The sequence below is a fragment of the Hemitrygon akajei genome, chromosome 9, assembly GCF_048418815.1.
Source record: "Hemitrygon akajei chromosome 9, sHemAka1.3, whole genome shotgun sequence".
NCBI lineage: Eukaryota > Metazoa > Chordata > Chondrichthyes > Myliobatiformes > Dasyatidae > Hemitrygon > Hemitrygon akajei.
The window spans coordinates 66,440,640-67,532,099 of NC_133132.1; the positions used below are offsets into that span (position 1 = coordinate 66,440,640).

Consider the following 1,091,460-nt stretch of genomic DNA (forward strand, 5'->3'; position numbering starts at 1 on the left):
TGAAAGGACTGGTTAGGACTGCATGGTGGTGAGGCTGGAGGTGTAGGAGCAGGTGTAGTTACAGGCGCAGGTGCCAAGAGGAAGGAACAAGCGGATAAGGAAGTCACATAGAGAGTTCGGGGTGTGAAGATATCCCTGCTGGTAGGATCCCATTGGAGATAGCAATAGTTGCAGAGAATGATATGCAGGATACAGAAGCTCATGAAGTGACAGGTATGGACAAGGAGAACTCTATCCCTGTTACTACAGCTTGGATATAGGAGAGGGCAGATGTATGGGAAATGGAGGAGCATCAGGTGAGGAAATCATCAATAGTTTCCCTACCACCGCTATCAATGATGCCCTCACCCGCATCTCCTTCATTTCCTGTACAGCTCCTCTACTGTCATGATGAGGCCAACTGGTTGGAGGAGTAACTGATGAGGCCAACTGGTTTGAGGAGTAACTGATGGGGCTAACTGGTTGGAGGAGTAACATCTCATATCCTGTCTGGATAGACTCTAACCTGATAGCACAAACATCAATTTCTCTAACTTCCAATCATCACTCCCCTTTGTTTCTACCCTCTACCCCCCTCTTTTGTCTCTCTTTTACCATTCCCCGTTCTGGATACCCTCTCATCCTCATGACCTGCACATCGCTCCCTCTAGTTCCACACCACCTTTCTTTTAGTTGATGGTCCATGACAGTGAGGGAATGAGGTAAAGGCAGACATGTGGGAAATGGAGGAGATGCAAGAGAGGGCAGCATTAAGGGTATCCCTTCCACCACTATCAATGCTGCCTTCATCTATCTCCTCCATTTACTGCACATCCACCCTTACCCCTTCCTGACTTCATCATAACAAAGAAGGGGTTCTCCTTGTCCTTACCTATCACCCGCAGACCTCCATATCCAGAACATCATTCTCTGTAACTTCTACTGTCTCCAATTGGATCTTACCACTAAGTGCATCTTTCCCTCCTACCAATCCCCCTCTCTGCTTTCTGTAGAATCCACTCTGTTATCCACTCATCCCTCACCATTGAGCTATCTTTTCAATATTTTTTATTAAATTTCATATAGACAAATACAGAATTCATAAGGATACTTATTATAAATCAAAATAAGATAGCACAAAATGCACTATATATATCGCACTGATACAATCACGGTATCCCATATTCATGATCAAATAAAATAAATTGAATTATGAAATACAATAATAGTTAATTATACTATTAAAAAAATCTACACCCACTACCAAGACAAAACTGGTTTGTAAAAAACAAGAGAAAAAAAGAGTACTTTACCATATAGAGTTTTATAATAATAGCCCAGATCTATATTTTAATAATAATAACAATTCAAAGATTTTTAAAATAGTTCAGAAAGGGTCCCCATAGCATTTGAAAATCTTGGTTAGAATCAGAAAATGAACAACAAATCCTCTCTAAATTTAAACATGACATAACATCGCATAACCATTGAGCATGTGTGTGGGGGGGGCAACCTCCTTCCAGTTAAGCAAGATTTCCCTCTTAGCCATAAGAGAAATAAAAGCCAGTACAGTACCTGCAAATGAGAAGGCTCCAAAATTATAGCTCTTTCCTCAACAATACCAAATAAGGCAGTCAAAGGATTGGGCTTAAAATTAACTTTAAAAAGTACAGAAAAAGTTTGGAATACATTTTTCCAATATTTTTCAAGGATCAAACTTGACCAAAACATATGAATTAATGAAGCCTCTCCATTATTACATCCGTCACAATAAGGAGATATATCTGCAAAAAAAAAAAAACGAGAGAGCTTGCCTTTAGACATATGAGCCCTATGTACCACTTTAAATTGTAGGAGGGAATGATGAGCACATAATGATGAAGAAAGAACCATTTTGAAAATAGCCCTCCAGGTCTCATCAGATAATGAAATCTGTAAATCCTTTTCCCAATCTTTTTTAATTTTGTCTAAAGGAGCCATTCTCAATCCCAACAACAGACCATAAAAATAAGATATTGAGCCATTATCAAAAGGTTTAAGATTAAAAATTACATCTATTGTGTTCTTTTCCAGGCTGGTAGGAAATATATGTAGTTTATTTAGATCTTAAGAAATCTCTAATCTGTAGATATCGAAAAAAGTGGGTATTTGATAGGTTATATTTCACTGAGAGCTGCTCAAAAGAAGAAAGATACCCTCCAACAAACAGATACTGAAATCGTTTAATGCCTAATCTATCCCATTCTCTGAAAAAACAGATCGGTTGTAGATGGTTTTAAAAAATTTAGAAAAAATAGAAAGGGAAAATCTCAATAAACCGAAATGTTTTCTAAACTAGCCAGATCCACAAAGTGTGTTTAACCACCAAACTGTCAGTTAATTTATTTAATAAAGATAAAGGAAGAGAGGATCCAAGAAGAGAAGTACAGGTAATAGAAAATTTCGTAACAGAGTTGGCTTCCAAAAAGACCCATATTGGACAATCCTCACAATTAATATAATATAACCAGAACATACGATTTCATATGTTAATTTCCCAAAAATATAATCTAAAATTGGGTAGAGCAAGGCTTCCATTCTTTTTAATTTTTTGAAGGTGGGCTTTATTTAATCGGGGTTTTCTGGTCTTCCATATATAGGAAGAAAGAATCGAATCTAAAGAATCAAAAGACTTAGGTATAAAAACAGGTATGGTTTGAAAAAGGTATATAAATTTAAGTAAAATATTCACTTTAATAGAATTGATTCGAGCAATCAATGATAAAGAGAGAAGTGACCAATTAGAAGGTGACTTTTTCATATAATTCATTAAGGTTAGAAAATCTTCTTTGAATATATCTTTATAATTCTTAAAGATTGTTACACCCAAATATGTAAATTGTTTTCTTACAATTTTAATAGGAAGGTTAATATCGGTTGGTATCAAATTATTTAAAGGAAACAATTCACTCTTATGTAAATTCAATTTATATCCTAAAAACTGACTAAAATTAGTCAGTAAAAGAAACATAGAGGATAAAGAAGTTGTAACATTAGATATAAAAAGCAATAGGTCATCAGCATAAAGCGAGACTTTATGAATAGTACCTTTCCTTAAGATACCGGTGATCTCTTTAGACTCTTGAAGGCAATTGCTAAAGGTTCTAATACCAAATCAAAAAACAAAGGGCTCAATGGACGTCCTTGTCTGGTTTCACATTGGAGTTTAATTGGTTTAGAAATCTGAAAATTAGTAAGGACCCGAGCAGAGGGAGATAAGTAATTTAATCCAATGAATAAAATTGGGCCCAAAACTAAATTTTTCTCAGGTTTTAAATAGGTAATTCCATTCAACTCAATCAAAAGCCTTTTCCTCATCCAGAGAAATCACACATTCCGATATTTCCTTGGATAGAGAATGCATAACATTTAATGGGGAAGGGCAAATTATGAGGTTATAAGGCTAGAACTTGCAGGTGTGAATTGGGATGATGTTTTTGCAGGGAAATGTACTATGGACATGTGGTCGATGTTTAGGGATCTCTTGCAGGATGTTAGAGATAAATTTGGCCTGGTGAGGAAGATAAAGAATGGTAGGGTGAAGGAACCATGGGTGACAAGTGAGGTGGAGAATCTAGTCAAATGGAAGAAGGCAACATACGTAAGGTTTAGGAAGCAAGGATCAGATAAGTCTATTGAGGAATATAGGGTCGCAAGAAAGGAGCTTAAGAAGGGGCTGAGGAGAGCAAGAAGGGGGCATGAGAAGGCCTTGGCGAGTAGGGTAAAGGAAAACCCAAAGGCATTCTTCAATTATGTGAGGAACAAAAGGTTGACAGCAGTGAAGATAGGACCAATTAGAGATAAGGGTGGGAAGACGTGCCTGGAGGCTGTGGAAGTGAGGGAGGTCCTCAATGAATACTTCTCTTTGGTATTCACCACTGAGAGGGAACTTGATGACGGTGAGGACAACATGAGTGAGGTTGATGTTCTGGAGCATAAGGGAGAAGAGGTGTTGGAGTTGTTAAAATACATTAGGACGGATAAGTCCCCGGGGCATGACGGAATATTCCCCAGGCTGCTCCACGAGGCAAGGGAAGAGATTGTTGAGCCTCTGGCTAGGATCTTTATGTCCTCGCTGTCCACGGGAATGGTACCGGAGGATAGGAGAGAGGTGAATGTTGTCCCCTTGTTCAAAAAAGGTAGTAGGGATAGTCCAGATAATTATAGACCAGTGAGCCTTACGTCTGTGGTGGGAAAGCTGTTGGAAAAGATTCTTAGAGATAGAATGTGTGGGCATTTAGAGAATCATGGTCTGATCAGGGACAGTCAGCATGGCTTTGTGAAGGGCAGAAAGTGTCTAACAAGCCTGATAGAGTTCTTTGAGGAGGTGACCAGGCATATAGATGAAGGTAGTGCAGTGGATGTGATCTACATGGATTTTAGTAAGGCATTTGACAAGGTACCACATGGTAGGCTTACTCAGGAAGTCAGAAGGCATGGGATCCAGGGAAGTTTGGCCAGGTGGATTCAGTATTGACTTGCCTGCAGAAAGCAGAGGGTTATGGTGGTGGGAGTACATTTGGATTGCAGGGTTGTGACTAATGGCGTCCCACAAGGATCAGTTCTGGGACCTCTACTTTTCGTGACTTTTATTAATTACCTGCATGTGGGGATAGAAGGGTGGGTTGGCAAGTTTGCAGACGACACAAAGGTTAGTGGTGTTGTTGATAGTGTTGAGGATTGTCAAAGATTGTAGGGAGACATTGACAGGACGCTTAAGTGGGCTGAGAAGTGGCAGATGGAGTTCAACCCAGAGAAGTGTGAGGTGGTACACTTTGGAAGGACAAACTCCAAGGCAGGATACAAAGTAAATGGCAGGATAGTTGGGAGTGTGGAGGAGCAGAGGGATCTGGGGGTACATGTCCACAGATCCCTGAAAGTTGCTTCACAGGTAGATAGGGTAGTTAAGAAAGCTTATGGAGTGTTAGCTTTCATAGGTCAAGGGACAGAATTTAAGAGTCACGGGGTAATGATGCAGCTCTATAAAACTCTGGTTAGGCCACATTTGGAGTACTGTGTCCAGTTCTGGTTGCCTCACTATAGAAAGGATGTGGAAGCATTGGAAAGGGTACAGAGAAGATTTACCAGGATGCTGCCTGGTTTTGAGAGTATGCATTATGATCAGAGATTAAGGGAGCTAGGGCTTTACTCTCTGGAGAGAAGGAGGATGAGAGGTGACATGATAGAGGTATACAAGATATTAAGAGGAATAGATAGAGTGGACAGACAGCACCTCTTCCCCAGGGCACCACTGCTCAGTACAAGAGGTCGTGGCTTTAAGGTAAGGGGAGGAAAGTTTAAGGGGGATATTAGAGGAAGGTTTTTTATTCAGAGTGTGGTTGGTGCGTGGAATGCACTGCCTGAGTCAGTGGTGGAGGCAGATACACTAGTGAAATTTAAGAGATTACTAGACAGGTATATGGAGGAAATTAGGGTGGAGGGTTATATGCGGGCAGGGTTTAAGGGTCGGCACAACGTTGTGGGCCAAATGGCCTGTACTGTGCTGTATTGTTCTTTGTTCTTTGAAGAGCATTCAGTGGGATTTTTATTCTTTTTAAGAATAAGCACAACGGAAGTTTTGTAAAAAGACTGTGGCAACTTCCCCACCTTGAAGGAATCAGTAAGGGTAGAACATAAATAAGGTATAAGCAGTGAAGAAAAAGCTTTATAAAATTCTCCTGGAGATTTCCCAGAATGCAATGAACATATAACCTCAGTGATTTCCTTCTGAGAAATAGGTTGATCCAACTGCTTTCGATTATCAACCAAAAGTCCAGGAATATTTAATTGGTCTAAAAAAAATCATTCATTGCAGTATTATCTTTAACAGAATCAGAACTATACAATTTAGAATAAAATTCTCTAAATGTGTCATTTATTTCAAAATGGTCAGTTGTCATATCACCATCGGTTTTGCAAATTTCTTTGATTTGCCATTTAGCTATAGAGGTCTTCAATTGATTAGCCAATAGTCTACCAGTTTTTTCTCCACGTATATAGTATTGGCTTCTATCTTTTAAAAGTTGGCTTTCAATTGGATACATTATAAGAAGATCATATTTAGTTTTAATTTCAATACGTCTTTTGTATAGTTCAGGATCTGGTGCCAAAGCACATTTCTGGTCTAATTGAAAACTCCTGGGTCACCCACATTGCACATTAGCAAATACAATTAATTTATTATCTAGTTTTCCTAACACTATAACAAATTGCCCATTAGGGTCAGAGACAACTTTATGTTGAAAAAAAAATTGTGTTATCTATAAAAATCAAGACTCCTCGAGATTGTGCTCTAAATGAAGAATGAAATTGTAGGTCCCTCCACTGATTAAAAAGGCATGCGTTGTCACAACTACGTACATGCGTTTCTTGTAGAAAAATAATGGGGGCCCTTAACTTCTTAATATAAGCAAAAATCTTATTCCATTTCACAGGATGATTTAACCCTTTCACATTAAAACTAAGTAAATTAATATTTTGATCCATTATAAATTCTAATTAACAGAAGAATTAAAAGATCTGACCATAAATTATTAGAACCAGAGAACAAACCATAAAATAAGATACTCAAACATAAAATTTGGATGGTAGCCCAACCCAGCTTCCAGAGAAAAAAGAAAAGAGACCCCACCCCCTCCCCCTTCCAAAGCCAAAAAGCCGGCCAAAGAACAGTCAGCATGCTGAAACCTAAAGACAACCCTCCCAAAGAAATCCTGCTGACAAAACTCCAATCATTCAAGGTTATTATGTTCCTACCAAGACAAAACAGAGAAAAAAAAACTTAGATCAAAAATCCAAAACATAAGAGGATTCATTTTAACAAATTCAAAAAAAATACATACAGAAAAACCTCAAAAATAGGAATAAAGTAGTAAAAAAATCAAATTATCAAAAAACAAGATATACAGTCAAAACATAAGTTTATTAAAACCTTATTCTATCCAACATTAAAAAGATATTTGCTCTTGTAAGAGATATAACACAATTAATCTTCTGCTTTCAAAAACTTCTGTGCGAGTTCAACCAATCCCAGCCATTTCAGCAAACCATTTTTCAGAATGATTCTAAGACATGTGGGGAAGTAAAGGGAGGGTTTAAACCCTTTATTATAAAGCAGCGACATGACCTCTTTGTACTTAGCATGTTCAGCCATAACCTGCAGTGTATAATCTTCCACGAATCTGATCATCTTCCCATTGTAATCGATCATTCCAACTCGACGGGTATGACAGATTAAAAGCTCCTTAGTATGAAATTCATGAAAACATAAAATAACAGACCTAGGTCGCTCTCCCGACTTTGGTTTGGGGGTCAGTGACCGGTGAGCGTGGTCCAACTTGGGCACAGACGACAATAAATCAGGGAATAGCTGCTTCAGAAAACTTGCAAAGAACTCCATGGGGTGGGCATCGTTAACTGATTCTTCAAAACCCAAAGTATGTAGATTGTTCCTTCTGCTTCTGCTTTCCAGGTTGTTAATCTTCTTTGTTAATTTTTCATTAGATAATGATAACTTTTTGCAGAGCTTACTCATGTCTTCTCAGTCCACTTCCAGTATCGACAAAGTTTATTTATTCTCCTTAATTCTTTCATGTTCGATTAGAGTTTGTTGAATAGTGTCCAGCTTAACATTAAGATGTTGAAATTCCTCAGAGAGTTCTGTTCTTTGCTTTTTAAGGAAATCTCCAATTGATTTCAAAGTGGTTGGAGAATCATCTTCTTCTTCTTTTGCCGAGGCTTTAGTCTTTTTCAAAGACATAATAGAGCGATATTAAGATTTATAATAAGGTTTCAAAAAACTGCTAGGAAACAAGATAGATAAAACTGGTAGATAAGGTAAGGAGCAAGTTCAAAAAGATGTTACCCCATCGGCTACTAGCAGGGCTCTCCACCATTGATCTTCTATCTGCACCCTATTCCTGTGACCATGCCAAGTCCTACACCTACCCCAACACATCCTCCATCACTGACATTTAGGGCCTTAAATAGTCCTTCTAGGTAAGGTCACCTACAAGTCTGACAGGTTCATCTATTATATCTAGTACTTCCATTGTAGTCTCCTCTATATCGATGAGAATCAACACAGACTGAGGGACCACTTCATGGAACACCTTTGCTCCGTCTGCCACAACAGGCAACACCTCTCAGTAGGCACCTATTTCAATTTGATTTCCTATTCCGTATCGACATTTCTGTCCACGGCCTCCTGTACTGACATGAGGCCCAACTCAGGTTGGAGGAGCAACACTTCATATACTGTCTGTGTAGTCTCCAACCTGATGTCATGAACATCATTTTCTTAAACTTCTGGTAATCACTCCCTTCTATTTTAACCCCCACCTCACTGCTTTCTTTCTGTTTCCCATGCTGATTACCCTCTCACACCTCTTTTGCTCCTCTGCCCTAATGACCTTCCTCCAGTTTTTCTCACTCTTTCCCATTATTCCACAGTCCACTGTCCTCTCCTATTAGATTTCATCTTCAACCCTGTAACTCCTTCCACCCATCACTTCCCAGAGTCTTAAATTATCATCCTTTCTCCTCACCCGGTCTCACTTATCACTTGCCAGCTTGTACTATACCCCCTCTCCCCATCTTCTTACTCCGGCTTCTGCTCCCTTTATTTTCAGTCCTGATGAAGGGTCTCAGCTCAAAACATCGACTGTTTATTTCTCTTCAAAGATGCTGCCTGCCACGCTGAGTTCCTGCAGCATTTTGTGTGTATTATAGAGGAGTTATTCAGCTAACTCTTTAGAAATACAATTAATTTCTCTCCACTGTTGTTTCATTATAATTCTGCGAGCCACTCCTTTTAATTTATCCAAATTCTGGTTCAAAGCCACAAGGGTTTTGTTTTATTTCATTACCATTTTCCACGGCTAAGACTCATTCATTATCGCTGTGAAATGTGTTGGCACCCTACCTTTCAGAGCTGCTGAAATCTGCATTGCTAAGGAATCCCCAGGCAATGCATTCAGACTTTTGACCATTGTTGAAGGAAAATAATAGCAATATATACTCAGTGCCTACTTTAATAGGGACACCAGTACACTGTACAATGCAAATATCTAATCAACTAATTACATGACAGCAGCTCAATGCATAAAAGTATGCAACATGGTCAAGAGCTTTAGTGGTTCAGATCAGACACCAGAACAGGGAAGAAATACAATGTAAGTGACTTTGACTGTGGAATGATTATTGGTGCCTGATGGGGTAACTTGAGTATCTCAAAAACCGCTGATCTCCTGGAATTTTCACGAACAAACTGCGAAAATCCCTTGAGCTGCATTTTTGTGGGCAGAAACCCTTTGTTAATGTGAGGGGTCAGAGGACAATGGCCAGACTGGTTCAAGTTCACAGGAAAGTGCAATTAGCTCAAACATGTTACAACAGTGAGCATCTCTGAATGCACAAAAACCTTGACATGGATGGATTTTGGCAACAGAAGACACGAACAAACACTTAGTGGCCACTTCATTAGATACCACCTCCCTTATTAGGTAGAATTAATCTTTTGTGTTTCTTCCCCTGAATCTATGTGCGCACAATGCTGCTGCAAAATTTCCATTGTACCTTTACCTCCCCATACTTGTGTACATGACAATAAACTTGATTTGACCTGGCTCATCCTGCCTGGGGGAATTCCAGCAAATCCCAGATTACAGTATAGTCCAGAAGCAAAACCCAGTCATGGATCCTGTTCAGAGTCCATCAGTGCCAACCCTACTGACAGACACAGGAGGCGACTATATGAAAAATGCAGCCAGATCTGCCAGGTAAAATGTTTGGGCCAAAGTTAACTATTCCTTAATGCCACAGGGAAAGAAGTATAAAGAAAGACTTCCTGAACTCAAACACCTGAATGTTTGCGTTAAAACAATGGGAAGACTATTTTAAGATGAACGCTGCTTTTTTTGGAGGGAGAGATCTTTAGGGAAAACCTTAAAACTAATTCCTAAAGTTATTGTGCAATGCTCCTACCGCCAATTCCCCTCTCTCACCTTTTATCCCTTCCTCCAGGACTAACATAATACTCACTTCAAATAGTTCCTCAAGTAACAAATGAAAGTTTGTCTCTAAACAAGAACGTCCAAGAGGGAATACGAATACCAACGAGCTCGGCCACCGTGAGTGGAAAAGTTTTCATAAACCCTAGCACTCCAAAGTGAAGGAAAACATGGTTGAAGAGTTTTATTGTACTTTTCTGCAAGTGCGACTGCAGCCGAACGCCGCTCCCGCCTTTTCCAACTGTCAACCGCAGCAACGACCTCTGGCGCGCGGAGCCGCCGGAACATTCTGGAAGCGCGCGGGACGAGGGCGAGACTCTTCATCAAATGGGAGAATTACAGTAACAGGTTCTAAAAACTGCGGATTTACAAAATCAAAGCCAGTGTAATGCGTTCATTTGAGGAAGAGAATTGAACGTGGAGAGACAGAGCAAGCCGGCGCCGGCCAGGAAAATACTAAAGCCAGAAAAGCGAAGGAATAGACTTGAGCCAGCAATTACTGACAAGAAAATGAAAAAATTGCAGGATACTTAAAAGTAGAAAAACAAAAATCTTTCCATCTATTTTAAAGATGACTGAATAGAGTTAGGTTTGTATAAAATCTCTATAAATTAGATCATACAGCACAGGAGCAAACCCTTCAGCCCATGGTGTGTGCGCATGATCATGATGCTAATCTAAACAAATTCCTTCTGCCTGCATGTGGTCTCTATCCAATCCCTGCATATAAACTTCATTATAAGACATAAGACAGGAAAGGGTTGATAACATCATAGGACCTTTTGGATTAGGGGAGAAAAATGAAAATGGAGAAAGGTTTACTGATTGGTGTGTCAGAAGCAACCAAGTGATCACCAATACTTGGTATAAAAACCATCCTTTTAGACTGTGTACTTGGGTTAGCCCTGGAGATAGAACAAGGAATCAAATAGATTCCATTACCACCAATGAATGCTTTAGAAATAATATCACAAATTCTAAAGCCTACCCAGGAGCAGACTGTGGTTCAGATCACCGTCCAGTAATAGCTACCATCAAAGCAAAATTAAAGAAACAAACGTGGAAAAAAGAGAAAGAAGTATATGTTGGGGGAACTTAAAAATGATAACATACTTAAGCAACAATTCAAAACACCTCAACAAAAATGAAACAACACCTATTTGGGACAGATTTAAATATGCTATACAGCAATCAGCAGAGGAGATAATCCCAATACACGCCAACAAGGGATGTATAACCCAAGAAATTCTAGATCTGATGGAACAAAGAAGGTTAGTGAAGAATAATGAAGTGCAATACAGAGAGCCAGACAGACAGATCAGACAATTGTGCAAATTCCTGGAACTATTGACTGCGAAAATTATAGAACAATCAGTCTTATGAGTTACATAATAAAGATTTTATTGAGAATTGTTCTGAGTCGAATTAAAACCAAGGCCAGAAACTTCTAAACTGCAATGTGGGTTTATTGAGGATAGAGGAAGTAGGAACACAATTTTCATACTACAGATGCTTTCAGAAAGGGCAATTGAATATCAAAATGGTATCTTTTTATGTTTTATTGATTTCACTAAAGCATTTGATAAAGTGCAACATGAAAAACTATTTCAAATTCTCGCTAAACTAAACATTGAATGAAGGGACCAACAATTGCTTCAAAATTTATATTGGAATCAAACAGCGGCGGTAAAAATTGATGATAATATAAGGAGTTGGACTAAAATTCAAAGAGGAGTTAGACAAGGATGCATTGCCTCACCAGAATTATTTAATATCTATAGTGAAGTGATTCTCAAAGAAATAGAAGACCTAGATGGAATAAAAATTGGAGGTGTTAACATCAACAATATAAGATATGCAGACGATGCTACACTAATAGCAAGTGCTGCAGAAGACCAACAAATCCTCCTAGACAAAGTAGTACAAACAAGTGCAGATTTTGGTCTAACCATCAACTGTAAAACACCAAATGTAATGTAATATCAAAGCAGCAGGATAATCCCAACTTCCAATTGTACATCGGTAACCAAGAGATTGAACAAAGGACCAGCTTTAATTACCTTGGTAGCTTTATATCACAAGATGCTAGAAGTAGAAATAAAAAGAATTGCCACTGCCAAAACCAACTTCCAAAAAATGAAATCCATTTTTACCAACAGACACATTTCTATGACAACAAGGCTTACTAAAATGTAACATCTGGTCAATCTTTCAGTATGCTTCTGAAACATGGACTATAACACCAGAACTCCAAAGAAACTTAGAAGCAACAGAAATGTGGTTTCTTAGAAGAATGCTGAAAATATCATATAGAGATAGGGTAACTAATGAGACAGTACTCCAACGTGACCATACAAAAAGATCTTTAATGAGAACATTAAATGAGAGGAAACTTAATTTCCTGTGCCATGTCATCAGAAAGGGAGAAATAGAATGCCTTACATTACAAGGCCTTATGCCTGGAAACAGAAGAGGAAGGCAAAGAAGAAAATATATGGACACTGTGAAAGAACTAACAAATCTAAATGTGTGAGATATCATTTTTTTATATATAAATTTTTTTATTGAATTTTCAAATGGTTACAGAACATGATTTGAGAGTTAGGGGGCAAAAGTTTAAGGGAAACACGAGGGGGTATTTCTTTACTCAGAGAGTGATAGCTGTGTGGAATGAGCTTCCTGGAAAAGTAGTAGAGGCCAGTTCAGTTGTGTCATTTAAGGTAAAATTGGATAGGTGTATGGACAGGAAAGGAGTGGAGGGTTATGGGCTGAGTGCGGGTAGGTGGGACTAGGTGAGATTAAGAGTTTGGCACGGACTAGGAGGGCCGAGATGGCCTGTTTCCGTGCTGTGATTGTTATATGATTATATATATGATCAGAGGATCCCCACATGCTCCATGGAGTTCATAATAGCTTTAGTATATATATTTATTTCTTTCCCCAAATAACCAATAATTTTATCTTCGAAGCATCTATATATTTAATCCTAATTTTTGTAAATAAGGGCGCCAAATTTTCAGAAATATTTCGTATTTATCTCTTAAATTATAAGTAATTTTTTCAAATGGAATGCAGCTAAAAGCTGTATATATTTTCATTTTCTTAATGTATGTTAAAATTCTTTTTCTTTTCACCGGTCCATTAAGCCCGTTAACATAAAAACTTTAAAAATTCAGTAAATTAGTCATTATTTTTAACAGGGTTACTCCAGTCTATAGTAATACCTAACTTTTCAACTTTCGTAGTACCTTGGGGAATCTTTTTAAAATTCTCCGTGTTGCTATGTGTCCTCCCCCACCCCACCGATTGTCCAGGCAAAGAAAGAAAGATTAAAGAAAAATAGATTATAAAGAAAAAAAATAACAAATTACCCCCCTATTAATGTTGTGAATAAAGAAAAAACACAACATTACCCCCCTCCGTTGTGCGGGTCATGGCAATCGCCATGATTACACACGTGAATCCCGTAGCAATCAATCTGAAGTTCCCCCAGCTCCCCCGTAACATAAAAAAGTATATATAAGAGAAGAAAAAATAATATCACTACTCTCGATTAATATTTCTCAAATCTTTACCTTTCTCTCCCTGTATCATATAATTAAGAATATATTTAAATGTTCTTCTGTCCTTAAACATCCATCAACTCCATTCACTGTCCCTGTCTTCATCTTTAATCCATTTCACTTTTAAATCTTTGGCTGTGGTTAGCGAATATTTGGGAGTTCTTGTGCAAATTCTTCCGCATCCCGATAATCAGTAAAAGATCTTCTCTTTCTGTCATCCAAAAAAATTATCAGGGTTGCCAGGTGGCGCAATATAAATTTATAACCCTTTTCCCATAAAACTTTTTTCGCTGGGTTAAATTCCTTCTTTCTCTTCAAAAACTCAACTCAAACTCAAACTCAAACTACCAAGGAGATGGTGGTGGACTTTAGGAGATCTAGGCCTCATAAGGAGCCAGTGATCATTAATGGAGAATGTGTGGAGCAGGTTAAGACCTACAAGTATCTGGGAGTACAGTTAGACGAGAAGCTAGACTGGACTGCCAACACAGATGCCTTGTGCAGGAAGGCACAGAGTCGACTGTACTTCCTTAGAAGGTTGGCGTCATTCAATGTCTGTAGTGAGATGCTGAAGATGTTCTATAGGTCAGTTGTGGAGAGCGCCCTCTTCTTTGTGGTGGCGTGTTGGGGAGGAAGCATTAAGAAGAGGGACGCCTCACGTCTTAATAAGCTGGTAAGGAAGGCGGGCTCTGTCGTGGGCAAAGTACTGGAGAGTTTAACATCGGTAGCTGAGCGAAGGGCGCTGAGTAGGCTACGGTCAATTATGGAAAACTCTGAACATCCTCTACATAGCACCATCCAGAGACAGAGAAGCAGTTTCAGCGACAGGTTACTATCGATGCAATGATGCAATGCTCCTCAGACAGGATGAAGAGGTCAATACTCCACAATGCCATTAGGCTTTACAATTCAACCGCCAGGACTTAAGAACTTTTTAAAAGCTATAGTTAATACTTTTTGAGATAGTGATTTAGATGCATATCATATTTTTTACTGAGTTAAGTATTGTATGTAATTAGTTTTGCTACAACAAGTGTATGGGACATTGGAAAAAAAGTTGAATTTCCCCATGGGGATGAATAAAGTATCTATCTATCTATCTATCTATCTAAAAGGTCATAACTTATATCAGGATAGAAAAAAACTGTTTTCCCTTCTATCATCAATGGCCTGTTTCTCTTTCTGGCATGTTGGGCAGCCGCCTTCAGAATCTTTGCTTTATCTTGATATCTTAAGCATTTTATCCAGATTGATCGTGGGTTTTGATCAACTTGAGGTCTTGATCTTAAGGCTCGGTGAGCCCTCTCTATTTCAATTAACTGGGTTCCTTCTTCCATTTCCAAAATTTCCGGAATCCATTTTTGAAAAAAAATTATTGGATCCTCTCCCTCTATACCTTCTTTAAGTCCAACAATCTTAATATTATTTCGTCTGTTAAAATTTTCAAGTACTTCCACTTTTTCCAATAACTGTTTTCTTTCTGATGTCCAGGCAGAAATATTATCTTCCATTTTATTTACTCTATCAATGGTGTCTCCTGTTATTTCTTCCAAGTTTTTAATTTTCTTGTCCATTTTGTCCTGTCTTTTCATCATTTTATCAAACATAATCTTCATATTTTAATATCTTTTTTACTTTTAATGCTTTTAATTCATGCATTATTTGCACCAAAGATTTTTTTATGTCTCCAATATCACCTCCAACCTCTTCCTGTTGCTCTTCTTTGTTTGTCTCTTCATCTTCGTCTGATTTATCCAGAGAATCTGATTCCACCTCATATTCACTTTCAGTTCCGATCATAGCTGGGATTTGTAGTTTGGGTTGCTCGTGTTTGCACATGCCCTTTCCTTCACGCATGCGCAATTCCTGTTGCTCTTTTTTTTTGGAAACGGTTGATGTTGCCGCAGTTTCCTGTTCTGTATCACCGGAGGTAAAATGCACTTGAGCCCGAGGCTCTTTCATGGCTGCCGGCCTTGATTCTTTTCCAACTTGTGTTGTCTTCAAAGTAGTAGTTTTCTTCTGCTTCTGTTTAGGAGACATATCTTAACGACAATCCTGAGTAGTTTATAAGTAATTTTTAAAAAGTATTTACTAACTTTTCTTCACTTAAACATTATTTTACTGGTTTTTTACGGGAGAGCTGGATTTCCACGTCTCGATCCTATGTCATCACGTGACGTCCCCCATGTGCGAGATATCATTGACGCTGTGAGGGATCATTCGATAAGAAGACCCATGATCGCCCAAGCATGTAACACGCAAGCCACATTAAGAAGAAGAAAATAAGACATAGGGGCAGAATTAGGCCATTCAGCCCATTGAGTCTGTTCCCCATTCCAACATGGCTGATCCCAGATCCCACTCAACCCCATACACCTACCTTCTTGCCATATCCTTTGATGCCCTGACCAATCAGGAAATGATCTACTTCCACCTTAAATATACCCACGGACTTGGCCTCCACCACAATCTGTGGCAGAGCATTCCACAGATTTACTCTTCTTTGGCTAAAGGATCACCCCTCAATTTTGAGGCTGTGCCCTCTAGTTCCAGATGCCTTCACCAGCGTCAATATTCTTTCCACATCCACCCTATCTAGTTCTTTCAATATTCAGTAGGTGTCAATGCGATATCTCTTCCCCCACTGCATTCTTCTAAATTCCAGTAAGTACAGGCCCAAAGCTGTGAAATGCTCCTCATATGTTAACCACTTAATTCCTGGAATCATCTGCATGAACCTCCTCTGGACTCTCTCCAATGATACCACATCCTTTCTGAGATATTGGGTCCAAAACCATTGACAGTACTCCAAGTGCGGCCTGACTAGTGTCTTATAAAAGCTCAGCATTATCTCCTTACTTTTATATTCTCATCCCCTTGAAATAAATGCCAACATTGCATTTCTTTACCACAGACTCAACCTGTAAATTAACCTTCTGGGAGTCTTGCACGAGGACTCCTAAGTCCCTCTGCACCTCTGATGTCTGAACCTTCACCCCATTTAGATAATAGTCCGCACTATTGCTCCTTTTACCAAAATGCATTATCATACATTTCCCAACACTGTATTCCATCTGCCACATTTTTGCCCATTATTCTGATTTGTCCAAGTCCTGCTGCAATCGCATTGCTTCCTCCGCACCACCTACCCCTCCTCCTAGCTTCGCATCATTTGCAAACTTTGTCACGAAGCCATCAATTCCAATATCTAATTCATTAACCCCTGAGGAACACCACTAGTCACAGAAGAGCCAACCAGAAAAGGCCCCTTTTATTCCCACTCGTTGCCTCCTGCCTGTCAGCCATTCCATTATCCACACCAGTATCTTTCCTGTAACGCCATAGGATTTTATCTTATGTGTGGCACCTTATCAAATGCCTTCTGAAAATCCAAGTACAGTAAATGACATCCACTGTCTCTCCTTTGTCCACCCTTGTTACTTCCTCGAAGAACTCTAATGGATTTCTCAGGCAAGATTTCCCTTTACAGAAACCATGCTGACTTTGACTCATTTTATCTTTAGTCTCCAACTACCTGGGAACCACATCCTTAATACTAGACTCCCAACACTTTCCCAATCACTGAGGTTAGGCTAACTGGCCTATAATTTATTTTCTTTTGCCTTCATCTCTTCTTAAAGAGTGGAGTGACATTTGCAGTCTTCCAGTCCTCTGGGACCATGCCAAAATCAAGTGATTCTTGAAAGATCATGACCAATGCACCTGTCGTCTCTTTAGTATCTCTGTGGGACATGTCTATCCTGCGCCTTGTGAACTATTCCCAGAAACTTCAGACATTTCTGTTCTGCCATCAGCCCCACTAGCTTATTGTTTATGCTTTCCACCACCACCCTTATTCCAGTGTGTATTCCAGGCATTTACCACATTCTGTGTAAAACTGAAAGTTGCCCAGTAAATATCATTTAAACTTTACCCCTCTCACCTTAAAGCTATGCTTTCTAGTAATTGTCATTTCTACCCTGTGGAAAATGACAGGGTAGGCCAAACTCAGCTTTTTAATACAGCAGCTGACACTTCTAAAGATCAAAGAGTTGTTTCTGAGTGGGTGAAACTTCCAACCAATATTATTTGACCATAAGACATAGGATCAGAATTAGACCTTTTGGCCCATCAAGTCTGCTCCACCATTCCATCATTGCTGATTTATTATCTCTCTTAACCCATTTTTCCGCTTTCTGTCTGAAACCTTCGATGCACTGGTCAATCAAGAACGTATCAATCACTGCTTTAATATACTCAGTGACTTGGCTTCCACAGTCATCCAGGGTAATGAATTCCACAGATTCATTCATCATCCTCTGGATAAAGAAATTCCTCCTTATCTCTGTCCTAACTGGAAGTTCCTTTATTCTGAGGCTGTGCCCTCTGGTCCTAGTCTCCCCCACTATAGGAAACAACCTCACTACATGCACGCCATCTGGAGCAAAACACACAAAATGCTGGAGGAATTTAGCAGGTCAGGCAGCATCTATGAAAATGAATAAACAGTTTATGTTTCAGGCCAGAAAACATCAGGACTGGGAAGGAAGGGGGAAAATGCCAAAATAAAAAAGTGGTGGGAGTGGAAGGTAAACAAGCTAGAAGGTGATGGATGAAGCCAGTTGGGTGGGAAAGGTAAATGGCTGGAGAAGAATGAATCTGATAGGAGAGGAGCGTGGACTATGGGAGAAAAGGAAGAAGGAGGGGCACCGGGGGAGGTAATAGAGAGGTGAGGAGAAGAGGTAAGAAGCCTGGAATGGAAGAAGAGGAAAGAACAGGGGAAAATAATCACTGGAAGGAACAATCAATGTTCATGCCATCAGGTTGGAGGCTACCTAATACTACTCCTTCATCCTGACAGGAGCAAAACCTCATGTATTCTGTCAAGGAATATGAGTGAGGAGTTGCTCCTCCAGTTTATCTAGGTTTCTCAATATTCAATAGGTTTCAATGAGAACCCCCTCATTCTTATAAACTCCAGCAAGTACAGACCCAGAGCCATCAAATGGTCCTCATTATTTAACTTTTTCATTCCCAGAAACCTGCTCCTTAACTTCCTCTAGACCTTCTCCAATATCAGCACATATTTTTTGTAAACTAAGGTCCCTAAACTGTTTACAATACTCCAAGTGAATTCTGACCTTATAAAGCTTCAGTATTACACCTGTGCTCTTATATTCTAGTCCTTTCAAAATGAATGCTAACATTGCATTTGCTTTCCTTTCCATTGACTCAATCCATTAGTTAGCCTTCAGGGAATCTTATTGTAGGACTCCCAAGACCCTTTGCCCCTATGAGTTTTGAAATTTCTCCCAATTTAGAAAATAGTCTATACCTTTATTCCTCCTACCAAAGTGTAAGACCATACATTTCCTTACACTATATTCCAGCCGCCCACTTCTTTGCCCATTCTCCCAATCTGTCCAAGTCCTACTGCAGACTCCCTGTTTCCTCAGCATGATGTACCTTTCCACCTACCTTTGTATCATCTGCACACTTGGTCAAAAAGCGATCAATTCAATCATCCAAATCAATGACATATAATGTGAAAAGAAGCAATCCCAACTCTGACCCCAATAGAAAACAACTAGTCCAACAGTGAACCAGAATAGACCCCTTTTATTCCCACTCCTTGCCTCTTGCCAATTAGCCAGTCTTCTATCCATACTAGTATCTTTCTTGTAATACCAAGAAACCCTAACCCCAATGTGCAGCACCTTGTTAAATGCCTTCTGAAAATCCAAGAAAACACTGTCCACTGATGCTCCTTTGTCTATCCTGTCTGTTATTTTGTCAAAAATTTTCAAAAGATTTGTCAGGCAAGTTGTAAGGAAACCATGTTGACTTTGGACAATTTTATCATGTGCCTCCAAGTACCCCAAACCCTCATTCTTAAGAATGGAGTCCAGCATCTTCTCAATTACTGAAGTCAGGCTAGCTGGTCTATAATTTCCTTTCTTCTGCCTCCTTCCCTTCTTAAAGAGTGTAGTGACATTTGCAATTTTCATTCTTCTGGAATCATGCCAGAATCTAGAGATTCTTGAAAGATACCTCCACAATCTCTTCAGCTACCTCTTTCAGAATCCTATGGAGTTGTCCATCTGATCCATGAGACGTATCTGCCTTCATACCTATCAGCTTCCCAAGCACCTTCTGCTTAATAATAGCAATTACATTCACTTCTGCCCCCTGTCAATCTCGAATTTCTAGCATACTGCTCATGTCTTCCACAGTGCAGGCTGACACAAACTACTTATTAAATTTGCCTGCCATTTCTTTGTGCCCTTTTACTAACTCTCGGTATAATTTTCTAGTGGTCTGATATCCACTGTCACCTCTCTTTTACTCTATATTATCTGAAAAACCTTTGGTATCCTCTTTTATATTATTGACTTAATTACCCTCACATTTCACCTTTTCTCTCCTTATCACTGTTGTCATCTGTTGTTTCTAAAAGCTTTCCAATCCTCTAACTTCCCACTATATTTTGCTATATTATCTGTCTTCTCTTCTTGCTTTTATACTGTCTTTGATTTCCCTTGTCAGCCACGGTTGCCTCATCCTCCCTTTAAAGTACTATTTCTTGCTTGGGATGAATCTATCCTGCTCCTTTTGTATTGCTCCCAGAAACACCAGTGTGGCTGTCCTGCTATCAACCCTGATAGTGTACCCTTCCAATCAACTTTGGCCAGTTCCTCTCTCACGCCTCTGTAATTTCCTCTACTCCATTGTAATTCTGATACTATGATCTCCCTCTCAAACTGCAGGGTGAATTCTATAATATTATAATTACAGTATTGTCTGCTAAGGATTCCTTTACATTAAGCTCCCTAATCAAATCTAGTTTATTACACAACACCCAATCCACAGTTGTCTTTCCCCTAGTGAGCTCAACCACAAGCTGCTCTAAAAAGCCATTGCATAGGCATTCAGCACCAAACCTTCAGCCTTTTTTCTAACTCCCTGCACAGAATCTCTTTCCCGTTTCTACCTATGACATCGACACAAATGTGCACCACAACCTCTGGCTGCTCACCCTCCCTCTTGAGAATCTGCTGTAGCTGCTCTGAGACATCCTGGATCCTAACACCTGGGAGGCAACACTCCATGCTGGTATCTCTTTCATGGCCACAGAATATCCTGTCCATTCCCCTAACTGTTGCATCTCCTAACTCTATCACTCTGCCTGACTTTACCCTTCCCTCCTGAGCCTCAGAGCTGGCCACCGTGCCACTGGCTTTGCAGCTGCTGATGTACCCAAATAGGTCATCCACAAAACACAGTCCAAAGGGATATACTTGTTGCTTAGGGGAATGGCCACAAGGGAACCCTGCACTGACTGCTTTCTTCTTTTAGTGGTCACCCTTCCACTATTTGAAGCCTGCACTCTGGGCGTGACCACCTCAATAAAAGTCTCAAGCCTCCCTGATGGTCCTGAGTGCATCCAGCTCCAGCTCTTTGACATTGTTAGTCAAGAACTGAAGTTGGGTGCACTTCCAGCAGATGTAGTCATTTGGAAGACTGTTAGGTACCCTGAAGTCCTACATCTCACAGAAGGAGCATTCTGCTGCTTTAACTGGCACCCTGCCTTCACTTGTTATACCTTTAATTCACAAGCTTAAGTTCTAGGCTGCACCTGTTCTCACCTAAGGATGTTGAGCCAAAGCCTAACCACTCTAACACTGGCTGCTTTGTACAGCTTCTTGTCATCTTCAGGTCTAATGAATTGAATTGAATTGACTTTATTTCTTACATCCTTCACATATATGAGGAGTAAAAATCTTTACATTAAGTCTCGGTCTAAATGTACAATGTGCCATCATAGTAATTTATAATAATTTATTATAAATAGAACAGTCAATGTAACATAGAAATGCACTCAGATCAGCGTGAGTTAATCAGTCTGATGGCCCGGTGAAAGAAATTGTCCTGGAGCCTGTTGGTCCTGGCTTTTATGCTGTGGTACCATTTCCTGGATGGTACTAGCTAGAATAGATTGTGGCAGCGGTGACTCGGGTCCCCAATGATCCTTTGGGCCTTTTTCTCACATATGTCTTTGGATGTCCTGAATCCTGGGAAATTCATAACTACAGATGCGCTGGGCTGTCCACTCCACTCTCTGCAAAATCCTATTAAGGGAGATACAGTTCCAATATCAGGGATGCAGCCAGACAGGAAGCTCTCAATTGTGCCCCTGTAGAAAGTTCTTAGGATTTGGGGGACCATACCAAACTTCCACAACTATCTGAGATGAAAGCGGCATTGTTGTGCCTTTTTCACCTCACAGCTGGTGCGTACAGACCACGTGAGGTCCTTGGCGATGTGCATGCCAAGGAACTTAAAGCTGTTCACCCTCTCAACCCCAGCTCCATTGATGTCAACAGAGGTTAGCCTGTCTCCATTCCTCCTGTAATCCACAACCAGCTCTTTTGCTTTTGTGACATTGAGGGAAAGGTTGTTTTCTTGACACCACTGTGTCAGAGAGATGAATTCTTCCCTTTTGGTCACCTCATTATTGCTATTTGCGAGGTCTGTTCCAAATTCAAAGCAATAATTAGTCTTAAGTTCAAAGGACAGCTTTGTAAATACCACTGTCTATAGAGCATAGACTGATGGCCCATAGCATGGGGCTGACTGCTCAAGAGATGCTGTGAAAAATAATGGGGTTATGTTAATTGATCCTGTATCAAACCATACACCACTAGCTAAATTACTTAGTTCAAGGAAGTTTGCAGACAAGATTGATACTATCACTTAGCACATCAAATACCTGATCTATCAATAGTTGGATGATTTGTGTACTAGGAAAGTCAGCTTGCACAGCATTAATTTTGGGTGCCTGGAATATCTGTCCCCAGAAGCTTTTTGACCATTTGTGTTGAAAAAGGTATCTACAAAAAATCACGTGTGTGTGAAGTCATCAAGCGGCAAAAAACAGTATACATTTAAGAGAGCAACTAGGCTTTTTCAGAATGGTCCAGGAATAACAAGAAGAATGACAGACAGATGGGGTGAATTAGAATCCATTCCTCTGCCTTTTATTTCTGCGATAGACAACTTATTAGTCTGCAACACTTTGGTATGTCTTTTTAGCTCATAGGAATTGTATCTGTGTTTTGGAAATCCTTTGTTTTAGAAATTGCTTGTAATTTGGAAATCTTTTATAAGATAGAAATCCTCTGAGTTCTAAATTTGTTCTAATAATTTAATTTAAATTTCAATGTATATCACTGAAAATAAATGAACTGTGTTTATATTACTTTGTTAGCTGGAAGTATCTCTTCCTTGGTAGGGAGAGGAGAAGTCACCGCTCAAATGGTGGGTAACTTGCTATGGAGATTGAATAGGGAAGTGATCTAGCTTTTGAAAAGTGGGCAGCGACAGTGTAACCTCCCTTTGGTAAGGGTACCCATAGCTATCTATAGCAAATAGGGCTTAAAATCTGTTTGAGTTTAAAAAAATCATGGTCAGCAAACCTAATACCATCGCAGTTAATGCCAAAAGTAGTCATGTTATACCAAATTATTATTTTAGAAAGAATTATTATTTAGCAGTAGTCCAACTCAACATGTGCTATGGCACTCCACCATAGAATGGCTGACAACCGGAGTCTTGTAGCTGTGCAGGTAAATATTATGAATGTGTTAATAGTATCAGAATCAGATTTAACATTACTGGCATATGTCATGAAATTTGTTAACTTTATGGCAGCAGTACAATGAAATACATAATAAATAAATATAAAGAAAAAGACTGAGTTTCATTAAATATATGTACACACACACACACACACACACACACACACACACACACACACACACACACACACACACACACACACACACACACACACACACACACACACACACACACACACACACACACACACACACACACACACACACGAACAGTGTGAAGACAGCATGACCTGGGTGGTGGGGATCCTTAATCTTCCTTCCTGAGGTACCAATCCTTGAAGATGTCTTGGGTACTGTGGAGGCTGGTACTCGTGATAGAGCTAACTAGTATAGCAGAAACATGGGTAATATCCCAACTGCTTTTCAAATTGAATATGTTTAATATTTTATTCTTCAAGTCAGAGACTGGAATGATGAAGAGAGAGAAAATAGAGTAGGATGCAGATTAGACATACAACCAACCCCTCCCTCGTATGAACCTGCCTTTTTAATACAGGTGCAGACATTTAATTGTTCAAGGTGATAAGCTAGGGAAGTCAACAGGGAATATTAAACATAGGCATAAACCATAGAAGAACTGTAGACTCTATAAACAAGGTTTTTTGATAAACAAACCTTCTCAATTTAATACAACCATGTTTGGCATAGCAAAGCCTGACAGACAATGGCTGCATCATCCTGAACAAACACACAGAGCCTAATTTGGCCCAGCAACGGTCATTGCAACAAACGCTGCAAAGACTGACTCATAAAAAGTATAAATCTTTCATTGATCTGACACACCCAACTCTTGAAAGCAATCGGCATTACACAGCCTTTGCAGCACCTGATGGCTCACAATATCAGTGGACCAGTCTCCCACAAGGTTTTTGGAATAGACTACAGAATTTTTTTTGCAGGAGTTATTCAGACTGTATAGGGAATACCAGATATTTGTGTGTATGTCGATGACATATACTGCACACCCAAAACACTGGTCGAGCATTTAACACAGATTGAGACTGTCATTAAAAGGTTGACAAATAGAGGCTGTTTGACAAACATTTAAAGAATCTCAACTCTGTCATATAGAAGTAAATTTCCTAGGCATTGCAATTACCAATCAGGAATGTATTTTAATCTGTGAATTTAGACAAATAGTCAATTGAGTAGGATATCCAATGACCATAAAAGCCTTACAATCAACCCAGATCTATTGAATTATGCTAGAGCTTTCATACTTGACTTTGCTTAATTGTCACAACCATTATACTACAGATATACACTGAGAAATGAAAAACCTTTCATTTTTACCCCAGATTATGAAGCACAAGAGAAATCGATGAATGCAGTTCAGCAAGCTATAGACCTAACAAAATCTCTTGTTCTGCGAATTCATGTTTCTCCAAACACTGCTGTAGCCATCTGCAATGAGGGAGAAGAAATATAATCCCCCAAACACTGTACCTAATATAATCTCACCCCAACAGAACAGAAATTTACTTTCTTACTATGGCAGTCCATACATTTATTGCAGTAAGATCACTCCAAGGGGACAAACCAATTATACAAACAGAGATTGCTGCCTTGATAAATAACAGCAACTTAGCAACAAATGAACAGACAGCTATCATACTAGATATAGGAAATGGCAACCACTTTTACAAGAAATCACCTTTAAGTATGAATATGTTCCTGAGAGCTAAGACTTACAATCCCTACCTGTCATGGAAGATGCAGAAACATTTTCTCCACAACCCAACGTAGCACAATATCCTTTAGAGCACTATTCTCAAAATGGTACTGCAATGAATCAGCAATGAAAATTCAGAAAGATGGATAAACTTAATTTCAGGCAGGAACAGGGATTATAAAAGGATTTTTTAAATCAGAAACTGAATTTGAACAACTTGAGTTGCAAATGCATCCTTTAGGGAATTGTACAGTTCAATTTGCAGAGGCAAAAGTCCTAGAACTATGTCTAAAACAAGTAAATACAACAGAACCTGTCTTGATATGTACTCTAAATATGCTAGGAATGCAGTAGAAAGAGATTCTCCCATCTAGTCTACTACCAGATGGAGAATACATACAGGTAAACTACTTCCATATTTGGCCCCATGCATGACAATTTATCAATTATGAATTATTATTGACTTGACTATTATGACAGTTGTAACACATTCTGGTACGTGCTGTAGGGCACTTACTGTGGTAAGTGCTGTGGTATATTACCATGGTAATATACTAACTGATGAACAAGCAACACAAGCTTTTGGGATGAACCTTTTGGGATGGTAAAAGAGGCCAGGGATCTGGTAGTAACTAAACAACTAATAATATATAACCTGGATGATGTTTTAAGAATTCTCTTAGATACTATTAAGGATTTCCAACACTGTATAACTACGAAGGTGATGGTGAAGATAAGGTATGCTACCCTAAAAGAGATAAGAAGCAAATATCTCCTATGTCCCCGTCCTGAGAGATGGAAATGGGTAAGGCTGGCTAACAGGACACTGGTGAAGCTACATAGGCCAATCCCCTATACAGTAGATACATTGGATGACAGAAACATTGATGAACTCCAATTTTATCAAAGACTTAAGAGTACCATGTAGATAGGAGGTCATCGATGGCTTATGCTCCACTTGAGAGCTAAGGGCTCAGACTAAATCAACCTCCTTCCCACAAGGGGGAAGCACTATTTCAAGGAGCCCACCAAGGATTTGGACAGAATCACTGGTAATTGCAAGAACTGTTTGTGAGGAAGAAAATCTTAAAGATGGACTACAGTAATATGTACTTATAATACTGTATGCACATTGATGCATCATTGTCGTGCATTTATGGAAAAACTATAGGTAACCATTTTTTGAGGTTCAGAAATTAGTGCAACTGAATTTAAGGAAGTGAATACTCTAAAGAGAAAACCACACAGAAACCTATACATTTGGGAAGTACTCAATGAGTTCTTTGAGCATCTGATCAAGGAGAGCTCCTCTAGCACTGGTACTGAAATAGTTGGTGGAGTGATAGTCTGTTCCTGAGAGGGTTCTTGACAGGAGTCTGATCTCAAAACTTATCTCTGTAAGGAGAAGCTGGGCTTGAAATTTTCACTTAGTAAGAGGGGGACATGATGGATATTCACTGTCCATGGCCAAGCTCAACTTTTTAATATAGCAGCTGACACTTCTAGAGATCAAAGAGTTGTTTTTGAGGAAGTTAAACTTCCAACCAATATTTCTTTGTTCAGCTTCTTATTGTAAATAGCAGCCAGTCTTCAGTTCTTCATGTAATGGTAAGTAATAATCAGTCTGAAGTTAAAAGGACAACTTTGCATGTAAATTGCACTCTCTATAGAGGACAGACTGGTCATTGCTCAAGAGATACAGTATAAGACAAAGGGGTTATTCTAATTGGGCTAATTTCAAACAGACAACACAGACTAAGTTGTTTAGTTCAAAGGAGCTTACAGACCAGATTGTTACATCCATTTAGCACATCAAATAACAGATCTATCAATAACTGGAAACTTTGTGTACTCTGAGTCAAACCACACAGCATTAATTTTGGTTGTTTGGGATATCTGTTCCCTGAAGCTTTAAGACTATGTGCGTGAAAAGTTATCTGAAAAAAACCAAATGTGTGTGAAGTCATCAAGTGGCACAAAAACAGTATAAATGTAAAAGAGCAGTAAGGCATTTTAGCCATAGTCCAGGAACAACAAGAAGAATGACAGAAAGACAGGTTGAACTTGAAACCATTTCTCTGCCTTTGATTTCTGTGATGAATGGCTCATTCGTTTACAACTCATTAGACTGCCTTTTTAGTTAATATAAATTGTTCCTGTGTTTAGGAAATCCTTTGCTTTAGAAAAGTTTGTAATTTGAAAAGCTTTTATAAGATAGAAATCCTCTGTGAGCTCTAAATTTAAGATTTTTATCTAAAAATGTATCACTAAAAATAAACTAATCATTAACTGGAAACATCTCCTCCTTGGTAGAGAGGGGTTATTTCCCATTCAAACAGTGGGTATTAATAGCTAAATTTCACTCTGGAGGATAAATAGGGAGGCGATCTATCCTTTGGAGAGTAGGTGGCTGTAGTAAAACTTCCCTTCAGTAACAGTACCCATAGCTAGCTATATTGGATAAGGCTTCATCTGAGTTTAGAATTTTGCAGTTAGTGAATCCAGTACCATCAGACAACATATGTTGCACCTGCATGTTGGTATGAAGTGACTTGTGTCCAAGGTCAACTATTGTACTTTTCACCTATATAACTAAATTGGTAAATCTAGCACAGTGTGTAATCTTTGGAATTCTCTATCCAAGAGAGATCTGAAGGCTCAGTTTTTGAATGTAGTAAAACTCTGGAGCTTTGGTGCCAGACGAGCATATTTTGATGCCACCCCTATCATTGCCAAACATACTTTTACACTCCTTTAATATTAGATTTCTTCTTCTCCAGCCCTTTACATTTCTCACTCATATGGCTTCACCTTTCATCTTCCAGCTAGTCCAACCTCCCACCTTTTTATTCTGGTGTCTTCCCCCTTCCCATACAGTACCAAAGAAGTGTCTCAGCCCAAAACGTCAACTGTTTATTCATTTCCATAGATGCTGACTGACCTGAAGAGTTCTTCCAGCAATTTGTGTGTGTTGCTCTGGATTTACCACATCTCCAGAATCTCTCATGTTTATACTTCTACTTTTTTATGTTCCGTGGTACCATCATAAATTTTCCAGTGAACTTGGTGAGTTTAAAGAGTGCAAGAAGAATACAAGAACTACCTACCTTTGTTCCTGCTGCAAACTTATCCATCCCATCCACCTCCTTATTCTAGACATTAACACTGGTTCCAGACATCCCACTGGCTCTAGCCATACACTCCAGTCTCCTGCATCTAGCCACACATCCCACTTGCAGCTTATTTCCAAGTCACAGCTCGTACTAATGATTGAGAGAGATCTGTGACCAATTGGATTTCTGGACATGTGTGCTGATTATCAGTTTCACTGTACATTCAGGGCAGAGCTTGTAGATTCTTGGATAAGAACATAAGAAATGGGAGCAAGAGTAGGCCATTAAGGATATTAAGGAAATTGACAGATATGGGGTTGGTGCAGGAAAGTGACTCCAAGGTTAACAGTCAGCATTGATCTTATTGAATGGTGGAGCAGACAAGAGAGGGCAACAGCCTACTTTTACTACTTTCTTATGTTCTTATTGGTCTACAATGAGCCTATATATACAGCTAATCAGCATCTACAAAACCACAGTGATTTTATGATGCTTCCCTACTGGTATAGTTATTTGCTATTATAGAATTGCAGAACTGTCACCTTGCATTTTTAGGTACATCCAAGTCTCATTCCAGAGAAGTGACACTTCAGTAAAGTATAACATAGTCAAAGGTACTGTCTTGGGATATCATCTGCTTCTCCCATCTGACCTTTTAGATGTCACTATTTTGTAAAGCGCGCATGTTTCCCTGTCTCCTGGCCAGTACTTGTTCAGTTGAATTAAATGAGTTGTACAATAATTAAGAATAAGCAATTACAGAACCCAAAGACTTTCAATGAATTTATTGAATGAAAAAATAGGCAGTAATTGTTTTTTTCTTATTCTGACTGGTAGATATAGAGATGTACATGAAAGTAATACCTAAATTCAGATAGTGTTAAATTATCTTGGGATCTAAAAACTTTCCTTCATGAGTTAAATAACTTGTGTTTTACTTAATATCACAGAGCAAGGCTGCCCCTCTTAGGACCCAGTGGTCAGGTGGCTGGATAGTTTTCAGGCAAAGAGTAGTGATGAATGTCAGGTCTGTGCGTTGGGGTTTTTTATAGACTGGACAGATGTACAGTTTGGGGTCTTTCGTTGTTGTGGAATTGATAGCAAATATATAGATGACGGGTAGCATTGTAACAAGAACCTTGGCAACAGATTCAGTCAGTTTGATGTTTCTCCTGTCCCAGCCTGCTCCATCCAAGTAAAGGCCATAGATGTAGACACCTTCCTGCCAATCAAATATGCAAAAGATGAAGGTTATAAAACATTCAAGGAAAAAATAGATCCATTGCAAAACAGAAGGTGAACATTTATCCCAATAAGCCTGAATTAACTGCTTGCTGAAGCCCCCATCATCCCCACCTTCAAGAGTCATAATTTTTCGTTTTATAAAATATTTCTCCAGCTATATCTTAATTTGAATTCTCTCTCAAATATTTTATACGGTAATATTCTCACTGTCCCAACAACTTAACAGCAGACACATCTCTCAGATACTCATCATTAATCTCCAATGAGAGAAGAGTCTTTTATCATTCACTCTTTTACATTCATGATTTTTTTAATTTTAGAGATGGTAATGGGCCCTATGAGCCTGTGCTGCCCAATTACACCCATGTGACCAATTATCCGACTAGCCAGTACATCTTTGGAATGTGGGAGGACACCAGGGCACCTGGAGGATACCCATGCGGTCCTGGGGAGAACATACAAACTCCTTATAGACAGTTGAGGAAGTGAAATGAGGTCACTGACGCTGTTAAGCTATGCTACCATGCCATCCTATTTGAAGAAATCCTCACCACAATATTTAGTTGCCTCTGCTATTGTAAGAATAGTAGCATTTTAAAGTCTATTACATTTAATTCCCATTCTTTCTTTTATTTTCCAATGTTTATGATTATTTTAATATTCTTCCTATAATTAGGAATTACTACTGAGCCTAGAAAATGCTTTGTAAAAATTTATCACTAATCTGATCGCCAAGCACTTATCTATATCTCACAACTTTAAACTTCAGGATCTCTGTTGTCGCCCTTTATCTTCACCCTCTGCTGCCCAACATTGAACAGAATTGTATTTCTTCCCAAATTGTAATATTGGAGTCACTTCTATGTATAATGAATTCTGCTACACATCTCCCCACATTGTTAAACTCTTTAATTTCTTGAAGTCTTTCGTAATCTTCTTTGCTATTTGTATTTTTTTCTGCAACAAGAAATTTATAGATAATGGGTTTGGATTTTTTCTTTCTCTGATCTATTTGATAATACCCCAGATTCCATCTTCACTTCTTTACTAAAAAATATCTGAACATGGTCTGTCATGACTCTTTAGTTTACTGTGCAAAAAGATAGTCCGTGCTCAATGCATATTCTGAGGATTTACTGTGGTATGATCCCAATCTCTGGTTTGTGCTCATTCACTGATTATTAATTGTGTAAAATGTCCACACTGGAATTTGTTGCTTATATGGTTCCTTCAATTTTTGAGATTGTGAACTTATATTTAAGAACTTCCATACATTCACAGGAATATTAGCAAACAAATACTTAAGATCCTGTATCAAATAAGGAGATCCATGAAAAAAAGCTTTAGATAAATTGATTTTGGGAACATCTTAAATAAGGAAAGAAGTAGTACTGAGGCTGATGGAGAGTTGAACAGCTGCTGGATAATTTCAGGATGTTAATTAGGAGCTAAATAAGACAAGAATAAGTCTTATGCGAACAGATAATCTGCAACAGAGGTGGAAACAAGTGAAGTTATGGAGATGGAAATACTTTGTCACTGAGATGATACAGATCTAAAGCTCAAAACTAAACAGAAACAAATTTGAAAATTACAGAATATTTATAGCATGGAAGGGTTATTCAGCTCATTGAGTCCATGCTGGCTCTTCTTGGACCAATTCTGTTGGTTTCATTATCCAATCCTTTCTCACTGACATACAAATTATTCTCTCCCTCACGGCTGTCCCTCTTTTGTTTATTCAATTAAATTTCTAAAACTCAGATTCATTCTCTTTCCACAATCCTGTAGGCAGCAGATTTCAGATTGCAACCACCTTCATATTTGGACTGTTTTCCTTCAGATTTCCCCAGCACCTATTGCTCAAAATTTTAAACCCATGTCCTTAAACTTTCTACAAATAGAACCAGCTTTCCTCTATTTATCTAAAGCCCATCAGCATTTTATATATCTCAATTAAATGTCCTCTCAGGTTTCTTATTCAAAGCAGAACAGTCCCAGTTTAACTAATCTAATCTTCTGAGTTTACGAGGGGTGATTGATAAGTTTGTGGCCTAAGGTAGAAGGCATCAATTTTAGAAAACCTTGCACATTTATTTTTCAACGTAGTCCCCTCCTACATGTGCACACTTAGTCCAGCAGTTGTGGAGCATACGGATCCCTTCTTTGTAGAAGTGGTCCACAGCAGGGGTGATTGATAAGTTTGTGGCCTAAGGTAGAAGGAGATGAGTTATACAGCTCTCGTTACATGCATGTGTAGTTCAACTCTTTGAGTGAACGTGCAGAAAGTTTGAAGTTAATAACTCATCTCTTTCTACCTTAGGCCACGAACTTATCAATGACCCCATGCTGTGGACCATTTCTGGAGGTCCAAGACGCTGACTTCTACAAAGAAGGGATCCATGTGCTCCACAAGTGCTGGACTAAGTGTGTAAATGTAGAAAAAAAAATAAATGTGTTAGGTTTTCTAAAATTGACTCCTTTTACTTTAGGCCACAAACTTATCAATCACCCCTCGTAAATTGAACATCCCCGGAACAAGTCTAGTAAATCTTCATGACTTTCATATCCTTACTAAAGAACGGCGAGTACAATTGGATGCATTTCCTCAACTGAGACACAGGAGACTGCAGCTTCTAGAATCTGGAGCAACAAACATGTCCGTTGAAAGAATCAGTGGATCAAGCTACATTAAGACTTGTGATGTAGGATTTTGACTTGAAATGTTGACAATTCCTTTGCATGTGCTTTGCGAAACATACTCTCAACCTGTAATTTCACTTTAAGTGAATTATCCACATGTTTACCCACCTTCCTGCACTCTAAAGAGCTGTGGCGTACAGTCTGTATTTTCTCTATTTTTTTCTGCATTCACACATCTGAATTAAATTTCTTCTGCTACTGCATGTTCATTATCACATTTTACCTATGACTCACTTGCAAAGACATCTGCAAAGCTTTAAATTTTCCCTGCACACCTGTGCCTGAGTCATTCAATAGCACCGGCACAGAGTCATACCGCAGAGAAACAGGCCTATTGTCCCTCCGGTCTCCAGTGACCATCAAGAATGCATTTATACTAATCCAGGAGTGTATACTAAGTACTGAGATAGAGGAATGGAGCAAATGGATGTGTGGTTAGAAAGAAAGTACAGGAGGACAGGCTTTAGACTTCTGTGACTTTGGGACCCTTTCTGTAGTAGGTGGGGCCTGCACAAGTCAGAGAGGTTACTTCAAATTAGCATCAGACTGATATTCTTGCTGAGGTCATGCTCAAGCTTTTGGGAAGAATTTAATGTTGAATTCACAGTGGGATGGAAACTGCGAGTAAAGTCAAAGTTGGAAATGAAATTTAGAAATGTATTTAGCAAATGACATACCTAGAAAATCAAAAGGATGCAACTGAGTATCAAAATGAGGGTCAGAGTATCTAACAATGTTAAAATGCCAAATTTCAAAGTATTTTATCAAAGTGCACACCAGCTGCAGAAAGTTGGATGAATTAACAGTACCAATAGTCATCAAGACCCATGATGTAATTGCTATTATAGACACCATGGTGATCATAGCTGAGCAATAAAAAAAAGAACCTTGAGGTAGCTCTTAATAAATTACATCATTATGCAAGGAATTAATAGAGAAAGGGATAGTAGAATATGTGAATAAATTAGGGATAGCTTCAATAAATATATAAAAACAAAAAAGACTAGTGAAGGCAAATATGGGTCCCTCACAGAGATGGGAGAGTTTATAATGAAAAAGAAAGAAATGTCTGAAAAATTAAACATGAACTTTGCCTCTTTTATTGACAAAGACAAACAATATCTCCCAGAAATAGGGTCCAGTGCAACTGACAGAGTAAAGGAAATTAGTAATAAAAAAGAAATGTGACTTCAGAATATGAAGAGCCTGAAAACTGATAAATCCCAGGAACCTGATCTACATTACAGAATCTTTAAAAGGATGGTCTTGCAAAGCTATAATCTTGCAAAACTCATCATAAAACTGCATGTGTCAGGAAATATGAGTTGAGAAAAATGTAATTTTATGTTTAATCATTTCATTTCTTTCACATACAGTGCTAATAAAAAGTATTCACTCCCTTGCAAGTTTTCATGTTTTATAACATTAAGTCACAGTGGATTTAATTTGGCTTTTTTGACACTGATCAAGAGAAAAAGACTCTTTTGTATCAAAGTGAAAACAAATCCCTACAAAGTGATCCAAATTAATTACAAATATAAAACATAAAATAATTGATTACACAAGTATTCATCCCTCTTTAATATGATAGACCAAATCATCACTGGTGCATCCAATTGGTTTTAGAAATCACATCATCAGTTAAATGGAGATCTGTTTTTGGACACCTGTGTGTAGTCAAGGTGTTTCAATTGATTGTAGTAAAATACACCTGTATCTGGAAGGTCCATCTACTGGTGAATCAGTATCCTGGCAAAAACTACACCATGAAGACAAAAGAACACTTCAAGCAACTCCATGAAAAGATTATTGAAAAGCACAAATCAGGAGATGGATACAAGAAAATTTCCTAGTTACTGGATATCCCTTGGAGTACAATTAAGTCAATCATCAAAAAATGGGAAGAATATGGCACGGTTGTAAATCTGCCTAGAGCAGCCCATCCTCAAATACTGAGTGACCGTGCAAGAAAGGTGCTAGTAAGGGAGGCCACCAAGAGACCTATGACAACTCTGGAGGAGTTACAAGCTTTAGTGGCTGAGAAGGGAGAGACTGCGCATACAACAACAGTTGCCCGGGTGCTTCACCAATCGCAGCTTTATGGGAGAGTGGCAAAGGGAAAGCCACTATTGAAAACTACTCATCTGAAATCTCAGCTAGTCAGCTGGAAGAAGGCTCTCCGGTGTGATGAAACCAAAATTGAGCTATTTGGCCATCAGACTAAATGCTATGTTTGACATATGCCAAACAACGCACAACATCAAAAACATGCCATCCCTATCGTGAAGGATGGTGGTGGATGCATCGTGGTCTGGGGACGCTTCACTGCAGCAAGCCCTGGAAGGCTTGTGAAGGTACAGGGTAAAATGAATGCAGCAAATATAAGGAAATCCTGGAGGAAAATCTGGTGCAGTCTGCAAGAGAACTGTAACTTGGGAGAAGATTTGCCAGCAAGATAATGACCCCAAGCATAAAGCTAAAGCTACACAAGAATGGCTTAAAAACAACAAGGTTTATGTCCTGGAGTGGCCAAGTCAGAGTCCAGACCTCAATCCAATTGAGAACTTGTGGCTTGACTTGAAATATCCCCAAGCAATCTGACGGAACTTGAGCAGTTTTGTAAAGGAGAGAAAAATTGCAGTGTACAGATGTGCAAAACTGATAGAGACCTATCCACACAGACTCAGGGCTGTAATTGCTGCCAAAGGTTCATCTACTAAATACTGACTTGAAGGGGGTGAATACTTATATAATCAATTATTTTGTGTTTTATATTTGTAATTTAAATCACTTTGTTATGTAAGAGTCTTTTTCTGTTGATCAGTATCAAAAAGAGAAATAAATTAAATCCACTGTAATTCAATGTTGTAAAACAATAAAACATGAAAACTTCCAAGGGAGGTGAATACTTTTTATACCCACTGTAAATTCCATGAGAGTGGGTTTTATTCCATATTTCAATTTTTTGTCTAGTGATTTGAGAATTCTGTAATGGCAAGTTTTCCGTTATCCAAACAGTCATAATTTGGGAGTTTGTAGATTCTACAATGGTTCCTGCAAATTTCAGGTCAGCAAATGACCTAATAATTTCCTGCTATTTAAGAGAGAGAGAAAAAGCAAGAAGGCCTAGATCTGTGAGTTTGACATCAATTGGTGGAAAATTGTTGGAATTTATTACAAATGATGTGATATAAAGAAACTTTGAAAGTAGTTATATTATTAAGAAAAATATCACAGAGTAATATCAGCTTGGATTTGTCTGACAACACGAGTGAATCTGCAGATGCTGGAAATAAATAAAAACACAAAATGCTGGCAGAACTCAGCAGGCCAGACAGCATCTATGGGAGGAGGTAGTGACAATGTTTCGGGCTGAGGGTTTCCCCTCAATAATAAGCATACTGCTTTGGATACTGGTTGGGCTGGGGGTGGGGGTGAGAAATGACCTACCAGGGAAAGCTGCAGCAATTCCTGCACTGACTCTGGTGCTGTGACTGAGAAGGGAAGGGGTCTGTAGTAGTGATAGTTAGAGAAGCAGACATGAGATTCTGTGGATACAGATGGTATGTTGCCTCCTCGGTGCGAGGGTCAGGGACATCTTGGATTGGGTCTACACCATCCTAAATGGGATGGGTGAGCAGCCAGAAGTCTTGGTACATATTGGCACCAATGACATAAGTAGGAAAAGGGAGAAGGTCCTGAAGTAAGAATTTAGGGAGCTAGTTAGAAAGCTGAAATGCAGGACATCCAGGGTAGTAACCTCTGGCAAGAATCAGATGATTAGGCAAATGAACGCATGGCCGAAGAATGGGTGCAGGGAGCAGGGTTTCAGATTTCTGGATCAGTGTGATGTCTTTTGGGGAAGGAATGACTTGTATAAAAGGGACAGGTTGCACCTGAACCAGAGGGGCACTTAATATCCTTGTGGGCAGGTTTGCTAGAACTGTTGGGGAGGGGTCTAAATTTGGCATGATGATAGGAAACTGAGTGACAGGGCAGAGGATGGGGCAGTTGCTATACAAGGAGAGGCAGTGTGTAGTGAGGCTGTGAGGAAGTTTAGACAGATGATAGGACAAAACTGCAGTCAGAGGGATGAATTGCAGTATAAAAGAGGGACAAAAATCAAAGGGTAATGGGTACAGGACTAAAGGTTTTATATTTGAATGCACACAGCATATGGAATGAACTTCGACCTCAGTTAGATTGACAGGTATGACGTTGTGGGCATCACTGAGTTGTGGCTGAAGTCAAGTCACTTTTATTGTCATTTCGACCATAACTGCTGGTACAGTACATAGTAAAAATGAGACAATGTTTTTCAGGACCATGGTGTTACATGACACAGTACAAAAACTAGACTGAACTATGTAAAAAAAACAACACAGAGAAAGCTACACTAGACTACAGACCTAACACAGGATGGCATAAAGTGCACAAAAACAAAAACAGAAAGATTATAATTGGGAGTTTAACATCCAGGGATACAAGTGTATTGAAAAGACAGGAAGGTCGGCCATGGGATAGCGTGGCTCTGTTAGGAAAAAATGAAATCAAATCCCTAAAAAGAGTTGACATAGGATTGGAAAATGTAGAATCACTGTGAATTAAGGAACTGCAAGGGTAAAAAACACTGATGGGAGTTACATACAGGAGTTCGAACAATAGCTGGGATGTGGGCTACAGTTTATAATAGGAGATAGAAAATACATGTTCAAAAAGCAATATTACGATAGTCATGGGGTTTTCAATATGCAGGTAGATTGGGAAAATCAGGTTGGTGCTGATTTTGGATCCTGAGAGAGAGAATTTATGGAATGCCTACGAGATGGCTTTTTAGAGCAGCTTGTGGTTGAGCCTTCTAGGAGATCAGCAATTTTGGGTGTTGTATAATGAACTGGATTTGATTAGGGAGCTGAAGGTAAAGGAATCCTTAGGAGGCAGTGATCATAGTATGACAGAATTTATCTTGTAATTTAAGTGGTTTCCTTTGTTGAAATATCTAGGACCAAAGGGCATACCCTCAGAATAGAGGGATGAACTTTTAGAATGGAGATAAGGAGGAATTTCTTTAGCCAGAGGGTGATGAGTCTATGGAGGCTAAACCATTGAGTGTTTTTAAGGCAGAGGTTGATAGATTCTTGAGAAGTCAGGGTGTGAAAAGTTGCAGGGAGAGGGCAGGAGAATGGGATTGAGAGGGAATTGGATCAGTTAGTCATAATCGATTGGTGGAGCGGACTTGACAGGCCGAATTGCCTTATTCTGTTCCTATGTCTCATGGTCTTATCTTTGAAGGAATACAGCAAAAGTTCACTAGACTGTTGCTATGAATGGTGGAGGAAAGTGGAATGACTGAGTATGTTAGACCAGTATTCTCTATAAATTTTAAGAATGAGATACAACTTCATTATAAGTTTAAAAATTCTTATAGGCAAGATGTTAGAGGATGTCTCCCTGGCTAAGGAATCTAGAACTAGGAGTCATGGACTCAAAATAAAGCACAGGTCTTTTGGGACTGAGAAGAAAACTTTTTTCAGTAAAAGTGTGAATTGAATCGAATTGACTTTATTACTTATATCCTTCATATACTTGAGTAAAACCTTTACATTAAGTCTCCATCTAAATGTGTACTATGCACTTTATAGTAATTTATAAAAGATATTATCTAAAACAGGATAGTTAATATAACATGGAAATACAGTTATGTCAGCATGAATTAATCAGTCTGATGGCCTGGTGGAAGAAGTTGTCCTGGAGCCTATTGATCCTCACTCTTATGCTGCAGTACTGTTTTCCAGATGGTCGTGGCTGGAACAGTTTGTGGTTGAGGTGACTTGGGTCCCCAGTGATCCTTCAGGCCCTTTTTACACACTTGTCTTTGTAAATTTCCTGAGTAGTGGGAAGTTCACCTCTACAGATGTGCAAGGCTATCCACACCTCTCTGCAGAGTCCTACGATTGAGGGAAGTACAGTTCCTGTACCAGGCAGTGATGCAGCCAGTCAGGATGCTCTCAATTGTGCCGCTGTAGGAAGTTCTTAGAACTTGGAGGCCCATACCGAACTACTTCAACCATCTGAGGTGAAAGAGGCACTGCTGTGCCTTTTTCACCACACAGCTGATATGTACAGATCAAGTGAGATTCTCGGTGATGTTTATGCCAAGGAACTTAAAGCTGTTCACACTCTCCATCCCAGATGCCAATAGGGGTTAGCCTGTCTCCATTCCTTCTGTAGCCCACAACCAGCTCCTTCGTTTTTGCAACATTGAGGGAGAGGTTGTTTTCTTGACACCACTGTGTCAGGGTGAGGACTTCTTCTCTGTAGGTTCTAAACCTAGACTCTAAACCTAGAATGTTGTAAATAGTTTTTGCAAATAGATATTCAGTTTTATCATCAGCAAAGTGGTAGGAAGATGAAAAAGTTTTCATGGTATTTCTTGCAAATAGGACTGGCAACATTACACTCCATACAGTCTGAATGTAAGTACTTCACTGTGGAGGCTACCTTCAAGACATAAATTAATGTATACATACCATAGGTGCCACCTTGATCTCTTCTTTCATCAGTTTTGTTACTTCATTGTGGAGAGTAACACTATCCAGTGCCCAACCTTTATGTGCTCGTGTTACTTCTTGTCTCATTGCGGTTAAGAATCCTATGTAAAAAATATTGCAATTTCATTCTTTTCCATGTAATTACAATAAATTCTGCTTTGCTCCAGAACACCCGTCACTGTCTGTAAGGGGCTTGTATGTTCTTCCTGTGACCGCGTGGGTTTCCTCCCACAGTCCAAAGATGTACTAGTTGATAAGTTAATTGGTCATTGTAAATTATCTTATGATTAACTTAAGCTTAAATCAGGGATTGCTGGCTGGCCCAGCTTGAAGGGACTATTCTGCACTGTATCTCAATAAATAAATAAAAGAAAAGCCAAGCACTTACAAAACAGTACCAGTCTATTTGGTTCAAGTTGTCATGCATGCCTGTATCCAAAGTTCAAAGTAAATTTATTATCAAAGTACATTTAAGTCACCAACATATACAGTCCTGATATTAATTTTTTGCTGGCATTCACAATAAATACAAGAAACACAATAGAATCAATGAAAAATCAGATGAAAAGTCCTTGAAAGTGAGCCCATAGGTTGTGGGAACAGTTCAATGATGGAGTAAGTGAAGCTGAATGAAGTTATCCTCTCTGGTTCAAGAGCCTGATGGTTGAGGGGTAATAACTGTTCCTGAATTTGATGGTATGGGTCTTGAGACTCCTGTACCTCATTCCTGATGGCAGCAGTGAGAAGACAGCATGGCTTGAACAGTGGGAATCCATGATGATGAATGCTGCTTTTCTGTGACAGTGCTCCATGTAGTTGTGCTCAATGTTGGGGATGGACTGGGCTGAATCCACTAGTTTTTGTAGGCTTTTTCATTGAAGGGCATTGGTGTTTCCACACTTGGCCATGATGCAACCAGTCAATATACTTTCTAATGCATATCTATAAAAGTATGTCAATGTTTCAGATGACATATCAAATCTTTGCAAACCTCGAAGAAAGTAGAGGCGCAGCCACTTTCTTTGCAATCGCACTGATATGCTGTATTCAGGACAGATCCTCTGAAATGATAACACTGAGGAATGGCCTAAGGGAATCTATCCCAGAATACCAGTGAAAGTGAGGGAGAAAATTATTGGGGAACACAGAGATTTTTGCATCTTCATTAGCCACAGCTAAGATAAAGAAGACTGGAAGATAGGTAACATTGCCCCTTATTCAAAAATGTGAGTTGTGTTAAGTCTGGAAACTACATATAAGGGAACATAAAACAGCAGGGAACATAAAAACTGACTGTAAAAGCTTTTATAGATACGTGAAAAGAAAAAGATTGATCAAGACAAATGTAGGTCCTTTACAGCCAGAAACAGGTGAATTGATCATAGGGAACAAAGACATGGCAGACCAATTGAATAACTACTTTGGTTCTGTCTTCACTAAGGAGGACATAAATAATCTTCCGGAAATAGTAAGGGACCGAGGGTCTAGTGAGATGGAGGAACTGAGGGAAATACATGTTAGTAGGGAAGTGGTGTTAGGTAAATTGAAGGGATTAAAGGCAGATAAATCCCCAGGGCCAGATGGTCTGCATCCCAGAGTGCTTAAGGAAGTAGCCCAGGAAATAGTGGATGCATTAGTGATAATTTTTCAAAACTCCTTAGATTCTGGACTAGTTCCTGAGGATTGGAGGGTGGCTAATGTAACCCCACTTTTTAAAAAAGGAGGGAGAGAGAAACCTGGGAATTATAGACCGGTTAGTCTGACATCGGTAGTGGGGAAAATGCTAGAGTCGGTTATCAAAGATGTGATAACAGCACATTTGGAAAGAGGTGAAATCATCGGACAAAGTCAGCATGGATTTGTGAAAGGAAAATCATGTCTGACGAATCTTATAAAATTTTTTGAAGATGTAACTAGTAGAGTGGATAGGGGAGAGCCAGTGGATGTGGTATATTTAGATTTTCTAAAGGCTTTTGACAAGGTCCCACACAGGAGATTAGTGTGCAAACTTAAAGCACATGGTATTGGGGGTATGGTATTGATATGGATAGAGAATTGGTTGGCAGGCAGGAAGCAAAGAGTGGGAGTAAACAGGACCTTTTCAGAATGGCAGGCAGTGACTAGTGGGGTACTGCAAGGCTCAGTGCTGGGACCCCAGTTGTTTACAATATATATTAATGATTTAGACGAGGGAATTAAATGCAGCATCTCCAAGTTTGCGGATGACACTAAGCTGGGCGGCGGTGTTAGCTGTGAGGAGGATGCTAAGAGGATGCAGGGTGACTTAGATAGGTTAGGTGAGTAGGCAAATTCATGGCAGATGCAATTTAATGTGGATAAATGTGAGGTTATCCACTTTGGTTGCAAGAACAGGGAAACAGATTATTATCTGAACGGTGGATGATTAGGAAAAGGGGAGATGCAACAAGACCTGGGTGTCATTGTACACCAGTCATTGAAGGTGGGCATGCAGGTACAGCAGGCGGTGAAAAAGGCAAATGGTATGTTGGCATTCATAGCAAAAGGATTTGAGTACAGGAGCAGGGAGGTTCTACTGCAGTTGTATAAGGCCTTGGTGAGACTGCACCTAGAATATTGTGTGCAGTTTTGGTCCCCTAATCTGAGGAAAGACATTCTTGCCATAGAGGGAGTACAGAGAAGGTTCACCAGATTGATTCCTGGGATGGCAGGACTTTCATATGAAGAAAGACTGGATCGACTAGGCTTATACTCACCGGAATTTAGAAGATTGAGGAGGGGGATCTTATTGAAACGTATAAAATTCTAAAGGGATTGGACAGGCTAGATGCAGGAAGATTGTTTCCGATGTTGGAGAAGTCCAGAACGAGGGGTCACAGTTTAAGGATAAAGGGGAAGCCTTTTAGGACCGAGATGAGGAAAAACTTCTTCACACAGAGAGTGGTGAATCTGTGGAATTCTCTGCCACAGGAAACAGTTGAGGCCGGTTCATTGGCTATATTTAAGAGGAAGTTAGATGTGGCCCTTGTGGCTAAAGGGATCAGAGGGTATGGAAAGAAAGCAGGTACAGGGCTCTGAGTTGGATGATCAGCCATGATCATACTGAATGGCGGTGCAGGCTCGAAGGGCCGAATGGCCTACTCCTGCACCTATTTTCTATGTTTCTATATAAGCGATCCCTACATCATTGGTAGGGACATAGTTGGAGAAGGTACTGAGGGACAGGATTTATGATAACTTGGAAAGGCAGGGACTGATTAAGAGGAGACACCACAGTTTTATGTAGGAAAGATGGTGTTTCACAAATCTGAATAAGTTACATTGAGGAGGTAACTCAGCAAATTGTTGACCTTGTTTATGTGGATGTTTAACAAGGTTCGGTATGATAAATTGGTCCAGAAAGTAAAGCACAAGATTCCAAGACAAGTTGGTGACATGGTTCCAAAATAAGCTTTTTTAAAGTAACGGTGAAGGTAATCGAAGGTGAGGGTTGCTTCTGAATGGTAGTCTGTAACAATTGGTCATTGCTGGGATTGGTACTAGAAACTTTGTTCTTTGTAATAGGATGCAGCAAGATCTAGATCAGTTAGAAAGCTGGGCAAACTAAGTGGCAGACAGAATTTATTCCTGACAAGTGTGAGATAATGCATTTTGATAAGTCAAATTATCAAAAAAGTATAAAATAAAGACTAAATGGCAGGGACGTAGGAGCATTTAGATAGAACATAGAATATTTATATAGGACAAGCACAGGACAGGTTCTTCGGCCCACAATATTGTGCCAAACCAATTAAATTAGTAATCAAATGGCTAACTAAACCATTCTCTTCTGCCTACATAACGTCCATACCCTTCCATCTTCCTCACATTCATATGCATATCTAAATGTCTTTTATAAGTCTCTAATGTTTCTGCCTTCACCACTGTCCCAGCCAGCACAATCCAGGCACCCACCACTCTCTCTGTACCTCACATCTCCTTTGAAATTACCCCCTCTCATTTTACTGCATGCCCTTTGGTATTAGACTTTTCAACCCTCAGAAAGAGATATTATCTGTCTACTCATCTGTGAATCTCATAATCTTACAAACCTCTATTAAATCTCCCTTCAGCATCCACTGTTCCAGAGAAATCAACCCAATGTTGTCCAACCTCTCACTTTTGCATATGCCCTGTAATACAGGCAACATCCTGGTAAAGCTTTTCTGCAGCCTCTCCAAAGCCTCAACATCCTTCCTATAGTGGGGTGACCAGAAACATATGCAATACTCCAGGAGCGGCCTAACTAGTTTTATGAAGTTGCAACGCAACTTCTTAACTTTTGAACTCAGTGCCTCAAATAATAAAGGCAAGCTTGCCATTTGCCTTTTCAACCACCCTATCAAACTGTAACTACTTTCAGGGAGCTATGAGCTTGGACCCCAATATCCCTCTGCTCATCAACACTGTTAAGAATCTTACCCTTAACAGTGTACTGTCTCTTTACATTTGACCTACCAAGGTGCAACACTTCGCATTTGGGCATATTAAACTCCATCTGTCATTTCTCCACCCATAACTGCAACGGATCGAGATGCCGTTGTATTTTTTGCCTATCTTCAATCCTACCCACACCACCACCAACCTTCATATCATCTGCAAATTTACTAACCCACACATCTACATTTACATCCAGATCATTTACGTACATCACAAACAGCAGAGGTCCCAGGAGAAATCCCTATAGAACAACACTAGTGACAGACCTCCAGATAAAATAAGTCCCTTCGACCACTACCTTGTCTTCAATGGGCAAACCAGTTCTGAATCCAAACAGCCTATTCACTATGGATCCCATACATCTTAATATTCTGGATGAGCTCCCATGAAGGAACTTGTCAAACTCAGTACCAAAATCCAATTAAACAACATCCACAGCTCTGCCTTCATCAATCATGCTTGTCACCTGGTCAAAAATCCAAGCAAGTTAGTAAAACATGAAGTGCCTCCGCACAAACCCATGCTGGCTCTTCCTACTTGGGCCATGATTTTCCAAATGTTCATGAATCTTATTCCTAAGAATTCTCTCCAGTAACTTCCCTACCACTGACTACCAGGGATAATCCTGGAAACTATAGACTGGTGAATTAATGGTAGAGAAGTTACTGGAGAGAATTCTTAGGATTAGGATTTGTTGGCTGTTTAGATTCAGACTCTTGATGTATGTAAAGAATGCCTTGGGATTCTCTTTAATCTTACTTGCCAAGGACTTTTCATGACCCCTCCCCCATGCAGAGGGACCTTGGGATGCAAGTCTCTATCTCACTGAAAATGCAACGTACTGTAGGTGGAGGGGTAGTGAAGGTGGAATTTGGCGTGATTGCCTTCATGAGCCAATGCATTGAGTACAAGCATTGGAATGTCATATTGCAATTGTGCAAAATAATATTTAGACTGATTTGGAGTAGTGTATGCAGTTATGCTTGCCACAGTGCATGAAAGATGCAGCTGAAATTGAGAATGCAAAAGAGATTCATCAGGATATTGCCTGGAACGGAGGGCTATGTTACAAGAGATTAGATTGGCTGAGTTTATTCACACTGAGTGGTAACTATATAGAGGTTTAGAAACTTTATGAGGGGTAGTGTCCTTTTCCCAGGGCTCAGAGGTCCAGAACTAAAACTGGAAGGCAGAAGTTTAAGGTGAGATGAGAGAAATGTGTAAGTGTTTCACACAGAGGGTGGGGGTTATCTGGAATGGGCAATTAGAAATGTGGTAGAAGGCAGAATCAATTACAACATTTAAAATACATTTGAACAGTTAGTTGAATAGGAGAACTGTAGAGAGACATGGCCTAATGCATGGGATTAGCTTAGACATGCATTGCATTCAGTGTGAATATGATGGACAAAAAGAGCCTATTTCTGCATTGTACAATTCTATCTTATCTTAGAGTCCTTATTTTACATTCATAATGAATTATAAGAGTGAAGCATCAAGGAAACTGGCCCTTCAGCTCAACTTGTTCATGCTGAGCAGGATGCCTACCCAAGCTAGCCCCATTTTTCTGCATTTATTCCATATCTCTCTGATCTAAACCTTTTTCTAACCATGCATCTATCTAAATATCTTATAAACATTGTCATTGTGCTTGCCTCTCCAGCTTTCTCTGTAGCTCATTCCATATACCCACCACCCTCTATGTGAAAAAACTCCACTCAGCACTCTTTTAAAGCTTTCCTCTCCCTCCTAAAAGCAATATCCTCAGGTTTTAGACTATTCTGTCCTAGGAAGAAGATTATGACTATTCACTTTATTTATGCTTCTTATGATTTTATATACCTCTATAAATTTACCCTTGTCCAAGTCAAATTCCATCTGCAATTTCTTGGCCCACTTCTCCCATTCATCTAGATCCTGTTGAAATCTTAGATAACCCTTCTTTACTTTAGTGTAATCTGCAAATTTACTAACCATATTAACAAAATTGTCATCCAAATTGTTAATATAGATAACAAAAGAGTGGACCCAGCACCTATCCCTGTGGCACACCACTAGTCAGAGGCCTCCAATCTACTTAACAACCCTCTACTATCATCTGTCTTCTACGATTAATATAATTGTCTATCCAAATGGTTAGTTCACCTTATATACCATGTAATCAAACCTTCCACACTAACCTACGAGACTAGTAAACATAGATGTTGTTGTATTTCTACACGTAGTGCTAAACCAATTGGTATAAATAATTATGCAAAAATCCCTTAGCAGCACCTTTTCATATTTTAAATCATAATGTACTATTCATTGAATTATTAGCACCTACCCTGGGGATTGAAGAAACCTGTCATCCAAAAGACATTAGGTCTGCCCTCAAAGATCCAGGTAGAAAATTGTGCATTTCTCTCGAGGAGCTCTGTGAACCAAAATCCCAGTGTAGAGGAAGCCCAGGAAATCCTCTTCCACCCCTGAGGGACACGGGCATCATACATGTTGTCCAAAGCATCAATTAAATCCTGCAATAATGAAAGCACTGCATTTACAGACAATCCAGGACTCTCCAAGATGCAAAATTGTACAACAGTCAATTTCTAAGAACTTCTTCACAAGCATTAAAAAAGAGAAATGCAAGTATTGGGATTTTGAAATTGTTCTGTGAAGCAGATAAATCAGTAATCAGGCAAGAAAAAAGGTGTTTCAGGGATGAGATGGCATTCATTTTCAGCTGCTATGAACTGTATATTTTGAGAAGACCCAATTTCCAGAATTTCCTCTTAATGCAAGGACCTTGGTGCATCCCTAGAGGAAAATAATTGAGGTAACTACAGAGAGAGATCTTCTCTTCAGATTATGCCTGTTCTGACACAAACTGAAATTGTTTTTTATCTGAAATTGTGGATTTATTGTCAGTCTGTAAGGCTGGTCTTCCTCCTGCAGATAGGGTACATTTTTCCTTCTCTCCAACTCTCCAGCCAATTCCACTTGCCTCTCGTGCTTGGAAAATACTGCAGCCCATGATGAGGACTACTGAATAAGCACAAGTTCTTTTTGGAATGATTATATATACCAGATGTATAGGATAGCAACAAATACCTGGGGATCCTACAGGCGCATGGAAGCCATAATGAGCGTACAAGGAAGGCGTAGCACCCAAGTACCTCCAAAGAGTGAGGCAGGGCTTAAAAAGCCAGCTGAATGGGAAGAACAAGTTCAGACCCATCAACACATTTGCTTTACCAGTCATCAGATTCCCAACCGCAATAATGAACAAACTAGAAGCCACTGACATCAAGATCCAGAAACTACTAACGATACATGGAGGATTCCACCCAAAGTCCAACATCGAGTGACTATACACCTGCCAGAATAAGAGAGGATGGGGACTTGGAAATGTCAAAGCCAGAGTTCTGGAAGAAATGCGAAACACCATGAGTATGCCAGGAAGATGGTCCCTAAGGATGACCTGCTAGGAGAACACCTCAGACAGCAGGCAGGGGATATGGAAATGGAAGTGAGTGAAGCAGAGCCAGAGGACCAGAGGCAATGGCAGGACAAGCCACTGCACGGGATGTACCATCGCCAGATATCAGAGGTGGCTGACATAAGAAATGGCTGGAAATGGCAGGGCTGAGGTGCAGCACAGAGGCACTGCTCATGGCTGCACAAAAACAGGCGCTGAATACAAGAACAATAGAAGCAGGGGACTATCACACCATACAAGAACCAAGAACTCTCTGTGTGAGGAATCCACTGAAACCATCCAGCACATGGTTACAGGTTGCAAGATACAGGCAGGGACAGCATACACTGAACAGCAAATCAAATTGCAGTAACTGTGTACAGGAACATCTGCACTGAGTATGGATTGGACACTCCCAAATCCAACAAGGAAACACCCGAGAAGATAGTGGAGAATGCCAGAGTTAAGATCTTGTGGGACTTCCAAATACAGACTGATATGCAGGTACTGGCCAACCAACCAGACAGTAATACTAGACAAGGAACAAAAGAAAGCAATAGTAATAGATATGGCAATACCGAATGACAGTAACATCAGGAAGGAAGAATGAGAAGCTGGAGAAATACCAGGGCTTGAAAGAGTAGGTAGAAAGGATATGGAAGGATAAAGCCAGAGTAATCCCAGTGGTGATAGGAGCACTTGGGGCTGTGACACCTGGACTGAGAGAGTGGCTCCAACAAACCTGAGAATGACATCTGAGATCTCAGTCCAGAGAGCGCACTACTAGGAATAGGAAGGATACTGCGCTAAACCCTCAAGCTCCAACGCCTCTGGTAGAGGACCCAAGATTGAGGGAAAAATACACATACACACTACCCAAAAGGGGTGAGAAAAAATTATATATATTTCTTATTGTAATTGATAGCTTTTTATGATATATTGCTCCATACTACTGCTGCAAAACAATAAATTTCATGACCTATCTCAGTGATATTAAACCTGATTCTATCTCCATGAGGAAATAACTCTAATGCCGAACATTCTCAACAATTCAAAACCAGTATCAGCAATTACAACACTTCTCAACCGTTAAGGTCAAGAACACCCAAGCCACCCAAAAATTGTCTCTCTGTACCTCTATGCAGCTTAAAACAAATACAAATGTTCAGTAATTAAGTAATTCAACTTCAGAATAGAATTCCATTCCTATCCATCAGAAAGAGCAGGAAGTGGTGGTCAAGCAGTTTTATCAGAAAGCCACATTGCTTTGAAGTGAAATCACTTGAATAAAATTAAAATTGTCAGACTTTACACCAATTGGTAAATCTGACCATAAATATTAAAATAATATGAATGATTTTCAAATGATTTTCCTTCTGCAATTTTACTTTGATTTATTCATTGAACAGATCTGAGTCACTTTTCAACTTAAAGATAAACTATTCCATAATAGTTTGATGGCTTAAATTGATCTTCTATTCCTAACTCAGAACATACAGCTGCAAATATATTTAATTATTTTTCTTATTATCCTTTTTTCTATATGACTTAATAATAAAGGAATTTGTGATGTAAAGCTTAACCAAAATGACACTGACCTCACTCATGATAATAGTTCCCTCTATAGCCAGTTTTAAATCACTCAAGCAATTGCGAAGCATTGTAATAACCTTCTGCATTCGGTCAATTTCTTGACGCAAGAAAATATTCATAGAATTCAATATCCCCATTTTTATGAGGCGAGCTTTCACCTGTAAAACAGAATTTTCTCTCATGATAATAAACAAACTTGCAGTTATTATTCCCTTCTAAATAGTACCTCCCCCCAACAACCCCCCCCCCCCCCAGTGTTCGCTCTGCAGAAGACAAGCTGTATTGTGTTCTACTGCAGACTGCTGCAACTTAATGACCTCAGGGAGTTGTACTACATTTTTTTTGTATGACTGTATTTTACTGCTATCTTATAAGTACTTGCTACCTTATATGTGCTATATGTACCTTGTGTATGACTGTTGGTACTGTGCTTTGAACCTTGGCCCTGGAGTAACATTGCTTCTTTTGGCTATATTCATGGGTATTCATATATGGTTGAATAACAATTAAACCTGAACAAGACTTTCGAGAATCAGAGCAACTGTACACAGCTATGGTGAAAAATGTATATATTTTTGACCTCTTTATTTAATCTTGGTCTTAATGGCAGGGCCACATGGTCTACTCCAGCTCATATTTATTGTGTCTAACTAATATTTAATTCTAGGACCATATGTAGTATCCTTAGAAAATTGGATTAGTTGATGGCCATGAGACATAATTGGTTACAGGATGGGGAAATGTGATTGATGGAATAGCTCTGAGAGCAGACATATATTAAATGGGACTCCTACATTATAAGGAAGAATGAAAATAAGAAGTTAATAAAGTATAACATTTGTTTTAGTCTAATGCAGTGAACCTAAAACCAGTGGCTCATTTTCTAGTATTCCAAGGGGGTGTACTCACATCATCAACATCCCTAAAACTAGTTACAGCCATGATACCCTTTCAACCAGTAGCAGTGAAAGTACCTCATGTGCCACATAATCTGGAGGCAACTTCTTCAGCATACTCTCAGCGAGTTTGTAGACAGTGGCTTCTCTCGTCTCACCCCCTCCTCCACCACTTTCTTTTGGCTGGATATTGGTGATAGTGTTGAGAATTTCAGCTGCAGTGTTACTCTGGTACCTGAAGGAAAAGACAGTGAGTGGAAAGAATAGTTTAAGACATAGTGTTCACCTTTGCAGATCAATAGTTATTGACCCTCTTGACCCCAGGATTCCACCAGCAGGCCTGGCCTTAACTCTGAATTAGCTCATTTTCCCTTCACTGATGCATCATGCAGCTGAAAGAGGAGCACCCAACTCCTTTCAGTGACCCCATAGCCCAAACAATCACTGGACCTGGTGCTGCAGTTGATTAACAACCTTAGTGGGCACTGATAAGTTTCAAGGTTGTTGTGTATAAAGGATGCTCAATAATGTCATGCACTTCAACCTGTCTCCTTAGCCACAAATGAAGTCTCAGAGTACTGAAGCATAGCCAGTGTTGTCCCTCTGTTTAAGAATGGCAATAGGGATAAATCACAAAGTGATAATCCAGTGAGTCTTACATCAGCGCCTGAGAAGATTCTTAGGAATAGGATTTACACATATCTGGAAAAATCATAGATACATTAAGGATAGTAAGCATGATTGTGTTTAACAGACGTCAGGTTGACAAACTAGATTGAGTTTTTGGAACTGCTGAAGATGAGGGTAGGACTGTGGAAGCTCTATACATGGACTTCAGTAAAGGTTTTGACAAGATCCTTTATGGTAGACTGATCCAAAAGACTAAGGTTCATTGGATCTATGGAAACTTGGTAGACTGGATTTAAAATTAGCTAGGCCTTAGAAAACAGAGGGGAGCGATGTTCTGAATGGAGAACTGTTAACAGTAATGTCTCCTTGAATCTGTGTTGGAACCTCTGTTGTGATTTGAGCAAAAATGTAGGTGGGCAGATTATAAAGTTTGCAGATGATGCAAAAATTGTTGGAATAGTGGATAGTGGGCATGGTTGTCAAAATATTCATCAAGAGATAATCTATTAGGGCAGAAAAATGGAAAATCCAGAAAAGTGTGAGGAACTACACTGTAAGAGGCCAAATGTAAGAAGAAAGTGAACAGTAAATAGCAGGACACTTGGGAGTAAAGAAGGATCTTAGGGTGCAAGTCCATAGCTCCTTGAAGTGGCAATACATATAGATAAGGTGATTAAACAAAGGCATATGGCATACTTGCCTTTGGTGGTCAGGGGTTGAGTACAGAATTTGGGATGTCAAGCTGCAGCTGTAACATTTTGGGATAGGCATATATAACTTTTTAATTCTCTCACTGAATGTAGATGTTCCATCAATGACTTTATTTAGTGAGAGAATAAGAAAGAAACTGCTATGGATGCACCTCAACTCTGATTGATAAAGAATTCCTGTTGGAAGGGCAAAATAAGGGACAGCATGGTGTGTAGGAGTTAGCTTAACTCTTATTACGGTGCCAGTGATCTGGGTTCAATTCTGCTGCTGTCTGTATGACGTTTTACATTCTGTCCTGGATCATATGGGTTTTCTCCCACATTTCAAAGACATATGAGTGTAATTAGTGGTGCGGGCCCATTGGCCCAGAAGGGCACGTTATCATGCTACATATCTAAATAAAAATTTTTAAAGTAAAATTGGATTTGGCTGTTACATTCCTGTAATCAAATAGCTGCTTAGTGATCATCATCTCAATTGAATATTCAGAATATCAAAGCCCAGAGAAGAGTGGAAAGAGATGGAAGAATAGTTTTTATTTTCTGAATCTTCTTCCTCCTCCCTGAAATTATTTTTATAATAAGGTATCATTCTTGTTACAATGGTTTATTACAATTTTATGCCCATTAGCTAATCATTCAAGAGGTGTACTCATCAACAACTAGGATGCTAGTTGAGGGGATGATTTAGTTTATGACTTTGCAACTTTCTAGATCAAATGAGATGTCAGCAGGCATCAGTGCTGTGGAAATCACATGGTGGCACAGTACCACCAATGCATTTCTTCAGATCCAGCTCCAACATTCGAGGTGGAACCTTGACCTTTGGTGCTGCATCATCTTTCTGTGATCATGTGGGTTTCCTCCAGGTCTCCACTTTCCCAAAGCCATTGATAGGTTACTAACCACAATGGTATTGAATTAGGATTAGTCAAACAATGCTTGATATTCAATGTGTACTTGATGAGTCAAAAGGCATCTTTCCATACTGTATGACAAAGGAACATTCATCTCCAGTAAATAAAGACTGGTTGAAACATATGGGAACTAGCATGGGAACTAATATTTTGACTTACAGCCAGAAATTTGAATGATATGATTAGTAAAACATTATCCTCAGATTAAAGCACCTGCATAATTAATTTCCATTGCTGTGTCTTCCTTGCAGCCATTTCACCAGTCTCTTCTGAATTAATGTAAAGTGACATCTAACAATTTCCATTTGGGCTCAAGCAATTGGTCTCTTAAGTTCAATGGAAAGCTGTCAAAGTTGAGTTTATCGTCAAGTGCACAAGTGCATGTAAGCACCATTGCATTGAAAAGCTTATTGCAGCGGATCACAGGCACCAAATCATTATACTGTATAAGCAACATTCAAAAGATAAACATAAATTAAATACAATTTTACAAGAAAGAATATGATTGGAACAAAAAAATGTTCATTTTAGTGCAAAGTGATCAAAAACTGTAGTGACAAAACTCAACACGAATGTAATTACTTCTAATGGACTTTTATTGAAACCCAATAAATGACAACATCATGTATATACATGGAGAACTTAACCCTTAACAGTCTGGGTGAATTCTGCCTAATGAAATCAAGGAGTACACACACACACACACACACACAAACACACACACACACACACACACACACCACCACCACCACCCCCCCCCCCCCACCCAGAATTCACCCTAGCAGACAAAGTTAAACGAGCAGGGGCCTGCAAAACTCAGCTGAACCCACTGCTGCTTTCATGGCCACGTGCTGGGGAGGAAGAACAGTCAACGTCAGAAGGTCTGGAGGTGGGAGGCCAGCTCCTCCATGGGAGCTGTGCCACTTCCACTGGAGAGTCCAGGTCCAAATAGGCAGGCTTGAGACGATCCACAGAAACACTGTCTGGAATACCTCCAAAGTCCAGCATAAAAACTTATCCCCCACTTTCAACATGCGGAATGGACAGTCATACGCAGCCACAGGGGACTCTGATGTCCATCATGATGCACAAACACCAAAGCTCAGACATAAACTGCATCCCTCCGTCTGAAGAGATATCCAACAGAATGCCAAACCAAGAGATCCACGAGCCAATGAATGCTCGCGCCACCTCCGCAGATGAAATGGATGACAGCGGCACTACCTCCGGCTAACGTGTGGTCCTATCAATGATGGTGAGGAGTTGAGTAAACCCATGGGACAGGGGTAACAGGCCAACCAAATCCACCTTCACGTGGTCGAAACGCCGCTCAGGGCCCTTTGCACGCTGACATGCCAAACAAGGAGAAGCACAGTTCCTAATATCTTTCTTAAGCCCATGCCACACAAAATTTTCTGTCACCAGTTTCTGCAATGCCCTTCGGCCTGGGTGAGAATGCACCGCCGTCAGCTCACTGGCACAGCCAGCCTGGGTCACCCTGCTGACGCATCACACAGTAGTGAAACACTGCTGTCACTGAAAGCACATCACCAATTTCAACCCTGTGTCTGCTGAACACAGCGCTTGCATGCTCAGGTCCAAAACCTGGTCTGCCATCATCTGAGCATAGTCCATGTCAAATGAACAGCACCAGTGAAGGACCAGAAGGGTAGTCGGCCACAAGGTTACGCTTCCTCGCAATATGCAGGATGTCTGTGGTGAACTCTGAAATAAAAGAAAGATGGTGCAGCTGTCGAGCAGACCAAGGTTCAGAGACCTTAGCCCTGGCGAATGTTAGGGGCTCAATGGATAGCCCTCTTGGAGAAAATGAAACTATCACACTGCCAAGTACAGGCCAAGAAGCTCATGGTCGAACGTGCTGTACTTGTGCTCGCAGGGGCAAAGCTGACGGCTGAAAAAGGCGAGAGGCTGCCAAGCACCGTTGACCAGCTGCTCATGCACCGTGCCGACCGTGTAATCCAACACGTCCACGTTGAGATGCTCAGTGCCTCTGGGAGGGGGTGCGTCTGGGAGGGGGTGCGCCTGCAGCACTGCATTAGACAATGTCTGCTTAGTGTCTGAGAATGCCTTGGATTTTTTTTTCCTCCGTCCAGTTCATGATGTGCTTGGCCAGTTTGACCTTAATGGCCTTGTAGAGAGGGCACATGAGCTGAACAGTGGTAAAAGTTCACCATGCTCAAAAGCTCCTGCAGGGCCTTAATGGTGACTGGCTGAGGGAAGCACTTAACAACCTCAACTTTAGCTTGCAGGGGAACAGCACAATACAGGCCCTTCGGCCCACAAAGCTGTGCCAAGCATGTCCCTACCTTAGAACTACCTAGGCTTTGCCCATAGTCCTCTTTTTATCTAAGTTCCATGTAGCCATCCAGGAATCTCTTAAAAGACCCCATCGTTTCTGCCTCCAGCAGTCCATTCCACGCACTCACCACTCTGCATAAAAAAACTTACCCCTGACATCTCCTCTGTACCTACTTCCAAGCACCTTAAAACTGTGTCCTCTTGTGCTAGCCATTTCAGCCCTGGGGAAAAACCTCTGAGCCTCTATCCACACAATTAATACCTCTCATTACCTTGTACACCTCTATCAGGTCACCTCTCATCCTCCGTTGCTCCAAGGAGAAAAGGCCAAGTTCACTCAACCTATTCTCATAAGGCATGCTCCCCAATCCAGGCAACATCCTTGTAAATCTCCTTTGCACCCTTTCTATGTTTTCCACGTCCTTCCTGGAGTGAGGTGACCAGAACTGAGCACAGTACTCCAAGTGGGGTCTGACCAGGGTCCTATATAGCTGCAACATTACCTCTCGGCTCTTAAACTCAATCCCATGATTGATGAAGGCCAATGTACCATATGCCTTCTTAACCACAGAGTCAACCTGCGCAGCAGATTTGAGTGCCCTATGGACTCAGACCCCAAGATCCCTCTGATCCTCCACACTGCCAAGAGTCTTACCATTAATACTATATTCTGCCATCATATTTGACCTACCAAAATGAACCACCTCACACTTATCTGGGTTGAACTCCATCTGCTACTTCTCAGCCCAGTTTTGCATCCTATCAATGTCCCATTGTAACCTCTGACAGCCCTCCACACTATCCACAACACCCCCAACCTTTGTGTTGTCAGCAAATTTACTAACCCATCCCTCCACTTCCCCATCCAGGTCATTTATAAAAGTCATAAAAAGTAGGGGTCGTCCCAGAACAGATCCCTAAGGCACACCACTGGTCACTGGCCTCCATGCAGAATATGACCCATCTACAACCACTCTTTGCCTTCTGTGGGCAAGCCAGTTCATCTGTAAATACTAAGCCCCTGGATAGTGTGATGGAAAGAGGTGAAGGGAGAGGACAAAACTTACATCTTCTGTGATTGCAAGGGGAAGGGTCGTAAGAAAAAGTGTCATTGGTGGGAACAGATGAGTGGGAGAGGGAATTAGAATTAATGTCTCTCTTGTCAGTACTTGATAAGAATTAACAAGTAATTTACTCACGTGATGTCAGCATTTGGATGAAGGCCAAACACCTGAGGAGTATCAGTGATGGGTAGAGTTTGGATATATTCCAGATAGCTCTCAATATTTGGACATATTGGAATAATATAATCGGTATAGAAACTGAATTTGGGATCAAACATTTTCTCGCTGAACCACACCTATATGTGAAGTAAATTAAGCTGTTACCTTAGCAAAGCAGATTAATTCGACTCTCTAATGAAAGGATAAAGTAGGGCATCAGTTTCCTACAAACATACTGTTATGGATTATAGAAAGAGACTAGCTTCAAGCAAAAACACTTGGTTCATTGTTTTGAGCTTTATTCCCCTTCCTCTTTATTTTCTCTTATTCATTTTTTTTCTACAATACCTTCTAAGATGACAGTACTTGCAAAAATATTATTATAGAAACATTCTTGTTTGTCAAATGGGTCACCCTTAAATAATAGCTAGTAGAATGAAATTTATAATCCAGTCTATTTAAGGAATTGATGGTGGTCCAGAGCTGAGTGCTTGCTGTTTTGTTGTCCAGTCAGATGTGAAGATGAAATCATGAATAAACCTCAGGTTTCCTGATTTGAACAAATACTTGAAAAGTAAACATCAATCTGCACAAATACTAAGTGCAAAATTCTTTTAAAATTATTGCAAAAGTAAACTGGATGCCCAGTAACTTGTGCAATAATTTAAAAAGAATTACACTAGAAGTCGTCTCTTTCATGAAACAAACCATAACTCTGAAATGAATTAATTACCATTGCATGTTTCTGCTAATTACATTCATTTTGGGTTTTCCTGAGCACTCTAAAAATTCTAAAAATTGGACTTTATGGACCCAAGGACAGCACAATAGTGCTGATCAATAAAGTTTTAAATTTTTTTTAAGAGTCATAGAGTCATACAGCACATATATAATACAGCCCTTCAGCCCAATTAGTCTACACCAACTATGTTTTCACCCACAATATTCTGTGTTCAGTCCCTACATGCCATTTGTTTTATTTCCCTTCAAATAGGCTTATCCAATCAATCTCTGCTAGATCAAGTCCAATTCCCCTAAAATTAATCCTGTTCCGTTTTAGGACCCTATCCTTGTGGACCTGTCCAAGCTTTTTCCATTTGTCTTAAAACTTATACAATTATGGTCATTAGAATTATGCTTTACTCAGAAATAGGTGACGGCATCTCAATCTAATTAGATAATTAATCTCATTTCCCCAACCCGGTTCTCAGTTTGTAGTTTTGCTAAAGCTAAAGAAGTGCTATATGTAATGAAGAATTTTACCTCTGTCACCCTTTCAGCTAATACATTCCAGGGCAAAATTGCCCTTCATTTTTAAAAAGTTCCTGTTCCCACCCCCCCCCCCCCACTGATTCGCAAATTCTAATAAACACCTTAAATCTACATTCTCTCAAAAGGGGAAGGTGAAGCAACAAGCAGAATGCTGGAAAAGCTCAGCAGGTCAGGCAGCATCTATGGAAAGTAGATATAGAAATGTGAGTTTATAAGACAAAATGGTGTTAGTCTGGGGGGAGAGAGGGGAAGAGGAGGGGAGGAATGGTTAACTCGCCCCACTGAATGGTTAACTTGATTGAGGGATACGTGTGGTGGCACAGTGCATCTAACGATGGGCGAGTAATGATTTGCTTCCTCTTTCTATACGAGGTATGATTAATAATCAGATGCAGAATGAGAATGGGAAGCCTGCAGATGAGTTTGTGTGAATCCAATGCACAGTATCGAGGCTTCATCCCTCTGTAGTTAAGTGAGAATAATAGGGTGAAACATGATACCCCATAGATGGGGTAATTATAACAGTTCCACAAACAGCTATGTTGTTATTGGCTACACTAACGCCAGAAATAGGAAAGTAAAGGTCAGGGCCGTACAGTCTAAAGAAAGCATCGGGGTGGGAAGGCCGATGCAAGTATTAACCCATGACTGATCCGCAGGGAAGTGTTTCTGACCAGGTTTAAAGCAGGTGGAAAAGGCAAACTGGTGATATCCCCACACAAACCATGTTTGCCTTCTGGAAACATCAGTGACAAAAAGGAAGCCTGTGATAATAACAAAGTTTAGTTTAATGCCCCTCCCATGACTCAGACTGAGGTAGAAAGAATTATTGACAGCATGGAGACAGGAATCGCAGAAAGTTGCACAGTGCTCCCTGGCCTGTTGTCTAGGGGTTCAGTCAGGGTCCATAGGCAGGCAGAACTACGAAGCCTTGTGCAGTTAATGGTGGTAGGATGGGAACAATCAAAGGGTTATTGCACTGTTAGATCAATTGGTTGTTGGGGGGGAACCATCGATAGAAGCCTGAATACTGACAGCTTTATTACTTGAAAACATAATTGGAATTAATGTGCAACACGGACAGACAGTAGAGACTGAACTGGGAAAATACACAACTGGCATCCTTAAGGCAGCTGTTTTAGTGGGATCAGTGAAGTGAGAGCCTCTTATGATATCGCCATCTAGTGAATGAAACTGTACACCTCTCAACATCTTTTATTCCCCAGGATAGGCTTCTAAAACCCAGATTTAATATGAGAGGGGAAAGGTTTAAGAAGGACCAGAGAGGAAACTTTTTCCATAAAGAGTGTGGTACATATTTGAATGAGGGGCCTGAGAAAGTGGTAGAAGCAGATATTATTACAACATTTAAAAGACATTTGTAAGGGTACATGGTTAGGCAAGTTTTAAAGGGATATGAATCCTACACAAGTAAATGGGACAGGTACAGTTAGGCAACTTGGTCGAAATGGATGAGTTGAGCCAAACTGCTCGTTTCCATACTGACTCTAACTAGGTATGAAACAGAATAGGAAAGGTGGACCAAGTGGGACCAAGCATGTGGGTGATGGGCAGATAGAACCAAGTGGGAAAGGATAATGGGTCTTGGTAATGAAAAGAAATAATGAAAGAAACAAAGGAAGAGAGAACCTAGGTGGACTAGAAGGAGTAAAAGCAGTCACTTGCCTTGGTTACCCTGACATCACATACAAAACACATGACCTCTACAGCAAGGGCAGCAGAGTCATGTGAACATCACTGGCTCCCTTCCAAGTTGTATAACATAGTGACTTTGAAATATATTGTTAATTATTCATCATTGTTAGGTCGAAATCTTGGACCTAGGATTTACTGCAAGAGGACAAGGGGAATACATTCACAAGGAGGATTGCAGAAGTACAAGATGGTCTTGCTTATGATTCTCAGATACTGAAAAATTTTAAAAATATCTTCTTTGCTTCTAAGGAAACAACTTCACCTTAGTCATTCTCTTCTCAGAACGAATGCTCTGACAAGTGCTTTAAAAATCTCTTCTACACTCTCTGTAGTGCCATCATGTTTTTGTTGCAATGGGATGTGATTACCTTGGTAAAGCAGTTAAGTAGTCGCTTGTCAAAGTCATCTGTAACACGTCCTCCATACTGAACTTCTCCAAGCATGTACCGTACAGTATTCCATGACACACCCTGCACAAAATTAAATGCAAGAAAAACTCTCTCATTCAAGTGTACACTGACTCGCTGAAGCCAGAAATTTGATTTGGATAGGAAAATAAATTTATAGATACAAGTTAAATGCAAAAGAGCTTATATAGAAAAATATTATGCAATAAACTCTATGATGAGCAGAATTTTCAAACCTTTAACAAAGCTTGTGTCAAAAAACATGTAAACAAGATGATGTGGGAAGAACTTCCACAGAAGTACCAGACAATATTAAGGAACTGAATACTGTTCAATAAAATACTTTGTGACAAATCAACATGCTGGGAATATTCAATGAATCAGGCACTGTCTATGGAGAGAGAACTAGAACTCTGATGAAAAGTAATAGACTCACAAAAGACCGCGAATTCATAAACTTGAAACAGAAGCAGTCTCATGAAGGACTGTTACTCCGAAGTTCAACTCTATAGATGCGACCAGGCCTGATGGGTTTTCTAGTACTTTTGTGCTAATTGTTAATTACTTCCAATGAAACTCACTAGCACAAAAAACTTGATCATTGCAACTGCGGGGTTCATTTCTCCCATCTTTAGGAACATTTAAGATGTGTTATATTTTAAATTATCTATTTTTTCTTTCTTTACAGTTTTAATTCATCTTTTTCTCTCTGTCTTTTAAGCATACTTGTGATTTCAGTTTATTACTTCAGTATTTGTGTTATTTATTGTGTAGTCAGGGATACATAGCAGATTTCCATACTCACTCACACTGAGATCCCTCATTGCCCAGTGAGTAGACCATATTTTCAGCAGTCCCAACAGCAATCGATTTTCATTTAAAGGATTCATGGAAAATCTTAGATGTCCTTTCTTAGAAAATCTGGCCCAATATTTTAATATTGGTGACACACACAAAATGCTGGTGGAACACAGCAGGCCAGGCAGCATCTATAAGGAGAAGCAACGCTGCCTGGCCTGCTGTGTTCCACCAGTATTTTGTGTGTGTTGCTTGAATTTCCAGCATCTACAGATTTCCTCATGTTTGATTTTAATATTGGTGTTAATTTCCAAAAAGTTGTTTTTTCCCTAAATTCATTATCAACATTTTTATGCAAAGTTTGAAACTCACCTTCTTTTTATCACAGTCATCCAGGTGATTCTGTATGAACTGGATACTGGCTGTGAAATCTGAGGAATTAAATTCATATGGAATACACCAACCCAGTGGACCAAACTTTCGCCGCTCCTGACAATTGATAAAAAGAAATTATTAGTTTATCAATTTAGTTATTATTGTAAGATCCAAAAGCAATCAGATTGAACATGTATTTTTGAAGGTCTAGAGGTGATGTAAGAATATTTATTTCAGTAATGATTAGAGCTGCTGATTCACAGCACCAGATTCCTGGGTTCAAACCTCACCACAGAAGCTATTTTTATGAAGTTTGCACATTCTTCCTGTAAACAGATTATTTCCTTTAGGTACTGCAGTTTCCACACAAAGATGTGTGGACTGGTGGATTAACTGGTCACTGTAAATTGCCCCTAGTGTGTAGGTATGTGGTAAAATAAGGAGTTTCTTGATGAGAATGTGAGGTGAATAAAATTGGGACTACTGTAAGGTTAGCATAAATGGGTTGATAGTCAACATGGATTTGGTGGGACAAAAGGCCTCATTCTGTGCTGTGTGAACCTACAATTCTATAATGGAGATAGACGTCAGGTTTTCCTGAAACTGATGGTTCGGCACCTCTTCAGATGAAATCACGAGATGTAGTTTACTGGGTGGCCAACGGATGGCACTGTATGCAGTGCATGCATCATCTGTGGAGAGACTCATTTTGACAAAAGCATGCTATTTTTATAATTTACGTTGCTCTTGTTGGTGGTCGCCAAATATTTTGTGCTTATCTTTGCTTATTTTACATAAATATAACCCTAGCTATGGCTTCTAAGATAAATACAAGTGCCAGTGGTGGTGACAAACATGTACAAGGCCTTGGTGAGACCGCACCTAGGATATTGTGTGCAGTTTTGGTCCCCTAATCTGAGGAAAGACATTCTTGCCATAGAGGGAGTACACAGAAGGTTCACCAGATTGATTGCTGGGATGGCAGGACTTTCATATGAAGAAAGACTGGATTGACTAGGCTTATACTCACTGGAATTTAGAAGAGTGAGGGGGGATCTTATTGAAACGTATAAAATTCTAAAGGGATTGGACAGGCTAGATGCAGGAAGATTGTTTCCGATGTTGGGGAAGTCCAAAACTAGGGGTCACAGTTTAAGGATAAAGGGGAAGCCTTTTAGGACCGAGATGAGGAAAAACTTCTTCACACAGAGAGTGGTGAATCTGTGGAATTCTCTGCCACAGGAAACAGTTGAGGCCGGTTCATTGGCTATATTTAAGAGGAAGTTAGATATGGCCCTTGTGGCTAAAGGGATTGGGGGTATGGAGAGAAAGCAGGTACAGGGTTCTGAGTTGGATGATCAGCCATGATCATACTGAATGGTGGTGCAGGCTCGAAGGGCCGAATGGCCTACTCTTGCACCTATTTTCTATGTTTCTATGTAAACATCAGCCCATATCGATTCAAGAGCAGGTTGAAATGTTGAAAAAACTGGACCAAGGTGTTTCTGTGCGTAAGCTGTGCAATTTATAAGCCACTGGTTCATCAACTGTGTACGATATAATGCACCAAAAAGAAAAAAAATACAATTCTGTGCAAACAGTGATTTGCTAAAGCAAATAGCACTAGAAAAACTATGAAAGTTGGTAAGAACACTGAGCATAATCGAGTGATAATTGAATGGTTTCGTCAATGTCAGAGTGATAGAGTTGTCTTGTTGGGCAGTATAATAATGAACCAAGCTAAGTAGTTCCACAAAGCACTTAAATTACAACATGCGTGCGACTATAGTAAAGGACGGCTTCAAAGGTTTAAGAAGTACCATGGAATTTCCATGTATAAAGAGTGTGGAGAAAAATTGTCTGCAAACCATGAAGGCGCTACCGAGTACATGGACGAATTTGTGAAGCTTGAAGACCTCATTTCTGAGCAGGAATATAATGCAGATGAAATGGCATTACACTGGCAATGCACACCTAGGAAAACATTAGCAACAGAAGACAAAGAAAATCCAAGTAGTCTTAATGAATAAAATCTACATGAGTGGATGATTGTTGATGACGAAACACCTGTTGTTCATCACTTTATGGACTCGGAAATTTGCACATTCTGAATGCCAATAAAAACACTGCAGGAGATGGCAGTGATGATGACAAAATGAATGAAACTAAAAGATTTACTATTGACAAGTTAATTGAGTTGCTGGGTGATTTATACAATGGGTTAAAGAAATGTACCTTCGTGATGGAACAAGAGCTAATTAATTTTTATTTGATGCAAGAAAAATTACAGAGGGAGAGATCAAAACACATGAAACAACTTCGCCTGGATGAAATGTTTAAAAAGATAATCAAGAAGCAACATTCTTTGTAAGCACTGTAATTAATAAATTTACATTTAATTTTGTATAATTAATAACCATTTTAAGCTTCTACAGTCCATTGTTGCCATTATTATTGTGTGATTTTTAATCTGGCAAAAACATTAATCCAGCAAGGCTCAGGAATCGAGAGAGCCGGAAGATCGGTTGTCAACCTACAAGGAATTTTTCCTTCCAGCAGGATACCACAACAACTTAGTTATGCAGCACTTTAAATATCAACAAATGTCTCAAGCAATTCACCAGAATCCAATCGGGCAAAAATAACCTGTTTCTAATGGTTAGGACAGGAGATTCATTCTTTCTGAAATAAGAATTGGATAAAGAGTTGTTGTTGCAGAAATTCAGTCCCCACAAAATCAATGACATGTTTCCCAGATTTTAATTTCTTTTGAGTGACTTGGTAGTACATTAGTTTGGAAGTTGAGCAATTTGAATTGCTTCTTCACTGGGGAAAACGGTTTGCACCCCTGGATGCTGGGAAGCAATAAGAAACAATAGACAGATGTGGCATTGCCTGAAATTTCAAGGGAAAGCATATGAATGGGGGTAGTTGGTGGGAGCAGAAGAGTGGACCTGAGATTCATAAAGGCAATGGTCTTTGTAAAATGCTGCAAGTAGAGGATAGGATAACAGGTATCTGATAATCAAGGTTACTTTATTAAACTGTGCAAAAGTCTTAGGCATGTGTAAAAATTCTGTAAAGTGAAGAAGCTTTCAAATATATTGAAATGAAAAGTTTCAATATATCAAAAAAGTTACTATAAAGAGCAGTATGCTATAAAAAACTACATCAAATAAATATTTGGTGTGCCCCCCCCCCCCACATTTAAAACTGAATTAATTCTCTGACGTACACCGTTGTGCAGTTTTATAAGAAAATCAGCTGGTAGGTTGCTCCAAGCATGTTGGAGAACTTGCCACAGTTATTCTGCAGACTTTGCCTGTCTTGCTTGCTTCTGCCTCTCCAGGTAATCCCACAGAGCTCAAATATATTGAGATCAGGGCTCTGTGAAGGCCATACTATCTGAAACCATATAAAAAATCTAGGGCACCTAAGATTTTTGCATAGTACTGTATGTACTGTATATGTTACTGAAACTGACTTGAGATTCATTTTCCAGCAAGCACTTACAGGAAAATAAAGAAACAATAAAATTTATGAAAACTAAACATAAACAAATACTGAAACAACCAATGTGCAAAAGATGACAAATTGTGTAATTGAGAAAATAATACTAAGAACACGAGTTGTAGAGTCCTTGAAAGTGCATCTGTAGGGTGTGGAATCAGTTCAGAGTCGAAGTGAGTGAAGTTTTCCATGTTGGTTCAGGAGCCTGATGGTTAATGGTAATAAATGTTCCTGAACCTGGTGGTGGAGGACCCAAGGCTTCTGTACCTCCTGCCTGGTGGTAGTAGCAAGAGGAATGCATAGCCTGGATAGTGGGGTGGGGGGGTCATTGATGACATATGCAGTGTTTTTATGGTGGCACTCCTTGTAAATGTGTTCAATGGTGGAGAAGGCTTTGCCTGTGATGGACTGGGCGGTATCCACCACTTTCTACAGACTTTACTATTCTTTGGCATTGGATGCAACCAGTCAGGACATTATCCTCTGTAGATCTATAGAAGTTTGTCAACGTTTTAGATGACATGCTGAATCTATGCAAACTTCTAAGGAAGTAGAGGTGCTGTCATGTTTTCTTTGTGATGCACTTACATACTAGCCCCAGAACAGATCTTCTGATAGGATAGTGCCATGGAATTTAAAGTTACTGTTCCTCTCCACCTCCAATCCTCAAATGAGGACTGGCTGATCTGCTTCCAGCTTCTTCCTCCTGTTTTCGATAATCAGCTTTGGTTTTGCTGACGTTTGGTTGTTGTGGCACCATTCAACCAGATTTTCAATCTCCTTCTATATTCCAATTCATCACCACCTTTGATTCGGCCAACAACAGATAAGTCATCAGCAAACTTAAATATAATATTAGAACTGTATTTAGTCACACAGTTATGTAGACTGGGGCTTAGAACACAGCTTTGTGGCACACCTGATTGTGGAGATATTGTTGCCAATCTGTACTGACTGGGATCTGCAAGCAGGGAAATTGAGGATCAAGTTGCACAGGGAGGTATAGAGACCTACAGTAGATCTTGGAGCTTAGTGATTAGTTTTGAGGGGATGATAGCATTGAATGCTGAGATATAGTCAATGAAGAACATCCTGATGTATGCATCTTTATGGTCCAGATCCAGGGTCTAGTGAAGAGCCAGTGAAATTGCATCTGATCTTAATCTGTTGTGATGGTTGTGGAATCTCTTTGAAGTTGCAGAGAATCTGATCAATAGTTGAGAGGAGACCATGATTAAGAAAGAAGGAAAATGAGTATTTCTAGCATTTTCTGTGCTTTTTAAGTTTTTCTATAATGCTTGAATAATGTTTCCTTCAGGGCCAATGACCTGAGACACTAGCAACCTCTTTCTTGTGTCTCCCATCAGTCTAGGTAAATTCCAAATTTATGAATTGCACCCCCACCTCAATCTCTGAAATCTGAATTACATTTACAAGTGGGTATAATACACTTTGAAAGATCTTGAACAACACAATAGAGCATGTGAAGTCAGTAGCTTCAGAATGTATTAGTGGCTGCCCTCGGCAGCAAGATGTCTGTTTAGTCTGACATGAATGGGGTCAATTTGAGGGAATGCAGTTAAATTTATGAGTCAGAAGGGGCCAACACAATTGGCATTTCAAACACTTTCTTCTAACGTGATTCCAGGAAGATCAAATTTTATGGACAAAAATTGCGTCTACCCTATCTACCCAGCCCTAGGCTTAATCATCTCACATGAAACTCTTTGTCATGTGCACATAGTTAATAACACGTGCTAAGTTCCACAGTATGAAATCTCATGCCTCAGTGATAGGACAAATCACACCCAATAAGTGTAGTTCAGGAATACATGGTTACAGTTGATTGTGGCCTCAATTACCTGGACAGTGGTATGCAGGAAGGCAACTGCATATAGTAGTGGTTTCCACATGGGCAGGTTGGAATATTCTATTTGGTCTTGTGTGATCCCAGTAAATGTTCGTTTGAGTCCTGCACGCACTCCCTGAGGTGGTTCGTTGGTGAACTTGATGGATGTCTGTAAAATAGGTCATGGAGATCAGTGGCAATCCATTGGCTTATTTAGTAAACAATTAGATTTCATTAATGAGTGTAAAGGAAATGATCAGCAGGTTAGACAGCAACTGTGGAGAGAGAAACAAATTTAATGTTTCAGGTTGATGACCTTTCATCTGAACTAGGAAAGGCTAGAGATCAAAGATACTTTAGCTGCAAAAAGGAGGAGATATGAAGAGAGCCAAGGCAAAGTCTGTGGTGAGATGAAGACTTATTCATACATTTTGTAATGGGAGTTGAGAGTCAGAGGAATACAGCCTGGAAGCAGGCTATTCAGCCCCACTTGTCTGTGCTGACCAAGGTACCCATTTGAGCTGGTCCACTTGCATGCATTTGGTCCACATCCCTCTGAATCTTACCCATTCATGTGCCTGTACAAGTGTCTTTTTAAATGCTGTTATTGTACTTGTCTCAAACATTTTCTTTGGCAGTTCATTTCACTTACACTACCTTCTGTGTGAGGAAATTATCCCTTTCACCTTAAACCTATGCCCTCTAGTTTTTGATTCACTTTCCTTGGTATAAAGACCGGGTACAAGTTTCCTTGGGATTCTCCTTAATCCTACTTGTCAAGGCCTCTTTTTGTTCTTCCAATTCCCAGTTTGTTTGTTCCTATCTCTCTGACACCCTGACATTCTTCAGGGTGAGTATAATTGAATATGATTGAATTTCCTCACACACTCCAAATATATTCCTGTAGGCTGAAGGACCTCTGTAAACTGCCCCTGGTATGGTTGGGTGGCAAATGACAGGCATGTGACAGAGAAGAGATTGTAGTACACAGAAAAATAAAGATAGGTAAAATGGGACAGAGAGGACTGCACCTTTGAAAGCCAGTATAAACGCAATGGGATAATGAGGCTGATGCAAGAAAATGACAATGTGATTAAAAATATTACATGGCCTTTCTTAACGGCAGAGCAGGGACATGGAGCTAAATGACATGAGTTGTTTCATATGCTCTTAAATAGTAAACAGACAGAGCCCAATAAAAGATCAAAAATACTTGAAAGTACACCTGAGGCTTCTCACATGCACATTCTCACATTCCCTCCAGATCATATAGAATCGTGACATCGTCATTCCAAATTTTTAGTGTGCATGCCGATCATAAAACACCTATTTATAATGTAATTTTATTCTCCCCACATTTTCATCAACTACTACTATTTTCTAGCACTCATGTACAAACCAGTAGCAATTAACAGTGGTACAGTAGTACTCACCACTAGAAACTATCACATTCTCTGATGACTCAGCAATAGTTGGGTGTATAAAGGAACGGGAGGATGGATACAGGGCCTGGTGGAGGATTTTGTCAAATGGTGCAAGCTGAATCATCTGCAGCTCAACATCAGTAAGACAAAGGAAATGATGATGGACTTTAGGAAGACTAAGCCTGCACTGCTCCCAATTACTATTGATGGTGAGGACATGGATGTGGTGAGGACCTACAAGTACCTGGAAGTGTACCTGGATGACAGACTTGAGTGTAACACCAACACAGATGTTGTGCACAAGAAGGGCCAGAGTTGCCTCTTCTTCCTGATGAGACCGAGGTCCTTTTGAGTATGCAGGTCTCTCCTTCACATGTTCTGCCAGTCTGTTGTCGCCAGTACAATCTTCTATGCAATGGTGCGCTGGGGCAATGGCATTAACATGGGTGATGCCAACAGGCTCAATAAACTGATTAGAAAGGCTGGCTCTGTTATTGGAATCAAACTGGACACATTGGAGGCCATGATAGGACAAAGGACCCTGTGGAAAATCCTGGCAGTTCTGGACAATGTTTCTCACCCTCCGCATGCCAGCTTGGCTGAACAGAGAAGCACTTTTAGTAATAGACTAAGACAACTGCAGTGCTTCAAAGAGTGCTATATGAGGTCATTCTTACCCTCGGCCATTAGGCTCTATAATGAGTCAAACTATAGCCAGGGAAGTGATGAGCCCCTCCTGTTAGACTGTTTGTGGTAACTTATTTTTTATTCTTTCTTACTTCTTTTCTATATTTGTATATCTGTGCACTTGTAATGCTATAGTGACTCTGCAATTTCCTTTGGGATCAAAAAGTACCTATCTATCCATCTATCTATATAACAACATGCAAACTCCAATCAAATATCACTGAAGGTCAGGGTTGAACTCAAGTCAGTAGAGCTGTTAGTCCACTGCTCTACTAGCTGCACCAGGAGCACAGCTATTACCCTGAAACTTTACACCCAACAACATGGGTTGGAGGACACCCAACAAACCTAAGTGGAATGGGATGAATCTTGTGGAGGACAGAAGGACCCTTATTTGGGGATGGCTTAGACAGTGACCCTTCACCCTTAATGCCCTACTTGGCTCTCTTTCTCTGGCAGTGCTCCCTCCACATGGCATAGAGGATGGGAGAAGGAACCCTATCTACCTACTCCCTCACAACCCTGGCCAGAAAAAGATAAAAAGTTGCAGTTTCAAAAAGGTCACTCTATTTTTCTAAGTTCCAGGTACCTATCCAGGAACCTCTCAAAAGACCCTATTGTATCCGCCTCCAGCACTGTTGCCAGCAGTCCATTCCATGCACTCACCACCCTCTGCGTAAAAAACTTACCCCTGACATCTCCTCTGTACCTGCTTCCAAGGACCTTAAAACTGTGCCCTCGCATGTTAGCCATTTCAGCCCTGGGAAAAAGCCTCCAACTATCCACATGATCAATGCCTCTCATCATCTTATACACAAGTGAGATGATGAAGAATTTCTTCAGCCAGACAGTTATAGATCTGTGGAATTCATTGCCACAGAGGATCATGGAGACCAAGTCATTGGGTGTACTTAAAGCAGAGATTGACAGACTCTTGATTGGAGGCTGTCTCAGCAATCCCTGATTCAACCCTAGCCTAATCACGGGACAATTTACAATGACCATCTAACCTATGAATCAGTAGGTCTTTGGACTGTGGGAAGAAACCAGAATACCCAGAGAAAACCCACACATTCCATGGGGAGGACATGCAGACTCCTTGCAGATGCTATCGGAATTGAACTTCAAACTCCAATGCCCTGAGTTGTAACAACGTTGTACTAACTACTACACTGTAGGGGAATTATGAGTTATGGAGAGAAGGTGGCAGAATAAGGTTGAGAAAAAGAAATCAGCCATGATTAAATGGCAGATCAAACTCAATGGGCCAAATGGTCTAATTTTACTCCTTTATAATCTGTCTTATTTAGGATCTTACCTTCTGGCACCATGTAGATTGCCCCTGTTGCACCTAATAGGCCTCTTTTCCTTAGTTATTCTTTTGCTTTTAATGTACTTAAAGAACATCTTTAGATTTACCTTAATCACGTCTGTCGGTGATTTCTCATGATTACTCCTAATTTCCCCAGCCTTTTCATATTTACGCCCATCAATAGTTCCCTATATTTATTAGTTACTTATTTTTCCCTCTTTATTCAACTTTAATATTCCTACACATACAGGGATTCCTATAGTTGTCAACTCCAGGTTCAAAGGTTCATTTATTATCAAAGTATATAACCCTGAAATTCTTCTCCTCTGGGTAGCCATGAAACCAAGAAGCCAAAGAAAGGCAGCGTGATCATCAACCCCCAAATCTCCCCTTTCTGCACAAGAAGAATGACCAGAAATGGAGCAGGCATATCAACCCCAAACCCCTCCCCCTGCGCAAAAGAACGAGAAAGATCGGGTGAGAAACACAGAGTATAAAAACATAAGACTGAAAAAAAGTCCATAGTCCAAGTCCATATTCAAAATGCAAAAGCCCTGCATAATATTCTCCAGGCACAGTGGCAGGCTCTCCCCTCTATGGTAGCAGATCCATCAAAAGTCAGGCAGCTGGTGCTCACCCTCTGCATTTGCCTCCCTTGCCACTTTAATCAGCACACAGCAGAGGCTTTAATCGGTGAAATGGACTCAAACATTGGCTTGCGCCCCATCCCGCAGCCTGCCCGTCGTGAGGTTTGCGCACACTGCCTCTGTCTCCCGGAATCCTCTCGGAGACTGCAGAGCAATGGAACACCCCAACAATCCCCAAACTTCTGCATTCGCCTCGATGTTTCAATCTCCCTCGTTGCTTTAATTGGTGTATAGTGGAAGCTTTAATTGGAGAAATGGAGTCAAACATCACTTGCACCCCGTTCCGCAGCCTGCCCACCATGAGGTTCGCACATGCTGCCTGTCTCCCGGAATCCTCTGAGAGACTGCAAAGCAATAGAACACCTAAACGATTTTCAAACAGCAAATCAGAGGCTTCAACAGTTCCACAATCACACCCAAGATGGAAAAACAAATTTAAGAGACATAAAAGAAGTGAAATATATGGTTTCATGATCTAACCAGAAGACGTTGACTGAAGGAGCAATGTACGCAGATGCCATCTTGACCGGAAGGGAATTCCTGGCAGGATCAAGTTGGCCTTGAACTCTCTTTATTTTTCCTCTGATGCTTCTGACAGTGCAGATGTGGGCTTGCTTGCAAGCAGATTCTCCCAATCTGCCTTTGCCAAGTCTTCCTTAGAAAATGAACTAATCACTTCAAGTTCAATGGATGAAGGAGACAGGTCACTGTCGGCTTTTTAAGTATAACCATGTGAGCGCAATAACTAACTGCAAAACATTCGATAACAGAAGTTAAAAATGGAGGACTTTGCCTCAATCTCCTCAATCCAGGAAAAGATATGATTGGAGTTCTAGGTAACAAGTTTCACAAAGATTTTGAAGATTTCTGTCAAGAAATCCAGCCCAAAGAGAAGCAAAAATTTAGAAGACAAATTCCTGCAACACTTCTAACCTAAAGGCCCATAAGGAAAGCATGGTTGCAAATCACTCATTTTCCAATGTGCAGCACAAACACTGACCTGTAGCAGTGTGATGGGAAACTTCGGATGTGGCTCAGTGGTGATCCACACTCGGAAAGATTCATTGACATTCTCGCTTGTTGTGAGGGTCTCCAACAGCTCATCCATAAACTCCAGACCTAAGTGGCAGTTTTGCAGTAAGACCCATCCACCCTGAAATGTGAAAAACAAGAGTTAGTTTATCCAGGCTCACAAAGTTCCTACAGTTTTCAAATTCCCCAAGCAGAAGCCATAATATCACCTATGATTGTTAATAAACACTATTTTCATTTTGGTAAGAATAAACATATACATACATTGTAATATGTAGGACTGGAAAACTGTTGTGGTGTTCTTGTTATATTCATTTTGTAAGTAAATGGTTGCTTTATGGTCAGCGTTATAGCACAGACAGACATACTTTATTGATCCCGAGGGAAACTGGGTTTCGTTACAGCCGCACCACCAAGAATAGTGAAGAAATATAGCAATATAAAACCATAGATAATTAAATAATAATAAGTTAATCATGCCAAGTGGAAAAAATAAGTCCAGGACCCGTCTATTGGCTCAGGGTGTCTGACACTCCGAGGAGAAGTTGTAAAGTTTGATGGCCACAGGCAGGAATGACTTCCTATGCCACTCAGTGTTACATCTCGGTGGAATGAGTCTCTGGCTGAATGTACTCCTGTGCCCAACCAGTAAGTTATGGAGTGGATGGGAGTCATTGTCCAAGATGGCATGCAACTTGGACAGCATTTTCCTTTCAGACACCACCGTCAGAGAGTCCAGTAACCAGAAAGACATGCAATTCCTGAAAGTCCGAAGCATAAGAAGAAAATAGAACATAGATTAGCACAGCACATGAAATGGCCCTTTGGCCCGTGATGTCTGTACCAACTATGATTTTAACTTGAACTAATACCATCTGCCTGCACATGCTCGATATCCCTCCATTCCCTGCTTATTCATGTTCCAATCTAAGTGCCTCTTAAATGTCGCAGTTGTACTTTCTTCTGTAATCTCCCCTGTCAGCATATTCCAGGCGCCTATCACTCTCTGTGTAAAAAAAATACACCTTGTAAATCACCTTTAAACTTTCCCACTCTCACCATAAAGCTATGCCCACTATTATTCGACCATTCCACTCTAGGGAAAAGACTCTAGCTACCTTCTCTGTGTAATCCTTTGATAATTTTATAAATATCTATCAGTCTTCCCTCAGTCTCTGAAGTTCATGAGAAAACAATCCAAATTTGTGCAACTTCTCGTTAAACCTAACACTTTGATTCAGGGAATATCCTGGTGAACCTCTTTTGTACCCTCTGCAAAGCAAACACATCCTTCTTTTGTTGCATGAACAGAATGACAAGCAATATTCCTAACCATCAAACTATACAGCTGCAATGTGACTTGCCAATTTTTGTACACACTCCCGATTGATGAAGGCAAATAAGATTCAGAGATTCAAAGTACATTTATTATCAAAGTACATATGCAGTATACAACCCTGAGATTTGTCTTCCCACAGACAGCCACGAAACAAAGAAAACCCTAGAACCTGTTCAAAGAAAAACATCAAACATGCCATGTTCTAAAGAAAATTGCACAAATAGTAAAAATGTAAAGAGCAAAAAACGGAGATTATAAAACACAAATTCGAAAGAGTCCGGGCATATTCAGTTCTGCTCAGTTTATTTTGATCTAGCTCTGTGTTGTTTGTTATCTGCAGGCCGCCCCGATCAAAATCACCCGGAGTAGTATTGGAGTATAAAAGTATAAATTTACCAAAACTATGAAGTCAGTTCTGAGCTTGCTATTTGTAGTTCTGAGCTTCTTATTTGCTATGCATGTACTCAATTTAGTAGAATGAAATCTTAGGAATGTAGAAGACAATGGTGTGTTAATGAGAGGTAGCTAAAGAACTAAAGAAATGTAGATTAGAACATTGCTCGGTTCTGAGTTTATTATTTGCTATGAACAATGTACGTGCAGCATGTGTAAAATGCAACTAGAGATTGCTATAAAAGCTGCTGTGTCCGAGGATTGGTGGGCAATCAGCGACTAGCTCAATGACTGTCTCAGCTTTGATTTGCAAATTAAAGTTTAACCCTTCTTGAAGAATCTTCTGCGTCTCTTGGTCATTTGTAAGGCACGAAAAATCACGACAGTAGCAACAGAAACAGGAGTGACCAGAAACTTGAAGCACATCATAACGTGAACTACAGAGTCCAATCTACAAACCACGTCGATTAAGCCTTGCCCAAGACCCAGGACTCCAACCCAACCTTCCGGCAGCCTTGAGCGAGAGGAACAGAGACACCGTTTGAATGCAGGGACCTTCCTATGGGCGCTGTGAGTGAGAAGGAGAGTGAGACTGTCACATGCAGATACCATCCTCCAGCAGCAGCAAGCCAGAGGCTCACAGATGGCAAAGTAACCCATTCATCTTCTGCTCACGCCTCGATGATTTTAATATTCCTCTATACTTTAATCGGCGAGAAACGGAGCTGATCGTGGGTTCTTGGTTTTGGGGCCGCCTCCTGCTTTGCCAGAAATCTCAACAAACATCCTCAGAGATACCAAAGCGTCAGATCACTCAATCAGCCCAAAAACACGTCACCACAGGCTCCAACAGTAGCAGAACACAATATGAAGGAGAAAGAAGACGGAAAAGAAGTGAAAGTAGTTTCAGGAACTGTAGGATGTTGCCCTTTGCCACATTGTTCATTGGCGCTAACTTCTTACTGTCGTACACTTTCTTTACCATACTAACTAAATATTGCTACTTTCAGGGAAGTTACACCTGAAGATCCCTCTGTACATCAGTACACGAGACAGCCTTGCCATTTATTATATACTTACCTTTTACATTCCATCTCCCAAATTGCAACACCTCACACTTGTCTGGTTTAAATTCCATCTCTCATTTCTTTGCCCACATTTCCAAACAGACTATATCCTACTGAATTATTTGCAGACTTCCTCACTAATCCTAACTAGATGGGTTTGTATTATGGCTAGGTTAGAGTTGTAAGCTTCCTGGACAGTATCTGTGGGTGTCTTTTAAGCTCCTATGTCAAATATACAGTGCCTATAAAATGTATTCACCCCCTTGACGTTTTCATGTTTTATGGTTTTACAACATTGGGTTTATTTGGGGTTTTTTTATACTGATCAACAAAAAAGACTCTTTTGTGTCAAAGTGAAAACAAATCTCTACAAAATGATCAAGATTAATAACAAATATAAAACACAAAATAGTTGTTTGATTAAGCATTCACCCCCTTCAAGTCAGTATTTAGTCGATGCACCTTTGGCAGAAATTACAGCCTTGAGTCTGTGTGAATAGGTCTCTATCAGCTTTGCACATCTGGACACTGTAGTTTTTCCCCATTCTTCTTTACAAAACTGCCGAAGCTCTGTCAGATTGCATGGGGATCATGAGTGAACAGCTTTTTCAAGTCCAACCACAAATTCTCAATTGGATTGAGGTCTGGACTCTGACTTGGCCACTCCAGGGCATTAACTTTGTTGTTTTTAAGCCATTCCTGTGCAGCTTTGGCTTTATGCTTGGAGTGATTGTCTTCTCCCGTCGCAGACTGCTTCAGGGTTTCCTCCAGGATTTCCCTGTACTTGGCTGCATCTATTTTACCCTCTTCCTTCACAAGTCTTCCAATGAAGCATCCCCACAGCATGATGCAGCCACCTCTGCGTTTCACAGAATGGTGTGCTTTTTTTATTTTATTTTTGTTTTAGGAATGTGTGTTTTTGATGATGCGCCGTGTTTGGCTTATGCCAAACATAGCATTTTGATGGGTAAAAAGCACAATTTTGGTTTCATCAGACCATAGAACCTTCTTCCAGCTGACTTCAGAGTCTGCTACATGCCTTATGGCAAACACTAGTCGAGATTTTATGTGAGTTTTTTTTTCCAACAGTAGCTTTCTCATTGCCACTCTCCCATAAAGCTGTGACTGGTGAAGTACCCAGACAACAGTTATTGTATGCGCAGTCTCTTCCATCTCAGCCACTGAAGCTCGTAACTCCTCCAGAGCTGTAATAGGGCTTTTGGTGGCCTCCCTCACTAGTCTCCTTCTTCCACAGTCACTCAGTTTTTGAGGACAGCCTGCTCTAGGCTGATTTACAGCTGTGCCATATTCTTTCCATTCCTTGATGATTGACTTAACTGTATTCCAAGGGATATTCAGTGACTTGAAAAATTTCTTGTATCCATCTCCTGACTTGTGCTTTTTAATAATCTTTTCATGGAGTTGCTTGGAGTGTTCTTTTGTCTTCAAGGTGTAGTTTTGCCAAGATACTGACTCACCAGCAATAGACTTCCCAGATACAGGTGTATTTTACTCCAGTCAATTAGAGCACCTTGACTGCACACAGGTCTGCAAAAACAGATTGCTATTTAACTAATTATGTGACTTCTAAAACCAATTGGCTGCATTAGTGATGATTTGGTGAGTCATTTTAAAGGGGGATGAATATTTATACAATAATTTTTTTGTGTTTCATGTTTGTAATTAATTTAGATCACTTTGTAGAGATCTGTTTTCATTTTGACACAAAGGAGTCTTTCTCCGTTGATCAGTGTCAAAACAGTCAAATTAAAACTACTTCGATTCAATGTTGTAAAACAATAAAGCATGAAAACTTCCTTGGGGGAGTGAATACTTTTTATAGGCACTGTATATTCAAGCTGAAATCAATCTTAACTAAGACATCCTTTAAGGCTTTAACTAACACAGACTAGCAATAGCTGTTCATAATGCTATTAAAATATGTTCTCTTGTCAGTTAAGTGAATTGTGTAGGTGCATTTAACTTAAAGCTACTGTAACAACTATATGGTACATCTAATATATAGCAGACATTAACACAAACATGCAATTAATATTTATATATTAATTCAGCACATTAATCTTGAAAACTGTTGCAAGAAAAGGAGATGTAGATAGGGAAATGCTACATTATATTTAATGTTACTATAGCATTAAGGAGCCTCCAGGATCTTGTGATCACTACTACTAGGTAGAGGGTGAACAACTCAGTTTTCTGTCTTCAGCTTAAGTAGGAGCAATTAAAAAAGTATTAAGGAAGAGTTTCTAAAGTAAACTGGGAAAAACAGGCTAAAGAAAAAGTCTCTTGTAAATCAGTGGCAAATATTTGTTCAGCACATCCCAAAAACTGGCCCCTTCATGGACTACATTTCTTGCTGTCTCAGTAAAGCAGCTAGCATCATCAAAAATCCTACACACTCCAGACATTTTCTCTTCTTACCCCTCCCACTGGACAGAAGAATCAAAAGCTTGAAAACATATACCACCAGGCTCAAGGACAGCTTCCATCCAAACGAATGGTTCTGCAGTCTAAGATGGACAGCTCACAATCTATCTTGTTGTGATTATGCAAACCCAGTTCTCTGTACTATAAGACAGCCACATGATCAGATTTCTTGAAATGCAGTCTAGATATGGAATGGTAGGCTTTCCTAATCATAGTATTGCAGTGGTTGAGTGTGTTGGGACCCCTGGTGCTGCAGGTTATATGCTGAAGATAACTGGGTACAGATTTTTCAAACAAGCCTGATTGAAATGCCAACGATGATTTGAAAGATTCAGTGCAGCTGTTTCTTCTTTGCTGATGACAGCATTCAGTACCTTGAGTTCCTGCTTAACATCAGCTGTTAAACTAGAGAAAATCTGCAGGTGCTGGAAATCCAAACAACACACACAAAATGCTGGAGGAACCCAGCAGGCCAGGCAGCATCTATGGAAAAAAGTTCAGTTGGCATTTTGGGCCGAAACCCTTTGACATTCCCTGCCAAAAGGTTTCGGCCCGAAGCATTGACTGTACTTTTTTCCATAGGTGCTACCTGGCTTGCTGAGTTCCTCCAGCATTTTGTGTGTGTTACTAACATCAGCTGTTGGTGATATGTAAACATTTTAACATTTAAGAAAAATTTAAATAAGTACATGGATGGGAGGGTTATGGAGGGCTATGCTGCAGATGCAGGTCAATGGGACTAGGCAGATAAATAGTTTGGAATGGACTAGATAGGCCGAAGTGACTGTTTATATGCTGTAGTATTCTATGACTCTTTGACTGTAAAACCAAAATGTTCAGAATTGCAAAAGCTAAAAATAGATTAAGGACATGGGTTTTTTTTTCCTATAACGAGCAATGGAAGGCTAAAAAGATAATAGAATAGAGAAAATTAATTATGGCAGTAATATGGTAAATAACATCAAACAAAACTAAAGATGTTATTGGATATAAACACAGGAAGAAAGTACCCTGGGAGAATGAGACCAGGAAACAATGATTTAAACAAAATATATAATTTAAACAGCAAACACGAGGAAATCTGCAGATGCTGGAAATTCAAACAACAACATACACAAAATGCTGGTGGAACACAGCAGGCCAGGCAGCATCTATAGGGAGAAACGCTGTCGACGTTTCGGGGCGAGACCCTTCGTCAGGACTAACTGAAAGGAAAGATAGTAAGAGATTTGAAAGTAGTGGGGGGAGGGGGAAATGCGAAATGATAGGAGAAGACCGGAGGGGGTGGGATGAAGCTATGAGCTGGAAAGGTGATTGGTGAAAGTGATACAGAGCTGGAGAAGGGAAAGGATCATGGAATGGGAGGCCTCAGGAGAAAGAAAGGAGGGGGGAGCATCAGAGGGAGATGGAGAACAGGCAAACAACTAAATATGTCAGGGATGGGGTAAGAAGGGGAGGAGGGGCATTAACGGAAGTTAGAGAAGTCAATATCGCTCCCTACGTGACTCCCTTGTCCACTCGTCCCCCCCATCCCTTCCCACCAATCTCCCTCCTGGCACTTATCCTTGTAAGCGGAACAAGTGCTACACCTGCCCTTACACTTCCTCCCTCACCACCATTCAGGGCCCCAGACAGTCCTTCCAGGTGAGGCGACACTTCACCTGTGAGTCGGCTGGTGTGGTATACTGCGTCTGGTGCTCCCGGTGTGGCCTTTTATATATTGGTGAGACCCGACGCAGACTGGGAAACCGTTTCGCTGAACACCTACGCTCAGTCCGCCAGAAAAAGCAGGATCTCCCAGTGGCCACACATTTTAATTCCACGTCCCATTCCCATTCTGATATGTCTATCCATGGCCTCCTCTATTGTCAAAATGAATCCAAACTCAGGTTGGAAGAACAACACCTTATATACTGGCTGGGTAGCCTCCAACCTGATGGCATGAACATTGACTTCTCTAACTTCTGTTAATGCCCCTCCTCCCCTTCTTACCCCATCCCTGACATATTTAGTTGTTTGCCTGTTCTCCATCTCCCTCTGGTGTTCCCCCCCTTTCTTTCTCCTGAGGCCTCCCGTCCCATGATCCTTTCCATTCTCCAGTTCTGTATCACTTTTGCCAATCACCTTTCCAGCTCTTAGCTTCATCCCACCCCCTCTGATCTTCTCTATCATTTTGCATTTCCCCCTCCCCCCACTACTTTCAAATCTCTTACTATCTTTCCTTTTGGTTAGTCCTGACGAAGGGTCTCAGCCCAAAACGTCGACAGCGTTTCTCCCTATAGATGCTGCCTGGCCTGCTGTGTTCCACCAGCATTTTGTGTGTGTTGTTATATAATTTAAACAAATACTTTGCAAATATCCCAAGGATAACAGATAAACAAATTTCAATTAGGAGTTGACAGCCATACTACAAGATTTAAAGTTTTGGTAAAAACTAATGGGGCTAAAGGCAGCCACATTGTCAGGACCTGTAAGCCTGCATCCAAGCTTTTTAAAGGAAGTTGTTTTTATGGACGGACTGTTTAAATTTTGCAAACTCTGAATTCCAAAAGGGTACCAGCAGAATGGAAAAGTATGAATGCGATGCCCTATTCAAGAAAGGAGGAAGATAAAAATGGAAACTTTAAGCCAATTAGCTTAACATTCGTTGTTGAGAAAATGCTGGAGTCAAACAAGGAAAAAAAATAGCCAATCGTTAAGAAAAGTTTCATGCAATCAAACCAAGTTAACATGTATTATGGAAGGAAATCATGCTAACCAAATTTGTTGGAATTCTTTATGGGTAAAGTTAGTGAAGTTAATAGAGGGAAATCTGCAGATGCAAAGCTTTGAATTTCTGGAAGGCTTTTCGAAAAGCCAGTGCATAAGAAAAGAGCTCGTGATTTATGTTAACATGGTTTGAAGACTGCCTATCACAAAAAAGACAAAGTTTGAATAAATGGATCTTTTTCAGACTGAAATGACATAACTCGCAAGGCACCCTGAGAATCAGTTCTTGGCCTTCAATTATTTACTGTAAATATTAATATCTTGAAGGAAGAGCAGAGCATTAAGTTTCCAACTTTGCAGATAACATGAAAATAAATAGGAGGGCATGCTGATGATTTATGGACTCCATAACAGGACGTGAAGAAATTAAGTGACTGGACAAAAACTTGGCAGATAGATTTTATTGCAAGAAAGTTCTGAGGTAGTGAGCTTTTGCAAGTAGACTATTACCTGAATGGAGAAAAAGTGTAGTGTTGTGCAGAAGAACCTTGGCAACCTTGTACACAAAACACAAGCAGCATACAATTGAGCAAGTTATGAAGGCAAAGATCATAAATCAGTCAAGATCAGATTGAACTGTGGTGTCCCTTTAGCCTATGCACTGGCTGAGGTATTAGAAGATTGTTTGCATCTATAGACTACATATTCAAATAAACATGAGATTTGGAAGAAGAACCATCGATTTTATGATGAAATATATTTAGATATTATTCTGTAATATCTCAAATATCTCAGCCATGATGAAATGGCGGAGCAGACTTGATGAGCTGAATAGCCTAATTATGCTGTCTTAAATATATATCTGTAATATATTCCGTATACCCACTTTTACAGAATTCTGGCTGTTTGATGTCAATGGCAATGGCTTTCAGTAATTGATAGCACTATAATTTTTGTCTGCTGACTACAAAATATACAAAGGTTTATAGAAAATTATCACGACAAAAATCGCTGGCATGTGGATCTGTCTTTGGGTGGGTTTAAGGACAGTATCAGAAACAGAGTTTGAGTTGTTTAAGGCAAAACTTCAGTAGGTTGCTAATCTGAGCATCTGGAGACCAAACCACACCAGGTGGAGGGATCCCCAAGGTTTCTCTTCGAGATCTGCCTGTCCATAGCTATTTCATTGTTTCAGAAAGAACTCAAGTGGGTTAAGCAGCATCGGAGGGCAGTTTCCTCCCACCAATGCTGCTTGACCTGCTGATTTCTTCCAGCATATTGTGTTGTCCCAGCTTCCAGTATCAGCAGCCTCTTTTGTGTCTTCAATGTTTCTTACCTTTCTTGTACAATTTTTAAAATATTATTTTTGGCTGAAAACCTACAAGCAGCATTGGAGTTAAAACAGACTTGTTGGCTTTAAAAACAAGCTGCAAACAAATATAGTCAAGGAATTCAGTGGCAAAGGACAGAGAGACAGGAAGCAATTAGACTTTTAGAGGCTGAAAGATAAACAAGTATTCCAAGTGATGCTGCGGCACAGTAATAACCTCTTCAACTGGACGCCCATGTAATGAGTTGAAAGATCTTTGGTCCTTAACCCGAGGATAGATTTTGAGAGTCTAAATTCAGAATAATGCACCTTTAGAATGCAAATTGCACAGTCATACACCTCCTTCCTCACCTCTATTCAAGGCCCTAAACAGTCCTTCCAGGTGAGGCAACATTTTACCTATGAATCTGCTGGGGTCATCTATTGTGTACGGTGCTCCCGATGCGGCCTCCTTTACATTGGTGAAACCCGTTGTAAATTAGGAGATTGCTTCATTGAGCACCTCCGCTCCATCCACCAAAAGCGGAAATTTCCAGTGGCCAAACATTTCAATTCCCATTCCCATTCCAACCTGTCAGTCCAGGGCCTCCTCTTGTGAGAGGATGAGGCCACCCTCAGGGTGGAGGAGCAACAACTTATATTCTGTATGGGTAGACTCCAACGTGATGGCATGAATATCGATTTCTCCTTCTGGTAAAGACAATTCCCCTCCCCTTCTTCTATTCCCCACTCCAGTCTTTTACTTCTTCTCACCTGTCGATCACCTCCCCCGGTCTCCTCCTCCTTCCCTTTCTCCTACAGTCCACTTTCCTTTCCTAGCAGATTCCTTCCTCTCCAGCCCCTTATCTTTCCTACCCACCTAGCTTCATGTATCACTTTCTAGATACCCTCCCCCCAACCTTTTTATTCTGCCAACTTCCCCTTCCTTTTCCAGTCCTGAAGAAGGGTCTCAGCCTGAAACGTCAACTGTTCATTCATTTCCATGGGTGCTGCCTGACCTGCTGAGTTCCTCCAGCAGTTTGTGTGTAATGCACCTACTGTTTTCTGAATCCTACCCCTGTAAGGCACAAAAGCAATCTTCCCTTTCCACTCAAATCTGATAATGAAGCCAAGCCACAAGAATGAATATTTCATTGGAGGGATGCCCATTACTTTAACATAAGGGTTTAAGAAACAGGAGTAGGAGTAGACTGATTAGCCCCTCATGCTTCCACCACATACTTTATAACTTGTGGTTTAAATGTCTCAGTATAGAATATATTCAATGCCTCCATAGCTCTCTGGGCAAGAGAACTCCTAAGCTTGAGAGAAGCATTTTCACTTCACCTCCATCTTAAATGGGCAACAGCTTGTTCTGAAACTATGCTCTCCAGTTTAAGATACTCTGATCAGGGAAACATCATCTAAGCAGCCACCAGTCAACCCCTCAGAATCTTATAGGATTCAATAAGATCATTTGCATTTTCTTAAGCTCCAGTGTATAAAGGCCTAACTTGTTCAATGAATGAGAACCATTTTATCCCACAAGTCAACAGTGAAACTACTCTGCATTGCCTCCAATGAAAACCTCTTCTTCCTTAGAGAGATAAATTCTGTTTGTAGGTCTTATCATTGCCCTGTAAAGTTGCATCAAAACCTCACTACTGTTATATCCCACAACACTTGCAATAAAGGCCAGCACTCCATTGGCCATCCTAATTAACTGAAATACCTGCATACTAACTTGCTATACTGCAACATTTTGAGTTCATTGTAATTGTTAGAATACTGGAAATGGAAAAAAATGCTAAGATAAAATTAAATTTATCTTTTATGAAACAATTTTCAAATATTTTTACTGACCTGTTGCATGGACATTGCCACCAGCTTTCTGGCATGAACTTCTTGTCCCTGACCCATGGATATTGCCCGACAATCTGAAACAAAAGCCATCAGTTATCCTCTACGAAGATATCTAAATAATTCTGGATTAACTGTAGCTTTTTAAAAGTATATTTACTTATATATTTATGTTTTGGATGTCATGTTCCTTAAGTTACCATGTCCAGAACATGAATCCTAGCAGAGAAAATAACACTAGGAAATAGGTTTGGCCGATTGTAACGGGTGATTAACGCATGCTGATTTAATTATCTACTCCTTGTATACAATATTTATGCTTTCACTTCATTGAAAATAATTTCACAATCCAGTAAGATTATGGTATATTGTTTTTTTAAAAAATACGAGTAATAGATGCTCAAAATCTGAAATAAAAACAATGACTGTTGGGAATAATCAGTACCCCATCTTCTGTTTGGATGTGTTCCAACCTTCCAAACACTTTCTGAAGTTCTCCAACTTTAAGTAACTTGCTCCTTCTGTCTGTGTTAGTACTGGCCACTTCTGTGCGTCAACCAGCAGTGACTTTACTGTCCCTATTGAACCTGCTTGGTGTGCTGCATAGCTCTCCTATTAGCAACACATTACAACACAAAGAAGCATAACCACCCTCTAACTCCCCAGTTAGCTCCCTGACCTATCTCATGTGTTCCATCTATCCTAAACATCCCTCCCACTAATTTCTCTGCAAATTAACTTTACATTATTTTCATTTATTTGTCAATTATGACAGACCTTTTGATTTAAAAAATAACTCTGTCTCACTTCCCATAGGTGCTGCCTGACTTGTTCGATGGTTCCATCCTAGTACTGTTTTTATTTCAGGGATGTAACTTATTGATTGTGCAGCATCTTGAAGGGGGAAGCTGAAGAATTACAAGTTGTGATCTACTCTGGTATCAGTGGCAGAGGTAGAGTGAAAGATGTGGTTGTACAAGTACATTTTAAGGAGCCAGGAATGTGTGTAAAATCATGGAGTCATACAGCATAAAAACAGGCCATCTGGCCCACCACGAATATGTCACCCATTGCATCTAACTAACTAAGTACTTGCATTAGGTCCAAAGCCTTCTACGCCTTGGCAATTCAAACGTTTGTCCAAATGCTTTTAAAATATTATGAGAGTCTCTGCCTCAGCCATTTGTTTGGACACAAATCTTACTGTGCATTTATAAAGAACTCCTCTCAGATCACCAAGGATAGAGAAGCAGGTTTTCGAAGTATAAATCTTTGGTTGCTCCCAGTGCCACAAACAACAGGAAAATGCTGCAAGGCTCAGGATTGGAAATGTTTTATTTTTCAATGAAGTAGGATCAATAGAGAGAGAAAATATAGAGTATCAGAGTAAATTAGCCAGAAATATTAAAGCAGACTGTCAGAGATATGTAAAACAGAAAAGATTAGCAAGAGTAAATCAAATACAGGCAATGATGAGAGAACTTATAATGGAGAGGAATTAATCAAAAAATGTGTTTGTCTTCACAGTAGGAGACAAAAAGCCTTCCAGAAATACTGGAGAACCAAGGATCCAGAGCAGATGAGGAAATTAAAAAAGTTAATACTGGTAAAGAAATACTACTGAAGACGTTACTGAGCCTGGAAACTGAAAAAAATCGCAAGGATCCAATGATCTACATATCAGAACATTGAAACAGATGGTAATGGAAATAACAGAGGAGAAATTTCTTCATCCAAAGAGTAGAAAATCTTTGGAATTCTCTACCCCAGAAGACATTGAAACTTCATTAATGGTTTCATTTACAACAAGTTTCTAGATGTTAGAGGAATCAGGCAATATGGGAATAGCGTGCAAATGTAGTGTAATCAGCAGCTATAACCTCGCAGTATGATGGAGTAACTAGAGGGTCAGAATGGCCTGTTGCTCCTGTTTATTGTGTTATTTTGCATTCACTATTAATAAAGCCATTTCTTTTCGGATGCTTAAAATGCAGATCACTGAGTCCAGGAAACTTGTCTGCTTTGTCTGTCCTTAGTTCCATTAGCTCACTATCTAATTGTTTCTTGTAATATTGAAGTGGATCTTACTGCCCAATAACATTATGTAGGAACCTTCAAGAGCTAGGCTGTAATGGTTTCGAAAGATTGTTGTTTTTAATATCCTAATCTACAACACTTTGAATACAGAAATTATTATATAGAAATAGAGGGCTCCATTCTGTGGCAACATTATTAATGATCAAAACCAACTTTATAAGCATGTGGTGAGTTGGTGCAACATCCCATCGCAAATTCCCAATACATATAAATGTATAAAAATTATTTTTACTTTGTCGCAGTGGTGTAGTAACACAATCATGGATGTTAGTGTTGCTCTCAATGTTTCATGGATAATGGTGTGATTCTGCACAGCTTGGTCATATCCAGAAGCTGAAAGCATAAATTGCCTCTTCACATTGCAGGGTGTTGCAGTTATTACTTAGACAACATCCTTACCAATTTCAAGCCTCTTCGCCAGTCCTTCAATCTGATTGCTAGGATCTGATCCCATGGACAGGAAGCAGATCAGAGGAGTTCGCACATCACTTTCTTCCCAGGTTGTCTCCAAGTTTAAAATCACTGGCTCGGCATATTTTTCTCCCATTGAGTCAGAAATAAACTTTCGAGCTTGTGAAAGTGTTCGATCAGGACACCATGATCTGAAAAATAAAAATCATTCAGTCTATTTTGGTTCTTTGTAGATTAATCCAATTAATTTATATCCTTCTCACGTCCTTGCAATATTGTTACCTTCAAATATTTATCCATTTCCCTTTTGAAAATGACAAATCTTTATCATTTGACCTCCATCAGGGAGTGCATTCTAGATCATAATTACTTGTTGACTAAAAAAGTTTTGCTCACTGATCCTGAAGATTTATCTAATTACTTTTTGTCTCCAGTACATGGCACATTAATAATAGAAACATTTACCCTAAACAAAACAGTTATAATTTTATACACATCCATAAAAATCTTCTTTCAAGCTTCTCTACTCAAAAATGACAACTTCTCCAGAATTCTCCACTGGGTTCTTACAAATTATCAGTTGTCACTGGAACCCATCTAGTAAACTTTATCCACACCTTCTCAGATTGTTTATATTTTTTATATAGTGAAACTACAAGAAATGGATGAGTACTGATCTCTAATAAGTTTTATAAAGATTCAACAAAATCTCCTTGCTTTCATATGATTTACTTTTACATATAAGCCCAGGATCTCATATGCTTTATTGCCCAATTCTGCAGACTGCATTGGTAGCTTCACAAATGTTTACACATATACTCGTAAGTAACGCTGTTCATGCACCCATTTAGAACTATATTATTTATTTGTCTCTCCTTGTTATTCCCACACTTCTTTGCACTAAGTCCCATTCCACCACGGTATCCATGTGCCCTTGAATTTCAAAACTGCTGGAGCTTTTTGTAAATCAAGATTGAAAATTGATTTAATATATAACACCTCCTTGTCTCTACAATGAATGACCTGTTGGTTGTTATGCGTTTTAGAGCAGCAACCACTAACCAATCATACTTGAGGTGTATTTTTCTGGAGCATCAGAGTCTGAGGGGAGATCTGATTGAAGTTTACAAGAATATGAGGGGCATAGATAAAGTAGACAGCCATTATCTTTTCCCAAGGGTCAAAATGTCTAATACTAGAAAGCATGAACTTAAAGGTGAGAAGGGCCAACTTCAAAGGCAACATGCGGGACAAGTTCTTTTTTCACACAATGATTGCTGGGTGCCTAGAATGTGCTGCTTGGGTGATGGTGGAGGAGGCAAATATGATTGAGACATTCAAGAGGCTCCTAGGTAGGCACATGAATATTCAGAGAATGAAAGGATATGGACATTGTGTTGGCAGAAGCAATTAGTTAGCTAAGGATTAAATTACTACTTTAATTAGTTCAGCATAACATTGTGAGCCAAAGGGCCTGTTTATTGTTTTATTTCTTTTGTCTTTACCTTTTCAGAGACATGGATGATTATAGCTTGTTCTATGCAAAGCATCATTTCACAGAAAATTATATCAAAGACCTACAGCTATGGAAAACTGAAATAAAATACAAGGACATACTCAAAGCACTGAACTGGAGAGATAGCACCTGCGGAAAGAGATCCAAAGAAAGAATTTTAAAGCTGGAACATTAACTTTGTTACTCTTTCCATTGATGCTGCCTAACCTGGTAAGTGCTTTCAACAAATAAAACAACAAAATGCTGGCAGAGCTCAGCAGGCTGGACAGCATCTATGCGAGGAGGTAGTGACGACGTTTCGGGCCGAAACTCTTCATCAGGAGTGAAGTAACATGGGATGGTCAAGGGGGGATAAGAAGTGGGGGGAAGGATGAAGTAGACAGCTAGGAAGTGATAGGCTGAAGGGAAATGGGCTAGGGGGAAGGTGGAGAATTATAGGAAATAAAAAAGAAAGAAAGGTAGGGCTTGGGGGAGATTATAGTGAGAGGGGAAAAAGAGAGAGAAAGAGAACCAGACTAAAATTATAGATAGGGATGGGGTAAGGGGGGCAGGGGTATCAACGGAGGTCTGTGAGTTGAATGTTCATGCCGGCAAGTAGGAGGCTACCTAGGCGGGAGATAAGGTATTGCTCCATCAACCTGTGTGTGGCCTCATCTTGACGGTGCTTTCAACAGTTTTGTTTTTAATCCACATATATGGCATTATCATCATCATTAAGCACCAATTCAGATATTGACATTGAAAAGGTTAATTAGCCTAGAAAGGATTCAAGTGTCTCATATGGAGAATCACCTGATACAAGAAAGTTGCAGGATGACCTGGGGGATAGGAAAAGTATAGTGATGCTCCCTAGGGGGAGAGGTGGCATATCAGTTCTTCCCCAGAGCTCTCAGATGAAGACTAAAATAATGGAGCATATATGGAAAAGTCTCTGGGATACACTGATTGACTTGGTTAACAGCATTCTAGAAATGTAAAGGAGTACATACTTAACCTCTTACAGGGCTTCTTATGGAACCAATACATTGGAGAAGTGGTGTGAATCCAGTGCAACTCAAAATTGACACTACTCCCGGGCTTATGTTTCCAGTCAGATGACTACAGATGCACAGCACAGGACATAGAACAGTCCAGGCCCTTCAGTCCACAATATCAGTGCTGAACAAGATGCCATTGTAAATTTACAAGTTGCCTCCATATTTTATATATATGTATATCCTTCCATTCCCTGTCTAAGAAAGGAGGGAGGCAGCAGAAAGGAAACCATAGACCAGTTAGGCTGGTTTCAGTGGTTGGAAAGGCTTTGGAGTCAATTGTTAAGGATGAGGTTATTAAACACTTGGTTGCACAGGACAAGATAGGACCAAGTCAGCATGGTTTCCTTAAGGGAAAATCCTGCCTGACGAACCTGTTGGAATTCTTTGAGGAGATTAAAAGTAGGATAGATAAAGGGGAAGTAGTGGATGTTGTATATTTGGAATTTCAAAAGGCCTTTGACAAGGTACCACACATGAGGCTGCTTACCAAGTTAAGAGCCCATGGTATTATAGGAAAGTTACTGGCATGGTTAGAGCATTGGCTGATTGGTAGGAGGCAGCAAGTGGGAATAAAAGGATCCTTTTCTGGTTGGCTGCCAGTGACTAGTGGTGTTCCACAGGGGTCGGTGTTCTGACCGCTTCTTTTTATGCTGTATATTGTTACGCCTGCGCCCCAACTCTGAGGGGCCGAAGGGAAGGGTAGAAAGTAGCCCCCTCCTTTTTGAGAATCGCAAGATCACTATTAATTCAGGTCAGGAGACCCAGGAAATGAGAGAGAGACGCAGAATCCACAGGGTGTTTGGAATATCCTGGCCCTCAGCGATTTCAAAGCCACGGGAACCGGCCATTGTCTCTTGGAGACAGAATTGTGTATTGAACGCTGTGCTATTCATCGATGCCCTCAAGGAATGAGCAACGTGGGCTGGTTGGTGGGGGATGGCATCCTCCCCAACCTGATTGACATCTGAGACCCCGTGAGTCAGGATAAAAGAGGGTCTGGGGAACAGCCCCTTTAGACGCACCAGAAGAAATGCTAGAAATCCTGTAACAGCGTAATAGCGAAAGCCGGTGGAAAGCCCACGTGCATCCTTTTCCATTTGCCTCGGAATTGGTGGGCCTTTACCACGGAAGAACGGCTTTAGCTAAAACAAAGGAGAAATCAGCCCCAACGACTCTCGAAGGATTGACATCATAAAAGGAATGGGCAAGTTTTAAACTCTCTCTCTTGACTCCAACCAAAGGCTGCAGCCTGCAGCTTGAATGAACTTGAGTGACTTTTATATTTCCATCGGACAATACATTATCCCCTAGACAACGATAGAGTTATTTCTTATTGATTATTATTATACCCGCGCTTTTAGATTTAGTATTGACGACATATATTATCTGTATGGTTGCATTGATATTATTTTTGTGTATTTTTATCAATAAATACTGTTAAAAATAGTACCATCAGACTTCAACGGACCTCTCTATCTTTGCTGGTAAGTGACCCAGTTACAGGGTACGTAACAATTGGGGTTCTCGTCTCGGGATTTGACACCAAATTGGGAGGCCAGTGAATCGGGCTTGTAAGTCCAAACTTGGATCTGGTTACGCGGGTAGCCAGACAGGAAACCAGCAAAGATGGACGTGGGTGAATTTATAGAAAACCCGACTCTGGAGGCGCTAGAGGCGGCCACCAAATCAGACTTGATAAATATGGCGAAGGGGCTAAACCCCGCAGAGGTGAGGTTGTCAATGAAAAAGCGAGAGGTGCGAAGGGCCATAACTCAGTATTACATTGAGAAGAATGTGTTTGCAGCTGAGGTATTGGAAAATATCCCTGAAAAGGTACCAGCTAGTGGGACGGCTCAGTTAGAGTTGGAGAAATTAAGGTTGGAACATGAAATTAAGTTAAAGCAGCTGGAAGCAGCTGAGAAAGAAAGGGAGCATGTGCTCCAGCTAAAGGAGTTAGAGGTGAAACGGGAGCAGGACGGAGCTGAGAAGCAAAGAGAGCATGAAATTCAGGTAAAACAGCTGGAAGCAGCTGAGAAAGAGAAACAGAGGCAACATGACTTGGATATGGAGAAGTTAAGGCAAGAGCAAAGAGTTCAAGGGTCAGACCGAGAGGAGCGGTTTAATGTTAATCGGGAGTTGAGGTTAGTACCTCCGTTCGAGGAGACGGATGTTTTTTAGTTATTTCTTGCTTTTTGAGAAGGTGGCAGTGAATCAGAAGTGGCCCAAAGAGCAGTGGGTGGCGTTGTTACAAAGTGTGTTAAAAGGGAAGGCACAACGAGCATATGCGGCGTTGTCCATGGAGGAGGGAGAAGCAGAGAATTATGCCGAAGTAAAGGAGGCCATTCTCCGGACTTACGAATTGGTACCTGAAGCGTATAGACAAAAGTTCAGAAATTTAAAGAAAGGGTGGAATCAGACATATACCGAGTTTGCCTATGAGAAGGGTGTGCTCTTGGATCGTTGGTGTACAGCAGAAATAGTGGAAGAGGATTTTGGGCATCTCAGGGAGTTAATTCTGATTGAGGAATTTAAAAATGGTGTTTCAGAGGATATCCGGATGTATTTGAATGAGAAGCCGAATAAGTCCATCTCCGAATTTGCTAGGTTCGCAGATGAATATGCCCTAACCTACAAGACAAAGTTTTCCTCGAATAAAAGTTACCAGAGAGACCGTGGAAACGATAGAGAAAGCCCGCCGGCTGAGGCAGAGGTCCCGCCGGGAGCTAGTGGTAAGATTGGGGAGGAGAGGCAAGACGGCCAGAGATTTCCGGGCTTGACCGGTTTTAATTGTGGAAAGGGGGGACATATTGCATCTAGGTGCTTTGCTCCGAGGAAGGAGACAGGAAAAGGGAAAGCAGCAGTCCCTATAGGATGTGCCGTGGTAATCAGTAAATCGACAAGAGAGCCCCGGGTAGACAGGGTACGAGAAGGGTCTGAGACTTGTATGTCAAACAGAACCATGTCTGTGAGAGAGGGAGACCCACCAGTTCCCGTGCGAATCTGGAGAGACGCGGGGGCTGAACTGTCATTGATTAGCAGTAAGGTACTGGATTTTGGTCGCAAGACGGGAATGGTAGCTGTGAAAGGAATAGGAAAAGAGACGGAAACGGTGCCCTTGCATAGGATCATTATGAATTGTGAGCTAGTCTCTGGACCAGTTGAAATGGGGGTGCGATCAGAATTCCCGAGAACTGACGCGGACATCCTTCTGGGTAATGATTTAGCCGGTGGTAAGGTTTGGTCAGCAATGAAGCTGACGAGACAGCCGGTGGAGGCCCCGCCCCTAGATTCCAAGATCTATCCCACATGCGTGATCACTCGCAGCATGTCGAGAAAGGCAGCTGAGAACGAGAGCAGTTTAAATCCGGCCAGTATCGATTTGGCCGAGACGTTTTTACCGACCCTGTACCACGAGGGTTTAGAGGATGGTAAAACTAAGAGTAGTAAAGTGAAAGAGAATAAGGGAGAGGAGGTAGACCTGCCCTTAGCGAGGAGAAAAGTTCTAGAGGCACGAAATAAAGATGAGAAACAGATAAAGCTGTTAAAAGGTCCAGGGTTGGACATGGATGATCTGTCTGGTTTGGCAGAACTGTTTGAAGAAGTGGAAAATTCTAAAGGTGTTCCCGATAATGAAATGAGGGCAGTCCTAGATGAAAAGGGTGCCCTTACCTTGAAGAAGTCTGCTGGGTTGGCAGATGAGGTTGCTTCAGCCCGCGGGGTTGAGTTTACTCCGGAAGGGAGTTGCCCAGAGAGTAGCCGGGAGAATCAGGGGAATTTAGAATTTGGACCGGGTACAGGTATTGAAAGCCTGGAAGAGGTAAATGTCCCGTTTGAGTGTGTCCAAGATGTGGATGCACATGGTACTGAACCTAGTAATGGAGCTGAGAAAAAGTCTGAGGTATTTGATTCAGTTGAAAAGGAATGCAGTCCTTGTGGGTCAGATGGACTTGGTTCAGTGAAGAAAGGGTTAACCTTGGTAATAGTGGGAAGTGAGAGTTCCCAGGTGTTTGTGCTCGAAGGTGTGTTAAAAGTTAGTGAGGAGATCAAAGGTGGTGGGGTGAATATTATTATTGAAGGAAAAGGGGACTGTGTAGTTCCCAAATTGAATGAAGAAAATTTAAAGGCTGGACTGATATCAGAAGCAGCAACCAGGCTACAGAGACAATGGCTCGGTACCACAAAGCCTGTGAATCAATTACAGGTTGACTTGGACGGTAAAGGGGCCCCACACGCTATTGTTATTCCAGAGTGTGGTGTAAAAAGGCAGAATTTGAAATGTTGTTTGAACAAAGAGTTTAAACTGAAAGCTAATAGCCTCAAGGGTCCTGAAGAGAAAACTAGCAACTTGCGTAAAATTAAAGAATTGGGTGGAAATTCGGGAAATGGTCTAAGTCTGGAACACATTGTTGATAAAATAACTCCTATGAAAGGAGCGGACGAAAGCCTATTTCGCCAGGGTGCACAAGCTCCCCACGTGGGAATTAACTGGAAAAGAGGCGAGGGTTAATGGGGACGCCATTTTTAAATAGCAGAAGCCGGTTTTAAGGGATTTCGACAAAGCATGTGAATAATAAAGACAATCCCCATGGAAGCCTGACTGTTAAGTTTGAAAGTAACATAAAGATTAGTATTTGCATGAACTTTTGTAGTATACACATAAGCTAAGATCACAACTCTTTAGTTTTTGTTTGCTGAAGGAAATAAGAAATAAAAATAGGTGGTTATAAAATTGAAGTCTGATGCTACAAGACTTTAGTAAGATACAACATATTAAAGGAAGTGATAATGTGCTTGCGGACTGTTTATCTAGATGCTGAATTGAATGTATAACGGTATTACTCTGTAGTGGAAAAAAAAACTTTTGTATTGTGTTAGATTCTAAAATCCTGTAAGACTCTGTATTACTTCGTTTTTTTCCGATGGCAAAAAATGCGTTGAAGAAAGGGGGTGTTACGCCTGCGCCCCAACTCTGAGGGGCCGAAGGGTAGAAAGTAGCCCCTCCTTTTTGAGAATCGCAAGATCGCTATTAATTCAGGTCAGGAGAGCCAGGAAATGAGAGAGAGACACAGAATCCACAGGGGGTTTGGAATATCCTGGCCCTCAGCGATTTCAAAGCCACAGGAACCGGCCATTGTCTCTTGGAGACGGAATTGTGTATTGAGCGCTGTGCTATTCATCGATGCCCTCAAGGAATGAGCAACATGGGCTTGTTGGGGGGATGGCATCCTCCCCAACCTGATTGACATCTGAGACCCCGTGAGTCAGGATAAAAGAGGGTCTGGGGAACAGCCCCTTTAGACGCACCAGAAGAAACGCTAGAAATCCTGTAACAGCGTAATAGCGAAAGCCGGTGGAAAGCCCACATGCGTCCTTTTCCATTTGCCTCGGAATTGGTGGGCCTTACCACGGAAGAACGGCTTTAGCTAAAACAAAGGAGAAATCAGCCCCAACGACTCTCGAAGGATTGACATCATAAAAGGAATGGGCAAGTTTTAAACTCTCTCTCTTGACTCCAACCAAAGGCTGCAGCCTGCAGCTTGAATGAACTTGAGTGACTTTTATATTTCCATCGGACAATACATTATCCCCTAGACAACGATAGAGTTATTTCTTATTGATTATTATTATACCCACGCTTTTAGATTTAGTATTGATGATGTATATTATCTGTATGGTTGCATTGATATTATTTTTGTGTATTTTTATCAATAAATACTGTTAAAAATAGTACCATCAGACTTCAACGGACCTCTCTATCTTTGCTGGTAAGTGACCCAGTTACGGGGTACGTAACAATATCAAATGATTTAGATATAAATGATGGAATAGTTGCCAAGTTTGCAGATGATATGAAGATTGTTGGAGGGGCAGGTAGTGTTGAGGAAACAGGAAGGCTGCAGAAGGATTTAGACAGATTAAGAGAATAAGCAAGAAAGTAGCAAATGAAATACAATGTCGGAAAATGCATCATCATGCACTTTGGTAGTAGAATTAAATGTGCAGAGTTTTCTAAATGTGGAGAAAATCCAAAAATTTGAGCTGCAAAGGGACTTGGGAGTCCTCGTGCAGAACAATCTAAAGGTTAACTTGCCGGTAAAGTCAGTGGTGAGGAAGGCAAATGCAATGTTAGCATTCATTTCAAGAGGCATTGGAATACAAGAGCAGGGATATAATGCTGAGGCTTTATAAGGTACTGGTGAGGCCTCATCTTGAGCTCTGTGAATAGTTTTGGGCTCCTCATCTAAGAAAAGATATGCTGGAATTGGAGAGGGTTCAGTGGAGGTTCACAAGGATCATTCCAGGAATGAAAGGGTTATCATATGAGGAACGTTTGATAACTCTGGGCTGTATTTGCTGTAGCTTAGAAGGACAAGGGGGAATCTCATTGAAACCTTCTGAATGTTGAAAGGCCTAGACATGGTAGATGTGGAAAAGATATTTCCCATTGTGGGGGAGTCTAGGACAACAGGGCACAGCCTCAGGGTAGAGGGACATCCATTTAAAACAGATGTGGAGAAATTCTTTAGCCGGAGGGTGGGGAATTTGTGGAATTTATTACCATAGGCAGCTGTGGAGACCAGGTCATTGGGTGTATTTAAGGCAGAGCTTGATAGGTTCTTGATTGGACTGGCATCAATGGTTATGGGGAGACTGCTGGGGAGTGGGGCTGAGGAGGGTAAAAGAAAGGATCAGCCATGATTGAATGGCAGAGCAGACTCGATGGGCCAAATGGCCTAATTCTGCTCCAATGTCTTATTGTCTTGATGTGTCTACCTAAGTGCCTCTTAAACATTGCTATCATACCTCCTCCCACCACCACCCCTGAAATCCTACTACTCTGTGTGTAAAATATTTGCAACATCAATTTATTTTAAACTCTCTCCCTCTCACAATGTAACTACACCTTCCAGGATTTGACATTTCTATTGCAGGAAAAAGACTTGGTCTACATTCCTCATTAATTCCTTCAATTTTACATAGAACAGGATAACACTGGATAAGACCCATCAGTCCAGAATATTGGTGCCAACCATGCTAATCTAAATGATCCCATCTACGTACACAAGGTCCATATCACTTTATTCCTTGCTTGTTCATGTGACTGAGCAAATGCTCTTAAATGTTACTGTTGTATCTGCTTCCACCATCTCCTCTGGCAATGCTTTCCAGGAAATCTCTGTGTAAAATAACTTGCCTTTCAATCTCCTTTAAACTTCCCCCCTCTCACATTAAAGTTACATTCTCTGGTATCTGTTATTTCCACCCTGGGAAAAAGACCATCCTCTCCAATTCACACCTCTCAGAGTTGTACATACCCCTCAGCTTCCAATATACCAGAAAAGACAATTAAAATTTGTCCACCCTCTCCTTATAGCTAATACTTTGTTTTCTGGGCAACATCCTAGTCAACTTGTTCTGCATGCTCTCCAAAGCCGTTACATCCTTCCTGTAATGTGGCAAACAGAACTGCACACAATACTCTAAATGTGGCCAAGCCAACATTTATAGAACTGCAATATGACTTTTGACTTTAACACTTAACAGCCTAACTGGTGGAGGCAAGTCGCCATACACCTTATTCACCATCGTATTTACTCATGTTGCCACTTTCTGGGAGCAATGCACTTATGCCCCAAGATTCTTCTGTACATCAATGCTCATAAGAATCCTGCCATTTTCTGTACACTTTCCTCTTATATCTGATCTCACAAGTGCAAAACCTCACACTTATCCAGATTAAACTCCATTTGCCATTTCTTTGTCCACATTTTCAAATGGTTTATTTCATGCGGCATCCTTTAACAATCTTCTTCATTATTCATGAATTTCCATGCAGTCTGCAAACTTACTAATTAGCCCAGCTATATTTTCATCCAAATTATTTGTATATTTCATAAACAACAGAATGTCCAACACGGATTCTTGCAGAACACCGATAATCACAGAGTTGTAGTTGCAATAACACTTCTGAACTACTACCCTGTCTTCAAAGGCCAAGCTGATTTTGAATCCATTCATACATACGCAGGATATGAATGCCTCAATCTGCAATACCGCAGTGGCAGCGCAATACATTACAAGAGGAAGACAAGCATAAGTTGGCATAAACAAATTTAAAATAAATTATCCGTAACTCACACATGCACACAATAAACAACAAAATATAATATCATAGAAAGATAAGCAAAGGGGAAAATAGTCCAATGTTGTGTTATGGTTTTCAGGTCATTTCAAGACCTGTTGGCAGTAGGGAAAAGGCTGTTGTTGAACCTTGAGCATGGACCTTCAGTCTCCTGATGGCAGCAACAAAAAGAGGGCATGGCCCGGATGGAGGTTATCTATGATGATAGATGCTGCTTTCTTGAGACATTACCCCTTGTAGATGTCCTCAATGTTAGGGACAGCTGTACTCCTGATGAAACTGGCTAAATCCATCACTCTTGTTAGACGCTTCATTTCTCTTCATTGGAGTTTTCATATTAGGCCAAGATACAACCAATCAAAAATGCCTTCCACAGTACATCAGTGGAAGTTTGTCAGATTCTTTGATGATATGCCAAAACCTCTCAAACTACTAAGAAAGTGGAGCTGCTAGCTTGCCTTCTTCATGTTTGTATTTATGTACTGAACCCAGGATAAATCTGAGATACTGACAGCCAGGAACTAAAAGCTGCTCACTTTTTCCACCACAGACGCAATAAGGACTATTGTCCTGACTTGCCCTTCATAAAGTCTATGATCAGTTACTTGATCTTGCTGATGTTGAGTACAAGATTGTTATAACACCACACAAACAACTCCTGTCTGTTTATCCAAATCTAGAGATAACTCCATGTGCCTTAACTTTATGGATCAGCCTTCAAGAAAACTAGCATCATTTTAAAAAGCAAAATGACTTTTTCAATGTACCTTAGTACATGTGCAATAATAAACTAATTTAAACAGCATGGTAGAGTAGTGGTTAGCACAACACTTTACAGTACCAGCTGCCCGGGTTTAATTCCTGCCACCATCTGTAAGGAGTTTGTACATTCTCCCCAGGACCACTTGGGGCTCCTTCTGGTGCTCTGGTTTCCTCTCACAATCTAAAGATGTACTGGTTGGTAGGTTAATTGATCATTGTAAATTGTCCCGTGATTGCTGAGCAGCCAAAAGGTCTGTTCCACACTGTATCTCAATAAATATATACCAGGGAAATTTAAAGTGGCCAAATATTGAGATGTGATGGAAACTGGAACAGCCAATGTGGACATGGGAAGGATGTGCAAACTTAACACAGATTGTGTCTGAGGTCAGGATGGAACCTGGGTCTCCAGATTCAAAATATCTTAAATCACCCTGACTCTCATGGGTTCATGAATTTAGTTTTGGCCTGATTCCTAACTTGGCCAAATAAGTACCATTACAAAAGACATTATTCCAGTTAAGTTGCATATGCAACTTTCTGGACATCAGCTAGCATAATTAATTCTAAATTGTTTCAGATCATTTGTTTTTGTTTTGTCTTGTTGAATTGCATATGAGCAATGAACCTACAGAAGGAATACATATTATGTGGAGATCTGAAGCTAATATGATGTCCTGAGTGTATCTCACCTGATAAGCAACAGCCTGCCAAAAGAATCCAATGAGTCGCCGTATCCATTTGGAATTATTGTATCTTCTGGTGCTTCTGCATCAAACCAGACTTTCCATAGCTTCTCATTTTTACTTATCTGCAGCCATATTTATAAACAACCAAGTGCAAAAAAAAATCAGTGTCATTATTTGCATAATTTTAAATACTAGAGTGCCAAGCCACCTGATGGTTTTAAACAATCATATCCATTTTAGAATGGATGTTAATCTACCCTGTCTCTTCAGTGATTCCCAGAGACTTTTGTGGAGCCCAATATCAGTATGATCAATATGAGTTCATAGCACGAAGAGGATCTAGAGGAAACTATCCTCTTATGGTAGGATCGTAAGTATTCCTAGCAACTCCACTAGAGCAGCCTGAGACACCAACACTCCAGTTCTACAAACATCCAGGACTCAATCCTGATAATTAGCCTGAACAGCTCAGCCCATTCCCATCCCATGTCTGGCCTTGGCAATCTGTAAGAATCCTTATAGCCATGAATCTCACCAGAATGTGTGATGTAGTATTGCCCCAAGATCTGGCAAGCTGCTCAATTTGTGATGCAAATGAGGCCTCATTCACAAAGTACCATATATTCCCATGAACAAGTAGATGGTCTATCAGCCTGAAAAAGTCTCTGATGTGAACGAATATTGCATTGGATACCACCATAAAGCTTCAAACATACTCTTTCTTCCATGATCCACTCTCCTCTCCTCTCAGATTCCTTCTTCTCCAGCCCTTTTCTTTTTCCACCTATCACCTCCTAGCTTCTTACTTTATCACCTGTCCCTATCCACTTGGCTTCACCTATCACCTTCGAGCTTGTACTCTTTCCCCTCTCCCCGCCTTCTTATTCTGACATCTTCCCCCCTCCTTTCTAGTTCTGATGAAGGGTCTTGGGCCAAATCATTGACTGCTTATTCCTGTCCATAAATATTGTCTGGATAGCCGAGTTCCTGCAGCATTTTGTGTGTGTTGCTCACAAATTCCAGCATCTGCAGAATCTCTCGTGTTTATGACAATATTTGTAGTTTCTTCTGCATTTTAGTTTGTCTAATCATTTTTTGTTCATTAACTTATTTTTTCCTCACTTAAGTTGTGTAAGTGCAAATTTTATCCCATATCTGAAGCTTTTGAGTAATGATTTATGAATTCCATTCAGGCAAATTTTCATAACTCAAACAGATATAATGTGGGCACCTGTTTCAGTTTGCAACTGCTTGTTGCTTGCCTGTAAGCCATATAACAATGAGCAGAAAATAGTTACAATACCTGGCTCTGTATCTCTGAAAAATGGGAGAGTTTGCTCAGTTCTACCAAATTCAACCAGGTCATGTCAAGGATCCAGCGGAAAGGCTTTGGTGGGCTGGCTTTAAGGTCGAGAGCGGCTCCACCTGTACAATTATCATAGATTCCATCCTTGTTAAAGAGCAATGAAATGCCAAACATGTGCAATTTTTGAATGTTTACCTTCCCATGTGCTCTGTGTCAATAGCAGAAATCATTCCAGGACCATCATGTAACTATTGAAATTGACCCATCAATAGGCATGATGCTCACAGCTCTTAAAGAAAGCTGACCTCTGAATCAAGTCAGCTGTTATGTTGTTTGGGGAGCACTCACAGCCATCATAACATCACAGACACAAGAGCAGGGTCCATTATCACAGACAATAACCTTAACATATTGGTGGAGTACACCCCCACTGGACAGTCATGCACATTCAAAGGGAAAAGTGAAATGCCAGTCTGATAAAGATAATTGACCAAAATGATGCAATGTAAATACAATCATGGGAAGTTTAAAGACATCATGTGTGGTAGCATATGAGTTCCTAGGCTTAATACAGCACACTGGCAAAACATTTTCTTATTTCTCATACTCAAGGACTTATACGCAATCCCGCATTTTGTCTGCATCTACAGCTATTGAAATATGACACCCCCCCCCCAACCCTGATCCAGTTGCAGAGGGAGGCACAGAGGCCCAGGTTTTGGAGCTTTTTGATCAGAACTGTAGGAACGATGGTGTTAAACACTGACCAAATTAATGAACAAGAGAACAGAAACATGAGAATAAATTTGCAGGGAACATAGACTAAAAGCATTCACAAGAGTGTAAAATAAAAATGATTAAGGAGACAAGGACAGTTAGAAAGAGGAGAATTTACAATATTATTAAGGAAGTAGAGGAGCAATTAGAGTAATAGTTAGATACAGTCTTCATATGAGGACAATTCCCAGAAATGCCAGGTAATCAAGAATTAATTCAAATCAAACTAGAAAACCCAAATACAAACATTCAACAGGTCAATCAATATTTCTGGGGGGGGGAGGAAAGAGTTAAGATTTCAGGTTGAAAATCCTTCACCATAATTTACTAATAGACTGAAAGCTGATAAATCCCCAGGGCCTGATAATCAGGCATTCCAGAATATTAAAGACGAAGCCAAGAAAAATGGAGAATGCTGTGGATGTCATTTAATAGACTCTGAAAGTCATGGAAGAGTCTGAGCAAATTGGAGGGGGCAAAATGTAATCCCGCTATTCAAAAAACAGAGTGAGAAAAGGGAACCTCACATCAGTTAGCAGTAACTGAAAGAAAAAATTACAAAGGAGGTGATGGTTGGAAATTTAGAAAATACCAACAGAATTGGGGTAGGTAGTCAAGAGTCTTTATGCCAGGATGAAAATGTCAAATATCAGAGGGCAGAGCTTTCGGGTACGAAGGGGAAAGCTGAAATATGATTTAAAAGTCATTTCTTTTATACACAGAGAGTGCCAGGTACCAGGACTGCATTGCCAGGGTAAGTGAAGAATGTAGATACAACAACAACATTAAAAAGGCATTTAGACAGGTACATGAACAGGCAGGGATTGGAAGGATATAGATGATGTACAGGCAGATGAGATTAGTTTTAATTGGCATCAGGGCTGGCAATGGATAACATGGGCCAAAGGCCCTGTTATTGCCCTATATTGTTTTCTAATGAGACTGTTAGCGTGGATATTTGAAAACAATGGAGCTTTATGAGGATATAACAGGCAGATAAAGGAGCCCAGTGAATGCAGTGTATTTGGATTTTCAGAAGGCTTTTTAGTAAAATCCCACATACAAGAATTAAGGTTTAGAGTTAACCCCTATGAAATTGTGTACTGGCATGGATTGAAATTGGATTGACAGAAAACAGGGTCAAAGAGTTTTAGAGCATGGAAACAGCCCAATCAGAGAACAAGAAAAAAATGATATTTTACAGAATTGGTAGTGGAGTACCACAGGGATCATTGCATTGGTCCCTTCTCTTCACAATAAATGTCAATAATCGTTTTTTTTAAAAAATATTCTCAAGTTTGCCATGACATTTGTAAAATGGTTCAGAGGAAATTCATTAAGAATGCTGCCTAGGATAAACTGTTTCAATTATGATGAGAGACTAAGTCTGAAGTTTCTTGAGCAGAGGAGGTTATGGGGAGGTTTGGTTGACGTACATAAAATTAAGGGTATATATAGGATAAACTGCAGTAACCTTTTCGGCATAGATTTAGGGTAAGAGGTGAGAAATTTAGGGGATCTCACAGGGACTTTTTTCCACCCTGAGAGTGACAAGTACCTGGAAAACACTTTGGAGAATGGTGGAAACAGTCAATGACAGCATTAAAGAGGTAAATTCAAGCACCTGAATCACCTGGACACAGAAGTCTATGAGCCAAGTGTGGAAGAAAGGATACCCAATGTCAGTGGATGTGAAGGGTATCCTTTGGTCTGTTCCATTCTACATGACTGACACAAAATCACATGGGGCTGTGAAGAATATGCCAAGAGGAATCAAAGCATGTTTGATGAGCAGATAAATATGAAGTCACCCATTTCAGTAGCATTACAGAACAATATCATCAGTGCCATTTTCCTCCATCTATATGTCAACTTTTTTATCAATGCCATTTTCCCATATATTTCACCAGCCCCATCATATCTGAAGTTGTCCTCTCAGGTCATCTGTAGTTTCTGCAGAAGTAGCAAAATAGGCAAAACATACATAAGGTAAAGATTAAGAGAATATAAAATGTTTGAATATATAGATATTTTGAATAACAATTCAAGATTGGTTTTAATCAGTCACCATAGTAATGAAGACACCTAAATGGAAAATGCCTGCTACTTTAATGGCTTGCGTTTCCCAAAATGTGACAATGAGTGTCAATGCTTTGAGACTGCAGTGAACAGCATATTTTTAAATATTGACAGTCCTCTCTGAATACTGCAGAGCAAAGCAGTAGGAGATGTATGAAATTGGGCGAGGTCCTTTCCCAAATTGCACCAGTCCTATTACTGTGTTTACTATCTGTGCATTTTTACAATGTTTTTGTGAGGACTTGGCAAGATAAATATTCCAAACAGTATCATCTTTAAGGACCCCAAAATATATATTGTACATTCTGCCTGAAATGCTTTTGAACAAAGATTTATACCTTTTATTAAAGTCTGAAATTCAGTGTGCTTTATAGATCCACGTTCAAGGTTAATCTTCAGAGGCAGCAGAAGTGTGAAAAGGAATTTGTGTGTTTCATAAAGGCTGCGTACTGAATACTTAAACACTTCATAGGTCAGGTAGTCAATAATGTTGCTGATTCTCTTTGAAGCAACAGGAGATTTCTTAGATCTAAATGAAAACAAGAATCGGAAAGCTGTACTGTGATGAACAAAACAAGGGATTAGATTTTTTAACCAGCATTGTGTATGATTCTTCAAAACCCTAGAAGCCTACTGGAATGCCAAGTTTTAAGCTGAAACTTTCCCTTTATATTAATGTTGCAGCTGTTCTGACCAGGAACATAACCTCACACTCAAGAGGTTATTCTCCCCTTTGTTCTAACCTAATAACAGTTCTATTGTTACCAAGCAATTTAAAAGAAAATTCTTTCTAGTTTGAGAAGTTTATTAAAAATTTCACACTGCCTGCCTCACATCCACAAGAATGCATTATTACTTCAGAGAAATAAAATGATTTAGTATGGTGGATCCTAAATTCTGTAATTTATTTTGACAGAGCAAACCAACAATGCCGACTTCCCTTTTCATTCCCTTCTCAGTTCCTTCAATTATTATCCAATTATCCGAAAACATTCACTGAACCCATTTTCTTCACCTCTTTAGACAGCACGTTGAAAAACTTGACAATTTAAATTCACCTCTTGTTCTTCGGCCAATTACCTTAAGTCTCATTCTCCTGTTTATTGACTCTACTGGTAGAAACAATTTCTCATTTAGAACATAGAACAGTGCAGCACAGTATGAACCCTCCAGTTCTGGATATAGTTCTAGTCTATCTAAATCTACAGCGTGATGAATTGAACCCTTCTCCCCCACATAGCCCATATCCTCCATTTTGTACCTCTCTATGCCCATCTGTCTTTTCAATGTCCCTATTGTATTAGCCTCTGGAATTGCACTCCAAGCACCTACCAAGTGTGTAAAATCCTACCTCTGACATCTCCCCTAAACTTTCTTCCACTCACTTTAAACAAGTGTCCTCTAGTCTTGGGAATCACACCCCCACTCCCCCGAGAAAAAAGTGCTAACCATCCAATCCACACCATTCAGTCTCACACCTCATATCAAGTCACCTCTCATCCTCTCACTCCAAAGAGAAAAGCCCCACCTCACTTAATCTTTTCCCATTAGTCATGTTCTCTATTCCAGATAGCATCCTCTAAAACTTCTTATAATGAGGTGACTAGAACTGAACACAATAAAGTGTGGCCTGCAGAGTTTTATAGAACTTCAACAATACCTCACAGCTCTTGAATACAATCCCATGACTAATATAGGCCAGCATACTATATGACTTCTTAACCTCCATATCAACTTGCACAGCAACTTTGAAGGATCCCAAGATCACCGTTCCTCCATTAACCTTGTATCTGCCTTCAAGTTCAATCTTCTAAAGTGAATCACTTCACACGTCTCTGTATTGAACTCCATCTGCCAATTCAAAAGGTTCAAAGATACAGAGAAATGTCTACAATATACATCCTGAAATAAGTTTTTCTTCACATCCATCCACAAAAACAGAAGAGTGCCCCAAAGAATGATTGACAATTAAATGTTAGAACCCCAAATTCTGCCCCCCAGCTCCCTTCCTTCAAGCACATAAGCAGCAGCAAGCAACAATCCCCCCACCCCACCAGCAAAAAAAAACATCGGCACCTGCCACGGAGCACTCAAGTGTGAGCAAAGGAACAGTAAAGACACAGACTTGCCAGATTTCTCTGTCCACCTCTGTATTCTACCAATATCCCAATGTAACTTACAACAATTGTCTGCACAGACTAAAACACCAAACTTATTAACTTATAAACTCCAAACTCTACTCCCTCATCCAATTCACTTATAAAAACAATTATAAAACATAGAACACTACAGCACAGCACACTTCAGCCCACAGCGTGGTTTAATAAGGGTTTATAGAGCTTCAGCATTACCTTATTGCTCGCAAACTAAATCCCCCAACTAATGAAAACAACATACCATGCCCTTTCGTAATCAGCCTATCAATTTGTGGAACAGATCTGGGGGACTTACAGCCGTAGACTCCAAGATTCCTCTGTTTCTCCACACTGATGAGAATTCAGTCATTAACCCCACATTCTGCGTTCAAATTCCATCAATCGCCTCTCAGCCTAGCTCTGCACTCTATTAATGTTTATAATGACCTTCTACACCATAACTTCCAAATCTTCATGTCACCTGCAAACTTTCTGATCCATCTTTCTGCTTCCTCATCAAAGTCATTTATGAAAACCACAAAGGACAGGAGTCCCTGTGGAACACCACTGGTCACTGACCTGTAGACAGAATATGCTCTATCTTCTACCACCCTCTGCCTTCTGTGGGCAATTCCGAACCTATGCAACCAAGTTTCGTGGATCCCCTGTCTCATGGCTTTCTAGATGAGCCTACAATGGAGAAACCTGTCAAATGCTTCACCAAAACCCATATACCTCTTCATCCACCTCCTGTTTGTTTTGTTAGCTCCTCAAAAAAGCTCTGACTCATGAGACATGACCTATCCTTCACAAAGCCATGCTGACTATATTTCTCCCAATGCTCATAAATTGTGCCTCTAAGAATCCTCTCAAACAGTTTTCCCATCACTAATAAAACTCACTGATCTAGAATTCCCAGGTTAATACTATTGCTTTTTTTGAACAAGATTTGCCATCCTCCAATCCTCTGGTGCCACTCCTATGGTCAGGGAGGATGCAAAGACCATTGTCAGCGATTTCTTCCCTCACTTCCCAATGTAACCGGCTGCATACCCTGCTGTACAGACTGAGGGGCTTATCTGTCCTATTGTGTTTCAGAAGCTCTAACACCGCCTCTTTCTTGACGCAATATTCTCCAGCACAATTAGCCTATTCTACACTGACCTCACATTCATCAAAGTTCTTTCCCTTGGTGAACACTGAAGCAAACTATTCATTAAGGACCTCCCCTACCTCCTCCACCTCCAGGCATGTTTCCCCCATATCCCTGAGTGGTCCTACTCTCGCTTTAGTCTTTTTCCTATTCTTTGCATACAGGTAAAACATCTTGTTGTTTATCTTAATCCTCCTCACTAACACCTGCTCATGTTCCTTTCTAGCTCTAAGCCCTTGTTATGTTACTTTATAATCCTCAAGAGCCCTGCCTAATGTTGGCTTTGTAATCCTTAAGTATGCTTGCTTCTTCCTCTTAACCAAATGTTCCACCTCTTGTCAAACATGGTTCATTCACCCTATCACATTTCCAAATAGGACAAACCTATCCAGAACCCCATGCAAGTCTCCTAAACAATTTATACATTTCAGAACTGTGCATTTCTGAGTAGATCTGTTCCCAAGTTTCTGTCTAATATCATCAGAATTAGCCCTTCCCATATTATCTGCTCCTTTCCTTGACTATGGCTATGCTAAGAATCAGAGAATTATAGTCACTATCTCTAAAATGCTCACTCACTGAGCGGTCTGACACCTAACCATATTTATTTCTTAGTACCAGATCAGGTATGAGCTGTCTACATACTGCGTCAGGAATCCTTCTGGGACATTTACATTCCACCCCATCTCAGCCTTTGGCACCAAGGAGATGCAAATCAATATTAGAGAAGTTGAAGTCACCCATGACAACGACCCTGTTATTTTTACATCTTTCCAAAATCTGCCTGTTATCTATATCTGTGTCCCAGTGGCTATTGGGAATACTTGCATTAGTGCTCCCTTCCCGTTTCTGACTTCCATCCACACTGACTCAGTAGATGACCCCTCCCTTTCTGCAACTGTGATACTATCCCCAATTAGCAATGTCATTCCACCCGTCTTTTATTTCCCTCACTATACCTATTGAAACATTAAACCCAGAATATCAAACAGCAAGCTCTGTATTTGTGATAGCCAATCTCTGTAACGACCACAACTTCATAATTCTATGTGCTGATCTATGCTCTCTGTTCATCACCCCTATGTTTAATGTTTCCACATTAAAGTAAACACAATTCAACCCATCCAACTGACTATTTATACTCTATCCGCTGTCTGTCCTTCATTACAATTGTTCTGCACATTGCACCTGCTGTACCTTTTCACCAACAGCTTCATCATCTGGCCTAATACTCTGGTTCCATTCCACGTGCCATGCTAGTTTCAATACTCCCCCAACAGCTCTGGCAACGCAGTCCCACAAGGACATTGAACTCTCTCAAGTACAGGTTATACCTTTACCTGAAGAGATCACACTGATACACAAATCTGAAGCCCTTCCTTTAACTCTTCAGGCACATATTTGTCTGCCATATCATCCTATACTTTCCCTCACTGGCACATGGCACAGGCAGTCATTCCGATATTATTACCATTGAGATCCTGCTTTTATAACCTTCCTTCCTAGCTCCCTATATTCACTCTTCAGGACCTCATCCCTTTTCCTAGCTACCTCGTTGGTACCAATGTATACCGTGAAATCTGCCTGCTCCCCTTAAGAATGCTACCTACAAAACCTGAGACATCTCTGATCCTGGCACCTGAGAAGCAACATACCATCTCATTCTCATCTGCAGAATCTCCTATCTTTTTCTCTAATCAATCAAATCCCCTATCACTATCACTCACCTCTTCTCTCCACTGCCTTTCTGAGCCACAGAACCAGACTCAGAGCTAGAAACCTGGTTGCTGCAAATTTCCCCTGGTAGGTTGGTCCTAGCCACCCCCCCTCCCCCAACAGTATCCAAAGACGTATACTTGCTATTGAGGGAACACCCCAGCCGTACTCTGAACTGAATGCTTGTTCTCTTTCCCTCTCCTGACTGTCACCCAGCTGCATGCAACCTAGTAACTTCTGTTAGCAATACCTCAGCGTCCCAATTGATTCATAGTTCATCCAGATCCAACTCAAGTTCCCTGACACAGTCTGCATTGAACTGTATTACTTACAGATGCATTACTTGCAGGTGTAGTCACCAGGAACACAGAGGGTTTTCCTAATTTTCCACAACCTACAAGAGGAACATACCATGGCCCTGCCAGCCATTCCCACTGCCCTAACTGTGCAATATAAAAGAAAGAGACTTATCTGGACTTCACCTTAGCCATTATTCACCCATAGTCTTCCTAATCAAAGACTCAATACTTCTCCTCACACATCACTTCCTCTCAGTAGGATTACACATAAAACCTTATCTGTTCTTATCTACACCTTCTTACTGAAGCCTTATTTACCCAAAAGAGCTGCTCACTTCCCCCACACCTAGGCCTCTTCAAGTCAAATCTTCTTGAGCCAAAATCTCAGCCCTCCACTCTACCACTGACCCACTCTACAATGGCCACTCCACTTGATCTTAGTTTCTTTTAATTGGCTGCTGAGCAGTAGCTAATTAGCCAATCAACTATTAGCTAAGAATTTACAAATATGCCTCTTTTAGGGTCCTATTGCATAAAATACACCAACAACAAGTACCAACTCTTGTCTCCATTATATTCTTACACTTTTTGCTCTAAGTCTCATCTACTTACTTACAGTCATGTCTGCTATTAAACCAAACCACCTCCAATTTTCTACATGAGTATGTTTTTTTTTATTTTAACCAATCTTGTAATGGTGCAGAAATTACTAATTTAATCCCAGGTAATTCAAACTTCCTCATATCTGTATGTTCATTTCTTATTGAATTCAAGTATTTCATTTAACATTATTAACAAGCGTACCTGGCCATGGACTGGTCAAATAATTTCAGAAACTGTGCCAGTGAGGTCTGGTACATCATGTTGACCATGCTCATTTCTGTGATGAGGAAATACAGGATACTACCACGAGTGGCTGCTGGCCGGTATTCTTCTTGTGCTGTGTTAATCTTTATCTCTGTCTCTGCTGCCACATGCAGCTTTTCACTGACTTCAGTTGCTGTTGCCTTTGTTGTCTGCAGGACTCCAATCAGAGACTCATCTTCCACTAACGAACCTGAATAAAAGTCCATAGACTGATCAAGACATTATTCCTCACAATAATCACAAACAGCATAGCAAATTGACATTTGATCCAATCAATCCATCTTATATATGCTCTATGTAAACTAAATCAGCTCAATCCCTCATCTGGACACAAGTGAAAGTTTTCATTAGAACACTCTTTGAAAGTCCCTTTCATTTGCCAGAGGTAGATTGAAAGAATTTGTATAAAATCACAGAGCCCTTCTAACACAGAAAGATTCCTATTTGTTCAACTACATAATTTTTCCCTCGTTGCTTCAAAAATTATCTTCCTTCAAATATTTATCCAATGATTAGACAAAAATATAGGTAGGCTAATTAGTAAATCTGATTAATAAGACTGAGGAAATCTGATTAAATAAGCAAGAGAGGAGATTGGTGGGGTCCTGACACAAATCTATGTTATTTCTTGTCATAGGCGATGTCCCAAGGGATTGGAGAGTAGCCAAAGTTGTTCCCTTCTTTAGTGAGGGTAAAAGGGGTAATCCAGTAAATTGATCAGTGAGCCTCATATCAGTAGTAGAGGATTCAGATAGGATTTACTCACATTTAGAAAAGCAAGGTTTATTAGGATCAGCATGGCTTTGTGCAGGGCAAGTCTTATCTTACAAACTTGATTATTTATCTTGAGGAGATAACAAAGATGAGTGATAAAGGTATTGCAATGGATGTTGTCTTCTTGGGTTTCAGTGTATCATTTCATAAGATTCCTCATGGTAGGCTGATACAGAAGATTTATCAGCTGGGATCACTGTCACTTGGATTCAAAATTGGTTTGGCCAAGGAAGACAGAGGATAGTTAGAATTAGACTCCCACAACTTGAGGGAGTAAATATTCTTGCATTATGACTCTGTCATAATGTAAAGACATGTGATTTTAGAAAGAAGTGGTTCCACAGCCTATTGGATAGTGGTGAAAGGGTGCTATCCTAACCATAGATCTGTGATTACTTGTGGTCCAAAGCAACCAGTGCGGGGGCCTCTGTTGTTTGCAATATATACAAATGACTTGGAAGAAACTGTGGATGGCTGGTTTAGTGTACTTGTAGATGACAAAGATTGATGGAGTTGTGGTCAATGTAAAGGGCGACCATAGGATACAGCAAAATATAGATCAGTGACAGATATGAGCAGAGAAAAGGCAAATGGGGTTTAATCTGGGCAAATGAAAGCAGTTACACTTTAAGAGGTCAGGCATGAGGGGGAAATATACTGTCAACGTCAAGACCTTAGGAGCACTAATGTACAGAGAGATCTTTGGCTTCCTGAAAGGGACAACACAAATAGATAGGCTGATAAAGTAGGTGTATGACATCCTTGCTTTAAGTATTTTGGGCATTAAGTATAAGAGGAAGGAAGTTATGTTGCATCTGTATAAAACTTTGGTTACGCCACATTTAGAGTACTGTGTCCAGTTCTAGCCATCCTGTTACAGGAAAGATGTGAAGCTTTGGATAGTGTACAGACGTAGTTCACCAAACTGTTGCCTGGATTAGAGAGTATTAGCTATAAGGAGATTGGACAAACTTGGACTGGTTTCTTAAAATCATCAGGGGCTGAAAGAAGTGCTGGTAAAGGCTTATAAAATTATGAGCAGCATTGACGTAGATAGTCAGAAGCTTTATCCTGGGGTGGAAATGTCAAATACTGGAGGACATAGCTTTAAGGTAAGAAGGGATAAATATAATTACTGTGGGCCAGAGGGCTGTTCCTGTGCTGTACTGTTCTGTGTTCTAATTTATTTTTAAAAGCTCTGTGTGAATCCGCTTCCACCACATTTTCTGGAAGTCCCTTTGGATGTTTGGCAGATATTGGCAATGCCTTTAATCTGTGTCCGATGCTCACAAACCTTATTCTAATGGAAACAGTTTTGCTTCATTTACTCCGCCTAAATGTTTGATAATGTTGCACACCTCTATCAAATTATTTTCTAATCTTTTCTGTTTTACAAAGAACAATGCTAGTTTTTCTGGTTTATATTTATGAAGTTGTACTTTTTAATATGATTTTAGACTGGTATTGTCTCTTGGTATCCTTGATAACTTTATGGAGCTTTATGTGTTGTAGTACCTCTACATTGTCAATCAAATCAAATTTAATTATCATTCAAGCCATACATTGATACAGCTGAACAAGCAGCTTTCCTCTGGAGCCAAAGTGTAAAACATTCAAAATTAGCAAGTAACATAACTAAAACAGCAAGCAAACAAACATATTCACTCAAAAAAAGAACATATGTGTAACACCCTGGGAAAGGTTTCACTGCTAACAATGGTCTTTCACTGAAGCAGTATTTGGGTTATAGTTAGAGTTTACACGTGCTTTAGAATGTGAGCTGTCCAATGAGGGGAGTGTGTTTTTGTGTTGTGTGGCTGACACCAGTGTGAGCTGGTCCTTTTGTTGGACAGGAGATGAAGAAAGAAGACACTGGGAGAACTATTTATAGGATACAACATAGTAGGAGACCCATTTGTCCGAGGTGGATTGTGAGCGATGTTCGGAAGCATTGTGTGCTTTCACGCAGACCGAGGGCCCAGTGCGTGAGTGACAGACAAGTTCAAGATGAGCTCCAAGTTGTGCACATTTGACTCTTTAATTATAATGGGCCCTTTTCTTTTCTTTACTAACCCTTTAATTAAGTAAGATTCATAAATATAATTCCTTCAATCGTATACAGTGTGCTCTCTTTTGATTTCTTGGTACAGGGTAGCAAATTACACTGCATCCACACAAATCAGGGTTTGAGGTGGGAGAACCATCTCAATCTCATGGGTTTGGCGGGACTAGTGTGTGTATTCCTTAGACTTGCACAGCCAAGGAAACCAAGTGGTTTCATTAGTTCAAGACCCTGAGTGACAATGTCTGCAATCGAAGGTACAGTTGCCCGGCAGTGTGCAGATGCATGCAATCCAGCCTGTCATTCCACCACTCAAACACGAGAGGGCAGCACCGACAGGACAGGCCAGGCCCCAGCCGAGAGTGAATACCATGCTGTATCGCTTCCATGTCTCTCACCTGGTCTGCAGTAGCAGGCAAGCCCAAGGCTTGAGGCCTAGTCCTCAAGCTAAAGCCGAGGCTACACAACTCCCATGTCGACTGTCCCTCTACCAGACAAGGCCTGCAGCAATTTACATTATCACCATCCAACACAGCCTTGCAATCGCAAGTGAAATGTCTGAAACAATCTCCCACAGTTATACTGCACCAACTCCGATGCAGCAACACGCCCTGCAGCCAGTCAGCTCCTCTGAACCCAAACCAGCTCCTTTGACATCCAGATGAGCTCCTCCAATGCCTCGGCCAGCTCCTTCTCCAACACCCCGGCCTCGGTGGGCCCCTACAACACCTTGGCTGGCTCTCTCTCCAACCCTGTGGCTGGCCTCTTCGACAGCTCAGCAGGCTCCGCTGCCAACACCAGTCCAGCTACTCCGATCAAAGAGCAGCTCAATGATAGAGTAGCCCGGCAGTAACCAAACTTCTTGGAGTAGAAATGTCTTTGGATCATGAAACACAAGTTTTACAAAGCACCTCTAGTTGGCCCCAGAGAGGCCACTGCGTTCGCGTGCGCCACCATCTTACCGATAAATTGGTAAATGTTATGGATTGATCTGTATGAACTGTATGCAAGACAAGATTTTCACTGTACCTCATTAGATATGACATAAATAAACCAATTTACACACTTGCCAACTTATAACTGAATTCTTATATTTCTGGAACCATGTTTGCATGTTCATTCTAGGCTTCAACTTACAGCTGAGCTGGAATTTTATAGAAGTTTGGTGTCATTTTCTTCCATTTTTACTCTCTTCTTACATTAAGAGCTGTATGTTCTTTTGACCATATTCTTGCATTGCCCCAATACCTGTGTTTCAGCAGTCCTTTAAAAATGTCTTTCCTCACATTATATTCATCACCTTGCAATTCTTTGCATTACATTTTATCTGTCACATGCTGACTATTTTATCAACCTCCCTATGACTGCTTCAGCACTATGCTCCTCTTTGTTTGCTGCATTCTGTCTTCCTTCCTATTTGCTGCAGACATAAAAACACAAGAAAACAGAGCAGGAGTAAGGCTCCTCGCTCCTAAAGCTCGTCCCACCGTTCAATATGAAACGGATTGATCCACGCAGGCCTTCTGTGCCAATTCCACACAGTCGCCAGATTCTCAATCTTTCAAATATTTATCTACCGTATCTTTAAATACCCCCAGTGATCAAGCCTTCACAACTCTACAGTAGTTGGCACACTAGTTCCTTCCTGTTTATTCTACCCTAATGCACCCTTATCCAATACAATCAACTATATTCACCAACTTGTCAAAGGATGGTGGCCACGAAGGTGATGAAAATGTGAATAGGACAGTAGTGTTGAATCTGGATGGTACAGACCAGTGATCTTCACATCAATGGTAGGTAATTTGTTGATGAAGATTTTAAGGGACAGGATTCATGTTCATAAGGAAATGTACAGACTGATTAGGAATCAACGTGGTTTTGTGCTGAGTAGATTATGTCTCCAAAATTAATTAAGGTAACAGAAAATTAATGAAGGCAGAGCAATAGACATGGTTTACAGAATGCAGAATGTAGTAAGGTTTTTGACAAAGTTGTGCAACATAGGCAAAATGGATCCAAAATTAGCTTAGAGATGGGAGGCACAGGGTAGTGGTAGATGGGTATTTTTCTTATGGGGGGGGGTCTGTGTTGTACTGCAGGGATTGGTGCTGGGACATTTATTGTTTTAATTTATATAAATGATTTCCTGAGAATATCTATGGATTTTTAAGTAAGTCTGGTGATGACACAAAGATGAGTGGAGTTATAAGCAGCAAGGATGGTTGCCATAGGATACAGAGGGACATAGGCTAGATGAAAAGTTGGGCAGATGGAATTTAATCCAGTTAATTGTAAGGTTTGCAATTTGAAGGCCAAATTCAGAACAGATATACATCATAAGTGATGTGGATCCTAGGATAATTGATATACAGCGAGACTAGAAGACCCTATGATACAGGAGAAGAAGAATCAGGTCCTTTGGCCCATTGAGTGTTCTTCAATCATAGTTTTTTTTTCAAACCCCATCCTCCTCCCTTTAACCATCAACAAGTTAGCAATCAAGAATCTATCAATCTCTGTCTTGAATACAGCTAATGACTTGCCTTCAAATTCCACAGATTTACAACACTCTGGCTGAAGAAATTTCACCTCATTTCAATTCTCAAGGGATATCCCTATGAACCTGTGCCCTTAGATGCTAGACTCTCCTATTAACGGAACTGTCCTCACTATCCAGGCCTGCCAGTATCCTATAGGCTTCAGTGAAATCTCCTCTCATCTTTATGAATACCACTGAGTACAGGCTCTGAGACATCAAACATTTTTCATATATTAAGTACTTTGTTTCTGAGATCATTCTTGCGAATCTCCTCTGGATTCTCTCCAGAACCAGAACATCCTTGCTTAGATACAGGGCCCAAAAGTGCTCACAATATTCCAAATGTGGTCAGACCAATGCCTTATAAAGCTTCAGCACTATATTCTTGCTTTTATATTCGAGTCCTCTTGAAATGAATGATAAGATTGCATTTGCCTTCTTTACTACCAATTCACCTACAAGATGAGCTTAAGGGAACCCTGACCTAGAACTCCCAAATCCCTTTGTACCCCTTCTTTCTGAACTTTCTCCCCATTTAGAAGATAATCTGCACTTTTTATTTTTCCTACCAAGGTGCATATGCCCACATTCCATCCTCCACTTCTTTGCCCACTCTCCCAACTGTCCACATCCTTCTGCAGACTCCCTGCCTCTGCAAAACTCCTGTTCTCTGCCTATCTTGGTATTGTCTCCAAAACTGGCCACAATTCCATCAGATCCTTCGTACAGATCATTAATAAATAAAGTGAAAAATTACAGTCTCAGTACTGGCTTTGGGATGCAAGTCCACAGCTCCCTAAAAACAGTGATACAGATTAATAGAATTTTTTAGAAGACATCTGGCATGCCTACCTTCAATAGCCAGGCATTGGGTGTAAGAGTTAGAAGTGTGATGTTGCCATTGTACAAAACATTGGTTAGACTGCACTTGGAGTATTGTGTAAGTTCTGGTTGCCACAATACATAAAGGTCAAGAGACTCACCAGAATTGTGTTTGGAATGGAGAACTGTAGTGATTAAATAGACTGAATTGACTCTCACTGCAACTCAGAAGGCTGAGGTTTGACCTCACTGAAGTTTACTTAATTAATAGAGGCTTAAATATGATGGATAGTCATAACCTTTTTCCTAGGACAGAGGAATCTAAAATAGTGGTCACAGGTTTAAGGTGAAAGGGGAGAAATTTTCAGGATATCTGAGGGGCAAGTTTATCTCACACATTGTATGGTTATTTGGAACAGACTGCAAGAGGAGATGCAAGAGGCAGATGGTTAAAAGGATAAGAAATGTGCAGATAAACAGAATTAGTGTAGGTAGCTATCATAGTTAGCATGGATAAGGTGGCTGGAAGGGCCTGTTTCTGTGCTGTAGGATGTTTTGATTTAGTCATCAGTTACCTTTGGTAGTGCTGAGCTTGAATAGTAGGTTTTTCTCCAGTTCCTTCACTTTACGGTTGTTGACAGTGACTTCCTCCATCAGCTGCACCCGCTCTGCTTCTAGTTCCTGTAATTATCAGAGGCTTAAGATGACAGCAATTATCATTGAGGGAAAAAAAAGGAAAAAACCATTTCAGCCAACAATATGAGAGTTAAAAAATAAAATAAAACTACAGATGCTAGGATCTGAAACAAAAGTGGTAGTACCATGATGGTACTACACTACCATAGAAACATAGAAAATAGGTGCAGGAGTAGGCCATTCGGCCCTTCGAGCCTGCACTGCCATTCAGTATGATCATGGCTGATCATTCAACTCAGAACCCTGTACCTGCTTTCTCCCCATACCCCCTGATCCCTTTAGCCACAAGGGCCATATCTAACTTCCTCTTAAATATAGCCAATGAACCGGCCTCAACTGTTTCCTGTGGCAGAGAATTCCACAGATTCACCACTCTCTGTGTGAAGAAGTTTTTTCTCATCTCGATCCTAAAAGGCTTCCCCTTTATCCTTAAACTGTGACCCCTCGTTCTGGACTTCCCCAACATCGGAAACAATCTTCCTGCATCTAGCCTGTCCAATCCCTTTAGAATTTTATACGTTTCAATAAGATCCCCCCTCAATCTTCTAAATTCCAGTGAGTATAAGCCTAGTCGATCCAGTCTTTCTTCATATGAAAGTCCTGCCATCCCAGGAATCAATCTGGTGAACCTTCTCTGTACTCACTCTATGGCAAGAATGTCTTTCCTCAGATTAGGGGACCAAAACTGCGCACAATATTCTAGGTGCAGTCTCACCAAGGCCTTGTACAACTGCAGTAGAATCTCCCTGCTCCTGTACTCAAATCCTTTTGCTATGAATGCCAACATACCATTTGCCTTTTTCACCGCCTGCTGTACCTGTATGCCCACCTTCAATGACTGGTGTACAATGACACCCAGGTCTCGTTGCATCTCCCCTTTTCCTAATCGGCCACCGTTCAGATAATAATCTGTTTTCCTGTTCTTGCAACCAAAGTGGATAACCTCACATTTATCCACATTAAATTGCATCTGCCATGAATTTGCCCACTCACCTAACCTATCCAAGTCACCCTGCATCCTCTTAGCATCCTCCTCACAACTAACACCGCCGCCCAGCTTAGTGTCATCCGCAAACTTGGAGATGCTGCATTTAATTCCCTCGTCTAAATCATTAATATATATTGTAAACAACTGGGGTCCCAGCACTGAGCCTTGCGGTACCCCACTAGTCACTGCCTGCCATTCTGAAAAGGTCCTGTTTCCTCCCACTCTTTGCTTCCTGCCTGCCAACCAATTCTCTATCCACATCAATACCATACCCCCAATACCGTGTGCTTTAAGTTTGCACACTAATCTCCTGTGTGGGACCTTGTCAAAAGCCTTTAGAAAATCTAAATATACCACATCCACTGGCTCTCCCCTATCCATTCTACTAGTTACATCTTCAAAAAATTTTATAAGATTCGTCAGACATGATTTTCCTTTCACAAATCCAAGCTGACTTTGTCCGATGATTTCACCTCTTTCCAAATGTGCTGTTATCACATCTTAGATAACCGACTCTAGCATTTTCCCCACCACCGATGTCAGACCACGGTAGTGTAGCAGTTAGCACACAGCTATTGCAGGTTGGGGAGTCAGAGTCCCTCTGAAAGCAAGTTTGTATGAGCTACAGTTTCCTTCCACACTCCAAAGATGCAGTATGTTAATTACTCATTGTAAATTGTTCTGTGATTAGCCTAGGGTTAAATTGGTGGATTGCTGGGAGGCATAGCTCAAAAGGTCAGAAGGGCCTGTTCTGTGCTGTATCTCTAAATAAATAAAATTAAGTAAATGAATAAAAAGAGAAATGCTGGAAGAACTCAGCAAGTTAAGCCGCATCACTCAAAAGAAAAACCATTTATGTTTCAGATTGAAAACCTTCCTCGGTCTTAAAGTGAGCAAATGGGTTAGCGTAAAAATGAAAAAGGTTCAACATGAACGTGGTGGGCCAAACGACCCATTTCGATACTGTATGACTCTCAAGCTCTTGGCATAGCAGGTGGATTATTATTGTAGTTAGGAGACTGGCTGTCTAACGGGAATCAGACAAGCACAAATGGGTCAATTTCTGACAAAGTGCAATAAAGACAAACTGTTGGAAACAACCAACAGATTAGGCAGCATCTGTGGAAAGAGAAACAAAGTTAATGTTTCAGCTCCAAGCCCCTTGACAAGATGGAGAAAGAGAGAAAGCAGAAATCAAACAGCTGGTAGAATTCAACAGGTCAGGTAGCACCTGTGGAGGTGAAGCCATGGCTGACAATTCAGGGCAAGGTCCTGTATCACAATATCAACCCATATCATCTTTGCCTTTGTAGATGTTATTCAAGCCACAAGTTTCTTCCAGCAGATTATATTTTGCTCAAAATTCCAGCATCTGCAATTGCTTGTGTCTCCAAGAGAGAAAACAAGTTGGTTTTCAATAGCCAAAAAAGTGTCAGAGGGATGGGTAAAACAAAGAGAATAAACCTTATAGGGAGAGACCAATTGAGTGAAAATTGCAGTTAGAATCAGATTATGTTTTTATGGCTTTGGGGCTTTCCCAGCAGACCAAACTACACAAATGGAGAGAGGAATCACAGAAGAATGATCGGCAGCAAGAGTAAGTACAGAAGTTGTTAGAGGAGACTGGATAGCTCTTTATTCATCAATATTCATGCATCCAGTTCATAATTTCTAAATAATCATAAACAGAATACAAGATGAAAATTTTGTGGAGGTAAGACTTGCATTTTGTGTCTAATATCAATAAAATTGATGTAATCTTAAGGCAATAAATATTCCCTGGAGTTCAGCAGAGGGGGGATTTCATAGAAACATTCCAAATATTAAAAGGCCTGATATGGCAAAGTTATTTCCCACGGAAGGGGATTCTAGGACAAGAGGGCACAACTTCAGGACTGAAATACGTTCTTTTAGAGCTGAGATGCAGAGAAATTACTTCAGTCAGAGGATGATATATCTGTGGAATTTGTTGCCACGAGTGGCTGTGGAGGCCAAGTCATTGGGTTTATTTAAGGCAGAAATGAACAGGTTCTTGATTAGCCAGGGCATCAAAGGGTATGGGGTGAAAGCAGGGGAGTGGGGATGACTGGAAGAATTGGATCAGCCCATGATGAATGGTGGAGCAGACTCAATGGGCTGAATGGCCTACTTCTGCTCCTACATCTTATGGTCTTATATTTTAGTGTTTAATATACCGTAAGCCAGTGTGTAAAATTATAACTTGCAACTACCTAACTAAAGCCTAGGCTATGTAATAAGACTAGAGTGTCGAGGGAACTGTGTACAACAGGACTGTGCCCAAAAGTTATTCTCTTCCGAGAATGTATCTGCCTCAGTGTCTTTTACCTTGATTTAGAATTACGCAGACATGTAAAGTGTTGGTGGGGGAAGGGGTGTAAGCATATCTGGACAGCTGGTATGAGGATAAGGACAGCATTAGTAACTGATAGTTTATGATGTAAACTGAACTGAACTATGACAGAGAATAAGAGCATATTGTAACTGTTCCTATAGCTGAGGGCCAGAAAGAACTATAATCTACAAATCAGTGAACAAGAATAAGACAAAGGCAGTGGAAACAGACAAAGCAAAAGTCTTTGTTCATGCCATGTGGTTGCAGGAATGGAAGTGGCCATTTTGTGAAACTGTCCTTGCAGCCACCATTTTGTGAACCGTTTGGTGAACTGGTTCTTGCTCAGGGATAGCTTAATCAAAGCAACTGACATGGACACAAGGAGTTTCTGCTGATGATCTGTTAAACCTGAGACCATTCTGATGCACCATCAATAACTCACGCTGAGACTTAGGAAGCGAGATATCGGCTTTTATTGACTGGAAGAATAAAAACACTACATCCTGGGGAAAATGAGGGAGAGCAGCAGCCCACAGTCGCCTTTATACAGGGGTCTGTGGGAGGAGCCACAGGAGCAGTCAGCAGGGTCTGTGGGAGGAGCCACAGGAGCAGTCAGACAGGTATATCTAGTTCACCACATTCACCCTCCCTTTGTTTAAAAAAAGTCCCCAAGTATATTTACAGGTTAAGTCTATCAGGTGGTCAAATCGTTCGCTGCGATCTACGTAGCTCCGGCTGCAATTGCACAGGTGCCGGAGGTGGTGATGGCACAGGTGCCGGAGGTGGTGTTTGCACCGGAGGCGGAGAGTGGGTTGGTTCTGTCCCAACTGGAGGTGTCAGGGATCCCTCGCGTGTGTGCGAGGTCCCCGAAATAGACGCGTACGAGATGCCCGGTACATGAGCGTCGTGAGGAGTCTGGGTGTGGCACGGTGTGTGCGGTGTCACCTCGGGTACAAGGTGCATAGTTACCGTGGAATGTTCGGGGTAGTGGTCTGCTGCTCCGGCGGGCGCCAGGTCGCGGACAGAGACCGTGTCCTCCTGCCCATCAGGCAAGACCACGTAGGCATACCGGGGATTAGCATGCAGGAGGTGAACCCTCTCGACCAGCGGGGAGTACTTATTACTCCTCGCATGTTTACGTAGCAGCACTGGCCCCGGGGATGTCAGCCAAACTGGTAGGGTGGTCCCAGTGACAGACTTCCTGGGAAAAGAGAATAGGCGTTCGTGAGGGGTGGCATTAGTGGACGTACACAACAGGGAGTGGATAGAGTGGAGTGCCTCAGGGAGGACCTCCTGCCATCGGGAGACCGGCAACCCTTTTGACTTAAGGGCTAAAAGGGTGGCCTTCCACACTGTGGCATTCTCCCTCTCCACCTGGCCATTTCCCCGGGGATTATAACTCGTGGTCCGACTAGTAGCAATGCCCCTAGCTAGCAGGAACCAGCGCAACTCGTCACTCATAAAGGAGGACCCTCTATCACTGTGGACATAGCAGGGATATCCAAACAGAGTGAAGAGCTGGCGCAGGGCTTTTATGACCGACGTGGTAGTAGTGTCAGGGCAGGGAACGGCAAAGGGGAATCGCGAGTACTCGTCAATAATACTGAGAAAATAGACATTGCGGTCGGTGGAGGGAAGGGGGCCCTTAAAGTCAACACTCAGTCGCTCAAAAGGGCGGGTGGCCTTGACAAGCTGCGCAGTGTCAGGACGGTAGAAGTGCGGTTTGCACTCAGCGCAGATCTGGCAGTCCCTGGTCATCGTCCTGATGTCCTCCAGGGAGTACGGCAGGTTCCGGGCTTTAATGAAATGGTAAAATCGGGTGACCCCCGGATGGCAAAGTTGGGCATGAAGGGCATACAGCTGGTCGACTAGCACACGTTCCCCGGGATAGGGCATCAGAGGGTTCATTGAGCCTACCAGGCCGGTACAGGATATCATAATTGTAGGTGGAGAGTTCTATTCTCCATCGCAAAATTTTATCATTTTTGATTTTGTCCCGCTGTTGGTTGCTGAACATGAACGCAACCGAGCGCTGGTCGGTCAGCAAGGTGAACCTTTTGCCGGCGAGATAGTGCCTCCAGTGCCTAATAGCTTCCACTATAGCCTGGGCTTCTTTCTCCACCGCGGAGTGCCGAAGTTCAGAGCCTTGAAGGGTACGAGAAAAAAACGCCACTGGTCTGCCTTCCTGATTGAGGGTAGCAGCCAGCGCGACGTCAGAGGCGTCACTCTCTACTTGGAAGGGAATGGTCTCGTCCACCGCATGCATCGTTTCTTTGGCAATGTCCCCTTTAATGCAGCTGAAGGCCGCGCGGGCCTCGGCAGAGAGGGGAAAAGTGGTAGACCGGACCAGGGGGCGGGCCTTGTCTGCGTAATGGGGGACCCATTGGGCGTAATAGGAAAAAAAAACAGGCACCGCCGGAGGGCCTTGAGAGTGGTGGGAAGAGGGAGTTCTAACAGGGGGCGCATACGGTCGGGGTCAGGGCCAATGACCCTGTTCTCCACGACATACCCAAGGATAGCGAGTCGTGTGGTTCTGAACACACACTTGTCCTTGTTATAAGTGAGGTTCAAAGCTTCGGCCACTTGGAAAAATCGTTGGAGGTTGGCGTCGTGATCCGACCAGTCACGACCACAGATGGTGATGTTATCTAGATAGGGAAATGTGGCCTTCAGTTTGTACTGGTCCACCATCCGGTCCATCTCCCTCTGGAAGACTGAGACCCCATTTGTGACACCAAATGGGACGCGCAGGAAGTGATAGAGCCTGCCACCCGCCTCAAAGGCGGTGTAGGGGCGGTCCTCTGGGCGGATGGGGAGCTGGTGATAAGCGGATTTCAGATCTATTGTCGAGTACACCTTGTACTGAGCTATCTGGTTGACCATATCCGCGATGCGGGGTAGGGGGTACGCGTCAAGCTGCGTGAATCTATTGATGGTCTGGCTATAGTCCACAACCATCCTATTTTTCTGCCCAGTCTGAACAACAACCACCTGGGACCGCCATGGGCTTGTGCTCGGCTCAATGATCCCCTCCCCGAGCAGCCGCTGCACCTCTGAATGAATAAAGGCCCTGTCCCCTGCGCTGTACCTCCTGCTTTTAGTCGCCACCGGTTTACAGTCGGGGGTCAGGTTGGTGAACAGCGATGGGGGAGGGATCTTGAGGGTGGAGAGGCTGCAAGTAGTGTCAGTAGCACAGCTATCGGCATGGTGCTGGGCAGGATGTGTGGTTCGGTGTGTATGTGCATGTGGTAACGGAGTATACGGCGAAGTCCCACCAAACTGAGGATTCCTGACAGTGAGTGGTGGGAGGGGCCCGTCATATGCCATAGTCACACTTTTGAGATGACTCTGGAAGTCGAGCCCCAACAGCACAGGTGCGCACAGTCGAGGCATGACCAGGAACGCAAAGTTCCGATACTCTGTGCCCTGCACCACCAATGTCGCTACACAACCCACCTGGATGTCTGTGGAATGCGACCCAGAAGCCAAGGTGATCTTCTGACGTGCCGGCCGTGTCACGAGTCCACAGTGTTGCACTGTGGCCGGGTCAATAAAACTCTCAGTGCTGCCCATGTCAAACAGGCAGCTAGTCCTGTGCCCCTCCACCAGGATGTCCATCATCGACCTTGCGAGCTGGTGCGGAGTGCTTTGATCGAGGGTCACGGTAGCCAGCGTTGAACGGGGCGAGTCGGGGGCGGGGCCTGGTGACGCCGGCAAAGATGGCCGCTCACATCCGGGCATGCAAGATGGCGGCTCCCAGGTCACACACGGGTAGGTAGGGGCGGGGCCTGGTGACGCCGGCAAAGATGGCCGCTCACATCCGGGCATGCAAAATGGCGGCCCCCAGGTCTCAGACGCAGCGCTGCTCGACCCCGGGCGCGGTTTAGATTTACAGACCTTGGCGAAATGGCCCTTCTTCCCGCAGCTGGAACAAGTCACTTCGTGAGCCGGGCAGCTGTTTCTGGAATGTTTCTGAAGCCCACAAAAGTAACAGAGTTTTATGCCTGGCGAATTCGAGGAGTTCGTGATACCGCGACTGGCAGCGGCGTTGGCGAATTCGCTCGGAACCGGGGAATCGCGCAGCTGGACCGCCTCGGTGTACAGCTGTGCAGCCTCCAACGTATCAGCCGTCTCTATCGCTGAGCGTAAGGTAAGATCAGCTTTTTCCAGCAGCCGCTGGCGCAAATACACTGACCTGACTCCAGTCACAAAAGCGTCTCGGACCAAGAGTTCCGCATGCTGTTCCGCTGTGAGCGTTTGGCAGTCACAAGTCCGCACGAGTGCCTGTAGAGTTCGGAGAAATTCAGCAGTCGACTCCGTAGGCCGCTGTTTTCGTGTTGCCAAGCGATGCCGGGCATAAACTGTGTTCACCGGCCGCAGGTACTGTCTTTTGAGGGCGTCAAGCGCCCCCTCGTAGGTCGAGAGGTCCCTGATGAATGAATAAACTTTTGGGGCCACCCTCGAGAGGAGAAGTCTGAGCCTAACAGCTGAGTCGGTGGCACGAACCTCCTCCAAGTATGATTGGAAGCATACAAGCCAGTGTTCAAAGGCAAGAGCTGCTTCAGGGTCTTGGGGGTCCAAATCTAAGCATTCTGGGCGTAAAACGGTTTCCATGTTTTAACTTCCAGTCAATAAAATTGATGCACCATCAATAGCTCACGCTGAGACTTAGGAAACGAGATATCGGCTTTTATTGACTGGAAGAATAAACAACACTACATCCTGGGGAAAATGAGGGAGAGCAGCAGCCCACAGTCGCCTTTATACAGGGGTCTGTGGGAGGAGCCACAGGAGCAGTCAGACAGGTATATCTAGTTCACCACACATTCTCAGATAAGAAGCTATTTATTATTTAAAGTAGCAGGCTTGCAGAAGGAACAGCCTGTAATCTAATTGTCTGGGCCCTGTTAGACTGGTTTGAAACAGTCTGAGTTGGGGGAAAAGTACACAAAATAAATGACCGAGGGCATAAGGCTGGAGGAAAGAACCATATACTGCTTGAAGCCTTGGGCAACATCGAATGAAAAAATAATACAGGTCACTCAGATAAACTTGAGTCAACAAACTTGAAACATCACAGATCGAACTGATAAGGAAAAGAATAAAAATGGATGACTTTGGGAGCACAGGCAGTGGCAACTCCAAAGACCACCATCGTGGATGTGGACGACCCCATGTCAGAAATGTGGAGAAACGCCTGGCCAGCCTAAACTCCTTTTCCCTGGCATTACCTTTTCTATTCTTTGACTATTCTTGGAGGGTCATGGAAATCTAATGCACTAATTAGTCTGTAAATTCACATGCCACATGCTTGTTAGCTGAGACAATAAAGGTATTTGTCAGTAAAAACTGTTCCTCTCTGTGCCTAACTGATCATTATAGTCGAGTGTTAACACCTGCAACACAACAGCTCCCAGACATATCCAAAAATTACTTTCAATCTCGAAAGGATTGCCAGCTAATAGCATTTAATCAAGTTATCTGATTGTAATCTCAATTCTATATTCCTGACTGCCTGTGATAACTTTTCACCCTTTTTTAAATCAAGAATCAATCTCTACATTAAAAATAGCCAATGACTCTGCTTCCATACCCTTTAAAAAGAGAGTTCCAAAGATTCACAGCCTTCAGACAGAAAAAAAAATCACATAGTCTCTATATTAAAAATGAGATCCATTGTCTTCAAACAATGATTCCTAGTTCTAAATTCTCCCTCTAGAGAAATTATTACCCCCACATCCACCCAATCAGGATCTTGTGGATTTCAATGACACTCTACTAAACTTCAGAACTAATAGCCTAGCCTTGATTAGACAAACTGTCTAATAAACTTGACCATGAAACTGTATACAGTCCTCCAGAAGTTGTCTTATTAGTGCCGTGTATAAATGAAACAAAATCTCTTCTTTTTCATTCAATTCTCCTAGCGAATTACTTGTCATATGAGGAAAGGTAAACTTGTCTCTAGGTTTTTGAGGAATGGGGTTATCTCATTGAAATAAATGAAATACTTAAGACAGTTGATGAGGTTAGATGTAGGGATGATACTTTCCTTGGTTTTGGTCTCCAAAACCACCAGTCACGGTCTTAAAATAAGGAATCAGCCTTCAAGATAGATAAGAAGAAATTTCTTTACCCAGTGCGTGGTGAATCTTAAGAGGCTGCGGAGGTTGGCACTGAGTATATTGGCTAGTGAGGTTTTTGGCTAGTTAGAGAATCAAGAGACATTAGGTTGTTGTAGAAAAGTGGTGCTGAGATAAGTGACCAGCCATAATATAAAACAAAAAGAGAAAATGTTTGACATACACTTGTCAGGCGCATTTGTGGAAAGAGAAAAAAAAGTTACATTTTCAAGTCAATATCAAGTGCAAAAGGGATTCACCAGAATTTTAACTGGAATGGAGGGCTGTAGTTATAAGGAGAGATTGAATAGACTGGGTTGATTCTCACCCAGTCACAGAATGATGATCTTATAGTGGTTTATAAAATTATGAGAGACATAGATAAAATAGATAATCCCAGGGCAGGGGAGTTTAGAACTAGAGAGCACAAGTTTAAGTTTAAGAGAAACATAAAGGAGACAGACCTATGGGGGTAGATTTTTCAGTGTGATGGTAATCTGGAATGAGTTGGCAGAGGCGGTGGTAGAAGAAGTTACAGTAAGAAAGATTAAAAGCTGTTTGGACGGCTACTTAGATAGAAAAGGCATAGAATGATATAAACAATGCAGACAAACAAGATTAGCTTAAAGAGTCATCAAGTATGGATAAGATGGGTTGAAAGTCCTTATTTCTGTGATAAACACTTTTATGATTTCCTTTACGTTAAAATCTGAACAGCAAGGTAACCTGCCCTACGAAATAACAACATGGACTTACAGCAGATCAACATATCAGTCATCATCAGTAATAGTTACACTGAAGTAGAGGATTGTTTTAAGTACCATAATATAAATACATCACCTCCCTATGGATTGGCATGTCAAATAAACAGATACAGGAAAGTAAATTTAGAAGAACAATTTCTTAGGTAAAATTATCTTTATTCATATTGTATACTAATGATCAGCTTGGCAACGTGAAGTATTATGTCACATTCCAACATGCATCCGAATGCCTTATTACTCAGTTCAAAAGGGTTCTGAGCTTACCTGTTTCTCAGTGAGGATCACTCGGCCAAGCAGTTGGTTCTCAAGACCCTTAATGGTTACAGTGAAGTCAATGATGGATGTTTTGGCACTGATTTCTGGAGTGTAGGCAGGATTTGGAAGTTTTGTGGTGATGTACAACATGAATCCAGACATCACATCAGTTTCTTTATCCCCCACTTTCACCTGCAGAGAAGCAATTCACATCAACATTTTTAACCTCTACCATATCCATTCTTTTTATGATGCAAGTTCAATTTTTAACCAGGACAGATAAACACAAGAGATTTGCCATATGCTGGAAATACAGAGTGAACTGAACAGGTCAAGCAGTGTCTGTGGAAAAGAATAAACAGTTGAGGTTTTGGGTGAAGACCCTTCATCAGGACTGGAAAGGAAGGAGGAAGATGCCTGAAAAAGAAGTCGGAGGGAAGAGGAGGACAAGCTGGAAGGTGATAGGTGAAGCCAGGTGGGTAGGGGAGGGGGATGAAATGAGAAGCTGGGAGGGCTGGAGAAGAAGGAATTTGATAGAATGGGAGAAAGGGAAGGAGGGCACTGGGGGAGGTGATAGGCAGGTGAGGAGAAGAGGTAAGAGGATAGAGTGGGGAAATGAAAAAGAGGGAAAGGAAAAATTATCAGAAATTGCAGAAATCAATGTTCATGCCTTCAGGTTGGAGGTACCAGATGGAATATGAGGCATTGCCTCATCATGGCAGAAGAGAAGGCCATGGACCAACAAGTGAGAATGGGAATGGAGATAAAACGAATGGCCACTGGGAAATTCTGCTATTTGTTAGCAGAGTGGAGGTGCTCGCCAAAGCGGTTCCTCAATCTACTTCAGCTCTCAACAATGCAGAAGAGGTCACATTGGGAGCACCGGATACAGTAGATGGCCACAACAGATTCACAGGTGAAGTGTTAACTCATTTGGAAGGATGGTTTGGGTCCACAATGGAGGTGAATGTGCAGGATAAATGCCAGGAGAGAGATTAGTGGGTAGGGACAAATGGACAAAGGAATCATAGGGGGAACTATTGCTGTGCAAAGTTCCCGGTGGGAGTACTTATGCTTATAAAATATATCAATTGACAGTTTGTCTCCAGAGATTGGAAAGAGAGATTGAGAAAGGGGAGAGAGACATCAGAAATGGACCAAGTGAATTTAAGGGCAGGATGGAAGTTGGGGGGAAAATTGATGAAATTGATGAAATTGACGAGCTCAGATTGGGTGCATGAAGCAGCAACAATGCAGTTGTCAAAGTAGTGCAGGAAGAGTTGGGAGCATTACCAGGGAATCTATCTCTATCGACTTGGCTGCAGTTGAAGAACGAGGAAGTGTAAATTGTTAGATACTTTATTGTCATCATAGGCATCTCTTTTTGAGCTGTGATCTATTATTCTATGTTCCACATCCACATGGCACATAGATCTCCATCAGCAGCAGTATAGTATTTCATCAAAATTGTAGTCTCAACCATGACTGGCCATAAGCTCAGCAATTTTTGTGAAGAGCGTCGAAACTCAGTTCCAGACCTAAATAAAGCTTAAGTTTCAGTGCGTGTAAGCCTTATGGAATCCTGGAAACAAATCTTTTCACTAGACTCACATGGGAAATACTCAGATTTGTCCCAAAGTCATTATAAAATTCCAAAAAAGCAAATGCTCTTGTCCTAAAAGGTACCTAAACTGTGAGGAGTCAGCTAAACATACACATACCCATACATCAGACAAAAATTACACAATCCTCTCTTTAATAAACACTGACCAGTACTTTGCTTAAGGCCGGGAGAGGCCTCATGAAGACACTGTTAAGTTTCAAGACTCACATTTTCCTATTTCTGGCAAACTGCATTAAATAGATAGTGTGATCAAGCTAACTTATGCTATCAACAGGGGTAACAATTGCAAAATAGACTGTGCATGTCCATGCTAAATTCAAGGCCCAAGCAACTGAAAGTAACAGCATACATTTTGAATATTAAAGTGTTTGGGTTGAAGACATTATAAAGTGGAGATCAGGAAGAGCACGATCGGGTGCTGAGTAGTATGGGTAAGAACCGCGGGGAGGCTCAATGCTGAGTTGTGGTGATGGAGGTGTGAAAACCAGCAATGTGGAATAAACCCCTAAAAAGCATTAGCCTGTAGCCAGTTCCAAGCCCTGAAAGCTACATCTCTGACTCAAATGACAGAAAGCTATCATCAACAGTGTTTGGGTTTCGACTCAGCTCCAGTCCTCATTAAATAGTCTTAGTGATCCAAACATGAGAAAGAAAGCTAAATTTCAGAAGATTGTGACTGGTGGAAGTTAATCAGCCTCAGAACGCCACTGCAGATATTCAGGGTAATGTTGCAGACCTAACTACCTTCATTACAGGGATGAACTTTGTTTATTTTATTGGTTCTAATTGTGTTATTTCTTGTAAAATCTTTGGATAATTTATGTGTACTTCGTGTTTAATTTACATTTTTGATCTGAATGTTATGTGCCTATAATACTGCTGTAAGTAAATTTTTCATTGCACCTGTAGATTCACATACTTGTGCATTTGACAATAAACTCGACCTGAATTGACTAATGACCTTTCTTGCATTGTAAGGTCAGAAATAAAAATGTCTTCTGATGATTCAAATCCATTCACATATCTTTAGAAAATGAACATGCCGTGCCTATTCACAACATGATCTTAACAATGTTCAGGCAAGGGCTGAGAGATGTAAGTAACATTCACATCACCTAAGTGGCAGGTAACAGCTATCTCTAACAAGGAAAAGCCAAACCATTCACTCTTGATATTTAACACTGAGATCCACTGTCAATGTGATTGAGGTTACTACTTATCAAAAGCCACAAGATGATGACGTGAATAATGAGCTGCAAGACCAGGTCAGTACCCACTAGCTAATGACTCATTTCCCAATTTCCCAAAGCCTTTTCACCATCCGCGAAACATAAATCAGGATTATGATGGCATCTATTCTATTCACCTAGTCTGGAGAACCTACTAGAAATACTCTGCTCTCACCAAGGAGAACAAATCATGGAATACAGGGCTTCCCAACATTTTTTATGCCATTGAGCCTTACCATTAGCCCAAGAGTCCACATACCCCATGTTGGAAAGCCATGACCTAATAGAAAAATGGGGTTGCAATCATCAAAGGATCAATCAACAGTTAAACAGGTGGATCTCATCCAACTTCTCAAGAGGAGTTAAAAGTAGATAATAAATGCTGTGGGAAAACAAACCTGTGTCTTGTCATGGAACTTTAATTATGTATTAAGAATGGGTTGAGCATGAGAATATTGCGACAAATCTCTTAAGAAATAATGCACCTTAAAAGTGGTCCCACTTTTGATGAAGTTTTTCTCCAACACGTTATCCAGAGCAGGGTCCAGTTCCTCTTGTATATCTTCCAAAAGCATAGGACGTCCGAGTGACAAACAGTCCTCCAAATGATTGCGAAAATATTTGTGATTAAGTGATGTTATCTTTGGAATGAAAGGAACCAGAGTTTATAATTCAGACTCTCGCCTCATGTCCACCCTCACACAGATAGACTCCATTAAATACAGTATTCTGATGTTTCTGCAGTTGGTTGTTGTGAAACTGAAGAAAAGGGATGTAATTGGCCAACAGGCATTTGGAAATTGACCCCAGAGCACCCTACAAATCTTTTAGAGACAACCAAGCTATCTGACATGAAATCAAAACAGAACAATATAATCCAGGAACAGGCCCTTCAGCCCACAATGTTCTGCTGGACTAATTAAGCTAATGATGCTTAATTAAACTAACCCTTCTGTCTGCACATGGTCTGTATTTCTCTATTCTTTGGATATTGATGAGCCTGTCTAACAGCCTCTTAAATGCCTCTATCATATCTGCCTCATGGAAACCAATCTCCCCTCCTTAGACTCTTGTCCACACTTCTCACTGCCTTGGTAAAACAGCTAACATAATCAAAGACCACACTGAATCCAGACATTCTCTTTTCTCCCCTCTCCCACCCAGCCGGAGATACAAAAGTCTGAAATCATGCAACCCCAGGCTTAAGGGCAGCTTCCATACTGCTGTTACAAGACTGCTGATGGATTCAAGATGGCCTCCTGACCTCGCAAAGTACCTTGTTATGATCTTGCACCTTGTTGCCTACCTGCACTGCACTTTCTGCGTATTAGTAACACTTCATTCTGCAATCTGTTTTACCTTGTACTACCTCGATGTACTGTTGTAATGAATTGATCTATATGAACAGTATGCAAGTTTTAAAAATATGTAACAATATTTTACAATTTACATATTTTATCAAGTTCAAAGTTTAAAGTTGACAGTACAAATACATACCATATACAACCAGAGATTCATTCTCTTATGGGCATTCCATAATAGAATAATAACCATAATATAATCAATGAAAGACAGCACCAACTTGGGTGTTCAACTAGTGAGTAAAAAACAACACACTGTTCAAGTACAAAAAGAAAGAAATAATAATAATAAATAAATAAGCAATAAATATCAAGAACATGAGATGAAGACTCCTTGAAAATGAGTCCATAGGTTGTGGGAACATTTCAATGAGGGGCAAGTGAATTTGAGTGAAGTTATCCCCTCTGGTTCAAGAGCCTGATAGTTGAGGGGTAATAACTGTTCCTGAACTTGGTAGTGTGAGTCCTGAGGCTCCTGTACCTTCTTCCCAATGGTAGCAGTGAGAAGAGAGCATGGCGTGGGTGATGGGGGACCCTAATGATCGATGTTGCTTTCTTATGACAAGGCTTTGTGTAGATGTGGTCAATGGTGGGGAGGTCTTTATCCATGATAGACTGGGCCATATCCACTACTTTTTGTAGGCTTTTCCATTCAAGGGCTTTGGTGCTACCACACCAGGCTGTGATGCAGTCATTCAATATACTCTCTGCTACACATCTAGAGAGATTTGTCGAAGTTTTAGATGTCATGCTGAATCTTCATAAACTCCTAAAGAAGTAGAGGTGCTGCCGTACATTTTTTGCAATTGTAGTTACATGGTGGTCCCTGACCGGTCCTCCAAAATAATAACACCATGGAATTTCTCCACCCCTCTCCACTCCTGATGCTCTAATGAGGATCTACTTGTGGACCCCTAGTTTATTCCTCCTGAAGTCAATAATCAGATCCTTGGTCTTGCTGACATTGAGTAAGAGGTTGTTGTCATGGCACCACTCAGCCAGATTTTCAATTTTCCTCTTATACGCCGATTTGACACCTCCTTTGATTTGGCCTACAGCAGTGGTCTCATTAGCAAATTTGAATATGGCATTGGAGCTGTGCTTAGCCACACAATCTAAAGTTTAAAGTGAGTAGAGCAGGGAGGTAAGCACACAGCCTTGTGGTGTACCTGCGCTGATGGAGATTGTGGAGGAGATGTTGACGCCAATCCAAACTGACTGGGGTCTGCAAGTGAGGAAATCACACGGAGGTATTGAGGCCAAGGTTTTGAAGTTTATTAATTAATTTTGAGGGGGTGATGGCATTGAATGCTGAGCTGTAGTCAATAACGAGCGTACTGATGTATGTATCTTTGCTGTCCAGATGTTCCAGGGTTGAGTTAAAAGCCAATAAGATGGCATCTGCTGTGGGGTCCTGTTGCTCCAGTAGGCAAATTGGAGTGGATCCAAGTCATTTCTCATGCAGGACTGGATATGTTTCATCCCCAACCTCTCAAAACACTTCTTCACTGTGGATGTAAGTGCTACTGGATGGTAGTCATTGAGGTAGGTTACGTCATTCTTATTGGGCTCTGGTATAATTGAAGTCTTCTTGAAATAGGTGACTCAGAATGCCGAAGCGAGATGGTAATGATCTCAGTAGACACTCCAGCCTGTAAATAAGCACAGGTTTTTAGTGTTGGCCTGGTACCGGATGCTTTTCGGGGTTTCATCCTCCTGAAGGCAGCTTACATGTCACCCTCAGAGACTGAAATCACAGGATCATTGGGGTTGTGTGAATTTGTGATGGTTCTTTCAAGTTTTGATGGCAAATGCGAGCATAGAAGGCATTGCGCTCTCTGAAGGTAAAGTCCTGTTGTTGCCAGTGTTGCTTGATTGAACTTTACAAGAGGTGGTAGTATTCAAGGCCTGCCACAACTGTCGTATCTTTCATTGATTCAAGTTTAGTCCAGATTTGCTACTTCACTTGTGAGATGGCTTTCTGAAGATTGTACCTGGATATTTATAACCTTCTTGGTCACCAGACCTGAATCCTCTGACCTGGCCCTAGTAGATTACGTATGTCATGGTTCATCCAGGGCTTCTGGTTGGGGAAGACTCCAAATGATTTCATGAGGACACACTCACTTACAACTTTTTTAATAAAGTCCGTGACAACCGTGGTGTATTCAATCAGATCTACGGATGACTCCTTGAACACGGACCAGTCCACCAACTTGAAGCAAACCTGTATCCACTCCTCTGCTCCCTCAACCACTCTTTGTTGCTCTAATCTCTGGAACTTGTCTTTAGACAATGCCTGTATGCAGGTAGAAGGACAACTAATAATTAGATTTACTGAAGTGCACTCTGAGCATGGAACAGAAGGCATTTCTTATCTTAGTATAACAGTAGTCTAGTGTGTTGGAACCCTGGGTGCTACAGGTTATATGCTGTTGGTAATTGGACAGGATTTTCTTCAAACAAGTCTGGTTGAAGTCCCTGACTATGATTTGAAATGCATCGGGATGGACTGTTTCTTGTGTGGAGAAGACATCATGTAGTATCTCAAGCGCTTGATTATAGTCGGCTGCTGGTGTACCCGGCAACAGATTCTAGGTAGCCACCACTCAGTGTGTAAAAACTTGCCCTACACATCTCCTTTGAACTTCTCCAACCCTCACCTTAAATCCATTCCCTCAAGTATTAGACATTTTAAACTCAGAGAAAAGATACCAGCTGTCTACTCTATCTGTGTTTCTTATAAAGAGCCATAGAGTATGGAACCAAACCCTTCAGCCCACAAAGAAGGTGCAGACTAGCAAAAACCCAATTACCCTGATCCCACATCCTGATGCAGAGCTTTGACCTGCAGCTTTACCAATATCTGTTTGACACACTGAGTTCCTCCAGTAGATTATTTGTTGCTCCAATTTTCCTGAGTCTCCACATTTATCTCAGTTTTATTCTCCCCACATCCTCATCAACTGCCCCTAGATTCTACCATCCACCTATACACCAGGGGCAATCTCACTGTGGTCAGTTAACCTATCAACCTGCATGCTGGAGAAAACTGCAGCACCAGAAGAAAACCATGATATGGTCACAAGCAGGGCATACAAACTAAACACAGGCAGCACTTGAGATCAGACCTAAACCCATTTATACTGTTTTATGAAGAAATGGTTTTAATAGCTGCATCACTGTGCTGCTTTTCCAAGTAATACCATAAAAATTATAGCTATGCAAAGGTACGTCATGACTAGAAGAGTGGCTAATTTTGCAACAGGTGTGCCTTCCACCAAAATTGGGCACAAATGAGTAATAAACAGATGTCCAAGATAGATTTTGCTCAATCTACTTCTGGCCCTTTCATTTCAATCTCTGATGTTCTCTGATTAAAAACAGCCACTAAAATTGAAACCTTCTGAAAAGGTGAGAAAATTGGAGAAGTAAATAAACTACACATTATATTAATTGGATTGTCTCATTGTGTGCTAAGTATGCTGCTTCACATGCTAAATAATACATATTTATACAGTTTGTGCATTTCTACCTGTAGTTCATTGTCTTGCTCCTTCCTCTTGATCCAGGATTTACCCTGAGTCTGAGGGTCAATGAGAAGTGGATATCTGGTTGCTTTGGTGACAATAATGCCATTCTGAACTGACAAGTCATCATTTGGCAATCCTTGCAGGTTCCACTCACCGATCTAGAAAAATAAAACCAAAGAGGCTTATTAAAGGCACAAAGTCTAACAATGAGTATAATTCCTTAAATGATCAATGAAGATTAAGTCAGAAAACTTCTGGAAATAAATTGTAACGGATAGTGGAATACAGATAACTCACACAAAATGCTGCAGGAACTCAGCAGGTCAGGCAGCATCTATGAAAATGAATAAATTGTCAAAGTTTTGGTTCAAGACCCTTCATCCAACTTCTTGGGCACCATCAAGGAGGTGACTTGTACAAGCAGCTCCAATGGAAATTATTAAATACTTCTGTCTCAGTCTGCTACAGCTGAGAATCACTGTATGGATCAGAAATAACACCATCTTCTCGCTGACTATCAACACCGTCACATCTCAAGGATATGTGCTTAGCCCTCTGTTCTACTCTCTCTCCACCCACGATCATGTGGCTAGCCACAGCTCAAATGCTGTTGATAAACTTGCTGAAGACACAATTAATGTTAACAGAATTCCAGATGGTGATGAGAAGGTGCACAGGAGTGAGATAAATCAGCTGGCTGAGTGGTGTCACAACAGCCTTGCACTTGACTTTAGTAAGACCAATGAATTGATTATGGACTTCAGGAAGCAGAAATCGAAGGAACACACACCAGTCCCAGTGTAAAGGGTAAGCAGTTTCAAGTTCCTAGATGTGAAAATCTCTGAGGATCTATCCTGGACTCAACATATTGATTTAAATAGAAAAAGGCACTACAGTGCCTGTACTTCATTAGGAGTTTGAGAAGAACTGGTATGGCACCAAAGTCACTTGCAGATTATGACAGATGTATCGTGTAGAACATTATATCACAGTCTGGTATGAAGCTACTGCACAAGATCAGAAAAAGCAGCAGAAAGTCATAAACTCAGCCAGCTCCATCTTAGGCACTAGCTTCCCCAACATCGAGGACACCTTCAAAAGGCAATGTCGCAAGAAGGCAGCATCCATCATTAAGGACCCCCATCAGCCAGGACATGCCCTCCCCTCATTGCTACCAGCAAGGAAGAAGTACAGGAGGCCAAAGACATACTTAGTGTTTCAGGAACAGCTTTTTCACTCTCCCATCAGATTTCTGAATGGACAATGAACCCAGGAACATTACTTCAGCACAATTAAACTCTTCTCGGGCTTCCAGCCAGGTACTGTTATCAATTTTAACCAATGTTTCAATGACAAACTCTGCCACCTTCATCAGGATGATGCCTGGGCATATCTAGTCCAATGGTATTTATACCACCTTCATCTATCCCTCCTGATTGGTTAGTCCTCATCCAAACAGGGTTCCGTTGCTTCACATTGTTTACAATCGAATTCCAGTTCTTACTCAGAGTGAAACCTTCATCTTTGTTAAAATTCTTTTCTTCTAATTTATTTCAATGGCTTCCTTCACCAGGCGGTCCCAAAAGCCATTGGCGCGGCACAGTAATTTTGTGCTGTCAGAATCAGTCCTACGGCCTTTGCGAATGCAGTGTTCTGCTACCACTAATTTCTCCAGGTAACCCCAAATAGATACACCTCCTGTGGTCCCTGATGTGGGTTTCCACCACATGTCCTGTTGCATTCACAGAGAATCCTGTAAGTGCCAGCCATCCTGAGTCTCAAGTCATCTTTGACCCACACAAACAGTGATTTCATCTTCCTTGCGGGCTTATGGATAGTATTAATCTGTTATTTCTTCAGGATCCTGATGATACTTCCAGAAACCAAGGAAATATAGGGAAGACAGGCGATAGCGACAGGTTCCTCCAGGTCCTGATGAAGGGTGTCGGCCCAAATTGTTGACTGTTTATGCTGCCTGACCTGCTGAGTTTCTCCAGCATTTTGTGCAGGTTGCATTGGATTTCCAGCTTCTGCCGATTTTTGTGTGCTGATGAAATGCTGAAGCTTTATAAGGCATTGGTCAGTCTGCACTCAAGTATTATGAGCAGTTTTGGATTTTTATCGAAGCAAGGGTGTGCTGGCATTAGAGAAAGTCCAGAGCAGGTTCAAGAGAATGATCCTGGGAATGAAAAGGTTAACACATGAGGAGCCTTTGATAGCTTTTGGCCTATATTCACTGGAGGTTAGAACAGTGGGGGAGATTCCATTAAAACCTATTGAAAACCTAGATAGAGTGGATGTGAAGAGTATGTTTCCTATAGTGGGTGGTCATTCCTTAGGATAGAGGAATGTCCATTTAGAACAGCGATGAGGATGAATTTCTTTAGCCAGAGGTTGGTAAATCTGTGGAGTTCATTACCATGGACAGCTGTGAAAGCCAAGTCATTGGTTATATTTAAAATAAAGGTTGGTAGGGCATCAAAATTAACAAGGAAAAGGTAGGAGAATAGGGTTGAGAGGGATAATAAATCAGTTGTGATGGAATGGCGGAGCAGACTCCATGGGTTTCGGCTTAAAATACTTATGCTATTAAGCAGCAGCTCTAACATCCTTCTGAGAACAAAATTAATTTATTTTAATGTTGTCATCCATAAGTAGAGCAAAATTATCCTTATTTTTGCAGTACTTGAATATAAAAGTCATGCCTCAGACTCCAGTGCTTCAGAAAAAAATACACAATGCAAGTTTGTCCAACCCCTCAAAGAAATAAATTGTAATCCAGGCAACATACTGCTGAACCTCTCCTGAATTCTCTCCAAAGCCTGCTGACCTTCTCCCGCACTCTCTCCAAAGCCTCCATATCCTTCTTATAGAATGGCAACCAGAACTGCACATAATACCACAAATAGGGCCTAACCAACATTTTGCAGAGCTGCAACATCTTGACATTTATACACAATACCCTAACCAATGAAGTCTAGAATGCCATTTTCCCTCTTTACCAGCTACTTTCAGGGAGCTATGGACCTGTATCATAGTTGCTGATAAATTCACAGATGGCAATAAGGAGGCATACACAAGTGATCTTGGCTTATTGAGTGTTGTCACAACAACAACCTTGCTCTCATTATCATCAAGATCAAGGAATTGATTGTGTACTTCAGGAAAAGGAAGTTGGGGGAGCACACGTCAGTCTTTGTTGACAGGTCAGCATTGGAAAGGGTGAGCAGCTTCGAGTTCCTGAGCATTAACATATCCGAAGATCTTTTCTGGACCCAACATATTGATACAATCATGAAGAAGGCATGCCAGAAGATCTGCTTCATTGGGAGTTTGAGGATGAATGGCACGTCACCACAGACCCTTGCAAATGTATATTCCTTGGACTGTGGAGGACTCTGACTAGCTGCACCATGGCCTGGTATGGAGACTCCAGTGCACAGGATTGCAAGAGACTGCAGGGAGTTGTAGACTCAAACAGCACCATCATGGACACAATCTTCCCCAACAAGGTGCAACTCATGCAGCTGCTTAACAAGTTAAGAGCCCATGGTATTAAAGGAAATATAGCAGCACGGATAGAGCAGTGGCTGATTGGCAGGAGGAGGAGATTCAGAATAAAGTGAAGCTTTTCTGATTGGCTGCTGGTGACTTGTGATGTTCCACAAGGGTCTGTGTTGGGACTGCTTCTTTTTACATTATATGTCAATGACTTGGATAACAGAATTGATGGCTTTGTGGCAAAATTTGCAGACCATATGAAGAACGGTAGGGGGCAGGTAGTTTTGAGGAAGTAGAGATGCTACAGAAGGACTTGGACAGATTAGAAGAATGGGAAAAACGGTGGCAGCTGGAATAGTGTCAGGATGTGTATGGTCATGCACTTTGGTAGAAGAAATAACTGGGTAAACTGTTTCCAAAATGGAGAGAAAATTCAAAAATCTGAGGTGCAAAGGGTCTGAGGACTACTTGTGCAATATTCCCGAAAGGTTAATTTGCAGGTTGAGTTGATGGTGAGAAAGGAAAATACAATGCTAGCATTCATTTCAAAAGAACTAGAATATAAAAGCAAGGGTGTAATGCTGAGGCTTTATAAAGCACTGGTGAGGCCTCAGTTGAAATATTGTGAGCACTTTTGGGCTCCTTATCTAAGAAAGGATGTGCTAACATTGGAGAGCATTCAAAGAAGATACATGAAAATGATTCTGAGAATGAAAAGCTTGTCATATAAAGAGTGTTTGATTGCCAGGAGCCTCCACTCACTGGAATTCAGAAGAATTGAGCACTAACCTTTTGAAACCTATTAAATGTTAAATGGCTGTGGATGTTCCCTATAGTGGGGGAGTTTAAGACCAGAGGACGCAGCCTTAGAATAGAGGAGTGTCCTTTTAGAACAGAAGTGAGGAGGAATTACTTTGGCTGGAAGTAGTGAATATGTTACATTCATTGCCACAGGTAGCTGCGGAGGCCAAGTCATTGGGTGTATCTGAGGTTGATGGATGTTTGATTGGTCAGAGTATGAAGGGATACTAGCAGAAGGCAGGAGATTGGAGCTGAGAGGGAAAAGTGATCAGCTATGATGAAATGGCAGAGCAGACTTGATGGGTTGAAAGGCCTAATTCTGCTCCTATATCTCACGGCCTTACTTCCTCCTTCTCATTATTACCCACACTCAGCAATGTAGGAACAGCTTCTTCCCTCTCCCATCAGTTGCTGAACAATCCATGAACTCTACCTCATTAACCTTTTTGCACTATTCATTAATTTTATAACTTATAGAAATGTTTATATCTTTGCACAGCACCACTGCTACAAAGCGACAAACCTCATTTCATATAAACAGAGATAATGAATCTGATTCTGATTTTCACCCCTGGATCCCACTTTAATTTGTATACTAATAAGCCTAACAGCATTTTCATACAAATCATATACTCACCTATACTGTATATAAACAACAGAGGAATACCACTGGTCCCAGTCTTCCAGTTAGAAAATCAACTCTCTATCACTACCTTCTGACTCTTTAATGACCAAACCAAGTTTGAATCCAATCTACCAAGTCTCCATGTATAGCATGTGCCTTGATCTTCGGGACTGGCCTACCATGAGAGATCTGGTCTTAAACCTTACTGAAGTCACCAGAAGTGTGTGTCACCAGAACTAGGAAATGACTATGTTCTTGGGAAAAGAGAAAATGTTTTAAATAATGGAGCTTAGAAGAATACAGGGCTATGGGGAAGTCTAGTAATTTCTAAGGTAGGGACATGTTCGGCACAACTTTGTGGGCCGAAGGGCCTGTATTGTGCTGTAGGTTTTCTATGTTTCTAATGGTAATGAATTAAGACAATGACCGAAATGATCAATGTAAGTGAAGAGGCATGTTACCAATGAAGCAATGTTTTCAACAGAAATAGTGTCTAGATGTACATAGTGTTTATTCTGTTCCTTTAAGAACTGACTAAAATAGAAATTTAATAGACACAAGCAAAAATCTAAATCTAACTCACCGTGGACTGATCTACCAGGAAGTTTATCAGGTTTATACCATCTGTATATGGAATCCTCCTTCGCTGTAGTTCTGCTTCCCAGATTACTTTGGTCAGTATATCTCTGAAAGTTTGATTGAAGGGACCACTATATGAGAGGAAACCAGTCGCCAATAGGACATCGCCCACTAATCTGGATATATGAAATAAAAATGAACAGTCAACAACCTAACACAATATGAAGTGAACATAACAGATCTCAGTTGCAGGTAAATCTCACACTTCCTCTCTGACAAAAGGCAGTATGTGAGACGAGACAAGCCCATCTCCACATCCACTCAGTCAGCACTGGTACGCCACTGGGATGTGTTCTCTCCTTTCTCCGATTTTCTTTATACACCAATAACTGCATCTCGAGTAATCGTCAATTAAACTGAAAAGTTTGCAAATGATACCACTATCAATGGACTAATCTCTAGAGGTGATGAATCCAAGTCCCACCAGGAAGCAAACAAGCTAATGACCTGGTGCAATCATATCAACTTGGAGCTGAAGTCTGTGGCAATGAATATCAACTTCAGAAGAAATGCGTAGCACTGTTTCAGCATTCAAGTTCCTGGGCATCATTGTATTGCAGGACCTCATGTGGGAGAACTATATCTTGTTCATTAACAAAAGATTCAGCAATGAATGTACTTCTTGCAGAAGTTGGTAAAATTCCCTCTTCCCCAGAACACACTGGTGCAATTCTACACTGCCATCACAGAGAGCACCTTCTCATCAGCCATCACTGTCTGGTTTGGAGCAATATCTTCTCACAAAAAAACGACAGCACACTATCAGGACAGCAGAAAAGGTAATTGTCTGCAGTTTACCATCACTATAGGACCATACATGTCCAGGACAAAGAAGTGGGCAGGAAAAATTACAGTGGACACCACCTACCCTGCAAACTGTGTTTTCCAAAAGTTCCCTTCTAGAAAGCGCTATAGGGCGATTAAAACCAAAACATCATTCCATCTTAAAAGCTCCTTCCCTAGTCAGTTAATCTGATCAACCATTCTAGTTATACCTCCCACCTCTCTGTCTATTACCTTAGTCATTCAAATACACTTCCACATTTTATTGTGCTGTTTACATTTAAATACATGCTGGTATTTATGTTTTATGCACGTTTTATTCCACATCAATACTTCTAACTTTATTTTTATGTAATTTATTATGCATAATACTTGAATGTTGTCATTTTTTCTGTATGTAGTACCACAACAATTTACTAATACACGTAAATATATATTGTTAGTAAAATCGATGCCTGTTTCCTGAAAAAGAAAATTTCAGCTATCCCCATTGGCATGGTACACTTTGGTTATATTCATGTGCCTGTTGCACCGACTGGCCTATTAGATGAAATGATGGAGGTGTCAAGAAGAGGGACAGTTTATTTCGAACCATGCAGGGAGCCAGAGTCAGAAAAACATCATGTTCTGGACAAATTCAGCCATATGAATCGTATTCCCCATTTACATCCTTTCAGCTCATTCTCTCCTGCATGCCCCATAACTGCCCTGATTTTCTATCAGACAACCTCCCTATTTGTTATTTACAGCAGCCGATTCATCAACTAGCAGCTTTGAGATGAAAGCAGAGCATCCAGAAACAACCTACATGGAGAACAAACACAGCAAATGCCACACAGATATCCCAAGTGCCATGTTCGTACCAAGACACCTGCACTACCTACTGGTCCACCCTTACAATGGGCATTCCGAAGCTTGCTGCCATCAGTACCTCAAAATTGCAGCAGGTAATGGACCAGGTTTCAGATTTTATGGCTGATTGTCCACTCTGGTGCTTTGTCCTAGTGATTGTTTTATTCTTAAGAATATCGAACTCATTCTAGAATAAAATTAACAACCTGGCCTCAGCTCGTTTCTGTGCTGGAAAAGAAACTTGTTCTTTCGAGATTTTAAATAGTTTACCCTGTACCTTGAAGCTGTGGATCCTGGTTTTGGACTCTTAACTGTCAGGAACATCCTCCCTGCATCTAGTCTATAAGACCATAGATATATGAGCAGAATTTAGCCACTTAGCCCATCAAGTCTGCTCTGCTATTTAAATATGGCTGACTTATTATCCCTCTCAACCCCCTTTTCCTGCCTTTTTCCCATAACCTTTGGTGACTGTACTAATCAAAAAGCTATCAACCTGTTTTAAATATTAATGATGCACTTATGCCTTCATCTACTTTAACATCCTTTCTACTTGCACGACCACTTTTGGAGAGCTATGGACTTGGACCTCAAAATCACTGGATACATCATTGCTGCTAAGGATCCAGCCATTAACTGTATACACCCCTCCCCCACCATATCTGACCTCCCAAAGTGCAATACCTCATACTTGCTTGGTTTAAATTTCATCTTCCATTTTCCTACCCAATATGAAACTTGATCATCTGTATTCTGCTGTATCCTTTGACAGACCTTGTGCACAGCTCCAACAATCTTTGTGTTGACCATAAACTTACTAACCCATTCACCTACGTTTCCACCCAAGTCATTTGTATATATCACAAACAAAAGAGGATGCAGCACCAATCCATGTGGAATACCACTAGGTATGGACCTAGAGCTAAAATATCATATGCCCACCTTCTCTGAGCAAGTTAGTTCTAAATCACAATGGATCCCATGTATGTTAATCTTCTGGATCAGCCTAGCATGTGGGACCATGTCAAATTGCTCACTGAAATTCATGCAGGCAACATCCACAGCCCTACTCTCATTATCTTTGTGACCTCCTCAAAAATCTTAATACGTTTATAACTATATTACAATCAATACCTCATTGATCAGTTAAAATTCTGTGCAGAAGACATGAGGGATTAATGTCTACTCTATCTATTCCTTATGCTCTTATGATAGGGTGCTAATCTTAATATAATTATGTAGTATCACTAGCCCACAGGCCTTTAAAAAGAAACTGTAAGGCTAAGTGAAACAGGCAATGATTATGTTGGCATTTAACAATATCTTTAGCCACAATTTTTACCATGGACAACAAACTTAAATCACGACCCAAAATTTCAAAATCATTGAAGTCAATGCCCATTTCTTGCCTGACAATTTGTGCTTTAAACTCCCTGCATTGATCAGTCCATCTGATTTTCTCCCCACTCAGACCATCTATCAGAGCTGAGGCAGCATCCATTTTTCTTTTGCAGTTTTCTGCATCTTCTAACAGATCCTAAAGGATAAAAAGAAAGCTCATTCAGTCATGATTACTGAGCCACCACCAAGAGAACCTCTGCCAAATTTTACAACTGTAACATTGTGTTGTCATATATATTCCTATATATGAAAAATATGTTTTCTTTGCCTTTTTAACATTTTGCCTATCACAGTAACTTTCTATAATCCTACAACTCTTTAAGATCTTTGCTCCTCTCTATTTCTAACTCCTTGAACATTCCTGATTTCCTTCCTGATGGTCAAACCTTCAACTGGCTAATCCCTAAGCTCTGGAATTTCCTACCTAAATATTTCCAACTCTCTCCTCCAACAATACTTTGGAATACTACCCTACCAGATTTTACATGATCAGGTGCTAGATTTTGCAAGGGAACACTGCTATAAAGTACCTTGAAATAATCTACAGTAGGTGCTATATGAATGCAATTGACAAACTGGATAACAACTGATTTAAATAAAGACACTGATTCTCTAAGGTTAGCTATTTGATGGGACATGTTCCATATCTGCAAATAGGCACCTGATATATTTGTGGAATTAAATTCATAAAGACTTCCTTATATTCTATAATCTCTGCCATATGAGCTTGTAATAAAGAATTGAATAACTATCTGCATGAGAAGTATTCCTCTAATTTTTCCCTACTTTCTAATGATTTTGCAGTTAGAGATTTTTTAAAGAAATTTATTAACCAATCTTGTACTGTTTTAAAATGTTTGCAATGTTAAGAACTTTTGACTTTTTAAAAACTTATTTCTGTTTCCCACACCCATTGACTGCATTGACAGATACTGGATACTTCACACAAGTACTCACACTGTGTTTAATCTAGTCTGCATACTTGCTGATAAACTCAGAGACTTCTCAGTGGGATTGGAAAGATGTGCTGGTGGTGGGAGTTTGTGGTAGAAGGGTTCAAACTACAACCAAGCCTAACCCTGAACGTGACTTGTGAAAATCAGATTTGTTGCCTACTCAGGTATCAGATAAACACTGAAAAATATCTAAGATTCTGACTCACCATTTTCTCTTTCATGGCAGCATCAAACTTGGCCTGCACCTTGTCCAGCTCGGCTTGTTTCTCATCTAGCTGAGCCTGGGCAATTCCTAACTGCTTCATGGCCCCTTGGAGACGGTTTTCCTGTACTGCCAAATTATCCTAAAAACATGTGTTGGAAAAAAAAGCCAATTACTTCTGTTGTATAGTAAGATTCTTCCAGCATTTCCTCCACTTGGAGACAATAAAGAAATAAAAGGGAAACAATAAACAAGGTGAGCTAATATGCCTGATACAGACCATGAAATCAAGTACCTAAAGTTGTAGCACAAGGACAGAATTTCATCTGATGTTAAAGAATATGGCGTACCTTAAGTTTACGTGGTATATCCCTCCCTTCTTCTCTTTGATAAGCTTTTGACCAAAACCCACACCCACAAACTTTTGTCTACAGTTTTACGGTATCTATGTTTTCACCATCTGAACTGCTCACTCATTGACCAGATAACCTTGTTGCTACCTTATCTGAATGGTCATCTCAGTTTCAGCCTATCAGATGTACTTTCTGCAGCTACACAAGCTTTTTTGGTTCCCTTTTCAGTTCTGACAGAGGATCACTTACCCTCAACATTATTTCTCTTCACACAGATGCAGCTTGACCTGCTGAGTATTTCCAGCATTTTCTGGTCTTATTTTAGATTTCCAGCATCTGCATTTTCTTGAAACTTTCACTATTATTGGAAGTGTTTGCCCTAGTTAGTCATTTAAATTTTCCACTAGAACTGAGAAATACATGGTCCTTGACCAACTGGGTGCTTTCATCATTTTTTGTTTTTATCCAAGAATCACATAAAGAAAGAAAAACATTGATGTTTTCACTTAAACTCCAGATATTAATGTCTCTAAATAGCATGGTAGTAATGCAAAAAGCTAACTATATAGAACACGCACTGCCAGTGAAATTACTCAAATAAATATATAAATATTCCCGTTCTTCTGACTGAGAATTACCTTTAGAGGTAGCACCTCTTTGTTGATGGCAAAAAAGGCAGCCATAGCCTGAGTCCAGGACAACAAACCAGCAACGTTCCCGCATACTTTCTTTGCATTTTCAAATGTATAATCCTCCATGATAAAATACGGCTGGAGCAGTTCCACTGTTTCGTCATTGATGGTGTCCTTTGGGAACTGCTGCAGGGCCTGTAGAAACCCAGTGCCACTCAACAGCTGGAAATGGACAAAATGATAAAAATTCCTTGTAATGATTCACACCAACTCTGGTAGAAATGCATAACTTGTGAACAACCCTATTACCTTGGTTATTTCTTCAGCAGTTTGATCAAGGCATGACTGCGCAAGTGCATGGACGTTAGCCAGTGAGAAGAGTTTAAAAAGAGACAACTGTTTAGAGCGAGCGCAGGGTACAGGGAGACAGAGTAGGAAGGCTTTGGCTCAATGGGTCTTCAGCGATAATGGGTTGAGGCGAGGTAGGTTATCTGTGTAGAATACAGTCAGGAAGTATGTGTGTGAGGACAGTGTTCTGTGTTCAGTGTCAGATGTGGAAAGTCCGGGAGACTTCCAACGTCCCGGACAACCATATCTGCGCCAGATGTGTTGAGCTGCAGCTCCTGAGGGACCATGTTAGGGAACTGGAGATGCAGCTTATGACCTTCGTCTGGTCAGGGAGAGTGAGGAGATGATAGACAGGAGCTATAGGCAGGTAGTCACACCAGGGTCTTGTGAGACAGGTAAGTGGGTAACAGTCAGGAGAGGAAAGGGCAGGAGTCAAAGGCTAGAGAGCACCCCTGTGGCTGTATCCCTTAACAATAAGTAGTCCTGCTCGAGTATTTTTGGGAGGTGACGGCCTACTTGGGGGGAGCAACAAAGGCTGCGCCTCTGGCGCAGAGTCTGGTCCTGAGGCTCAGAAGGGTAGGGAAAGGAAGAGGAAGGCAGTAGTAATAGTGCACTCTATAGTTAGGAGGTCAGACAGGCAACTCGGTGGACACAGGAAAGATGCACGGATGGTAGTTTGCCTCCCAGGTGCCAGGGTCCAGGATGTTTCTGATCATGTCCAAGATATCCTGCAGTGGGAAGGAGAACAGCCAGAGGTTGTGGTACATATTGGTACCAATGGCATAGGCAGGAAAAGGGAGGAGGTCCTGAAAGTAGACTACAGGGAGTTAGGAAGGAAGTTGAGAAACAGGATTACAAAGGTAGTCATCTCGGGATTATTGCCTGTGCCACATGACAGTGAGTATAGGAACAGAGTGAGGTAGAGGATAAATACATGGCTGAGGGATTGGAGCAGGGGTCAGGGATTCAGATTTCTGGATCATTGGGACCTCTTTTGGGGCAGGAGTGACCTGTACAAAAAGGACGGGTGGCACTTCAATCCCAGAGGGACCAATATCCTGGCAGGAAGGTTTGCTAAGGCTGTTGGGGAGAGTTTAAACTAGGATTGCTGGGGGTTGGGAACCAACCTGAAGAGACGGAGGAACAGGCAGTTGGCTCACAAATAGAGATAGCTTGGAGACAGTGCGAAAGGGAGGATAGGCAGATGATAGAGAACGGACACACTCAGACCAATGGTTTGAGATGTGTCTATTTTAATGCAAGAGGTATTATGAACAAAGTGGATGAGCTTAGAGCATGGATCAGTACTTGGAGCTATGATGTTATGGCCATTACAGAGACTTGGATGGCTCAGGGGTAGGAATAGTTACTTTGAGTGATAGGCTTTAGATGCTTCAGAAAGGACAGGGAGGGAGGCAAAAGAGCATTGCACTGCTGGTCAGAGATAGTGTCATGGCTGCAGAAAAGGAGGAAGACATGGAGGGATTGTCAACGGAGTCTCTGTGGGTGGAAGTTAATAACTCTACTGGGTTTTTTTTTAAAGACCATCCAACAGTAACAGGAACATCAAGGAGCAGATAGGGAGACAGATTCTGGAAAGGTTGTAATAATAACAGGATGTCGTGGTGGGAGATTTTAATTTCCCAAATATCAATTGGCATGTCCATAGAGTGAGGGATTTAGATGGGGTGGAGTTTGTTAGGTGTGTTCACGAAGGTTTCTTGACACAATATGTAGATAGGCCTACAAGAGGAGAGGCTGTACTTGATCTGGTATTGGGAAATGAACCTAGTCAGGTGTTAGGTCTCTCAGTGGAAGAGCATTTTAGAGATAGTGATCACAATTCTATCTCCTTTACCATAGCATTGGAGAAGGATAGAAACAGACAAGTTAGGAAAGCGTTTAATTGGAGTAAGGGTAAATATGAGACTATCAGACAGGAAACTTGGAAGCGTAAATTGGAAACAGATGTTCTCAGGGAAATGTACAAAAGAAATGTGGCAAATGTTCACGGGATATTTGCATGGAGTTCTGCATAGGTACGTTCCAATGAGACAGGGAAAGGATGGTAGGGTACAGGAACCATGATGTACCAAGGCTGTTGTTAATCTAGTCAAGAAGAAAAGAACAGCTTACAAAATGTTCAAAAAACTAGGTAATGATAGAGATCTAGAAGATTATAAGACTAGCAGGAAGGAGCTTAAGAAAGAAATTAGGAGAGCCAGAAGGGGCCATGAGACGGCCTTGGCGGGCAGGATTAAGGAAAACCCCAAGGCATTCTACAAGTATGTGAAGAGCAAGAGGATAAGACATGAGAAAATAGGACCAATCAAGTGTGACAGTGGAAAAGTATGTATGGAACCGGAAGAGATAGCAGAGGTACTTAATGAGCACTTTGCTTCAGTATTCATTATGGAAAAGGAACTTAGCGATTGTAGGGATGACTTCCAGCAGACTGAAAAGCTTGAGCATGTAGATATTAAGAAAGAGAATGTGTTGGAGCTTTTGGAAAGCATCGAGTTGAATAAGTCACCAGAACCAGACGAGATGTACCCCAGGCTACTGTGGGAGGCGAGGGAGGAGATTGCTGAGCAGCTGGCAATGATCTTTGCATCATCAATGAGGATGGGAGAGGTTCCGGAGGATTGGAGGGTTGTGGATGTTGTACCCTTATTCAAGAAATGGAGTAGAGATGGCCCAGGAAATTATAGACCAGTGAGTCTTACCTCAGTGGTCGGTAAGTTGATGGAGAAGATCCTGAGAGGCAGGACTCATGAACATTTGGAGAGGCATAATATGATTAGGAATAGTCAGCATGGCTTTGTGAAAGGCAGGTCGTGCCTTATGAGCCTGACTGAATTTTTTGAAGATGTGACTAAACACATTGATGAAGGTAGAGCAGTAGGTGTAGTGTATATGGATTTCAGCAAGGCATTTGATAAGGTATCCCATGCAAGGCTTATTGAGAAAGAAAGGAGGCATGGGATCCAAAAGGACATTGCTTTGTAGATCCAGAACTGGCTTGCCCACAGAAGGGAAAAGTGGTTGTAGATGGGTCATATTCTGCATGGAGGTCGTTTACCAATGGTGTGCCTCAGGGATCTATACTGAGACCCCTGCTCTTTGTGATTTTTATAAGTGACCTGGATGAAGAAGTGAAGGGATGGGTTAGTAAATTTGCTGATGACTCAAAGGTTGGGGGTCTTGTGGATAGTGCTGTCAGAGGTTACAGTGGGACATCAATAGGATACAAAACTGGGCTGAGAAGTGGCAGATGGAATTCAACTCAAATAAGTGTGAGGTGGTTCATTTTGGTAGGTCAAGTATGATGGCAGAATATACTAAGATTCCTGGCAGTGTGGAGGATCAGAGGGATCTTGCGGTCTGAGTCCATAGGACAGTCAAAGCTGCTGCACAGGTTGACTCTGTGATTAGGAAAGCATATGGTGCACTGGACTTCATCAATTGTGGGACTGAGTTTAGGAGCCGATAGGTAATGTTACAGCTATATAGGACCCTGGTCAGACCCCACTTGGAGTACTGTGCTCAGTTCTGGTCACCTCACTATAGCAAGGATGTGGAAACCATAGAAAGGGTGCAGAGGAGATTTACAAGGATGTTGCCTGGATTGGGGAGCATGCCTTATGAGAATAGGTTGAATGAACTCTGCCTTTTCTACTTGGAGCGACTGAGGATGAGAAGTCACCTGATAGAGGTGTATAAGATTATGAGAGGCATTGATCGTGTGGATAGTCAGAGGCTTCTTCCTAGGGCTGAAATGGCTGGCAAGAGAGAGCACATTTTTAAGGTGCTGGGAAGTAGGTACAGAGGAGATGTAAGGGTTAAGTTTTTTACTCAGAGAGTGGTGAGTGCCTGGAATGGGCTGCCAGCATCAGTGGTGGAGGCGGATACAATAGGGTCTTTTAAGAGACTCCTGGATAGGTACATGGACCTCAGAAAAATAGAGGGCTATGAGTACACCTAGGTAATTTCTAAAGTAAAGACATGTTCGGCACAGCTTTGTGGGCCAAAGGGCCTGTATTATGCTATAGGTTTTCTATGTTTCTATGTTTTTTTTAATATATAGCTGCTGAGACTGAATGTCTTAAGTTACAAGATAGATAGGCTGTGTCTGTTTTGTTGGATCAAAGAATGCTGAGGAGTGATCTTATAGAGGTTTATAAAATCATAAAAGACGAAGATAGAGTGGATGTTCAGAATCTTTCTCCCAGAGTAGGGGTGTTTAAATCTAGAGGGCAGAGATATAAGGTATGAGGGGAGAAGATTTAAAGAGGATCTGAGAGGCAAATCATTCCACACAGAGAGTAATGGGTACAGGATATGCCGGAGAAGAAAGTAGAAGCAAATACAAATACTACATTTCAAAGATATTTGGACGTGTATATGGATAGAAAAGGTTTAGAGGGATATAGGCCAAAGACAGGCAGATGGAATGGCTCAGGCAGGCACCTTGGTCAACACTGACGAATTCTGGAAGAGTCCTTTATCGAGCTGTACAAGCTGATGATTCTATAACCTCACTGTTAAGAGTTATTTTCTAAGCAGAAACCTTATGTTTGTTGGAAGGAACTTTTCCTATTTGGATTTGCTGGATCGGTTAGTGAATCCGGTTTTATTTTTATTACATTTAAATATGGCAGACAGATACAAGAGTAGCTTGTTCTGCTTACTGTGAGTTGGTTCAGATATAAATCAGACCCTCAAGGTATTACTTAATGTAATTAAATACAGCAGTATTTTTCTTATTATTTAATGAATTGGATTGTAATTCTCCAGCTGCTCTGATGGGATTTGAACTCACACCTTCAAATCATTTTATCGTAGACTCATTAAAATGTTTACAAAACAAAATAAGGACAATTTCCTCATTGTTTCAGTACCAATAAAAAAAAAAATGCTACCTGATGTAACCCCACCTTTCATCAAATATCCAGGTATTTGGATTATGAATTAAAATGGGTCACTATTTAAACACTATTTTTATTGTTCAACAGCATAGTTCAATCTATTTATGAGACTTCCCGATCTTGTTGCAGAATGCTGGAGCAATGGCTGAAGAGCTCGCTGTGAGCCAGTCGAAGTTGGGTGCAATGGCTGGAGAGCTCGCTGTGAGCCAGTCGAAGTTGGGTGCAATGGCTGGAGAGCTTGCTGTGAGCCAGTCGAAGTTGGGAGCAATGGCTGGAGAGCTCGCTGTAAGCCAGTCGAAGTTGGGTGCAATGGCTGGAAAGCTCGCTGTAAGCCAGTTGAAGTTGGGTGCAATGGCTGGAGAGCTCGCTGTGAGCCAGTCGAAGTTGGGTGCAATGGCTGGAGAGCTCGCTGTGAGCCAGTCGAAGTTGGGTGCAATGGCTGGAGAGCTCGCTGTGAGCCAGTCGAAGTTGGGTGCAATGGCTGGAGAGCTCACTGTGAGCCAGTCGAAGTTGGGTGCAATGGCTGGAGAGCTCACTGTGAGCCCGTTGAAGTTGGGAGCAATGGCTGGAGAGCTCGCTGTGAGCCAGTCAACGTTGGGTGCAATGGCTGGAGAGCTCGCTGTGAGCCAGTCAACGTTGGGTGCAATGGCTGCAGAGCTCACTGTAAGCCAGTTGAAGTTGGGTGCAATGGCTGGAGAGCTCGCTGTGAGCCAGTCAACGTTGGGTGCAATGGCTGGAGAGCTCGCTGTGAGCCAGTTGAAGTTGGGAGCAATGGCTGGAGAGCTCACTGTGAGCCAGTCAACGTTGGGTGCAATGGCTGGAGAGCTCGCTGTGAGCCAGTTGAAGTTGGGTGCAATGGCTGGAGAGCTCGCTGTGAGCCAGTTGAAGTTGGGAGCAATGGCTGGAGAGCTCACTGTGAGCCAGTTGAAGTTGGGAGCAATGGCTGGAGAGCTCACTGTGAGCCAGTTGAAGTTGGGAGCAATGGCTGGAGAGCTCACTGTGAGCCAGTCAACGTTGGGTGCAATGGCTGGAGAGCTCGCTGTAAGCCAGTTGAAGTTGGGTGCAATGGCTGGAGAGCTCACTGTGAGCCAGTTGAAGTTGGGTGCAATGGCTGGAGAGCTCGCTGTGAGCCAGTCAAAGTTGAGTGCAATGGCTGGAGAGCTCGCTGTGAGCCAGTCGAAGTTGGGAGCAATGGCTGGAAAGCTCGCTGTGAGCCAGTCGAAGTTGGGTGCAATGGCTGGAGAGCTTGCTGTGAGCCAGTCGAAGTTGGGAGCAATGGCTGGAGAGCTCGCTGTAAGCCAGTCGAAGTTGGGTGCAATGGCTGGAGAGCTCGCTGTGAGCCAGTCGAAGTTGGGTGCAATGGCTGGAGAGCTCACTGTGAGCCAGTTGAAGTTGGGTGCAATGGCTGGAGAGCTCGCTGTGAGCCAGTCAACGTTGGGTGCAATGGCTGGAGAGCTCACTGTGAGCCAGTCGAAGTTGGGTGCAATGGCTGGAGAGCTCGCTGTAAACCAGTTGAAGTTGGGTGCAATGGCTGGAGAGCTCGCTGTAAGCCAGTCGAAGTTGGGTGCAATGGCTGGAGAGCTCGCTGTGAGCCAGTTGAAGTTGGGTGCAATGGCTGGAGAGCTCACTGTGAGCCCGTTGAAGTTGGGAGCAATGGCTGGAGAGCTCGCTGTGAGCCACTCAACGTTGGGTGCAATGGCTGGAGAGCTCGCTGTGAGCCAGTCAACGTTGGGTGCAATGGCTGGAGAGCTCGCTGTGAGCCAGTTGAAGTTGGGTGCAATGGCTGGAGAGCTCACTGTGAGCCAGTTGAAGTTGGGTGCAATGGCTGGAGAGCTCGCTGTAAGCCAGTTGAAGTTGGGTACAATGGCTGGAGAGCTCGCTGTAAGCCAGTTGAAGTTAGGTGCAATGGCTGGAGAGCTTGCTGTGAGCCAGTCAACGCTGGGTTCAATGGCTGGAGAGCTCGCTGTGAGCCAGTCAACGTTGGGTGCAATGGCTGGAGAGCTCGCTGTGAGCCAGTTGAAGTTGGGTGCAATGGCTGGAGAGCTCACTGTGAGCCAGTTGAAGTTGGGTGCAATGGCTGGAGAGCTCGCTGTAAGCCAGTTGAAGTTGGGTACAATGGCTGGAGAGCTCGCTGTAAGCCAGTTGAAGTTAGGTGCAATGGCTGGAGAGCTCGCTGTGAGCCAGTCAACGTTGGGTGCAATGGCTGGAGAGCTCGCTGTAAGCCAGTTGAGGTTGGGTGCAATGGCTGGAGAGCTCGCTGTGAGCCAGTCAACGTTGGGTGCAATGGCTGGAGAGCTCGCTGTGAGCCAGTCAACGTTGGGTGCAATGGCTGGAGAGCTCGCTGTGAGCCAGTCAACGTTGGGTGCAATGGCTGGAGAGCTCGCTGTGAGCCAGTCAACGCTGGGTTCAATGGCTGGAGAGCTCGCTGTGAGCCAGTTGAAGTTGGGAGCAATGGCTGGAGAGCTCACTGTGAGCCAGTCAACGTTGGGTGCAATGGCTGGAGAGCTCGCTGTGAGCCAGTTGAAGTTGGGTGCAATGGCTGGAGAGCTCGCTGTGAGCCAGTTGAAGTTGGGAGCAATGGCTGGAGAGCTCACTGTGAGCCAGTTGAAGTTGGGAGCAATGGCTGGAGAGCTCACTGTGAGCCAGTCAACGTTGGGTGCAATGGCTGGAGAGCTCGCTGTAAGCCAGTTGAAGTTGGGTACAATGGCTGGAGAGCTCGCTGGGAGCCAGTTGAAGTTGGGTGCAATGGCTGGAGAGCTCACTGTGAGCCAGTTGAAGTTGGGTGCAATGGCTGGAGAGCTTGCTGTGAGCCAGTTGAAGTTGGGTGCCATGGCTGGAGAGCTCGCTGTGAGCCAGTCAAAGTTGGGTGCAATGGCTGGAGAGCTTGCTGTGAGCCAGTCGAAGTTGGGTGCCAGGGCTTTGCTGGTCACTCATTACAGCGGACTCGTAAACTCCCTGGAGTAAAAGGACTGCAGTGCAGAAGAGTCACCAAGAATATTCTGGAGGCTGCAGAAAAGGCCTCGCTATGCCTGTGGATCCGAAGGGGGGATCCGTGGATTAGTGCACCACTTGAACACAAGTCGGGGGCTGATCACCCCTGGCTGAGTCGCCCGGGCGAGGGTATCTGATGATTAAAGACCTGAAACATCCTTCGACCCCGGGTTCATCACTGAAGACTCATCCAAGTAGCACCAGAAGGTGTATTCTACAACTACCCCTGACCTTTCCTTGCAGCAGCTACTACTGAAGTCTATTGTTATCTCCAGACTTTATACTTCACTGTTCTCCTGAAAAGTCTAACATCTTCCACCCTATTTGACGTTAAATTCTGCATTCAGTTATTTGAAGTTGGCAATTGAAATTGTAATACAAAAGCTGACTTCTTTTGTAAAACATTGACAAGCTGACAAATATTGTGGGACTGATACAAAAACAGGACACACTTTTGGGAGAAGAAATTTTAAGTTTACTGATGGGCTTCAATGGTCCATTCTTTCTTAAGGCAAGGAAGAGAACTTTGCCTTGACAGTTGTATTTAGGAAGCCTCCATTCTGGACACACACAGATCTGTATACCAGTACATATACATCCATATACTTACGCAAAATTAAACATGTAATGATGGGTGATACTCTTAAATGATAATCTTCTAAGCCTTGGGTAGTCCATTTCAGTTATTTATAAAACATATTAAAATACATCTTGACAATGCTAAATTTCATGAAAATGCACTTGTTGGCCAGGAATACCTCTAATTTTTGGTAAGGATCAATGTGCGTTGATATGAACCTGCCCATTCCTGACATCTCACTGGCAAAATGAGGTCACTTAAGAAAGATTTCTTAATGAAATCATTTTCATAAATAGTCAGATAACATTCAGTACTTAAAATCAGCCTTAAAATCATTACAGTATTAGAAGAGATTGAGTCACCTTCAAAGACTCGCCCCAGGAAGGCTTGACACAGGGCCTCTCTGGATCCATGGTAACTGTGTCCATTTTCTTTTGGAAGAGAACCAGAACACAGTCGAGAATCCTCATTATCAGGTGAGGTGGCTTGGCTAATTTACGCACAGTGGCAATGTCAGCAGGCTTAATAGTCTGGGAAGAAAAATAAAATACCCTAAAATGTTAATTACAATGATTATGGGCAATTTTTCATTACATTATTCAACAAGAATTTGCACAATCTTGTTTCTTGTCAAATTTTATCTCACAGTCTGTTTGAAAGGAATATTTGGTTTAGCATGATGGCTGCTCAGTGCAGTGTTGCCCATGCTACCTCCCACAGGAGTTCTGACAGTGATACAGACAGCAGTCTGCATCCCACTTTAGTGAGACGTGAGGCCTACTCTCACAAATTATATCAAAGGCCATGAAACAGGATATTCTGAGGCCCTCTTCATCATTGCCAGTTACTTCAACCAGGCCAACTTCAAGAGTGTTAGACCAAAATACTACCAGTAAGTCTTGTGCCCCACCAGGGGTCCAAACACCTTTGACTACAATTACACATCAGAGACACCTATCGAGGCCCTCCCCCCCCCCCCATCCTTCTTCGACCACACTTTGGTAAATCCAGCCATTTGGCCAACTTCTCCCGGCATGCCAATTGAATCAGAAACATGCAGATCCAGTACAGAAAATCATGCAATACTCTCAGATGAAACAAATTAGTTTCTAAGTGACTATTTCAATTTGGCAGATTGTTCCATATTCAAAGACTTGGAAGCCAGCCTAGATGAGTATCTACCCAGCATCCTGGACCATATTAACATGTGTGTTGAGATCTATGTATTAAAGAGGACAATCCAGGTGATCCCTACCAGAAATCACAGGTGAACCAGGAGATCCACTTCTTAATGAAATATAAGACTGTGGCATTCAAATCAGGTAATCTTGACCTTTACAATAAATCAAGATATGACCTCCATAAAGCTAACGGGGATGCCAAGGGACAATATCAGCCCAGAATAGAGTCCCAACTCTGGCAGGGATTAAATGCTATTAAGGCCTACAAAACTAAGTCAGGCAGCAATATCAACAACAGTGAAACATAGAAACATAGAAAATAGGTGCAGGAGTAGGCCATTCGGCCCTTTGAGCCTGCACCGCCATTCAGTATGATCATGGCTGATCATTCAACTCAGAACCCTGTACCTGCTTTCTCCCCATACCCCCTGATCCCTTTAGCCACAAGGGCCATATCTAACTTCCTCTTAAATATAGCCAATGAACCGGCCTCAACTGTTTCCTGTGGCAGAGAATTCCACAGATTCACCACTCTCTGTGTGAAGAAGTTTTTCCTCATCTCGGTCCTAAAAGGCTTCCCCTTTATCCTTAAACTGTCACCCCTTGTTTTGGACTTCCCCAACATCGGAAACAATCTTCCTGCATCTAGCCTGTCCAATCCCTTTAGAATTTTATACGTTTCAATAAGATCCCCCTCCTCAATCTTCTAAATTCCAGTGAGTATAAGCCTAGTCGATCCAGTCTTTCTTCATATGAAAGTCCTGCCATCCCAGGAATCAATCTGGTGAACCTTCTCTGTACTCTGTGTACAACTACTGTGTTCAACTACTCTCTTTGCAGCTGGATCCTTAACTTCCTGACCAGCAGACACAATCTATAAAGGTAGGCTGCAACATCCCTGCCACGAGTATTCTCAGCACTGGACCACCACATGTTGCATCCTCAGCCCCCTGCTCTAAATCTCTAGACACTCTTGACTGCATGGCCAATTCTGCTCTAAATCCATTTATAAGGTTGCAGATCATACCACCATAGTAGGCCATATCTCAAATACTGATGAGTCAGAGTACAGGAAATAAACAATGAGTTTAATAAGGCGATGATATGATAGCAACCTTTCCCTCAATGTCAGCAAAACAAAAGAAATGGTCACTGACTTTAGAAAGGGGAGAGGATGGCAGGGCAATGGATCGAGAGAGCTGAAAGCTTCAAATTTCTATGAGTGACTATCATTAGGAGCTTGTCCTGATCCAACCACATTGACGCAATGGCAAAGAAACCTCACTAGTGCCTCAACTTCCACAGGAGGCTAAGGAAATTTGGCTTTTCCCAATTGACCCTCACCAATTTTCATCAATGCACCAGAACAAAAAAACCATCACAGTTTGGTGTGATAACTGCTCTGCCCATAAACACAAGAAACTTAGGGAGTTGTGCGCACAGCTCAGCAACTTTCTCTCCATGGACTCTTGGCTATACTTCTTGCTGCCTCAGTAAAGCAGGCAACATATTCAATTCTTCCACCCACCCCAAACTTTCCTCTTCTCTCCCTTCCCATCAGACAGAAGATATAAGGCCTGAAAGCACATTCCACCAGGCACATGGACACTTTCTGTCCCATTGCTAGAAGATTACTGAGTGGTTCCAGTATGAGAAAAATGGACTCTTGACCCTAATTGACCTCGCTATGACTTTCACCTATTGTCTAGCTGCAGTAAACTGTATTCTGCACTGTTATTCTTCTTCTTTGTACCAATGTTGCAATGAAAAGATCTGTATGAATGGCATACAAAACAATTTTTCCACTGTCCATGTGACAATATTAATCCAAAGTTCAAAGCACAAAGTACATTTATTATCAAGATATGTATACAGTATACAATCTTGAGATTTGTCTTCTTGCAGGCAGCCACAAAACAAACACCATAGAACTCATTTAAAGAAAAACCCCAAACAAGACAATCAAATATGCAAAAACAACAACAAATCACGCAAACAAGAAAAAGCAAACAAATAACACACAGAATGTTACACATCACACTGCAGAATACCCAACAGTGAGTTCACAGCTACGAGATGCTGAGGCAAGTAAAGCAAATCCAGGAGCCAATGGCCACTGCCACAGTCACTGGGTCAGTCAGTTCCGTGTTGTGTCGATGGCCACAGTCACTGAGTCAGTCAGTTCCGTGTTGTGTCGATGGCCACAGTCACTGAGTCAGTCAGTTCCGTGTTGTGTCGATGGCCACAGTCACTGGGTCAGTCAGTTCCGTGTTGTGTCGACGGTCACAGTCACTGAGTCAGTCAGTTCCGTGTTGTGTCGATGGCCACAGTCACTGGGTCAGTCAGTTCCGTGTTGTGTCGATGGTCACAGTCACTGAGTCAGTCAGTTCCGTGTTGCGTCGATGGCCACAGTCACTGAGTCAGTCAGTTCCGTACTGTGTCGATGGCCACAGTCACTGGGTCAGTCAGTTCCGTGTTGTGTCGATGGCCACAGTCACTGGGTCAGTCAGTTCCGTGTTGTGTCGATGGCCACAGTCACTGGGTCAGTCAGTTCCGTGTTGTGTCGATGGCCACAGTCACTGAGTCAGTCAGTTCCACGTTGTGTCGATGGTCACAGTCACTGGGTCAGTCAGTTCCATACTGTGTCGATGGTCACAGTCTCTGGGTCAGTTAGTTCCACATTGTGTCGATGGTCACAGTCACTGGGTCAGTCAGTTCCGTACTGTGTCGACGGTCACAGTCACTGGGTCAGTCAGTTCCGTAATGTGTCGACGGTCATAGTCACTGGGTCAGTCAGTTCCATGTTGTGTCGATGGTCACAGTCACTGGGTCAGTCAGTTTCGTGTTGTGTCGATGGTCACAGTCACTGGGTCAGTCAGTTCCCTGTTGTGTCGCCGGTCACAGTCACTGGGTCAGTCAGTTCCGTACTGTGTCGACGGTCATAGTCACTGGGTCAGTCAGTTCCGTACTGTGTCGACGGTCATAGTCACTGGGACAGTCATTTCTGCGTTGTGTCGATGGTCACGGTCACTGGGTCAGTCAGTTCCACGTTGTATCGATGGTCACAGTCACTGAGTCAGTCAGTTCCACTTTGTATAGATGGTCACAGTCACTGGGTCAGTCAGTTCCGTACTGTGTCGACGGTCATAGTCACTGGGTCAGTCAGTTCCGTACTCTGTCGACGATCACAGTCACTGGATCAGTCAGATCCATGTTGTGTCAATGGTCACAGACACTGGGTCAGTCAGTTCCACGTTGTGTCGATGGTCACAGTCACTGGGTCAGTCAGTTCCATACTGTGTCGACGGTCATAGTCACTGGGTCAGTCAGTTCCGTACTCTGTCGACGATCACAGTCACTGGATCAGTCAGATCCATGTTGTGTCAATGGTCACAGACACTGGGTTAGTCAGTTCCGCGATGTGTCGATGGCCACAGTCACTGGGTCAGTCAGTTCCACTTTGTATCGATGGTCACAGTCACTGGGTCAGTCAATTCCATACTGTGTCGACGGTCATGGTCACTGGGTCAGTCAGTTCCGTACTGTGTCGACGGTCATAGTCACTGGGTCAGTCAGTTCCACTTTGTGTCGACGGTCACATTCACTGGTTCAGTCAGTTCCGTACTGTGTCAATGGTCACAGTCACTGGGTCAGTCAGTTCCGTACTGTGTCAATGGTCACAGTCACTGGGTCAGTTAGTTCCACATTGTGTCGATGGTCACAGTCACTGGGTCAGTCAATTCCATGTTGTGTCGATGGTCACAGTCACTGGGTCAGTCAGTTCCATGTTGTGTCGATGGTCACAGTCACTGGGTCAATCAGATCCATACTGTGTCGATGGTCACAGTCACTGGGTCAGTCAGTTCCACTTTGTGTCGATGGTCACAGTCACTGGGTCAGTCAGTTCCGTACTGTGTCGATGGTCACTGTCACTGGATCAGTCAGTTCCATGTTGTGTCAATGGTCACAGCCACTGGGTCAGTCAGTTCCGCGTTGTGTCGATGGTCATAGTCACTGGGTCAGTCAGTTCCACGTTGTGTCGACGGTCACAGTCACTTGGTCAGTCAGTTCCGCGTTGTGTCGATGGTCACAGTCACTGGGTCAGTCAGTTCCACGTTGTGTCGATGGTCACAGTCACTGGGTCAGTCAGTTCCGCATTGTCTCGATGGTCACAGTCACTGGGTCAGTCAGTTCCGCATTGTCTCGATAGCCACAGTCACCGGGTCAGTTAGTTCCACTTTGTATAGATGGTCACATTCACTGATTCAGTCAGTTCTGTACTGTGTCAATGGTCACAGTCACTGGGTCAGTTAGTTCCCCATTGTGTCGATGGTCACAGTCACTGGGTCAGTCAGTTCCATACTGTGTCGACGGTCATAGTCACTGGGTCAGTCAGTTCCACTTTGTGTCGACGGTCACATTCACTGGTTCAGTCAGTTCCGTACTGTGTCAATGGTCACAGTCACTGGGTCAGTTAGTTCCACATTGTGTCGATGGTCACAGTCACTGGGTCAGTCAGTTCCGTACTGTGTTGATGGTCACAGCCACTGCAGTCAGTTTCGTACTGTGTCGATGGTCACAGTCAGTGGGTCAGTCAGTTCCGTACTGTGTCAATGGTCACAGTCACTGGGTCAGTTAGTTCCACATTGTGTCGATGGTCACAGTCACTGGGTCAGTCAGTTCCATGTTGTGTCGATGGTCACAGTCACTGGGTCAATCAGATCCATACTGTGTCGATGGTCACAGTCACTGGGTCAGTCAGTTCCACTTTGTGTCGATGGTCACAGTCACTGGGTCAGTCAGTTCCATGTTGTGTCGATGGTCACAGTCACTGGGTCAGTCAGTTCCGTGTTGTGTCGATGGTCACAGTCACTGGGTCAATCAGTTCCGTACTGTGTCGACGGTCACAGTCACTGGGTCCGTCAGTTCCGTACTGTGTCGATGGTCACTGTCACTGGATCAGTCAGTTCCATGTTGTGTCAATGGTCACAGCCACTGGGTCAGTCAGTTCCGCGTTGTGTCGATGGTCATAGTCACTGGGTCAGTCAGTTCCGCGTTGTCTCGATGGTCACAGTCACTGGGTCAGTCAGTTCCACGTTGTGTCGATGGTCACAGTCACTGGGTCAGTCAATTCCATGTTGTGTCGATGGTCATAGTCACTGGGTCAGTCAGTTCCACGTTGTGTCGATGGTCACAGTCACTGGGTCAGTCAGTTCCACGTTGTGTCGATGGTCACAGTCACTGGGTCAGTCAATTCCATGTTGTGTCGATGGTCATAGTCACTGGGTCAGTCAGTTCCGTACTGTGTTGATGGTCACAGCCACTGCAGTCAGTTTCGTACTGTGTCGATGGTCACAGTCAGTGGGTCAGTCAGTTCCGTACTGTGTCAATGGTCACAGTCACTGGGTCAGTTAGTTCCACATTGTGTCGATGGTCACAGTCACTGGGTCAGTCAGTTCCATGTTGTGTCGATGGTCACAGTCACTGGGTCAGTCAGTTCCACTTTGTGTCGATGGTCACAGTCACTGGGTCAGTCAGTTCCGTGTTGTGTCGATGGTCACAGTCACTGGGTCAATCAGTTCCGTACTGTGTCGACGGTCACAGTCACTGGGTCCGTCAGTTCCGTACTGTGTCGATGGTCACTGTCACTGGATCAGTCAGTTCCATGTTGTGTCAATGGTCACAGCCACTGGGTCAGTCAGTTCCGCGTTGTGTCGATGGTCATAGTCACTGGGTCAGTCAGTTCCGCGTTGTCTCGATGGTCACAGTCACTGGGTCAATCAGATCCATACTGTGTCGATGGTCACAGTCACTGGGTCAATCAGTTCCGTACTGTGTCGACGGTCACAGTCACTGGGTCCGTCAGTTCCGTACTGTGTCGATGGTCACTGTCACTGGATCAGTCAGTTCCATGTTGTGTCAATGGTCACAGCCACTGGGTCAGTCAGTTCCGCGTTGTGTCGATGGTCATAGTCACTGGGTCAGTCAGTTCCGCGTTGTCTCGATGGTCACAGTCACTGGGTCAGTCAGTTCCATACTGTGTCGACGGTCATGGTCACTGGGTCAGTCAGTTCCGTACTGTGTCGACGGTCATAGTCACTGGGTCAGTCAGTTCCACTTTGTGTCGATGGTCACATTCACTGGTTCAGTCAGTTCTGTACTGTGTCAATGGTCACAGTCACTGGGTCAGTTAGTTCCCCATTGTGTCGATGGTCACAGTCACTGGGTCAGTCAATTCCATGTTGTGTCGATGGTCATAGTCACTGGGTCAGTCAGTTCCGTACTGTGTTGATGGTCACAGCCACTGCAGTCAGTTCCGTACTGTGTCAATGGTCACAGTCACTGGGTCAGTTAGTTCCACATTGTGTCGATGGTCACAGTCACTGGGTCAGTCAGTTCCACTTTGTATCGATGGTCACAGTCACTGGGTCAGTTAGTTCCACATTGTGTCGATGGTCACAGTCACTGGGTCAGTCAGTTCCATGTTGTGTCGATGGTCACAGTCACTGGGTCAATCAGATCCATACTGTGTCGATGGTCACAGTCACTGGGTCAGTCAGTTCCGTGTTGTGTCGATGGTCACAGTCACTGGGTCAATCAGATCCATACTGTGTTGATGGTCATAGTCACTGGGTCAGTCAGTTCCGTGTTGTGTCGATGGTCACAGTCACTGGGTCAATCAGTTCCGTACTGTGTCGACGGTCACAGTCACTGGGTCCGTCAGTTCCGTACTGTGTCGATGGTCACTGTCACTGGATCAATCAGTTCCATGTTGTGTCAATGGTCACAGCCACTGGGTCAGTCAGTTCCGCGTTGTGTCGATGGTCATAGTCACTGGGTCAGTCAGTTCCGCGTTGTCTCGATGGTCACAGTCACTGGGTCAGTCAGTTCCACGTTGTGTCGATGGTCATAGTCACTGGGTCAGTCAGTTCCGCATTGTCTCGATAGCCACAGTCACCGGGTCAGTTAGTTCCACTTTGTATCGATGGTCACAGTAGCTGGGTCAGTCAGTTCTGTACTGTGTCGATGGTCACAGTCACTGGGTCAGTCAGTTCCACTTTGTATCGATGGTCACAGTCACTGGGTCAGTCAGTTCCATACTGTGTCGACGGTCATGGTCACTGGGTCAGTCAGTTCCGTACTGTGTCAATGGTCAGTCACTGGGTCCGTCAATTCCGTACTGTGAGGATGGTCACTGTCACTGGATCAGTCAGTTCCATGTTGTGTCAATGGTCACAGCCACTGGGTCAGTCAGTTCCGCGTTGTCTCGATGGTCACAGTCACTGGGTCAGTCAGTTCCACGTTGTGTCGATGGTCATAGTCACTGGGTCAGTCAGTTCCGCATTGTCTCGATAGCCACAGTCACCGGGTCAGTTAGTTCCACGTTGTATCGATGGTCACAGTCACTGGGTCAGTCAGTTCCATACTGTGTCAATGGTCACAGTCACTGGGTCAGTCAGTTCCATACTGTGTCGATGGTCACAGTCACTGGGTCAGTCAGTTCCACTTTGTATCGATGGTCACAGTCACTGGGTCAGTCAGTTCCACGTTGTATCGATGGTCACAGTCACTGGGTCAGTCAGTTCCGCGTTGTGTCGATGGTCACAGTCACTGGGTCAGTCAGTTCCGCGTTGTGTCGATGGTCACAGTCACTGGGTCAGTCAGTTCCGCGTTGTGTCGATGGTCACAGTCACTGGGTCAGTCAGTTCCATACTGTGTCGATGTCTGCAGGTCATAGCCACAGATCCAGTTCCACACTGAAGTGCATCAATCAAATGGTGCAAATAATAAAACGCGATCAGCACTGAGGACAATAAACTTTAAACTGCAGCCAAGAGTTAGTCCACTGCCACGAGCCACAGAGGTTGTTGAATCCTGCAGTGTGGAGCAAAGACTCCTACACCTTCTGCTGGCAGCGGTGAGAGGTAGACCAGTCAATCAGAGGCAGACTGCGCTGAACACGGGTCCGTTTTTTGTTTTTATCCTTGGTAGTTTTCATCTTGCTTGACGCTTTAATCGACATGGAGTAATGAGGCTGACCACGGGTTTGTGTTCCTCCATCAGGAATTAATGCAGCATATACCCAAGCGACGGGGCACAGCTGCAACCCACACCGAATCCTCCAGGGGATCGCAAACACACCAGACTCTTAGCCCAAAAATACATTCTGAAAAGGGTAATTACAGGCTACGATTGATCATAGTTCAAAAGAAGAAAAATAATATCCAGAAGAAGGGGAACATCCATTAGTTTTGTAATCTGTTAACAAGATGCCATTCAATTTATTACTTTCACCAGAAGACACCAGGAAAAGAAATTTGGACAGACAAAGCAGGAAAACAGAGAAGTTCAGGGGATTCTTCTTACTTACAAGACATGATTTTATACAACAAATAAAACCTATCAAAGGCAAAAACTGAAAAAATCAAATTGAAAATGTATGGTAGCATTGGTTTCCTGACAAAGGTTACACTGTAAAATAAATTTGATTTATACTTACCAAAAACCTAATCTAACAATATTCAAAACATATGAATTACAATATTTCCTTCTAAATATAGCTGTTCCTATATTTGTGTGGAACTGACTGACCCAGTGACTGACCATTGACACAGTACGGAACTGACTGACCCAGTGACTATGACCGTCGACACAGTATGGAACTGACTGACCCAGTGACTGTGACCATCGATACAAGGTGGAACTGACTGACCCAGTGACACAAGAAAAAAAATATCAGGGTTGTATGTGGTGACATATGTGATTAAAAAAGATACTTTGAACTGTGAAGACTATCACTCAATGATTCATAAAAGCTTCTTCCCTTCTGCCATCAGATTGCTGAACAGTTTATAAATACTAGCTTGGTGTTTTATTTTCTGCACCATTTATTTACTTTTGTTATTTATAGTAATTCTACAGTAATTGTGCACTGTACTCTGCTGGAAAACAACACATTTAACTTCATTTAAATCAGTAACAATAAATCACATTCTGATTCTGAAAACTATTGCCACAAAATGTAGTTATAGATGCTTAGAAATATTTAATGAAAATTTTGGCAGAAGTCTAAAATTTACTCGAATGGCGGTAACCTGCTGTTGATTCCATTGGTCTTCACATGATCTTCGAATGAAATTATGATACATCTTTAGCAGACAATCCTTGGATTTTTGGTAATATACATTCTGTATTTTCAATTTACCAATGAATTCTCACAGTTCAATTTAATAAAAACTATAGTTACTTCAGACAATAGGTTATATTTAAAGCATAAACCTGAAATAATTAACTTTACAGGAGTTTCAAGAGCCAATCGTCTCATGTTACTTTCAAAAAAGTGCAATTTGGTGTCATCAATAACAGATATGAGTAATTCTTTCTTTAGCAAAACCGATGGGGGTATATTTAAGCTGGTTTCACATCCAGTATTAATTTACCAAGATACTCACATTTAGAGCTGCCTCTGCAGCTTCTAGTGCAGGCTTTGCAGCTGTAAGTTTATCCTCTGCAACATTTTTTTCCACTGCTATTTCATCCACAATCTTCTGGGCTTTATCTTTCACCATTAGGACTTCATTTTTGACTATCTCTGCTGCTTCTGCACTCACTCTCACCTCTCCTAGCACCTGTGGGATGTCACAGTGAAATTAATGAAATGCCCTCATTCATTACATCAAGATCCACATTTTATATGGAAAGGTGCTGTCTGAAGATTGTAGTTTTAGCTTTCATTAGAACCATGGGAGCTGGGGAGATGCATCTCCTTGCTGGTGGGTGGGAAGAGATTATACGTAGGAGGGTAAAATTACTGGTTCAGTTCTGACCAGCATGAAAAATTAAATAGGTTAGGACTTTATTCCCTGGAGCGTAGGAGAATGAGGGGTGATTTGATAGAGGTGTATAAAATTATGATGGGTATAGATAGTGAATGCAAGCAGGCTTTTTCCACTGAGGCTAGGGGAGAAAAAAAACAGAGGTCATGGGTTAAGGGTGAAGGGGGAAAGGTTTAAAGGGAACATTGGGGGGGGGGCTTCTTCACGCAGAGAGTGGTGGGAGTGTGGAATGAGCTGCCAGATGAAGTGGTGAATGCGGGCTCACTTTTGACATTTAAGAAAAACTTGGACAGGTACATGGATGAGAGGGGTTTGGTGGGATATGGCCCAGGTGCAGGTCAGTGGGACTAGGCAGAAAAATGGTTCGGCACAGCCAAGAAGGGCCAAAAGGCCTGTTTCTGTGCTGTAATGTTCTATGGTTCTATGGAAAAGGTGGTGTATCCCTCAGTCTTTAATTCTGATGGAAACTAAACATTATAATCTATGACTACTCTCTGATATTGATGTGCAGGGTGACATTTCCAAATTTGCATAAGATATCAAAAGGAATTTAGTATTCAATATTATAGGTAGGTAAGTAAGCAAATTTTCTCCTTAGCAATATCCATGACCAGAGAACATAGGTTTAAGGTAAGGGATGGGGAGATTGTTAAAGTGATTTGAGAAAGAATGTTTTTCACAGAGGGTAGTTGAAAGGTAGGAAATCCTGCTGAGAGTGTGGTGGGTGAAGGAAATTCATGCTTAAATAAGCACCTGAAACACAATGGGGCATGGACTGAGTGGTGCAAAACAGGATTACTGTAGATAGCTATGAGATGAGTTGCAAGGCCAAAGAGCCCTGACTCCCTGCTGAATTATATTATGACTCTCAATGATTCTATGAACTTAAATTCTCCTTCCACAGGTGCTGTCTGCCTTATTGAGAATTTCTGTTCTAATTCCAGATTTCCAACAATATTCTATTCTGATTTTGTGATTTTAAATCTTTTTAGTTTTCTTCAGCTTGTATTTACAGCAGTGGTCTTCATGGAATATAGAATACGTACACAGCAAAAACAAACCCTCTTAGCCACCTTGTCTATACAAGGTCTCTGCGGGGTTAAGTAGGTTCAGTATGGCATTGAGCACCCTAACAAACTTCTGCAGAAATACTGCTGAAAGTATCCTGAATGGCTGCTTCATGATCCGGTGTGGCAATTTGGATACACAGGAACATAAGATATTGTAGAGAGTAGTGGGCATCATGGTCACATCCTTCCTCACCATCAGTAGAATCTACACGAGGCAATGCCTCAAGGCAGCAACATCTATCATCGAAGGTCCCTTCAATCCAGGATATGTCATTTTCTTACAGATAATTGTTAATAAACCAGCTGTCCAGTCAAAACATTTCATTTTTGCCATTGTACCTGTGAGTTGTTTTAACTGCCTGACATTGTTTACTTGTGTTTTGAGTTGTGGTTTGTGCTTGTCTGATGCACATATTACAAAAAAGACATTTAAAGTGCAATGCAGTTTTCAAGCTGTGTGAAAATTTCCTGCTCAGACCAGCTTTAAAAAGTCTGTGCAGCTATAAAAAGAGTAGAGGGAACATTGATTGAATGTCAAATCAGAACCATTAGAGTCATGTGGTCATACAGCATGGAAACGAGCTTTTCAGCACCGACTATCAGGTACTTATTTTACAGTAATTCCATTTTATTCTCCCCACATTCCCATCAATTTCCCCAGATTCTACTAGTTACCAGTGCAGTAGGGGCAATCAACAGTGGCCAAATAACACATCAAATAAAACAAAGAAAAGGAACTGCACAGAGTAAGAAGGCTCAGAAACAAAAAGTGAGAAAAAATTTGAATTTTAATATCAGATGTTCTTAAAAATCCAAATTAATTGTCTGAAAGAATAGTTTTCTATAACTGTAATTGATCAAATACTGAGCAAAACTGTTCAACAGATAACCATTAAAGATATTACCAATGGTAAAATGTAAACACGAGGAAATCTGCAGATGCTGGAAATTCAAACAACACACACAAAATGCTGGTGGAACACAGCAGGCCAGGCAGCATCTATAAGGAGAAGCGCTGTTGACGTTTCGGGCCGAGACCCTTCGTCAGGACAAAGGTACTTTACCAACGGTAAAGTGTTGATTTTCATAGAATCATTGAAATTTATGGCAGAGAAGGAGCCCATTCATTCCATCCTCTCCACAATGATTTCTAAGCCATTTTTAATGGCTGTAAAGGTGAATTTTCTTGAAATTTACCAGGTAATTTAAGGAAGGATGTCATCTTTGTGAAGCAAATGAAGGAAGGGGCAACGTAAAATAGCCAGTCAGAATTCATGAAAAAACCCTTCAGATCAATGTAGCGCAAAAAATACTTCCACTGCATACTCCTTTAAAAGTTGCAAGCAATTTGAATGTTTATACCTGCATGTGTTGTTGGTGTCCTTGTATTTTCAGGAAATTTCTGGACCAATGCCACAATAAGTAGTCAATTCCTTGTCATAAAATTTGTTTAATTAGAATAAAGATATAAAATTAAATACAGCCTCTGAACTTGTTTTCACTCAGTAATCAGTTATTTTAATTTTATAACAAGAAATCAACAGTAACAGTAATGCCACTTAGCCCATTAATCATTCAATATGATCACAGATGAAGTGGGCTGGCCTGAAATCCTTCAGTATCAGTTCCTTATACACTCAGTTCGTAGGCCTTTTACATAATTATCTATCTGCATCTTAAATGTATCTAACGATCTCACTTTCATCATCCTCAGGGGCAGAGAATTGTTGATCTTTACTACCATTTGAGAGAAGAAATTTCTACACACCTGTTTTAAATGACTGGCCCCTTATTTTGTATTACTGCCCTTTCTTTGTGACTGTCTAACAAGTGGAAACATCCCAACGTCTGACATGTTTGAATAAAGTCACCCCTCGTTCTTCTAAACTTCAAGGAATACAAACCTCTGAGTTGTCTAGCCATCAATCTCCTTTGGACTACTTCCAATGCTTCTGTATCCCTTTTTAGGTAAGGGGACTGAATCTGTGAACAGCATTTCCACACACGACTTCGCCAATACCTGGCACAACATTAACAAACCTTCCAGTACTTAATCTCCAATTCTTTTGCAATAAAGACCAAAATGATGTTTGCCTTCTTTGTTACTTCTTGTATCTGCCTACTAACTTCTTGTGATATTAAATATTTAGACTCCTCTAAAGACACAAAAGACTGTAGATACTGAAATCTGGAGTAACAAACAAATACTGCAAAATCTCAGATGGTTAAGCAGCATCCATGAGAAGAAATGTATTGTCTGTAGTTTGTGTCAATCACAAGAGAAGAGAACTGCAGGAACCTGGAGCAAGAAAACAATATGCTGGTGAAACTCAGTAGATGAGTAGTGTCCATGGGGTGGGGGGGGGGGGGGGGAAGGAAAGTACTGAACCAGAAACAGCAACAATTCCTTTCTTCCTCCCTTCACCTCCCTCACACCCAACTAATGTTGCTTGAATTCCTCCAGCACATTGTTCGTTGCTCCAGATTCCTGCATCTGCAGTCACATGAGACTCCAATTTCTTATTCAATCCACATATGCTTCAAAGACCTTTTTGTCATCTTGGTTAATCAATGTGATATCTGAAATATTAAATGTTAAATCAACACAAACCTTATCAGCACGACGAGATGCCACGGCCAGTTCCTTTTCTTTCCCTACTAATTCTTTAGCGAGAAGAGCCACTGACTCAGTTGCTTCCATGAGCTTGGAGAGACCTGTAACAATGTGGTTAGCCTGGTTAAAAGCTGATGTGCCTTAAAAGGATCTTGCATTTGTTTACTGAAATGAGATGTGGAAATTATTTTTTGCACTATAACTACAAAAGCAATATCAGAAATTATAGCTGACAATCACACTTTTTTCATTCACATAATCCTTCTGAACTGCTTGAGAAATGAGTGTAGAATTGCTTTAGTTTCAACTCCAGACAACTGCAAAAGCTGTGGTATAAATTTGTCCTTTCAAATACACCTACCCATTTGCATATGCTCAGCAAGATCATTGATGTTCGCATGTTTCTCTGTGTAAATAGATTTATAGCTATTTATAAAAGCAAGGTAAGATTTGGGAGTTATATGTGTTCTTCTCCGGTATCTGAAAAATAGACAGAATTACTTTTTAATGTCATGTATTCTGAAACATGCTTTTAGTGATATTAAAACATAAATGAGCAGTATCATAGACCTCAAAACTCATTGAATCATAGTCATAGTGCACTGTAGCATGAACACAGGCCCTTCTGCCCATCTAGTCTATGTTGAACTGTAATTCTGCCTGGTCCCATCGATTTGCATCTGGACCATAATCCTTCATACCCCTCCCATCCATGTACTTATCCAAACTTCTCTTGAACATTGCAATTAAACCAAAGTCCACTACTTCCGTTGGCAGCTCGTTCCATACTTGCACCACCCCGAGTGAAGAAGTGCCCCTCCAGGTTCCCCTTAAATATTTCACCTTTCACCCTTAAGCTATGACCTCTAGTTCTAGTCTCACCCAACTTCAGTGTGAAAATGCCTCTATCTATATCCCTCCCAATGTTGTATACCTCTAACAAATCTTCCCTCATTCTCCTCTGCTCCAAGGAATAAAGTTCTAACCAATTCAATATTTTCCTGTAACTCATGTTCTCAATTCCCATTAACACCTTTTGTAAATTTTCCCTGTACTCTTTCAACCATATTGATATCTTCCCTATAGGTAGGTGACTAGAACTGTGCATAACTCTCCAAATTTGGCTTCACCAACATCTTATACAACTTCAACATAACATCCCAATTTCTGTACTCAATACTTTGATCTATGAAGGGCAATGTGCCAAAAGCTCTCTCTACAGTCCTATCTACATGTGATACTACTTTCACGGAACTGTGGACCTGTATTCTTGGATCTACTGCACTCCCCAGTGCCTTACCATTCACTGTGCAAGTCCTACCCTGGCTCGTCCTCCCAAAGTACAACACCTCACATTTGTCTGTATTAAATTCCATCTGCCATTTCCATCCCATCTGCCTGGTCCAGATCATGCTCCAAGTTTTGATAGCCTTCCTTGCTGTCCACTACACCCCCTATCTTAGTGTTATCCACAAATCCTGCACTTCCAGTTTACCACAGTATCATCTAAATCATTAGTATATTGTAGATGACCAACAATGGAGCCCATGCTGATCCCTGCTGCACACCATTAGTCACAGGTGTCCAGTCAGGGAGGCAACTATCCACTGTTAAGCCAATGTTGAATCCCATTTATTACTTCAACCTGAATGGTAATCGACTGAACTTTCTTGATCAGCCTCCCATGCAGGACTTTGTCAAAGGCCTTGCTCAGGTCCATGTAGGGTTTTAGCCACATCCACTGCCTTTCTTTCATTAACTTTCCTGGTAGCTTCCTCAAAAAACTCCATTAAGATCGGTTAGATATGACTGACTACACCCAAAGCCTTCCTGACTATCACCAGTCAAGCCTTGTCTCTTCAAATACTTATACAACCTGTCCCTTAGAATACCTCCAATAACTTACCCATTACTGACATCAGGCTCATTGGCCTATACTTTCCTGACTTGTTTTTAGAGCCTTTCTTGAACATTGGAAAAGCATTAGCCATCCTCCAGTCCTCTGGCACTTCACCCGTGGTTAATGACATTTTAAATATCGCTGCTAGGGCCTCTGCAACTAACTTCCTGCAAGGTACCAGGGGACACCTTGTAAGGCCCCAGGGAACTTATCCACCCTAATATGTCACAAGCACCTCCTCTTCTGAAATCTAGATACGGCCATAACCTCACCACAGTTTTACCTCAGTTCCATAGACTCTGTGGCATTTCCCAAGTTTTACAAATACAAAAAATCCCCCATCTCTTTCAGCTCTATGTACCAATGACCACACTGATCTTCAAGTGGACTATCTTTTTGCTCTTGATATATCTGTAGAATCTCTTGGGATACTCCTTCACCTTTTCTGTCAGAGCAACCCTCATGCCTTCTTTTGGTCCTCCTAATTTAACTCTTAAGTGTTGCCTTGCATTTCTTATACACCTCAAGTATATCAGCTGTTCTCTGCTCTCTATACCTGCTATGCACCTCCTTCTTAAACAGGGCCTCAAGACCCTTTGAAGACCAAGGTTCCCTAAACCTATTAGCATTGTCTTTTATTCTGAAAGGAACATACAAACTCTGTACTCTCAAAATGTTACTTTTGAAGGCCCCCCCCCCACTTACCAAGCATCCCTTTGCCAGAAAAAAAGCTATCCCAATCCACACCTTCCAGATCCTTTCTGATCCCTTTCTTTGAGTTAGAATGCCAACCTGAGGACCATGCATATCCTTCTTCATCATTATCTTGAAACATACCACTGGGAATCTCATACCCATCCACAGAACCTCCTCTATCTGTTCCCCTAACTAATGAATCTCCTTTCATTACTGCTCGCCTCCTCTCCCCTCTCCTTCCCTGCCAGACTCAGTGTCAGAGGCCTGATGGCTGTAGCTTCTCTGCTAGGTCAACCCCCCCCAATAGTATCCAAAAATGGGAGTGAACTGCACTGGCTGCCTTTCCCCTTTCACTCTTTGACAGTCATCTACTCATATAAATTGCTTGATATTTAAACTTTCTAATTTTCTAGATCTAATGCTGTTGGAAGATATTTATGAGTGAATCCTGGACGGCTTTATGGAGAGGACACAGTTGCACACCTACTACAGCTGCAGCTTGAAGGATCAAATGGCCTATTCCTATTGACATTTTCTATTTCTAGGAGTGGGGCTTGAATCAAAAATAACATGTGAATCGGAACTAACAGTGCTGCAGCTACACCAAGCAATACCAAAATGAAAGAAATTTTACATTGAAATTCTCACCAGTAATGATAACTGTATTTGCAAAAGACATTGGTGAGGCCATACTTGAAATACTGAGTGCAGTTTTAATCACCACATTATTGAAAAAGGTTCACCAGGATGCTGTCTGAAATGGAGGGCTTCAGCTACAGGGAGAGATTAGATAGGCTGAGATTGTTCTCACTGGAGTGGAGGAGGTTGCGGGGACACCTTATAGAGGTGTATAAAATTATGAAGCATCATAATTTTATGAGCAACCCTGGAGGTCACAGGTTTAAGATGAGTGGATTTAGAGTCAGAAGTCTAAAACTAGAGGGCATGTGTTTAAGATGAGCAGGTAAATACTTAAAGGACATCTCAGATCAGATTCAGATTCAGTTTATTGTCATTTAGAAACCACAAATGCAATGCAGTTAAAAAATGAGACAACGTTCCTCCAGAATGATATCACAAAAGCACATGACAAAAGAGACTACACCAGAAAATCCACATAACATTTGGCAATCCCCAATCCAGAGTCTAAAGAGGCTGCTGCGTATTAATATCGCACTACCGTCTTAGCGCATTCCCCGGAAAGGAGCTCCAAATCCACCAGACAAACAAGACCAAAAACTAAAGCTACAAGACCCGCACAAAACCACATAGTTACAACATATAGTTACAACAGTGCAAACAATAGCATAATTGATAAAAAAAAACAGACCATGGGCACAGTAAAAATAGTCCAAAGATGTTAAAGGACTATAAGTTCAAAAGAAATCACCACACAGTTTCCACATGTCCCCAGGGTCCCAACAGACTCGCCATCCCACGCCGGTGGCAGAAGGGAATACCCCCACTATGGACTTCCACGGCGCCGCCCGACTCAGCCTCGCAGACGCAGCACACAACAAAAGCTCCATTGAACCCAGCCTCGCAGACGCAGCACACACTGAAAGCGACCTGACCGCAGCGGACTCTGAGTCCGTCGAACCTCCGAGCCGACGACCATCCCCTCCGGCACAGCTTCTCTGAGCACCATCCTCTGCCGAACGTATTAAGACTCGGCCATCGGCCACGCGACCCCGAGGACTGGGGGCCTGTTCTTCCCAGCAGAGTCCCGGACCTCACAGCAGCAGCAACGAAGAAGGTCTTCCTGGAGATTTCCCGATGTTCCTCTGTGCTCCCACATCCGTTTTCAACCGATTATGATTGCGCACAGCACCCCACTTCACAAATAACAGATAATCAGTCCCGGAGTGGCCGCTGCAAACTGCGTCGCACCGCCATCTTGTAATAAAATAATCTGAAGTTCAAGTTTGTTTTTTACATGGTGGGTGGTGGTAAATGGAATAAGCTACCAGAGGAAGTGGCAGAGGCAGGTACGATGGTTGTGTTTAAAGTGTGTTTGGACAGGTACATTGATAGGAAAGGAATAATCAACAGCAGGGGTGTGTAAAAAGAGATGGACAATCTACACCAGGGGTACTTTTTAATCAGGATGGCGATTGAGATTTTGAAGACAGAGTTTTGCGGCAGTTTCTCTGAGATGAGGAACGACCAATCAGCAAGAGGCAGAGCATAAAAAGAGCTACCTTTCAGTCAGGTCCGCGTTCGAGTTTTAAAAAGCAGAGCTTCAAGTTGGACAATCCACACCAGGAGTGTGTAAAAAGGGCTACTTTTTAATTAGGGCAGTGATCGAGATTTTGAAGGCAGAGTTTCGTGGCAGTTTCTCAAAGAAGAGGAGTGACCAATCAGCAAAGGAATTCATTAGAAAGGCCCAATAAGAGTAATTCTAGTGGAAACAGAGTGGCCATTCTTCTGGAGTGTGCCAGTCTATGGAGTGGCTTTGGCTCATCAGACTTGGGTGAGGTAGACTGTTTTGTAACTCACTCTCCCTTTCTGCCTCCCCCTTTCCCTATTCCTTGTCTATTAGTGCAGAGTATAATGAAAATGGCTGCAGGTGCAGTGTTTTTTTACCGTGTGTGGGATGTGGGAGGTCTGGCCTCATTCTGCTCCTTTATCTTATGCTCTTACGGAATAGAGGGATACAAGGCAAACGCAAGAACATGGGATCAGTGAAGGTAGGCAGCTCAGTCAGCATTAACCCATGAACATTGATCATGATTCTATGACTTTTCAACAAACTTTTCATCCGACATTTTACTTAAACTTCCTCATTTTCTAGCATAAAATTCATCCCCATTACAGAATCAATTGTTTTTCATTGTCACTGATAAAACAATCAGAACATACCTTTGAAAATAGTCCACACAGGTTTGATAGACTTTGTCATGAAAGACACCCATTGTTGCTACCAGTTGGTTTTTAACCTCCTCTGAACATGAAATATGAAAAGCAGAAAGAAAATAGCTGGAGACTGCAACCAGTGCCTCTCTGGGCCAGCGACTGAACCAGTCCATTGTGCAGCCTGAAATCAGGCCAGGGAACTTGAGTGCTCGAGATCGAAATTTTTCACCAACCTAACATCAAAACAAAAGGAACAATGTACATACTAAATATATATACCAAGCTTTGCAAAAATCTTTGATTCACTTTCCATGTCTCCCTGGTGATTGAGTGCCATGATGGAGCCTACAATAGGGTACTTTAGGAGCCTCTTGTTGGCCTTGTGAACATTGTGGCCAGCTATTGGATACTACTGAATGTAATTAGTGCCTTAAAGCTTCAGGATCCTTCTGGGAGGAGCTTAGGAGGATTAATGGCACCTAACAGTGACTCCTTTGCTTGTATCTTTGGAAACAGCTCTATTTCCATCTTTAATATCTCTATTTTTCCCTTTCAGGGTTCTTTTGAAGACCCTGAGCTGGAGTTACATGCTGACTCCGGTTCTTTGCGGGAATGGGACCCGCTCTCGGGGTTTCATGAATGGCCTTTGCTTTGCACGCCAAGGACTTGGCCTAAGAGCTTCAGTTGCCTTTGGAGTACCGAGATTTCATGGCTCTGGAGAATGAAATTCTGGAGAGGTATTGGAGATCAGTGCCTCTGCAGGATATCGGTGTGTCATTGGAAATGGAAGATCTCTGGCTGAATGCCCCGAGATCTGAGATCTTTGGGCACAGAGCTCAGAAAAAGTGATGCAACAGACTTTTAACATCGTAAACCAGCACGTTGTTTGTTATGTCTCCCCTCTCGCTGTGAAATGGAGACATTTCTTTTTCTCTTATTAGAGGGAGAGGGAGCCTGTGAGCCTGTGATACGTCATATACCAGGTGAACAGGTAGTCTTTGGAATACTGCAAGTCTGTGTCTTTGCTGTTGCTTTGCTTATGCTTAAGTGCTCGGTGGTGGGTGCCAGCACTTTTTTTGTCGTTGAGGGGAGGGGGGATTGTTGCTTGCTGTCGCTTATGTGTGGGAGGGAGGGGAGCTGGAGGGGAACTTTGGGGTTCTAACATTTAACTGTCATTCATTCTTTGCGGGCACTCCTCTGTTTTTGTGGATGGTTGCAAAGGAAAAACTTTTCAGGATGTATATTGCATACGTTTCTCTGACATTAAATGTACCTTTGAACATTTGAACGCTGGCCAAGGAGGGATGCTGACATTGCTTTGCTTCACCATCTTCTTTCATTTGGTACCAATACCATCTGTGTCTTTCAACCTTTGTCTCCATCCTCTTAGATTCATTAAGTGTATGTAACGCCATGAGAAAACACCGTGACCTTTTCTTATTTATTCTCCATATAATTTTATAAACTTCTGTAAGGTCACCTCTCGGCCTCCTTTGCACCACAGAATAAAGAGTCTTAGCCTATCCAATCACTCTCCAATCCAGGCAATTTACAGCGACAGGTATGTAAAAAGGATCACTGGGACCCCAAGTCACTCCAAACACAAACTGTTCCAGCTGCTACCATCTGGGAAACGGTACCACTGCATAAAAGCCAGGACCAACAGGCTCCGGGACAGCTTCTTCCACCAGGCCATCAGATGGTTAATTCATGCTGACACAATTGTATTTCTATGCTATATTGACTGTCCTGGTGTACATATTAACTTACTACTACTATTTATTACAAATTACTATAAATTGTACATTTAGATGGAGATGTCATGTAAAGATCTTTACTCTCCATGTATGTGAAGGATGTAAAAAATAAAATCAATTCAATAAAACATCCTTGGAAACTTGCATGATGCACATATTGGCCTCTTCAACTGGATCCTTGACTTCTAAACTGGAAGAGGACAAACTGTGTGGATTGGAAATAACATCTCTACCTCGCTGACGATCAACCCTGGCACACCACAGGGATGTGTGCTTAGCCCACTGTTCAACTCACTCTGATTGTGTGGCTAGGCATAGCTCAAATGACATTTTTAAATTTGCTGATGATACAACCTCCTATATTTATTTATCATGTATGTCATTGTACTGCTGCCGTAAAGTTAACAAATTTCATGGAATATACCTGTGATATTAAATCTGATTCTGATTCTGAAGTTATCCTGGAGGAACTCAGCACCCATGGAGGAGAATAAACAGTTGATGTGTTTTTTGCTGAGACCTTCATCAGGAAGGTCTGAAATAGTAGAGGGAGGGGAAGGAGTAGAAGCTGGCAGTTAATAGGCAGAATCTTTTCTGCACTCCTCCAGCTTAATCACATCCTTCTTATACTACTGTCCCGATGAAGGATCTCGGCCAAAACGTCAACTGTTCATTCTCCTCCATAGATGCTGCTTGACTTGCTAAGTTCAGCCAACATCTTGAGTGTGTTACTCTGGATGTCCAGCATCTGCAGAATCCCTTGTTTTTATTACTTCGTATAATATGCTGACCAAAACTGTACACACTCAAAGTGTAAACGAATGGATGTTTTGTACAATAGCATGGTGCCTCAACTCCTATAGCCAATGCCACAGCAGATGAGGCAAACATACCACATACCTTCTTCACTCATGCGTTGCCACTTTCAGGAAATTAGATACCTGTACCCCCAAGGTCTCTCTATTCAACAACACTCTCCAGGAATCTGGCCTTGAGTTTATCCTGCTCAGGCTTAACTTCCCAAACTACATCATTTCATGTTTGTCTGAGTTCAGTTCCATCTGCCATCCCTTGGCCCAGTTGATCCAAATCCTTCTGTAACCTTAGACAAAGCAACACACACAAAATGCTGGAGGAACTCAGCAGGCCAGGCAGAATCTATGGAAATGAGTGAATAGTCAACTGTTTATTCTTTTCCATAGATGCTGCCCACCCTGTTGAGTTCCTCCAGCATTTTCTTTGTGTTGCTTTGTAATTCCAGCACGTGCAGATTTTCTTGTGTTTGTAACCTTAGAAAATCTTCTTTACTGTTCACTATATCGCCAATTTTTGTATCATCTACAAAATTATAACCTACAAATTATTCCACCTGCATTCTCATCCAGACATTAAGGTAAACACAAGAGATTCTACAAATGCTGTCAACCCAGAGCAATACACACAAAATGCTAAAGGAACTCAGCAGGTCAGGCAGCATCTAAGGAAATGAAAAAACCAGGACTGGAAAGGAATGGGAAAGATGCCAGAATAATGGAAATGAGCAGTGCAGGGTAAGGGAACTATGAATTTGGTATCAGTGGATGGGAGATTTCTGGGGTTGATGAGGTTAGTGATGGTGTCAGACAGGATTTCTCCAGCGTTGATGGGGTTAGTGATGGTGTCAGACAGGATTTCTCCAGAGTTAATGAGATTAGTGATGGGTGTTGGAGACAGTTACTCTAGCGTTCATGGGGTTAGTGATGGTGTTGGAGACAATTTCTCCAGAGTTGATGAGGTTAGCGATGGTGTCAGACACAATTTCTCCAGAATTGATGGGGTCAGTGATGGTATCGGAGACAATTTCCCCAGTGTTGATGGGGTTAATGATGGTGTTGGAGACCATTTCTCCATAGTTGATCAAAAATTGATTTCTACAGCATATGACTGGCCACAGTCTTCTGATATAAAAAGCAAACCTCTTCCTCCTACTACTCAGGCAATTTTGTCTCAAGTAGTCTAGTATCACTGGACCTTGTGTGTGGAAGCTTCTGGATCAACTTGTCATGCAGGATTTCTCTAAAAGGTTATGCTGAAGTCCATGCCAGCATTTTCGACTTTGCCAGATTTTGGAAGACATGACATTCCCTTTGTTCTTTCTACTCCCTCCCCTTCCTTGCATGTTAGAAATTTTAAACTTTTCCATGTTCTCATCAATGGACTTAGTCTAAAATATTAATTTATTTAAGCTGAGTGTCAACTTTTCCTTGACCTTCAATATTCAAGAAGATTTATTTCAGGCATGACAACATGGCCTAAGATCTTTCCAGGATGAGTGAATGTCTTAGGGTGTTTTTTTAAATTTATATTAAACCTCTGAAATTGCTAATAAAGGAAAGACAGGATATTTGTAATTCTCTTGCCAGTATTAATGGAATTATTTTTGCCACCCAAGTGGCACATGGCAAGCGTAGGGCAATTACAAAACATATAGGAGCCTTTACTTCTTATTTTCACATCAATACAGAAATTCTGAGCAGATAGAAATTCTGATTCTAAACAAAATAAACACACTGTCTAGTTACAAATCACTGATAATAGCAAGACACTGACCGGAGATAGGCAGAGGACGACATGTAAATTTATTCGTGCTCTTTTTATAAAATACTCATACAGGTTGTCAAATGTGGGAGGGATACGAGGAGCTTCTTTCTTCATTGATGCAATAAGTGACTGAGTAATCTCATCAAGCTCCTCTCGTGCAAATAAGTTTGACACCTATCACAGGAAAACAAGACAACAATTCTAACATGATAATGGCTGCAATTATGATCAGTTTAGGCAACTTATTATGATTGGTAAAATTATTGTCTGAGGTGCAATTACTTTAGTTAGATTTAATTGTTGCAATACTTGAAACAGTGAACAAGTTACACTTTAGATAATCCATTAGATTTCAGCAAAGTTCACGAATTGCCCATACAGTTCAGAAGGTCACCACGCAGCTCACTCTACATTTGCTGGGTTTTGATGGAGTCTGGATGGAGATATTCTGGAAGCTTTCATCATATAATCTCTTGCCATCAACCAGCTTCAAGCATAGATTAACAAACATTTACTTCCTGGCTGCACACAAACTACACAGTGCAACTTTGAAAAATATTTCCAAATAATTATGAAGATTATGGAGGATCAATCACCCCAGACTTGTCAGTTTAAAGGCAGTTGTGGAGAAAAAGCCCAGAAATTTTTCAACTTTTTTTTCAGACATTGAAGAACCTCTGCATGGAAATCAAGGCCAAGTATACTAGAAATGGAATATTCTGATCTGAAATTCACAATCATAATCAAGGGTCCTTCATTCACAATCACCAACAATGGCAGAAAGTAAAGTCACTCACTGAATGATACAAAGTAGGTTGTAGTGTTGGAAAGGAGAGATGACGTGAAGGGAGAAGATTGTGATGCAGGATGTAGATTTTTGGCGGAGAGATGATTGGTCTTCGGAGAAAGACTCATGCCTTGGTAAATGATTAGGAAACTGGGAAGGTATTCAAATCCAAGAAGTGGTAATAATGTGATTAGAGAGGAGATCAGCAAGTCAAATGGAAAATCAGAGGAGAATAGATCAATCAAGGTAGGAAATAGGATCCAAATTGCTATAGTGGACAAAAACTATTTGCAGTTAAAATGGGATAATACTCCTGATATAAAAAAATAAATTAGGAATTTAGTTTGAGGAGCACTGATACATTTTTAGGGTTCCTTCACTGCTGGGCTCTTTTGTGGTGGCTATGGTAGGGCCTTTAATGGATTCTAGTTGCTAGCTCCATCTGCAGGTAAGGCCTGCACTTTTCTCAATCATGTGTGCACAGAAATAGATCAGTCTTGTACTGTACGCTAAATGACAGTCTGTGAATACACATCACAGACATGAATACTGCATCCATAGTTTGGAAAATGTGCTATATGCCAGGGAAACAAATAGTCAAGATCTCATTTGAAATGTAAGCTTTTATTGCATGGAGGATGCAGTAAAGGAAGACTTGCAGCAACAATACAGGGTTTAGTGGGACCACATCTGGTGTACTGTGCCTTGATTTGGTCTCCTTATTCAAGATAGGCTACACCTGTACCTGCCTTAGAGCAATGCAACCTAGTTCACTACATTTATTCCTGAAGTGAGGAGGTTATCTAACAAGGAAGAAGTGGCAAGAAATGGGCTGATTAGAGAAAGGATAGAGCATTATATAAAATGCCAGAAGTACTCACTGAGCCAGGCAGCATCTGTGAAGGGAAATGGACAATCGGCATTTTAAGCTGACATCTTTTATCTGGACTGAAAGATAGAAGGGAAACCGCCAGCATAAAAATGATGGAGAGAAGGGATGGAGCAAAAACTGGCAGGGGACAGGTGGATAATATGTCTGAAGAGCAGAAGAGCAGCAGAGATCACATAGGGGAAGAAGCGAGAATGAGTCTCATAGAATTCCTATCATAGAGAGTAAGAAAATTTCTTCAACACTGTTCTATCTTGAAGAGACATTACAATGGACTAGCAAAAGGAAGGCAAAAGAGAATGCAGATGCTAGAATCTGATGCATAAGACATAAGGCTGGAGGATCTAAGTGAGTCAGGAAAGATCAGTAGACTGAAATGGACAGTTGATATTTCAGACTGAGGCACTGCATCTGGACTGAAAGATAGTACAGGTGTCTCTCCACCCCCCACCACCCTTTAAAAAGATAGAGCATTCCTATGAAACCTTTCTTAAGCCAAAATGGTGTAAAGCAAAGAACCATTAACTTGTATGAAAATTTTTTTTTGTAAAAGCGAAAATCCTCTTTGTAATTCAAAAACAGGTTGCTAATGTAGGTCTTTTGTAAAAGCCAGTGGCGTAAAGCGAACATTTGTAAAGTGGGTGACACCTGTATACATAATTGAAGGGAAGGAATGGAGCAAGAGCATGTGCTTAATAGGTGGATCCAGGTGAGGTGAGGTGTTAGGCAGGTGGAGGAGAAAAGAAAGGAAATTGTGGCAGATACTGGGAAATGATAGAGGAGGTGAAAAATCATTCTTCAATCCAAAATCTGCACTACCCAATGGTAAATTCCAGCTGCCATAGTTCTGGCCCGAGGCAGCTCCAACTGATAAAAACTAATCATTTGCTGATTACTTCATGAGAAAGTATTTGCATATTTTGCTGTACTTCATTAGTAAGATTTCATGACACAGGTTTTGAATTTCTGCAGAAAGGTAAAGCCTTAGGTAAGATTTTGCTCACTTAGGTATAATTAACAAGTAGTTAGACATGGGATCCACAAACATAGCATGCTAACAATTATATAAATCAGCTAATAAAACACTTGAAGAAAAGATTTTCCTTTTTTTATTGTTTAGTTTGTTCTATCTTAATGTGCAGTTACAAAGGAAAGTAAGAATATTTAAATCCACCTGCTGGATAAGAGTGAAAGAGAAAGAGACTACAAGACATAACATGAGATAATATACTATAGTTGTAAAGATGGCATATAAATAGTTAATTGAAAATGAACATTAATATAGAAATACAACGATGAGGAGTTGAGTGTGAACACTGATGTAGAATTACAAAGATGAGGAGCTGAGTGTGAACACTGATGTAGAATCACAAAGAGGTGGAGCTGAGTGTGAATATTGATGTAGACTTACAAAGAGCAGGTGCTGAGTGCGAAGATTGATGTAGAATTACAAAGAGGAGGAGCTGAAAGTGAAGATTAATGTAGAATTACAAAGAGGTGAAGCTGAAAGTAAAGATTAACGTACAATTGCAAAGAGGTGAAGCTGAGTGTGAACATTGATGTAGAATTACAAATAGGAGGAGCTGAAAGTGAAGATTAATGTAAAATTACAAAGAGGAGGGGCTGAGTGCGAAGATTGAAGTAGAATTACAAAGAGGAGGAGCTGAAAGTGAAGACTGATGTAGAATTACAAAGAGGAGGAGCTGAGTGTGAACATTGATGTAGAATTACAAATAGGAGGAGCTGAAAGTGAAGATTGATGTAGAATTACAGAGAGGAGGAGCTGAAAGTGAAGAGAGATGTAGAATTACAAAGAGGAGGAGCTGACTGTGAACATTGATGTAAAATTACAAAGAGGAGGAGCTGAAAGTAAAGATTGATGTAGAATTACAAAGAGGAGGAGCTGAAAGTGAAGACTGATGTAGAATTACAAAGAGGAGCTGAAAGTGAAGACTGATGTAGAATTACAAAGAGGAGGAGCTGAGTGTGAACTTTGATGTAGAATTACAAAGAGGAGGAGCTGAGTGTGAACATTGATATAGCATTACAAAGAGGAGGAACTGCAAGTGAAGATTGATGTAGAATTACAAAGATGAGGAGCTGAGAGTGAAAATTGATGTAGAATTACAAAGAGGAAGAGCTGAGTGTGAACATTGATGTAGAATTACAAAGAGGAGGAACTGAGAGTGAACAGTGATGTAGAATTACACAGAGGAGGAGATGAGTGTGAAGATTGATGTAGAATTACAAAGAGGAGGGGCTGAGTGTGTACACTGATGTAGAATTACAAAGAGGAGGAGCTGAGTGTGCACATTGATGTAGAATTACAAAGAGGAGGAGCTGAGTGTTGAAGATTGATGTAGAATTACAAAGAGAAGGAGCTGAGTGTGAAGCTTGATGTGGAATTACAAAGATGAGGAGCTGAGTGTGAATACTGATGTAGAATTACAAAGAGGAGGAGCTGAGTGTGAACTTTAATGTTGAATTACAAAGAGGAGGAGCTGAGTGTGAACATTGATGTAGCATTACAAAGAGGAGGAACTGCAAGTGAAGATTGATGTAGAATTACAGAAGAGGAGGACCTGAAAGTGAAGATTGATGTTGAATTACAAAGAGGAGGAGCTGACTGTGAACACTGATGTAGAATTACAAAAAGTAGGAGCTGAAAGTATAGATTAATGTAGAATTACACAGAGGAAGAGATGAGTGTGAAGATTGATGTAGAATTACAAAGAGGAGGAGCAGAGTGTGTACACTGATGTAGCATTACAAAGAGGAGGAGCTGAGTGTTGAAGATTGATGTAGAATTACAAAGAGAAGGAGCTGAGTGTGAAGATTGATGTGGAATTACAAAGATGAGGAGCTGAGTGTGAAAATTGATGTAGAATTACAAAGAGGAGGAGCTGAGTGTGAACACTGATGTAGCATTACAAAGAGGAGGAACTGCAAGTGAAGATTGATGTAGAATTACAAAGAGGAGGAGCTGCCTGTGAACACTGATGTAGAATTACAAAGAGGAGGAGCTGAAAGTGTAGATTAATGTAGAATTACACAGAGGAGGAGATGAGTGTGAAGATTGATGTAGAATTACAAAGAGGAGGAGCTGAAAGTGAAGATTGATGTAGAATTACAAAGTGGAGGAGTTGAGTGTGAAAACTGATGTAGAATTACAAAGAGCAGGAGCTGAGTGTGAACTTTGATGTTCAATTACAAAGAGGAGGAGCTGAGTGTGAACATTGATGTAGCATTACAAAGAGGAGGAACTGCAAGTGCAGATTGATGTAGAATTACAGAAGAGGAGGACCTGAAAGTGAAGATTGATGTTGAATTACAAAGAGGAGGAGCTGACTGTGAACACTGATGTAGAATTACAAAAAGTAGGAGCTGAAAGTATAGATTAATGTAGAATTACACAGAGGAAGAGATGAGTGTGAAGATTGATGTAGAATTACAAAGCGGAGGGGCTGAGTGTGTACACTGATGTAGAATTACAAAGAGGAGGAGCAGAGTGTGTACACTGATGTAGAATTACAAAGAGGAGGAACTGAGTGTTGAAGATTGATGTAGAATTACAAAGAGGAGGAGCTGAGTGTGAAGATTGATGTGGAATTACAAAGATGAGGAGCTGAGTGTGAAAATTGATGTAGAATTACAAAGAGGAGGAGCTGAGTGTGAATATTGATGTAGCATTACAAAGAGGAGGAACTGCAAGTGAAGATTGATGTAGAATTACAGAAGAGGAGGAGCTGAAAGTGAAGATTGAAGTAGAATTACAAAGAGGAGGAGTTGAGTGTGAAGATTGATGAACTATTATAGAAGAGGAGCTGAGTGTGAACATTGATGTAGAATTACGAAGGAGCTGAGTGTGACCACTGATGTAGAATTAAAAAGAGGAGGAGCTGAGTGTGAACACTGATGTAGAATTATAAAGAGAAGGAGCTGAGTGTGAATATTGATGTAGAATTACAAAGAGGAGGAGCTTAGTGTTGAAGATTGATGTAGAATTACAAAGAGGAGGAGCTGAGTGTGAACATTGATGTAGCATTACAAAGAGCAGGAACTGCAAGTGAAGATTGATGTAGAATTACAGAAGAGGAGGACCTGAAAGTGAAGATTGATGTTGAATTACAAAGAGGAGGAGCTGACTGTCAACACTGATGTAGAATTACAAAAAGTAGGAGCTGAAAGTATAGATTAATATAGAATTACACAGAGGAGGAGATGAGTGTGAAGATTGATGTAGAATTACAAAGCGGACGGGCTGAGTGTGTACACTGATGTAGAATTACAAAGAGGAGGAGCAGTGTGTACACTGATGTAGAATTACAAAGAGGAGGAGCTGAGTGTTGAAGATTGATATAGAATTACAAAGAGAAGGAGCTGAGTGTGAAGATTGATGTGGAATTACAAAGATGAGGAGCTGAGTGTGAAAATTGATGTAGAATTACAAAGAGGAGGAGCTGAGTGTGAACATTGATGTAGAATTACAAAGAGGAGGAGCTGAAAGTGAAGATTGATGTAGAATTACAAAGAGGAGGAGCTGAGTGTGAAGATTGATGAACTATTATAGAAGAGGAGCTGAGTGTGAACATTGATGTAGAATTACAAAGGAGCTGAGTTTGACCATAGATGTAGAATTAGAAAGAGGAGGAGCTGAGTGTGAACACTGATGTAGAATTACAAAGAGAAGCAGCTGAGTGTGAATATTGATGTAGAATTACAAAAAGGAGGAGCTGAAAGTGAAGATTGATGTAGAATTACAAAGAGGAGGAGCTGAGTGTGAACATTGATGTAGATTTACAAAGAGCAGGTGGTGAGTGTGAAGACTGATGTAGAATTACAAAGAGGAGCTGAAAGTGAAGATTGATGTAGAATTACAAAGAGGAGGAGCTGAGTGTGAAGATTGATGTACTATTATAGAAGAGGACCTGAGTGTGAACATTGATGTAGAATTACAAAGGAGCTGAGTGTGACCATTGATGTAGAATTAAAAAGAGGAGGAGCTGAGTGTGAACACTGATGTAGAATTATAAAGAGAAGGAGCTGAGTGTTGAACATTGATGTAGAATTAAAAAGAGGAGGAGCTGAGTGTGCACACTGATGTAGAATTACAAATAGGAGGAGCTGAGTGTTGAACATTGATGTAGAATTACAAAGAGAAGGAGCTGAGTGTGAAGATTGATGTGGAATTACAAAGATGAGGAGCTGAGTGTGAAAATTGATGTAGAATTACAAAGAGGAGGAGCTGAGTGTGAACACTGATGTAGAATTACAAAGAGAATGAGCTGAGTGTGAATATTGATGTATAATTACAAAAAGGAGGAGCTGAAAGTGAAGATTGATGTAGAATTACAAAGAGGAGGAGCTGAGTGTGAACATTGATGTAGAATTACAAATAGGAGGAGCTGAAAGTGAAGATTGATGTAGAATTACAAAGAGGAGGAGCTGAGTGTGAACATTGATGTAGAATTACAAAGGAGCTGAGTGTGACCATTGATGTAGAATTAGAAAGAGGAGGAGCTGAGTGTGAACATTGATGTGGAATTACAAAGATGAGGAGCTGAGTGTGAAAATTGATGTAGAATTACAAAGAGGAGGAGCTGAGTGTGAACACTGATGTAGAATTACAAAGAGAAGGAGCTGAGTGTGAATATTGATGTAGAATTACAAAAAGGAGGAGCTGAAAGTGAAGATTGATGTAGAATTACAAAGAGGAGGAGCTGAGTGTGAACATTGATGTAGATTTACAAAGAGCAGGTGCTGAGTGTGAAGACTGATGTAGAATTTCAAAGAGGAGCTGAAAGTGAAGATTGATGTAGAATTACAAAGAGGAGGAGCTGAGTGTGAACATTGATGTAGAATTACAAAGGAGCTGAGTGTGACCATTGATGTAGAATTAGAAAGAGGAGGAGCTGAGTGTGAACATTGATGTGGAATTACAAAGATGAGGAGCTGAGTGTGAAAATTGATGTAGAATTACAAAGAGGAGGAGCTGAGTGTGAACACTGATGTAGAATTACAAAGAGAAGGAGCTGAGTGTGAATATTGATGTAGAATTACAAAAAGGAGGAGCTGAAAGTGAAGATTGATGTAGAATTACAAAGAGGAGGAGCTGAGTGTGAACATTGATGTAGATTTACAAAGAGGAGGAGTTGAGTGTGAAGATTGATGAACTATTATAGAAGAGGAGCTGAGTGTGAACATTGATGTAGAATTACGAAGGAGCTGAGTGTGACCACTGATGTAGAATTAAAAAGAGGAGGAGCTGAGTGTGAACACTGATGTAGAATTATAAAGAGAAGGAGCTGAGTGTGAATATTGATGTAGAATTACAAAGAGGAGGAGCTTAGTGTTGAAGATTGATGTAGAATTACAAAGAGGAGGAGCTGAGTGTGAACATTGATGTAGCATTACAAAGAGCAGGAACTGCAAGTGAAGATTGATGTAGAATTACAGAAGAGGAGGACCTGAAAGTGAAGATTGATGTTGAATTACAAAGAGGAGGAGCTGACTGTCAACACTGATGTAGAATTACAAAAAGTAGGAGCTGAAAGTATAGATTAATATAGAATTACACAGAGGAGGAGATGAGTGTGAAGATTGATGTAGAATTACAAAGCGGACGGGCTGAGTGTGTACACTGATGTAGAATTACAAAGAGGAGGAGCAGTGTGTACACTGATGTAGAATTACAAAGAGGAGGAGCTGAGTGTTGAAGATTGATATAGAATTACAAAGAGAAGGAGCTGAGTGTGAAGATTGATGTGGAATTACAAAGATGAGGAGCTGAGTGTGAAAATTGATGTAGAATTACAAAGAGGAGGAGCTGAGTGTGAACATTGATGTAGAATTACAAAGAGGAGGAGCTGAAAGTGAAGATTGATGTAGAATTACAAAGAGGAGGAGCTGAGTGTGAAGATTGATGAACTATTATAGAAGAGGAGCTGAGTGTGAACATTGATGTAGAATTACAAAGGAGCTGAGTTTGACCATAGATGTAGAATTAGAAAGAGGAGGAGCTGAGTGTGAACACTGATGTAGAATTACAAAGAGAAGCAGCTGAGTGTGAATATTGATGTAGAATTACAAAAAGGAGGAGCTGAAAGTGAAGATTGATGTAGAATTACAAAGAGGAGGAGCTGAGTGTGAACATTGATGTAGATTTACAAAGAGCAGGTGGTGAGTGTGAAGACTGATGTAGAATTACAAAGAGGAGCTGAAAGTGAAGATTGATGTAGAATTACAAAGAGGAGGAGCTGAGTGTGAAGATTGATGTACTATTATAGAAGAGGACCTGAGTGTGAACATTGATGTAGAATTACAAAGGAGCTGAGTGTGACCATTGATGTAGAATTAAAAAGAGGAGGAGCTGAGTGTGAACACTGATGTAGAATTATAAAGAGAAGGAGCTGAGTGTTGAACATTGATGTAGAATTAAAAAGAGGAGGAGCTGAGTGTGCACACTGATGTAGAATTACAAATAGGAGGAGCTGAGTGTTGAACATTGATGTAGAATTACAAAGAGAAGGAGCTGAGTGTGAAGATTGATGTGGAATTACAAAGATGAGGAGCTGAGTGTGAAAATTGATGTAGAATTACAAAGAGGAGGAGCTGAGTGTGAACACTGATGTAGAATTACAAAGAGAATGAGCTGAGTGTGAATATTGATGTATAATTACAAAAAGGAGGAGCTGAAAGTGAAGATTGATGTAGAATTACAAAGAGGAGGAGCTGAGTGTGAACATTGATGTAGAATTACAAATAGGAGGAGCTGAAAGTGAAGATTGATGTAGAATTACAAAGAGGAGGAGCTGAGTGTGAACATTGATGTAGAATTACAAAGGAGCTGAGTGTGACCATTGATGTAGAATTAGAAAGAGGAGGAGCTGAGTGTGAACATTGATGTGGAATTACAAAGATGAGGAGCTGAGTGTGAAAATTGATGTAGAATTACAAAGAGGAGGAGCTGAGTGTGAACACTGATGTAGAATTACAAAGAGAAGGAGCTGAGTGTGAATATTGATGTAGAATTACAAAAAGGAGGAGCTGAAAGTGAAGATTGATGTAGAATTACAAAGAGGAGGAGCTGAGTGTGAACATTGATGTAGATTTACAAAGAGCAGGTGCTGAGTGTGAAGACTGATGTAGAATTTCAAAGAGGAGCTGAAAGTGAAGATTGATGTAGAATTACAAAGAGGAGGAGCTGAGTGTGAACTTTGATGTAGAATTACAAAGAGGAGGAGCTGAGTGTGAACATTGATGTAGCATTACAAAGAGGAGGAACTGCAAGTGAAGATTGATGTAGAATTACAGAAGAGGAGGACCTGAAAGTGAAGATTGATGTTGAATTACAAAGAGGAGGAGCTGACTGTGAACACTGATGTAGAATTACAAACAGGAGGAGCTGAAAGTGTAGATTAATGTAGAATTACACAGAGGAGGAGATGAGTGTGAAGATTGATGTATATATACAAAGCGGAGGGGCTGAGTGTGTACACTGATGTAGAATTACAAAGAGGAGGAGCAGAGTGTGTACACTGATGTAGAATTACAAAGAGAAGGAGCTGAGTGTGATGATTGATGTGGAATTACAAAGATGAGGAGCTGAGTGTGAACATTGATGTAGAATTACAAAGAGGAGGAGCTGAAAGTGAAGATTGATGTAGAATTACAAAGAGGAGGAGTTGAGTGTGAAGATTGATGTACTATTATAGAAGAGGAGCTGAGTGTGAACATTGATGTAGAATTACAAAGGAGCTGAGTGTGACCATTGATGTAGAATTAAAAAGAGGAGGAGCTGAGTGTGAATATTGATGTAGAATTACAAAAAGGAGGAGCTGAGTGTGAAGATTGATGTAGAATTACAAAGAGGAGGAGCTGAGTGTTGAAGATTGATGTAGAATTACAAAGATGAGGAGCTGACTGTGAACACTGATGTAGAATTACAAAGAGGAGGAGCTGAGTGTGCACATTGATGTAGAATTACAAATAGGAGGAGCTGAAATTGAAGATTGATGTAGAATTACAGAGAGGAGGAGCTGGAAGTGAAAATTGATGTAGAATTACAGAGAGGAGGATCTGAGTGTGAAGATTGATGTGGAATTACAAAGAGGAGCTTCTGAGTGTGTACATTGATGTAGAATTACAAAGCGGAGGGGCTGAGTGTGTACACTGATGTAGAATTACAAAGAGGGGGAGCTGAGTGTGAATATTGATGTAGAATTTAAAAGAGGAGGAGATGAGTGTTGAAGATTGATGTAGAATTACAAAGAGAAGGAGCTGAGTGTGAAGATTGATGTGGAATTACAAAGATGAGGAGCTGAGTGTGAAAATTGATGTAGAATTACAAAGAGGAGGAGCTGAGTGTGAACACTGATGTAGCATTACAAAGAGGAGGAACTGCAAGTGAAGATTGATGTAGAATTACAGAAGAGGAGGACCTGAAAGTGAAGATTGATGTTGAATTACAAAGAGGAGGAGCTGAAAGTGTAGATTAATGTAGAATTACACAGAGGAGGAGATGAGTGTGAAGATTGATGTAGAATTACAAAGCGGAGGGGCTGAGTGTGTACACTGATGTAGAATTACAAAGAGCAGGTGCTGAGTGTGAAGACTGATGTAGAATTTCAAAGAGGAGCTGAAAGTGAAGATTGATGTAGAATTACAAAGAGGAGGAGCTGAGTGTGAACTTTGATGTAGAATTACAAAGAGGAGGAGCTGAGTGTGAACATTGATGTAGCATTACAAAGAGGAGGAACTGCAAGTGAAGATTGATGTAGAATTACAGAAGAGGAGGACCTGAAAGTGAAGATTGATGTTGAATTACAAAGAGGAGGAGCTGACTGTGAACACTGATGTAGCATTACAAAGAGAATGAGCTGAGTGTGAATATTGATGTATAATTACAAAGAGGAGGAGCTGAGTGTGAACACTGATGTAGAATTACAAAGAGAATGAGCTGAGTGTGAATATTGATGTATAATTACAAAAAGGAGGAGCTGAAAGTGAAGATTGATGTAGAATTACAAAGAGGAGGAGCTGAGTGTGAACATTGATGTAGAATTACAAATAGGAGGAGCTGAAAGTGAAGATTGATGTAGAATTACAAAGAGGAGGAGCTGAGTGTGAACATTGATGTAGAATTACAAAGGAGCTGAGTGTGACCATTGATGTAGAATTAGAAAGAGGAGGAGCTGAGTGTGAACATTGATGTGGAATTACAAAGATGAGGAGCTGAGTGTGAAAATTGATGTAGAATTACAAAGAGGAGGAGCTGAGTGTGAACACTGATGTAGAATTACAAAGAGAAGGAGCTGAGTGTGAATATTGATGTAGAATTACAAAAAGGAGGAGCTGAAAGTGAAGATTGATGTAGAATTACAAAGAGGAGGAGCTGAGTGTGAACATAGATGTAGCATTACAAAGAGCAGGAACTGCAAGTGAAGATTGATGTAGAATTACAGAAGAGGAGGACCTGAAAGTGAAGATTGATGTTGAATTACAAAGAGGAGGAGCTGACTGTCAACACTGATGTAGAATTACAAAAAGTAGGAGCTGAAAGTATAGATTAATATAGAATTACACAGAGGAGGAGATGAGTGTGAAGATTGATGTAGAATTACAAAGCGGACGGGCTGAGTGTGTACACTGATGTAGAATTACAAAGAGGAGGAGCAGTGTGTACACTGATGTAGAATTACAAAGAGGAGGAGCTGAGTGTTGAAGATTGATGTAGAATTACAAAGAGAAGGAGCTGAGTGTGAAGATTGATGTGGAATTACAAAGATGAGGAGCTGAGTGTGAAAATTGATGTAGAATTACAAAGAGGAGGAGCTGAGTGTGAACATTGATGTAGAATTACAAAGAGGAGGAGCTGAAAGTGAAGATTGATGTAGAATTACAAAGAGGAGGAGCTGAGTGTGAAGATTGATGAACTATTATAGAAGAGGAGCTGAGTGTGAACATTGATGTAGAATTACAAAGGAGCTGAGTTTGACCATAGATGTAGAATTAGAAAGAGGAGGAGCTGAGTGTGAACACTGATGTAGAATTACAAAGAGAAGCAGCTGAGTGTGAATATTGATGTAGAATTACAAAAAGGAGGAGCTGAAAGTGAAGATTGATGTAGAATTACAAAGAGGAGCTGAAAGTGAAGATTGATGTAGAATTACAAAGAGCAGGTGCTGAGTGTGAAGACTGATGTAGAATTTCAAAGAGGAGCTGAAAGTGAAGATTGATGTAGAATTACAAAGAGGAGGAGCTGAGTGTGAACTTTGCTGTAGAATTACAAAGAGGAGGAGCTGAGTGTGAACATTGATGTAGAATTAAAAAGAGGAGGAGCTGAGTGTGAACACTGATGTAGAATTATAAAGAGAAGGAGCTGAGTGTTGAACATTGATGTAGAATTAAAAAGAGGAGGAGCTGAGTGTGCACACTGATGTAGAATTACAAATAGGAGGAGCTGAGTGTTGAACATTGATGTAGAATTACAAAGAGAAGGAGCTGAGTGTGAAGATTGATGTGGAATTACAAAGATGATGAGCTGAGTGTGAAAATTGATGTAGAATTACAAAGAGGAGGAGCTGAGTGTGAACACTGATGTAGAATTACAAAGAGAATGAGCTGAGTGTGAATATTGATGTATAATTACAAAAAGGAGGAGCTGAAAGTGAAGATTGATGTAGAATTACAAAGAGGAGGAGCTGAGTGTGAACATTGATGTAGAATTACAAATAGGAGGAGCTGAAAGTGAAGATTGATGTAGAATTACAAAGAGGAGGAGCTGAGTGTGAACATTGATGTAGAATTACAAAGGAGCTGAGTGTGACCATTGATGTAGAATTAGAAAGAGGAGGAGCTGAGTGTGAACATTGATGTGGAATTACAAAGATGAGGAGCTGAGTGTGAAAATTGATGTAGAATTACAAAGAGGAGGAGCTGAGTGTGAACACTGATGTAGAATTACAAAGAGAAGGAGCTAAGTGTGAATATTGATGTAGAATTACAAAAAGGAGGAGCTGAAAGTGAAGATTGATGTAGAATTACAAAGAGGAGGAGCTGAGTGTGAACATTGATGTAGATTTACAAAGAGCAGGTGCTGAGTGTGAAGACTGATGTAGAATTTCAAAGAGGAGCTGAAAGTGAAGATTGATGTAGAATTACAAAGAGGAGGAGCTGAGTGTGAACTTTGATGTAGAATTACAAAGAGGAGGAGCTGAGTGTGAACATTGATGTAGCATTACAAAGAGGAGGAACTGCAAGTGAAGATTCTTGTAGAATTACAGAAGAGGAGGACCTGAAAGTGAAGATTGATGTTGAATTACAAAGAGGAGGAGCTGACTGTGAACACTGATGTAGAATTACAAACAGGAGGAGCTGAAAGTGTAGATTAATGTAGAATTACACAGAGGAGGAGATGAGTGTGAAGATTGATGTATATATACAAAGCGGAGGGGCTGAGTGTGTACACTGATGTAGAATTACAAAGAGGAGGAGCAGAGTGTGTACACTGATGTAGAATTACAAAGAGAAGGAGCTGAGTGTGATGATTGATGTGGAATTACAAAGATGAGGAGCTGAGTGTGAACATTGATGTAGAATTACAAAGAGGAGGAGCTGAAAGTGAAGATTGATGTAGAATTACAAAGAGGAGGAGTTGAGTGTGAAGATTGATGTACTATTATAGAAGAGGAGCTGAGTGTGAACATTGATGTAGAATTACAAAGGAGCTGAGTGTGACCATTGATGTAGAATTAAAAAGAGGAGGAGCTGAGTGTGAACACTGATGTAGAATTATAAAGAGAAGGAGCTGAGTGTGAATATTGATGTAGAATTACAAAAAGGAGGAGCTGAGTGTGAAGATTGATGTAGAATTACAAAGAGGAGGAGCTGAGTGTTGAAGATTGATGTAGAATTACAAAGATGAGGAGCTGACTGTGAACACTGATGTAGAATTACAAAGAGGAGGAGCTGAGTGTGCACATTGATGTAGAATTACAAATAGGAGGAGCTGAAATTGAAGATTGATGTAGAATTACAGAGAGGAGGAGCTGGAAGTGAAAATTGATGTAGAATTACAGAGAGGAGGATCTGAGTGTGAAGATTGATGTGGAATTACAAAGAGGAGCTTCTGAGTGTGTACATTGATGTAGAATTACAAAGCGGAGGGGCTGAGTGTGTACACTGATGTAGAATTACAAAGAGGAGGAGCAGAGTGTGTACACTGATGTAGAATTACAAAGAGGAGGAGCTGAGTGTTGAAGATTGATGTAGAATTACAAAGAGAAGGAGCTGAGTGTGAAGATTGATGTGGAATTACAAAGATGAGGAGCTGAGTGTGAAAATTGATGTAGAATTACAAAGAGGAGGAGATGAGTGTGAACATTGATGTAGAATTACAAAGAGGAGGAGCTGAAAGTGAAGATTGATGTAGAATTACAAAGAGGAGGAGTTGAGTGTGAAGATTGATGTACTATTATAGAAGAGGAGCTGAGTGTGAACATTGATGTAGAATTACAAAGGAGCTGAGTGTGACCATTGATGTAGAATTAAAAAGAGGAGGAGCTGAGTGTGAACACTGATGTAGAATTATAAAGAGAAGGAGCTGAGTGTGAATATTGATGTAGAATTACAAAAAGGAGGAGCTGAGTGTGAAGATTGATGTAGAATTACAAAGAGGAGGAGCTGAGTGTGAACATTGATGTAGAATTACAAAGGAGATGAGTGTGACCATTGATGTAGAATTAAAAAGAGGAGGAACTGAGACTGAACATTGATGTAGAATTACAAAGAGGAGGAGCTGTGTGTGAATATTGATGTAGAATTACAAAGACGAGGAGCTGAGTGTGATGATTGATGTAGAATTACAAAGAGAAGGAGCTGAGTGTGAAGATTGATGTGGAATTACAAAGATGAGGAGCTGAGTGTGAAAATTGATGTAGAATTACAAAGAGGAGGAGCTGAGTGTGAACTTTGATGTAGAATTACAAAGAGGAGGAGCTGAGTGTGAAGATTGATGTAGAATTACAAAGCGGAGCGGCTGAGTGTGTACACTGATGTAGAATTACAAAGAGGAGGAGCTGAGTGTGCACACTGATGTAGAATTACAAATAGGAGGAGCTGAGTGTTGAACATTGATGTAGAATTACAAAAAGAAGGAGCTGAGTGTGAAGATTGATGTGGAATTACAAAGATGAGGAGCTGAGTGTGAAAATTGATGTAGAATTACAAAGAGGAGGAGCTGAGTGTGAACATTGATGTAGAATTACAAAGACGAGGAGCTGAGTGTGATGATTGATGTAGAATTACAAAGAGAAGGAGCTGAGTGTGAAGATTGATGTGGAATTACAAAGATGAGGAGCTGAGTGTGAAAATTGATGTAGAATTACAAAGAGGAGGAGCTGAGTGTGAATATTGATGTAGAATTACAAAGACGAGTAGCTGAGTGTGATGATTGATGTAGAATTACAAAGAGAAGGAGCTGAGTGTGAAGATTGATGTGGAATTACAAAGATGAGGAGATGAGTGTGAAAATTGATGTAGAATTACAAAGAGGAGGAGCTGAGTGTGAAGATTGATGTAGAATTACAAAGCGGAGCGGCTGAGTGTGTACACTGATGTAGAATTACAAAGAGGAGGAGCTGAGTGTGCACACTGATGTAGAATTACAAATAGGAGGAGCTGAAAGTGAAGATTGATGTAGAATTACAGAGAGGAGGAGCTGGAAGTGAAAATTGATGTAGAATTACAGAGAGGAGGATCTGAGTGTGAAGATTGATGTGGAATTACAAAGAGGAGCTGCTGAGTGTGTACATTGATGTAGAATTACAAAGCGGAGGGGCTGAGTGTGTACACTGATGTAGAATTACAAAGAGGGGGAGCTGAGTGTGAATATTGATGTAGAATTTCAAAGAGGAGGAGATGATTGTTGAAGATTGATGTAGAATTACAAAGAGAAGGAGCTGAGTGTGAAGATTGATGTGGAATTACAAAGATGAGGAGCTGAGTGTGAAAATTGATGTAGAATTACAAAGAGGAGGAGCTGAGTGTGAACACTGATGTAGCATTACAAAGAGGAGGAACTGCAAGTGAAGATTGATGTAGAATTACAGAAGAGGAGGACCTGAAAGTGAAGATTGATGTTGAATTACAAAGAGGAGGAGCTGAAAGTGTAGATTAATGTAGAATTACACAGAGGAGGAGATGAGTGTGGAGATTGATGTAGAATTACAAAGCGGAGGGGCTGAGTGTGTACACTGATGTAGAATTACAAAGAGGAGGAGCAGAGTGTGTACACTGATGTAGAATTACAAAGAGAAGGAGCTGAGTGTGAAGATTGATGTGGAATTACAAAGATGAGGAGCTGAGTGTGAAAATTGATGTAGAATTACAAAGAGGAGGAGCTGAGTGTGAACATTGATGTAGAATTACAAAGAGGAGGAGCTGAAAGTGAAGATTGATGTAGAATTACAAAGAGGAGGAGTTGAGTGTGAAGATTGATGTACTATTATAGAAGAGGAGCTGAGTGTGAACATTGATGTAGAATTACAAAGGAGCTGAGTGTGACCTTTGATGTAGAATTAAAAAGAGGAGGAGCTGAGTGTGAACACTGATGTAGAATTATAAAGAGAAGGAGCTGAGTGTGAATATTGATGTAGCATTACAAAGAGGAGGAACTGCAAGTGAAGATTGATGTAGAATTACAGAAGAGGAGGACCTGAAAGTGAAGATTGATGTTGAATTACAAAGAGGAGGAGCTGAAAGTGTAGATTAATGTAGAATTACACAGAGGAGGAGATGAGTGTGGAGATTGATGTAGAATTACAAAGCGGAGGGGCTGAGTGTGTACACTGATGTAGAATTACAAAGAGGAGGAGCAGAGTGTGTACACTGATGTAGAATTACAAAGAGAAGGAGCTGAGTGTGAAGATTGATGTGGAATTACAAAGATGAGGAGCTGAGTGTGAAAATTGATGTAGAATTACAAAGAGGAGGAGCTGAGTGTGAACATTGATGTAGAATTACAAAGAGGAGGAGCTGAAAGTGAAGATTGATGTAGAATTACAAAGAGGAGGAGTTGAGTGTGAAGATTGATGTACTATTATAGAAGAGGAGCTGAGTGTGAACATTGATGTAGAATTACAAAGGAGCTGAGTGTGACCTTTGATGTAGAATTAAAAAGAGGAGGAGCTGAGTGTGAACACTGATGTAGAATTATAAAGAGAAGGAGCTGAGTGTGAATATTGATGTAGAATTACAAAAAGGAGGAGCTGAGTGTGAAGATTGATGTAGAATTACAAAGAGGAGGAGCTGAGTGTGAACATTGATGTAGAATTACAAAGGAGATGAGTGTGACCATTGATGTAGAATTAAAAAGAGGAGGAACTGAGACTGAACATTGATGTAGAATTACAAAGAGGAGGAGCTGTGTGTGAATATTGATGTAGAATTACAAAGACGAGGAGCTGAGTGTGATGATTGATGTAGAATTACAAAGAGAAGGAGCTGAGTGTGAAGATTGATGTGGAATTACAAAGATGAGGAGCTGAGTGTGAAAATTGATGTAGAATTACAAAGAGGAGGAGCTGAGTGTGAACTTTGATGTAGAATTACAAAGAGGAGGAGCTGAGTGTGAAGATTGATGTAGAATTACAAAGCGGAGCGGCTGAGTGTGTACACTGATGTAGAATTACAAAGAGGAGGAGCTGAGTGTGCACACTGATGTAGAATTACAAATAGGAGGAGCTGAGTGTTGAACATTGATGTAGAATTACAAAGAGAAGGAGCTGAGTGTGAAGATTGATGTGGAATTACAAAGATGAGGAGCTGAGTGTGAAAATTGATGTAGAATTACAAAGAGGAGGAGCTGAGTGTGAACATTGATGTAGAATTACAAAGAGGAGGAGCTGAAAGTGAAGATTGATGTAGAATTACAAAGAGGAGGAGTTGAGTGTGAAGATTGATGTACTATTATAGAAGAGGAGCTGAGTGTGAACATTGATGTAGAATTACAAAGGAGCTGAGTGTGACCATTGATGTAGAATTAAAAAGAGGAGGAGCTGAGTGTGAACACTGATGTAGAATTATAAAGAGAAGGAGCTGAGTGTGAATATTGATGTAGAATTACAAAAAGGAGGAGCTGAGTGTGATGATTGATGTAGAATTACAAACAGGAGGAGCTAAGTGTGACGATTGATGTAGAATTACAAAGAGGAGGAGCTGAAAGTGAAGATTGATGTAGAATTACAAAGAGGAGGAGCTGAGTGTTGAAGATTGATGTTGAATTACAAAGACGAGGGGCTGAGTGTGAAAATTGATGTAGAATTACAAAGAGGAGGAGCTGAAAGTGAAGATTGATGTAGAATTACAAAGAGGAGCTGAAAATGAAGATTGACGTAGAATTACAAAGAGGAGGAGCTGAGTGTGCAGATTGATGTAGAATTACAAAGAGGAGCTGCTGAGTGTGAATATTGATGTAGAATTACAAAGAGGAGGAACTGAGAGTGAACATTGATGTAGAATTACACAGAGGAGGAGATGAGTGTGAAGACTGATGTAGAATTACAAAGCGGAGGGGCTGAGTGTGCACACTGATGTAGAATTACAAAGAGGAGGAGCTGAGTGTGCACATTGATGTAGAATTACAAATAGGAGGAGCTGAAAGTGAAGATTGATGTAGAATTACAGAGAGGAGGAGATGAGTGTGAAGACAGATGTAGAATTACAAAGCGGAGGGGCTGAGTGTGTACACTGATGTAGAATCACAAAGAGGCGGAGCTGAGTGTGCAGATTGATGTAGAATTACAAAGAGGAGCTGCTGAGTGTGAACATTGATGTAGAATAACAAAGAGGAGGAACTGAGAGTGAACATTGATGTAGAATTACAAAGAGGAAGAACTGAGTGTGAAGGTTGATGTGGAATTACAAAGACGAGGAACTGAGTGTGAACATTGATGTGGAATAACAAAGAGGAGGAGTTGAGTGTGAAGATTGATGTACTATTATAGAAGAGGAGCTGAGTGTGAAGATTGATGTGGAATTACAAAGAGGAGGAGCTGAGTGTGAATATTGATGTAGAATTACAAAGAGGAGGAGCTGAGTGTGAACTTTGATGTAGAATTACAAAGAGGAGGAGCTGAGTGTGAACTTTGATGTAGAATTACAAAGAGGAGGAGCTGAGTGTGAAGATTGATGTAGAATTACAAAGCGGAGCGGCTGAGTGTGTACACTGATGTAGAATTACAAAGAGGAGGAGCTGAGTGTACACATTGATGTAGAATTACAAATAGGAGGAGCTGAAAATGAAGATTGATGTAGAATTACAGAGAGGAGGAGCTGGAAGTGAAAATTGATGTAGAATTACAGAGAGGAGGATCTGAGTGTGAAGATTGATGTAGAATTACAAAGCGGAGGGGCTGAGTGTGTACACTGATGTAGAATTACAAAGAGGAGGAGCTGAGTGTGAACATTGATGTAGAATTACAAAGAGGAGGAACTGAGACTGAACATTGATGTAGAATTACAAAGAGGAGGACCTGATTGTGATGATTGATGTAGAATTACAAAGAGGAGCTGAAATTGAAGATTGATGTAGAATTACACAGAGGAGGAGCTAAGTGTGACGATTGATGTAGAATTACATAGAGGAGGAGCTGAAAGTGACGATTGATGTAGAATTACAGAAGAGGAGTAGCTGAAAGTGAAGATTGATGTAGAATTACAAAGAGGAGGAACTGAAAGTGAAGATTGATGTAAAATTACAGAAGACGAGGAGTTGAAAGTGAAGATTGATGTAGAATTACCAAGAGGAGGAGCTGAGTGTGCAGATTGATGTAGAATTACAAAGAGGAGTTGAAAGTGAAGATTGATGTAGAATTACAAAGAGGAGGAGCTGAAAGTGAAGATTGATGTAGAATTACAAAGAGGAGGAGCTGAGTGTGAAGACTGATGTAGAATTACAAAGGAGCTGAGTTTGACCATAGATGTAGAATTAGAAAGAGGAGGAGCTGAGTGTGAACACTGATGTAGAATTACAAAGAGAAGCAGCTGAGTGTGAATATTGATGTAGAATTACAAAAAGGAGGAGCTGAAAGTGAAGATTGATGTAGAATTACAAAGAGGAGGAGCTGAGTGTGAACATTGATGTAGATTTACAAAGAGCAGGTGCTGAGTGTGAAGACTGATGTAGAATTACAAAGAGGAGCTGAAAGTGAAGATTGATGTAGAATTACAAAGAGGAGGAGCTGAGTGTGAAGATTGATGTACTATTATAGAAGAGGACCTGAGTGTGAACATTGATGTAGAATTACAAAGGAGCTGAGTGTGACCATTGATGTAGAATTAAAAAGAGGAGGAGCTGAGTGTGAACACTGATGTAGAATTATAAAGAGAAGGAGCTGAGTGTTGAACATTGATGTAGAATTAAAAAGAGGAGGAGCTGAGTGTGCACACTGATGTAGAATTACAAATAGGAGGAGCTGAGTGTTGAACATTGATGTAGAATTACAAAGAGAAGGAGCTGAGTGTGAAGATTGATGTGGAATTACAAAGATGAGGAGCTGAGTGTGAAAATTGATGTAGAATTACAAAGAGGAGGAGCTGAGTGTGAACACTGATGTAGAATTACAAAGAGAATGAGCTGAGTGTGAATATTGATGTATAATTACAAAAAGGAGGAGCTGAAAGTGAAGATTGATGTAGAATTACAAAGAGGAGGAGCTGAGTGTGAACATTGATGTAGAATTACAAATAGGAGGAGCTGAAAGTGAAGATTGATGTAGAATTACAAAGAGGAGCTGAGTGTGAACATTGATGTAGAATTACAAAGGAGCTGAGTGTGACCATTGATGTAGAATTAGAAAGAGGAGGAGCTGAGTGTGAACATTGATGTGGAATTACAAAGATGAGGAGCTGAGTGTGAAAATTGATGTAGAATTACAAAGAGGAGGAGCTGAGTGTGAACACTGATGTAGAATTACAAAGAGAAGGAGCTAAGTGTGAATATTGATGTAGAATTACAAAAAGGAGGAGCTGAAAGTGAAGATTGATGTAGAATTACAAAGAGGAGGAGCTGAGTGTGAACATTGATGTAGATTTACAAAGAGCAGGTGCTGAGTGTGAAGACTGATGTAGAATTTCAAAGAGGAGCTGAAAGTGAAGATTGATGTAGAATTACAAAGAGGAGGAGCTGAGTGTGAACTTTGATGTAGAATTACAAAGAGGAGGAGCTGAGTGTGAACATTGATGTAGCATTACAAAGAGGAGGAACTGCAAGTGAAGATTGATGTAGAATTACAGAAGAGGAGGACCTGAAAGTGAAGATTGATGTTGAATTACAAAGAGGAGGAGCTGACTGTGAACACTGATGTAGAATTACAAACAGGAGGAGCTGAAAGTGTAGATTAATGTAGAATTACACAGAGGAGGAGATGAGTGTGAAGATTGATGTATATATACAAAGCGGAGGGGCTGAGTGTGTACACTGATGTAGAATTACAAAGAGGAGGAGCAGAGTGTGTACACTGATGTAGAATTACAAAGAGAAGGAGCTGAGTGTGATGATTGATGTGGAATTACAAAGATGAGGAGCTGAGTGTGAACATTGATGTAGAATTACAAAGAGGAGGAGCTGAAAGTGAAGATTGATGTAGAATTACAAAGAGGAGGAGTTGAGTGTGAAGATTGATGTACTATTATAGAAGAGGAGCTGAGTGTGAACATTGATGTAGAATTACAAAGGAGCTGAGTGTGACCATTGATGTAGAATTAAAAAGAGGAGGAGCTGAGTGTGAACACTGATGTAGAATTATAAAGAGAAGGAGCTGAGTGTGAATATTGATGTAGAATTACAAAAAGGAGGAGCTGAGTGTGAAGATTGATGTAGAATTACAAAGAGGAGGAGCTGAAATTGAAGATTGATGTAGAATTACAGAGAGGAGGAGCTGGAAGTGAAAATTGATGTAGAATTACAGAGAGGAGGATCTGAGTGTGAAGATTGATGTGGAATTACAAAGAGGAGCTTCTGAGTGTGTACATTGATGTAGAATTACAAAGCGGAGGGGCTGAGTGTGTACACTGATGTAGAATTGCAAAGAGGGGGAGCTGAGTGTGAATATTGATGTAGAATTTAAAAGAGGAGGAGATGAGTGTTGAAGATTGATGTAGAATTACAAAGAGAAGGAGCTGAGTGTGAAGATTGATGTGGAATTACAAAGATGAGGAGCTGAGTGTGAAAATTGATGTAGAATTACAAAGAGGAGGAGCTGAGTGTGAACACTGATGTAGCATTACAAAGAGGAGGAACTGCAAGTGAAGATTGATGTAGAATTACAGAAGAGGAGGACCTGAAAGTGAAGATTGATGTTGAATTACAAAGAGGAGGAGCTGAAAGTGTAGATTAATGTAGAATTACACAGAGGAGGAGATGAGTGTGAAGATTGATGTAGAATTACAAAGCGGAGGGGCTGAGTGTGTACACTGATGTAGAATTACAAAGAGGAGGAGCAGAGTGTGTACACTGATGTAGAATTACAAAGAGGAGGAGCTGAGTGTTGAAGATTGATGTAGAATTACAAAGAGAAGGAGCTGAGTGTGAAGATTGATGTGGAATTACAAAGATGAGGAGCTGAGTGTGAAAATTGATGTAGAATTACAAAGAGGAGGAGATGAGTGTGAACATTGATGTAGAATTACAAAGAGGAGGAGCTGAAAGTGAAGATTGATGTAGAATTACAAAGAGGAGGAGTTGAGTGTGAAGATTGATGTACTATTATAGAAGAGGAGCTGAGTGTGAACATTGATGTAGAATTACAAAGGAGCTGAGTGTGACCATTGATGTAGAATTAAAAAGAGGAGGAGCTGAGTGTGAACACTGATGTAGAATTATAAAGAGAAGGAGCTGAGTGTGAATATTGATGTAGAATTACAAAAAGGAGGAGCTGAGTGTGAAGATTGATGTAGAATTACAAAGAGGAGGAGCTGAGTGTGAACATTGATGTAGAATTACAAAGGAGATGAGTGTGACCATTGATGTAGAATTAAAAAGAGGAGGAACTGAGACTGAACATTGATGTAGAATTACAAAGAGGAGGAGCTGTGTGTGAATATTGATGTAGAATTACAAAGACGAGGAGCTGAGTGTGATGATTGATGTAGAATTACAAAGAGAAGGAGCTGAGTGTGAAGATTGATGTGGAATTACAAAGATGAGGAGCTGAGTGTGAAAATTGATGTAGAATTACAAAGAGGAGGAGCTGAGTGTGAACTTTGATGTAGAATTACAAAGAGGAGGAGCTGAGTGTGAAGATTGATGTAGAATTACAAAGCGGAGCGGCTGAGTGTGTACACTGATGTAGAATTACAAAGAGGAGGAGCTGAGTGTGCACACTGATGTAGAATTACAAATAGGAGGAGCTGAGTGTTGAACATTGATGTAGAATTACAAAAAGAAGGAGCTGAGTGTGAAGATTGATGTGGAATTACAAAGATGAGGAGCTGAGTGTGAAAATTGATGTAGAATTACAAAGAGGAGGAGCTGAGTGTGAACATTGATGTAGAATTACAAAGAGGAGGAGCTGAAAGTGAAGATTGATGTAGAATTACAAAGAGGAGGAGTTGAGTGTGAAGATTGATGTACTATTATAGAAGAGGAGCTGAGTGTGAACATTGATGTAGAATTACAAAGGAGCTGAGTGTGACCATTGATGTAGAATTAAAAAGAGGAGGAGCTGAGTGTGAACACTGATGTAGAATTATAAAGAGAAGGAGCTGAGTGTGAATATTGATGTAGAATTACAAAAAGGAGGAGCTGAGTGTGAAGATTGATGTAGAATTACAAAGAGGAGGAGCTGAGTGTGAACATTGATGTAGAATTACAAAGGAGATGAGTGTGACCATTGATGTAGAATTAAAAAGAGGAGGAACTGAGACTGAACATTGATGTAGAATTACAAAGAGGAGGAGCTGTGTGTGAATATTGATGTAGAATTACAAAGACGAGGAGCTGAGTGTGATGATTGATGTAGAATTACAAAGAGAAGGAGCTGAGTGTGAAGATTGATGTGGAATTACAAAGATGAGGAGCTGAGTGTGAAAATTGATGTAGAATTACAAAGAGGAGGAGCTGAGTGTGAATATTGATGTAGAATTACAAAGACGAGTAGCTGAGTGTGATGATTGATGTAGAATTACAAAGAGAAGGAGCTGAGTGTGAAGATTGATGTGGAATTACAAAGATGAGGAGATGAGTGTGAAAATTGATGTAGAATTACAAAGAGGAGGAGCTGAGTGTGAAGATTGATGTAGAATTACAAAGCGGAGCGGCTGAGTGTGTACACTGATGTAGAATTACAAATAGGAGGAGCTGAAAGTGAAGATTGATGTAGAATTACAGAGAGGAGGAGCTGGAAGTGAAAATTGATGTAGAATTACAGAGAGGAGGATCTGAGTGTGAAGATTGATGTGGAATTACAAAGAGGAGCTGCTGAGTGTGTACATTGATGTAGAATTACAAAGCGGAGGGGCTGAGTGTGTACACTGATGTAGAATTACAAAGAGGGGGAGCTGAGTGTGAATATTGATGTAGAATTTCAAAGAGGAGGAGATGAGTGTTGAAGATTGATGTAGAATTACAAAGAGAAGGAGCTGAGTGTGAAGATTGATGTGGAATTACAAAGAGGAGGAGCTGAGTGTGAAAATTGATGTAGAATTACAAAGAGGAGGAGCTGAGTGTGAACATTGATGTAGAATTACAAAGAGGAGGAGCTGAAAGTGAAGATTGATGTAGAATTACAAAGAGGAGGAGTTGAGTGTGAAGATTGATGTACTATTATAGAAGAGGAGCTGAGTGTGAACATTGATGTAGAATTACAAAGGAGCTGAGTGTGACCTTTGATGTAGAATTAAAAAGAGGAGGAGCTGAGTGTGAACACTGATGTAGAATTATAAAGAGAAGGAGCTGAGTGTGAATATTGATGTAGCATTACAAAGAGGAGTAACTGCAAGTGAAGATTGATGTAGAATTACAGAAGAGGAGGACCTGAAAGTGAAGATTGATGTTGAATTACAAAGAGGAGGAGCTGAAAGTGTAGATTAATGTAGAATTACACAGAGGAGGAGATGAGTGTGGAGATTGATGTAGAATTACAAAGCGGAGGGGCTGAGTGTGTACACTGATGTAGAATTACAAAGAGGAGGAGCAGAGTGTGTACACTGATGTAGAATTACAAAGAGAAGGAGCTGAGTGTGAAGATTGATGTGGAATTACAAAGATGAGGAGCTGAGTGTGAAAATTGATGTAGAATTACAAAGAGGAGGAGCTGAGTGTGAACATTGATGTAGAATTACAAAGAGGAGGAGCTGAAAGTGAAGATTGATGTAGAATTACAAAGAGGAGGAGTTGAGTGTGAAGATTGATGTACTATTATAGAAGAGGAGCTGAGTGTGAACATTGATGTAGAATTACAAAGGAGCTGAGTGTGACCTTTGATGTAGAATTAAAAAGAGGAGGAGCTGAGTGTGAACACTGATGTAGAATTATAAAGAGAAGGAGCTGAGTGTGAATATTGATGTAGAATTACAAAAAGGAGGAGCTGAGTGTGAAGATTGATGTAGAATTACAAAGAGGAGGAGCTGAGTGTGAACATTGATGTAGAATTACAAAGGAGATGAGTGTGACCATTGATGTAGAATTAAAAAGAGGAGGAACTGAGACTGAACATTGATGTAGAATTACAAAGAGGAGGAGCTGTGTGTGAATATTGATGTAGAATTACAAAGACGAGGAGCTGAGTGTGATGATTGATGTAGAATTACAAAGAGAAGGAGCTGAGTGTGAAGATTGATGTGGAATTACAAAGATGAGGAGCTGAGTGTGAAAATTGATGTAGAATTACAAAGAGGAGGAGCTGAGTGTGAACTTTGATGTAGAATTACAAAGAGGAGGAGCTGAGTGTGAAGATTGATGTAGAATTACAAAGCGGAGCGGCTGAGTGTGTACACTGATGTAGAATTACAAAGAGGAGGAGCTGAGTGTGCACACTGATGTAGAATTACAAATAGGAGGAGCTGAGTGTTGAACATTGATGTAGAATTACAAAGAGAAGGAGCTGAGTGTGAAGATTGATGTGGAATTACAAAGATGAGGAGCTGAGTGTGAAAATTGATGTAGAATTACAAAGAGGAGGAGCTGAGTGTGAACATTGATGTAGAATTACAAAGAGGAGGAGCTGAAAGTGAAGATTGATGTAGAATTACAAAGAGGAGGAGTTGAGTGTGAAGATTGATGTACTATTATAGAAGAGGAGCTGAGTGTGAACATTGATGTAGAATTACAAAGGAGCTGAGTGTGACCATTGATGTAGAATTAAAAAGAGGAGGAGCTGAGTGTGAACACTGATGTAGAATTATAAAGAGAAGGAGCTGAGTGTGAATATTGATGTAGAATTACAAAAAGGAGGAGCTGAGTGTGATGATTGATGTAGAATTACAAACAGGAGGAGCTAAGTGTGACGATTGATGTAGAATTACAAAGAGGAGGAGCTGAAAGTGAAGATTGATGTAGAATTACAAAGAGGAGGAGCTGAGTGTTGAAGATTGATGTTGAATTACAAAGACGAGGGGCTGAGTGTGAAAATTGATGTAGAATTACAAAGAGGAGGAGCTGAAAGTGAAGATTGATGTAGAATTACAAAGAGGAGCTGAAAATGAAGATTGACGTAGAATTACAAAGAGGAGGAGCTGAGTGTGCAGATTGATGTAGAATTACAAAGAGGAGCTGCTGAGTGTGAATATTGATGTAGAATTACAAAGAGGAGGAACTGAGAGTGAACATTGATGTAGAATTACACAGAGGAGGAGATGAGTGTGAAGACTGATGTAGAATTACAAAGCGGAGGGGCTGAGTGTGCACACTGACGTAGAATTACAAAGAGGAGGAGCTGAGTGTGCAGATTGATGTAGAATTACAAAGAGGAGCTGCTGAGTGTGAATATTGATGTAGAATTACAAAGAGGAGGAACTGAGAGTGAACATTGATGTAGAATTACACAGAGGAGGAGATGAGTGTGAAGACTGATGTAGAATTACAAAGCGGAGGGGCTGAGTGTGCACACTGATGTAGAATTAAAGAGGAGGAGCTGAGTGTGCACATTGATGTAGAATTACAAATAGGAGGAGCTGAAAGTGAAGATTGATGTAGAATTACAGAGAGGAGGAGATGAGTGTGAAGACAGATGTAGAATTACAAAGCGGAGGGGCTGAGTGTGTACACTGATGTAGAATTACAAAGAGGCGGAGCTGAGTGTGCAGATTGATGTAGAATTACAAAGAGGAGCTGCTGAGTGTGAACATTGATGTAGAATTACAAAGAGGAGGAACTGAGAGTGAACATTGATGTAGAATTACAAAGAGGAAGAACTGAGTGTGAAGGTTGATGTGGAATTACAAAGACGAGGAACTGAGTGTGAACATTGATGTGGAATAACAAAGAGGAGGAGTTGAGTGTGAAGATTGATGTACTATTATAGAAGAGGAGCTGAGTGTGAAGATTGATGTGGAATTACAAAGAGGAGGAGCTGAGTGTGAATATTGATGTAGAATTACAAAGAGGAGGAGCTGAGTGTGAACTTTGATGTAGAATTACAAAGAGGAGGAGCTGAGTGTGAACTTTGATGTAGAATTACAAAGAGGAGGAGCTGAGTGTGAAGATTGATGTAGAATTACAAAGCGGAGCGGCTGAGTGTGTACACTGATGTAGAATTACAAAGAGGAGGAGCTGAGTGTACACATTGATGTAGAATTACAAATAGGAGGAGCTGAAAATGAAGATTGATGTAGAATTACAGAGAGGAGGAGCAGGAAGTGAAAATTGATGTAGAATTACAGAGAGGAGGATCTGAGTGTGAAGATTGATGTAGAATTACAAAGAGTAGGAGCTGAGTGTGAAGATTGATGTAGAATTACAAAGCGGAGCGGCTGAGTGTGTACACTGATGTAGAATTACAAAGAGGAGGAGCTGAGTGTGCACACTGATGTAGAATTACAAATAGGAGGAGCTGAAAGTGAAGATTGATGTAGAATTACAGAGAGGAGGAGCTGGAAGTGAAAATTGATGTAGAATTACAGAGAGGAGGATCTGAGTGTGAAGATTGATGTGGAATTACAAAGAGGAGCTGCTGAGTGTGTACATTGATGTAGAATTACAAAGCGGAGGGGCTGAGTGTGTACACTGATGTAGAATTACAAAGAGGGGGAGCTGAGTGTGAATATTGATGTAGAATTTCAAAGAGGAGGAGATGAGTGTTGAAGATTGATGTAGAATTACAAAGAGAAGGAGCTGAGTGTGAAGATTGATGTGGAATTACAAAGAGGAGGAGCTGAGTGTGAAAATTGATGTAGAATTACAAAGAGGAGGAGCTGAGTGTGAACATTGATGTAGAATTACAAAGAGGAGGAGCTGAAAGTGAAGATTGATGTAGAATTACAAAGAGGAGGAGTTGAGTGTGAAGATTGATGTACTATTATAGAAGAGGAGCTGAGTGTGAACATTGATGTAGAATTACAAAGGAGCTGAGTGTGACCTTTGATGTAGAATTAAAAAGAGGAGGAGCTGAGTGTGAACACTGATGTAGAATTATAAAGAGAAGGAGCTGAGTGTGAATATTGATGTAGCATTACAAAGAGGAGTAACTGCAAGTGAAGATTGATGTAGAATTACAGAAGAGGAGGACCTGAAATTGAAGATTGATGTTGAATTACAAAGAGGAGGAGCTGAAAGTGTAGATTAATGTAGAATTACACAGAGGAGGAGATGAGTGTGGAGATTGATGTAGAATTACAAAGCGGAGGGGCTGAGTGTGTACACTGATGTAGAATTACAAAGAGGAGGAGCAGAGTGTGTATACTGATGTAGAATTACAAAGAGAAGGAGCTGAGTGTGAAGATTGATGTGGAATTACAAAGATGAGGAGCTGAGTGTGAAAATTGATGTAGAATTACAAAGAGGAGGAGCTGAGTGTGAACATTGATGTAGAATTACAAAGAGGAGGAGCTGAAAGTGAAGATTGATGTAGAATTACAAAGAGGAGGAGTTGAGTGTGAAGATTGATGTACTATTATAGAAGAGGAGCTGAGTGTGAACATTGATGTAGAATTACAAAGGAGCTGAGTGTGACCTTTGATGTAGAATTAAAAAGAGGAGGAGCTGAGTGTGAACACTGATGTAGAATTATAAAGAGAAGGAGCTGAGTGTGAATATTGATGTAGAATTACAAAAAGGAGGAGCTGAGTGTGAAGATTGATGTAGAATTACAAAGAGGAGGAGCTGAGTGTGAACATTGATGTAGAATTACAAAGGAGATGAGTGTGACCATTGATGTAGAATTAAAAAGAGGAGGAACTGAGACTGAACATTGATGTAGAATTACAAAGAGGAGGAGCTGTGTGTGAATATTGATGTAGAATTACAAAGACGAGGAGCTGAGTGTGATGATTGATGTAGAATTACAAAGAGAAGGAGCTGAGTGTGAAGATTGATGTGGAATTACAAAGATGAGGAGCTGAGTGTGAAAATTGATGTAGAATTACAAAGAGGAGGAGCTGAGTGTGAACTTTGATGTAGAATTACAAAGAGGAGGAGCTGAGTGTGAACATTGATGTAGAATTACAAAGCGGAGCGGCTGAGTGTGTACACTGATGTAGAATTACAAAGAGGAGGAGCTGAGTGTGCACACTGATGTAGAATTACAAATAGGAGGAGCTGAGTGTTGAACATTGATGTAGAATTACAAAAAGAAGGAGCTGAGTGTGAAGATTGATGTGGAATTACAAAGATGAGGAGCTGAGTGTGAAAATTGATGTAGAATTACAAAGAGGAGGAGCTGAGTGTGAACATTGATGTAGAATTACAAAGAGGAGGAGCTGAAAGTGAAGATTGATGTAGAATTACAAAGAGGAGGAGTTGAGTGTGAAGATTGATGTACTATTATAGAAGAGGAGCTGAGTGTGAACATTGATGTAGAATTACAAAGGAGCTGAGTGTGACCATTGATGTAGAATTAAAAAGAGGAGGAGCTGAGTGTGAACACTGATGTAGAATTATAAAGAGAAGGAGCTGAGTGTGAATATTGATGTAGAATTACAAAAAGGAGGAGCTGAGTGTGAAGATTGATGTAGAATTACAAAGAGGAGGAGCTGAGTGTGAACATTGATGTAGAATTACAAAGGAGATGAGTGTGACCATTGATGTAGAATTAAAAAGAGGAGGAACTGAGACTGAACATTGATGTAGAATTACAAAGAGGAGGAGCTGTGTGTGAATATTGATGTAGAATTACAAAGACGAGGAGCTGAGTGTGATGATTGATGTAGAATTACAAAGAGAAGGAGCTGAGTGTGAAGATTGATGTGGAATTACAAAGATGAGGAGCTGAGTGTGAAAATTGATGTAGAATTACAAAGAGGAGGAGCTGAGTGTGAATATTGATGTAGAATTACAAAGACGAGTAGCTGAGTGTGATGATTGATGTAGAATTACAAAGAGAAGGAGCTGAGTGTGAAGATTGATGTGGAATTACAAAGATGAGGAGATGAGTGTGAAAATTGATGTAGAATTACAAAGAGGAGGAGCTGAGTGTGAAGATTGATGTAGAATTACAAAGCGGAGCGGCTGAGTGTGTACACTGATGTAGAATTACAAATAGGAGGAGCTGAAAGTGAAGATTGATGTAGAATTACAGAGAGGAGGAGCTGGAAGTGAAAATTGATGTAGAATTACAGAGAGGAGGATCTGAGTGTGAAGATTGATGTGGAATTACAAAGAGGAGCTGCTGAGTGTGTACATTGATGTAGAATTACAAAGCGGAGGGGCTGAGTGTGTACACTGATGTAGAATTACAAAGAGGGGGAGCTGAGTGTGAATATTGATGTAGAATTTCAAAGAGGAGGAGATGAGTGTTGAAGATTGATGTAGAATTACAAAGAGAAGGAGCTGAGTGTGAAGATTGATGTGGAATTACAAAGAGGAGGAGCTGAGTGTGAAAATTGATGTAGAATTACAAAGAGGAGGAGCTGAGTGTGAACATTGATGTAGAATTACAAAGAGGAGGAGCTGAAAGTGAAGATTGATGTAGAATTACAAAGAGGAGGAGTTGAGTGTGAAGATTGATGTACTATTATAGAAGAGGAGCTGAGTGTGAACATTGATGTAGAATTACAAAGGAGCTGAGTGTGACCTTTGATGTAGAATTAAAAAGAGGAGGAGCTGAGTGTGAACACTGATGTAGAATTATAAAGAGAAGGAGCTGAGTGTGAATATTGATGTAGCATTACAAAGAGGAGTAACTGCAAGTGAAGATTGATGTAGAATTACAGAAGAGGAGGACCTGAAAGTGAAGATTGATGTTGAATTACAAAGAGGAGGAGCTGAAAGTGTAGATTAATGTAGAATTACACAGAGGAGGAGATGAGTGTGGAGATTGATGTAGAATTACAAAGCGGAGGGGCTGAGTGTGTACACTGATGTAGAATTACAAAGAGGAGGAGCAGAGTGTGTACACTGATGTAGAATTACAAAGAGAAGGAGCTGAGTGTGAAGATTGATGTGGAATTACAAAGATGAGGAGCTGAGTGTGAAAATTGATGTAGAATTACAAAGAGGAGGAGCTGAGTGTGAACATTGATGTAGAATTACAAAGAGGAGGAGCTGAAAGTGAAGATTGATGTAGAATTACAAAGAGGAGGAGTTGAGTGTGAAGATTGATGTACTATTATAGAAGAGGAGCTGAGTGTGAACATTGATGTAGAATTACAAAGGAGCTGAGTGTGACCTTTGATGTAGAATTAAAAAGAGGAGGAGCTGAGTGTGAACACTGATGTAGAATTATAAAGAGAAGGAGCTGAGTGTGAATATTGATGTAGAATTACAAAAAGGAGGAGCTGAGTGTGAAGATTGATGTAGAATTACAAAGAGGAGGAGCTGAGTGTGAACATTGATGTAGAATTACAAAGGAGATGAGTGTGACCATTGATGTAGAATTAAAAAGAGGAGGAACTGAGACTGAACATTGATGTAGAATTACAAAGAGGAGGAGCTGTGTGTGAATATTGATGTAGAATTACAAAGACGAGGAGCTGAGTGTGATGATTGATGTAGAATTACAAAGAGAAGGAGCTGAGTGTGAAGATTGATGTGGAATTACAAAGATGAGGAGCTGAGTGTGAAAATTGATGTAGAATTACAAAGAGGAGGAGCTGAGTGTGAACTTTGATGTAGAATTACAAAGAGGAGGAGCTGAGTGTGAAGATTGATGTAGAATTACAAAGCGGAGCGGCTGAGTGTGTACACTGATGTAGAATTACAAAGAGGAGGAGCTGAGTGTGCACACTGATGTAGAATTACAAATAGGAGGAGCTGAGTGTTGAACATTGATGTAGAATTACAAAGAGAAGGAGCTGAGTGTGAAGATTGATGTGGAATTACAAAGATGAGGAGCTGAGTGTGAAAATTGATGTAGAATTACAAAGAGGAGGAGCTGAGTGTGAACATTGATGTAGAATTACAAAGAGGAGGAGCTGAAAGTGAAGATTGATGTAGAATTACAAAGAGGAGGAGTTGAGTGTGAAGATTGATGTACTATTATAGAAGAGGAGCTGAGTGTGAACATTGATGTAGAATTACAAAGGAGCTGAGTGTGACCATTGATGTAGAATTAAAAAGAGGAGGAGCTGAGTGTGAACACTGATGTAGAATTATAAAGAGAAGGAGCTGAGTGTGAATATTGATGTAGAATTACAAAAAGGAGGAGCTGAGTGTGATGATTGATGTAGAATTACAAACAGGAGGAGCTAAGTGTGACGATTGATGTAGAATTACAAAGAGGAGGAGCTGAAAGTGAAGATTGATGTAGAATTACAAAGAGGAGGAGCTGAGTGTTGAAGATTGATGTTGAATTACAAAGACGAGGGGCTGAGTGTGAAAATTGATGTAGAATTACAAAGAGGAGGAGCTGAAAGTGAAGATTGATGTAGAATTACAAAGAGGAGCTGAAAATGAAGATTGACGTAGAATTACAAAGAGGAGGAGCTGAGTGTGCAGATTGATGTAGAATTACAAAGAGGAGCTGCTGAGTGTGAATATTGATGTAGAATTACAAAGAGGAGGAACTGAGAGTGAACATTGATGTAGAATTACACAGAGGAGGAGATGAGTGTGAAGACTGATGTAGAATTACAAAGCGGAGGGGCTGAGTGTGCACACTGACGTAGAATTACAAAGAGGAGGAGCTGAGTGTGCAGATTGATGTAGAATTACAAAGAGGAGCTGCTGAGTGTGAATATTGATGTAGAATTACAAAGAGGAGGAACTGAGAGTGAACATTGATGTAGAATTACACAGAGGAGGAGATGAGTGTGAAGACTGATGTAGAATTACAAAGCGGAGGGGCTGAGTGTGCACACTGATGTAGAATTAAAGAGGAGGAGCTGAGTGTGCACATTGATGTAGAATTACAAATAGGAGGAGCTGAAAGTGAAGATTGATGTAGAATTACAGAGAGGAGGAGATGAGTGTGAAGACAGATGTAGAATTACAAAGCGGAGGGGCTGAGTGTGTACACTGATGTAGAATTACAAAGAGGCGGAGCTGAGTGTGCAGATTGATGTAGAATTACAAAGAGGAGCTGCTGAGTGTGAACATTGATGTAGAATTACAAAGAGGAGGAACTGAGAGTGAACATTGATGTAGAATTACAAAGAGGAAGAACTGAGTGTGAAGGTTGATGTGGAATTACAAAGACGAGGAACTGAGTGTGAACATTGATGTGGAATAACAAAGAGGAGGAGTTGAGTGTGAAGATTGATGTACTATTATAGAAGAGGAGCTGAGTGTGAAGATTGATGTGGAATTACAAAGAGGAGGAGCTGAGTGTGAATATTGATGTAGAATTACAAAGAGGAGGAGCTGAGTGTGAACTTTGATGTAGAATTACAAAGAGGAGGAGCTGAGTGTGAACTTTGATGTAGAATTACAAAGAGGAGGAGCTGAGTGTGAAGATTGATGTAGAATTACAAAGCGGAGCGGCTGAGTGTGTACACTGATGTAGAATTACAAAGAGGAGGAGCTGAGTGTACACATTGATGTAGAATTACAAATAGGAGGAGCTGAAAATGAAGATTGATGTAGAATTACAGAGAGGAGGAGCAGGAAGTGAAAATTGATGTAGAATTACAGAGAGGAGGATCTGAGTGTGAAGATTGATGTAGAATTACAAAGAGTAGGAGCTGAGTGTGAAGATTGATGTAGAATTACAAAGCGGAGCGGCTGAGTGTGTACACTGATGTAGAATTACAAAGAGGAGGAGCTGAGTGTGCACACTGATGTAGAATTACAAATAGGAGGAGCTGAAAGTGAAGATTGATGTAGAATTACAGAGAGGAGGAGCTGGAAGTGAAAATTGATGTAGAATTACAGAGAGGAGGATCTGAGTGTGAAGATTGATGTGGAATTACAAAGAGGAGCTGCTGAGTGTGTACATTGATGTAGAATTACAAAGCGGAGGGGCTGAGTGTGTACACTGATGTAGAATTACAAAGAGGGGGAGCTGAGTGTGAATATTGATGTAGAATTTCAAAGAGGAGGAGATGAGTGTTGAAGATTGATGTAGAATTACAAAGAGAAGGAGCTGAGTGTGAAGATTGATGTGGAATTACAAAGAGGAGGAGCTGAGTGTGAAAATTGATGTAGAATTACAAAGAGGAGGAGCTGAGTGTGAACATTGATGTAGAATTACAAAGAGGAGGAGCTGAAAGTGAAGATTGATGTAGAATTACAAAGAGGAGGAGTTGAGTGTGAAGATTGATGTACTATTATAGAAGAGGAGCTGAGTGTGAACATTGATGTAGAATTACAAAGGAGCTGAGTGTGACCTTTGATGTAGAATTAAAAAGAGGAGGAGCTGAGTGTGAACACTGATGTAGAATTATAAAGAGAAGGAGCTGAGTGTGAATATTGATGTAGCATTACAAAGAGGAGTAACTGCAAGTGAAGATTGATGTAGAATTACAGAAGAGGAGGACCTGAAATTGAAGATTGATGTTGAATTACAAAGAGGAGGAGCTGAAAGTGTAGATTAATGTAGAATTACACAGAGGAGGAGATGAGTGTGGAGATTGATGTAGAATTACAAAGCGGAGGGGCTGAGTGTGTACACTGATGTAGAATTACAAAGAGGAGGAGCAGAGTGTGTATACTGATGTAGAATTACAAAGAGAAGGAGCTGAGTGTGAAGATTGATGTGGAATTACAAAGATGAGGAGCTGAGTGTGAAAATTGATGTAGAATTACAAAGAGGAGGAGCTGAGTGTGAACATTGATGTAGAATTACAAAGAGGAGGAGCTGAAAGTGAAGATTGATGTAGAATTACAAAGAGGAGGAGTTGAGTGTGAAGATTGATGTACTATTATAGAAGAGGAGCTGAGTGTGAACATTGATGTAGAATTACAAAGGAGCTGAGTGTGACCTTTGATGTAGAATTAAAAAGAGGAGGAGCTGAGTGTGAACACTGATGTAGAATTATAAAGAGAAGGAGCTGAGTGTGAATATTGATGTAGAATTACAAAAAGGAGGAGCTGAGTGTGAAGATTGATGTAGAATTACAAAGAGGAGGAGCTGAGTGTGAACATTGATGTAGAATTACAAAGGAGATGAGTGTGACCATTGATGTAGAATTAAAAAGAGGAGGAACTGAGACTGAACATTGATGTAGAATTACAAAGAGGAGGAGCTGTGTGTGAATATTGATGTAGAATTACAAAGACGAGGAGCTGAGTGTGAAGATTGATGTGGAATTACAAAGATGAGGAGCTGAGTGTGAAAATTGATGTAGAATTACAAAGAGGAGGAGCTGAGTGTGAACTTTGATGTAGAATTACAAAGAGGAGGAGCTGAGTGTGAAGATTGATGTAGAATTACAAAGCGGAGCGGCTGAGTGTGTACACTGATGTAGAATTACAAAGAGGAGGAGCTGAGTGTGCACACTGATGTAGAATTACAAATAGGAGGAGCTGAGTGTTGAACATTGATGTAGAATTACAAAGAGAAGGAGCTGAGTGTGAAGATTGATGTGGAATTACAAAGATGAGGAGCTGAGTGTGAAAATTGATGTAGAATTACAAAGAGGAGGAGCTGAGTGTGAACATTGATGTAGAATTACAAAGAGGAGGAGCTGAAAGTGAAGATTGATGTAGAATTACAAAGAGGAGGAGTTGAGTGTGAAGATTGATGTACTATTATAGAAGAGGAGCTGAGTGTGAACATTGATGTAGAATTACAAAGGAGCTGAGTGTGACCATTGATGTAGAATTAAAAAGAGGAGGAGCTGAGTGTGAACACTGATGTAGAATTATAAAGAGAAGGAGCTGAGTGTGAATATTGATGTAGAATTACAAAAAGGAGGAGCTGAGTGTGATGATTGATGTAGAATTACAAACAGGAGGAGCTAAGTGTGACGATTGATGTAGAATTACAAAGAGGAGGAGCTGAAAGTGAAGATTGATGTAGAATTTCAAAGAGGAGGAGCTGAGTGTTGAAGATTGATGTTGAATTACAAAGACGAGGGGCTGAGTGTGAAAATTGATGTAGAATTACAAAGAGGAGGAGCTGAAAGTGAAGATTGATGTAGAATTACAAAGAGGAGCTGAAAATGAAGATTGACGTAGAATTACAAAGAGGAGGAGCTGAGTGTGCAGATTGATGTAGAATTACAAAGAGGAGCTGCTGAGTGTGAATATTGATGTAGAATTACAAAGAGGAGGAACTGAGAGTGAACATTGATGTAGAATTACACAGAGGAGGAGATGAGTGTGAAGACTGATGTAGAATTACAAAGCGGAGGGGCTGAGTGTGCACACTGATGTAGAATTACAAAGAGGAGGAGCTGAGTGTGCACATTGATGTAGAATTACAAATAGGAGGAGCTGAAAGTGAAGATTGATGTAGAATTACAGAGAGGAGGAGATGAGTGTGAAGACAGATGTAGAATTACAAAGTGGAGGGGCTGAGTGTGTACACTGATGTAGAATTACAAAGAGGCGGAGCTGAGTGTGCAGATTGATGTAGAATTACAAAGAGGAGCTGCTGAGTGTGAACATTGATGTAGAATTACAAAGAGGAGGAACTGAGAGTGAACATTGATGTAGAATTACAAAGAGGAAGAACTGAGTGTGAAGGTTGATGTGGAATTACAAAGACGAGGAACTGAGTGTGAACATTGATGTGGAATAACAAAGAGGAGGAGTTGAGTGTGAAGATTGATGTACTATTATAGAAGAGGAGCTGAGTGTGAAGATTGATGTGGAATTACAAAGAGGAGGAGCTGAGTGTGAAAATTGATGTAGAATTACAAAGAGGAGGAGCTGAGTGTGAACATTGATGTAGAATTACAAAGAGGAGGAGCTGAAAGTGAAGATTGATGTAGAATTACAAAGAGGAGGAGTTGAGTGTGAAGATTGATGTACTCTTATAGAAGAGGAGCTGAGTGTGAACATTGATGTAGAATTACAAAGGAGCTGAGTGTGACCATTGATGTAGAATTAAAAAGAGGAGGAGCTGAGTGTGAACACTGATGTAGAATTATAAAGAGAAGGAGCTGAGTGTGAATATTGATGTAGAATTACAAAAAGGAGGAGCTGAGTGTGATGATTGATGTAGAATTACAAACAGGAGGAGCTAAGTGTGACGATTGATGTAGAATTACAAAGAGGAGGAGCTGAAAGTGAAGATTGATGTAGAATTACAAAGAGGAGGAGCTGAGTGTTGAAGATTGATGTTGAATTACAAAGACGAGGGGCTGAGTGTGAAAATTGATGTAGAATTACAAAGAGGAGGAGCTGAAAGTGAAGATTGATGTAGAATTACAAAGAGGAGCTGAAAATGAAGATTGACGTAGAATTACAAAGAGGAGGAGCTGAGTGTGCAGATTGATGTAGAATTACAAAGAGGAGCTGCTGAGTGTGAATATTGATGTAGAATTACAAAGAGGAGGAACTGAGAGTGAACATTGATGTAGAATTACACAGAGGAGGAGATGAGTGTGAAGACTGATGTAGAATTACAAAGCGGAGGGGCTGAGTGTGCACACTGATGTAGAATTACAAAGAGGAGGAGCTGAGTGTGCACATTGATGTAGAATTACAAATAGGAGGAGCTGAAAGTGAAGATTGATGTAGAATTACAGAGAGGAGGAGATGAGTGTGAAGACAGATGTAGAATTACAAAGCGGAGGGGCTGAGTGTGTACACTGATGTAGAATTACAAAGAGGCGGAGCTGAGTGTGCAGATTGATGTAGAATTACAAAGAGGAGCTGCTGAGTGTGAACATTGATGTAGAATTACAAAGAGGAGGAACTGAGAGTGAACATTGATGTAGAATTACAAAGAGGAAGAACTGAGTGTGAAGGTTGATGTGGAATTACAAAGACGAGGAACTGAGTGTGAACATTGATGTGGAATAACAAAGAGGAGGAGTTGAGTGTGAAGATTGATGTACTATTATAGAAGAGGAGCTGAGTGTGAAGATTGATGTGGAATTACAAAGAGGAGGAGCTGAGTGTGAATATTGATGTAGAATTACAAAGAGGAGGAGCTGAGTGTGAACTTTGATGTAGAATTACAAAGAGGAGGAGCTGAGTGTGAACTTTGATGTAGAATTACAAAGAGGAGGAGCTGAGTGTGAAGATTGATGTAGAATTACAAAGCGGAGCGGCTGAGTGTGTACACTGATGTAGAATTACAAAGAGGAGGAGCTGAGTGTACACATTGATGTAGAATTACAAATAGGAGGAGCTGAAAATGAAGATTGATGTAGAATTACAGAGAGGAGGAGCTGGAAGTGAAAATTGATGTAGAATTACAGAGAGGAGGATCTGAGTGTGAAGATTGATGTAGAATTACAAAGCGGAGGGGCTGAGTGTGTACACTGATGTAGAATTACAAAGAGGAGGAGCTGAGTGTGAACATTGATGTAGAATTACAAAGAGGAGGAACTGAGACTGAACATTGATGTAGAATTACAAAGAGGAGGACCTGATTGTGATGATTGATGTAGAATTACAAAGAGGAGCTGAAATTGAAGATTGATGTAGAATTACACAGAGGAGGAGCTAAGTGTGACGATTGATGTAGAATTACATAGAGGAGGAGCTGAAAGTGACGATTGATGTAGAATTACAGAAGAGGAGTAGCTGAAAGTGAAGATTGATGTAGAATTACAAAGAGGAGGAACTGAAAGTGAAGATTGATGTAAAATTACAGAAGACGAGGAGTTGAAAGTGAAGATTGATGTAGAATTACCAAGAGGAGGAGCTGAGTGTGCAGATTGATGTAGAATTACAAAGAGGAGTTGAAAGTGAAGATTGATGTAGAATTACAAAGAGGAGGAGCTGAAAGTGAAGATTGATGTAGAATTACAAAGAGGAGGAGCTGAAAGTGAATATTGATGTAGAATTACAAAGAGGAGGAGATGAGTGTGAAGTTTGATGTAGAATTAAAAAGAGGAGGAGCTGAGCGTGACATTGATGTAGAATTAAAAAGAGGAGGAGCTGAAAGTGAAGTCTGATGTAGAATTACAAAGAGGAGGAGCTGAAAGTGAAGATTGATGTAGAATTACAGAAGAGGAGGAGCTGAAAGCGAAGATTGATGCAGAATTACAAAGAGTAGGAGCTGGAAGTGAAAATTGATGTAGAATTACAGAGAGGAGGATCTGAGTGTGAAGATTGATGTAGAATTACAAAGAGGAGCTGCTGAGTGTGTACACTGATGTAGAATTACAAAGAGGAGGAGCTGCGTGTGAATATTGATGTAGAATTTCAGAGAGGAGGAGATGAGTGTGAATATTGATGTAGAATTATAAAGAGAAGGAGCTGAGTGTGAATATTGATGTAGAATTACAAAGGAGATGAGTGTGACCATTGATGTAGAATTAAAAAGAGGAGGAGCTGAGTGTGAACACTGATGTAGAATTATAAAGAGAAGGAGCTGAGTGTGAATATTGATGTAGAATTACAAAAAGGAGGAGCTGAGTGTGATGATTGATGTAGAATTACAAACAGGAGGAGCTAAGTGTGACGATTGATGTAGAATTACAAAGAGGAGGAGCTGAAAGTGAAGATTGATGTAGAATTACAAAGAGGAGGAGCTGAGTGTTGAAGATTGATGTTGAATTACAAAGACGAGGGGCTGAGTGTGAAAATTGATGTAGAATTACAAAGAGGAGGAGCTGAAAGTGAAGATTGATGTAGAATTACAAAGAGGAGCTGAAAATGAAGATTGACGTAGAATTACAAAGAGGAGGAGCTGAGTGTGCAGATTGATGTAGAATTACAAAGAGGAGCTGCTGAGTGTGAATATTGATGTAGAATTACAAAGAGGAGGAACTGAGAGTGAACATTGATGTAGAATTACACAGAGGAGGAGATGAGTGTGAAGACTGATGTAGAATTACAAAGCGGAGGGGCTGAGTGTGCACACTGACGTAGAATTACAAAGAGGAGGAGCTGAGTGTGCAGATTGATGTAGAATTACAAAGAGGAGCTGCTGAGTGTGAATATTGATGTAGAATTACAAAGAGGAGGAACTGAGAGTGAACATTGATGTAGAATTACACAGAGGAGGAGATGAGTGTGAAGACTGATGTAGAATTACAAAGCGGAGGGGCTGAGTGTGCACACTGATGTAGAATTACAAAGAGGAGGAGCTGAGTGTGCACATTGATGTAGAATTACAAATAGGAGGAGCTGAAAGTGAAGATTGATGTAGAATTACAGAGAGGAGGAGATGAGTGTGAAGACAGATGTAGAATTACAAAGCGGAGGGGCTGAGTGTGTACACTGATGCAGAATTACAAAGAGGCGGAGCTGAGTGTGCAGATTGATGTAGAATTACAAAGAGGAGCTGCTGAGTGTGAACATTGATGTAGAATTACAAAGAGGAGGAACTGAGAGTGAACATTGATGTAGAATTACAAAGAGGAAGAACTGAGTGTGAAGGTTGATGTGGAATTACAAAGACGAGGAACTGAGTGTGAACATTGATGTGGAATAACAAAGAGGAGGAGTTGAGTGTGAAGATTGATGTACTATTATAGAAGAGGAGCTGAGTGTGAAGATTGATGTGGAATTACAAAGAGGAGGAGCTGAGTGTGAATATTGATGTAGAATTACAAAGAGGAGGAGCTGAGTGTGAACTTTGATGTAGAATTACAAAGAGGAGGAGCTGAGTGTGAACTTTGATGTAGAATTACAAAGAGGAGGAGCTGAGTGTGAAGATTGATGTAGAATTACAAAGCGGAGCGGCTGAGTGTGTACACTGATGTAGAATTACAAAGAGGAGGAGCTGAGTGTACACATTGATGTAGAATTACAAATAGGAGGAGCTGAAAATGAAGATTGATGTAGAATTACAGAGAGGAGGAGCAGGAAGTGAAAATTGATGTAGAATTACAGAGAGGAGGATCTGAGTGTGAAGATTGATGTAGAATTACAAAGAGGAGGAGCTGAGTGTGAAGATTGATGTAGAATTACAAAGCGGAGCGGCTGAGTGTGTACACTGATGTAGAATTACAAAGAGGAGGAGCTGAGTGTGCACACTGATGTAGAATTACAAATAGGAGGAGCTGAAAGTGAAGATTGATGTAGAATTACAGAGAGGAGGAGCTGGAAGTGAAAATTGATGTAGAATTACAGAGAGGAGGATCTGAGTGTGAAGATTGATGTGGAATTACAAAGAGGAGCTGCTGAGTGTGTACATTGATGTAGAATTACAAAGCGGAGGGGCTGAGTGTGTACACTGATGTAGAATTACAAAGAGGGGGAGCTGAGTGTGAATATTGATGTAGAATTTCAAAGAGGAGGAGATGAGTGTTGAAGATTGATGTAGAATTACAAAGAGAAGGAGCTGAGTGTGAAGATTGATGTGGAATTACAAAGAGGAGGAGCTGAGTGTGAAAATTGATGTAGAATTACAAAGAGGAGGAGCTGAGTGTGAACATTGATGTAGAATTACAAAGAGGAGGAGCTGAAAGTGAAGATTGATGTAGAATTACAAAGAGGAGGAGTTGAGTGTGAAGATTGATGTACTATTATAGAAGAGGAGCTGAGTGTGAACATTGATGTAGAATTACAAAGGAGCTGAGTGTGACCTTTGATGTAGAATTAAAAAGAGGAGGAGCTGAGTGTGAACACTGATGTAGAATTATAAAGAGAAGGAGCTGAGTGTGAATATTGATGTAGCATTACAAAGAGGAGTAACTGCAAGTGAAGATTGATGTAGAATTACAGAAGAGGAGGACCTGAAATTGAAGATTGATGTTGAATTACAAAGAGGAGGAGCTGAAAGTGTAGATTAATGTAGAATTACACAGAGGAGGAGATGAGTGTGGAGATTGATGTAGAATTACAAAGCGGAGGGGCTGAGTGTGTACACTGATGTAGAATTACAAAGAGGAGGAGCAGAGTGTGTATACTGATGTAGAATTACAAAGAGAAGGAGCTGAGTGTGAAGATTGATGTGGAATTACAAAGATGAGGAGCTGAGTGTGAAAATTGATGTAGAATTACAAAGAGGAGGAGCTGAGTGTGAACATTGATGTAGAATTACAAAGAGGAGGAGCTGAAAGTGAAGATTGATGTAGAATTACAAAGAGGAGGAGTTGAGTGTGAAGATTGATGTACTATTATAGAAGAGGAGCTGAGTGTGAACATTGATGTAGAATTACAAAGGAGCTGAGTGTGACCTTTGATGTAGAATTAAAAAGAGGAGGAGCTGAGTGTGAACACTGATGTAGAATTATAAAGAGAAGGAGCTGAGTGTGAATATTGATGTAGAATTACAAAAAGGAGGAGCTGAGTGTGAAGATTGATGTAGAATTACAAAGAGGAGGAGCTGAGTGTGAACATTGATGTAGAATTACAAAGGAGATGAGTGTGACCATTGATGTAGAATTAAAAAGAGGAGGAACTGAGACTGAACATTGATGTAGAATTACAAAGAGGAGGAGCTGTGTGTGAATATTGATGTAGAATTACAAAGACGAGGAGCTGAGTGTGATGATTGATGTAGAATTACAAAGAGAAGGAGCTGAGTGTGAAGATTGATGTGGAATTACAAAGATGAGGAGCTGAGTGTGAAAATTGATGTAGAATTACAAAGAGGAGGAGCTGAGTGTGAACTTTGATGTAGAATTACAAAGAGGAGGAGCTGAGTGTGAAGATTGATGTAGAATTACAAAGCGGAGCGGCTGAGTGTGTACACTGATGTAGAATTACAAAGAGGAGGAGCTGAGTGTGCACACTGATGTAGAATTACAAATAGGAGGAGCTGAGTGTTGAACATTGATGTAGAATTACAAAGAGAAGGAGCTGAGTGTGAAGATTGATGTGGAATTACAAAGATGAGGAGCTGAGTGTGAAAATTGATGTAGAATTACAAAGAGGAGGAGCTGAGTGTGAACATTGATGTAGAATTACAAAGAGGAGGAGCTGAAAGTGAAGATTGATGTAGAATTACAAAGAGGAGGAGTTGAGTGTGAAGATTGATGTACTATTATAGAAGAGGAGCTGAGTGTGAACATTGATGTAGAATTACAAAGGAGCTGAGTGTGACCATTGATGTAGAATTAAAAAGAGGAGGAGCTGAGTGTGAACACTGATGTAGAATTATAAAGAGAAGGAGCTGAGTGTGAATATTGATGTAGAATTACAAAAAGGAGGAGCTGAGTGTGATGATTGATGTAGAATTACAAACAGGAGGAGCTAAGTGTGACGATTGATGTAGAATTACAAAGAGGAGGAGCTGAAAGTGAAGATTGATGTAGAATTACAAAGAGGAGGAGCTGAGTGTTGAAGATTGATGTTGAATTACAAAGACGAGGGGCTGAGTGTGAAAATTGATGTAGAATTACAAAGAGGAGGAGCTGAAAGTGAAGATTGATGTAGAATTACAAAGAGGAGCTGAAAATGAAGATTGACGTAGAATTACAAAGAGGAGGAGCTGAGTGTGCAGATTGATGTAGAATTACAAAGAGGAGCTGCTGAGTGTGAATATTGATGTAGAATTACAAAGAGGAGGAACTGAGAGTGAACATTGATGTAGAATTACACAGAGGAGGAGATGAGTGTGAAGACTGATGTAGAATTACAAAGCGGAGGGGCTGAGTGTGCACACTGATGTAGAATTACAAAGAGGAGGAGCTGAGTGTGCACATTGATGTAGAATTACAAATAGGAGGAGCTGAAAGTGAAGATTGATGTAGAATTACAGAGAGGAGGAGATGAGTGTGAAGACAGATGTAGAATTACAAAGTGGAGGGGCTGAGTGTGTACACTGATGTAGAATTACAAAGAGGCGGAGCTGAGTGTGCAGATTGATGTAGAATTACAAAGAGGAGCTGCTGAGTGTGAACATTGATGTAGAATTACAAAGAGGAGGAACTGAGAGTGAACATTGATGTAGAATTACAAAGAGGAAGAACTGAGTGTGAAGGTTGATGTGGAATTACAAAGACGAGGAACTGAGTGTGAACATTGATGTGGAATAACAAAGAGGAGGAGTTGAGTGTGAAGATTGATGTACTATTATAGAAGAGGAGCTGAGTGTGAAGATTGATGTGGAATTACAAAGAGGAGGAGCTGAGTGTGAAAATTGATGTAGAATTACAAAGAGGAGGAGCTGAGTGTGAACATTGATGTAGAATTACAAAGAGGAGGAGCTGAAAGTGAAGATTGATGTAGAATTACAAAGAGGAGGAGTTGAGTGTGAAGATTGATGTACTCTTATAGAAGAGGAGCTGAGTGTGAACATTGATGTAGAATTACAAAGGAGCTGAGTGTGACCATTGATGTAGAATTAAAAAGAGGAGGAGCTGAGTGTGAACACTGATGTAGAATTATAAAGAGAAGGAGCTGAGTGTGAATATTGATGTAGAATTACAAAAAGGAGGAGCTGAGTGTGATGATTGATGTAGAATTACAAACAGGAGGAGCTAAGTGTGACGATTGATGTAGAATTACAAAGAGGAGGAGCTGAAAGTGAAGATTGATGTAGAATTACAAAGAGGAGGAGCTGAGTGTTGAAGATTGATGTTGAATTACAAAGACGAGGGGCTGAGTGTGAAAATTGATGTAGAATTACAAAGAGGAGGAGCTGAAAGTGAAGATTGATGTAGAATTACAAAGAGGAGCTGAAAATGAAGATTGACGTAGAATTACAAAGAGGAGGAGCTGAGTGTGCAGATTGATGTAGAATTACAAAGAGGAGCTGCTGAGTGTGAATATTGATGTAGAATTACAAAGAGGAGGAACTGAGAGTGAACATTGATGTAGAATTACACAGAGGAGGAGATGAGTGTGAAGACTGATGTAGAATTACAAAGCGGAGGGGCTGAGTGTGCACACTGATGTAGAATTACAAAGAGGAGGAGCTGAGTGTGCACATTGATGTAGAATTACAAATAGGAGGAGCTGAAAGTGAAGATTGATGTAGAATTACAGAGAGGAGGAGATGAGTGTGAAGACAGATGTAGAATTACAAAGCGGAGGGGCTGAGTGTGTACACTGATGTAGAATTACAAAGAGGCGGAGCTGAGTGTGCAGATTGATGTAGAATTACAAAGAGGAGCTGCTGAGTGTGAACATTGATGTAGAATTACAAAGAGGAGGAACTGAGAGTGAACATTGATGTAGAATTACAAAGAGGAAGAACTGAGTGTGAAGGTTGATGTGGAATTACAAAGACGAGGAACTGAGTGTGAACATTGATGTGGAATAACAAAGAGGAGGAGTTGAGTGTGAAGATTGATGTACTATTATAGAAGAGGAGCTGAGTGTGAAGATTGATGTGGAATTACAAAGAGGAGGAGCTGAGTGTGAATATTGATGTAGAATTACAAAGAGGAGGAGCTGAGTGTGAACTTTGATGTAGAATTACAAAGAGGAGGAGCTGAGTGTGAACTTTGATGTAGAATTACAAAGAGGAGGAGCTGAGTGTGAAGATTGATGTAGAATTACAAAGCGGAGCGGCTGAGTGTGTACACTGATGTAGAATTACAAAGAGGAGGAGCTGAGTGTACACATTGATGTAGAATTACAAATAGGAGGAGCTGAAAATGAAGATTGATGTAGAATTACAGAGAGGAGGAGCTGGAAGTGAAAATTGATGTAGAATTACAGAGAGGAGGATCTGAGTGTGAAGATTGATGTAGAATTACAAAGCGGAGGGGCTGAGTGTGTACACTGATGTAGAATTACAAAGAGGAGGAGCTGAGTGTGAACATTGATGTAGAATTACAAAGAGGAGGAACTGAGACTGAACATTGATGTAGAATTACAAAGAGGAGGACCTGATTGTGATGATTGATGTAGAATTACAAAGAGGAGCTGAAATTGAAGATTGATGTAGAATTACACAGAGGAGGAGCTAAGTGTGACGATTGATGTAGAATTACATAGAGGAGGAGCTGAAAGTGACGATTGATGTAGAATTACAGAAGAGGAGTAGCTGAAAGTGAAGATTGATGTAGAATTACAAAGAGGAGGAACTGAAAGTGAAGATTGATGTAAAATTACAGAAGACGAGGAGTTGAAAGTGAAGATTGATGTAGAATTACCAAGAGGAGGAGCTGAGTGTGCAGATTGATGTAGAATTACAAAGAGGAGTTGAAAGTGAAGATTGATGTAGAATTACAAAGAGGAGGAGCTGAAAGTGAAGATTGATGTAGAATTACAAAGAGGAGGAGCTGAAAGTGAATATTGATGTAGAATTACAAAGAGGAGGAGATGAGTGTGAAGTTTGATGTAGAATTAAAAAGAGGAGGAGCTGAGCGTGACATTGATGTAGAATTAAAAAGAGGAGGAGCTGAAAGTGAAGTCTGATGTAGAATTACAAAGAGGAGGAGCTGAAAGTGAAGATTGATGTAGAATTACAGAAGAGGAGGAGCTGAAAGCGAAGATTGATGCAGAATTACAAAGAGTAGGAGCTGGAAGTGAAAATTGATGTAGAATTACAGAGAGGAGGATCTGAGTGTGAAGATTGATGTAGAATTACAAAGAGGAGCTGCTGAGTGTGTACACTGATGTAGAATTACAAAGAGGAGGAGCTGCGTGTGAATATTGATGTAGAATTTCAGAGAGGAGGAGATGAGTGTGAATATTGATGTAGAATTATAAAGAGAAGGAGCTGAGTGTGAATATTGATGTAGAATTACAAAGGAGATGAGTGTGACCATTGATGTAGAATTAAAAAGAGGAGGAACTGAGACTGAACATTGATGTAGAATTACAAAGAGGAGGAGCTGTGTGTGAATATTGATGTAGAATTACAAAGACGAGGAGCTGAGTGTGATGATTGATGTAGAATTACAAAGAGAAGGAGCTGAGTGTGAAGATTGATGTGGAATTACAAAGATGAGGAGCTGAGTGTGAAAATTGATGTAGAATTACAAAGAGGAGGAGCTGAGTGTGAACTTTGATGTAGAATTACAAAGAGGAGGAGCTGAGTGTGAAGATTGATGTAGAATTACAAAGCGGAGCGGCTGAGTGTGTACACTGATGTAGAATTACAAAGAGGAGGAGCTGAGTGTGCACACTGATGTAGAATTACAAATAGGAGGAGCTGAGTGTTGAACATTGATGTAGAATTACAAAGAGAAGGAGCTGAGTGTGAAGATTGATGTGGAATTACAAAGATGAGGAGCTGAGTGTGAAAATTGATGTAGAATTACAAAGAGGAGGAGCTGAGTGTGAACATTGATGTAGAATTACAAAGAGGAGGAGCTGAAAGTGAAGATTGATGTAGAATTACAAAGAGGAGGAGTTGAGTGTGAAGATTGATGTACTATTATAGAAGAGGAGCTGAGTGTGAACATTGATGTAGAATTACAAAGGAGCTGAGTGTGACCATTGATGTAGAATTAAAAAGAGGAGGAGCTGAGTGTGAACACTGATGTAGAATTATAAAGAGAAGGAGCTGAGTGTGAATATTGATGTAGAATTACAAAAAGGAGGAGCTGAGTGTGATGATTGATGTAGAATTACAAACAGGAGGAGCTAAGTGTGACGATTGATGTAGAATTACAAAGAGGAGGAGCTGAAAGTGAAGATTGATGTAGAATTACAAAGAGGAGGAGCTGAGTGTTGAAGATTGATGTTGAATTACAAAGACGAGGGGCTGAGTGTGAAAATTGATGTAGAATTACAAAGAGGAGGAGCTGAAAGTGAAGATTGATGTAGAATTACAAAGAGGAGCTGAAAATGAAGATTGACGTAGAATTACAAAGAGGAGGAGCTGAGTGTGCAGATTGATGTAGAATTACAAAGAGGAGCTGCTGAGTGTGAATATTGATGTAGAATTACAAAGAGGAGGAACTGAGAGTGAACATTGATGTAGAATTACACAGAGGAGGAGATGAGTGTGAAGACTGATGTAGAATTACAAAGCGGAGGGGCTGAGTGTGCACACTGATGTAGAATTACAAAGAGGAGGAGCTGAGTGTGCACATTGATGTAGAATTACAAATAGGAGGAGCTGAAAGTGAAGATTGATGTAGAATTACAGAGAGGAGGAGATGAGTGTGAAGACAGATGTAGAATTACAAAGTGGAGGGGCTGAGTGTGTACACTGATGTAGAATTACAAAGAGGCGGAGCTGAGTGTGCAGATTGATGTAGAATTACAAAGAGGAGCTGCTGAGTGTGAACATTGATGTAGAATTACAAAGAGGAGGAACTGAGAGTGAACATTGATGTAGAATTACAAAGAGGAAGAACTGAGTGTGAAGGTTGATGTGGAATTACAAAGACGAGGAACTGAGTGTGAACATTGATGTGGAATAACAAAGAGGAGGAGTTGAGTGTGAAGATTGATGTACTATTATAGAAGAGGAGCTGAGTGTGAAGATTGATGTGGAATTACAAAGAGGAGGAGCTGAGTGTGAAAATTGATGTAGAATTACAAAGAGGAGGAGCTGAGTGTGAACATTGATGTAGAATTACAAAGAGGAGGAGCTGAAAGTGAAGATTGATGTAGAATTACAAAGAGGAGGAGTTGAGTGTGAAGATTGATGTACTCTTATAGAAGAGGAGCTGAGTGTGAACATTGATGTAGAATTACAAAGGAGCTGAGTGTGACCATTGATGTAGAATTAAAAAGAGGAGGAGCTGAGTGTGAACACTGATGTAGAATTATAAAGAGAAGGAGCTGAGTGTGAATATTGATGTAGAATTACAAAAAGGAGGAGCTGAGTGTGATGATTGATGTAGAATTACAAACAGGAGGAGCTAAGTGTGACGATTGATGTAGAATTACAAAGAGGAGGAGCTGAAAGTGAAGATTGATGTAGAATTACAAAGAGGAGGAGCTGAGTGTTGAAGATTGATGTTGAATTACAAAGACGAGGGGCTGAGTGTGAAAATTGATGTAGAATTACAAAGAGGAGGAGCTGAAAGTGAAGATTGATGTAGAATTACAAAGAGGAGCTGAAAATGAAGATTGACGTAGAATTACAAAGAGGAGGAGCTGAGTGTGCAGATTGATGTAGAATTACAAAGAGGAGCTGCTGAGTGTGAATATTGATGTAGAATTACAAAGAGGAGGAACTGAGAGTGAACATTGATGTAGAATTACACAGAGGAGGAGATGAGTGTGAAGACTGATGTAGAATTACAAAGCGGAGGGGCTGAGTGTGCACACTGATGTAGAATTACAAAGAGGAGGAGCTGAGTGTGCACATTGATGTAGAATTACAAATAGGAGGAGCTGAAAGTGAAGATTGATGTAGAATTACAGAGAGGAGGAGATGAGTGTGAAGACAGATGTAGAATTACAAAGCGGAGGGGCTGAGTGTGTACACTGATGTAGAATTACAAAGAGGCGGAGCTGAGTGTGCAGATTGATGTAGAATTACAAAGAGGAGCTGCTGAGTGTGAACATTGATGTAGAATTACAAAGAGGAGGAACTGAGAGTGAACATTGATGTAGAATTACAAAGAGGAAGAACTGAGTGTGAAGGTTGATGTGGAATTACAAAGACGAGGAACTGAGTGTGAACATTGATGTGGAATAACAAAGAGGAGGAGTTGAGTGTGAAGATTGATGTACTATTATAGAAGAGGAGCTGAGTGTGAAGATTGATGTGGAATTACAAAGAGGAGGAGCTGAGTGTGAATATTGATGTAGAATTACAAAGAGGAGGAGCTGAGTGTGAACTTTGATGTAGAATTACAAAGAGGAGGAGCTGAGTGTGAACTTTGATGTAGAATTACAAAGAGGAGGAGCTGAGTGTGAAGATTGATGTAGAATTACAAAGCGGAGCGGCTGAGTGTGTACACTGATGTAGAATTACAAAGAGGAGGAGCTGAGTGTACACATTGATGTAGAATTACAAATAGGAGGAGCTGAAAATGAAGATTGATGTAGAATTACAGAGAGGAGGAGCTGGAAGTGAAAATTGATGTAGAATTACAGAGAGGAGGATCTGAGTGTGAAGATTGATGTAGAATTACAAAGCGGAGGGGCTGAGTGTGTACACTGATGTAGAATTACAAAGAGGAGGAGCTGAGTGTGAACATTGATGTAGAATTACAAAGAGGAGGAACTGAGACTGAACATTGATGTAGAATTACAAAGAGGAGGACCTGATTGTGATGATTGATGTAGAATTACAAAGAGGAGCTGAAATTGAAGATTGATGTAGAATTACACAGAGGAGGAGCTAAGTGTGACGATTGATGTAGAATTACATAGAGGAGGAGCTGAAAGTGACGATTGATGTAGAATTACAGAAGAGGAGTAGCTGAAAGTGAAGATTGATGTAGAATTACAAAGAGGAGGAACTGAAAGTGAAGATTGATGTAAAATTACAGAAGACGAGGAGTTGAAAGTGAAGATTGATGTAGAATTACCAAGAGGAGGAGCTGAGTGTGCAGATTGATGTAGAATTACAAAGAGGAGTTGAAAGTGAAGATTGATGTAGAATTACAAAGAGGAGGAGCTGAAAGTGAAGATTGATGTAGAATTACAAAGAGGAGGAGCTGAAAGTGAATATTGATGTAGAATTACAAAGAGGAGGAGATGAGTGTGAAGTTTGATGTAGAATTAAAAAGAGGAGGAGCTGAGCGTGACATTGATGTAGAATTAAAAAGAGGAGGAGCTGAAAGTGAAGTCTGATGTAGAATTACAAAGAGGAGGAGCTGAAAGTGAAGATTGATGTAGAATTACAGAAGAGGAGGAGCTGAAAGCGAAGATTGATGCAGAATTACAAAGAGTAGGAGCTGGAAGTGAAAATTGATGTAGAATTACAGAGAGGAGGATCTGAGTGTGAAGATTGATGTAGAATTACAAAGAGGAGCTGCTGAGTGTGTACACTGATGTAGAATTACAAAGAGGAGGAGCTGCGTGTGAATATTGATGTAGAATTTCAGAGAGGAGGAGATGAGTGTGAATATTGATGTAGAATTATAAAGAGAAGGAGCTGAGTGTGAATATTGATGTAGAATTACAAAGACGAGGAGCTGAGTGTGATGATTGATGTAGAATTACAAAGAGGAGCTGCTGAGTGTGAACATTGATGTAGAATTACAAAGGAGCTGAGTGTGAATATTGATGTAGAATTACAAAAAGGAGGAGCTGAGTGTGAAGATTGATGTAGAATTACAAAGAGGAAAAGCTGAGTGTGAACATTGATGTAGAATTACAAAGGAGATGAGTGTGACCATTGATGTAGAATTAAAAAGAGGAGGAACTGAGACTGAACATTGATGTAGAATTACAAAGAGGAGGAGCTGTGTGTGAATATTGATGTAGAATTACAAAGACGAGGAGCTGAGTGTGATGATTGATGTAGAATTACAAAGAGAAGGAGCTGAGTGTGAAGATTGATGTGGAATTACAAAGATGAGGAGCTGAGTGTGAAAATTGATGTAGAATTACAAAGAGGAGGAGCTGAGTGTGAATATTGATGTAGAATTACAAAGACGAGTAGCTGAGTGTGATGATTGATGTAGAATTACAAAGAGAAGGAGCTGAGTGTGAAGATTGATGTGGAATTACAAAGATGAGGAGATGAGTGTGAAAATTGATGTAGAATTACAAAGAGGAGGAGCTGAGTGTGAACTTTGATGTAGAATTACAAAGAGGAGGAGCTGAGTGTGAAGATTGATGTAGAATTACAAAGCGGAGCGGCTGAGTGTGTACACTGATGTAGAATTACAAAGAGGAGGAGCTGAGTGTGCACACTGATGTAGAATTACAAATAGGAGGAGCTGAAAGTGAAGATTGATGTAGAATTACAGAGAGGAGGAGCTGGAAGTGAAAATTGATGTAGAATTACAGAGAGGAGGATCAGAGTGTGAAGATTGATGTGGAATTACAAAGAGGAGCTGCTGAGTGTGTACATTGATGTAGAATTACAAAGCGGAGGGGCTGAGTGTGTACACTGATGGAGAATTACAAAGAGGGGGAGCTGAGTGTGAATATTGATGTAGAATTTCAAAGAGGAGGAGATGAGTGTTGAAGATTGATGTAGAATTACAAAGAGAAGGAGCTGAGTGTGAAGATTGATGTGGAATTACAAAGATGAGGAGCTGAGTGTGAAAATTGATGTAGAATTACAAAGAGGAGGAGCTGAGTGTGAACACTGATGTAGCATTACAAAGAGGAGGAACTGCAAGTGAAGATTGATGTAGAATTTCAAAGAGGAGGAGATGAGTGTGAATATTGATGTAGAATTACAAAGAGGAGGAACTGAGAGTGAACATTGATGTAGAATTACAAAGAGGAGGAGCTGAGTGTGATGATTGATGTAGAATTACAAAGAGGAGCTGAAATTGAAGATTGATGTAGAATTACAAAGAGGAGGAGCTAAGTGTGACGATTGATGTAGAATTACAAAGCGGAGCGGCTGAGTGTGTACACTGATGTAGAATTACAAAGAGGAGGAGCTGAGTGTGCACACTGATGTAGAATTACAAATAGGAGGAGCTGAGTGTTGAACATTGATGTAGAATTACAAAGAGAAGGAACTGAAAGTGAAGATTGATGTAAAATTACAGAAGACGAGGAGTTGAAAGTGAAGATTGATGTAGAATTACCAAGAGGAGGAGCTGAGTGTGCAGATTGATGTAGAATTACAAAGAGGAGTTGAAAGTGAAGATTGATGTAGAATTACAAAGAGGAGGAGCTGAAAGTGAAGATTGATGTAGAATTACAAAGAGGAGGAGCTGAAAGTGAATATTGATGTAGAATTACAAAGAGGAGGAGCTGAGTGTGAAGTTTGATGTAGAATTAAAAAGAGGAGGAGCTGAGCGTGACATTGATGTAGAATTAAAAAGAGGAGGAGCTGAAAGTGAAGTCTGATGTAGAATTACAAAGAGGAGGAGCTGAAAGTGAAGATTGATGTAGAATTACAGAAGAGGAGGAGCTGAAAGCGAAGATTGATGCAGAATTACAAAGAGTAGGAGCTGGAAGTGAAAATTGATGTAGAATTACAGAGAGGAGCTGCTGAGTGTGTACACTGATGTAGAATTACAAAGAGGAGGAGCTGCGTGTGAATATTGATGTAGAATTTCAAAGAGGAGAAGATGAGTGTGAATATTGATGTAGAATTACAAAGAGGAGGAACTGAGAGTGAACATTGATGTAGAATTACAAAGAGGAGGAGCTGAGTGTGATGATTGATGTAGAATTACAAAGAGGAGCTGAAATTGAAGATTGATGTAGAATTACACAGAGGAGGAGCTAAGTGTGACGATTGATGTAGAATTACAAAGAGGAGGAGCTGAGTGTGAAGATTGATGTACTATTATAGAAGAGGAGCTGAGTGTGAACATTGATGTAGAATTACAAAGGAGCTGAGTGTGACCATTGATGTAGAATTAAAAAGAGGAGGAGCTGAGTGTGAACACTGATGTAGAATTATAAAGAGAAGGAGCTGAGTGTGAATATTGATGTTGAATTACAAAAAGGAGGAGCTGAGTGTGAAGATTGATGTAGAATTACAAAGAGGAGGAGCTGAGTGTGAACATTGATGTAGAATTACAAAGGAGATGAGTGTGACCATTGATGTAGAATTAAAAAGAGGAGGAACTGAGACTGAACATTGATGTAGAATTACAAAGAGGAGGAGCTGTGTGTGAATATTGATGTAGAATTACAAAGACGAGGAGCTGAGTGTGATGATTGATGTAGAATTACAAAGAGAAGGAGCTGAGTGTGAAGATTGATGTGGAATTACAAAGATGAGGAGCTGAGTGTGAAAATTGATGTAGAATTACAAAGAGGAGGAGCTGAGTGTGAACTTTGATGTAGAATTACAAAGAGGAGGAGCTGAGTGTGAAGATTGATGTAGAATTACAAAGCGGAGCGGCTGAGTGTGTACACTGATGTAGAATTACAAAGAGGAGGAGCTGAGTGTGCACACTGATGTAGAATTACAAATAGGAGGAGCTGAGTGTTGAACATTGATGTAGAATTACAAAGAGAAGGAGCTGAGTGTGAAGATTGATGTGGAATTACAAAGATGAGGAGCTGAGTGTGAAAATTGATGTAGAATTACAAAGAGGAGGAGCTGAGTGTGAACATTGATGTAGAATTACAAAGAGGAGGAGCTGAAAGTGAAGATTGATGTAGAATTACAAAGAGGAGGAGTTGAGTGTGAAGATTGATGTACTATTATAGAAGAGGAGCTGAGTGTGAACATTGATGTAGAATTACAAAGGAGCTGAGTGTGACCATTGATGTAGAATTAAAAAGAGGAGGAGCTGAGTGTGAACACTGATGTAGAATTATAAAGAGAAGGAGCTGAGTGTGAATATTGATGTAGAATTACAAAAAGGAGGAGCTGAGTGTGAAGATTGATGTAGAATTACAAAGAGGAAAAGCTGAGTGTGAACATTGATGTAGAATTACAAAGGAGATGAGTGTGACCATTGATGTAGAATTAAAAAGAGGAGGAACTGAGACTGAACATTGATGTAGAATTACAAAGAGGAGGAGCTGTGTGTGAATATTGATGTAGAATTACAAAGAGAAGGAGCTGAGTGTGAAGATTGATGTGGAATTACAAAGATGAGGAGCTGAGTGTGAAAATTGATGTAGAATTACAAAGAGGAGGAGCTGAGTGTGAATATTGATGTAGAATTACAAAGACGAGTAGCTGAGTGTGATGATTGATGTAGAATTACAAAGAGAAGGAGCTGAGTGTGAAGATTGATGTGGAATTACAAAGATGAGGAGATGAGTGTGAAAATTGATGTAGAATTACAAAGAGGAGGAGCTGAGTGTGAACTTTGATGTAGAATTACAAAGAGGAGGAGCTGAGTGTGAAGATTGATGTAGAATTACAAAGCGGAGCGGCTGAGTGTGTACACTGATGTAGAATTACAAAGAGGAGGAGCTGAGTGTGCACACTGATGTAGAATTACAAATAGGAGGAGCTGAAAGTGAAGATTGATGTAGAATTACAGAGAGGAGGAGCTGGAAGTGAAAATTGATGTAGAATTACAGAGAGGAGGATCTGAGTGTGAAGAATGATGTGGAATTACAAAGAGGAGCTGCTGAGTGTGTACATTGATGTAGAATTACAAAGCGGAGGGGCTGAGTGTGTACACTGATGTAGAATTACAAAGAGGGGGAGCTGAGTGTGAATATTGATGTAGAATTTCAAAGAGGAGGAGATGAGTGTTGAAGATTGATGTAGAATTACAAAGAGAAGGAGCTGAGTGTGAAGATTGATGTGGAATTACAAAGATGAGGAGCTGAGTGTGAAAATTGATGTAGAATTACAAAGAGGAGGAGCTGAGTGTGAACACTGATGTAGCATTACAAAGAGGAGGAACTGCAAGTGAAGATTGATGTAGAATTTCAAAGAGGAGGAGATGAGTGTGAATATTGATGTAGAATTACAAAGAGGAGGAACTGAGAGTGAACATTGATGTAGAATTACAAAGAGGAGGAGCTGAGTGTGATGATTGATGTAGAATTACAAAGAGGAGCTGAAATTGAAGATTGATGTAGAATTACACAGAGGAGGAGCTAAGTGTGACGATTGATGTAGAATTACAAAGAGGAGGAGCTGAGTGTGAAGATTGATGTACTATTATAGAAGAGGAGCTGAGTGTGAACATTGATGTAGAATTAAAAAGAGGAGGAGCTGAGTGTGAACACTGATGTAGAATTATAAAGAGAAGGAGCTGAGTGTGAATATTGATGTAGAATTACAAAAAGGAGGAGCTGAGTGTGAAGATTGATGTAGAATTACAAAGAGGAGGAGCTGAGTGTGAACATTGATGTAGAATTACAAAGAGGAGGAACTGAGACTGAACATTGATGTAGAATTACAAAGCGGAGCTGCTGAGTGTGTACACTGATGTAGAATTACAAAGAGGAGGAGCTGAGTGTGCACACTGATGTAGAATTACAAATAGGAGGAGCTGAAAGTGAAGATTGATGTAGAATTACAGAGAGGAGGAGCTGGAAGTGAAAATTGATGTAGAATTACAGAGAGGAGGATCTGAGTGTGAAGAATGATGTGGAATTACAAAGAGGAGCTGCTGAGTGTGTACATTGATGTAGAATTACAAAGCGGAGGGGCTGAGTGTGTACACTGATGTAGCATTACAAAGAGGGGGAGCTGAGTGTGAATATTGATGTAGAATTTCAAAGAGGAGGAGATGAGTGTTGAAGATTGATGTAGAATTACAAAGAGAAGGAGCTGAGTGTGAAGATTGATGTGGAATTACAAAGATGAGGAGCTGAGTGTGAAAATTGATGTAGAATTACAAAGAGGAGGAGCTGAGTGTGAACACTGATGTAGCATTACAAAGAGGAGGAACTGCAAGTGAAGATTGATGTAGAATTTCAAAGAGGAGGAGATGAGTGTGAATATTGATGTAGAATTACAAAGAGGAGGAACTGAGAGTGAACATTGATGTAGAATTACAAAGAGGAGGAGCTGAGTGTGATGATTGATGTAGAATTACAAAGAGGAGCTGAAATTGAAGATTGATGTAGAATTACACAGAGGAGGAGCTAAGTGTGACGATTGATGTAGAATTACAAAGAGGAGGAGCTGAGTGTGAAGATTGATGTAGAATTACAAAGAGGAGGAGCTGAGTGTGAACATTGATGTAGAATTACAAAGGAGATGAGTGTGACCATTGATGTAGAATTAAAAAGAGGAGGAACTGAGACTGAACATTGATGTAGAATTACAAAGAGGAGGAGCTGTGTGTGAATATTGATGTAGAATTACAAAGACGAGGAGCTGAGTGTGATGATTGATGTAGAATTACAAAGAGAAGGAGCTGAGTGTGAAGATTGATGTGGAATTACAAAGATGAGGAGCTGAGTGTGAAAATTGATGTAGAATTACAAAGAGGAGGAGCTGAGTGTGAACTTTGATGTAGAATTACAAAGAGGAGGAGCTGAGTGTGAAGATTGATGTAGAATTACAAAGCGGAGCGGCTGAGTGTGTACACTGATGTAGAATTACAAAGAGGAGGAGCTGAGTGTGCACACTGATGTAGAATTACAAATAGGAGGAGCTGAGTGTTGAACATTGATGTAGAATTACAAAGAGAAGGAGCTGAGTGTGAAGATTGATGTGGAATTACAAAGATGAGGAGCTGAGTGTGTACATTGATGTAGAATTACAAAGCGGAGGGGCTGAGTGTGTACACTGATGTAGAATTACAAAGAGGGGGAGCTGAGTGTGAATATTGATGTAGAATTACAAAGAGAAGGAGCTGAGTGTGAAGATTGATGTGGAATTACAAAGATGAGGAGCTGAGTGTGAAAATTGATGTAGAATTACAAAGAGGAGGAGCTGAGTGTGAACACTGATGTAGCATTACAAAGAGGAGGAACTGCAAGTGAAGATTGATGTAGAATTACAGAAGAGGAGGACCTGAAAGTGAAGATTGATGTTGAATTACAAAGAGGAGGAGCTGAAAGTGTAGATTAATGTAGAATTACACAGAGGAGGAGATGAGTGTGGAGATTGATGTAGAATTACAAAGCGGAGGGGCTGAGTGTGTACACTGATGTAGAATTACAAAGAGGAGGAGCAGAGTGTGTACACTGATGTAGAATTACAAAGAGGAGGAGCTGAGTGTTGAAGATTGATGTAGAATTACAAAGAGAAGGAGCTGAGTGTGAAGATTGATGTGGAATTACAAAGATGAGGAGCTGAGTGTGAAAATTGATGTAGAATTACAAAGAGGAGGAGCTGAAAGTGAAGATTGATGTAGAATTACAAAGAGGAGGAGTTGAGTGTGAAGATTGATGTACTATTATAGAAGAGGAGCTGAGTGTGAACATTGATGTAGAATTACAAAGGAGCTGAGTGTGACCATTGATGTAGAATTAAAAAGAGGAGGAGCTGAGTGTGAACACTGATGTAGAATTATAAAGAGAAGGAGCTGAGTGTGAATATTGATGTAGAATTACAAAAAGGAGGAGCTGAGTGTGAAGATTGATGTAGAATTACAAAGAGGAGGAGCTGAGTGTGAACATTGATGTAGAATTACAAAGGAGATGAGTGTGACCATTGATGTAGAATTAAAAAGAGGAGGAACTGAGACTGAACATTGATGTAGAATTACAAAGAGGAGGAGCTGTGTGTGAATATTGATGTAGAATTACAAAGACGAGGAGCTGAGTGTGATGATTGATGTAGAATTACAAAGAGAAGGAGCTGAGTGTGAAGATTGATGTGGAATTACAAAGATGAGGAGCTGAGTGTGAAAATTGATGTAGAATTACAAAGAGGAGGAGCTGAGTGTGAACTTTGATGTAGAATTACAAAGAGGAGGAGCTGAGTGTGAAGATTGATGGAGAATTACAAAGCGGAGCGGCTGAGTGTGTACACTGATGTAGAATTACAAAGAGGAGGAGCTGAGTGTGCACACTGATGTAGAATTACAAATAGGAGGAGCTGAGTGTTGAACATTGATGTAGAATTACAAAGAGAAGGAGCTGAGTGTGAAGATTGATGTGGAATTACAAAGATGAGGAGCTGAGTGAGAAAATTGATGTAGAATTACAAAGAGGAGGAGCTGAGTGTGAACATTGATGTAGAATTACAAAGAGGAGGAGCTGAAAGTGAAGATTGATGTAGAATTACAAAGAGGAGGAGTTGAGTGTGAAGATTGATGTACTATTATAGAAGAGGAGCTGAGTGTGAACATTGATGTAGAATTACAAAGGAGCTGAGTGTGACCATTGATGTAGAATTAAAAAGAGGAGGAGCTGAGTGTGAACACTGATGTAGAATTATAAAGAGAAGGAGCTGAGTGTGAATATTGATGTAGAATTACAAAAAGGAGGAGCTGAGTGTGAAGATTGATGTAGAATTACAAAGAGGAGGAGCTGAGTGTGAACATTGATGTAGAATTACAAAGGAGATGAGTGTGACCATTGATGTAGAATTAAAAAGAGGAGGAACTGAGACTGAACATTGATGTAGAATTACAAAGAGGAGGAGCTGTGTGTGAATATTGATGTAGAATTACAAAGACGAGGAGCTGAGTGTGATGATTGATGTAGAATTACAAAGAGAAGGAGCTGAGTGTGAAGATTGATGTGGAATTACAAAGATGAGGAGCTGAGTGTGAAAACTGATGTAGAATTACAAAGAGGAGGAGCTGAGTGTGAACTTTGATGTAGAATTACAAAGAGGAGGAGCTGAGTGTGAAGATTGATGTAGAATTACAAAGCGGAGCGGCTGAGTGTGTACACTGATGTAGAATTACAAAGAGGAGGGGCTGAGTGTGTACACTGATGTAGAATTACAAAGAGGGGGAGCTGAGTGTGAATATTGATGTAGAATTTCAAAGAGGAGGAGTTGAGTGTGAAGATTGATGTACTATTATAGAAGAGGAGCTGTGCGTGAACATTGATGTAGAACTACAAAGGAGCTGAGTGTGACCATTGATGTAGAATTAAACAGAGGAGGAGCTGAGTGTGAATACTGATGTAGAATTATAAAGAGAAGGAGCTGAGTGTGAATATTGATGTAGAATTACAAAAAGGAGGAGCTGAGTGTGAAGATTGATGTGGAATTACAAAGATGAGGAGCTGAGTGTGAAAATTGATGTAGAATTACAAAGAGGAGGAGCTGAGTGTGAATATTGATGTAGAATTACAAAGAGGAGGAGCTGAGTGTGAACTTTGATGTAGAATTACAAAGAGGAGGAGCTGAGTGTGAAGATTGATGTAGAATTACAAAGCGGAGCGCCTGAGTGTGTACACTGATGTAGAATTACAAAGAGGAGGAGCTGAGTGTACACATTGATGTAGAATTACAAATAGGAGGATCTGAAAATGAAGATTGATGTAGAATTACAGAGAGGAGGAGCTGAGTGTGAAGATTGATGTACTATTATAGAAGAGGAGCTGAGTGTGAACATTGATGTAGAATTACAAAGGAGCTGAGTGTGACCATTGATGTAGAATTAAAAAGAGGAGGAGCTGAGTGTGAACACTGATGTAGAATTATAAAGAGAAGGAGCTGAGTGTGAATATTGATGTAGAATTACAAAAAGGAGGAGCTGAGTGTGAAGATTGATGTAGAATTACAAAGAGGAGGAGCTGAGTGTGAACATTGATGTAGAATTACAAAGGAGATGAGTGTGACCATTGATGTAGAATTAAAAAGAGGAGGAACTGAGACTGAACATTGATGTAGAATTACAAAGAGGAGGAGCTGTGTGTGAATATTGATGTAGAATTACAAAGACGAGGAGCTGAGTGTGATGATTGATGTAGAATTACAAAGAGAAGGAGCTGAGTGTGAAGATTGATGTGGAATTACAAAGATGAGGAGCTGAGTGTGAAAATTGATGTAGAATTACAAAGAGGAGGAGCTGAGTGTGAACTTTGATGTAGAATTACAAAGAGGAGGAGCTGAGTGTGAAGATTGATGTAGAATTACAAAGCGGAGCGGCTGAGTGTGTACACTGATGTAGAATTACAAAGAGGAGGAGCTGAGTGTGCACACTGATGTAGAATTACAAATAGGAGGAGCTGAGTGTTGAACATTGATGTAGAATTACAAAGAGAAGGAGCTGAGTGTGAAGATTGATGTGGAATTACAAAGATGAGGAGCTGAGTGTGAAAATTTATGTAGAATTACAAAGAGGAGGAGCTGAGTGTGAACATTGATGTAGAATTACAAAGAGGAGGAGCTGAAAGTGAAGATTGATGTAGAATTACAAAGAGGAGGAGTTGAGTGTGAAGATTGATGTACTATTATAGAAGAGGAGCTGAGTGTGAACATTGATGTAGAATTACAAAGGAGCTGAGTGTGACCATTGATGTAGAATTAAAAAGAGGAGGAGCTGAGTGTGAACATTGATGTAGAATTACAAAGGAGCTGAGTGTGACCATTGATGTAGAATTAAAAAGAGGAGGAGCTGAGTGTGAACACTGATGTAGAATTATAAAGAGAAGGAGCTGAGTGTGAATATTGATGTAGAATTACAAAAAGGAGGAGCTGAGTGTGAAGATTGATGTAGAATTACAAAGAGGAGGAGCTGAGTGTGAACATTGATGTAGAATTACAAAGGAGATGAGTGTGACCATTGATGTAGAATTAAAAAGAGGAGGAACTGAGACTGAACATTGATGTAGAATTACAAAGAGGAGGAGCTGTGTGTGAATATTGATGTAGAATTACAAAGACGAGGAGCTGAGTGTGATGATTGATGTAGAATTACAAAGAGAAGGAGCTGAGTGTGAAGATTGATGTGGAATTACAAAGATGAGGAGCTGAGTGTGAAAATTGATGTAGAATTACAAAGAGGAGGAGCTGAGTGTGAACTTTGATGTAGAATTACAAAGAGGAGGAGCTGAGTGTGAAGATTGATGTAGAATTACAAAGCGGAGCGGCTGAGTGTGTACACTGATGTAGAATTACAAAGAGGAGGGGCTGAGTGTGTACACTGATGTAGAATTACAAAGAGGGGGAGCTGAGTGTGAATATTGATGTAGAATTTCAAAGAGGAGGAGTTGAGTGTGAAGATTGATGTACTATTATAGAAGAGGAGCTGTGCGTGAACATTGATGTAGAACTACAAAGGAGCTGAGTGTGACCATTGATGTAGAATTAAAAAGAGGAGGAGCTGAGTGTGAATACTGATGTAGAATTATAAAGAGAAGGAGCTGAGTGTGAATATTGATGTAGAATTACAAAAAGGAGGAGCTGAGTGTGAAGATTGATGTGGAATTACAAAGATGAGGAGCTGAGTGTGAAAATTGATGTAGAATTACAAAGAGGAGGAGCTGAGTGTGAATATTGATGTAGAATTACAAAGAGGAGGAGCTGAGTGTGAACTTTGATGTAGAATTACAAAGAGGAGGAGCTGAGTGTGAAGATTGATGTAGAATTACAAAGCGGAGCGCCTGAGTGTGTACACAGATGTAGAATTACAAAGAGGAGGAGCTGAGTGTACACATTGATGTAGAATCACAAATAGGAGGAGCTGAAAATGAAGATTGATGTAGAATTACAGAGAGGAGGAGCTGAGTGTGAAGATTGATGTACTATTATAGAAGAGGAGCTGAGTGTGAACATTGATGTAGAATTACAAAGGAGCTGAGTGTGACCATTGATGTAGAATTAAAAAGAGGAGGAGCTGAGTGTGAACACTGATGTAGAATTATAAAGAGAAGGAGCTGAGTGTGAATATTGATGTAGAATTACAAAAAGGAGGAGCTGAGTGTGAAGATTGATGTAGAATTACAAAGAGGAGGAGCTGAGTGTGAACATTGATGTAGAATTACAAAGGAGATGAGTGTGACCATTGATGTAGAATTAAAAAGAGGAGGAACTGAGACTGAACATTGATGTAGAATTACAAAGAGGAGGAGCTGTGTGTGAATATTGATGTAGAATTACAAAGACGAGGAGCTGAGTGTGATGATTGATGTAGAATTACAAAGAGAAGGAGCTGAGTGTGAAGATTGATGTGGAATTACAAAGATGAGGAGCTGAGTGTGAAAATTGATGTAGAATTACAAAGAGGAGGAGCTGAGTGTGAACTTTGATGTAGAATTACAAAGAGGAGGAGCTGAGTGTGAAGATTGATGTAGAATTACAAAGCGGAGCGGCTGAGTGTGTACACTGATGTAGAATTACAAAGAGGAGGAGCTGAGTGTGCACACTGATGTAGAATTACAAATAGGAGGAGCTGAGTGTTGAACATTGATGTAGAATTACAAAGAGAAGGAGCTGAGTGTGAAGATTGATGTGGAATTACAAAGATGAGGAGCTGAGTGTGAAAATTGATGTAGAATTACAAAGAGGAGGAGCTGAGTGTGAACATTGATGTAGAATTACAAAGAGGAGGAGCTGAAAGTGAAGATTGATGTAGAATTACAAAGAGGAGGAGTTGAGTGTGAAGATTGATGTACTATTATAGAAGAGGAGCTGAGTGTGAACATTGATGTAGAATTACAAAGGAGCTGAGTGTGACCATTGATGTAGAATTAAAAAGAGGAGGAGCTGAGTGTGAACACTGATGTAGAATTATAAAGAGAAGGAGCTGAGTGTGAATATTGATGTAGAATTACAAAAAGGAGGAGCTGAGTGTGAAGATTGATGTAGAATTACAAAGAGGAGGAGCTGAGTGTGAACATTGATGTAGAATTACAAAGGAGATGAGTGTGACCATTGATGTAGAATTAAAAAGAGGAGGAACTGAGACTGAACATTGATGTAGAATTACAAAGAGGAGGAGCTGTGTGTGAATATTGATGTAGAATTACAAAGACGAGGAGCTGAGTGTGATGATTGATGTAGAATTACAAAGAGAAGGAGCTGAGTGTGAAGATTGATGTGGAATTACAAAGATGAGGAGCTGAGTGTGAAAATTGATGTAGAATTACAAAGAGGAGGAGCTGAGTGTGAACTTTGATGTAGAATTACAAAGAGGAGGAGCTGAGTGTGAAGATTGATGTAGAATTACAAAGCGGAGCGGCTGAGTGTGTACACTGATGTAGAATTACAAAGAGGAGGGGCTGAGTGTGTACACTGATGTAGAATTACAAAGAGGGGGAGCTGAGTGTGAATATTGATGTAGAATTTCAAAGAGGAGGAGTTGAGTGTGAAGATTGATGTACTATTATAGAAGAGGAGCTGTGCGTGAACATTGATGTAGAACTACAAAGGAGCTGAGTGTGACCATTGATGTAGAATTAAAAAGAGGAGGAGCTGAGTGTGAATACTGATGTAGAATTATAAAGAGAAGGAGCTGAGTGTGAATATTGATGTAGAATTACAAAAAGGAGGAGCTGAGTGTGAAGATTGATGTGGAATTACAAAGATGAGGAGCTGAGTGTGAAAATTGATGTAGAATTACAAAGAGGAGGAGCTGAGTGTGAATATTGATGTAGAATTACAAAGAGGAGGAGCTGAGTGTGAACTTTGATGTAGAATTACAAAGAGGAGGAGCTGAGTGTGAAGATTGATGTAGAATTACAAAGCGGAGCGCCTGAGTGTGTACACAGATGTAGAATTACAAAGAGGAGGAGCTGAGTGTACACATTGATGTAGAATCACAAATAGGAGGAGCTGAAAATGAAGATTGATGTAGAATTACAGAGAGGAGGAGCTGAGTGTGAAGATTGATGTACTATTATAGAAGAGGAGCTGAGTGTGAACATTGATGTAGAATTACAAAGGAGCTGAGTGTGACCATTGATGTAGAATTAAAAAGAGGAGGAGCTGAGTGTGAACACTGATGTAGAATTATAAAGAGAAGGAGCTGAGTGTGAATATTGATGTAGAATTACAAAAAGGAGGAGCTGAGTGTGAAGATTGATGTAGAATTACAAAGAGGAGGAGCTGAGTGTGAACATTGATGTAGAATTACAAAGGAGATGAGTGTGACCATTGATGTAGAATTAAAAAGAGGAGGAACTGAGACTGAACATTGATGTAGAATTACAAAGAGGAGGAGCTGTGTGTGAATATTGATGTAGAATTACAAAGACGAGGAGCTGAGTGTGATGATTGATGTAGAATTACAAAGAGAAGGAGCTGAGTGTGAAGATTGATGTGGAATTACAAAGATGAGGAGCTGAGTGTGAAAATTGATGTAGAATTACAAAGAGGAGGAGCTGAGTGTGAACTTTGATGTAGAATTACAAAGAGGAGGAGCTGAGTGTGAAGATTGATGTAGAATTACAAAGCGGAGCGGCTGAGTGTGTACACTGATGTAGAATTACAAAGAGGAGGAGCTGAGTGTGCACACTGATGTAGAATTACAAATAGGAGGAGCTGAGTGTTGAACATTGATGTAGAATTACAAAGAGAAGGAGCTGAGTGTGAAGATTGATGTGGAATTACAAAGATGAGGAGCTGAGTGTGAAAATTGATGTAGAATTACAAAGAGGAGGAGCTGAGTGTGAACATTGATGTAGAATTACAAAGAGGAGGAGCTGAAAGTGAAGATTGATGTAGAATTACAAAGAGGAGGAGTTGAGTGTGAAGATTGATGTACTATTATAGAAGAGGAGCTGAGTGTGAACATTGATGTAGAATTACAAAGGAGCTGAGTGTGACCATTGATGTAGAATTAAAAAGAGGAGGAGCTGAGTGTGAACACTGATGTAGAATTATAAAGAGAAGGAGCTGAGTGTGAATATTGATGTAGAATTACAAAAAGGAGGAGCTGAGTGTGAAGATTGATGTAGAATTACAAAGAGGAAAAGCTGAGTGTGAACATTGATGTAGAATTACAAAGGAGATGAGTGTGACCATTGATGTAGAATTAAAAAGAGGAGGAACTGAGACTGAACATTGATGTAGAATTACAAAGAGGAGGAGCTGTGTGTGAATATTGATGTAGAATTACAAAGACGAGGAGCTGAGTGTGATGATTGATGTAGAATTACAAAGAGAAGGAGCTGAGTGTGAAGATTGATGTGGAATTACAAAGATGAGGAGATGAGTGTGAAAATTGATGTAGAATTACAAAGAGGAGGAGCTGAGTGTGAACTTTGATGTAGAATTACAAAGAGGAGGAGCTGAGTGTGAAGATTGATGTAGAATTACAAAGCGGAGCGGCTGAGTGTGTACACTGATGTAGAATTACAAAGAGGAGGAGCTGAGTGTGCACACTGATGTAGAATTACAAATAGGAGGAGCTGAAAGTGAAGATTGATGTAGAATTACAGAGAGGAGGAGCTGGAAGTGAAAATTGATGTAGAATTACAGAGAGGAGGATCTGAGTGTGAAGATTGATGTGGAATTACAAAGAGGAGCTGCTGAGTGTGTACATTGATGTAGAATTACAAAGCGGAGGGGCTGAGTGTGTACACTGATGTAGAATTACAAAGAGGGGGAGCTGAGTGTGAATATTGATGTAGAATTTCAAAGAGGAGGAGATGAGTGTTGAAGATTGATGTCGAATTACAAAGAGAAGGAGCTGAGTGTGAAGATTGATGTGGAATTACAAAGATGAGTAGCTGAGTGTGAAAATTGATGTAGAATTACAAAGAGGAGGAGCTGAGTGTGAACACTGATGTAGCATTACAAAGAGGAGGAACTGCAAGTGAAGATTGATGTAGAATTACAGAAGAGGAGGACCTGAAAGTGAAGATTGATGTTGAATTACAAAGAGGAGGACCTGAAAGTGAAGATTGATGTAGAATTTCAAAGAGGAGTTGCTGAGTGTGAAGATTGATGTGGAATTACAAAGATGAGGAGCTGAGTGTGAAAATTGATGTAGAATTACAAAGAGGAGGAGTTGAGTGTGAATATTGATGTAGAATTACAAAGAGGAGGAGCTGAGTGTGAACTTTGATGTAGAAATACAAAGAGGAGTTGCTGAGTGTGAAGATTGATGTGGAATTACAAAGATGAGGAGCTGAGTGTGAAAATTGATGTAGAATTACAAAGAGGAGGAGCTGAGTGTGAACACTGATGTAGAATTATAAAGAGAAGGAGCTGAGTGTGAAGATTGATGTAGAATTACAAAGAGGAGGAGCTGAGTGTGAACATTGATGTAGAATTACAAAGGAGATGAGTGTGACCATTGATGTAGAATTAAAAAGAGGAGGAACTGAGACTGAACATTGATGTAGAATTACAAAGAGGAGGAGCTGTGTGTGAATATTGATGTAGAATTACAAAGACGAGGAGCTGAGTGTGATGATTGATGTAGAATTACAAAGAGAAGGAGCTGAGTGTGAAGATTGATGTGGAATTACAAAGATGAGGAGCTGAGTGTGAAAATTGATGTAGAATTACAAAGAGGAGGAGCTGAGTGTGAACTTTGATGTAGAATTACAAAGAGGAGGAGCTGAGTGTGAAGATTGATGTAGAATTACAAAGCGGAGCGGCTGAGTGTGTACACTGATGTAGAATTACAAAGAGGAGGAGCTGAGTGTGCACACTGATGTAGAATTACAAATAGGAGGAGCTGAGTGTGAAAATTGATGTAGAATTACAAAGAGGAGGAGCTGAGTGTGAACATTGATGTAGAATTACAAAGAGGAGGAGCTGAAAGTGAAGATTGATGTAGAATTACAAAGAGGAGGAGTTGAGTGTGAAGATTGATGTACTATTATAGAAGAGGAGCTGAGTGTGAACATTGATGTAGAATTACAAAGGAGCTGAGTGTGACCATTGATGTAGAATTAAAAAGAGGAGGAGCTGAGTGTGAACACTGATGTAGAATTATAAAGAGAAGGAGCTGAGTGTGAATATTGATGTAGAATTACAAAAAGGAGGAGCTGAGTGTGAAGATTGATGTAGAATTACAAAGAGGAGGAGCTGAGTGTGAACATTGATGTAGAATTACAAAGGAGATGAGTGTGACCATTGATGTAGAATTAAAAAGAGGAGGAACTGAGACTGAACATTGATGTAGAATTACAAAGAGGAGGAGCTGTGTGTGAATATTGATGTAGAATTACAAAGACGAGGAGCTGAGTGTGATGATTGATGTAGAATTACAAAGAGAAGGAGCTGAGTGTGAAGATTGATGTGGAATTACAAAGATGAGGAGCTGAGTGTGAAAACTGATGTAGAATTACAAAGAGGAGGAGCTGAGTGTGAATATTGATGTAGAATTACAAAGACGAGTAGCTGAGTGTGATGATTGATGTAGAATTACAAAGATGAGGAGATGAGTGTGAAAATTGATGTAGAATTACAAAGCGGAGCGGCTGAGTGTGTACACTGATGTAGAATTACAAATAGGAGGAGCTGAAAGTGAAGATTGATGTAGAATTACAGAGAGGAGGAGCTGGAAGTGAAAATTGATGTAGAATTACAGAGAGGAGGATCTGAGTGTGAAGATTGATGTGGAATTACAAAGAGGAGCTGCTGAGTGTGTACATTGATGTAGAATTACAAAGCGGAGGGGCTGAGTGTGTACACTGATGTAGAATTACAAAGAGGGGGAGCTGAGTGTGAATATTGATGTAGAATTTCAAAGAGGAGGAGATGAGTGTTGAAGATTGATGTCGAATTACAAAGAGAAGGAGCTGAGTGTGAAGATTGATGTGGAATTACAAAGATGAGGAGCTGAGTGTGAAAATTGATGTAGAATTACAAAGAGGAGGAGCTGAGTGTGAACACTGATGTAGCATTACAAAGAGGAGGAACTGCAAGTGAAGATTGATGTAGAATTACAGAAGAGGAGGACCTGAAAGTGAAGATTGATGTTGAATTACAAAGAGGAGGAGCTGAAAGTGTAGATTAATGTAGAATTACACAGAGGAGGAGATGAGTGTGAAGACTGATGTACTATTATAGAAGAGGAGCTGAGTGTGAACATTGATGTAGAATTACAAAGGAGCTGAGTGTGACCATTGATGTAGAATTAAAAAGAGGAGGAGCTGAGTGTGAACACTGATGTAGAATTATAAAGAGAAGGAGCTGAGTGTGAATATTGATGTAGAATTACAAAAAGGAGGAGCTGAGTGTGAAGATTGATGTAGAATTACAAAGAGGAGGAGCTGAGTGTGAACATTGATGTAGAATTACAAAGGAGATGAGTGTGACCATTGATGTAGAATTAAAAAGAGGAGGAACTGAGACTGAACATTGATGTAGAATTACAAAGAGGAGGAGCTGTGTGTGAATATTGATGTAGAATTACAAAGACGAGGAGCTGAGTGTGATGATTGATGTAGAATTACAAAGAGAAGGAGCTGAGTGTGAAGATTGATGTGGAATTACAAAGATGAGGAGCTGAGTGTGAAAATTGATGTAGAATTACAAAGAGGAGGAGCTGAGTGTGAACTTTGATGTAGAATTACAAAGAGGAGGAGCTGAGTGTGAAGATTGATGTAGAATTACAAAGCGGAGCGGCTGAGTGTGTACACTGATGTAGAATTACAAAGAGGAGGAGCTGAGTGTGCACACTGATGTAGAATTACAAATAGGAGGAGCTGAGTGTTGAACATTGATGTAGAATTACAAAGAGGAGGCGCTGAGTGTGAACATTGATGTAGAATTACAAAGAGGAGGAGCTGAGTGTGAAAATTGATGTAGAATTACAAAGAGGAGGAGTTGAGTGTGAAGATTGATGTACTATTATAGAAGAGGAGCTGAGTGTGAACATTGATGTAGAATTACAAAGGAGCTGAGTGTGACCATTGATGTAGAATTAAAAATAGGAGGAGCTGAGTGTGAACATTGATGTAGAATTACAAAGGAGATGAGTGTGACCATTGATGTAGAATTAAAAAGAGGAGGAACTGAGACTGAACATTGATGTAGAATTACAAAGAGGAGGAGCTGTGTGTGAATATTGATGTAGAATTACAAAGACGAGGAGCTGAGTGTGATGATTGATGTAGAATTACAAAGAGAAGGAGCTGAGTGTGAAGATTGATGTGGAATTACAAAGATGAGGAGCTGAGTGTGAAAATTGATGTAGAATTACAAAGAGGAGGAGCTGAGTGTGAACTTTGATGTAGAATTACAAAGAGGAGGAGCTGAGTGTGAAGATTGATGTAGAATTACAAAGCGGAGCGGCTGAGTGTGTACACTGATGTAGAATTACAAAGAGGAGGGGCTGAGTGTGAACACTGATGTAGCATTACAAAGAGGAGGAACTGCAAGTGAAGATTGATGTAGAATTTCAAAGAGGAGGAGATGAGTGTGAATATTGATGTAGAATTACAAAGAGGAGGAACTGAGAGTGAACATTGATGTAGAATTACAAAGAGGAGGAGCTGAGTGTGATGATTGATGTAGAATTACAAAGAGGAGCTGAAATTGAAGATTGATGTAGAATTACACAGAGGAGGAGCTAAGTGTGACGATTGATGTAGAATTACAAAGAGGAGGAGCTGAGTGTGAAGATTGATGTAGAATTACAAAGAGGAGGAGCTGAGTGTGAACATTGATGTAGAATTACAAAGGAGATGAGTGTGACCATTGATGTAGAATTAAAAAGAGGAGGAACTGAGACTGAACATTGATGTAGAATTACAAAGAGGAGGAGCTGTGTGTGAATATTGATGTAGAATTACAAAGACGAGGAGCTGAGTGTGATGATTGATGTAGAATTACAAAGAGAAGGAGCTGAGTGTGAAGATTGATGTGGAATTACAAAGATGAGGAGCTGAGTGTGAAAATTGATGTAGAATTACAAAGAGGAGGAGCTGAGTGTGAACTTTGATGTAGAATTACAAAGAGGAGGAGCTGAGTGTGAAGATTGATGTAGAATTACAAAGCGGAGCGGCTGAGTGTGTACACTGATGTAGAATTACAAAGAGGAGGAGCTGAGTGTGCACACTGATGTAGAATTACAAATAGGAGGAGCTGAGTGTTGAACATTGATGTAGAATTACAAAGAGAAGGAGCTGAGTGTGAAGATTGATGTGGAATTACAAAGATGAGGAGCTGAGTGTGTACATTGATGTAGAATTACAAAGCGGAGGGGCTGAGTGTGTACACTGATGTAGAATTACAAAGAGGGGGAGCTGAGTGTGAATATTGATGTAGAATTTCAAAGAGGAGGAGATGAGTGTTGAAGATTGATGTAGAATTACAAAGAGAAGGAGCTGAGTGTGAAGATTGATGTGGAATTACAAAGATGAGGAGCTGAGTGTGAAAATTGATGTAGAATTACAAAGAGGAGGAGCTGAGTGTGAACACTGATGTAGCATTACAAAGAGGAGGAACTGCAAGTGAAGATTGATGTAGAATTACAGAAGAGGAGGACCTGAAAGTGAAGATTGATGTTGAATTACAAAGAGGAGGAGCTGAAAGTGTAGATTAATGTAGAATTACACAGAGGAGGAGATGAGTGTGGAGATTGATGTAGAATTACAAAGCGGAGGGGCTGAGTGTGTACACTGATGTAGAATTACAAAGAGGAGGAGCAGAGTGTGTACACTGATGTAGAATTACAAAGAGGAGGAGCTGAGTGTTGAAGATTGATGTAGAATTACAAAGAGAAGGAGCTGAGTGTGAAGATTGATGTGGAATTACAAAGATGAGGAGCTGAGTGTGAAAATTGATGTAGAATTACAAAGAGGAGGAGCTGAAAGTGAAGATTGATGTAGAATTACAAAGAGGAGGAGTTGAGTGTGAAGATTGATGTACTATTATAGAAGAGGAGCTGAGTGTGAACATTGATGTAGAATTACAAAGGAGCTGAGTGTGACCATTGATGTAGAATTAAAAAGAGGAGGAGCTGAGTGTGAACACTGATGTAGAATTATAAAGAGAAGGAGCTGAGTGTGAATATTGATGTAGAATTACAAAAAGGAGGAGCTGAGTGTGAAGATTGATGTAGAATTACAAAGAGGAGGAGCTGAGTGTGAACATTGATGTAGAATTACAAAGGAGATGAGTGTGACCATTGATGTAGAATTAAAAAGAGGAGGAACTGAGACTGAACATTGATGTAGAATTACAAAGAGGAGGAGCTGTGTGTGAATATTGATGTAGAATTACAAAGACGAGGAGCTGAGTGTGATGATTGATGTAGAATTACAAAGAGAAGGAGCTGAGTGTGAAGATTGATGTGGAATTACAAAGATGAGGAGCTGAGTGTGAAAATTGATGTAGAATTACAAAGAGGAGGAGCTGAGTGTGAACTTTGATGTAGAATTACAAAGAGGAGGAGCTGAGTGTGAAGATTGATGGAGAATTACAAAGCGGAGCGGCTGAGTGTGTACACTGATGTAGAATTACAAAGAGGAGGAGCTGAGTGTGCACACTGATGTAGAATTACAAATAGGAGGAGCTGAGTGTTGAACATTGATGTAGAATTACAAAGAGAAGGAGCTGAGTGTGAAGATTGATGTGGAATTACAAAGATGAGGAGCTGAGTGAGAAAATTGATGTAGAATTACAAAGAGGAGGAGCTGAGTGTGAACATTGATGTAGAATTACAAAGAGGAGGAGCTGAAAGTGAAGATTGATGTAGAATTACAAAGAGGAGGAGTTGAGTGTGAAGATTGATGTACTATTATAGAAGAGGAGCTGAGTGTGAACATTGATGTAGAATTACAAAGGAGCTGAGTGTGACCATTGATGTAGAATTAAAAAGAGGAGGAGCTGAGTGTGAACACTGATGTAGAATTATAAAGAGAAGGAGCTGAGTGTGAATATTGATGTAGAATTACAAAAAGGAGGAGCTGAGTGTGAAGATTGATGTAGAATTACAAAGAGGAGGAGCTGAGTGTGAACATTGATGTAGAATTACAAAGGAGATGAGTGTGACCATTGATGTAGAATTAAAAAGAGGAGGAACTGAGACTGAACATTGATGTAGAATTACAAAGAGGAGGAGCTGTGTGTGAATATTGATGTAGAATTACAAAGACGAGGAGCTGAGTGTGATGATTGATGTAGAATTACAAAGAGAAGGAGCTGAGTGTGAAGATTGATGTGGAATTACAAAGATGAGGAGCTGAGTGTGAAAATTGATGTAGAATTACAAAGAGGAGGAGCTGAGTGTGAACTTTGATGTAGAATTACAAAGAGGAGGAGCTGAGTGTGAAGATTGATGTAGAATTACAAAGCGGAGCGGCTGAGTGTGTACACTGATGTAGAATTACAAAGAGGAGGGGCTGAGTGTGTACACTGATGTAGAATTACAAAGAGGGGGAGCTGAGTGTGAATATTGATGTAGAATTTCAAAGAGGAGGAGTTGAGTGTGAAGATTGATGTACTATTATAGAAGAGGAGCTGTGCGTGAACATTGATGTAGAACTACAAAGGAGCTGAGTGTGACCATTGATGTAGAATTAAAAAGAGGAGGAGCTGAGTGTGAATACTGATGTAGAATTATAAAGAGAAGGAGCTGAGTGTGAATATTGATGTAGAATTACAAAAAGGAGGAGCTGAGTGTGAAGATTGATGTGGAATTACAAAGATGAGGAGCTGAGTGTGAAAATTGATGTAGAATTACAAAGAGGAGGAGCTGAGTGTGAATATTGATGTAGAATTACAAAGAGGAGGAGCTGAGTGTGAACTTTGATGTAGAATTACAAAGAGGAGGAGCTGAGTGTGAAGATTGATGTAGAATTACAAAGCGGAGCGCCTGAGTGTGTACACTGATGTAGAATTACAAAGAGGAGGAGCTGAGTGTACACATTGATGTAGAATTACAAATAGGAGGAGCTGAAAATGAAGATTGATGTAGAATTACAGAGAGGAGGAGCTGAGTGTGAAGATTGATGTACTATTATAGAAGAGGAGCTGAGTGTGAACATTGATGTAGAATTACAAAGGAGCTGAGTGTGACCATTGATGTAGAATTAAAAAGAGGAGGAGCTGAGTGTGAACACTGATGTAGAATTATAAAGAGAAGGAGCTGAGTGTGAATATTGATGTAGAATTACAAAAAGGAGGAGCTGAGTGTGAAGATTGATGTAGAATTACAAAGAGGAGGAGCTGAGTGTGAACATTGATGTAGAATTACAAAGGAGATGAGTGTGACCATTGATGTAGAATTACAAAGAGGAGGAACTGAGACTGAACATTGATGTAGAATTACAAAGAGGAGGAGCTGTGTGTGAATATTGATGTAGAATTACAAAGACGAGGAGCTGAGTGTGATGATTGATGTAGAATTACAAAGAGAAGGAGCTGAGTGTGAAGATTGATGTGGAATTACAAAGATGAGGAGCTGAGTGTGAAAATTGATGTAGAATTACAAAGAGGAGGAGCTGAGTGTGAACTTTGATGTAGAATTACAAAGAGGAGGAGCTGAGTGTGAAGATTGATGTAGAATTACAAAGCGGAGCGGCTGAGTGTGTACACTGATGTAGAATTACAAAGAGGAGGAGCTGAGTGTGCACACTGATGTAGAATTACAAATAGGAGGAGCTGAGTGTTGAACATTGATGTAGAATTACAAAGAGAAGGAGCTGAGTGTGAAGATTGATGTGGAATTACAAAGATGAGGAGCTGAGTGTGAAAATTGATGTAGAATTACAAAGAGGAGGAGCTGAGTGTGAACATTGATGTAGAATTACAAAGAGGAGGAGCTGAAAGTGAAGATTGATGTAGAATTACAAAGAGGAGGAGTTGAGTGTGAAGATTGATGTACTATTATAGAAGAGGAGCTGAGTGTGAACATTGATGTAGAATTACAAAGGAGCTGAGTGTGACCATTGATGTAGAATTAAAAAGAGGAGGAGCTGAGTGTGAACATTGATGTAGAATTACAAAGGAGCTGAGTGTGACCATTGATGTAGAATTAAAAAGAGGAGGAGCTGAGTGTGAACACTGATGTAGAATTATAAAGAGAAGGAGCTGAGTGTGAATATTGATGTAGAATTACAAAAAGGAGGAGCTGAGTGTGAAGATTGATGTAGAATTACAAAGAGGAGGAGCTGAGTGTGAACATTGATGTAGAATTACAAAGGAGATGAGTGTGACCATTGATGTAGAATTAAAAAGAGGAGGAACTGAGACTGAACATTGATGTAGAATTACAAAGAGGAGGAGCTGTGTGTGAATATTGATGTAGAATTACAAAGACGAGGAGCTGAGTGTGATGATTGATGTAGAATTACAAAGAGAAGGAGCTGAGTGTGAAGATTGATGTGGAATTACAAAGATGAGGAGCTGAGTGTGAAAATTGATGTAGAATTACAAAGAGGAGGAGCTGAGTGTGAACTTTGATGTAGAATTACAAAGAGGAGGAGCTGAGTGTGAAGATTGATGTAGAATTACAAAGCGGAGCGGCTGAGTGTGTACACTGATGTAGAATTACAAACAGGAGGGGCTGAGTGTGTACACTGATGTAGAATTACAAAGAGGGGGAGCTGAGTGTGAATATTGATGTAGAATTTCAAAGAGGAGGAGTTGAGTGTGAAGATTGATGTACTATTATAGAAGAGGAGCTGTGCGTGAACATTGATGTAGAACTACAAAGGAGCTGAGTGTGACCATTGATGTAGAATTAAAAAGAGGAGGAGCTGAGTGTGAATACTGATGTAGAATTATAAAGAGAAGGAGCTGAGTGTGAATATTGATGTAGAATTACAAAAAGGAGGAGCTGAGTGTGAAGATTGATGTGGAATTACAAAGATGAGGAGCTGAGTGTGAAAATTGATGTAGAATTACAAAGAGGAGGAGCTGAGTGTGAATATTGATGTAGAATTACAAAGAGGAGGAGCTGAGTGTGAACTTTGATGTAGAATTACAAAGAGGAGGAGCTGAGTGTGAAGATTGATGTAGAATTACAAAGCGGAGCGGCTGAGTGTGTACACTGATGTAGAATTACAAAGAGGAGGAGCTGAGTGTGCACACTGATGTAGAATTACAAATAGGAGGAGCTGAGTGTTGAACATTGATGTAGAATTACAAAGAGAAGGAGCTGAGTGTGAAGATTGATGTGGAATTACAAAGATGAGGAGCTGAGTGTGAAAATTGATGTAGAATTACAAAGAGGAGGAGCTGAGTGTGAATATTGATGTAGAATTACAAAGACGAGTAGCTGAGTGTGATGATTGATGTAGAATTACAAAGAGAAGGAGCTGAGTGTGAAGATTGATGTGGAATTACAAAGATGAGGAGATGAGTGTGAAAATTGATGTAGAATTACAAAGAGGAGGAGCTGAGTGTGAACTTTGATGTAGAATTACAAAGAGGAGGAGCTGAGTGTGAAGATTGATGTAGAATTACAAAGCGGAGCGGCTGAGTGTGTACACTGATGTAGAATTACAAAGAGGAGGAGCTGAGTGTGCACACTGATGTAGAATTACAAATAGGAGGAGCTGAAAGTGAAGATTGATGTAGAATTACAGAGAGGAGGAGCTGGAAGTGAAAATTGATGTAGAATTACAGAGAGGAGGATCTGAGTGTGAAGATTGATGTGGAATTACAAAGAGGAGCTGCTGAGTGTGTACATTGATGTAGAATTACAAAGCGGAGGGGCTGAGTGTGTACACTGATGTAGAATTACAAAGAGGGGGAGCTGAGTGTGAATATTGATGTAGAATTTCAAAGAGGAGGAGATGAGTGTTGAAGATTGATGTCGAATTACAAAGAGAAGGAGCTGAGTGTGAAGATTGATGTGGAATTACAAAGATGAGTAGCTGAGTGTGAAAATTGATGTAGAATTACAAAGAGGAGGAGCTGAGTGTGAACACTGATGTAGCATTACAAAGAGGAGGAACTGCAAGTGAAGATTGATGTAGAATTACAGAAGAGGAGGACCTGAAAGTGAAGATTGATGTTGAATTACAAAGAGGAGGACCTGAAAGTGAAGATTGATGTAGAATTACAAAGAGGAGTTGCTGAGTGTGAAGATTGATGTGGAATTACAAAGATGAGGAGCTGAGTGTGAAAATTGATGTAGAATTACAAAGAGGAGGAGTTGAGTGTGAATATTGATGTAGAATTACAAAGAGGAGGAGCTGAGTGTGAACTTTGATGTAGAAATACAAAGAGGAGTTGCTGAGTGTGAAGATTGATGTGGAATTACAAAGATGAGGAGCTGAGTGTGAAAATTGATGTAGAATTACAAAGAGGAGGAGCTGAGTGTGAACACTGATGTAGAATTATAAAGAGAAGGAGCTGAGTGTGAAGATTGATGTAGAATTACAAAGAGGAGGAGCTGAGTGTGAACATTGATGTAGAATTACAAAGGAGATGAGTGTGACCATTGATGTAGAATTAAAAAGAGGAGGAACTGAGACTGAACATTGATGTAGAATTACAAAGAGGAGGAGCTGTGTGTGAATATTGATGTAGAATTACAAAGACGAGGAGCTGAGTGTGATGATTGATGTAGAATTACAAAGAGAAGGAGCTGAGTGTGAAGATTGATGTGGAATTACAAAGATGAGGAGCTGAGTGTGAAAATTGATGTAGAATTACAAAGAGGAGGAGCTGAGTGTGAACTTTGATGTAGAATTACAAAGAGGAGGAGCTGAGTGTGAAGATTGATGTAGAATTACAAAGCGGAGCGGCTGAGTGTGTACACTGATGTAGAATTACAAAGAGGAGGAGCTGAGTGTGCACACTGATGTAGAATTACAAATAGGAGGAGCTGAGTGTTGAACATTGATGTAGAATTACAAAGAGAAGGAGCTGAGTGTGAAGATTGATGTGGAATTACAAAGATGAGGAGCTGAGTGTGAAAATTGATGTAGAATTACAAAGAGGAGGAGCTGAGTGTGAACATTGATGTAGAATTACAAAGAGGAGGAGCTGAAAGTGAAGATTGATGTAGAATTACAAAGAGGAGGAGTTGAGTGTGAAGATTGATGTACTATTATAGAAGAGGAGCTGAGTGTGAACATTGATGTAGAATTACAAAGGAGCTGAGTGTGACCATTGATGTAGAATTAAAAAGAGGAGGAGCTGAGTGTGAACACTGATGTAGAATTATAAAGAGAAGGAGCTGAGTGTGAATATTGATGTAGAATTACAAAAAGGAGGAGCTGAGTGTGAAGATTGATGTAGAATTACAAAGAGGAGGAGCTGAGTGTGAACATTGATGTAGAATTACAAAGGAGATGAGTGTGACCATTGATGTAGAATTAAAAAGAGGAGGAACTGAGACTGAACATTGATGTAGAATTACAAAGAGGAGGAGCTGTGTGTGAATATTGATGTAGAATTACAAAGACGAGGAGCTGAGTGTGATGATTGATGTAGAATTACAAAGAGAAGGAGCTGAGTGTGAAGATTGATGTGGAATTACAAAGATGAGGAGCTGAGTGTGAAAACTGATGTAGAATTACAAAGAGGAGGAGCTGAGTGTGAATATTGATGTAGAATTACAAAGACGAGTAGCTGAGTGTGATGATTGATGTAGAATTACAAAGATGAGGAGATGAGTGTGAAAATTGATGTAGAATTACAAAGCGGAGCGGCTGAGTGTGTACACTGATGTAGAATTACAAATAGGAGGAGCTGAAAGTGAAGATTGATGTAGAATTACAGAGAGGAGGAGCTGGAAGTGAAAATTGATGTAGAATTACAGAGAGGAGGATCTGAGTGTGAAGATTGATGTGGAATTACAAAGAGGAGCTGCTGAGTGTGTACATTGATGTAGAATTACAAAGCGGAGGGGCTGAGTGTGTACACTGATGTAGAATTACAAAGAGGGGGAGCTGAGTGTGAATATTGATGTAGAATTTCAAAGAGGAGGAGATGAGTGTTGAAGATTGATGTCGAATTACAAAGAGAAGGAGCTGAGTGTGAAGATTGATGTGGAATTACAAAGATGAGGAGCTGAGTGTGAAAATTGATGTAGAATTACAAAGAGGAGGAGCTGAGTGTGAACACTGATGTAGCATTACAAAGAGAAGGAACTGCAAGTGAAGATTGATGTAGAATTACAGAAGAGGAGGACCTGAAAGTGAAGATTGATGTTGAATTACAAAGAGGAGGAGCTGAAAGTGTAGATTAATGTAGAATTACACAGAGGAGGAGATGAGTGTGAAGATTGATGTACTATTATAGAAGAGGAGCTGAGTGTGAACATTGATGTAGAATTACAAAGGAGCTGAGTGTGACCATTGATGTAGAATTAAAAAGAGGAGGAGCTGAGTGTGAACACTGATGTAGAATTATAAAGAGAAGGAGCTGAGTGTGAATATTGATGTAGAATTACAAAAAGGAGGAGCTGAGTGTGAAGATTGATGTAGAATTACAAAGAGGAGGAGCTGAGTGTGAACATTGATGTAGAATTACAAAGGAGATGAGTGTGACCATTGATGTAGAATTAAAAAGAGGAGGAACTGAGACTGAACATTGATGTAGAATTACAAAGAGGAGGAGCTGTGTGTGAATATTGATGTAGAATTACAAAGACGAGGAGCTGAGTGTGATGATTGATGTAGAATTACAAAGAGAAGGAGCTGAGTGTGAAGATTGATGTGGAATTACAAAGATGAGGAGCTGAGTGTGAAAATTGATGTAGAATTACAAAGAGGAGGAGCTGAGTGTGAACTTTGATGTAGAATTACAAAGAGGAGGAGCTGAGTGTGAAGATTGATGTAGAATTACAAAGCGGAGCGGCTGAGTGTGTACACTGATGTAGAATTACAAAGAGGAGGAGCTGAGTGTGCACACTGATGTAGAATTACAAATAGGAGGAGCTGAGTGTTGAACATTGATGTAGAATTACAAAGAGGAGGAGCTGAGTGTGAACATTGATGTAGAATTACAAAGAGGAGGAGCTGAGTGTGAAAATTGATGTAGAATTACAAAGAGGAGGAGTTGAGTGTGAAGATTGATGTACTATTATAGAAGAGGAGCTGAGTGTGAACATTGATGTAGAATTACAAAGGAGCTGAGTGTGACCATTGATGTAGAATTAAAAATAGGAGGAGCTGAGTGTGAACATTGATGTAGAATTACAAAGGAGCTGAGTGTGACCATTGATGTAGAATTAAAAAGAGGAGGAGCTGAGTGTGAACACTGATGTAGAATTATAAAGAGAAGGAGCTGAGTGTGAATATTGATGTAGAATTACAAAAAGGAGGAGCTGAGTGTGAAGATTGATGTAGAATTACAAAGAGGAGGAGCTGAGTGTGAACATTGATGTAGAATTACAAAGGAGATGAGTGTGACCATTGATGTAGAATTAAAAAGAGGAGGAACTGAGACTGAACATTGATGTAGAATTACAAAGAGGAGGAGCTGTGTGTGAATATTGATGTAGAATTACAAAGACGAGGAGCTGAGTGTGATGATTGATGTAGAATTACAAAGAGAAGGAGCTGAGTGTGAAGATTGATGTGGAATTACAAAGATGAGGAGCTGAGTGTGAAAATTGATGTAGAATTACAAAGAGGAGGAGCTGAGTGTGAACTTTGATGTAGAATTACAAAGAGGAGGAGCTGAGTGTGAAGATTGATGTAGAATTACAAAGCGGAGCGGCTGAGTGTGTACACTGATGTAGAATTACAAAGAGGAGGGGCTGAGTGTGTACACTGATGTAGAATTACAAAGAGGGGGAGCTGAGTGTGAATATTGATGTAGAATTTCAAAGAGGAGGAGTTGAGTGTGAAGATTGATGTACTATTATAGAAGAGGAGCTGTGCGTGAACATTGATGTAGAACTACAAAGGAGCTGAGTGTGACCATTGATGTAGAATTAAAAGGAGGAGGAGCTGAGTGTGAATACTGATGTAGAATTATAAAGAGAAGGAGCTGAGTGTGAATATTGATGTAGAATTACAAAAAGGAGGAGCTGAGTGTGAAGATTGATGTGGAATTACAAAGATGAGGAGCTGAGTGTGAAAATTGATGTAGAATTACAAAGAGGAGGAGCTGAGTGTGAATATTGATGTAGAATTACAAAAAGGAGGAGCTGAGTGTGAACTTTGATGTAGAATTACAAAGAGGAGGAGCTGAGTGTGAAGATTGATGTAGAATTACAAAGCGGAGCGGCTGAGTGTGTACACTGATGTAGAATTACAAAGAGGAGGAGCTGAGTGTGCACACTGATGTAGAATTACAAATAGGAGGAGCTGAGTGTTGAACATTGATGTAGAATTACAAAGAGAAGGAGCTGAGTGTGAAGATTGATGTGGAATTACAAAGATGAGGAGCTGAGTGTGAAAATTGATGTAGAATTACAAAGAGGAGGAGCTGAGTGTGAATATTGATGTAGAATTACAAAAAGGAGGAGCTGAGTGTGAACTTTGATGTAGAATTACAAAGAGGAGGAGCTGAGTGTGAAGATTGATGTAGAATTACAAAGCGGAGCGGCTGAGTGTGTACACTGATGTAGAATTACAAAGAGGAGGAGCTGAGTGTGCACACTGATGTAGAATTACAAATAGGAGGAGCTGAGTGTTGAACATTGATGTAGAATTACAAAGAGAAGGAGCTGAGTGTGAAGATTGATGTGGAATTACAAAGATGAGGAGCTGAGTGTGAAAATTGATGTAGAATTACAAAGAGGAGGAGCTGAGTGTGAACATTGATGTAGAATTACAAAGAGGAGGAGCTGAAAGTGAAGATTGATGTAGAATTACAAAGAGGAGGAGTTGAGTGTGAAGATTGATGTACTATTATAGAAGAGGAGCTGAGTGTGAACATTGATGTAGAATTACAAAGGAGCTGAGTGTGACCATTGATGTAGAATTAAAAAGAGGAGGAGCTGAGTGTGAACACTGATGTAGAATTATAAAGAGAAGGAGCTGAGTGTGAATATTGATGTAGAATTACAAAAAGGAGGAGCTGAGTGTGAAGATTGATGTAGAATTACAAAGAGGAAAAGCTGAGTGTGAACATTGATGTAGAATTACAAAGGAGATGAGTGTGACCATTGATGTAGAATTAAAAAGAGGAGGAACTGAGACTGAACATTGATGTAGAATTACAAAGAGGAGGAGCTGTGTGTGAATATTGATGTAGAATTACAAAGACGAGGAGCTGAGTGTGATGATTGATGTAGAATTACAAAGAGAAGGAGCTGAGTGTGAAGATTGATGTGGAATTACAAAGATGAGGAGCTGAGTGTGAAAATTGATGTAGAATTACAAAGAGGAGGAGCTGAGTGTGAATATTGATGTAGAATTACAAAGACGAGTAGCTGAGTGTGATGATTGATGTAGAATTACAAAGAGAAGGAGCTGAGTGTGAAGATTGATGTGGAATTACAAAGATGAGGAGATGAGTGTGAAAATTGATGTAGAATTACAAAGAGGAGGAGCTGAGTGTGAACTTTGATGTAGAATTACAAAGAGGAGGAGCTGAGTGTGAAGATTGATGTAGAATTACAAAGCGGAGCGGCTGAGTGTGTACACTGATGTAGAATTACAAAGAGGAGGAGCTGAGTGTGCACACTGATGTAGAATTACAAATAGGAGGAGCTGAAAGTGAAGATTGATGTAGAATTACAGAGAGGAGGAGCTGGAAGTGAAAATTGATGTAGAATTACAGAGAGGAGGATCTGAGTGTGAAGATTGATGTGGAATTACAAAGAGGAGCTGCTGAGTGTGTACATTGATGTAGAATTACAAAGCGGAGGGGCTGAGTGTGTACACTGATGTAGAATTACAAAGAGGGGGAGCTGAGTGTGAATATTGATGTAGAATTTCAAAGAGGAGGAGATGAGTGTTGAAGATTGATGTCGAATTACAAAGAGAAGGAGCTGAGTGTGAAGATTGATGTGGAATTACAAAGATGAGTAGCTGAGTGTGAAAATTGATGTAGAATTACAAAGAGGAGGAGCTGAGTGTGAACACTGATGTAGCATTACAAAGAGGAGGAACTGCAAGTGAAGATTGATGTAGAATTACAGAAGAGGAGGACCTGAAAGTGAAGATTGATGTTGAATTACAAAGAGGAGGACCTGAAAGTGAAGATTGATGTAGAATTACAAAGAGGAGTTGCTGAGTGTGAAGATTGATGTGGAATTACAAAGATGAGGAGCTGAGTGTGAAAATTGATGTAGAATTACAAAGAGGAGGAGCTGAGTGTGAATATTGATGTAGAATTACAAAGAGGAGGAGCTGAGTGTGAACTTTGATGTACAATTACAAAGAGGAGTTGCTGAGTGTGAAGATTGATGTGGAATTACAAAGATGAGGAGCTGAGTGTGAAAATTGATGTAGAATTACAAAGAGGAGGAGCTGAGTGTGAACACTGATGTAGAATTATAAAGAGAAGGAGCTGAGTGTGAAGATTGATGTAGAATTACAAAGAGGAGGAGCTGAGTGTGAACATTGATGTAGAATTACAAAGGAGATGAGTGTGACCATTGATGTAGAATTAAAAAGAGGAGGAACTGAGACTGAACATTGATGTAGAATTACAAAGAGGAGGAGCTGTGTGTGAATATTGATGTAGAATTACAAAGAGAAGGAGCTGAGTGTGAAGATTGATGTGGAATTACAAAGATGAGGAGCTGAGTGTGAAAATTGATGTAGAATTACAAAGAGGAGGAGCTGAGTGTGAACTTTGATGTAGAATTACAAAGAGGAGGAGCTGAGTGTGAAGATTGATGTAGAATTACAAAGCGGAGCGGCTGAGTGTGTACACTGATGTAGAATTACAAAGAGGAGGAGCTGAGTGTGCACACTGATGTAGAATTACAAATAGGAGGAGCTGAGTGTTGAACATTGATGTAGAATTACAAAGAGAAGGAGCTGAGTGTGAAGATTGATGTGGAATTACAAAGATGAGGAGCTGAGTGTGAAAATTTATGTAGAATTACAAAGAGGAGGAGCTGAGTGTGAACATTGATGTAGAATTACAAAGAGGAGGAGCTGAAAGTGAAGATTGATGTAGAATTACAAAGAGGAGGAGTTGAGTGTGAAGATTGATGTACTATTATAGAAGAGGAGCTGAGTGTGAACATTGATGTAGAATTACAAAGGAGCTGAGTGTGACCATTGATGTAGAATTAAAAAGAGGAGGAGCTGAGTGTGAACACTGATGTAGAATTATAAAGAGAAGGAGCTGAGTGTGAATATTGATGTAGAATTACAAAAAGGAGGAGCTGAGTGTGAAGATTGATGTAGAATTACAAAGAGGAGGAGCTGAGTGTGAACATTGATGTAGAATTACAAAGGAGATGAGTGTGACCATTGATGTAGAATTAAAAAGAGGAGGAACTGAGACTGAACATTGATGTAGAATTACAAAGAGGAGGAGCTGTGTGTGAATATTGATGTAGAATTACAAAGACGAGGAGCTGAGTGTGATGATTGATGTAGAATTACAAAGAGAAGGAGCTGAGTGTGAAGATTGATGTGGAATTACAAAGATGAGGAGCTGAGTGTGAAAACTGATGTAGAATTACAAAGAGGAGGAGCTGAGTGTGAATATTGATGTAGAATTACAAAGACGAGTAGCTGAGTGTGATGATTGATGTAGAATTACAAAGATGAGGAGATGAGTGTGAAAATTGATGTAGAATTACAAAGCGGAGCGGCTGAGTGTGTACACTGATGTAGAATTACAAATAGGAGGAGCTGAAAGTGAAGATTGATGTAGAATTACAGAGAGGAGGAGCTGGAAGTGAAAATTGATGTAGAATTACAGAGAGGAGGATCTGAGTGTGAAGATTGATGTGGAATTACAAAGAGGAGCTGCTGAGTGTGTACATTGATGTAGAATTACAAAGCGGAGGGGCTGAGTGTGTACACTGATGTAGAATTACAAAGAGGGGGAGCTGAGTGTGAATATTGATGTAGAATTTCAAAGAGGAGGAGATGAGTGTTGAAGATTGATGTCGAATTACAAAGAGAAGGAGCTGAGTGTGAAGATTGATGTGGAATTACAAAGATGAGGAGCTGAGTGTGAAAATTGATGTAGAATTACAAAGAGGAGGAGCTGAGTGTGAACACTGATGTAGCATTACAAAGAGGAGGAACTGCAAGTGAAGATTGATGTAGAATTACAGAAGAGGAGGACCTGAAAGTGAAGATTGATGTTGAATTACAAAGAGGAGGAGCTGAAAGTGTAGATTAATGTAGAATTACACAGAGGAGGAGATGAGTGTGGAGATTGATGTAGAATTACAAAGCGGAGGGGCTGAGTGTGTACACTGATGTAGAATTACAAAGAGGAGGAGCAGAGTGTGTACACTGATGTAGAATTACAAAGAGGAGGAGCTGAGTGTTGAAGATTGATGTAGAATTACAAAGAGAAGGAGCTGAGTGTGAAGATTGATGTGGAATTACAAAGATGAGGAGCTGAGTGTGAAAATTGATGTAGAATTACAAAGAGGAGGAGCTGAGTGTGAACATTGATGTAGAATTACAAAGAGGAGGAGCTGAAAGTGAAGATTGACGTAGAATTACAAAGAGGAGGAGTTGAGTGTGAAGATTGATGTACTATTATAGAAGAGGAGCTGAGTGTGAACATTGATGTAGAATTACAAAGGAGCTGAGTGTGACCATTGATGTAGAATTAAAAAGAGGAGGAGCTGAGTGTGAACACTGATGTAGAATTATAAAGAGAAGGAGCTGAGTGTGAATATTGATGTAGAATTACAAAAAGGAGGAGCTGAGTGTGAAGATTGATGTAGAATTACAAAGAGGAAAAGCTGAGTGTGAACATTGATGTAGAATTACAAAGGAGATGAGTGTGACCATTGATGTAGAATTAAAAAGAGGAGGAACTGAGACTGAACATTGATGTAGAATTACAAAGAGGAGGAGCTGTGTGTGAATATTGATGTAGAATTACAAAGACGAGGAGCTGAGTGTGATGATTGATGTAGAATTACAAAGAGAAGGAGCTGAGTGTGAAGATTGATGTGGAATTACAAAGATGAGGAGCTGAGTGTGAAAATTGATGTAGAATTACAAAGAGGAGGAGCTGAGTGTGAACTTTGATGTAGAATTACAAAGAGGAGGAGCTGAGTGTGAAGATTGATGTAGAATTACAAAGCGGAGCGGCTGAGTGTGTACACTGATGTAGAATTACAAAGAGGAGGAGCTGAGTGTGCACACTGATGTAGAATTACAAATAGGAGGAGCTGAGTGTTGAACATTGATGTAGAATTACAAAGAGAAGGAGCTGAGTGTGAAGATTGATGTGGAATTACAAAGATGAGGAGCTGAGTGTGAAAATTGATGTAGAATTACAAAGAGGAGGAGCTGAGTGTGAACATTGATGTAGAATTACAAAGAGGAGGAGCTGAAAGTGAAGATTGATGTAGAATTACAAAGAGGAGGAGTTGAGTGTGAAGATTGATCTACTATTATAGAAGAGGAGCTGAGTGTGAACATTGATGTAGAATTACAAAGGAGCTGAGTGTGACCATTGATGTAGAATTAAAAAGAGGAGGAGCTGAGTGTGAACACTGATGTAGAATTATAAAGAGAAGGAGCTGAGTGTGAATATTGATGTAGAATTACAAAAAGGAGGAGCTGAGTGTGAAGATTGATGTAGAATTACAAAGAGGAGGAGCTAAGTGTGAACATTGATGTAGAATTACAAAGGAGATGAGTGTGACCATTGATGTAGAATTAAAAAGAGGAGGAACTGAGACTGAACATTGATGTAGAATTACAAAGAGGAGGAGCTGTGTGTGAATATTGATGTAGAATTACAAAGACGAGGAGTTGAGTGTGATGATTGATGTAGAATTACAAAGAGAAGGAGCTGAGTGTGAAGATTGATGTGGAATTACAAAGATGAGGAGCTGAGTGTGAAAATTGATGTAGAATTACAAAGAAGAGGAGCTGAGTGTGAACTTTGATGTAGAATTACAAAGAGGAGGAGCTGAGTGTGAAGATTGATGTAGAATTACAAAGCGGAGCGGCTGAGTGTGTACACTGATGTAGAATTACAAAGAGGAGGGGCTGAGTGTGTACACTGATGTAGAATTACAAAGAGGGGGAGCTGAGTGTGAATATTGATGTAGAATTTCAAAGAGGAGGAGTTGAGTGTGAAGATTGATGTACTATTATAGAAGAGGAGCTGTGCGTGAACATTGATGTAGAACTACAAAGGAGCTGAGTGTGACCATTGATGTAGAATTAAAAAGAGGAGGAGCTGAGTGTGAATACTGATGTAGAATTATAAAGAGAAGGAGCTGAGTGTGAATATTGATGTAGAATTACAAAAAGGAGGAGCTGAGTGTGAAGATTGATGTGGAATTACAAAGATGAGGAGCTGAGTGTGAAAATTGATGTAGAATTACAAAGAGGAGGAGCTGAGTGTGAATATTGATGTAGAATTACAAAGAGGAGGAGCTGAGTGTGAACTTTGGTGTAGAATTACAAAGAGGAGGAGCTGAGTGTGAAGATTGATGTAGAATTACAAAGCGGAGCGGCTGAGTGTGTACACTGATGTAGAATTACAAAGAGGAGGAGCTGAGTGTACACATTGATGTAGAATTACAAATAGGAGGAGCTGAAAATGAAGATTGATGTAGAATTACAGAGAGGAGGAGCTGAAAGTGAAGATTGATGTAGAATTACAAAGAGGAGGAGTTGAGTGTGAAGATTGATGTACTATTATAGAAGAGGAGCTGTGTGTGAACATTGATGTAGAACTACAAAGGAGCTGAGTGTGACCATTGATGTAGAATTAAAAAGAGGAGGAGCTGAGTGTGAACACTGATGTAGAATTATAAAGAGAAGGAGCTGAGTGTGAATATTGATGTAGAATTACAAAAAGGAGGAGCTGAGTGTGAAGATTGATGTGGAATTACAAAGATGAGGAGCTGAGTGTGAAAATTGATTTAGAATTACAAAGAGGAGGAGCTGAGTGTGAATATTGATGTAGAATTACAAAGAGGAGGAGCTGAGTGTGAACTTTGATGTAGAATTACAAAGAGGAGGAGCTGAGTGTGAAGATTGATGTAGAATTACAAAGCGGAGCGGCTGAGTGTGTACACTGATGTAGAATTACAAAGAGGAGGAGCTGAGTGTTGAAGATTGATGTCGAATTACAAAGAGAAGGAGCTGAGTGTGAAGATTGATGTGGAATTACAAAGATGAGGAGCTGAGTGTGAAAATTGATGTAGAATTACAAAGAGGAGGAGCTGAGTGTGAACACTGATGTAGCATTACAAAGAGGAGGAACTGCAAGTGAAGATTGATGTAGAATTACAGAAGAGGAGGACCTGAAAGTGAAGATTGATGTTGAATTACAAAGAGGAGGAGCTGAAAGTGTAGATTAATGTAGAATTACACAGAGGAGGAGATGAGTGTGGAGATTGATGTAGAATTACAAAGCGGAGGGGCTGAGTGTGTACACTGATGTAGAATTACAAAGAGGAGGAGCAGAGTGTGTACACTGATGTAGAATTACAAAGAGGAGGAGCTGAGTGTTGAAGATTGATGTAGAATTACAAAGAGAAGGAGCTGAGTGTGAAGATTGATGTGGAATTACAAAGATGAGGAGCTGAGTGTGAAAATTGATGTAGAATTACAAAGAGGAGGAGCTGAGTGTGAACATTGATGTAGAATTACAAAGAGGAGGAGCTGAAAGTGAAGATTGACGTAGAATTACAAAGAGGAGGAGTTGAGTGTGAAGATTGATGTACTATTATAGAAGAGGAGCTGAGTGTGAACATTGATGTAGAATTACAAAGGAGCTGAGTGTGACCATTGATGTAGAATTAAAAAGAGGAGGAGCTGAGTGTGAATACTGATGTAGAATTATAAAGAGAAGGAGCTGAGTGTGAATATTGATGTAGAATTACAAAAAGGAGGAGCTGAGTGTGAAGATTGATGTGGAATTACAAAGATGAGGAGCTGAGTGTGAAAATTGATGTAGAATTACAAAGAGGAGGAGCTGAGTGTGAATATTGATGTAGAATTACAAAGAGGAGGAGCTGAGTGTGAACTTTGGTGTAGAATTACAAAGAGGAGGAGCTGAGTGTGAAGATTGATGTAGAATTACAAAGCGGAGCGGCTGAGTGTGTACACAGATGTAGAATTACAAAGAGGAGGAGCTGAGTGTACACATTGATGTAGAATTACAAATAGGAGGAGCTGAAAATGAAGATTGATGTAGAATTACAGAGAGGAGGAGCTGAAAGTGAAGATTGATGTAGAATTACAAAGAGGAGGAGTTGAGTGTGAAGATTGATGTACTATTATAGAAGAGGAGCTGTGTGTGAACATTGATGTAGAACTACAAAGGAGCTGAGTGTGACCATTGATGTAGAATTAAAAAGAGGAGGAGCTGAGTGTGAACACTGATGTAGAATTATAAAGAGAAGGAGCTGAGTGTGAATATTGATGTAGAATTACAAAAAGGAGGAGCTGAGTGTGAAGATTGATGTGGAATTACAAAGATGAGGAGCTGAGTGTGAAAATTGATTTAGAATTACAAAGAGGAGGAGCTGAGTGTGAATATTGATGTAGAATTACAAAGAGGAGGAGCTGAGTGTGAACTTTGATGTAGAATTACAAAGAGGAGGAGCTGAGTGTGAAGATTGATGTAGAATTACAAAGCGGAGCGGCTGAGTGTGTACACTGATGTAGAATTACAAAGAGGAGGAGCTGAGTGTTGAAGATTGATGTCGAATTACAAAGAGAAGGAGCTGAGTGTGAAGATTGATGTGGAATTACAAAGATGAGGAGCTGAGTGTGAAAATTGATGTAGAATTACAAAGAGGAGGAGCTGAGTGTGAACACTGATGTAGCATTACAAAGAGGAGGAACTGCAAGTGAAGATTGATGTAGAATTACAGAAGAGGAGGACCTGAAAGTGAAGATTGATGTTGAATTACAAAGAGGAGGAGCTGAAAGTGTAGATTAATGTAGAATTACACAGAGGAGGAGATGAGTGTGGAGATTGATGTAGAATTACAAAGCGGAGGGGCTGAGTGTGTACACTGATGTAGAATTACAAAGAGGAGGAGCAGAGTGTGTACACTGATGTAGAATTACAAAGAGGAGGAGCTGAGTGTTGAAGATTGATGTAGAATTACAAAGAGAAGGAGCTGAGTGTGAAGATTGATGTGGAATTACAAAGATGAGGAGCTGAGTGTGAAAATTGATGTAGAATTACAAAGAGGAGGAGCTGAGTGTGAATATTGATGTAGAATTACAAAGAGGAGGAGCTGAGTGTGAACTTTGGTGTAGAATTACAAAGAGGAGGAGCTGAGTGTGAAGATTGATGTAGAATTACAAAGCGGAGCGGCTGAGTGTGTACACTGATGTAGAATTACAAAGAGGAGGAGCTGAGTGTACACATTGATGTAGAATTACAAATAGGAGGAGCTGAAAATGAAGATTGATGTAGAATTACAGAGAGGAGGAGCTGAAAGTGAAGATTGATGTAGAATTACAAAGAGGAGGAGTTGAGTGTGAAGATTGATGTACTATTATAGAAGAGGAGCTGTGTGTGAACATTGATGTAGAACTACAAAGGAGCTGAGTGTGACCATTGATGTAGAATTAAAAAGAGGAGGAGCTGAGTGTGAACACTGATGTAGAATTATAAAGAGAAGGAGCTGAGTGTGAATATTGATGTAGAATTACAAAAAGGAGGAGCTGAGTGTGAAGATTGATGTGGAATTACAAAGATGAGGAGCTGAGTGTGAAAATTGATTTAGAATTACAAAGAGGAGGAGCTGAGTGTGAATATTGATGTAGAATTACAAAGAGGAGGAGCTGAGTGTGAACTTTGATGTAGAATTACAAAGAGGAGGAGCTGAGTGTGAAGATTGATGTAGAATTACAAAGCGGAGCGGCTGAGTGTGTACACTGATGTAGAATTACAAAGAGGAGGAGCTGAGTGTTGAAGATTGATGTCGAATTACAAAGAGAAGGAGCTGAGTGTGAAGATTGATGTGGAATTACAAAGATGAGGAGCTGAGTGTGAAAATTGATGTAGAATTACAAAGAGGAGGAGCTGAGTGTGAACACTGATGTAGCATTACAAAGAGGAGGAACTGCAAGTGAAGATTGATGTAGAATTACAGAAGAGGAGGACCTGAAAGTGAAGATTGATGTTGAATTACAAAGAGGAGGAGCTGAAAGTGTAGATTAATGTAGAATTACACAGAGGAGGAGATGAGTGTGGAGATTGATGTAGAATTACAAAGCGGAGGGGCTGAGTGTGTACACTGATGTAGAATTACAAAGAGGAGGAGCAGAGTGTGTACACTGATGTAGAATTACAAAGAGGAGGAGCTGAGTGTTGAAGATTGATGTAGAATTACAAAGAGAAGGAGCTGAGTGTGAAGATTGATGTGGAATTACAAAGATGAGGAGCTGAGTGTGAAAATTGATGTAGAATTACAAAGAGGAGGAGCTGAGTGTGAACATTGATGTAGAATTACAAAGAGGAGGAGCTGAAAGTGAAGATTGACGTAGAATTACAAAGAGGAGGAGTTGAGTGTGAAGATTGATGTACTATTATAGAAGAGGAGCTGAGTGTGAACATTGATGTAGAATTACAAAGGAGCTGAGTGTGACCATTGATGTAGAATTAAAAAGAGGAGGAGCTGAGTGTGAATACTGATGTAGAATTATAAAGAGAAGGAGCTGAGTGTGAATATTGATGTAGAATTACAAAAAGGAGGAGCTGAGTGTGAAGATTGATGTGGAATTACAAAGATGAGGAGCTGAGTGTGAAAATTGATGTAGAATTACAAAGAGGAGGAGCTGAGTGTGAATATTGATGTAGAATTACAAAGAGGAGGAGCTGAGTGTGAACTTTGGTGTAGAATTACAAAGAGGAGGAGCTGAGTGTGAAGATTGATGTAGAATTACAAAGCGGAGCGGCTGAGTGTGTACACAGATGTAGAATTACAAAGAGGAGGAGCTGAGTGTACACATTGATGTAGAATTACAAATAGGAGGAGCTGAAAATGAAGATTGATGTAGAATTACAGAGAGGAGGAGCTGAAAGTGAAGATTGATGTAGAATTACAAAGAGGAGGAGTTGAGTGTGAAGATTGATGTACTATTATAGAAGAGGAGCTGTGTGTGAACATTGATGTAGAACTACAAAGGAGCTGAGTGTGACCATTGATGTAGAATTAAAAAGAGGAGGAGCTGAGTGTGAACACTGATGTAGAATTATAAAGAGAAGGAGCTGAGTGTGAATATTGATGTAGAATTACAAAAAGGAGGAGCTGAGTGTGAAGATTGATGTGGAATTACAAAGATGAGGAGCTGAGTGTGAAAATTGATTTAGAATTACAAAGAGGAGGAGCTGAGTGTGAATATTGATGTAGAATTACAAAGAGGAGGAGCTGAGTGTGAACTTTGATGTAGAATTACAAAGAGGAGGAGCTGAGTGTGAAGATTGATGTAGAATTACAAAGCGGAGCGGCTGAGTGTGTACACTGATGTAGAATTACAAAGAGGAGGAGCTGAGTGTTGAAGATTGATGTCGAATTACAAAGAGAAGGAGCTGAGTGTGAAGATTGATGTGGAATTACAAAGATGAGGAGCTGAGTGTGAAAATTGATGTAGAATTACAAAGAGGAGGAGCTGAGTGTGAACACTGATGTAGCATTACAAAGAGGAGGAACTGCAAGTGAAGATTGATGTAGAATTACAGAAGAGGAGGACCTGAAAGTGAAGATTGATGTTGAATTACAAAGAGGAGGAGCTGAAAGTGTAGATTAATGTAGAATTACACAGAGGAGGAGATGAGTGTGGAGATTGATGTAGAATTACAAAGCGGAGGGGCTGAGTGTGTACACTGATGTAGAATTACAAAGAGGAGGAGCAGAGTGTGTACACTGATGTAGAATTACAAAGAGGAGGAGCTGAGTGTTGAAGATTGATGTAGAATTACAAAGAGAAGGAGCTGAGTGTGAAGATTGATGTGGAATTACAAAGATGAGGAGCTGAGTGTGAAAATTGATGTAGAATTACAAAGAGGAGGAGCTGAGTGTGAACATTGATGTAGAATTACAAAGAGGAGGAGCTGAAAGTGAAGATTGACGTAGAATTACAAAGAGGAGGAGTTGAGTGTGAAGATTGATGTACTATTATAGAAGAGGAGCTGAGTGTGAACATTGATGTAGAATTACAAAGGAGCTGAGTGTGACCATTGATGTAGAATTAAAAAGAGGAGGAGCTGAGTGTGAATACTGATGTAGAATTATAAAGAGAAGGAGCTGAGTGTGAATATTGATGTAGAATTACAAAAAGGAGGAGCTGAGTGTGAAGATTGATGTGGAATTACAAAGATGAGGAGCTGAGTGTGAAAATTGATGTAGAATTACAAAGAGGAGGAGCTGAGTGTGAATATTGATGTAGAATTACAAAGAGGAGGAGCTGAGTGTGAACTTTGGTGTAGAATTACAAAGAGGAGGAGCTGAGTGTGAAGATTGATGTAGAATTACAAAGCGGAGCGGCTGAGTGTGTACACAGATGTAGAATTACAAAGAGGAGGAGCTGAGTGTACACATTGATGTAGAATTACAAATAGGAGGAGCTGAAAATGAAGATTGATGTAGAATTACAGAGAGGAGGAGCTGAAAGTGAAGATTGATGTAGAATTACAAAGAGGAGGAGTTGAGTGTGAAGATTGATGTACTATTATAGAAGAGGAGCTGTGTGTGAACATTGATGTAGAACTACAAAGGAGCTGAGTGTGACCATTGATGTAGAATTAAAAAGAGGAGGAGCTGAGTGTGAACACTGATGTAGAATTATAAAGAGAAGGAGCTGAGTGTGAATATTGATGTAGAATTACAAAAAGGAGGAGCTGAGTGTGAAGATTGATGTGGAATTACAAAGATGAGGAGCTGAGTGTGAAAATTGATTTAGAATTACAAAGAGGAGGAGCTGAGTGTGAATATTGATGTAGAATTACAAAGAGGAGGAGCTGAGTGTGAACTTTGATGTAGAATTACAAAGAGGAGGAGCTGAGTGTGAAGATTGATGTAGAATTACAAAGCGGAGCGGCTGAGTGTGTACACTGATGTAGAATTACAAAGAGGAGGAGCTGAGTGTACACATTGATGTAGAATTACAAATAGGAGGAGCTGAAAATGAAGATTGATGTAGAATTACAGAGAGGAGGATCTGAGTGTGAGGATTGATGTAGAATTACAAAGCAGAGGGGCTGCGTGTGTACACTGATGTAGAATTACAAAGAGGAGGAGCTGAGTGTGAATATTGATGTAGAATTTCAAAGAGGAGGAGATGAGTGTGAACATTGATGTAGAATTACAAAGAGGAGGAACTGAGACTGAACATTGATGTAGAATTACAAAGAGGAGGAGCTGATTGTGATGATTGATGTAGAATTACAAAGAGGAGCTGAAATTGAAGATTGATGTAGAATTACACAGAGGAGGAGCTAAGTGTGACGATTGATGTAGAATTACAAAGAGGAGGAGCTGAAAGTGACGATTGATGTAGAATTACAGAAGAGGAGGAGCTGAAAGTGAAGATTGATGTAGAATTACAAAGAGGAGGAACTGAAAGTGAAGATTGATGTAAAATTACAGAAGACGAGGAGTTGAAAGTGAAGATTGATGTAGAATTACCAAGAGGAGGAGCTGAGTGTGCAGATTGATGTAGAATTACAAAGAGGAGTTGAAAGTGAAGATTGATGTAGAATTACAAAGAGGAGCTGAAAGTGAAGATTGATGTAGAATTACAAAGAGGAGGAGCTGAAAGTGAATATTGATGTAGAATTACAAAGAGGAGGAGCTGAGTGTGAAGTTTGATGTAGAATTAAAAAGAGGAGGAGCTGAGCGTGAACATTGATGTAGAATTAAAAAGAGGAGGAGCTGAAAGTGAAATTTGATGTAGAATTTCAAAGAGGAGGAACTAAAAGTAAAGATTGATGTACAATTACAAAGAGGCAGAACTGAAAGTGAAGATTGATGCAGAATTACAAAGAGTAGGAGCTGGAAGTGAAAATTGATGTAGAATTACAGAGAGGAGGATCTGAGTGTGAAGATTGATGTAGAATTACAAAGAGGAGCTGCTGAGTGTGTACACTGATGTAGAATTACAAAGAGGAGGAGCTGCGTGTGAATATTGATGTAGAATTTCAAAGAGGAGGAGATGAGTGTGAATATTGATGTAGAATTCCAAAGAGGAGGAACTGAGAGTGAACATTGATGTTGAATTACAAAGAGGAGGAGCTGAGTGTGATGATTGATGTAGAATTACAAAGAGGAGCTGAAATTGAAGATTGATGTAGAATTACACAGAGGAGGAGCTAAGTGTGACGATTGATGTAGAATTACAAAGAGGAGGAGCTGAAAGTGACGATTGATGTAGAATTACAGAAGAGGAGGAGCTGAAAGTGAAGATTAATGTAGAATTACAAAGAGTAGGAACTGAAAGTGAAGATTGATGTAGAATTACAAAGCGGAGCGGCTGAGTGTGTACACTGATGTAGAATTACAAAGAGGAGGAGCTGAGTGTACACATTGATGTAGAATTACAAATAGGAGGAGCTGAAAATGAAGATTGATGTAGAATTACAGAGAGGAGGAGCTGAAAGTGAAGATTGATGTAGAATTACAAAGAGGAGGAGTTGAGTGTGAAGATTGATGTACTATTATAGAAGAGGAGCTGTGTGTGAACATTGATGTAGAACTACAAAGGAGCTGAGTGTGACCATTGATGTAGAATTAAAAAGAGGAGGAGCTGAGTGTGAACACTGATGTAGAATTATAAAGAGAAGGAGCTGAGTGTGAATATTGATGTAGAATTACAAAAAGGAGGAGCTGAGTGTGAAGATTGATGTGGAATTACAAAGATGAGGAGCTGAGTGTGAAAATTGATTTAGAATTACAAAGAGGAGGAGCTGAGTGTGAATATTGATGTAGAATTACAAAGAGGAGGAGCTGAGTGTGAACTTTGATGTAGAATTACAAAGAGGAGGAGCTGAAAATGAAGATTGATGTAGAATTACAGAGAGGAGGATCTGAGTGTGAGGATTGATGTAGAATTACAAAGCGGAGGGGCTGAGTGTGTACACTGATGTAGAATTACAAAGAGGAGGAGCTGAGTGTGAATATTGATGTAGAATTTCAAAGAGGAGGAGATCAGTGTGAACATTGATGTAGAATTACAAAGAGGAGGAACTGAGACTGAACATTGATGTAGAATTACAAAGAGGAGGAGCTAAGTGTGACGATTGATGTAGAATTACAAAGAGGAGGAGCTGAAAGTGACGATTGATGTAGAATTACAGAAGAGGAGGAGCTGAAAGTGAAGATTGATGTAGAATTACAAAGAGGAGGAACTGAAAGTGAAGATTGATGTAAAATTACAGAAGACGAGGAGTTGAAAGTGAAGATTGATGTAGAATTACCAAGAGGAGGAGCTGAGTGTGCAGATTGATGTAGAATTACAAAGAGGAGTTGAAAGTGAAGATTGATGTAGAATTACAAAGAGGAGCTGAAAGTGAAGATTGATGTAGAATTACAAAGAGGAGGAGCTGAAAGTGAATATTGATGTAGAATTACAAAGAGGAGGAGCTGAGTGTGAAGTTTGATGTAGAATTAAAAAGAGGAGGAGCTGAGCGTGAACATTGATGTAGAATTAAAAAGAGGAGGAGCTGAAAGTGAAATTTGATGTAGAATTTCAAAGAGGAGGAACTAAAAGTAAAGATTGATGTACAATTACAAAGAGGCAGAACTGAAAGTGAAGATTGATGCAGAATTACAAAGAGTAGGAGCTGGAAGTGAAAATTGATGTAGAATTACAGAGAGGAGGATCTGAGTGTGAAGATTGATGTAGAATTACAAAGAGGAGCTGCTGAGTGTGTACACTGATGTAGAATTACAAAGAGGAGGAGCTGCGTGTGAATATTGATGTAGAATTTCAAAGAGGAGGAGATGAGTGTGAATATTGATGTAGAATTCCAAAGAGGAGGAACTGAGAGTGAACATTGATGTTGAATTACAAAGAGGAGGAGCTGAGTGTGATGATTGATGTAGAATTACAAAGAGGAGCTGAAATTGAAGATTGATGTAGAATTACACAGAGGAGGAGCTAAGTGTGACGATTGATGTAGAATTACAAAGAGGAGGAGCTGAAAGTGACGATTGATGTAGAATTACAGAAGAGGAGGAGCTGAAAGTGAAGATTGATGTAGAATTACAAAGAGGAGGAACTGAAAGTGAAGATTGATGTAAAATTACAGAAGACGAGGAGTTGAAAGTGAAGATTGATGTAGAATTACCAAGAGGAGGAGCTGAGTGTGCAGATTGATGTAGAATTACAAAGAGGAGTTGAAAGTGAAGATTGATGTAGAATTACAAAGAGGAGCTGAAAGTGAAGATTGATGTAGAATTACAAAGAGGAGGAGCTGAAAGTGAATATTGATGTAGAATTACAAAGAGGAGGAGCTGAGTGTGAAGTTTGATGTAGAATTAAAAAGAGGAGGAGCTGAGCGTGAACATTGATGTAGAATTAAAAAGAGGAGGAGCTGAAAGTGAAATTTGATGTAGAATTTCAAAGAGGAGGAACTAAAAGTAAAGATTGATGTACAATTACAAAGAGGCAGAACTGAAAGTGAAGATTGATGCAGAATTACAAAGAGTAGGAGCTGGAAGTGAAAATTGATGTAGAATTACAGAGAGGAGGATCTGAGTGTGAAGATTGATGTAGAATTACAAAGAGGAGCTGCTGAGTGTGTACACTGATGTAGAATTACAAAGAGGAGGAGCTGCGTGTGAATATTGATGTAGAATTTCAAAGAGGAGGAGATGAGTGTGAATATTGATGTAGAATTCCAAAGAGGAGGAACTGAGAGTGAACATTGATGTTGAATTACAAAGAGGAGGAGCTGAGTGTGATGATTGATGTAGAATTACAAAGAGGAGCTGAAATTGAAGATTGATGTAGAATTACACAGAGGAGGAGCTAAGTGTGACGATTGATGTAGAATTACAAAGAGGAGGAGCTGAAAGTGACGATTGATGTAGAATTACAGAAGAGGAGGAGCTGAAAGTGAAGATTAATGTAGAATTACAAAGAGTAGGAACTGAAAGTGAAGATTGATGTAGAATTACAAAGCGGAGCGGCTGAGTGTGTACACTGATGTAGAATTACAAAGAGGAGGAGCTGAGTGTACACATTGATGTAGAATTACAAATAGGAGGAGCTGAAAATGAAGATTGATGTAGAATTACAGAGAGGAGGAGCTGAAAGTGAAGATTGATGTAGAATTACAAAGAGGAGGAGTTGAGTGTGAAGATTGATGTACTATTATAGAAGAGGAGCTGTGTGTGAACATTGATGTAGAACTACAAAGGAGCTGAGTGTGACCATTGATGTAGAATTAAAAAGAGGAGGAGCTGAGTGTGAACACTGATGTAGAATTATAAAGAGAAGGAGCTGAGTGTGAATATTGATGTAGAATTACAAAAAGGAGGAGCTGAGTGTGAAGATTGATGTGGAATTACAAAGATGAGGAGCTGAGTGTGAAAATTGATTTAGAATTACAAAGAGGAGGAGCTGAGTGTGAATATTGATGTAGAATTACAAAGAGGAGGAGCTGAGTGTGAACTTTGATGTAGAATTACAAAGAGGAGGAGCTGAGTGTGAAAATTGATGTAGAATTACAAAGCGGAGCGGCTGAGTGTGTACACTGATGTAGAATTACAAAGAGGAGGAGCTGAGTGTACACATTGATGTAGAATTACAAATAGGAGGAGCTGAAAATGAAGATTGATGTAGAATTACAGAGAGGAGGATCTGAGTGTGAGGATTGATGTAGAATTACAAAGCGGAGGGGCTGAGTGTGTACACTGATGTAGAATTACAAAGAGGAGGAGCTGAGTGTGAATATTGATGTAGAATTTCAAAGAGGAGGAGATCAGTGTGAACATTGATGTAGAATTACAAAGAGGAGGAACTGAGACTGAACATTGATGTAGAATTACAAAGAGGAGGAGCTGATTGTGATGATTGATGTAGAATTACAAAGAGGAGCTGAAATTGAAGATTGATGTAGAATTACACAGAGGAGGAGCTAAGTGTGACGATTGATGTAGAATTACAAAGAGGAGGAGCTGAAAGTGACGATTGATGTAGAATTACAGAAGAGGAGGAGCTGAAAGTGAAGATTGATGTAGAATTACAAAGAGGAGGAACTGAAAGTGAAGATTGATGTAAAATTACAGAAGACGAGGAGTTGAAAGTGAAGATTGATGTAGAATTACCAAGAGGAGGAGCTGAGTGTGCAGATTGATGTAGAATTACAAAGAGGAGTTGAAAGTGAAGATTGATGTAGAATTACAAAGAGGAGCTGAAAGTGAAGATTGATGTAGAATTACAAAGAGGAGGAGCTGAAAGTGAATATTGATGTAGAATTACAAAGAGGAGGAGCTGAGTGTGAAGTTTGATGTAGAATTAAAAAGAGGAGGAGCTGAGCGTGAACATTGATGTAGAATTAAAAAGAGGAGGAGCTGAAAGTGAAATTTGATGTAGAATTTCAAAGAGGAGGAACTAAAAGTAAAGATTGATGTACAATTACAAAGAGGCAGAACTGAAAGTGAAGATTGATGCAGAATTACAAAGAGTAGGAGCTGGAAGTGAAAATTGATGTAGAATTACAGAGAGGAGGATCTGAGTGTGAAGATTGATGTAGAATTACAAAGAGGAGCTGCTGAGTGTGTACACTGATGTAGAATTACAAAGAGGAGGAGCTGCGTGTGAATATTGATGTAGAATTTCAAAGAGGAGGAGATGAGTGTGAATATTGATGTAGAATTCCAAAGAGGAGGAACTGAGAGTGAACATTGATGTTGAATTACAAAGAGGAGGAGCTGAGTGTGATGATTGATGTAGAATTACAAAGAGGAGCTGAAATTGAAGATTGATGTAGAATTACACAGAGGAGGAGCTAAGTGTGACGATTGATGTAGAATTACAAAGAGGAGGAGCTGAAAGTGACGATTGATGTAGAATTACAGAAGAGGAGGAGCTGAAAGTGAAGATTAATGTAGAATTACAAAGAGTAGGAACTGAAAGTGAAGATTGATGTAGAATTACAGAAGACGAGGAGTTGAAAGTGAAGATTGATGTAGAATTACCAAGAGGAGGAGCTGAGTGTGCAGATTGATATAGAATTACAAAGAGGAGTTGAAAGTGAAGATTGATGATGAATTACAAAGAGGAGGAGCTGAAAGTGAAGATTGATGTAGAATTACAAAGAGGAGGAGCTGAAAGTGAATATTGATGTAGAATTACAAAGAGGAGGAGCTGAGTGTGAAGATTGATGTAGAATTAAAAAGAGGAGGAGCTGAGCGTGAACATTGATGTAGAATTAAAAAGAGGAGGAGCTGAAAGTGAAGTCTGATGTAGAATTACAAAGAGGAGGAGCTGAAAGTGAAGATTGATGTAGAATTACAAAGAGGAAAAGCTGAGTGTGACCATTGATGTAGAATTAAAAAGAGGAGGAACTGAGACTGAACATTGATGTAGAATTACAAAGAGGAGGAGCTGTGTGTGAATATTGATGTAGAATTACAAAGACGAGGAGCTGAGTGTGATGATTGATGTAGAATTACAAAGAGAAGGAGCTGAGTGTGAAGATTGATGTGGAATTACAAAGAAGAGGAGCTGAGTGTGAAAATTGATGTAGAATTACAAAGAGGAGGAGCTGAGTGTGAATATTGATGTAGAATTACAAAGACGAGTAGCTGAGTGTGATGATTGATGTAGAATTACAAAGAGAAGGAGCTGAGTGTGAAGATTGATGTGGAATTACAAAGATGAGGAGATGAGTGTGAAAATTGATGTAGAATTACAAAGAGGAGGAGCTGAGTGTGAACTTTGATGTAGAATTACAAAGCGGAGCGGCTGAGTGTGTACACTGATGTAGAATTACAAAGAGGAGGAGCTGAGTGTGCACACTGATGTAGAATTACAAATAGGAGGAGCTGAAAGTGAAGATTGATGTAGAATTACAGAGAGGAGGAGCTGGAAGTGAAAATTGATGTAGAATTACAGAGAGGAGGATCTGAGTGTGAAGATTGATGTGGAATTACAAAGAGGAGCTGCTGAGTGTGTACATTGATGTAGAATTACAAAGCGGAGGGGCTGAGTGTGTACACTGATGTAGAATTACAAAGAGGGGGAGCTGAGTGTGAATATTGATGTAGAATTTCAAAGAGGAGGAGATGAGTGTTGAAGATTGATGTAGAATTACAAAGAGAAGGAGCTGAGTGTGAAGATTGATGTGGAATTACAAAGATGAGGAGCTGAGTGTGAAAATTGATGTAGTATTACAAAGAGGAGGAGCTGAGTGTGAACACTGATGTAGCATTACAAAGAGGAGGAACTGCAAGTGAAGATTGATGTAGAATTACAGAAGAGGAGGACCTGAAAGTGAAGATTGATGTTGAATTACAAAGAGGAGGAGCTGAAAGTGTAGATTAATGTAGAATTACACAGAGGAGGAGATGAGTGTGGAGATTGATGTAGAATTACAAAGCGGAGGGGCTGAGTGTGTACACTGATGTAGAATTACAAAGAGGAGGAGCAGAGTGTGTACACTGATGTAGAATTACAAAGAGGAGGAGCTGAGTGTTGAAGATTGATGTAGAATTACAAAGAGAAGGAGCTGAGTGTGAAGATTGAATTGGAATTACAAAGATGAGGAGCTGAGTGTGAAAATTGATGTAGAATTACAAAGAGGAGGAGCTGAAAGTGAAGATTGATGTAGAATTACAAAGAGGAGGAGTTGAGTGTGAAGATTGATGTACTATTATAGAAGAGGAGCTGAGTGTGAACATTGATGTAGAATTACAAAGGAGCTGAGTGTGACCATTGATGTAGAATTAAAAAGAGGAGGAGCTGAGTGTGAACACTGATGTAGAATTATAAAGAGAAGGAGCTGAGTGTGAATATTGATGTAGAATTACAAAAAGGAGGAGCTGAGTGTGAAGATTGATGTAGAATTACAAAGAGGAGGAGCTGAGTGTGAACATTGATGTAGAATTACAAAGGAGATGAGTGTGACCATTGATGTAGAATTAAAAAGAGGAGGAACTGAGACTGAACATTGATGTAGAATTACAAAGAGGAGGAGCTGTGTGTGAATATTGATGTAGAATTACAAAGACGAGGAGCTGAGTGTGATGATTGATGTAGAATTACAAAGAGAAGGAGCTGAGTGTGAAGATTGATGTGGAATTACAAAGATGAGGAGCTGAGTGTGAAAATTGATGTAGAATTACAAGGAGGAGGAGCTGAGTGTGAACTTTGATGTAGAATTACAAAGAGGAGGAGCTGAGTGTGAAGATTGATGGAGAATTACAAAGCGGAGCGGCTGAGTGTGTACACTGATGTGGAATTACAAAGAGGAGGAGCTGAGTGTGCACACTGATGTAGAATTACAAATAGGAGGAGCTGAGTGTTGAACATTGATGTAGAATTACAAAGAGAAGGAGCTGAGTGTGAAGATTGATGTGGAATTACAAAGATGAGGAGCTGAGTGTGAAAATTGATGTAGAATTACAAAGAGGAGGAGCTGAGTGTGAACATTGATGTAGAATTACAAAGAGGAGGAGCTGAAAGTGAAGATTGATGTAGAATTACAAAGAGGAGGAGTTGAGTGTGAAGATTGATGTACTATTATAGAAGAGGAGCTGAGTGTGAACATTGATGTAGAATTACAAAGGAGCTGAGTGTGACCATTGATGTAGAATTAAAAAGAGGAGGAGCTGAGTGTGAACACTGATGTAGAATTATAAAGAGAAGGAGCTGAGTGTGAATATTGATGTAGAATTACAAAAAGGAGGAGCTGAGTGTGAAGATTGATGTAGAATTACAAAGAGGAGGAGCTGAGTGTGAACATTGATGTAGAATTACAAAGGAGATGAGTGTGACCATTGATGTAGAATTAAAAAGAGGAGGAACTGAGACTGAACATTGATGTAGAATTACAAAGAGGAGGAGCTGTGTGTGAATATTGATGTAGAATTACAAAGACGAGGAGCTGAGTGTGATGATTGATGTAGAATTACAAAGAGAAGGAGCTGAGTGTGAAGATTGATGTGGAATTACAAAGATGAGGAGCTGAGTGTGAAAATTGATGTAGAATTACAAAGAGGAGGAGCTGAGTGTGAACTTTGATGTAGAATTACAAAGAGGAGGAGCTGAGTGTGAAGATTGATGTAGAATTACAAAGCGGAGCGGCTGAGTGTGTACACTGATGTAGAATTACAAAGAGGAGGGGCTGAGTGTGTACACTGCTGTAGAATTACAAAGAGGGGGAGCTGAGTGTGAATATTGATGTAGAATTTCAAAGAGGAGGAGTTGAGTGTGAAGATTGATGTACTATTATAGAAGAGGAGCTGTGCGTGAACATTGATGTAGAACTACAAAGGAGCTGAGTGTGACCATTGATGTAGAATTAAAAAGAGGAGGAGCTGAGTGTGAATACTGATGTAGAATTATAAAGAGAAGGAGCTGAGTGTGAATATTGATGTAGAATTACAAAAAGGAGGAGCTGAGTGTAAAGATTGATGTGGAATTACAAAGATGAGGAGCTGAGTGTGAAAATTGATGTAGAATTACAAAGAGGAGGAGCTGAGTGTGAATATTGATGTAGAATTACAAAGAGGAGGAGCTGAGTGTGAACTTTGATGTAGAATTACAAAGAGGAGGAGCTGAGTGTGAAGATTGATGTAGAATTACAAAGCGGAGCACCTGAGTGTGTACACTGATGTAGAATTACAAAGAGGAGGAGCTGAGTGTACACATTGATGTAGAATTACAAATAGGAGGAGCTGAAAATGAAGATTGATGTAGAATTACAGAGAGGAGGAGCTGAGTGTGAAGATTGATGTACTGTTATAGAAGAGGAGCTGAGTGTGAACATTGATGTAGAATTACAAAGGAGCTGAGTGTGACCATTGATTTAGAATTAAAAAGAGGAGGAGCTGAGTGTGAACACTGATGTAGAATTATAAAGAGAAGGAGCTGAGTGTGAATATTGATGTAGAATTACAAAAAGGAGGAGCTGAGTGTGAAGATTGATGTAGAATTACAAAGAGGAGGAGCTGAGTGTGAACATTGATGTAGAATTACAAAGGAGATGAGTGTGACCATTGATGTAGAATTAAAAAGAGGAGGAACTGAGACTGAACATTGATGTAGAATTACAAAGAGGAGGAGCTGTGTGTGAATATTGATGTAGAATTACAAAGACGAGGAGCTGAGTGTGATGATTGATGTAGAATTACAAAGAGAAGGAGCTGAGTGTGAAGATTGATGTGGAATTACAAAGATGAGGAGCTGAGTGTGAAAATTGATGTAGAATTACAAAGAGGAGGAGCTGAGTGTGAACTTTGATGTAGAATTACAAAGAGGAGGAGCTGAGTGTGAAGATTGATGTAGAATTACAAAGCGGAGCGGCTGAGTGTGTACACTGATGTAGAATTACAAAGAGGAGGAGCTGAGTGTGCACACTGATGTAGAATTACAAATAGGAGGAGCTGAGTGTTGAACATTGATGTAGAATTACAAAGAGAAGGAGCTGAGTGTGAAGATTGATGTGGAATTACAAAGATGAGGAGCTGAGTGTGAAAATTGATGTAGAATTACAAAGAGGAGGAGCTGAGTGTGAACATTGATGTAGAATTACAAAGAGGAGGAGCTGAAAGTGAAGATTGATGTAGAATTACAAAGAGGAGGAGTTGAGTGTGAAGATTGATGTACTATTATAGAAGAGGAGCTGAGTGTGAACATTGATGTAGAATTACAAAGGAGCTGAGTGTGACCATTGATGTAGAATTAAAAAGAGGAGGAGCTGAGTGTGAACACTGATGTAGAATTATAAAGAGAAGGAGCTGAGTGTGAATATTGATGTAGAATTACAAAAAGGAGGAGCTGAGTGTGAAGATTGATGTAGAATTACAAAGAGGAAAAGCTGAGTGTGAACATTGATGTAGAATTACAAAGGAGATGAGTGTGACCATTGATGTAGAATTAAAAAGAGGAGGAACTGAGACTGAACATTGATGTAGAATTACAAAGAGGAGGAGCTGTGTGTGAATATTGATGTAGAATTACAAAGACGAGGAGCTGAGTGTGATGATTGATGTAGAATTACAAAGAGAAGGAGCTGAGTGTGAAGATTGATGTGGAATTACAAAGATGAGGAGCTGAGTGTGAAAATTGATGTAGAATTACAAAGAGGAGGAGCTGAGTGTGAATATTGATGTAGAATTACAAAGACGAGTAGCTGAGTGTGATGATTGATGTAGAATTACAAAGAGAAGGAGCTGAGTGTGAAGATTGATGTGGAATTACAAAGATGAGGAGATGAGTGTGAAAATTGATGTAGAATTACAAAGAGGAGGAGCTGAGTGTGAACTTTGATGTAGAATTACAAAGAGGAGGAGCTGAGTGTGAAGATTGATGTAGAATTACAAAGCGGAGCGGCTGAGTGTGTACACTGATGTAGAATTACAAAGAGGAGGAGCTAAGTGTGCACACTGATGTAGAATTACAAATAGTAGGAGCTGAAAGTGAAGATTGATGTAGAATTACAGAGAGGAGGAGCTGGAAGTGAAAATTGATGTAGAATTACAGAGAGGAGGATCTGAGTGTGAAGATTGATGTGGAATTACAAAGAGGAGCTGCTGAGTGTGTACATTGATGTAGAATTACAAAGCGGAGGGGCTGAGTGTGTACACTGATGTAGAATTACAAAGAGGGGGAGCTGAGTGTGAATATTGATGTAGAATTTCAAAGAGGAGGAGATGAGTGTTGAAGATTGATGTCGAATTACAAAGAGAAGGAGCTGAGTGTGAAGATTGATGTGGAATTACAAAGATGAGGAGCTGAGTGTGAAAATTGATGTAGAATTACAAAGAGGAGGAGCTGAGTGTGAACACTGATGTAGCATTACAAAGAGGAGGAACTGCAAGTGAAGATTGATGTAGAATTACAGAAGAGGAGGACCTGAAAGTGAAGATTGATGTTGAATTACAAAGAGGAGGAGCTGAGTGTGAAAATTGATGTAGAATTACAAAGAGGAGGAGCTGAAAGTGAAGATTGATGTAGAATTACAAAGAGGAGGAGTTGAGTGTGAAGATTGATGTACTATTATAGAAGAGGAGCTGAGTGTGAACATTGATGTAGAATTACAAAGGAGCTGAGTGTGACCATTGATGTAGAATTAAAAAGAGGAGGAGCTGAGTGTGAACACTGATGTAGAATTATAAAGAGAAGGAGCTGAGTGTGAATATTGATGTAGAATTACAAAAAGGAGGAGCTGAGTGTGAAGATTGATGTAGAATTACAAAGAGGAGGAGCTGAGTGTGAACATTGATGTAGAATTACAAAGGAGATGAGTGTGACCATTGATGTAGAATTAAAAAGAGGAGGAACTGAGACTGAACATTGATGTAGAATTACAAAGAGGAGGAGCTGTGTGTGAATATTGATGTAGAATTACAAAGACGAGGAGCTGAGTGTGATGATTGATGTAGAATTACAAAGAGAAGGAGCTGAGTGTGAAGATTGATGTGGAATTACAAAGATGAGGAGCTGAGTGTGAAAATTGATGTAGAATTACAAAGAGGAGGAGCTGAGTGTGAACTTTGATGTAGAATTACAAAGAGGAGGAGCTGAGTGTGAAGATTGATGGAGAATTACAAAGCGGAGCGGCTGAGTGTGTACACTGATGTAGAATTACAAAGAGGAGGAGCTGAGTGTGCACACTGATGTAGAATTACAAATAGGAGGAGCTGAGTGTTGAACATTGATGTAGAATTACAAAGAGAAGGAGCTGAGTGTGAAGATTGATGTGGAATTACAAAGATGAGGAGCTGAGTGTGAAAATTGATGTAGAATTACAAAGAGGAGGAGCTGAGTGTGAACATTGATGTAGAATTACAAAGAGGAGGAGCTGAAAGTGAAGATTGATGTAGAATTACAAAGAGGAGGAGTTGAGTGTGAAGATTGAAGTACTATTATAGAAGAGGAGCTGAGTGTGAACATTGATGTAGAATTACAAAGGAGCTGAGTGTGACCATTGATGTAGAATTAAAAAGAGGAGGAGCTGAGTGTGAACACTGATGTAGAATTATAAAGAGAAGGAGCTGAGTGTGAATATTGATGTAGAATTACAAAAAGGAGGAGCTGAGTGTGAAGATTGATGTAGAATTACAAAGAGGAGGAGCTGAGTGTGAACATTGATGTAGAATTACAAAGGAGATGAGTGTGACCATTGATGTAGAATTAAAAAGAGGAGGAACTGAGACTGAACATTGATGTAGAATTACAAAGAGGAGGAGCTGTGTGTGAATATTGATGTAGAATTACAAAGACGAGGAGCTGAGTGTGATGATTGATGTAGAATTACAAAGAGAAGGAGCTGAGTGTGAAGATTGATGTGGAATTACAAAGATGAGGAGCTGAGTGTGAAAATTGATGTAGAATTACAAAGAGGAGGAGCTGAGTGTGAATATTGATGTAGAATTACAAAGACGAGTAGCTGAGTGTGATGATTGATGTAGAATTACAAAGAGAAGGAGCTGAGTGTGAAGATTGATGTGGAATTACAAAGATGAGGAGATGAGTGTGAAAATTGATGTAGAATTACAAAGAGGAGGAGCTGAGTGTGAACTTTGATGTAGAATTACAAAGAGGAGGAGCTGAGTGTGAAGATTGATGTAGAATTACAAAGCGGAGCGGCTGAGTGTGTACACTGATGTAGAATTACAAAGAGGAGGAGCTAAGTGTGCACACTGATGTAGAATTACAAATAGTAGGAGCTGAAAGTGAAGATTGATGTAGAATTACAGAGAGGAGGAGCTGGAAGTGAAAATTGATGTAGAATTACAGAGAGGAGGATCTGAGTGTGAAGATTGATGTGGAATTACAAAGAGGAGCTGCTGAGTGTGTACATTGATGTAGAATTACAAAGCGGAGGGGCTGAGTGTGTACACTGATGTAGAATTACAAAGAGGGGGAGCTGAGTGTGAATATTGATGTAGAATTTCAAAGAGGAGGAGATGAGTGTTGAAGATTGATGTCGAATTACAAAGAGAAGGAGCTGAGTGTGAAGATTGATGTGGAATTACAAAGATGAGGAGCTGAGTGTGAAAATTGATGTAGAATTACAAAGAGGAGGAGCTGAGTGTGAACACTGATGTAGCATTACAAAGAGGAGGAACTGCAAGTGAAGATTGATGTAGAATTACAGAAGAGGAGGACCTGAAAGTGAAGATTGATGTTGAATTACAAAGAGGAGGAGCTGAGTGTGAAAATTGATGTAGAATTACAAAGAGGAGGAGCTGAAAGTGAAGATTGATGTAGAATTACAAAGAGGAGGAGTTGAGTGTGAAGATTGATGTACTATTATAGAAGAGGAGCTGAGTGTGAACATTGATGTAGAATTACAAAGGAGCTGAGTGTGACCATTGATGTAGAATTAAAAAGAGGAGGAGCTGAGTGTGAACACTGATGTAGAATTATAAAGAGAAGGAGCTGAGTGTGAATATTGATGTAGAATTACAAAAAGGAGGAGCTGAGTGTGAAGATTGATGTAGAATTACAAAGAGGAGGAGCTGAGTGTGAACATTGATGTAGAATTACAAAGGAGATGAGTGTGACCATTGATGTAGAATTAAAAAGAGGAGGAACTGAGACTGAACATTGATGTAGAATTACAAAGAGGAGGAGCTGTGTGTGAATATTGATGTAGAATTACAAAGACGAGGAGCTGAGTGTGATGATTGATGTAGAATTACAAAGAGAAGGAGCTGAGTGTGAAGATTGATGTGGAATTACAAAGATGAGGAGCTGAGTGTGAAAATTGATGTAGAATTACAAAGAGGAGGAGCTGAGTGTGAACTTTGATGTAGAATTACAAAGAGGAGGAGCTGAGTGTGAAGATTGATGGAGAATTACAAAGCGGAGCGGCTGAGTGTGTACACTGATGTAGAATTACAAAGAGGAGGAGCTGAGTGTGCACACTGATGTAGAATTACAAATAGGAGGAGCTGAGTGTTGAACATTGATGTAGAATTACAAAGAGAAGGAGCTGAGTGTGAAGATTGATGTGGAATTACAAAGATGAGGAGCTGAGTGTGAAAATTGATGTAGAATTACAAAGAGGAGGAGCTGAGTGTGAACATTGATGTAGAATTACAAAGAGGAGGAGCTGAAAGTGAAGATTGATGTAGAATTACAAAGAGGAGGAGTTGAGTGTGAAGATTGATGTACTATTATAGAAGAGGAGCTGAGTGTGAACATTGATGTAGAATTACAAAGGAGCTGAGTGTGACCATTGATGTAGAATTAAAAAGAGGAGGAGCTGAGTGTGAACACTGATGTAGAATTATAAAGAGAAGGAGCTGAGTGTGAATATTGATGTAGAATTACAAAAAGGAGGAGCTGAGTGTGAAGATTGATGTAGAATTACAAAGAGGAGGAGCTGAGTGTGAACATTGATGTAGAATTACAAAGGAGATGAGTGTGACCATTGATGTAGAATTAAAAAGAGGAGGAACTGAGACTGAACATTGATGTAGAATTACAAAGAGGAGGAGCTGTGTGTGAATATTGATGTAGAATTACAAAGACGAGGAGCTGAGTGTGATGATTGATGTAGAATTACAAAGAGAAGGAGCTGAGTGTGAAGATTGATGTGGAATTACAAAGATGAGGAGCTGAGTGTGAAAATTGATGTAGAATTACAAAGAGGAGGAGCTGAGTGTGAACTTTGATGTAGAATTACAAAGAGGAGGAGCTGAGTGTGAAGATTGATGTAGAATTACAAAGCGGAGCGGCTGAGTGTGTACACTGATATAGAATTACAAAGAGGAGGGGCTGAGTGTGTACACTGATGTAGAATTACAAAGAGGGGGAGCTGAGTGTGAATATTGATGTAGAATTTCAAAGAGGAGGAGTTGAGTGTGAAGATTGATGTACTATTATAGAAGAGGAGCTGTGCGTGAACATTGATGTAGAACTACAAAGGAGCTGAGTGTGACCATTGATGTAGAATTAAAAAGAGGAGGAGCTGAGTGTGAATACTGATGTAGAATTATAAAGAGAAGGAGCTGAGTGTGAATATTGATGTAGAATTACAAAAAGGAGGAGCTGAGTGTGATTGATGTGGAATTACAAAGATGAGGAGCTGAGTGTGAAAATTGATGTAGAATTACAAAGAGGAGGAGCTGAGTGTGAATATTGATGTAGAATTACAAAGAGGAGGAGCTGAGTGTGAACTTTGACGTAGAATTACAAAGAGGAGGAGCTGAGTGTGAAGATTGATGTAGAATTACAAAGCGGAGCGCCTGAGTGTGTACACTGATGTAGAATTACAAAGAGGAGGAGCTGAGTGTACACATTGATGTAGAATTACAAATAGGAGGAGCTGAAAATGAAGATTGATGTAGAATTACAGAGAGGAGGAGCTGAGTGTGAAGATTGATGTACTGTTATAGAAGAGGAGCTGAGTGTGAACATTGATGTAGAATTACAAAGGAGCTGAGTGTGACCATTGATTTAGAATTAAAAAGAGGAGGAGCTGAGTGTGAACACTGATGTAGAATTATAAAGAGAAGGAGCTGAGTGTGAATATTGATGTAGAATTACAAAAAGGGGGAGCTGAGTGTGAAGATTGATGTAGAATTACAAAGAGGAGGAGCTGAGTGTGAACATTGATGTAGAATTACAAAGGAGATGAGTGTGACCATTGATGTAGAATTAAAAAGAGGAGGAACTGAGACTGAACATTGATGTAGAATTACAAAGAGGAGGAGCTGTGTGTGAATATTGATGTAGAATTGCAAAGACGAGGAGCTGAGTGTGATGATTGATGTAGAATTACAAAGAGAAGGAGCTGAGTGTGAAGATTGATGTGGAATTACAATGATGAGGAGCTGAGTGTGAAAATTGATGTAGAATTACAAAGAGGAGGAGCTGAGTGTGAACTTTGATGTAGAATTACAAAGAGGAGGAGCTGAGTGTGAAGATTGATGTAGAATTACAAAGCGGAGCGGCTGAGTGTGTACACTGATGTAGAATTACAAAGAGGAGGAGCTGAGTGTGCACACTGATGTAGAATTACAAATAGGAGGAGCTGAGTGTTGAACATTGATGTAGAATTACAAAGAGAAGGAGCTGACTGTGAAGATTGATGTGGAATTACAAAGATGAGGAGCTGAGTGTGAAAATTGATGTAGAATTACAAAGAGGAGGAGCTGAGTGTACACATTGATGTAGAATTACAAATAGGAGGAGCTGAAAATGAAGATTGATGTAGAATTACAGAGAGGAGGAGCTGAAAGTGAAGATTGATGTAGAATTACAAAGAGGAGGAGTTGAGTGTGAAGATTGATGTACTATTATAGAAGAGGAGCTGTGTGTGAACATTGATGTAGAACTACAAAGGAGCTGAGTGTGACCATTGATGTAGAATTAAAAAGAGGAGGAGCTGAGTGTGAACACTGATGTAGAATTATAAAGAGAAGGAGCTGAGTGTGAATATTGATGTAGAATTACAAAAAGGAGGAGCTGAGTGTGAAGATTGATGTGGAATTACAAAGATGAGGAGCTGAGTGTGAAAATTGATTTAGAATTACAAAGAGGAGGAGCTGAGTGTGAATATTGATGTAGAATTACTAAGAGGAGGAGCTGAGTGTGAACTTTGATGTAGAATTACAAAGAGGAGGAGCTGAGTGTGAAGATTGATGTAGAATTACAAAGCGGAGCGGCTGAGTGTGTACACTGATGTAGAATTACAAAGAGGAGGAGCTGAGTGTACACATTGATGTAGAATTACAAATAGGAGGAGCTGAAAATGAAGATTGATGTAGAATTACAGAGAGGAGGATCTGAGTGTGAGGATTGATGTAGAATTACAAAGCGGAGGGGCTGAGTGTGTACACTGATGTAGAATTACAAAGAGGAGGAGCTGAGTGTGAATATTGATGTAGAATTTCAAAGAGGAGGAGATCAGTGTGAACATTGATGTAGAATTACAAAGAGGAGGAACTGAGACTGAACATTGATGTAGAATTACAAAGAGGAGGAGCTGATTGTGATGATTGATGTAGAATTACAAAGAGGAGCTGAAATTGAAGATTGATGTAGAATTACACAGAGGAGGAGCTAAGTGTGACGATTGATGTAGAATTACAAAGAGGAGGAGCTGAAAGTGACGATTGATGTAGAATTACAGAAGAGGAGGAGCTGAAAGTGAAGATTGATGTAGAATTACAAAGAGGAGGAACTGAAAGTGAAGATTGATGTAAAATTACAGAAGACGAGGAGTTGAAAGTGAAGATTGATGTAGAATTACCAAGAGGAGGAGCTGAGTGTGCAGATTGATGTAGAATTACAAAGAGGAGTTGAAAGTGAAGATTGATGTAGAATTACAAAGAGGAGCTGAAAGTGAAGATTGATGTAGAATTACAAAGAGGAGGAGCTGAAAGTGAATATTGATGTAGAATTACAAAGAGGAGGAGCTGAGTGTGAAGTTTGATGTAGAATTAAAAAGAGGAGGAGCTGAGCGTGAACATTGATGTAGAATTAAAAAGAGGAGGAGCTGAAAGTGAAATTTGATGTAGAATTTCAAAGAGGAGGAACTAAAAGTAAAGATTGATGTACAATTACAAAGAGGCAGAACTGAAAGTGAAGATTGATGCAGAATTACAAAGAGTAGGAGCTGGAAGTGAAAATTGATGTAGAATTACAGAGAGGAGGATCTGAGTGTGAAGATTGATGTAGAATTACAAAGAGGAGCTGCTGAGTGTGTACACTGATGTAGAATTACAAAGAGGAGGAGCTGCGTGTGAATATTGATGTAGAATTTCAAAGAGGAGGAGATGAGTGTGAATATTGATGTAGAATTCCAAAGAGGAGGAACTGAGAGTGAACATTGATGTTGAATTACAAAGAGGAGGAGCTGAGTGTGATGATTGATGTAGAATTACAAAGAGGAGCTGAAATTGAAGATTGATGTAGAATTACACAGAGGAGGAGCTAAGTGTGACGATTGATGTAGAATTACAAAGAGGAGGAGCTGAAAGTGACGATTGATGTAGAATTACAGAAGAGGAGGAGCTGAAAGTGAAGATTAATGTAGAATTACAAAGAGTAGGAACTGAAAGTGAAGATTGATGTAGAATTACAGAAGACGAGGAGTTGAAAGTGAAGATTGATGTAGAATTACCAAGAGGAGGAGCTGAGTGTGCAGATTGATATAGAATTACAAAGAGGAGTTGAAAGTGAAGATTGATGTTGAATTACAAAGAGGAGGAGCTGAAAGTGAAGATTGATGTAGAATTACAAAGAGGAGGAGCTGAAAGTGAATATTGATGTAGAATTACAAAGAGGAGGAGCTGAGTGTGAAGATTGATGTAGAATTAAAAAGAGGAGGAGCTGAGCGTGAACATTGATGTAGAATTAAAAAGAGGAGGAGCTGAAAGTGAAGTCTGATGTAGAATTACAAAGAGGAGGAGCTGAAAGTGAAGATTGATGTAGAATTACAAAGAGGAAAAGCTGAGTGTGACCATTGATGTAGAATTAAAAAGAGGAGGAACTGAGACTGAACATTGATGTAGAATTACAAAGAGGAGGAGCTGTGTGTGAATATTGATGTAGAATTACAAAGACGAGGAGCTGAGTGTGATGATTGATGTAGAATTACAAAGAGAAGGAGCTGAGTGTGAAGATTGATGTGGAATTACAAAGATGAGGAGCTGAGTGTGAAAATTGATGTAGAATTACAAAGAGGAGGAGCTGAGTGTGAATATTGATGTAGAATTACAAAGACGAGTAGCTGAGTGTGATGATTGATGTAGAATTACAAAGAGAAGGAGCTGAGTGTGAAGATTGATGTGGAATTACAAAGATGAGGAGATGAGTGTGAAAATTGATGTAGAATTACAAAGAGGAGGAGCTGAGTGTGAACTTTGATGTAGAATTACAAAGAGGAGGAGCTGAGTGTGAAGATTGATGTAGAATTACAAAGCGGAGCGGCTGAGTGTGTACACTGATGTAGAATTACAAAGAGGAGGAGCTGAGTGTGCACACTGATGTAGAATTACAAATAGGAGGAGCTGAAAGTGAAGATTGATGTAGAATTACAGAGAGGAGGAGCTGGAAGTGAAAATTGATGTAGAATTACAGAGAGGAGGATCTGAGTGTGAAGATTGATGTGGAATTACAAAGAGGAGCTGCTGAGTGTGTACATTGATGTAGAATTACAAAGCGGAGGGGCTGAGTGTGTACACTGATGTAGAATTACAAAGAGGGGGAGCTGAGTGTGAATATTGATGTAGAATTTCAAAGAGGAGGAGATGAGTGTTGAAGATTGATGTAGAATTACAAAGAGAAGGAGCTGAGTGTGAAGATTGATGTGGAATTACAAAGATGAGGAGCTGAGTGTGAAAATTGATGTAGAATTACAAAGAGGAGGAGCTGAGTGTGAACACTGATGTAGCATTACAAAGAGGAGGAACTGCAAGTGAAGATTGATGTAGAATTACAGAAGAGGAGGACCTGAAAGTGAAGATTGATGTTGAATTACAAAGAGGAGGAGCTGAAAGTGTAGATTAATGTAGAATTACACAGAGGAGGAGATGAGTGTGGAGATTGATGTAGAATTACAAAGCGGAGGGGCTGAGTATGTACACTGATGTAGAATTACAAAGAGGAGGAGCTGAGTGTGAATATTGATGTAGAATTCCAAAGAGGAGGAGATGAGTGTGAACATTGATGCAGAATTACAAAGAGGAGGAACTGAGACTGAACATTGATGTAGAATTACAAAGAGGAGGAGCTGATTGTGATGATTGATGTAGAATTACAAAGAGGAGCTGAAATTGAAGATTGATGTAGAATTACACAGAGGAGGAGCTAAGTGTGACGATTGATGTAGAATTACAAAGAGGAGGAGCTGAAAGTGACGATTGATGTAGAATTACAGAAGAGGAGGAGCTGAAAGTGAAGATTGATGTAGAATTACAAAGAGGAGGAACTGAAAGTGAAGATTGATGTAAAATTACAGAAGACGAGGAGTTGAAAGTGAAGATTGATGTAGAATTACCAAGAGGAGGAGCTGAGTGTGCAGATTGATGTAGAATTACAAAGAGGAGTTGAAAGTGAAGATTGATGTAGAATTACAAAGAGGAGCTGAAAGTGAAGATTGATGTAGAATTACAAAGAGGAGGAGCTGAAAGTGAAATTTGATGTAGAATTTCAAAGAGGAGGAACTAAAAGTAAAGATTGATGTACAATTACAAAGAGGCAGAACTGAAAGTGAAGATTGATGCAGAATTACAAAGAGTAGGAGCTGGAAGTGAAAATTGATGTAGAATTACAGAGAGGAGGATCTGAGTGTGAAGATTGATGTAGAATTACAAAGAGGAGCTGCTGAGTGTGTACACTGATGTAGAATTACAAAGAGGAGGAGCTGCGTGTGAATATTGATGTAGAATTTCAAAGAGGAGGAGATGAGTGTGAATATTGATGTAGAATTCCAAAGAGGAGGAACTGAGAGTGAACATTGATGTTGAATTACAAAGAGGAGGAGCTGAGTGTGATGATTGATGTAGAATTACAAAGAGGAGCTGAAATTGAAGATTGATGTAGAATTACACAGAGGAGGAGCTAAGTGTGACGATTGATGTAGAATTACAAAGAGGAGGAGCTGAAAGTGACGATTGATGTAGAATTACAGAAGAGGAGGAGCTGAAAGTGAAGATTAATGTAGAATTACAAAGAGTAGGAACTGAAAGTGAAGATTGATGTAGAATTACAGAAGACGAGGAGTTGAAAGTGAAGATTGATGTAGAATTACCAAGAGGAGGAGCTGAGTGTGCAGATTGATATAGAATTACAAAGAGGAGTTGAAAGTGAAGATTGATGTTGAATTACAAAGAGGAGGAGCTGAAAGTGAAGATTGATGTAGAATTACAAAGAGGAGGAGCTGAAAGTGAATATTGATGTAGAATTACAAAGAGGAGGAGCTGAGTGTGAAGATTGATGTAGAATTAAAAAGAGGAGGAGCTGAGCGTGAACATTGATGTAGAATTAAAAAGAGGAGGAGCTGAAAGTGAAGTCTGATGTAGAATTACAAAGAGGAGGAGCTGAAAGTGAAGATTGATGTAGAATTACAAAGAGGAAAAGCTGAGTGTGACCATTGATGTAGAATTAAAAAGAGGAGGAACTGAGACTGAACATTGATGTAGAATTACAAAGAGGAGGAGCTGTGTGTGAATATTGATGTAGAATTACAAAGACGAGGAGCTGAGTGTGATGATTGATGTAGAATTACAAAGAGAAGGAGCTGAGTGTGAAGATTGATGTGGAATTACAAAGATGAGGAGCTGAGTGTGAAAATTGATGTAGAATTACAAAGAGGAGGAGCTGAGTGTGAATATTGATGTAGAATTACAAAGACGAGTAGCTGAGTGTGATGATTGATGTAGAATTACAAAGAGAAGGAGCTGAGTGTGAAGATTGATGTGGAATTACAAAGATGAGGAGATGAGTGTGAAAATTGATGTAGAATTACAAAGAGGAGGAGCTGAGTGTGAACTTTGATGTAGAATTACAAAGAGGAGGAGCTGAGTGTGAAGATTGATGTAGAATTACAAAGCGGAGCGGCTGAGTGTGTACACTGATGTAGAATTACAAAGAGGAGGAGCTGAGTGTGCACACTGATGTAGAATTACAAATAGGAGGAGCTGAAAGTGAAGATTGATGTAGAATTACAGAGAGGAGGAGCTGGAAGTGAAAATTGATGTAGAATTACAGAGAGGAGGATCTGAGTGTGAAGATTGATGTGGAATTACAAAGAGGAGCTGCTGAGTGTGTACATTGATGTAGAATTACAAAGCGGAGGGGCTGAGTGTGTACACTGATGTAGAATTACAAAGAGGGGGAGCTGAGTGTGAATATTGATGTAGAATTTCAAAGAGGAGGAGATGAGTGTTGAAGATTGATGTAGAATTACAAAGAGAAGGAGCTGAGTGTGAAGATTGATGTGGAATTACAAAGATGAGGAGCTGAGTGTGAAAATTGATGTAGAATTACAAAGAGGAGGAGCTGAGTGTGAACACTGATGTAGCATTACAAAGAGGAGGAACTGCAAGTGAAGATTGATGTAGAATTACAGAAGAGGAGGACCTGAAAGTGAAGATTGATGTTGAATTACAAAGAGGAGGAGCTGAAAGTGTAGATTAATGTAGAATTACACAGAGGAGGAGATGAGTGTGGAGATTGATGTAGAATTACAAAGCGGAGGGGCTGAGTGTGTACACTGATGTAGAATTACAAAGAGGAGGAGCAGAGTGTGTACACTGATGTAGAATTACAAAGAGGAGGAGCTGAGTGTTGAAGATTGATGTAGAATTACAAAGAGAAGGAGCTGAGTGTGAAGATTGATGTGGAATTACAAAGATGAGGAGCTGAGTGTGAAAATTGATGTAGAATTACAAAGAGGAGGAGCTGAAAGTGAAGATTGATGTAGAATTACAAAGAGGAGGAGTTGAGTGTGAAGATTGATGTACTATTATAGAAGAGGAGCTGAGTGTGAACATTGATGTAGAATTACAAAGGAGCTGAGTGTGACCATTGATGTAGAATTAAAAAGAGGAGGAGCTGAGTGTGAACACTGATGTAGAATTATAAAGAGAAGGAGCTGAGTGTGAATATTGATGTAGAATTACAAAAAGGAGGAGCTGAGTGTGAAGATTGATGTAGAATTACAAAGAGGAGGAGCTGAGTGTGAACATTGATGTAGAATTACAAAGGAGATGAGTGTGACCATTGATGTAGAATTAAAAAGAGGAGGAACTGAGACTGAACATTGATGTAGAATTACAAAGAGGAGGAGCTGTGTGTGAATATTGATGTAGAATTACAAAGACGAGGAGCTGAGTGTGATGATTGATGTAGAATTACAAAGAGAAGGAGCTGAGTGTGAAGATTGATGTGGAATTACAAAGATGAGGAGCTGAGTGTGAAAATTGATGTAGAATTACAAGGAGGAGGAGCTGAGTGTGAACTTTGATGTAGAATTACAAAGAGGAGGAGCTGAGTGTGAAGATTGATGGAGAATTACAAAGCGGAGCGGCTGAGTGTGTACACTGATGTGGAATTACAAAGAGGAGGAGCTGAGTGTGCACACTGATGTAGAATTACAAATAGGAGGAGCTGAGTGTTGAACATTGATGTAGAATTACAAAGAGAAGGAGCTGAGTGTGAAGATTGATGTGGAATTACAAAGATGAGGAGCTGAGTGTGAAAATTGATGTAGAATTACAAAGAGGAGGAGCTGAGTGTGAACATTGATGTAGAATTACAAAGAGGAGGAGCTGAAAGTGAAGATTGATGTAGAATTACAAAGAGGAGGAGTTGAGTGTGAAGATTGATGTACTATTATAGAAGAGGAGCTGAGTGTGAACATTGATGTAGAATTACAAAGGAGCTGAGTGTGACCATTGATGTAGAATTAAAAAGAGGAGGAGCTGAGTGTGAACACTGATGTAGAATTATAAAGAGAAGGAGCTGAGTGTGAATATTGATGTAGAATTACAAAAAGGAGGAGCTGAGTGTGAAGATTGATGTAGAATTACAAAGAGGAGGAGCTGAGTGTGAACATTGATGTAGAATTACAAAGGAGATGAGTGTGACCATTGATGTAGAATTAAAAAGAGGAGGAACTGAGACTGAACATTGATGTAGAATTACAAAGAGGAGGAGCTGTGTGTGAATATTGATGTAGAATTACAAAGACGAGGAGCTGAGTGTGATGATTGATGTAGAATTACAAAGAGAAGGATCTGAGTGTGAAGATTGATGTGGAATTACAAAGATGAGGAGCTGAGTGTGAAAATTGATGTAGAATTACAAAGAGGAGGAGCTGAGTGTGAACTTTGATGTAGAATTACAAAGAGGAGGAGCTGAGTGTGAAGATTGATGTAGAATTACAAAGCGGAGCGGCTGAGTGTGTACACTGATGTAGAATTACAAAGAGGAGGGGCTGAGTGTGTACACTGATGTAGAATTACAAAGAGGGGGAGCTGAGTGTGAATATTGATGTAGAATTTCAAAGAGGAGGAGTTGAGTGTGAAGATTGATGTACTATTATAGAAGAGGAGCTGTGCGTGAACATTGATGTAGAACTACAAAGGAGCTGAGTGTGACCATTGATGTAGAATTAAAAAGAGGAGGAGCTGAGTGTGAATACTGATGTAGAATTATAAAGAGAAGGAGCTGAGTGTGAATATTGATGTAGAATTACAAAAAGGAGGAGCTGAGTGTGAAGATTGATGTGGAATTACAAAGATGAGGAGCTGAGTGTGAAAATTGATGTAGAATTACAAAGAGGAGGAGCTGAGTGTGAATATTGATGTAGAATTACAAAGAGGAGGAGCTGAGTGTGAACTTTGATGTAGAATTACAAAGAGGAGGAGCTGAGTGTGAAGATTGATGTAGAATTACAAAGCGGAGCGCCTGAGTGTGTACACTGATGTAGAATTACAAAGAGGAGGAGCTGAGTGTACACATTGATGTAGAATTACAAATAGGAGGAGCTGAAAATGAAGATTGATGTAGAATTACAGAGAGGAGGAGCTGAGTGTGAAGATTGATGTACTGTTATAGAAGAGGAGCTGAGTGTGAACATTGATGTAGAATTACAAAGGAGCTGAGTGTGACCATTGATTTAGAATTAAAAAGAGGAGGAGCTGAGTGTGAACACTGATGTAGAATTATAAAGAGAAGGAGCTGAGTGTGAATATTGATGTAGAATTACAAAAAGGAGGAGCTGAGTGTGAAGATTGATGTAGAATTACAAAGAGGAGGAGCTGAGTGTGAACATTGATGTAGAATTACAAAGGAGATGAGTGTGACCATTGATGTAGAATTAAAAAGAGGAGGAACTGAGACTGAACATTGATGTAGAATTACAAAGAGGAGGAGCTGTGTGTGAATATTGATGTAGAATTACAAAGACGAGGAGCTGAGTGTGATGATTGATGTAGAATTACAAAGAGAAGGAGCTGAGTGTGAAGATTGATGTGGAATTACAAAGATGAGGAGCTGAGTGTGAAAATTGATGTAGAATTACAAAGAGGAGGAGCTGAGTGTGAACTTTGATGTAGAATTACAAAGAGGAGGAGCTGAGTGTGAAGATTGATGTAGAATTACAAAGCGGAGCGGCTGAGTGTGTACACTGATGTAGAATTACAAAGAGGAGGAGCTGAGTGTGCACACTGATGTAGAATTACAAATAGGAGGAGCTGAGTGTTGAACATTGATGTAGAATTACAAAGAGAAGGAGCTGAGTGTGAAGATTGATGTGGAATTACAAAGATGAGGAGCTGAGTGTGAAAATTGATGTAGAATTACAAAGAGGAGGAGCTGAGTGTGAACATTGATGTAGAATTACAGAGAGGAGGAGCTGAAAGTGAAGATTGATGTAGAATTACAAAGAGGAGGAGTTGAGTGTGAAGATTGATGTACTATTATAGAAGAGGAGCTGAGTGTGAACGTTGATGTAGAATTACAAAGGAGCTGAGTGTGACCATTGATGTAGAATTAAAAAGAGGAGGAGCTGAGTGTGAACACTGATGTAGAATTATAAAGAGAAGGAGCTGAGTGTGAATATTGATGTAGAATTACAAAAAGGAGGAGCTTAGTGTGAAGATTGATGTAGAATTACAAAGAGGAAAAGCTGAGTGTGAACATTGATGTAGAATTACAAAGGAGATGAGTGTGACCATTGATGTAGAATTAAAAAGAGGAGGAACTGAGACTGAACATTGATGTAGAATTACAAAGAGGAGGAGCTGTGTGTGAATATTGATGTAGAATTACAAAGACGAGGAGCTGAGTGTGATGATTGATGTAGAATTACAAAGAGAAGGAGCTGAGTGTGAAGATTGATGTGGAATTACAAAGATGAGGAGCTGAGTGTGAAAATTGATGTAGAATTACAAAGAGGAGGAGCTGAGTGTGAATATTGATGTAGAATTACAAAGACGAGTAGCTGAGTGTGATGATTGATGTAGAATTACAAAGAGAAGGAGCTGAGTGTGAAGATTGATGTGGAATTACAAAGAGGGGGAGCTGAGTGTGAATATTGATGTAGAATTTCAAAGAGGAGGAGTTGAGTGTGAAGATTGATGTACTATTATAGAAGAGGAGCTGTGCGTGAACATTGATGTAGAACTACAAAGGAGCTGAGTGTGACCATTGATGTAGAATTAAAAAGAGGAGGAGCTGAGTGTGAATACTGATGTAGAATTATAAAGAGAAGGAGCTGAGTGTGAATATTGATGTAGAATTACAAAAAGGAGGAGCTGAGTGTGAAGATTGATGTGGAATTACAAAGATGAGGAGCTGAGTGTGAAAATTGATGTAGAATTACAAAGAGGAGGAGCTGAGTGTGAATATTGATGTAGAATTACAAAGAGGAGGAGCTGAGTGTGAACTTTGATGTAGAATTACAAAGAGGAGGAGCTGAGTGTGAAGATTGATGTAGAATTACAAAGCGGAGCGCCTGAGTGTGTACACTGATGTAGAATTACAAAGAGGAGGAGCTGAGTGTACACATTGATGTAGAATTACAAATAGGAGGAGCTGAAAATGAAGATTGATGTAGAATTACAGAGAGGAGGAGCTGAGTGTGAAGATTGATGTACTGTTATAGAAGAGGAGCTGAGTGTGAACATTGATGTAGAATTACAAAGGAGCTGAGTGTGACCATTGATTTAGAATTAAAAAGAGGAGGAGCTGAGTGTGAACACTGATGTAGAATTATAAAGAGAAGGAGCTGAGTGTGAATATTGATGTAGAATTACAAAAAGGAGGAGCTGAGTGTGAAGATTGATGTAGAATTACAAAGAGGAGGAGCTGAGTGTGAACATTGATGTAGAATTACAAAGGAGATGAGTGTGACCATTGATGTAGAATTAAAAAGAGGAGGAACTGAGACTGAACATTGATGTAGAATTACAAAGAGGAGGAGCTGTGTGTGAATATTGATGTAGAATTACAAAGACGAGGAGCTGAGTGTGATGATTGATGTAGAATTACAAAGAGAAGGAGCTGAGTGTGAAGATTGATGTGGAATTACAAAGATGAGGAGCTGAGTGTGAAAATTGATGTAGAATTACAAAGAGGAGGAGCTGAGTGTGAACTTTGATGTAGAATTACAAAGAGGAGGAGCTGAGTGTGAAGATTGATGTAGAATTACAAAGCGGAGCGGCTGAGTGTGTACACTGATGTAGAATTACAAAGAGGAGGAGCTGAGTGTGCACACTGATGTAGAATTACAAATAGGAGGAGCTGAGTGTTGAACATTGATGTAGAATTACAAAGAGAAGGAGCTGAGTGTGAAGATTGATGTGGAATTACAAAGATGAGGAGCTGAGTGTGAAAATTGATGTAGAATTACAAAGAGGAGGAGCTGAGTGTGAACATTGATGTAGAATTACAAAGAGGAGGAGCTGAAAGTGAAGATTGATGTAGAATTACAAAGAGGAGGAGTTGAGTGTGAAGATTGATGTACTATTATAGAAGAGGAGCTGAGTGTGAACGTTGATGTAGAATTACAAAGGAGCTGAGTGTGACCATTGATGTAGAATTAAAAAGAGGAGGAGCTGAGTGTGAACACTGATGTAGAATTATAAAGAGAAGGAGCTGAGTGTGAATATTGATGTAGAATTACAAAAAGGAGGAGCTGAGTGTGAAGATTGATGTAGAATTACAAAGAGGAAAAGCTGAGTGTGAACATTGATGTAGAATTACAAAGGAGATGAGTGTGACCATTGATGTAGAATTAAAAAGAGGAGGAACTGAGACTGAACATTGATGTAGAATTACAAAGAGGAGGAGCTGTGTGTGAATATTGATGTAGAATTACAAAGACGAGGAGCTGAGTGTGATGATTGATGTAGAATTACAAAGAGAAGGAGCTGAGTGTGAAGATTGATGTGGAATTACAAAGATGAGGAGCTGAGTGTGAAAATTGATGTAGAATTACAAAGAGGAGGAGCTGAGTGTGAATATTGATGTAGAATTACAAAGACGAGTAGCTGAGTGTGATGATTGATGTAGAATTACAAAGAGAAGGAGCTGAGTGTGAAGATTGATGTGGAATTACAAAGATGAGGAGATGAGTGTGAAAATTGATGTAGAATTACAAAGAGGAGGAGCTGAGTGTGAACTTTGATGTAGAATTACAAAGAGGAGGAGCTGAGTGTGAAGATTGATGTAGAATTACAAAGCGGAGCGGCTGAGTGAGTACACTGATGTAGAATTACAAAGAGGAGGAGCTAAGTGTGCACACTGATGTAGAATTACAAATAGTAGGAGCTGAAAGTGAAGATTGATGTAGAATTACAGAGAGGAGGAGCTGGAAGTGAAAATTGATGTAGAATTACAGAGAGGAGGATCTGAGTGTGAAGATTGATGTGGAATTACAAAGAGGAGCTGCTGAGTGTGTACATTGATGTAGAATTACAAAGCGGAGGGGCTGAGTGTGTACACTGATGTAGAATTACAAAGAGGGGGAGCTGAGTGTGAATATTGATGTAGAATTTCAAAGAGGAGGAGATGAGTGTTGAAGATTGATGTCGAATTACAAAGAGAAGGAGCTGAGTGTGAAGATTGATGTGGAATTACAAAGATGAGGAGCTGAGTGTGAAAATTGATGTAGAATTACAAAGAGGAGGAGCTGAGTGTGAACACTGATGTAGCATTACAAAGAGGAGGAACTGCAAGTGAAGATTGATGTAGAATTACAGAAGAGGAGGACCTGAAAGTGAAGATTGATGTTGAATTACAAAGAGGAGGAGCTGAGTGTGAAAATTGATGTAGAATTACAAAGAGGAGGAGCTGAAAGTGAAGATTGATGTAGAATTACAAAGAGGAGGAGTTGAGTGTGAAGATTGATGTACTATTATAGAAGAGGAGCTGAGTGTGAACATTGATGTAGAATTACAAAGGAGCTGAGTGTGACCATTGATGTAGAATTAAAAAGAGGAGGAGCTGAGTGTGAACACTGATGTAGAATTATAAAGAGAAGGAGCTGAGTGTGAATATTGATGTAGAATTACAAAAAGGAGGAGCTGAGTGTGAAGATTGATGTAGAATTACAAAGAGGAGGAGCTGAGTGTGAACATTGATGTAGAATTACAAAGGAGATGAGTGTGACCATTGATGTAGCATTAAAAAGAGGAGGAGCTGAGACTGAACATTGATGTAGAATTACAAAGAGGAGGAGCTGTGTGTGAATATTGATGTAGAATTACAAAGACGAGGAGCTGAGTGTGATGATTGATGTAGAATTACAAAGAGAAGGAGCTGAGTGTGAAGATTGATGTGGAATTACAAAGATGAGGAGCTGAGTGTGAAAATTGATGTAGAATTACAAAGAGGAGGAGCTGAGTGTGAACTTTGATGTAGAATTACAAAGAGGAGGAGCTGAGTGTGAAGATTGATGGAGAATTACAAAGCGGAGCGGCTGAGTGTGTACACTGATGTAGAATTACAAAGAGGAGGAGCTGAGTGTGCACACTGATGTAGAATTACAAATAGGAGGAGCTGAGTGTTGAACATTGATGTAGAATTACAAAGAGAAGGAGCTGAGTGTGAAGATTGATGTGGAATTACAAAGATGAGGAGCTGAGTGTGAAAATTGATGTAGAATTACAAAGAGGAGGAGCTGAGTGTGAACATTGATGTAGAATTACAAAGAGGAGGAGCTGAAAGTGAAGATTGATGTAGAATTACAAAGAGGAGGAGTTGAGTGTGAAGATTGATGTACTATTATAGAAGAGGAGCTGAGTGTGAACATTGATGTAGAATTACAAAGGAGCTGAGTGTGACCATTGATGTAGAATTAAAAAGAGGAGGAGCTGAGTGTGAACACTGATGTAGAATTATAAAGAGAAGGAGCTGAGTGTGAATATTGATGTAGAATTACAAAAAGGAGGAGCTGAGTGTGAAGATTGATGTAGAATTACAAAGAGGAGGAGCTGAGTGTGAACATTGATGTAGAATTACAAAGGAGATGAGTGTGACCATTGATGTAGAATTAAAAAGAGGAGGAACTGAGACTGAACATTGATGTAGAATTACAAAGAGGAGGAGCTGTGTGTGAATATTGATGTAGAATTACAAAGACGAGGAGCTGAGTGTGATGATTGATGTAGAATTACAAAGAGAAGGAGCTGAGTGTGAAGATTGATGTGGAATTACAAAGATGAGGAGCTGAGTGTGAAAATTGATGTAGAATTACAAAGAGGAGGAGCTGAGTGTGAACTTTGATGTAGAATTACAAAGAGGAGGAGCTGAGTGTGAAGATTGATGTAGAATTACAAAGCGGAGCGGCTGAGTGTGTACACTGATGTAGAATTACAAAGAGGAGGGGCTGAGTGTGTACACTGATGTAGAATTACAAAGAGGGGGAGCTGAGTGTGAATATTGATGTAGAATTTCAAAGAGGAGGAGTTGAGTGTGAAGATTGATGTACTATTATAGAAGAGGAGCTGTGCGTGAACATTGATGTAGAACTACAAAGGAGCTGAGTGTGACCATTGATGTAGAATTAAAAAGAGGAGGAGCTGAGTGTGAATACTGATGTAGAATTATAAAGAGAAGGAGCTGAGTGTGAATATTGATGTAGAATTACAAAAAGGAGGAGCTGAGTGTGATTGATGTGGAATTACAAAGATGAGGAGCTGAGTGTGAAAATTGATGTAGAATTACAAAGAGGAGGAGCTGAGTGTGAATATTGATGTAGAATTACAAAGAGGAGGAGCTGAGTGTGAACTTTGATGTAGAATTACAAAGAGGAGGAGCTGAGTGCGAAGATTGATGTAGAATTACAAAGCGGAGCGCCTGAGTGTGTACACTGATGTAGAATTACAAAGAGGAGGAGCTGAGTGTACACATTGATGTAGAATTACAAATAGGAGGAGCTGAAAATGAAGATTGATGTAGAATTACAGAGAGGAGGAGCTGAGTGTGAAGATTGATGTACTGTTATAGAAGAGGAGCTGAGTGTGAACATTGATGTAGAATTACAAAGGAGCTGAGTGTGACCATTGATTTAGAATTAAAAAGAGGAGGAGCTGAGTGTGAACACTGATGTAGAATTATAAAGAGAAGGAGCTGAGTGTGAATATTGATGTAGAATTACAAAAAGGAGGAGCTGAGTGTGAAGATTGATGTAGAATTACAAAGAGGAGGAGCTGAGTGTGAACATTGATGTAGAATTACAAAGGAGATGAGTGTGACCATTGATGTAGAATTAAAAAGAGGAGGAACTGAGACTGAACATTGATGTAGAATTACAAAGAGGAGGAGCTGTGTGTGAATATTGATGTAGAATTGCAAAGACGAGGAGCTGAGTGTGATGATTGATGTAGAATTACAAAGAGAAGGAGCTGAGTGTGAAGATTGATGTGGAATTACAAAGATGAGGAGCTGAGTGTGAAAATTGATGTAGAATTACAAAGAGGAGGAGCTGAGTGTGAACTTTGATGTAGAATTACAAAGAGGAGGAGCTGAGTGTGAAGATTGATGTAGAATTACAAAGCGGAGCGGCTGAGTGTGTACACTGATGTAGAATTACAAAGAGGAGGAGCTGAGTGTGCACACTGATGTAGAATTACAAATAGGAGGAGCTGAGTGTTGAACATTGATGTAGAATTACAAAGAGAAGGAGCTGACTGTGAAGATTGATGTGGAATTACAAAGATGAGGAGCTGAGTGTGAAAATTGATGTAGAATTACAAAGAGGAGGAGCTGAGTGTGAACATTGATGTAGAATTACAAAGAGGAGGAGCTGAAAGTGAAGATTGATGTAGAATTACAAAGAGGAGGAGTTGAGTGTGAAGATTGATGTACTATTATAGAAGAGGAGCTGAGTGTGAACATTGATGTAGAATTACAAAGGAGCTGAGTGTGACCATTGATGTAGAATTAAAAAGAGGAGGAGCTGAGTGTGAACACTGATGTAGAATTATAAAGAGAAGGAGCTGAGTGTGAATATTGATGTAGAATTACAAAAAGGAGGAGCTGAGTGTGAAGATTGATGTAGAATTACAAAGAGGAAAAGCTGAGTGTGAACATTGATGTAGAATTACAAAGGAGATGAGTGTGACCATTGATGTAGAATTAAAAAGAGGAGGAACTGAGACTGAACATTGATGTGGAATTACAAAGATGAGGAGATGAGTGTGAAAATTGATGTAGAATTACAAAGAGGAGGAGCTGAGTGTGAACTTTGATGTAGAATTACAAAGAGGAGGAGCTGAGTGTGAAGATTGATGTAGAATTACAAAGCGGAGCGGCTGAGTGTGTACACTGATGTAGAATTACAAAGAGGAGGAGCTGAGTGTGCACACTGATGTAGAATTACAAATAGGAGGAGCTGAAAGTGAAGATTGATGTAGAATTACAGAGAGGAGGAGCTGGAAGTGAAAATTGATGTAGAATTACAGAGAGGAGGATCTGAGTGTGAAGATTGATGTGGAATTACAAAGAGGAGCTGCTGAGTGTGTACATTGATGTAGAATTACAAAGCGGAGGGGCTGAGTGTGTACACTGATGTAGAATTACAAAGAGGGGGAGCTGAGTGTGAATATTGATGTAGAATTTCAAAGAGGAGGAGATGAGTGTTGAAGATTGATGTCGAATTACAAAGAGAAGGAGCTGAGTGTGAAGATTGATGTGGAATTACAAAGATGAGGAGCTGAGTGTGAAAATTGATGTAGAATTACAAAGAGGAGGAGCTGAGTGTGAACACTGATGTAGCATTACAAAGAGGAGGAACTGCAAGTGAAGATTGATGTAGAATTACAGAAGAGGAGGACCTGAAAGTGAAGATTGATGTTGAATTACAAAGAGGAGGAGCTGAAAGTGTAGATTAATGTAGAATTACACAGAGGAGGAGATGAGTGTGGAGATTGATGTAGAATTACAAAGCGGAGGGGCTGAGTGTGTACACTGATGTAGAATTACAAAGAGGAGGAGCAGAGTGTGTACACTTACGTAGAATTACAAAGAGGAGGAGCTGAGTGTTGAAGATTGATGTAGAATTACAAAGAGAAGGAGCTGAGTGTGAAGATTGATGTGGAATTACAAAGATGAGGAGCTGAGTGTGAAAATTGATGTAGAATTACAAAGAGGAGGAGCTGAGTGTGAACATTGATGTAGAATTACAAAGAGGAGGAGCTGAAAGTGAAGATTGATGTAGAATTACAAAGAGGAGGAGTTGAGTGTGAAGATTGATGTACTATTATAGAAGAGGAGCTGAGTGTGAACATTGATGTAGAATTACAAAGGAGCTGAGTGTGACCATTGATGTAGAATTAAAAAGAGGAGGAGCTGAGTGTGAACACTGATGTAGAATTATAAAGAGGAGCTGAGTGTGAATATTGATGTAGAATTACAAAAAGGAGGAGCTGAGTGTGAAGATTGATGTAGAATTAAAAAGAGGAGGAACTGAGACTGAACATTGATGTAGAATTACAAAGAGGAGGAGCTGTGTGTGAATATTGATGTAGAATTACAAAGACGAGGAGCTGAGTGTGATGATTGATGTAGAATTACAAAGAGAAGGAGCTGAGTGTGAAGATTGATGTGGAATTACAAAGATGAGGAGCTGAGTGTGAAAATTGATGTAGAATTACAAAGAGGAGGAGCTGAGTGTGAACTTTGATGTAGAATTACAAAGAGGAGGAGCTGAGTGTGAAGATTGATGTAGAATTACAAAGCGGAGCGGCTGAGTGTGTACACTGATGTAGAATTACAAAGAGGAGGAGCTGAGTGTGCACACTGATGTAGAATTACAAATAGGAGGAGCTGAGTGTTGAACATTGATGTAGAATTACAAAGAGAAGGAGCTGAGTGTGAAGATTGATGTGGAATTACAAAGATGAGGAGCTGAGTGTGAAAATTGATGTAGAATTACAAAGAGGAGGAGCTGAGTGTGAACATTGATGTAGAATTACAAAGAGGAGGAGCTGAAAGTGAAGATTGATGTAGAATTACAAAGAGGAGGAGTTGAGTGTGAAGATTGATGTTCTATTATAGAAGAGGAGCTGAGTGTGAACATTGATGTAGAATTACAAAGGAGCTGAGTGTGACCATTGATGTAGAATTAAAAAGAGGAGGAGCTGAGTGTGAACACTGATGTAGAATTATAAAGAGAAGGAGCTGAGTGTGAATATTGATGTAGAATTACAAAAAGGAGGAGCTGAGTGTGAAGATTGATGTAGAATTACAAAGAGGAGGAGCTGAGTGTGAACATTGATGTAGAATTACAAAGGAGATGAGTGTGACCATTGATGTAGAATTAAAAAGAGGAGGAACTGAGACTGAACATTGATGTAGAATTACAAAGAGGAGGAGCTGTGTGTGAATATTGATGTAGAATTACAAAGACGAGGAGCTGAGTGTGATGATTGATGTAGAATTACAAAGAGAAGGAGCTGAGTGTGAAGATTGATGTGGAATTACAAAGATGAGGAGCTGAGTGTGAAAATTGATGTAGAATTACAAAGAGGAGGAGCTGAGTGTGAACTTTGATGTAGAATTACAAAGAGGAGGAGCTGAGTGTGAAGATTGATGTAGAATTACAAAGCGGAGCGGCTGAGTGTGTACACTGATGTAGAATTACAAAGAGGAGGGGCTGAGTGTGTACACTGATGTAGAATTACAAAGAGGGGGAGCTGAGTGTGAATATTGATGTAGAATTTCAAAGAGGAGGAGTTGAGTGTGAAGATTGATGTACTATTATAGAAGAGGAGCTGTGCGTGAACATTGATGTAGAACTACAAAGGAGCTGAGTGTGACCATTGATGTAGAATTAAAAAGAGGAGGAGCTGAGTGTGAATACTGATGTAGAATTATAAAGAGAAGGAGCTGAGTGTGAATATTGATGTAGAATTACAAAAAGGAGGATCTGAGTGTGAAGATTGATGTGGAATTACAAAGATGAGGAGCTGAGTGTGAAAATTGATGTAGAATTACAAAGAGGAGGAGCTGAGTGTGAATATTGATGTAGAATTACAAAGAGGAGGAGCTGAGTGTGAACTTTGGTGTAGAATTACAAAGAGGAGGAGCTGAGTGTGAAGATTGATGTAGAATTACAAAGCGGAGCGGCTGAGTGTGTACACTGATGTAGAATTACAAAGAGGAGGAGCTGAGTGTACACATTGATGTAGAATTACAAATAGGAGGAGCTGAAAATGAAGATTGATGTAGAATTACAGAGAGGAGGAGCTGAAAGTGAAGATTGATGTAGAATTACAAAGAGGAGGAGTTGAGTGTGAAGATTGATGTACTATTATAGAAGAGGAGCTGTGTGTGAACATTGATGTAGAACTACAAAGGAGCTGAGTGTGACCATTGATGTAGAATTAAAAAGAGGAGGAGCTGAGTGTGAACACTGAAGTAGAATTATAAAGAGAAGGAGCTGAGTGTGAATATTGATGTAGAATTACAAAAAGGAGGAGCTGAGTGTGAAGATTGATGTGGCATTACAAAGATGAGGAGCTGAGTGTGAAAATTGATTTAGAATTACAAAGAGGAGGAGCTGAGTGTGAATATTGATGTAGAATTACAAAGAGGAGGAGCTGAGTGTGAACTTTGATGTAGAATTACAAAGAGGAGGAGCTGAGTGTGAAGATTGATGTAGAATTACAAAGCGGAGCGGCTGAGTGTGTACACTGATGTAGAATTACAAAGAGGAGGAGCTGAGTGTACACATTGATGTAGAATTACAAATAGGAGGAGCTGAAAATGAAGATTGATGTAGAATTACAGAGAGGAGGAGCTGGAAGTGAAAATTGATGTAGAATTACAGAGAGGAGGATCTGAGTGTGAGGATTGATGTAGAATTACAAAGCGGAGGGGCTGAGTGTGTACACTGATGTAGAATTACAAAGAGGAGGAGATGAGTGTGAACATTGATGTAGAATTACAAAGAGGAGGAACTGAGACTGAACATTGATGTAGAATTACAAAGAGGAGGAGCTGATTGTGATGATTGATGTAGAATTACAAAGAGGAGCTGAAATTGAAGATTGATGTAGAATTACACAGAGGAGGAGCTAAGTGTGACGATTGATGTAGAATTACAAAGAGGAGGAGCTGAAAGTGACGATTGATGTAGAATTACAGAAGAGGAGGAGCTGAAAGTGAAGATTGATGTAGAATTACAAAGAGGAGGAACTGAAAGTGAAGATTGATGTAAAATTACAGAAGACGAGGAGTTGAAAGTGAAGATTGATGTAGAATTACCAAGAGGAGGAGCTGAGTGTGCAGATTGATGTAGAATTACAAAGAGGAGTTGAAAGTGAAGATTGATGTAGAATTACAAAGAGGAGCTGAAAGTGAAGATTGATGTAGAATTACAAAGAGGAGGAGCTGAAAGTGAATATTGATGTAGAATTACAAAGAGGAGGAGCTGAGTGTGAAGTTTGATGTAGAATTAAAAAGAGGAGGAGCTGAGCGTGAACATTGATGTAGAATTAAAAAGAGGAGGAGCTGAAAGTGAAATTTGATGTAGAATTTCAAAGAGGAGGAACTAAAAGTAAAGATTGATGTACAATTACAAAGAGGCAGAACTGAAAGTGAAGATTGATGCAGAATTACAAAGAGTAGGAGCTGGAAGTGAAAATTGATGTAGAATTACAGAGAGGAGGATCTGAGTGTGAAGATTGATGTAGAATTACAAAGAGGAGCTGCTGAGTGTGTACACTGATGTAGAATTACAAAGAGGAGGAGCTGCGTGTGAATATTGATGTAGAATTTCAAAGAGGAGGAGATGAGTGTGAATATTGATGTAGAATTCCAAAGAGGAGGAACTGAGAGTGAACATTGATGTAGAATTACAAAGAGGAGGAGCTGATTGTGATGATTGATGTAGAATTACAAAGAGGAGCTGAAATTGAAGATTGATGTAGAATTACACAGAGGAGGAGCTAAGTGTGACGATTGATGTAGAATTACAAAGAGGAGGAGCTGAAAGTGACGATTGATGTAGAATTACAGAAGAGGAGGAGCTGAAAGTGAAGATTAATGTAGAATTACAAAGAGTAGGAACTGAAAGTGAAGATTGATGTAGAATTACAGAAGACGAGGAGTTGAAAGTGAAGATTGATGTAGAATTACCAAGAGGAGGAGCTGAGTGTGCAGATTGATGTAGAATTACAAAAGGAGTTGAAAGTGAAGATTGATGTTGAATTACAAAGAGGAGGAGCTGAAAGTGAAGATTGATGTAGAATTACAAAGAGGAGGAGCTGAAAGTGAATATTGATGTAGAATTACAAAGAGGAGGAGCTGAGTGTGAAGATTGATGTAGAATTAAAAAGAGGAGGAGCTGAGCGTGAACATTGATGTAGAATTAAAAAGAGGAGGAGCTGAAAGTGAAGTCTGATGTAGAATTACAAAGAGGAGGAGCTGAAAGTGAAGATTGATGTAGAATTACAAAGAGGAGGAGCTGCGTGTGAATATTGATGTAGAATTTCAAAGAGGAGGAGATGAGTGTGAATATTGATGTAGAATTACAAAGAGGAGGAACTGAGAGTGAACATTGATGTAGAATTACAAAGAGGAGGAGCTGAGTGTGATGATTGATGTAGAATTACAAAGAGGAGCTGAAATTGAAGATTGATGTAGAATTACACAGAGGAGGAGCTAAGTGTGACGATTGATGTAGAATTACAAAGAGGAGGAGCTGAAAGTGACGATTGATGTAGAATTACAGAAGAGGAGGAGCTGAAAGTGAAGATTAATGTAGAATTACAAAGAGTAGGAACTGAAAGTGAAGATTGATGTAGAATTACAGAAGACGAGGAGTTGAAAGTGAAGATTGATGTAGAATTACCAAGAGGAGGAGCTGAGTGTGCAGATTGATGTAGAATTACAAAGAGGAGTTGAAAGTGAAGATTGATGTTGAATTACAAAGAGGAGGAGCTGAAAGTGAAGATTGATGTAGAATTACAAAGAGGAGGAGCTGAAAGTGAATATTGATGTAGAATTACAAAGAGGAGGAGCTGAGTGTGAAGATTGATGTAGAATTAAAAAGAGGAGGAGCTGAGCGTGAACATTGATGTAGAATTAAAAAGAGGAGGAGCTGAAAGTGAAGTCTGATGTAGAATTACAAAGAGGAGGAGCTGAAAGTGAAGATTGATGTAGAATTACAGAAGAGGAGGAGCTGAAAGCGAAGATTGATGCAGAATTACAAAGAGTAGGAGCTGGAAGTGAAAATTGATGTAGAATTACAGAGAGGAGGATCTGAGTGTGAAGATTGATGTAGAATTACAAAGAGGAGCTGCTGAGTGTGTACACTGATGTAGAATTACAAAGAGGAGGAGCTGCGTGTGAATATTGATGTAGAATTTCAAAGAGGAGGAGATGAGTGTGAATATTGATGTAGAATTACAAAGAGGAGGAACTGAGAGTGAACATTGATGTAGAATTACAAAGAGGAGGAGCTGAGTGTGATGATTGATGTAGAATTACAAAGAGGAGCTGAAATTGAAGATTGATGTAGAATTACACAGAGGAGGAGCTAAGTGTGACGATTGATGTAGAATTACAAAGAGGAGGAGCTGAAAGTGACGATTGATGTAGAATTACAGAAGAGGAGGAGCTGAAAGTGAAGATTAATGTAGAATTACAAAGAGTAGGAACTGAAAGTGAAGATTGATGTAGAATTACAGAAGACGAGGAGTTGAAAGTGAAGATTGATGTAGAATTACCAAGAGGAGGAGCTGAGTGTGCAGATTGATGTAAAATTACAAAGAGGAGCTGCTGAGTGTGAACATTGATGTAGAATTACAAAGCGGAGGGGCTGAGTGTGTACACTGATGTAGAATTACAAAGAGGAGGAGCTGAGTGTGAACATTGATGTAGAATTACAAAGAGGAGGAACTCAGAGTGAACATTGTTGTAGAATTATAAAGAGGAGGAGCTGAGTGTGATGATTGATGTAGAATTACAAACAGGAGGAGCTAAGTGTGACGATTGATGTAGAATTACAAAGAGGAGGAGCTGAAAGTGAAGATTGATGTAGAATTACAAAGACGAGGGGCTGAGTGTGAAAATTGATGTAGAATTACAAAGAGGAGGAGCTGAAAGTGAAGATTGATGTAGAATTACAAAGAGGAGCTGAAAGTGAAGATTGACGTAGAATTACAAAGAGGAGGAGCTGAGTGTGCAGATTGATGTAGAATTACAAAGAGGAGCTGCTGAGTGTGAACATTGATGTAGAATTACAAAGAGGAGGAACTGAGAGTGAACATTGATGTAGAATTACACAGAGGAGGAGATGAGTGTGAAGACTGATGTAGAATTACAAAGCGGAGGGGCTGAGTGTGCACACTGATGTAGAATTACAAAGAGGAGGAGCTGAGTGTGCACATTGATGTAGAATTACAAATAGGAGGAGCTGAAAGTGAAGATTGATGTAGAATTACAGAGAGGAGGAGATGAGTGTGAAGACAGATGTAGAATTACAAAGCGGAGGGGCTGAGTGTGTACACTGATGTAGAATTACAAAGAGGCGGAGCTGAGTGTGCAGATTGATGTAGAATTACAAAGAGGAGCTGCTGAGTGTGAACATTGATGTAGAATTACAAAGAGGAGGAACTGAGAGTGAACATTGATGTAGAATTACAAAGAGGAAGAACTGAGTGTGAAGGTTGATGTGGAATTACAAAGATGAGGAACTGAGTGTGAACATTGATGTGGAATAACAAAGAGGAGGAGTTGAGTGTGAAGATTGATGTACTATTATAGAAGAGGAGCTGAGTGTGAAGATTGATGTGGAATTACAAAGAGGAGGAGCTGAGTGTGAATATTGATGTAGAATTACAAAGAGGAGGAGCTGAGTGTGAACTTTGATGTAGAATTACAAATAGGAGGAGCTGAAAATGAAGATTGATGTAGAATTACAGAGAGGAGGAGCTGGAAGTGAAAATTGATGTAGAATTACAGAGAGGAGGATCTGAGTGTGAAGATTGATGTAGAATTACAAAGCGGAGGGGCTGAGTGTGTACACTGATGTAGAATTACAAAGAGGAGGAGCTGAGTGTGAACATTGATGTAGAATTACAAAGAGGAGGAGATGAGTGTGAATATTGATGTAGAATTACAAAGAGGAGGAACTGAGAGTGAACATTGATGTAGAATTACAAAGAGGAGGAGCTGAGTGTGATGATTGATGTAGAATTACAAAGAGGAGCTGAAATTGAAGATTGATGTAGAATTACACAGAGGAGGAGCTAAGTGTGACGATTGATGTAGAATTACAAAGAGGAGGAGCTGAAAGTGACGATTGATGTAGAATTACAGAAGAGGAGGAGCTGAAAGTGAAGATTAATGTAGAATTACAAAGAGTAGGAACTGAAAGTGAAGATTGATGTAGAATTACAGAAGACGAGGAGTTGAAAGTGAAGATTGATGTAGAATTACCAAGAGGAGGAGCTGAGTGTGCAGATTGATGTAAAATTACAAAGAGGAGCTGCTGAGTGTGAACATTGATGTAGAATTACAAAGCGGAGGGGCTGAGTGTGTACACTGATGTAGAATTACAAAGAGGAGGAGCTGAGTGTGAACATTGATGTAGAATTACAAAGAGGAGGAACTCAGAGTGAACATTGTTGTAGAATTATAAAGAGGAGGAGCTGAGTGTGATGATTGATGTAGAATTACAAACAGGAGGAGCTAAGTGTGACGATTGATGTAGAATTACAAAGAGGAGGAGCTGAAAGTGAAGATTGATGTAGAATTACAAAGACGAGGGGCTGAGTGTGAAAATTGATGTAGAATTACAAAGAGGAGGAGCTGAAAGTGAAGATTGATGTAGAATTACAAAGAGGAGCTGAAAGTGAAGATTGACGTAGAATTACAAAGAGGAGGAGCTGAGTGTGCAGATTGATGTAGAATTACAAAGAGGAGCTGCTGAGTGTGAACATTGATGTAGAATTACAAAGAGGAGGAACTGAGAGTGAACATTGATGTAGAATTACACAGAGGAGGAGATGAGTGTGAAGACTGATGTAGAATTACAAAGCGGAGGGGCTGAGTGTGCACACTGATGTAGAATTACAAAGAGGAGGAGCTGAGTGTGCACATTGATGTAGAATTACAAATAGGAGGAGCTGAAAGTGAAGATTGATGTAGAATTACAGAGAGGAGGAGATGAGTGTGAAGACAGATGTAGAATTACAAAGCGGAGGGGCTGAGTGTGTACACTGATGTAGAATTACAAAGAGGCGGAGCTGAGTGTGCAGATTGATGTAGAATTACAAAGAGGAGCTGCTGAGTGTGAACATTGATGTAGAATTACAAAGAGGAGGAACTGAGAGTGAACATTGATGTAGAATTACAAAGAGGAAGAACTGAGTGTGAAGGTTGATGTGGAATTACAAAGATGAGGAACTGAGTGTGAACATTGATGTGGAATAACAAAGAGGAGGAGTTGAGTGTGAAGATTGATGTACTATTATAGAAGAGGAGCTGAGTGTGAAGATTGATGTGGAATTACAAAGAGGAGGAGCTGAGTGTGAATATTGATGTAGAATTACAAAGAGGAGGAGCTGAGTGTGAACTTTGATGTAGAATTACAAATAGGAGGAGCTGAAAATGAAGATTGATGTAGAATTACAGAGAGGAGGAGCTGGAAGTGAAAATTGATGTAGAATTACAGAGAGGAGGATCTGAGTGTGAAGATTGATGTAGAATTACAAAGCGGAGGGGCTGAGTGTGTACACTGATGTAGAATTACAAAGAGGAGGAGCTGAGTGTGAACATTGATGTAGAATTACAAAGAGGAGGAACTGAGACTGAACATTGATGTAGAATTACAAAGAGGAGGACCTGATTGTGATGATTGATGTAGAATTACAAAGAGGAGCTGAAATTGAAGATTGATGTAGAATTACACAGAGGAGGAGCTAAGTGTGACGATTGATGTAGAATTACAAAGAGGAGGAGCTGAAAGTGACGATTGATGTAGAATTACAGAAGAGGAGGAGCTGAAAGTGAAGATTGATGTAGAATTACAAAGAGGAGGAACTGAAAGTGAAGATTGATGTAAAATTACAGAAGACGAGGAGTTGAAAGTGAAGATTGATGTAGAATTACCAAGAGGAGGAGCTGAGTGTGCAGATTGATGTAGAATTACAAAGAGGAGTTGAAAGTGAAGATTGATGTAGAATTACAAAGAGGAGGAGCTGAAAGTGAAGATTGATGTAGAATTACAAAGAGGAGGAGCTGAAAGTGAATATTGATGTAGAATTACAAAGAGGAGGAGCTGAGTGTGAAGTTTGATGTAGAATTAAAAAGAGGAGGAGCTGAGCGTGACATTGATGTAGAATTAAAAAGAGGAGGAGCTGAAAGTGAAGTCTGATGTAGAATTACAAAGAGGAGGAGCTGAAAGTGAAGATTGATGTAGAATTACAGAAGAGGAGGAGCTGAAAGCGAAGATTGATGCAGAATTACAAAGAGTAGGAGCTGGAAGTGAAAATTGATGTAGAATTACAGAGAGGAGGATCTGAGTGTGAAGATTGATGTAGAATTACAAAGAGGAGCTGCTGAGTGTGTACACTGATGTAGAATTACAAAGAGGAGGAGCTGCGTGTGAATATTGATGTAGAATTTCAAAGAGGAGGAGATGAGTGTGAATATTGATGTCGAATTACAAAGAGGAGGAACTGAGAGTGAACATTGATGTAGAATTACAAAGAGGAGGAGCTGAATGTGTTGATTGATGTAGAATTACAAAGAGGAGCTGAAATTGAAGATTCATGTAGAATTACACAGAGGAGGAGCTAAGTGTGACGATTGATGTAGAATTACAAAGAGGAGGAGCTGAAAGTGACGATTGATGTAGAATTACAGAAGAGGAGGAGCTGAAAGTGAAGATTGATGTAGAATTACAAAGAGGAGGAACTGAAAGTGAAGATTGATGTAAAATTACAGAAGACGAGGAGTTGAAAGTGAAGATTGATGTAGAATTACCAAGAGGAGGAGCTGAGTGTGCAGATTAATGTAGAATTACAAAGAAGAGTTGAAAGTGAAGATTGATGTAGAATTACAAACAGGAGGAGCTGAAAGTGAAGATTGATGTAGAATTACAAAGAGGAGGAGCTGAAAGTGAATATTGATGTAGAATTAAAAAGAGGAGGAGCTGAGCGTGAAGTTTGATGTAGAATTAAAAAGAGGAGGAGCTGAGCGTGAACATTGATGCAGAATTAAAAAGAGGAGGAGCTGAAAGTGAAGTCTGATGTAGAATTACAAAGAGGAGGAGCTGAAAGTGAAGATTGATGTAGAATTACAGAAGAGGAGGAGCTGAAAGCGAAATTTGATGTAGAATTACAAAGAGGAGTTGAAAGTGAAGATTGATGTAGAATTACAAAGAGGAGGAGCTGAAAGTGAAGATTGATGTAGAATTACAAAGAGGAGGAGCTGAAAGTGAATATTGATGTAGAATTACAAAGAGGAGGAGCTGAGTGTGAAGTTTGATGTAGAATTAAAAAGAGGAGGAGCTGAGCGTGAACATTGATGTAGAATTAAAAAGAGGAGGAGCTGAAAGTGAAGTCTGATGTAGAATTACAAAGAGGAGGAGCTGAAAGTGAAGATTGATGTAGAATTACAGAAGAGGAGGAGCTGAAAGCGAAATTTGATGTAGAATTTCAAAGAGGAGGAACTAAAAGTAAAGATTGATGTACAATTACAAAGAGGCAGAACTGAAAGTGAAGATTGATGCAGAATTACAAAGAGTAGGAGCTGGAAGTGAAAATTGATGTAGAATTACAGAGAGGAGGATCTGAGTGTGAAGATTGATGTAGAATTACAAAGAGGAGCTGCTGAGTGTGTACACTGATGTAGAATTACAAAGAGGAGGAGCTGCATGTGAATATTGATGTAGAATTTCAAAGAGGAGGAGCTGAGTGTGAACATTGATGTAGAATTACAAAGAGGAGGAGCTGAGTGTGAACTTTGATGTAGAATTACAAAGAGGAGGAGATGAGTGTGAACATTGATGTAGCATTACAAAGAGGAGGAACTGCAAGTGAAGATTGATGTAGAATTACAAAGAGGAGGAGCTGAAAGTGTAGATTATTGTAGAATTACACAGAGGAGGAGATGAGTGTGAAGATTGATGTAGAATTACAAAGCGTAGGCGCTGAGTGTGTACACTGATGTAGAATTACAAAGAGGAGTAGCAGAGTGTGTACACTGATGTAGAATTACAAAGAGGAGGAGCTGAGTGTGAAGATTGATGTGGAATTACAAAGATGAGGAGCTGAGTGTGAAAATTGATGTAGAATTACAAAGAAGAGGAGCTCAGTGAGAACATTGATGTAGAATTACAAAGAGGAGGAGCTGAAAGTGAAGATTGATGTAGAATTACAAAGAGGAGGAGTTGAGTGTGAAGATTGATGTACTATTATAGAAGAGGAGCTGAGTGTGAACATTGATGTAGAATTACAAAGAGGAGGAGCTGAAAGTGAAGATTGATGTAGAATTACAAAGAGGAGGAGTTGAGTGTGAAGATTGATGTACTATTATAGAAGAGGAGCTGTGTGTGAACATTGATGTAGAACTACAAAGGAGCTGAGTGTGACCATTGATGTAGAATTAAAAAGAGGAGGAGCTGAGTGTGAACACTGATGTAGAATTATAAAGAGAAGGAGCTGAGTGTGAATATTGATGTAGAATTACAAAAAGGAGGAGCTGAGTGTGAAGATTGATGTGGAATTACAAAGATGAGGAGCTGAGTGTGAAAATTGATGTAGAATTACAAAGAGGAGAAGCTGAGTGTGAATATTGATGTAGAATTACAAAGAGGAGGAGCTGAGTGTGAACTTTGATGTAGAATTACAAAGAGGAGGAGCTGAGTGTGAAGATTGATGTAGAATTACAGAGAGTAGGAGCTGGAAGTGAAAATTGATGTAGAATTACAAAGAGGAGGAGCTGAAAGTGAAGACTGATGTAGAATTACAAAGAGGAGGAGTTGAGTGTGAAGATTGATGTACTATTATAGAAGAGGAGTTGTGTGTGAACATTGATGTAGAACTACAAAGGAGCTGAGTGTGACCATTGATGTAGAATTAAAAAGAGGAGGAGCTGAGTGTGAACACTGATGTAGAATTATAAAGAGAAGGAGCTGAGTGTGAATATTGATGTAGAATTACAAAAAGGAGGAGCTGAGTGGGAAGATTGATGTGGAATTACAAAGAGGAGGAGCTGAGTGTGAGAATTGATGTAGAATTACAAAGAGGAGGAGCTGAGTGTGAATATTGATGTAGAATTACAAAGAGGAGGAGCTAAGTGTGAACTTTGATGTAGAATTACAAAGAGGAGGAGCTGAGTGTGAAGATTGATGTAGAATTACAAAGAGGTGGAGCTGAAAGTGAAGATTGATGTAGAATTACAAAGAGGAGTTGCTGAGTGTGACGATTGATGTGGAATTACAAAGATGAGGAGCTGAGTGTGAAAATTGATGTAGAATTACAAAGAGGAGGAGCTGAGTGTGAATATTGATGTAGAATTACAAAGAGGAGGAGCTGAGTGTGAACTTTGATGTAGAATTACAAAGAGGAGGAGCTGAGTGTGAAGACTGATGTAGAATTACAAAGAGGAGGAGCTGAAAGTGAAGATTGATGTAGAATTACAAAGAGGAGGAGCAGAGTGTGTACACTGATGTAGAATTACAAAGAGGAGGAGCTGAGTGTGAAGATTGATGTGGAATTGCAAAGATGAGGAGCTGAGTGTGAAAATTGATGTAGAATTACAAAGAGGAGGAGCTCAGTGTGAACATTGATGTAGAATTACAAAGAGGATGAGCTGAAAGTGAAGATTGATGTAGAATTACAAAGAGGAGGAGTAGAGTGTGAAGATTGATGTACTATTATAGAAGAGGAGCTGAGTGTGAACATTGATGTAGAATTACAAAGAGGAGGAGCTGAAAGTGAAGATTGATGTAGAATTACAAAGAGGAGGAGTTGAGTGTGAAGATTGATGTACTATTATAGAAGAGGAGCTGTGTGTGAACATTGATGTAGAATTAAAAAGAGGAGGAGCTGAGTGTGAACACTGATGTAGAATTATAAAGAGAAGGAGCTGAGTGTGAATATTGATGTAGAATTACAAAAAGGAGGAGCTGAGTGTGAAGATTGATGTGGAATTACAAAGATGAGGAGCTGAGTGTGAAAATTGATGTAGAATTACAAAGAGGAGAAGCTGAGTGTGAATATTGATGTAGAATTACAAAGAGGAGGAGCTGAGTGTGAACTTTGATGTAGAATTACAAAGAGGAGGAGCTGAGTGTGAAGATTGATGTAGAATTACAAAGCGGAGCGGCTGAGTGTGTACACTGATGTAGAATTAATAAGAGGAGGAGCTGAGTGTACACATTGATGTAGAATTACAAATAGGAGGAGCTGAAAATGAAGATTGATGTAGAATTACAGAGAGTAGGAGCTGGAAGTGAAAATTGATGTAGAATTACAAAGAGGAGGAGCTGAAAGTGAAGACTGATGTAGAATTACAAAGAGGAGGAGTTGAGTGTGAAGATTGATGTACTATTATAGAAGAGGAGTTGTGTGTGAACATTGATGTAGAACTACAAAGGAGCTGAGTGTGACCATTGATGTAGAATTAAAAAGAGGAGGAGCTGAGTGTGAACACTGAAGTAGAATTATAAAGAGAAGGAGCTGAGTGTGAATATTGATGTAGAATTACAAAAAGGAGGAGCTGAGTGTGAAGATTGATGTGGAATTACAAAGATGAGGAGCTGAGTGTGAAAATTGATGTAGAATTACAAAGAGGAGGAGCTGAGTGTGAATATTGATGTAGAATTACAAAGAGGAGGAGCTGAGTGTGAACTTTGATGTAGAATTACAAAGAGGAGGAGCTGAGTGTGAAGATTGATGTAGAATTACAAAGCGGAGCGGCTGAGTGTGTACACTGATGTAGAATTACAAAGAAGAGGAGCTGAGTGTACACATTGATGTAGAATTACAAATAGGAGGAGCTGAAAATGAAGATTGATGTAGAATTACAGAGAGGAGGAGCTGGAAGTGAAAATTGATGTAGAATTACAAAGAGGAGGAGCTGAAAGTGAAGATTGATGTAGAATTACAAAGAGGAGGAGTTGAGTGTGAAGATTGATGTACTATTATAGAAGAGGAGCTGTGTGTGAACATTGATGTAGAACTACAAAGGAGCTGAGTGTGACCATTGATGTAGAATTAAAAAGAGGAGGAGCTGAGTGTGAACACTGATGTAGAATTACAAAGATGAGGAGCTGAGTGTGAAAATTGATGTAGAATTACAAAGAGGAGGAGCTGAGTGTGAATATTGATGTAGAATTACAAAGAGGAGGAGCTGAGTGTGAACTTTGATGTAGAATTACAAAGAGGAGGAGCTGAGTGTGAAGATTGCTGTAGAATTACAAAGCGGAGCGGCTGAGTGTGTACACTGATGTAGAATTACAAAGAGGAGGAGCTGAGTGTACACATTGATGTAGAATTACAAATAGGAGGAGCTGAAAATGAAGATTGATGTAGAATTACAGAGAGGAGGAGCTGGAAGTGAAAATTGATGTAGAATTACAGAGAGGAGGATCTGAGTGTGAAGATTGATGTAGAATTACAAAGCGGAGGGGCTGAGTGTGTACACTGATGTAGAATTACAAAGAGGAGGAGCTGATTGTGAATATTGATGTAGAATTTCAAAGAGGAGGAGATGAGTGTGAACATTGATGTAGAATTACAAAGAGGAGGAACTGAGACTGAACATTGATGTAGAAATACAAAGAGGAGGAGCTGATTGTGATGATTGATGTAGAATTACAAAGAGGAGCTGAAATTGAAGATTGATGTAGAATTACACAGAGGCGGAGCTGAAAGTGACGATTGATGTAGAATTACAGAAGAGGAGGAGCTGAAAGTGAAGATTGATGTAGAATTACAAAGAGGAGGAACTGAAAGTGAAGATTGATGTAAAATTACAGAAGACGAGGAGTTGAAAGTGAAGATTGATGTAGAATTACCAAGAGGAGGAGCTGAGTGTGCAGATTGATGTAGAATTACAAAGAGGAGTTGAAAGTGAAGATTGATGTAGAATTACAAAGAGGAGGAGCTGAAAGTGAAGATTGATGTAGAATTACAAAGAGGAGCTGAAAGTGAATATTGATGTAGAATTACAAAGAGGAGGAGCTGAGTGTGAAGTTTGATGTAGAATTAAAAAGAGGAGGAGCTGAGCGTGAACATTGATGTAGAATTAAAAAGAGGAGGAGCTGAAAGTGAAGTCTGATGTAGAATTACAAAGAGGAGGAGCTGAAAGTGAAGATTGATGTAGAATTACAGAAGAGGAGGAGCTGAAAGCGAAATTTGATGTAGAATTTCAAAGAGGAGGAACTAAAAGTAAAGATTGATGTACAATTACAAAGAGGCAGAACTGAAAGTGAATATTGATGCAGAATTACAAAGAGTAGGAGCTGGAAGTGAAAATTGATGTAGAATTACAGAGAGGAGGATCTGAGTGTGAAGATTGATGTAGAATTACAAAGAGGAGCTGCTGAGTGTATACACTGATGTAGAATTACAAAGAGGAGGAGCTGCGTGTGAATATTGATGTAGAATTTCAAAGAGGAGGAGATGAGTGTGAATATTGATGTAGAATTCCAAAGAGGAGGAACTGAGAGCGAACATTGATGTAGAATTACAAAGAGGAGGAGCTGAGTGTGATGATTGATGTAGAATTACAAAGAGGAGCTGAAATTGAAGATTGATGTAGAATTACACAGAGGAGGAGCTAAGTGTGACGATTGATGTAGAATTACAAAGAGGAGGAGCTGAAAGTGACGATTGATGTAGAATTACAGAAGAGGAGGAGCTGAAAGTGAAGATTAATGTAGAATTACAAAGAGTAGGAACTGAAAGTGAAGATTGATGTAGAATTACAGAAGACGAGGAGTTGAAAGTGAAGATAGATATAGAATTACCAAGAGGAGGAGCTGAGTGTGCAGATTGATGTAGAATTACAAAGAGGAGTTGAAAGTGAAGATTGATGTAGAATTACAAAGAGGAGGAGCTGAAAGTGAAGATTGATGTAGAATTACAAAGAGGAGGAGCTGAAAGTGAATATTGATGTAGAATTACAAAGAGGAGGAGCTGAGTGTGAGGTTTGATGTAGAATTAAAAAGAGGAGGAGCTGAGCGTGAACATTGATGTAGAATTAAAAAGAGGAGGAGCTGAAAGTGAAGTCTGATGTAGAATTACAAAGAGGAGGAGCTGAAAGTGAAGATTGATGTAGAATTACAGAAGAGGAGGAGCTGAAAGCGAAGATTGATGCAGAATTACAAAGACTAGGAGCTGGAAGTGAAAATTGATGTAGAATTACAGAGAGGAGGATCTGAGTGTGAAGATTGATGTAGAATTACAAAGAGGAGCTGCTGAGTGTGTACACTGATGTAGAATTACAAAGAGGAGGAGCTGCGTGTGAATATTGATGTAGAATTTCAAAGAGGAGGAGATGAGTGTGAATATTGATGTAGAATTACAAAGAGGAGGAACTGAGAGTGAACATTGATGTAGAATTACAAAGAGGAGGAGCTGAGTGTGATGATTGATGTAGAATTACAAAGAGGAGCTGAAATTGAAGATTGATGTAGAATTACACAGAGGAGGAGCTAAGTGTGACGATTGATGTAGAATTACAAAGAGGAGGAGCTGAAAGTGACGATTGATGTAGAATTACAGAAGAGGAGGAGCTGAAAGTGAAGATTAATGTAGAATTACAAAGAGTAGGAACTGAAAGTGAAGATTGATGTAGAATTACAGAAGACGAGGAGTTGAAAGTGAAGATTGATGTAGAATTACCAAGAGGAGGAGCTGAGTGTGCAGATTGATGTAAAATTACAAAGAGGAGCTGCTGAGTGTGAACATTGATGTAGAATTACAAAGCGGAGGGGCTGAGTGTGTACACTGATGTAGAATTACAAAGAGGAGGAGCTGAGTGTGAACATTGATGTAGAATTACAAAGAGGAGGAGATGAGTGTGAACATTGATGTAGAATTACAAAGAGGAGGAACTCAGAGTGAACATTGATGTAGAATTACAAAGAGGAGGAGCTGAGTGTGATGATTGATGTAGAATTACAAACAGGAGGAGCTAATTGTGACGATTGATGTAGAATTACAAAGAGGAGGAGCTGAAAGTGAAGATTGATGTAGAATTACAAAGAGGAGGAGCTGAGTGTTGAAGATTGATGTTGAATTACAAAGACGAGGGGCTGAGTGTGAAAATTGATGTAGAATTACAAAGAGGAGGAGCTGAAAGTGAAGATTGATGTAGAATTACAAAGAGGAGCTGAAAGTGAAGATTGACGTAAAATTACAAAGAGGAGGAGCTGAGTGTGCAGATTGATGTAGAATTACAAAGAGGAGCTGCTGAGTGTGAACATTGATGTAGAATTACAAAGAGGAGGAACTGAGAGTGAACATTGATGTAGAATTACACAGAGGAGGAGATGAGTGTGAAGATTGATGTAGAATTACAAAGCGGAGGGGCTGAGTGTGCACACTGATGTAGAATTACAAAGAGGAGGAGCTGAGTGTGCACATTGATGTAGAATTACAAATAGGAGGAGCTGAAAGTGAAGATTGATGTAGAATTACAGAGAGGAGGAGATGAGTGTGAAGACAGATGTAGAATTACAAAGCGGAGGGGCTGAGTGTGTACACTGATGTAGAATTACAAAGAGGCGGAGCTGAGTGTGCAGATTGATGTAGAATTACAAAGAGGAGCTGCTGAGTGTGAACATTGATGTAGAATTACAAAGAGGAGGAACTGAGAGTGAACATTGATGTAGAATTACAAAGAGGAAGAACTGAGTGTGCAGGTTGATGTGGAATTACAAAGACGAGGAGCTGAGTGTGAAAATTGATGTAGAATTACAAAGAGGAGGAGTTGAGTGTGAAGATTGATGTACTATTATAGAAGAGGAGCTGAGTGTGAACACTGATGTAGAATTACAAAGAGGAGGAACTGAGTGTGAACATTGATGTGGAATAACAAAGAGGAGGAGTTGAGTGTGAAGATTGATGTACTATTATAGAAGAGGAGCTGAGTGTGAGGATTGATGTGGAATTACAAAGAGGAGGAGCTGAGTGTGAATATTGATGTAGAATTAAAAAGAGGAGGAGCTGAGTGTGAACTTTGATGTAGAATTACAAAGAGGAGGAGCTGAGTGTGAAGATTGATGTAGAATTACAAAGCGGAGCGGATGAGTGTGTACACTGATGTAGAATTACAAAGAGGAGGAGCTGAGTGTACACATTGATGTAGAATTACAAATAGGAGGAGCTGAAAATGAAGATTGATGTAGAATTACAGAGAGGAGGAGCTGGAAGTGAAAATTGATGTAGAATTACAGAGAGGAGGATCTGAGTGTGAAGATTGATGTAGAATTACAAAGCGGAGGGGCTGAGTATGTACACTGATGTAGAATTACAAAGAGGAGGAGCTGAGTGTGAATATTGATGTAGAATTCCAAAGAGGAGGAGATGAGTGTGAACATTGATGCAGTATTACAAAGAGGAGGAACTGAGACTGAACATTGATGTAGAATTACAAAGAGAAGGAGCTGAGTGTGAATATTGATGTAGAATTACAAAAAGGAGGAGCTGAGTGGGAAGATTGATGTGGAATTACAAAGAGGAGGAGCTGAGTGTGAAAATTGATGTAGAATTACAAAGAGGAGGAGCTGAGTGTGAATATTGATGTAGAATTACAAAGAGGAGGAGCTAAGTGTGAACTTTGATGTAGAATTACAAAGAGGAGGAGCTGAGTGTGAAGATTGATGTAGAATTACAAAGAGGTGGAGCTGAAAGTGAAGATTGATGTAGAATTACAAAGAGGAGTTGCTGAGTGTGAAGATTGATGTGGAATTACAAAGATGAGGAGCTGAGTGTGAAAATTTATGTAGAATTACAAAGAGGAGGAGCTGAGTGTGAATATTGATGTAGAATTACAAAGAGGAGGAGCTGAGTGTGAACTTTGATGTAGAATTACAAAGAGGAGTTGCTGAGTGTGAAGATTGATGTGGAATTACAAAGATGAGGAGCTGAGTGTGAAAATTGATGTAGAATTACAAAGAGGAGGAGCTGAGTGTGAAAATTGATGTAGAATTACAAAGAGGAGGAGTTGAGTGTGAAGATTGATGTACTATTATAGAAGAGGAGCTGAGTGTGAACACTGATGTAGAATTACAAAGAGGAGGAACTGAGTGTGAACATTGATGTGGAATAACAAAGAGGAGGAGTTGAGTGTGAAGATTGATGTACTATTATAGAAGAGGAGCTGAGTGTGAGGATTGATGTGGAATTACAAAGAGGAGGAGCTGAGTGTGAATATTGATGTAGAATTACAAAGAGGAGGAGCTGAGTGTGAACTTTGATGTAGAATTACAAAGAGGAGGAGCTGAGTGTGAAGATTGATGTAGAATTACAAAGCGGAGCAGATGAGTGTGTACACTGATGTAGAATTACAAAGAGGAGGAGCTGAGTGTACACATTGATGTAGAATTACAAATAGGAGGAGCTGAAAATGAAGATTGATGTAGAATTACAGAGAGGAGGAGCTGGAAGTGAAAATTGATGTAGAATTACAGAGAGGAGGATCTGAGTGTGAAGATTGATGTAGAATTACAAAGCGGAGGGGCTGAGAATGTACACTGATGTAGAATTACAAAGAGGAGGAGCTGAGTGTGAATATTGATGTAGAATTCCAAAGAGGAGGAGATGAGTGTGAACATTGATGCAGAATTACAAAGAGGAGGAACTGAGACTGAACATTGATGTAGAATTACAAAGAGGAGGAGCTGATTGTGATGATTGATGTAGAATTACAAAGAGGAGCTGAAATTGAAGATTGATGTAGAATTACACAGAGGAGGAGCTAAGTGTGACGATTGATGTAGAATTACAAAGAGGAGGAGCTGAAAGTGACGATTGATGTAGAAATACAGAAGAGGAGGAGCTGAAAGTGAAGATTGATGTAGAATTACAAAGAGGAGGAACTGAAAGTGAAGATTGATGTAAAATTACAGAAGACGAGGAGTTGAAAGTGAAGATTGATGTAGAATTACCAAGAGGAGGAGCTGAGTGTGCAGATTGATGTAGAATTACAAAGAGGAGTTGAAAGTGAAGATTGATGTAGAATTACACAGAGAAGGAGCTAAGTGTGACGATTGATGTAGAATTACAAAGAGGAGGAGCTGAAAGTGACGATTGATGTAGAATTACAGAAGAGGAGGAGCTGAAAGTGAAGATTAATGTAGAATTACAAAGAGTAGGAACTGAAAGTGAAGATTGATGTAGAATTACAGAAGACGAGGAGTTGAAAGTGAAGATAGATATAGAATTACCAAGAGGAGGAGCTGAGTGTGCAGATTGATGTAGAATTACAAAGAGGAGTTGAAAGTGAAGATTGATGTAGAATTACAAAGAGGAGGAGCTGAAAGTGAAGATTGATGTAGAATTACAAAGAGGAGGAGCTGAAAGTGAATATTGATGTAGAATTACAAAGAGGAGGAGCTGAGTGTGAGGTTTGATGTAGAATTAAAAAGAGGAGGAGCTGAGCGTGAACATTGATGTAGAATTAAAAAGAGGAGGAGCTGAAAGTGAAGTCTGATGTAGAATTACAAAGAGGAGGAGCTGAAAGTGAAGATTGATGTAGAATTACAGAAGAGGAGGAGCTGAAAGCGAAGATTGATGCAGAATTACAAAGACTAGGAGCTGGAAGTGAAAATTGATGTAGAATTACAGAGAGGAGGATCTGAGTGTGAAGATTGATGTAGAATTACAAAGAGGAGCTGCTGAGTGTGTACACTGATGTAGAATTACAAAGAGGAGGAGCTGCGTGTGAATATTGATGTAGAATTTCAAAGAGGAGGAGATGAGTGTGAATATTGATGTAGAATTACAAAGAGGAGGAACTGAGAGTGAACATTGATGTAGAATTACAAAGAGGAGGAGCTGAGTGTGATGATTGATGTAGAATTACAAAGAGGAGCTGAAATTGAAGATTGATGTAGAATTACACAGAGGAGGAGCTAAGTGTGACGATTGATGTAGAATTACAAAGAGGAGGAGCTGAAAGTGACGATTGATGTAGAATTACAGAAGAGGAGGAGCTGAAAGTGAAGATTAATGTAGAATTACAAAGAGTAGGAACTGAAAGTGAAGATTGATGTAGAATTACAGAAGACGAGGAGTTGAAAGTGAAGATTGATGTAGAATTACCAAGAGGAGGAGCTGAGTGTGCAGATTGATGTAAAATTACAAAGAGGAGCTGCTGAGTGTGAACATTGATGTAGAATTACAAAGCGGAGGGGCTGAGTGTGTACACTGATGTAGAATTACAAAGAGGAGGAGCTGAGTGTGAACATTGATGTAGAATTACAAAGAGGAGGAGATGAGTGTGAACATTGATGTAGAATTACAAAGAGGAGGAACTCAGAGTGAACATTGATGTAGAATTACAAAGAGGAGGAGCTGAGTGTGATGATTGATGTAGAATTACAAACAGGAGGAGCTAATTGTGACGATTGATGTAGAATTACAAAGAGGAGGAGCTGAAAGTGAAGATTGATGTAGAATTACAAAGAGGAGGAGCTGAGTGTTGAAGATTGATGTTGAATTACAAAGACGAGGGGCTGAGTGTGAAAATTGATGTAGAATTACAAAGAGGAGGAGCTGAAAGTGAAGATTGATGTAGAATTACAAAGAGGAGCTGAAAGTGAAGATTGACGTAAAATTACAAAGAGGAGGAGCTGAGTGTGCAGATTGATGTAGAATTACAAAGAGGAGCTGCTGAGTGTGAACATTGATGTAGAATTACAAAGAGGAGGAACTGAGAGTGAACATTGATGTAGAATTACACAGAGGAGGAGATGAGTGTGAAGATTGATGTAGAATTACAAAGCGGAGGGGCTGAGTGTGCACACTGATGTAGAATTACAAAGAGGAGGAGCTGAGTGTGCACATTGATGTAGAATTACAAATAGGAGGAGCTGAAAGTGAAGATTGATGTAGAATTACAGAGAGGAGGAGATGAGTGTGAAGACAGATGTAGAATTACAAAGCGGAGGGGCTGAGTGTGTACACTGATGTAGAATTACAAAGAGGCGGAGCTGAGTGTGCAGATTGATGTAGAATTACAAAGAGGAGCTGCTGAGTGTGAACATTGATGTAGAATTACAAAGAGGAGGAACTGAGAGTGAACATTGATGTAGAATTACAAAGAGGAAGAACTGAGTGTGCAGGTTGATGTGGAATTACAAAGACGAGGAGCTGAGTGTGAAAATTGATGTAGAATTACAAAGAGGAGGAGTTGAGTGTGAAGATTGATGTACTATTATAGAAGAGGAGCTGAGTGTGAACACTGATGTAGAATTACAAAGAGGAGGAACTGAGTGTGAACATTGATGTGGAATAACAAAGAGGAGGAGTTGAGTGTGAAGATTGATGTACTATTATAGAAGAGGAGCTGAGTGTGAGGATTGATGTGGAATTACAAAGAGGAGGAGCTGAGTGTGAATATTGATGTAGAATTAAAAAGAGGAGGAGCTGAGTGTGAACTTTGATGTAGAATTACAAAGAGGAGGAGCTGAGTGTGAAGATTGATGTAGAATTACAAAGCGGAGCGGATGAGTGTGTACACTGATGTAGAATTACAAAGAGGAGGAGCTGAGTGTACACATTGATGTAGAATTACAAATAGGAGGAGCTGAAAATGAAGATTGATGTAGAATTACAGAGAGGAGGAGCTGGAAGTGAAAATTGATGTAGAATTACAGAGAGGAGGATCTGAGTGTGAAGATTGATGTAGAATTACAAAGCGGAGGGGCTGAGTATGTACACTGATGTAGAATTACAAAGAGGAGGAGCTGAGTGTGAATATTGATGTAGAATTCCAAAGAGGAGGAGATGAGTGTGAACATTGATGCAGTATTACAAAGAGGAGGAACTGAGACTGAACATTGATGTAGAATTACAAAGAGAAGGAGCTGAGTGTGAATATTGATGTAGAATTACAAAAAGGAGGAGCTGAGTGGGAAGATTGATGTGGAATTACAAAGAGGAGGAGCTGAGTGTGAAAATTGATGTAGAATTACAAAGAGGAGGAGCTGAGTGTGAATATTCATGTAGAATTACAAAGAGGAGGAGCTAAGTGTGAACTTTGATGTAGAATTACAAAGAGGAGGAGCTGAGTGTGAAGATTGATGTAGAATTACAAAGAGGTGGAGCTGAAAGTGAAGATTGATGTAGAATTACAAAGAGGAGTTGCTGAGTGTGAAGATTGATGTGGAATTACAAAGATGAGGAGCTGAGTGTGAAAATTTATGTAGAATTACAAAGAGGAGGAGCTGAGTGTGAATATTGATGTAGAATTACAAAGAGGAGGAGCTGAGTGTGAACTTTGATGTAGAATTACAAAGAGGAGTTGCTGAGTGTGAAGATTGATGTGGAATTACAAAGATGAGGAGCTGAGTGTGAAAATTGATGTAGAATTACAAAGAGGAGGAGCTGAGTGTGAAAATTGATGTAGAATTACAAAGAGGAGGAGTTGAGTGTGAAGATTGATGTACTATTATAGAAGAGGAGCTGAGTGTGAACACTGATGTAGAATTACAAAGAGGAGGAACTGAGTGTGAACATTGATGTGGAATAACAAAGAGGAGGAGTTGAGTGTGAAGATTGATGTACTATTATAGAAGAGGAGCTGAGTGTGAGGATTGATGTGGAATTACAAAGAGGAGGAGCTGAGTGTGAATATTGATGTAGAATTACAAAGAGGAGGAGCTGAGTGTGAACTTTGATGTAGAATTACAAAGAGGAGGAGCTGAGTGTGAAGATTGATGTAGAATTACAAAGCGGAGCGGATGAGTGTGTACACTGATGTAGAATTACAAAGAGGAGGAGCTGAGTGTACACATTGATGTAGAATTACAAATAGGAGGAGCTGAAAATGAAGATTGATGTAGAATTACAGAGAGGAGGAGCTGGAAGTGAAAATTGATGTAGAATTACAGAGAGGAGGATCTGAGTGTGAAGATTGATGTAGAATTACAAAGCGGAGGGGCTGAGAATGTACACTGATGTAGAATTACAAAGAGGAGGAGCTGAGTGTGAATATTGATGTAGAATTCCAAAGAGGAGGAGATGAGTGTGAACATTGATGCAGAATTACAAAGAGGAGGAACTGAGACTGAACATTGATGTAGAATTACAAAGAGGAGGAGCTGATTGTGATGATTGATGTAGAATTACAAAGAGGAGCTGAAATTGAAGATTGATGTAGAATTACACAGAGGAGGAGCTAAGTGTGACGATTGATGTAGAATTACAAAGAGGAGGAGCTGAAAGTGACGATTGATGTAGAAATACAGAAGAGGAGGAGCTGAAAGTGAAGATTGATGTAGAATTACAAAGAGGAGGAACTGAAAGTGAAGATTGATGTAAAATTACAGAAGACGAGGAGTTGAAAGTGAAGATTGATGTAGAATTACCAAGAGGAGGAGCTGAGTGTGCAGATTGATGTAGAATTACAAAGAGGAGTTGAAAGTGAAGATTGATGTAGAATTACACAGAGGAGGAGCTAAGTGTGACGATTGATGTAGAATTACAAAGAGGAGGAGCTGAAAGTGACGACTGATGTAGAATTACAGAAGAGGAGGAGCTGAAAGTGAAGATTGATGTAGAATTACAAAGAGGAGGAGCTGAAAGTGAAGATTGATGTAGAATTACAGAAGAGGAGGAGCTGAAAGCGAAGATTGATGCAGAATTACAAAGACTAGGAGCTGGAAGTGAAAATTGATGTAGAATTACAGAGAGGAGGATCTGAGTGTGAAGATTGATGTAGAATTACAAAGAGGAGCTGCTGAGTGTGTACACTGATGTAGAATTACAAAGAGGAGGAGCTGCGTGTGAATATTGATGTAGAATTACAAAGAGGAGGAACTGAGAGTGAACATTGATGTAGAATTACAAAGAGGTGGAGCTGAGTGTGATGATTGATGTAGAATTACAAAGAGGAGCTGAAATTGAAGATTGATGTAGAATTACACAGAGGAGGAGCTAAGTGTGACGATTGATGTAGAATTACAAAGGGGAGGAGCTGAGTGTGAAGTTTGATGTAGAATTAAAAAGAGGAGGAGCTGAGCGTGAACTTTGATGTAGAATTAAAAAGAGGAGGAGCTGAAAGTGACGACTGATGTAGAATTACAGAAGAGGAGGAGCTGAAAGTGAAGATTGATGTAGAATTACAAAGAGGAGGAGCTGAAAGTGAAGATTGATGTAGAATTACAGAAGAGGAGGAGCTGAAAGCGAAGATTGATGCAGAATTACAAAGACTAGGAGCTGGAAGTGAAAATTGATGTAGAATTACAGAGAGGAGGATCTGAGTGTGAAGATTGATGTAGAATTACAAAGAGGAGCTGCTGAGTGTGTACACTGATGTAGAATTACAAAGAGGAGGAGCTGCGTGTGAATATTGATGTAGAATTACAAAGAGGAGGAACTGAGAGTGAACATTGATGTAGAATTACAAAGAGGTGGAGCTGAGTGTGATGATTGATGTAGAATTACAAAGAGGAGCTGAAATTGAAGATTGATGTAGAATTACACAGAGGAGGAGCTAAGTGTGACGATTGATGTAGAATTACAAAGGGGAGGAGCTGAGTGTGAAGTTTGATGTAGAATTAAAAAGAGGAGGAGCTGAGCGTGAACTTTGATGTAGAATTAAAAAGAGGAGGAGCTGAAAGTGAAGTCTGATGTAGAATTACAAAGAGGAGGAGCTGAAAGTGAAGATTGATGTAGAATTACAGAAGAGGAGGAGCTGAAAGCGAAATTTGATGTAGAATTTCAAAGAGGAGGAACTGAGAGTGAACATTGATGTAGAATTACAAAGAGGAGGAGCTGAGTGTGATGATTGATGTAGAATTACAAAGAGGAGCTGAAATTGAAGATTGATGTAGAATTACACAGAGGAGGAGCTAAGTGTGACGATTGATGTAGAATTACAAACAGGAGGAGCTGAAAGTGACGATTGATGTAGAATTACAGAAGAGGAGGAGCTGAAAGTGAAGATTAATGTAGAATTACAAAGAGTAGGAACTGAAAGTGAAGATTGATGTAGAATTACAGAAGACGAGGAGTAGAAAGTGAAGATAGATATAGAATTACCAAGAGGAGGAGCTGAGTGTGCAGATTGATGTAGAATTACAAAGAGGAGTTGAAAGTGAAGATTGATGTAGAATTACAAAGAGGAGGAGCTGAAAGTGAAGATTGATGTAGAATTACAAAGAGGAGGAGCTGAAAGTGAATATTGATGTAGAATTACAAAGAGGAGGAGCTGAGTGTGAGGTTTGATGTAGAATTAAAAAGAGGAGGAGCTGAGCGTGAACATTGATGTAGAATTAAAAAGAGGAGGAGCTGAAAGTGAAGTCTGATGTAGAATTACAAAGAGGAGGAGCTGAAAGTGAAGATTGATGTAGAATTACAGAAGAGGAGGAGCTGAAAGCGAAGATTGATGCAGAATTACAAAGACTAGGAGCTGGAAGTGAAAATTGATGTAGAATTACAGAGAGGATGATCTGAGTGTGAAGATTGATGTAGAATTACAAAGAGGAGCTGCTGAGTGTGTACACTGATGTAGAATTACAAAGAGGAGGAGCTGCGTGTGAATATTGATGTAGAATTTCAAAGAGGAGGAGATGAGTGTGAATATTGATGTAGAATTACAAAGAGGAGGAACTGAGAGTGAACATTGATGTAGAATTACCAAGAGGAGGAGCTGAGTGTGATGATTGATGTAGAATTACAAAGAGGAGCTGAAATTGAAGATTGATGTAGAATTACACAGAGGAGGAGCTAAGTGTGACGATTGATGTAGAATTACAAAGAGGAGGAGCTGAAAGTGACGATTGATGTAGAATTACAGAAGAGGAGGAGCTGAAAGTGAAGATTAATGTAGAATTACAAAGAGTAGGAACTGAAAGTGAAGATTGATGTAGAATTACAGAAGACGAGGAGTTGAAAGTGAAGATTGATGTAGAATTACCAAGAGGAGGAGCTGAGTGTGCAGATTGATGTAAAATTACAAAGAGGAGCTGCTGAGTGTGAACATTGATGTAGAATTACAAAGCGGAGGGGCTGAGTGTGTACACTGATGTAGAATTACAAAGAGGAGGAGCTGAGTGTGAACATTGATGTAGAACTACAAAGAGGAGGAGATGAGTGTGAACATTGATGTAGAATTACAAAGAGGAGGAACTCAGAGTGAACATTGATGTAGAATTACAAAGAGGAGGAGCTGAGTGTGATGATTGATGTAGAATTACAAACAGGAGGAGCTAATTGTGACGATTGATGTAGAATTACAAAGAGGAGGAGCTGAAAGTGAAGATTGATGTAGAATTACAAAGAGGAGGAGCTGAGTGTTGAAGATTGATGTTGAATTACAAAGACGAGGGGCTGAGTGTGAAAATTGATGTAGAATTACAAAGAGGAGGAGCTGAAAGTGAAGATTGATGTAGAATTACAAAGAGGAGCTGAAAGTGAAGATTGACGTAAAATTACAAAGAGGAGGAGCTGAGTGTGCAGATTGATGTAGAATTACAAAGAGGAGCTGCTGAGTGTGAACATTGATGTAGAATTACAAAGAGGAGGAACTGAGAGTGAACATTGATGTAGAATTACACAGAGGAGGAGATGAGTGTGAAGAGTGATGTAGAATTACAAAGCGGAGGGGCTGAGTGTGCACACTGATGTAGAATTACAAAGAGGAGGAGCTGAGTGTGCACATTGATGTAGAATTACAAATAGGAGGAGCTGAAAGTGAAGATTGATGTAGAATTACAGAGAGGAGGAGATGAGTGTGAAGACAGATGTAGAATTACAAAGCGGAGGGGCTGAGTGTGTACACTGATGTAGAATTACAAAGAGGCGGAGCTGAGTGTGCAGATTGATGTAGAATTACAAAGAGGAGCTGCTGAGTGTGAACATTGATGTAGAATTACAAAGAGGAGGAACTGAGAGTGAACATTGATGTAGAATTACAAAGAGGAAGAACTGAGTGTGAAGGTTGATGTGGAATTACAAAGACGAGGAGCTGAGTGTGAAAATTGATGTAGAATTACAAAGAGGAGGAGTTGAGTGTGAAGATTGATGTACTATTATAGAAGAGGAGCTGAGTGTGAACACTGATGTAGAATTACAAAGAGGAGGAACTGAGTGTGAACATTGATGTGGAATAACAAAGAGGAGGAGTTGAGTGTGAAGATTGATGTACTATTATAGAAGAGGAGCTGAGTGTGAGGATTGATGTGGAATTACAAAGAGGAGGAGCTGAGTGTGAATATTGATGTAGAATTACAAAGAGGAGGAGCTGAGTGTGAACTTTGATGTAGAATTACAACGAGGAGGAGCTGAGTGTGAAGATTGATGTAGAATTACAAAGCGGAGCGGATGAGTGTGTACACTGATGTAGAATTACAAAGAGGAGGAGCTGAGTGTACACATTGATGTAGAATTACAAATAGGAGGAGCTGAAAATGAAGATTGATGTAGAATTACAGAGAGGTGGAGCTGGAAGTGAAAATTGATGTAGAATTACAGAGAGGAGGATCTGAGTGTGAAGATTGATGTAGAATTACAAAGCGGAGGGGCTGAGTATATACACTGATGTAGAATTACAAAGAGGAGGAGCTGAGTGTGAATATTGATGTAGAATTCCAAAGAGGAGGAGATGAGTGTGAACATTGATGCAGAATTACAAAGAGGAGGAACTGAGACTGAACATTGATGTAGAATTACAAAGAGGAGCTGAAATTGAAGATTGATGTAGAATTACACAGAGGAGGAGCTAAGTGTGACGATTGATGTAGAATTACAAAGAGGAGGAGCTGAAAGTGACGATTGATGTAGAATTACAGAAGAGGAGGAGCTGAAAGTGAAGATTGATGTAGAATTACAAAGAGGAGGAACTGAAAGTGAACATTGATGTAAAATTACAGAAGACGAGGAGTTGAAAGTGAAGATTGATGTAGAATTACCAAGAGGAGGAGCTGAGTGTGCAGATTGATGTAGAATTACAAAGAGGAGTTGAAAGTGAAGATTGATGTAGAATTACACAGAGGAGGAGCTAAGTGTGACGATTGATGTAGAATTACAAAGAGGAGGAGCTGAAAGTGACGACTGATGTAGAATTACAGAAGAGGAGGAGCTGAAAGTGAAGATTGATGTAGAATTACAAAGAGGAGGAGCTGAAAGTGAAGATTGATGTAGAATTACAGAAGAGGAGGAGCTGAAAGCGAAGATTGATGCAGAATTACAAAGACTAGGAGCTGGAAGTGAAAATTGATGTAGAATTACAGAGAGGAGGATCTGAGTGTGAAGATTGATGTAGAATTACAAAGAGGAGCTGCTGAGTGTGTACACTGATGTAGAATTACAAAGAGGAGGAGCTGCGTGTGAATATTGATGTAGAATTACAAAGAGGAGGAACTGAGAGTGAACATTGATGTAGAATTACAAAGAGGTGGAGCTGAGTGTGATGATTGATGTAGAATTACAAAGAGGAGCTGAAATTGAAGATTGATGTAGAATTACACAGAGGAGGAGCTAAGTGTGACGATTGATGTAGAATTACAAAGGGGAGGAGCTGAGTGTGAAGTTTGATGTAGAATTAAAAAGAGGAGGAGCTGAGCGTGAACTTTGATGTAGAATTAAAAAGAGGAGGAGCTGAAAGTGAAGTCTGATGTAGAATTACAAAGAGGAGGAGCTGAAAGTGAAGATTGATGTAGAATTACAGAAGAGGAGGAGCTGAAAGCGAAATTTGATGTAGAATTTCAAAGAGGAGGAACTGAGAGTGAACATTGATGTAGAATTACAAAGAGGAGGAGCTGAGTGTGATGATTGATGTAGAATTACAAAGAGGAGCTGAAATTGAAGATTGATGTAGAATTACACAGAGGAGGAGCTAAGTGTGACGATTGATGTAGAATTACAAACAGGAGGAGCTGAAAGTGACGATTGATGTAGAATTACAGAAGAGGAGGAGCTGAAAGTGAAGATTAATGTAGAATTACAAAGAGTAGGAACTGAAAGTGAAGATTGATGTAGAATTACAGAAGACGAGGAGTAGAAAGTGAAGATAGATATAGAATTACCAAGAGGAGGAGCTGAGTGTGCAGATTGATGTAGAATTACAAAGAGGAGTTGAAAGTGAAGATTGATGTAGAATTACAAAGAGGAGGAGCTGAAAGTGAAGATTGATGTAGAATTACAAAGAGGAGGAGCTGAAAGTGAATATTGATGTAGAATTACAAAGAGGAGGAGCTGAGTGTGAGGTTTGATGTAGAATTAAAAAGAGGAGGAGCTGAGCGTGAACATTGATGTAGAATTAAAAAGAGGAGGAGCTGAAAGTGAAGTCTGATGTAGAATTACAAAGAGGAGGAGCTGAAAGTGAAGATTGATGTAGAATTACAGAAGAGGAGGAGCTGAAAGCGAAGATTGATGCAGAATTACAAAGACTAGGAGCTGGAAGTGAAAATTGATGTAGAATTACAGAGAGGATGATCTGAGTGTGAAGATTGATGTAGAATTACAAAGAGGAGCTGCTGAGTGTGTACACTGATGTAGAATTACAAAGAGGAGGAGCTGCGTGTGAATATTGATGTAGAATTTCAAAGAGGAGGAGATGAGTGTGAATATTGATGTAGAATTACAAAGAGGAGGAACTGAGAGTGAACATTGATGTAGAATTACCAAGAGGAGGAGCTGAGTGTGATGATTGATGTAGAATTACAAAGAGGAGCTGAAATTGAAGATTGATGTAGAATTACACAGAGGAGGAGCTAAGTGTGACGATTGATGTAGAATTACAAAGAGGAGGAGCTGAAAGTGACGATTGATGTAGAATTACAGAAGAGGAGGAGCTGAAAGTGAAGATTAATGTAGAATTACAAAGAGTAGGAACTGAAAGTGAAGATTGATGTAGAATTACAGAAGACGAGGAGTTGAAAGTGAAGATTGATGTAGAATTACCAAGAGGAGGAGCTGAGTGTGCAGATTGATGTAAAATTACAAAGAGGAGCTGCTGAGTGTGAACATTGATGTAGAATTACAAAGCGGAGGGGCTGAGTGTGTACACTGATGTAGAATTACAAAGAGGAGGAGCTGAGTGTGAACATTGATGTAGAACTACAAAGAGGAGGAGATGAGTGTGAACATTGATGTAGAATTACAAAGAGGAGGAACTCAGAGTGAACATTGATGTAGAATTACAAAGAGGAGGAGCTGAGTGTGATGATTGATGTAGAATTACAAACAGGAGGAGCTAATTGTGACGATTGATGTAGAATTACAAAGAGGAGGAGCTGAAAGTGAAGATTGATGTAGAATTACAAAGAGGAGGAGCTGAGTGTTGAAGATTGATGTTGAATTACAAAGACGAGGGGCTGAGTGTGAAAATTGATGTAGAATTACAAAGAGGAGGAGCTGAAAGTGAAGATTGATGTAGAATTACAAAGAGGAGCTGAAAGTGAAGATTGACGTAAAATTACAAAGAGGAGGAGCTGAGTGTGCAGATTGATGTAGAATTACAAAGAGGAGCTGCTGAGTGTGAACATTGATGTAGAATTACAAAGAGGAGGAACTGAGAGTGAACATTGATGTAGAATTACACAGAGGAGGAGATGAGTGTGAAGAGTGATGTAGAATTACAAAGCGGAGGGGCTGAGTGTGCACACTGATGTAGAATTACAAAGAGGAGGAGCTGAGTGTGCACATTGATGTAGAATTACAAATAGGAGGAGCTGAAAGTGAAGATTGATGTAGAATTACAGAGAGGAGGAGATGAGTGTGAAGACAGATGTAGAATTACAAAGCGGAGGGGCTGAGTGTGTACACTGATGTAGAATTACAAAGAGGCGGAGCTGAGTGTGCAGATTGATGTAGAATTACAAAGAGGAGCTGCTGAGTGTGAACATTGATGTAGAATTACAAAGAGGAGGAACTGAGAGTGAACATTGATGTAGAATTACAAAGAGGAAGAACTGAGTGTGAAGGTTGATGTGGAATTACAAAGACGAGGAGCTGAGTGTGAAAATTGATGTAGAATTACAAAGAGGAGGAGTTGAGTGTGAAGATTGATGTACTATTATAGAAGAGGAGCTGAGTGTGAACACTGATGTAGAATTACAAAGAGGAGGAACTGAGTGTGAACATTGATGTGGAATAACAAAGAGGAGGAGTTGAGTGTGAAGATTGATGTACTATTATAGAAGAGGAGCTGAGTGTGAGGATTGATGTGGAATTACAAAGAGGAGGAGCTGAGTGTGAATATTGATGTAGAATTACAAAGAGGAGGAGCTGAGTGTGAACTTTGATGTAGAATTACAACGAGGAGGAGCTGAGTGTGAAGATTGATGTAGAATTACAAAGCGGAGCGGATGAGTGTGTACACTGATGTAGAATTACAAAGAGGAGGAGCTGAGTGTACACATTGATGTAGAATTACAAATAGGAGGAGCTGAAAATGAAGATTGATGTAGAATTACAGAGAGGTGGAGCTGGAAGTGAAAATTGATGTAGAATTACAGAGAGGAGGATCTGAGTGTGAAGATTGATGTAGAATTACAAAGCGGAGGGGCTGAGTATATACACTGATGTAGAATTACAAAGAGGAGGAGCTGAGTGTGAATATTGATGTAGAATTCCAAAGAGGAGGAGATGAGTGTGAACATTGATGCAGAATTACAAAGAGGAGGAACTGAGACTGAACATTGATGTAGAATTACAAAGAGGAGCTGAAATTGAAGATTGATGTAGAATTACACAGAGGAGGAGCTAAGTGTGACGATTGATGTAGAATTACAAAGAGGAGGAGCTGAAAGTGACGATTGATGTAGAATTACAGAAGAGGAGGAGCTGAAAGTGAAGATTGATGTAGAATTACAAAGAGGAGGAACTGAAAGTGAACATTGATGTAAAATTACAGAAGACGAGGAGTTGAAAGTGAAGATTGATGTAGAATTACCAAGAGGAGGAGCTGAGTGTGCAGATTGATGTAGAATTACAAAGAGGAGTTGAAAGTGAAGATTGATGTAGAATTACACAGAGGAGGAGCTAAGTGTGACGATTGATGTAGAATTACAAAGAGGAGGAGCTGAAAGTGACGACTGATGTAGAATTACAGAAGAGGAGGAGCTGAAAGTGAAGATTGATGTAGAATTACAAAGAGGAGGAGCTGAAAGTGAAGATTGATGTAGAATTACAGAAGAGGAGGAGCTGAAAGCGAAGATTGATGCAGAATTACAAAGACTAGGAGCTGGAAGTGAAAATTGATGTAGAATTACAGAGAGGAGGATCTGAGTGTGAAGATTGATGTAGAATTACAAAGAGGAGCTGCTGAGTGTGTACACTGATGTAGAATTACAAAGAGGAGGAGCTGCGTGTGAATATTGATGTAGAATTTCAAAGAGGAGGAGATGAGTGTGAATATTGATGTAGAATTACAAAGAGGAGGAACTGAGAGTGAACATTGATGTAGAATTACAAAGAGGAGGAGCTGAGTGTGATGATTGATGTAGAATTACAAAGAGGAGCTGAAATTGAAGATTGATGTAGAATTACACAGAGGAGGAGCTAAGTGTGACGATTGATGTAGAATTACAAAGAGGAGGAGCTGAAAGTGACGATTGATGTAGAATTACAGAAGAGGAGGAGCTGAAAGTGAAGATTAATGTAGAATTACAAAGAGTAGGAACTGAAAGTGAAGATTGATGTAGAATTACAGAAGACGAGGAGTTGAAAGTGAAGATTGATGTAGAATTACCAAGAGGAGGAGCTGAGTGTGCAGATTGATGTAAAATTACAAAGAGGAGCTGCTGAGTGTGAACATTGATGTAGAATTACAAAGCGGAGGGGCTGAGTGTGTACACTGATGTAGAATTACAAAGAGGAGGAGCTGAGTGTGAACATTGATGTAGAACTACAAAGAGGAGGAGATGAGTGTGAACATTGATGTAGAATTACAAAGAGGAGGAACTCAGAGTGAACATTGATGTAGAATTACAAAGAGGAGGAGCTGAGTGTGATGATTGATGTAGAATTACAAACAGGAGGAGCTAATTGTGACGATTGATGTAGAATTACAAAGAGGAGGAGCTGAAAGTGAAGATTGATGTAGAATTACAAAGAGGAGGAGCTGAGTGTTGAAGATTGATGTTGAATTACAAAGACGAGGGGCTGAGTGTGAAAATTGATGTAGAATTACAAAGAGGAGGAGCTGAGTGTGAAGATTGATGTAGAATTACAAAGAGGAGCTGCAAGTGAAGATTGATGTAGAATTACAGAGAGGAGGAGATGAGTGTGAAGACAGATGTAGAATTACAAAGCGGAGGGGCTGAGTGTGTACACTGATGTAGAATTACAAAGAGGCGGAGCTGAGTGTGCAGATTGATGTAGAATTACAAAGAGGAGCTGCTGAGTGTGAACATTGATGTAGAATTACAAAGAGGAGGAACTGAGAGTGAACATTGATGTAGAATTACAAAGAGGAAGAACTGAGTGTGAAGGTTGATGTGGAATTACAAAGACGAGGAGCTGAATGTGAAAATTGATGTAGAATTACAAAGAGGAGGAGTTGAGTGTGAAGATTGATGTACTATTATAGAAGAGGAGCTGAGTGTGAACACTGATGTAGAATTACAAAGAGGAGGAACTGAGTGTGAACATTGATGTGGAATAACAAAGAGGAGGAGTTGAGTGTGAAGATTGATGTACTATTATAGAAGAGGAGCTGAGTGTGAGGATTGATGTGGAATTACAAAGAGGAGGAGCTGAGTGTGAATATTGATGTAGAATTACAAAGAGGAGGAGCTGAGTGTGAACTTTGATGTAGAATTACAACGAGGAGGAGCTGAGTGTGAAGATTGATGTAGAATTACAAAGCGGAGCGGATGAGTGTGTACACTGATGTAGAATTACAAAGAGGAGGAGCTGAGTGTACACATTGATGTAGAATTACAAATAGGAGGAGCTGAAAATGAAGATTGATGTAGAATTACAGAGAGGTGGAGCTGGAAGTGAAAATTGATGTAGAATTACAGAGAGGAGGATCTGAGTGTGAAGATTGATGTAGAATTACAAAGCGGAGGGGCTGAGTATGTACACTGATGTAGAATTACAAAGAGGAGGAGCTGAGTGTGAATATTGATGTAGAATTCCAAAGAGGAGGAGATGAGTGTGAACATTGATGCAGAATTACAAAGAGGAGGAACTGAGACTGAACATTGATGTAGAATTACAAAGAGGAGGAGCTGATTGTGATGATTGATGTAGAATTACAAAGAGGAGCTGAAATTGAAGATTGATGTAGAATTACACAGAGGAGGAGCTAAGTGTGACGATTGATGTAGAATTACAAAGAGGAGGAGCTGAAAGTGACGATTGATGTAGAATTACAGAAGAGGAGGAGCTGAAAGTGAAGATTGATGTAGAATTACAAAGAGGAGGAACTGAAAGTGAACATTGATGTAAAATTACAGAAGACGAGGAGTTGAAAGTGAAGATTGATGTAGAATTACCAAGAGGAGGAGCTGAGTGTGCAGATTGATGTAGAATTACAAAGAGGAGTTGAAAGTGAGGATTGATGTAGAATTACACAGAGGAGGAGCTAAGTGTGACGATTGATGTAGAATTACAAAGAGGAGGAGCTGAAAGTGACGACTGATGTAGAATTACAGAAGAGGAGGAGCTGAAAGTGAAGATTGATGTAGAATTACAAAGAGGAGGAGCTGAAAGTGAAGATTGATGTAGAATTACAGAAGAGGAGGAGCTGAAAGCGAAGATTGATGCAGAATTACAAAGACTAGGAGCTGGAAGTGAAAATTGATGTAGAATTACAGAGAGGAGGATCTGAGTGTGAAGATTGATGTAGAATTACAAAGAGGAGCTGCTGAGTGTGTACACTGATGTAGAATTACAAAGAGGAGGAGCTGCGTGTGAATATTGATGTAGAATTTCAAAGAGGAGGAGATGAGTGTGAATATTGATGTAGAATTACAAAGAGGAGGAACTGAGAGTGAACATTGATGTAGAATTACAAAGAGGAGGAGCTGAGTGTGATGATTGATGTAGAATTACAAAGAGGAGCTGAAATTGAAGATTGATGTAGAATTACACAGAGGAGGAGCTAAGTGTGACGATTGATGTAGAATTACAAAGAGGAGGAGCTGAAAGTGACGATTGATGTAGAATTACAGAAGAGGAGGAGCTGAAAGTGAAGATTAATGTAGAATTACAAAGAGTAGGAACTGAAAGTGAAGATTGATGTAGAATTACAGAAGACGAGGAGTTGAAAGTGAAGATTGATGTAGAATTACCAAGAGGAGGAGCTGAGTGTGCAGATTGATGTAAAATTACAAAGAGGAGCTGCTGAGTGTGAACATTGATGTAGAATTACAAAGCGGAGGGGCTGAGTGTGTACACTGATGTAGAATTACAAAGAGGAGGAGCTGAGTGTGAACATTGATGTAGAATTACAAAGAGGAGGAGATGAGTGTGAACATTGATGTAGAATTACAAAGAGGAGGAACTCAGAGTGAACATTGATGTAGAATTACAAAGAGGAGGAGCTGAGTGTGATGATTGATGTAGAATTACAAACAGGAGGAGCTAATTGTGACGATTGATGTAGAATTACAAAGAGGAGGAGCTGAAAGTGAAGATTGATGTAGAATTACAAAGAGGAGGAGCTGAGTGTTGAAGATTGATGTTGAATTACAAAGACGAGGGGCTGAGTGTGAACTTTGATGTAGAATTACAAAGAGGAGGAGCTGAGTGTGAAGATTGATGTAGAATTACAAAGCGGAGCGGCTGAGTGTGTACACTGATGTAGAATTACAAAGAGGAGGAGCTGAGTGTACACATTGATGTAGAATTACAAATAGGAGGAGCTGAAAATGAAGATTGATGTAGAATTACAGAGAGGAGGAGCTGGAAGTGAAAATTGATGTAGAATTACAGAGAGGAGGATCTGAGTGTGAAGATTGATGTAGAATTACAAAGCGGAGGGGCTGAGTGTGTACACTGATGTAGAATTACAAAGAGGAGGAGATGAGTGTGAATATTAATGTAGAATTCCAAAGAGGAGGAGATGAGTGTGAACATTGATGTAGAATTACAAAGAGGAGGAACTGAGACTGAACATTGATGTAGAATTACAAAGAGGAGGAGCTGATTGTGATGATTGATGTAGAATTACAAAGAGGAGCTGAAATTGAAGATTGATGTAGAATTACACAGAGGAGGAGCTAAGTGTGACGATTGATGTAGAATTACAAAGAGGAGGAGCTGAAAGTGACGATTGATGTAGAATTACAGAAGAGGAGGAGCTGAAAGTGAAGATTGATGTAGAATTACAAAGAGGAGGAACTGAAAGTGAACATTGATGTAAAATTACAGAAGACGAGGAGTTGAAAGTGAAGATTGATGTAGAATTACCAAGAGGAGGAGCTGAGTGTGCAGATTGATGTAGAATTACAAAGAGGAGTTGAAAGTGAAGATTGATGTAGAATTACAAAGAGGAGGAGCTGAAAGTGAAGATTGATGTAGAATTACAAAGAGGAGGAGCTGAAAGTGAATATTGATGTAGAATTACAAAGAGGAGGAGCTGAGTGTGAAGTTTGATGTAGAATTAAAAAGAGGAGGAGCTGAGCTTGAACATTGATGTAGAATTAAAAAGAGGAGGAGCTGAAAGTGAAGTCTGATGTAGAATTACAAAGAGGAGGAGTTGAGTGTGAAGATTGATGTACTATTATAGAAGAGGAGCTGAGTGTGAACACTGATGTAGAATTACAAAGAGGAGGAACTGAGTGTGAACATTGATGTGGAATAACAAAGAGGAGGAGTTGAGTGTGAAGATTGATGTACTATTATAGAAGAGGAGCTGAGTGTGAGGATTGATGTGGAATTACAAAGAGGAGGAGCTGAGTGTGAATATTGATGTAGAATTACAAAGAGGAGGAGCTGAGTGTGAACTTTGATGTAGAATTACAAAGAGGAGGAGCTGAGTGTGAAGATTGATGTAGAATTACAAAGCGGAGCGGATGAGTGTGTACACTGATGTAGAATTACAAAGAGGAGGAGCTGAGTGTACACATTGATGTAGAATTACAAATAGGAGGAGCTGAAAATGAAGATTGATGTAGAATTACAGAGAGGAGGAGCTGGAAGTGAAAATTGATGTAGAATTACAGAGAGGAGGATCTGAGTGTGAAGATTGATGTAGAATTACAAAGCGGAGGGGCTGAGTATGTACACTGATGTAGAATTACAAAGAGGAGGAGCTGAGTGTGAATATTGATGTAGAATTCCAAAGAGGAGGAGATGAGTGTGAACATTGATGCAGAATTACAAAGAGGAGGAACTGAGACTGAACATTGATGTAGAATTACAAAGAGGAGGAGCTGATTGTGATGATTGATGTAGAATTACAAAGAGGAGCTGAAATTGAAGATTGATGTAGAATTACACAGAGGAGGAGCTAAGTGTGACGATTGATGTAGAATTACAAAGAGGAGGAGCTGAAAGTGACGATTGATGTAGAATTACAGAAGAGGAGGAGCTGAAAGTGAAGATTGATGTAGAATTACAAAGAGGAGGAGCTGAAAGTGAAGATTGATGTAGAATTACAGAAGAGGAGGAGCTGAAAGCGAAGATTGATGCAGAATTACAAAGACTAGGAGCTGGAAGTGAAAATTGATGTAGAATTACAGAGAGGAGGATCTGAGTGTGAAGACTGATGTAGAATTACAAAGAGGAGCTGCTGAGTGTGTACACTGATGTAGAATTACAAAGAGGAGGAGCTGCGTGTGAATATTGATGTAGAATTTCAAAGAGGAGGAGATGAGTGTGAATATTGATGTAGAATTACAAAGAGGAGGAACTGAGAGTGAACATTGATGTAGAATTACAAAGAGGAGGAGCTGAGTGTGATGATTGATGTAGAATTACACAGAGGAGGAGCTAAGTGTGACGATTGATGTAGAATTACAAAGAGGAGGAGCTGAAAGTGACGACTGATGTAGAATTACAGAAGAGGAGGAGCTGAAAGTGAAGATTGATGTAGAATTACACAGAGGAGGAGCTAAGTGTGACGATTGATGTAGAATTACAAACAGGAGGAGCTGAAAGTGACGATTGATGTAGAATTACAGAAGAGGAGGAGCTGAAAGTGAAGATTAATGTAGAATTACAAAGAGTAGGAACTGAAAGTGAAGATTGATGTAGAATTACAGAAGACGAGGAGTAGAAAGTGAAGATAGATATAGAATTACCAAGAGGAGGAGCTGAGTGTGCAGATTGATGTAGAATTACAAAGAGGAGTTGAAAGTGAAGATTGATGTAGAATTACAAAGAGGAGGAGCTGAAAGTGAAGATTGATGTAGAATTACAAAGAGGAGGAGCTGAAAGTGAATATTGATGTAGAATTACAAAGAGGAGGAGCTGAGTGTGAGGTTTGATGTAGAATTACAGAGAGGATGATCTGAGTGTGAAGATTGATGTAGAATTACAAAGAGGAGCTGCTGAGTGTGTACACTGATGTAGAATTACAAAGAGGAGGAGCTGCGTGTGAATATTGATGTAGAATTTCAAAGAGGAGGAGATGAGTGTGAATATTGATGTAGAATTACAAAGAGGAGGAACTGAGAGTGAACATTGATGTAGAATTACAAAGAGGAGGAGCTGAGTGTGATGATTGATGTAGAATTACAAAGAGGAGCTGAAATTGAAGATTGATGTAGAATTACACAGAGGAGGAGCTAAGTGTGACGATTGATGTAGAATTACAAAGAGGAGGAGCTGAAAGTGACGATTGATGTAGAATTACAGAAGAGGAGGAGCTGAAAGTGAAGATTAATGTAGAATTACAAAGAGTAGGAACTGAAAGTGAAGATTGATGTAGAATTACAGAAGACGAGGAGTTGAAAGTGAAGATTGATGTAGAATTACCAAGAGGAGGAGCTGAGTGTGCAGATTGATGTAAAATTACAAAGAGGAGCTGCTGAGTGTGAACATTGATGTAGAATTACAAAGCGGAGGGGCTGAGTGTGTACACTGATGTAGAATTACAAAGAGGAGGAGCTGAGTGTGAACATTGATGTAGAACTACAAAGAGGAGGAGATGAGTGTGAACATTGATGTAGAATTACAAAGAGGAGGAACTCAGAGTGAACATTGATGTAGAATTACAAAGAGGAGGAGCTGAGTGTGATGATTGATGTAGAATTACAAACAGGAGGAGCTGATTGTGACGATTGATGTAGAATTACAAAGAGGAGGAGCTGAAAGTGAAGATTGATGTAGAATTACAAAGAGGAGGAGCTGAGTGTTGAAGATTGATGTTGAATTACAAAGACGAGGGGCTGAGTGTGAAAATTGATGTAGAATTACAAAGAGGAGGAGCTGAAAGTGAAGATTGATGTAGAATTACAAAGAGGAGCTGAAAGTGAATATTGACGTACAATTACAAAGAGGAGGAGCTGAGTGTGCAGATTGATGTAGAATTACAAAGAGGAGCTGCTGAGTGTGAACATTGATGTAGAATTACAAAGAGGAGGAACTGAGAGTGAACATTGATGTAGAATTACACAGAGGAGGAGATGAGTGTGAAGATTGATGTAGAATTACAAAGCGGAGGGGCTGAGTGTGCACACTGATGTAGAATTACAAAGAGGAGGAGCTGAGTGTGCACATTGATGTAGAATTACAAATAGGAGGAGCTGAAAGTGAAGATTGATGTAGAATTACAGAGAGGAGGAGATGAGTGTGAAGACAGATGTAGAATTACAAAGCGGAGGGGCTGAGTGTGTACACTGATGTAGAATTACAAAGAGGCGGAGCTGAGTGTGCAGATTGATGTAGAATTACAAAGAGGAGCTGCTGAGTGTGAACATTGATGTAGAATTACAAAGAGGAGGAACTGAGAGTGAACATTGATGTAGAATTACAAAGAGGAAGAACTGAGTGTGAAGGTTGATGTGGAATTACAAAGACGAGGAGCTGAGTGTGAAAATTGATGTAGAATTACAAAGAGGAGGAGTTGAGTGTGAAGATTGATGTACTATTATAGAAGAGGAGCTGAGTGTGAACACTGATGTAGAATTACAAAGAGGAGGAACTGAGTGTGAACATTGATGTGGAATAACAAAGAGGAGGAGTTGAGTGTGAAGATTGATGTACTATTATAGAAGAGGAGCTGAGTGTGAGGATTGATGTGGAATTACAAAGAGGAGGAGCTGAGTGTGAATATTGATGTAGAATTACAAAGAGGAGGAGCTGAGTGTGAACTTTGATGTAGAATTACAAAGAGGAGGAGCTGAGTGTGAAGATTGATGTAGAATTACAAAGCGGAGCGGATGAGTGTGTACACTGATGTAGAATTACAAAGAGGAGGAGCTGAGTGTACACATTGATGTAGAATTACAAATAGGAGGAGCTGAAAATGAAGATTGATGTAGAATTACAGAGAGGTGGAGCTGGAAGTGAAAATTGATGTAGAATTACAGAGAGGAGGATCTGAGTGTGAAGATTGATGTAGAATTACAAAGCGGAGGGGCTGAGTATGTACACTGATGTAGAATTACAAAGAGGAGGAGCTGAGTGTGAATATTGATGTAGAATTCCAAAGAGGAGGAGATGAGTGTGAACATTGATGCAGAATTACAAAGAGGAGGAACTGAGACTGAACATTGATGTAGAATTACAAAGAGGAGGAGCTGATTGTGATGATTGATGTAGAATTACAAAGAGGAGCTGAAATTGAAGATTGATGTAGAATTACACAGAGGAGGAGCTAAGTGTGACGATTGATGTAGAATTACAAAGAGGAGGAGCTGAAAGTGACGATTGATGTAGAATTACAGAAGAGGAGGAGCTGAAAGTGAAGATTGATGTAGAATTACAAAGAGGAGGAACTGAAAGTGAACATTGATGTAAAATTACAGAAGACGAGGAGTTGAAAGTGAAGATTGATGTAGAATTACCAAGAGGAGGAGCTGAGTGTGCAGATTGATGTAGAATTACAAAGAGGAGTTGAAAGTGAAGATTGATGTAGAATTACACAGAGGAGGAGCTAAGTGTGACGATTGATGTAGAATTACAAAGAGGAGGAGCTGAAAGTGACGACTGATGTAGAATTACAGAAGAGGAGGAGCTGAAAGTGAAGATTGATGTAGAATTACAAAGAGGAGGAGCTGAAAGTGAAGATTGATGTAGAATTACAGAAGAGGAGGAGCTGAAAGCGAAGATTGATGCAGAATTACAAAGACTAGGAGCTGGAAGTGAAAATTGATGTAGAATTACAGAGAGGAGGATCTGAGTGTGAAGATTGATGTAGAATTACAAAGAGGAGCTGCTGAGTGTGTACACTGATGTAGAATTACAAAGAGGAGGAGCTGCGTGTGAATATTGATGTAGAATTTCAAAGAGGAGGAGATGAGTGTGAATATTGATGTAGAATTACAAAGAGGAGGAACTGAGAGTGAACATTGATGTAGAATTACAAAGAGGAGGAGCTGAGTGTGATGATTGATGTAGAATTACAAAGAGGAGCTGAAATTGAAGATTGATGTAGAATTACACAGAGGAGGAGCTAAGTGTGACGATTGATGTAGAATTACAAAGAGGAGGAGCTGAAAGTGACGATTGATGTAGAATTACAGAAGAGGAGGAGCTGAAAGTGAAGATTAATGTAGAATTACAAAGAGTAGGAACTGAAAGTGAAGATTGATGTAGAATTACAGAAGACGAGGAGTTGAAAGTGAAGATTGATGTAGAATTACCAAGAGGAGGAGCTGAGTGTGCAGATTGATGTAAAATTACAAAGAGGAGCTGCTGAGTGTGAACATTGATGTAGAATTACAAAGCGGAGGGGCTGAGTGTGTACACTGATGTAGAATTACAAAGAGGAGGAGCTGAGTGTGAACATTGATGTAGAATTACAAAGAGGAGGAGATGAGTGTGAACATTGATGTAGAATTACAAAGAGGAGGAACTCAGAGTGAACATTGATGTAGAATTACAAAGAGGAGGAGCTGAGTGTGATGATTGATGTAGAATTACAAACAGGAGGAGCTAATTGTGACGATTGATGTAGAATTACAAAGAGGAGGAGCTGAAAGTGAAGATTGATGTAGAATTACAAAGAGGAGGAGCTGAGTGTTGAAGATTGATGTTGAATTACAAAGACGAGGGGCTGAGTGTGAACTTTGATGTAGAATTACAAAGAGGAGGAGCTGAGTGTGAAGATTGATGTAGAATTACAAAGCGGAGCGGCTGAGTGTGTACACTGATGTAGAATTACAAAGAGGAGGAGCTGAGTGTACACATTGATGTAGAATTACAAATAGGAGGAGCTGAAAATGAAGATTGATGTAGAATTACAGAGAGGAGGAGCTGGAAGTGAAAATTGATGTAGAATTACAGAGAGGAGGATCTGAGTGTGAAGATTGATGTAGAATTACAAAGCGGAGGGGCTGAGTGTGTACACTGATGTAGAATTACAAAGAGGAGGAGATGAGTGTGAATATTAATGTAGAATTCCAAAGAGGAGGAGATGAGTGTGAACATTGATGTAGAATTACAAAGAGGAGGAACTGAGACTGAACATTGATGTAGAATTACAAAGAGGAGGAGCTGATTGTGATGATTGATGTAGAATTACAAAGAGGAGCTGAAATTGAAGATTGATGTAGAATTACACAGAGGAGGAGCTAAGTGTGACGATTGATGTAGAATTACAAAGAGGAGGAGCTGAAAGTGACGATTGATGTAGAATTACAGAAGAGGAGGAGCTGAAAGTGAAGATTGATGTAGAATTACAAAGAGGAGGAACTGAAAGTGAACATTGATGTAAAATTACAGAAGACGAGGAGTTGAAAGTGAAGATTGATGTAGAATTACCAAGAGGAGGAGCTGAGTGTGCAGATTGATGTAGAATTACAAAGAGGAGTTGAAAGTGAAGATTGATGTAGAATTACAAAGAGGAGGAGCTGAAAGTGAAGATTGATGTAGAATTACAAAGAGGAGGAGCTGAAAGTGAATATTGATGTAGAATTACAAAGAGGAGGAGCTGAGTGTGAAGTTTGATGTAGAATTAAAAAGAGGAGGAGCTGAGCTTGAACATTGATGTAGAATTAAAAAGAGGAGGAGCTGAAAGTGAAGTCTGATGTAGAATTACAAAGAGGAGGAGTTGAGTGTGAAGATTGATGTACTATTATAGAAGAGGAGCTGAGTGTGAACACTGATGTAGAATTACAAAGAGGAGGAACTGAGTGTGAACATTGATGTGGAATAACAAAGAGGAGGAGTTGAGTGTGAAGATTGATGTACTATTATAGAAGAGGAGCTGAGTGTGAGGATTGATGTGGAATTACAAAGAGGAGGAGCTGAGTGTGAATATTGATGTAGAATTACAAAGAGGAGGAGCTGAGTGTGAACTTTGATGTAGAATTACAAAGAGGAGGAGCTGAGTGTGAAGATTGATGTAGAATTACAAAGCGGAGCGGATGAGTGTGTACACTGATGTAGAATTACAAAGAGGAGGAGCTGAGTGTACACATTGATGTAGAATTACAAATAGGAGGAGCTGAAAATGAAGATTGATGTAGAATTACAGAGAGGAGGAGCTGGAAGTGAAAATTGATGTAGAATTACAGAGAGGAGGATCTGAGTGTGAAGATTGATGTAGAATTACAAAGCGGAGGGGCTGAGTATGTACACTGATGTAGAATTACAAAGAGGAGGAGCTGAGTGTGAATATTGATGTAGAATTCCAAAGAGGAGGAGATGAGTGTGAACATTGATGCAGAATTACAAAGAGGAGGAACTGAGACTGAACATTGATGTAGAATTACAAAGAGGAGGAGCTGAGTGTGATGATTGATGTAGAATTACAAAGAGGAGCTGAAATTGAAGATTGATGTAGAATTACACAGAGGAGGAGCTAAGTGTGACGATTGATGTAGAATTACAAAGAGGAGGAGCTGAAAGTGACGATTGATGTAGAATTACAGAAGAGGAGGAGCTGAAAGTGAAGATTAATGTAGAATTACAAAGAGTAGGAACTGAAAGTGAAGATTGATGTAGAATTACAGAAGACGAGGAGTTGAAAGTGAAGATTGATGTAGAATTACCAAGAGGAGGAGCTGAGTGTGCAGATTGATGTAAAATTACAAAGAGGAGCTGCTGAGTGTGAACATTGATGTAGAATTACAAAGCGGAGGGGCTGAGTGTGTACACTGATGTAGAATTACAAAGAGGAGGAGCTGAGTGTGAACATTGATGTAGAATTACAAAGAGGAGGAGATGAGTGTGAACATTGATGTAGAATTACAAAGAGGAGGAACTCAGAGTGAACATTGATGTAGAATTACAAAGAGGAGGAGCTGAGTGTGATGATTGATGTAGAATTACAAACAGGAGGAGCTAATTGTGACGATTGATGTAGAATTACAAAGAGGAGGAGCTGAAAGTGAAGATTGATGTAGAATTACAAAGAGGAGGAACTGAGTGTTGAAGATTGATGTTGAATTACAAAGACGAGGGGCTGAGTGTGAACTTTGATGTAGAATTACAAAGAGGAGGAGCTGAGTGTGAAGATTGATGTAGAATTACAAAGCGGAGCGGCTGAGTGTGTACACTGATGTAGAATTACAAAGAGGAGGAGCTGAGTGTACACATTGATGTAGAATTACAAATAGGAGGAGCTGAAAATGAAGATTGATGTAGAATTACAGAGAGGAGGAGCTGGAAGTGAAAATTGATGTAGAATTACAGAGAGGAGGATCTGAGTGTGAAGATTGATGTAGAATTACAAAGCGGAGGGGCTGAGTGTGTACACTGATGTAGAATTACAAAGAGGAGGAGATGAGTGTGAATATTAATGTAGAATTCCAAAGAGGAGGAGATGAGTGTGAACATTGATGTAGAATTACAAAGAGGAGGAACTGAGACTGAACATTGATGTAGAATTACAAAGAGGAGGAGCTGATTGTGATGATTGATGTAGAATTACAAAGAGGAGCTGAAATTGAAGATTGATGTAGAATTACACAGAGGAGGAGCTAAGTGTGACGATTGATGTAGAATTACAAAGAGGAGGAGCTGAAAGTGACGATTGATGTAGAATTACAGAAGAGGAGGAGCTGAAAGTGAAGATTGATGTAGAATTACAAAGAGGAGGAACTGAAAGTGAACATTGATGTAAAATTACAGAAGACGAGGAGTTGAAAGTGAAGATTGATGTAGAATTACCAAGAGGAGGAGCTGAGTGTGCAGATTGATGTAGAATTACAAAGAGGAGTTGAAAGTGAAGATTGATGTAGAATTACAAAGAGGAGGAGCTGAAAGTGAAGATTGATGTAGAATTACAAAGAGGAGGAGCTGAAAGTGAATATTGATGTAGAATTACAAAGAGGAGGAGCTGAGTGTGAAGTTTGATGTAGAATTAAAAAGAGGAGGAGCTGAGCTTGAACATTGATGTAGAATTAAAAAGAGGAGGAGCTGAAAGTGAAGTCTGATGTAGAATTACAAAGAGGAGGAGTTGAGTGTGAAGATTGATGTACTATTATAGAAGAGGAGCTGAGTGTGAACACTGATGTAGAATTACAAAGAGGAGGAACTGAGTGTGAACATTGATGTGGAATAACAAAGAGGAGGAGTTGAGTGTGAAGATTGATGTACTATTATAGAAGAGGAGCTGAGTGTGAGGATTGATGTGGAATTACAAAGAGGAGGAGCTGAGTGTGAATATTGATGTAGAATTACAAAGAGGAGGAGCTGAGTGTGAACTTTGATGTAGAATTACAAAGAGGAGGAGCTGAGTGTGAAGATTGATGTAGAATTACAAAGCGGAGCGGATGAGTGTGTACACTGATGTAGAATTACAAAGAGGAGGAGCTGAGTGTACACATTGATGTAGAATTACAAATAGGAGGAGCTGAAAATGAAGATTGATGTAGAATTACAGAGAGGAGGAGCTGGAAGTGAAAATTGATGTAGAATTACAGAGAGGAGGATCTGAGTGTGAAGATTGATGTAGAATTACAAAGCGGAGGGGCTGAGTATGTACACTGATGTAGAATTACAAAGAGGAGGAGCTGAGTGTGAATATTGATGTAGAATTCCAAAGAGGAGGAGATGAGTGTGAACATTGATGCAGAATTACAAAGAGGAGGAACTGAGACTGAACATTGATGTAGAATTACAAAGAGGAGGAGCTGATTGTGATGATTGATGTAGAATTACAAAGAGGAGCTGAAATTGAAGATTGATGTAGAATTACACAGAGGAGGAGCTAAGTGTGACGATTGATGTAGAATTACAAAGAGGAGGAGCTGAAAGTGACGATTGATGTAGAATTACAGAAGAGGAGGAGCTGAAAGTGAAGATTGATGTAGAATTACAAAGAGGAGGAACTGAAAGTGAACATTGATGTAAAATTACAGAAGACGAGGAGTTGAAAGTGAAGATTGATGTAGAATTACCAAGAGGAGGAGCTGAGTGTGCAGATTGATGTAGAATTACAAAGAGGAGTTGAAAGTGAAGATTGATGTAGAATTACACAGAGGAGGAGCTAAGTGTGACGATTGATGTAGAATTACAAAGAGGAGGAGCTGAAAGTGACGACTGATGTAGAATTACAGAAGAGGAGGAGCTGAAAGTGAAGATTGATGTAGAATTACAAAGAGGAGGAGCTGAAAGTGAAGATTGATGTAGAATTACAGAAGAGGAGGAGCTGAAAGCGAAGATTGATGCAGAATTACAAAGACTAGGAGCTGGAAGTGAAAATTGATGTAGAATTACAGAGAGGAGGATCTGAGTGTGAAGATTGATGTAGAATTACAAAGAGGAGCTGCTGAGTGTGTACACTGATGTAGAATTACAAAGAGGAGGAGCTGCGTGTGAATATTGATGTAGAATTTCAAAGAGGAGGAGATGAGTGTGAATATTGATGTAGAATTACAAAGAGGAGGAACTGAGAGTGAACATTGATGTAGAATTACAAAGAGGAGGAGCTGAGTGTGATGATTGATGTAGAATTACAAAGAGGAGCTGAAAGTGAAGATTGATGTAGAATTACACAGAGGAGGAGCTAAGTGTGACGATTGATGTAGAATTACAAAGAGGAGGAGCTGAAAGTGACGACTGATGTAGAATTACAGAAGAGGAGGAGCTGAAAGTGAAGATTGATGTAGAATTACAAAGAGGAGGAGCTGAAAGTGAAGATTGATGTAGAATTACAGAAGAGGAGGAGCTGAAAGCGAAGATTGATGCAGAATTACAAAGACTAGGAGCTGGAAGTGAAAATTGATGTAGAATTACAGAGAGGAGGATCTGAGTGTGAAGATTGATGTAGAATTACAAAGAGGAGCTGCTGAGTGTGTACACTGATGTAGAATTACAAAGAGGAGGAGCTGCGTGTGAATATTGATGTAGAATTTCAAAGAGGAGGAGATGAGTGTGAATATTGATGTAGAATTACAAAGAGGAGGAACTGAGAGTGAACATTGATGTAGAATTACAAAGAGGAGGAGCTGAGTGTGATGATTGATGTAGAATTACAAAGAGGAGCTGAAATTGAAGATTGATGTAGAATTACACAGAGGAGGAGCTAAGTGTGACGATTGATGTAGAATTACAAAGAGGAGGAGCTGAAAGTGACGATTGATGTAGAATTACAGAAGAGGAGGAGCTGAAAGTGAAGATTAATGTAGAATTACAAAGAGTAGGAACTGAAAGTGAAGATTGATGTAGAATTACAGAAGACGAGGAGTTGAAAGTGAAGATTGATGTAGAATTACCAAGAGGAGGAGCTGAGTGTGCAGATTGATGTAAAATTACAAAGAGGAGCTGCTGAGTGTGAACATTGATGTAGAATTACAAAGCGGAGGGGCTGAGTGTGTACACTGATGTAGAATTACAAAGAGGAGGAGCTGAGTGTGAACATTGATGTAGAATTACAAAGAGGAGGAGATGAGTGTGAACATTGATGTAGAATTACAAAGAGGAGGAACTCAGAGTGAACATTGATGTAGAATTACAAAGAGGAGGAGCTGAGTGTGATGATTGATGTAGAATTACAAACAGGAGGAGCTAATTGTGACGATTGATGTAGAATTACAAAGAGGAGGAGCTGAAAGTGAAGATTGATGTAGAATTACAAAGAGGAGGAGCTGAGTGTTGAAGATTGATGTTGAATTACAAAGACGAGGGGCTGAGTGTGAACTTTGATGTAGAATTACAAAGAGGAGGAGCTGAGTGTGAAGATTGATGTAGAATTACAAAGCGGAGCGGCTGAGTGTGTACACTGATGTAGAATTACAAAGAGGAGGAGCTGAGTGTACACATTGATGTAGAATTACAAATAGGAGGAGCTGAAAATGAAGATTGATGTAGAATTACAGAGAGGAGGAGCTGGAAGTGAAAATTGATGTAGAATTACAGAGAGGAGGATCTGAGTGTGAAGATTGATGTAGAATTACAAAGCGGAGGGGCTGAGTGTGTACACTGATGTAGAATTACAAAGAGGAGGAGATGAGTGTGAATATTAATGTAGAATTCCAAAGAGGAGGAGATGAGTGTGAACATTGATGTAGAATTACAAAGAGGAGGAACTGAGACTGAACATTGATGTAGAATTACAAAGAGGAGGAGCTGATTGTGATGATTGATGTAGAATTACAAAGAGGAGCTGAAATTGAAGATTGATGTAGAATTACACAGAGGAGGAGCTAAGTGTGACGATTGATGTAGAATTACAAAGAGGAGGAGCTGAAAGTGACGATTGATGTAGAATTACAGAAGAGGAGGAGCTGAAAGTGAAGATTGATGTAGAATTACAAAGAGGAGGAACTGAAAGTGAACATTGATGTAAAATTACAGAAGACGAGGAGTTGAAAGTGAAGATTGATGTAGAATTACCAAGAGGAGGAGCTGAGTGTGCAGATTGATGTAGAATTACAAAGAGGAGTTGAAAGTTAAGATTGATGTAGAATTACAAAGAGGAGGAGCTGAAAGTGAAGATTGATGTAGAATTACAAAGAGGAGGAGCTGAAAGTGAATATTGATGTAGAATTACAAAGAGGAGGAGCTGAGTGTGAAGTTTGATGTAGAATTAAAAAGAGGAGGAGCTGAGCTTGAACATTGATGTAGAATTAAAAAGAGGAGGAGCTGAAAGTGAAGTCTGATGTAGAATTACAAAGAGGAGGAGTTGAGTGTGAAGATTGATGTACTATTATAGAAGAGGAGCTGAGTGTGAACACTGATGTAGAATTACAAAGAGGAGGAACTGAGTGTGAACATTGATGTGGAATAACAAAGAGGAGGAGTTGAGTGTGAAGATTGATGTACTATTATAGAAGAGGAGCTGAGTGTGAGGATTGATGTGGAATTACAAAGAGGAGGAGCTGAGTGTGAATATTGATGTAGAATTACAAAGAGGAGGAGCTGAGTGTGAACTTTGATGTAGAATTACAAAGAGGAGGAGCTGAGTGTGAAGATTGATGTAGAATTACAAAGCGGAGCGGATGAGTGTGTACACTGATGTAGAATTACAAAGAGGAGGAGCTGAGTGTACACATTGATGTAGAATTACAAATAGGAGGAGCTGAAAATGAAGATTGATGTAGAATTACAGAGAGGAGGAGCTGGAAGTGAAAATTGATGTAGAATTACAGAGAGGAGGATCTGAGTGTGAAGATTGATGTAGAATTACAAAGCGGAGGGGCTGAGTATGTACACTGATGTAGAATTACAAAGAGGAGGAGCTGAGTGTGAATATTGATGTAGAATTCCAAAGAGGAGGAGATGAGTGTGAACATTGATGCAGAATTACAAAGAGGAGGAACTGAGACTGAACATTGATGTAGAATTACAAAGAGGAGGAGCTGATTGTGATGATTGATGTAGAATTACAAAGAGGAGCTGAAATTGAAGATTGATGTAGAATTACACAGAGGAGGAGCTAAGTGTGACGATTGATGTAGAATTACAAAGAGGAGGAGCTGAAAGTGACGATTGATGTAGAATTACAGAAGAGGAGGAGCTGAAAGTGAAGATTGATGTAGAATTACAAAGAGGAGGAACTGAAAGTGAACATTGATGTAAAATTACAGAAGACGAGGAGTTGAAAGTGAAGATTGATGTAGAATTACCAAGAGGAGGAGCTGAGTGTGCAGATTGATGTAGAATTACAAAGAGGAGTTGAAAGTGAAGATTGATGTAGAATTACACAGAGGAGGAGCTAAGTGTGACAATTGATGTAGAATTACAAAGAGGAGGAGCTGAAAGTGACGACTGATGTAGAATTACAGAAGAGGAGGAGCTGAAAGTGAAGATTGATGTAGAATTACAAAGAGGAGGAGCTGAAAGTGAAGATTGATGTAGAATTACAGAAGAGGAGGAGCTGAAAGCGAAGATTGATGCAGAATTACAAAGACTAGGAGCTGGAAGTGAAAATTGATGTAGAATTACAGAGAGGAGGATCTGAGTGTGAAGATTGATGTAGAATTACAAAGAGGAGCTGCTGAGTGTGTACACTGATGTAGAATTACAAAGAGGAGGAGCTGCGTGTGAATATTGATGTAGAATTTCAAAGAGGAGGAGATGAGTGTGAATATTGATGTAGAATTACAAAGAGGAGGAACTGAGAGTGAACATTGATGTAGAATTACAAAGAGGAGGAGCTGAGTGTGATGATTGATGTAGAATTACAAAGAGGAGCTGAAATTGAAGATTGATGTAGAATTACACAGAGGAGGAGCTAAGTGTGACGATTGATGTAGAATTACAAAGAGGAGGAGCTGAAAGTGACGATTGATGTAGAATTACAGAAGAGGAGGAGCTGAAAGTGAAGATTAATGTAGAATTACAAAGAGTAGGAACTGAAAGTGAAGATTGATGTAGAATTACAGAAGACGAGGAGTTGAAAGTGAAGATTGATGTAGAATTACCAAGAGGAGGAGCTGAGTGTGCAGATTGATGTAAAATTACAAAGAGGAGCTGCTGAGTGTGAACATTGATGTAGAATTACAAAGCGGAGGGGCTGAGTGTGTACACTGATGTAGAATTACAAAGAGGAGGAGCTGAGTGTGAACATTGATGTAGAATTACAAAGAGGAGGAGATGAGTGTGAACATTGATGTAGAATTACAAAGAGGAGGAACTCAGAGTGAACATTGATGTAGAATTACAAAGAGGAGGAGCTGAGTGTGATGATTGATGTAGAATTACAAACAGGAGGAGCTAATTGTGACGATTGATGTAGAATTACAAAGAGGAGGAGCTGAAAGTGAAGATTGATGTAGAATTACAAAGAGGAGGAGCTGAGTGTTGAAGATTGATGTTGAATTACAAAGACGAGGGGCTGAGTGTGAACTTTGATGTAGAATTACAAAGAGGAGGAGCTGAGTGTGAAGATTGATGTAGAATTACAAAGCGGAGCGGCTGAGTGTGTACACTGATGTAGAATTACAAAGAGGAGGAGCTGAGTGTACACATTGATGTAGAATTACAAATAGGAGGAGCTGAAAATGAAGATTGATGTAGAATTACAGAGAGGAGGAGCTGGAAGTGAAAATTGATGTAGAATTACAGAGAGGAGGATCTGAGTGTGAAGATTGATGTAGAATTACAAAGCGGAGGGGCTGAGTGTGTACACTGATGTAGAATTACAAAGAGGAGGAGATGAGTGTGAATATTAATGTAGAATTCCAAAGAGGAGGAGATGAGTGTGAACATTGATGTAGAATTACAAAGAGGAGGAACTGAGACTGAACATTGATGTAGAATTACAAAGAGGAGGAGCTGATTGTGATGATTGATGTAGAATTACAAAGAGGAGCTGAAATTGAAGATTGATGTAGAATTACACAGAGGAGGAGCTAAGTGTGACGATTGATGTAGAATTACAAAGAGGAGGAGCTGAAAGTGACGATTGATGTAGAATTACAGAAGAGGAGGAGCTGAAAGTGAAGATTGATGTAGAATTACAAAGAGGAGGAACTGAAAGTGAACATTGATGTAAAATTACAGAAGACGAGGAGTTGAAAGTGAAGATTGATGTAGAATTACCAAGAGGAGGAGCTGAGTGTGCAGATTGATGTAGAATTACAAAGAGGAGTTGAAAGTGAAGATTGATGTAGAATTACAAAGAGGAGGAGCTGAAAGTGAAGATTGATGTAGAATTACAAAGAGGAGGAGCTGAAAGTGAATATTGATGTAGAATTACAAAGAGGAGGAGCTGAGTGTGAAGTTTGATGTAGAATTAAAAAGAGGAGGAGCTGAGCTTGAACATTGATGTAGAATTAAAAAGAGGAGGAGCTGAAAGTGAAGTCTGATGTAGAATTACAAAGAGGAGGAGTTGAGTGTGAAGATTGATGTACTATTATAGAAGAGGAGCTGAGTGTGAACACTGATGTAGAATTACAAAGAGGAGGAACTGAGTGTGAACATTGATGTGGAATAACAAAGAGGAGGAGTTGAGTGTGAAGATTGATGTACTATTATAGAAGAGGAGCTGAGTGTGAGGATTGATGTGGAATTACAAAGAGGAGGAGCTGAGTGTGAATATTGATGTAGAATTACAAAGAGGAGGAGCTGAGTGTGAACTTTAATGTAGAATTACAAAGAGGAGGAGCTGAGTGTGAAGATTGATGTAGAATTACAAAGAGGAGGAACTGAAAGTGAACATTGATGTAAAATTACAGAAGACGAGGAGTTGAAAGTGAAGATTGATGTAGAATTACCAAGAGGAGGAGCTGAGTGTGCAGATTGATGTAGAATTACAAAGAGGAGTTGAAAGTGAAGATTGATGTAGAATTACAAAGAGGAGGAGCTGAAAGTGAAGATTGATGTAGAATTACAAAGAGGAGGAGCTGAAAGTGAATATTGATGTAGAATTACAAAGAGGAGGAGCTGAGTGTGAAGTTTGATGTAGAATTAAAAAGAGGAGGAGCTGAGCTTGAACATTGATGTAGAATTAAAAAGAGGAGGAGCTGAAAGTGAAGTCTGATGTAGAATTACAAAGAGGAGGAGCTGAAAGTGAAGATTGATGTAGAATTACAGAAGAGGAGGAGCTGAAAGCGAAATTTGATGTAGAATTTCAAAGAGGAGGAACTAAAAGTAAAGATTGATGTACAATTACAAAGAGGCAGAACTGAAAGTGAAGATTGATGCAGAATTACAAAGAGTAGGAGCTGGAAGTGAAAATTGATGTAGAATTACAGAGAGGAGGATCTGAGTGTGAAGATTGATGTAGAATTACAAAGAGGAGCTGCTGAGTGTGTACACTGATGTAGAATTACAAAGAGGAGCTGCTGAGTGTGTACACTGATGTAGAATTACAAAGAGGAGGAGATGAGTGTGAATATTGATGTAGAATTACAAAGAGGAGGAACTGAGTGTGAACATTGATGTAGAATTACAAAGAGGAGGAGCTGAGTGTGATGATTGATGTAGAATTACAAAGAGGAGCTGAAATTGAAGATTGATGTAGAATTACACAGAGGAGGAGCTAAGTGTGACGATTGATGTAGAATTACAAAGAGGAGGAGCTGAAAGTGACGATTGATGTAGAATTACAGAAGAGGAGGAGCTGAAAGTGAAGATTAAAGTAGAATTACAAAGAGTAGGAACTGAAAGTGAAGATTGATGTAGAATTACAGAAGACGAGGAGTTGAAAGTGAAGATTGATGTAGAATTACCAAGAGGAGGAGCTGAGTGTGCAGATTGATGTAAAATTACAAAGAGGAGCTGCTGAGTGTGAACATTGATGTAGAATTACAAAGCGGAGGGGCTGAGTGTGTACACTGATGTAGAATTACAAAGAGGAGGAGCTGAGTGTGATGATTGATGTAGAATTACAAAGAGGAGGAGCTAAGTGTGACGATTGATGTAGAATTACAAAGAGGAGGAGCTGAAAGTGAAGATTGATGTAGAATTACAAAGAGGAGCTGAAAGTGAAGATTGACGTAGAATTACAAAGAGGAGGAGCTGAGTGTGCAGATTGATGTAGAATTACAAAGAGGAGCTGCTGAGTGTGAACATTGATGTAGAATTATAAAGAGGAGGAACTGAGAGTGAACATTGATGTAGAATTACACAGAGGAGGAGATGAGTGTGAAGACTGATGTAGAATTACAAAGCGGAGGGGCTGAGTGTGCACACTGATGTAGAATTACAAAGAGGAGGAGCTGAGTGTGCACATTGATGTAGAATTACAAATAGGAGGAGCTGAAAGTGAAGATTGATGTAGAATTACAGAGAGGAGGAGATGAGTGTGAAGACAGATGTAGAATTACAAAGCGGAGGGGCTGAGTGTGTACACTGATGTAGAATTACAAAGAGGCGGAGCTGAGTGTGCAGATTGATGTAGAATTACAAAGAGGAGCTGCTGAGTGTGAACATTGATGTAGAATTACAAAGAGGAGGAACTGAGAGTGAACATTGATGTAGAATTACAAAGAGGAAGAACTGAGTGTGAAGGTTGATGTGGAATTACAAAGACGAGGAGCTGAGTGTGAAAATTGATGTAGAATTACAAAGAGGAGGAGTTGAGAGTGAAGATTGATGTACTATTATAGAAGAGGAGCTGAGTGTGAACACTGATGTAGAATTACAAAGTGGAGGGACTGAGTGTGAACATTGATGTGGAATAACAAAGAGGAGGAGTTGAGTGTGAAGATTGATGTACTATTATAGAAGAGGAGCTGAGTGTGAAGATTGATGTAGAATTACAAAGAGGAGGAGTTGAGTGTGAAGATTGATGAACTATTATAGAAGAGGAGCTGAGTGTGAACATTGATGTAGAATTACAAAGGAGCTGAGTGTGACCATTGATGTAGAATTAGAAAGAGGAGCTGCTGAGTGTGAACATTGATGTAGAATTACAAAGAGGAGGAACTGAGAGTGAATACTGATGTAGACTTACAAAGAGCAGGTGCTGAGTGTGAAGACTGATGTAGAATTACAAAGAGGAGCTGAGTGTGAAGATTGATGTTGAATTACACAGAGGAGGAGATGAGTGTGAAGACTGATGTAGAATTACAAAGCGGAGGGGCTGAGTGTGTACACTGATGTAGAATTACAAAGAGGAGGAGCTGAGTGTGCACATTGATGTAGAATTACAAATAGGAGGAGCTGAAAGTGAAGATCGATGTAGAATTACAGAGAGCAGGAGCTGAAAGTGAAGATTGATGTAGCATTACAAAGAGGAGGAGCTGAGTGTGAACATTGATGTAGAATTACAAAGATCAGGAGCTGAGTGTGAACACTGATGTAGAATTACAAAGAGGAGGAGCTGAGTGTGAATACTGATGTAGACTTACAAAGAGCAGGTGCTGAGTGTGAAGACTGATGTAGAATTACAAAGAGGAGCTGAGTGTGAAGATTGAAGTTGAATTACAAAGAGGAGGAGCTGACTGTGAACATTGATGTAGAATTACAAAGAGGAGGAGCTGAGTGTGAAGATTGATGTACAATTGTACAACAGCAGCTGAGTGTGAACATTGATGTAGAATTACAGAAGAGGAGCAGCTGAAAGTGAAGATTGATGTAGAATTACAAAGCGGAGGGGCTGAGTGTGTACACTGATGTAGAATTACAAAGAGGAGGAGCTGAGTGTGTACACTGATGTAGAATTACAGAAGAGGAGCAGCTGAAAGTGAAGATTGATGTAGAATTACAGAGCAGGAGGATATGAAAGTGAATATTGATGTAGAATTACAAAGAGGAGGAGCTGAGTGTTGAAGATTGATGTACAATTACAAAGAGTAGGAGCTGAGTGTGAAGATTGATGTGGAATTACAAAAACGAGGAGCTGAGTGTGAAAATTGATGTAGAATTACAAAGAGGAGGAGCTGAGTGTGAACATTGATGTAGCATTACAAAGAGGAGGAACTGCAAGTGAAGATTAATGTAGAATTACAGAAGAGGAGGACCTGAAAGTGAAGATTGATGTTGAATTACAAAGAGGAGGAGCTGACTGTGAACACTGATGTAGAATTACAGAAGAGGAGGAGCTGAAAGTGTAGATTAATGTAGAATTACACAGAGGAGGAGATGAGTGTGAAGATTGATGTAGATATACAAAGCGGAGGGGCTGTGTGAACACTGATGTAGAATTACAAAGAGGAGGAGCAGAGTGTGTACACTGATGTAGAATTACAAAGAGAAGGAGCTGAGTGTGATGATTGATGTGGAACTACAAAGATGAGGAGCTGAGTGTGAACATTGATGTAGAATTACAAAGAGGAGGAGCTGAAAGTGAAGATTGATGTAGAATTACAAAGAGGAGGAGTTGAGTGTGAAGATTGATGTAATATTATAGAAGAGGAGCTGAGTGTGAACATTGATGTAGAGTTACAAAGGAGCTGAGTGTGACCATTGATGTAGAATTAAAAAGAGGAGGAGCTGAGTGTGAACACTGATGTAGAATTATAAAGAGAAGGAGTTGAGTGTGAATATTGATGTAGAATTACAAAAAGGAGGAGCTGAGTGTGAAGATTGATGTAGAATTACAAAGAGGAGGAGCTGAGTGTTGAAGATTGATGTAGAAATACAAAGAGAAGGAGCTGAGTGTGAAGATTGATGTGGAATTACAAAGATGAGGAGCTGAGTGTGAACATTGATGTAGAATTAAAAAGAGGAGGAGCTGAGTGTGAACTTTGATGTAGAATTACAAAGAGGAGGAGCTGAGTGTGAACATTGATGTAGCATTACAAAGAGGAGGAACTGCAAGTGAAGATTGATGTAGAATTACAGAAGAGGAGGACCTGAAAGTGAAGATTGATGTTGAATTACAAAGAGGAGGAGCTGACTGTGAACACTGATGTAGAATTACAAAGAGGAGGAGCTGAAAGTTTAGATTAATGTAGAATTACACAGAGGAGGAGATGAGTATGAAGATTGATGTAGAATTACAAAGCGGAGGGGCTGAGTGTGTACACTGATGTAGAATTACAAAGAGGAGGAGCAGAGTGTGTACACTGATGTAGAATTACAAAGAGGAGGAGCTGAGTGTGAAGATTGATGTGGAATTACAAAGATGAGGAGCTGAGTGTGAAAATTGATGTAGAATTACAAAGAGGAGGAGCTCAGTGTGAACATTGATGTAGAATTACAAAGAGGAGGAGCTGAAAGTGAAGATTGATGTAGAATTACATAGAGGAGGAGTTGAGTGTGAAGATTGATGTACTATTATAGAAGAGGAGCTGAGTGTGAACATTGATGTAGAACTACAAAGGAGCTGAGTGTGACCATTGATGTAGAATTAAAAAGAGGAGGAGCTGAGTGTGAACACTGATGTAGAATTATAAAGAGAAGGAGCTGAGTGTGAATATTGATGTAGAATTACAAAAAGGAGGAGCTGAGTGTGAAGATTGATGTGGAATTACAAAGATGAGGAGCTGAGTGTGAAAATTGATGTAGAATTACAAAGAGGAGGAGCTGAGTGTGAACTTTGATGTAGAATTACAAAGAGGAGGAGCTGAGTGTGAAGATTGATGTAGAATTACAAAGCGGAGCGGCTGAGTGTGTACACTGATGTAGAATTACAAAGAGGAGGAGCTGAGTGTACACATTGATGTAGAATTACAAATAGGAGGAGCTGAAAGTGAAGATTGATGTAGAATTACAGAGAGGAGGAGCTGGAAGTGCAAATTGATGTAGAATTACAGAGAGGAGGATCTGAGTGTGAAGATTGATGTAGAATTACAAAGAGGAGCTGCTGAGTGTGTACATTGATGTAGAATTACAAAGCAGAGGGGCTGAGTGTGTACACTGATGTAGAATTACAAAGAGGAGGAGCTGAGTGTGAATATTGATGTAGAATTTCAAAGAGGAGGAGATGAGTGTGAACATTGATGTAGAATTACAAAGAGGAGGAACTGAGACTGAACATTGATGTAGAATTACAAAGAGGAGGAGCTGAGTGTGATGATTGATGTAGAATTACAAAGAGGAGCTGAAATTGAAGATTGATGTAGAATTACACAGAGGAGGAGCTAAGTGTGACGATTGATGTAGAATTACAAAGAGGAGGAGCTGAAAGTGACGATTGATGTAGAATTACAGAAGAGGAGGAGCTGAAAGTGTAGATTGATGTAGAATTACAAAGAGGAGGAACAGAAAGTGAAGATTGATGTAAAATTACAGAAGACGAGGAGTTGAAAGTGAAGATTGATGTAGAATTACCAAGAGGAGGAGCTGAGTGTGCAGATTGATGTAGAATTACAAAGAGGAGTTGAAAGTGAAGATTGATGTAGAATTACAAAGAGGAGGAGCTGAAAGTGAAGATTGATGTAGAATTACAAAGAGGAGGAGCTGAAAGTGAATATTGATGTAGAATTACAAAGAGGAGGAGCTGAGTGTGAAGTTTGATGTAGAATTAAAAAGAGGAGGAGCTGAGCGTGAACATTGATGTAGAATTAAAAAGAGGAGGAGCTGAAAGTGAAGTCTGATGTAGAATTACAAAGAGGAGGAGCTGAAAGTGAAGATTGATGTAGAATTACAGAAGAGGAGGAGCTGAAAGCGAAATTTGATGTAGAATTTCAAAGAGGAGGAACTAAAAGTAAAGATTGATGTACAATTACAAAGAGGCAGAACTGAAAGTGAAGATTGATGCAGAATTACAAAGAGTAGGAGCTGGAAGTGAAAATTGATGTAGAATTACAGAGAGGAGGATCTGAGTGTGAAGATTGATGTAGAATTACAAAGAGGAGCTGCTGAGTGTGTACACTGATGTAGAATTACAAAGAGGAGGAGCTGCGTGTGAATATTGATGTAGAATTACAAAAACGAGGAGCTGAGTGTGAAAATTGATGTAGAATTACAAAGAGGAGGAGCTGAGTGTGAACATTGATGTAGAATTTCAAAGAGGAGGAGATGAGTGTGAATATTGATGTAGAATTACAAAGAAGAGGAACTGAGAGTGAATATTGATGTAGAATTACAAAGAGGAGGAACTGAGAGTGAATATTGATGTAGAATTACAAAGCGGAGGGGCTGAGTGTGTACACTGATGTAGAATTACAAAGAGGAGGAGCTGAGTGTGTACACTGATGTAGAATTACAGAAGAGGAGCAGCTGAAAGTGAAGATTGATGTAGAATTACAGAGCAGGAGGATATGAAAGTGAATATTGATGTAGAATTACAAAGAGGAGGAGCTGAGTGTTGAAGATTGATGTACAATTACAAAGAGTAGGAGCTGAGTGTGAAGATTGATGTGGAATTACAAAAACGAGGAGCTGAGTGTGAAAATTGATGTAGAATTACAAAGAGGAGGAGCTCAGTGTGAACATTGATGTAGCATTACAAAGAGGAGGAACTGCAAGTGAAGATTGATGTAGAATTACAGAAGAGGAGGACCTGAAAGTGAAGATTGATGTTGAATTACAAAGAGGAGGAGCTGACTGTGAACACTGATGTAGAATTACAGAAGAGGAGGAGCTGAAAGTGTAGATTAATGTAGAATTACACAGAGTAGGAGATGAGTGTGAAGATTGATGTAGATATACAAAGCGGAGGGGCTGAGTGTGAACACTGATGTAGAATTACAAAGAGGAGGAGCAGAGTGTGTACACTGATGTAGAATTACAAAGAGAAGGAGCTGAGTGTGATGATTGATGTGGAATTACAAAGATGAGGAGCTGAGTGTGAACATTGATGTAGAATTACAAAGAGGAGGAGCTGAAAGTGAACACTGATGTAGAATTATAAAGAGAAGGAGCTGAGTGTGAATATTGATGTAGAATTACAAAAAGGAGGAGCTGAGTGTGAAGATTGATGTAGAATTACAAAGAGGAGGAGCTGAGTGTTGAAGATTGATGTGGAATTACAAAGATGAGGAGCTGAGTGTGAACATTGATGTAGAATTAAAAAGAGGAGGAGCTGAGTGTGAACTTTGATGTAGAATTACAAAGAGGAGGAGCTGAGTGTGAACATTGATGTAGCATTACAAAGAGGAGGAACTGCAAGTGAAGATTGATGTAGAATTACAGAAGAGGAGGACCTGAAAGTGAAGATTGATGTTGAATTACAAAGAGGAGGAGCTGACTGTGAACACTGATGTAGAATTACAAAGAGGAGGAGCTGAAAGTTTAGATTAATGTAAATTACACAGAGGAGGAGATGAGTATGAAGATTGATGTAAAATTACAAAGCGGAGGGGCTGAGTGTGTACACTGATGTAGAATTACAAAGAGGAGGAGCAGAGTGTGTACACTGATGTAGAATTACAAAGAGGAGGAGCTGAGTGTGAAGATTGATGTGGAATTACAAAGATGAGGAGCTGAGTGTGAAAATTGATGTAGAATTACAAAGAGGAGGAGCTCAGTGTGAACATTGATGTAGAATTACAAAGAGGAGGAGCTGAAAGTGAAGATTGATGTAGAATTACATAGAGGAGGAGTTGAGTGTGAAGATTGATGTACTATTATAGAAGAGGAGCTGAGTGTGAACATTGATGTAGAACTACAAAGGAGCTGAGTGTGACCATTGATGTAGAATTAAAAAGAGGAGGAGCTGAGTGTGAACACTGATGTAGAATTATAAAGAGAAGGAGCTGAGTGTGCAGATTGATGTAGAATTACAAAGAGGAGTTGAAAGTGAAGATTGATGTAGAATTACAAAGAGGAGGAGCTGAAAGTGAAGATTGATGTAGAATTACAAAGAGGAGGAGCTGAGTGTGAACTTTGATGTAGAATTACAAAGAGGAGGAGCTGAGTGTGAAGATTGATGTAGAATTACAAAGCGGAGCGGCTGAGTGTGTACACTGATGTAGAATTACAAAGAGGAGGAGCTGAGTGTACACATTGATGTAGAATTACAAATAGGAGGAGCTGAAAGTGAAGATTGATGTAGAATTACAGAGAGGAGGAGCTGGAAGTGCAAATTGATGTAGAATTAAAGAGAGGAGGATCTGAGTGTGAAGATTGATGTAGAATTACAAAGAGGAGCTGCTGAGTGTGTACATTGATGTAGAATTACAAAGCAGAGGGGCTGAGTGTGTACACTGATGTAGAATTACAAAGAGGAGGAGCTGAGTGTGAATATTGATGTAGAATTTCAGAGGAGGAGATGAGTGTGAACAGTGATGTAGAATTACAAAGAGGAGGAACTGAGACCGAACATTGATGTAGAATTACAAAGAGGAGGAGCTGAGTGTGATGATTGATGTAGAATTACAAAGAGGAGCTGAAATTGAAGATTGATGTAGAATTACACAGAGGAGGAGCTAAGTGTGACGATTGATGTAGAATTACAAAGAGGAGGAGCTGAAAGTGACGATTGATGTAGAATTACAGAAGAGGAGGAGCTGAAAGTGTAGATTGATGTAGAATTACAAAGAGGAGGAACAGAAAGTGAAGATTGATGTAAAATTACAGAAGACGAGGAGTTGAAAGTGAAGATTGATGTAGAATTACCAAGAGGAGGAGCTGAGTGTGCAGATTGATGTAGAATTACAAAGAGGAGTTGAAAGTGAAGATTGATGTAGAATTACAGAGAGGAGGAGCTGAAAGTGAAGATTGATGTAGAATTACAAAGAGGAGGAGCTGAAAGTGAATATTGATGTAGAATTACAAAGAGGAGGAGCTGAGTGTAAAGTTTGATGTAGAATTAAAAAGAGGAGGAGCTGAGCGTGAACATTGATGTAGAATTAAAAAGAGGAGGAGCTGAAAGTGAAGTCTGATGTAGAATTACAAAGAGGAGGAGCTGAAAGTGAAGATTGATGTAGAATTACAGAAGAGGAGGAGCTGAAAGCGAAATTTGATGTAGAATTTCAAAGAGGAGGAACTAAAAGTAAAGATTGATGTACAATTACAAAGAGGCAGAACTGAAAGTGAAGATTGATGCAGAATTACAAAGAGTAGGAGCTGGAAGTGAAAATTGATGTAGAATTACAGAGAGGAGGATCTGAGTGTGAAGATTGATGTAGAATTACAAAGAGGAGCTGCTGAGTGTGTACACTGATGTAGAATTACAAAGAGGAGGAGCTGCGTGTGAATATTGATGTAGAATTACAAAAACGATGAGCTGAGTGTGAAAATTGATGTAGAATTTCAAAGAGGAGGAGATGAGTGTGAATATTGATGTAGAATTACAAAGAGGAGGAACTGAGAGTGAATATTGATGTAGAATTACAAAGAGGAGGAACTGAGAGTGAATATTGATGTAGAATTACAAAGCGGAGGGGCTGAGTGTGTACACTGATGTAGAATTACAAAGAGGAGGAGCTGAGTGTGTACACTGATGTAGAATTACAGAAGAGGAGCAGCTGAAAGTGAAGATTGATGTAGAATTACAGAGCAGGAGGATATGAAAGTGAAGATTGATGTAGCATTACAAAGAGGAGGAGCTGAGTGTGAACATTGATGTAGAATTACAAAGATCAGGAGCTGAGTGTGAACACTGATGTAGAATTACAAAGAGGAGGAGCTGAGTGTGAATACTGATGTAGACTTACAAAGAGCAGGTGCTGAGTGTGAAGACTGATGTAGAATTACAAAGAGGAGCTGAGTGTGAAGATTGAAGTTGAATTACAAAGAGGAGGAGCTGACTGTGAACATTGATGTAGAATTACAAAGAGGAGGAGCTGAGTGTGAAGATTGATGTACAATTGTACAACAGCAGCTGAGTGTGAACATTGATGTAGAATTACAGAAGAGGAGCAGCTGAAAGTGAAGATTGATGTAGAATTACAAAGCGGAGGGGCTGAGTGTGTACATTGATGTAGAATTACAAAGAGGAGGAGCTGAGTGTGTACACTGATGTAGAATTACAGAAGAGGAGCAGCTGAAAGTGAAGATTGATGTAGAATTACAGAGCAGGAGGATATGAAAGTGAATATTGATGTAGAATTACAAAGAGGAGGAGCTGAGTGTTGAAGATTGATGTACAATTACAAAGAGTAGGAGCTGAGTGTGAAGATTGATGTGGAATTACAAAAACGAGGAGCTGAGTGTGAAAATTGATGTAGAATTACAAAGAGGAGGAGCTGAGTGTGAACATTGATGTAGCATTACAAAGAGGAGGAACTGCAAGTGAAGATTAATGTAGAATTACAGAAGAGGAGGACCTGAAAGTGAAGATTGATGTTGAATTACAAAGAGGAGGAGCTGACTGTGAACACTGATGTAGAATTACAGAAGAGGAGGAGCTGAAAGTGTAGATTAATGTAGAATTACACAGAGGAGGAGATGAGTGTGAAGATTGATGTAGATATACAAAGCGGAGGGGCTGTGTGAACACTGATGTAGAATTACAAAGAGGAGGAGCAGAGTGTGTACACTGATGTAGAATTACAAAGAGAAGGAGCTGAGTGTGATGATTGATGTGGAACTACAAAGATGAGGAGCTGAGTGTGAACATTGATGTAGAATTACAAAGAGGAGGAGCTGAAAGTGAAGATTGATGTAGAATTACAAAGAGGAGGAGTTGAGTGTGAAGATTGATGTAATATTATAGAAGAGGAGCTGAGTGTGAACATTGATGTAGAGTTACAAAGGAGCTGAGTGTGACCATTGATGTAGAATTAAAAAGAGGAGGAGCTGAGTGTGAACACTGATGTAGAATTATAAAGAGAAGGAGTTGAGTGTGAATATTGATGTAGAATTACAAAAAGGAGGAGCTGAGTGTGAAGATTGATGTAGAATTACAAAGAGGAGGAGCTGAGTGTTGAAGATTGATGTAGAAATACAAAGAGAAGGAGCTGAGTGTGAAGATTGATGTGGAATTACAAAGATGAGGAGCTGAGTGTGAACATTGATGTAGAATTAAAAAGAGGAGGAGCTGAGTGTGAACTTTGATGTAGAATTACAAAGAGGAGGAGCTGAGTGTGAACATTGATGTAGCATTACAAAGAGGAGGAACTGCAAGTGAAGATTGATGTAGAATTACAGAAGAGGAGGACCTGAAAGTGAAGATTGATGTTGAATTACAAAGAGGAGGAGCTGACTGTGAACACTGATGTAGAATTACAAAGAGGAGGAGCTGAAAGTTTAGATTAATGTAGAATTACACAGAGGAGGAGATGAGTATGAAGATTGATGTAGAATTACAAAGCGGAGGGGCTGAGTGTGTACACTGATGTAGAATTACAAAGAGGAGGAGCAGAGTGTGTACACTGATGTAGAATTACAAAGAGGAGGAGCTGAGTGTGAAGATTGATGTGGAATTACAAAGATGAGGAGCTGAGTGTGAAAATTGATGTAGAATTACAAAGAGGAGGAGCTCAGTGTGAACATTGATGTAGAATTACAAAGAGGAGGAACTGAAAGTGAAGATTGATGTAGAATTACATAGAGGAGGAGTTGAGTGTGAAGATTGATGTACTATTATAGAAGAGGAGCTGAGTGTGAACATTGATGTAGAACTACAAAGGAGCTGAGTGTGACCATTGATGTAGAATTAAAAAGAGGAGGAGCTGAGTGTGAACACTGATGTAGAATTATAAAGAGAAGGAGCTGAGTGTGAATATTGATGTAGAATTACAAAAAGGAGGAGCTGAGTGTGATGATTGATGTGGAATTACAAAGATGAGGAGCTGAGTGTGAAAATTGATGTAGAATTACAAAGAGGAGGAGCTGAGTGTGAACTTTGATGTAGAATTACAAAGAGGAGGAGCTGAGTGTGAAGATTGATGTAGAATTACAAAGCGGAGCGGCTGAGTGTGTACACTGATGTAGAATTACAAAGAGGAGGAGCTGAGTGTACACATTGATGTAGAATTACAAATAGGAGGAGCTGAAAGTGAAGATTGATGTAGAATTACAGAGAGGAGGAGCTGGAAGTGCAAATTGATGTAGAATTACAGAGAGGAGGATCTGAGTGTGAAGATTGATGTAGAATTACAAAGAGGAGCTGCTGAGTGTGTACATTGATGTAGAATTACAAAGCAGAGGGGCTGAGTGTGTACACTGATGTAGAATTACAAAGAGGAGGAGCTGAGTGTGAATATTGATGTAGAATTTCAAAGAGGAGGAGATGAGTGTGAACATTGATGTAGAATTACAAAGAGGAGGAACTGAGACTGAACATTGATGTAGAATTACAAAGAGGAGGAGCTGAGTGTGATGATTGATGTAGAATTACAAAGAGGAGCTGAAATTGAAGATTGATGTAGAATTACACAGAGGAGGAGCTAAGTGTGACGATTGATGTAGAATTACAAAGAGGAGGAGCTGAAAGTGACGATTGATGTAGAATTACAGAAGAGGAGGAGCTGAAAGTGTAGATTGATGTAGAATTACAAAGAGGAGGAACAGAAAGTGAAGATTGATGTAAAATTACAGAAGACGAGGAGTTGAAAGTGAAGATTGATGTAGAATTACCAAGAGGAGGAGCTGAGTGTGCAGATTGATGTAGAATTACAAAGGAGCTGAGTGTGAACTTTGATGTAGAATTACAAAGAGGAGGAGCTGAGTGTGAAGTTTGATGTAGAATTAAAAAGAGGAGGAGCTGAGCGTGAACATTGATGTAGAATTAAAAAGAGGAGGAGCTGAAAGTGAAGTCTGATGTAGAATTACAAAGAGGAGGAGCTGAAAGTGAAGATTGATGTAGAATTACAGAAGAGGAGGAGCTGAAAGCGAAATTTGATGTAGAATTTCAAAGAGGAGGAACTAAAAGTAAAGATTGATGTACAATTACAAAGAGGCAGAACTGAAAGTGAAGATTGATGCAGAATTACAAAGAGTAGGAGCTGGAAGTGAAAATTGATGTAGAATTACAGAGAGGAGGATCTGAGTGTGAAGATTGATGTAGAATTACAAAGAGGAGCTGCTGAGTGTGTACACTGATGTAGAATTACAAAGAGGAGGAGCTGCGTGTGAATATTGATGTAGAATTACAAAAACGAGGAGCTGAGTGTGAAAATTGATGTAGAATTACAAAGAGGAGGAGCTGAGTGTGAACATTGATGTAGAATTTCGAAGAGGAGGAGATGAGTGTGAATATTGATGTAGAATTACAAAGAAGAGGAACTGAGAGTGAATATTGATGTAGAATTACAAAGAGGAGGAACTGAGAGTGAATATTGATGTAGAATTACAAAGCGGAGGGGCTGAGTGTGTACACTGATGTAGAATTACAAAGAGGAGGAGCTGAGTGTGTACACTGATGTAGAATTACAGAAGAGGAGCAGCTGAAAGTGAAGATTGATGTAGAATTACAGAGCAGGAGGATATGAAAGTGAATATTGATGTAGAATTACAAAGAGGAGGAGCTGAGTGTTGAAGATTGATGTACAATTACAAAGAGTAGGAGCTGAGTGTGAAGATTGATGTGGAATTACAAAAACGAGGAGCTGAGTGTGAAAATTGATGTAGAATTACAAAGAGGAGGAGCTCAGTGTGAACATTGATGTAGCATTACAAAGAGGAGGAACTGCAAGTGAAGATTGATGTAGAATTACAGAAGAGGAGGACCTGAAAGTGAAGATTGATGTTGAATTACAAAGAGGAGGAGCTGACTGTGAACACTGATGTAGAATTACAGAAGAGGAGGAGCTGAAAGTGTAGATTAATGTAGAATTACACAGAGTAGGAGATGAGTGTGAAGATTGATGTAGATATACAAAGCGGAGGGGCTGAGTGTGAACACTGATGTAGAATTACAAAGAGGAGGAGCAGAGTGTGTACACTGATGTAGAATTACAAAGAGAAGGAGCTGAGTGTGATGATTGATGTGGAATTACAAAGATGAGGAGCTGAGTGTGAACATTGATGTAGAATTACAAAGAGGAGGAGCTGAAAGTGAACACTGATGTAGAATTATAAAGAGAAGGAGCTGAGTGTGAATATTGATGTAGAATTACAAAAAGGAGGAGCTGAGTGTGAAGATTGATGTAGAATTACAAAGTGGAGGAGCTGAGTGTTGAAGATTGATGTAGAATTACAAAGAGAAGGAGCTGAGTGTGAAGATTGATGTGGAATTACAAAGATGAGGAGCTGAGTGTGAACATTGATGTAGAATTAAAAAGAGGAGGAGCTGAGTGTGAACTTTGATGTAGAATTACAAAGAGGAGGAGCTGAGTGTGAACATTGATGTAGCATTACAAAGAGGAGGAACTGCAAGTGAAGATTGATGTAGAATTACAGAAGAGGAGGACCTGAAAGTGAAGATTGATGTTGAATTACAAAGAGGAGGAGCTGACTGTGAACACTGATGTAGAATTACAAAGAGGAGGAGCTGAAAGTTTAGATTAATGTAAATTACACAGAGGAGGAGATAAGTATGAAGATTGATGTAAAATTACAAAGCGGAGGGGCTAAGTGTGTACACTGATGTAGAATTACAAAGAGGAGTAGCAGAGTGTGTACACTGATGTAGAATTACAAAGAGGAGGAGCTGAGTGTGAAGATTGATGTGGAATTACAAAGATGAGGAGCTGAGTGTGAAAATTGATGTAGAATTACAAAGAGGAGGAGCTCAGTGTGAACATTGATGTAGAATTACAAAGAGGAGGAGCTGAAAGTGAAGATTGATGTAGAATTACATAGAGGAGGAGTTGAGTGTGAAGATTGATGTACTATTATAGAAGAGGAGCTGAGTGTGAACATTGATGTAGAACTACAAAGGAGCTGAGTGTGACCATTGATGTAGAATTAAAAAGAGGAGGAGCTGAGTGTGAACACTGATGTAGAATTATAAAGAGAAGGAGCTGAGTGTGAATATTGATGTAGAATTACAAAAAGGAGGAGCTGAGTGTGAAGATTGATGTGGAATTACAACGATGAGGAGCTGAGTGTGAAAATTGATGTAGAATTACAAAGAGGAGGAGCTGAGTGTGAACTTTGATGTAGAATTACAAAGAGGAGGAGCTGAGTGTGAAGATTGATGTAGAATTACAAAGCGGAGCGGCTGAGTGTGTACACTGATGTAGAATTACAAAGAGGAGGAGCTGAGTGTACACATTGATGTAGAATTACAAATAGGAGGAGCTGAAAGTGAAGATTGATGTAGAATTACAGAGAGGAGGAGCTGGAAGTGCAAATTGATGTAGAATTACAGAGAGGAGGATCTGAGTGTGAAGATTGATGTAGAATTACAAAGAGGAGCTGCTGAGTGTGTACATTGATGTAGAATTACAAAGCAGAGGGGCTGAGTGTGTACACTGATGTAGAATTACAAATAGGAGGAGCTGAGTGTGAATATTGATGTAGAATTTCAAAGAGGAGGAGATGAGTGTGAACATTGATGTAGAATTACAAAGAGGAGGAACTGAGACTGAACATTGATGTAGAATTACAAAGAGGAGGAGCTGAGTGTGATGATTGATGTAGAATTACAAAGATGAGCTGAAATTGAAAATTGATGTAGAATTACACAGAGGAGGAGCTAAGTGTGACGATTGATGTAGAATTACAAAGAGGAGGAGCTGAAAGTGACGATTGATGTAGAATTACAGAAGAGGAGGAGCTGAAAGTGTAGATTGATGTAGAATTACAAAGAGGAGGAACAGAAAGTGAAGATTGATGTAAAATTATAGAAGACGAGGAGTTGAAAGTGAAGATTGATGTAGAATTACCAAGAGGAGGAGCTGAGTGTGCAGATTGATGTAGAATTACAAAGAGGAGTTGAAAGTGAAGATTGATGTAGAATTACAGAGAGGAGGAGCTGGAAGTGCAAATTGATGTAGAATTAAAGAGAGGAGGATCTGAGTGTGAAGATTGATGTAGAATTACAAAGAGGAGCTGCTGAGTGTGTACATTGATGTAGAATTACAAAGCAGAGGGGCTGAGTGTGTACACTCATGTAGAATTACAAAGAGGAGGAGCTGAGTGTGAATATTGATGTAGAATTTCAAAGAGGAGGAGATGAGTGTGAACAGTGATGTAGAATTACAAAGAGGAGGAACTGAGACCGAACATTGATGTAGAATTACAAAGAGGAGGAGCTGAGTGTGATGATTGATGTAGAATTACAAAGAGGAGCTGAAATTGAAGATTGATGTAGAATTACACAGAGGAGGAGCTAAGTGTGACGATTGATGTAGAATTACAAAGAGGAGGAGCTGAAAGTGACGATTGATGTAGAATTACAGAAGAGGAGGAGCTGAAAGTGTAGATTGATGTAGAATTACAAAGAGGAGTAACAGAAAGTGAACATTGATGTAAAATTACAGAAGACGAGGAGTTGAAAGTGAAGATTGATGTAGAATTACCAAGAGGAGGAGCTGAGTGTGCAGATTGATGTAGAATTACAAAGAGGAGTTGAAAGTGAAGATTGATGTAGAATTACAGAGAGGAGGAGCTGAAAGTGAAGATTGATGTAGAATTACAAAGAGGAGGAGCTGAAAGTGAATATTGATGTAGAATTACAAAGAGGAGGAGCTGAGTGTAAAGTTTGATGTAGAATTAAAAAGAGGAGGAGCTGAGCGTGAACATTGATGTAGAATTAAAAAGAGGAGGAGCTGAAAGTGAAGTCTGATGTAGAATTACAAAGAGGAGGAGCTGAAAGTGAAGATTGATGTAGAATTACAGAAGAGGAGGAGCTGCGTGTGAATATTGATGTAGAATTACAAAAACGATGAGCTGAGTGTGAAAATTGATGTAGAATTACAAAGAGGAGGAGCTGAGTGTGAACATTGATGTAGAATTTCAAAGAGGAGGAGATGAGTGTGAATATTGATGTAGAATTACAAAGAGGAGGAACTGAGAGTGAATATTGATGTAGAATTACAAAGAGGAGGAACTGAGAGTGAATATTGATGTAGAATTACAAAGCGGAGGGGCTGAGTGTGTACACTGATGTAGAATTACAAAGAGGAGGAGCTGAGTGTGTACACTGATGTAGAATTACAGAAGAGGAGCAGCTGAAAGTGAAGATTGATGTAGAATTACAGAGCAGGAGGATATGAAAGTGAATATTGATGTAGAATTACAAAGAGGAGGAGCTGAGTGTTGAAGATTGATGTACAATTACAAAGAGTAGGAGCTGAGAGTGAAGATTGATGTGGAATTACAAAAACGAGGAGCTGAGTGTGAAAATTGATGTAGAATTACAAAGAGGAGGAGCTGAGTGTGAACATTGATGTAGCATTACAAAGAGGAGGAACTGCAAGTGAAGATTGATGTAGAATTACAGAAGAGGAGGACCTGAAAGTGAAGATTGATGTTGAATTACAAAGAGGAGGAGCTGACTGTGAACACTGATGTAGAATTACAGAAGAGGAGGAGCTGAAAGTGTAGATTAATGTAGAATTACACAGAGTAGGAGATGAGTGTGAAGATTGATGTAGATATACAAAGCGGAGGGGCTGAGTGTGAACACTGATGTAGAATTACAAAGAGGAGGAGCAGAGTGTGTACACTGATGTAGAATTACAAAGAGAAGGAGCTGAGTGTGATGATTGATGTGGAATTACAAAGATGAGGAGCTGAGTGTGAACATTGATGTAGAATTACAAAGAGGAGGAGCTGAAAGTGAAGATTGATATAGAATTACAAAGAGGAGGAGTTGAGTGTGAAGATTGATGTAATATTATAGAAGAGGAGCTGAGTGTGAACATTGATGTAGAGTTACAAAGGAGCTGAGTGTGACCATTGATGTAGAATTAAAAAGAGGAGGAGCTGAGTGTGAACACTGATGTAGAATTATAAAGAGAAGGAGCTGAGTGTGAATATTGATGTAGAATTACAAAAAGGAGGAGCTGAGTGTGAAGATTGATGTAGAATTACAAAGAGGAGGAGCTGAGTGTTGAAGATTGATGTAGAATTACAAAGAGAAGGAGCTGAGTGTGAAGATTGATGTGGAATTACAAAGATGAGGAGCTGAGTGTGAACATTGATGTAGAATTAAAAAGAGGAGGAGCTGAGTGTGAACTTTGATGTAGAATTACAAAGAGGAGGAGCTGAGTGTGAACATTGATGTAGCATTACAAAGAGGAGGAACTGCAAGTGAAGATTGATGTAGAATTACAGAAGAGGAGGACCTGAAAGTGAAGATTGATGTTGAATTACAAAGAGGAGGAGCTGACTGTGAACATTGATGTAGCATTACAAAGAGGAGGAGCTGAAAGTGAAGATTGATGTAGAATTACATAGAGGAGGAGTTGAGTGTGAAGATTGATGTACTATTATAGAAGAGGAGCTGAGTGTGAACATTGATGTAGAACTACAAAGGAGCTGAGTGTGACCATTGATGTAGAATTAAAAAGAGGAGGAGCTGAGTGTGAACACTGATGTAGAATTATAAAGAGAAGGAGCTGAGTGTGAATATTGATGTAGAATTACAAAAAGGAGGAGCTGAGTGTGAAGATTGATGTGGAATTACAAAGATGAGGAGCTGAGTGTGAAAATTGATGTAGAATTACAAAGAGGAGGAGCTGAGTGTGAACTTTGATGTAGAATTACAAAGAGGAGGAGCTGAGTGTGAAGATTGATGTAGAATTACAAAGCGGAGCGGCTGAGTGTGTACACTGATGTAGAATTACAAAGAGGAGGAGCTGAGTGTACACATTGATGTAGAATTACAAATAGGAGGAGCTGAAAGTGAAGATTGATGTAGAATTACAGAGAGGAGGAGCTGGAAGTGCAAATTGATGTAGAATTACAGAGAGGAGGATCTGAGTGTGAAGATTGATGTAGAATTACAAAGAGGAGCTGCTGAGTGTGTACATTGATGTAGAATTACAAAGCAGAGGGGCTGAGTGTGTACACTGATGTAGAATTACAAAGAGGAGGAGCTGAGTGTGAATATTGATGTAGAATTTCAAAGAGGAGGAGATGAGTGTGAACATTGATGTAGAATTACAAAGAGGAGGAACTGAGACTGAACATTGATGTAGAATTACAAAGAGGAGGAGCTGAGTGTGATGATTGATGTAGAATTACAAAGAGGAGCTGAAATTGAAGATTGATGTAGAATTACACAGAGGAGGAGCTAAGTGTGACGACTGATGTAGAATTACAAAGAGGAGGAGCTGAAAGTGACGATTGATGTAGAATTACAGAAGAGGAGGAGCTGAAAGTGTAGATTGATGTAGAATTACAAAGAGGAGGAACAGAAAGTGAAGATTGATGTAAAATTACAGAAGACGAGGAGTTGAAAGTGAAGATTGATGTAGAATTACCAAGAGGAGGAGCTGAGTGTGCAGATTGATGTAGAATTACAAAGAGGAGTTGAAAGTGAAGATTGATGTAGAATTACAAAGAGGAGGAGCTGGAAGTGAAGATTGATGTAGAATTACAAAGAGGAGGAGCTGAAAGTGAATATTGATGTAGAATTACAAAGAGGAGGAGCTGAGTGTGAAGTTTGATGTAGAATTACAAAGAGGAGGAGCTGAGTGTGAAAATTGATGTAGAATTACAAAGAGGAGGAACTGAGTGTGAACATTGATGTAGCATTACAAAGAGGAGGAACTGCAAGTGAAGATTGATGTAGAATTACAGAAGAGGAGGAGCTGAAAGCGAAATTTGATGTAGAATTTCAAAGAGGAGGAACTAAAAGTAAAGATTGATGTACAATTACAAAGAGGCAGAACTGAAAGTGAAGATTGATGCAGAATTACAAAGAGTAGGAGCTGGAAGTGAAAATTGATGTAGAATTACAGAGAGGAGGATCTGAGTGTGAAGATTGATGTAGAATTACAAAGAGGAGCTGCTGAGTGTGTACACTGATGTAGAATTACAAAGAGGAGGAGCTGCGTGTGAATATTGATGTAGAATTTCAAAGAGGAGGAGATGAGTGTGAATATTGATGTAGAATTACAAAGAGGAGGAACTGAGAGTGAATATTGATGTAGAATTACAAAGAGGAGGAGCTGAGTGTGACGATTGTTGTAGAATTACAAAGAGGAGCTGAAATTGAAGATTGATGTAGAATTACACAGAGGAGGAGCTAAGTGTGACGATTGATGTAGAATTACAAAGAGGAGGAGCTGAAAGTGACGATTGATGTAGAATTACAGAAGAGGAGGAGCTGAAAGTGAAGATTAATGTAGAACTACAGAAGACGAGGAGTTGAAAGTGAAGATTGATGTAGAATTACAAATAGGAGGAGCTGAAAGTGAGGATTGATGTAGAATTACAGAGAGCAGGAGCTGAAAGTGAAGACTGATGTAGAGTTACAAAGAGCAGGTGCTGAGTGTGAAGACTGATGTAGAATTACAAAGAGGAGCTGAGTGTGAAGATTGATGTAGAATTACAAAGAGGAGGAGCTGAGTGTGAAGATTGATGTACAATTGTACAACAGCAGCTGAGTGTGAACATTGATGTAGAATTACAGAAGAGGAGCAGCTGAAAGTGAAGATTGATGTAGAATTACAAAGCGGAGGGGCTGAGTGTGTACACTGATGTAGAATTACAAAGAGGAGGAGCTGAGTGTGTACACTGATGTAGAATTACAGAAGAGGAGCAGCTGAAAGTGAAGATTGATGTAGAATTACAGAGGAGGAGGATATGAAAGTGAATATTGATATAGAATTACAAAGAGGAGGAGCTGAGTGTTGAAGTTTGATGTACAATTACAAAGAGTAGGAGCTGAGTGTGAAGATTGATGTGGAATTACAAAAACGAGGAGCTGAGTGTGAAAATGAATGTAGAATTACAAAGAGGAGGAGCTGAGTGTGAACATTGATGTAGCATTACAAAGAGGAGGAACTGCAAGTGAAGATTGATGTAGAATTACAGAAGAGGAGGACCTGAAAGTGAAGATTGATGTTGAATTACAAAGAGGAGGAGCTGACTGTGAACACTGATGTAGAATTACAAAGAGGAGGAGCTGAAAGTGTAGATTAATGTAGAATTACACAGAGTAGGAGATGAGTGTGAAGATTGATGTAGATATACAAAGCGGAGGGGCTGAGTGTGAACACTGATGTAGAATTACAAAGAGGAGGAGCAGAGTGTGTACACTGATGTAGAATTACAAAGAGAAGGAGCTGAGTGTGATGATTGATGTGGAATTACAAAGATGAGGAGCTGAGTGTGAACATTGATGTAGAATTACAAAGAGGAGGAGCTGAAAGTGAAGATTGATGTAGAATTACAAAGAGGAGGAGTTGAGTGTGAAGATTGATGTAATATTATAGAAGAGGAGCTGAGTGTGAACATTGATGTAGAGTTACAAAGGAGCTGAGTGTGACCATTGATGTAGAATTAAAAAGAGGAGGAGCTGAGTGTGAACACTGATGTAGAATTATAAAGAGAAGGAGCTGAGTGTGAATATTGATGTAGAATTACAAAAAGGAGGAGCTGAGTGTGAAGATTGATGTGGAATTACAAAAACGAGGAGCTGAGTGTGAAAATGAATGTAGAATTACAAAGAGGAGGAGCTGAGTGTGAACATTGATGTAGCATTACAAAGAGGAGGAACTGCAAGTGAAGATTGATGTAGAATTACAGAAGAGGAGGACCTGAAAGTGAAGATTGATGTTGAATTACAAAGAGGAGGAGCTGACTGTGAACACTGATGTAGAATTACAAAGAGGAGGAGCTGAAAGTGTAGATTAATGTAGAATTACACAGAGTAGGAGATGAGTGTGAAGATTGATGTAGATATACAAAGCGGAGGGGCTGAGTGTGAACACTGATGTAGAATTACAAAGAGGAGGAGCAGAGTGTGTACACTGATGTAGAATTACAAAGAGAAGGAGCTGAGTGTGATGATTGATGTGGAATTACAAAGATGAGGAGCTGAGTGTGAACATTGATGTAGAATTACAAAGAGGAGGAGCTGAAAGTGAAGATTGATGTAGAATTACAAAGAGGAGGAGTTGAGTGTGAAGATTGATGTAATATTATAGAAGAGGAGCTGAGTGTGAACATTGATGTAGAGTTACAAAGGAGCTGAGTGTGACCATTGATGTAGAATTAAAAAGAGGAGGAGCTGAGTGTGAACACTGATGTAGAATTATAAAGAGAAGGAGCTGAGTGTGAATATTGATGTAGAATTACAAAAAGGAGGAGCTGAGTGTGAAGATTGATGTAGAATTACAAAGAGGAGGAGCTGAGTGTTGAAGATTGATGTAGAATTACAAAGAGAAGGAGCTGAGTGTGAAGATTGATGTGGAATTACAAAGATGAGGAGCTGAGTGTGAACATTGATGTAGAATTAAAAAGAGGAGGAGCTGAGTGTGAACTTTGATGTAGAATTACAAAGAGGAGGAGCTGAGTGTGAACATTGATGTAGCATTACAAAGAGGAGGAACTGCAAGTGAAGATTGATGTAGAATTACAGAAGAGGAGGACCTGAAAGTGAAGATTGATGTTGAATTACAAAGAGGAGGAGCTGACTGTGAACACTGATGTAGAATTACAAAGAGGAGGAGCTGAAAGTTTAGATTAATGTAGAATTACACAGAGGAGGAGATGAGTATGAAGATTGATGTAGAATTACAAAGCGGAGGGGCTGAGTGTGTACACTGATGTAGAATTACAAAGAGGAGGAGCAGAGTGTGTACACTGATGTAGAATTACAAAGAGGAGGAGCTGAGTGTGAAGATTGATGTGGAATTACAAAGATGAGGAGCTGAGTGTGAAAATTGATGTAGAATTACAAAGAGGAGGAGCTCAGTGTGAACATTGATGTAGAATTACAAAGAGGAGGAGCTGAAAGTGAAGATTGATGTAGAATTACATAGAGGAGGAGTTGAGTGTGAAGATTGATGTACTATTATAGAAGAGGAGCTGAGTGTGAACATTGATGTAGAACTACAAAGGAGCTGAGTGTGACCATTGATGTAGAATTAAAAAGAGGAGGAGCTGAGTGTGAACACTGATGTAGAATTATAAAGAGAAGGAGCTGAGTGTGAATATTGATGTAGAATTACAAAAAGGAGGAGCTGAGTGTGAAGATTGATGTGGAATTACAAAGATGAGGAGCTGAGTGTGAAAATTGATGTAGAATTACAAAGAGGAGGAGCTGAGTGTGAACTTTGATGTAGAATTACAAAGAGGAGGAGCTGAGTGTGAAGATTGATGTAGAATTACAAAGAGGAGCTGCTGAGTGTGTACACTGATGTAGAATTACAAAGAGGAGGAGCTGAGTGTACACATTGATGTAGAATTACAAATAGGAGGAGCTGAAAGTGAAGATTGATGTAGAATTACAGAGAGGAGGAGCTGGAAGTGCAAATTGATGTAGAATTACAGAGAGGAGGATCTGAGTGTGAAGATTGATGTAGAATTACAAAGAGGAGCTGCTGAGTGTGTACATTGATGTAGAATTACAAAGCAGAGGGGCTGAGTGTGTACACTGATGTAGAATTACAAAGAGGAGGAGCTGAGTGTGAATATTGATGTAGAATTTCAAAGAGGAGGAGATGAGTGTGAACATTGATGTAGAATTACAAAGAGGAGGAACTGAGACTGAACATTGATGTAGAATTACAAAGAGGAGGAGCTGAGTGTGATGATTGATGTAGAATTACAAAGAGGAGCTGAAATTGAAGATTGATGTAAAATTACACAGAGGAGGAGCTAAGTGTGACGATTGATGTAGAATTACAAAGAGGAGGAGCTGAAAGTGACGATTGATGTAGAATTACAGAAGAGGAGGAGCTGAAAGTGTAGATTGATGTAGAATTACAAAGAGGAGGAACAGAAAGTGAAGATTGATGTAAAATTACAGAAGACGAGGAGTTGAAAGTGAGGATTGATGTAGAATTACCAAGAGGAGGAGCTGAGTGTGCAGATTGATGTAGAATTACAAAGAGGAGGAGCTGAAAGTGAAGATTGATGTAGAATTACAAAGAGGAGGAGCTGAAAGTGAATATTGATGTAGAATTACAAAGAGGAGGAGCTGAGTGTGAAGTTTGATGTAGAATTAAAAAGAGGAGGAGCTGAGCGTGAACATTGATGTAGAATTAAAAAGAGGAGGAGCTGAAAGTGAAGTCTGATGCAGAATTACAAAGAGGAGGAGCTGAGTGTGAAAATTGATGTAGAATTACAAAGAGGAGGAACTGAGTGTGAACATTGATGTAGCATTACAAAGAGGAGGAACTGCAAGTGAAGATTGATGTAGAATTACAGAAGAGGAGGAGCTGAAAGCGAAATTTGATGTAGAATTTCAAAGAGGAGGAACTAAAAGTAAAGATTGATGTACAATTACAAAGAGGCAGAACTGAAAGTGAAGATTGATGCAGAATTACAAAGAGTAGGAGCTGGAAGTGAAAATTGATGTAGAATTACAGAGAGGAGGATCTGAGTGTGAAGATTGATGTAGAATTACAAAGAGGAGCTGCTGAGTGTGTACACTGATGTAGAATTACAAAGAGGAGGAGCTGCGTGTGAATATTGATGTAGAATTTCAAAGAGGAGGAGATGAGTGTGAATATTGATGTAGAATTACAAAGAGGAGGAACTGAGAGTGAATATTGATGTAGAATTACAAAGAGGAGGAGCTGAGTGTGACGATTGTTGTAGAATTACAAAGAGGAGCTGAAATTGAAGATTGATGTAGAATTGCACAGAGGAGGAGCTAAGTGTGACGATTGATGTAGAATTACAAAGAGGAGGAGCTGAAAGTGACGATTGATGTAGAATTACAGAAGAGGAGGAGCTGAAAGTGAAGATTAATGTAGAACTACAGAAGACGAGGAGTTGAAAGTGAAGATTGATGTAGAATTACCAAGAGGAGGAGCTGAGTGTGCAGATTGATGTAGAATTACAAAGAGGAGCTGCTGAGTGTGAACATTGATGTAGAATTACAAAGCGGAGGGGCTGAGTGTGTACACTGATGTAGAATTACAAAGAGGAGGAGCTGAGTGTGAACATTGATGTAGAATTACAAAGAGGAGGAGATGAGTGTGAACATTGATGTAGAATTACAAAGAGGAGGAACTCAGAGTGAACATTGATGTAGAATTACAAAGAGGAGGAGCTGAGTGTGATGATTGATGTAGAATTACAAAGAGGAGGAGCTAAGTGTGACAATTGATGTAGAATTACAAAGAGGAGGAGCTGAAAGTGACGATTGATGTAGAATTACAGAAGAGGAGGAGCTGAAAGTGAACATTGATGTAGAATTACAAAGAGGAGGAGCTGAGTGTTGAAGATTGATGTTGAATTACAAAGACGAGGGGCTGAGTGTGAAAATTGATGTAGAATTACAAAGAGGAGGAGCTGAAAGTGAAGATTGATGTAGAATTACAAAGAGGAGCTGAAAGTGAAGATTGATGTAGAATTACAAAGAGGAGGAACTGAGTGTGCAGATTGATGTAGAATTACAAAGAGGAGCTGCTGAGTGTGTACACTGATGTAGAATTACAAAGAGGAGGAGCTGAGTGTACACATTGATGTAGAATTACAAATAGGAGGAGCTGAAAGTGAAGATTGATGTAGAATTACAGAGAGGAGGAGCTGGAAGTGCAAATTGATGTAGAATTACAGAGAGGAGGATCTGAGTGTGAAGATTGATGTAGAATTACAAAGAGGAGCTGCTGAGTGTGTACATTGATGTAGAATTACAAAGCAGAGGGGCTGAGTGTGTACACTGATGTAGAATTACAAAGAGGAGGAGCTGAGTGTGAATATTGATGTAGAATTTCAAAGAGGAGGAGATGAGTGTGAACATTGATGTAGAATTACAAAGAGGAGGAACTGAGACTGAACATTGATGTAGAATTACAAAGAGGAGGAGCTGAGTGTGATGATTGATGTAGAATTACAAAGAGGAGCTGAAATTGAAGATTGATGTAAAATTACACAGAGGAGGAGCTAAGTGTGACGATTGATGTAGAATTACAAAGAGGAGGAGCTGAAAGTGACGATTGATGTAGAATTACAGAAGAGGAGGAGCTGAAAGTGTAGATTGATGTAGAATTACAAAGAGGAGGAACAGAAAGTGAAGATTGATGTAAAATTACAGAAGACGAGGAGTTGAAAGTGAAGATTGATGTAGAATTACCAAGAGGAGGAGCTGAGTGTGCAGATTGATGTAGAATTACAAAGAGGAGTTGAAAGTGAAGATTGATGTAGAATTACAAAGAGGAGGAGCTGAAAGTGAAGATTGATGTAGAATTACAAAGAGGAGGAGCTGAAAGTGAATATTGATGTAGAATTACAAAGAGGAGGAGCTGAGTGTGAAGTTTGATGTAGAATTAAAAAGAGGAGGAGCTGAAAGTGAAGTCTGATGTAGAATTACAAAGAGGAGGAGCTGAGTGTGAAAATTGATGTAGAATTACAAAGAGGAGGAACTGAGTGTGAACATTGATGTAGCATTACAAAGAGGAGGAACTGCAAGTGAAGATTGATGTAGAATTACAGAAGAGGAGGAGCTGAAAGCGAAATTTGGTGTAGAATTTCAAAGAGGAGGAACTAAAAGTAAAGATTGATGTACAATTACAAAGAGGCAGAACTGAAAGTGAAGATTGATGCAGAATTACAAAGAGTAGGAGCTGGAAGTGAAAATTGATGTAGAATTACAGAGAGGAGGATCTGAGTGTGAAGATTGATGTAGAATTACAAAGAGGAGCTGCTGAGTGTGTACACTGATGTAGAATTACAAAGAGGAGGAGCTGCGTGTGAATATTGATGTAGAATTTCAAAGAGGAGGAGATGAGTGTGAATATTGATGTAGAATTACAAAGAGGAGGAACTGAGAGTGAATATTGATGTAGAATTACAAAGAGGAGGAGCTGAGTGTGACGATTGTTGTAGAATTACAAAGAGGAGCTGAAATTGAAGATTGATGTAGAATTGCACAGAGGAGGAGCTAAGTGTGACGATTGATGTAGAATTACAAAGAGGAGGAGCTGAAAGTGACGATTGATGTAGAATTACAGAAGAGGAGGAGCTGAAAGTGAAGATTAATGTAGAACTACAGAAGACGAGGAGTTGAAAGTGAAGATTGATGTAGAATTACCAAGAGGAGGAGCTGAGTGTGCAGATTGATGTAGAATTACAAAGAGGAGCTGCTGAGTGTGAACATTGATGTAGAATTACAAAGCGGAGGGGCTGAGTGTGTACACTGATGTAGAATTACAAAGAGGAGGAGCTGAGTGTGAACATTGATGTAGAATTACAAAGAGGAGGAGATGAGTGTGAACATTGATGTAGAATTACAAAGAGGAGGAACTCAGAGTGAACATTGATGTAGAATTACAAAGAGGAGGAGCTGAGTGTGATGATTGATGTAGAATTACAAAGAGGAGGAGCTAAGTGTGACAATTGATGTAGAATTACAAAGAGGAGGAGCTGAAAGTGACGATTGATGTAGAATTACAGAAGAGGAGGAGCTGAAAGTGAACATTGATGTAGAATTACAAAGAGGAGGAGCTGAGTGTTGAAGATTGATGTTGAATTACAAAGACGAGGGGCTGAGTGTGAAAATTGATGTAGAATTACAAACAGGAGGAGCTGAAAGTGAAGATTGATGTAGAATTACAAAGAGGAGCTGAAAGTGAAGATTGACGTAGAATTACAAAGAGGAGGAACTGAGTGTGCAGATTGATGTAGAATTACAAAGAGGAGCTGCTGAGTGTGAACATTGATGTAGAATTACAAAGAGGAGGAACTGAGAGTGAACATTGATGTAGAATTACACAGAGGAGGAGATGAGTGTGAAGACTGATGTAGAATTACAAAGCGGAGGGGCTGAGTGTGCACACTGATGTAGAATTACAAAGAGGAGGAGCTGAGTGTGCACATTGATGTAGAATTACAAATAGGAGGAGCTGAAAGTGAAGATTGATGTAGAATTACAGAGAGGAGGAGATGAGTGTGAAGACAGATGTAGAATTACAAAGCGGAGGGGCTGAGTGTGTACACTGATGTAGAATTACAAAGAGGCGGAGCTGAGTGTGCAGATTGATGCAGAATTACAAAGAGGAGCTCCTGAGTGTGAACATTGATGTAGAATTACAAAGAGGAGGAACTGAGAGTGAACATTGATGTAGAATTACAAAGAGGAAGAACTGAGTGTGAAGGTTGATGTGGAATTACAAAGACGAGGAGCTGAGTGTGTAAATTGATGTAGAATTACAAAGAGGAGGAGTTGAGTGTGAGGATTGATGTACTATTATAGAAGAGGAGCTGAGTGTGAACACTGATGTAGAATTACAAAGAGGAGGAACTGAGTGTGAACATTGATGTGGAATAACAAAGAGGAGGAGTTGAGTGTGAAGAATGATGTACTATTATAGAAGAGGAGCTGAGTGTGAACACTGATGTAGAATTACAAAGAGGAGGAGTTGAGTGTGAAGATTGATGTACTATTATAGAGGAGGAGCTGAGTGTGAACACAGATGTAAAATTACAAAGAGGAGGAACTGAGTGTGAACATTGATGTAGAATTACTAAGGGGAGGAGTTGAGTGTGAAGATTGATGTACTATTATAAAGAGGAGCTGAGTGTGAAGATTGATGTAGAATTACAAAGAGGAGGAGTTGAGTGTGAAGATTGATGTACTATTATAGAAGAGGAGCTGAGTGTGAACATTGATGTAGAATTACAAAGGAGCTGAGTGTGACCATTGATGTAGAAATAGAAAGAGGAGCTGCTGAGTGTGAACATTGATGTAGAATTACAAAGAGGCGGAGCTGAGTGTGCACATTGATGTAGAATTACAAATAGGAGTAGCTGAAAGTGAGGATTGATGTAGAATTACAGAGAGCAGGAGCTGAAAGTGAAGACTGATGTAGCATTACAAAGAGGAGAAGCTGAGTGTGAACATTGATGTAGAATTACAAAGATCAGGAGCTGAGTGTGAACACTGATGTAGAATTACAAAGAGGAGGAGCTGAGTGTAAATACTGATGTAGAGTTACAAAGAGCAGGTGCTGAGTGTGAAGACTGATGTAGAATTACAAATAGGAGGAGCTGAAAGTGAAGATTGATGTAGAATTACAGAGAGGAGGAGATGAGTGTGAAGACAGATATAGAACTACAAAGCGGAGGGGCTGAGTGTGTACACTGATGTAGAATTACAAAGAGGCAGAGCTGAGTGTGCGGATTGATGCAAAATTACAAAGAGGAGCTGCTGAGTGTGAACATTGATGTAGAATTACAACGAGGAAGAACTGAGTGTGAAGGTTGATGTGGAATTACAAAGACGAGGAGCTGAGTGTGTAAATTGATGTAGAATTACAAAGAGGAGGAGTTGAGTGTAAAGATTGATGTACTATTATAGAAGAGGAGCTGAGTGTGAACACTGATGTAGAATTACAAAGAGGAGGAACTGAGTGTGAACATTGATGTGGAATAACAAAGAGGAGGAGTTGAGTGTGAAGAATGATGTACTATTATAGTAGAGGAGCTGAGTGTGAACACTGATGTAGAATTACAAAGAGGAGGAGTTGAGTGTGAAGATTGATGTACTATTATAGAAGAGGAGCTGAGTGTGAACATTGATGTATAATTACAAAGGAGCTGAGTGTGACCATTGATGTAGAAATAGAAAGAGGAGCTGCTGAGTGTGAACATTGATGTAGAATTACAAAGAGGAGGAACTGAGAGTGAATACTGATATAGACTTACAAAGATCAGGTGCTGAGTGTGAAGACTGATGTAGAATTACAAAGAGGAGCTGAGTGTGAAGATTGATGTTGAATTACAAAGAGGAGGAGCTGACTGTGAACATTGATGTAGAATTACACAGAGGAGGAGATGAGTGTGAAGACTGATGTAGAATTACAAAGCGGAGGGGCTCAGTGTGTACACTGATGTAGAATTACAAAGAGGAGGAGCTGAGTGTGCACATTGATGTAGAATTACAAATAGGAGGAGCTGAAAGTGAGGATTGATGTAGAATTACAGAGAGCAGGAGCTGAAAGTGAAGACTGATGTAGCATTACAAAGAGGAGAAGCTGAGTGTGAACATTGATGTAGAATTACAAAGAGGAGGAACTGTGTGAACATTGATGTAGAATTACAAAGAGGAGGTGTTGAGTGTGAAGATTGATGTACTATTATAGAAGAGGAGCTGAGTGTGAACACTGATGTAGAATTACAAAGAGGAGGAGTTGAGTGTGAAGATTGATGTACTATTATAGAAGAGGAGCTGAGTGTGAACATTGATGTAGAATTACAAAGGAGCTGAGTGTGACCATTGATGTAGAATTACAAAGAGGAGGAACTGAGTGTGAACATTGATGTAGAATTACAAAGAGGAGGAGTTGAGTGTGAAGATTGATGTACTATTATAGAAGAGGAGCTGAGTGTGAAGATTGATGTAGAATTACAAACAGGAGGAGTTGAGTGTGAAGATTGATGTACTATTATAGAAGAGGAGCTGAGGGTGAACATTGATGGAGAATTACAAAGGAGCTGAGTGTGACCATTGATGTAGAATTACAAAGAGGAGGGGCTGAGTGTGAACATTGATGTAGAATTAAAAAGACGAGGAGCTGAGTGTGAAAATTGATGTAGAATTACAAAGAGGAGGAGTTGAGTGTGAAGATTGATGTACTATTATAGAAGAGGAGCTGAGTGTGAACAATGATGTAGAATTACAAAGAGGAGGAACTGAGTGTGAACATTGATGTAGAATTACAAAGAGGAGGTGTTGAGTGTGAAGATTGATGTAGAATTACAAAGAGGAGGAGCTGAGTGTGAACATTGATGTAGAATTACAAAGAGGAGGAGTTGAGTGTGAAGATTGATGTACTATTATAGAAGAGGAGCTGAGTGTGAACACTGATGTAGAATTACAAAGAGGAGGAGTTGACTGTGAAGATTGATGTACTATTATAGAAGAGGAGCTGAGTGTGAACACTGATGTAGAATTAGAAAGAGGAGGAACTGAGTGTGAAGATTGATGTAGAATTACAAAGAGGAGGTGTAGAGTGTGAAGATTGATGTACTATTATAGAAGAGGAGCTGAGTGTGAAGATTGATGTAGAATTACAAAGAGGAGGAGTTGAGCGTGAAGATTGATGTACTATTATAGAAGAGGAGCTGAGTGTGAACATTGATGTAGAATTACAAAGGAGCTGAGTGTGTCCATTGATGTAGAATTACAAAGAGGAGGTACTGAGTGTGAACATTGATGTAGAATTACAAAGAGGAGGAACTGAGTGTGAAGGTTGATGTGGAATTACAAAGACGAGGAGCTGAGTGTGAAAATTGATGTAGAATTACAAAGAGGAGGAGCTGAAAGTCAAGATTGATGTAGAATTACAGAGGAGCTGAAACTGAAGATTGATGTAGAATTACAAAGAGGAGGAGCTGAGTGTGCAGATTGATGTAGAATTACAAAGAGGAGCTGCAGAGTGTGAACATTGATGTAGAATTACAAAGAGGAGCTGCTGAGTGTGAACATTGATGTAGAATTACAAAGAGGAGGAACTGAGAGTGAACACTGATGTAGAATTACATAGAGGAAGAACTGAGTGTGAAGGTTGATGTGGAATTACAAAGACGAGGAGTTGAGTGTGAAGGTTGATGTACTATTATAGAAGAGGAGCTGAGGGTGAACATTGATGGAGAATTACAAAGGAGCTGAGTGTGACCATTGATGTAGAATTACAAAGAGGAGGGGCTGAGTGTGAACATTGATGTAGAATTAAAAAGACGAGGAGCTGAGTGTGAAAATTGATGTAGAATTACAAAGAGGAGGAGTTGAGTGTGAAGATTGATGTACTATTATAGAAGAGGAGCTGAGTGTGAACAATGATGTAGAATTACAAAGAGGAGGAACTGAGTGTGAACATTGATGTAGAATTACAAAGAGGAGGTGTTGAGTGTGAAGATTGATGTAGAATTACAAAGAGGAGGAGCTGAGTGTGAACATTGATGTAGAATTACAAAGAGGAGGAGTTGAGTGTGAAGATTGATGTACTATTATAGAAGAGGAGCTGAGTGTGAACACTGATGTAGAATTACAAAGAGGAGGAGTTGACTGTGAAGATTGATGTACTATTATAGAAGAGGAGCTGAGTGTGAACACTGATGTAGAATTAGAAAGAGGAGGAACTGAGTGTGAAGATTGATGTAGAATTACAAAGAGGAGGTGTAGAGTGTGAAGATTGATGTACTATTATAGAAGAGGAGCTGAGTGTGAAGATTGATGTAGAATTACAAAGAGGAGGAGTTGAGCGTGAAGATTGATGTACTATTATAGAAGAGGAGCTGAGTGTGAACATTGATGTAGAATTACAAAGGAGCTGAGTGTGACCATTGATGTAGAATTACAAAGAGGAGGTACTGAGTGTGAACATTGATGTAGAATTACAAAGAGGAGGAACTGAGTGTGAAGGTTGATGTGGAATTACAAAGACGAGGAGCTGAGTGTGAAAATTGATGTAGAATTACAAAGAGGAGGAGCTGAAAGTCAAGATTGATGTAGAATTACAGAGGAGCTGAAACTGAAGATTGATGTAGAATTACAAAGAGGAGGAGCTGAGTGTGCAGATTGATGTAGAATTACAAAGAGGAGCTGCAGAGTGTGAACATTGATGTAGAATTACAAAGAGGAGCTGCTGAGTGTGAACATTGATGTAGAATTACAAAGAGGAGGAACTGAGAGTGAACACTGATGTAGAATTACATAGAGGAAGAACTGAGTGTGAAGGTTGATGTGGAATTACAAAGACGAGGAGTTGAGTGTGAAGATTGATGTACTATTATAGAAGAGGAGCTGAGTGTGAACACTGATGTAGAATTAAAGAGGAGGAACTGAGTGTGAACATTGATGTAGAATTATAAAGAGGAGGAGTTGAGTGTGAAGATTGATGTACTATTATAGAATAGGAGCTGAGTGTGAGGATTGATGTAGAATTACAAAGAGGAGTTGAGTGTGAAGATTGATGTACTATTATAGAAGAGGAGCTGAGTGTGAACACTGATGTAGAATTACAAAGAGGAGGAGTTGTGTGTGAAGATTGATGAACTATTATAGAAGAGGAGCTGAGTGTGAACACTGATGTAGAATTACAAAGGGGAGGAACTGAGTGTGAACATTGATGTAGAATTACAAAGAGGAGGAGTTGAGTGTGAAGATTGATGTACTATTATAGAAGAGGAGCTGAGTGTGAAGATTGATGTAGAATTACAAAGAGGAGGAGTTGAGTGTGAAGATTGATGTACTATTATAGAAGAGGAGCTGAGTGTGAACATTGATGTAGAATTACAAAGGAGCTGAGTGTGACCATTGATGTAGAATTACAAAGAGGAGGAACTGAGTGTGAACATTGATGTAGAATTACAAAGAGGAGGAACTGAGTGTGAAGATTGATGTAGAATTACAAAGAGGAGGAGCTGAAAGTGAAGATTGATGTAGAATTACAAAGAGGAGCTAAAAGTGAAGATTGATGTAGAATTACAAAGAGGAGGAGCTGAGTGTGCAGACTGATGTAGAATTACAAAGAGGAGCTGCTGAGTGTGAACATTGATGTAGAATTACAAAGAGGAGGAACTGAGAGTGAACATTGATGTAGCATTACACAGAGGAGGAGATGAGTGTGAAGACTGATGTAGAATTACAAAGCGGAGGTGCTGAGTGTGTACACTGATGTAGAATTACAAATAGGAGGAGCTGAGTGTGCACATTGATGTAGAATTACAAATAGGAGGAGCTGAAAGTGAAAATTGATGTAGAATTACAGAGAGCAGGAGCTGAAAGTGAAGATTAATGTAGCATTACAAAGAGGAGGAGCTGAGTGTGAACATTGATGTAGAATTACAAAGATCAGGAGCTGAGTGTGAACACTGATGTAGAATTACAAAGAGGAGGAGCTGAGTGTGAATACTGATGTAGACTTACAAAGAGCAGGTGCTGAGTGTGAAGACTGATGTAGAATTACAAAGAGGAGCTGAAAGTGAAGATTGATGTAGAATTACAAAGAGCAGGAGCTGAGTGTGAAAATTGATGTAGAATTACAAAGAGGAGGAACTGAGTGTGAACATTGATGTAGCATTATAAAGAGGAGGAACTGCAAGTGAAGATTGATGTAGAATTACAGAAGAGGAGGATCTGAAAGTGAAGATTGATGTTGAGTTACAAAGAGGAGGAGCTGACTGTGAACATTGATGTAGAATTACAAAGAGGAGGAGCTGAAAGTGTAGATTAATGTAGAATTACACACAGGAGGAGATGAGTGTGAAGATTGATGTACAATTACAAAGCGGAGGGGCTGAGTGTGTACACTGATGTAGAATTACAAAGAGGAGGAGCTGAGTGTGTACACTGATGTAGAATTACAAAGAGCAGGAGCTGAGTGTGAAGATTGATGTAGAATTACAAAACGGAGGGGCTGAGTGTGTACACTGATGTAGAATTACAAAGAGGAGGAGCTGAGTGTGTACACTGATGTAGAATTACAAAGAGGAGGAGCTCAGTGTGAATATTGATGTAGAATTACAAAAAGGAGGAGCTGAGTGTGATGATTGATGTAGAATTACAAAGAGGAGCTGAAATTGAAGATTGATGTAGAATTACACAGAGGAGGAGCTGAAAGTGACGATTGATGTATAATTACAGAAGAGGAGCAGCTGAAAGTGAAGATTGATGTAGAATTACAAAGAGGAGGAACTGAAAGTGAATATTGATGTAGAATTACAAAGAGGAGGAGCTGAGTGTTGAAGATTGATGTACAATTACAAAGAGTAGGAGCTGAGTGTGAAGATTGATGTGGAATTACAAAGACGAGGAGCTGAGTGTGAAAATTGATGTAGAATTACAAAGAGGAGGAGCTGAGTGTGAACATTGATGAAGAATTACAAAGAGGATCTGAGTGTGAAGATTGATGTAGAATTACAAAGAGCAGGATCTGAGTGTGAAGATTGATGTAGAATTACAAAGAAGAGGAGTTGAGAGTGAACATTGATGTACAATTATAGAAGAGGAGCTGAGTGTGAACATTGATGTAGAATTACAAAGAGGAGGAGCTGAGTGATGAAGATTGATGTAGAATTACAAAGAGGAGGAGCTGAGTGTGAACATTGATGTAGAATTACAAAGAGAAGGAGCTGAGTGTGAATATTGATATAGAATTACAAAAAGTAGGAGCTGAGTGTGCACATTGATGTAGAATTACAAATAGGAGGAGCTGAAAGTGAAGATTGATGTAGAATTACAGAGAGCAGGAGCTGAAAGTGAAGATTGATGTAGCATTACAAAGAGGAGGAGCTGAGTGTGAACATTGATGTAGAATTACAAAGATCAGGAGCTGAGTGTGAACACTGATGTAGAATTACAAAGAGGAGCTGAGTGTGAAGATTGATGTTGAATTACAAAGAGGAGGAGCTGACTGTGAACATTGATGTAGAATTACAAAGAGGAGGAGCTGAGTGTGAAGATTGATGTACAATTGTACAACAGCAGCTGAGTGTGAACATTGATGTAGAATTACAGAAGAGGAGCAGCTGAAAGTGAAGATTGATGTAGAATTACAAAGCGGAGGGGCTGAGTGTGTACACTGATGTAGAATTACAAAGAGGAGGAGCTGAGTGTGTACACTGATGTAGAATTACAGAAGAGGAGCAGCTGAAAGTGAAGATTGATGTAGAATTACAGAGGAGGAGGATATGAAAGTGAATATTGATGTAGAATTACAAAGAGGAGGAGCTGTGTGTTGAAGATTGATGTACAATTACAAAGAGTAGGAGCTGAGTGTGAAGATTGATGTGGAATTACAAAAACGAGGAGCTGAGTGTGAAAATTGATGTAGAATTACAAAGAGGAGGAGCTGAGTGTGAACATTGATGTAGAATTAAAAAGAGGAGCTGAGTGTGAAGATTGATGTAGAATTACAAAGAGGAGGATCTGAGTGTGAAGATTGATGTAGAATTACAAAGAAGAGGAGTTGAGTGTGAACATTGATGTACAATTATAGAAGAGGAGCTGAGTGTGAACATTGATGTAGAATTACAAAGAGAAGGAGCTGAGCGTGAACATTGATGTAGAATTACAAAGAGAAGGAGCTGAATGTGAATATTGATGTAGAATGACAAAAAGGAGCTGAGTGTGAGGATTGATGTAGAATTATACAACAGCAGCTGAGTGTGAACATTCACGTAGAATTACAAAGAGGAGGAACTGTGTGAACATTGATGTAGAATTACAAAGAGGAGGTGTTGAGTGTGAAGATTGATGTACTATTATAGAAGAGGAGCTGAGTGTGAACATTGATGTAGAATTACAAAGATCAGGAGCTGAGTGTGAATACTGATGTAGACTTACAAAGAGCAGGTGCTGAGTGTGAAGACTGATGTAGAATTACAAAGAGGAGCTGAAAGTGAAGATTGATGTAGAATTACAAAGAGGAGGAGCTGAGTGTGAAAATTGATGTAGAATTACAAAGAGGAGGAACTGAGTGTGAACATTGATGTAGCATTACAAAGAGGAGGAACTGCAAGTGAAGATTGATGTAGAATTACAGAAGAGGAGGATCTGAAAGTGAAGATTGATGTTGAATTACAAAGAGGAGGAGCTGACTGTGAACATTGATGTAGAATTACAAAGAGGAGGAGCTGAAAGTGTAGATTAATGTAGAATTACACACAGGAGGAGATGAGTGTGAAGATTGATGTACAATTACAAAGCGGAGGGGCTGAGTGTGTACACTGATGTAGAATTACAAAGAGGAGGAGCTGAGTGTGTACACTGATGTAGAATTACAAAGAGCAGGAGCTGAGTGTGAAGATTGATGTAGAATTACAAAACGGAGGGGCTGAGTGTGTACACTGATGTAGAATTACAAAGAGGAGGAGCTGAGTGTGTACACTGATGTAGAATTACAAAGAGGAGGAGCTCAGTGTGAATATTGATGTAGAATTACAAAAAGGAGGAGCTGAGTGTGATGATTGATGTAGAATTACAAAGAGGAGCTGAAATTGAAGATTGATGTAGAATTACACAGAGGAGGAGCTGAAAGTGACGATTGATGTATAATTACAGAAGAGGAGCAGCTGAAAGTGAAGATTGATATAGAATTACAAAGAGGAGGAGCTGACTGTGAACATTGATGTAAAATTACAAAGAGGAGGAGCTGAAAGTGAAGATTAATGTAGAATTACAAAGAGGTGAAGCTGAAAGTAAAGATTAATGTAGAATTACAAAGAGGTGAAGCTGAGTGTGAACATTGATGTAGAATTACAAATAGGAGGAGCTGAAAGTGAAGATTGATGTAAAATTACAAAGAGGAGGGGCTGAGTGCAAAGATTGAAGTAGAATTACAAAGAGGAGGAGCTGAAAGTGAAGACTGATATAGATTTACAAAGAGGAGGAGCTGAAAGTGAACTTTGATGTAGAATTACAAAGAGGAGGAGCTGAGTGTGAACATTGATGTAGCATTACAAAGAGGAGGAGCTGACTGTGAACACTGATGTAGAATTACAAAGAGGAGGAGCTGACTGTGAACACTGATGTAGAATTACAAAGAGGAGGAGCTGAAAGTGAAGATTAATGTAGAATTACAAAGAGGAGGAGCTGAAAGTAAAGATTAATGTAGAATTACAAAGAGGAGGAGCTGAAAGTGAATATTGATGTAGAATTACAAAAAGGAGGAGCTGTGTGTGAACATTGATGTAGAATTACAAACGGTAGGAGCTGGAAGTGAAAATTGATGTAGAATTACAGAGAGGAGGATCTGAGTGTGAAGATTGATGAAGAATTACAAAAAGGAGGAGCTGAGTGTGAAGTTTGATGTAGAATTAAAAAGAGGAGGAGCTGAGCGTGAACATTGATGTAGAATTAAAAAGAGGAGGAGCTGAAAGTGAAGACTGATGTAGAATTACAAAGAGGAGGAGCTGAAAGTGAAGATTGATGTAGAATTACAGAAGAGGAGGAGCTGAAAGCGAAATTTGATGTAGAATTTCAAAGAGGAGGAACTAAAAGTGAAGATTGATGTACAATTACAAAGAGGCAGAACTGAAAGTGAAGATTGATGCAGAATTACAAAGAGTAGGAGCTGGAAGTGAAAATTGATGTAGAATTACAGAGAGGAGGATCTGAGTGTGAAGATTGATGTAGAATTACAAAGAGGAGTTGAAAGTGAAGATTGATGTAGAATTACAAAGAGGAGGAGCTGAAAGTGAAGATTGATCTAGAATTACAGAGGAGCTGAGTGTGCAGATTGATGTAGAATTACAAAGAGGAGCTGCTGAGTGTGAACATTGATGTAGAATTACAAAGAGGAGGAGCTGAAAGTGTAGATTAATGTAGAATTACACAGAGGAGTTGATGAGTGTGAAGATTGATGTAGAATTACAAAGCGGAGGGGCTGAGTGTGTACACTGATGTAGAATTACAAATAGGAGGAGCTGAGTGTGAATATTGATGTAGAATTACAAAGAGGAGGAGATGAGTGTGAACATTGATGTAGAATTACAAAGAGGAGGAACTGAGAGTGAACATTGATGTAGAATTACAATGAGGAGGAGCTGAGTGTGATCATTGATGTAGAATTACAAAGAGGAGCTGAAACTGAAGATTGATGTAGAATTACACAGAGGAGGAGCTAAGTGTGACGATTGATGTAGAATTACAAAGAGGAGGAGCTGAAAGTGATGATTGATGTAGAATTACAGAAGAGGAGGAGCTGAAAGTGAAGATTGATGTAGAATTACAAAGAGGAGGAGCTGAGTGTTGAAGATTGATGTGGAATTACAAAGAGGAGGAGCTGAAAGTGATGATTGATGTAGAATTACAGACGAGGAGGAGCTGAAAGTGAAGATTGATGTGGAATTACAAAGATGAGGAGCTGAGTGTGAACATTGATGTAGAATTACAAAGAGGAGGAGTTGAGTGTGAAGATTGATGTACTATTATAGAAGAGGAGCTGAGTGTGAACATTGATGTAGAATTACAAAGAGGCTGAGTGTGACCATTGATGTAGAATTACAAAGAGGAGGAACTGAGTGTGAACATTGATGTAGAATTACAAAGAGGAGGAACTGAGTGTGAAGGTTGATTTGGAATTACAAAGACGAGGAGCTGAGTGTGAAAATTGATGTAGAATTACAAAGAGGAGTTGAGTGTGAAGATTGATGTACTATTATCGAAGAGGAGCTGAGTGTGAACACTGATGTAGAATTACAAAGAGGAGGAGTTGAGTGTGAAGATTGATGTACTATTATAGAAGTGGAGCTGAGTGTGAACATTGATGTAAAATTACAAAGGAGCTGAGTGTGACCATTGATGTAGAATTACAGATGAGGAGGCGCTGAAAGTGAAGATTGATGTAGAATTACAAAGAGGAGGAGCTGAGTGTTGAAGATTGATGTAGAATTACAAAGAGAAGGAGCTGAGTGTGACCATTGATGTAGAATTACAAAGGAGCTGAGTGTGACCATTGATGTAGAATTACAAAGGAGCTGAGTGTGACCATTGATGTAGGATTACAAAGAGGAGGAACTGAGTGTGAACATTGATGTAGAATTACAAAGAGGAGGAGTTGAGTGTGAAGATTGATGTTCTATTATAGAAGAGGAGCTGAGTGTGAAGATTGATGTAGAATTACAAAGAGGAGGAGTTGAGTGTGAAGATTGATGTACTATTATAGAAGAGGAGCTGAGTGTGAAGATTGATGTAGAATTACAAAGAGGAGGAGTTGAGTGTGAAGATTGATGTACTATTATAGAAGAGGAGCTGAGTGTGAACATTGATGTAGAATTACAAAGGAGCTGAGTGTGAACATTGATGTAGAATTACAAAGAGGAGGAACTGAGTGTGAAGGTTGATGTGGAATTACAAAGACGAGGAGCTGAGTGTGAAAATTGATGTAGAATTACAAAGAGGAGGAGCTGAAAGTGAAGATTGATGTAGAATTACAAAGAGGAGCTGAAAGTGAAGATTGATGTAGAATTACAAAGAGGAGGAGCTGAGTGTGAAGATTGATGTAGAATTACAAAGAGGAGGAGCTGAGTGTGAAGATTGATGTACAATTATAGAAGAGGAGCTGAGCGTGAACATTGATGTAGAATTACAAAGAGAAGGAGCTGAGTGTGAACATTGATGTAGAATTACAAAGAGGAGGAGCTGAGTGTGAAGATTGATGTAGAATTACAAAGAGGAGCTGAAAGTGAAGATTGATGTAGAATTACTAAGAGGAGAAGCTGAAAGTGAAGACTGATGTAGAATAATGAAAAGAGGGAGCTGAGAGGTAGACAGATCATATTACATGGCAGTGCAGACGGGAGGGGCTCTGTGTCCTTTACATGGACCTATCTTGTATATTCTTACTACAAATATTTAAGAAACTACATACCTCTCCTGAAGAGAGCACATTGTTGAGATATTCAAGAAATGACTCTTCTTTGATTTCATTATCAGTGAATATGAAAGTGATGCCCTTCCCTTCTGCCCCAGCTGTTCTGTACAGTATCTTCAAGTCATCCATTAGGTTGCCAGCATTGTATGCTCTGAAAGACATAATGAAATATACATAATATGGCAATAGTAGCAATGCTTACAGTATTTGAGCAGCACTTTGAACACAATCTAATGAGTGACTGGATTAGCTGCTCAAAGGTAGTCTGGTAATTAAAGGCATTCATTGCAGGATCCAATACTCATTTCAGGTGCAACAACTGAGAATATACCACTGATATTATCACTGCAATTGAGAATATACTTCTAATACTATTCAAGTGAACTGCTGCAGTCTCTATAATGTAGAAAGCGGGAAAAATGAATGGAACCCAGGGAAACAAAAACAACTTAAAAAGAGGCTACAAAGCTCAGGTCCTAAAATACTGATATCTGGTATATAAAATTCAGAAAATACTGGAAAGGTTGAGCGGCACCTGTTGGGAGAGAGACTGAGTTAATATTTCAAGTCAAACTGAAGAGGATAAATCTTTGCCATGTGTTTCTGAGACTGATATATTAATAACAACCATCTCAATAATCACACAATCCTTGGTATAACCTTAATTTACCAAATAAACTCGTTAAACTCAATTATGCTACCCAATTTACAACAAATACAAACCATTATTTTAATTGCTAACCACGTATTGAATGTTCCTCAGCTTCATTTAGATATCCTCTGATATTATCTACATTAACTTAAATAATTTTCACATTGGAGACCCGTATGAAAAGTAAGAGCCCATTCAGGGCAATCTGACAAAATGAACCTAAAATCAACTTGGTGATACAAGGCAGAGGGTGATGATGAAGGCTGCTTTTGTGACTGGAAGTGCGTGACCAGTGGTGCACCACATGGATCAATGCTGGGACCCTTTTTGCTTGTTATTTGCATTAACATTCAGGATAGAAATGTAAACGATATGGTTAGTAAATTCAAATGTGAATCAAAAATTGATGGTGATGGTATTTGGCTACAGAATTATACTGATGAATAGTAGATATAGGTTGGAGTTTAGAAGAATGAGGGGGGATCTCACTGAAACCTATTTAATATTGAAAGGCCTAGATAAGAGTGGATGTGGAAAGGATGTTTCCTATAGTGGAGGAGTCTAGGACCAGAGGGTACAGCCTCAGTATAGAAGGATGTTTCTTTGGAACACAGATGAGAAGGAATGTCATTAGTCAGAGGGTGGTGAATCTATGGGATTCATTGCTACAGACAGCTGTGGAGGCCCAGTCATTGGGTATATTTAAAGCAGAGGCTGATGGTTTCTTGATTAGTAAGAGTGTCAAAGGTTAATGGAGAGAAGGCAGGAGAACAGGGTTGAGAATAATAATAAAACAGCCATTATGAAGTGGTGGAGCAGACTAGATGGGCCAAATGGCCTAATTATGCAACTATGTCTTATGATCTTTAGATAAAATAACTGAGAGGGGCATTTGATCAGGTATAAAAATTATAAGAACTTATATAAGGTAAGTAATGAATATCTTACCCCTTAGCAAAGATATCTACATATATCAAGAGGGCATAGGTTTAAGATAAGGGGCAGGTGATTTAGATGGAATCTGGGGATTCAATTCAATCTCTCCTTGTACACCAGAAGTTCTATCTGTGGAACCCGTACAGTAAATCTTTGCTGTACTTCCTCTTTGGTAAGTACATCTTTCCTAAGGTAAGAGAACAAACTGTACCCAACACTCTAGGCATACTCTCACCAAGGCCCAAGGTAACTGCTGGAAGAGTTCCTCACTGCTGTTTTCATATCTAACAAAGATTAGTAACCATATAGTATTAACTTGCAGAGAAAGAAGGAGAGCGCAAAGGCAATATCCATGATTGAGTCAAAACCAAGAGAAACTAAATAATATAAGTGGTGGTGATACAAGCTAAGAAGGAAAATATTAACAATTAGCAATTGTTTAGCTGGGATCCAATGTAGTAAAGCAAGCAATGGGATGATGGGAGACAGGATGGATTGTATCTGAACTAAGAATAATCTTTGCTTGATCTTTTTTAGGAATACTTCCAAAACTGTGAAAGAAATTAAATACAGAATGCTTATGGAGTGGACCATTGTCCATTTCATGACTTTGCAAGAAGATTGATCTAATTTAGTCTGTGAATGTTGCTTTCTATCATAAAATGCTGCAATTTGTTGCATATACCTTGATAAAGTGATCTGAAAGATTTTATATCCAGCAATGAAGGATGCCAACTTCGTTAAGCTTTGTTTTCCAGAACCTCCAACTCCAACCAGCAAAGCATTTCCACAATCTGTTCGAATTATACGAGATATCTGTAAAATATTTTTTTTTTGCAGTTTTAGAGGTAAGAAAGACTTTTCTCTGTCAAAGCCACAGTGTAAACAACCAAGACTGATCACTGTCATTGCAGCATAAAAGCAAAGTATCAAAGCCAATTTCACAGAAATTGTCATCCACTTTATCTCCCAAGGGAATGCTCTACTACCATTCCGGGAGTGCTGTCAGGCAGCCACTGGAGGAGCTGAGCACCATGATCAGCAATCACCAAACAGCACACCCTGCTGCCTTCTCTATCATCACAGGGAATTTCAACCAGGAAAACTTGAAAACGTCTCTGAACAACTACCACCAACATATCACCTGTGGAGCCAGAGAAGCCAATGCACTTGTTATAACACCATCAAGCATGCTCCACACCTACACCTTGTAAAGTTCAATCAGCTGGCTGGACTTCTACTCCCAGTGTATATGCAGAGACTAAAGACTGCAACACCAGTGGTGAGAACCAAGGAGATATGGTCAAGGGAGACGGAGGAATGCTTACAGGACTGCTTTGAGTTGGTGGACGAGACAAGACTCAGGGATTCGTCTTTGAATCTGAATGTATATGCCACATTTGTCACTGACTTCATCAAGACCTGTGTGGAGGAGTATGTCTTCGAGAACATACTGGACAAACCTAAACCAAAAGTCATGGATGAAGTAGGATATTCATATTCTTCTGTGGGCTAGATCTGTGGCATTCAAGACCAATGATCCAGACCTATACAAGAAATCCAACTATGAACTATAGAAGTCTATTGTAAAAGCAAAAAAGCAATTCTGATTGAAGTTAGAGACTGAATTGAATGTACATCAGCACTGGCAGGGAATGCAGGCCAATATTTCCAACAAAGCGATGCTTCATTCGCAGATGAGCACAACATCTTTTTTGCAGGCTTTGAAAGGGAGAATAAAATTACACCTGTGCAAACCCCTGCAGCATTTGGTGACCCTGTGATCTCTGTCTTGGAGGATGACTCGGGAACATCTTTCAAGAGGGTGAACTTTCACAAGGTTTCAATCCCTGATGATGTAGTTGGTAGGGCACTGAAAACCTGTGCCAACCAACTGGCAAGAGTGTTCAAGGACATCTTCAGTGCCTCTCTGCTGCAGCTGGAGGTTTTCACCTGCTTCAAGAGGGCAACGATCATACCAGTGCCCAAGAAGAGCAGGGTGAGGGTCCTCAATGAATCACCCATTTTGCACTCACATCTGCTTTAATGAAGCACTTCGAGAGGTTGGTCATGTCTAGAATCACCTCCTGCCCAAGTGCAGACATGGACTCACTGTAACTTTTCTATCATCACAATATGCCATTGCAGATGCAAATTCACTGGCCCTCCATTTGGCCTTGGACCACCTGGACAACAGCAATACCTACATCAGGCTGCTGTGTATTGATTACAGCTCAGTGTTCAACAAAATCATACCCTCATTTCTAATCAACATGCTCCAAAATCTGGGTTTCTGTACCTTCCTCTGCAACTAGATCCTTGACTTCCTCAACGGAAGACCACAATCAGTGTGGAGCAGAAGTAACATCTCCTTCTAGGCACTGCTCAAACGCCATCTCTGAACTTGAGATAATAGACAGGCCAATCTTGGTATGATACCATATTTTCTTCATGAAAGTCAATAGTGAATCACATTTTTATGGTGAATTTGACTACATGGACACTTGTATATGAAGATTATTCCAAATCTATTCAATTGGTTAATTTGAATTCCCCTGGCTGTCACAGACAGATTCTATATCAGCAGTCTAGGTCTATGGACATGGCATCAATAATTTGGCCACCATACTACCATACCCTTGATATGATACAGGATTCAGTAAACAGGATCAATAAATACATTCAATACACACAAAATGCTGGTGGGACACAGCAGGCCAGGCAGCATCTATAGGGAGAAGCGCTGTCGATGTTTCAGGCTGAGACCCTTTGTCAGGACTAACTGAAAGGAAAGATACTAAGAGATTTGAAAGTAGGAGGGGGGGGGGGGAAATGCAAAATGATAGGAGAAGACCGAGGGGGTAGAATGAAATTAAGAGCTAGAAAGGTGATTGGCGAAAGTGATACAGAGCTGGAGAAGGGAAAGGATCACCAGATTGATTCCTGGGATGGCAGGACTTTCTAGGTTCACCAGATTGATTCCTGGGATGGCAGGACTTTCATATGAAGAAAGACTGGATTGACTAGGCTTATACTCACTGGAATTTAGAAGATTGAGGGGGGAGCTTATTGAAACTTATAAAATTCTAAAGGGATTGGACAGGCTAGATGCAGGAAGATTGTTTCCGATGTTGGGGAAGTCCAGAACGAGGGGTGACAGTTTAAGGATAAAGGGGAAGCCTTTTAGGACTGAGATGAAGAAAAACTTCTTCACACAGAGAGCGGTGAATCTGTGGAATTCTCTGCCACAGGAAACAGTTGAGGCCGGTTCATTGGCTATATTTAAGAGTAAGTTAGATATGGCCCTTGTGGCTAAAGGGATCAGGGGGTATGGAGAGAAAGCAGGTACAGGGTTCTGAGTTGGATGATCAGCCATGATCATACTGAATGGCGCTGCAGGCTCGAAGGGCCCAATGGCCTACTCCTGCACCTATTTTCTATGTATCTATGTTTCTATGGGACAGGAGGCCTTGGGAGAAAGAAAGGGGGAGGGGAGCACCAGAGGGAGATGGAGAACAGGCAGGGTGATGGGCAGAGAGAGAGAAAAAAACAAACAACTAAATATATCAGGGATGGGGTAAGAAGGGGAGGGGCATTAATGGAAGTTAGAGAAGTCAATGTTCATGCCATCAGGTTGGAGGCTACCCAGCCGGTATATAAGGTGTGGTTCCTCCAACCTGAGTGTGGCTTCATCTTGACAGTAGAGGAGGCCATGGATAGACGTATCAGAATGGGAATGGGACGTGGAATTAAAATGTGTTCCCACCCCCTCCGATCTTCTATCATTTTGCATTTCCCCCTCCCCCTCCTACTTTCAAATCTCTTACTATCTTTCCTTTCAGTTAGTCCTGACGAAGGGTCTTGGCCCGAAACGTCGACAGCGCTTCTCCCTATAGATACTGCCTGGCCTGCTGTGTTTCACCAGCACTTTGTGTGTGTTGTTTGAATTTCCAGCATCTGCAGATTTCCTCGTGTTTGCTCAATAAATACATTATTTAGTTTACAGGATCAGGTTTTGTGGAGAAGTCCTAACCTTGAATGAAGTCTTAACCTACTTGATACGTATTGAACTAAAAGGCCTATTGATTTAGCTGCAGTCCAACTAATAAGCCTTCCATATTAAAATAAAATCTCTTTTGCAATGTATTTTAGAAGGAGGCTGTGATTTTAGATCATTATTAGAATTTTCATATCTCACTTTCATCAGGTGCAGCATTGCATCTTTGAAGAAGACTAGATCGAGATATCCTGATCGGACACCTTCATTATGTTGTGCCTGATAAAACTGTAATCTTTCAGTCAGGAATTCAAAGTTTGGCACCTGAAACATATTCAGTTGTAAGCATTAGAAAATCAAAGCTAAATGTATAAAGATAATAACATATTTATCACAGAACTAGTATGGCTCATTCTTCCTAAATAACCTAAACTTACTCATCATAGTGCTTGATCTTTGAAAATGAATTCATAATTTTGCACAACAAGGTAATAAAATGCAGATAACTAATTTTCCATTGCCATTCATCAGAATATACACAATGATTAAAAGAGGAAGAAAAGTGTGCAAATCTCTGTTTCTGTATCCTATCCATATGAGTTACCTTGGATTAAAAAAAAACAATTCCCAGGAAGGACACAGGCAATGTTTTGCCTGGTTCAAGATTAAGCATTAATATTCTATTTTAAGGTGGAATGGCTAATAAGCCCCCACATCTCACCCCACTTTCTTTGAAAATGTTTAATTGTATAACTAAATTACAAATTATGAGTGAATGCAGAAGATAAACAGCTGAACTTTAGGAACATGGGAGTATGGGAATGTATCAACAACTTGGTTCAAACAAACACAGGGAGGACCAAGGCTGATCAAGATTTCTAAGCATGGGAAAGAGGTCCACTTCTAAGATGAAGATTCCTGGAATCATTGTATTTAATGCAGATAAGTGTAAGATTGCACTTTGAGAGGACAAACCAAGGTAGGCCTTACAAGGTGAGCAGTGGGGCACTGAGGAGAATGGTAGAACAGAGGGATCTAGGAATACAGAACCTTGAAAGTGTCTTCACAAGTAGCAAACTTTTGGCACACTGGCCTTCATAAATCCATGTATTGAGAACGGGAGCTGGAATGATATATTGAAGTTGCACAAAACATTGAGGCCTTATATGGAGCAATGTGTGCAGTTCTGGTTACCTACCTACAGGAAAGATAATAGCAAGATTGAAAGAGTGTACAGAAAATTTACAAGGATGTTGTCAGAACTTGAGTTAAATGAAAAGGCTAACTAAGTTAAGACTTTATTCCCTAGAGCATAGCAGAATGAGGGGAGATTTGATTGAGGTATTCAAAATTATGTGGAATATAGATTTGATAAATGCAAGCAGGCTTTTCCACTGAGGTTGGGTGAGACTAGAACTAAAGGTCACGGGTTAAGGTGAATGTTGATATTCTTAAGGGGAACATGAGGGGGAACTTCTTCACTCAGAGGGTAGTGAAAGTGTGGAATGAGCTGCCAGCAGAAGTGGTGAATTTGAGGTTGATTTCAACATTTTAGAGAAATTTGGATTGGTAAATGGATGGGAGGGGTATGGAGAGATATGGTCTAGGATCAGGTTTGTGGGACTAAGCATTGACTAGACGGGCCAAAGAATCTGGTTTCTGTGCTATGGTGTTCTATGACTTTGACTCTAATTGAAATACCACAGGAGGGGGCCATTCAGCTCACCAAGTTTGTGCCAGATTCACAGTGGAGCAAATCAATCAGCATCATTCCTCTACTCTTTTCCAAAGCCCCTGTAATCCTAGAGATAGAAGTGGGCATGTGAAGATAGAATGGTAAATGCTCATAAATTATTAAATAGGTTGGTCAAATTCTGGTCAATCTTTGGCCTTCCACTTCAAGGTTATGGGTAGGACTTACTGAAGTTCTCATTGTTTATCCTGACTGAAGTAATAGTCAGAACATCTAAGGAATTAAACTTGGGTTCAGGAAATTTGCATTTGTACTTCTGATAGTTCTGTATTCTAAATTCATTGTCAGTTTGTGTAAATAGATTCAACAAAAAAATTGTAGTTCTGGAGGAAAATGATAAAAAGAGATGTGGTTAAGGAAGGTAAGAGGATATGATATTTATGAAAATTGAAATTCTCATCCTTATAAGTACTCAGTAGTAGAAGAAACAAGAACACTTTAAAGCTGACAATTCTATAATGTACCAGTTCATAGACTTTTGGAACAACAAATACATAATCTTCAGGTTCGTCACCAGTTGGCTCTGGCATGTCACGAAGAAAATCAACGAAGTATGGCTCTTTGTGAAGCTTTTCTGACAAATCTTTTCCGAGATGGTTTTCAAAACACTGGGTTATTGCATTTTCAAACCACAGTTTATCCTCTTCACTTACAAACCTAGGATAAGATAAAAGTAATATTAATTGTTATTCATTGTATGACTATTGAGGATGAAGCAACATATAATATTAGTCATAAAACTGTATGTATATCCTTTTAGGGGTGTATAATTTTAGTTAACACAAGTTTAAAAATATATTCAAGTGGGCACCCTGGTAACATTGCAGTTAGTGTGATGCTATTAGAGCTTGGAGCATTGGAGGATGGAGTTTAATTCCAACACCGTCTGTAAGAAGTTTGTATGCCTTTCCTGTGAGTGAGTGGGCTTCCCCCCACAATCCAAAGATGTACCAGTTAGTAGGATAATTGGCCATTGTAAATTGTCCCGTGTTTAGGCTAGGGTTAAATAGGTGGGTGCTGGGCCAAAAGGGTCTGTTCCGTGCTGTATCTCTAAAATAAGTAAATATTCTAGTTATTGCTTGAGCAGACAACACAGTAACAAAAAGCATTTTACATTCATTTATGGGATAGCATCAGCCACTGTCCGTTTCATTCCATAGACATTGCCTGATCTGCTGATTTCCTCCCGTGTACTTCCCTTACATTCCCTTTGTCTGTGTTCTTACTCTTTAAATGCCCTTATTTTTTAAGTTTTACAAACAAAAAGATCATATTGTCCCTCCCTAACAGCATCTATTCATCTATCAATCCCTTGGCTATGTTTACAGCTATTCACCAGTGCAACACTGTCCTTAGCCTGTCAAGTATACTGTATCTCTTTTATCCTATCCAAACCCCATTCTCCAAAGATTGATATAAACTTTTATTCTTTCCTTACCAATTCTAATAAAGGATATTTTATCCGAAACATCAATCATTTGTCTTTTCACAGATGCTATCTGAGCAGCTGACTATTTCTAGAATTTTCTTTTTTTCCCTCACATTTCCACATCTGTGGGTTTATTTTGTTCTAAGGTGAACAATCATAACTTCTCCAACTTAAGCTTGTGGTTAAAGACCTTCAACTCAGCACCCATTCAGGTAACTCTTTTCTCCATAGCTTTCACATTTTTTGTGAAGTGTGCATATACAAACAAAAAAAAACACCTGAATGGAAAGGGCTGCTTACTGAAAACCATATTCCCCCCTGCTCCACTCCCCCCCCCCCCAATTTCTGGGATAAACTCTTCCCTGTGTTTCATCTCCACACTCTGTCTATCATGGTAAAGGCCAAAGAAACAGACAAAAGAGAATAGGAACAGGAATCAACCACCAGTCCCTGTCATCTTGATCAGCTATTCAATATGCTTGTGGCCTCCAGCTCCTGTGTGGCAGTTCCTCATTACCCTTAATTCCTCTATCCTTCAAATACTTAACCATCTATACCTTAAACATATTTGATAGCTTGGCCTCGACCACCCTCTGAGACAAAAATTCCCTACCCTTTGACAGAAGCAATTTCACTGCATCTCAGACATTATTTTGCAGCTAGTTCCCTTTGTTTATGATTCTCTTCAATGTTGAAGACATCATTGAATTTAAGAAGAATCTATTCAATTTCCCCTCCTTCACACTGGTTCTTTATAAATTGTGAAGTCAGTGATGATCTCTTAGGACAAAGAGGTATAAACTCTGGGAAAGTGGTTAGCATGTAAAACTGAATGAGAAATTATTTTATGCAATGGTTTGAAAATCTTTGGTATTCTATATCTCATATGAGAATGAATATATTTGAGGCTGAACAATCCTCTATGGACATTAGGGAATAGAAGACATGAGCAGCACAGTAGAGCTGAGACACAGGATCAACCATGATCTTACTGAATGGTGATGCAGACTTAGCGATTGTATGACCTTCTGATAGTTCTATTTCTTATGATTTTATGTATTTATAAATGGTAGACTTTGATTTTTGGAGGTGGTTAGTTACAGTTTTAATAGAATCATAGAAAACCTACATCACAATACAGGCCCTTCAGCCCACAAATCTGTGCTGAACATGTCCTTACCTTAGAACTATCTAGGTTTACCCATAACTATCTATTTTTCAAAGCTCCATGCATCCATCCAGGAGTCTCTTAAAAGACCCTGTTGTTTCCGCCTCCACCACCACCGCTGGCAGCCCATTCCGTGCACTCACCACTCTCTGCGTAAAAAAACTTAGCCCTGACATCTCCTCTGTACCTACTTCCAAGCACATTAAAACTGTGCCCTCTCATGCTACCCATTTCAGTCCTGGGGAAAAGCTTCTGACTATCCACACAATCAATGCCTCTCATCATCTTATACACCTCTATCAGGTCACCTCTCATCATCCGTCACTCGAAGGAGAAAAGGCCAAGTTCACTCACCCTATTCTCATAAGGCATGCTACCCAATCCAGGCAACTCCTTGTAAACCTCTTCTGCACCCTTTCTATGGTTTCCACATCCTTCCTGTAGTGAGGCAACCAGAATTGAGCACAGTACTCCAAGTGGGGTCTGACCAGGGTCCTATATAGCTGCAACATTACCTCTTGGCTCTTAAACTCAATCCCATGATTGATGAAGGCCAATGCACCATATGCCTCCTTAATCACAGAGTCAACCTGCGTAGCAGCTTTGAGTGTCCTACAGACTCAGACCCCAAGATCCCTCTCATCCTCCACACTGCTGAGAGTCTTGCCATAAATGTGACATTCTGCCATCATATTTGACCTACTAAAATGAACCACCTCACACTTATCTAGGTTGAACTCCATCTGTCACTTCTCAGCCCAGTTTTGCATCCTATCAATGTCCCACTGTAACCTCTGACAGCCCTCCACACTATCCACAACACCCCCAACCTTTCTGTCATCAACAACTTTGTTAACCCATCCCCCCACTTCCTCATCCAGGTCATTTCACAAAGAGTAGGGTTCCCAGAACAGATCCCTGAGGGACACCACTGGTCACCGGCCTCCATGCAGAATATGACCGTCTACAACCACTCTTTGCCTTCTGTGGGCAAGCCAGTTCTGGATCCACAAAGCAATGTCCCCTTGGATCCCATACCAACTTACTTTCTCAATAAGCCTACCATGAGATACCTTATCAAATGTCTTGCTAAAATCCATATACACTACATCTACAGCTCTACCTTCATCAATGTGTTTGGTCACATGCTCAAAAAATTCAATCAGACCCGTAAAGCATGACCTGCTCTTGACAAAGCCATGCTGACTATTCCTAATCATATTATACCTCTCCAAATCTCATAAATCCTGCCTCTCAGGATATTCTCCATCAACTTACAAACCACTGAAGTAAGACTCACTGGTCTATAATTTCCAGGGTTATCCCTACTCCCTTTCTTGAATAAGGGAACATCATCCACAACCCCCCAATCCTCTGTAACCTCTCACATCCTCATTGATGATGCAAAGGTCATCGCCAGAGGCTCAGAAATCTCCTCCCTCATTTCTCACAGTAGCCTGGGGTATATCCCATCCAGTCCTGGTGACTTATCCAACTTGAAGCTTTCCAAAAGCCCCACCTCTTTTACCTCCCTCCCTGTCCTTTCTGAAACATCTAAAGCCTGGCACTTGATGTAGCCATTCCTGCCCCTGTACCATCCAAGTCTCCACAACATCATAGCTCCAAGTGTTGATCCATGCTCTAAGTTCATCCGCTTTATTCATAATACTCCTCGCATTAAAATAGACACATCTCAAACCATCGTTCTGAGCATATCCCTTCTCTAAAACCTGCCTATCCTCCCTTTTGCACTGTCTCCAAGCTTTCTCTATTTGTGAGCCAACCTCCCTTTCCTCCTGGACTATGTGGTTCGTTGGGCCAGAAGGGCCTGTTCCACGCTGTATCTCCAAATAAAATAATTTTTTAAAATAAAAACAAATAAATAAAGGTATAAAGGTTGATGATCATTAACTCTGGTTAGGATAAACTTACCAAATATTTTGCAATTATTTGTAGGCTTCTGAGAGTTTTGAGACAAAGTAAATTCCAATCCATTTAAACTATGACCAAAATTATCCACCTTAATAGAAACAATCGTTTATTAAAATTATCTCCGTTTACAATGTACTTACCTGTCAGCAATAACCCTAGTACATTCATGTTTGAATAATGCCAGCAGTGTCTCTAGATCAGGGCATTCACTGGACTTTATGGTCAGCATTCCCTGCCAGATGCGAGACAGGTCCCTCAGATTAAAGATGTAATGAAATTTAGCTGGAGTGGGCAGCATTTTCACCTAAGAAAAACAAATCACTTTTTAAGATTAAAAAAGTGTAAATTCTTTTTGAATTGGCAACACCATCTCCTCCACAATCATCTCCAGCACAAGTGCATCACAAGGCAGTGTGCTTAGCCACCTGCTCTGCTCACTTGATATCACTGTGAGGCTAAGTACAGTATATTTATGTATGCTGATAACACCAGGGTTGTTGGGCAAATCAAGGTTGGGCTCAAATTTTCACATAGGAGGGAGATTGAAAATCTGGCTGAGTGGTGCCACAATAACAACCTCTCACTCAATGTCAGCAAAACCTAAGAGCTGATTATTGATGACAGCAGGAGGAAACCAGAGGTCCATGAGCCAGTCCTCATCAGGGAATCAGAGGTGGAGAGGGCCAGTAACTTTAAATTACTTGTTGTTATCATTTCAGAGGATCTGTCCTGGACCAGCACATAAACACCATTACTTTCCGGGAAGTTTACGCAGATTTGGCATGCCATCTAAAACTCCGACAAACTTCTACAGATGCACAGTGGAGAGTATCCTGACTGGTTGCATCATGGCCTGGTATGGAAACACCAACGCTCTTGAATGGAAAATCCTAGAAAAAGTAGGATTTTCACAGCCCAGTACTTCACTGGAAAAGCCCTCGCCACTATTGCCACAAGAAATTAGCACCCAACATCAAGAATCCCCACTATCCAGGCCCTGCTTGCTTCTCGCTGCTGCTATTAGGAAAGAGGTACAAGAACTATAGGTTCCATACCACCAGCATCAAGAACAGTTATTAACCTTCAACCATCAGGCTCCTGAACTAGCATGGATAACTTCACTCACTGAAGTGATTCCACAACCTATGGACTCACTTTCAAGGACTTTAAACTCTTGTTCTCAATATTATCCAGTTAAGATAGTTAGTTATTATGTTGTACTTGTAGTTGTCTTCTTTTGCACATTGGTTGTCCAGCTTTGAGTATAGCTTTTCATTTATTCCAATGTGTTTCTTTGTACCTACTGTGAATGCTTGCAAGAAAATGGATCTCAGGGTAGAATATGATGACATACAAGTACTTTTATAATGCAATGCCCTGGGTAAGATTCCTACTTCTATGCTGTGAGGTATTTTTAGTTAGCAGGTTTCTGTAAAAGCAGTGTGCTCTGCTAGTAAGTGTGTTTTGGCTTCAGATAAAGATAAGGAGCTATGTTGTCCAATGTAGTTCCAAGGAGGAAGGGCCAATATTCCTGAGAGAGCCAGTTTGTTCAAGATGGTCTTCGAGGGAAATTCAGACTGTGGTGGGCTTCATGCAGACCGTGGGTTCAGCGCATGAGTAGGGAGATACACCTGTCTACTCCAAAGTTCAAAAGTTCCAAGTAAAATTTATTATCAGACTACACACATGTCACCATATACAACGCTGAGATTCTTTTTCAGTGGCAAACTTAGCAAATCTATCCAACAGAAATTGTAAACTGCAAACATCAGGAACTATAAACAAACTGCAAATGCAGATATAAATAGGTAACACCCTGGTTAGGATGCATGCATTTCATTTAGGAGTTCTGTAAGAGCAGTCTGTTCTGCTTTCAGCCTGTTTGGGTTTGAGCTGAGGTAAGGGGCCTTGTTGTCCAACTTCAGAATGTGGTGTCAGCCTATCAAGATGGTGGAACTGGGAGAAGGTTTTAGAGAATGCTGGGCGGAGAGTTTTTATGAGGGACACTGGTGTGGGTTGAGGTCTTTGCTGGCGGGAGTTGGGAAAAGCCAGGAGGGAAGATGACTGAGGATGCCTTCCCTGTTGTACAACGTGCTTTGTACAGATGAGTGTCTTCAAGGAAGAAGGACAAATATTTCTGTGGGAGAGCCTGTTTGGATGGATTTCGAGTGATATTCGGAAGATGCTGTGTGTACATCAAAAACAACAGCTTCTGGAAGATTTCAGCTTCACCGTACATGTTTAAGTATAATGGGCCCTTCTGTCTTTTTCTTTCTTTCCTTTAATAACTGGTTTCTTAAGTTAACATTCTTAAATATATTTCTTTATAATTGTATGCAATGTACAATCAGTTATTTCTTGCCAAAAGGCAAATGCAGGAGGCAGTAATGGGCACAGCATTAACACAAACCAGGGTTTGGTAGGAAAAAGTCGTACACACCCTAGACGTATGAAGCCCAAGCAAGGTGGGATTCTTGCCGTGGAGTCCAGTGGCTGTGAGCAAGTGGCTAAGCAGCAGCATTTCCAGATGCGCTCAGTAAAAAGGGGTTTCAAACAAATAACAAGCATGAAGTAACAATATAGCAGAGCCCTCAAATGAGTGTAACTATCCCCTTTTGTTCAAGAGCCTGATCATGAGGGGTAGTTTCAGAAATGAGCTCCAACATTATGTGCACATTTTGACTGGTTTAACTGTAATGGGCCCTTCTAATTTTCTTTTCTTTTTCTGTAGCTGTTCGGTAAATTTGAAAATTTGGTAAATATATTTCAATTGTAATTTTATACTGGTGTACAATCTTAATTTTCTGGCGAATGATAACTTTGCATGGAGCAGTATTTACACAGCATTTGCTGCAGTCAATGTTCCTTAATTGGAACATCACAAATTTCTCCTGTCCAGTTGAACCCTAAATCATACTGACCCTGGATGTATATTGCTTTTTAAATATATATTATTTCTGTTTTGCCATGATTTTTAATTTGTTCAATATACATACACTGAAATTAATTTACCAATTTATTTATTTATTTTTCTTCTTCTATATTATGTATAGTATTGAACTGCTGCTGCTAAGTTAACAAATTTCACAACACATGCCGGAGATAATAAACCTGATTCTGATTCTGAAAGGTGGTCTTCTCACCGATGAGTCATGCAGCTGTTAGCAGAGTTAGCTAACGAGCCGAGTTTGTTACGAGACTGGTGAGAAGGTTGCAATAATAAATTTAATTTGAACTTTGCTCATATAATAATAGAATGCAGAATAAACTGAAATGCTCGATATGCTTTTGCATTTCAATTGTAAGTTGCTGTAATTTATTTTACTCCTGTAGGTAGTATGTTTGACACGAAATTTTATTTGATCATGCCCATAATATTCTCTATCTTTTTAAACTAGCTATCTATAACAGCTTCAGTACCTTTGTCCACTGCCAGAGGATCCTGCTAGTGGCTACAAGTTTTGTTATCACTGTACAAATTTCAGGAGTGAAGTTTCTTGAAGACTGAAAATATCCATTTCCAATAACTCCTGGAAAAACACAAACAAAATATCACTGTTATTGTTTGCATTAATAACTAACTTTGGTAATAAGAACTTAATAGAAGCAGATTCAAGTTTAATATTACCGACGAAAAATATTCCAATTGCTGCTGCCCATCTGAAGTAACATAGCATTGATTCTGACCTCTTATGCTGCCTGTCTGAATTTGCATATTCTCCATGTGACTGCATGAGTTTCCTGTGGCTGCTCTGCTAGTAGGCCATAAGACATAGGAGTAGAATTAAGCCATTCAGCCCATTGAATCTGCTCTGCCAATTGATCATGGCTGATCCATTTCCCTCTCAAACCCAGTCTCCTGCCTTCTCCCCGTGACCTTTCACACTCTGAATTATTGAGAACCTATCAACCCCTGCATTAACTACGTCCAATGACCAGGCCTCCACAGTTGCCTGTGGCAACAAATTCCACAGATTCACCACCATCTGGCTAAAGAAATTCCCCTTCATCCCCATTCTAAATGGATGTCCTTGTATTCTGAGGCTGTGCCCTCTGATCCTAGATTCACCCACTATAGGAAACATCCTCACTACATTCACTCTATCTAAGCCTTTCAACATTCAATAGGCTTCAACAAGATCCCACCTCATTCCTCTAAATTCCAGCAAGTACAGATCCAGAGCCATCAAATGTTCCACATAATCATTTGTGGTATCATTTTCACGAGCCATCTTTGAACCCTCTCCGATGTCAGCATATACTTTCTTACATAAGGGGCCCAAACTTGCTCACGATGTTTCAAGTGAAGCCTCATCAGTGCCTTAAAAAGCCTCAGCATTACATCTTTGTTTTTATATTCTAGTCTTCTCAAAATAAATGCTAGCATTGCATTTACCTCCCTCACCACCATATCAATCTGCAAATTAACCTTTAAAAAATGCTGCACGAGGACTCCCAAGTCGCTTTGTCCCTCGGCTTTTTGAGATTTTTCACCATTTTAAAAAAATAGTCCATACTTCTATTCCTCTATCAAAGTGCACTTCCTGACACTGTATTCCATCTGCCACTTCTTTGCCCTTTCTCTTAATCTGTCTAAGCCCTTCTGCAGCCTCACTGCTTCCTCAACACTACCTGCTTTTCCACCTGTCTTGGTAACAACCACAAACTTGGCCACAAAGCCATCAATTCCATCATCCCAATCATTGATATACTATGTAAAATGAAGCAGTCCCAACACCAAATCCTGCAGAACACCACTAGTCACCGAAAGCCAATCAGAAAAGGCTCACTTTATTCCCACTCTTTGCCTCCTGACAATGAGCCAATGCTTTATCCATGTTAGTACCTTTCCTGTAATACCATGGGCTCTTAACTTGTTAAGCAGCTTCATGAGCAGCACCTAGAAAAAGGCTTTCTGAAATTCCAAGTACACAACATCCACTGATTATCTTTTCTGCTTCTTATTTTCTCAAGGAATTCCATCAGATATGTCAGGCAAGATTTTCCCTTAAGGAAACCTTTCTGTCTTTGACCTATTTTACAATGAGCTGTCAAATACTCCGAAACCTCACCCTTAACATCTTCCCAACCACTGAGGTCAGGCTACCTGGCCTACAATTTCCTTTGGTCTGCTTCCCTCCCTTCTTCAAAAGTGGAGAGGTATTTGCAATTTTCTAGTCCTCCACAACTATGCCCGAATTTAGTAATTCGTGATAGCTTATTACTAATGTCTCCACAATCTTTTCAGCTACCTCTTTCTGAACCCTGAGGTGTAATCCATTCTGGTCCGGCTGACTTATCAAACTTCAGACCTTTCAGCTTCCCAATCACCTTCTGCCTAGTAATAGCAACTGCACTCAATTCTGCCCTCTGACACTCTTGAGCTTCCCACGTGCTGCTAGCGTCTTCCACAGAGAAGACCGATGCAAAATACTTAAACAGTTCATCCATCATTTTCTTGTCCCCCATTACTACCTCTCCAGTGTCATTTTCCAGTGGTCCAATATCAACTCCTGCCTCTCTTTTACTCTTCATATATCTGAAAAAACTTTTTGTATCCTCTTTGACATTATTGGCTAGTTCACTTTCATATTTCACCTTTTCCCTCCTTATGTCTTTTTTAGTTGCATTTTGTTGATTTTAAAAGCTTCCCAATCCTCCAACTTCTGTCTAATTTTTGTTCTGTTATATTTTTGCTCTTTTGCTTTTATGTTGGTTTTGACTTCCCTTGTCAGCCAGGGTTGTGTCATCCTGCCTTTAGAATACATCTTCTTTAGGATATATCTATCCTGAGCCTCCCAGAAACTGCAGCCATTGCTGCTCTGCCATCATCTCAGCTACTGTCCCCTTCCAATCAACTTTGGCCAGCTCCTTTCTCCTACATCTGTAATCCCCTTTACTCCACTGAAATACTGATACATCTGACTTTATCTTCTCTCTCTCTCTCTCTCTCTCAAATTGCAGAGTGAATTTGATTATATTATGATCACTGTCTCCCAAGGATTCCTCTACATTATGCCCCCTAATCAAATCCAGTTCATTGCACAACACCTAATCCAGAATAGCTTGATCCCCTAGTGGGCTCAACCACAAGCTACTCTAAGAAGTCATCTTGTTAGCATTCTACAAATTCTCTCTCTTGGGATTCAAAATCAGCACCAACCTGAATTTACCAATCTACCGGTATATTCAAATTCCCCATGACTATCGTAACATTGCCTTTTTGCCATACATTTTCCATCTCCCGCTGTAATTTATAGCCCACGCCCTGGCTACTGTTTGAAAGGGTGATGAATACAGGACTGAAGGTGTTAGGTTCGAATGCATGCGATATACGGAATAAGGTAGATGATGTAGGAGCACAGTTAGAGATTGGCAGGTGTGATGCTGTAGGCATCACTGAGTTGTGGCTGAAAGAAGATTACAGTTGGGACCCTAACATCCAAGGGTATACATAGTATCAAAAGGATAGGCAGGTAGGCAGAAGGATGGTGTGGCTCTGTTGTCTAAAAACAATATTTTATATGTATGACAGTGCAGTTATTAACTATTATTTTCAATAAAGGGGAATGCATTGAAACTGAATGCCATGCTGACTTCAACAACTAATGGCTTATTTTAAGGCTTTAAGAGAGATTTTTTAGAAGGAGTGGGAGACCTCTTCCTTGAGCAACCTTCTAAACTTTAGCTTCCATAGACAATTCTCTACTTTGGGAGATATGCTGTGCTACTAAACAAAAGGATTAGTAACTAATGTTTAACACTAGCCTTAAACTAAATCACACACCACTTATTTTTACCTAATAAAACCATAAGACCGGATCAGATATAGGCCCATAGAATCCACTCAGACATTTCATCATGGCTGATTTATTATTCGTCTCAACCATGTTCCCCTGTCTTCCGTCCATAACCTTCGAAATCAAGAACCTATCAATCTCCACTTTAAATATATTGAATGACTTGTCCTGCACGGCCTGTGTAACAATGAATTCCATGGGTTCGCCACTTCCTGGCTGAAGAAATTCCTCCTCATCTTGTTCTAAAGGGACGTCCTTGTATTCTGAAGCTGTACCCTCTGGTCCTGGACCTGCCAATGATAAGAAACCTCCTCTCCATGTCCACTCTATCCTTTCAATATTCAATAGGTTTCGATGAGATCCCTGCTTATTCTTCTAAATTCCGGTGAGTACAGGCCCAGAACCATCAAATGCTCTTCATATGTTAACCCTTTCATTCCCAGGATCCATCTCATAAACCTCCTTTGGATCCTCTCCAATGCCAGAACATCCCTCCTTAGATAGGGAGACCAAAACTGCTCACAATATTCCAAATAAGATCTGACCGATGCTTTATAAAGCCTCAGCATTACGTCCCTGGTTTTATCATCTAGCCTTCTCAAAACAAATGCTAATATTGCATTTGTCTTCCTTACCACCAACTCAACCTGCAAAGTAACCCTAAGGGAATCTTCATGAGGACTCCCAAGCCCCTCCACTTATTTTTGTATCATCCACAAACTTGGCCTGTAATACCATGGGCTCCTATCCTGTTTTGCAGCTTCATGTGCAGTACTTTGTAAAAAGCTTTCTGAAAACTCAAGTATTGCCTGTCTCTATCCTGACTGTTATTTCCCTCAAAAACTTACAACAGATTTGGCAGGTAAGATCTCCCCTCAAGGGAACCATGCTGACTTCAGCCTATTTTATCAAGTGCCTCCAAGTACCCTGAAACCACATCCTTAATAATGGACTCCAACATCTTACCAACCACTGAAGTCAGGCTAACTGGCCTATAATTTCCAGTCTTTTGCCTCCCACCCTTAAAGAGCAGAGTGACATTTGCAATCTTCCAGTCCTCTGGAACCATCCCTGAATCTAGTGATTCTTGAATGATCACTACTGATACCTGTACAATTTCTTCAGCTACCTCTTTCTGAGCCCTGGGGTATAGTCCATCTGATCCAGGTGACTTATTTACCTAGAGACCCTTCAGCTTTCCAACCACTTTCTCCTTAATAATATCACCTACACTTCTGTCCCTGATGCTCTCAAATTTCTGGCATACTGCTGATTGAATTCAAAGGTAAAGACTGATGTGCATTGTGTTTGTCCACCATTACTTCGTCCCCATTACTACCACCCCAGCATCATTTTCTAGCAGAGTGATATACATTCTCAACTGTCTTTTACTCTCTATATAACTGAAAAAACATGTGATATCCACGTTTGTATTGTTGGCCAACTTACTTTCATATTTCATCTTTCACTCTTTATTGCGTTTTAGTTGCCTTCCATAGGTTTATAAAAGCTTCCCAATCCTCTAGCTTCCCACTAATATTTGCTCTATTATATACCCTCTGTTTTACTTTTATGCTGTCTTTGACTTCTCATCAGCCACCACTGCCTCATCCTACCTTTAGAATACTTCTTTATCTTTGAGATGTAACTATTATCAGCCTTCCAAATTGTTCCCAGAAACTACAGCCATTGCTGCTCTGCGTCATTCCTGTTAGTGTCCCCTTCCAATCAACTTCAGTCAGCTCCTCTATCACATTTCTGTATTTCCCTTTACTCCACTGTAATACTGATATATCTGATTTTAGCTTCTCTATCTCAAACTGTAGAGTGAATTCTATCATGTTATGATCAGGGCCATAACAAGGAGTCCTTTGCCTTAAGCTCCCCAATCAAATTTGATTCACTACACATGGCCCAATCCAGAACCGCCTTCCTCAAGTGGGGTCAACCACAAGCTGCTCGAAAAAGCCATCACAAATTCCTTCCCTTGGGATCCAGCACCAACCTGATTTTCTCAATCTACCTGCATATTGAAATCCCCCAGGATTACCGTTACATTGCCCTTTCTACGTGACATTTCTAGCTCCCGTTGCAATTTGTACTCCACATCCTGGCTATTGTTCGGAGGCCTGTATGCAATTCCCATCAGAATCTTCTTACATTTGCAGTTTCTTGCCTCTACCCACAAAGATTTTCCATCTTCTGATCCTCTGTCATCACTTTTGAAGGACTTGATTTCATTTTTTACTGACAGTCACCCCACATCCTCTGCTTAGCTGCCTAATCTTTTGATACAATGTGTATCCTTGGATGTTAAGTTCCAAACAACAATCTTCTTCCAGCCATGTGAGATGGCCACGTCACATCTGCCAATCTCTAACTGCACTACAAAACTTTATTCCGTATACTGTATGCATTCAAATATAACACCTTCACTGTATTCATCAAAGTTCAAAGTAAATTTATTATCAAAATACATATAGGTCACTATGTACAACACTGAGATTCATTTTCTGGTGGGCATTCACAGTAAATAGAAGAAAAACAATAGAATTAATGAAAGACCACACCCAACAAAACTGACAACCAATGTACAAAAGACAACAAACTGTGCAAATACAAAAATAAGAAAAATAATTTAAAAAATAAATAAATAATAAATATTGAGAACACAAAAGTGAGTCCATGGGTTGTGGGAACAGTTCAGTGAAGAGCAAGCGGAGCTGAGTGAAGTTATGCCCGCTGGTTCGAGAGCCTGATGGTTGAGAGACAATAACTGTTCCTGAACCTGAAGGTGTGGATCCTGAGACTCCTGTACCTTGCTGCTGATGTCAACAGCAAGAAGGGAGCTTGGCCTGGATGGTGGGGGTTGCTGATAGTGTTTTCTGCTTTCCTGCAACAACAGTCCAAGTGGATGTGCTCAGTGATGGGGAGGGCTTTACATGTGACAGACTGGGTCATATCTACAACTTCTTGTAAGCTTTTCCATTTAAGAGCATTGGTGTTTCCAGACCAGGCTGTGATGCAACCAGTTATATACTCTCCACCACACATCTACAGAGGTTTCTCAAAGTTTTAGATGACATGCCAAATCTTCGCAACTTTCTAAGAAAGTTTTCAATCTTTTCACCCTTTTCAATTGTTATGACCCCAGCCCCCGCCTTTGTGAGATTCGCAAGAGCCCTAGTCAAGGGGGGGTCAAATGACCCAAGAGAGAGAGGGAGACGTGCTGAAAACCACGTTCCCCCGAGAAGCAGAATAAAGCGACTCTTTGACTATTGTCTCATGAAGACCACGTGTAAAGCCCTCGGGCAAAGTGGGCGAGTCGCTCAACAAGACAAAAGCCTCGGACATAGCCATTGTTTTGGGAGACACCTTTGTGGGATAAGGAGCTGGCCTACGTGCAAAATCTCAGGGCAATGTGAGATGGGTGATGGGGGAAGGATTGCCTCGCCCCCCTACCCTGATGGACATCTACAACCCTGCCAGCCCAGATAAAAGGTGGGCTGCCGAGGCGGGGCGCCAGACGCACCAGAAGACGCGCTTGAGATCCTGTGACAGCCGGTGGTGGGGTTCGTGTGCGTCTTTTCCTTGCCTGAGATTGGCGACCCCACAACGGAAGAACGGCTTAGCTACAGGGGAGGCCACAGATGAGCGTTCATTCCCCCAACGAGGCTCCGACAAACCGAACTCCTCCAGGTTGGAAAACCTGTCAGGTAACTCTTTCATCCCCCCTCTCTCTCTCTTTCTAACAAAAGTGCACCAACGCGACACCACAACCGACGGCGGCTAGTGGAACTGCAGTGACCGCAAAAAGACTTTTAAATATCCAGTAAACAATATATATCTACATTACCCCTAGACAACTGTAGAGCTTATTTCTGATTGATTATTGCTATACCTGTGCTTTAGATTGAGTTGTGACGACGTATATGATCTGAATGTTTTGTATTAACCATACGTTTGTGCCCCTTTATAAATAAAAACGTTTGAAAATAGTAGCATCAGGCTTCGGTGGACCCATCTATCTTTGCTGGAAAACTACCCGGTTACTGGGGAACGTAACAAGTGGGTTGCTCGTCCCGGATTTGAAACCAAAGGGGAGGGTCAGTGAATCGGGCTGTAAGTCCAAACTTAAATCTGGTTACGCAGGTAGCCAGACAGGAAACCAGCAAAGATGGATGTGGGTGAATTTATGAGAAATCCGACTGTAGAGGCGCTAGGGACGGCTACCAAATCAGACTTGGTAAATCTGGCAAAGGGGTTAGGCCTCGCAGAGGTGAGGTCATCAATGAAAAAGCAGCAAGTGCGAGGGGTCATAAATCAGTATTACATTGAAAAGGAGGTGTTTGCAGCTGAGGATTTGGAAAATATCCCCGAAAAGAGATTAGCGAGTGGGACAGATCAGGTAGAGTTGGAGAAAATTAGGTTGGACCATGATCTTAAAGTAAAGCAGCTAGAAGCAGCTGCAAAGGAAAAGGCTGAGGAACGAGCTGCAAAGGAATTAGAGATGAAACGGGGTCATGAGCTCCAGCTAAAGCAGCTAGAAGCAGAAGCAGAAGAGAAAGAGAAACAAAGGAGCCAAGAATTGGAGCTGGACAGGCGAAAGCAAGAGCGAAGAGCTCAAGGGCAAGAGAGAGAGGAGGGGTTTGATGTTAGTCGGGTGTTGAGGTTGGTCCCCCCGTTCGAGGAGACGGATGTTGATAGTTATTTCTTGCTTTTTGAAAAGGTGGCCGTGAATCAGAAGTGGCCCAGAGAGCAGTGGGTGGCGTTGTTACAAAGTGTGTTACGAGGGAAAGCACAGCGGGCATATGCCGCGTTGCCCCCAGAAGGGGAAGGGAATTATGATCAAGTAAAGGAGGCCATTCTCCAAGGTTACGAGTTAGTACCTGAGGCGTATAGACAAAGGTTCCGAAATTTAAGAAAAGGATGGAATCAAATGTATACCGAGCTAGCCCATGAGAAGGGTGTGCTCTTGGACCGTTGGTGCACCGCGGAAAAGGTGGCCGAGAATTATGGGCGTATCAGGGAGTTATTTTTGATTGAGGAATTTAAAGGTTGCGTTCCGGAAGAGATCCGGATGTATTTGAATGAGAGGACGAATCAGTCCATCTCAGAAATTGCTAGGTTCACAGATGAATATGCCCTAACCCACAAGACAAAGTTTTCCTTGCCAAAAAGTTACCAGAGAGACCGTGGGAACGGTAGAGAAAGTCCGCCGGCTGAGGCGGAGATCCCGCTGGGAGCTAGTGGTAAAATTGAGGAGGAGAGGCAAGACGGCAGGAGAGGTCCTGGCTTGACCTGTTTTAATTGTGGAAAAGTGGGTCATATTGCATCTAAATGCTTTGCTCCAAGAAAGGAGCCAGAGAGAGGGAAAGCAGCGATCCCTATCGGGTGTGCAGTGGTAATCAGAAAATCGGCAAGAGGGTCCCAGGGGAGCAGAGAGCGCGAGGGGTCGGAGATTTATATGTCACACGGAACCGTGTCTGTGAGGAAGGGGGACCCGCCAATTCCCGTACGGATTTGGAGAGACACGGGGGCGGAGCTATCATTAATTAGCCGTAACGTATTACAATTCGGACCTCCGACAGGCAAGGTAGCCCTGAGAGGAATAGGAAAAGGGACAGAAAGGGTGTCTTTGTGTAGGGTCATTTTGGATTGTGAGCTGGTGTATGGATCAGTTGAAATGGGGGTGCCATCAGAATTCCCGAGAACTGACGTGGATGTCCTCCTTGGGAACGATTTAGCAGGAGAAAAAGTTTGGTCGGCCATAACTATGACCCGCCGACCGGTGCGTGTTGAGGCCCTGCCCATAGCGTCCCCGAGCTATCCCGCATGCACGGTTACTCGCAGCCTGTCGAGAGCGGCAGCAGAGAATGGGAGCAGTTTAAAATTGGCCAGTTTTGATTTGGCCCAGACGTCTTTACCGACCCTGTGCCATGAGGGTTTCGAGGGTGGTAAAACGAGGAATAGTAACGTAAAAGGGGGTAAGGGAGAGAAGGTAGATCTTCCCTTAGCGAAGAAAAAGGTCCTAGAGGTAGGAAATAAAGATGAGAAACAGATAAAGCTGTTAAAAGGTCCAGGGTTGGACATGGATGATCTGTCTGGTTTGGCAGGACTGTTTAAAGAAGTTGAAAATTCTAAAGGTGTTCCCGATAATGAAATGAGGGCAGTCCTAGATGAAAAGGATGCCATTACCTTGAAGAAGTCTGCTGGGTTGGCAGATGGGGTTGTTTCAGCCCGCGGGGTTGAGTTTACTCCGGAAGTGAGTTGCCCAGAGAGTAACTGGGAGGATCAGGGGAATTTAGAATTTGAAAAGGGTACGGGTATTGAAAGCCTGGAAGAGGCCAATGCCCCGTTTGAGTGTGTCCAAGATGGGGATGCCCGTGGTCCTGAACCTAGTCACGGAGCTCAGAAAAAATCTGAGGTATTTGACTCAGCTGGACGATACGGTCGTCCTTTTGGAGCAGATAGACTTGGTTCGGAAAAAAAGGGGTTAACCTTGGGAAGTGTGAGTTCCCAGATGGTTGTGCTGAAGGGGGTGTTCAGAGTTAATGTGGAGGTTACGAATGGGGAGATAACTGTTGTTGTGGAGGAGAACGGTAAATCTGTAGTTCCCAAATCGAATGAAAAAAAGTTAAAGTCTAGATTGATGCCTGCGCATCGATTACAGGTTGATTTGGAATGTAAGGGTGCCTCACACGCTATTGTTTCAATTTTGCCCCCATGTTACAAGAAGTTAAATTCATAACCCTTCCTAAATGTTTTGTTTTTTTCATTTATTCTGGAGATTTTTGTAATCTCCCCTGCACTCTCCATCCCTTCTATATTCTCCTCACTTTTCCAAACTATTGAACCTACTACTTAGTTTAAAGACTCTCTTCAAACCATCCCACTAACTTCAATTTTGTCCTGTCATCTGCCTAACCTTCCTTACAGTCTCTCACACACTGCATTTACTTGAATACCAACTGCCCCATCCTCTGATCTACCATTCTGGTTCCCATCCCCCTGGCAAATTAATTTAAACACTCCTCAATTGCTCTATCAAACCTGCCTCCAAGGACAGCCTTTAGTTGGGGTGTAACACATCTTTTCTGTACTGGTCATACCTTTCCCAGAAGGGACCCCAATAATACAGAAATCTGAAATCCCTCCCCCTGCACCAATTCTTCAGCCATACATTCATCTGCCAAATCATTTTATTCTAACCTTCACTGGCACAGACAGCAATCCAGAGATTAGTACCCTTAAGGTCCCGCTTTTCAGCTTTCTACCTAACTCCCTATATTCTCTCTTCAGGACCTCATTCCTTTTCCTGCTTATGCCATTGGTACAAATGTGTACCACTAATTCTGGCTTTTCACCTTCCCCCTTTTGAATGTCGTGGACCCAATCCAAGACATCCCTGACCCTAGCAACTGGGAGGCAACACTCCATCTGCGTGTCTCTTTCACATCCACAGAATCTCCCGCCTGCTCCTCCAATGATGGAATCCTCTATCACTACCGCACTCCTCTATTCCCCCTTCCCTTCTGAGCCACAGTGCCAGAGACCTGGTTGCTGTGGCTTTCCCCTGGTAGCTCACTCCCCCTGCCAACAACTACTTGCCACCTGCAACTTAGGGGTGACTACCTTTCTGTAGATCCTATCTATCACCTTGTTATTCTCTTGTATGAGCCGAAAGTCATCCAGCTTCAGCTCCAGTTCTTTAACATGGTTTGCAAGGAACTGCAGATGGATGCATTTGGTGCAAGTCATATGAATAAAGCTAACTAGATCTCCCGCTGCAAATGCAATTTGAGTTCATTGCTGTTTCAACCCATTCATAAATGAAATTTCCTGCCAGAATACAGGAATGAGATGTCAGTAAGATTAATAGCACAGAACATTGATGAGCTCAACATACATCAGAATGACAGTGGTATTGACTGCTCAAAAATAGGGATCTTACTGAAACTAGACAGAGCTTACCAAAGATTTTATCAATGGAGGAGTTAGTCGGGAGTGTACAGTTGAAGATTGTGAACTGCCGCTTCAGCCGCTGAGGAATGTCATTGCGTCCACCTCCTGGATGGATCATTGCAGCCATTAATTGCACGTCAACGATTTTAGTAAAGTCTCCTGGTTTGTCTAAGTTATACATTCCTTGCATTTCCACCATCTGACGAACTATTTCATTAGTAATCTGAAAAAAGATACTTAAGTTAACTTCTTAAAATAATCTAAAAATTTCAACATATGGCACCTAATCATGATAAATTGACTGAGGTTACTTTGTACCAAGCTCATTCATTCAGTAAACAACATTGTCCCATTTGAATATAGAAAATACTGGACACAATCAACGGGTCAGACAGTGATACGCTATCAATAACTCTAGGAGACTGGAAGTAGAGTACAAAATGATAGGCTTTTATTAACAGCGAAAATGGGCACAACCATGTTGAAGACTGTGGGAGGAGCAGTGCCCCAATCACCTTTATACAGGGGTCTGTGGGAGGAGCCACAGGAGCAGTCAGCAGAGGGGCGTGTCCAGACAGGTATACATGGTTTACCACAGACAGCATCTGTGGAAAGTGTTACAGTTAATCATTCAGGCTGAGGAACCTTTGTCAGGTCTGGGAAAGAAAGAAAATCACATCAGTGTAGCAGAGAAGCGGGGGATTGATGGTTAGAAAAAAAGAACATGGTTGACAAGGCAATAACAAGTGGATTAACAGTCAGTTAGACTACTTTCTCTCTGTAATGTATTGTTCATAGCAAGGCTCCAAGACATGCCTGGCAGGTGAGTCAAGACGAATTGGAAAAGAAAAATTGAGCAAAAATAATGACTGGCAGAAATGACGGAGTTCTGATGCAGACTGAAAGAAAGAGTAAGTTATCTAAAGTTGAAGAATTCAATACAGGATCCTGAAAGCTACCACAAGTGCCAAGACGTAAGATGACATGCTGTGCAAAAGCTTGCTTTGGGCCTTGTAACAGTGCAGAAAACCACAGACACAGAGTCAGAGTGGGTGCAGCATGCTGAATTAAAGCCGCAGGCGACTGGAAGCTTGGGGTCATTCTTGTGGACTGGGCATAAGCACTTCACAATTGATCACCCAGTTTGTATTTGGCTTCTCCAGTGGAGGGGATATCACATTGCGATTACTAAATGAAGCACACTTGACAGAAACAAAGTGCATGTATCTTGCTGCTTTACATGGAAAGATTGCTTGAATCCCAGAATGGTGGGTAAAGAGACAAATATTTCATTTCCTCTGTGAAAAAGTGCAGTAAGATTGGTGGGGGGAGGTGCAGGGGGAGGGAGTTGAAAGAGCAAAGTGGGGAAAGAGAATGATTACTTCCATATGGTGAAAGAAGAGAAGAATTATGAAACTGGTATTGGAAACTGCTGTGGATGCTGGAACTGAAAACAGTAAATCTGAGGCAGGTGGGATGAAAGGTAAGGACCAGTGGAACTCTGTTCTTGCTGAAGCGAGGAGGGAATGGGGTTGTGGTTTGCATGAGATACATGATATGCAGTCAAAGAATATTTTACCTGATCTCCCCACTCATTGATAACTGGCATGTTGATATCATCAACGAATATCGTCATTTTCCGTCCACTGGGAGGTCCATATGTACTTCCCACTCGTTTTTCCACATAACTTTCAATAGTTCTCTATAAAGATAATGCATATAATTGAGAAAAAGTCACCAAATTATTATATCATACTCACATGTAGAGTCCATCTGCAAAGTACACAAAATGAGTAATCTGATAAACAATTCAGTGCTATTCTGTTGTACCACACGGGTAGTCTTAGCACTCTTCCAAATGTCACAGCCTTCACAGTACAGCTCAAGGACAGAAATCACTGGGAATTCTCAGCAGGTCAGGCAACACTGTAAATGCCAACTCTTTCATCTGCTCCTATTTCTTCTGGGTAATGTATCCATTTTCAAATATCCAACTATTGTCTGCCAGATATTTCCTGACTTCTCTTCTGAAGACCTTCCCTTTTCAGACTCCAACCTCATGATTTCCCCAAATACCTTCTCACTAAGATATAAGCAGGTCTATTCCCATGGACCGATCATTTCAATGTATTATTATTTCATGGAACACTTCTTCCGAATTTGACTCTATTTCTTTTCTCTTGCTTCATTTCCATTCATTATATCTGCAAAACTTGGGATATCCTCCTTTAATAATTTGTACTTTCCTGACTCCAGGTGGCTAATTTTCACTGTGGATGTCCAATATATCTTTATTCTCACATTCCCAAATGCCATCCTTCAGGGTTTGAGGATTCTTTGATGCTTCCTTGAATTTAAATCAGTCCAATCTCACTCCAAATTAATTTCCAAACTCTTAAACTTCGGAGTCTACACCTCCCTCTGCAACTGGATCCTTGGCTTCCTAACCAACCGACTGCAATCACTAAGGATAGGCAGAAGCACCCCCACCATGATTATGCTCAACACTGGTGTCCTCCAAGGCCACATCCCCACCCCCAGCCCATCACAGATGTACCACTATTGTAGGCTGGATCTCAAATTGTGGTAAGAGAGAGTACAGAAAGGAGTTAGAGAGCCTAATAGCATGGTGCCAAAACAACAAACTTTCCCTCAATTTCAGCAACACAAAAGAACTGGCCATTGAATTCAAGAAGTGGTACAGAGCACATGTGTATGTGTTAATGCGGCAGAGATGAAGAAGATTAAATCTTCAAGTCCCTAGTTGTAAATATAAACCAACGACATAGAGACTATGACAGAGAAATCACACCAGTACTACTTTTTTAGAAGGCTGAGGAAATTCAGCATGTCACCAAATTTTATCAGTGCACTATAGGAAGCATCCTATTTAGATGCATCATGGCCTAGTACGGCAACTGGTCAAGTTCAAGTCTAAATTCAAGGTTAATTGTCATTCAACCATACACATGTATACAGCTAAGTGAAACAGCATTCCTCTGGGGTCAAGATGCAAAATACAGTACATAGAGTCACACACCACACACAGTGCATACAGTATAGTAACGATACAACCTACAGGCCAAAATTAATATCAGCATGTCCCTGAGTAGTATGGCCTGAAGACTGATGGTACATGGGATATTGTCTTGAAGCCACGTTTCTGCAAGAACAAGCATACAGCAGTTCCTCATCTCGAGCTGGGTCAGCTACAGATGAAAGCAACGCAGCTTGTCTTCTAGGGAGTGAACACTGTAGGGCAGCACAGATGGTAAAGCCTGCCTGCATTTGCCACACCGCCTCCATGCCTCCTCTCCTGGTTAGCTGTAACAGGCTCTACTACAGCATGAGGACCTGGTCTACACAACAACCAAAGCTAAGCAGCTCTCTTACCAATGAACCAGACTTGCAGTATTTTGATTTACCAATGTCCATCAGAGTCTTGCAATCACAAGAAAAGCATTTAAGACACAGATTTGCTAGACTCAGAGAGACTGCTCGATCAAGTATGCCACCATTTTATAGGAAGGTTGTGAAATCTTTTGCAAACTGTAGGTACTGGAGAAAGTTGCAGACATAATTCATCAATCACAAAAAACAGCTTTCCTTCCATTGACTCTTCACACATCCTGCAGCACCAGTAAAAAGCCTACATAATCAAAGTCCTCTCCCACCCTGGTCATTCTTTCTTCTTCCCCTTCCATTGCACAGCATAAAAAGCTTGAAAACACACACCAAGCTCAAAGACAGCTTTTATCTGTTACAGGACTCTTGATTGAACCTTTGCACGATAAAGATGGGCGCTTGACCTCTCAATCTACCTTGCTGTGACCCTTGCATCTTATTGTCTATGGTTAACATTCAGCTGTCGCTTTCCTTTTGTAGTACCTCAATGTACTTATGGTTTGAAATTATCTGTATGGCTGGCATACAAAAACAAGATTTTTCACTGTATAAGCTACATGTGACAATAGTAAACCAATTACTCGACCACGAACTACCCTCACCAGGCTGAACTTGTTCTCACTTTGAGCAATCTCTCTTTCAACTCTACTCATTCTCCGAAAGCAAATCTGTAGTAGTAGGAACTGTGCAAGTCCAATCTATCCCTGTCTCTTTGTGCTCAACATGGAACAATCTTTGCTTTGTTCAGATCTTCTCCAGCTTTTTCCCTTACTTCTTAAAAAATAATTTTATATCTGTGCGACTTCCTGTTTTAATAGCGAATTAACAAGATTCACTACCTTTTTGCCCACAGGTGCCGCCTGAATTGCCAGCCTTTCAGTACTGTATGCTTAATTTAAGGTTTACAGCCCTTGAAATAATTTATTCCTGGATTCAAGAATATGTTGTCACTAGACTATCTTCAAGCATTTCTTCCATCTGTATTCAATCATACTGAGTATAAAAATATTAGTAACCAGGATCCAAAATGCATTACCAAGCATTTGTTATAGATATTAGAGTTTTGTGTGAAAATACAGATGTTATTTTGTGATTGCTCCAACTCCATCTACAAGTTTGCAAATGATATCACCGCACTAGGCTGTATCACAAATAACAAGTTAGAGTATAGAAAGAAAGAGAGCTTACGGTATCATGACAACAGCCTTTCCCAAACAAAAGAGCTGGTCATTGATTTCAGGAAGGCAGAACGATGTACATACAACTATCAATGTCAGTACTGCTGAGCTCGACAAGGAAGAGAGCTTCATGTGCCTCCAAGTGAACATCACCAATACTTGTCATGGTCCAAACACATAGATTTCGCCAAAAAAAAAATTCACTGATGCCCCTACTTCCTCAAGAGGCTGGTGAAATTTGGCACGTCCCTGTCCATCTTTAGCAACTTTTATCGAGCAGCATGGAGAAGCATCTCATCTGGAAGCAACACAGCTTGGTAAGGAAACAGCTCTGCCAGTGAGTGCAAGAAACTGCAGAGTTGTGAGCATATCATGGAAACCAACCTCCCCTCCAAGGGCTCTGACTACACCTCTCACTGCCTCAGTAAAGCTGTCAACACAATTAAAGATCCTGCCGACCCCAGACATTCTTTTTTTCTACCCTTTCATATCGGATATAACATACACAGACCACCAGGGTCAAGGACAGCATTTATCCTGCTGTTCCAGGCCTATTGAAATAGTTCCCTTGTATGATAAAATGAACTGTTGACCTCCCAGTCTACCTTGTTATGACCCGTTGTCTACCTGCACTGCACTTTCTCTGCAGCTGTTACTCTGTGCAATGTATTGCTTCACTTTGTACGACTTCAATGCACTCTGTAATGAATTGATCTGTATAAACAGTATCCAAGACAAACTTGTCACTCTCCCTCAGTACATGTGACAACATTAAACCCATTCCAATTGCAAAACCCTTCCACTTTCTCATTCAAGTCTTCTGCAGCAAGCTAATTCTGAATCAATGCAGCCAAGGTTCCATGTATCCCATGCCTCATGAATTTTTGAATGAGCCTACAATGGGATGATTTGTCAAAAATCTTACTAAAATCCATATACACCACATCCACTGCTTGTCACCTCTGACTTCAACAATAACCACAAATGAACAGCAAAAGCCATCATGTGGAACCACACCATGATTGTCCACTTCCTCCTGAGGTCCCAATCTCATCCCAAATAATTACCCGTAGTTATTCTCTTCTTCCCACTCTCGTCTCCCTGTGCTATGATCTCAGACTTGCAACCTGCCCAATCTTTAATCTTGCTCTGCGATGGTACACCTATTTTATTTTACAGTTTTTTTGCTCAAATACAATAAAAATTGGAGGTGTCACGCTCTCCAAAAACTAACATACCCGGACTGATTTGCTCCAAGTATTTAATACAACCTTCCTAGCACCAAAAAAACTCTCAGCCATTGCATATAAAATAAAGAAAACTTGGCTGAATCTTGATAAGTTGCTGGTTACAAATAGAAGTATTATGCTGAAATCCAGGCACCATACTTTAGGCACTGAAGATGATGAAAAGGAGATATCTTACAGTTATTTACAGGCACTGGGTCTATCGGGTTTACTAATAATTCCTATTATTAGATTGTATGTTACCTGGAACATGTAGGGCTCTGTGGCAGAAGAGAAATTCAGACATTTGGAGAGATGTTCCTCTGGATCATACTTCTTCAAATAACCTTTAATCATGACTGTTTTTGCAGTTCCTTGTTCCCCAGTCAGAAGTACTGCCTGTCAGAGTTTGCAAAAACAAATCAGAAAATTAATTTGCCAGCAGTATTTCCCACATTATTTTGCTTTTGAAAACTTAGTTTTACTGGCAAGCCAGGTTGATAAAAAGCTGCATTTCCTTCCCAAAGGTGATCTTTACCTGCTGGTGGTTTTCAGAATTAAGAAATATTACTCTCATTTTCCATTCAGTACACACCAATTATTTACACTTCAATATTTAAAATTGTTGAGATTTAAGGAAGCACTTACCATACTGTTTAAGTATTCATATTAACTTAGAAAGCAGTGGCACAGAGTGAATGCTAATGCTGGGAATTTGTTCAGCTAGAAAACCCAAAACAGAGGGGTAAGAGGGTTGCTCTGCACCTCCAGTACTTATGGTGATTTCTACATCCCTAAAGGCAGTAAGTATTTAAAATGTGTCTATGCTTAACGCAAGTTAAGATGCATTGTTTTAAACTTGCTGACAGGAATATATAAATGTATTTACTAAATAGTTTTCATTTGATAAACCATGGAGGAAAAAGGTGAGGGTACTTTAAGAAAAATATAAGTTAAATAAAACATGCATCATAGAAGGTGAGAAGGAAATAAAAATCAAAACTAATGGTCATATAACCTAAAACTTGTTGTCTGTACTTCCTGTGCTTGGAGGGGTGACCATCTAACAGCAGAATGTATCAGATTCTTCAGTTACGTATCTTACTCTGGTACTTTGTATTACAGACTGATATGGGTGGCCAGATCTTGCATGTGTGAAGTCTGCATATGGTCTGCTAAGAACTGCTTTCTACAATGCCAAACTCTCTAGGGTTCATTTTCTGCATTGTCTTGCTCCATATGTTCCTCAACATCATGGCACTTTAGCTTTGGGAGCATTGCTTTCATTTAGCAAGTCCCACATGACTAATTAAGGAAGAAATAGACCACAGGATTCAATCAAAGTTATAGTCATAGGAAAAAAAGTACAGCCAGAAACATTCCCTTTGGCCCATCCAGTTCAAACCAAAACTATTTAAACTGCCTACTCCCACCAACTTGCACTCGGATCATAGTCCTCCATACTTCTGCCATCCACGTACAAAGTTCTACAGCATATTACAGGCCCTTCAGCACACGTTATGCCGACCATGTAACCTACTCTAAAAACTGTCAAGAATTTCCCTATCGCATGTAACTATCCGAACTTCTCTTAAATGTTGTAATCAAGCTTGCATGCACCATTTATACTGCCAGCTCGTTCCACACTCTCACAACCATCTGAATGAACAAGTTTCACCTCATGTTTCCCTTAAACTTTTCACCCTTAACCCATGACCTCTAGTTGTAGTCCCACCCAACCTCATTAGAAAATCCGAGGAAATCTGCAGATGCTGGAAATTCAAACAACAACACACACAAAGTGCTGGTGGAACACAGCAGGCCAGGCAGCATCTATAGGGAGAAGTGCTGTCGACGTTTTGTGCCGAGTCCTGACGAAGGGTCTCGGCCCGAAACATCGACAGTACTTCTCCCTATAGATGCTGCTTGGCCTGCTGTGTTCCACCAGCATTTTGTGTGTGTTCTCATTAGAAAATGCCTGCTTGCATTTACCCTATCTATATCCCTTATAATTTTTGTATACCTCTATCAATTCTCCTCTCAATCTTTTACGTTCCAAGGAATAAAGTCCTAATCTATTCAATCTTTCCTTATAACTCAGGTGCTCCAGACCTGGCAACATCCTTGTAAATTTTCTTGTATTCTTTCAATCTTATTTATATCTTTCCTGTAGGTAGGTGACCTAAACTGCACACAGTACTCCAAATTAGGCCTCACCAATATCTTAGACATCTTCAACATAACATCCCATGTCCTGTACTCAATAATACACACAAAATGCTGGTGGAATACAGCAGGCCAGGCAGCATCTATAAGGAGAAGCACTGTCGACGTTTCGGGCCGAGACCCTTCATCAGGACTATCTTCGTCAAATGGCTATCTAAACTAATCTCTTCTGTTGCACAATATCCACATCCTCCTCTTTCCTCACAGTCATGTGCCTTTCTAAATGTCTCTTAGAAGTGCCAATGTATCAGCCTCCATCACCACCTCAGGCAGTGCATTCCAGGCACCAACCACTCTCTGTATATAAAAATTGCCCCTCACATCTTCTTTGAAATTACCCCCTCTCACCTTAAATGCATGCCCTCTGGTATTAAACATTTCAATCCTGGGGAAAGGATACTGCCTGTCTACTCGAGCTATGCCTCTCATAATCTTCTAAACTATAACCAGATCTCCCATCAGTCTCTGCCACTCCAGAGAAAACAGCCCAAGTTTGTTCATCCTCTGGTGACAGCACATGCCTTCTGTGTTTTATGTGTGTACATAATAAAAAACTTCAGTTCCCTGTGGGCAATGTGGGTGGTTCACCTGGAACTGGCGTGACATTGGGGGCGGTCCGCACATGCTTGTGTTGAACTGAGGTCAGAGCTGGAGTGTCCCGAGTAAAGATGTATTTGTTTTTAAACACGCTAAGTTTGTCTTTTATCAGGAACAAACATAACACCCTCTAATCCAGGCAGCATCCTGGAAAGCCTTTTCTGCACTCTCCCCAAAATCTCGACATCCTTCATATAACGGGGCGACCAGAACTGTATGCAATACTCCAAATGTGGCCTAACCAGAGTTTTATAAAGTTGCAACATAACTTCCTGGCTTTTGAACAACACACAAAATGCTGGTGGAACACAGCAAGCCAGGCAACATCTATAAGGAGAAGCACTGTCGACGTTTCGGGCCGAGACCCTTCGTCAGGACTAACCGAAAGGAAAGATACTAAGAGATTTGAAAGTTGTGGGGGGAGGGGGAAATGCGAAATGATAGGAGAAGACCAGAGGGGGTGAGATGAAGCTAAGAGCTGGAAAGGTGATTGGCGAAAGTGATACAGAGCTGGAGAAGGGAAAGGATCATGGGACGGGAGGCCTCGGGAGAAAGAAAGGGGGGGGTGGAAGCACCAGAGGGAGATGGAGAACAGGCAGAGTGATGGGCAGAGACCCAACGCAGACTGGGAGACCGTTTTGCTGAACACCTACGCTCGGTCCACCAGAGAAAGCAGGATCTCCCAGTGGTCACACATTTTAATTCCACGTCCAATTTCCATTCTGATATGTCTATCCATGGCCTCCTCTACTGTCAAGATGAAGCCACACTCAGGTTGGAGGAATAACACCTCATATACCGGCTGGGTATATCTGATGGCATGAACATTGACTTCTCTAAATTCCGTTAATGCCCCTCCTCCCCTTCTTACCCCATCCCTGACATATTTAGTTGTTTGCCTGTTCTCCATCTCCCTCTGGTGCTCCCCCTCTCCCCCTTTCTTTCTCCTGAGGCCTCCCATCCCATGATCCTTTCCCTTCTCCAGCTCTGTATCACTTTCGCCAATCACCTTTCCAGCTCTTAGCTTCATCCCACCCCCTCCGGTCTTCTCCTATCATTTCGCATTTCCCCCTCCCCCCACTACTTTCAAATAGATAGATAGATAGATAGATAGATAGATAGATACTTTATTCATCCCCATGGGGAAATTCAACTTTTTTCCAATGTCCCATACACTTGTTGTAGCAAAACTAATTACATACAATACTTAACTCAGTAAAAAATATGATATGCAACTAAATCACTATCTCAAAAAGCATTAATAATAGCTTTTAAAAAGTTCTTAAGTCCTGGCGGTTGAATTGTAAAGCCTAATGGCATTGGGGAGTATTGACCTCTTCATCCTGTCTGACGAGCATTGCATCGATAGTGACCTGTCGCTGAAACTGCTTCTCTGTCTCTGGATGGTGCTATGTAGAGGATGTTCAGAGTTTTCCATAATTGACCGTAGCCTACTCAGCGCCCTTCGCTCAGTTACCGATGTTAAACTCTCCAGTACTTTGCCCACGACAGAGCCCGCCTTCCTTAACAGCTTATTAAGACGTGAGGCGTCCCTCTTCTTAATACTTCCTCCCCAACACGCTACCACAAAGAAGAGGGCGCTCTCCACAACTGACCTATAGAACATCTTCAGCATCTCACTACAGACATTGAATGACGTCAACCTTCTAAGGAAGTACAGTCGACTCTGTGCCTTCCTGCACAAGGCATCTGTGTTGGCAGTCTCTTACTATCTCTTACTATCTTTCCTTTCAGTTAGTCCTGACGAAGGGTCTCGGCCCGAAACGTCGACTGTGCTTCTCCTTATAGATGCTACCTGGCCTGCTGTGTTCCACCAGCATTTTGTATGTGTTGTTTGGATTTCCAGCATCTGCAGATTTCCTCATGATTCCTCAGATTTTTGTTCCTGGCTTTTGAATTCAGTTCCTCGACTAATAAAGGCAAGCATGCCTATCACCCTATCATCTGTGTAGCCACTTTCAGGGAGCTATGAACTTGGACCCCAAGGCCCCTCTGCTCATCAGCACTGTTAAGGGCCTTTCCCTTAACAGTATTCTGCCTCTTCACATTTGACATACTTAGGTGCAAACCTTCACATTTGGACTGGTTAAACTCCATCTACTATTTCTCGGCCCATATCTGCAACTGAGCTATTTTCTGATGTATTCTTTGCCAGTCGTTTATGCTATCTATAACATCACCAATCTTTGTATGATCTGTAAATTTGCTAACCCACCCATCTGCATTTTCAGCCAGGTCATTTATATACAGCAGAAGTCCCAGTACAGATTCCTGTGGAACACCACTTATCAGAGATCTTCAAGCTAGAATACATCCCTTTAACCACTAGCCTGTCTTCTATGGGCAAGCTAGCTCTGAAGCTAAGTGGCCAATTCACCATGGAACCCATGCACCTTAATCTTTTAATGCCTCCCATGAGGGACCTTGTCAAATGCCTTACTAAAATCCATGTAGACAACATCTACAGTTCTACATTGTCAATCACCCTCATCACCTCTGCAAAAAAACTCAATCAAGTTAGTAATATACAACTTGCTCTGCAAAAAGACATGCCGGCTTTCCCTAATTAGGTCATGGTTTCAAAATATTCTTAAAACCTATCCCTGAGTTCGTTCCCGTAACTTCCTACACTGACATGAGACTCTCTGATCTATAGTTTCCAGGATTATCCCTGGTTCCCTTCTTGAATAATGGAACAACATTAGCTACTCGCCAGTCCTCTGAAACCTCTCCTGTGGCTAGAGTGGACAAAGATATTGGTCAAGCCCCAGCAATCTCTTCTCTTGCCTCTCTCAATAACCTGGGGTAATCCCATCAGCCCCAGGGAATTATCCTCCAAATGCTCTATAAGAGACCCAACATTGCCTTCTCCTTTACCTCAAAATGCCCGCATCTCAATACACTCCACATTCTTCTCCATGATAAATACTAAGATAAAGTACTCATTAAGTACCTCACTCACATCCGTTGCCTCCAAGCAAATGTTCCCTCTTGTCTTTTAGTGTTCCTACTCTCACCCTCATTATCCTCTTGCTCTTGATGCATGTATAGAATGCCTTGAGATTCTCTTTAATCCTATTTGCCAAGGACTTTCCATGGCCCCTTCTGGCTTTTCTAATTCTCTTCTTGAGCTTTTTCCTCTGTCTTCTTTATAATCCTTAAGGGTTCTGTTTGATTCTAGTTTCCTAAGCTTTATATACTTCTCCTTTTCTTTCTTGACTAAATTCAATACTACTTCAAACATGCAACGTTCTCTTAACTGGCCATACCCATCCTGTTCTCTGTGCGGTTGGTTTTTAAACACCCTCCACATGTCAGATGTGGACTTGCCCAAAGTCAGCTGCTCCCAATTAACTCTCCCTAGCTTCTGCCTAATGCTCTCATAATTATCCATTCCACTGTATCTATCACTTTGCTCCTGCCTGTTTTAACTGGCCCTGACATCTACCTTCCTCTCCTTCTCTCCACTTTCTGACCTGGTGCTCTGATTCACCCCCTGCCAAACTAGTTTAAATGGTAAAATACAATTCACTCCGAGTATTTGGGGAAGGCAAACATGGCAAAGTTCTTTTATTTTATGCCTCAGGCAATAGAGGTATGTCATTAACTGTGATAGCACCATAGCACAGAAATTGATCCGTTAGCCTACCAAGTCCAGAGTGAACACCAAGCAAAGCTTTTTTTGACAGACAGACAGACAGACATACTTTATTGATCCTGAGGGAAACTGGGTTTCATTACAGCTGCACCAACCAAGAATAGTGTAGAAATATAGCAATATAAAACCATAAATAATTAAATAATAATAAGTTAATCATGCCAAGTAGAAATAAGTCCAGGACCAGCCTATTGGCTCTCCGAGGGAGGAGTTGTAAAGTTTGATGGCCACAGGCAGGAATGACTTCCTATGCCGCTCAGTGTTACATCTCGGTGGAATGAGTCTCTGGCTGAATGTACTCCTGTGCCTAACCAGTACATCATGGAGTGGATGGGAGTCATTGTCCAAAATGGCATGCAACTTGAACAGCATCCTCCTTTCAGACACCACTGTCAGAGAGTCCAGTTCCACCCCCACAACATCACTGGCCTTACGAATGAGTTTGTTGATTCTGTTGGTGTCTGCTGCCCTCAGCCTGCTGCCCCAGCACACAACAGCAAACATGATAGCACTGGCCACCACAGACTCGTAGAACATCCTCAGCATCATCCGGCAGATGTTAAAGGACCTCAATCTCCTCAGGAAATAGAGACGGCTCTGACCCTTCTTGTAGACAGCCTCAGTGTTCTTTGACCAGTCCAGTTTATTGTCAATTCGTATCCCCAGGTATTTGTAATCCTCCACCATGTCCACACTGACCCCTTGGATGGAAACAGGGTTCACCTGTGCCTTAGCCCTCCTCAGGTCCACCACCAGCTCCTTAGTCTTTTTCACATTAAGCTGCAGATGATTCTGCTCGCACCATGTGACAAAGTTTCCCACCGTAGCCCTGTACTCAGCCTCATCTCCCTTGCTGATGCATCCAACTATGGCAGAGTCATCAGAAAACTTCTGAAAACTTTTACACTAATCCCATGTTATTCTCCCCAAACTTCATGAACTATTACATCTATACTGCTCCCCAGATTACATCCATTCTCTCCACTGGTGGAGTTTTTTGTAGCCAATTAACCACCCACCCCCTGCGCGCGCGCGCGCACACACACACACACACACACTCACTCTTACACACTCTTACACACTTGTCTCTGGAAGTTGGGAGGAAACTCATGCAGTTACTCAGACAGCACTACAGGTCAGGATTGAACCTGTAAACTGTGAAGCAACAGCTCCACCAGCCTCATTCTAACTCCTAATATGCACATTAACCATGAAAATCAGTGAGGATTATACACAAACAAGCTAACAGCACAGTGCCAGACCTTCCCTGGGCATTTTTTACAGCCATGATATTACAAAAATCTTCTTTATTATGCACTCACCTTATATTGCTTTGCTATGGTATTGACAAGGAAGTTAGTCCTGATATTGTCAACATTTGGTACTAGAATTGAATTATAGTCTGGCTCTCTATCAGCCGGGTAGAGATACTCTTGAACCCATATTTTCCAGTTTTCCCATTCACCTGAAGCAAAAAACAAAAAAGGCAAACAACTTTTCAACAAGAGAGTTAAGCAGTGGTTCAGCCCTAAAGCTAAATTATCTTAGGCTTCTAGTAAGATATTTCTCAAACTGTCCCTGGATTTATTGTTTTATAAAAATATATTATGGAGAGCATTCTGACTGGTTGCATCACAGCCTGTTTTGGAGCCTCCAATGTGCAGGATCACAAGAGGCTGTAAGGGGTTGTGGAGTCAGCCATCTCCATTACGGGGAACATCGCTCCTTCCTATTGAAGACATCTTCAAGTGGCAGTGCCTCAAGAAGCAAACATCATAAAAAACCCTCACTATCTAAGACATACACCCTTCACCGTACAGATTGAACACCTCTTATCTGAGGCTTGGGACTGGAAGTGTTTTGGATTTTGGATTTTTTCCAGAGTTTGGAATAAACAATGAGATAGCTTGGGATCGCCAGCTCAGAATTTATGTGCTATCGGTAAGCAGTCTTTGTCTTACACTTGTGCATTACATATACAGCCATTCAGCGTGTTTGATTTTCATCAGTGATGATCCTGGCAAACTCATCAGTGAATTTCTCTGCTGCTTTATGATCTGCAGGCACTTTATGGTAATGTAGTGTGTTGCTATTACAGCCCAGGGCTTTCCGGAGTTCAGAGCTCAATTCTGTAAGGAGTCTCTGAACATTCTCCCCGTAGAATGCATGAGTTTTCCCAAGTGCTCCAGTTTCCTCCCACAGTGCAAAGACATACTGTTATGTAACCCCGTAACCAGGTAACTTACCAGCAAAGATAGCGGGATCAGCTGAGTCGGATGCTACTATTTTCAAACGTTTTATTCAAAAAGGGGCACATGCGTAGGGTTAATACAAAACATTCAGATCATATACATCGTCAAAACTCAATCGAAAACACCGGTGTAATAATAATCAATCAGAAATAAGCTCCATAGTTGTCTAGGGGTAATACTGAGTCCAATTGAAATATAAAGAGTCACTCAGAAGTTTGCAGGCTTTTCCCTTGTGGGAACCGCTAGGGTTTTCACGTTGTAGAGAGAGAGAGATGGTTTAGAAAAGATAAACACTTGCCCGTTGTCTTTACAGAGCAAATCCTTGGAATCAGGGGAGCAGGCTTCCCCGTTGTTATTTAAAAGCAGTCTTCCGTTGGTTCTAGCCACAGATTCAACATTTGGAATCTAACGCACGTGGCTTCCTTCAAAATGGCTTCCCGCTCCCACGGGAATCGGTAGCGTGCTTCCTTGGTGTCTCCTTGGTGCGTCTGAGGGTTTCCCCCCCTCAGACCCTCCTTTATACTTCTTCACGGGATCGCAGGTGTCAATCAGGCTGCAGGTAATGCGATCTCTCTCTCTCAACCAGCCCACTTTGCCCGAGGGCTTTTCACATGGTCTCCATGAGACAATAGTCAATGTCGCCTTTATTCTGCTTCTTGGGAGAACGTGGTCTTCCGCACGTCTCTCTCTCTCTCTCCCATTTTCCTGTGTCTATTCAGCACGTCTCTTTCTCTCTTGGGTCAGTTGACCCCCCCTCGACTAGGGCTCTTGCGATTCTCACAAAGGAGGGGGCCGAGGGCATAACAATACTAAGTAGGTTAATTGGTCATTGTGGCGTGATTCAGTTAGGTTGTGGGGTTATCGAAGTGGTGTGTCTCAAAGGACCAGAAGGGCCAACTCCTTGCTGTATTGCTAAATAAAATAAACAAACCTTTAAAACTTTAATGCCATGTCTTTTCTTAATTTTCTGCAACCAGCCTGCTGAAGATTCACAATTACTTTCAATTTCCAGTTTGTTGCTGTGATAGATCTTTGCTTGTTTCATGATCAGCATACCGTTAAGCGGCATACTTTCACTCCGACGCTTATGAATCCACTCTTTCAATACACGATCAAGATCTTCACTTTTTGCTTTAACACAGTGTTTTCCTATTTTTTTTAACTGCTGTTCACTATCTATGAGGTGTCACTTCTCAGAACTGTCAATGGTGTGCAGAGACCTGCACATACCTGGGATCCTTCCCAATGCCTTGTGGAATTTTCCACTTTGCATTTGAAATTTTCAATAAGGGGTACTCAACCTGTACTACCACTGGGGAGGGGTACAGTGGACTGAAGACCCACACTCAGCACTTTAGGAACAGATTCTCCCCCCTCCCCCCACCATCAGACTGATGAACAGTCCATGAATTCAAGAACACTATCTTGTTATTCATCTTCTTCACGATTTGTTTATTTTTGTAACTGATAGGAACTTTTGTCTTGCATTGTTTCAAAACAAAAAAAATTCACAGCATATATATTTGATAATATACCCGACTGATTCTGATTTTGGTTCTGTATTCTGATTCTGTAATATGTATAATCTTCTTGTCTTATAATGTTGTAACGTTTGATGTTTGTTTAGTGCCCAAACAATTCAATAAACATGGAACTGATGCACACAAAGTACTGCAGGAACTCAGCAGGCCATTTAGCATCTATGGAGAGGAATAGACAGTCGATATTTTGGGCCAAGACACTTCATCAGATTTCACATTGGAATTGACAATATGGGTTAATGGAGAATCCACAATAAAGACAGATTTAGAACTTTTATGCTTATAGTTGTTCTATAGGTCAGTTGTGGAGAGCGCCCTCTTCTTTGTGGTGGCGTGTTGGGGAGGAAGCATTAAGAAGAGGGACGCCTCACGTCTTAATAAGCTGGTAAGGAAGGCGGGCTCTGTCGTGGGCAAAGTACTGGAGAGTTTAACATCGGTAGCTGAGCGAAGGGCGCTGAGTAGGCTACGGTCAATTATGGATAACTCTGAACATCCTCTACATAGCACCATCCAGAGACAGAGAAGCAGTTTCAGCGACAGGTTACTATCGATGCAATGCTCCTCAGACAGGATGAAGAGGTCAATACTCCCCAATGCCATTAGGCTTTACAATTCTACCGCCAGGACTTAAGAACTTTTTAAAAGCTATTATTAATGCTTTTTGAGATAGTGATTTAGATGCATATCATATTTTTTACTGAGTTAAGTATTGTATGTAATTAGTTTTGCTACAACAAGTGTATGGGACATTGGAAAAAAGTTGAATTTCCCCCTGGGGATGAATAAAGTATCTATCTATCTATCTATAGATTATAAGATAGTAAACACAATCCAATCTATAAAATAATCAGTGTGGAAGAAAGGACTTAGATAGTATCAGATAGAATTTAGGCATGGTTCTGTTTACTTAATTGTGAGAACTATATTTTTGCTCTTTGGAAGTTATATTGGCAAGTAATAATGCAGTGGTCCCTTCATTAAGTACACCTGCTCATTAATGCTATTATCTAATCAGCCAGTCATGTGGCAGCAACTCAATGCATAAAAGTGTGTGGATATGGTCGAGAAATTTACTTGTTATTCAGACCAATCATCAGAATGGGGAAGGAATGTGATCTAAGTGACTTTGACTTTAGAATGATTGCTGGTGCCGGACATTTCGGGACAAGACCCTTCATCAAGACTGGAAAGGACGGGGAGAAGTCAGAGTGAGAAAGTGGAGGTAGGGGAGGAAGAACTATATGATGGCAGGTGATAGGTGAAAGTAGGAGAGGGGGAAGGGGTGAAGAAAAGATCTGGGAAGTTGATTGGTGAAAGAGGTAAAAGCCTGGAGAGGGGCAAATCTGACAGGAGAGGACAGAAGACCATGGAAGAAACAGAAGGGGCAGGAGCACCAGAGGGAGGTGATGGGCAGGTAAGGATAAGGTGAGAGAGGGAAACAGGAATGGGAAATTATTAAGGAGAAGATGATGGGAGCAGTTACTGTAAGTTCAAGAAATCGATGTTCATGCCATCAGGTTGGAGGCTACCCAGATGGAATATAATGTATTGTTTCTTTAACTTGAGTGTGGCATCATCACACAGGAGGTCATGGACTGACATGTTGGAATGGGAATGGGAAGTAGAATTGAAATGGGCAGCCACTGGGAGGTCCCACTGGCAGATAGAGCGAAGATGCTCAGCTCCCAGTCTACATTGGGTCTCACTGATATATAACAGGCCACACCAGTAGCACTGGATACAGTAGAAAACTCCTTCAGAATTGCAGATAAAGCATTGCCTCACCTGGAAGGACTGTTTAGGGCTCTGAATGGTAGTGAGGGAGGAGATGTAGGGGCAGGTGTAGAACTTGTTCCACTTGCAGTACCAGGAACAAGTGGACAAGGGCGTCACATAGAGAGCGATCCCTGGTGAAAGCAGAAAGTGTGGGGAGGGAATGATGTGTTTGGTGGTGGGATCATGTTGGAGATGGCAGAAGTTATGGAGAATTATGTGCTAGATGTAGAGGCTAGTGGGGTGGTAGGTGAGGACAAATGGAACCCTATCCCTGGTACAGCAGTGGGACAACGGGGTGAGGGCAGATGACCGCAAAATGGAAGAGATGCTTGTGAGGACAGCGTTGATGATGGAGGAAGGGAAACCCTTTTCTTTGAAGGAAGAAGACACCTTAGTAATTCTGGAATAAAAAGCCTCATCCTTGGAGTAGATGCGGCAGAGATGGAGGAACTGAGAGAATGGGATGGCATTTTTATAAGTGACAGGGTAGGAAGAGGTACAGTCAGATAGCTGTGAGAGACAGTTGGTTTATAAAATATATCAGTAGATAGACTATCGCAGAGTTGGAGACAGAGAGATCAAGAAAGGCAAGGGTGATGTCAGAAATGGACCAAGTAAATATGAGAGCAGTGTGGAAGTTGGAGGCAAAGTTGGAGGCGTTCTTGAAGTGGATGGGCTACAGCAGGAACACCGTGAACATACATTCAGTGACCACTTCATTAGATACACAGGAGATTGCTAATAAAATGGCCACTGAGTGTAGGTACAGTTGTCAGGTAAATTTCTGATATTCCAAAGGAAATTGATATTGCTCTAACCAATATCTTTTAGTAATAGTACATTGAATGTATAGGATGTACAGCACAGAAACACACCATAATGTATCTTACGTTCAGCATTATTGTGTGTAAATCTGAATACTCCTACTTAACAGCACGTCAGTACCTTCACCACAAGGTCTGCAGTTGTTCAAAACAAATCAGCTACCACCTTTGCAAACGTAATTGAAGTGGGTATTAAAAGACGCCCTTGTTAATGAGCCTGCAAAATAATAAAAAACGTATACAGAATATAATTTATTTTTTCTTACCTTTCTGATTAACAAGATACTCAAATATGGTTTCATTAGCGTCTGCAGGAATAATAGGTAAGTCAAGTTTGCTGTTATGGCTTCGTAAAAACTTCTCAAGTTTAATTCTGCTTTCGCCTTCCAGTAGGGCACCAACACTCCACATAAGTCCAAATACAAAGATACGCTCCAGATGCACTTCAGTAATAGTCACTCCAGAATCCAGCAAACCATCTAGAAGGGTAATTGACTAGAGGAAGGGAGAATGGTGAATTATGAATGAATTCTCATTTAAACATCGCCTGTCTCTTATAATGAAATATTAGTACTGTTAAAGATATTTTAGAAGTATGTTGACTTCCTTCTAAAGTACAGCACAAGCATAAGGGTTACATTGTTCAAAAAAATTAAGAACAAAGATTCACAACATGGAATATTTCTAGCTACACCTGTCAGGACAAAGTAGTCACTGAAATGCAGCTCCCATATTTGGACCAAAGTAAATGTGAGATCTGAAGTTGTTCAAATTCCAAGATGAGAATCAGTGAGTAGTTTATTGCTGGTTGAGTATTTGTCCATTGTAAAAATGACAACTGTGAATACTGTGCTTTAGGAAATTAATTTTTCTGTAAAAGGACATGCCAAGACAATTTTCTATTTTGATGAATAGGTGCTCCCCATGCAGGAATTCAAACTTCTCATTTGATCCAACTTGAGCTGTCATGGGACAGGAATTCACAAGATTCACTGCAAATGATGCAATTTTTTCAGAGAGGTGTTGAAAGCATCTTTTTTTTTCTTTTCCTCTATCCACCTGGTAATATCTTCACGTGATAGAACTGGAAATAAGACCTCTGTCACAGAAAGATATTACTAGGTGGAAAGCAGAAAAATATTCAAAAATGTGCTCACAGACATCTTGAATAAACATAACATCCTCACTAACTCCTGGGAGTCTTTGACTAATGAAAACTCAAAATGAAGGAGGAGCATTCAGGGTGACACTGCGAACCCTGAGTCCATGCACCGGGAGCAGTCCTGTATGAGTGGCAAAGGAGTGCAGCACCTTAGATGCTCCCTATCTTCCTACTCCAACAGGCTTCTTTGGCCTCATCTCTGCAAGAGTCTGCAGTTCCCCCACTGACCTCATTGGCATCTTCACGTCCCACAAAACCAAAGTGGAACCACTTATAAATTTTAAGGAGTTGTCACTTAAGGAGAAAATAATACTGCAAGAGCTATTCAATTGCTTCTGGAACATTGGTTTGATACATCACACTCTAACTGTAAAAGTGGGAAACAGAAAGCCAGAACAGATAGTAGAGTGATCAAGGAGGAAGATGCTAAGCCTACATACAAGGTCAGAAATCAAAAGGTTGAGCATGGTGGGGCTAATGTTCTCAGCTGCATATATTTCAATGCAAGGAGTTATTTTAGGAAAAGCAGATGAGCTTAAGGTATGGATCAACAAGTAGAATTATGAAATTGTAGCCATTAGTGAGGCTTGTTTGCAGGAGGGGCCGGACTGGCAGCTCAATATTCCGGGGTTCCGTTGTTTTAGATATGACAGAGTGGCAGGGATTAAGGGGGAGGGTGGCATTACTAGTCAGGGAAAATGTCACGGCAGTACTCAGTCACAACAGACTTGAGAGCTCATCTAGTAAGGATTTATAGATAGAACTGAGTAATAAGAATGGCATGACCACATTAATGGGATTAAATTATAGACCACCCAACAATCCATAGGATTTAGAGCAGCAAGTTTGTAAAGATCACAGACTGTTGCAAGAAACTTAAGATTGTGATAATAGGTGACTTTAACTCTCCACATATTGACTGAGAGACACATATTGTAAAGTGAATGGATGGGAAGGACTTTGGCAAATGTGTTCATGTAAGTTTTCTTAACCAGTAAATTGAGGTCCCAACTAGAAAGAGTGTAATACTAGATCTCCTATTAGTAAATGAGACAGGGCAGGTGACTGAAGTTTGTGTATGGGAACATTTTGCATCTAGCGAACATAATGCCATTAATTTCAAGGTAATTATGAAAAACAATAGGTCTGGTCTTTGGGTTGAGATTCTAAATTGGAGAAAGACCAATTTTGATGGTATCAGAAAGGATCTAACAAGTGTGAGAGTACAATGTCTGTATGTTCCTGTCAGAATAAAGGGCAGGGATAGCAGGTTTATGGAACTTCTGTATTGAAGAGATATCGAGGCTTTGGTTAAGAAAAAGCAGGAGGAAATGCGTAGCAGGCATAGGCAGGTAGGAACAAATGAGGTACTTGAGGAGTATAAGAAATGCAAGAGAACAATTAAGGATGAAATCAGGAGGGCTAAAAGAAGACATGAGGTTGCTCTAGCAGACAAGGTGAAGGAGAACAAGGTTAAATCAGGGGATTGCTGGGCGGCGTGGCTCAGAGGGCCAGAAGGGCCCATTCCACATTTGTATCTCAATAAAGAATTCTAAGGCTTTCTACAGATATATTGAACAAAATTATATCAAGGGACAAAACTGGTCCTCTAGAAGATCAGAGTGGTAATCTGTGCATGGAGGCAAAAGAAATGGGGGAGATCTTCAATAAATATGTTGCATCTTTAATTATTCAGGAGATGGACACAGTCTTTAGGTGTGAGGCAACGCAGCAACAAAGTCATGGTCTCCATACAGATTACAGAGCAGCAAGTGCTTGCTATCTTGAGGCAAATGAGGGTGGATAAATTCACAGGGCCTGAGAAGGTGTTGCCTCAGATCCTGTGGGAGTCTAGTGCAGAAACTGCAAGGGCCCTAGCAGAGATATTTAAATCATCCTTAGCCATGGGTGAGTTGCCGGAGGATTGGAGGATAAATAATGTTATTCCGGTGTTTAAGGAAGTCTTTAAGAAGAAGACATAATATTAAAGGCCAGTGAGCCTGACATAAGTAGTGGGTAAATTACTGGAAGGTACCCTAAGGTGCCAGATATATAAATATTTGGATAGACTGGGATTGATTAGGAATGGTCACATTGGGAAGTAGTGTCTAACCAATCTCATAGATTTTGTTGAGGCAATTACCAGGAAAGTTGATGAAGGAAAGGTAGCAGACATTATTGGCATGGACTTTAGATTTTTCCACTAAGGTTGAGTGAGACTAGAACTGGAGGTCATGGATTCAAGGTAAAAGGTGAAAGGTTTAAGGGGAATATGAGGGAAACTTTTTCACTCAGTGGGGTGGTGAGTGTGAAATGAACTGCCAGGAGAAATGATGGATTTGAGTTCAATTTTCAACACAATAGAAATGTTGATAGGTACATGGATGGGAGGGGTATAGAAGGCTATGGTCCATGGAATTAGGCAAATAAATAGTTTGGCAGGACTAGATGGGCTGAAGGGTCTGTTTCTGTGCTTTAGTGCCCTTTGACTTTTCTATGACTCTATGCATAGAGTCTATATCTTAGTGGCCGTAGGAATGCCTAATTCAGTTCTAATAACACAGAGTGTCTCAGCTTTGAATTATTTTCAGTCTATCTTATTTAACCAGTGATGATGCAACAAAATAGGGAAGATATCCTCAGGTGTGTAGACCTGTACAAAGGCTAATCCTTTCAATACTGCCATGGATAGAAGTAACAAATGCAAAAACTTGTACTTGTATAGAACCTTTGAAAGTAGACAATTTAGCCCCTCAAGCCGGCTTCACATTTGACAAGATCAAGGCTGATCTTCTATCTCAGCAACATTTTCCAGCACTAACCTTTCACACTCCCTAACTGTTCCCATTCACTCAATGACCAGATATCTTTGTTTACAGGTTCTCCCCTGGTTTTGCTCTATCTGAGATAATCCTCTCCTCAGCTTCCCTGCAACTTTACATGCTTCATTTGTCTTCTACCCAATTCTAATGAAGGGTCTTCAGCCTGTAATTTGATTGTATTACACTGCAAACAGATGAAGCCATGACTTGATTAATTATGAAAATATATCTAAATTTTTAAAAATGGCATTTTAGTCAGTGTTCCAACCTGCATTATGTAGTTACACTCCAACAGCTCCATCACCGGATAAAGGTTTAATTTCATGTACACATAACTATCTTCAAAGGCTTTGTTATACAAGGCCTGTAGAATCTCAGCTTCATGAGGGGGATGTTTCTTCAACCAAGCCTGTAAGCCAAAACAGAATTTTCTGAATAATGAAGATGGGTAATTCAAATCTCAGTATCTAAAGTAAAAAGTAGTGAAGCACTGACAGTTATCAATTAATTTGTCAATAGTAGCTAACGCTATCCTAGGTTTAACAAGAATTAATCCAAGACAATTATTGGACAGATCTGCTGCTGTTCCGCGAGTACTGATTTTTTTTTGGCCTTAACCACACATTTAATGTTTTGTGACACGGAAGACAATTTTCAACTAGAGTCTCAGTTCCCAGCAATTTGTAGCCAGCTGTAGTGACAGAAATTGTGGAACTTCAGAAATATACTCATCACTCATCTCCAGGAAAGCCCAGCAGAAATTGTTTCTCCTACACGAGCTTTGGAAACTTAACATCTCAGGGTGTATCCTGATGATTTTTTACTCAGCGATCATTGACAGTGTTGTGACCACCTCCATTAGCATTTGTTTTCCCACCACCTCCTCCCTCGCCAAGTCCAGGTTGCAATGAGTGGTCCACTCAGCAGAGAAGATCATTGGCTGTCAACAATTGATATTAACAAATCTGTTTATTGCACGAGTGAAGAAGAGCTTAAAAAATTACAGTTGACTCCACCCACCCTAGCGGTCACCTAGTCACCAAATTTACAGAGACATACATACTAAAAGTCCATCACTACATACTACATGGACTACATACCATCTATGAAACTTGTTTCCTGCAGCTATTTAGCTTCTCAACAAAACTCACTCATGTGTCATACCCGAACTATCCCTGCACAACATGTCCCTGTTAAATGGTCTGTCCTGCTCTCCCTGTTCCATTGATAACTACTTAATCTGTTCAGATGTGCACATTTATTTAAGTTTGATTATTGTTTTTTGCGGTGTGACCACTCTGCTAATTGTTGACTGTTCATGACTATTTGCACTATTTTCTTGTAAACCATTGGTTGCTATTTTGTTGTCTGTTATGGCACTGCCCAGTGTCTTATGCTTGGCACCAAACCACAATCAATTCTGGTATTTTTCACATACAGGAAATAAAGTGATTCTGATCCTGATACATGTTTTAACAGTTATTATTGCTGTCACACTGGCTGTCAAAGCTATCAATTCCAAAGAATTCACAAACATTTCAGATTAAGTGTGGATCTGTTCAAAAGCAAAAATGATGCTTCTTTTTAAGTCAAAGGTACAAACCCCATTTCCAGAAAAGTTGGGATATTTTCCAAAGTGCAATAGAAACAAAAATCTGTGATATGTTAATTCACGTGAACCTTTATTTAACTGACAAAAGTACAAAGAAAAGATTTTCAATAGTTTTACTGACCAACTTAATTGTATTTTGTAAATATACACAAATTTAGAATTTGATGGCTGCAACACACTCAACAAAAGTTGGAACAGAGTTAAAATAAGATTGAAAAGTGCACAGAAAATTCAAGTAACATCGGTTTGGAAGACTCCACATTAAGCAGGCGAGGTATCATGACTGGATTTAAAAGTAGCGTCCATCAAAGGCTCAGTCTTTGCAAGCAAGGATGGGTTGTGGCTCACCCCCTTGTGCCAAAATTCGTGAGAGAATTGTTAGTCAGTTCCAAAGGAACATTTCTCAATGCAAGATTGCAGAGAATTTAGGTCTTTCAACATCTACAGTACATAATATTGTGAAAAGATTCAGAGAATTCAGAGACATCTCAGTGTGTAAAGGGCAAGGTCGGAAACCACTGTTGAATGCGTGTGATCTTCGAGCCCTCAGGCAGCACTGCCTAAGAAACCGTCATGCAACTGTGACAATTATAGCCACCTGGGCTCGGGAGTACTTCAGAAAACCATTGTCACTTAACATAGTCCGTTGCTGCATCCAGAAATGCAACTTGAAACTGTATTATGCAAGGAGGAAGCCATACATCAACTCTATGCAGAAACGCTGGTGAGTTCTCTGGGTCTGAGCTCATCTCAGATGGACCGAAAGACTGTGGAACCGTGTGCTGTGGTCAGATGAGTCCACATTTCAGCTAGTTTTCGGAAAAAACGGGCATCGAGTTCTCCGTGCCAAAGATGAAAACGACCATCCTGATTGTTATCAGCAAAAGGTGCAAAAGCCAGCATCTGTGATAGTATGGGGGTGCTTCAGTGCCCACGGCATGGGTGAGTTGCATGTATGTGAAGGTACCATTGACTCTGAGGTGTATATTAGGATTTTAGAGAGACATGTGTTGCCATCAAGGCGACGTCACTTCCCGGGACGTCCATGCTTATTTCAGCAGAACAATGCCAGACCACATTCTGCACGGGCTACAACAGCGTGGCTTTGTAGACAGAGAGTGTGTGTGCTTGACTGGCCTGCTGCCAGTCCAGATCTATCTCCTATTGAAAATGTATGGCACATCATGAAGAGGAGAATCAGACAACGGAGACCACGGATTGTTGAGCAACTGAAGTCTTATATCAAGCAAGAATGGACAAAATTTCCAATTGCAAATCTACTACAATTAGTATCCTCAGTTCCAAAATGATTAAAAAGTGTTATTAAAAGGAAAGGTGATGTAACACAATGGTAAACATGCCTCTGTCCCAACTTTTGTTGAGTGTATTGCAGCCATCAAATTCTAAATTTGTGTATATTTACAAATTACAATTAAGTTGGTCAGTAGAACTATTGAAAATCTTTTCTTTGTACTTTTGTCAGTTCAATAAAGGTTCACGTGAATTAACATATCACAGATTTTTGTTTTTATTGCATTTTGGAAAATATCCCAACTTTTCTGGAAATGGGGTTTGTAGAAGACTGAAAAAGCATACACACTTATTTATCTTAAACTGTTAAAAAAAAGTCCCACTTAATTTTCTCTTAACAGCCAAATTCTCCCATTTGCTTGAGAGGGTTAACTGTATTTTAACTTAGTTTAACTTGCTTTGTGCTTAGTCAGTAGATCACTCTGCAGCAACCTGCCAAATTGAATTTTGTCCCCAGCCTAAGATTGAATTCCATGATCAGTGCAGGGGCATGCACCCAGCAACATAAACACTGAGTGGAATATTGCACTAGCTTTCTCCATAAGTCTGTCTCAGCTCCCAATATTAGAACCATAGAACATTACAGCACAGAAACAGGCCTTTTGGCCCTTCTTGGCTGCACTGTACCATTTTTCTGCCTAGTCCCACTGACCTGCACCTGGCCATATCCCTCCAAACCCCTCTCATCTATATACTTGTCCAAGTTCTTCTTAAATGTCAAAAGTGAGCCCGCATTCACCACTTCATCTGGCAGCTCATTCCACACTCCCACCACTCTCTGTGTGAAGAAGCCCCCCCCCCAATGTTCCCTTTAAACTTTTCCCCCTTCACCCTTAACCCATGACCTCTGGTTTTTTTCTCCCCTAGCCTCAGTGGAAAAAGCCTGCTTGCATTCACTCTATCTATACCCATCATAATATTATATACCTCTATCAAATCCCCCTCATTCTTCTACGCTCCAGGGAATAAAGTCCTAACCTATTCAACCTTTCTCTGTAACTCAGTTTCTCAAGTCCCAGCAACATCCTTGTAAACCTTCTCTGCACTCTTTCAACCTTATTAATATCCTTCCTGTAATTAGGTGACCAAAACTGCACACAATACTCCAAATTTGGTCTCACCAATGTCTTATAAAACCTCACCATTACATTCCAACTCTTATACTCAATACTTTGATTTATAAAGGACAATGTACCAAAAGCTCTCTTTACAACCCTATCTACTTGTGCCGCCACTTTTAGGGAATTATTTATCTGTACTCCCAGATCCCTCTGTTCTACTGCACTCCTCAGTGTCCTACCATTTACCTTGTATGTTCTACCTTGGTTTGACCTTCCAAAGTGCAATACCTCACACTTTTCCGCATTAAACTCCATCTGCCATTTTTCTGCTCATTCCTCCAACTGGTCCAAATCCCTCTGCAAGCTTTGAAAACCTTCCTCACTGTCCACTACACCTCCAATCTTTGTATCATCAGCAAATTTTCTGATCCAATTTGCCACATTATCATCCAGATCATTGATATAGAATACAAATAACAATGGACCCAGCACTGACCCCTGTGGCACACCACTAGTCACAGGCCTCCACTCAGAGTAGCAATCCTCCACTACCACTCTCTGACTTCTCCCATTCAGCCAATGTCTAATCCAATTTATTACCTTTCCATGTATACATAGCAACTGAATCTTCCTAACTAACCTCCCATGCAGGACCTTGTCAAAGGCCTTACTGAGACAATGTGTACAATATCCACTGCCTTCCCTTCATCCACTTTCCTGGTAACTTCCTTGAAAAACTCTAATAGTTTGGTTAAACATGACCTACCATGCACAAAGCCATGCTACCTTTTTCTAATAAGTCCCTGTCTATCCAAATACTTGTAGATCCTATCTCTTAGTATTCCTTCCAATAATTTACCTACTACCGATGTCAAACTTACCAGCCTATAATTTCCCAGCTTACTTTTTGAGCCTTTTTTAAACAATGGAACTACATGAGCTATCCTCCAATCCTCCAGCACCTGACCCATGGATATCGACATTTTAAATATTTCTGCCAGGGCCCCTGCAATTTCTCCTTCAAGGTCCGAGGGAATACCCTGTAAGGTCCTGGGTATTTATCTACTCTGATTTGCCTCAAGTCAGCAAGCACCTCCTCCTCTTTAAACTGTATAAGTTCCATGACCTCACTACTTGTTTGCCTTGTTTCCATAGACTCCATTCCAGTTTCCTTATTAAATACAGATGCAAAAAACCCATTTAATATCTCTCCCTTTTCTTTTGGTTCCATACATAGCCGACCACTCTGATCTTCAAGAGGACCAGTTTTATCCCTTACTATCCTTTTGCTCTTCATATACCTGTAGAAGCTCTTAGGATTATCCTTCACCCTGACTGCCAAAGCAACCTCATGTCTTCTTTTAGCCCTCCTGATTTCTTTCTTAAGTATTTTCTTACTCTTTTTATACTCCTCAAGCATCTTATTTCCTCCCTGTTACCTATACATGTTATACATCTCTCTCTTCTTCTTTATCAGAGTTCCAATATCCCTCGAGAACCAAGGTTCCTTATTCTTATTCATTTTGCCTTTAACCCTGACAGAAACATACTAACTCTGCACTCTCAACATTTCTCCCTTGAAGGCCTCCCACTTACCAATCACATCCTTGCCAGAGAACAACCTGTCCCAATCTACGCTTTTTAGATCCTTTCTCATTTCTTCAAATTTGGCCTTTTTCCAGTTTAGAACTTCAACCCGAGGACCAGATCTATCTTTATCCATGATCAAGTTGAAACTAATGATGTTATGATCGCTGGAACCAAAGTGTTCCCCTACACACACTTCTGTCACCCGTCTTAACTCATTTCCTAATAGGAGATCTAATATTGCATCCTCCCTAGTTGGTACATCTATATATTGATTTAGAAAACCTTCCTGAACACATTTTACAAACTCTAACCCATCTAGACCTTTAACAGTATGGGAGTCCCAATCAATGTATGGAAAATTAAAATCCCCTACAATCATAACTTTCTGTCTCCTGCAGTTGTCTGTTATCCCTCTGCAGATTTGCTCCTCCAATTCTCGCTATTGCGTGGTCTATAATACAATCCTATTAATGTGGTCATACCTTTCCTGTTTCTCAGCTCCACCTATATGGCCTCAGTAGACAAGCCCTCTAATCTGTCCTGCCGAAGCACTGCTGTAATATTTTCCCCGACTAGCAAAACCACCCCCCACCCTTCATCCCTCTGCCTCTATCACATCTTAAACATCGGAACCCTGGAACATTGAGCTGCCAGTCCTGCCCTCCTGTAGCCAAGTTTCACTAATGGCTACAATGTCATAATTCCTTGTGTCAATCCACACCCTCAGCTCATCTGCCTTTCCCACAATACGCCTTGCATTGAAGTATACACACCTCAGAAGATTATTACCACCACACACAACCTTACTATTTGTGACTTTGCATATACTACTAACATCTTTTATTTTTACCCCCATTCCACTATCTACTCTGACACTCTGGTTCCCATCCCCCTGCAAATCTAGTTTAAATCCTCCCTAATAACACTAGCAAACCTCCCTGCAAGTATATTGGTCCCCTTGTAGTTGAGGTGTAACCCGTCTCTCTTGTACAGGTCCCACCTGCCCCAGAAGAGGTCCCAATGATCTAAAAATCTGAAACCCTGCCCCCTACACCAGTTTCTCAGCCACGTGTTCATCTGCCAGAGCATCCTACTCTTACCCTCACTAGCTATTCATAAAGATTTCCTTTAAAAGATGAAATAGAGTCTTCAATTTTCTTGATGATAGTATGAGATCCATAATTTAAGCAAATCAGTAGAATGATGGACCATAACAAAAGAATGATATTAACAGTGTTACATTGCTGCCTAGATATTATCCCATTGCAAAACCAATATGATTTCATGAAAAGGAAGATAATTCTTGTAAGTTGCATAATTAGAAGGCTTAGAAACCAAGTGGATGTAGTACCAGTAAGCTTTCAGAACAGTTCTGCTGAGAAACTACACAAAAGTTTATTACCCACAATAAAGCCTCCTGGGATTTTGGGTAATATATTAACATGGATAGACGACTGAATAATAATCAGAAACTTGCAATACAATTTGCAATACGACACAATTAGCTCAGAAGTTAAGCAGTGAAGAAGGAGCAAAAAAAGTTGTTAAGAAATTGAGATAGTTTATGTAAATAAGCAAAGAAGTCCTTGGCTACATCCACACTAGACCGGATAATTTTGAAAACGCCAGTTTCACGTAAAAATGATAGGCATCCACACTATGCGTTTTTAAAAATATCTTTATCCACATTGAAACGGAGATTTCGGCGAATCTCCTCCTACTGCACATGCACAGGACACATCTACCAAAAAGAAGCATCATACTTGGTGTCGAATCTCACCGTAAAAGTGCACGCTTGTGTAGTTACAGACTAGAAAAACTTATAACGACGGACAGCTGTTGGCTTTCGTGCAGGAGAACTTAAAAGTTAAAAAAAACGAATACTGGAGCGTACAGAGGCAACCAACAGAGAGTTCATGGACAGATTGATCCAGCTGACGATGAACATTGAAAAACTGACTAACTCTGTTGCATTAATAAAGCACCTTGTTAAATGTATAAAACATGTCTGCATCAGTGTTATCTTGTATTTCCATACAATGTTACATTAGGCTGTTACACATCTATTGTCAGAGAAGTACTTTCATAAATAGGTAAACTACCTTCATACGAGCAAGGACAGAAAACAGGGCAAAGTGAGTATACTTATTTATTCAGTAAGTTATGGGTCAAAGTATTTGGCGAATACATTTCGAACTCTTCTGGCGTGAGTTTCGTTGCCGTCTGTTTTGAAATCGTTAGGTTGCATTCAAGAAAACAATGAAATAGCGCGCTGCCGTCTGATAGCGTTTTCATAAGTCTCCAGTTACCCCGTCCACACTGATCCGGCCAATCCGGCATTTTCAAAAATACACACTTTGGAAAGCGTTTCTGAAAAGCTCTGGTTTTGGGGGACGAAAATGCCGTTTTAGTGTGGACGAGGGGTAAAAACAAAGAGAAAAAAACTTTGGTTACGGATTTATCAGGTGTAGTGTGGACGTAGCCTCAGGTGGAAATGTGACGCTATTCACTTTGAACAGAACAATGGAAAATAGAGACAGTGGATTCCAGTTAATTTGGCCATCGATTAATCGGGGCAGCTGCTTATTTTGGTCAACTCTTAAGGAACAAAAACTAATCAAGAAAATAGCTAGGTGTCACTTTGTTTATTTGAGACACTATGCCACTTAATTGTGTTATGAATGTACCACAGCTCTGAGGGGCCGAAGGGTGCGGGACCAGCACCCTCCTTCCAGAGAATCGCAAGATTGCTATTAATTCGGGTCTTGGACCCAGGAAATGAGAGACAATGCAACGGATTTGACCATTGTTCTTAGAGGCACCTGTGTGAATTGCAACTCTATAGTACATGCCAGCTATCAGGGACATGGACACCCTCGGGCAATGTGGGGTGGGGATTGTATCACCCTACCTTGATTGACATTTACAAATCTGCCAGCCATGATAAAACGGAGACTGCAGGAGGCGGTACTCCAGCGACGCACCAGACGGAGACAACATCGCTCATCACTCCCGTAAGGACGGGAAGCTGCTCGGGAGCCACGTGTGATTTGGTTCCCCTAGCTAGGGAATCGAGTGGCTAATAACCCCGAAAAGGATTCCGAACTGACAATGGGGAACTCACGTTCCCGATTCCACAATTTGAGTCCAACAGGCTGGCAAGTTTATTTTCTCTCTCCAACCCGTGAACACCCAGCGGTTCCTCATACGGCTAAAAGCCTTCATGAACTGGCGAGACTTTTTATATTTCCATCAGACAATAGTTTTACCCCTAGACAAACGATAGAGCTACTTTGAATTGTTGATTATTACTATACCCGTGCTTTAGATCGAGTATTGACGACGTATATTATCTGAATGTTTGTATTAACCTTACTTTTGTGCCCCTTTATAAATAAAAACCTTTAAAAATGGTACCATCAGACTTCAGCGGACCTCTCTATCTTTGCTGGTAAGTGACCCAGTTATGGGGTTCATAACAATTGGAACAAGGGTCTGTTGCCGAACAATTGCTAACTAACGTCAATTGCATACACTTGTGTGGCTGTTAGACACTACACCGTGCTTAGAGCAAACAATTTTTAAATAGCATCAGTTGCGTGTGTTTGTGTTCTAATAGCAGTGATTTTCTTCACTGACAGTTGGTGGAATAAGCATTAAGACAATTCAGAACAGTTTCGCTCACTGCAATTTCAAGTATTCAGGCTTGGAGATGCCAGAAATGGGCGGGAATGAAAATAATGATTTCACTGCTTCAACAAGTTAGGAGCTATGAAGAATTTTAAGGTATCGACAATCATCTTGAATGTTACAATGAAGATCAAGATTTGGAGGATGCAATCATCAAAAGCATTGTATGCAGGCAGTACGCTATCTGCATTAAGTGATTGTGCTGCTTTTGTCCATTATCAATCAATAGAAAATGGCAGCGTACACTGGATGAATTCTTCCATCGATAACTATTAGGAACTAATACAGTTATAGTACTGTAAAAGTATTGGTACTGTTCTTATTTGTTTTGTATTTCATTTAAATGCATTTTTTTTTTACTCTGTTAAACAGTAGTTTGTCTTTATTCTACCATTTTTTAAACAGTTCCATGAAACCAGCTAATTGGGGCAGCCACTTAATTCAGCCAAAATGTACTGGTCCCAATGTGTCCCAATCAACTGGAATCCATTGTTTATTAGAAAATTATAGACTCATCTTATTATAAATCAACTCTGCATCCTCATCCAAGTCTTTGCTTATCAAGAATGTATCTAATTCTGCCTTAAAATTGTCAATTGAGTCCGCATTAACAGACCCTTGAAAAAGAAAGTTCCATTAGATTCATGATGAAAGTCACCTCATTTCACTTTAATTGGGCATATCCTTGTTACTAAAAAGATTTCTAGTTTTAGATTCCCCCACATGAGTAAACATCCTCTTCATGTCCACCCTGAGTCCTCAAGATCCTAGACACTTCAATCAAGTTATCTTTAACTCTTAAGTTCCGGTGGATACAAACCTCCACGACAGATCTAAAACTGCAATAACAAGAATTATACCACTATGAAGAAATAGTTCAGCAATGGACTGGAAATTAAAGTTCATATAGGAAGGCAAACAGATAATTTAGACACATTCCTTAAGTGTCATAGATATTCATTGAACTTCAAAAGCACAGTCTTTATATATGTTGAGACCACTACCTTTAAAATTGGCTTCCAACTGAGAGCAGAAGAGCTAATGTAGACCATCCCCATCCTGGACACTGTGGCTGGAGATGCATTCTCAATGTTGTGTACTTCAAACAGCAATTTGCAAGAAGGAGCCATTGGAATACGGTCACCATTAGCCAACGTTAAGGTCTTATTGTCATCGAGTACAGAATTTAAATTTTCTATCCAAATAGCATCCACTGGGCCATCCAGAATGATCCAGATATTCTCACCTAGGAACCATATTTTAAACACCACAAAAGGATGTAAAAAAGATTGGCATTATTAATCTGTAAAGTTGGCATTTATTAGGCTTTTAGAAGATTTCAGTATAAAAAGCCATATTCACATTGAAATACAATGACTTCGCAGAGGATTTAGTTTATAGTTAACATTTGGTGAAGCTTAAAATTTGGTGAGAATTAACTACATCACTGTAATTGCAGTCACTGAGAAAATAAAATTCAATTGTTAAGTAAACTAAGAATACGGGAACTTATTATCATACTTCTGCAAACTGTGATTTTAACTAATTTACCAGATAAATTTGTCCCTTCTAATACTCTCCACGTTCGTAGATGAGTACAGTTCCAACAGTACAACTACATTATTCTAAAGCATATATGTCAAAGTCAAGGCCCACGGGCCAAATCCGGCCCGCGGTGGAATTATCTTTGGCCCGCGAGATAATATCTAATTACTATTAAAGCTGGCCCCAGTAATCGAAGCGCCTATGGCGTATGATATGGCTAATGCTGAGTTTATTCAGGGTTTTTAGTGTTTATTCGGCAGTCTTGCTCGGCAGTCTTCTTCATAAGAAACGGAATTTGTAAAGGGAAACACTTTGTAGTTATAGCAGAGACTGAGACACATGAGAGCAGGCTGAAAAAACGGAGGCAACGAAAGCTGCGTTCGCACCCGTCCGACTGATCCAGCCCGCATGAAGCTGCATTTTGCTCAATCCGGCCCGTGACCTAAAATGAGTTTGACACCCCTGTTCTAAAGCAAAAATGTCATAGGAGCCAGACTGTCCAACAGACACACTATCTGTGGTAAGTGCTTTGTTGGAAAGTATACTGTTAGTTAGATGGAAAACCATAGTTATGTATGTTCTGAATTGTTCAAGTTCACATCACGACTACTTGAATAGTCAAATTCTCCACTTTTCCTGTCTTATGTCATGCTATTTAAATAAAAGTATTTAAATGTAGCATTTAGATCATTCAAAATTTTGAAGTAAAATATGAATGAATTATGACATAGGACTGTGAGGAAATGCTCAGATAGCTTCCTGGTCCAATAATAGTCCCGCAAGTTAACCTACTAAACTAGAAGATAGAGTTTTAGCCCTTTGAAATAAACACATAACTTTCAGTCCCATCTGGGACGTAAAGTAATTAAATTAATATGTAATTTTAGAGTTGTTCAGAATAAAATTAGAACTACTACATTATTATAGACCCATGTAGATCAATAATGTATTTTTCCAGTCTGGTGTATATGTGACTCCAGACCCACCAATGTTGTTGACTCTCTAGTGGTCCCTTAGTTCAGGGGTAAGTAGTGGTAGTCGATAATTGGAGGGATTGTCAGTACCATCCACAATCTGTGGTTAATAATTTTATATAGAACACTGTTATGATATTCTATTGACCTAAGTACATTTTGTTGGTGGAAAAAATCTCAGCTATGCATAATTTATCCCTATGATATCAAATTAAAATTTGTAATATGTTGCTAAAGTAATCATTCAGAAGACTGGGCCAGATTTTCCCCATCACTCCAAGGCCAGTAACCTTGCAGAATAGATTACTTGTCCATTTATAACTGCCCAATTTGCAATAAATCAAAAATTATCTATCATTCTATTTTCATAAAAATGCAAAACTTTTGACTGAGTTTCAAGACTGCAGTAACCTTTTTTTGCTTTGATAGATTTCCTCCAAAGAGTTGAGAAGATTCCATCAGTCCAGTCATTTGTTGAAGTATCCAATCGGCCAAACATCTGTGGAGCAGTAATAGCCTTAGGATTCATGCGCATCTCGCGGTGAGGGGCTCCACACTCAGTCAGTGCCTGCATTAAGATGCGAATTACGCAAGTCTTTCCAGAACCACTGGGACCCAGTGTCATCAGTCCATGACGAACTCTGGCTGTTTCAAACAGCTGAAAATAAATGGAGCAATTAATTGTTTATAAAACAGTGGAAAGACTAGTGAAAACGGCTTTTCTTCCTGACAAGGAAACTACTGACAGGTTATCATATAATTTGGTTGACATCTGTTACCAAAAAAAATTAAGGGAAGAGGATCTACCACAAACTACATTTCAGATTACAATCTTAGTAAAAATTGTACTGAGATGTAAAGTGATTAATAGAGGAGATTAAGCTGCAAGAGTTTAAAGGAGCTATTAGGTGAATTCCAGCAAAGTTTCAAACAAAAGTTTATGGAGGAAAAGGATGGAAGGGCAGGCAGAAATGGGATATGGGCATGAATTTTCATGTCTAGAAGTAACACTGGTATGGATGAGAATTTCAGTGGCATCTCTGCAGAGGCACGAGTCGATGCTACAGAAATTAAAATAATAGGTCTGTGTTGGCACGGACACGTGATCTAAAGTTTATTTGTGGATTGAAAACTGCATTAAGTGAGAATTACCATTTCCTAAATGCTCTCCCCTTTAATACTTGATTGAGAAACTCTTCCTAAATACAAACATCTCCTCTTTATACAGTATTTTAGTTTAATGTTTTTCCAATTCCTAGCCAAAGCAAATCAGACAGAGGATCGGGATTCATATTTTTAAGAATTTAGCAATAACCTCCCTCCAGTACCACTCACACTTGGTGATTAATGTTCCTTCTGTAGGATAGCCAATTCAAGTCACTGTATTTTACTGATGACAGGTAAATAAATAAAATTTCATTATTTTTGAAGTCTATTATATGCTCATGGCTCCAAGGTTGTCAAGCCGAGGAGTGGCAGTGGGGACAAGCTCCCACTACCTAAAAGTGCTCCTCACAGCATGCACCTCAAATAACCTCTGACAACCAAGTCCAACTCCTGGCCTTCTCATGTGGCTTAGCCTCGAAGCTGGGCGGAACTGTTTCTACTGACAGGAGAAGGGGCAAAGGCGGGTCCTGGCACCTTAAAACCAGTGCTTTGGGTAGATGGAGCTCATCAGCCTGGGAAGGCAGTCCATCTAAGAGAGGGAAAACTCTGATTTCAAACCTCCGTTGCCTTGCACCATACCCACTCATGGGAAAGGCTTCGGGAGTAAACCCTGAGGAGAAATCTGGAGCTGGAATCCCTCAGGCACTCCGACCTTGGCTTCAACCTCATTCTGGCAACTCCTGCGACGACACTGGTGCCAAGCTGTATCGGCCCTTGCCCTTCCCTTGGACAACATCGGTGGCGTGGAGAGGGGAGATTTGCTGCTTCGGCAACTGCCAGTCTTCCGTACAACCTTGTCCAGGCCTGCGCCCTGAAAAGCACACTCCAGAGTGAAGCAAGACTTTCCAGGCACAGGTCCATGGTCTCGCGAGACTAACGGATGTCATCATCATCAACATGCTCGTGTATCATTTTCACTCAGATATTTTAAATTAAATCAGACAGCAAAATTAACATTAAATCAACAATTTCTCCTAGAAGTATTTACCTGAACAAGTTTGAGATTCCACGGTGGGTGATTAACTAATCCTGCAATTTCCACTTGATTAGAAACAGCTGCCTGCAGTTTCACATAGGTGCTACTATCCAATTGTATACCCGGGAACAGGTCACTGATCAAGCTCAGGAAGAGAGGTTCATCTTCATCCACCTGTGAATTAAATAGAATCAAATTCTAACATCCATTATCATGCTGAATAACCTAGAAATTGTACGATCCAGGTTGGTATTGGTAATAATTTGATCAAATTACATTGATCCCTCCTTTTGCTTACATAGATATGGAATATGTTGAACTTAACTTCGGAAATGGAAAGTTAACTACTTAATATAACGGAACTTAGGTTAAAAATCAGAATTATAAAAGAGAAAATAGACGGTTTAATCAGATCAGATGTATCATCTCAATAAATAAGAGGTACATTTACTACTGAATGATATATAAACAAATCTAGAGATATCATGTAGTTGGCATGAAAACAGAAGAGAAGCAGAAACCAATGAAAGCAAAAAAAGCAAAAGGGACAAAACTTGCCAAGAGAGCAGAGCTTCTTCAAGGTGGACATTCAAGAGAATTCTGGATATACCACATCAACAAAGAATCAGAGTTCATGTTTTAGGCACATGCCTCTCACAAAAACAGGGCAAAATGAATTGACCTGAAACATTAACTCTGATTAGCTCTCTACAGATGTTGCCTGACCTGCTTAATATCACCAGCATTTACTATTTTGGTTCAGAACTCCAGCACCTCCAGTAATTTAGTCTTTGGATGTGACCGATAACTTCTACTACTAATAACTTACTCACAATTACATGAAATATATAAATAAATATTTCATAAAACAATTTTAAAATAATATTTTGATAATAGAGAAGCCAAAACTTCTGCATTTAACTGTACCAGGAAATGTTGCATTTTAGATACAGCCAGCTCCATCACAGACATAACCCTCCCTACCATCAAATACATCTTCAAGAGGGCCTCAATAAGGTGGCATCCATCACAAAGAAACCACCCACCTGGACATGCCCTCTTCTTGTTCTTTGGTCTTACCAACATTGAGTGGAAGGTATAGAAACCTAAAGATACACACTCAATAATTTGGGAACAACTTCTTCCCCACTGCCATCAAATTTCTGAATGGTCCATTAACACAAATTTTTTTATTGTTATTTAATTTTAAATTTTTAGTAATTTCTTTACACTGTACTACTGTAACAAAGCAATAAATTTCATTACATTTAAGTTACTGATAATAAACCTGATTGTAAAGGAACATAAATCAAAAATGCATAAACTGCTCTTTTCTGATCTGGAAAATCTTCCTTCAGTTTAATGTGTATTAAGTAAAAGATTTAAATATAATGATATATAAAATGTTAAAGAACTTAACTTATTCTATTGAAAGCTTTATTTCTTTTCTTCCTTGGGTCACCTCACAATCATCAGAGATTAAGAAATTTAAGGTTCCAGGCTAACTCTCATTAATAACATGAAAATAATTAACTGATAAATTAATGGATTAATCTATATAACAACATTACAGTAGAATGGCATGTGAATATTCAGCAATAGATCCAACTATTTTAAGATATATTTAACATATTTTAAGATATGCTAGAAATCATTCTGATACGTTCTGTTACATTTAGAGTTATTAGTTAATTCCCTATAGAAATATGATTACTGTACCACTGTAAATGACAGAAATAGATTTTTATACAAGCAATTGGGAAATAAAGTCATAATGAAAGTCAGGAAGTTGGATTGCAGCATCACAAAACTCTGCTTAGGCCACTTCTAGAGTGTTACATTCAATTCTACTTGACCTATTATAGAAAGATGTGGAAACTTTGGAGAGGACACAGAAGAGGTTTACCAGGGTACTGTCCGGTTTAGAGAGCATGTACGTAAGAAGTTGGATAATCTTCAGTTGTTTTCTCTGGAGCAGCAGAGGCTGAAGGGAGATCTTATATAAGTTATGTACAACTATGAGAGCCCTGGATAGAGTTAACAGCTGAAACCTTTCTCTTTTGATTAAATTATAACTATCTTTACTATTTTTAAAGTAGATCCAAAATACTTAATCAGAGTAAATTTAAATGTTTATCATGAATACTTAATCATTTATCTTACATAAGAGAAGATATAAACTATGGAATTCAGAGCTTTACTAATTGCATAAGGACCCAAATTAAAACTACTGAATTAGTTAATTAAATAGAATGTGCCATCTCACACTCCGCAATAAAATCCCTGAAGAGTAAATTCACTTGAATCAAAATCAGTTCATAACATTTATTCAAGATTCACAATTGTTTAATGTCATTTTCAGTACACAAGTGTAAAGGAGGACAAAATAAGTGTTATTCTGGATCCGATGTAGCACAAAATAAAGAACACAATAATTTTTAAAAGACAATAAATATAAATATGCAAGATAGCTTCTATACTGCACATAGATTGATTGTATGTCCATAACATGACACCAGGCACAGGAGTGTCTATATATATATAAGGTGACTCAAACAGGAAATCATAAAGCAGTGGTGGTGGTGGGTGGGGTGGGGAAGGGTGGGTTATTCGGTGGAGGTGTAGATCAGCCTTACTGCTTGGGGAAAGTAACTTTTTGATTCTGGTGTCAATGCTACGTAGCCTCCTTACTGATGAGAGTGGGAAAAACATTCCCATGAGCTGGGTGGGTAGGATCCTTCATTATGTTACTGGCACTTTACTGGCACCTTTTTTTGTATATGTACTGTTATGATACCAGCCCCCTCCTTTGTGAGAATTGCAAGAGCCCTAGTGAAAGGGGGGTCAATGACCCGAGAGAGAGAGCAAGAGAGAGAGAGAGAGACAGGCCGAATGGACACAGGAAATGGAAAGACAGCAACGTGCTGGATACCGCATTCCACTGGGACAAAAGCTGGCGACTGTGGCATTGTTCTCAGGAGACACCTGGGAACTGCAGACGTGCCAACTCGCAGGGACATTGTAAAGCCCTCGGGCAAAGTGGGCTGGTTGAGAGAGAGATTGCATCACCTGCAACCTGATTGACACCTGAGATCCCGTGAGGCAGTATAAAGAAGGGTCTGAAAGAGGACGACCCTCAGACGCACCAAGGAGACACCAAGAAGCACGATAACGCTTCCCGTGGGAACGGGAAGCCATTTTGAAATAAGCCACGTGCGTTAAATTCCGAATGCGGGGTTTGTGGCTGGAACCAACGGAAGATCGCTTTTAACTAACAACGGGGAAGATCGCTCCCCTGATTCCACGGATGTAAACGGCAAGTTTTTCCGTTTTATCTCTCTCTCTCTCCAACACGTGAAACCAAAAGAGAAAAGCCTGCAGACTTCAGAGTGACTCTTTATATTTCCAATTGGACTCAGTATTATATACCCTAGACAACGAAAGAGCTTATTTCTGATTGATTATGGTTACACCGGTGTTTTAGATTGAGTTTTGACGATTTGAATGTTTGTATTAACCATACGTTTGTGCCCTTATTGAATAAAACGTTTGAAAATAGTAGCATCCGACTCAGCTGATCCATCTATCTTTGCTGGTAAGTTACCTGGTTACGGGGTTTTCGTAACAGTACTTAAATTCTTAACCCTCACATTTATGTACAACAAATTGCTCCTCCCCCACATTACTTCCTCTTTCCAACACCAAAGCTGGGATAAAAGTATAAATTAAATCTCAAATCTCATTCTGAATACTACTTACCAATTTAGACAAGTTCATGTCTCTCAAAACTCTCATGACAATTGTTGACTCACTGTCTTCAGGCCGAGCTCGCTTCTGAGCTCCCAGTGTCCTCAGTACAGAAAGAATATTTCTCAAACCAAAGTCATAATGAACCTGGCAGAAATTAATAATAGTATTATTAATTGCACAATCTTTTGGAAGAAAGATGTTCACTCTATATTTTAACTTTAAAGAAATCACTAGCAAAAGGTTTCAAATTTTTTCGAAATGTTTTTCCTATTTATATCAGAGTATGTGATTCACTGTAAGGCCGGCATTTATTGCCCATCCATAATTGTATGTTCTAATTGTCCTTCATGCAGATCTCTGCAAATCCATGTAAAGATACTTCCTCATTGTTCTGGGATTTTGTGCAACTGACAGCATACATTTAGATAGGGAAGTTGGATACTTGTAAGGACAATTTTTTGTACCTATTCAATGCTCTTGTAAGTTGTTGCAATATATTCTAGCACACAATATATTGCAGTAACAGTAACAGTGCATAAATATTGGAGAAATTCAGTACTTAAAGTAGTGGATGGATGTTAATCAAAAAATATATTTTATTCCACTTCTTGACATTTGATATTTTTTGTGGGAATGAGAGAAATACATAATGCCGAATCACAAACCCATCCATAAATTCACAGTAGTTGTGTGGCTGGTTCAGTAAAACTTTTGGTCGAGGATAGCACCACTGAATGTCAATGGTAGAGGATTTGGTGATAGCCAGGCAATTGTCATGTGGAAGTTTCCTGGAGTCTCTCTTGTTGAAGTTCATCATCGCCTAGCTTCTGTGTGCCACAAATACCCAGGTATTACTTGACACACAGCAGAATGCAGCCTGTATTTCTGCAACATCTGTAGATTGTTTAATTACTTTGAGATAATGTCATTGATCCTATCTGAGGAGGTAAGTATATGATACACTAACACATTTATTACAAGTAGCCTGATAGAGATTCAATCAAGTTCAAGTTTGATTAACAATAACGAAACAGTGTTTCTCCGGGCCAAAGTGCAAAGTACAACACCAACAGCAAACTGAACACTGCACATAGCACAAATTGCACATATGGTTATGATTTCAGAAAAACATGCAGTCAGAAAAAAAATAATATAGCTCACGTTCCTACGTGGCCTGCCTGTAAACTGTCCTGGTCTAGCTTGTTCTTCCACTGAATGAACACTGGAGGGCAGCACTGATGGGAGGGGGCTACCCCCCAATCCAGTACGGATTCCAGTGGGCACAACAGAGGCCCCGGATCTCTCTCACAGCACCTTGGCTCTCCTTCCCTGGGCGACTGCAACAGGCAACCCTGCAGCTTTGGCCTAATCCTTGCCAAACTGAAATGACACAATTCCCCCACCACTGGTCTCGTCAAAGAACCAGTGAACCAAACCACACACACACAAAATGCTGGAGGAAAAGTACAGTCGATGTTTCTGGCCAAAATCCTTCAGCAGGACAGTACTCTTTTCCATAGACGCTGCCTGACCTGCTGAGTTCCTCCAGCATTTTGTGGGTGCTGCTCTGGATTTCCAGCATCTGCAGATTTACTCTTGTTAATGAACCGGACTTACAGAAGTCTCCATTACCAAGGTACAATAAGGACTTGCAATCACAAGGAAAACGTCAAGACAATCATTCACTCCATTTGCTAGATTGTGCACTGTCTCAGCACAATGGTGTGCAAAAAGTCCAAGTGACAATACAACCATGGTACACAGTTCCATCACTACTGAGCGACTTACAGGTGGGATAGTCCTGCAGTACTCGATGTTCTTAGTATCCAGTGATCATAATTTTCCATTGTACTGAAATAATTTCAGAATCTATTGAACTCAGACATTCATGACTAATTCATCTCTATCTTTAAAGTTGGGTTTCTATAAGACCTTCAAAAACAGGCCAATAACTAGGAAACATGTCAGCTTTTAATCATTTTATTATGGCTTCACTTTTGTTTCTTGTGATAACTATTTTAAATTTCTTCCTCCTTTTTGCCTCTGATTTTCTACTATTTATGGAGTTGTTTTTAATCACTTCTGTTCTGAAGACAAATACATTCAAAGTTTCTACAATTTCTAAATTCCATTAAGTAATGTATTTATAATTGAATACCTGGTTTATGGTAACCTACAGGAAATGGAATACCTGGTTTATGGTGACCTACGGGAAATTGATGGTTTATTTATTATTTAATTATTGGGACACAGTTTGGTACAGGCACTTCTGGCCTTTCAAGCAGCGCTACCCAGAAACCCCCAATTTAACCCGAGCCTAATCACAGGACAATTTACAATGACCAATTAACTTACCAACCAATACATGTTTGGATTGTGGGAGGAAACCAGAGCATCCTGAGGAAAGACATAAGTCATCAGAAGAACGTACAAACTCCTTACAGACCGTGGCAAGAGGAATACAAGGGATGCAGGAGTATACACAAGAAGGAGATCAGGAGGGCAAAAAATGGGGCATGAAATAGCTTTGGCTGAGAAAATTAAGGAAAATTCAAAGAGATCTTAGGTATGTTAAGAAAGAAAAGAGTACTAGAGAGAGAATAGGGCTCCTCAAAGACCAAAGGGGATATCTTTGAGTGGAGCCCCAGGAGATAAGCAAAGTCCTTAATAAGTATTTCTCCTCTGACTTCATTGTTGAGAAAGACATGAATCCAGAACTCAGAAAAGTGAATGGGAAGGTCTGGGAGGTAGTTTGCAATACAACACTGGAGATAATGGATATCTTAAAATGCATGAAGGTAGATAAATCACCAGGGCTTGATTGAGTATATCCAAGAACACTGGCAGGCTTGGGAAGGAATTGCGGGACCATTAGTTGAGATATTTGCATCATTGTTTGCAATGGCTGAGAATGCTGGTAGACAGCAGGGTTGCTAATGCTGTGCTTTGGATTAAGAAGGGCAGCAAAGAAAAGCCTCGGAACAACAGGCCTGTAAGTCTAACATCTGTGGTAGGTAAGCTACTAGAGGATTCTCAGGGACTAGAGGATTCTGTGGTCATCTGGAAAAATGGGTCGATTAGGAATAGTCAGAATAGTTCTGTGAATGGGAGATCATGACTTACAAACTTAATTAAGTTTTTTTTGATGATGTGACCAAGAAAGTTGATGAGGGCAAGGCAGCATAACGTGGTTAATATGGACTTCAGTATGGACCTGATAAAGTTCCACATGGTAATGATAGACCACATGGAATCCAGGGAGAGCTGGCTAATTGTATACACAATTGATTTGATAGCTAACAACAGAGGGTTTGTCTCTCAGGCTGGAGACCCGTGACTAGTGGTCGGCAAATGGTTTTTTGTCATCTATATCAATGACCTGGGTAAAAATATACAAGGCATTGTTAGTAAGTTTGTAAATGACACTAAAATAGGTGGTAGGAGAAAGGTTACAAAAATTACAGGGGGATTGAGATCAACTGAGTAAGTGGGCTGAGGCGTTTAATCTGGATAAGTGCAAGGTGTTACATTTTACAAAGACAAATCCAGATTGGACTTTCGCTGTGAATGGTAAAACCCTTAGGAGTTTTGTAGAACAGAAGCATCTTGGAGCACAAAAACATGTTTCATTGAGAGTCCCAGGTAGACAGGTTGATGAAGATGTCTTTTAGCTCTCAGGCTTTCATAATTCTAGGCATTGAGTATAAAGGTTGGAAGGTCATGGTACGGTTGTACAAGATGCTGTTCAGTTCCGGTCACCATGCCATACAAAAAATATTATTAAACTGTAAAGAATACACTGCAGTTCTACACTGCAGTCATTGAGTCTGTCCTGTGCACCTCCATCATTGTGTGGTTTGGAGCCGCCACCAAGCAGGATAGAACTAGACTACAGCGCACAGTGAGGACTGCCGAGAGCATCATTGGAGCCTCCCTGCCCTCTATTGTGGACCTGTACTCTTCCAGGTTGAAGAAGAGGGCGGGGAACATCATAAAGGACTCCTCCCATCCTGTGCACGGACTGTTTGATCTGCTTCCGTCTGGTAGGCGCTTCAGATCCCTCCAGACTAAGACTAATAGGCACTGGAGAAGTTTTTTCCCTACTGCGGTCACTTTGCTGAACAGTTAACTGCCGGTTAACTGTCGGCTAACTATTACTTGGATTGCACTACCTGTATGTATAATCTATATTTTCATTTATATTTATCATTATTATTGTTATGAGCAGAGAGACAACATCTGCCGGAAGTAAATTCCTTGTATGTGCATAGGTACTTGGCGATTAAAGTCTGATTCTGATTCTGATACAAAGGATGCTGGTCAAGTTAGCACCAGCAAACTTCCTCAGGCGACATCTTTCAGATAATTAATCATTTCAGTTCTTCTACTTATTCGTTTTATCTTAATTTTGTTTTTGAAAGTGTTGGAGCCTGTGACATACAGTCTGTAGTTCGAATGAGTGAGCTAGCGCTCTGCTGTCCCTGAGAAAACCCCAGGAAAGAAATACGAGCATGAGCTACCACCAGAAGTTCAGAGATGAAATGAGGGACCATGATCAATTACACTTCTCTCAGATTAAAGGGTCGAGGAAGATTGAAACATCAAGGCAATGTGGAGGAGAGTGAGCGGTTTTCAGAGGGGCCGCTAGTTTGAGTCACTTTCCTCAGAGGGGCCACCTGTTTGAGTCGCTGCCCTTGGAGGGGCCATTGGGTCCTGATGCTCTGGGAGATGTTATAGAAATTCTGAGATTTATGGATTGGACTGTAGTTCATATTTGCGAATATGTTTCTTTTTCTTTTTGTGCGGGTTTCAACTACTTCGATGGTTTTCTGTATTTCATGGCTATCTGGAGAAGAGAAATTTCAGAGGTGTATTCTGTAGAAATACTTCAATAATAAAAAGAACCTTTGAGCCTTGACTTGAGGGTTAGAGTTATGGGGAGAAGTTCGACAGTTTAGGACTTTATGGCTGAGAACACAGGAGACGCAGAGGTGACCTTTTAGAAGTGTATAAAATTATGGGAGGCATTGACAAGGTGTATACACTTGATCTTTTTTTCCAGGATTGGAGAATCAAATACCAGAGGGCATAAGTTTAATGGGAGAAGGGAAAGATTTAAAAGGAATTTGAGGGGCAATATTTTACACAAAAGGTGGTGTCTCTATGGAATGAACTGCCAGAGAAAATGGTCTAGACAGGTACAACAAAAACAACTTTTAAAATAGAGTTGGACAGATACAGAGTATGCATTTGTAAGGAGAAAATTTTCTCCTCAAATATGTGGAAATGGTGTGGTGTTTGTAAGACAAAACTGTGGTAATAACTTGAATGTGTACATATCAGACTAGATAGTGATGCAGAATATCTTTCTGCAGGTCTACTATTCCTGCCTTGAGGGCAGGATAAGAATTATGTTGGGTATAAAAGGGCAACATTTTAGTCTGGGTCAGGACTGGCACTAAGAGGCAAAGAAAAAGCTACAGAGCAGAGCAGACAGTAGAAGACCAGAGATTCCATGTGGCATTGTACAGATAGACTATAAGTATGTTTCTTTTTCTATTATTTTGGTTCTTAATGTTGTCGTAGTCTGGGTGTGGGGGGGGGGGGGAAGAGTAGTGGGGACAAGCTCACACTACCTATTAAATGCTGCCAATGGCGTGCATATCAAATAGCCTCTGACCACCAAATCCAGCTCCTGTACTTCACATGTGCTTACCTACTAAGCCCAGCGGAACAATTTCTACTGACAGAAGAGGGGCAATAGTGGGTTACTGGCACCTTAAAACCAATAACTTTGGGCAGATGGGGCTCATCAGCCGTGGTCGGTAGCTCATCTAGGAGAAGGAAAACTCTGATCTCAAACCTCCGCTGCCTTGCGTATTACATGGACAGCTAGGGAGCTACATCCAATGGAGGCATCTCTCTATTTACTTTGTTTCCTTTCCTACTTTACTGAACATTTTTCTTTTTCTATTTTTTCTTTATATAACTCTAATAATTTCTTGTAACCTTCAACACATGTATTACCTCTCCTTTGTTTGTGGATTCCTTTTGCTAGTCAATCAGGAAAGAACAAGGAACAACATTTCTAAATATTTTCATTGGAGGATTAGAAAGGTTTAGTAGGTTATGGGCCATTCACTGGGAAATGAGATTAGCTTGAATAGCACATTCAGTTGGGCCAAAGCTGGGTCCAGCATGGACCAGCTGGGCCAAAGCATGGTTTCTCTACACCTCTAGGACTCTAATGGTAATGCCATTCAATGTCTTTTTTATTTTTAGGGATGGTCACAACTAACATTTTAGTGACATGAATTTTGCTGCACTTTAGTACATCCTAGATCTTATGGACTGTTTTATTTGCTGAGATGTGATAAATGGAATGGAATTCAGTGCAATCATGAGCAAACATCCTCACTTCTTATCTGGAAGTTGAAGCAGGTGAAGGTGTTTTAACTTAAACACTGCTCTGAGAAACTCCTACAGTGATGCCCTGAGGTTTGGTTGATTGACTTTCAACAATTATAAACACATTCTGACTACTATGAACATGCCAGTAAATCTACTCTGCATCCTTTCCAGTAAAATGATGCCCATCCTATAATCTGGTGACCAGACTGCATGCTGCTATGAACTAACCAACCATTCATAAGATTGTACTATAACTGTCCTGCTCTCACATTCTGTGCCCTGACTAATGAAGCCGAGTATCCCATATGTTTTTTTCTCCACCTGAGTTGCCATCTTCAGAGATCCTTGGACTTGTATACCAAGGACCCACCCATTCAAATTTTCCAAAGGCTTTGAGAGGAAATGCAACTATCACCATTGATAGACATTTTTTATTTCAGGGAATGTCATTTTCTGTCACAACTACATCAAATTGTTGAATAATTTGATATAGTTGGTATCGAGGGGATGACAGGGGTAAGTTTTTCCATACAGAGAGTGGTGGGTGCATAGAATGCACTGGCGGCAGTGGTGGTGGAAGCAGATACAATAGGGTCTTTTACGAGCCTCTTAGATAGGTACGTGGAGCTTAGAAAAATAGAGGGCTATGTGCTAGGGAAATTCTAGGTAGTTTCTAGAGTAGGTTACATGGTTGGCAAGATATCATGGGCTGAAGGGCCTGTAATCTGCTGAAAATTTCTATGTTCTACGTTCTAAATAGACATTGTTGAAGAAATTCACACACTCAGAGATTCAGGAACAGCTTCTTCCCCTCAGCCATCTGATTTCTAAATGGACATTGAACCATGAATACTACCTTACTACTTTTTCTTTTTGATTTTTTTTGTACTATTTATTTTAACTTAATTATTTATAAGCATATATATACTTAACAGAATGCAGTTTTCTCTCTCTATTTATTTATTTATCTTGTATTTCATTGTACTGCTGCCGTAAATTAACAAATAACAAATTTCACGACTTATGCCAGTGATATTAAACCTGATTCTGATTCTGCTAAACAATTCATGCCCAAGGACGTGGCATCGCCTCTTATAGCCCCCCAGGAAAAAGACACTGGAGGTGGTGTGAGAATGATTTGAGCTGGAATCTGTGCCAGGTTGGAGGTAGGCCACTACAGGACAGCTCACCTGTTGGTGCTGCTCTCTGGTGTTAGCTCCCTGGAAGACAAGCTAGACTGTGTTCGGCTGTGGGAGATGCGGAACTGCTGCGCGCTTGTTCTTGCATCAATCATCAGGCCATGCCACTTAGTGCTAATACTCTTTTATGACTGTATATGGTAACATTATTCTGTGACAATGTGCTATTGTGACTACATATACCGTGTGCAGTGTGTGACTGTGTGTACTGTGTTTTGCACCTTGGCCCAAGAGGAATGCTGTTTCATTTAGCTTTATACGTGTGTATGGTTGAATGACAATTAACCTTGAACTTAAACTTGACCTGTGGAAGAGAAACAGAACTAACATTTCACATTGAAGATCATTTATCAGAACAGGGAAAGAGGAAAAGCGAGGTTAGCTGGTGAAAGACCTATAAAGGTAGATACTTGGCTCGGCATTGATATGGGGACAAGTTGGTTGGGTGATGAATGGGAACAGTTAGAGCAGAAATGGAACATGAGCTGGGTGATGAGGGCAGTTAAGGAATGAGAATGCAGGCAAAGGTATGTGAAATGATGCAAAACGCATGGCTATCCTGGTCAGGCTGTGCTAAGGGAGATAGAATAACTGAGACAATTACCCAGCTGGCTGAAGATGAGTTTGGCTGAAAAATGATTAGGATTTTGACTGCAATACTAGCATTTATTCAATATAACATTTAAACTTTAACACTGTTAGGAATCCACACTTAACCTTTAATGCAAATCTATCACATACCTGCTTTGTCAGCTGTTCTTCACAGAGTTTGTAAAGCACAAAGAATTTTTGTGCTAGCATTATGTTATCCAAAAATCCAACACTAGCAAGCTTGACTCTTATAATGATCTGAAACATAAAGTTAAATTTACAAATACTTCATGTTTTATCCTAAAATAGAAGGCAGGGAAGTTTTTATTTACTTTCATTTATACATCATGAGCACCTCTGTCACTCAACAGAAACAGAGTTATAGCAGATTTATCAGTACAACGCTGGTTCTTGGACCATGAATGGGGAGATCAAGCCCTGGTTGAAAATTTCCAGTCTGCCCAACTTTCCCTGGCTAAATTGATGTTGTGATCTTTACTACCAAGTCACATCTTTTTCCATTGAGAGTAGGGGAGATTCAAACAAGAGGACATGATTTGAGAGTTAGGGGGCAAAAGTTTAAGGGTAACACGAGGGGGAATTTCTTTACTCAGAGAGTGGTAACTGTGTGGAATGAGCTTCCAGTAGAAGTGGTAGAGGCAGGTTCGGTATTGTCATTTAAAGTAAAATTGGATAGGTATATGGATAGGAAAGGAATGGAGGGTTATGGGCTGAGTGTGGGCCAGTGGGACTAGGTGAGTGTAAGCATCGGCACGGACTAAAAGGGCCGAGATGGCCTGTTTCCATGCTGTAATTGTTATATGGTTATATCTTAGAGGGGCCTTCCCTTCAGTGGTCCCTCTCTCTTACCGTTTCTACCCTAAACTGAGTTTGCCCATTTAATCACTAATTCCTGTGGTCCTTACCTGTCATTTCTCTTCCCAGTTCCCTTTAAGTTAATTTACTTCAGACAAAGTATACCTGGACTCCAGGACATCTTGATTTTCCTTTCTGGCCCAAAATCAAATAAGATTATGGATTGGTATCCTCAGGAACTGCGCTTCTTCATTTGACAATATCATCACCTGATGTCAAGCTTCCTGAGAGTCATTAGACTTGCACTCAGCTATGCTGATGACTTGTCAGATAGTAGAAAGTCACTGTTAGGTTATCAGGCAGATTTACTTGTCGCAGAATAAGACACAAGACATCGGAGCAGAAATAGGGCTCGCAGCCCATCGAGCCTACCACCATTCTTTCATATCTCCCTCAACCCCATTTTGACACACACACTTACTAATCAAGAACCCATCAACCTCCACTTTAAATATACCCAATGACTTGACCTTCGTAGCCATCTCTGGCAATGAATTCCACAGATCCACCACCCTTTGGCTAAAGAAATTCCTGCTCATCTCTGTTCTAAAGAGATATCCTTGTGTTCTGAGGCCCTAGTCTCCCTCTCCATAGGAAATATCCTCTGCATGTCCACTCTAATTAGGCCTTTTAATATTCGATAGGTTTCAATGAGATCCTTTCTCGTTCTTCTAAACTCCAGTGAGTACTGGCCTAGAGCCATCAAACAGTCCTAATAAATAGACCCTTTTATTCCCAGGATCATTCTCAACAACCTTCTCCAGATCCTCTCCAATGCCAGCACATCCCTTCCTATATTGCACATATTGTTGGTCTTTTGACTTTTTGGTTAATAGTAACCCCAGCGTATTAATGTTGGGAGAATTTATCATTGAATATAAGGAGTAAGTGCCTCAGCAGTCTTCGGTTGAGATGGTCATTGCCTGTCACATTTGTGGTACGAATATTAATTACCATTTGACAGAAAATTTTCAAACATATGGATATTGAGCAAGATGTTGGCATTCTTGAAGCATACAAAGGTGGATAAATGCCTGGAATTTGACCAAAAGTATTCAGGAACGTCATGGGAAGCAAGGAAAAAAATTGCTGGGCCCCTAGAAGATAATTTGGTATTTTCCTCAGTCATAAGTAAAGTACTGGATAACAGTATGCCTTTATTTCAGAAGGTCTGCAAGGACAAGCTGGGAATACAGACCAGTGAGCCAAATATCAGTGGAAATTTACTTGAGAGGATCCTGAGAGGCAGGATCTACTTGTATTAGGAAAGACAAGGGCTGATTAGGGATAGTCAGCATGCCTCATGAATTTCAAAAGATAACCCAAAGGAGCAGAATTAGGCCATTTAGCCCATCAAGTCTGCTCTGCTGTTCCATCATGGCTGATCCTGGATCCCACTGAACCCCATACACCTGCCTTCTTGCCGTGTGCTTTGATGCCCAGGAAACTATCAACTTCTGCCTTAAGTATACCCCAGACTTGGCCTCCACTGCAGTCAGTGGCAGCGCATTCCATAGATACAAAGGTTGTCTACATAGACCTCCGCATGGCTTTTGACAAGGTCCTAGTGGACTGGTTGGGAAGGTGAGATTTCATCAGATCCAGGTGAGGCTAACCAATTGAATACAAAATTGGTTTGGTTATAGAAGGAATCAGAGGATGAGAGTGAAGGCATGTTTTTCATACTGGAGACCTGTGACCAGTGGTGTGAAGGGAAAGATTTAAAAGTTGCTGTAAGGATTGGTTTGGGGTCAACTCTTGTTTAGCATATACATATATTAATGACTTGGATCTGAACATTGCTGGTAGTATTAAGATGTAAGATTGCAGATGACACCAAAACTGGTGGTATGTTGGAGAGTGAAGAAGGTTGTCTAGGTTCTAAGAAGATCTAGATAAACTGAGAAAGTGGGCAAAGGAATGGCAGATGAAGTTTATCTCAGACTAGTGTGAAGCGATATACTTGGAGTGCATTGGCAAAGTAAATGGCAGGGCACTGGGTAAAATTGTAGACCACAGCACATGAGTTACCCAAGCGTTGCATACAAGGTGGTGAAGGTCAATGGCACACTGCTTCCATAGACTGCAGTTCTGATTACAAAATTGGGATGTCATGTTACACCTCTAGAAGACTTTGCTAAGACCAGCTAGTGTAGTACATGCAGTTCTGATTGCCATAGCATAGGAAGGTTGTGATTAAACTTGAGGATGCATAGAAAAGATAAATAAGGATGTGGCAGGGCGAGATAGCTTGAGATACAAAGAAAGTGGAAAGGCTGCAAGTGTTTTCCCTGAAACAAAGGCAGCCAAAGAGGTGACCTTACAGAGATTTATAAAATCATTAGGAGCATAGATAAGATGGATTGTCACAGTCTTTTTCCTAGGTTAATGGAGTCTAAAAATAAAAGATATAGAACACAGAACAAAACAGAACAGGAACAGGTCCTTCAGCACAGTGTCTGTGCCGATCAAAACTTATGCAATCTACCTGCACATGATCCATTCCCTTTAATTTAAGGTGAGAGGAGAAAGATTTCAAACAGATCTGAAGAACATGTTGTTATAGAGGGTCATGGAGTTACAAAGCACAGATACTTTCAGCCCATCTCAACCATGCTGACCAAAATGCCTTTTAGGGCTAGTCCCACTTGCTTGCACTTAGCCCATATTCCATCTAAGCCTTTCCTATCCATGAAGCTGTCAAATGTCTTTTAAATGTTGAAATTGTACCCACCTTTACCACTTCCCACCACCCTACTTGTCACCCTCCAGCCATTGTCTGTATCTTCACCCTCCCTTTCCCTAGTTTATTCCATCAGCCTTTTCTTTAAACCTGCCTCCACCTACCATACACCAGTCTCAGAAATTCCACACCTCCCCTACCAAGATCATCGACCGTCATGTTTCGCCCCATAACAACTCCTTCATAAACCACCCCCCACCCCACCATCCCCAGGTGTTGTTCTGCCCTCTAAGTTCTTCTAGTAGTTTGCTTAAAGCTGGAAGAATTCAAAGTGTCTTTAAGAATGCATATGAAAACCTTCAAAAAGTTATTAAATCACACCTGGAAAAGTTATTAAATCACACATTGGAAACAAAAAATAAAATTGAAAAACTGAATATAATGTTCCAAAAACACTAGCATGAAAACATTTGAGAGGCTGAAGAAACTAATCTAGGGAAGCAAAATAGGCCTACGTTGTCTGGAGTTAAAAGAAAATGTCATTAAAACCCACCAAATGCGGGAGAATGAGAAAAGATGTAGAATTGATGGTCCCCCTTTATCTTTTCATTCGCTCATCATCTGTATGCAGGATCTGCAATGTGTGCCGAGCACTGCAGTTACTTACAAAGACTAATCCAACAACACCTTCCAAACACTCACCCTTAACTATCAAGTAGATGCATAGAAATACTACCAACCCCAGTTCCTCTCCAAGTTACACACCATCCTAACTGGAAATTAGATTGTTCCGTCTAGGAGCAGACACAAGTTAAGAATCAGCCATTCGTAATATATGAGAAGAGATTTCTTTACACTGAGGACGTTGAATCTTTAAATTTCTCTGCCTGGGAAGTTAGTAACCAAATACGTTTTTAAACAAGAGGTTAAGAGATGGTTTAGAAATTACAGGAGATAAGGGATAAAGGGTTAGTGCAGGATTGAATGATGGAACAGGCATGAGGAACTCAACACTGCTTTTCTATTTCAGTTGTTCATACACCATACCAGACAAGACAGTGACAAAGAAAGCCAAAAGTGCAATACGAGGGATGAACAGAGTTCCTAAAAAATTATATAATTACACCAACAAAACAGGTCCTAAATTACTTAACCGACCAGAAAAAGGAGAAATTGGAAGCACTAAAGAGTAAATCCCAGATAAGCTGAGAAACAAGGTAAATCATTCCAAGTCACCACGTTACATTCATTAGACTTAGAATTGCTTTCACCTGTCTATCTGGGACCATCATGGCCACTGACCGAAACTGGATTTTTAGATTTTCCGGCAGCTCTTGACGTCCTGCATATCCAGGATTCTACAAGGAAGGAACCAAAGACAATTCAGCAACTTTGTTCAGAAAATGAACAGTCCTAAGTATAACACTATGCTATTGGGCTGTTACTAATTTAAATGATTCTCATGAAAATTGCAAGGGGTTCACAATGAATTGCACACAGTAACTAGAGCATAAACTCTATTTTTTGAAAATATACAGATTGCATTGAATTTACAGGATAGAAGTCCTTTCCTTCCTTCTTTCATCCCATCATACCATCCCTCCAATACACACACACACACACACACCCCACCCCACCCCCCCCCAACAGATTATTCTTCCTCACTTATCTTCTTAAGCACTTGCCCCTTAAAATAAATCATCACACCAAAAGAAGGACATGATTATACTAATGGAATGGAGAGGAGATTCCCAAGGAATTTGCCTGGGATGGACCATTTTAATTATGAGGTGAGAGTGGATTTGAGGAAGAATATTTTTCCCTAGTTAGTTGCAATCTGGAACAATATGCCCGAGGGGTTGGTGGAGCAGATATTCTCATAATATATGGGAGCAGGGATTCCCAACCTATTTCATGCCATGGACCAAGACCATTTTTAAACAAGGGTCCATGGACCCCAGGTTGAGAACTCTTAGGCTAGAGTAATGGCAGAAGGAATTTAATCCTGAATGCAAAGTGATATGTTTTGAGAGGTCAGATAAGTGTAGGGCATCCACAGTAAATGGTGAGGTTTAGGTAGTGTTATGAACAGAGTGACCAGAAAAACATAAGAAAAACATTTGGCCCATCGAGTCTGCCTCGCCACCTCATCATAGCTGACCCAATTTTCCTCACCCCCAATCACCTGCCTTCTTCCTATATCCATTCATGCCCCAATCAATCAAGAATCTATCAGCCTCTGCCTTAAATATACATAAAGACTTGGCCTTCACTGCTGCCTGTGGCAAAGAATTCCACAGATTCACCACCGTCTGGCTAAATAAATTCCTCCTGATCTCCATTCTAATGGGACACCCCTCTATTCTGAAGCTGTGTCCTCCAGTCTTTGACTCTCCCACCATGGGAAACATTCTCTCCACATCTGCTCATCAAGGCCTTTCACCATTTGTTAGGTTTCAATAAGGTCACCCCTCATTCTTCTGTATTATAGTGACTACAGGCCCAGAGCCATCAAATGCTCTTCATATGACAAGCTGTTCAATCCTGGAATCATTTTCATAAACCTTTGAACCCTCCACAGTTTCAGCGCTTCCTTGCTAAGATGAGGGGCTTAAACCTGCCTCACCAGTGCCTTATAAAGTTTCAACATTACATCCTTGCTTCTATATTCTAGTTCTCTTGAAATGAATGCTGACATTGCATTTGCCTTCCTCTCCACTGATTCAACCTGCAAGTTAACATTTAAAGAATCCTGCATAAGGACTCCCAAGTCCCTTTGCACCTCAGTTCTTTTGCATTTTCTCTCCATTTAAAAAATAGTCAACCCTTTCCTTTGTTCTACCAAAGTGTATGACCATACACTTCCCAACACTGTATTATACCTGCCTTTCTCCTAATCTAAGTCCTTCTGTAGTCTCTCTATTTCCTCAGAAATATCTGCCCCTCCACCTGTCTTCATAACGTCTGCAAACTTTGCAACAAAGCCACCAATTCCATTATCTAAATCATTGACATATAACATCAAAAGATTTGGTCCCAACACAGACCCCTGTGGAACACCACTAGTCACTGGCAGCCAACCAGAAAAAACTCCCTTTAAATCGCAGCAAGAGGTGGAGAGGGAAGAGTTAAAATAAGCTCGGAGAGGAGCTGTTTGTTTTTTTAACTGATCGCAGCAAAGAGGCTAGACTGCGTGGGCGCGTGATGTAGCGCACCAAAGGTTTAAAAAGAAAGACCACCATATACAGCGGTCATCGTCGGAGTGGACTGAGGCAGAGTGGGTCGGCTTTGGCTCAATCAGGCTTCGGCGAGAACAGGCAGAGGCAAGGTTTGAATGGGGCACAACTGTGCAAACGCGTGAAAGTCGGCCCGTGAGGCAGCAGGAGAATTTAAATGGCGAGAAGAGGCTGAAAATGAGCTTCACTCCAGGTGAGGTAAGGCCGGGTAAGCTCCTTTAATTAATCTAATTAGATTAGGTGTAGGTAATGGAGGCAACAGTTAGGGCAGTTGAGTGCTCTGTTTGCAGTATGTGGGAAGTCAGGGCGAGCACAGCTGTCCCTGATGACTACACCTGCAAAAGATGCATCCAGCTGCAGCTCCTGACAAACCATGTTAGGGAACTGGAGCTAGAGCTGGATGAACTTCGGATCATTCGGGAGGCAAAGGCAGAAATAGACAGGAGTTTCAGGGAGATAGTCACCCCTAGTTGGGCAACTGTCAGGAGAGGGAAGGGGAATAGACAGGAAGAGCAGAACACACCTGTAGCCATTCCCATCAACAATAAGTATATCGTTTTGGATACTGTTGGTGGGGACGACCTACCAGGGACAAGTCGCAGAAGTTGCGTCTCTGGCACCGAGATTGGACCCTCAGCTCAGAAGGGAAGGAAGGAAAAGAGGACAGCAGTAGTGATAGGGGTTTCGATAGTTAGGGGGACAGATAGGAGGTTCTGTGGAAGAGATCGAGAATCCCGGATGGACTGTTGCCTGCCTGGTGCCAGGGTCCGCGATATCTCAGATCGAGTTCTCAGTATTCTCAAGAGGGAGGGTGAGCAGCCAGATGTCGTGGTCCATGTAGGGACCAATGACGTGGGTAGGAAGAGTGAGGAGGTCCTGAAAGCTGAGTTTAGGGAGCTAGGTGCCAAGTTAAAGGACAGGACCTCCAGGATAGCAATCTCAGGATTGCTACCAGTGCCACGTGCAGATGGGTTTAGAAATAGTAAGATAGTGCAGATCAACACATGGCTGAAGACATGGTGCAGGAGGGAGGGCTTCAGATTTATAGATAATTGGGCAGTTTTCCAGGGAAGGTGGGACGGTTTACATCTAAACTGAAGGGGGGCAAATATTCTTGCAGGCAGGTTTGCTAGAGAGGCTCCAGTGGTTTTAAACTAGATATGAGGGGGGAGGGGAACCAGAGTGTAGAAACAGATGTATGGGAGAAGGAAGAAATTGAAGACAGTAAAGTTCTTTGTACTGTTAGAGATAAACAGAAGAGGTGGAGAATTACTTAGATGCATTTATTTTATAGCTAGGAGCATTTTAAGAAAGGTGGATGAGCTTAGAGCATGGATTGATACCTGGAAATATGATGTTGTTGCAGCTATTTGTGAAACATGGTTGCAGGAGGGGTGTGATTGGCAACTAAATTTTCCTGGATTTCGTCACTTCAGGTGTGATAGAATCGGAGGGACAAGAGGGGGAGGTGTTACGTTGCTTGTCAGAGAAAATATTACAGCGGTGCTCTGGCAGGATAGATTAGAGGGCTCGTCTAGGGAGGCTATTTGGGTGGAATTGAGGAATGGGAAAGGTGTAGTAACACTTATAGGGGTGTATTATAGACCACCTAATGGGGAGCGAGAATTGGAGGAGTAAATTTGCAAGGAGATAGCAGATATTTGTAGTACGCACAGGGTTGTGATTGTGGGAGATTTTAATTTTCTACCCATAGACTGGGAAGCCCATACTGTAAAAGGGATGGATGGTTTGGAGTTTGTAAAATGTGTGCAGGATAGTTTTTTGCAGCAATACATAGAGGTACTGACTAGAGAAGGGGCAGTGTTGGATCTTCTGTTAGGGAATGAAATAGGTCAGGTGACGGAGGTATGTGTTGGGGAGCACTGTGGGTCCAATGATCACAATGCCATTATCTGGATAGACAGGGTCTGATTAGGAACAGTCAACATGGATTTGTGCATGGAAGGTCATGTTTGACAAATCTTATTGAATTTTTTGAAGAGGTTACGAGGAAAGTTGATGAGGGTAAAGCAGTGGATGTTGTCTATATGGACTTCAGTAAGGCCTTCGACAAGGTTCCACACGGAAGGTTAGTTAAGAAGGTTCACTCGTTAGGTGTTAATATTGAAGTAGTAAAATGGATTCAACAGTGGCTGGATGGGAGATGCCAGAGAGTAGTGGCGGATAACTGTTTGTCAGGTTGGAGGCTGGTGACTAGTGGGGTGCCTCAGGGATCTGTACTGGGTCCAATGTTGTTTGTCATATACATTAATGATCTGGATGATGGGGTGGTAAATTGGATTAGTAAGTATGCAGATGATACTAAGGTAGGTGACGTTGTGGATAATGAAGTAGGTTTTCAAAGTTTGCAGAGAGATTCAGGCCAGTTAGAAGAGTGGGCTGAATGATGGCAGTTGGAGTTTAATGCTGATAAGTGTGAGGTGCTACACTTCAGTAGGAATAATCCAAATAGGACATACATGGTAAATGGTAGGGCATTGAAGAATGCAGTAGAACAGAGTGATCTAGGAATAATGGTGCATAGTTCCCTGAAGGTGGAATCTCATGCGGATAGGGTGGTGAAGAAAGCTTTTGGTATGCTGGCCTTTATAAATCAGAGCATTGAGTATAGGAAATGGGATGTAATGTTAAAATTATACAAGGCATTGGTAAGGACGAATTTGGAGTATTGTGTACAGTTCTGGTCACCAAATTATAGGAAAGATGTCAACAAAATAGAGAGAGATTTACTAGAATGTTACCTGGGTTTCAGCACCTAAGTTACAGAGAAAGATTGAACAAGTTAGGTCTTTATTCTTTGAAGCGTAAAAGGTTGAGGGGGGACTTGATAGAGGTATTTAAAATTATGAGGGGAATAGATAGAGTTGATGTGGATAGGCTTTTTCCATTGAGAGTAGGGGAGATTCAAACAAGAGGACATGAGTTGAGTCATGTCAACAAAAGTTTAAGGGTAACAGAAGGGGGAATTTCTTTACTCAGAGAGTGGTAGCTGTGTGGACTGAGCGTCCAGTAGAAGTGGTAGAGGCAGGTTCAATATTGTCATTTAAAGCAAAATTGGATAGGTATATGGACAGGAAAGGAATGGAGGGTTATGGGCTGAGTGCAGGTCAGTGGGATTAGGTGAGAGTAAGCATTTGGCATGGACTAGAAGGGCCAAGATGGCCTGTTTCCGTGCTGTAATTGTTATATGGTTACTCCCACTCTTTGGCACCTACCAATCAGCCACTGCTTTATCCATGCTAGAACCTTTCCTGTAATGCCACATGCCTCATGTGCAGCACCTTCAGAAAGTCCAAGTACAAAACATATACTAATTCTCCTTTGTCTATCCTGCTTGTTACTTCTTCAAAGAATTCCAACAGATTTGTCAGGCAAGATTTTCCTTGAGGAAACCATGCCGACTATGGCCTATTTTGTCATGTGCCTCCAAGTACCCTGGGACCTCATCTTTTCATAATCAACTTCACATCTTCCCAACCACTGAGGTCAGACTAACTGGCCTATAGTTTCCTTTCTTCAGTCTCCCTCCCTTCTTGAAGAATGGAGTGATATTTGCAATTTTCCAGTCTTCCAGAACCATTCCAGAATCTAGTGATTCTTGAAAGATTACCAATGCCTCCACAATCTCTTCAGGCACCTCTTTCAGAACTCTGGGGTGTACACCATCTGGTCCAGGTGACTTATCTACCTTCAGACCTTTCAGTTTCCAAAAACCTTCTCTCTGGTTATGGTAACTTCACAACTTCATGCCCCTGACACCTGGAACTTCCACCATACCGCTTGTGTCTTCCAACTGTGAAGATCTTGGAGTACAAGTTCATAGATCTATGGAAGTGGCAGCACAGGTTGGTGAAGAAGGCTCATGGGATGTTTGCCTTCATCAGCCATGGCAGAAAATATAAGAACAAGGACATTACCTTACAATGTTATGAAACCTTGGTTAGCCCCCCCGTGGGCTTTTCTGGTTCCTACACAGCAGGAAGGATATGACTGTTCTCGGGGGGGGGGGGGAGCTGCAGAGGAGATTCACTAGCATTTTGTTTGGAATTGGAGCATTTTAGTTCAAGAGTCGAGATTGCTGATTCTTGACTCTGGATCATTTCCAGAGTGTAAAGGAGAACAAAATAATTGTTACATAGGATCTGATGCAGCATGAGACATAATAAGATAAAGAGCACAATAATAAAAACACTTTTTCATAATATTGCTGGCCTTTTTCTGACACTTTTTTGAATATGTGTTCTTGATGGTGGGCAAGCTGGTACTGATGATGCATTGGGCAGGTTTGCCTACCCACCGTCAAGGATTCCTGGCTGCTGTAGTGTCTTTATTGTACCATGCTGTGACATAGCATGTTAGGATGCTCTCTACTACGCTTCAGTGGAAGGTTGTGAATATTGATGTGCATAGTCCTGCTCTCTTCAATCTCCTCAGAAAGTAAGGTGGTGAGTTTGGTGAACTTCCTGGATTGTGTAGGCTCTGTGCGGGGACCGACCGAGATGTGCACTCCCATGTGTCTGAAACTGCTCACAGTTTCCGCTGCTGTGCTGCCAATGTTAAGAGTGTGAGTGGTGCGAGTTCTCCTGAAGTTGATGAACCATCTCCTTTGTCTTGTTGACATTGAGGATGAGGTTATTTGCCTAGCTCCAGGCCTCAAGCTATTCCTCTGCCTCTCTGTTGGCCATATTGTTGCTGCTGGTGGTGAGTCCCAGCACTGTCGTGTTAACAGCGAACTTGACAATGTGATTACTCGGTGTTTGGCCGTGCAGTCGTCAGTGAGCAGAATGTACAGAGGTGGGCTCAGCACGCAGCCCTGGGAGGTGGGGGGGATCCCATGTTGAGGATAATGGGGAGGGAGGGGCAGTTGTGCATCCTATGTGAGGACTGTTGGTTAGAAAGTCCAATGTTCAGCTGCACAATGGTGTGTTTAGACGGAGGAGTAGAAGTTTGTTCGCCAAGGTCTGTGAGACAGTAGTGCTGAAAACCTAACTGAAATCCAGAAAGAGCATTATACATCAGTGTCCTTGCTTTCTAGGTGTGTTGGGGCCAGGTACATAGAGAGGTTCTGTCAGTAAGCATATTGGCGAGTGGCAGAACTTGAGTTTTGGCTGTGTGCCATTACCAGCCCTTCGAAGTGCTTCATGAGGATTGGCATCAGTGCCTCCAGTTAGTTCTGAAGGTGTAAACTTCTCTGGTACAGGGATAATGGTCGCTGATTTGAAGCATGTGGGGACAACGGTTTGGGTGAGTGATGTGTTGAAGCCGTCTGTGAAGACGTCAGTGAGCTGGTGTGAATATTCCAGTGAGCCTGAGTATTCAGGCTGGGATATTATCTGGCCCAGCAGCCTTATGGGGGCTGACTCACTGCAGGGTCCTTCTCGCGTCTGCTACTGGCACAGGCAATTGCTGCTCAAATGGAAGGGGGATAGCTTTCGTGGCCTTCATTGTGCTGCATGCCTCGAGGTGTGCATAAAATTTGCTTAGAGGGCCAGGGACGGAAGGCGCACTGGTATAGTCTATGCCATTTTTCCTTGTGTAGTTAGAAAAGCCTTGATGCCCAGCCACATATCCTGGGGATCGTTAGGGACAGGTGTTCCTGAATTTTGTGCATAGGCTGTCTTTGCACTTTGATGCCTAAAATGAGGTTAGTAGAAGAGATGGGAAAGGTTGGGATTGTATACTCTGGTGCACAGGATCCTGAAGGGACAGATTGGGCAGATATTAAAGACCTTGCTCCCATGATGGTGATGTCTAAAACAAGAGGGCATAGGTTTGAGCTGCGAGACGGGAGGTTTAGAGGGAAGCTGACAGGTCTATTTTCATACAGAAATTTGGAAACTGGAATCTGCTGCCTGAGATAGGTATATGTGGAGGCAGGTACCATCACAACATTTTAGAAACCTCACAAGCACTCGAATCACCAAAGCTATGGGCCTAATGCTGGCAAATGGGATTAATATAAATAAATAGTGGTCAGCATGGATGTGGTGAACCAAATGGCCTGTTTCTGTACAACTTAGTAATCATTCCCCACTTCCAAATAATTACCAAAGTGCCAACCAAACCCCTTTGAACCTCAGGGTAATCCACAGTGTGGTACTTCATTTACTCAACTACAAGCTAGCGCTCTGGACATTGATCCAAAGACATTTCATGTATCAGTCTTACAGCTGGGGAATTTATATTCAAGTAATTAAATAGCACTGGGATTTAAGAAAACATATTTTCAGCAGCAGCGAAGAGAGAATTACAAATTGTTGTAAAATAAAATCTATCCTATTTTATCCTTTCAAGAAAGGAAACCTGTGAGCTTTCAGCCACCTAGTCTGAATGTGATTCCCAAGCCAATAACAGAATTGATTCTTGTCAGTTCAGGGGCTATTCTAGGTGGATATTCAATGCCAGACATCGAGATAGATAAGAGAAAGATTTAACACTCCTCTCCAATCTACTCTCCTGCCCCTCCTGTCTCAGCCATCAATTCCCTTGGAACTAGCAATCAATATAAACCACATGATTGAATTTTAACTGCAAATTGATTGCTAAATGCAACTGACAGCTCTGTGCATGGGTAACATTACAGCTTTCCTTGCACATTGAGGTTTTTAAGTGATCTGCAGAGAAATCAAATTGTACCACAAATGGAATGAGCTTTGAATACAGAATTGACCTTTACCAGAGCAAAAGGCATGGCCCAGTATTAGTTGAAGAGCCTGCCACAATCTGTGAAAAAGTTGCAACATGATTCTTCTCTTTTACTCTGAGATCATCATGCTGTAAATGAGTTTGTTAATGGTTGGCACATCCCAACTACCATAATTCCTGCTCTAATTGCCCAGGTTGAGATCATGGTGTCCATCCCCAATTGGTATCTCCACCCAAGGTCAAATAAACCCCTGAAATTGAATTAGCAATAACCGCACTGTTTCTGTGAGACTCTGTACAGAGGCTCAGGATTTAGGTGGGATGAACTACAAGCTTCACACATTTCAATACTATTCATTTAAACAAACGGATGTGAGCCCACAGTGCAGGCCAGCTTCGATGAGTACTTTTATGTACAGAATATCCATACCAGCTTGTTTATTATTAGAGGTTTGCTTTTCTCTTGTGCCCAGTGTTTCCACAAGGGCACTAGACAATGAAAGTGAAACTTACTTTAAAATTCACAAGATCTTATAAGATTCATTAGAATGGGGACACCAGAACTGATACGTTGTTTCACAATGCATTAAAAAACATAAATCAGAAAAGACATGAACTGGCCGACTAACATCATATCATCTATTTTACAATATTGTTCAAAGTCACAATCTACTGAAATAGACAATGACAATTCAAACTCAATCCAACTTCATAACAACTGCCTTTTTTCTTTCTTACCATTGTGATAAAAATGCCAAACTCTGGGTTAAGTGATACACTATCTCCATCAGTGAAGATAAATATTTTCTTTCTTTCTTTCCGTGCAATAAGAATAATATAAATTTGTTGTGCTGCCACAGATAATACAGGCAGCTCGATGCGATTAAATTCATCAAAACAACCCCAGGATCCAGACTGTGCCAAACCTAAAAGGCAAATTTCAATCAAAATGGGGCAAAATTAATATATATATATAGTTATCAAAATCTGCAGCATGATGCACATCAGATTTTTTTTAACATTTTAACAGATTACTAATTTACAAGAAAATATGATGAAAGGATATGAACACTTGAAAAAGAATTATAAATGATAATATCAAAACTTTAAGTGTTGGTCAATATACAATTCAGATTAAACCAAATTAGATTACCGTAGATTCCGGATTTTAAGCCGCTACTTTTTTCCCACATTTTGAACAGCTTTGAACTTTGCGGCCAATAATCCGATGCGGCTAATGCAAGGTTTTTTTCATGCCGCCTCGTAAACATTTTGCCTCGTAACAGTAGACCAATAAAATTGATGAGTAGTTCACAGAGGTCCAATGAAATTGTACGATAAATCAAGCGCACTTTCACAATTAAATTATTGTAAATCAGTCATTTGTACTCACCCTCATCAACATGGAAAACACTCGAAGCATTGTGCTACCTACCCTCTTAGTTTAAACTATATTTGTTTTCTGTACTACATCGCGGGATGCTATGACGACACACCCGGTTTCGCGGCGTCTTGTGGGAAAATGCCGTTTGCGATGAAACGGAAAGGAGGGGGGAGCGGATTACGCGAGCGGCTTTGGATCCGAGCGAACTCTGCTTTTAAGTTAAAGGTATCAATAACTTTTCCTGGTAGGCTGCAGTATATATATTTTTTACCAGTCGTTAGGAGATATTGGAATGTTGTTCAGTAAAGAAGTATACGCAACGTATATTTAAAAGTAGCCGCGTACGGGCACGGTTCGAAAAAAAGCATTTGCAATATGTATTTGTTTTTGTTACCATATGGATTTAATTAAAAGTTAAAAAAATCCTCACGTGTAATATCTTTCTGTGTAAATATCTCATATTACAACGTGGGACACCTGCGGCCGAAAATCCGGTGCGGCCTAAAATCCGGTGCGGCCTTTACATTTAAAAAAATGATTTTATTTCTAAAATTAGTGCCAGCGGCTAAAAATCAGGTGCGCTCTGTAGTCCGGAATCTACGGTACATCAGACGCACAATTTTGATTTATTCATTGGTCAGGTTGTGAGTATGAGAAGATTGATTGGGTAGGAGAAGACTGATTGCGTGATAAGTAGCTAAGCTGGCACAATTTTCCACATTTTCAGGTGCTACAAGAATCAGTGCTGGGGACTGAACATTTTACAATTTAATAAGTGACTGAAATGAAGGCAGCAAAGGGATGAATGATAAATGTGCTGATGACACAAGAAAGGTAGGAAACGAAGCTGCAAATGGATACAGATAGATCAGCTAAGTGGCATAAAACTGGCAAAAGGAGTACAATGCAGGAAAAGATGAAATTGTTATTTTGGCAAAGCAATAAAAAAACTATCTAAATGGTGAGAAAATTCAAAGCCCTGAGATGCAGTGGAATCTGAAAGTTCTAGCTCATGATTCATAAAAGGCTAGTATACAAACAAAACATAGTCATTTATTGAGTAACACAACAAAAAAAGTTTATTATTTGTTTATTATTATTGTATATTGTTATTTTTCCAGAATATTATTGCTTACTGATTTAAGAATTGAATATAAAGGTAGCGAAGTTAGTCTTCAGTAGTAAATGGCATTGGACAGAGTTCAAAGATCAAAGTAAATTTATTATCAAAGTACATATATGTCACCATATAAAACCCTGAGATTCATTTTCTTGTGGGCATACACAGAAAATCCAAAAAACATAATAGAATCATTGAAAGACCGCATTCAACAGTACAAACAACCAATGAACAAAAGACAACAAACTGTGCACATCAAAAGAAAAACAATTAATAATAAATAAACAATAAATATTGTGAACATGTGGTAGAGTCCTTGAACATGGTAATAACTTTCCTGAATCTGATGGTGTGTGTCTGGATGCACCTGTGCCTTCTTCCAGATGGCAGCAGTGAGAAGACAGCATGGCCTGGATGGTGTGGAGCCTTGAGAATGGATGCTGCTTTCCTGCGACAGCACTCCATGTAGATGTACTCAATAGTGGGGAGGGCTTTACACATAATGGGCTGGACTGTTTCCACTAATTTTTGTAGGATTTTCCATTCAAGGGCATTGGTGTTTCCATACTAGGCTGTGATGCAACCTGTCAATATACTGTACTCTCCACCATGTATTTATCAAAGTTCGTCAAAGTTTTAGCTGTCATGCTGAATCTTCACAAACTTATAAGGAAGTAGAGGTGCTGCTGTGCTTTCTTCGTAATGACCCTTACATGCTGGACACAGGACAGATCATCTGAAATGATAACACCAAGGAACTTAAAGTACCCGACACTTTCCACCTCTGAATCTCCAATGATGACTGGCTCATGGACCCAATTTCCTGCTCCTGAAGTCAATAATCAGCTCCTTGTTCTTGGTGACTGAGTGAGAGGTTGTTGTTATGGCACCATTCAACTTGACTTTCAATCTCCCTTTTTATATGCTGATTCATCACCACCTTTGATTTGGTCAGCGACAGTAGTATCATTAGCAAACTTAAATATGGCATTGGAACTGCGCATGGCCACACAGTCATAAGTATAAAGTGAATAGAGCAGGTACCTAAGCATGCAGCCTATGGCGCACCTTTGCTGATGGAGATGGTGGAGATGTTGTTGCCACTGGGGACAGCAAGTGAGCAAACTGAGGATCCAATTGCACAAGGAGGTGTTGAAGCCAAGGTCTTGAAGCTTATTGATTAGGTTTGAAGGGATGATAGTATTGAATGCTGAGCTTTTCAATAAAGAACAGCCTGAAGTATACACCTTTGCTGTCCAGATATTCTAGGGTTGAGTGAAGAGCCAATGAGGTGAAATCTGCTGTGGACCTGTTGTGATAGTTGGCAAATTGGAATGGATCCAAGTCACTTCTCTGGCAGGAGATGTTATGTTTAGTCACCAACCTCCCAAAGCACATCATCGCAGTGGATGCAAGTGCTACTGGATGATAGTCGCTGAGGCAGTTTACCATGCTATTCTTGGGCACTGGTGTGGTTGAAGTCTACTTGAAGCAGGTGGGTGCCTCAGACCGCCAACACGAGAGGTTAAAGATATCAGTGAATTCCAGCCAGCTGATCAGCACAGGTCCTTAATACTTGGCCAGTTACCCCATCTGGCCTGGATGATTTCCAGGGTACACCCACCCTCACATTGGCCTTAAATACTGAAATCACAGGGTCATCAGAGCTGTGGCAGTTCGTGAAGATTCCTTAATGTTTTGATGATCAAAATGAGCATAGAAGGCATTGAGCTCATCTGGGAGTGAAGCCTTGTTATCACCTATGTCACTTGTTTTCACTTTGTAAGAGGTAACAGCATTCAAGCCCTGCCGCAGCTGTTGAGTGTTCACCTGGAGCATTGTATAAAGAATGTACAGTAGTTCAGAAAAAATATATATTAATCTAAAAGCTGAAATGAGCAGGTTATCTTTAAAGGATATATTGAACAGATTTGGCTTTTAGTTGCTGGAGTTTTGAAGACTGAGAGATGATTTAACTGAAACAAGAGGTTCAATGGGGTTTTGACAGAACGGTTATGGAGAGTATGTTTCTCTGGAAGAAATTAAAGCTAGGGCTAACTATATAAAAATAAAAGAGGGCTGAACATTTAAGAAGTATTTTTTTTCTTTCAAAGGGTCATGCCTTGGGAATTCTCTTCCTCAGAGGTGGTGGAAGCAAAATTTTCTGATGTCTTTAAGGGAGAGATAGGCCATCTTGAATTGTTGAATTTAAGACTGATGTCAGGTGATACACGGCAACTTCTGCAAGCAGCTCACAAAACTTCTAGATATATTTCTTCTGAATTACTGCTGCAAGTAATCTGCAGCCTGTTATTTCTCTTCAAGTAAAATATTTTAACTATCTAAAAGAATTTTATGATCTCCTGAAGGACTCAATGACTCAACTCTCAGGAATGTACGTATGGCACCTTTCAATGAACAAAGGTATCCTTTGTACATCGCCATGGCCGGAAGAGAGGAAGGAGAGGAGGACTCCAAGCCAGACTAAAATGGCAGGGTCAAAAATTCCTCCACTCAGTATGTTGTTAGCAAATGTACAGTCACTAGAGAACTCCATTAATTGTCATCTAACAGATGCATTGATGACTGAAGATAAATTGAGAATTGTAAAGTGAGAAACGTTTCTATTTGGAATGACAGCAATAGTAACAGGCCAGAATTTAATAATTTACATAAAGGTATTTTTGCATGTGGTGGATCACAGGCATATTTAAATACTACAGGGCATGTGGCAAAGTGGCTCTCATATGTTGTTCATAGGCTTTTCAACTACAGTGAAGTGTTCATATCAGAAGCTGTTGGTTCACTGAATCAATTCCTATCAATAAAGGAAGGTACCACTCTTTAGCATTGGGTTTATTCTTAGCAGACCCCTACTCTTCAAGGGCTCCAGCGGTACAACATGTGGAAATCTATAAAAGTTAAGTATTGGGAGTTTAGGACCAAAATATTCTGCATGGGTGAAAGGTAAGGATTTAAATCAAGGAAATCCTGGATGTCAAGGGATATTGATAATGCTTGATAAAGAATCAGAATCAGGTTTAATATCACTGGCATACAGTATGTCCTGAAATTTGTTAATTGGAGAAAGGCCAATTCTGATTGATGGTATCAGAAAGGATCTGGCAAATGTGGATTGAGACAGGTTGTTTTCTGTCAGATGTGTACTTGGTAAGTGGAAGGCCTTCAAAAATGAAATTTTAAAAGGACAAAGGACAGTTTGTATGTGCCTATCAGAATAAAAAGTAAAGATTAAAGATGCAAGGAACCTTGGTCTTCAGGAGATTTTGAAGCACTGATTAAGAGAAAAATAGGAGGTACATATCAAGTATAGGCAGGGAGGAACAAATGGGGTGCTTATGGAGTATGAGAAATGCAAGAGAACACTTAAGAAAGAAATCAGGATGGGTAAAAGGGATGAGATTGCCTTAGCAGACAAGGTGAAGGAGAATCCTAAAAGATTCTACAGATATGTTAAGAGCAAAAGAATTTCAAGGGACATCTTCCTCTGGAAGATCAGGATGGAAATTCATGCGTGGAGCCAAAAGAGATGGGGAGATCTTAAATGGATATTTTTTTTGCATTTGTATTTACTCGGGAGATGGACACAGAGTCTACAGAAGTGAGGAAAATGGCAGTAAGGTCGTGGACCCTATACAGATTACAGAGGAAGAGGTGTTTGCTGTCCTAAGGCAAATTAGGGTGGATAAATCTCCAGGCCTGACAAGGTGTTCCCTCAGACCCTGCAGGAGGCAAGTGCAGAAATTGCTGGGGCCTTAGCAGAGATACTAAAAGCATCCTTAGCAACAGCTGAAGCACCAGAGGATTGGAAAATAGCCAATGTTGTTCCTCTGTTCAAGAAAGGCTCTAAAATAAACGAGGAAATTCCAGGCCGGTGAGCCTGAAAGCAGTGGTGAGCAAGTTATTGGAAGGTAATTTAAGAGACCAGATATGTAAGTATTTGGATAGACAGGGACTGATTAGGAATAGTCAGCATGGCTTCATACATGATAGGTCATGTCTAATTAATCTTAGAGTTTTTGAGGATGTTACCAGGAAACTGGATGAAGGCAAGTCAGTGGATGTTGTCTACATGGACTTTTAGCAAGGCATTTGACAAGGTCCTGTATGGGAGGTTAGTCAAGAAGGTTTGGTCACTCAGCATTCAAGATGAGGTAGTAAGTTGTGGGAGAAGCCAGAGAATGGTAGTAGATGGTTGCCTCTCTGACTGGAGGTTTGTCACTAATGGAGTGCCACAGGGATCAGTGCTGGGTACATATTGGAACTAACAACATAGGTAGGAAAAGAGATGAGCTCCTGCAAAGAGAATATAGGAAGCTAGTAGGGAACTCAGCAGCAGGACCTCAAGGGTAGTAGACACTGGATGGCTGTATGTGCCGTGTACCAGTGAAGGCAATAATAGGATAATTTCACAGATAAACCTGCTCAAGATGGTGCCTGCGTACAACACTCCTTTGGTCGACATCTCCTGAAATAGATCATGAAACCATATTATTTCACTTCTTTTGTGTCTTTTACATTTGTTTTTCATCTTGGATGTGATTCTGGAATTGTCATAGGCTGTGATTTGCCTTTTGAAGATCGCTTGGGTGTTCCAGTGCTCCACGGTCTCTGAGGGGATTCTGGGAGTCAGAGGCAGTGTGTGGGAAACTCGTGTTTGATTCTATTTCACCAATAAAAGCTTCCATTGTTCACCAGTTACAGTGACAAGGGAGATTGAAACATACAGGTGACTGTGGAAGCTTGGGACTGTTTGGATGTTTCAGCACTCTGCAGTCTCCAAGAGGATTCCAAGTGACAGAGACAGCATGCGTGAACTTCATGGTGAGAAATTCATAACGGGCTCATTCAGAAAGTCAGGAGGAATCATATCCAGGGAAACCTGACCACGTGGATTTGGAATTGGCTTGCCCATAAAAGGCAAAGGCTGGTTTTAGATGGAGGGTATCCTGCCTGGTGGTTGATGACCCATGGTGTCCTGTAGGTAGATGGAGAATATCCTGCCTGGAAGTCGGTGACCCGTGATGTCCTGCAGGTATCTGTGATTTTAGAAAATGACTTGGTGAAGGAGTGGAAGAGTAGGTTAATAAGTTTGCAGATAATGCAAAGGTTGGTAGAGATGTAGAAGGTTATAACAGGATATTGACAGGAAGCCGAGCAGGGCTGAGAAGTGGCAGATTGAGTTCAATTGAAAAAAGTGTGAAGTGATTCACTTTGGAAGGTCAACTTTGAAGTACAGGGCTAATGGTAGTATTCCTAGCAGTGTGGAGGAACAGAGGGATCTTGGGGTCCACATCCATAGCTCCCTCAAAGTTGCCACAAAAGCTGATACTGTTGTGAAGAAGATGTATGCTGCATTGGCCTTCATTAGTTGGATGATTGAATTCAAGAGCTGCAAGGAAGTGTTTCATATCTGAAAACCCTGCTTAGACCACACTCAGTATATTTACTAGGACACTGCCTGGATTAGAGAGCATGTCTTAGAGGATAGGTTGAGCAAGCTAGGGTTTTTCTCTTCGGAATGAAGGAGAATAACAGGCAACTTTATAGAGGTGAACAAGATGTGAAAAGGCATGGATTTTGTAGACAGCCAGAAACTACCCACCCCCCACCAGAGTGGAAATGTCTAATATGAGGGGGCATAATTTTAAGTTGATTGGAGAAAAGTATGGGGGGGGATATCCGAGGTAAGTTTTCTTTTACTTGAGAGAGTGGTGGGTGCATGAAACGTCATGCTAGTGGTGGTGTTGCAGGTAGATACATTAGGGATATTTAAGAAACCCTAAGCACATGGATGATTGAAAAATGGAGCACTATGGAGGAAGGAAGGGTTAGATTGATCTTAGAGCAGGTTAAAAGGACAGTACAACATCATGGGCTGAATGGCTTGTACTGTGTTGTGGTGCTCTATATGGAACAAACTACTATCAAAAGAAGTGGTTATGGCAAGTACATTTAAAATGCACTTGGATGGGTCCATGGATAATAAAGGTTTATACTGCTATGAGTCAGATGCAGACAAGTAGGACGAGCTTAGATGGGAATCTTGGTCAGCACGGATGAGTTGGGCCAAAATGTATATTTCCAAGCTGTAGGATTCTGTGATTCTAGAAGTCAGTTTTCACCCCTTATGATAGAAACAATCAACTGTGGACACCGAATGCACCAGTGGCTATGTGCCTAGACACTAATCCCAGATGTCTGACCAAGACCTTTACTCCTCTAGCAAAGCTGTTCTATATATTGGCACCTATCTCACAATTACCCAGCTATACTATATAATGCTCTTCATCTGCTTAGGTGCACTAGAAAAATAAGTAAAACTATCAGCAAAGGTTAATAATTTCTCTCCATGTACTTATGTTGCAGGAAAAGGTGTCTTCCAATGCACATTTTTCATTCTTCTAATGCTGCAATCATTTTATTTACCTCAGCATTTTCATTGATTCTTACCTTTGTAGATCCTCCCTAAACCTCTGAAATCCATTTGATCTGAACAATTGAACACCACAACATATTTTCCAAGAGCTTTGCCCATGTCCTTCACAGTCTCGGTTTTGCCAGTACCAGCAGGTCCAGCAGGGGCACCTCCCATGTTCATCCACAAAGCCTGAGCTAAAGTGATGTAGCATCTACAATCAGAAACAATTTACCGTAAGTAAGAGCAAAACTTTTCTCAGGCAAATGTTAAAATGTCCTTCAGGTAGATAATCATGGATAATAGTTTAAGGATAATGGAGACAGAAACCTTCACCAAGTTTAGAAACTAAGTCCTAAGCTTAGGAACTAAGTCCTAGGTAGGTCTGTAGTCTAGTGTAGTTTTTGTGTTGGTTTACGTAGTTCAGTGTAGTTTTTGTATTGTTCATGTAGCACCATGGTCCTGAAAAACGTTGTCTTTTTTTTACTGTGTACTGGACCAGCAGTTATGGTCGAAATGACAATAAAAAGTGACTTGACTTGACTTGAATGAGTACTCAAAGTGGCAAAGTTTGCTTGGCAAGTTCCAGGAAATAGGATTAACCTATGGTGAGTTTTTGGGAGGTGCTGACATGAATAGTCAACTAGTCTTTTCCTGCATAAGTTCCTTTATTCTGCAAAATGTGTCTACATGTCATTTGCAATAGTGGAAATATTCAACACCTTCAGCACCCAAGCAACAGAAGCTTTGTAGACAAATTTTGTAACAAGGAAAATAATGGGTATGAGCATGAAATGGATAGATTTTTGATTATGGATCTTAGTATGGATCTTACATACTAGCTATTTTTATTATTAAAAGTTAAAAATGTTTGACAGATGCATAAGCTGGTGGAATCTCAGGCAAAACACAAACCGTTGGAAGCAAACAATAGATCAAACAGCATCTGTGGAAGCAAAGAGATGGTCAATATTTCAGGTCAAGATTGTACATTAGGACTGAGAGTGTAATGGGAAGATAGCCGGGATATACAGGGAAGGGTGACAAAGAAGCTGGCAATGATAAATGGCAACATATGAGAAGGCCATGATTAGCAGGTGGGGCCAGATGTGGGCGGGGATAGGTGAATCAAGGAGAAGAAACCCAGGTGGATAGGAACGTAGGTGATGGACAGATGGAATCACATTGGAAAGGGTGATGGCCCCTGGCAATGAGAGTGGGGATGGGATGGTAAAGGTGACTAAAGGAAGAGAGGTCCTGTGTGGAATGGTAGAGAGTGACAAGATCCCGTTGGAGTTGATGGATGTGATGAAGGATAATATTTTGGATGTATAGGATAGAGAAATAAAAAGTGAAGACCAATAAATATCTATCTCTATTATGTCTGGAAAGTGTGAAGAATGGAGATGTGCAAGAAACAGAAGAAATGTGCGTGAAGCTTCCATCAACTATGGTCAAGGGGCAGTCACATTGCCCAAAGAAAGGGGACATTTTAGAAGTCCTAGTGTGGAAATCCTTATCTTGAGAACAAATAAAAACAGAGAAACTGAGAAAAGGATATCACCCTCATAGGAAACTGGTAGGAAGAGGAGTTGTAGTTGAGGTAGCTGTGCAAGTCCATATGTTTATATTAGATATCAGTTTGTTTTCTGAGATGAAGACAGAGAGATCTAGAAAAGGAAGATAGGTGTCACAAATTGTGCAAGCGAATTTGAAGTATGAAGGGTGGAAATTTTGACTAGTTCCATTCCACAGGAATGCAGAAGTACCATCAATGCTGTTGTCAATGTAGCAAGCAAGGAGTTGGACAGGAGTGTCAGAGTAGGTTAGGAACAAAGACTGTTCTACATAGCCAACAAAAAGATAGGCATAGCTAGGGGCCATAGAAATGTCGATAGCTACACCTTTGATTTGAAGTAAGTGGGAGGACTCAAAAGAGGCCAAATGAATATTTTTGCAATGGTACATAAATTAATGGGAATAGTGCAGATAGAAACATAAAATTACAACAAATCATGGGTAAGTTCAATAAGTGGTTAAATCCATTCTGAATCAAGAAAGGATAGAACCAAGTAGTTACGTGGCACAAAGCTGGGGAAAATCATGATCCAATGAGCTTTAAGATTTCAAGGAACATTAAAATACAGAAGTTTAGTTTCAAAAAATTGCATATAAAGCTAAAATATAAATTGAATCATTATTAATGAATTAATTATATCAATTATAACAAATCTTGGTTAGAAACATTTGGGTAACTCTGTGAAGAACTGGGTGTAAAAAGAACATGCTGACTTGGGAAGAACTGCTGATCATGGGGATTGGATTGTGGGTCTGAAGCACTGATCTGGGCTACTTCAAGTCAAGTCAAGTCACTTTTATTGTCATTTAGACCATTACTGCTGGTACAGTACATAGTAAAAATGAGATGTTTTTTCAGGACCATGGTGTTACATGACACAGTACAAAAACTAGACTGAACTACGTAAAAAACACAGAAAAAAAACTGCACTAGACTACAGACCTAACCAGGACTGCAAAAAATGCACAAAACAGTGTAGGCATTACAATAAATAATAAACAAGACAACAGGGCAGTAAGGTGACAGTCCAGGCTCTGGGTATTGAGGAGTCTGATAGCTTGGGGGAAGAAACTGTTACATAGTCTGGTCGTGAGAGCCCGAATGCTTTGGTGTCTTTTCCCAGATGGCAGGAGGGATAAGAGTTTGTATGAGGGGTGCTTGGGGTCCTTCATTATGCTGTTTGCTTTGCGGATGCAGTGTGTAGTGTAAATGTCTGTAATGGCGGGAAGAGAGACCCCGATGATCTTCTCAGCTGACCTCACTATCCGCTGTAGGGTCTTGCGATCCGAGATGGTGCAATTTCCGAACCAGGCAGTGATGCAGCTGCTCAGGGTGCTCTCAATACAATCCCTGTAGAATGTGATGAGGTTAGGGGGTGGGAGATGGACTTTCTTTAGCCTTCGCAGAAGGTAGAGATGCTGCTGGGCTTTCTTTGCTATGGAATTGGTGTTGAGGGACCAGGTGAGATTCTCTGCCAGGTGAACATCAAGAAATTTGGTGCTCTTAATGATCTCTACCAAGAAGCCGTCGATGTTCAGCGAGGAGTGGTCTCTCTGTGCCCTCCTGAAGTCAACAACCATCTCTTTTGTTTTGTTCAGATTCAGAGACAGGTTGTTGGCTCTGCACCAGTCTGTTAGCCGCTGCACCTTTTCTCTGTATGCTGACTCATCGTTCTTGCTGATGAGACCCACCACGGTCGTGTCATCCGCAAACTTGATGATGTGTTTTGATCTGTGTGTTGCAGCACAGTCGTGGGTCAGCAGAGTGAATAGCAGTGGACTGAGCTCACAGCCCTGGGGGGCCCCCGTGCTCAGTGTGATGGTGTTGGAGATGCTGCTCCCGATCCGGACTGACTAAGGTCTCCCAGTCAGGAAGTCCAGGACCCAGTTGCAGAGGGAGGTGTTCAGGCCCAGGAGGCTCAGCTTTCCAATCAGTTTCTGAGGGATGATTGTGTAGAATGCTGAACTGAAGTCTATGAACAGCATCCGAATGTATGTGTCTTTTTTGTCCCAGGTGGGTTAGGGCCAGGTGGAGGGTGATGGCAATGGCGTGGAGAATACAGCACGTGTGTACATTTCAATCACTCTATCACTCCTATAGCACAATAAATTTTTTAAAATGAAGTGTCAAAGCTGCAGCATCACCTGTCTGTTAAAGGTGTGATAACTAGACGATCTGTGCAGCCTAGAAATTCATTCTGATAGATAAATTCCACATCAGTGATATTCACTCTTACTTCTTGTGCATCTTCTTTGAAATAAAAGCGACTTTGTTTCAACCATTCAAAATCATTCACTGTTCTGATATGCATTTTGACCTACAGGAACATGGAAAAATTATCCTGTAAAATATTCATGTAACAACACAATGTTTAAAAAATAGACATTAATACAAATACAGTACTTTAAATTTAAACATATAATTTACCAATTCTGAGGCATCACAGAGGTTACCAGTCAGCGTTGAATTCAACTTAGGACTGCCAGCTCCAGGCTTTTATTCCCAAAGCCTTCCCCAGGACTGGGTGTAGCAGCAAGGTAGTGGAGATTTGAGATCACAGTCTTCCTTCTCCAAGATGAGCTACCAACCACAGCTGATGAGCCCTATCTGCCTGAAGCAGCTAGTTTTAGTTTACCAGTGACCCACCTTTACCTCTTCTCCTGTCAGTAGAAACTGTTCCACCAGGCTTGGTAGCTAAACCACATGTCTAGCCAGGAGCTTGGTTGTCAGAGGCTATCTGAGATGCACGCCATTGGAAGCATTTAATTGGGAGCTTATCCTCACTACCATCCCCGCTATAACAAATGTGAGGACCATAACATTACAAATTAATATTATATTTTCTATTCAATACCTATGGTATAGTGGAGAATTTGTTTTGCCTGCAGCAGAGGAATTTTGCCAAGACATTTGTTCCTGCTCTTTAACATCAAAGGTGTCATGTAGTCAAGTTGATGTGCACCACCAAGGTTAAAATTGATCAGTAAATCCAAGATTATAGTTGCTTGGTAAATCCAAAATCATTCTTTTGTAAAAGTGTCACATTTCCCATTCCACAGGCCTCTGGTAGTTCCCATCACTATAGGTTATTAAATAACTTTGAGAGCTCTTTCATAATTCAATCCAGATCAGCTGACTTAGTTACTATAAACAAGCAATCTTTTCTAATGACTAATCAAAAGTTTTTATCCATTATTGTCTGCCCTTAGATTAAAATATTGGCAGACTTCTCTTCTTTGGCAAAGACTGAAACAGACAACACCCACATTATGGCTATTCAAGTGAGAGAAATTCCCCATTATAGTATTCACAAATCACTATACAAAAATTTCAATACAGAACAAAATTTGCCTCTATGGAATTTATGTAGGAAATAAATTAATTAATTCTTTGATATGCTATATTGTGGGGAGTCACAGTAACCATTGGCAGCTCCTTAAAGTAAAATCCCTCTGCCTTTACTCTAATTACACCAAATCCCCATGCTTTATCCCGTTATTCCCTGAGTCTCGTTCACTACCTTTCTCCCAAGATCTCCAATATTTAAATATCATCCTTTCCAAACCCTTTACTAATCCATAACCCTTGCATGACAGAGGGAGTGGTCCATAGACTAGGAGCATAGCAGTGCTGCACTCTGAGACAACTGTTCAAATGTCCGTGTACTGCAGAGATTCAGCTGTGGTTGCTAACCGGATTGACATGAGTCACCAAAAAAAAAGGCAAAAATTTGTTGTTTCTTTTGCATGTCTTGGCCATCCCCCCAAATTTAACATTGCCTTCAGCTGTCAAATGACAAATAACTTTGTCATCACTGGTAAAATACTTAAATATGAAAAAAACATTCCACAGAAACATATATTCAGCAAGATAAAGAGGTTCACGTTATAGAAAATTGTGATATAGAAAGTTTCCTAGGAACACAATCTCTCTGTTAGCAAAACATTCCAGCCTTTCTCTTCGACAATGTGCACAGATTATTTGCTCAGTCCCTAACTGGAACTATTTCTCCTTTTGCTACTTGCTAATTGTTGATATGCCTTCAGAAGACAACTAGGTTTTCTTCTATGTTAAATACAGCTCTGTCCTCCGTAAGCAATTCTATTGCTCATCTTTGGCCAGTTACACTTTGCCTTAATGCAGTCTTTTGATTCTTTCTTGACTTTTGTCAACTTGATTGTACATCAACTGTTTTATCTCATATTGACAAAAGATGTGATATAGAAGAATAGAACTTAACGCTTACTCAAGGAATTTCCAGAATAAATCCCCAGTACATTGTTGGAGATGTGTATAGTGGCAGTTAATGAGCTGAGCAAGAGATGTCAGGAACAAGGTTTCCTTTGAAATTCTTAAATAACAGGCATTGAAGGATGCCAGAATTATATTAATCCCAATGGAACAATATCTGCAGTCCAAAACTGTGAAAGACAGTTATAATTGATAAAAAGCATAAGGATAGAGTCCAGCAAATTGAAATTAAAATACAAATAAATGTAAGTTCTTTCATCTTACCAAATCATCAAAAATGTCCCGCTGGTGAACATGGATGGTAACAAGAGTTTCAAACTGGATTCTCTGAAACTTAGTCAGGTCATGAGTAGTTTGGCTGATGAGTGAGTTCAGCATATCCAGAAACTTCTGATTTGTTGCCTGCATGATCTTTTTGCTATCTTTTGCCATGTTAAGTGCTTCTTCTGAATCCCGTGTCCAAAGTATTTGGATTGCTAGTATTCCAACCTGTAAGGGAAAAAGGTGGCACAGATATAACATCCACATAATATACACTCAGTAACACATCCTGCACACAATATACACTCAGTAACCCTTTAGGTACATCCTGTACATAATATACACTCAGTAACCCTTTAGGTACATCCTGCACACAATATACACTCAGTAACCCTTTACTGGGTGTATCCTGCACATAATAAAGTGGTTACTGAATGTATGCTCATGGTTTTCTGCTGCTGTAGCCCATTCACTTCAAGCTTTCACATGTTGTGTGTTCAGAGAAGCTCTTCTCCCCACCACTTTTGTAACGCATGGCCATTAGAGTCACTGTCGCCTTTCTGTCAGCTTGAACCAGTCTGGTCATTTACTTCTCACCTCTCTCATTCACAAGGTGGTTTTGCACACAGAACTGCTGCTTACTGGGTATTTTCTATTTTTCGCACCTTTCTTATAAATTCTAGAGACAGTTGCGTGTGAAAATTTAGGAGATCTGCTGTTCTGAGATACTCAAACCACCCCTGTTAGGCACCAACAATTATTCCAAAGTCACTTAGATCATATTTCTTTTCCATTCTGATGTTTGGTCTGAACATTAACTGCACCTCTTGACCATGTCTGTATGTTTTTATGCATTGAGTTGTTGCCATATGTTTGCTGATTATAAATTTGCATTAACGACGTGTACATGTGTACCTGATAAAGTGGCTACTGAGTAGTACATCAGAAAAAAATGATTATTTGAAAAATAGATTAGTTCCTGAAGTCACAAAGTCATACAGCATGGAAACAGAGCATTTGTCCCACTGTATCCATGCCAACCAGTGGGAATCCATCTGTATTAACTCCATCTTTATTATTATTAAATCAAGATGGTGGCACGACGCAGCTTGCAGCAGCCACTCCGGAGCTGATATGTTATTTGTTAAGCGGGAAGCAGTGTGCAATCCTAATCTGATGAAAAACGGATGTGGGAGCACGGAGGAACATCTGGAAATCTCCAGGAAGGTCCTCTTCATTGCCGCTGCTGCTGTGAGGTCCGGGTCTCTGCTGAGAAGAACAGGCCCCCAGTCCTCGGGGTCACATTGCTGGTGGCCGTTGGTGGGGCCTTCTTAATACGCTCGGCAAAGGATGGTGCTCGGAGAAGCTGTGCCGGAGGGGATGGTCGGAGGCTCGGAGGTTCGACGGACTTGGAGACCGCTGCGGTCAGGTCGCTTTCATTGTGTGCTGCGTCTGCGAGGCTGGGTTCGACGGAGCTTTCACTGTGTGCTGCGTCTGCGAGGCTGGGTCGGGCAGCGCCGTGGAAGTCCATAGCGGGGGTATTCCCTTCTGCCGCTGGCATGGGATGACGAGTCTATCAGGACCCTGAGGACTTGTGGAAATTGTGTGGTGGTTTCTTTCGAACTTATAGTCTTTTAATATCTTTGGACTATTTTTACCGTGCCCATGGTCTGTTTTTTTTTTAAATCAATTATGGCATTGTTTGTACTGTTGTAACTATATGTTGTAACTATGTGGTTTTGTGCAGGTCTTGTAGCTTTAGTTTTTGGTCCTGTTTTGTCTGGTGGATTTGGAGCTCCTTTCCGGGGAACGTGCTAAGATGGTAGTGCGATATTAATACGCAGCAGCCTCTCCGGACTCTGGATTGGGGATTGCCAAATGTTATGTGGATTTTCTGGTGTAGTCTGTTTTGTCATGTGCTTTTGTGATATCATTCTGGGGGAACGTTGTCTCATTTTTTAACTGCATTGCATTTGTGGTTTTGTGGTAAACTATGTATACCTGTCTGGATACGCTCCTCTGCTGACTGCTCCTGTGGCTCCTCCCACAGACCCCTGTATAAGGGCTATCGGGGCACTGCTCCTCCCTCAGTCTCCGAGATGTCGTTCCCCCTTTTGCTGCTAATAAAAGCCTATCATTCACTTCCCGTCTCCGAGTTATTGATGGTGCATCAGGTTTTTAAATGACAATAAACTGAATCTGAATCTTCCAGCACTTTGCAAACAGACTTCAATACCAAGGCAATTCAAGTTCTTCTCTGGATCTACAGTATCTCAAATCCTTTCAGCTATTCTGCTTCCACCACTCTCTCTAGGAGGACATTCCAGATACTCATCACTCTGAGTGAACATAGTCCTTCTGAGATTTCCTACCTTTTATCCTCAATGTCCTTTAGTTTTATTCACCTCTGATTGATGGATAAGATTACTGCACTTTAATCTGTTGATACCACTCATAATTTTATGCACCTTAATCATGTCAGCTCGTAACCCACTCCACTCCGGGGTAAACAGATCCAGGCTTTCCAGTCCCTCTTCAGAACAAAAATATTTTATCCCAGACAGCATCCTGGTGAATCTCCTCTGCACACTCTCCAGTGTTATTAAATATTCCTTATAGTATGGAGAACAGAATTGGATGCAGTTCTCCAGTTGGGATCTGATGAATATTTTATAAAGTTGGATCATAACCACTCTGCTCTTGTATTCAATCTTCTGAAGGTCAGCAACACATATTCCTTCTTAACCACATTATTTTCCTGTGCTGCCAGCTACGAAGATTTTGGAACCTGCACACTATAGTGTTTAGAACATTGCCTACAGTACATCCTGGCCTTATGAGTACTTACAAAATGCATCATTTCACATTTATCAGAACCAAACTCCATCTGCAAGTTCTCAGCCCATTTCATCATCACATTATTTCTCCCTTTAGCCCTCCAGTCAACTGGCATTTGATCCAAGGCCCATAAAGATGCAAAATTCTCATGCAGAGCCCACCAGTCTCTTCCCTTGCCTCCAACAGTAGTCTTGGACAAATCTCTGAGGATTTGTTTTCCTTCTAGGAGGTTGTAAGAAGGCACATTAGGAAAGGACAGAAAACCTAGTTTTTTTTATTAGAACAGTATTGCTGTTTTGCCCTCTCACCATAAGCCTTTTATTTTTCATATCTGTGATAATTATCATCATTGTCCACTATATCTTCAGTTACTCATAATGTCCCAAGTTTAGTTTGTAATCTCCAGTATTCACCCAATTCATCAGATGAAAAAACTTGCACAATTTAACTGTACATTCAATTAATGATCTTGAAAGCTAAAATAAAGCCATTTCAAACCTTCATTTCTAAACGGTACTAGCTCAACTTCAATTTCTAGTAGCCTATAATTAAACTTGTTAATATATCTGATTCATTGAAAACCACCCTCTGCTCATTATCCTGTTCATCCCCATACTCTTACATCCAGTGCATTGTAAGTTAACAATAACCTTCTATTCAGACTCCCTACCCAGAAATTAAGGCTAAATGCTGTGTTTTAGAACATGAATTATACAGAAAACTTCAATAAAAACAATGCATTACAGTCTTTGCATCTGTATCTTACAATCTAAGCAATTCAAAGAGCTTGATAAGGTTGAATTAGTAAAACAAAATCATAATTATCCATATCCCGTTACCTGACCAGGAGCCTCGTAGAGGAACGGTATCAGCTGGAATTCTGGTTCACTGAAACTGTAGTATGCTAATTTAATCACAGTGTGTAACGATGCTTGTTGGACACGCAGTAAGTCACTTAACCATAGTTCAACGGGGCCCTTAGCAATTACTGGGGTATTCAACTGCAAGTTAAATAAAAAGATTAATGAAAAGTTACTGGGTTCCATCATTACTAATGTTAATATCGCAACTAGTGACAACAGGATCTAAAACATTTTCTAAAATAATTATATGAGAATGCTAACTTCACCAAGAAACCACTGGAATATTAAATAAATAAATTCATTAATTCACTAATGTCCTTCAAGACAGAAAATCAGTCACTTTTACCCATTCAAGCTTATATGTGGCATCGTCCCACCTTTGTGGTTGGATCTTAAATGCATCTTCAATTCAGGGATAATTGTAGCATTGCCAATAAAGGCCACATCAATGAACAAATAAATGAAAGAAATGCTTAGAATATTTTGGAAACATATGCTGATTTCTATCAGTCAAAAAAAAATTATTTCTTTGCATCAGAAGGTGAACATTCAACTTATAATGTCTGTGCTAGGAATGTGAAATAGTAAAAATTTATTTTAACTCCCTTGCACTTTACCATCAACCACTATACTATCTTTTCCTTTGCAGTAAAGATTTCACACCTTTACTTTACGCACTTATGTGATATGAATATCATTGACAAACCAGACTCACTGCCCATATCCAACTGTGCTGCAGAGGATGAAGAACCACATTTTTGAAACCTTGTGAACGCTTTCCCAAGGTGCTCCGAGTCAGTGTGGCATACACTGTGCATCCATGTCATTGTCCCGTGTTACACAGGAGTTCTTCCATTTGGAGACCCCCTGCTAAATCATCTTCCATCATCCTTTTTAAGCAATCCATTCTCAACCACTGAACTTATTATTAACATAGAAAACATATATCATGCAATTTATATCTAGGTCATGACTGTATGTCATGGATGCTAATCCTCATGCAGGTAGAAATTATTTCTACCAATCTATTAAAATTATTACAAGCAGAACAAAATAGTTACTCCACTTGATGATCTGGAATCATGAGAACCAATCCTATTATGATGACTAAAGAATTTAAATTCAGCAAGTCAAAAACATTGGTATTGGCATTGATGACTGCTTTTCCTAGAGTGTAGGAAAAACATATCTCGTCCACTAGTGTTCTTGGAAACAAGTCTTCTTTCCTTATCTGTTTTGTCCAGGATGTGAACAAAGATCTTCCTCAAGGTACGTGACATTCATAACTGGAACCTGAAAAGGCTCAGCAAGTCACTCAGTTGATAAGAAGATGCATCACAATCACTTACTCGTAGAATATTAAGGATTGGCAATAAATGCTGGTCTTTCCATGACAGCTAGTATGAAGGACTGCAAAAAAAGCCACAAATAATCTTCCCTGCTGTAATCTTGATCCCCAATAACCACTTGTTAGTCTAGCAGGGTCGGCAGAATATAGAAAGCACAGCTGATTGCCACAACAGAAATGATTCTTGCAATAACTTGTATGCACTTAAGTAATTTTGTAGTTGTGGTCATACACAGGAGATATAACCAATTACCAGGTGGACTCGAGAAAGACCAGCTGCGGCTCTCTACTCATGTAAAAGATGTCAATTTGCCTCTCTTTTTCAGTGGACAACCTCCAGAACCTTCCTGATGCAGTGGCAAATTGGAAGGCATAATAAATATCTGCAGCTCAGATCTGGATGGAATTGTTCAGGTGACGCTTTGTGGCTAAAACCTTGCCCACAGTGTTTGAAGTAGCCTTTGAGAAACTTGTGTCTAAGAGACCTTCTTTCTGAGAACTCTGGCTCGTTTACCCACTGTCTCCCTTTTAGAGCTTGGCTAATCTCAGAGCTTTCTACTCATACTCCACCTCGATTTGGTAGGCCACTAAAATTGCCAAAGTCTTCAATTTTTGTATAAAAGGGATCACTGTACATTTTGGAGCACCTCGAACACCAGGTATTGCAAAATTTTCCCTCACTACATAATTCATTCAAAGCAGTACTGTTGAAGTTGCTGACATTAAGAGGATGACAGAGGGGAGAGGGGAAGAGTGGGAGGGAGGGAGGGGGGAGAGGGAGGGGGAGAGGGAGGGGGGAGGGGGGAGGGGGAGAGGGGGAAGGGGGAGTGGGAGGGGATGGAGGGGGAGAGGGAGGGGTGGAGAGTGGGAGGGGGGAAGAGAGAGGGAACACTCAAGTACAGAGGCCACCGACAGCCGTGCCCACTGTCTCGATGTTTCAGTCTCCCGCGATACTTCTGTAAGTGCTGGCTGCTGGGCAAGTGCTGAAGAGTGAAACCCTACGGTCTGTGAATGACGTCATTTGAGTGCAGCATTGCCTGATAACCAACTTTACCAACAAACTTTGGATACCCACATGAGAGAACAAAGTACACAATTTGCCACAATTTTCATACAAGTATGGAGGTATGAAAGGGCAAAGTAAGAGAAAACAAAAAGGTATGTAATAAAGTATAACAGAAATATTAAAGTGAATGGTATCTTGTTGTCTGACAGTAGTCTCATTCTTTCCACTATTTTCCTACCTCTGTAATGGGGAAAAAGTTATTGACTTCTATCTTACATGCAATTCTGATAAAAAGTGTCAAGCTAAAAAGCTTGTGGGTTTTCTTGTCATAAATCTAAATTCCTTTTAATGCTAGAACATACAAGTATAAACTTTGATATTTTAATATCTAAATGTGACAAAGCCATTATTCAGAAAACATATGAATTAAACTCTTCTGAATTAATTTTAATTTGATTCAAACTAAGATGAATACTTACATGAATTTTTTCTCCTTCCCTAGAAACAACAGCCAAAATGGAATCGTAATCCTTTGGATGGAAAATTACTTCATTTACATTATCAAACACTCCAGCTAAGTGGGCCTGTATGTAAAAAAATGAGAAAAAAATTGAGATAAAATGATATCACATTTAAAATGTTACAGGTAAAAACTCATTGCCCATGTTTTGGATTTTACTTCAAATCCCATTTCAGATCAGAGCTGAACACTGAATTAGCCATACAATCACAGAGTCTTTTGTGAATAATGTCATAGTCATACTGGCCCTTTGGCCCAACCGACCCATGCTGACCAAGATGCCTATCAAAGCCTGCATTTGCCAAATTAATTAACAATTCACAGCCCTTTAAGAAGAAGAATTACAACAAAGATTTACAACACTCAGTTAAGAAATTCCTCATCATAAACTTAAGTGGCAGAGAATGCTAAATATGCTTTACATTTGCAGCATGAAGGTGCAGCATTTAGAGCTGCCACCTCTCAACTCTGATGTTTGAATCTGATTTCGGGAGCTACAGTATCTGTGCGGGGTTTGCATACTCTGATCATGTTTCTGTAATGGTCTTATTCCTATGCCACTCAGTTAGCCGCTCCCACATGGGAGGAGTTCACATGCTGTACAAGCAGGGTTGTCAATAAAGTTCAGTTGAGTATCCTGCATGCTGGCGTCTTGGTGTGCTCTGCACTATCCCACAATAACAAACACAACAGGGGTGTCCAAGTGGTTGATTGTCAATGAATTGGTGCTACAGACCAAGTGAGATCCCCAAGAAAGAATATACAGCAAGACTGTTCTGGTTCGCATATATCTACAGAAATAATCCAGAGATTTATCAACCTGAACTGCCTATGCAAGTTTGCTTACTGTGTTTGTGAACTGAGAAAGAGCACTTGTCAGCCTCCTCAACTTGAAATACTTAGATGACTTACCTCCTCGTCTGCAAAGATTCAGAATGAGGCTTATGCCATACTGTCATAACATTGAACATGTCCCTGGTAAATCTTTTACAACACCAGACACTGCTGAGGATACCACTGAAGTGGCAGAAGCTGACTCCACCCTCATGGAAGATTCCAACATCTACTTAGCTCAGGTACATGAAAGCTTTCCTGCTTCACAGAGTAAACTGGACGTATTGAGCATGGATGGCCAGCTTTTACAAAAGGCGCTCATGAACCCAGACTTTACTGGCATGAAAGAGACACATTCACAATTCTTGATGGTTTGCTACTAAAGTTCTCCAGTCTCATCATTCCCATAGGTATGTATGCCAAAATCATCAGTCAAATCCAGCAAGGACATTAAGGCATCAAAAAGTGTCACCTAAGAGCAAGACAATCCATGTGGTGGCCTGTTTGAGCACACAGCTGGAGATTACACAAAGCAAAGTGAAGCAAAAATCACACAGAACTTATCTATCCACTGAATTTCCAGACATTCCATGGCAAATTGCAGGCACAGCCATTTTCTAGCTGGAAAGAGACAAGTATCTTCTGACTGAATTTCTACTCATGAAACGTTGAGGTGTCCAATCTGTCCTCGACATCCTCAGCAGCATTATACAGCAGCTGAAAGCTGTATTTGCTTGTCATGGAATACCAGAGACACTTGTGTCAGACAATTTAGCCACTCAGAGTACAAAGCCTTTGCTAGGGACTCTGTGTTCAACACCAGATAAGCAGTCCACAATACCCACAGGTAAACGGAAAACAGAAAAGAGCAGTGCAAACTGTTAAGAGTCTCCTACTAAAAGCAAAAGACCCCTCTAAAGCACTGCGAGCTTATCGCTGCACGCATCTTGTGAATGGCTAGAGACCATCAGAATGGCTGCTGTCAGTGGGCTGGAGACTGAGAGCAAGCCTAATGCTGAAAACATTTCACAAGATCAGACTGTTCTTATTTAAAAAAGAGAACTGGTGAAAGAAGAACAAAACAAAGAGAAAGACAGTAAAATGTTATTTCTGTTTAAGTAAGTGGCTTTGGCAACTAAGGTTCAATCTGCTCTCAGGTGCTGTCTATGTGGATTTTGCACATTCTCCCTGTTACCGTGAGTACTCTAGTTTCTTCCCATATTCCAAAATCACTTGAGTTAGAAGAGTAACTAGCTGCATCTGCTCCTAATGTGCAGTTGAATTACTTGCCCCTAATTGTAGAAGAGTGGAAGAATCTGGAGGCTTGTTAATTTGTGATTGTTGCTTAGCAATTAGTGAACAAAAGAGCCTGTTTCCACATTGTACAACTCTTACACCACTCTACAAGTTCAAGGCCATATCAAATCAAATATCTACTACATATATAATAATCAGATATATATCATTTTAATTAATATTTTAGTTCAGAGAAGTGGTGAGAGGACTAGATAATGCAGATAATATTTACTTGCTAACTAGCTATTAAAGTTCTATGCTTCAATCATGGGAATGACAATTTGCCAAGGTTGCAACGATAATCATTGTATCAATCATTTCCTGTTCTTTTCACGATGAAGGGAATTACCTGGATGGTATGTGAATCACTGGCTTGGCCTAGGATTTCCAGTAAAGCTGGATCAGAGACAAAAAAGAATCGAGGGAATAGCAATCTCTTCTTTTCTAAATATCTGCAAAATATTAAGATAAAACATGAAAACAAATTTTGAAGAACATATTTTAAATCCAAATTACAATACCATTTTTATTTTATGATGAACAAATCCACAGAACTTCTAAGGGCAAATAAAAAGCAGGCAGGAATCAGAATCAGGTTCTTGTCGTGAATTACATGTCATGATTTTTTTTTGTGCCAGCAGTACAGTGAAAAGATATAACATTACTACACATTCAAAAAATAAATAAATAGTGCACAAAAAGAATAACAAGGTATTGTTCATGGCTTCATGAATTGTTCATAGATCTGATGGCGGAGGGAAAGAAGCTATTTCCGAATCATTGAGTATGGGACGTGAGGTCCTGTAACTCTTCTCAGAAGAGGGCTGTCTCGGATGGTGAGGGTCCTTATTGATGAATGCTGCCTTCTTGAGGCACCACCTTTCGAAGATGTTCTCGGTAGTGGGGAGGATGGTGCTGAAGAGTACGCAGCCTCTTGCCATCTTGTGTTTTGGAGCCTCTATACCAAGCTGTGAATCAACTAATCAGAATGTTTCCCACCTCAATCTTTAGAAATGTTTAAATCTTTGGTGACATACCAAATCTTCTTAATCTCTGAATGAAATACACCCATCACCATGCCTTCTTCATCAGATTGTTGGGCCCAGGATAGATCTTGAGATGCTGAAACAAAAGAACTTAAATCCTCTCACCCTTTCTGCCATCGACTCCCTTAATGAAGACTGGTGTGTGTTCTCCTAAATTCCCCTGCCTGAAGTCTGCAATCAATTCCTTGATCTTACTGATGTTAAGTGCAAAGTTTCAGTTAAGACACCACTCATTCAGATGAACTATCTCAGTCCTGTACATTCCTCATTGCCATCTAAGGTCTTAGCAACAACAATGGTGTAATCTATGAATCCATAGATAGCACCTGAGCTGTACTTAGCCACTGTCATGAATGTGGAGAGAGTGGGCTAAGCACACATTCTTAAGGTACCTGTGTTGACTGTCAGTGAGAGGGAGAAGTTATTACCAATCCATACTCTGTGGTCTCACCAGAATTTGAGGCTCCATTTGCAGAGAGAGGTGCAGAAGCCCAGATTTAGAAGCTAGGTGATTACTACTGAGATGATGGTATTGAACGCTGAGTTGTAATTGATAAACAGCAGCACAAATAACCTATATTTTGCTGTTTCAAGATAAACAGACATTGTAGATGCTGGAAACCTGCAGCAACACACACAAAACTCTGGAGGAACTCAGCAGGTCAGGCAACATTTATGTAGTTGTTTCCCCACATAGTGGTACTAAGCTTTGCTGTTGATTACATGGTAGAGAGTGGAGATCCAGTAAGATTGCATCCACTGAGGAACTGTTGCTGTGTGGGCAAATTCCAGAAGGTCCACGTCTTTGTTCAGACAGGAGTTAAATCTAGCCTTAACCTCCCTGGTGCCAGGGTCTAGGATGTTTCTGATCACATTCACGATATCCTGAAGTGGGAAGGAGAACAGCCAGTGGTTGTGATACATATTGGTACAAACAACATAGGTAGGAAAAGGGAAAGGTCCTGAAAACAGACAACAGGAAGTTGCAAAGCAGGATCTCAAAAGTAGCAATCTCGGGATCACTGACTGTGCCACGTGAGACTGAGTATAGGAATAGAATGAAATGGAGGATAAATGTGTGACTGAGGGATTGGAGCAGGGGAGAGAGATTCAGGTTACTGGATCATTGGGACCTCTTTTAGGGCAGGCATGACCTGTACAAAAAGGATGGGTTGCACTTGAATCTGAGGGGGACCAATATCCTGGCAGGGAGATTTGCTAAGGCTATTGGGAAAAGTTCAAACTAGAATTGCTGGGGGGGGTGGGAACCGAACTGTAGAGACAGAGGAAGGGCGGTTGGCTCACAAATAGAGAAAGCTTGGAGACAGTGCAAGAGGGAGGATAGGCAGATGATAGAGAAGGGATACGCTCAGACCGATGGTTTGAGATGTGTCTATTTTAATGCAAGAAGCATCATGAACAAAGCGGATGAGCTTAGAGCATGGATCAGTACTTGGAGCTGTGATATTGTGGCTATTACAGAAACTTGGATGGTTCAAGGGCAAGAATTGTTACCTAGAGTGCCAGGTTTTAGCTGTTTCAGAAAGGACAGGGAGGGAGGCAAAAGAGGTGGGGACGTGGCACTGCTGATCAGAGATAGTGTCACGGCTGCAGGAAAGGAGGAAGTCATGGAGGGATTGTCTACAGAGCCTCTGTGGGTGGAAGTTAGGAACAGGAAGGGGTCAATAACTCTACTGAGTGTATTTTTTTATAGACCATCCAATAGTAACAAGGACATTGAGGAGCAGATAGGGAGACAGATTCTGGAAAGGTGTAATAATAACAGGGTTGTCGTGCTGGGAGATTTTAATTTCCCAAATATTGATTGGCATCTCCCTAGAGCAAGGGGTTTAAATGGTGTAGATTTTGTTAGGTGTGTTCAGGAAGGTTTCTTGACACAGTATGTAGATAAGCCTACAAGAGGAGAGACTCTACTTGATCTGGTATTGGGAAATGAACCTGGTCAGGTGTCAGATCTCACAGTGGGAGAGCAATTTGGAGATAGTGATCATAATTCTATCTTCTTTACAATAGAATTGGAGAGGGATAGGAACAGACAAGTTAGGAAAGCGTTTAATTGGAGTAAGGGGAAATATGAGGCTATCAGGCAAGAATTTAAATTGGGAATAGATGTTCTCAGGGAAATGTACAGCAAAAATGTGGCACATGTTCAGGAGATATTTGCATGGAGCTCTGCATAGGTACATTCCAATGAGACAGGGAAAGGATGGTAGGATACAGGAACTGTGGTGTACTAAGGCTGTTGTAAATCTAGTCAAGAAGAAGAGCTTATGAAAGGTTCAAAAAACTAGGTAATGATAGAGATTAAAAGGCGAGCAGGAAGGAGTTTAAGAATGAAATTAGAGAGCCAGAAGGGGCCATGAGTAGGCCTTGGAGAGGAGGATTAAGGAAAGCCTCGAGGCATTCTAAAAGTATGTGAAGAGCAAAAGGATAAGACGTGAGAGAATAGGACTAATCAAGTACAACAGTGGAAAAGTGTGTATGGAACTGGAAGAGGTAACAGAGGTACTTAATAAATATACTTATATAGGACCCTGGTCACCGGGAGGTAATGTTGCAGCTATATAGGACCCTGGTCAATCCCCACTTGGAGTTCTATGCTCAGTTCTGGTCGCTTCACTATAGGAAGGATGTGGAAACCATAGAAGGGGTGCAGAGGAGATTTACAAGGATGTTGCCTGGATTGGGGAGCATGCCTTATGAGAATAGGTTGAGTGAACTCAGCCTTTTTTCCTTGAAGTGACAGAGGATGAGAGGTGACCTGATAAAGGTGTATAAGATGATGTGAGGCATTGATCGTGTGGATAGTCAAGAGGTTTTTCTCACAGGGCTGAAATGAGGCAAAAATGTGGCAAAAGTTCCAAATCTGCACTTTTTATGTGTCTTTATCAAGGAAGAAGAGCTTGTGAAAATCACAATGAAATAGGTTATAGAATATAGCCTATTTCATTCTATAGCTGATAGAATATAGAACATGTGATCTTCTGGAACAGTTAAAAACTATTAAGGAGATACCAGGAAAGATGGTGTGTTATTTCTTTAATTTAAGCCACCATGTGATACAGATGGAATGTATCCTACATTGCTGAGCGAAAAGAGAATGAAAGTTCATCTCCCAATCTCTTGTTTCTTAATTTAGTTATATTTAGGATTAAGGTATCACTGGGAAGACCAGCAACTGATTGCACATCTCAAATCACACATGTTCTGTGGCTTACTAGGCAATTTCACAGGGAAGTTAAGCGGAAACATATTGCTATATTTATATATGCTGCACAAAATACAAGCCTGAGTTATACAAGTCCCTTCAGCCCACATCCATGCTGATCATCAGGTATTTATCTATAACTATCCTCTTTACCAGAACAAGCCATCAGGCCATGGCAGCAGCAGCCAGGTTGGTGGCATTGTGGCCAGCTCTGAGGCTCAACGAAAAGGGTAAAGTCATGCCGTGAGGTAGTTATAGGGAAATTGATAGTTAGGGGCATAGAAAGTTGATTCTATGAGATACCAGGATGACATGTTGCTTCCTGGGTGTTTGGGTCGGCTGCAGAATATTCCCAAGGAGGAGGGTGAACAGTTAGAGGTCATGGTGCACATTGGCACCAATGACATAGGCAGAAAAGGGGAAGAGGTCCTATGCAGTGAGTATATAGAGTTAGGAAAGAAGCTGAAGAGGACCTCCAAGGTAGTAATCTCTGGATTACTCCTGGTACCACAGGCTAGCGCTGCTAGGAAAGGAAAAGGATAACCGCATGGATGAATGAGTTGCTGCGGAGATGGTGCAGGGGACAGGGTTTCAAGTTCTTGGATCACTGAAACCTTTTCTGGGGAAGGTGGCGGGGGGGGGGGAACCTGTACAAGAGGGACAGATTACACCTGAACTGAAAAGAAACCAATATTCTGGTGTGAAGTTTATTAATGTGACTCATAAGAGTTTAAACTAGTTTTGTATGGAGCTGGGAACCAGAGCACTGGGTCAGTAAGGGAAGGATCAGATGAAAGGAAGATGCCAGGGAAAGAATTGAAAGGCAAAATCGAAATAACAGGTATGATGGGTTGCATAGTGTGAAGTGTGTATATTTTAATGCTAGGAGTATTATGGGTAAAGTTGATGAACTTAGAGCATGGATCAATACATGGAACTACAATGTTGTAGCCTTTACTGAAACTTGGTTGAGAGAAGAGCTGGAATGATTGATTAATGTACAAGGTTTCTGAAGTTTATAGAATAGATGAGGTACTAAAGGTAGTGGGGAGGCATTGCCCTAATATCACAGCTGTAATCAGGGGAGACATAATGGAGGGATCAGACACTGAGTCCATTTCGGTAGAACTCAGGAACAGGATGGTGCAATCACACTGATGGGATTGATCTACAGACCCCTAATAGCCACTGGGATATTGAGGAACAGATATGCAATCAGATTCTGGAAATGCATAAGATGGTTTAGATGGGGCAGAATGTAGTAAGTGTATCCAAGAAGGTTTCTTAAATCAATATGTGGATGATACAATGACAGAGGGGGTCATACTGGATGTGGTATTGAGTAATGAGCCTGGCCAGGTGACTGTCCTTTCAGCTGGTGAGTAGTTAGGAACAGTGACCACAAATCCTTAACTTTCAGGATTTCTATAGATAAGGATAGGTATGGTCCTTGCAGGAGAGTTTTTAATTGGAAAAGGGAAAAAGTTAAGGGCATTAGGTAGGAACTAAGGAGAGGTAATTGGGAACACCTTTTTTCTGGCAAGTCCACATCAGATTTCATCAGTGGAGGGTGTTTAAAGATCAATTGTGCAGAGTACAGGAAAGGTATGTTCCTGATAGAAGGAGGGTCAGGGATGAAAAGACAAGAGAACCTTGGATGTTTAGAGAGGTGATGAATTTAGTCAAGAAGAAAAAGGAAATGTAAGTAAAGCTTGGGAAGTTAGGATCAAATGAAGCACGAGTATAAAGAAGCCAGAAAAGAACTAAAGAAGGGAATTAGGAACGCCAGGTGGGGGTCATGAAAAGTCCTTGGTAAGTAGGGTTAAAGTGTATCCCAAGACATTCTGTACATGTATCAAGAACAAGAGAATAGCGAGGGACAGAGTGGGACCACTCAAGGATAAAGGGAGGAATAATTGGTTGGATGTGGAGAATATGAGTGAGGTACTTAATGATTACTTTGCTTCAGTATTTACCAAGGAAAAGGATATGAAGGACCAGGAAATCAATGCTGAGTGTATAAATATGTCAGGGTGTTCAGAGGTCAAGGAAGACGAAGTGTTTGGCCTCCTAATTAAATTTTGAGATGGATAGGTCACTAGGGCTATTTAAGAGTAGTTTGTCGTTGATCCTACTAGGGGATCAGCTATACTGGATTGGGTGTTATGTAATGAACTGGAGGAGATTAGGGAGCTTAAGGTAAAAGAACCCTTAGGATGCAGTGATCGTAATATGATTGAGTTCAACTTGAGATCTGATAGGGAGCAAATAAAGTCTGACGTAGCAGTATTTCAGTGGAGTAAAGGAAATTACAGTGGTATGAGAGAGGAGATGACCTAAGTAAATTGGAGAGAGAGCACTGCTAGCAGGGATGTCAGCCAAGCAGCAATGGAGTGAGTTTCTGGGAAAAAATGAGGAAGATGCAGGACAGATGTATTCCAAAAATGAAGAAATACTCAACTGGCAAAATAGTACAACCGTGGTAGACAAGGGAACTCAAAACTAATGTAAAAGCAAAAGCAATGGCACACAACAAAGCAAAAATTAACAGGAAGATTGAGGATTGGGAAGCTTTTTAAAAAACCTACAGAGAGCAAGTGGACAGTAAAAGCTTTATCAAGTGTGTAAAAAATAAGAGAGATGAGAGTGGATATAGGACCACTAGAAAATAGGGCTGTAAAAATAATAACAGGGAATAAGGAGATGACAGATGAATTAAATGAATATTTTGCATCAGTCTTCACTGTGGAATATACTAGCAGTGTGCCAGATGTTGTGGTCTGTGATGGAAGAGAAGTGGGTGCAGTTATTATTACAATGGAAAATGTGCTCAAAAAGCTGAAAGACCTAAGGGTACATAAGTCATCTTGATCAGATGAACTACACCCTGGGGTTCTGAAAGAGGTAGCAGTAAGAATTGTGGAGGTATTAGTAATAATTATTCAAAAATCATGGTGCCAAATGACTGAAAAATTGCAAATGTCACTCCATTATTTAAGAAAGGAGGAAGGCAGCAGAAAGAAAATTATAGACCAGTTGGCCTGACCTCAGTGGTTGGGAAGACATTGGAGTCAATTATTAAGGATGAGGTTATGGAGTACTTAGTGACACAGGACAAGATAGGATAAAGTCAGCTTGGTTTCCTGAAGGAAAAATGTTGCCTGACAAACCTGTTGCAATTCTTTGAGGAAATTACAAGTAGGTTAGATAAAAGGGATGCAGTAGATGTTGTATATTTGGACTTTCAGAAGACCTTTGACAAGGTGCCATACAGAAGGCTGCTTACCACGTTAAGAGCCCATGGTATTACAAGAAATTACTGGAATGGTTAGAGCATTGGCTGATTGGTAGGAGGCAGCGAGTGGGAATAAAAGGATTCTTTTCCTGTTGGTTGCCAGTGACTAGTGGTGTTCCACAGGGGCCAGTGTTGGGACCGCTTCTTTTTATGCTGTATCTCAATGATTTAGATGATGGAATAGATGGCGTTGCTGCCAAGTTTGCGATGATACAAAGGTTAGTGGAGGGGCAGGTAGTGTTGAGGAAATAGGTAGGCTGAAGAAGGACAGATTAGAAGAATGGGCAAGAGAGTGGCAAATGAAATACAATGTTGGAAAATGAATGGTAGAAGAAATAAATGTGCGGACTATTTTCTAAATGGGGAGAAAATCCAAAAATCTGAGATGCAAAGCAACTTGGGAGTCCTTGTGCAGAACCCTAAAGGTTAACTTGCAGGTTGTGTCAGTGGTGAGGAAGGCAAATGCAATGCTAGCATTTATTTCAAGCAGTCTAGAATACAAAAGCAGGGATTTGATACTGAGGCTTCATAAGGCACTGGTGATGCCTCATCTTGTAAACAGTTCTGGGCTCCTCATCTAAGAAAAGATGTGCTGGCATTGGAGAGGGTTCAGAGGCAGTTCACAAGGATGATTCTGGGAATGAAAAGCTCATCATATGAGTAACGTTTGATGGCTCTAGATCTGCACTCACTGGAATTTTGAAGGATGAGGGGGGATCTCATTGAAACCTTTTGAATGTTGAAAGGCCTAGACAGAGTAGAACTGAAAAAGATGTTACCCATGGTAGGGGAATCGAGGACAAGAGAGCACAGCCTCAGGATAGAAGGGTGTCCATTTAAAATAGAGATGCAGAGGAACTTCTTTAGCCAGAGGGTGGTGAATTTGTGGAATTTATTTCCACAGACGACTGTAGAGACCAGGTCATTGGGTGTATTTAAAACAGAGCTTGACAGGTTCTTGATTGGACACAGCATCAAAGATTATGGGGAGACTGCCGGGGAGTGGGGCTGAGGAGAGGAAAAAAGGATCAACCATGATTGAATGGTGGAGCAGACTCAAAGGGCCAAATGGCCTAATTCTGCTCCTATATCTTATAGTTGCAAGTATGGGCACAGTAATGGCAAGATGGTTAAGGCGGCTTATGGAATACTTGCTTTCATTGGTCAAGGCACTGAGTTCAAAAGTCAAAAGGTTATGTTGTAACTTTATAAAACTCTGGTTAGGCCTGAGTATTGCATACAGTTCTGGTCACCCCACTATAGGAAGAGGTTTACCAGGATGCTGCCTGGTTTAAAGGGTCTGAGCTATCAAGAGAGGCTGGACAAACTTGAATTGTTTTCTCTTGAATGGCAGTGGCTGAAGGGGGGATCTGATAGAGTTTTATAAGATTATGGGAGGTATGGATAGAGTAGGCAGGGAGTATCTATTTCCCAGGGTTGAAATGTCTAATGCCAGAGGGCAGGCATTGAAGATGAGAAGAGATAGGTTCAAGGGGGATGTGAGGGGAAGTTTTTTTACTCAGAGAGTGGTGGGGGGCTGGAATGTACTGCCTGGTATGGTGGTGGAGGCAAATACATTAGAAGATTTTAACAGATATTTGGATAGGCATGCAGATGTGAAGAAGATGGAGGAATATGGACATTGTGTAGGTAGGAGGGATTCGTGTTTGGGTGTTTTTGATTTGCTTTTTAGCTGGTTCGGCACAACACTGTGAGTTGAATGGCCTGTTCCTGAGTCGTACTATTCAATGTTCTATGTTCTAAGCCAAAACTTTATATGTTTTCAGGAGACAGCTTTATATGTTTTCAAGGAGTCAGCTTCTCGTCTTCTCATATTTTAGATGTCATGAGAATATGTGCCTCCAGCATACCCACAGATATTCTAGATTTCAGTCACTCCCTGGGTCAATGAGGTCCTCTCCTCTGATACCACTCTAAACCTCTTGCCTCTAACCCTAACTTTATGCCTTCCAGCTTGCAGATTATGAGGAATAGTTTCCCACTTTATCTCTGCTCTTAACTTGGCCTACTGCTATCAAAACTCCCTCAGTCTTCCACTCCAAAGAAAACAAACAGAGGTGATCAGAGGTGATCTGAGATAGAAACTTTTCACCTAAAGGTCATTGGAATCTGTAATACTGGATTTGCATGGGGCACCTACATCCCACAAATAAATAATAAAGAAAATTCTTACCCTGTGAGAGATTTTTGACAGACTTCCAGTTGCTCTTGTAAGTGAGGCAGAAGCTGTCTCATAGTGTCATCTCCTACACAGCACTGGACCACAACTGGAATTTCGTGTGCCCGCTGCATAATTTTTACCCATGATTTATCAACATTTTGAAAACGTTTTGCTTCCTTGAAAAACAAGAGTGCTTACATGTCATTGGTTAATTTTTAAGAACACTAAGACTACACATGATCCCTTTTGATTATTCATCAATATTCCAATATATCACAGTTTTAACTGACTATAGCAACACACAAGTGCAGTTTTTCCTTTAGACCTCAACTAATCATGAGTAACAAAATGGGTTAATTTACATTTTATTTCAGCAAAGAACAAAGTGAGCACTATCCAGTCTATCCTTGCTTAACATCAGCTTCTATTTGACTGAATCTTGATAGCTATTTCTGGATAAGGATTTGGATAATTCTCTAGCACATCCAGTTGTCAATGTGCTGTTCCAGATGATATCAAGTTTCAGATTTTGAAATCTTGAGAAGTAGGAGCATGCATTAGGCACATCAAGATCTGTAAATGATTATGCTGTTCAATAGAATTCCCAGATAAAAGATGTGACTGTCAAACTACCTGAACAACAAGATTATGTCACACTAGTAAATGTGAAACTTGTTGACAATAATATTCAGAACACTTGGGTTAACGATACAAATTACCTGTGGCAACTGTTTGGCAATATCTCCTCCAACAAAGACAGCCTCTAAGTAAATCCACAGATTTTGAACTAAAAGCCACTGTTCAATTATAGTTGTGCATGCCGTCAGATGGTGCACCCACGTCTGAATGTCTTTCTTATAGTAAGCATTATACCTGTGGAAAATAAAGGTAATTCCATGTATAATAAAATACATATTTTTGAAAGACTTCTTAAAAAGAAACACCACTGTTTACAGTATTAAATGGAATAAAATATGGATTGAATCCTAATGGACTTGGGTTGTAATTCTATAGTCCAGATGGAATCTAGAGCAACACACATCTGCTGGAAAATCTAAGTAGGCCGGGCTGCATCTGAGAAGGGAAAAAAATTGTTGACATTTTTGGTATTGATGCAAAGTTTTGAGTCAAGACATTGACAAGTCCTGTTCCCCTACAGATGCTGCTTAACCTGTTGAGTTCCTCTAGTGGATTGTCTGTTAGTCAAGGTGGCTGGGGTGCTGTTGGAATCTGTGATCTACAGCTGCACGCAAACTGTGGTTGATCACAGCAGTGGGTTTGCGGTCTTGGAACTCACTGAGCAGCCTGGTGTTTCTGGTATCTCCAGGTGCAGTCTGGAAGATGTGTGCTGTCAGGGTGCAGCCCTGTGGGCGACCCAATTGCTCAGCGGTGTCACCATCTGAAACTTCATGGAAGACTGAACTATCAAGACAGCGGTGTATGCTGCTGTGAAAAGAAGGCCCCCGAACTCAAGTGTTCTCTCACGATGGCAAGGGAAATTCTGCTGGCCCTCGAGCTGAGGGAACTTGAATAAGCGATGCTGCAGATTGCAACATTGAAACAATGAGCTGTTGACCTTCCTCTTGTCTGTTGCAAGAGCAATATCTTTTTCTCCCCTTGCTGGTGAGATGTCTGAGATATTGAAGTGTTGGCATTGACAGTAGTCTTTGATGGACTCTAGATCATGGTCTCTGGGGGGCTTTGCTATTGCTTGCATGGCGGGGTTGGGGGAGAGGGTCGGTGCTTTTGCTGGAGCAAGTGGGGGAGGGTTGATGCTTTTGCTACTGCTTGTGTGTGGGAGGGGGGAGGCTTTGGGGTTCTAACATTTTCTGTCCTTCATCCTTTGGGGGGTTTCTTCTGATTTGTGAATATCTGCAAAGGGTAATAATTTCAGGCTGTACACTGTATACATTCTCTGATATTAAATTGAACCACTGAATGTGCAAGCTCCACGTATACAGCAATCAAGGTCATCATCAAACTGGAAATAGGAGGTACACTAGCTACTATATGACTGTGGTGCACCCACTGCAGCAGTAAATCACCACGGCCTTGTCAGCTATAATGAACCAAACAACTGGAGAAGTAAGCCACCCTCGAACCAAAAGAACTGCTGAAGAGAATAAAGCTATAAACCAGCCAGGTACATCACTCATTTCAAAGATAATTAGGAAAGGACAATGAATTCTGAATTTCTCATTAACACCCATATACAGAGTACAGGTACTAGCAAACTTTGAGTAATATGTTAATGCAATATTAATCCGGAATATTAAGTGTGTAGTAGAGAAAGGTGAGGCGGAACAAGTGATAAGGAGGACACATGTACAGAGGGATGGTCTGACGGAACATGGAGTTAAATGTGCAGAAAGAATAAGTAAATTTAGCAAGAACAACAAAATTCTAGGGGCATATAGCCCGATGGGAGTTCGGGGAGCTGGGTTAAGCACAATAGGCAGAGATTCAAACAGAGAGAGGAGAAATGGGCAAAAAATTCTATATCTGAATGCACAAAGTGTCAGAAATAAGGCGGATGAGCTTGAAGCTCAGGTGCGAATGGGTAACTTTGATGTTGTTGAGATAACGGAGACATGGCTGCAGGGAGATCAGACCTGGGAAATGAATGTACAAGGGTATACGTGCTATCATAGGGACAGAAATGTGGGCAGAGGGGGTGGGGTGGCCCTGTTGGTGAGGAATGAGATTCAGTCCTTTGCAAGGGGGGACATAGGCATAGGGTCAGGAGAAGTGGAGTCTGTGTGGATAGAATTGAGGAACAGTAAGGGCAAAAGGACCCTAATGGGTGTTGTCTATAGGCCACCAAACAGTAGCATGGATATTGAGTGCATGTTGAATAGGGAGTTAACATTGGCATGTGGCAAAGGTAATGTCACAGTAGTTATGGGGGATTTCAACATGCAGGTGAACTGGGAGAATCAGGTTGGTGCTGGACCCCAGGATAGGGAGTTTGTAGAGTGCCTAAGGGATGCATTCTTGGAACAGCTTGTACGAGAGCCGACCAGGGACAAGGCTATTCTGGATTTAGTGTTATGTAATGAACAGGATTTGATAAGTGATCTTGAAGTGAAGGAGCCATTAGGAGGTAGTGATCATAATATGATAAGTTTTTATCTGCAATTTGAGAAGGATAAAGGCAGCTTGGAGGTGTCAGTGTTGCAGTTGAACAAAGGAGACTATGGAGCCATGAGGGAGGAGCTGGCCAAAGTTAACTGGATGGATATCCTAGCAGAAAAGACAGTGGAACAGCAATGGCAGGTATTCTTGGGAATAATGCACAAGGTGCAAAATCAGTTCATCCCCCGGAGAAGGAAGGATTCAAAGGCGGGAAAGGGGCCACAGTGGTTGACAAAGGAAGTCAGAGATTGCATAGCATTAAAAAAAAAGGAAATATGACAGAGCTAAGGTGAGTGGGAGGACAGATGATTGAGAAATTTTTAAGGAACAACAGAACTTAACTAAAAAGGCAATACGGGGAGAAAAAATGAGGTACGAACACAAGCTAGCCAGGAATATAAAGGAGGATAGCAAAAGCTTTTTTAGGTATGTGAAGAGAAAGAAGATAGTTAAGAACAACGTTGGGCCCTTGAAGAATGAATTGTGTGAAATTGTTATGGGAAACAGAGAAATGGCAGAAGAATTTAATAAGTACTTTAGATCTGTCTTCACTAAGGAAGACACAAGCAATCTCCCAGATGTATGGATGGGCCAAGGACATAGGGTAACAGAGGAAATGAAACAGATTGACATTAGGAAGAAAACGGTGATGTGTAGACTGATGGGACTGAAGGTTGACAAATCCCCAGGTCCAGATGGTCTGCATCCCAGGGTACTAAAGGAGGTGGCCCTGGAAATTGTGGATGCATTGGTAATCATTTTCCAATGTTCCTTAGATTCAGGATCAGTTCCTGAGGATTGGAGAATGGCTAATGTTATCCCATTTTTTAAGAAAGGAGTAAGGGAGAAAACAGAGAACTATCGACCTGTCAGCCTAACATCAGTAGTGGGGAAGATCCTAGAGTCCATTATTAAAGATGAAATAGTGGCATATCTAGATAGCAGTGATAGGATTGGGCCAAGCCAGCATGGATTTACCAAGGGTAAATCATGCTTGACTAATCTATTGGAGTTTTTCGAGGATGTAACCAGGAAGTTAGACAAGGGAGATCCAGTGGATGTAGTGTACCTCGATCTTCAGAAGGCATTTGATAAGGTCCCACATAGGAGATTGGTGGGTAAAATCAAAGCTCATGGCATTGGGGGGAAGACATTGACATGGATAGAAAACTGGTTGGCAGATAGAAAGCAAAGGGTAGCGGTGAATGGGTGTTTCTCGGAATGGCAGGTGGTGACTAGTGGGGTGCCACAGGGCTTGGTATTGGGACCACAGCTGTTTATGATTTACGTCAACGATTTAGATGAAGGCATTGAGAATAACATCAGCAAGTTTGCTGATGATACTAATGTAACACTTAACCAACAGGCTGGTATATGTCTAGGGGAAAAGGAGATCCAGCCACACACCAACCCTACCTCCCGTACACGCAGGTGCTGTGAGAATCAAGTTTATACCTCGCGCCCGCACACAGTATCAAATTCACACCAGATACCGTTATGAAATACACTTTAAAGAGTTTACTAAAACTAAAAGAGTACTAGGCAATACGATATATATGAAAGGAAAGAAAAAAAACAAAAGGCGCCAACTTATCAAAGTTCAGTCAGTTTAGTGCACATCGTTGGAGCTCAACCATCGAACCATTCGACCCCTCGTCGCTTGCCTCCGGCCTCCACGTCTTCGCACCTGGGACCACCCCCGGTGGTCAACCAAGCAGTGCAGCGCACGTCCACCTTCCTCGGCGTCTTCCTCTCGACTCTCCTCAAAAGACCGCGAAAACCCCCCCCAAGTTCCCAGCCTCACAAGACAAAATAACATTCCCCATTGGTTAACAAATGAATACAATCCCCATATCAGCAAGTCTAAAGCTAAACAACTGCGAGAGAAACACTTATCAGACAAAGAAGCATTCCTACTCTTAACAAACCAAAGAAGCCATTTTGAGTAACATACACAGGACATTGTACACTAAGCTGGGTGGCAGTGTGACATGTGATGAGGATGTTAGGAGAATTCAGGGTGACTTGGATAGGCTGGGTGAGTGGGCAGATACTTGGCAGATGACTTTTAATGTGAATAAGTGTGAGGTTATCCACTTTGGGAGTAAGAACAGGAAGGCAGATTATTATCTGAATGGTGTAAAGTTAGGTAAGGGAGAAATACAAAGGGATCTAGGAGTCCTTGTTCATCAGTCACTGAAGGTGGATGAGCAAGTGCAGCAGGCAGTGAAGAAGGCTAATGGAATGTTGGCCTTTATTACAAAGGGAACTGAGTACAAGAGCAAGGAAATCCTCTTGCATTTGTACAGGGCCCTGGTGAGACCACACCTGGAGTATTATGTACAGTTTTGGTCTCCAGGGTTAAGGAAGGACATCCTGGCTGTAGAGGAAGCGCAGCGTAGATTCACAAGGTTAATTCCTGGGATGTCAGGACTGTCTTACGCAGAGAGGTTAGAGAGACTGGGCTTGTACACGCTGGAATTAAGGAGATTGAGAGGGGATCTGATTGCAACATATAAGATTATTAAGGGATTGGACAAGATAGAGGCTGGAAATATGTTCCAGATGCTGGGAGAGTCCAGTACCAGAGGGCATGGTTTGAGAATAAGGGGTAGGTCATTTAGGACAGAGTTAAGGAAAAACTTCTTCTCCCGGAGAGTTGTGGAAGTTCGGAAGTTGTGCCTCGGAAGGCAGTGGAGGCCAATTCTCTGGATGCTTTCAAGAAGGAGCTAGATAGGTATCTTATGGATAGGGGAATCAAGGGATATGGGGACAAGGCAGGAACCAGGTATTGATAGTAGATGATCAGCCATGATCTCAAAATGGCGGTGCAGGCTCGAAGGGCTGAATGGTCTACTTCTGCACCTATTGTCTATTGTCTATTGCATTGGATGCTACATAAACATAAATTACTGATATTGTAATCTGTGCTTGTACCTGTTGCTGAGTAAAGAGTTCAAGATCATCAAACTGTCCTCCATCATTGTTATGATTTCTGTTGTCTCCACTCCTCTGAGCAGCAGCTCACCTCGGTTCTTAAATGTTGAGAAACTTAGGATCTGACTGGTCCAGGTCTGTATCACTTGAGTCAACTTTGCCTCAATGTCCTTCTCCTTCACAGAGGATATGCAAATATCCTAAAGGACATTACATATAGAAGTTAGATCAGCCATTATCACTTTCAGTCATAAAACTGGTTAAATAGAAAATCAAAATTAACTTTTTCATCAACTGAAACATAATTGATCCCTATCGTGTTTGTGATGCAATTTTTGAAGAAGCTGTGTAAATAAGTTATGTTTGGGAGACTTGGAAATCAACGTTTGTTCACTATCTAGGTATATACTTAGTCCTCAATTAACTTTTCAAAATCAAATGCTTTATGTTATGATACTGCTATGTATAGGAGTTTGTAATACATAGTGTGGTCACCACATTTCTTAATAACTAGAACATACATGCAACGAAGTAAGCGGATTTACAACTCAACAAGTTCATGCTCATTTTCAGAGCAATTCCAACTCTCCCAATTCATAGAACATAGAAATCCACAGCACATCACAGACCCTTTGGCCCACAATGTTGTGCCGACTATGTAACCTTCTCTAGAAACTGCCTAGAATTAGCATCAGCAATAGCCTGTTCTGATCTATCTACATGACACCGTGGCCAAGAGAGAGCCTACCAGCACCTCTACTTGTCCAAGAGGATAAAGAAATTTGACCCTTTAATCAGACTTGGTATGGTAACTTCTCTGCCTGTGACCACAAGAAACTGCAGAGAGTTATGGACACAGCTCAGCACACCACAGAAACCAGCCTCTGCTCCATGGACTCTGTCTGCACTTCTCACTACCTCAGAAAAGCAGACAACATAATCAAAGACCCCACCCAAACCAGACATCCTCTTTTCGCCCTCTTTCCATTGGGCAGAAGATACCATTGTATGTACCAATGGGCTCAAATATAGCTTCTATCCCATGTCTATTGAACAGTTTCCTAATCTGATAAAATGGACTCTTGTCCTCAGTTTTCCTCCTTATGACCTTGCACTTTATTGTCTACCTGTAACTGTAACACTTCACCCTGCTGTTTATTGTTTTAGCTCACACTACCTGAATGTGATGTATTGATCTGTCAGAACAGTATGTACGACCAGATTTTCACTGTACCTCAGTACATATGACAATAATAAACCAATTTAAAAACAATAAACATTTCCATAAAATACACAATGGTTTTTGATATGAAGGAAAAATAGGGAAGGAGATTGGCTTCAAAGGAAACAATTGAAATTAAACTTAATTAATAAAGTACTGGAATACTGGTATTACTGAACATGATTATAAACTCAACATTGTGGAAATCTGTGCTAATGATCTTTAAGGAGGAAGTCTGCTGTTCATTCCTTGCTTGTTGTAGCTGTTCTATGGCAATGCAACTGACATTGGAGGTGGTCAAGCGAAGCATTCAGTTGTTAATGGAACCAGGGTCAATCACCAAATTACAATCATTCCATGTACTCACATCAGAAGAATGAATTTTTAAAAATTGTAAGACAATAATAGTAGTGATATAATTTTGAAACAAACTGCATAGTGTTAAATTTTACAGAGCACAAAAGAATTCAACTTATTTAAAAATTATACATAAAGCTGCAATAAACAGTGGTGAAAATCTGGCAGACTTCAACGGACAAGCAAACTTAGCAGAGTGTAGAACTAGCTTCCAATCCCACAACTATTACTCTGCAGGTCTTGACTGATACTAACTAATAACTCAAGATACCTCAATATCATCTTTAAATTGAAGCAGTGGAGCATCCATGACATTTTTCAGTGAGAATGATTCTGATTCAATATTAAATGTATGCTTCGTTGTGGCAGATATCTGCTTCCAATGTCTAGGTTGTATTGATTTACTGGACATCATTTCTAGGAGAGGACATGATTCACTAAAATCATTTATTTTCTTCTTCAGATCCAGAAATGCCTGCCACTCCTTCAAGGCTTTGGGCAGCCTTCGGCACCTAGAAATAATTTACATAAAGGATCAGCTAACTGAAATGAATCCATACCAGTAAACTAATGCATTTGCAACACAAATGAAGGCAGAAAAAGCTGGAAACACTCAACAAATCAGACAGCATCTGGGAAGAGAGAAGCAGAGTCAATGGTTCATGTTAATGGCCTTTCATCAGTAGTTACCTTTGGATCTATGTAATTTTACCCACTGAGCATTTACCTGCATTTTCTGATTTTATTTCAGTTTTCCAAAACCCGCATTTTCTAACTTTTTGAAAGCCTTGCCCTCCAATTTTATCCTATTTTCACTATTCCTTATTTCTGATTCTGTGGTCAATCTCCCAACCACCTACATACACTAATTCTACATTAATCCCAGTCTTTTTTATCCTCTTTATTTTCGCATCACCCAACTACCAGTTCTGCTACTCACATACATCCTAAGGGCAATTTATAGTGGCCAGTTAACCTACCAACATGCACATCTTTGGCTGAGAGAGAACACCGGTGTGCTCAAGGAAACAGATAGCCACAGGCAATCATGCAAACTCCATACAGACAACATCAAAACTGGGACTCTGTGAGCCAGCAGCTAACTGTATCACTGAGACACTCCTATCCATTTTACACAGATACATATTTGATTTTCCTATCATTGATAATTGTGCACTCAGCAAATCAGGCAGTATCTGGGGAAAGAAGCAGAGCCAGTGTTTCAATTCACTGACCTTTCATCAGGATTGACATTTCAGTCAGCGCAATTTTACCTGCTGAGCATTTTTTGTGGTTTCTGACTTTCTGGAGCTACAGTTTCAGAATTCACTTCTACAAATTCTGTCTTTTTAACTTGTTTTCCTTTTGGTGCTTAATACTTACTTCTCTAACCAAGCTTCAGGTCACCTGCTCCAGACGGCTGGATTTTCCTGAATGGTAATTGATAATCAGTTTATTACAGTGATGGTTACCAAGATTTAGTTAAAAACCTTGTTTTGCACGCCATCCAAACAAACCTTAACAAGCATAAGTATGTTGAGCTAATATACCCGTAAAAGGAAAAGTAATAACAGAATACAGAAAGTTTCAGTTAGTTACAAAGGAAGTTCAGTGCAGGTTCACCAATAAGGTGCAAAGGCCATGAATTAAATCGAGAGATCAAGAATTCACTTTCATCATCTCAGAGGCCCATTTAAGAGTCACGTAACAGAATAGATCCTTGTCCTTGAGTTAACTGGTCGTGCCATTTATCAAGCTGGTGTATCTTCTGTTCGATAGAAGGCAGAAGACGGAATGACTAGGGTAGGAGGCATTTTTGATTATGATAGCTGATCATTGAGGCAGCTAGAAGTGTATGCAGAATCAGTGGTGAGGAGGCTGGTTTTCATGATGAACTGGGCGCTATTCACAACTCACTGTGATTTCTTGCAGTCCTGGCCAAAGCAGTTACTATACCAAGATGTGATGCATCCAGATAGGATGCTTTCTATAGTGTATTGGAGAATTGGTGAAGCTTAACAATGTTCTGATGAATTTGCTTAGCCTTCTGAGAAAGTAGATGTGCTTTCTTAATCGTAGCACCTACATGACTGGACCAAAACAGCTATGGTGAAATCTACACCTGGGAGCTTGAAGTTCTGAACTATTTTACCTCATTATCATTGATACACACAAAACACGTGCTCCATCCTGCTTTGTGATATCAATGACAAGGGTCTTTTGTTTTGCTAACAATGACAGAAAGGTTTCTGTCTTGACACCATACCACTGTTTTCTCTATCTCCTTCCGGTACTCCATCTTACCATTAATGATATTCTGACAACAACAATGATCATCAATGAATTTGGCCTGGTGTAGAGAGTAAGTAAGGAGTTTAGGATGTGGCCTTGCAGAGTACCAGTGCTGAGGATAATCATTACAGAGGTGGTGTGGCCTACCCTTATTGAATGCAGTTTCTTGGGTGCAAGTCAAGGATCCAGTTGCAGAGGAAGGTACCTGGTCCCAGGTCTAGGCCTAGGTTTCACTTTCAGTGTTTAAATGATATTTGGACAAGTACATTCATTAAAAAAAGTCTGGGGGTGGTGGAATATCAGCCAAACACAGGCATATGGAACAAGCATATCACAAACACAAGAAATTCTGTAGATGCTGGAAATCCAAAAAGTCAGGCAACATTATTGGGGATGAATGTGTCAGGCCAAGACCCTCCTTCAGGAATGGAAAGGGGGAAGATGACAGAATAAAAAGGTGGGGGAGGGGAAGGTGAGTAACAAGAAGGTAATAGTTGAAGCCAACCGAGTGGGAAAGGTAAAGGGCTGGAGAGGAAGGAATCTGATAGGAGAGGGGAGTGGATCATAGGAGAAAGGGAAAGAGGAGGGAAACCAGGGGTAGTTGATAGGCAGGTGAGAAGAGGTAAGAGTGGGAAATGGAAAAAGAGGGGAGGGGAAGGGATGTTTTTTTTAACTGGAAGGAGAAGTCGATATTCATGTCATCAGGTTGGAGGCTACCCAGAAGGAATATATGATGGTGGTTTCATTGTGGCACAGGAGGAGGCCATAGACCGACATGTCAGAACGGGAATGGAAATTAAAATGTTTGACCACCGGAAGGTTCAGTTTTTGGCAGATGGAGCGGAAGTGTTTGACGCCGTGGTCTACTGATCACCAATGTAGAGGAGGCCACATTGGGAGGACTGAACACAATATATGACTCCAGCAAATGCACAGGTGAAATGCTGCCTCACCTGGAAGTTTGGGGCCCTAAAAGTAGATGAGGGAGGAGGGGGATGGTCAAGTGTAGCACTTTGGCCGCTTGCAGGGATAGGTACAGAGAGGGAGATAGTGGGGAGGGACAAATAGACAAGGGAATTATGGAGACAGCACTCCCTGAGGAAAGCAAAGAGTGGGGAGGAGGGAAAGATATGTTTGGTGGTGGGAACCCTTTGGAGATGGTGTAAGTTGTAGAGGATGATGTGTTGGATGTGGAGGCTTGTGGGGTGATAGGTAAGAGCAAAAGGAACTTTATCACTGTTAAGGTGACAGGAAGATGGAGTGAGCGCAGATGTCCAGAAAATGGAGGAGACACAAGTGACGGTAGCATCAATGGTGGAGGATAGGAAACCCTGTTCTTTGAAGAAGGAGATGATTTCTGATGGGCTGTCTGTCTACCGGTTCAGATAGACGTCTTGGCCAGTATGGATGAGCTGCCTATTTCTATGCAGTATAACTCTATGACTATGACTGTATGAGGAATTTCTATGTCGTGGAAACATTTAAAGTCATATCAGAAAGAAAGGATTATATCAGTTTAAATTATTAAGCAATATTAGCTATTAAAAATAAATCTGACAACATTTAGTACAGTAAAACTTTGATCATCTATATTCCCATTTTTGGGAAATTACAATGATTTCAGCAACAGGCTCACTGAGTCACTTTACCAGATCCTGTGAAACTCACTGGGCTCCCATTCAGACAGTCCTGTGAAACTCACTGGGCTCCCATTCAGACAGTCCTGTGAAACTCACTGGGCTCCCATTCAGACAGTCCTGTGAAACTCACTGGGCTCCCATTCAGACAGTCCTGTGAAACTCACTGGGCTCCCATTCTGACAGTCCTGTGAAACTCACTGGGCTCCCATTCGGACAATCCTATGAAACCCACTGGGCTCACATTCAGACAGTCTTGTGAAACTCACTGGGCATTTATTCTGACAAAATTTGTGAAACTCACTGGGCTCCCATTCAGACAATCCTGTGAAACTCACTGGGCTCCCATTCAGACAGTCCTGTGAAACTCACTGGGATCCCATTCTGACAATCCTGTGAAACTCATTGGGCTCCCATTTAGACAGTCCTGTGAAACTCACTGGGCTCCCATTCTGACAGTCCCGTGAAACTCACTGGACTCCCATTCATACAGTCCTGTGAAACTCACTGGGCTCCCATTCTGACAGTCCTGTGAAACTCACTAGGCTCCCATTCGGACAATCCTATGAAACCCACTGGGCTCACATTCAGACAGTCCTGTGAAACTCACTGGGCATTAATTCTGACAAAATTTGAGAAACTCACTGGGCTCCCATTCAGACAATCCTGTGAAACTCACTGGGCTCCCATTCAGACAGTCCTGTGAAACTCACTGGGATCCCATTCTGACAATCCTGTGAAACTCACTGGGCTCCCATTCAGACAGTCCTGTGAAACTCACTGGGCTCCCATTCTGACAGTCCCGTGAAACTCACTGGACTCCCATTCAGACAGTCCTGTGAAACTCACTGGGCTCCCATTCAGATGGTCCTGTGAAACTCACTGGGCTCCCATTCAGACAATCCTGTGAAGCTCACTGGGCTCCCATTCAGACAGTCCTGTGAAACTCACTGGGCTCTCATTCAAATGGTCCTGTGAAACTCGCTGGGCTCCCATTCAGACGGTCCTGTGAAACTCATTGGGCTCCCATTCAAATGGTCCTGTGAAACTCGCTGGACTCCCATTCAGACGGTCCTGTGAAACTCGCTGGGCTCCCATACCGACGGTCCTGTGAAACTCACTGGGCTCCCATTCTGACAGTCCTGTGAAACTCACTGGGCTCCCATTCAGACAATCCTGTGAAACTCACTGGGCTCCCATTCTGACAATCCGATGAAACTCACTGGGCTCCCATTCTGACAATCCGATGAAATTCACTGGGCTCCCATTCTGACAGTCCTGTGAAACTCACTGGGCTCCCATTCAGACAGTCCTGGGAAACTCACTGGGCTCCCATTCAGACAATCCTGTGAAACTCACTGGGCTCCCATTCTGACAATCCCGTGAAACTCACTGGGCTCCCATTCGGACAATCCTATGAAACTCACTGGGCTCACATTCAGACAGACCTGTGAAACTCACTGGGCATTTATTCTGACAAAATTTGTGAAACTCACTGGGCTCCCATTCTGACAATCCCGTGAAACTCACTGGGCTCCCATTCGGACAATCCTATGAAACCCACTGGGCTCACATTCAGACAGTCCTGTGAAACTCACTGGGCATTTATTCTGACAAAATTTGTGAAACTCACTGAGCTCCCATTCAGACAATCCTGTGAAACTCTCTGGGCTCCCATTCTGACAATCTGATGAAACTCACTGGGCTCCCATTCTGACAATCCAATGAAACCCACTGGGCTCACATTCAGACAGTCCTGTGAAACTCACTGGGCATTTATTCTGACAAAATTTGTGAAACTCACTGGGCTCCCATTCAGACAGTCCTGTGAAATTCACTGGGCTCCCATTCAGACAGTCCTGTGAAACTCACTGGGCTCCCATTCAGACAGTCCTGTGAAATTCACTGGGCTCCCATTCTGACAGTCCTGTGAAACTCACTGGGCTCGCATTCGGACAATCCTATGAAACCCACTGGGCTCACATTCAGACAGTCCTGTGAAACTCACTGGGCTCCCATTCTGACAGTCCTGTGAAACTCACTGGGCTCCCATTCTGACAGTCCTGTGAAACTCACTGGGCTCCCATTCGGACAATCCTATGAAACCCACTGGGCTCACATTCAGACAGTCCTGTGAAACTCACTGGGCATTTATTCTGACAAAATTTGTGAAACTCACTGGGCTCCCATTCGGACAATCCTGTGAAACTCACTGGGCTCCCATTCAGACAGTCCTGTGAAACTCACTGGGATCCCATTCTGACAATCCTGTGAAACTCACTGGGCTCCCATTCAGACAGTCCTGTGAAACTCACTGGGCTCCCATTCTGACAGTCCCGTGAAACTCACTGGACTCCCATTTTCAGACAGTCCTGTGAAACTCACTGGGCTCCCATTCAGATGGTCCTGTGAAACTCACTGGGCTCCCATTCAGACAATCCTGTGAAGCTCACTGGGCTCCCATTCAGACAGTCCTGTGAAACTCACTGGGCTCTCATTCAAATGGTCCTGTGAAACTCGCTGGGCTCCCATTCAGACGGTCCTGTGAAACTCGCTGGGCTCCCATTCAGACGGTCCTGTGAAACTCACTGGGCTCCCATTCAAATGGTCCTGTGAAACTCGCTGGGCTCACATTCAGACGGTCCTGTGAAACTCGCTGGGCTCCCATTCAGACGGTCCTGTGAAACTCACTGGGCTCCCATTCAAATGGTCCTGTGAAACTCGCTGGGCTCCCATTCAGACGGTCCTGTGAAACTCACTGGGCTCCCATTCAGACAGTCCTGTGAAACTCACTGGGCTCCCATTCAGACAATCCTGTGAAACTCACTGGGCTCCCATTCTGACAATCCGATGAAACTCACTGGGCTCCCATTCTGACAATCCGATGAAACTCACTGGGCTACCATTCTGACAATCCGATGAAACTCACTGGGCTCCCATTCTGACAGTCCTGTGAAACTCACTGGGCTCCCATTCAGACAATCCTGTGAAACTCACTGGGCTCCCATTCTGACAATCCGATGAAACTCACTGGGCTCCCATTCTGACAATCCGATGAAACTCACTGGGCTCCCATTCTGACAGTCCTGTGAAACTCACTGGGCTCCCATTCAGACAGTCCTGTGAAACTCGCTGGGCTCCCATTCAGACAGTCCTGTGAAACTCACTGGGCTCCCATTCTGACAGTCCTGTGAAACTCACTGGGCTCCCATTCAGACAGTCCTGTGAAACTCACTGGGCTCCCATTCAGACAATCCTGTGAAACTCACTGGGCTCCCATTCAGACAATCCGATGAAACTCACTGGGATCCCATTCTGACAGTCCTGGGAAACTCACTGGGCTCCCATTCAGACAGTCCTGTGAAACTCACTGGGCTCCCATTCAGACAGTCCTGTGAAACTCACTGGGCTCCCATTCAGACAGTCCTGTGAAACTCACTGGGCTCCCATTCTGACAGTCCTGTGAAACTCACTGGGCTCCCATTCGGACAATCCTATGAAACCCACTGGGCTCACATTCAGACAGTCTTGTGAAACTCACTGGGCATTTATTCTGACAAAATTTGTGAAACTCACTGGGCTCCCATTCAGACAATCCTGTGAAACTCACTGGGCTCCCATTCAGACAGTCCTGTGAAACTCACTGGGCTCCCTTTCAGACAGTCCTGTGAAACTCACTGGGCTCCCATTCAGACAGTCCTGTGAAACTCACTGGGCTCCCATTCTGACAGTCCCGTGAAACTCACTGGACTCCCATTCAGACAGTCCTGTGAAACTCATTGGGCTCCCATTCAGACAGTCCTGTGAAACTCACTGGGCTCCCATTCTGACAGTCCCGTGAAACTCACTGGACTCCCATTCATACAGTCCTGTGAAACTCACTGGGCTCCCATTCTGACAGTCCTGTGAAACTCACTAGGCTCCCATTCGGACAATCCTATGAAACCCACTGGGCTCACATTCAGACAGTCCTGTGAAACTCACTGGGCATTAATTCTGACAAAATTTGAGAAACTCACTGGGCTCCCATTCAGACAATCCTGTGAAACTCACTGGGCTCCCATTCAGACAGTCCTGTGAAACTCACTGGGATCCCATTCTGACAATCCTGTGAAACTCACTGGGCTCCCATTCAGACAGTCCTGTGAAACTCACTGGGCTCCCATTCTGACAGTCCCGTGAAACTCACTGGACTCCCATTCAGACAGTCCTGTGAAACTCACTGGGCTCCCATTCAGATGGTCCTGTGAAACTCACTGGGCTCCCATTCAGACAATCCTGTGAAGCTCACTGGGCTCCCATTCAGACAGTCCTGTGAAACTCACTGGGCTCTCATTCAAATGGTCCTGTGAAACTCGCTGGGCTCCCATTCAGACGGTCCTGTGAAACTCATTGGGCTCCCATTCAAATGGTCCTGTGAAACTCGCTGGACTCCCATTCAGACGGTCCTGTGAAACTCGCTGGGCTCCCATTCAGACAGTCCTGTGAAACTCACTGGGCTCCCATTCAGATGGTCCTGTGAAACTCACTGGGCTCCCATTCTGACAGTCCTGTGAAACTCACTGGGCTCCCATTCAGACAATCCTGTGAAACTCACTGGGCTCCCATTCTGACAATCCGATGAAACTCACTGGGCTCCCATTCTGACAATCCGATGAAATTCACTGGGCTCCCATTCTGACAGTCCTGTGAAACTCACTGGGCTCCCATTCAGACAGTCCTGGGAAACTCACTGGGCTCCCATTCAGACAATCCTGTGAAACTCACTGGGCTCCCATTCTGACAATCCCGTGAAACTCACTGGGCTCCCATTCGGACAATCCTATGAAACTCACTGGGCTCACATTCAGACAGACCTGTGAAACTCACTGGGCATTTATTCTGACAAAATTTGTGAAACTCACTGGGCTCCCATTCTGACAATCCCGTGAAACTCACTGGGCTCCCATTCGGACAATCCTATGAAACCCACTGGGCTCACATTCAGACAGTCCTGTGAAACTCACTGGGCATTTATTCTGACAAAATTTGTGAAACTCACTGAGCTCCCATTCAGACAATCCTGTGAAACTCTCTGGGCTCCCATTCTGACAATCTGATGAAACTCACTGGGCTCCCATTCTGACAATCCAATGAAACCCACTGGGCTCACATTCAGACAGTCCTGTGAAACTCACTGGGCATTTATTCTGACAAAATTTGTGAAACTCACTGGGCTCCCATTCAGGCAGTCCTGTGAAATTCACTGGGCTCCCATTCAGACAGTCCTGTGAAACTCACTGGGCTCCCATTCAGACAGTCCTGTGAAATTCACTGGGCTCCCATTCTGACAGTCCTGTGAAACTCACTGGGCTCGCATTCGGACAATCCTATGAAACCCACTGGGCTCACATTCAGACAGTCCTGTGAAACTCACTGGGCTCCCATTCTGACAGTCCTGTGAAACTCACTGGGCTCCCATTCTGACAGTCCTGTGAAACTCACTGGGCTCCCATTCGGACAATCCTATGAAACCCACTGGGCTCACATTCAGACAGTCCTGTGAAACTCACTGGGCATTTATTCTGACAAAATTTGTGAAACTCACTGGGCTCCCATTCGGACAATCCTGTGAAACTCACTGGGCTCCCATTCAGACAGTCCTGTGAAACTCACTGGGATCCCATTCTGACAATCCTGTGAAACTCACTGGGCTCCCATTCAGACAGTCCTGTGAAACTCACTGGGCTCCCATTCTGACAGTCCCGTGAAACTCACTGGACTCCCATTTTCAGACAGTCCTGTGAAACTCACTGGGCTCCCATTCAGATGGTCCTGTGAAACTCACTGGGCTCCCATTCAGACAATCCTGTGAAGCTCACTGGGCTCCCATTCAGACAGTCCTGTGAAACTCACTGGGCTCTCATTCAAATGGTCCTGTGAAACTCGCTGGGCTCCCATTCAGACGGTCCTGTGAAACTCGCTGGGCTCCCATTCAGACGGTCCTGTGAAACTCACTGGGCTCCCATTCAAATGGTCCTGTGAAACTCGCTGGGCTCACATTCAGACGGTCCTGTGAAACTCGCTGGGCTCCCATTCAGACGGTCCTGTGAAACTCACTGGGCTCCCATTCAAATGGTCCTGTGAAACTCGCTGGGCTCCCATTCAGACGGTCCTGTGAAACTCACTGGGCTCCCATTCAGACAGTCCTGTGAAACTCACTGGGCTCCCATTCAGACAATCCTGTGAAACTCACTGGGCTCCCATTCTGACAATCCGATGAAACTCACTGGGCTCCCATTCTGACAATCCGATGAAACTCACTGGGCTCCCATTCTGACAATCCGATGAAACTCACTGGGCTCCCATTCTGACAGTCCTGTGAAACTCACTGGGCTCCCATTCAGACAATCCTGTGAAACTCACTGGGCTCCCATTCTGACAATCCGATGAAACTCACTGGGCTCCCATTCTGACAATCCGATGAAACTCACTGGGCTCCCATTCTGACAGTCCTGTGAAACTCACTGGGCTCCCATTCAGACAGTCCTGTGAAACTCGCTGGGCTCCCATTCAGACAGTCCTGTGAAACTCACTGGGCTCCCATTCTGACAGTCCTGTGAAACTCACTGGGCTCCCATTCAGACAGTCCTGTGAAACTCACTGGGCTCCCATTCAGACAATCCTGTGAAACTCACTGGGCTCCCATTCAGACAATCCGATGAAACTCACTGGGATCCCATTCTGACAGTCCTGGGAAACTCACTGGGCTCCCATTCAGACAGTCCTGTGAAACTCACTGGGCTCCCATTCAGACAGTCCTGTGAAACTCACTGGGCTCCCATTCTGACAGTCCTGTGAAACTCACTGGGCTCCCATTCAGACAATCCTGTGAAACTCACTGGGCTCCCATTCTGACAATCCGATGAAACTCACTGGGCTCCCATTCTGACAATCCGATGAAACTCACTGGGCTCCCATTCAGACAGTCCTGTGAAACTCACTGGGCTCCCATTCAGACAGTCCTGGGAAACTCACTGGGCTCCCATTCAGACAATCCTATGAAACCCACTGGGCTCACATTCAGACAGTCCTGTGAAACTCACTGGGCATTTATTCTGACAAAATTTGTGAAACTCACTGGGCTCCCATTCAGACAGTCCTGTGAAACTCACTGGGATCCCATTCAGACAGTCCTGTGTAACTCACTGGGCTCCCATTCAGACAGTCCTGTGAAACTCACTGGGCTCCCATTCAGACAGTCCTGTGAAACTCACTGGGCTCCCATTCAGACAGTCCTGTGAAACTCACTGGGCTCCCATTCTGACAGTCTTGTGAAACTCACTGGGCTCCCATTCAGACAGTCCTGTGAAACTCCCCAGGTTCTGATTTCTACTCTCCAATGACATTTGTTGGATTTTCTGGGATATTTATTTTACTACTGTGTAACAACTTAAATAGTGAGTTAACCGTATTTTCAGAATCAGACCGAGTCCCTTCATCAGGAAGGGTCTCAGCCCGAAATGTCGACAGTGCTTCTCCCTATAGATGTTGCCTGGCTTGCTGTGTTCCACCAGCATTTTGTGTGTGTTGCTTGAATTTCCAGCATCTGCTGATTTCCTCCTGTTTGTTTCAGAATCAGAATCAGGTTTATTATCACCGGCATGTGACGTGAAATTTGTTAACTTAGCATCAGCAGTTCAATATCTAGCATAATCTAGCAGAGAGAGAAAAAATAATAATAATAAATAAAATAAAACATAATAAACAAACAAGTAAATCAGTTACTTATATTGAAGAGATTATTTAAAAATGTGCAAAAACAAAAATACTGTATATTTTACAAAAAGTAAGGTTGGTCCAAAGCTTCAATGTCCATTGAGGAATCAGATGGCAGAGGGAAAGAAGCTGTTCCTGAATTGCTGAATGTGTGTCTTCAGGCTTCTGTACTTCCTACCTGATGGTAACAAGGAGAAAAGGGCATGCCCTGGGTGATGGGAGGTCTTTAATAATGGATGCTACCTTTCTGAGACACCGCTCCCTAAAGATGTCCTGGGTACTTAGCTGGCTAGTGCCCAAGATGGACCTGACTAGATTTACAACCTTCTGCAGCTTCTTCCGGTCCTGTGCAGTAGCCGCTCCGTACCATACAGCAATGAGCCTGTCAAAACGCTCTCCACAGTACAACTATAGAAGTTTTTGAGTGTATTTGTTGACATGCCAAATCGCTTCAAACTCCTAATAAAGTATAGCCGTTGTCTTGCCTTCTTTATGACTACATCAATATGTTGGGACCAGGTTAGATCCTCAGAGATCTTGACACCCAGGAAATTGAAGCTGTTCAATCTCTCCACTTCTGACCCCTCTATGAGGATTGGTATGTGTTCCTTCATGTTACCCTTCCTGAAGTCTACAATCAGCTCTTTCATCTTACTGACGTTGAGTGTCAGTTGTTGCTGCGGCTTCATTCCACTAGTTGGCATATCTCACTCCTGTACACCCTCTCATCACCACCTGAGATTCTACTAACAATTGTTGTATCGTCAGCAAATTTGTAGATGGTGTTTGAGCTATGCCTAGCCACACAGTCATGTGTATACAAAGAGTGTATACAAAAAGCAGTGCTAAGCACACACCCCTGAGGTGCGCCAGTGTTGATCGTCAGCAAAGAGGATATCTTATCACCAATCTGCACAGACTGTGGTCTTCCAGTTAGGAAGTCGAGGATCCAATTACAGAGGTAGGTACAGAGGCCCTCTTTCTGAAACTTCTCTATCAGGATTGTGGGAATGATGGTATTAATTGCTGAGCTATAGTCGATGAACAGCATCCTGATGCAGGTGTTTGTGTTGTCCAAGTGGTCCAATGCCATGTGAAGAGCCATGGAGATTGCGTCTGCCGTCGACCTATTGTGGTGATAGGCAAATTGCAATGAGTCTAGGTCCTTGCTGAGGCAGGAGTTCAGTCTAGCATTAACCAACCTCCCAAAGCATTTCATCACTGTCGATGTGAGTGCTACCAGGCGATAGTCGTTAAGGCAGACAACATTATTCTTCTTTGGCACTGGTATAATTGTTGCCTTTTTAAAGTACGTGGAAACTTTTGCCCGTAGCAGTGAGAGGTTGGTTGGCATAGGTTTTCAGAGCCATACCAGGTACTCCATCTGGACCTTCTGCCTTGTGAGGGTTCACTCTCTTTAAAGACAGAGTAAGATCAGCCTCTGAGACAGAGATCACAGGGTCATCAGGTGCAGCAGGGATTTTCACAGCTGTAGTTGTGTTCTCCCTTTCAAAGCAGGCATAGAAGGCATTGAGTACATCTGGTAGTGAAGCATCACTGCCATTCATACTATTGAGTTTCGCTTTGTGGGAAGTAATGTCTTGCAGTCCCTGCCAGAGTTGCTGTGCATCTGATATCACTTCCAACCTCATTCAAGATTATCCCTTTGCACTTGAAATAGCCCTCCGCAAATCAAATGGAGTATTAATTGGAATAACTGGAAATTCAGAGTGCATGGTGCTACCAAAGTCTTGAGCAAGCCAAGCCTAAACACGTTGACTTTTTGTTGATAGCTTAGAATTAGTTGGCTAATATGTGAGAGTTAAAATCATTTACCTGTTCTGAAACTCCAAAAGCTCAGCATTAATCTTCTCAATGTCTAGTTCATTCCACAGAATGTCATAGTAACCATTAATTTTATACATCACTGCATCGTAAAGACCATACAATTTCTGCAGAAGTCCCAGCTCCTTTCTAAAAAGTAAACAATGGAGTCAAAGAGCAAAAGGTTAACTTTTCATCCTTTCTTCAAATCTTCACACTTAAGTAAAATTATGGGACCATGGTGCAAATCCTGTTCAATAATTTAATTTACATCTCACAAACACAAGCTGTATGCCCAGAACTTACTAACCCTAACTACACCTTTCTGAAATGTGGGAGGAGACCAGAGCTCCAGAGGAAGCCCATGCGGTCATGGGGAGAATGCACAAATTTCTTACAGACAGCAGCAGGAATTGAACCTTAATTGGTGATCGCATGGCACTGATGAGCTACCGTAATTGTTTAGACTTGTGATATGTACAAATGAACTGCACTAATTCCAAATTACCGAGGTATGATTAATCACATACCCTGGCTGAAAAACAACCTCTGAATATAATTATCCAAAGTTCATAGTTCAAATTTCAAAGTACATTAATTATCAAGGTATGTATAAATAACACAACCTCAAGATTCTTCTGCTTACGGGCAGCCACAAAACAAGAAACCAAAAATAACCCAATTTTATAAATAAGAGCAACACACAATGTGCAGAGAGTGAAAAAAACAAACCATGCAAACAATGAAAGCAAGCAACAACGTTCAGAATGAAACTGAGCCTCTCGACCCGAATCCTGGAGCAGCCACACTAAGCCCATAGTGTTGGTCTCGGTTCTTCACATGGCTGGGAAACTGTGGTGAAGCTCTCAGGCATGAAGTCTGGAGCAGCCGGAGTAGGGCACAGCCTCAGCACTGAGGAAAGCAGAGTAAACGTCACAGAGCAGAACCGATCCCAACACTCGCCTCCAGTCCCAACACTGTGCCTTTTCAGTCCATCTGGCCAGCGCTAAAATTGTCTAAGTACCAGGTTCAACCTCTGCACTAGGACCCGGGCCCTGCCACAATGATACACTCTGGGCCTGGACCCCACTGCCATGTTCTGGCCCATACTCAACCTTTCCAAATCGACCCATCACTTAGATTGATCCAACCTCACTCTCGATTCAAGTGGACAGGCCCCGAACCTGCCCCTCCTCCACCCACTCTTTTAACTGCTTCATTAGCTCCAACACTGTCTCCAACTCCTCTTTGAGCATGCTTCAACCTCGATCCAATTCTATCTCACGACTGCACTCCTTGACCCTTGCTCGCCTCTTCATTTTCTTCAGTGATAATGGCATGTTCTTGAGATATTATTAGCGACAAGATGTGAACATTTGTGTATCAGAGGACATGTTGACATGGAAGCTCCAAATAAGTTCCAGCAGGTCAGGCAGCATCTGCAGAGGGAATTGAACAATTAATGTTTCATGAAACCCTTAATCTGGTTTCAACATTAATTGTTCAACTCCCTCCACAGATGCTGCCTGACCAGCTGAATTCCCCCAGCATCTTACTCTTTTTTGCCTGATTCCTCCAATCTGTAACTCCATAGTTCTTGTCCCTGTGTTTTTTTTTGTATAGAAGGTACTCTTGGCTTCTTTACTCATCAAGGCATTTCAAATACTAATAAATCCGTCATGTACCAATAAAATACAATTGGTTCTTTTGGGAAATCCAACTTACTTATTTTTCTGCAGTATTTCATAATCTTGAATAGGCAATCCAAATAAACGTTCTCCTGATGAATATGTTTCAAACTTCCTCCATAGCTCATCAAACCAGCTCTGAAAAGAACATAGTTTAGTTATATTTAATTCTCCTTTGTTTATGCCTCCTATTCTCTGTCCTTTCATCCCAGAAGCACTTCATGATGTTCCAGATAGAGCATAGTGACTTAAAATTTGAGGCAGAAGTTCCACAATTCATATAAATCATTTGAAATAAAGCAACATAATTAGAGTCACTAAGTTTGTTGATAACATAAATAAGCAGATTGTTATATAAAGAGGCTTCAATGGAATAATATTGAAAATTAAAGAACTGCAGAAGCTGGAAATCTGAAAGGGATAATTAAAGGTTGTAGGTAAGTTAAGTAAGTAGCCAATAGGTACTTTAAGACAATATGGAAAATGCTGGGGAATATGGCAAATGTGAAGCTATGTGTTATGACACAAAATCAAAATAGAATACACTAAACAGTGACAGACTGAAGAGCTATGAGTCACAGAGCAATCTGATATCCATATAATTAATTCACAGAAGGGTTATGCTGTACATACGTAGATGTAGTCAGTAAGGAAGAAAGCTCAGAGATCATTATTGTTTATTGCTAAGAGCACGGAATACATATTTAGGGAGGTTATGCTTCAGTTGTATTTTTCATTTGTGAGACTAAAGGACAGTGCACAGTACTAGTTCCTTTACTTAAAGAAGGATGCAAATATATTGAAAGCAGTTCAAAGAAGGTTTACTAAACTAAAGCATTAGGCATGAATGCTTCATAAGAAAAGGCTTGCATCTGCTTACATTTAGTAAACTGAGACTTGATTGAAATATATAAGCTCTTGAGGTTGGTCAGGAGATAATGCTTCTTGATGGAGAATCTAGAATTATGGGCCATTGTCACTAATATAAACACAGATTTCTTGCAAAGTGAAGAAGGTTATCTAAGATTACAGATGTAGATGAAGTAAACTATAGGAGATAGGATGTCATATAGCAACTGTATAAGATGTTGGTGAGACAACACTTGAGACCATCTGGGCATGAAGAACTGGGTCATTCTGCTTGCCTGTGGGAAGGATGTCATTGAACCAGAAAGGCTGGAGAAAAGACATGTGAGAATGTTACTATGACAGGAGGGCTTCAGGTATCAGGAAAGATTGGTTACACTTGGATCAGACAGCACAGGAGGCTGAGGGGTGACCTTACAAAGGTGTCTAAAATCATCTGTGGAGGGAAATCAGCAGCTGACATTTCCGATCAAGACTCTTCATCTGTCCATTTCCTTCCGCGGATGTGCCTGACCTGCTTCTGGTATTTGCTGCAGATTCCAGCATTTGCAGTCTCTTGTCTCTCTCACCAGGATGTGAGATAGGGCACATAGTTAAATTTCAAAGTCCAAAGTAAAACTTATTATCAGAAAATATACATGTCCCCACATACAACTCTGAGATTCTTTATCTGCAGGCATACTTAGCAAATCCATAGAACAGTAACTCTAAACAGGATCTGTAAACTGTAAGCATCAGGAACTGTAAACTAAACAAACTGTGCAAATGCAGGTAATAAATAAATAACAATAAATAATGAGCATCAAGTCTCAGCTAGAGTTTCCCAGAAGGCATGGGGGAGACTTTGAAGTCAGCTGGAAGAAGATTCTGTGGTCTGACAAAACCAAAATTGAGCTTTTTGGCCATCAGACTAAACGCTATGTTGGGCATTATCCGAACACCACACATCATCAAAAACACACCATCCCTACCGTGAAGGATGGAGGTGGCTGCATCATGTTGTGGGGATGCTTCACTGCAACGGGCTCTGGAAGACTTCTGAACATGGAGGGTAAAATGAATACAGCAAAATCCTGGAGGAAAACCTGCTACAATCTTCAAGAGAACTGTGACTTGGGAGAATATTTGTTTTCCAGCAAGACAATGACTCCAAGCATAAAGTCAAAGCTACATAGGAATGGCTTAAAAACAACAAATTTAATGCCCTGGAGTAGCTAAGTCAGAGTCCAGACCTCAATCCAATTGAGAATCTGTGGCTAGACTTGAAAAGGGCTGTTCACTCATGATCCCCAAGCAATCTGACAGAGCTTGAGCAGTTTTGTAAAGAAGAATGTGGAAAAATTGCAACGTCCAGATGTGTAAAGCTGATAGAGACCTATCCACACAGACTCAAGGCTGCATTTGCTGCCAAAGGTACAACCACTAAATACTGACTTGAAGGGGTGAGTAATTATGAAATCAATTATTTTGCTTAATAATTGTAATAAATTTAAACCAATTGGTAGAAATTTGTTTTCACTTTGACATGTAAGAGTCTTTTTCTGTTGATCAGTGTCAAGAAAAGCCAATTAAATCACAGTGAATCAGTGTTGTAAAACAATAAAACATGAAAATTTCTAAGGGTGTGAATACTTTTTATAGGCACTGTAAGTGCCACTGGGCGATAGTCATCTGGACAGGTTACCATGCTCTTCTTGGGCACCGGTACAACTGAAGCTTACATGAAGCAGTTGGGTACCACACAGTGACAGAGTGAGAGGTTGAAGATATTCGTGAACACACCAGTCAGTCAGCACAGATCTTCAGTACTCGGCCAGGTACTCCATCTGGACCAGATGCTTCCCTTTAATTCTCATTTTTGAAGGCAGCCCACACATCACAAGATCACAAGACAAAGGAGCAGAAGTAGGCCATTCGGCCCATTGAGTCTGCTCCACCACTCCACCATGAGCTAAACTATTCTCCCATCTAGTTCCAATTTCCGGCTTTTTCCCCATATCCCTTGATACCCTGACTAATTAGATACCTATCTTCATCATCTTCAGATACTGAGACCACAGGATCTTCGGGAGACATGGGGGTGCATGATGGTTCCTCCCTGTTCTGGTGATTCAAGCAAGTATAGAAGGTACTGAGCTCATCAGGAAGTGAAGCTCTGCTGTCCACTATGCTGTAAGATTTAACTTTGTAGAAGGTTATGGGGCAGTCAAACCCCGCCATTGCTATTGAGCATCCCTCATTGATTCCAGTCTAGTCCAGAACCTCCATTTCACCTGAGAGTTGGCTTTCTGAAGATCAAACTGCATCTCTTGTGGCACTCTTGATCTCCAGACTTGAATGCCTCTGATCTGGCTCTCAGAAAATTCTGGATTTTATCTAGGGCTTCTGATTGGGATAAACCCTGAGCGATTTTGTGGGGACACACTCACCTAGAGCTGTTTTAATAAAGTCTATGATGATCCTGGTGTAGTCATTCAGGTCCTCAGATGAGTTCTTGAACACTGCCCAGTGCAATGACTCAAGGCAATCCTGTAACAGTTCTTCTCCCTCTTGTGACCATATCTTAGTTGTCTTGATCTCTGCAGCCTTGCTCTTTAGGCTCTGCCTGTATGCAGGTAGCAGGAGTACAGACAAATGGACCGATTTGCCAAAATGCAGCTTAGGAAAGGAACGATAGGCATTCCTTATCATAGTGTAGCAGTGGTCCAGTGTGTTGGGATCTCTGGTGCAACAGATTACGTGCTAGTGATAATGAGGCAAGATTTTCTTCAGACAGGGCCTGGTTAAAGTTGCTGACTACAATTTGAAATGCATCAGAATGAGCTGGTTCTTGTTACAGACAACATAGTGTGGTTTTGCGAGTGCTTGATTATAATCGGCCACTGGTGGTATGTAAGCTGTGGTCAGGATCACAAATGAGAACTCCTGAGGTCTACATTTAATCATTAGTTGTTCTAAGTCAGGGGAACAAGAAGTTGATGCAACCCCAATGACTGCGTACCAACAAGAATTGACTAAACAGCAAACGCCGCCACATCTTTCCTTACCGGAGTTCATGGCTCCATCCATTCTGAAAATCATAAAACCTTCCAGTCACATCACTGCATCCAATGTATCCACATTTAACCGAGTTTCAGTGCCACAAACAACTGAGATCTGCCTCTGACACAGCAGCCTTGCCCGGAGATCATCAAACTTATTTTATAGCGACTGCATTTTCACCAACAAGATTCTAGAGCCTCCACCAGCTCTTCTGATAGCATATTCAAGATATTCATCATCATCTTTTATCCCTCAAATCTTCTATAAATTTCTTCCCTCTCACCCTCCATTATAGATTCACCTACCCTGGGAAAATACTCTCATTATGTTTGTCTATGCTCCTCATATTTTTATAAACACCGAGCCTTAAGGTTTGATCGCAAACATTTCATCACCAGTCGAGGTGACATCATCAATGCACAACTTGAGTGTTGTTTCTGCAGAGAGCTCACGTTTATATTGGTCTAGCTCAGTACTCTGACTGGTTGGCTATCGGGCTGGCTGCTCATCTCTGCTGGGTCCCAGCAAACCAGATAGACGAGTGATCGCCACTGGCCCGTATCCCTGGTTATCAATCGCTGTGAGTATTGGTTCCTCTTTTGGCTCACTCTCAGCCCTAATCCTGCAGATGCACAGGTGTGTAAATTGTGTCCAGTTCTATACACTTGTTAATAGAGTCTTCCATTGAGAAGCAGGCTTCAAAGAATTCTCTTGATTTCCTGCTTGGTGCTGCTGCCAGGACTTTTGTAGTTTCCAAAATGAACTTGTGTTCCTCTAGATTGTCATGTACTGAGATGAGTAACAGATGATGATGTCTTCTTACGGCTAGCTGATGTTCATGCATTCACATTGATAATGTTTTTCCCGTCTGTCCTACATATTGTTTGGGGCAGGCTCCTCATTGGAGTTGGTATATGATATTTGTTCTCTCCATGTAGGCTGTTGGATCTTTGGGTCTCGAGATGAGAATTCTGGATTTGTGTACTACCATTATTTGCTGTGGTTGAAGCAGTGTTGCCGTCATTTCAGAAATATTCCTGATGTATAGTAGGGTTAGCTTCTTTCGTGTCTATGCATTCGGAGTTAGAAGGCTGTTTCTTGTGATAAAGTTGTTTGGTCATCGTGTGTGAATACTTTGAAAAAGTGATTTTCATCTTTAGGTCTGCACTACTGCAGTGTGTTTCCACTCGGTTAAATAGCATTTGGGCGCAACTTAGCTTGGTGGCAGGTGAGGTGATTGCGGTGATAGTTAAGGATTTGGTCTGTATTCGGTTTTTTTCCACAAACCTATGTTTCCAAACTTCCATCCACACTCCTCCTGGGTGTTGATTATTTGCTTCAACTCACACAGTAAGAATAATACCATTGAATACATTGCTGATTCAGTGTTGTATCTCTTTTATCTGGTTTTGTTTGAGTATGACAAACGTGACTTCAACATAGCACACCCATAGTTTTGGTTTGATGATTGGTAATATTGTCCTCTCCAGTGTTTGCAGGACAGCTTCTGTGATGAGACCAGATAAAGGAGATCTCATCAGTGTTCCTTTCAGTTGTTTGTAGAGTTGTCCGCTAAATTTGAAGTATAATGTTAAGTAAAAGTTCAATAGTCCGCATATACTCTGGGGTCTCATCGACTGGGTAGTCTGCTGTTGGTTTTTAAGTAGCTTGCATATGGTTTCTTTTGCTAAATTATAGTCAATTGACATGAAGAGTGCGGTTGCATTGAACGAGACCATAATATCATCGTTGTCCAGCTGGATGTTCTGCAGCTTCTGTAAAGACTGTTGTATGTTTCCACAGTTCTTTCATCAGTTTGTAGGCTGGGGTTCCAGGTAATGAAATGATAGGTCACAGGGAAATGCCATCTTTGTGGAGCTTCAGTAGTCCATAGAATTCTGCAATGTTCACATCATCTGCCTTCATTCTGAGATGTTCCTGTCTGGTTATTTCCTGCGTGGTTTTCAGCTTGCATAAGGTTGCGTTGATCTGACTGGCGAATATTCAGGTTGCAATATTGTCAATTGGTCGATATGTAGTACTGTCTCTGAGTAATGCTGTGGCCTTTTTGATGTAGTTGGCTTTGTCTAGCTTGACAGTCATGAGTCCTTTGTCTTCTGGTAGTATTACAACACAATTTACGAACCTATATGTCTGCGGAATCGGGGTCGAGGGTGAGTCACAGGCACCTGACAATCACAGCGACAGATAACCCAGGATACGGGCCAGTGGAGATCACTCAGCTATCCAGTTGGCATGATTGCTAACCAATCAGGACAATAAGTTAGACCAATATACACATGAGCACTTGGCAGAAACGACACTTAATTGCACACTGATGATGGTACATTGACTGGTGATGAAACATTTGCAATCTAACCTCCAAGCTTGGACAACAACCCTACATACCAATGCTACCAATTCTCTCTCTCATTTCAAACCCATAAGGTTGCCCCTCAACCTCTGAGATTATCCAATCTCTTCTTACAACTCCAGCCTTCCATTCCAGTCGACATCTTACTGAATCTCTATTTCATTCTCACCATTGCTACCACATTCTTCCTATACTGTGGTGACTAGAACTGTACACAATATTCTAAATGCAGTCTAACCAATATTTTGTACAACTGCAATATGATGTCCCAACTCTAATGCTCAAACCTTAGCTTATGAAGGCAAGGTTATCAAATGTCTTTTCTGACCACACCAGCCACCTGTGTCAACATTTTCAGGGAACTATGAACTGTATATCAACACTCCTGACATCCTTCCCATTTACTGTCTATGCCCTGTTCATTTTTGACATCCCAAAATGCAATATCCCATATACACACTGTGGCCACATTAATAGGTACAGTAGTGGAACCCGGTGTGCTCCTCTGCTGCTGTAGCCTTTCCATTTCAAGATTCAACATGTTGTGCATTCATAGATTCTCTTCTACACAACACTGTGGTAACATGTGGTTATTTGAGTTTCTGTGTCCTTCTTGTCAGCTTAAACCAGTCTTGTTATTCTCCTCTGACCTCTCTCATTAACGAAGAATTTTCACCCACAAAACTACCACTTACTGGATGCTTTTCACACCATTCTCTGCAAACTCTAGGGACTGTTGTGCGTGAAAATCCCAGGAGAGCAGCAATTTCTAAGATACTCAAACCACCCTGTCTGGTACCAATTATCATTCCACAGTCAAAATCACTTAGATCACATTTCTTCCCCATTCTGATGTTTGGTCTGAACAACAACTGAACCTCTTGATGAAGTCTGCATGCTTTTATGCATTGAGTTGCTGCCAATGATTGGCTAATTAGATATTTGCATTGACAAGCAGGTTTACAGGTTTACCCAATAAAGTGGCCACTGAGAGTATGTCTGGACTAAATCCCATCCACCCAACTTTCCATCTAATCCACAGCCCTCTGTACCTTTAGACAACTCTCTTTAATACCCATGACTCCAGCACTTTTCATGTTGCCTGCAAACATACTATTTGTACTCCCAGGAGAGCTACTGGATTCATAAATAAGAACACAGTGAAGTTCATGACAGTACAAAAAGCAGGAATGACTTCAACCTTCCAAGCAAAGCTGGCAGCAGTAAACAGGAAATAATGGAAAATCATTCTTAACAAGGAAAACCATAACAGTGTAACATATCTGCATATAAAGATCTGAGAGACTGCAGATACTGCAATCTGAAGCCAAAGGAAAAGTTGCTGAAGGAACTCAGCAGGTGAGACAGCATCTGTAAAGGTAAAGCCAGAGTTACCATTTCAGTCAAGACCCTACATTAGGACATTGAACTACCTGAAAGATTTGCAATCTGGTACTGGCTTCTGCAGGTGCAATGCCTGGAACCATAGGACCTTCCTGAAATAAAAGAAATACCAATTTTCAAAGAATTATCTATTTATAATATTCAAGAAAATATCAAGTCACATGAATTAAGAAACAGGAGTAGGAATCAGCTAGTGTGCTCTTAAAATCTATTTTGCCATTTAACAACAGGGGTTTAAATGTCCTTGCCAATTTTACAAGAGGTTTAGCATCAAAGGTTTTAAGATGTGCACAGAATGTTGTCACAGTCTCAAAAGCAAAATAGCAACATAAAAACATATGAAACAGAAATAAGAGTCATTGAGTCATAGAAACTGGTCTTTTGTTCTATCATGTCCATGCTGACCATAAAATATGCTAATCCCACATGGTCCATAGCCATCTTAGCAAGTTAAATGCTTACCTGCATACTTCTTAAATATTATGAGAGTGCCTGATTCCACCAGCTACTCAGGAAGTGAATTCCATATTCCAAGCACTTACTGGATGATAAAGTTCTTCCTCAGATCCACTTTAAACCTTGCACCCTAAATCTATGTACCGCCTGCTTTAGCGAACTCTACCATCTCTCCTACTTATGCCCTCGTTGTAGATTAGCTCGATCATGTTCTCCCTCAGGATCCTCTGCTGCAAGGAACAAAAATCCAGCCTATCTAGTCTCTCTTCAAAACATTCCATCTGAAGCAACATCCTGGTGAGTTTCCTCTCCACAACTGTACACAAGACTCCAACTATGACCTAACCATTATTTTATGAAGTTGTATCATAAACTCCCTCATATTCCATGCCTCAGCTCTAAGTATTCTGTATGCTTCTTTATCATCATATCTACCTGTGCTGCCATTTTCAGGGATCTTTTGACGTGTACACTAAAATCCCTTTGTTCCTAGGGTCATGGTGTCTCATATTATAAGACAGCCAAAAGATATCATGTTACACTTATCGGGATTAAATTCTTTCTACCATTTCCCTACCCAACTTACCAGTTGATGAGTACCATCTATGGCTGACGTCCAAGTTGCAATTTACTAATTATAATTTATGTATTCACATCTGAGTTGTAAATGTATAAAATGGTAGTAAGGTTCCCAGGACTGATGCTTAAAGCATACTGCTTGTCACAAGTTTTCAATCACAAAGGAACCCTTTCCATCACCTCTGTCCCTCTCAAGCCAATTTTGGATACAATTTTCTGACTAGCCTTAGATCATATGGGCTTTAACCTTCTTGACAAGCTTTTCATGTTGAACCTTTTCAAAGTCCTCACTGGAATCTAAGTTAACTCTATTGCTCTCATCTACATATTTAGTTATCTCATGAAAAATCTCAGTTCAGTAAGTCAGACTGGATCTCCCAACAATAAATCTGTGCTCACTATCCTTGATCAGTATCTATCCTTCCAACTGCAGATTTGTCCTCTCGATTATACCTTACCCCAATGATTTCCGTACTCACTGTTCTATAATTACATTCTCACAGAAAGGTACCAAATCTGATGTCTCCCAATCACCTGGCACATCATCTGTGATCAGTAAATATTTAAATATCTTCATCAGAGTCTGAGCAATCTCCACTCTTATTAGAATGAGATTTTTTTAATATAGCTTCACTCTGTTCTTAAGTAATCATTGCACAGTGAAATGATGATTATTATGACTATTTTAGACAGAGGTTAATGAATATACTCATTCACTTAGGGAGGCAGTGAATTTGTTCAGTATTGAAGAAGGAATTGTATACATGTGTTGTAGGTGACTTCTCCATGTGAAGGATTTGTGCCAGATTTGAAAACCTGAGTGATTAGATGGATCAAAATGATTCTTTCGCGATTAACTAAAACCACATAATAATTGATTACCCTTTCATACTGTCGTCCATATTTGAGCACTTCCTTCTGGAAAACTTCCACTGCCTCTAGCAGGTCAGCTTTAAATTTGGGCTGGACTTGTACCAGTTCATCTTGTATATTTCTCTGTTTCAAACAAAAACAATTATACCACAGGATAATACCACTATTGCTATTATATAGCTAGCTGTTACTGTATGTAGCTAATCAAAATTGAAGAAGGAAATTTGTAAAAGTCAGTTTTGCTGAAGTCAATGAAACTGAATTTTCAAAAGAGGGTACATGAATTGTATTAACATATTGCAAGCCAATTATGGCATACTTCCACCCCAAGCCTATAGCAGTTGAAAGACATTTAAATTCAATAGTGCAGTTAATGTGTGAGCGATTAACACACTGAGACAAAATTCATGACAGTGATATTCACTGCATATCATTGGGCTTCATTCATCAGCTGATAGCACCAGATGTAGATGATTAACCACAACTTGAATTTCTGAAAGGCAACATGCTTTGTGGCTGATAGTGGAAAGTCATTCCATAGATTTTGCAAGTTTCGTGGATGCCTCAAGTGAAACTGGCACGGTGGTCTGGTTGATGAAGGCACTGGGAGCCCTGTGATTCTTGGTGCAAGCACATTCTGCCCTTTCAGGTGGGTTATAAACTGAAATAAAAAGTTAGATTTTGAGAAAATTGTCTTTGTCTCCAAGAAACCACCTATTAATATGTCATTTTGATGGAAATAGAGTAGACTAAGGAAAAATAAAAGCATTATAATAGCTAACTGGGCAGTGACGTTATGATAACTGAATTTGCGAGGAGTGGAAGGTATCACAGTTGTAAAGTACTGCAGTAGTAACATGTAGCATGTGGAATGCAGCAAAGGAACAAGAGATAACTGCATTAGACTCAGCACTATTCTGCGAACTGGAAGCTGACAATGCACAACAGGACACTGCCAAAATAATTATTGCATGACTGTATCATTTCCAACTTTCTGGTAGTCCTCAGGTAATTATGTATGAAGGTCAGGTCAATGCTTGAAGGTGAGAGTTGGTTATGACTATATTTGAGAAATATATGAATTCAAGAAGCTGCTGGGGGCTTGGATTTTGGATTAAAGTGAAATGAATTGGGTGGTTCTTCAATGGGCGAATCCAGGATTGACAAATTGACTATCGTTGAGGGGCATTAGATGCAGTGGAAAACTGAAAACTGGACAAGCAGTGGATCATAAATTATAAAATATATGAATCCTGGCACCAATTATTGTGAATTAACCAACATTCTGGTTTAATCACCACTGGTACAAGGACATCCAAAAACATTAATCTGAAGAAAGAAATGAATGATCTTAATATATTAATGAAAACCACATTTATAGTCACAGTAACAAGCCCCATAAGCCACTATGTTAATGTCAGCCAGCTTCCCAATCTATACTAATCTGACCTGCCTACATTCACATAAATGTGTGGTGGAAAGTGTGCTGACAGGCTGCATTACAGCCTGACATGGAAACACCAATGCCTTTGAGCAGAAAATCCTTCAAACCATCCTCAACCATCAGGCTCTTGAACAAAAAGGGATAGCTACACTCACTTAAGGATTCTGTTATATTGTCATTTCATGCCTATTATTTATTGCTATCTATTTACATCTGCATTTGCACAGTTTGTTTACAGTTTACAGTTCCTGTTCTATAGATTTGCTAAGAAAAGGAATCTCAGGGTTGTATGTGGTGACATGTATGTACTCTGATAATAAATTTTTACTTTGAACTCATGCCATGTCACTCTATGCCCTGCTCATTCAAGTACTGTACCTATAAAAATTCCTCTGAAATGTTGCTGCAGTTCCTGCCTCCAATATCTCCTGGGGCAGCCTATTCCAGATAAAAACCTTGCTTTGTGTGTAAAAAAAAACCTTTCTGATCCCTTCTAACCTGCCCCTGTTTCAGCTGAAACCCACGCCCTCTAGGGAGGGATACTCAGTCTATCTAACCTATCTTGCCTCTCATTATTTTTCATACTTCTATGATGTTGTCTGTCAGAGTCCGTCACTCTAGGGAAAACAGACACAGCCTATTTGGTAACTCAAACTCTCCCAATTTGCACACAATACAACACTCACAGCTTTAACTTGCAGTTTGTTGAAGAAGTACCGCAGTGTGTCAGCCCCCTCCGCTTCCTCCTTTGAAATCTCCACTTCATACTTATTCAGGATACTATATGCTTCCTAGGAGCAAAAAATGGATAGAATTCAGTTAAAATAATATCTGTATCTGTGCCATCAAAATGAATTACACATAAAAGGGATAAATTGAATTTATAACTTTTACAGATGCACTACATAAAGCATCCTATCCAGATCAGAATCAGAATCAGGTTTATTATCATCAGCATGTGACATAAAATTTGTTAACTTAGCAGTAGCAGCAGTTCAGTGCAATACATAATCTAGCAGAGGTACATCACAGATTGGTATGGCAACTGCTCTGCCTAATACAGCAAGAAATTGCAGTGTTGTAAATGCAACTCTGTACATCATGCAAACCAGATTTTACTCCATTGACTATACTCTTGCAGTTGCCTTGGAAAAGCAGACAATATATTAAAAACCCCTCCCACCCTGGTCATTCTCTCTTCTCCCCTCACCTGATGGACAGAAAATGCACAAGATTGAAAACATAGATACCACCAGACTCAAGAACAGCTTCCATCATGCTACGATCAGACCTTTTCAAATGCTGAAGATTGATTTTTGATCTCTCATAAACCAACAGATCAGGAATTAAATATTTCCATCTACCATATTAATAATTAGCTTGGCTAATGTTAGAATATTGAAGCACTGGATGAAAAAAAGTATGTCCTCTTCTACCATCCTGCATACAACAATAAAATAATATCATTAACTATATCCTGAGCTTCAGGTGGTTAAAAAGAAATAAAATATTAAAGGGGTATACAGGTTACAGAGCTGATTGCACTAGACAGGCTGTAGGCTAAGTGTTGGGAAATATTATAGATAGGTATTTGATTGTGGATCAAAGGCCATGATTTCATGCTGAATGACTTGATTACAATGAAACAAGATTATAATTTATGTACTTGATGAACAGATAAATGATTGGGATGAGTGATTTTTTCCATGGCCTAACTTATTTATAACTTATCTAATACCTTACAAGATGTCAGCTCCAAATGCTTCATTTAACCATACTTAAGGTTTACTGACTATTACAGTGCAAGAAAAAGGACATCTAGCCTATAAGTACACTAACTTATACATGTCCAGCATTATTTCTGTCATGAACTGTAATCAAATTGTAGGCACCCCATATCTTCATGCTTATTGACTTGCATATTTTCCTCTCGCAAAACACAGATGTTTTTAGAATATGTGTTCATTGCTGTTGGAACACAGGTACATTTTTTCATGGATCTCCCTGTGGGACACAAGACCCCACTTTTATTTTTGCAATTGGAAGTTATCTTTCCTGAATGGCACGATTGTGACTTCACTAAGATGAGTTATCAGGGATTCTTCTTTCCAGAAGAGTGAAACAAACATTAAAAAAAAATAAGAAATAGCTGCAGACATAAGGTATTTGTGCAAAAAAGACTATTTCCTTGCAGTAAAATTCTCAGACTCGATGAATCGCATATTTAGCCTTCACACCTGTTCCACAAGCCAAGAATCTTGTTATGCACATTTACATAGAGTAATTGGTGACGAGTATCTCGATACAGTGAAAAACTTTTATTTGCATAACATTCAGGGATATCAATCAATACATGAGTAAATCAAGGTCATATAAGGGGTAAAAAAACACAATGCAGAATATAATGTCACAGAGAAAGTGCAGTGCAGGTAAACAAATAAAGTGCAAGGGCCAAAGAGAGGCAAACTGAAAAATCAAAGGTCACAGAGACATCTTTGCCTTTTTCCTGTATTAACTCCATGTATATTGATTCTCTTAATATCTGAAGGTCTATCGACCTTTGCCTCGAATATACTCAGAGAGTGAACCTCTAAAACCCTCTAGAGTGAAGAATTACAATGATTCACAACTCTCTGGTTAAATAACCTTCTCAACTCTGCCCTGAACGCCAGACCCCTTAATACTGTTTACCCTACTTCTCGATCCCCTGTCATTCTTTTAAATTCTACAGATTAGTACAGATTGCTTAATCTCTCCTCAGATAATATAGGAGCACCTATATATTTAATCCTATCTTTTGTAAATAAGGGTGCCAAATTTTCAGAAATATTTCATATTTATCTCTTAAATTGTAAGTAATTTTTTCAAGTGGAATGCAGCTAAAAATTTCATTCTTCTAATGATCTATACTTAAGTATGAATCTGATTTCCAAGTAACTGCAATAGCCTTTTTGGCTACTGCCAATGCAATTTTTATGAATTCTTTCTGATAATTATTCAATTTGGATTTCGATTTTATCCCTTCAATATCGCCTAGCAAAAATAATGTTGGATTATGTGGAAGTTGTATTCCAATAATTTGTTCCAGTAAAACTCTTAAATTTGTCCAAAAAGGTTGAAATTTAAAACAAGACCAAGTAGAGTGTAAAAAAGTACCAATTTCTTGATTACATCGAAAACATTGATCAGATAAATTTGAGTTTAATCTATTTATTTTTGTGATGTAATATATATTTGATGTAAAAAGTTATATTGTACTAATCTTAGTCAAACACTTATTGTATTTGTCATACTGTCAAGACATAATCTTGACCAACTTGTTTCATCAATTTTAATATTCAAATCAGTTTCCCATTTTTGTCTTGACTTACGAATTCCTTGTTTAATTGCCTGTTTTTGAATCAAATTATACATACCAGAAATAATTTTTTTAATTTTTCCTTTATGAATTAAAGTTTCTATTTCATTAGGTTTCAGCAATAACATTGTTTGACCCAGTTTATCTCTTAAATAAGCCCTTAATTGGAAATAACAGAAAAGAGTGTTATTTGATATTTTATATTTATTCTTTAATTGGTCAAATGACATTAATATACCTCCTTCAAAACAGTCTCCTATATATCTAATTCCTTTGTGAAACCAGTTATATAAAAGTTGATTATCCATTGTAAAAGGGATGTTTATTTTGAATTAAAGGTCTCTTTGCTAATAAAGATTTCTTTATCTCATCATCAACATTTATCTTATTCCATAAATCAATCAAATGTTTTAGTATAGGAGATTCTTTCTTTTCCCATATCCATTTAGATTCCCATTTATATATAAAATCTTCTGGTATATTTTCTCCTATTTTATCTAATTCTATTTTAATCCATGACGGTTTATCTTCATCAAAAAAAGATGCAATAAATCTAAGTTGATTTGCTTTGTAATCATTCTTAAAATTTGGTAATTGTAACCCTCCTAGGTCAAATTTCCATGTCAATTTTTCCAACGATATTCTTGACATCTTACCTTTCCAAAGGAATTTCCTCACACATTTATTTAACTCTTGAAAAAACTTCTACAGTAATTGTATTGGTAATGTTTGGAATAAATATTGTAATCTAGGGAATATATTCATTTTTACAGCATTGACTCTACCTATTAATGTTATTGGTAACATCATCCATTTATCAAGATCCTCTTGAATTTTTTTCAATAATGGCAAATAATTAAGTTTATATAAATTCTTTATATCATTATCAACTCTTATACCTAAATACTTTATACCATTTATCGGCCATCTAAATTGAGTTATTAATCGACATTGACTATAATCTCCTTTAGTAAGGGGTAGAATTTCACTTTTATCCCAATTTATTTTGTACCCTGATATTTTCCCATATTCTTCCAATCTAGAAGATAATTTACACAACAAATGCAATGGGTTCGTTAGATAGATCAGAACATCATCAGCAAATAAGTTAATCTTATATTCCTCCTGATTAACTCTGAAACCCATAATATCTGAGTCAGTTCTAATTAATTCAGCTAATGGTTCTATCGCCAACACAAATAAAGCAGGTGATAATGGACAACCTTGTCTAGTTGACCTTGTTAACTGAAATGATGTTGAAATTTGGCCATTTGTCACCACTTTAGCTTTGGGGTTAGTATTTAAGGTTTTAATCCATTTGATAAAAGATACTCCTAATCCATATTTTTCCAATACCTTAAATAAAAAATCCCATTCCAATCTATCAAATGCTTTTTCTGCATCCAAAGCAACTGCCACACTCATTTCTTCCCTCTTTTGTGCCAAATGAATTGTGCTAAGTAACCGAGTTACATTATCTGCCGATTGTCTATTTTTAATAAATCCTGTTTGGTCCATGTGTATTAAATTTGGTAAGTATTTAGATAATCTATTAGATAAAATCTTTGCTATTATTTTATAGTCCGTGTTCAACAAAGAAACAGGTCTATATGATGTTGACTTTAAAAGATCTCTGTCTTTTTTTGGCAATTCTATTAAAATAGCTGTCGAAAAAGATTCTGGAAGTTTATGCGTTCTTTCCGCTTGGTGTATTAGCTCCATAAAAGGAGGAATTAATAAATCTTTAAACTTTTTGTAAAATTCAGGCAGAAAACCATCTTCTCCTGGAGATTTATTACTCTGAAGTGATCCTAGAGCTTCTTCGACATCTTTTAATGTAAAAGGCACATCTAATCACATCTAATGTTCTTCAGAATTCAATTTTGGGAGAGTTATTTGTGATAAAAACCTTTCTATCTCAACAATATAATTTTATGATTCTGATTGATACAGTTCAGAATAAAAAAAATTAAAGTTTCATTGATTTCTAAAGGTTTATAAGTAATTTTATTCACACTTGTTCTAATTGCATTTTTTGTTTTGGAAGCCTGGTCTGCTTTTAACTGCCAAGCAAGAATCTTGTGTGATCTTTCACCTAGTTCATAATATCTCTGTTTAGTTCTCATAATTGCTTTTTCTGTTCGGTATGTCTGAAGTGTATTATATTGTAGCTTCTTATTAACAAGTTGTCTTTGTTTTTCTTCTGTCATATATCTTTAAGATTCTTTTTCTAATTTTGTAATCTCTTTTTCCAATTGATCTATTTCTACCATATATTCCTTCTTAATTTTAGAAGTATAACTTATTATCTGGCCTCTCAAATACGCCTTCATCGCTTCCCATAATATAAATTTATCATCAACTGAACCTGAGTTTGTATCTAAAAAAAGCTGGATCTGTTTTTTCATAAAATCACAAAAATCTTGATGTTTTAATAATATTGAATTAAATCTCCATCTGTAAATCGATTCCTCCTTATCCATCATTGTCATTGTCATTATCAAGGGGGAATGATCTGACAATATTCTTGCTTTATATTCCATATTTTTCACTCTGTCTTGAATATTCGCTGATAGTAGGAAAAAATCTATCCTTGAATAAGTTTTATGTCTATTTGAATAAAATGAATAATCTCTTTCTCTTGGGTTAATTCTTCTCCATATATCAATCAAATTTAAATCTTTCATCAATGATAAAGTTAATTTTGCTACTTTTGGTTTGTAACAACCTTTGTTGACCTATCTAAAACTGTGTCTAGACAAAAGTTAAAGTCTCCACCTATTAATATTTTATCGTGTGCATCAGCCAAATTCAAAAAAGCCTCATATAAATTTTACATTGTTTTCACTTGCTGCATGAATATTCATAAGAGCCAATAGTTCTGAAAAGATTTGACAATGTATAATTACATATCATCCCACAGAATCAATTAATACATTTTGTATTTTAATTTGGTAAAGTTTTGTTGACCAAAATTGTAACTCCCCTCGCTTTTGAATTAAATGAAGCTGCTATAACATTTCCGACCCAATCTCTCTTTAATTTCTGATGTTTTATCTCTGTTAAATGTGTTTCTTGTGTAAAAGCTATATCTATTTTCATTTTCTTAATGTATGTTAAAATTCTTTTTCTTTTCACCGGTCCATTAAGCCCATTAACATTAAAACTTTAAAAATTCAGTAAATTAGTCATTATTTTTAACGGGGTTACTCCAGTCCATAATAACACATAATATTTCAACTCTCATAGTATCTTGGGGAATTATTTTAAAATTCTCCATGTTGCTATGTGTCTCCCCTCCGATCATCCAGGCAAAGAAAGAAAAAGAAAAATAGATTATAAAGAAAAAATCAACAACAAAAACCCCCGCTAATGTTGTGAATGAAAAAAAGCACAACATTACCCCCCTCCGTTGTGCAGGTCATGGCAAATGCCATGATTACACATGTGAATCCCATAGCGATCGATCCAAAGTTCCCCCAGCTCCCCCGTAACATGAAAAAAGTATATATAAGAGAAGAAAAAATAATATCACTACTCTCATTTAATATTTCTCAAATTTTTACCTTTCTCCCCCTGTATCATATAATTAAAAGTATATTTAAATATTCTTCTGTCCTTAATGTCCATCAACTCACTTCACTGTCCCCGTCTTCATCTTTAATCTGTTTCACTTTTAAATCTTTACTGTGTCTAGCGAATATTTGGGAGTTCTTGTGCAAACTCCTCTGCATCCCGATGATCAGTAAGAAATCTTCCTTTTCCATCATCCAAAAAAATTATCAGTGTTGCCGGGTGGCGCAATATAAATTTATAACCCTTTTCCCATTAAACTTTTTTTGCTGGATTAAATTCCTTCTTTCTCTTCAAAAGGTCATAACTTATATCAGGATAGAAAAGAACTGCTTTCCCTTCTATCATCAATGGCTCATTTCTCTTTCTGGCACATTGGGCAGCCACCTTCAGGATCTTTTCTTTATCTTGATATCTTAAGCATTTTATCAAGATTGGTCGTGGGTTTTGATCAGGTTGAGGTTTTGGTCTTAAGGCTTTGTGGACCCTTTCGATTTCAATCAACTGGATTCCCTCTTCCATTTCCAAATTTTCCAGGATCCATTTTTAAGAAAAAAATTTATTGGACCCTCTCCCTCTATCCCTTCTTTAAGACCAACAATTTTAATATTATTTCATCTACTAAAATTTTCAAGCACGTCTATTTTTTCCAACAGTCGTTTTCTTTCTGATGTCCAGGCAAGAATATTATCTTCCATTTTATTCACTCTATCAATAGTGTCTCCCGTTATTTCTTCCAGCTTTTTAACTTTCTTGTCCATTTTCTCCTGTTTTTTCACCATTTTATCAAACATAGTCTTCATATTTTTAATATCTTCTTTTATTATTTTTAATGTTTTTAATTCTTTTAATTCATGCATTATTTGTGCCAAAGCTTCTCTTATGTCTCCAGAATATCTTCCACCTCCAATCTCTTCCTGTTGTTCTTCTTTTACCTCCTCATCTTCATCTGTATGTTCCAGAGAATCCGAATCTACCTCGGGTTCATTTTCACTTCCACTTCCAATCGTAGCTGGGATTTGTAGTTCAAATTGCTCGTGTTTGCACATGCCCTTTCTTTCGCGCACGCGCAGTTCCTGTTGTTCCTTCTTGGAGACTGATGATGTTGCCGCCGATTCCTGTTCTGTATCGCCGGAGGTGAGATGCACTTGAGTCCGAGGCTTCTTCATGGTGGCCGGTCCAGCTTGTACTGTCTTCAAAGTAGTAGTTTTCTTCTGCGTCTGTTCAGGAGGCATATCTAAGGAAAATCCTGAGTAGTTTAGACAAAGTTTTTAGAAAATATTTACTAGCTTTTCTTCACTTAAACATTAATTTATTAGTTTTTTACGGGAGAGCTGGATTTCCACGTCTCGATCCTATGTCATCACATGACGTCCCCCCGATAATCTTCCTTGTAGAGACCACAGATAAGTTGATTTCAGAGGGCATCCAGGAGCATATTTTGAAAGAACAGCTTCCACCTTTTATGCTTAGCTTTAGCTTGTCTTCTGCCTTCTCCAAACAAAGGAAAAGTGAGTTTCTCAGTACCATCCTGAATATTCCTTCTCCATCTGATTGGTCATGGATCAGTAATTCCTATGATTCTGTTTTTCAAGGGTAATTTAAACACATACTTGAATTTTTACTTCTGTATATTTGGTCATCTCTTCCCAGGAGCAGAACTAATTTTGGTTGAGAGTCTTTTGTTGGGCACGTAAAGGATGTGACCTGCAATTACTATAAAACCAAGTATAATTCGGGCCTTGAAGCTGGCTATTGGCGGAGGAGCAATCACTAACTGAAAAGTAAAGTCTGCAAATACTAGACGACTGAAATAATAACAGAAAATGCTGAAAATGTTCAGCATGAAGAGAAAAATAAGTTAATATTTCAGATGGTAGACTTTTTAATCAGATCTAGGAAAAGTTTTAAAAAAGTAGAGAAGGGAGAGAGTAGAGAGAGGAAAAAAAGGAAATCAAGGAAAGAATGAAAGTATTGTTAGATTTTCTGAAACAACAGAGTAGGCGGTGGAGGGTTTGGTGGGGAGGGAGGAAGTGGAAGTAGAATCACTGATTTTTGCCAGCTTAGAAGCTTCCATTCTCAAGCTGTCTTTTTTCCTCTCAGATTGCCGAAGATGATTCTGGTGCATTGAAAGCCCACCATCCCTTACAGCCGTCACCTGAGCTATTGGATATGGTTCATGTTTCTAAGGATTTCAACATGGAGCTTCAATGTCAGGAGGTGGGTAGGGTAGCAAGGAACATTGTTATGCAATGGGAGCAGCTGCAGAGTACAAGATGTTGCTTTGAAAATATTTGGTATAAAGTTATGTACTTTGTGCCTCAGTGAATGAGTTGGAGCTTGTACTCCAAATGTGTTCATCTGAATCACTTGGTTACTGTAACTCAATGACTATGACTGGAAAATTCTAGTTTGAAGAGTTTCCAACTTGTCCTATACACCATCTCCACTTCTGTCAGGTGCCTGTTGGAGATGAAGTGCACACTGTGCCCAGAAAAACTGAGTTAAGTATCAAGGTGATGAAGTGGCATTGCTTGACACCAGTCAGTTGTGAACTCACTGGTTGAGATCATGACATATATTCCATCATGGGGCAGTTGCAGGATTGGGTGAAGTAGGAAAGACATCTTAATTTGAGAAAACTCCAAAAATTCTCTCAATTAAGTGTCATAGGTCATGCATGGTGGTTCATAATGCTCCTGGAATTTTGCTTGAAATTAAATTACCCCACAATGAACATCATGCCCATAGAGCCCATAGTGCCCCTAGATGGCCAGAATACACACCACGTTTCAGTGAGTCACTGTTAAGAGGAATCTTGCAATTACTCTTCCTTGAGACAGACATTAAAGCGATAGCCAAGTAGTGACAGAAATTAGATTCATCTCCTTTCTCCAGTGTGGCTTCTCTAAGGTCCTCCAGTGTGTTCCCCTCCTCCTAGGTGTAGGAGGTGAGGCAGCATGGTAGCATAGAGATTAGTATAATGCTATTACAGTGATATTACACCAGTGATCACCAATCAGAGTTCAATTTATGCCACTGTCTGTAAGGAGTTTGTTTGTTCTCCTTGTAACTGTGTGGATTTCCTTCATGTGCTCTAGTTTTCTCCCAAATTCCAAAGTGAGTTGTGGGCTAATTATTTAAAAAAATCTTTATAAATTTGCCTCCAAATATGCATCCCCCCAACTTTAAGAATTTCAGCAGGGAAATCATCTATTCCCAAGACTGTTTTGTTATTCCATTGAAATAGACCCCCTTTCCTTCCCTGTCAGTCTGGGGTGATGGCCAGGTTGAATTGGATGCTTGCTGTGGGATAGAGGAAAGGACATCCATGTCAACAAATGAATTACAGTTAAAAAATTCACCAACTTATTCCTTTCAGTGAGTGCAAAGTACTTTTCAATTCCTGCTGAGTTATTTTCTGTTCTCAGCTTGGATTTATGAAATAATGTCTGAGAAGAGCTATCATTAGAAGGTCATGGAGAACTTTGACATTGATTTTCTCGCAGGTACTCTGCTACTGCCATTACCTTATGACCAGACTGGTGGACATATAGAGGAGCGATGGTGGTCAGCCCAACAGCCATAACGCAAGTGAGTATGGCATCCTAGTAGACATATAGAGGAGTGATGGTGGTCAGCCCAACAGCCATGACGCAAGTGAGTATGGCATCCTAGTAGACATATAGAGGAGTGATGGTGGTCAGCCCAACAGCCATGACGCAAGTGAGTATGGCATCCTAGTAGACTCTCACACGGACAATAATACAATTTATCAGGTTGCCTTCAAGGATCTTGCCATGAGGCCTTGTGTTCATAAGACTGATAAATCAGGATGTTTTTCCTAATAAAACACAATACTTTATTATTATTTAATTTATTTATTTAAGAAATAGTGTGCAGAACTAGCCCTTCCGGCCCAACAAAGACTGCCAACCAGCAACCCACTTATGAACCTGATCACAAGACAATTTACAATGACCAACTAACCGACTAACCTGTATATCTTTTGACTATGGGAGAAAACTGGAGTGCCCAGAAGAAACCCATGTCTACGGCCAGTCTTTTCCTGGTAACACCATCTTGATCTTCCCTGTCCCTCTCTTTTAGCACCCTGGCATCTTCCTATCTTCCCTCAAGCATTCTCCCTCCAATCTTTATTAAAAACATTTTCTCCCACTACACAGGTCCATTTCTCCCCACCTTTTCTTTTTCTTTGTTTAGAGCTCCAAGTTTTTCCTCTTAACTGCCTATACCTCACCCAGTCCCTTCTTCTGTTCAACCACTGCCAAGTCCTTCCATCCTTTCCTGTCTTAAGAAAAAACTCAGGAAAAAGTTTCCTGTCTGCAATGGGTCAAACCTCAAGTAAGCTTTCAACTGTCAACCCAATAACGCTGAGACTGATAGTAATCACGGAGATGGTTTCAGGTGGAAGCTTAACAGGACATTGGCTGGTTTAGAGTCTTTTACCCTGCCCCTTGTGACCAGGTTGTCTGCAATCTACTGACTGGCATGCAGCTCGCATGGGACTCATCTGCACTATCCAAGGCTGGCAAGGAACGTGTTATTGAGTACCAGTTCATCCCCAGTCAAACAATTAGGTCAGATTTCTTCTCAGCACTGTGAAGCAATTTACACTTTCACCATGGCTCTGAGCTCTTAGTTTACGCAATGCTTCTTTCAAGCTAAGATACACAGTTAAGAACTCAACTAAGCTAACAGAACATTAATTATATGAAGTATGTATGTATATTAAAATTCTAAAAGCTACTGAAAATGAACAGAAAGAAATACTGGATGATATGATTGAAATATAATGGCACATACCTCAATAGGTGCCAGAGTCATATCCAATTTTATTTCATTATTTCGTATTTCTGCTAGTGATTCCATGGCAAATCTAACATCATCCAAATCCTGAATTGGTCGAGCCAAATTTTTCATTTCTTCACTGATGAAAGCTGTTATTTCTGACATTTTTCTCTTGTACTGTTCATTCAAGAACCGACAAAGTATCATTTTCCAAGCTTTGGCCTCCAGCATAAGAGCCATTTTAATGGGTTCTAGAGTAGGGAAAAGGTAACAAATTAGGTAAGTTATTTTCTCATGTTTTGTAATTTAGTATAAAAAGAAAGAATACTTCAGGCCACAAATCTTGGTAGAGGTTACAGCAAAATCACATCCACTTATCTCCTCCAGCCAGTATCTGAGAAGGAACTCATATCAAGGCTAAAATTATGAGATAGTGGGATGGCTGATGAAAGGAATTCCTAGTAATTAGAACAATAAAAAAAATTGTTAATTGAAGAGGAAAAGAATGAAAGAGAAGCCATTATACATTAAAACACTTCTAAAGTTTATTCAAATGTCATTTAGCATGCAAAGATCCAACAAACTTCAACTTTTTTGGACTAGATTTTATAGGGAAATGTTGTAGATCATGCTTGTTTTATACTAATTCTCCCTTATTCCTGATTTACCTGTAAATTTTTTTTAATTTGCTTTTATATTGTATTTTCTACTTTCTCTATGACTTCAGTTATTAAAGTTGTATCTTCCTTGCTAAGCTCATCATATTCCATTGTTTCTAATTTCTGTACCAAAGAGAGAACCTTCACATTTTTTCACATTATATTTCAGTTGCCACATCCTTCCCATTCACCAAAATTGAGTACATCCACTTGTAGCCTCAGCAAAATTCTCACAACTAAGATTGCCAGCCTGTTTTGTGCCAGCAACATGCTTATTTGAATATATATGATCCTCTCATTCACATCATTTATACAGATTGTGTAAAGATGGGATCCCAACATCAGTCTCTGAAATACCCCATTATGTATAGCTGCTCAACCTAACAATAATTCATTTATCCGTACTCTGTGAAGACAGAGATGGACTGTTGCCCCTCAGGTACCAGAGTCAGAGAAGTCTCAGATCTGGTCCACAACATTCTAAAGGGAGAGGGTAAGAAGCTGGAAGAGAGCGTACATACTGGTACCAATGACATAGGTAGGAATAGGGAGAGGTCCTGAAGAGAGAATATAGGGAGTTAGTTAGAAGTCTGAAAAGCAGAACCTGAAGAGTAATAATCTCTGGATTGCTGCCTCTGCCACATGCCAGTGAGGGTAAGAATAGGATTATGTGGCAGATGAATGCAGGGCTGAGGAATTGGTGCAAGGGAAAGAGTGTCAGACTTCTGGATCATTGGGATCTCTTCTGGGGAAGGGGTGACCTGTACAAAAATGATGGGTTACTGAACCAGAGGGGGAACCTTGCAGGAGGGCTTTCTGGAGCTGTGGGGTAGGGTTTAAACTAATTTGGCAGGGGGTGGAAACTGGAGCGATGGGGCTGAAGATGCTGCAATCAGTATACAAGTTGATCCAGTGTGTAGCGAGGCTGAGGAAGGGCAGGCAGATTATAGGGAAAAACTGCAGTCAGTGGGATGAGTTGAAGTGCAACATGGGTTCAAAATCAACAACAGGGATGAATATAGGACTGAGTTATTACATCTGAATGCATGCGGTATGCGGAATAACGTAGATAATCTTGCAGCACAGTTAGAGACCGGTAGGTATGACCTTGTGGGCATCACTGAGTCATGATTGCAATAACTCATAGATCATAGTTGGGAGCTTAACATCCAAGGATACACATTGTATCAAAAGGACAGGCAGGTAGGCAGAGGAAATGGGGTGGCTCTGTTGGTGAAAAAAAATGAAATCAAGTCCTTAGAAAGAGGTAACACAAGTTCGGAAGACGTAGAATCCGTGTGGGTAAAGTTAAGAAACTGAAAGGCTGAAAGGACCTGATAGGCTCCGAATCATAACCAGGATGAGGGGTACAAATTACAACAGGAGAGAGGAAAGGCCTGTGAAAAGTGCAATGTTATGAGAGTCATGGAGATTTCAATATGCAGGCTGATTGGGAAAACTGGGTTGGTGATGAATCCAAAAAGAGGAAATTTGTAGAATGCCTACGAGATGCCTTTTTAGAGTACTGTATCTTGTGGTTGAGCCTACTAGGGGAAAGGCAGTTCTGGATTGGGATTTGTGTAAAGAATCAGATTTGATTAGAGAGCTTAAAGTAAAGGAACCCTTATTAGAAGGGTTTCCTATAGTGGGGGAGTCTAGGACCAGAGAGCACAGCTTCAGAATAGAGCGATATTGATTTTGAACAGAGATGAAGAGGAATTTCCTTAGGCAGAGGGCAGTGAACCTGTGAAATTTATTGCCACAGATGAGTGTGGAGGTGAAGTCATTAGGTATACTTAAAGTAAAGGTTGATAGGTTCTTGATTAGTTAAGGCGTCAAAGGTTATGGGGAGAATGCAGGAGAATAGGATTAAGAGCGATAATAAATCGGCCCTGGTGGAATGGCAGAACAGACTCAATGGATTGAAAAGCCTAATTCTGCTCCTTTGTCTTATGATGTAAGACGATAAGACTACAGGACATTGGAGAAGAATTAGGCCATTTAACCCCTCAAGTTCTGCTCTGGCATTAGAATATGAAGTCATCCACATGGTGAGGAAAACGATGAACGATTACTGTGCAGAGGGACTTGGGAGTACTTGAACATAAATTGCAAAAGGTTGTTTTGGAGATGCAACAGGTTGTCATGAGGGCAAATCTAATGTTGCCCTTCATTGCTCAAGGAAATGAGGTGTTAGTCAATGAGGAGAGAGAGTCAACTGGGATTATACTCACTGGAGTCAGAGGAATGAAGGAATCTTGTAGAAACAAGCAGTACAAAATTGTGAAAAGGATAGATAAGACAGCAGGAAATTTGTTTCCATTGGCAAGTTTGTCTAAATCTAAGGGACTTAACTTCAAGATTCAAGTGGAGAGGGTCACTAACTTTAAATTCCTGGATGTCACCATCTCAGAGGATCTGTCCTGGACCCATCATATAAACATAATTGCAGAGAAAACACAACAGCACCTCTACTTCCTCGGGAGTCTATGGTGGTGTGGTGGAGAATGTGCTGACTGGCTGCATTATGGCCTGGTATGGGAAACCCAATGCCTCTGAGTGGAAAATCCTACAAAAGGTAGTGGATTTGGCCCAGCACATCACAGGTAAAGCCCTTGCAACCAATGAACAAATTTACATGAAACATTGCCATAGAAAATTGAATTGAACTGACTATTTCTTACATCCTTCACATACATGAGGAGTTAAAATCTTTACGTTATGTCTCCATCTAAATGTGCAAAATGCAATCATAGTAATTTGTAATAATTCATAATAAATAGAATAGTCAATGTAACATAGAAATACACTCAGATCAGTGTGAGTTAATCAGTCTGATGGCCCGGTGGAAGAAGCTGTCCGAGCCTGTTGGTCCTGGCTTTTAAGCTTGCGGCACCGTTTCCCAGGTGGTAGCAGTTGGAATAGATTGTGGTTAGGGTGATTCAGGTCCCCAATAATCCTTCAGTCCCTTTTTACACACCTGTCTTTGTAAATGTCCTGAATAGTGGGAAATTCACATCTACAGATATGCTGGGCTGTCCACACCACTCTCTGCAGAGTCCTGCGATTAAGGGAGGTACAGTTCCCATACCAGGCAGTGATGCAGCCAGTAAGGATGCTCTCAATTGTGCCCCTGTTGTAAGTCCTTTAGATTCGGGAGCCCATTCTCAACTGTCTGAGGTGAAAGAGACACTATTGTGCCTTTTTCACCACACAGCTCGTATGTACAGGCCACATGAGGTCCTCGGTGATGTGGATGCCGAAGAACTTTAAGCTGTTTACCCTCTCAACCCAGATCTACTGATGTCAATAGGGGTTAGTCCATCTCCATTTCTCCTGTAATCCACAACCAGCTCCAAAAGCAGCATCAATCATCAAAGATCTTCACCACCTGGACTATGCATTGCCATCAGGTAGGAAGTACAGGAGCCTCAGGACCTGCACCATCAGGTTCTAGGACAGTTACTACCCCTCAACCATCAGACTCTTGAACAAAAGGGGATAGATACATTCATTTAAGGACTTTGTTATATTGTTATTTCATGCTCATTATTTATTGCTATTTATTTTTTTATCTGCACTTGCACAGATTGTTTAGTTAACAGTTCCTGATGTCTAGTTACTGTTCTATAGATTTGCTAAGTATGCCTGCAGAAACAGAATCTTAGGGTTGCATGTGGTGACATGTACGTACTCTGATAATAAATTTTATCTTGAACTTTGAGCAGCCGTGGCAGGCCAGATGGGTTACTCCTATTCTACTACTTCTGCTTTTATTTTTTTTTATTTTTGTTGTTATTGAGAGATATAGCTTGCAAACAGGCCCCTTCTGTTACACTGTGATTAATTAACCTATTAATTTGTATGTCTTTGGAACGTGGGAGGAAATTAGAGCAATTGGAGGAAACCCACATTGTTGTGGGAAGAACATACAGATAGCGCTAGAATTGAACCAGTGCCGCAATAGCATCATGCTAACTGCTACACTACCATGCCAATCATATCCAGGCCAAATGCAGGAAACTGGACTAGCTGAGTGGGCCAGTGGGCTTGTATCCATCCCATTTTGCTCTTTGACTCCGTGGCCCAGGCTACAAAATCCTTTCACTAACAAGGTCCATAGAAACTTAAAACCAGGAGCTCTATGTTCTCTTAAATTGAACCCAAGCCACCAATTCATGCACTGGACTTAACAGATGCATGTTTTTCCAATATCCAGTCAGTCATGAGCAGGCCCAGGTATTCCTTCCATGAGCCTAGATGCTCCCTTGACATGTCCTTATGTCCATAAAGCATTCAGTTGCCGCTGTTCCCTTTATGAACCTCAACACACTGACAGGCCGCTTGACACTATTCCTATGTCAACCCTGATGCTCCCTCAACATCGTCCTTCCATCAGTCTAGGTGCTCCCTCACCGCTGAACCTCCATCAGCCTGTCTGCTTCCTTGACCATGTCCCCCCATCAACTGGGTGCCCTTTCAATGCTGACCATCTGGAAAGCCACAGTTCCCTCTGTAGTCCCTCTTTCACCTGACAGATCCCTCTTTCAGCCCTGTTGCACCTTTACACTATCCCACCATTAGCCTGGGTCCTCACTCAACATGTCCTTTACATTGACTTGGTTGCTTTCCAAACACTGTCTCAGTTTTGCTCTTTAATGCTCTGCCAACACAGCAACATTCAGCACTATCCTTCTGTCAGCCTGGGTGTTCCCTTCCTAATGTCACTTCATCAGCATAGCAACTTTCTTGGCAGTTCCACTATATCAGCCTGGCCACTTTCTCATTGCTGCCAAAACACTGGCTCAGCAGTTTCTTCATCTGTTTTTCCACTGGCCCTGCTTCTGTTTCAGCACAGCTCCGTTGTTGGTCCTAGATCTTCCTAGTGGCTACAATTTGTCAGTTTGGCTGAGCCCTCTAAAATTATAGATAATGTATAATTCTAGTTTCTAAGGTGCCAGATAACTCACATTTAATGTAAATCGCCGTGGTTTCAAGCCCTAAATTCGGAACTCCTCGCCAACAGTACCATGAAGTACCTCCACCACAAGAAATCCAGCAGTTCAGACCACTGAGTCAGCTTCAATCCCTCAAGGGCAATTAAGGATGGTCATTACTTATTGACCTGCTGGATACCCCTCTCCCAAAAAATGAATAAATGAAAAAAATTACAAGAAAACACCAAGACCAAAATATGTTTTGGTTATTGATGCACCATCAATAACTCTCGGAGACGTGAGTCGAGATAGGCTTTTATTAGCTGGAAGAAAGCATTATTAGCTGGAAAAAAGCACCGTCAGCAGCAAGAGACCACCACACAACATCCTGGAGACTGAGGGAGGAGCAGTGCCTCCAATCGCCTTTATACAGGGGTCTGTGGGAGGAGCCACAGGAGCAGTCAGCAGGGGGCGTGTCCAGACAGGTATATGTAGTTCACCACAGTTATATATATATATTTCCTTGAGGCATAATCATTAATTTTTATTATTTCAGTTTAAATTACACCAATTCCATATTGATTCAGTGATGCTGCCTTTCCTTTCTGAAGGGAAAGTAATACAAGCAACGCTTTGCATATATAACCATTTGTTGAGGAGTCACCTTGATCTGAAACAAATTTAATTTTCTGTGATAATTAAACCATGTAAGGTTGTATCCGTAAAACATAAGACACAGAAGCAGGATGATGCCATTTGCCCAATGAGTGTTCTCTGCCATTGGATCATGGCCGATCCATTTCCCTCTCAAACCAATTCTTCTGCCTTCTTCTCGTAATCTTTCACACTCTGACTTATTAAGAATCTATCAACCTCTGCCCCAAGTACACTCAACAACCTGGCCTCCACAGTGGCCTGTGGGAACAAATCCCACAGATTCACCACCCTCTAGGTAAAGAAATTTCTCCTCAGCTCCATTCTAAATGGATGGCCCTGTATTCTGAGAATGTGCCTTCTGGTCCAAGCCTCCCCCCACTATAGGAAACATCCTTTCCACATTCACTCCATTTAGGCCTATCAACATTCAATAGGATGAATACCTCCTCATTCTTCTATATTCCAGCAGTATAGGTCTACAGCCATCAAATGCTCCATATAAAGCCTTTCATTTACTGAATCATTCTCGTGAACCTCTTTTGAACCCTCTCCAATTTCAGCACATCCTTTCTTAGATAAGGGTCCCAAAATTGCTCACTATACGCCAAGTGAAGCCTCACCAGTGACATATAAAGCCTCAGCATTTACTGTACATCCTAGTTTTTATATTCTATTCCTCTCAAAATGAATGGAAACATTGCATTTTCCTTCGTCACCACCAACTCAACCTATAATTTAACCTTTATGGAATCCCACACAATAACTCCCAAGTCCCGTTGCACCATGGATTTTTAAATTTCTCCCCATTAAGAAAATAGTCTATGCTTTTTTTCTTTATACCAAAGTGCATGATCATACACTTCCCAACATTGTATTCCATCTGCCACACCTTGCCCATTCTCCTAATCTGTCTAAATCTATCTGCAGCCTCCCTACTTCCTCAACACTACCTGCCTCTCCACTTATCTTCATATTGTCTGCAACCTTGGCCACAAAGCCATCAATTCCATCATCCAAATCATTGACATACAACACAGAAAGAAGCGGTCTCAACACTGACCCTTGTGGAACACCACTAGTCACTGGCAGCCAATCAGAAAAGGCTCCCTTTATTTCTACTCCTTGCCTCCCGCCAATCAGCCAATGCTTTATCCATGCTAGTATCTTTCCTGTAATACCACATGCTCTTATCTTGCAAAGCAGCCTCATGTGCAGTACCTTGCCAAAGGCCTTCTGAAATCAGAGTACACAATATCCACTGATTCTCCTTCATCTATCCTGCTTGTTATTTTCTCAAAGAATTCCAACAGATTTGTCAGGTAAGATATTCCCTTAAGTAAACTATGTTGACTCTGGTCTATTTTACCATGTGCCTCCAAGTACCCAAAACCTCATCCTTAACAATTGATTCCAACCTCTTCCCAACCACTGAGGTCAGGCTAACTGACTTTTTCTTTTCTTCTGCCTCCCTCCCTTCTTGAAAAGCAGAGTGACTTTTGCAATCTTCCAGTCCTTTGGAACTATGCCAGAATCTAGTGATTCGAGAATGATCGTTACTAATGCCTTCACAATCTTTTCAGCCACCTCTTTTAGAACACTGGGGTGTAGTCCATTTGTTCCTGATGACATAACTATGTTCAGACCCTTCAGCTTCCCAAGCAATTTCTCCCTAGTAATACACTCACTTCTGTCCTCCAACACTCCTAAACTTCCAGCATACTGCCTGTGGCTTCCACAGTGAACAGTAATGCAAAATACTTATTTGGATCATCTGCAATTTCCTTATCCCCAGCCGCTACCTCTCCAGCATCATTTTCTTGAGGTCCAACATCTATTCTCACTTTTCTTTTAATCTTTATATATCTGAAATAATTTTAGTGTCTTTTTTGATATAATTATCCTCTTTGTATTTTATCTTTTCCTTCCTTATGGCATTTTAGATGCCTTCCACTGCTTTTAAAAGTTTTCCCAATCCTCTAACTTCCACTTTATAATATACCCTCTCTTTTGTTTTTACGTTGGCTTTGACATCCCTTGTCAGCCACGACTGAATCATCCTGCCTTTAGAATACTTCTTCTTTGGGATGTATCTATCCTGCTTCTTCCAAATTGCTGCCAGAAACTCTAGCCCTTGCTATTCTGCCATCAGCCCAGCTAGTGTCCCCTTCCAATCAACTTTGGCCAGCTCCTTTCTTTCACTCCTGGCCTCAAAAGGCAATTTGGCCCATCAGGTCCATAAGGGAAGTAAGAATTGAAAGCAATGATACAACAGCACTAAGTTTCCCTTTGAATGAGAAATCATGGTTACTAAATCAGCAAGTAAATATGTGGATCCATACAACTTTTTTTTGTTAGTAATGGAAACAGCTGATTTAGTTCCACTCAAGTAAACAGATGAGCAGGAATTGAAATCCCGTCTAAGAAAAAAAAGACGGGATACAGCTCAGGTTACTTTTGTTCCTCACTGGTAAGTTAATAGTAAACTTTAGTCACATTGCATTGATTAATTATTTTTCACATAAATCTGCTCTAGTGCCTACCTGTATTCAATTCGATAAAACCTACTGTAATTGTGGAACTGATTTCCTCAATATCTTGTTGAAGAGCGGCATAGTACTCTATTTTTGTCCGTAGTTCATATAGACTGGGGTTGCCTTCCATAAATTCCTATGGAAAAAATGATAAAAAATTCTGATGTTACTTTTTGAAAATGTATAACTTGCAGATTGCTTTAAAAGAATCACAGGATTCCCACTGCCCGAGATATTCATTGCCTGCCCTTGGGCCACAATATTTCTTCTGCCATGGCACCAGGGTCAGACTCCACTGCAAATCTGGCTTACAACAAATTACAAAGAGAGTGTGCCGAAAGGGCAATGTTACAAAAATCATGGGGATTTTCAATATACAGGCAGATTGGGAAAATCAGGCTGGTGCTGGATTCTAAGAGGGGGATTTCTAGAATGACTATGAGATGCCTTTTATAGCAGCTCGTGGGTGAGCCCACTAGTGAATCACCTACTCTGAATTGGGTGTTATGTAATGAACCAGAATTGATGAAAGAGCTTAAGGTAAAAGAACCATTAGGGAGAAGTGATCATAATATGATTGAATTCACCCTGAAAATTGAAAAGGAGAAGATGAAGTCAGATGTATCAGTATTACAGTGGAATAAAGAGAATTACAGAGGCATGTGAGAGGAGTTGCCAGAATTGATTGGAAAAGAACGCGGGCAGGGATGATGGTAGGGCAGCAATGGCTGGAGTTTCTGGAAGCAATTTGGAAGGCACAGGATTCCCTAAAGGTTAATTTGTGGGTTGAGTCTGTGGTGAGGAAGGCAAATACAATATTAGCATTCATTTCAAAAGGACTAGAATATAAAAGCAGGGAACTTTATAAAGCACTGTTGAGGACTCACTTGAAGTATTGTGAGCAGATCTGGGCCCCTTATCTTGGAAAGGATATGCTGAAACTGGAGACAGCTCAAAGGAGGTTCACAAAAATGATTCCTGGATTGAATGGCTTGTCATGTGAAGTGTGTTTGGCTTCACTGCAGACATCCCACCCTGCAAAAGCTCATTTCAGGGAGGTAGCACCTCCGCCCTCCCATATCCCACCCACCCCACTCCCTGGTCGACCTCCAAGGGCGTATGTAATAAAAATTTGTTTAGTGATTTTGTCTAATCTGTAAAGCAAGTTTGGTATATGCAGAAAATGTGACATTAAAATATGTACTTATATTATTTTGTCATGGAGTTGTTTTATTCTATTACAACTTTAAGCAAGTCTACAGGGAGTTTGGCCTCATCATGTAGGACATCAATAGAGTAGCTCCTTAGCAGCTAGCCAGCTCGTTCAAATAACGTTAGAACCATAGAACATTACAGCACAGAAACAGGCCTTTTGGCCCTTCTTTGCTGTGCCAAACCATTTTTCTGCCTAGTCCCACTGAATAGAACCATAGAACAGCTATGCTAATGAACGAATGACACCTGTTAAACTCACCTCAACATGTCTTTTACATTTTAACCCACCATGGGCAATAGAAAAGTCACTGTTGCAAACAGTGCAGCAAGCAACACTGTCATTATTTTTGAGGTCGACCATAAAGCCCGCCCACAGAGAAAACTGATACGTCTACTTAGCACAAAGATAGACCAATCAGGATGCTCCCTCTCACTCTTCCTCTCCCTCTCAAAAAAAATCGGTTTCCGGGATACTGTATCTAATTTGCAGGTGTCAGTGAGCTGCTATCAATATGCAGGAGACACCCGGAACTTTCAGGAGAGGTGGGATGTCTGTCGCTGAATTCAGAAGAATGAGGGGTGACCTAATTGAAACCTATCAAATGGTTTAAGGTCTTGATAGAGTGGATATGGAAAGGATGTTAACTACGATGGGAGAGTCTAAGCCTAGAGGACACAGACTCAGAATAGATGGGCGTCCTTTTCAAAAGGAGATGAGGAGGAATTTCTTTAGCCAGAGAGTGGTGAATCTGTGGAATTCTTTGCCACAGGCAGCTGTGGAGGTCAGATCTTTATGTATATTTAAGGCAGAGGTTGATAGATTCTTGATTGGTCAGGGCATGAAAGGATACAGGGGGTCGTGCGGGGGGGGGAGGCAGAAGATTGGGGCTAAGAAGAAAAATTCATCAGCCATGATGAAATGGTGGAGCAGACTCAATGGACCAAGTGGCCTAATTTTACTCCTATATCTTATTGTCTAAGGTCTTTATGTCATCATTTGGGTGCTGCTGTTGTAAGTATGTTAACTTGATGAAATGAAAGTAAGCTCAACTTCTTTTCCCCGTCATTTCAATGGAACTGTTGTACTTTAACTTGTAGGTACATTTTGAAGTGTGAGAAGTTTACACACCCTAAATAGGCTTCGTATAGAATGTATTTCCAAACCACAGGAATAGGCAGCCCAGCCTGAAATGCCAACTCTGTTTCTCTTTCCACTGGTGCTACCTGATCTATTAATTGTGTCAAGCATTTTCTATTTTTATTTCAATATTTTATGGATATTGTATTTTAGTAAAGAAGCACTCAGAATAGCCTTAAATCATATCTTTTGCCAGATAATCTGTTGCCATGACAATTTTGTGAACACTGCACTGGTGATACGTCTGTGCTTTGAGGTGGCTGATAATAGACTGCCCACATCTCAGTTGTACAAGAAAACAGAAATCACTGCTACCTGTAGACATCAACTTTGTGTAGCATTAAAGACTTTAACTAACAGAAAACCAGACACTGGGGAGGCACATGGGATTTGCCAGCATGTGGGGTTTTGCCACAATCAAGCACTGAAGGCCTGCACTCACAGCTCCTTGGCTCCTTCATACTCTAGGAGTCATCTATTCAGTACCGAGGTGGGAAGAATGTCTTCAGCAAAGGCTACTAAAGCTTTGTAATTCACTACCCAAGAGCTATAAATGCTGAACTACTGAGTATGCTCAAGACAGAGTCTGATTTTACTCCTTTAAAATGAAAAATAATAATAATTAAATCAAAAGAAATTAAATTACTGCAAGAAAATGGTGCTGAAATAAAAGACCAGCCACAATGTTAATGAAAGGTGGAGTAGGTACGAATGATTAAATGGCCTTTTCATGTTTACATTAAGTCTGAGCTATTCCTGAAACTCAACCTCCTTCTCAAAGGTCAAGTCCTGGATGACCATGAGAGAAGCTCTGTCTTCATCACTCAGAGGGTTCAATTTACTTTTTATTCATTGGAAACTAGAAAATAGGAATAACAATAGGTCAAACTGTCTCCGAGCATGTTGTGTCACTCAGTATGATCATAACTGATTAATATCATAAGCCCTACTCTTTCCCATTGCCTTGCATGTCTTGTAACTCCGTCAGTCTCTCTCAGAGCATCTGCTGTCTTGGAATCCAAAGTTCATCAACTGAATAAAGAAATTTATGATCTCATAGAAACTTGAATGTCCTACTGCATATTCTTCAGTAAACAACTATAGCTAGCATCATATGCTAGGTATAAAAGGGATACCATGTAACTCCTGTTTCCACCTGTTCTCCGAACAGGGTAGCTGAATGCTACCACCATTAAAACCACAGAACCACAAGTGTAGGCCAGAAGAGCAGAGAAATTGACATGGGCCCTCCAGCCTGATCTGACAATGGATAAGATCATGGTTAAGCTGATCTAGTCCACAGCTTTATTTTCCTACCTAATCCCCAAAATGAGAAAAAAAAAAGCAGAGGAACAAATGTTAACCAAAGTGTTTTACAAGTCAAGAGGCTTGTCATAAATAGGAGGGAGGGGATAGTTACAAATATTTACCATACCTTAACTGTTGGATCTCTGTCTTGCAACCACAGTTTATTGAATTTTCGAAACTTTTCTTGTATACTCATAACTGCTTTTTTTATAATGCCTACCGAAGCAGACAACATAGCGACTAATTTGGTCACATCTTTATGTTCTGCCACACTGTGATAAAAATTCTTTGGCTTCCTTAAACTCTTGGTTTCACTTGCTTCTGTTTAAGAGAATAAATTTATGAAAAATTAATCATAACAAATTAATATTTTTACAGTATTCACAATGCTGCTCTTGTGTGCACACACACTCATTTATGTATAGGTATGGATTCCAGTTAATTGGGACTAGTACGTTTGGCCCTATTAAGTGGCTGCTCCAATTATTTGAAGTTTCATGAAAACAGTTAAATAGGTATAAAAAAGCCAAACTACCATTTAACTGAGTAACAAATTATGTATTTAAATGAAATACAGAACAAATTAAAACACTACCAATATTACTAAAGTACTATAAAACTGTGCGTTAGTTTGTAGTAACTCTCACCGCTATCATGTCTATGCCCCTTCTCACCTTGTCACTTGTATAAATGTGATTCCTTTTTCTCAATTTGTCTGTTTCCACTATATCTGTTCTCAGTTTGAGGCTTTCCATTCCAGAACATGTATGATACCCTCCTCTTGATAGAATCAGGTTTCCCTTCAACCACCATCAAAACTGCTTTCACGTGCATCTCCATTTCCTGCACATCTACCAGCATCTCATCCCACTGCGGCCATAACAGCAATATAAGCTTTCCCTTGTCATAAGACATGTGAGCAGAATTAGGCCATTTGGCCCATTGAGTCTGCTCCACCATTCAATCACGGCTGATCCTTTTTTTTCTCCTCCTCAACCCCATTTCCCAGCCTTCTCTCCATAACTTTTGATGCCATGTCTAATCAAGGACTTGACAACCTCTGCCTTAAAAACACACAATGATCTGGCCTCCACAGCTGCCTGTAGCAACAAGTTCCACAAATTCACCACCCTTTGGCTAAAGAAATTTCTCTGCATCTCTGTTTTCAATGAATGCCCCTCTATCCTGAGGCTGTGCCCTCTTGTCCTAGACTCTCCCACCACGGGAAACATCCTTTCCACATCTACTCTCTCTAGGCCTTTCAACATCCAAAATGTTTCAATGAGCTCCCTCCCCCACCATCCTTCCAAATTCCAGCGAGTAAGACCCAGAGTCATCAAATGTTCCTTACCTTACCTATTACCCTATCAGACTCCATATCCAGCACATTATGCTCTGTAGCTGCTGCCATCTACAATGGGACCCTAACACCAAGCACATCTTTTCTCCCCCCTCCCCATTCTCTGCTTTCTATATGGTTCACTCTCTTTGTGTCTCCCTTGTCCACTCATCCATCCCTGCTGATCTCTCTTCTGGCACTTATCTTTGCAAACAGGTCAAGTGCCCCTAACACCTCCTCCCTCACTAGCATTCAGGACCCCAAACAATCCTACCAGGTGAGGCAACACTTGTCAGGGTAACCTACTATATCCGGTGTGCCTAGAGTGGCATCCTCTTCCTCCCCTCACTCACCCAGTCCCTTTCCCCCTCACCTGGTTTTACCCCTCACTTGCCAGCTTGTACCTTTTCCCCTGCCTTCACCTTTTTATTCTGGTTTCTTCCCCCCTTCCTTTCCAGTCTTGATGAAAGGTCTCAGCCCAAAACATCAACTGTTTATTCCCTTCCATATTGCCTGACTTGCTGAGAGAGTTATTGAACAGAAATCATTCCGCTTAAGTGTATATGCATAGACAAGAATTCTTCAATGAAACACATACCAATTTCCACCACTGCCACAGATGCTCCAAGGCCCTTCCAATCTAAATAATAAAACAAGAAATTTGATCTTTGAAAGGAACCTTTAGAATGAGGTTTATTGTACATAAGAGTTAATCTTAAAAGTGCCATTTCCATAATTTTTTCACACGTGCCTGAAGGATATGGACATAAATACTGCCAATATATCCTAAAGCAGAATGAAGGACTGGAGAAATGGACCACATCTTCATACGATTAGGTGGTAAGGTTGCATGATGTATTCAAATTTGTGTTTGATTTGGAGCATTCCCTGCCCCAGAATTAGCCATAAAGAAGGCAGTGCAGAGCAAAATCCAGAATAAAACAGAAGAAATTCCAGAGGTCCAGTCAGTGTTGGGAGCAGAGCACTTCGAGGAGGTTACTTGCAGGTCAGCAAAGCTTGTATAAAAGGAGAGCTTCACAGGCGTTCGGATATTCCAGAGGTCCAATCAGCATTGGGAGTAGAGCACTGCAAATTAAATAGAAGTACAGATGGGGCAAGCAGGGTGGCCATTGTTAGGAGTAGGCCAGCGGTGAGAATAGAAGCATCAGCCTTTCACTCAAGAGGCTTCGACAGCAAAGTGAGACCAAAGAAACAGGTTAGAGGACTAGCTCTTTGTTGTTCATTGTACAGTGCAGGCAGGATGGCAGATATGGCAGTGGAATGCTCCTCCTGTAGGATGTGGGAATTCATGGAACCGGATGACTACACCTGCAGGAAGTGCAGCCAACTCCAGCCCGTGAAAGACCGCATTAAGGAGCTGGAGCTGCATTTGGATGAACTTGGGATCATCCCAGAGGCAGAACATTTGATAGATAAGACTCTTGAGCAGATGGTCACACACAGAGTGCAGAATTCAGAGCTCAGAGAGTAGATGAGTGAACACAGAGAGGTAAAGTGAGAAGGAAGTCAGTGCAGTGTCCCCCTGTGGCCATTCTCCTCAGCAACAGGAATACTCCTTTGGGTGCCGCTGTGGGGGATGACCTCTCTGGGCAAGGCAGCAGTAGCCAGACCAATAGCACAGTGGTCAGCTTTGAGATTCAGAAGAGTAGGGTGAAGTCAGGTGGAGCAATAGTCATCAGGGGCTCAATAGTTAGCGGGATAGATAGGAGATTCTGCAGCAGCCAAAGAGACTCCAGGATGGTGTGTTGCTTCCTGGGAGCTAGGGTTCAGGATGTCTCTGAGCAGTTGCAGAATATTCTTGAAGCAGAGAGTGAGCAGCTAGAGGCCGTGGTACATATTGGTAGCAATGACATGGGCAAAAGAGGGGTAGAGGCCCTGTACAGTAAGTTTAGGGAGTTTGGAAGGAGGCTGAAGAGCAGGACCTCCAAGGTGATAATCTCCAGATAACTCCTGGTGCCATGAGCTAGTGAAGGTCAGAACAGGAAGTTAGCACAAATGAATAAGTGGCTGAGGAGATGGTGCAGGGAGCAGAGTTTTAAGTTCTTGGATTATTGGAACACTTTCTGGGGAAGGGATGATCTGTACAAATGGGACAGGTTGCACCTGAACTGGAGGGAAACTGATACTCCAGGAAGGAAATTTGCTAATGTATTGGGGAAGCTTTAAACTACATTTGCAAGGGGGTGGGAATTGAAGTGAAGAGCCAGAGGATGGGGCAGTTGGCGCACAAGTAGTGACAGCTTGTAGGGAGTTTATGAGGAAGGATTGGCAGATGATTGAGCAAAGAAGCACTCAGTCAGATGGTTTGAGTTGTGTCTATTTTAATGCAAGGATTATCATGAGCAAGGCAGATGAACTTGGAGCATGGATCAATATGTGGAACTAAGATATTGTGGCCATTACAGAGAACTGGATGACCTGGGCAGGAATGGCTGTGAGAGAACCAGGCTTTAAATGTTTCAAAAAAGACAGGGAGAGATGCAGAAGAGGTGGGGGAGTGGCACTGCTAATCAGGGATAGCATCACGGCTGCAGAAAAGGATGAAGTCAAGGAAGGATTGTCTACTGAGTCATTGTGGGTGGAAGTCAGAAACAGGAACGGGCAATACTTCTACTGGGTGTTTTTATAGACCCCCAATAGTAACAGAGATATTGAGGAGCAGATAGGGAGGCAAATTCTGGAATGGTGCAATAATAGGGTTGTTGTGATGGGTGATTTTAACTTTCCTAATATTGACTGGCATCTCCTTACAGCATGGGGTTTAGATGGAGTGGTGTTTGTTAAGCGTGTCCAGGAAGGTTTCCTGACACAATATATAGATAAGCCATCTAGAGGACAGGCTATACTTGATCTGGTGTTGGGAAATGAGCTTCATCAGGTGTCAGGTTTTTCAGCAGGAGCGCATTTTGGAGGTAGTGATCACAACTCTATCTCTTTTACCACAGCACTGGAGAGGGATAGAAACAGACAATTTGAGAAAACATTTAATTAGGGTAGGCGGAAATATGATGCTATTAGGTTGGAACTTGGGAACATAAATTGGGGAAAAATGTTCTCAGGGAAATGCGCAGCAGAAAGGTGGAAAATACTCAGGGAACATTTGCATAGAATTCTGCATAGGTATATTCCATTGAGGCAGGGAAAGGATGGTTGGGTAAAGAATCATGGTGTGCAAAAAGGACGTAGAAAATCTAGTTCAGTAGAAAAGAAAAGCTCATGAAAGGTTCAAGAAACCAGGTACTGTTAGAGCTCTAGAAAGTTACAAGAGTGGCAGGAAGGAGCTCAAGAATGAAATTAGGAGAGCTAGAAGGGGCCATGAGAAGGCTTTGACAGACAGGATTAAGGAAAACCCCAAGACATTCTACACGTATGTGAAGAGCAAGAGGATGAACTATGTGAGAATAGGAGTAATCAGGTGTGATAGTGGAAATGTGTGCATGGAGTTGGAGGTAGTGAAGGTTCTTGATGAATACTTTGCTTCAGTATTCACCTTTGAAAAGGACCTTGGCAATTGTGGGGATGATTTGCAGTGGATTGAAATGCTCGAGTGTATAGACATTAAGAAAGAGGATGTGCTAGAGCTTCTGAAAGGTATTAAGTTAGATAAGTTGCTGGGACCAGACAAAATATACCCCCGGCTATTGTGGGAAGCGAGGGAGAAGATTGCTGAGCCTCTGGAGATGATTTTTGTATCAATAGGGACAGAAGTACCAGTGGATTGGAATGTTGCAAACATTGCTCCTTTGTTCAAGAAAGGGAGTAGAGATAACCCAGGAAATTATAGACCAGTGAGTCTTACATCAGTGATGGGCAAGTTGTTGAAGATCCTGAGAGGCAGGATTTATGAGCATTTGGAGAGACATAATCAGATTAGGGACAGTCCACATGGCTTTGTCAAGGGCAGTTCATGCCTTAAGAACCTGATTGAATTCTTTGAGGATGTAACAAAACACATTGATGAAGGTAGAGCACTGGATGTAGTGTATATGGATTTCAGTAAAGCGTTTGATAAGGATGAGGCACGGGATCCAAGGAGACCTTGCTTTGTGGATCCAGGATTGGCTTACCCACAGAAGGCAAAGGGTGGTTGTAGATGGTTTGTATTCTGCATGGAGGACAGTGACCAGTCGTGTTCCACAGGGATCTGTTCTGGGACCCCTCCTCTTTGTGATTTTTATAAATGATCTGGATGAGGAAGTTGAAGGGTGTGTTGGTAAGTTTGCTGATGACACAAAGGTTGGGGGTGTTGTAGATAGTGTGGAGGGTTGTCAGAGGTTACAGCGCGACATGGACAGGATGCAGAACTGGGCTGAGAAGTGGCAGATGGAGTTCAATCCAGATAAGTGTAATGTGGTTCATTTTGGTAGGTCAAATTTGAAGACAGAATATAATATTAATGGTATGACTCCTGGCAGTGTGCAGGATCAGGGAGATTTTGGGGTCCATGACACTCAAAGCTGCTGCACAGGTTGACAGTGTGGTTAAGAAGGCATGTGGTGTGTTGGCCTTCAACCATGGGATTGAGTTTAAGAGCTGTGAGGTAATGTTACAGCTTTATAAGACCTTGGTTAGACCCCACTTGGAGTACTATGTTCAGTACTGGTCACCACACTATAGGAAGGATGTGAAAGCTACAGAGAGAGCGCAGAAGAGATTTACAAGGATGTTGCCTGGATTGGAAAGCATGTCTTACAAGAATAGGTTGAGTGAACTTGGCCTTTTCTCCTTGGAGTGATAGAGGATGAGAGGTGATCTGATAGACATGTAGAAAATGTTGAGAGGCATTGATTGTGTGGATAGCCAGAGGTTTTTTCCCAGGGCTGAAAAGACTAAGACAAGGGGGCATAGTTTTAAGATGTTTGGAAGTAGCTACAAGGGGGTTGTCAGACACAGAGAGTGGTGGGTGCATGGAATGCACTGCCAGCAAAGATGGTGGAGGTGGATACAATAGGGTCTTTTAAGAGACCCTTAAGAGACTTAGAAAAATAGAGGGCTGTGCGCTAGGGAAATTCTAGGCAGTTTCTAGAGTACGTTAAATGGTTGGCACAATACTGTGGGCTGAAGGACCAGTGATGTGATGTAGTTTTCTATGTTCTAAATGAGCAACAAAGTTTTGTGAGGTGGATTCATGTGAACATTGCCATACCTTACAATGATCAGCTCAAGAAATGTCTAAAAAGAACATCACTACTCTCAGCAGCAAAGGCGCTGCTACCCCACAGCTTGTTAGATATCTTGCTGTGCCTGGTAGAACTATAATAAGTCTATTTTATACAAGAGTATTCTAATATTTACAGCAAGCGCCATTCTTCTATCGATCGATAAAGCTCTATTTCTTAATGCTTTGGATAACTACTTGGAATAGGCTGAAAACACAGTTAGAAGTTCCAACAAGAAAAAAGAAAAGTGAACTTAGTCATCCAAGTATATAAAATTCAAGAAGGGTTTAAGCGTTCAGAAAAATGTCCAAAAGAGTTATACAAGAATGGTTCCAGAATTAAGGAATTTCAATGACAATTTTGGGTTCCTCGCCTAAATAGTCAATCATATTTTCCGTCCTCATGAACTGTGTAAGAAACTACGGAATTTTGGAAGACAATGACAATGTATCCACCATCTTTATACTGATCAAAATGTATGACTTTTATGTCATCTGAGACAGTAAACCATTATTTCAGAAATAGAAAATTCCATACTATACAACACTGTTGGCAACTGTATTTTACATTGAATATTCAGGCATCCAATATCCAAATTATTCTCAGGTATTTACATAAAAAAGGTTCTCAATTCCAAATGTTTCATTGAGAATATAATGCAAAGTGAATCGAAAGTGTTCAGGTCTCAAGATAGGATTTTGATACTGAATTAATTTATGATTAATTGATATTAATTTAAGCCAAATTATTTAGTGTACTTTGAATATAACATAAGAGGTGTTATTGAGGTAAATAGAGGGAGGATTTTACTGAATATTTATCAGACTGTTTAATAAATCAGGATCTTCAAAGGCTTGCACACCTGTGTGTTTTTTGAAATATTTATCTCACAACAAAATTAAATCTTCACATTTTCACAGATATTACATTGTATATTTGAAAATTACAAAAATTTGCACTCATGGATATACTGCTCATCACTGGGCATGGCTGACAATAGCTGGAGTTCATTAATGATGATTCAGTGATGATAATAATGATTTTCAAATGATCAAGGATGAAAATTATACAAGAACAACCATTTTCAATAATGTTTAATTTTTCTTTGAAGTAATAGAGTGCACAAAACAGTGTCCTCTTGCAAATTAGTTTCTAGTCCAGCTGCTATTAATGGTTGTTACAATTTGCATATTAATATTCTGTTACAAAATTACCAAATACTGAAATTCAGGCCTACTTTTCCCTTTCAAAATATAAAAGACCAGGTCCAACAACCTCTTTGCTTTTACGAGTATCACTTACCTGCTATCTTCAGTGTATCATAAGTACCACTGTGATGATATTTTGACTGCCTCCACTGATGCACTTTACGGTTTATTTCCAAAATCATCTGAATTGTTCTGTTGATACCATGCTGAATTTCATCCAGATTCGGTACGAAAACCTACCACACAACAGGTAATGCAAATTTACCAGGAAATATATTGTCTAGAATCATTATGCTCTAACTCTTAAAAGAAAGTTTACTTCAATCTAGCATAATTCTGCTAAGAGCATAAATTTGTATAAAATAAAGTTCTCACTTACTCACAATTCTAAAATTTTAATGCAAGTACAAGGGAAGGATAGCAATCTTATTGCAAGATAATATAATCACGACTTGTCAAGCATTTTGTCTGTTGTAAGTTAACATACATTCATTGTTTTTTAAGCATAGCATCTTAACATTTTAATAAAGAGCATAAAAATCAGGGAATGGGAGAACTATGAAGAGATGATTATTTTAAAAAAACATAGATCATTCACAAACCAGTCTCTAAGAGCTGGCAAAAGATCTTGTTCAAAAAGATCATATGTTGAGTAAGAATTTTTTCCCCAAAAATCAAGGTTTATAATTTCTCCATGATCACCTGTGTTTATTTTGGAATATGATAATATGGAATATGGAATATGATAATATGAATATGTGGTGGCGTGTTGGGGAGGAAGCATTAAGAAGAGGGACGCCTCACGTCTTAATAAGCTGGTAAGGAAGGCGGGCTCTGTCGTGGGCAAAGTACTGGAGAGTTTAACATCGGTAGCTGAGCGAAGGGCACTGAGTAGGCTACGGTCAATTATGGAAAACTCTGAACATCCTCTACATAGCACCATCCAGAGACAGAGAAGCAGTTTCAGCGACAGGTTACTATCGATGCAATGCTCCTCAGACAGGATGAAGAGGTCAATACTCCCCAATGCCATTAGGCTTTACAATTCAACCGCCAGGACTTAAGAACTTTTTAAAAGCTATTATTAATGCTTTTTGAGATAGTGATTTAGACGCATATCATATTTTTTACTGAGTTAAGTATTGTATGTAATTAGTTTTGCTACAACAAGTGTATGGGACATTGGAAAAAAAAGTTGAATTTCCCCATGGGGATGAATAAAGTATCTATCTATCTATCTATCTATCTATCAGGATCTGAACAAGGTTAACTCTATACTCCATGAAGTCTCATGCATCAGTCCCAACTTGGACAAGGAAAACTCCTTCTGTCAGCTGCCTTTCAAACTCACCACCAGTCACATCTTCCCCTACCCATCCCTTGTTTCTTTCTTGAGGGACCACTCTCTAAAATAACTGCCCTGATACAGCCATTCCTTCCCATCCACCTCTTCCTGACCCCTGGCACTTCCCTCTGCAATTGCAGGAAGTGTAAAAGTTATCCCAACACCTCTTCCCTCACCCTCATTCAGGGATGCTCTTCCAGGTCAAGTAAAATTTACATGCACTTATCTCAGGTGTTTTCGATGTGGACTCTACATTCAGAGTAAACGTTTGGTTGAGCAGCTGCACTTTGTGCTCAATGGTGATCCTGAACTCCCAGTGCCAGTCATTTCAGCTCCCCTCCAACATCGAATTATCTTCAGCTCCCTACACTGCCAGAGTGAAGTTAAACACAAACCAGAGGAAGAGCACCTCATATTTCACCTAAACAGCAATCCAATGGCATAAACACTGAATTTTCCAATTTCAGGTAACCCGCATGTGGTAAACTATGTATACCTGTCTGGACTCGCCCCTCTGCTGACTGCTCCTGTGGATCCTCCCACAAACCCCTGTATAAAGGCGATTGGAGGCACTGCTCCTCCCTCAGTCTCCAAGATGTCGTGGTCCCTTTTGCTGCTAATAAAAGCCTACCGTTCACCTCCCGTCTCTGAGAGTTATTGATGGGGCATCACCGCACCCTTGCTATTGCTTTCTCTCTCCACATGATCCAACTAGGTCCTCGCACATACACCTTTTGTTCCAAACCTCACAACCCCACTTCTCCCAGCCATGGTTCCCAGTTCCTCTCCCTTCCTCATCTGATCTGCCATTTACCCACACATTCCAGCCACTCAGTCTCCTATTCCTTCCCTACCCCACTGTTCCCCTTTTACCTATTATCCTTTCCTTATCTGGTTTCACTCATCAACTTCATTTCTTACCAGATTCCATAATGTGCAGCCCTTTGTTGTCTCCACCATCACCTTCCAGCCTCTGTTGATATCTCTAAACCTTCCTTTCCATCTGCCCACTAACCCTTCCTCTCCTGGTGCAAACTATTACTTGTCACTTCCTGCCTCACCACACCCCCACTTCTCTATATTGGCTGAAATCCCTTTACACTCTCATTTTGATGCAGGGTCTTGATCTGAACTGTCAGCTATCCCCTGGCCTACACAAATGTTGCCTGACCTGCTGAGTTCCTCTAGCAGATCCCAGTATCTGCAGCCTCTTGTGCCTTCTTCAGATAATTATTCAATGCTCCTCCATGTTGAACATTTGGGAGAAGCACTAAACTGGTAAAGGCATAAACCATGTCAGACATTATCTTTTATCAACGAATTTGTGTTGACTGTCTGTGCTTAAAGTGTCACTCTAAATTTAGATTTATTTTTACTTAGAATGGTTCCTAAAAATTTTCACATTACTGAAAATGAACCCAGCTGACCTGTAATTACTTAGCTCATCCCTACTTCTATTTTTAAACAATGTATATAGCTATCCAATTGTTTGGTACCTGTTGTGTCTGTGCAACTACATATCAATGAAATAAAAACACGCGGGAAGTGGCTTTAACTGGGGTATTCACATTGCAGTGAGAGGGCGGGGAAGGGGGACAGGGGGAGGGGGAGGGAGAAAACAATGTGGATGTGCAGACAACAGATCAATCTGTAGTGCTAAGGTGGGGGGAGTGTCCTTGTGCTAAAAAACAGATCCACACATAACACTTCCTCCCCCTTCAGATTAACGCAACATAAAACTGTACAAGTACAAAACAGTCAATTTCCCTTTCTTAAACCATATGCCAAATAAACATGCTTTCACAGTAACAGTCTATAACTAACTTCACTATACTAAAGATTCAGTCTTTTGGGTGGCACTCAGCTCCTTTCAGGACAGCGCCTCTGGACTGTGGTGTGGCATCAAGTTTGGTAGGTGTCTTGTCTAAGACAACATTTTCGGATGCTGATATCACATTGCTGTCAATGTCTACTGTCCAGTGGCTCTGACCTCACACATCATGAAGACCCTAGAGAGGCTGGTCCTAGCTCACCTCCAACCCCTGGTCCGATCTGGCCTCGATCCCCTGGAGTTTGCCTACCTGGAGCACAAGAGAGTTGACGATGCTGTCCTCTACCTGCTGAACAGAGCCCACTCCTATTTGGATAAGCAAGGCAGCTCTGTGAAGATCATATTTTTTTGATTTCCCAAGTACTTTCAATACCATACAGCCTTCATTGCTGGGGGAAAAGCTCCATTCAATGCAGATGGGCAGTTCCATTGTATCCTGGATAATGGACTACCTGACTGGCAGACCACAGTTCGTGCAGCTTCAAAGCTGTGTGTCAGACATGACTATAAGCAGCACTAGGGCCCCTACAGGGATTAGTTCCCTTCCTGTTTACCCTGTATACCTCTGATTTTAGATACAACACTGAGTCATGTCATCAGCAGAAATTTTCTGATGACTCAGCAATAATAGGGTGCACAAAGGGAGGACACAAGGATGTATACAGGGTCCAGGTGGAGGACTTAGTCAAAGAGAGAAAGCTGAATCATCTGTAGCTCAACATCAGTAAGACAAAGGAGATGGTGATTAACTTTAGGAAGACTAAGCCTGCACTGCTCCCTGTTACTATTGATGGTGAGGACCTACAAGTACCTGGGATCTACCTGGATGACAGACTTGAATGGAGTACCAACACAGACACTGTGTACAAGAAGGACCAGAGTCACATCTACTCCCTGAAGAGACTGAGGCCCTTTGGAGTATGCAGGCCTCTCCTCCACATGTTATACCAGTCTGTTGTTGGCATTCAATCTTCTATGTAGTGGTGTGCTGGGGCAATGGCACTAGTGATACCAACAGGCTCAATAAACTGATTAGAAAAGTTGTTATTGGAGTCAAATTGGATGCATTGGAGGCTCTGGTAGAACAAAGGACCATATGGAAAATCCTGGAAATTCTGGACAATATTTCTCACCCTCTGCATGCTACTTTGGCTGAACAGGGGAGCATTTTAGTAATAGACTAAGACAATGGCATTGCTCCAAAGAGCGCTACATGAGATCATTCTTACCCTTGGCCATTAGACTCTATGAGTCAACCTATAGCCAGGGAAGTGATGACCCCCTCCTGTTAGATTGGTTCAGGCAACTTATTTTTCATTCTTTTTATTCTAATATTTGTGCATTTGTATATCTGTGAACTTGAAATGCTACTGTGACAATGTAATTTCCTTTGGAATCAACCTATCACTGAGAGATAAGTCCAGTGGCTGTAATATGTCTTTCTTATTGGATACAATCGACTTAGGTATGTTCTTTGGTTGAACATCCAGTATCAGGTCCACATGACTTCTCCCTGTATGATCTCCAACATCCATTGTGTACATCAGCGGTCCAGTTTTTGTAGATAGCCTACCTAGTGTCCACTTGTCTTCTCAGTAATCACATGCTAGGATTTCCTGTCCAACCTCAAAGCTCCTTACTTGGCAACCAGTTGAACAGTTTATTCTGCACTTCTCTCTGTAGGTCTGGTTTCAGGAGGTCTATGCGAGATCTCAGATTCCTGCTCATGAACAACTTTGCAGGTGTTTGATTTGTCATCGCATGAACAGAGTTCCGATACACAAAAGGAAATTGTCCACCTTGTGCTGTAGAGAAAAGCCCTCCTCGTCCATTGCTTTAATAGACTTCATGAAGGATTCGATAAACTGTTCAGCAAACCAATTCATTACTGGGTGGTGAGGAGCCGACTTGAAATAATTGCTGCCATTTTTCTTCATGAATAGTCAGAATTCTTCTGTTGTGTACTATGGTCCATTGTCACTAACAATTTGTTCTAGTAAGCCATTTCTGGTGAAGATAGTCCTCAGAGTAGATATAGTCTTCGCTGAGGTGGTTGACTTCATTGGTATAACCTCTTGGAATGAGCATTTGCAGCAATCAGAAACATAGAGCACACGAATGGCACAGCAAAGTCAACATGCACTCTTCGCCATGGTGACAACGGCCACTCCCACATGTGTAAGGCGGTGCCTGTGGGGAAGCATTTTGAACTTTCTGGCATCCCAAATAGCTTTTGGACAAGTCTTCAATCTATTTATCTATAACCAGCCACCACACATGGCTCAATGCGAGACTCTTCATCTTGACTGTTTCCAGGTGTCCTTCATGCAGATTTTCTAACACTCTGGTGCGCAGTTTAGAGGGAATCATAACACAAGATCCACACATTAGTGTTCTTTGACATACCGACATCTCATCTCACTGATAACTCTTGAAACATAGGGTTACCAAGAGCTGGCCATCCTTACATGGAGATGTCATTGACTTTTGACAATTTTGGGTCATTTCTTGTTTCTCTGTGTATCTGAATTTGTCACCGGCAACTGGTCCACCAATGCGGTGTGGAACACTACTGCTGGGTCACAGCATGAAGACTTCTCTCCTTCAGTTGACAACAGTAGAAGGTGTGACAAGCCATCAGCATTGCTGTGTTGTTTGGTACCTTTGAACTCTATATCATAACAGTGGGCTCCTAGGAACAGTGCCCAACGTTGTAGCCGGGCAGCAGTCATCACTGGAATTCCCTTGGGATTGAAAATGAAGACAAGGGGCTGATGATCTGTCATCAATGTAAACTTTTGTCTGTAGAAGTAGTGGTGGAACTTCTCTATTCCTCAAATTAGACTAAGAGCCTCTCAGTTCTGTGCTTGTCAGTGATCTTTTGAAGTAAACACAATCGGGCATTCAGATCCATCTTTCATAATGTGTGACAAAATGGCTCCAATGCCATACAGGGATGGATCGCACTCCAGTCTGATGGGCAGGGATGGGTCATAATGGGTGAGCAGTTCATCTGATGATAATAGTCTTTTTGTTTCCTTGAATGTTTTTTCACATCTTTCTGACCGTTCCCACTTTGATCCTGTCTGTAACAGTGTATTCAATGGGTGCAGCACTGTAGCAATGTTTGGGAGAAATCAGTGATAGTAGTTTACAAGACCCACGCATGACATGAGTTGTGACACATTTTCCAGTTTGAGTGCCTGTAGAACTGCTTCAGTCTTCTCTTGAGAATTTTGTAAGCCATGCTTGTCAATGTCCATAATATGAGATTTCATCCTTGAAAAACTCACATTTCTCTCTCTTTGCGCACTGACTATGCTCACTCAGCCTTACCAAGAACTTACTGAGGTTCTGGGGGTGCTTGTCATCATTTTTGCCAGTCACGATGATGTCATCAAGTTAACATTGTGTTCCTGGAGCATCTTGGATCACATGGTCCATTGCTCTTTGCCAAATTGCTGGAGTTGATATGACACTAAAGACAAGACAATTATCCTGGAACAGTCCCCTATGAATGTTGATTTTGAGGAACTTCCTGCTTGACACCTCAATCTCCATTTGCAGATAGGCTTGTGACAAGTCAATCTTTAAAAACTTCCCCTGCTTCCCAAAGATGCAAAAATGTCTTCTATTTGTGGCAGGGGACACTGCACAGTATGCAACACTGGGTTGATGCTCACCTTGAAATCTCTGCATATGCAAACAGCTCTGGCCTTCTCTTACTTGATCACCAGGACAATCGGCATGGCCCAATTGCTCCACTCAACCTTGGGAGAACGCCAGATGCCTACAAGCTCTGAAGTTCAGCATCCACTTTAGGATGTAGTGCATAAAGCACTGGACACACTTTATGGAATCTTAGTGTTGCTGCTTCATCCAGTTCAATTCTGGCTTTCATGCCCTTGAGTTTATCAATCCCCTTCTCAAACACTTTCTCATTAGCCTTACGCAGCTGTGACAGTCTCTGGTTAGTGCTACCATTTGGGCTGCAGTTGTCTGTTGATGACACATTGAAAGCTTTGACTGTGTGCCAGACTAGTTGGATTTTTCTCAACCATTCATATCCGAACAGTGCTGGCCCTCCACTTTTCAATAACATAAAACTCCAACTGCTGTGTGTAGCCTCCATACGCCACATTCACTTTCAGTTTGCCTTTGGGAGACACGTTTTCACCTGTGTAGGTCTTTAGCATCACTGAGGTCTTCTCTAATGATAACTTAGAAAACTGTCTGTTGTAGTCAGCCTCTGAAATTATGGACAAAGCTGACCCTGTACCCAGCTCCATTCTCAGTTTTACACCAGACACGTCTATTGTGATCCATATGATTTTGTGATCTGCTTCAGTAATACTATTTTGTTCTAGGCATGATAGCTCACCTTTGTCTGATTCTGTATTGTCTGATTCTGTTTCACATTCAGTCACCTTATGCATTTACTGAGTTTTGTGTGTGAAACTTCTCACTCGATGTGTTTTTTCTCTTTGGTTGTGCTTTTTGTTTGACTTGCACACTCTCTCTTTGTGACCTTGTATGTGACACTTACTGCAACTTTTTCTTTGAACCAATAGTCATTTGCATCATGGGAGGATTTCCACATTAATAACATTTAGGGCTTTTTGCACCATTCAGGGAAATTTTGTGCACTTCACATTCTAATCTCTTTTTCTGTCATTCTGCTACATCCTTTACTGCAGACTCTAATGATATTGCAATGGTCAATGCCCATGCTAAGGTTAGGTTTCTTTCTGACTCTTCTAAGTGCTTTGACTACGCATGCCACATACAAGCCTGCCCCTTAATGCATCAGAAAGCCCACCTCTAAAGTCACAGTAATGGGAAAGTTTGTGCAGTTCTGCAAAGTATTCAGAAATGCTTTTACCCTTTGACTGATTCCTTCTGTAAAATCTAAATCTCTCAGCTATTACCAGCATTTAGGACTCAAGTGATTTGTAAAATTTTAACAATTTAACAAAGAGTAGCGATTAATGGGTCCCTTTCAGAATGGCAGGCTGTGACCAGTGGGGTACCGTAAGGTTCGGTTTACAGCAGCTGTTTACAATATACATTAATGATTTAGATGAAGGGATTAAAAGTAACATTAGCAAATTTGCCCATGACACAAAGCTGGGTGGCAGTGTGAAATGTCAGGAGGATGTTATGAGAATGCAGGGTGACTTGGACAGGTTGGGTGAGTGGGCAAATGTATGGCAGATGCAGTTTAATGTGGATAAATGTGAGGTTATCCACTTTGGTGGCAAGAACAGGAAGGCAGATTACTATCTAAATGGAGTCAAGTTAGGGAAAGGGGAAGTACAACGAGATCTAGGTGTTCTTGTACATCAGTCAATGAAAGCAAGCAGGCAGTGAAGAAAGCTAATGGCATGCTGGCTTTTATAACAAGAGGAATTGAGTATAGGAGTAAAGAGGTCCTTCTGCAGCTGTACAGGGCCCTGGTGAGACCCCACCTGGAGTATTGTGTGCAGTTTTGGTCTCCAAATTTGAGGAAGGACATTCTTGCTATTGAGGGAGTGCAGCGTAGGTTCACAAGGTTAATTCCCGGAATGGCAGGACTGTCATATGTTGAAAGATTGGAGCGACTGGGCTTGTATACACTGGAATTTAGAAGAATGAGAGGGGATCTGATTGAAACATATAAGATTATTAAGGGATTGGACACACTGGAGGCAGGAAGCATGTTTTCGCTGATGGGTGAGTCCAGAACTAAAGGCCACAGTTTAAGAATAAGGGGTAGGCCATTTAGAACAGAGATGCGGAAAAACTTTTTCACCCAGAGAGTGGTGGGTATGTGGAATGCTCTGCCCCAGAAGGCAGTGGAGGCCAAGTCTCTGGATGCAGTCAAGAGAGAGTTAGATAGAGCTCTAGTAGATAGCGGGGTCAAGGGATATGGGGAGAGGGCAGGAACGGGGTACTAATTGTGTATGATCAGCCGTGATCACAGTGAATGGTGGTGCTGGCTAGAAGGGCCGAATGGCCTACTCCTGCACCTACTGTCTATTGTCTATTGTCAATTTCATTGAACATCTTGCTTGCTGGCTTTTCAGGGGTTATGAAATTGCATAAGAGTCTGTATGACCTAGCACCCATTAAGCTAAGAAGTGTGGGGGATTTCTTTTGCTCAGCCACATCATTCACCTTACAATAGAGTTCAATCCTCTTGATATATGACTCTGAGCCTTCAATAGCATGAAAAAATTGTTAACTTTCCTGACTAAGGACATCACTTTAACTTGGCTAGTTGTGCATCTTTCATTGTGTACTATGTAGTGTACTTGTGTCCCTTTGCCAGCATCTATGATGGCCTTCCACACTGTCGACGCAGTTCGTGACATTTTCTGACATTCAGGTTCATACTCGTCATCAATTTGTTGTGACCATGCAATTACATATCAATTAAATAAAAACACGCATGCTGGAAGCGGCTTTCACTGGTGTATTCACATTGAGGTGAGAGAGAGAGAGCGTAATGCTCATGCGCAGACAACACATCAATACGTAGTGCTAAGGGAGTCGCTGCTCTGAAAGAAATACTGTGCATCCATACTTCTGGCTAGGGGAGACTGGAAACTTTAATTAAGATGATGCAAAGAACATTCAGGCATGGAATGATAAATATTATTCATGCCACAAAAATGCCAGGAAATGACCATCACCAACAAAATAGAGTCTAACCATCTATTTTTGACATTCAAAACTATTATTATTTCTAAATGCTGCACTAACAGACTCCTGGAGCCAATAATGAACAGGAATGTAAATGACCAACATGTAAATGATAATGATAGAATGATGGAGAAATGCAACTTGCATGCTGGCCCTTCAGGCCAGTGAGGCCATGCTGACCCAGCCAGGCCCAATTTCCTGTGTTCAACCCGGTTTCTCCCTGTATCTATCCGAAGGCTTCTTAAATTGTACCTGCCTCAACTACTCTTTTTTGGCAGATCACCACCCTCTGCATGGAAAAAGCTGCCCCTCAGGTCCTTTTTAAATCTTTGTCCTCTCACCTTAAATCTATTCTCCCTGGTTTCAGACTGCCCTGCCTGGGGAAAAGACTGTTACTACCCACTGTATCTATGGCTCTCATAGCTTAAAATATTTTTATTAGATTCCCCCCCCAATATAGATATATGTATTGGATAGGTGATCCAAGGCCGCCATGGAGAGCCAATGAGATCGGGTCTGCCATTGACCTATTGTGGTGATAAGTAAATTTCAGCAGATCCAGGTCCTTGCTTAGGCAGGAATTGAATCTATCCATAACCAACCTCTCAAAGTGCTTCATCAACATAGATGTGAGTGCTACTCGATGATAATCATTAAGGCAACTCACCCTACTCTTCTTGGGCACTGGTATAATTGTTGCCCTCTTTAAGCAGGTGGGAACTTCTGACTGTAGCAATGAGAGATTGAAAATGTCTTTAAACACACCTGCCAGTTGGTTGGCACAGGTTTTCAGAGCCTTACCAGGTACTCTATCGGGGCCTGTCGCCTTGCGAGTGTTCACCTTCTTGAAAGACAGCCTGACGTTGGCTTCCAAGACAGTGATCACAGGGTCACAGGATGCTGCAGAGATCCTGATAGCTATAGTTTTATTTTCCCTTTTAAAGCGAGCATAAGAGATGTTGAACTCTTCTGGAAGTGAAGCATCACTGCCATTCATGATGTTGGGTTTCACTTTGTAGGAAGTAATGTTCCGCAAACTCTGCCAGATTTGATGTGCATCTGATGTCACCTCCAACTTCGCTCAGAATTGTTCCTTATCTCTTGAAATAGCCCTCCACAAGTCATACCTCGCTTTCTTGTACATACCTGGATCACCAGACTTAAATGTTACAGGGCTAGCCCTTAGTAAACTATGAACCTCCTGGTTCATCCACAGCTTTTGACATGGGTATGTCCAGTAAGATCTCATAGGCACACACTCATCCACACAGGATTTAATGAGTTAGTGACAGCACAGTCATTCAGATTCAAAGATGAATCCCTGAATACAGTTCAGTCCACCAATTCAAAGCAGTCCTGTAAGTGATCCTGTGCCTCCCTTGTCCAAACTTCTTGGTCCTCACTGCTGCTGCTGCAGTCTTCAGTCTCTGCCTATACTTAGGGAGCAGGACAGCCAGACTTTCCAAAGCGTGGGTGTGGGATAGCACAGTAAGCATTTTTGATGGTGGTCCAGTGTGTTGGTTCCTCTAGTATTACAAGTGATTTACTGGTACTAATTATTTAAAGATTTTTTTCAAGCTGGCTTGGTTAAAATCCCAAAAAAAGATGGAGAAGGCACTAGGATGTACTGTTTCATGTCTGTTGATTACATCGCCCAGTTCATCTAAAGCCTGTTTTTCACTAGCCTGAGGAGGATGTACACCACTATCGAGATGATTGCTGAAATCTCCTGCAGCAGATAAAATGGACAACACTTGATTGCGAAGTGTTCTGGGTCTGGTAAACAGGACTGGGACAGCACCGCCACGTTTGTCCACCACGAGGAGTTGTCATGAAGAGTACTCCACCTCCTCTGCCTTTGCAAGATTCAGCAGTTCTAACTTGGTGGTGTACTGTGAACCCATCAAGCTGAATTGCTGCATCCGAAAGTGAAGAGGTTAACCAAGATTCCGTGAAACAAAAAACACAAGTGGTTCTCATGTCCCTCTGGTACAGCACTCTAGCTGTGATATCTTCAATTTGCCAGCAAGACTGTCGGTATTGGGAGTCGAAAACTGCATTTCCTTAAATGAACTTTTAATCCAGCCCAGCATCCCTTCTCCCACAGTCTTCTCAGTAACTGCTGTTTTAAAGGGGAAGCGGGGCATCAATCAGAGTCCATTCGAGTTCTGTCGATTTTAAGTCATGATAGGTTTTTAATTGCATTAAAACAACAGTATTAACTGTATATAGACCTTAGATGTATTTACGGTTCACAGCCAAAACAGACTGAAACAGGAACATTTGATGGTATTTGTCAGAGCTGCATGCACGAGTCGCCAACTTGGAGGCACCCCAAAAGTATATATTCCCAGGTCCCTCTGCTCCATTATACTCTCTGGTACCCTAACATTCGTCGCATAAATCTTTGGTTTGACTTTCCAAATCTGCATTATTCACACTTACCTATGCTGAAATACATTTGCCACTCTTCAGTTCACTTCCCTAGCTAATCAAGATCCCCCTGTAATCTACAATAATCTTCATCACTATCAACATCTCCTAATTTCATGACATCCACTAACTTGGCGATCAAGCCTTGCACATTTACATCCATAAGTAACACATAACAAGGATTCCCAACTTCAACCCCTGCGGCATACTACTAGTCACCAGCTTCCATTTTGAGAAATAACATTAAATCTGAATTTTCAAAGGGAAATGGCTGAAAACTTGAAGTGAAGTTTCTGTAGGCTACATGAGAAAATAAAAGGAGAATGAGACTGATTAGTATTACACAAACTTGGCCAGTGAGTTATGAAGTCAGTTGTTTAGGGTGTACAACTTGCTGTCTTTACTTCAAACATGAAATTGCCTTGGTATCTCTATTGAAACAAAAGATACAATGACAATTGGCCAAATGCCAGAATCAATCACAGTGATTTAAAAGCTGTTTCTGTACTTTATAATTGTAGACAAGTTTTAATATACTGCAATAATTACATACCACATTTGGAATTGCCAAGAGAACCTCAACCTTCAAAAAGGGGGCAAATTCTTCAACATTGTTTAAGTAGCCATATTGTCCTCTTCCATCATAGGTACTGAACCAAACAAAATAAAAATGGAATATAAGTGAAAGTAAAATGCTTTTTTCTTCTAAAAGTTAGTTTATTCATAAAATGTTCAGTAAAACAAACAGAGCATGGCATTATCTGCATTCAATGAATGATGCCTATACTTTCATTCACTTATAATATTCATAATATGCTGATAATTTACTCATTTCATCCCCAAACATTTCCTAAGTATAATGTTTGAGAGGTTGTTATACATGGCTCAAACCCTCATTGTCAGGTGGTGGGAGGATCTTATATTTGTGTCCTTTCCCCACTGTGCCTTTGCAGAAACTGCAACAAAATTTTCAATGTACCTCAGCATATATTCCTGCAAAGTGCAATGTGCAAGTTGGTAGCATCTGGTTGTGGACAAGCCCATGCATTAGAAGACCAACGGATCTCAAGCAAACCAAAGTGTCTTTCACCAAACTACTGTCTAGAACAGCTCCCAAACTTAAAGCCACTGTTCATCAATAGTCCTGTGGGCCTATAGATTGCAGCTGCTCAAAGACAAAATAAGTATTGCTTAAATGTGATGATAATTTGTTCTTCTATCTTTCCTTCAAATAGTGAAATCCAGATGCTTCTGGATGAGAAAGGTAGACTGTCATCTCTCTACTAACATTTCTATCACTTCTATGCCCTTCAATTTATGTTCACTTTGCCAGTGGAAAAAGGCTCTTCCTTCTTAAGCCTCTCAATTAATTATCCCCTTAATCTCCACCATTCTGAAGAAAACTTGAGTCAGCTCACCAGTGATATCACATCTTTCATACATAGGAAAGTTGTGCTAGAAATATAAACAGCACTAACCCTGTGACAAAATGAATATCATGCAAAATTCCAGAGCAACTTTCCTTCGCTGACTCTCAGTGCAGCCTCAAATAAGAGACTGCACTAATATCCCCTTTTGGCTACCCTATTGATTTGTCCTGTGGATGTTGAATCCAAGACCCTTGTACTCTATCATGCCAAAATATTCTAATTACTTTATATATCCCTGTCTTGTTGCACCTTCCAAACGCCTCACTTCAAAATGCTCTGAATTTTAATTTCTTTTGTCATCTCTCTTGCTCAATTAACACACCATCTTTCTATACTGCTATTGAAAGCATTCCTCCTCAATGTCACAGTCAATTATTGCATCATCTGCTTTGTTATAATGTCCCTAAGTCAAGTCAGAGGGAAACTGAAAATTTGGTTGAATGGAGCCACAAAAGAACCTTGCACTCAATGTCAGCAAAACCAAACAGCTGGTTATCAACTACAAGATAAAGAAGCAAGAGGTCCATGAGCCAGTCCTTGGCAGTGGGGAGGGTCAACAAGTTTAAATTCCTTGATGTGATCCGAAGATCTGTCCTGGGACCAGCATGTGAATGCCATCATAAAGAAGGCACTATTTTAGAAGTTTGTGTAGATTCAGCATGTCACCAAAAACCTCAACAAACTTCCATAAATGCACAGTGGAGAGTATACGAACTGGTTGCATCACAACCTGGTATGGAAACGCCAATGCCCAGGAATAGAAAAGTCTACAGGGAGTGGTGGATACAGCTCTATCTATCTCAGGCAAAACCCTCCCCAGGACTGAGCACATTTACCTGGAGTATTGCCATAAGAAACCAGCATCCATCATCAAGGACTGTCACCACCTAGACCATGCTCTCTTCTTTTTGCCATCATCAGGGAGGAGGCACAGGAGCCTTAGGTCCAACACCACCAGGTTCAGAAACAGCTATTATCCTACAACCATCAGGCTTTTGAACCGACATGGATAACTTCACTCACCACAACTCTGAACTGATTCCACAACCTACAGCCTCACTTTCAAGGACTCTACAACTCAAGTTTTTTATTTGAACAGTATGTCTTCCTTTGCAAATTGGTTAACGTTTTTCTTTATTTTCCCATAAATTCCTGCAAGAAAATGAACCCCAATGTAGTATTTGGCAACATATATATACTTTGATAATAAACACTCAAGTTTCAACTGTTGTCAAGTTCGCCAATGACACAGCAGTGGTGGGGGGGGGGGGGGGGGGGGCACCATCACCAGCAAAGATGAGATGGCCTACAGAGAAGAGGTAGATGAGCATGAGGCCTGTTTACCAGTCAAATAACCTTTTTCCTCAATGTCAAAAAGACAAAAGAGATGATCATCAATTTCAGGAGAACTCAACACCACCCCTCTTTACATTGGGGGCACAGCAGTCGAAACCGTGAGTAGTTTCAAACTCCTGGGAGTGCCCTGTTTGCACAACCTCTTGTGGTTCCAGAGCACATTCTGCATTATCACCAATACCTCTACTTTATGAGGAAGCTAAAAAGAGCTCTACAACGCATATCTACACTCACATCATTCTACATGTGCAGAGTAGAGGGCATCCTAATATGCTGCATCACTGCAAATACAGAAACTACACAGATGCAGACAGGAAGTCTCTCCAACCGGTAGGCAAACGTGCCCCATCACATCATCATCACTAGCCGACATCCCATCAAAGACATATAAACAAAGAGGTGTCAGAAAAGTTCCAGTAACATCATGAAAGATCCCACCCACCCTGTTCATGGACTCACATCAGGTGGACACTACATAGCATCCACCAGACTTAAAAAGGTTACTTTCCCCAAGCAGTAAGGCTGATAAACACCTCCTTCCATTAACCAAGCCCTCTCCACCCCCAGCCATCACTACTTTATCTTTTCCTGTCAGCCACTTTATGTACAGACACTCCAGTGCCCAGCATCACTTTATGGACATACACTAATCTACTTTGTATGTATACAAACTATTTTATGCAATAGTGTATTTACACATATTTATTAATAAAATTGTATACATTTGTGCTGCATCAGATCCAGAGCAACAATTATTTTGTTCTCCTTCAGACTTGTGTACTAAAACTGACATCAAACAATCTTTTTTAATACATATAATACATTTCATATGCTGATGTTCATTGTGACACTGATTGTTTACATAATGGTGTTTCTTCAGAAAGATTTTTTTTACCATGAAGAGTTGATTACTATAAGCTACAGAGAAAAAAATTAGCAAGAATGTCATCACATGAAGGTTAAGGTGCAGTAGGTATCTGACAGGGTTGCACATAAGGATCAAATACAATGTAAGTGCTCTCAGTATTGGGAGAAGTGTGTTATCATGAATTGAAAACTGGTTATCGCATAGAAGACCCAGAGCTGGCATAAGCTTATCATCTTCAGGCTGTAAGGATGTAACCAGCAGAGTACACAAGTATCAATTTTTGGCCTTCAATTATTTAAATTTTATATTAATGAACTGAAGGAGGATAGAAAGTACAAGGAATTGAATTTTGCCAATGACACAGCAAGTGTGAAGGCATGTTACATGAGAATATTTGGATTCTATAACTGGACTTGAATGATCGGGTGAATGATTGGGTGAAAATTGGGTAAATGGACTTTGATGTGTTAAGTGAAATGTCAATCGCCCCAGTTTTAGGATTCAAAAGACAGGCTATCAAAATGGAGAATAACAGCAAATTAATGGAGTTCATGGGGGTCTAAATGCTCTCATGCATGGAAAATAAATTGGCAGCAGCCAAGCCCACCAATACTTAGGAAAGAAAATGTCATTACTGCAAGGGGGGGGGGGTTGAGTTTAGAAATGTCAAACTATTGTTACTATTTGTTGATAGAACAAAGGAAAATTGTACTGGGTGTTAGCAAAAATTGCACCTAATAAAGTATTAATAAATATGTGGAAGACAGGTGTAAGCTCCATTTCTGCATATAAAATTTGTATTGACCCATAAACTTTTCCATTTCTTATCACCTGACAGGAGCTTTGTTGAATTGCAATATTTTTGTGATTGTCAGTGAAAATTCCAGAGTCACTACCCCATTTATGACAATGCAAAGTGGGGCATGAACTATGCCCTACTGAAATGGTAACCTCTGAACTCAAGCAACAGGTATCTTTTATAGTAAACACATGAAAAGATTTAGTAGCTTTGTCCTGAACATCAGATGCAGATAAGATACAACTGGGGTCAGGTATGATATTCCCTAAATTATGCTGATTATATTTAAGGTAGTATATGGAGGAAATGATCATTGTACATTTACATCACCCTTGAGTAAAATGAATCACAGGCATAATGTCACCATCACCATTGCTGGAATACATTGCCATGGCTTTCCACTTCAATGCAGCAATTTCTGTCAGCAGTTGTATGACATCCATAGGTTCTCATATTAGTTGGCCATTATTGATTGGGGTTCTTACAGCCATAAGAAATACTATATCTCCTACATTTCCAAACATATGAACAATTCCAAAAGCACATTGAGAATCAGAGTAGATATTAGCTGATTTTCCTTCTGCCAACTTACAGAGCCTTTAACTCTGTCTGTTGTACAGAGGTACCAGGAGGTATACTTCCTAATGCCAGCATTTCAGTTCCAGAAACAGCCATTTGAATTCCTCTCTCAATCATTGAGGAGCCATCAGTGTATTGACATAGATCTCTGGCAGAGTAATGATGAACAGGATGCTGCTGGTCACCATGTTCTTGAGTTAAGACTGCTATCAGATGTTTCCCAGATCCCATCTATCAGGTGGGAATCCCAGATCTAAAAAATTACCAGTCTATAAATGCCCAAAGGGCCAGTTCCTTGTCACCCCAGACCAACAGAGAGCATGTGTACCCTAGAGGTGATAGGATTAGGAGTTACCTCCTTCTTCCCCCTCCCCTGTCCGTTGTGTTGTTCATTTATGCTGTTTAAAGCATTCATGGAGGATTTCTATCCTCATGTAGTTATATTTTTGGGTCGTAGTGGCACTGCTGCATCTCCAGGCTCCATTTCCTACATGATCAATGCACCAGTCTATTCTCTCAGACACAACTTGCTACAAGGGCAGTGCTGGGAAAAATTGGCTGACAGAGAACTGCCAGTGTGAAAGGAATATGGTCCAAGGCTGTCCGGAAATAATGGACATCACTGATGGGAGAAAGGTCTTGTCAGCTTGGGAGCATGTGGGGCATCCAAGAAATATGAACTCACTAATGTAAATCTCGATAGGAAGCACCAGGTCGAACATATAAGGTTGTACAATGTAATCTGGAAACGTAATCCACAGCCGGTTAACATAATTCTCAGCTGCATAGACCACTTGATTTGATGCTACAAAATGCAATGCCTTGGCACTATGGGAGTGCTAGCTTAGATCAAGAAAATTGCACATTAAAATCATTCATGTTGCTTGTTTGATGAATTTGGATCTAACAAATTTTGTTTCTTTGTAACTTCTACATAGCAAATACACTTACTTGAAGATTCTTCTTTTGATTATTTCTAAAGACAGATGTGTAGATTTCACTAAAGCATCCAGCAACTGACGGCTAAAATGTACATAAAGTTCTGTAACATCCTAGAATACACAAAGCACATAAATCTTGAGGAAAATAATTGAAATATGATAAATCAGTTCCATTTTATAGTCATTTATTCATAAGAGAGGATATTCATCCCACTGTACGGAGTTAGCTATCTGAATTCAATTTCACTGCCCTTTCTCAATCCATTGCATTGCCCTAGAACTCGTGGAGAGAGGCAAGATGCATGTGATTACTGTTATCCTGAACAGTAAGTCCATAATTATCTACTATGCATCTTCCCAGCATAACGTCCTGGATGAATATGGTTCCCTCCTTCCCTCCACAAAGGTTAAGGAAATGAACCATAGATCAGCTTTCTGTCACCATTTTTCTGAATAACCATCTCCTCTCCCTTCTGGCCACTTACCTTCCTTTGTAACCCAAGTTTCATTTTGGAATTACTCTATTTGCTCCTCAACAGTCCACTAACCAACAATTCAGATCCAACCATGGGTAGCACCAGACAGTACATACCACTTCAGAAAAGAGTAAACATTTATCCAATATTAATCAGTCTTTGATGCATGTGCATACATAAAAACATGAAGAGGGGTAAATTTTATCATAATTCATCTATTAATCCCACATTCTCGCTTCACCTCAATGTCTGAATATCTAATCATTTCAGTCTTTAATGTACTTGTCAACTATATATTTAATGCAGAAAATTCCAAAGGATTGCTCCCACTGAAACTTGCTTAAAATTATCACTCTTCAGCCTCAGAGTCCGAATCAGGTTTATTATCACTGGCATGTGACATGAAATTTGTTAACTTAGCAGCAGCAGTTCAATGCAATACATAATCTAGCAGAGAGAAAAAAATAATATATAAAATAAAAGCTAATAATAACAATAAATAAACAAATCAATTACATTTATTGAATAGTATTAAAAAACATACAAAAACAGAAATACTGTATATTAAAAAAAAGTGAAGTAGTGTCCAAAGCTTCAACGTCCATTTAGGAATCAGATGGCAGAGGGGAAGAAGCTGTTCTTGAATTGCTGAGTGTGTGGCTTCAGGCTTCTGTACTTCCTACCTGATGTTAACAATGAGAAAAGGGCATGCCCTGGGTGCTGAAGGTCCTTAAAAACGGGCGCTGCCTTTCTGAGATACCGCTCCCTAAAGATGTCCCGGGTACTTTGTAGGCGAGTGCCCAAGATTGAGCTGACTAGATTTACAACCTTCTGCAGCTTCTTTTGGTCCTGTGGAGTAGCCCCTCCATACCAGACATTGATGCAGCCTGTCAGAATGCTCCCTATGGTACAACTATGGAAGTTTTTGAGTGTAGTTGTTGACATGTCAAATCTCTTCAAATTCCTAATAAAGTATAGCCACCATCTTGCCTTCTTTATAACGACATCAATATGTTGGGACCAGGTTAGATCCTCCGAGATCTTGACACCCAGGAACTTGAAACTGCTCACTCTCTCCACTTCTGATCCCTCTATGAGGATTGGTATGTGTTCCTTCATCTTTCCCTTCCTAAAGTCCACAACCAGCTCTTTTGTCTTACTGACTTTGAGTGCCAGGTTTTTGCTGTGGCACCATTTCGTTAGTTGGCATATCTCACTCCTGTACGCCCTCTCGTCACCACCTGAGATTCTGCCAACAATGGTTGCATTGTCACCTGAGACTATAACTCCTGTTTAAGGACTCCAGTGAAGGGAAGATTAGTGAATCCACTTGTAAATTCTGTGTTTGAGTAACATTATGTCTTATTCTCCTAATCTCCAGAAAATATAGACCCATTCTATCCAGTTTTCCACTGTAAAAAAAACTCCACCTATTCACAGCAAACTGACCAGCATTAAATAACTATTTATCCTTCAGAAATTTAAAAAATGAATTTAAATGAGAATGATATTTCTTTTTACTGTAATTGTAGTGGAGGAACTCTAGAAAACCTCAGCTTTCAAAGTTTTAACAATTATTAGGTCCAAGTTAAAGTAAATTATAAGCTTAAGGTTTGAAGCATGCAAGGTCTAGCTACAACAAGCTTCTTTTCTTTAAAACTGTTAAACTTTTGCAAAAAGCATATTGTACCTTTTCAAAGTCATCATCCCTACGGCTCAGAACGTCATCTCCAAAAGAAGCATAGGAAGTTATTTTTTCTTCTTCAGGTTCTTCTGTAAATACAACTCGTCTACGCTCTGTATTAAGGAAAACAAGACAAATGTTTGAGGCAGTAAGTTGTAAATAACATTCTATTCTATTCATAACTGTAATTAAAATACATACCAGGTGATATCTACTGTATGTCATTTATGAAAAAGTTATATTTTTGATCAGTTTAAAACATATATTAAGAAAAAATGAATTGTTTTCATGAAAATGTATATCCACACAATACAATTTTGCAATCTTCACTTCTGGCTTAATATAATCTGTGCATGGTACTTTTTCACCTTTTGTTAAATTTCTGTTGATTCTGTCACTGTCCGTACAGAAGCGAAGATACATACCGTACATCTCAGGAACTTAAGCACATGTAAATGAAATTTAACACAGATTACAAAACATCAAAATCTCAGACAACTAGTGTTAAATTGTAATAAGGTTTTCTGCCTCCATCTCTCAGAGAATCCAGATCCTCCTCATTTTTAAATTCCCTCTCATCCTTCTACAAATCATTCTACATCTATAACCCCTCATTTTGACCTCCCTTCCAAAGAAAACAGATCTTAATTGTTCTTAAACCATTTAAGTCTCTCTGCAGGCTGTTTATTCAACACTACCCACTCCTCCACCTATCTTTGTATCATCGGCAAATTTAACCACAAATCCATTAATCTCACAGTCCAACTCATTGATATACATCATAAAAAGCAACAGTCCCAACACTTACTTCCTCCAAAACCCGAGGGTGCATTCCATCAGGTCCGGGAGATTTATCCACCCTCAGACCATTGAGCTTCCTGAACACCTTCTCAGTTGTAATTTTCACTGCACTGCACTGCACTTCCCTGACACTCTTGAATGTCTGGTATACTGCAAATGTCCTCCACTGTCTTCCTATTTGAGCCTTTAGGAAGGCACTTTGTGGTTCCATCTATCTGCTGGGCTCAGGACAGGTCATTCTAGATATTAACACCAAGAGATTTGAAGCTTCCAACTCCCTCTGCCTCTGACCCACCAGTGAGAACTGGCATGTGGTCTAACAACTTCTCTTTTTGTTGAAGATTGCGTGTGGAATGGGCTGCCAGCAATGGTGGTGGAGGCGGATACGATAGGGTATTTTAAGAGACTTTTGGATAGGTACATGGAGCTTAGAAAAATAGAGGGCTATTTGTAAGCCTAGTAATTTCTAAGGTAGGGACATGTTCAGCACAACTTTGTGGGCCGAAGGGCCTGTATTGTGCTGTAGGTTTTCTATGTTTCCATGTTTCTATGGCATGAGATCGTTATTGTTGTATCACTCCACCATATATTCTATATCACAAATGAATGCTGATTCATTACTGGCCATGACTTGGCCAACAGCAGTGGTGTCATCAGTGAGTCTGTAAATTTAGAACAGTGCTCAATCATTCAGTTGTGTGTTTAGAGCGGGGGGTGGTGAGCATGCACCTTTGAGATACACCTGTACTGATGGTCAGTGAGGAGGAGATGTTACACATTAATACTGATTGAGATCTGCCATAGAGAAAGTCAAGGAGCAGTTGTAAAGGGAGGTACAGAAACTGGGTCTTGGAATTTAGTGATATGTTTGGAGGAGGGTGATAGTGTAAAACATCAAGCTGATATATCTGCTACTGTCTTACAGATGGTCCAGAGCAGAGTGGAGAAGCAGTGAAAGAGTAGTGTTGTGGCAATAAGCAAACTGAAGGGATCCAGGTCATTTCACTGGGTACAGATGGTTCACACAATAACCAACCTCTCAAAGCACTTCAGCACCATGAAGATAGAAGATCAATCCCAAAGGAAATTACAGTGTCACAGTAGCATTACAAGGGCATAGATAAATAAATATACAAATATTAGAAGAGAAGTAGGAAAGAATAAAAAATAACTTACCACAAACAGCCTATCAGGAAGGGGCTCATCACTTCCCTGACTATAGGTTAACTCACTATAGAGCCTAATTGCAAAGGGCAAGAATGACCTCATATAACACTCTTTGGAGCAGTGCAGTTGTCTTAGTCTATTACTGAAAGTGCTCCTCTGTTCGGCCAAGGTGGCATGCACAGGGTGAGAAATATTGTCCAGAACTGCCAGGATTATCAATAGGGTCTTTGTCCTACTACAGCTTCCAGTGTGTCCAGTTTGACTTCTATAGAAAGGCTTGCTCTGTTAATCAGTTGATTGAGTCTGTTGGCATCACCCGTGTTGATGCCATTGCCCCAGCACACTGCTGCATAGAAGATTGTACTGGCAACAACAGACCGGTTGAACATGTGAAGGAGAAGCCTGCATACTCCAAAGGAAGTCTCCTCAGGAAGTACACTCCCCTTCCTGTACACAGCATCTGTGTCTTATACAGATTAAGATCCACTGTTAATTTCTCTCTGAATTCACCCAAAATGCTACTCAGCTAAAGAGTCAATTAAAATGCACTTGCTAGTAATTTCCACATTCTATGAACAAATAAACAAAAAAAATTATTTATGATCGACTGGCTCCAAAAGGACATATCTCCAATAGATGTAACCACTGTAGTTGGCAACGGCTGCTGCATCTATGATTAAATCCACTGTACCAAAATAACCCTGGATACTTAATCACAAGTCATGCATATTAGAAACATGGCACCTTATTACCCTCCATGCTCATTATTCCCTCTAATCTCATGATTCTCTTCTTTACCACAATCTGGTTTGCTATTTTTTTCACTGCTAACCAACTCGACAATTCCTCAGACCTTTACCTTTGAGAATAACAAATGTTTGCACAGGGTAGCAAGGACACATCAGTGAACTACAGGTCAGTCAGCCTGATATCAAAGGTGGGGAAGCTACTGGAGAGAATTTTGAGGGACAGGATCTGCCAATATTTGGATAAACAAAGTCTGATTAGAAGCATTGCTTTGTGCATGGAAAGTCATGTTTGATGAATCTTTACAAAATTTTTGAAGAGGCAACCAAAACGGTTAATGAGAATAGAGCAGTGAATCTTGTCTATTTGGACTTTAGCAAGGTCTTCAATCATGCTTGGCTGCTTGGAAAGTGAGGTCCCATGGAGTCCAGGGAGAACGAGTTAGATGGATTCAATATTGACTCAGAGTGGAGGTTGAAAGTTGCTTCCCGGAATAAAGGCTGATAACTTAATCAGTTAGGGAAGTGAGCCGAGAAGTGGGAAATGGGTTTCAATACAAGTAGGTGAGAATAATGCGTTTTGGAAAGTCAAACCAGCGTAGAGAGGGTAGTGGAATAGAGCAGAAGTACAAGTGCAAAGAGCATTGAAATCAGTGTCACAGGCAAACAGGCTAGTGAAAAAGGCATTTAGAGATCTGGCCTTCATCGGTCATAGCACTAAGGCTACATCCACACTAGACCGGGTAATTTTGAAAACGCCGGTTTCACGTAAAAATGATAGGCGTCCACACTAAGCATTTTTAAAAGTATCTCTGTCCACATTAAAACTGATATTTCAGCAAATCTCCTCCTACTGCGCATGTGCAGAACACATCTACCAAAAACAAGCGACATGTTTGGTGTTGAATCTAGCCATGAAAGACTTGGTGTGCGTTTGTTCAGTTACAGACTAGAAAAACTTAAACGATGGACAGCTGTTGGCTCTCGCACAGGAGGACTTGAAAGTAAAAAAACAAATACTGGAGTGTATGGAGGCAACTGACAGGGAGTTCACGGACAGTATGACCTGGCTGACGACGAACATTGAGAAACTGACGAACTCTGTTGCATTAATAAAGCCCCTTTTAAATGTATAAAACATGTCTGCATCAGTATTATCTTGTATTTCCATACAATGTTACATTAGGCTGTTACACATCTATTGTCAGAGAAGTACTTGCATAAATAGGTAAACCACCTTCATACGAGCAAGGACAGAAAACAGGGCGAAGTGAGCATACTTATTTATTCAGTAAGTTATGGGTCAAAGTATTTGATGAGTACATTTCTAACTCTTCTGGCTTCAGCCTCATTGCCGTTTGTTCTGAAATCATTAGGTTGCATTCAAGAAAACAATGAAATGGCGCGCTGCCGCCACCATCCGTTCCGGCACGTCATGACAGTGTTTTCAGATTTCTCTGGTTACCCCGTCCACACTGCTCCAGCCAATCCGGCGTTTTCAAAATTACACACTCTGGAGAGCGTTTCTGAAAATCTCCACTTTCGGGGGACGAAAACGTCATTTTAGTGTGGACGGAGGGTAAAAACAAAGATAAAAAGCTTTGGTTACGGATTTATCCGGTGTAGTGTGGACGTAGCCTAAGTATAGAAGTTGGAACTTTATGTTGCAATTGTATAAGTAATTAACGAGGCTGCACTGAAGCGTAGTGTACAGTTTTGGTCACCTTGTTATAGAAAAGATGTAGTTAATCTGAAAAAAGCACAGGGAAGATTTTTAAGGATGTTGGCAGGACTAGAGGCACTAAGTTTTGCAGAGACATTGGTCAGGCTAGGTCTTTATTTATTGAAACACAGCAGAATGAAGATGACATTACAGAAATGCTTAAAATTATGCAAAGCCTAGATAATGTGAATCATAAGTCTTTTCACCAAAATGAGTGTACAACAGATTAGGCTTTGAGTGTAAAGTTTAAAGAAAGACCTGAAGTACCAAGTTTTTCAAGCTGAAGCTGGCGATGAGCTGCCAGAAGTGGTAGAGACAGCTACAGTAGCATTATTTAAGAAGTACTTGCATAGATACATGGAGCGATGGGGGCTTAGTGAGACATGGGCCGAGCGCCATAAATTAGGACTAGTTGGGTGGGTATTGTGGTTGGCATGAACTTTTGGCTAAAGCCTCTGCAGCTGTGCTGTACTGACCATGTGGACAAGTAAAATCAGGATTAGAAAGAAGTCTCACTCATTAAATTAGGTATCTATGGAAATATTCTCATGCCACTTATCAGGGTCCTTGAATCAACAATGTCCCTTACCTGGCTGATTTTCAGGTATCATACTTTCTCTAGTTCTGTCGGAGATTTCTATAAATAATTCCATCAATTTGTTCACATTTTTTTCTATGTTATTGCTTTTTGGAACCAAAATCCCTATCCATTCTTTGCAGCAAACCTATGGAATACATAAACATATAATGTTTAAACCTAATACTGGTGGGGCATTTCAATGGTTTGGTACAAAGAGTACACACATCTTACACTTTTTAATCAAAACTTAGAAACTTAGAAATAAACTTAGAAACATAGAGATGTATATCCAATGATAAGTGTTTGTATGAATTCCTTTGCTGTTTCATCTTAAGTGTAACCCGTACAGCACATATCAGCCTGAATAATGGCACAATATAGATCATATGCAATGGTTCTACTCCATGTAGCATTATAGAGTGATCATTAAAGCAATCAAAAAGGACCCAATGAGTATGATCAACATTTCTCTTTCTGTTTCACTTTCACTTTAAAAAACATTAGCTGCCCTTGTAAAGATTAAGAAGCTTGTGAACTGATGTTCAGCTCATAGACCCTTTGATCTCAGGACCTGATGCTGCAGCTGTTCACAACAAAGGTTTGAGGATGTTGTGCCCACAAGATGCAACCATTAAAGGGATTCTATCTCAGGAGACATGTGTACACTCCCAAACACAATCCTCCAAATGTCGCCTCACCAATGTTCTGTACAGCTGCAACATGGCATCCAAATTTCTATACTCAGTGCCCTGACTGATGAAGGACAGTATGCCAAATGTTTTCTTCACCATCCTGTCTACCTATTACACCACTTTCAGCAAACCACAGCCCTCTGTTCTTCTGGAGAAGTCCTATCCTGATTTGTCTTCCCAAACCGCAACACCTCACATTTATCCAAATTAAATTCCATTTGACATTCTTCTGCTCAGTTATCCAGCTGATCAAGATGCCTCTGTGATTGCTGGTTACCACCTTCACAGTCTACAACACCACCTCTTTTAGCATTATCTGCAAACTTACTCACCACAACTTGTACATTCTCATTCAGAGCTTTGATACAGATGACAAATAGCAATAGACACAGCACTGATCCCTGGGGAACATGATTAGTCACAGGCCTCCAGCTTGACAAACAACTTTCTACCATCAATGTTCTGCTACTTCCCATCAAGCCAATTGTGTAGTTAATTAGCTAGCCCACCCTGGATCCCACATGATTTAACTTTCCATAGTAGACTACCATGTGAAAACTATAGCAGACTGCAACTCCCTAGTTCTACACTTATTTCTGGAACATAAGATAAAGACATCTATGTCAGATGACTGGTTATTGACTACAGCTCCCTGTAGTCATAATTCCAAGAAAACTCAACTCCAAACTCCTTCATTTCAACATCTTCCTTTGCAACTGGATCCTTGCCTTCTTGACCAACAGATCGTAATCAGCAGAGACTGGCAGCAACACCTCTGCCACACACTGGGCCCCATAAGACTGCGTCCTCAGCCACTTCCTTTACTCCCTATACACTCACAAATGTGTGGCCACATCCTGCTCAAACTCCATCTATAAGTTAAGCAAATCCCATCAGCATGGTAGGCCAAACCTCAAATAATGATGTCAGAGTACAGGAAAGAGATAACGTGCCTAGCTGCATGGTGTCATGACAACAGCCTTTGCCTCAATATCAGCAAAACAGAAGAGTTGATTATTGACTACAAGAAACGGGGCTGTGCATATGTTCTTGTTTACATTAACAGTGCTGACATTGAGGGCTGAAAGTTCCGAGAGCAAACATCACCTGTCCTGATCCAAACACCATGATGCCATTGCCAAGAGTGCACCTGAACTTCCACTTCTTCAGGACGCTAACGTTTCCATTATTTCTCACCATTTTTTTTATAGATGCAACACTGAAAACATCCTTTCAGGAATGGAAAATACTCAGTCTGAGAAAGCAAGGAACTGATAAGAGTTGTGGACACAGCTTAGCCCATCATGAAAACCAGCCTCCCCTCCAGGGACCCTGCATACATATCTCACTGCCTCAGCAAAACAGCCAATAAAAAGTTTGTCAAGCAACACAGCCACTTGGAGCGGCCATCGTTGGAGTAAGGCCAGTGTTAGAATGGGGAAAAGCTTTGGCTCAAGAGGCATTAGTGTGAAGATGTGGGTGGGGTAAGTGGCCCAGGTCTTGGGAGTGAGAGCAGCTCTGTTAAAAAAAAGAGGCTTCAATGAGAAGGCACAGGTAAGGACAGGTAGGGTTTTATTTTGTTGCTTATCCTTCATCCTTGATTCAGTTTACACAGGATGGTAGTCAGGACAGCAGAATGTTTCTCCTACAGATGTGGGAAGATGGGGAAACACATGGTCTCCCTGATGATGACAGCTGTGGCCAGTAACTCCAGGCAGACCAGGTCATGGAACTGGACATGCATTTGAACGTACTGAGGATCATCCAGGAGGCTGAGATCATAAATGAGTCTTAGCAAGGTGACCATGCCCAAGATAGACTTCAGATTGATGAGCGACCACCACGAGAAGTAAGGGCTGTAGGCAAGCTTACCTGTGGCCAGTCCCCTCACAAACAGACATACCACCTCTTTGGATATTGTTGAGGGGGGATATTTTTCCAGGGGCTAGCAGCAGCAGTCAGCAGTGAGCAGTGGAAGGGGAAGGCAGTGTCAAGTTTCTGGGTGCCAACATTTTTGAAGGTCTATCCTGGGCTCAACACATTGATGCATTTACAAAGAAAGCATGAAGACAGCAATAGGAATATGAAGAGATTTAGTACGGCACCAGACTCCAGCAAGTTTCTAGAGGTACAGTGAAGAGCATTCCAATTGGTTGCATCACCATCTGGTATGGAGTGGCCTCTGCACAGGATCAGGAAAAGCTGCAAATGACTGCAAGCCTAGCCAGCTCCATGTGGACTCCAGGTTCTTCGGCATTAAGGATATCTTCAAAAGGTGATACCTCAAAAAGGTGGCACCCACCTTCAAGGATCTCCATCACCCAGAAGTTTATAATTTATTTATGGATTGCACTGTACTGGCTCTGCAAAACCACAAATTTCATGAAATATCACAGTGATATTATGCTTGATTCTGTTTCTGATTCTTTCGCTCAAGGTCGGGGAGTCCAAAACCAATGAGCATAAATACAACTGAAGAGGAGAGAGATTTCAAAGAGACCTGTGAGGTAATTACTTTACACAGAGTGTAGTGAGTGTTTGGAACGAGCTGCCAGAAGTGATTGTCAAAGTGGGTACAATTACAACATTTAAGAGCCATTTGGACAGGTACATGGAAGGCTGCCGCTTGCAGAGTTATGGGCTAGTTGGGCTGAAAGCTGTTTCCATGCTCTAATGCTCTGACTCCAAAACATAATCAAAGATTCCTCCCACTCCCCAACATTTTCTCTTCTCCACCGCCCAACGAGTAGAAGATACAAAAGCATGGAAGTACACACCATAAAATTCAATCTTAGTGTTATAATACTATTGAATGGATATATTGTACCACAAGATGGACTTGAGACCTCACATATTGCCTTATCATGGCTTTGCACCTTTTGTCTGATGATACTAATGTTTGTCTGCAATAGTGACAGTACATTCTGCACTCTGCTGTTGCTCTTTCCTTGTACTGTACTACCTCAATGTGTATGTGTAACAACAATAAACCAACATTTTCAAGTCAGAACTGTTTATGACTTGAATGGGAACTTTCAAGTGCTGGTGCCCTTGACTTTCTAGTAAAAGCCACAGTTTAGCAGCCTCTGCTGAAAGAGTCTTAGTCTGATACTGCAGTGGGTTTTGTAGATGACACACGCAGCAGACATAATGCACCTGTGAAGGGAGGTGGTGGAAGTAGATTACTAAACCCACAATGGTGTTGAACTCTTGAGTATTACTGAAGTTGCATTTGTCAAGGCAGATGGAATATACCTGATTGCACTTCTGATTTGTGCTTTATAGATGGTGTGTCAGGAGTGAACCATGTGCCTCTGAATATCCGGTTTCTGGCCTGCCACAATATTTGTGTGATCAGTTCAGTTGTTCTTCTAATCAAGAGTAATTACTAGATGTTGCAGGTGGTTTATTTATGGATTGTAGCAACTACTGCATGCTTAAGGACAATAAAGAATTACTGCAAATGCTATAAATCTGAAAGAAAGCATAGAAAATACTATAAACACTGAGCAAGTTATGCAGTATCATTGAAAAGAGAGCCAGTTAACATTTCAGGTAGAAGATCATTTGTCAGAACTGAGGATGAGGGAAGCAGGCAGATGATTAAGATTTACGATTGAAGAGATCGCTATCTGGTACTGCTAATCAGTCCTTGACAAGTTATATAAAGTTTGCAGCATTCAAGCACAAACTGTTTCACTTTCTGCAAAGAAAGACTAGACACTGCAAACCTCAATAAATATCTTCCTTTTTGGCTGAGGGGGTCCTGAGACTGAATTGGCTGGCACTCCAACTAATGGAATTGTTTTCCTTTCACTTACAGTGATGCTAGAAAGTTTGTGAATCTTGTAGAATTTTCTCTATTTCTGCATAAATATGACTTAAAAGATGATCAGATCTTCAAGTCTTAAAACTGGATAAAGAGAACTCAATTAAGTAAATAACACAGAAACATTACACTTGTTCATTTATTTATTGAGGGGAAAAATTATCCAATTTTACATGTAGTTGTTGAAAAAAGTATGTGAACCTTTGCTTTCAGTAACCGGTGTGACCCCCTTGTACAGCAATAACGTTAACCAAACATTTCTGGTAACTGTTGATCAGTCCTGCATATCAGCTTGGAGGAATTTTAGGCCATTCCTCCTTACAAAACTGCTTCAACTCTGGGATGTTGATGCACTTCCTTGCATAAACTGCTTGCTTCAGGTGCTTCCACAACACTCAATAGGATTAAGATCAGGACTTTCCACAACACTAATTTTCTTCTTTTTAAACTATTCGGTTGTTGATTTACTCTTATCTTTCAGATCATTGTCTTGTTGCATTATCCAACTTCTATTAAGCTTCAGGTGACAGACTGCTACCCTAACATTCCCCTAAAAAGTATCTTGATCCAAGCATAGGAATGAATATTTCTGCCAAAAAGTTCAACTTTTGTCTCATCTGTCCACAGAACATTGTAGAACATCCAGGTGGTCCTTTTGCAAACTTGAGAGCAATATTTTTTTTGGAGAGTAGTGGTTTCCTCCATGGTGTCCTTCCATGAACACCATTCTTCTTTAGTGGTTTTCATATAGTGGGCACATGAACACAGACTTTAGCATGTTCTAGAGATTTCTGCAGGACTTTTCCTGTTACCTTTGGGTTCTTTTTCACCTCCTTCAGCATTGCATGTTGTGCTCCTGGTGTGATCTTTGCAGGATGCCCACTCCTAGCGAGAGTTGTAACAGCACCGAATTTCCTCCATTTGCAGACAATTTCTCTTACTGTGAATTGATGAACACTCAGCTCTTTAGAAATGCTTTTGTAGCCATTTCCAGCTTCATGCAGCTCTACAATTCTTCCTCTTAAGGTTCTATGATCAAGGCATAGTGCACATACACTATCTATCTTGAGAAGAGCAGGCTCTGTCAGTAACCTGACTTTGTGTGTCTTTTTTATAACCCACATCTCCAATTTCATCTCATTGGCTGGAACACCTGAATCCTAATAACATCTGTAGAAAGCATTACCCCAGAGGTTCACACACTTCTTCCAACAAATACATGTATTATTGGATCATTTTTCTCAATACATAAATCAACAAGTATTATGTTTTTTATGTTATTTAATTAATTTGGTTTTCCTTATCCAGTTTTAGGACTTACATGAAGATCTAATCACATTTTAGGTCATATTTAGGCAAAAATAAAGAGAATACAGGGTTCCCAAACTTCCTAGCACCACTGTACAATGACTTTACGGCTTACAGATGCAACAATCAGTCATGCTGCAAGGATGGTTGTCACTGACTTTATTTGGTTAGTTCGAATATTCTACATTTACCAAGGCCAGATTAGATAACAAGTTTTTGTTTCTAAAGAATGTTACAAAATAATTAGTGGACAATATGATACTTTTATGCCTGTTATTACACATATTCCAGATTATTTAGTTCATCCCAGTTGCCAAGGTAGAATTTGTCTCTAAACTCTAAAACAGCAGTCCAGACCTTTAGAATATAAATCAAATGTGAATTAACCAAGAGACAACAGCTTCCTATTTCATCATACTGCAAAAACTCGGTTCATAACAATCAGTACCATTCTATTCTGAGTAAAATGTGTTAATGTGTTAAATCTCTTTGTTGTGCTTAAGAATGAATATGATTTCACAATTGTTGATAAATTTTTTTAAGTATCAAATGAACATCCATAAATACACACAGCTACACCACTTCCTAAATTTATCAAAACAGTCTCTTCAAAAAAGTATATTAAATTTGACAAAAACAATTTGTCTTTATCCAACTTTCATTTGCAATCTTGGATTAATGCAAAATACTTGCCAACGCTCTTTAATTTAATTTAAACTGAAAGTTCTAAAAATAAATCAAGTAATATTACCTCATTATACTTAAGCATGTCTTCCATTGTCAGTGTATAATCTTCTGGTAGGTGGATAATAATGTTTGATGCTATTTCAGCCAATTCACCGTTTATTTGTGTCTCCTGCAAATCAGCTAGCTGAAACCAACAATTTACAGTTTTGTAATATATAACACTAATATTTTGTCAACATGCTTGGAAAGTAGAGCCAAAATAAACAAAACGGGTTGCATATTTGATCACTATCTCACAAGAAGAATATGGAGGCTTTGGAGAAAGTTCATGAAGGCATTAACTGGGTTGTAGGGTATCAGCTCTGAGGAGAGGTTGGGCAAACTTGCACGGTATTCCCTAGAGCACCAGAGGTTGAGGAACTCCCTGATACAAGTGTATAAAAGTATGAGAGGCATAGATAGGGTTGTTAGTTAAGAGTATTTTGCCTATGATAGAAATGTCAAGTGCTAGAAACTACAGCTTTAAGATGAGAGTGAGAAAGTTAAAACATTACAAGCAAGCTTTCTTTTTTTTTTTAAAACAGAGAGCATGATAGATTCCTGGAATGTGCCGTTAAGGAAATGGGTAAAGCAGGTAAGACAACAACATTTAAAAGCATTTTAGAAAGACACATGAACAGTCAGGGAATAGAGGAATACAACACAGGCACATATGCAGTTTAAACTGGTATCCTAGTTGGCACAAATATCATGGGCAGAGGGTCTAGTCCAGGGCTGTAATTCTACTTACTATATTTTACAGAGAGAATACACCTGTATGAAACTATGGCAAAACTAACTGAGAATAACATCAAATGGATCCCAAGTTTCAGTAATCGAAACATGAATACAAATGCAAGGGATCTAAGCAAAACTAAATACTGGCTAGGCTCATTTGCAGAACAGTGCTCAATTCTGGGCAGGAAAAATATCAAGGTCTCAGGGACTAAATGGATTGCAATGCAAAGATATGGAATTTTAATTCTTTGAAGACATCAAAGAAGCTAAGATTGTTTTGTCAGAGAGGGTAAAAGGTAAAGAAATTTAACAGAAGTTAACACAGGTATTCAAAAGAGTAAATAACTAGATATTATTTCCAGTGGTAAAAGGGTTGATAGCCAAATTACACACAGGGTAAAGTGATTAATGACAAAACCACAGTTCATTGTTGGCAGTGAATGACTGCGATCTGTTCTGCAATAACTGTTCATGTAATAAATACAGACTTAACTTTTTTCCTGGTATTGAAGATCAAAGGGACCTAGTGCACCTGCAAGGCTTTCAATCTACCTCCACTCAGTCAACACAGCAGGAGTGTGAACTAGTACGAGACACTACGAAATTATAAGATAGCCTTTGCCCTGCAGGATCCATCTCTCAGTGCAATATAGATCACTGAAAATGTCTTTCAGTGCACAAGTCATGGAAGGTGCTAGGAAGCTACAAACAGCAAGAATAAACTCTATTCATGGTTTACTACCTCAAGCCAAAGGTGAAACTAGCATAGGTAAGTGACTACTGAACAAATAAAGCAAGGTCAGTGGTAAATGAAAAATTAATCTTCTGCTTCCTCCTTTTTCATTTTTCTGGTGGGTTGTATGTAACACTGGGAAAGGCAGGAACTAATTGGTGGTGAACCACCTTCCTGAATCACATCAGTGGTGCTTTTGCTGAAATTCATCCTATATTATTGTTATAGTGGGGACATAAAAACAAGGATATAACGCTGAGGCTTTATAAAGCACTAGTGAGGCCTCACTTGGAGTACTATGAGCAGTTTGGGGCCCCTTAATTAAGAAAGGATGTGCTGATGCTGGAGAAGGTTCAGAGGTGGTTCTCAAGAATGATTCTGGGAATGAAGGGTTTATCGTATGAGGAGCAATTGGTGGCTTGTGTCTTTACTCGCTGGAATTTAGGACAAAGAAGGGGGATCTCATTAACTCTATTGAATGTTGAAAGGCTCAAAGTGAGTGGATGTGGAGAGGATCTTATCTATGGTGGGAGAGTCTAGGACCAGAAGGAACAGCCTCAAAATAGAGGGATGTCCATTTAGTACAGAGATAAGGAGGAATTTCTTTAGCTAGAGGTGAATCTATGGAATTTGTTGCCACAGATGGCTGTGGGAGTATTTAAAGCAGAGTTTGATAGGTTCTTGATTAGCCAGGATATGAAAGGTTAAGGGGAGAAGGCAGGAGAATGAAGTTGAGAGGGAAATGGATCAGCCATGTTGAAATGGTAGAGTAGACATGATGGGCCAAATGGCCAAATTCTGCCCTTATACCTTATATCAAATTTCTGTCTAATGATGAGGGCTTTAAGAATATTCTTGTATTGTTCTCCTCTTGTCTAACTGTAATCTCTTCCCCAGAGTTCTGAATTTTATCTATACCAGGAGTCTTGTTTCTGGCATTGGAATGATAACACTTGCACAATGCCAGAAATGTTGGCCTGGAAACAGCACATGGATGTTAATTCATTATCATTCCAATGAAGTTGGAGGTTTTTCCAGAAAAGTATTGGTGATATTTTTCCAGTCCGTTGAAATCTCTGCACTAGGTAGTCAGAGAACAGGCATCGCAGCTGCCTGGTAGACCATAAATTTTGTGCTAGGTTTGAGCTCTTCATCTTCAAACACCCTTCTCCTCAATCAACCAAAGACCGCTGGGATTGTGAAGCAGACGATAAATGTCATCCTCAATGTCTCCCTTTGCCCAGGGGTAACTTTCTGAGATATGGAAGGTGGTTCATGTTTTTCATAGTCTTTCTGTGGACCTTTATTGCAAGAGGGTTCTGTGATACAACTGAGGTGGGCTGATAAAAGAATTTGGTCTCATGGTTGTTGAACGTAAAGGCCTCTGTCTCATATGTATTGGTGAATGGATCAGCAATGTCTAATTCAAAGCAATATGTAAGCAAACATCATTTCAATACTACTGTGGCTCAGGAGACCTTGATTCTGGTGTGTAGTCATTGTAGGTTTAACATAGAAAACCTACAGCACAATACAGGCCCTTCAGCCCACAAGGTTGTGCCGAACATGTCCCTACCTTAGAAATTACTAGGCTTACCTATAGCCCTCTATTTTACTAAGCTCCATGTACCTATCTAAAAGCCTCTTAAAAGACCCCATCATATCCGGCTCCACCACCGTTACTGGCAGCCCATTCCATGCACTCACCACTCTCTGAGTAAAAAACTTAACCCTGACATCTCCTCTGTACCAACTTCCCAGCACCTTAAACCTGTGTCCTCTTGTGGCAACCATTTCAGCCCTGGGAAAAAGCCTCTGACTATCCACACAATCAATGCCTCTCATCATCTTGTACACCTTTATCAGTTCACGTCTCATCCTCCTTTGCTCCAAGGAGAAAAGGTCCGAGTTCACTCAACCTATTCTCATAAGACATGCTCCCCAATCCAGGCAACATACTTGTAAATCTCCTCTGCACCCTTTCTATGACTTCCACATCCTTCCTGTAGTGAGGTGACTAGAACTGAGCACAGTACTCCAAGTGGGGTCTGACCAGGATCCTATATAGCTGTAACATTACCTCTCAGCTCATAAATTCAATTCCATGATTGATGAAGGCCAATACACCGTACACCTTCTTAACCACAGAGTCAACCTGAGCAGCTGCTTTGAGTGTCCTATGGACTCGGACCCCAAGTTCCCACTGATCCTCCACACTGCCAAGAATCTTACCTATAATACTATATTCTGCCATCATATTTCACCTACCAAAATGAACCCCTTCACACTTATCTGGGTTGAACACTATCTGCCACTTCTCAGCCCAGTTTTGCATCCTATCAATGTCCCGCTGTAACCTCTGACAGCCCTCCACACTATCCACAACACCTCTAACCTTTCTGTCATCAGCAAACTTACTAACTCATCCCTCCACTTCCTCATCCAGGTCATTTATAAAAATCACAAAGAGAAGTGGTCCCAGAACAGATCCCTGAGGCATTACACTGGTGACTGACCTCCATGCAGAATATGATCCTTCTGCAACCACTCTTTGCCTTCTGTGGGCAAGCCAGTTCTAGATCCACAAAGCGATGTCCCCTTGGATCCCATGCCTCCTTACTTTCTCAATAAGCCAAGGTACTTTATCAAATGCCTTGCTGAAATCCATATACACATCTACTGCTCTTCCTTCATCAATGTGTTAAGTCACATCCTCAAAAAAATTCAGTCAGGGTTGTAAGTCACGACCTGCCCTTGACAAAGCCATTAGCTCTGAAAAATTGCTCCACCTATAAGAACATGCACTGATACTTTCACTAAATTATACTAGAAAATGGGTCTTATGCTCAATACTCATAAGATTAAGGTCCTGTACCAAACAGTTTCCACTGCACCACATAGTTCAGATGATAAAGGTCATGGAAGACCCTGGAAGATGCAAGTTATCTCCTATATCTCCAGATCCACTTCTTGGAAAAGGCAGATATCAGTAAGATTCATTGCACCTAGTGTAGACTTTTCTCTGTTGAGGAAAAGGGCATTTTTTAGATCAAAACTGCATACCTAACTCAAAATTTAAGGATTACTTGACGGCAGTGACGTTTGCCCTTGCATATGCTTCTGAGACGTGAACTACATGCAACAAGCATCACAAGACACTGAAAAAATATTCAGGATAAATATGAAAAATAATGTCTTCAGTGATACAAATGTTTGCTTTGCAATTAAATTAATATAGATCACATTTCTTCTTCACTAATCTGTTACCCACGATTATTCAAAAAAATTAAAGTTTGAGAGGAACCTACTTACAGTCTTTAAAAACATGACTAATTCATCTATAGCTGTATTCGCATTAGAGAAGAATTTTTTGAGTGTCACAGATGACCAGTTCAGTAAAGTGATTCCTTGTCTCAGAATAGACTCAATCTAAAGGAAAGAAACACGGGAGATTGAATCAGAGCACATGTATGCTTCTTCAGCTGGTTTACTATTATCTTTATTATATAATATGCATATTAGACAAATAATCTTGTACTAATGCAAAATCTAAAGCATATTATTAAAGGTACAAAGAATCAGATATACTCAGGGTCATATATCATCTGCAGGAAAAGAAACAGAATTGATATTTCAAGTTGGTTTCTCATTAGAACTGAAAATAATAGTGACCACACAAGTATAAAGTGGGGGAAAGGAGAAATGAAACAATGCATGGGATAGATTTAATTCTTTAAGAGACTGGACAAATTTAGATTTTTTTCCTTTGGATCGTCAAAGGTAGCTTATAAAATTATGAGAGGCCTAGATATGATAGATAATCAGTTTTTGACCTGCTGTAGAAATGCAAATGACCAAAGTATATTGTTTTAGGGTGAGAGAGGGAAAATTTAAAGATTTACAAGGCAAGTTTTCTTTTCACACTGAGTGTGGTAAGTGCTGGAAGCTAATACAACAGCAACGTTTAAGAGGCTTTTAGACAAGCACATAAACATGAAAAGAATGAAGGGATATGGATCATGTGCAAGCAGATGGGATCAGTTTAATTTGGTATCACAGTCAGCATAGACGTTGAGAGCCAAAGAGCCTGTTTCTGTGCTACGATCTCTGACTGAATGGAGAACAAGTGTGATTTAAAGGTAAGAGCAGAGACGAAGAGGTGCAGGTGAATTAACTTCAGTGAGTGAGTAAAAAGAAATCCAATAAATTTTCTGTGGCTCTCTTATGCAGAAACTTCTTAGTGGCATTGGACATAAATTCCCAGACAATAGGTTAAGACAATAAATATGAACTATAGAAAGACACCATCAAAAAGATGGTGCTAGTGAACCACGGCAGAATTCCATGGGCTACATACTTCTAAATATACCTCACTGAAACCTGCATCATGCAATTTCCCTTTGAGCAATATACTTTTAAATCAATTTAATGATCCACAGATTTCATGATCTTATGAAGAACTCTGCCGACTTAACTCTGAATGAATGCACCATGGTTGTCACAGACTTTATTTAAACAGTTGTAAGTGAGTGTGTCCCCACAAAACCTGGTTGGGACAGAATCCCTGGATGAACCATAAGATTCACAATTTGCTGAGGGCCATATGAGAATCATACAAGTCTAGTGACCAAGTAAGTTACAAAAGGGCCAGGTACGATCTATGGAAAGTCACCTTATGGCCAAGGTGGCAATTCCAGTCAAAACTTGAATCAACAAAGGATGCTTGACAGTTGTAGCAGGGCTTGAATGCTAGTACCGCTTACAAATTAAAATCAAGCGACATAACTGATGAAAAGGCTTGAGCACAATGCCTTCTATGCTTGTTTTGACCGTCAAACCATGGAGGAACCATCATGAGCTCCCACAGCCCCCAATGATCCTATAATTTTAGTCTCAGAGGATTACATTCGAGCAGCCTTCAGGAGGGAGAACCCATGAAAAGCATATGATCCAGACAGGTTACCCAGCCAAGCACTAAAGAGTTGTGCTGATCAACTAGCTGAAATGTTCACTGAGATCTTTAACCTCTTGCTCTAGCAAACTCAGGTAACCACATCTTCAAGCAGACTTCACCTATACCATGCCTAAGAACAGCATAGTAACCTGCCTCAATGACCAACGTCCAGAAGGACTTACATCCATAATCATTAAGTGTTTCGAGAGGTTGGGGATGAAACATATGGACTCCTGACTGAGGAGTGACTTAGATCCACTCCAACTTGCCTACTGAAACAACAGGTCCACAGCAGATGCCATCTTATTGACTCTTCACTCAACCCTGGACAGCAAAGATGCATACATCTATTAGGATCTTAGGAGATCTAGGCCTCATATGGAGCCAGTGATCATTAATGGAGAATGTGTGGAGCAGGTTAAGACCTACAAGTATCTGGGAGTACAGTTAGACGAGAAGCTAGACTGGACTGCCAACACAGATGCCTTGTGCAGGAAGGCACAGAGTCGACTGTACTTCCTTAGAAGGTTGGCGTCATTCAATGTCTGTAGTGAGATGCCGAAGATGTTCTATAGGTCAGTTGTGGAGAGCGCCCTCTTCTTTGTGGTGGCGTGTTGGGGAGGAAGCATTAAGAAGAGGGACGCCTCACGTCTTAATAAGCTGGTAAGGAAGGCGGGCTCTGTCATGGGCAAAGTACTGGAGAGTTTAACATCGGTAGCTGAGCGAAGGGCACTGAGTAGGCTACGGTCAATTATGGAAAACTCTGAACATCCTCTACATAGCACCATCCAGAGACAGAGAAGCAGTTTCAGCGACAGGTTACTATCGATGCAATGCTCCTCAGACAGGATGAAGAGGTCAATACTCCCCAATGCCATTAGGCTTTACAATTCTACCGCCAGGACTTAAGAACTTTTTAAAAGCTATTATTAATGCTTTTTGAGATAGTGATTTAGATGCATATCATATTTTTTACTGAGTTAAGTATTGTATGTAATTAGTTTTGCTACAACAAGTGTATGGGACATTGGAAAAAAGTTGAATTTCCCCATGGGGATGAATAAAGTATCTATCTATCTATCTACATCAGGATGCTCTTTATTGACTACAGCTCAGCATTCAATACTATCATCCCCTCAAAACTAATGAATAAGCTTCAAGCCCTTGGCCTCAATACATTCTTGTGCAATTCGATCTTCCATTTACTCACTTGCGGACCCCAGTCAGTTCAGATTGGCAATATCTCCTCCATGATCTCTGTCAGCACAGGCACATCACAAGGCTATGTGCTTAGCCACTTGTTTTACATTTATGACAACAGCTCCAATGCTGCATTCAAGTACTGTCATAGACCAATCAAAGGTGGTGATTAATCAGCATATAGGAGGGAGATTGAAAATCTGGCTGACTGGTGCCATAACAACAATTTATTGCTCAATGTCAGCAAGACCAAGGAGCTGATTATTGATTTCAGGAGGAGGAATCCAATCTAATTAGGTGTAAAGCTAAATTACTCAAACTCGCTTATTAACTAAATACTAAAGACAATGACACAGGAGATTCTCAAAATCCTGAACATAACAAAATAGCAGGTTCCATCAATCTAATTCTATTCATTTTAGTAATACAGTTTTATTACTCACCTTTTTAATTTTAGGTGCAATTAACATCAAAAATTCAGGAGGAATTCCTTGACACACACTCTCAAATTTTTGAAGAATGTACTGATTATTGGAATAAAAAAACATAATTGAAAGAATAAAATCACAAATCAATTTTAATTTGAGTTCACTAGAATAACAATGCTGAAACTGACATGACTATTACATCAACTGATAAGTGGCTATTACAATCTCCGAGAAAAGGAGTTTTTTTCCTTCAGGAAAGCAATACTAAATTAAAATGCAGTGAAGGGCAGTGGTTAGATTGAAGATGGAGATCTAGAAACTGGTGTGCACTATGCTTATCTTTAAAGTTCTTTGTAATTGGATCCAAAAATGTCAGCCTTGGTGATGTGAATATAATTTTTGGTATAAGGACATACATGGAGTAAATCTCAACAGAATGAATATATGTATATGAAGTGCCTGTCACTTTTAGTGAACTTTTTTGATTGTTTTCCATACAATATTCTAGGGCTCTTTAAAGTTCAATCTTTTGCATCAAAGACTTCTTTGCTGCTTCTCCCCAACGATTAACCTAGCTCCAAACATGGCAAGGTTTAGAATATTGCTAGTTCCATTTGTCAGCAAACAAAACAACTGATCATTGAGTTCAGGAAGGGGGCAGTGCACATGCTCCTGATTACACCAATGGTGCTGAAGGTGAGGAGCAAACATCACCAATAGCCTGCACTGGTCCAACCACAAAAGATCCCATGGCCAAGAAAGCTCACCAGTGCCTCTACTTCCTCAGGAGGCTAAAGAAGTTTGGCATGTTTGTTTTAACCCTCAATATTTTTATTGTTGCACCTATCCAGGTCCATCATAGCTTGGTATGAAAACTGCTCTGTCTATAATCATAAGAAACTACAGTGAATTGTGGACAATTGTGGACATATCATGGAAACCAGCCTCCCTTCCATGGACTCCGTCTGGACTTCCTGCTGCTTTAGTAAAGCTGTCAGGATAACCAAAGACCCCACCCACCTGGGCCATTCTCTTTTCTCCCCTCTCCCATCAGGCAGAAGATACAAATGCCTGAAAACATATACTACCAGTACCAGGGACAGCTTCTACCCCGCCATTCGAAACTCAATATCCACATCATTAGGTACAGTTGTACACCTCCTCATTAATACAAATAAATAATCAACCAATCATGTGGCAGCAATTCAATACATAACAGCTGACACAGTCAAGAGATTCAGTTGTTGTTCAGACCAAACATTAGAATGGGAAAGAAATGTGATCTAAGTGACTTTGACTATGGAATGATTGTTGGTGCCAGATGAGGTGGTTTGAATATCTCAGAAACTATTGATCTCATGAGATTTTCATTCACAAGTCTCTATAGTTAGAACATAGAACAGTACAGGCCCTTCAGCCCACAATGTTGTGCCGACCCTTAAACCCTGCCCCCCATATAACCCCCCACCTTAAATTCATCCATGTACCTGTCTAGTAGTCTCTTAAATTTCACTAGTGTATCTGCCTCCACCACTGACTCAGGCAGTGCATTCCACACACCAACCACTCTCCGAGTGAAAAAAACCTTCCTCTAATATCCCCCTTGAACTTCCCACCCCTTACCTTTCTACTTTACAAAAAGACCACTCGACAACTTGATGGCCAAAAGAGCATCTTTATCTGGGATGGTAAACGATATTTACAATACAGAGGCTTCCAGGTACCTCGTGCGGCCTGGGTGGAGGAACTATATACAATGCATACTGGGAGTAAAAAGAGCGGAAGTAAAGACACCGCCAACCCCGGATCCCGCCTCTTGCTACCAACAGCTTCCCAATTAGTATTAACTTACTTTTAATAATACTCACATTACAACACTTCTTCCCCTTTAAAATCCAACATTCCCCAAATATAGAAGAACTGGGAAATAAAAACAGTGGTATCGTTAGCCACAGGTTACCAATACAAAAAGACCTTAAAAAAAAAAAGCAAATTCAATTCAATCTAACAACAGAAGAAACTGTCCAATCAAAGATTCAGTCTGTCAGGAGGTTTGTGAGGGCGCTGCGATCTACGCACTACCCCCGGTGACCCAGCAGGCACCGCTGGTGAGGATGTTTTGGGTGGATCTAGTGTTGGGGACACGAGAGGGGTCTGTGTGTCCGCATGAGAATGTCCATCCTCTTCAGGGGACTCTGCCCCCTCTGCCAGTGTGTCTCCCTCTAGCAAAGTCACTGGTGGACATGCTTCCCCAGTAGTCTGTCTCACCATTGGAAACTCCATGGAACTGTCTACCTCTGAGCCGGAATCATGATGCAGGCGCACATGGTCCTGATGTCTGCGGAAAACACACCCGTCAGTCAGCTTAACAACATAGGAGACTGGACCACTCTGCTTAAGAATAACCCAAGGTAGCCATTGCTGATTGTTTCTCACATAGACCTTGTCATCCGGTTCTACCTGTCTCTCTCGCATATGTTGATCACGTCCCTCCTTCTGCTTTTCCTACTTTCTCTCCACTTTTGTCTTCATGTCCAGGCGCAGCAGGTCCAATCTTGACTTAGGCCTACGCCCCATCAGCATCTCTGCTGGAGTGCGTGCAGTCATAGTCTGTGGAGTGAGGCGGTATTTAAACAGCAAACGTGAAAGCCGGGTACTAAGAGAGTCCCCTGTCATCCACTTCAGGCCTTCCTTCACTGTCTGAACAGCCTGCTCAGCCAGACCATTTAAGGCTGGACGGAAATGGGCCGTTCGAATGTGACGAATGCCATTCTGCCACATTAACTCACCGAACAGCTCACTGGTGAACATCGGGCCATTATCATTGACCAGAGTGTCAGGCAACCCGTGGACTGCAAACACTTGCCTGAGTTTGTCTATGGTTGAGGGGGCTGTGATGTTGCTCATGATGTGAGCTCCGATCCATTTGGAATGCTCATCTACTGTTACAAGAAACATCTGTCCCATAAAGGGGCCAGCAAAGTCCAAATGTAGCCTAGACCAGGGGTAGACTGGCCACTCCCATGGGTGCAAAGGAGCTGGTGGTGGCATATTCTGATTGTTCTGACATTGCGTGCATGATTTTACCTTGTTCTCCAGATCCTGATCTATTCTTGGCCACCAGACGTAGGATCTTGCAAGGCTTTTCATTCGAGACACCCCTGGGTGAGTCTCATGAATTTCCTCCACAATCTGTGAACTGCCAGGGGGAGGCACGATGACCCTCACCCCCCAGAAAATGCAACCATCCTGCAGACTCAGTTCCATCTTGCATTTGGCCTAAGGCCTCAGTTCCTCTCCTTCCACAACTCTGGGCCAACCTTGTAAAAGGAAAGTCTTGACTTGAGATGGGACTGGGTCCCTCTCTGTCCATTGCTTGATCTGGGTCACCTTTACAGGTGTCGCGGACAGCCTCCCCAATGAAAACACAGTCTCTGGAGGCACATATGTAGTAACAGGCGTCTCAGGTAAAGGGAGTCGACTCAGCGCATCAGCGTTTGCATTATCCCCATCCGCTCTGTACACGATAGTATACTGGTAGGCTGACAATGTGAGAGCCCAACGCTGTATCCTAGCTGAGGCTAGCGGTGGGATACATCTGGTCTCCCTAAAAAGGCTCATCAGTGGTTTATGGTCCGTATAAATTGTGAATGCATGTCCATAGAGGTACTGATGAAAATGTTTGACCGCAAAAACAATGGCCAGACCTTCTTTGTCTAGCTGTGAATATCCCTTCTCAGCAGCCGTCAGGGTATGCGAAGCAAAACCAATAGGCTTCTCTGAACGGTCCTCCACTACGTGTGAGAGAACCACCCCAACTCCATAGGACGAAAAGTTGCAAGAAAGGGTGATCTCCTTGTCTGGGTCATAGTGAATGAGCAGCTTCACTGAGTGCAGGAGTTCTTTCATTTTCTTGAAAGCTTTCTCCTGCTCTTCACCCCACCGCCACTTAGTGTCATTGTGAAGCAGCTTATACAGTGGGGCCAAAACCTTTGAGAGGTCCAGAAGAAACTTGCCATAATAATTCACATGCCCAAAAATGATCTGAGTTCAGTGACGCTCTTGGGGCTTGGGGCTTCCATGATAGCTCTCACTTTTTCCTCCACTGGGCAAAGCCCCTCAGCTGCAATCTTCTGTCCCGGGTAGGTCACACTCGGAGCCAGGAACGCACACTTTCCACGTTTCAACCACAGCCCTGCATCTGAGAGTCTCTTCAGCACCCGTTCTAAATTAGCCAGATGCTCCCCCTCCGTGGCTCCCGTGATCAAAATATCAAGATACACTGCTACATGCGGAATCCCCTGCAGCAAAGAGTCCATTGTCCTTTGGAAAATGGCGGGGCTAGACGCCACTCCAAACACCAGGTGACTGTATTTGAATAATCCCTTGTGCGTATTGATGGTGACGTACTCCTTTGAAACCTCGTCGAGCAGCAGCTGTTGGTAGGCGTGTGATGCACCATCAATAACTCACTCTGAGACGTAAAGATGAGATATCAGCTTTTATTGACTGGAAGAAGGAACAAGCAGTGAGTGACCACTATACTACATCCTGGAGACAGAGAGGCCGGGCTCAGATCTCCATCACCTTTATACAGGGGTCTGTGGGAGGAGACACAGGAGCAGTCATCAGGGGGCGTGTCCAGACAGGTATATGTCGTTCACCACAGCGTGGCTCATTTCCAGCTTTGTGAACAGCTTAACCCCTGACAGGGTCGCAAACAGGTAATCCACCCGTGGCAATGGGTACTCCTCCAGCTTAGAGACCTGATTCACCGTAAGCTTATAGTCCCCACATATCCTCGCCGTTTTATCTGCCTTCAAAACTGGAACAATAGAAGCGGCCCACCTTGAAAACTGGACGGGCTCAGTGATGCCCAGCCCCTGTAACCATTCCAGCTCTGCCTCGACTTTGCCTTTCATGGCAAAGGGCACCAACCTGGGCTTAAAAAAACGTGGTGTGGCCTCAGGGTCGACATAGTTTCATGGTCACACCCTTCAGTGTCCCCAGCTCGTCCCTAAAAACGTCACTATACCTCTGCAGAATGTCCTCCATTGTGTGTGCATACTTAATTTCATGCCAGTTGAGCCGGATTTTACAAAGCCAATCGCGGCCCAAAAGACTGGGCCCACTGCGCTTAGCTATCACCAGCCTGGCTTCAGCCTTCTGGCCCCCGGCCGAAATATCCACATATAACACCCCTAAATGAGGTATGGGCTGCCCCGTATAGGTCCTGAGTTTGAGCTTAGATGGTCTGATGGGAGGCAGGTTGGATCCCCATGTCCTCCTGTAGGTCTCTTCACTAATGACCGATGCAGAAGCCCCTGAATCAATCTCTAACTTTATGTCCTTTCCCTTGACAGTGACTGTGTCATAATATGGTTCAGGGTCCCTCATCCGTTTCCACCCCAAACATGTTGTAGAGACCCGCTGCCTCTTCGTCTGCTTCTCCTAGGTGGTGTGTGGCTGCCTGAGTCTGTTGAGCTTTCCCCTGCCTAGGCTTAACCTTACCCTTTAAACTCCTGCACTTTTTAACTAAATGTCCCTTCTTGCTACAAGCATGGCAGACAGTATCTTTGAACTTATAAACATTTGCATAGTGCGTTCCTCCACACCGAAAACATTCCACCCGCTTTTCCTGTCTACCAGTCTCCCTCCTGACTTGGAGCACTGCCGTCAACTGTGATCCCCCCATATCCTTTCTGTATATCATTGGCATTATCAGCAGCCATCTCCATGCCTTGAGCAATCCCTAGGGCTGTCTTGAAAGTCAACGGTGGGGTTTCCTCCAACATGCGGCGTTGTACGGCAACATTATTAATGCCGCATACTAATCTGTCATGGAGCATGTCATCCAACACGGCTCCAAAATTGCAATGCTCCGAAAGCTGCCGAAGCTCGGCCATAAAATCGCCCACAGACTAACCTGGCTTCCAGACATGGCTGTGAAACTTGAACCGTTGAACTATCACCGAAAGTTTTGGATTGTGGTGGTTCCCCACGAGCTTGACCAGTTCGTCGTATGGAATTTCTCCCGGTTTCCGCAGCCCAACTAAGTTCCGTATCAGCTTGTACGTCTTTGCCCCACACACACTCAGGAGAATAAAGCGCTTCTTAGCCTCCTCAGTAATTCCATTAGCACAGAAAAAGTGGCCCAACCTTTCCTCATACTCCGGCCACTCCTCAATTTGCTCGTCGAACACACCGACCGTTCCGAACGTAGCCATCCAAACATGAAGCTCCTCACCCGCTCATAGCTCCTGATCGAAAACAGGGCCGACACATCCACAAAACCAGTTTACCTCGTCACCAAAAATATGCAGTAACTTCTACTTTACAAAAAGTCCACTCGACAACTTGATGGCCAAAAGAGCATCTTTATCTGGGATGGTAAACGATATTTACAATACAGAGGCTTCCAGGTACCTCGTGCGGCATGGGTGGAGGAACTATATACAATGCATACTGGGAGTAAAAAGAGCGGAAGACACCGCCAACCCCGGATCCCACCTCTTGCTACCAACAGCTTCCCAATTAGTATTAACTTACTTTTAATAATACTCACATTACAACAACCTTAAAGCCATGCCCTCTTGTATTGAGCAGCAGTGCCCTGGGGAAAGAGGCGCTGGCTGTGCACTCTGTCTATTCCTCTTAATATCTTGTATACCTCTATCATGTCTCCTCTCATCCTCCTCCTCTCCTGAGAGTAAAGCCCTAGCTCCCTTAATCTCTGATCATAATGCATACTCTCTAAACCAGGCAGCATCCTGGTAAATCTCCTCTGTACCCTTTCCAATGCTTCCACATCCTTCCTACAGTGAGGTGACCAGAACTGGACACACTACTCCAAGTGTGGCCTAACCAGAGTTTTATAAAGCTGCATCATTACCTCTCGACTCTTAAACTCTATCCCTCGACTTATCCGTTTACACGGAATGGTACAGAAAACAAAACAGCTAGCGGCAGTTTTGTGGGTGGAATGCCTTGTTAATGAGGGGGATCAAAGTGGAATGGCCAGACTGGTTCAAGCTGACAGGAAGGCAACAGTAACTCCAATACCATATATTGCAAAGGTGGTGTGCAGAGGAGCATCACTGACTGCACAACACATTGAACCTTTCAGTGGATGAGCTACAGCAGCATACATACACTCAATGGCTACTTTAGTAGGTAGAGGAGGTACCTAATAAAGTGGCCACTGAGTGCAAGACTATTGCACTTTTCCCTTGTGCGACAGAGCCTTGACCTCATATGACCTTGTACCTTATTGTCTACCTGCATTGCGCTTCTCTGAAACTATAATGCTTTAGTCTGCATTCTGATATTATTTTAGCTTGTACTACTTCTACGCACCAATGTAAGGAATCAATCCTTCTGAACAGTGTGCAAGACAAACCTTGGTACATGTGACAATAATGAACCAATCTGTTGATAGTCAACAAAACTCAGGAGAAGAAGCTACCAAGAGGAGAGCCAGACAGACATGAAGAAGGATCCCTTTCTGATCACGAGTCTTCTGGCAGCATGTCACTCATTCCAACCTGATTTCCCAAAGTAGCCATTACAGAGATTACCACTGCCTTCAGTATTTATGTACTCGGTATGAAACCGGTGACATTGACTGAAGAGCAGTGTACTATTCGAAAAGTAATTAGACTTCTATACAGGAAAAGTACTGTATAGAGTAGATTAAGAGTATAAGATTCTACGCCATTTTGTTAAGCTTTACAATCGTACAAAATGTCAAACAGTGAATGTGCAGTGCTTTGCTGCAAACACTACATCTGATCAATTGAAAGAGATTTCAGTCTCTTAATCTGTAATGGTTAGTAACACCAAGTACCTTTATTATGAAAGCAGCCATGTATCTCCCATTCTCTGTCAGCCCTTCTTCAACAAAATATGACAAGAGATGAGTCAGTACACAGACAGCCCAGCACGACTCCACTATGTCTGCACCTAACGGAAGTCCAAATAGTACTATTCCCATTTGCCTGCACAAGACCACCATCTCTACATTTCCTGCTCATTTGTGTGCCTATCTAGATGCCTCTAAACATCACTACCACATCTGCTTCAACCAGGACCTTGACAACACATCATGCGTAAAATAATGTACCTCACACATCTCTTTTAAATGTTCTCCCTCTCACCTTAAAGCTATTTGACATTTCCACCCTGGGAAAAATACTCTGACTATCTACCCTATCTATTCATTGCTTTTTTTTTAAAACTTTCTTTCGAGTCTTTCATCAGCCTACGACACCACAGAGAATACGATTCAGATTTGTCCAACACTTCCTTACAGCTAACATCCTGTAATCCAGCCATCGTCTGAATGAAGTTCATTTGCATTTTCACATTCTTCCTGTAAAGCAGCAACGAGAACTGCTCATGATACTCCAAATGTTTTGACTGTACATCTCTTCCTGGATTTCATATGCCGTAGTGCAACACGTTCAAATTAAACTGTCCACACTTCTCTGTTCATATTTCTAACCTAGCTATATCCTGCTGTATCCTTTCATAACCTTCCTCACTATTCACAAGTCCAACAATTTCTATATTGTTTGCAAAGTTACCAACAGACTCATCTACATCTTCATCTAAATCACTTTATGAATCACAAACTGTTCTATTCAAAATTATTTTAAATAATTATCAGCTCCAATGTAGGAGGACTAAACAGTTTCCACAGAATGGCAATCTATGATCAGTGAGGTAGCAACAGCTTGGTTCTTAGCCTCATCTTTTCACAATCTATATGAATGGTTTGGCTGAGAGGACCTACCTGCCATTTTTACAAGCTTGCTGATAATACTAGAAACAATTGTGAATAGAGAGAAAGATGTAAAGAGACTGCAAGAGGATAACAACAAGCTGAGTTAGTGGACAATATAACATGGGAAAATGTGACATTATCTATTCTGATGCACAAAACAGGAAAGCTGAGTATTTATTAAATAGTGAGAGATTGGACAGGGCCTTGTTGAGATTGCACCTAGAGCAACTGTGTACAGTTTTGTTCTCTTTGCCTCAGAAAGAATGCATTTGCCACATTGAAAATCCTTTAAGACTGCCATTTGATGCAATACTAAATAGATCGGATCTATTCTTTCAAGTTCAGTAAAAAAAAAATGAGAAGAGAACTCATGAAGTGTATAAAATTCTGAAAGATCTTGAAGACTAGATGCAGGGAGTATTGTTCCCTTCATTGGGGTGTCAAAACCAGGGGCAGGGCACTTAAGACTGAAATGAGAACTTTCTTCATTCAGAGGGTAGTAAATCTTTAATGCCTTCTCCCACTCCCCCCAAGGGCTAAGAAGGCTCTTAAAGGCTTTGTCTTATTTAAGTCAAATGAGGACAATGCTAAAAATCGTATGATGTTGGAAAATTAACTGTAAACTTAATAGATGGCAGAGCAGGTTCAATGGAGTAAGTGGCTCACTCCCACTTCTTTTTCTTGAGCTCTTAAGTCTTATGTAAAAATTTGAATTCCCACCCAATGTCATAGAACTTAAACAGATATCTTTAGATTCTTGGTCCAACCCTCTGAATTACCATCCAATCAGATCAGCAACTGATATTTAGAAAATATAGAAGTGCGACCCAGGATTCTTAGGCCCGAGTACCTTACTTGGAAGAGAAATGAATGCAAAGACTTCATGGACTGGAGCCCAGAGTAATAAAATGTAGAGTTTGATGGAAACACAGTTTAAATTACAATGAAGTTAACATCTGCTATAAGGTTTTGTCATTCTATCAAAACAACATCAAAATGGTGGGCAATCATATCTATGTAGAAATTACATTTTACACTTCAAACTCATGAGGTCTACTAAAAGCGAATATGGATGCAGAGCTAAATGGCCGTCTATACTGTAACAATTCTGTAACTGTAACTTCATAAATATAACTTGCCTCCAAAGAATTATAGTTGGCTATCAATGTATTCTCATTCTTCAGCAAACTTTTAGCGATCTCTGGCACCTCCAGGCCCATCTTTAACATGCATTTAGCCTCTCGGAGAACTTCAGTAATTCTATGATCAAAGTTTATACTCATTTTTCCACTCTCTGGATCGCTTACCAAAAGAGGTGTTTGCAGCACTGTGTGGAAGGTTAGTTTATAATCATCAGATAATTAATGTAACTGTTGCGATATCTCACTCAAATAAATATAGACTGCTGAAAGAATGCTTATAGAAAGAATTGATTTTTATACAAGACATCAAAGTAATTCACTTCAAGTGGCCATAAATCATTTTGAACACGTTAAGCAACAACTAATGGGAGGGTCCAAGAATATCCTCAACCTTAATGATTGCAGGGGTCAGCATATGTACCTGCTTCTATGATTTCCTCTGGTGAACCCTTTCCATATATCCACCACCCTCTATGCAAAAAAAAACTTGTCAGTCAGTTCCGTTCTAAATTTTCTCCTCTTAACTTAAACCTATGGCCTCTCATTTCAAATTTGCCAACACTAGGAAAAAGATTATGATCATTCACCTTATCTGTGCCACTCATGGCTTTAAATGCCTCTGTATGGTCGCCCCTTAGCTTCCTACGCTCCTGAGGAGAAAAAGCCCCAGCATATATACTCTCTCCTTGTAACTCAACCTTTCCAATTCTAATAACATCCTTGTGAATATTTTCTGAATCCTTTTCAACATCTGCACCAAACACATTCTTCACCGCCCTGTTGTCACCATTTTCAGGGAACTTTGTACTTGTACCTCTAGGTCTTTCTGTTCTACATCGCTCACCAAGGCCCTGCCATTTCCTGTCCTAGTTTAACTTCCCTAAATACGACATTTGGTGCTTGCCCAAGTTAAAGTCCATTGCGATGCCATGGTGTCGAGTATATTAAAGCTAGGATTGGAGTCCAAAGGTTCACTAAGTTAGAGGGGAGATTAATCTGATTGGGCCAATGCTCTCATAATAGAAGAATGAGGGGAGATCACAAATGTTTAATAGGTTTGACAGGTGATGTCACCATTGCAATCTTGGAAATGAGGTTGCCAATTCATGTGTAATAAGAAGACACAAGAGAAGCTGCTGAAGCTGGAACAAAAACTAAACTGCTGGAGAAACAATAAGTCAAGCAGCATCTGCAGAGGCAAAGGGATGGTCAATATTTCCGGCTGTGACTCTGCATCAGGTCTGGTTCATATAACAAGGTTCCACAAACAACCAATAACATTGCAGAATCTAATTTAATGGCTTTGAGTGATATTATTAGCCAGGGCACAGGGAATAACTGCTCTGCTTCTTCACAGTAGATATCACCAAGAGACAGCATTTTTGTTTTTTATTCATCTAAACCACAGTTCTTACAATAGAGCAATCTCTCACTACTGCAATGGAAATAAATTTTAATACAAAAAAAAGTATACTTACCATCAAACTCCCAGTATATATTCCATTACATAAAAGTTACAATGCTAAAAATCTACCAGAACATAATTGTAGTTTTGTGAAAATGAATCACTTACCATACTGCATGGTTAAAATTTCTTTCACCCAAGCCTTATAATACAGAGTTTCAAACTTTACCAAGACGTAAGCAATTTTGTTGTACTTTCGCACAATAGACTTGCCCCGCGGGCTTTTTAGAATGTCTGAATTTTTCTGTTAAATAAAACATTTTTCTTATAATACAGGGCTAGACACAAATCATTCAAGTTAGTATATGTAACTGAAAGTAACACATGAAAATAATTGAAATTCAGAAGGGATCAATGGCGAGCTGGCAACTGGATACAAAATTGGCTTCATGGAAGGAGTCAGGTGAAGGTAGTGGAAGGTAATTACTCAGATTAGAGGAATCGGGTGAAGGTAGTGGAGGGTAGTTACTCAGATTTCAGGAGTTAGGTAAAGTAGTGAAGGGTAGTTACTCAGATTACAGGATTCAGGTGAAGGTAGTGGAGGATAGTTAGTCAGATTAGAGGCCTGTAGCCACTGGTGTGCCACAGGGAGCAATGCTGGGGTCCCCTTTAGTTTGTCATTTATATTAACGATTTGATGTGAATCATAGGCAGAGCCTAGTTATGATGGTGCTGAATGGCAACTCCTTTGCTTGCATCTTTGGAAACAGCTTCATTTCCATCTTTAATACCTTTATTTTTCCCTTTCAGGGTTCTTCTGAAGACCCTGACCTGGAGTTACACGCTGACTACGTTTTTTTGTGGGAACGGAACCCGCTCTCGGGGTTTCACGACTGGCCGTTATTCGACACGCCAAGGATGCAGCCTAAGAGCTCAGCTCAGCGAGTTGTTTGTTATGCCTCCCCTCTCGCTGTGAAACGGTCTTGCACCCTTATTAAGGAGAGAGCCTCTGGTATGTTGAATACCGGGTGAACGAGTTGTCTTTGGGGGTAACTGCAAGTCTGTGTCTTTGCTGTATGCTTCAGTGCTTGGTGGTGGGTGCCAATGCTACTTTTGTTGGTGGGGGAGGAGGGATTGTTGTTTCGCTGTTGCTTATATGAGGGAGGGGAGCTGGGGGGATTTTGGGGTTCTTACATTTAACTATCATTCATTATTTGGGGGCACTCCTGTTTTCGTGGATATATTGTATACATTTCTCTGACATTCAGTGTACTTCTAAAACCTTTGAATGAATGTGGCATAATTAGTAAGTTTATAGGTGGCACCAGAATTGGTGGTGTCATGGACAGTTAAGTTTACAACAACTGGGGGTGCGGGTAAAGGAATGGTAAATGGAATTTAACTCAGACATATGCAAAGTCTTGCATTTTGGGAAATTAAACCAATGCAGACATAATGGTATATAGTAGGACTGTGTGTAGTGTTGCAGAACAGAGCCCTGTTACACTTGGGGTGAAGAAGGCATACATTACATTTGCCTCGGTTGAACAGAGCACTGAGTGTTATTTTACAGCTGTACAAGGCATCGCTGAGACCGCACAGTATATTGTTTGCAGTTTTGACTGCCGTTCAAAATGAAATGGAAAAATGTAATCAAGCCCAACAGGGTGAAGAAAAGATTCACAAAGATATTACCCATACTGGAGGACTTCAGTTACACAGAAAGACTAGATAGGCTGGGGCGGTTTTCTGAGGATTTGCCTTATATTGTCATTGGGTATATTTAAGGCAGATGCTAATAGATTCTTGATTAGTCAGGTCATGAAGGGATACAGGGAGAAAGCAGGAGATAAGGGCTGAGAGGGAAATGGATCAGCCATGATGAAATGGTGGAGCAGACTCAATGGGCCAAATCCTTACATTTCTTTCTTAGTGAATAGCTAGTGCAGTGAGAACGGGTTCAGGGTCAATGATGTGTTCCTCATGTCAGATGTGGGAATTCTAGAAGACCTTCAGCTCCCTGATAACTACATCAGTGTGAGGTGCATGCAGCAGCAGCTCCTTACTGACCATGTTAATAAACTTTTCCTGTTCATGTAACTGCCCAAATGCCTTTTAAATATCATATCTGTACATTGTACCTGCCTCCACCACTACCTCTGGTAACTCAGTCCTTACACTCACCACCCTTCCTGTGAAAATGTTTCCACTCAGGCCCCTTTGAAACTTTCCCCCCTTACTTTAAAAATATGCCTTCCAGTTTTGGACTCCCCTACACTGGAGAAAAAGCTAACTATTGCCCTTCCCGACTTTATAAACCCCTCAGCCTGCTAAGTTTCAGAGAAAAAGTACTAGTCTATGCACCCTGTCCTTTATATCCAGCACTCTCGTCCTGGCAACAGCCTCATAAATCCTTTTTACACCCTCTCCAGTTGAATGACATTTTTCCAACAGTAGGGTAACCACAAAAATATGCAGTACTCCAAAAGTGGCTTTACCAACACCTTTCAAAGCTGTAACATGGCATCCTAATTCCTGCACTCAATATTCCTTCCACCTCATTAGAAGTGGTGGTAGATAAAATTTCAGAATGTTTGGGAGATTGAGGGCTCTGAGGAATCTGACAGAGGAGGGATAGAGGCCTGGGTAAGATCAGTGACAATCAGATTGAATGGGGAAACAGCCCTGAGGAATTAGGGGTGTTGCTGCTACTTCTATTTTCTTGTTCCCTGTGATACTGGTCATAGGATATCGGGGGAGAACGGGGTTGCAAATAAAAATAAATCAGCTATGATCAAATGGCAGAGTGGATTTGACAGGCTGAATGGCCTAATTCCTAGGTCTTATGGAACTGGAGCTGCAGCTGGATGACCCATGGCTCATACAGGAGACTGAGGAGGAGACAGACAGGATCTACAAATAAGAGTAGTAGTTCCCCAAGGCTGCAGGAGGCAGGTAGCTGGGTGACTATCAGGTGAGGTAAAGGGAATAGGCAGACAGTGCTGATCCCCTCAATGACTAGTACAGTATACCACTTTGGACTCTGTTGTGGGTGGAGTGGCAATGACCCACCAGGGCAAAGCCACAGTGTCGAGTCTCTGGCACTGAGTCTGGCTCTGTGACTCAGAATGGGGAGAAAAGGAATGCAGTACTGACAAAGGGATTCAGTACTTTGGGGAGCAGAAAAAAATTCTGTCGATGTGAAAAGGCATTCGGATGGTATGTTGCCTCCCAGGTGCCAGAGTCATCTCAGATCAGCATTCTAATGAGGAAAGTGAGCAGCCAGAGGCTGTGGTACATATTGGTACCAACAACATCGGTTGAAAAAGGGATCAGAGAATATAGGAAGCTAGGTTGGATGCTGGAACACAGAACCTCAAGGGTAGTTATCTCTGGATTGCTGTTAGTGCCACACACCAATGAGGTAAGAATAAGATGATTTGGCAGATGAATGCATGCCTGAGGAATTGGTGCAGGAGGCAGGGTTTCATTGGATCATTGGGGTGAGATATAACCTGTGCAAAAAGGACAGGTTACACCTAAACATGAGGGGCTCCAATATCCTTGTGGGCAGATTTGCTGTTGGGGAGGGTTTAAACCAGTTTGGCAGGAGAATGGGAACCAGAAGGATGGCGGCGCGACGCAGCTTGCAGCGGCTACTCCGGAGTTGATAATGTTATTTGTTAAACGGGGTGCCGTGCACAATCCTAATCTGTTGAAAAATGGACATGGGAGCACAGAGGAACATCTGGAGATCTCCAGGAAGACCTTCTTCGTTGCTGCTGCTGCTGTGAGGTCCGGGTCTCTGCTGAGAAGAACAGGCCCCCAGTCCTCGGGGCCACGTTGCCGATGGCCGTTGGCGGGGGCGTCTTAATACGCTCGGCAGAGGATGGCGCTCGGAGAAGCTGTGCCGGAGGGAATGGTCGGAGACTCGGAGGTTCGACGGACTCAGAGACCACTGCGGTCAGGTCGCTTTCACTGTGTGCTGCGTCTGCGAGGCTGGGTTCGATGGAGCTTTTTCTGTGTGCTGCGTCTGCGAGGCTGAGTCCAGCACCATGGAAGTCCATAGCGGGGGTACTCCCTTCTGCCACCTGTGTGGGATGACGAGTCTATCGGGGGTCCCTGAGGACTTGTGGAAACTGTGTGGTGGTTTCTTTCGAACTTATAGTCTTTTAACATGTTTGGACTATTTTTACTGTGCCCATGGTCTGTTTTTTTATCAATTATGCTGTTGTTTGCACTGTTGTATCTATATGTTGTAACTATGTGGTTTTGTGCAGGTCTTGTAGCTTTAGTTTTTGGTCTTGTTTTGTCTGGTGGATTTGGAATTCCTTTCCAGGACACATGCTAAGATGGTAGTGCGATATTAATACGCAGCAGCCTCTCTGGACTCTGGATTGGGGATTGCCAAACATTATATGGATTTTCTGATGTAGTCTGTTTTGTCATGTGCTTTTGTGATATCATTCTGGAGGAACGTTGTCTCACTTTTTAACTGCATTGCATTTGTGGTTTCTAAATGACAATAAACTGAATCTGAATCTGAAAATAGGTCAGAGGATGGCCAGTTGGTATACAGGTGGATGCATTGTGTAGAGAGTCTGTGAGGAAGGATGGACAGTTGGTATGGAAAAATTGCAGTCAGTGGATGGCTTGAAATGTGTCTATTTTAATGCAAGAAATATCAGGAACAAGGCTGATGAGCATAGGTCAGTACATGGAACTATGATGTTGTGGCCATTATGGAAACTTGGCTGTCATAATGGCAGGAATGACTGTTGAATGTTCTGAGATTTAAATGTTTCAAAAGGAACAGGGAGAAGGGGAGGTAAGAGGTATGGAAGTGGTATTGCTGATCAGGGGTAGTATCACAGCTACAGAAAGAAGACTTCATGGAAGAATTGTCTACTGACTGAGTCAGTATGGGTGAAATTCAGAAACAGAAAGGAAGCAAATTCTATCGGGAGAGTTCTTTTGACCACCCCCCCCCCCCCCCAGGTAGCAGAGGTGATACTGAGGAACAGATCAGGAGGCAGATTTTGGAAAGGTGTGCACAGGAAGGATTTGTGACTCAATATGTTGACAGACTGACTAAAGGAGAGGCTACACTGGATCTGGTACCAGGCAATGAACCAGGTAAAGCATCAGATCTCTCAACGGGGGAGCTTTTTGGAGACAGTGACCACAACTTCCTGGTCTCCCTTAGAGAGGGATGGGAGCAGTAAGTATGGTAAAGTATGGGGGGGAGGGGGAATTATGAGGCAGGCACTCAGAATCTTAAATTGGGAACAGATATACTCAGGGAAAAGCACAACTGAAATGTAAAGGTTGTTTAGGGAGCACTTGCATGGAGTTCTGGGCAGATTTGTCCCATTGAGGCAGGGTGAAAGAACCATGGTTGACAAGAGATATGGAACATCTAGTCAAGAGGAAGAAAAAGACTTATTTAAGGTTTATGAAGCAAGGATCAGACAGGGGCCTAGAGAGTTACAAGGTAGCCAGGAAGGAGCTAGAGAATGGACCTAGCAGAGCTGGAAAGGGGCATTAGGAGCCTTGGTAAATAAGATTCAGGAACAACCCAGGCATTCTATATATGTGCGGATGGCCAGGTTAAGGGAAGGACCAATCAGGGATAGTAGAGCAAACGTGAGCTTGGAGTCAGAGGAGGTAGGGGAGGTCCTTAATGAACACTTTGCTTCATTATTCACCAGTGCGAGGGACCTTGATGTCTGTGAGGACGGTGTAAAACAGGCTGATATACTTGAACATATCAACATTAAGAGATTGCATATGCTGAAACTTTTGAAAAACATTTGGACAGATAAGACCTCAGGGCCAGGCAGGTTACCACGGGAAATGTGAAAGAGCTAATATGACGGAAACCAGATAGTAGTCTTGGGTATGGCTTCTATTGGAAACTCACTCACGCAGACTTGTACCTCAACAATATCAGTCACCAATACGCCTCCCAATGTAAAGCAGTTCTTTCCCCTACATGAGGGCTCTTTCGAACCCGGAGAGCTTCCATGAAGCAATAAGACGATTACACATGAATGGCTACATGGTGAAGGAAACCAATCAAGCCCTTAAAAGAATCGAGGTAAAAACCAGGAAACCTATAGTGCCAATAAAAAGTATTCACCCTGCCACCCACCCCCCCAGAAGTTTCATGTTTTATTGTTTTACAACATCAAATCACAGTGGATTTAAAAATGCAAACGTGAGGAAATCTGCAGATGCTGGAAACTCAGGCAACTCACACAAAATGCTGGTGGAATGCAGCAGGCCAGGCAGCATCTATAGGAAGAAGCACTGTCTACGTTTCAGGCTGAGACCCTTCGTCAGGACCCAAAACGTCGACAGTGCTTCTTCCTATAGATGCTGCCTGGCCTGCTGCGTTCCACAGTATTTTGTGTGTGTTACGGTGGATTTAATTTGGCTTTTTTGACACTGATCAACAGAAAAAGATTCTTTTGTGTCAAAGTGAAAACAGATCTCCAAAAAGTGATCTAAATTAATTACAAATATAAAACACAAAAATAATTGAATGCATAAGTATTCAGCCTTCTTTAATATGAAACACCACATCATCACTGGTGCAGCCAATTGGTTTTAGAGTCATGTAATTAGTTAAATAGAGATCACCTGGGTGCAGTCAAGGTGTTTCAATTGATTTTAGTAAAAATACACCTGTATCTGGGAAGTCAGATCTGGTGAGTCAGTATCCTGGCAAAAACTACACCATGAGAGAGTGGTAAAGAGAAAGCCACTGTAGAAAAAGAACTCATGAAATCTTGGCTAGAATTTGCCAGAAGGTATGTGGGAGACTCTGAGGTCAGCTGGAAGGTGGTTCTATGGACTGATAAAACAAAAATTGAGCATTTTGGCTATCAAACTAAACCCTATGCATATTACCAAAAACACACCATCCCCACCGTGAAGCATGGTGATGGCTGCAACATGCTATAGAGATGTTTCACTGCAGCAGGTCCTGGAAGGCTTGCGAAGGTAGAGGGTAAAATGAATGCAGCAAAACACAGGAAATCCTGATGCAGTCTGCAAGAGAACCGAGATTTGGGAGAAGATTTGTTTCCAGCAGGTCAATGACCCCAAGCATAAGGCCAAGCTACACAAGAATGGCTTAAAAACAAAAAGTTATTGTCCTGGAGTGGCCAAGTCAGAGTTCAAACCTCAATCCAACTGAGGATCTGTGGCTGGACTTGAAAAGGGCTGTTCACGCACAATCCCCATGCAATCTGACAGAGTTTGAGCAGTTTTGTAAAGAAGAATGGGGAAAAGTTGAAGTCCAGATGTGCAAAGCTGATGGAGACCGATCCACACAGACTCAAGGCTGTAATTGCTTCCAAAGGTGCATCTACTAAATACTGACTTGAAGAGGGTGAATACTTATGCAATCAATTATTTTGTGTTTTATATTGTAAAAAATCTTCCCGGGGGTGGGGGGATTTTTTTATAGGCACTGTAACGACGAGGAGGAACCCATCACTACTGTCTGTCTTCCCTATGTTTCCATAGTTTCTGTAAAGATCACCAGGATCCTGAAGAAATACCAGATTAATACCATCCACTTACCCATAAGAGAGCTCAAAGCCCAGCTTTTACAGGTCAAAGATGACCTGGGACTCAGGACAGTTGGCATTTACAGGGTTCCCTATGAACAGGCAGCAGCATATATTGGCCAGATGGGCACACTGTGGAATCCCACAACATGAAGCACAGGAGGTGAATCCATTTGGGTTACCCAGAGAAATCAGCAGTAGCAGAACACTGCATTAACAATGGTCATAGGATTGACTAGCTGCGCCAGTGGCTTTTGAGACCACCTGGTAAAGGAAGCCATTTAACTAAAACTGGAGAAACAGAATCTTAACAAAGATGAAGGTCTCACTCTAAGAAATGGAATTCGATTGAAAGCATTTTGGGATAGCGGTTACTTGATTGGTTGAAGACTAACCAATCAGGAGGGACAGAGAACGGGGTATATATACCACCACACTAGACATGCCTTGGTGTCTTTCCTGATGAAGATGGCAGAGTCTGTCATCAAAGCATCACTTAAAATCGATACCTATACCCAGCTGGAAACCCAGGAAGTGTTTATTCAACAGATTGAGAAAGGTAGAGAAAATCTCTTTGAAGTGAAACAGGATCAGAGGTAACTTGATAGAGGTGTGCAAGATGATAAGACGCATAGATGGAGTGGATAGCCAGAGACTTTGTCCCAGGACAGAAATGGCTAATACAAGGGGGTATAAGTTTAAGGTGATTGGAGGAAGCTGTAGTGGAAATGTCAGTGATAGGTACTTTACACCAAGAGTAGTGAGTGTGTGAAATGCCCTGCCAGGGGTGGTGGTAGAGCCAGATACATTTGTGACATTTAAGAAACACTTCAATAGGCATGTGGATGATAGAAAAATGGAGAGCTATGTAAGAGGAAAGGATAAGATTAATTTTAGAATGTAGAGCTGAAGGGCCTGTACTATATCAGTACTGGTGATATCTGATTGAAGTCATCCATCCTTTCTTTCTCTATTAGTATAGCCTGACCCGCTAGGTATATCCAAAAGCCCTATATTTTAAGATTTTATGTAAAGTTCCTCTTTGTTTGTACGACAAGGATCAGTGATGATACTTTTTTTGTTTATATGATTTGGCTAAGAATATCTATGCTCAGATAAATAAGTGTGGTGATAATACCAAGATTGGTGAAATTATAGACGGTAAGGATGGGTGTTTAATGATACAGAAAAACTGATCAGTAGGAAAATTGGGTAGCTGCGGATAGAATTTAAACCGTTCAACTGTAAATTAATGCATTTTGGATCATCTAATGTTAGTCAGAGATACACACAAAGCAGCAAAGACCTGAAAAGTGTTGATGTACAGTACAGAGGGTGCAAGTAACTCCTGAAAATGGAGGTACAATTGGGCAGTGAAGAAGTCATTAGCTTGAATGACTTCATTGGCAAGGGTTTTGAATATACAATTAGAACATCATTCTGCATTTGTACAAAACTTTAGTTAGACTACACTTGGAATAATGTGTGCAGTTTAGGCCTCCACACAATGGAAAGGGTATGGTAGCAGCAGAAAGAATGCAGAAGAGATTCATAAGGATGTTTCCTGTAGTACAGGGCTTTAGTTACAACAAGAAATTATATTATCTGGAGCACAGCAGGATGAGGAGTAACCTTATGGAGGTTTATAAAATAATAAGGGACACGGACTGAGTAGATGGTCTTTTTTCAGTGGTTTAGGCCTATAACTAGAGGACATGTTCAAGATCAAAGAGGAACTATTTAAAGGAGACCTGAGACGCAAGATTTTCATTCAGAGGGTGATGCCAGAGTAGGTGGTAAAGATGGGAATGAGGTAATGTTCACGCGTACATGGACCATTCAGAAATCCGATGGCAGGGTGGGAGGAAGAACCTGTTTCTGAATCAGAGTGTGGGTCTTCCGGTTTTTGTTCCTCTTCCCTGAGGTTGTAATGAGAAGAGGGTATGCCCTGGATGCTGAGTGTCCTCAGTGATGGATGCTGCCTTATTAATGCAACAATTCTTGAAGATGCCCTCCATGGTTGGGAGGGTTATGCCCGTGATAGAGCAGGCTGAATGCATTTGAGCCCCCATACCAGGCTATTTTGCAGCCCGTCAGATTGCTCTCCACCATACATCTATAGATACATAATTTTAATATGGTATATAGTATTCTAATAGAGGAATATGAGCCAAATGCAGAAAAATGAGACAATCATACATTGTCAACTTGGTTGGAATGGATAAGTTGGGCCAACTACTTGTTTCCATGCTGTATGATGATGATTCCAAGGAAGCACAGACTAGATTATGGAATTACTTACATAGAAATAGTCAATGGGCTCATGTAAACGTTGGAAGAGCTGTCTCGCCCATAGTATTTTTCCAGCTATAGGAGGCATGTTTTTAGCAAGTGGAGGATTCTCCTTCTTCTCCTGATAATACTGTAAAGATATTCAGAACCACAAAACAAATAAGCAAATGAAATATTGGATAACTTTATATTGACTGCTATAATTTACAATCTGCTGTGCTTCTAAGGATCAAGTGTAAGGGAATCAGTCAGTATTAATGGCAAGTTTTGTTATGAGAACTGGTCATATCTTCTAAATGTACATCGACGATGAATCAGAGTGGTACCTAGAAACTGGCCACATACTGTGGCATTGTGCTTTTGTGCTCTGTGTAAACCCATTTCAATATAAGATAATTTGTTAGGAAAAAAATTACTGCGAATTTTTTTCTGGATTAAATATACATCTACTAAACTAACATCCAGTTACCTAGAGAAGCAAAATAACCAGACAGAATTTCTAGAATTTTCATCTTGTAAAATCAGCCTTTACAGCTGTTATGAGTAAGCTACTGTTTTATTTAGGTGGAAGAGTTTGATGCTGGGAACTCACAAAATCTGGGCCCTCTTTACCCAACTCTTCCTGGGGACTTTCACATTGCCCACTTCAATTAATGACCAAATACTCTTCCTTGCAAAGAAAACCCAACTGCTAATTTGGCATTGGACTCTAACAATGACTTTCCAATATTTACCCCCCATCCCATCCCTCAAACTCTCAAACCATCTATATTTCTCATTCCCAGATCATGGCTGCGCAAACCCACTTCGTTGACTATGTGACTCTCATTTCTTCCACTTTGAAAATTGGCCTTCCAGAACATTATTTGTATGTATCATGTGGTTTTAACTTTACCCTGTTAGAACCAATCTTAGTCCATCAGTTAGCAATCTTTAATTAAGTTGCTCTTCTTCGGAATATTCCTTTGCCTTCTCAATTACCATTCTATTAAGTCTAAATGTTCATCATTATTTCTCATAAGCATGGCTCACATTGCATATTAATTTTCCAGATCTAGGCATCATAATGTCTCCTTCCTTTCCCTGAGGATTTTTTATAACATCAAGTCTACAGGCAATGTTCTTACACCAGTTTTCTTTAAAGCCCCTACTCCAAATCATCAATAAGCCACAAGTCATTGAGAATTATACCAATGACTGCATATCCAATGATCCATCAGTTAAACTGATAAAGTTTACTTTACTTTTACTTTATTGTCACCAAATTGATACTAGAGTGTACAATTATCACAGCGATATTTGATTCTGTGCTTCGTGCTCCCTAAAGTACAAGTCGAAGTAAATATAAAAATTTAAATTATAAATCATAATTAGAAAATAGAAAAGGGAAAGTAAGGTAGTGCAAGTCAGGTCCGGATATTTGGAAGGTACGGCCCAGATCCGGGTCAGGATCTGTTCAGCAGTCTTATCACAGTTGGAAAGAAGCTGTTCCCAAATCTGGCTGTACAAATCTTCAAGCTCCTGAACCTTCTCCCAGAGGGAAGGGGGACAAACAGTGTGCTGGCTGGGTGGGTCATGTCCTTGATTATCCTGACAGCACTGCTCCGACAGCGTGCAGTGTAAAGTGAGTCCAAGGATGGAAGATTGGTTTGTGCGATGTGCTGGGCTGAGTTCACGATCTTCTGCAGCTTCTTCCGGTCTTGGACAGGACAACTTCCATACCAGGTTGTGATGCACCCTAGACGAATGCTTTCTATGGTGCACCTATAAAAATTAGTGAGAGTTTTAGGGGACAGGCCAAATTTCTTCAGCTTTCTCAGAAAGGCGCTGGTGGACCTTCTTGGCAGTGGACTCTGCTTGGTTAGACCAAGTCAGGTCATTTGTGATATTCACCCCGAGGAACTTAAAGCTTTTGACCTGTTCCACCTGCGCACCACCAATGTAGATGGGGCCGTGCAGTCCGCTACTCCTTCTGAAGTCAACAACCAATTATTTCGTCTTGCTGACGTCAAGGGATAGGTTATTGTCTTCGCACCATGCCACCAGGTTCTTAATTTCCTCTCTGTACTCAGACTCATCATTACCCAAGATACTGCCTACAATTGTGGTGTCGTCAGCAAACTTGTATATTGAATTTGATGGAAACTTGGCTACACAATCATGAGTGTACAGTGAGTACAGCAAGGGGCTGAGTACACAGCCTTGCGGGGCACCAGTGCTCAGAGTGATTGTAGAGGAGAGCTTGTCCCCTATTTTAACAACCTGGGTCCTGTCTGTGAGGAAGATCCAGCTGTAGATCTGAGTGCTAAGACCCAGGTTCCGGAGCTTAGGAATCAGTTTATTTGGAATGATGGTATTAAAGGCAGAGCTGTAGTCAATGAAAAGGAGCCTTACATATGCGTCTTTATTCACCAGGTGTTCTAAGGAGGAATGTAGTGCCAGAGAGAGGGCATCTGCCATTGACCTGTTGCTCTGGTAGGTGAATTGCAAAGCATCAAGGTTGACCGGTAGGTTATGGTTGATGTGTGCCATAACCAATCACTCGAAGCACTTCATAGCAATTGATGTCAGTGCCACAGGTCGATAGTCATTCAGGCAGGTCACCTTGCTTTTCTTTGGTTCCAGGATTATTGTTGCCTTCTTAAAACATGAGGGGATCTTAGACTGAAGCAGGGAGCAGCTGAAGATGTCAGCAAACACTCCAGCTTGCTTGCTTGCACAGACCCGGAGAACCCGTCCCGGGACGCCATCTGGGCCTGTCACCTTCCTTGGATTTATCTTCAGGAAGGCTCTTCTAACGTCTTCCTCAGTGAAGATGAATCTTGATGCTACCAGGTCCGGTTCATCCAGAGGAGGTGGGATGCTCCTCTTCTGTTCGAATCTTGCATAGAATACGTTAAGTTCATCAGGAAGAGAAGCGCTACAGTTATTGATATTCCCAGCCTTTTCTTTGCACCCAGTGATCTCATTTAGACCCTGCCATAGTCTACTGGCATCCCTCTGGTTAGCTTGGGCTTCCAACTTGGCTCGATATTGCCCCCTGGCGCCCTTAACAGCTTTCCAGAGTTCACGCCTGGATTCCGTGTAGTGACTGGTATCCCCGGACCTAAAAGCTGCAGCTCTAGCCTTCTGGATGGTTTCCTATGCACCTAAACCCAGTCACCATTGGAGCCTAAGATCGGTCTTCCAGAGAATGAACCCGCAGAAAGCATCTGGCCCAGATGGTGTCCTTGGCCGTATCATTAGATCCTGTGTAGATCAACTGGCAGGGACATTTACAGGCACTTTTAACCTCTCCCTGCTGCAACTTGAAGTTCTCATCTACTTTAAGAAATGCACTATCAGTCCTGTAACTAATACATGCATGGTAACATGCCTTAATGAGTACACACAGTGGGTCTCAGATATATCATGAAGTGCTTTGTGACCCTGGTTATGGCACACCAGTAACTCCAACCTCCCAGACAACCTTGACCCACTGCAATTTGCCTACCACCAAAACTGGTCTGTGGCAGATGCCATCCTGCTTATCTCTAGATCATCTGGACAGTAAAGACACCTACGTCATACTATTGTATACAGACGACAGCTCCACCTTCAGTACTATAACTCCAAGCAAGTTCATCGCTAAACTGTGAAACCTGGAAGTCAACACCTCCCTCTGAAACTGGACCCTTGACTTCAGAATCAGATTGAGATTTAAAAAACAATCTTGTGCTTTCCTGGTGTATATGACAAATAAATTCTTCTCAGGCTTGCAGCCGGGTACAGGTATCAATTATAACCAACGTTTTGATGACAAACTCCGCCATCTTCCTCAGTGATCCCTGATGACAATTGAGATTTATTGATCACATGCTTATAGAAATATACAATGAAATGTGCTGTTTGCATGAACAACCAACACACCCAAGTTTGTGCTGGAGCCAGCCCATGTGTTGCCACACATTCTGGCACCAACATAGTATGCCCACAATGTTCATCAAAACACAATAAGCAAAACAAGCCCCTTTCCTCCCTCCTACTCATACTGTCCTCCAACTCCACGTCAGGCCTCCAGTCACCAGGCTTCCAATCAGCCTTCAGGCTTCCATCTTTGGTATTGGCCACTGAACCAGCCAACGATGGGACCTCAAATTCCAGGCTCACCACCCGACCAACCCTCATGCCTCCTTCTGCCTCGTGCATGCACGGATTTCTGATTTCAGGGCCTCTCGAGCGGAGTCAGCCCAACATCCATGGATGTCCTTCATCACCAGGTCATTGCTAGCCTTTGAGCACAGAGCAGGAGTTGTCCAGATGTCCTTTGTCCCATATCAATGCTGCTGAACATCAAGCACAGCTGGACGTCCTGACCAAGAGACCATAATCAGAAATGACTGGCAGCAACACCTACACCACAATTATTCTCAACACTGGTGCTCCACAAGGCTGAATCCTCAGCACCCTAACTCTGCTCCATGTACACTCAATTGCATGGCTAGATTCTGCTCCTACTCCAACTACAAGTTTGCCAATGATACCACTGTAGTGGGATGTATCTCAAATAACTCTGAGTTATTCTCCTCACATTCAGCTACATCCAAAATGTTTTTTTTCATTTTATGCTTGTTCCAGGATGGCATGAAAACCATAATATGAACCAAAGGATCTACAACACATCCATTGTCAGCAAAGACAGATGTGAAACATTTAACTCAATCTTTATTTCTACAATTTTGCATGTATTCCAACAGGTTTCCCACAGGAATTGAGTTAATCTTCAGAACTAATGTGAGAGTTTTATCTGTGCCTGGAAGATCATGTTTGACAAATCTTATTGAATTTTTTGAAGGAGTTATGAGGAAAGTTGACGAGGGTAAAGCAGTGGATGTTGTCTATATAGACTTCAGTAAGGCCTTTGACAAGGTTCCGCACCCAAGGTTAGTTAGGAAGGTTCAATCGTTAGGTATTAATATTGAAGTAGTAAAATGGATTCAACAGTGGCTGGATGGGAGATGCCAGAGAGTAGTGGTGTGCCTCAGGGATCTGTACTGGGTCCAATGTTGCTTGTCATATACATTAATGATCTGGATGATGGGGTGGTAAATTGGATTAGTAAGTATGCAGAGGATACTAAGGTAGGTGGCGTTATGGATAATAAAGTAGGTTTTCAAAGTTTGCAGAGAGATTTAGGCCAGTTAGAAGAGTGGGCTGAACGATGGCAGATGGAGTTTAATGCTGATAAGTGTGAGGTGCTACATTTTGGTAGGACTAATCAAAACAGGACATACATCATAAATGGTAGGGCGTTGAAGAATGCAGTAGAACAGAGTGATCTAGGAATAATGGTGCATAGTTCCCTGAAGGTGGAATCTCATATGATAGGGGAGTGAAGAAAGCTTTAGGTATGTTGGCCTTTATAAATCAGAGCATTGAGTATAGGAGTTGGGATGTAATGTTAAAATTCTACAAGGCATTGGTAAGGCCAAATTTGGAGTATTGTGTACAGTTCTGGTCACCGAATTATAGGAAGGACGTCAACAAAATAGACAGAGTACAGAGAAGATTTACTAGAATGTTACCTGGGTTTCAGCACCTAAGTTACAGGGAAAGATTGAACAAGTTAGGTCTTTATTCTTTGGAGCGTAGAAGGTTGAGGGGGGACTTAAGAGAGGTATTCAAAATTATGAGGGGAATAGATAGAGTTGACATGGATAGGCTTTTTCCATTGAGAGTAGGGGAGATTCAAACAAAAGGACATGAGTTGAGAGTTAAGGGACAAAAGTTTAGGGGTAATACGAGGGGGAATTGCTTTACTCAGAGAGTGGTAGCTGTGTGGAACGAGCTTCCAGTAGAAGTGGTAGAGGTAGGTTCGGTATTGTCATTTGAAGTAAAATTGGATAGGTATATGGACAGGAAAGGAATGGAGGGTTATGGGCTGAGTGCAGGTCAGTGGGACTAGGTGAGAGTAAGTGTTCGGCATGGACTAGAAGGGCCGAGATGGCCTGTTTCCGTGCTGTAATTGTTAAATGGTTATATGGTTAAAGTGACTACTCTCCAAACCTCTGTATCAATCTGTGACATGCAGATAAACTTGTGCTTGCACATGTTCAAAGGTCAACTCCAAGTCACCACGAATGCATTCACTGAAACAATTGAGAATATGTTAAACAAGTCAAAGTTCCTTTAGCAACCACTTGGGCTGCATTAAGAACCTTTCCAATTAACTGTAAATGTGAAATATTGCTACATCTGCAAAGGCAGTAACAATGATGATCACATACTTTTAGTAGTCACTACCTACAATGATAGCATGGATAGGTGGAGTGTGGCAGAGGTGATACAAACAACTCCAAACAACTCCAAACAGAATAGATTAAAATAGCTGGAACCTTCAGAGATACAGATGACGGGGTAGTGTGGGGGAGGGGAGAGTGAAAAGCATAGATTTGGAGGTGGATCGCTATAGGTTTGCTTGAAGAATACAAGTAATGGTGCTCCACCTGAACAACATGTGAAGAAAAGCATTCTTGTAAATCTGGCAATTCCCACTTCCAGTATACAGTGGATTTCAGTTAATTGGGCCATCGGTTAATTGGGGCAGCCACTTATTTAGGACAAACCTCAAAGAACAAAAACTAATCGAGAAAATATCCAGGATTGCACCATTTATTTGGGACACTATGCTGCTTAATTGGGCAGGAGACTGTTGTCGAACAGTTTCTAACTAACATCAGATGCATGCACTTATGTGGCTATTAGACACTGAAACATGTTTACAGTGAACGGTTTTTATTTGTCACTGATAGGTGGCGAGAAATAAGCAGTAAGACAATTTAAAATGGGTTTGCTCAAAAATTTCAAAATTTCAGGTTTGGAGTTGCTAGAAACAGCCGAGCGTTTCAATGAAACAATTTTACTACTTCAACAAGTTAGGTACTATGAAGATTTTGAATGTATTGACAATCATCCTGAATGTTAAAATGAAAATGAAGATAGGATGCAATCATCAAAAGCATTGTATGAAGGTTGTCCATTATCTGCACTAGGTGTCTGCACTGAGTTTATTCATTTACAGTCTAACAAAAGAACATGGCAGTGTACACTGGATGAATTCCTCTGTCAATAACTATTTGGAATGAATGCACAGTTTTATAGTACTGTAGTAGTATTGATTGTTCTAATTTGCTCTGTATTTCATTTAAATACAAAAATTGTTACTCAGTTAACTGTTTTTTCTAATATACCTTTTTAACTATTTCCATGAACTTTGGCTAATGGGGGCAATTGCTTAATTGATCCAAAATGTACTGGTCCCGATGTGTCCCAATTAATGGGAATCCACTTGTATTTTGGATTTTGCAAGCACTGGGAAGCACATGGCTGGGTGCTAATTTAACATAAAATCCCAGCATTATTCATTCTTTAATTATAATTAACTCAGCTCCTTCCCAAACCAGCTTGTTTAAATGATTTCCAGACCAAGTGAGCTGATTTGGGTTAGGTTTCCAATTTTAACAATAAATACCCCCATGTTCTGTATATTCTCAATCACCCTATAAGTGGGCATGTAGTAATTTTTTCCACAAATACAATAGAGCACGTCTCACCAATCTAACTTGGTATAGTTGCTCTTACCTTTTTTATGAACATCAATTCTCCTGTGTAGTGTTGAATAATACGTTCAATTGTAACATCAATTTCTGACTCAAGAGAAGGCATGTTTAAATTCTGAAATCTAATGTAACAAATTAAATATTACAGTTACTTACAACCTTAACTAAAGCACAATACATTTAAAATAACAGAAATAAAATTCTGATACAGACAAGTTACCTAAAGTCTGAGAGTTCAACATTGAACCTGGATAGCAAGCTGAAGGTTCCTCGACCAAGTCAAAATTGTTCTCCTTATCTACCCTGATAACCCGTCAAAAAACTTTGCATGGTTCAATGGTTCTAAGTCTTATTCCTCTAACTTCAAAAGGATAGAGGCCTAGCTAGCTCAGCTCATCTTCATTTGAGAGACCCCCCCATACCATGTTGTAACATTTGCTTTCCTAATTACATGCCACATTTTCATGCTTACTGCCAGCTACTTGTATACAAGGAGCACTGGTTCTTCTGAATGCCATTATATTTCCCAACCTCCCATTATTTAATATAAACTCAGGATTTCACTTTCTAAAGTACTTAAGTGGAGTCATCTACCATGTTGCTGTCCACTTATTCAGCTTGTCATTTTCTTCTTGCATCCTCCCCTTACTCACTCCAGTGGAAGTGGTAGTGACAGATACCATGACAATGATTAGAAGACATTTAAACAGAAACATGGATAGGAAAGGTTTTGAGACATATAGGTTAATGAAGTAAAATGAAACTTGCTCAAATGGGCAAGTTTGACATGGACAATTTGGGCAGAAGAGACTGGTTGCGTGCTGTATAATTTTTACAACTCTATGTTTCCTTTTATTTACTTTCTTTTATTTAGAGTTGCAGCGTGGAAAAAAGGCCCTTCCGGCTCAATGACACGCCTGTGATAAATTAACCTACTAAGGCATACATCTTTGGAATGTGGGAGGCAACCAGAGCAACCGGAAGAAACCAACACATTCACCAGGAGAATGTATAAACTCCTTACAGACAGTGCAAGAACTAAACCAAGGTCACTAGCTCAATAATAATGGGTATACTTCCTTGCCACCCAACTTACCATGTTAGCCCAAATATATTTTTTAATTTGCTTATGACATTAGTTGCAGCCCATCTATCAAATCTTGATGCATTCCACCTGTCATAGACTGCCAACCCCAGAATGTTGGATCTAGAGGATCTGAAGATCTAGATTGACTTGTTTCCACTTCAGTGTCGGTGGGTTCTGAGAGTCTGATGACTACAGGATGAAAATAAGATGCTTGACAGGACAGGTGGGATGCTAGTTTGTGAAGCTGTGCTGTCCACTGCCTGCTTCTGACGTATGGACAGTGAAGGAGATTGCAAAGCACAGAGAACAATTGGGAAAACGGGCAAGGGAACACAGATGGAATTTAATTCAGATAATGGCATAGTGATGCATTTTGGGAAATTCAACCAAGTCATTACATACAGTGAATGGCAGGGTCCTAGGAGTGCTGTTGATTAGAGAGACCTCCATAGTTCCCTAACCTGCTACTGAGGAAGATGTATGGCATATGCAACTTCAACAGCTAAGTCATTAAGTGTAAGAGCTGGGACATCACATTGTACCAAACATTGTTAGGTTGGGCTTGGAGTACCATATGCAGTTCTGAGCACACTACAAAAAGAATATGGTTATGATAGAGTGAATCTAGAAAAGGTTCACAAATTGTTGCCTAGATTAAAGTGCTTGCATTTGTGGTGAACTACATATACCTGTCTGGACACGCCCCCCCTTGCTGACTGCTTCTGTGGCTCCTCCCACGGACCCCAGTATAAAGGCCTCGGTCTCCAGGATGCAGTGTGGTGGTCAATTGCTGCTTGTTCTTTCTTCCAGCCAATAAAAGCCTATATCTCGCCTCACGTCTCTAAGAGTTATTGATGGTGCATCAATTTTATTGGCTGGAAGTTTTAAAACATGGAAAGCATTTTACGTCTGGAAAAATTAGACCTTGATCCTCAAGACTCAGAAACAGCTCTTGCCTTTGAACTCTGGCTTGCATGCTTCCAATCATACTTGGAACAGATTCCAGTGACTGAGCCTGCCACAATGTACAAAATATTACTATCTAGAGTAAGTCTGAAAGTATTCTCTCTTATTAGAGACCTACCGACCTACCAAGGGGCACTGGACGCCCTCAAAAGACAGTACCTGCGGCCGGTGAACACCGACTACGCAAGACATCGCTTAGCGACGCGGCGGCAGCGACCCGACGAGTCGAGCGCTGAGTTTCTCTGAGCCCTACAGACACTCGTGCGAACTTGCGACTGCAAAGGACTGACGGCAGAACAACAAGCAGAGCTGATAGTACGAGACGCCTTCGTTACGGGGATCAGGTCAGTGTACATGCGCCAGCGGCTGCTGGAAAATGCCGATCTTACCTTACGCTCAGCGATCGAGACGGCCGACACGCTGGAGGCTGCTCTGCACAACGCTGACGTTGTCCAGCCGCGCGATCCCCCGCCGGTTCCGTGGACACTGCAGACCCCGCCACCTGCCGCTGCCAGTTGCGAGTCCACAAACACCCCGAAACCAACCACAGCTGCTGCCAGTTGCAAGTCCGCGCAGTGTTACTTCTGCGGACTCGAAAAGCACCCCCGAAAACGCTGCCTGGCCCGAGAAGCGACCTTCTCCAGCTGCGGGAAGAAGGGCCATTTCGCCAAGGTCTGTAAGTCTGAACCATGAGCGGGGTCGGGCAGCGCTGCGTGTGAGGCATGGGGGCCGCCATCTTGCCTGCCCGCCTCATGCGAGACATGGGGGCGGCCATCTTTGTTGGTGCCACCTCGCCTCGCCCCCGACCCACCAGTGCTTACTGGGCACCAAGACGGCAGTTCAACTCTGGCCTCCGTAACCCTCGACCAAAGCGCCCCACACCGGCTTGCAAGGTCAATGATGGACATCCTGGTGGAGGGGCACAGGACTAGCTGCCTGTTTGACACGGGCAGCACTGAGAGTTTTATTGACACGGACACAGTGCAACGCTACGGACTCGTGACACGGCCGGTATGCCAGAGGGTCACCTTGGCTTCTGGGTCACATTCCACAGACATCCGGGTGGGTTGTGTAGCGACATTGGTGGTGCAGAGCACAGAATATCAGAACTTTGCGCTACTGGTCATGCCTCAACTGTGCGCGCCTGTGCTATTGGGGCTGGACTTCCAGAGCCACCTCGAAAGTGTGACTATGGCATATGATGGGCCCCTCCCACCACTCACTGTCAGGAATCCTCAGTTTTGTGGGACTTCGTCATATACCCCGCTACTGACCACACACACACACCGACCCACACATCCCACCCAGCACCATGCCGACAGCTGCGCTACTGACACCACTTGCAGCCTCTCCACCCTAAAGATCCCTCCCCCACCGCTGTTCACCAACCTGACCCCCGACTGTAAACCTGTGGCAACTAAAAGCAGGAGGTACAGCGCGGGGGACAGGGCCTTCATTCAGTCGGAGGTGCAGCGGCTGCTCAGGGAGGGGATCATTGAGCCAAGCACAAGTCCTTGGAGGGCCCAGATGGTTGTTGTTCGGACCAGGCAGAAAAATAGGATGGTCGTGGACTATAGCCAGACCATCAATAGGTTCACGCAGCTAGACGCGTACCCCCTACCCCGCATTGCAGATATGGTCAACCAGATAGCTCAGTACAAGGTGTACTCGACAATAGATCTGAAATCCGCTTATCACCAGCTCCCCATCCGCCCAGAGGACCGCCCCTACACCGCCTTTGAGGTGGGCGGCAGGCTCTATCACTTCCTCACGACACTCCTATACCGGGCGTCTCGCACGCGCATGAGGGATCACTGACGCCTAGTGGGCTGACACCTCCAGTTAGGCTGGAACCAGCACAACCACCGTCTCCGGTGCAATCACCACCTGCACCTGTGCAATCACAGCCGGTGCTACGTAGATCGCAGCGACAGATTCAACCACCTGATAGACTTAACCTGTAAATATACTTGTAAGAAACTTCGCCCCATGGGGACTCTCTTTTAAAACAAAGGAGGGGTGAATGTGGTGAACGACATATACCTGTCTGGACACGCCTCCCCCTGCTGACTGCTCCTGTGGCTCCTCCCATGGACCCCGGTATAAAGGCAATTGGGGACTCCGCCCCGGCCTCGGTCTCCAGGATGCAGTGTGGTGGTCAATTGCTGCTGCTTCTTTCTTCCAGCCAATAAAAGCCTATATCTCACCTCACGTCTCCAAGAGTTATTGATGGCGCATCAGCGTTATAAGGAAAGAGGGTTCAAGCAAAGACTGTTTTCCTGGAAACTATTCCCCTTGATAGAATATATAAAACTGATAGGATGTTTGAGTGGGAGGAGGTTTAGAGGGGATCTTAAGTGTTGCTGGTCTGTGGAATGACCTGCCAGTGGAAGTGGCAGAGCAAAAGCACTGACAACATATTGGAGAGGTAACTAGACATGTACCTGAATGAGCAGGGCAGAGAGGTTCATAGTATAAGTGCAAGCAAGTGGAATTAATATGGATAGGCTTGATGACGGGCAGAAAATTTTGGGCCAAAGAGCCTTTTTCCACATTATGTAACTCCACATTGTGATTTACGACCTACCCGTCACCACCCTTTGGTTTCCCACCTTCCATTTATTCTGTGGTCTACAAACTTCTCCCATTAGATTCATATTCAGCCCTTTGCCAGATGCACTCATTGCATCCTAGCCTCTCACACCATTCACTTTCATCCACCTAGTTTTACCCCCCACCCCCAACCTGGACTAACAAATGTGCCCCTCCACTCCCCCCAACTTATATTATGGCCTCTTCCTTTCCTGTCCTGATGAAGGCTTTTGGCCCAAAACACCAGCTGCCCAATTCCCTACATAGATGCTGCCTGACCTGCTGAGTTCCTTCAGCATTTGTGCGTGTTGCTACAAACATCTACAGAATTTCTTGAGTCTCGGTGCTAGAGAGCTTCTGATGTGGATGCATGTAAAAACATCCTTCCTGCTGGATTCTCTATGCCAATTGAACTCAAAGCCAGATGCATTCATAAGGTCCATTATTGCAATAATAGCATCAAATCAACATTGCTAATGCACCCTCATTGCACTAAAATGGAGTTTGTTTTAAAAATTCTAAACTTCATGATTAATGTTTTTTGTTTTTCTTGTGAATGCTGCTTATATGATGCTATGTACCTGTGATGCTACTGCAAATTACTTTTTCATTGCACCTGTGCATGCACGTATTTGTGCATTTGACAATAAACTCGAATTTGACTTTCCATATACTATTGTCAAAGCAATTCCTATCATGCCTGTGAGAGAAACTCATGGTCTAAATGTGCAAGTGTGCATTACAACCAGCAACAACAGCATCTGAACAACTGGAACATAATTGGTTACAGGAGAATGGGTTGAGGGGAAAAAAAACAACCACGATTGAATGACAGAGCAGACTTGATGGGCCAAATAGCCTAATTCTACATCCCATACTTTATGATCTTACAACATTCTATCACTCTGCTAAAAATCATTTATTTTATTGTGAAAAACAAATTCTCATAATAACTTTCTAACTTTGTTCTGTAAAATTTAAAACCAACATCTTATTTGTGAAGTTAGAAATCATTCCGTCCTGTATTGTAAGCATCTATAAGAATTTAGCAAGCATTTGATGGAAAACCTACCGCTTCAGAAGATGTAAAGCCTGTTGTGAAGAAATAATCTTAGCAAAACAGCTATTCATGAAATCATCAATCAGGCTCTGAAATGTTAAAAAAAAGTTGAATTCTAGTTATTTCCCCTGATAATATTTCTACAAAGCATCTAAGATGCTTTAGATCTTCTTTTATTTAATTTAAACAGACTTATTTTGTATTCATCCCTCCAAATAAGTTTTGTCAACTTTCCTCTTCTGTCCCACATCCCACAATGCTTCATACAAAAAGCATGATACACATGGAGTACGGTAGCCCTGAGGTTTAGTTACCGCATGAGCATTCTTGCACCTTCAGTTTTCAGCTATCATCTTTTGGTATCAGTCAGGAAGAATCAGTGTAAAAGCAAACATAGGAGTATACTCCGAATTACAGGAATTGTAAAAAGGTAAAATTGAATAATCTCCATCTGATTGCATGTAGTATTAAATTTTTGAAGATCATTTTTATTCAATTCTCAGATTCCAGCTTGGCCAGTATTTATTGTCCATTCCTAGATCCCTACAAATGGGTGGAAAGCTGCCTTGTGTGCAGCTTTGATGAAGGATTGTGGCGTGAAATATCGGTTTTTTATTCCTTTCCACAGATGCTGCCTGACCTGCTGAGCCTCTCCAGCACTGTGTCTGTGATATTCTTGAACAGCTGGTGGCTGGTGATAAGGGCCAAGATATTTACCTAGGGACCATGTAGGAAAGCATTTCCAAAGTAGGATAGCATGCAACTCAGAAGCACCTTTCTTTTTAATAATCTCTCTTCTCCATCTCTAGAGATAGACTACCTACTGATATATTTTATAAACTTACTGATCATCCCAGCGATCTCGTCACTTGTTAAAATGCTATACCCTTTTCTCAGTTCCTCCATCTTTGCCACATCTGTTCTCTGGATGAGGCTTTCCATTCCAGATTATCTGAGATGTCCTCTTCCTTCAAAGAATAGGTAGGAAAACATTGACGCTGTCCTCATCTGCATCTCATCCATTTCCTGTACACCCTACCACTGCCATATGAGGGATAGAGTTCTCCTTGTTCTTACCTACCAGCCCAAACAAGTCTCCATATCCAGCTCATCATTCCATAACTTCTACCATTTTCAACAAGCTCCTACACATCTTTCCTTCCCACCCTCCACTTCCCATTGGGATTGCTCTCTGCATGATTTCCTTGTCCACTCATCCCTCACCACTGATTTCCTGCCTAGAACTTTTCCTTGCAAGTGGGTCAAGTACTACATGTGCCCCTACATCTCCCCTCTCATCATCATTCAGGGCCCCAAACATCCCATCAGGTGAGGCGATACTTCACCTGGATCTGTGCCAGGGTCAGCTTTTCCTAGTCTGGCCTCCTACCACATTGGTGAGGTCTGACATAGGCTGAGCAATGACTTTGTTGAGCACCCTCATTCCATCAGCCACACAAGGTGGAATTTCCTGATGGCCACCTATTTCAATTTGACTTCCCACTCCCTTACCAACATGGCCTCCTCTGCTGTCATGATAAGGTCACTCTCAGGTTGAAGAAGCAACATCTCATACTGTCACAGTCGACTCCCAGCTTATAGCATGAACATCTACAGTACTTCAGCTTTTGGTAATTTCTCCCCATCTTTTTCCATTCCCCATTCTATCTTCCTTCTTACCCCTTCTCCTTATCTGCTCATCAACTCCCTTTGGTATCCTTCCTTTCTCCCATAGTCCACTCCCCTTCTCCTATCAGATTCCCTCTTTTTCAGGCCTTTACCTCTCTCACCTATAACCTTCCAACTTCTCACTACATCCCCCCTTCCCTAGCTCGCCCCTCACCTGGTTTCACCTATCATGTTACCTTAAATTCATTCACCTGTCCCATTTTCTTATTCTGGCTTCTTCCCCTTCCTTTCCAATCCTGATGAAGTGTCTCAGCTTGAAATACCGACTGTTTGTTCCTCTCCATAGTTACTGCCTGACTTGCTAGACTACTGTCTATTCTCTACATGCTACATTTGCAGTCACTGTGATGTTTATTAAAGGGGTTGATGGGGTAGTAATTAGGTACATTGCTACACTGTGGATGATGTTGCAGTTCTTTGCAGCTGTATTAATTTAGGCAAGTGGAGATAATTCCACCAGGCTCCCGATTTGTACATTGTAATTAAATAAAAGGCTTTGGGTGTAAGTCCTGATGAAGGGTCTTGGCCAAAACGTCACTTGTTTACTCTTTTCCATAGATGCTGCCTGGCCTGCTGAGTTCCTCCAGCATTTTGTATGTGTCCCTAAGTTTACCATTCAACCCAGCCCACCCAACATCAGCCCTCACAGGAAAGCTCCTCAAACTGAACCCGGGTTCCTAAGCTACGGAAAAAATGTTATTATTGTCTGCCATACATTCCTTTGCCCTACACATTGCCCCTCAGTCCCAAATGGGCACCACTTTTTCCCCAGATCACCTTCTTACTCTTAAACAAGGCTCTGAGAGTTTCTATAATTTGTCAGTGATATTTCATAGCCTATCTTTACCCTTCTCATTTCTTTCTGACACATTTCCCTACATTCTCTATAACCCTGAAGGACATCTTCTATTTTCAGTCCTCTACACTTACCATATACTTCTATTTTTGTCCTTAACCAAATCCTTGATGTCCCTTGACATCTAATGTTCCATTATTGACTTTCACCCAAAAGGAAAAAGTTAGCCCTGAACTCTATTTCACTTTGAAAAGACTACCATATGTCAGATGCAGAGTGACTCGCAAGAAATAGTATACATTCCCAATCCATGTTTGCCAAGTCCTGTCAAAAGATGTTGAAATTGTCCTTGCCCCAATACAGAGCCTTAATTTCCAGACTCTCATTATCACTTTACAAAATTACCTGGAAACTTACGACATTTTGATCACCATCCTCAAAATGCTAACCCACTGACACTTCAAACCACTTGTCTGGCTTTATTCACTCGTCTTTGGTCTAGCACTGACTCATCCCTAGTCAGGCTAAAATTACTGATACAAGATACTCTCCTAAATGCTCTTTAAAAATCCTTTCACATGAAAGTGAAACCAGTTAATACTCAGGAAGTAGCATCCCCTACATTTTTATTGTTCATAGGTTTCTATTTTTTATTCTGGTAATGTGCTAGGATAAAAGGTTCTCTTTGCATTCCTTTAGCTGATGAGGCTATCTGTTAATATAGAGTCATAGAACACTACAGCACAAAGGCAGGCATTTCAGCCTATCTAGTCCATGCTGATCTATTAAACTGCTAGTGCCATTGACTTGCACCAGCACCATAACCCTCCAAACTACACTATTACTCCTCTGTATACCTTGCCAAGTTTGTCTTAAATGTTGAAATCAAACTCACATCCACTTCTGCACACAGCTGGTTCCACACTCTCACCTTCCACTGAGCGAAGAAGTTTCCCCTCATGTTGCCCTGAAACATTTCACCTTTTATCCTTAACTCATGACATCTAGTTCTAGTCTCACCCAATCTTAATGGAATAAGTCTGCTTGATTTTACCCTATCTATACACCTCATAATTTTGAATACCTCTATCAAATCTCCCCACTTTCTTCCACATTCTAAAGAATAAAGTTCTGACCTTTTCAGCCTTTCCTTATAATTCAGCTCCTCCGGTATTAGCAACATCCTTACATTTTTTCTACACCCTTCTCAAACTCATTGGCATTGTTCCTGTAGATAGGTGACCAAAACTACTCACAATACTCCAAATTAGACCTCACCAATATCATGTACAACTTCAGCATAACATTCCAACTCCTGTATTCAATACTTTGATTTTTGAAAGCCAATGCGTCAAAAGCTCTCTTTATGACCCTATCTACCTGTATAGCCACTTTCAAGGAATTATGGAATCGTATTTCCAGATCCCTCTGTTCTACCACAGTCCTCAGTGCCCTACTGCTCACCATGTAAGACCTAGCCTGTTTACCATCCCAAAGTGCAATACTTCACACTTTTCTGCATTAAATTCCATCTACCATTTTTCAGCCTGTTTTCCCAGCTGGTCTAGATCCCACTGCAAGCTTTAATAGTCTTCCCTGCTGTCCACTACACCCCAAGCTTGATGTCATCTTCAAATTTGCTGATCCAGATTACCACATCATCATCCATATCATTGACATAGATGGCAAACAATGGACCCTGCACCAATCCCTGTGGCACACCACTAGTCACAGGCCTCCAAAGAGGCAACATCTACTACCACTCTGACTTCTCCCACGAAGCCAGTGTCCAATCCAATTTACTACTTCAGCTTGAATGCCAAGCAACTGAACCTTCTTGACCAACCTCTCATGTAGGACTTTGTCAAAAGCCTTGCAAAAGTCTAAAAAGACAACATCCACTGTCTTTCTTTCATTTTTGCTGGTGGTTTCCTTGGAAAAACTCAGTAAGACTTACCATGCATAAAGCCACATTCAGTAACTCTAAGCAGTCCCTGTCTATCCAAATACTTGTATATCCAGTCCCTTAGAATACCTTCCAATAACTTAACCACTACTGATATCAGGCTCATTGCCCTATAATTTCCTGGCTTATTCTCAGAGCCTTTCTTAAACAACAGAATGACATTAGCTATTCTACAATCCTCCGACACCTCTGTGTTGGCTAAAGACATTTTAACTATCTCTTCTAGACCCCCTACAATTTCTGCACTAGCCTCCCACAAGGTCCAAAGAGAACATCTCATCAGGCCCTGGGGATTAACCCACCCTAATTTTCCTCAGGACAGCAAATACCTTCTCCTCTGTAATCTGTTGAATGGTCCATGACCTCCCTGTTGTTTGCCCTCACCTCTGTAGACTCTGACTGTTTTCCAAGTAAATAAAGATGCAAAAACTACATTGAAGATCTCTTCCATTCTTTCAGTTCCATCCATAGATGATCACTCTGATCTTCCAGAGGACCAATGTTGTCCCTTGCCATCCATCTGCTCTTAGAAAAATCTTAAAATCTGTGGAATCCCTTGGGATTCTCCTTCACCTTTCTGCTAGAGCAACCTATTTTTTATCCTGGTAATGTGCTAGGATAAAAGGTTCTCTTTGCATTCCTTTAGCTGATGAGGCTATCTGTTAATATAGAGTCATAGAACACTACAGCACAAAGGCAGACATTCCAGCCTATCTAGTCCATGCTGATCTATTAAACTGCTAATGCCATTGACCTGCACCAGCACCATAACCCTCCAAACTATACTCTTCCATATACCTTGCCAAGTTTGTCTTAAATATTGAAGTCAAACTCACATCCACTTCTGCTGACAGCTCTTTCCACACTCTCAGCCCTCCCAATTTCCTTCTTAGTGGTTCCTTGCACTTCTTATACTCAACTACCTCATTTGATCCTTCCTGCCTATACTTTTGCACTTTGGAAGGCCATCTACTTACCAAGTACACCTTCGCCAGGAAACCAGCTGTCCCAATCCACACTTGCCAGACCCTTTCTGATACCATCAAAATTGGCCTTTCTCCAATATAGAATCTCAACCCAAGAACCAGACCTATCCTTCTCCATAATTATCTTAAAATGTATGGCATTATAATCACTAGATGCAAAGTGCTCCCCAACACAAACCTCTGCCACCTGCCCTGCCTAATATCGCAGTCTCTCTAATTGGGACCTCAATATACTGATTAAGGAAACTTTCTTCCAACATATTTGACAAACTCTCTCCCATTCAGTCCCTTTACAGTATGTGAATCCCAAAAATATGTGGAAAATTAAAATCACCTGTTATCACATCTTCATTTTTCTTACAACAGTCTGCGATATCTGTACAAATTTGCTTCTCTAAATCCCACAGACTGTTGGACGGTCTAAAATATAATCCTTTTAAAATGGTCATCCCTTTCTTATTCCTCATTTCCCTCCATATAACACTCAGTAGACAAGCTCTCCTGTCTGAGCACTGCCATGATATTTTCCCTGAATAGTAATGCCACTCCTTCCCCTTTAATCCTTCCTGCTCTGTCACATCTAAAGCAATGGAACCCTGGAATATTGAGCTACCAGTCCTGATCTCCCGCAGCCAAGTCTTACTAATGCAAAGGTTCCCAACCCTTTTTTATGCCATGGATCCCTACTATTAACCATGGGGTTCATGAACCCCAGGTTGGGAACCCCTGCACTAATGGCTACAATGTCATAATTCTACGTGCTGATCCATGCTCTAAGCTCATCCACTTTTCCTACAATATTCCTTGCATTGAAATATAGGCAACTCAGAGCATTAGTGTCACCATGCTCAGTATTTTGATCCCTGACTTTGTATGTAGGCTTAACATCTTTCCCAAACCACTCCACTATCAACTCTGGTGCTCTGGTTCCCATCCCCTTGCAACTCTAGCTTAAACTCCACTTTCTGCAGCACTACAAATCTTCCCACAAAGATATTAGTCACCCTCTAATTCAGGAGCAATTCAGCCCTTCTATGCAGGTCCCACTTTCCCTGAAAAAAACCCAGTGATCCAAAAATCTGAAGCCCTCCCTCCCTGCCTCTGGCTCATGAGGCTTCAACAAGGAGAGGTAATGCCTGAAGTCCCCACTCTTACCATGGCCCCTTCACACAATGGCTGCTCTACTTAAACCTACCTTCTTTTTACTGGTCCTTACCAAGAGCCTAATTATGCACAGTTCAACATCTCAGGAACTGAGGCATGCAACATGTCGCAAATGCCCAAGTCACTTCTTTTGAATGTTCTCCTACTATGCAATCCAATGTCTGTCCAGGAACTGTGGCGTGCAGGATGTTTTCTTTAACCATGCAGGGTAGATTTTGTGTGGATTTCACTCCTCCAAATGACAGTTAACACTGCACTGAATGCATTTAAAATCAGATCAAATACCAATTAGGTGTGAGGTGATGTGTTTTGGGAAGTAGAACAAGTGTAGGACATACCCAGTAAATGGTTGGGCAATAAGGAATGTTAATGACCCAAAGTCCATAGTTCCCTGAAAGTGCCAACGCAGGTCAGTGAATAGGAGGCATACTTGTCTTTGTACGTATAGGAATATAATGTAGGTGCAGTGACAATATGTTGCAATTTTACAAAACACCAGTTATGCCAAGCTTGGAGTATTGTGTGCTGTTCAAGTCGCCACACTATAGGAAGGGTGCTTCCAATCCTCAATATGTCTCCTCATTTGCAGAACTTCAAATTATGGGGTAAGAGTGGATTTGTTTCTCCTGGACCAAAGCAGACTTGATATTATCAAAATCTTTTTTCCTATGTGAGGGATCTGAACAAGACTGCATAGTTTTAAGGTGAGAAATAGGAGATTTTAAAGGGACCTCAGGGGAAAGTTTTTTTTTACAGAGCGATTGGCATCTGGAGGAACTCAGCAGGTCAGGCAGCATCTATGGAAAAGGAGTAAACAGTTCAGCTTTTGGATGACATGTTTCATCGGGACTGTAAAGGAAGGGGGAAGAAGCCCAGAATAAGAAGGTGAGAGGAGGGGAAGGAGTACAAGCCGGAAGGGGATTAGACCATAAGACATAGAAGTAGAATTAGGCCATTTGGCCCACCGGGTCAGCTCCACCATTCAATCATAGCTGTTCTTTAACCACCCCCCTCAGCCCCACTTCCCGGCCTTCTCCCCGTAACCTTTGATGCCATGTCCAATCAAGAACCTATCAATCTTAAATACACCCAACGACCTGGCCTCCACGGCTGCCTGTGGTAACTAATTCACCACCTTCTGGCTAAAGAAATTTCTCCACATCTCCATTTTAAATGGATGTCCTTCTATCTTGAGGCTTTGGACCATGGGAAACATCCTTTCCACATCTACTCTGTCTAAACCTTTCAACATTCGAAAGGTTTCAATGAGATCCCTCTTCAGCCTTCTAAATTTCAGCAAGTACAGACCCAGAGCCATCAAACATTCTTTGTATGATAACTCTTTCATTCCCAGAATCATCCTTGTGAACTGTCTCTGGTTAGGTGAAGCCAGGTGAGTGAGGTGAGGGAATGAAGTCGAAAAGTGATAGGTGGAAAAGGGAAAGGGGCTGAAGAAGGAATCTAACAGGAGGGGAGCATGGACCATAGCAGAAAGGGAAGGAGGAGGATAGCAAGAGGAAGGTGATAGGCAAGAGAGGAGAATGGAAAAGGAGAGAAAGGGAAATGGGGAGAAATTACTAGAAATTGAAGAAATCGACATTCATCCTGTCAGGTTGGAGGCTACCGAGACAGCATACAAGGTGTTGCTCCTTCAAGCTGAGAGTGGTTGTAGAGGACGCCATGGACTGACATGTCAGAATAGGAATGGAGAGTGGTATTAAAGTAGTTAGCCACCAGAAAATCCTCCCTGTTGCAGATGGAGTGAAGATGATTGACTAAGCAGTTCACTTATCTACAGTACGTCATGTCTCACTGATGTAAAGGAATCTACACCTGGAACACTGGATGCAGTAGGTGACCCCAATAGACTGGCAGGTGAGGTGTTGTCTTACCTGGAAGGACTGTTTGGGCCCTAAACGGTAGTGAGAGAGGAGGTGAATGAGCAAGCATAATGCTTGTGCTGCTTGCAGGGATAAGTGCCAGGAGGGAGATCAGTGGGAAAGGACGGAAGGACAAGGGAATCATAAGAGAGCAATCCCTACAGAAGGTGGAGAAGAGTGGGGAAAAAAGATGTGCTTACTGGATGTGGAGGCTCATAGGGTTGCAGGTTAAGGACAAGAGGAACTCTATCCCCGTTACTCTGGCAGGAAGATGGGATGAGGCAAATATCTGGGAATAGAGGAGATGGAGGTGAGAACAACATCAATGGTAAAGGAAGGGAAACCCCACTCTCTGGAGGAGGACATCACTGATGTTCTGGAAAGGAAATTCTGATCCTGTGACAGATGTGGCAGAGATGGAGGAACTGAGAAAAGGGAAGGTCATTTTTACAAGTGACATGTTGGGAAGAGGTACTGTCAAGATAACTGTAATAATCAGCAGAATTATAAAATACATTAGTTTTTGTCTGTTTCCAGAGATGGAGACAGAGAGATCAAGATGGAGAGAGGAGTCAGAAATGGACCAAGTAAATCTGAGGGCAGGGATGCATGAAGCAGCACCAATGCAATTGTCAGAAAGAGTTCAGAACATCACCAGTGCTGATAATTCCATATCTAGAAAGTCGACTGTTCCATATTGCCAATGAAAAGGGAAACATAACTGGGGCCAACTCCTCCTCCTCTCCCAAATTTATTCTGGCTTCTTCCCCCTTCCTTTCAAGTCCTGATGAAAGATCTCAACCCAAAACATTGACTCTTTATTCCTCTCCATAAATCCTGCCTAACCTGTATTTGGTGTGTGTTACTCAGGGTTTCCAGCATCTGCAGAATCTCTTGTGTTTACGATTGGTATCTGGAATGTACTGCCACAGGGGTGATGGAATCAGATACAAGTACTGTGTGTAAAAGGCCTTTAGACATACACTTAAGCAGGCAAGGCAAAGAAGGAAAGTGATGTTAGTGTAGATAAACAAAAAGGTCAGCATGGATCTAGTGGGCTGTGGGACCACTTCCATGTTATACAACTCCATAAATGATCTGCAAAGACTTCGATCATTGTATAATCAAAATCTACACAAGGAGAAAAATATTAGATGCTGGTAGCCAAAGCAAAAACAGAAAATATACTGTAGAACATAAAACATAGAAGAGCACAGCCTAAGAACAAGCCCTACAAGCCCACAACTCCCACTTGATGTTCCTGATGTAATTTGTCAATATTGATGAAACCAAGCCTAGAGCATCTTACACAACACCCATGCTCTATCCACAGTGGCCATCTTGACCTCTCAGTTGCATGCCATTTCCCACACTAATCTCTCAGACTTCAGCCCTCTTCACTGTCAGAGTGAGCTTGGGTTGCTGAAACCCAGTGATACGAATAGTGAATTTTATAGATTCAGGTAACCTTCACTCCTTTCTGTCTCAGGCTGGCATCCACAGACAACCCCCAACCTCCACCCCTACCGTTACATTCAGTTTCATTCCCTACCTGATTCTCTCTGCCCCTCATTCCTCCGTTATCTAGTTCCACTTATATCTTTCTTTTCTAATCAGATTCCAGCATCTGCAGCCTCTTGTTTCTACTAATCAACTTCTAGTCTTGAGTTATGGGCATGCTACATCGATGCCAATAGTGTGGCAACACTTGGGGGCTGTTCCCAGCACAATCCTCTGCTTATGGACTGGTTGTCCCACTCCCATCAGGGAAGAGGTTACGTGGCGTCCATGCCAGGACCACTAGACTGCAAACAGTTACATCCCCCAAGCCGTCAAGCTGATCAACCTCCCCCACTCATTAACTGTCTCCGCCACTGCTACAGGCAAATCACCTTAGCATTTCTGTTTGCGTATACAATCAATAGATCTACATAATCATTATTTATTTGTACATTGTTTTATAGGATTGCTTTTATATTTATATTTCTCTTTTTTTGTTTTTTGTTGTGTTCTTTATGCTTATTGTGTTTTTATACTGTATTGGAGCTGAAGTAACAATCTCATTTACACTTGTGTACTGAAGAGTGACAATAAATAATCTTGAATCTTCGCCTATTCTTTGACAACCTTCCTTACTATCCACAACTCCACCAATTTTCATATAATTAGCAAGGTTACATTGGCTATTCCCACTTCTCTGAGACCTCAACTGTAGATAAAGGGGATACAATGATTTTTGCCAAGGTCCCAGCAATTTTCTCTCTTGTCCTGGGAACTAAACCACAATAATGTTACTCAAAAACCCAACACCTTCTCCTTCATAACATCAACATGCCCTGGAATATCAGCATAGCTCTCCCTGATCTCACTATCCTCCATGCCCTCGACATGGTGTCTACAAACTGAAGTACTCATTTAGAATTTCACCCACGTCCACTGGCTCCAGTGCCTTCCTTTGCTCTCTCTCATTCACCTCTTGCTTTTAAAATAAATATAAAATTCTGGAAATATTCAGAGCAGGCAGCACATTAAATTGATGACCTTTCATTTATAGATCTTTAATGGACTCAGTAACTGATAATACATAATTCTCTGATTGACATATTATGTGCCATAATAGATTCCTCTGAAATGGACAAGAGATCATCCTGCAACTAAACCTTATTTCTCAAATTTTCATTCAGGAAATTACTCCACTTTTTGAACTATGAATTCAAGGTTAGTAATCTAACTTCTTTATATGCATATGACAGTAACTAGGAGATGATAGTCACCAAAGAAAGATAAAAAAAATTATAGGAGTGGTACATAGGCGAGTGTGGATTTAACTTATTAAGGAAAAAATGGTTATAATCTCAGAGTATATTTGCAATAACTTCTGTTACCTCTAAATCAGATATCTGTTTCATAAATACCGCATGGTCTGCATTAAACTCCTTTTTACGAGGATCCAGAATGTCATAATGGCTCTTCTTCAGATTCAAACAAATATTATGGAATTTGATTGCCAGGATTTCTATTCCTTCAATTGTGGAATGTTGCAATGCTGAAAAGGTCTTCACTATGTCAACCATTGCAGTGATCTGCAATGTCAATGAGATTAGAATTATTTAATACATACTCCACACCAGCCCATTAATTTGGCTGAAATGATATAATTAACTAAATTTATTATTTTTCTTGATGAAAATTCACAGAATCACAGTAAAGGAAGCTGCTGAGTACAGTGGTGATTCATAATAATAGCCCAATGAGTCCCACTTACCTGACTTCTCCCCACAGCCCTCCATGTTTTTCCCCTTTTTAAGTATTTCTAAATTGCAGATAGCTGCAGCATCAAAGGAAGCCACTTGACAACTAGGTCACAGTCAAAGTTGTATAATATAAAAACAGACCATTTGGCCCACCACATCTACACTGACCATCATACCTATCTATACTAATCCCATTTGCCTTCATTGATTCCATATCCATTTACGCTCTGAATTCATCCATGTAACAGCAGTCTAGCTAGTTGTACTGTACAGAAAAAAGACCAGCTCCAGAATGTAGATACCTTTGTTGGAAAGGGTTGTTGTTCCTTGCAGGTTTATGAGGATATGCTACTGTTTTTATTTTTCTTTAAAGGGGGAAGATGTGTGCATAATAAAGAACTTCAGTTCCCAGTGGCCAATTTGAACGCTTCAGCAGGAACCAGAAGCTACAATGGTGGAAGGGTCACAGGTGCTCAGTGTTGAAGAGGAGTTTTGTAATAAGATGTTCCAGAGTAAACCCACACAAAGTTTGTCTTTATCAAGAACAAACATAACAGAAGACACTGGAAGTACAAGTGTGGCAGAAAGGAGTGCAGCTGCTCTTACTAGGAAGATGGTGCTTGGGAAACAGGAGGATCTGAAGGTCCCCTAGAACTGATGGATTACACCCCAGGGTTCTAAAAGAGGTAGCTGAAGAGATCGTGGAGGGCATTAGTAATAATCTTTCAAGAATCAATAGATTCTGGCATGCCTCCAGAGCATAGCTGCAAATATCACTCCACTCTTCAAAATGGGAAGAAGGTAGAAGAAAGGTAACTATCTGCTCGTTAGCCTGACCTCAGTGGTTGGGAAGATGTCAGAGTCGATTGTTAAGGGTGTGATTTCAGGGTATTTGGAGGCACATGACAAAATAGGCTGTAGTCAGCATTGTTCCCTTAAGGGAAAATCTTGCCTGACAAATCTGTTGGAATTCTTTAAAGAAATAATAAGCAGGATAGACAAAGGAGAATCAATGGATGTTGTGTACTTGAATCTTTAGAAGGCCTTTGACAATGTGCCATACATAAGGCTGCTAAACAAAATAAGAGCCCAGGGGATTACTTGAAAAATACTAGCATGGATAAAGCATTGGCTGATTGGCAGGTGGCAAAGAGTGGGAATAAAGTGATCCTTTACAAACTGGCTGCCAGTGGCTCATGGCGTTCCACAGGGGTCTGTGTTGGGACCATTTCTTTTTACATCATACGTCAACAATTTGGATAATGGAATTGAATTGAATTGACTTTATTTCTTACATCCTTCACATACGTGAGGAGTAAAAATCTTTACATCTCTATCTAAATGTGCAATTTATAGTAATTTGTAATAAATAGTATGTACAACGGAACAGTCAATATAGCCTAGAAATACAATTGTATCAGCATGAATTAATCAGTTTGATGGCCTAGTGGAAGAAACTGTCCCGGAGAATATTGGTACCGTTTTTTACGCTGTGGCACCATTTCCCGGATGGTAGCTGATGGCTCTGTGGCCAAGTTTTCAGATGATAAGAAAATAGGTGGAGGGGCAGGTAGTGTTAGGAAGCATGGAGGCTGAAGAAGGACTTAAACAGTTTAGGAGAATGGGCAAAGAAATGGCAGATGGAATACAGTGTCATTAAGTGCATGGCTGGTCATGAACTTTGGTAGAAGAAATAAAAGCATAGACTGTTCTCTGAATGGGGAGAAAATTCAAAAAACCTGAGGTGCAAAGGGATTTGAGAGTCCTCTTGCAGGATTCACTTAAGGTTAACTTGCAGGTTGAATCAGTGGTGTGGAAGGTGAATACAATATTAGCATTCATTTGAAGAGGACTAGAATATAGAAGCAAGGTTGTAATGCTGAGGCTTCACTTGGAGTATTTTGTGCAGTTTTAGGCCCTTTGTTTAAGAAAGGATCTGCTGACATTGCAGGGGGTTCAGAGGAGGTTCAAAAAATTAATTCCAGAAATGAAAGGGTTATAATATGAACAGCAATTGAAAGCTCTGGGGCTGTACTCACTGGAATTTAGAAGAATGGGAGGGGAAGAAATCTCATTGAAGCCTATCGAATACTGAAAGGCCTAGATAGAGTGGATGTGAGGAGGATGTTTCCTTTGGTGGGGGGAGTCTAGGATCAGAGGACACAACCTCAAAGAGGGACATCCATTTAGAACAGAGATGAGGAGGAATTTCTTTAGCCAGAGGGTGGCAAATCTGTGGAATTCATTGCCACAGGCAGCTGTGGAGGCCAGGTTACTGGGTGCATTTAAGGCAGAGGTTGATAGGTTCTAGATTAGTCAGGGTGCAAAAGGTTATGGGGAGAAGGCAGGAGAATGGGGTTGAGAGGGAAATGGTTCACCCATGATGAAATGGCAGATCACACTCCAGGGGCCAAATGGCCTAATTCTTTTCCTTTGTTTGATGGTCTTACAGTCTTTACAAGACAAGGATAGGCTTCTCTCAAGGAATACCAGAATTCTCCAAGGCTTTTTGAGTTGAACTCTAATTGTAGTAAGCTTTTTTAATGAAAATGCTAAATTTCAGTTATACATTAGTGAAAATACAGATGCAAATTTTTTCCCATCCAAGTTCATGGATGACCTGGAATCTATTGGGCTCCATGGACCCCAGGTTAAGAGCCCCAATCTAGAAGTCTGTAAAGTTATTTGATTAGCTCAATAATTTTTGAATAATTTGGAAATGAAAAGCCTTATTATTCTGTTTCCAAAAGAAAACAGCCAACATCTAACATCTGGATTTTTTTTTTTTGAAAACAGATTTCACGGTGGGGAGATAAATTTATCCAAGATGTTAAATAACTTATCTGAATGTGGAGGTAGAAGAAGCAACAGTGCCCCTCGTGAGTAACATTAAAGTAACACATAGCCAAATCCATGTCGCTCGTGACCTGTACCCACAGTCAAATATATTCATGGAGAATAAACATCCCAGCCTCTCCTAAAAATTTCCAATTTCCTCTACTTCCTCACCACACCTTGAATATAAAACTTGGATCTGTTTCCCCAAATTTATAGGACCAAGGAAATAAAGAACAGAAGTCGACATTAAGATTTACTTTTCCAGAGGTGGCCTCCAGTGATTCTGTTAGGCACTGCTGGTTTGGTTGCCGCACACTTGATGAAACTGACTTCAGCATGTACGGAACCTGTTGTGTGTAATTTTGGGCACATCTGTTATTCCTATGAAAATAACATCACTGAATAGCTAACTCCAATATATCTGCAGGGAGACAATTTGCTTTGTGACAGTAAAGTGAAAAATTTATGAAAGGTAATTACCATGATGGGAATTAAAGTTTGTATCTTTTTAAGTTTGTTCCTCTGATATTCAGTGAAATCTACAAAGGCTTCTGAGACGTCAATATCAGAACATTGATTTAAAAGTTGATTAAAAGGGTTCTGTAATTTTAAAACAGGTGAAGTGAATGGTGAAGGTGATGCAATAAAACTCTGATCAAGCATTAAATAGCATTATGCAATGACAAACTTGCAGATTTTCCAAACTATCTGATCCCAACACATATTTAATTTATATTTTCTTCAAATATTGTACATCCAAATAAAATATTTTACAGTGAATTCCAGGTTTAAAGGGAGCATGGTAAACAGTGGAAGGAAATACAGAACCCAGGATACCGACAAGTGAAAGGGAACACAGGAACAGGGATCCAGCAAATGAAGTGTCAGGCGCCTAATACAATTCTTCTCAAGAAACTCCTTAAATTCTGCACTTGTGAAGGCCAGCTGTATCACATCTGCTGTCTGTGGTTGGTCAAGTTCTTTCTCTACCTTTGGGCCCAGGGCATACAGCACTGAGTGGGCCTTGTAAAACTTCAGCTGGCAGTTCTCCTTAAACATGACCTTAACCATGGTATTCACCCGGATTTCAGTACTTCTGCCCAAGTTCTCCTAAATCTATTGCAGCGCAGCTCGAGTCTCATTGCTTCCTCCAGCTTTATTGCCAGTGTTAAAGTAGGTAGGAGTTCAATGTAGTCCAGGAAGGCCATTTTCCATCGCAGCCATGATTCAGGAGTCCGTTTCACCATAGCTGTGGCACAATATAGATTGGATGCTTCAAGTAGATCAGCTATTCTTTTGTTTTGATACTCGTCACCAAATGTTATGTATGCACGAAATGATAATGGAGCAGCATGATTAAGTGTTTTTTACTGAGACACATTAGGGATGGTACATGCTGGGCAACTTGGTATGGGAGCTATGAATGGGTCTGCCGAGGGGAAAGACGTGCACTTGAAAGCCCGCGCCCAAAAGAGACTGCCTCCTGCACAGAGGCTCAATAGATTCAAAGCAATCAATTGGCTGTATGTGCATAAGCACATTATTGCAATTGATCTGATATAGTACATCAACTTTGACAAAAATTAATGCTTTCAGATTAACTTGCACAAAATGTAAAGTTCAAAAAAAAAGAAAAAATTACATAAAACCCATGTGAGAAAATAATCTGCCTAGCTTTTCCAGCATCTTATATTTTTAACACAATTTACATTATACGTGTTTTCTCCACAGAACATTTGTAGCATAATTGAAGAGTTTCTGTACTGTAAGAACTTTTTAAAAAGGTACAAATAGGCTTTGATCTATTTTCCCACCAACTTTTTCTGATAACTGAATGATATCATGTGTGAATTGACAATGTACATTGTGGGAAAGCATAGATGAGACTTTCACAAAGGGGAAGATTTGCATTAAATGGTTATCCAATGTGTTATTCTTTTGTATTAAAGTGAGGAGATAACTGGTCTTCCTTGGAAACTTGCAGGGAAATAGACTGTACATCACGAGTCAATTACTTTGATCAATGGCAAGTTGCATTGAGAATTGGAATAAGAGCTAGTTATTTGGGAGATGAAGTTATTGTTGCAGACAAGAGTTAAAAACTAAGATTATTAGAGTAACACACACAAAATGCTGGAGGAACTCAGCAGGACAGGCAGTATCAACTGAAAAGAAAAACAGTCAACATTACTGGCCGAGACCCTTCATCAGAACCATCAGAACTCTTGTTTAAGGTTATTAGAGTACTTTTCTATAATCTGTAGTATTTTCTATCACAATCTCATTTTACAATATTTTATACTAAATTAATTGCATATATGTTACAATTTAAAATAGTGTTCTGAGTTATGCTGTAGAATGAGTCTGCATTAGTTTTAATCCATTCAAAGAGGTTCAAATGGTAGGTATTGGAGTATTATACATAATAAACTAAGGAGGATTTAGATAGCCCAGCAGAACAGGCAGGCATAACAGATGGACTACATAAAAGATTCATTTTGGCAGAAAGGATACAATGCAAACTAAATTATATAGTTCTAAAGGATGTGTGAGAGCAGATGGATCTTCATAAAAAGGTGAATAAATATTTTAAAGTGGCAGGACATGCTGAGAAGCTGGTTAAAAGTATATTGGATTCATAAATAGATTACAAAAGTAAGGAGATTAGAGTTTCAAAAAGGTTCAATATAAATGAGCTACAAAAGGAATATTGCATCCAATTCTAGTGATAACATTTGAGGGAGGATGTGAAGGTTGAATAGAAAATTCAAGCAAGATTGTAAAGGTTTCAAAAGAAGAGGTATTTAAGCTATAAAGCACAATAGATTCTAATACAATAAAGACTACTGTGTTAAGAGACTGCCAGTCCATTAATGAAAACTATTTATGAATACTACTGCTGATTGTGACCAGCTGAAAAAACTGAGATCTTGCTCTGTTAAGATCAAGAGAAGTTCATCTTTAACAATGGAGGATCAGAGAGTTTTTGTATAGTCCACACAGTGATAAGCATATAATAAATCCCATAATGGATATACAGAAGTTATCATGAAGATGTTTAGGCTTGTGGTTTCTATAAAAGACACTGCAAAGCTTGTCAGTAGAACCCAACTACAACACCAGGTCTCAAAACACAGGCTCCTGACACAGTCTCATTCAGTGCCCAACAGGAAATTCTGACAGCTTGGACGTCACTGAACTACCTGTCCTCACAGAAAACTTCTTTCACAAAAGCACCTTCAACCTCTAGTCTGTCGGGTAGTGGTCAGTCATGAACATTCTGCAGGTATTCTGAGCAGAATATCAGATTCATTTTTCAGAATGTCTCATCACCAAAAACTACAATCTCACTTGGTTGGCAGTGAGAGTAACCTACCCATCAGATCTTTGCTGCAAAATCTGAATCTACTTTCAGTGCACAGTGCCCTCAGGACATCTGTAATGAGCATGAGGTGATCTCTCACATCTTTCTGAAGTGCATTTGCAAGGGAGTTCTGGAAAAGTATGCAAGATTTCTTGTCAAGGTTCATGCCTAGTAGATGCATAACAAGAGGTCATATCAAGACATACAAAAGTGCTGCTGTAAGAAGCAAACACGAGGAAATCTGCAGATGCTGGAAATTCAAGCAACACCCACAAAATGCTAGTGGAACGCAGAAGGCCAGGCAACATCTATAGGAAGAAGTACAGTCAACGTTTTGGGGCGAGACCCTTCGTCAAGACTAACTGAAGGAAAAGATAGTAAGAGATATGAAAATGAGAGGGGAAGGGTGAGATCCAAAATGATATGAGAAGACAGGAGGAGGAGGGATGAAGCTAAGAATTCGAAAGTTGATTAGCAAAAGGGATACAGAGCTGGAGAAGGGAGAGGATCATGGGACAGGAGGCTGAGGGAGAAAGAAAGGGGGAGGGGAGCACCCAAGGGAGACGGAGAGCAGGAAAGGAGTTATTGTGTGAGGGACAGAGAGAGAAAAAAAGAGAGAACAGATAGATAGATAAAGAAGGGATGGGATAAGAAGGGGAGGAGGGGCATTAACAGAAGTTTGAGAAATTGATGTTCATGCTATCAGGTTGGAGGCTACCCAGATGGAATATCAGGTGTTGTTCCTCCAACCTGAGTATGGCTTCATCTTAACAGTAGAGGAAGCCATGGATAGACATATCAGAATGGGAATGGGACATGGAATTAAATTGTGTGGCCACTGGGAGATCCTGCTTTATCTGGCGGACAGAGCGTAGGTGTTCAGCGAAATGGTCTCCCAGTCTGCATCGGGTCTCACCAATATATAGAAGGCCGCACCAGGAGCAGTACATCACACCAGCTGACTCACACGTGAAGTGTCACCTCACCTGGAAGGACTGTCTGGGGCCCTGAATGGTGGTGAGGGAGGAAGTGTAAGGGCAGGAGTAGCACTTGCTCTGCTTACAAGGATAAGTGCCAGGAAGGAGATCGGTGGGAAGGGATGGAGGGGGATGAATGGACAAGGGAGTCACATAGGGAGCAATCCCTGCAGAAAGTGGGGGGGGGGGGGGCGAGAGGGAAAGATGTGCTTGGTGGTGGGATCCTGTTGGAGGTGGTGGAAGTTATGGAGAATTATATGTTGGACACAGAGGCTGGTGGGGTGGTGGGCGAGAACAAGGGGAACCCTATCCTTAGTGGATTGGCGGGAGGATGGGGTGAGAGCAGATGTGTGTGAAATGGGAGAGATGCATTTGAGAGCAGAGTTGATGGTGGAGGAAGGGAAGCCCCTTTCTTTAAAAAAAGGAAGGCATCTCAAGGAAGAAGCACTTTGGTCTGCCCAAAACTTGTTGGTCTTCCAGTACGAGATGATGCTAAGGGAATTATGTATATTCCAGGCTGTAAGAGTAAGTGCTGAGGTATGAAATGAAACAATGCAGCTAATGTCAAGGTTTTGCAGGGGAGGAGTGCCATCTACGATTCATCTGGCAGTAGGCATTGAGGGGCTGTGTAAAAGCTTCACGAACACTATGTTTTGTTTTGTTCAAAGGGAGCCATTTTTATGGCAAGTGTGCTCTGTATATAGAAAGTGTTCATGCAAATGCATAGATTTGATAAACTCCGAATGAAGGGCTTATGTCCATCTGGTATTACTCTATGAGTATTTGACAATAATTCTTCAATGCAAATGATACAAAAAAAGTTTTTCTGCTTTTCATACTGAAGTTCAATGCCTCTTTAACAAAAGTTTCAGATCTTGTGGCAGAGTGATCCAATTACGATTTTCTATTAAAATGGACTCAGGCTGCAGTATGTGATAAAAAAAATCCTAATTGCACAATATGACCCTCCACTACATATTCATGAGGCCTCTCCTGCCTCTAGCATTTTATCAGATAATTCATTAATCTGCATAATTACCATGTTGACAAACCACAGAAGGAATATGTCGGAGACTTCTCTAGATTTATTAATTTTTTTCTCCACTTTTGTAGAGAACTGCCAGCTTTAATTCAGTCCTCACTGAGATCTACACTGAGATCATTGTTTAAAAATTTTTTGGTTTCAGTTCATTAAATTTGCTGACAACACTACACTGATTGGCCTAGTCTCAAGTAATAATGAGGCAGCCTACACAGAAGTCATCACCCTGACAAAGTGGTGTTAAGAAAACAACGCCTCCCTCAATGTTGCAAAAACAAAGGAGCTGGTTGTGGATTACAGGAGGAATGGAGACAGACCAACCCCTGTAGACATCAATGGATCTGGGGCTGAGAGGGTGAACAGCTTTAAGTTCCTCGGCATCCACATCATCGAAGATCTCACGTGGTCTGTACATAGAAAAAATTGTGAAAAAGGCACAACAACATCTCTTTCACCTCAGACTGTTGAAGTAGTTTGGTATGGGCCCCCAAGTCCTAAAAACTTTCTACAGGGGCACAATTGACAGCATCCTAACTGGGTGCATCACTGCCTGATATGGGAACTGTACTTACCTCGATCGCAGGACCCTATAGAGAGTGGTGCGGGCAGCCCAGCACATCTGTAGATGTGAACGTCCCACTATTCAGGGCATTTACAAGGACAGGTATGTAAAAAGGGCACCAAGGATCATTGGGGACCCAAGTCACCCCTACCATAAACTGTTCTAGCTGCTACCATCCTGGAAATGGTATTGCAGCATAAAAGCCAAGACTAACAGGCTCCGGAAGGACAGCTTCTTCCACCAGGCCATCAGACTGATTAGTTCATGCTGATACAATTGTATTTCAATGTTATATTGACCATCCTTTCATACATACTATTTATTATAAATTACTATAAATTGCACATTTAGATGGAGACGTAATGTAAAGATTTTTACTCATGTATATGAAGGATGTAAGAAATAAAGTCAATTCAATAACATTTTATTCATTACACATGAATATGATTTCTTTAATAATTCTAATAAATGGCATAGCTAATGCATGGTATAGGTAAAAAATAATTAAATTCTATCAGTCAAGGAAATGAATATAAATCTGTAACTGGTTAACATTTACCTTTACCATCCTTTTACAGAAGACCTCAAGTTTACCAAATATGTACATTTCTGACACATCAAAAGGATTATCCTGTTCTGTTTCAGTTGCATGTTTCTTTGTATTCTGGAAATATCTGCGATACTCCACCAATAATTTTTTACATTCCTGAGGTAAATAAAATTAACACAAATTATTACATATTTCTAATGATCTTCTGAATCTGACCTTATTCATCTTTTATCCTACACATTCAGCAATTTTATTTGTTTGATTTCAAGGCACCACCTGGTATCAAGCCCTGCCAGCCAAACAAGCCTGTGCAGCCCAATTACACCGAAGTGACCATTTAACCTCCTAATTCATACACCTTTGTTATGTGGGAGGAAACTAGAGTAGCCAGAGGTAAGCCACATGGTTACTGGGAGAACAAATTCCTTACAGATAGCAGTGAAATCAAATCCAGGTCACTGGCACTGTAACAGTGTTATGCTAACTGCTGTGCTACCATGCCACCCAATTTGCTGCATACAACGTTGGCTCATTGTGTTCTCCCAATGTGCCCTCTATTAAGTGACATGTCATTCTAAATAACTTTTCCTTATAAGGTCTTCAAAATCATTCATGAGTTTAAAGGGATGGTGGCAGCTGAAGATGATAAGTGAGTAGATTAATATAGTAAGTAATCTTAAAGTGACCAATGAACCAGGACGAGACCTTGCAGGAGCCAGTGGGTGGGGCAGATCTCAGATGGACACCCAGACACAGTTCCTATGTCAGAGTAGTCTGGCTGGATGCCACCAGTAGTTGGGTCTGGCAGTGCTGTTGGAAACTAAGAAGGCCCTTCATACTCTCTTTCAAGCATTCCGGGAGTGACAAACCAGAGCTCTGGTGAATGGGACCTCCACCTTTGGCTCCTCCACAGGGAACAGGTGTTGGTAGCCATGAAGCACTTCAAAAGGTGACATGCCCATGGTAGATGAGGTGTGCAGATCGTGGGAGACTTTGGCCAGGGCAAATACTTCTTCCATGTAGAAGGGTTAGCAGCGGTGAAGGATCGCAGAAACTTCTGCGCTTGCTGGTTGAGAGTTGGTCTGCAGATGACAGCCAGAGGACAAACTCACTAAGGTACAGAGAGGAGAGCAGAAGGCTCACCAGAAGCAGGAGACAAATTGTGATCCCTGGTTTGAAACAAAGTCCTGAGGGAAACCATGGAGGCAAATTACATGCTGGAGAATCAGGTCTGCCACCTCAGTGGCTGACGGAAGTTTGGTGAGGGCAGTGAAGTGGACTGCCTTGGAGAACCATCACCATGGTCCCATCAGAAGGTTGCAAACTCGTGATGAAATTCATGGTAATGTGGGACCATGGCCATTGAAGGACCAGTAGGGGCCATAGGAGCCCAGAGGGAAACTGGTTGGAGGAATTGAACTGGACACATTGAGAGCAGGCAGTGATGAAGCTGCATACATCTGTAACCAGGGTGGGTCACTGGAACTGGGATCACAGAAAATCCAGGATCCATCGTACGCTTGGATGGCTGGAGAGGTGTGAAGAGGGGCCCACTGGAGTGCCTTAGGAGCACATGGCTGCAGACACATACATGTGGTTGTCAGGTGTGTTGGCCAGAGCAGGCTCGTATTTGGGGCCTGGCTGATCTAGTTCTCAAGATCGTAGATGATCGAAGCAAGGATCTGGGAGGATGGATTGAGGGGATGAGGGTCGATTGCAGTTTCAGCTAGGTCGAACTGTCACGGCAGGGCATCTGTCTTAGAGTTCTTGGAGCCGGGTCGTAGGAGATGAAGTTAAATCGGAGAAGAGGGCCCGTCTCCTACTTCATAACGGTGCTGTGTAGATTTGAACTTGCACGGAAGATGGCACAAGGGAGTGTCTTCCCATTCAGTCCTTGTTGGGAGAGGCTGGCCCCGGTGCCTACGTCAGGTGTGTCCATCTCTACTACAGAATGCCTGGATGATTGAGATGGTGGAAAATGAAGGCAGTGGTGAAGCATCTGTGGAGCTCCTTGAAGGCATGATCTGTGGCAGCAGACCAGGTTATCTGTGAGGTAGGTGATTTGGTGAGGGAGATTTGGCTGAAGCCCAAGAAGCACTGTATCTGTTTGAGGGAGCAGGGTCAGGGCCATTCAACAACAGTATGCACTTTCTCTGGGTCTGGGTCCTTGGGGTGAAAGGACGTAACCCAGGAAGGAAGTGAATGGAGTGTGGAACTGGCACTTCTCTAACTTGCAGGACAGTTGGTTTTCAAAAAGACACCAAAGGGCTAAATGGACATGACAGAAGTGGTCCAGGGGTCCTTGGAGAAGATGAGGATGTTGTCAAGATAGACAAACAAATACCTGTGTGGCTTGTCTCAGAGGATCTTGTTTATGAAGGCAGCTGGACTGTTGGGAAGTCTGAAAGGGCTAAGTATTCATAGCGGCCAATGGCTGTTATGAACACCGTCTTCCATTCATTCCCCTGGCGGATGCAGATCAGGACGTACGTACTCTAGATCCAGTTTGGTGAAGATCTGGGCTCTGTGGAATGTTTCGAATGCACTATCCATCAAGGGGAGAGGTAGCAGTTCTTAATGGTGATTCTGAGGAGTCCTTGGTAGTTGATGCAGAGACAGAGATCCTGCACCAGCTGGGACTGGGACAGTCAATTGAAGCCACGCTTTGTCAATATAATCATTTATGGCTTGGGTCTCAGGAGGGAAGAGTGAGAACGGGCGACCTCAGGGAGGGGTGGTGCCCGGAGGAGGTCGATCTCACAGTCGTGCACTCGGTGAAGCAGCAAAGTGCTGGCTTCCCTTTTACTAAAGGCAAAGCTAAGTATTGGTATCCCTGTAGGAGTTTGCTGAGCTGAGAGTTTCTTACATCTCCACCGATTTACAGGGCGAAGTCAACTGAAGTTGCAGGAAGTTAGTCTGTCAGTGAACCAGATGGCCAAAAGTGAAGGGCATGAATGGAGAGCCAGGGGTAACCAAGAGGAGTGTTGGGTGAGTCGATAAGGAGGAATTCTATGGACTCTGTTCTCTGATGGTAATGTACAGAGATAGTGTGCGCTCCGACCATGCCAGAGCCAAACAGATGCCTGTCAATGGCTAGAAGGAGTGAGATAGGGTTGGTCCAAGCTTCACATACAGAGTCTGGTTCAGAAAATTGCCTGCTGAGCCTTTACCAGAGCCTTTGGGATGTGAAGAAGGACAGAGAGAGTGAGTCAGGCAATGGTGCTGGAATGAGAGGCTGGGGGAGCTGATGAGATAGAAGGCCCCTTGTATCTACCTGGTGGTGCTATTTTCCGTACGCAGTTGGCATTTGATGCAAGGGTGTTCCGCTGCTCTGCAGTAAGAGCATAAGTTGTTTCCTCACCAAGGCTCAAGCTCTTGAGGGCTTAAGGGAGTTCTGGAAGCATTGCTAATGAGGGTCCTGCAGCCTGAAATAGTTTTGGGAATTAAACTGGGGTTCTGGATGATGATCTGGGGCATCATTTCATAAAATGCTTGTCAACTCAGAGGGCCAGAGTAATCATGCTTTCATGGTCAGTGGGTATCTCCCAGGTAGACAGCACACCTTTCAAGTGCTCCAATAGGCCATAATAGTAATGGGCCAGCAACACTTGCACATTATAGCTGCACTATGCTATGAGGTTCCCAAATTCCACGGTGTAATCCAGCACCAAGTGTGATGAAGTACTTGATCCTCTGCCTCCCTTCCTCTTCCCAGACTGTCGAAAACGCAATGCGTCTCAGTGGTGAATTTATTGTGAATGGTAGTTTTATTGTCTACTTAAGAAAGAGATGACAGAAGCAATCTTGGCTCACTCCATAGAATACAGAGGTATCTGCAGCTCCAAATGCAGGCACACTGGAACAGGAAGTTGAAGAATTGGGTCCCGGATCTGTCGAAGTGTTCAGGCATTGGAATCCAGGACTCCGAGGGAGGAGGTTGACTGGTACATCTTTGCTGTAACAAGACGGAGAGCTGGGTGTCGAGCAGATGATCAATGGTTTCCTGCTGCTTCTGGATTGTGTACTCTTGTTGGCAGCAATTTCCTATCGGTGAGCAAACTCTTCACCCATCCTGTCAGGAAATGTAGAGGAGGCTTGACCCAAGATGAATTAGTGGTGAGTGATCATTTTGATAATAAAATGCATAACAAGAAGCCACGAGGAGCCACAAAACAAGGGAGAATGGATGCTGAACACGACAAGGCAACAAGGTAACTGAAGACTAGAAACAACTGCTTGAGACTGGCTTGTTTAGTTAGTGAACAAGGACTAATAATGAGAACTGGGTTTAAATGGGCTGCAGGTGATGAGTTGGAAACAGGTGGCAGGTCATTCCTGTTAGCTGGGTGGAGACTGGGAGGTGCCTGTCTGTAGAGGCCTGACAAATACTCCATTTGGAAAGAGGAATACAATAGTATATTAACAGGGTTAGATAAGGAAGGAGGCTTGTGTGGGCCATAAGCACCATCATGGATCTGTTGGACTAAATAGTCTTGTTCCTCAGCTAAAAAAAAAATTCAATACAGAAAGTTTTACCTGCATTTTATTAATAACAGTTTCATAATCCTGATCCCACACACGAACTGCCCCGTTTTGTGTGATATATGCTTTGCAGGCAGTAACCATTTGATTTGTGACCTAAGATTTTTTAAAGAAAACAATATTATGGCAGAATTAATCAAAATCCAAATTGATGCAGTAGTTATATTCTTATAAATAAAAATACCTACCTTAATAAAGAGTGAAGTCAGCTGTTGTGAAGTGTTGTAATACCGTGACACATTATGAATCATTTGAATAGTATTGATTAAATTTGGAACACTCTTTGTCATAGTCACCTGAAAAAGGAATCACTTTATAACTATGAAAAAAGCAGACAAGGTTATTCTAAGATAATACACAAATATAAAAGTTACATTATTCTGTTTGTCAGCTTTGCACAGAAACCTCTTGTAAGATTATTTAAATTCAGGTAAAAGCCTTTGACGTAATCTGTGATAGTTTGAATTGAGATGCTAACTATTTATAGCTTTGTTTTAACTTTTTTATAAAGGGCATGTTGGCTTAGAAATAAAAGAGAAGAAAAAAGCATTAATATACTGAAAATAAACCAATAACTTTGGAAATATTAGCTACATTGAAATCAAGACAATAAAAGTCTCACTAGCCCTACCATTTGTACTTTGCCAGAACCATGGTGAAAATGCACTAAATGTACTAAAACAGGATTTCTTAACATGTAAGTGAAGTAACAGCATTAGAGTAGGAAAAACTCCAGGGGATTTTCCTCACTTAATTTCCCAAAAGTGATTGCTCAGTTAACAGCAAAGGATGGCAAATACTGTTCAAATCAAATAATAAATGTGTTTTAAGATGCAAAAGCACCATCTTCATGTATAATGTAAATGATAAAATTATAATAGTACAAAGAGAAAATAGCTTGAACCATTGTCGAGTAAGGTCTTCCTATGATATACTTAGCATATCCATTTGGTAATCTTACATATTTTTTCAGATTTAAATTTGAGATCAATAGAACAGTGCTAACATATGTCATTGAGCAATATAGCATATATCAGATATAATTACACTAGATGGTAGAACAGGAACAAGGATCAAAGAGTCAGCCAAATGCAGAGGAACCGGCCTTTTACCCCATCATTGTACCTATCTGCACTACTCCCATTTACCCACAAAGGGTTGATTATTTCCTATACCTGGACAATTCAAATACTTACCTAAATACTTCTTAAATGCAGTGAGAATATCTGCCTCTGCCAAATCTTCAGGTACACATTCCAGATTCTAATCACAAGGGTATTTAAAGACCAACAGAGAATACAACGGTGATTGAATAAGGATGAAGGCCAAGTAGGAAATGCTGAATGTCAGGAGAGATGATGAATTTAGTCCAAAAGGAAAAGGAAGCATAAACAAGATATAGGACACTAAAATCAAATGAGCTCATGAGGATTATTAAGAACCTAGAAAAGAACTCAAAGGAAATTAGGAGAGTCAGTGGCCACGGTAAGTAGTATAAAGAGAATCAAAGGTATTCTATACTTGTATCAAGAGCAAGAGGATATTAGGGAAAACATTGGATAAAGGAGGGAGCATGTGCTTGGAGGAAGAGGATGTGTATGAGGTCCCAAATGAGTTTTTGCATGGTACTTAACAGGGAAAAAGAAGTGGAGAATAGTAAGATCAGTGTGAAATTTGCAAATATGCAAGGACATTTTAAGATGAAGAAAGTGGTGGAACATTCTGCTGGATATTCTTAGGGCCTGATAGGGCATATCCAGGTTATTCAATAGAGGCAAGAGATTTGTTTGCTGAGGTCTTGACCTAGATCTGCATGTCCTCTCTCATCAAAGACAAGGTCCCAGAAGGATGGCAAGTAGATAATGCTGCTCTGTTATTCAAGGGCAAAAGGGATATTCCTGAAAACTATAGACTGGTTAGTCTCATGTCAGTGGGATAGGATTTAGGAACAATTGGAAAAGCATGGCCTAATTGGAGACCATCACCATGTCTTTTTACAGGGCAGGCCACGTCTTACTAATCCGACTGAACTGTTTGGGAATGCGATGAAAGTGATTGATGAAGGTAGAGCAACACACACAAAATGCTGGTGGAATGCAATAGGCCAGGCAGCATCTATAGGGAGAAACACAGTCGATGTTTTGGGCTGAGACCCTTCGTCAGGATGAAGGTAGAGGTTTGGATGTTGTCCACATTGATTTTTGAAAGGCATTTGGCAAGATTCTCCATGGCAGCTCATCCAGAAAACTAAGATGCATGGGATCCACAGTGACTTGGCAATTTGGATTCAGGATTTGCTTGCCAACAGAAGCCAGAGGGTAATGGCCACTGGGACTTACTCTGGCTGGAGATCTGTAACTAATAGTATCTGTACTGGGACCTCTGCAGCTTGTGATAAATATAAATGACCTGGGTGAAAATGTAGATTAGCTTGCAGATTATACAAAAATTGGTGATATTGTGCAGAGTGTAGAAGAGTATCACATGATACAGAAGGACATCAAAATATATAGAACACTACAGCTCAGGAACAGGCCCACAATGTTGTGCCAAACCAAATAAATTAATAATCAAATAGCCAATTAAATTTGAGAAGGAGAAGGGAAAATCGGATGTGTCAGTATTACAGTTCAACAAAGGGAACTATGGAGCTATGAGGGATGAGCTGGCCAAAGTTCAATGGAACAATACCCTCGCAGGGAAGACAGTGGAACAACAATGGCAGGTATTTCTGGGAATAATGCAGAAGGTGCAGGATCGGTTCATTTCAAAGAGGAAGAAAGATCCTAAGGGGAGTAAGGGGCGGCCGTGGCTGATGAGGGAAGTAAAGGGCAGTATAAAAATAAAAGAGAAGTATAACATAGCAAAGATGAGCGGGAAACCGGAGGACTGGGAAGCTTTTAAAGAGCAACAGAAGATAACAAAAAAGGCAATACGCCAAGAAAAAATGAGATACGAAGGTAAACTAGCCAAGAATATAAAGGAGGATAGTAAAAGCTTTTTTAGGTATGTGAATAGCAAAAAAATAGTTAAGACCAAAATTGGGCCATTGAAGACAGAAACGGGTGAATTTATCAAGGGGAACAAGGAAATGGCAGACGAGTTGAACAGGTACTTTGGATCTGTCTTCACTAGGGAAGACACAAACAATCTCCCAGATGTAATAGTGGCCAAAGGAACTAGGGTAAAGGATGAAATGAAGGAAATTTATATTAGGCAAGAAACGGTGTTGGATAGACTGTTGAGTCTGAAGGCTGATAAGTCTCCGGGACCTGATGGTCTGCATCCCAGGGTACTTAAAGAGGCGGCTCTAGAAATCATGGACGCATTGGTAATCATTTTCCAATGTCCTATAGATTCAGGAACAGTTCCTGTTGATAGGAGGGTGGCTAATGTTGTCCCACTTTTCAAGAAAGGAGGGAGAGAGAAAACAGGGAATTATAGACTGGTTATCCTGACGTCAGTGGTGGGAAAGATGCTGGAGTCAATTATAAAAGAGGAAATTATGACACATTTGGATAGCAGTAGAAGGATCAGTCCGAGTCAGCATGGATTTATGAAGGGAAAATCATGCTTGATTAATCTTCTGGAGTTTTTTGAGGATGTAACTATGAAAATGGACAAGGGAGAGCCAGTGGATGTAGTGTACCTGGACTTCCAGAAAGCTTTTGATAAAGTCCCACATAGGAGATTAGTGGACAAAATTAGGGCACATGGTATTGGGGGCAAAGTACTGACATGGATTGAAAATTGGCTGGCTGACAGGAAACTAAGAGTAGCGATTAACGGGTCCCTTTCGGAATGGCAGGCTGTGACCAGTGGGGTACCGCAAGGTTCGGTGCTGGGACCGCAGCTGTTTACAATATACATTAATGATTTAGATGAAGGGATTAAAAGTAACATTAGCAAATTTGCCCATGACACAAAGCTGGGTGGCAGTGTGAAATGTCAGGAAGATGTTATGAGAATGCAGGGTGACTTGGACAGGTTGGGTGAGTGGGCAAATGTATGGCAGATGCAGTTTAATGTGGATAAATGTGAGGTTATCCACTTTGGTGGCAAGAACAGAAAGGCAGATTACTATCTAAATGGAGTCAAGTTAGGAAAAGGGGAAGTACAACAAGATCTAGGTGTTCTTGTACATCAGTCAATGAAAGCAAGCATGCAGGTACAGCAGGCAGTGAAGAAAGCTAATGGCATGCTGGCCTTTATAACAAGAGGAATTGAGTATAGGAGTAAAGAGGTCCTTCTGCAGCTGTACAGGGCCCTGGTGAGACCCCACCTGGAGTATTGTGTGCAGTTTTGGTCTCCAGATTTGAGGAAGGATTTTCTTGCTATTGAGGGAGTACAGCGTAGGTTCACAAGGTTAATTCCTGGAATGGCGGGACTGTCATATGTTGAAAGATTGGAGCGACTGGGCTTGTATACATTGGAATTTAGAGGGATGAGAGGGGATCTGATTGAAACATATAAGATTATTAGGGATTGGACACGCTGGAGGCAGGAAGCATGTTCCCGCTGATGAGTGAGTCCAGAACTAGAGGCCACAGTTTAAGAATAAAGGGTAGGCCATTTAGAACAGAGATGCGGAAAAACTTTTTCACCCAGAGAGTGGTGGATATGTGGAATGCTCTGCCCCAGAAGGCAGTGGAGGCCAAGTCTCTGGATGCATTCAAGAGAGAGTTAGATAGAGCTCTTATAGATAGCGGGGTCAAGGGATATGGGGAGAGGGCAGGAACAGGGTACTGATTATGTATGATCAGCCATGATCACAGTGAATGGCGGTGCTGGCTAGAAGGGCCGAATGGCCTACTCCTGCACCTACTGTCTATTGTCTGTTACCTGTTGTCTATAAACTAATCCTTTATGCCTACACAATGTCTGTATCCTTCCATTTTCCGCACATTCATCCATCTATCTAAACATCTCTTAAAACTTTATAACGTACCTGCCTCTACCACTGCCACAAGGCAGCGCATTCCAGGCGCCCACCCCTCTTTGTGTAGAGAAACTTGCCTCCTGCAACTCCTTTTAAATTATCCCCTCAGCTTAAATGCATGCCCTCTGTATTAGACACCTCGACCCCAGAAAACAAATACTGTTTGTCTACTCTATCAATGCTTATCTTAATCTTATAAACCTCTATCAGATCCCCCATCAGCCTCCACAGCTCTGAGAAAACAACACATTTGCATATATGGGTAGGGAGATAGCAGGAAAAGTTTAATCCAGTCAAATGCAAGATGTCGCACATTGTGAAATCAAATGTAAAGGGACGGAACACTGTTGATGACAAGACCCTCAACAGTGTGATGTACAGAGTGATCTTGTATCCAGGTCCAGAGATGCCTGCAAGTGGCTGCGCAGGTTGATAGAGGATAAGGAACGCGTACGATATGCTTGCCTTTATCGGTCAGTTCTGTTGCAGCTTAATAACACTGGTCAGACCACATCTGGAGTACTACACTCAGTTCTAGTCACCCCCTTGTAGGAAGGACATGGGAGATATGGTGCAGGTGCAGAAGAGGCTTACCAGGACCCTGTCTGGAATAGAGAACATGCACGATAAGGAGAGGTTAGACAAACTTGGGTTGTTTTCTCTGGAGCAGTGGAGGCTGAGGTAAGACCTGATAAATGCTAATAGCATTATATGAAGCTAGATGGAGTTAACAGCCGGTTTCCTTTATCCCAGGGTTGAAATATCCAATGCCAAAGGACATAAAGTTGCCCTTTCTCACTTCAAATGTATTTTTATTTATATAGAGTGGTGGGTGTCTAGAATGCAAAGCTGGGGGTGGTTGTCTAGGCAAATATAACAGGTATTTAAAGGCTGTTAGGTAAGCACATGACTGTGCAGAGACAGAGGGATATAGACATTATGTAGGCAGAAGGGATTGGATTATTGAATTTGTTATTAGTTATTAGTTTAGTTAGCTCAGGACAAGTTTGTGGGCTGAGGGACCTGTTCCTGGGCTGTACTGCACTATTTTCTATCTTACGTATCAAAACTATTCTAGAACTGGATAGGGTTGACATTGATTCCTTTGCTACAGGACCCAAGGACAGATAGTGCTGGGGCTCTGGCAGAGATTTCCAAAGCTTTGCTGGACACTTGAAATACCAGGATAGCAAATGTGGTCCTATTCCTCAAAAATACAGATTGGAAGAGCCTTATAACAATGCAGTAGATGTTGTTCAAATGAACTTTGGTAAGGCCCTTTACAAGAGCCCCCAAGTAGAAGAGCCCTCAAAAACTTAGGGCCCCATGGGACCCAAGGCTGGATTATACACAGGATCCAAAACTGGCTGAACAACAGGAGAGTGTGATGGATTGGCCCTTGTGATGCACTGCCTGTGACTAATACGAGGGTAAGCTAGTAAATTTTCTATTTGTAATACATATAAATGACTTGAATGTAGATGCAGGAAGTTTGGCAAGTGAATTCACCAATGACAAGTTTGGTGAAGTTGCTGATGGTGGTGTGGAAGGTAGTCAAAGGCTGTAGAGAGAATTTGATGTGTTGTTGAAATATAATGAAAACTAGCAGATGGAGGTTAATCCAGACAAGTATGAAATGTTGCACTTTAGGAGTACTAATGACGTTGGCACATATAGTACACCACCAATAGTAGGTTTCAAGGGAGTATTTAAAAACAGGCGGACCTTGGAGAGCAAGCTGACAGATAACTGGAAGCAAATGGGTTTGATAATGTAGTTAAGGAGGCAAATGGCTTCCAATAGTCAGGACATTGAATGTAGAAGTAGGGAGGTTATGCTTCAACTTAATAGATCTTGATCAGACCTCAGCTAGAATATTGTAAGTGGTCTTGGTCACCATATTACAGAAAGGAGTGCTGAGGTTGAGGAGGGTATGGGCAGAGGTGATGCCCCAGAATGCTACTGGAAATAGAACCGTTCAGTTCTGAGGAGAAAGTGGAGAAATAATGTTTGTTCTCCATGGAATGGAGGAGGTTAAGAGAGAATATGATTGAATCATATAAAACAATGACAGGTATAGATCAAATAGACTGTGGAAAACTTTAAAACTAGAGGACATATGCTTAGGGTAAGAAGGAAGAGTTGTAGAAACAATATAAGGCAGACCTTCACCCAGAGAAATGTTATGTCTGCGAGAGTGGTTGAAGCTGGATTACTAACATCTACGATAAAAATTTTGATGAAAATGTAGAGGGCATGGTTAGTAAGTTTACTGCTTGTATATTGGCCAGTAAAGAAGGTTATACAAGAGTACAGCAAGATTTAGCTGAACTAGGAAATTAGCATTACAGATAGAATCTAACTTGGACAAGTGCAAAGTATAGTATTTTGGCAAACTAAACCTGAGCAAGACTTGTACAATAAAGGGCAGAGCCCTGGAGTGTATGTACATACAATGGTGCTAGAAAGTTTGTGAATCCTATAAAATCATGAGCAGCATAAATACGATAAATGGTCACAGCCTTGATCTCAGCATAGGATAATCTAATATATTTTACAGTCTTATAGAGTGCACATGTAATAGGGTGAGAGGGAAGAAATTTAAAGTAGACCAGAGGTAATTTTCCCCACACACAGACAGTAATGGGTATGTGGAATAAGTTGCCTGAGGAAGTAATAGAGGAGGGTACACTACAACTTCAAAAGAAATTTGGACAGGTATGTGGACAGGAAATATTTCAAAGAATATGTAAGCAAATGGAATTAATCTAGGTCAACTCACTTGGACGAGTTGGACCCAAGAACCTGCTTCTGTGTTGTGTAATTCCACAATTCTGTATCCAGAAGAGCACCTGAATTGTTCAGACATGGAGGGCTTTTGACCAGATACTGGGAGATTGGTCTAGTATAGAGGGGTACACATTGAATACCGTGGACAGGATGGGCTGAGTGGTTTGCTTCCATGTCGCATGATTCTATAATTCTAACCACATCTTTCCCCTGATTTTACAACTCCATCCAAAATAATTAGGACAGGTAATTTACTCATGCCATCCCTCTTCCCGCCACCCCTTTTCACATTTACACACTCTGGCTGATAAAGATGCTCTACTGGGATCTCTTCAGCTTCCAAGGTGCTCTAAAATCTGGGGAATTTTGGAATATCACAATCTTTGCATTTTCTAATTCTGTCACATTTCCTTTAAAAATGAAAACAAGATGCTGAAAGAAGTCATTGGGTCAGGCACATCTGTGGACAGAAATAAGCACTAAACAGATTAGGTTGAGACCCTTCAAAGAACAGAGGGAAGATTGCTGGTATACAGAGGTAAGATTCTGATTCAGATTCATTCATTTAATGCACGTACATTGAAACATACAATGAAATGCATCCTTTGTGTTAACAACCAACATACCTTACTCTAAGGACATGCTGGGGGCAGCCCGCATGTGTTGCCATACATTCCAGTGCCAACACAGCACGTCCACCACACTCATAGACACACACACACACACACACACACACACACACACACACACACACACACACACACACACACACACACACACACACACACACACACACACACACACACACACCACCCCCCCCCCCCCCCCCCACCACCACCACCTACCTACCTCTAACCCCACGACAGGCCATCTACAGGCCTCCAGAGAACTTGGACTTGCAGACATTGTACTTTCAGACTCTGACTTGCAGACCCAGGCCTCAGCCATCAGGCATCAATTTCTGGATTCCAACTGACCTTCAGGGTTTGATGTTCAATATCTAACTCAGGACTCGCCAATGGTGGCAAGGAGCATGGATGATGACCATGAACTCCGGCCTTGCCAACTCATGGACACAGGGTCACCAGCCCTGGTGTCTCACGTCCATATGGTACTCCAATGCCACAACCCGCCAATAACTTGTTAACATGTCTGTCAGCCCTCGTCCTCCCTGGTCTGCGAGAGATAGGGCAAGCAGCAAATGGAAACAGCTGAGGATTGACAGATAGAGTCAGGTGATGGGAGAAATTTTCTTCCTTTAAGACTCACAGATATAAGCCATCAGTTCCAGAGACTCTTCAGACTGTAATCTCATTAGGTTTGACAGTTCATTCACATTAATAATAAACAGTACTTCCTGATCTAATTTCTTAGCATTATGCAAAATTGTTTCTTTGGAAAAACCAGCTATAGAGGACCTCACCTTCAACTAGCATAATTCACCATAAATAAAAATCTTCCAGATGTAAAGTTGTCATAAAAACTTACTGGATCAGAATTGTAGAGTGGGTGACAGACTTGCTCCAATGCCTGCAGAAACTTCACATTGTCCTTTGCTGCATTAGCTGCATCGGTGATTTCAGAATCAATCCCTTGCCACATCTTTAAAAAAAGTAAAACAAAGCACTCTTTATTCATAAGTGTTCAAGCTTCTGAGTGATTTAAACATAAATTGCAATTTATCATTACTTTAAATCAGTCCATTTAGTGAAAATACTTCACATTTTAAATTTGTATGGTCACTTTCTCTGTATCATCTTCTTGGCCTGTAACTCTTAAGCACCTACTGTTGTCCAATGTTGACTTCTTACACTTCCCTGATATCATTCATCCCAACACACAGCTCATTATCAAGTAGCTTCATTACTTTCCCTGGTAAGTTAACTTACTGAAGATGGAAAGGAACAGGGAACCTGGGGGCAGAGCAAAGCCCAAGGTAACTGGCCCAGAGCAGGAATGCATTTGCACTCCAATCATTCTCCAACTAGTCCTCATGTTGACATCTCAGCCATAAGACCACAAGATATAGGATCACAATTAGGTCATTTGGCCTAGAGCCTTTTCCACCATTTCATCACGGCTGATCCACTATTCCACTCCACCCCAATTTCCTGCCTTCTCTCTGTATCCCTAAATGCCTTGACCAATTAAGAATCTATTAACCTCTGCCTTAAATATTTGTAAAAACTTGGCCTCCACAGCTGCCTGTGGCAATGAATTCCACAGATTTACCACTCTCTGGCAAAAGAAATTCCTCCTCATCTCCATTCCAAAAGGACGTCCCTGTATTCTGAGGCTGTTCCCTCTGGTCCTAGACTCCCCCACCACAGGAAGTATCCTCTCCAAATCCGTTCTACCCAGACCTTTCACTACTCGATAGGTTTCAATTAGATCACCCCTCATTCTTCTGAATGCAGGCCCAGAGCCATCAAACGCTCTTCATATGACAAGCTGTTCAATCCTAGAATCATTTTCATTCACCTCCTTTGAACCCTCTCCAATGTCAGCACATCCTTTCTAAGGTAAGGGGCCAAAACTGCTCACAATGTTCTGTGAGGCCTCACTGGTGCTTTATAAAGACTTACATTATATCTTTGCTTTTATATTCTCGTCCTCTTGAAAGGAATGATAATATTGCATTTGCCTTCCACACCACAGACTCAGCATGCAAATTAAACTTTAGGGAATCCCTACACAAGGACTCCCAAGTCCTTTTGCACCTCAGATTTCTTATTTTTCTTTTCCATTTAAAAAAGTCTACCCTTTTATATTTTCTACCAAAGTGCATGACCACACACTTCCTGCCATTGTATTCCATCTACTACTTCTTTACCAATGCTCCTAATCTGTGTAAGTCCTTCTGTAGCCTCTCCAATTCCTCAGAACTACCTTCCTTTGCATCCATCTTTATATCACATACAAACTTTGCAACAAAGCCATCAATTCCATCATCCAAGTCATTGATATAGAAGCTGTCCCAACACAGACCCCTGTGGATCACCACTACTCACCGGCAGCCAACCAGAAAAGGCTCCCTTTATTCCCACTCTTTGCTCCTGCCAATCAGCCACTACCTTATCCATGCTGGTATTTTTTCTGTAATACCATGGGCTCTTAATTTGTTATGTAGCCTCACGTGTGGCACCTTGTCAAAATCCAAGTGCACATCAACCAAGACTCCTTTGACTTGCAAATCTTGTACATTTTATTTTTAAGGCAACTTAATTTTTATTCTATCTTACTCTCTTCTAATATTTCTATATCTATGCATTTGTAATAGTATTGTGATCAATAAAGTATCTATTGTGCTCATTTCTTCAAAGAAATCTAACAGATCCATCAGGCAAGATTTTCCCTTGAAGAAACCATGCTAACATCAGCCTACTTTATCATGTGCCTCCAAGTACCCCAAAACCTCATCCTTAACAATTTATTTCAACCTCTTTCCAACCACTGAGATCAAACTAACTGGCCTATAATTTGCTTTCTTTGACCCCTCTCCCTTCCTGAAGGGAGGTATGACTTTTGCAATTTTCCAGTCTTCCAGAACCATTCCAGAATCTAGTGACTCTTGAAAGATCATTATTAATGCCTTCACAACTCTTCAGCCACCATTTACAAAACCCTAGGGTGTACACTATCGAGTTCAGGTGACCCATTTCCCTGCAGATGTTTCAGCTTCCCAATAACTTTCTTCTTGGTAATGGCAACTTCACACTGCTCTGACCCTTGACACTCTGGAACTTCCAACATACTACTACTGCTAGTGTCTTCCACAGTGAAGACTGATGCAAATAGTTATCCAGTTCATCCACCATTTCCTTGTCTCCCATTACTACCTCTCCAGCATCATTTTCCAGTGATCTGATATCCATTCTCACCTCTTTTACACTATGTACCTGAAGAAACTTTTGGTATGCTCTTTAATATTATTGGCTAGCTTACTTTCATATTCCATCTTTTCGTTCTTAATGCCTCCCCCCTTCCCCCCCCCATTGCCTTCTGTTGGTTTCTAACAGCTTCCCAATCCTCTAACTTCCCACTAACTTTTGTTCTATTACATACCTTCTCTGGCTTTTATGATGGCATTGACTTCTCTTGTTAGCTATGGCAGTGTCACCTCACCTTTCAAATACTTCTTCCTTTTTGGGATGTATATACCCTGTGCATTCCAAATTGCTTCCAGAAATTTCACCATTGCTGCTCTGCCATCATCCCTGCCAGTGTTCTTTTCCAATCAATTTTGGCCAACTCCTCTTCGCATGCCTCTGTAATTCCCTTTATTCCATGGAAATACTGATACATCTGACTTTAGCTTCTTCTCAAATTTCAGGGTGAATTCGATCATCTTATTATCACTGACCCCTAAGGGTTCTTTTACCTTAAGGTCACTAATCAATTTCAGTTCATTGCACAACACCCAATCCAGAATAGCTTATCCCCTAGTGGGCTCAACCATGAGCTGCTCTAAAAAGCCATTTCATAGGCATTCAAGAAATACCGCCTCTTGGGATAGAGCACCAACATAATTTTCCCAATCTACCTGCATGTTGAAATCTTCCATGACTATTGTAACATTGCCCTCTTTCTAATGAGGTGACTTCATTTTTTTTAAACCAACGAAAACATGCCAGCCCCTCTGCCTTCCTGCCTGTCTTTATGATACAATGTGTATCCACAATCTTCTTTCAGCCATAATTCAGTGATTACTACAACATACTAAATGCCAATCTGTAATTGTGATAAAATTAATCTACCTTATTCTGTACACTGCGCGCATTCAAATATAACACCTTCAGTCCTTTATCCACCCTTTGATTTTCTCTGCTTTTTACATTAAAACATCCTGTTGCCTACAGATTTTCCCCCTTATCATCAGCCTCCCCTTGCAAGGAGTCTCACTACAAATTGCCTGTTTGTAAACCAACTACCTCATCCTCAGCTTTATCATTCTGGTTCCCACCTCCTCTGCCAAATTAGTTTAAACCCTCCTGAACAACTCTAACAAACTTGCCCACAAGGATATTAGATCCCCTCCCTTGGGTTTAGGTGTAACCCGTCCCTTTTGTACAGGTCATACCCTCCCCAAAAGAGATCCCAATGACCCAGAAATCTGAACCCCTGCCACCTGCACCAGTTCCTCAGTCACGCATTCACCTGCCAAGTCATCCTATTCTTAACCCTCACTGGCACTTGGCACAGGCAACAATACAGAGATTACTATCCTGGCGGTCCTGTCTTTCAGCTTTCTACCTAGCTCCCTAAAATCTCTCTTCAAGACCTCCTGACCTTGTCTACCTATGTCAATATGCATAAAGACTTCTGTCTGCTCACCCTCACCTTAGAGAATGCCATGGACCTGTTCCGGGACATCTTTGACCCTGGCACCAGGGAGGCAACATACCATCCAGATGTCTCTATCATGCCCACAGAATCTGATCTCTGTTCCTCTGACTAGGGAATCTCCTATCAACACTGCAGTCCCCTTCACCTTTCTGCTCTTCTAAGCCACAGAATCAGACACCATACCAGAGACCCAGTTACTGTGGCTCCCCTCGGAAGGTCATCCCCCTCAACAATATCTAATGTTGCCTACTTATTTGTTGTCCAGACCATGTAACCTACTCTAGAGATTGCCTGGAGTCACACTACTGCATAGCCCTCTATTCTTCTAAGCTCCATGTACCCATCCAAGAGTCTCTTAAAAGACCCTATTATACCTGCCTCCACCACCGCCACTGGCAGTGCATTCCACAGACCCACCACTCTGTGTGAAAAACTTACCCCTGACATCCTCCCCCCCCACCCCCGTATCTACTTTCAAGCACCTTAAAACTATGCCCCCTTGTGTCAACCATTTCAGTCCTGGGAAAAAGTCTCTGGCTAATCCACACGATCAATGCCTCTCATCATCTTATACTCCTCTATCAAGTCACCTCTCATCCTCCGTCACTCCAAGGAGTAAAGGCCAAGAACATTCAACCTATTCTCATAAGGTATGCCCTCCAATCCAGGCAACATCCTCGTAAATATCCCCTGCATTCCCTCTATAGAATCCACATCCTTCCTGTAGTGAGATGACCACAGGTGAGAAGAAAGCGTAGGGAGAATGTATGCAGGGAAATATGAAAATATGGTGATTGAGGCAGATGGAATTCAAAGCCATATGCACAGGTACATAGATAGCAAACATTTAGTGGGATATGGGTTAAATGTGGGCACACAGGATGAGCTTAGATGTCATCTTTGTTGACATGGACCAGTTGGGCCAAATGACAATGGTGGGAGAAGAGAGAATGAGGACTTGGAAAACTTTAGAAATCAGTGAAGAGGAAGAAAAAGTCACAGAGTGTATCAAAAATCATACTTACATTCAGTAAGTATATACAGTAATAGTATTTTTAAAGAAATACAGTAAGAAAAAATGAATAGCACCAGAAGAAAGAGGCAAAAGTGGATCCAGAGTCCAATACTCAAATGTTCTATAATTACGACTGAGCATTTCTGGAATAAGACTGACAGTGTTAATAGTCTTTTCTTTAAGAAATCTGGGGAGAGAATAAGAAGAGAAAGGAGAATGAGAAATGATCAGATGAATATTGTTTATACTCCTTCACATAGCACTTCAGAATGTGTTATTTCATTAGATGCGGAGAAAGCATTTGATAGAGTTGAATGGCCTTACTTATTTTATGTGTTGGAGAAGTTTAATTTTAGTCCGACATTCATTTCCTGGATTAAACTGATTTATCACACTCCAGTAGCCTTGGTGTTTACTAATAATCAAAGATCTCCCTTTTTTCGTTTATTTCGGGGCACTAGACAAGGCTGTCCTCTTAGCCTATTACTATTTAACATTGCTTCAGAACCTTTGGCAATTGCCATCAGAGAATCACAGGATTTTTTGGGTATTAATTGTGGGACAGATATTCATAAGTTATCTTTGTATGCAGATGATTTATTATTATTCATTTCTAACCCTGAGAAATCTATTCCAGCAGTTCTATCATTGTTGGCTCAATTTAGTGAGTTTTCTGGGTATAAGTTAAATCTTAATAAGAGTGAATTGTTTCCTTTGAATAGACAGGTCCCAATTTATGGAAACTTACCTTTTAAATTAGTTAATGACTCTTTTATTTACTTAGGGATTAAAATCACAAAAAACCATAAAGAATTATTTAGGTTTAATTTTTTACCCTTAATTGATCAGATTAAATGCTTGTTTATTAAGTGGTCATCATTATCTTTATCTCTGATAGGTAGGATTAATGCTATTAAGATGGTTATTTTACCTAAGTTTTTATATATTTTTCAAGCGGTACCAACTTCTATTCCAAAATCTTTTTTTACTAATGTTGATTCAAAAATTTCCTCATATATATGGCAGAATAAAAATCCCAGGTTAGGTAAAATATACTTACAGAAGACAAAGAAGGAAGGTGGGTTGGCATTACCTAATTTCAGATTTTATTATTGGGCAGTTAATATTAGATATTTGTTATGTTGGTTGAAAGACTGGGATGGATCTTTTGGCCCTCATTGGGTGAGTTTGGAAATTAAATCGGTACCAGGTTATGCCCTGGGTTCTATTTTAGGGACTTCTCTCCCTTTTGCTCTTTCTAAATTGCCGAAACGAATTGACAACCCGATAGTTAAACATACTTTACGTATATGGTTTCAATTTCGGAAATTTTTCGGGTTGACTCAATTCGTTTTAAATATTCCTATTGTATCTAATTGCTTTTTCCACCCTTCAATTATAGATCAAGCTTTTTCGGCTTGGAAAACTAAGGGATTACTAAGATTTTCTGATTTATTTTTGGACAATTGTTTTATGTCTTTTGAGCAATTATCTAATAAATATAATTTGCCTAGATTTCATTTTTTTAGATATTTACAGATTAGGCATTTTTTTTAAGTACGGTATTTCCTACGTTTCCAAATTTTGTGTCTTCAGATATTGTGGAGAGTTTCTTTGAATTAAACCCTTTTCAAAAAGGGCTTATATCAAAACTTTATAATATAATTATGAAGATACAGTCGGAGCCCCTTTATAAGACAAAAAATGATTGGGAAAGAGAGCTTAATCTTATTATTCCTATTCAGAATTGGGATAGAATTCTTCAATTAGTTAATACATCATCTATATGTGCCAAACATTCATTAATACAAATTAAGGTCGTACATAGGGCCCATATGTCCAAGGACAAATTAGCTCAGTTTTATTCTTATATAAATCCTATTTGTGATAGATGTCAGTTTGAAACCGCGTCTTTAACTCATATGTTTTGGTCATGTCCGCTTTTGAAAAAATATTGGAAAGATATTTTTGATATTATCTCTGCGGTATTGAACATTGATTTACAACCCCATCCTATTACCGCAATTTTTGGTTTACCAATGATGGACTCACTTCACTTATCTTCTTCCGCCTGTCGAATGATTGCATTTCTCACTCTGATGGCTAGAAGATCTATTTTGTTGAATTGGAAGGAAATTAATCCTCCCACTGTATTTCATTGGTTTTCTCAAACTATGTTATGTTTAAATTTAGAAAAAATTAGAAGTGGTGTATTCGATACTACTATTAAATTTGAAAAGATATGGAGACCATTTATTCAATATTTTCATATGATGTAATATGACCCTGTTCCAAGCTTATTTGATTTTCCAGCTTTAACCTTATTTATGTTGAGAGGATCGGAGTTGACGACACTGATGATTATGTATTCTTGTGAGATATTATAAACAGCCCTTGTTTTTTTTCTTTTTCTAGTTTTTCTTTCTTTTTTTTCTTTTTTTGCTTCTTTTTTCTTCTTTATTAGCTATTAGATTAGTAGGTTAGCTAATTTTGCAAACTTTTTTTCTCTTTTTTCTGTTTTTTTTTATATTATATATTATGAAATACCTAGATTTACCTTGTTCATACATATACTGTATGGTTCATGTTTTGGGAAAACTCATTTATACTGTAATCATTGCTTATGTATTCTTTCATGTGCAATGGGAATTTGTATGTTTGTAATCCCTTTATTAATATATCAATTGTACTTTGTTCATATTATTAATATTAATAAAAAGTTTGAAAGAGAGAGAAATGATCAGATGACAGACCCTTGTTGTAGAACTGTACTTTCTCCTTATTATTGACCATTCCCTACTTAACCACCTCCAGGCAGACAGACACCTTCCACCCCACCCCACCCCCCAATACATTTCTTACATACTTAAGTGCATGAGTTGAGCTCGTGACAATGGAGGATTTCTCTAGAAATAATTCTAAATCACATATTCTAGGATACTTCCAGGATGCAGAAGTCAATGCTTAGACAGTACTGACACATCAAACTCCATTTTAATTTGATCAGATGATCTTCAGAGTGTTACACAACATTGAAACAGCCCTTTTGGCCTACCATTTTAATGCCTATATTCATGCCTATCTATGCTAAATCTTACTTCTATTGGCTATTCTCCACTCTTCTGGTACCTCATCCATGGCTAACAAAGTTATAAAGATCTCTGCCAGGATCTCAGCATTCTGGCATAACATCCTCGGATAGACCTGGTCAGAGCCTGGGAATTTATCTACTTAATGTGTTTCAGGACTGTTCCCTCCCCTTAACTCTCTAGATTCTATGTCCTTCTCCAAGGTAAATACTGACAAAAAGTATTCATTTAAAACCTCACCCACTTTCCTCACACGTAGACTGCCTCATTGATCTATGAGAAGGTTATAGGATTAACAAAGTAATCTAAATTTGGAACCACGGGAAATGGGTAAGGTCTTAAACAAGTACATGTCATTTATATTCGCAGACAAGTTCAGGAAAAGACAAGATAACTGGAATAAAATACTGTCTTAGGCAAACTATAATGAAACAACTTGCTTCTAATTTTCCAGTTTAGGAAAGTTAATTCATCCTCACATTTTCACAATCTTAGTGCAATTACCTTGTTTACCTGACCACCTCTGGCATGTTATCAGACATGACACATTCCCCTCAACGTCAGCAAAACAAAAGGGCTGGGCAATTACATCAGGAAGTGATTGGGTGCACATGCTCCAGTTTACCTCAACAATGCTGAAGCACACTTCACACTGCAAGTAGCATAATCAAAGACCCCACCCTGTCCAGACAGACACTCTTCTCCCACCACCCCCCTCCAATGGGCAGAAGATAGAAAAGCCTGTAAGCATGTACTACATTGCTCAACACAGTTCTAACCCCATTGGGAGGGAGAACAGAAAGAGGTCGTGGTACATATTGGTACCAATGGCATTGGTAGGAAAAGGGGAGAGGCCCTGATAAAAAGATGACAGTGAGTTAAAGAAGGAAGTTGAGAAGCAGGACCGCAAAAGTAGTAATCTCGGGAATACTGCCTGTGCCACGTGACAGTGAGAATAGGAACAGGATGGGGTGGGGATAAATGCGTGGCTGAGGGATTGAAGCAGGGATTCAGATTTCTGGATCATTGGGACTTTTTTTGGGACAGGCGTGACCTATACAAAAAGGACAGGTTGCACTTGAATCCCAGGGGGACCAATACCCTGGCGGGGAGGTTTGCTAAGGCTACTGGGGAGAGTTTAAACTAGAATTGTTGGGGGATGGGAGCCGAACTGAAGAACTGAAGAGACTGGGTAGGAGGAGGTTGGCTCACAAATAGAGACAGCTTGTAGACAGTGCGAGAGGGAGGATAGGCAGGTGATAGAGAAGGGACGCGCTCAGACCAAAGGTTTGAGATGTGTCTATTTTAACGTAAGGAGTGTTGCAAACAAAGGTGTCAGATCTCTCAGTGGGAGAGCATTTTGGAGATAGTGATCATAATTCTATCTCATTTACAATGGCATTGGAGAGAGATAGGAACAGACAAATTAGAATAGCGTTTAACTGGAGTAAGGGGAATTATAAGGCTATCAGGCAGGAAATTGGAAGCTTAAATTGGAAACAGATGTTCTCAGGGAAAAGTTCTCAGGAAGAAATGTGCAAATGTTCAGGGAATATCTGCGTGGAGTTCTGCATAGGTACATTCCAATGAGACAGGACAAGGATGGTAGGGTTCAGGAACGATCGTGTACAAAGGCTGTAATAAATCTAGTCAAGAAGAAAAGCTTACAAAAAGTTCAGAGAACTAGGTAATATTAGAGATCTAGAAGATTATATGGCTAATAGGAAGGAGTTTAAGTAGTAAATTAGGAGAGCCAGAAGGGGCCAAGAGAAGGCCTTGGTGGGCAGGATTAAGGAAAACCCCAAGGCATTCTACAAGTATGTGAAGAGCAAGAGGATAAGACGTGAAAGAATAGGACCTATCAAGTGTGACAGTGGGAAAGTGTGTATGGAACTAGAGGAAATAGCAGAGGTACTTAATGAATACTTTACTTCAGTATTCACTATGGAAAAGGATCTTGGTGATTGTAGTGATGACTTGCTGCAGACTAAAAAGCTTCAGCATGTAGATATTAAGAAAGAGGATGTGCTGGAGCTTTTGGAAAACATCAAGTTGGATAAGTCACCGAGACCAGATGAGATGTACCCCAGGCTACTGTGAGAGGCAAGGGAGGAGATTGCTGAGCCTCTGGTGATGATCTTTGAATCATCAACAGGGACGGGAGAGGTTCCTGAGGATTGAAGGGTTAAGGATGTTGTTCCTTTATTCAAGAAAGGGAGTAGAGATATCCCAGGAAGTTATAGACCAGTGAGTCTTACCTCAGTGGTTATAAGTTGATGGAGAAGATCCTGAGAGGCAGGATTTTGAACATTTGGAGAGGTATAATATGATTAGGAATAGTCAGCATGGCCTTGTTAAGGGCAGGTCGTGCCTTACAAGCCTGATTGAATTTTTTTGAGGACGTGACTAAACACATTGATGGAGGAACAGCAGATGTAGCGTATATAGATTTCAGTAAGGTATTTGACAAGGTACCCCATGCAAAGCTTATTGAGAAAGTAAGGAGGCATGTGATACAAGGGAACATTGCTTTGTGAATCCAGAACTGGCTTGCCCACAGAAGGCAAAGAGTGGTTGTAGAAGGATCATATTCTGCATGGAGGTCGGTCACCAGTGTAGTGCCTCAGGGATCTGTTCTGGGACCCTTACTCTTCGTGCTTTTTATAAATTACCTGGATGAGGAAGTGGAGGGATGAGTTAGTAAGTTTGCTGATGACACAAAGGTTGGAGGTGTTGTGGATAGTGTGGAGGGCTCTCAGAGGTTACAGCAGGACATTGATAGGATGCAAAACTGGGCTAAGAAGTGGCAGATGGAGTTCAACCCAGATAAGTGTGAAGTGGTTCATTTTGGTAGGTCAAATATGATGGCAGAATATAGTATTAATGGTAAGACTCTTGGCAGTGTGGAGGATCAGAGGGATCTTGGGGTCCAAGTCCATAGGACGCTCAAAGCAGCTGCACAGGTCGACTCTATGGCTAAGGCGGCGTACAGTGTATTGGCCTTCCTCAATTGTGGAATTGAATTTAGGAGCTGAGAGATAACGTTGCAGCTATATAGAACCCTGGTCAGACCCCACTTGGAGTACCGTACTCAGTTCTGGTCGCCTCACTACAGGAAGGATGTAGAAACTATAGACAGGGTGCAGAGGAGATTTACAAGGATGTTGCCTGGATTGGGGAGCATGCCTTATGAGAATAGGTTGAGTGAACACTGCCTTTTCTCCTTGGAGCGACAGAGGACGAAAGGTGACCTGATAGAGGTGTACAAGATGATGAGAGGCATTGATCGTGTGGATAGTCAGAGGATTTTTCCCAGGGCTGAAGTGGTTGTCACAAGAGAACACAGGTTTAAGGTGCTAGGGAGTAGGTACAGAGGAGATGTAGGGGGTAAGTTTTTAAACTCAGAGAGTGGTGAGTGCATGGAATGGGCTGCCAGCAACCGTGGTGGAGGTGGATACAATAGGGTCTTTTAAGAGACTTTTGGATAGGTAGATGGAGTTTAGAAAAATAGAGGGTTATAGGTAAGCCTAGTAATTTCTAAAGTAGGGACATGTTCGGCACAGCTTTGTTGGCCAAAGGGCCTGTATTGTGCTGTAGGTTTTCTATGTTTCTAGTCCATCAAACAGTTCTCAAATACAGTAAGATAGACTTTTGTCCTCACAATCTACCCTCTTATGCCCTTACAAATTACTGTTTATCTGCACTGCACTTTCTCCATTAACAGCAACATTTTACCTGCAGTCTTTATTGGTTTGCCTTGTACTACTTCAATGTACTGTTGTAATGAATTGATCAGCACTAAGACAGGTTTTTCACTGTACATCAATTTACTCCTTGCATGCCAATTTTAATGATCAATCTCACAGTAATCCAATTGCTTTGTTTCACCTCCCAATAGAATCTTTGGATGTTCATTATTCTAGAAGTTTTTAAACCGACTAAGTGGTTTTCTTTATTGATGGACTTCTTAGAGCTATTGCCTAAACCACTGTTTGGTTCATCGATAATTCATTCTTTTTGTCATAGTTCACAATTAGTTTGCTTTGATACAACAATTGACCTTAAAGAAAATTAGATAAAATCGTTATCTCAAGAATGTTATATAGCAGTACTACTGCAACTATTTATTTAATTGGCTCATATCAGTGTCAGCATCCAGCTTTCCTTCATTAGTTCAGTTGTGTTTAATATAGCATAATATCCCCACTTTCTGCAGGGATCACTCCCTCTGCTATTTTCTTGTCCATTTGTTCTTCTACACTAATCTCCCTTCTTGCACTTACCCCTGTGAGTGATCAAAGTGCTACACCTGTCCATTTACCTCCTCCCTCATCTCCATTCGGAGCCCCAAGCAGTCCTTCCAGATAAGGCAACACTTCACCTGTGAATCTGTTGGAGTGATCTGTTCTGTCTGGTGCTCCCGATGCTGCCTCCTCTACACAGGTGTCCCCTGCTTTACGAATGTTCGCTTTACGCAGCTTCATTTTTACAAAAGACCTACATTAGTAACCTGTTTTCGCATTACAAAGAGGATTTTCGCTTTTACAAAAGTTTTTCCCATATAAATTAATGGCTCTTTACGCCATTTTGGCTTAAGAAAAGTTTCATAGGAACACTCTACCTTTGTAAAGGAGGTGGGGGAACCTGCATTGGTGAGACCAATTGTAAATTGGGGGACCACTTCATCAAGCACCTCGACTCCATCAACCAAAAGCTGAACTTCCCATTGGCCAAACATTTCAATTCAGATCCACTTCCAACAATTCCATCCATGGCCTCTTGTGCCACGATGAGGACATGCTCATGGTGGTGGAGCAACACCTTGTATTCCATCTGGGTAGCCTCCTACCTGGTGGCATGAGTATCAGTTTCTCCTTCCACCACCCCCGTGCCACTTCTTCAATTGCAGCACACACAAAATTCTGGAGGAACTCAGCAGGCCAGGCAGTGTCTATGGAAAAGACTAAACAGTCAATGTTTAGGGCTGAAACCCTTCATAAGGATCTCAACCTGGAAGGTTGACTGTTTATGCTTTTCCAAAGATTCTGCCTGGCCTGCTGAGTTCCTCCAGCATTTTGTGTGTTGCTTGGATTTCCAGCAGCTGCAGATTTTCTCATGTTTGTGGTGCCTCTTATCCCGTTACCCACTCTGGCCTCTTTCTTCTTCTCACCTGCCCATCACCTCCTCCTTGCCTTTCCTCCTATAGTCCACTCTCCTATCAGATTCCTTCCTCTCTAGCCCTTTAACTTTCCTACCCACCTAGCTTCACCTATCACCTTCTAGCTATCCTCCTTCATTGCCCCTCCCCCTATCTTGTCATTCTGGCATCTTCTCCATTCCTTTCCAGTCCTGAAAAAGGGCCTCTGCCCAAAATGTCGACTGTTTGTTCACTCCCATGGATGCTGTCTGACCTCCAGCATTTTATGTGTGTTGCTTTGGATTTCCACCATCTGTAGAATGGCTCCTGTTTACAATATGGCACAAGTATCTCAACACAATAAAAAGCTGAAACCCATTGCAGAAACATCAGTCATAAAAACCACAGTGCTCATTTTAGTTCTTGGAGAAAGCAAATAATATGTAAAATTTTGAATATCAAGCAATTGGGGACTCTGGGGAACAGAAACCAAAGGAAAGATGGTCTAGGGTAGTTCACTATGACCATACTGAATAGCAAAGCAGGCTTGAGGGGCCTTGTGGGTTCCAATTACTTTGTTGTGTTCAAAATAAAACTGAAGTGATCCTTCCATCAACCTCCTTTCATCTCATACTCTCAAGCATATATATGTAGCAGACAAAGTTGGAGGGGGTGCCTATGAATCATTGCCTCACCTGGAATGACTGTCTCAGTCCCTGGATTGGAGTAAGGAGGAAACATATACAAACATGTGTTGAACCTCTTGTGTTGAAATTTAGAAAAACTAAAAAGTGTTGAAATCTAGAAAAGGGAGGGTATTGCTGGAAATGGTCCAAGTGAATTTGAGAGCAGCATGGAAGTCAATGAAACTGATAAAACAGAAGAGTTCCACATGGAATATTAAACTGGAAAAAGACCAAATTTGAAGAAATGAGAAAGGATCTAAAAAGCGTGGATTGGGACAGGTTATTCTGTGGCAAGGATGTGATTGGTAAGTCAGAGGCCTTAAAAGGAGAAATTTTGAGAGTGCAAAGTTTGTACATTCCTGTCAGGATTAAAGGCAAAGTGCATAAGAATAAGGAACCCTGGTTTTCAAGGGATATCGTGGCGTCACAGGTAGATAGGGTCAAAAAGAGAGCTTTTGGCACATTGGCCTTTATACAAACGTTTGTAAATCAAAGTATTGAGTACAAGAGTTGGAATGTTACGGTGAGGTTGTATAAGGCATTGGTGAGGACAAATTTGGAGTATTGTGTGCAGTTTTGGTCACCGAATTACAGGAAGGATATTAATAAGGTTGAAAGAGTGCAGAGAAGGTTTACAAGGATGTTGCTGGGACTTGAGAAACTGAGTTACAGAGAAAGGTTGAATAGGTTAGGACTTTATTCTCTGGAGCGTAGAAGAATGAGGGGAGATTTGATAGAGGTGTATAAAATTATGATGGGTATAGATAGAGTGAATGCAAGCAGGCTTCTTCCACTGAGGCTAGGGGAGAAAAAAAAAAGGACATGGGTTAAGGGTGAAAAGGGAAAAGTTTAAAGGGAACATGGGGGGGGGCTTCTTCACACAGAGAGTGGTGGGAGAGTGGAATGAGCTGCCAGTTGAAGTGGTGAATGCAGGCTCGCTTTTAACATTTAAGAAAAACTTGGACAGGTACATGGATGAGAGGTGTATGGAGGGATATGGTCTCGGTGCAGGTCAGTGGGACTAGGCAGAAAAATGGTTCAGCACAGCCAAGAAGGGCCAAAAGGCCTATTTCTGTGCTGTAATATTCTATGGGTGTAGGAAGCAACACAAAAGCAGTCATTGACAAGTGATACCAGTGAAGGTCTGGAATAGGAACAGTTCCATGTACCTAACCAAAAGGCAGGCATAGCTCGGGTTATGGCTACACCTTTGATTTATAGTAAGTGAGAGGAATCAAAGAAAAAAATTGTTCGGGTTAAGAACAAGTTCAGCCAGATAAATACTGACCTGTCTCACCACTCCACCTCCCTTTATTTTGGCTATTTGCCCTCTTCATTTTCAGTGCTGATGCAAGGTTTGCAACCAACAACCTTTCTACAAACATATGCAGCTTAACCTGCTGAGATCCTCCTGCAGATTATTGCTCCAAATTTGAGCATCTGCAGTATCTTGTGTCTCCAGTGTATTTTTCCGCTTGGAATACCAAGAAGTCTGTGCATCTCTACATTTTGTGTCTTACCGCAAAGAATTAGACTTTTGGAAATTTGCAAACTTTCATAGTCTTATATTATATAATTGGAACAACAGTAGCCACTCAACCCCTGTTGTATTGTGCAACCCAATGATTAACTCAACATTAAGAATGTTGAATTTTCCAACTTCAGGTAACCCTGAATGATTTGTTTTTGTTTTCTGCACATTGGGTATATGACAGTATTTTTTTTCCCCAAAAGAGCCTTCTATTGTATTGAGTTTCTTTTATTTTGGGGCTGCCTGTAAGGAGACAAATCTCAAAATTGTATATAGTATACATTCTTTGATTATAAATATACTCTGAAATATATCCCTTACTTCTGGTATCTTTTGCCCTCCTCGCCTTACAATCTATCTCCAATCTCCCAACCCCCTCCATTGTTCCCTTTTCAATTCCCTCCCTCTTGGCTCCATCCATCTACTAGCCACAGATTTCACCCACCACCTCCCTACTCTACTATCCAGTTGTGACTGCATCTGCCTTCATCTCTCCTTACAGTTCCCATTATCACTTTCTTTACTTCCAGCACTGGTAGCCTTTGCATTCCTGCTTATTGCCCTCCTAGTTGTCTCCACTTCCACTCTCCCATCCCTCTCCAGCACTATCTAGCTCTATCTGCCCCTTTTGTCTATTGATCACCCATTTGCTCCCGTCTTCTATCTCCATCACTCCTCCTCCTCTAGGAGGCTCAGTCTGTCCAATATCCTTCTTCAATCACCTCAGGCTCCTATCTCACCAATTCCTGACTCCTCTTTATACTGCCCTTCTCTCTCTACTCAGTCTTAATGCAGGATTTAGAGCTGAAACATCAACAATTCCTCGTCCCCACCTCCACAGATGCTGCTCGACTCAGAATTCCTCCAGCAGATTGTTGAAAACTAGCCTTGAGCATTCTACTGCTACAAGGAAGAAAAGCTGTGAAAATAACAAACTGCTAAGGTATAAGAAGTTATCCTTGCATCAGAGCAGGTGAGCCAGAGTCATTCTGATATTAGCAGCCTAAATTTAAATTTGGTCCTTCATGTGTTACTTGTAAAAATTCAGAAGCCTCCAGCTCAATGGTCAAATGTGAAAGTGCATAATGTCAGCCCCCTTTATCCCTCTCCAATATTCTATTCCCTAACGCTATTCTCTGTGTTATGACCTCACTGTTTCATAGCCACAAGTTTGCCTTCATCTTTTTATTAATCCCAACATATTTGCAACCTGCTACTTCCTTCTGAATATATAACATAATCTTCTTGATTTGTCATTGACCTGCTTGCACGAGAATTTTAAGTAGCTGTTTATTGTATCCAATTGCTATGTCATGCAAATGTACTTCCACTGGCTAATGAGCTACAATTGATATGATTAATTGGATTTGGACTCCACATAGAGATATGATTGATTTTACTGAACCTGAATACATCAGTGCAGGCATCAAATGTAAAATAACCATGAAAACAACTGGAGACTACTCTACCGAAAATTAGATAAAATTCATTTTATAATGCCAAGGATGCTCGATAATTTTACCTTTATCTGTTTTGATTGACTTATATTTAACACATTGATTACTGCCTTGCAATGTTGTCCTTTAAGTTGTTCTATGATGGAATTGAATTTAGCTGATGTGCATTTCCAGTATTCGAGTTCAGTGAGTGGACCTGAACCTTCAGCTTCTTTCCTCACTTGATTATTTTGTGCCAGCACCTATACATAAAAATAACACAGTTTTACACTGTTTTTCAAAAAACCCTTAATATCCTTTCTTGACTCTCCAATGATTTATACACTCCCAATATTCACAGTCAAAAATCCAGTTTATCATATCTACTTCTCTATAATCTCTAATGTCTTTACCTCAGCACAGTGCTATCGACTTATTTGTCCAAATCTGAGGTTTACAACCATTGTTGCCCTTCCAGGCACATGCACTCCTTGTGCTGCTGCCCTCCCATTAGATTTCTAACCTCAGTCTATTGTTTCACAGAAGATAAGCTACTGTCCCAATGAGCTAACAAATGCTGTCTTAAATGCTAAAAGTTCTCCTCCAGTAAAGAATTTCAATCTCAATCATGATCTTACAACACACACAAAATGCTGGTGGAACATAGCAGGCCAAGCAGCATCTATAAGGAGAAGCACTGTTGACGTTTCAGGCCGAGATGTCGACAGTGCTTCTCCTTATAGATGCTGCCTGGCCTGCTGTGTTCCACCAGCATTTTGTGTGTGTTGTTTGAATTTCCAGCATCTGCAGATTTCCTCGTGCATGATCTTACAACACAGTTTGCTTCTTGCCACATTGTACAGTGCAGTTCAGTGGATCCCATTTAAGTTTGTAATCACTTTTTTTTTAAACTAAATGCTAATTTTACTTACAATGCATTTTTCTGAGGTGAAAACATGAGTGAAATATTTCAATGTTAAAGCAACTTGGTAGCAAAACCATCCAGATTTAAAGACTCTAAACATACAAACCAGTTCTAGTTGATTGTGCCATTTCAAAAGTAGATTTTCCAGCTGTAAAACCATTTCTGGATTGGATGCTGCTGCCTTTATTTGTTCAAAAGAACGCAGCTGAGAAAGATCAACTTTTTCACTCTTCAGTACTACAGCATTTTCAAGGCTTGTTTTTGTACCTAAAGAAAATATCATCCAACAAGACAAAGTTAACTAAAATAACAGTTTAACAATTATTACTGATAAAGTTCACCCATTTTATCCATTCAACCATTCAAAATTGTCAAGGCCCTGACACAGTTTTTAAACGTTCACGGTAAGACAAAGAATACCTTAACATATATGAAAAGCTATTTAATTTTTGATTCTGAAAACTATTTTTCAGCATTTTAATGTGTTAAAATGGCTCCTTATTGCTTTTAAAAATCCTGTGACAATCTGTAATTACAAGGCTCAAGTATAGCATTATTCAGTCTTCTTATATTAAAATGCGCTGTGTCAGTTTAAGCAGCATTACTCTGAAAAATATTGCTTCTGTCAGCTCTGCCTGGAAGCTACAGCTTTTGTAACTAGCCCTTAAAGGGGTGTACCACCACAGAGACAACCCACATGAGCAACATTAAAAAGTACAGTTGATCATTCAATCTTCCTCCACCATTTCACAAAATAATGGATGATCTCCCTCAAACATTTTCTTACACTATGCCATTTGTTTTTATTTCTTTAATAACAGAGATCTACTGTTCACCATTTTGACCATAATTAGTGATTGATCCAGTGTTCTTTGGGAAAAACAATTCCAAGGACTTTTCAGCCTTCTGAGAGAGAGAAAAAAAGTCAGTCCCAAATGGTCAAAGCTTTATTTTGAGACTCCGATCCTTAGTTCTAAATTTGACCCTCCCTCCAACCTCCTTTTTGCCTTGTTGATCCTTCAAAGAATGTTTCATTCTTTATAGCTCTAGAGATAATGGCCTAGCTACTAAGTGCCAACTCATATTACAGATTTCTCCTTCCCAATGAATAGTTTCGAGGATCTTCACCACACTCAAGTTGTAACAACTAAATTCTTTCTCTAGTATTCAAGATCTTCCAGCTTCCAGGATTGTTAGCTGATTAAAGAATGGACAGAAACAACAGTGGTGGCGATAAAGTGCTCCTTAGATAAGACTGCTAAATTACTTTGTAGGAGACATGTCTTTGTCCAAAAACCCACAGAAACTCTTCAGGGCCCTTGCCAATGGTTCCTAGCAAAAAAGTACCAAGGAGATGTCACAAGGAGTAATATTGCATGCATGAGTACAGTCTATGTATGCATACACTTCCAGGAAGCATATAATTTTAGCAAATACTTGCTATGCACTGTAGGATAACTAGATAATGTTTCCCCTCTTTGGTTATGAACCTTGGATGAACTTAACACACCAGACAGTAACTAACTGTGACATGCAGCATGTCAAAAAATACACTCAAAAACTTGTATAGTTGTACCGTGGAGAGCATTGTGACAGGCTGCATCACTGTCTGGTATGCAGGGGCTATTGCACAGGACCGAAAGAAGCTGCAGAAGGTTGCAACTCTAGTCAGCTCCATCTTGGGCACTAGCCTACAAAGTACCCAGGACATCTTTAGGGAGTGGTGTCTCAGAAAGGCAGCATCCATTATTAAAGACCTCTAGCACCCAGGGCATGCCCTTTTCTCATTGTTACCATCAGGTAGGAGATACAGAAGCCTGAAGGCACACACTCAGTGATTCAGGAACAGCTTCTTCCCCTCTGTCTTCCAATTCCTAATTGGACTTTGAAGCTTTGGACACTACTTCACTTTTTTTTTTAAATATACAGTACTTTTGCACATTTTTTATCTATTCAATATACGTAATTGATTTACTTGTTTATTTACTATTGTTTTATTTTATTTATTTTTCTCTCTGCTAGATTATGTATTGCATTGAACTGCTGTTGCTAAGTTAACAAATTTCACATCACATGCCAGTGATAATAAACCTGATTCTGAAATCAGAATAAGCTTCCTGTAATGACAATCAGTCTAGGAAGCTGACAGCAAATGTAATCTTGTCTTTGATAAGCAAAGCAGTCCAAACACCTTTAGTATCTCTGTACTCAAGATCAGAGGTTGTCACAAACATCAATGTGGACAAAATTTGGAAAAAGGTTTTACAACAGCTGGTCATCATCTGAGTAAATAACAACTGTTACTTTTCACATTTGTGAGGTGGAAAAAAAATCACAGGAGATTAATGACATTATTATTGAAATAGTTTGTAGGAATTATATGTAGAAGAATGATCAGGACTGAATTTCTACTAGGCATGAAGAAGTCTGGGTATGGGTATGACTTTGGTTCAAATCAGATTATGCCTATTTGTAGTTAAATATCAGGGACCACAAATTCCTTTGCAATAATAGTTTACTTCAACAATGCAAAGGAATATGGTCCCTGGAACAGGATACTTTACTGTTTCATTCTGAGTCAATTTTTCTAGAATGCTAAAAAAAAGTCAAACAGCCCGTTAGATTGATGCCACTGACAGTTTTTAATCATTCATTGAATGGATGCACAGCAATGTGAGTGTTCTTCCCTATCACTAATTACTTTTGTCCAGAGAAACAGGTAAGGGTCAACTGTGCTGGTGGATCTGCAGCGACACTGATTAAGCACATCAGATTTTTTTTTTAAATTTATTTTTAAAACAGCATTCCAGTAGTTACTTTTATTACTTTTAAATTCTCCAGCTTCCAATCTGGGATTTCAACTAATTTCTCTGGATTAATGCTCCAGCCCAATTTGTTGCCTAATAACTTAATGACAATGCCACCATACCCTATACTTCACTAAACAGTGAACATTATGATCAGTCATATTAGCCCAAATCATTGCTGCAGAAAATCCTTGGGGCAGTGTCCTGGGTCAGTCAAGAAATAACCTTCATAAACTCAGAAGTACAATGTTTGCTATGGTTTCAGAATGTTCAAGCATGGGATGGTAAATGATAAATTCATAAAGCAACAACCATCTCCAATAAGAACGTTAATCAGAAATTTAACCGATAACAGTGACTAAAGAATAGGTTAGAAACTGGATGTCCTCTGGCACCAGTTCAAGTCCTTTGATCATCTACAAAGCACGTTAGAACAATGTTGGAATTCTCTCATCTGCAACTCTACAACTACTTGCCACCATCCAGAACCTGCACTCAATTGTCTGCAATAAACATCAACTATCCTTCATGGCCTTCTTACTCCAGCTGCAATTCCCATCTTGTGGACATAACTGAAGAGGCTTGTATGTACTCGAAAACAGAGCACTATATACATCCAGACCTATCAACCTGGTAAAGCCCTCTTCACAAATAACTGTAAAGTATAGCCGAATTCAGGGAACTGTCCCAATTATGCTCCCAGAATTAAGCCTTACAAAATCCCAAGCTCTTCCATCACAATATATAGCTAGTACATCTGCCCAACCAGCAGAAAAACCACCAAAAATGGAAGGAGTGGTACACAAGCAGAAAAGAGTAGCCTCAACAAAAACTCCAGATCATTAAGTTAAATGTGGGGAAGGAAACAGCTTCCTAATCACCACATATCATTCTCCCTCAGCTGATGAAGCAGTGCTTCCTCAGACAGTCATGCAGTATTACAGCAAGGAAACAGGTCCTTCAGCCCAAACAGTCCATGCCGATAACAGCGTCCTCTTTGCTGTAGTCTGTTGCTCATGTTCGATACATAATAGTCCCTGTTGCCCATGTTTGACACATAATCCCCACAAACTCCTCACATCCATGTATCTATCCAATTGCCTGTTAAATGTTGCATTTGTACTCAACCGCAACCACTTCCTCCAGCAACCCATTCCAGGTACTCACAAACCTCTGTGTAAAGAAGTTTGCACTCAGTTCTCTTTTAAGTATTTTCCTCTCTTATCTTGCATCTGTGTCCTCCCCAATCCTGAGGAAAAACTATGAGTGTCCACCTCATTCATACCCCTCATGAATTTATAAATATCTGTGAGGTCACTGTTCATTCTTTCATGATCCAAGGAATACAGATTCAGCAAGGCCAACCTTTGCCTATGACTCAAACACTATAATTCAGGAAGCGCCTTCATAAATCTCTTCTGCACCCTCTCCAGATTGACAATGTCCTTCCTATAACAGGGTGACCGACACTGAATGCAATACTCCATGTAGTCACACCAATAACTTACTTAAGAGCAACATTATGTCCCTATTCCTAAACTCGATGCCTTGACTATGAAAGCCTGATGCAAAACACCCTCTTCACCACCCTGTCTACTTGCATGGCCACTTCAGCAAACTCTCATCAGTGCCCTGCCGTTTACTGTGTAGGTACTACCCTGCTTTGAATGTTAAAAATGCATCATATCCCATGTTTTCCAGGTTGAAATCTACTTGCCATTCCTCAATCTATCTCCCCAACTGATTAAGATCTCTTTGTAATTTATTGCAAGCTGTTCAATTAGTATCATCAGCAAACATGTTAATCATTCCATGCACATTCACATCCAAATCATTTACATAAATAATGAGTAATAATGGTCCCAAATCTGACCCAAGGCACCCCAAAGGTCACAGGCCTCCAATCAGAGAATCAACCTTCAACCATCATCCCCAGCTTCCTATCACCAAGCCAATTCAGAATTTACCTCCCGTGTTCCCCCAAATATCATATGACATAACCTTCCCGATCAGACTGCCATATGTCAAAGGCCTCACTATACTCCATATAGACAACATCCATGGCTCTATCTTCATCTATCCACTTAGTTACCTCTTCAAAAAACTTCAAAGGATTTGTCAAATATGACCTCTCAGGGACAAAACCACATTCACTATTTCTGATCAGACCTTGACCATCCAAGTGATGGTAGACCTCATCTCTCAGAATTTCCTCCAGTAACTTCCCCACAACCGAGGTCAATCTCACTGGTCTGCAGTTCCCAGTCCTATCCTGGATACCTTTCTTGAACAATAGAACAACATTAGCCACCCTCGAGTTTTCTGAAACTGCACCAGTGGCCAAGAACAAATCAAGTACATCTATAAATCCCTCTAGGATTTCTTCCCTGGCCCCCAATAATGCTTGTGCAGGCCCTAGAGATGTGCCACCTCAAGTCACTTCAAGGCTACAAATATCTCCTTCCTCATAATATGCAAATGATCCAAGACTTTGCTATTATTACTCTCATTTCTTTGATATTCATAAAATTCCTCACAGTAAACTCCAAAGAGAAATGGGCATCAGAAATCTCGGGATCCCCTCTAACTCCATGGATAGCCCTGATGGTCTTTTTAAAGACCTTTCTCCCCTAGTCTCCCTGTTAATGTAACTGGAAAAGCCTCTTAGGATTATCTTTAATGCTGCTGCCAAATCCATCTCTCATCTCATCTTTGCCTTCCTGCCTTCCTTCTAAATTTGCTCTAAAACTTTTTATATTTATCAAGAGGTTCATGTGTATCTAGCTGACCAAAGGTAATATATGATTCGTTCTTTTCCTGACCAGAGGCTCAGTATCTCTCGTTTGCCCAGGATTCACCCTTCATCCTAACAGAAACATGCTGTCCCTTGACTCCTGACATGGCCTTTTAAAAACTTCCCACTTGTCAACTCTTCCTTTCCCTTTAAATAGACTCACCCAGTTGATCCGAGCTAGATCCCACCTAATATACCCTCATTTGGCCCTACTCTAGTTCAGTACTTTAATCCATGGGCATGTTCTATCTTAGTCGATTAACTATTTTACAACAAATAGAATCATGGTCACTGGACCCAAAGCACTCCCCGCCTGCCACTTCACTTGGCCAATTTCGTTCCCCAAGAGGTGGTTCAGTATTGTTCCTTCCTGAGTCGGTTCCTCTACATTTCATGGGAGGAAATTGCCTTAGATTTGCCACACAAATTCCACCCCTTTGCACTCTGGGTGATCCAGTCGATACTGGGAAAATTCAAACTTCCACTGGCAATACCATACTATCCACACATCTCCACACATCTGCTCAAGTTCCACTGATTATTAGAGGGGGTCTACAACTTAGCCCGACCAAAATAAACATCTTCTTCTATACAAATGGACTTGTTAGATGATCCCTTTAAAATATCTCCTCTGTGCACTGTGATTATGTCCTGCCTAACTAAAAAGATAAAAACCCCTCCATTTCTACCTGTTCCTTTGTCCACCTAAAGCACTGGTATCCTAGAACACTGAGCTGCCAGCCCTGCCCTTCTCTCAACCACATTTCAGTTATGACCACAATATTCCAGTCCTTAGAGGCAACTCGTGTCCTCAGTTCATCCACCTTGCTTGTTGAGCTATGTGCTTTGAAATCCACGCAATTAAAGCAATGGTCCTATCTGCCCTTTTACTGTAAAAAATGATTCTTCTGATTGCTAGGCTCACATGCTTTGATTACTGCCTATATCCCTGTCACTGACTTCACTCTTCGGAGTTGTAACCCTCCCCCACCCATCTAGCTTAAACCTTCCCCGGTAACAAAAGCAACATTTCCCTCTAGGATGTTGGACCCCCGTTGGTTCAAGTGCAACTCACCCCTCTTGAACAGGTTGCCTCTACCCCAGAGGAGATCCCAATGAACCAAGAACCTGAATCCCTGCCCCCTGCATCAGCTCTTCAGCTGCATACTCATCTGGCCCATCTCTCTATTCCTAGATTCACCAGCATGTGGCAATGGTAATAATCCAGAGATCACGACCCTCGAGGTCCTGCATTTTCATTTCTTACCCAGCTCCCTTTACCAGGAGTTCTCAATGTGGGATCAGCAGACACAAGGCTCCCTGACTTCCTACATCTTGCAGGAGCATTTCACTGCCATAACTACCATTCTGCCTACTAAGGGTTGACAACAATAAAAACCTTCCCTTTTCTAACCTATGCTTTCTCACTGAACCCTTTTCAAAGAGCTGCTCTAACTCTCACACCTGGGATACTTACTCCACCCCATCAGGCCAAAACCTCTGCTCTCCGCTCTTGCCTTTCGTTAATTAACTAGCCAATCAATTATTAATTAACAATTTACAAATGTGCCTCTTTTATGCTCCTGTTAATTGAAATTCACCAGAAAGTTCTGAGACCTCTCTCTTTTAAATTCTCACATTTCACGCTCCAAGTCCCAGCTCCTGTTGTTGCGAAGGAGTTGAGGTTAAGAACAGGGAGGTTTTGTTAGTTGTATAGACAGCTGGTGAGACCACAGCTAGAATACCATGAAGTTTTGCTCAAAGATACGAAAGGATATAGCAACTAATGGATGTAGTCCAAAGGAGATTGATTAATGTGATGAGAGGATTGTCCTAACCAGAGAGGCAGGGCAGTTTGCGTCCTTGCAATTTAGAAGGATTGGGGAAATTGTATTCAAACATGAGATCCAATGGGGATTTGTGATGCTTCCACTCATGGGAAAGTCACAAAGAATGGGACACAACTACAAATTAAGGAACCAATCATTAAAGTTGAAAGGTTTATAGATATTTCTTTTTTTATAGCAATGCATTTCTGAAATTCTTGTGCCAGCAGGGCTGATGGAGGCCTGATTAATATGCTAGTTTGAAGCAGAGATGGATAAATATTTGAAAGAAGGAACAGGGTTTTGGGGAATTGACACAGAAGAGGAGTTGTGGCTAGCATAACTATGACAGGCGGGCATCAAGAGCCTGGTAACCACTACTCTTCCTATTTCATTGTGTTTTTGTGTACAAGCTGTATAGAGGACACAAGGAGACTGCAAAATACAGATTATAAAAAATTGATTATAATGTGGGAAAGGAGGAAATTTTCATTTTAGCAAAAAAAAAGTGCCTTATTAATTAAGTGACAAGATATTGCAGAACTCTAGGATGCAGAGGCATCAGGATATCCAGTGCATAATTCATAAATGGCTAATATGCAGAAACAACAAATATTTAGGAAAGCTAAAGATATTACTATTGATTGCAAGAGAAATTGAATGTCAGAGTAGGAATCTTAATAAAAATAGAAAATGCTAGAAGCACTGAGCACGTCAGGCTGCCTACGTGGGAAGAGAAACAGAGGTAACATTTCTGATCAAGTACGCTTTTGTTAGAACAGGCAGAAAAGGAAGGACATTATGTTTCAGTTTTATGGGGCACTGGTGAAATCACATTTGGAGCAACATGATTAATATTGGTGTCATCACTTAGGGAGGGATGTTGACGTATTGTATGTTGTATGGAGAAAGTGTACTCAACTAAGACCTGGAATGTTAGGTGTTTTAGGAGGAAATGGTAATCACAAATCCTTAAGACAGCTTTAAGCTACAAGTAAGGTTAAGTATGGACCTTGCATGAGAGCATTAAATTGGACAGGGCAAATTAGAAGAGTATTACATATGAACTAGGAAGAGTTAATTGGAAACAATACATTTTGGGCATCCACACCTGACACGTGGAGGGTGTTAAAAGACCAACTTTAGAGTACAGGAGCTGCATTATAGTAGTGACGAAGGACAAGGATGGCAAGGTAAGGGAGCCTTAGATTACAAAGAAAACTGGTGAATTTCATTAAGAAGAGATTTTGTTCGGTTAGGAGATAGACTGAGGATGACAAATTGGATTTCAACTTGGATAAGTGTGAAGTCATGAATTTTACACATCCAAACCTAGGCAGGACTTAACACAAACGGCAGCACACTGAGTCTTGTGGAACACAAGGACCTGAAACTACAAGTGTACAGTTTACTGAAAGTAGACAAGGTGGTGAAGAAGACATTTGGCATGCTAGCTTCATCAGTCAGGACATTGAGCTTAGGAGTAGCAACATAATGTAGCAGTAATACATACAGATCATTGATGCACTCTGATTATTGTGTATCATTCTGGTTGTCCTGTTATGGGAAAAACATTGACAAGCTAGAAAGGGTGCAGAAGAGACTTGCAAAGATGTTGCCTGGATTAGAGGGTTTGAGTTATAGGGAAATGTTAGCCACACTGGATCTTTATCCATTTGCATGCAGGAGAATGAAGGGTGTCCTCAAAAGAGTTTATAATATCATGAGGGATATTGATTCAGTGGACGATCATAGTCTTTTCCCCATGGCCAGAGAGACCAAAAGCAGAGGGCACAGATAGGTAGAGTCCCTGGAACTTCGATGAGGAAGTGTTTGATATATTTGCAACATTTAAGGAGGTATTTGGATAGATACAAGAGGAGGAGGAGCTTGGGCAGTTATGGGCTGAACATGGGCAACGGGGACTGGCAGAGAGGATGCTATGGTTGGCATGGACCAATTAGACTGAAGGGCCTTTTTCCATGCTGTACTATCCCATAGCGAACATGCTGTTTGCCTTCTTACTGTTGAACCTGCTAATAACTTTTTATGAGTCATGCACTATAATATTTATAGTACCTATTATAAAGTATTCACCCCCCCCCCCCGGGAAGTGTTCATGTTTTACAACATTGAGTCACAGTGGATTTAATTTGGCTTTGTTGACACTAATCAACAGAAAAAGTCTCTTTTGAGTCAAAGTGAAAACACATTTCTACAAATTGGTCTAAATTTACTACAATTATTAAACATAAAATAATTGATTGTGTAATTACTCACCCCCTTCAAGTCAGTATTTAGTAGTTGCACCTTTAGCAGCAATTACAGCCTTGAGTCTGTGTGGACAGGTCTCCATCAGTTTTACACATCTGGACACTGCAAATGTTTCCTCATTTTTCCTCACAAGACTGCTCAAGCTCTGTCAGATTGCATGGGGACCCTGAGTGAGCAGTTTTTTCCAAGTCTCAATTGGATTGCGGTCTGGACTCTGACTTGGCTACTCCAGGTCATTAACTTTGTTTTTTTTTGCCTTATGTAGCTTTGACTTTATGCTTGCAGTCATTGTCTTGCTGGAAAACAAATCTTCTCCCAAGTCACAGTCTGCAAGAGAACTGTATCAGGTTTTCTTCTAAGATTTCCCTGTATTTTGCTGCATTCATTTTACCCTCTACCTTCACAAGTCTGCCAGAGCCTGCTGCAGTGAAGCATCATGATGCAGCCCCCACCATGCTTCTTAGTAGGGATAGTGTGCTTTTGATGTTATGTGGTAAATCCACTGTGATTCAACGCAAAACAATAAAACATGCAAACTTCCAAGGTGGGGTGTGAATACTTTTTATAGGCACTGCAGATCCCTCTCCACTTTGATAACAATCTGCTTTTTTAATTCTTCTTATCAAAGTTTCCTTTCCTATTTATCTTTGTGACATCAGCAAATTGAACATCTTTAATGGACGCAGCAACAAGTTGAGGCACCAGAACAGAACCTTTTGGCACACCCCTCTTTATATCTTGCCATTCAAGAAAAAAAATATTTTTGCCTGTGCTCTGGTTAGTAAACCTGATAACCACACTAACATGTTATTTCCAGCACCATTAGCTTATTTTTCAAAATAACACACCAAGCTGTGATTTTTTGATTTTGATCATTCTTGGGCTGTGGACCACAAGGAAGTAGTTACAAGTCAATACCATCAATAGTTCTGGAATCATATAAATGAATACTGGGTTAGAACATCTGATTGACTTCCCCCAAAGCTCAACAATCCAGTAGTTTTGCTATTACTGAATTAGAATCAGGTTTATTATCACTGACATATATTATGACATTTGTTGTTTTGTGGTAGCAGTACAACAGAAAATATAAAACTGCCACAAGTTACAAAAATAAGTAGTGTAAAGAGAATAATGAAGTAGTATTCATTGGCTCATGGACCATTCAGAATTCTGATAATGGAGGGAAGAAGCTGTTCTTCAAAAATTGTGTGGGTCCTTCTCTCCATTGCAGATCTGCAGAAATTTGCAACAGTCTTGGTGACATATAAAATCTTCTCAAACTCCACATGAAGCAGAGCTGCTGCCGAGCCCTCTTTGTCATTGCATCAATTTGTTCACTCCAGGATAGATTCTCAGAGATCTTAACACCCAGGAACTTGAAGTTGTTTGTCCTTTCCAATGTTCAGCCCTCAATGAGGACTGATGTGTGTTCTCCACACTTCCCATTCAAAATGTCCACAATCAATTCCTTCATCCTGCTGACATTGAGTGTGAGTTTATTGTTGCACACCATTCAACCAGCTGACCTGTATGCATCCTTGTCACCATCTGAGAATCTGCCAATTACAATGCTGCCGTCATTAAATTTATAGATGGCATTTAAGCTGTGCCTAGCCACACAATCATAAGCGTAGAGTATAATAGAACAATACACAAAGCACTTGAGGAACATAGCAGATCAGGCTGCATCTATGGAGGAAAATACGACAGTTGACATTGAGTCAAAATCCTTCATCTACTTTGGAAAGAAAGACGGGAGATAGCTCGTCTAAAGGAGCAGAGAGAAAGTATGGAGCAAGAGCTGGCAGGTGATAGATTAATGGAGGTGAGGGGAGTGGCAAGTATGTGAGGGCCAGAATGACGTCAGATGCTGGGAGGTGAGCAATAGACTTCAAGGTTCTAAAAGTTTGCTTTGCCATTCAGTACAATCATGGCAGCTCTTAGATCTCAGCATCATATTTTCACTCTACTCATAGCTCTTGATGCCTTTATCTCATTGTTCAATATACTCTATTACTTCTGTCCTCAAGCCTCTTATAATGAAGGCCAACATATTATTGTTACATATGGAGTTACAATGAACAACTTTGTCATTTCAGAATTTAAGTACATCCCAGTAATACAAGAGAAAAGCAGAAATAGAAAACAGAATATGATGCTATGCAGTGCTGGTAGAATATAAGGTGCAAGACTATATGAAGACAAATTGTGAGGTCAAGAGTTATCATTCTGGAGATCATTTCAGTCTTATAACAGCAGGGTGGAAGCTGTCCTTGAGCCTGGTGATATGTTCTTTCAGTCTTTTGTATCCTTTGCCCAATGAAAGGGGATAGAAGAGAGCATGTCCAGTGGGTGCAGCCTTTGATTATATTGGCTGTTCTTCCAGAGGAGTGAGAATCATAGACAAGAATCCATGGACAGGAAGCTGGTTTTCATAACGAGCTGAGCAGTGTCGCAAAGGCTGAGGATGTTTGGGGCCCCTGTTTGGACAGAAGACATGCTGGCAGTATTTTGATAGCATACTCTAAGTTGGCCTGATTGAAGTCATCGGCTATGATGAACAGAACCTCAGGGTATACAGCTTCTAGACGATTAAGATTAATAAAGTTCATTAAGAGCAACTTTCACATCCAATTGGGATGGAACGTAGAATGCCATCAGGATAGCGGAAATGGAATTTTACTCTGAGGTAGTCCACCTTTGGTGAGAAGAAACTCAGCAGGACTGTCATGTCCAAGCACCACAAAAGATTTTCTTAATCAGAGGCTCCACCTCTTACTCCCATCCAGTGAACAGAAAGCCATCAGTTTGTATGGCACAGTCAGATCCTCCCAACTGCTTGCCTTACCTGGGTTTACTCTCAATGACTGTTGTCCAAGGATACCCATGTCATTTCATTCATCAACATTTCCCAAAGTATCATCATCTAAATAATACTGAAATTCTGGTTTACCTACAGAAGTGGATAAATTCACAAGACACCAACCATGTATCTGAGCACCTATTCAGCATGTGTGAATTGACCTGAAGCCTCTTTGTAAGCTTCTCACAACTTACAATCCCATCCAGTTTCACATCATCGAGGTGTTAGGAAGTTTTGCATTTGGTTCCCTCATTGAGATCACTGAAATATATTGTGAAGATCTGGGGCCCAAGCACTGATCCCTGTAGTACTATTTCAAAGTTAGAATTCCATTGAAGCTAAAATCAACTTCTCTAGAGTCCATTTTTCTTGGAATATTTGAAAAACTAATTCGCCTATGAGTTTTCTTCACTTTATGTTTATATTGTCTCACTCTTATTATCCAATATTTTTATTTCTTTGTAGTTAACTATAGCTATGCTACCCACAACTGTTAGTACTTTTGTTAGATATTTTAATAACCTCTAAATACAAGCCTTAACTTGTTTAATTCTCACAATAATTTAGCAAGTTGAAATATCTTACCATTTAAGAAGATGATATATCTGTGAATAATCTCTTTGAAAAATCTCTTTTCTTTTTCCCCATGTATGGACTGGTTAAGTACTCCCCAGTTTTCAGATGCACAAATGGCGGGCAAAAAGATATTTTCTAACATATTTCTGGAACCATTAAGTATTCCATCAGTACAATCCAAGACAGAAAAGAATATCTCCTACAAGGAAAAATACCTGTTAGTCAAAGTTATTCTTAAAATAGTCAGAAAACACAGTGCAAAGCCAGTCCTATTACTTAGCATCTTTATATTGCTAGTTATTTAAAATTAATGTACTTGATTAAATCGCTGTTGTACTTGAAACTGAAAATATTCAATATTTCACCAGCTACCCAACAAATCACATTCAGGGATGGGAGTTTAGGATGAAAATCTGCATTTATATTGAACCATTTACAGTATATTGCACCATTCCAAGACTTGATCAAATATGTAAGAATCAATTGTGATTTAAAACATCCCATATGGCAGACAGGAGCAGGGACTGTCCTGTAGATTAGAGGCACAGGGCTTTGAGAGTCATAAGAACATAAGAAATAGGAGCAGGAGTAGGCCATCTGGCCCATCAAGCCTGCCCCACCATTCAATAAGATCATGACTGATCTGTCCATAAACTCAGCTCCATCTACCTGCCTTTTCTCCATAACCCTTAATTCCCTTGCTATGTAAAAACCTATCTGTTTCTTAAATGTATTTAGTGAAGAAGTCTCAACTGCTTCCCTGGGCAGAGAATTCCTCAGATTCACCACTTTCTCCTCAGAAAAACAGTTTGTCCTCATCTCCGTCCTAAATCTTCTCCCCTGAATCTTGAGGTAATGTCCCCTAGTTCTAGTCTCACCTGCCAATGGAAACAACTTTCCTGCTTCTATCTTATCTATCCCTTTCAAAATGTTGTATGTTTCTACAAGATCCCCTCTCATACTTCTGAACTCCAGAGAGTATAGTCCCAGGCGACTCAATATCTCCTCATAGGTTAACCCCTTCATCCCTGGAATCAACCTGGTGAACCTCCTCTGCACTGCCTCCAAAGTCAGTATATCCTTCAAGTATGGAGACCAGAACTGCACACAGTACTCCAGGTGCAGCTTCACCAGTACCCTGCATAGTTGCAGCATGACCTCCCTGCTCTTGAATTCAATCCCTCTAGCAATGAAGGCCAACATTCCGTTTGCCTTCTTAATAATCTATTGTACCTGCAAGCCAACTTTTTGCAATTCATGAACAAGCACTCCCAAGACCCTCTGCACAACAGCATGCTGCAATCAATGCAGGGTCTTCACAATTTCTTGCACTCCCACAGAGGGTGCTCGACCCACAGGTAGTTTGTTTGTGCAGAAGGTTGTTGAAAATGGATAGACTAATAAAGTTCATGCAAGTCTTTGGCCAGTCTATAATAACTGCTGGTGCTGTTCCTAGACCTGTGAGGTTACTTGCTGTTTCATGCATGTTGTGCACTTGGGGTTAACTAGCTGTATCTCAAGGGTAATGTGGACAAAATATTGCTGTTTCAGCTAATCTATTAATAAGTAACACTCAGGGCATGCACTGTGACTTTTGACATGAACCTGGTTCTAGCAGTAGTGCTGAAAAATGTAAATTTTTACTCAACCAATTTTGGTCACAAGCCCTTCCCATTGTAAGACAATGTTTTTCTCCTTGACTTCATATTGTCAGAGGGTGATAGGTATATGGAACAAGTTGCCAGAGGAAATGGTAGAAAGATATTTAAACACACGTGGATATGAATAATTTAGAGGTATATGGGCCAAACACAGAGAAATAGGATTTAGGCAAGTTGGTTGGCATGGACAAGTTGGGTCATGGGGCCAGTTGCTGTGCCGTACAGCTCTGTGACTCTGACTAAATGTCTAGCAGATGTTGGTAGGAAACCAAAATCTTGGTCGAACTCTGTTCAGCAAGCCAGAGCTAGAAGAATTCAGGCCAAAACACAAAATGGGGAAAGGATGTGGTCATGGAAAAGTCTGAACACAAGGGCTAAAAATTTCAACAAGAATAACAGGCTCATATCAAAATTGTATACTCATAATAATTTCTCAAAAATTAGATACAAGGATAAAAAATTAGAATCAAGGAGGGGATGATCTAGCAGAGAAAGCAACAGTGGTTGAGTCTGAGGAACTAAGTCTGGCTCTGTGGCTCAGAGGGAAGGGGAGAAAGAAGAGGTAAGCTGTATTGAGAGTGAATTCATTGGTTAGGGAAACAGCAAGAAGGCTCTGTGGATGACAACCAGATTCCTGGATGGTATGTTGCATCCTGGGTGCCAGAGTCAGGTACATCTTGGATCGAGTCCACAGCATTTTTAAATGAGACGGTGAGCAGCCAGCAGTCATGGTCCATATCGGTACCAATAACATAGGAAGGATGGGTGTTGAGATACTGTAGTAAGTTCAAAGAGTTAGGTGCTAAGTTAAAGGACAGGACTTCCAGGATTGCTCCACGTGCCACATACTGATGAAGCCAGAAATAGGAAGGTCATACAGTTTAAAATGTGGCTAAGGAGTTGGCTGCTAAAACTAGAGTTGCAGTGGATGAGAACCAGAGCACCAGAACAAATAGTGGAGTGGTTGACACTTGTGTACTTGGCATATCATGGGAAATCAGGACTGAAGAAATCATGTCATTTCTGGGGGTAGCCCACCCATTATTGCTTCTCTACCATAGAGAAGGCTAGCTTGTGCAATTTCCATTCCTAATCACGCAGTGATACACTTCCTGTGAATTAGGGTATGATGCTCAATGGGATAAAGTTCACAATCTGCCCTTTCAAATAGTGTTGACTGCATTTCTCTAGGCCATGGCTCAACTGAGATATTGCTGCCTCACTTTATGTACCTTGAGGGAGAGAGTCCAGTTTTGCCTGAGCTAAGATGACATCATAAATTTCCCCTTTATTAATCATTGGACCTAAACAATAGACAACTGACTGTGGTTGTTAATCCATAACGAAAATGGCAAAGAAGTGCCATCGAGTCATCACTGACACATGGTGACCCTATGGATAGGTGTAGTTATCTATGCGTTTTCATGGCAAGGTACGGAGGTAGACTGCCAGGCCTTTCCTCTGCAGACACTGTTGCTGCCCAGGTTGGGACCCAGCTGGGTTTGAACTCAGGACCATCTGCCTTGAAGTCCAGTGCTGATGCCATTACACCACCAGCCACCCTACTCAAATATTACTGAAATATTAAATACACAACAGACAGAATATGAAATATGGATTTATACACGCACTAAACAACTGGCAGCAGCCAATCTGTAGGTTGTGTGAAAAAGATTTTTCAAATCAGGAAATGAAACCATCCAGACTCCTTCAACATTTGAAGAGAATACACTCTGATCAAGCTAAGGAGAATGTGGCTCATCTTCAGTCACTTGGCCAGCACTTCACAACAGTGATGATTTGCATGCTTCATACAACATGTCATTGCTCATTGCTAAATCTGGAAAGCCCCATACAATTAGAGAAGAACTGATTCTGCCAGCAGTCAGCGAGGTCCTGAGCACAGTTTTGCACAAGTCACAGACAAAATAATTAAAGCGAGTCTGCTCAGTGAAAACTCAAAGACAAATAGATGAAATGTCTGAGAATGTGGAAGACACATTTTGCAACGTACTTTGGACAACAGAGTTTGCTGTGCAGTTGGATGAGTCAACTTAAATCTTTGCATCTTGGTTATGTTTGCTCCATAAAAGACACAAAGCATGGTTCAAGAGTGTTATTTGCAAGGGGATTAGAAACAGATACAAAGGGGGAGCCAATATTTCAGTTTGTTGAACAATCTTTCTAAGAGAAGGATGGTCCGATCACGAACATTCTTGCTTGTGCTACAAATGGGGCACCATCAATGACAGGGTGCCACCATAGGGTGATTAATTTCTTGAAAAAAAAATCTTTACCTAACATTACCATTTACAAACGTTTGTACTATGTAATTCAGAGGGATCTGGTTGGAAAAAAAGTGATCAGCTGAGTAAATCATTAAATATTGTTATCATGCAGTAATTAAAATCAAGTCCCATGCTCTCAATTCTCGACTTATTGAGAGCTTGTAATTGAGAATGATGAACAGGTTGAACATTTACTGTAGCACACAGAAGTCAGATGGCTCACAAAAAGAAATTGCCCGAGGCACAAGTTTTTTGAAACTTCAGTTGTAAGGAAATGTGGATCTTATGAAAGTCAAATCAGTTGCCTCCACAACTCTGCCAAAGTTAACCCTATTTCAGTGCAACTCTGGTTGCTGCAACCTTCTCCAATCAACAAGCCTCCCTGAGTTGTAAGAGAAAGGAGGAATACCAGATAATGATCTGTAAGTATATTGTGTCCTCCTGGGTGAGCTGTATAAAGACACGTCAGAGAGATTTCAGGATCTGCTCTTGATTCGAATTCTAGATTGGGTAATGAATCCATTCCTGAACATTTGTAGTGAGGAACTAACAGGAAGAATGGAGGAAGAACTGATCTCACTACACAACGAAGTTGAGCTGAAGTCAAGGTTCCAAAAAAAAAATCAAAGAATTTTGGTTACAGACAGAAATCTCTGAATGCTATCCTGCATTGTGGAAAAAGGCCAAGATAGAAACATAGAAAACCTCCAGCACAATACAGGCCTTTTGGTCCACAATGCTGTGCCAAACATATACTTACCTTAGAAATTACCTAGGGTTTCCCATAGCCCTCTATTTTTCCAAGCTCCATGAACCTATCCAGGAGCCTCTTAAAAGACCCTATTGTATCCGCCTCCACCACAGTCACCAGCAGCCCATTCCATGCACTCACCACTCTGTGTAAAAACTTACCCCTGACATCTCCTCTGTACCTACTTCCAAGCACCCTAAAACTATGCCCTCTTGTGTCAGCCATTTCAGCCTTGGGAAAAAAACATCTGACTATCCACACAATCAATGCCTCTCATCATCTTATATCAATAAAGAAGTTCTTTATTGACTTTCACCACCGTATTTAGTGGAGCACTGGTTCAGTGTAGTCACCCAACTTCCTTCAAACAACAAAACAAACTGCAAGTTACTGAACTTGGGGATCTGAGACTCCTTCTGAGTAACATTCAGTCTGATGTTGAGAAGCTGCACCAAGCCCATCCATCCCACCGAAAGGTGAAAAAGCAATGAAGTAGTGAAGAATTGAACTACTAATGTAAGCTCTAAAATTGGTGACGAAAATTATTTTTACTGTAATTAAATAAAGAAATAAATTTTATTTCTGGACTTATATAGATTTGATGTTTTTTAGAATTATTTATCACTGCTTGGAATTTCCAGTTCCTCTTTTCTCTGCCACAGTGCATCGTATATCAAAATTCTTTGTAATTGTTGTACAATGGCCAGAAAGGGAGACAGGTTGCTAGGAATGTGTTCTGGGAGCGAAGGGGGGTGGTAACCCAAAGAAAGCTTGGGAACCACTGGGTCAGATTGATGGTGGAGTAGGTTTATATTGGTCAACACAACATTATGGGCTGAAGGACCCATACTCTGCTGTACTGTCCTATGTAATATGTGCATAATAGGATATGTACAATAAGTGCACTTCCAGCCTTCCTGATTTCCTGCAAGTTTTCTTCTTTTCTTTTTACTACATGTAAAGCCTCTCTTATGCTGTAAAGATATTGGTCTTGAATTATGACCAGTTCACCTTTTAAAGACTCCCAAATGTCAGATGTGGACTGCTCACTAAAAGCTCTCTCCAGTTCCTGCCCAATGCTGTTGTAAGTTAGCCTTTCCCCAGTTCTGGACCTTCCCCCAAAGTCCAGTCTTACCCTTATCTATAGCTATTTGAAAACTGAATTGAGATCATTGTTCCCAAAAATGCTATTCCACTTAAATGCCAATCACTTGGGCAGGCTCATTTCCCAATATACATCTATTATCTAGTAGGGCCACTTTCTTGGTAGGATTATCTACATACTTCATCAAGAAACCTTACTGGATGCAACAGAAAATTCTGCCATCTAAGCCTCTGGCACTATGAGAGCCCTCATCAATATTGGGGAAATTAAAGTTACCCTACATAACTACCCTGTTGCTTTTATATTTTCCATAACTGTGTGTGAAAGATTATATCAGGGCTCTAAATTAATCATTTTGCATCCTTTAGCAAAATAATGGTGCATCTCACCTGGGCCCAATGACTCACCTGCTTTTAAATAAAGCTTGCCTTTCTGTATACCTCTTCCTTAATCTTTGTTTTGCTTGTCCAATATTACAACTACATCTTGCTAAGGAGAAAATCTTGTCTTGAAAAAAGTCATCTTGTGATGATAAACTTGATCCACATTAGTGGATGATGTGCTCTGATCTTTCTCCTGCCTTTCAGTGGCTGATAGGTACTGTATTGGAATTTTCAGTTTTAAGTATTCACTATTTCTTTTCAATCCATGTTGAAATTTTTTCCAAGTTAATATCATCAAATAATAAATAAATTTGATGGCACAGTGGTGCAGCTGGTAGAGTATTACCAAACAGCACCAGAGACCTCAGTTCAATCTTGACCTTGGGTATTGTCTATGTAGAGTTGGCATATTCTTCCTGTAATAACATTGGTTTCCTCCCACATCCCAAAAGCATACTGATTAGGAGATTAATTGACTACTGTAAATTATCCTTAACATGTAAGTGAGTGGGGAGAACTGGGAGAAACTGATAAGAATACAGAGAACAAAAAATGGGAATAAAAATAAGATCTATCTGACTGGTTGGCAGAGATTCACTGGGTCAAAGGACCTGTTCCATTCTGCATCCCTTTAGGACTTTCTCTACGACTCTTAAAATAATTAATCAATAAAATGCAAAATATTCATACCTCATTAATATTTCTTGCTGTGATAGGAACATCATTTTTGTACCTCACAAAGAATAAACATAGGCCACTAAGGCTTGAACTGAATAAATTGCCCATAAATAATCTCTTCATTTGGGTCCCCTTAACAACTCCAGAAATCATTCGGCCGCACTCTAGATGTAATTAATCAAAGAGTTAGTCAACAATTTAGCCTTCACATTCACAAATATGCAGAAATGTATAGAAACAATTACCTTTTTAGAATTGTTACAGCAATGGCAGAACACTACATTTCCATGGATTTCAAAGGAACTAAACTTTTGAAGCTAACACTGCTGAATCCTGCATCCATACAATAATTAGAAATGTATTTCTAGGTCTACAAGTACACTACATTACACATTTTTAAACTATACATTGGAACCAATTATTATACAGGGGACCGTGATCCTGTCCCCTTTTCCACTTCCTTTACACCCACAAAAGAATACACATATTGAGACTGGTGTCAAAAATATCAAAACAGTTCTGAAAATATGTGATGAACATCCATTTTAAAATTATATTTCTGTTCTCTGTGGCCTGACTACCCACTCCCAAAAACAAATCACAATAATTCCAATTAGTCACCATGAAAATGTATGACCTAACTTTTTTCAAATGCTTAAGTGATAATATTGGGTGGGAAAACTCAAGATCCAGGACAATACATTTGGATTTAAAGGGAATAGGGAAAGGAAACAAGACTCTGGACAAAGTTCGCAGGTTCTTCATTAACCATGACTACTGACTGAAGCAAAGAAAAGTTCATACTGGGATTCAAGGAAAACAGCGAAACATGATGAAATTTTTGACAATCCACCTGACATGCAATGGGAAATATACTATCATAAGCTACAAAGAAAAAACAAAATTTAACTCCGACAAGTGCAAATTGTATTTTGCAGGACTTGCCCAGTAAAATGGCAGGGTCCTGGAGAAGGTTGTAGAACAGAGAGACCTAGATGACAAGCACATAGTTCCTTGAAAGTGGCAAAAGGGAGGTGACAAACACTTTTGGCATGCTTCCCTCAGCAGTCAGGGCACTAAGTACAAGTTTTTGGATGTCATATTCCAGTTATACAGGTTGTTGCTGAGGCCACACAGAGTACTGTGTGCAGTTCTGGTCGCTGGGCTAGAGGAAAGATGTAATTAAGCTGGAAAGAATGTTGAAAAGATTCAAAGTTGTAATTGGAACAGTAGGTCTTGACTTGAGGGGAGACGGGATAGTCTGAGGCCTTTTTCTTGGAGAGGAGGGGTCAGAGGCTGACATTACAGAGATCTATAAAATCATGAGGGGCTTAGATAAGGTGAATGGTTACAGCCTTTTCCCAAGGTAGCATAGTTTACAACTAGAAGGCATACGTACAAGGTGAGAGAGTAAAGATGAAGGGAATCAGAAGGGAACTTCCCCTACCACACAAAGGATGATGAGGATATGGAATAGGCTGCCAGGGGCTTTTCAGAATTTAGACAAGTACATGGATTGGAAAGGCTCAGAGGGATATAGGCCAAATGCAACTGGGAGTAGCTCAAACATTTTTGTTGGCATGTGCATTGGACAGAAGAGCTTGTTTAGATGCTGTGTCAGTGTGAATCTATGCCACCTTTGTGCACATTTTACACCATCAAGTTAAATGTTGAATTAAAAAATATATCAAGGCAAATATACAGAGGTTGCAGATTCAGCTTGTAACAATTACATCAATTCAGTCAGGTCAGGCAGTAACAGTGAAACAAGATTTAACATTTTATGGTGAAAACTGGGGATTGGGGTTAGATGGATAGGATAAAAGGAATGTATCTGACAGGGTGTTGCCAAGTTATTTCAATGTTTACAGACCAATATAGTTAATAAATTAATGAGAACAATTGGAGAGCAAACAGTTATTTTCAATTTTAATTACTATATCATTTACTGCCACTTCTCTTCCAGGAATGGAATCCTGCAGAAGCCCTTTCAGGCAGAATCTCTTTTTTTTTAATTCAACTACAGTCAGTCATTTCCACCTCTCCAATAAGGTGCAGAACAAATTTCATTTCCACAGCGACAAACCTTTCCAAACATCTCCAGCTCCAAATCATCACTTGCAGATTGAAACTGAATTTCACCCCATACAATTCGGATCCCTCCAGTTTCTGACCTCATTTTTATAGTTCAAACATGGACAAAAGGGCTAAACTGCGGAGTTGAAGTGAGAGGAATTTGATCCAGAATGGCATCGAGGAACCCTGAATAACCTGGAATCATATAATCAGAACAGTTCAATTCAGGACAGGGCTTTCAGCCCACTGTCTGAGCTGACCACAATGCCATTCCAAATAAGTCCCATCAGCCTGAACACGAAGTCAGAGAATGGGGGAACACAGTTGCCTCTTAAACATTGCTTCCTCCACCTCTTCCAGTCACCCACCACTCTCTATGTAAAAACCCATCTGGCAAATCTTCCTTAATGTTTGCCCTCTACCTTTAATCTATGCGCTATTATACTAATCCAACATTTCCACCTTGGGAAAAAGATTCTGACCATTTATACATGTATGAAGTTGCCCCTCAGACTCTGATGCTCCAGAGGAAACAATCCAGTTTATCTGACTTTTTATAGCTAATATTAATCAATGGGAATCTGAGTGGACACCCTCTGTATGTTAAAATCATACCTAGCACAAAGGAAAATTATTATGATGGCTCATGGTCAATCAACTCAGCCAGGAGTTCCTCAGAGCAGCTAAGCAGTGTTCAGCTGCTTCATCACTAGCCTTTCAATTGTAAAGTCAGACACAGGAATGCTCAATGATAATAGCCAACGTTCAACTCCATTCACAATTCCTCAGATAATGAGGCAGCAAGTGCTTATGTTGTATCATTTAAGTAGTACTTGGATAGGTACATGGAGGGACTTAGAGAATATGGTCCAAACAAAGGAAAGTGGGACAAGTTAACTGAACAACATGGTGGAATGGCTGGTTGAGCCAAAGGGCCTGTGTCTGTGTCTATTGCTCAGAGCAGGCCAGAGTCTAGGAAACCTACTGATAATATATCACCAAACTCCCCAAAACTTGTCTACCATCTACAAGGCTCAACTCAGAAATGTGGTGGAATACTTTCCACTTGCCTGGATGAATGTAGTTTCAATCACATTCAAGCTAAACATCATAGAGTATGTAACATGCCACCTGATAGGTTCAACCATTCACTCACTCCACTACCAATGTACATTAACAAAGTATTGTACCACCTACAGCATGAAGTGCAGCACTCAAAGACAATACCTTCCAAATCTACAACTCCTACCTGCTAGAGGTACAACAGCATGACCTCACTTAATTATGAGACTGCCTATCCTCTTGAAACATTTTTGCATCCCCTTCACAACTCACACTGTTACCCAAAATCAAAAAACTTTTATATTGTATTAAAAATTTGAAACCCCCCATTCAAATTATTGATACAGATTATAGATAGCAGCATCACCCCAATTCCCCCAACTTACCATTGTTCAATCCACACCAATATTTTCCCATGGTCACATTTTTAAATAACCTCGTGATCACCTTAAAGTCTATCTGAAAGTTCAATGCACCACATTCCCCAATACCCAGCTTTCTAACCTCATTATTTCCCATCCATAAATCCAAATTGGTTGCCAAATACCATTATTAATTTCTGTTAATATTTTCCCAATGTGGGCAGAACTCGTTTACAGTCGAGTTTCATTTTTACAAACATCCATACGTTCATTTTGTCCCCAAGTCAGAAAATGTGCAAAATTGCTCAATATGGTAATCACATCTCTATGGTGTTGATGAGCACTAATCAACATCTTACTCATGTTCTTCCCCTGCCTAATTACAATAATACAGAATCAGGATGTCACACTCAATGGCTGATATGGATGGGTTTCAAGTATCAGAAGATGTGACATTGCTTAATAAGGCATATAAAATGTGACTGGTAGTCAACTTCCAAATGAAGTTGTTTAAGTGGACTCCTACAAAATAAATGACAGCCTTAAGGGGAAATTGTGTCTAATTACTGTGGGAAGACTACCTGTAAACACTGATTTCCAAGACCAGTTCTCATTTGAATTTATTAATATTTATGGAAGCTCACCTAATTTACAGCTCCCCATAAATGAGGCATTTGTAACCCAGAGGGACTCTGTAAAGTTCCTCAAAAACTGATGTCAAGGCCAACAGTAGACCACTACTTTTCCTTTTCAACAATGTTTTTACTAAAACATAGTTTTCTATGAAACCGTAGTTTATGATTTCACATGTTCAAAAGATCAACAAATTATAAATGTAGTCTTTCAGGTATAGATATTAAAGGAGCAAAAGAAGTGTAATTAGAAACGGGATCCCACTACCAAGCATCCAAAGGGATCCCACTACCAAGCACATCTTTCCCTCCCCCCCTTTCTGCTTTCCGCAGGGATCGCTCCCTACGCGACTCCCTTGTCCACTCGTTGTCCCCCCCCCCCCCCCATCCTTTCCCCACCGATCTCCCTCCTGGCGCTTATCCTTGTAAGCAGAACAAGTGCTACACCTGCCCTTACACTTCCTCCCTCACCACCATTCAGGGCCCCAGACAGTCCTTCCAGGTGAGGCGACACTTCACCTGTGAGTCGGCTGGTGTGGTATACTGCGTCCGGTGCTCCCAGTGTGGCCTTTTATATATTGGTGAGACCCGACACAGACTGGGAGACCATTTCACTGAACAGCTACGCTCGGTCCGCCAGAGAAAGCAGGATCTCCCAGTGGCCACACATTTTAATTCCACGTCCCATTCCCATATGTCTATCCATGGCCTCCTCTACTGTCAAAATGAATCCAAACTCAGGTTGGAGGAACAAAACCTTATATACCGGCTGGGTAGCCTCCAACCTGATGGCATGAACACTGACTTCTCTGATTTCCGTTAATGCCCCTCCTCCCCTTCTTACCCCATCCCTGACATATTTAGTTTCCCCCCCCCTTTTCTTTTCTCTTTTTCTGCCCATCACTCTGCCTGTTCTCCATCTCCCTCTGGTGCTCCTCTCCCCCTTTCTTTCTCCCGAGGCCTCCCGTCCCATGATCCTTTCCCTTCTCCAGCTCTGTATCACTTTTGCCAATCACCTTTCCAGCTCTTAGCTTCATCCCACCCCCTCCATTTCCCCCTCCCCCCACTACTTTCAAATCCCTTACTACCTTTCCTTTCAGTTAGTCCTGACGAAGGATCTTGGCCCAAAACGTCAACAGTGCTTCTCCTTATAGATGCTGCCTGGCCTGCTGTGTTCCACCAGCATTTTGTGTGTGTTGTTCGAATTTCCAGCATCTGCAGATTTCCTCGTTTGTAATTAGAAAATACAGTATTGTGATGTGTACCCACTCTAAATTCAGTGATTACACATTTGTACTGGTCATCGGATGGGTTTTGTAACTAGTTTACTTCTAGCAATGCTTAACAAGTTGACTATTAAAAGCAGATCAAGTGTCCACTCAAAATGTAAACCACTGGAAAATTATAGAAACACAAAAATATAAAGGTACAATCTGCCAAAAGAAACATATTCAGCCAAGTGCCTAATTTGTTTCATTTTGTTTAAGTATATTTCTAGGTTTCTCACTTAACAAAATGATTAAACCCTCCCTTTCTATTAAAACAAAAAATGGTGAATGTCATGAATTTACAATGTTTTTCCTCCATTGATTGTGTTCTGCATGGTAATGATTAAGCATTCCAATCACATGCAGAACTGAACTCAATTATTGATACACCACAGTACAATAACATCGCACTACTTGAATGACTGAGTGCTTATGATGTTTGTTGTGCCATTAATAAATTTTACCTATTGGTGGTGGTTCAGCGTTTTGGAAGAAGAACACAAGCGTTTTTATGCCTCCTTTCGAAAAGAAGTCATCAAAAGGTTGGAACTGAAAATGGAAAATATCATAGTGATAACTTTTTCAAACCACAATAGATTTCCATGAAATATAGTTAAGTACTATTTGATATTAATCCTTTCATTAAAATAGAAAAATACTAAGTTCAAAATCATAATGATACTGATTTTCTTCCAAATAAGCTTATTTTTTTCTGTGAAATCATAAGTATAATTATCATAGCTTTTCAGTAAATTTGTGGCTATTAGTATCAAGACAACTGTTGTGATTTTTTAGTTTGTAAACCTGGTTGTCTCTCAAGGCCACTATTTTAAATATGCAAAGCTTGATAAATGCAGCAACTTAAGAACACTCACAATCAAATGAGTTTAAATATGTGTGAATTCAACTTCCAGGTGAATCAACACGTACAAACAAGCTGGCGGAACTCAGCAGGTCAGGCAGCATCCGTTGAAACGAGTTGTCTCGGCCCGAAACGTTGACTGCTCGTTTCAACGGATGTTGCCCGACCTGTTGAGTTCCGCCAGCTTGTTTGTACATGTTGATTTGACCACAGCATCTGCAGTGTACTTCTCCCCACCCCCCAAACTTTTTAAACGATGGTTCATTCAAATGGTGCTATTGTCAACAACAAATACTCTAATTATTTCTCCTTTAAAAAATATCACAATTTGGATACAGAGTGACAGCACAAAAGAATACAAAGTACAGTCGGCCCTCCTCACCCGCAGGGGATTGGTTCCGAGACCCCCCGCGGATACCAAAAAACGCGGATGCTCAAGTCCCTTATTTAACCTGTCTTAGTGCGGCGGTCTTTAGGACCCAGCAGAACCCCAGACTTTATTTAATATTCTCAGTGCGGTGGACATTAGGACCCAACGTTGCAGCTCTGAATCCACAGTGTTTCTGTTCACGAAAATAATCAAGATCACGATTGAAAATAAGGTGGAAGTAATAAAGCGATCGGAAAGAGGTGAAACACTATCGGTCATTGGAAAAGTGTTAGGCTACAGTTGGTTAATGATCGGAACAATTTTAATGAAACTTGTGAAAGGCCCTGCCCCAATGAAAGCTACAATTATTACTAAGCAATGCAGTGGTTTAGTTATTGGAATACATACATTTCTTAAGTGTTTTATATGCATAGAAAGGTAAAATATGTACTATATACAAAGAAAAACATTTGACTAACTGACACTAAATAATACCAGATATACCTGTTCCGACTTCAAATCCGACTTAAAGATGGACTCAGGAATGGAACTCATTCATAACCCGGGAACTGCCCGTACCTTTGAGTCATTTCTAGATTACTTATAATACCTAATACAAAGTAAATGCTATGTAAATAGTTATACTGTATTGTTTAGGGAATAATGACAAGAAAAAATAGTCTGTACATGTTCAAGCAATGAGTGCTGGAGAGAGAACTTTTGGGTTTTCCCTATCCGCGGTTGGTTGAATCCGCGCATGCGGAATCCACGGATAAGGAGGGCCGACTGTATAAACAAAAATGTGAGAAGCATCAAACCATATATCATGGGAGAGAATCAAAGCCATCTTTTCAAATATAGTATGCTGGAAAGGGCAGGTGGCTAGCAGACAAACCTAATGGCAAAAAAATATTACATTCAGACAGGAAGAACAAGAGGGCACAATTTTAATAGTACAGGACAAGGGGAATCACGGGGATTAAGTACATAAATTGCATACATAGCAGGGCAGGTTAATAAAGGAAAACCTGGGCTTTATGATGAACCACCATAAAACACTGGTTTAGGTACAAGTGGAATTTTGTGTCCATTTCAGGCAGAAAGGTACAGAAGACAGCAAATGAAGTTAACCCAGGGATAGAGGCTTCAGTTATACTGTACAGTTAAACTGGAGAATCTGGAGTCATTCTCCCTGGAACAGAACACCACACCGTAACAGGCCCTTCGGCCTCCAACTCTGCACCAACCATGATGTGAATCTAAATTAATCCCATCTGCCTGCAGATGGTCTGTATCCATCTATTCCCCGCCTGTTCACGGTCTGTCTGAATGCCTCCCAAAAGTTGCTGTTGTATCTGCTATTTCCACCATAAGACATAGGAGCAGAATTAGGCTATTCAGCCCATTGAGTCTGCTCTGCCATTCCATCATGGCTAATCCTAGATCCCACTCAACTCCATACACCTGCATTCTCACCAGATTGTTTAATGCCCTGACCAATCAGGAAACGTTCAACTTCCACCTTAAATATACCCACAGAACTGGCCTCCACTGCAGTCTGTGGCAAAGCATTCTACAGATTTACTACTCTCTGGGTAAAAAAAAATCCTCCTTACTTCTGTTTTAAAGGGTCACCCCTCAATTTTGAGGCTGCGCCCTCTATTTCTGGATATCCTCGCCATAGGAAACATCTTCTCCATTCTAATTCAGACATCCCACCCTGCAAAAGCTCATTTCAGGGAGGTAGCACCACCAGCTCCACCCCCAGCAACCCCATATTCCCTCCCCCCCCCCCAAGGGTGTATGTATACAGGACATTTGATTATGAAAGAACACAACAATTTATTTGATCACATGTTGAAACTATTTACACACACACAAATGTTTTATACATATTCATTCCTTGTATCCCTTGTTGACTATTTTGTTGGCAGTCTCAATACTAATAGCTAAATGCTAGTGCAAATAGCTTTTCTGTTTCTTTTGCCAACTTTCCTTGTCCTGTGATGTGACTTGCTTAGCAGATTTGAGCATTTTGCAAGTCTACAGGGAGTTTGGCCTCATCACGTAGGACATCAATAGAGTAGCTCCTTAGAAGCTAGCCAGCTCGTTCAAATAACGTTAGCTATGCTAATGATGACACCTGTTAAACTCACCTCAATATGTCTTTCACAGTCACTTAACCCACCATGGGCAATAGAAAAGTCACTTGCAAATAGCGCAGTGAGCAATACTGTCATTGTTTTTGACCCCTAATAGGCAGGGGTACACTTTAGTGTAGCCTGGGGTGAAGTACGTTTTATATTTTCTTTTTTCTGGGAACACTCTGCCATGGCGCTGCAGGTCACCAAACTGAACTGATGGACGAGAGAGAGAGAGAGGTCGACTGTAAAGCCTGCCTACAGAGAAAACTGATAGGTCTACTTAGCACAAAGAGAGACCAATCAGGATTCTTTCTTTCTTCTACACACATACTCACACTCTTCTGGGATATTGTATATAATTTGCGGATGTCAGGGAGCCACTATCAATATGTGGAAGACTTCGGGGAGAGGTGGGATGTCTGCTATTGAGTCCTTTCAAAATTCGGTAGGTTTCAATGAGATTCCACCCCCATCCCCCCATGTACTCTAAATTCCACTGAGTACAGGCCCAAAGCTGACAAATGCTCCTCATATGTTAACCTCTTCATTCCCGGAATCATCCTCGTGAACCCCTTCTGGTCTCTCTTCAATGAAAGGCCATGAAGGGCCAAGAGAAGGCCTTGGCGGGCAGGATTAAGGAAAACCCCAAGGCATTCTCCAAGTATGTGAAGAGAAAGAGGATAAGATGTGAGAGAATAGGACCAATTAAGTGTGACAGTGGAAAAGTGTGTACGGAACCGGAGGAAATAGCGAAGGCACTCAATGAATAACTTTGCTTCAGTATTCACTACGGAAAAGGATCTTGGCGATTGTAGGGATGACTTGCAGTGGACTGAAAAGTTTGAGAATGTAGATATTAAGAGGATGTGCTGGAGCTTTTGGAAAGCACGAAGTTGGATAAGTCACCAGGACCAGACAGAATGTACCCCAGGCTACAGTGGGAAGCAAGGGAGGAGATTGCTGAGCCTCTGGCAATGATCTTTGCAATGATCATCAATGAGGACGGGAGAGGTTCCGGAGGATTGGAGGGTTGCAGATGTTGTTCCCTTATTCAAGAAAGGGAGTAAGGATAGCCCAGGAAATTATAGACTACTGAGTCTTACTTCAGTGGTTGGTAAGTTGATTGAGAAGATCCTGAGAGGCAGGATTTATGAACATTTGGAGAGGTATAATATGATTAGGAATAGTCAGCAGGGCTTTGTCAAAGGCAGGTCGTGCCTCACAAGCCTGATTGAATTTTTTGAGGCTATGACTAAACATATTGATGAAGGTAAAGCCATAGATGTAGTTTATATGGATTTTAGCAAGGCATTTGACAAGGTACCCCATGCAAGGCTTATTGAGAAAGTAAGGAGGCATGGGATCCAAGGGGACATTGCTTTGTGGATCCAGAACTGGGTTGCCCACAGAAGGCAAAGAGTGGTTGTAGACAGGTCATATTCTGCATGGAGGTTGGTGACCAGTGATGTGCCTCCGGGATCTGTTCTGGGACCCCTACTCTGTGAATTTTATAAATGACCTGGATGAGGAAGTGGAGGAATGGGTTAGTAAGTTTGCTGATGACACAAAGGTTGCAGGTGTTGTGGATAGTGTGGAGGGCTGTCAGAGGTTACAGCAGGACATTGATAGGATGCAAAACTGGGCTGAGAAGTGGCAGATGGAGTTCAACCCAGATAAGTGTGAAGTGATTCATTTTGGTAGGTCAAATATGATGGCAGAATATAGCATTAATGGTAAGACTCTTGGCAGTGTGGAGGATCAGAGGGATCTTGGGGTCCGAGTCCATAGGACGCTCAAAGCAGCTGCGCAGGTTGACTCTGTGGTTAAGAAGGCGTATGGTGTATTAGCCTTCCTCAACTATGGAACTGAATTTAGGAGCCGAGAGGTAATGTTGCAGCTATATAGAACCCTGGTCAGACCCCACTTTGGAGTACTGTGCTCAGTTCTGGTCGCCTCACTACAGGAAGGATGTGGAAGGCATAGAAAGGGTGCAGAGGAGACTTCCAAGAATGTTGCCTGAATTGGGGAGCATGCCTTATGAGAATAGGTTGAATGAACTCGGGCTTTCCTCCTTGGAGCGACAGAGGATGAGAGGTGACCTGATAGAGGTGTACAAGATGATGAGAGACATTGATCGTGTGGATAATCAGAGGCTTTTCCCCAGGGCTGAATTCACTAGCATGAGAGGGCATAATTTTAAGGTGCTTGGAAGTAGGTACAGAGGAGATGTCAGGGGTATGTTTTTTTTTTTAATACAGAGAGTGGTTAGTGCATGGAATGGGCTGCCAGCGGTGGTGGTGGAGGTGGAAACGATGGGGTCTTTTAAGAGACTCCTGGATGGCTACATGGAGCTTAGAAAAATAGAGGGCTATGGGCAAAGCCTAGGTAGTTCTAAGGGAGAGACATGTTTGGCACAGCTTTGTGGGCCGAAGGGCCTGTATTGTGCTGTATGTTTTCTATGTTTCTACGTTTCAATGAAAACACATCCTTTCTGAGATATCAGGCCCTAAACTGTTGACAATACTCCAAGTGCAGCACAAAGACTCCCAAGTCCCTCTGTACCTCTGATATTTGAACCTTCTCCGCATTTAGATAATAGTCTGCACTACTGTTCCTTTTACCAAAATGTATTACAATACATTTCCCAACACTGTACTCCATCTGCCACTTTTGCCCATTCTTCCAATTTGTCTAATTCCTGCTGCAATTGTATTGCTTCCTCAGCACTACCTACCACTCCACCTATCTTCATATCAACTGCAAACTTTGCCACAAAGCCATCAATTTCAATATCCAAATCATTGAGAACAATGTGAAAAGTAGCAGTCCCAATACAGACCACTGTGGAACACCACTAGTTACTGGGCCCCTTTTATCCCACTTGCTGCCTCCTGGTTGTCATCCATGCCAGTATCTTTCCTGTAACACCGTAGGATTTTATCTGGTTAAGCAGCCTCATGTGTGGCACCTTATCAAATGCCTTCTGAAAATCCAAGTACAAGGGGGATTGATAAATTCATGGCCTAAGGTAGAAGGAGTCAATTTTAGAAAATCTAGCACATTTATTTTTCAACATAGTCCCCTCCTACATTTACACACTTAGTCCAGCGGTCGTGGAGCATACGGATTTTGGACCTCCAGAAAGTGTCCACAGCAGGGGTGACTGATAAGTTTGTGGCCTAAGGTGGAAGGAGACGAGTTAGACAGCTCTCATTACATGCACATGCAGTTCAACTCTGTGATTATGCAGAGAGTTTGAAATTAATAACTCATCTCCTTCTACCTTAGGCCACGAACTAATCAATCACCCCTGCTGTGGACACTTTCTGGAGGTCCAAGATCCGTATGCTTCACGACCACTGGACTAAATATGTAAATGTAGGAGGGCACAATGTTGGAAAAATAAATGTTCTAGGTTTTCTAAAATTGACTCCTTCTACCTTAGGCTGAGAACTTATCAATCACCCCTTGTGAATGACATCCATTGCTTCTCCTTTGTCTGCTTGTTACTTCCTCGAAGAACTCTAACAGATTTGTCAGCCAAGATTTCCCTTTACAGGAAACATGCTGACTTTGACTCATTTTATCTTTAGTCTCCAACTACTTGGAAACCTCATCCTGAAGAATAGACTCTAACACTTTCCCAACCACTGAGGTGAGGCTCACTGGCCTACAATTTCCTTTCTTTTGCCTTCTCTGGAAGAAGTAGGTGCCTTCCACCTACTCTGACAATTACCACTCATGTTAAAATCTTACCTCTCAAATCATCTTTAAATGTTCCTCCTTCTCACCTTAATTCAATATCCACTAGCATGAGATTTCCACCCTGGGAATAAGACACTCTCTACCCTATTTATGTCTCTCAGAAATTTATAAACATTTATCAGATCACCACTCAGCCTCCAATGCTCCAGAGGAAGTAATCCAAGTTTGTCCATCCTTTCCTTCTAGTCTTTCCTTCAGGTCTGAGGTGCTCAAGTTGGATCTGGCCCTGACAGGAAACCTAGGTATGACCTTCACAAAGCTATCAGATGTGCCAAGAGACAGTAAGAGACCAAGCCAAAGCTCATATTAGCCTTACAAGCATCTGTCAATTGTGGCAAAGCTTGCAAGCTATAATGGGTACAAGGCAAAGCCAGTTAACAATGTATCCCTCCCCAGTGAGATCAATCCATTCCATGCTATAATGGGTACAAGGCTAGGTCAGTTAACAATGTATCCCTCCCAAGTGAGATCATGCTCGCTTCAAACAGATGGTAGATGAAATTATGGCAAAGTCAGGAATCAAAAGATTGAGCATGGTGGGACTAATATTCGGAGTTGTATATATTTGTAGGAAAGGCAGATGAGCTTAGGGCATGGATCAACACATGGAATTATGATATTTGTAGCCACTAGTGAGAGTTGGTTACAGGAGGGGCAGGGCTGGCAGCTCAGTGTTCCGAGGTTGCATTCTTTTAGACCTGATAGAGCAGGAGGGATTAAAGGGGGAGGTGTGGCATTACTAGGCAGGGAAAATATCACAGAGTGCTCAGTCAGAACAGACTGGAGAACTTGTCTAGTGACAGGCACATACAAGCTTTGTACTCTCAAAATTTCACTTTTGAAGACCTCCCACTTACCAAGTACACCTTTGGCATGAAACAGCCTGTCCCAGTCCACACTTGCCAGATTTCTTGTCATACCGAGATATCTGTCAAGGTCAGGCCCAACATGAGCATCTCAGACCTGAAGTTCAGCTATAAGGACTAGTGAGGCTTTATAGGTGGAACTGAGGAATGAGAAAGGCATGACTACATTAACAGGCTATATTATAGACCACCCAACAGTCTGTGGGATTTAGAGCAATGAATTTGTAGAGAGATCACATATTATTGCAAGGAACATAAGACTGCAATACTCAGTGATTTAATTTTCCACATATTAACTGGGACTCCCATACTGCAAAATGACTAGATGGGATAGAGTTTGTCAAATGTGTTTGGGAAAGTTTCATTACCTAGTACATAGAAGTCCCAATGACAAAGTGCAATCTCCTATTAGGGAATGAGACAGAGCAAGTGACAGAAGTTTGTGTAGGGGAACACTTTGCATCTAATGATCATAATGCCATTAGTTTCAAGGTAATTATGGAACAGATCTGGTCCTCGGGTTGAGATTCTAAACTGGAGAAAGGCCAATTTTGATGGTATCAATTGGGACAGGCTGTTTTCTGGCAAAGGGGTACTTGGTAATTGGGAGGTCTTCCAAAGTGAAATTTTGAGAGTAAAAAGTTTATATGTGCCTGTCAGAATAAAAGGCTAGGATAACAGGTTTGGGGAACCTTGGCTTCAGATATATTGAGGCCCTGGTTAAGAAAAAAAAAAAAGGTGCATAGCAGGTCCTCCAAGGTAGGGTTTGGAAGCTTGATGCTTCAATGACCCGGAGAGCTATGTTGGCTGGAGACAGGGCCTTGAGCTTTAATTCTTGGTATGGTCACCCAAGTCAAAGGGTAGAGCCCAGATAGAACTTGGTTCTCCAGGTTTAGGGCTAACAACTCTGACAGGTCAAAAAAAATTGGTACAGAAGATGAAGGACCTTCATTGTTATCCCAAGCGCCAGCAATGCAACAGGCAGTAAGTATAGCAGGTATAGTCAGGCAGAACAAATGCAGTTGTTATGGAGTACAAGAAATGCAAGACACACTTAAGAAAGAAATCAGGACAGCTAAGCGAAAGCAAGAGTTTGCCCTAGCAAACAAGGTGAAGGAGAATCCTAAGGAATTCAACAGATATGTTGAGAGCCAAAGGATTGCAAGGGACAAAACTGATCCTCTGGAAGACCAGAATAGTAATCCATGCGTGGAACCAAAAGAGATCTTAAATGGATTTTTTGCATCTGTATTTACTCGGGAAATGGACACAGAGTCTATAGAAGTGAGGCAACGCAGTATGAATTTCATGGACCCTATACGGACCCTATACATCTGTAATCTATATACAGATTACAGAGAAGGTGTTTGCTGTCTTGAGACAACAAATCAGGGTGGACAAATTCCAAGATCCTGCCAAGGTGTTCCCTTGGACCCTGTGGGAGGCAAGTGCACAACTTGCAGCAGCCCAAGCAGAGATATTTAAACCATCCTTGGGTATCAGAGGATTGGAGGACAGTTGCGGTTATTCTGCTGTTTGAGAAAGGCTCTGAGAATAAACCAGGAAATTATAGGCTGGCGAGCCTTACATCAGTAAGTGGGAAAGTTATTGGAATGTATTCTAAGAGACCAGATACGAGTATTTGGACAGAGATTGATGAGGGATAGTTAGCATGGCTTTATGAAAGGTAGGTTGTGTCTAACCAATCTTATAGTTTTGCAAGGATATTTCCAGGAAAGTTGATGAAAGCAAAGCAGTGGATATTGTCTATATGGATGAAGATAACTGATGAGACTAAGAAATTAGAGAAAATGATAGACGTATGAATAATCTAGACAGACTATATGGGAGGAAAACTTCCATTTGTAAAGTTCAAGAATTAGAGGACATCACACAAAGGGGATTAGCAGAACCAAAAAGTAGCACAGAGAAACATTTATATGCAGTGATTAGAATCTGAAACACATTGTCATGAGGAATTGTGAAGGCAGGTGCAATAGCAATATTCAAAAGACAATTAGCTAAAAACACATGGTGAAGATGAAGAGGATGGCACCATCTAAACCACTCTACTAGCACAACCTCAACAGACCTCCTTCTGTGCTACAAATTGCCCAAGCTCTGTCAGGTGAAAAGATTACCAGAGAAAAGCACAGCATCCCCACTGATTCTTGGGGATCACCAGTCAAAACCACTTAAAATGAAGCAGCAGCAATCTGGTGTTAGGGAGAATTTCAAGGCCATTTATTGTAAACACAAAATATCTCTGCACTACCTCACAGACTTTTACTATACCCCCTTTAGAGACCGCCTGCTCCATCCATTGAACTGTTTGCTGTTTCTACGCTGCCCTCAGTCATTTAAAAACCACAAAACTGAGGTGGAAGCAAGTTTTAGAATAACAAAAACATCAGGCTTTTAGAACTACATCTACAGAAACAAAAGTTGCAAGTCAATGTTTTGATCCAAACCTTGCATTAGTCCAGGTGAGCTCAAATCTTTTGGACCAGCCTACCATATGGGACCTTGTCAAGTCCAGGTTGACAACATCCACAGCATTCCCTTCATCAATATGCTGAGTTATCACCTCGAAAAAAATCTGTCAATTTTTAAAGACCAGATTCCCCAAGATTAAAACAACAATGAACATCCCTAATCAAACTTTAAATTATCTTTTTCTCATTCTTCTACCTGAAGTATTAACTGTTTTTTTAAAAATAGATGCTGCCTGACCTGCTGAGCATTTCCAGCATCTTCTGTTCTTACATAGCTTTAGTACTGAATTGAGTGGCCTCCTTCTGGCCTATAACCATCTTGTGTTTCTCCAAACTACAATATGCAAACATCTCTCCTTGGGCTTGGAGCAAAACCAACTGCCACATAATTAGCCATGACACTGAATCTTTACAGTTTCCAAAAGCAAGACGAATGAAAATTTGGCAAAATAAATTACAAGTGCAATGAATTATTAAAATGAATGTACAATTAAAATCCCTAATGTGGCAAAAAAATTTAATTTGTAAACTTTAAATATAGCAAGTAAACTTCACTTACAGTCAGCGAATCCAGAACAAACTCCTCCACTGTAGCTTTCTCTATTGCCAAGTACCTGGCCAGGATTTCCATGATATAATGATGCATCTGATCAAACGACTTCTTCCTGTTTTCTCTTGCTTCTCTATATCTTCCCTAAAAGTCAATCAGGAAAACTCGCTTTACACGATGCAGTTTTTTTTTTAAATACATGCCTTTAACAAATATGTACAAATGTATATCCCTGTAAGAAATACAAACCCAAAAGGAAAATTGATCTAAACATTACAAACACGGAAGATTAAAAATAGCATTAATTAAAGGAAAAGGCTAATATTATTACCAAAAACAGCAGTAAACTTAAAACTTGGGGGAAAATTCAAAATTTACTAAAGAGAATCAAGTCAATGATGAAGAAAAGCAGAATAAAAGAATGTTACAAAAAACAAAAACCATCAAAGCTTCCATGGATATATAGAAAAAACAAAAATACAGCCAAATAAGTATCCTTTAAAGTTCAGGGGTTCCCAACCTTTCTTATGCCCCTACCATTAAACAAAGGGTACATGGATCCAAGATTGGGAACCCCTGCCTTAGACTGAGAAAAAGCTACTTCTAAAGATTAGCATTAATTATCACATGTACATCAAAACCTACAGTGAAATGCATCATTTGCATCAATGTTTGCATCAGTCCAAAGTTGTACTGGGGCCATTCACAGGTATCATCATGCTTCTGGTACCAACATAGCATGTCCACAACTTACTGAACCTAACCCATACTTCTTTTGAAATATGGGAGGAAACCAGAGCACTCAGAGGAAACTCACGAGTCATGGGCAAACATACAAACTCCTTACAGACAATGACAGGAATTGAACCCTGATCTTCTGATCACCAGTGTTGTAAACTCACCACTATGCTACAGTACAGAAATTGCAGAAACTAAGCAATTATTTGCATCTGCCTTCATGAAAGACAAAAATTTCCTGAAAACATTTGAGAACAAAAGAGAAACATTAGTTTTATTTGAAAAAGGAATGTAAGGGAGTCATAATAAAGAAAAAGGTCTTTGACCCATTAGGCCAAAGCCTAATGCTCCCATTTATATCAATGCCAGTTTTTTCCCTCCTAATTCCAGTCAACACCGCCTCTCAGATTTTCCCCACTCACCTACAAATTAGGAGCAATTCACAGTGACCAATTAACCTGCTACTCTACTCTGCACATCTTTTGTAGGAGAAAGCTGAAACTTCCAGGAAAAACCCATGCAAATCACGGGAATACAATCATACTCCATGCTGACAGCAACTGAGGTCAGGATTTGACCCAAGCTGCTGGAGCTGCAAGACAATGGCTCTACAAGTGTGTCATCTGCCACCCAGATCTAGAAAAAAAACCTGTAGCAATAGTGGATATACTGATTCTCACCTCAAAAACATTCACATCCTGTTCAATCATTCTCACAGATTAAAAAGGTAGCAAATGTAACATCATTATTTAATAAATCAGGCTGTAAAGAAGTAAAACAGCCCCTTTAGCCAAACATCATATATTCATACAGCATGGAAATAGATCCTTTACCCAAACATATGGGGTTGGAGTGGACAGCAAAGAAACCAGAGCTTGCAGTGGTATCTGGACCGGCTGAAAAAAAAAACAGCAGATAAATTTAATACTGATAGGTGCAAGTTGTTGGGACCAACCAGGGTAGGACTTATACAGGACTTATAATGGTAGGGCACTGAGGAGTGTGGTAGAACAAAGGGATCTGGGAATACAGGTTCATAATTCATTCAAAGCGGTGTCACAAGTAGATAGGGTCATAAAGAAAGCTTTTGGCATTTGGCCTTCAAAAAAACTAAAGCATTGAGTACAGGAGATGGGATGTTATGTTGAAGTTGTATAAGGTATTGGAGAGGCCTAACTTGGAGTATTTTATGTAGTTTAGGTCACCTACCTACAGGAAAGATGTAAATAAGTTTGAAAGAGTACAGAGAAGACTTACAAGGATGTTGCTGGGACTGGAGTACCTGAGATACAAGGAAAGATTGAATAGGTTAGGACTTTATTCCTTGGAAATTAGAAGATTGAGGGGAGATTTGATAGAGGTATACAAAATTATGAGAGGTATAGACAGAGTAAATGCAAGCAGGCTTTTTCTCCTGAGGTTGAGTGGGACTACATCTAGAGGTCTAATTCTGCTCCTATGTCTTATGATCTAACCTTTTCACCCACAGGGTGGTCAGTATATGGAATGCGCTGTCAGAGAAAGTTGTTCAGGCTGCTACATAAACAACATTTAAAGGCTATGTGGATAGGAATGGTTTAGAGAGTTATGGGCCTAGCTTAGATGGGCACCTTGATTTCCCTTGTCAGCCATGGTTGTACCATTTTACCATTTGTGTATTTCTTAATTTTTGGAATACACATGTCCTGCACCTTCCTCATTTCCCCTAGAAATGCACACCATTGCTGCTCTGCTGACATCCCTGCCATCAGCTCCCTCAAATTTACTTTGGCCAGCTCCTCTCTCATACACTGTAATTTCCCTTGCTCCACTGAAATACTGCTACATCGAGCTTTACTTTCTCCTTATCAAATTTCAGGTTGAACATAATCATATTGTGTTCGCTGATTCCTAAGGGTTCTTTTACATTAAGCTCCCTAATCGCCTCCAGTTTATTATATAACACCCAATCCAGTATAGCTGATCCTCTAGTAAGCTCAACAACAAATTGCTCTAAAAAGCTATCCCTTGGGCATTCAACAATTTCTTGAGATCCATTACCAACCTGATTTTCCCCAATCGACCTGCATGTTAAAATCTCCCTTGACTACCATAACATTGCCCTTTTGATTCGCCTTTTCTATTTCCTGTTGTAATCTGTGGTCCACCTCCCAGCCACTGTTGGGAGGCCTGTATATAACTGCCATCAACATCCTTTTACCCTTGCAGTTTCTTAACTTAACCCACAAGGATTCAACATCTTCCAATCCTACGTCACATCTTTCTACTGATTTGATGCCATTCTTTACCAGTAAAGCCACACCACCCCCCTCTGCCTACCTTCCTATCCCTCCGATATAACATGTAACCTTGGACATTCAGCTCCCAACTATAACCATCCTTCAGCCACAATTCATGAATGGCTACAACATCATACCTGGCAATCTGTAATATTGTAACAAGATTATCCACTTTATTTCTTATACTACATACATTTAGATACAACACCTTGAGTACCATATTTGCTGTCCTTTCTGACTCTGCATCCCTAATGATTTGACACTCAGCCTGTTGGCTGCGACTAAGTCCCATCACCTGCCTGTCCTTCCTGACAATCTGACTGCACGCTATCTTTACTTTTTTTACCATCCATCCTTTTCTGAGTCCCTTAGGAAACTTGGTTAGTTGCTCCTTAGTTTCCTATTAGACCTTTTCCCTCTTAGCTAAACCAAAACCTTCTAGTTCTCGACTCCCTAACCCTGGAAAAAAAGACTAGTCATTCACCTTCAAGAACACCCCTCATTCCCTTATTGGCCATTGAAAAAGTCCTAGCCTGCTCAACCTTGAACTATGGCAACATCCTTGTAAGTCTTTTCTGCACCCTTTCCAGCTTAATGGCATCTTTAAAAAAGCAGGGTAACCAAAACTGAACACAATATTCCAAACATAACCCACCATATCTTGTATAACTGCAGCGTAACTTGCCAGCAGGAATTCAAATCCCAACCCTCACCGTCCTGACTGATGAGAGCTAGTGTGCCAAAACACTGCTTCAACACCTTGTCTACCCTTAATGCCACCTTCAATGAACCCCGTACTTGTACTTCTGGAGTCCTTTGTTCTACAACACACTACAGGGTCCTGCCATTCACTGTGAACGTTCCACCCAGATTTGTCTTTCCAAAATGCAACATCTTACATTTATCCAAATTAAACTCCATTTGTCATTCCTCGGCCAATTTACTCAGCTGATCAAGACCCTCATTGTAATTTTGGATAACTATCACCTGTTTTAGAGCCATCCCTAAAACATATCTAACTATGACTTGTACATTCTTATCCAGATCAGTGATGTAGCAGACAAATACCAGTAAGACCAACACTAACCCCTGAGGCACACCACTCGTCACAGGCTTCCAGTACGAAAAAAAAATAACCTTTCACCATCACCCTCAGCTTCCTACCATCAAGCTAATTCTATATCCAATTACAACACGAGTGAATCTGCAGATGCTAGAAATAAATAAAAACACAAAATGCTGGCAGAACTCAGCAGGCCAGACAGCATCTATGGGAGGAGGTAGTGACGACGTCTTGGGCCGAAACCCTTCATCAGGAGTGAAGTAACATGGGATAGTCGAGGGGGGATAAGAAGTGGGGGGAGGGATGAAGTAGAGAGCTGGGAAGTGAGAGGCTGAAGAGAAATGGGCTAGGGGGAATGTGGAGAATTATGGGAAATAAAAGGGAGAGAAAGGTAGGGCTGGGGGGAGATTATAGTGAGGGGGGAAAAAAAGAGAAAGAGAACCAGACTAAAATTATAGATAGGGATGGGGTAAGGGGGGGCAGGGGTATCAATGGAGGTCTGTGAGTTGAATGTTCATACCAGCAGGTAGGAGGCTACCTAGGCGGGAGATTGCTCCATCAACCTGCGTGTGGCCTCATCTTGATGGTAGAGGAGGCCATGGACAGACATATCGGAGTGGGAGTGGTCTGTGGAATTGAAGTGTGTGGCCATCCCTATCTATAATTTTAGTCTGGTTCTCTTTCTCTCTCTTTTCCCTCCCTCACTATAATCTCCCCCCAGCCCTACCTTTCTCTCTGTTTTATTTCCCATAATTCTCCACCTTCCCCCTAGCCCATTTCCCTTCAGCCTATCACTTCCCAGCTCTCTACTTCATCCCTCCCCCCACTTCTTATCCCCCCTCGACCATCCCACGTTACTTCACTCCTGATGAAGGGTTTCGGCCTGAAACGTCATCACTACCTCCTCCCATAGATGCTGTCTGGCCTGCTGAGTTCCGCCAGCATTTTGTGCTTTTATCTATAATCAAATTAGATAGCTCTCCCTACATTCCATGAAATCTAACTTTCCATAGCTGTCTACCATGCAAAATATTATTAAAAGCCTTACTGAAGTCCATATACACTGTGCCTACTACCCTACCATTATCGACCTTCTTGGTTACTTCTACAGTAAATATAATCAAATTCATGATATACGACTGCCCACACACAATAGCATGCTGACTATCCCTAATCAACCCCTCTCTTTAGAAGTGTGTGTATATCTTATCGCTCAGAATCACACCCCCCCCCCCCCCACAAATTCACTTCCACAGATGTTAATCTAACTGTCTATAGTTCCCAGGTTTTTCTTTGCAGTCCTTCTTAAATAAGGGTACCTCATCTATGGCTAACAACAATGCATACATATATCTCAGCCAAGACTCACACAATTTCTTCTCTAGTTTCCCCACAGTGTTCTTGAATATATCTAATTAAGATCTGGAGATTTAGCCACTTTCATACATCTCATGATATCCAGCATTATAGCCCTATAATAGACAGAGAGATACTACAGATGCTGGAAATCCAGAGCAATACACACAAAATGCTGGAGGAACTCAGCAGGTCAGGCAGCATCTATGGAAAAAGAGTAAACAGTCAACACTTTGGGCTGAGATCCTTCATCAGGACTGAAAAGGAAGAGGGAAGATGCCAGAATAAAAAAGGTGGGGAAGAGGATAAAGACGACAAGCTAAAAGGTGCTAGGTGAAGTCAGGTGGGTGGGAAAGGTGTAAGGCTAGAGAAAAAGGAATCTGATAGGAGAGAAGAGTGGACCACAGGAGAAAAGGGAAGAAAGATGGTCACCAGAGTGAGGTGATAGACAAGTGAGGAAAAGAGGCAAGAGGACAAAGTGGGCAATAGAAGGGGGAGGGGAAAAGACTGGAAGGAGAAATTGATGTTCATGCCATCAGGTTGGAGCTACCTAGACCGAATTTGAGGTGTTGCTCCTCCATCCTGAGGTTACGTTCACACTAGACTGGATAAATCCGTAACTGAAGCTTTTTCTCTTCGTTTTGACCCTCCATCCACACCGAAACAGCGTTTTCCTCCCCTGAAAATGGAGCTTTTCTAAAAAGTGCTCCAGAGTGTGTAAATTTGAAAATGCTGCTTGGGCAAGAGTAGTGTGGATGGGGTAACCGGAGATTTCTAGAAATGCTGTCATGACATGCCGGAACAGATGGTGGCATTTCATTGTTTTCCTGAATGCTACCCCCCACACAACCTAACAATTTCAGAACAGAAGGCAATGAGGCTGAAGCCAGAAGGGTTAGAAATGTACTCACCAAATACTTTGACCCATAACTTACTGAATAAGTATACTGTACTCACTTTGCCCTGTTTTCTGTCCTTGCTTGTATGAAGGTGGTTTACCTACTTATGCAAGTACTTCTCTGACAATAGATGCGTAACAGCCTGCTGTGACATTGTATGGAAATACAAGATAACACTGATGCAGACATGTTTTATACATTTAACAATGTGCTTTATTAATGCAACAGAGTTAGTCAGTTTTTCAATGTTCATCATCAGCCAGGTCATACTATCCGTGAACTCCCTGTCAGTTGCCTCCATACGCTCCAGTATTTGTTTTTTTTTTAGTTTTAAGTCCTCCTGCGTGAGAGCCAATAGCTGTCCGTTGTTTGGCAATTTCCTTTTAAGTTTTTCTAGTCTGTAACTGCACAAACACACACTTTCACTGCGAGATTCAACACCAAACATGTCGCTTGTTTTCTGTAGATGGGTCCTGCACATGCCCAGTAGGAGGAGATTCACCCAAATACCCGTTTTAATGTGGACGGATGTATTTTCAAAAAATGCTTGGTGTGGACGCTTATTGTTTTTACGCAAAACCGGCGTTTTCAAAATTATCTAGTCTAGCGTGGACGTAGCCTGAGAGTGGCCTCATCATGGCAGAAGAATCAACATGCCAGAACAGGAATGGAAATAGGAATTCAATTGGTTGGTCCACAGCAAATTCCACTTTCGGTAAATGGAGCAGAGGTGCTTGACAAAGCAGTCCCTCACTTTACATCAGGTCTCTCTTTATGCTGTGTGTCAATGACAGACGATGGAATAGATATCTTTGTTGTCAAGTTACAGATGATACGAAGATTGGTGGAGGGGCAGGTAGTGTTGAGGAAACAGGAAGGCCACAGAAGGACTTAGACAGATTAGAAGAATGAGCAAGAGAGTGGCAAATGAATGTGGAAACAGAGGTGAGGAGAAATTTCTTTAGCCAGAGGGTGGTGAATTTTTGAAGCTGTTACCACAGGCAGTTGTGGAGGCCAGGTCATTGAGTGTATTTAAGACAGATATTGATAGGTTCTTGATTGGCCACAGCATCGATGGTTACGGGGATAAGGCCAGGAAGTGAGACTGAGGAGGGGGAAGAAAGAAGGATCTACCATGAATCAATGGCAGAGCAGACTCCATGGGCCAAATGGCCTAATTCTACTCCCGTGGCTTATGGTCTTCAAGGAGGCCACAACAGAGAACCTAAATAGATTTGCAAGTGAAGTGTTAATTCACCTGGAAGGACTGTCTGGGGCTATGAATGGAGGTGGGGTGGAGGTTAATGGACAGATTGAGCACTTCTGTCACTTGCAGGAATATGTGCTAGGTGGGAGATTAGTGGGGAGTGATGAATAGACAAGGGAATTATGGAGGGAGCAATCCCCGCTAAAAGCAGAGAGTGGGGGGTGGGGGGAGAGTAAAGATGTGTTTGGTGGTAGGAACCCATTGAAGATGGCAGAGGTTGCGGAGAATGATCTGTTTGATGTGGAGGCTCATAGGGTGGTGGGTGAGGGCAAGTGGAACTCTATCCCTTTTAAGGCAGCAGGAAGATGGGGTGAGCCTGGATGTCTAGGAAAAGGAGGAGATGCAGATGAGGGCAGCATCAATGGTGGAGGGAAGGGAAACCCATTCTTTGAAAGAGGAGAACATCTCTGATGTCTTGCAAAGGAAAGCTTCATCCTACAATCAGATGTGGTAGAGATGAAGGAACTGAGGAAAGGGAATATGTAGCATTTTTACAAAAGGTGGGGTAGGAGAAAGCATAGTCAAGATAGCTGTGGGAATCTGTAGGTTTATAAAAGATAGTTTTCTCCAGAGATAGTAACAAATTAGTTAGTTCAGCCACATGGTAACAGGTAACATTCCTCCAAATCTAAGTTTCCACTAATTGCCCAAGAATGAGCAGCTTGGGACCCCATAATAGACTATCCAAAACATATTTTCATCAAAAATCTTCATGTCTTTCTCCATGGTTTAAAAAAAAACAAGAGAAATTCATATTGAAGACCTTGCCTATCCACTGGAGATAGGTGTCCACCTTGATCCACACACAGATGTCCACTTTTATCTTCTAGGTGTTCTATTCTCCCCCTAGTTACTCTTTTTCCCCTTAATATACTTGTATCTCTTTTCAGATCTACTTAATCTTCTCTGCCTAAGCTATCTTATACTCCCTTTTAGCCTTTCAGCTTTCTTTCTGAATACATTTCTGTATTCCTCTGAGGAGTCACCTGATCCCAGCTACCTGTACCTGACCAGAGCTTCACTATCCCTCATTATCCAGTCTTCCCTACTGCTACCAGGCATGCCCTTCAGGAATAATTCGATTCTCATTACCTCACTTTGACCAACAAATAACCTACTCCAATCAACTTTTGCAAGATGCTTTCTAATACTGTAAAAATTTACCTTGCTCCAGTTAAGAACTTTGACCAACAGATCAGATCCGTCCTTTTCCATAATGAATTTAAAACTAATAAAATTGTGGTCAAGGAAAATGCTATAACTTATTCTAAAGAAAATTGTAATGAATTAATTAGGAAATACAAACGACTTCCAGCAATGTAGTAACATTCCTCCAAACCTAAGTTTCCACTCCGTGCCCAAGAATGAGTGTTACCAGGATAATCAACTATCCACCATTATCTCCATTAGCTTCTCTTCCTCTGCCAAGGAGGATATTTCCTTTTCATAGCCATATAGTGTCCCTTAGCAAAAAACTTGTTTCTATAGATATGTCAATGACTCCAGAGTCACACAACACCATATTTTGACTTCTTAACAACCTGTTATTTAATATTTGTCCAAAATCAAATACTTGGAATATTGTGTGCAGTTTTGGTCACCTAGCAAAAAGGAAGAACATCATTAAGCCTGAAATCACAAGGATTTTATTGGGTCCAGAGGGTTTGAGTTATAATGAGGGACTGGATAGTTGGAACTGTTTTGCTGAAGCATAGAAAGCTGAGAGGCGACTTTACAGAGGTACATACAATCATGAGGGGCATAGATAAAATGAATGGTCAGTCTTCTTTTTTACCAAGATAAGGGAGTCTGTAACTAGAGGACATAAATTTAAAGTGACTCGAAGGGCAATATTTTCACAGAGGTAGGTGGATATGTAGAACCAGCTGACAGAGTAAATGGTAGGGGGGGCAGTTACAATTTCAACATTTTAAATCCACAGTGGTCCTGGTATATGCATAGGTGAGATTTGAAGGGATATGGGGCAAACTCAGACAATTGGATTTAGCTCAGGTTGACAACTTTGTCAGCATCAACAAGTTAGCTGATGAGCTTGCTTTTGTGCTAACTTTATGATTCTATATCTCTGCAATACATCCAAAAAATTGCAGATCAAATGCTGGATAGAATAAAATCATTAAAGCCACAAATCTCATTTTCTAGCCAATAATTTATCCTCTATTCTCTCCTTAATAACATGTGAAATAGAACAAGGATCTGAGAAACTAAGTGTGCCATTTTTGTGCTACATATCTATACTACTAGTATTTAACTCTTCCTCCATCATCTGATGCAAATAAGTCCACCTACTGCAGAACCCTCAGTTATGCATAACCTCAAGGCCTGACTATTCCAATGTTCTCCTCACCAATCTGCCTCAGTAAACCTCCATAACCTTTTTATTTAAAACTCTATTGCCCCTCTTCAAAGTCCCACTCACCGTTATCCCTGTACCCATTGACCCATACCAATCACAGTTTTTAAATTCTCGTTCTTATTATCCAATACATACACAGCTTTCTCTCTAGTACCATAACAATACAAAATATGTGTTCTTCTAATTAAGACCCCCTGGTCATCTACGAAGAAGCATAGTCATAAAATACAGAAACAAGCCCTTTGACCCAACTGGTCTATGTCAACCGAGATTCCCATCTAAACTGGTCCCATTTGTCTGTGTTTAGTGCATATCCATCTAACCCAGGGGTTCCCAAACTACTGTCCATGGACCTTGATTAATGGAATTAGTCCATGGCATATAAAAGTTGTGAGCCCCTGCTCTAACCCTTTCCTAACCACGTACCTGTCCGGGTACCTTTTAAATGTTGTTAATTACCTGCCTCAATCATTTCCTCATTTACCAACCACTCTTTCAGAGGGGAGAGTGGAGATTTAATAGGGACCAGAGGTAAAAATGCTGACCCTCAAATGTTGATCCTCACCCAAATACTATGTTTAATTTGGGAATGATATCAAGACCTGAAGAAAGTACAAGTAGAAATGCGAGAAAGATGCCATTTATATTATTCTATTCTTCTATGAATGTTTATCACTAAAACATTAAGTACCTGCTTTTCTTTAATTGTCTCCTGCAAGGCCAGCATTCCAACTGTGCTTCGACGGACTCTGCCTTTCCTGTCAGGACTGGATGCAAATGATTCAAGGACACTTGACACACTAAGCTTTGGAAGGATGTTGTCGTGGGATGATTCACTCCAACTAGTCATTTTTCAAATCTGAAAAGTACAAGCAAGGGGTTAAATTCAATTTGTTATACATTTTTGCTCATTAATATAAAGTTGAGAACCTACATACTCAATATTCATTTTATTAAAGTTTTAGTCCTGAAAATCACATTTAAAAAACAAAAATACAAAGTCCTAGGTTAACTAAATGAACTACAACTTCATTCTCAAGTCCATGCTTTAATTGTAATAGAAAACAAAGCAAAATTATTATTTTACCTGACTCGTATTCCAGAAAACAATAGTAAAAGAAATTTAAGTTCTGTGCATCAAATGAATCCAGAACATCCAAGTTCTTCAAGCATCACTGTTACCATGTCAGAATGAATGCAGCTCAGTAACGGTGACCAATCTTACAAACCAATGTACATACCCCAACTGATTTACTAACATCTGTAATAAAGAAATCTTTTGTTCTTATCCAGTGGAACCCATAAGAATGTAGTTGACAATGAACAGCAAAATAATTACAGCTGTACCATTTCAATATGACAAAGCATACCAAGAACAAAACTCAAACTGCCATCAGATTTCAATGAAGGCATACCCAGTCGCTGCCAAATCTTAAAGATCTAAAGATGTTTGTGAAAAAGATTTGTCTGAATCCAGACAGCAGTTCAAGATTAGTTGAGTGTATCTTAGATATACCTCAGCCACATTTCCACAATTTCTCCTTACATTCAATGGATTTGACCAGTTGAACAGGTAGGTCAAATTTACTAGGATGACACCACTATAGTTTTCAGCAAGAAGTTGCCATGGACTTAATATATGGTGGGGCACAGAACTCCCATCATCAGGTCAAAGATGAGCCAAAAAACCTATTATCACCCACCTTACATCTGTGTAAACCACCAAAATAGGAAGCGCATAGATTCAATGAATAACAGCATAGAGAAATGTTCCATAAATCAACAGTTGCTCAGCAACATCACTATTGCCACTCGCACTAGCCCTGAAGGGTACTATGCTGGACTGTATCTGCAATAGTTGGGAGTGAACCATCACAAGAAACACAAATGAAATTTCATGTTCATCAGTCTACTTATTCCATAAGCATCTGTGCAATACAGGGCTGATGGATGTTTATCTTGTTTTTAAATTCACTTTGCATCACTGGTAAAGCCACTTTCACTGACTATACCCCAACTTGCCTAAGGACATTGTGGTAAGAAGTCTTCTGACCTGCCTGAATGCTACTGTTGAAAGAACTCCCACAACACCAGTAGATAAGTACATCCTTAGTAACATCACCCATCCCTTGAAAAATGAATTTAAAAAATCAAAGTGGCTATGGTCTAGAATTCACTCTCTGTAACCGAGTTAGAAACAGCATCAAAGTAGTTTAGAGAATCCAATTGAATGTCTGAACTGAAACTGCTCTCCTGTCACACTCAGTGGAAGATTGTACTGCTGAAGTAAATATTATAGTCAGCATAGCTTTGTGCACAGGAACTCACATCTCAGATTTGACTGAGTTTGATTTTTGAAGAAATGACCAAGAAGACAGATGAAAGAAGAGCAATAAACATTCTTTACATGGACTTTACATGATAAGGTACAGCATGGTCCTGGTCCAGAAAGTTGGATCACATGGAATCAAAGGCAAGTTATTCAACTGGATGCAAAATTGACTAAATGGTAGGAGATATGATTGTAAAAGGCTGCTTTTCCAGACTGGAGGCATGTGACCAGCAGTGTGCCACGTGGGTCCAGTGTTGCTCATCAATTATAATTATGATTTGGATGAGAACATAGGTGGCATGGTTTCTAATTTTGTGAATAACACTAAAATTGCTGATAGAGAGTGAAGGTTGTCCAAGATTACAACTGGATCTTGATCAAATGGACTAGTGAGCTGAGGAATGGCAGATGGCGTTTAACTCAGATGAGTTTAGATAGACACATGAATAGGAAGAAAATGAAAGGATGTGGACATTGAAGAGATTAGTTTAGTTAGCCATCTGATTACTAATTTAATTGGTTTGACAAAACACTGGACCAAAGGGCCTACTCTTGTGCTGCACTGTTCCATGTTCTGTGCAAAATGAAAGGTGTTACCTCTTGGTAAATCAAAGCAGGGAAATCCTTAACAGTAGTAGTTAAGGAGAATGTTATAGAACGGGGAGAGCGAGACCTGGTAGTACAACTACAAAGTTCACTGAAAGGGACAACACATGAAGAAGGTGTATAGCACACTTGTTTTCATCAGTTGGGTTAAAGAGTTGGAATGTTACGTTGCTGCTATACAAGATGTTAGTAAGGTCACATTTGGAGTACTACCTACAATTCTGGTCACCGTGGTATTGGGAGGATACCATTAAACAGGAGTGGATCAAAAAGATCTGCATGTATAGTGCTAGGACAGAATAACGAGTTACAAAATTTAACAAATATATGGACATGGGCATTGGAGCATTTTTCTACCTGAACTTTAGTAAAGTAATTAACAAGGTCCCACATGGATGGCTGGTCTGAAAGATTAGAGTCCAAGGGGTCCAAGGTAAATTGACAAATTATATCCAAAGTCGATTAGGTTATAAAAGGTGGGAATGGAGGTTGCTTATGCCATTGGGAGCTTGTGACCAGCTGTGTATCCCAGGGACTGATGCTGGGAAATTTGCAGTTTGTCATAAACAAATGATTTTAATATGAATGCAGTAGATAAGATCAGTAAATTGGTAGAAGACATGAAAATTGGCATTATTCATAGTCAGAAGTACCATCTCAGGTGGCATTGATCAGCTGGTAAATTGGACGAAGTAACTACAAATGTAATTTATTCCTGTTAATTGTGAGGTGCTACATTTTTGGAGATCTGATAAGGGCAAAACATACAAGGTCATTGGGAAACATTGGGGCTTTGGTGTACAAATCTATAGAACACTAAAGGTGGCAACGCATGTAGATAAAGTAGTAAAGAAGCCTAATGGAAACTCACCACAAGTCAAGCACCAACTTTAAAATAAAACGACAACTTTGATTAGGCCATAACTCGACTATTATGTGCAGCTGTGGTCACAGCACTAGAGAAAGGATGTGATTGCAATGTAGAGGGTGCGGAAGAGATTTACCAAAATGCTGGCTAGCCAGGAGTTATGAGAGACTGGATATGTGGGGTTTTATTTATTTGCTGTGGAGGTGTTACAGAGACCTGATGGAGGTCCTGATGAAGGGTCTCGGCCCGAAACATTGACTGTACTCTTTTCCATGGATGCTGCCTGGCCCACTGAGTTCCTCTGGCATTTTGTGTGTGTTGCTTGGATTTCCAGCACCTGCATATTTTCTCGTGTTTGGAGCACCAGAGGGCAACCTTTTAAGATGTGGAGGAATATTCAGGGGAGATATCAGAGTAGCTCCCTCACCCCCACCACTACGTACAAAGTGGTCATTACCTGGAATGCACTGCCAGGGTAGTGGTAGAGGCTGATACATTACGAGACTCTTAGGTCACATAGGTCAAAGAAAATTGGAGGGTTATGGGCTATGAAGGAGGGAAGGATTTACAATGATCATGCAGTCGGTTTATATAGGTTGTCTGCCTCAGGGCTCATACTGTGCTGGAATGTTAAATATTCTATCCTCAATCCAATAAGGAACAAAAGGGAAAAGATCTAGAAATTTTCAAGAATAGAAAAAGTGTGCTGAAAATATTTTGCAGGTCATGCAACATTTGCAATTAGAAAAACAGGATTAGCATTTGTGGTCAAAGACCTTTTATCAAATGTTTGACCTCAAAAGGTATGAACATGAATTGCAGGTCATGCAACATTTGCAATTAGAAAAACAGGATTAGCATTTGTGGTCAAAGACCTTTTATCAAATGTTTGACCTCAAAAGGTATGAACATGAAATATAATGCCCATCTCTACCACCTTTTTCACAATATTGATACATCAGTTTTGCATGCATTAATGAAATTGATTTCTGACCTGGTCTTCTACCCGAGACTGGATTTAATCCTTCCTGTCTCTACCCATCATGGTCCTACAACCATCTGCCAAAATAACCAACACAATCATAAAACTGACAACCAGAGAAGATTTAAAACCAGCTCATTTCTCATCTCTATTGTTCCTCATGTGGTTCATTGCAGAATACTGAACATCTGCTTAATGGGTTTTTAAAAAGAGTGTCGGAGACAGAGTCCTGGGAGTTTGAGTATGGAATAGTCCTGTGACTAAGAAACAGACAGAGTAGACTATTCAGTCTTTCCTGTCAGATGCATGACTGAATGCCAAATCCTTTACTCCAGCACCACTTCCCTGTACTAATCATTTAATTAATATTTTAACATCCGAAGATCAGAAAAAGGAGCAGGAGACAATTCTACTGCCTTTAAAAGGGTTAGGAATAGAGTCTCAGTGGGTCAGGCAGCATCAATGGAGGGAAATGGACAGTAGACATTTCAGGTTGGGACCCTTCATCAGGACTGAAAAGTGAGAGGCAATAAGGCCAGTATAAAATGATAGGGGTGACAGATTCAAGCAAGAGTTGGCAGACAATATGCGGATTCTGTTAAGGAGGAGTGATAGACATATTGGGGGAGGGTGGAGAGCGGGAATGAAGAACTCTAGAGGAGACCGGTGCAAGTAACAAAGGGCTAGATAAGATGAACCTGATAGGAGAGGACAATGGACCATGGAATAAAGGAAAGATTGTGAGGAAGGGAACGAGGGAGGTTTGTGCAGGAAATAGATTGAGAGAGCAGGAGAAGGGAAAGTGATGGTGATGGGGCAGTGGACAAGGGCAAAAAGGGAACAGAAAAGCATGGTTACCAGAAGTAGGAGAAGTCAATATTCATGCTCCATTGCGACCCAATACAGGTCAGAGGAAATCGTCGAGCAACTTTGCACCATCCACCACACCAGCTGAAATCTTAGTGGCTAACCATTTTAACTCCAACACCGTGCCCACACTGACATGTAGCATCAATTCAGCAGTAGACAAGGCTGTGGACATATTGGCATGTCTGCTCACAACCTTCACCTCTACCAGAATGATGCTACACACAGATAGAAGGAGTAACAGCTCATATTCCACCTTGGCAGTTTGCAAACTGATAACATAAACATCAATTTCTCTCCCATCTCCCTTTTACTATCCCCTGTTTGGTTTCCCTCTTACCCCTTCTCCTCAGCCTCCCACTCCTCCCTCTGTATCCCTCCTCTTTCCCTTTCTCCCATGATCCACACTCCTCTGTCAGATCTCTTTTCAACCTTTTACCTCTTCCACTGTCACCTCCCAGCTTCAGTTATTCCTCCCTCACCCATCTACCTACCTTCTCCCTCAGCTGGTTTCACCTATCACTTGCCAGCTTGTACCCCTTCAGCTCCGTCCACCTATTTCCAGGTTCTCCTGCACCCCGCCAGTCCTGGTGAAGATTATCAGCCCAAAACATCAACTATTTAATCCTCTCCAAAGATGCTGCCTGACCTGCTGGGTTCCTCCAGTTGCTCTGGATTTCCAGCAACTGCAGAATCTCTTGTTTATGATTTGTTCCTACAGCTTCTTTGTGTGTTTCTGGGAAACATGGTCATAGCAAACAAAAATTTGCCTTAAAAAGTCTCAGAATTCGAAAATTTCCTTTGGTATAATTAAGATAGTAGGTAAGTTAATACTAGGAATTTTAAGCATATTATTTTCAATTCGTTGAGTTAAGCTGATTGAGACCTGTTTCAGACCCATGGAATGCATGTGCAATGCTGTGGGAAGCTTTTGTTTTTCTCCTATTAACCAATTCGCATTCCGTGTTATCCCCAATTCCATATGCTGTAATGTTATTTAACAACCTATTGCATGGCACCTATTGAAAGCTTCTGAAAATCCAAATATACCATAGTCACCGATTCCCATTTTTTACTAGATTATATCCTCACAGTTTAGCAAATATGCCTCAGCCATTTACTAAATAATGCTGACTCTGCTAAACCATTATTTCCCAAGTTCCTTGACGTCACATTATTTATAACAGATTTAAGCATTTTTTTTCCAATTGCCAATATCAGACCAGCAGCTTACAAATTCTGATTTATCTTTCCCTACTTCACTGTCATTCAACCGTATGCATGTATACCACCAAACGAAACAATGTTCTTCCAGACCAAGGCACACAACACAGTACATATAACTCAACACACAAAGCATAAAAAGAGCTCTGGGCCTTCCGGAAACTTCCAGCAGGCTGTGATCATCGCGAGCAGTCATTCGTTGATGAGGCAGTGCGAGGTTTAAAAAGTTTGGGACCTTTTAGAATTTTCCAGCAGGTTGCAATCATAACTATCTCTTTGGCACTTGGCAGAGGCCAATAAAATGAAGCAAGGCATAGGCAGTATTGGAGTGTCCAGGCTTAGGCTAGAACTTCAGCTTGAGAAGTTAGAGGTGCAAGTGTTGGCACGATGGTAGTTAAGGCAGTGAAATCTGTACTGTTGACAGTAAGGCATTAAGGCAGAACAGCAATGGCAGCTAGGATTTCTGAGGGCAATTCAGAAGGCGCAGCACAGATACATCACAAAGACAAAGACATATCCTAAAGGGAGGATGAGGCAACCACGGCTGACAACGGAAGTAAAAGTCAGCAAAATGCAAATGAGAATGCATATAATGTAGCAAAAACTAGTGAGAAGTTAGAGGATCATTATGCTTGTAAAAACCAACAGAAACTAAAAAAGTTTCTAAACTAAAAAAAGCAGTAAGTAGAGAAAAGATGGAACATGAAGGTAAGCTAGCTTTGTGAGGTTCATGAGGATAATTCCAGTAATGAAGGGGTTAACATATGAGGACCATTTGGCAGTTTTGGGCCTGTACTTACTGGAATTTAGAATAATGCATGGGAATCTCATTGAAATATACCGAATGTTGAAAGAACTTGATAGGGTGGATGTGGAGAGAATCTGTCCTGTGGTAGGGGTACCAAGAACCAGAGGGCACAGCCTCAAAATTGAGGGGCAACCCTTTAGAACAGAAGTAAGGAGTCATTGTTTTTAGCCAGAGAGTAACAAATCTCTGGAATGCTCTGCCAGACTGCAGTGGAGGCTAAGTCCGTAGGTATATTTAATACATAAGTAGAGAGCTTCCTGATCGGTCAGAGCATCAAAGGATATGGTGAGAAGGCAGATGTATGGGGTTGAGTGGGATCCAGGATCAGTCATGTTGAAATGGCGGAGCAGACTCAATGGGCTGAATGGCCTAATTTTGCTCCTATGTCTTATGGTCTTATAGCCAATAATATAAAAGAGGATACCATAAGTTATTTTTCAAATATATAAATGCATAGAGTAAAAGAGAGGAGAGAGTGAATATTGGACTGCTGGAAAATGATGCTGGAGAGGTAGTAATGGGGGACAAAGTAATGGCAGACTTTTCACAGTGGAAGACACTAACAGCATGCCACAAATGCGAAAGAGGTGGGGACAAAAGTGAGTGTAAAAGGCACTTGGACCCAATGGAAAGCACCCCAGGGTTCTGAAAGAGGTGGCTGAAGAGATTGTAGAGGCATTAGTAGTGATCTTTCAAGTATCACTAGAACCCAAAATGGTTCCATAGGTCTGGAAAATCGCAAATGTCAATCCATTCTTTAAGAAGGGAGGGAAGCAGAAGGAAGGGAATTTATAGGCCAATTAACCCGACTTCAGTGGTTGGGAAGATGTTGGAGTCCATTATTAAGGATGAGGTTTTGGGGTACTTGGAGACACGTGATAAAATAAGCTAATGTCAGCATGGTTCACTTAAGAGGAAATCTTGCCTGACCAATCTGTTGGAAATCTTTGAGGAAATAACAGGCAGGATAGACTGTTATGTACCCCGTAACTGGGTCACTTACCAGCAAAGATAGAGAGGACCGTTGAAGTCTAATGGTACTATTTTTAACAGTATTTATTGATAAAAATACACAAAATAATATCAAGGCAAACATACAGATAATATACGTCGTCAATACTAAATCTAAAAGCACGGGTCTAATAGTAATCAATAAGAAATAGCTCTATCGTTGTCTAGGGGATAATGTATTGTCCGATGAAAATATAAAAGTCACTCAGTTCATTCAAGCTGCAGCTTTTGGGTTGGAGAGAAAGACGGTTTAAAACTTGCCCATTCCTTTTATGATGTCAATCCTTCGAGAGTCGTTGGGAGTTGATTTCCCCGTTGTTAGCTAAAAACCGTTCTGCCATGGTACAGGGCCCACCGATTCCGGGGCAAACGGAAAAGGACGCACGTGGCCTTCCACTGGTTTTTGCTATTACAGGATCGTTAGCGTTTCTTCTGGTGCGTCTGAGGGACTGTTCCCACAGACCCTCTTTTTATCCTGACTCACAGGGTCTCAGATGTCAATCAGGTTGGGATGATGCAATCCCTCCACTAACCTGCCCCCTCGGTTCATTGCCTGGGGGGCGGGGGGGGGGCTTCGATGCATCGTACAGGATGCAATACACAAGTCCGTCTCCAAGAGACAATAGCTGGTATCAATGGGTCCGCCTGTCAGAGGCCAGGACACATTCCAACTCTTTGTGGATTTTGCATGTCTTTCTCTCATTTCCTGGGTCTCCTGAACTGACTTAATAGTGATCTTGCGATTCTCACAAAGGAGGGGGCTACCCCACACCCTTCGGCCCCTCAGAGCTGTGGCACATTCGTAACAAGACAAAGAAGAGCCAGTAGATGTGTTTACTTGGATTTTCAGGCCTTTAGGGGCCTTGTAGCATAGCAGTTAGCACAATGCTATTGCAGCTCGGGGCGTCAGAGTTCAGGGTTTAGTCCCAGTGTCCTCTGTAAGGAGTCTCTCTGTACATCCTCCCCATGGAATGCATGGGCTTTCTCCAGATGCTCTGGTTTCCTCTCACAGTCCAAAGAGGTACCAGGTAGGTTAAATGGTTATTGTAAATTGTTCTATCACTGGGCTAGGGTTAAATCGGGGCTTCCAGGGGTTTCTGGGCTGCGCAGCTCAAAGGGCCAGAAGGGCCTATTCCACACTGTATCTTTAAATGAACAAGACACTACACAAGAAGCCACTTAATACGAGAAGAGCCAATAATAGCCCATTTTCAATCTCTCATTGATACAGTCAGAAGTTCCCACCTGCTTCAAAAGGGTAACAATCATGCCACTGCCCAAGAACAGCAGGATAAACTGCCACAACTATCATCCAGTAGCACTCACATCTACAGTGAAGTACCTTGAGAGGTTGGTTATGGCTAGAATCAACTCCTGTCTCAGCAAAGACCTGGACCCACACCAACTTGCCTATCGCCACAATAGATCCACAGGAGATGCAATATTATTGTCTCTTCTTGCAGCCTTGGATCACCTGGCCAATATGAATACTTATGTCAGGCTGCTGTTTATCAACTACAGCACAACATTTAATACAATCATTCTTACAGGTCTGATCAAAATAGCTCCAAGACCTGGGCCTCTTATCTCCCTGTGGAACTGGATCCTCAACTTCCTCACCAGAAGAAGAGTCTGTACAGATCAGTAACTGCATCTCCACCTTGCTGATGATCAACACTGGAGCACCTCGAGGATGTGTGCATAACACACTGCTCTACTCTCTCTACTCCCCACGACTGTGTGTCTAGTCACAGATCAAACACAATCTATAAATTTGCTGATGGCAACTATTGTTGGCAGAATTTCAGATAGTGGCAAGAAGGTGCACAGGAGCAAGATAGATCAGCTGGTTGAGTGGTGTCACAGCAACAACCTTGCACTCAACATCAGTAAGCCCAAAGAATTGATTAGACTTCAGAAAGGGCAAGATGAGGGAAAACACACCAGACCTCAGAGGGATCAGCGTCTCTATCCTGTACCCAAAATATCAATGTAGTTACAAAGAAGGCACGACAGTGGCTGTATTTCATCAGGAGCCTGAGGAGATTTGCTATATTACTAAAGCCACTCACAATTTTCTTCAGAGGTACCGACAGCATTCTAACTGGTTGATCACCATCTGGTACGGTGGGGTGGGGGGAACTGCACAGCTCCATCATGGGCACGAGCCTCCCTCCCCAGCATCCTGATACCTTCAGTGCTTCAAAAAGGCAGCATCTATCATTAAAGACCCCCTTCACTCAGAACAAACCCTCTTCTCATTGTCATCTTCAGGAAAGAGGTACTGGATCCTGAAGGCACACACTCAACAATTCAGGAACAGCTTATATATAAATTTCCTACACATTCACATACAAGAGTATAAAATTCACAGATTTTACCATGTATTGCATAACAACAAATTTCACAACACATGCCAGTGATATTAAACCTAATTCTGAATACTGACATGGATAGAAAACTGGCTACCTGGCAGGATGCAAAGAGTGGGAATAAAGGGGGCCTATTCTAGCTGCCTGTCAGTGAGTAGTGGTGTTCTGTAGGGGTCAGTATTGGGACCACTTCTTTTCACATTACATGTCAAGGAATTGGACGACAGAATTGATGGCTTTGTGGCTATGTTCACAGATGATACAAAAATAGGTGGAGGAGCAGGTAGTATGGAGGAAGCAGACAGATTGAGAGAATCGGCAGATGGAATATAGTGTAGAGAAGTGTATGGTTGTACATTTTGGTAGAAGGAATAAAGCCAAGGTGGCAGGAGAATGGGCTTAAGAGGGAGAATAAATCAGTCATGATGCAGTGCAGACTCAATGGGCTGAATGGCCCAATTCTGCTCCAGTGTTTTATGGTCTTATAAAGTAATGTGACAACAAATAAATAAAATATATTCCAGAAGATTGACATTTAGCACAAGGTGCATTTACAACACAAGTTATAAAATGAACAGTATAACAGTGCTGGCGCTGCGGAAGTGATGAGACGTGGGAGGTGACAGAAGTTCAGTAGTCTCACAGTCTGGGGGAAGAAACTGTTTCTCATCCTAACAGTCCTTATCCTAATGCTACGGTACCTCCTGCCTGATGGTGGTGATTGGGGAGGGGGTCAAAGAGGTTGGGGGACGGATGGGAGGTATCCTTGACAATGCCGCACTCATGGTCAACCTTCGAATATATTAGCTTTCAGATAATATAAAGGAAATGATAAAAGTGCATAAAGGCATGGCCATAATCTTCCAAACCGATGGATACAAGGCTGGTGACTTGATGTTGCTCCTCCAACCTGAGAGCGGCCTCATTGCGACAGTAGAGGAGGCCGTGGAGTGACATATCGGAATGGGAGTGGGAAGTGGAATTAAAATAGGTGGCCACTGGGGAGACCCCGCTTTTACAGGCGGGCGGAGCGTCGGTGCTCGACAAAGCAGTCCCACCATCTATGTCGGGTCTCACAGATATACAAGAGGGCACACCGGATACAATAGATGGCCACAACAGACTCACAGGTGAAGTGTCGCCTCATCTGGAAGGACTGCTTGGGTCCTGAATGGAAGTGAGGAAGGAGGCGTAGGGGCAGGTGTAGCACTTGTTCCGCTTGCAAGGATAAGTGCCAGGAGGGAGACGGATGAATTGATAAGGGAGTCTCCCTGCGGCAAGCATAAAGTTGAGAAGGAAAGATATACTTGGTGGTGGGATCCCGTTGGAAGCGACGGAAAATACGGAGAATCAGGTGCTGGGCGCGGAGGCTGGTAGGGTGGTAGGTGAGGACAAGAGGAACAATATCAGAATTCAGTGCAAAAAAAATCTGGAGATACAGTATTTGCACGTTTGAGGTTTTTTTTTACCGCGATTAGTTTTACTATTAAAATTCCAGTAATAAAACTAACTTTGATACTTCTTTAGATGATAAAACCGAAAATTAATCCTCAATTATGTCTTCTTCCTCCGCTGATTCAGCCACGCGTGGCCCCAAAGCGGAATTTCTCCTAATGCTTTGGGTTTTAAGACAGCAGAGTTGCAGGTTATGATTCCGTTTCTCCGGTCTGTAGTTTGGCGCTCGCAGTTTGCCGCTGTCCTCCCGCCTCCAGCCCCAACACTCAGCAGCTGATCGGACACTCGCGTTGCTTCCAACCGCAAAACTATTCCAACTGCCGTGAGCCGACGTCATAAAAGCACGAGACAGTGATCAAAAGTTACGAAACGGGTTCTTATTGTTTCCATGTTGTTCCTCATGAAGCAGGGATGCGCCTTCTGTAAAGAACAGACAAGGGTATCAGCACAGAAAGACGTAATTGCGCCATTCTACCTATACAGACTGCTCCGCCTTTCAATCATGGAGGATTTATTATCCCTTTCAACCCCATAACTTTCGACACCCTGACTAATCAAAAACCTATCAACCTCCGCTTCAAATATACCGAATGCCTTGGGCGCCGAATGTAGCAATGAATTCCACAGATTCGCCATCCTCTAGAAAGAGATTCTTCCTCATTTCTGTTCCAAAGGGAGGTCCTTATATTCTGAAGCTGTGCCCCCCCCCCACTCCACTACTGCTAATACCCTCTAATTGCTGATCCATTCTATATAGGCCTTACAATATTCCATAAGATTCAATGAGGTTCTTCCCTGCCCCATTCTTCTAAACTCCAACGAGTACAGGTCAAGAGTCATTAAACGCTCCTCAATCGTTAACCCTTTAATTTCTGTGATCATTCCTGTGAAACTCCTCTGGACCCTCTCCAATGCCAGCACATCCTTTCTTAGACAAGGAGCACAAAATTGCTCTCAATATTTCAAATGCTGTCTTACCAATGCCTCAAAAAGCCTCAGCATTGTATCCTTACTTTTTATATTCTGGTCTTCTTGAAATGAGTACTAACATTGCATTTGCCTTCCTTATTACTGACTCATTACAAGTTAATCACAGAGCCCTACACTAGGACTCTCAGATCCCTTTGAACCTCTGATTTCTGAATTTCTTCCCTTTTAGAAAATCATCTATGCCCTAATTCAAGAAAGTACATGGCCATATATTTCCCTACACTGTATTCTATCTGCCGTTCCTTTGTCCATTCTTCTAAGCTGTCCAAGTCCTTCTGCCAGCTCCCTGCTTCATCAAATCTGCCTTGCTGACTTCCTATCTTCATATGAACAATGGTGAGCAAGTACTTGTCCAGCTGATTCACAATTTTGCCCTAGTTCCTCAAAGTACAGTGCTCAAATCAGAGTTCTTTACACAGAAATACTGTACCACTAAAAAAGTTATGCAAATTTGTATGAGCAAATTATCACACACAGATACTTTCTGTAGGTGGGGTGTATGGTGGTCTAACAATTAGCATGACTCTATTACAGCCCAACAATTCGGAGTTCTACACAGCTTTCCATCTTTCTGTAAATAATGTGCCTATCTGAAAGTTTCTTAAATGTCCATTAAAGTATTTGCCTCTACACAACCCCTGGCAGGGTGTTCCATGCAACCACCACTCTGTGAGAGAAAAAATAACTTCTAACATCCCCCTGTACTTTCTTCCAATCACTTTAAAATGATGCCCCCTCATATTAGCCATTTCCATCCTGAGGAGAAGTTTCTGGCTATTCACTCTGTGCCTTTTATAATCTTGAACAACTCTATCAAGTTGCTGTTCATCCTCTCTTGCTCCAAAGAGAAAAGTCCTAGGTCACTCAACTTTTTCTCATAAGAAATGTTTTCTAATCTCGACTTTCTGAATGAGCCTACAATGAAGAACCATATCAAACAAACACCTTTCTAAAATCCATATACACCACATCTACTGCAATACCATCATCAATGTATTCTGTCATATCCTCAAAGAATTCAATCAGGTCCGTGAGGTATGACCTGCCTTTCAAATAGCCATGCTATCACTAATCAGACCATGCTTCTCAAATGCTTGTAAATCCTGTCTTTAAGAATCTTCTCCAATAATTTGCCTACCATTTGAAGTAAGACTGTCATGATCTATAATTCTTGGAGTTACCTCTACTCCATTTCTTGAACAAAGAAATGACATTTGCAATCTTACAATCTTCCAATCGTCTAGAATTACTCCTGTGGCCAGTGAGGATGCAAAGATAATTTGCCAAAGGCACAATGATCTCTTCCCTCATTCACTTCCAGTCGTACCCTGAGGTATATTTCTTCTGTCTCCAGGTGCTTAGCTATCCTAGACAAAGGAGATGGTTATTGTCTTCAGGAGGACCCACACCATTCACCTCCCTTTACAACTGGCGGCATGGCAATGGAAACTGCAAGCAGTTTCAAACTCCTTCTTAGAGGCTTTTGTCAAATGCCATGATATTTCAAGCCCACCAAAAAGGTCCCACTCATTTATCACTGTCCAAGTGCCCTATAAATGTTGTAATTGCATCTACCTCTACCCTACCACCATCTGGTTCCAGATAATCATCTCCATCTTTGTGAAAATTTTAAACCTCAGATTTCCTTTAAATTTCACCCCTCTCACCATCAACCTTTGCTCTCTAGTCTTTAACTTACCTGCTCAGGGAATAAGATTCAGACAATTTATCACAGATTCCAACCTGTGCTTCTATGACTTTTTTATATGAACCTTTATATAGCCACCCTTCAGCCTGTTATGCTCCAGTGACAAAAACATAGCCTGTCCAATTTCTTCTTACAGCTACAGCCTTTCATTCTAGGCAATATCATGGTGAATCTCTTCATTCCCTCTATCACTATCACATCCTCCTTGTAAGTGTGCCAACTTGAGCTGTACACAATAAAACTCCAAGCTAAGAGTTCAAATGGTCCAGATTTGACCTTGATCTTCGGTGCAGTCTGTGTGTAGTTGTAGATTGTCTGTGTGACCACAGATATATATCCAATATCACAAAAACATGCTAGAAGATTAATTGGCTACTTAGTAAGTTACCCTTTTGTGTAGGTTAGTGGCAAATAAAACAGGAACAGAATTAAGCCATTCAGCCCAGCAACTCTGCTCCACCACTCAATCATGACTGATTTATTTTCCCCTTCAACTCCATTCTCCTGCATTCTCTTTTGACATGCTTACTAATTAAGAACCCATCATCCTCCACTTTAAATATACCCAAAACTTGGCCTCAGCAATGAATTCCAGAAATTCACCACCCCATGGCTAAAGAAATTTCACCTCATTGCGGTTCTAAATGATCATCCTTCTATTGTAAGGTTTTACCCTCTGGTCCTAGACTCACCCTCTCCTGGTCCACTCTTCCAGGCTTTTCAATTTGCAGTGGGGTTCAGTGAGATTCCCCCTCCCCCAATCTTCTAAACTCCAGCAAGTACAGGCCTAGAGCCATCAAACACTCCTCAAATCAAAGGAATCTGATAAAGAAGTTGTTGCAGAGCTACAGGAGGAAAGAGAAGAGGAATAGAACTAAAAGAATTCCGCAGTGGGAGATAATGTAGACTGTGTCGGCTTTATAACCATTTTTCCTGTTATAATAAGGTGCATGTATTAACTCTGAGTAATCATACCAGGCACAAACTATTCACATTAATATCTGTTAGAGCTATTTATTAGAGCATCCAAGAGGAATCCAAAAGGACCACCAAGAGGACCACAACCTTGTCATAGGGTTTGGAGGCTTGCCGGAGAGCTATGTTGGCTTGTGCTTTGGCTCTTGGTAAGGTCACCCATGTCAAACAGGTCAAAGGGTTAAGGCTAGACTAAGAATGGTCCACTGGTCCGCTAGGTTCGGGGGTTCAGCTCAGGACTAAGAATGCTGACTGGTCAAAAAATTGTTAAGGAAACAGCAAAGAAGAATCCAGTGTGCGACTGAGAACCCTGAACCACATCTGGGGCACAGTAGAGAAGTTGGCCAAGGAAGACAGAGATAGAGGACCTCCATTGCTGCCCTAAATGTCAGTGGTGTAGCAGACAGTAAATATGTCCCAAGCTAAAGAAAATAACACATTCCTAGTAATCAACAGTCCATGTCAGACATTCACCCTGTGCTAGCTTTTCTAGTGAGCATTTAGTAGCATAATAATACAGCACAAATGCTTTCATCTAAAGCAATCTAGCCTACTCACTTCACATATTCAAACATGGCCTATAATTTTTGTTTTTATTTCTAAACAATATTTTCAATTCCATTCCTATTATTTGAGTTCAATATCCTTTACTCCCCAGAGTTTTCTTTCCATTTCACTAACTTTCTTGGTAGTAATACCTTATCAGCAGGTCACTTACTATACTTTTGTGTTTCATATTGAGGATACCTTATTAAGCTGAAACAGATTGCAAACAAGTTCCTGTGTTACATTCAATTTTAACCAAAATAGTCAAAATTACATGAAAAACAAAAGAAATATTGGGCAGAAGATGAAACTGAGGAATATAATTAATAAAATTTAAATTAGCTATTGTGAGGTTGTTGTCAGGAACCAGCTGATCTATTTCACTCTTGTATGCCTCCTCATTACCCTCTGAGATTCTGCCAACAACAGTACTGTCATCAGTGAATTTCTAGGTTGGTGGTTGAGTGCGCCTAGCCACTCAGTAATGAGTGCAGAGAGAGTCAATCATGGGCTAAACATGCATCCCTGAGGTGTCCTGTGTTGATTGTCAGTGAGGAAAAGGCGTTATCACTCATATGCACTGAATGTAGTCTCCTGATGAGGAGGTCTAGGATCCTATCGCAGAGTGTGTTACAGAGGCCCAGGTTTTGAAGTTTGATAATTAGTACTAAACTGGTATTGGTATTAAAAGTTGAGCTGTAATTATAAGTGATAACAAACCTGATTAGAACCATAGAACCATAGAACATTACAGCACAGAAACAGGCCTTTTGGCCCTTCTTCGCTGTGCTGAACCATTTTTCTGCCTAGTCCCACTGACCTGCACCTGGCCCATATCCCTCCATACACCTCTCATCCATGTACCTGTCCAAGTTTTTCCTAAATGTTAAAAGTGAGCCCGCATTTACAACTTCATCTGGCAGCTCATTCCACACTGCCACCACTCTCTGTGTGAAGAAGCACCCCCCCCCCCCCATGTTCCCTTTAAACTTTTCCCCCTTCACATTTAACCCACGTCCTCTGTTTTTTTTCTCCCCTGGCCTCAGTGGAAAAAGCCTGCTTGCATTCACTCTATCTATACCCATCATAATTTTATATGCCTCTATCAAGTCTCCCCTCATTTTTCTACGCTCCAGGAAATAAAGTCCTAACCTATTCAACCTTTCTCTGTAACTCAGTTTCTCAAGTCCCAGCAACATCCTTGTAAACCTTCTCTGCACTCTTTCAACCTTATTAATATCCTTCCTGTAATTTGGTGACCAAAACTGCACACAGTACTCCAAATTCAGTCTCACCAATGCCTTATACAACCTCACCATAACATTGCAACTCTTATACTCAATACTTTGATTTATAAAGGCCAATGTACCAAAAGCTCTCTTTATGACCCTATCTACCCGTGACGCCACTTTTAGGGAATTTTGTATCTGTATTCCCAGATCCCTCTGTTCTACTGCACTTCTCAGTGTCCTACCATTTACCTTGTATGTTCTACCTTGGTTTGTCCTTCCAGAGTGTAATACCTCACACTTGTGAGGCCCACAATGTGGTGCCAGACTTGTTAAACTAATAATTAAATGGCTAACTGAATGAGTCCCTTTTGCCGGCACAGTGTCCATATCTCTCCATTCTCTGCACATTAATGTGCCAATGTAAGGGCCTCTTAAATGTCCTATTGCACCTAACTTCACCACCACTCCTAGCAGCATTTCCTTATCCGCAAAGGTTTGGAGGTGACTGGAAGGATGTTTTTGTTCTTTTTTTCTAATTTTATCCTCAAATGGACTGCCCAATCTTTTTTTGTTGTTGTTTTAGGCTAGTTTAGCGTTTTTTTTTCTTATTAATAAAATTTCCGATCTTTTTACAACCTTATACAACCTCACCATAACATTGCAACTCTTATACTCAGTACTTATGACCCTATCTACCAGTGATGCCACTTTTAGGGAATTTTGTATCTGTATTCCTAGATCCCTCTGTTCTACTGCACTCCTCAGTGCCCTACCATTTAGCTTGTATGTTCTACCTTGGTTTTTCCTTCCAAAGTGCAATACCTCACACTTGTCTGTGTAAAACTCCATCTGCCATTTTCAGCCCATTTTTCCAGCTGGTCCAGATCCCTCTGCAAGCTTTAAAAACCTTCCTCACTGTCCACTACACCTCCAATCTTTGTATCATCAGCAAATTTGCTGATCCAATTTACCACATTATCATCCAGATCATTGATATAGATGACAAATAACAATGGACCCAGCACTGATCCCTGTGGCACTCCACTAATCACAGGCCTCCACTCAGAGATACAATCTCCCACTACCAATCTCTGGCTTCTCCCATTGAGCCAATGTCTAATCCAGTTTACTACCTCACCATGTATACCTAGCGACTGAATCTTCCTAACTAACCTCCCATGCGGGACCTTGTCAAAGGCCTTACTGAAGTCCATGTAGACAACATCCACTGCCTTCCCTTCATCCACTTTCCTGGTAACCTCCTCAAAAAACTCTTAATAGATTTGCTAAACATTATCTACCACACACAAAGCCGTGTTGACTCTCCCTAATAAGTCCGTGTCGATCTAAATACTTGTAGTCTTGTCTCTCAGTACATCTTTTGAAATTCACAATATAAGAAATAGCTTTCTTCCACATTTATGTAGCTTCTTGATCCTGAATGCCATTGTGTAAGCTAATGGCTAACTGTGAATATAGTTTATAAAAAAGAAACCACAACTCCTCTTGACAAGTCATAAAGGAAAAAAAAGATCGGAAATTTTATTAATAAGAAAAAAAAACGCTAAACTAGCCTAAAACAACAAAAAAAGAAAGATTGGGCAGTCCATTTGAGGATAAAATTAGAAAAAAAGAAGAACGAAAACATCCTTCCAGTCACCTCCAAACCTTTGCGGATAAGGAAAATTTTTCCTTAAAAAATTTTTTTAAAATTAAATCATGTGAAAATATTGAATAAAGGGTCACCAGACTTGCTCAAAGTTAAAAGATGTGTCAAACGTCCAGCTTCTAATTTTCTCCAAATTGTAGAAGCTCTTCGGATTATCCTTCACCTTGACTGCCAAAGCTATTTTATGTCTTCTTTTAGCCCTCCTGATTTCTTTCTCAAGTATTTTTTCGCACTTTTTATACTCCTCAAGTACCTTATCTGCTCCGTTTCCTATACACGTCATACACCTCTCTCTCTTCTTCTTTATCAGAGTTCCAAAATCCCTAGAGAACCAAGGTTCCTTATTCTTATTCACTTTGCCTTTAATTCTGACAGGAACATACAAACTCTGCACTTCTGATTCTGTTTCTGATAATCAATAGCATGACCTATATTTTAAAACACAAGATGAAGGGTCTTGGCCTGAAACGTCAAATATTTATTCCCTTCCATAGATGCTGCTTAACTTGCGGATGTATGTTTTGCTGTGGTCTTGATACTCCAAAGCCAGTGGAGAGCCAATGTGCTGTAGACTTGTTGTGGTAGTAGGCGAATTGCAGAGGGTCCAGTTTGTTGTTAAGGCAGAAATTAATTCTGGCCATGACCAACCTGTCAAAGCATTTCATCATAGTAGATGTTAGTGCTACTGGGTGATAGCCATTGAGGTACTCCACTCTGCTTTTCTTGGGCACCGGTATAATTGCTGCCCTTTTGAAGCAGGTGGAACCTCCATCTGCAACAGGGAGAGATTGAAGATATTCTTGAACATCTTCAGGATCAAATGTTCTTGAAGATCTTCAGGAGAAGATGTTACTACCAATATGCACTGCCTGTGAACTCTTGATAAGGAAGTCTAAGCTTTAGTTACATTTTGGAAAGTTAAACCAAGGCAGAAAATATATAATAAATGGCAGGGCTCTGCAGAGTATTGTAGTTCAGAGACCTGGGGCTACAGGTATGTGGTTCTCTGAAACTGGTGACACAAACAAATAATGTGGTGAAAAAAGTATATGACATGCTTGCTCTCATCAAATAGAGCACTGACTATGAGAGTTGAGACCTCATCTTTGTACATGATGTTGGTGAGACCACACCTGGAATATTATGTGTATTTCTGGTCGCCATCCTATAGGAAGGATTTGACTAGGGTAAAGAGAGTGCGGAAAAGATTCACAAAGATGTTGCTGGAACCTGAAGGCTTAAGTTATAAGAAGAAACTAGTTCGGCCTGGATAATTTTCCCTGGAGCAAAGGAGGCTGAGGGTTGGTTTATTAACTGGCAGCTGTAAAATGCCCATCATAAAGCGGGATTAAAGTAGGATAAGGCTAAATAGATAGATATTTCCTTGTTGAATTTCTCAATAACTCTGAGATCATCCTAGATTGCCAACATTCATGGGAAAACAAGACCAGTCTTCAAAAGTTGTCTGACCTGACATTTTAACTCATTTTTTTCTTTCTGCATAAATGCTGCCAAATGTTGGAGTATTTCTGGTCACTTCTGTTTTATTATAATTTAACTGGATTTTTATTTCAATATGTGGCACAGGAACAATCCATTCCGTTCAAACTGGCCATTTGGGCCTCTTCCCATCTATTGTTAACTTATATTCAGGAAGTATAGGGGTTAAATTACTGGACAAGCAGCCACAGCTTGTAAAGAGGTGGGAGAGATGCAGGGAAAACGTCATAGCAGTGCTTAGAAAGGACATCCTGGATGGGCATCCAATCTGTTCAGAAATAAAACAGGTACAACCATATTGATGGGGCCATACTACAGGCCTCCCAAGAGCCAAAAGGAGACAGAAGAACAAGATCAGAAACAGGTTTAATATCACTGGCTTATGTCTTCAGGCTCCTTTACCTCCTCCTAGATGGTAGCAATGAAGAGAAGACATGTCCTGGATGATGGCGGTCCTTAATGATGGATGCCGCCTTTTGAAGGTGTACGCAATGCTAGGGAAGCTAGTGCCCATGCAGAGTTTATAAATTTCTGCAGCTTTTTCCAATCCTGTGCAGCGGCCTCTCTATACCAGACGGTGATGTAACCAGTTAGAATGCTCTCCATGGTACATCTGTAGAAACTTGCAAGTATCATTGGTGACATACCAAATCTCCTCAAACTCCTAATGAAATATAGCCACTGTCATGCAGATTATTTCAGCAGAGTTTGGAAAGAAGTTGGAGTTATAGTGGATGACTTTAAAGTGCTCTTTAACATCTTCCTCTTGTGTGTTATCAAGCTTCGCCACAACTAGATTGAAGACAGCAGTGGTGTGGCGGTGGACGTCAGATTAGATGGCAACCTCTTTAACATCAGGAGGCTCCACATAACCACGAAACTCTGCAGAGAACGGGTCCTGGAGCTGCAGTATGCAGGTGACTGTGCTCTTGTGGCCCATACTCCGGAGGATCTTCAGACTGTCCTTGCTGTGGCGGTGAGAGCGTACAGCGGGATGGGGCTGACTGTCAATACCACCAAGACAGAAGTGGTTTGCCAATGGAGTACCAGTGTCCCACCCACCCTACCTGCCTTCACTGTTGGTGATGAAAAGCTGTCAGTAGTGCCATCTTTCAAATATCTGGGGAGCATTCTCTCTGAGGATAGCGGCATTGACAACGACATCCAGAGCCGCATTAAACAGGCATCAGCTGTCTTTGGGAGACTTCGGTGTAGAGTCTTTCAGAACAGGAGCCTTTGTCCCTCCACAAAGGTCGCTGTATATCAAGCGGTCTGTGTCACCACCCTCCTTTATAGCTGTGAAGCTTGGGTAACCGACAGCCGTCACATCAAGTCCTTGGAGCACTTCCACATAAGCTACCTTCAGCGCATCCTGGGAGTTACCTGGCATGAGCGGGTGCCTCACACTGAAATACTTGTAAAGATCAACTGCAGAAGTATTGAGGCCATGATCACCCAGCATCAGCTGCAGTGACTGGGGCACATGATAAGGATGCCCCCATGTCGGCTACCCCGCAGAGTGTTATACGGCCAGCTACATCATGGTCGACACTCAGCTGGAGGGCAGAGGAAGCGCTATAAGGATCAGATGAAGAATGCTTTAAGGAAGTGCACGATCAGACCGGAGGATCTGGAGGATGTTGCTGCTCACCATATCACTTGGCGACAGCTGTGTAGGGATGGGGTTCATATTCTGGAGATGGGAAGAATAACCAGAAGACAGCAGAAGACAGCCAGGAGAAATGCAGCCATGGTTGCCATCACTACCACCACCACTACCACATATACATGTGCCACCCGCAATAGAGCTTGTGGGTCCAGGATAGGACTGTATAGTCATCGAAGATCTCACCGTTAAAGGAGTGGATGGCATCATCAGATTTCAATGGACAACTGAAGAAGAAGAAGAAGAAGAAGACTTTAACGTTACCGTAATTGACTGAGACTTCCTTAGTGCCAGATGCATAGATAGTGCTGAATTGTTAGATGCATCCAGGAGTGTTTCTTCACACATTATATCAATACTGCCCACAGGGAAGGAGCCATACGAGACCTTGTATTGTGAAATGAACCTGGCAGCCAACTGGTGGTCAATTGGGAGAACATTTTGAGAATAGTGATCACAATTCGTTTTGAATTAGGATAAGACTAGGCCTTAGAGAAATGTGTGAGACTGGAGAAAGGCTGATTATAAAAGTTTTAGGCAGGAGTGAAGGAGAGTAGTTTGAGAGCAGCTGTTATTGAGCAAGTCCGCAACTGGTATGTGGAAGTTGATTAAAGGCCAGCTGGTCAGATTTCAGAACAAATATGTTCCTGTGAGGAAGAAGGACAAAGATTTCAAAATCTGGGAACCTTGAATGATGAGAGAAAATAGGTCCAAAAGGAAAAAGAAGCACGTGTAATGTTTCAGAAGCTGGATACAGATAGGGCCTTTGAGGAATGTAATTGAAGCAGGACAGAATTTAAACAGGGAAACAGGAGGGCAATGAAGGATCATGAAATATAATTGGTGATTAGGATTAAAAAGAACTTCACTTCATTTTATACAGTACATCATTTGAAAATAGGATAACAAGATTGAGTATAAGACCATTCAAAGAGTAAACCGGAAATTTATGCCTAAAGGCAGAGAAGATGGTCGAAGTACTAAATAAATACTTGGTATTAGTATTCACCAAGAAAAAGGACATGGAGGACAAGAGCATCACATAGCAGTATGCTGATATTATAGGCCACGTTGATATCAAGAAGGAGGAAGTGTTGGATTTATAGAAAAGCATTAAGGTAGATAAATTTTCGGGGCCTGGTGGGATCTATCCTTGGTTATTGAGATAAGCAAGAAGGGAGATTGCTGCAGCCTCTTTAGCCACAGGCAATGTCCCAGAGGACTGGAGAGGAGCCAATGTTGTTTTTCTGTTTAAGAAGGGCAGCAGAAAGGCAAACCAGCAAATTATAGGCTGGTGAGCCTCACATCAGGTGTAGGAAATTATTGTGAAAATATTCCTAGTGATAGGATCTACTCCCATCTGAAAAGTATTGACTTATTAGGGATAGTCTGCATGACTTCGTGTAGGGCAGATTATGTCTTATAAATGATTGAGATTTTTGAGGAGTTGATGAAAATGATGAAGGTAAGGTAGTGGGTATTGTATATGTGGAGTTTAGTAAAACTTTTGACAAGATTCCTCATAGTAAGCTGATCCAAAAAGATTAAGACATATGGGAATCCATGGGGATTTGGTAGACTGGATTCGAAATTGGCTTGGACATAGAAGACAGAAGGTATTGGTAGAGGAGTATTCTGACTGGAGATCCATGACTAGTAGCAATCTACAATGATCATTGCTGGGACCTCTGTTGTTAGTGATCTATATAATGATGGAGATGTAGAAGGGATGATCAGTAATTGTGCAGTGATGGATAGTGAGTAAGATTGTTGAAATATTGAACAGGATGCAGACCAGTTAGAAGATGGAGTTTAACCTGGACAAATGCCAGGTATTGCACTTTGGAAGGTCTAATGTAAGGAGAAAATGTACAGCACAGAATGCTAAGGAGCACTGAAGCACAAAGGGATATTGGGGTGTGAGTCTGTGGTTCCCTGAAAGAGGCAGCATGAGTAGATAGGGTGGTAAAGAAGGAATACAGCATATTTGCCTTCATCAGTCAGCTTATTAAGTATAAAAGCCAGGAAGTCATGTTGCAGCTGCATAAAACTTTGGTTAGACCTCATTTAGAGTATTGTGTGCAGTTCTGGTTGTCATATTACAGGAAGGATGTGGAAGCTTTGGAGAGGGTACAGAGGATGTTCTCCAAGGATGTTGCCTGGATCAGTTATATGGAGAAGAAGGACAACCCTAGATTGCTTTCTCTGGAAAGTTGGAGAATGAGGGGACACCTGACAGAAATATGAAAGGTACAGATAAGGAGTCTTCTCCCCTGAATGAAAATATCAAAAACCAGAGGGCATAGCTTTAAGACAATATGGAGTACAATTTAAAAGAGATTTATAAGCTATGTTTTTTACATTGAATGTGGTAGGGAAGTGATGGAACATGAACAGGCATGGAATGGAGGGATACAGTCCAGGCACAGGTGGTTGGAGTTATTAAGATTAGTACCATTGTTGGCACAGACACCATGGGCCAAAGGAACTCCTTCCCGTACAAAAAAGCTGGATGAACTCAGCAGATCGGGCAGCATCCGTTGAAAGAAGCAGTCAACGTTGACTGCTTCTTTCAACGGATGCTGCCTGACCTGCTGAGTTCATCCAGCTTTTTTGTACATCTTGATTTGACCACAGCATCTGCAGTGAACTCCTTCCCATGTTGTACCGTTCTATGTTCTATCCGGACTATTCATCTGAGAACACAAGTTGGAATCCTATTACAGCAACTGGGGAATTTAATTTCAAGTAATTAAATAGATTTGGAAAAGCAATAAAAAGCTGATCTCAGAAATGGCAATCATTAAATTGCTTCATTCATATCCTTCAGGGAAGTCTATATGATGTCCTTATCCAAACTGGCCTATACATTACCCCAGGCTCAATAGTATGTTTGACTCTTAACTGCCTCCTCATTTTATGGGTAATTGGGAATGGCCAATAGATATTGGTATTGCCAGCATAGCCCATATCCAAAGAATGAATAAACTATTTAAAGAACTATTAGTTTAAACGTTTGTCAAGTCGAGCTTATTGTAAAACAGACAAATACATGTATGCACAAGTACAATGAAAACCCTACCTGCAGCAGCATCACAGACACACAGCATCATATAAGCAACATTTACAAGAAAAACATAAGAGGAACAGATTAGGACAAAAAAGTCCATGTTGGAGCAATATGATAATAGTGTCACTATACTGTAATGATTAGGGTTTTGCTGGTTGGTTCAAGAATTATTGTCTGTTCCTTCATATTTGTACAGTTTCCCCTTAAAAGCATCTTATATATTAAGCCAGTTAACACAAGTTTGGTGTTCTCATCAGTTCCTGAATTCCATAATGACTGTCTTAAAGTGGTGTTCCCGAGTTATGCTCTTTGTAAAAGTGGAAACTTTGCATCTGTCTCCACCCTATTAAAACCTTCCATAATTTAACAACCTCCACTGCATTCTCAAATGGAAAGAGTTCCAGTCTGTTTGTCATTTCCTGATTTATATACTCTCACATATGCAATAAAACATAGGAACTTACAAATGAGGTAGAGGAGTACTGCTTTCGGCTCTTTGAGTCTAATCTGCCAATAATAAGATCAGTGACATTTCCTAGCATAATTCCTGAATGGAGGTTCCAATGCACAACCATTCCTGAATCCAGTGATTTCTCATTGCTCTCCTATTATGATAAGAACATGTCCTTAAAAGACAGAGGCTAAAATGGATACACAATATTTCTGCTGAAGTATTACCAAGCCCTATATTAATGCAATAAAACATCCTTACTCCTCTATTCACATTCTCTCATAATAAAGCCTATTATGCCATTTTCCCTCTTAATAATTTGATCCTGTATGTTGGCCTTCAGCAACTTGTTTGGAAGCACACTTAGTGCCCTTTGAATATTAACACAAACCAATCTCTTATCATTTAACAAATAGATTGGTACTCAGTTTTTCTGTTTTGTGCACAAAAGTAAACAATTTTTTTTCAAAATACTATATTCACTCAGGGTGGACAGTCAGAGTTTTCTTCCCATGGCCGAAGAGTCAAATACTCGGGGATGTGCATGAGGGGGAATATTTAAAGCTGTTTGGGCAGGGTTATTTTACGCACAAAGTGATAGGTGCCGGGGGAGTGATGGAAGCAGATACAATATAGTTGTTTAAGAGGCTGTTAAGACATGTGACTATTCAGAGAATTGTGGGATATGGATCATGCATAGCCGAAGAAAGTTCGTTTAACTACAAACTTCAATCAGGTCTGCCCTCAGCCTCCAACACTCCAGAGAAAACAACCCAAGTTTGTCCTGATGAAGGGTCTCGGCCGGAAACGTTGACTACTCTTTTCTCACGGATGCTGCCTGACCTGCTGAGTTCTTCCAGCATTGTGTACGTATTCTTTGATCCACAGCATCTGCAGTTGTATTTTTGTGCTCCAAGTTTGTCCAGCCTCTTCTTTTAATCTCATACTCTAATCCAGACAGCATTCTGGTAAACATCTTCTGCACCCTTTCTAAAGCCTCCACCTTCTTCCTGTAATGGGCAACCAGACTTGCACACAAAACTCCAAGTGCAGGTTAAGGATGACGCAAGAAATTGCAGATGCTGGAACTTGGAGCAACAAACAATCTGCTTGAAGAACTCATGAAGGAATTGTGATGCAGAGTTTCAACCTGGAACTTCTACAACTCCTTTCCTCCCACAGATGCTGCCCGATGTATTGAGTTCTTCCAGCATATTTTTGTTGCACCCCAACCCTAGTTTTGTAGAGCTGCAACACATCTGTTTGACTCTTATACTCAAGGTTCATACATCTGATGCTGCCAGGACCATCACATTAAGTTTTGTCAGTAAATTTGTAAATATTATCCCTGTAATCTTTTCTGTACCTTTTCTACTGCCTCTGTAATTCTTTTGATATATTGCAACCAGAACTGCATACAACACTCCATGGTCCAACCAAGCTTCAATACAGATTGACCATAAATTACTGACTTTTCAACCTCTCTCTAAAAATAATTTATAATGCTTTATTTGCTTTCTTTATAGACTTGCTAACCATAATCAGTATTGATTATCCTTTCAGCATCTATATTCCTCCTCGAAGTTTATTGTCATTTGCAAATTTAGGAATTTTTTTTATTCCAAGGTATAAATCTTTAATATAATTTGTGAATGGCAATTATACATCTGGAACACCACTACCTTTTTCAACTGAAATAGGCTTCATTTACACCCTTTTTATGTCTCAAAACTAATGTGCAATGATCTCCAGGAAGTTATTTCATGGACAAAGTGGCAATTCCAGACTAAACTTGAATCAATGAAGGACACTCGACAGTTGTAGCAGGACTTGAAAACCATCACCACTTATAAATTGAGTGACAGAGGCAACAACAGGACTTTGCTCAATGCCCTCTATGCTCGTTTTGAACCGTCATGAACTCCCACATCCCCCAACAATCCTGTGTTTTCAGTCTCTGAGGCCAACGCGCAATCAGCCTTTGGGAGGGTGAACCCATGAAAAGCATCTGGCCCAGTTGGGGTACCTGGCCAAGTACAAAAAATCTGTGCTGATCAACTGGCTGGAGTGTTCACTAGATCTTTAACCCCTCACTTTGGCAGTATGCTTCAGCAGGCTTCAATTATACTGGTGCCTAAGAAGAACATGGAAACCTGCCTCAATGACAATCATCCCATAGCACTTACATCCACAATGGTAAAGTGTTTTGAGGGGTTGGTGATGAAACATATCAACTCCTGCCTGAGAAGTGACTTGGATTGGCTTTAAATTGCCTCCCAGAGAAACAGGTCCACAGCAGATGTCATCTCATTGGCTCTTCACACAACCCTGGAATATCAGGGCAGTAAAGATGTACATATCAGGATGCTCTTTATTGACAACAGCTCGGCATTCAATACCACCAATCCTTCAAAACTCTCCAAGACCTTGTCCTCAATACCTCCTTGTGCAATTGGATCCTTGATTTCCAGTCAGTTCGGATTGGAAACAACATCTCCTCCATGATCTCCATCAGCACAGGTGCACCACAAGACTGTGTGTTTAGCCCCCTGCTCTACTCACTTTACACTTATGACTGTGGCTAAGCACAGCTCTAATACCATATTCAAGTTTGCTGTCTAGATCAAATCAAAGGTGGTGAATCAAAGGGGATAACTTCACTCAATTTCAGGTGCCCCATCATTGAAATGTTTCCACAACCTATGGACTCACTTTCAAGGACTTTTTGTCTTAGGTTCTCAATATTTATTGCTTATTAATTTATTTTTGTAATTCAATGTACATTTACTATCAAAGAATGTATAAATAATACATTCTTGAAATTTGCTTGCTCACAGGTAACCACAAAGCAAGAAACCTGAAAGAACCCAGTGAAAGAAAAAATAAAAATAAAAGACCAACACCCAATGTGCAAGAGAAGGGGGAGGGAATCACAAACTACACAGACAATTGAAGCGAACAACATTCCGAACCAAATTGAGACCACCGATCCAAACCCGGAGCAGCCCAGAGTAGGCTCAAAGCATGGGTTATCAATTCATCATATTAGCGGGCATAGAACATAGCAGCCTGGGAAGCCTTCATAGCCTCAGCGCCGTGGAGAGAGGAGTAACCTGCACTGAGGAGCAAAATGTCGCCACCGATCTGGGCCAGTGTTTAAATTGTCTGCACTCCAGTTGAACGCCAAGTTGTTGCGCTCTTTCATTTAATTGTATTATGGTTATTATTCTATGATGGATTTATTGAGGATGCCCACAAGGAAATGAATCTCAGGGTTTTATATGGTGACATGTATGTACTTTGATAATAACATTTCTTTGAACTTTTTCTACTTGTCCCCTGCACATTTTCTGACCTTTATTATTGATAATATTGTGGGATATCATGCCAAAGGTCTCTTAGAAATCTATCTGTGACATCTACTGCATTGCCATTTTTTCTGTTAGGTCTTTAAAAATCAATAAGGTCAGGTCAAATAAGATTTCCCTTTTTAAATTTATACTGACTCTACATTATTTATTGCTTTTTAACTTACAGATTTATGCTCTGTAATACATTTTAAGGAGGTGGGAAGTCACGCTGGGTCCCGGGGGACTGCAGAAGCTGCAGCGCCACCAGAGTGTGTGCGGCTGGCGATGGGGTACGAGACCCCGCGCGGTGCGGAGCATCTATCTCTCTGCGGACGATTACCATCCCTGTGACGAATACTCCGATCCCCGAACCGCATCCCACACGCGTCAGCAAAAGAAAGGATTCCCCCTCTGCTGCACCGCACCAACCTCGGATGGGCTGGAAGGCCGGTCAGCGGGCGGGCGAGGCGGCGGCGTCAGCTGGGCCGCAGCGGACGCGGTGTCCATGGTAACAGGCGGCTGATCGGCGGCGCACGGCGGAGCCATGCTGGCAGGCTCCATTCAGATCTCCGGGGAGACCCTCTCCTCGGCCGAGGTCAAGGATATCTGTGAGTCCCTGAGGGCCCACTCGGTGCGGCTGCTGTCCCTGCGCGGCTGTCACCTGTCGGACCGCGACTTCGGCCGCATCAGCCGCCATGTAGCCGAGTGCCAGTCGCTGGCGCAGCTCAACCTCAACCTTGGTGTGGTCAGCACCTTGGCCCGGGTGCAGCAGCTGGCTGAAGCCCTCGTCACCAACAGATCCATCCACTCGCTGTTGTAAGTACTGTCGATGGGGTAACGCGTGCTCCTAGGATCAAGCCTGTACAGCCTGGCCGGAAGAGAAGGGGGTTATAATCGTGGAAGGGTAGCATTGACTTGCAGTATGCTTGTCCGTGCAGAATCTCTGATGCTGGGAATACGCAGCATGGAGGGAGGCTTCTAGAATAGTGTTTACGTTTCCGACCTGAAACATTTATCTCCCGGATCCGTGCAGAATATCTTCCATTCGCCTTTCGAGATCAGGTGATCCAGTCCAGTTCTTTATTTATAAATATTTTAATTGTTCTACGCTGTCCCGGGCTTGAATTTCTTCCTCAGCCAAGCTCCATCACTTCCGCGCCAAAGATGCCTGTAGTTGCCTCCTTATGAGCAGCAACTTTTAATTGCTCTGTTCTTTCCCAAGTACCAGATTGCACAAAGATGGCAGATTGCCTTCCTTAAAAGGAATAATCTGGTAGGTTCATTCATGTCAGATACAAGATTACATTTTACATTTCAGATAGTTGTTCGAATTTCATGGTGAAATTTAGGCAGATACCTCAAGATCAATAGATAATTGTCCTTCACAGTTGCCTCTTGGAGTTGAAGGTAACTTGCTTCCACACACTAAGACCATAAAGTAATAAGATATAGGAGCAAAATTAGGCCATTTGGCCATTGGAGTCTGCTCTGCCATTTCATTATGATGGAGCCATTTACCCCCTACCCCAGTTTTCTGCCGTCTCTCTGTATTCTTTCATGCCCTGACTAATCAAGAATCTATTAACCTTTGCCTTAAATATACCCACGGTCTTGGCCTCCACAGCTGCTTGTGACAACAAGTTCCCCAGATTCACCACCCTCTAAAGAAATTCCTCCTCACCTCCATTTGAAATGGACATCCCTCCATTCTGAGGTTGTGCCCTCTGGTCCTAGAATTCCCCACCAGAGGAAACGTCCTCTCCACATCCACTCTATCGAGGCCTTCAGCATTCAATAGGTTTCAATGAGATTCCCCCTCATTGTTCTGAGTTCCAGTGAATACAGGCCCTGAGCTGTCAATTGGTCCTCATATGGCAACTCTTCCATTTCTGGAATCATTCTCGTGAATCTCCTCTGAACCCTCTCCAATGTCAACACATCCTTTCTTAGATAAGGGACCCAAAACTGCTCACAATACTCCAAGTGGGACATCACCAGTGCCTTATAAAGTCTCAACATTACATCCTTGATTTTATATTCTAGTCCTCTGGAAATGACAGTTTTCTATCTTTTCCATCTTTTCTACCCTTTAGAGGCCTGTATAACACTCACCAGGGTCTTTTCACTCTTGTAGTTTCTTAGTTGTACCTACAAGGATTCTACACCTTCAGATCATGTCACACCTTCTAAGGATTTGATTTCACTTTTTACCAACAGAGCCACTCCAGCCCCTCTGCCTACCTGCCTGTCATTTTGATACATTGGTGATCCTTGGATGTTAAGCTTTCAGCTGTAATCTTCCCCCAGCCCACAAGTGATGCCCACAATGTCATACCTGCCAATCTCTAATTGTGCTGCAAATTCATCTACCTTATTCCATATACTGTGTGCATTCAAATCTAAACACCTGTATTCAGTACTATATGCATCACCCTATTCAATTTTGTCCCCCTTTTACATTGCAACATATCTTGCTGACTGCAGTTTTGCCCCATCATCAGCCTGTCCTTACTAGCAGTCTCACTACACACTGACTCTATTTGTAAACTGACTGTCCTATCCTCAGCCCTATCACTTTGGTTCCTATCCCCCTGCCAAATTAGCTTAAACTCTTCCGAACAAACTCAAGCAAACCTGCTCACGAGGATATTAGTCCCTTTCGGTTTCAGGTGTAACCTGTTCCCCAGAAGAGATCCCAAAGATCCAGAAATCTGAACCCCTGCCTCTTGCACCGGTTCCTCAGTAGTCATTCACCTGCCAAATCATCCTAATCACCCTCACTGGTAAATGGCACAGACAGCAATCCAGGGATTACTATCCTGGAGGTCATGCTTTTTCGCTTTCAACCTAGTTCCCTAAAATCTCTCTTCGGGACCTGCTCACCTTTTCTACTTATGTCAAAATGTATTAAGACTTCTGGCTGCTCCCCCTCCCCCTTTAGAATGCCGTGGACCCAATCCAAGACATCCCTGACCCTGGCACCTGGAGGCAACATACCATCCGGGTGTCTCTATCGCATCCACAGAATCTTGTCTCTTTTCCTTTAACTATGGATTCTCTTGTCACACTGCTGTTCTCTTCATCTCTCTTCACTTCTGAGCCAAAGCCAGAAACCCAGTCACTGCAGCTCTCCCCTGTTAAGTCGTTCTCTCAATAGTATCCAAAACCGTATACTTATTATTGAGGGAAGTGGACACAGGGGTTCAACCTGGTCACACTGAGGTCTTGGCAGGCTGTTTCCTGAAGTTATGTAGCACAGATACAAGGCCTTCAGCGTAATTCATCCAGGCCAACTAACCTACCTGAGCTAGTTCCATTTGCTTGCATTTGGCCCATATCCCTACAAACCTTTCCTACCTCTGTCCAAAGTTTTGTTGTGTACCAGTCTCTACCACTTTCTTGGGTAGTTCTTTGCACACACCCACCACCCTATGTGTGGAAATCGTTGCCCATCAAGCCCCCTTTAAATTTTTCCTCTTGCACCTTAAATCTACACCCTCTACGTTTAGATCCCCTATCCTGGAAAAAAAGACTATGAACTTTGTGATATTATACATCTCTATTTTGTCACCTTTAGTCTCTATGCTGCAGGGAAAGTAGCCCATCACATCCAGTCCTCCTTGTAACTTAAGCATTCCAATCCTGATAACTCCTCACAAATCTTTTTTACTCCCTTTTATGCTTATAGTTCAGCAAACAGAACTGCACACTATATTCCCAGATGTTCTCACCATTGTCTTGTCCAAACCCGTACACTGAGTGTCTTGACTAATGACGGCACATGTGACAAGAGGCATCGTCAGCACCCTGTCTACCTGTGTTGCCATTGGATCAGTCTGATCAGTGATTAAAGCAAAAGTCCATGGGAGACAAGAAAAAGTGGCAAACTAGATTGAAAATATACTCACCAGCAGAAAAGCAAAGAGTAAATTGCTGATGAGATTTTAGTAACTACAGTGGGTTCCACAAAGCTCATTGTTAAATTCCTTGCTGTTCATTGAATATGTAAATTATTTGGATTTGTGGGTTCGTCCTACAATTAAGAAATTTTGCATGATAGTGAAGGAAAACATCCAGTGCTTCAGGAAGATATGGATAGGTGACAACTATATTAGTTAATGAATTTAACCTGGAGTAGCTTGGGATAATGAATTTAGGATACAAAAATAAAGGAAGGAGAAATGATAAATGGAAGTATATTAAGGTATGTAAAGGATTTTTTAATGCTGGAATGTAGCAGATATAGTTAAGTTGATTAAGAAGGCATCCAGAAAGCGTGCATTGTTTTGGCTGCAGCTAGAAGAGTAGGGAGCTTATGTTAGAACTGCATAGAATATTAATTAGGCTACAGCTAGAGTACTGTGTACAGTTCTGATCACCACACTACAGTAAAAATGTGTTGGCCTTAGATGCAGAATAGATTTATGAGGTCACTGAAAGGACTGCTGGATTAAATTTATGAGTAGAGACAACTCAGATGTGATCTCTTCCTTCAAAACAGGAATAACTGAGGTATTTAAATGTATGGAAGAGCCAGAAAGTGTAAACAGAAATCATCTATTTTTGGAAATAATTCAGAAGATGTGTTGCTCAGGTGGTTGATGGTTGGGTTGAGTTCTCCAATCTTGGCAATTTTCTTGCAAACATTTAATCACTGTTCAGCTGATTGGCTTATTGAAAAGTATATAAAGGCCGACACACCACAATCAACAGCGCACTGACGATGTCTTCCTCACATGTGACAAAATGTTTGTCAGTACATTGCCACATTGGAGAACAACTCAACTCATCTATATTTTCTTTCACAGTATAGTCACAAATGGGGGGTGTCAATTTCATTTAATTAGTAGGAAGGTTAAAGGAGAGTTGGAAATAATATTCACTCAATGACTTGATGGAGATTTGGAACTTGCTGCCTGAAAGGGTGGCTTTCACCTCATGTAGCAAGTATGCAAAACTTCAAGAGACAACCTGCAGGGTTGCCAACATGAATCAAGGGACTATGTGGACTCTTCCTGAATTGTATTTTTTTTTATAGTTTTATAATTAACAGTCCCCACAGTTATTAAAGGAAAAAATTTCTGTGCCCAGCAAAAGAATGTTTTCACTTTCACAGTGGCTTATAGTAATTTTCCAGCATTTTAAATCTTGGTGAAAAGTTAGTAGATTATTACTCCTTTGCCTTATTGTTTGCTGTGTCTTACCTGGTGTTTCACATTCCTGGTATAAGATATTCCCATTAGTCATACTCTCTAAATGCCAATTTCAGTAAAACTCTGATAATCCACCATTAGACTATTCAGAAATCCCAATGGTTCGCAACACAACCAGTAATATTTACTGCAATCCCCTTCATCTCAGCAAGGTCCTGGTTCCCACGCTCTCCTTTAATTCACCTGAGACTCCAGTAGCCATACTTTCCTTCAGTTCATGAACCCATGTCCTCATTCTGTTTACTTCCCCTTTTGTTTACATGGCGCAGTTACTCTGCTCCCTTTAAATTGACCAGTGCCTTGTTTCCCTTTCAGCTTGGTTCCCAAATTCTCTTTAAATTCACCAGGGTTTAGTTACACACTCTTCACTATGACTAGAGCCCTGTTTCCCCCAATTCGTTAAACTTACTGGGTTCAATGGAAAGTTTATTGGAATACATTGTGACATCTAAAAAACATGAATTAAAAGTGTGTTGGGGCATTAATAAGAATAACAGTCAAAAATCTGCAAAATTTGCCAGTCTGGAATATCCTGAGATTGGTGGAGTTAACTGTATGTTGTAATTGTCTGTGCTGTTGCAGTGTTTCCCGAACTACTTAACTAATTGTCAACATGTGACTTCTTTATTTCATGTAGTCTTCATGGCAGTCCTCTCACTGATTCTGGATTGGCTGTCCTAAACCCTGCCCTTTCCCTGCATCCCTCCCTCATATCACTGGACCTCGGAGACTGTGTCTTGGGTGATGAAGCAATAAATCTCATCTGTGGACTGTTACCACCTGATGGAGCAAAGTCAGGTATGGATTTTGTATGTCATTTCAGCTGTACAACCACAGCAGATAGTGACAACAAGGCTCTGATGCTCCACTCACTCAACCTAGGTGGGTTCACCATGGGTAATGAGCAAAATGTACCAAATCCTATAGGTATCTGGTTTAATTTCTTCCATGCTGACTTATCTAGTATCCAATAATAAGGATGTGAACAATTATAAGAACACAAAGAGGAGGAGGCCATATAGCCCCTCAAGTCTGCCCTACATTCAGTAAGATTATGGTCAATCATGAACCTTGTCCACTTTTCTGCCTAATCTTCATCTACCTTTGTTCTCTTAGTGTGGAAATTCAATCAGTCCCAATTGATTGTACATATTCAATGACTGAGCATCCATAGCCCTAGGGACTAGAGCATCCAACAAATTAAAACCCATTGGATAAAGAAGCTTCTTAACATCTCAGTACTGACCATTTACTCTGAATCATCCACTCTTTTAAGAGTAAATGACCTTACAGACTCTTACATGTTTCAATGAGATGACCACTTGCTCTTCTGTACTTTAGTGCACATAGGCCTATATAGTTAATCTCTCCTCATGAATTAGAGGTGATGTTCTTGAAACAGTTTTAAAAAAAATGGAATCCTCAATAGAGTAGAAATAGAGAGGCTGATTCCTGAGGCTGAGCAATCTAGACCTAATGGTAACAGTCAGAACTAGAAATAGAACATTGAGAAATGAAATGGAGGGAAACTTCTTCACTTAAGAAGTGAAGTTAGAAATTTCTATACCACAGGAATGAAGAAGCCCTGATACTGATTTCATTAGAAGTAGAGATTGATAGATTTTGGATATTAGCAGAAACAAGAGATATGATATTGAGTTAGAAGATCAGCTATAATCTTGTTGAATGGAGGTGAGGCTGGAAGGGCAGAATGACCCATTCCTACTCCTTTTTCTTATATTCTGTGTTCTCATAGGATAACCCCTCACATCAGAACTGCATATGCTGTATGATAAAGGATCTCCTATCTGTAATATTACTCTTTTTCTTCCTAAAGATGCAGCTTGTCCTGCTGCATTTTTTCATTTTAGATTTCCAGCTTTTACTATTTCAGTAAACAGTAAATAGATCTTCAGGAGATTTCAGGAGATAATCTGGGCTGAAAATTCCTTGGCATAGTACATGTTTTTTCTATGCTACACAGAAGATTTAAAGCTGGAAATCAAAAGCAGAATACTATTATTGTTAATAAATTATATTGCAGTTGTCTGTGCCTTTAGTCCAACCAGAAATACACAACACTGAGTGGGCAGTAGTGAAGTCAGTGTGCAGTGCTCATTTAACTTTGATGCTGGTAACAGTGAATGTACATTTATACTGAAGAAATGTGTGGGCCTCAACTAGAAAAGCAAGCCTTAATGGGAGGATGAATGCCTGACCCAGTGTGAGTTTAGGGGGAATATCATTACTTGAACTGCTATGGGAGGGTCTACCACTGAAGACAGCCATGGAATCTTCTCTGATGAACCAGGTGTCACCAATGTTTCAGGTAAGACTTTCTGCTCTCTTTATGCAGGGTGGTGTAGGTTGGGGTAGAATGTGGTTGAGGAGCCAATTTCTGATGTGTCAATATATGAATATCTGTCAGAAATCTGTCATGATATCTGCACCATGTCAGGTTCCCTGAATTCCATTACAGTTCCTGTTATGAATTATTGGTTTAAGAGCTCCTACCTTGATGGGAAATGGTGCTGATGATTAACAAAGCCGAGATCCTATGTGTTTCGTGATTTTTGAAATTAGGTAGGTTACCAACAGGCCCAAAATTTGTGACATTTATGTTGATGAATTTTTCCGTGTTTTGCTCTTAATGAAATTTCTCTTCTGTGCCATCTTTGAAAACCAGTGTGAATCTGCTTCACTACCATTTTAGAAGCATTTTTATAATTTCAGAATTTCTGAGCCTTTTATATTGTACTTGAAATGCTTAGCAATGCAAGTCAACATACCATTTGCAGTGTAGTCCAACATACAATTTGTAATGTAGGCCAACGTTTTGTTTAACCTCCTAATTGTCTGCTGTGCCTAAAAGTTACCTTTTAACACTTCATGTATTACCATTGACAGAATTACCCAAAAAATGTATCTTACATGTATATAGGACAAGTCATATCCTTTTCAGGTTTTGTGCAAAAGAAAAGGCACTATTGTAGTCATGTAAAAATTTCAGCCATTTTGATATATTCTATGCTGCAGATTTGCAATTCTGTGTTTAGGTCTAATAAATTGTTGCAGCTGATCTAGTTCACCAGGGGAGAAGATGGCATTAGTAGATGGCTACAGTTGTAGGCATGTGGTTTCGCTTTCAGGCCTAGAGGTTCAGCTGCATAGGATTCCTCCTTTGGTGCTATGGATGCTGATTTGATTGATTACAAATGAGAATCCTGATTGCACCTGTGGTCAAATTGTATTTGCATGCAGGAACTATGCAAAGTAGGCAGTTAAAGACATTGGTCCAGATGTGACATTGATTTGACAGTATAATTTGAATCTTACTTGGAAAGCCTGGTTTTGACAGCAGGACGAAAACCATTTTAACATGCATTACTGTATGCTGATTAGTAGAGTAGGGATTGACTCATCAGATGACAGCCAAAGTTCTGTACCATTGAACCAGAGGCACGAGTTGAAATTAAACCATGATATGGGAATTTAATTTAAACACAGGAATTTAATTTCAAATAGTTAAATAAATGTGGAACATTCTTTTAATAAGATAGCTTCAGTGAAAACCTTGAGGGATGTTAGTGTTCTTGTGTGCAGATTTCAAAAGATTGGTATGCAGGTACAGCATGTAGGAAGGCAATTGACACGTTGACCTTTGTTGAAAGAGAATTGGAGTTTAGAAAAAGCAAAGTATTGTTACAATTGTACAAGGTACAGGTGAGGCTGCACCTGAAGTGCTATGCACAGTTTTGTGAAAAGAATTTTAATAAAGGATACACTGGCGCTGGAGTCAATCCAAAAGAGATCTGGTAGGTACTGTAATTTATGTAATGAGAGTTATGCTTTTCTGAGTTGCTGAATTAGAAATAGGTTCTTCGGAGTTCAGAATAACGATTAGTCATCTTACTGAAACATTTAAGATCTTTAGGGATCACGACAGGATAGAAGTTAAAATGTTTGGTTTGAGTATCTTGCATAAGAACACATGGTTATAAAATTAGAGAAGTGTCAATTAAAACTGCGGTATGTAGGAACTTCTAGCAGAAGGTGGGTATATCTTTGGATTCCTCTATTTTCAAAAGGTTGTGGAGATTAGGTCATTATAGGTATTGTGGCGGCACACCCACGCGGCAAGCGAACCAGCTCCAGCAGTCGCAGGCGAGTCCGCAGCCAGCAGCAACCAAGAGGGATCTGAGTGCGGGGCAGACCTCGGCCAGGAAGTCGACGTCACTCCTGCCCCGCAAAGAGTGGGGGATGCTGGGAGTGGGCACTTAAGCGCGTGCAGATTGAAATAGTAAACAGTTCAACCAGACCCTGCTCGACTCAGTGTGTTGATTTCACTCGTTGCATATGAACAGATTTGGACCCGGCATGAATGACTCGGCTCTGCAGAATGCAGTTTCCCTTAAACTGACAATCTTCTGGACCACTCAACCCCTGGTCTGGTTCGAGCAAGCAGGTCAGGCAAATTGTCTCAGACGCCACCAGGTATTACTATGTGGTGGGCGCCCTCGACCAGGAGACAGCGGGCCACGTTATCGACTTTCTGCATCAGCTCCCGGCAACAGACAGGTACGAGGCACTCAAGGCCCTGTTAATCCGCACATTTGGCCTCTCCCACCGTGAACGGGCCACGCAATTACTGCAAATGGACGGCCTGGGCAACTGCATGCCATCAGCCCTGATGAGCAACATGCTAGCACTGGCAGACAGCCATAAGCCTTGCCTCCTGTTTGAACAGATCTTGGAGCAAATGCCAGAAGACATCTGCCTCCTGTTAGCAGATGAAGACTTCAGAGACCCGCGCAGGGTGGCTGTCCGCGCAGACGTGCTTTGGTGCACCAAACAAAATGGTGGAACCACCATCGAAATTAGTGCTGCGGCACGGCTGAAAGCCCAGCCCTCCCACACCCCAGCAGCGGCGCACGTAACACCCACACCAAGGGGCGGCACCACTGCTGAGTCTTGGTGTTTTTATCATCAAAGATGGGGTTCCAGGGCCCGCCGCTGCTGACCACCGTGCTCGTTCCAGGGAAACGCCAGGACCAGCTATCACTGATGGCTACAGTGGCTGGTCACTGTGATAGCCTCCTCTACGTTTGGGATAAGCACTCCAGGCGTAGATTCCTGGTGGACACGGGCGGAAATCAGTGTCCTACCCCCCTCGAGCCAGGATACCCAAACTAGAAGAACAGGACCGGAACTTAACAGCAGCCAACAGCAGTACCATCCACACCTACGGCACAAGAACCATCCTCTTGCAGTTCAGTTCCAGCCACTTTACATGGACATTTACGCTGGCCACAGTATCATAGCCATTGCTGGGTGCGGACTTCCTCCACACACACTGCCTGCTCATGGATTTGAAGGGATGACGATTGGTCGATGCAAAGACGTTCCAGACTTTCTCCCTTGGTGAGGCCAGGTTACCGGCCCTGCATCTGGACTCCGTCACGTATTCCGACGAGTTCACCAGAGTGTTATTGGAGTTCTCATCTATCATCACGCCGCAGTTTTCCTCAACAGACCCCAAGCACGGCGTGATGCACCACATCTCCACCTCGTGAAAGAGGAATTCAAGAAGATGGAGGAGATGTGGATTATGCGGTGTTTGCTAAGGTGCAACGACTGGACAGCGAGATGCCGGCGTACCAAACCTCAGTCTCAGGACTCCACCTCGAAGATATACCCATTGGGCCCGAAGATAATGAGCTCCTTTGCGATGTGTCCACCCGGCAACCCCGGCCCATTGTCCCGACCGCTTGGAGGCACCGCGTTTTCGACACCTTGCACGGTTTAGCCCACCCTTCCACCCGGCTGATCGCAGACAGGTTTGTGTGGCACGGCCTACGCAAGCAGGTCGGGCACTGGGCCAGGACATGCACGCACTGTCAAACCTCCAAAATCCAGAGGCACGTGAGGGCCCCACTGCAACCCTTCCAGCCGACACATAGAAGGTTTGAACATGTCCACGTGAACATCGTCGGCCCACTGCCGGTTTCGAGAGGAGCGAGATACCTGTTCACCATGGTAGACAGGTTCACGAGGTGGCCGGAAGCTATCCCACTCGCTGACACGATCACGGAGACATGCGCCAGAGCCCTGATTACCACCTGGGTGGCATGGTTCGGACTCCCAGCCCATGTCACTTCAGACAGGGGTGTGCAGTTCACATCGGCTTTGTGGTCTGCACTGGCACAACTCCTCGGAACCCAGCTCCACCGATCGACTGCTTACCACCCGCAGTCCTACGGCCTAGTGAAACGTTTCCACAGGCACTTGAAGTCAGCTCTGATGGCATGTTTCCGAGGGCCAGACTGGGTTGATGAACTCCCCTGGGTGCTGCTTGGCATCCGCACGGCACCCGAGGAGGACCTTGCCGCATCATCGGCCGAACCTGTTTATGGTGCCCCGCTCACAGTTCCCAGTGAGTTTGTGCCAGCACCCCATGGCCAGGAGGACACACCTACGGCGGTCCTAACAAAACTCTGGGAGCGGCTTGGAACACTTGCCCCAGTCCCGACGTCCCATCACGGGACAACACCCTCTTTCGTGCCCAAGGACCTACAACAGAGCGAGTATGTTTTTGTTCACCGAGGCGCACACAGACCACCCCTGCAGCGACCATACGAAGGACCCTACAAGGTAGTGCACCGTAATGGGACGACCTGTGTTCTCGACATCGGCGGTCGTGAAGAGACTTTTACCATTGACCATCTCAAATCAGCGCATCTAGACCTTGAACGCTGGTTTGTGGTGCCACTCCCACGACAACGAGGCCGGCCACCTGAAAGAACTGACAGTGTGCAGGCTGTGGACTCTGCTTAGCGCCGGTTCTGAGGGGGGGGTGCCATGTGGTGCCTCTTCCACACGGCAAGCAAACTGGCTCCAGCAGTCGCAACCAAGAGGGCTCTGAGTGCGGGGCAGACCTGGGCCAGGAAGCCGACGTCACTTCCGCTCAGCAAAGAGCGGGGAATGCTGGGAGCGGGCACTTAAGTGCACGCGGATTGGAACAGTAAACAGTTCAACCAGATCCCGCTTGATTCAGTGTGTTGCTTTCACTCGTTGCATATCAGTGCGACTACAGTATTCAAATTCATAGGGACATACAGCACAAAAGGAGGCCCGTCAAACCAGCTGGTCATTGCCAACAAACATGCCCATCCAGTCTTTTACTATTTACCCGCATCTCTTTCAAACTTTTAATGATTCTCCACTTGCCAGATGTCTCTTACCTGCAAGCAGTATCTCTCTATCAGCTTTTGAAAGTTCCTATCCAATGCCATCAAAATTAGCCTTCCCCCCCCACCCCCCCCCAATTTGGGACTTTAACTTGAGGACCTATCCTGCATAACTATCTTGAAACTAAGAGAATTATGTCACTAATCCTAAAGTGCTCCCCCAATGACACATTAACTATTCCCCCAGCCTCATTTTCTAAGAGGAGGGCAAGTGCAGTGCCTTCTCTGGCAGGGCCATCTAGACTTTACTTCAGAAAACTTCAGTGGACACAGTTAACAAATTCTGCCCCAGTTAATCCTTCAATAAGGTCAATAACAGGAAAGGTAAAATCAGTTTTAGAAATTATTCCTTCAACTATCTCTGATTTCTTTTCATATACATTCCTCTAAAAAATTGTGTTATTGTCACATATACTGGCGTACAGTGAAAAACTTTGTTTTGCCTCCCATCCATATAGATCATTTCACTGAGGTAGTACATAGTGAGCTACCTTAATGACTATCACACAGTTGCACTCACATCTGCTGTGATGAAGTGGTTTGAGAGCTTGGTTGTGAGCAAAATCAATTCTTGCCTAAGCAAGGAGCTGGCCTCACTGTATTTTTCCTATCACCAAAATAGTCTACAGCAAATTCAATCTCACTGGCTCTCCACTCAGCCTTGAACTACCTGGATAACAGCAACATCTGTGCCAGGTTGCTGTTTATTGAGCATCACACACAAAATGCTGGAGGAACTCAGCAGGCCGGGCAGCATCTATGGAAAAGAGTGAACAGTTGACATTTCGGGCCGAGACCCTTCATCAGGATTCTGTGTTTGTGCAGTTTATTTTGTACAACTCAGTGTTCAACACAGTCATACCCTTAGTACTCATCAACAAACCTCAAAACGCAGGCCTTGGTACCTCCTTCTGTAACTGGATTCTTGACTTTCTCATCAGGAGACCACAGTCAGTGTGGATCGGAAATAACGTCTGCTCCTTGCTGATCATCAATACTGGCGCACTTCAAGGGTGTGTGCTTAGCCCACTGCTCTACTCTCTCCATACCCATGACTGTGGCCAGGCACAGCTCAAACGGCATCTATAAACTTGCCAATGACACAACTATTGTGGGCAGAATCTCAGATGGTGATGTTTAGCAGTGAGGTAGATCAGTTGATTGAGTGGTGTTGCAATAACAACCTTGCACTCAACGTCAGGAAGACCAAAGAATTGATGTGGACTTTAGGAAGGAGAAGTCAAGGAAACACACTGGTCCTCATCGAGGGGTCAGCAGTGGAAAGGGTGAGCAGTTTCAAGTTCCTGGTTGTCAACATCTTTGAACATTTATCCTGGGCCCAACATATTGATGTAATTACAAAGAAGGCATGATGGCAGCTATATTTCATTAGGAGTTTGAGGAGGTTTGGTATGTCACCAAAGACAAGCCAGTTTCTACAGATACAGTCGGCCCTCCTTATCCACGAGGGATTGGTTCCAGGACCCCTTGCGGATACCAAAAAACGTGGATGCTCAAGTCCCTTATTCTAGTGGTCACCAACCTTTTTTACACCACGGACCAGTTTAATATTGACAATATTCTTGTGGACCGGCCAACGGGGGGGGTGTTAAACATGACCGGAATACAGCGATACTCAAAGGGGGTTCCTTATGTCCAGTCTATTCCGCAATTTAGTTTATGTGGCTATCAGCACTTGCTTCTGTCCGACTTGCTCACGTTTTTCCCGCTCAAAAACCTCAACAGGTTTGTCTTTAAGTGCAGGGCACTTGGACTCAAGGTACCGAAGCAGTTTGGAGGGTTTCATTGCCTCATTAGACAGCCTCCTGCCTGCCCGCCGCCAGACGCCTTGGCCAGGTGCAGCTGGTTGTGGGTGGGGTGAGAGGACAAGGTAAGGGCCGGAGGTCCCCGTACCGGGGCCGCGGTGGTCGCAGTCCGGAGAAAGCGACCGAGCGAGGAGTGCAACAGGGCGCGTGCCTGCCCCCCTTGTAGGATCTATCAGCCGACAAAAGTTTGGCTCCAGGGATGACTTTCAGCAGATTGCAGCGAGGCAGCTGCTCTGCTACTTATGAAATCTGAGCCCAAATTAGGTCATCTGCGAATATTTTACAACCGGGTTCCCCACGAACATTCGGTGTGGTAAACAGGTTCAGAGGTGGCACCCATCTGTCTACGCTCCAGGCCTGTAGCATCGGCACTTCTCGCCGGCCGCAAGAGGCAGCCAGTTACCCGAAGCCAACCAGTGATCCCTGGCGCGAGGGTGTCACTGCATTTAGGCAGCTGATGATCTCGCATGCATTCAAGTTCAACAGTGGGCGTGACAGGGTATGAGGAAAGGTGCAGCTGACTCACATCATTTCATATTGACAAATTATATTGTTTCCTCGCAGCCCGGTGGTTGGGGACCACTGCCTTATTCAACCTGTCTCAATGCGGTGGACCTCAGGACCAGCGGAACCCCAGACCTTATTTAACCTGTCTCAGTGTGGTGGATATTAGGACCCAGCGGTGGAGCTCTGAATCCACAGTGTTTCTGTTCACAAAAATATTCACGATCACTATTGAAAAATAAAGTGGAAATAATAAAGCGATCGGAAAAAGGTGAAATGCCATCGGTCATTGTAAAAGCACTAGGCTACTTCGGTCAACGATCGGAACAATTTTAAAGGATAAAGTGAGAAAGGCCCTGCCCCGATGAAAGCTACAATTATTACTAAGCAACGCAGTGGTTTAATTATTGGGCTTTGGGGTTTGAGTTTTTGATCCTCCACATCAACCCAGCTGGATGGAGAGCGCACTCGAAAGCGGTCTGTCACTGGCTCGCACTCGGGAACTTCCGTTCCTGAGCCCGGTGCTGAAACATAACGTTCTTAAGTGTTTTATATGCATAGAAAGGTAAAATATATATTATATACTAAGACAAACGTTTCACTACTGATGCTAAATAATACCGGATGTACCTGTTCCGACTTACTTAAGAGAACTTCCGATTTTTTTCGATCCCAATCCACGATAACCCACGCACATCCTCCCATATACTTTAAATCATCTCTAGATTACTTATAATACCTAATACAATGTAAATGCTATGTAAAATAGTTGTTATACTGCATTGTTTAGGGAATAATGACAAGAAAAAAAAGTCTGTATATGCTCGAACAACAAGTACTGGAAGAGCACTTCCGGGTTTTCACAATTCACGGTTGGTTGAATTCGTGCATGCGGAATTTGCGGATAAGGAGGGCCAACTGTATACCATGGAGAACATTCTAACTGGTTACATCACCATCTGGTATGGAGGGGTCGCTGTACAACATTGGAAAAAGCTACAGAGGGTTACAATTTCAGCCAACTCCATCATAGCCACCAGCCTCCCCATCATTGAGGGTATCTTCAAAAGGCGATGCCTCAAAAATGTAGCATCCTTCATTAAGGACCCCTCTCACCCAGGAAATGCCCTCTTCTCATTGCTACCATCAGGGAGGAAGTACAAAACCCTGAAGACACACACTCAATGTTTTAGGAACAACTTCTTCCCCTCCACCATTAGATTTCTGAATGGACAAAGAACCAATCCATGAATACTACCTCAAAATTTTTTCCTTGCTTTTTAAATTACTCATGTAAAGTTTTATACATTTTTTTTTAATTGCCATTTATAGACTTTTCAAGTATTGCATTGTTCTGCTGCCACAAAACAACATATTTCACGACATATGCCAGTGACATTAAACCTGATTCTGAATGAAGTTTACGGTTACAGAGAAGTGTATTGCAGCCAGACAGTAAGGTGTAAGGCCATAATGAAGTAGATTGTAAGGTCAAGAATCCATCTTCTTGTACTAGTCTTATAACTGCAAGACAGAAGTTGTCCTTTGAACCCAGTGGCACAAGCTTTCCGTCTTTATCCCTTTATCCCGAAGGGCAGAAGGAAAAGAGAGAATATCGAAGGTGTGTGAGATTTTGATTATGTTGGCTGCTTTACTGAAATAATGACAAGTGTAGACAGAGTCCATGGGGGGGGGGAAGGAGATTGAATTGACTTTATTTCTTACATCTTCACATAAATGAGGATAAAAATCTTTACATTACGTCTCTGTCTAAATGTGCAATGTGCAATTTATAGTCATTTGTAATAAATAGTATGTACAACAGGACAGTCAATATAACATAGAAATACAATTGTATCAGGGTGAATTAATCAGTCTCCCTTGTGGAAGAAGCTGTCCCGGAGTCTGTTGATCCTGGCTTTTATGCTGCAATACCATTTCCTGTATGGTAGCAGCTGGCTCTGATGTGCTGTGTCCGCAATTCCTACTGACTATTGGGGGTGGGAGTCTTATGATATAATAACATCAAGGTGATCACCTCTTTTATTTCTAAAATGTACGTGCTTTAACATCTATAGTATATTTGCTTCAATTTTCTCATCAGGTACACTTCTGCCAGGCTAGTTTAGCCCTCTCCCCACTACCCCCACCATGCCTACTCAGATTGTTGTTTCTGTTAAAATTGAGGTTATTTCGAACATCATAGACTGCAGAGATCGCAGAGTTCAGAATGTCTGTGGGGTAGAGAATTAAACAGCGATCAGACACTCAAATATGATTTCAGACTGAATAGAAGTGTTTCACAGTCACCCTCGTGTAGAATAAACTTTCACGAACATTCTCTTCTACAGTAAACTGGGAGAAGTACAAGTGAATTCCTGTTGTACTGAAAGGAGTATTTGGTCTTGGTGGTGGAATAGGAAGAGACAAAAGTGCAATTGTTGTACTCTGCAGTTATTTGGGAATGTCCTGTATGAGGTGGAGTGGTTGTTGATGGTGATGGAAGATTAAGCTAAAGCACGTTACGGAGAGGAGTTCTTTTTGCAAACCAAAAAGAAGGAAATATGAAGAAGTATCTAGTGGAGGGACCAATTAATTTATCAAATATTTTGTTCATCTGTCATGATACCTATTTTCACGGCCCAGATTTTGTTTCATAATAACTTTGAGAAGAACATTGGTAGTTTTTTTTAAATTGTCTTTAGTATGTTTAATTTGATAACCTGCTTGCGAAGAGCCTTGGCATGTTTTGTGATATTAGAAGTATTAAAATTGTGCTTGTTCTTATTGTAATCTTGTATTTTGATTTAATGCTTGGAATCCATGTTTCCGTGTAGAAAACCAATGCTGCGTGCCCTGCATGAATATTATGCCTTTTCTAATATGTGATGACTAGAACCCTCCAATGTACTGCAGGAATAGTCTAAGGATTTATATCTGTTGCAATATTTTTACCACTGTGTATACTATCCTCTTGGTGTAAAGACCGACCTATTAGCCTTCTTGACTATTTTCTGTACTTTTGCAGCATTTTAATGGTCTGTATTTGTGGTTTCCAAGGCTCTTTGTGCCTCCACTGCTACCAACTTTTCACCATTAAGGAAGTACTTTGCATTCTTTTTTAATTTTTTTTTAGTTATAAAATGTATGGCCTTCCATTTGTTTAATCTGTTAAATTTTCTGTGTTAGTTAATACTTTGGTTTTCACTGCTTAAAATGCCACTCCATATCAGCAGCAAACTTGGATATCTGGCTTTCTAAGCTGCTTATAAATAAGGTGAATAGTTGCAGTTTCTGCTGATCCACTTGTTACATCCTAACAATGAGATAAGATGGCATCTAGTAAGAGTGCTCATCCTGCCAGTAGAGAAGACTGGCTGTCCATACAGCTGGATTTGGAAACAAACCAGGCACCATCAAACTCATAGCCAAAGCCTATACAGTATCTAGAGTGGCCAACATTGTTAAGAAATCTCAAGAGTGTGATGCAATCCCAATATTACTGAACCCCTTTCAGCTGCTGTTGTGCAAAAAATCAAGGCCCTGAATCCTTCTCAGTAGCCTGCCCCACATAAACTGACCCATCTCTTAAATACAGTGGCCTTTGAAAGGTGAGACCTGAACTGGACTTGACCTTGCTGTTCTAGCCTCCTCAACTAAGCTTAACTGATAGAGGGAAGAGAAAGTTCACTAGCTTGATTTCTGGGATGGAAGGGCTGTCTTTTTGATTAAAGGTTGATCAGATGGGTACAGAAGAATGAAAGGGTACCTTATTGAAACATGTAAGGATTTGAGTATAGATGCTTTGAGGATACTTCCCCTGGTGGGGGAGTCCAGAACTAGGGAGTATCATTGCAGGATGAAGACAGTGCTTTTAAGATTGAGTTAAGTAAGAATTTCTTTTGCAAAATCTTAGATTTTTTTGGGCATTTTCCAATACAGAAAACTCTAAATTCTGGATAAATATTTTCAGGGCTGAGATTGCTATTTTTCTGAATATTAAGGGTTACAGAATTAGACAGGAAAGTGGAATTTAAGCGTAGGGTTGCCAACAGTCCCATATTGCATGGGATTCCCATATCTGAAAGGAAAGTTGGCTGACCCAGATGACATTGACACCGGATGCTAATTTTCCCCATAAAACCAACAGAGGCCGTGGGGGCGGGGCCGGGAATCCCCAGGACATCCACAACTCCTTAAAAGCAGCAACCAGTGACACCATCACCCAGTTTACTCTGACGGCCTGGAGGAACGCTGTGGAGGCTGCAGCTGAAGATGTGAGGTAAGGACTCGGTATCTCCCCAGTGTCTGCCAGGACCCACTCCCAGGATCAAGTGGGACTTGTGGTGACCCTGGCCACAGCAAGCCCCATCCACAACTTCTCCCTTACTGTTGGAATACAATGTTGGCAACCCTATTGAGGTCAATTATCAGATCAGCCACAATATTATTGAATGGCAGAACTGGCTAAAGGGACCATATGGCCTGCTCATACTTAATGTGTTTATATGTTTATGCGCTAACAGAAATGGATTCAAATCCCTTGCCATCAGACTATTCAGAACCAACTACAATAAAGCATATTCTTTAAGATTCTTTGTAGCAGTTTGACAGGAGACAGCTAAATAGTCATAGTAATTACCAGAGAAGAGAAAACAGAAGGAATTCTGTTTGGTCTGCTCACTTAACTATTAAGTTAAAATCCCAGCTCAGCCAATTCATATACAATGTCAAGCCAAAATGTTCCCAGCCAGATGAAAACAAAATAAAATAACTAAGGAAATGTTAAGCACAACTAGAGTTTGCACTGTCAATAAATAATAAATGATATTGAAAAATCAAAAGTAACTTCATTAATTAGTCATTTCCTAGTATAACTCTAAAAAGTGCCTCTGGATTTTTTGTATCTAACAGAAAAATGCATAGCTAAGAGTTAGAAATAGTGAATAGGTGGAATTGTAAAAGTCATAACAGAATCAAAGAAGACAGGCTCAAAAAAATCTTTGTTTTGTATATTCTGCTTTTATTTGTTCCTCCTGCACTGTAACTTGCACAGAACCTAACACTGATTCTGTTTTCTCTAGGACTGAAGGAACTGACGCTCAGTGCTAACCCTGCTATCACAGTGAAAGGATGGGCACGTCTGATGATTGCAGTTGCACACAGTTCTCAACTTCGTGTTCTTAATTTAGATTATAATCCATTAGGTGAGAAGGTCTAATCATAGATGACAATGACACAGAATATTGCTTTGAGCCAACTCTGTGGGAACCATAGAACATTACAGCACAGAATCAGGCCTTTTGGCCCTTCTTGACTGTGTCGAACCATTTTTCTGCCTAGTCCCACTTACCTGCACCTGGCCCATATCCCTCCATACACCTCTCATCCATGTACCTGTCCAAGTTTTTCTTAAATGTTAAAAATGAGCCCGCATTTACCACTTCATCTGGCAGCTCATTCCACACTCCCACCACTCTCTGTGTGAAGAAGCATCCCCCCAGTGTTCCCTTTAAACTTTTCCTCCTTCACCCTTAAACCATGTCCTCTGGATTTTTTTTCTCCCCTAGCCTCAGTGGAAAAAGCATGCTTGCATTCACTCTATCTGTACCCATCATAATTTTATACACCTCTATCAAGTCTCCCCTCATTCTTCTATGCTCCAGGGAATAAAGTCCTAACCTATTCAGCCTTTCTCTGTAACTCAGATTCTCAAGTCCCAGCAACATCCTTGTAAACCTTCTCTGCATTCTTTCAACCTTATTAATATCCTTCCTGTAATTTGGTGACCAAAACTGCACACAGTACTCCAAATTCAGTCTCACCAATGCCTTATACAACCTCACCATAACATTGCAACTCTTATACTCAGTACTTATGACCCTATCTACCAGTGATGCCACTTTTAGGGAATTTTGTATCTGTATTCCTAGATCCCTCTGTTCTACTGCACTCCTCAGTGCCCTACCATTTACCTTGTATGTTCTACTTTGGTTTTTCCTTCCAAAGTGCAATACCTCACACTTGTCTGTGTAAAACTCCATCTGCCATTTTCAGCCCATTTTTCCAGCTGGTCCAGATCCCTCTGCAAGCTTTAAAAACCTTCCTCACTGTCCACTACACCTCCAATCTTTGTATCATCAGCAAATTTGCAGATCCAATTTATCACATTATCATCCAGATCATTGATATAGATGACAAATAACAATGGACCCAGCACTGATCCCTGTGGCACACCACTAGTCACAGGCCTCCACTCAGAGAAACAATCTTCCACTACCACTCTCTGGCTTCTCCCATTGAGCCAATATCTAATCCAGTTTACTACCTCACCATATATACCTAGCGACTAAATCTTCCTAACTAACCTCCCATGTGGAACCTTGTCAAAGGCCTTACTGAAGACAACATCCACTGCCTTCCCTTCATCCACTTTCCTGGTAACCTCCTCAAAAAACTCTTAATAGATTTGTTAAACATGATCTACCACACACAAAGCCGTGTTGACTCTCCCTAATGTCCGTGTCGATCTAAATATTTGTAGATCCTGTCTCTTAGTACATCTTTTGAAATTCACAACATAAGAAATAGCTTTCTTCCACATTTGTGTAGGTTCTTGATCCTGAATGCCATTGTGTAAGCTATTGGCTAACTGTGAACACAGAACAGTACAGCACAGGAACAGGCTCTTTGGCCCGCAATGTTGTGCCGAACCAGCTAAAATGTATATCATAAAAACCTAAAAAAAATCCCTCCCACCCAATGCCCATATCCCTCCATCTTCCTCATATTCATGTGCCTACCTTCTTTCTTGCCTCATCCCCACACTCCTTGATTTATTCAGTATCCAAAAGTCTATTGATTCTTATCTTGTATATTTTAATAACTATGCATCCTATCTGAGGTAAAGAAATCAAAAGATTTCTTTGCTGAGTAAATAATTATTTCTTATCTCAGTCCAAATTGGATGAATCCTGATCTTGACAAAATGACTCTTCCAAATAGAAGAAACAACTCTCTTGACATCTTACAGGTTTCATTGATAGCACCTTTCATTGGAAGTACAGAAAACAGGCCTCTTCATAGGGAAAATCCAGCATCCGAAGAGTTATTTATTCATTCACAGGATGTGGGTGTCTCCAGTAACACCCCTGTTTATTGTCTATACCTTGGTGAACCTGGAGTCAGCGGAGACCAGATAAGTACAGCAGATTTCCTTCCCTGATGGACATTAGGTAACCAGGTTGCTTTTTACAATAATACAGTACATTAGTGATTACTTTTATTGGAATATTAACCATCTGCAAGACTAGTTATTTTTTTGTCAATCTGTTGAATTTTTACTACATACCCTGCAAATACACAATACTTGCTGTACAGCCTTAGCAAATATTTGTGCAAAGAATCCCTGAGAGCAATGGCCAACATACTGTTCAGTTGTTCCTGCACATTAACTTTACACATTTCATACGATTGATTGCTGTACACTAATTTCACAATATTTAAAAATATTTGAACTCATAAACTCACATTTCCCATAAGAACGCTGGAATATCAGAAAAAGGAATAAGAGTGGGCCAAATGGGCCCTCAGTCCTACCCTGCCATTCAGTAAGATCATGGCAGGTCTAATCAGCCTCAATGCCACTTCCCTGTGCTCTCTTTGGATACATCTTGATTTTCTGAAAGTTGAAATGCCTGTCATTCTTCACCTTGAATAGCAATATTTAAGCTCTGCAAAAAATAATTCAGAAGAAACACAAACCTCTGAAAAGAAATTTTCTTCATCCCAGCACTTTGTGTAAAAGAAAATGCTCACACATCTCTTTTGAACATTCCACTATGACTATCAATGGTAAATTGGTTTGAAATAGTACAGGGTAAAACAATAACAATGCAGAATAAAGTGTTATAGTTACAGAGAAAGTGCAGTACAGGTAAACAATATGATACAAGATCATAATGATGTAGATTGTGGGGTCAAGAGTCCATCTTATCATACTAAGGAACCACTCAGTAGTCTAATAACAGCAGGGTCAAAGCTGTCCTGGAGTCTGGGGGTATGTGCTTTCAGGCTTCTGTATCTTCTGCCTGATGGGAGATGGAGAAGAGAGAATGTCTGGGAATGGTGAGGTCTTTGATCATGTTTAAAGTCAAAGTTGAGTTTGTTCATGCTTAAAATATTGTGCTCAGTTCTGGTAGCCTCAGAGGAAGCTTTCCAGAGAGTGCAGAGATTTATCAGGATGCTGCCTGGATTAGAGAACATGTCATATGCAGAATTGTTCTGCAAGCTAAGGCTCTTTGGAGTGGAGGAGGACACGAGGGAACTTGACACAGTTGTACAAAATAATAGGAGGCAGAGATAGGGCAGACAGCCAGCACCTTTTCACAGTGCAGCAACAGTTAATATGAGAGGACATACTTTTAAGATGATTGGTGGAAAGGATGGGATATGTCAGAACTAGATTTTTTTTCCCCGGAGTGCATGGAATGCACTGTTGGGAAGAAGAGTGGTGACAGAGGCAGAAATATTAGGGACACTTAAGAGACTCTGCATGAATGAAAGAAAACTGGTGGACTTATTGGAGGGAATAGTTAGATTTATCTTGGAGTATGTTAAAAGATCAGTACAAATTCATGGGCCAAAAGGCCTGTACTGTGCTGTACTGTTCTATGTTCATCTATTTTTAAATGGGGACCTTTTATTGTCAAACAATATTCCTTAGTTCTAGAAATTCCCTCTCAGGAAAAGATCCTTTCACCATCTGTACTCTTAGAAACTATATGTCTCAATAAGATCTTCTGTCATATTTTTGTATTCTAATGATTATCGACCCAGCCTTTAATCAAACATCAGACTCTTCATTTGAGAAATTAACTTAACGAACCTTTCCTGCACTTACAGCGATGCAAATATTTTTTTAATTATGGAGATGAGAAGTATTTTGTATTCTAAGTGTGTTCTCATGAGCACACCGTAAAGTTGCATCAAAACTTCCTTGTGTTTATAGTCCATGTGCTTTGCAATAAAAGCCAATGTTCCATAAGCTTGTCTAATTAATTGCTGGATAATGTTTTGAGATTCATGAACTAGGACCTCCAGATTTCTTTCTACTGTGACGTTTTATCAAGTCATAGAGTCATACAATAACATACAAACAGACTCTTCAGCCAATTAAGTACATACTGTTCAATTTTAATTTACATGTGCTTCCCTTTTCTTGACTAAATTCACATCATTTCTTGTCATTCAAAGTTACCTTGCCAACCTATCCTTCCTTCTTACTGGAACAGACCAGCCCTTTACCAGAATCAGATTCAGGTTTAATATCACTGGCATTATGAAAGATCAATCACCTGAATGAAGGATGGAAATTTGCAGATCAAGCACCTATTTACACTCACTAGTTCCTTTTCCTTCTCCCCACAATTCATTCAAGTCCTCCCTGATTCAGTCAATCACCAAAGCACTGGGGGCAATTTACAGTGGCCATTTAGCCTATTGTGAAGGTGAAAGGTGTTCCATTTTTGGAGATCAAAGGGCAACAGGAAGTACACAGGTTCTTGATTGGACACAGCATTAAAAGTTACAGGAAGAAAGCTGAGGAGGGGAAAAAAAGGATCAGCCATGATCAGTGGGGCAAATGGCCTAATTCTGCCCCTGTCTTATGGTCTTACACAGTTAATAACAAGACCAGTAACAAAAGGATCTTGGATTTTCACAGCCTTAAAAGTGGCTCCACAAATTGATAAGATGGTTAAAAAGGCATATGGCATGCTTGCCTTTATTAGTTGAGGCGCTGAGTTCAAGAATTTATGTGCAGCTTTATAAAACTCTAGTTCAAATCAAGTCAAGTCAAGTCAAGTCACTTTTTATTGTCATTTCGACCATAACTGCTGGTACAGTACACAGTAAAAACAAGATGTTTTTCAGGACCATGGTGCTACATGAAACAGTACAAAAACTACACTGAACTACGTAAAAATAACACAGAAAAAAACTACACTGGACTACAGACCTACCCAGGACTGCATAAAGTTAGTCCATGTCTGGAGTTTGCATTCAGCTTTGGTTACCCCATAACAAGGAGGACATGGAAGCTTTGCAGAGAGTGCAGAAAAAGTTAGAGGTTGGAAAAACTTAGATCAGACAGTCAAAGGCTGAAGAGAGGCCAGATAGAAGTTTATAATATGGTGAGAGGCATAAACAGTAGACAGTAGATATCCTTTTGCAAGGATCGGAATATCTAATGCTAGAGGGCATGCATTTAAGATGAGAGGGGGAATGTTCAAAAGAAATGAATATGTAGATAATGGAAAGATATTAACCATGTGTACGCAGACAGAATTAGGTGTTATTAACTTAACTAGTTTTCCACAAACTGTGGGCCAAAGGTCCAGTTCCTGTGCTGTATTCTATGTTTTAAGAAAAGCTCAAGACACCTTATAAGTGTATGAAAAACGAGAGGGAAACTAGGGAAAGAGTAGGGCCCATTGAAGACCAAAGGGGATGCTTGTGCATGGAGTCAGAAAATGGGGCCTTGTATTTAAATGAACAATTTTTAATCCATATTCACTAAAGTGAATAAACATTATAGTTGATCTAATTTGGGATGGTGAAGTTCCAGTATGCAATCATGAAAAAGGAGGATATGTTTTCATGGGCATGAAGACGGACAGGTCCACAGGTCCTGATGAGATGTACCCTAGACTGCCATTGGACACATAAGAGTAGATTGCTGGGGCCTTAATTAATATTTAAATCTTTGCTGACTGCAGTTGAGGAGCCAGATAACTGGAGGACAGCAAATGTGCTACCATCTTTTTAGAATGGCTGCAGACAGGCAAGTAGTTTGAGTCACAAACATGAGAAAATGTGCTGATGCTGGAAATCCAAAGCAACACACACAAAATGCTGGAGGAACTCAGCAGGCTAGGTAGCATCTATGGAAAAGAGTGAAAAGTTATCATTTCGGGTCGAGACCCTTCATTAGGACTGGAAAGGAAGAGGGGAAGTCAGTGCAATATTTCTTACCCCAATTTCTCCTCCTTTCCAGTCCTGACGAAGGGTCTTGGCCCGAAACGTTGACTCTGCTCTTTTTACAGTGATGCTGCCTGGCTTGCTGAGTTCTTCCAGCATTTTGTGTATGTTGCAAGTAGTTGGAGGCTAATTCAGGTAACATAATTGATTAAAAAATATAATTGATAAAATTCTGATTGACAGAATTAATCTGGATTTGAAATGCAGATTTGGTGGGAGATCCTATCTAATTGAATTTTTTGATGAAGAAACTAAATATAAATGGGATGGTGCTAATTATAAGAGCTACAGGAGCAACATGTCATATTCAGTCTAGGTAGCCTCCAAACTGATAGAATAATCTTTGAATTTTCTCTCTTCCTTCTTCAATTGCCCTATCTGGCTTCCTACCTCTCTTCACCTGCCTATCACCTCCTCCTGTTGCCCCTCTTCCCTTTAGCTTATCTTCCACTCTCCTATCGGATTCCTTCTTCTCCAGCCCTTTACCTTTTCCACCTATCACTTCCCAGCTTCTTGCTTCATCCTCCCTCTCCCACTCACTTGGCTTCACTTGTCCTCGAGCTTGTCCTCCTTCCCTCCCCCCACACCCACTGCCCCCCCCCCCCCCGGCTTCTTATTGTGGCATCTTCTCCCTTCCTTTCTAGTTCCAATGAAGGATCTTGGCCCAAAATGTCAACCGTTTTTAATTTGCGTAGGTGCACCAGCATTTTGTGTTTCTAATGTAAATGGATGAGGGCATTACAGTTAATGTGATTTACATAGGCTTAAGCAATGACCCACATAGAAGGCTAGCCCATAAATTTAGAAACCATGGAATCAAAGGTAAATTGGAGAATTATATCAAAATTGGTTTTGGATGATTATGGAGGTAGTTTTAGTGAAGCCTGTGACAAGCAGTATACAGAGTCTGGTGCTGGGACACCTGCTGTTTGGTATAACCATTAACAACTTGTAAGAGGAATGAATTCATAAGTTTATAGACAGGTGGTATTGTTGAAAGTGAGACAGGTAATTAGACCACAGAATGATATTGATCAACTGGGGCACAGAATATTAGAGTCAGGAAGTTGTGTTGCAGCTATATAAATCTTTATTTTGGCTTTCCTTGGAGTATTGAGTGCATTTCTGGTTGCCCCCTTCACAGGAAGGATACCAAGGCTGTAGAGAGAGTTCAGAAGAGATTTACTGGTTTACAACCAGTTATAAGATGTTGGACAAACTTGGTTTTTTCTGGAGCTTTGGAGGATAAGGGGAGATCTGAGAGGTGAAGAAAGGTTAGATAGCCAAAATTTTTCACCTAGGATTGGAATGTCAAATAAAGAGCAATAAGGTGAAAAGGGGGCAATTTAAAAAGGATGTGTGTGGCACCTCTGTTTAAACACAAAGTAGTAGGTGTCTGGAATATGCTGTCAGTGGTGATAGTGACATTCAAGAAGCTTATAAGTAGGGTTATGGATATCTAGGTAATGGAGAGATAGATTGTGGGTCCACATTCAAACAGAAGGGACTAGTTTAATTTGGCATCATGTTCAGTACAGATACTGTGGGCTGAAGGGCCTGTTCTTGTGCTTTTCTGTGTTCTAACTGGTAAGTTGAGTTTGGCAGTTGCAAGTAGAATGTAGTCCTGATAACTGTGAGGAAATACATTTTGAGAGGTAGGACATACACCATGAATGATAGTGCCTCGTATATTGAGGGATAAAGAGATTTTGGTGTACAAGTCCTAAGATCCTTATTGGTAACAACATGGGTGGTTAAATCGATGATAAAGGCATTTGGGATGCTGCTTTCATTGGTTGGGGGGTCGAATACAAGAACAAGGAGGGCTTGTTACAACTTTACATTACATTGGTTAGGCCACAGCTGGAATTGTTTGTGCAGTTCTGGTCCACACACTATAGCAGGGGTGTCAAACTCATTTTAGGTCACGGGCCGGATTGAGCAAAATGCAGCTTCATGCGGGCCGGATCAGTCGGACGCATGCGAACGCAGCTTTCGTTGCCTCCGTTTTTTCAGCCTGCTCTCATATGTCTCAGTCTCTGCTATAACTACAAAGTGTTTCACTTTACAAATTCTGTTTCTTATGAAGAAGACTGCCGAATAAACACTAAAAACCCTGAAAACCTTGTACCTGAATAAACTCAGCATTAGCCATATCATACGCCATAGGCGCTTCGATTACTGGGGCCAGCTTTAATAGTAATTAGATATTATCTCGCGGGCCAAAGATAATTCCACCGCGGCCGGATTTGGCCCACGGGCCTTGAGTTTGACATATATGCACTATAGGAAGGATATGATTGCGCTAGTCAGGGAGATTCACCAGGATGGAGCATGGTTATGAGGAGAGGCTGCAAGAGCACCTGATCAGGGTGTGAGAGGCTCAGACAGAGTAGATGGAATTTTTTCTGATGACAAAGTTATTTAAAGCCTGAGGGTGTAGGTTTAAGGTGAAGAGAAAGAGATTTAAAGAGAATCCTCTGGATTCTTTTTCATCCAGAGGATGGTTACAATCTAGAATACCTTGACTGAGAAAGTGTTGGAAAAAGGGATTCTCACAAAGTTTCGAGAAGAATCCAGATAGTAGGTTATGGGCTGGTAAATAGGATTTGTGTAGATAAGTGTCTGATAGTCAGCATGGATATGATGGCTATTTCTGTGTGGTTTGATCCTGTAACTGAGCTACGGTAAACTGGTTTCAATCCAGTGCTGTCTCTGCGAAGTCTGCATATTCTCACTCTGACCAGGTGAGTTTATCTCTGCTCCAGTTCCCTCCCACTTCCCAAGCTGTGCTGGTTGGTAGATCAACCAGCTTTTAAACTTATTGCTGTTGTGAGTGGGCAATAGAATCAGAGTTGCGATGATGAGCTTGAGAGAGAACTGGTTGTAGGGCAGTAAGTGGTGGGGGAGGGGAGGAATGGAACTGATGGCATTGTTACAATGGGGTAGAATTGATGGGCCAAATTCACTCCATCGATGCGGTATGAATATACAAGAAAGATGGGAAATTGAGTAGAATGGAGGATTGAGGTTACAAGTTAACAGACGCCTGGTGATCAGATTTATGGACTGAATCACTCAAACTGTGATTGTTCTCATCAACAAAGTGCAGTAAGTAATGATTAAAGTGTATTAAACTGAAAATAAGTCCTTTGTACCTGGTTACAGATCAGGTGGTAGACGCATCTCAAACCCTGTAATGGAGAGGCTGCATTAATTGGTGGTCACTTCCATTAAATTACATTAATATAGATAAATGTAACTAAGCCTGCTGGCGATCCAGTCGGAATGTTCCACAAATTGCTCTGGATTTCTAAGCCTTATAATAGAACGTGGAGTCAGTCTCACTGGGGCTGATATTACCTTCACAAGTCAGAACAGCTTGTTTGGAAGCAGGTTATTTTTAGACCAAGAACTATTCCCTTTACTATCAAGATGTTGCATAGCCTAGCAACAGCAGCTGACGTCAGGCACCAGATTTCCATGGCAACTGGTTACATTTTATCAGTGCAAATTCATTTCTACCCAGAAACATTGATTAACTAGATAAGGGCACTATCAGTATTTCCAATGAACTGTTTGTTGAAGCTTTAATTCAGAAGAACCTTACTGTAAGAGTGAGGTATATTTACCTAAATATACACAAAAAGATGACTGTGACAATTTGATATGGCTTATAATATGATCACAATGAAGTATTATCCCCCGATACTCTGATTCTGCCCTTCTCTTAGATTTAGAGATTATGTGAAGCAGTTACAGATTAGTACTTTCGGCAGAATGATTTTGGGAAGTTCAACGACGGATTGGTCTTCGGGAATTAATTAAGGTGAATTACAATTGGATACGAGAATAAGGTGGATTACAGCATGGATACAGGCCCTTTGGTCCAAAACTTCCTTGCTGACCATGGCGCCCTATCCCAGCTAGTCCCAAATTCCTGCATTCAACCCATATCCTTCTATACCAGCCTTTCATGTACCTATCTGCATGCTTCTTAAATGTTGTTATTGTACCTGCTTCAACCACTTCCTCTGGCATCTTCTTCCATATACTCACTACCCTCTGCATGAAACAGTTAACCTCAATGCCCTTGTAAAATTTTCCCCCTCTCATCCTAAGTCCATGCTTCCAAGTTGAGGACTCCACTATCGTTGGAAATAGACTGTTACCATTCACCTTATCTAAATGTGACTGTAAAAGTATATTATTGCATAAACCCATCTGGTTTAGCAGTGTCCTTCACAGAAGAAAATCTCTCATTTCACACAGTGATTACAGACCCCAAATGTGATTTTTCATAGCCCTTTTAGGTTGCATCTCCATTCAAGTACAATTCACTATGCCAGTGATGTCCTTGGTGTCTATCGTGACAGTCAATATATTTTATATTGTCGTTATTTACTTAAATCTAACAAATATACTGTATTTACTTTATAAGGAAGAAGGGAAGCAGAAAACCTGTTTTGCCTGAATTTAGTGCTGTAGTGCATTATTTTTTATAGATAATCTCCTACCACATTCAAAGATTCACCACTAATCCAGAAGCACTTGGAACATTTGACATATTTTTGCCCTGCTGAGGCCTATTTCTGGCCTAACTCTGGTTCTACAGAGACAAGAGATTCTGCAGAAGCTAGAAATCTTGAATAACACGCAAAATATGGAGGAACTCCATGGCTCAGTCTTGATCAAGGGTTTCAGTTCGAACCATCAACTGTTCACTTCCCTCCATAGATGTTGCTTTACCTGCTGAGTTCCTACAGCATTTTGTGTATGTTACTCAAGTGCAGGGGTTCCCAATCTCTTTTATGCCATGCAGCAATACCATTAAGCAAGGGGTCCATGGGCCCCAGGTTGAGAGACTCCTGCTCTAGTGCTACATCATGTGATTTACTCCTAAAGCTATCAAATTGACTAAAGATGGAAAATGAGTGTCTGCCACTGTTAATGAGCTTACCGTTCCTTTGCATTTTAGTTATTGAATGGTTAACCTGACCACATAATCAGAGGCATGCTCATTTCTGGATAAGTCATGTTATATTTCTCTGTTTCTGCTCTTCCTTCTGCAGGTGATCACATTGCTGGGATGTTGGCAGTTGCCGTGGCTTCTAGTCGGACTCTGGAGGTAGTAGACCTCGAGGGAACAGGCCTCACAAACCAGTCAGCTCAGGTATGCAGCCACTTGGTCTCATTAGAGAGCATGGTTTTCTAGTCATTACTGTCCTTTAAGTACTGGAAGCGTAAAAAGCCATGAAAATTGGGTTCCTAGTCTTTATTTATTATAATCCCCCATTTTATCAAGAAAATAGAGTTGGAAGCTTCCAGCTGACTGAGGTGCAACATTGTCAGTAATACCCTCGATGTTGTAGAGATTGCAAATTCTCATGAATGTTGTACAGTGTTTTTATGTTACGTGCCCTCCACAATTTTTCCTGCTGCCAGTGGGTTTCCCAATGAAAGCTCTGCATCTGGAACGGTTGTAAAGGGGAAGAACTGCCAAAAATGTGGTCGTCTGTGCCCAGTTGACAATATTGTTACTACAGGTGAGGGGAATGTATCCCATTTTCACAGATCGTAGACTAGATGTTAAATCCTATGAGTCTTTGGGTTTGAAAATAGTTGGGAGGTTAAATGTGGTGAAAGTGACAATGCATCAAGAGCTGCCTCCAGCTCACACTTCATGATGCACTGAAATATCTTCAATGGAGGAGCAAGCTTATCAGCATCAGTATGTGACTGTCTTACAAGGAAGGAGATGAACAAGGGGATTTTAGATGTAATTGCATGTGTCAGTGCAGTGGTCACTGCCAAAAGCAGTGATACCACCATGCATTGTGTGTGTTGATAAGAAATTGGGGATGAGCAGCAATTCATGCGTCTCCAGTCTGAAAACAGCCTTTCACTATTACTCTCTAATTCCTTTCATTTTGTCAGATTTCTTGCTGCTTTAACCATTTTATCCTATGGCCTTACATTTTGATGGCAAGTAGTAATCCAGAATTTATGTGAAACTATCACCGTTTTGAATGCTCATATATACCATATTACCATTATTTCCCTACTTTTTTCATCAAAACACTCTATCAAGCCAGTTTGAAGTGATTTTGCTTACTATTTCCATTATTTTTGTCATGTTCTCGATGTCATCTGAGAAGGATGCAAAGGCACCAAAATGACACCATTATGTAATTGATCAACATTTCAATAGTGCTTCACAAAAACAATATTAAATAAAATTTAACAGCAAAACACATAGGGAAATGACAGGAAAGATGATGAAAAGATTGGCAAGAGTTAGATTTCCACTTTTGGAGCTGAAATCTTTTACCTTGCAATTTGTATCCCTTGGTGAATATCACCCAGGCAGGATATGTTTGGGACTTTACAGACTGTAACAGCCCATAGACAATGCTCTAACTCTGCTTTTGGTTTGTCTGTTTCAGATATTTCTGGATATGGTTCAGAATTATCCCACCTCCATGCGGAGCCTCATCCTTGCAGAAAATAACATCAGCCTGGAACTGCAGCAGCAAATCTCAGATCTTTTGTCTGAAGGAGAAGAAGAGGAAGACAATGATAATGAAGATCAAGAAGATTCAGAAAGAGAGAAAGATATCTGGATTAATCAAAGCAGTGAGAAACCGTTTAAGTGGGGCACAACTATAGTTGAATCAAAATTTTTAAGTGTTGCAGTGGATATCTCCATCATGAGAGCTGAGGGAAAGAGTACATGGGCTTTATGACTAATGCAGGGAGAGTTGGAGACCAGTGGTTTGAAAAGGGAGGTCTGGAGGCCACTAACCCAATGAGGTCTTTGGAGGATAGGGTTACCTGCAATAGTTACTGCGTTAATTACATTCAATGTGCCTTTGGTTGTTTTTGAGAACCATGAACAACCGCTGGATAAGTATGACTCATTTACATTTTTATTGGTCTAATCTTCACGTTGGCAATGAATCATAGACAATCATTTGTGGCAGATTAAGAGCCCATTCAGCCCATGGCAGCTAGAAATTGAGCAACATAATTATACTTACCGATCCTTGCTCTGTAACCTTGTAGGTTCTAGCTCTTCAACTGCTCACAATACAATTCTTAAAGATGATGTGGGTTTCTGCCCCCACTCCCCACCTTTCAGGAAGTGAATTACACACCCTTTATATTCCTCAGAAAAAATTAAACTCTGCTGTATTCCCTCCACTAATCAGCATAATTAACACCACTGACATTCCCTTTACTGATGTATCTGATTATTAGCTTCTTCTTCTCAAATGGCAGAGTGAATTCCGTCATACTATGATCACTGCCTCCTTAGGGTTCCCTTATCTTAAGTTCCTTAATCAAGTCTAGTTCATTACACAACACCCAGTCTAGAGTTGCCTTATCCCTAGTGGGCTCAACCCCAAGCTGCTTTAAAAAGCCATCTTGTAGGGATTCTACAAATTCCTTGTCTTGGGATTCAGCACCAACCTGATTTTCCAAATCAGCCTGCATCTTAAAATTCCCCATGATGATCATAACATTGCCCTTTTTACATGCCTTTTCTGTCTCCCATTGTAACTTGTAACCCATGTCCTGGCTATTGTTGGGAGGCCTGTATACAACACCTATGAGGGTCTTTTTACCACTTCAGTTCCTTAACTACACCCACAAGGATTCTACATCTTCCGATTCTATGTCACCTCTAAGGGTTTAATTTCTTTTTTTTTAAACCAACAGTGCTACCCCATCCCTCTGCCTGTCTGCCCTTCCTTTTAGTACAATGTGTACCTTGGATGTTAAACTCCCAATTGTGATCTTACAGCCAGGACTCATGATGCCCACAAAGTCCCTCTACCTGTACTTTTAGAACTTTTAGTCCTGTTGTAACTTGTCATTTTCTGCAATAATGCTAAATTCAGCTGAATTAGGATGGCTACCTCCAATATTCTCTGCTATTGCCACCCTATCCACTTACTAGTTCAGTCCTTAACACCCAAGTTCATAGCCCCCTGAAAGCGGCTGCACAGCTTGACTGAGTGGTATCGAAGGTGTGTGGCATCCTCGCCTTCATTAGTTGAAGCACTCAGTTCTGCAGTGGTTAAAGCTGAGGGGAGATGAGATTGAGGTTTATAAGATTATGAGAGGCATTGATGGAGTAGAAACTGGTATCTTCTTCCCATGGTCGAAATGTCTAATACTAAAGGGCAATCATGTGATTGGGGATGCACAGGACAAGTTTTTTTTTTAATAGAGTTGTGGGTGCCTGGAACGTGCTGCTAGGACGATTAGTGGAGGCAAATACAACAGAGGCATGTAAGAGGTTCTTAGGTAGGCACATGGATGGAGGGATGTGGGCATTGTGCAGGCAGAAGTGATTAGTTCTGTTGTGCATTTAATTACTAGATTAATTAGTTCAACAACCATCATGGGCCGAAGACTGTTTTCTTATTGAACCTTCTTCTTCCAAATATTCTTTGAATGCTTTTCAGGAAATCTGCACATGCTGTGTTTTTTACTCTACCATTGCCACTGTTAATGTTACAGTCATTGATGTTACGGGTTACTAATGCCTTCCTATATTTGTACATTTCTTTTGATTCTCTCTTCCTATTTGAGGTCATATAGTACACTCCCAGCAATACAATTCACTCCTTTTTGTTTCACAGTTCAACCCAAATGGTCTCACTTGTTATATAAAAACAGAAAATGCTGGGAATACTCAACAGGTAGTTCAACCTGAAATATTAAATTTGCTTTCCTACCCATTCATGTAAGCTGACTTGATATTTTCAGCATCTTCTCTTTATATTTTTAGATTTCTACTATCTGCAGATTTTCTTTCCATTTGCCCTTATTTATTGATCTAGTGTTGGTGCGTGGCCTAGTGGGCAAGGCATCAGACTAGTAACCTGAAGGTCACTGGTTCGAGCCTCAGCTGAGGCAGCGTGTTTGTGTCCTTGAGCAAGGCACTTAACAACACGTTGCTCTGCGACGTCACCGGTGCCAAGTTGCATGGGTCCTAGTGCCCTTCCCTTGGACAACATCGGTGGCGTGGAGAGGGGAAGGCCTGCAGCTTGGGCAACTGCCAGTCTCCCATACAACCCTGCCCAGGCCTGCGCCCTGGAAATTCCAGGCACAGATCCATGGTCTCTCGAGATCGACGGATGCCACCACCATTTATTGATCTAGCACATTAACTTAATTGTTACTGTAATTGTTTCTCAGCCAAGAAGGCTACACCTCTATTTATAATTAACTGCACCTAATCTCATCTGTAACAAAGTATGCCATTCCTCCCAGCTTTATGCTACATTACAGTAAAGATCACAATATAACACACCCAAATATCTATCAACCTCATTTCCCCACATTAATTTCCAAACCTTTTTGAAGTAATACATACATAATTAAGCACTACCAAATTCTTTGTTTCCTTTTTCCAGTCTGTTTTATGCTTTCAACAATCACCCAGTAAATCTCTGCCTTCAACGTCCAACTTTGCTTCCCTCATTTTTGCTGCCAAGTTCCCATCTCCTGCCAACCTCATTTAAACCCTCCTCTGGAGCAAACCTAATGCAATATTCCATGTGCTGTGCCAGTTTTGATCAAACCTATCTGGTTTGTACAGTTCCCTCAATTCAGTCTCAAAATCACAGCCATACAAAGCTCTCCTTCCTGCACCATTTCAACCATCTTTTATTTGCACTGTCCTATCATTCCACTGGCATGTGGCATTAGGAGTAATCTGGAATTTGCAACTGTTTATGTTCTGTTTGCTAAATTTAATCTGAACTCCCTGTAATCTTGTTGTCAAAGCCTGTGATACAAGAGGATGTTAGACTGGCTGGCTAACAGGAAACAAAGATTAGGCAAAATGGGTTGGGGAAGATGCCACAACAATCAGTTTTCAAGCCTCAGTTGACAATCTGCATTTGGATGAAGGGATCAGATTTCTAATGAGACAAGATAGGTAGAAATGAGATTGTGAAGAGGATATAGAGTGTCTACAGAAGTATGGGTATAACAGAGTGAGCAAAGATATGGCACATGCAGTATAATATAAATAAATATGAAATTTCCCATTAGCAGAAGAAAAAAATCATAATATTATCCAAATAATGAGAGAGTGCAGAGTTCTGAGATGCAAAGAAACCTGAGTGTCCTAATGCATAACTTGTGAAAGGCGAGTACACAGCTGCAGCAAATATTTAAGAAAAGCTAATAGAAAATTAATCATTTATTACTCAGGGAATTGAATACAAAAGTTGAGAGGTTATGATTCAGTTATGTAGGACAACGGTGAGACCAGATGTGAAACACTGAGAAGGATGTAACAGTTGAAACAATTCACAGAAGGCTTCCCAGACTAGTATGTGGAATGGGTTGTCTTATGAGACTGAATGGATTAGGTTTGTATTCAATGATGATTCGAAGAGAGAGGAGAATTGGATTGAAAACACAGAATGCTGGCAGAACTCAGCAAGTAAAGCAGTAATTGTGTAGTCAAAAGATAAATGTTGACGTTTTGGCTTAAGATGCATCTATTGGACTCTATTGATGCTGCTGGACCTACTGCATTCTTTCACTTCCAGATTCCACCATCTGCAGTCTCGTTTATCTTCACATTCTGAAGAGCCTTGGCAAGGAGGGTGTGGAAAGGAGGTTTCCTCGTGGGTGGAGAATCTACAACTGGGGGGGTCACTATTTAAAAATAGGCAACTCCTCTTTGAGAGAGGAGTTGAAATAATTCCCCCCAGAGTGTCTTCAAAGGGAAATTGAAGCAAAGTTTTGAATATTTTTAAGCACTAATAGGTAAGGTACTTAGAAACATAGAAACACAGAAAATAGGTGCAGGAGTAGGCCATTCGGTCCTTCGAGCCTGCACCGCCATTCAGTATGATCATGGCTGATCATCCAACTCAGAACCCTGTACCTGCTTTCTCTCCATACCCCCAATCCCTTTAGCCACAAGGGCCATATCTAACTTCCTCTTAAATATAGCCAATGAACCGGCCTCAACTGTTTCCTGTGGCAGAGAATTCCACAGATTCACCACTCTCTGTGTGAAGAAGTTTTTCCTCATCTCGGTCCTAAAAGGCTTCCCCTTTGTCCTTAAACTGTCACCCCTCGTTCTGGACTTCCCCAACATCGGAAACAATCCTCCTGCATCTAGCCTGTCCAATCCCTTTAGAACTTTATACATTTCAATAAGATCCCCCCCTCACTCTTCTAAATTCCAGTGAGTATAAGCCTAGTCGATCCAGTCTTCCTTCATATGAAAGTCCTGCCATCCCAGGAATCAATCTGGTGAACCTTCTCTGTACTCCCTCTATGGCAAGAATGTCTTTCCTCAGATTAGGGGACCAAAACTGCACACAATATTCTAGGTGCGGTCTCACCAAGGCCTTGTACAACTGCAGTAGAACCTCCCTGCTCCTGTACTCAAATCCTTTTGCTATTGATGCCAACATACCATTTGCCTTTTTCACCGCCTGCTGTACCTGCATGCCCACCTTCAATGACTGGTGTACAATGACACCCAGGTCTCGTTGCATCTCCCCTTTTCCTAATCGGCCACCGTTCAGATAATAATCTGTTTTCCTGTTCTTGCAACCAAAATAGATAACCTCACATTTATCCACATTAAATTGCATCTGCCATGAATTTGCCCACTCACCTAACCAATCCAAGTCACCCTGCATCCTCTTAGCATCCTCCTCACAGCTAACACCGCCGCCCAGCTTCGTGTCATCCGCAAACTTGGAGATCCTGCATTTAATTCCCTTGTCTAAATCATTAATATATATTGTAAACAACTGGGGTCCCAGCACTGAGCCTTGTGGTACCCGACTAGTCACTGCCTGCCATTCTGAAAAGGTCCCGTTTACTCCCACTCTTTGCTTCCTGTCTGCCAACCAATTCTCTATCCACATCAATACCATACCCCCAATACCGTGTGCTTTAAGTTTGCACACTAATCTCCTGTGTGGGACCTTGTCAAAAGCCTTTAGAAAATCTAAATATACCACATCTGACTGTTTCTGACTGTAAAGGACCTACATTTGTCTTGACCAATCTTTTTCTTTTCACGTATCTATAAAAGCTTTTACAGTCAGTTTTTATGTTCCCTGCCAGCTTTCTCTCATAATCTTTTTTCCCTTTCCTAATTAAGCCCTTTGTCCTCCTCTGCTGGTCTCTGAATTTCTCCCAGCCCTCAGGTGTGCTGCTTTTTCTGGCTAATTTATATGTTTCTTCTTTGGACTTGATACTATTCCTAATTTCCCTTGTCAGCCACAGGTGCACTACCTTCCCTGGTTTATTCTTTTGCCAAACTGGGATGAACAATTGTTGCAGTTCATCCATGCGATCTTTAAATGCTTGCCATTGCATATCCACCATCAACCCTTTAAGTATCATTTGCCAGTCTATCTTAGCTAATTCACGTCTCATACCTTCAAAGTTACCCTTCTTTAAGTTCAGGACCTTTGTTTCTGAGTTAACTATGTCACTCTCCATCTTAATGAAGAATTCCACCATATTATGGTCACTCTTACCCAAGGGGCCTCGCACGACAAGATTGCTAACTAACCCTTCCTCATTGCTCAATACCCAATCTAGAATGGCCTGCTCTCCAGTTGGTTCCTCGACATGTTGGTTCAGAAAACCATCCCGCATACATTCCAAGAAATCCTCTTCCTCAGCACCCTTACCAATTTGGTTCACCCAATCTAAATGTAGACTGAAGTCACCCATTATAACTACTGTTCCTTTATTGCATGCATTTCTAATTTCCTGTTTAATGCCATCCCCAACCTCACTACTACTGTTAGGTGACCTGTACGCAACTCCCACCAGTGTTTTCTGCCCCTCAGTGTTATGCAGCTCTACCCATATTGATTCCACATCCTCCAGGCTAATGTCCTTCCTTTCTATTGTGTTAATCTCCTCTCTAACCAGCAATGCTACCCCACCTCCTTTTCTTTCCTGTCTATCCCTCCTGAATATTGAAAATCCCTGGATGTTGAGCTCCCATCCTTGGTCACCCTGGAGCCATGTCTCATGATCCCAACTATATCATATTCATTAATAACTATCTGCACATTCAATTCATCCACCTTGTTACGAATGCTCCTCATATTGACACACAAAGCCTTCAGGCTTGTTTTTACAACACTCTTAGCCCTGATACAATTATGTTGAAAAGTGGCTCTTTTTGCTTTTTTGCCCTGGATTTGCCTGCCTGCCACTTTTACTTTTCACCTTACTACTTTTTGCTTCTACCCTCATTTTACACCCCTCTGTCTCTCTACACTTGTTCCCATCCCCCTGCCACATTAGTTTAAAGCCGCCTGAACAGCAATAGCAAACGCTCCCCCTAGGACATTGGTTCCGGTCCAGCCCAGGTGCAGACCATCCTGTTTATACCGGTCCCACCTCCCCCAGAACTGGTTCCAATGCCCCAGAAATTTGAATCCCTCCCCCTTGCACCATTTTTCAAGCCACATATTCATCTGAAATATCCTCCTATTTCTACTCTGACTAGCACGTGGCACTGGTAGTAATCCAGAGATTATTACCTTTGTGGTCCTACTTTTTAGTTTATCTCCTAACTCCCTAAATTCACCTTGTAGGACTTCATTCCATTTTTTACCTATATCGTTGGTACCTATGTGCACCACGACCACTGGCTGTTCACCCTCCCATTCCAGAATGTCCTGCAGCCACTCAGCGACATCCTTGACCCTTGCACCAGGGAGACAACATACCATCCTGGAGTCTCGTTTGCGGCTGCAGAAACGCCTATCTTTTCCCCTTACAATCGAATCCCCTATCACTATAGCTCTCCCACTCCTTTTCCTTCCCTCCTGTGCTGCAGAGCCACCCATGGTGCAATGAACTCAGCTGCTGCTGCCTTCCCCTGATGAGACATCTCCCTCAACAGTATCCAAAACAGTATATCTGTTTAGGAGGGAGATGACCTCAGGGGACTCCTGCACTACCTGCCTACTGCTACGCTGTCTAGTGGCCACCCCTTCCCTTTCTGCCTGTGTAGCCTTTACCTGCGGTGTGGCCAACTCACTGAACGAGCTATTCACGACTTTCTCAGCATCGCGGATGCTCCAGTATGAAACCAATCACAGCTCCAGACGCTCAATGCGGTCTGCCAGAAGCTGCAGTTGGACACACTTCCTGCACACATAGTCGTCAGGGACACTGGAAGTATCCCTGATTTCCCACATGCTGCAGGATGAACAAACCACGGGGCCGATCTCAGCTGCCATGACCTACCCAATACTTGCCTCAACTTTTGAAACTTTCTCCTTTGAAAGGAACTTACCCGGCCTTACCTCACTTGGAGTGAAGCTCGTCCTCCGCCTCTTCTCGTCGAAGCCTCTCGAGTCAAAGCCTCAAATCTCCACTCCTTCACTTGCCCACTCACTCACTTGATAAACAAGAGGGTAAAAGGTTACCACCAGTACTTATGGGTGCAGATTTGAATTTATGGTCAGATTAGCTGTGACTTCATTGCATGGCAGAGTAGGCTCGAGGAGCTAACTGGCCTCTGATCTGCTCCTAATTTGTATGTTTGTAGGATTTCGTCCTCCATGTATGTGGTCACATAGAATAAAAACCAAAAATAATGACTAAATTTTTAGACACAAATATTTGACCTCGATTCATGAATACTACCACTGTGGCCCATGAGGCCTTAATCCCACTCTGCATGGTGTGCAAGTTAACTGGGGAAGAGTAATGAATGCTTCCGAGTCAATAATGATGACCATTTTCAAAATGCAGTGTTGTTTAATAACTCCCCCCCCACCCTTCTGACCACTTTTACCTCTATCTCACCAGATCAAGCGTCACCGACTATCCTCATGTCAACGGGCCTCGAAGATTCTCTGCTGGCAGAAACGGAAATGTAATAGTTGTCGATAGCAGGGTGTGTTGTGCCACTGCTGAACTCAACCACACAGCACTATCATTAATGTCTCCTTGTCTTGCAATGCTGCCATTGAACTTTTTCACTGGACAGAACCAGGACCCTGTCCATATTTTGTCACTTGGATCACAGAGCTGTAGTCCTTAGGTGATAATGACTGAGAAAGCACCTCCAATCATTTCACATCAGCTACCTGTCTGCATTATTTACTTTGAATAATTTATTGAAATTCTATTAGTCTGATCAGTCACTGCACTGCAAAGCAAGAGAAATGAATTATGTGAAGCACTGGAATGTTTTGATGTGATAATGCACTGTGTAAATGGAATAGTTATCTATTATTGGAATAGCTTACATAGATCCTGTATTCAGCTTTGCTATCTCCTCTGAAGCTGCTGACTGTCCTGTCTGTAAAATGAGAATCTTACAGGGACTCACTGAAGAATTACTTTCTGCAACCTTTCCCAAGTGAAATTATGAACCAATTATGGAACCACAATTCTCTTCACTGATCTAGAATGAGCCAGAGGTGATAATATTAAACTGCAGTAGTTAATGGAATAGTCATTCTTTCCCACATAACCTCTGCTGCCACCTCCAAATGGTTTGAAAAGTAAATTGGGTTCTCACAGAATAAACACAAGTTATTTAACATCACATTGTTATGCAGACCCACATCTGACCCCATCTCTGAAACCTGGAGTCTACCTTTGTACTAGGCTCATAAATGGTGACAAGAGCAGGCCAGAGACTGTGGTGAGTGACTGACTTAATAGTTCACAAAGCATTACAAGCCACAACTCCAAAGTGTGATGGAATACTCTCCACCTACCCTGATGAGTACAGTTTCAGCAACTCACAGGAAGTGCCAACTCCATTCAGGACAAAGCAGTTTTCTTGATTGGCACTCCATCAACTACCCTCCATCACTGAAACTCACCCACAAGATGGATCATAGCAACTCACCAGAGTTCTCCAATGAGCCAGACTGTCAAGAAGGGAAGAACAGGCACTTGGAGCACCACCATCTCGTGACTCGTACATTGGTCAGAGAAATGAAGATAGCTCCAAGTAGATGGGATGTTGCTTCCAATTCAATTTTATTGAGAGGGTTAAATAACAAAGTTCTTTAAAGAGAAGTAAAGATGTGGTCCTGCACAATGTCTGCTGAAAACCAAGAAGCAAAGAGGAATATGATAAATTAACTTTTAATGAGAGTGAATTATAATAGAAATATCAAAGAATTTATTTTTTGATAAATTTTATTCTGTTTTTAAGCAACAAATAATTTGCATCTAGAAAATGCTGAGATGTCCAACAGCAGATGAGCTCTCTGTACCACCAGAGCTCTGACTCAGGTTCTGTTTGGGGTGGAGCTCAGCTGGCTGTCAGGAGAAATATCTAGATACCTAGCTTGCATCTGTGTTATCCCTCACAGCCGCATGTGCACACACGCACACACAGTACAAACTTTAAGTCATTGTGTGATGCAGTTGACTTGAATACTGAGCCGAAAGCAGGTAGAATTATCCCTGCACATTCTTCCAATGTGGAGGCTGCCAGGTGAGGTTAGTTGAACTGTGGAAGAAACTAGATTTAAGAAAATAATTCCAAGCAACAAAACCCAAATAAATTACATATCTGACATTAGAACTGCAGAGATAGCTATGAAAACTGATGCTGATATGTGTACATCATGAAATAAAATTTCATAATCCCAACTAAATCAGATCCGTTTCTCTTTCCACGGCTGCTTCCTGTCCTGCTGACTGTTTCCTGCATTTTCAGTTTCAATTATCATGTCACAATGCTTGCTTGCTTATTCAAAAATAAACACTGCAGAATTAAATGAACAGATTTCTTTCATTGTTTAATAAAGCAGTATACTCAGGATTGCGGCTTGACAAAGGTAAAAAATAATGAATAATTTCTTTCTGGAACCAGGCAGAGGAGAGAATCTTTGGAAAGAAGCTGTCAGAGGTCTAGCACAGAAATAGGTGCTCTGGGTGCTATTGACTTAGAGTTCAGGACCTCCAACGATTGCAGGTCAATGCGATCGGTAAGTGGATACAATTGACTGGCAAGGAGAGTCCATTTACTCTGGTGTCAGACTGTTGTTGCTGCTATCTGCAGAAGGGCTGAATAGGCCTGAGCTCTGAGGGTTTGCATAAAAGAGCAGCTGAAGACCCCTTCCAGGTCACAGGCTGGTCCCCTGAGGGATGAACAAAAGTGGTACACATGGTTTCTTACTAGCTGATACCTGGTTACTAAACTGAGAAACCATTTTAAAATCTTTGTGTTGCTACAACCTAAGCTGGTGTTAACAATGTTCACCTTACTTTATTGTCCTGATGGCAGGGAGAGAGCTTGGGATCTGATGCTGCAAGTAGTGTGATGGAAACTGCTGCATCAGCTTCCTTATCAACATCCTCATTATCCCCTCAAAGGGAGATGGCTGTGCATCAAATGGGAACCATTTACATCCAACTGTAACTGGATGATGGAAGCTCTGCAGATTCATAATAGCTGGGTGGAGATTTGGATGAGAGGGGAAAGATTTAATGGGGACCTCAGGCAAGTTTTTGACACAGTGTGGTGGATATACTGTATGGAACAAACCGCCAAAGGAAACAACAGAGGCGGGTACAATGACAATACTTAACAGACATTTTGGCTGCTACTCTACATGGATAGGAAAGCTTCAGAGAAGGATACGGGACAAGCACAACCAAATGGGACTACCTCAGGTAGGCAACTAGGTTGGATGCTGGGTCAAAGGTCCTGTTCACATGGTATATAACGCTAGCCTCCAAATCCTACAGCCTTCACAGCACAGTTCAAGACAGGGACTTAAGGCAAATAAGGATGGGCATTAAATCCTGGCCTTGCAATAATGATCACATCTGATGAAAGGGTATAACTAAGGCAAAGCAGCACAACTGGAAGACCCCAACAGTCTGTTTGTTAAGGGTGCTTAGTTGAAATATGGATTCACTAACAGTCTGTGAACATTAAGTCTAGAGGGTGACAGAATTCAACTCTATGCAGCCATTCACTCACCACAGATCTGATGTGAAGGAATTGTAGGATTGGAATAAAAATTGGAATGTCATTGAACAGATAACTCACAAACTCAAAGCTCAATGGGAAAGTGAAATTTAAGATGGTGTATAGACAAGCAGAAGCAGGAATAGGTTATTCAGCCCTCTTCCCTTACTCCTCAACTCCCTTGTAAACGTCTATCAGTGAACACTTCAATGATTCTATTTACAGAAATTCATCACTATTTCTGCAACTTACTCAAAACTGCTTCCTTAATTGGAGATGACCAAACACCCCCCCCCCCCCCGCCCATACCCACCACCACCCTCCAATCAAGGAAACATCCCATCAGACTCTTATGCTTCAAATAGATCATCTGTCGTTCTAGATTTTGGCAAGAAAAGGCTAAATATCTTTTCATCCATCAACCTTTATCCTAGTCACATTCCCATGTCTCAATATCTCTTTCCAATCAGTTGAATGAACCTTCTCTCTGCTTCCTTCAATAGTGTGGGTACAACCTTAAACAAGGCCAAACCTGACTGCAGAATTCCAAATATGAAATCACAGTTGCCTCACAATGTCTCCACTATTGAATTTCATACCACTTGCCAATAAAAGGGCAACTGTTAGTTTTCCTGATTACTTCGTAATTCGCCTCTTGTATTTCATGAACGAGGACGCTCAACTCTCTTTATACTTATTTGCTGTTTCATTTAAATAATTATTTTATTCCTCCTTTCCAAGCAGATACCTTCACCAGGACAATTATTATACACCATCATGATACACCACCAGTTAACTTCTTGTCCCATCAACCCATCCATATCCTTTTGCAGGATCCTAACGCTCTCCTTACAATTTTCTAAGCAATTTTCTATATTGTTAGTTACCAATCAGAAAATGACCAACAGAAAACATTTAGTGTGTCCTAACTATCCGTTTTTAGCTCATCAATCAATCTTCTATTTGTTATTTTATATTTGACTCTGCTCTGTGATCTTTTCAGCAGCATTTCATTGATGTTTTACAATTACTGTTATACTTTATCCATCCTCAAATACTCCAGCAAATACTCCATGTCAACCATGATACCTCTTGTATTTAGTCATCAGGATAGACAGGAGCACAGTAAAGGGAGAGGAAAGATCATTGGTTTAAACTGCAATTATTTCAATTCATGAGGGGTTGACAGATAAGGCAGAGGAACTCAAGGGATGGATTAGCATTGTGGACTGGGATGATATAGCCATAATAGAAACATGGCTGAGGAAGGAAGGGAAGAGCAGGACTGGTAGCTTAGTGTTCCAGGATATAGATGCTACAGGAAGAGAGGTTTGGAGGGCATAAAAAGGATACGAGAAGAATCTGGTAGGCAAAGTGAGGCAAAATCCCTAGGGATTCTGTATGGAACAAAAAGGGCAGCTAGGGAGAAGTAGGTTCTCTTGATGATCGGCAAAGTCGTTTACATACAAAACCAAAGGGAATAGGAGAAAATGTTCATGAATACCTCTTCAGTTTTACTGTGGAGAAAGAAATATTGGAAGTTAAGGAAATATGGGAATTGGGCTGTGTTGTCTTGGTTGGTATGTGAATTAGTAGTGAGAATGGATTGAAACCCTCAAAGTGAACAAATCCCCAGGGCATACCCAGTGCATTCTTGGACTTTGCAGGAAACTAGAAAAAATTGCAGAGGCCCTTGCAGAGATTTTTGCTTCCTTTCTGACCCCAGGTGATGTTTTGGAGGATTGGGGAGTGGTTAATGTGGTACCATTGTTTAAAAGGAGTAGCAAAAAGAAGCCAAGAAACTACAGGCTGGTGAGTCTGATATCAGTGGTAGGCAAATTGCTGGAGTGGATTCTGAGAGTCAGGAGTTTCCAACATTTGGAGAAACCAGATTTTATCTAGAACATTCAGCAAGCATTTTGTGAGATGTTGCATCTGACAAATTTCTTGGAGTTCTTTGAAGAGGTATCAAGAGGGTAAATGAGTGTAGGGCAGTAGATGTTTATACATGGACTTCAGCAAGGCTTTGTCTTGACTCAGTGTAGCGTGGTTCACTGGGTTGATTCCTTAACTGAGAATTTGTCCTCAAATAGGAACAAATGAGTCTATCTCAAGTCACCAGTGGGGAACCACACAGATCAATGCTCAGGACCCCAACTTTTCATAATTTTATCAACAATTTTGGCAAGAGTACTAAGTGTTATATTTCTAAGCTTGCTGATCACACTGATTTATGTAGGATTGAGTGCGGTGGAGTCTTCAGGGGAAACTAGACAAGCCGAATGAGTAGGGAAGAATGTGGCAGATGAAATAGAGTGGAAAATGTATTATCCATGTGGTGCACAAAACAGAAACTTAGATGATTTAGTTAACAGTGAGAGATTTGGGTATACAAGCAATTGGGAAGTCACGTAAATGTTAACATCAAGGACAAAGGAAGGAAATTATGCTTAGATTCAGAGGAAGTGTGCAAGTACTAAACAAGTACTTTGTTTAACATTCACCAAGTAGATCAGGGAAGGGTATACTGATATTTGAAGGCACATTAACATCAAGGAGGTGGTATTGGGCCTTTTGAAGAACATTAAAATGGATCCAGGGTCTGATGGCTTTTATTTCAAGCTACTGAGAGAGGCAAGAGAAAATTGCTGGAGCTTTGACAGAGATCTTTGTATCACCTCTAACTGCAGGTGAGGTCCTAGAGGACTGGAGAAGAGCCAATTTAGTTATTTTGTTAAAGGACGGTAGAGCTAAGGGTAATAGGCCCATTAACCTTACATCATCGTAGGGCAATTATTCTTAGGAATAGAATATAGTCACATTTTGAAAAGCATGGCAAGGGCTTAGAGATAGTCACCATGGTTTTGTGTGGGGCAGGTCAAGTCTTATGCATTTAAGTGAGTTGGATGATTGATGAGGGAAGTTATATACATTGACTTCAGTAAAACACTTGACAAGGACCTTCATGGTAGATGATCCAGAAAATTAGGGCATGTGACCCATGTAGAGTTGGTAGACAAAATTCAAAGTTGGCTTAGCCACAGAAGAGTGCAGTGGTGGAAGGTGATACTTTGACTGGAGTTCTATGATCACCGGAATCCCACAGGGATCAGTGCTGCGACCTCTGTTGATTGTGCTATAATGATTTGGATGAAAATGTAGGTGGGCTAGTTGGTAAGATTACAAACACAACAATTAAGTAGTGAGGGAAGTTGTCAAAGAATACACAGCAGGATATAGACCAATTGCAAATATGGGCAGAGAAATGACAGATGCTGTTTAATCCAGACATATATGAGGTGCTGCTCTTTAGGAGGTTAAATGTAAGAAGAAAGCATATAGTAAATGTCAGGACCTTTGGAGCATTGGTGTGTAGAGGAATCTTCGGGTGCAAGAACATTGCTCCTTGGAAATGGAAACAAGCAAATACGTAATAAAAAAGACAAATGGCACACTTTCCTTCATCGGTCCGGACATAAAAGTTTAGCAAGTCGTGTTACAGCTGTACAAAACTTTGGTTAGGCCACATTTGGAGTATCATGTGCAAATCTGGTAACGCCATTATACGAAGGATGTGGAAACCTTTGGAGAGGATGCAAAAGAGATTCACTAGAGTGTTGCATGGATTAGAGTATTAGATATAAAGACTGGAAAAACATAGATTGTATTCTCTGGAACATCAGGGGCTTAGTGGTGACCTGATAGATATACACAAAATTTGGATAGGTACATAGCAAGTGCCTTTTCTCCCCCCAGGTGGAAACGTCAAAAACACTAGGGCATTTCTTTAAGGTGAGAGGAAGATTTATGAGTTAAGGTTTTATTTTACACAATGTGGTTGGTGCTTGGAACTTGCTGTTATGGAAGTGGTGAAAGCAACATTTAAGAGGCATTTAGATAGACACATGAACAGTCAGGGAATGGAAGCATATTGACATTGTACAGGCAGGTGTACACATTTAAAATTACATCATGGTTTGAAGGACATATTCCTGTGATGTACTGTTCCATGTTTTATGTTATGGAAGGATTTGATTGCTGAAATTAAAAAACACAGCCATAATCCTGATGAATGGCAGATCAGACTTATAGGGCCAAATTCTGGTTCACAGGTTCTTATGTAGGTTGGTGAGCACTGGCCTTCTCTCCTTGCAGTTTAACAGATTGAGACATCCAAAGTACTGAGAGGGACTGACAGTGTAGATCCTGAGAGGTCACTTCCTCAAACTGCAGGAAAGAGAAGGAAAGGCTATAGTCCTTAAAAGTTGCTTACATTTTTGAAATGAAGATCAGAAGAAATCGCACCCAGGTCAAGACTGGAGTTTGAAACTGTCTCTAACTAGAGATAGAGCTTCTGGTAGTGTATGCAACCAGTGAAAGAACCTATGGAATTATACCCAAATGAAGTTTAAACCCAGAGCCCAAGATAATTCAAAATTCAGCTAAAACTTTGACGAACTTCTATAGATGCACAGCTTATCATATCCTGACTGGTTGCATCATGGTCTGGTATGGAAACATCAATGCTCAAGAATAGAAAAGCCTACAAGTAGTAGTGAATACTGCGCAGTTCATCACTGGAAAAGTCCTCCCCACCACTGAGCATATCTACAAAGGAGAAAGCAGCATCCATGATCAAGGACCCTCACCATCCAGGCCATGCTCTCTTCTCTTTGTTATTACCAGGAAGGTGGTATAGAGCCTTAAGACCCTTACCACCAAGTTCAGGAACAGTTATTACCCTTCAACCATCAGGGTAGCATTTGGTATCATACACATACTTTTATAATAAACTTTTAACTTTGGCCGGCTGAGTCTGAAACAGTGGAATTGTGCCCAATTGAAGACTGGGTAAAATGTAGTACTGCTGTCCTTTATCAGAGTGTCGTAATCTGCTGATAAATCAAAGGTGGAATTGCAATGTGATAATAAAACACAAAGGGGCACTGTGGAGCTGTAAGAAATCAGGATGGAGCACCGACTATCACAAGGGGACTCTGCAGTCCTATAATAAAACACAAAGGGGCACTGTGGAGCTGTAAGAAATCAGGATGGAGCACCGACTATCACAAGGGGACTCTGCAGTCCTATAATAAAACACAAAGGGGCACTGTGGAGCTGTAAGAAATCAGGATGGAGCACCGACTATCACAAGGGGACTCTGCAATCCTATAATAAAACACAAAGGGCACTGCAGCACACTAGCAACACTAGAATCATCTAAAACATATCATAATGCCCCCTCTGTGTAATATTATCGCAGTGCAAAACCTTTCTAAAGCAGATGGAGGCACTGTAGTGCTCTAATACATCATGAGCGGACACTGCAATGTCATAATAAATCAGGAGTACTGCAGTGTCACGTAAATGACTGAGTAAATGAAAAGAAGTCAGAAGGAAACACGGCAGTGCAATAATGAAGCACAAGAGGACACTGTTGTCCGTTAATACACCACAAGGAGAACAGACTGCCTGGCAATGTTTAGAGGGTATGTTCGTGCCCGGGTAAATATTGAAAAAGAACACGCGCAGTCCATGGCGACCTTAGAGGAGATTCGAGACCGTTGGGCTCCGCGGGGTGTAAATGCCATCGTGGATAGAGATGGCAACATTTTGGTGTAATGTCTATTGTCTAGTTGTAGTGAAGTAATTGTGTTTGCCACTGTTTTGTATATATTTTATAGCACCGATATTTGTAATAAAGGATTTTGTAATTTAAAAAAAAGGAGAACAAGGCTGTAATAAAATGCATGGGATTTTGCGAACAAACTTCCCTTTGGCAGCCTTTCTGGAGTGAGATATCTTGCTTCTCATTCCAAGTCTTCTTAGGTGAAAGATGAGGCCAATGTGGTTAATATGCCACATTACATCAATATCCCAATAACCTTAATCATAATAATAAAAATAATCATAATCATAAAGGGGTGATAGGGAGGAGAGAAGTTACCATTTTCTCTAAATACTGGGCAAACTAATGAGGTTGAAGGACAACAAGGCCACTGGCCTGAAATCCTCTGGACTTAGTTATGAGAAATAGTGGGAATGTTGGTTGTCACCTACCAAAATTCTTCTATTATTGCTCCTGATTGTAGATCTGCAGTTTCTTGCATCTTCCAAGGATTTTTTTTTAAGGGATACAGCACCATAATAGGCCCTTTCATTCCAATGAGTCTGCACCACCTAAAGGAAATCCATGAAGTCATGGGTAGAACATACAAACTCGTTCCAGTGATGGAAGTGAATCCAGGTCACTGGCGCAGTAATAATGATACAGTAATCACCTTTGCTACCGTGCTGCACCCTCTGGCATTTCTGTAGAGATGCCAGAGGACTAGATAACAGGATACAACACCTGACTTATGAAATGGGGAATCTGAAAAGAGGAAACTAGGTCAATTACCCTAATATCTACCATTAGGAAAATGGAATTCAGTATTAAGATGGTGTTAGCAGGACAGTTAGAAGACCATAAAGTATATGAAAGTGAAGATCGAGACACAAGAGATTGCAGATACTGGATGTGGAGCAAAAAACAGCATGCTGCATGAACACCTGGGGATGGGTGACGGAGGAATTGCTGACTTTCAGCTTGAGATCCTGCATCAACCAAAAATGCAACTAGTTTTTTTTCTCCCTAAGATGCTGTTTGAGCTGCTGAGTGCCTCCAGCAGATTGTTTATGAAAGAGATAAGTGTTCAATAAATTTGGTGAGTTCTTTGAGGACATAACAAATAGGATGAATAAATGAGATTTATTCAATAGGAAGAAATGAGATTTCCAGATAAAGTGCAGTATGAAAGGTTAGTCCATGGGGCTGAAGGAATTAGCATGGAGGGGATTGACTGAAAAGATAACTGAATTCACCAGGCAGTCACAACCAGAACTGTGCACAGTACCCCAACAGTGGCCCAACAGGTATTTTTATAAAGTTACTGTATACCATAATTTTCTTGCTGGTAATACTATACTCTGGGTAATGAAAACAAGTATCTCCCAAGTCTTCTGACCTTGGTAATTCCCAGTGTTGGATTAAGCTGGAGTGGCGGTAGTTAATAGAAACACTCAGACACTAAGAGTGTGTGTGTGGGGGGGGGGGGGTGTGGGGGGGAAGAATGACAGGATCAGCAGTATAAGTGAGGAGTTTCTGATCTGGAATCTCTATGCACCAAAATTAAAGTCTTTCACCTTAAGCATATCCTGACACACTATATCACAGCTGAAGAGTCTGAACACACAGCAGGAGCAATGCTCAAATGGTCCTTCAGACCATACCCCTCTAATTTGCAAGAAAATAGGTAAAACAGAAGCCGTTCAAGAACTAATTTTAAAATACTTTATTTTGTTTAAAATATACATCAATTCAGTTTTACAAATTGAGAAAATAAAATCAGTAAAAGTTTAACAGTCTTGTACATGGATACAGATGAATTGCTACAACATCCTGCATCCCTAAGGAAGGAGTGAAATGGATTGGAAGCACTAAAACCGTGTAGCTTCAACTGAGAAAGGTACAGATTGAAAACTGGGATTTGCAACACTCAGTGGATAACTGAACATAAAATGCAGCTGGGTTCTCAGGCCAAGTCAATGTGCAGAGGGGCTACTGGCCCTCAAATACACCGAAAGTGCAATTCATCAACATAACCTTAATGCTAATGAATGATTAGCCCTCAGAATTGTTTACCAAAGACATCTCCAACACAGCGTAGGGAAGAGTGCTGAGCTTGGGATGCACAGACTAAGCGCTAGCCAATGCTTTTTTAAATTCATTTCATCGAATAGAGAGAGTGGGCCAGATGCTGGTAATTCTTGAAAAGGTACTAGGCCTTTAAAATGGCCAAACACACTGCTTGAAATCAACCCACTGATCAATAGGTAGACGAACCAGAGCAGATGGCCCAGGTTCCTGAACACCACTGACTAACATGTTGGAGAAGTTCAAGTTATTTCATCACTGCTGCTCCAGTCAACAGCAAGTCAATATTGCTGTTGTAGACATATACTAGCCACAACCAAAGAATACTTGTACACAAGGAAGAACCAGAACATGTTCTGGATAAATACAAAGTTTCTCTATACAATTTTAACTTCAGACTGCACCCATATTACTTTGGCCAGTCTCTCGGCACCACAGCAGGAGTGTCAGTGTCAGTAATGCAGCAGGAGTCACACTGGAGTGATATTTATCGGTGTTACATGGTAGAAGGAGAAGCACTATTAATGGACGTGACAAGAATTAGCTGAAAGAAATTGATGGGACTGCTCTGAGAGTTCACATCGAGTTGAATGGTACAAATGCCTATTTTGTAAGTAGATATGAAGTAAAACATGAACAAAGAGCAACAGAGTGGGGAGGTTGAGAGGCCAGGAAGGGAACAGCAGGTAGATGAGAGTGAATCAGACTTGGAGAGGGCATGAAGTGTGTGGGTGGGAGACAGCAGAGCCTGAGCAGTCAGGAGAAGCAGTGATCAGCCTCTCTAGGTAATTATGGGGTTGATTTGTTAGAGTATCCTGATGTAAGGGGTGAGAAAGGCAGCATAGAAGGTGTTTAGGAATAAGATATTGTGCTGTGGGAGCAGGTGGCAGAGGGAACTTGATATCACAGAGTATGATGGGGTGAAAGGGAAGGAGTCCCACTGGATAGGGTGGAAACGGGGGCATAACAGATCAGAAAATATGCTGGCTGGCCATGCGCAATGGGAAGTCAGCTGACACACAACTCATAAGTTAGGGAAGAAAGCAAAGGGAACATACACAAAAATAAACAGCATCAAACAAACTGCAGTGAACTGGAGAAGGAGGCGGAGAGTGCTTAACATGTGGAGGGTTGACAGATTTTGTGCACACAAGTGATATAACTATCTCTGAAATACAGTCTGTTCTCTGGCTTTTTAGGGGTGGAATTAACACATCACAGTCATTGCATCAAGTGCCTTCAATGCTCATGGATGTTCTGCCAAGCTAAAACCAAGTGTTTCCACACAAAGGAAATTTTCTGTTAGGTAAAACATGGCACAAGCTTTGGAAACACCTATCTCGGGAATGAATCAGTTCTCCTATCAATTTTCACTGTACATGTCCAAGTCAAAGCAGCGTAGCAAATTGGAGAAATTAAATTAATGCTCTGAAAAATGTGACAGTAGTCATTCATGTGGGTGAACTGGTTCTAATAACTAACCTCAGAGTTCAGTCACAACTTAATTTGCTGTACTTAATGCTTCCCAGATCATCACTGCCAAGTCTCTGCACACATAGGCACATTTGTACTTGGAACATCACCATATTTTTAGATAAACATTATATTGATCTTTCAACTGCTGCTAAAGAGATTTGCATTAATGTTACAAGCACCAATCGCGTAAGCCTGTTTTTAAGGTACTACTGTTCCATTCCTGAGTTAGCTATCTCAACTCTTAGACAATACGCTCCCACCTTTACCTCAACCCACAATACCTGTCCTCTGCTTCCTTTTACAGTTCATTTCAGGGTCCAGCTGATGACCAACGTCCACCGTAAACCTCATATCCTGTGCAGAATCAGCTTCGTTCTCCCACTTTTCCATCAGACCTGACCTAGTGTCATCTTCACTTTTCAGTTAATCACTTAACAGAATCCTGGATCACAAACAACAGAAAATCTGTAGATGCTGGAAATCCAAGCAAGACACACAAAATGGGTCCTGCCAAAGGGTTTTGGCCTGAAATATCAACTGTACTTTTTTCCATAGATGCTGCTTGGCCTGCTGAGTTCCCCCAGCATTTTGTGTGTGATGCTGGAGGAACTCAGCAGGCCAGGCAGCATCTACAGAAAAGAGTACAGTCAACATTTCGGGCCACAACCCTTTGTCCTGCTGAGGGTCTCGGCCTGAAACATTGACTGTACTCTTTTCCATAGATGCTGCCTGGCCTGCTGAGGATCCTGGATCAGATCTATTCCATTTCCACACTTCTGCCTTTACCTCTTCTCCCCTGCCAGAACTAGGATATTGTATTCTTGTGCCCATTCACAAACCAGTTCCCATATTCAAAGAAAAGACCAAACAAAACGGTGGGTGCCAGAATCTGAAACTGAAACAGAAATGCTGCAAGTTCTCAGCCATCAAGCAACATCCGCGGAAAGGGAAACCTCTCAATGTTTCAGTGACCTAGGGAAGCATGGAGAGTTTACAGCTTTGTGAAGTGTAACACAGAAGCCTACATGGAGATAGGTTAGGACAGCTCAGGCGGTAAGGAGTGTGAGTAATGACCAATAGCAAGGCACTTTAAAGAAGCAGCATGAGAGAGGGTCATGTTCTTCTTCCCAGTATAATGTACTGCATTCAGTGTTGACAGTTCACTCCTCTACAAAGGAGAAACCAAACGCAGCTTGAGTGACTGCCTTGTGGAGCACCTGAGCTCAATCTGCCAGAATGTTACTGAGCTTCCCACTGTGTGCTCAGTTCACTTCCCTTCTGATGTCCCCTCCAGTGGCACAGTGAGGTCCAACATTACCTAGAAAAACATTTTAAATGAGTACTTCCAAATCTTTTGAAATGAACAGTGAATTTTCTAACTTCAGATAAACTGCTCTCTGTTTCACATTATCACATTTATGCCTCTTTTGCACTGTTTCTACAAATTATACTCATGCACCTCACCTGATCCGTCAAACCAGTCACCACATGCTTTTTTTTATATATTGTACCTCATTCCCCAGTTGTGAAGATTTCTGATCCAAAATGTTGACCGGTTTCTCTTTCCACACATGCTGCTCAACAGGGCGAGTTCCTCTAGCGCTTCCATTTCTAGCCAACATTCACCAGATCACTCTCTACCATTTCTGGTACCTTCAACTTGATACCACTCCCAAAATGCATCACTCATTCCTGCTCTAAGCCTCAATTTCACCAGTTTGTTTTTATAATCACCCCACAATTGACAAGAGGGTGCACTTACTCTTTCTTGGTGACAAGGGTACTCAATTCTGCTTTGTTCAGTTGGTATATGCTGTACCACTCTCAGTGCAGTCCTCTCCACAATAGTCCTCTTCCACATTAGTGGAAGCTAGCTGGGGGACATATTCACACAGAATGCACAATTGACATCAGGCTTTCAGGTGCTCATATCCCATTTATCCTCCACTTCCCACACAGATCTAAAGTGAAGAGCAATGTAACTTTGAGCAACAGGTCTCCACTTCTCAGTTACACTACCAGACTCACGGAGTTCAACATTGTCTGGAAATTAATCTGACCTCTAGTCACATCTTTACTTGTCCCATTGCTGTCTCCCTTTAGTCATGCATCACCAGCCTTTTGTTATTTAACTGCTCCACCACAAAATGAGCCTTCTTTTTCCCTATTCCATGTCTGCTCGTTTCCTGGATCTAAATAAATGTCGGTGTCCCAACTTTTGGTCTGGTACTGACTTTGTTGTTATGTCAAACGTTGTCAATGATCTGGAAAGTCTCTTACAGAATATTAATGACTGTCGTATGACCTTCAGAGAACGTCCCACTGACTGTGTTTCACTACTTTCATCAATCCCTATGCATCAATTTTAATCACTCAGCTGAAATCAAAGGCAAGTTTTATGAGAAGACCATAAATAGTATGACTTACGTGTCAAAGAAAAATAAACTAATACTGCTTTGATGATTTTAGTTGGCTCTAGTTTAGTCAGGCATTAATAACAAAGTATGGCAGAGTAATGATCAACTTCCCCTGAACAAAGACTGTGGAATATACAGTAATCTCAATGTCAGCAAGACTACAACACAAGAACCAAAAGTTTATACAATGGTAATGAAGTTCACATTTACCACAAGAGTCAATAGCAGAATGGCTCACACCACCACCTCACCCTCTCAAAGTTTCGGGTCAAATCAACTGGAGATCACAGGCCGTACCCTGAAAACCCCAAATTATCAGCAAGTTCAAAAGCAGGACAGCATGATGCAGCTCAATAATGTTCAAATCAGTACCTGGTGCATTAAATGCCCTGAGTTCAGATTCATTTAAACTTACACGGCCAAGACCAAAAGCTAAAAGATGGCTGATCAAAAACAAAAACTAAACAGGGAAAGAACAAGCTCAATTCAATTGTTCTGATCATTAAACAGAATATTCCCAAAACTAAGTGAACACTTGGGAAGTCCGAAGGGAAAACAGCTGGTTCACAACCCCTACATAAATATATAAGACTGGTAATGATCATCTCATACAAGGTATGACTGCATGGGCCAAGTAAGGGGGACTAAAGGGAACAACAGTGCATAGACGATTCTGCAAACCTACTAAACAAAAGGATAGGAAATTAGTCTGTCAATTAAATAATTTCACATAAAACACAGAATCCTGAGTCCTTACCCAATGCTGTTTGGCTTCTGTTCCAGCTGAGGAAAAATACATGAGATATTAACACCACACAACTCTTAAGAAAGTGGAGAAGACACTGAGCTCCTTTATGCTTGGAAGACCAAATCTTGACACAGAGATTAGGTATGTCTGTAAAAGATTCTAAATTTTTAACAGAAAACAAAATCATCCAAATGATCGAGAACTTAGCTGCCAATACATCAGAGGATGGTGAAACCTGAATCATGTTAAATCATGTCAAATGTGCTTCAGTTCAGAATTCACAAACATATCCCTCTTTGTATTGGAGAATAGATAGCTTCAGTGTGCAAAGTAGCTTATCATGGAGATCACAGATTGGGACTAAAGCTGCTGTTGTGATTATGCTGCTAATTGACTCACTCCTGGGAAGACATGGATTGCATTGCAATAGTGTACTCTCAAATGGACCTTATATAATTCTTATACCAAACAGCCTGTGTCTTGTCTATGAAAAAGAAATCACAGACAGGACTGTTAAAGGAGAACTTTGGAAAACTACAGGATTGAAGTCATATCATTAAAAATAAAGACTGTCTATAGAGCCAAGGCCCTTAGTTGACTAGTCTGCACTCAAGTGATGGACACCCACTGAAGGAAATTAATCATTTCTATCTGAACTACCTCAGAATACTAAAGCAACCATGACAGCATGACATAACCCTATACATCTAAATCCCCAAAAGATCAATGTCATGGAGAAAGACCAAAGAAGATATTCCTTGAAGAACATCTGAAAAAAAAAGTCAAGAGTTGAATAGGGGAAAAGCTTCAAAGATGGCTGAAATAATGAAATCTGTACATCGAGATTGACAACTGAAAAATTGCTGTTCTCAGTCGTAACACATGCTGCTAACTGTTCAAAAGCAGAATAGACCATGAAAAATATTGGATACATCACAGCCAAGTGGATATTAGGAAGCAGCTTGATATTGTATTCAAACTAGTGTCCAGTCCTCAGGACTGCCTTCAGATGCATCAACTGGCTTGAGGGCTTTTTGCAGACTGGCAACCTGAAACATCTAACGCTTCCTGACCTGCTGAGTATGTCCAATATTCTTCGTTTCTGTTTCAGATGCCTATCCTCTTAGTGTTACAACTTTATTTTTATGACTTCACATATTTAATTGGGAATATTGTGTGACTAAATTCCATTGGTAAAGAGGTTTACTGAAAATACAAGTCAAGCTGCCTTCTACTTATGGTGTCACTGAAAAGCTAAACTTTAGTATCGTCACCTACAGTCAACCAAAAAAAGGCACCACATGAATTCACTGCCTCAAAGTGAAGTCAGGTTTGCACACCTCATCCAAACTTACCACTGCTTTAAAGATTTAACCGAGAAAAATTCCCATACCCAAAATGCAAAATTATTGATCAGTGGAAATTAAAATTCAAACATGTGGGCAAACTTTGTTATCTAACTCAAACTACTAACTCACTATATGATAACACAATAGTTTTACATTCAAGAAAAACTTAATATTCTAAAAGTGAGGGAGGAGGGTCACAAGGTTAAGATGGATAAGTTAGTTGAGAAGTTACCAGATGAAGGAGTTCTTGGAGAGTGAGTGAGTGAGTGTGAGTGTGTATGCGTGCTCCCAACAGGCTTATAATATTTTCCTTGAGGAGCAAGTTATGAGTGCCCAAGAGGTCTTGCACCTGCAACCGTCAGCCAGATAAAAACCGATTTCATTCAGCTACCCATTGCTGAGTTTGGCAGTTGATGCTCATTTTAAAATACTGTAGTGTAGAACTAACTTCATTACAAGGACGCAATCAGCTTTGAATTTTTTCAGGTAAGCAGTAACCCACCCAAAAGTTTAGAAATATTAATACTTAATTTTAATTCATAACTTTTAAACCTAACAGTTGGAATATTGTCATTAAGTTAGCCAATGGAAGAGGACATTGTAAAGTTGGGATTCTTTCCCAGATCAGCAGATATTTAGAGGAAACTGCAGGATATTGAGGGCTGGACAGTTACACCCCATTTCAAAGAATGGCAGGAAAATCTATTTTTACAGAAGCATTTATCTGTACCTCAATATTGTACAGAAACATTTTGGATTATTGTGGTGGTAAAACAGGGAAATGAACGGCTGTTCATCCAGTTTAGACAACCAAGCCATTCAGTAATCTTCAGGTTAGGTGTGGGCATTGCAGATGTTGGAGCCTTATCTGGTGGTTAGAAAATAACACAACACCACACAGAGGCTGGAAGTTTCAGATCTCTGCAGCTGATCAACAAAGCAGTCAGTTTGTTTAACAATTCATTCAAGCTTCCCTGTTTTACAGTCTAGAGTTGGCAACCATGGGAACTTATCCAGTTCTGCTTAGTGGTAACCCAGATTTAACCTGTCATGGACCACCTGCTTGGTAAGTGAGGCAGTAAGAATATGTGGTAACACTTTAGAAACACTTCTACTGTTCACTGGGTTGCAATGGGAAGACAAGACCATGTTAGACGGCAGTCTGGAAATTCTAAAATGCTTCTATCAGAAGTATCTGAAAAGTTTCCATTTTGTATTTCTACCTTTGTCAAACATCTTTTCATACATCTTTAATTTCAAGATGTTGTAGAGGTCTATTCTGGACTTTAGTAGGCAGAAGTAAACATCAGAACCAAAAAAAATAAAATTCAATGTCACTTTTTCTCCATTTGGGCAAAGTTGGGCAGCCATGATATTTGTGGTAACACTGCAAACCAATGAATCAGTGATTCATAGTAATTCAGGACAGGGTAGGCAAATTACAAACACAACTAAATGGTTTGTATGTTAAAGATTGGCATTAGCAGTCTCAACTTAAACCAAGGAGCTTAAAATACATTCTGGTGTCTGCTACATCTTTGAAATAAGGCCAACACCTACCATTCTTAATGCACTGAGATCATTTCACAAATTTAATACCACCCGAAGAATAACTAAAATATGCAATCACTCGCATTGCTCAAAGCATGCAAGGGAGACATTAAGTACACAAAAACTCAAAAACCAAAGACACACTGAGAAATTACCTGCCATCGCCCAGCATGAATACTCTTCAGTAATTTGGTTTCCCCCCCCCCCCCATAATGACTTAATTCATAATAAAATGATTTTCTGAGAAAATACTGTCTGAAGTATTGCCTTTTGAACTCAGATTCTACTAAAACTGCACATGCTGATTAGTTTGCTTTTGCTCAGCTTCATACACTCCTAGGAAACATTGTTAATTTCTACACACACAAAAAAGGTTTTCAAAAGTCTTTCTTTGCTGAGTGACATTTTGGGTGGTACCTTGATTTTAATCCAGCAAGGTGCCCTGTTCCTGTGCCCTAGTTAGACTGTCCTTTCGCAATAAGTAATGGACGCCCATCCTTTTTGGACTCTTCTGCTGACGCCCCACTGAAGTCATCAATGTTTTGTCTCCAATCTCTTCCAGCTCATCTTGTAGTGTGGTCTGGCTTTCATAAAGTAGAACTTCGTGTTCTTCCACTGTACTAGAGACAGTATCCGTGTATTCTTTGTGCTTCTGCAGTGGACTAGACTGTGAGTCCAGCTGATTGACAGCTGCGGTGTTCAGCAACTGCTCTCCTTCTTCTTGAGAGAACTTGCTCCTGTAACCCAATGTACATTTGTTTTTCTGTACTTTAGAATCAATACTGTCTGTATCCAGGCTAGAATCCCGACTCATGATCCAGCTACAGCTCTGGCCAGATTCTTCCCCGTCCGAGTAAGCTGGCCTACTCTCACCCACAGCAACATGGTTGCCCAAACTATTCTGCAACTCTTGCACCATGTCACTGCTGAAAGATGTTCGATGAGCAAAGACCCTTTCAGAGGCAGGAGCTACCTTCTCTACAAACATCCTCTGCCAGTTGGCAAGCAGGTCTTCTTCTGAACTTGTAGAGCTGGCAAATGCACTTAATGTTTGAGGTGGGCTGTTGAATGGACTCGACTGAGCTGACTGAAACTGGTTTCCCGGCCCTCTGGGTGTGCCTGACTTTGGAGATTGGTACTGCCTGTTGGTTGCCTGTCCTGACTTCCTCCTGCTTGAGGACGGACTATTGGCTACAGTCCGCTGTAGTTCCAACCCATCTTCCTCCCCTTGGACCAGACTGAGAGATATGGCTTGCCTGGTGGCATATGTACAGTTGGGTAAGGGACTGTTCTTTGGGATTTTAACCTTGTCATCAGAAGAAAATTCAATGACAGCTTTACGGCCAGGGAAAAGGTTCTGAGGTGGAGTAGGGTATGGATTCAGCCTCTCAAAGGTGGCTGCTTCATCTGGTATGCTCTCTGAACAAACTGGCTGCCTACACATCCCATTTTTAGGCAATACTGCCTCTGTCATGTCTTGATCTCCTTCTTTCCCTGCACAGTTCACACCATTGGTGTTGCCACTCATGTCCACATGGACAAAGACATCTTCTGCAACAGGTTGTGTGCTGCTGCTGGACTTGGCAGAGTTCAGGATCAATGGCTCTGGCTTTTCCAAAACTCTGGCAATGACAGAAGTTGGTACAACATCAGAGGAACCAAGCGTGAGGACTGGCTCCCGTCCTGTCTGGAAATCTTCACTGGACTCCAGATGCTTGTTCACCATCTCTTGAAGTACAAAAGGGAGCTGCAAAAAAAACAGAACTCCCAATTTAGCCAGTCTTTTTACTTAAAGAAGGCAGCATAAGAAAGTACAATCTAAACAAGGAGAATGGCACCATATAAAATTATCTCTTCAGTATCCTTCAGATATAAAACAAAACTAATTTCTGCATTTCAATGAACATTCCAAACAATTAATGAAGTGTCTGTATTGGCATTTGTCTAAATTAACCCTGACAGTGAACCAACAACTGCACCAATGCAAATGTCTGCATTTTAAATGACTGACCGAATAGTGTACTGACAGTCTGTGTCTGTAGCCTACAGTATTAGATTTTGGGAAAAAATCGTTGGCTTGGAACAGTACCATGCAATAGACACATGCTGGCCAGATCCACTACTGTCTGCAAGGGAGATGAAGAGATGGGATCCTATTCTTGTTGTTTTTTTAAAAAAGAGAGTACTCTTTGAGGATCATATGGCATTGACTACAGATATGAGACATGGACCCAGTTTTGTGTTGAGAACAGATGTTGGAGCTGTTATGTTGGGGTCAAATTTGAGAACTGGATGAGTAGTGTGTTGATGACAGCTGCCATAATGTTACAAGCATGGAAACAGGTCTTTCTGCCCAACTTGTCCATGCTAACCAATGAGCCTTGTGGAGCTAATCCCATTATCTTGTATTTGGCCCAAATTCCTCTAACCCTTTCCTATCCATGAACCTGTCAAATGTCTTTGAAAATTGTAATTGCACCTGCTTCTACCATTTCCTCTGACAGTTTATTCTGTATACCCACAACTCTCTATGCACAAGTTGTCCCTTGCATCCCCATCGATTTTTCCTCTCCCCCACGTTAAACATATTTAGTCTCCATTTTTAGCCCTCCATTTTTAGTCTCCATTTTTAGCCCTCCATTTTTAGTCTCCTCTACCTGGGAAAGGGACTCCAACCAATCACCTTATCGATGCTCATGATTTTATAATTATCTATAATGTCATCCCTCATTCTCCATCACTTCAATGAAAACATTCCCAGCATATCAAGCTTCTCTTTACAGCTCAAGCCGTCCAGACCTAGCAGCATCCTTGTGAATCGTTTCTGCACCCTCTCTAACTTAATCTCACCCATTCCTGTCATATGATGACCAGAACTACACACAACATTCCAGATTTGTGATCTCACCAATGTCTTATACAACTCTTGCAGCAAATGCCCTGTTCAATGTAACACTCCTTCTTCACTACCTTGTGCGACAACCTTCAAGGAACTATGTACTTATAGCACTGGTCAACACTCTTCAGGGCCCAGTCATTTAGTGCTTTTAACTTCCCAAATGCAGCACTTTACACTCGGAGATAAATTCCATTTGCTATTCATTTTCCCGGTTGAGTGGAGGAAGCTGATGGAATGTATACAAAATTATCACAGAAATGGGAAGGGTGGGTAACAAACAATATTTTCTCTTGACCAAGTGTCGATGACCAGACAACATGGAGCAGAATCAGGCCACTCGGCCCATCGAGTCTGCTCCAACATTCCATCATGGCTGATTTATTATCACTCTCAACCCTGTTCTCCTGCCTCCTCCCCGAAACCTTTGACACCCTGACCAACCAAAACCCTATCAACCTCCACTTTAAATATGCTCTATGACTTGGCCTCCACAGCTGTCCATGGCAATGAATCCCACAGATTCAACACCCTCTGGCTAAAGAAATTCTTTCTCTTCTCTGTTCTAAATGAACGTCTCTCTAATCTGAGGTTGCACCCTCTGGTTTTGGACTCACCCACTTTAGGAAACAACCATTCTATTTAAGACTTTCAACATTCGATGTTTCAATGCGATTCTCCCCTATTCCTACCACCCACACTCATTCTTCTAAACCCCAGCGAGTACAGGCCCAAAATAATCAAATGCTCTTCATACTTTAACTCTTTCTTTTCTGGAATCAATCTTGTGAACATCTTACTGACCCTTTCCAAAGCCAGCACATCTTTTCTAAAATAAGGGACCCACAATTGTTCACAATACTCCAAGTGTGGTCTGACCAATGCATTATAAAGTCTCAGCATTACCTCCTTGCTTTTATATTCTAGTCCTCTTGAAATGAACACTAACATTACATTGGCCTTTCTTACTACCTACTCAACCTCCCAGTTAACCTTTAGGGAATCCTGCACAAGTACTCCTGAGCCCCTTTGCATCTCTGATTTCGAAATTCTCCCCACTTAAAAAATAGTCCATGCTTTCAGTTCTTGACCATACACTTCCCTGTACTGTACTATATTTTATTTGCCACTTCTTTGCCCATTCTCCCACTCTGTCCCAAACTATCTGCAGACTCCCTGCTTCCTCAACACGACCTGCCCCTTAACCTACCATCGTATTATCTACAAATCCGGCCACAAAGCCATCAATTCTGTCATCCAAATCATTGACATATAATGTAAAAAGAAACAATCCCAATACCGACCACTGCGGAACACCACTAGACACTGGCAGCCCTTTATTCTGACTGTTTGCATCCCTCTAGTCAGCCAATGTTCTATCCATGAGAGTATCTTTCCTGTAATACCATGGGCTTTTCACTTGTTAAGCAGAGCCGTGAGCGGCATCTTGTCAAAGGCCTTCTGAAAATCCAAGTAAACAACATCCACTGACTCTCCTTTCTCTATCATACCTGTTATTTCAAAGAATTCCAACAGATTTGTCGTGCAAGATTTCCCCTTGAGTAAACCATGCTGGCTTTGGGCTATTTTATCATGTGCCTCCAAGTACTCAGAAACCACACCCTGAATAATGGACTCCAACTGGCTTATAATTTCCTTTCTTCTGGCTTTCACCCTTTTTAAAGAGTGGAATGACATTTGCAGTTTTCCAGTCCTCCAAAACCATTCCAGGATCTAGCAGTTCTTGATAATACTAATGTCTCCACAACCTCTTCAGCTACCTCTTTCAGAACTTTGGGGTGTGATCTATCTGATTTGGGTGACTATCAACCTTCAGACCTCTCAGCTTTCCAGGCACTCTCTCATCACTAACAGCAACTAAACTCACTTCTGCCCTGACACTGCCAAAGTTCTGGAATACCGCTAGTGTCTTCCACAGTGAAGACTGACACAAAATACTTATTAAGTTCATCTGCCATCTCTTTGTCCCATTACTCCCTAATTCTCTAACAGTCTGATAACCACTCTCGCCTCTCATTTATTCTTTATATATCTGAAAACTTTTCACATTTTCTTTGATATTACTGGCCAGCTTGTCTTCAGATTTGATCTCTTCTATCTTTACGTTATTTTTTTAAGTTGCCTTCTGCTTGATCTTAAAAATTTCCCCGATTAGGAACAAGTGGGAGATTCAGAAGGGATTTGAAGAATATTTTCACCCAAAGTGACTGAAATTTGGAACTCACTCCTTGACAGGGTGGTGGTGGCAAGTACTTTTAAGAATAATGTATTTAGAAAAGCATATGAAACATGATTTAGAAGGTTATGATTGCTGGGAAATGTAGATTGTTATTGGATGACTGGTATGGTCCATTTGAATGTCACTGCATGACAGATTTAGCACCTGGACTCTCTTACATGGATTTTTAGTTCAGATTTTAAGCCCACTGGTTGTTTTAATGCTCACCTTTACTGATGCACAACAACTACAAGAACTGGTGTTAGATACAGAAATGTACAGCTGCTAGAAACCAAATAACACTGAAGAAAAAATAGAAGTGCTCAGCCAGTCACACAACTGTGGAATGAGAAGACAGTAAATATTTCAGTCAAAGACCCTTGGTTAGAACTAAAAAAAAAAGAGACACAAAAGATTGCAGATGGTGGAATCTGGAGCAATAATCTCAGCGGGCTGAATAGCACACGAGAGGAAAGGAATCATCTTGATGGATGGTTTCAACCTGCAATGCCAACAATTCCTTTTCTCCCATAGATGCTGTTTGAATCACTGAATTCCTGCAACAGACTGTTTGTTGCAAAGAAAAGAGAAAGCAAATAGTTTATGTAGCAGAGGACACTGGATAGAACAAAGAAAATGTCAATATAAGAGTGAAGAGCAAATAAGAGAGTCATAAAGTGAGTGTTTCCTGCAAAATGCAGAAATGGGTTCACAATGTGAACGCTTCAGTGTTGCTGAAATCAAACACATAGGTGATCACTTTGTGGAGAAGTTGAGTCTTGTCAAGGCCCAAGACCTGCTCAAAGAACACATGATGGAAGGGTTATCTGCCCTTCAATGGTATTCATTATTTTTACCAATGACTGACATTGCCTTGTTCTACCCTTTGCCTTCTGTTATGTAGTCAAACAGCAGGGGAACAGGCCCCACTGCCCAACTGGTCTGCCATAAGACACAGGAGCAAAATTCAGGCCACTCAGCCTGTCAAGTCTGCTCTGCTATTCAATCCTGACTGATTTATTTTCATTCTCAACCGTATTCTCCTGCCTTCTCCCCATAACCATTGGCACCCTTACTAATCAAGAAGGGTCCAGGTGGACCATAACTCCCATCGAAGCAAGTACCGTTTGATCAGATTTTGCCCATATCCCTCTAAACCTTTCTTATCTGTGTACTTGTCCAAATGATGTTAAAGTACCTGTCTCAACCACTTCCTCTAGCAGCCCATACCACCCTGATCACCCTGTAGATGAAGAGGTTACTCCTCAGATTCCTTTAAATGTAATCCCTCACCTTAAACTCATGCCCTCTGGTTCTTGATTTCCCAACCTATCAATCTGCACATTCCCGTCTGTTCCCCCCTCAGTTTTATACACCACTTTCAGATCACCCCTCATGCTCTTACACTCCAATGGAAAGAGTCCCAACTTGCTCAACCTGTCCATAACTCAGTGCCTCAAGCCTCAGCAACATTCTAAGTCTCATCTGCACTCCACAGCTTGAGGGGATCTATCCCATAGCAGTGTGACCACAACTGAATGGATCAACTGCATCTCCTCCATTTCCCAAACATCCACCCACACTCTTGTCTTCTCGCTGCCTAAACAGGGGTAGAGTTCCTCTTGTCCTCACCTACCACACCATGAGCCTCCTCATCCAGCACATTATTGTCCACATCTTCTGCCATCTTCAATGGGAGCCTACTACACCAAACCATCTTTACCTCCCCTCCACTCTTCGCTTTCTCCAGGGACCAATCGTTCCCTGTGATTCCCTTGTCCATTCGTCCCTTCCCACTAATCTCTCCCCTGCAAGAAATGCTACACCTGCCCATACACCTCCTCTCTCACTTCTATTCAGAGCTCCAAATGGTCCTTCCAGATGAGGTAACACTTCACCTGTAGACATTTGGGGTAGTTTACTGTATCTAGTTCTCCTATTGCGGCCTCCTCTACAATGGAAAGATCTGACATAGATTTGGGGACAGATTTGTCGAGCATTATCACTCCATCCACAAACAGTAGTATTTCCCAGTGGCCAACCATTTTAACTCCAATCCCTTTTCCTATTCCAACGTGTCAGGACATGGCCTCCTCAATTGCCACAATGAAGCTGCTCTCAGGTTTGAGGAGCAATACCTCTCAGTCTCTGATAGCATGAACATTAATTTTCTTCAACTTCTGGCTATTTTTCACTCACCCCCTTCTCTCTTCAATTCCCCTCTCTGCCTCCCCCCGACCTCTTTTCTTCTCCTCACTTATCTATCACCTTCCCCTGGTGCCCCTCGCCTTCCCTTTCTCCTATGGTCCACTCTCCTCTCCTATCAGATTCCCTCTTCACCAGCCCTTTACCTTTCCCACCAATCACCTCCCAGCTTCTTACTTCATCGGCCTTCCCCACCCAGCTGACTTCACTTATCACCTTCTAGCTTGCACTCTTTCCACTACCTTTACTTTGTTATTCCGGCTTCTCCCCCTTTCCTTTCCAGTCCTGCGAAGGGTTTCAGCCTGAAACATTGAATGGTTATTCATTTCCACAGATGCTACCTGACGTGCTGTGTTCCTCCAGCATTTTCTGTGTGTTGTCTGTAGATAAACTTGCTTTCTCTCTTCTTCAGATCCAATGAAGAGCCTTTGAGCTTAAACATTGACTAGCTTCTCTTTCCGTTGATGTTGCCTCAGTGGCTGAACTCTTTCAGCATTTCTGTTCATAGGCCTAGAGCTGCTGAATGGGTCGTGCCACATTGCTTTAATCTCGGGAAAACAGACTGTTTTGACTTTCCTTTATCAAATGAGATACAGTACGTAACCTGAAGTTGCTGTATGTATCCTACAGAGTCTCTATTTCACAGGGAAATGTGACAGTGAGCCAATAGAATCCTACAACCCTTCATTCAACTGCGCCCTCACTGTTAACAGCTACGTCAACACTATCACAACTGGAACAGAGATGGTGTGGTATTAAGTCTCAAATCAAAATAGTTTTGGGTTGACTGCAAAGAGTTAACTCAGCATAACTTCAATTTTTCACTGAACTAGAGAAAATAGGAAAATAGAAAATCAGCCCACACCTCTAACTGCTATTGAGAAACCAGTGGATATCCAAGGAGGAAATAATGAAGTTCTGATTCAGCTTCTAAATGGTAAAAGCTACCACCTCACTCTTTCCCACTGGGTAGCAATGCCATAGGTCCAAGGTATCTAAAGAATTGCAATCAAACAAAAGTCAGCAGTCAATGTAGCCCAGAAAACACAAGACATTGTTGCAACTGCACGCTGCACAATTTGGATGATTATACAGGGTGGATTCTCTTTATTAAAAGGCAATACTCAGAAATCACCTCACAGACAGACAGTGCTAAAATCAGAGCGGGGCTAGGAATGAGAATTTCTCCGAAATGCTAGTTTCAGGCACAGGTTAACAATGATCATGGGATGTCATACAATATTTAAATTATCCTTCATCTACTGTGGATTAGTCTAGCAGAAATGAATATTCTGCTTCAATGTTGTAAATTCAATGTCATTCATTAGAAAATCTATGTGCTTATACTGTTGTGAGCAAGTTATTGTAATTACCACAGGATTGAGAAGCAGAACGAACTCAAATGATCCAATAATCATTGGAAGGATGCTATGGCAGAACTCAATTAACTTCATTCTATTGTCCAGCATTATGCAGTGCTTTGCACACTTTAGAATTTTGCTAGCTCAGATGAAGACCTAGACTACTTGGATTTCCAGAAGGCATTTGAGAAGGTGCCACATAAAACACTTAACTAGAAGATGAGGATGCATAGAGTTGGGGGTGATGTATTAGCATGGATAGAGGATTGGTTAATCAATAGAAAGCAGAGTTGGGATACATGGGTGTTACGCTGTTTGATAATCAGTGGTGAGCGGGGTGCCGCAGGGGTCAGTGCTGGGCCCACAACTGTTCATGATATACATTAATGATCTGGAAGAGGGTTCTGAGTGTAGTGTATCTAAGTTTGCTGATGATACTAAATTGAGTGGAAAAGCAAATTGTGCAGAAGATACGGTGAGTCTACAGAAAGACATAGATAGGTTAAGTGAGTGGGCAAGGGTCTGGCAGACGGAGTACAATGTTGCTAAATGCAAAGTCATTCACTTTGAAAGGAAACATGGAAGATCAGATTAATATTTAAATGGTAAACAAGTTCAGCATGCTGCTGTGCAGAAGGGCCTGGGGGTCCTTCTGTATGAATCACAAAAGGTTGGTTTGCAGGTGCAGCAGGCTATCAAGGCGGCAAATGAAATGTTGACCTTCATTGCTAGAGGGACTGAATTTAAGAGCAGGGAGGTTATGCTGCAACTACAGTATACAGGGTACTGGTGAGGCTGCACCTGGAGTACTGCGATCAGTTCTGGTCTCCTTACTTGAGGAAGGATATACTGGTTTTGGAGGCAGTGCAGAGGAGGTTCACCAGGTTGATTCCAGAGTTGAGAGGGTTAGGCTATGAGGACAGATTGAGTCACCTGGGACTACATGCTGGAATACAGAAGAATGAGAGGAGATCTTATAGAAACATATAAAATTATGAAAGGGATAGATAAGATGGAGGCAGGAAGTTGTTTCCACTGGTAGGTGATACTAGAATAAGGGGACATAGCCTCAAAATTCAAGGCAGTAAATTCAGGACAGATGAGGAGGAACTGCTTTTCCCAAAGAGTGGTGAATCTCTGGAATTCTCTGCCCAATGAGGCAGTGAAGGCTACCTCAGTAAATATTATTTAAACAAGGTTGGATAGATTTTTTGCATAGTAGGGAAATTAAGGGTTATGGGGGAAAGGCAGGTAGGTGGAGATGAAGTCCATGGTCAGATCAGCCATGAACTTACTGAATGGCGGAACAGGCTTGACGGGCCAGATAGCCTACTCCTGCTCCTGTTTCTTATGTTCTTATGTACTATGAAGCACCAATATTTTAGAATATTTTGTGACAAGTCTGCTAGTGATCAAATATTCTATTTTCTTCTGTTTCCAATGCGCCCACACCTCAGTAACCAGCATCTGCCAATATTTCATTTCACAAATCTAAACTGCAAAACCCAAGGATCAAAACTTAACTTCACAATGATATGCAGTAAGCCACCATTCCCAATTGAACACCAAATGGTTAGTTATGGGCAACCCTGAAAATGCAGCGAATTTTAGGCATGAAGACCATGTGGTATTTATGGAATGCATTATGCTTCAGTCCCACAAAATGAGAGCTAGATTTCTCCTTACAGGTCAATGTTTCAATACTGGGCAGTCAGGCCAAGGTACCAGAAATAGTTATAGAACTTTCCCTAATTATTCCCTGGCAGTGTGCATACAGGGTCAGGGTGGAGCAGGAAGCTGGAGCTGAACTTTGAAACCACGTGCTAACATGTGCACTCAATTCAAGCTACTCTCCGAATGAATGATTGCCATGCAATAATAAGCAAAAGTAGTAGCAAAAATTGAGATATTTAAATAGAATGAGAATTGAAATTGGTTTACTATTGTCAAATGTACAAAGAAAAGTTTGCCTCAAGCTTTTGAAACACTGCTTTGACAATTGCCTAGTTTCAAGAATCAAATAGCAGAAACAAAAAAATGGAGCAAAGAAATAATTCAATAGAAAAAATATAGTGATGGGGCTCTAAATTGCGTATGATCTTCTAGGCCGGTGAAGCAGACACAAGCAACCATGAGAATTGATCCTGGGTCAGACACAAGCAGCCATGAGACTTGATCCTGCGTCACTGTTTTATATTCCATCTGCAAAAGCTAAGAAAGCTTTATTCCAAGAGTCAGTCTCTTGCCCTTGCATCTGAAAAAAGTGAAATCACAGACCAAAGTTCAGGAAGGTTTATCACCATCATTCTCAAACAGGGCACAAAAAAGCACAATGGTAACTCCAAAGGCTGACTGACTGAAATCCCATGTTCATGAATGCACACCCTCACTCTCTCTGAACATAATACTTACATCTGCAAACTTGTGGTTCCTGAAGTGAGATTTGTTGCACTTTAACAGTTGAACAGCAAGGTTACAATCTTGTCGATAGCGCTCCTGTGAAATAAAGAAGAAAAATTCAAAACCAAAGACAGGCAATGTTGCCTTAGACTCAACAATTGACTAGCTGCCTACACCACACACTACAAAGGCCCATCACTCAAACCCCACTTGACAGCACACAACCCCAGATTCAACATCCCCCGACTCTTAGCCCGATATAATTTAAAGTATAAAAAGGAGACCACACTGTCATTCTCGTCTTCAGCAGTCAAACCACATTTCATTGATTGGTTTGTATTTGTTCATGCCTGACTCTAACCTGGAGGAGAGTGGAGGCAAGATCATTGAAAATTAGGGGATTGAGGGCTATGTAAAACTAGTAGATGAAAGGAGCTAAGGCCTGGGAAAGACCAGCCATGATCATGTTCAAAGGTAGAGAAGTATTAAAGGGCCAGGTAACTTACTTCATCTCCACTTAATTGGCAGATTGTTTTACTATTGGACTATAAGACTACTGCCACATGCACCAAGGTACAGTGAAAAAATTGCCTTGTATACCTAAAGACATCTATGTTAGACTATTGCTTACTTTCTACTGCTGTGCTGTCAATACTATAATCCAAGCAAATTCATCGCTAATCTCTTTGACCTGGGGCTCCCTTTGAAAATGAATCCTTGACTTTCTGATCAATAGAGCACAATCTGTAAGGATAGGCAACAACACCTCTGCAACAATGGATCAATCCATTACAATGATGCATTGAGGTAGTACAAGGGGGAACAATAAATGAGTAGAGAATAAAGTGTTACAGTTATAGAGAGTGTAGTGAAGGCAATTAATAAGGTGCAAGATCATAAACAAGATTTAAGATTCAAGTTGTGCATTGCCATTCTTCAAAGCACAAGTGCAAAGAGAACAAAATGATTGTTACTCCAGATCTGATACAGCGTATAAAAAAACCACAATAAGCATAACAAACACAATTTTAAAACAAAATGAATATAAATACTTAAGATTAGCTTACATTTATAAACACAAGAAATTCTGCAGATGTTGTAAATCCAGAGTAACATACACAAAATGTTGGAGGAACTCAGCAGGTCTGGCAGCATCTACGGAAAGGAAGGAGAAGAACCAGAATAAGGAAGGAGGTTGGGGTGGGAGATGGAAAGGTGTACAAGGTAGATGGTGATAGATGAAGATGTCTCTGATTTCCGTTAATTCCTCCCTTTCCTCCTTCAGGCTTCCCTCTTCTCCTCATTTATCCCTCCCTCTGGCACCCTCCTCCTTCTCTTTCTCCCATTATCCACTCTCCTCTCCTATCAGATTCTGTCTTCTTCAGCACTTTACCTTCACTACCCATCACCTCCCAGCTTCCTACTTCATCCCCCCTTTTCCCACCCACCTAGCTATATTCCCCCTCACCTGCCTTCACTTGTCACCTACTAGCTTGTACTCCTTCCCCTCCCTCAACTTTCTTATTTCAGCTTATTCTCCTTCCTTTCCAGTCCTGATGAAGGGTCTTGGCCTGAAATATTGGCTCTTTATTCCTTTCATAGGTTCTGCCTGACCTGCTGAGCTCCCCCAGCATTTCATGTGTGTTATTTTATCTTATATACATAGACTGGTTATACATTAAATGACACAAGGTTAAGGAGAATCAGTACGTAAGGTGGCTGACAGGAAATGAAGTAATAGTGGTGAGTGGGAGTGTGGTGGAGTGGGTTAATGGCTGGTGTTGGTCAGTCTGATGGTTTGGGGGGGTGTGGGAGTAACTGGTTTTGAGAATGGTGGTCCCAGCGTGAATGCTGTGCCACCTCTTCCCTGATGGGAGTGGGGACAAACAATCCATGAGCAGGGTGGGCAGGATCCTTCCTAATATTGCTGGCCTTTTTTCCAGCACCTTTCTGTATATGCTCTATGGCAGGTAGCTTGGTGTCACTGATGCGCTGGGCAGTTTTAACCACCCATTGTAGTGCCCTCCTGTCCACTGCAGTGCAGTTTGCGTACCAGACAGTGATGCAGCATGTCAGGAGGCTCTCATCTGCGCAGCTGTGCAAGGTCATGAGGATTGATGTGCATAGGCCAACTCTCTTAAGCCTCCTCAGAAAATAGAGATAGATTGTGAAGTCAATGACCCATCTTACCAAATGAGGGAACCATTCAATAGCCACATCGGGAAGTATGTGCTTTCAGGCTTTCATATCTTTAATTTGATGGAATGAGGAAGTCCAAGGTATGTAAGCTCTTAAATAATGATGGTTGCTTTACCAAGGCAATGAGAAGTGCAGACACAGTCCATGGAAGAATGACCAGTTTCCATGATGTGCTGAGATGTGTGCCCACCATTCTCTGCAGTTTCTTGCAGTCATGGTCAGAGAGCTGGACAGGATGTTTTCTAAGGTGGATTGATAAGAATCAGAGAGGGTCAAAGACTTATCAAATTTCTTTAGCCTCCTGAGGAAGTGGAGGTACTGGTGAACTTTCTTAGCCATGACGTCAACGTGATTGGACCAGACAGGCTATTTGGTGATGTTCACTCCTTCGAATTTGAATCTTTCAATGCCAACACTGTTGATGTAAACAGGAGCACGTGCACTGCAACACCTTTCCTGAAGTCAAAGAATTTTTTTTTTGTTTTGCTGACATTGTGAGAAAATTGTTATGACATAAATGTCACTTTCTTCTTCCTATACTCCCACTCATCGTTACTTGAGATACATTCCATACAATGGTATTACCTGCACACTTGTAGATAGAGTTGGAGCAGAATCTGGCCATGCAACTATGACTGTACATATAGGTAGTACAGTAGAGGGCTGAAGATGCCGCCTTGTGGGGCACTAGTGTTGAGCATAATTGTGGCAGCGCTGATGTTGCTTATCCTTACAGACTGTGGTGTGTTGGTTAGAAAGTCAAGGATCCACTTGCAAAGAGAAGCATTGAGTCCCAGCTCTAGGAGTTTGGTGATGAGTTTGCTTGGAACTATAGTATTAAAAGATGAGCTGTGGTCAATAAACAATAGTCTAATGTAGGAGTTTTTAGTGTCCAGATGGTCCAGAGATGAATGCAGGGCCAGAGAGAATGGCATCCCAAATAATCCTGTTTTGGCAGTTAGTGAATTACAGTAGGGTGAGGTTGTCTGTGAGGCTGGAGTTAATGTATGCCATGACCAACCTCTCAAAACACCTCATGATGGTTGACGTCAGAAGCACTGGTTGGTAAATATCAAGTCAAATCACCTTGTGTTTTTATAGGTACTGGGATGATAGTGGTCTTCTCAAATCAGATAAGAACATCAGACTGAAATACAGATCGGTTGAAAACTTTTGCAAATATCCCCATCAACTGATCTATGCAGAACCTAAGGGTTTGACTAGGAACACTTCTGGACCAGATGGTTGCCTCAGATTCACTCCCTACACAACTGATCTTACATCCACAATGGTGACTATAGGTACAGGTACATTGGAGGTGGATGGGGCGGGTAGTTAGATCTCATGCCGTATGGTTGGCTCAATGCTTTACAGTACAGGTAACCCGGGTTCAAATCCCACCACTGCCTGTGAGGAGTTTGTACATTCTCCTCGTGACCACATGGGTTTCCTCCAGGTGCTCTGGTTTCCTCCCACAATCCAAAGACATACCAGTTGGTAGGTTAATTGGTGATTAGGCTAGTATTAAATCGGAGGATTGCTAGGCGGCATGGCTGGAAGGGCCTTATTCCTCACTGTATCTCTATCAACCAATTAATAAAATTTTAAGGTGCAGAGAGCTTCTACTGTACCACCCTCTAAGACGATAAATTTCAGATCCAAACCATTCAAGCCACTGTCTCAGATCTGAAATGTTGATAACTTCCCTTTCTGCAGATGTTGCTTGACTTGATGAGTTTTATCTACATATGACTTCAGGTCTATACCCCAGACTTCATTACCTCTCCAATAAGGGAAATAGCTCTTCCCTATTTATTCTACCTCGGCCACACATAGTTTATTCATCCAAGAAAATGACTGTTCAGCCTCAGGACCCTTCATCAGGCCCCAAACCTGAATGTTAATCATTTCTCTTACCACTGATGACACTTGACCTGCTGAACTTCTACAGCATTCCCAATTTTATTTCAATTTTTTGGCATCAGTAGTTATTTTTTTCTGATGTTCTTTACAGTCTCTACAACCTTTCTCACTGTAAAATCTTTTCAGCCCTGGCCAAATCCTCAAATATCCATTGCAATCACCTTTCCTTTAATGTGATCAGAAAAGAACACCATCCTGAAGTAGAAATTTAACCAGTATTCTCTATAGTTCCAGCATAACCTCCTTGCTTTCATAATTTTATTTGAGACAAAAGAGACTGCAAATGATTGAATTTGAAGCAACAATCTACTGAAAGAATTCAGCGAGTCAAGCAGCATCCTTGGGAGGAAAGGAACTATCGATGTTTTACGGCCAAAACTATGCAATGATGATTCAGGGCTTCAATTCTACTCCTCCAACAGATGCTGCTCAACCAACTGAGTTCTTCCACCAGTTTTTGTTGCATTATATTTTTATTCCCTCAAATATAGGAAACCATCTTTCACATCTATCAAGTTTATTAACCTGTGCCCTGGCCCAATGAAGGAGCCTTGCAAGGAGCCATCCCTCTATCTGATATTGAGCCCCTCTCAGTGCCAAGGCTTTTCTCCTTCCCCAAAATACCAACATTTCACACCCCCATAGCAATGAGGCTCTTCCCTCTGCCTCCACCTTGGCACCAACTCCCAGTCCCAAGCACGTCAATGGCCTTGACAGTGATTTCTTCAAGCTCATCTACAGAAACAGCTTAATTTCTACCTTTAATGTCTTTTTCCTTTTCAAGATGAATGGGGTTTCGTCGAAGACCCTGACCTAGAGCTACCTCAAATTTTGGTTCTTTACAGTGTTGGGACCCATTCCCAGGACTCACCCACCAGCTGTTTTTCAATATCCAAGCATGCGTCCCAGAAGACGAGCACACCTTTGGGGTTCCAAGGCTTAGCGGCCCTGGGGATGAGCTGATTCTATGCTGGTTCTGCTGACTGAAGTGTCATGGGAGAAAACAGAATATCGGGAACAACGGACTGGCTGTTGGGGGCTCTGTACTCAAATTGCGCTCGCTCACTCTCGCTGGTGGTGGAGTTTGCTATCAATTCTAGAGTCCAAGATCTTGGAAAAAAGCAGCACGGCAAACTTTAACACTGTAATGAAACGAGTTGTTTTGTTATGTTGCCCCTCTTGCTGAGTGACACCTCTGTCCCTTTATTAGGGAGAGAGAGAGCCTGAGAAATGTCGAATTATCCGGGGAACAATTAGTTTTTGTTGTACTGTAGACCATGGTCTTGTTCAGAGGCTTTGCTATTGCTTGCTTGGTGTTTTTTTTTTGCTGAAGTGGGGGAGAGGGAGTGTTGCTTTGCTGCTGCTTATGCGAGGAAGGGGGGAATGGAGGGCTTTCGGGTTCTAACGTTTTTACTATCACTTGTTCTTTGGGGCATTATTCTGTTTTCGTGGATGTCTGTGAACAATAAGAATTTCAGTTTGTATTGGTATACATCTTGTTCAAGATGGTGCTACCAAAGGGGCATGACAGCTAACAAGGTTTGAAAGCAAAGGAATTTGATAAAAAAAAACTTTTTTAACTAAATTGTGGTAAACTATCATTGCAAACAATGAAAGAGTGAGTGAGGGCAAAGTGAACTCGATAGACATGCTCTGCTGGCATGCTACACAATCGACGCACTTGGAGTTGGAGTCGTGGAGTCATGCTAGTTGGACTGGATAGGGAGAAGACAGCACAGTGGAGTTCCAATGCCCATCCAACTTACACAGGTGCAAGGGTGGATTGCTCTAAGCACCAAGCCAATTCGGCAAGGTCAAGAACGGCCTCGTCAGCAGCAAAATCTAAGTATGAAGCGAATCACCAGGCGGCGTGTTCAAAACCCAGAGCGATATGCCACGGCGAGGCCCAAGCCCTAATGCAAGATACAATATGCTGTTTGGACAATCTAAACACCGATAGACTGGGAAGGCAGGGTGTTGAGTATCAGGCAAGGTTGGATTGCTCTAAACGCTGAGTCAATTTGGAGAGGTTGAGAATGCTTCCCCAGCAGCGAAATCTAGGCCCAGAGTGATTTGTCGCAATGGGGCCCCGTTCCTAGTGTAAGGTTCAGACAATTTAAACACCGACCTAGATAGTCTGGGGCTCCTCTCTCCACATGCGAGAGGTGTGAGACTGCCCTGGCTGCCATGTTTTGTGTCTACGAACTTTGTGGCAACTTGCCTGCCAATACAATGAACTGAATTCCAAGGCTTTGGGCCTACTCCGAGTTGCTCTGAGGATTTGTATCTAAGACTTCAACTTAGCTCGGAATGTTGTTGCTGTTGTTTGCTTCTTTGTTTGCATGATTTGTTTAGTATTTTTCCTCTTTCTCTGTGGGCACTGGGGTTGGTTTTATTTATTTTAAATGGGTTCTTTCGGGTTCCTTCATTTGCACTGCCTGATAAGCAAACAAATCTCAAGGTTGAATAATTTATATATTCTTTGAAAATAAATGCACTTTAAACATTCTCTGATATTAAATGGAAATATTGAAGTCCTAGTCACAACCCCAAGCATGAGTCTCAGACCAAACATGAGACCGTGTCACAGTCCTCCAATCCAACACTGAGCTTCAATCCCAAAACCAAGCCCAACAACAAACCTGCCCAGAGTCCAGCCCATCCAACACACAGTCCAAGGAAAGCCCTAATGTACCTTATCTCAGCACCAAAAGTGGCTTACTAGTGTTAGGGTTAATGTTAGGGTTAATTCGAGACTGCCATTACAGGTCAGGAGTGGCTCACGTAATATTAGGAGGCCGGAATGCGAGGGAGGGGGGAAGCAAAACTGGGGATTCCGCTACACCGAAACTACTAGTGTCACGCGATTCAGTAAACAAAAGAAACAGGTAACTCGTGAGTGTATGGCATCGGGCCAATAAGATGGACACAAGTGCCCAATATTACCTAATATGTAGCGGGGGGTTGTGCTGGGGGGGAAAGGGATATAAATAAGAGCAGATTGTAAGGGGAAGTCGGAACGCGCCTTCTCCAGCGACTCCGTGGATTCGCTGTGCCAGTTACGAATTCTGCAATAAAGCCACGTTTCATTATAATCAGGTGTCGGTTGTCTCTCTTCCTAAACGAACACAGGGCAGAATTTCAAGCCCAACACTAGGAAAAGGTAATTAAAACACCAACACCTGGCAATGGAGTTGAGCTCCACTAAAGAATTATCTATATCTGCACTTCTTGGCTCTGCACTCCCTAGCAGTCTGCCCAGATCAATAGCTAACCCTCTGGTTAGACACACTTTGCGTATATGGGCTCAGTTCAGGAAATGCTATGGTTTCCAGGGGTTTTCCGTTTCTAGCCCTGTCGCACATAATCACCTTTTTTTAACCTACTACATATGATTCAGCATTCCATGTTTGGTACAGGAAGGGCATTAGACATTTTGAAGATCTCTTCATTAATAATCGCTTCACTTCTTTTCAGCAGCTCTCCGTTAAGTTCAACCTGCCTAACGCTCACTTTTTCAGATATCTCCAAATCCGACACTTTACTGGTCCTTTAATTCCTAACTTTCCTGAAATGCCTGCGAAAAATGCTATGGACCTATTTCTTTCCATTAATCCACTAGGTAAAGGTTTAATTTCAATTATCCGAGATAAACTAGCAGCCTTACGACGAGCCCCTGTGGATAAAATTAAAATGGCCTGGGAGCAAGATTTAAATATCTCCTTATCCGAGGAGAGCTGGGACTCAGTTCTCAAATCGGTTAACTCAACCTCCCTTTGTGCTCGCCATTGCCTCTTACAGTTTAAGATTGTTCATAGAGCCCATATGTCTAAATCTAAACTATCTCGATTCTACCCTGGCATTAGTCCACTCTGTGATAAATGCAAGAGGGGCGTGGCCTCTCTCATCCATATGTACTGGTTCTGTCCTAGCTTGGAGAAATTCTGGAAAGATGTCTTCACTACATTATCGGGTATTCTGAATCAGCACCTAGAACCTAACCCCTTAATTGCTCTGTTCGGTTTCTGGGGCGAGACAGATTTATGTCTGGGTCCGACCAAATGCCGAATACTATCCTTTGCCTCTCTCCTGGCGAGACGCTTGATCCTCCTTAGATGGAGAGATGTTGCCCCGCCCACTCATGCGCAATGGCTTAACGACATTATGGCCTGCTTGGACCTCGAAAAAATTCATTATTCAGTTCTTAATTCGGATCTAAAGTTCCATAAGGTCTGGGGACCTTTTATCGAGTACTTTCATAACCTTCCTCTTGACTAGGGTTTTTTTTTCTCTTCTTTTCGGTCCCTTGCTTTCAGCTCCCTTTTTTTTCTGGTAGTAGGCATTATTATCCTCTGTTGCTAAGTGTATTCACAGTCTGGGAGTTTGACTGTCCGGACTTATACTCGTTATACTGTGTGGTGGTTGGTCTGGAGTTGTTTTTTTTCTTGTGTTTTGGGGCTTGGGGAGGACACCAAGCTCACTTGTCTTTAATTTAGGTGCTTTTTTGTTAAATTCTCTTCCTTTGTAGCATATTGTTATTGTATGCTTAATCTTGCACTGTATTAATGCTCCTCATTGGGATTTGGGGATTTTAATTTTGTACAATGTTTTGAAAAACTAATAAAAAAATTAATAAAAAAAACACCAACACCATATCCCACCAAAAATTCATCAGTAAAAAAATACAAGTCCAGTTCTCTCAGCCCCAGACCCAGTCCCAAAACTCAAAGCCAAATCCCCACCAGACCCAAACACAGTCTAGATCCAGCCGCAGTCCACTCACCAACTCTCACATACTGAGCATTTCTGAGCACTATAACCCAGACCCAGCAGCTCACATGGTACTTACTGGATGAAGCATGTCAACACTAACTGAAGACTGGTTAATACACACAATGCAAAGAGATCAAATGAATCCGTCTTTTTCAGGCTAAACGGATGTAACTGAAAGAGTGCCAAGGATTGGTCCTTGCCCTCAACTATTAACTGTATGGTTTAATGATTTGGAGAGGCAAGAGTGCAAGATATCCAAACTTGTTGATGATACAAATATAGGTTATGAGGTTATTTTGACACTGTAAAAGGATACAGATAGAAACATAGAAAACCTATAGCACAATACAGGCCCTTCGGCCCAAAATGCTAAGCCGAACATGTACTTATTTTAGAAATTACCTAGGGTTACTCATAGCCCTCTATTTTTCTAAGCTCTATGTACCTATCCAGGAGTCTCTTAAAAGACCCTATCGTACCACTGTCGCTGGCAGCCCATTCAATGCACTCACCACTCTCTCCATAAAAAAATACTTACCTCCATTTAAAAAACTTACCCCTGACATCTTCACTGTACCTACTTCCAAGCACTTTAAAATTTTACCCTCTCATATTAGCCATTTCAGCCCTGGGAAAAAGCCTCTGACTATCCACACCATCATCTTATACACCTCTATCAGGTCACCTCTCAACCTCCACCACTCCAAGGAGAAAAGGTCGAGTTCACTCAACCTATTCTCTTAAGGCATGCTCCCCAATCCAGGCAACATCCTTGTAAATCTCCTCCGCACCCTTTCTATGGTTTCCACATCCTTCCTGTAGAGAGATGACCAGAACTGAGCATAGTACTCCAAGTGGGGTCTGACCAGCATCCTATATAGCTGTAACATTACCTCTTGGCTCTTGAACTCAATCCCACGATTGATGAAGGCCAATGCACCATATGTCTTCTTAACCACACAGTTGACATGCGTAGCAGCTTTAAGTATCCTATGGACTCGGATCCCAAGATCCCTCTGATCCTCCACTCTGCCAAAAGTCTTACCATTAATACTATAGTCTGTCATCATATTTGACCTACCAAAATGAACCACCTCACACTTATCTGGGTTGAACTCCATCTGCCACTTCTCAGCCCAGTTTTGCATCCTATCGATGACCCACTGTAACCTCTGACAGCCTTCTACACTATCTACAACACCCCCAACCTTTGTGTCATCAGCAAATTTACTAACCCATCCCTCCACTTCCTCATCCAGGTCATTTATAAAAATCACAAAGAGAGGGGGTCTCAGAACAGATCCCTGAGGCACACCACTGGTTACCGACCTCCATGCAGAATATGACCTGTCCACAACCACACTTTGCCTTCTGTGGGCAAGCTAATTCTGGATCCACAAAACAAGGTCTCCTTGGATCCCATAGCTCCTTTCTTTCTCGATCAGCCTTGCATGGGATACCTTATCAAATGCTTTGCTGAAATCCATATACACCACATCTACTGCTGTACCTTCATCAACGTGTTTAGTCACATCCTCAAGATATTCAATCATTGAGGTCATACCTGGAGTACTGCGTACTGCGAACAGGTTCCCAGCTAAGATTATACTAACATGTGGGGGAAGGTAGTTCAGAAGAAATTCACAAGACTGAGCTCTCAGATGAGAAGGTCATTCAATCATGAATAGCTGGAGTTTAATCTGTTTTATTTGAGCTTAGAGGAAAGAAAACAAGACACTGAGGAGGCAGACAGGATTGATGATCTGATGTTTCACCAAGTGGGAGAATCTCAAATGAGAGGATAGGGTTATAAGGATACAGTCACTTGAAGGTGCAGATGGACTTCTTCCTGCATAAGGTGATGAATTTCTAAAATTCTCTACCACACAGAATTGTGGAGGCATATTAAGAGGGGCTAGGTAATTTTTTTAGAAGTCTACAATAAAAACTCACAATATTATTTGAAGCCTGGGAAGATCAGCTATGATCACTTTTAATGCTGTTCAGTTTACTGCACACAGGCGAAGACTACTTCATAATGCAAGGTGCTGAGCAATAAACTGAAAATTAACCCACAGACTCCACTGAGTACATACATTTTTACTGTTGGCTAACTGCAAAAGGAAAATAACAAAACAGAACCACTTTAGGTGCACCGCACATCCTGTTAAAACAGCATGCTGAGCAGTCCAAGGCTTGTTCTATAACCCTCCTCAGATCTCCATTACCAAGCAACAGAAACAGAAAGCTGACTACCTGTGAGAAGAAGTACAGCCTCTGTGCATATGACATACATTAATGACAGCATGTGTTTATTTCAATAAGTCACATTGTCAAAGATTACCTCTCAAATGAGATCCGCTGCAAGTCAGATCAACTAGCAGAACGAAAGAATTTGAGATTATAACAACAGCACAAATTCCTTAGGGTAGTCTTACTACATTGTTCAGCCACAGAGGCAAGCTTAATCATGTCCTCACTCAATACTCATCTGTGCTGGCTCTCTGTAAGTAACAGGATAATACTCAAAATGAGTAGGAAAAATGAATTTTTCTCATTCTGGACCAGATCCATCGAGCACTACAGTACTAATTCTGTTCCCTTTAAAGTGCATATTCCAGTTAGACCGCTTCTCTTCCACCTTTCCCTCTCAATGGTCATTAATACACAGAATATCAAGTTTGGGAAGTAAGCAAAATTCAAGAGCTTTTAAAGTTGAAATACAAAATCTCAATGTCAGATACAAAATCAATATTTAACAATGACCTACCATGCCAAACAAAAAAAGGCTAAATTGACTCAATGCATCTCATCTGTAAAATGAAAACTCAACAATCTTTGTAGTTGATCGATCTCCAAATCAATGAGCTTTTTTTTAAAACCAGAGGCAACATTCAGCTAATACAAGAGGAAAAACAACCCAAGGCTTGACAAAAACAATCAAGTACAGTGGTGGAGAATTTCATCACGGAAACATAAGCTAATGAACTAGGTTACATTGGCAGACTGCCTGTGCATGTCATGTCACAGTAGGCATGCCATTGCAATACAAATATCTCCAGTTAATCAAGGCCTTGGTACCCAAGATAAGTAGCTAGTGTCTGCAAAATGTTCTGGTTTAGTGTTTAATTACAACAAATCCAACCAGAATGTGCAGATGGGCGTTTACCACCCTCGTCAAGCAGCCAGATGAAAAACACACCCATTGTCACAGTGACCTGCACCACTGAAATACTTAGGCATTTTAATGGAACAGGAGAAAACAGTGGTAAATATTTTATTTCATATTTTATGTGGCTAAGAGACCAACACTGTCAAAGTTTGCTTAATTGTATACATTTTATCCTGGGGATGAGGGTATGCCTGGTAAGATTGACCTTTGCTAGCCATCTCTAATTATCCATGGACTAACTGGGCTTATTAAGCCAGTTCAGAAGGCAATATTGCCATGTATCTGGAGTTATAAACAGATAGATAGATAGATAGATAGATAGATAGATAGATAGATAGATAGATAGATAGATACTTTATTCATCCCCATGGGGAAATTCAACTTTTTTTCCAATGTCCCATACACTTGTTGTAGCAAAACTAATTACATACAATACTTAACTCAGTAAAAAAAAATATGATATGCATCTAAATCACCGTCTCAAAAAGCATTAATAATAGCTTTTAAAAAGTTAAACAGGTTAAACGATCAACAAATAATTTTACATTGGTAATATCCCAGCTAAAGTACAGTAACCATAAATGTGCCTGCTTTTAGAGATTAAAACCTGCCCCTAGTACAAGTAGCTGGACTTACATTTAACTCCTCCAATTTGTCTATAGCAGTTTTTGAATCAAGTAATTTGTTTGTAAGTTCCACAATTTCCCAGTCGAGTGTCTTTTTTTCCAGTTCAGCTTTCTTAATCTGCAGAAATGGAAACAAACCAGGTTACACACACAGAACAAGCTGACAATACATGTACAGCAAGATTTATTCAGACAAGACACAACATTGTCAATATGCGGAAATATATAGTGGCTATAAAAAGTATTCACCCCTCCCCCACCACCCCTGGAAGTTTTCACGTTTTGTTGTTTTACAACTTTGAATCACAGTAGATTTAATTTGGCTTTTTTCACACTGAGAGAAAAAGGCTCTTTCATGTCAAAGTGAAAACAGATTTCTACCAAATGATCTAAATTAATTACAAATATAAAACAAAATAACTGATTGCAAAACTAATCACCTCCTATAATATGACACACCAAATCATCACAGATGCAGCCAAATAGTTTTAGAAGTCACATAATTAACTAAATGGCGATTTGTTTTTGGAGACCTGTGTGCAGTCAGGGTTTTTGAATTGATTGTAGTAAAAATCCACCTGTATCTGGAAGGTCCAACTTCACAAAAACTACACCACAAAGACAAAATAACACTCCAAGCAACTCTGCAAAATGATTATTGAAAAGCAGAAGTCAGGGGATGGAAACAAGGAAATGTCCAAGTCATTGAATATTCCCTGAAGTACAGATAAATCAACAATCAAGAAATGGAAAGAATATGGCACAGCTGCAAATCTGCCTAGGGCAGGCCATCCTCAACACTGTGTGACTGTGTAAGAAGGGACCAGTGAGGCAGGTCACAAAGAGACCTGTGACAACTCTGGAGGAGTTACCATGTTCAGGGGCTGAGATGGGGGAGACTGCACATACAACGACTGTTGTCCGGGTGCTACACCAGTTGCAGCTTTACTGGAGCATGGCAAAGAGAAGGCCATTGTTGAAAAAAAAACACATGAAATCTCGGCTCGAGTTTGCCAGAAGGCATGTGGGAGACTCTGAAGTCAGATGTAAGAAGGTTCTACGGTCTGATAAAATATAGTGAAGCATGGTGGTAGTTGCATCATGCTGTGGGGAAGGCTGGTGGAGGTAGAGGGTAAAATGAATGCAACAAAATACAGGGAAATCCAGGAAGAAATCCTGATGCAGTCTGCAAGAGAACTGCGACTTGAAAGAAGATTTGTTTTCCAGCAAGACAAAGACCATAAGCCCATAAGACATAGGAGCAGAATTAGGTCATCTGGCCCATAGAGTCTGTTCCACCATTTCAGTTTTTGGAAAACATATGTCCTGCACCTTCCTCATTTTTCCCAGAAACACACACCATTGCTACTCTGCTGACATCCCTGCTAGCAGCTCATTCCAATTTACTTTGGCCAACCCCCTCTCTCATACCACTGTAATTTCCCTTACTCCACTGAAATACTGCTACATCAGACTTCACTTTCTCCCTATCAAATTTCAAGCTGAACACAATCATATTGTAATCATTGGTTCCTAATGGTCCTTTTACCTTAAGCTCTCTAATCGCCTCCGGTTCATTACATAACACCCAATCCAGTATAGCTGATCTGCTAGTAGCCTCAACAACAAACTGCTCTAAAAGGCCAACTCTTCGACATTCAACAAATTCACTCTCTTGAGATCCATTACCAACCTGATTTTCCCAATCGACCAGCCTGTTAAAATCTCCCATGACTACCATAACATTGCCCTTTTGACTCACCTTTTCTATTTCCTGTTGCAACCTGTGGTCCACCTTCCAGCCACTGTTGGGAGGCCTGTATATAACTGCCATCAACGTTCTTTTACCCTTGCTGTTTCTTAACTCAACCCACAAGGATTTAACATTCTTTTGATCCTATGTCACATCTTTCTACTGATTTGATGCCATTCTTTACCAGTAGTGTCATACCACCCCCTCTAGCTACCTTCCTATCCCTCCAATATAATGTGTAACCTCGGACATTCAGCTCCCAACTACAACCATCCTTCAGCCACGATTCAGTGATGGCCACAACATCATACCTAGCAATCTGTAATATTGCAACAAGATCATCCACCTTATTTCTTATACTACTTGCATTTAGACACAACACCTTGAGTACCATATTTGCTATCCTTTTGAACAGGTCATCCCTTCCCCCAGAAGAGATCCCAATTATTCAAGAAACTGAAGCCGTACCCCCTGCACCAGCTTCTCAGCCACGCATTTATCTGTCAAATCGTCCTGTTTCTACCCTCACTGGTGGCACAGGCAGCAATCCAGAAATTACTATCCGGGAGGTCCTGCTTCTCAGCTTTCTACCTAGCTCTCTAAATTCACTTTTCAGGACCTCATTGCTTTTCCTTCCCATGTCATTGTAAGTACCAAGTAAGTACCAAATAAGCACCAAGACATTTGGCTGCTCCCCCTCCTTCTCCAAAATGTTATGGATGCGATCTGAGACATCCCTGACCCTGGCACTTGGGAGGAAATATATCATCCAGGTGTCCCGTTCACATCCACAGAATCTCCTGTCTGTTCCCCTCACTATCAAGTCCCCATCACTACTGCTCCCTTCTCCCGCTTTCTCTTCTACACCACAGACCCATGCTCGGTGCCTGTAACCCGGTCGCAGTGGCATTCTCCCGGGAGGTCATCCCCACAGAAGTATCCAAAGCAATAAACTTGCTTTTGAGGGGAATGGCGACAGGGGTGCTCTGCTCTAACTGCCTATTTCCATTTCTCCTGACAGTCACCCAGCTACTCACCTCCTGCAACTTCAGGGTGATGACTTCCCTGTAACTTTGATCAATTATATCCTCACTCCCGTACAAGCCGAAGGTCATCCAGTTGCTGCTCCAGATCCCTAACACGGTCTTCAAGGAGCTGCAGCCAGATGCATTTCATGCAGATGTAGTTCCCCAGGAGACTCTGGGTCTCCCAGTTCTCCAACATCCAGCATGAAGTGCACACCACAGCCATTTAAATGATACAGTATGGGAGGGAATAAAAGACAAAAAGGAAATCTTAAGGGACACTTTACCCAAAGACAATGCCTCTTCCGAGTCGAAGCCTCCTTTCAGCCAAAACCTGTCGCTTCTATTCTAGCCACTGGCCTACTCCCAACAATGGCCACTCTGCCTGTCCCTTCTTGTACTTTTATTTAGCTCGTAAAGTTCTGTTGACGCCACTGATGGGCCACGTACAATGAACAAACGCTCTCGAACCTCCCTTTTTAAATAACCACTGCTGACCTGTGAGAAATTCCTCTTGGTAGAGCTCTGTTGACACCGCTGACAGGCCACGTACAATGGGCAAACGTTCTCGAACCTCCCTTTTTAAATAACCACTGCTGACCTGCGAGTAGTCCCTCTTGGTCGAGCTCTGTTGACACCGCTGACAGGCCACGTACAATGACCCCAAGCATAAAGCCAAAGCTACACAGGAATGGCTTAAAAACAAAGTTAATGTCCTGGAGTAGCCAAAGAATCTAGACCTCAATCCAATCGAGAATTCGTGGCTGGATTTGGAAAGGGCTGTTCACTCATGATCCTCATGCAATCTGACAGAGCTTCGGCAGTTTTGTAAAGAAGAATGGGGTAAAATGGCACTGTCCAGACGAGCCCCACAGACTCAAGGCTGTAATTGTTGCCAAAGGTGCATCAACTAAACACTGACTTGAAGGGGATGAGTAATTATACAATTATTTTGTATAATAATTGTAAAAAATTTAGACCAATTTGTAGAAATTTGTATTCACTTTGACACAATAGTCTTTTTCTGTTGATCAGGAAAAAAAGCCAAAATAAATCCACTGTGATTCAATGTTGTAAAACAATAAAACATGAAAATTTCCAATTTGAATCCATGTGAATACCTTTTATGGGCACTGTCTATTATTTTCGTGCTGTTGAGACACTCTGTTCAGGTTGCAAGTTTTGAGGCACTACTGATAAAGTTCTGCACTATATCAGGACCACCATAAATCTAATTTAAAGCCAATTGGTGCAAGCTTGTTTAATCAGTGAAAAATTCAAGCAGAAACTAAATACCATTAAGAGCTGTGTTTTGTCAGGAATGATGCAGGACAGTACCAGAAAAACTCGAGCAATGGAACTGCAACAGCAAAGGGTAATGTAAGTTTGATAAACTGCAATAACAGTATGCAATGGAACTGCAGCAAAAGTTCTATTTGTAATTGGATGCATTGTTCAGAAAAAATTATTTGCAACCAGGCCTTTTTGTTTTAAAAAATCTAAAACCCTGTGTATAGTATACCCAATGGGCCTACTTGTGCTGTCCCAAAGTGAATCGCTGCTGCATCCATCACCCTATTTTGTTGCTGTATTCATGTGGAGTCAAACAATGTAACCTCAGCTTACTGGGATTCCCTAGCTTTACATTGAGGATCTCATCTTCCTCTTCAATTCCATGATTTCGCATTGGATCAGACACCTGAATTTTTAGCTTTTCACTTAATTTTTAATGTTAAATGTGCTTTTAAGTTTAGCTCCTCCTTGATTATTTAATACAATTTTAAAGTTTTGTTTTAATCTGTTGGAGCATCAAAACTGTGGTAAAGTTTTGACAGCTTTGAAACAAGATGAAGCTTTATGCTCAACCCTTGTCCTGTTCAAAAGGTAATGGGGTGCTGTGGAACAGCAACTACTCACCACCGCAGCCACATTATGCTTCACTGAACACCACTGTGGTGGTCGGTTAGGTTCAGTATCTGGTCTAGGCAAGTACAAGATGGATGACAAGCCAAGTCCAACTCAATTCAACCCAATAGTCTCCATTGCATAAACTGTTACGATCCAGTCATTCTGACCGACTCCATCACTATTTGTCAGTCATCTGAAGCAAAGGTGCCAATGTACGAGACACCACAGAGTTTTTCACTTGTTTCTACACAACTTACATTCTTAAAAGCTGAAACGATAGTGAAGAGTGAGATTCATCTATTCTCTCAAATCCAATAGACAGTTGCTGTCCAAACCGCAAGTAGTTGCTGTTTTAGGTAACTCTCTTCACTGTTTATCAATTTTTTGGGGGAATCACTGGAATTACTACAATAACACCCGATACTTGAGATTGATCATTATGCAATTCACTTCCCTGACGTTGTCATCGAACTTCAGTTTACTTCTGGGATGCATAATAAATTAGAGGATTCTGGATATGCCGTTTACTAAATCAAAAATGTACTTTGCATAAAAATGGCTCTCTCCCAATGCCTGAAAATATGGATTTTAAAAATCTGCCCAGCAAATCAACTTGGCCAAGTCTTCCACAACTTGGAAGAGCAAAGAAAGTGGGGTGGAACAAGTTCAGCCAATTATCACAGATGTTCGACTGATATCCAGAGATTGTTAACTGAAGTTGCAGAATTCAACATTGATCTCAAAAGCTGCATCATGCCTAGACAGAAGATGAAGTGTTTTCCCTCAAGCTTGCATTAGGTTTTGTTACTGCAGTATAAGAATACACACAGTGGTAGGTCAGCGAATTAAAGTGATAGGCAACAGGAAGCTGAAGGTCACTTCTCCAGTTGGAACGCTGACATTGCATAAAGCATCACACAGTGTTTTGTTTCTCCAATGCAAGGAGATGACATTGTTAACAGCAGAATCAGCATCTGGTGATCCTGTGATCTGTCTTGAAGGCCAATGTCAGAACATCTTTCAAGAGGATGAACCCTCACAAAACATCAGACCCTGTTAGTGTACCTGGTACAGCATTGAAAACCTGTGCCAAGCAAATGCCAGGAGTGTTCAAGCCCACCTTCAGTCTCTCATTGCTTCAAAAAGCTTATAATCATAGCAGTGCCCAAGAAGAGCAAGGAGAGCTGCCTCAACAACTTATCGCCCAGTTGCATCTGTGATGAACTGTGATCTACTGTGATGAAGTGCTTTGAGAGGGCCAGTCATGGTCAGAATCAACTCCTCCCTAAGCAAGGGCCTGGACCCACTACAATTTGCCTATCACAACATCTACAGCAGATGCATTCTCACTGGCTCTCCAGTTAGCCTTAGCTCATCTGGACAATAGAAATACCTACATCAGACTGATGTTTATTGGTTACATCTGAATGCTCAACACAATCATGCTCTCAGATCTAATCAACATGCTGCAAAATCTGGGTCTCTGTACCTCCTTCTGCAACCAGATGCTTGAAATCCTCATTGGGAGACCACAGACAGTGCCAATCAGAAGTAACATCTCCTTATGGCTGGCAATCAACACTATTCATAAATTCACTGATGACACAACTATTGTCGGCAGAGTTTCAGATGGTGACGAGGAGGCGTACAAGAGTAAGAAAGATCAGCTGATTGAGTTGTGTCTCAACGACAACCTTGCACTCAATGTTAGTAAGACCAAGGAATTGATTGCGGACTTCAGGAAGGGGAAGCTGAGAGAACACACACCAGTCCCCATTGAAGGGTCAGGAGTGGAAAGCCTGAGCAGTTTCAAGTTCCTGGGTGTCAACATCTCCAAAGATCTATCCTGGAACCCCCATCACCCAGAACATGCCCTCTTCTTATTGCTACTAACAAGGAGGTGGTACAGGAGCATGAAGACACTGACAGAGCCTTCACTGCTCAAGAAAAATCTGTTCATGTGCACCATGCCTTGATCAAAACAACTATCAGAGGAACTTAGAATAATTGCAGAGATGCATGAAACTGGAAAAGGCTACCAAAAAGCAGTTCTAGAGACCTTAGTGTTCATCAGTCCACAGTATGAGAAATTGTCTACAAATGGAGGAAATTCAGTACTGTTGCTACACTCCCTAGGAGTGGGCATCCAGCAAAGATCACACCAAGAGCACAACATGCAACGCTGAAGGAGGTGAAAAAGAACCCAAGGGTAACAACAAAAAACCTGCAGAAATCTCTAGAACTTCAACATATTGATGCAAATACAAAGGAAGCACACAGTGGCTATATTTCTTTATAAATTTGAAAAGACGCTAGCAAATTTCAAACAGACTCAAGCAAACATTAAACGTGAGAGGAAGCATGGCAGAATAAGGGAGTGGACAGCACAGTGGTGCAGCAGATAGAGCTGCTGCAACACAGCTTGGATAACCGAGGCCCAATGACCTCTGATGCCATCTCTGTGGATTTTACACATTTACCTTAAGACTGTGTGGGTTTCCTCTGTGTTTTCTCAATTTCCTCCTTCATTCTGATAGTCTAACTAGCTACAGAAAATTACCCCTAGTACATAGGCAAGTGGTAAAGCCTGGGGAGAATTGAAGAGAATGGAGAGAAAATAAAATGGGATAAGCACTAGGTTAACAAATGGATGCTTGGTAGTCAGTTAGGATAGTGCACTGGAAGGCCTATTTCCCTACTCTATGGATAGTGTCAGGATGGAATTTTCTTTCATCACAGGCAAGTGTCGTAGTTATTGCCCATCCCTCACTGTCCTTGAGAAGATAAAGGTAAACCATCTTCTTAAATTGCACAGTTCTTCTGAGAGTTGAATAGGGAGTTCCAGTATACGGATCGATGATAAAGGAAGTCTGTCAACATATTTCCAAGTTGTGGGGGGAACATGTGTGGCTATTCATCTCCTGCCCCTGTCTTCTTGGAGGCGGAGGTCACAGGTCTAAGAGTAACTTACGTGTATTCTGTTGATGGCACACACTGCAAGCATGGTGATGGTAGAGGTAATGGAATTTTTTTGTGGCATTGCTGAAGTTGCACTCATCTAGGTGGAAGTGTATTCCACCTCAATCCCAATTTCTACTTTACAGATGGCAAAAAGGCTCTCTGTCTCAGACAGTCAAAGGCAAGTCCCACAACAGTTACTACTAATGTTCTCTCACAGCCACTGAATTTACACTCAGTGGCTACTTTATTAAGTACACCTGCTCATTAATGCAAATATCTAATTGGCCAATCACATGGCAGCAACTCAATGCATAAAAGCATGCAGACTTGGTCAACAGGCTTAGTAGTTCAGACCAAACATCAGAATGGGGAAGAAATGTGATCTGACTTTGACTGTGGTGCCAGATGGGGCAGTTTCAGAATCTGAGAAACTACTGATTTTCCTGGCATTTTAACAAATAACTGCCTCTAGAGTTTACAGAGAATGGTGTAAAAATAAACAACATCCAGCAAGCAGCAGTCCGGTGGATGAAAATGCTTTGTTAACAAGGGAGGAGAATGGTTAGACTGGTTCAAGCTGATAGGAAGGTGACTGTAACTCAACTATTCCACACATTACAACAGTGGTGCATAGAAGAGCATCTCTGAATGCACATGTCAAACCTCGAAGTGGACAAGGCAAAAGACCACAGCAGGTTCCACCCCTGTACCAAATAAAGTAGCTACTGAGTGTATATGGCTGGTCATTTTGAAATTTTAATTAATCATGACCCTAGGATGTTGATGGTAGAAGGCTCAGCATTCTAATTTAAAATTCACCTTAATTTCTCTTCTCTACAGTTGCTGCCATCCCTGCTGAGTATTTTCAGGAATTTCTATTTTTATTTCAAATTTCAACAGTGGGTAATTAGATTCACTTATTAGAGATGGTCACTGCCTGGTACTTTTGTGGTGTAAGTGTCCTTGCCACTTATAAGCCCACACATTAATATTGTCCAAGTCTCACTTCACACAGACACAAACTGCTTTATTGCTGAGGAGTTGGAAATGGGATTGAACATACTGCAATCAGCAAATATGTGGAACAGTCTATGCTCCAAATCTATACTGGTACTGCTCCCCAACTTTTCCTTCGATACATTGACAATTACATTGGTGCTGCTTCCTGCACCCATGCTGAGCTCGTCAATTTCATTGACTTTGCCTCTAACTTTCACCCAGCCCTCAAATTCACTTGGTCCATCTCAGACACTTCTCCCCCCTTTCTTCCCTTTTTCGATCTCTCGGTCTCCATCTCTGGAGATAGACTGTCCACTGACATCTTCTATAAATCCACTGACTCCCATAACTACCTTGATTATACCTCTTCCCACCCTGCCAAATGCAAAAATTCTATTCCCTATTCCCAGTTCCTCCGTCTCCGCCGCATCTGCTCCAAGGATGAGGCTTTCCGTTCCAGGACATCCCAAATGTCCTCTTTCTTTAAGAATCTTGGTTTCCCTTCTGCCGTCATCAATGATGCTCTCACCCGCATCTCCTCCATTTCCCGCAATTCAGCCCTCACCCCATCCTCCCGTCACCACAACAGGGACCGTGTCCCCCTTGTCCTCACCTATCACCCCACCAGCCTCCGGATCCAGCATATTATCCTCCGCAACTTCCGCCACCTTTAACAGGACCCCACCACTAAGGACATCTTTCCCTCTCTGCTTTTTGCAGGGATCGTTCCCTCCACAACTGCCTGGTCCACACGTCCCTCCCCACAGATCTCCCAACTGGCACTTATCCCTGCAAGCGTAAGTACTATACCTGTCCCTGCACCTCATCTCTTACCACCATTCAGGGCCCCAAACGGTCCTTCCAGGTGAGGCAACACTTCACTTGTGAGTCTATTAGGGTAATCTATTGCATCCGGTGCTCCCAGTGTGGCCTCCTCTACATCGGCGAGACCTGATGCAGATTGGGGGACTGCTTCATCAAGCACCTACACTCTGTCCGCCACAACAGACAGGATCTCCCAGTTGCCACTCACTTCAACTCTCCTTCACATTCCCATTCGGATACATCCATATATGGCCTACTCTACTGCCATGATGAAGCCAAACTTCGGTTGGAGGAACAACATCTCATCTACCATCTGGGTAGTCTCCAGCCCCTTGGTATGGACATCGAATTCTCCAACTTCCGGTAATTCCCTCCCTCTCCCTTGCCCCATCCCACCTTCACTCTGTCTCCTCTTCTAGCTGCCAATCACCTCTCATGACTCTGCCTTCTTCTACTACCCACAGTGCTTTCCCCTTAGATTCCTTCTTCACCTCTCCTGCCTATCCCCTCCCTGCTTCCCCTCCCCCACCCCTTGATCTTTCCTCTGATTGGTTATCCACCCTCCCCCCACCTTCTTTATGGGCCCCCTGCCCCCTCCTTCTTTAGTCCTGACGAAATGTTGAGTGCTCCTTTCAATGGATGCTGCCCAACCTGCTGAGTTCATCCAGCATTTTTGTAAGTCTTGATTTGACCACAGCATCTGCAGTGCACTTTGTGTTTAGCAAATATTCCTGCTCTGTATGTTGGAAGAAAGGACATTGATAAAAGAACAGAAGGTAACTCAGCCAAGAATCTGCTTTGTGGTATTCCTGCAGAGATGGCCTCGGACTGGGACAAATGAGGATGAGCATCTATAACCACCATGCTTTCTGTGAAGATGCTTCCAAAGCTGATCAGTTTTACCTGGGTCCCTTGATACAAGGGTCCATTAAATGATGTCTTTCACATCACCTGTGGAATTCAACTTTTGAACTAAGGTTATGAAGAGTTCTGGCACTGAATGGTCCTTAAAAAATCCAAACTGAACATCAGTGATCAATTTATTGTGAAATGCCACTTGACAGCACTACAAACTACAACTTTCGTATGCGTGCAGACAAATGAGCATAATAGCTGAATTTGATTTGTACTTTCATTGACAGAACATATTGGGGTATTTTCCAGTGTCGAGTAGGTACAAGTTTTAACTCTGCTGAAACAGCTGGATAAAGAGATGGCTAGTTTGGGAACATGAGCCTTCAGCACATTCTCAGGTGGACTGATTCCATATAGTCAATCTACAAGTAGCAATTTATCAGTATCACATGGAGTCAAGTTGCTGAAAATGGGAGATAAGGATGAAGGTGGTGATGTATCATCCAACCAGCACAGTTTAAAAAACATTGTGAATTCTTCAGTCTTGTCTTCATTATTCTCACCATCATTCAGGATGGAGACAACGTTGAAGTGTCTTCTTCCTAAGTTGGACTATGAACCACATTTGTCAGCTTTAATCTCATCTTGATTGAGGGCTTGTTTGCTTCACGCGATCTATTTTCAACTTTTTTTAACAAGCATGCAAGTCTTGTGTTGCAGTTTCAGCAAATCAACATCTCATTTTTAAGTATTGTACATCTGCTGTCCGAGCCTTGTTACATCGCCTTTCACCAGGTTGATCCCCAGTTTGGATATAATTGCAGAGTGAGGGCAAGAGCTGAACCTTCAGGCAACAAACTCTGAAGGTACACATTTCCATTCTTACTGATGTTCCAACAAAAGCTCACAGATATCTAATCTGTTCCACTCAGACAAATTTTAGTGCAATCCTGAAGATGGACTTGGGTGGGCAATTCCACCAATACAGTCATGGCTCATTACAGTCACAGAACATTACAGTACAGAAACAGACCCTTTGGCTCATCTAGTCTCTGAACCATTAATCTGCCTAGTTCTATCAAATTGAACCCAGACCATAGCCCTCACACCCCTCTCATTCGTGTACCTACCCAAATTTCTCTTAAATGTTGAAATCTACCCCACATCCACCACTTGCACTCACAACCCTCTGAGTGATGAAGTTTCCCTTCATCTTCCCCTTAAAATTCCATCTTTCAACTTGCATTTACCCTATCTATACCCCTCATTATTTTGTATACCTGAATCAAGTCTCTCCTCAATCTTCTACTTTCCAGGGAATGAGGTTCTAACATATTCAACCTTTCCCTAAAACTCAGGTCTTCAAGCTCCAACAACATCCTTGTAGAATTTCTCTGCACTTTTTCAACCTTCTTTACATCTTTCCTGTACGTAGATGACCAAAACTGCACACAAGATGTAACTCCTGTTTATGAAGGCCAATGTCCCAAAAGCTTGCTTTATGACCCTATCTACCCATGATACTACTTCCAACAAACCTGTATTCCCAGATCCCACTGTTCTACCACACTCCCCAGTGTTCTCTGCTCACCATGTAAACGTACACTAGTTGGTTCTCCTAAAATACTTCACACTTGTCTGCACTAAATTTCATCTGCCATTTTTCCAGCTGGTGCAAATTCCACCTCAAGCTTTGATAGCCTTCCTCACTGTCCACTAGATAGATAGATAGATAGATAGATAGATACACCTCCAATCTCTATGTCATCCACAAAACTGTTGATCCAGTTTACCACATTATCATTCAGATCGTTGATGTAGATGACAAATAACACTGGACCCAGTGCCAATCCCTATCGCGTACCAATAGTCATAGGCCTCCTGTCAGAGAGGCAGCCATCTACAATCACACTCTGGCTTCTTCCATGAAGCTAATGTCTAATCCAATTTTCTACCTTATCTTGAATGCCAAGCAACAGAATCTTCCTGACCAATCTCCCATATGAGACCTTGTCAAAGGCCTTGCTAAAGTCTATGTAGACAACATCCACTGCCTTGACATCATCAACTTTCTAGGTAACTTCCTTGAAAAACTTCATAAAATAGGTTACACACAACTTACCATGCACAAAGCCATGCTGACTATCCTTTATCAGTCCCCATCTATCCAAATCCTTATATATCTGGTCCCTCAGAATACCCTCCAATAACTTCCCCACAACCGATGTCAGGCTTAACAGCCTCTAAGTTCCTGGTTTATTCTTAGAGCCTTTCCTAAAGAACAGGACAACATTAGCAATCCTCCAATCCTCCAGCAGCTCACTCGTTTAGGATTTTTTTTTAAATATCTCTGCAAGGGCTCCTGAAATGTTTGCATTAGCCTCCCACAGTGTTCAGGGGACTATCTTGTCAGGCCCTGGGAAACTATCTGCACTAATTTGCCTCAAGACAGCAAACACCTCCTCCTTTGTAATCTGTATACAATTTACAGTGGTGTTACAACATTTGTGAACACTGTAGAGTTCTCTATTTCTGCATAAACATGACCTAAAATGTGATCAGATCTTCATGCAAGTCCTAAAACTAGATAAAAAGAACCCAATTAAATAAATAACACAAAAACATTATACTTGTTCATTTATTTATTGAGAAAAATAATCCAAAATTATATACATTTGTTGTGTTGGAAAAAATGTGAACCTCTGGGGTAATGCCTTTTACAAGGCTATTTGGAGTCAGGTATTCCAATCAATCAGTGAGATTGGAGGTGTGGGTTGCAGAAGTGCCATGCCGTATAAAAAAGACATACAAAATCAGGTTACTGACAGAGCCTGCTCTTCTCAAGAATTATGTTACGTCCACCATGCCTTGATTAAAACAACTTTCAGAGGACCTTAGAAGAACTGTGGAGATGCATGAAGCACTTAGCATTTCTAAGCACCTGACTGTTCAACAGTCCACAGTAAGAAAGATTGTCTACAAATGGAGGAAACTCAGTACTGATGCTACTCTCCATAGGAATGGGCATTCTGCAAAGATGAAAAAGAACCCAAGGGTAACAGCAAAAGACCTGCAGAAATCTCTCAAACTTGCTAAAATCTTTGTTCATGCGTCCACAATAAGAAACGCACAGAACAAGAATGGCATTCATGGAAGGACACCACGGAGAAATCACTGCTTTCCAAAAAAACATTGCTGCACGTCTCAAGTTTGCAAAAGTTCTACAATGCTTCCGGCATGTTTTGTGGACAGATGAAACACAAGTTTAACTTTATGGCAAGAATACACATTGCTATGATTGGAGGAAAAATGGCACCACACACCAACACCAAAACCTCATCCCAACTATGAAGCATAGTGGAAGGAACATCATGGTTTGGGGCTACTTTGCTGCCTCAGGGCCTGGACAGCTTACATTGGTTTAATGAACAATTAATTCAAAATTGTATCAAAATATTTTACAGGATAATGTCACGGTAGCAGTGTGTCACCTGAAGCTTAATAGAAGTTGGATAATGCAACAAGACAATGATCCAAAACACAAGAGTAAATCAACAACAGAATGGTTTAAAAAGAAGAAAAATCATGTTTTGGAATGGCTGTAGTCAACATCCTGACTTTAATCCTACAGAAATTTAGTGGAAGGACCTGCAGCAAACAGTTCATGCAAGGAAACCCACCAACATTCCAGAGTTTGAAGCAGTTTTGTAAAGAGGAATAGCCTAAATTCCTGCAAGCCGATGTGCAGAACTGATCAACGGTTACTGGAAACATTTGGTTGAAATTATAATTGGGGTTACATGGGGTCACACCATGTAAGCAAAGGCTCACATAGTTTTTCCAACAAATACATATAATATTGGATCATTTTTCTCAATAGATGAATAAGTATATATTTTTTGTGTTATTTAATTGAGTTCTCTTTATCTAGTTTCAGGACTTGTGTGAAGATCTGATCATGTTAGCAGAAATAGAGAAAATTCTACAAGGTTCACAAACTTTCTAGCACCACTGTATGACCTCACTGCTGCATTTTCTCACAACTACAGACTCTGTATTCGTCTCCCGAGCAAGTACAGATGCACGAAGTCCATTAAAATGTTCCCATCTCTTTTGGCTCCATGCATAGATCACCACTCTGATCTTCCAGAATACCAATTTGACCCTTGAAATCCTTTTGCCCTTAATATATCTGTAGAAGCCCTTAGGATTCTCCTTCAACTTGTCTGCTAGAGCAATCTCATATTTTCTTTCAGCCCTCCTGATTTCCTCAAGTGTTCTCTTGCATTTCTTATACTGTACAAGTATCTCATTTGTATCTGCTTGCCTATACCTTAACCAGGGCCTCAATATTCCATAAAGATAATATCCTTGCCTTTTATTCTGACAGAAACATACAAATTCTGTACTCTCAAAATTTCACTTTTGAAGGGCACCCCTTTAGCAAGTACACCTTTGCCAGTAAACAACCTATCTCAATCCAGACTTACCAGACCCTTTCTGAACCCACACTTGTCAGACCCTTTCTATTCCACCTGAAATGGTTAATCTGCTGAGAACATCAAGTCATTTCACTCACTACCTGCCACTAACAGTTTCCAATTACAGTACTCGGCTATCACTGCATCTACTTTGAAGCCTTGAGCATGTGCCTTGCCTATTTCGTGCTTCTTCCAAGTTTGTTCAAAATGGATGGAAGCTGCATATTTCTGCCTCGCCTTCAACATTCTCATACTTGGTCGTGCAATCAGAAAGGGGACTATAGCAAGTTGTAATTTTTGCCCTGTCTGACCAGATGCCATCAGACCTCTTGGGTTCTGGAGTCAGTGTTTAGGATATCCAGTACTACCCCCTTCTTTCTTATCAACCCGCCTGAAGAGTGTATCCAACTGATGAGACGGGACAAACTCAAAGTTGTTTCCTATCATTACAACTGCATCAGGTTTTGCTTGTTAACTCTCCCAGTTAAGGGACTAAGTAACAGATGTTTGTAAGAAGGACTTTACAAGATCAACTGGGCTAGGAATGAGTTTGCCATGACTGAATTCAGAACCTTGATTGATGGTAGATGGTTCAGCCAATTTTATCCTTTTTTTAGTTTTAATAAAGTATTTAAGAAGCAATAGAGTGCTGTGCCCTTCAGAGAGGTTAAGAATGAACCAGTTTGTTGCAAGTCTACATCCGGAGAAAGGCGAGGCTTGGTAAGGATGACAAATTCCAGATCACCTGTGGTCAACAGTGATAGCAAAGCTATTCTAGTATTGTTCTCACTTGGAATACTGTCAGTTCTTTTTCATCACTGGGTCTAAATTCTAGAAACCCTGCCCAACAGCAAGTATGGAAGTACCTTTACAGCAATTAATTACGGTAATTAAGGACTGTCAATGAATGTTTTGACCCTGCCAGAGATACCCAAATCCCCAAAATGAATTTTCATCAAGGACAATAATACATTTTTACAAAATCATATACATTGAAGTATTTTTTTTAATTAATGACCACTTGTTTTCCTATTCATTGCAGATTCAACCGAATTTAAATTCCACAACTATATTGCTGGAATTTGAACTTCTATTGCTGTTTTGTTACTCCGTCCCTGGTAGTTTAACTATGACAAACATCACCAATAACCTTGTGTTTTAAACATAATAATATCACTAATGCAGGCAGTGAGAAGGAGGCATATTTAAGGGAGAACTCAGAGAAAGGCTAGAGAAAGTGACAGATAAAAGGGAGCAAGAGAGACAACAAGGAGAGGAATGGAAATTGAAACAAACCAACAATTGCTCTGTGCTTCAAGATTTTGACACAAATAAAATCTATTCCCCAATTGTCGCTCATATTAATGTCAGACATTGCTTAATAAATGGACAGAGACTACAAGTGAAATGAGTGACTCACCACTATCTCCATATAATTTATAGATATACAAGGAGCTAACAGCTGGGGATGTCAGGCCATCCATTGTTCGTTAAAAGCATTTCACAAAAAGATGTCTGAGAATAATGTTAATCAACATTTTACTATTTGATGCCACTATCAGGCATAATTATCTATAAAGGTTCACCTCTACTTTACTACTCCCAATTATGGCAAAGATTTCTACGCAGGCGACATTTGGTGATAAAATACCAAACTTTTTCTTCCTGACTAATTAGCAATAGTTCTTCACTCTGTGGAATCTGGAGGTGGTTATCTTTGGCTCATATTCAAAGTTTAACTTTGTTCTTTTTGACATACATTAACGCTAAGAATGACCATTTCTTTAAATACCATCTCATCACTTCCTGGAAACACCACTTACAAAACTTTTCTTGCCTCCAGGAAAGCATGACTAGGATAGTTTGTAAAATAAAACCAGAAAACCCCAGTAGGTCAAGAAGCATCTGTGCAAGGAAAAGCAAGAACCATTTCAAAGTCTTCAAGCTGAACTATTCAGTGTGCACAGATGCTTAATGACCTGCTGAGTGTTCACAGAATTTTCTGTTTTTATTTCAGATTTCTAGCATTTACAGTGAGATTATTGTTTTAAGGCCATGACAACCACATCAAATCCTATATGCAGCTGATACAGTACTGTACAAAGGTCTTAGGTGCATACATTTTGCCAGGGTGCCTAAGACTTTTGCACAGTGTTGTCGTAATGTTATGCGTTGCACTGTACTGCTGCTCCATTACAAGAACAACAAACTTAATGACATATATGACTGACGATAAACCTGATTTTGATGTGGGTCTCTACTGTGGACTGAGAGTGGGAAGGGGCAGGGAGAGGGGAATCATGGTTGGGAAAAGTGGAAGAGAGAGGGGAGAGAGTGGGAAGCACGAGAGAAACATTCTGGAATGATCAATAAACCAATTTTTTGTAATCAAACAACCTTGCTTAGTGTCTCAAGGCCAGGTGTGTATTCACCCACACCACCCCCCGCCCTGGCACTCCTCCTCTGCCACCTGTCCCATACCCCTCCCACGGTGCTCCACACCAGCCATTCCCAACATCCTTTGCTTCCACCAGATTTACAAACTCACTGTCCACTCCATGTTGATAAATACCCTACTGTGCAAGAGTCTTAGGCACCCTGGCTATATACTGTATATGTGCCTAAGACTTTTGCACAATACTGAATATGCCACACATTGGTCAGGAATGGAGCAATTGTAAAACCTATCCTTCCTTCCCATCACCAAACTCTCCACCCAACTGAAGCTGTCCGGGAAAGAAGGCTGGAAACCTCCAATCCATGATGCATTAGTTTCAGTGACTATAAAACATGGAACTAAAGAGTATTAATGATATCTGTGACACAAATTAGAAATTATAGGTATTGCATGGTATCCTGACATCTCTATCAATAGTTATAAGTTAGAAATATGGTGAAAAGAAAGACGCAACTGCAGAGATCCAGCTTTGGCAGATAGAGGCCTGACACACACCAGGGGCACCAGAGGCAGCATGAGGAGAGAAAGAGAACACACATGAGTGATTCAGCAAATGAAAAATGAAGTTACTGTGCAAATGTACTAATGGTCAACTGGTACCAGCAAACAACTTTCTCCTGTATTTTCACTGCAGTCCATCCTAGCAGTTGAAATAAACATGAAAGCAGATCAGTAAAAGCAGTTCCTGGGAATGGAGGAAGAAATAATTACCACTGAGTTCATGGATCTTCAGTAACTAGTGGTCAGTACCTTCAATTCAAATTTAACTCTCTATATGTTTCACCTGGACAAATAAACTTCTGTTTGGTGTCAATAGTGAGATTTAATTGAACTGGGGTATATTAAACCATGTGTGCTCTGGCCAACATCTCACCATCGGTTTGAAGATGATCACGATATCAGTGGTTGCTTTAGTTTCTGCCAGCGCCTGAGTGGTTGATCAACCCAGGCTGTCCTGAGCAGGAGATACCACCTTGGGAAGCATAATTACCTACAGAGGTGATGCTGTTGAGAGATTTTCAGCTAACAACTCTGAGCACTTGGCTCACTGTAAGTAATGAGTGTGCCATTAACAGGACATAAAGTACCATAAAAATGTCTATCCTAGCACTAGGTATATAGTTACATTGTTTGTTTCCTCTAATGCTATAGTGAGATTCATAGGTCTGTGGAGAAATAACTTTCTAACTTCACTAAAGCAATGTAGAAACTCTTCTCATGAGTGGATGACATTTTAGAATAACGCACTGGCTCTGAGCTCCTACTGTACAAAAAGACTCAGTATTGTTACATTATTCCTCACATACATTGCATTACTCATCTAGAAACATTATGACACTGGTCATTCAGGTTTCTAGCAAAGGACTCCAAGAACCCACCTTATCCTCTTTAAATCTTTCCACTTCACACTTAAAGTCTGAAGTATGCATGTTCTTTCAAATGTCAACTGTGCACAGTGAGCTTCACTTTTATGAACAGAAAAAACAGAATCAGGGTAGGCTATTCAGCTCTCATGGCTGTTCTGCCAATTACTAACATCACAGCTGAATTTTTTATTTTTGCATTGCTTTCATAAGTCAGAGTTGTGTATTCAGTCCAAACACACATTTGAGCCTTTAAATCAGGGTGACATTTTGTATGAAATATTCATACTCTCTCAAATTCATGTTAAAGACCCCACACACACAGCACTACATAAAAACACATGGGATATATCCCAGGTGACCTCATCAATAAGTTTCCTTCATCTGACCTCACTGAGACAAATTGCATCATTATTCAATAACTTTTGTGTGATTATACTTCATAAACTTGATAAATGCTGTATAGTTCTGGGAAATGGAGTTGGGGATGTTTGTTTCAGTGGCGGACGGAGTAATAGTGATTCATATTTCTAGAGTTAAGAAACTCAAAGACAAAAACATCTAACTGGGAGAGGGTTGATTTTGGTGTCTGGAGAAGGAACAGGAAGGACAAAAAGATGTAGAGCAAGCTTCTCCCACAAGGAGGAACACCAGGTCTTCCAAAGCTACAGTGCTATCAAACAGAGAATAAAACAGAAAAGGTGGTATGATAAACCATCAGGCACACAATACAACAGAAAACCAATCTGATAACAGTAAAGGGTAATTAAGAAAAGATATACAAGAGTGAAAGTGACAGGCAACTGAATAGGCAGAACTCCGACAGATGGAATTCAATAGGTATGAAATGTTCAACTTTGGAACAAAGCACAATACAAAAGGGAGAGTTTGAGAGTTGTAGAGTATGGAAAAAAATACTGTGATATCATGCCTGCCTATACTAATCTACTTGTCTGCCCAGATCCCTCTAAGTCCTGTTCATTCAACTATCTCTCCAGATGCCTCTTAAATGTTATTACTATCTCTGTCCTCCACCACTTCTTCTGGCAGCTTGGTGTGTTAAATATGCACCCCTTAGATCACATGTAAACCTCACTCTCTTTGTGAACCCCCTTGCTCTCACCTTAAACATTCCTAAAATGCAAAATAGACACTATCTATCCATGCCATTCATCATTTTATATATCTCAATCATGTTACCTCTCAGCATATTCCTTCACTCCCTTGGGGAAACAGATCCAGATACAATCTCTTATAACTCAATCTCTCCAATACAGGAGGCATCCTTATGAACCTTGTCTGCACAATAAGTAGAAATGCACACAATACTCGCAATAAGGCCTAACCAACATCTTCTACAGGTGTAACACAACATCCCAACTCATATACTCAACATATCGGACCGTGAAGATAAATGTGGCTATGGCTAATGCTGCCTTCATCACACTGTGAACTCTGTCCATTTAAATCTTCTGCAGCATATTGTCAATGGTCTGTAGAAAACCCCTCCTGCCCTGCCATTGTCAATCCTCTTGATTAGCTCTTCAGGAAACTCAACCAAATTTGTGACACGATTTCCAATACACAAAGCTATGCCAACTATCCCTAATCTGTCCCTCATTTCCAAATACAAATAAATCCTATCTCTCAGCATTCCTTCTAAAAACCTTCCCATCGCTAATGTAAGGTTCTCTGGCCTGTAGTGCCCTGGATTTTCTCTGCTGCCATTCTTTAAGTAACAATATTAGCCACCCTCCAGTCTTCTCGTACCCCACTTTGGTTAACAATGATAGGGCCCCCCAAAATTCCATTCCTTGCTTCCTATAACACCTTATTATCCACCTTCATGTGTGTCAAGACCATAAACACCACCTCCTTAGTAGTGTTGATATGATCCAGGGTATCAGTGTTTGCATCCCTGAACTCAGTACCTTCCACGTCCTTTTTCACGATGAATACAGACACTAAATATTCATTTAGTTTCTCTCCCACTTTCTGAGGCTTCACTTAAATTATCACACTGATCCTTATATGGACCTACTTTCTTCCTTACTACACTTAATATACAGAGAATCTTACAGAATTCTTATTTGCCAGGGATATCTCATGACCTTTATAACCCTATTTTTCTTAAGTGACTGTTACACCCTTAAGTTGCTTCCAGGAACTTGCTTCATTCGTCCCAGCTGCCTAAAGCTAACACATGCCTCCTTTTTCCTGACCAGACTACTCAATATCTCTTGTCAACCAAGGTCTCCTGATCTTACCAACTTAGCGCTTCACTCAAACAGGTATATGCTAGCCCTGAACTTTTCCTATCTCACATATAACTTTCCCAACTGCCAGATGTCCACTTATCTGTATATAACACTTTCTATCTCAGGAGAACATGCACTCACAGGAACGTAAAATTCTGGGGTATACATTCACAATTCTTTTTTAAATTGGCAAAGCAAGTTGATAAGTTTAGTAAGAAAGCATATACCAGGTTTTTAGACAGGTGCAGTAAATACAAAGGAAAATACAATGTTCAGCCTTTATAAACTGTTGGTTTGGCCTCAGATGCAGTGTAACTGTGCAATGCACTTAAGAATTCAAATTCTTGGAGAGGGTACAGATGGGGTCTCAAACCTTTAGAATTATCAAACAGTTAAAGCACAGAAAGAGAGTATTTAGACCAACTGGAAAACTGAGTTAATACTCTTGTAGGGAATGGGCATTGCTGGATAGGGTTGGGTGGGGTGAGAAGATGGTGGGGTGGATTCTTTATGATGTTGAATGCTCTTTCCACAGTTTATGCCTGGATCCCACATCGTCCTGGTGTAGAAAATGAAGTACATAGTGTATTCCACAAATTTGAGCAGTTATCTGCAAGGGTTTTGCACCAGTCTATGAAGAGGATGCATTTATCCAGGGAGCCTTTCAGGTGAGTTCAACTTGGAAACATTTATTTGTCTACCATGATAGATCTTCAGTATATCAACATTGTGGCCTAGGCACCAGAAATCAATACAACCTAACTGAGAAAAAGGGAATGAATACAGTGAAACATAATGTGCCAAGTTTTCTGAATACAATAACTCAAGATGCTACCTTTTACGTTAAGCATGCTGAAGGTTAAACCTGCCTTCTGAAGAGGAATCGATGTGTATTGACTGCAAGCTATGAAAATTAAAACAACTCTCTTTCAAATAGGAACTACACCAGTGTGATCACTCACCAGGGCAGCCAGTTTGTCCTCCAGCTCCTGATTTGTTCGTTGGGATGCAGTGTAACTGTTCTGTAATCTACAAGGGCAGAGGAAACACAGTTCACGAGCATTTACAGATAACATGGCAAAAAGACATATAGACATCCATTAATTGATGTGGAAAGCCATTCAATTCAAAGCTAAAACAAAGATCTGAAGACCCCCCCCCCTTTGCCATATTTAATCACCTCTTTCGATATCCTACCATTAATCTTCCCAAAAGTCCAATACATATTGATTACAATTTTTCTTGCATTGTTAAATGGTACCTACTACAATGTCAGTAAAGGGTTGACACTCTTAGGGCTCCAAGGCCGCTGAAGCAGGTTTCTCTCTCCATTGATGCACAGGTGGAGGCCAGCCAGAGACATTTCCACCATTCCCCGCACATCTGCTCTCAGCTGGAGTATTCGAGGTGGTTTTGATCACCAATGCATAGGAAAGATAATGTTGGAGAGGGTACAGAGGAGATTCACCAAAATGTTGCCTCAGATGGAGTAGTTCAGTTATGAGAAGAACACGGAGAAACTAGGAGACATTTAAAACCATAAGAAGAGATAAGATAGATTGTAGGGAACTTCTCCCCACATCAAATGCTGGTAAATTTAGGACACAGATTTGCTATGCAGGTGGTGGGTGGAGAAAATTTTAGAGCAAATATGAAGGAAGCTTCATCACTTGGGGGAGGGAGGGATGGAGCACTATGTTCTAGGTGCAAGTTGATGTGACTAGGCAAAATAACCGTTTGGCATAGACTGGATGGGCTGAAAGGCCGAGATCTGTGCTCTGGTGCTCTATCATTCTATGTCAGATAGTGGTGAGAACCAGGAATTCACCACCCAATAAAGTGGTTAGCACTGGGTCACCAACAACATTAAATAAGTCAAGATGAGCACATGAATCACTTCAACATAAAGGGCTGTGAATCAACAACTGGTGATGGGTCTAATACAAAAGGGTGCCAACTGGCCAGTGTGGATGAGTTGGGCAGAATGACCCACCTGTACTATGATTCACATGACCATCCCCAAGACGCAAGCATCGAACCACTTAACCTTGACATTCAATGACGTTACCATTGGCAAGACTTCCAACATCAAAACACTCCACTGGACTTCTGTCATGTTAATCATGTATCTCCAAAACATGCCAGTGATTAGGTATTCCATGGTGATTGATTCACTTCAAAACAGTAAAGACCCTTTCTAATTAGTCAAGGCATTCTAAGAGACTTTCTACATGCCTGGATGAATGCTGAGCCAAATATTTTCATTCTCTAGAGTAAAGGCAGCTGCTCGGTTGATACATCATCAACTGTTCCTCCACAATCAGCACAGTGGCTACTGTTAACTCCATAACAGCTTCTCACCCAGGCTACCCTGACATCATCACCAGATCTGCAATCTCTTTCACCATAAAGAACAAGAGCAAGAAGTACACATGAACACGTTTCTGCAGATGCTATAAACTAGAGAGGGGAAAAAAAACTGCTGGAGGAACAGAGTGGGCCAAGGAATACCTGTTTGTGGTGGGAGGTGTATGGGAAGGGTTCAGGGAAAGGAAGGAATTGTCAACACATGGCGGTCAAGACCCCTCATCAGGACCTCATCTTGGAATAATACATTGTTTCGTCTTCGTCAGTGCTGAGTACAAATCCTGGAACTGTCAATCCAGCACTGCAGGAACCTTCCCCAACAGGACAGCAATCGTTTAAGGCAACACTCAACTTTTGCAAGGGTAATTATGTCTGAACAACAAATTCTGACCAACAGCAATGCCCAAATAATGCAATTAAATGAAAAATATCCAATTTTGGCAGACTATGGTCTCTTTGTGGTCCTGTGCCTATATTGTTATAATTGTCCGTGCATCTCAGAAACCAGTTTTCCATTTGGTCAAGCAGCTGAAATATGGCAGCTAATATGGACCATCAAGAAATAAAGGAATTGTGGATTTATAGTCTTGATTGTGAGATATTGCTTCTGAAGAGAACAGATGCTGCCAGTTGGAATGATCCTAAAACTTGAAAGCTCAAGCAGAAATAAAGATTTGTTTTATGTTTCCAGATAGTGTAGCTTCTGTTTGGGAAAAGAATGTGTAAACTTAAACCTTTTCCACAAGGTCGCTGGTATATTTGGCCAGTCTGTGATGAGATTGTAAGCTCCAGGAACCTCACAGAAACACTTCAAGGTGAAGAAGTTGTTGCTACACCAAGCCTAGTTACACATAGATATTTGTTACCTCCCTGCTACAGGTGAATGGGAGCACATTGCATACTGGTGTAAATTGCTAAGCAGCCTTTCAAAGAGCACAGCTAAAGAAATTGGACTGTTAGGAAAATCTGATTGCCCACAGGAGGTTTCAGAAGCAGAGGATGGTGGCCCAACTTCAACTACTGATGGTTCAATTGAATATCATACATCAAAATATTTTCTATGCAGACTCCTAGTGTCAGATATTTACCTGTGCTACTGCACATCACACATAAAAGTGTGAGGATGACTTTTACAGACCGTGCAAATTGTAGAGAATGAGTGCACTTATGTAATTTACAAATAAACATATCAAAGCTCAAATATAATGCAATAAGATACACTGCACTATGCAAATTAGTTTCTGTTCCATCCTTGACTTGTTTCTCCTATCTATCCAATACTAATCGAGCCCTTAGTCTAAAAATTAGAAAAGCAGCATGTTTTAGTCATAGTTTTCAATACAAGCTTGAAATTACTATGCAAAGTTTCTAATAAACAAAAGTTGGTGCTTTAAAAAAAGGCCACACACCCCGGACGACCAACATTTTGGCCACTCACCTGCGGAATTTGTCCTTCAATTTGTCCACTTCTTCTCGAGCATGGTTCAGCTCTGCCTCAAGGTAATGTCGGCTTGACTCAAAGTCGGCCTCCATTATCTCCAACTTTTTTGTGCTATGGGTCAGCTTTCGAAGCAGCTCTTCATTCTGTTGCTGTAACAACCTGTTTGAAAATAAACAAATATAACTTTAAGGACTGTTGAAATTATGCCATGCATTCAAGATGAACAGCATTTGCAAGAACAAAATAAAAACCTACTTTGAAAAACAGAAAGTCAGCAGTTTAATAGGCTCCACAGCAAGGCAAACAAAGGAGATGAACTTTTGGGCACAGAAATGAAAAGATTGAAAAGGGCAGACAGCTAAGTTGCATGAAAGAAAAGAAGCCAACATGAGGGTATCTTAATTGAAGAGTAAACCTCAAAGGAGGCACGAACTGCACTCTTGTCCATGCTCAATAGCTATTGGTCTGTAAACACTGCAATGACTAATCAAAATCACATGAGATACCCATGTGCTCTCCAATCCTTTCAAATTCCATGCCAATTAACCCAGAAAATGAATACAATTCATGTAGTACAGATAGACTTGAATAAAGCCTCTGACAATATTTCACATGGAGGATAGGTCTAGAAGTTAGCAACCCAAAGAAACAGGACAATTTAGTGTGACGATTGGAGGCCAGTGGTGATGATTGTTTTTGTGATTGGAAACATGAGACCAGTAGTCTGCCTCAGGGATTAATGCTGGGACGCTTTGTCATTGATGAATGCAGGAAGTATGACTGTAGGATCATTGGAGGCAGGCTATTTCACAACATTTAACAATACTTTGATGAGTACTTCAGATACCAGGGCTAAGGGGGCACAGAGCTGAGCGCTGGAAAACAGAATTAGTATAGTTAGGTTCTTGACAGCAAGCATTAGCAATGTAGGCTAAAGGGCCAGCTTCTGTGCTTTGTGACATATGACATTCTATGGCTCACAATCTCATCTGATAAATGTTAACAGAGAGTGCTAACAAGTGTTACAACAGCTGGAACATCTATTCCACCAACTGGAATAAATTCACCTTAAACACAGCTTGATGGCTTATAATTTTTGCATACCTGACCATTGCTGTAAATATAACAACTTTAAATATTTGAGGTTAAAACACCAAGAACAGATGAAGAACAAAATTCACAAACAATCATCCTGACCTGGATGCAACAATCCACTGTGCCAGCTCATCATGACACAACCCAAGTGTTTTATCATTTATTATGCTGTATCATTTAACCTAAACTCCACATAGTCGGGTCCTGTGGGGCTTTGGTTTATGGATACGAGCTCTAACCGTAACTAACTTTGAGTTAATTTTTAAAAATCACGATGGAGCAATACTTCAGCACTTTAATGGGTAAGAGATGAATATGGACATAATTTAGAATAGAAAGAACTACAAGTCATTAGCTATGAATGCAACTCTTCCAGCTATTCTATAATTGCCATACATTGTACTGAACCAGCAGCAAGCAACTGCATTGAAATTAAAATTACAGCTGCATCGAAACAGATAACAATCACTTGTAGTGAAGTTACAGAAAGAACCACTAACAGCTGTGTTGTAATAAATTGCTCTTGGCTACAGCGAAATTGCATTGGCAGATATTTTGATTTCTTATAACATGTTGGTTCATTATAATGACAAACTAAAATATGTGATATGGTTATGATGCATTAATAGCACAGAAACAGGCTCTTCAGACCAGCTAGTTCCTGTTGTGCTGGTCCTGTCCATCCATACCTGGACCATAGCCCTCCATACCTCTCCCATCGATCTATTTATCCAAACTTCACTTAAATGCTGCAATCGAACCTGCATTCACCACTTCCACTGGCAGCTCACTCCACACTCTCATCAACCCTCTCACGTCCCCCTCAGGTCCCCCTTTAATACTTCACCTTTCACCCTTAACCTATGACTTCTAGTCACACCCAATCTCTGTAAAAAAAAGCCTGTTTACATATACCCTATCCATACCACTCAATTCTGCATACCTCTATCAAATTTTCCCTTATTTCCTATGCTCCATGGAATAAAGTCCTAACCTATTCAAACTCCCCCTATAAACAGTGCAGTAAACAGCTCACTGTCCTGGTGATCGAGACCTTGGTGATGGGAGGATACTCAATAGTCTGACAGGCTAAGGGAAGAAGCAGTTAACCAGTCTGGCAGCCCCAGTCTTGATGCTCCTGTACCTCCTTCCTGATAGTAGTGGATCAGAGTGTTTGTGGGATGGGTGGTAGGGACTCTTAGCAATGCTTTTGGGCTCTTAGGATATAGTGCTCCCGGTAAATGTTACAAATAGTGGGAAGGGAGACTCCAGTGATCATCTAAGCCTTTTTTACTATCCTCTGTAGGGTCTTATTGTCCAATGCCTTGCAGCTTCCAGACCACACAATGATGCAGCCAGTGTGCCAAAAGCTATGAAGATCAACATGCCAAAAGCTTTTTTTTTACAACCCTTAAAATCTTGAAGTGATATACGTTAATCAAATGATTCATATTTCATCTGGCTCCAGACCATTTATGTAGGACACTATAAGCTCATCCTCATAACTGATTAGCTAATATATTGCCTAGTTGCACTAATTTACATTGAAAAAACTACAAAGCCTGCCAAAAACTGAAATGTCAAAATTGATAAAGGTTCCACAAAGATATGAAAGCTCACCTTAGTAAAATTCCCAAGAGGAAAAACATGCCTTCATCAGCTCCTTGTAGGTGAATGTCCAAAATCAATATCAACAAAGCATTTGACTCTAAAGACAACCTCCAATGACAAACAGAAGACAGTGGAATCCATTTCCTGTATTTGGACTAGTTGCTGACCATTCCCTTTAAAGGGACAGAATAATCTTAAATATCTATGAGCAAAGTGTTCAACACCAAATGTTCTGCCAGCATCTGATAGTCAATTTAGCATCAACGAAAATTTAATTCACTTGCTGCCAGCTCTTTTTGCCATTACGCCCTACAACATTAGATCCATAGGAAAATTTCTGTATGCATGAATTTGCTCATTTTGTGACACTTTTTGCTGAAGTTGGCTAAAAGACGCAGCTTTTTAAGTACTTAACACTTAAGTTGCTAGGATGTAAAAATAAAGAGAAGTCTCAAAGCCATCATTTTATTTCCCACCCTCAGTGAAATGTATGAAAACATAAGGCAGAGGATAAATGAATGTAACAAATTTGACAAAGTAATTGCCAGTTTCAGTAATCATGTTAACCTTTTTGCAAAGGTGAAAGTTATTCTGATCATCTGTATTACTGATGCCTCTTATAATCGTACACACCTCTATCAGGTGACTTCTCAGCCTCCTTCCCTTCCAAGGAAAATTAATCAGCCAATCCAGTCTCTCCCTAAACCTAAAAGTCCAACAATCCAGAGCGTAGCGGTTAGCAGGACACTTACTGTTCAGGACAGAGTTCGGGGCTTAATTCCGGTGCCGTCTGTAAGGAGTTTATATGGGTTTATGGGTTTTCCAGGTGCCCCGGTTTTCCTCCCACAGTCCATGTATGGTTAGCAGGGTAATTGGTCGTTGTGATTAGAAGTGTTAAATAGGTGGGCTACTGGGCAGCGTGGCTCAGGAGGCAGGAAGGGCTCTCTCTCTAAATAAGTAAATCCTGGTTAATTTCCTCTGCACTCTGTCCAGTGCAACCACATTTTTCCTAAAGTGTGACCACCAGAAATACAATCAATACTGCAAGTAAAGTTTCATAACTTTTATAGTGTCCTGACCTACCGATATTGCTTCTATTAGGAAATTATGGACTTAACCCCCATGTCTCTTTATTCTTTCATACTCTACCCTCAACTATACATGGCCTAGTTAGAGTTAACTTTCAAAAATGCATCAGCTCACACTTGGGATTAAATTCTAACCACTATCGCATCATCTTACGTTGCACCTGATCTACAGTATATTATAGTTAGACATACAGGTCAGCGTTGACAACTTTCTTCACTTTCTACAACACCACCAACTTTTATTTCATTCACAAACTTATTAATTATGCCTTTAACTTACACATCAAAATCTTTTAACATACATCACAAGCATAAGGGTTCCAACTCAACTTATGTGGTATACCACAAGCATCAAACTTTGAATCAGAAAAGCACCCTGTCTTCTATGACCAAGCTAATTTGGATCCAATAGGGCAGCTTGCATGGATCCCATGTGCCCTCACCTTTTGGACCAGGTTACAATTCAGGATCTTGTCAAATACCTTACTGAAGTCCATATAGGCAACACCTACCAAACTGCCTGCATTAAACTTCATTATCTCCTCAACATACTCATGACTCAAGCTGATAAGGCAATGGCACAAGATCTTAACCAGTTGGAATTCACCTCAAGTCTTTTAGATCCATCAAAATCCTGAGACACAGGAATAGTAAGGAATAAGAAAAATAGACAAGTTAGTTATGAATGATTGTGAAATGTATAAAATAGCTGAAAATAGTCATCAATAGTCATCAGACAAATGGACCCAATATCAAAGACACAACAGAGTCAATCATATAGAAATATAGTATGTAACAGAGTGTAAGCACCTTTCAGGACTTGGACTATGTCCAGGTGATTGAAATGCTTGTTTAAACACTTAATTGCTATCAGTGACTCTGCCACCATTCCATTCTCAGACAATGCATACCAGACATCCACTACATTCAGATCCCTTTAGAATCCCTTACCTTAAATCTACTTTCACTTGTTTTAACTACCATTCAAATGCAGGAAAGTATTCTGCAATCAACAGAATTATACTCCTTGTAATTTTATACACCTCAGTTATATCTCCCATAAATCCTCTGCTCCAAAGAAAACAAACCCAGCCTTTCCAAGCTCTCAAACAAGAAAAAAAAATGTGCAGATGCTAGAAATCCAAGTAATACACACAAAATGCTGGAGGAACTCAGCAGGCCAGGCAGCATCTATGGATAAAAGTACAGTCGATGTTTTGAGCAGAGACATCAACTGTACATTTTTCCACAGATCTGCCTGGCCTGCTGAGTTCCTCCAGCATTTTGTGTGTGCATTGCTCTCCAGGCTCTCCTCTTAATTGAAATGGTCCATCCTGGTGAAACTCTTTTGCAACATCTCCGATGCTATCATAGATTTCCTATAACATGGTGATTCAATTTGCATACAGTATTCCTGATATTTGATAAAGTTGGAGCATAACCTCTCTGCTCTCATAATACCCAGCATCTTAAACACCCATTTCCCAACACATCAATATCACTCACATCGACAACAACTCCTCCAAACTACATGTGAACTTACTGATCATGTCTCCTACATCTATATTCAGTCATTCACACAACTTTCAAACAGCAAGGTTTCCAATATTAATCCTTGAGGGACACACTAGTCACAGGTTTCCAACCACAGGACAACTCTCTATCATCACTCAGTCTACTTTTGCCACATCACCTTGCCTTGGATCCCTTGGGCCCTAATCTTCTGTTTCAGTCTTCCATATAGGACCTCGTCAAAGTTTTCACCAAAACCAATATAGATTACAAAACATGTAAAAGTTAGAGAATGAAATACAATTGCAAATGGAGAAATTCTACCAGAAGTCTCTTTCCTCAAACTTGTGCATCAATCAATTGATGTTCCAGGTTGTTATCTGTCCTCAGGCCTCAGTAAAAATGGTCACGGCCACTTCTTGTGTGCTGCCAATCATTACTCTTGTACCAAACTGTATAAAATGCCATGCATGCTCATTCTCAGTGAGATATTAATTTTAATTCCCCTGCATTGCTCATGTTGGCTTCTCACATCTGCAACAGCATTACTAGCCAGTTTGCAATGATGGACTTCAATATACTGCCTGCCTGCAATTATTCTACTTTAGGTAAAAAAAATATTCTAAGGAAATTGAGGCTGGATTATGAGAGGACATTTTTTTTTTAACCTACTAACCTGTACGTCTTTAGAATGTGGGAGAAAAGTGGAGCACCCAGAAGAAACATACAGGATTATGGGGGGAACGTACAGCAGAAGCTCCTTAAGATGGCTCCTTAACCCAGGTCACTGGCATTGTAATGGTGTTGAGCTAACTGCTACACTACTGTATCACTCTTAAAACTGGAACTGAAAGACAGTTTCAGAGAAAGGGATATTTATTCAAGGCAGAAATGAAGAGAAAACACTGTAAAAGTGTGGCAAATCTTTGAAATTCTCAACTTAGAGATGCATAACCTTAATGTATTCAAGGCAGAAACTGGCATTTAAACAAGAGAATCGAGAGATATGGGATGTGAATGGGGAAAATGGTCTTGAGACTAATGTTACATTAGCCAACTCCTCTGGAATGGGGCTGGGAACTAAAGGGGCTAATTAGTCTACTTCTGCTTATGTTTATTATTTGTGGCTAGTGTAGCTAAGTGGCAATGCCATAAAAATCATCCATAATCTTAATGAATGGCAATATAAACACAAAGTAGCCTATACCAACTTTATTTGGCCCAATGTTAGCATAAGACAACACAATGGAGTTCTTCTTAATGAAAAGCCAGACATCTCCAGAAGGTAGTCACTTCTGATACTACCAAATGGGGTGATTCATCTGTAACAAGTACATTGGTGAGAATGAAGTCAATGTCTTCTTTCATGTCAGTCCTCTCTCCACTTCCTGCAGTCCAAGGCCATCAGCCATGCTTTTCAGTACTCAGAACAGACACTCAGATCAAGTCTCCCGTCTGGAGTGCTTTGTGCTCTTGCAGATTTCAATGTTTGTCCAGCATCGTTCTCAACATAAATCACTGCTCATCTGCTGAGAACAAGTGGAAGGAGATAAGCAGGGAGAGTTCTTAACCCATTTTTGACCTTACACCTTGGAATACAGAATCAATTTGGAGTATCCCATTACTATACCTTCCCTCCAACTGGCATGGTACATGCAGGGATAGTGATGAGCACTTGGAACATTTTTATATAATTCTCCAAGTATGATGCTAATAGTTCTCCCAGTTCCAGCACAGCTCTGTACAGCTCTATAGCATCAGCCTGTTGGGATATTATCCTTGAGTGACTCAAATCGCGTCCAAATGTAGCTTCAGCTAATACCAAAACTTCTGCCTGATTTTAATCTCATAACCTATCATAATGACCTGTCTCAAATGAATGGCTTTCTAGACCATTTCAGAGTGCAGTTTGGGTTCAGCTTTATTGGTTTGGATTTGGGTTGACAGACTGGTCAGGTTTTTTTCTTTGAAAACTCTACTATATGGATTTCCCACGATTGAATAAGTCCACGTTCAACATGCTGATCCCTTTTATTGCTGGTAGGTAAATCAACACTATAATGGCATAATGGTGTGATTTTACTGCATCTCCACATTTATTTAGTCAGCTGTAGTACTAAACCAGTAACTCATCTACAAAATAATCATTTCCTCAAGAGCGGCATCATTTTAAACAGAGTGAAGATATTCTTTACCTTACCTCACAACCTGCAAACTTTCACATACCATCTGTCACTGCACATCTGTCAACACCTATTTTTCTGATGTTTGATGGTCTTGAATGGACATTGAGACATGCAACATTAAAGAGTTATTTTTTCTGCTGCTTATGCAGAATGCAGCATTTATAAATATTTCACACTGTAGTCCTGTATCACATTGCTCATGACTGGTTAGGTGACTGGTAATTCAGGCAAAGTCTGCCAGATGGACTTGAGGAAAGAGAGCTGCATATTCAGCATTACATTCAAAGGGAAAATAACCTTTAATAATTCACACTTTTCTCTTCCATTTCAGGTACCTTATACCTAGTCTTCATTAATATGCTAGCAGGATATAAGTGATGCACTGTATTAAATGGTTAGGTTCTAACTCGATAGAATATTTTATAAATAAACTTTAGCACACAGAATAGTACAGCACAGGAACATGCCTTTCAGCCCACCTTGTCTGTGGCAACCATGACACCAACACAAACTAATCCCATGTCTCTCTGCACATGGTCTCTATCCCTCCATTCCCTGCCTGTTCATGTGCCAGTCTAAATGTCTCTTAAATATTGCTCTTGGATCTGCTTCCACCACCTGCCCTGGCACTACATTTGAGACATCTAACCTTGCTGTGCAAAAAGAATTGCCTCATAGACCTTTACACTTTCCCTTACTCACCTTAAAGCTATGTTTTCTTCCATTTGACATATCCACCCTGGGAAAAAGACCATCTACCTGATCTATTTTTCTTGCAATTTTATATACATCTTTCAGGTTGCCCCTCAACTTCTGACACTCCACAGAAAATGATTCCAGCTTGTCCAATCCCACTATATAGCTAATACTCTCTCATCCAAGCAACATTCTGATGAACCTCTTCTGCACTTTCTTCAATGCCTCTACATTTTTCCTATAACTGCACACAATATTCTCTCCATGTAATTCAAGAGATGCATCCACATAGAACGTACAACAATATAGCACAGGGCCAGGTCCTTTGGCCCACCATGACAGTTAACCATAATGCCTGCAGGTGGCTGATAGCTCTCTACATCTTGCCTGTTCATGTGTTTCTCTGAATGATTTTTAAACATTGCTAACCAATCTGCTTCCACCAGTTCCTCCAGCAGCATATTCCAGGCAAGTACTACGCTGCATTTAAAAAATTTGCCTTGCAAATCCCCTTTAAAACTTTCCTGCTAACCTTAAAACCAAAACCCTCTTGTAATTGACATTTACACACTGGGAAAAAGACCATCTAACTTGCCAAAGCCTCTCAATTTTATATTCCTCTATCAGTTTCCGCTCAAACTCCGACATGCCACAGAAATCAATACAAGTTTGTTTAACCTCTCCTTATAATTAACACTCTTCATCAGCCTATCCAAACCCTTCCTAAAGAGTGGAAGTACTGAAATATTGACAAGCAGAAGACTGGATATTATCCAGTGTTTGAAATATTCAATGGAAAATTTCAAGGAAAGATTTACCAGTGACATTTATGGCACAGAATCATTTAGCACATTTATCCCTTCTGGCCAAAAACCATTAATCTTAATTCATTTTGCTTCCTAGGTCTTGGCCACAGGCTTTATAGGCTTTTCAAATAGTCGTCCGTGCACTGATTAAAATTGCTGACCATTTCTGTCTCCATCATTTTTTAGTCAGTTAATTCGAAACAGAATTAAATGAGCAAAAATATTTTCCTCAACTCCCCTTTGACTGTTCAAACAATCCACTTAACCCTGTGATGTCTAACTGTTTCCTGTCTTCTACTTCATTTTAATCTGACTCATGCTCTCAGTTTTATATCTCTCTGCTAAATCACCCCTCAGTGCTTCAAAAAGGCAAACCTAGTCAACCTATTCCTCATGACTATAATTCTTCAGGCTGAGCAACATGCTCATAAACCTTGGCTGAACTCTGTTTAATACTTGTACATCTTCCATCATGGTGATCAGACTGTACACAGTATTTTAATTCTTAGCATTGGTGTTTTAAATAATTCTAGGTTTGACTGAAAAGAGAAGGGTGGCTATAATTCCAGAACAGCTTTGGTAAAAATGAACTGTGATGCTGCAAAAGTAGGTTCCTCAAATGGGCAGCAACGTCTAGCCCTGTTATGGAAAGACAGAATATGCCATCAGACCCTGTTTTATCATGCTTGATCATGCACTGCATACTTTGATCATGTCTTCTCCTCATATCTCTGCATCACTTTGGCATTAATTATTAGCCTTCAGGAATATATGTAATGACTTGGCTTCTATTGCCTTCTTTGGAAGAGAATTCCAAAGAATTACCCAAGGGTGAAAAGATTTTTTGATTTAAATTCTAAATTGTATACTGCACATCCTATGGCTGTATTCCTGGTACTGGACTCTTCAGCCATTAGGAACATCTTTCTTGCATTTGGTTCATCCTACCATGTTAAATGTCTTTTTTTTACATAAGTTTCTATGATAATACCTCTCATTCTTCTACATCAGTCCCGTCACCCTTCATTTCATTATTAGACAGAACATACAGCACAAGAATAGGTCCTACTTCCCGTGACTCCTATTCTGCTCATGATGCCAATAAAATCTAACCCCAGCTGCCTGCACATGGTCTATCTCCCTCGATTCCCTGCTTCTTCACATGCCTGTTCAAATACCTCTTAAACATTGCTGGTGTATGCTTCCAAACCTGGAGGCATGTTTCAGACACCTATCACTCAGCGTGAAAAATACTCCTTGAAACTTTGTCTTCATGGCAAAAGCACCTTTTTTCAGATAAGGAAATCAAAACTGCAGATGAAACTCCTGTTGGAGCTTTAATAAAGACAAACACAGTTACAGTAGAGTATATTTACCCTAATGGAAATTCTGCAATTGCACAGAAGGCCAACATGGGTTTATAATATCATGAGGGGCAAAGATAAGGTGGATAGCCACCATCTTTTTCCCCAAATTATCTTCATCATCATGAGCCATTTTGTATGATATGAGTGATAATGGTCTATTCAGATATCTATAATCTGAGTTCTAATAAGCTCTTCAAAACTTTTGTCTGTCCATCCCTTGATGTAACCCATGAAGGTCATGCACTATTGACCACAAATACCACTTCTAATTTTTTCCTGTTACTGCAAGATGTTCAAGCTTCTCTTTTCTCAGTACAAGTCTCAGAAATTCCAGCTACCATTTCTTGATTTATATCAGCTCTCTTCTTATTCCAGATTTTTGCAACACTTCCTCATCTGTTACTCTGTCTTTCTGTGATATTCTCTGTCTTTCCCTCTCTCACCTGGATGGGGTCAGTGGTGCTGTGAGGATTACATTCCTGGACTTCTCTAGTGCCTTTAACATCCAGCCCAAGATCTTAAGGCACAAACTAACGGAGATGGGAGTAGACTCTCACATGGTGGATTGGATAGTGGACTACTTGACAGATAGACCTCAGTATGTGCGGTTGGGAGACTGTAGGTCTGACACGGTGGTCAGCAGCACAGGAGCGCCGCAGGGGACCGTACTCTCTCCGTTCCTGTTCACCCTGTACACATCAGACTTCCAATATAACTCGGAGTCCTGCCATGTGCAGAAGTTCGCTGATGACACGGCCATAGTGGGGTGTGTCAGGAATGGACAGGAGGAAGAGTATAGGAAACTGATACAGGACTTTGTGATATGGTGCAACTCAAATTACCTGCGTCTCAATATCACCAAGACCAAGGAGATGGTGGTGGACTTTAGGAGATCTAGGCCTCATATGGAGCCAGTGATCATTAATGGAGAATGTGTGGAGCAGGTTAAGACCTACAAGTATCTGGGAGTACAGTTAGACGAGAAGCTAGACTGGACTGCCAACACAGATGCCTTGTGCAGGAAGGCACAGAGTCGACTATACTTCCTTAGAAGGTTGGCGTCATTCAATGTTTGTAGTGAGATGCTGAAGATGTTCTATAGGTCAGTTGTGGAGAGCGCCCTCTTCTTTGTGGTGGCGTGTTGGGGAGGCAGCATTAAGAAGAGGGACGCCTCACGTCTTAATAAGCTGGTAAGGAAGGCGGGTTATGTCGTGGGCAAAGTACTGGAGAGTATAACATCAGTAGCAGAGCGAAGGGCGCTGAGTAGGCTACGGTCAATTATGGAAAATCCTGAACATCCTCTACATAACACCATCCAGAGACAGAGAAGCAGTTTCAGCGACAGGTTGCTATCGATGCAATGCTCCTCAGACAGGATGAAGAGATCAATACTCCCCAATGCCATTCGGCTTTACAATTCAACCGCCAAGAGTAAGATATGTTAAAGTGCCGGGGTTAGGACTCAATGTATTTAAGTAAACTACTTAAGAACTTTTTTAAAGCTATTATTAATGCTTTTTGAGAGGGTGATTTTAGATGCATATCATATTTTTACTGAGTTAAGTATTGTATGTAATTAGTTTTGCTACAATAAGTGTATGGGACATTGGAAAAAATGTTGAATTTCCCCATGGGGATGAATAAAGTATCTATCTATCTATCTATTTTTATCATTCTTCTCAAAACCTACATTTCTCCAGCTTTGAGTCACTTTGCTTTAATGTTGTCCAAAATTTGCTTCAAACGTGAGTGTGAAATGAACGTAGCACCGCAACACTATGTTTCATATCCGCAGGAATGATGTTATTCTTCAGTATCTTCAACACTAGAAATGCACTCAACAATTACAATCCTTCTAATTTTCTCAGGTAGCAGAATATAAAACTTGAAGGCACAGGTTTAAGCTGAGAGGGGAGAGATTTAAAGCAGATCTGAGGGGCAAGTTTTTCCAACAGAGGCCAGTGGGTAAATGGCATCAGCTGCCAGAGGAAATGGTAGAGACAGATATAATTAGAATATTTAATAGACATTTAGGCAAGTTCATGAACAGCAAAGACTTGTAAGAAAATGCAGGTAAATAAGACTAGATCAGGAAGGCACCTTGTCAGGCACAGGCCAGTTGGGTCAAAGGGCAGATTTCTGTGCTGCATACCTTTGTCTCTCTCACTGCAACTGAAGGACACCCAGATCTCACTACACCTATACCTTCTTCATAATCACCATTCAGGTAATAAAATACTTCTTTTCAATACCAAAGTAAACAATCTCACATTTATCAACAACATACTGCATCTGCAATGCATTTTCCCATTTACCCAATCTGTCTAAGTAACTCTGGATCCCCTATGCACCTTCATCACAATTCACATCTATCCCAGCTTTGTGTGGTTTGCAAATGTAACATCCTCATACAATTATATGTTGTAAATAGTTAGTAACCAAGCACTATTCCACATAGCACCACACCAATCATTGCTTGCCATCAAGAAAAAGAACCTTGTTCCTACTTTCTCTTTCCTGTCAGTCAACCAATGTTAGATAGATAGATAGATAGATACTTTATTCATCCCCATGGGGAAATTCAACTTTTTTTTCCAATGTCCCATACACTTGTTGTAGCAAAACTAGTTACATACAATACTTAACTCAGTAAAAAATATGATATGCATCTAAATCACTATCTCAAAAAGCATTAATAATAGCTTTTAAAAAGTTCTTAAGTCCTGGCGGTTGAATTGTAAAGCCTAATGGCATTGGGGAGTATTGACCTCTTCATCCTGTCTGAGGAGCATTGCATCAATAGTAACCTGTCGCTGAAACTGCTTCTCTGTCTCTGGATGGTGCTATGTAGAGGATGTTCAGAGTTTTCCATAATTGACCGTAGCCTACTCAGCGCCCTTCGCTCAGCTACCGATGTTAAACTCGCCAGTACTTTGCCCACGACAGAGCCCGCCTTCCTTTCCAGCTTATTAAGACGTGAGGCGTCCCTCTTCTTAATGCTTCCTCCCCAACACGCCACCACAAAGAAGAGGGCGCTCTCCACAACTGACCTATAGAACAGCTTCAGCATCTCACTACAGACATTGAATGACGCCAACCTTCTAAGGAAGTACAGTCGACTCTGTGCCTTCCTGCACAAGGCATCTGTGTTGGCAGTCCAGTCTAGCTTCTCGTCTAACTGTACTCCCAGATACTTGTAGGTCTTAACCTGCTCCACACATTCTCCATTAATGATCACTGGCTCCATATGAGGCCTAGATCTCCTAAAGTCCACCACCATCTCCTTGGTCTTGGTGATATTGAGACGCAGGTAGTTTGAGTTGCACCATATCACAAAGTCCTGTATCAGTTTCCTATACTCCTCCTCCTGTCCATTCCTGACACACCCCACTATGGCCGTGTCATCAGCGAACTTCTGCACATGGCAGGACTCCGAGTTATATTGGAAGTCTGATGTGTACAGGGTGAACAGGACCGGAGAGAGTACGGTTCCCTGCGGCGCTCCTGTGCTGCTGACCACCGTGTCAGACCTACAGTCTCCCAACCGCACATACTGAGGTCTATCTGTCAAGTAGTCCACTATCCAATCCACCATGTGAGAGTCTACTCCCATCTCCGTTAGTTTGTGCCTTAAGATCTTGGGCTGGATGGTGTTAAAGGCACTAGAGAAGTCAAGGAATGTAATCCTCACAGCACAACTGACCCCATCTAGGTGAGAGAGTGATTTGTGCAGCAAATACGTGATAGCATCCTCCACTCCCACCTTCTCCTTATACGCAAACTGAAGAGGATCCTGGGCGTGCCTGGTTTGTGGCCTCAGATTCTGTATTATCAGCCGCTCCATGTTCAGCACATGCCAACATATTAACCCCAAAATCATGCACGTTTATTTTGCACATTAAATACTTGTCAAAAGCCTTTTGACATTTTAAACAATGCATTTACTGATACCTCCCAATCATTTCTCTGTTTCCTCAAAATTCAATAAATTCGCTAAACATGATTTTCTCTTTTCAAAAACACTCTTGCTGACTTTGTCGAATCCCATTATTGCTTGCCATGAACAATTACTGGGTTGGTCTAGCATATTGCTAGTTGCAACTGCTATCTGCTATTTCATTCACTGGGCATGGATGGATGCCCAGACTGCTGGATTATCTACAATTCCCCACTGAGATATCCACCAATTGCCACCTTCCCAGACTCGTAGTGTAAAATGAAAATTTTGCCTCATAAAAGTCATTGAGCACAGAAAAGGCACTTTGGCCAACTAATGGGCACTAGGCTATGAATGAAGAGCTGAGATAAATTATGCATCTGCTTTAAAAATAGTACCTGACTAATGACAATGATATAATATTGGCAATAAAAATAACTGGGAACAAATAAAAACACAAAATGCTGGCAGAACTCAGCAGGCCAGACAGCATCTATGGGAGGAGGTAGTGACGACGTTTCAGGCCGAAACCCTTCATCAGGAATGAAGTAACATGGGATAGTCGAGGGGGGATAAGAAGTGGGGGGAGGAATGAAGTAGAGAGCTGGGAAGTGATAGGCTGTAGGGAAATGGGCTGGGGGAAGGTGGAGAATTATGGGAAATAAAAGAGAAAGAAAGGTAGGGCTGGGGGGAGATTATAGTGAGGGGGGAAAAGGAGAGAGAAAGAGAACCAGACTAAAATTATAAATAGGGATGGGGTAAGGGGGGGCAGGGGTATCAACAGAGGTCTGTGAGTTGGATGTTCATGCCGGCAGGTAGGAGGCTACCTAAGCGGGAGATAAGGTATTGTTCCATCGACCTGCGTGTGGCCTCATCTTGACGGTAGAGGAGGCCATGGACAGACATGTGGGAGTGGGAGTGGTCTGTGGAATTGCAGTGTGTGGCCACAGGGAGATCGCGCCACTGCTGGAGGACTGAGCGCCGGTGTTCGGCGAAATGGTCTCCCAGTCTGCGGCGGGTCTCCCTAATGTATAAATGGCCACATCGGGAGCACCGGATACAGTATATCACCCCAGTTGACTTGCAGGTGAAGTGGTGCCTCACCTGAAAGGACTGTCTGGGGCCTAGGATGGTGGTGAGGGAAGAAGTGTGGGGGCAGGTGTAGCACTTCTTCCATTTGCAGGGATTGCAGGGAAACAACTGGGGCTCACTTTTATATAAAAAATGATTGCAACAGTAACAGAGGATATAAGAGTATTGCAGAATTAACAGTAAAGAGATCAAGATTGTTCAATGTCATTTCCAGTACACAGCTGTTAAGGAGAACAAAATATTTTTTTACTCTGGATTTGATGAAGCATAAAAAACACAATATGATAAAGAACACAATAAATAGAAATATACAAGATAGCTTATATACATTGATTGTATGTCCATAAAGTGAAGCTAGGTACAGGAATGTCTGTACATAGGTCACTCTGGTGGGTTAGTGGGTGGAGGTGATTATCAGCCTTACTGTTTGGGGAAAGGTGACTTTTTGAATCTGAAGGTCCTGGCATAGATACTGCATAGCTCTTCACTGATGGCAGAGGGACAAACAGTCCACAAGCCGAGTGGGTTGGATCCTTCATGACATTGCTGGCCCTTTGCTGGCAACTTTCTGTACCTATTTCCTTGATGGTGGGTACGCTGGTGCCAGTGATGCATTGGACAGTTATGGCTACCTGACGTAGAGCCTTCCTATCTGCCGCAGTGCAGTTCCTTACCATGTGGAGATGCAGCAAGTTAGGATGCTCTCCACTGTGCAATTGTAGAAGATTATGAATATTGATGTGCTCAATCCAGCTCTCTTCAGCCTCCTCAGAAAGTAGAGGCATTGGTGAGCTTTCTTGACTGGGTGGGGTGTGTTCTGCGACCATGAGATGTTGTGCAAGATGTGCACTTCCAAAAGTTTGAAAGTGCTCATAGCTTCCACTGCTGTGCCGCCAGTTGGAGAGGGGTGTGAGTGGTGCGAGTTCTCCTGAAGTCGATTACAATCTCCTATATCTCATTAACACTGAGGTAGAGGTTATTTGCCTGGCACCAGGTCTCGAGCTCTTCCTTCTCCTCTTTGTAGGCTATCTCATCATTGTTGGTGATGAGGCCTACCATCTGTTGTGTCATCAGCGAACCTGACAATAGGATTACTCAGGTTTTTGACCATGTAGTCGTGTATAAGCAGAGTGTACAACAGTAGGCTCAGCACACAGCCATGGGCGAGGCACCCATGTTGAGGAAGAAGGATTAGAAGGAGCAGTTGTGTCCCCTGACTACCTGAGGTCTGTTGGTTAGGAAATCTAACATCCAGTTGAACAGTTGTGTATTTAGACCGGACTACAGGTTTTCGTTCACTAAGGTCTGTGAATACGGAACTGAAATCCAGAAACAGCAATTTCAACCTCCCCCTCTCTAACTGGGACTAATCTATTGTGAAAGGTTAAGAAGTAATTTCAAAGTGCATCCAGGAGTATTTTTGAGCAAGAATTCAGAGAGTACATCTAGAGAAGAGGAAATACTGCACTTAATCATGGGGAGTGCAGCTTGGCAAATGCTTTGAATGTCAGTGGGAGAGCATTTTTAAAAAGCAGCCATAATTCTGAGTTGATCCGGAAATAAAGAACCTGGTTGGCAAAAAGCCAACTTCAATATCATTAGACAGGATATGGGAGAGACTGCTCCACAACCAACAATTGGCAAGCATTTAAATGTGAAATAGTGAAAGGTTAAGACCAATGTATTCTGGTCAAGGTAAAGGGAAATGACAGCAAATTCAGAAACCTGGATGGTATTGAGTTTCAAGCTCCTAAGCCTGCCCTAGTCCAATCACATAGATGCTATGCCCAAGAAAGTGCTCATGTGCCTCTCGAATCTCAGGAGGCTTAGGAAATTGACATGCCCCCATTGAACCTCACCAATTTTTATCAGTACACCATAGAAAGTATTCAATCCAGATGCATCACAGCTTGATATTGCAAAAGCCATCAGTCAAACCACCCTCCCCTCCACTTATCAGTCTACACCTCCCTCTGCCTAGGTAAATCAGCCACCCTGGACATTCTCTCCTCTCCGCTCCTATTGATCAGAACAGAAGCCTGAAAGTACACACCACCAGGCTCAAGAACACTTCCTATCCACTTGAACTGACCTCTAGTATAAGGTAAAAGGAAATGACAGCAAATTCAGAGAATCCTGGAAGGCACTGAGATGGATAGCTGTTATGGACTCTTCACCTCACAATCTACCTTATTATGGTCCTTGCACCTTATTGTCTGCCTGCAGTGCTTTTTCTCTGTAACTGCAACAATATTAGTTTGTTATTGCCATATGCACATAGCAAGATAGAGTGGAAAAACTCTGTTCTGCATGCCATCCATACTGATCATTTCAGCATATTAGTACATTGAGCTAGTACAGGAATAAGCAATAACATCTTGTTAAATTAGAAGAGTAGCGAGGGGTCATGAAGTATAACTGCCAGGCATACTAAGGATAAAAAGAAAATTAAAGAAAAAAATAGTGAGATTCCTGAGAGACTATGGGGCAACCTATATGTCAAGCCACAAGAATTGGGTGAGGTCTTAAATTCTCATTTATACATCTCAGTTATAATTCTTTATGAATTTATCATTTATATACCTAGGGAAGGCGCATTATAGCTTGAGAATTCAGTGGGAAGAACAACATTTTAGAGCAGGATAGCATTAAAACAGAGGCACTGGATGTCTTAATGGGCTAAAAGGTTACTATGGAAGACAGAGAGGAATATATCAGGGCCTTGACAGAGATCTTCAGAACAAGAATCAGATTTAATACCACTGACATATGTCATGAAATGTGTTATTTTGCAGCAGGAATACATAATTTTTAAATTATAAGTATATATTAAGAAATTGAATTATATTGGTGCGAAAAGAGGGGGGAGAAGTTGTAAGATAGTTCAGGGATTCATTGCCCATTCAGAAATCTGATGGCAGAGGGGAAGAAGCTGATCCTGAAACTATGCATATGTGTCTTCAGGCTTCTGTAGCTCCTTCTTGATGGTAGCAATGAGAAGACATCCTGGGTAAAGGGGTCCTTAATTATGGATGCCGTCTCTTTGAGGCATTATCTTTTGAAGTTGTCCTCTATGCTGGAGAGGCTAGTACCCCTGATGGAGTTGGCTGAGTTTACAACTTTCTATGGCTTTTTCTGGTCCAATGTAGTAGCCCCTCCATACAAGACAGTGATGGAACCAGTTAAACTGCTCTCCACGATATATCTGTAAAATTTGTGAGTGTCTTTGGTGACAAACCAAGTCTTCTCAGACTCCAAATGAATTATACCTGCTGACATGCCTTTTTTATAATGCATCAACATTTTGGGCCCAGGATACATCCTCAGAGATGTTGACACCCAGGAACTTGAAATCACTCACCCTTTCCACTGCTGATCCATTAATGAGGACTCGAGCATGTTTCCTGGACTTCCCCTTCCTGAAATCCAAAATCAATTCCTTGGTCTTACTGATGTTGAGTGCAAGGATGTTATTGTGACACCACTCAACCAGCTGATCTATCTCATTCCTATACACCTCCTCGTCACCATCTGAAATTCTGCCAACAATAGTTGTGTCGTCTATAAATGTATAGATGGCATTTGAGCTGTGTTTAGTCACACAGTTGTGAGCGTCAAGAGAATAGAGCAGTAGGCTAAGCAGGCATCCTTGAGGTACAACAGTGTTCACTGCTCTTATATTCTATACCTCTACAAATGAACGCCAACATTGCTTTCACCTTCTTCACCACCAACTCAGCCTGGAGGTTAACCTTTAGGGTATCCTTCACAACGACTCCAAAGTCCCTTTGCATCTCTGCATTTTGAATTCTCTTCCCATCTAAATAATAGTCTGCCTGTTTATTTCTTCCACCAAAGTGCATGAACATACACTTTCCAACATTTGCTACTTCATTGCCCATTCCCCTAAACTATCCAAGTCTCTCTGCAGGCTCTGTTTCCTCAGCACTACCCACTCCTCCCTGTCTTGGTAATATTGGAAAATTTAGTCAAAAATCTGTTAATCCAATAGTCCAAATCATTGACACACATCGTAAAAAGCAGCGGTCCTAACACCGACCCCTGTGGAACTCCACTGGTAACCAGCAACCAGCCAGAATAGGATCCCTTTATTACCATTGGCTTTCTGCCAATCAGCCAATGCTCCATCCATGCTAGTAAGTTCCCTGTAAATCCATGGGCTCTCATCTTACTAAGCAGCCGCATGTGCGGCACTTTGTCAAAGTCCTTCTGAAAATCCAAGTACACCACATCCACTGCATCTCCTTTGTCTACCCTGCTTGTAATTTCCTCAAAAAAATTGCAGTAGGTTAGTCAGGTAGTATTTTCCTTTCAGGAAACCATGCTGGCTTTGGCCTATCTTGTCATGTGCCTCCAGGTATTCCGTACTTTCATCCCTAACAATCGATTCCAACAATTCCCAACTATTGATGTCAGGCTAACAGGTCTATAGTTCCTTTTCTGCTACCTCCCACCTTTCTTAAATAGCAGAGTAACATTTACAATTTTCCAGTCATTTGGTACAATGCCAGAATCTATCGATTCTTGAAAGATCATTATTAATGCCTCTGCAATCTCCCCAGCAACTTCCTTCAGAACCTGAAGGTGCATTCAATCAGGGCCAAGAGATTTATCCACCCCCAGACCACTGAGCTTCCTGAGCACCTTCTCAGTTGAAATTTTCACTGCACGTACTTTACTTCCCTGACACTCCTGAATGCCCAGAATACTGCAAATGTCTTCCACTATGAAGGCTGATGCAAAATACACATTCAGTTCCTCTGCCATCTCTGTGTCTCTCATTACAATATCTCCTGCATCATTTTCAATTGGTTCTATACCTACCCTCAACTCTCTTTTACCCTTTATATACTTAAAAAAGCTTTCAGTATCTTCTCTGATGATATTAGTCACCAGCTTCCTTTCATAATCCATCTTTTCCTTCCTAACGACCTTCTTAGTTTCCTTCTGCAAGTTTTTAAAAGCTTCCCAATCCTCTATCTTTCCACTAGCTTTGGCTTTCTTGTATGCCCTCTCTTTTGCTTTTACTTTGGCTCTGACTTCACTTGTCAGCCACGGTAGTGTGCTTCTTCTATTCAAAAATTTCTTATTTGGAATATATCTGTCTTGCACTTCCCTCATTTTTCGCAGAAACTCCAGCCATTGCTACTCTGCTGTCCTTCCTGCTAGTGTCTCTTTCCAGTCAACTTTGGCCAGTTCCCCTCTCATGCCATTGTAATTTCCTTTATTCCACTGAAATACTGACACATTGGAATTTAGTTTCTCCTTCTCAAATTTCAAAGTGAACTCAATCATATTTTGAGCACAGTTCCCTAAGGATTCCTTAACCTGAAGCTCTCTTATCAACTCTGAATCATTGTACAACACCCAATCCAGCATAGCCAATCCCCTAGTGGGGTCAACAACAAGCTGTTCTAAAAAGCCATCCCTTAGACATTCTACAAATCCTCTCTCGAGGTCCAGTACTGACCTGGTTTTCCCAGTCCATTTCCATGTTAAAATCCCCAATGATTATCATGACATTGCCCTTCTGACATGCCTTTTCTATCCCCTGGGTGTAATTTGTAATCCACATCCCGGCTGCTGTTTCGAGGCCTGTATACAACAGCTATTCGGGTCCTTTTACCCTTGCCATTTCTTAACTCAGCCCATAGAGACACTGCAGCTTCCGATTCTATGTCATCCCTTTCTAATGATTTATTATTTCTATTACACGGAGCCACACCACCCCCTCTGCCTACTAACCCATCTTTCTGATACACTGTATATCCTTGGACGTTCAGCCCCTAATGGCAGCCATCCTTTCATTGCATTCTTCAAAGAGGTAATAAAAGATGTTCTTGAGGGCAGGGCTTTTGATGTTCAAAGTAAATTTATTATCCAAGTATGTATATATTATCATATACTATCTTGAGATTCATTTCCTTGCAGGTATGAATCAATTTACTTGCAGGTATGAATCAATGGCTCAATTTACAGAAAAAAATGAAATACAATAGAAATTTATGAAAAACTATACATAAACAAAGACTGATAAACAACCAAAGTGTAAAAGATGACAAATTGTGCAAATAAAGATGATACTGAGACGATGAGTTGCAAAGAGTCCATGAAAGTGAGTCTGTAGGTTGTAGAATCAGTTCAGAGTTGTGGTGAATGAAGTTATCCACACCAGTTTAAGAGCCTGATGTTTGTGCAGTAATAACTGTTTCAGAATGTGGTGGTTCCTGGTGAGACCCAAGGGTTTTGTACCAACTTTCATTAACCAGAGCATAGAATACTCAGCAGGAAGTTTATGATACAGCATTATAAAGCACTGGTTAGGCTATAAATGTTGCATTGCATGGAGTTCTAATCACCACTCTAAAGGCAGAACATGACTACCCTTCAGATGGTACAGGAAAAACACATCTGAATATAGCCTGGAATGGTGCATTTCAGAAACTGAGCAGTGGGTGATGGAAATAGGTACACTCAATACTCAAGCATTTAGATAAGCACCTGAATTGCCAAGACATCAGGCTACAGATGGGCTCAGTTTATGACTGTCATGGAAATGACGGGCTGTAGGGCCTGGTTCCATATTGTAAGACTCTAATAACTGTATAATTGGAATCTACACATAGATAATTAAATGTGATGTGAAATCTGTAAGATTCTGCCATCATACTTCTGCTCTGCTCAAGGACTTTGTCATTCTTCTCCAATTTAAAATGAACTACAACCTACTTTTAAATATCAAACTTAACTATGATTACAGGTTGATCACTTTTTTTTTGTTTATATTAAAGCAACCTACTGCAAATGTGGAAATGAACTAAAAAATTAAAATGTTGTAAACAAAGAGCTCAGGCAACATCTGTAAAAGAATTACAGTTGATGAGTTCAGGCTGATGACAAAAGATTCTGTCTAACTTTTGGAATTTACACACAGTGGCCACTTTATTAGGTACCTCCTGCACCGAATAAAGTGGCCAACGAGTGCATGCTTGTGGTCTTCTGCTGCTGTAGCCCATCTGTATGTTATGCCTTCAGAGATGCTCTTTTACCATAATGATGTGCTTCAAGAGTTTGCTTATGGCTAGAATTAACTCAGCCTGTGCAAAGACCTGCACCCACTGCAATTTGCCTACGCCTGCAACATATCTGAAGTGGATGCAATTTCATCGACTCTCCACTTGGCTTTGGAGCACCTAGAAAACTGCAAACTGTATATCAGGCTGCTGTTTATTGATTATAGATCAGTGTTAACACCGTCATCCCCTCAATACTTATCACCAAGCTTCAAAACCTCTCTAGCAACAGGATCATTGACTTCCTTATCAGGAGACCACGGTTAGTGCAGATTAATAACAACATTTCCTCCGTGCTGACAATCAACACAGCCATACCACAAGGACTGTCGCTACAGTCTCTACAGTCAGGACTGTGCGGTTAAGCACAGCTCAAATATCATTGATAAACTTACAGAGAACACCATTTTTGTTGGTAGAATTCCATATGACAACCAGGAAGTAAACAGGATATCAGTGGTGTCGCTACAACAACCTTACATTCAATGTCAGCAAGACCAAGAAACTGATTGTGAACTTCAGGAAGGGGAAGTCAGGAGGACACATATGGATGGACAGTGGCAGAAAGGGTGAGCAGTTTCATGTTCCTGGGCATCAACATTGCAAATGATCTATCCTGGGCTCAACATATCAATGCAATTATGAAGAAGGAATACTTATGGCTATACTTCAACAGGAGCTTGAGGAGATTCTGTATGTCGCCAAGGACTCTTACAAATTTCTAAAGACATATGATAGGGAGCATTCTGACTAGTTGCATCACTGCATGGTATGGAGGGTCCAGTGCACAAGATCACAAGAGGCTGCAGAGAATTATAGACTTTGCCAGCTCCATCACAGGCACAACCTTCCCCATTGTCGAGGACGTTTTCAATAGGCAGTGCCTCAAAGGCGGCACTATACATTACTAAGGACCTTTACAATCAGGGACATACCCTCCTCTCATTACTACCATTGGGAAGGTGGTACAGCAGCTTGAAAACCCATACTCAATAATTCAGGACCACCATTTTCCCTTCCGTCATTACACTTCTGAATGGTCCATTAATACATGGACACTACCTCATTATTCCTTCATTGCTCGAGGGATTGAATTCAAGAGCAGGGAGGTCATGCCGCAACTATACAGGGTACTGGTGAGGCTGCACCTGGAGTACTGTGTGCAGTTCTGGTCTCCGTACTTGAGGAAGGATATACTGGCTTTGGAGGCATTGCAGAGGAGGTTCACCAGGTTGATTTCAGAGACGAAGGGGTTAACCTATGAGAAAAGATTGAGTCGGCTGGGACTATACTCTGGAATTCAGAAGAATGAGAGGGGATCTTGTAGTAACATACAAAATTTTGAAAGGGATAGATAAGATAGAAGTAGAGAAGGTGTTTCCATTGGTGGGTGAGACCAGAGCTAGGGGACGTTGCCTCAAGATTCAGGGGAGAAGATTTAAGGAAGGAGATGAGGAGAAACTGTTTTTCCCAGAGAGTGGTGAATCTGTGGAATTCTCTGCCTAAGGAAGCAGTTGAGGCTTCTTCACTAAATATATTTAAGATACAATAAGATAGGTTTTTACATAGTAAGGGAATTAAGGGTTATAGGGAAAAGGCTGGTAGATGGAGCCGAGTTTACGGACAGATTAGCCATGCTCTTATTGAATGGCGGGGCAGGCTTGATGGGTCGGATGGCCTACTCCTTTCTTTCTTTTCAAATCTTTTCATTAATTTTAAGAAAAACATAAGTAAAATATGAGTACAAAACATTTGAGAGTACACAATTAATAGATTAATTAACAATCAGATATGTATTAATCAATATATAAAGTCTCCCAAACTCATAGTATTAATGTAAAGGAATTAAGAAAAAGAGAAAAAGGAGAAACCCCCCCCCAAAAAAAAACTAAAAGAATTTTTAAAAAACTACCGTAGATTCCGGACTACAGAGCGCACCTGATTAAAAGCCGCTGGCTCTAATTTTAGAAATAAAATCAATTTTTTAATTGTAAAGGCCGCACCGGATTTTAGGCCGCACCGGATTTTCGGCCGCAGGTGTCCCACGTTGTAATATGAGATATTTACACAGAAAGATATTACACGTGAGGATTTTTTAACTTTTAATTAAATCCATATGGTAACAAAAACAAATACATATTGCAAATGCTTTTTTTCGAACCGTGCCCGTAACGCGGCTACTTTTAAATATACGTTGCGTATACTTCTTTACTGAACAACATTCCAATATCTCCTAACGACTGGTAAAAAATATATATACTGCAGCCTACCAGGAAAAGTTATTGATCGCCTTTAACTTAAAAGCAGCGTTCGCTCAGATCCAAAGCCGCTCGCGTAATGCGCTCCCCCCTCCTTTCCGTTTATCGCAAACTGGCATTTTTCCCACAAGACACCGCGAAACCGGGTGTGACGTCATAGCATCCCGCGATGTAGTACAGAAAACAAATATAGTTAAAACTCTTCTAACTTTAACTAGAAAATGAATTACTAAGCGAAAATATTATAAACTAAATAACTGCCATAAGGCAGCACAATGCTTCGAGTGTTTTCCATGTTGATGAGGGTGAGTACAAATGACTGATTTACAATAATTTAATTGTGAAAGTGCGCTTGATTTATCGTACAATTTCATTGGACCTCTGTGAACTACTCATCAATTTTATTGGTCTACTGTTATGAGGCAAAATGTTTACGAGGCGGCATGAAAAAAATCATGTATTAGCCGCTCCGGATTAAAGGCCGCAAAGTTCAAAGCTGTTCAAAATGTGGGAAAAAAGTAGCGGCTTAAAATCCGGAATCTACGGTAATTTAAAAAAAACTAACCAACATGGGCAATTGCATAATGTTAAATACATACAGTAGTGCCGATGACTCCGAACCTCCATCCACACAATTCAGGATAGTAACAATAAGGTTCAGGATCAGACCATTTAATTCATATGAAAATGTTGAATAAATGGTCTCCAAGTTTCCTCAAATTTAACTGAAGAATCAAAAACCACACTTCTAATTTTTTCTAAACTCAAACAGGAAATAGTTTGAGAAAACCACTGAAATACAGTTGGAGGGTTAATTTCTTTCCAATTCAGTAAAATAGATCTTCTAGCCATTAATGTAACAAATGCAATCATTCGTTGGGATGAAGCGGATAAACGCTTATTATCTATCATTGGTAGACCAAAAATTGCGGTAAAAGGATGTGGTTGGAAATTAATATTTAAAACTCTTGAAATAATATTAAAAATATCTTTCCAATAGTTTTGTAAACAAGGACAAGACCAAAACATATGGGTCAATGAAGCAACATCAGAATGACATCTATCACAGGTTGGATTAACATAAGAATAAAATCGAGCAAGTTTATCTTTAGACATGTGAGCTCTATGTACAACCTTAAATTGAATTAGAGCATGTTTAGCACAGATAGAGGATGAGTTTACCAATGATAAAATTTTTTCCCATTGCTCAGTAGATATAGGGCAATGCAATTCTTCCTGCCATTCCTTCTTAATTTTTTCTGATATATCTGGCTGTACATTCATAATCATATTATAAATGATAGCTACTAAACCCTTTTGACAAGGATTGAGAGCTAAAATTCTTTCTGTAATGTCCAATGGACATTCTTTCGAAAAAGACTTTAATTCATTATATAGAAAATTTCTAACTTGCAAATATCTAAAAAAAATGGGTTTTAGATAAATTATATTTATTAGATAACTGCTCAAAGGACATAATGTTATCATCCAAAAACAGATCACGAAAACATGTTATACCTTTTGTTTTCCATAAAAGAAAAGCTTGATCTATAGATGATGGTCGGAAGAAGTAGTTACCGTAGATTCCGGATTTTAAGCCGCTACTTTTTTCCCACATTTTAAACAGCTTTGAACTTTGCGGCCTTTAAAACGGAGCGGCTAATGTATTATTTTTTTTCATGCCGGCCGAAAACATTTTGCCTCGTAACAGTAGACCAATAAAATTGATGAGTAGTTCACAGAGGTCCAATGAAATTGTACGATAAATCAAGCGCACTTTCACAATTAAATTATTGTAAATCAGTCATTTGTACTCACCCTCATCAACATGGAAAACACTCGAAGAAAAGCATTGTGCTGCCTTTATGGCAGTTATTTAGTTTATAATATTTTCGCTTAGTAATTCATTTTCTAGTTAAAGTTAGAAGAGTTTTAACTATATTTGTTTTCTGTACTACATCGCGGGATGCTATGACGTCACACCCGGTTTCGCCGCGTCTTGTGGGAAAACGCCGGTTTGCGATAAAACGGGACGGCGGGGGTCGAGCGGCATTACGCGAGCGGCTTTGGATCTGAGCGAAACGCTGCTTTTAAATGCCGTTTGCGATAAAACGGGACGGCGGGGGTCGAGCGGCGGAGCGAAAACGCTGCTTTTAAGTTAAAGGCGATCAATAACTTTTCCTGGTAGGCTGCAGTATATATATTTTTTACCAGTCGTTAGGAGATATTGGAATGTTGTTCAGTAAAAAAGTATACGCAACGTATATTTAAAAGTAGCCGCGTTACGGGCACGGTTCGAAAAAAAGCATTTGCAATATGTATTTGTTTTTGTTACCATATGGATTTAATTAAAAGTTAAAATATCCTCACGTGTAATATCTTTCTGTGTAAATATCTCATATTACAACGTGGGACACCTGCGGCCGAAAATCCGGTGCGGCCTAAAATCCGGTGCGGCCTTTACAAGTAAAAAATTGATTTTATTTCTAAAATTAGAGCCAGCGGCTTTTAATCAGGTGTGCTCTGTAGTCCGGAATCTACGGTAGATATTATAGGACTTAACAGCATAAACTTATTCAAACCAAAAAATTTACGAAATTGAAACCAGATTCGTAATGTATACTTGACTATGGGATTAGTTATCTGTTTATTCATTTTGAGTAACGAAAAAGGAAGTGAAGATCCTAAGATTGAGATCAATGAGAAATCTTGCACAGATTTACATTCCAAATTTACCCATTGTGGGCCAGCAACTGTAGTCGATTCTTGTGTCCAAAATATCAAATACCGTATATTAACTGCCCAATAGTAAAATCTTAAATTTGGTGGAGCCAAGCCGCCCTCCTTCTTAGGCTTCTGTAAATATTTTTTACCTGGTCTAGGATTTTTGTTCTGCCACAAATACGAAGATATTTTAGAGTCAACCATATCAAAAAAAGATTTAGGAATAAAAATTGGTAATGCTTGAAATAGATATAGAAATTTAGGTAGTATCATCATCTTAATGGCATTAACTCTGCCTACCAAAGACAAAGATAGTGGGGACCACCTATTAGCAAGTTGCTTAATTTGATCTATTAAAGGTAAAAAATTAGTTTTAAATAAATCTTTATGTTTTTTAGTAATTTTAATACCTAAATAAGTAAAATAATCTGTAACAATTCTATATGGTACATGATTATAAATTGAAACATGCATATTTAACAGAAAAAGTTCACTCATTAAAATACAATTTATATCCAGAAAAATTACTAAATTGAGCAAGCAAAGAAGAAATAGCAGGAATAGATCTTTCAGGGTCAGATATATATAATAGCAAGTCATCCGCATATAATGATACCTTATACATCGTCTCCCCACGGGTAATACCTAAAATATTGGGTGATTCACGAATGGCTATAGCCAAGGGTTCTAAAGCAACGTCAAATAATAAAGGGCTTAAAGGACAACCTTGCCTTGTACCCAGAAATAATTGAAAAAAAGGGGATCTTTGATTATTGGTAAAGACCGAAGCTAAAGGTTTATGATATATTAATTTAATCCATGATATAAATTTTGAACTAAAATTAAAATGTTGCAATGTATTAAATAAATATGACCATTCGACTCTATCAAATGCTTTTTTGGCATCTAAAGAAATGACACATTCTGGGATTTTAGATGAAGAGGTATAAACAATATTAATTAATTTTCTAATGTTAAAAGATGAATAGCGATTTTTAATAAATCCAGTCTGATCCTCAGAAATAATCCGAGGCAATATATTTTCTAATCTAATAGCCAAAATTTTACTAAAAATCTTAAAATCCGTATTCAGCAAAGATATAGGCCGATAGGATGCACATTCAGTAGGGTCTTTATCTTTTTTAAGAATTAAAGAAATAGAAGCTTCATAAAAAGATTGTGGTAGTTTGCCTATACTTAATGCATCTTTAAAAATTTTACAAAGCCAAGGAGAAAGTATGGAAGAAAAGGATTTTTAAAATTCTGCAGAAAAACCATCTGGACCCGAAGCTTTACCCGAGTTCATTGAAAAAATAGCCTTTTCTATTTCAGACTCCGTAATAGGTGTATCCAAAAATACACTATCCTCAACAGTTACTTTTGGAATATTCAATTTCCTTAAAAATTCATTCATTATAGAAGAGTCCTTAGTACATTCTGATTGATATAAGGAATTATAAAAATCTTGAAAGGCTTTATTTATCTCTTTATGATCAATCTTGTTTGCGAATCCTAGTAATCTGTCGCTTATCCAAAGCAATTTTCAATTGGTTAGCTAGTAATTTACCAGACTTATCTCCATATGTATAGAATTGAGCTTTCGATTTAATTAACTGACTTTCAATCGAGGAGGATAATAATAAACTATGCTCCATTTGAAGTTCCACTCTTTCTTTATAAAGTTCTTTACTAGGGGTCAATGAGTAGATCTTGTCAATTGCCTTAATTTTATCAACTAATGTTAATATTTTAGAATTAGTTCATTTCCTAACTCCAGCAGAATATGAAATAATCTGTCCACGAATATATGCCTTAAAAGTATCCCACAAAATTCCACTAGAGATCTCTGCTGTAGAATTTATTAAGAAAAACAAATCAATTTGCTGTTTAATAAAGTTGACAAAGTCAGAGTCCTGCAGTAAAACAGGATTAAACCTCCGACCTTTAGTACTAATATATGAATCCGTCATCTTAATAGATAACTTCAAAGGTGCATGATCAGATATAGTAATAGAGTCATATTTACAATCCATAACATCTGTAAGTAAATGCTGATCAATGAAAAAGTAATCAATTCTTGAGTAATTATGATACACATGGGAAAAGTATGAGAACTCTTTGTCATTAGGGTGTAAAAAACGCCAAATTTCACAAATAGCTGAATCAATCATAAAAGAATTAATAAGAGAAGCCGATTTATTCGGAAAAGTTTGAGTGGGCTTGGATCTATCCATCAAAGGGTTTAGACAACAATTAAAATCCCCGCCCATTATCAATCTATATTGATTCAGATTGGGAAAGGATGTAAATAAGCATTTAAAAAATTCAGGACAATCAGTATTTGGAGCATAAACATTAACTAAAACAACTTTTTGATTAAAAAGTAAACCAGTAATAAGCAAAAATCTACCTTGCAGATCTGAAATTGTTTCATGATGTATAAAAGCAGTTGATGAGTCTATAAAAATAGAAACACCTCTCACTTTGGCTTGCGAATTTGAGTGATACTGTTGGCCCTTCCAAAACCTAAACAACCGCTGACTATCCACCTTCCTTACATGAGTCTCTTGTACAAAAATAACATTAGCATTCATTCTATGGAATACTTTGAATATTTTTTTCCGTTTGATCGGATGATTTAAACCATTAGTATTCCAAGAAACAAAGTTAATAGTCTTATCCATATTGACAATATATATTACAGTTAACACATAAGTTTGAAAGAAAAGTGAACTCATGAACCCAGTAGAAGGAAGTAAGTTCAAGGGGAAACCGGAAGTCACAGCACTGCAGCCATTTTTGTAGTTTCATATAAGCCCATGAAATAAAACTAAGCAAAAAGCAAGCGAAAAAAAGAGAAAAAAGAAAAATCCCCCTCCCACCACCCTCAAAACCCCAGGAAAAAAGCCAAAAAGAGGCAAGCGAGCGATCTAATACTAAAATTACCCCCTTGTCTCAAGACGGCAACTCGAACGTAACAAAGTTAAAAAAAATACAAACAACCCACATTATAAAAAAGGGTTGATATAACAAAAGTTAAAATATAAAATTAGTGTTATAAATGTATATAAACAAAAGGGTTAAAAAAAGAATTAAAACAATAAATGAAAGTTTAAAACTTTCAAACACATCAAAACAGTTATGACGCTCCAAACACTGAAGTCTGTCGGGAAGAAGAAACGCCATTTTATTTTTTTCCCAATCTTAATATTCAAATGTTAAAAGTATAAAAGAGAGCGTATATCGATTTAAAAAAAGAAAAGCAAAAAGGAAGGAAAAACCCTAATAAGTTATTTTCAACGCTAATAGATTAATAATATGAAAAAATATAAAGTCAAAATAAACCCAGCAAAAAAAAAGCTTTAACCATATGTAAGAAATACATGTAAACCGTATCCAAAAAAAAACAAACGTCAATCTATAACAGATCCAAATCTATAGGCTAGATTACATTGGTCAGCCCGATAGAATGTCATTGTTCCAGGAAACCTTGAGCATCCGCTGGCGATTTAAACAGCCAAAAAGATCCATCCTGAAGAGTGACTCTCAAGTGTGCTGGAAATAACAGCGCTTGCTTGTAGCCTTTCTGGTGAAAATTCGACATAACCGATCTAAAAGCCAGCCTAGCCCGTAAAACCTCAGGGCTATAATCTTCCAAAATGCGAAATTTGAAACCTTGATGGGTTATCATACCTTTTTTACGAGCTGCCCGAATCAAACGTTCTTTGATATGGGGATAATGAATCCGGAGAATTACGTGTCGTGGTTTCAAACTTGAATCCGCCTGAAATCGGGAAACCCGATGTGCCCGATCGATTACCGGGGGAATATCCAGTACCTCTGAGCCCAGGACATCCATTAGAAATTTAGAGAAGAAAATGGTAAGATCACCGCTTTCAAATTTTTCCGGAATCCCAATTAGCCAAAGATTTTGGCTTCGAGAGCGATTTTCCAAATCAGTAATTTTAACTTTATAGCGATCCATCTGTTGGGACGTCGAAGTTTGCTCTTCTTGTATTTTTTCGATTATACGATCTTTCTTAAGAGCGGCTTCTTCAAGAGCCAAAATACTTGCTTGTTGTTTTTGTGATTCCAGTGAAAGGGTCTGGAACTTTTCTTCAAGTGATTTCAAACGTTCGTCATACTGTAAAAACTTTACGAATATTTTTCTCTCCAGTTCTTCAAATTTGACTTCTATAAGCTTCACAACTGTTTCTAAAGTTATCGGTTCTTTCGTCTGTTTCGGTTCTTTTGCTTTAGACATTTCAGCAAGTTGAGAATAATTCAAATAGTTTAAAAAGAAAAATTCTGTATGTTTAGACCCCTTTAGAATAAGTTTAAGGGGTGTTTGTAGGTTAAAAAGACGTAAAAGGTTTGGAGCAAAGCCTAGAAGCGGTTTACTCCATGAGCGCCATCTTGAGACCTCCGGATGGCCTACTCCTGCTCCTATTTCTTATGTTCTTATAGTAATTTTGTGTCTTTAAACTATACAACTGCCACAAAACAACAATTTTCACATTATACAAATTAAAGATAATAAATCTGATCCCGATTCTATCTCAATTCATAGTGCATGTTAATCAATATTATATTTCAACATTTTAAAGCTTAGTTCAAAACTGGAGCTTCATACTTCCTCTAAATTCTGAAAATTCATCTATCTGATAAATTGTTAATCTACTTAAATAATAAGGCTACCAGTGGATTGCAAATAATACTGGGAGAGAAGAAATCCACACCAGTGAAGCAAGCTCAAGTATTGAACTTGTATAGAGGTCTGGATCAGCACAGGAAAAAAAAGATCTGTACAGGTAACATGAATTTCAATCCATGCAACTTGGTAATTAAATAAAAATGAGATACAAAGATGGTGAACATGAAACCACAGGTTAACATAAAGCCATCTGATTTACTAAAAAAAATACACAGTCAGCTATGTAATCCCAGATAATTCTGCGGCATGACTGATTTTAACTGCCTCTCAACTGCCCTAGTAAGCCACTCAGTTTAAAGGCAATAGTGTAGCGGTGTGCTACACGCAGCGCTGAAATAACGACATGGAGTCGATAAACTGCAGCCAAAGAATAAGCTTATTTCAAATTCACAGTCTTGCTTTAAAGCCGTCTCCCCCACCCGATACCTCGAGAGGCACGTACTGAAACCCCTTGAGGCTATCTTCCTTTGTGCCTGCGCTCTGGCTAATTGTCAGCCGGTTCGACTGTGCTAGTAATTGGGTCGTCACAATAGGATGGAAAAGATAGGATTTGATGGTGTCCGCGGATGAGGTCTACCTTGGAGAAGATCCGTGCGCTGTGCAGGTTTGCTGCAAAGTCCTGAACGTGCGGCACAGGGTAGCGGTCCGGTGTTGTAGCCTCGTTCAGCCTGCGGTAGTCGCCGCACGGTCTCCAGCCCCCTGTCGCTTTGGGCACCATGTGCAGGGGGGAGGCCCATGGGCTGTCGGACCGCCGAATGATCCCCAATTCCTCCATCCTCTTGAACTCCTCTTTCGCCAGTCGGAGCTTGTCCGGGGGAAGCCGCCGAGCGCGGGCATGGAGGGGTGGTCCCTGGGTCAGGATGTGGTGCTGTACGCCGTGTCGGGGCATGGCTGCCGCGAACTGCGATGCCAGAACCGATGGGAAATCCGCCAGGACCCTGGTGAAGTCATTGTCGGACAGCGTGATGGAGCCGAGGTGAGGGGCTGGCAACTGGGCTGCACCCAGGGAGAACGTCTGAAAGGTCTCAGCGTGAACCAGTCTCTTCCTGGGCAGGTCAACCAGTAGGCTGTGAGCCCGCAAGAAATCCGCACCCAGAAGCGGTTGGGCTACGTCGGCCAGTGTGAAGTCCCACGTAAACTGGCTGGAGTCGAACCGTAGCTGCACCGGACGAGTGCCATAAGTCCTTATAGTGTTGCTGTTCGCGGCCCGCAGGGGGGGGACCCGGCGCCCTGCTGCGGGTGTCGTAACTCGTCGGAGGTAAGACGCTGATCTCGGCACCGGTGTCGACCAAAAACCGGCGTCCCGACTGCTTGTCCCAGACATACAGGAGGCGTCATTCAATGTCTGTAGTGAGATGCTGAAGATGTTCTATAGGTCAGTTGTGGAGAGCGCCCTCTTCTTTGTGGTGGCGTGTTGGGGAGGAAGCATTAAGAAGAGGGACGCCTCACGTCTTAATAAGCTGGTAAGGAAGGCGGGCTCTGTCGTGGGCAAAGTACTGGAGAGTTTAACATCGGTAGCTGAGCGAAGGGCGCTGAGTAGGCTACGGTCAATTATGGAAAACTCTGAACATCCTCTACATAGCACCATCCAGAGACAGAGAAGCAGTTTCAGCGACAGGTTACTATCGATGCAATGCTCCTCAGACAGGATGAAGAGGTCAATACTCCCCAATGCCATTAGGCTTTACAATTCAACCGCCAGGACTTAAGAACTTTTTAAAAGCTATTATTAATGCTTTTTGAGATAGTGATTTAGATGCATATCATATTTTTTACTGAGTTAAGTATTGTATGTAATTAGTTTTGCTACAAGTGTATGGGACATTGGAAAAAAAAAGTTGAATTTCCCCATGGGGATGAATAAAGTATCTATCTATCTATCTATCTATCCCGATGGCCAGCCGTCATCGCCATCAGCGACGGCTGGCCCTGGCGTTTCCCGGGAACTGGCAGGGCGGGCGACAACGGCGGGCTTCTGCGCCCCACCGCTGGTGGTAGAAACACCATTGCTCGTTGGGCTCCACACCCCGGCCTCTGGGTTTAGTGGGCTCTGCTGCCGGGCCTGGTCTGGTCTGCTGCTGGGAGCGTGGCCGGGTGATCTGTGCGATGGACGCCCCACTCACCTTCTTGGCGTTCCACAGCACGTCCGCCCGGGTTGCCACCTTCCGGGGGTCACTGAAATCCGCGTCGGACAGCAGCAGGCGTATGTCCTCGGGCAGCTGCTCCAGGAATGCCTGCTCAAACATGAGGCAGGGTGTGTGTCCGTCGGCCAGAGACAACATCTCATTCATTAAAGCTGATGGGGGCCTGTCTCCCAAGCCATCCAGGTGCAGTAAACGGGCAGCTCGCTCACGGCGGGAGAGCCCGAAAGTCCCTATGAGCTGGGCTTTGAATGCCGTGTACTTGCCGTCCGCCGGGGGAGACTGTACGAATTCCGCGACCTGGGCCACTGTGTCCTGGTCGAGGGAGCTCACCACGTAGTAGTAACAGGTGTCCTCTTTGGTTATTTGCCGAACATGGAATTGGGCTTCTGCTTGCTGAAACCATAGGTGAGGTTGTTGCGTCCAGAAGCTTGGCAGCTTCAAGGAAACCGCATTAACAAATGCAGCGTCTGCCATCTCCGGTCCAAAAACGTTTGGACCGTCGGGGTCACCAATTGTAGCGGTGTGCTACACGCAGCGCCGAAATAACGACACGGAGTCGATAAACTGCAGCCAAAGAATAAGTTTATTTCAAATTCACAGTCTTGCTTTAAAGCCCGTCTCCCCCACCCGATACCTCGAGAGGCACGTACTGAAACCCCTTGAGGCTATCTTCCTTTGTGCCTGCGCTCTGGCTAATTGTCAGCCAGTTCAAGTGTGCTAGTAATTGGGTCGTCACAATAGGATGGAAAAGATGGGCAGTGGATGAATAAAAACTAATCATTTTTTTAGAAATATACAATAACTAAAAACATTGCTTTACATTGACAGTAGGTAAACTGCTGAGCTTAAAAGTCACTCATGATTTTTGTGTGTACCCTACAATATAAACACATTTCATCCCTGGGCAATGCAAATCTATCAAACTGTCTTTTCCCATACATTAGGGTTTCTTCCTTTTAGAACCTAATCAATTCATTGTTCACTTCTGGTTCTTATGTTTCATTGTATGTTCAAAAGACCAATACATATATCTGGGACTTCAAAGATAATTTAGCATTATGATGCTTTATTTAAAGCTGAACAAAACATCATCTAAACAATAGACAGCACATGATTGGAAAATGTTGTCAATGGGTTTAAACCCACAGGGCAATGACTTTCATTAAATTTCTTTCTGAGTCAAATGGCAGAATCCAGGTCAATCAATACCCAAAATAAACACCAGGCAAGGCATTTCTGGTGATAAAACCTTACCTTTTCAAGCAGAGTGACATACATTTTATGATGAAATGATGAACTAATTTTCAGAGGTAAGGGATGAAAGATGACAAAAAGTAATTTTCAATCAGCCTGCTAAAAACTACCTCTGCCTGCCCAGGGACTGTAATTAACACTTGCGTAATAGGTGCTTTGAAGTCAGTTAACTAGCTTAGAATATGGTGTCAGAATTCAATATGGTCAGGGAAATGCACATTTTTGGCCAGCCTTGGTATTGAGAACTTTCTCGAAAACCTTCTACGTCTTTGGTAAATTTATTTCACGTGTTTGGAACAAGCAGTTACTGTCACTGAGCACAAGCATGTCTGCCCATTAGGTTCAAGGCTTCAGTTCTCTTCCTGACTACTCCAAAAGCCATGAAGACCAGTTCTCTAAAACAAAGTCTGGCTCTGTGGCTGAGAAAGGAAGGGAGAGAACAGGAATGCAGTGGTGATACCGGGTTCATTAGTTAGAGCAGATAGGAGTTTTCCCCAGTTTTACTTTAAAACTCCAAGTGTAAAAAGACCCTGATAGGAGTTATACATAGGTCTTCCAACAGTAGCTAGGATGTGGAGTACAAATTACCATGGGAAATAGAAAAGGCGTGTAAAAAGAGTAACATTACGATAGCCATAGGGGCTTTCAATATGCAGATAGATTTGGAAAATCAGGTTGGTGTTGTATGCCAAGAGAAGGAATTTGTAGAATGTCTATAAAATGGCTTTTCACCAGAGGGTGGAGAACCTGTAGAATTCATTGTAACAGGCAGCCTTGACAAGTCATTGGGTATATTTAAAGCAGAAGTTGATAGGTACTTTATTAGTAAGGGTGTCCAAGGTTACGGGGAGATGGCAGAAGAATGGGATAAGAGAGGGATAATAAATCAACCATAATGGAATTGCAGAGCAGACTCAATGGGTGAATGATCTAATTCTGCTCCTATGCCACCTGCCCAAACGAGTAACTGTTTATTTCCTTCCAGATATACTGCCTGACCCAATGAGTTGAATCAGCATTTTGTGTACATTGCTCAAAATGTCCAGCATTTGCAGGATTTTGAAAAAAACTGGTTGAAGGAAAAAAGCAGACAATGATCTACTGGCTGAAACTCATGAAGCACTTATCGCAAGATCCTCTCTCAAATTCTGTAACCCATGACCAACTCAAGCACTAGCCAATAAAAGAGGAAGGCAAAGGTCCATTTGAGTGAAAGCATTAAGCTTCAGAAAATCAGTATTGCTAAGGCGGGCAAATGGATTGGAGACAGGCAAAAAGCTTAGCATGGATGTAGAGGATGAAGGGTCCATTTCTGTGCTGCACAACTTCATAACTGGAGAGACACTGCCAACGAAGACAGCTTAGTATCAAGAGACCTTGGCAAAACCAACAAGCCAGGCTGGCAAGGTCTATCCTGCAAATGGGTCTGTAGCTACTACTGTAATGTTTGTCACTGGCACATTGAGCTCTTCTCCCATATTTATAGGTATGGTAGTGGCACAGCAGTAAAATCTAAGGTAGACTATGAGAATCCTTTCACTTCTGTCATACTAAGGGGCAGAGGTTCAAAGTAAGCAAGAAATAGGTGGTCACCAAATCCTTCAAGCTTGCCCAAATTTTCATTCTTATCAAGGTTGATTTCTGCTGGCCTCAACTCTTACTGTGCCTGTTCCTCATAATACCCAATTCCTTAAACTTTCAAATATTTATCTATTTCTGCCTTAAAAATTAAACTAATCAATAAGCTCCAAGACCTTGGCCTCAATACCTCTTTGTGCAATTTGATCCTGGATTTCCTCACTTGCAGACCCCAGTCAGTTCAAAGTGGCAACATCTCCTCCACAATCTTCATCAGCATATGTGTACCACAAGGCTGTCTGCTTCATCCCTTGCTCTAGTTGCTTTACACTTATGACTGTGTGGCTAAGCACAGCTGCAATGCCATATTCAAGATGCTGATGATACTACTGCTTTTGGCTGAATCAAAGGTGATAATGAATCAGCATATAGGAGGAAGACTGAAAATCTGGCCGAGCGATTCCATAACACGAACATCATACTCAATGTCAGCAAGACTGAGGAGCTGATTATTGACTTCAGAGGAAGGAAACTAGGAGGTCCATGAGCTAGTCCTCAAAGTTTCAGAGATGGCAAGGTTTAGTAACTATAAATTCCAAGGTGTTTTTATTTCGGACAACCTGTTTTGGACCCAGCACACAAGTGCAATTATGAAGAAAGCAAGTCAGAGCCTCTACTTCCTTAGGAGTGTGTGCAGATTCTGCGTGACATCTAAAACCTTGACAAACTTCTATAGATGTGTGGTGGAGAGCATATTGACTGGCTGCATCACAGCCTGTTGTGGAAACACCAATGCCCTTGAACTGAAAACCCTGCAAAAAAAATAGTGGGTATGGCTCAGACCACCACGGGTAAAGCCCTCCCCACCACTGACACATCTACACAAAACATTGTCGCAGGAAGACAGCACAATAGGGACCCCAAAGAGATAGAAGGATATCAATCCAAGGCATACAGTCCAAACCTGTATACAATATTATTTCCTGATTTTTTCCCTCCCAAAGTATTAAAGTTGCAAAACAGAGCTCGAAAGCCAAAAACTGGACCAGGGTCATTACTGATCTCAGGAATGTCTATGTCTGTAATCTGGAGATCTGAGGAAAACTTAAAAAGCTGAAAATACTTATTGTCTGTGGGAAAAGAAACAGCAAAAATTTTTTTAAACCTGAAATGTTATCTATTTCTCTTCCTACTTATATAGCCTGACCCAAGTACTTCAGGTTCTTTCTGTTTTAATTTGGTATTATGTGGAGATTACATTTGCTCCCTATGACTCTGGACTAAATCCAAGTGCTCCAGTTTCTTCCCACTTTGAAACAATATCAGGCTGGTGGGTTTGCTGGCCATTGCAGATTGTGTAGGTGAGTGGTAGAACTGGTTGGTGACAGTTGGAGAGAGTACCAAACTGGATTTATGTAGGATTTATGCAATTGGGTGATTGATAACTGACATGGACTTGGGTTGCATGCTGTACCTCTCTACAACTATGACTCTACGCTGGATAGCATTATGACTAGGTAAAGTAAACTGGCTTTGAGGATATAGATAGGTTAAATAAATGGTAAAAACAAAAAAGATGGAATATTATATGAAAAAATTATGAAATTACCCACTTCAGCATAAGAAAATAGAACTTCATTTCCAATGGTGAGAGTTCAAAAGGTGTTTTTGACAATGAATCAATGAAAGTTGATTGTTTACTGCAGCTGCATGTTAAGACAGCAAATTATATATTGACAAAAACACAAAATGCTGGCAGAACTCAGCAGGCCAGATACCATCAATGGGAGGAGGTAGTGACGACGTATGTAGTGACAACAATTATGTATTGACTTTTACTGTAGGGGATTTGAGTATAAGGGTAGAAATGCTGCAATGGGGCATCAGAGAAACTGTGTCTGGAACTGTGAAAAGGTCTGGTTACTCTACCCAAGAGTGCAGTGAAAGATTCCTGAAATCTCCAAAAAGAAATTCAGCAGTCTCAGTCTATGCCCTCTCATGTTTGGGTAGTAAGACGGTGAGGAATTACATGCAGAATTAAAAGGGCTAAAACCTAACTGACTTATTAGCAGCTTGACAAGTCATGCTGTGAGAATTCTGTATGAACAAAGAAGTGTTTGTTGCATGAGAAAGCTGCTCTGTGTAACCTTATCAGAGTATTATGTGATAATGGATGTATAACAACAGCCTCAGACAGTAATCGGGTGCTCACTTGATTTGCAGATTTTCCCAAGCTGAGCGGGGACTCTGTTTTGTCAATTGAGATGCAAGCTTGCTAATAAACAGTATGTATTTTTATGTAGACTGTGTTTTGACAATTATTCCTTGGTTCTGAACCTAAAGTCCTCTGGCAGAGAGTTAGATCGACAACAGCAGATGCAGGGATAACGCCAACCCAAATTATGCTGCCTATACATCCCCAGCTTGACTGGGGTGTGTAGAATCAGTGGTCAGAATTTCAAATTAAGAGGTCAGCCACTGAAATGAGAGGATATTTCTTCACCCAAAAGGTAATAGATTTCATATCTTTTTTTTCTTTTCCTTCATCACACAATAGGCCATTTGGTCACCGAGAATATGCCATATCTTCGGAAAGTTATGGAGACCAAGTATATGGAAGCCCGGATACAACAATTTGCACTGCTGCCTCTCAGCTCCAAGTACCCAGGTTCAAAAGGCAGTTTCTCAAGAAGGTGGCATTCATCGTTAAAGACCCTCACCATCTAGGACATACCCTATTTGCTTTACTACAATCAGGAAGGAGATACAAGAATCTGAAGACCCACACTCAACATTTTGGCTTCTCCTCTGCCATCAGATTCCTGTACAGTTCCTGAACCCATGAACACTTTCTCAGTTGCATTTTCTTTAAACTTGTTTTGTACTGCAGCCAGAAAACAAATTTCATGACGTCAGTGATAATAAACCTTGTAAGGAAAGAGTTAATTGCAACTCTGCCCTGGTAGATGCCAAAATAAAATGGAAGTTTGAAGGCAAAATGGTGTCAAGGTGAAATGTGGTAATGGACTGTTTTCCCTCTTATTAACCAATGTTTTTCCTCTATATTGAATGCACATCATTAAGATGAGATACTGGTGAGTAGTGTTTCCCTACTTACAAACCCGATGTCTCCTTTTTCCTTAATAATGTATCTGGGCTGACAATTGTAAGAGATAAGGGAGTTCAGCTGGTACCACCAAGGGGTAGAAAAGTTTCAGGGTAATAACTATTCTATGCTTTGAACAAATCTTAAAGAATATAAAAATAGTATTCTTTGTGCAGTGGGAGAGTTTTGGTCCCATGCTAGGTCTCGACCAGTGCTAGTGCTAAGAAGATAGGGACAAGTATGTCAAGAAAGTTCAAGTATGGAGAGAGATAGAAACGCACAGTACAGAAAAGTGATGTTAAGGTAAAATCTCATTGATAGGTGATTGAGGCTTAACAGGCATTACAACTCATTCCTCTATTTCTGTTTCCTGCACATTAAAATGTCTAGTGACCCAATAACTGAGAAATAGAGAGCGTTCGTTTTGCAGCAGCAGACCAAGGGTGCTTTTATATGGATGCTGTCCATACCAATGCAAATGCCTCAGCCTTCTCCTGTGCATTATGCTCATTGCTGATGGAGTTGAATGCAAACAACAATTACAAAATGCATTAATAACATATGATTGCACTGGAATCAAAACAATAATAGCATTTAATTCAAGAATGGGCATTAGTATAATGACTAGCATTTATATTTATAACCATTCCTTATTTCCCCTGAGAAGGCAATGGAGGACCTTCTTCCCAACTGCTGCAGTTCATATGATGAGACTTATCAATGTAGCTCTCATTCTCTTTACCAGAACTATTGCCATGGTTCTGAAATAGCTTTTCATCATTTATTCTATCAAAACCATTCAGAGTTTTTAAACCTTTTTATCAGTTAACCTTCTCTGTTCTAACAAGAGTATAAAATGGCATCTGGTGTCTTTCTTTGCTGGTGCAATTCTAATATATTGAAGGGAAATTCCTGGGTAGCATCCTTTAGGAACAATGTCAAGATTGCAGCAAGGGCACAAAGAATGGTGTTGTCCAGATGGTTTCCCATTCTCCTGCTGTGGCACCTTATGGCAGCTGTGTAGAGACTTTATGACTGAATCCAATATCACTAAAGGAATAATTAAACGTTGTATCTAAATAGGCTGATGCAAAGAAACACCACTCTCCAGAACTACTTCAAATATAACATAAAATAGGTGAATTAGAGCATATGAATAAAAGAAAAATGACCAAATAATTAAAGAAAAGGAATCCTATATTATACAGCTAAATGGAAACGTCTAGCTGTTAATGAATCATTCTAACAATTCACCACACCATCAGTCCATGGAACCTGCAAACTACATAATAGAAATAGACTTACTTAATTCGGTCTCCATCAGTCAGTGGTTCCTGTGGAGAAGAGAAGTGCCACAGTTAGATTAATTACATTCCTCTCCCTGACTTACTTTTGTTAGAGTCGTACAACACAGATACAAAATATTTTTTGTGGCAAATATCAAGTAGCTATCTATATTAATCCCATTTACCAGCACTTGTTCTTGTACCTTCTATGCTCTTGCAACTCAAGTGCTCATCCAGTTCAAGGTCAGCTTCTACCCAGCTGTTATAAAACTACTGAGTGCTGTATGTTAAGATGGACTCTTGACCTCATAATCACCTTCAATGTGATCTTTCCTCAGGACTCACGGCCCGAAACGTCAACTGTTTATTCTTTTCCATTGGTGCTGCCTGGCCTGCTGAGTTCCTCCAACATATTGAGAGTGTTACTTTGGATTTCCAGCATCTACAGGTTTTCTTGTGTTTGTCATTATGATCTTACACTATTTACCTACACTGCACTCACTGTAGTTGTTACATTTAATTCTGCATTCTGTTACTGTCTTATCTTATTCTGCTTCAATACACTGAGTAATTAATACACAAGTCAAGCTTTTCAATGCATCTCAATACATGTGACAATAATAAACTAAACCTATCTGGATACTTCTTAAATGCCATAAAAGTCTCTGCCTCTACTACCCTCTCAGGCAATGCATTCCAAATTGCAACCACTCAGTGAAATTTATATCGCCTCTAAACCCCAAGGTTAAATTAATGCCCTCTGGTTATAGATACCTCTACTACAAGGAAAAGTTTATGACTGACCACCTTCTCTATGACCCACATAATTATTTAGACCTTTATCAGGACTCTTCTCAGTCGTCTCTGCTCCATAAAAAATTAAACGCAGCCCAATCATTCTCTGCTCCCAGGCAATGTCCTGGTCATGGAGTTGTGCAGCACAGAAATACAAACAAGATTCCCATCTGAGCTAATCTCATCTGCCCACATCGCTCTGAACTTATGCTATCCATATATCTCACTGTGCATTTTAAATGTTGTTAATATACATGCCTCAATCACTTCCTTTGGCAGCTTATTCCAAATACTGAAAATTCTCTGTGAAATAATAATCCTTCAGGTTCCTATGAAATCTCTCTCCTCTTAACTTAAACCTATGCCTTCTAGTTCTTGATCCCCCAACCCTGGGAAAGGACTATGCACACTCAATCTATGCCTCTCATTCTTACGTACTCCAGCTAGCACCCCATATGACTTCTTTACCGCCCCCTCCCATCTAGTTGTGTGGACAACTTTAGGAATCTTTGGATTTGTATACTAAGAAATTCACTGTTCCCGATACTCTCTTGGACCCTACCCCTATCTGATCTTCTAAAATGCATCACTTCACACTTAATCAGGTTTAAATTCCAAACGTACCAGATAATCAATACCTTTCTGAAGCCTTAGATTAATAGCCTCACTATCTACAATATCAATTTTTATGTTACCCACAAGCTTTCTAATTGCATCTCCAAATATTAACAGCTAAATTGTTAACAAACAATAAAGGTCCTTGCACCAGCTCCTGTAACACCACTGATCAAAACAGGCTTCTTACCACAAAAGCAACACTCCATCATCATTGTCTGCCACTTGGCAAGCCAAATTTGGATCCAATTTGTCACCCTTGGCTTCATCACATGGGCTCTTACCATTTTGATCCAGTTTTTCCAAACGGGATCTTGAAAATAGCTTTTCTAAAGCCCATGTAGTCTGTGCTCTTTTGTTCACCACCCCACATTTTTTTCTGCTTCATATCAGTTCTTTTCTTCCTAAATTCTTCCGATTGTGATGGAAGTACAGAGATATGAAATAGGTTGCTAGAATTGGTTTCCCGTGTTCCTGCCTTATTTCAGATTTCCAACATCTGCAGTAAACTCACTTTTGTAAATGTGACACTTTCATTTCACAAATAACATTTCTTTGCATTCTTAAGTAAATGATAAATTATCAATTTTTGATAATTATTCCACAATAACATGGCTTCAATGGATCTGCTGCTTCAAGGACAGAAGATATCTCAACCCCAAGCCACCATTGTTGTGCTCTGTTAATAGCTGCCACAAGTCAAGAAGCTAGGTTGCCTGGTCTAAATGCTTTTCATATTTGTCATTGACTGGCAAATGACTTGCATAGGCAGCCACTGTGGAGGACTGATGCCAAGGTAGAACACGAGTACAGACTGCTGCCACACTCCTATATTGAGTCATCAGAATCACAAAAAGTCAGAAACCGGCTCACCGGCCCACCCTCTGAGATCTCCTATAAAGCTCCTACCAATTACTTTATACAATGTCCTCATCTTGCCCTCTGTGGGAAAGAATCATTCCATCTAACCTCTCATAATTTTGGGACTAAATTCTTCATGACTGGAATAATATTTCCCATCATTCTGCTGATGACTTAAAGTTAAAATGATACTGTGTCGATTACCTGGATTGGATTTGTCCTACTTCAAGGAAAATTGCTTTTAAAATCTGACACACTGTTAGGCAGATGCTAATTTTGTATCTGTGTGTACATGAACGGCTTCAAATGAAACATAGTTTGGGCTAAGCCCAAGTCTTCAGTACTACCGCTGGGATAAAGTCTAGTTCCACAATATTTGCCCCATTCATTGCCTGATACTATTTCTTGATATCACTTGGGAGATAATCTTTTATGATGTTGGGCTTTTTAAGAGGAAAGTAAGGTGGATCATCTACTCAGCAGTTTGGTTTGAAAATAATTGTAAAAGCTTCAGGTCTCATCTTAGAACATCAAACATGAGGCCACACTGTCATTTCAAGTGTCTCTTCCTTGAGCATTATATAATACATTGTATATAACCTAAACCAAAACCATCCAAAATAGTCTTTGCCATATATTCTCAAGGAGGCCCCTCTCATTCCAATCACTTTTTAACTTTAGAAATAGTTAAGCCACGCTTGGGAGCAACATGTGCAGTTCTGGTCACACTATAGGACAAATGTCATTCTGCTGGAGAGAGTACAGACCAGACACACCAGGACATTTCCTCCAGTAGAGAACTTCAGTTATGGAGAGTAATAGCACAGTCTGAGCTCGTTTTCACTGGAGCAAAGGAGGCTGAGGAGGTGACATAAGATTGAGGGAGACATAGATAGGCAAGATCATAAAATGAATTTGTAGGTTCAGATGAGAAGGAGTTTTAAAGGAGATCTGAGAGTTAGTTTTGTTTTGAAGCACCCTAATTAGTTGCTTACTGAAACATATTATCAGAAGTGATACTGGAATCAGATACACTTTGAGGCATTTAGACAGAAACTAAATAGGCAAAACATAAAAGAATACACTACATGCAGGCCAATGAGATTTAAGTAAATGTGCGAACAAATCAGCACGGACATAATTTTTTACCGTGCCATGGTCTGCTCTTTATCAGATTACGGTATTGCTTTGCACTGTTGTAACTAAATGTTATAATTATGTGATTTTTGTCAGTCTTTTATCAATTATGGTATTGTCTGCACTGTTGCAACTAAATGTTAACAATAACTATGTGGTTTTGTGTAGGTTTTTGGTTTGTTGAGTGGTAGTGCTGGTCTCTTGACTTGGTGTGTCTGGGTAGTCTTGTTTTGTCTGATGGATTTGGAGCTCCTTTCCGGGCAACGTGCTAAGATGGTAGCGCGATATTGATACGCAGCAGCCTCTCCGGACTCTGGATTGGGGATTACCAAACGTTATGTGGATTTTCCTATGTGGTCTGTTTTGTCATGTGTTTTTTTTGTGATATCATTCTGGAGAATGTTGTCTCATTTTTTAACTGCATTGCAATTGTGGTTTCTAAATGACAATAAACTGAATTTGAATCTGAAACTCATCTATGACTCTCCATTCCTTCCTCAACTCTGGAACAATTTGCAATCTTCCCCACACATTGTTTTTTTTCCCAGCTGTCCGAAATACTTACCAACTAAAATTAAACATAGTAAGAGTCATGCCTTAAGTCAGTTATACTTTAATAAATGGCCACTTACAAATGCCTGACTAATTTATTTTCTACATTTACTTTAGCTTTTGAAAAGGGGGTGTTGCTAGCAAGGCATCCATAAGTTTGCAGTGATGAACTATTTACTTTGACTACTAATAACAATATTCTTTTGCCCCTGTAAATTGTGCCAAGATTAGGTCCAAGCTTCTCTCCTCTTTTTCTAAGTATTTGTGCACATACTGGGGTAATGGTCCTTCAGTACAGCCAGCCCCTTAGAGCCTATTCCAAAAGTAAAATCACACTGATGACTGGGGAGAAGCAAAATTAAACACCAATTCACAATTTTCTAAGGGAGTCATTGAGCATGAGGAATACTCTGCCTAATTCACGGACAGACTGGGCAATCTGATTACCAATTCAACATAAAATAGAATGCATTACTCCCTGAAATTGATGGATTAGACCCACATTAACTAACCCGTCGCAAAGCAAGAACAGAATCAAAGCTCCACCAATTTCAAAGGATCAGGACCACAATGAAGTGACCCATTAATTAAATGAAGCAAACCACAGTTTTAATCAGGGGGGGCCCCATTATCAAAGGATCAACAAGAACTCTGGATATCTAACACTGGGTCTAACATGGTTGAGGAGTACGTCAGCAAAAAGCCGCTGATGTCTAAAGCAAGCAAAGCAGGGGTTGAATGAGAGTGTGCTGATGCTGATGGACTGTATAGTTATTCTTTCAACTACAACTAAACTGAGACTAGCAACACTCAAACTACTACTTAACATTATGCAAGAGCTTCTTAAAAATGCACAGAAATATGAACTGCTTTTTAAAAAAAACCTGAAATTTTAACTGGTGCTGCATGTTAACTCTGGGAAGATGTCCCTCATGTATTTTGGTAAACACGCCTGCAACATTTAAACACTGACCATTCATTGCATCTCAGAGTAAGTGCTCAGCAGTTAACCACATCAAATTAGAGACACGGAATCAAAAGGTACAAGTTTTAAATTGATACAGTTCTTTGCCCTTACCTTATTTTGTACAATGATGGATGCCATTTGCAGAGCTGCCAAATGCCTATCTTGATCTGAATGCAGAGGTGGCCTTAAATCAGCTTGAGATTTCTCATTCATGTCCTGTCCCACTTCATCTGCTAGATCCTGAGGCTGCATGCACTCTTGACTGATTTCAAATCCATCCTCTTTATTTCCTTTACCCAGCCTAGTGCTTCTTTGCTCTCTCTCACCACTGGATTCCAATAATTTTGCACAGTCAGGGCATCTTTCTATGCTTTCTCTCTGAACAGAAGTTCTGTGGTGCTTATCAATTCCATCTTTGCTTGCTACCCATTGTCTTCCAATTGTTCCTGGGCTTGTTGGTCTATCCACATCCTGCCGTCTTTGCTTGGACTCAACTCCAAGTTGTACACTGTTCTTTCTCTCTGACACATCTGCACTTCTACCTGAACCCTTCATGTCACTTTTCATGTCATGTACTTCCTCTTTGGTGTCTCTTTGTTCTGGATCCAGATCTCTACTTACATCTGGGGAAAAGTGGCTCATTGTTTGTTTTTTAAATTGAGTAACTCCGAATGATTGAAGATTATGTGGACTCAGAACTCTAATGGTGATCTCATCAAGAAATTTTGAAAATTTCAGTTTTTCCTCTATAATCTCTAAACCCGCCCTTTGATGACTACCTTGCACGGAACTGAACTGTGAAAATGGTTTACCCTGCATCGAGGCTCTTCTGCCCCGCTGCGCTCTCGACATTTCTTGCGAGGAATAAATTAACTGCTCTGCTCTACTCTGGGATAATGTTTCTGCAGATCTGGCTTTGCGCAGACTTTCAACTTCAGTACCTAGCGCATTTGCCTGCTTGAGAATTCCTTTGCGAGGCTGTTGAATCTGGGAACTATCTGACTCCTTCTGAACCAGAATTTCAGCAGGTTCTTTAAAGTCTGAATTCCTGGATTTCAGGGAATGTCTTAAAGGTTTGTCATCATTCAAATTCATGAGCGCCACTGCAGTTTTACTCATAAACTTAGAGAAGTTTTTTTCCATGGATCTCAGATCACCTTCACCTGATCGTCTGTACTGTTTCACAAAGTAAAACCTTGTACTATTACGTGAAGAGGAATCTGTTCTTTCACTGCTGGAATCCTGAGACCAGAGGGGAGAAAAATGGGTGTTTGACGCTTCTGAACTTGTCACACTCTGCAGAACTTCTATATCTGGCTCACCAAAGGTATCCGTGTAACTGAATCATCTGTGCGACAGTCTAGGCACATGGGTTTCTCAGTTACCTGGCTCTGTTCAGTTGATACGGCTGTCCCATCTAGTTGATTCCTAAAAATTGGTGGCTCATTCCGATTCTCCCGATGCTGAGGAGGTGCCTTCCTGTATGGCTTTCTCGTTGCCGCTGTGTTACTCATGTCCAGATTCCCTATGCCTTACTTGCAGTGCACAACCTAACAAACCAAAAGCAGACGAGTTACACATCTTGTTGAGTTTAATCCGTTTACAAATGACAGTGCTCCAAGTAGATTTCACCCATGCCCATTATTGCATTGAGCTGATCTGTTAACTGACAACAATGGAAATTATCACTATGGATACCCTGCTGTACGAAAGGCAGAGATGTTGACGCAAATAACTGTGAAAGGATGTCAATTCAAGTGTACTGCCATCACAGAGAAAGCAAACACAAATAACCCTTCAGCTATAAATTTAATGGACTTCTAAAGGGAGCATTGATTGGCAATTTTGCATTGACCAAATTATCCATTGCACCAATTTCAGGAGTCTGGAAATTAAATCTTTCTTTTTGAGTTTCTACATCATCTCTCACATGGGCAGAACTACAGCACTGAAAACATATTTCTAGTCATTGTACTACAAGGTATGCAGCTAAAGGTGGCAATACAAACCTTTTGCTTTTGCAATCACAATAGAAGTTCTGTTGATACCCACCTGAGCTACATGTTGTCCCTCTGGATTGTCTGTTCTGAAGACTCAAAGCGTATATTCAATTATCTAAAATCCTTACAAGAATCAAAAAAAAATCGTGTTGAAATGAGCGGCACAGCAGTGTAGTGGTTCAATTCCTCCGCTCTCTGTAAGGAGTGTGTACATTCTCCAAGACTATGTTGGTTTCCTCTGAATGCTCTGGTTTCCTCCCAAATTAATTGGTCACATGAGTGTAATTGGGTCATTGGGCTGGAAGGGCCTGTGATCATGCTGTCTGTCTAAAAATCACTTTTCATGTCTTGCACTTCCCCTTTGATGTCCCTCAGTTCTGGATCCAGATTCACATTCAGATTCAGATTCAGTTTATTGTCATTTAGAAACCACAAATGCAATGCAGTTAAAAAATGAGACAACGTTCCCCCAGAATGATATCACAAAAGCATATGACAAAACAGACTACACCAGAAAATCCACTTAACGTTTGGCAATCCCCAATCCAGAGTTCGGAGAGGCTGCTGCGTATTAATATCGTGCTACCATCTAGCGCGTTCCCTGGAAAGGAGCTCCAAATCCACCAGACAAAAACAAGACCAAAAACTAAAGCTACAAGACTTGCACTAAACCACATAATTACAACATATTGTTACAACAGTGCAAACAATAGCATAATTGATAAAAAAAAAACAGACTATGGGCGCAGTAAAAATAGTCCAAGATGTTAAAGGACTGTAAGTTCAAAAGAAATCACCACAGTTTCCACAAGTCCCCAGGGTCCCGACAGACTCGCCATCCCACGCCAGTGGCAGAAGGGAGTACCCCCGCTATGGACTTCCAAGGTGCCGTCCGACTCAGCCTCGCAGACGCAGCATACAATGGAAGCTCCGTCGAAACCAGCCTCGCAGACGTAACACACACCAAAAGCGACCTGAGTCCGTCGAACCTCCGAGCCGACGACCATCCCCTCCGACACAGCTTCTCCGAGCACCATCCTCTGCCGAGCATATTAAGACAGCCCTGCCAACGGCCATCGGCAACGTGACCCCGAGGACTGGGGGCCTGTTCTTCCCAGCAGAGTCCCAGACCTCACAGCAGCAGCAGCAACGAAGAAGGTCTTCCTGGAATTTCCCGATGTTTCTCCGTGCTTCCACGTCCGTTTTCAATCGATTATGATTGCGCACAGCACCCCACTTCACAAATAACAGATAATCAGTTCCGGAGTGGCCGCTGCAAGCTGCGTCGCGCCGTCATCTTGGATGCATCTGTTTACAACTAGGGAAAAGTGGCTTAGTGTTTTTTTTAAACTGAGTAACTCCTAATTACTGAATATTATGAGGACTCTACAGATGATCCCATCAAGAAATTTTGAAAATTTTACTTTTCCCTCTATTGACATCTGAACCTGGCCTTCGGGGACTACCGTGCATAGACTGAACTGTGAAGATATAGTATGCGTCAAGGCTCTTCTGCCCCATGCCCTCTTGACATTTGTTGTGACGAATAAATTAGCTGCTCTGTACTACAGTTTTGCAGTTAAATCTATTTTAAAGGTACCACCTTCAGCTTCTACTCTCCTTAACTGAGGAACTTCTGCAACTCTACTACCAATAGGTTCTTCAACTATTCAACTGAAAACTCAACTCTTTCTCTCCTCCTCAGAACTCTGAATCTACTTACCTTATCCTTTTGTTCCACCAGCCCTATGATTAATTCCGACATTCCTGCAATCTTCAATGTGATGTCCCTAGAAACAGTATTTATGAGGCTGTTCTTGCTTCAGCCCATTTTTCAATTCCTTCTTGTTCTAACAGCATTTAACATACATTCAGTCCCCCTTATCCACCATATTACCATATAACAATTACAGCACGGAACCAGGCCATCTCGGCCTTTCCAGTCCATGCCGAACATGTACTCTCACCTAGTCCCACCTACCCGCACTCAGCCTATAACCCTCCATTCCTTTCCTGTCCATTTACCTATCCAATTTCTTTTTAAATGACAAAATCGAACCTGCCTCTACCACTTCTACTGGAAGCTCGTTCCACACAGCTACCACTCTCTGAGTAAAGAAGTTCCCCCCCGTGTTACCCCTAAACTTTTGCCCCTTAACTCTCAACTCATGTCCTCTTGTTTGAATCTCAATGGAGAAAGCCTATCCACGTCAATTCTATCTATCCCCCTCATAATTTTAAATACCTCTATCAAGTTCCCCTTCAACCTTCTACGTTCCAAAGAATAAAGACCTAACTTGTTCAACCTTTCTCTGTAATTTAGATACTGAAACCCAGGTAACATTCTAGTAAATCTCCTTTGTACTCTCTCTATTTTGTTAACGTCTTTCCTATAATTCGGTGACCAGAACTGTACAATGCCTTGTACAATTTTAACATTACATCCCAACTCCTATACTCAATGCTCTGATTTATAAAGGCCAGCATACCAAAAGCTTTCTTCATCACCCTATCCACATGAGATTCCACCTTCAGGGAACTATGCACCATTATTCCTAGATCACTCTGTTCTACTGCATTCTTCAATGCCCTAACATGTATGTCCTATTTTGAGTAGTCCTACCAAAATGTAGCACCTCACACTTATCAGCATTAAACTCCATCTGCCATCTTTCAGCCCAATCTTCTAACTGGCCTAAATCTCTCTGCAAGCTTTGAAAACCTACTTCATTATCCACAACGCCACCTACCTTAGTATTATCCGCATACTTACTAATCCAATTTACCACCCCATCATCAGATCATTAATGTATATGACAAACAACATTGGACCCAGTACAGATCCCTGAGGCACAGCACTCGTCACTGGCCTCCAACCTGACAAACAGTTATCCACCACTACTCTCTGACATCTCCCATCCAGCCACTGTTGAATCCATTTTACTACTTCAATATTAATACCTAACGATTGAACCTCCCTAACTAACCTTCCATGTGGAACCTTGTCAAAGGCCTTACTGAAGTCCATATAGACAACATCCACTGCTTTACCCTCGTCAACTTTCCTAGTAACCTCTTCAAAAAAATTCAATAAGATTTGTCAAACATGACCTTCCACGCACAAATCCATGTTGACTGTTCCTAATCAGACCCTGCCTATGCAGATAATTATATACACCATCTCTAAGAATACTTTCCATTAATTTACCCACCACTGACGTCAAACTTACAGGCCTAATTGCTAGGTTTACCTTAGAACCCTTTTTAGACAATGGAACCACGAGGGATTGGTTCCGGGACCCTTCGTGGATACCAAAAAACACGGATGCTCAAGTCCCTTATTCAACCTGTCTCAATGCGGTGGACCTCAAGACCAGCAGAACCCCAGATCTTATCTAACCTGTCTCAGTGTGGTGGACATTAGGACCCAGTGGTGAAGATCTGAATCCACAGTGTTTCTGTTCACAAAAATATTCACGATCACGATTGAAAATAAAGTGGAAATAATAAAGTGATCAGTAAGAGGTGAAACGCCATCGGTCATTGTAAAAGCGCTAGGCTACATCGGTCAATGATCGGAACAATTTTAAAGGATAAAGTGAGAAAGGCCCTGCCCTGATGAAAGCTACAATTATTACTAAGCAACGCAGTGGTTTAATTATTGGGCTTTGGGGTTTGAGTTTTTGATCCTCCACATCAACCCAGCTGGATGGAGAGCGGACTCGAAAGCGGTCTGTCACTGGCTCGCACTCGGGAACTTCCGTTCCTGAGCCCGGTGCTGAAACATAACGTTCTTAAGTGTTTTATATGCATAGAAAGGTAAAATATATATTATATACTAAGACAAACGTTTCATTAACTGACGCTAAATAATACTGGATGCACCTGTTCCGACTTACTTAAGAGAACTTCCGATTTTTTCCGATCCCGATCCACGATAACCCACGCACATCCTCCCATATACTTTAAATCATCTCTAGATTACTTATAATACCTAATACAATGTAAATGCTACGTAAAATAGTTTGTTTTCTGCATTGTTTAGGGAATAATGACAAGAAAAAAAAGTCTGTACATGCTCGAACAACAAGTGCTGGAAGAGCACTTCCGGGTTTTCTCGATTCGCAGTTGGTTGAATTCGCGGATGCAGAACTCGCAGATAAGGAGGGCCGACTGTACAAAAAAATCCTTCATCATCTGGAGTGATATATGCTATTGAACTTTCTGCCAGGTACATGATAACCCAATTTCTTCTCCATCAAATCCTTTGAGTTTTATATAATTCAATGGACTTACATCGTTCTTACAAACCCACAGGAAGAAAGTTACTACTATTATTTGATATACTGGAAAAGCCAGCATTTGTTATATTTCCTTACTTGCTTGGAAATGGAGGAGATCCATTATCTTGAACCTCTGAAATCCCTTTGGTTAAGATACTTCGACACTGCCGTTTGGTGGGAATGGGGTGTGTAGTGTGCTGTGATTTAGATCAAGTACCAACGAATGAACAACACTGTTTCCTAGATGGTGTATGACTTGGAGAAGGAACCTAGAGGGTGTAGTCTTCCCATGCAATTCCATAAGACATGGGAGCAATTAAGTTATTCAGCCATCAAGTTTGTTCTGCCATTCCATCATGGCTGCTATATTATCCATCAATCACATTATCCTGCCTTCTCCCTGTAACCTTTGACGTTCTTACTAATCAAGAACATGTCAATTTCCACTTTAAATATACCCAATGACTAGGCCTTCACAGCCATCTATGGCAATGAATTCCACATATTCACTGCTCTGGCTGAAGAAATTCCTCCTTATCTCTGTTCCAAAGAGATGTCCTATTATTCTGAGGTTGTGCGATCTCGTCCTAGACACTCCCATACAAGAAACATCTTCTACACATCTACTCTATCTAGGCAGTTAAAAATTTTACATTAAAAAAAAAGATTTCAGTGAGATTCCCCTCATTCTTTGAAATTCCAGTGAGTACAGAGCCATCAAACATTCCTCATACATTAACCCTTTCATTTCTGGGATCATTCTCATTAACTTCCTCTGGGCCCTCTCCAATGCCAGCTCATCCTGTTTTTGTCCAAAAATACTCATAACGCTCCAAGTATGGTCTGACCAATGTCTTATAAAGCTTCAGTATTATATTCTGGTTTTCCCAAAATGAATGTTGACATGTGTCTTCCTTACAACTGACTCAATCTGCAAGTTAACCTTTAGGGAATCCTGCATGAGGACTCCCAAGACCCTTTGCACCTGACTTGGGATTTTTTTCTGTTTAGAACACAATCAATGTCTTTATTCATTCTACCAAGTACATGACCATAAACTTCCCTACACTATATTCCAAATGGCATTTCTTCACCCATTCTCCAAATCTGTCTACGTCCTTCTGCAGACTTCCTGCTTCTACAACGCTACCTGCCCCTCCACCTATCTTTGTATTATCTGCAAACTTAACCACAAAGCAATAAATTGTGGGATTGGAGATACGCTTGGAAAAAGTAATGACAACTAACTAAAATTGTGGCAACACATACAAAATGATGGAGGAACTCAGCAGGCCAGGCAGCATCTATGGAAAAGAGTACAGCTGACATTTCGGGCCAAAATCCTTCAGCAGGACTAGAGAGAGTTTTAAAAAAAGGAGTAGATTTAAAAGTTAGGGGGAGGGGAGAGAGAAACACAAGGTGATAGGTGAAACCAGGAAGGAGAGGACTGAAATAAAAAGCTGGGAAGCTGATTGGTGAGAGAGTCACAGGGCTGGAGAAGGGGAAATCTAATAAGAGAGGACAGAAGACCATGGAAGAAAGAAAAGGGGGTAGCAGCACCAGAGAGAGGTGAATGGCAGGCAAGGAGATAAGGTGAGATAGGGAAAAGGGGATGGAGAATGGTCGGGGGGGGGGAGAAGAAGGCATTACCGGAAGTTCAGGAAGTCAATGTTCATATCATCAGGTTGGATGCTATCTAGACAGAATATAAGGTGGTGTTCCTCCAACCTGAGTATGGCCTCATCACAACAGTAGAGGAGGCCATGGATTGACTTATTGGAATGGGAAGTGGGATTAAAATAAGTGGGCACTGGGAGATCCCGCTTCTTCTGGTGGCTGGAGTGTAGGTGCCTGGCGAAGCAGCCTCCCAATCTCTGTCAGGTCTCACTAAAATACAGGAGACCAGACTGGGAGCACCGGACACAGTATATGACACCAACAGACTCCCAGGTGAAGTATCGCCTCATTCTGAAGGACTGCTTGGGCCCTGATTGGTAGTGAGGGAGGTGGTGTACGGGCAAGTGTAGCACTTGTTCAGCTTGCAAGGGTAAGCACCAGGAGGGAGATCAGTGGGAAAGGACAAATGGACAAGGAAGTCGCATTGGGAGTGATCCCTGCGGAAAGCAGAGCAGGGTGGGGGGCGGGGGAGATGTGCTTGGTGGTGGGATCCTGTTGGAGATGGTGGAAGTTACAGAGAATTATGTGCTGCACATGGAAGCTGGGGGGTGGTAGGTGAGGACAGAGGAACCCTATACCTGGTAGGGGGGTGGGAGGACGGGGTGAGAAAAGGAAGAGAGGCAGTTAAGGGCAGCTTTGATGGTGGAGGAAGGAAAGCCTCTTTCTTTGAAACAGGAGGACATCTCCTTCGTTCTGAAATGAAAAGCCTGATCTTTAGAGCAGATGAGGCAGAGATGGAGGAATTGAGAGAAGGGGATGGCATTTTCACAAACAGGGTGGGAAGAGGGATAGTCCAGGTAGCTGTGAGAGCCTGAGGGCTTATAATAGACATAAGTAGATAAGCTGTCTCCAAAGATAGAGACAGGGAGAGAGATCGAGAAAGGGGAGGGATTACTAAAATTGTGCCCTTCACTGACCTCTACTTCCAATAAGGCAACCAGTACTGTACTTACAAAGGGAAGTTAATTCAGCAGCCTGAGCCAAGTTTAATATCTAGAGGGCTCCAACCTTAAGAGCTTCACTTTTTTGTTTAATGGAACATACTTACTCTGAATTGCTATTACATTGACCTTGAATGACTTACATTTCTGAAGCACTTAGTATATGTTTGAGGTTTTCTGCTGCTGTAGTCCATCCACTTCAAGGTTTCACAGGTTCAGCATTCACAGATACTCTTCTGAACACCACTGTTATAAAGTGTTGTTATTTGAGTTGCTAACAAGAGAAAATCTACAGGTACTGGAAATCCAAGCAACATGCACAAACTGCTGGAGGAATTCAGCAGGCCAGGCAACATCTATGGAAAAGAGTACAGTCAGCATTTCAGGCTGAGACCCTTCATCAGGACTGGGGGAAAAAATGAAGAGTCAGAGTAAGAAAGTGGGGGTAGGGGAAGAAGAACCATAAGGTGATATGAGAAACTGGGAAAAGGAACATCTCCTTAGTTCTAGAATGAAAAGCCTTGGCCTGAGAGCAGAACTATGGAGATGTTCCCCTCCTTCAAAGAAAGGGGCTTCCCTTCCTCCAACATCAATACTGCCTCAACAGCATCTCTTCCATTTTGTGCAAGTCTGCCCTCACCCACCTCGTCCTCTCCTACCACCCCACCAGCCTCGGTGTCCAGCACACGATTCTCTGTGACTTCTGCCATCTCCAATGAGATCCCACCACCAAGTACATCTTTCTCATCCCCTCCCCTCTGCTTCCCACAGGGATTGCTCCCTATTCAACTCCCTTGTTGTGGTGAACTACATATACCTGTCTGTCACACGCCCCCCCCCCCCCACCGCTGACTGCTCCTGTGGCTCCTCCCACAGACCCCGGTATAAAGGTGATTGGAGCCACAGACCCTTCCTCAGTCTCCAGGATGTTGTGTGATGGTCACTAGCTGCTTGTGCGTTCTTCCAGCCAATAAAAGCCTACCTTAACCCATGTCTCAGAGTTATTGATGGTGCATCACTTGTCCATTCTTCCCTCCCCACTGATCTCCCTCCTGGTACTTAACCTTGCAAGCAGAACAAGTGCTACAGCTGCCCCAGCACCTCATCTCTTGCTACTATTCAGGACCCCAAACAGTCCTTCCAGGTGAGGCGACACTTCATCTGAGAGTCTGTTGGGGTCATCTACTGTATCCGGTGCTCCCAGTGTGGCCTCCTGTATATTGGTGAGACCCGATGCAGATTGGGAGACTGCTTCACCAAGCACCTATGCTCTGTCTGCCAGAAAAAAGCTATGACCTCCCAGTGGACATACATTTTAATTCCCATTCCCATTCCAACATATCAGTCCATCTACTGTCATGATGAGGCCACACTCAGGTTGGAGGAGCAACACCTAATATTCTTCTTTACCATGTTTGTATGCTTATATGCATTGAGTTACTGCTGCATGGTTTCCTCCCACAGTCGAAAGACATATCAGGTAGGTTAACTGGTCATTGTAAATTGTTCCATGATTAGGTTAGGGTTAAACTGGGGTCACTGAGGGTTGCTGGGGCAGCATGGCTCAAAGGGCTGGAATGGCCTACTCTGCACTGTATCACTAAAATATATGATTGGCTGATAAGATATTTGTATTAACAAACAGGTATACCTCATAAGGTGGCCCCTGAGTGTATATGCAACTAAATATCTCCAGTCCTAATCATTAAATGAGCTCTCAGCTGAAAATCTCACAGGAAAACAGACAGAAAGCAGAAAGGGTCTTAGACATGAGCTTCAGTAAGGTGATCACACAGCAGGTCCAGCAAGACAATAGATGAGTGACCATCAGGAAGGATAGGCAGCACAAGAATCATCTGTTCCCTTAGAAGTACATGCTTTGGATACTATTGGTGAGGTGGTGGCCTTTCAGGGGAAAATAGCAGCAATCAAATTAGTGGCACCATGACCAGCTCTGTTTCACATCAGAGATCGAAATGGCTACATAAGTGATTGAGGACTCAGTCAGGGGGCACCAAGTTGCACATGGCTGGGGAACAACTTCTTCCCCTCTGCCATGAGTTTTCTGAATATTCCTCTTTTGCACGATTTATTGTAATTTGTATTAATATTGAAGTTTGCACTGTACTGCTGCAAAACAACAAATTTCATGACATGTCGGTAATAATAAACCTGATTCTGGTAGAAGAAATTTGTTATTTAGACAAAGTGCAATTATGCACTTTTGGAAGTCAAATTCTGGTTGGACATTTGGAGTAAATGGTAGAGTCTTTAGGAGTACTGATAAACAGAAGGTCCTCGTATTGCAAGTCCAGCGCTCACTCAAAGTGGCAACAGGAGTGGATAGGGTAGTAAAGAAAGCATTTCGGGACTTTCCTTCACAGTCCAAGATATTCAGATTCATTTGTTTATAACATGTACAGTACATTGAAACATACTGTGAACATCATTGCTTTAATTTACAACCAATACAACCTCAGACACACTGGTGGCAACCCACAGGTGTTACCATACATTCCAGCTCCAACCTAGCATATCCGCAATGCTTGGCAGAACACAGAATACAACACTGAAAACAAACAGCAAAACTTGCAGACAAAGGGCCTCCAACTTCCCCAGTAGACCTCACACATGTAGACCCAGGCTTCGGCATTTGGGCTTCGACTTCCATACTTCCAATAGTCCTCTGGGCTTCGAGCTTTGATATCGACCCTAGGACGAGCCAATGAAGGGACGTGAACTCCAGGCCTAAAACTCCGGATTCGCCATTGATGAGACCCCAGACTCAAGCCCTTGGACTCCGACTTGCCACCTCAAGTACATGAAGGGTCACCAGCTCTTCCACTCCCTGCTTGCATGGATATTTGACCCCAGGGCCTAATGACCTGTGAGGACTCCTCGTCCACTGGGCTTGCCAGCCTGACATCCACTGACGTCCATCATCACATGCCCACAGAGCTGGCCTTTGAGCAAGGAGCTGAGGCCTAGACTCAGATGTCCTTTGTCTCATGTCCACATGTGCAGAGCAGAGGCCTAGACTTCAATATCGTTTGTCACTAGCCTTCAAACATGGGGTGTGAAGCAGAACCCTGGATCCCCACCCAGACACCAGCCTGACCACCAACTCCACCACATCCCTGTTCCTAAAATACCAATCTAACCTCTAACTCCTCCACATCCAATGTCCTAAACCCTAATCCGACCTCCTTCTTGTCCCCAAAACCAATGCTACAAAAGTAAAAGGACTAAATCTGAGCCATGACCTTGACAGACACTGCGGCTCAGAGCCATATGACCTGAAGATGATTGAGTAGGGATGTCATGTTGCTGCTGTATAAAACATTGATTAAACATTTGTAGTGTTGCAAGCCATTCTGGCCACCACACCACATTGGAATGTGGTAATAATAGAGTATTACACAATTGAATCGAACAAGTGCAGTCCCATCCTGAGAAGCAACGCAGAGCAGGATAGTGCAGTCAACCACATTTAAAGTTGCAGGAAATTCCAGAAGGACAAGAAAGGAGAGTTTATTTTTGACACCACCTCATGCAATGTCATCAATGGCTTTTGTCAGGGGCTGGCATATCATTGAAGAAATTCACTTAAGGATTTGCTACATCCCTAATGGTTTAAGCCCTGAAATTCTTTCACCAGCAGCAGTGTGTGTGCCTTCACTAGAAATCACCAGCAATTCAAGAAATTGCTTCATCACCATTTTCCCAAAGATAATTAAGGCTTGGCAACAAACATTGCCCTGGTTTGCAACAGCCACAAACTATAATCCTAGATGATCTAATCACAACCTTGGTATAAAAACACTGACCACTTTGCACCACATTGATTTTTTTTGTTCTAATTGGGCTCTTGCTTGCATAATTTACATTTATTGTTTTTCTTGAGAATGTTGTCTCTTGTGTTATCTGCCTATGATGCTGCAGGAGCAAGTTTTTCATTACACCTGTGCATACATACCATGTGCAAATACATGCACTTGTACACTTTACTTCTGACGAGATAAACCTTTATTAAATACCTAGAAATAAAGGAGTTGTAAGGAAATGTACTCAAGAACTTCAACCAGATTATTGGAATGAATGTTCAAGTATTATCCTAACCTCACAAATGAATTATGTAGATTTTATCTGTTCCCAGTCAATGTTTACACCTGAGAATATGATATGAGCAACATGTATGTTTCCCAGTTGTCCTAGAGTTTTAACTTCCATGTCCAACTCACCCACTTGGATATTTCTCACAGAATACACATCCATTGCCAGAGCAGAAGCAGAACAAAAATAATCAAAGGAAGGTAACAAAGGCAAAGCCACATCTGCCTACATGATCTAGAGATTCACAATATGTGTGTACTACATTGCTGCAGCTCACACCAGTTGATGTGAACCCAGGATTCATCAATTCATTAGAACCAAGTGAAAACTGCAGATCTTTTCCACTAATTCACACCATGCACTGACACCATTATTTTGTACTCTTACATTTTACACATTTGTCTATTCTGTACCAGTGAACATCAAATCCACTTCCATTGCTCTTGCACAGTATCCACATTGATTAATCAATATAAACTATCAGATTTTTAGTGAAACATTCCCATTTGTCAGACCAATAACCCAAAATTAATAACAATACTGGAGTGCTTTAAATGAGATGTGCAGCAAAGCTGATGTTAAAGCACATTTCCTACTGACTGGTTGAGCCTTATAACCACATACGCTCCAATCACATAATGATGCAAACTTAAATCTTAGAAATAAATGAGAGTTTGTAATTGGTGTGAACAGGTAATTGTGTGACATTGGGGTCATTTATCTGTCCTTCGAATATCAAAAACACCACACTGAGTGCAAACTTGTCTTCCTTGTTAATACATAGCCTTCAAAATAGAAGTATAGAGGTCACAGTTTATGCTCTGCCTGCCTAACAAAACAGCAATTGAGGAAATTAATTGAGTTGATTGTTAAGTTGACGAAATACTGGCACTCTCCTGAGAGTCAATGTAGCTACTCCACACGTGTGCCATATTCTGTGGTTAGTCACTATTTTGCACAAATCTGCTGAGCATTTCAACAGGAAGAAATGGGTGAGGTCCTTAAAAAACAAGAGAAAATCTGCAGATACTGGAAATCCAAGCAACACACACACACACACACATAATACTGGACCAAGCCAGGCTGAATCTATAGAGAAGTGTCCTGGAAAACATCTATGGAAGACTGCTGAAGGGTTTCGGCCCAAACGTCAACTGTACTCTTTTCCTTAGATGCTGCCTGGCCTACTGAGTTCCTCCAGCACTTTGTGAGGTCCTTAATAAATACTTTGTATCAGTATTCACCCTGGAGAAAGACATAGATGATGATGTGATTAGGGAGGGATGTGCTGATATTCTAGGGCAGGAGTGGCAATCCTTTATGACAGCAAGTGCCCAAATTGGAGATGACCTTCTAAAAATAAAATTCTCTGGTAATTTTGAGCAGAGATTGCCATTGATTAATGAATTAGCAACAATAATTATGGACTTAAAGGAAAAAGGTTGCATTCAAATTGAGCTGCTTTGCAAAATCAATTACCTTTCAAAATTAGCCAAATGAACTTACTGCAACATTTCAAAATTCAGTGGAAGGGACAGCCATATCTCCACTTCCTGAGGAGACTGGGGCAAGCAAGGCTTCTTCCCCACCAACCCCACCCCATTCATCTTAACTGGATTTTACAGAAGCACCATTGAGAGTGGCCTAACAAGCTGCATCTCTATCTGGTATGGGAGCAGCACAACATCAGACCAGAAGTCCCTACAATGGACTTCCCTCAAGCCATTAGGCCTTTGAACTCCCTGCTGCATCATATTCTTAGTGTCACTATTTAATTTGCTCTGCACCCTACAATATTTAATTAGTGCATTTTACTTTATTTATGCAGAATTCAGTAGTAGATGTAATTCTTACTTTCTTAAGTTAATGCGTGTTATGTGTACTATTGCGCTTTACACCCTGGCCTGGAAAAATGTTGTCTCATTTGACCGTATACATGTATATAGTTTAATGACAACGAATTTGACTTAGTTACACTGTCAGCTGCATTATGAACTTTGCAGTTTCTTCAAATAGCCTAAACTTATGATTTAAACATGACCCAAAAATGGTACTTTTAAATATACAATTGTACAATAAACAGTGGCATCCTAAGAGGGGCCTTAGGTTTCAAGTTTATAGCTCCCAAGAAATAGCAACACAAATAGTAATTGGTCTGTTTTCACATGTATTGAGATATACGTAGCAAAGTTTTTGTTTGCATAGCATCCAGACTATCTTATGCATGAATACTGTATATCAAAAGGAACAGAATGCAAAATATGATGTTACACTTACAGAGAAAGTGCAGTACAAGTAGATGAAGTGCAAGGGCCAAGACAATGTAATCCATGAGTTGAAGAGTTGCTCTTTATTATATAAGAACTCTGTTCAACAGTCTTATAATAATAAAATAGAGGATGCCTTGAGCCTGGTGGTTCAGACGCTCAAGCTTTCATATCTTCCACCTGATGGGACGGGGAAGAGGAGAAAGATCACCAGGATGAGAGGGTCCATGATTAACTTGTTTGCTTTCCCAAGACAGGAGGAAGTGTAAAGAGTCAATGGGAGGCCAGTTTTCCTGATGGAGTTGACTGCGTTCACAAATGTCTGCAATATAGTAATTGTCAGACTCAAACAGTGTGGAAACAGGCCTCAGACCAACTGGCCCATGCCAACAAAGAATCCCATCTAAGCTGGTCCATTTACCAACCTTTGGCTCATAACCCTCTCAACATTTCCTATCCACGTACCTGTCCAAGTACGTTTAAAACGTTGTTAATTTACCTGCCCCAACCACATTTTCTGGCTGTTCTTTCCATATCCTAACCATCCTTTGGGTGAAAAGGTAGTTTCTCAGGTCTCTGTCCTCTCACCTTATACCTAGCTCTTGAATTGCCAACCATATGAAAAAGACTGCACATTCACCCAACCTATACCCCTCAATTTTTATACACCTCCATCAGATCTATTCATCTATGCTCCAATGAAATCAACCTTGTCCCATAACTCAGCCTTTGAATCCTGACATTCTCTTCAATCTCCTCTGTACTCTTTCCACCTTAATGACATCTTTCCTCTAGGAAGATAACCAAATCTGAACAATATTTCAAGTGCAGCCACAGTAATGACTTCTACAAATCCACCTCGTCATCCTAACTTCTATACCCAATGTCCTGATCAAAGGCCAGCTTGCAAAAACCTATCCTCTTGTGATGCCACTTTCAAGGGACCATGTACTTATAATCCTAAATCCTTCTGTTCTACATTTCTCATGGCCCAACTGTTCACTCAATGTCCTACTCTGTTTCCTCTTCACAAAGTACAGCACCTCGCACTTGTGCATTTATCCATCTGATAACCATCTTCACTGTCAATTACAGCACCTATTTTAGTGTTATCTGTAAACTCACTAAGCAACCACTGTACATCCTCATCCAACTCATTGATATATATAAATAGCAGTGAACCCAGCACTGAATTCTGGAAAACACCACAGGGCTCTAATCCAAAAAAAATCTTAGACCATCACCCTCTACTTTCTCCCATCAAGTCAATTATGTATCCATTGGCTAGCTCTCCCTGGATCCAACTGCTCTAATGTTGCATAGCACCCTACAATGTGGAACCTCATGAAAGGCTTATTGTAAAAGGCATTATATTTCTTATGGCCAAATCAAGCTGTGATGTACCCGGATGAGACATTTTCTACAGTACCTCTATAAAATAAGTGAGAGTTGTTGGGGACATGCTGAAATTCCTTATCCTTTGAGGAAGCAGTGGCATTGGTGTGCTTTCTTGGCCATCAAGTCCACATGACTGCACCAGGACATTGTTTGTAATATTTACACCTGGAAACTTAAAGCTCTCAATCATCTCCATCTCAGAACCATTACTACAGACTCGGCCCTCCTTGCTGAAGTCAATAACCAGCTCGTTTGTTACAATTGCATAACCAGGCCACATTTGAAATATTGCGTGCAGTTCCAGTCACCACATTTACTGGAAGAATGTGGAGGATTTGGAGCATGTGCAGAAAAATGCAGATCATCTATACAGGAGAGGCTATACTAGATCTAGCTCTGGGTAATGAACCTGGTCAGGTGACAGACCTCTTGGTGGGGGAGCATTTTAGTGAGAGTGACCACAACTCCCTTGGCTTCAGCATAGCTATGGAAAGGGATAAAATCAGACAAAATGGTAAAGTGCTCAACTGGGGAAGGGCTAACTTTGAAGGGATGAGGCAGGAACTAGCAAGAGTAAATTGGAAACAGATGTTCAAAGGGGAAAGCACAGAAGTAATGTGGGAGAAGTTTAGGGACCACTTGAGCTGGTTCAGAATAGGTTTGTCCCACCGAGGCAAGGAAAAAACAGTAGGAAAAGGGAACCATGGCTGACGAAACGTGAGGCAACTCATCAAGAGGAAAAAGGAAGCATACGTTAGATATAAGAAGCAGGACGTAGCAGGGGCTTATGAGAAATATAGGGTAGCCAGGAAGGAGCTAAAGAAAGGACTTAGGAGAACTCAAAGGGGACATGAGAAGGCCTTGGCATGTAGGATTAAGGAGAACCCCAAGGTGTTCTATGCGTATGTGAAGAATAGGATCACGAGAACTAAGGTGTGACCGCTAAAGGGTAAAGACGGCAATATGTGCCTAGAAGCGGAGGAGGTTGGGGAAGTCCTAAATGAATACTTTGCTTCAGTATTCACAAGTGAAAAGGATCTTGATCAGGATGAGGTCGAAGTAGAGCAGGCCTGTATGTTGGACAATGTGGAGATTAAGGAAGAAGTAGTGCTGGATCTTCTTAAAAACATTAACATTGATAAATCCCCAGGGCCGGATGATACACCCCAGGTTGTTGTGGGAATTGAGAGAAGAGATCGCAGGAGCATTAGCTATGATCTTTGAATCCTCTTTGGCTGCAGGGGAAGTGCTGGAGGACTGGAGAATGGCAAATGTAGTTCCCTTGTTTAAAAAAGGTAATAGGAAGAAACCTGGGAACTATAGACCGGTGAGTCTTACGTCAGTGGTATGCAAACTACTGGAAAGATTCTTAAGGATAGGATCTACAAGCATTTGGGGAAGTACAGTCTACTCATGGATAGTCAACATGGTTTTGTGAAGGGAAGATCATGCCTCACGAGCTTGATTGAGTTTTTTGAAGAGGTAACAAAAGAAATTGATGAGGGTAGGGCAGTGGATGTGGTCTACATGGACTTCAGCAAAGCACTTGACAAGGTCCCTCATGAAACTCATCCAGAAAGTCATGAGGCATGGGGTAAATGGAACCTTGGCTGTCTGGATAAAAAAATTGGCTTAAAGGAAGAAAGCAGAGGGTAGTTGTGGAAGGAAAGTATTCTGCCTGGAGGTCAGTGACTAGTGGAGTGCCGCAGGGATCTGTCCTGGGACCCCTGCTATTTGTGATTTTTATAAATGACCTGAATGTAGAGGCGGAAGGATGGGTGAGAAAGTTTGCAGATGACACGAAGATTGGAGGAGTTGTGGATGGAGCTGCAGGTGGTCGAAGGTTACAAGAGGATATAGACAGGCTGCACAGTTGGGCAGAAAAATGGCAGATGGAGTTCAATCCGGACAAGTGTGAAGTGATGCATTTTGGAAGGACAAACCAGCAGACTGAGTACAGGATTAATGGTTAGTTACTTAAAAGTGTGGATGAACAAAGGGACCTTGGGGTTCAAATCCATACATCCCTCAAAGTCGCTGCACAGATTGATAGGGTAGTTAAGAAGGCCTATGGGATGCTAGGCTTCATTAACAGGGGGATTGAGTTCAAGAGTAATGCCAGGGATGCTGGTGGAGGCTAAAACATTAGGGGTATTTAAGAGCCTCTTGGACAGGCACATGGATGAAAGAAAAATGAAGGGTTATGGGGTAGTGTGGGTTTAATACTTTTTTTAAGGATTATATGGGTCGGCACAACATGGAGGGCTGAAGGTCCTGTACTGTGCCGTAGTGTTTTATGGTTCTATCTCAACTATCTGTAAATAGAGGTTGGACACAGCTGGATCATTTTCTCTGGAGCCGGACCTGAAGGGCTTCCTGACAGAAGTATAAAATATTAATAATAATAATCATCAGCACTTCATTGATCCCGAGTGGGAAATTCTTTCATTGCAGCAACATTTTAAATAACGCACTTAGCAGTGTGCAGACTTAATAATAACATACAGAATAGTAATATGCACAATGTACCAATGTGCAATAATAATGCACACAATAATACAGCAGAGACCACTGTACTATGATGTGTGCTCTCCTGTCACACAGAGATAACTGTTGTATATGCTTATTGCATTTGGTAGGAAAGATTTTCTGTAAGATCCTTATGATGGTGGAGCTGAATGAGTATTTTCGAAAAGGTCCTCTGCTGCTTATTCAGTAAGTTATGCAGAGAATGTGCCAGATTGTCCATAATGGATTACAGTATGTTTATTGACCTCCTCCCCACCACTAACTCAAGAGAGTCTGGATTGTAGCCAAGGACAAATCCAGCTTTCTTGAGTTTATTTAGTCTTTTTGCATCACCAGCACCGATGCTGCTCCCCCAACATAAAGCAGCAAAGAAGACTGCACTCGCTACAATAGACTGGTAAAACATCCTGCTGCACACATTGAAGGATCTCAGCTTCCTTGGAGAATGAGTCTGCTCATTCTCTTCTTGTAAACAGCCAGCTGGCTTCCCAGTCAGGACTGTTGTTGAGGTGAACACCAAAGTATTTGTACCCCACCACCACAAATTCTTCTCCCAGAACATATACAGGACTTGTCACAGTCCTCTTCCTCTACAAAATCAATCACCATCTCCCTATGACATACAGAAATGGGGTAGATACTGTAGTTCCTTTAGCATCACCCTTTCTCCTTCCTTCCTGCAAGGGTGGAAAACTCAAATACGAGAGGGCATAGGACAAAGGTGAAAAGCAAGGCAATATTTTTTGGCTTTACACAGAGTGGAATACACTGTCAGGGAAGATAGTAGAATCAAATACAATAGCAATGTTTAAGAGGCATCCAGATAAACATATGGTCAGGCAAGGAACAGAATACAGACCAAGTAGGCAGAGGGAATTAGTTTATATTAGCATCACAGTGGGCCAAAGGGCTTATTCCTGCACTGCACTGTTCTAAAGCCCTGGTTCTGCAATGACTTGATAACATTTTTCATTACATGAGAAATGCAGTCAAGTGAAGTAATACATTTTGGAATATCAAGTACTATCAGCACATAAACCCATTGGCCACATTATTCGGTACACCTGTTTGTAAGGCAAATATGTAATCAGTCAATCATGTGGCAGCAACTCAATGAACAAAAGTATGCAGACATGGTCAAATTTCAAAGTAAATTTTATGATCCGAGTACATACAAGTCATCATATACAACACTGAGATTCATGGTCCTGTGGACATACTCAAATCTATAGAATAATAACCATAACACAATCAATGAAAGACCACCTAACCGGGGCATTCAAAGTGCAGAAGACAAACTGTGCAATTACAAAAAGAAATAATAATAAGTTGAGTGAAATTTTTAACCCCTTTGTTTCAAGAGCCTGATGGTTAAGAGAAGTAACTATTCCTTAACTTGATGGTGAGAGTCCTAAGGCTCCTGTACCTTCTCCCTAAAAACAGCAGCAAGAAGAGAGCACGACTTGAGTGGTGCGGGTCCCTGATGATGGATGCTGCTTTCCTGTGATCGTGGTTCATGTAGATGTGCTCAATGGTTAGGAGGGCTTTGTCTGTGATAAAGTTGTTCAAACATCAGAATGGGAAAGAAATGTGATCTAAGTGACTTTGACCATGGAATAATTGTTGAATGACAAGATGGTACGAGTATCTCAGAAACTACTGATGTCCCTTGATTTTCACACACAATTCTCTTGAGTTTACAGAGAATGATGTGAAAAACAAAAATCATCCATTGAGCGGCAGTTCTGTGGGCAAAAACGCCCTGTTAATGAGAAAAGTCAGGGGAGAATGGCCAGACTGGTTCAAGCTGACATTAACTCAAATAACCACACATTACAAGTGGTGTACAGAAGAGTGTGTCTCAATGCACAAATGGATGTGCTACAGCTGCAGAAGACCACACCAAGTTCCACACATATACCTAATAAAGTGGCCACAGAGTGAATATAGTTAATGATTAGGATCTAAAGTCCTGATGAATAGAGAAATGTTGGGGTACGTCCACAGCTCCCCAACAATGGCAACAGAGATAATGTGATGAAAGAGACATTTGGTTTGATTGCCTTCACAGGATGAAGCACCGAGTACAGATTTTGAGATGTCACATTGCAGCAGTACAAAACGATAGAACACAGGATCAGATACTATTCTGGTTGCCATCGCACAGTAATGATGTGGTAGCATTAGGAAAAAAGTGCTGAAGAAATTCATCAGGATATTGCCTGGAATTTAGAACTTGACTAAAAAGGAGAGATTGAGCCGGCTGAATTTATTCCCAATGAAACACAGAAGGCTAACAGATGAACTCATTTATAAAATTATGAGATTAAAATGGAAAAATCTCTTCCCCTACATTAATTGAATGGTTTTCTCAAGTAATGTTATGTCTCAGCTTGGAAAAAATTAGAAGTAGAACTTTTGAATCTCGATTTGATTTTGAGAGAAGATGGGGTTCTTTGGCCAAATATTACCATTTAATTTGAATTATTCTATATGGTTTCCTTCCAATTTTATTACCTTTTTTTAAAGAAAAATGTGAATTGGCGGTTCATGAATTTTTTTCTATATATTTAGATGACGGTTAAACGTATTGCTTCCGGGGGCTGATTCCTAATGGGGTTTTTTTTGTAGTTAATGAGGTTTTTTTCTCAGTTAGATGGGGTTTTTTTTTCCTTCTTTTTTCTATATATAATTTTTTTTTCATTTTTATATATCATGATTAGTTTTTTTTCTTCAGCTCTATTAATTGTAAACATTAATTTGTTGATATTTTGTATTATTCTATAGTTGTAGAAGATTATGTATTAATAAAAAGATTCTAAAAATGAAAATGAAAAATGAAAATTATGAGGGACATGAGAAGGATAAATAAGCAGTCTCTTTCCAGGGATGAAGGAGTCATAGGTTTAAGGCAAGAGAACAGAAATTTAATTGATTTAAGTTTACAGTTCCCCACTCCCCTGCCCCTCAGAGGGCAGTGGTTATATGGAACATGCTGCCAGAGGAAATGGAAGAGCTGGAGACAATTAACAACACATGAATGACAAGCATTTCCTAGATGGGAAAGGCACACAGGCACAAAGCAGGCACTTATAGACACCACAGTAGGCATGGACAGGTTAGGTTAAAGGCCCAATTTTTGTGCTGTTCAACTCTGACTCTAAATGTTAACTTGGGTTCAAGGCCTGACAATCATAACTCAACTCTGAACTACTCCTCCTGCACAGAGAGGCTTGAAGTCGAGTGGTCCTGCCAGACTTAACACTAAGAGATGCAAACAAAGAGGTACTGCTGACACATCCAGTGCCCAGACTTTTAACTACAATTGAACAGGTAAGAGCTGGGTTGAAATAAAAAAAAGTTGAAAATACTGGAAAAAGGAGGCCAAGTTGAATCTACAAAAAGAAAAACAGTTAATATTTCAGAGAACCTTCAGCAGACTTGGGAAGGAGAGTTAGCTTTAAGTCACTGAGATGTTGGGCAAGGGTCCATAATACAAAGGTAATATCTTCGATGGGTTGAGGCTAAGGGAGGATAAGTTGGAGATGAGGGTTACTGGAGGACAGTTCAGGGGACAAAAAAAAATAATCAAGGCTATGACCAGTTTTAGAAAAGTGTGTCAAAGTTGCAAAATACAGGGATTGACTTTGCTAATGGATAGAGAAACACTAAGTTGAGACAACTGAGTAATTAACTGTTTAGTGCTATACACTAAATCTGGTAAAGCAATCAAACTTGTATAGGCAGAATCAAAAAGCTGTGTTTTTAAAAAAGTGCCAAAGCCTTTGAAATTCTGATCCTGAAATCCACCACAAATAAATGTAAAAATCAATTGTCAATCCACAGGAACCTCAAAATTGGTACGGTCATTTTGGATTCTGGGGGGAAAAAATAACACCAAATAAGGCAACAGGATCTCAATTCAGTTAGTGAAAGCTTATATGAATTCAGCTCATTTCAGACCCGCACTTTTATTCTTGTTTTTTGCAGATCACCTTATCTCCAAAATTGCCAACTCACCCCATGGAGTGTCATTGCAAAATTTGTTAGATTCCAATATCTACCTAATGGGGTTTAAGTTAAGAAACAAAAACAGAAATAAGACAATTTTCAGATAAGTGTTTATTAATTAAAACACACTGCAACAAAACAACCTATTTTGTCTGCAATGCGATCCTTTGAATTTTTGTCATTCTTTATTAAAACAATCATTAGACAAAAAGTCACCAGTGATGGATATGGGGATCAGAAGACTGGTTAGGAAATCTAAAACTCAATCCAAAACAGCAGGCCATTAAAATGGATCAGTGGTTATTCAATACAGAGTCCAACAATAGGAATTCAGTGTCATGGGACATTTAGTAACTGCTGTTGCAAGTCCCACAAGTGAACTCACGATCGCATCCTGGACTGGGATAATCTAGAACTGAAGTCAAGACATTTAGAATAATGTGCTTTACCTACAGAGTTCTACAACTAACTCTAACTTGTTTTGGAGGTTCGAAGTCTTTAGTGAAGGCCTCCCTGTTTGTCGGTTCACAGTTCAACTGCTGATTTATTTTTCCTTTGCTTTAAATATTTATTTACTTTATCTTTTTCTTTTCTTCACCCCTTTTTTCTAATCTCTGAATTTTTCTCTCCCTTCTCTGTAAATGGTTGATAAATACTCGTCTTGAATTTATAATTTTCCCCTTCCCCTTCTTTTCTCTTTTTCCTTCTTACCTTTTTTTCCCTTTCTCTTACTTTATTCTTCTATAATTTTTCGCGGGTAGGTTAGTTTTGGTTTTCTTCCGATTTTCTCTGTATTAAGTTGTATATTTCTGCAGAAGGTGTTCTAATCTGTAGTTATGTTTTCTAGTGCATAAACTAGTTATTATTTGCTATAGTATTTATACGGAACTGTTGTTAATGACACAGATCTGGAAGTTGTATTTGGGTTAATTTTTTTGGTAGAGCTAGCTACTTGTTTTGGTAGCCGTCTAGTTTGGGGTTGTGCGGCTGGGGTGGGTTTTCCAGTTCCAACATCTCTTTATTGCTTAGGACATGTTTATATTTTGACCTTACAAATCTATGTTTACATCTCTGCTCCCAGACTGCTATTGTACTGCTTGATTTTTTATATGCCTGCTGCCTTTTATGCATTAGTAATTGATAATGGCTAGTGCACTTAAATTCGTGAGCTGGAATGTAAAGGGACTGAACCACCCTGTTAAAAGGAGGAAGGTATTCGCACATATTAAACAACTCAAAGCTGACATTGCTTTCCTCCAAGAAACTCATATTCGTTGTTTTGATAACTCCCGGCTTCTGTCAAAGTGGGCCGGTCAGCATTTTCATTAATCCTTTGCCGCTAAAGCCAGGGGAGTTTCCATTCTTATTAACTCAAGTATTCCTTTTGAACTCCATAATAAAATATCTGATACAAATGGCCGTTTTATTATTGTTTCTGGTAAACTATATAACACTAAAGTTGCACTAGCAAACCTGTATGCCTCCAACTTTGATGATGTTAACTTTTTTGAACGGTTTTTTTCCTCACTACCAGACTTAAACTCATACTCTCTTATATTGGGTGGTGACTTCAACTGTTGGTTGGATCCTAAACTGGACCGATCGTCCTCTGTTACCAGATCACCTACTAAATCTGCCTTAGCTATTCAATCGTTTCTCTCTAATTTTGGAATCTCTGATATATGGCGTTTCCTCCATCCTACGGAGAGAGATTATTCTTTTTTCTCACATGTTCACCATACCTTCACTAGAATTGACTATTTCTTACTCGATAACCAACTTATCCCATTTGCCCACTCTTGTGACTATCAGAGTATACTGATTTCTGACCATGCCCCAATTACCCTCTCTCTGAACTTTCCTGGTCTCCCTCAGAGGAACAAACACTGGCGGTTTGATTCAACTTTACTATCGGATGATGATTTCGTAAAATTTATTAAGGACCAGATAACCTTTTATTTTAACACTAATACATCACCTGGAGTGCCATCCCAGATTGTCTGGGATGCCATGAAAGCATATCTGAGGGGTCAAATAATCTCTTACACAACAAATCTCAATAGAAGATCCCGTGCAGATCGAGCAGACCTCATTAACCAGATTAAAGATTTGGATCAAATATATGCCCAAACTAAGAACCCTGAATTATACAAGAAGCGCGTTGAACTCCAAACTAAATTTAACCTTCTGTCCACTCAACCTGTCGAACGCCAACTTCTCGAAAGCAAGAGCCGCTTTTACATTCATGGGCATAAGTCTGGTAAATTCCTAGCCAATCAGCTGAGGCGTTCCAAAGCCAAACAACATATTACAAAGATCCGGAAGGAGAACAGAGACTTTACATCGGATCATTTAGAAATTAATGAAGCATTTAAAAATTTTTATTCCCGGCTTTATTCCTCTGAATCCCTGAATGACAATATCTCTGTGGATCAATTTTTACAGAATCTGAATATCCCCTCACTTTCATCTGATTTCAAAGCCAAACTCAATGCGCCTATATCACCAGAAGAAATATCTTTTGCAATTTCTGCACTGTCCTCAGGGAAATCTCCTGGACCTGATGGGTTCCCTGTGGAATTTTATAAATCATTCTCCTCACTTCTTTCTCCTCAGTTACTTTCAGTATTATCTGACTCATTTAATTACGGCAAATTGCCACCCTCTTTCAATGAGGCATCTATTATTCTTCTTTTAAAAAAGGGCAAAGACCCAACAGAATGTTCCTCGTACAGGCCGATCTCTCTGCTCAATGTTGACGTAAAGATCTTAGCTAAAGTGTTGGCTCATAGATTAGAAACCGTTATTCCCTCCATTATCTCTGATGACCAAACAGGCTTTATTAAAAACCGTCTCCCTTTTTTTAACATTCGGCGTCTATTTAATATTTTATACTCAGTTCCAACTGGGACTCCTGAATGTGTTATCTCCCTTGATGCGGAGAAAGCATTTGACCGTATAGAGTGGAACTACCTTTTTGCAGTCTTAGAAAAATTTGACCTCGGCCAAAGTTTCATCTCTTGGATCCAATTGCTGTACCTGTGTCCTACTGCTTCTGTTCTAACTAATTTTCAGAAATCCCAAGTATTTAATCTCAAACGTGGCACCCGTCAGGGATGCCCCTTAAGTCCCTTTCTCTTTGATTTGGCTATAGAACCTCTGGCGATAGCATTTCGAAAATGTCCTGAATTGACCGGGATTTGGAGAGGGGGTGTTGAGCATAAAGTTTCTCTCTATGCTGATGACTTATTACTCTTTCTCTCAAATCCGTCTACATCCTTACCTCTAATGTTTTCACTTCTTGACCAGTTTAGCCAGATCTCTGGCTATAAACTCAACTTACATAAGAGTGAACTTTTCCCAATTAATAAAGAAGCACAAGAACTAATATTTCGTGATCTCCCTTTTAAAGTAGTCCATAATCAATTTACTTATCTTGGAATTACAGTCACAAGGAAGTTTAAAGATCTCTTTCGTGAAAACTTTGTCAATCTTTCATATGCTATAAAACAGAGTCTGGTACAATGGTCACCTCTATCTATATCCTTGGTAGGTCGTATTAATGTTGTTAAAATGTATGTTCTTCCCAAATTTTTATACTTATTTCAATCTATCCCAATTTTTATTCCTAAATCTTTTTTTGATTCCTTAGACTCTATTATTTTGTCATATCTGTGGCAGAATAAGCGCTCTAGAATTAATAAAATCCACCTCCAAAAATCTAAAAAAGAGGGTGGCATGGCTTTACCTAACTTTCGCTTATATTACTGGGCAGCTAATATACATTGTGCTGCCTTCTGGTCTTTCTTCCACGGTCAACCCGAGTGCCCTAACTGGGTGGCAATGGAGTTGAGCTCCACTAAAGAATTATCTATATCTGCACTTCTTGGCTCTGCACTCCCTAGCAGTCTGCCCAGATCAATAGCTAATCCTCTGGTCAGACACACGTTGCATATATGGGCTCAGTTCAGGAAATGCTATGGTTTCCAGGGGTTTTCCGTTTCTAGCCCTGTCGCACATAATCACCTTTTTTTACCTACTACGTACGATTCAGCATTCCATGTTTGGTACAGGAAGGGCATTAGACATTTTGAAGATCTCTTCATTAATAATCGCTTCGCTTCTTTTCAGCAGCTCTCCGTTAAGTTCAACCTGCCTAACGCTCACTTTTTTAGATACCTCCAAATCCGACACTTTACTGCTCCTTTAATTCCTAACTTTCCTGAAATGCCTGCGAAAAATGCTATGGACCTATTTCTTTCCATTAATCCACTAGGTAAAGGTTTAATTTCAATTATCCGAGATAAACTAGCAGCCTTACGACGGGCCCCTGTGGATAAAATTAAAATGGCCTGGGAGCAGGACTTAAATATCTCCTTATCCGAGGAGAGCTGGGACTCGGTTCTCAAATCGGTCAACTCAACCTCCCTTTGTGCTCGCCATTGCCTCTTACAGTTTAAGATTGTTCATAGAGCCCATATGTCTAAATCTAAACTATCTCGATTCTCCCCTGGCATTAGTCCGCTTTGTGATAAATGCAAGAGGGGCGTGGCCTCTCTCATCCACATGTACTGGTTCTGTCCTAGCTTGGAGAAATTCTGGAAAGATGTCTTCACTACATTATCGGGTATTCTGAATCAGCACCTAGAACCTAACCCCTTAATTGCTCTGTTCGGTTTTTGGGGCGAGACAGATTTATGTCTGGGTCCGACCAAATGCCGAATATTATCCTTTGCCTCTCTCCTGGCGAGACGCTTGATCCTCCTCAGATGGAGAGGTTGCCCCGCCCACTCATGCGCAATGGTTTAACGACATTATGGCCTGCTTGGACCTCGAAAAAATTCATTATTCAGTTCTTAATTCGGATCTAAAGTTCCATAAGGTCTGGGGACCTTTTATCGAGTACTTTCATAACCTTCCTCTTGACTAGGGTTTTTTTTTTTGTTTTTTTTTCTTCTTTTCGGTCCCTTGCTTTCAGCTCCCTTTTTCTTTTTTTTCTGGTAGTAGGCATTATTATCCTCTATTACTAAGTGTATTCAAAGTCTGGGAGTTTGACTGTCCTGACTTATACTCTCTATATTGTGTGGTGGTTGGTCTGGAGTTGTTGTTTTTTTCTTGTGTTGTGGGGATTGGGGAGGACACTAAGCTCACTTGTCTTTAATTTAGGTGCTTTTTTGTTAAATTCTCTTCGATTGTAGCATATTGTTATTGTATGCTTAATCTTGCACTGTATTAATGCTCCCCACTGGGATGTGAGGCTTTTAATTTTGTAAAATGTTTTGAAAAACTAATAAAAAAAAAATTTTTAAAAAAAGAAGAATGTGCTGAGGTTCATGAAAATGATTCCAGGATTGAATGCAAACATGAGGAAATCTGCAGATGCTGGAAATTGAAGCAACACACACAAAATACTGGTGGAATGCAGCAGGCCAGGCAGCATCTATAGGGAGAAGCGCTGTCGACATTTCAGGCCGAGACCCTTCGTCAGGACTAACTGAAAGGAAAGATAGTAAGAGATTTGAAAGTAGGAGGGGGAGGGAAAAATGCGAAATGATAGGAGAAGACCGGAGGGGGTGGGGTGAAGCTGAGAGCTGGAGAAGGGAAAGGATCATGGGACGGGAGGCCTAGGGAGAAAGAACGGGGGACAGGAGCACCAGAGGGAGATGGAGAACAGGCAGAGTGATGGGCAGAGAGAGAAAGGAAAAAAGGGAGGGGGGAAAAAAACTAAATATATCAGGGATGGGTTAATAAGGGGAGGAGGGGCATTTCAGACCTGGTGTTACTTTAATTTTCTATTTTAACTTTGATACACAATTTTCGATTAGGGCACATGGATAACAGAGTGGCTTATCTACCATCGCCAGATACTACTGCAATACAGAGATCACTCAAAAACAAACCTCCACAAAGATCTGCTGGCTGAATTACACGACGTCGGCTTGCTGAGGGGAACAGGCCTACAATCCTCGGACTTGCCTGATGCTGGGAGCCGGAGATGGAGATGGAGACGTCCAAAAGCGATGTGCGAGGAAGCAGAAGTGAGGCAAACGGGCAGGGGTCCGTGCCAGGCTAAAAGCAAATCCTAGCCGGCCGGCTCTCCCGTCCATTCTGCTCTCCAATGTCCACTCCCTGGACAATAAAATGGACTACATCCAACTCCAACGTAATACTTGGTGGGAGTACAGAGTTTGCTCCGCGTTTGTCTTCACAGAGACATGGCTCACTGATGGGATTTCGGACGCTGCCATCCAGCTAGACGGGCTCGCTTTGTTTCGTTTGGACAGAGATGCAGCTGTCTCCGGTAAGACTCGCGGTGGCGGTGTCTGTGTTTACATCGACACGGAATGGTGTAAGAACTCTGTGCTGGTTTCCAGACACTGCTCATCATTAGTGGAGTTTGTGGCAGTTCGATGCAGACCATTTTATTTGCCACGGGAATTCACCTCTGTCCTTATATTCGGTGTCTACATTCCCCCCAGCGCTAATGCTAAGGAGGCGCTCTGTGAACTGTACTAGCGAACTGCAGAACGCACACCCTGATGGTCTGTTTATTGTCACCGGTGATTTTAACCTCGCAAACCTTAAGTCAGTGCTCCCCAAATTCCATCAGTATGTGGACTTTGCAACGAGGGAGGAGAACGCATTGGACCTGGTTTACACAAACATTGCCGACGCGTACCGGGCAGAGCCCTGCCCCCACCTCGGATACTCAGACCACATCTAATCCCAGCATACAGACCGCTCGTCAGGCGCTCCAGACCAGTTCAGAAGCAGGTGAAAACCTGGCCAGCAGGAGCCATCTCTGCTCTTCAAGACTGCTTTGAGAACACTGACTGGCACATGTTCAGGGAGGCTGCAACCGATGGCGGCTCTACCAACTTAGAGGAGTACACGGATGCTACATCAGCAAGTGCATTGATGATGTTACTCTGTCCAAGACCATCACTATACGTGCCAACCAGAAGCCATGGATGACCGCAGAGGTGCGTGTGCTGCTGAGGTCCCGCGACTCTGCCTTCAGAGCAGGCGACAAGGCAGCTTTAACAACAACAAGGGCCAAACTGTCCCCAGCCATCAGAGGGGCAAAGCAAGCACATGCCCAGCTAATCCACAGTCACTTCCAGGACAGCGGCAACATGCGACGCATGTGGAAGGGCATCCAGGATATCACCAATTACAAGACAACATCACCTCCCAAATGCGCTGAATAACTTCTACACCCGGTTTGAGGCAGAAAATGACGTGGTGGCGATGAAGTCCACCCCTCCTGCGAATGACCAGGTGCTGTGTCTCTCTGTGGCCGACGTGAGAAGAACCCTGTGCAGGGTCAACCCATGGAAGGCTGCTGGACCAGACAACATCGCTGGTAGAGTGCTCAGAGGATGTGCAGACCAGCTAGCAGATGTTCTCACTGACATCTTCAACATCTCCCTGAGCAGCGCCACCATTCCAACGTGCTTCAAGGCCACCACCATCGTCCCCATGCCGAAGAAGTCTTCAGTGTCCTCCCTAAATGACTACTGTCCCGTTGCACTTACATCCATCATCATGAAGTGTTTCGAGAGGCTCATCATGAGGCATATCAAGACCCTGCTGCCCCCCTCACTGGACCCCCTGCAGTTTGCGTACCGTCCCAACCGCTCAACAGACGACGCCATTGCCATCACCCTCCACCTGGCCCTAACCCACCTGGACCAGAAAGACACGTATGTTTGGATGCTGTTCATAGACTTTAGTTCAGCATTCAACACAATCATCCCTCAGAAACTGATTGGAAAGCTGAGCCTATTGGGCCTGAACACCTCCCTCTGCAACTGGATCCTAGACTTCCTGACTGGGAGATCTCAGTCAGTCCGGATCGGGAGCAGTATCTCCAACACCATCACACTGAGCACGGGGGCTCCCCAGGGTTGCGTGCTCAGTCCACTGCTGTTCATTCTGCTGACCCACGACTGTGCTGCAACACAGAGCACGAACCATATCATGAAGTTCACCGATGACACCACTGTGGTGGATCTCATCAGCAAGAACGACGAGTCAGCTTACAGAGAGGAGGTGAAGCGGCTAACGGACTGGTGCAGAGCCAACAACCTGTCTCTTAATGTGAACAAAGCAAAAGAGATGGTTGTTGACTTCAGGAGGGCACGGAGCAACCACTCCCCGCTGAACATCGACAGCTCCTCGGTAGAAATCGTAAAGAGCACCAAATTTCTTGGTGTTCACCTGACAGAGAATCTCACCTGGTTCCTCAACACCAGCTCCATAGCAAAGAAAGCCCAGCAGCGTCTCTACTTTTTGCGAAGGCTGAGGAAAGTCCATCTCCCACCCCCCATCCTCATCACATTCTACAGGGGTTATATTGAGAGCGTCCTGAGCAACTGCATCACTGCCTGATTTGGAAATTGCACCATCTCAGATCGCAAGACCCTGCAGCGGATAGTGAGGTCAGCTGAGAAGATCATCAGGGTCTCTCTTCCCGCCATCACGTACATTTACACTACACGCTGCATCCGCAAAGGAAACAGCATTATGAAAGACCCCATGCACCCCTCATACAATCTCTTCTCCCTCCTGCCATCTGGGAAAAGGCTCCGAAGCATTCGGGCTCTTACAACCAGACTATACAACAGTTTCTTCCCCCAAGCTATCAGACTCCTCAATACCCGAAGCCTGGACTGACACCTTGCCCTACTGTCCTGTTTATTATTTATTGTAATGTCTGCACTGTTTTTGTGCATTTTATGCAGTTCAGTGTAGGTCTGTAGTATAGCTTTCTCTGTGTTTTTTTTTATTACGTAGTTCAGTCTAGTTTTTGTATTGTGTCATGTAAACCACGGTCCTGAAAAACGTTGTCTCATTTTTACTATGCGCTGTACCAGCAGTTATGGTCGAAATGACAATAAAAGTTGACTTGACTTGACTTAACAGAAGTTAGAGAAGTCGATGTTCATGCCATCAAGTTGGAGGCTACCCAGCCGGTATATAAGGTGTTGTTCCTCCAACCTGAGTGTGGCTTCATCTTGACAGCAGAGGAGGCCCTTCAACTTTTCGATCATATTTTGACCCAGACCCGCTATTACAGCCGTATATCCTTCCTTGGAACATGTCTCCGCCGCCAACTGACTCCAGTTGGCTTCAGTATCCATTTTCGAGCTTCTCAATTTGGACCTTCTGAGGATCCCAGGTACTCACATTTAATTGACTCTGCCTCCCGTTGTTTCTCCCATTGATTTCTGAGGACAACACTCTCCGCCATGAGAAGGTACCTGGCGTGCCTATTACAATCCCTTCCACGCCTCCAGGACACCTTTTTCTCCATTTGCAATGGACCTGTCCGTTATTTCATCCTCCGTCGGATCCATGTGTGCAATCGCCATTTCTTTGACTTTATCACGTCCTGCATGGATCACAAGATCTTCCATCTGCAGACTCCAGTGCATAGACTTCGTATCGCGGCCCCGGGCCCAGCTGTCGATCTCGGCTGCCCCAGCAACCCAGGGCACGTTCACAACCCGGACTCCAGCACCATCAACGTGGGTTCCAACGATCATGGACAGCTTCAAAATGATTGCACAACCAGACTGCGACTCCAGCCTTGAACTCCAGGCCGGGTCTTCACATGCTGCGATTGTGACTCCCATCTCCCCTTCCCCCACCACCACTCTGTAATCCCCTCTCCCTCAGATCCCATCGTCAGCTTTTGGGCCCTCAGAGGCTCCATCTTCCTCTCACCCCAACCCTCCCCTCTCCACCGACACCACCAGCCTCCCTTCCCCCCTCTGATCCCATCTCTCATCCGTGCCGGGTCTTTACTATTCCCTCCGACCTTCAGCTCTCTTGTCCTCAGTAAGGGCCTCACCTTTGTCCCCCTTCGCCCACACCTCAGCGAGTTCCACGTACGCCATGATGCCGAACTCTTCTTCCGCCGTCTCCGTCTCCGAGCTTACTTCTTTGGCAAGGACTCTCCTACCTCCACCAATGACCCCTTCTCCCATCTTCAACCCTCCTCCTCTTCATGGACACCCCGCTCTGGTCTTCTACCTGCTCTGGATCTCTTTATTGCTAATTGCCGACAGGACATCAACCGTCTCAATTTCACCACACCGTGTTCCAATTCCAACCTCTCTCCTTCCACTCTGCTCTCCGCTCCCTCCACACCAATCCCAACCTTGCTATAAAACCCACTGATAAGGGGGAAGCTGTTGTTGTCTGGCGTACTGACCTCTACCTGGCCGAGGCACAGCGACAACTCTCTGATACTTCCTCTTATTTACCACTTGATCATGACCCCACTAAGGAGCAACAGGCCACTGTATCCTATACCATCACCAAACTTAACAGCTCTGGGGATCTCCCATCCACTACCACCAACCTCATAGTTCCCACACCCCACACTTCCCGTTTCTACCTCCTACCCAAGATCTACAAACCTGCCTGTCCAGGTAGACCCATTGTCTCAGCTTGCTCCTGCCCCACCGAACTCATTTCTGTATACCTTGACCCGGTTTTATCCCCCCTTGTTCAATCCTTTCCCACCTACATTCGTGACACTTCTCACACTTTGAATTTTTTCAATGATTTTAAGTTCCCTGGCCCCCACCGCCTTATTTTCACCATGGACGTCCAGTCCCTAAATACCTCCATCCCCCACCAGGAAGGTCTCAAAGCTCTCCGCTTCTTTTTGGATTTCAGACCTAACCAATTCCCCTCTACCACCATTCTCCTCCGTCTAGCGGAATTAGTTCTTACTCTCAATAATTTTTCCTTTGGCTCCTCCTACTTCCTCCAAACCAAGGGTGTAGCCATGGACACCCGCATGGGTCCCAGTTATGCCTGCCTTTTTGTTGGCTTTGTGGAGCAGTCCATGTTCCAAGCCTACACATGTATCCATCCCCCTCTTTTCCTTCGCTACATCGACGACTGCATTGGCGCTGCCTCTTGCACGCATGCGGAGCTCGTTGACTTCATTAATTTTGCCTCCAACTTTCATCCTGCCCTCAAATTTACCTGGTCTATTTCTGACACCTTCCTCCCCTTTCTTGATCTTTCTGTCTCCATCTCTGGAGACGGCCTATCTACTGATATCTACTATAAGCCTACAGACTCTCACAGCTACCTGGACTATTCCTCTTCCCACCCTGTCTCTTGCAAAAATGCTATCCCCTTCTCAAAATTCCTTCCCACCCATCTCCCTCCTGGAACTTATCCTTGCAAGCGGAACAAGTGCTACACCTGCCCCTACACTTCCTCCCTCACCACCATTCAGGGCCCCAGACAGTCAGACAGACCTTCCAAGTGAGGCGACACTTCACCTGTGAGTCGGCTGGTGTGGTGTACTGCATCCGGTGCCCCCGGTGTGGCCTTCTATATATTAGTGAGACCTGACACAGACTGGAAGATCGTTTCACTGAACACCCACGCACGGTCCGCCAGAGAAAGCAGGATCTCCCAGTGGCCACACATTTTAATTCCACGTTCTATTCCCATTCTGATATGTCTATCCATGACCTCCTCTACTGTCAAGATGAAGCCACACTCAGGTTGGAGGAACAACACCTTATATACCGGCTGGGTAGCCTCCAACCTGATGGCACGAACATTCACTTCTCTAACTTCCATTAACGCCCCTCCTCCCCTTCTTACCCCATCCCTGATGTATTTGTTTTCCCCCCCTCCCTTTTTTTCTTTCTCTCTCTGCCCATCACTCTGCCTGTTCTCCATCTCCCTCTGGTGCTCCCGTCCCCCTTTCTTTCTCCCTAGGCCTCCCGTCCCATGATCCTTTCCCTTCTCCAGCTCTGTATCCCTTTTGCCAATCACCTTTCTAGCTCTCAGCTTCACCCCTCCCCCTCCGGTCTTCTTCTATCATTTTGCATTTTCCCCTTTCAAATCTTTTACTATCTTTCCTTTCAGTTAGTCCTGACAAAGGGTCTCAGCCCGAAACGTTGACAGCGCTTCTCCCTATAGATGCTGCCTGGCCTGCTGTGTTCCACCAGCATTTTGTGTGTGCTGCCAGTATTGAATGGCTTGTCAAATGAAGAGCATTTGATGGTTCTGGGCCTGTATTCACTGGAATTCAGAAGAATGTGGGGTGAGCTCATTGAAACCTATCGAGTCATGAAAGGCCTTGATCGAGTGGATGTGGTAAGGATGTTCCCTATGGTGGGAGAGTCTAAGACTGAAGGACACAGCCTCAGAATAGAGGGGCTTCCTTTTAGAATGAAGACAAGGAGGAATTTCTTCAGCCAGAGAGTGGTGAATCTGTGGAGTTCTTTGCCACAGGCAGAGAATGTATAGTTTATGAATATTTAAGGCAGAGGTTGATAGATTCTTGATTGGTCAGGACATGAAACGATACAGGGAGAAGGTAGGAGATTGGGGTCGAGAGAAAAATTGGATCAGCCATGATGAAATGGCGGAGCAGTCTCAATGGGCCAAATGGCCTAATTCTGCACCTGTCTCAAAGGGATGTGAATTTGAAAATTGAGATAAGAATTCTCTCTCTCAGGAAGCGGAGAATTTTTGAAAAATAGACCTGGGAAGCTGTGTCATTAAGTACTTTTATTCAGAACTGAGACATATTTGGGCTATAGGAAGATCAAAGGCAATAAACAGGAATTAATATAAATTTTATTCATGATAAAAGAAAATATACTCAAGGAAGAAGTAGTGCAAAATCCCTTTATGTTCTTGGTCAGTACATTACATAGTGTAAAACAACTATAGCACATTGCCACAACACAACCCAAGATGATACCTTTCTCTTTAGTGGTTTCCCCACCCAACTCTCCATCACTATGAAGTGGTGGATAGAACCAATACGGTGATCCTTCCCCACAGACCGTTAGCATTGACTGCACCGAGCTTCAAAGAGCTTCCTTCAATACATACACCTGCAGCCGAGACCAAGTTAGTTGGCAGGATTCCTTTAGACATTGCACTGTGCTGGAAAACAAACAAATTTCAGGCAGACCAAAGTACATTGTTCACCCTTCCAGGAGCACTAAATACCTGTCTCAGTGTCATCCCAGGAACAAGCTTGTACAACTGTTTCATTGGTGTTGGGGATAAACTGGGACCATATCCTTGCATCCATCTCCACACCCTCTTAAGCAAATCCACAATCTGCAAAGAGTTGAGTGACCAACTCTTCCCTACTGCAGCCATCATAACGGCAGTACGCACAAATAAAAAAATGGAGTCGATGCCAATTATCAAATCAGCCTTGATCTTAGAGCTTCGAAGACCATTGTCTACTCCTACTCTTCAGACTTATGATAGGCCAGACAGGCTCACTTCAGTGATGGCTGGAACACGATATATTTCCTGTTGTAAATCCCTTCTCTTAGAAATAGGATCAAAGTTTCACACAGTTGAGGAAAACACAAATTAAGCATATCCACTGATATTAAAATGCATAGAATCTGCAAAGAACGAAAAATCAAAGTACCCTTGCCTACTTGCATCAAGTTAGACCACTCACAAAGCAATTTTGTGCAACATAAAAGATCAATTTTGGCTATTGAATGTTACAAATAAGAAAAAGAGTACATCACCTGCCAGGAAACAAGTTCTGGCTGCAGACAAATTTGCTCCTACAACTCTCAAAGGGCACTTTGAGAAGAACCTTTCTTTGGATTTCACCCATTCACAGTTATTTCAAATGCGCAGTCAGAGCAGGTGGAGGATCAGATACAATTGCTCCATTTAAGACACATTTAGACAGGCACTTAAATCGGCAAGGCAAAGATGAAGATGCAAATAAAGCAAAGGATAAGATAGGGGAAAAATCAACAGTCTGTTTTGGTGCCTGAAAACTCAATGACCACCACATTGATATTACAGTCTAATACTCTGGATGCACATACACCGTACAGAAGCCTGCAAATGTCCTTTAGACAAAGTTTACAATGCAAGGAGAAAGAGCAGAAGCTCAAAGGTGCAGACCACTTGAGCAAGCTATACAAGTCATTTCAGTCCAGTTTAATCTGATCTTCATTCCGCATCCACACAGCTCGACTTCCTACCAGTAGTCAACAGTACTTTTGTTTGAGGCCCACAGGTTAAAATGAATAAAAAAAGACTTGTGCAACAGGATCCAATCCAACACCTTAGAGTGCAAATCATGAACACAAGATTCTGCAGATGCAGAGACCAGAGTGGGGAAAAGTTGTGGGAAGGAAGGGGAAGAGGAAAATAAAAAAATTACCATAATTAATTCCATAATTACTAGCCTCTTACTGCTTCTCACTTCCCCCAGTGCCCCTCATTCTTCCCTTTCTCCCATGGTCCAATCTCCTCTCCTATCATATTCCTTCTTCTCCAATCCTTTCCTATCTACCCAACTTTACCTATCACCAAGAGAAAATCTACAGATGTTAGAAGTTCAAACAACACACACACAAAATGCTGGAGGAACTCAGCAGGCCAGGCAGCATATACGGAAAAAAGCAAGCATTCAAATCTTTCACACAAAATCCCTTCAATTCTAGTTTGCCTGCCTTCCCCTCCCCCAACCTTTATATTCAGACATTTTCCCCTTCCTTTCCAGTGCTGATGAAGGATCTCGTCCTGAAACATTGACTGCATTAACTTCAATAGATGCTGCCTGACCTGCTGAGCTCCTCCAGCATTTTGTGTGTCACCTCAGAGGACATTTGACAATAAGCCCCCAGAGCGACCATCCATATAGAACCTTTACTTTATGTCACTCTCCATAGCCATGCTGTACCTAACAGAATTATCACTACCTCTACTATATTGGTTTTAATTGCCCAGCTTCATTCCCCAAAAGCAAATCCAGAATTCCAAAAAGTATCCTCAAGTCTTTCATGCCTCAAGTCATTCAATATTTTTAATACCTTCCTTAATAAAAAATTATTACCAAGACTCCTCCTTTTATATCATTCAGAAATACCTTGCGGTCAGGAATACTGAATATAAACAAAGATGAAATATGAAGGCAAGCTAGCCAATAATACAAGAGGACACCAAAAGTTTCTTTGACATATGAAGAGTAAAAGACACAAGGGTAGATTTCAGACTCTGAAAAATGGCACTGGAGAGGTAGAAATGGGGAAACAAGGAAATGGTGGACAAACTAAACACAGTCAGCCCTCCTTATCCACAGGGGATTGGTTCCGGACCCCCCCCCCCCCCCACCACCACCGCGGATACCAAAAAACGCGGCTGTTCAAGTCCCTTATTTAACCTGTCTTAATGTGGTGGTCTTTAGGACCCAGTGGAACCCCGAACTTTATTTAACCTGGATCAGTGCGGTGGACTTTAGGACCAGGCGCAGCTCTGAATCCACAGTGTTTCTGTTCACAAAAATAATCACAATCACAATTGAAAATAAAGCGATTGGAAAGAGGTGAAACGCTATCAGCCATTGGAAAAGCATTAGACTACAGTCGGTCAACGATCAGAACAATTTTAATGGAGCATTTGAAAGGCCCTGCCCCGATGAAAGCTACAATTATTACCAAGCAACGCAGTGGTTTAATTATTGAAATACATGTTTCTTAAGTGTTTTATATGCATAGAAAGGTAAAATATATACTATATACTAAGACAAACGTTTTACTAATTGAGGCTACATAATACTGGATGCACCTGTTCCGACTTCAAATCCGACTTAAAGACGGACTCAGGAACGGAACTCGTTCATAACCCGGGGACTGCCTGTACTTTTAAATCATCTCTAGATTACTTATAACACCTAAAACAATGTAAATGGTATATAAATAGTTGTTATACCGTATTTTTTTTTAAGGGGAAAAATGACAAGAAAAAATAGTCTGTACATGCTCAAACAACAAGTGCTGGAGAGAGAACTTCCGGGTTTTCTTGATCCGTGGTTGGTTGAATCCATGCATGCAGAACCCGCGGGTAAGGAGGGCCGACTGTAAGTATTTTGCATTTGGCTTTACTTTGGAAGAAACAAGCAGTAGGCTGGAAGTTTGAAAGTGTCAAGGGGCAGAAGTGAATGCAATTGAGGTTCACTCGAAGGATTCTGGGAATGAAAGGGTTATCCTATGAGGAGCGTTTGATGACTCTGGGCCTATACTCGCTGGAATTTAGAAGAATTAAGGGGGAAGAGAATCTCATGAAAACTATCGAATATTGAAAGGCCTGGACAGAATGGTTGTGGAGAGGATGCTCCTAAATGTGCTGAGTCTAGGACAGAGAGCTAGACTCTGTCCCTCAGAATAGAGGGGCGTCCATTCAGAACAGCTGAGGAATTTCTTTAGCCAGAGAATGGTGAATCTGTGGAATTCCTTGCCACAGGCAGCTGTGGGGGCCTAATCATTGGGTGTGTTTAAGGCAGAAGTTGATAGGTTCTTGATTAGTGGGTCAGGGCATGCAGAAGCCATTTGGTCAGGGGAAATAATATGAAAGGACATAGGCTTAAAATCAGAGGCAAGAGATTTAAAAGGGTACCAGGGAAAACACAGCAAAAAGGGTAGTGCCTATTTAGAATGAGCTCAGAAAGTGATTGAGACACATACACTAGTAGCATTTAAAGCCATCAAGATAAGCACATGGAGAGAGTCACTGAGTCAGTATAGAGAAATACTGTATGAACCCAATGACTCTGTGCTGACCACAGTATCCACCCAGTTTGTGACAATCCCCTGTGTTTGTCCATATCCCTCTAAGCCCAACCTTCCATGTACTAATTCAAGTGCTTCTTAAATGGTATTATTGTACCTGACTATCAATATTTTGGCATTTTGTTACATATACTCAGCCTACGTGAAAAGGTTGCCTGACAGGTCCCTTGTAAATCTTTCCCTGTCGCACGAAACCTCTGCCCTGTAATTTTGGACTCCCCTTCCATGGAGAAAGGACTTGTCATCCACCTTACCTGTGGCTTTCACAATTTAAACATTTCTCTAAAGTGCCCTTACCCCTCATTCTCCAACATATGTTCCAAGGAATAAAAACTAATGTTCTGGTTAAGATTTTTACTGTTATGCTCTAGGTATTTCATTTTAGCAGTTCTGTAAGAGCTGTCTGTTCAGCTTTCAGCATGTTTAAGTTTGAGCAAAAGGTAAGGGGTTGAGATGTTCATGCTTAGGAATGTAGTGTCAGACCGGGCTGAGAGGTTTTAGTGATGGACACTGGAGTGGACTGAGGTCCTTTTGGCAGGAGCTGGGAGAAGTCAGGAAGGAAAATGACTGAGGATGCCATCCCTGATGCACAAAGTGCTTGGTGCAGCTGAATGGTTTCAAGGAGGAAGGACCAATACTCCCTTGGGTGAGCCCATTTGTTCGAGGTGGATTTCAAGTGACATTCAGAAGGTGGTGCGAGGTTTCACACAGAGTGTGGGTCCACTGCACGAGGTAAAAAGATAACTTCAAGATGAGCTCCAACTTATGTGCACATTTGGACTGGATCAACTGCAATGGCCCTTTTTACTCCCCTTTTCTTTTTCCTGCTAACTGCTCGATAAAGCTGAAATTTATAAATGTACTGTCTTTATAATTATAGAATCAGAATCGGGTTTATTATCACCAGCATATGACATGAAATTTGTTAACTTAGCAGCAGCAATTCAATGCAATACATAATCGAGCAGAGAGAAAAAATAATTAAAAAATAAACAAAATAAATCAATTACGTATTCAGAATAGATTTTAAAAACGTGCAGTAACAGAAATACTGTATATTAAAAAAGTGAGGTACTGTCCAAAGATTCAATGTCAATTTAAGAATCGGATGGCAGAGGGGAAGAAGCTGTTCCTGAATCGCTGAGTGTGTGCCTTCAGGCTTCTGTACCTTCTACCTGATGGTAACAGTGAGAAAAGAGCATGCCCTGGGTGCTGGAGGTCCTTAATAATGGATGCTGCCTTCCTGAGACACCACTCCCGAAAGATGTCCTGAGTACTCTGTAGGTTAGCACCCAAAATGGAGCTGACTAGATTTACAACTTTCTGCAACTTCTTTCAGTCCTGTGCAATAGCCCCTCCATACCTGACAGTGATGCAGCCTCTCAGAATGCTCTCCGTGATACAACTAAATAAGTTTTTGAGTGTATTTGTTGTCTTGCCTTCTTTCTAACTACATCAATATGTTGGGACCAAGTTGGATCCTCAGAGATCTTGACACCCAGGAACTTGAAGCTGCTCACTCTCTCCACTTCTGATCCCTCTGAGGATTGGTATGTGTTCCTTCGTCTTACCCTTCCTGAATTCCACAATCAGCTCTTTTGTCTTACTGACGTTGAGTGCCAAGTTGTTGCTGTGGCACCATTCCACTAGTCGGCATATCTGATTCCTGTAAGCCCTCTCGACACCATCTAAGATTCTACCAACAATGGATGTATCAACAGCAAATTTATAGATGGTATTTGAGCTATGCCTAGCCACACTGTAATGTGTAGATAGAGAGTAGAGCAGTGGGCTAAACACACACCCCTGAGGTGCGCCAGTGTTGATCGTCAGCAAGGAGGAGATGTTATGCAGTGTACGGTCTGTTATTTCTTGCCAACGGGCAACTGCATGGAGGAAATCAGATGGGCAAGATATCCCAACTTCCCGGGTTTGGTAGGACCCAAGTCATATCAACCATAGACATGTGGAGTCTGAGAACAGTCGTTTTCTCACCGCCAAGTCGGGTGGCTGTTAGCGAGGGGCTAACAAGTCCCATCTCTAGAGATACTTGCTAAAAACCTAGCCTGGTCAACCATTCCCTGTAACTCAGGGTGATTTTGAACAGCACTTTTGTCCATGATTTGGGTCCTGTATTTTTCAGGACAGTTAAGCTTTACAGATGCATATATTATCTGGAGTTAGTTATATTGTGCCTGTTATCAATAATCCCATACTTATCATCTTGAAGGGATGGGAGATTCTGCTTCGTACATTTTAAGACTTCCTGTAAAGAGATCCAAAAAGTACTTTCATTGAAACATCCCTACAAATTTCTTTGAAGCAAGAAAAAAAAATTAACCCTGAAAATTAATCTGATCAAGGACTGCAAAGAATGTCAGCATTCAACTCTTGGCAGCAACAAGATCCCGATCTGAAGCAGCAGCAATCCCAAATCAGGTAGCATGTCTGCATCCTTTCATTCTAGACAACTACAAAGCTCAATCAGTGCCTTTACTCTTAACTATTTGGCAGTGTATTTCGCCAGGATTTAGTAATATTAGCACAAAGGATGATTACCACTAAAAGAAATAGACTGTGACTAATGCCCTATTACATGGGCATTCATAAAGTGGAAATCAAAGTACTTTCCAAAGATTTGTGCTCAGGATTTTTAACTCATTCAGTTCTAACACACATTGGTGCAGCTGGCAATAAGTATCAGCAACATACCGTACTAGAAACATACTCAACTAGAAACACATTCACTCATTGAAGAATTCCATTTAAGCTATCAAAGATTTGAACTGTATCCTGTGGAAATGTTGAAATAGGTTCATTATATTTCTGACTCAATTTCTGCTTCACAATGCTATGCTGGATCTAATCTGCTTGATTACATTATGCTTTTCTAAATGCACTATTATTTCTGAAATAATTGTTTTAAGCATTTTCGCAACAATGTATATTGGGATAATTGGCCCACTTTACTTTTTTTCTGTCTTCCCTTTTCAAACAGGTGTGTGTCATAGGCAGCGATCACATTAACTTGCCTTCTTCAAAGCCAAATGAACTTTGGAAGATTACAACAAATGCAGCCACCATCTGTCACCATTTTGTTTGGGACCTAAGATGCAAACTTTTTTATCAATCTTTTTATTAATTAAAAAAAGAGTAATATATATATTTTATTTATATATATATATTATACACACACACACACACACACACACACACACACACACAGAGAATTATCTCAAATATCTATATCAATAACAATTCATATAAAAGGTAAAATAAACATTATCAAGACCATACATAGTATTAATCTAATAGTATGTAATAAAGAATGAGATAATCGATTTAAACGGCAAACACGAGGAAATCTGCAGATGCTGGAAATTCAAGCAACACACACAAAATGCTGGTGGAATGCAGCAGGTCAGGCAGGATGTATAGGGAGAAGCACTGTCGACGTTTCGGGCTGAAACCCTTCGTCAGGATAATCGATTCACCTCTTATCATTACATGAAAAGAAGAAAAAAGATAAAGAAACTTTTATAATTTTTTTATATACATAAAAACCCCACTAACAAAAAAAAACAAAAAAAGAGAAAAAAGGGAAACTGGGCAGCCCATACTGAGCGAAATCAAGAAAAAAGAAAAACCTTCTGATCAAATCCAATGTTTCGAGGTGGTAACTGGAAGAGCCATAAATCAAACCACATGAAAATATTGAATAAAAGGTCGCCAAGTTCCCTCAAATTTAAAGGATGTATCAAATGTCCAACTTCTTATTTTCTCTAAATTTAAACAGGACATAATGGAGGTAAGCCCACCCATTGAGTGGAAACAGGAATATATCCTGCTTCCGATGGAATGATCCCAAAAATTGCTGTAAGTAAATTCGGTTGTAGATCCAAATTCAAGGCTTTTAATAAAGTTTGAGAGGCTTCTTTCCAAAAGTTATGCATCTTGATACAAGACCAAAACATATGTGTTAAAATAGCCACCTCAATATTGCATCTGGCACAAATAGATTAATATTGGAAAAGATACGGGCTAATTTATCCTTTGACATATGCGCCCAATGCACTACCTTGAAATGTATCAAGGAATGACAGGCACAAATAAATGAAGTACTTAACAAATGAAAAATTTTATCCCATTATCTGAGAGTGACTCTCAAAATTCCAATTCCCACGCAGCTTTATTGTTAGATAACATACATAAATTCAATAACCATTTATAAATTATAGCTGTCAGTCCTTTTTGAAATGGTTTAACCTGAAAAAGAGTATCTACTTTATTGGTTGAATAAGCAGAGGGAAAATTTGGAAGTAAACTACGTAGAAAATTACTAATTTGTAAATATCTAAAAAAGTGTGCATTAGATAGGTCATATTTGTCCACTGAGTGAAAGACATTAAACAATCCCCCATAAACAAATCTAAAAAAGTTACTATTCCTTTGGTTTTCCAAATTAAAAAGGTCTGATCGGAAATTGATGGTTTAAAAAATAATTCAGATGGATTTTACTAGAAAGAACAAAATTACTAAACTCAGAATCTACAAAACTGAAACCAAATTCTTAATGTATGCTTAATAATGGGATTAAGGTCTCAACTACCAATCTTAGAAAGCAAATAAGATGCAAACTTTCTTGACCAAAGGAATTATCAACATTTAAACCCATTGTTTTCCTCAATACTAAATCTCCAATGATGACGATGCAGTTAATCCCAGCCTGGCATTATTCATGATCAATGGTATGATCATAACATTTCTTAAAGACTAAAGTAAAATACCTATTCACTCCCTTGGCATTTCCTTGATCAAGTATTTCCTGTCCCATTCTCTTGGGAGTCATATAACATAGAAAATCTACAGCACATTACAGGCCCTTCGGCCTACAATGTTGTGCCAACCATGTAACTTACTCTAGAAACTGCCTAGAATTTCCTTACTGCATCGCCCTCTATTTTCCTAGGCTCCATGTACCTATCAAAGAGGCTCTTAAAAGACCCTATTGTATCCACCTCCACCACCTTTGCTGGCAGTGCATTCCACGCACCCACCACTCTCTGTGTGAAAAACTTACCTCTGACATCCCCCTTGTACCTACTTCCAAGCACCTTAAAACTATGCTCCCTTGTGTTTGCCGTTTCAGCCCTGGGAAAAGTCTCTGGCTATCCACACGATCACTGGACTACTTTTGTTTACAAGTCACTAACTTTATTTGCCAAACTTCCTGCATTCGAAACTTGACTCATTTGTAATCTTAACCTGCTTCCAAATGACACCAGACCAATTTCTCTTCGGTTGCTGATTAATTCTTATTTTATGCCCTGTAAATTTTGTTCACTAAAATCAGGTCAAATCCAAACCCATTAAATACTTCCTAATCTCAATCATCTACAGTGATAGAAAGTACCATCAACTACTCACCAATGTCTTATTTGAGTTTCACTAAATCACTCAAATCCAAACTTTGTAACAGACTTTATTTATTAATACAGCGTAAAGTAGGCCCTTCTGGCCCTTCAAGCTGCGCCTCCCAGCAATTCCCTGACTTAACCCCAGCCTAATCACAGGAGAATTTTCAATGACCAATTAACCTACCACCAGTACATCTTTGAACTGTGGGAGGAAACCCAAGTGGTCATGGGAGAAGATTAAAATTTCTTACAGATAGCAGTGGGAATTGAACCTGGGTCACTGGTACCATAAAGCACGTTACTGCATCATCCTAATGTGCACTTGAACTTAATCTGTACATGAACCAAAGAGCTGAGTTCCAGAGGTGAGGCAAGAGTGACTGCTCTTGACACCATGGCAAGCAATTGATCAACTGTGATGTTAAGGAGCCTGGGTAAAACAAGTTAATGGACATCAAGAGGAAAAGCCCTCCAATGACTTCAAGTCATACCTCACAAAAAAGATGATTGTGATTGTTGGAAGGCAATCACCTCAATCTCAGAATATCACTCTGCTTCTCTGGACAGTTCCAAGGTCTAACCAGCTTGATTAATGGCATGAACATTGATTTCTCGAACTTCCAGTAATGCTATCTCTCTCCCCCATTCACATTTTTCCTCTCTCATCATAACTCCTTACTTGCCCATTACCTTCCTCTGGTGGTGCTCCTCCTTTTCCTTCTTCCATAACCTTTGGTCCTCTCCCATCAGATACCCACTTCTCTTTTACCTATCAACTTCCCATTTCTTTACTTCACCCACACCCCCCAAACTCCAGATCCTTTCCACCATCTACAATGCACATCAGAAGCATTCTTCTGTCTACCTGCAAATTCAATGACACACAACATATCAAAAACAAAGCATTCCACTAGACTGCCACCCTGTCATCCTGAAATATTCATTCTCACCACCACTGATACAACAGGATGCCCAAGTGCAAAAAAACAAATAGCACTACACTGATTTACCTAGGTTAATGTAACAACAATGCCCAAGAAGCATGGAAACACTATTCAACTGTAGGTTACCTTCAAGTCACAAAAAGTTCAGACTTTTAAGTATCAAACAACTCACACAAAATGCTAGTGGAACACAGCAGGCCAGGCCAGTCCTGACGAAGGGTCTCAGCCCAAAACGTCGACAGTGCTTCTCCCTATAGATGCTGCCTGGCCTGCTGTGCTCCACCAGCATTTTGTGTGTGTTGTTTGAATTTCCAGCATCTGCAGATCTCCTCGTGGTTGAGACTTTTAAGTATATTGACCTTCAGTCTTGGTAGCTAGATATAAATCCTGGAGCACCCTCCTAACAATATTCCTCGCTTGCCAACTTGTGCTCCTTCCCCTCCCCCAATCCTCTTATTCTGGCTTTTGTCCCCTTCCTTTCTAGTCCTGATGAAGGTGTTGGCCCAAAACCTTGAATGTTTGTTCTCTTCCACAGATACTGGCTGACTTACCAAGTTCCGCCAACATTGTGTTTGTCTGTTGCTCAAGATTTCCAGCATCTACAGAATCTCTTGTGTTTGATATTCTGGGAGTACCATCACTGACAGGATTATAGTGCTCTATAAAAGCAGCTCATTACCACCTTGTCAAGAATAACCAAGTATGGGTAATAAATTGTGACTTTATCAGCAGTACCATATGCTATCAAGAAAAATTCAAGTCCCTGGTAGAAAGGTTTATGGACATTTAGTTGTATCTTTAAATAGGTTTTTAATCCTGGTGGTCACAGGTGTATTTTTTCTATACAGGAATCTGATTAGTTTGCTTTTCCTGTTTGATGTTAAACATATTACTAAATACAATTGTTTTTATTCATATGCTCTCTGTGTGATTGAAGTCCAGAGTGAGCCTCTTCCATTTAAGATTGCTTTAAGTCTTCAAAATGTCCCCTATATTTCTCATAAATTTTGTATTTAAAGCACATAATTTGCCATTGTTGCACTACATTTTCCTCAGTGAGGACAAAATAATTTGCTCAAGAGGCCAAAGAACAAAATCAGATTCCCAGAAGTGCACCAAATATTAGAGGATTTGATTGAAAATCCAATTCTCCAAGTAGGCATGGTCCAAAGTACAAAATCAAGAATGATGCTCAATGCTCAGCTTAGCTGCATTAATAAAACTAATTTGTCAAAGAAAGGCACTGTGCTAGGAGCAGAAGCACAGAAATCAATGCAGACCAAAGAGCTCACTTTCAATTCAACCTACCCCTCAAAGTATAAATCATCACAATGCACTTGCTAAAAAAAATTAAGACAAGCAATTTGTTTTTATTTACTAATAAATTATCCTTAACTTTCGAGAGACCTATTTTTGTTAATGAAATTTTCCCATTTATTGACATTGGATGAATGAGAAACTATTTTGACTTCAGGATGTTCAAAGGTTCCCACACATTAACATGAAGAAGCAATGGCATTGTGTTTTACGATAAAAATCTAACTAAGGTGTTCAACCAAATTAGGTTATGCAAGATGCTTTCTACCCTCCATGCTGCAACAACTAAAAGGAGTTCACCTTTGGGATATAGAGCACTTTACATAACTCGTCTCCTTTACAGTACAGCAACTTGGAGGGTGAAAACTTTGACATACAAAGCACACTAGACATTTCAAATGTTAATGTTTCAACAATTCCTTTAAAAGATGGAAATTACAAGAGTGTTACCAGTTCTTTTTCAGTCTATATCTCAAGTCTATTATCCCTTCACATTTCAAGCATTCACACAACAAAATCCAATACTCAAAAGACAGAAATTATTGTCGAGAAAAGATTTGATACAAGCAATTAAACTGGAAAATCAAGGGGCCAGAATTGAGGGAAGGCATACAATAATGTAAAAATATATTCTTTTCATCAGCTGTCAAATGTTGTCCGTTATACTTAACTTACTTTACTTTTATTGTCACCAAACAATTGATACTACAGCGTACAATCATCACAGCGATATTTGATTCTGCGCTTCATGCTCCCTGAAGTACAAATCGAAATATAATAAAAATTTAAATTATAAATCATAATTAGAAAATAGAAAAGGGAAAGTAAGGTAGTGCAAGTCAGGTCCGGATATTTGGAAGGTACGGCCCAGATCCAGGTCAGGATCCGTTCAGCAGTCTCATCACAGTTGGAAAGAAGCTGTTCCCAAATCTGGCTGTACAAATCTTCAAGCTCCTGAATCTTCTCCCGGAGGGAAGAGGGACAAAAAGTGTGTTGGCTGGGTGAGTCGTGTCCTTGATTATATCTGCCGAGGGAGTGTTCCGCTGTCATCCTGGTAGCGGTATACATTCCACCTCAGGCCAACATCAGGGAGGCACTGGAGGAGCTGAGCAACTTACTCAGCAGGCACAAAACAGCACACCCTAATGCCTTCCCTATCATTGCAGATTTCAATCAGGACAGCTTGAAGAAGTCTCTGAACAACTACCACAATCATATCACCCACGGAACCAGAGGTGACAACATAATTCACCACTGTTATGCCACCATCAAGAACACTTACCGAGTCACTCTTTGGAAAGTCTGTTCATTTGGCTATACTTCTATACACACACTGAATAGGCAGAGGGTAAAGACCACAGCATCAATGGTGAGGACCAACAAAGTTTGGTCAAGGGATGTGGAGAAGCACTTACTGAACTGCTTTGAGTTGATGGCCTGCACAATATTCAGGGACTCATCTTCGAGTATGAATGAATATGCCACAGTTTTCACTGACTTCATCAAGACCTGTGTGGACGAGTATGTGCCTGCAAGAACAAACTGGACATATCCAAACCAAAAGCTATGAATGAAACATGAGATCTATAGTCTGCTGTTGGCTAGAGTTGTGGCATTCAAGACCGGTGATCGAGAACTATACAAGTCCAGGTACGACCAATAGAAGGCTACTTCAAGGGTGAAAAACAACAATTGAAGTTGCACGTCAGCTCTGGCAGGGGTTGCAAGCAATGACTTCCTACAAAGCGGAACCTAACATTATGAATGATTGTGACGCTTCACTCACTGATGAGCTTAACACCTTTTATGCAAACTTTGAAATTGAGAATAAAACTACATCTGTATGAATCCCTGGAGTATCTGGTAATTCTGCTATGTCTGTCTTGGAGACCAGCATCTTTCAAGTGGGTGAAACCTCAAGGTTTCAAGCTCTGATGGTGTATTTGGCTGGGCTCTGAAAACCTGTGCCAACCAACCAGCTGGGGTGCTCAAGGACACCTTCAATCTCTCACTGATGCAGTCATTGGTTTCCACCTGAATCAAAAGGTTGGCAATCATACCAGTGCCCTAAAAGGGCAGGGTGAGCTGCCTCAGTGAGTATCACCCAAAGCCATTCACATCTACTATGATAAAATTCTTTGAGAGGTTGGTCATGGCTAGAATCAACTCACGCCTAAGCATATACATGGACCCGCTGTAATTTGCCTATTGCCACAATAGGTTTAAAGCTGATGCAATCTCATTGGGTCTCCACTTGGCTTTGGATCACCTGGCCAATAGCCATACCTATGCCAAGCTACTGCTTATAGCCTGCAGCTCAGTATTCAACAACATTCATACCCTCAGTTTCAATCAGCAAGCTCCAAAATCTGGGCCTCTGTACCTCCCTCTGCAAATGGATCCTTGACTTCTTCACCAATAGACTACAGTCTGTGTGGATCAGAAATAACATCTCCTCCTTGCTGACAATCAACAATGACGCACCTCAAGGATATGTGCTCAGACCACTGCTCTACTCTCATTACTCTCATTGTACTTATTACAAAGAGACATGACAGCAGCTATATTTCATTTGGAGCTTGAGCAGACTTGGTATGTCACCAAAGACACTCACAAATTTGTACAGACATACCATGGAGAGCATTCTAACTGGGTGCATCGCCATCTGGTACAGAGGGCCCACTGCACAGGATTGGGAAAAGCTGCAGAAAGTAGTAAACTCCATCAGCCCCACCATGGGCATGAGCCTCCCCAGCATTCAGGACACCTTCAAAAGGTGATGCCTCAAAAAGGCGGCATCCATCTTTAAGGACTCCATCATGCAGGACATGCCCTCTTCTATTGCTATCTTCAAGGAGGCGGTACAGGAGCCTGAAGACACACATGCAATATTTCAGGAACAGCTTCTTCCCCTCTGCCATCAGATTTTTGAATGGACAATGAATCCCTGAACACAACCTCAGTACTTTTTAATCCTCTCTTTTTGCACTACTTATTTAATTTTCCTTTTTATATATACTTATTGCAATTTATAGTTTTTATTATCATCACAATTTATTGCAATATATTACAGCTGCAAAACAACAATTTCCATGACATATGCCAGTAATATTAAACCTGATTCTGAGAATCATTCAAAGTAGCAGTGTGCTTTACAGACACAAAGAATTTTAAATACTGGGGGAAAATATTCCACCTCACTCTTTCCTGAGCTCTCCCTCAACAAGGTGTTAATGAACAACCAGCTCTAGGACTTCCAGTCATATAATAAATACACCTAGTATCCATGTCCTACAAAACCCAGTTAATGTGAATGATGGAAATTTATGTGATTCTGACAACTATCTGATATGTTCAATATGGCTCTCCTGCTCCAAATTACGAGCCCATAACTCATCACGTGGAGAACTACAAAAGCTAACAAGTTGAAAGTTCATACCATTCAATACCTTTCTGAATTAAAGGAGAAAACATGTGGGTAACCAATTTAATGTAACTATGCTGCTAAAATGTGAGCATCTATTTAAACTTGGTTAGCAAATGTGCCAACACATTAACAGTAAATCATCAGTATTAACAACACCTACTACACATTAACACCTGAAAAATGCAATGAGAAAAAAACATCTACAATTTTTATTAAGGCAATCTTTAAGCCAAATCATACCAATATTTCACAATAAAATACATAATTTATTACAGCTTGTTTTTAATGCTACTGTTTTATACAATTTGTAAAATTTGTACAAATGTATACCATAATAAAAATGCAACTAACTTTTTAAAGAAGCATTATTACAGCTGTGATTTGTCTACCTCTGAAATCTGGAAGGACACAAGAAATTGTCCCCATATATTCATTCACCCGTGAAACCCAGTAAAACTGTGCATTAAAAGCAAAGGTAACTGAAGGTATTGGACAGCTTTAAGTAGAACATGCTGAATTACTTGTCAGCTTTGAGAGAAACTGTTTCATTGTTCAAGTCCAAATTCCAATGAACATCTCTCTGCTGGACTTCAATACAAAAAAATTAAGGGTTTTGCAGTCGTCCAGTATGCTTCCACATTGATGATCGTTTGGTGCAAAATCTGGGACAATGCTGCCAAATTATGAGGAATAAGGTCAAAGAGAGGAGATATAAATTATGAGCATAAGGAAAAGCAAAGACTTTTTTAAAAAATAAAAATACTGTAACGCAGTTTACGCTTTTCAGAACATGTAGCTGACAGGCTAACTGTTGTTCTGTTTACTTCTACATTCCATCACTCTCATCTCAGTCCACTCGACTTCTTTCAAATGATTTTGAGAATAATGCCCAAAGTAAATTCCTATTGAAACAAGCACATTAAAGTAGTAATCCTAAAGTAAGCATTGTACAGATTAACATTTTTCATTAGGTATTAAAAATTCAGACTAATGAAATTAAGGAGTCAATTGAATTGTTGATTTTTATTGTAATCTGTACAATTCAAATAATCCTCAGCTTCACAAGTACCAAGGTCCAGACTTATCTGTAATACACTTCATAACTAAAATCCCTACAGCAATAAGCCATTTCTTGGAACAAAGTCCATTTTCAAAACTACTCCTAAATTTGCCTCTCCCTATACCATGAAATAGTTCATGTGCATATAAAACATGAGTCACAAATTAAATTCATATGTTACAATAGATTAAGCTGCAAGCTTCCTTCATGAACTGCAATGAGAATAACTATTCTCACAACTACTCCAACCAGTTTATGAAACTAATACCAATAACCAAATTGTTTTAACATAACTATTGAAGATCACCATTTTGTCTTCATTTAAGTAGAACTTTCATACCATATTTATAGGATCTAAATGGAAATCATCACTTGACCTTATAGCAGACAAACTGGGTGAAATTTCTCTTGCCCCAAATCAGAAATTTAATTCACAGATCCTTTCCATATCTACCTTGAAACTCATATGCTTACTAGTCAAGTAGTCCTACAGTCACAAACTACATCCTCCAAGATTAAGCTTACACTGCCCCTTAACTATAAGGACAATAAATGTTCTACAATATAAAAGTTTCAGGCAAAGACCATCCCATTTAACACTGGGGAAACTGAAATCTCTTCCTATTATAATGCTATTTCTCTTGCCCCATTAATTTCCCTACATAGTATACTCTAGGCTTCCCAATTGTTAGCAGGAGCTAAGTGAAGAGATATGCAGGCAGATCATGCGAAGATGGATACTCAGTGTTGGTTCAAGAGTGTCTACATATGTTCAAACTAAAGAGCTAAAATGGGCAATTAGAACATTAGATTTAATTCCTTTATTTAAATTTAGGTTTGCAGACAACAAAGCAGGATGGTTATTGGGGGCACTGAGGTGCCAGTGGAATTTAGACAGTTTGAGGGACTGGGCAAATGAGAACAAATGAAAGAGAGGAATAGGTTAACTGCCCGTTGAACCTGTTACATCAAGATCACAGTTCATCTGACGTGGCTGAGTCCCACCCACCTGCCTTTTCTCCGTATACTTCAATTCCTCTATCTTAAATATATTTAATGAGTTAACTTCTACTACTTCCCTGGGCAGAGAATTCTGCAGGGAAACTCTCTACGAAAAGCAGGTCCTCCTCATCTCCTCCTAAATCGTCTCCCCCGAATCTTGACACCATGTCCTCCAGTTTTCATCTCACCTTTGAGTGTTAACAACTTTCCTACCACCATATATCCCTTTCAAAGTACTATGTTTCTATAAGATCCCCTCTCATTCTTCTAAATTCTAGCAAGTATAATTCAGGACTCAATTTCTTCTCACTGACTAACCTCTCCTATCCAGAATCAACCCAGTGAACCTCCCCTTCAAAGCCAATATATCTTTTCTCAAGTAAGGAGAGCAAAACCACTTGCACTACTCACCATTACCTTGCACAGTTACAGCATAACCTCTTGAATTCTATCCTCTAATATTTTATTTCTTCTTGTTATTTGGTGCATCTGCAAACCAACGTTTTGCAATTCATGCACTAGTACTCCTATTCCTCTGAACAACATGCTGCAATCTTTCATCATTTACATAATCTGATTTTTCCTTCCAAAATGGACAACCTCATATTTACCAACGTAGTCAATCTGCCTGACCCATGCTCATTTACTCAACCTATCTACATCTCTCTGCATCCTCTGCACAATGTTTTTTCACTCAATTTAGTGTCATCAGCAAACTTAAATATTCTACACTTACCAGCTTCCAGTTGTTCATGTATATAGGGTGATAGAGTGAACAGTTGCAGAGGCAGCAAAATCATTGTAAACTGCAAGGATTTAGAACTCATCCCAAAACATCAAAAGAAACAGAAACATTTATTACAGTTAAATGTATTTGGTAATGAACTTGAAAAGCTACGATCTATAGTAACTGCTAGGTGGAATTAGATTGACAGTCTTTTTCATCTGGCACAGACATGATGGAACAGCTCCTCCTGCGTTGTAAACTTTCTATCATTTCATGTCTTATCTGAAACAAATTCCCATTGCATGGTAGTAAAGATGTACTCTTTACATTGATGTTTTGATTGGTATTGAGTAAATTGCAGAAAGATAAACAAATGTGACTGAGTTCAGAATTTCAATGTACTAACACATTTCTCATCAATTTCATGGCCATCCTTACAGGATAGCCCCTTGGCAAGATTTCTATTTCTGATGTACATTAAATTGATAATGGAAAAATATCACTGAAAATAATTCCCCTCCGTGAATTGAAAAGTTGCACTAAATTTTAATCAATGATAATTTGACATTGATTCCCAATTCTCTTTATACAGAACTGTGTTAAAACTATGCTAATATGATGTCAGGCAATCCTAATCTGCTAAAATCAGAAGAGCTGATTAACTAAATGCTCATCATGTTTACAACACAGGACTCTTTTGTTAATCATACCGTCAACACAAAGGCACATACACACACTTCAGACAAACAAATAATGCCAATAAACCTGATGAACACCACTTACTTTTGCATATGATTTTCTAAATTAAATTGATCACAATGTGATCAGTTCCATAACTGTAAACAAGCCAATCAAATAAATTACTTTTCCTTTAATACTGTCATTGAAAAAGTTATAGAAAATGCTGGGGATACTCAGTTGCTCAAACATCTGTAGAAAGAAAAAAAACAGTCCAATATTTCAGGACAATGACTGCTAAAATTTTGATTCTGTTCCTCTGTCCAAAGTGATACCTAACCTGGTGAGTATCAATAACATCTTGCTTTTACTTCAGATTCCAGCACTTGCAGATTTTTGTTTGTGAATTGAGAAATAACTTGTAGTCATTTAAATTGAGAGCATGTGACATTTACAATTTTTATGCCATTGAAGTAAGCCAATAGCAAACCCCAAATTATACTGTAAATTGCACCTCTGAATATAACAAACTGCTTGACTTACTGTTCATAGGTGTCAAACCCACCGGATCAAAAAGTTAGTTTTTCCTGAAAGAGAACAGAAATTGAAGAGTGGTTACTGCATGCCTCTAACCACCATAACAGTTTCACTAACTCAACAGTAACATTCACTGCTTGAAATATACTCTCAGATGCTGCATGACTGGCTAAGTTTCTCTAGCAGTTCATGTATTTCTCCAGATTCCAGCATCTGCAATCTTTTCTACCTACACTTCTCCCAACTCATTCTTCAGTTTCTCTTTAACATAATCCATCATTCTCTAGATTACAATCCTGACAACCAACATCATCTGCACTATAGCACTGGGTCTCAAATTAAGTCATTTTTGCTCTGCACAATTTTTATTGATATTTCCACAACAAAGACCAGCATCCATCTGAACATTATCAGAACTTACTTACCCAAATCAGAGAGAGCATTGAGTAGAGCTGCTGGAAGAGCCATGGACACTTTACTCAGAAATCAATGAAACTAGAAAGGAATGAATTCGGTTAAACCCTATTCAATTTCATAAGAAGCCAGAATGAGGGAGTAGTAGTAGGAGGGCAAGTGCAACCACAGTCAAGGCACCAAGAGAGGAAGAAGCGTGCAACCAGGGACAATGGGTGGCAGGCACAAATGTACTTCAGTTAAATCCTATCAAAACATTTCTATAACCTTTGATGCAAACGTTAACAAAACAATAAAAGGCCTTGATTTTTTTTTTAAATCATCACTAGTAGATTAAGGAATATAATTTGGGGAGTAATCCCCAAGGAACCAACTCTTGGCTCTCAATTGTCTTTTTATGTATATTGATGACTTGGAGGGGATACAAAATGAAAGGTTTCCAATAACACTAAAATATATGAAAAGGCATGTTGTGATAAGAACATTGTTATTGTGGAATTGGATTTAGATAGAGTAAAAGCTGAAAAACCAGCAAATGGAGTTTTCTGTGTGGAAGTATGAGGTCGTGAACTTCAGCATTTCTATTTTCTAACTTTCTAAATAGAAAATGCAAATAAATAACATTTTGGAGGGATCTAAGTCTTCCAGTGCATGAATGCTGTCTCCAAACAAGAAACAGCCCTCTGACACATTTCAACTTGTAGTCAGAGATTTCAACCAGGCTTAAAGAAAATACTGCCCAATTATCACCAGCATATAACCTGTAGCAACAGAGGCCCCAACATCCAAGACCACTGCTATATTAACATAAGGTATGCCTACCATTCCTTGCCTAGACCACATTTTAGTAAATCAGATCACTTGGTTGTCTCCTCTTACCTGCAAAGAGGCAGAGCCTAAAAAGAAAGGCTTCAGAGATTAAGACAAGAAAGAGGTAGTTGCAGGAGGCAGAGAAGCGATTAAAGGATTATTTTGAGTCAGGAGACTGGGCCATGCTCAAGCACTCATGTACAGATCTGAATGAATACACCATGGTTGTAACAGACTTCATTAAGACAGCTGTAGACGACTGTGTCCCCACTAAATCGTTCAGTGTCTTCCCCAATCAGAAACCCTAAATGAACTATGAGATCCAGAGGCATTCAAGTCTGGAGAACTAAAAAAGCTACAAGAGATGCAGGAATGATCTCCAAAAAGAGAACATAAAGGTGAAATGGAAATTCCAGGACAAACCTGAATTAACAAAGGACGCTCAACAGCAATGGCAGGGCAAGAATGCTATCACCTCCTACAAAGTTAAATGAAGTAACATGTAGAGATAGCAGGACTTACTTCCAGATAAGCTCAAAGCCTTCTCTAATTGCTTTGACTGTCAGAACATGGAGAAAACATTGAGAACCCCACATGCCCTGATGATCCTGTGAGCTCAGTCTCTGAAGCTGACATGCAGGCTGCCTTCAGGATGGTGAATCCACAGAAAGCATCTGGACCAGATAGGGTACCAGACCATGTACTAAAGACCTGTGCAAATCAACTAGCTGGCGTGTTCATTGAGATCTTTAACCTCTCACTTCGACAGTGAGGTATCTACCTGCTTCAAATAGGCTTCAAGAAGAGCGTGGTGACCTGCCTCACTGACCATCAGCCAGTTGCACTTACGTCCACAGTGATGAAGTGTTTAGAGAGGTTGGTGATGAAACATACCAGCTCCTGCCTGAGAGGCAACTTGGATCAGCTCTAATTTGCCTACTGGAGCAACAGATCCACAGCAGATGCTATCTCACTGGCTCTTCATTCAATCCTGAAACATACAGACAGCAAAGATGCATACATCAGGATGTTCTTTTTCAACTACAGCTCAGTATTTAATACCATCATCCCCTCAAAATTAATCAATAAGCTCTACAACCTTGGTTTCAATACCTCCTGGATCCTGGATTTCCTTGCTTGTAGACCAAGTCAGTTCCGAATGACAACAACATCTCCTCCACGATTTCTATCAACATAGGTGTACCACAAGGTTGTGTGCTTAGCACCGTGCTCTACTCGCTTTACACCTATAACTACGTCGCTAAGTACAGCTCCAATGCCGCATTCAGTTTTGAGGATGACACCACTGTGAGCCTAATCAAAGGTGATGAATCAGCATACAGGTGGGAGATTGAAAATTTGGCTGAATGGTGTTATAACAGCAACCTCTCACTCATCAATGAGCCAATCCTCAGAGGAGGACCAGAGGTGTAGCTTTACATTCCTGGTTGTCACTATTTCAGAGAACCTGCCCTGCACCCAGCACACAAGTAAATAAAAACACGGCAATGCCTCTACTTCCTTAGGAATCTGTGGAGATTTAGCATGACATCTAAAACTTTGGCAAACTTCAGTGGAGAGTATACTGACTGACTGCTTATAGGCCTGGTATGGAAACACCAATGCCTTTGAATAGAAAATCTTAAAAAGGTACAACACATCACAGGTAAAGCCCTCCCAACCATTGGACACATCTACATGTTACTAAAGTCTTCCTAAAGTCCATCACCATCTCCTTTGTCTTACTGATGATTCAGCCTGCACCTTTTGACAAAGTCCTCCCCTGGCAGGGCCCTGTATTCATCCTCCCATCATACACCCAACTATTGCTGAGTCATTTCTGCAGATGACATGACTCAGTCTTGTATCCAAAGTCCAAGGTATACCAGGTAAACAGGAAGGGACCCCAGTGCTGACACAGAGCTCTGAAGCAACACAAACTGTAGTCTGCCAGTCAGGTAGTCCATTATCCAGGATACAATGGAAGTACCCATCTGCATTGAACGCAGCTTTTCCCCCAGCAATGAAGGCTATATGGTATTGAAAGCACTTGAGATATCAAAAAAACACAGTGCAGCCCTCTTATCCAAATGGGAGTAGGCTCTGTTCAACAGGTAGATGACAACATCATCAACTTCAGTGTGCTCCTGGTAGACAAACCACAGGGGATCAAGGCTGAACAGACCAGGGCACATAGGTGAGCCTGGACCTGCCTCTCTAGGTTGACGGTTGAAGAAGTATGGTATAGGCCCCCAAATTCTAAGAACTTTCTATAGGGGCACTATTGACTGGCTGCATCACTGCCTGGTATGGGAACTGTATTTCCCTCAATCGCAGGACTCTGCAGAACATGGTGCGGACAGCCCACCGCTTCTGTGGATGTGACCTTCCCACTATTCAGGACATTTACAAAGACAGGTGTGTAAAAAGGGCCTGAAGGATCATTGGAGGCCCAAGTCACCCCAACCACAAACTGTTCCAGTCGCTACCATCCGGGAAACAGTACCGCAGCATAAAAGCCAGGACCAACAGGCTCCGGGACAGCTTCTTCCACCAGGCCATCAGACTGATTAATTCATGCTGACGCAACTGTTTTTCGATACTATATTGACTATCCTGTTGTATATAAGATTTACTATAAAGTACTATAATTGCACATTTAGACAGAGACATAGCGTAAAGATTTTTACTCCTCATGTATATGAAGGATGTAAGTAATAAAGTCAGTTCAATTCAATTCTAGGGTATTAACCATATAACCATATAACAATCACAGCACGGAAACAGGCCATTCCGGCCCTCCTAGTCCGTGCCGAACTCTTAATCTCACCTAGTCCCACCTACCCGCACTCAGCCCATAACCCTCCACTCCTTTCCTATCCATATACCTATCCAATTTTACCTTAAATGACACAACTGATCTGGCCTCTACTACTTCTACAGGAAGCTCATTCCACACAGCTATCACTCTCTGAGTAAAGAAATACCCCCTCGTGTTTCCCTTAAACTTTTGCCCCCTAACTCTCAAATCATGTCCTCTCGTTTGAATCTCCCCTACTCTCAATGGAAACAGCCTATTCACGTCAACTCTATCTATCCCTCTCAACATTTTAAATACCTCGATCAAATCCCCCCTCAACCTTCTACGCTCCAATGAATAGAGACCTAACTTGTTCAACCTTTCTCTGTAACTTAAGTGCTGAAACCCTGGTAACATCCTAGTAAATCGTCTCTGCACTCTCTCTAATTTATTGATATCTTTCCTATAATTCGGTGACCAGAACTGTACACAATATTCCAAATTTGGCCTTACCAATGCCTTGTACAATTTTAACATTACATCCCAACTTCTGTATTCAATGCTCTGATTTATAAAGGCCAGCGTTCCAAAAGCCTTCTTCACCACCCTATCTACATGAGACTCCACCTTCAGGGAACTATGCACTGTTATTCCTAGATCTCTCTGTTCCACTGCATTCCTCAATGCCCTACCATTTACCCTGTATGTTCTATTTGGATTATTCCTGCCAAAATGTAGAACCTCACACTTCTCAGCATTAAACTCCATCTGCCAACGTTCAGCCCATTCTTCTAACCGGCATAAATCTCCCTGCAAGCTTTGAAAACCCACCTCATTATCCACAACACCTCCTACCTTAGTATCATCAGCATACTTACTAATCCAATTTACCACCCCATCATCCAGATCATTTATGTATATTACAAACAACATTGGGCCCAAAACAGATCCCTGAGGCACCCCACTAGTCACCGGCCTCCATCCCGATAAACAATTATCCACCACTACTCTCTGGCATCTCCCATCTAGCCACTGTTGAATCCATTTTATTACTCCAGCATTAATACCTAACGACTGAACCTTCTTAACTAACCTTCCATGTGGAACTTTGTCAAAGGCCTTGCTGAAGTCCATATAGACTACATCCACTGCCTTACCCTCGTCAACATTCCTCGTAACTACTTCAAAAAATTCAATAAGGTTTGTCAAACATGACCTTCCACGCACAAATCCATGCTGGCTACTCCTAATCAGATCCTGTCTATCCAGATAATTATAAATACTATCTCACTATTCATGATATGTGAGGTCAGGGCCACTGGAAGGTAATCATTCAAGACTTTTGGTTGGCCCTTTTTGGGTACTGGGACGACACATTATGTTTTCCACACTGTCTGGACCCTTTCCAGGCTGCGAGATTAAAAATGCACTGGAGAACTCCGCACAACTGCTCTGCACACTCCTTCAGGACCTTGGGTTCACACAATCCAATCCCTTGACCTCCTTTATCTCCCTCAGCACGTTTCAATTCCTCCCTATCTCCTGATCCAAAGGCTCTCTTTTTTGTGGTTGAGAAGAGCCTTTAGTATTGACTCATGGTTTGTTGTAAGGAAAGCAGCGACCAGTCCTTGCTGGTATTATCAGGAGTTAATTTAGCTAGTGATGCAATCAGCAAGTCAATTAATGTCCTCCCCACATGGTTTACAAAGCACATTCCAGTCAGTAACCTCAAAGCAGCTCCCGATGGCCTCTGGAGACCATTTCTTTATTATCTTCGTCATAGCTAGCTGTTGCTGTACTTTGGGCTTATACAATGGCACGAGCTGAATCAGGTTGTGATCTGATCTTTGAAGTGAGGGGAGGAGGTATAAAATGTTATCTTTAATATTTGCATACAAGAGATCCAGTGTTATATTTTCTCTTGTACGACACTTTACAAAATGTACTTTGATAATAAATTTACTTTGAACTTTGAATCACGAAGATAGCAGGTAGGCCCGACAAGCAGTTAAGGTGGCAAACAGGGATTAGACCTTCAAAAAGAAGAAATTTAGTTACAATTGTATTGGGTGTTGATCAGGTTATACCTGGAATACTACAATTGGTCCCATTACCTAAAAAAAGACAGTAGCAGTAGAGGATGTCTAATGGAAGTTCACCAGACCAATTCCCAGGATAAGTTTGATGATGGAGGATGGTAGAACAATGACTGGAGCTTGGGAGCAATTCAGAAGGTGCAGGATCGGTTCATCGTAAAGAAGCAGTATTCTAAAGGGAGAAACAGGCAACTGTTCAAAAACAATATAAAAGCCTTCAAGAATGCTAGATTCTGGAATGGTTCCAGAGGACTGGAAAATTGCAAAATGTCACTCCACTCTTTAAGGGAGGACGGCCAAAGGACAAAAAAATTATAGACTATTTAGCCTAATTTCAGTGGTTGACAAGACTGAAAAGTCCAATTGGATGAGGTTTCAAGGTACTTGGAGTACACAATAAAATAGCTGAAGTCAGCATAATTTCTTAAGGGGAAATCTTGCCTGACAAATCTGTTGGAAATTTTTGATGAAGTAACAGGCAGGATAGACAAAGGAAAGTCAATGGATGTTGTTCACTTGCTCTTTGATGAGATGCTGCACATGAGGCTCTTAAACAAGAGCCCATGGCATTTCAGGAAAGATAACGGCATACACAAAAGAGTGGCTGACTGGTAGATGGCAAAGGGGGGGGGGGAATAAATGTGGCATTTTCTGGTTGGTCGCTGGTCACTTGTGGTGTTCTGCAGGAGTCGGTGTTGAATCCACTACTTTTCACATTATATGTAAATGACCCGCATAATAGAACTGGTGACTTTGTGGCTATATTTGTGGATGTTACAAACATAGGTGGAAGGGCAGATAGTGTTGAAGCAGGGAGTCTGTATGAGAATGGAAAGGTTAGTAGAATGGGAAAAGAAGTGTAAATGGAATGCAGTGTATGGTAACACGTTCTGGAAGGAATAAAGGCAGACCATTTTCTGATTGGGAGTAAATTCAGAAAATGGAAATACAAAGGAACTTGGGAGTAATTTGCAGGTTGAGTCAGTAATAAGGAAGGCAAATACAGTATTAGCACTCATTTCAAGAGGACTTGAGTATAAAAACAAGGATGTAATGCTAAGCTTTAGAAGGCATTGGTCAGACACATGTGGAGTATTATGAATGATTCTTGGTCTCATTTCTAACAAAGGATGTGCTGGCATTGGAGAGAATCCAGAATAAGTTTACAAGAATGGTCCCAGGAACGAACATGTTAACATACGAGTATGATGATTTTTGGACCTATACTCAATGAAGTTTAGAAGAATGAAAGGAGATCTCATTGAAACCTACCAAATATTGAAAGGCCTAGATAGAATGGATGTGAAAAGGACGCTACCTACAGTGGGCGAGTCTAGAATAGAAGGATGTCTCTTCTTCAGAATCAGGTTTATCGTCACTGACATACAGTGCCTATAAAAAGTATTCAACCCCCTTGGAAGTTTTCATGTTTTACAACATTGAATTACAATGGATTTAATTTGGCTTTTTGACACTGATCACACTGGACAACAAATTTTTTCAAAAATGTTGCTTCCTTAGAATTTTTTTTGTTTATGATAGACTGCTTGAAACATTCGGAATGTTTCTGAGATCCCCTCTCGTTCACCTGAACTCCAGGTAATGCAGCCCAAGAGCTGCCAGACATTCCTCACACAGTAACCCTTTCATTCCTGGAATCATTCTCTTGAATCTTCTCTGAAGCCTCTCTAATGAGTGTATATCCTTTCTAAAATAAGGAGCCCAAAACCGCACACAATACTCCAAATGTGGTCTCACGGGTGCCTTATAGAGCCTCAACATCACATCCCTGCTCTTACATTCTATACCTCTAGAAATGAATGCCAACATTGCTTTCGCCTTCTTCACCAACAACTCAACCTGCACGTTAACTTTTAAGGTGTCCTGCACAAGGACTCCCAAGTCCCTTTGCATCTCTCCATTTTGAATTCTCTCTCCATCTAAATACAAGTCTGCCCATTTATTTCTTCCACCAAAGTGCATGACCATACACTTTCCAACATTGTATTTCATTTGACACTTCATTGCCCATTCCCCGAAACTATCTAAGTCTCTCTGCAGGCTCTTTGTTTCCTCAGCACAACCCGCTCCTCCCCCCATCTCTGTATCATCGGCCAATTTAGCCACAAATCCATTAATCCCAAAGTCCAAATCACTGACATACATCATAAAAAGCAGCGGTCCCAACACTGACCTTTGTGGAACTCCACTGGTAACCAGCTGCCAGCCAGAATAGGATCTCTTTATTACTACTCTCTGTTCTCTGCCAATCAGCCAATGCTCCACCCATGCTAGTAACTCCCCTGTAATTCCATGGGATCTTATCTTACTAAACAGCCTCATGTGTGGAACCTTGTCAAAGGCCTTCTGAAAATCCAAGTACACCACGTTCACTGCATCTCCTTGGTCTACCCTGCTTGTAATTTCCTTAAAAAATTGCAGTAGGTTACTCAGGCAGGATTTTCCTTTCAGGAAACCATGCTGGCTTTGGTCTATCTTGTCATGTGCCTCCAGGTATTCTGTACTTTCATCCCTAACAATCGATTCCAACAATTCCCAACCACTGATGTCAGGCTAACAGGTCTATAGTTTCCTTTCTGCTGTCTCCCACCCTTCTTAAATATGAGAGCAACATTTGCAATTTTCCAGTCATCTGGTACAATGCCAGAATCTATCGATTCTTGAAAGATCATTGTTAATGCCTCTGCAATCTTTCAGAACTCAAGGGTACATTTCATCAGGTCCAGGAGATTTATCAACCCTCAAACCATTAAGCTTCCTGAGCACCTTCTCAGTCTTAATTTTCACAGCACATACTTCACTTCCCTGACACTCCTGAATGTGCAGTATACTGCAGATGTCTTCCACTGTGAAGACTGATGCAAAATACACATTCAGTTCCTCTGCCATCGCTGTCTCTCATTACAATATCTCCTGCGTCATTTTTCATTGGTCCTATATCTACCCTCAACTCTCTTTTACCCTTTATATACTTTAAAAAAGCTTTCAGTATCTTCTCTGATATTAGTTGCCAGCTTCCTTTTATAATTCATCTTTTCCCTCCTAATGACCTTCTTAGTTTCCTTCTGCAAGTTTTTAGAAGCTTCCCAATCCTCCATCTTCCCACTAGCTTTGGCTTCCTTGTATGCCCTCTCTTTTGCTTTTACTTTGGTTCTGACTTGACTGGCCTCACAGTAGTGTCCTTCTTCCATATAAAAACAAATTCTTATTTGGAGTATATCTGTCTTGCACTTCCCTCATTTTTCACAGAAACTCCAGCCATTGCTACTCTGTTGTCCTTCCTGCTAGTGTCCCTTTCCAGTCAACCTTGGCCAGTTCTCCTCTCATGCCATTCTAATTTCGATTATTCCACTGAAATACTGAGTTTGGGATTTAGTATCTCCTTCTAAAATTACAAAGTGAACTTGATCATATTATGATCACTGTTCCCTAATGTTGTAAAACAATAAAACATGAAAACTTCTGAGGGGAGGGGAGAGAATATTTTTTTATAGGCACCATCTGACATGAAATTTGTTTTGCAGCAGCAGTACAGTGTAATACACAAAAATAACTACAATAATAAGTTACAATAATATATAAAAATAAATTTGTGCAAAAAAAAAGCTAAAAAAAGAGGTCTTGTTCATGGACCATTCAGAAATCTGATGGTAGAGGGCAAGAACCTGACCATAAAATGTTCAGTGTGCATTTTCAGGCTCCTGTAACTCCTCCCTGATGCTAGTAATTAGAAAGGGCATGTTCTGGATGGTAAAGGTCCATCATAATAGATGCTGCCTTCTTGAAGCATCATCTTTTGAAGATGGTCTCGATGGTGGGGAAGCTAGTGCCCATGGTAGGGCTGGCTGAGTTTACCTTGTTCAATCCTGTGCATTGGAGCCTCCATACCAGACAGTGATGCAACCACTTAGAATGATCTCCACACTACATCTGTAGAATTTGCTGGAATCTTTGATAACTAGAAAATCTCTTCAAATTCCTAATGAAATATCGCTGCTGGCATGCCTTCTTCATAATTACATTATGTGTTGGGCCCAGGACAGACCTTCAGGGATGTTGACACCCAAGTACTTGAAGCTGCCACCCTTTCTACTGCTGACCACTCAATGAGAATGGCTGTATGTTCTCCTGATTCCCCCTTCCTGAAGTCCACAATCAATTCCTTGGTCTTACTGACATTGAGTGCAAAGTTGTTAGGACACCACTTAACCAGCTGATCTATCTCACTCCTGTCTGCCTCCTTGTCACTATCTGAGATTCTTCCAACGTAAGTGTGCCATCAGAGAATTTATAGTGCTTGAGCCATACCTAGCCACACACTTGTGTGTAGAGAGAGTAGAACAGTGGGCTAAGCACACATCATTGTGGCAAGCTTCAACATTGCGTAGGACACGTGATTTCCAATCAACACTGACTGTGGTCTCCCAATGAGGAAATAAAGGGTCCTGATGCAGAGGGAGGTACAGGGGCCCAGGTTTGTAAAATTGTTAATTCATACTTGAGGGTTAATGGTGTTGAATGTTGAGTTGTAAACATGCTGTTGTCCAGGTGGTCCAAAGCCAGATGGCAAATTATTGCAATTGCCTCCATTGTAGAACTGTTGTGGCAGTAGGCAAATTGCAGCAGGTCCAAGGCTTTGCTTAGACAGGAGTTAATTCTAGCCATACAAAATCTATCAAAGCATTTCATCATAGTAGATATGAGTGCCACTGGATAATTGTCATTGAGGCAGCTCACCCTGCTCTTCCTGGGCACTGGAATGACTGCCCTTTCAAAGCAGATGGGAACCTCCGACTGCAGCAGTGAGGAACTGAAGACGTCTTGAACATTCTAGCCAGTTGGTTGACACACGTTTTCTGGGCCCTGCCAAGTACACCATTGAGGCCCATTAGAAGAGAGATGAAAGGCAATTTCTTTAGCCAGAGGGTGGTGAAAGTGTGCAATTCATTACTACAGACAGCTATAGAGGCCAAGGCATTGGGTAGATTTAAAGCAGGGGGCAGGTGATAAGTTCTTGATTAGTAAGGGAGTCAACGGTTGTGGGGCGAAGGCAGGAGAGCGGAGTCGAGAGGGAAAATAATTCAATCATGATCAAATGGCGGAGCACACTTGATGAGCCAAATAGCCCAATTCTGCTATCTTTTATGGTAAATACTGTAGCAAACATGGTAAAGAGACAGTAACCTGACAAACAAGATCCAATCTTTGTCAGAAGACCAGCTATACTGAAATGACCACATTAACAAGTTTTCCATTAGTGGCATTTGACTATTTCTGCTGCAGGACGATTAAGAAAACACTTGAATCATAAAATAGTTCTACTGAAGTCAGCATAAACAATTGCAGACAATTACTACTCTCTATCTGACAAGAAATCATTATTCCAGTTTCATCAAGTGGTAGCACTGATGCAGCTCCAAAGCAGAAACCTATTTAAATAGCTAAACAGATTTAGATGCCTCCAGGCATGTAAACAACAGGGAATTTCTAGATATCTACACCATCTGGAAGCACAACTTTCAGTCATGTTGACTGCAAACAAATAGTAAACAAGGAAACAAAACATTGATAATTTTCTGGGGAAAGAACTTGCATCAGTGACAACTGGAAGCAAAAGGCACTTCAACTGCTAAGCTCTGACTAGTAAAACATTCCCTTTAACCAGTTAGTGATTCTCCTTTAGCAAACCTCCTGACAATTTACTGAGAAACATTCGTACTAACATGTTTCCATAAATCCAGCCAAGCATTTCCTGCACCTCTTTTCAAATATCCTTCGGTCACTGACTCAGCCAGCAGGCACCTAACGCTCCCTCTGCGGATATAACACTTGCAACCTTACAGCCAATGGCATAAACAGTTTTGGTCATCCTGAAAGAGGAAAGATATTTTTAAACTCGAAAGAGTATGGGAAATATTTTGAGGAATGTTGCCAAGCCTTCAGAGTCCGAGTTATAGAGAGAGGTTGGACAGGCTAGGGCTTTATTTCTTGGAGCATAGGAGACTAATAAAAGATGATCTTACGGAGTTGTATGGGATCTTGAGAGGCGTAGATAGTGTATTCACCCTGTCTATGGGAATCAAGAAGTGGAGTGCATAGGTTTAAGGTGAGAGGCGAGGGATTTAATAGGAACTTGAGGAACAATTATTCTTTGCTTGCGCAAAGTAATATGGAATGAGATGTCAGGGGAAGTGGCTAAAGCAGGTAGTCTAATAACAGCTTATAAAAAGATGGTAGGCAGGCAAGTGGATTGAAAAGGTTAAAAAGATTACAGGCCAAATGCTGCCAAATGAACTACTTTGGCCAGCATGGACTAATTGAACCAAAGGACCTGTTTCTATGCAATATAACTATGACTCCAAGAGGTGATCCCATTGAAATATTCAATATTCTGAAAGGGCTACAGGGAAGATGCTGAAAAGATCCTTTTCTCGTGGCGAGTCTTGCAGCAGGGTTACAGACTCAGTAACAGGGCCCATTTCTAACTGAGAGAAGGAAGAGTTTCTTCTTTGACAGCTGTGACATTTTCCAAATTATCTGTCACAGAATATTGTTCATGCCGAGTCAGAAAATATATTCAACCAATGAGAAAGATCTCTGGACATTGGGGAAATGAAGGCTTATGGGAATCAGAATCATATTATCATTGACTTACATTATCTGAAATTTCCACATTTGCTGCTATTACTTCCTTATTAATGACTTTAATTCCTTTCCAACAATAGGTGCAAGACTAACTGGCTTATAATTATCCACTTTCTGCCTCTCTCCTATTTTGTTTTGAACAGGTACATCATATTGGCAGTTTTCCAATTCTCTGGCACTTTTCTAGAATCCTGATTTTTGGAAAACTATTATACACATACTAGCTCAGCAGCCATTTCTTGGATCCTATACAAACCATCTGAGCCAAGAGAAGCAACAGCCTTCAACCCCATTAGCTTGCCAGCATGATGGTAACGCTATTCAATTAGTCAGTATTAATAGGGTGTTTATAACATCTTCTCTTGTAAAGACTGATGCAAAATAACTATTTAAGTCCTCTGCAATTTCATTTTACTCCTGTTTCTCCAGTCAGTGCTTATTTGGTTCTCTGTTATATCCTTAAAAGAACTGTTACTGTTCATTTTTCTAGCCCTTCAGTAGTTCACTCTCCATTTATTTTTTCCATTATGTTTTCCGAATTTATCCCAGTCCAAATCTATCATTATCATTTGTCCCCTTATATAGGCTGGACTCCAGTTAATTGGGACACATCAGGCCATGTACATTTTGGCCCAATTAAGCAACTGCTCCAATTAGCTGAAGTTTCATGGAAATTGTTAAGAAAAGTACAAGACAAGCTTTTGCTTAAATGAGTAACAATTTATGTATTTAAATAAAATAAGAAAAATTAGAACACTAGCAATACAACCATAGTCCTATTAAACTGTATTAATTCCTAAAATATAATCAATGGAATTTATCTAGTGTATGCTGTCATGTTCTTATTTGACTGTAAATGAGCATAATCAGCACAGACACCTCGTGAATATAATCAATCCATTGCTTTCTTTGATCATGATAGCGTTGCATGATTGTAGCCAAGAGAACAGTTCAATGATAAAAAAAGCCTGTTTCATTGGCATTGTAGATATTATCTGCAAAAAATTTTTTGAAGTTGGAGAGTTTTGTAGATTTCCGTACTTCTGCACTTACAGCATCAGCATTATCTTTCTCGCTGTGTGCTTTTTTGAATTTAATGCAGTGCCAACATTTTCATTGAGACAATCAACATTTGTTGTTTAAAATCTTCATGACCAGCTTCTTAGCTAGCTCCTTTGACTTGATTTTTTAAACAGTGCTCCACTGACATGCACTCCTTGTCCAGTTACAATCGAAAACAATTGATTGGGATCCTCTTCAACATCTGGATCTGTACCTCCACACTTCTGTTTTTGGGATGTTCTTTGTTGTCCCTCACGTAATGCCTATCCTTCTCACTGTCCATCTTTCAGAAGTATCGAGCATTTAATTGTAGATTTTGGTACCTCAGATATCTCTGCCAGTTTATGATGTGGTGTTAGGCAGATGGCTTTCAATTTGAATGAATGAATGAAATTAATTTATTTCGGTCCGTACAAACATAACAAAAAGCATCATTTACAGCAATGATTTCATAAGACAAAATTACAACAAAAAACATAGACATTCTTAAAAACAGACCAATAGGGTTTAGGCTGAAGCTACAGCTTATTACGCCTACCCTTCTTACTTATACAACATATCTGGCGTCAATCATCACATCAAAAACAAAAAAATTCATAATCTTTTACCACAAAATCTAATTCTAAATATCATTTATTTACGTTACTCCCATTCATTTTAAATCATGTATTTTATATTTGTTAGTTAAATAATTTTTAAATACTTCTTTAAATTGTTAAGTGTAGTGCATGTTTTTAAACTCTTACTACAACTGTTCTATAGATTCACCCCTCTGACTGAAATAGTGATTTTTTACATTTGTTCTTATCCTTTGTTTTTGAAACTTACATGTTCCTCTCAAATCACGTTGACTTTCTCTCATTTTAAACAATCTTTGGGTACTCTGTGGTAGCTGTCCAGTTTTTACTTTCTACATAATTTGTATTATTTTAAAATCTACAAAATCTCTGAATTTTAAAGTGCTTAGTTGAATAAATAGTGGATTGGTTGGCTCATAATAACTTGTCTTACTTACAATTCATATAACTTTCTTTTGGAGTAGAAAAATTTAATTTGTATTTGTTTTGTATGTATTTCCCCATACCTTTACACAGTAAGTCGTATATGGGACTATAAGTGAACAGTATAATGTATACAAAGATTCCTGATTTAAGAAATCTTGCGCTTTGTACAGTATTGCAATAGATTGACATTTTTGCTTTGACATAATTTATTTGTAGCTTCCAGCTTAATTTACTATCTATTACCACTTCTAAATATTTTGTTTCAGATACTTTATCAATTTCAACATCATTTATTCTAAGTTTACTATATGGGTCTGGTACACGGTTTCCAAATGTTATGAATTTAGTTTTACCTAGATTCAGTGATAATTTGTTAGTATCAAACCATTTCTTTATAATTTTTAGTTCTTTCTCTCCACTGTATCCAAAAGTTGTTTCATCATTTGTTGTATCATCAACAAATAATATACATAATTTGGTTCAGTAGGGTAACCTGTTTAGCTACCATCAAATCTTTTCCTAGCATCTTGACAAAGGTCTGAATTTTTTAAAGTCAGAATAAAAAATTATCAAAAATCAGTGCTTTTTGAATTGGTGTCCATCAGCCCAAACAGATAACATAACACAAGCACACACAACTGACACTATTAAAAGCTGTTCACTGCTAGCACAGTGTAGTGTCTAATGGTAACACAAGAGCACGCAACTAACACTACAGTCTCCTGTCCCAATTAATTGGCACATGGTCCCAAATAAACAAAGGGAATCCCGGCTATTTTCTTGATTAGTTTAAGAGTTGTTCCAAATAAGCTACTGCCCTGCTTAACCAATGTCCCAATTAACCAGAATCCACTGAATTTTCTTTTTCAATGTAATAATCATGTTAGGTGTAACCTCCTTGGTTCGCCAGTTGTTTCACTCTCCTGTAGTATCTTTCCCTTTACTGTGATACATTTTTGCTCAATCTATAATCTCCTTTCATCTGCTGTTGAATGTACTTCCTGATAATATAATGGCCAAATAAACCCTCTTTCTATTACTTCATCAAGCAACTCCACTCCATCTGCCAAAAGCAGAATTTCCTGGAGGCCAGACATTTTAATTCCCATTCGGACATACTGGTCCATGACCTCCTTGTGCCATGATGACACCACTCTCAGGGCGCAGGAGCAACAGCTTATATTCCATCTGGGTAGTCTCCAACCTGATGACGTAAAAGAAATTCCCTCCCCCTCCCCTCTTCTTCTATTCCCCACTCTGGACTCTCTCCTCTTCGCCACCTGCCTGACACCTCCCTCCTGTGCCCCTCCTCCTTCCCTTTTGTCTATGGCCCACTCTCCTCTCCTATCAGACTCCTTCCTCTCCGGCCCTTTATCTTTCCCACTTATCCTGGCTTCACTTATCACCTTCTATCTATCCTCCTTCCCCTGCCCTCACCTTTTTATTCTGGTGTCTTCCCCCTTCCTTTCCAGTCCTGAAGAAGGACTTTGGTTGGAAACATCGACTATTGATTCATTTCCATGGATGCTGCATGGACAGCTGAGTTCCTCCAGCATTTTGTCTGTTTCTTTATATATAGGTACTTATCGATACCAATCTATTTGCCAGTGAATTAGAGATGAGGCAGGACTTACAGCAAGCCATTACACAAAACACTTAAGTATTTGGGGAACATATCCCAGTCATGTCAGCAGTACAGTCCTTCAGCACAAATGACAGAGCAAATACTCAATAAGTAACATGCTTCCCAGGATCTCATGACCTAACTGAAAAGACTTTGAATACATGCCCTACTGTTGTTAAATCCCACTCAACAAAATGAAAAATAATCCATTTCCTCTTTTCCAAATTTGTGGAAACTTCATTCATGAAGTATTGTACATTGTTCAGAGCCACTGCAATATTCCCAGAATTTGATATCAAAAACTAAAAGCAAGACTGAAGACAGGATTAGACCATGGCTCTGAACAAATAAACAGGATTCAAATCTCAACTTGCAAACTGTGAAAGTTAATTTCAGTTAATATTTAGAAATCTAAAACATAATATCAGTGAAATAATGCCATGATCAGAGACTCGCAACAAAATGCACTCTGGGTTTATCATGCAAGCCGTTCTGTTAGGGCAATATACTTACGCAAATTGAGTTGGTTAACAGATTTAAAACAAAAACCCAGTGCTGAAATATTAAGGTCCTTCCCAGGTCAATAAATTAAGGCTTGTCAGATAGTGCAGGAATCTGTGCCTATCCCCAACTCTTCACAATTTTGATCATCAACTTGCCTGGAGATGGAACAAAACCAAGCAGGAATGCAAATTCTGATGAGAATGCAAAGGCTTTTCAAGGCAATATAGATAAGCTAAGTGAATGAGCTACAACGTGACAGGTGGAACATAACATAGAAAAGCTTGAGATTATCCATTTAGCAAAAAAAACAAATGCTGACTTTTTAAAACAGCAAGAGAGATTCGGAAATGTCAACAGACAAAGGCACCTTCTACACAAGTTACTGAAAGCTAATACACATTTGCATTAGGCCATATATGTCAAACTCAAGGCCCGCGGTGGAATTATCTTTGGCCCGCGAGATAATATCTAATTACTATTAAAGCTGGCCCCAGTAATCGAAGCGCCTATGGCGTATGATATGGCTAATGCTGAGTTTATTCAAGTACCAGGTTTTCCGGGTTTTTAGTGTTTATTCGGCAGTCTTGCTCGGCAGTCTTCTTCATAAGAAACGGAATTTGTAAAGTGAAACACTTTGTAGTTATAGCAGAGACTGAGACACATGAGAGCAGGCTGAAAAAATGGAGGCAACGAAAGCTGCGTTCGCACGTGTCCAACTGATCCGGCCCGCATGAAGCAGCATTTTGCTCAATCCGGCCCGTGACCTAAAATGAGTTTGACACCCCTGCATTAGGCAGTTAAGAAGACATGGCCTTCACTGCAAACAGTGGAGGTGTTTTACTAGTCACGTAGCTGGTGAGACTAGATATGGAGAGTTCTGCACAATTTTGCTCTCTTTTCCCCAAAAGAAAATTTGTATGTCCTGAGATATCTTTCACTTTACTTAATACATGGGAGGAAACCATTTGGCCCACTGACTCTACACTGGTTCTCAAAAGTGCACCGTAACCTATTATCCTCCATTCATACCACTGGGAAAGATAACACTAAAATAGATTATCCCCTTATCTTTCAAATGTCCATTAAATCCCCTAATTCTTAATCTACTCAACTAGACTATTCTGCTTGGTAGTCTTCAACATGTTGGCATTATCATCAATTTCTCTAACTTCTAGTAACCACTCTTCTCTGCCCCACCCCCACTTAGTTTTCTCTTATCCCACTATCCCATCACCCTTTCACTTTCCCCTCCCCCACCCTCTCAATCTCCCACAACCCACACATTCCTCCCTCCAGTTCTCAACTCGCTCCATTTATTCCATGTTCTACTGTCCCCTCCTTTTGAGATTCTCTCTTCTTCAGCCCTTTGTCACTTCCACCTCTCACCTTCCAGTTTCCAACACCATTCCCACCCCCACCTGCCTGTCACTGCCCCTCTCATCTGAGTCTACTCATCACCTGCCAGCTCTTGCTCCACCCTTCCCCCATCCTTTTATGCTGGCCATCTCCACTCTCTCCTTTACCCAGCACTGCTTGCTTCTACCTCCTACCCAAGATCCACAAACCTGACTCTCCAGGTAGGCCCACTGTCTCTGCCTGCTCCTGATTCCTGAACTCATATCCCCATACCTAAACTCCATTCTACACCCCCCCCCCCCAACCTGGTTCAGTTTCTTCCCACCTACATCAACAACACTTCTCATGTTCTCAATCTCCTCAGAAACTTTCAATTCCCTTCCCTTGAACACCACATTTTCACCATGGATGTCTAAACACTATATACTTCTATTCCCCCATCAAGGACACCTTAAAGCTCTCCCTTTCCTTCCCCTCTACTACCACCCTCCTCTGTCCAGCAGAACTGGTCCTCATCCGCAACGATTTCTGTCTGCTCTTCCCACTTTCTCCAAACTCAAGGGTAGCCATGGGCAGTCACACGGGTCCCAGCTAAACCTGCCTCTTCATTGGCTCTGCAGAACAGTCCATGTTCCAAGCCTTCCCTGGTAATGCTCCCAAACTCTTCCCTACTTCATTAATGACTGAAATGGTGCTGCATCATGTACCCATGCAGAGCTCATCAATTTCATCAACTTTGCCTCAAATTTCCAAGCTGCCCTTTAATTCACTTGGTCCATTTCTAATACCTCCTTCACCCTTCTTGATCTCCCTGCCTCCATCTCTGGAGGCAAACTGTCGACTAACATTTTGTAAACATACCAATTCCCGAAGTTACTTTACCTCTTTCCACCCTGTCTCCTATAAGAATGGAGTTTCCCTTCCTCCACCCTCACCCACATTTCCTCCATGTCCTGACATCTGCACTCACCCCATCTTCCTGCTGCCTTAACAGAGGCAGAGTTCCTTTTGTCCTTCCCTAAAACCCCATGAGCCTCCATATCCAACACATCATCCTCCACAACTTCCACCATCTCCAAAGGGATCCTACCACCAAACGTATGTTTACTTCCCCCACTCTCACTGCTTCCACAGGAATCACTCCCACTGTGATTCCCTTGTCCATTATCCCTCCCGGCACTTACCCCTGCAAGCAGCAAAAGTGCAACACCTGCAAATCTGCTACTGTGTCTGGTGTTCCCAATGCAGCCTCCTCTACATTGGTAAAACCTGTCAAAAATTAGGGGACCACTTCATGAGCACCTCTACACCATCCACCAAAAGCTGAGCTTACTGGTGGTCAAGCACTTCCATTCCCATTCTGACATGTTGGTTCTTGGCCTCTTGTGTCACGATAAGGTCACTCTCAAGGTGGAGGAACAACACCTTATATTCCATCTGGGTAGCCTCCAACCTGATGGCATGAATATCGATTTCCTCTTCGAGTAAAAAAAAATTCCCTCCCTTCCACTTTTCTTCTATTCCCCATTCAGGCTTCTTACCTCTTCTCACCTATCTATAAACTCGCCATGGATCCCCCTCCTCCTTCCCTTTCTCCTATGGTCCACTCTATTCTCCTATTCTTAACTCTCCAACCCTTTATCTTTCTTGCCCACCTGGCTTCAGCTATCACCTCCTAGCTATTCTCTTTTCCCTCTCACCAACTTTTTATTCTAGCATCTTCCCCCAACTTTTCTTGTCCTGAAGATCTCAACTCAATATGTTAAATGTTCACTTATTTCCATAGATGCTACCTGACTTGCTGAGTTCCTCCAGCATTATGTGTGTTGTCTTTTGCTTTGGATGTCCAGCATCTGCAGACTTTCTCAGCTTTACACTTCTCTTTCCAGTCCTAATTGAGGGCTTTCAACCCAAAATGGTAACTGTCCATTTCCCTCTATAGACACTGCCTGACTTGCTGTGTTCTTCAACTACACTATTGATACTTTATAATAGCCACAATCAAATATCATCTTGGAAATACAGATAGAAACAGGAATTCACATTCAAAAAAATTAACAATTATCAATCCACATTTTGTTGACAACCTTGTACAATGATTTTGACAATTAAAGATTAGCACAAACACTACTTCCAAAGGGTCCTGATTAATTTTACTCCAAAAAGCCATTGCAAAAGAGGCTCAACTGGTCTTCCCTCAACATGAAAGATAGCAAGAGTTCATTGACTCCCAGTCAGCAACAGAGCTCAAGTTCGTTTAGTCTACCCTTCAGCTCAAGAATTCAAGGTCATCTGACAAAGTATAGACTTTAAAGACTTCAAGTAATTGAGTATAAACCAAAACCATAAACATCTGGTTGGGAAGATTTAACACTTCAGCAAGCAATAGTTTTACCCATTAAATTGGAGGTGGTTTAATAAGTAGGATTACAGACAAGAACAAAATCTACACACCTCCCTAGGACTAACCAAAATCTAAGTGACAAATAATCAATACAAAGCTTACATATGGATTAATTGGTTAGTGCACACAAATTGGTTAGTGCTCCAAGAAAAAAAGTTATTTGCAGTTCTAGTTAGTTTTGATATCACAGTACAACATTAGAGCCAGAACAAACAGCCTTTTGATCCTGGAGTGAGAAAAAAGGAAGAGATGCATTGGTCCACGACAGAAGAGGCCGCTCCACTCCCACCTCTGTCAAAGACAACATACACTAGAACAGTGTGGTCTGACCTTAATGGCTGACTTCCTGCAGATATCCATCCATCTTCACTCTGACCTTAAAAGTTCTCTACAATTCTGATTCCATTACATAATTTCCCTGACATACCCATTGCTCTAACACAACCATGGCTGTCAAACCAACCCCGACATTCATCTTGCTCTGCCACTCAGCCTCAGGACTCCACTCTGCCCAACCATTCTGCTATGCCAGCCACGTAAACCTCATCCATCAGTCCCTAACCCTATCACCCATACTCACCATCCACACCCTTTGAATGACATCCTCTCCAACAGAGACCCATCTCCACCTCAGCTGCTGGAAACACAGCGACCACCAGCATCGCAGCTTTCCCCAACCCCACTGCTTACTCTGATGCCAATGGTGCTGGCATGCCAACACCTGCCCCCCCCCCCCTTCCTGGCCACAACCATCACCACACTTGCCAAACCTAATCCACCAACTTTACCTGGTTCTAGCCCCTAGTTTCATCCTGATCCATCCCCATCACCCCTCACAACCCACTCCAACTGAGCCCCACCACCCCCTATCAAAATCTAGATTCCATGCCCTCCCTCACACCCCACCCAAACACACATCCATGTGCAATCAACCATACCAGACCCCTTCAACCCTGTGCCCTCCACTGCCCCCAGACGCCATCACCCATTCTCCCCAAACCCACTCTCCAATCCATCACAAATCCTGTTCCGTTCTCCCAGCCAATCCTCCCATTCAGTTCCTCACACCACACCCCATCCTCCCAAACCAGACATCAGTCCCCGCCCCACAACCGAGTCATCTCATCCCCCTTCTCACCCGACTCCTCTTATCCCATCCCTCCATCTTCTTCTCCTCACAGCATGTTACTCCCACCCATCCCCTCCCCAGTCTCCCCATTACCCAACCACACTTCCTAACCCCCTTCACCAACACCTATCAGCCCCCAATCTCCAACTCTCCCAATCCCTCCTTCCAAATTAACCCATTCCACTGCCACTCAAACCTCGCCATTCCCTCCTACCTACCTACATCCTCGCACCTCCAACTCCGATTCAAACGGTCGCGCGCAGAGTTAATAAGTTAGCGCACTCCGTCACTAGTTAGTCTCAGTAGTTGCGGGTTCACCTGTTGTCCACTCGCTCTTGCTGTAGGCAGGTCCTCTGGGAATCCGGGGCCGGGCCGGGCCTGCCGCAACTGGGCTGCTGGCGGTGGTGACCGCTCGCTGCTCCCCGTCCGCTGGCTCTGGCCGCCGACCGCTCCTCACTCGCACTCCACTCGCTCAGCGACAACCACCATCGTGCCGCTGGGCACGCTGGGAATTTGCGCGCTCTTGTGCGCGGAACAGGCTGGCGAGGGCGCACCCGCCACCTGACGTCACCAGACTGGAGCAGGGCTGGGACCTAATTTTGAATCTGGTCATTCAAGGGCTGGTTAAAATATTGTCGCGACGGGAGTTTCAGCGAAAAGTAATTAGAATAAAATACAATTTTACCTGAGGAATTAGTGAATCTAAAAGCCATGATGGAATGCTGGAGCAGATTCGACGGACCAGATAGCGCAACTCTGTTCCTGTGTCTTGTCATCTTATGGTGCTTTTAAAGGACAATTAAACAGGTACATGGATTGGAAAGGATTAGGAGTTTATAGGCCTAACGGTGACAAATTGGACTAGTTTGAATGAGGCTGCTTGTTGGCATTGACCAGTTGGACTGAAAGGCCTTTTTCCCATGTGTATAACTTAATCACTAAACAATGCTTGCAGTGTGGTAAGAAGCCTAATGATTGAAAAAAACACAAAAGTTCAGCAAAGGAAGGAGAAAGTAAAATATGCAAACTATGCAAGTTATTAAGAGGAAGAAACAATAGCAGACTGTAAAAAGGAAAAGGTTAAAAGTGGAGGTGGCTGGGATTTAAATTGCAGAGACTTTGGAATTAGTTATGAAAAACTCTATTGCTTTATTATAGGGTGGCACAGTAGCACGCAGAGAGCATACACTTTACAGCGCCAGCTGTGAGATCAGAGTTCCATTCTTGTTGCCAATGCTAAGTTTGTCCATTCTCCCTGTGACCGTATGGGCTTCCTTCAGGTGCTCTGGTTTCCTCACACATTTCAAAGACATACAGGATAGGATTAGTAAATTGTGGGCAAGCTATGTTGGCACCAGAAGCATGGTGACACTTGCAGGCTGTCCTGGCACATCTCGGGCTCTGTTAGCTGTCGATGTAAACTGTGCATTTCACTATATATTTTGATGCACACGTGGCAAATAAAGCTAATCTTTAATCTATTTTTAATTTTTATTATTGTCACAAGTACCAAGGTGCATGTTTTACATGCCATCCAGACCGGTTAGGCCAAACGTCTACGCTCCATCTGCCAGAAAAAGCAGGATCTCCCAGTTCAGTTCTACTTCCCATTCCCATTCCAACATGTCAGTCCATGGCCTCTTCGACTGCCGCAATGGGGCCACACTCAGGCTGGTGGAGTAATACCTTATATTCCGTCTGGGTAACCTCTAACCTGATGGCATGAATGTCGATTTCTCAAATTTCTGGTAATTGCCCCCCTTCACCATTCCCACTCCTGTTTCCCGCTCTCACATCATCTCCTTACATTCCCCTCACCTCCCTCTGGTGCTCCTCCCCCTTCCCTTTCTTCCATGGTCTTCTACGCTCTCCTATCAGATTCTCCTTTCTTCGGCCCTTTATCTCTTTCACCAATCAGTGTCCCAGCTCTTTACTTCACCCTCCCCCTCTCCCAGTTTTACCAATCACCTTACAGTTCTACCTCCCCTCCCCCACCTTTTGCTCTAACCTCATCTTTTTTCCCAGTCCTGATGAAGTGTCTCGGCCCGAAACATCGACTGTTTACTCTTTTCCATAGATGCTGTCTGGCCTGCTGAGTTCCTCCAGCATTTTGTGTGTGTTGCCTGGATTTCCAGCATCTGCAGGTTTTCTCGTCTTTATGCTAAAAATAGTTACATCAAAGTGGTAGAAAAGGAAAACAATTGAGAACATAGTGTTACAGTTAGACAATTAAATTGCAAGGACCTCAATGAAATATAGATTAAGGGTTCATCCTTTAGTGTAAGAGAGGTCTGTTGAAGAATCTGATAACATGGAATAGAAGCTATACTTGACCTGGGGGTGGGGTATGCTCTCAGGCTCCTGTATATCCTGCCTGAGAAGAGAGGGGAAAAGAGAGAACGTGGGGTGGGTGTGGTCTTTGATTATGCTGGCTGCTTTCCTGAGACAGTGGAAAATGTAGAGAGAGTTAATGAAGGAGAGAGTGGTTTCTGTGACAAACAGTGCTGCATTCACAACTTTCTGTAATCTCTTGTGGTCTGGAACAGTGCAGTTGCCATACCAAGCTGTAATGTATCTACATAGGATTCTTTCTATGGTGCATCCATAAAAAGAGAAATAAGTCATCAGGAATATGCCAAATTTTCTTAGACTTCTGAAGAAGTAGAGACATTGGTGCGCTTCCTTTGGTCATACCTGAACCAGGAAAAGTTGCTGATGATATTTACACCTTGGAACTTGAAGCTCTCAACCATCTCCACATCTACACCATTGATACAGATTGGAGCATTTATTGCACCCCACTTACTGAATTCATTAATGTTGTTATCTTGACACTATACCACTAGTGTCTCATCTATGACATTTCTGTTGTTGTCTTGATCTCAGATAACAATGAAGAGTGAGATAGGTTGGCTGGTTGAGTAATGTCACAACAATGCTACACCCAGCATTGTTGTAGACTAAGGAATTTATTGTAGACATCACAAAGAAGAAGTCGGATGAACACACAGCAGTTCTCATTGAGGGGTTTGCAGTGGAAAGGGTGAGCGCTCCAAGTTCTTGACAGTCAGGATCTCAGAGGATTTATCCTGAGCCCCATATATTGATGCAGTCATGAAGAAGGCACACCAGTGGCTTTACCTCCTTAGGAGTTTGAGGATATTTGCTATGTCACCAGAGCCTAGCAAATTACTACAGATGTGGCTTCACCACATCTTAGGGAGGCTTCATTGCACAACAGGCTGCAGAGGGCTGTAGGCTCGGTCAGCTCCATCATGGGCATAAGCCTCTCCACCCTCATCTTCAAAAGGCAGTACCTCAACAAGGTGGCATCTGTCATTAAGGACACTCACCACCCACTCCATGCCCTTTTAGAGCAAAGAACAGGCCCTTCAGCCCATGACCCTTTGACCTATTCTAAGATCAATCTAACCTTTCCTTCCAATCATAGCCCTCCATTTTCCTATCGTCCATGTGCATATCTAAGAGTTTCTTAACTATCCCTAATGTATCTGACTCTACTACCATCCTTGGCAGGGTGTTCCATGCACCCGCCACTCTGTGCAAAAAACTTATCCTTGAAATCCTGATATATTTTCCTTCAATCACCTTAAAATTATGCTCCTTGTATTAGTCATTATTGCCCTGAGAAAGTCTCTTGCTATCCACTCGATCTCTGCCTCTTATCATCTTGTACACCTCTATGAAGTAAGCTTTCATCCTTCTTCACTCCAAAGAAAAAACCCCTAGCTCAGTATAAGATAGCTCCTCTAGTCCAGGCAGCATGCTTCTTCTCTTTCAATCTTTTTATTAGTATTAAAAATATTATGAATAAAATACAATTAAAATATTGATAAGGGATTACAAGCATATAGACTCCCATTACACATGAAGGAATACATAAGGAATGAATACAGTATAAGTAAGTTTTCCCAAAACATAAACCATATAGTATATATATGAACAAGGTAAGTCCAGATATTCCATAATATATATTATAAAAAAGAGAAAAAAAAATAGTAAATCTATATATGAAAGTTAACTAATCTACTAATCTAATATCTAAGAAAAAAAAACTTTAAAAAAGAGGGAAAAAAAAGGGCTGTTCATAGTATCTCACAAGCATACATAAACATCAATGACGTCAACTCCGATCCTCTCAACATACATACGATTAAAGCTGAAAAAACCAATAAGCCTGGCACAGGGCCATTACATCATATGAAAATATTGAATAAATGGTCTCCATATCTTTTCAAATTTAATAGAAGTATCAAATACAGCACTTCTAATTTTTTCTAAATTTAGACATAACATAGTTTGAGAAAGCCAATGAAATACCGTGGGAGGATTAATTTCCTTCCAATTCAACAAAATAGATCTTCTAGCCATCAAAGTGAGAAAAGGAATCATTCGACAGGCGGAAGGAGATAAGTGAAGTAAGTCCATCATCGGTAAACCAAAAATTGCGGTAATAGGATGGGGTTGTAAATCAATGTTCAGTACGGCCGAAATAATATCAAAAATATCTTTCCAATATTTTTTCAAAAGCGGACATGACCAAAACATATGAGTTAAAGATGCGATTTCTAATTGACATCTGTCACAAATAGGGTTTATATGAGAATAAAAATGAGCTAATTTATCCTTGGACATATGGGCCCTATGTACAACCTTAAATTGTATTAATGAATGTTTGGCACATATAGATGATGTATTAACTAATTGAAGAATTCTATCCCAATTCTCAATAGGAATAATAAGATTAAGCTCTCTTTCCCAATCATTTTTGGTCTTATCAAAGGGCACTGAACGTATCTTCATAATTATATTATAAAGCAGCATGCTTGTAAGTATTCTTTGCAGCCCCACTAAGGCTTCCAAGTCCTTCGTATAATGAGGCAACTAGAACTGACTGTAACATTATCTCTCAACTCTTGAATTCAATTCCCCAACTAATGAAGGCCAACATACCACATTCCTTCTTTACAATCCTATGAAATTGCACAACAACTTTGAGGAATCTATGGACACAGACCCCCAAGGTCCCTCCATCTCTCCGCACTTTTAAGGATCCTACCATTTACCCTATATTCTGCCTTCAAATTCAACCTTCCAAAGTGAATAACTTCACATTTTTCCAGGTTGAACTCCATCTGTCGCTTCTTAGCCCAGCTCTGCATCCTGTCAATGTCCCCCTCCACTCTATCCACAAATCTATCAACCTTCATCTCATTTGCAAACTTACTAACCCACCCTTCCACTTCCTCATCCAAACCACTTGTTAAAAATCACAAAGAGCAGGGGTCCTAGAACAGATCTGCCAATTCTGTATCCACACAGCCAAACTGGATCCCATGCTTCCCTGACTTTCAGTGGGGACACTTATCAAATACCTTACTAAAATCCATATAGACCACATCTATTGCTCTATCTTTGTCAATATGCTTTGTTACATCACCAAAGAATTCAATCAGGCTCTTGGGGCACGATCTGCCCCTCACAAACCCATGCTGACTATCCCTAATCAGACAAGGCTTCTCCATTGCTTGTAAATCCTGTCTATAAGAATCCTCTCCTATAATTTGATCACAAGTGAAGTGAAGACTCACTGGTCTCTAATTCCCAGGATTATCCCTACTCCCTTTCTAGAACAAAGGAATAGTATTTGCCATCTTTGTATCATCTGGTACTATGCCTGTGGTCAGTAAGGATGAAAAGATCATTACCAAAGGCACAACAATCTCTTCCCTCACTATCTGTAGTAATCCAGGGTGTAAATTGTCTGGCCACAGGTACTTATCAATCATAATGTTTTTCAAAAGTTCTGGCACATTTTCTTTCTTAACATGTGTCATCATCGTCAAATGCTTGTACGCCTCTAGCATTTAGATCAGCATCTGAACATGTATGGTGGAGAGTATAATGACTGGTTCCATCACAGCCTGGTATGGAAACATCAATACCCTTAAACAGAAAATCCAACAATAGTAGTGGATACGGCCCAATCACGGGTAAAGCCCTGCCCATCACTGAGCACACCTACACGAAATGCTGGTGCAGGAAAGCAGTATCCATCATTAGGTACCCCTCCCCCACCACATGCTCTCTTCTCACTGCTGCCATCAGGAAGAAGCTAGAAGAGCTTCAGGACTCACACCACCAGGTTCATTAGTAACCAGGCCACACCACCAGGTTCATGTGGAGTTCAATCTGGATAAGTGTGAGGTGATGCATTTTGGAAGGACAAACCAGAAGGCTGAGTACAGGGTTAATGGTTGGTTACTTGGGAGTGTGGATGAACAGAGGGACTTTGGGGTTCAAATCCATACATCCATCAAGGTCGCTGCACAGGTTGATAGGGTAGTTAAGAAAGCCTATGGAATGCTAGGCTTCATTAACAGGGGGATTGAGTTTAAGAGTAGTGAGGTCATGTTGCAACTCTACAAATCTCTGATGAGACCACACTTAGAGTATTGTGTTCAGTTCCGGTCACCTCATTATAGGAAGGATGTGGAAGCTATGGAGAGGGTGCAGAGGAAATTTACCAGGATGTTGCCTGGACTGGAAAACAAGTCTCATGAGGCAAGGTTAGCAGAGCTGGGACTTTTCGCTTTGAAGCATAGAAGAATGAGAGGGGACTTGATAGAGGTCTACAATATTATGAGAAGCATAGATAGGGTGGATAGTCAGTACCTGTTTCCCAGCGCACAAATAGCAAACACCAGAGAGCATATGTACAAAGTTAAGGGAGAGAAGTTTAGGGGAGACATCAGGGGTAAGTTTTTTACACAGAGGGTTGTGGGTGCCTGGAATGACTTGCCAGAGATGGTGGTGGAGGCTAAAATATTAGACAGACAGACATACTTTATTGATCCCGAGGGAAATTGGGCTTCGTTACAGTCACACCAACCAAGAATAGTGTAGAAATATAGCAAAATAAAACCATAAATAATTAAATAATAATAAGTAGTTATTCCAAGTGGAAATAAGTCCAGGACCAACCTATTGGCTCAGGTGTCTGACACTCCGAGGGAGGAGTTGTAAAGTTTGATGGCCACAGGCAGGAATGACTTCCTATGCCGCTCAGTGTTGCATCTCAGTGGAATGAGTCTCTGGCTGAATGTACTCCTGTGCCTAACCAGTACATTATGGAGTGGATGGGAAACATTGTCCAAGATGGCAGGCAACTTGGACAGCATCCTCTTTTCAGACACCACCGTCAGAGAGTCCAGTTCCACCCCCACAACATCACTGGCCTTACGAATGAGTTTGTTGATTCTGTTGGTGTCTACTACCCTCAGCCTGCTGCCCCAGCACACAACAGCAAACATGATGGCACTAGCCACCACAGAGTATTTAAGAGCCTCTTGGACAGGCACATGGATGAAAGAAAAATAGAGGGTTACGGGGTAGTGTAGGTTTAGTACTTTTTTTAAGGAATATATGGGTCGACACAACATTGAGGGCTGAAGGGCCTGTACTGTGCTGTAGTATTCTAGTGTCTTCTAATGTCTAATTATTACCCTCAACCATCAGGCTCTTGAACATAGGGAATAATTTCAAATGCCCCATCATTGAAATGTTCCACGATCTATGGACTCACTTTCAAGGACTCTTCATCTCATGTTCTCGATACTAATTGCCTTATTTATTTATTATTATTGATTCTTTCTTTTTGTATTTGCACAGTTTGTTGTCTTTTACACACTGATTGAACACCCAAGTTGGTGCAGCCTTTCATTGATTCTGTTATGGTTATTATTCTTTTATTGATTACGCCTGTAAGAAAATGAATCTCAGCGTTGCATATGGTGACATATATGTACATTGATGATAACTTTGTACTTCAATCAACATGTTCAAGAATATCAGCCTGTTTTATGACGTTCTCACGTCATCAAGGTCCCTCTCACTGATGGAATATGAATCAAAGTATTCATTAAAGACCTCCTCTAGCTCTTCATACTTATCAGTGGGAGTATAGCTTTGGGGAGTGATAGGAGCAGGCAGTATGCGAAAATATTTCATTGGAGGAGGATGAACTATAATGCTAATAGGCAGGAATCTAATAGCTCCTCTGACTCCAGGCACATGTTCCTCTTCTATCTCTGACAGGTCCTGTCCTCACTCTGGCCATCCTCCTGTTCTTCCCATAAGTGTAGAACACCAGAAGTTGCCCTTGATCCTACTCCTCAAGGACTTCTCATGCCCCCTTCTGGCTCTCCTAAATTCATTCTTCAGCTCCTTCCTGGGTACCCTGTAACTGATTCTTGCTTCCGAAACCAAAAGTTAGCTTCTTTCTTGTTCTTGACTAGGTGTTCTACATCTTGCCAACCATGGTTCATTCACCCTACCATTCTTTCCCTGCCTCAATGAATCAAACTGTCCAGAACCTCCAGTGCTCCTTCAACAACTTCCACATTTCCCACATTGTGCATCTTATTCACTTACTTTCAGCCCACTGGTGTTCAGGGCAGCAATGAAGGTCCTCCATCTCTGGCAGTTCTCAGGGCTTCCTTCATCATGTCAGTAGCTTCCTCTCAGTTTTCACTACTTTTAGACCCGCAAGTCCCGTGTGGAGACTCAGGAATGTCATCACTCTCAGATGCAGAAGGATGCATCTCTCAGATGCTCTCATTGCTGTTTCCGAAGCATTATCAGTCAGGGTTGTTAGCTCAGAGCTGAACCCCCAAACCTGGGGAGCCGGTGGACAATTCTTAGTCTGGCCTCTACCCATTGGCCTCTTTGGCATGGGTGACCCTACCTGCAGCCAAAGCATAATGGCCTAGCTCCAGCCAACTATAATGGGTCATTGAGGCACGCAAGCCTCCAAACCCTGCAACAAGATTGTGGTCCTCGTGGAGGCTGGGTACATCAGTTCCCAGTTTATTATTCACCCTCCCACCATCAAATACTTTCCATACCACCTGCTCCACTTCTTCCCCAAGGTCATAAGGTCATTGTCTCTGATATGCTCTCCCCACTAAAAGATCTGACATCTGACCTGGTTAATTTCCTCGTACCAAATACAATATGGCCTCTCCTATAGTCAGTCTGTCTACATATTGAGTCAGGAGTCCTTCCTAGACACACCTAACAAATTCACCCCTATCCAAACCATTTGCACTAAGGAGTCATCAATCAATATTAGGGAGTTGAAGTTCCCCACTTCTCACTACTACCATCAGGGAAGAGGTACAGGTGCCTGAAGAGGTGCCTCAATGTTTTAGGAACAGCTTCTTCCCCTCTACCATCAGATTTCTGAATGGTCCATGAACATTGCCTCCCTATTTCTCTTTTACCCAATTTTTTTTTCATTTGTGTAACCTGGAGTAATTTTTATCTCTTGCACTGTACTGCTGCCACAAAACAACAAATTTCATGATGCATATCAGTGATAATACACCTGATTCTGATCTCCATCCTGTCCTCTGTCTCATTGTTATTTGAGATCCAGTCCATTGTAGAGGTGTCACCCACAAACTTACAGAGTTAGAACAGAAAAAGGACCTGGTGCAGAATTTGGCCACTCTGGTGTACATGTGAGATAGGTTCCAACCTTGCCAATACCAGGACTAATGCCCTAGGGCAGACAACCCCAATAGACGGACCGCGGGCAGGTCCTGACCACGCCAACCCAATGGCACTTACGTGAACGCACCTGTCATCACATGTAAATAAAGCGCACTGCTCTAATTTATTTTAACCTCATCCCACACCGTACATTTGACTGGCGCCCCCTTAGAGCGCATGACGTTCATGGGAGAAAGTTGCACTTTCCACTCTGTGGGAGCATTGCGAGAAGAACGAAATGCGGGAGGATCCAGCAATGAAGGATTTCATGACGAGCCTGGCAAAAATCTTTAGGGAACGATAAAGCTCCCCTAAACTCTCAGGTGACATCCTCCTCTTCCTGAGACAGCCGTTCTCCATTTCGACTGACGGCCAGTGGACTGCAGAGGCCAAAAGGCTAGTGCCTTCCACAGATGAGGCATCTCTTCAGACGGAGGTCTTGGAAATAGGAACATCTGATTTGCTCAAAGCACAGCACAAGGACGTTGGGGTGAGTGACTTTTAGATCAACCTGGTTCCCCAAGCTCAATTCAAAAACACGAGAGCTATTGCAATGCTCCTACTCACATTGTTCCCCTCCACTTACACATGTGAGTCATCGTTTTCTTCAATGAACTCTATCAAGAACCAGGACAGAAACAGACTCTCCAATCTTGGCCAGTTCCTCAGGATCACCACCACAGAATACAGGCCCAACATCAGAAGGATTGCCTCATCCCATCGCTGTCACTTCTCTCACTGGTGAGTGAATCAATTTATTTTTGTCCATTGGTCAATCTTATTGTGGTATAATAATATTACAACAGCAATAATACTGATAATTTCATTTATAGCTAAACTTCATACTTCAAATGCTACATAGCTTAATTAAAAAGTAACAAATAGATTAAAAGAGGGGGCAGAAACAGTGGAAAAGGCAGTACGACTAAAACTGTTTGTGTGGAAGAGAAGTGGTGACGACTAGTGTGTGTGTGTGTGTGTGTGTGTGTGTGTTTTAAGTCCCAGATGAGTTCTCAATGTGACAGCTGACAGTTGTGATAGCTAGAATCATAATTAAATGGTTGGTTTTGGACTTATTTTGTTTCAAGAGTGTATTTGTTTTCTTGTGTGACCCACAACACAGGCTTTGAGAATCCCAGGCCTAAATTATTACTACTAATAATAATAATAATGATAATAGTAATGGTAATAGCAGCAACAACAACATCTGCCCATAAACAACATACTGGCACAGTGAAAAGAAACCCTGGATGTTTTGGCCCTTGGCTTGGCATGCTTGACGTAATTTGGCCCTTGTGGAAAACCATTTGGGGAACCCTGCCCTAGGAGAAATGTTTGATGAGCTTTGGGCTAGATTTGAACTCAAATGGTAGAGAAATAAGTTGTTGACAGTGCGACACAATTTGTATTCAGGAACCAATGAGATAACAGGTCATTCTGTTTTGGGTATTGTGTAATTATAAAGGATTAATTAAAAACTTTGTGCGACCCCTTGGGAAGGGAGAACCAGAATATGTTTTCTTCATAATGATAAAGTTGCTTTGGTGGCTAGAATCCTGAAAACAAAGGGAACTGTGATGTTATAAAGCAAGAGTTGGCTAAGGTAGACGAGGAAGCATTTCTTGTGGGCTGTTGGTGGACCACATAGATTAAAAATATTATACAAAAAAACTAATATGAAAAAACAAAACAGGAAGGTTGACTTAACAAAGGGTAAGAAAGGAAAGTCTGTCAGAGAAGGAGACATACAGATTGGCCCAAGGTTCAACAGACCTGAGGATGAGAACTCAGCAAACTGGAGCGTGGTAGTAAGCTTGCAGGTGACCTACAAATCTTCTGTAGATATGCAAACAGAGAAAGGCTTATGAAGACAAACGTAGGTTCCCAGCAATCCAAATCAGGGGAATTCGTAATGGGAAAGAAAGAGATGGCAGACAAATTGAACAGATCCTTTGATTCACAATAGATACTAAATTATATTCCAGTCTATTTCTAAAGAACTTTATGGGACAGAAGGCTGATAAATCTGGAAAGATCTGTTCATTGGTCATTGTAAACTGTCCTGTGATCTCGTTAGTTAATCAGGGTTGTGGGATCGCTGGGGTGGTGTGGCTCAAAGGGCAGAAGTGGCTACTCCACACTGTGTCACTAAATAAGAAAAATAAATAAATAAATCGATAGATAGATGGGTGGATAGATAAACAGATAAATAAATAAATAAACAAACAAATAAAAGAAGAACAGACAAACAAATAGATAAATAAATTGATACATCCCTTTGATCAGCAGCACAGAGTGCTTAAAGAAGTGGCCCTGGGTATAGTTCATGCATTGGTGTTATTTCCCAACAGACTTTCAACCAGTCCCTGTGAACTGGAGGGTAGTAACTTAACCCCACTATTTAAAAGGGGAGGGAGAAAGAAAGCAGGGAATTATAGCCATATTAGTCAGAGGTGGGGAAACGTGGAGCCCATTACTGCAGAGGTAAGGTCTAGAGAGGGGTTGCAGGAGAGTGGGAATATGGAAGAATGGGTATGTTAGTGAGGAAGAGTGCAAAGGGTGGAAACCAGTGCTGGAGAATGTGTTCTGGAGGTTTGAATGAGGGAAGCGAAATGGGAATGTTGGAAAGGATACAGAAAACGGGATGAGGATGTGGGAAGCAGTAATAGAGAGGAAAATGCTGGGAGTGGAGAAGGAAACATGGGGTATTGAAATAGAATGGGGAGATTTGCGTCACAGACAGATTTAACATGGAAACAGTCCTTTCAGTCCACTGAGTTCTTGCTAATAATCATCCTCATTTTATTCTAATCCTACCCTCAACCATTTTATTCTCCTCAGTCCCTCCCAGATTCTAACTCCGATTGACACACAACGGGAAATTTACATTGGCCTACTAATCTGCCTACCCACAAGCTTTTGGTGTGTGAGAGGAAACTGGAGCCTCTGATGGAAAACTATATGGTCACTGGGAGTACGTGCAAACTCCACACAAACAGGAGCAAAGGTCAGGATCAAACCTGCGTCTCTGGAATTGCGAGGCAGTGACTCTGCACTGACCCACTTAGGAGAGGAATATAGGGGAGTGGGAGAGGGAGGAGTTATATGGGAGTGTGGGGTGGTGTTGGGAATGTGGGAGTTCAGAGGGAGACATGTTGGAGTGAGGGGATGATGTGGGAGTGGGAAGGTTTGTGAGGGGGATATAGTGGTGGGATGGAGGGAGTTGTGACAGGGATAAGTGGGAGTAGGAGGGAACTGTGGGGGTGGGGGTGCAGCCATGAGGTTGTGAAAGCTATTGAGGGAATGTAGGGAATGTAGTCGTGGGGTATGACTGGGAGAATGTGGGAGAGTCAGGTTGATTGGTGGGAATGTGGGAAGTGGAGGTGGGGATACAGGAATTAAAAAGAGGCTTGTTAAGGGAGGTACAGATCCCATCCTGGAGTGACTTCAGGGGTGGGGCCCTACCTTCCCTGGTGCCGAGGGTGGTCCTGGAGCTCATTTGGGGGCTGATGACTGCAGGCAGTGAGAGGACTCAAAGTGCTGAGCACTTCCAGTGCAGCCCTTGGCTGTGGTTCATTCCACCCCTCCTCACCCCACCCTACCACCAACAGGGGGTTGCGTGGGCTCTGTTTTCACAGGCAGTGTTGGGAAGCTGCATCCAATTACGAGCAAGGAATGCGCATAACCTGATCTCAAACATGGCCACACATGTCTGTCTGCCAAGCTGGAACAAAATCTACAGAGAGGGTGTGGAGTGGGGAACCATGGAAACTCATTCACTCACTCAGCACCACGTCATTTCGACCCACAGACTCATCCACTGAGCAAGCTATTGATCCCTCTTCACTCCACAACTACCCCCAACCCCAGCTCCAATCAATTTGCCCTGAGATGAGCTGGCCTCACTAAAATCTGCAATATTCTGTCAGCTTGCAGGGAGATTGTTTTTCCTGGTAAGGGTGCCAGGAACCAGACTTACAGACTGAGAGTAAGGAAAAAGCCGTCTAGGACTCAGATCAGGACAAATGCAGGATTAACCTCGATAGGTGGCTCGGTCAGCACGGACGAGTTGGACAAAGGCTCTGGCTTCTGTGCTGTGTGACTCTATAATTTCTGCAGTGGTGGGTGAATCTTCGGAATTCTCCATCCTAGGATCTGTAGAGACTGAGTCAACACAGAGGCTGGCAGAATTGGAATATTAAAGGGACCAAGGGATATGGGGAAGATAGATATGAGGCAAAAAAGAATCAGCCTTGATCTTGAAGTGACGGAACAGGCAAAAGGGGCCAAGTGGCCAACAGGGCCTATTCCTGCTGCTATCTGAGCTCCTTCGTTAGTGCACATCTGTTTGTGTGTGTGTCTGTGACAGTCTGAGTCTGTGAGTGTATACACTTGTGAGAACTGTGAACTGACACAAATTTTAAATGCTTTGAGTAGCAAAGAGTTTTATGTACATCCAAATAGTGAATAATATTAACAGAGCTAGGCTTTAATTATGAAACTTTAGCTTTTAAATAATAGTTTATATCTACATTGCCAATTTGAATAGCAATTGTAAAGACTCTAAGCCATGGTTACAGGCAGCTGTGCACACAGCAGCTCCAAATCTGTTGCCATTTAAAGACACAGTATTTTTAGTCACTATTTAAAGGCACAGCAGCTTCAAAAGTGAAGTAAAGGCACCACAAATAAATTCACCACTGCCTCTTTGTGACAGTGCAAACTTTAATTAACTGAGATGTTTGAAGATAAGGACCTTTGACCTGGCACAATGCTCATAGCCTATCAGGATGCAGTGATGCCTGCCCTCACACACTGTTTGGAGAGACTTGGACAACCCACAGCAAGGATCCCAGACTATCGAGAAACATCACAGATGCTCACTCTGCAAAATCCCCCAACTCTACTGGATATGGGGTGATGAATATGGGGAAATTGTAGATGTGGGGCAGTGATGGATATGAGGCAGTGGTGGAGGTGGGACAGTGATTGATATGGGGCAGGAATGGAAATGGGGCAGTGGTGGATATGGGGCAGGGATGGATATGTGGCAATGGTGGATATGGGCTCTGATGGAAATGGGACAGTGATCGATATGGGGCACAGATGTATACGGGGTAATGATGGATATGGAGCAGTGGTGGTTATGTGTCAGTGGTGGATATGGGGTCATGATGGATATGGGGCAGTTGGATATGAGCAGTGGTGGTTATGTGGCAGTGGTGGATATGGGGTCATGATGGATATGGAGCAGTGGTGGTTATATGGCAATGGTGGATATGGGCTCTGATGGAAATGGGACAGTGATCGATATGGGGCACAGATGTATATGGGGTAATGATGGATATGGAGCAGTGGTGGATATGGGGCAGTTGGATATGAGCAGTGGTGGTTATGTGGCAGTGGTGGATATGGGGTCATGATGGATATGGGGCAGTGGTGGATATGGGGTCATGATGGATATGGGGCAGTTGGATATGGGCAGTGGTGGATATGGGAAGTAATAGATATGGGCAGTGGTGGATGGGGCAGTGATGTATGTGAGGTAATTGTGGATGTGGGGCAATGGTGGATATGGGGCAGTGGTAAATATGGGGCAGTTGGATACGGGCAGTGGTGGAGGTGGGGCAGTGGTGGATATGGGGGAGTTGGATATGGGACAGTGGTGGGCATGGAACAAGTAACTGGTAAACAGCAGATCATTGGAAAAATCCAGATTTGAAGTGAAGAGGGCATGGGATCACTCCTTCACCAGAGATAGCATAACTCTGTTGGGAGAGTTGGAGATGGTGAACTTTAACCTAGAAAACAAGAGCAGTCACCTACACTCTTGGTCGGGGTAGATGCCATGTTGGTTATCTGGAAACATGAAAGGAATAGAACGATTGGTGGCTGGTTCTGGGTACCACCCTTTCAACAGTGGTCCCTTTCTCTCCAAATAACCTCCTGCCATGGCTGTCTTTATTACCGGCCCCCAAACACAACTCCCCCAGCCCAAAGCTCCCATCTCAGAAGCCACTGGAACCAGGTATTGCCATGTGCTCCTGTCCCTGCTCCTGCTCTACTCCAGCCCCTGTATTACTGAGTACTTGTCTCTCATCTGTTTCTCATTATTACCCATACTGCTGCCACCTGAGGCTCATTGTGCTCCACCTATCATCTGCCTCTCTGTTTATTGCTCAGTGTATTTCAGTCCTGAGTTTTCACCTGTTTGTTGCCAGATTGTGTCAGTAAATTTTCCTGAGCCTTTTCAGCATTTATATCTGTACTCTGTCCATCTGAATATCGACTGTGCCTGTTTCCTGATTCTGGTTTTTGGATCTCTCTGGATGTTTTGATCTCTGCCTGAACTTTGATGCCAGCTTTGTTTGCACCTTGGGATTTGTTGCTCGGTAAATATCACAGTGCGCACAGTAGTCGGTCTGCGATAGGGTCCCTGCTTCAGCGTCCTGACAGTACATTCGGTCAATAGTTCACACAGTGACCCACTCATATGCTGTGTTAATGCTCGCTTGCCCCAGATTTTTATTCAAAATGTTTGTGAATAGCATGTTGACATTGACTCTGCATGGGTTACACTCACTGGGTGTTAATGGCTCGGTCCAATTGGTGCGTCAATACAACACTCAAAATCTGCGATAGAGCCATTTCCTGTTCTTTACCGTGGGACCAGGAAAACTCTGACTCAATATGAATGGATTGCCTGCACTTTGAATGTATCACTCACACTGAGTGAATGTTCACTCGGGGCCAGCAAAACTCAGAGCGTGAAGGATCACTCACTGTGGACGAAGTTACTGTGTGTAGTGTCAGTCTGTGAACAGGACACACAATATGACTGGTCGGTAAGTGTGACTGAGGCTCACCATGTGAAGCACCATTCAGTGTGAAGAGGAAACACCAAATGAAGGATCACACTGTGAACAGGTCTCACCCTGTGAAGGATCACTCAGCGTTCTCACCATTTCAAGGATCACTCAGTGTGAATGTGACTCGCCCTGTGACGCGTCACTCAGTGTGAGTGGTACTCGCCCTGTGACGCGTCACTCAGTGTGAGTGGGACTCGCCCTGTGACGCGTCACTCAGTGTGAGTGGGACTCGCCCTGTGACGCGTCACTCAGTGTGAGTGGGACTCGCCCTGTGACGCGTCACTCAGTGTGAGTGGGACTCGCCCTGTGACGCGTCACTCAGTGTGAGTGGGACTCGCCCTGTGACGCGTCACCCAGGGTGAGTGGGACTCGCCCTGTGACGCGTCACCCAGTGTGAGTGGGACTCGCCCTGTGACGCGTCACCCAGTGTGAGTGGGACTCGCCCTGTGACGCGTCACCCAGTGTGAGTGGGACTCGCCCTGTGACGCGTCACCCAGTGTGAGTGGGACTCGCCCTGTGACGCGTCACTCAGTGTGAGTGGGACTCGCCCTGTGACGGGTCACAGTGTCAGTGGGACTCGCCCTGTGACGGGTCACTCAGTGTGAGTGGGACTCGCCCTGTGACGGGTCACTCAGTGTGAGTGGGACTCGCCCTGTGACGGGTCACTCAGTGTGAGTGGGACTCGCCCTGTGACGGGTCACAGTGTGAGTGTGACTCACCCTGTGACGGGTCACACAGTCTGAATGTGACTCGCCCTGTGACGGGTCACACAGTGTGAATGTGACTCGCCCTGTGACGGGTCACACAGTGTGAATGTGACTCGCCCTGTGACGGGTCACACAGTGTGAATGTGACTCGCCCTGTGACGGGTCACAGTGTGAGTGTGACTCGCCCTGTGACGGGTCACACAGTGTGAATGTGACTCGCCCTGTGACGGGTCACAGTGTGAGTGTGACTCGCCCTGTGACGGGTCACACAGTGTGAATGTGACTCGCCCTGTGACGGGTCACTCAGCGTCAGTGTGACTCTCCCTGTGACGGGTCACTCAGCGTGAGTGGGACTCGCCCTGTGACGGGTCACTCAGCGTGAGTGGGACTCGCCCTGTGACGGGTCACTCAGCGTGAGTGGGACTCGCCCTGTGACGGGTCACTCAGCGTGAGTGTGACTCGCCCTGTGACGGGTCACAGTGTCAGTGTGACTCGCCCTGTGACGGGTCACTCAGCGTGCGTGTGACTCACCCTGTGATGGGTCACAGTGTCAGTGTGACTCGCCCTGTGACGGGTCACAGTGTCAGTGGGACTCGCCCTGTGACGGGTCACTCAGTGTCAATGTGACTCGCCCTGTGACGGGTCACTCAGCGTGCGTGTGACTCGCCCTGTGACGGGTCACAGTGTCAGTGGGACTCGCCCTGTGACGGGTCACAGTGTCAGTGGGACTCGCCCTGTGACGGGTCACTCAGTGTCAATGTGACTCGCCCTGTGACGGGTCACTCAGCGTGCGTGTGACTCACCCTGTAATGGGTCACAGTGTCAGTGTGACTCGCCCTGTGACGGGTCACTCAGCGTGCGTGTGACTCACCCTGTAATGGGTCACAGTGTCAGTGGGACTCGCCCTGTGACGGGTCACTCAGCGTGAATGTGACTCGCTCTGTGACGGGTCACAGCGTGAGTGGGACTCGCCCTGTGACGGGTCACTCAGCGTCAGTGGGACTCGTCCTGTGACGGGTCACTCAGCGTGTGTGGGACTCGCCCTGTGATGGGTCACACAGCGTGACTGTGACTCGCCCTGTGACGGGTCACTCAGCGTGAATGTGACTCGCCCTGTGACGGGTCACTCAGCGTGAGTGGGACTCGACCTGTGACGGGTCACAGTGTCAGTGTGACTCGCCCTGTGACGGGTCACTCAGCGTGCGTGTGACCCGCCCTGTGACGGGTCACAGTGTCAGTGGGACTCGCCCTGTGACGGGTCACAGTGTCAGTGGGACTCGCCCTGTGACGGGTCACAGTGTCAGTGGGACTCGCCCTGTGACGGGTCACTCAGCGTGAATGTGACTCGCCCTGTGACGGGTCACTCAGCGTGAATGTGACTCGCCCTGTGACGGGTCACAGTGTCAGTGGGACTCGACCTGTGACGGGTCACTCAGCGTGAATGTGACTCGCCCTGTGACGGGTCACTCAGCGTGAATGTGACTCGACCTGTGACGGGTCACAGTGTCAGTGTGACTCGCCCTGTGACGGGTCACTCAGCGTGAGTGGGACTCAACCTGTGACGGGTCACAGTGTCAGTGGGACTCGACCTGTGACGGGTCACAGTGTGAGTGGGACCCGTCCTGTGACGGGTCACTCAGCATGAGTGGGACTCGCCCTGTGACGGGTCACTCAGCGTGAGTGGGACTCGCCCTGTGACGGGTCACTCAGCATGTGTGGGACTCGCCCTGTGACGGGTCACTCAGCGTGAGTGGGACTCGTCCTGTGACGGGTCACTCAGCATGAGTGCGACTCGCCCTGTGACGGGTCACTCAGCGTGAGTGGGACTCGCCCTGTGACGGGTCACTCAGCGTGAGTGGGACTCGCCCTGTGACGGGTCACTCAGCGTGAGTGGGACTCGCCCTGTGACGGGTCACTCAGCATGTGTGGGACACGCCCTGTGACGTGTCACTCAGCGTGAGTGGGACTCGACCTGTGATGGGTCACAGTGTCAGTGTGACTCGCCCTGTGACGGGTCACTCAACGTGCGTCTGACTCGCCCTGTGACGGGTCACAGTGTCAGTGGGACTCGCCCTGTGACGGGACACAGTGTCAGTGGGACTCGCCCTGTGACGGGTCACTCAGTGTCAATGTGACTCGCCCTGTGACGGGTCACAGTGTCAGTGGGACTCGCCCTGTGACGGGTCACTCAGTGTCAGTGGGACTCGCCCTGTGACGGGTCACTCAGTGTGAATGTGACTCGCCCTGTGACGGGTCACTCAGCGTGAATGTGACTCGCCCTGTGACGGGTCACTCAGCGTGAATGTGACTCGCCCTGTGACGGGTCACTCAGCGTGAGTGGGACTCGACCTGTGACGGGTCACAGTGTCAGTGTGACTCGCCCTGTGACGGGTCACTCAACGTGCGTGTGACTCGCCCTGTGACGGGTCACAGTGTCAGTGGGACTCGCCCTGTGACGGGTCACAGTGTCAGTGGGACTCGCCCTGTGACGGGTCACTCAGCGTGAATGTGACTCGACCTGTGACGGGTCACAATGTCAGTGTGACTCGCCCTGTGACGGGTCACTCAGCGTGAGTGGGACTCGACCTGTGACGGGTCACTCAGCGTGAGTGGGACTCGACCTGTGACGGGTCACAGTGTCAGTGGGACTCGACCTGTGACGGGTCACTCAGCGTGAGTGGGACTCGTCCTGTGACGGGTCACTCAGCGTGAGTGGGACTCGCCCTGTGACGGGTCACTCAGCGTGAGTGGGACTCGCCCTGTGACGGGTCACTAAGCGTGTGTGGGACTCGCCCTGTGACGGGTCACTAAGCGTGTGTGGGACTCGCCCTGTGACGGGTCACTAAGCGTGTGTGGGACTCGCCCTGTGACGGGTCACTCAGCGTGTGTGGGACTAGCCCTATGACGGGTCACTCAGCGTGAGTGGGACTCGACCTGTGACGGGTCACTCAGCGTGAGTGGGACTCGACCTGTGACGGGTCACAATGTCAGTGGGACTCGACCTGTGACGGGTCACTCAGCGTGAGTGGGACTCGTCCTGTGACGGGTCACTCAGCGTGAGTGGGACTCGTCCTGTGACGGGTCACTCAGCGTGAGTGGGACTCGCCCTGTGACGGGTCACTCAGCGTGAGTGGGACTCGCCCTGTGACGGGTCACAGTGTCAGTGTGACTCGCCCTGTGACGGGTCACTCAGCGTGAATGTGACTCGACCTGTGACGGGTCACAATGTCAGTGTGACTCGCCCTGTGACGGGTCACTCAGCGTGAGTGGGACTCGACCTGTGACGGGTCACAGTGTCAGTGGGACTCGCCCTGTGACGGGTCACTCAGTGTCAATGTGACTCGCCCTGTGACGGGTCACAGTGTCAGTGGGACTCGCCCTGTGACGGGTCACTCAGTGTCAGTGGGACTCGCCCTGTGACGGGTCACTCAGCGTGAATGTGACTCGCCCTGTGACGGGTCACTCAGCGTGAATGTGACTCGCCCTGTGACGGGTCACTCAGCGTGAGTGGGACTCGACCTGTGACGGGTCACAGTGTCAGTGTGACTCGCCCTGTGACGGGTCACTCAACGTGCGTGTGACTCGCCCTGTGACGGGTCACAGTGTCAGTGGGACTCGCCCTGTGACGGGTCACTAAGCGTGTGTGGGACTCGCCCTGTGACGGGTCACTCAGCGTGTGTGGGACTCGCCCTGTGACGGGTCACTCAGCGTGTGTGGGACTCGCCCTGTGACGGGTCACAGTGTCAGTGTGACTCGCCTTGTGACGGGTCACAGTGTGAGTGGGACTCGCCCTGTGACGGGTCACTCAGTGTGAATGTGACTCACCCTGTGACGGGTCACTCAGTGTGAATGTGACTCACCCTGTGACGGGTCACAGTGTCAGTGTGACTCGCCCTGTGACGGGTCACTCAACGTGCGTGTGACTCGCCCTGTGACGGGTCACAGTGTCAGTGGGACTCGCCCTGTGACGGGTCACAGTGTCAGTGGGACTCGCCCTGTGACGGGTCACTCAGCGTGAATGTGACTCGACCTGTGACGGGTCACAATGTCAGTGTGACTCGCCCTGTGACGGGTCACTCAGCGTGAGTGGGAATCGACCTGTGACGGGTCACTCAGCGTGAGTGGGACTCGACCTGTGACGGGTCACAGTGTCAGTGGGACTCGACCTGTGACGGGTCACTCAGCGTGAGTGGGACTCGTCCTGTGACGGGTCACTCAGCGTGAGTGGGACTCGCCCTGTGACGGGTCACTCAGCGTGAGTGGGACTCGCCCTGTGACGGGTCACTAAGCATGTGTGGGACTCGCCCTGTGACGGGTCACTAAGCGTGTGTGGGACTCGCCCTGTGACGGGTCACTCAGCGTGTGTGGGACTAGCCCTGTGACGGGTCACTCAGCGTGAGTGGGACTCGACCTGTGATGGGTCACTCAGCGTGAGTGGGACTCGACCTGTGACGGGTCACAATGTCAGTGGGACTCGACCTGTGACGGGTCACTCAGCGTGAGTGGGACTCGTCCTGTGACGGGTCACTCAGCGTGAGTGGGACTCGTCCTGTGACGGGTCACTCAGCGTGAGTGGGACTCGCCCTGTGACGGGTCACTCAGCGTGAGTGGGACTCGCCCTGTGACGGGTCACAGTGTCAGTGTGACTCGCCCTGTGACGGGTCACTCAGCGTGAATGTGACTCGACCTGTGACGGGTCACAATGTCAGTGTGACTCGCCCTGTGACGGGTCACTCAGCGTGAGTGGGACTCGACCTGTGACGGGTCACAGTGTCAGTGGGACTCGCCCTGTGACGGGTCACTCAGTGTCAATGTGACTCGCCCTGTGACGGGTCACAGTGTCAGTGGGACTCGCCCTGTGACGGGTCACTCAGTGTCAGTGGGACTCGCCCTGTGACGGGTCACTCAGCGTGAATGTGACTCGCCCTGTGACGGGTCACTCAGCGTGAATGTGACTCGCCCTGTGACGGGTCACTCAGCGTGAGTGGGACTCGACCTGTGACGGGTCACAGTGTCAGTGTGACTCGCCCTGTGACGGGTCACTCAACGTGCGTGTGACTCGCCCTGTGACGGGTCACAGTGTCAGTGGGACTCGCCCTGTGACGGGTCACTCAGTGTGAATGTGACTCGCCCTGTGACGGGTCACTCAGTGTGAGTGGGACTCGCCCTGTGACGGGTCACTCAGTGTGAGTGGGACTCGCCCTGTGACGGGTCACAGGGTGAGTGTGACTCACCCTGTGACGGGTCACACAGTCTGAATGTGACTCGCCCTGTGACGGGTCACACAGTGTGAGTGTGACTCGCCCTGTGACGGGTCACACAGTGTGAATGTGACTCGCCCTGTGACGGGTCACTCAGCGTCAGTGTGACTCTCCCTGTGACGGGTCACTCAGCGTGAGTGGGACTCGCCCTGTGACGGTTCACTCAGCGTGAGTGGGACTCGCCCTGTGACGGGTCACTCAGCGTGAGTGGGACACGCCCTGTGACGGGTCACTCAGCATGAGTGTGACTCGCCCTGTGACGGGTCACAGTGTCAGTGTGACTCGCTCTGTGACGGGTCACAGTGTCAGTGTGACTCGCCCTGTGACGGGTCACTCAGCGTGCGTGTGACTCACCCTGTGATGGGTCACAGTGTCAGTGTGACTCGCCCTGTGACGGGTCACAGTGTCAGTGGGACTCGCCCTGTGACGGGTCACTCAGTGTCAATGTGACTCGCCCTGTGACGGGTCACTCAGCGTGCGTGTGACTCGCCCTGTGACGGGTCACAGTGTCAGTGGGACTCGCCCTGTGACGGGTCACAGTGTCAGTGGGACTCGCCCTGTGACGGGTCACTCAGTGTCAATGTGACTCGCCCTGTGACGGGTCACTCAGCGTGCATGTGACTCACCCTGTAATGGGTCACAGTGTCAGTGTGACTCGCCCTGTGACGGGTCACTCAGCGTGCGTGTGACTCACCCTGTAATGGGTCACAGTGTCAGTGGGACTCGCCCTGTGACGGGTCACTCAGCGTGAATGTGACTCGCTCTGTGACGGGTCACAGCGTGAGTGGGACTCGCCCTGTGACGGGTCACTCAGCGTCAGTGGGACTCGTCCTGTGACGGGTCACTCAGCGTGTGTGGGACTCGCCCTGTGATGGGTCACACAGCGTGACTGTGACTCGCCCTGTGACGGGTCACTCAGCGTGAATGTGACTCGCCCTGTGACGGGTCACTCAGCGTGAGTGGGACTCGACCTGTGACGGGTCACAGTGTCAGTGTGACTCGCCCTGTGACGGGTCACTCAGCGTGCGTGTGACCCGCCCTGTGACGGGTCACAGTGTCAGTGGGACTCGCCCTGTGACGGGTCACTCAGCGTGAATGTGACTCGCCCTGTGACGGGTCACTCAGCGTGAATGTGACTCGCCCTGTGACGGGTCACAGTGTCAGTGGGACTCGACCTGTGACGGGTCACTCAGCGTGAATGTGACTCGCCCTGTGACGGGTCACTCAGCGTGAATGTGACTCGACCTGTGACGGGTCACAGTGTCAGTGTGACTCGCCCTGTGACGGGTCACTCAGCGTGAGTGGGACTCAACCTGTGACGGGTCACTCAGCGTGAGTGGGACTCGACCTGTGACGGGTCACTCAGCGTGAGTGGGACTCGACCTGTGATGGGTCACAGTGTGAGTGGGACTCGTCCTGTGACGGGTCACTCAGCATGAGTGGGACTCGCCCTGTGACGGGTCACTCAGCGTGAGTGGGACTCGCCCTGTGACGGGTCACTCAGCATGTGTGGGACTCGCCCTGTGACGGGTCACTCAGCGTGAGTGGGACTCGCCCTGTGACGGGTCACTCAGCGTGAGTGGGACTCGACCTGTGATGGGTCACAGTGTGAGTGGGACTCGACCTGTGACGGGTCACTCAGCGTGAGTGGGACTCGTCCTGTGACGGGTCACTCAGCATGAGTGGGACTCGCCCTGTGACGGGTCACTCAGCGTGAGTGGGACTCGCCCTGTGACGGGTCACTCAGCGTGAGTGGGACTCGCCCTGTGACGGGTCACTCAGCGTGAGTGGGACTCGCCCTGTGACGGGTCACTCACCATGTGTGGGACTCGCCCTGTGACGGGTCACTCAGCGTGAGTGGGACTCGACCTGTGACGTGTCACAGTGTCAGTGTGACTCGCCCTGTGACGGGTCACAGTGTCAGTGGGACTCGCCCTGTGACGGGTCACAGTGTCAGTGGGACTCGCCCTGTGACGGGTCACAGTGTCAGTGGGACTCGCCCTGTGACGGGTCACTCAGTGTCAATGTGACTCGCCCTGTGACGGGTCACAGTGTCAGTGGGACTCGCCCTGTGACGGGTCACTCAGTGTCAGTGGGACTCGCCCTGTGACGGGTCACTCAGCGTGAATGTGACTCGCCCTGTGACGGGTCACTCAGCGTGAATGTGACTCGCCCTGTGACGGGTCACTCAGCGTGAGTGGGACTCGACCTGTGACGGGTCACAGTGTCAGTGTGACTCGCCCTGTGACGGGTCACTCAACGTGCGTGTGACTCGCCCTGTGACGGGTCACAGTGTCAGTGGGACTCGCCCTGTGACGGGTCACTCAGTGTGAATGTGACTCGCCCTGTGACGGGTCACTCAGTGTGAGTGGGACTCGCCCTGTGACGGGTCACTCAGTGTGAGTGGGACTCGCCCTGTGAAGGGTCACAGGGTGAGTGTGACTCACCCTGTGACGGGTCACACAGTCTGAATGTGACTCGCCCTGTGACGGGTCACACAGTGTGAATGTGACTCGCCCTGTGACGGGTCACACAGTGTGAATGTGACTCGCCCTGTGACGGGTCACACAGTGTGAATGTGACTCGCCCTGTGACGGGTCACAGTGTGAGTGTGACTCGCCCTGTGACGGGTCACACAGTGTGAATGTGACTCGCCCTGTGACGGGTCACTCAGCGTCAGTGTGACTCTCCCTGTGACGGGTCACTCAGCGTGAGTGGGACTCGCCCTGTGACGGGTCACTCAGCGTGAGTGGGACTCGCCCTGTGACGGGTCACTCAGCGTGAGTGGGACACGCCCTGTGACGGGTCACTCAGCATGAGTGTGACTCGCCCTGTGACGGGTCACAGTGTCAGTGTGACTCGCTCTGTGACGGGTCACAGTGTCAGTGTGACTCGCCCTGTGACGGGTCACTCAGCGTGCGTGTGACTCACCCTGTGATGGGTCACAGTGTCAGTGTGACTCGCCCTGTGACGGGTCACAGTGTCAGTGGGACTCGCCCTGTGACGGGTCACTCAGTGTCAATGTGACTCGCCCTGTGACGGGTCACTCAGCGTGCGTGTGACTCGCCCTGTGACGGGTCACAGTGTCAGTGGGACTCGCCCTGTGACGGGTCACAGTGTCAGTGGGACTCGCCCTGTGACGGGTCACTCAGTGTCAATGTGACTCGCCCTGTGACGGGTCACTCAGCGTGCATGTGACTCACCCTGTAATGGGTCACAGTGTCAGTGTGACTCGCCCTGTGACGGGTCACTCAGCGTGCGTGTGACTCACCCTGTAATGGGTCACAGTGTTAGTGGGACTCGCCCTGTGACGGGTCACTCAGCGTGAATGTGACTCGCTCTGTGACGGGTCACAGCGTGAGTGGGACTCGCCCTGTGACGGGTCACTCAGCGTCAGTGGGACTCGTCCTGTGACGGGTCACTCAGCGTGTGTGGGACTCGCCCTGTGATGGGTCACACAGCGTGACTGTGACTCGCCCTGTGACGGGTCACTCAGCGTGAATGTGACTCGCCCTGTGACGGGTCACTCAGCGTGAGTGGGACTCGACCTGTGACGGGTCACAGTGTCAGTGTGACTCGCCCTGTGACGGGTCACTCAGCGTGCGTGTGACCCGCCCTGTGACGGGTCACAGTGTCAGTGGGACTCGCCCTGTGACGGGTCACAGTGTCAGTGGGACTCGCCCTGTGACGGGTCACAGTGTCAGTGGGACTTGCCCTGTGACGGGTCACTCAGCGTGAATGTGACTCGCCCTGTGACGGGTCACTCAGCGTGAATGTGACTCGCCCTGTGACGGGTCACAGTGTCAGTGGGACTCGACCTGTGACGGGTCACTCAGCGTGAATGTGACTCGCCCTGTGACGGGTCACTCAGCGTGAATGTGACTCGACCTGTGACGGGTCACAGTGTCAGTGTGACTCGCCCTGTGACGGGTCACTCAGCGTGAGTGGGACTCAACCTGTGACGGGTCACTCAGCGTGAGTGGGACTCGACCTGTGACGGGTCACTCAGCGTGAGTGGGACTCGACCTGTGATGGGTCACAGTGTGAGTGGGACTCGTCCTGTGACGGGTCACTCAGCATGAGTGGGACTCGCCCTGTGACGGGTCACTCAGCGTGAGTGGGACTCGCCCTGTGACGGGTCACTCAGCATGTGTGGGACTCGCCCTGTGACGGGTCACTCAGCGTGAGTGGGACTCGCCCTGTGACGGGTCATTCAGCGTGAGTGGGACTCGACCTGTGATGGGTCACAGTGTGAGTGGGACTCGACCTGTGACGGGTCACTCAGCGTGAGTGGGACTCGTCCTGTGACGGGTCACTCAGCATGAGTGGGACTCGCCCTGTGACGGGTCACTCAGCGTGAGTGGGACTCGCCCTGTGACGGGTCACTCAGCGTGAGTGGGACTCGCCCTGTGACGGGTCACTCAGCGTGAGTGGGACTCGCCCTGTGACGGGTCACTCACCATGTGTGGGACTCGCCCTGTGACGGGTCACTCAGCGTGAGTGGGACTCGACCTGTGACGTGTCACAGTGTCAGTGTGACTCGCCCTGTGACGGGTCACAGTGTCAGTGGGACTCGCCCTGTGACGGGTCACAGTGTCAGTGGGACTCGCCCTGTGACGGGTCACAGTGTCAGTGGGACTCGCCCTGTGACGGGTCACTCAGTGTCAATGTGACTCGCCCTGTGACGGGTCACAGTGTCAGTGGGACTCGCCCTGTGACGGGTCACTCAGTGTCAGTGGGACTCGCCCTGTGACGGGTCACTCAGCGTGAATGTGACTCGCCCTGTCACGGGTCACTCAGCGTGAATGTGACTCGCCCTGTGACGGGTCACTCAGCGTGAGTGGGACTCGACCTGTGACGGGTCACAGTGTCAGTGTGACTCGCCCTGTGACGGGTCACTCAACGTGCGTGTGACTCGCCCTGTGACGGGTCACAGTGTCAGTGGGACTCGCCCTGTGACGGGTCACAGTGTCAGTGGGACTCGCCCTGTGACGGGTCACTCAGCGTGAATATGACTCGACCTGTGACGGGTCACAATGTCAGTGTGACTCGCCCTGTGACGGGTCACTCAGCGTGAGTGGGACTCGACCTGTGACGGGTCACTCAGCGTGAGTGGGACTCGACCTGTGACGGGTCACAGTGTCAGTGGGACTCGACCTGTGACGGGTCACTCAGCGTGAGTGGGACTCGTCCTGTGACGGGTCACTCAGCGTGAGTGGGACTCGCCCTGTGACGGGTCACTCAGCGTGAGTGGGACTCGCCCTGTGACGGGTCACTAAGCATGTGTGGGACTCGCCCTGTGACGGGTCACTAAGCGTGTGTGGGACTCGCCCTGTGACGGGTCACTCAGCGTGTGTGGGACTAGCCCTGTGACGGGTCACTCAGCGTGAGTGGGACTCGACCTGTGACGGGTCACTCAGCGTGAGTGGGACTCGACCTGTGACGGGTCACAATGTCAGTGGGACTCGACCTGTGACGGGTCACTCAGCGTGAGTGGGACTCGTCCTGTGACGGGTCACTCAGCGTGAGTGGGACTCGTCCTGTGACGGGTCACTCAGCGTGAGTGGGACTCGCCCTGTGACGGGTCACTCAGCGTGAGTGGGACTCGCCCTGTGACGGGTCACAGTGTCAGTGTGACTCGCCCTGTGACGGGTCACTCAGCGTGAATGTGACTCGACCTGTGACGGGTCACAATGTCAGTGTGACTCGCCCTGTGACGGGTCACTCAGCGTGAGTGGGACTCGACCTGTGACGGGTCACTCAGCGTGAGTGGGACTCGACCTGTGACGGGTCACAGTGTCAGTGGGACTCGCCCTGTGACGGGTCACTCAGTGTCAATGTGACTCGCCCTGTGACGGGTCACAGTGTCAGTGGGACTCGCCCTGTGACGGGTCACTCAGTGTCAGTGGGACTCGCCCTGTGACGGGTCACTCAGCGTGAATGTGACTCGCCCTGTGACGGGTCACTCAGCGTGAATGTGACTCGCCCTGTGACGGGTCACTCAGCGTGAGTGGGACTCGACCTGTGACGGGTCACAGTGTCAGTGTGACTCGCCCTGTGACGGGTCACTCAACGTGCGTGTGACTCGCCCTGTGACGGGTCACAGTGTCAGTGGTACTCGCCCTGTGACGGGTCACAGTGTCAGTGGGACTCGCCCTGTGACGGGTCACAGTGTCAGTGGGACTCGCCCTGTGACGGGTCACTCAGAGTGAATGTGACTCGACCTGTGACGGGTCACAGTGTCAGTGTGACTCGCCCTGTGACGGGTCAGTCAGCGTGAATGTGACTCGACCTGTGACGGGTCACAATGTCAGTGGGACTCGCCCTGTGATGGGTCACACAGCGTGACTGTGACTCGCCCTGTGACGGGTCACTCAGCGTGAATGTGACTCGCCCTGTGACGGGTCACTCAGCGTGAGTGGGACTCGACCTGTGACGGGTCACAGTGTCAGTGTGACTCGCCCTGTGACGGGTCACTCAGCGTGCGTGTGACCCGCCCTGTGACGGGTCACAGTGTCAGTGGGACTCGCCCTGTGACGGGTCACTCAGCGTGAATGTGACTCGCCCTGTGACGGGTCACTCAGCGTGAATGTGACTCGCCCTGTGACGGGTCACTCAGCGTGAATGTGACTCGCCCTGTGACGGGTCACAGTGTCAGTGGGACTCGACCTGTGACGGGTCACTCAGCGTGAATGTGACTCGCCCTGTGACGGGTCACTCAGCGTGAATGTGACTCGACCTGTGACGGGTCACAGTGTCAGTGTGACTCGCCCTGTGACGGGTCACTCAGCGTGAGTGGGACTCAACCTGTGACGGGTCACTCAGCGTGAGTGGGACTCGACCTGTGACGGGTCACTCAGCGTGAGTGGGACTCGACCTGTGATGGGTCACAGTGTGAGTGGGACTCGTCCTGTGACGGGTCACTCAGCATGAGTGGGACTCGCCCTGTGACGGGTCACTCAGCGTGAGTGGGACTCGCCCTGTGACGGGTCACTCAGCATGTGTGGGACTCGCCCTGTGACGGGTCACTCAGCGTGAGTGGGACTCGCCCTGTGACGGGTCACTCAGCGTGAGTGGGACTCGACCTGTGATGGGTCACAGTGTGAGTGGGACTCGACCTGTGACGGGTCACTCAGCGTGAGTGGGACTCGTCCTGTGACGGGTCACTCAGCATGAGTGGGACTCGCCCTGTGACGGGTCACTCAGCGTGAGTGGGACTCGCCCTGTGACGGGTCACTCAGCGTGAGTGGGACTCGCCCTGTGACGGGTCACTCAGCGTGAGTGGGACTCGCCCTGTGACGGGTCACTCACCATGTGTGGGACTCGCCCTGTGACGGGTCACTCAGCGTGAGTGGGACTCGACCTGTGACGTGTCACAGTGTCAGTGTGACTCGCCCTGTGACGGGTCACAGTGTCAGTGGGACTCGCCCTGTGACGGGTCACAGTGTCAGTGGGACTCGCCCTGTGACGGGTCACAGTGTCAGTGGGACTCGCCCTGTGACGGGTCACTCAGTGTCAATGTGACTCGCCCTGTGACGGGTCACAGTGTCAGTGGGACTCGCCCTGTGACGGGTCACTCAGTGTCAGTGGGACTCGCCCTGTGACGGGTCACTCAGCGTGAATGTGACTCGCCCTGTGACGGGTCACTCAGCGTGAATGTGACTCGCCCTGTGACGGGTCACTCAGCGTGAGTGGGACTCGACCTGTGACGGGTCACAGTGTCAGTGTGACTCGCCCTGTGACGGGTCACTCAACGTGCGTGTGACTCGCCCTGTGACGGGTCACAGTGTCAGTGGGACTCGCCCTGTGACGGGTCACTCAGTGTGAATGTGACTCGCCCTGTGACGGGTCACTCAGTGTGAGTGGGACTCGCCCTGTGACGGGTCACTCAGTGTGAGTGGGACTCGCCCTGTGAAGGGTCACAGGGTGAGTGTGACTCACCCTGTGACGGGTCACACAGTCTGAATGTGACTCGCCCTGTGACGGGTCACACAGTGTGAATGTGACTCGCCCTGTGACGGGTCACACAGTGTGAATGTGACTCGCCCTGTGACGGGTCACACAGTGTGAATGTGACTCGCCCTGTGACGGGTCACACAGTGTGAATGTGACTCGCCCTGTGACGGGTCACAGTGTGAGTGTGACTCGCCCTGTGACGGGTCACACAGTGTGAATGTGACTCGCCCTGTGACGGGTCACTCAGCGTCAGTGTGACTCTCCCTGTGACGGGTCACTCAGCGTGAGTGGGACTCGCCCTGTGACGGGTCACTCAGCGTGAGTGGGACTCGCCCTGTGACGGGTCACTCAGCGTGAGTGGGACACGCCCTGTGACGGGTCACTCAGCATGAGTGTGACTCGCCCTGTGACGGGTCACAGTGTCAGTGTGACTCGCTCTGTGACGGGTCACAGTGTCAGTGTGACTCGCCCTGTGACGGGTCACTCAGCGTGCGTGTGACTCACCCTGTGATGGGTCACAGTGTCAGTGTGACTCGCCCTGTGACGGGTCACAGTGTCAGTGGGACTCGCCCTGTGACGGGTCACTCAGTGTCAATGTGACTCGCCCTGTGACGGGTCACTCAGCGTGCGTGTGACTCGCCCTGTGACGGGTCACAGTGTCAGTGGGACTCGCCCTGTGACGGGTCACAGTGTCAGTGGGACTCGCCCTGTGACGGGTCACTCAGTGTCAATGTGACTCGCCCTGTGACGGGTCACTCAGCGTGCATGTGACTCACCCTGTAATGGGTCACAGTGTCAGTGTGACTCGCCCTGTGACGGGTCACTCAGCGTGCGTGTGACTCACCCTGTAATGGGTCACAGTGTCAGTGGGACTCGCCCTGTGACGGGTCACTCAGCGTGAATGTGACTCGCTCTGTGACGGGTCACAGCGTGAGTGGGACTCGCCCTGTGACGGGTCACTCAGCGTCAGTGGGACTCGTCCTGTGACGGGTCACTCAGCGTGTGTGGGACTCGCCCTGTGATGGGTCACACAGCGTGACTGTGACTCGCCCTGTGACGGGTCACTCAGCGTGAATGTGACTCGCCCTGTGACGGGTCACTCAGCGTGAGTGGGACTCGACCTGTGACGGGTCACAGTGTCAGTGTGACTCGCCCTGTGACGGGTCACTCAGCGTGCGTGTGACCCGCCCTGTGACGGGTCACAGTGTCAGTGGGACTCGCCCTGTGACGGGTCACAGTGTCAGTGGGACTCGCCCTGTGACGGGTCACAGTGTCAGTGGGACTTGCCCTGTGACGGGTCACTCAGCGTGAATGTGACTCGCCCTGTGACGGGTCACTCAGCGTGAATGTGACTCGCCCTGTGACGGGTCACAGTGTCAGTGGGACTCGACCTGTGACGGGTCACTCAGCGTGAATGTGACTCGCCCTGTGACGGGTCACTCAGCGTGAATGTGACTCGACCTGTGACGGGTCACAGTGTCAGTGTGACTCGCCCTGTGACGGGTCACTCAGCGTGAGTGGGACTCAACCTGTGACGGGTCACTCAGCGTGAGTGGGACTCGACCTGTGACGGGTCACTCAGCGTGAGTGGGACTCGCCCTGTGACGGGTCACTCAGCGTGAGTGGGACTCGCCCTGTGACGGGTCACTCAGCATGTGTGGGACTCGCCCTGTGACGGGTCACTCAGCGTGAGTGGGACTCGCCCTGTGACGGGTCATTCAGCGTGAGTGGGACTCGACCTGTGATGGGTCACAGTGTGAGTGGGACTCGACCTGTGACGGGTCACTCAGCGTGAGTGGGACTCGTCCTGTGACGGGTCACTCAGCATGAGTGGGACTCGCCCTGTGACGGGTCACTCAGCGTGAGTGGGACTCGCCCTGTGACGGGTCACTCAGCGTGAGTGGGACTCGCCCTGTGACGGGTCACTCAGCGTGAGTGGGACTCGCCCTGTGACGGGTCACTCACCATGTGTGGGACTCGCCCTGTGACGGGTCACTCAGCGTGAGTGGGACTCGACCTGTGACGTGTCACAGTGTCAGTGTGACTCGCCCTGTGACGGGTCACAGTGTCAGTGGGACTCGCCCTGTGACGGGTCACAGTGTCAGTGGGACTCGCCCTGTGACGGGTCACAGTGTCAGTGGGACTCGCCCTGTGACGGGTCACTCAGTGTCAATGTGACTCGCCCTGTGACGGGTCACAGTGTCAGTGGGACTCGCCCTGTGACGGGTCACTCAGTGTCAGTGGGACTCGCCCTGTGACGGGTCACTCAGCGTGAATGTGACTCGCCCTGTCACGGGTCACTCAGCGTGAATGTGACTCGCCCTGTGACGGGTCACTCAGCGTGAGTGGGACTCGACCTGTGACGGGTCACAGTGTCAGTGTGACTCGCCCTGTGACGGGTCACTCAACGTGCGTGTGACTCGCCCTGTGACGGGTCACAGTGTCAGTGGGACTCGCCCTGTGACGGGTCACAGTGTCAGTGGGACTCGCCCTGTGACGGGTCACTCAGCGTGAATATGACTCGACCTGTGACGGGTCACAATGTCAGTGTGACTCGCCCTGTGACGGGTCACTCAGCGTGAGTGGGACTCGACCTGTGACGGGTCACTCAGCGTGAGTGGGACTCGACCTGTGACGGGTCACAGTGTCAGTGGGACTCGACCTGTGACGGGTCACTCAGCGTGAGTGGGACTCGTCCTGTGACGGGTCACTCAGCGTGAGTGGGACTCGCCCTGTGACGGGTCACTCAGCGTGAGTGGGACTCGCCCTGTGACGGGTCACTAAGCATGTGTGGGACTCGCCCTGTGACGGGTCACTAAGCGTGTGTGGGACTCGCCCTGTGACGGGTCACTCAGCGTGTGTGGGACTAGCCCTGTGACGGGTCACTCAGCGTGAGTGGGACTCGACCTGTGACGGGTCACTCAGCGTGAGTGGGACTCGACCTGTGACGGGTCACAATGTCAGTGGGACTCGACCTGTGACGGGTCACTCAGCGTGAGTGGGACTCGTCCTGTGACGGGTCACTCAGCGTGAGTGGGACTCGTCCTGTGACGGGTCACTCAGCGTGAGTGGGACTCGCCCTGTGACGGGTCACTCAGCGTGAGTGGGACTCGCCCTGTGACGGGTCACAGTGTCAGTGTGACTCGCCCTGTGACGGGTCACTCAGCGTGAATGTGACTCGACCTGTGACGGGTCACAATGTCAGTGTGACTCGCCCTGTGACGGGTCACTCAGCGTGAGTGGGACTCGACCTGTGACGGGTCACTCAGCGTGAGTGGGACTCGACCTGTGACGGGTCACAGTGTCAGTGGGACTCGCCCTGTGACGGGTCACTCAGTGTCAATGTGACTCGCCCTGTGACGGGTCACAGTGTCAGTGGGACTCGCCCTGTGACGGGTCACTCAGTGTCAGTGGGACTCGCCCTGTGACGGGTCACTCAGCGTGAATGTGACTCGCCCTGTGACGGGTCACTCAGCGTGAATGTGACTCGCCCTGTGACGGGTCACTCAGCGTGAGTGGGACTCGACCTGTGACGGGTCACAGTGTCAGTGTGACTCGCCCTGTGACGGGTCACTCAACGTGCGTGTGACTCGCCCTGTGACGGGTCACAGTGTCAGTGGTACTCGCCCTGTGACGGGTCACAGTGTCAGTGGGACTCGCCCTGTGACGGGTCACAGTGTCAGTGGGACTCGCCCTGTGACGGGTCACTCAGAGTGAATGTGACTCGACCTGTGACGGGTCACAGTGTCAGTGTGACTCGCCCTGTGACGGGTCAGTCAGCGTGAATGTGACTCGACCTGTGACGGGTCACAATGTCAGTGTGACTCGCCCTGTGACGGGTCACTCAGCGTGAGTGGGACTCGACCTGTGACGGGTCACTCAGCGTGAGTGGGACTCGACCTGTGACGGGTCACAGTGTCAGTGGGACTCGACCTGTGACGGGTCACTCAGCGTGAGTGGGACTCGTCCTGTGACGGGTCACTCAGCGTGAGTGGGACTTGTCCTGTGACGGGTCACTCAGCGTGAGTGGGACTCGCCCTGTGACGGGTCACTCAGCGTGAGTGGGACTTGCCCTGTGACGGGTCACTAAGCGTGTGTGGGACTCGCCCTGTGACGGGTCACTCAGCGTGTGTGGGACTCGCCCTGTGACGGGTCACTCAGCGTGTGTGGGACTCGCCCTGTGACGGGTCACAGTGTCAGTGGGACTCGCCTTGTGACGGGTCACAGTGTGAGTGGGACTCGCCCTGTGACGGGTCACTCAGTGTGAATGTGACTCACCCTGTGACGGGTCACTCAGTGTGAATGTGACTCACCCTGTGACGCGTCACTCAGTGTGAGTGGAACTCGCCCTGTGACACGTCACTCAGTGTGAGTGGGACTCGCCCTGTGACGCGTCACTCAGTGTGAGTGGTTCTCGCCCTGTGACGCGTCACTCACTGTGAGTGGGACTCGCCCTGTGACGCGTCACCCAGTGTCAGTGTGACTCGCCCTGTGACGGGTCAGTCAGCGTGAATGTGACTCGACCTGTGACGGGTCACAATGTCAGTGTGACTCGCCCTGTGACGGGTCACTCAGCGTGAGTGGGACTCGACCTGTGACGGGTCACTCAGCGTGAGTGGGACTCGACCTGTGACGGGTCACAGTGTCAGTGTGACTCGCCCTGTGACGGGTCACTCAACGTGCGTGTGACTCGCCCTGTGACGGGTCACTCAACGTGCGTGTGACTCGCCCTGTGACGGGTCACAGTGTCAGAGGGACTCGCCCTGTGACGGGTCACAGTGTCAGTGGGACTCGCCCTGTGACAGGTCACTCAGCGTAAATGTGACTCGACCTGTGACGGGTCACAATGTCAGTGTGACTCGCCCTGTGACGGGTCACTCAGCGTGAGTGGGACTCGACCTGTGACGGGTCACTCAGCGTGAGTGGGACTCGACCTGTGACGGGTCACAGTGTCAGTGGGACTCAACCTGTGACGGGTCACTCAGCGTGAGTGGGACTCGTCCTGTGACGGGTCACTCAGCGTGAGTGGGACTCGCCCTGTGACGGGTCACTCAGCGTGAGTGGGACTCGCCCTGTGACGGGTCACTAAGCATGTGTGGGACTCGCCCTGTGACGGGTCACTCAGTGTGAATGTGACTCACCCTGTGACGGGTCACTCAGTGTGAATGTGACTCACCCTGTGACGCGTCACTCAGTGTGAGTGGAACTCGCCCTGTGACACGTCACTCAGTGTGAGTGGGACTCGCCCTGTGACGCGTCACTCAGTGTGAGTGGTTCTCGCCCTGTGACGCGTCACTCACTGTGAGTGGGACTCGCCCTGTGACGCGTCACCCAGTGTCAGTGTGACTCGCCCTGTGACGGGTCAGTCAGCGTGAATGTGACTCGCCCTGTGACGGGTCACAATGTCAGTGTGACTCGCCCTGTGACGGGTCACTCAGCGTGAGTGGGACTCGACCTGTGACGGGTCACTCAGCGTGAGTGGGACTCGACCTGTGACGGGTCACAGTGTCAGTGTGACTCGCCCTGTGACGGGTCACTCAACGTGCGTGTGACTCGCCCTGTGACGGGTCACAGTGTCAGTGGGACTCGCCCTGTGACGGGTCACAGTGTCAGTGGGACTCGCCCTGTGACGGGTCACTCAGTGTCAATGTGACTCGCCCTGTGACGGGTCACAGTGTCAGTGGGACTCGCCCTGTGACAGGTCACTCAGTGTCAGTGGGACTCGCCCTGTGACGGGTCACTCAGCGTGAATGTGACTCGCCCTGTGACGGGTCACTCAGCGTGAGTGGGACTCGACCTGTGACGGGTCACAGTGTCAGTGTGACTCGCCCTGTGACGGGTCACTCAACGTGCGTGTGACTCGCCCTGTGACGGGTCACAGTGTCAGAGGGACTCGCCCTGTGACGGGTCACAGTGTCAGTGGGACTCGCCCTGTGACAGGTCACTCAGCGTAAATGTGACTCGACCTGTGACGGGTCACAATGTCAGTGTGACTCGCCCTGTGACGGGTCACTCAGCGTGAGTGGGACTCGACCTGTGACGGGTCACTCAGCGTGAGTGGGACTCGACCTGTGACGGGTCACAGTGTCAGTGGGACTCAACCTGTGACGGGTCACTCAGCGTGAGTGGGACTCGTCCTGTGACGGGTCACTCAGCGTGAGTGGGACTCGCCCTGTGACGGGTCACTCAGCGTGAGTGGGACTCGCCCTGTGACGGGTCACTAAGCATGTGTGGGACTCGCCCTGTGACGGGTCACTAAGCGTGTGTGGGACTCGCCCTGTGACGGGTCACTCAGCGTGTGTGGGACTAGCCCTGTGACGGGTCACTCAGCGTGAGTGGGACTCGACCTGTGACGGGTCACTCAGCGTGATTGGGACTCGACCTGTGACGGGTCACAATGTCAGTGGGACTCGACCTGTGACGGGTCACTCAGCGTGAGTGGGACTCGTCCTGTGACGGGTCACTCAGCGTGAGTGGGACTCGTCCTGTGACGGGTCACTCAGCGTGAGTGGGACTCGCCCTGTGACGGGTCACTCAGCGTGAGTGGGACTCGCCCTGTGACGGGTCACAGTGTCAGTGTGACTCGCCCTGTGACGGGTCACTCAGCGTGAATGTGACTCGACCTGTGACGGGTCACAATGTCAGTGTGACTCGCCCTGTGACGGGTCACTCAGCGTGAGTGGGACTCGACCTGTGACGGGTCACAGTGTCAGTGGGACTCGCCCTGTGACGGGTCACTCAGTGTCAATGTGACTCGCCCTGTGACGGGTCACAGTGTCAGTGGGACTCGCCCTGTGACGGGTCACTCAGTGTCAGTGGGACTCGCCCTGTGACGGGTCACTCAGCGTGAATGTGACTCGCCCTGTGACGGGTCACTCAGCGTGAATGTGACTCGCCCTGTGACGGGTCACGCAGCTTGAGTGGGACTCGACCTGTGACGGGTCACAGTGTCAGTGTGACTCGCCCTGTGACGGGTCACTCAACGTGCGTGTGACTCGCCCTGTGACGGGTCACTCAACGTGCGTGTGACTCGCCCTGTGACGGGTCACAGTGTCAGTGGGACTCGCCCTGTGACGGGTCACAGTGTCAGTGGGACTCGCCCTGTGACGGGTCACAGTGTCAGTGGGACTCGCCCTGTGACGGGTCACTCAGCGTGAATGTGACTCGACCTGTGACGGGTCACAGTGTCAGTGTGACTCGCCCTGTGACGGGTCAGTCAACGTGCGTGTGACTCGACCTGTGACGGGTCACAGTGTCAGTGGGACTCGCCCTGTGACGGGTCACAGTGTCAGTGGGACTCGCCCTGTGACGGGTCACTCAGCGTGAGTGGGACTCGACCTGTGACGGGTCACAGTGTCAGTGTGACTCGCCCTGTGACGGGTCACTCAACGTGCGTGTGACTCGCCCTGTGACGGGTCACAGTGTCAGTGGGACTCGCCCTGTGACGGGTCACTCAGTGTGAATGTGACTCGCCCTGTGACGGGTCACTCAGTGTGAGTGGGACTCGCCCTGTGACGGGTCACTCAGTGTGAGTGGGACTCGCCCTGTGACGGGTCACAGGGTGAGTGTGACTCACCCTGTGACGGGTCACACAGTCTGAATGTGACTCGCCCTGTGACGGGTCACACAGTGTGAATGTGACTCGCCCTGTGACGGGTCACACAGTGTGAATGTGACTCGCCCTGTGACGGGTCACACAGTGTGAATGTGACTCGCCCTGTGACGGGTCACAGTGTGAGTGTGACTCGCCCTGTGACGGGTCACACAGTGTGAATGTGACTCGCCTGTGACGGGTCACTCAGCGTCAGTGTGACTCTCCCTGTGACGGGTCACTCAGCGTGAGTGGGACTCGCCCTGTGACGGGTCACTCAGCGTGAGTGGGACTCGCCCTGTGACGGGTCACTCAGCGTGAGTGGGACACGCCCTGTGACGGGTCACTCAGCATGAGTGGGACTCGCCCTGTGACGGGTCACTCAGCGTGAGTGGGACACGCCCTGTGACGGGTCACTCAGCATGAGTGTGACTCGCCCTGTGACGGGTCACAGTGTCAGTGTGACTCGCTCTGTGACGGGTCACAGTGTCAGTGTGACTCGCCCTGTGACGGGTCACTCAGCGTGCGTGTGACTCACCCTGTGATGGGTCACAGTGTCAGTGTGACTCGCCCTGTGACGGGTCACAGTGTCAGTGGGACTCGCCCTGTGACGGGTCACTCAGTGTCAATGTGACTCGCCCTGTGACGGGTCACTCAGCGTGCGTGTGACTCGCCCTGTGACGGGTCACAGTGTCAGTGGGACTCGCCCTGTGACGGGTCACAGTGTCAGTGGGACTCGCCCTGTGACGGGTCACTCAGTGTCAATGTGACTCGCCCTGTGACGGGTCACTCAGCGTGCGTGTGACTCACCCTGTAATGGGTCACAGTGTCAGTGGGACTCGCCCTGTGACGGGTCACTCAGCGTGAATGTGACTCGCTCTGTGACGGGTCACAGCGTGAGTGGGACTCGCCCTGTGACGGGTCACTCAGCGTCAGTGGGACTCGTCCTGTGACGGGTCACTCAGCGTGTGTGGGACTCGCCCTGTGATGGGTCACACAGCGTGACTGTGACTCGCCCTGTGACGGGTCACTCAGCGTGAATGTGACTCGCCCTGTGACGGGTCACTCAGCGTGAGTGGGACTCGACCTGTGACGGGTCACAGTGTCAGTGTGACTCGCCCTGTGACGGGTCACTCAGCGTGCGTGTGACCCGCCCTGTGACGGGTCACAGTGTCAGTGGGACTCGCCCTGTGACGGGTCACAGTGTCAGTGGGACTCGCCCTGTGACGGGTCACAGTGTCAGTGGGACTTGCCCTGTGACGGGTCACTCAGCGTGAATGTGACTCGCCCTGTGACGGGTCACTCAGCGTGAATGTGACTCGCCCTGTGACGGGTCACAGTGTCAGTGGGACTCGACCTGTGACGGGTCACTCAGCGTGAATGTGACTCGCCCTGTGACGGGTCACTCAGCGTGAATGTGACTCGACCTGTGACGGGTCACAGTGTCAGTGTGACTCGCCCTGTGACGGGTCACTCAGCGTGAGTGGGACTCAACCTGTGACGGGTCACTCAGCGTGAGTGGGACTCGACCTGTGACGGGTCACTCAGCGTGAGTGGGACTCGACCTGTGATGGGTCACAGTGTGAGTGGGACTCGTCCTGTGACGGGTCACTCAGCATGAGTGGGACTCGCCCTGTGACGGGTCACTCAGCGTGAGTGGGACTCGCCCTGTGACGGGTCACTCAGCGTGAGTGGGACTCGCCCTGTGACGGGTCACTCAGCGTGAGTGGGACTCGCCCTGTGACGGGTCACTCAGCGTGAGTGGGACTCGACCTGTGATGGGTCACAGTGTGAGTGGGACTCGACCTGTGACGGGTCACTCAGCGTGAGTGGGACTCGTCCTGTGACGGGTCACTCAGCATGAGTGGGACTCGCCCTGTGACGGGTCACTCAGCGTGAGTGGGACTCGCCCTGTGACGGGTCACTCAGCGTGAGTGGGACTCGCCCTGTGACGGGTCACTCAGCGTGAGTGGGACTCGCCCTGTGACGGGTCACTCAGCGTGAGTGGGACTCGACCTGTGATGGGTCACAGTGTGAGTGGGACTCGACCTGTGACGGGTCACTCAGCGTGAGTGGGACTCGCCCTGTGACGCGTCACCCAGTGTCAGTGTGACTCGCCCTGTGACGGGTCAGTCAGCGTGAATGTGACTCGACCTGTGACGGGTCACAATGTCAGTGTGACTCGCCCTGTGACGGGTCACTCAGCGTGAGTGGGACTCGACCTGTGACGGGTCACTCAGCGTGAGTGGGACTCGACCTGTGACGGGTCACAGTGTCAGTGTGACTCGCCCTGTGACGGGTCACTCAACGTGCGTGTGACTCGCCCTGTGACGGGTCACAGTGTCAGTGGGACTCGCCCTGTGACGGGTCACAGTGTCAGTGGGACTCGCCCTGTGACGGGTCACTCAGTGTCAATGTGACTCGCCCTGTGACGGGTCACAGTGTCAGTGGGACTCGCCCTGTGACAGGTCACTCAGTGTCAGTGGGACTCGCCCTGTGACGGGTCACTCAGCGTGAATGTGACTCGCCCTGTGACGGGTCACTCAGCGTGAGTGGGACTCGACCTGTGACGGGTCACAGTGTCAGTGTGACTCGCCCTGTGACGGGTCACTCAACGTGCGTGTGACTCGCCCTGTGACGGGTCACAGTGTCAGTGTGACTCGCCCTGTGACGGGTCACAGTGTCAGTGGGACTCGCCCTGTGACGGGTCACTCAGTGTCAATGTGACTCGCCCTGTGACGGGTCACTCAGCGTGCGTGTGACTCGCCCTGTGACGGGTCACAGTGTCAGTGGGACTCGCCCTGTGACGGGTCACAGTGTCAGTGGGACTCGCCCTGTGACGGGTCACTCAGTGTCAATGTGACTCGCCCTGTGACGGGTCACTCAGCGTGCGTGTGACTCACCCTGTAATGGGTCACAGTGTCAGTGGGACTCGCCCTGTGACGGGTCACAGTGTCAGTGGGACTCGCCCTGTGACGGGTCACTCAGTGTCAATGTGACTCGCCCTGTGACGGGTCACTCAGCGTGAATGTGACTCGCTCTGTGACGGGTCACAGCGTGAGTGGGACTCGCCCTGTGACGGGTCACTCAGCGTGAGTGGGACTCGCCCTGTGACGGGTCACTCAGCGTGAGTGGGACTCGCCCTGTGACGGGTCACTCAGCGTGAGTGGGACTCGCCCTGTGACGGGTCACTCAGCGTGAGTGGGACTCGACCTGTGATGGGTCACTCAGCGTGAGTGGGACTCGCCCTGTGATGGGTCACAGTGTGAGTGGGACTCGACCTGTGACGGGTCACTCAGCGTGAGTGGGACTCGTCCTGTGACGGGTCACTCAGCGTGAGTGGGACTCGACCTGTGATGGGTCACAGTGTGAGTGGGACTCGACCTGTGACGGGTCACTCAGTGTCAATGTGACTCGCCCTGTGACGGGTCACTCAGTGTCAATGTGACTCGCCCTGTGACGGGTCACTCAGCGTGAGTGGGACTCGCCCTGTGACGGGTCACTCAGCGTGAGTGGGACTCGCCCTGTGACGGGTCACTCAGCGTGAGTGGGACTCGACCTGTGATGGGTCACAGTGTGAGTGGGACTCGACCTGTGACGGGTCACTCAGCGTGAGTGGGACTCGTCCTGTGACGGGTCACTCAGCGTGAGTGGGACTCGCCCTGTGACGGGTCACTCAGCGTGAGTGGGACTCGCCCTGTGACGGGTCACTCAGCGTGAGTGGGACTCGCCCTGTGACGGGTCACTCACCATGTGTGGGACTCGCCCTGTGACGGGTCACTCAGCGTGAGTGGGACTCGACCTGTGACGTGTCACAGTGTCAGTGTGACTCGCCCTGTGACGGGTCACAGTGTCAGTGGGACTCGCCCTGTGACGGGTCACAGTGTCAGTGGGACTCGCCCTGTGACGGGTCACAGTGTCAGTGGGACTCGCCCTGTGACGGGTCACTCAGTGTCAATGTGACTCGCCCTGTGACGGGTCACAGTGTCAGTGGGACTCGCCCTGTGACGGGTCACTCAGTGTCAGTGGGACTCGCCCTGTGACGGGTCACTCAGCGTGAATGTGACTCGCCCTGTCACGGGTCACTCAGCGTGAATGTGACTCGCCCTGTGACGGGTCACTCAGCGTGAGTGGGACTCGACCTGTGACGGGTCACAGTGTCAGTGTGACTCGCCCTGTGACGGGTCACTCAACGTGCGTGTGACTCGCCCTGTGACGGGTCACAGTGTCAGTGGGACTCGCCCTGTGACGGGTCACAGTGTCAGTGGGACTCGCCCTGTGACGGGTCACTCAGCGTGAATGTGACTCGACCTGTGACGGGTCACAATGTCAGTGTGACTCGCCCTGTGACGGGTCACTCAGCGTGAGTGGGACTCGACCTGTGACGGGTCACTCAGCGTGAGTGGGACTCGACCTGTGACGGGTCACAGTGTCAGTGGGACTCGACCTGTGACGGGTCACTCAGCGTGAGTGGGACTCGTCCTGTGACGGGTCACTCAGCGTGAGTGGGACTCGCCCTGTGACGGGTCACTCAGCGTGAGTGGGACTCGCCCTGTGACGGGTCACTAAGCATGTGTGGGACTCGCCCTGTGACGGGTCACTAAGCGTGTGTGGGACTCGCCCTGTGACGGGTCACTCAGCGTGTGTGGGACTAGCCCTGTGACGGGTCACTCAGCGTGAGTGGGACTCGACCTGTGACGGGTCACTCAGCGTGAGTGGGACTCGACCTGTGACGGGTCACAATGTCAGTGGGACTCGACCTGTGACGGGTCACTCAGCGTGAGTGGGACTCGTCCTGTGACGGGTCACTCAGCGTGAGTGGGACTCGTCCTGTGACGGGTCACTCAGCGTGAGTGGGACTCGCCCTGTGACGGGTCACTCAGTGTCAATGTGACTCGCCCTGTGACGGGTCACAGTGTCAGTGTGACTCGCCCTGTGACGGGTCACTCAGCGTGAATGTGACTCGACCTGTGACGGGTCACAATGTCAGTGTGACTCGCCCTGTGACGGGTCACTCAGCGTGAGTGGGACTCGACCTGTGACGGGTCACAGTGTCAGTGGGACTCGCCCTGTGACGGGTCACTCAGTGTCAATGTGACTCGCCCTGTGACGGGTCACAGTGTCAGTGGGACTCGCCCTGTGACGGGTCACTCAGTGTCAGTGGGACTCGCCCTGTGACGGGTCACTCAGCGTGAATGTGACTCGCCCTGTGACGGGTCACTCAGCGTGAATGTGACTCGCCCTGTGACGGGTCACTCAGCGTGAGTGGGACTCGACCTGTGACGGGTCACAGTGTCAGTGTGACTCGCCCTGTGACGGGTCACTCAACGTGCGTGTGACTCGCCCTGTGACGGGTCACAGTGTCAGTGGTACTCGCCCTGTGACGGGTCACAGTGTCAGTGGGACTCGCCCTGTGACGGGTCACAGTGTCAGTGGGACTCGCCCTGTGACGGGTCACAGTGTCAGTGGGACTCGCCCTGTGACGGGTCACTCAGAGTGAATGTGACTCGACCTGTGACGGGTCACAGTGTCAGTGTGACTCGCCCTGTGACGGGTCAGTCAGCGTGAATGTGACTCGACCTGTGACGGGTCACAATGTCAGTGTGACTCGCCCTGTGACGGGTCACTCAGCGTGAGTGGGACTCGACCTGTGACGGGTCACTCAGCGTGAGTGGGACTCGACCTGTGACGGGTCACAGTGTCAGTGGGACTCGACCTGTGACGGGTCACTCAGCGTGAGTGGGACTCGTCCTGTGACGGGTCACTCAGCGTGAGTGGGACTCGTCCTGTGACGGGTCACTCAGCGTGAGTGGGACTCGCCCTGTGACGGGTCACTCAGCGTGACTGGGACTCGCCCTGTGACGGGTCACTAAGCGTGTGTGGGACTCGCCCTGTGACGGGTCACTCAGCGTGTGTGGGACTCGCCCTGTGACGGGTCACTCAGCGTGTGTGGGACTCGCCCTGTGACGGGTCACAGTGTCAGTGGGACTCGCCTTGTGACGGGTCACAGTGTGAGTGGGACTCGCCCTGTGACGGGTCACTCAGTGTGAATGTGACTCACCCTGTGACGGGTCACTCAGTGTGAATGTGACTCACCCTGTGACGCGTCACTCAGTGTGAGTGGAACTCGCCCTGTGACACGTCACTCAGTGTGAGTGGGACTCGCCCTGTGACGCGTCACTCAGTGTGAGTGGTTCTCGCCCTGTGACGCGTCACTCAGTGTGAGTGGGACTCGCCCTGTGACGCGTCACCCAGTGTCAGTGTGACTCGCCCTGTGACGGGTCAGTCAGCGTGAATGTGACTCGACCTGTGACGGGTCACAATGTCAGTGTGACTCGCCCTGTGACGGGTCACTCAGCGTGAGTGGGACTCGACCTGTGACGGGTCACTCAGCGTGAGTGGGACTCGACCTGTGACGGGTCACAGTGTCAGTGTGACTCGCCCTGTGACGGGTCACTCAACGTGCGTGTGACTCGCCCTGTGACGGGTCACAGTGTCAGTGGGACTCGCCCTGTGACGGGTCACAGTGTCAGTGGGACTCGCCCTGTGACGGGTCACTCAGTGTCAATGTGACTCGCCCTGTGACGGGTCACAGTGTCAGTGGGACTCGCCCTGTGACAGGTCACTCAGTGTCAGTGGGACTCGCCCTGTGACGGGTCACTCAGCGTGAATGTGACTCGCCCTGTGACGGGTCACTCAGCGTGAATGTGACTCGCCCTGTGACGGGTCACTCAGCGTGAATGTGACTCGCCCTGTGACGGGTCACTCAGCGTGAGTGGGACTCGACCTGTGACGGGTCACAGTGTCAGTGTGACTCGCCCTGTGACGGGTCACTCAACGTGCGTGTGACTCGCCCTGTGACGGGTCACAGTGTCAGAGGGACTCGCCCTGTGACGGGTCACAGTGTCAGTGGGACTCGCCCTGTGACAGGTCACTCAGCGTGAGTGGGACTCGACCTGTGACGGGTCACAGTGTCAGTGTGACTCGCCCTGTGACGGGTCACTCAACGTGCGTGTGACTCGCCCTGTGACGGGTCACAATGTCAGTGTGACTCGCCCTGTGACGGGTCACTCAGCGTGAGTGGGACTCGACCTGTGACGGGTCACTCAGCGTGAGTGGGACTCGACCTGTGACGGGTCACAGTGTCAGTGGGACTCAACCTGTGACGGGTCACTCAGCGTGAGTGGGACTCGTCCTGTGACGGGTCACTCAGCGTGAGTGGGACTCGCCCTGTGACGGGTCACTCAGCGTGAGTGGGACTCGCCCTGTGACGGGTCACTAAGCATGTGTGGGACTCGCCCTGTGACGGGTCACTAAGCGTGTGTGGGACTCGCCCTGTGACGGGTCACTCAGCGTGTGTGGGACTAGCCCTGTGACGGGTCACTCAGCGTGAGTGGGACTCGACCTGTGACGGGTCACTCAGCGTGAGTGGGACTCGACCTGTGACGGGTCACAATGTCAGTGGGACTCGACCTGTGACGGGTCACTCAGCGTGAGTGGGACTCGTCCTGTGACGGGTCACTCAGCGTGAGTGGGACTCGTCCTGTGACGGGTCACTCAGCGTGAGTGGGACTCGCCCTGTGACGGGTCACTCAGCGTGAGTGGGACTCGCCCTGTGACGGGTCACAGTGTCAGTGTGACTCGCCCTGTGACGGGTCACTCAGCGTGAATGTGACTCGACCTGTGACGGGTCACAATGTCAGTGTGACTCGCCCTGTGACGGGTCACTCAGCGTGAGTGGGACTCGACCTGTGACGGGTCACAGTGTCAGTGGGACTCGCCCTGTGACGGGTCACTCAGTGTCAATGTGACTCGCCCTGTGACGGGTCACAGTGTCAGTGGGACTCGCCCTGTGACGGGTCACTCAGTGTCAGTGGGACTCGCCCTGTGACGGGTCACTCAGCGTGAATGTGACTCGCCCTGTGACGGGTCACTCAGCGTGAATGTGACTCGCCCTGTGACGGGTCACTCAGCTTGAGTGGGACTCGACCTGTGACGGGTCACAGTGTCAGTGTGACTCGCCCTGTGACGGGTCACTCAACGTGCGTGTGACTCGCCCTGTGACGGGTCACTCAACGTGCGTGTGACTCGCACTGTGACGGGTCACAGTGTCAGTGGGACTCGCCCTGTGACGGGTCACAGTGTCAGTGGGACTCGCCCTGTGACGGGTCACTCAGCGTGAATGTGACTCGACCTGTGACGGGTCACAGTGTCAGTGTGACTCGCCCTGTGACGGGTCAGTCAGCGTGAATGTGACTCGACCTGTGACGGGTCACAATGTCAGTGTGACTCGCCCTGTGACGGGTCACTCAGCGTGAGTGGGACTCGACCTGTGACGGGTCACTCAGCGTGAGTGGGACTCGACCTGTGACGGGTCACAGTGTCAGTGGGACTCGACCTGTGACGGGTCACTCAGCGTGAGTGGGACTCGTCTTGTGACGGGTCACTCAGCGTGAGTGGGACTCGTCCTGTGACGGGTCACTCAGCGTGAGTGGGACTCGCCCTGTGACGGGTCACTCAGCATGAGTGGGACTCGCCCTGTGACGGGTCACTAAGCGTGTGTGGGACTCGCCCTGTGACGGGTCACTCAGCGTGTGTGGGACTCGCCCTGTGACGGGTCACTCAGCGTGTGTGGGACTCGCCCTGTGACGGGTCACAGTGTCAGTGGGACTCGCCTTGTGACGGGTCACAGTGTGAGTGGGACTCGCCCTGTGACGGGTCACTCAGTGTGAATGTGACTCACCCTGTGACGGGTCACTCAGTGTGAATGTGACTCACCCTGTGACGCGTCACTCAGTGTGAGTGGAACTCGCCCTGTGACACGTCACTCAGTGTGAGTGGGACTCGCCCTGTGACGCGTCACTCAGTGTGAGTGGGTCTCGCCCTGTGACGCGTCACTCAGTGTGAGTGGGACTCGCCCTGTGACGCGTCACCCAATGTGAGTGGGACTCGCCCTGTGACGCGTCACTCAGTGTGAATGTGACTCGCCCTGTGACGGGTCACTCAGTGTGAATGTGACTCGCCCTGTGACGGGTCACTCAGTGTGAGTGGGACTCGCCCTGTGACGGGTCACTCAGTGTGAGTGGGACTCGCCCTGAGACGGGTCACTCAGTGTGAGTGTGACTCACCCTGTGACGGGTCACAGTGTGAGTGTGACTCGCCCTGTGACTGGTCACTCAGTGTCAGTGTGACTCTCCCTGTGACGGGTCACTCAGCGTGCGTGTGACTCACCCTGTAATGGGTCACAGTGTCAGTGGGACTCGCCCTGTGACGGGTCACTCAGCGTGAATGTGACTCGCTCTGTGACGGGTCACAGCATGAGTGGGACTCGCCCTGTGACGGGTCACTCAGCGTCAGTGGGACTCGTCCTGTGACGGGTCACTCAGCGTGTGTGGGACTCGCCCTGTGATGGGTCACACAGCGTGACTGTGACTCGCCCTGTGACGGGTCACTCAGCGTGAATGTGACTCGACCTGTGACGGGTCACAGTGTCAGTGTGACTCGCCCTGTGACGGGTCACAGTGTGAGTGTGACTCGCCCTGTGACGGGTCACTCAGCGTGAGTGGGACTCAACCTGTGACGGGTCACTCAGCGTGAGTGGGACTCGACCTGTGACGGGTCACTCAGCGTGAGTGGGACTCGACCTGTGACGGGTCACAGTGTCAGTGGGACTCGCCCTGTGACGGGTCACAGTGTCAGTGTGACTCGCCCTGTGACGGGTCACTCAGCGTGAATGTGACTCGACCTGTGACGGGTCACAATGTCAGTGTGACTCGCCCTGTGACGGGTCACTCAGCGTGAGTGGGACTCAACCTGTGACGGGTCACTCAGCGTGAATGTGACTCGACCTGTGACGGGTCACAATGTCAGTGTGACTCGCCCTGTGACGGGTCACTCAGCGTCAGTGGGACTCGCCCTGTGACGGGTCACAGTGTTAGTGTGACTCGCCCTGTGACGGGTCACTCAGCGTGAATGTGACTCGACCTGTGACGGGTCACAATGTCAGTGTGACTCGCCCTGTTACGGGTCACTCAGCGTGAGTGGGACTCGACCTGTGACGGGTCACTCAGCGTGAATGTGACTCGACCTGTGACGGGTCACAGTGTCAGTGTGACTCGCCCTGTGACGGGTCACTCAGCGTGAATGTGACTCGACCTGTGACGGGTCACAATGTCAGTGTGACTCGCCCTGTGACGGGTCACAATGTCAGTGTGACTCGCCCTGTGACGGGTCACTCAGCGTCAGTGGGACTCGTCCTGTGACGGGTCACTCAGCGTGAGTGGGACTCAACCTGTGACGGGTCACTCAGCGTGAGTGGGACTCGACCTGTGACGGGTCACTCAGCGTGAGTGGGACTCGACCTGTGACGGGTCACAGTGTCAGTGGGACTCGACCTGTGACGGGTCACAGTGTCAGTGTGACTCACCCTGTGACGGGTCACAGTGTCAGTGGGACTCACCCTGTGACGGGTCACAGTGTCAGTGTGACTCGACCTGTGACGGGTCACAGTGTCAGTGTGTCTCGACCTGTGACGGGTCACAGTGTCAGTGTGACTCGACCTGTGACGGGTCACTCAGTGTGAATGTGACTCGCCCTGTGACGGGTCACAGTGTCAGTGGGACTCGTCCTGTGACGGGTCACAGTGTCAGTGGGACTCGCCCTGTGACGGGTCACAGTGTCAGTGGGACTCGCCCTGTGACGGGTCACAGTGTCAGTGGGACTCGCCCTGTGACGGGTCACTCAGCGTGAATGTGACTCGACCTGTGACGGGTCACAGTGTCAGTGTGACTCGCCCTGTGACGGGTCACTCAGCGTGAGTGGGACTCGACCTGTGACGGGTCACTCAGCGTGAGTGGGACTCGACCTGTGACGGGTCACAGTGTCAGTGGGACTCGACCTGTGACGGGTCACTCAGCATGAGTGGGACTCGTCCTGTGACGGGTCACTCAGTGTGAGTGGGACTCGCCCTGTGACGGGTCACAGTGTCAGTGGGACTCGACCTGTGACGGGTCACTCAGCGTGAGTGGGACTCGCCCTGTGACGGGTCACAGTGTCAGTGGGACTCGTCCTGTGACGGGTCACAGTGTCAGTGGGACTCGCCCTGTGACGGGTCACTCAGCGTGAATGTGACTCGACCTGTGACGGGTCACAGTGTCAGTGTGACTCACCCTGTGACGGGTCACTCAGCGTGAGTGGGACTCGACCTGTGACGGGTCACTCAGCGTGAGTGGGACTCGACCTGTGACGGGTCACAGTGTCAGTGGGACTCGACCTGTGACGGGTCACTCAGCGTGAGTGGGACTCGTCCTGTGACGGGTCACAGTGTCAGTGGGACTCGACCTGTGACGGGTCACTCAGCGTGAGTGGGACTCGTCCTGTGACGGGTCACTCAGTGTGAGTGGGACTCGCCCTGTGACGGGTCACAGTGTCATTTGGACTCGACCTGTGACGGGTCACTCAGCGTGAGTGGGACTCGTCCTGTGACGGGTCACTCAGCGTGAGTGGGACTCGCCCTGTGACGGGTCACTCAGCGTGTGTGGGACTCGCCCTGTGACGGGTCACTCTGCGTGTGTGGGACTCGCCCTGTGACGGGTCACTCTGCGTGTGTGGGACTCGCCCTGTGACGGGTCACAGTGTCAGTGTGACTCGCCCTGTGACGGGTCACAGTGTCAGTGGGACTCGCCCTGTGACGGGTCACAGTGTCAGTGGGACTCTCCTTGTGACGGGTCACTCAGTGTCAATGTGACTCGCCCTGTGACGGGTCACAGTGTCAGTGGGACTCGACCTGTGACGGGTCACAGTGTCAGTTTGACTCGCCCTGTGACGGGTCACTCAGCGTGAATGTGACTCGACCTGTGACGGGTCACAGCGTGAGTGGGACTTGACCTGTGACGGGTCACAGTGTGAGTGTGACTCGCCCTGTGACGGGTCACACAGTGTCAATGTGACTCGACCTGTGACGTGTCACAGCGTGAGTGGGACTCGACCTGTGACGGGTCACAGCGTGAGTGGGACTCGACCTGTGACGGGTCACTCAGTGTGAATGTGACTCGCCCTGTGACGGGTCACAGTGTCAGTGGGACTCGCCCTGTGACGGGTCACCGTGTCAGTGTGACTCGACCTGTGACGGGTCACTCAGTGTGAATGTGACTCGCCCTGTGACGGGTCACCGTGTCAGTGGGACTCACCCTGTGACGGGTCACCGTGTCAGTGGGACTCGCCCTGTGACGGGTCACTCAGTGTCAATGTGACTCGCCCTGTGACGGGTCACTCAGTGTGAATGTGCCTCGCCCTGTGACGGGTCACAGTGTCAGTGGGACTCACCCTGTGACGGGTCACAGTGTCAGTGTGACTCGACCTGTGACGGGTCACTCAGTGTGAATGTGACTCGCCCTGTGACGGGTCACAGTGTCAGTGGGACTCGTCCTGTGACGGGTCACAGTGTCAGTGGGACTCACCCTGTGACGGGTCACCGTGTCAGTGGGACTCGCCCTGTGACGGGTCACTCAGTGTCAATGTGACTCGCCCTGTGACGGGTCACTCAGCGTGAATGTGACTCGCCCTGTGACGGGTCACTCAGTGTCAATGTGACTCACCCTGTGACGGGTCACTCAGCGTGAATGTGCCTCACCCTGTGACGGGTCACTCAGCGTGAATGTGCCTCACCCTGTGACGGGTCACTCAGCGTGAATGGGACTCACCCTGTGACTGGTCACTCAGCGTCAATGGGACTCACCCTGTGACTGGTCACTCAGCGTGAATGTGCCTCACCCTGTGACGGGTCACTCAGCGTGAATGTGCCTCACCCTGTGACGGGTCACTCAGCGTGAATGTGCCTCACCCTGTGACGGGTCACTCAGCGTCTGTGGGACTCACCCTGTGACGGGTCACTCAGTGTCAATGGGACTCACCCTGTGACGGGTCACTCAGTGTCAATGGGACTCACCCTGTGACGGGTCACTCAGCGTGAATGTGCCTCACCCTGTGACGGGTCACTCAGCGTGAATGTGACTCACCCTGTGATGGGTCACTTAGTGTCTGTGGGACTCACTCTGTGACGGGTCACTCAGAATCATATTGCGAGCACGAGCATAACACTCATATTGCGAGCATGTTTGCTCCTTGTGAATTGGACTCAATGCATGAAGGATTGCCTCGGATCACTCTGTGTGAATGTGAAACATCTTGTGAAGGATCACTCAGTGTGAGCAAGAATCACCATGTGAGTGACAGTCAGAATGAACGGTACTCACTGTGTGTAGGATTGCCTAGGATCAGTCAGTGTGAATGCGAGACTCCTTGTGAAAGATCACAAGAAGTTGCAAAGAAACTTGCCGTGTGAAGGATCACTCAGAGTGAACAGTGATCACTGTATGATGCATCATTCAGTGAGAAAGTACTCACTGTGTGAAGGCTCACCTCGTCTGAACAGGACTCCATGAGAAGGTTTGCTCAGTGTGAGTGGGACTCTCCTTGTGAAGGATCACCATGCGTGAATGTGACTCACCGTGTGAAAGATCTCTCAGGGTGAATGGGAATTGCCGTGTGAGGGGTCGCTCAGTGTCAATGGGACTCACCCTGTGAATAATCACCCATTGTGAGTGAGTGAGCCAGTGAAGGAGTGGAGATTTGGGGCTTTGACTCGAGGGATTCTGGCAGATTTGGTAGTTGGACTGTGCAATCAAGTCAATCAAAATTTGAATAGCTCAGCAGAAAGTCATTGATTAGACAATCAAGATTTGAATAGCTCAGACTCAGCAGAAAGCAGCTGATGGGGCAATCGAGGTCAGGTGACCAAGCAGTTTGAATAGCTCAAACAAATAAATAGAGGGTTACCTCAAGCGGAGCGGCCTGTGGAAAGTGGCCAGTGAGTGAGTGGGCCAGTGAAGGAGTGGAGATTTGAGGCTTTGACTTGAGAGGCTTTGACAAGAAGAGGCTGAGGACGAGCTTCACTCCAAGTGAGGTAAGGCCGGGTCAGTTCCTTTCAAAGGAGAAAGTTTCAAAAGTTGAGGCAAGTATTGGGTAGGTCATGGCAGCTGAGATCGGCCCCGTGGTTTGTTCATCCTGCATCATGTGGGAAATCAGGGATACTTCCAGTGTCCCTGATGACTACGTGTGCAGGAAGTGTGTCCAACTGCAGCTTCTGGCAGACTGCATTGAGCATTTGGAGCTGCGATTGGATTCATGCTGGAGCATCCGCGATGCTGAGAAAGTCGTGAATAGCACATTCAGTCAGTTGGCCACACCGCAGGTCAAGGCTACACAGGCAGAAAGGGAAGGGGTGGCCACTAGACAGCATAGCAGTAGGCAGGTAGTGCAGGAGTCCCCTGAGGTCATCTCCCTCCTAAACAGATATACTGTTTTGGAGACTGTTGGGGGAGATGTCTCATCAGGGGAAGGCAGCAGCAGCCGAGTTCATTGCACCATGGGTGGCTCTGTGGCACAGGAGGGAAGGAAAAGGAGTGGGAGAGCTATAGTGATAGGGGATTCGATTGTAAGGGGAATAGATAGGCGTTTCTGCATCCGCAAATGAGAATCCAGGATGGTTTGTTGCCTCCCTGGTGCAAGGGTCAAGGATGTCTCTGAGCGGCTGCAGGACATTCTGGAAAGGGAGGGTGAACAGCCAGTGGTCGTGGTGCACATAGGTACCAACGATATTGGTAAAAAACGGGATGAGGTCCTACAAGGTGAATTTAGGGAGTTAGAAGATAAACTAAAAAGTAGGACCACAAAGGTAATAACCTTTGGATTACTACCAGTGCCACGTGCTAGTCAGAGTAGAAATTGGAGGATATTTCAGATGAATACGTGGCTTGAAAAATGGTGCAAGGGGGAGGGATTCAAATTTCTGGGGCATTGGAACCAGTTCTGGGGGAGATGGGACCGGTATAGACAGGACGATCTGCACCTGGGCTGGACAGGAACCAATGTCCTAGGGGGAGCGTTTGCTATTGCTGTTCAGGAGGTTTTAAACTAATGTGGCAGGGGGATGGGAACAAGTGCAGAGAGACAGAGGGGTGTAAAATGAGGGTAGAAGCAAAAAGTAGTAAGGTGAAAAGTAAAAGTGGCAGGCAGGCAAATCCAGGGCAAAAAGCAAAAAGAGCCACTTTTCAACATAATTGTATAAGGGCTAAGAATGTTGTAAAAACAAGCCTGAAGGCTTTGTGTGTCAATGCGAGGAGCATTCGTAACAAGGTGGATGAATTGAATGTGCAGATAGTTATTAATGAATATGATATAGTTGGGATCACAGAGACATGGCTCCAGGGTGACCAAGGATGGGAGCTCAACATCCAGGGATATTCAATATTCAGGAGGGATAGACAGGAAAGAAAAGGAGGTGGGGTAGCATTGCTGGTTAGAGAGGAGATTAACGCAATAGAAAGGAAGGACATTAGCCTGGAGAATGTGGAATTGATATGGGTAGAGCTGCATAACACTAAGGGGCAGAAAACGCTGGTGTGAGTTGCGTACAGGCCACCTAACAGTAGTAGTGAGGTTGGGGATGGCATTAAACAGGAAATTAGAAATGCATGCAATAAAGGAACAGTAGTTATAATGGGTGACTTCAGTCTACATTTAGATTGGGTGAACCAAATTGGTAAGGGTGCTGAGGAAGAGGATTTCTTGGAATGTATGCGGGATGGTTTTCTGAACCAACTTGTCGAGGAACCAACTGGAGAGCAGGCCATTCTAGATTGGGTATTGAGCAATGAGGAAGGGTTAGTTAGCAATCTTTTCGTGCGAGGCCCCTTGGGTAAGAGTGACCATAATATGGTGGAATTCTTCATTAAGATGGAGAGTGACATAGTTAATTCAGAAACAAAGGTCCTGAACTTAAAGAAAGGTAACTTTGAAGGTACGAGACGTGAATTAGCTAAGATAGACTGGCAAATGATACTTAAAGGGTTGACGGTGGATATGCAATGGCAAGCATTTAAAGATCGCATGGATGAACTACACAATTGTTCATCCCAGTTTGGCAAAAGAATAAACCAGGGAAGGTAGTGCACCCATGGCTGACAAGGGAAATTAGGGATAGTATCAAGTCCAAAGAAGAAACATATAAATTAGCAAAAAAAGCGGTACACCTGAGGACTGGGAGAAATTCAGAGACCAGCAGAGGAGGACAAAGGGCTTAATTAGGAAAGAGAAAAAAGATTATGAGAGAAAGCTGGCAGGGAACATAAAAACTGACTGTAAAAGCTTTTATAGATACGTGAAAAGAAAAAGATTGGTCAAGACAAACGTAGGTCCTTTACAATCAGAAACAGGTGAATTGATCATAGGGAACAAAGACATGGCAGACCAATTGAATAACTACTTTGGTTCTGTCTTCACTAAGGAGGGCATAAATAATCTTCCAGAAATAGTAAGGGACCGAGGGTCTAGTGAGATGGAGGAACTGAGGGAAATACATGTTAGTAGGGAAGTGGTGTTAGGTAAATTGAAGGGATTAAAGGCAGATAAATCCCCAGGGCCAGATGGTTTGCATCCCAGAGTGCTTAAGGAAGTAGCCCAAGAAATAGTGGATGCATTAGTGATAATTTTTCAAAACTCCTTAGATTCTGGATTAGTTCCTGAGGATTGGAGGGTGGCTAATGTAACCCCACTTTTTAAAAAAGGAGGGAGAGAGAAACCAGGGAATTATAGACTGGTTAGTCTGACATCGGTGGTGGGGATAATGCTAGAGTCGGTTATCTAAGATGTGATAACAGCACATTTGGAGAGAGGTGAAATCATCGGACAAAGTCAGCATGGATTTGTGAAAGGAAAATCATGTCTGACGAATCTTATAGAATTTTTTGAAGATGTAACTAGTAGAGTGGATAGGGGAGAGCCAGTGGATGTGGTATATTTAGATTTTCAAAAGGCTTTTGACAAGGTCCCACACAGGAGATTAGTGTGCAAACTTAAAGCACATGGTATTAGGGGTATGGTATTGATGTGGATAGAGAAATGGTTGGCAGACAGGAAGCAAAGAGTGGGAGTAAACAGGACCTTTTCAGAATGGCAGGCAGTGACTAGTGGGATACTGCAAGGCTCAGTGCTGGGACCCCAGTTGTTTACAATATATATTAATGATTTAGACGAGGGAATTAAATGCAGCATCTCCAAGTTTGCGGATGACATGAAGCTGGGCGGCGGTGTTAGCTGTGAGGAGGATGCTAAGAGGATGCAGGGTGATTTGGATAGGTTAGGTGAGTGGGCAAATTCATGATAGATGCAATTTAATGTGGATAAATGTGAGGTTATCCACTTTGGTTGCAAGAACAGGAAAACAGATTATTATCTGAATGGTGGCCGATTAGGAAAAGGGGAGATGCAACGAGACTTGGGTGTCATTGTACACCAGTCATTGAAGGTGGGCATGCAGGTACAGCAGGCGGTGAAAAAGGCAAATGGTATGTTGGCATTCATAGCGAAAGGATTTGAGTACAGGAGCAGGGAGGTTCTACTGCAGTTGTAAAAGGCCTTGGTGAGACTGCACCTAGAATGTTGTGTGCAATTTTGGTCCCCTAATCTGAGGAAAGACATTCTTGCCATAGAGGGAGTACAGAGAAGGTTCACTAGATAGATTCCTGGGATGGCAGGACTTTCATATGAAGAAAGACTGGATCGACTAGGCTTATACTCACTGGAATTTAGAAGATTGAGGGGGGATCTTATTGAAACGTATAAAATTCTAAAGGGATTGGACAAGCTAGATGCAGGAAGATTGTTTCCGATGTTGGGGAAGTCCAGAACGAGGGGTCACAGTTTAAGGATAAAGGGGAAGCCTTTTAGGACCGAGATGTGGAATAACTTCTTGACACAGAGAGTGGTGAATCTGTGGAATTCTCTGCCACAGGAAACAGTTGAGGCCAGTTCATTGGTTATATTTAAGAGGGAGTTAGATATGGCCCTTGTGGCTAAAGGGATCGGGGGTATGGAGAGAAAGCAGGTACAGGGTTCTGAGTTGGATGATCAGCCATGATCATACTGAATGGCGATGCAGGCTCGAAGGGCCGAAGGGCCTACTCCTGCACCTATTTTCTATGTTTCTATGTGAATGTTCGCTCAGGGTGAACGGGACTCACCGTGTGAAGGATCTCTCAGGGTGAGTGGGAATTGCCGTGTGAAGGTTCGCTCAGTGTCAATGGGATTCACCGTGTGAATGATCGCTCAGGGTGAACGGGACTCACCGTGTGAATGATCGCTCAGGGGAACGGGACGCACCGTGTGAATGATCGCTCAGGGTGAACGGGACTCACCGTGTGAATGATCGCTCAGGGGAACGGGACTCACCGTGTGAATGATCGCTCATTGTGAACGGGACTCACCGTGTGAATGATCGCTCATTGTGAACGGGACTCACCGTGTGAATGATCGCTCAGGGTGAACGGGACTCACCGTGTGAATGATCGCTCATTGTGAACGGGACTCACCGTGTGAATGATCGCTCAGGGTGAACGGGATTCACCGTGTGAATGATCGCTCATTGTGAATGGGACTTACCGTGTGAATGATCGCTCATTGTGAACGGGACTCACCGTGTGAATGATCGCTCATTGTGAACGGGACTCACCGTGTGAATGATCGCTCAGGATGAACGGGACTCACTGTGTGAATGATCGCTCATTGTGAACGGGACTCACTGTGTGAATGATCGCTCAGGGTGAATGGGACTCACCGTGTGAATGTTCGCTCAGGGTGAGTGGGAATTGCCGTGTGAAGGGTCGCTCAGTGTCAATGGGACTCACCCTGTGAAAGGTCACTCATTGTGAATGGGAATCATCGTGTGAAGGTTCGCTCACTGTGAATGGGACTCACCGTGTGAAGGATCTTTCAGTGTGTATGAGACTCCCCAGGTGAATGATCGCTCACTATGAATGGATTTCAACATGAGGTGTAACGAGAGAGTTATGAATGGTGGTGAATACCAGTGCAGAGTGAGGTCTAGAATTAACTCACTCAGACTCGACATAAACAAGACGACACTAACGAATCCAAAGGTGAAATCACAAACACTAGACCGAGAAATGGAACTCCTATGACTGAACACTGAGGGCTCAGCATCAAACCTTTCCATGAAGGCATGTGGCAGGCAATAACTGGCAGTCTGGGTCTTAAAGAGACAGCAGCAGTTAACCACACTCCGGGAAGCTGTAGCACCAAAACATGGATGTCTGTCCATGTTCAGTCAGACCATGACAGGACCTCCACCTGCTCCAATGGCCAGCTCCTGATGGCCCAGGGCAACCAAGATGGTGCATGTGAAAGTCCTCTATCAAGATAGGGTGCACAAATGCCTCCTTGGCCTCCCGGATCCAGAGGAAGGGCCCAGTTGATCTCTTGGTGAGCGACGCCAGCACTGTACTGAAATTGCGAACGAACCGCCTGTAAAAGATGGAAAAACCTAGAGTGGTTTTGTGGAGGTGGGGTGCGGTTAATTGCAACAGACTGGGTCTCATTAGAGTCCATTTGCAGGTTGCCATTAGAGATAGCAAACCCAAGGAAGGAAACTGTGGATATATGGAATTCACCCTTCCTGAGCCTGACGACGAGTTGATTCTCGAGAAGCAGTTGTAGAATCTGCCAAATGTATTCTCGAATGGACCGGGAGAAAATTCAGGGGTTCACGGGTTCCCATCCTGGGGTCGACAGACCCCTCTGTTCATTGTAGGGAAGTTTGGGTACCCCTGGTCTAGATAAACAAAGGTGAAGTGGTGTAGCACCTTCCGGAGTATGTCATTGATGAAGGTGTTTGCCTACCCGAAAGGCATGGACCAGTATTTGTAGTGGCCCGGAGGTGTTGAATGCCGTTTTCCAATTGTCTCCCTCACACATGCGAATTAGGTTGTCGGAGTTACGGAAGTACAATTTGGTAAATATTGTGGCTCCCTGGGGAATCGCAAAAGCCATGTTCATGAAGGGAGAGGGATCTGCTTTTTACCAGTGATCTTGTTTAGCCCCCTGTGGTTTATGCAGAGCCTTAGTCCACCACCCTTCTTGGTGACGAACAAACACCTGGCCCCAGCGGGAGATATGGATGGTGCAATAAACCCAGGCGCTCAAGCTTCTCTCTGGGACCGACAGCGAGCAGAGCTGTCCCTGACAAGTACCCGGTAGCAGCTGATCGATGGTGCAGTTGTCGTCCCAGTGAGGTGGTAGGGTCGTGGCCATTTTCTTGCTGAAGACCTCTAGCAGATTTGAATATTCTGTACGTATTCTATACAAATCAGATGCACTGGGGTTAGAGGCGGGAGGTTCAACAGGTAATAAGGGAGGCATGTCGGAAGTAATCTCTGAAGTGGTCCCGAGATTGTCTCAGAGATATTCCCGGAAGGCGTCTTGGGCCCCTTTTATAGGCATTTCTTTTTGCACTGGGTTACCCTCCCAGAACAATGCCAGTAGCCCAATTGGCACTCAGGTTGTGGGGTGACCCAAGTGATATTCTGGGGAGTGAAGGAGATAGAGTGGGTTGATACACGTGCTGGCCAATCTTGATCTTGAGCCAGGAGGTTTGGTGGTTGATCTACCCTGGCACCAAAGGTTTCCGAACCAGGGCTGTGGCAACGAGCCGCTGGTTGAGACGTGAAAAGGGGATTTTCAATCTTCTGGCCAGTCCGAGGTCCAAGGACTTCCCCCCTGCATTGGATCCCCCAATGGCGCCTGCTTACAATGCTCCTTTGGTCGACATCTTCCAGACTGACTGTGGAACCTTTTTTTTTCACTTGCTTTGTGTCTTTTACGTTTGTTTCTCGTCTTGAATGTGATTCTGGAACTGTTGGAGTCTGATCTGCTGTTTGGAGATCGTCTGGGTGTTTCAGCGCTCGCGTTCTCAGAGAGGAGCCCAGGTGGCCGAGGCAGCGTGAACGAATCCCGTAGTGAGAAGACTGCAGGATGGCGTGTGACCCCATTTCACCGATTAAAGCGACGAGGGCAATTGAAACATAATTGGCCACAGACTGATTCTCCTGGCGCAACTTTGAGCTTTATCCCAGACCCGTGACCTCTGACACCCACCTGAAAGTCTCTGAAGAGAGTTCTGCACTGGCACAGAAGGGTGAATCCTTCTCCCAGAGTATGGTGGCCTTGGCAAGGGAGGGCTGTCCCAGTAAGAAGCGAGATGATACGGGCTACCTTCTTGAGTTTCACCGTAAGAGAACTTGGACGGCTGTAACTCAAAGCCCAAGGAACAAGTTGTCGGAATACTTCGGGGTTACCGCCCTACCGCTCGGGAGTGGGTAGGTACAGCGATCCCTCAAGTTTTGACAGAGTCTCCAAGTTTAGCTGCAGCCGAACTCGGAATAATGCTTACCGGAGTTGAAGAATTTCTGGAGAGTGGTGAGGATCTCCTGAAGCAGGCTGGTGCGTTAGCTTTCAGTTGCTTACTGGTAGGCCAAAGCTGTTTGCAGAGAGTCCTGACGAAAGGTCTCGGCCCGAAACGATAACTGTTCGTTTCCACGGATGCTGCCCGACCTGCTGAGTTCCTCCAGCGTGTTGTACGTGTTGATGTGACCACAGCATCTGCAGTGCACTGAGTGTTTGCAGATATTAGTACTCTGCTGGGCTCATGATGCTCAAAGGGCGCTGTAACGACAGACCTATGGATGGCAGTGAACCCAAGTGCAGAGTAAGGACTCAGACTCGAAATAAACAAAACGACACAAACGAAATCACAAATGGTCGGAGTAGAAACGGAACGCATGATTGAGCACTGAATGCTCAAGACGTTGCCTTTAAGTAGCACATGAAGGAATGTGACAGACGATAATTGGCAGTCTGAGTCTTAAAGGAATGGCGGCAGCTCACCATGTTCCGGGGAATTGGAGCGCTGAAGCTTGGATGCTCGTCGCTCTTTAGTCGGGTCCATGACCGTGAGGGATTACTCGGTGTGAACAGGACCACTACTCCCTTTCAGGTGCGCAGTCCCGCAGTCGCTGAAATGCTCCCGCGCACATTGCTTTTGTTGCCCTGCAGCTGGACATTTAATATGTTAATACACGTATCGACATACATTTCAAAACTATCATTTGAAATACCCCTGTAATTAATTATGTATGAATAAAGCTAGTCCATAAATCTATAAAACTGTTGCCTGAAATGTTTGACCAATCACAAAATCGAGTCGCATTCACTATCTTTAACCATGTTTTAGAAGATTTGATATCTCTGTAAATTCCTTCTGAGAAGCGGTTTGAAAACAATTGAAGCACTACAGGATCCAAAGCAAACATTAACAAGTTAAGGTCAGAGTATCTTGGCGATATGTGCCGTTTTTTGGAGTGACGAAGTGCAAGATTTGTTTGTATCTCTAAGTTCTGACATCCATACTGCGCCTATTATTCGATTCCTTCGACTTAGATAATAGATTTCCTGACGATGAGTTAACCGAATGGCAAATCTGTGGCCCTGCTGCTTGCAAACGCAGCCAATTTCGAATCTGGAAAAGAGAATGTTAACGGCCGACAAAAGGTACTCAACTACGATCATGGGCTCCGATGCCTCAAAATATCGCAGCAATACAGTGATTTCAAATTCGTCGTTTCTGAGAAAGTTAAGGCTGGTTCAATTAAGACTTTCAATGATCAATGATATGTTGAACTACGTGCTTAGAAACGAAGAATGTGAAGACCTGTCCATTCTTAGTGACATCATTGGAACATTTCAAGCTTTTGGTGTTTACTGCGATCGTGGATTCAGTCTTCTGAATTCAATCAAATGCAAATCCAGAAACAGACGAGCAGAGACTACTTGGATGATCTAATGAGAATTAAGACGTTTCTTTCATCTGGATGCGAAATTAATCTGGACGATGTTTATAGACAGCGGATTTGTAATAAAGACAGACAAGAAAATGTTTATGATACCCGAACGATTTTGGTTTTTTTGCACTCTATTTTAGTATACCCTTCAATTAATAAATAAAACTAAAAGAATGTGATTTTTTTCAAATTTAATTCTAAATATTCACAATATACGTATTGCCAAAATCATTTGAAGTGCTGCGTAGTTTCAAGGCGTGCAGAACTTTCCTGCTCAGAGCAGTGATTGGTCCGCGCGGCTCAGGAAAAAAACAATAGCGGGAACATTGAACGGACTCGCACAGAAAGGATCACTCAGCGTGAACGAGTCTTGCCGTATGAAAGGTCACTCAGTTGCGAGCAGGACACGCTGCGTGCAGACTCACTCATTGTGAAATGGATTCACTGTGTGAAGAATCACTCAGTGTGTTCGGGATTCTCCGTGTAAATGATCAGTCAGTATGAACAGACCTCACTGTGTCAAGAATCATTCAGTGTGAATGCGACTCACCACGTGAAGGGTCACTCAGTGTGAACGACTCTCGGTGTGAATGATCACTCATTGTGAACGGAACTGGCAGTAAGAATGATCCCTCAATGTGAACGGAACTCGCAGAGTGATGATCACTCAGTGTGAACCGGAATCACCAAGTGAACCCTCAAGTTACTCAATGTGAACGGGACTCGCTGTGTGCGGGATAATCTGTGTGAACGGATTCACTGTGTGAAGGATCACTCAGTGTCAACGAGACTCATCATAGAAGGATCACTCAGTGTCAACGAGACTCACTCTGTGAAAGAACACTCAGTGTGAACGGGGTTAGGCGTGTGAAGGATCACTGAGTGTGAACGAGACTCACTGTGTGAACAGGACTGTGTGAAGGATCACTCTGTCTCAGTCACGGGGCTGCTGAACGGGCTCTACAATCACGCTCGTGAGTATGCACGTCCCACCCAATCCGGTTTTCACTGTGATGGTATTTAACTCCATTCCTCTCCTTTCAATCTTGTCGCGACCTCACCAAAAACAGAGCAACGTCAACGCTCCTTGCTTACCGTTGTCCTGACTTCGGGAAAGAAGATTATCATTTAGACTGAGCTGTTAAAGAGTGGAATTTATTTTCTTCTATTAAGCTACAATTGCAGAGCATGGCTCCCTTGAAATTGTGCAGCTGCGTGGCCGCGCAGTAACTGAAATGCTCCCGCGTACATGACCATTGTTACCGCGCAGTAACTGAAATGCTCCCGCGTACATGACCATTGTTACCGCGCAGTAACTGAAATGCTCCCGCGTACATGACCATTGTTACCGCGCAGTAACTGAAATGCTCCCGCGTACATGACCATTGTTACCGCGCAGTAACTGAAATGCTCCCGCGTACATGACCATTGTTACCGCGCAGTAACTGAAATGCTCCCGCGTACATGACCATTGTTACCGCGCAGTAACTGAAATGCTCCCGCGTACATGACCATTGTTACCGCGCAGTAACTGAAATGCTCCCGCGTACATGACCATTGTTACCGCGCAGTAACTGAAATGCTCCCGCGTACATGACCATTGTTACCGCGCAGTAACTGAAATGCTCCCGCGTACATGACCATTGTTACCGCGCAGTAACTGAAATGCTCCCGCGTACATGACCATTGTTACCGCGCAGCTCGAATTTTCGTGTATATAAAGTTGATATAATTTTGAAATTATGGTAATGTAATTTTCCAACTATGCTAATACAATTTTGAAAGTTGTGTTAATATAATTGTCAAATACCCTATAATTAATTATGTGTTAATGATAATCCATAATTTTCTAAATAAATAACGTATCACATTCTTTGAAACACTTTAGAGCTTCAACGTATTTACATTGGCAGTTTCAATTTAAAATTGTATCAACAAACACGGAATGGTAGTCAGCAGCTTATCTATAATTTCCGATGTTGATACAGTTGATTCGGTCAAAGTGTATCATCACTTGGATAATAGATTTTCTGATGGTGAGTTACGAGTTTGGCAAACTTCTGACTGTTGCTATTGCTTTTGAATTTGGTAAAGAGAATGTTGGACGACTGACAAAAATATACTCAGCTACTATTAGGAGCTACAACAAAAGCGTTGCCCCCAAAATATTGCTGCAATATCGCAGAAGTGGGACATTAGGATGATCTCATGAGGATTAAGACGTATTTTTCATCTGGATGTTTAATTAATCTGGACAGGTATTATCAACAATGGATTTGTAATCAAGACAGATGAGAAAACGTTTCTGAAACTTGAAAGGTTTTCCTTTTTGTACTGTATTTCATTGTGCCCTTCAATTAATAATTAAAATCAAATGCATGTCATCTTTTAAATTTTCAGTCTAAATATTCATAGTGCCCATATTACAAGCAAAAACATTTAAAGTGCCGAGTAGTTTTCAGATCGGGTAACATTTCCTGCTCAAAGCAACGGTTAGTCCGCGTACTAATGCCCTTCCCTTGGACAACATCGGTGGCGTGGAGAGGAGAGAATTGCAGCTTGGGCAACTGCCGGTCTTCCATAAAAAAAAACCTTGCCCAGGCTTGCGCCCTGGAAACTTCCCAAGGAGCAAATCCATGGTCTATCGAGACTAACGGAGGCCTACACACAGTCCACGTAAAAAAGGGAATGTTGCTGCTGAGCCGCTGTATTAGTTTGAAAGTTCTAGGAAACGGCCCAACGTTTGTTTTTTTCCTTCATTTCTGCATAGTTCCGATTAAGGGTCGGCGATCTGTTGATTGGCTTCAGTGTCTCTCGCAATTGGGCCATAACCGCAAATCCCAGTCAGCAGGTCTCGACAAAAGAAGATTGACCCAGCAGAGAGAGGACAGCTGACCTTGGCGCTAACATTCAGTGGCCAGATTCGGGAGAAGTTACAGTCTGTTGACGCTGGGTTGGCAGAAGTTTCTCAAGTTATGCAACAGATCTTCGCAGAACAATAAGCACAGACCAGTCCGAAATTCGTGGAGGAGATACTAAAATCTGTAGAAACCGTGTTGGCCATCGAGTCTCACGCAGAGTTAACAGCTGCTTCTCAGAGCTGCGAGCCCAGTTCCATCGGGAAGAATAGATGTCAGCCCCCGGACAGCCGGAATCGGGTGGCAGCGATTACTGAGCTGGAATCGGGTGATGGCTACTACCGCTGTTACCATGGCAACTCAGCGGCGTTTTGTTTTCGTGTGTTCGGACAACATTTTTAATCTATTTCCACTCTTGGCAGGAACACGTCCAGCATGTCCGGAAGGCTCCTCGGCAATAATCTTCATACGCCAAACCAGAGAAGTATGAGCTCCACAAGGAACAGGTGTCGTTTTGGGGCGATGTCCTTACCCCTTCCGTGTTCCAACGGGCCCGTGTAAAGTTCAAGCAGTCACCCAGTGGGTCGAACAGGCGCGGCGCTGCTTGGGCTTTGCACACTTCTATCACCGGTTCATGAGAAACTTCAGTTCCATCGCGGCCCCTGTAAACACTCTCACCTCTGCACGGTTCCCTGGGACACGTGAAGCAAATCAAGCAACCTCGGATGGGCAGTGACGCTTCACCCCCGAGCCGGTGCCGCAACGCCCAGACCCACCCGGTCCATTCCTCGTGGCTGCATCGGCATTGGAGTGGTACTCTCACCACGGATAACCGGCAGCACCCCGTGCCTTTCTTTCCAGTCGGTTGAGTCCCGCCGAGTACAACTACGGTGTCGGGAAGTGAGAACTTTTGGCTGTCGAAGAATGCTGGAGCGGGTGAAGCACCCCTCTTGGTATGGGCACATCACAAGAACCTCCCCTAGGTTCGGGATGTAAGAGACTCAGCTCCTGTCGAGCCCGTTGGGGTCGCTTCTTCATCCGGTTTAATTTCACCCCCACCTACCGTCCCGGCAGCAGGAATACCAAGGCCGATGTTCTCTCCCGGCGGTAGATGTGTCTGAGGCCAATGCCAATCCAGAGCCCATCCTTCCTCGTTCGTGCTTTGCTGAATAGAGACGGGGATGAGAGCTACCCAAGAATCCGATCCAGGCCCAGGTGGGGAAACTGCCAGCCAGCTGTTTGCCCCTGCCACGGTGCGCCGCAGAGTGTTGGAATGGGGCTACTCCGCTCTCGTAATTCGACAACCAGGAATTCAAAGGACCCTGGAATTTACCAAAAGACAATTCTGGCTGCTACGGACGTCCACGACTTCGTCTCCGCCTGTCCCACTTGTGCCGCGGGTCTGCTCTGTCCGCTGTCAGTGCCTCACCGCCCGTTCCCACCTCTCAGCGGATTTCATCACTGGTCTACCCTGTCTGATGGAAACACCACCATTCTGGTGGTTTTGGATGATTCGCCAAGGCTGCCCACTTCATTACTCTCCCTAAGCTCCCGTCTGCCCGTGAGACAGCACCTCGTAGTTTAGCACGTGTTCAGTCTGCCCGGCTTCACTCGGGACAAGTCTGATCGAGGACCATAGTTCATGTCCCGTCTTTGGAAGGTCTTCTGTTCTTTTGTGGAAGCCACAGGTAACCTCTCACCTGGTTTCCACCCCAATTTAATGGTCATACTGAGAGAGTGAATCTGGAGCTGGAGACAACGCTGCGCTGCCCTGTCTCTTCCAACTAGAGCGCCCAATTGGTTTTGGTTGAGATCCCCATAATAACCTCCTGTCGTTCCCCATTGACATGTCCCCCTTTGAATGCCAAAAGGGATTCCAACCACCTCTCTTCCCTGACTAAGAGATTGACATGGGAGTTCCTGCCGTTGATCAGCTTGAACGTTACAAGCGCAAATGGAGACGGGCCGGGGCTTCTCTGCTGCGCCCGAAAGAAACAACAGGCCCGACAGTCTGATCGGCTCCGTCGACAGGTGACGCCTGTCAAACCAGGGGAGAAAGTATGGCTCGTGTCTAGGGATCTTCCCTTGATGTCGAGAGCCGCAGGTTGGTCCCATGCTGCGTGGACCATTCGTAGAGAAGGCTATCAACAAGGTCACCTATAGATTGCGCCTACAATCCTCAATGAAAATTCACCAAATATTCCATGTTTCCCAACTCAGGCCAGTGACTACCTTTCCTCTGGCTCCACTCACCCACTCCCCCCACTCAATCCTTGGCCTCTTGGCTGCTGGCTGGATGGGGCAGGGTCTAGAACCCCGTAGATTTGGAGGGGTAACACCCGAGCAACGCTCTTGGGTTTTGGTCCCCGATATCCTGGGATTTCCAGCGGGCACAGCTCTCTGGCGCCTCGGGAGCAGCGCCTAGGGAGGGCTGTCAGAAACACGGCTCTGCCCCGGCGTGTGCGCGCCCTCACAGTTCGGCCTGCTGTACGGGTTCTGCAATCACGTTCCAGCCAATTAGCGTTTCATTGTGGTCGTATTTCACTCCCTTCCTCTCGTGTTATGCTTGCCGTGACTTGACCAAAGGCAGAACAACGTCAATGCCTCCTGTTTACCGTTGTCCTGGTTCCGGGACAGAAGAGTGCTGTTTACACTGACATTGTTGAAGAGCGGCGTTTATTTAGTATTCAGCTCCTGCTGCCGTGTTAGACTTAGTTTGAAAGTTCCAGTTAATGGCCGGCTGACCTAGAGATTCATTTTCCTGCGGGCATTTAGAGGAAAATAAAGAAGTATTAAAATTTATGAAAGATTATATATAAACAAAAGCTGAGAAACAGAAACTCAGGAGATTCTCAGATGCTGGAAATTGTCTGCAACACCCAGACAATGCTGGAGGAACTCAGCAGGCCAGGCAGCATCTGTGTAAAGGAATACAGTCGACGTTTCGGACCTTTATCGGGACTGGAAAGGATGGCGGAAGAAGCCAGAATAAGAAGGAGGGAGGAAGGGAAGGAGTACAGGTTGACAAGTGATAGGTGAAACCAGGGGAGGGTGAGGCCGTGAGTGGGGTTTGGGGGCTGAGGTGAGAAGCGGTTAGCGCGACGCTATTACAGCTCGGGGCGTTGGAGTTCGGAATTGAATTTTGAACAGATTGATGGAAGAAGTAAAAGGTTGTAAAAGGAAGGAGAGGCGTACGGGTTCTCGTCAAAGCAGTCCCCCAAACTACGTCGCGACTCACCGACGTAGAGAAGGCAGCTCCAGGAGCAGCGGATGCAGTAGATGACCCCAACAGACTTGCAGGTGAAGTACCTCACCTAGAAGGACTGTTTGGGCCCTGAATAGTGGTGAGGGCGGATGTGTAGGGGCAGGTATTGCACATGTCCTCTTGTGGGGGTAAGTACCAGGAGGGAGATCAGTGTGGAGGGATGAGTGTAGGATGAGGGATTAGAGACCTTTAGAAAGTGGAGAGTGGGAGATGAGGAAAAGATGTGTTTAGTCAGAGGATCCCATTGAAGATGTCAAAAGATGATGGTGCTGCATACAGAGGCTGGTGGGTGTGGATCACTCTGTCCCTGTAATGGTGGCAGGAAGGTGAGCTGAGGATGCATATCCTTGAAATAGAAAAGATGCAGATGAGGGCAACATTGATAGAGAGGAAGGGATGCCCCATACTTTGAAAAAGGAGGACATCTGAGATGTTCTGGAATGAAAAGCCTCATCCTACGAACAGATCTAGCAGAGATGGAAGAACTGAGAAAAGGGAATAGCATTTTTACAAGTGACAGGGCAGGGAGAGGCACAGTTAAGATAGCTGTGAGATTCAGTAGGTTTATAAAGTATGTCAGTAGACAGTCTGTCGGCAGAGGTGAGACAGATTGAGAAACGGGAGAAAGGTGTCCAAGAGGGACCAAGTAAATTTGAGGGCAGGGTGGAGGTTGGAGGCAACATTGATGAAATTGATGAATTTTGCATGAATGCATGAGGTAGCACCAATGCAGTCATTAATGTAGTGCAAAAACAGTTGGGGAGCATTGCCAGTGTAGGCTTGTAACATGGACTGTTCCACGTAGCTGACGAAATGATGGACATAGCTGGGGCCCACTCAAGTCCCCATGGCTACATCTTGGGTTTGGAGAAAATGGGAAGAGCTGAAAGAGAAATTGTTGACAGTGAAGACTATTTCCACCAGATGAAGGAGGGTGGTGGTGAAGGGGAACTGTTTAGGAAGAAGCGGAGAGCTTCAAGGGTTTGCTGATGGGATTAGAAGTATAGGGGCTAGACATTCAAAATGAAAATAAGGTGATCAGGGCCAGGGAACTTGAAGTGATTGAAGAGATCAAGAGCATGTAATGTGGCACGGATGTTGATAAGAAGGAACTGAACTAAGGAAGTGTCTGAGAGATGCTGCCAGGACATTTCTCTTCCTACTACTGAGTCAATTATAAATCCCGTTCGATATCTGCCCTGGATCCCTTGTAATCTAACCTTCTAGACCAGCCTACCATGTCTAAAATCCATAAAACAACATCCACTGACGTGCCTTACCTTATGCAGGGAGTCCAGAGTTTACCAACTTCCACTCAATTGATTCCGTTCACCTTTCTAAACAAGGACCTGGACCTACTGCAATTTGCTGACCTCCACAGTAGGTTTACAGCACATGCAATCTCACTGGCTCTCCACTTGGCCTTGGACCACATTGTCAACAGCAATACCTATATTGTGCTGCTCTTTATTGATTACAGATTGGTATTTAACATAATCATGCCTTCAATAGTAACCAATAATCTTCAAAACCTGGATCTCTGTACTTCCTTCTGTGACTGGATCTCTGACTTCCTCATTGGGAGGCCGCAGTCAGTGTGGCTCAAAAATAACATGTCCTACAGCACAGGTGCACCACAAGGATGTGTGCTTAACCCATTGCCCTACTCTTTCTACACCCACGACTGTATGGCTAGATACAGTACAAGTGCCAAATATAAATTTGCCAATGACACAGCTGTTGTCAGCAGAATTTCAGATGGAAGTGAGGAGGTGAACAAGAATGAGATAGGTTGGCTAGTGAATAGCATCACAACAACAATCTTTCACTTAAAGTCAGTAAGACAAGGAATTGATTTTGGACTTCAGGAAGGGGAAGCCAACACACACCTGTGCTCTTTGATGGGTCAGCAGTGGACAGGGTGAGTGATTTTCCAGTTTCTAGGTGTCAACATCTGTGTAGATGTATCCTGGACCCAACATATCGATGCAGCAGCTATACTGTATTTCATTAGGGATCTGTAGCATGGAGAGCACTCTGAGTGATTGCATTACCCTCTGGTTTGGAGGCACAGGATTGAACATGGCTGCAAAGAGGTGTAAACTCAGCCAGCTCCATCATGAGCACTAGTCTTCCCACAATTGACGACCTCTTCAAAAGGCTGTGTCTCAGAAAGGTGGCATCCATCATTAAGGATTGCCACACCCAGGACATGCCCTCTTCTCATTATTACTATCAGAGGGGAGGGAGAGGAGCCTGAAGGCACATACTCAAAGTCAGGAACCCTCTGCCATCACATTTCTGTTTATCCATGAACCAATGAATACCACCTCCCTATTTCTCTCTCTTTTTGCACTACCTGTTTTTAAAAATATTTTTCCATATTTCTTGTTGTAACTCGTAGTTTATTTTATGTTTTGCAATATTGTCTGGTCTCCACATCCAAAGTTCACAAGTGTGACTCTGGGATGACGAGCTTGGCATGTGAGGAGAGATAAGGAAAATTGGGCTGATGCACTTGAGGTGAAGTGAACGATGGGTGACTTCATTGAAACATATAAAATCCTTACATGGCCAAATGATCTCCTGCTGCTAATTCTTTCATTCAAGCCTCTTCAGTCAATCACCTGCTCATTCTCTTTTTGACTAGTTCCCCCAACTCCCTGCCCAACTCATGGCGCTCTGGGGAAAAAGAGCGCCATGCTCTAAATGGACTGTCAACACTGAAGGAATTGTTGACTATTGGTGAATTTTCCACTCATGTTTTGTGTGGATTTATTGTTTACATGTGTGAACAGCACACTGACTCAATTTTGTGCCTGGATTATTCACAAACTATGTTAATCATTTGATCACATGCTGAGGTTCATAGTCTGTGTAAATAGATTGCTCACGTTCTGTAAAGATTGTCCACTTTAACAATGTTAAAGCAGGCTGCCCCTACCAGTTCCAATCGATCAATTCACATACTGGACATAAAACATGTTAATGCTCTGCTGATGGTAATCTTAACTGGTGCTGGGACCCTGGTTTTATCCCTCTTATAAAACCAAGGTCATCAGTTAAAGTTTGCTGATGATACAAAAACAGGTAGGACTGTCAATGGTGAGAAGGTTGAATGATTTTTTAAGAAAGTGTCAATGACTGGAGTGAATGGGTGAGAATCGGGGAGGAGGGGCTCTATCATGAACTCCACCACTTTGGTTCACAAACCCAAATAAAAGAGAGTATTTGTGGAACAGTGAGTGACTGGGAAGTGTTGGTGTTTCTGGGAAATTGATGCACTGATACACATGTCCTTGACATCTGATATCTAGGTGTGGCAAACAGATACAAAGGCATGTTGGCTTTTATTGTGTGTGGACTTGAACACAAGTGTAAGGAATTAATACAATTGTACAGGGTCTTTATGGTACCAAATCTGAGGTACTGGGGCAATTTTCAATGTTGAACACCTTAGTTTAAAAAGGATGTGCTTTCCATTGAGTGAGGTAGTGATTCCATTGGCTGTGTCTAGGTTGGCAGGTTTGCTGTAAGAGGAGAAATGTTATAGAATGGTAATTAAAAGAATGAGTCATGATCTCATTGAATGTACAAAATTCTCACAAACTTTAATGTGAGATCAGGGTGGATACTTCCCCGACTTCAGTGTGACCTTGGGCGGGAAGGACTGGGGGCTCCTCTTGCTCCTAGATCTTGTGTTCACTGTCCAAACATACTGTCAGTACGAGTCGTCACAGAGACTTATGTGCAGTAGATGTACTGCAACTTACTACTGTAAAGTGAAGCACTTTTGGCAAAAGGCACATGGAGAGACAGAACATGGAGCATAGAATATAGAACAGTACAGCATCAGGCCCTACAGCCCACTCTGTTGTGTTGACCCAATTAATACAATTTTATACAACTTTAGAACATCACCCCCTGATCTCCCAGTAAAGTCTTAGCTTTTCTGATCTCTCCCTATAACTCAGTCCCTCAAGTTTATCCGACATTCTTGTAAACATGACACACAAAACATTCTGCAGATGCTAGAAACTTGGCAACACACACAAAACACTGGAGGAACTCAGTTGCTCAGATAGCATCTGTGGATGGAAATGGACAGTCAATGTTTTGGGCTAAGACCTTTCATCAGGGCTGGGAAAAAAAAGAGGGTAGCTAGAGTAAAAGGTTGGGTGTTGGGGTGGGGGTTGAGCACAAGCTAGCAGGTAATAGATGCTGTCTGACCAGCAGAGTTCCTCCAACATTTTGAGTTCATTACTCAACATCCTTGTAAATCCTTTCTGCACTCTTCCCACTTTAATAACATCTTTCCTATTGCAGGGTGACCAAAATTATACACAGAACTTCCAAGTGTGGCCTCACCAGCATCCTGGACAACTTTTATACTCAAGGCCCTGACTGATAAAACTCTTTCTTTACTGCTTGTCCATCTGTGACTCCAATTTCGGGGAATTTAGTGAAGGATGCAGATCTATGAGTTTGCAGGTGAAGAGGACAATGGGACATTGAAGCTGTTGAGTTTTTGTGTCCACTTCTGAACTTCTCTCTTCTGAAAGATGGAGACAAGGATTTATTACAATGGATGCAGCCATCTTGAAATATTTCTTTACTTTGGAACAAGGGAACAAGGAAGGTTGAGAGGAGATTTGACAAGATCACAAGTGGCATAAGTACAAATCAAAGAGAAATGTTATTTGCTTGGGGAGAGCTCAAGGACCTTGAATGTAGATCTAATTTTTCGTGAAATGTGAGGACAATGCGATAGGGCTATTAAAATTTAAACTTCATGCCGTCATAAAAGTTTTCACCCCAGGCAGTTAATCTGATCA

The 1,091,460-nt window shown here is 41.7% G+C and overlaps 3 protein-coding genes across 8 annotated transcripts; 1 reads left to right on the forward strand and 2 right to left on the reverse strand.

Moving 5' to 3' along the window:
• Window positions 1-28,913: 28,913 nt before the first annotated feature.
• LOC140732659 (dynein axonemal heavy chain 8-like) lies at window positions 28,914-733,632 on the reverse strand. Its single transcript, XM_073055352.1, has 91 exons — window positions 733,599-733,632; window positions 732,873-733,024; window positions 726,004-726,193; window positions 712,958-713,118; window positions 712,013-712,189; window positions 695,175-695,288; window positions 686,146-686,253; window positions 685,952-686,053; window positions 681,425-681,571; window positions 671,714-671,911; window positions 660,360-660,436; window positions 654,665-654,764; window positions 647,055-647,174; window positions 637,341-637,476; window positions 635,765-635,952; window positions 625,856-625,936; window positions 622,571-622,687; window positions 617,813-617,932; window positions 611,242-611,377; window positions 606,222-606,328; window positions 604,066-604,166; window positions 598,636-598,732; window positions 585,884-586,025; window positions 580,000-580,041; window positions 578,190-578,383; window positions 574,411-574,537; window positions 565,633-565,868; window positions 554,561-554,665; window positions 552,440-552,553; window positions 550,552-550,614; window positions 542,873-542,973; window positions 541,160-541,297; window positions 527,908-528,148; window positions 526,058-526,257; window positions 520,705-520,858; window positions 519,998-520,161; window positions 510,583-510,685; window positions 508,063-508,167; window positions 505,206-505,367; window positions 501,532-501,756; window positions 499,161-499,333; window positions 495,473-495,651; window positions 487,233-487,420; window positions 477,864-477,950; window positions 473,184-473,291; window positions 464,842-464,976; window positions 461,095-461,256; window positions 459,351-459,597; window positions 457,425-457,666; window positions 447,425-447,565; window positions 443,439-443,667; window positions 438,102-438,244; window positions 430,542-430,676; window positions 426,048-426,170; window positions 424,478-424,691; window positions 413,124-413,233; window positions 409,844-410,007; window positions 405,639-405,831; window positions 403,623-403,745; window positions 400,110-400,240; window positions 397,834-397,987; window positions 175,134-175,298; window positions 170,794-171,020; window positions 165,697-165,815; window positions 165,333-165,436; window positions 161,268-161,444; window positions 150,997-151,164; window positions 141,794-142,009; window positions 140,807-140,944; window positions 139,653-139,780; window positions 136,553-136,724; window positions 131,045-131,200; window positions 126,634-126,789; window positions 123,305-123,487; window positions 112,693-112,798; window positions 105,855-106,107; window positions 100,086-100,276; window positions 96,889-97,010; window positions 95,589-95,707; window positions 83,427-83,629; window positions 80,934-81,007; window positions 69,777-69,929; window positions 64,720-64,875; window positions 59,345-59,461; window positions 58,136-58,237; window positions 54,756-54,916; window positions 49,059-49,215; window positions 48,090-48,242; window positions 45,358-45,547; window positions 38,553-38,674; window positions 28,914-29,296 (listed from the first exon to the last, which is right to left on the reverse strand). Exons 1-91 carry the CDS (start codon window positions 733,630-733,632, stop codon window positions 29,009-29,011), a joined length of 13,536 nt encoding a protein of 4,511 aa, XP_072911453.1. The 3' UTR covers window positions 28,914-29,008.
• A 55,607-nt stretch (window positions 733,633-789,239) lies between these two features.
• lrrc73 (leucine rich repeat containing 73) lies at window positions 789,240-831,585 on the forward strand. Of its 2 annotated transcripts, XM_073056203.1 has the most exons (6): window positions 789,240-789,789; window positions 794,824-794,984; window positions 808,848-808,970; window positions 819,876-819,976; window positions 821,250-821,439; window positions 829,645-831,585. In XM_073056203.1, exons 1-6 carry the CDS (start codon window positions 789,518-789,520, stop codon window positions 829,713-829,715), a joined length of 918 nt encoding a protein of 305 aa, XP_072912304.1. In that variant the 5' UTR covers window positions 789,240-789,517; the 3' UTR covers window positions 829,716-831,585. The 2 variants fall into 2 exon arrangements, with proteins under 2 accessions (XP_072912304.1, XP_072912306.1); XM_073056205.1 differs by lacking the exon at window positions 808,848-808,970.
• Window positions 831,586-840,099: 8,514 nt separating this feature from the next.
• tjap1 (tight junction associated protein 1 (peripheral)) lies at window positions 840,100-1,020,286 on the reverse strand. Of its 5 annotated transcripts, XM_073056208.1 has the most exons (12): window positions 1,020,110-1,020,286; window positions 997,929-997,972; window positions 944,367-944,531; window positions 938,074-938,102; window positions 896,504-896,665; window positions 893,661-893,727; window positions 889,531-889,560; window positions 871,822-871,929; window positions 859,131-859,214; window positions 848,435-849,764; window positions 845,127-845,152; window positions 840,100-843,270 (listed from the first exon to the last, which is right to left on the reverse strand). In XM_073056208.1, exons 3-10 carry the CDS (start codon window positions 944,493-944,495, stop codon window positions 848,442-848,444), a joined length of 1,932 nt encoding a protein of 643 aa, XP_072912309.1. In that variant the 5' UTR covers window positions 944,496-944,531; window positions 997,929-997,972; window positions 1,020,110-1,020,286; the 3' UTR covers window positions 840,100-843,270; window positions 845,127-845,152; window positions 848,435-848,441. The 5 variants fall into 5 exon arrangements, with proteins under 5 accessions (XP_072912309.1, XP_072912308.1, XP_072912307.1 ...); XM_073056207.1 differs by lacking the exon at window positions 845,127-845,152; XM_073056206.1 differs by having other exon boundaries at window positions 840,100-849,764.
• Window positions 1,020,287-1,091,460: the final 71,174 nt, after the last annotated feature.

What these genes read in the sequence shown, in the direction of transcription:
- LOC140732659 (XM_073055352.1), bottom strand. Translation starts at nt 733,632, where the DNA reads ATGGTTAATGAAGAACCTGCGAACTTTGTCCAGA. An exon ending in TTTCAGAGATACAGAGCCAG is followed by an intron (nt 95,708 to 96,888) that starts GTATTGTAACTA and finishes ATATGGCTGCAG; the next exon opens with ATAAGTAAAAATGAGAAGCT. An exon ending in AGGTTTCTTCAATCCCCAGG is followed by an intron (nt 38,675 to 45,357) that starts GTAGGTGCTAAT and finishes TTTTTTACATAG; the next exon opens with GATTCTTAACCGCAATGAGA.
- lrrc73 (XM_073056203.1), top strand. Translation starts at nt 789,518, where the DNA reads ATGCTGGCAGGCTCCATTCAGATCTCCGGGGAGACCCTCTCCTCGGCC. An exon ending in AGATCCATCCACTCGCTGTT is followed by an intron (nt 789,790 to 794,823) that starts GTAAGTACTGTC and finishes TATTTCATGTAG; the next exon opens with TCTTCATGGCAGTCCTCTCA. An exon ending in ACCTGATGGAGCAAAGTCAG is followed by an intron (nt 794,985 to 808,847) that starts GTATGGATTTTG and finishes TGTTTTCTCTAG; the next exon opens with GACTGAAGGAACTGACGCTC.
- tjap1 (XM_073056207.1), bottom strand. Translation starts at nt 944,495, where the DNA reads ATGAGTAACACAGCGGCAACGAGAAAGCCATACAGGAAGGCACCTCCT. An exon ending in ACTGATGGAGACCGAATTAA is followed by an intron (nt 896,666 to 938,073) that starts GTAAGTCTATTT and finishes ATTTTCAAACAG; the next exon opens with GTTGTTACAGCAACAGAATG. An exon ending in GGAACCACAAGTTTGCAGAT is followed by an intron (nt 849,765 to 859,130) that starts GTAAGTATTATG and finishes TTTTTTTTGCAG; the next exon opens with CTCCCTTTTGTACTTCAAGA.